Consider the following 951783-nt stretch of genomic DNA (forward strand, 5'->3'; position numbering starts at 1 on the left):
ACGGACAATGTTGGGAAAACTCAGCAGATCCAGCAGCATCGGTAGGGAGAGAAAACAGAGTAAACGTTTTGAGTCTATCAGAATGAAAAGAGAGGGAGTTGTAATGTATTGGGTATTGTACTGTAACTGGGAGAGATTGCAACAAAGATATATCAAACTTAAGAACAAGACAGATGGCCTGGTGTGGATGGGGGGAGGGCTTTGCATTGAGACAAAAACGTATGGGATATTTTTTTTAAAGGGGGATACGATGGAGGAGAAAGGTCCCAGTCTAAAGTTGTTGAACTCAATGTGAGTCCTGAGGACTAACCAGCAAGCTGGCTATGAAGCAGAAAACAGTAGGAGTTAAGGGCAGCTATTTAGTCTAGCAAAAGGTGGGAAGTCGTGTTCCACAGGAATTGATGCTGGGACCACTAATATTCACTATTTAGATTAATGATTTGAACTTGGGAATCAAACACAATTTCTAACTTTTTGAACAGGGTGTCGCTCTTGTGACAAAATACAAGACAGCACCTTCCAAATCCACAACCTCTGCCACCTCAAAGGACAAAGGCAGAAGCTGCATCCAAATTCCCCTACAATCCACACACCTCCCTGACTTGGAACTATATCACTATTCCTTCACTGTCACTGGGTCAAAATCCTGGAAATCCCCTCCCTGTGGGTCGCCACATAGACATCCGGTTCAAGAAGGCAGCTCAACATCACCTTCTCAAAGGCAATTAAAGATGATTAATAAATGCAGGCCCAGCCAGCAAGATCCACGTCCCATGAAATAATAACTTTACAAAATGAGTATTTAATTTTCAAATTAATTTGAGTATAATAAGTCTGAGGTGGTGGATTTTAATGAGGAGAGTAAGGATGCCATACACTGAGTGTCCAAATGGTGTGGAAGATCAAATGGATCGAATGGTACAGATGCACAATCAATAAAAGTAGCAGCATAGACTAATAGGACCTTTTCTTTTTTTTAAAAAAAGAGCAAACCAAGTTCTAGGGCCTATTTTGAGAGGGATAGAACTGAACAGTAGGGAGGTCGTGCAAAATGTTTCTAGAACCTTGGTTAGACCACATTTGGAGTAATGTGCTCAGTTCTGCTTTCCATTGTCAGAAGGAAAAAGACATTTGGAAAAGGTGTAGAAAACACATCCAAGACCATGGAGGGATTTGGACACATGAATGGGAATTTTAAATTAATGGGATCACTGGACCAGGAGCCAAAGTGGGTACATCGAGTTACTAAGGATCCCAACTGTGACGAAACATACTCCCAGAGGTTTGCCCCGACACTCCAGTCATTAGTCAGCCAACTCCTCCATCATTGTGCCCACAATTGGAAAGCAAAATCTCATTCCCCAATTGAATGATGCTTGACTATTACCCAACAGTTTTTTAAAACCCCTTTTGCAATATTTTTATATCTGATAAAGAGGAATGTTCAAAGAAAATTACAAAACAGAACTTTTTTAATATCCCGATGATTTTTCTCCAGGGTTACACATAGCACTATTCTAGGAATTGTTCTTCAATTCCTGGAGACCCAAGGCCAATCCTGGACATTTGGGAACCAATTGATTTACATCCATTCCACAACACAGAAACAGGCCATTTGGTCCAACAGGTATAGGGTGATGCTAATGTTCCATGTGATCCTCCTCAGACCCCACTTCATGTAGCCCCCATTCTTTATTCCCTGACTGGAGGAAATATCTACCTCATTAAATCTTCTTTAACATTCTAAACATTGTGTCCAGATTGTTCCTGAAACTTCTATACTCAAATTGGGATAAATTACTGAGTTACCTACTGGTGGAAAATCAAAATGATCTGAAAAAGTTATTAAAATCACATGGAGAAATATGTGGGAATAAGCTGGAAGTAGTAAAGTAATTGTGCATGACGTAGTTGTAGACAATGCTGTTCCAACTGAGCAATATCCATATAGATTTAATCCACTCAAGTCAACATATGGTATGCTTGCCTTTATAGGATGGGGTATAGAGTATAAAAGCTGGAGTCTGACGATGCAGCTGTATAGAACGCTGGTTAGGCCACATTTGGAGTACTGCGTCCAGTTCTGGTCGCCGCACTACCAGAAGGACGTGGAGGCATTGGAGAGAGTGCAGAGAAGGTTTACCAGGATGTTGCCTGGTATGGAGGGTCTTAGCTATGAGGAGAGATTGGGTAGACTGGGGTTGTTCTCCTTGGAAAGACGGAGAATGAGGGGAGATCTAACAGAGGTGTACAAGATTATGAAGGGTATAGATAGGGTGAACAGTGGGAAGCTTTTTCCCAGGTCGGAGGTGACGATCACGAGGGGTCACGGGCTCAAGCTGAGAGGGGCGAAGTATAACTCAGACATCAGAGGGACGTTTTTTACACAGAGGGTGGTGGGGGCCTGGAATGCGCTGCCAAGTAAGGTGGTGGAGGCAGGCACGCTGACATCGTTTAAGACTTACCTGGATAGTCACATAAGCAGCCTGAGAATGGAGGGATACAAACGATTGGTCTAGTTGGACCAAGGAGCGGCACAGGCTTGGAGGGCCGAAGGGCCTGTTTCCTGTGCTGTACTGTTCTTTGTTCTTTGTAACACAGCTTCAGAAGGAGAAGCTGACGTTTGCTCAGTTTGAGATGCAGCAAACACTATGAAGGGCTGGTAGATAATTACAAATCTCAGTTAATGAAGTCATGAATGAAGTCAAATGAGTGTACCATGAAACTGATGAACACAGAGAAAACAACAATTACTGGAAGATGCAGGAAAGTGAGCAGGTGTGGAAACATTTGCGAGAAAAGTTAACCAATTTAAAGGCTGTTCTTGAGTTGTTGAAACGAACTGAGAATAATCTGCAGGACTGTCATCAGTAACTCGTCATCTGTGAGAAGAAAAATGTAGATCAGTCAGCAGTCATATCTGATCTCAAAATGGAGATGGGGGAGCAGAAGTATTGTACTACTGCAGACAGAAGAAAAGGACAGCGATGTGAAGTAAGACTGTTTGATGAAACTGTACCAAATAAACTGCTGGGATAATGAATCTATACAGCTTGTACAGACATGGATACCCAGAGGAACAGTTGATGTGCAAATAAATTACAATGGTTTTTGCAACAGCATGACTACCACAATGATCGTTACAATGATAATTGAACAAATCCTGACACCAAAGAAGCCAATCTGCTTTATATCTTTGCCGAAGAATATGCAGAAAATGATGATGAAGATTCAGAAGAAATAAAGGAATTAATAAACTACATTGGAACAGAAAGATGTACTTTTACTTTCCCAATCCAAGAGTGTCCAATTTACTTCATCAATGAAGTTTCCTGGGGGAGAGAAGAATATATAAGAAGGTCACCTGACAGTTTTAGAATTGAGGATTGTGTTGTTATTGAAAATCCACTAGTACAGGCCAAGGATGCAGGAAAGGAAGAAAATCATAACCTGAAACTAAAAATTGGAGACACTGGAAAGAATGTACCATTTTGCAACAGAAGATGGAGTTGGACTACCTGGCAGAGGAACTAAGGGCAGTTAACAAGAAAGGGGACAGGAATAAAATGACCCTTCTGGATGGCCTGAACACACATATGTGAAGTTGAGAAAGCGTGCAGAGAGGCAGGTTCTCTGTGACAAAGTCTGTAAGCAGCTCAACCTTCTGCAAAAGATTACTTCCTTTTGACATTTCAGGACTCTGAAATCAAAATAACTGGTTGGACTCAGTGAAAGAAATTAAAAAGCAAATCCAAAGTGGTTTGTGCCAGTTTGCAATCAACATAAAGTTTTACCCTCTGGATCCTGCCCAGCTCTCTGAGGACATCATCAGAACTAATTTATAATAATAACAGAGTTGATCTCAGACTTGGAATCGAAGCAGGATCAGGAACAGAATGAGGCCCCTGAAAAGAAAGAGGAAGAAGCTGAACAAAAGTAATGTATCAAGAAAAGCAGGAAGGCAGAACCCGATTGCCGATGCTTTATTATGACTTTGATGAAAGAAGGAGGAATGACCAATGTTGAAAGAGAAAGACTGAACTGGACTATGCTATTGCTATATTTGCTGGCTTAGATGTAATAAAATGTATATATTATAGTGTACCAATAATATGAAAACTAGAGGTTTTGAAAAATGAATCCATCTTTTCATATTGTTCGTTCTTTCTTTTAAAGGGAAGTGTGATGATACTGTGCCTTTAATAAATATACGTACATAATGTTTCTTGTAAGGGGTATGTTTAGAATTCAGATCTGTTTTGCAGGGTATTGATTTGTCTAGGAAAACCTTTAAATTGGTAACTGGGAGCACAGGATAAGTACTCATTTTAGACCTGGAGTTTTAAGCAGATCTAATGCATTTGTGTTTACTTGGGTGTCCTCTAGGGGTTTCAGTGTAGAGTTTTGCTTGGGTTGATTGACAGGGATAGAGTCATGTCCTTAATGGGAGGAGCTAAGCTTGCAGGGAAGAAATACATTTTCAGTTTCATTTTTGAAGTACAAGCAGTTGCTATTTGGACTGCCAAAAGAAACAGGTGTCTCCCTGTCTCTCTCTCTGTCTCTCCAGCAGTGTTCTGAAAGTGCTAGGACTGTTGACTTAAGACAAGCATGTAAGCCTGTGTTTGCTAACTAATTTACAGAGTGGGCTTAAGCCTATAAGAGGAATATTGCTTGAACTGGAACTCAGGGAGAGGTTAGCAGTTGAGAATTATGTCTTGTCTTGTTTCAATATTGTTCAATTGTTAAAAGTTAAGCTAATTCATTTGTTATGGTTAAATTGTATAGTTGTTAAATAACGTTTATTTTGATAACTTTCCACTGTGTCAGTAGAATCATGCTTGGAGTGATACATCATATCTTCACATTGATGCCAAAGTAGCAAATTGTTGGGGTATAGTCTGACTTCATAATATACCTTGGGGCTTCTGATCCATACTGTAACAGTACAACTGCAGAATAATTTCCTCCTCATTGTATTCCAGTCCCCTCATGATAAATGTCAACATTACATTAGTCTTTTTGATTGCTTTACCTGTCTGCTAGCTTTAATTACTTATGCATTTGGACTCTCAAACCTCTTTGCTGTTTTTTTTCATCCAGCATTTAGCAAAATACTTTAATTGATCTTTCATGGGCGCAAAATAGATGACCGTATACTTGTAAATATTCTAAATATTCAAAGAACACTATTGGTTACGACTTTTATATAGGACACTGACTTGCATTTGGATACTAAATCTTCATCTGTTATAGGTGGGAAGAGTGGCCTATAAATACAAGGTCTACTGGAAAATCACATCAGGTAGGCCTTAGGCATAAATTAGCACCACCTTTTCAATAAAATTATGTCCCAATATGCCCATTCATTGAAGAAACAGCTGGATGAAAATTTACCTCATTAACTGCTAATTTACCTCCCTGCGGTTTATGGGACCCTGCTGTGTGTTAATTGGCTACTTTGTGAATTTACATCATCACGAGTGAGGTTTTATCAGATAGTTTTGTTTTAAACAGTCTTTTAATTCAAGGTGAAATGGAGTATGCTGTGACCCTCTAGTTCCGTCCGGCAATAAGCCAATGTGATCTAGTTGCCATGGGGATCGATGGCCCAGGTCAAGTGCAGAATGTAACTCCTGACCATAATGACAGAAGTGGCTGGCCTTGCTTTGTACAGACTTGCATGCTTTCTGACAGTCAGGCTCAGATAGGGACTCTGGAGACAGAGCAAGAGATGCTGCTGGATTTAGATGCAGGGAAGCTGTTACTGTGAGAGCAGAGTGCTGGTGAGAACGGATTCTCCATATGAAGAAGTGAAACTTGTAGAGACTTAAAGGCAGAGAAGTTGTCAGATGGTGCCGTCAGCTGTTGAATGGCCATTTGGGTATGCACAGGAGGATTGGGTGAGGAGACCTAAGGACTCTTAAAGACTTTCCCCGGTGGAAGAGGATGAAGAGAGCCTGGTGAAATGCTAGGAAGGATTCAGAATTTTAAAACAAGACTAGAGTTCTACTGAAGATGTGGCATAATGTATAAACATGGAATGGAGTTATAGGTCGTGTTAAGAAGGAATGCTTGTTCTGTAGTTTAGAGTATTAGCTGCATACAAAGTACTGGTTTGTTGATATTGATTTTATTTTGTCTGTTACAGTGAAAGTCTTAAAATTTGACATCTTGTATGATTTCTGTAAGTCGGTCACTGGGAATTGGAATGTTTTTTGAAGTTATTGGTCTCCAGGGGGATTGTAACAACTTTCTAACAGTGACTACACTTCAAAAGTACTTCATTGGCTGTAAAGCATATTGAGAATGCTCTTTCCCACATTATTTCATTGAAAGGAAATGGATGCTGATCCAGGGGGAAAATGTAAAAGTCAGGTTGAAGAGTTGGCTTTTCAAGATATTTTTAAAGGTGAGGAGGGAAAAGAATGTGGCCAAAATATTTGAAGGCTTTGCCACAACTGAAGCAAGAACTGGCACCAGATGAACAGAGTACATCTAAGTGTGTACAGTGCTGTTAAAGGTTGCTGGGATTGGGAGGGGGAAGTCAACTGAGAAAATTATGTATGAAGGAAATATTTTGAACTGAATTTGCCAGGGATGGAGTGGGGAATGATGGATAAATGGGCCTCACTGCAGCACAGGATTCTTGCTGCATGATTATTTATTAGTGTCACAAGGAGGCTTACATTAACACTGCAATGAAGTTACTGTGAAAATCCCCTAGTCGCCACACTCCGGTGCCTGTTTGGGTACATTGAGGTAGAATTTAGCATGGCCAATGCACCTAACCAGCACGTCTTTCGGACTGTGGGAGGAAACCCATGCAGACACGGGGAGAATGTGCAGACTCTGCACAGACAAGGCCAGAATTGAACCTGAGTCCCTGGTGCTAGTGCTAATCACTGTGCCACTGTGCCGCCCAACAGAGATTTGGAGAAGGAAGCCAAAGCTGAAAGCATTAAGAACTGGAATCTAAAGTTAACAAAGTTTAGAGGTTTCAGTGACAGAAGCGCTGAGGTGGGGTGGGAGGTAAGGTTTGGAAGAAAAATCTAATTTTTTATTCCATCCAAAAAAAACCAAATTCAAATTGAATTAAATTCATGATCCCCACAAGCGAGAGAAACAAGATCCAAGCTGACAAGATGACACATTGCACCCTATCTTGGGCTTTATCTGATGCTTCTTCTTAGCCAAGCGGTTTAACCTCATCGGCTACTCTGATCATCGACTTTACCCTAGCCTGGGAGATCAACCTGCTTGATCATTGACTCTCCCCTGCCAGGTATGGACCTTTGTGCTTCTCCAGTTTCTGGGCCCCTGAATTAGCCCCCCCCCCCCCCCCCCCCGCCCCCCCACCACCACCACCACCATCCTGCACCTTTAAACCTTCAGGTAAATTAGTGCTAAACAATGTTAACAGAAAAATTAAATTTTACATTGAGTGATAAATGTTTTCTCATTTCAAATTGAAACTAACCACACTTTGTCCAACATGGAGCATGTAATCGAAAATCAAAGTACTGCGAATGCTAGAAAAATGCAGCAAATAGTTAGCAAGCCTGGCAGCATCTTGAAGAGAGCAAAAATGTTTCAGGGCGACGGTCTGCACCAGTTCTGATGAAAGGTCAGTGACCTTTATCTCTCCACAGAAGCTGCCAGACGTGTTGAGCATTTACAATACTTCCCATTTCTACTGGCGCCAAAATAACCCTTTCTCCAGATCCCCATAAAGCAATCAGACTTCCTGTGAGCCTCTTATTCCCCTTCAGCAAGAAACCCAGCAGCGGCTGTCTGAGATCTGGTTTGGCACATTACATATGAATTACAAAAAACAAGGTTACAGTATGAAGAAAAACGTACACATCTTACAGAACCAAAACATAAGTCAAAATAATAAATTGATGGTTTAAAAATGACTGAGTAATAAAGATGATCAGTAAAATGTGCCAAGCAGCAGCGCTAAATAATACAACTCTTTTTTGCCTTCACTTACAAAGCAGCGCTAGTATGTTCATATGTAGAGAGAAACAGACTAGGCCCCAAGACTTGGTCACCAGGGAAGGGGGAGGAAAACAGGGCTGAGCAAAGGAATTGGCTTTAACTAACACTGACTTGGGTTCGCCTTTGATGGTGCAGACTCCAAGCTGGGCTCAGCAGAATTCATCTGGAAGTGGGGGTCAGAATCAGATTGGCTTTCAGCCTGGGTGTTTTCCCCCTGTTCCTGCCTGCTGTGGATACTTGCGGCAGGAGGCGGAAGGTGTGTCTCCACATTGAGTAGCGGCCATGTGTGGTGTCTGTGAGTGTGTGGTGTCTGTGAGTGTGCGGTGTCTGTGAGTGTGTGTCTCCGGTTCATTCCCAGTCTCAGGGTTCTCTCTCACTCACTTTCTCATGCTCACTACCAAAGAAGGACTGAGGTCAGGAGGGAACACTTGGAAGAACATGTTCAGGACCAGAGGCTCTTGTGGAGGAAGTACAGCCTGAGCTTGTACCGGAGGAGCACATTGCTTAGGAACCCTGTGGTAAAATAACCACCCCTCCATCTCCAGCACAGGGTGCCTTACTGATCCTGGGCATTTGCTGGCTGCATGGCCAGCAGCTGTTGTCACTCCCACTGGCACTGCCTACAATAGACAATTCCAGTCTCCCAATGGTCGGCAGCTCATGGGGGAGGGAGATTTCCATTCCCTAGGATCCTTAATCTTGGGGAAAGCCTGACGATGGCCATTTTGAGTACCTTTTAAGCACTTATTACAGAAGACCTTGCCCAACAGAGGCAACGTGGACTCTTGTGGGTTCCCCAGCTGGCAGGTAGGAGCCCCATCATCTGGATTAAATTCCGCCCTACTTTTGTGAACCTGATCTGATCCAGCCTGAGGAAGGAGTGGACATGGGTGGAATTCTCCCATCTGGAGACTAAGTCCGGTGGTGCGGGTAGGAGCTTGGTGTGTTTCCCACTGCAGAGGCTAGTAGGTAAACATGCCATACATTCCGGATCCGACCTCATTAGTTATGCAATTGGGTGTTATGTGCCGTATTCTGTGATGGGGCAGGCCTGATGTTGAAAAGGCGTCCAAAGTCACTGACCTATAGAGGGAAGAAGGTGGACCTCCTGAAAATGAAGGTGGATCTCCAGGAATATTCTGAGACTGGAAGATGGGCCCCTCCAGGACACTGAATCTGGAAGGTCCACCTGTAGATGTTCTCCCCATCCAGTGCTGTGGTGTTCCGGGTTTTGGGGTTGTTGGTGATCTCCATTCCAACTTCTGGAGGCAACATTCAGGTGGGGATGTCGGGACTCACCTCATCATTCAGGTGAGTCCTGACACCTGCACGCGACGTTGTTCCAGATATGGAGAATCAGGAGTGGATGATTGGGCCTTCATCTGCATCTAGTTAGCCGGATACAATTCAGTTTATGTTGACCTCCAGTGGGTTTCCTGATTGGCCATGGTGGACACCAGCAGGTTTCCTGATTGGCTATGGTGGACACCAGCAGGTTTCCTGATTGGCTATGGTGGACACCAGCAGGTTTCCTGATCAGCCATGTGGAGACTAGCAGAAGGTCCTGCGAGAAATTCACGTTGGCGTAAAACTGATTTTTGGGCCTCCTGCTGAATTCTTCCCCCCCCCCTGCCCCCCGCCCCACCCCCCATCCCTGCCCGCAACCCACCATTGAACCTGCCAGTGGGGCCATGGGAGAATTCCCCCAGTGGGTTTAGTCTTGTGATATTAGTGTCTTTAAAATCCAAGTAGTTCTCCCAAAGCTTTTCATACACAAGAGGTCTTGTGATGCAGTGGGTAGCATCCCTGCCTCTGTGTCAGAAGCTCCGGATTCGAATCCCACCCCAAGACTTGATGGCCAAGGAAGGTGCATTCATAATGTGGCTAAACAGGTAGAGTGTCAACTTGCAATTCCTTCTCACGCTCTGATGGCTGGTGGTAAGAATGAAAGAGACTCCTGGTTAGCCACACTTGTTGTGGAGTTGCGCCCCTCACTCTATTAGCCTCTGGTAACAAACTAGTGACCTGTTCCAGAAACAATTAATTATGGACACAAATCTGCTGTGTGCATCACTGGGTGCAGGAAGAGAACTGGAGTTGGAAATTTTCATACAGAAGACGGTATAGAAACCAAATGTTAAAGGAGTTTGAAGAGGTAACAAAATGCTCATTTGAAAAGGAAGAGACAGGTAGCAAAAAAAAAATGGACTTGGAGAGAGGGTTAAGCCGGAGGCAGATGGAAACCGCTGGAGGCACAATGGGAGGAGGATTCACAAGGAGGGGCAGTGAGTTGTGACATGGGGATGTTTGAGGTTTAAGAGTTTGCACGGACGAGCCCATACAGGAATTTAGGGAAGAGGACAAAGATTGTAAACTCAGTCTACACATGTACAGCAGATATATGGTTAAATTTTCTACTACAGTATCTCCATTCATTCAAAGAACCACACCAAATTATACCAACCCGGAAAAGCAGAACACAAAATTAAGTACAGACGACATCTGAAGATTTAAAAATAAAACAGTTAATGCGACAATGTGAATATTAGAATCAGATGTGGAAATCAGTAAAATTCTCTGTGATATCTGAGTGGCGCTGTTTATGCTGTTAAATCCAGCTGTGTTGGAGAATTCTTTGGTGCTTCAACCTGGAAAATATTTTCTGTTTTGGAATTCTATTATATAAGTAATTACAGGGGGAAAAACATAATTAAGTGTACCAGACAGTACTAACCATATTACATATTGCCTTAAATGTAGCCATTTAGGCCTCTCTTTATAATATTTCTGCCTGTACCTCGCATCAGATGTGGGTAAGGATATGAAGCAGGTTCGTCCTGGATTTCACTGTATTAAATAATCAGATTTTGTTCCACGGAGAAATATATTTCATAATTCCCAATGTCTTCTCCTTCCCCAAAGAGGATGTCGGCAACATGCAGCTGGGAGGATGGGTCATTGCACAGGCGACTTGCAGACTTTCAGTTCTCCTTTATGATTGCTGGTGGGAAGAGTGCTCACAGCAAAATTAGCAGTGTCAGTTATTCCCAGCCCTCAAATTGCACAGCTTCTCTTTTTCAGTAGCCCAGCTGAGATCTAATTAAACTATTTAATGCCCTGAAAGAAACTTCTGAAAATCAAGAAGGAAAATGAAATGGCAGTCAGTATGAAACTCAACCCCACAAGTTCCTGGTTGGCAGGGATGCCTTTGCTCGGCACCACTGCGAATTTAATCCCTTTAGTGCCGTGGTCAGCATGGTGACACAGTCATTAGCACTGCTGCCTCACAGCGTCAGGGGCCTGAGTCCGATTCACAGCTTGGGTCACTGTCTGTGCAGAGTCTGCGCGTTCTCCCCGTGTCTGTGAGGGTTTCCTCCGGGTGCACCAGTTTCCTCCCACAGTCCGAAAGCCGTGCTGGTTAAGTGCACTGGCCATGCTAAATTCTCCCTCAGCGTACCTGAACAGCCGTTGGAATGTAGCGACTAGGGGACTTTCACAGTAACTTCATTGCAGTGTTAATGTAACCCTACTTGTGACACTAATAAATAAACTTTAAAGCAGAAGTGCAAAAGGCATCTATAAAAAGGGAACCAAAAGTGCTGCAGCCTCCTGCCTTTGTGAACATAGATAGATAACACATCATCACAAAGACATTTGCTGGTTTTGAAAATGACATTTCCTCTGTCTTTATCTTTGTGTTTCCCTGAATAACATCATTCTCCAGCTGTGAAATTGGGCCAGCAAACTGGTACCAGGTCACTACCAATGCCGCTCCACATCCGTTTGGCAGAATTGTGTGCATTTCCTTCATTTTGGCCTCCACAGAAAGATGACTGATTTCTGTTTGGCTCCTTCACATAACAAAACTTTTGTGGTCTGAAGCTTGGAAATTGCACTAAGAAATGTTGAACTGTTCTCTGGCAAAACACATACAAAAATATTCATAATGCTGCACTGTAGTGCACTGTTATATTTATTACAGCCAAATGCACATTATCACAATGTACCAGGCTTAATTCTGAAATTCTTGTGAAAATCTATCTGCAATTTTGAAATATTTCTAAATAATCAGGCTTGTGTTGGCTCTGCACGCCACCTTGTGGTGAAAAGTAATGCTTCAACATTCGTGACCTGGCATCCTTTTCTCACAGCCCCACATGTAAAAAACACTATGTTTTTCCCAAATGCTTTTGTCTTTTTTATAAAGATTCAGCATTAGATTAAAACAAACCCTTTTTCAGCAAAACATTTACGCTTGGTGAATTCTGAAAGACCTTTGGTTTTGGCTGTGAGTGAAATATTTGAAATGTTTTGCTCTCTATAGCTGAGCGAAGTCTGGTTAACATTATCCAGTCTAGAGTTGCCAACCCTGCAGCATTGCCCCGGAGTCTCCAAGAATTGAAGATTACACCACACGACACCACAGCAGGCAGTCCAGGAGGAGATTATTGGTGCGGTAAACATTTTTTTCTGTTTTATCTTCTTCGAATTTTGTTCACTAGTTATTAAAAATCCGGGAGCTGAGAGAAATGGATGTTTGCCCAATTGTAAAGAATCATCCTGTTGGGTAACAGAGTCTATCCACCTTTGAACAGGGTGAGTAGGTAGTGCCTTGTGAGTGTGGACATGTTTGATGACCACTGCTGGAATAGTGGTGATGAACCAGCTGGAGATGGGAGGCCATGCGATGAAACTTTAGGAATAAACCCAAGCAGAGCTTAGCTGTTCCAGTGTTGAAGTTCAGCTGAAGTAGACCTGCTCCATCCACATCTTTAGCTTTTGAAGTTGAACCAGCTGTAAGAAATGGAAATCCTCTGGTCAGTGTAGAGATTTGATACTTGCATTTAGATTGTCAAGGTATCCTTACCTTGAAGAGGAATATTTTGGAAAAGAGTGAGAGTTACCTGATAGTATAGTGCCATCATCGTTGAGGAAGCAGCAATTGGGGTGGGTAACTGGGAAGCTGTCCTACAATAATTATGTTGATAAATTAAGGTGCATTGTCAAGGCTGACACCTCAGGATGTCACTAATGGTTAAAAGTGTTAAAGGAGGCAAGGTCAATCAGAAAATAATGGGCAGGTAAGTCTGTTTGAGTTTTAAAGCTTAAATTGAAGGGGATGTAGACTCACTTGCCTTTAATCATGATGTAAATCACAGGATCCAGGATACCATTCACCCCATTGTTCTCTTTGAAAGTTTGTTTTTAGTCTCACTCTTGCGTCCATTCACCATAATCCTGCACATTTGGCCAGGTGAGGAGGCAACTGATACCCCCCTATTCAGCCCCCTCCATTGATCACAACAAAGGTTTTCTTTTCAAGAGGATATGCATTTTCCAAATCAGAAAGTATTTGACAATTTATGCAGTGAACAATAAGAGCCAAACAAGATTTTTTTGAGTTAAAGAGGAAATTTAAAATCCACTAAATCTGAAAAAGGTATCGCGCACGCACACACACATGTTAGACTCCAATAAAAATGTTAAAAGAATATATAGTTAAGTGTCCTTTGATTTTCCTTAAGGAGTAGATTCTAAACGATGCAGCCAATTTAGGTTAGCTGGGTTCTTAGATGCGGTAGTCCAACGCCGGCATCTCCACATCATTCTTAGATGCGGCCAGATGTGACGGATTGTGATAGATCTTTGAATAATAAGAAATGTCCCACTCTTCACATTCCCTTGAGCTTCTTGTTTGCTTTTCCACTTGCACCTTAGAAGGTACCGTTGCATTTTTAAGCAGTTTCTTTGGGTTGGCATAAACAAGATGGGCTGAATTTCCCCCTTCTGTGCTGTATCACTTCTATGGTTCCGTCTCATTTCAAATTGCAAAATTTCCAGTCAATTGAAAAGCAATGTTTTAAAACTAAAGGGGCAAAGCCTTGTGACAAAATATATGCACTTCCCTTTTGAAAGTTTCAATTGAATCTTCCACCACTTTGATTGTTGAGAACAAAGAACAAAGAACAGTACAGCACAGGAAAACAGGCCCTTCGGCCCTCTACGCCTGTGCCGCTCCTTGGTCCAACGAGACCAATCGTTTGTATCCCTCCATTCCCAGGCTGCTCATGTGACTATCCAGGTAAGTCTTAAACGAGGTCAGCGTGCCTGCCTCCACCACCCTACTTGGCAGCGCATTCCAGGCCCCCACCACCCTCTGTGTAAAAAACATCCCTCTAATATCTGAGTTATACTTCGCCCCTCTCACCTTGAGCCCGTGACCCCTCGTGATCGTCACTTCTGATCTGGGAAAAAGCTTCTCACCATTCACCCTATCTATCCCCTTCATAATCTTGTACACCTCTATTAGATCTCCCCTCATTATCCATCTTTCCAGGGAGAACAACCCCAGTTTACCCAATCTCTCCTAATAACAAAGACCCTCCATACCAGGCAACATCCTGGTAAACCTTCTCTGTACTCTAACGCCTCCACGTCCTTCTGGTAGTGCGGCGACCAGAACTGGACACAGTACTCCAAATGTGGCCTAACCAGCATTCTATACAGCTGCATCATCAGACTCCAGCTTTTATACTCTATACCCCATCCTAAAAAAGGCAAGCATACCATATGCCTTCTTCACCACCTTCTCCATCTGTGTTGCCACCTTCAAGGATTTGTGGACTTGCACACCTCGGTCCCTCTGTGTTTCTATACTCTTGATGGCTCTGCCATTTATTGTATAACTCCTCCCTACATTATTTCTTCCAAAATGCATCACTTCGCATTTATCTGGATTAAATTCCATCTGCCACCTCTCCGCCCAATTTTCCAGCCTATCTATATCCTACTGTATTGCCCGACAATGCTCATCGCTATCCGCAAGTCCAGCCATCTTCGTGTCATCCGCAAACTTGCTGATTACACCAGTTACACCTTCTTCCAAATCATTTATATATATCACAAATAGCAGAGGTCCCAGTACAGAGCCCTGCGGAACACCACTGGTCACAGACCTCCAGCCGGAAAAAGACCCTTCGACCGCTACCCTCCATCTCCTATGGCCAAGACAGTTCTCCACCCATCTAGCCACTTCTCCTTGTATCCCATGAGCCTTAACCTTCTTAACCAACCTACCATGTGGGACTTTGTCAAATGCCTTACTGAAATCCATATAGACCACATCCACGGCCCTTCCTTCGTCAAACGTTTTTGTCACTTCCTCAAAAAACTCCACCAAATTTGTAAGGCACGATCTCCCTCTTACATAACCATGCTGTCTGTCACTAATGAGATTGTTCCATTCTAAATGCACGTACATCCTATCTCCAAGAATCCTCTCCAACAACTTCCCTACCACGGACGTCAAGCTCACCGGCCTATAATTACCCGGGTTATCCCTGCTACCCTTCTTAAACAACGGGACCACATTCGCTATCCTCCAATCCTCGGGGACCTCACTTGTGTCCAAAGAAGCAACAAAGATTTCCGAGAACCCATGATGTACCCTGAAACTCCATCATGGCATAGGAAGCACATGCAACAGGTCTCTGCTGTTCCAGCATGTTCCCAGGAATTAAACAATAATTTAATGTAAAACAGCTGCACAATTATCAGTCTTCAAATACTCCCATTCCTACGTGAAAATGGAATTCATGGTCCAAGCAACAATAATCACTTGATTAACAGAGACTTCACTCAAAAACCTCTACCCTCTGGAAATCTCTCACACGCTCAATGACATGCTCTTCACATAACATTAGCCACCAAAAAGAATCCTTACATTTTTCTGGCCATCATTGTTCTTCACTTGTAATAATGTCTTTTGATGAACAAAAGGGACAAATAATACAGTAAGAGTTTGTTGGAGCTGTTAAGGCAACACGTGATTCCCAGCAAGGTCAAGTTTGCAGTCTTCTGATTTACAGTAAGTATCACCTGCACCATTGAGGGAACAACTCAAGCAATCGCCTCTTCAAAGTTCCCAGGCATTTTTGGGACCTCTAGCGGCTTTAAGGCAGGCAGTAATGTGTGCCTCCCATCCATTCCTTCCAGAGAGACTACAGAAACGTATCCATTTCATAAGAAGACATAAATTACTTAAAATCTTTGATGAGTGAGCCCCATCCCCATGCGCTTCTAAATAGACCTACCTCCGTTGTTCAATGGAGCTGTACATGGCCTCATTATGTGCATTGGTTTGACAAAGCTTTGCCCAGTTGGGGATGAGGAAACTCTTGGTCTGGGAATCCATTAGCCTTTCGGTGAACCTCCTCCCCCGATCTTCTTTAGGGCCAATAGAGACACTGCCCCAATAAACTAACAGAGAAGGATAGTAACCGACCTAACCTGCAGCTTAAAAGTAGTTTTAAAGGCAACTAAACATAGGAGGTCATATGATAGTTATTTGTTAAGAAACATACATTGTACAAGATGCAGGCATCTCTAAACCCTGGATAAATACCGCCAGCATTGTCTCCACATGATCCATTGGCAGGATAGGTGCACCAGTGTCAGTGTTCTAGCTCAGACCAGCATCCCTGTGGTAACCTGTATTACCTGTATATGTGACATGCCTGGACACATCCCTGCCGGCCCTACCCGAGACTCCTCCCCCCCGGTCCAGGTATAAAGGCGACTGCTCCCCACCCCCCTGCCTCAGTCTTGACCAGTTCATCGGCATGGGTGTGCTCCAAGTCTTTTGCTAATAAAAGCACATTTGTTCTTGCATACAAACTAGTCTTTGCTCGATTGATGGTGCATCAATCCCCAGCCTCGAAACATTGACCACCCTCGATTCATTCTGCTGGGTGGGCCACATCGTCCACATACCTAACATGAGACTCCCTAAACACCCTACTTGGAGCTTCAACACAACAAGCGAACCCCAGGAAGGCAGAGGAAACATTTCAAAGACACACTCAGAGCCTCCTTGAAAAAGTGCAACATCCCCATCGACATCTGGGAATCTCTGGCCCAAGACCGCCCTCAGTGGAGGAAAAACATCCAGGAAGGAGCTGAACCCCACCTCAAGTTTCATTTCCGAGAACAAGCTGAAGCCAAGCATCAACAGCAAAAGGAGCGCATGGCAACCTGGGACCCCCACCCACCTGCTCCTCCAACCATCATCTGCCCTACCCGTAACAAAGACTGTAGGCCACGCATTGGACTCCTCAGTCACCCGAGAACTTATTTGCAGTGTGGAAGCAAGCCATCCTCGACTCCAAGAAGTTGCCTAAGAAGTAGCAAACTCCATTAAAATCCAAGGCAGACATGTGATTCTCAAAAGTGTTGAGGAGTATAGTTTCAGGTTGAGTAGAGTGGACAATACAATCAGTAGCATGAAATAGTAAAGCAAATTGCGTTCTGGTGATCACAGTGTGGACCAGAACTTTCACGGTGATGGATAAGGTAACAGTTAACAACAACTTTACAAAGCGAGGGCAACAGGAAGGTGTTTAGAGGGTAAAAGGGATTACAGAACAAAAGATTCTGTGATCTTCCTGCCATGAAAATATCATCTGTGGAATGTAATTAGTCACAGCCAACTGGACAATAAATTCATACTCCAGGATTTTCTCTTTTTTTGGTCTTTTAGTCATTGATATCAGAAGGAAAATAAACTGGGATGAGTTCAGTGGACACAGTTGTGCATGGTCTGTTGGAATAAGAGGTTTAATGGGCCAAATGCTTTTCCATTATATTGCACTCCAATGTCTTAACAATAGTTACCTCTTCTAAGTTACCTTACCTATAATTGTTTTTATTTTAATATTTCCATCTTTGCTTCAGTAATAAGACAATTATGACATGATTAAAATTAAAATACAAGGACAGAATCATTCTTAATTTTTACAGTAAAACAATTGTGCAAGTTCTTTATCAGTTTGTACATTCACTCGCATTTCTACAGTTCATTTCATTAATTCAGTTGTGCCTGCTCCACTCAAAGACAGGTCCTTGGCCCATTGACTGGTGAAGCTTTATCCTAAGCTATTTTCTTCAGTATGGTTGGCTATTGCCTTCCACGCTCAGAGGCAGGGCAAGGAGGCAAGTTCCAGTGTACCTCAGCCAGGGCGTCAATCAAACCCTTGCTGTTAACATTACTCTGAACCACAAGCAAGGCATCTAGTTAACGGAGCTAAATGGTCCTCTATTTAAGTGCTGAGTATTTAGTTTGATCATTGATTACAAGTAGTGGCAACAAATTCTCAAAAAGCCATACTGCATAATATATAGAAGTGGGTGAGATGGGTTATAACCTAATTTCTCCCTTGACTAATCAATATTAGTTCTGAGCATTATCAACCTTTGAGTAGGATGAAAGGAGTAAATATCTAAACAATTTCCTGTGCTCTGCCAAATACCATACGATTGGTCAATAAAAAGATGAGTGTCGTGTCTACATGTTCAGTATCTTTCTTATCAAAAATTCTGGGATTTCTCAATAAATTATGTATCAATATAGGGTTTTGAATTCATCCAGACTCAGCTGAATTCCTGAGAGAAGATCATTGTTTCACAACACGGATACGAGTCAATAAACATCGAACTTCTGGTTGGAAGCAACCAAACAAAAATATAGGGCTGGATTAACAAGGTATCACGAGTTCTCCATCATAACCCTCGCCCCAGAGCCATTTAACAATTGGTCTTTTAATAGACCGAATACTGGAAATCCCTTCGGGCTGAGGGTTAGGAATTTAAGTGTGTCCAGGAAGGATTTTTGGAACAATATGTGGATAGTCCGACTAGAGAGGGGGCTATACTGGACCTAGTACTAGGGAATGAGGCCAGCCAGGTCTTTAAAGTTGATTGGGGGAACATGTGGTGAATAGTGACCACAATTCTGTAAGTTTTCAGATACTGATGGAAAAGGACGAGTGTCGTCCTAGGATTAAGGTGCTAAATTGGGGGAAGGCTAACTACAACCAGATTAGGCAGGATTTGGAGGCTTTTTTTTGGGAGAGGCTGTTTGAAGGTAAATCCACATTTGGCATGTGGGAATCTTTTAAGGAGCAGTTGATCGGAGTGCAGGACAGGCATGTGCTTGTGAAAAGGAAGGACAGGAAAGGCAGGATTCAGGAACCGTGGATGACCAGGGAAATTGTGAGTCTAGTCAAAAAGAAAAAGGATGCATACACGAGGCTAGGCAATTAAAAACAGATGAAGCATCTGAAGAATACAGGGAAAGTAGAAAAGAGTTCAAACAGGGAGTTAGGAGGGCAAGAAAGGGGTCACAAAATGTCCTTGGCACTCAGAATTAAGGAGACTCCCAAGGCATTTTATACATATATCAGGAACAAGAGGGTAGCTAGAGAAAGAGTTGGTCCACTTAAGGACAAAGGAGGGAAATGTGTAGAACCAAAGGAAGTGGGTGAGATCCTTAATGAGTACTTTGCATCGGTATTCACAAAGGAGGGACACGTTGATTGATGGTGTCTTGGAGAGGTGTGTAAACCCTTTAGAACAAGTCATCATTACGAGGGAAGGAGTGTTAGCTGAATTAAAAAGCATTGAGGTAGACAAATCCCCAGGGCCAGATGGCATCTATCCCAGATTACTGAGGGAGACTGAAATTACTTATTACTGAAATTGCTGGGCCTCTAACGGAAATCTTCGGTTCTTCATTGGCCACTGGTGAGGTACCAGAGGATTGGAGGATAGCCAATGTTGTCCCATTATTTAAGAAGGGTAGCAGGGATAACCCAGGTGATTATAGGCCAGTGAGCTTGATGTCAGTGATAGTGAAACTGTTGGAGAAGATTCTTAGGTATAGGATCTATACACATTTGGAACTGAATGGTCTTGTTAGAGACAGAGGGCATATTTTTGTACGTGGGAGGTCATGTCTCACTAATTTGAGTTTTTGAGGAGGTGATTGATGAGGGAAGGGCTGTGGAAGTTGTCTACATGGACTTTAGTAAAGCATTTGACAAGATCCCTCATTGCAGGCTGCTGCAAAAAATTAAATTTCACGGATCAGGGATTTATTAGCTAGATGGATTCAAAACTGGCTTGGCCATAGAAGACAGAGGGTAGTGGTAGAAGGGTGTTTTTCTGAATGGAGGTCTGTAACTAGTGGTGTTCCGCAGAGATCAGTGCTGGGACCTCTGTTGTTTGTAATATACATATAAATGACTTGGAAGAAAACGTAGCTGGTCTGATTGGCAAGTTTGTGGATGATACTAAGATTGACGGAATTGTGGATAGTGAAGAAGATTGTCAGAGAATACAGCAGGATATAGATAGGCTGGAAAATTGGGCGGAAATATGGCAGATGGAATTTAATCCGGACAAATGCGAGATGATGCATTTTGGTAGATCCAATTCAGGTGGGATCTAGAAAATAAATGGCAGAACCATCAGGAGCATAGACATACAGAGAGATCTGGGAGTCCAGGTACACAGATCCTTAAAAGTGGCAGCACAGGTGGAAAAGGCGGTGAAGAAAGCATATGGCATGCTTGCCTTCATCAGCTGGGGCATCGAGTATAAAAGTTGGCAAATTATGTTACAGTTGTATACTGGTTAGACCACATTTGGAATACTGTGTCCAATTCTGGTCACCACACTACCAGAAGGACGTGGAGGCTTTGGAGAGAGTACAGAAAAGGTTTACCAGGATGTTGCCTGGTATGGAGGGTATTAGCTAGGAGGAGAGATTGAATAAACTGGGATTGTTCTCCCTGGAAGATGGAGGCTGAGGGGCTACATGACAGAAGTTTACAAAATTATGAGACGCATAGATAGAGTGAACAGTTGGAAGCTTTTTCAGGGCAGAAATGACAATTACAAGGGGGCATAAGTTCAAGACAAGGGGGAAAAGGTTCAATGGAAATGTGTGGGGGAAGTTTTTTTTTACACAGAAGGTGGTGGGAGCCTAGAATGCACTGCCAAGTGAGGTGATTGAGACAGTCATGTTAGCCACATTGAAGACTTATCTTGATAGGCATATGAACAAATGGGGAATAGAGAGATATGAGCAGTTGGTTTAGATAGATAAATGTGATTGGCACAGGCTGAGAGGGCCGAAGGGCCTGTTGCTGTGCTGTACTGTTCTTTGAATACAGCACATCCACTCATTCAAACAGGAAGTCCCCCTCAGAGCACTGCTGGCCAGAGGCTGCCAGCTCTCCAGTAACAACCAACCAGAGGTTGCCAGCTTTCCAGTACAAGTGGCGGCAACGGAGAGCAGTGGCCTCTACGGCACCCTGGGGCCTTCACCAGGGATCATTGCTGCATTCCTGGAGACAAGCAAGTGTGATGGGATAGCTGAGAGGTGCTGGCAAGTGAGTGAAGGGGGTGGTAGGGGACAGAGCCAAAAGATTAGGAGGGCAGGGTTTATTTGTTGGAGGCAGCCCTCAGTCTCCACCACTCTCTCACTGACTACTGTTAAGCCAAAAGACAAAGACCATGCCAATTGGTGGCGGCCTCTCCTGCATCGGGTAAAGTAAGTGGGAATTAATTGTCATTTAAAGGCCCCAATTTGCCCATTGGTGAATGGGCTGACCAACACCCCTCCCCACCACTGGCATAATTACTCTGACCGGTAGGGGGGGGGGGTGGGGGGTGCAGTTTAATGTAGGTGGGCCACATTCTCGGTTAAACTTGCCCCTCACCCTCATTCTGCTGGTGGGGAGCATTAAATCCAGTCCATGAACTATTTAATTTACTTCTTAAATGATTTGCATATGCATTTCGCAACATCCAATGAACAGAGCCAGAAGAGAATATAAACCACATTTACATACTGTAGAAACTGTAACAAGCGCTTTTGTTATCCTGGGCTTTTCCTGAACGTCCAAGTTTGTTCATAAATGGAACAAGTCGATTCTTCTGGAAAACTTTCCTTCATGCATCTATATACATTCCATTTATTAGGTAATCCATTCTGGTATAGTGCCTTCTATTGTATGACTCTGATATTCGTTTACTTATCACGATCATAACTATTATGAGAAATAATAAACCAAATAATAAAGCAGCAATTAGGCCACTCTGAACCTCCACTTTTGAATCTTCCATTTTTCCTGCTGATTTGATGTCACTTCCCAATAGTTTGTTTCTTCCTTTACTCGATACTACAGTTATAATCCCAATGAACGGTGTTTTAGCAACTGGAATCTTTGATGTAGGGGATTGTTGCGTCATCTTTGGTGTCACCTTAGCTGTTGAGGTATTAGTGGTAGTTAACTGGATGTTTGGAAGGGTGGTGGTGGTCAGTGGAATGGTTGTCCTTTTCTGAGTGTTGGTGTCTGCAAGAGTAGTGGTTGTTATTGTCTGAGTGCTGGTGACTGGAAGAGTGGTTGTTGTTGTCCGAGTGGTGGTTGTTGTTGTCCGAGTGGTGGTGGCTAGAAGAGTGGTTGGGAGAGTAGTGGTCATTGTTGTTGGAGTGGTGGTTGTTGTCGGAGTGGTGGTGACTGGGAGAGTGGTTGGGAGCGTAGTGGTCATTGTTGTTGGAGTGGTGGTTGTTGTCCGAGTGGTGGTGACTGGGAGAGTGGTTGGGAGAGTAGTGGTCATTGTTGTTGGAGTGGTGGTTGTTGTCCGAGTGGTGGTGACTGGGAGAGTGGTTGGGAGAGTAGTGGTCATTGTTGTTGGAGTGGTGGTGGTTGTTGTCCGAGTGGTGGTGACTGGAAGAGTGGTGGTTGTTGTCGGAGTGGTGGTGACTGGGAGAGTGGTTGGGAGGGTGCTGGTTGCTGTTGGTTGTAAAGTGGTCGCTGAGAGAGTAGTATGGTAATTGGTGCTTGTTAGCTGGATAGTAGTCAATAGCAGATTGGTTAGGAAGGCAGAGGTTGGTGTTGTGTGGATGGTTGGGTGAATGATCTTTGGCTTGTCAGTAGTCAATGAGAGCGCGGTTAGGAGGGGGTTGGCTGCCAGTGTAATGGAGGGTGTCCTTGTCATTGTTAATGGTTTAGTGGTCACGGGGAGAGTGTAAAATTTTGTATGGGTGGAAGAAGTTCTTGATTGAACTGTGGTTGTTTGAAGAGTGCTGACTGTTGTTGGCCGACGGGTAGTTATTTTGGTAGGAGCAAGATTAGATGTGAGATTTCTGAGCTGATCCAGAGGAATTCCTTTATCTGACAATTCTTCTTCCATGGACTCATCTTCCATGCTTTCTGAATCTGTATGCAAAAAGAATAGAAACATTTGTGCATTTCTGAAACAGAAGATATTGAAATATGGTAACTGGAAATTGGTGATTTTCAGATAGAAAACCCACACATTGTATTTTGCTGAGACAGGTTTGAGGTTCTGATACAATGGGTTCATCTGATGCTCTGGAGGTTTGGGTTTAAATCCATGCAAGGTTGGGGGGATAAAAAGCCTTAAGTTTTCTGTCTTGTTCAAGAGTGACACGGAAAATACAACTTCAAGACTTCTCTGTAACCATTAAGAAAAGCTGACGTAATATTTTGTCCCATTATTTGGCTACTCAACTACTGATATGGCGCAATTTCTCATCCCCATCTTAGGTGAGCACCTGCGGAAAGCTGGATATTGCCTGAAATAGCCTAGTTATTTAATCTCAGAAATACCCGAGAGATTGGCTACTACAGATTTGGTAAGGGGTTAAGTCGTGGTGTAGGTCTAAGACCTCATTACATCTCCATTAGAAATAGAAAACTCCCAGTCTGTGCCCAGGTTACGACACCACACATTGCAAGGGCTCAGACAATGTGCCTATTACCTGATCCAAAGTCAGAAGGACACTGCCCAATACAATATTGATTTTTGTGGTCAAAAGGTATCAAGTTTAATTCATCGTCCATGCCACATTTGCTCATGATTTGCTGGACTTTGCAGTGCAGTCATTTCTTGAACAGGATCCAGATTTGGTCTGAATAACCCAACAACACTTACAGATTAGACTTAACTGTGTAAGGAATCGGAGGCTGGACAGTGAACACAGAACTGGATGTCTGCCAGAGTCAGCATCTTCAAGGAGAGGAGGGAATCCCGGGTCCGTGGCTGAGGAGAGGATGTGCAGTGGGGACTGATGCCAATGGCTTCAGCTGGGTCCCGTCCCCAAGCCTACATTTGGAATCTGGCAGCATGACCTTGGATGACTTTGCCAAGTAGAGGATGTAGATGAGAAACAGGAGAGGAAAAAGAACAGTTCCAGCAGGGAAAGGAAGGCATTGTAGGGGATTCCCTGACTATGATTGGCTAGGTAAAAGTAGAACTAAGTGAAGGCAGTTTGAGTTAGTTGGGCAATGGAGGAGAGGAAGACAGCATAGTCAACAATTTCAAAGGACACAGGTTGAGAACCCTAAAATAGTTACAGCACAGAAGGGTGTCACTTGGCTTGTCGAATACATGCCAGCTCTCTGCAAGTGCAACCCTGCTCGTCCCATTTCCTTGCCCATTCCCCTTTAGCCCAGCAAACTTCTATTTCCTTCAGATAATTACCCAATTCTCTTTTGAAAGCTATAATTGAATCTGCCTCCACCATACTCTCAGACAGCAGTTTCTAACTACACACTGAATTACAACATTTTTCATCGTGCTACCTTTGGGTATTTTGCCAATCGCCTTAAATCTGTGCCCTCTTGTTCTTGACCCTTCTGCCGAGAGGAACAGTTTCTCTCCATTGGCATTATCCAGAAGCCTCGTGATTCTGAACATCTAAATCAAATCTCCTCTCAACCTTCTCTAAGGAGAGCAACCCCAGTTCCTCATCCCTGGAACCATTCTTGTGAATATTTTCTGCATCCTCTTTATGTGTTCCCATTCTTCCTGAGGTGTGGTGCCCTGAATTGGACACAGAACTCCAGCTGAGGCTGCACCAGTGATTCATAAAAGTTTCACCAGAACTTCCTTATCTTTGTACTCAATGCTACCTTTTATGAAATCCAGGATTCCATTTGCTTTCTTAGCCTGCCTGGCCACCTTCATATACTCCAGATCCCTCTGCTCATTCACCCTCTTTAGAATTGCATCCTCTATTTTATATCATCTCTCCTCATTCCTCCTACCAAAAATGAATCACTTCACACTTCTCTGCATTAAATTCCATCTGCCATTGATCCAACCACATGACTAGCCTGTCTAGACTCTCTAAAATTGTTAACTGAAAATTGTATCTTGAAAGCTCAAGTCTAGGTCATTGATATACATCAAGAAAAAGCAGGGTCCTAACACCAACCCCTTCACTATAGGGCTTCCTCCAGTCCGAAAAACAACTGTTCACCACTACTCTCTGTTTCCTGTCACTCAGCCAATTTCATATCCATGCTGCTATTGTCTCTTTCATTCCACGAGCTGTAACTTTGCGGACAAGCTTGCTACGTGGAACTTTATCAAGTGCTCTTTTGAAGTCCATATTTACCACATCATCTGCATTCTCCTCATTTTGTCCTGAGTTATCATTTAAAACTTCCCGACCATCGAAGTTGAACTGACAGGCCTGTTGTCGCTGGGCTTACGGTGTAATATATAGAATTCTCCAATCCTCTGGCACAATCCAAGTTTCTATGGAGAATGAAAAATTATAGCCAGTCTCCCCACCCTTATTTCCCTCTGTATCCCTGGATGTATCTCATCTGGTCCTGGTGACTAATCAATTTTAAGTACAGCCAGCTTATCCAATAACTCCTCTTCATCGATTTTTAGCCCATTGGGTTTCTCAATTATCTCTTCTTTCATTATAACTTTGACAGCATTTTCTTCAATGGTAAAGACAGATTCAAAGTATTCTTTTGGTACCTCAATCATGTCACCTACCTCCATGTCTAAATCAACTTTAGGTTCCTAATCAGCTTCACTTTTTGGATTTAGCTGCCAGTCTCTTCTCATACCTCACTTTTTTATTAAACTCTCCCTCTGCACTTTCTATATTAAGCCTAGTTCTCAATTGTGTTATCCACCTGGCATCCGTCACATGCACCCTTCTTCAACCATTCAGGAGCTCTGGTTTGTTTGCCCTACCTTTTCCCCCTTGTGGGAATATACCTTTACTGTACCAAAACTATCTCCTCCTTAAAGCCAGCCCATTGTCAGGCAAAGCTGTAATTAAACAATTTTTGATTCACTTTATCTGGGTCAGATACACTCCCCTAAATTAATTATTTTTACATTGGCTTGTAATCAGACATATATTATTCAGATACAATAAACACATTTATGTGAAATTTAGCTTAAATGGCAAAGTTACCTCTTTGTACAACGTGGCTTATATATCCTGTTGAATCTATCAATGGGCAAGCATCCTCAGTTGGACAATAAAAAAGGTAGCAATTTGGAAATGAATTCTTCTGTCTTGGATTAAATGTCATAAAATTGCACCGATTTTCTCCTTCCAAACAAAACAGAATGAGTAATGTTTAGTTCACCAGGCATCCACATTAAGAAAATCTACAGTACTGTTTTATTAAGGTTAGCAGAACAAATAAAACCTGTGGTAGAATATTAAACCAAGCGTTTGTAAAGAACTTGCATTTTCTGAGGTTACATTTTTTAACAAAAAGAAATATTTACTTTTTTTCTTATTGTTTCTTCACACCCACTTTTTTCCCTTTGGGTGGAAGTAATAGAAGGATTCCTGAGCTGTATATCAGCTCATTGAACCGTGTTATTAACACTCTTTCCATGGCTAACAAGTCCTAGCATTGGACTCAAACCCAAAGCTTCTGGTCCAGATCACTCTGCCACAAAACCTCCCGATATCTACCATCTGAAGCAGCACGAGATGAAAATTACACTGGAGGCACAGGAATTATTATGGCAGATTTTGACTTGTACAAGCAACTAGCCAAGTGCGTCAGCAAAAAAGTCTGGATAGCTTTCGAGTCCAAGGCATCATTTGAATCTGACCAGTGAACTATGCGAGTCTCAATGCAGTTTTCCACTGTTGAGCGTAGAATGACGAACAGCTGGAACACTGACATTAGCTTCAGGTATGTCCTATGGTGGAGTGGGGCTAGCATGTCTGAGCTGGCAGCAACCTATTATTTGTGGGGTCAGGAGGAACAATACTGCCACTCCCAGTCCTTCAAAAAGAATCACAGACCTATTTGTGGGATCTTCTTTGTTGGATTGCCAATTAATATTGAGCAGAGCAGACAGGACATGGTAACACAGTGGTTAGTACTGCTGCCTCACAGCACCAGGGACCCGGGTTTGACTCCCAGCTTGGGTCACTGTCTATGCGAAGTTTGCACGTTCTCCCCCCATGTCTGCGTGGGTTTCCTCCGGGTGCTCCGGTTTCCTCCCACAGTCCAAAAGACGTGCTGGTTAGGTGCATTGGCCATGCTAAATTCTCCCTCAGTGTAACCCGAACAGGCACCAGGGTGTGGTGACTAGGAGATTTTCACAGTAACTACATTGCAGTGTTAATGTAAGCCTACTTGTGACACTAATAAATGAACTTAAAAACTTAGAACATGTGTTCAAGCCAGAACTCTTCCAAGATTTCAACTGGAGTTCAATGAGTGCATTTTAAAACTTCTAATTTACTTTAAAGATAATATTTCTTGATATATTTAAGGGTGGCATCGAACTGATGTTCAATTACACACCTGAAAATGGGTTTAATCATTTAAAAAAAGCATTTTAGCCACAGTGTCAATCCATCATCTGAGAGTAATCTGATTTTAAATGACTAAAAATATAGAATCACTGGAATACAGTCAGTTTCTTAGCACATTAATTTGATCTTTAGAGCCTTCTTAAAGGCCCACAAACGAGCACAATTAGTGGAAACCCCAGTGGAGATGAATTCCTCCTGCTGCTGTGACCTGGCTTCCAGCACAATGTGTTTTTTAACTAACGCAAAAGATATGGAGACTCCTGCAGCACTGACTGCAATTGGTGCTTAAAATTCCACAATCCTTTGCAGCAATTTCAACCAAATTACACCCTCCCCCAAATAAAAGTACAACCAAGCAGAAATTCCAGGATGGTATATTTACATTTTCACAAAGCACACAGCTAAAATGTATCAGCTTACAAAGAAACTCGGTGGCACCCACGCCCAGGAAACTGGCTGTTCAGCCATGTCCCGAAGGATAGTTTGAATGTCTGAATGATTGAAGTTGTGTGTTCTTCTCCTCTTGGCCTGGTGCCACGCGCTGCTGCCCTCTGGATCCAGATGATGTTTGAGTGCGTATGATTTTTGTACTGGTATAATAGAAATATTGTTCAGCCATTGCAGCCACTTGAGAGTGAAGTGAAAGAGCCAAGCGAGGTTCTTGTTCAGCCTGCTCGTTCTCCAGTCTGATGCTTAAAAGGACAGGCTGAACTATCATCTAAGAGCTATTCATAGAGTCATTACGGCACACAAGTAGACCATTTGATCCATCGAGTTCATTCTGGCTCTCTACAGAGCAATTCATTCTCCTGCTTTATCTTTTTGGTCTGTAGGGAAGTTACTTGCTAGTTTGGTGCTTTACATCTGTACCTATGCTAATTGATGTGCAAATGATCAGTCAGGAAATTTTTGTGCATCTCCCTCTAAAAACCACCAGTGGATAAAACACTAATCTTAAAAAGGTGAAACAACACTGCAATCAACAAGGCAATTCCAGGCTAATGTCTATCCAGAACTGTTGAGCTAGAGGGCCCTGATCTTTGCAGACAAAAAGAACATGTACACACATTGTGCCTGTTTCAACTAAACAAAATAAGTGACACCATTCATTGACTCATTCCTCAAGGCAATGCCTTAACCAATCAGGCTCAAACTGTCTGGTTTAAATTTCAAACAATGCTTGGCAGTTAACAGTCAGCTGGTACATTCTCCAAGGCAACGGCTCAATGAATCAGAGTCTACTGCCAACCAATCAGCACTTTCTTCTCATACTGATATAAGGGGAAAACAACAATTTATACTGTATTATTGTGAAGTGTCCTGACAGTGCAAAACAAAAAGCTTCAACATGTTTCTTTTTCCAGCTATATTAATTCAGGTCTCAGATCCCTTCAAACTCAAAGAATAACGATATAAGAAAGAACCTTGCCTTGTCACACCTCCAGGACATATTCCAAAGTCCTTCACAGCTCATTTATTTATTTTTAATGTGTACTAAGTAGGCAAACATAACGCAGCAAGGTTATTCAAACAAAAAATTATGACACTTAAATTATTTTGTACCATACCTTTTTGGTGAGGGAATAATGTTGAGCAAGAAAGTGTACTTCTGAAGAGGTTGCCTCCGTTTAATGTCCCATCAACTTGTACATTACTCCCTCACTACTCCAGAAAGGCAGAGGCATTGAAACTGAACCAATAATTGCCCCAGTTTCAATCACTGGTCTGTTCTAAGTTAATACAGATCTGACCTTTTTAGACTAACTCATTACATCAGTAGAATCATAGAATCCCTACAGTGCAGAAGGAGGCCATTCGGCCCACCAAGTCCGCATCGACTATAATCCCACCCAGGCCCTGTCCCCATAACCCCATGCATTTACCCTAGCCAGTACTGTTGAATATTAAATATCAGAACTGGGTATAATCCAAAATTGATAGGAGTTTCTTTTTAATCTTCTGTATATCTATAATTAAGACTGAATGTGCTATTCCAATTCAAGTTGTAGTGGATCCAAGGACAAAAGACAAAGCAGAAATATTAAGAGGTTATTTCGAAGTCTGTATTTATGAAGAAGGAAAACTTCCAAAGTCAAATAACGAAGAAACGAGCTAGGAAATATGTATTAAATGGAAGAGTGATATGGTGTGTTGCTCAGGAAAAAGATCGAGAGGTTATGTGGTGGATAAATCTGAATCCATCAGCACAGTTTTTGTTCTCCAGTGATTTCTTGGAGAAATCTGCAAAGCTACTGAATTTTCAACTAAGGTTTCTGCCACCAACAGCTTGCCAGTACTGTGCCATTATCATAGAGTCACAGGTTTACAGCATGGAAACAGGCCCTTCGGCCCAACTTGTCTCTGCCACCCTTTTTTTACTACTAAGCTAGTCCCAATTGCCCACATTTGACCCATATCCCTCTATACCCATCTTACTCATGTAACTGTCTAAATGCTTTTTAAAAGACAAAATTGTACCCGCCTCTACTAATGCCTCTGGCAGCTTGTTCCAGACACTCACCACCCTCTGTGTGAAAAAATTGCCCCTCTGGACCTTTTTGTACCTCTCCCCTCTCACCTTAAACCTATGCCCTCTAGTTTTAGACTCCCCTACCTTTGGGAAAATATGTTGACTATCTACTTCATCTATGCTCCTCGTTATTTTATAGATCGCTATAAGATCACCCCCAAGTCTCCTAAGCTCCAGGAAAAAAAGTCCCCGTCTATCCAGCCTCTCCTTATAACTCAAGCATCCTAGTAAATCTTTTCTGCACTCTTTCTGGTTTAATAATATTCTTTCTATAATAGGGTGATCAGAACTGCACACAATATTCTAAGCGTGGCCTTACCGATGTCTTGTACAACTTCAACAGGACGTCTCAACTCCTGTATTCAATGTTCTGACCAATGAAACTAAGCATGTCGAATGCCTTCTTCACCACTCTGTCCATCTGTGACTCCACTTTCAAGGAGCTATGAACATGTACCCCTAGATCTCTTTGTAACTCTCCCCAACACCCTACTATTAACTGAGTAAATTCTGCCCTGGTTCAATCTACCAAAATGTATCAAAAGTAAAGTATATTTATTAGATACAAGTAGGCTTACATTCAAATTGCAATGAAGTTACTGTGAAAATCCCCTAGCACCTCGAATTTGTCTAAATTAAATTCCATCTGCCATTCCTATATGAAAAAGAACAGTAATGCCAAACAAACCAGATACAAAACTCTAAAACAAGGGTTTGTGAGCCGCTTTCAAGGAGTCCACCAAAAATTAAACAAAATGCGATAGCAGACCAATCAGAATTGGGACAAAGACCAATCAGAATTGGGACAAGCAGTAGCTAAGATGTCTTGTCGGGGTCTTTCTGTGTTTGCACAACTTTAGGTAGAAGTATGCAGAGAGAGAGAGAGAGAGAGAGAGTAAAAGCATGGTCCATGAGCAAAGCAGCAGCAACAACAGATTTCGCATGTAGCACAGAAAGGAAGATCCCACAATGGGAGGGAGGAAGGAAGGAATTCAGCAAATCTTGTCCTCAATTATAAAATGTCTGCTCTATGTTGCTGGTAAAACAGCAGCTGGTAAGAGCCAAGCCTGTGGCGGATGGTTACAGCCACTGCACAAAAGCCCAAATGTTTGGAGAAGTATTTATGCACCTTTGGGTCAATGCTTGTGCAACTTGAACAGAAAAACACAATCAACACAGTTAAGGTTTGTTATAATTCCTGTGCAGCCGAATTATATTAACCTAAATCATTAAAGCAGATTATTAGCAAGATATATCATAATTTTGTAATTCCATGAGTTAATTTACAAGAATGGGAAAGTTGCAATTGAGTTACTGTCTAGAATACCACTGGGAATTGTAAGTACCCAGTACCATATTTATACGATTTGTGTATTTTCTTTTCAGTATTATGCTTGCTTAAAGTGCAAAGAACTTGCAAATTGAGGGGATAATTTTTTTGAGATGTCTCTGGTCAGTAGGAGAGTGTGAAAGAGAGAAGTTGAGCCCCAGAAGAGGGAAGATTGTAGGAATGGAATCAAATCTTAAGTAAAATGAAAGCAACAGATGTCTTTTTAATTGTATTGATAATTTTTCTACAGAAAAAGTACTTGTGATGTGTTGTGGGTAGTCTGCGGAAGTTTTGAAACATGGGAGCGGCAGAAGCAAAAACGATTGAGAAACCCTAGCCTAAAGAAAGCACCCACAAAAAAGCAGATGCCTCTCCATTTAGAATCATAGAATCCTACAGTGCAGAAGGAGGCCAATCGGCCCATCGAGTCTGCACCAACCACAATCCCACCCCAGGCCCTACCTCCATAACCTCATGCATTTACCCTAGCTAGTCCCCCTGCGCTAATGGGGGGCAATTTACCACAGCTAATCCACCTAACCTGCACATCTTTGGACTGTGGGAGGAAATTGGAACACCCGGAGGAAACCCACACAGACACGGGGAGAATGTGCAATCTCCACACGGTCAGTGCTAACCGCTGTGCCACACACTGCCTATGGAAGGGAGACTGTGACCCAGTAGCAGTATTCACCTCCACCAAATCAGCTCAGTTCAGAATGGAAACCAAAGCCTGGACAAGAGATCACTGCTCCAGTATATGCTCCAAATCTCCAAGTGGGAAATATTTACAGTCCAAGAGAAATTAGCTAGTAGGATCAGCGACCAGAACCTCAGCTGATTTTTCAGTAAAACACCTCAAAAGTACAATCCTATGTGCCACACTACAGCAGAAATCACTTAGAAACATAGCCACCTTCAGGGATATTTGGTGCCCTTTTGCTAAATACACTTGCATCTTCTCCACTTAATCCTTGAAAGAAATATAACTGGACTACCTCTCTTCTGGTCAAGTCTATACTCTGTCCGCTGAAGTAGCAACTCTACCTTTGTTCCTCTCTGCAAGCAGTTCCAAATTAAAGACATAGCATCCACAGGAACCAATGTGATATGGTGCGAGAAGCTGCCAACAGGTTGGGCAAATTGTTTCAGCAGAAGTAAATCGTGGTATTTTGGCAGCTGGATAATGAATCATCTGGAATGCCTCATTGCCATGTCTCCAGTGTGCTCTGTAAGCATCAATCAATGCAAGTTGAACCATTTCAATTCAATTTGCCTCAACAAAAATACAGCTGTCCCATAGTAATGCCTGAATCCTCTATGCTCTGGCTCCGATACTTATGGAGAAGCAGGGAGGATGTGGGAGACTGTTGTTACATCGATACATGGGACCTTGCTGCACAAGCAGGACATTTGGCCCTTTTCCTCATCTCTGTCTTAAAAGAGAGACCTCTTATTCTGAGACCGTGTCCCCCCCCCTAGTTCTAGTCTCTCCCATAAGGGGAAACATCCTCTCAGCATCCATCCTATCAGGTCACCTTGGGATCTTATAATCTTCAATAAGATCACATTAAATTCATCTAAACTCTAATGGGTTATGGGCATAATTTCTTCATGAGAAAAGCCCTTCATCCCAGAAATGAGCCAAGTGAATCTTCTCTGAACTGCTCCTAATACAACAATATCCTTTCTCCAATTAGGAGTCCAAAAACTGTACATGGATGTGATCTCACTAAGACCCTGTACAGCTGCAGTAAAACTTTCCAACTTGAATATTTGATTCTCCTTGCGATGAACAACAACATTCCATTTGTCTTCCTAATATCACTTGCTATACGTGCACACTAACGTTTTGTAATGAATGTACAAGAATTCCCAGACAATTCCTCTCTATTTAAATAGTATTTTTCTATTCTTCCTAGTAAACAGTACAATGAAACTCATGTCTTGTCCATCTCCGATTTCTTTCACTACACCAATAGTGATCATTGTTTTCAGCTACTCACTTCCTACGCTCCGGAATTTTTTCCCTAAACCTCTCCATCTCTCTCTTTTTCCTCCCTAAAGCACATCATCCTGAGCAAGCTTTCCAAAACCCTGTCCTAATGGTGTTTTTGGTGAGATTTAATTTTTTTGTAGAATTAAACTCTCACAAAGCGCCTCGGGATAGTTTGCTACATTAAAAGCGCTATATAAATGCAAGTCAATCATCAGCTCTTGGTCCAAGTTACTCTGGTTTCTGGTGGTGTAAATTAGATTGCTGATTCCTAGAGTGTAAAGGTAAGTTTGATTTTAACTCATACTGTTGCATGGCTGCAGCATAGCAAGGACTTCCCATACTTTAGCAGCCACCTCTCTCACGGTATGGTAGCGGCACGGTAGCACAGTGGTTAGCACTGCTGCTTCACAGCTCCAGGGTCCCGGGTTCGATTCCCGGCTCGGGTCACTGTCTGTGTGGAGTTTGCACATTCTCCTCGTGTCTGCGTGGGTTTCCTCCGGGTGCTCCGGTTTCCTCCCACAGTCCAAAGATGTGCGGGTTAGGTTGATTGGCCAGGTTAAAAATTGCTCCTTAGAGTCCTGTGATGCGTAGGTTAGTGGGATTAGCGGGTAAATATGTGGGGGTAGGGCCTGGGTGGGATTCTGCACCTGGGTCGGTGCAGACTCGATGGGCCGAATGGCCTCCTTCTGCACTGTTGGGTTTCTATGATTTCTATGAAAAGACCAGAATTGACAAGGAGGTCCAACACCTGATCAGCTGCACAAGCTTAGCTTTCCATTAACTATGGTAAACAAAAGCCCGAGTGTGCAGAGAGTTGATATCACCGCACTTCTGTACTGAAATGAGGCCTGGACTGTGTATCTGCAAAACAAACTGCTCAAGAATTTCCATCAGCAATACCTCTCAGCGCAGGAGGACCATCGAGCAAATGCTAATGCCCTTCATGAAACCAGCTCCACAAGCATTCAGGCAAATCTCCTGCAAAATCAACTTCAGTACACTAAGTTCAGAAGGAGTCACATTGGACTTAAAACGTTAACCGTTCCTCGCTTCACAGATGCTACCAGACCGGAGTTTTTCCAGCATTTTGATTGTATTTCAGATCACCAGCATCTGCAGCATTTTGCTTTTATTCGATACGTTGGACAATGTGTCCAAAAGTCGAAAAGCATCGCCCCCAGCAAGTCTTGTTTTATCAACTCCCCAAGGGAAGATAAAATAAAAATTTTCAAAGTCACTCTGAAGCTCTCCTTGAGATGCGATAGCACTGACATTAATAACTGGGAGGAGCTTGCTACCACAAGTTCAGAATGCCAATAACTTGTCCATCAAGCTGCTTCAAATTTTGAGTCACAATGTCTAAAATGATGAGGCAGAGCGGTGACAGAAGGGGAAAAAAGGCAAATCCTGCCCCTTGGATGCCAACACCTCATGGGACATCCTGCCCCATGTGCCAAAGATCTGCAGGTCAAGAATTAGCCTATTCAGAACATGAACACCCATGGCAGCAAATTCCAAACCAGGACAGACGCCAGTCTCGAATTGAGGTCAGCTGCCGTCTATTACAGTTTTCAACTTTTCTTAGCAAACCAGAAGTTGTTTGGGTCGATTTTTTCACCTTACTGCTCTTCAAACACAAGGGCCTGAATTTTTCGGATGGTGGCAGGGAACACGTTCTCACCGACTCCAACTGCCCTGCTGCCTATTTACACTCCAATGAGCGTTGATTAGCATTAGGCATGACTTACACCCCACAATCTGAAGGAAGCCCCACCATGAAGAGCTGTCAGCCAATTGGATTGGCCGGCAACTCTCCAGTTCCTGCAGCAACAGTGCTGCAGTGGCTGAAAGAGGAACTGCAGGGAGTTGCCCAAGGCCAAGTCCTGGGAACCAGAAACCCAGATAAACTGTAAGGGGCCCCAGGACGGGGAGGGTATGGATGGCCTGGTTGGGGGGAGGGGGAGCAATAGAGGTCACCAAGCCACAAGGGAGGAATACAGAGAGAGTAGGAAAGAACTCAAACGGGGAGTTAGAAGGGCAAAAAGAGGTCACGAGATGTTCTTGGCAGGCAGGATTAAGGAGAATCCCAAGGCATTTTATTCATACGTTAGGAACAAAAGAGTTGTCAGGGAGAAAATCGGACCTCTCAGGGACAAAGGAGGGGAATTATGCTTAGAACCCAAGGGAATAGGGGAGATCCTAAATGAATACTTTGCATCGGTATTCATGAAGGAGAGGGGCATGTTAACCGGGAGTGTCTCGGAGGGAGGTGTTGACCCGTTAGAGAAAATCTCCATTACAAGAGAGGAAGTGTTAGGTTTTTTAGGGAACATTAAAACTGACAAAGCCCCAGGGCCTGATGGCATCTATCCTCGACTGCTCAGGGAGACGAGAGATGAAATTGCTGGGCCTCTGACGGAAATCTTTGTCGCTTCTTTGGACACGAGTGAGGTCCCTGAGGATTGGAGGATAGCGAATGTGGTCCCGTTGTTTAAGAAGGGTAGCAGGCATAACCCAGGAAATTATAGGCCGGTGAGCTTGACGTCCGTGGTAGGGAAGTTGTTGGAGAGGATTCTTAGAGACAGGATGTATGTGCATTTAGAACGGAGCAATCTCATTAGTGACAGACAGCATGGTTTTGTAAGAGGGAGGTCGTGCCTTACAAATTTGGTGGAGTTCTTTGAGGAAGTGACAAAAATGGTCGATGAAGGAAGGGCCGTGGATGTCGTCTATATGGATTTCAGTAAGGCATTTGACAAAGTCCCACATGGCAGGTTGGTTAAGAAGGTTAAGGCTCATGGGATACAGGGGGAGGTGGCTAGATGGGTGGAGAACTGTCTTGGCCATAGGAGACAGAGGGTAGTGGTCGAAGGGTCTTTTTCCGGCTGGAGGTCTGTGACCAGTGGTGTTCCGCAGGGCTCTGTACTGGGACCTCTGCTATTTGTGATATATATAAATGATTTGGAAGAAGGTGTAACTGGTGTAATCAGCAAGTTTGCGGATGACACGAAGATGGCTGGACTTGCGGATAGCAAAGAGCATTGTCGGGCAATACAGCAGGATATAGATAGATTGGAAAATTGGGCGGAGAGGTGGCAGATGGAGTTTAATCCGGATAAATGCGAAGTGATGCATTTTGGAAGAAATAATGTAGGGAGGAGTTATACAATAAATGGCAGAGTCATCAGGAGTATAGAAACACAGAGGGACCTAGGTGTGCAAGTCCACAAATCCTTGAAGGTGGCAACACAGGTGGAGAAGGTGGTGAAGAAAGCATATGGTATGCTTGCCTTTATAGGACAGGGTATAGAGTATAAAAGCTGGAGTCTGATGATGCAGCTGTATAGAACGCTGGTTAGGCCACATTTGGAGTACTGCGTCCAGTTCTGGTCGCCGCACTACCAGAAGGACGTGGAGGCGTTAGAGAGAGTGCAGAGAAGGTTTACCAGGATGTTGCCTGGTATGGAGGGTCTTGGCTATGAGGAGAGATTGGGTAAACTGGGGTTGTTCGCCCTGGAAAGACGGAGAACGAGGGAAGATCTAATAGAGGTGTACAAGATTATGAAGGGGATAGATAGGGTGAACGGTGGGAATCTTTTTCCCAGATCAGAAGTGACGTTCACGAGGGGTCACGGGCTCAAGGTGAGAGGGGCGAAGTATAACTCAGATATCAGAGGGACGTTTTTTACACAGAGGGTGGTGGGGGCCTGGAATGCGCTGCCAAGTAGGGTGGTGGAGGCAGGCACGCTGACATCGTTTAAGACTTACCTGGATAGTCACATGAGCAGCCTGGGAATGGAGGGATACAAACGATTGGTCTTGTTGGACCAAGGAGCGGCACAGGCTTGGAGGGCCGAAGGGCCTGTTTCCTGTGCTGTACTGTTCTTTGGGAGTCAATCCCCAATCAGAAGGGGTCTTATAATGGAAGTCCACCCCCCACCCCACCTACCTGAGATCTAACTTTATTTCGAGTTCCCCCCAACAAAGCCTCAATCTGCCCACCAACCTTAAAATTGTGGCAAGGCAGTAAATGGTCAGTGTCCATTAATTGGTCACTTAATGGTCTCAATTGGGGCGAGGGCAGGCTTCCGTCCAAGGCCATGTATACCCCAGCGTAAAATATAGACGTTTGCTTCACCTGTAGAAATTGATATATTATACAATCATAGCAATTACTGTTTGAAGTCATTGCTTACCTGTTACAGGTAGGTCAGTACAGCACCTGTCATGGCACTCTTCCACGGTGTCTGTGTGGAACGGAGCCGGGCTCTTCAGCCCTTTTGCTAGGGCAACTTTTATGTCAATTATGACATTCCAGGTACTTGAGAAAGTGCACTTGGACTCTTGCAATAAGCCCCTGTGGTTTGTAAGTATTGTCAAGAGCAACAATAAAAACGATTCACTGTGACGCCAAACCATACTGACTTACAAATTCTTGGGCACTTGTTTGACAATGGCTGGGCACACATTAGCTGCAGAGTAACAAAGTCTTAGATAGTTCTGAGAATATGGTGACGTCAATGTACAGTCAGTGGGAACCAAGTCCTGTCAATTTGCAAAGAAAAGAGATTAAACATGGATTAATTGATAGCATTTTTAAACTCACACATACTTCAAGAGATCCAAAAGCTGCAATATAATCTAGAAAATTTTAAATCAAACTCTTCAATACAAGTTGCTGACTGAAATTTTCACGGTAACTTCATTTGCAGTGTTGATATAAGCTTACTTGTGACAAAAAAATACTGAAACATTTTTAAATGAAAGCTAAATAGCTGATGCCTAAAAAGAAATGAAGCAAGTGACCATGTTGCCCCCTTTATTGGGCCACCCCTTGCAGAGCCCAACGTAAAGTTTAAATCCTAATGTTGAGGGATGCCCCTCGCCAAGTAGGATCTGGGTGACTGTCCCTCAGTAATTCCTTGTGGTGCTTTGGCTGAGTTGCAGCATGGAGAAATATACAACTGAGCTGCTCTGGAAATGAAGGCTGCATAATGGCCACACACGACTGCATCTTGATCAGACTTCTCCTACAGGTCATAATATTTCCTCCTGTCCCAGTGCTTTCAATTTGCCACATATTTCTTGCAGACATAACAATGGTAAAACAAGACACAAAAGCTAGCAAAGAATTAACAGAACTGCTAAGGGGAGGTGATGGCTATTGGTATTATTGCTAGCCTATTAATCCACAAATTCAGCTAATGTTCTGGGGAATCAGGTTCGAATCCAACCACGGTAGATGGTAGAATGTGAATTAATAAAAATATCTGGAATTAAGAATCTACTGATGAGCATGAAACCATTGTCGAAAAAACCCATCTAGTTCACTAATGTCCTTTAGGGAAAGAAATCTGCCACCTTAGCTGGTCTGACCTACATGTGATCCCCAGAGCCATAGCAATAGGGTTGACTCTCAACTGCCCTCTGAAATGGCCTAGCAAGCCACTCCGTTCAAGGGCAATTAGAGATGGGCAATAAATGCTGCCCAGTCAGCAATGCCATGTCCCACGGATAAAAAAAACATGCATTTTTAAAAGAATCTGTTAGCAAACCACTTGGAAGATGACACGTCAGAACATTTACAGAGAATCTGAAAGAAGTGGGGTGGAAGGAAGTTTAGTCAAAGTAGCTGTGGCACTCAATGGGCATTGAATGAATGTGGTCAGTAGCTTATCCCCATCCATCTTCAGCTGCTTCATCAACAACCTTTCCTCCAACAGAAGGTTAAAAGTGAGGATGTTCACTGATGCACATACAAGTGTTTGATGCCATTCAAAATCCTCAGATAATGAAGGTGTCAGCGTCCGCATGCTGCAAAGCTTGAACAACATTCACGCCTGGGCTGATAAATGATACATTGATTACACACCAGTGTCAGGCAATGGCTTAAAATAAGAGAGAAATCAACCACCTCCCTTTGATGTACAAGATATTTGCAATTTCTGAATGCCCATCACCAAATCACCAGGGTGACCGTACAAGAGGTCACGTACCAACCGACTCAAAAATAGCTTCTTCCCTACTGCCATCAGACCTTTGAATGGACCTACCTCGCACTAAGTTGATCTTTCGCTACACCCTAACTATGACTGTAACAATACATTCTGCATCCTCTTCTTTCCTTCGCTATGGTATGGTATGCTTTGTCTGTATAGCGCACAAGAAACAATACTTTTCACTGTGTACTATAACACAGTGTGACAATAATAAATCAAATCAAAAAGGAAACTCAACTGGACCAGCCATATAAATACACTGGCTACAAGAGCAGGTTAGAAGCTGGGAATTCTGTGGCAAATAATTTGCCTCTCGACTCCCCAGAACCTGTCCACCCGCTACAAGGAGTGTGATGGAATTCAAAGCACCTTTTTTTCATTAATTGATGGGATGTGGATGCTGTTGGCTGGGCCGGCATTTATTGCCCATTCCCAATTTCTCCTTGAACAGAATGACTTGCTAGGCCATTTCAGAGGGCAGTTAAGAATCAAACACATTGCTGTGGATCTGGAATCACCAGGTAAAGATGACAGACTTCCTTCCCGAAAGGCATTAGTGAACCAGATGGATTTTCTTTTACAACAATTGACAATGGTTTCATAGTCATCACTGGACTTTTAATTTCAGATTCTATTGGATTCAAATTTCACCCTCTGCTGTGGAGGGATTCGAACTGAAGTTCTCAGAACATTAGCTGGATTACTAGCCCAGTGACAATTCTGCTATGTCGCTGCCTCTCCATCCTTGCTTGGATAGGTGTAGCTCCAACAATATTCAAGAAGCCTGACACCTTTCAAGACCACTTGATCAGCACCCCATCCACCACTTTAAACATCCATTCCCTCCACCACCAACATGCATTGGCAGCAGTGTGTGCCATCTACAAGATGCACTGTAGCACTCATCAAGGCAGCATCTTCCAAACCCAAAACCTTTGCCATCTAGATGAAGGGAATCAGATGCGCATGAACACCAGCACCTACAAGTTCCTTTCCACATCCATACTTTGCTGACTTGGAAGCATTACATCATCCCTGCACTGTTACTGGGTCCAGGGACTCCCTCCCCAGTAGCTGCGAGTGTATCTACGCCACTTGTACCGCAGCATTATAACTTACCACCTGTTCAAGGCAATTAAGGATGGGCAATGAATGTTGGCTCTACAGCAACACTCAAACCCCAAGAACAAAAAAGCTAAATTTGCAGTATTTTTCTTTTGTGTTGCTGAAGGCTTGGAATGTTGACCTTTTTCACAAAGGGACTGTCGTAAAAGTGGGGGGAAATTATGGTGTTGTTTAAAGCCTTGGTCAGACTCCATTCCATTCACTACTAAAGGAAATATATACATACTCCATTCAGTACTGTGCACACATGGAATAATACGACTTCTATGAAGAGAGATTGGGAAATTGGGCCTGTATTCTCCAGAATGAGAGGTGATCTCAATGAAACCTACAATATACTTAATGGACACACTGAGTAGATGCAGGAAAGATGTTTCCCTTGTTCCCTGTTGGGGGAGTCTAGACCAGGGGATTTTCAAAATTGCCGGGGGGAGGCCACTTCAGACTTAAAGGAGATGAATATTTTTAGTCAGAGACTCACGAATCTTTGGAATTCTCTACTCAAAATGGCTATGGAAGCCCTGTCATTGACTATATTTAAAGCAAAGATTGACAGATGTCTAAATACCAAATGACAAAGGAAAATGGGGATAGAGTGGGAAAAAGGCAATGAAGTGGTTAATCAGCCATGATTATATTGAATGGCAGCGCAGGCTTGGTGGGCTAAATGGCCTACTCTTGTTCCTATGTTTCTACATCTTAGAAGGACATGGTTACCTTGGGATAATTCTGGGCATGGCTGCATTGATCAGTCGTGATCTAATCAAATAACCGGACAGGCTGGTAGGCCATTCAGCCCTTCTGCTGTGCCTATGAGGGGACAATGTAATCCCAAGGTCTGTACCAATGGCCTGAGATATCAATTCAGATCCCAATCATCTAGGGGATTTAAATTCAACTCATTAATAAATCTGGAATATGAGCTTCTGATGATCAAGAAACTACCAGATTGTCATAAAAATCCATCCGGCTCAACAATCTAGCCCAGGCTTGTTTGTGAGTCCAGTATAGATCCAGAGCAATGTTGCCCTCTTTTTAGGTCAAACCAAATAAACAAACTCAGATTAAGTCGGGACAAAGTAAAAGGGGCAGCTCCCCAAAAGGAGGGGGAACAGCCCGAACAGAAATCAAAGTACAAAGGAAACTTAAAAACATCAAATTAAAATGTGAGTATTAGGGTCAATAACGCACCCCAACCCCTGCGGTGCCCAGCGGGCGCGGAAGGCATCAACCACGCCCGTGGACACTGCATGCTCCCTCTCCAGGGACACCCGGCCGCGAACGTAGCCGCGGTAGAGGGGCAGACAGTCAGGATGGACGGCCCCCTCGATGGCCCGCTGCCTGGACCAGTAAATGGCACGTTTCGCCAGGCTCTGCCCTGTAAAAACCGGCAAGCCAGTTGAAGAATTATTTGGTAACTGCTACACAATACGAGGAAAGTTTGGGATAAGAATTCCTCGGGTTGCTGTGTAGCCAGTTCTGGAAGGATGTGACAATGATTTCGCTCAAGAGAAACATGTCCAGAGTTCAGTGCAGAATTCCACATGGCCCCTCTGGAATTCTTATATCACTGGGGTAACAAACAAACCAAACTGTTAACTCTGTGCTATAGCAACATCCAGTTTGGAGTGTCGGCCAATGTTGTGCTGTGGAGCTCCGCCCCAACAATAGTATCCACATAACCTGCCCGAGTCAGAATCAGAGAGAAGGCTTAATATGGTCAGAATTAATACGGGGCAAAAATACAAGAGCTCTTCAGAAAATTAAACAGTGCTCCTATTCTGTATTGTGGCTGTGGATGCAGCGTGAGCTGGTTAAAATAATCCAAACTGAGAGTGACACTGCTTTCAGCCACTCACTCCCTCCCTGCTTTTCCGCCTTTCTCTCTGGGGCCCGTCTCAGAATTCACTCACATCCTTTCCACCCACAAACAAAACAACTGCGTCAATTACTCATCCCACAGCAGCAGGTTCTAAGGTTAAAAAACAAACCTTGGAAAAGTAAACATACCTCTCAATCCTGGGAGTCCCCGAGCTACCAGCGAAAAAAGTATCCAACTCGGGAGAGTTACCCACGTCAACGCCCCTGGAAACCCACAAGTGTCAGGTTATTAACATGATTTACTCGCGTTTCCAGTTAACTATTCAAACATCTTGCGCTACGCAGTGCCTTTATTGAGAAAGCAAACACTTCTGAAGTACAACACACATACCCCAAAAGAGTTCGCACACGGTACCAGCCAGCCCCGTGTGTGTCTGTGACTATGGGTGGGACTTGAGTTACTGTTCAGGCATATGGGCGTGTAACAGTGAGGTCCGTGACTCACATTCAAACTGATTCTGAGCAAACTATTATGTGGTCGTTTTCCGCTCCGAGTTGGTGTCACTGCAAATCAGTCCAATAGATTAATCTCACTGCAATAGGCTGAAACATTTGCAAAATCAATAAAGAATTATTCACTCTGTGAATGCATGTCATAGATTTTCACAGTAACTTCATTGCAGTGTTAATGTAAGCCTACTTGTGACACTAATAAATAAACTTGGGAGGCCACAAATGCTCCATTAAATAGATAAAACCTGCCATTATAACATATCTTGACTACACCCTTTCCAATTCTCCATGCCCACAAGGGCAGGATTGCTAGAATATTTAAACAATTACTTCAGGGGATGTGGGTGTCCCTGGCTGAGCCAGCATTTAATGCCCATCCCTAATTGCCGTTGAATGGAGTGGCTTGCATTGTCATTTCAGAGGGCATTTAAGAGTCCGCCACATTGCTGTGGGTCTGGATTCACATGTAGGATGACGGATTCCTTCCGTAAATGACATTAATGAACCATATGGGGTTTTACAACACTCGTTTCATGGTCACCATTAGACTTTGAATTCCAGATTTTTTATTGAATTCAAATTTTGCTGTGGTGGGATTGGAATCCAGGTCCCCAGAGAATTACCCTGGGTCTCTGGATCACCAGTGACAGTAGCATGGGTCCCTGATTATCAGTGACAATCCACTGGATCTCTGGATTACCAATGACAATCCTCTGGGTCTCTGGATCACCAGTGATAATTCCCTGGGTCTCTGGATCATCAGTGACAATCCCCTGGGTCTCTGGATTACCAGTGACAATTCACTGGGTCTCTGGATTAAGATTGAGACTGCTCATGATCCATGGACTGCACATTCAATACCACTGTTATGGAGAAAACCAGTTTCTATTTTAGCAATGTACCCATGCTAGGATGGTGGATAATGTGTTAACATAAAAGGCTTTCAACACTGTAGAATTTTTATGCTGAGGGAATGAAATGTGTGCCATGTTTGCCATTCTAAAGAGGGTACAAGGCAAAGGGACATGGGGTAATATGTGTACAAATCATTGAAGGTAACAGGGCAGTAAATTAATAAAAGGACCTTGAGCTTTATAAATAGGGGAATAGAGTACAAAAAAAGGAAGTTATAAGAAACCTACATAAAATACTGTTTGGTATCAACTGGAGTATTGTGTCCAGTTTTGGGCACCACACGTTAGGAAGGATGTGAAGGCATTATAGGGGTTACAGGAAAGATTCATGAGAGTGATTCCAGGCTGGGAAACTTCAGTTACATTGATAGACTGGAGAATCTGGGGCTGTTCTCCTTGTAATACAAAAGGTTGAGAGGAGATTTGATAGAGATATTCAAGATCACGGGGGCTGGACAGAGTAGATAGGGAGAAATTGTTCTGAATGATGGAAGGATCAAGAACCAAAAGGTGCTGATTTAAGGTGATTGGTTGGCAAAAGAAGCAATGGTAACAGGAGGAAAATTATTTTTTGTACATACAGAGCATGGTCAGTATCTTGAATGCACTGCCTGAAAGTGCAGTGGAGGCAGATTCAAATGGATGCCTTCAAAAGAGCATTAGATCATCATCTGAAGTGGAAACATTTGCAGAGCTATGGGGAAAGACGGGAGGTGGCACTAAGTGAATTAACATGGACAGAATGAACTAAATGGACTAAATGGCCTTCGCCTACTCTGTAATCATTGTACAAGTCTACAATTCTGTTATTTAAAATATGGAACTTTTTTTAAGAATGAACTTCGACAAAACTGTATGTTGAAACAAAGAAGAACGATCCTTATCAGCCAAACACTGTTTTCCTTATCACCTACCTTTGCTGAGAGCAGAGCAAGAGTTTTGATTTGATTTATTATTGTCACATGTATTAGTATACAGTAAAAAGTATTGTTTCTTGCGTTCTATACAGACAAAACATACCACTCGTAGAGAAGGAGAGTAGTTGATGCAGAACGTTTGGGGTGTGTTGTTGAAGGTCAGGTCTTTCCCTTTAGATTTATTCAAATTGGATTCTAAAAGTCACACCCATTAAGAGCCATTGTTATTATAAGTGGGTGTTACTGATGATAAGCTCTTCTTCACTGGTATTAAAGTCAGCCACAAATATGCAATTCTATAATCTAAAATAAATACAAATTGTGTGTTGAGGCACTGTTGAAAAAACACATTCCAATATTGTAAATTCCAATCAATTAGACTTTAATCTCTTCCATCAGTTTATGTTCAACAAGTTCCAATCAAGTTTCCACTCTTCCTACATCACATCAGTTGATCAGGAGCACTACAGAATTGCAGTTCGTAGTTGCTGGTTGATTTTTGTTTGTAGCAACATAAAATTCTAATTTTCTATACTGCTTACTCATAAATCAACCAACAATATTTTGCGCATGTACATCTTTTTTTTTACATACCACACTTCATTTATGGGAGCATTCTGTTCATGTGAAGCAAGTATTTAGTTCCACCCTACAGAAATATTCCTGCATTCTATTTTTACCTAGTTCTGTACTTTCAGTTAATGCTATTGAATAAAGATTTATACTCTCATTTTCAATTGTTTTGCCTTTTGCAATAACTCAAAGCCCAACTGGAAAGGAACATCATTTATTACAGAACAAAGTAAACACACACACACTGGGCCTGCTTTATAAAAGGGTCAGGTAATGAGTTCCAGCCGGGCAGGCCACTGCCTGTTACCAGGGAAACTCATACTGAATGAGCCCCACAGGGCGATCAATCAGTGATTCCCCCATGGGCTTCATGGGGGTTATCACATCTTTATTTCTAGATGAATAAGGGCAAAGAAAATTAGACACATGCAAGATTTCAGTGGAGCACAGGTGTGCAAATATAACTTTAAGATATCACTGAAATGTGTTTTTATACTCTGTGAATAGAGGACATATCAAGCATTGTTCTCAGAACCATTGAATCATGTAACATAGAACAAGTCCATCCAGTCCACCTATCCCTTGGTGCATCTCTAACAAACCTGAAACCCATTTGTTGACAATAGCCTATCTACATCCTTCTTGAAATCTATTAAGGCTTCTTGTTTCACTACCCATGCCAGTAATCTGTCCCATACATTTACCATCCTTTTACAGACAACATTCCTTCTGCATATTTTAATGTTCTATTGTTGTCCTTGATTTGTCATTTTGAGTCCTTTGCCTCAGTTCTGTGTATGACAGAGAAACATAAGTGGGTTCAATTCTTCTAAACTTTCATAATTTTAGGCACTTTCTATCAAATTGCCTCTCAGTTTTCACTTTTCAAAAGAGGAAAGACCAGGCTAGTCAATCCCTACTCACATCATTCCCTTATGTTCCAGGATCAACATTGAGCCATACCCCCTCTAATAACTCAATGGTCTTTTTGAAATCGCAAGGTCAAGACTGCATTCCAAGTGTAGTCCTGACAGAGCAAAATAGCACTTAAAAAATGACATTGTGGGATTTATATACTATACCTCTTACTCTGCATTCCAACATTCTGTGTATCGTTTTAAACAGACTGGAAATATTGTTCTGCTAGATTTCGGGACCTGCTCATTAGAATCCCAAAATGTATCTCCTGCTGCAATACTTAGCACATAATCAACATTAAATTTTCTACCAAATTTTATAACCTTACATTTCTCTGTATTAAATTATTTTTCTCCGCCCACTAATTCAGCTTGTGAAGATCATATGGAATTAATCTACCAGGCCTGTCAGTCAAATAAACCAACCAAGCATGACCTATGACTCATAAAATCACATTGAGTACTATTTCAAGCTAGACAATGACAATAATCACTCCCTCAATGTCAACAAAACGAAGGAGATAGTCATCGATCTCAGGAAGCATATTGGAGGGCATGCCCCAGTTTACATCAATGGGGACGAAGTAGAAATGGCGAAAGCTTCAAGGTTTTAGGTGTCCAGATCATCAACAACCTGTCCTGGCCCCTCCATACGGACACTATAGTTAAGAAAGCCCACCAACACCTCTACTTTCTCAGGAGACGAAGGAAATTTGGCATGTCTGCTACAACTCTCACCAACTTCTACAGATAGAAACCCTAGAAACCCTACAGTGCAGAAGGAGGCCATTCGGCCCATCGAGTCTGCACCGACCACAATCCCACCCAGGCCCTACCCCCACATATTTACCCGCTAATCTCGCTAACCTACGAATCTCAGGGGCAATTTTTAACCTGGCCAATCAACCTAACCCGCACATCTTTGGACTGCACCATAGAAAGCATTCATTCTGGTTGGTATGGCTCCAGCCCTGTACAAGACCACAAGAAACTACAAACAGTCATGAATGAAGCCCAGTCCATCATTCAGACCAGCCTTCCATCCATTGACATGGTCTACACTTACCGCTGCCTCAGAAAAGCAGTCAGCATAATCAAGGACCCCACGCACCCCAGACATTCTCTCTTCCACCTTCTTCCGTTGGGAAAAAGATACAAAAGTCTGAGATCACTTACCAACTGACTCAAAAACAGCTTCTTCCCTGCTGCCATCAGACTTTTGAATGGATCTACCTTGCATTAAGTTGATCTCACCCTAGCTATGACTGTAACACTAGATTCTGCACTCTCTCCTTTCCTTCTCTATGTACGGTATGCTTTGTCTGTATTGCGTGCAAGAAACAATACTTTTCACTGTACACTAATACATGTGACAATAATAAATCAAATCAAATCCAATCAAATCATACAATATCTCTAGTCTTATCCCTCAATATTTTCAAAGCCTTTCCCAACAGCCGAAATAAGTTCTTTGTGTAATGTCCTAACTATGTTAGGGATTTTGGGTTTTACACAAAGAGACTAGCATGTGGTTTGCACATGTAGATTTGAACTAAAACAACAGATTTATTGATGGAGCTGTTGCCTGTACAGAGTACAAACATAAACTAAACAGCAGCCTGTTAATCACCCCAATGACGTCTCCATCAAATCGGGTGACCTGCTCTTAAAGCAATCATGCAACTATATAAATGTGTAATATCCCTCCCCCTTTACGTCTGTGGTCATGACAACAAATGATTATGATGTTATACATAAGATCAATAATACTCTAGACACAGTACTATGCATCATTAATCAATATACCCAGTCAACAAGCAAGTCAATCAGGAGGACATCTATTCCTCTTCAGTTGTATATGACATTCTGGAATTTGGCTGTCCTAGACCCGAGAAGTATGATTTAGAATTTCAGTAGACATTTATTCTCTTGGAACTAATTCTGCATCATTCTCACGTGGTATGGTAGCAGACACAATCATTATGCAACTCGGATTCAATTAAGTCTTCCGCAGTGGTATTCACAATACTGACAACTAAAGAAGTTGGCACTTCTAAAGATGATTCGGAGAAATAATTTACATATGACAACAATTGGTCAGCATGGTGTCCCCAAACTAGTTCATCTTCAATTTGAACCATGTAAGAAGTTGGACCTGTTTTTGCTAAAACTATGGCTGGTATCCATTTCTCACTCGTGGCATAACTTTGTGCTAACATTTGATTTCCTTGGTGAAATGAGTGTTGTTTTGCCCTCACTTCTTGTCTAGCAACTTTAGATTGTTGCTGACACTCTATCAAACTTTAAGAGTAGTAATGCAGGCAAACTTTGCATAGTCACATGAGTAATGTTTCTATAAGATGCCAAAAAGCGATTCACATGACGTGATAACAAACTTTGCTCTTTTGAAGCTTATAAAGAATGTTTCAAGAATTGTGTGAATCTTTCAGCTAATCCACTGGTTGGTGGATGATAAGGTGTCGATTTTATTTGCTGAAGACCATTTACTTTGAGATCTCCTTGAACTCTTGTTGTGAAGTAAACTGTGAACCACTATCACTAACAATCTGTTCCAGTTTACTAAATCTTGCAAAACTTTTTTTTCAATGTTTTGTTCAGATACAGTAGATCTCATGAAAATAATTTCTGGCCACTTTGAGTATGTGACAATTATGACTAAGGGCATATAATCCCCAAACGGATCAGCAAAGTCTGCATGCAATCATTGCCATGGCACTTTAGGCCACTAGGAAACAATGGTGGTGTAGTTCTTATTCATACACAGGATTGACACTGTCCTACCTTTTCTTCAATCTGAGCATCCAGATCTGCCCACCAAAATAACTACATGCCAATTCCTCCATCTGGACTGTACCAAGATGTCCTTCGTGTCCTTTTCAAGAACTCTTCCACGCAGACTAGGAGGAATGATCACTTCCCCATAATAAATACCAATCATGGATGGTCAACTGAAGCTTTCTTGACACATATGGTTTCAAATCAGGATGCAGACAGAGCATTCCAGCCATCATTCCTTTCAACATCGGGAGCATTTCTGGTATGTCTCTGAAATCATAGAAATCATAGAATCCTACAGTGCAGAAAGAGGCCATTTGGCCCATCTAGTCTGCACCAACCTCAATCCCACCCAGGCCCTATCCCCACATCCCTACATATTTACCCACTAATCTCTCTAACCTATGCATCCCGGGACACTAAGGGGCAATTTAGAATGGCCAATCAATGTAGCACGCACATCTTTGGACTGTGGGAGGAAACCTGAGCACCCGGAGGAAACCCACGCAGACAGAGGGAGAATGTGCAAACTCCGCACAGACAGCGACCCGAGCTGGGATTCAAACCCAGGTCCCTGGAGCTGTGAAGCAGCAGTGCTAACCACTGTGCTACCATGCCGCCCTGAACTTGAGAAGCTGTCACAGACAAATAGTCTACTAGCATCAAGTCTGCACTGACAACAATCCCACCTAGGCCCTATGCCCATAACCCCACAAATTTACCCCGCTAACCCCTCTAACCTACGCATCCCAGGACACGAAGGGACAATTTAGCATGGCCATAAGAGTATGTAGATAAGATCAGTGACCATCTTTGCAATTGGCTAGGAGCTAACAACAGGATATCTTTATTTGGCCCAAATCAATAGTTAAGGGTCAATAGTGTGAAATGACAACCATATAAATAATAATGAAACCTTTGTACACAAAAAATTACACTTAGTGCTTCTTCTTCTAGCCGAGCACAGTTAGATCCAGCACTAGTCAGATAACACAAAACAAAGGCTATTGGTCGTTCTTCTCCTGAAGGCATAATATGTGAAAGAACTGCACCTACTCTAAAAGGTGAAACGTCACAAGCAAGCAGTAATGGTAGCTTTGGATTAAAATGAACCAATACTTCAGACTTCTGCAAAGCATTTTGACATCCTTGTATGGTTTCTCAATCTCTGTTGTCCAGCTTTGAAAGGGTTAATAATCACACAAGTTTAAAAATCACATAAGCCGCTATGAGAAAATAAAAGGTCTTTACGAAACTCCTCACAGAACATAAGAACATAAGAAATAGGAGCAGGAGTAGGCCATCTAGCCCCTCGAGCCTGCCCCGCCATTCAATAAGATCATGGCTGATCTGAAGTGGATCAGTTCCACTTACCTGCCTGATCCCTATAACCCCTAATTCCCTTACCGATCAGGAATCCATCTATCCGTGATTTAAACATATTCAACGAGGTAGCCTCCACCACTTCAGTGGGCAGGGAATTCCAGAGATTCACCACCCTCTGAGAGAAGACGTTCCTCCTCAACTCTGTCCTAAACTGGCCCCCCTTTATTTTGAGGCTGTGCCCTCTAGTTCTAGCTTCCTTTCTAAGTGGAAAGAATCTCTCCACCTCTACCCTATCCAGCCCCTTCATTATCTTATAGGTCTCTATAAGATCACCCCTCAGCCTTCTAAATTCCGGCCTGTAGTTACCCGCCTTTTGTCTATTTCCTTTTTTAAACAGCGGCGTAACATTAGCCGTTTCCCAATCTGCCGGCACTACCCCAGAATCCAACGAATTTTGATAAATAACCACTAACGCATCCGCTATTACCTCTGACATTTCTTTCAGTACCCTGGGATGCATTCCATCCGGGCCCGGGGACTTGTCCACCTTCAGTCCCGTTAGTCTACCAAGCACTGCCTCCCTGGTAACATTAATTGTATTGAGTACCTCTCCTCCTACCAACTCTCTATCGTTAATATTCGGTAAACTATTTGTGTCTTCCACCGTGAAGACCGACACAAAAAACTTATTTAAAGTTTCAGCCATTTCCTCATTTCCCACTATTAAATCCCCCCTCTCGTCCTCCAAGGGTCCAACATTCACTCTTGCCGCTCTATTCCTTTTTATATATTTGTAAAAGCTTTTACTATCATTTTTTATATTTAAAGCTAGCCTAGCTTCATAACCTATCTTTCCTTTCTTTATCGCTTTCTTAGTCGTTCTTTGTTGTTTCTTAAAGTTTTCCCAATCTTCCGATTCTCCACTATTTTTGGCCACTCTGTACGCATCGGTCTTTAATTTAATACTCTCCTTAATTTCCTTCGTTATCCACGGCTGGTTATCCCTTTTCTTACAGCCCTTCTTTATCACCGGAATATATTGTTGCTGAGTACTTAAAAGGATCTCCTTAAAAATCCTCCACTGTTCCTCAGCTGTCCTACCTACCAGTCTGCTCTCCCAGTCCACCTTAGCCAATTCAGCCCTCATCCTGTCGCTTGATAAGCATCAAGGCCTTTAACAAAGAACAAGAACAAAGAACAATACAGCACAGGAACAGGCCCTTCGGCCCTCCAAGCCCGCGCCGCTCCCCGGTCCAGGATTGAATCCTGAATCCAGGATTCCCGCCCAATTTTCCAGCCTATCTACATACCAATATCCTATCCACCGAGCTGTCCCTCACAGCTACGATGCTTTGTTCATCACAACCTATTAACTCACCCCCACCCCCCCATTCCAGACCATGTGATCTCCAGGGAGAGGCGAAAACCCAGAGTGAAAACCCCAGGGCCAATATGGGGAAAAAAAATCTGGGAAATTCCTCTCCGACCCCCTGAGGCAATCGAAACGAGTCCAGGAGATCACAATGGCCCCGATCGGAAAATGCTTCCCAACCCTAGTCATTTCCACTTCCACGAACACCATATGAATTCCCTGCCCCCGAGACAGGTTCCCAACTATCCGCAGTCTCGCTCTGTACTGGCACCAGCAAGATGATCATAGAATGAAGCCTTAAAACGAGAAACAAGGCCCGCGCCGCTCCCTGGTCCAAACTAGACCACTCTTTTGTATCCCTCCATTCCCACTCCGTTCATATAGCTGTCTAGATAAGTCTTAAACGTTCCCAGTGTGTCCGCCTCCACCACCTTGCCCGGCAACACATTCCAGGCCCCCACGACCCTCTGTGTGAAATATGTCCTTTTGATATCTGTGTTAAACCTCCCCCCCTTCACCTTGAACCTATGACCCCTCGTGAACGTCACCACCGACCCGGGGAAAAGCTTCCCACCGTTCACCCTATCTATGCCTTTCATAATTTTATACACCTCTATTAAGTCTCCCCTCATCCTCCGTCTTTCCAAGGAGAACAACCCCAGTTTCCCCAATCTCTCCTCATAACCAAGCCCCTCCATACCAGGCAACATCCTGGTAAACCTCCTCTGTACTCTCTCCAAAGCCTCCACGTCCTTCTGGTAGTGTGGCGACCAGAACTGGACGCAGTATTCCAAATGCGGCCGAACCAACGTTCTATACATCTGCAACATCAGACCCCAACTCTTATACTCTATGCCCCGTCCTATAAAGGCAAGCATGCCATATGCCTTCTTCACCACCTTCTCCACCTGTGACGTCACCTTCAAAGATCTGTGGACTTGCACACCCAGGTCCCTCTGCGACTCTACACCCTTTATGGTTCTTCCATTTATCGTGTAGCTCCTCCCTACATTATTCCCACCAAAATGCATCACTTCGCATTTATCAGGATTGAACTCCATCTGCCATTTCCTTGCCCAAATTTCCAGCCTATCTGTATCCTTCTGTAGCCTCTGACAATGTTCCTCACTATCTGCAAGTCCTGCCAGTTTTGTGTCGTCCGCAAACTTACTGATCACCCCAGTTACTCCTTCTTCCAGATCATTTATATAAATCACAAACAGCAGAGGTCCCAATACAGAGCCCTGCGGAACACCACTAGTCACAGGCCTCCAGCCGGAAAAAGACCCTTCCACTACCACCCTCTGTCTTCTATGACCAAGCCAGTTCTCCACCCATCTAGCCACCTCCCCCTTTATCCCATGGGATCCAACCTTTTTCACTAGCGTACCATGAGGGACTTTGTCAAACGCTTTACTAAAGTCCATATAGACAACATCCACGGCCCTTCCTTCGTCAACCATTTTGGTCACTTCTTCAAAAAACACCACCAGGTTAGTGAGGTATGACCTCCCTCTCACAAAACCATGCTGACTATCATTAATGAGTTTATTCCTTTCTAAATGCGCATACATCCTATCTCTAAGAATCTTCTCCAACAACTTCCCCACCACGGACGTCAAGCTCACCGGCCTATAATTACCCGGGTTATCCTTCCTACCCTTCTTAAATAACGGGACCACATTGGCTATCCTCCAATCCTCTGGGACCTCACCTGCGTCCAGTGACGAGACAAAGATTTGCGTCAGAGGCCCAACGATTTCACCTCTCGTCTCCCTGAGCAGCCTTGGATAGATTCCATCAGGCCCTGGGGATTTGTCAGTCTTTATATTCTCTAACAAACCTAACACTTCCTCCTTTGTAATGGAGATTTTCTCCAACGGTTCAACACTCCCCTCAGAGACACTCCCAGTCAACACATCCCTCTCCTTTGTGAATACCGACGCAAAGTATTCATTTAGGATCTCTCCTACTTCTTTGGGCTCCAAGCATAAGTCCCCACTTTTGTCCCTGAGAGGTCCGATTTTTTCCCTAACAACCCTTTTGTTCCTAACATATGAATAAAATGCCTTGGGATTCTCCTTAATCCTGTCTGCCAAGAACATTTCGTGACCCCTTTTTGCTCTTCTAATTCCCCGTTTGAGTACTTTCCTACTTTCATTGTACTCCTCCAGAGCTCCCTCCGTTTTTAGCTGCTTGGACCTAACATACGCCTCTCTTTTCCTTTTGACCAGTCCCTCAATTTCCCTGGTTATCCACAGTTCTCTAATCCTACCCTTCCTATCCTTCTTTTTTACAGGCACATGCTTGTCCTGTAGCCCTAACAACCGTTCCTTAAAAGACTGCCACATACCAGATGTGGATTTACCCTCAAACAGCCTCTCCCAATCAAGAGCTGCCAATTTCTGCCTGATCCCAATAAAGTTAGCCTTCCCCCAATCCAACACCTTACCCTTGGGACACCACTCATCCTTTTCCATCACTATCCTAAAGCTAACAGAATTGTGGTCACTATTTGCCACATGTTCCCCAACCAAAACTTTGAAGACCTGACCGGGCTCATTCCCCAGTACCAGGTCCAGTATAGCCCCCTCTCTAGTTGGGCTGTCCACATATTGTTCCAACGAACCCTCCTGTACACATTTTACAAATTCCTCCCCATCCAGAGTCCCTGCCCTCAGCGATTTCCAGTCTATACCAGGGAAATTGAAGTCTCCCACTACAACAACCCTATATTTCCTGCACCTATCCAGTATCTCCTGACATATCCATTCTTCCACTTCCCTTGGGCTGTTGGGGGGCCTGTAGTACACCCCCAACATAGTGACTGCGCCTTTCCTGTTTCTAAGCTCCACCCAGAGTGACTCGCTACACGACTCCTCCGAATTGTCCTCCCTCTGCACCGCTGTAATATGCTCTCCAACCAATACCGCTACTCCCCCACCTCTTTTAGCCCCTCCTCTGTCTCGCCTAAAACACTTGTACCCTGGAACATTCAGCTGCCAGTCCTGTCCCTCTTTCAACCAAGTCTCTGTCACCGCAACCACATCCAAATTCCTCGTGCGCATTAAGGCCCCAAGTTCGTCTGTTTTACCTGCTACGCTCCTTGCATTGAAGTATAAGCACTCCAGACGCCCAGGCTCAGTGAGGTCGTCCTCCCCCAGAGTGCTCTTCTTCTTTGCCAGCCTTGTCCCAGCCCCAAGCTCGTCCCCAGCCACCACACTTATAGACCTTTAGTCTGAGATAATTCATTATATCAGATATCTGGAACTGGAAGAAGGGAGTGACATCCACAGACATCGACACAAACTGGGACATCACTGATAACTTGGAACAATGATGGATTAAGTCAGCTAATATGATTAAGTCTTCACACTACTTGGATATTATAATTGAGCAAGCATGAGGTGATTGTGATTGGTTTTAATATCTGTACCTTATGAATGATGTAACCTTAATCAATAACTGAGAGTGGATAGTGATAACCCCTTTACCTTGATGGGTATATGCTAATTACTTGTAATTGAATTTGAAACTAACTGCTTGTGTATTCCTGAATTCTGGCTCTGGCTAGTTACCAGCAGTGAGCTGTGACTTTCCAGGGACCTAGCTATATAGCTTGTAATAAAACAGCTGTTTAAGAGAACTCCATGACTTGGTCTGGTTGCTTAAAGGGTAAAGTTGTGATCAAGTTAAAGGCTAACATCAAAGCCCACAACAAGTCCTGTGACTGTTTCACACAGTAAATTATGCAATGGCTTCAATAATGTAACTAAGTTAGGAACACAGAGAAAAAAAAAACAGAATGGAGCAGCTTTTAAAGCCTGACACTCTAAATTTGGATCTGCAAGCGCCGGGGGCAGCCAACAGCTTTAATCACTGGCTGAAGTGCTTCAAAGCCTTCCTCGGAGCCTCCACGGTCGTCCGGTCCGATGCAGACAAGCTACACGTGCTCAACGCCCGGGTAAGTGACACAGTTTTCGCCACCATCTGTGAATAAAATTGATGCACTATCAATTACGACACGAAGACTTCTGAGAGTGAGGGAAAACTAATAGGCTTTTATTCACAGAGAACAGGAGCACACCCTTGTAGCTGACCTGGTCTGGACTGAGGCAAGGAGGAGGGACCATCACCTTTATACCCCACTCTGGGTGGAAAGGGAGGGGTCTCAGGTGGAAAGGGAGGAGTCTCGGGCCAGGTGCAGCATGGGTGTGTCCAGGCACATACATGTAGTAACAGTGGTTCACCAGACAAATTTATAATAATTTCTTAATCCTACAAAGGACCTCAATTGCATCACATTAATTGGATGTGGTACTTCTAAACTAGCTTCCATCATTTAGGTGCTTTAAGTAAGCTTTTACTATCAGTGACATGACTCAAATACTGGATCAACGTCTGGAAAAAGTCACACTTTTCTTTCTTGATACGCAGACTATGTGCTTGAAGAAGTTCCAATGTTGCTTCTAAATGATTTAAGTGCTCCTGTTTACTGGACCCTGTAATTAGAATATCATTCAAGTGACATTGTACACCAGAGAACCCACTTAAAATCTGATCCGTTGATCTTTGGAATAGGGCTGGTGCAGATACTATTCCAAAGACAATCTTTAATAACAAAACATACCTTCATGAACAATGGTGGTAAGCAATGATTGAGATTCAATGACTACATTCATCAGTAAATATACTTGTGAAAGATCAATCCTATTGAATTTCTGCCCACCTGATAACCCGGCGAATAGATCTTCAATTAAAGGAAGCGGATATTGATCAACACGCAACACCAGATTTATGGTTGTTTTAAAATCACCACAAACACAAACTGAACCATCTGGTTTCATTACAGGGGCAATGGGGGTAGCCCAGTCACTCATTATAACTGGCTCTAACATACCAATGTTAACAAGTCATACTAATTTTTCTTCGACCTTGGGATGAATTGCATATATAGCATCACTCTTTCTTTGAGGCTTTTTGGTTGACTATTTGGCTTTATCACGAGTTTCACTTGAACTTCCTTCATTGAGCCAAGTATCTCTCGAATACACTCTTGTATTTATCCAGAAGATGCCATTGTTTTGGCATTGACCAATCTATTGACAGCACTCTAGTTAAGCTTTATCCTCTCCAACCATGATCTCCCAAATAGAGCTGGAAACTTAAGACGGACCACATGGAGAGACAACTCCACTGTTTGTCCATTCAACTCTATGTTGATCATGATATCTGTTGTTTGTTAGACTTGCATCTAATGGTATCTGCTGTTTGTTAGACTTGCCCAAGCATGGTTAGGCTTTTACATTTTTTGTGGAGCAAGTTGCTGAAGGTGTGAGCTGGAAACATATCAACATGAGAAACTAGGCATCTGGAAACGAAATGAACAGCCCTTAGTCAATCAGATTGAAAAGATTGCATAATTAACAATGCAAAGACCGTGACGGAAGTGTAAATTGGAATGGGTGAATTTTTCCACCAGGTTCAACAGGAATTCTTGAGCCACTCCTGTTCCAGAGTAACCATGGTCAACATATCCCCAACCTTCTCCCACCTGCCCCTGTTCATTTACCTTACCATTTCCTTGAATTAATGGTGGTGGCCTTTTGACCATTCCTGCATGTTGACATCATGTACCTGATGCTGGAATTGACTGTAAGTCAAGACTAACATTTAAATCAAGCCTGGGAATTAAAATTAAAATTATGTTTGTGAGCTGGGTGAATCTGAGACTTACCCCACTAGCCTCTCGGAGTAAAAATTGGGCTCTTAAACTTACCTCAGTTTGTAAGTGTTTGGATGGTTTGCACCACTCCCTCAAAGAAATGTAGTACACTATTAATTGGTGACTTAGGGACTTCATCCTGCCCCCATTAGTATTTTACCCGCAGTGAAGGGAGGCCATGCAGTAAGTCCAGCAGCTTTAGCTGCACAGGCTGGTGTTGGGACAGTTGGGGACCCTCCATTGCTGATCCCCTGGTCCCAAAAATGAAGCATGTAGGAAAGAATGCCAGGAGTAACACCAGACATACCCAAAAATAAAGAGTCAACTTGGTAAAGCTCCAACACAAACAATTTGCATGTCAAAAAGTGGAAAGTGCATGCAAAAAACAAAGCTAAGTGATCCAACTACTAACATATCAGATCCAAGCTCTACAGGCCTGCCACATGGAGTCGTGATATATTCCCATCTTTAATGATGGAGGAGCCCAGAACATTAGTAGAAATTCAAGGTTGAAGCACTTGCAACAATCTTCACCCAGAAGCGCTGAGTAGATGATCCATTTTGGCCTTCTCCTGAGGTCCCCAGCATCACAGATGTCAGCCTTCAGCCAATCAATTCAATCCATGTGAAAGCAAGAAATGACTGAAGGAAATGGATACGACATTGGCAAAGGGCCTTGATAACATTCCAGCAATAGTACTGAAGACTTGTGCTGCAGAACTACCTGCACCCTTAACCAAGCTGTTCCAGTACAGCTCCAACACTGGCATCTACCCGGCAATATGGAAAATTGCCCAGGTATGTCGTGTCCACGAAAAAAGCAGGACAAATCCGATCGGACAATTACCACTATCCACCTCCCTCGCTCAGCAGAAATCTACTCAGTAATACTCAGTTTGAGTTCCACCAGGGCCACATAACTCCTCACCTCATTACAGCCCCGGTCCAAACATAGACAAAAGTGCTGAATTCAAGAGTGACTGCCTTTGACATCAAGGCAGCATTTAACTAATTGTGGCATGAAGGAACCCTGGCAAATCTGGAGTCAATGGGAATTGGGGGAAATCGCTCCACTGGTTAGAGTCAGAGTTAACACAAAGGAAGATGGTTGTGGTCATTGGAAGTCAATCATTTCAGCTTAGTCCCAGAATATCACTGCAAGGGTTCCTCAGGAGAGTGTCAAGGCCCAAGCATCTTCAACTACTTCATCAAAGACCTTCCTTCTGAAGTGGGGAAGTTCGCTGATGATTGCGCAATGTTCAGCACCATTCACAACTCCTCAGATTCTGAAGCAGTTGTGTCCAGATGCAGCAAGATCTGGATGACATTCAGACTTGGGCTGATAAATGACAAGTAACAACTGTAACACGTAAGTGCCAGACAATGACCATCTTCAATAAGAGAGAATCTAACCATCGCTTCTTGACATTCAATGACATTACCATCACTGAAACCCTCACTATAAATATCCCTTGATCAGAAACTTAAATGGATCAGCCACATAAATACTACGGCAACAAGAGCAGGTCAGAACTTGGGAATTCTGCTGCAAGTAACTCACCTGCTGACTCCCCAAGCACTGTCCACCATCCACAAGGCACAAGACAGAATGAAATACTCTCCACTTGCCTCAAGATGTTCCACACCAACCAATTAAAAGCAGCCCATTTAATTGACAACTCATCCATATTCACTCCCTCCAGCACTGATGCATTGTGGCAGCAGTGTTTACCATACACAGGATGCACTGCAGCAACCCATCAAGTCTTCTTTGATAGCGCCTTCCAAATCTACAACATCTATCACCTAGAACAACAAGGGCAGCAGATGCATGGGAACACTACCACCTGCGAGTTCCCCTCCAAGCCACATTGCACTCTGACTTGGAATTATCTCGCCATTCCTTCACTGTTTCTGGGTCAAAATCCTGGAATTTCAGAACAGCGCTGTGGGTGTACCTACACCGCATGAACTGCAACAATTCAAGAAGGCAATTCAAGGGAGATTAAGCCAATTAAGGTCACTACCTTCAAGGACAATTAAGGATGGGCAATAAATGTTGGCCTAACCAGCAATGCCCACATCCTGTGAAAGAATTAAAAAAGAGACAACCCTTTCAAGGTCATTCTGCTCTTTATCCCTCCCTTGACCTTTTAAACCCAATCCTCCAGTAGCTCACCCCTTTGCTGAGATCCCTTGCCATGGACCGACCTGGACTCCTTGGTGTTTGTGTTTTTCTTATCCTTTTGCTTATTTAGTAGATAAACATCCAAGGCCAACAATGCATAGAGGACTGGCGAACACAGAAATACGTCAGTTCATTTATGAAGGATCTGAGAAGTTATAGCAGTATTACACAGTTGGAATTTGTATACGCATGTCTGAGGGGCTACTTCCTCGAAGTCTGAGTCACATGATACATTGCATCATTTCCCCTCTAGTAATATATACAAAAAAATTAACAACACCCACTTAAAGGTGCACCACAACATCCCCCTTTTTCCCCAAGACATAACTCCCCCTTACGTGTAGCCATAACTATTTACAATACATGAAATGCTTATTTACTCATTACAGAGTTCTGAGTTAGGGAACTCCAGGACTCTATGGGGAGGCAATGGTGTAGTGGCATTGTCACTGGACAGTAAGCTAGAGATAAATATTTAAATTAACTGCTTTAAATATAAATAGCAGGCCTGAAGCCCGATTCAAATACTCCTGCTATTCACCCGCCTCCCCAGCAGGAACTGCAGTGAATGGGCTTTTGTACAGGTCCTTACAAGCGAGGACCTCACATGTTGGACCCTGAGGGTTAAAGAAGCACCACCAACCCCCTCACCAATGAGAAGCATCCTCCCACCCCCCCCCAACACGACGCAGACATGAGATTTTTCTGACCCAACCCTCCAAAAATGTCCCCTTTCCCCTCAGAACCCCCACTCAGCCCCCTCCTTCTCAGACCTCCCACTCAGCTTCCCTTTAGGCCACACACATTGGCTGTGCCAGCAGTGCACTGCCCCCTGGCACCTGTGTTTATTTTTATGGCCCTTCACGAATGCACCTCAAGTACCCCATTGCTTGTGACCACAATGTTGACAGGGTCTAAGCCTGATTGACAGCTTGTGGTCTCACTTCCTCTTTTGCAAACCTTAATCATTTGTAAGAAATCACAGGCTGTCAATCATGCTTTTGACCTTTCTCCTCCATCTTGAACCCCTCTTTCTTTTTAATATTCAATACATGTATTGCCTCAATGCGAAATACCCTCTCCTCCTCTCGCACCAGGCCATCTGTTGTTTGTTCTTAACGTTGCTACATTTTGTTGCAGTTTCTACGGCGTTAACACAGTCTCCCTCCTCTCAGTTCTGATGAAGTCTATGACTTGAAATATTAAGGGTAGGGGATGGCCTAGTGGTATTATCACTAGACTATTATTCCAGAAATCTCAGCTAATGTTCTGGGGACCCAGGTTCGAATCCCGCCACGGCAGATGGTGAAATTTGAATTCAATTCAGAAAATCTGGAATTAAGAATCTACTGATGACCATGCAACAATTGTTGGAAAAACCCACCTGGTTCACTAATGTCCTATTGGGAAGGAAATGTCATCCTTACCTGGTCTGGCCTATATGTGACTCCAGAGCCACAGCAATGTGGTTGACTCTCATCTGCCTTCCAAGGGCAACTAGGGATGGGCAATAAAGACTGGCCAGCCAGCCACGCCCATATCCCATGAATTAATTTTAAAAACTGTTTCTCTCCTGATAGATGCTGCCAGACCTGCTGAGTTTTTCCAGCTTCCTTTGTTCTTGGTTCAAATTCCAGCGTCCGCAGTATTTTGCTTATTTTAGGCTTGCAAAAATGTTGCCTGGACAGAATTTTAGTTATTAGAAAAGATTCGATACGTTGGGATTGTTTCATTTGGAATAGAAGAAGCTGAGGGGAGACTTAATTGAAGTGTATAAAATATTAGGGGTTTGGATAGAGTATATGATGATGCATATGGAATATATGGTGATGTGAGGTGATGCATTTTGGTAGATTGAACCAGGGCAGGACTTATTCAGTTAATGGTAGGGCGTTGGGGAGAGTTACAGAACAAAGAGATCTAGGGGTACATGTTCATAGCTCCTTGAAAGTGGAGTCACAGGTGGACAGAGTGGTGAAGAAGGTATTCGGCATGCTTGATTTCATTGGTCAGAACATTGAATACAGGAGTTGGGATGTCTTGTTAAATTTGTACAAGACATTGGTAAGGCCACACTTGGAATACTGTGTACGGTTCTGGTCACCCTATTATAGAAAGGATATTATTAAACTAGAAAGAGTGCAGAAAAGATTTACTAGGATGCTACCGGGACTTGATGGTTGGAGTTATAAGGAGAGGCTGGATAGACTGGGACTTTTTTCTTTGGAGCGTAGAAGGCTGAGGGGTGATCTTATAGAGGTCTATAAATAATGAGGGGCATAGATCAGTCAATATCTTTTCCCAAAGATAGGGGAGTCTAAAACTAGAGGGCATAGGTTTAAGGTGAGGGGGGAGAGATACAAAAGGGTCCAGAAGGGCAATTTTTTCACACAGAGGGTGGTGAGTGGCTGGAACAAGATGCCAGAGGTAGTAGTAGAGGCGGGTACAATTTTGTCTTTTAAAAAACATTTAGACAGTTACATGGGTAAGATGGGTATAGAGGGATATGGGCCATATGCGGACAATTGGGACTAGCTTCAGGGTTTATAAAAAAGGGCAGCATGGACAAGTTGGGCCGAAGGGCCTGTTTCCATGTTGTAAGCCTCTACGACTCTATATTGGGAAGCCCTCATCCCATTGGCTCAGGAGTCCATAATGAGGGGACATAGATTTAGGCTAAAATGGAGGAGGTTTAGAGGGGATTCTAGAGGGTCAACCAGAGGATTTTGGAGATCTGGAACTCACAGCCTGAAAGGAAGGTACAGACAGAAAGCCTCATAATGTTTAACCAGTATTTAGAAATGTGCTTGAAATGATGTAACCTACAAGGACACTGCTCAAGAGATAGAAAGTGAGATTAGGCTGGATGGCTACTTGCTGACCAACATGGACATGATGGGCCGAATAGCCTACCTGCATGCTGTAAATTTTTTTGATACCATAAAGGAACTTGAAGCTGGAACATTTAGCCATGCAGGGCGATATTGAGATTGGTATGGTTTGAAAGGAATGTGAAAAGAAGGATGATCTTTAGGCCTGAAGCACAGGCCACACAAAATAGCAATCGGAGTCCTATTTATGTCCTGAAAATTGAAAAGAAATAGTTCAGTGTTTGTGGGGAATAGTGAGTGTGAGGGATTCGCCAAGTCATGGATCAAGGTCACTTCTTTTAAAGGGAAGCAACCCTGAAATGTTGTGGCTCCAAGCATTCTTTCAGGTCCTTTCAAGTCAAAGGTTAGGATTTTCATGTAATCAAAGGCTTATTGTCTGAAACATGCAGTGCTTTGGACAGCCCCATGGTAGTATGATGTGCGGCTTGGAGGGTAACTTGTAGGTGGTGCTGTTTACATACATCTACTACCCTTGTCTTTCTAGGTGGTAGAGATTGCAGGTTTGGAAGGTGTTGGCAAAGGAGGCTTTGAGTCACTACGGTATATCTTCTACTGTGCAACAGTGGTGGAAGGAGTGAATATTTAAGGTTATGGATAAGATGCTAATCAAATGGGCTGCTTTGTCCTGGAAGGGGTCAAGCTTCTTTATTGTTGGTGCTGTACTTTAGTTTATTTATTAGGTCACAAGTAGGCTCAACAACAACAACCATCAGGGTGGTTAGGCAAATTATTCCATTTTGCGCCAGTTATTGCCTGAACATGAGAAGCGTTGAAAATCAATCCTCTTCTGTTTTAAACATCTTCTATTTGGAAGATCTTATTTGCTTCAGTTGACTTGTATTTATTCTGATCTATTTTGCCAGTTGGAGAGGGAGAGGTTTGGTATCCATTGCCACAAGGTTCTGGTGGTGTTTGATCCTGGGAGTTGCAGGTGTAGTGAAGTGGCTGGGAGAGGAGAGGGTGATGTTATCACCAGTTCCTGAAAGATTATGAAATTGTATCTCTGAGCACGGATCCATAATATGGTCAATTTCAGATGGTTGGGTGCCTATACAACCAGAGCAAATCAAAACCTTGCTCCTTCTGCCACATAGTCCATCTATAGTGATAATGTGTACCATAATGAAATGTTGAAATTACACAGCACCATATCAACTTATCTCTTGGCACTCTGGGTCATTGTGGTAGCTCCTTGCTTTAGTCCTGGTCAGAAGGTCAAGCCTTATTCCAGAATTTGAGCACTCAACGCGATCGGCCTACAGCTGTTCCTAATCAGAACATTTGCATGTTAATCTAGGCTGGAACAGCAGGGAGCGCTGCAATGACATTAATGCTCTTTTTTTAGCGACACATTAAACGGCGGTTCCAGTGATCTATTGTACCAATTCAGAGTTTTCACACAAAGCATTGCCCCCGGTAAATCAAGACAAACAAAAATTAAAACCGAGGAATTCTCTCGTTCCTGCTCACTGGACACAAAATTAATAAGGCCATTTTTAAAAATGTTCATTTCGAGAGAGTGACAGAATCGGAAGCTAAGTTAAAGTTCCAGAGAATCTTGGTTAGACCACAATTGGAGAGTGCTGTGAACAGTTCTGATCTTGACATTATGAATGGTCATAAAGGCATTGGAGAAGGTGCCGGAGGGGGGAACCCCCAAAATGTGCAGCATTAAATATAAGAAAGTCATTAACAAATCAAATTATTAAATTGGAAATTAAGGAGACACTTGCGTATCTAGAGTATGGTTACAAAGAGAAGTTGAAGGGGAGCCCTGAATTAAGAGACTGCTTAGTGCACTAGAAAGCTTTAGATTGGCTAAGAGGGAGTTGAAGAGCGAGCTTAGAAGGGCTAAAAGGGGACATGAGAAGACTTTGGCGGATAGGGTTAAAGAGAATCCTAAGGCATTCTATAGGTATGTCAAGAACAGAAGGTTGGTTAGGGCAAGTTTAGGGCCAGTTATAGATGGCAGAGGGAAGTTATGTGTGGAACCGGAGGAGATTGGTGAAGCATTGAACCAATATTTCTCTTCGGTGTTCACGCAAGGGGACATGAATATAGCTGAGGAGGACACTGGGTTGCAAGGGAGTAGAATAGACAGTATTACAGTTGATAAGGAGGATGTGCAGGATATTCTGGAGGGTCTGAAAATAGATAAATCCCCTGGTCCGGATGGGATTTATCCAAGGATTCTCTGGGAGGCAAGAGAAGTGATTGCAGAGCCTCTGGCTCTGATCTTCAGGTCGTCGTTGGCCTCTGGTATAGTACCAGAAGATTGGAGGTTAGCGAATGTTGTCCCATTGTTTAAGAAGGGGAACAGAGACTTCCCCGGGAATTATAGACCGGTGAGTCTCACTTCTGTTGTCGGCAAGATGTTGGAAAAAATTATAAGGGATAGGATTTATAGTTATTTGGAGAGTAATGAATTGATAGGTGATAGTCAGCATGGTTTTGTGGCAGGTAGGTCGTGCCTTACTAACCTTATTGAGTTTTTTGAGAAAGTGACCAAGGAGGTGGATGGGGGCAAGGCAGTGGACGTGGTATATATGGATTTTAGTAAGGCGTTTGATAAGGTTCACCATGGTAGGCTTCTGCAGAAAATGCAGATGTATGGGATTGGGGGTGATCTAGGAAATTGGATCAGGAATTGGCTAGCGGATAGGAAACAGAGGGTGGTGGTTGATAGTAAATATTCATCATGGAGTGCGGTTACAAGTGGTGTACCTCAGGGATCTGTTTTGGGGCCACTGCTGTTTGTAATATTTATTAATGATCTGGATGAGGGTATAGTTGGGTGGATTAGCAAATTTGCTGATGACACCAAAGTCGGTGGTGTGGTAGACAGTGAGGAAGGGTGTCGTAGTTTGCAGGAAGACAGTGAGGAAGGGTGTCGTAGTTTGCAGGAAGACTTAGACAGGTTGCAAAGTTGGGCCGAGAGGTGGCGGATGGAGTTTAATGCGGAGAAGTGTGAGGTAATTCACTTTGGTAGGAATAACAGATGTGTTGAGTATAGGGCTAACGGGAGGACTTTGAATAGTGTGGAGGAGCAGAGGGATCTAGGTGTATGTGTGCATAGATCCCTGAAAGTTGGGAATCAAGTAGATAAGGTTGTTAAGAAGGCATATGGTGTCTTGGCGTTTATTGGTAGGGGGATTGAATTTAGGAGTCGTAGCGTTATGTTGCAACTGTACACAACTCTGGTGCGGCCGCACTTGGAGTACTGTGTGCAGTTCTGGTCCCCACATTACAGGAAGGATGTGGAGGCTTTGGAGAGGGTGCAGAGGAGGTTTACCAGGATGTTGCCTGGTATGGAGGGGAGATCCTATGAGGAGAGGCTGAGGGATTTGGGATTGTTTTCGCTGGAAAGGCGGCGGCTAAGAGGGGATCTTATTGAAACATATAAGATGATTAGAGGTTTAGATAGGGTGGATAGTGATAGCCTTTTTCCTCTGATGGAGAAATCCAGCACGAGGGGGCATGGCTTTAAATTGAGGGGGGGTAGTTATAGAACCGATGTCAGGGGTAGGTTCTTTACCCAGAGGGTGGTGAGGGATTGGAATGCCCTGCCAGCATCAGTAGTAAATGCGCCTAGTTTGGGGGCGTTTAAGAGATCCGTAGATAGGTTCATGGACGAAAAGAAATTGGTTTAGGTTGGAGGGTCACAGTTTTTTTTTTTAACTGGTCGGTGCAACATCGTGGGCCGAAGGGCCTGTTCTGCGCTGTAATGTTCTATGTTCTATGCTTAAGGGAAAGTTAAATAAACATTTAAGAGAGAAAGGGATAAAAGGCTAGTGTTAGAGTTAAATGAAGATAAGTGGAACACGACAGCATTGTTGAGTCAGATTGAATGGACCTGTACCTGTGCTGCTCCTTCCCAGGTAATTCTACATAAATGTTGAGCTTGCTTTCTTCTTTCAGAAAGGGCAAAGATGCCATCTAGTGGCCACTATATATGTAGTGCAGCTTTTGTCTTGGTGAGGACCCAAAATCGAGAATTCAGCTTGATGGAACACACCGTCAGTTAGATCAGGTGCTAAACATTCTTGTTTTTAAACTTTATCACCAATGGTTAGTTTACAAAATTTTCATCCATGAACATATAAATGCTTAAATTTCTATTTATAATTATCTGACTTTAATTGCATTTATATAGCCTGTTAATTCAAATGTGATCTAAACATCCCTACCTTTCAGTACTGTGAAGGACAAGAAGCAAAGACATTAGGGAAACTGGCAGCTCTCGTCAATGGGCACAGCCTGCATCTGACAACTGGCCAGAGCTGGAAAGGGGGACGATGAAGGAAACACTTAACTGTCATCTGGCAGCATATCTAATTAATTTCATAGAAATTTCATAGAAACCCTACAGTAAAAAAGAGGCCATTCGGCCCATCGAGTCTGCACCAACCACAATCCCACCCAGGCCCTACCCCCACATCCCTACATATTTTACCCGCTAATCCACGCATCCCAGGACACGAAGGGGCAATTTTTTTTTAAGCATGGCCAATCAACCTAACCCGCACATCTTTGGACTGTGGGAGGAAACCGGAGCACCCGGAGGAAACCCACACAGACACGAGGAGAATGTGCAAACTCCACACAGACAGTGACCCAAGCCAGGAATCGAACCCAGGTCCCTGGAGCTGTGAAGCAGCAGTGCTAACCACTGTGCTACCGTGCCGCCCAGGCGTCCAGGCAGGCTTTTGGTGAGACCACAGGCAATATTTTCCAGCTGTGCTCACCCTGAAACTGGAAAATCCCGCCTGAGGTCAACACACCTTTCCATCGTCCGCCCCTCACCCGTTACGATTCCCATGGTGGGCGGAATAGGAAAATTCACCCCCATATCTGGATTACTGCATCCACTTATGGCCTCCACATTTAAGAAAGGACATACTTACACCGGAGGCAGTTAAGTGAAGGTTCATTAGATCAGTCCCTGGGATGATGGGGTTGTCCTATGATGAAAAACTGACTAAATTGGGTCTAGAATGCTATGGAATAAAAACAAATACTGGAAAATAACTGAGTCTGGCAGCATCTGTGGAGAGAGAAACAGAGTTGACGTTTTGAGTCCATATGACTTCAGATTTTGTCCCTGAATTATACTGTAAATGGCAGAACCCTGAGAAACATTAACATAGAGGGATCTGGGCATGCAGGTGCACAGTTCCCTAAAAGTGGCAACACTGGTCACCAAAGAGACCAAGGCAGCATATGGCACACTTGCCTTCATTGGCCGGGGCATTGAGTAAAAGCGTTGGAAAATCACGTTGCAGTTGTATAAAACCTTGGTTAGGCCAAGAACAAAGAAGAAAATTACAGCATCGGAACAGGCCCTTCGGCCCTCCAAGCCTGCACCAAACATGTTGCTCGGCTGAATTAAAACCTCCTCCCCTTCCGGGGACCATATCCTTCCATTCCCATCCTATACATGTATTTGTCAAGATGCTCCTTAAAACTCACTATCGTATCTGCTTCCCGTACCTCCCCCGGCATCGAGTTCCAGGCACCTACCACCCTGGGTAAAAGACTTGCCTCGTACATTTCCTTTAAACCTTGCCCCTCGCACCCTAAACCTATGTCCCCAGTAACTGTCTCTTCCATCCTGGGAAAAAGCTTCTGACTATCCACCCTGTCCATGCCTCTCATAACCTTGTAGACTTCTATCAGGTGGTCTCTCAACCTCCACCGTTCTAGTGAGAATAAACTAAATTTCTCCAAGCTCTCCTCATAGCTAATGCCCCCTATACCAGGCAACATCCTGGTAATTTTTTCTGTACCCTCTCCAAAGCCTCCACATCCTTCTGGTAGTGTGGTGACCAGAATTGAAGACTATATTCCAAGTGCAGCCTAAGGTTCTATAAAGCTGAAACATGACTTGCCAATTTTCAAACTCAATGCCCCAGCCAATTGAAGGCAAGCATGCCTTCTTGACTACCTTCTCCACCTGTGTTGTCAATTTGTGATCTGTGTACCTGTACACCCAGATCCCACTGCCTATCAATACTCTTAAGCGCTCTGCCATTTACTGTACATTTCTTCTCTGTATTAGACCTTCCAAAATGCATTACCTCACATTTGTCCAGATTAAACTCCATCTGCCATCTCTCCACCCAAGTCTCCAACCGATGTATATCCTACTGTATCCTCTGATGATCCTCTCATCGCTATCTGCAAATCCACAACCTTTGTGTTGTCCACAAACTTACTAATCAAACCAGTTACATTTTCCTCCAAATCATTTATATATATTACATTTTCCTCCAAATAATTTATATATATTACAAACAGCAAAGGTCCCAGCACTGATCCCTGAGGAATGCCACTTGTTACAGCCCTGCATTCAGAAACACAGCCTTCCACTGCTACCCTCTGTCTTCTATGACTGGGCCAGTTCAGTATCCACCTTGCTGGCTCACCTCTGATCCCGTGTGACTTCACCTTCTGCACTAGTCTGCCATGAGGGACTTTGTCAAAGGCTTTAGTGAAGTCCACGTAGACAACATCCACTGTCCTATCCTCAATCATCTTCATCACTTCCTCAAAAAACTCAATCAAGTTAGTGAGACACGACCTCCCCTTCACAAAACCATGTTGCCTCTCGCTAATACGTCCACTTATTTCCAAGTGGGAGTAAATCCTGTCATCTCGAAGAATCCTCTCCAATAATTTCCCTACCACTGATGTAAGGCTCACCGGCCTGTAATTACCTGGATTATTCTTGCTACCCTTCTTAAACAAAGGAACAACATTGGCTATTCTCCAATCCTCTGGGACCTCCCCTGTAGCCGGTGAGGATACAAAGAATTCTCTCAAGGCCCCAGCAATTTCCTCCCTTGCCTCTGTATTCTAGTGTACATCCCATCAGGCCCTGGGGACTTGTCTACCTTAATGTTTCTCAGGAACCCCAATACTTCCTCCTTTTTGATCTCAACACGACTCAAACTATCTACACACCCTTTCCCAGACTCATCATCCACCAAGTCCTTCTCTTTGGTGAATACTGACGTAAAGTACTCATTTAATACCTCGCCCATTTCCTCTGGCTCCATGCACAGATTACTTGAGTGGGCCAACCCTCTTGCTCTACGTATAAAAAGCTTTGGCATTTTCCTGAATCCTGCTGACCAATGACTTTGTGACCCCTTTTAGCCCTCCTTACTCGAGTTTCTTTCTACTTTTTGTATTCCACATTTGAAGCAGGTGTCCCCCCAGCCTCCTAGCCTTGACAAATGCTTCCTTTCTCTCTGATTAGGCTCACAATATCTCATTATCCAAGGTTCCCAAAACTTGCCATACTTATCCTTACAGGAATGTGCCGGTCCGGAATCCCTATCAACTGACATTTGAAAGCCTCCCACATGCCAGATATTGATTTGCCCTCAAACATCTGCCCCCAATCTACATTCTCCAGTTCCTGCCTAATATTGTTGTAATTAGCCTTTCCCCAATTTAGCACCTTAACTTGAGGACTACACTTATCTTTATCCATCAGTACCTACATTTGGAGTATTGCATGCAGTTCTGGTCACCACACTACTGGAAGGACATGGAAGCTTCAGAGAGAGAACAAAGGATGTTCACCAGGATGTTGCCTGGTCTCGAAGGTATTGGCTATGACGAGTGATCAAATGAACCAGGATTGTTTTCACTGGAAAGATGGAGGCTGAGGGGAGACCTGATAGAGGTCTACAAAATTATGAGGGGCACCAACAGGATGGATAGTCAGAGACTTTCTCCCAGGTTGGAAGTATCACTTACAAGGTGAGAGGGGGAAAGTTTAAGGGAGATGTGCGGGGGAAGTTTTTCCACGCAGAGTGGTGGGTGCCTGGAATGAGCTGCCAGAGAGTAGATACTGTCTACACTTCCCGCTGCCGCGGAAAAGCGGCCAGCATAATCAAAGACCCCACACACCCCAGACATGCTCTCTTCCACCCGGAAAAAGATACAAAAGTCTGAGGATACATACCAACCGACTCAAGAACAGCCTTTCCTGTTGTCAGACTTTTGACTAGACCTACCTCACATTAAGTTGATCTTTCTCTACACCCTATGACTGTAGCACTACATTCTGTGCACTCTCCTTTCCTTCGCTATGAATAGTATGCTTTGTCTGTATAGCTTGCAAGAAAATACTTTTCACTGTATCCCAATACATGAGACAATAAAAAAAAAAACAATCAAATGTGTGACATTTAATGTTGGCTCTTGCAAAATACATCATCCAGAGGTGACATTTAGGTTCCTCAGAATAACTATCCAAAAATTGGGATTTCTTCAAAGACAATAGCTGGATGGTTTAAGCTAACAATATTCAAATCAGAGCCCACTTCTCGCCCCAACTTGTCTTTCCTGCAGTCTGGTCACTGCCTCTCTCCCAATCACCACATCTCCGCTCACTGCCTTCCTCCCTGCCCCTTCCACTCAACGTCTGTCTCTGCCTGTCCCAAGCCCTTGTTCACAGCAAAGGGTTGAAGGGAGTGAGAGAGAGAGAGGGGGAAAGCAGTGAATAGAGAGTTATTAAACACATTAATAACCACATACTCAGCATATTGTGTACAGATAATGTGTTTATCTTTTACATACCAAGATAGATTTACTAAAACAATTGATTTACATGCTATCAGAAAGAACAGCATATGGAATTTTCCAAAAGAGGACATTAGTAGGTGACCAAATGCATAGTTCAAGAGATAGATTTTAATGAGTGCCTTGGAAAAAAAAGGTGGTTTGAGAGAATTCCAGAGTTTAGTTTCTAGAAAGCAGAATTCATGGTCATGGAATGAAGTAAGCAATGCAAAAGAGAGGCTAGAGATACTCATCAGATTAAGTAAAATTACATCCAATCCAAATGGATTTTTTACTGCTTCTAAAAAATTTACCACTGGTGTGTGGTCCTTAATTACACAAACTCAAGATTCATAATCTTGTTAGATATTTCATTAATTCATCTTTTAAATTGGCAATAATTGGCACTATTTTGGATTTCTTTTGTTTCGTGTCTGCATTTACATTCCACAACCTCCCCAGACAATTAAATTAGGCAAGATATCCCATTCTGTTACAACTAATACCTCCACCATTCACGCCCCTCACTGATCCCACTCCAACACTGTCCCCAGTCTCCATGGTGGGGATAATTAGACATATACAGACAACAAGTGTTCCAAATATTGGCCGTATTATTGCTAGACAATTAATCCAGAAATTCGGTTAATGTTCTGGGGACCAGGGTTCGAATCCCACCACAGTAGATGGTGGAATTGGAATTCATTTTTTTTAAAACTGGAATTAAAGAATCTACTGATGACCGTGAAACCATTGTCGGAAAAACCCATCTGGTTCACTAATGTTCTTTAGGGAAGGAAATCTGCCGTCCTTACCTGGTCTGGCCTACATGTGACTCCAGAGCCACAATGTGGTTGGCTCTCAACTGCCCTCTGAACAAGGGATGGACAATAAATGCTGGCCAGCCAGCGGCACCCATTTCCCACAAAACAAACAAAAAGATTCCACATGGGAATGAAGACAGGTACAAGTAACGAAATGATCACAAGAGCTTTATTTAACAAAATTAAAGGAGATGAAATACAACATTTTGCAAGCTTTGGTGTTCAAAAATTTTGGCAAATAAATTAAGATAATTGGAGTGTGAAGGGCCATCTTCCAATGGGTTGTCCTTCATTCCCAAAGGTGTGGGGAATTTGAACTCAGCTGAGATGGTGGTCAGGCATATGGTAGCGAGGGGTCCAGATGACTTTAACAGTTGGATTTCAATTACTACCCCATTTCCACAACAGAAAAGACTGGGAGAACTCACTCGTCATCAGGGACCCACAGAAGGAGAAATAAACTTACACCAGGGAGCTTTTTTCTCCATGATCAGTCACACAATGAACCTGCTTCAGCCTGGTCAGCAAGCTGTAATGGTTTCTTCGCTCAGGCCCATGTGCTTTGGGTACCCTGATATTAAGACGACTTTACACAAGTACATGGACAGAATTTAATTTTAATGGCACAGGTCCGGGTGGCAGACCTGGAAGTGGGTAATGCCACCAGTCGTACACAATTGGCAAAGGGCCCAGCCAACCAAATGGTAGAAATGGGCAGGAAGCTAGAAATTCTGGCTTCAGGTGGTAGCACCATTTTAAAAATGGCTCCCAGACCTCTCTGCAGAACGAATGAAATTCCTGGATCACTACAAGACCTGTTGAGGGGGCCAACTTTATGGACAGCTTTCCTAATTTCTGTTGCGGCATTAGTGTCAGTGGCACCCAGTCCTTCCTTCATCTGCTCCACTCCTCCTCGATTCAGAGGTCCAGGAGGATTGGAGTCCCACGTCTGTTTTCACCCCCTTTACTGGCTGATGCTCTTGCATGAGACGTCCTTTGGTGGGTCCCATGTTTTCTTGATCCACTTAGCAGCATTTACCCCAATGAGAAACAACTAAATCTGGAGGCTGTCCTTCAGTTTTGTGATTGCAATGGCCACCTCTTCCCTTTCAGCCAGGTTTCCACTCCAATTGTAAGGTAATTATACAATGGGTGACCTTCCGTTTGGAACACAAGGTCTTGCCTGTATTTTCCCACATTTGAATGCTTGGGGATTTGATCGTGGTCCCCAAGTGTCACATTTAATTCACAGAGTACCATTAAGTTCCAGGCACATGAGACAAATATCTCCATCCAGCACAACTAGCTTCTCACCACATCCAAAATGTATCATTGCCTCTCTGTCACCAACATAATGCAGCCCAAAGTTCCTGGCACAGGACTTCTGAAACTGCACCTCACACCATTTAATGCACTTCCCCCCTTCCCAAAAATAAATTATATGCAGCATTTTCATAGACCATTTTCTTTAGAATTGTTGGTGGAATAAGTCAGTTTGTGAAATTCCGGTTAGTTTTCCCCACTGTCACAGCCCCATAGATGATTTGGTTCAGAGGTCCATGATCACTATCACAACGTGAGCTAACTTGAGAAACAAGTCTGGTGCAGTGCAAGGTATCATCATTTTGGAAAGTATTTATACAATCTAGCATCTTGCAATCAGTCGATGTGTTCCTCCTCCAATAACTTTGCCTGGGAGGGGTGGGTGGGGGGAGAAGAAAGAAAAATAGAATGGTTAATTAGGATCCAATACAAAAACAGCTCTGAAATATTAATATAGGGGAATAAAGGAGAGAAAAGGAATTGAATTGATGGGTCGGTTGTGGCATGATGCACATTATGTAGACCATACCTATGCCTGGGGAAGATAGTCTATAGATGCCAAAGAGGAAAAACCCAAGGCAATGACATTTTTCAACAGAAAAGTGAACGTGCATATTTTGCTCATTACACTACCTTCCATATTTGCACATCCAGAACCATTAAAATAACAGCAGAGAATTTTTATCTAATTTTCATTAAAAGTGAGATTTTGCCATGCAAATGATACAGGGAGGGATTATTGAAAAGAACCATTCATAAAAAGAGTGTCCATTAACTCTGCAGATTTATGTAGTTCTAAGCGGTTGTTCCTGCTCTTTGCATGGTCAACTTCTACAACAACTGTCCTGGCATAGAGGGTTAGCAATATTATATCTATATTCTTTGCATAGGAGCTCTGATGCAGGTACAGCAGACAGTAAAGGCAGCAAATGGTACACTGACCTTCATGGAGAAAGGATTCGAGTATAGGAATGGGGATGTTTTACTGCAATTGTATAGTGTGTTGGTGAGACTACACCTGGAGTAGTGTGCGCAGTTTTGGTGCTAGATTCAAATGCCAGAAATTTCTATCCATCTCCTTTGAAAGGATCTGAGGGGGGAGGTAATTATCTAATAACAGGATGGCTTCTGCAGAAAGAATTTAAACAGTATACTTGAAGCCTGTAAATATGTTGCTGCTTTCCACACTCAGAATCATAGAAACCCTACAGTGCAGAAGGAGGCCATTCGGCCCATCGAGTCTGCACCGACCACAATCCCACCCAGGCCCTACCCCCACATATTTACCCACTAATCCCACTAACCTACGAATCTCAGGGGCAATTTTTAACCTGGCCAATCAACCTAACCCGCACATCTTTAGACTGTGGGAGGAAACCGGAGCACCCGGAGGAAACCCACGCAGACATGAGGAGAATGTGCAAACTCCACACAGACAGTGACCTGAGCCGGGAATCGAACCCAGGACCCTAGAGCTGTGAAGCAGCAGTGCTAACCACTGTGCTACCGTGCCACCCCACTCCTGCTCTAGGAATCCCTAATTTACGTCAGATACCAGTTGCTATCCTGTACTTTAGTCGAGTGAGTAATCTGTGTATCAATATCAATTCAGGGCTCAGTCTGATATTCTCTTCCTCACTGAGTATTCACACGTGCGCTAATCGTACGACTGGTTTATGGAAAATAGGGCACTGTATGGTAGACTGACAAGTTGCACTACAAATTGACATTAAATATGGGACTGTGTTTTTAACCCAAGTTTTTTGCACTCTCCATTAATCACTGCTCGATATTAGCAACAGAAAGTGAATTTGTAGCCTTACAAAATGCCAAGGAAAACTATTGACAGTATACTATTTTTAATGTAGCACAGTGATAAGAAAGTGACTGTAAGCCATCTTTGTAGATTCTAAGGGGTGGGGAATGGAAATAACTCTGGTATTTGGAAATTACCTTTAATAAAAAGAAACATTACAAACTAATTCACAAGGGACCAACTTGAAATAGATCTAGAATAATGACTATTAGCTGAAATAGAGTATGGAGGAAGTGACTGAAAAGCCAGGTCTGGGTGGAAAGGCATTGAGCACCCCAGAGTGGGGGGGGGGGGGGGGGGGGGGGGGGGGAGGAGGGAGTCAGACACTGCAGTAGGTCAAATTACTCAGTAATTAGTTTTGATGCAGGGCTTATTGCAGACTGTAGAAATGGGGTGAAAGAAGGTCATGGAGATATCTGTACAGTAGAATGAGAAAATCTCAGGTTTCCAAAATGACAAAGGTGATCAAAGACAATGTGATCTATTTAATGGTGATTCATTGACAAAAACAAAAGGGGTTTATACCAGCTAGTCACTAGACTATAGACATGACTTGGTGCTTATGCATCAAGGAAAAACAGGATGAGATTTGTTGCATGACTTACCCAGCCTCCTTTCTGCGTAACCCAGGTGGTGCAATTTTCCTGCAGGTACTTTGCTCCAAAACCCATAATTTGAGCCATTGGGTGATGACTAACTGCCGCAAACCTAGTGGTTGCATGTACGACAAAAGCAATCCTCAACTTTCTCGCTGTTTCACTCTCCTCGTCAGAATTCATTTTTGTAGGCAAGGCTACTTCCAGAACAGAATCCATAACTTGTTTAAAAATTGTAAGTGATGGTTTTTCACCAAGTAGCCTGGTAATGTTGGAGTCCTTTTTAATCTAGTTCAACAGAAGAAAGAAAGGAAGTCATTTATGCAAGCAGGGGGCAAGAGAAAATAAATCTGTCTAATCGTGGACATTCACAACATCACAAGAAGAATTTAAATCAAATTACTTCTTCTTCTATAGTGTCTCCTTGAGTGGTCAAGATTGCAATAATCTGGTCCAAGGCTCTCTGTTCATCTTCTGTAAAAGAAATCCATTTATTCCTCAGTGGAAAAACAACAATGGGGGAAATTTTCTGCTCTCGTTTCCCAAAACAGTTTACGCCAGTGGGATTTCCCGTTCTGAATGTCCCCGTCTCCTCCCCTCCAATGGTGCAATGGGAATCCCCCATTAGATTCCCATTCACATCAGCATGCCATGAATCAGGACAAGTCCCTCACACTGCATCTGGCAAGCAGAACCCACTGGAGGCACACAGGAGAGTACAGCCCTCAGCAGGGGAAGAGGGTTCTGCCCAGGCATGCCCCTGGCATATCCATGGAGAAGGGTTCTATTTTTTATTTTAAAGAATGGAGTCACTGGTGGGGGCAGGTTCTGCTCCTTAATTGCGTTTTTTCCCCCCAATTCTTTCAATGTGGAGGAGAAAGGTGTCCTTGGGCCCAGCACTCCCATGCCACTTTTCCTGCCCACTGTGCCACTCTGCAAAAAGAAAATTCCATCCAAAACTTTTGAAAGATCTTTAATCTTGCCAACTACTTACCAGTAGCATCAACTTCCAAACTGCAAGAATGAGTCATCTCAAAGGTAGCCTTTAAAGGTAGCCCAATAATTTTCTGCAACATTTCAGCAACCTCATTAACAGAAGGCTCTGGCTCTGGAATAAGAGTTACAAATTAAAGTTGCAAGTCAGATGCCTTCAAATTGGTTTTATTAATTAAGAATTCTAAACTGTTGATTTTACAGTATTGCATCAAGTCTTTCAGGAATGGCCCAACACTTCATAGAGAATTATATTGAAATGCAGTTCCTGTTCTATTACTGGTAAATTGCAGCCATTTGGTGCATATATGGAATTGGCTTGAACTTTTTTTTTGGATTCAAAAGATAGACACTGAAATTTATCTTTCTTTGGGTGGACATGCTGCTTCTGTCTGCAAAGGACAGGGCCCCGTGTGCAGCTTCTAGCATTTTGTGTAGTTGTGAAATCAGCTAAATACAGATAGATACTAAAAATGTCTCCTTCTGTAATTCACGCTCTGCTAATCCACAAGGCCAACCAAATCAGCCCGATTTCATCCAACTTAGTTTCATTCTCCATGGCAACACCTTGACCAGCCTGGTTTGAATTTGAACAAAAGCTTGGCAGCTTACTGTTCCCTGCTGCATTCCCCATGGCAACATCTCTAGCAAATCAGCACTCATTTCTCATGCAGTATAAATTGTTCTCCCTTTACTACTGGTACTCTTGCAAATTGTCCTGATGGGCACAAGACAAAAAGCTTCAACAGCATGTTGCTTTTTTCAGCAATGTCTTGATTTCTTTGTTGAGGACATCCCAAAAATTGAAAATGATATTACATTGTGTAATTATTTTTTTATTGACAGTTAATGAACTGTCTTTTCAGGCTAATAGTTTTACATCATAAAACCCAGCCAGCTTTGAAGCACATAGGCACAAGCAGTCCTGTATATACACACACACAAAAGGAAAGAACACGGAACTGTTGTTTCAAGTCCTAAAACATCTCGGCAAGAGAAAGTAATGAGTGAATTGTCACTAAAGATGGTGGTAGATTGCAATTCCTGTGTATCAAAGAACAACAAAGAACAAAGAACAGTACAGCACAGGAAACAGGCCCTTCGGCCCTCCAAGCCTGTGCCGCTCCTTGGTCTAACTAGACCAATCGTTTGTATCCCTCCATTCCCAGGCTGCTCATGTGACTATCCAGGTAAGTCTTAAACGATGTCAGCGTGCCTGCCTCCACCACCCTACTTGGCAGCGCATTCCAGGCCCCCACCACCCACTGTGTAAAAAACGTCCCTCTGATGTCTGAGTTATACTTCGCCCCTCTCAGCTTGAGCCCGTGACCTGGTATCTGACCTGGAAGTTCCTTAAAACACTAGCAAAAAAAAAAAGTGTTATCATCAAATCCTGTGACAAGTTTATTGCTTCCCTTCCTCACCTCATGTGGCTGCTCATAACCTAACCTTCAAGGATGTAGTTAAGTGGTGACTATTCAGTAGGAGCAGTTAGGGTGGTTATGAAGCTACTTCATTGTGGGAAATGTCCAGGTCCAACCTGGGGGTTCTTGACAACCCCCCATAGAGATTGCTATCCTGATGGGATATGACCTTTCTGAAGAGAGCCTTGACCAATTTTCCCCTCACTAACTCAGGAATGTTTAGGCAAATATACTGCTCCTAGCTGAGGTTAACTCAGTATGGACAAAATTTCTCTAACTCTTTTGCTGCATAGTTGGACCGGTCATAAGGGAGTCTATATGGGAAAGAAAGTATCTTTCCTACTCTGAACACAGTGTCCACATCAAATGCTCCCAATTGATGTGCAGCATGGTTGAATACAGAGCATTGCTCCCTCAGTTTTGTCCCGTTAATATGCTTTCAATCTGTTTGAGGCTCAAAGAGTGATGTGCCCAATTTTCTCATGGTGGCACAGTGGTTAGCACTGCTGCCTCACTGAACTCAGGTCCTTGGGTTCCTGTCTGTGTGGAGTTTGCACATTCTCCTCGTGTCTGCGTGGGTTTCTTCTGGGTGCCCCGGTTTCCTCCCACAGTCCAAAAGGTGTGTGGGTTAGGTTGATTGACCATGCTAAATTAACCCAGGGGGATTAGCAGGGTAATTATGAAGGGTTACGGGAACAGGGCCTGGGTGGGATTGTGATTGGTGCAGACTCAATGGGCTGAATGGCCTCCTTTGCAGTGGAGGGATTCTATGATTCCAGCCAAGATATGAGTAGCTTTGAGCTGACGTAATTAAAACTAGTTGGGGACTGCCTTAATTTACCATACAAAGTTGCTGCACGTCATCCCAATAACTAAGCCATATGGATCAAAAATGTTATATTTGTGAAATGTGTGGAGTTAGCCAACATCAGCGGGCAGAAGGAAGGGTGTGCTATCCTTGACTAAGGGGTGGGGAAAATAACAATGGTCCCACTCCTATTCATCCAGCAACCCTAGATGATGCTCTGTTAACACTGATGTTCTATATGCTCAACTTGGGTTCAAAGGATTATGCTTGCCTGCCTCTCTCCTCCTTTAAAGAAATTACTTACTATCATGCATCAAAATGCTTACCACATTCTGCTTCTGGGCCAGCAACTTTATATGAAGATTTGAAAGACCCATCCTCTTCATCCATTCCTTCAAAAGGAGTATTGGATTTTTCTGATTCTCCTCGTAGACATGGAATTCTTTTCCATATAGATTTCTTCTTGCCTTTGGATTTCCGAGCACGACTTCTCTCTTTTCCAGCAGATTCAGTTTTGTCCGTTTGCCTTAGTTCAACTTTTGCTTGTTCATTTGAACCAACATTGTGTGCTGCACCCTCACTGCTCCCTTCAGCTGAAGCCTTGTCTGGTTTCCCTTTTCCAGCTTTAGGTGCTATATCTATTGGCAAAGTCTTTTTTGCATAGGCCATCAATATTCTAAACTCAAAGCTGTTGTCATCTGTGGAACTGGAGTCCATCATGGAATTCCTCTCTTCCGTATCAGATGGACCCATATTTTACCTAAAAAAGATATTCAGGATGATTAAATACATTTATTATCCCTGATAGGAAAGAAAATCAGTGGTTATCATGTACAGAGATAGAAACACATTGGGAGTAACAATTATTTAACCTGTGGCAACACACCATCAGTTAACCCCTATAGCTTCCTCAAGTCCAAATGGCCCGAATGATTCCGACTTCTCACTATAAACGTAACAGTTTAAATTAATAGAACTACAAATGCATCACAGCTGGCTTCAAATGGTCTTAATCACCCGTAAATACACAAAGTGTGTCTACAGGTCGAGTATCCTTTATCCATAAATCCAAAAACCAAACATATCCAAAAACCACCCTTTAGCATGGGAAGTCTAGTTTGTTCCTCTGCATTACTCACAATAAGCGGCCGCGGTGGAAGAATCACTCCAGATCAGTCTTTGGTTCAAGCTGCTTTATTGTAAGATTTTCTCAGTGCTACTAACTTACAAGAAGCACTGCCCCTAAAGTGTTCCAACCGTCTCTTATTTATAGTACAATCAATGTCACATGTTTAACTAGCAATTCCCTAAGGTAATCACCACACGTGTGATTAGTAGCACATTGCACTGTTTACCTTGGGGGTTTTTTGTGGTGAGTGTATCAAAAAGGAAAACTTATAACATCTTGTATTTATTACTCAGCAACACATCTTATTCTGTTTACTCACCTATGCTGTTGTAATGAGAGTTTATATGCAGTATCCAAAAATTTAAATGATCTGAAATCCAAAATACAATTGGTTTTGGATAAAGGATATTTGACCTATATATGTAGGGCTTACAATTGGGTACTAGGCCTGTAACTGCCTTCTGACAATGCTTCGTACATCTCAAATGCCTGGCAGTGTCAGGTTTTCCAGTTCTTCTCCTTTTGTTCCACTTTCATTTCCTTGTTCTTCCTCCACCCATTTGGGATTCCCATTTCACCAAGCTCCCAAGTTTGGGGCTACCGGGAGGCCACTAGGATCAGGCATAGAGCTCATAAGGAACTCTGATCATTTGACCAGTTTACACCTTCCATACAATCAAACACTCAAAACAATTTACCTTGCTTTCAGACAAAAGGACAGTTAGCTTTCACCCCAGCATTAAAAACATGAGACAAGATTTCATCATTTATAGAAAATAAATGACTTCGTAAAACAGATTTGGCATCTGGGCTCATCAAGCCCCCTTGTGAATCAGCCTATTAAATTGCTGTGTACAGAATATTGATGTAAAGTAGTAATTGAAAAAAAGATAGGTGAACAACGATTAGATTACCTGAAAACCTTCACAGCGGAGTGAAAACCTTACCCCTTCAGAATTAAAAAAAGGTAACAATTGACTGCTAATGAAGTTTCAACACAGAGTATATTGAACTTTTAAAAAATGTACGAGTTTTACGATAAAATCATAAACAAGGGTTTTAAAACAAAGTTCTAATGGAGAACAGGACGACTTTGTTATTGTAAGGAGCTAACCAAAGAGAAACAGAAAGCATCATTGCGAAAATTCCCGGAGAACTTACAGCAAGTGCGACCACCGCAACTTCTGACCAGGGCCGTGTTAATTTGAGGGCACGATGTGGAAATTGATCTTGGAAACTAAATTTAACACCCGGAACTGAACTGGAGAGAGCCTGACCTATGAGGAAAGGACTGGGCTGTTATATTTTGATAACTCAGCAATTTCCCTCGCAGTGAGAAACATATATGCTTATCAGTTTCTGACAACACCTCATCGCTTTGAGTCACTCCAAACTCAGGCTGTTAACCAACTGGAAATATCCAGAGAAATGTCCCTTCCTTTGCATAAGTCACCTGATTTACAATCAGAGGGGTGAACATCAATTCAGGAAATCCCTTCCGTTAAAAAAGTACCTGTATACAGTAGAGTACGTGACTGTAACTTGTTTCCGTGTACTTGTCCGTAAAGGGCAAATGTAAAGGCTATGCCCAGAATTTGTTGACAAGGTAAACGTCCCCAAAAACAGTCAGGTCTGTGCAGGTGGCCACAGTGAATGACTATTGCTAGCCAGGACCTCAGGAGTTAAGGGCTCGAGTAACAAACGCGCAATTAGCCACAGAAATCGACACAGGGGACAATCAGCAGAGCTCGTGACTTCTGGTCACGTTCAAGAGTTGTGTAACCATTGGATCCCAAACGCATGCAATGACTCAGCTGAATACTGAGAAACATCCTGTGTGAACTGGAGGAGAGCACAGTTTGTTTGCAAGGGAAACCCTCAGGTTTTGTAACAGATGAGCAATTCTCCTCATCCAGAAGGGCACTCCCCCAGATGCACGCCCGACGTCTCTGCGCCACTGCACGCTGCCCTCGAAGCTGCTGCAGGGGAGAAGAGATGGTCGCACACCTCCTTGTGAAATGTATGAGGGTCTGGAGAGAGATGTAGTGGTATTTGTCCAGTTTCATCCTGAGTAGCTATGTAACGCAGGACTCTTGTGCTCTACGGGCCATTTCCAGGAACTTGCACCAAGACAAATATTAACTGCTGTTGGAAGGTCATCAACTCGGTGAAAGATACTCTTTGGTCTGCCCGAAACTTGTTGATCTTCCAGCGCAAAGAGTTGTCCTTACCCGAATGTTGGAGACTGGCACATTCCAAGGACCAGGACAACGTGCTGAGGAACACACTCAAGCTTGGGGCAGCTGCCACCAAGGTGCCATGGGGAAAGGCCACTGTGTAAAGCCTTTCAGCCACTGAGGGGCTAGTAACTGGGTAAAACCCCTTGGACTGGGTATAACTCTCATTGTGTGTAACTTCATTGAAGCACCACAGAGTGCAACATGACCAATGTATATCGTACCTGCTTAGCAATAACCTGCTCATTGAAACTCAGTGTGGATTGCACCAGGGTCACTCAGCTTCTGACCTCGTTATAGCTTTGGTTCGAGCATGGACACAAGAGATGAACAACAGAGGTGAGGTGAGGTGACAGTCTCTGCCCTTGACATCAAGGCCACAACTGACTGAGTGTGGCATCATGGAGTTCTAGCAAAATTGGAGTTAATGCAAATAGGGGGAAAACTCTCCAATGGTTGGAGTCATACCTAGCACAAAGAAAGATAGTGGTGGGAAAGACAAAATACTGCGGATGCAGGAATCTGAAACAAAAGCAGAAATGCTGGAAAATCTCAGCAGGTCTGACAGCCTCTGTGGAGAGAGAATAAAGCCAATGTTTCGAGTCTGGATAACCTTCATCAGATCTGAGATGCAAGACCTGGATAATATCAAATAATATCAAATGCAGCTGCAGCACTATCTGGATAATAGCCAGGCTTGGGTGGATAAGTGACAAGTAACATTCACAAAGTGCCAGGTAATCACCAACTTCAACAAGAGAGGATCTAACAATTGGCCTTTGACATTCAATAACATTATTATCGCTGAATCCCCCACTATCAACATCCGGGGGGATGCCATTAACCAGAAAAAACTGGAATAGCCATGTAAATACTGTGCCTGCAAGAGCAAGTCAAAGACTAGGAATCCTGTGGTGAGAAACTCACCAACTGACTCCCCAAAGACGGTCCACCATCTACAAGGTACAATCCAGGAGCGTGCTGGAATACCCTCCACTTACCTGAATGAGTAGGGCTCCAACAACACTGAAAAAGCTTGACACCATCCAGGACAAAGCAGGCCACTTGATTGGCACCCCACCCACAAACATCCACTCCCATCACCACCAATGTACAGTGGCAGAATAATGTACCATCTACAAGATGCACTGTAGCAACTCACCAAGGCTCCTTAGACAGCACCTTCCAAACTCATAACCATTACCATTTACATAGGAACATAGAAACATAGAAAAACTACAGCACAACACAGGCCCTTTGGCCTCACAAGTTGTGCCGAACATATCCCTACCTTTTAGGCCTACCTATAACCCTCCATCCTATTAAGTCCCATGTACTCATCCAGGAGTCTCTTAAAAGACCCTATTGAGTTTGCCTCCACCACCACTGACGGCAGCCGATTCCACTCGCCCACCTGTATGTGAAAAACTTCCCCCATTTCAGTGAGGGGGGGACACTGTAAATGTGCTTAATTTCAGTGAGGGGGGAGACACTGTAAATGTGGTTAATTTCAGTGAGGGGGGCACTGTAAATGTGGTTAATTTCAGTGAGGGGTGTGTCCTCTCGTAGCAGCCATTTCCACCCTGGGAAAAAGCCTTTGAGAGTCCACCTGATCTATGCCTCTCAACATCTTATATACCTCTATTAGGTCTCCTCTCATCCTACGTCTCTCCAAGGTGAAAAGACCGAGCTCCCTCAGCCTATCCTCATAAGGCATGCCACTCAATCCAGGCAACATCCTTGTAAATCTCATCTGCACCCTTTCAATCTTTTCCACATCCTTCCTGTAATGAGGCGACCAGAACTGAGCACAGTACTCCAAGTGGGGTCTGACGAGGATCTTATAAAGCTGCATCATTATCCCCGGACTCCTAAACTCAATCCCTCGATTGATAAAGGCCAGCACACCATACGCCTTCTTAACCACCTCCTCCACCTGCGGGGCCGATTTTAGAGTCCTATGGACCCGGACCCCAAGGTCCTTCTGATCCTCTACAGTACTAAGAGTCTTTCCCTTTATATTGTACTCCTTCATCCCATTTGACCTGCCAAAATGGACCACTATGCATTTATCTGGATTGAAGTCCATCTGCCACTTCTCCGCCCAGTCTTGCATCCTATTTATGTCCCTCTGTAACTTCTGACATCCCTCCAGACTATCCACAACCCCACCAACCTTCGTGTCATCGGCAAACTTACCAACCCATCCCTCCACTTCCTCATCCAGGTCATTTATGAAAATGACAAACAGCAAGGGTCCCAGAACAGATCCCTGGGGCACACCACCGGTGACCGACCTCCATTTAGAAAAAGACCCATCTATACCCACTCTCTGCCTCCTTTGGACAAGCCAATTCTGGATCCACAGGGCAGCAGCCCCTTGGATCCCATGCCCTCTCACTTTTTCTGGAAGCCTTGCATGGGGGACCTTATCGAACGCCTTGCTAAAATCCATATAAACCACATCTACCGCTTTCCCTTCGTCAATGTGTTTAGTCACATTTTCGAAGAACTCCACCAGGCTCGTAAGGCATGATCTGCCTTTGACAAAGCCATGCTGAGTATTCTTGAGCATACTAAACCTCTCAAATGCTCATAAATCTTGTCCCTCAGGATCTTCTCCATCAGCTTACCAACCACTGAGGTTAGACTCACCGGCCGGTAATTTCCTGGGCTATCCCTATTCCCCTTCTTGAAAATAGGAACCACATCCGCAATCCTCCAATCCTCCGGCACCTCTCCCGTCTTCATCGACGATGCAAAGATCATCGCCAGAGGCTCTGCAATCTCTTCCCTCGCCTCCCATAGTAACCTGGGGTACATCCCATCCGGACCCGGCGACTTATCTATCTTGATGCCATTCAAAGATTCCAGCACAACCTCTTTGTTAAAGTCCACATACTCAATCTTTTCAGTCCACCGCAAGCCCGCAGTACATCCACCCATGTCCTTCTCCTCTGTGAAAACCGAGGCAAAATACTCATTAAGCACCGCTGCCATTTCTACTGGTTCCGTACAGACTTTCCCGCCTTCACCTTTTATAGGCCCTATTCCTTCACGTCTCATCCTTTTACTCTTCACATATTTATAGAACGCCTTAGGGTTTTCCTTAATCCTACCTGCCAAGGCCTTCTCGTGACCCCTTCTGGCTCTCCTAATTTCCTTCTTTAGTCCCTTCCTACAAGCCGTACATGGACAAGGGCAACAGACACATGGAAACCGCAGCTCCTGGAAGTTCCCATTCACCATCCTGACTTGGGAATATATCGCATCTTCACTGTCACTGGGTCAAAATCCTGGGACTGTCAGTATACCTCTACCACATGGCGGCTCAAGAAGACAGCTCACCACCACCTTCTCAAGGGCAATTAGGGATAGGCAATAAATGCTGGCATCATGTGGTGTGGGGGCAGTGTCCCTGCCTCTGAGCCAGAAGTTCTGGATTCGAGTCTCACTCCAGGACTTGATGGCCAAGGAAGGTGCATTCATAACGCGGTCAAATATGTTGAGTGCATCAACTTACAAATCCTTCCAGCACGCCAATGGCTGACAGAAAGAGTGGGAGGGACTCCTGGTCAGCCACGCTTGATGTGGAATGGCGCCCCTTAAGTTCTGATGACAGACTAGAGACCTCTTCTGAGAATGGAATAAATACTGGCCTAGCCAGCGATGTCCACATCCCTTTACTTCACTTTACCGATTTTTGATTGTAGGGGGAAAATGGAGTTTAGGCCACAGTCAGATCAGCCACGATCTTATTGAATGTAATGTAGGCTTTAGACTTGGGAGGAAACTGGAGCACCCGGAGGAAACTCCACAGGCACAGAGAAAATGTGCAAACTCCTCACAGACAGTCACCTGAGGCCAGAATCAAACCTGGGTCCCTGGAGCTGTGAGGCAGCAGCGCTAACCACTGCGTCATTGTGCGGCCCTGCCCACATCCCATTAATGAATTTTTTTAAAAACCTTATGGAGAATTTTTAATGACATTTTGTGAATCATTTTGACGTCTTAGATGAACTGTAAGAGCATGAAAACGTAAGAAGTAAGAGCAGAAGTAAACCATTCAGCCTTTGGAGCCTGCATTACATTCAATAAGATCATGGCTGATCTGACTGTAGCCTCAACTCCACATTCCTGTCTACCCCCGATAACTCTTCACTCCCTTGTCAATCAAAGAAATCTGTCTGACTCGGGAGAATGAAAAAGAAAATCCAAAGCAGCGTCTTAATCATAATGCCATTGCAAGTTCTGACTCATTGCAACCTGGGAACACTTCCAAGTAACCATGTAAAGCAGAAAGATTGCACAACAGGGAAAATTGAAATGCAAAGCAAGGAAAGTCCAAACGGTAATATGTAACTATGACATTGAAACTACTGCTGGATTCTGGACTTTTGTTCTGAGCTATGCTAGCAGTATTGTCTGGGGCCTGAAAATGGTGGTTTCAATTAAACAGCCCTATTAAAACAATGAACAAAAATCATTTAAATGTATTGTCTAGTCTAGAAGTTTTAAAAATGAAACCAAAGCCAAGAATAGACTAAAATTATTCTTGTGTGACGATACACACATGTTGGCAAGTAAACACAAATGTTCTAGAATTTTACCAGGGGTAAAATGCACCACTTGTTGTAATAATGAGAAACACAGGCCAACATGCTACTTGAGGAAGATCTGTTTGTTTGTTTAGAACTGCGATCACATTAATGGATGGGTGGAAAATATTGAAGAAAGGCAAAAGCTGGTAACTTGCTGGAAATCACACGGCAGAGTTAACAACTTAAGTTTGAAACCTGCTGGTTTTGAATTCAGTCTTTTTGGGGAATAAGCTGAGAAAGGAAGGTTGGTCTAACTGTCTCTCTGCCTTGCCTGAAGTTCTGTGTGCTTCTCAACTTGAAGCCACAGAATCCTGATCTCAGTGTAGCTTACTTGGACCTGCAAAGACCAGAAGAATTGAACCAGCCTTAGATTCTCCTCTACGTCGAAGTCCTGTTCAGTCCTGAGAACTTCTAGACATTCACCGGCAGCCCATCTTCACATGAGGGAACTCCAGATTGACAGTGTTGAGACCCTGTGAACTTTATCCTTCATTTTATAATGCCTATTCTCTAAAGCCCATTTCTGCAGCGACACCCTATTTGTTAGCCCTTTGTTTCTGTGTGTTTCTGTCTGTCTGTCTGTGTGTGCGTGTCTGTGTGTGTGGTGCGCTTAGGTGCTGGGAGAATTGTTCAGCAGCGGTAGATAATTATATTTCCAGAGTACAATTCTGTGTTAACCAGTTCTTGCAACTTGTTAAAAAAGTTTTGTTTTATAATAATCATTTTGAGTTGATCGAAAGAAGCAGGTGTAAAATCTCTTTTATTCTGAGGATCAGTAGAGAAGATAACCAAATGGCCATTTTGGTGAGTTAATTGAACTTTTTAAATAATGCTACGACCTGCAGAGTGCTGGGACGAGATAAAATGTTCATTCCTTACATCCCGGTTGTAACATTAAGAGCAGAATTTTTTGATATTTTTTCAAAGTGTCAGTCCCAGTGAGAAAACCAGTGAAAATTCGCTGGAGCCATCAGTGGGAAAAGTCAAAGTACATTCAGCCTCTTTAACACAATCTTTTTTTCTATGCGTTTCATGCCGTGCCCTTGGTGGCCTGCCTCTGATTCACTCACCGTGCCATGACTTAATGGGCCTGATTTTACCGTTATTTTGCGCCCGTTTTCGGGTGCGAAAACTTGGTAAAGTTGAGCATGAGGCGAGTAGCGCGATTCGTGCCCGCCTCTGCACTGGTTCCCCCTTTACCAAGGGCCGAAAATGGCCGATCGGGACCACGCCTGAAATAGATGCGATGGCAATTTAAATGCATTTGCATGCATTTAAATTGGCTTAATGGGCTGCATGCCCAACCTTACTGGCACTTCCCCCTTTAACACCGCATTTACCCATCCACAATCGGCGGGAAACAGACATGCTCTACAAAAGTCTGATTCGGGCGCTCCAGTTAGTGAGGAGGTAAGTGCAGAGCTTCTGACGGCTCTCTACTTGAGATTGGTGGGGGCGGGGAGGGGGGGGGGGTCCACTGCCACTCTGCCTGAGATCAGTGAGAGAGAGAAGGGGGGGAGGTCCGCAGCCACTCTGCCTCTGATCAGGGGGGGGGAAGAGGCCCGCGATCGGTCTGGGTGGTGAAGGGGTTGGGGGGATAAGGCGGTCAGTAATGTTGTGGGGGCCAGGGGGAGGCATTATCCAGCCTGGGAGTGAGAGAAGCAGCATCGTATCATTTTTTTTCTGCACATGCGCAGTTGGAGGCGCCAATCGGAGCTGCAGGGTTTTGGGCGCGTTAAGCCCCGCCCGCAGGCTTCTACAGCGTGTTTCAGAATTACTGATATCTTTGCAAGCAGAGTGCGTATGGGGGTGCCTGAGAACGAGTCTAAAAGTCGGATCTGAAACACTCCCAGTTTCAAGCCCGGCACTTCAAATCAAAATGGTAAAATAGGGCCCAATGACTCCAATCAGTGGGGCTCACTGTTTAAATGCCTTCCCAGCACTTGTTCCAAGTTCCATTGGGGGGATGGCTGCCAGAAAGATGCACCATGCTTTACTTCAGTAAGCTTCTGGATGGGGTCCAGAAGAAGCAGGCCACCCTCTATCCTCGATCGGGCAGACATCCTGCCAGCAGACCCCGCCTTGGAGGCTATGGCCATGATTGTGAGCACCAGCTCTCTCTCCATGAGAGGATGGGGCTGCAGTGTCTGAAGAAGATGAATGACCTTCTGCGTGCAGCCAAGGTAAGTCTACCTTCTCTCATGTCACGCAGCACCCACTAACACACCCCTCACACCTCCATGAAGATCTCACTCCCACCAACCTCATGGGGCCCCAATACTTACCATGCTCACCCCAATCCCTCCCCAATATCTCCCCGTACCTCCTCTGCTCCTCACATCCTCGCAGCCACCCACCCCCCCACACATACCACACAACACCATTTGACCTGGCAGGACTCTCGCCTACACTCGCTCCATCTGGCTCATTGAAGGACAAACTTGAGCATAATAGGTGCGAGCGGGCACAGCCGGTTGGAGAGACGCTGGAGAGATGCCGGAGCTCGAGACCCTAACCCCCTTCAAGGAACGAGCCCTTGAACCTGCTGGCAAAAAGCAGGACCATACCTGTGCAGGGGGGTGGGGTGCGGGGAAGGGTGTCATAGACACAAGTGAGAACCCTCAACACATCCAGCCTTGGCGCGAGACTTACACAAGTGACCTTTCTCATATCAGTGTTCCCTTGTCCCGCACTAATGCCATCTCCCTTGCATTACAGGTCAATCAGTGGACCAACCCAGATCATCCTCACGGCCCCTGGATACCAGAGACCCAAGAAACTCCAAGGGAGACATCTCAGAGACCAGCAATGAAGAGGCATCACAGCTTCACCTTCCATCAGTGCAGATACTCGCACCTCGATGGGAATAAATAGTAAGTAGGCTTCTGGGTCACTCACTGGTGAGCACCTCACAGATGATGATCCATAGCAGGTGGAGGCAGGGACGTCCCAGGGATCTGGCACTTGGATGGATGTCAGAGCTGAGGACTTTCCTGAGCTCTTGCCGATGATGTAGCCCTGGGTATGGTCATCCCATAGCTGCTGGAGTTACAAGGGCAGAGTCATGAGCATCAGGAAAGGATGACAGCAACCCTCCTTGGACCTCAAGACTGACTAGAAGAGTCATATCACCTTCTGTCCGAGGAGATGGTGCCGTCACTCTGACACAATGAAGCGAACACTGTGAGGGTGGCGTCTGCAATGAGACCTTGGTACAGGACATGCATTCCACGGTGGGAGATGTCCACTCCATGATTTTGGTCATGCACTCCATGTCTGACGGCGTGAACTCCATTGTGCAGGGCTTCAACTGTATGGTGCAGGTACTTGTGGGAATCCACGAGTGTCAGCACCAGAGTATGATGGAGCTTCTGGATCTCATTCCAGCTGCCCCTCTATCTCATGGAGGAGCCCAGGCACTCTGGCACCCAAAAGGGAAGAGGATCAGCAGCAGTGTCGCCCAGTGCCTTCCGCCCAGGAATCCCTGGGTTTGTCCAGCCCATCTGACATGCCCTTCCCTGTTAGTGACCCACGCCACTACCCTGCCTAAATAGCCTTCTGACCTCCAAAATTGCCACCAGTGAGAGTATTCATGATGGGGAGAGGCATAGACGGCCTGCTTATCTGTAGGCTGATTTGTGACCACTTAAAGCAGTTAGCAACACAAATGCTTTTTGGTTGGATAGAATGAATAGTTTGAAGTCTCCCAGTTTTGATTGGATTTTCATAGCATTTTTAGGCTTGCAGTGAAGTAAATCTGTACAGTCAGGGCTGTTGTCCAAAACTCTGTGTTTTAACCTCTGTAGCGAATAAAGACACAAAGTCGACTTTAAATACTTAAACACAATTTCCTTTATTCTGTAGCTACTTAACAACGGTAAGTACTTGCAATGTATAAACCAAATACTCACTATCTGCTACTTTACTTAACTTAGGTTGATTTCCACTTGCAATTAAAACTTGGCCAGGATTTTATTGTCACATGGAATAAGTTCTTTGTTCTCTTTTATTTCCAGATGTTGCCTCTCCTTGTGAGCTTGGTTCCCAGGTTCTTCACACTGCCTTTCTGAACAAGCTCTTTGTGTTAGCAGAATTAAAACTCCAAAAGTTCCTTGGTAACCAGCCAATGAATTGATCAGAACTCCAACTGCACCATTCGATTAGGCCAATCAAATCCACCAGAATATCATCGGTCAATCCAAACCTCATCTCTCAGGGCCTCCTAAGTGCATATTGTTTACCTTCCAATGTTCAGCGAAGGAACACTGGCTCCAAGAGTCTGTTCAGAACTCATCCCTGCCAAGGACAAGCTGTTGAATTTGACACCTTCTGTCCTTTGACAAATTCCAGGCCACTGGCCACAAGCAAAATCCCAGCATAATGAAAAAACAACTTTAACCATCAAATCAGGTTTGTTGGATTGAAAATCATTCAGCATATTAAAAGTTAAAACTCCATTCAGCCACAGGGCACGTTGGTCACATATACTAACTGTTGCAGCTACCTCCAAATATTGGAGTACTATGATTATATGAACATCTCAGCTATGAGATATCACATGGAGAGTGGAGCTCTGAATTTTGGGGAAATGGTAATATCTTGGAATTTTTTTTTGTAAACAAATGAATATCCAAGGGCTTGGACTATTCCGATTCCAAAATCGAAAGATCACACCGATATCAGATAATGTAGGTTTGGATGAAGAAGACCCTTATGACTATTTGATTTCAATTTTTGAGAATATGAACCCACTGGAACATGACCTTCATGCAAGGAAAATTAACTCATTACCCCCACCAAGGGGGACTCTGTTAGCTCACTTCCTGTTTGATCCTTGACTCAAAGTGTCTTCAACAACACCTTCTGATCTCGGCAGCAGAGATATTAGACCAAGGGAATGAAGAAGTTTCAAACTGCCTGAATTACTATAAAGTACAGTAACTTACTTTGTAAGAAAGCATGAATTGATATAGCGCCTATCATGTTCTTTTCAAGTGCACTCGCTGTTGTTTTGTGCTGCATTTGGTAACCAGTTTACTGACAGCAAGTTCCCACATATGACAATGAGAAAAGTGATATTAGTTGAGGTATAAATGTCGGCCAGGACACTGTCTGTTCTTCTACAAGTAGTGCCATAGAAATTGTAATGTTGACCTGGACAAGCAGATTGGACCTTGGTCTACCATCTCACCCACAATATGATGCTTCTAACAAAGCAGCGCACCGTTAGTACTACATAGATGTGCAGGTTAGATGGACTGGCCATACTAAATTGTCCCTTACTGTCCCAAGATGTGTAGGTTAGGGAGATTAGTGGGGTAAATACATGGGGATAGGGGCTGGGTAAGATGCTCTTTCGGAGAGTTGGTGCAGATTTGATGGGCCGAATGGCCTCCTTCTGCACTGTAGGGATTCTATTTTATGATTCTGCTTAAATTCTGGATGGGAGTTACACACCTCTGATTCAAAGTTGTGAGTGCCATCGATTCAAGCGACCTGATATAAGTTCCAGGTAAATGTAGAGAAAGTTTACTTAGAATTCCCCCACCTGTTAAAAAGATGCCAATTGAAAATGTAGGGGAAAATCAGAGAAGAAAGGTAAAAGTCCAGTCAAAAATCCCCAGCGTCAAAGAAGCAGGAATATGGTAAATTTCATTGCAAATTTTGTTAATTCATGCAAATTCCCCTCGAGACTGCTGGATTTTTCTTCCTTCTTTATTCAGAAATGAGCACCTGCACAAAATATTTTCACTCAGTCCATTACCCACAGAGAAAGAATGAAGAGGTTCTGTGGGCAGGATCGAAAACATTTGGTATATTCTGCAAGTCGTGTCAGAAATAGTTTGAAAAGAAGACAAGATCACACCCTATTGATTTAAGTCTATTCTGGGATCATTTCCTTAGAGACGCGAAAGCTAAGGGAGATTTTAAAAAGCTGTTCAAAATGATAAGAGACTACAATGGTGGACACGAGGAGAAATATTTTCCACTGTGCGGAGGGTCTGTAACCAAATAACACACGTTTAAGATAATTGGCAAAAAAGAAGTGAGACGAGGAAATATTTTTTATATCAAGAAATAAAGACAGAAATTTCTGGAAAAATTACTGAGCTGTTTTTCCCAGCAACTTCCTGCTTTAATTTCAGATCTCCAGCCATTGCAGTATTTTATTTTTATTTTTACACAGCGCGTTGTTGTGATTAGGAATGGTTTTCCTAAAGGCATGGTGGAAGCAGGTTAAACAGTAACTTTTCAGCAGGAGCTTGGCGATATATATATTTAGGCGTGCCAATGAGTACCTGACCTTCTTTACATGTGATTCCGCCAATCAAGGGAAAAGAGCCGCAGCAGCTCCACCACCCTGACCTCCCTCCCTTCTCCGCCACCTTGTCCCCCACTACCCCGAGCCCCACAACATCTTCACTCCAACCACCCCCACCCCCCCCCCCCGAGCATCTTCTCCCACCCCCACCCCAGGCCCCAAGAGAATCTTCCCTCCCTCCACATGCCCCCCCCCCCCCCCGCCCCCGCCAACCCCCCAAACCTCGGGCCCTGCAGTATCTTCATCCCACCAGATAGTCAAAATGGTCAAAGATCATTTTAACCCCCGACCTTCAATCATCATGTTAAGGTTTAAGTTTCATTCTGCTGTGAGGGCACTAGGGGAGGCGGTCTCCAGTTTTGTGAGACAGCTGCAGCACTGATGCTTTCCTCGATCACTCAGCGTGACAGTGCGTCAATGTGTTCTTTACTTTCTTCACTTTCTCGACACAAGAGGGAGGTTATGGTTTTTTGTTTTGCACCATTGTGTTATTACCCAGCCCAGCTAAGCAATGAGTAACAGGCTCAACAGCCTTGGGGCTGACTCATGAAGCAACTCTGACACATAGATAAGATTTGGAAGTTCCAGTCTCTTGAGCAAATAAATTAAAACTAATCTCCCTATCTTGTCTCTCGTGTTTCTGATTTATTATATTAATTTTACAGGGAGGCGGTCACATGTTGGTATTGTCACTGGACTAATAATCCAGAGATCCAGTTTAATGCTTGGGAGACCTGAGGTCCCACCATGGCAGATGGTAGAATTCAATAAAAACCTGGAATTAAAAGTCTAACGATGGCCACGAAACCATTGTTGATTGTTGAAAAAGCCTATCTGATTCACTAATGTCCTTTACCTGGTCTGGCTCCCATGTGACTCCAGATCCACATCAATGTCCTCTGACATGGCCTGGCAAGCACTCAGTTCAAAGGCAATTAGGAATGGGCAATAAATGCTGGCCCAATCTGTGACACCCACATCCCATGAATGAATAGAAAAAATACCTGTAGTTACCATTTTATTTACACAGAGATATAATAATGGGGGTTAAGTTAATAATGATGGTGTTAGTTGTATATTTTTCTCTCTACTTGGGTCTTTATTTTGTCTGAGGCCTTTCTCCCTTAAAGGTGGCAGTGAGTAGGCCAAGGGATTTTTGGCCACTTTATTTTATAGGCTCTCACCTGCCACTTCGAGGCATTAAGAGCTTTTGCAGAAAAAATAAATAATATAAAATACTAAACGTGTAGAAACTACTCAGGCGATGGATGGCGTCAACGTAATTTGATGTTGGAAGAAAATCAAAAACCTGCAATGTCCATGCCTGATTGACATGTCATGTGGTCAATAGCCTGTGTGCTGCGTGTGATTGATGTGGGGGCACAGTTGCTGCACTGGCTGCCAGGCTGATTGACTAAAGTTAGCGGGGAACCAGCACGCTATGTGGCAGCTGCATAAGGTAGTTTTGGTGACGATGTTATAGCGAAACAACTTTTAAAAAGGATGATTGGAGGTGCCAGAGAGGCTCTCTGATAGCACTACATCCTTGCTCTTAGCAATGGGGCTTGGAGGTCTGGCTGCAAGAGAACTTCCTGGCTATCACTCACAGCCTACAGGAGGACTTATAGGGAATCGTCAAATGTCCTTTCCTCCTATGAGCCCTGAATAATTCAATACAATAGTCATCAACATTTAAAAACAGGTTCTTACCTGATCATGCTGCAATAGTTCCATGGATTTAACAATGTTAAAAGAACTTCTGCCTCCAAATGAATACGTCTGCTGCAGCTGCCAGAGTCTGTGCCCGGGGCGCCCTTAAATGGGTTGACAAGACTGACCTCTGGTTCAAGGTCTGCCCCCTTTCTCCCCAGAAGTCCTGTCTTTCCTGCCTGGTTGGGCACAGTGTCCATTGTTCTCCTCAGCAGGTGGCCAGATTCCTGTTAGGCAGCCATTAATTGGCTGCAAGACACTTTATCTGGAGTCTTTAAAAGGTGGCAGGGAAGTTGGTGATCCATATTTTCCAGTTCGGACCCCCACCCTCCGCCAGGCCATGTAAAATTCAGCCCCTTGTGTCCCCCTCACTACTTGCTTTCCTACCTTTCTTTGTACTGTCAGCGAATTTGACTACAATACATTTGGTTCCTTTACTCAAATCCTTAATATAGATTGTAAACAGTCGAGGCCCCAGTACTGATCCATATAGCACTCCACTAGTTAGTTTGCCAAAATGAAAATGACTCATTTATCCCAACCCTCTCTGCTAGTTAATATATTAGCTCCAATCCCATGAGTTTTTATCTTGTGCAGTAACATTTTATGTGAGACCTTTTGCCTTTTGGAAAGCCAAATACTAACACCTACTAGTTCACCTGGCTCATTACAGTTTGAAAGAGCTCAAATAGTTTTGCTAAACACGATTTCCCTTTCATAAAACTATGTTGTTTTTACCTTATTGTATTGTGATTTTTAAAATGTCTTGTTACATCCTTAACAATGGATTCCAAAATTTTCTTAATGACAGATGTTAGGCCTAATGTTTCCTGCTTCCTGTCTCCTTCCTTTCTCAAATAGGGAATTTGATTTGTGGTTTTCAAATTCACTGGGAGCTTTTCAGAATCTAGGCAATTTTGGAAGTTTACAACCAGAGATCCATTATCTCTTCAACCACCTTTTTTAAGAGCTTAGGATACAAACCATCAGGCCTAAGGGATTTGTCAGTCTCTCCCTCCTTTTGCCCCTTGATTTTCTACTATTATTAGGATGCCTTTAGTGTCTTCTATGATAGATACAATGGATGGGATTTTCCAGCCCCCACTCCCCTCGCTGGCAACCCTCACCCCCCCTCCCCACCCTGGGGCATATTTTCTGGTGGCGGTGATCAAATCGCCAAATTCCATTGACTTGTCATTCAACATCAAGGAAAAGATGCATATCAATTGGCCTGCATTGGGAATATGGATGAGACACTGAATAACTTTGACATGTGGCACGGTGGCACAGTGGTTAGCATTGCTGCCTCATAGCGCCAGGGACCCAGGTTCGATTCCCAGCTTGGGTCACTGTCTGGGTGTGGAGTTTGCACGTTCTCCCCGTGTCTGTGTGGGTTTTCTCCAGGTGCTCCAGTTTCCGCCCACAGTCTGAAAGATGTGCTGGTTAGGTGCATTGACCCGAACAGGTGTCATAATGTGGCAACTAGGGGAATTTCACAGTAAGTTAATTGCAGTGTTAATGTAAACCTTACTTGTGACTAATAAATAAACTTTACACTGCAATGCCAGCGAACAAAACCAAAGTTGGTGAAAACAAATGTCCCTGTAACGACACTGACTATGAGGAGATGTGGTTGCCAGTGGTTCCCTCTGGTGTGGTGCAAAATTAAAGCCTATGCTGATATTCAGGTAAAAAAATTCTCTCCAAAGAGAAAGACATGATCATGAGAGAAGCTGGATGGATGAAGGCAGTTGCAAGAGATGCATTTGGAAATTGAAACCAGGATGTCCACACAAAGAAAAGTGTTTGGCTCATCTGAGACATGTTCAAATCTCATCTCATCAACAACGTGGCCAATGAAATGAGATCGATTAACACTGCTGTGGCCATAATTCTGGTGGTCTTTCGAGTGTTGTTCAGCCCTTGAATGCGTGTATAAATAAATCTCTCAAATATAGTATCGGAAAGATATAGAACAATTGGATATTGGAAAGTATAAAACATTTACTAAGGGCAGAAATATTTGCTTACCCTCACCAGTAACATGGTGACAATGGGCAGTAGATGTGTAGAATGAACTTGATCCCAATGTTATCAAAAAGTCATTTCTAAAACATGGAATATTGAATATACTCCACAGTACTGAGGACAATTGATTGTGGAATGATGATGCTGAAGTTACTACTGATGATGGTGAAGACAGGAGATCCATATAGTGATGTTATACAACCAGGCAATTAGAATAGAATAGAATAGAATAGAATCCCTGCACTGCAGAAAGGGGCCACCCAGGCCCTATCCCCGTAGTCCCACATATTTACTTCTCTGATCCCTCTGACATTAGGGTCCATTTAGCATAGCCACTGCTTGCTGAAGTCCAGGTCTGAGGCGTTCAAGTCAGGTGACACTGACCTATACAAGAAAGCCAGATATGATCTAAGGAGATCCATCAAAGATGCCAAAAGACAGTACCGGACCAAGCTAGAGTCCCAGGTTAGCCACACCGACCCCCGCCGACTATGGCAAGGTCTGCAATACATAACAGGCTACAAGATGAAGGCATGTAAAATCACCAGCTCCAACGCACCCCTCCCTGATGAGCTCAATGCATTCTACTCCTGTTTTGAGCAAGAGGTCAACGAGAGCATGCCCTTTACTCTGGAAGCCCTGGATGAACCTATATCTGGGGTCACCATTGCAGACGTCAGAGCAGCTTTCTTGAAAGTCAACCCACAGAAAGCAACTGGCCCGGATGGGGTTCCCGGACGTGCACTCAGATCCTGCACGGATCAGCTGGCGGAGGTATTCACAGACATCTTCAACCTCTCTTTACAACAATCTGAGGTCCCTAGCTGCTTCAAGAAGACGAGCATCATCCTGGTACCTAAGAAAGACCAAGCAGTGTACCTTAATGACTATCGGCTGGTGGCTCTGACACGATCATTATGAAGTGCTTTGAAAGGTTAGTCATGGCATGAATCAATTCCAGCCTCCCGGACTACCTGGATCCACTACAGTTTGCCTACTGCCGCAACAGGTCCACGGCAGACGCCATTTCCCTAGCCCTGCACTCAACCCTGGAACATCTAGATAACAAGGACATCTATGTCAGACTTCTATTTATTTACTACAGCTCAGCCTTCAACACTATTATTCCCATGAAACTCATCTCCAAACTCCGTGGCCTGGGCCTGGGCACCTCCCTCTGAGACTGGATCCTGAACTTCCTAACTCACAGACAACAATCAGTAAGGATAGGCAACAACACCTCCTCCACGATAATCCTCAACACCAGTGCCCCACAAGGCTGTGCTCTCAGCCCCCTACTATATTCCTTGTACATCTATGACTGTGCGGCCAAATTCCCCTCCAATTCGATTTTCAAGTTTGCTGACAACACCACCATAGTGGGTCGGATCTCAAAAAATGATGAGACAGATTACAGGAATGAGATAGAGAATCTGGTGAACTGGTGTGGCAACAATAATCTCTCCCTCAATGTCAACAAAACGAAGGAGATTGTCATCGACTTCAGGAAGTGTAAAAGGGAACACGCCCCTGTCTACATCAATGGGGATGAAGTAGAAAGGGTCAAGAGCTTCAAGTTTTTAGGTGTCCAGATCACCAACAATCTGTCCTGGTCAAGAAAGCCCACCAATGCCTCTACTTTCTCAGAAGACTAAGGAAATTTGGCATATCAGCTACGACTCCCACCAACTTTTACAGATGCACCATAGAAAGCATTCTTTCTGGTTGTATCACAGCTTGGTATGTCTCCTGCTCTGCCCAAGGCCGCAAGAAACTACAAAAGGTCGTGAATGTAGCCCAATCCATCACACAAACCAGCCTCCTATCCATTGACTCTGTCTACACTTCTCGCTGCCTTGGCAAAGCAGCCAGCATAATTAAGGACCCCACACACCCCGGACACTCTCTCTTCCATCTTCTTCCTTCGGGAAAAAGATACAAAAGTCTGAGGTCACGTACCAACCGACTCAAGAACAGCTTCTTCCCTGCTGCTGTCAGACTTTTGAATGGACTTACCTTGCATTAAGATGATCTTTCTCTACACCCTAGCTATGACTGTAACACTACATTCTACATTTTCCTTCTCTATGAACGGTATGGTTTGTCTGTATAGCGCGCAAGAAACAATACTTTTCACTGTATACTAATACATGTGACAATAATAAATCAAATCAAATCAAAATCAAAATCAACCTAACCTGCAGATCTTTGGACCATATTGTTCGATGATTCAGATGGTGATTGGTGTTGTTTCAAAGAAATTCAGCAAGAAGTGTTGCAGTTAATTCATGACGTATTTATATGGCATGAGATGAAATGCGTATAGTTTAGAAAATGAATATACGTTGGAAAATTAATATGAGTTCCTTTGTATTGTTTGTTTTTACTACACTCAGTTGAAAGTCTTTTTTTGCATTTCACTTGGGCCCAGATCAAACACATGTCAACATGGCAAAAATATTACCAAAGTAAAATCGAGTGCATAACTTTTGGCATAAAAATTTGATCTCAAAATTTTGGCTTTTACATGAGCATATACAGCAATTTGTCTTTATTTATTTTCTCCCTTTTACTTTTAATCATCCTTTGCTGATTTCTACAATGTTCTCAATCTTCAGGCCTACCAATAAACTTTGCAACGTATGCTCTTTCTTTCAATTTTCTTTCAAGCATCCTAACTTACTTAGTCTGCCATGTTGGTTCATCCTTCTTGTTGAGTATTACTTTCTCAATAAATATTTCTTTATTGCAAATTATGAAATATCTCTTTTAGTGCTTGCCGTTCCTTATCAATCATCTTAACTTTTATCTTTTGATCTATCTTCCACGGTTCACTTGTGCCAACTCTGTTGCCATTTCTTCGCGGTTGCCTTTATTTACATTTAAGACACTATTTTCAGACCCAAGTTTTTCCACCCTCAAACTGAATACAAAATTCAAGCATGTTGTGAATGCTCTTCCCTAGAGGATCCATTATAATGAGAACATCAATTAATCCTGTCTCATTACGGATTGATGTGGAGATGCCGGCGTTGGACAGGGGTAAACACAGTAAGAAGTCTCACAACACCAGGTTAAAGTCCAACAGGTTTATTTGGTAGCACAAGCCACAAGCTTTCAGAGTGCTGCTCCTTCATCAGATGAGTGGGAGTTCTGTTCACAAACAGGGCACATAAAGACACAAACTCAATTTACAAAATAATGGTTGGAATGCGAGTCTTTACAGGTAATCAAATCTTAAAGGTACAGACAATGTGAGTGGAGAGAGGGTTAAGTACAGGTTAAAGAGATGTGTATTGTCTCCAGCCAGGACAGTTAGTGAGATTTTGCAAGCCCAGGCAAGTCGTGGTTACAGATAGTGTGACATGAACCCAAGATCCTGGTTGAGGCCTCATGTGTGCGGAACTTGGCTATCAGTTTCTGCTCAGCAATTCTGCATTGTCGTGTGTCGTGAAGGCCGCCTTGGAGAACATTTACCCGAAGATCAGAGGCTGAATGCCCATGACTGCTGAAGTGTTCCCCAACAGGAAGAGAACACTCCTGCCTGGTGATTGTTGAGTGGTGTTCATTCATCCGTTGTTGTAGCGTCTGCATGGTCTCCCCAGTGTACCATGCCACGGGACATCCTTTCCTGCAGCGTATCAGGTAGACAACATTGGCCGAGTTGCAAGAGTATGTACCGTGTACCTGGTGGATGATGTTCTCATGTGAGATGATGTCATTACGGATTACCTGATCTAAAATAACTTGTTCTCCATTTGGTTCCACTCGGTATTGTTTTGAGAAACTGTTCCAAATACACTCTTATGAACTTTTGGTGATGTTATAGAAGGAGAAATAGACTGATTTAGTGATGATGTGGACATGTGATGTGGATATGTCACCCCAGGGTCAAATATGATACCGTATTTGTGAAGACTCTGGTCTAGCCTTGGACAATTGCTCGGGTGACGAATGGAGTCATCCACACGCGAGCTGACCGAGCTACAGGGACAGAAGACAATGGTTTCAGTTTTCCCCAAAATTTAAATTGGAGAAAATTTCTGCTCCTCCAGACAGACGTTAGAAAGCAGAATGAGAGTTTAGAGAGAGACTGTGGAGGGATTGAGGGAAGTGACAGTCTGATAGAGCTGGGTGTTGTCAGCATTCATGTGAAAACTAATGCTGTAGCTTTCAGATGATGTAATTGAGAGGCAGCATGTAGATGAGACAGAGGGGACCAAGACTAGATCCTTGGGGAACATCAGAGGTAATGGTGCATGAGCAAGAAGAGAAGTGTTGCAAACAGGTAATTACAACATTACAGATTTTAAGAACAACTGTTTTAAGGCCCCCATTTTTGTCTTCAAATTTTCAGTGAGTTTAATAGCCTTTTTCAAAATGTAAGTACAGCCAGATGGCATGGTAGCTTTCTTTGTTTGTTCAAACCTCATCAGACTCATATCTCTAGAGCTGCCTATGAAGAGTTATTAAAGAAGCAAAGACCCCTCCCAGGGATGTGCTTTGAATCGTAAAAATGTGAAAACCTGTTTTTACTTTTGAGGGAACAGGAGACAGGAAGGGACTTCAAAGGACCACAACTTAATTAACGTATTTACTTGGTGAAATGATGACTCCTTGAAAATGAACACAGCAGCCATTTTTGTGTTTTTTTGAACTGTGGAAAGGAGTCTGTAAGAAGCCAGTATGTTGAGGCAATGTGCGGAATCTCTGCAAGAATTCAGAGAGACGTCATCAGAGGGGTTTACTCTCATACAAAAATAGAAAATAACTGGAAAATCTCAGCAGGTCTGACAGCATCTGTGGAGAGAGAAAATAGAGGTAACGTTTCAAGTCTGTATGACTCCTCCTCTTCAGAGCTAAAACGGGGGAGAAATGAGATGGAGCAGTTGGAGCAGAGTAGAAGGTCAGTGATTGGTGGGAGCTAGGAGTGATTGCAGCAAAGATGTGTCGGTCATGAGACAGAGGAAGTGTTAATGACAGGAGAAGGCGCCAGTAGTTGCATCAAGATAATTCGACCGCCCTGCCCACCACAGAATCGGAGCGGATGAAGGGTGGACAACGAAAATGTCCGTTGACCTCGGGCAGGATTTTCTGGTCTCACTCAGGCGAGGCCATAAAAGCCCACCAGTGATATCAGAATGTGTTAATGGGAGAATAATGGTCAGCGTTGAGTGAAAGCAAACTTTAAGAACAATGACAGATGGCCTGGTGGGGGATGGGAGTTTTTGCATTGGGGCAAAAAATGTTTTGGATATTGAAAAAAGTCAAGATAGAGGAGAAAGGTCACAGTCTGAAGTTGTTGAACTCAATGTTGGGTCTTGAGGGCTGTAAAGTGCCTAACTGGAAGATGAGGTGGTGTTCCTTCAATTTGTGCCGGGCATGGGAGGCTGCGAACCAGAGGCTTCCTGCCCCACTAACAGGGGGCCGCAGCAAGGAAGGAGAAACCACGCCTGCACCCCCAACAGTCTCGCTGGAAGGCTTTCCCCTCAGTTCCATGAGGTCTTCTGCCTTTCCCCTTCCAAAATATTTAATTAGTTTCATCCTTCTGAGGGATCTCCCTGTCTAGAAACATTCTCAGACCTGCCTCAGGAATGCCGCAATGCCCACTTCTTTCAAGGCGGGGTGGAGGGGGGGAGAGCATGTGGGAAAATCCTGCCCCATCAGTGTATTGTCAAGATTCATCTAAACACCCATATCACCTGAGGAGAAAACAGGTGTAAAACGATTTTGCTGTAAATTATTTTGTTGTAATAACCCAAGATTAATAAAATGTTACTGCTTAAAAAGAATGTAACTGGATAAAACTATTTCATACAATCCAAGAAGTGATTTACAGTGCCAAGATAAATGATTAGTCACAGACTAATATTTTAATATGAAGTTTCTGGTTCTTTTGTTGTTTTAGTTCCTTGTTCTATAACTAATTTATTTCTAAATTGGCCTTTAATCTTTTTCAAAGTTGGTTTTGTGTGATTGTATTCTGATGCGACATGTAGCTTTATGAATTCAAGGTGTGAACATTAATATGATGTTCTTATGTTAGTGTTTTTGTCAGTAGACAAATGCCTCAGTGCCGTTATCTTTAGAAAATGAGGAAATCAGTAGTATGCTATTTTTAATAATATATGTCTCCATTTTCCTGAGTATTTTGTAAGCTCTCTGGTGCTTCTCTCAAATCGACTCAATTCATCTTTAAACCTAGCTACAAAAAATGCCACTGTTAAAAAATAATTAATTCAATCTGTAGCAATCTAGGATATCCTGCGCTATCTTGTGTGTTTTATAAATACACGTTCTTTTTTCTCACTTTGAGTATTTTGGTTGTGGGGCCAAAGACCAATCCCAGTACTATCATCCTCTAGTCAAACAATTTTCAGCAGTGAATCTTTCATTGTGATCAAGATCAGAAAATTTAGGTGCTATTTTTGCTTGCTGTAGCAATATGGTGCTTGGCTATGTGGTGGATTAGCACACTGTTGTTCCTTCAGGTCCTATCCTAGAATTCAACCCATATTAATTTTATTTATTTATTTATTAGTGTCACATATAGGTTTACATTAACGCTGCAATTAAGTTATTGTGAAAATCCTGTAGCCGCCACACTCTGGCCCCTGTTCGGGTACACTGAGGGAGAATTTGGCATGGTCAATGCACCTAATCAGCATGTCTTTCGGACTGTGGGAGGAAACCAGAGCACCCGGAGGAAACCCACGCAGACATGGAGAGAACGTGCAGACTCCGCACAGAGAGTGACCCAAGCTGGGAATCAAACCCGGGTCCCTAGCGCTGTGAGGCAGCAGTGCTGACAACTGTGCTGATCTTTGGGATAAGCGTTCTCCAAGGCAACCTTCACGACACACGACAACGCAGAATCATTGAGCAGAGACTGATAGCCAAGTTCCGCACACATGAGGACAGCCTCAACTGGGATCTTGGGTTCATGTCACACTGTCTGTAACCCCCATGACTTGCCTGGGCTTGCAAAATCTCACTAACTGTCCTGGCTGGAGACAATACACACCTCTTTAACTTGTGCTTGGCCCTCTCTCCACTCACATTGGCTGTACCTTTAAGATTTGATTACTGTAAAAACTCGCATTCCAACCATTATCTTGTAAATTGAGTTTGTGTCTATATATGCCCTGTTTGTGAACACAAGTCCTCACTCACCTGATGAAGAAGCAGCGCTCCGAAAGCTTGTGCTGCCAAATAAGCCTGTTGGACTTTAACCTGGTGTTGTGAGACTTCTTACTGTGCTTGCCCCATGGAACCAAACTATCCACTCTGCTGGCTGCAGGAATCACTCCATCCAGCTCTTACTGAACATAAATCCACAGCACAACCCACCTCATTGTCCAGTATAAATTCACGCAAAACTGACAGTCTCACTCAGAGAGTACACAAATACGACTGATTTAAGGAAGTTTCACAGTGCCTCACAATTAAACAGATATGACTGCAAAATCACTGGAGTAACGCAAGTCTCAATCAGGGTCCTGCCTTCTCATTGTGCCTTGCTCCTTGATCCCGTTAGAAAAGCATCCACAAAATAAGTTGATTATGGAATCATTGTGGCAAACCTCCACTTCCGAAATTATTACAGGTACTGCAGCTTGGGTGTTACTTCCTGAAACTGAATGTGTACTGACTCATATTGTGCAAAGTTAGATTTCTGGGTATCAGAAATCTGGTTCTCTGAAAACAAAAAATAACTAAACTAGAGAAAGCTGCAAGTTCTCCGCAGGCCAGGCACGAAACTGTGGGAAAGCAGAAGTCAGTCAATGTTTTCAGTCCATCTGAAGTCCGCTTTTTTAATCTATCCTATATTTAAAATGTCCTTCACGGTGCAAGTTTTCCTGGAGAACTCCCCCTCGAACTAAAGCTAGGAAAATCTTCTAGACTCATTTAAGTTCCTCACAAATCCTATATAAGCACAAAGGGAAAATGAGAAATATTACGATTATGAGATTTATAATCTGGTTAAATTTTGGGACAGTGTCTTTAAGGTAAAATAAAGTCGGGGGGAGGGGTCATGGTACCTGTTCTGAAGCTTACCTGACAGCAAACCTAGGTGGTTGTTAGTTAGAGATTAAAGGAGGGAGGATTATTTTACTGGGATGAAGGTAAAACTGGAGACAATTGCAACACCCTGTGTGCTAATAGGGGACAGTCTGGGAGTCTCCAAACTCCCATAAAACTGCCAGGTTGTAAACAGTTGTGCTTCAATCTGTTATATACTTACAATATAAAGAGAACTGGGGTCTTCAGGATAGAAACATAGAAAAACTACAGCACAAAACAGGCCCTTCGGCCCCACAAGTTGTGCCAAACGTATTCCTACCTTTTAGGCCTATCTATAACCCTCCATCCTATTATGTCCCATGTACTCATCCAGGAGTCTCTTCCAAGACCCTATTCAGTTTGCCTCCACCACCACTGACGGCAGCCGATTCCACTCGCCCACCACCCTCTGTGTGAAAAACTTCCCCCTAACATCTCCCCTGTACCTACCCCCCAGCACCTTAAACCCGTGTCCTCTCGTCGCAGCCATTTCCACCCTGGGAAAAAGCCTCTGAGAGTCCACCCAATCTATGCCTCTCAACATCTTATATACCTCTATTAGGTCTCCACTCATCCTACGTCTCTCCAAGTAAAAAAGACCGAGCTCCCTCAGCCTATCCTCATAAGGCATGCCACTCAATCCAGGCAACATCCTTGTAAATCTCCTCTGCACCCTTTCAATCTTTTCCACATCCTTCCTGTAATGAGGCAACCAGAACTGAGCACAGTACTCCAAGTGGGGTCTGACGAGGGTCTTATAAAACTGCATCATTATCCCCGGACTCCTAAACTCAATCCCTCGATTGATAAAGGCCAGCACACCATACACCTTCTTAACCACCTCCTCCACCTGCGGGGCCGATTTTAGAATCCTATGGACCCAGACCCCAAGGTCCTTCTGATCCTCTACAGTACTAAGAGTCTTTCCCTTTATATTGTTCTCCTTCATCCCATTCGATCTGCCAAAATGGACCACTACACATTTATCTGGGTTGAAGTCCATCTGCCACTTCTCCACCCACTCTTGCATCCTATCTATGTCCCTCTGTAACTTCTGACATCCTTCCAGACTATCCACAACACCACCAACCTTTGTGTCATCGGCAAACTTACCAACCCATCCCTCCACTTCCTCATCCCGGTCATTTATGAAAATGACAAACAGCAAGGGTCCCAGAGCAGATCCTTGGGGCACACCACTGGTGACCGACCTCCATTTAGAAAAAGACCCATCTATACCCACTCTCTGCCTCCTTTGGGCAAGCCAATTCTGGATCCACAGGGCAGCAGCCCCTTGGATCCCATGCCCTCTCACTTTTTCTAGAAGCCTTGCATGGGGGACCTTATCGAACGCCTTGCTGTTCATATCCATATAAACCACATCTACCGCTTTCCCTTCGTCAATATGTTTAGTCACATTTTCGAAGAACTCCACCAGGCTCGTAAGGCACGATCTGCCTTTGACAAAGCCATGCTGAATATTCTTGAGCATACTAAACCTCTCAAATGCTCATAAATCTTGTCCCTCAGGATCTTCTCCATCAGCTTACCAACCACTGAGGTTAGACTCACCGGCCGGTAATTTCCTGGGCTATCCCTATTCCCATTCTTGAAAATAGGAACCACATCCGCAATCCTCCAATCCTCCGGCACCTCCCCCATCTCCATCGACGATGCAAAGATCATCGCCAGAGGCTCTGCAATCTCTTCCCTCGCCTCCCACAGTAACCTGGGGTACATCCCATCCGGACCCGGCGACTTATCTGTCTTGATGCCATTCAAAGATTCCATCACAACCTCTTTGTTAAAGTCCACATACTCAATCTTTTCAGTCCACCGCAAGCCTGCAGTACATCCACCCAGGTCCTTCTCCTCTGTGAAAATCGAGACAAAATACTCATTAAGCACCTCTGCCATTTCTACTAAGAGCTAAGAGCTCTTAGCTAAGAGCTGAGAGATAATGAGCATTTTTTTACCTGGATATAGGACCCATGTGATTCACATTGCAATAGAGATGGGCACTGGGAGAGGAACTCACAGACAAGTTTAATCTACCAGGATCTGGAAGAGAGCACAAGCAGCTGGAGGCCAGGAGGTTCTGTGGTTCACATTGCAGGAATACAGGTGGGAGGCCACACAGGAATTGGAATTGGAAAGACCAAATTTGTGAGGAATTTAAATGAGGCTGGAAGATTTTCCTCGCTTTAGCTCAAGGGGGAATTTTCCAGGAAAACTTGCACCATGAGGATAGTTCTGGAGTTAACATCTTCCAGGCTATAAAAGGAAAAGATCATAAGTAAACACTTGGGATTTAAGAATTATTTGGGACAGAATTGAACGTGTACTAAAAGGACCAAGTAATGATTGATCATGGTTTATGACTGTGTTAAAAGTTCTGTTCTATTTAAAGTATAAGTTGTCTGCAAAAATACAGCGAGATTCTCCGGCCTCCGCCCCCCCCCCCCCCCCCCCCCCCCCCACCGCCCCAGCCATGTGTTTCCCGCCGACAGGAGGTGACGCATTGTTTGCCAGCGGTGGGATTCTCTGGTCCCGCTGCTGTCAATGGGAATTCCCATTGACATCACCCGATGCCGGCGGGAAACCCATGGATGGGGTGTGCTGTTGGCAGGGCCGGAGAATCCCACCAGCATGAACGGCTGAAAAATTCCGGCCATAGTGTTTAGTTGATAGTGCTTTTAGTCTGTTTGTTATAGTAATATCTTGTAATGGGAAATCTTGTTGTGTCATACGTTCTGCTATTCGCTAGAAATTTGAGGATCATAGCAGAAGGGAGAAATGTGTCACTAAAGATTCTACAAAGAACAAAGGAACAGGCCCTTTGGCCCTCCAAGCCTGCACCGACCATGCTGCCTGACTTAACTAAAACCCCCTCCCCTTCCGGGAACCATACCCCTCCATTCCCATCCTATTCATGTATTTGTCAAGACACCCCTTAAAACTCACTATCGTATCCGCTTCCACTACCTTCCCTGGCAGCGAGTTCCAGGCACCCACCACCCTCTGTGTAAAAAACCTGCCTTGTACATCTCCTTTAAACCTTGCTCTTCGCACCTTAAACCTATGCCCCCCAGTAATTGACTCTTCCACCCTGGAGAAAAGGCTTCTGGCTATCTATTCTGTCCATGCTTCTCATAATTTGTAGACTTCTATCAGGTCACCCCTCAACCTCCGTTGTTCCAGTGAGAACAAACCAAGTTTCTCCAACCTCTCCATATAGCTAATGCCCTCCATACCAGGCAACATCCGAGTAAATCTTTTCTGTACCCTCTCCAAAGCCTCCACATCCTTCTGGTAGTGTGGCGACCAGAATTGAACACTATATTCCAAGTGTAGCCTACCTAAGGTTCTATAAAGCTGCAACATGACTTGCCAATTTTTAAACTCAATGCCCCGGCCGATGAAGGCAAGCATGTTGTATGCCTTCTTGACTACTTTCTCCACCTGTGTTGCCATTTTCAGTGACCTGTGTACCTGTACACCCAGATCCCTCTGCCTATCAGTAATCTTAAGGGTTCTGCCATTTATTGGATATTATATCTACTTGTGCAAAATCATTTACAGAAAAAGTGACAAAAAGAAGAGAATTAATGAAGAAATTGGAGAGCAGCCAATAAAATTTGGAAAGAAATTATAAGGTTGATGTTTTGGTGTTACGGTCAATCAAGAGGTTAATTTCCAAAGATAATAGGATTTCAACAATATATGTACATGATCATACTGTAAAGCCAACAGTAAAGTGTAAAGAAAGCAATGATGAAATCACCCAATATAATTCTTGAAAGTTGTGAATTATTTTCTTGTTTCACTTGTTACAAGTGAGCTCTAAAGATAACTTTAGATTGTTGTTTGTTTCAACATTATTGCTGAATTTGCTTCTATGCATTAATTACAGATTAATTTTATTTCTTTGTGATTGAGATGTGTTGTACCTGTTAATTCTCAGATACTTTCAACCAGTTTACTTACTCCAAGGTTTTACCCCGGTGTCCTTATTTGCAAGATGGACAAAGGACAAACACAAGTAAAGGTTCAACAAGTTTATTAATAATAACACTATTAACCCTTAAATTACCCACATAAAACAAGAGGATACCCCAGCAGATTCAAGGATACTACCCGTAAAGATGGTTTGGTTGAACTGCAGGCTCGATTCTCTGAGTCCCTCTGGTCTGTCTTCATGAAGGTGAGTCTCGATGGCAGCTTCTTCCTTCCTTCCTTCTCTGGTCAGTCTTCCGAATGGTCACTGCCGTCTCCCCTGTCGAGTCTTCGCTCCTGTGTGTCTTGAAGTCTTATCCCCCAGCCTGCTTTCCAGAAACTTCTCTGGCTTCCGGCCAATGAGGTCCCAGGAGGGGGTTCCAATACCCTGTGGGTTTCTTGATGTCTGCCTGACAGGACACCAGGGTTCGCCTCCCAGGTGTCCATCTCCATGTTGTTGAACTTGTTATCAGAGAAGGTATCTACAGGAACTCTTGGTGACAGAAAGTCTGGCTCGATCTGCGCTTCTAACATTGGGCCGGTGCATTTTAATGAGGTGCGATGATCTCCTGCTAAGTCTCAAGTAGAGTGTAACGACCTTTGATGGGTGGTTGATGGGTCAGGCCCAGACACATTTGTGTATTTGTATAATTGGCCTGCCTGAGGTTTGACTGTGTTTGATTTCAATGTGCCCAATTCTTTAATTTAGGATATCCAATTTTATCAGCCTTAAAACTAGGCCCTGTTTATATCACCACAGATGTAAGGATCCCTGTTGAGGCATTCTGTAATGTTGCTTACAATATTTTGTGGGTCAAATAGGCAGGGATTTCACAAACCTCCCACATGTTATATTGGGTGTGATTTGATGTGGGGGGGGAGGAGGGGGGTAAAGGAGGGGAGGGGAGGAGAGGGAGGGGAGGGTTTAGACATATTAATTGCACATTTTACATGTAGCCTAAGTCTTCGTTCATGATCTCTGCACCTGCATTGAAGACTCAAAAGAACTTCAGTGATTTTAAGAAGCAAAGCTAAAGTGTGATGTACCAGCAGTGGTGGAACATGACTCCAGATGTTCAATCTGCACTGGATCCTGCAATATCTATCAGAGAGATAGTTCATATCAACCTACAGGAGGCTTGCATATATCATCTTAAGGGACACACTTTCCTGAAGCATCAGATAGCCAAATTGCATACTTCTCACTGTAAATGTAGAACGCATTTCACCCTATATCTTAAAAGGCTTCTAAGGATCAACATTGTATTAGGGAGACTCTTAAAATTGGGATAATCAACACTGCTTAACAATCAACACAGCAACATCCAAATGGACTTTAGCTGAAACTTCAAACCTACTTTGTTATGTATGAATGTACTTTTTAATGGAATTAACAGTACATCATGTCAAAGTTATTTTAAAAATTAAATCTTCCTTTCACTTTCTGTGCATTACATATATTTTAAACATCTGTGAAACACATTTACAAAAAAATTAACCCACCTAAAGAATGTCTGCTGCCTCTACTCACTGTATTTTTATCTGATTTGATTTATTGTTGTCACATGTATTAGTATACAGTGAAAAGTATGGTTTCTTGTGCACTATACAGCCAAACCGTACCATTCATAGAGAGCAGATGCCATCTCCCTGATCCTGCACTCAACCCTGGAACACCTAGATAACAAAGACGCCTATGTCAGACTCTTATTTATTGACTACAGCTCAGCATTCAACACCATTATTCCTATGAAATTCATCTCCAAACTCTGTGGCCTGGGCCCCGCCTCCTCCCTCTGCAACTGGATCCTGAACTTCTCAACCCACAGACCACAATCAGTAAGGATAGGCAACAACACCTCCTCCAAGATCAGCCTCAACACCGGTGTCCCACAAGGCTGTGTTCTCAGCCCCCTACTATACTCCTTATACACCTATGACTGTGGCCAAATTCCCCTCCAACTCAATTTTCAAGTTTGCTGACGACACCACCGTAGTGGGTCAAATGTCAAACAATGACGAAACAGAGTACAGGAATGAGATAGAGAATCTGGTGAACTGGTGCGGCGACAAAACTCTCCCTCAATGTCAACAAAATGAAGGAGATTGTCATCGACTTCAGGAAGTGTAGAGGAGAACATGACCCTGTCTACATCAACGGGGACAAAGTAGAAAGAGTTGAGAGCTTCAAGTTTTTAGGTGTCCAAATCACCAACAACCTGTCCTGGTCCCCCCCATGCTGACACTATAGTTAAGAAAGCCCACCAACGCCTCTACTTTCTCAGAAGACTATGGAAATTTGGCATGTCAGCTACAACTCTCGCCAACCTTTACAGATGCACCATAGAAAACATTCTTTCTGGTCGTATCACAGCTTGGTATGGCTCCTGCTCTGCCCAAGACTGCAAGGAACTACAAAAGGTCGTAAATGTAGCCCAATCCATCACGCAAACCAGCCTCCCATCCATTGACTCTGTCTACACTTCCCGCTGTCTCGGCAAAGCAGCCAACATAATTAAGGACCCCACGCACCACGGACATTCTCTCTTCCACCTTCGTTCGTTGGGAAAAAGATACAAAAGTCTGAGGTCACGTACCAACCGACTCAAGAACAGCTTCTTCTCTACTGCAATCAGATTTTGAATAGACCTACTTTGCATTAAGTTGATCTTTCTCTACACCCTAGCCATGACAGTAACACCACATTCTGCACTCTCATGTTTCCTTCTCTATGAACGGTATACTTTGTCTGTATAGTGCGCAAGAAACAATACTTTTCACTGCATGCTAATACATGTGACAACAATAAATCAAATCAAAATCAAATCAAATCAAAGGAAAGGAGAGAGTGCAGAATGTAATGTTACAGTCATAGCTAGGGTGTAGAGAAAGATCAACTTAGTGCGAGGTAGGTCCATTCAAAAGTCTGATGGCAGCAGGGAAGAAGCTGTTCTTGAGTCGGTTGGTACGTGACCTCAGACGTTTGTATCTTTGTCCCCAACGGAAGAAGGTGGAAGAGAGTAAGACCGGGGTGCGTGGGGTCCTTAATTATGCTGGCTTCTTTTTCGAGGCAGCGGGGAGTGTAGCTGCAGACAATCTGTGCAAATAAATAAGTTTAAATATTCACCTATTATCAGGACAAGAAAGTGGAATTAGCACTGTTCCATCACTTCTCTTTCAGGCAATTCAATGCAGTGCTTCTATCCTTGCAGCCTTACCGGAGGTTTGAACTTGGTGTGCTTTCAGCACACATATTCTTCACATTGGGACTTCCATATTGCCCCAACGTGCATGTGCGGCACACAATCTCCGTAAATTGGGAATTCAGGATGGAAGTTATGGGCCTATGAATCACAACCAGAGTTCAGGGTCTTTTCATCTCAGACCATTTATAACTTTTGAGATATAAATCAACAGGAAATCAACAGGTTTTGGATGTCTACTGAGATGAGCAATCAGTCTTTTGTCTTTGCAACCACAGGAGATTAAAGTTCATTCATTTGTATCTTTCCTATCTCCCTTTCAGATCTCTGTTTGAAATAATCCATGGTAAGAAGTCTCACAACACCAGGTTAAAGTCCAACAGATTTATTTGGTAGCACAAGCCACAAGCTTTCAGAGCGCAGCTCCTTCATATCGATGATGTGGAACACGGGACACGGTGGACAGAGTACCCTTCGTCGTCCAGTACTTCCCCAGAGCAGAGAAGCTACGGCATCTCCTCCGGAGCCTTCAACATGTCATTGATGAAGACGAACATCTCGCCAAGGCCATCCCCACACCCCCACTTCTTGCCTTCAAACAACCGCACAACCTCAAACAGACCATTGTCCGCAGCAAACTACCCAGCCTTCAGGAGAACAGTGACCACGACACCACACAACCCTGCCACAGCAACCTCTGCAAGACGTGCCGGATCATCGACACGGATGCCATCATCTCACGTGAGAACACCATCTACCAGGTACACGGTACCTACTCTTGCAACTCGGCCAACGTTGTCTACCTGATACACTGCAGGAAAGGATGTCCCGAGGCATGGTACATTGGGGAAACCATGCAGACGCTACGACAACAGATGAGTGAACACCGCTCGACAATCACCAGGCAAGACTGTTCTCTTCCTGTGGGGGAGCACTTCAGCGGTCACGGGCATTCAGCCTCTGATCTTCGGGTAAGCGTTCTCCAAGGCGGCCTTCACAACACACGACAGCGCAGAGTCGCTGAGCAGAAACTGATAGCCACGTTCCGCACACATGAGGACGGCCTAAACCGGGATCTTGGGTTTATGTCACACTATCAGTAACCCCCACAGCTTGCCTCCTGGACTTGCAGAATCTCACTGGCTGTTCTGTCTGGAGACAATACACATCTCTTGGTCGGCTTATGATGAAAGTGAGGAGGTGTGGGATAGAGGGAAAGTTGGCCGATTGGATAGGTAACTGGCTGTTTGATCAAAAACAGAGGGTGGTGGTGGATGGAAAATTTTCGGATTGGAGGCAGGTTGCTAGCGGAGTGCCACAGGGATCAGTTCTTGGTCCTCTGCTCTTTGTGATTTTTATTAATGACTTAGAGGAGGGGGCTGAAGGGTGGATCAGTAAATTTGCTGATGACACCAAGATTGGTGGAGCAGTGGATGAGGTGGAGGGCTGTTGTAGGCTGCAAAAAGACATAGATAGGATGCAAAGCTGGGCTGAAAAATGGCAAATGGAGTTTAACCCTGATAAATGTGAGGTGATTCATTTTGGTAGGACTAATTTAAATGTGGATTACAGGGTCAAAGGTAGGGTTCTGAAGACTGTGGAGGAACAGAGAGATCTTGGGGTCCATATCCACAGATCTCTAAAGGTTGCCACTCAAGTGGATAGAGCTGTGAAGAAGGCCTATAGTGTGTTAGCTTTTATTAACAGGGGGTTGGAGTTTAAGAGCCGTGGGGTTATGCTGCAACTGTACAGGACCTTGGTGAGACCACATTTGGAATATTGTGTGCAGTTCTGGTCACCTCACTATAAGAAGGATGTGGAAGCGCTGGAAAGAGTGCAGAGGAGATTTACCAGGATGCTGCCTGGTTTGGAGGGTAGGTCTTATGAGGAAAGGTTGAGGGAGCTAGGGCTGTTCTCTCTGGAGCGGAGGAGGCTGAGGGGAGACTTAATAGAGGTTTATAAAATGATGAAGGGGATAGATAGAGTGAACGTTCAAAGATTATTTCCTCGGGTGGATGGAGCTATTACAAGGGGGCATCACTATAGAGTTTGTGGTGGGAGATATAGGAAGGATATCAGAGGTAGGTTCTTTACGCAGAGAGTGGTTGGGGTGTGGAATGGACTGCCTGCAGTGATAGTGGAGTCAGACACTTTAGGAGCATTTAAGAGGTTATTGGATAGGCACATGGAGCACACCAGGATGATAGGGAGTGGGATAGCTTGATCTTGGTTTCAGATAAAGCTTGGCACAACATCGTGGGCCGAAGGGCCTGTCCTGTGCTGTGCTGTTCTATCTATCTATCTTTAACCTGTGCTTAATGCTCCCTCCACTCACATTGTCTGTATCTTTAAGACCTGGTTGGTTGTAGAGATTCGCATTCTAATCAGTATTCTGTAACTTGATTTTGTGTCTCTGTATGCCCTGTTTGAGAGCAGATATCCACTCCATCTGACGAAGGAGCAGTGCTCCGAAAGCTAATGGCATTTGCTACCAAATAAACCTGTTGGACTTTAACCTGGTGTTGTTAAAGCTCGTACTACCTTCATATCGACACAGACATCAAGTTTCTACTGCCATCGAGACCGCAAACTGCCGGCTCCAAGTGGAGAGGATCTCCAAGAAGATCGCGCATATCGACACAGACATCAAGTTTCTACTGATGAAGGAGCAGTGCTCTGAAAGCTTGTGGCTTGTGCTACCAAATAAACCTGTTGGACTTTAACCTGGTGTTGTGAGACTTCTTACTGTGCTTACCCCAGTCCAATGCCGGCATCTCCACAGTTCCTTGGGACAAGTTGGTCAACTATAATCCACATAGGAATTTTCCAGAAAGTAGTCACTGCACATCATTTGCTGTGTGTCTTTGCTTGTACTTATTTTAAAAACACATGTCTCCCTTAAAAAGCTCAATATGCTCAGAAGTAATTTGGGGTTGTAATCCACTGTTATGACACTAAATTTTTAAAAAATATTTCATTGGCTGTAAAGTGTTTTGAATTGTCTGGTGTTTGTGAAGTACGTGATATACAGTAATTCCACACTTAATCTCTTAGTTACATTCCTTAAAATCGCTACATCAAGTGAAACAACTTTAAATGAATTATTGGTCATAGAGTCATTGAGGTTTACAGCATGGAAACGGGCCTTTTGGCTCAACTTGTCCATGCCGCTGCTTTTTTTAACCCCTAAGCTCGTCCCAATTGCCTGTGTTTGGCCCATATCCCTTTTTACCCATCTTACCCATGTAACTGTCTAAATGCTTTTTTAAAAGACAAAATTGTACCCATCTCTACTACTACCTCTGGCAGCTTGTTCCAGACACTTACTAACCTCTGTGTGAAAAATTGCCCCTCTGGACCCTTTTATATCTCTCCCTTCTCACCTTAAACCTATGCCCTCTAGTTTTGAACTGCCCTACCTTTTTGGGAAAAGATATTGACTATCTAGCTGATCTATGCCCCTCATTATTTTTTTCCCATGGTTCCCATAGGAGTCAACATATAAACCAGAGTTAGGTTCTTTTGGATATCTTTCGCCTGGAAAAACTAATTACATGTTGAAATACTGTGAGTACATATATAGTACTGTACATCTTAAATGTTTATATTAATGCAATCTTTCACAGGATGTAGGCCTACATTTATTGCCCATCCCTAACTGCCCTTGAAGAGATGGCAGTGAGTTGCCTTCTTGAACCGATGCAGTCCACGTGTTGTAGGTACAGCCACAGTGTTGTTAGGGAGTTGCAAGATTTTGACCCAGTGACAGAAATACACACTTCACATTTTATATTTTATGTTAAAAACATAATGCAATAGAAGCACACTATGAAAGTCCCAAAAACGTTAACAAATCATTTTTAAGATTTATTGCAAGCAGTTGTCATAAGTACCCTTGAGATCAGTCAAAGCAAAACCTTTTACACTTCCCTTCTTGAGAATGATCTTTTGGTACCATATGCAAATTTAATTGCATAAAAAAATACACAGCAACTGCAGACGTTCTCAATATGTGGGAGCATGAAAATTTATTTATTTGCTTTACTCAAAGAATCAGAAACAAGTTACCCTCAGTCAATAACAGAGATAGTCCAACAACACATTTCTCTGAACCCTCTGTTGTATTTCCTGACACTCCCTACCTCCACGCCTCCCCCCACCACCACTGAGTCTGAGTTGCAGAGTTTGATAAGTTGGTGGAAATCTAGTCAGGTGTTCTTATTTCAAAACAATAAATGTTAACATGTTCAGCAGGTCAGGAAACATCTCTGTCTGACTTATAAAGTTTCCCAGCATTTGCTGTTCCTAATTCAGATTTTCAGTATTTTGCTGTTTTTCAGGTTCATTTTTAAATGATCTCCACCAAAAAGTCACCACAAAAAAAGTTTTTAAACTTTATTTTATTAGTCACAAGTAGGCTTACATTAACACTGCAATGAAGTTACTGTGAAAATCCCCTGGTTGCCACACTCTGGCGCCTGTTCGGATACACTGAGGGAGAATTTAGCATGGCCAATGCACCTAACCAACACGTCTTTCGGACTGTGGGAGGAAACTGGAGCACCCGGAGGAAACCCACACAGCACAGGGAGAACGTGCCAACTCCGCACAGACAGTGACCCAAGCCAGCAATCGAACCCGGGACCCTGGCATTGTGAGGCAGCAGTGCTAACCACTGTGCCACCCAATTAGAGATAAACATCTGATCTCATTCAACCACCCTACTCTATAATTTACCACTACCAGTAACATCAGGAGTCTGCAAATGCACAGAATGAAGAGTCAGGAAGTTGATGTCACTGAATCTATGCTCTTCTAGAGAATATGCTGATGTCCCCTGAGAAATAATAGACAATAAATGAATTGCCAGAAACCTCCACTGTTCACTTTTAACTGCTGAAAAAACACCTTGAGAAAGTTATACCTTGTTGAACGAAGTGTAAATGGATTTTTAACAGTGTCCTAACTTTATAATTACTGCTTAGTGCCTGCACCGGCCCAAAAAAGTTAATTTTATATTTTTGAATATCCAATTACTCCAATATGATAAAAAATCCACATATCTGCAGAAAGATACTTTAAAAAATACTATGTTTTAACTTTGATCTTAATCCAATCATATGTATTTGTTATGTAATCTGAAATTTTAAGGTCAAAAATGTGAAGTATAATCAGTGTTTTTAACTACTTGGTTTGCTGCCTTGTGAAAATACCTCAGTGTGATTGGCTGCATATTCAGATGGTTGACATCAGTGTTGCTGGCTGCCTGGAGATGTTTTTAACTTGACCCCAAGCTTAAGTTGTCACAAGAAAGGGGAAACCCATGCTGCAGAAATCACTCGATTTCTTTGGCCATTTCTTAAGGCTAAATTGCTCAGCCTAGTAATGTGAGTAATTGTACGCAAAGTCTACCAACTGCAGAAGGATTCTAGTGAGCTAAATGGCCTGGACTGCTCATCTGCTGTGGCCACACAAACAATATGATCCTCCCTTGTATTCTTATACTGGAATTGAGGCGGGCACATTGGCACAGTGGTTAGCACTGATGCCTCACAGTGCCAGGAACCTGAGTTGAATTCCGGCCTCAGGTGACTATCTGTGTGGGTTTCCTCCGGGCACTCTGGTTTCCTCCAACACACCCAAGATGTGCAGGTTAGGCAGTTTGGCAGTGCTAAATTGCCCCTTAGCGTCAGGGGGACTAGCAGGCTAAATAGTGGGGTTGCGGGGATAGGGCCTGGGTGGGATTGTTGTCAGTGCAGGCTCAATGGGTTGAATGGCCTTCTTCTGCACTGTAGGGATTCTAGGATTCTAGGCACATGAGTAGATTGAGTGACTTGTTACCCTGGACACTAGATAACTAAGAATTAAAATAAAGAGACTTGCATTTATATAGCACCTTTCATGACCACAGGCTGTGTGGTTTTTTTGCTTATATGGCAGATTACTTCTGTTCCTATGTACAAATAAAATAGTTTTCTTCAGTGCCAACACTTTTTCTTTGGATAGATGTTTACTGTCTTTCAAAAATAGGGTAGGAAACATCAAAAACAGAGCTCGATGATATTTGAGTTTAATGTGACTCAAAGAACAAAGAACAAAGAACAATACAGCACAGGAACAGGCCCTTCGGCCCTCCAAGCCCACGCCGCTCCCTGGTCCAAACTAGACCATTCTTTTGTATCCCTCCATTCCCACTCTGTTCATATGGCTGTCTAGATAAGTCTTAAACGTTCCCAGTGTGTCCGCCTCCACCACCCTGCCTGGCAGTTTCTCAGTTGAGTTTAAGTTTAAAAGCATTGAAGAAAACCATTTGGAGAATTTTATTTTAACGAAACGAGTGGTTAAGAGTCTGGAATGCGCTACCTGAGAATGTGGTGGAGGAAGATTCAACTGTGGCTTTCAATGGGAAACTGGATAAAAACAATGAAGAGATTATGGTGAGGGGGGTAGAAGGAGCTGAATTGCTCTTGCAGAATCCACAGCCCAAAGGCCTCATTCTGCTGCTGGAACAGTTCTATAATTAGCCACATCACTTCAGCTTTAAGGAAGTGAATCACTATTTTCCTCGTCTAGCTCAGGTCGATCTTTGCATCTTTTCACTATGTTTAAAGACAGGGTTTGTTTCCCGATCGCGTACTTAAGAAACTTGTACCAGTTATTCCTGAAGGCCCCACCTTCTTAACCTTGCCCCTCGACTGAGGTGTGGCTATCCTCCACCACCAGTCAGCTCTCCCCCTCAAAGGGGAGGGCAGTCTATGATCATCTGGGACTATGGCAACTTAACCTTTATCCTGCCAGTTGAGTAGGCAAAAGCAGAAAGTGCTGGTAAAACTCATAGCCGGTCTGGCAGCCAATGCGTGGAGAGGGAAACTAGAGATAACTTTAAATAAACACAGAATTTTTAAAAAATTCATTTACGGGATGTGGACTTCACTGGCTGGGCCAGGGTTTATTGCCCAACCCTAACTGCCCTCCATTCCAGAGGGCATTTGAGAGTCAACCACATTGCTATGGATCTGGAGTCACATGGAAGCCAGACCAGGTAAGGACATCAGATTTCCTTCCCTAAAGTGAACCGGGTGGGTTTTTAATGACAATCAACAATGGCTTTGTGGTCATCATTAGGCTTTTAAATCCACATTTTTTATTGAATTCAAATTTCACCATCTGCCATGGTGGGATTTGAACCCGGGTCTTGCTCTGGGTCTCTAGAATGCAATAGCTGGACAAACTCAGTCTACATCAACAAGTATGAAGTGGAAAGGGTCGAGATCTTCAAGTTTCTAGGTGTCCAGATCATCAACAACCTGTTCTGGTTCCTCCACACTGATACTATAGTTGAGAAAGCCTACCAACACCTCTACCTTCTCAGGAGGCTAAGGAAATTCAGTATGTCCGCTATGACTCTCACCAATTTTTACAGATGCACCAGAGAAAGCATCCTTTCTGGATGTATCACAGCTTGGTATGGCTCCTGCCCTGACCAAGACTATAAGAAACTACAAAGGGTTGAGAATGCATCCCAGTCCATCATGCAAACCAGCCTCCCATCCATTGACTCTGTCGACACTTCCTGCTGCCTTGGAAAACCAGCCAGCCTAATTAAGGACCCCACACACCTCGGACATACTCTCTTCCACCTTCTTCTATTGGGAAAAAGGTACAAAAGTCTGAGATCACGTATCAACCAACTCAAGAATGGTTTCTACCCTTCTGCCATCAGACTTTTGAATATTAAGCTGACCTTTCTCTACACCCTAGCAATGACTGCACCCTCTCCTTTCCTTCTCCCCTTTGTACTCTATGAATGGTATGCTTTGTCTGTATAGCGCGCAAGAAACAACATTTTTCACTGTATCCCAATACATGTGACAATAATAAATCAAATCAAATCAAAAGTTCTGGCAGCAACAGCAGAGGGAGAAATGTTAACTGTCCCACACTTGCTGCGACTGAATGTGATTTTTTTCATAGAATCCCTACAGTGGAGGAGGCCATTCGGCCCATCGAGTCATCATTGACCACAATCCCACCCAACCCTATTCCCATAACCCCACATATTTACCCTGCTAATCCCCTGACACTAGGATTAATTTAACATGGCCAATGCATCTAACCCGCACATCTTTGGAGTGTGGGAGGAAACCGGAGCACCCGGAGGAAACCCCACGAAGACACGGGGAGAATGTGCAAACTCCACACAGACAGTGGCCCGAGGCCGGGGTTGAACCCGGGGTCCTTGGCGGTGTGAGGCAGCAGTGCTGACCACTGTGCCATCATGCCACCCCAAGCACTTTCTGTTTGAGATGCGCTTTATTTTGAGAGGATAAAAAGCTTTCTTCCTCCTCTGGGGGGAAAGCCCCGGGAGGAGGAGACACATTGCGCTGAGTTGGTTGTTTATTCCAGGCAGGGATAGTTTAGTATCAGGGAGGGAGCGGGATACATTGGAACAATAAAGTGTCAGTCTGGAACGCGGGGACAACTTTCAAATCGACACATTTTGGCGCCAAAACTTCGGCGGAAGGAAGAAATTCCCCTCCCTCAACATCGTGAGAGGTCAAATTAAACCAAGAGGCGTGTTTGTGTGAGGTGTTTTTAAAAAAATATATGCAACGGGGAGTTTGTGTGTTGGGATTTTCCAGTAGTTTGAGATTGGTTAGAGTGAGTAACTCTCACACACTTCCTTAAACCACCGCGAGTCCAGAAAGAAAACCGTCCTAAAATTTACCAATTTTGCTTTAATGCTGGGGATGTTCTTCATTTTTATTTTTTTGTGGCAATAACATAAATCCGCTTCCGCTCTCTACATTTCCTTCATTTTAAAGTTTATGTGAGTTTACCCAACTCGGTCTGTGACAAGAATCAGCTGTAATGTTGTAGAGCTTCCTCCCTCCAGGAAAGCTGCCTCCAGTCACTTGGGTTTGTCGTGTCTTTAAATCTTGTATATTTAAATCGATGTCGCTTATGTTTAAACTGCAGCACAGAAGGAGGGGACGTGAGGAATATGTCCTGGAACACCGAGGCTTCGTTTGGCGAACAGACCCAACATATTTTGCTGAAGTTTCTTCAGGAAAAGAAAGTTGAAAATCGAACCTACCAGCAAGAAATTCAGAAACTTGAGAATGAGCTTAGAAAGGGATCCAATTTCGATGATGATATTCAGACAGATGGGCATTGCCCCTCAGGATCTATGCGTGCAGCCGGTCGTTCAGATGTGGAAGAAGGTACTATGTATTATAAACCCACTCATTCCCGCAACTACTTTGATTACACTTCCTCCGACCCTACCCGTAAGGACTTCCTCCGACCCTACCCGTAAGGACTTCCTCCGACCCTACCCGTAAGGATTCCACCACCATTCACATCTTCCCCATCTCTGTTAACTTTCTGAAGGGACTGTTCTCTCTATGACACCCTGGTCCTCTCTTCAGTTGCTCTATGCTTTCCTGTCCTCCCTTCCCACTGTCTAAGGCACTAAACGCTGCTTCCAGGAGAAACAGTGGTTCACTTTTACTTTCAGTGTTTGCTACTCTATTCACTGGTCAATGTGGTCTCCTCCACACAGCAGAGACTATGAAGCATGAGTAACCACAGAAATGTTGAATCCACAAGTATGGCTGTGAACGTTTGGTCAGATGCCATTTTAATTCTCCATTCCACTTTTACCTACACCTACTTTGTAATGAAGCTAGAATCGTGGAAACCCGACAGTGCAGAAAGAGGTCATTCGGCCCATCAAGTCTGCACTGGCTCTCCAAAAGAACATCCCACCCAGGCTCTACCCTCTGTGCTATCCCCCTAACCCTGCGCATTTACCATGGCCAATCCACCTAACCTGCATATCTTTGGATCCAGCTCAAAGAAAAACATGAGGTTTTTTTCAACCTTCTGAGCTCAACATTGCTTCCATTTTGTCAGGTACTGGTAAGGATTCTGCTGTTGCCATTTAAAGCTCCTCCAGATGCATTTTTTGTCCCATTACCTGTCCCATCACAACTCTGTTCACACCAGATTTCTTTTACAATTTAAACACTCTGCCCTATTGCATACATTCCCTTTGTGTTCTTTCCTCTCATCCCTTTTCCTGCATCTGTACTTGTTTGAAACCTGTTATAACTCTTAACTACTTCTAGTTCTGACAAACATTCATTGACCCGAAACATTAACTCTGTTTCCCTTTCCAGAGAAGTTTTCTGTTTTTATTTCCGATTTCCAGTATATTGTTTTGTAGCATATATTTTGCATTTAAATTTTTGATTTGATTTATTGTCACATGTTTGGTATACAATGAAAAGTAGTGTTTCTTGCATGCTTTACAGAGAAGGAAAGGAGAGGGTGCAGAATTGTAGTGTTACAATCATAGCTAAGGTGTAGAGAAAGATCAACTTAATATAAGGTAAGTCCATTCAGAAGTCTGATGGTAGTAGGGAAGAAGCTGTTCTTGAGTCAGTTGGTACATGACCTCCGACTTTTGTATCCTTTTCCCAACAGAAGAAGGTGGAAGAGAATATGTTCAGGGTACAAGGGGTCCTTGATTATGCTGGCTGCTTTTCCGAGGCAGCAGGAAGTGTAGACAGTAGTCAATGGATGGGAGGTTGGTTTGCGTGGTGGACTGGGCTTCGTTCACAGTCCTTTGTAGTTACTTGCGGTCTTGGTCAGAGCAGAAGCCATACTAAGCTGTGATACATCCAGAAAGGATGCTTACTATGGTGCATCTGTAAAAGTTGCTGAGTGTCATAGCGGACATGCTGAATTTCCTTAGCCTTCTGAGAAAGTAGGGGCGTTGGTGGGCTTCTTTGACTATAGTGTCAGCATGGAGGGATCAGGACAGGTTGTTGGTGATCTGGATATCTAGAAACTTGAAGCTCGCGACCATTTCCACTTCGTCCCTGCTGATATAGACAGGGGCATGTCCTCCGCTACACATATTGAAGTCGATAACTATCTCCATCGTTTTGTTGACATTGAGGGAGAGATTATTGTCATCTCACCAATTCATCAGATTATCTATCTCTTTCCTGTACTCTGTCTTGTCATTGTTTGAGATCCGACCCACTACGGTGGTGTCATCAGCAAACTTGAAAATCGAGTTGGAGCGGAATTTGGCCACACAGGTAAGGAGTATAGCAAGGGGCTGAGAGACACAGCCTTCCTGGGGCACCGGTGTTGAGGATAATTGTGGAGGAGATGTTGTTGCCTATCCTTACTGGCAGTTTCATGGGTACTGGCTATCCCTGGCACATCCATTAGTGCTTCCATGCATTTCCGATTACAGAATATAATTTTCTCATGTTCCAACAATGCTTTTAAAACATGAGTAGATGAAGGAAGTAGGAAGAGTTATCCATAATTAAGAGAGTAAAGCACTGATGGTTTTCCATTTTCATAGGCTACATTCTGTACTGAAATCAATTAGAAACTAACTATGGCTGGCAAGACTGAGAATCTCGAGTTGCCACATTAAAGTCCTTCAGCACGTCTGCCCTTTTCATACCACTGCCTTTCAGAATTAACTTTACCACCCACTCCATTTTTGGGTGAGTTTGTGCAAGAAACTTATAGAAAGTTAGCATGCAATTAGGAAGTTAAATGGCATGTTGGCCTTTATTGCATTGGAGTACAAGATTAAGGAAGTCTTGCTGCAGTTATATAAGGCTTTGGTGAGAAAGAACAAAGAACAGTACAGCACAGGAAACAGGCCCTTCGGCCCTCCAAGCCTGTGCCGCTCCTTGGTCCAACTAGACCAATCGTTTGTATCCCTCCATTCCCAGGCTGCTCATGTGACTATCCAGGTAAGTCTTAAACGATGTCAGCGTGCCTGCCTCCACCACCCTACTTGGCAGCGCATTCCAGGCCCCCACCACCCTCTGTGTAAAAAACATCCCTCTAATATCTGAGTTATACTTCGCCCCTCTGACCTTGAGCCCGTGACCCCTCGTGAACGTCACTTCTGATCTGGGAAAAAGCTTCCCACTGTTCACCCTATCTATCCCCTTCATAATCTTGTACACCTCTATTAGATCTCCCCTCATTCTCCGTCTTTCCAGGGAGAATGAGACCTGAACTAAAGCAGGAACTAGCAAGGCATGTGGTTTTTCTTTTGAAGAAACAGTCTCTTAATACCACAGGTTAACTCAGAGCCTTGAAGCAACACTAATGTCGTGCCAATTTTCAGAAAGAATAACTAAGCAGTCAGAATGAGAATGAGACCTGACCTGGAGTAGTGGGTGTAGTTGTAATGTCCGTATTTAAAGAAGGATATACTAGCATTGGAGGCGGTACAGTGAAGATTCACTAGATTGGTTCCTGGGATGAGAGTCCTATGATGAGAGGCTGATATCTCTGGAGGTCAGAAGAGTGAGAGGTGATCTCAATGAACTATACGAGATCCTGAAGGGGCTTGACAGGGTGGATATTGAGAGGTTGTTTTTGCTGGCTGGGGAATCTAGAATGTGATGGCACAGTCTGAGGATAGGGGGTTGATGATTTAGGAATGAGACGAGGTGAAATTTCTTCACTCAAATCGTTGTGAATCTTTGGTATTCTCTACCTCAGAGTTGTAAATGCTACATTGTTGAACTAATTTAAGCCCCAAATAGACAGATTCTGTTCTCTTAGTGAATTGACGGATTTGGAATTGGGCAGGAAAGTGGAGTTGAAGCCAGGATCAGCCATGATTGTGTTGAATGGCAGAGCAGGCTCAATGGCTCTAATGCACTTTTTCTGCTCTTTTTTCTTGTGTTGTGTTCTTGTATTTATCCTCACTCCCTACAAGATTGTTTTCTCTCCTTCTCCACTGACCCATGTTGGGATTCATTAACTAGCCTTGCGCTACCTTTGACAATTTGGATAAATAGTTATTTTTCATAGACGGACAATTTGACGTGACTTCTCAGGAAAAAAATACGTCATCGATTTGTTTTCGTGGTAGTTTGTCTTGTGTCAGAATGATCCCTGGAGATTTGACATTGGGGTGGATCGCAGCTGAGCCTGAGGCTGTTCTTGTCCAGCATCCAAATATGAACACTTTTTAATGGATAAGGGTAACAAGCAGGAACTAGCAAGGCATGTGGTTTTTCTTTTGAAGAAACAGTCTCTTAATACCACAGGTTAACTCAGAGCCTTGAAGCAACACTAATGTCGTGCCAATTTTCAGAAAGAATAACTAAGCAGTCAGTAAAATAATGGCATTAAGAGCATTCTGAAGAATCAACAACCGAGTAAATTGCAGTTGACAGCTTTAGAAGGGCTTGCTTGAACAACTATCTCAGCTTCTTTGAGAAAGTCACAACTAAACGGACTGTGGTAAATTCTTTGATATACAGAACAATGAAGTGCAAGGGCCTAGGGATTCAGGACAAACTTGGCACGGGCTAAGAAATTGATGAAGGATAGAAAATGACAGAGTTAATGTTAGGTGGGGTGATGGAGGAGGAACTGAGTGAAGTGTGCCAGGGTATGTTGACAGGGCCAGTAATATTTCCAATTGGCATCAATAATTTGGATTCAGAAACTCAGTGCTATTTGGTCAGTTTGCAGACATCACCCAAGGAAGGGTAGTGGAATCAAAGCAGACTAATGTATTGCATCAAGAAAGGAAAATGAGTGACTCTTTGAAATAGAGAAAGATGAAATGGAAAGAGATCTAGTAAACCATACATTCTATGTCTAGCCAGTAAAGATGTGGAGATGCCGGCGTTGGACTGGGGTAAACACAGTAAGAAGTTTAACAACACCAGGTTAAAGTCCAACAGGTTTATTTGGTAGCAAAAGCCACACAAGCTTTCGAGGCTCTGAGCCCCTTCTTCAGGTGAGTGGGAATTCTGTTCACAAACAGAACTTATAAGACACAGACTCAATTTACATGAATAATGGTTGGAATGCGAATACTTACAACTAATCCAGTCTTTAAGAAACAAAACAATGGGAGTGGAGAGAGCATCAAGACAGGCTAAAAAGATGTGTATTGTCTCCAGACAAGACAGCCAGTGAAACTCTGCAGGTCCACGCAACTGTGGGAGTTACAAATAGTGTGACATAAATTCTGATTCTAGGATCGCATGATAAAGACTCAGGAGGAAAAAAGCAGAAATATTTATGTGAAATAGTGTGACATAAACCCAATATCCCGGTTGAGGCCGTCCTTGTGTGTGCGGAACTTGGCTATCAGTTTCTGCTCCGCGACTCTGCGCTGTCGTGTGTCGCGAAGGCCACCTTGGCCAGTAAAGAACAGGAATGAAAAAAGCCAATAGAATGTTGACCTACATAGTCAAAACCATAGAATACGATACAAATCAAAGGTGTGATGGAGTTGTACAGTGCTCTGCTCAGATCATACCTTGAGTGCTACATCCAATAAACCAGGGAGATATTAAAGCAGTGCCGAAACAAGACACAAGGCCAACGCTTGGATAACAGTTAAGGAAAGGCTGAAGAAATCTAGGTTTTTCATTCTTGTAAGGAGGTTTTTGGGAGAAGGGCTCCTGGAGAGCTGTATGAAATAGTTAAGGGAATGCAACATGTTCATGCAGAATTCTGCTCCTGAATTGAACTGATATAGAAACAAGGGGATGCAGATTCAAACAAGTGAAAGATATCAGGAAGTAATTCGGACAAAGTATCTCTCGGCAGAATAGTGGTGACAAAAACCCTGGAATCATTTAAACAGTTAAAAACAATGGGGTTGTTCTGGATGGATGAATTAAGATACATCGAATGGGCTTTCTTCATCTGGAATTGTCTTGTAATTGCAAGTGTGACATTTTTAATACTGGTTTCATTGAAAAGATGTGCTTTTAAAAACTTGTAAATATATAAAATGTGACAACTAATTTGTCAAAACAAAAATTCAGATGGCAATACAGGAGCTGAGCTGAAACAAACTGCCTGTCACTTTATTTTCTGCAAATCCAGTTGAAGAAGAATTGTACCGAAATATAGCTGCACATTTAGCTGATATAGGAGATAGACTGGATCAAAGTATTAATCCTGACTTGGTCGAAGAATTTATCCGTGAGACTGAAAGGAGTCAACCCCAAACGGTAAGATGTCAAGTCTATTTACTAAGCTTTTAGAAGAATGTAGATTCCATCCTTTTTTTTAAAGATACACGTCTTTCAAGAACAGTTTTGGCTTTACACTTCTCGGGCCACTTCAACTTGCTTAACTGATCTTTTGTATCTAGCTTCGATACTCCTGTTCCCTATAAATCCATCACTGTCATTGCCCAAGTACAGGCTGACTGTCACACTTTCATGTTCGATTGGTGTAAACTTGAGAATTCCTAGCACACACCAGGTTCAGCCATTCATTGCCTGATATGTAATTTTGTTATGAGTTTTACTGACCCAAGATAATTCTGGAGAACAAGGACAATCCAGGTCCCTTTTATTTTCACGAATCAGCCCTTTCTCATTTTCCCCTCTTAGACACAGTGCAAGGAACCCATTGATTCCTGCATAAACCATCCATGAAGCTTCCTCTACTGCGCACTCCCCATTACCTTTGCTTCCGGTCTCTCATCTACTGCAGTTTGCATTCAATCTTTCTCCTGTGGTGCCTTCTTCACGCTCATCTCGTTCATGAGCGGAATAAAAATGAGGATGGAAATTTTAAATGTGTTGGGTAGTGCATAGCCAATTTAAGTCACCGAGGATGGGAGTGATGGGCGAATTGGACAGGATAAAGCTATAGAGATTTTGTGTCCACAATCCTCTGCAGCCCTATATTCACTGACTCCTCCTGCCTCCATAAATCCTTGGTTGCTCTAACTCTGGCTTTTGCCCATGCTCCTGTTCATAACGCTTGCAGCAACCTTCAGATGATTTGATCCTACTCTCTTGAATTTCCCTGTCTAAACTTTACTTTAAAAAAAAAGTCTCTTTAGCAAGCTTTTAGTCACTTTTCCTAAACACTCCTTTCCTGCCTCAGTGCCTTTGGATGCAAGTGGAAGTTGCTGCATGCACAGGTCCCAAAAGCAACTGTCTTGTTGACTCTGTGCTTGCCCATATTCCAAATATGGATTTTAGTTTCTATTCAATTTTAAATTTATTTTCAGAGGAATCAATATAGATTATAGGAACAAATAGATGAGTCAGGAGGATAGTGTAAAAATACGAAAAGGAAATGTAGATTTTGAATGAAAAAGTGTGCGTAGGGCAAGGACAAAATAGTTTTTCTCCCAAAGGTTGGTATTCAAAGGAACAAAAATTCGATTCATAAACAAAAATAAAGTGTCAACACTTTGCTGTAATCCATTTAATAATTAATACCATAAGTCATCTGGTAGCATCTTTACATAAAATAGGACTGTAATTTGCAAAAGTAGTGGGAAATGTTACTAATGCATTTCTCTAACTCCCTTGTAAGTAGTAGAAATGCTAATTAAAAACATAACTGCAAAGGAAACAATATGCATTTCACTTTAAAAGCTCGTTGAGTGACGACCTATCTTAAATGCATGGAGGCACCAGTTTAGTTTTGACTAAACAGAATTTCAGTGTGAAACCACCTGCTGTGTGCCTTTCCTCTTGTGCAAACACAACTGCACAATCTCACATATGAAAATCTTGTGGTATGACTTAGAATGCACAGATGCAACAGCAATTTCAGGCGCGGGAAGATGCATGATTAAATGTGGAAATCCATAAGTTGCCGTCCGAGATGTGCTACTCTGCCATTGGCTCGTCAAAAGTGGCATCCTGCCATTGAGCAGTGTCAAGTTGCCTTATTTGCATGTTTGTAACAAATTATAAACTTGCCCGAGAAAGTTAAGAGTTTGGTTAAAATGATGCAAGGAGTTAATTTTGGTGTCATTTAATGTCTGCATATTTAATTTAACTTGGATGGTCTGTCGTTCAGCAATGTGTTCATTGTTAATTACTGCCAATGAATCTCTAAACTGAAAATTAGCTATTAAAAATCTTGTTGAATGTTTTCTTAAAAATGTGCAATTTAAAATTGGTATTTTTACTTTTCGTTTGTATCTTTTTTCTCATTTCTCTTTCAGTATCTGAATTCATACTAAATTCATCAATTCTAATTTATACTTTATTTTCATTTCCTAATCTATTTATTTTACAATCTTTGCTTGCTCTGTTCACTCGGGCTCCAGATGCCCGATTTGCCTCACTGCACTGTTATCAGTTCACATTTCCAGCAACTTGTGGCTCAAAATATTGGCAAAATGAAACAGCCAAGGGAGAGACTAAATTATGGCAGACTTTATTAGTTTTATATTATTAGATACTGCAAATGATGACACTATTTCATACTCGTGTTTTTAAAACATAGAACAGCATTTGACAATCAACAGCTTTAGAAAACTACATTAAACTATTATCTTTTTGATTCCAAAGTTTGAGATATGGAGGCGGTAGCATAGTGGTATTGTTGCTGGACTAGTAATCCAGAAACCCAGAGTAATGCTCTGGGGACCCAGGTTTGAATCACACCATAGCAGATGGTGAAAATTGAATTCAATAAAACTCTGGAATCAAAAGTCTAAAGATGACCACAAAACCATTGTCGATTGTTACAAAAACCCATCTGGTTCACTAATGTCCTTCAGGGAAGGAAATCTGCTATCCTTACCTGGTCTGCCCTATGTATGATTCCAGACCGCAGTAAGAGTTTTAACAACACCAGGTTAAAGTCCAACAGGTTTATTTGGTAGCAAATACCATTAGCTTTCGGAGCGCTGCTCCTTCACTCCGAAAGCCAATAGTATTTGCTACCAAATAAACCTGTTGGACTTTAACCTGGTGTTGTTAAAACTCTTACTGTGTTCACCCCAGTCCAACGCCAGCATCTCCACATCATGATTCCAGACCGACAGCAACGTGGTTGACTCTTAAAATGCTCTCAGGGACAGGCAATAAATGCTGGCCCAGCCAATTGATACTCACATTCCATAAAGAAATTTAAAATACCCTTTTTTCCCCCCTCCTTTGCTTTCTGCAAAATCAAAAAAAATTGCAGAATCGTAAGCACAAATTGGAAAATACACAAGAACTGCTCATTAAACTGGCATTTTCAATTCTGGTATAGTGAGGTACTGACTTAAAATAGGAAACCACCTGGGGGAAAAAAAAGAGCTGAAATAACTCTGGAAATTGTGTTTGCTGCTGTGTTTTTGGTGAGATTTATGCTTCCGACCAATCTGTATTGCTTGCAGATGATGGTCACAAATGTATTTTAACTCCATTTTAGTATTATGTATTTGTTTTATGCAGGTTTTTGAGTTGCGTTTTTATAAGTTGTTCCTATAAAATTAGTATCTTATTAACTGCATGCAAATCTATTCAATTGTCAGCCAAATTTGACTTGGTTTTGGTTTTATTTTAATGACACAGGATGGAACCATTATGTCTTCCATGATTTCCCGTTTGACCAATCAAAGAATTGATGTTACTCAAGATATGCCTCAGGAGAAAGTCATCCTGCTGCTGGCACTGGTGCTATTTAAAAAAACTGTAGTAGAGAAACCTCTGTTGCTTCCACGCATCTTCAGAACCACTGTACAGTACATAAGCAATAGGCTGCAAGATTACATTCGGAATATAGGAGGATGGGTAGGTTTCTTAATTTTTTTTTGGAGGTATTTAAGCTACTGCATGGCTTGGTATGGCAGTAAGATGGATGTTGCAAAAGGATTTTTTAAAAATTCAGTTCAATTTATTTGAATTTGTTCAAAAAAATACTGGAAACCTTTTCAAGTTCTGGTGCAGGAATGAAGGACCATATAGGTCAAACAAAACGCCACGTGATCCTGGCAGTTATACTAGATTACCTAATTTGAAATTGGTTGCCAGAGGATTTTTAAATGGACTGTTACGGGTAAGAGAGAGAATGACTAGCACAAAAGCAAAATATTGTGGATGCTGGAAATCCAGAATAAAAGAAAAACGTGTAGGAAATATTCAGTATTCAATATTATCTTTCCACATATCATGTTTTAAGTTGATAGCGTTTCATCAGAACAGGGGAAGGGCTAGTGTTTGCCGCTTATTGTATCTGCCTTACACAAAGTTAGGCTAATAAAGTCCTGGCTGGGATATCTGTTGGAGCAAATGGGACGTACCTGGGGTGGAATCAGCTTTGGCCACCGATGAAGCAATGTAGATGACTGAGGAATGAAGCAGCCAAAGCTGCTGAATCTTAGCATAGTCAAGCAAAGTTGCACAATCCTGATACAGAGGAATTGAGAAGTTAAATTTAACAAAACCCAGCAATTGAAAAGAGAACAGTAAAATCAGATTAAGCAATTTTGGGGATCGGCAAGTGTCCTGTTTTTAAATTGGAGGGCATGGCGACATAAAGGTAAGTCTTTACGCCAGGTCGGCACTGCTATTTTGTGTTGATACTTGGGTTCTCAGGAGTCTGTCAAATTCCATCAGTTTCCTGTATCCCTGTTTTCCACAATATGAATCCCCCAGCTAAGGTTTGTGGAGGGAGAAGAGGGTGTCACGCAGGGCAGAGTGAGGTGTTCTGCGCTCCTACAGCTGGAAGTGAATGTTCCTTGATTAGATCATTTGTGCATAATAAGGCTCCTTTGACTACTGCTGATTTGTTCCTTGGAGGTACCCCACATACTGTCTTAAATGCTACTGCATGAAAGGCATGCCAGGGTCAGCAACTTCCAGTATCATGTGATTGCCTGCATCAGGCAAGATGTCAGCTCCCACATCTGCTAACATTGTTGCCAGGACTTGCAAGGAATGCGGAAATTGTTTTCATAGCGTCAAGGAGATATCTGCTGCAAGGGTGCCTACAACTGCTATATAACAGAGGACTGGCACTACCAGTAATGGTAGACTAAAGCCTCAGATTTGCCTGTTTTCTTCCAGGCATGCTGCCCTGTTAACCTGTAGGGATGGTGGTGTGCAGTACCTTAACAGCTCCGCTTCAGTTGTCAAGCAATGGCTGCGTGCCATTTTCCTGCAGATTCAGTCTTCCACATTGGGTTTACCTATTTTTTTTTAAAACACCATTACTTAATTGGTAAAGAACTGACTTTGAGAGCATCTTATGTCCTCAGGATGCCCCAAAGTAATTTAGCCAATTAAATACTTGGGGGCGTATTGTCATGGAGGTAGGGAATTTCAGCAGCCAGTTCATACAGAGCAAGGTCTGTGTATAGGTTTGTCTTTTAGTCTCCTTACATAGGAGCAATATAATTGCATTGGAAGCAGTTCATTGAAGATTAACTAGACCGATTCCTGGGATGAAGGAATGTGCTATGAGAAAGGTTGAGCATGTTGGACCTGTTTAGTTGTTAGAGAGATATTCCTGTTTCATGCCCCTCAAACCCTTGCTTTCAAAGCACAATTACAGATTCGTACTCAAATGCATACATTTTACAATTGATTTAGCTATTTACAAAAAAAACCAACAATTCTCCATTAATGCTACTGTTGAAGTGTTTAGATTATAGCTAAACTTTAACAATGTGCTGAAACTAAACAATTGTTTTTGCAGCTGTTCATACTGTTGCAGCATTATAATTACCTTAAGCTTCATCTTTATTTCTTTCTTCCACAGCAAAACATACATTAAAACTGCAAGCAAGATACCTTTGATTCTGCTTTACCTGATTCGACTTTTAAGTATTGTAAAACAGTTATACTGCAATAGTCATTTTATGGAGTCTTTTACATTGTCTCGCTTTACAATATGAAATTACTGACGTCTGAGGTAGTCTCAGTAGCCAGATTAACTTGACTGATATAAAAACAACTAAATTGAAGTGTCGCCGAAAAGGATGTTGTAATGTACAAGTGACTGCTCTTGCTGAACCATAATTTGTTTGTTTTTGAATGCATTCCTGTTTTTATTTTAAACCTTCAATTCCACATTAAAATGTACATTTCTTTCTGTGACTGCAATTTCCAAATTCATGCCAGTATGAATGGATTACAAATGTCAACAGGGTATTACAATGAGCGACTATATTGCCATGTAAAAACTAAGAGTGAACAAGGAAATTAAGAGTTTGCGTATCTTTTGAATTTTGTAGTTTGAGGAAAGTGTTAAGATGAACATTGGAATTACTTGCAACTTTTATAAATATTAGTTTTGGTCTGGTGTTTAGCGTTTATTTTTAAGAAGATAAAAGTGACCATTTTATCTCAAAAAAATTCTCAGCTATGCCTTTTTTAAAAAGGTCCATTTGCACAGTATTTTGCACAACCTAAATGCTTCACAGCCAATTAAGAACTTTTTTCTGAAATATAAGCATAGTAATAACCGACTGGGTTTATCTGAATAACTGAGCACCAGTGTCAACAGAAAGCTGACGCATTGGATGCAAGTGGCCAATTCAACGATTGTTCAGCAAGTGCTGCCCAATCCTGTGTGTTAATAGCTACACTATCTAGCAGTGACATATATTCAGAGGCAGGGACCTGTTCTCTGCAAACAAAAGAAATATGTTCAAGCCTTGTGCTTTCTTATGAATCACCCAGAAGCATATGGAGCCAGTAGTTCCCTGCTGCTTTCTCTGTGGCAATGGCTAACAGAGAAGTTGACTTTCTAATCAATCAGAACCCTTTTCTTCTGTTATATAAATTGAGATAGTTTGAAATTTGGCATTTTTGCATTTTCTGATGAGTGCAAGATGTCTTTAGCAAAAAGTATTAAAATAAAAAAGTTCAAGTAATTTGAATGAAGAGATACCTGTTGAAGCCCAGACATGTGCATACCCTTTCTCCCCACCCCAAAACAGGAAATGCAATAACTTTTTGAAAAGCTAAATGTTCAAAGTAAACAATATCCAATGACATTTTATTCTGCAATTATTCAGCAGTAGGGACTCAGTATACCGTACCCAACAGATTGGACAAAAAAAGTGCTTAAGAGTGAGTGTGAATATTAAGTTTGCTGATTACTTGGCTTCTGAGCTAACAGGTTAGTCATTGTGCTAGGTCTGCATTACAGATTAGCCCACCATGCAGTCAAGTATTCAATAAGCATTATTGAATGCAGTGAACAATGGAGTATCTAATATCTACTGCAGAGATGGCTTTGAAATTATGATTTCATTTAGATTTTCTATTCCTCATGAGATATATGCATCACTGGCTGGACCAGCATTTATTGCCCAATGAATCAATAGATAAGCTACTAAGGGCGGCACGGTAGCACAGTGGTTAGCACTGCTGCTTCACAGCTCCAGAGACCTGGGTTCGATTCCCGGCTCGGGTCACTGTCTGTGTGGAGTTTGCACATTCTCCTCGTGTCTGCGTGGGTTTCCTCCGGGTGCTCCGGTTTCCTCCCACAGTCCAAAGATGTGCGGGTTAGGTTGATTGGCCATGCTAAAATTGCCCTTAGTGTCTTGGAATGCGTAGGTTAAAGGGATTAGTGGGTAAAATATATGGGAGTAGGCCCTGGGTGGGATTGTGGTCGGTGCAGACTCGATGGGCCGAATGGCCTCTTTCTGTGCTGTAGGGTTTCTATGATTTCTATGATTTCTACTCACAACAGAATTCCCAGTTTCTGACTTGTTCTTGAAGGTACAGTATTTATTGGCTGGTCCAGTTCAGTTTCTGGGCAATGGTAACCTCCAGGATAGTGATGCTGGGGAATTCCGCTACGGCTTTGTGGAGCTTCCTCCTCTGGTTGGTTGTTTAATTGTCCACCATGATTTATAAACAGTAAAATTTATTATTTGAGACTGGAGATGCTAGGAAATTAAAGGGTTGGTCCGAATTCATAGAAACTAGAAGCAGGAGTAGGCCATTCAGCTCTTTGAACCTGCTCCACCATTCATTTTGATCATAGCTTATCATCAAATTAACATCCCGATTCCCCCTCTATCCCTTTAGCCCCAAGAGCTATATCTAATTTCTTGAAATCATAACGTTTTGGCCTCGACTACATTCTGTAGTAGTGAATTCCACACATTCACCACCCTCTGGGTGAAGAAATTTCTCCTCATCTCAGTTCTAAAAGATTTACCCCTTATCCTCAAACCATGACCCCTAGTTCTGGACTCCCCCACCATTGGGAATATTCTTTCTAAATCTACCCTATTTAACCCTGTTAGAATTTTATAAGTTTCCATGAGATCCCCTCTCATTCTTCTAAACTCCAGTGAATATATTCCTAACCAAGCTAGTCTCTCCTCATATGACAGACTTGCCATGCCAGGAATCAGCCTGGTAAACCTTTGCTGTACTACCTCTATAGCAAGGGCATCCTTCCTCAGATAAGGACACCAAAACTGCACACAATACTCTAGATGTGGCCTCACCAACACTCTATACAATTGCAGCAAAACATCCCTATTCCTATACTCAAATCTTCTTGCTATGAAGGCCAACATACCATTTGCCTTCTTTACTGCTTGCTGTACCTATGTGCTTACTTTCAGTGACTGATGCATGAGGACTCCATGGTCTCATTGAGTATCCACCTCATTCAATTTACACCCATTGAAGTAATAATGTCTTCCTATTATTGCTACCAAAGTAGATAACCTCACATTTATCCACATTATACAACTTCCGCCATGCAGATGCCCACACTCAGCTTGTTCAAATCATGCTGAAGCATCTCTGCATCCTCCTCACAGCTTACCCTCCCACCTAACTTTGTCTCAATCAATTCCCTCTTCCAAATCATTAATATATAATGTGAACAGTTGGGGTCTTAGTACAGATCCCTGCAGAACGCTACTAGTCACTGACTGCCAATTCAGTAGTACAACTGCCTAACATTCATATTACACTGAAATGTTTCAAAACACTAGCATGCCCCTCACTGCTCTCAGTCACATTGTTTTGTGACCAAGAATATGGAGGGAGAGTTCCATTGCAGCCAGAAAATAATTGCTAATCTAAAGCAGAAGGTAGTCCCTACAATTAATAGAATTTTAAAAAACCCATAGCTACATTTATGTTGTGGTTACCATACAAGTTACCGGGATAGTTCTTTCAAATGTGAATTCTGTGATTGTAAGTTAGAACTCAACTCTAAGATGAGTTGCAGGAATAATTTTACGCCCACAAAATAGTTCATGTTTTATTGTGACTCATTTATGAAATTCAGTACAAATTGCAAAGCTGGTGCTTAGGAAACCACTTTGTTGTTTTTGAAATCAATTTCTTTTTATGTTGTCTCATGGGGGATTGTGCATCATCTTAACATCTCTTAGTACAATTAAGGTTACATACAGACTTCTAATCAAGTACAACCAAAAGACCTACTATGTGAAGAAAGTGAACACCACATCCACTGTCTTGGCATCGGCAGTAGTAACAATAGTGAAATCAAGAACTATTTTAAATCTCATTTGTTAACCTAATGAACAAATTAGTTTGATCAAAGTTCTCACTTATTAGTTAATGAAAAATGTTCCATTATCTGGGAAAATAAATCAAACCAAATGCTAGTGGAGAACAGGAAAAAGTAAAATATACACAAGCTGAATTAAACCTTACATAAAAATGCTAATGGTGCAGCTGAATGAAATAAAACTATAGTCACAATGCTAACATATTAAATTGGAAAATAGTGTTATAGCTGTTTAAGAATCAAAATGAAGTATGAATTTTCAGATTATAAAAAGGACTCCTGTCAACAAAGGAACTGACTACTTAGTTCCCCAGAAAGGAACTTTAAACACCCCCTTTTCCACATAAACCTTTCATTTTTACCAAAGGGTAAAACCTTGGCAATAATTTAACACTTAGGTGTTATTTAGAAATTCATCAGCATTTTCATTCTCAAAGATTCGATTGTATATAGAAAGAACATGTCCTGTACCCCACAATTTCCTTTACACTGTAGATTAAGTTTATTTCCTCAGTATATTAGTACTGCCCAGCATTCATGTAATGTGTAGATTATCTATCCCTATTAACCATGGTTTTTCCTCCTGATCACATGTGCTGCAATGCAACTGAATAAATAGGCTTAGTCACAATAATCAATTGTCGGACAGAAAGCCTTCCCAATTACTCTGCTCAATAAGAACTGTTCACTTATTAAAATCTTCTTCTCCAGGCTAGAGCCACCCCCACTGCTACAGCCAGCATTGCAAAAGCGGCAGCTCCACCATAAAACAAAACAGATGCGCTTGGTTTTGCAGGAACAATTTCTTCAATATCCTCTGGCTTAGCCAGTGGTGTTTTACCCATTTTAACATCCTCTTCCAGTTTGGTTTTTGGGGCATCTTCCCAGACCCCTTTTTTAATCTCTTCCAATTGCTTTCTTATTTCTTGCAGTGAAGTTGATTGTTGCAGTTCGCTGGATTCAACGGCCTTTTCTCCTGCTGGTGTTACAGTTTTTTCCTCTATTTCAGAGGTTGCTGTTGGGCTTGGTACTGAGAAAAGATCAGTTTTCTCCACTTCAACAGAAGGCAGCCCCTCCACCAGCGCAGTCTGTTGGGCAGCTGGAGGTACTGATTCAGTTGCTGCTAGAGACACCGGAGTCTTTAGCTCCACTTCCTGGCTCTCAACTGCTTCAGTAATCTCTTCTTTTTCTACATGAACAATATCAGAATTAGAAGAATTGTTTTCACTTCTCTCTTCACCACCACCATTACTATCCAAGCTCTTCATGTCCTCTGGGTCTATTGATAATTGCTGCCAAGATTCTGTTCCAAGAGAAACTGGCAAGCCTTCAGTATGCCAGCTTTGGCTAGTAGACAGTGAAGTTGGCAAGCCAGCTGCCTGCCAGGAACTGGTGGCAGTTAGTGGTTCAGGAGGACTTACTTGACCAGAGTTGTCACTAGTTAAGATGTAAATATCATTGCTGTCATCTACTGTTTCTCCTCTTTCTTCTTCTTCAGAATCCAGACTGAAAATAGTCCCCTAGGAATAACAAACATAGATTGAAATCTAATGTACTAAACATATTTTGTACAAATGACATGCTTCTATCAAACATTAGGTTGGAGTTTTTCCACAAAGTAATGCAATAATGCCCTGGTTTACAAAAGATATAGGTTTATACATGAAACTCAATGTTGATGAATGGAAAGGAAGGAAAATTGGAGTGTGCAATTGGCGGGACTCAAAGCTAACAGAAACCTGGAAGAACAAGAGAACAATAATGAAATTGGTACATTAATATGATCAGCAGGGATGCAGGAAGAGTCTTGATCAAGCTATACAGGACAGTTTTAAAATCAAATAGATGCATAAATGCAAATAAAAATGTCATCGTTATAGGAGGAAAATATTTTGGTACACAGTCATGGCAGTTTTTAATTTTGCAAATTCAAATTGGTTTCTAAATTTGTTCTCTCCCAAAATCTAACTCAAATTTAGGCGTACCGAGTCCAATTCTCTGATGTTCAAAATGAAATCTTTCGGATTGCATATCATTTAAAAAAAGTATAGAAAAGGGTTGCAGAAACACATTCATTTATACCAGCCAGATGAAAATTTAGTTCACAACTTATGCCAAATCAGATTCCAACATGTTGGAAGTTTTACTTCACTGTGTATAACTTGTCATTTAGCGCCATCTATATTTGTGAATTTGCTCCTGCACCACAAAGGTTTGGAAAAACATCTACACCAGAACCGTTGGAAACAGAAGGCTCACACTTTGCAACATGAACTAGTTTTATTATATCGCAAACTATGCTGCTCACCTGGTTCAATATTCCATTCCTCATCAAAAATAATACTGGAAAGGCAGCTCCGATTGAGAATCTGTGTTATTCAATTGTACCTCCTATTGAGGATCTAGCGCAAATAAATCAGGATTAATTCATTTAACAGCTATAATTTTTTCCAGAGGTTAATGCCTTCTTTAGGTCATCAATCTTGGAGTGCTTGCTAATTTGCCCTCCCTAATCAGGACCAAAGACCAACTGTAACAATTCTGCTGCCAGCCAATTCCTTTTAGCAAAGAACCACGGGTCTTCCTTTAAATCTCGAGTTGTGAAGCAAATCTACAGCTTTAAAGAAAACTAAACAAAACTGGTATTGAAAAACATTACACCAACATTAGAGTGAGGTTTCAATTCAACACTTGATAAAAGTACTAAAAAAAAATACATTGTCAGTTTTTACTACTGTTTTAAATACTTCACTTCAACTTCCTCCATTATGATAAAAGATTTGGTACAATATACAGCCCCTCATGGATGGCATTTTAATTAAGCTGATGAAGGGAAAAATATTTTTCCAGTTTCTCAGTGTAGATTTAAAAACATTAGGTCATGCATAAATCATAATTTATAATAAATAGGACATTAACAAAATAAAGTGACAATTAGGTTCCACCAAGACAAAAGGTCACAGACCTGAAATATTAACTCCGTTTCTCCACAAAAATTGCCAAGTGGGTATTTTCAGCAGTTTTTTTAAAGCAATTTTTTAATTCAGATATCTAACCTCCATACTATTTAGCTTTGGTGTTTGTGATGGTCAGGTTCTTCCCCCACCGGGAATCGATTAAAAATGATTAGGGACTCAGGATAATACTCCGGGGACTGGGGCTCAATGCCACCATGGCAGGTAGTGGAATTTGAAATCATTAAAAAAAAAATCTGGAATTAAAGTCTAATGATGACTGTGAAGCCTTTGTTGATTTGTCATAAAAACTGATCCAGTTCACTAATGCCCTTTAGGGAAGAAAATCAAAATACCCTTACTTGGCCTGGCCTACAGATGACCCCAGATTCACAGCAATACAGTAGACTCTTAAAATTGCCCCTGAAATGGCCTAGCAAGTCACTCAATTCTATCAAACTGCTACAAAGTCTCAAAAAGAAACCAGATGGATAACCTGGCATCGAACTAGGCACCGGAAACAACAAACACAACCCGTCGGTTCTGCAAAGTTCTCCTTACCAACATCTTGGGGAGGGGGCGCACTGTCTCAAAGAGTAATCAAATCAACAGCCTGATGTAGTCATACTCATGGAATCATACCATACAAACAATGTCCCCAACACCATCATCCGAGAGTATGTCCTATCCCACCGGCAGGACTGACCTAGCAGAGATGGCGGCAGAGCAATATACAGTCAAAAGGGAGTTGCTCAAAATCCTCAATATCGACTTCAGATTCCATGAAGTCTCATTGCACCAAGTCAAACATGGGCAAGGAAACCTGGTAATTACCACTGAATGATTGAGATATAGAGACCATTGCATTCTTCAAGAGAAAATGGAATAAATATTTAAAGTAGAGGAAGATAAAGGGAAAGCAACTAAGCAGTAGGATTAGTTCTGGAACGTACTACAAAAGGCCGCAGAAAAAGATGGGTCAAATAACCTCTTTCATTCTCTAAACTTGTCTGGTTGTTTCTACAAGTAAATCTACACAGACTGACTTGCCTTAATTTTAAAATATTCTAAATGCATAGCTTTTCAAATTTTGGTTGGCACACAATTCTTTCTGCTTCATCTCATTCCACGTGCCAAAATGCTCGAGTGTCTGTTCAGCATGGCTATCAGGAAGACCAAGTTGCTTGGAGATAGATGTGTAGTAGCTCTGCCAATATATGGTCAGAAAAACGTGTGCAACAGCTGCAAGGATGGAAGCTAGAAATTATCCTGTGGGATAATTCTCACGACTTTATACTTATAGGATTACCGTACTATGTAAAGAAAGGAAAACTCAAGAGGCAATTTATTAAGGATTACTTGCAATAAAGCCTGCGTTTTAAAATAGTCTAACTTTACAAATGCTGTTATGTATAAAATGAAACCTTGTTGGCTTTCTCCTGCCTTCCCTACCCAGAGATAAGAAAATCAGAGTTAAATCTCTGTAATGTACCCCTGTAAATAGTTAGGTTAAAAAAGCCACAATGATTCATTGTCATCACTATTGAATAACATGGAAATCTGAAATATTATAAATTACAATTTGAATTTGCAAAGACTAATTAAATTTATCACCGAAGTTGGATAAAAGCTTGTATAATAGCGCAGCAGTGCAGAAACTTTAAACCTCAGGCAAAACATTTCCATTGTAATCTGTGACAGGACAGCTTCATGGGTGACTGATCTGCAATTCCTATAACAGGATCATTCTTTGCATTGAATCCTTTGTATGTAATCCAGTAACATTTGGACAGAGGATAATTACAGCAAGTGCACTGTCTGGAGCAATTTTTGAAAGTAGAAAATCCAATACTAAAACACTACCTCAAAGCACCTTCTTAGATACAATAAAATTACATGCTACAATTCTATTCAAAATCAATTCCCCACTTCTATGTATTAAAATGATTGAGCAAATTGAAAAACGTGTTTCTAAAAAAAAAATCAAGATATCTCTTAAGCAATGTTGAAAAGTGATGCAATCCCAACAAAAACAAAATGGCAACAAAGCAGCACAACAAGTTCCTTAAAGCCTGGCCCCAACAATGAACCTGGCAGTAATACCTCCAGTGCTGAGCTGCGGCCTGTCAGAGCCCAACCGAGTCACCTTGGCACTGCAGAATGAACTGGTCTCCAACAATAGTCACCTCAAGAAATCTGCACTTTCACTGCTTACTGGCAAAGATCAGGAGCACCTCAGATGAAGTAATGGATTGGCGAGTAAAGAACACTTTTACAAAGTGCTTTAAAAACAAATTTTCCTTGTATATGTTGATCTATATTTTTAAATTTTATTTATGGGCATTGTGGCATTGCTGCAAAGCCAGCATTTGTTGTCCATTCCTAGTTGCCCTTCAGAAGGTGGTGGTGAGCTGCCTTCTTCAACGACTGCAGTTCCAGAGGTGTAGGTACACCCACAGTGCTGTTAGGAATTTTGACCCAATGACAATAAAAGAACAGCAATATATTTCCAAATCAGATTGTGGTTTTCCCAGGTTTCTGTTGCTCTTGTCCTTCTAGTGGTCATGGGTTTGGAAGGTTCTGCCCAAGGAACCTTGGTGAGTTCCTGCAGTGCATCTTGTAGATGGTACACAAGGCTGCCACTGCTCAGTGGTGGAGGAGGGAGTACCAATCAAGTGGGCTGCTTTGTCCTGGATGGTGTCAAGCTTCTTGAGTGTTGTTGGAGCTGCATCCATCCAGGCAAGGAGAGAGCATTTCATTAAACTTCTGACTTATGCCTTAGAGATAGAGATGATGTGGAGATGCCGGCGTTGGACTGGGGTAAACACAGTAAGAAGTTTAACAACACCAGGTTAAAGTCCAACAGGTTTATTTGGTAAATAAACCTGTTGGACTTTAACCTGGTGTTGTTAAACTTCTTACTGTTGTAGATAGAGGACAGGCTTTGGGGATTTGGCATAAACGTGATAGGATGGGATATTTCTTTCCAGGGATCATTCCACTGACAAAATAAGGATCTTTTATAGTGAATCAAACTTCATTTAATAACTGTTTAAATATAACTGTAACAATGAATCAGATTAACCATTAACAATATTTTAAAATTAAAGGAAACAACTTTCCTTTCTAGTTTGTGACTTTTCCTGTTCCAAATAAGCCCCATTCATGCATAAAGCAAAACCACTCAAATAAACAGTTAGCAAACCCAGGCATACCTGCTTTCATTTATTAACAGTCTAGGAACTCTCAGAGATAGAGTTCCAGCAACTTGCAAAATACTTCTAACTTCAGCCTGGCTTCAGCTGCAACGAACTGCTTGCTGCAAAATCTTTTTTTTCCCCCTCTGCTACAGACCCAGCTCTGCAGATTAACCACATCACATGACCATCTCATTCACTGTAATCGGAAATCCCAGAGGAACTAAGTTATCAAAAGTCTATTTGCCTTACTTAAAATAAAAATTGCATGGTTAAAATGAATAATTGTTTTGCCCTGTCCCTAAAAACCGAACTGTATTCCAACCAGACATGCTGCATTTAGACGTGGATACGTGAACTTATATACTGGATATTACTATGCTGCTTCATTGTTGTTTTGTTTTTACTGGGGTTGCATTAAGTATTTAATGTATTAGAAAAGAGTTTTTTTTAAGTGTATATCCATAACCTTTAATATTCATTTATTTTCTAAAGCAATGGCATAGTTCTCATTGTGAGGATTCTCCTGATTTCATATTTTGTCAAAGCGATCAGCATCACAAGACTCATTTCTAATATTTCAATCAGATATTACCTCAGTCTGTGATGAATGAGGTAATAAGTACCATTCATACACTAAGAGGAAGAATGTTGGCTGATGCCCTCAATGCCACAGGGCAAGTTCACAACTAATATTAGGTGGGGAGTGGGGGAAAATAGAGATTACAGTACAAAATGTCAAACTCGACGAACAATCAACCTTTCCCCTTATAACATACTGCAATGCTCAGAAAGGGATGACTGGATAGAAGGGATTGTACACACTACAGCAAGAACAATGATCAGTACATGCTGTTTTTCTGTATTTTTAGAATCCGTTAACTAAACCCAGGCTGTCAGTCTTAAGGTTATTTATTATCTTACAAGTTACAAAATGTGAACAACATGAACAAAGTGCCATAAAGAACCTGTATCTTTCAGGAATGCCAGAAAGCTTTCCACTATGAGCAAACGTGAAAATGGCACATGTTGGGGCAGCATAGTGGCAAGCAGGGACCCAAGTTCAATTCCAGGCTTGGGCCACTGTCTGTGCAGAGTTTGCATGTTCTCCCAACCTCTGAGAGTTTCCTCCAGGTGCTCCGGTTTCCTCTCTCAGTCCAAAAGACGTGCTGGTTAGATGTATTGGCCATGCTAAATTCTCCCTAAGTGTACCAGAACAAGTGCCGGAGTGTGGCGACTAGGGGATTTTCACAATAATTCATTGCAACGTTAATGTAAGTCTCTGATGGGTGCAAAACCAAGGCTGTAACTGATTTAGTCAGCTTCCCTAGGATATTAAAATTCAAATTATCCTCAAGTGCCTGATCAAATGTGAATCAAAAATTCATTAGAAAAAAATGAGGCATTTTGTGCAAGATTAATTCTTATTGCATTTTAAAAAAATCATTTCCCCCAATTGCATTGCATGGCACTGCTCTTGGGTCACTGCTGATGTTTAAGTAGACAGCAGGCACCAGGAGCTGTATATCTGGTTTGCTATAAGCATTACAGTATTTGGAGGATTGTACATTGGTTCCCGAATTGTTTGTTGGAAATGCAAAGAGTGCGGTCTTTTTTCGTTGAAAGAGTAGAAGTTAACTAGTGCAATATCATCTCCAAGTATTTAAGGAATAAAAACAAAATAAAATGTCGGAAATAATCAGATTCTTTCTCTCTCTGGTTCAGATCAAAAGCAAGCACAGTTGGACTAAAAGCTATGCCTATCCGGATATTTCATTGTTAAACTTCAGCAACAAAGCATTGTGCCAACCCTTTTATATCAAGTATTTAAAAAAGTATTCCACATAGGTTCCCTACAGTTGAATTCATTGCTGAGAGTTGATAGTTGATTGAAACTTATATTTTTAGATAATTGAGAATGCTTCAACATGACATGCAAGGGAAATAGAGGTACAAACCATTGCCACTGTTAGAGTACCAGAGCAGAAACCCCAAGGTACATTATTAAGTCAGATTAGACCCCAATAATTTTCTACTTTGGCATTAGTGTGAAGATAAGATGTTTCACTCCAGGCATGATCCTAGTGACAAGCCAGGTGTTTTTATCAAAACAAAAGTTTTAACAACAGTTTAACTATAACAAATGAATTAGCTTAATCTTCAACAATTGAACAATACTTAAAACATGACAAGATATGATTCTTAATTGCCAACCTATCACTATGAGTTCCAAACAAGCAAAATTTCCTTTATAAATGTTAACCTCTCTTTATACTTAGTTAGCAAAACAAAGACATACGTGCTTGTAACTTGGGTTAACAGTCCTGGAGCTTATAGAACACTTCCAAGCAGAGGAAGAGAGGGAACAAAGAGACAGAGATTGCTTTCTTCTGGCAGTCCAGGGAGAAACTGTTTGCATTTTAAAATGAAAAAGAAACTGGTCATTTTAGCAAGCTTAGCTCCTCCCTTCAATTGTATGATTCTGTCCCTGTCAACCAACCAAAATTCACACTACTCTGCATACCTTAAAGTACCAGGAGAATCTAACTAAACAAAGGGTCCATTAGCTCTACAAAAGTAACACATTCATGGCTAAAATCAATTATCCTGCATTCTCAACACTTGGGCTGCATGGTTTCCAGACAAATCAACTCCTGTAACAAAACACTGTCTCTTAAAGCAACCTCATCTTAAACATAAAATATAGCAAAATAGCACAGTATCATCACACCACCAACCCACCTGAAGCTGATTGATATAAATTTGACATCATTCAGAAATATAATAAATTCAGCTAGAAGGTTGTTTCTGTACAGATCTCAGTTCAAAACTAATCTTCAAATTAACAACACATTCCTTTGGATATTGCTGCAATAGCTCAGTTAAATCATTAAACACAACAGTGACCTAAAATACCTAAAGTTTATTTTACTAGAATTTCAAAACAGATTCAAAAGAAAAGCTGCAAAAAAAATACAAACTCAAGTTTAGATATACGATAAACAAACCAGGATAACTTTTCATCTTCACTGCCTGGTAGTAATCTGGAGAAGTGGATCACCTGAGCTTTACAAAAGTTCAAGTTACACACCCTAACAAACTCTTCACGTTGAGGAAGATTATGTAAATTCAGTTTTAAAAAGTTTCAGGAGAGTCAGCTTTTCCTTAGCTACGATTTGTGGCCCATGAAAAAAAAGAGTGCAGTCAGTTGCTTTACAGAAGTGCAAGCATGGGCTAATTTCTACAACTGTCAGATAACAAGACTGGGTGCTGCCAGATCTGGCAGGGATATGTCTAGAAACTGTAATAACATAACAAAGCTAACTATTTTTTTTTAATCAAAAAGACTCGGGGAGTGGCTGATGATTAGGTATGCTGCTGAATATTACAACAAGTGTGAAGCTATATTTGCAGATTTGGTTGCAATAGCTTCAGGGGAAAATACTGCTTTGCAAAATTTAAATCTTGTACTGCATTTGTTAAGCAAACTGAAGATAATACTTGGCCAGAGGCTAGCAGGGAAAATTATAGTATTAACAAAGATATGTTAAGTACAGAATACAATTTATAGACAGACATCGGTAACATTCCTCAAGGTCACTTTACAGTAACATGCCAGAGGTCACTTTAGTCATTAGCTAAAGGTCAAACTAGCTAACTTATATGCTTTCAAAAAAACGACAGCACAGTTTGCATTTCCAACAAACAACAGGGAACAGATAGAAAATTCTAATACTGTATGTATAGCAACATTATAGTTCTCATCTGCTGAAACAATTGACATTATTGTGACCTTCACACACACACCCTCAGCTTCTAGCATGTAACATAGTCTTCAATTGACTATTTTAGGAAAAAAAAACAGAAAACAAATGCTGGAAATACTCACTAGGTCAGGGAACAGAGTTAACGTTTCAGGTTAATGACCTTTCATCAGAACATTCTGTTGCTCTGATGAAAGCTCATTGACCCGAAACATCAACTTTGTTTCTTTCCACAGATGCTGCTCAACTTGCTGAGTATTTCCAGCATTTTTGTTTTTATTTCAGATTTCTAGCATCCACAGTATGCTTTTGAACTTTTTTCGGAAGAAGCTTGGCGGTAATTATAATATGATTCACTAAAGCAGACAAAGGAAGACTGCTGAAACGTTAACAGTTTCTCCCTTTATAGATGCTACCAGACCCAAGTATTTTTTGATTCATTAATGGGATGTGGGCATTGCTGGTCAGGCCAACATTTATTACCCATCCCATAGTGCCTTTGAGAAGGTGGTGGTGAGCCGTCTTCTTGAACTGCTGGAGTCCCTGGGGTGAAGGTACACCCACAGTGCTGATAGGGAGGAAATTCTAGGATTTTGACCCAGTGACAGTTAAGGATGGCGAGTGACTTGGAGGGTGTAACTTATGATGTGGAGATGCCGGCGTTGGACTGGGGTAAACACAGTAAGAAGTTTAACAACACCAGGTTAAAGTCCAACAGGTTTATTTGGTAGCAAAAGGGGCTCAGAGCCTCGAAAGCTTGTGTGGCTTTTGCTACCAAATAAACCTGTTGGACTTTAACCTGGTGTTGTTAAACTTCTTACTGGGTGTAACTTAAACATGCCTCTTTAAGGGGCGAGTTATTGTGAATCGAGAACGTGGGCTTTCTGGCAGTTGAGTCTGGGAGTCATTGAGTTCAGAAGCATTCTTATCAATTGTATATAGCTCTTTTCCCCTAAATAAACCCGTTTGGTCATCAGTTCCTTGCAGTACTTCAGAGTGGAACCTCCAACATTGTGCTCTCTTTATTAAGAGAGTGTCATTTGGTATCCAAGCGACTTTAATTTTTAAACTGTGGAACTATAGTTGAAGTGACTAAATGCATATTCAAAACACATTTGCTGATTTGAAGAAAGTCCCAATTTATTTTATGTCCTGTCAGCACTGGTCTTGTTTGTATGGCCATTTTATTTATCGCTAGAAAAAGGAACACAATATTGAAATCCATAGACCAGGAAAACATTTCTTGCTCTGAGCTGAACAGTTTAGTAAATTGTAAGTTCAAGCAATGCAATGATAAAACTTAAAGTTACAGCAAAAAACCTATTCAAATCAGGATTAGCTACCACTAATATTAATTGGACTGCAAACTTAAACATCTAAATATATATTAGCCATCTTAAAATCTCTCTTCCTGAACCTTATTCCCCCAAACCCAAAAGATCTGATCTTACACCTATGACAGAAGCTGCAAAGAGTAACAATGCAATTACCCGAGTAACTGTTGACATTTATACAGGTGAAAACAAGGAGGAGTAATCATTCTTGCAGATAGATGATAATTATATGCCTATGTAAGCAGATTCATTCAAGATAAACTTAATTGAGTTCACCTACAAATCTCATTGCTAAATTTTCAGTAGGTCATTACAAATTCAGGTGCAAGAAAATAGCTTCTTGGGCTCAGTCATGCCAGTCACTATGTAAGGAGACTATTTTGTTTTATGCAAATCAATTCACTTTTCAATATTAACTTACAAAATAGCGCAACCCAGGGTTATAGCAATACTCCATTGTGACTGGAAACCGATATCCATCACTTGAGCTGTTCATTTATCGCTTTGAAAGCAGATCAAGTTAACATAGTGAGCAACGCTCATATTAATAATGCAGTTTACCAATTTTTAATCCTATTTTGTGGTAAATCAGTAAATACCAATTTTTATAGTGACTGAACACATAGAATGGGTTATTATTAGATTAGTCCAATCAATCCATTTCCCTGAAAAAGATACTAAATTTCAGACACTCCATTCTTCCTCGCATTAGTGGGCCACCTTACTTCACTTAAACAATAAAGGTCCTGTAACTGTTCCTGGAGCACTGGCTTTGAACTGCTCTAAAGCATTTGCAGTGATCAGTTTAGAAGTTCAAATGCTCTGCAACTCATTTCAAAAAGCCACACTTCCAAACACAAGAAATTAGACAAGCTGTTATCCTTATTGTTTAGCCATAGGGTGAACAAACTTCTGACAGCATATCGACAGACCTTTTTCTAGATTTTGTTTTAAAACTTGTAGCAGTTTTACTTAAACACAACCATTAAAGCTAAACCCTCATTTTCAAATCTTTTTTTTGTGGAAAAACAGATCAAAAATCCTGAAATGTGTCGATCCAAAAATAATCCAAAATGTGTTCCAAGCATAGGAACATGACATGGGGTGTTCAACCCTTCATATCTGTATCACCCACCATTCAATTAAATGATGGCTAATGGCTAACTGTTTTGGCTCCATATCCTTCATACTCTTAGCTGAAAAAAAGATTATTAATCTCAGATTTAAGATGAATTGAGCTAGAATCTACAGCGTTTTGCAGAAGAGAGTTCTACAACTATGTGAATGCGAGTTTCCCAACCTCTCTCCTGAATGTTTCAGCTCTGATTTTAAGGTTAGCCCCTTTCCCATTAAGAAACATTTTCTCCCATCTACTCCATTAATCATTGACAGGATGATTTAATTAAATTTTTTGATATTCCAGGGAAGACTGGTATACATATTCCCTCTACAAAATCTAACCCTTGGAGCTCAAGTAACGTTCTGCTGAATTGGCACTACACGGCATTTTCTAACTTTCAAGGCGGGGTTCTGATTTAGAGGCATTCAGTCATAATCCCGCAGATGGTAGCTTCGCACCATTGGCTCCTCAGCCAAGCACATACACCAAATGTCTGAACCTGCGGTTCCTCTCGTACTGAGCAGAACTATAAACAGTGCTCCAGATGTGGTCTACCAGGGCTTCATATAACTAGCAAAACTTCCTTTTGATTCTGTAAAGGTCAACTTTCCACTAGCCCTTATGATTTTTTTTGAATCTGACTACATTCAAGTTGTGTACATAGACCCCTGTATCTCCCATTCCCTCTTCCGTTCCAAGATTATCACCGTAATACTCAATTAATCCTTTCTCGGTCCAAAACACTTACCTGCTACAGTTTTGCCCACTCACTTAATTCAATGTTTCTTTGTAAACCAACACTCCATCTGCACCACCTACTATCATCAATCTTTGTGTCAGTGTCAAACTTGAATCTATGGCTCTTTATTGTTATTCAAATAATTTACATAGTAACTAATTGAGCCCCAGAACAGATTCTTGGAGAGCACCAATAATCATTTTTTTCCATTTCCAGTACACATTCATTATCCTTACTTTGGCCTTTAGTTCCATGAATGTTAATTTTAGCTAACAGTCTTTTACATGGAATCAAATATATCCTGGAATCCATATAAACTACAAACCATAGACATTCCCCAATCTACTGCTTTGGTTACTTCCTCAAACAATTCAATTAGCTTCATTAGACATGGCCTACCCTTCACAAATCAACATTGACTCTCTCCAATCAGCTCAAATTTCTCCCAACTGTTCAGTCACTATCTCCTTCTTGCAACAGACGTTGGTCTAGAAGTTTTCCTGATGTTTTTTCATCCCATATTGTAGTAATGAGTTGCATTTACAACATTCTAATCTAAAAAAGACAGATCATTTTGGAAGATTAATGAAAGCATCTGCAATTTTCTACTTCTTTAAAACACTGATGTGAAATCCATCAGGTTCTGGAAATTGTCAATCTTCAATGTTGTTTTAAAAAAACATACATTTTCCTGCTTATTTTAGCTTACTGAATTCCAATCCCTCACTCATTATTAATCTCCTTGAATGTCAAGTATATTTTCCTCTTCTGTGAAGATTAACAACAATTATTCAACAAGTTCACTATTTCCTTATTTTCATTTGCAATATTACTTTGATTTGTTTCTTAAGTGCACACTCTTGATTACACTTTCTTCTAATGGTAGAAGTGTGTGTAAATCTTGATATGCCTTTCGGGATTTAAGTGCCACAATAACAATATTCTTTCACTTTTAACTTGGAGGTAAATGACTGAATAAAAGAAAGGTTTTCCTCAAATAATTTAGAGAGAATTTGGATCTCAGTTCAGAGTAAACCACAATTTTGCATTCAAGTGGTTCAGCCACAAAAGGAGATATTTTTAGTTGAATTAGTTGAATAACCTACCCATCCTCCTTGCTGGATGATATAATCAGCATCAGTCTCCTCAATGTACTTCACTCCAAGTTCCACTAGTTCCTTTAGTGGCTGCTGGCTGTGACTGGTTAGTAGCTGCTGTAACAACACTAGGGAGATCAGAACCTACAAAATAAGGATAAAAATACTACGGTTCAAAGCAGGGGTAAGCCACCAAGCACAGATCACTTTGAGAATGAGAAAAAGAAATATTTATTCTAACATACACATGTGAAACACATGCAAAATAAATCGAGATATATAGACAAAGATGGTCAAATACTTTGTGGATGATGCTGGTTCCTGTACATTTATATTGTGCCTTAACACAGCCTCAGGACATCCCAAAGTCAGTTACATCCAAATTGATTAGTTTTTCCAAGTGTAGTCACTGATGTGCAGGCAAATTGCATTGCTGGGATCAGGTAACTCATCACAATTGAATTGTGGAGAAGTGGGGGACAGATGTGGATTTCTACTTGATTAACTTTGAGGAGCAGGAAGAACTGAATTTTTGCCTTTGGACGCTAAACAAAATTGATGTGGAATTGGCAATAAACCAAAACTTTAAGAACAGCAGACAATAAATGGCCTTTTCTTGTTCTTCAACTCGAAGAAGATTTGCCTTCAACTTTAATAGCCACTATCCTGTTACACGAGAACCGGAAATGGGTTTTCTGTTCTTCAATGATTGTTTATGCGCTTTGGAAGACTAAAGCTCAGCTGCAATGAGTCACAAGGTATTTAGAGAATGAAAAGATCAAAGTCACACCAAAATTGATTTTCTTTCCCCCCCCTCCGCCCCCCCCGATACAAAATGTAATATGCAAGCCTCCAGCATTAATTTCCTGCATCAAACTTTTAGTATGGCTTCAATTAAATTAAACTAGTCCACATTATAGCATGACAAAGAAATGAGGTCAGCTCTGACTTCCAACTAGTCAATGGCGCGATTTCACTATTTGCATCAGATTCACTAAAACGTTCCTCAGATCAGTTCAGTGAATCCTAAGATAGCAATACGTATACTTAAATAATATCTACAGTTCTGGAAGTCAAGCATTTTGGTATTTTATCCATTGCCTTTTACTCCTCTGGTAATCAACTTTTTTTTTACTGCGTCAAAGAACCCTCATCAGTTTACAAACAGTTTAGCCATTGCTAAACTAGGACTGTTACTGGAGAGAGATTAATGGTTGACTTTTTTTCCAGATCATTTATAATAGGGTTTGTACTATTTGAGTGTTCAATTTGCATGTAGCAACTCATTATCGTTGGGAGTATGACAGTACTGTAGCTTACTAAAGGAGCCACCAATAAGGCAAATTCTGAATCACTGCAGAATTGAAAAGCACATTTCCAGCACTTTAGAAAACATACAAATAGCTTGAAGTGTCTATTCCTACATGCACAATCTACATATGTCTTGCAGTCACATGAAACATTGGGAGCTGTTGACTGGAAGGACAAGTTCATCCCACCCCACCACCTGCTTCATTAAAGTGTTTCCATTTGCACATGACAGATTGTGGAACAATAACTCTGCTTCGTACATCTTTATACTAGGACTTAGTCTCTGGTGTGGACTGAAATTCAGGTCCACGGTTACCTTGTTTAGAACTTTCTTGGAATAACTAAGCTATTCTTACCTTATTCCATCCACTGGTGTGGCTGGCAACTTGATTTGCTTGCTCTTTGTATACCCCATACTCAAGTGGCCTGCAAAATGATAAAAATAGAAGATTAAAGATATACTAAGTTTGATTACCACAAAAAAGTCAATCTATTTAAGAATTCAAAAAAACCCGTAATGCAAAAGGGAAGTGGGGAGAGAGTTGAAATAAAAATATTCCTCTTGCGCAAAAGCAATATAATCAATACTGCTGACTAATGCCTCTCCAGCTCCGTCTGCATCTTTAAAAAACTACCTCTTTGACCAAGCTATCAGTTAGCCTGCTTAACTGGCAAACCATCAATTTTTGTTCAATGTCTTGGGGGATGTTTTTCTACTTTCAAAAGGTGCTATATAAAAGCAACAGTAAGTCCAATCCAGTTTGCCTTCTCATCAATTTGTCTCTTCCCCACCACCGAGGATGTGGACTTATTTAAATTAAGGATTAGTTTTACAAACGCTCGTCACTAGCTGATAACTCATCTAACACAAATGAACTAGGAGCAGGAATAGGCAACTCAGCCTGAGCCTGCTCTGCCATTTAATACGATCATGGCTGATCTCATCGGGGCCTCAAGTCCACTTTCCTGCCCATTCTCCAAGACCCTTCAACCCATTACTAATTAAAAATCTGTCCATCTCCTCAAATTTACTCAATATGCTGACATCCACCACACTTGAATTCCACAGAAAGTGATGACAGACAATTTAAATGCAGAGGAAATCATGGAAGAACACAATCTTATCCCCATGTCCAAACAACTGACATAGCAGAGGTCAGAAGTACTGCTGTGTACTCTGTTTCAAGGAGACATGGCTCACTCCTGCTTCACCGGACAGTGCCCTACAACCAGAGGGCTTCTCAATCCATCGAATGGACCGTACAGCGGCTTCGGGCAAGGCTAGGGGAGGTGGGGTCTGCTTCCTAATCAACACCTTGTAGTGCCTATACGTAGTAACACTGGTATCTTTCTGCTCCCCAGACCTAGAATACCTGATGCTAAAATGCCACCCTTACTACCTTCCGTGGGAGTTCACCTCCGTTATCCCGATGGCAGTTTACATCGCACCCCATGCGGACCTGAAGATCGCGCTGAACGAAATATACACCACTACGAATAGCCTTGAGACGAAACATCCCGAGCCTTGTTCATCGTGGCCGGGGACTTCAATCAGGCCAAGCTCAAGAGCGAACTACCAAGTTACCACCAACATGTCTCCTGCTCCACCAGAGGCCCAAACATCCTAGATCACTGCTACACAAATATCAAACATTCCTACCGCTCTATCACCCGCCCACACTTTGGCAAATTCGACCACAAGGCTGTGCTCCTGCTCCCAGCTTACAAGCAAAAACTGAAGTGGGAGAATCCATCAAAGAGAGTCATGCAATGTTGGTCTGAGGAATCGGATGATCTTCTACGGGGCTGCTTGAAGTCAGTGGACTGGTCAGTACTTAAAGACTCTGCGACCAGCCTGAACAAGTATGCCACTACAGTAACTGACTTCATTAGTAAGTGTGTAGAAGACTGTATGCCAAAGAAGCAATTCCGTGTGTTCCCCAACCGGAAACCAGGGATGAACAGGGATATCCGCTGCTTGCTGAAGTCCAGGTCTGAGGCATTCGAGTCAGGCGACACTGACCTATACAAGAAAGCCAGATACGATCTAAGGAGATCCATCAAAGATACCAAAAGACAATACCGGACCAAGCTAGAGTCCCAGGTTAGCCACACTGACCCCCGCCGACTATGGCAAGGTCTGCAATACATAACAGGCTACAAGATGAAGGCATGTAAAATCGCCAGCTCCAACGCACCTCTCCCTGATGAGCTCACTGCATTCTACTCCTGTTTTGAGCAAGAGGTCAGCGAGAGCATGCCCTCCACCCTGGATGAACCTGTATCTGGGGTCACCATTGCAGACGTCAGAGCAGCTTTCTTGAAGGTCAACCCTTGGAAAGCAACTGGCCCGGATGGGGTACCCGGACGTGCACTCAGATCCTGCGTGGATCAGCTGGCGGAGGTATTCACAGACATCTTCAACCTCTCTTTACAACAATCTGAGGTCCCTATCTGCTTCAAGAAGATGACCATCATCCCAGTACCTAAGAAAAACCAAGCAGCATGCCTTAATGACTATCGGTCAGTGGCTCTGACATCCATCGTTATGAAGTGCTTTGAAAGATTAGTCATGGCACAAATCATTTCCAGCCTCCCGGACTACCTGGATCCACTACAGTTTGCCTACCGCCGCAACAGGTCCACAGCAGATGCCATTTCCCTAGCCCTGCACTCAACCCTGGAACACCTAGATAATAAGGACACCTATGACAGACTGCTATTTATTGATTACAGCTCAGCCTTCAACATTATTATTCCCACGAAACTCATCTTCAAACTCCGTGGCCTGGTCACCTCCCTCTGCGACTGGATCCTGAACTCCCTAACTCACAGACTACAATCAGTAAGGATAGGCAACAACACCTCCTCCACGATCATCCTCAACACCGGTGCCCCACAAGGCTGTGTTCTCAGCCCCCTACTATACTCCTTATACACGTATGACTGTGCGGCCAAATTCCCCTCCAATTCGATTTTCAAGTTTGCTGACGATACCACCGTAGTGGGTCAGATTTCAAACAATGACTAGACAGAGTACAGGAATGAGATAGAGAATCTGGTGAACAGGTGCGGCAACAATAATCTCTCCCTCAATGTCAACAAAACGAAGGAGATTGTCATCGACTTCAGGAAGCGTAAAGGAGTCTACATCAACGGGGACGAAGTACAAAAGGTTGAGAGCTTCAAGATTTTAGGTGTCCAAATCACCAACAACCTGTCCTGGCCCCCTCCCATGCTGACACTATAGTTAAGAAAGCCCACCAATGCCTCTACTTTCTCAAAAGACTAAGGAAATTTAGCATGTCAGCTACGACTCTCGCCAACTTTTACAGATGCACCATAGAAAGCATTCTTTCTGGTTATATCACAGCTTAGTATGGTTCCTGCTCTGCCCAAGACCACAAGGAACTACAAAAGGTCGTGAATGTAGCCTAATCCATCACGCAAACCAGCCTCCCATCCATTGACTCTGTCTACACTTCCCGCTGCCTTGGCAAAGCAGCCAGCATAATCTAGGACCCCACACACCCCAGACATTTTCCCTTCCACCTTCGTCCTTCGGGAAAAAGATACAAAAGTCCAACCCACTCAAGAATCCACTCAAGTGAGAGGGCATGGGATCCAAGGGGCTGTTGCCTTGTGGATCCAGAACTGGCTTGCCTGCAGAAGGCAGAGAGTGGTTGTAGATGGGTCTTTTTCTGAATGGAGGTCGGTCACCAGTGGAGTGCCCCAGGGATCTGTTCTGGAACCCTTGCTGTTTGTCATTTTCATAAATGACCTGGATGAGGAAGTGGAGGGGTGGGTTGGTAAGTTTGCAGACGACACGAAGGTTGGTGGTGTTGTGGATAGGTTGGAGGGATGTCAGAAGCTGCATGTGATATAGATAGGATGCAAGACTGGGTGGAGAAGTGGCAGATGGACTTCAACCTGGATAAATGTGTAGTGGTCCATTTTGGCAGGTCAAATGGGATGAAGGAGTATAATATCAAGGGTAAGACTCTTAGCAGTGTAGAGGATCAGAAGGACCTTGGGGTCCGGGTCCATAGGACTCTGAAATCGGCCTCGCAGGTAGAGGAGGTGGTTAAGGCGGCGTATGGTGTGCTGGCCTTCATCAATCGAGGGATTGAGTTGAGGAGTTGGGAGATAATGATGCAGCTTTATAAGACCCTCGTCAGACCCCACTTGGAGCACTGTGCTCAGTTCTGGTCGCCTCATTACAGGAGGGATGTGGAAATGATTGAAAGGGTGCCGAGAAGATTTACAAGGATGTTGCCTGGATTGGTTGGCATGCCTTATGAGGATAGGTTGAGGGAGCTCGGTCTTTTCTCCTTGGAGAGAAGAAGGATGAGAGGTGACCTGATAGAGGTGTACAAGATGTTGAGAGGTATAGATCGGGTGGATTCTCGGAGGCTTTTTCCCAGGGCTGAAATGGCTGCTAAGAGAGGACACAGATTTAAGGTGCTGGGGAGTAGCTGCAGAGGAGATGTCAGGGGTAAGTTTTTCACTCAGAGGGTGGCGGGTGAGTGGAATCGGCTGCCGTCAGTGGTGGTGGAGGCAAACTCGATAGGGTCTTTTAAGAGACTTCTGGATGAATACATGGAACTTAATAGGATTGAGGGTTATAGGTAAGCCTATATATAAGCCTAGGTAGGCAGGGACATGACCGGCGCAACTTGTGGGCCGAAGAGCCTGTTTGTGCTGTATTATTTCTATGTTCTATGTTCTAACAGCTTCTTCCCTGCTGCTGTCAGACTTTTGAATGGACTCTTGCATTAAATTGATCTTTCTCTACACCCTAGCTATGACTGTAACACTACATTCTGCACACTCCAATTTCCTTCTCTATGAACGGTATGTTTTGTCTGTATAGCGCGCAAGAAACAATACTTTTCACTGTATGTTAATACATGTGACAATAATAAATCAAATCAAAAAATATTAATATAGAACACCTAGGACAAATTAAAAGTCCCACTGAATGTCTTGGCAGAGCACCACTAAATCAGCAGATAGAATTGAACACTGGGGTGTTGATGATCTATCTTGATCAGCTACAGGCAGTCCCCAGGATACGAACACCCGACTTATGAATGCCCGTACTTATGTACCGACCTCCGTAAAGCCTATTATTTTTTTTAAAACCGAGTTACATACAATGGTTCGTACTAACGAATGGGCGGACTACATTGCACGACGCTCAAAACACTGCGTGTTTTCAGCGGTTCGTTGGCCCGAGGGAGGACAATGCCACGCCGTCGTCGCCATTTTAAGTCGGATTGCGTAAACACTGTTGTGTGCGTTGTGTTTTGACTTAAATTTTGTGTGTGTTTACCCTCGTAACTGTTCCGACTTACATACAAATTCGACTTACAGACAGCCTAAAAACAGAACTCGTTCGTAACCCGGGGACAGCCTGTATTACAATAGGGCACTTTCAGAATAGGTAAAGAATTGGCAAATGAAGTTGAAGGCAGATAAACACGGGGCAACATGTTTAATAGAAGAATAGGGAGGCGATTTATCACTTGGAAAGAAGTCTAGGTGGACTACAGAAGAAAAAGGGATTTGAGTTCAGATACATCACAAAGTTGCACCACAGGTTAGCTCGGCCATAAAAAAGCACACTAAGCACTAGGCCCAAATGGGAAGGTATGCTTGACCCAAGTCCCATTTTGGATCCAACTTTGGTTAGATTATGTGGAAAAGTACTGCATGCAGTTCTGGTCACCACATTATAAAAATGATAGAGGCACTGAAGGAGGTGCTGAGAAAATTTACAATGATATTTCGAAATGTGTGGACATGTTGAGAGAGAGAAAGAAATTGAAGTGAACAGTGTAGTTGCATTTAAGGAGAGTTAAACAAGCACTTGAGGGAGAAGCGATTACATGGTTACAACAGTAGATTGGAAAGATGGGGGGAATCTCGAATGGAGCATAAAGATCAGAATTAACCGAGTGGCCCTCTTCTGTGCTATATGTCCCAAGTACTCCTATGCTGTATATGTACATGTGGAATCAGACATATCACTGAAAGGTAGCATGTAGCAGAGAAATAGGAGTTTGAAGAATCAATCCTTGGGGCCAAAGGAACAGTTTGGAAGCAGGAAGGGAAACCACCATAGGTGCACTCAGGATGGTTAAGAACCAAAGGATAGTCCACCAGTTGGAATTTGATGGAGAGCCAATGGAGAAGAGGCTAATTGTGTTTCCAATGGCTAAAATAATCAACAAGAGGTCACAGATTTATGGTGGCTGGCAAAAGAGCCAACAGGACAAATGCCTTGTCCAAGAAGGTGGTGAAAACGGTTTAATTACTGCTTTGTAATCGGTATTGGATAAATACTTGAAGGAGAACAATGACAGGAACATGAGGAAAAAGAGCGTGTGTGGAACTAATTATACTTCAAAATGAGCCAACTGCTGAATCACTTCCTTGTTTGCTATATTATTTTATGATTTTAGGTTGATAAGGATGAGTGGCACATTTCACCAGAGTATCATTTGATAAGGGCAATGTCCGTCGTGTGAAGTTGGCAAAAAAACTGGATTGGAGGGATTCAAATTTGGGATTATGATAAAGATGGGCACAGATTTAGGAGGCACCAACATGTTTAAACACTTGGAAAGTCAAGGGAGATTGGAAAATACAAGACACAGCAGCAAGAGTAGATCATATGGTCTGTTTAGCCATGATCATGTTGAATGTGAGCGCAGGTTCATTTTGGGCTTTAACTCCACTTTTCTGCCTCTTTCCCATATTGCTTGATTTTCTGAGGAATTAAAAAGTCTATTTCAGTCTTAAAGCCTATTCCACGGCAGAACATCTACAATGCTCTTTGGCAGAGGTAATTCTTCTCATCGCAATCCTAGGTGATCAACTCCTTCCCCATAACTTAGATTCCTGGATCAACACAAACAACTTCTCAATGTCTCAGCAGAAACCATTTCTCACTGTCTCACCTATAAAAACCTCTTCAGAATGTTTCCACCACGGATGAACAGGAATATCCACTGCCTGCTGAAGTCAAGTGACCTTGACCTATACAAGAAAGCCAGATATGATCTACAGAGATCCATCAAAGATACCAAAAGACAGTACCGGACCAGGCTAGCCACACGGACACCCACTGACTATGGCAAGGTCTACAAGATATAACAGGCTACAAGGCGGTGGCAGGTAAAACCACCAGCACCAATGCACCCCTCCTCGATCCCTGATGAGCTCAACGCATTCTATGCCCGTTTTGAGCAAGAGAAGACAACCATCATCCCGGTACCAAAGAAAAGCCAGGCAACATGCCTTAATGGCTATCGTCCGGTGGCTCTGACAGCAATCATTATGAAGTGCTTTGAAAGGTTAGTCATGACACAAATAAATTCCTGCCTTCCAAACTGCCTGGATCCATTATAGTTCGCCTATCGCTGTAACAAGTCCACAGCAGTCGCCATCTCCCTGGCCCTACACTCAACCCTGGAACAGCTAGATAACAAAGACACCTATGTCAGGCTCATATTCATAGACTACAGCTCTGCATTTAACACCATTATTCCTACGAGACTCATCTCCAAACATGGTGGGCTGGCTCCTCCCTCTGCAACTGGATCCTAGACTTCCTAACCCACAGGCCGCAGTCATTAAAGATAGGCAACAACACCACCTCCATGATCATCCTCAACACCAGTGCTCCACAAAGCTGTGTCCTCAGCCCCTTACTATACTCCTTGTACATCTCTGACTGTGGGGCCAAATTTCCCTGCAACTCGATTTTCAAGTTTGCTGATGACACCACCGTTGTGAGTTGGATCTCAAACAGTGACGAGACAGAATACAGGAGAGAGAGAACCTGGTGAACTGGTGCGATGACAATAACCTCTCCCTCAATGTCAACGAAACAAAAGGAGATAGTCATCAACTTCAGGAAGAATAGTGGAGGTCATGCCCGTCTACATCAATGGGGACGAAGTAGAAATGATCAAGTTTTTAGGTGTCCAGATCACCAGCACCCTGTCCTGGTCCCTCCATGCGGACACGATAGTTAAGAAAGCCCACCAACACCTCTACTTTCTCAGGAGGCTAAGGAAAGTTTGCATGTCAGCTACGACTCTCACTAACTTCTACGGATGCACCATAGAAAGCATTCTTTCTGGTTGTATCACAGCTTGCTTTGGCTCCTGCCCTGTCCAAGACTGCAATAAACTACAAAGGGTCATGAACAAAGCCCAATCCATCACTCAAACCAGCCTCCCATCCATCGACTCTGTCTACACTTCCCACTGCCACAAGAAAAGCAGCCAGCATAATCAAGGACCCCAATCATACTCTCTTCCATCAGGAAAAAGATACAAAAGTCTGAGGACAAGTACCATCCGACTCAAAAACAGCTGCTCCCCTTTTGAATGGGCCTACCTTGCATTGAGTTGATCTTTCTTTATACACTAGCTATAAAAGTAACATCACATTCTGCACTCTCTCCTTTCCTATGCATGGTATTCTTTGTCGGTATAGTGTACAAGAAACAATGCTTTTCACTATATACTAATACATGCGACAATAATAAATCAAATATGGGGTGACAGTTTGCAAGGACAGGTCAAAGGTTTCTCTAATAAAAGATGAAGCATCTACTGCCCTCATACCATTTTAACAATTAAATATTCTAATGCCCAGAGCTAAATACAAATTATAAAAAGAGATAATGTGGAAGTGAATTTCTGTTGAGCTTCTCCCACTGAACAGCCTTAACTTCAGCAAAGGTAGAAAGATGCTGAGGAAATTCATTCCTATTTCTTAACCACAATGTTTCAAATCTGTAGGATAATGGAGAATTTGCTTTACTATCTAAATTCTTAAAAACTTTATCACTTGTCCCTTTCCACTAACAGCTGTTACAAACTCCAAACAGTATATAGCAAGCCAAGAACATCACCTTCTCAGAGCTGCATCAATTATTTTGCTCTTTTAGTTATATTGGCTGCTGCCTTAAAATGTATTTACTAATACTAGAAACTCACGGACATTTCCCAGTCCCACGTAATCTTGCATCAAATCAACAGTTTGCTCATATTATCAGGATAATTTACATCTTTTTCACAAACAATACAAATGGTTTACACAACCAGAATAAGTCACAGGCGGACAGAGTGGTGAAGAAGGCATTCTGCATACTTGGTTTCATCATTCAGAACATTGAATACAGGAGTTGGAATGTCTTGTTGAAGTTGTACAAGCCATTGGTAAGGCCACACTTGGAATACTGTGTGCAATTCTGGTCACCCTATTATAGAAAGGATATTATTAAACTAGAAAGAGTGCAGAAAAGATTTGCTAGGATGCTACCGGGACTTGATCGATTGAGTTATAAGGAGAGGCTGGATAGACTGAGACTTTTTTCTCTGGAGCGTTGGAGGCTGAGGGGTGATCTTATAGAGGTCTATAAAATAATGAGGGCACAGATCAGCTAGATAGTCAATATCTTTTCCCAAAGGTAGGGGAGTCTAAAACTAGAGGGCATAGGTTTAAGTTGAGAGGACAGAGATACAAAAGTGTCCAGACGGGCAATTTTTTCACAGAGGGTGGTGAGTGTCTGGAACAAGCTGCCAGAGGTAGTAGTAGAGGCGGGTACAATTTTGTCTTTTAAAAAGCATTTAGATAGTTACATGGGTATAGAGGGACATGGGCCAAATGCGGGCAATTGGGATTAGCTTAGCGGTTTTAAAATAAAGGGCGGCATGGACAAGTTGGGCCAAAGGGCCTGTTTCCATGCTGTAAACCTCTATGACTCGAAGTAAAACTTGTATAGTATCGTGGAAAAATCTCAGGATGTACATGTCTAGGGTTTATTGCAATGTAGTTGCCCTATATAAGCAGACTCAAATTAAGATTTTTTACAGCAGCCATTCCTACATTATTGTATCAAATAAATGGCCAGGACTCTTTTTTTTACATTTTGGTGTTCCACTAGATGAGCCAATCCAATTTTGATGTAATTGAGTTAATCTCTTAAAAGTAACTATTTTCCTTTAATTTAGAAAAAGCAAATGGAAAGTGTGCAATGTGATATATGTACACATTACGCAATTGTTTCACATCAGGTTCTAAACACATGAGAAGTTAAACAGATATCAATGCTACTGTTGTTTATGAAAGCTACTTTGCTACTTGCAAATGTTACTTTGAAAGCTCCCTAGCTGTTAAATAAAAAAATTCTATTCTTTTCCATGCAATTATTAAAATGTTTCTTATAGATTATGAACTTGTATTACACAGTAAAAATGGTTCACATCTACCTATTCTGCTCTCTCTCCTCCCCATTCAAAGCTCCTTCAACTCATATGCAACTAAATTAAAAAGTTAGTGCAAATCTGTGCTGTCCATGCCCTATAAAATGTGATGTGTCATTAATCTTCAAGCAATATCCTGAAAATTACTTTGCATACCTGCTTGATATTACATGTTCATAACACTCCTGCCTATACAATGGGATATCTCCATAGTGGAAACCAGTTGTTTCTCTAGGTGGGAAAAAAGTTCAAACAGGGGCTGATCAAGCTCTGTCCATAACAGACCAAAGAAACTAGAACCTAATGGAGTGGGTGCATAAAAGGGTAGAAGCCCAACTTATAAATCAAAATGGCATACTTCACAAATAGAAAATTAAAGTTTAGAATGTTGCCAAAAGGAGGGACATGTCAACACAACTAGTATTCACCTGTCTTTGGTGTTGAAGGTTACTTATTGACCATAATGAAGAATCAAAAAAGGTGTAGTTCTTTTTGTTATGGTGGAAGGGATGGAAGTGGGAGAGGGTATATCTCGTAAGGGATGCTACTCTGTGCTTTCCATTTAGTCAGAATTTTACCAACGCTGCAAACAACAGAAACACATAACTCACTTGCTCAGAATATTTTGCAGTGCTGCCTGCAGTTGCACAGAAAACTCCCGGAATACTTTTTCTCCAAGTTGGGCCAGGCAATCTTCTATTGAACTTTCTGGATTTGCTGGACTAAATACTGGAGAAGTGTGACATTCAAACCCTGTACTGACAAAGGCTAGAAGGAAAGAGATGAGAGAGAAATAAAACAAAAATTTAGAACAAATGAACTTAAACAGAACTCCTGCTCAATGGAAAGCTGTCATTAATATGGGATTAAATTTATTACAGTACTATGTTGCTATCCCTACATTTCTATGCTGCTTTATATACATTTTGTACTTTTAAACTCTGCAAATTTGACCCCAAAACTTCATGGTTAAACAAGCAAAATGTAACATTTTCATCAACTAGACTTCGCATTTTGCAGCACAAAAAAAAATCATACAAATTGGCTTGTGGCCAAAGCTTAAATAGATTGAATTCAAAACAGAAATATCATTAAAAAAGTATTTCCTTTCTACTGATCTCATAGAACCTTTCTGCTCTCATCTATCCAATACAAAAGGCATATCAACTCCACTCTCAAAATGCTAAAACCTCTCCAAAGATAGAATACGGTATGCATTCCAGAGTGAAGAAAGCAATTTTGTCATTGCTGAAGCAGAGAAGAAACAATAAAAATACAGAAATTCAAAATGCAGAATACTTCAGGTTATATTGAAAATCTGACATTATCCAGGCTGGAATGTTAAACTTTTCAATAATACAGCAACAGGTCGGAATCGGCACACCAAGTATGCAGCTAAGCCCAAATATGAGAATTTGAAGTGAGTTGCATTTTCATATAATTAATTTTCAATAAAATGCTTTTCCTATTACCAGCTCATGACAAAAGTTGCAGAACTTTCACCTGGAGGCAGAAGCAGGCATGCCGGTAAATTTTCATTTCCAGTTGAAGCACTGGTCTGCTAGCATGCTCCTGCCTATTTTCAGGGAGGTGGTTTATGGAGTTGGTGACTATACACCCACCAACGGTAGTAGCCAATTAAAGCACCAATTGAGGGAACTCTTCACATACAGTCTGGATTTGAGGCAGGGGATGGGCTCCCTGATGTAGCGGGAGCCTATAAATGAAATGGTGGCGGTCTCCCGGCGGCAGTCTGGAGGGGCCAGCTTAGATCTGCTGGGCTGCAAGGCTCACAACTGTGGCAGGCCATCCCATGGAGGTTGCCCCATAGCTGCATTATTCCCCCCCCCCCCCCATATCTTTGTTTTGAAGTGGCCTTGCAGTTCACCACCTACAGCAGCAGCACCCACTTTTCCCCAATGGGGCTGCCAGCTGCCAAAAGCCTCAAATGCCCCCACTAGCCCTCCTGACTGTGGAGCCTGCTCAGTCCTGAATTGACTAGGGGTCCCAGACAGCCGCCTCTTAATTGGCCCTGTTCTTGAAAACTTCCTTCAGAGTTCTGCCACAACCAGCTCCAGGTTCCTGACCCAGTCAGAAATGGGATCCTTAAAATAAAATTTAGCCCATTTATTTCAGGGAAAAAAAAACTGGTGTTATTTTTAAAAGACAGTTAATTCATAGATATTAAAATGCCATTTCACAATAAAAACATTTAAAATTCAAATTAGCTACTAAACACAGATGTTTCATAGAAGAAATTTACACTATTAACCGAAATGCCCTTTGCGCAGCAACAAATAATTCAAAACTGCTCAGATCAGATGTTAAACAATTCCAAAAAATGGGAATAGCTATGGACCAAAATAGCAACTGGTTTTATAAAACAAGTGTGCATGTATGAACACACTTTCTTACAAAAATTAATTGTGTATCTAGGCCAGCTAATACCCTGTTGTTAAATAAAACCTACACTTGGGCTTCACATTATATCCACTGGCAACCATCTAGAAATATTGTTCTATCACTGGTAGAATACAGGAATATTGCATGATACCCAAATACATTCGATCATCATAATATGCTCTGGTATCCTTGCAATGCTAGTGAATCACAAATTGCTCGCCTCATATTAATTTAATATAGTTATTACAAACTACAATAAGATGCATGTCAAAATCTAGTGTACTGAAGTGGTGAAGCTCACCAATAACAAACCAGCATATATTGCATTTAGCAGTTAAACCAACCTTTATTTATCTCATCGTGCAGGAGTTTGAGTTCTTCTTGTATTTCCATTTTAATTTTCTCGGCTACATTGCTCGGCAAAGGAGGCTGTTTTGTTGATTGCGTCCCTATAAAAGCAGTCAGCAGCATATCACCAATTTTATGATGTGAGGTTACATAACATAAATGCAAGGACAAGAAAAAGCAATTAAAGCTCACCTCTCCACTTGCCTAACAAATTAAACACGCCATTTGGTCAAACTTCATGGAAAACTGAATACTCTGCCAACTTTCACGTCATTGTTTCAGCATTCCACTTTCACATTTAAATTATGTTAAACCTTATAAAAACATGAATTCTTTTCCGTCTATCAATGCTTTTGCATTTCCAAAGCTGTGCACTTTATACTGATAGCCTACGACATGTTGTCAGAGTTCATAACAAACCATGCAGAAAACGAGTAGACAGGTTTTCTGTAGTCATGCATAACCTATCAGAAGGCTTACTTTCTAAAAACTAATGATTTATTAAGGCAACATAACATTGAGCCCAAGTTGTTTGTAAAATATAAACTCAGTTAACTTTGTTTCCAGTGCAAAAAGTGCAATCAATAAAGTTCTGTGTTCCTTTAATATTCAGTCCAAGCACAAACTGAACAAAGTTTGCCAAGTATATTTGAGGATATTGTACTAAACTACTATTTTATGGCACAGTTCTTGCAACTATTTCAATAAGGCAACATTTTACTTTTAAAAATAACATGGGCAGCACAGTGGTTAGCACTGCTGCCTCATAGTGCAAGGGACCCCGGTTTGGGTCACTATGCGGAGTCTGCATGTTCTCGGTGTCTGCATGGGTCTCCTCCTCCCACTGTCCAAAAGACATGCTGGTTAGGTGCACTGGCTATGCTAAATTCTCCCTCAGTTTACCCGAACAGGTGCCAGAGTGTGGCGACTAGGGGATTTTCACAGTAACTTCATTGCAGTGAAAATGTAAGCCTATTTGTGACACTAATAAATAAACTTTAAACTGTACAAATCAGTCCACACATAATTTTAAGCAATCTCCTTTTATGTTTTATAAATATTTTGTTGAAATTACCTTCTCCCGTTTGTTCCAGAGTCTTTTCTTGTGAAACCAGTCCCAAGTAGTTCAACACAACGTATCTGGTCTCATAATGAAAACCTTCAGGTATGGCTGTGGCCATTTTCGCAGTATCTGGATGCCTGCTAAAGTTGCAGCTGTGATGATACATATGCCGGGAGGGGCGGGGAAAGGAGAAAAAAAAGTTTTTGTTGCAGCAACAACAAACAAAAAATAGACAAGCAGAATCTGCTGTCTAGAAATTGATCACATTCTTCCAAATTACCAAGTAAAACTGACATTTTTTTAAAAACGTGGACATTTTTTCCTGGAAGGTTTTCCAAAGTTGGCACATTATTCGAAAGTTTTATCCATACCCAAAAAACAAGCAAATGGTGAAAGCATTTAACATTAAATTCCGAATTGTCACGATGGCCAAAGGTTTGCAAACGCGTTCAACATATTCCTTTAAGGCAGGCAAACCGCAGAACAGTACAAAGTCAATATGTCCTTTGTCCGACGACCCCAACAGATGCCCATGTGCACTTCTAATGCCTGGCATCAGAAGCATGGAAAGAGGTCAGTCACTAACAACGTGATTCTTGATGCCTGTTCCAAGCCCTACGCGCGACTGTACTATAATAACAACCTTTACACCAATTATGAACTCTGGAGCGATTATCCAATATTATTGCACACAAAAAAAACCGCATAGCATCATAATTGCAACATTAAAGCTAACGTCTAATACCCCCATTCTTAAGTTTGGCCCAATGTATTAAAATAAGTCCAAAAAAAAAAGAACAATTTTGCAAACAGCAGGACACCCATTCAATCTCTTCATTTCAGAAATATTTTGCGTTAAAACCCTTAAACTGAATATTTAGCCGATCCCACAAATGCTCGCTCTCCACTTCAATCCCTTTGAAGCATTACTTGTATGTTTCCTTATTGTGTCCCCCCCCCCCCGGGGCTGCAAAAATGCAAACGGGACAGACTTTACCGTGCTTTGGGACGAGCCGCTGCAGTTGCTTCTGGAGTACAAGTCCCTTATTTAGACGCGCACCATCTTTAGGGGGCAGAGAGATGACCCGGCTCCTCCCTCTCTCCCGCAACACAAGGGGGCAAAGTGTCAAAAGGGCGCAGCTTGAATTTATTTTTTTTAATTTTTGGGACATGCCAGGACTCGTGTGTGGTCTCCGCCATAATACATTCTGAAAAATTCAGATCGGGTGGGGGGGGGGAAAATAAATATAGCCCGCTTCTCCCCGTAACAGAAAATCACAGGCTTGACGTCGCGGCTGGAGCCAACCGAAGCCGCGGGGTCAAAGGTCAAAGATAAAAAAAAATCGCAGACCTTTTTCAATTTGAATGTCGATTCGCACAAAAGTGATTCAAGGACCCTTCCTGATGTGGAAATAAAAAACGTGGCTTTTTAAAAAAAAATCTCGGTTGGCGAGTTATCCCTTTTTGGAGTGCTGAATTCCCATCATGCAGTGGGTCACGGCGCGCGCGCGCGCACGGCTTTGTTTTCGGTTCGGTTTGTGTTCGAATTGGGTCAAGCGGTTGAAGTGACAAGGCACGGCGCATGCGCAGGGAATGGGGTTGGCGTGGAGTGTTGTGAAGAGGGGAAGGGGGAGGGGCCAGCGAGGGCCTGGGCGCGTCGGCCGGCCCCGCCCCCCTCCTTCTCCCCTCCCCCTCCATCTGGATCAGGTGACCGCCTATAGCCCGCTAGGGTTTGCTGCGTCTGACGGTCACTGTCTCCCAGTCAGCTTGAGTGCTTCGCCTTTGTACCGACTGCTTGTCCATCCGCCCACTCTCCCAAGTAGCGGCACTGCCATTAGGGGAAGCTCACTGGCGTAGAATAAATCAACACGAGCACCTTCACTTGCTTTTTTATCCCCCTCAACTCCTCATCTGTAGGATTTTCTCTGCTTCCTCCCACACACTAAAACCACCACCACCGACGACAATGGCGCTGAGCGACGCCGATGTGCAGAAACAGGTAAGGAAGGAAAGGTCTCGGAGATGTCCTGATAACAAGAGTGTCGGCTGCAGCGAGGGGGGGAATCGTGTGGCCAGGATCTTGCTCCATTTCAAATTTCAGTCTCTGGTCACGATCGCACTGCGTTTGCTGAGGGAAAAAAATACGATTGAAGCCAAGTGTGTGTCTTAATAGGAAAACAGTGAATGAAAATTGAGTTATAATCTCAAATCTTTTCCCTGTTTTGGTGGTCAGTTTTAACCTACAGGATGGTGAAGTTAAGGGGAGGAGTTGGAGAGCATTTTGACATTCATGGGGTTTGTATGTATAAATATTTTTTGCACCGTGTCATGGAAAATGGACTTCCACTTTCTGCCTTCACAGTGTTACTCAATTTGAGGAATTTTGCAAGCAGATATGTTAAATAAGAACACTTCATGTCAATTGATATGCAGCCAATGCATTTTTAGATCAATCGAAGATGCTCTTGTAATCTTGACATGTAAATGTAATGTTGCATATAATCTGTATGGAATAAATTTCAGATTTGAGTAAACACCATCCAGATGTGAATTTTAATCCTATACTTGTGGGGTGGTGGAGGGAATGTAGATCTAGTAACAATGACAACACACTTGATCTGGCTGGCAAAATTGCAGTGGATGAAAGTTTACAAAACTAAATATTGACAATCTTATTCTTTTAAAAAATAGATCTAAAAAGACAGTTTAACATTTTATGGAGAGCCAGTAACAATAAGTATGGTAAACATGTTAAACTATCTGTTCTTTTGAGTGCTGCTTAAATGCACAACATTTCCCATTTTTTTACCCTGTTCCCTTCTCCATAAACATGGGCCTTCTATCTTTATGAATGCGGTTTAAAGATTTTGTCTAAAATATATTTTACTGCCACATTTTAAACTATATTAGTTCATACATTTTAAGTGGCTGACTTGAGTATGATATTGTTGAGCAAAAACTTAAATCTGTTTATATTTAACAGTTAAAATGGCTGGTGTTTTCTAAATCAAGCTAATGTTTAACCTGGTTGAAATACCATTGTTCATTTTCATTCAATTTGGTTAATTTTCAAGCTTACAAAATAGGAAAATGTACATTGTTTTGGACCAGGCATACATTTCTATGAACACTTTATTTTTAATATATATATTCACACTTCTTAACTGGAACTAGTCTTCCTTGCTCTGTTTTGACTTTGGCCAGATACTAGTTGTCAGTAAGCAAAACTGTACTTTGCTGTTGGAATCTGGTTTGAGCTAGAGCACCTGGTTGGAAGGAGTTGTGTTCTTGCCTGTTCTAGTGTGGGAGATAGAGATACTTGTGCTAGGTTCCAGATTTTGCATATTTCTAAGAGGAGTTTCTGTTTACCTGAAGGGAGGATGAGAATGGATGTCATAGGAAGTTAATCGCTACATAAAATTCTGAACGTAGTGATGCATAATTATGGCTGACCTTGAGCTTTTTTTGTCCAATTAGAAAAGCTTTCGCGTCCATCCCATAATTCAACAATTGGACTAACTTCAGTTGTCAAGTTTTTATGTTGACAACATGGCGAAACCATTTTTAGGTTAGACTAAAGTACGGTGTTGGTTCAAAATATTAGAATACTGAAGGAGGCCATACAACCATTTGTCCCTGTGCCAGTTCTTTGGCAGAGGAATCCGTTATTCCCCCTTCCTGCTTTATTTTCACAATTGCCCTGGATTATTTTCCCCTTCCAAGTATTTGTATAAAATTTTGAATTTTAGTGTTGAATTTACTTCCATCATTCTTCCAGTGCATTCCAATCATAAGTTGTATTTATAAACAAAAAAGATGCCATTCACCTTAAACATGTCTCCTCTGATTACAATCCTTTTGCCACTAGGAATAGTTTCTTCTTAACTGTTTTGACATGCAATACAAAACAGATCAGCTGGCTCATTTATTTATAAATGTATTCTGTTGCATAAGGTCTGTGTTTTTAAAAAAAAAATGAAATTTGGTTATTTCAAAGCTGGTAACAGCAATGAACTACAACTTTTCATTTAACACTTTTGATGTCTGGCAGTTGGTATTGTGCATTTGAATATGGACATGCATATTTTACAAAGCAGCAAAAATCTGAATACACTTGCAAATAACATTAGAAAGAATCCACATTAACATCAGCATAGTGACAGCAGCAGTGCAGCCTCAAAAGGATAATATTGGGGTTATTAAAGCTATCAAGGGATTTGGAACAAAGGTGGGCAAATGGTGATTAGGTACAGAAATTGACCTTAATGTAATTAATGGAGGAACATTCTCTGGGATAAATGTCCTATTCCTATGTGCAACCTAATTTCTGTCATTGAGAGACTTTATATTTAAATTTACTGTTGAATCTATGTTTAGATTCATCACAATTTTGTTTCCTTGTTAATTTCTTTCCCTGATCAGAGATACAAGTTTCTTGCTGTAATTTGGTTCCATGAGTGCTATTTGTCTTCCACTTGGTCACCCAGTGGTATTTTTTACATGCCTATATGTGTGAGCAGTGATCAAATTCCTATCTGGTCATGGGAGACATCGCTACCAAGCTTTTCCCTTTCCTTGTCTAGTGTGTCACGGTGTAAGTCCAGCAGGCTTGGCTTTATCTTCCCTTGTGGTCCAGCTCCTCTCAGGATAAACGTATTGCCCACTGTGGTATATATTCTATGTTACACTTGCAAATAATCAATAAGCATAATGATCGCAATGATGAAGCTTATACAATTAATTGTGGTTGTGATGGATTTTTTTTGCTGGTTGCAGTAGTCATGTGTTTAAATTTGGCATAATGTCACTATTTCTAAGAAGCATTTTCTTAGGTGGTGTGCTGTTTAATTTGGCAGCTTGACACCTTGGTTGGTGATTGAGAGATGCATTTCAACCCTACATTACTGGTTGCTGTACACTTGTGGGAAAATACCACTTGGAAATTACTGACCTGCTGACAGTCAGATGTAGCTGAAAGAAATGCAGTTTGTCATTCCTTTTTGTTCTGTCGAATCCCTAAAGGACCTAGCTAAATTTTGACTGAATTAGTTGAACTGAAGCCAGTCATGATTCAGAGCAAGCCAAACATTCGTATTGAAAAGTAGTACCCTTTGTTGAACATTTTAGTTTATGCTCAGATTCAGCTTGGGGGATGTGCTGTTATCTTTGACATTTTTAGAAAATTAATACATTTATAATTTTTGTAAATATATTCTCTTTTGGCAACCTGTTCAGTGCAGCACATGCAGTTATCAGATTCACCTAATATTCAAAGGTCCTTAACATAGATGAATGAGCAGTACTTTTAGTACATTTATCTTTTGGTTTATAATTGAGCTATGGCCTGATCACCACTACCTTCCTATCAAAATTGATCATCCAGCAGTGCACAGTATATTTCAGTAAACTGGAACTTGGTGAGATAAGTTCTCGGTTTAAAGGTAAAGACACCGCTGCTTGTTATGGGGAGTGAGATCTGTTTGTAAGAATTGGCAATTGCCGCTGAACCAAGGAAAATGTGCAGAGTGAAAACTCATGACGACGGTATGATTGTGGAGATGAGCTTGGTACAACTGTGTTTTCTGTTTTTGTTCCATAGATCAAACATATGATGGCCTTCATTGAGCAGGAGGCCAATGAAAAAGCAGAAGAAATAGATGCAAAGGTGAAGTTTTATTTTATTTTGTCATTCGTGTTATATTTCTAGGATATGGCAATCTGAATTCTTCCAACCTAATATTTTATGTACAACATCAGCCTCACAGATTTATAATTCTGCATTATGTATAACTTACTAAAGCAGTATTGATGGTAAATTAGGTCGAGAAAAATTCCATGTCAGGATGAAAGAAATTGTTTGCAGTACTGTCACATTAGATATGCATTTGCTCTTTCGTGAATTTGACAATAGACTAATGTATACTTTTTGTTATAAATGTAATTGTTAACAAGGTGCTATAGCACAAGCTACAAGTCTTTCCCCTCACTTCAAAATGAGTACCCTACCAAAAAGTATTGATCCAATACGTTTTTATATTTTATCCAAAAAATAATTTTTGCTTTGAAAAAACAACATGTGTTAGTGTATGCTATTAATTCTGAGAAAAGTCAGATTCAAGTCAGTCACTGCCTTCACTGGTTAAAGATCCTACATAACAAATTCAGTAAGATTAGTACATTTATTTTTTTAATTAATTCTGAGCATTCTCTAAATTCACCGCAATAAATGTGGCAGATGCTGTCTTGCCTAATAGCTCCACATTGGTTATCAGCTGTTCCTCATTCTGTGTTCAGAGCTTGAATGCTGCACTAAAGAATGAGAACTGATACCAAGAAAGCTTCATACATCAGAATTTAGAAGATTATCCAAATAGCAACTAGGGAATGTACAGCCAGATCTACACAATTGTGCAATATCATTGTTCTGTTGCTTCTTGGTAATGCATCACTAAACAACTGATGATTGCAGAAGAATACATTAATGCAGTGACAATGTATCTGATTTAGTAATCCAGCAAGCATGAGTTCGAATTCTACCATGACGGTTTGTACAATTGGTAATCTTTTGTTTAGAAAAAGATAATTGCCATTGTTGACTCAACCCTCTAAGAAGGTCCAACAAACCAATTCAGTTCTAAAGAAGGCCCCCACCCCATCAGCATTTCAGGGTAACCTACAGAGGAGCAGCAAATGCTGGCATTGCCAGTGGTGCTAACATCTGGGAAAAGGTGAGCTATATATGGAACAGGAACGTAAAAATATTAAAATACACTTTTTAAAAAACGTATTGCCTGAATTTTGTAGCATAATTTGTTAGAACTTGCATTGTGCCAGTTCTAAATGTGACTGGACACAAGTCTGTGCTCAACACAAAAGAAAACACCCATGTCACTGTAGGTGGTTTGTTTCCTGGGAGAAGAGCTGCATTGTATGTTTCTGTATTTAGTTTAAGGTAATTCCTAAATGGAATTGGAAGAAACAAAACTAAGTAGGCTTCTGATATGTTGTCAGACTGGCTTATCTTTGTAGGTCTAGACACAAATGTTAATATGCTGTAGGATTGTGGGGGTGATCACAATCGGACCCTATGGTGTCTCTTTGTTTTCGTGTCTACAGATGAGCAGTTCCAACAAGGCTGTTGAAATGCAGTCAGAAGATGGGAGTCTCATTTGATCTGGATGCCAATCTCAGCAGAAACAGCATTGACATTTGGCACAAATCTGTAGACAATTTTTGTTGTTATAGTTCTGTACCATATCATTTACCAACTAAGCTGTTGGAAGTGTTGAGATGCAGCTTTAGAATTCTTCCCCTGAATCTGTTGTCAGTCTCATGTTAGTTTGGTTGCTTTTCTAGAGATTAAGTTGGAAATCATTCACACTAATGGATAATGGGTGCCATTGTCAGAATTGTGAAGAGGTCACTGCAGTTGGTTCTAGGCCATCAGATACCAAAGAAAATGTTACTGTATGCATAGACTAACACTTTTAATGTAGACTCTGATGTAGAATATTTTATATAATGTGCACAGAGTTCACTCTTGATGCCTGTGCAAGTTTAGATTTGTAAAGCATTGATAGCATATCAATCCTACTTGTTCATTTGATACTGGGAGTCATGTTGAAAATCAATCCCTTGGTTTGCAGGCAGAAGAGGAGTTTAACATCGAAAAGGGTCGTCTTGTACAGACCCAGAGGCTAAAGATCATGGAGTATTATGAAAAGAAGGAAAAGCAAATTGAACAACAGAAGAAAATGTAAGTACTATGTAAAATAAAATTAGGCAAAACGTCAATACTTGTTGTTTTCAAATTTTCCTGTTGAAATATTTCTTGATTTACGATATTGAGCTTTACTTGTTTAGATGAGATATAGAAACAGTCATGTAATTTTATTTGGAGAGCATGAAAATTAAAATATGTAACCGCTTTCATCTAATTTCATGGGGGTGGGTGCGGAGGGAGAGAAACTTTGTTGACAATACTGAATATTCCAAGTTATGCAATTTGTCCTGATTCTGACAGTGCTGGGTGTGGACTGAAATCTTTTTGCTGCTTGAATTGACTTGCTGCCTATGTTTTTTTTTGTAATCTTTTACTTTTAGTCAAATGTCCAATTTGCTGAACCAGGCTAGGTTGAAGGTCCTCAAAGCCAGGGATGATCTGATTTCGGTAAGATTGCTAATATATTAAATTAACTAAAATACAATTTCATGGAGACATAAGTTTAGGAAAAACATGTTTGTAGTATTTTCCCTGTCTGTAAAGTGTAAAGATCAAGGGCACCAAGCTATTGATTAGTTAATTAATCTCAGCAATGCCTTTTTTCAGTTGGCTGTTAATCACATAGCATCAGTATGACACTGGTCCTATTGAAAACATGTCATTATCAACTGATGCTTATTTCCACAAACCATGAAGAACATTATTACAATACTGTGGAGCTAATGATGTTTAACCCTTAAAGAATAGACGTCGTAGTGGTGGAATTAATGAATTTTAATCAGATATTGAGACTGGTAGGTTTCTCTGTTTAAGTATAACATTTATTATGGTAAAAATACAATCCAGCAATACATTAGGACAGTTCCATGAAAAAATCCAGATCAAGAATATTATAGCATGTTTGAATTTCAAAACACCTCCATAGAATGGTAGTTCATAGGTCCCGCTGCAATTACCTTGTGTGCCAAATTAGTTTTGGTGTATCATTCCAAGAGTATCTTCTGCACTGAGAAGAAAAGACCATTATCTAGCCATGTTTGTGAGCTACCTGGATCCAGATTACAAACTAAGTGGAAGATTTGTGGATGCTAGCCTCTCCTTAACCAGGCATGATGCATACACGGGGACAAAATCAGTGATACTAATATATCTTTACTTTGGCATTGTTGGCACCAATCCATCCAGACTGGACAACCTCCACTTTAGTTCTTTGTTTGTGCTGTTTTGGAGCAGCAGATTTGTTATTGCATTTGCTCTTTGGGTCCCAGGTCTATGCAGGGGAAAATTAATTAGTCAGGGTTCTCGCTGCTAATCACTACTCAGTGTTTTAATTGGCCCTCTGCTTGAGCTCACTTATCTTTCACTGACCAACTATTCTACAAAAACTCACTGGCTCGCATGTAAATAGTGGTCTTTTTTGATAAGATACTAAAATGAGGAGTACTTCTTCACTCTAGGTAGCATTAATTGAGGTTCTCTACCCAAGAGTTGTGGATGCTCAGTCATTGAATAGATTCAAGTCCGAGACTGATGGAGTTTTGGGTGTTAAGTGGATGGCATGATGGAGTTGAGATGGATCTTACTGAATTGTGGAGAAGGCTCAAAAGACTGTATGACTTATTGCTGCTTCTAAGTCCTTATGACCAGAATAATGCAATATTCAATAGGACTGGATTCATACCCCTGCTTTTACATTAAGAAACTTCCTTTTTTAACAAAAGGAAAATTAATTCAAAATACTCTCCTCATCCCAGGCCACCTGTGGCGAATGAAAGAAAAGTTTTCAATTCTAAAGAAATTGAAACAAGTTTCTAAATTGTAACAAAGCAGTTTTCAATAAAACTGCATGCATTTTTTTATTTTTGAGAAAACAAAAATGCAATGCCACATCCATTAATTTGAAATTTTAAAGTTTTTGAGGGTGATGTTGTAGGTTGACCATGTTCTCCGAGATGTCTATGGTCCTATGTTGTGAAATGTCACTGAATTTTTGGGGCCATTTGTGGGTTGTCAGCTGTTGCTAGTTTTCCATGTTGACAGGTAGGACCATCTTATTGGGAGCTTTAATTTGGTTTCCAGGACTTGTTGAATGAGGCCAGACAGAGGCTGAGCAGAGTGATGAAAGAACCTCCAAGATACCAAACACTGCTGGATGGACTTATACTGCAGGTAAGGATAGGATAATATTGTAAATGTGCTGAATTATAATTTTGTTTTAGTTCCACTGCACTGCATAAGTAGTCTCTCTCCCATGTAGATATCATTAGTAATGATGCTAGATTCTTGGTTGAAATCTGTTTTCTGGTTGCTCTTATTAGGGGCAGGCACTGATAAAGAGAGGTTCACTTTGTGCTTGGTGTAACAGATTCTAAGGAGCCATTCTTTTCCCAGGCTATATGTTATTAGAAAGATGGATTTGCACCAAGAATGGAACCTTTTTATAAATTCTGGTAAATTATCTCCAAAATAGATTTTACAGTACTATAAAACCATAGTTTCTTGTAAATTATCTATTCCCTAATTCGAGGGTTAAAACTGTGATGTAGGTGTTTTATAGGTCTTGTTGAATTCCTATTTTCAGTTGCAGTGTGAAATGTGTGGCCCTAAAATTGATCTGTTTTTCACATTTAGGGCTTTTATCAACTGCTGGAACCTATGGTGTTTATTCGATGCCGCAAACAAGATATGGCAGCAGTTAAGGTAATATAATGGGTGCTTAGTTCCAGACTACCCGTCTTCATATTAACATATTTACTTTATCTGTGATTGAAATTAGAATGTCTCCACACAAGTTATTTTCTAATATCTCCATGGCCACAGCATGAAGTGGGGGTTAGTGTGTCAGTACATATGTGGGCATGTTCTGGCTGGAGTGAAACTAAGAAAAAAGTATCTTGCTGTCCATTTTCATTCGAGTGGCTTGAAATGGTAGTGTCGGAGAGCACAGTACCTGAATCTGTCATTTTATGAAGATAAGGGTGGGTTAGTGTGGTATCTTAAAATGTGTCCTGTCACAATAGCCATAGAGTCAGAGCCCTAGAGTCCCTGCAGTGCAGAAAGGCCATTCGGCCCATCGAGCCTGCACCGCCAACAATCCTACTGAGGCCCTATCCTTGTAACCCCATGCATTTACCCTGCTAATCCCCCTGACACTAGTGTCAATTTAGCATGGCCAATCAACCTAACCTGTACATTTTTGGCCGGTGGGAGGAAACCGGAGCACCCGGAGGAAACCCACACAGACACGGGGAGAACGTGCAAACTCCACACAGACAGTGACCCGAGGCTGGAATTGAACCCAGGTGCTGTGAGGCAACAGTGCTAATCACTGGGGTGGCACGGTAGCACAGTGGTTAGCACTGCTGCTGCACAGCTCCAGGGACCTGGGTTTGATTCCAGGCTTGGGTCACTGTCTGTATGGAGTTTGCATATTCTCCTTGTGTCTGCGTGGGTTTCCTCTGGGTGCTCCGGTTTCCTCCCACAGTCCAAAGATGTGCGGGTTAGGTTGATTGGCCGTGCTAAAATTGCCCCTTAGTGTCCTGAGATGCGTAGGTTAGAGGGATTAGTGGGTAAATATATAGGGATATGGGGGTAGGGCCTGGGTGGGATTGTGGTCGGTGCAGACTCGGTGGACCAAATGGCCTCTTTCTGCACTGTCGGGTTTCTATGATTCTACTGTACCACCGTGCTACCCTATAAAGAACTCGCATTTTTACTGCACTTAACAAGTGCTTCAGAGGGAGAGGTGTGACTTTCCTCAGAATGGTTTCTTAGAATCATAGAATCCTACAGTGCAAAAGGAGGCCATTCGCCCCATCGAGTCTGCACCAACCACAATGCCGCCCAGGTCATAACCCCATGCATTTACCCAAGCTAGTCCCCTTGACACTAAGGGGAAATTTAACATGTCCAATCCACCTAACCTGCACATCTTTGGACTGTGGGAGGAAACCGGAGCACCCGGAGGAAACCCACGCAGAAACAGGGAGAATGTGCAAACTCCACACAGACAGTTACCCAAGCTGGGAATCGAACCTGGGTCCCTGGCACTGTGAGGCAGCAGTGCTAACCACCGTGCCGCCCCATATATTCGAGTAGTTCTTGTGATTTTTTTTTTTGTTTTCAACAAGAAATGTGTATGGTGTGTTAGATCAAATTTCAAATAATTTTCAACAGGTAGAATAAAATATTGTTTGAATGTGTTAGCAACACGCTGTTCTGTTTTTTGATGTGGAGCTTTAACCCTGCTACAAGTAACTCAGCACATCCGGCAGCTTCTGTGGAGGGGGGGAGAGTCAACATTTAGAGTCGAAATGGCCTTTCATAAACTGAATCCAGTTCTGACCTACTGGGTATTTCCATAATTTTCTGTTTTTACTGAAAGTTTTTCCTTTCCCTTTATACTTTCCTAAAGGTGACATTTCCTGTTGTAGTATATAGCTCCATAGGCCTATTTCCCACTACTTCCAGCACACACGTGTGCCTCCAACATTCAGGATGTTTGACAGCACAATTTATCATGGCCAAGATGGATTTTTTTTAGATCTGCTCCCACTCCACAATTGTAACTCTGAGTCAAGCAAACAATTATTTTGTTATCTTTGGAGTGATCTAATTTTAAAATCATCAGTGGAGATGCGCACCCCTCCTCATTTACAAGCTTAGTATACTTTTTTCTCTTGAAACATTAGCTTCTGATTCACTTGACAATGTGATGGGTGATCAAGAAGATCTGGCATCTAGTTGAATGCTTCTCATCTGGCCTCTGAAATTCACAAGGAACTTCTAATCTGCAAGTTGCCAATTTCTCATGCCTAATTTCTCCCTCCTCCATCTCCCATTTTCTAAACTCTAGCCAGGAATTGTATTTACTTACCAATTAGATTGTTTTTGGGAGATTTTCATGTATATTTAGTCTCCAATGGTGCTACTCAAACAGAATTGTTTTATCACCAGTGGAACCTTATAGGATATAATTCAAAAACATATGCTGAAATGCAGGTATGTTTACCTTAAAGCTGTGACTTTTGGTCACCTTCCAATGAGTCACTCATTGTTTAATTGCTGTTCAAGCAGACGTCAGAACATTTGGATTTTTCAGTTGGAGGGTCAATTAAAAGCCCTTGGATATTGTGGCTGGGATGTTTTCTGTCCTTCAAGAATGACCGCCTTTAATTTTCTTTTCGGGGGGTAAAAACATTAATGTATGACATAAAATAGTGTGTCAAACATGGCCGTGGTACCAACCTTTATCTCTAATATGTCAAATTTTTCTGTGTGCATTTTTTAATGGCTACTTCCAATGGCTTGGATTTGCTGTGATAATGTGACTGGAACTGACAGCAACTTTAGGAGCCTGCAGATGTGCAAAGTAACATGGAAATCCCATAGTTACGATCAGTGAGTCTAAAGACCTCTATAGGGACATTGTAGAGGTTTCAGCAGACTGTAATCTTGGGTGTGATTTGATGAAATCGTCCAGTCTAACACTTGGGGCACGATCTTACAAAAGAAAATTCTAAGTACCGAAAGAGCGAGAAGATAGAGTTTTTGTGGCGAGCTGCGAGTGGGTGGAGCCAAAGCTCGCCGTTGAAGCTGGCTGCAGAGCGCGTGTGAGGCGCTGTGATCTTCCAGTGGACTGGGAGATCTCCTGCCGATCACTGCCTGTGACACACTGTCTCTCTGCCCGGCCCTACCCCTGACCACCTGGGGGCTTCAATGACCTCCGACTCCCCTGGTGAGGCCTTCACGTCTGGTCTTCGTTGGTGGAGACCAGCCATGGTTCTCGCCGGTGTGAAGCTCGACCGGTGAGAAGGTAAGTAGAAGTGAGCCTGAATGATGACATCCGAGCTACGCTAACGCCGTGTAAATCATGTCATTAATATTTAAATCAGCTTCGCATGAAGTCAGTTTCGCTGGTAAGATTGGGGGAAGCGAGAAACCGGGCGCGAACCGATTTTTCGCCTCTCTCCCAACCTTGCTACCTTGCCTCGCCAAACGATGGGTGGGACGAAGTCGTACAATTGCACTCTTAGTCTGAGTAAAAGCACTTAAAATTTAGACCTTGTTGAATGAGGTGTAACTGATGTTTTAGCAGCATACTAGCTTTGTAACTTCCCATAAAACAATTTTTAAATGCTTGGATCAAGATAGAAGCCAAAATTAGTAAAGACAGTCATTTATTTTACTTAATCTGAAACTTTACACTAAAAATAGTGGTTTTGGTGGTTTTAACTTCTTAGATTACTTTCCTTATCTGCCTGCTGGTTTCACTGGTGCTGCATGCGAAGACATCCAATTGACTTGATGCCAGATTTTAAACTGCTGCTGGAATAAGGGAAAACCACACCAGAAATTGCTAGATATTTATGGGTTGTTTTCTTCAAGGTCAACAGTAAGGTGCCTTGCTTTTCTGCTTGTGGCAAAATCCAGGCCTTTATAAATTCCAATATTCTGCATTTTATAATGAACCAGTCTATGTATACTTGTTGTGGTGTAATTCCCTTACAGTGAAGGAGCTGTATGTAGTGCTACCTTTGTCACTTTGGAACAACAGCATTTTCTCTGAATATGAACAGTGACACATCTGTACACATATTTGTACTTTTTTAACTTCCAAACAGACCTCCATCAACAAGAATGTTCCCATTTACAAGAACAGCGTAAACAAGGATATTGATGTTCACATTGACCAGGAAAACTTTCTACCTGAAGACATGTAAGAATCTATAGAAACTTTCTCTGTTTTCGAGAGCCAGGTTCATTTCCACCCATTCTTAGTACTATTTTTAGCAGCAAAAAGGCTAGCAAGAATTTTTATGAATTAGTCTAACCTTGATCTAATTCAGTGATATCAATTTATAATCTTATGATCCAAAAGCACATGAATATTCCATACTTTGTTAATTTTACATACAGGTAGATATTTTTAATATGGTTTAACATACGAATTACAAGCAGGAGTAGGCCATTTGGCCCTCAAACATTTCCGCCATTTGATATCATGTTTGACCTGATTGTCCTTAAGTCCACTTTCCTGTTTATCCTGTCTATCCCTTATAACATTTCACTCCTTTAGTTTTTAAGTTTATTTCCTAGTGCCACAAGCAGGCTTACATTAACACTGCAATTAAGTTACTATGAAAATTCCCTAGTTGCCACACTCCGGCGCCTGTTTATGTACACTGAGGGAGAATTTAGCATGGCCAGTGCATCTAACCAGCACGTCTTTCAGACTGTGGGAGGAAACCGCAGACACAGGGAGAAGGTGCAGACTCTGCACAGACAGTGACCCCAACCAAGAATCGAGCCCGGGTCCCTGGCACCGCGAGGCAGCAGTGCTAACCACTTCTGCCGTGCCATCTGTTATTTATCGGCCTTAAAAATATTCAATGACCCAACCTCCATTGCTCTGAGGAAGAGAGTTCCACAGACTAACGGCCCTCTTAATGAAAGTGTTTCTTCTCATCTCCACCATATATAGGAGAGACCCTATTTTTAAACTGTGAGCCCTAGTTCTAGTCTCTACCTCAAGGGGAATCATTCTCTCAGTTTCCACCCTGTCAAACCCCTCAGGATCTTGTATGTATCAATAAGTTCACCTCTCATTCTTCTAAGCGCTAATGGTTACAGGCCCAACCTCATGACCCCTTCTCGCTCTCCTAGTTAGGGAACTGGAATTGCAGCTCGAGGACCTTCGCCGGGTTAGGGATAGTGAGGAGGTCATTGACAGGAACTATCGGCAGGTGGTCACACCGGGACCACGGGAGGAGGGTAACTGGGTAACAGTGAGGAAGGAGAAAGCTCGGTTGATGGTGAGCACCCCGGTGGATGTGCCCCTTAATAATAAGTACTCCTGTCTGAGTACTACTGGGGAGGACAGCCCACCTGGGGGAAGCAGCGGTGGCAGTGTCTCTGGAGCTGAGCCTGGCCCAGTAGTGCAAAAGGGTAAGGAAAGGAGGGTAGTGCTAATTGGGGACTCTACGGTGAGGGGGTCAGATAGGCGTTTTTGCGGACACAGACGGGACTCTCGGATGGTGGTTTGCCTCCCTGGTGCAGGGGTCCGGGATGTCTCTGGTCGAGTCCCAGAAATCCTGAAGGGGGAGGGAGAGGAGCCGAAGGTCGTGATGCATATAGGTACTGCTGACATAGGTAGGAAGAGGGAAGGGGTCATGAAAAGAGAATATAGGGAGTTAGGTAGACAGCTGAGAAAGAGGAATGCAAAGGTAGTAATCTCGGGATTGCTGCCTGTGCCGCGGGAGAGTGAGGACAGGAATCGGTGGAGAATGAATGCGTGGCTGAGGGACTGGAGCAAGGGACAAGGATTTGGGTACTTGGATCATTGGGACCTCTTTAGGGGCAGGTGTGACCTGTTTAAAAAAGACGGGTGGCACTTGAATCCCAGGGGGACTAATATCCTGGCGGGAAGGTTGGCTAAGGCTACTGGAGAGACTTTAAACTAGAAAGGTTGGGGGGAGGGAATCGAAATGAGGGGACTGAGAGCGAGGAGGTTAGCTCGCAAATAGATAAGGAATGTAGACAGGGTAAGAGGGAGGTTAGACGAGTGATGGAGAAGGGAAGTGCTCAGGCTGAAGGTCTGAGATGTGTCTATTTTAATGCCAGGAGTGTAGTGAATAAAGTGGATGAGCTTAGAGCGTGGATTGCTGCTTCGAATTGTGATGTGGTGGCCATTACGGAGACTTGGATGTCTCAGGGACAGGACTGGGTGCTTCAGGTGCCGGGTTTTAGATGTTTCAGGAAGGACAGGGAGGGAGGCAAGAGAGGGGGGGGAGTGGCACTGTTGATCAGGGATAGTGTCACGGCTGTAGAGAAGGTGGACGCCGTGGAGGGATTGACTACGGAGTCTCTGTGGGTGGAGGTTAGGAACAGGAAGGGGTCGGTAACTTTGCTGGGTGTTTTCTATAGGCCGCCCAATAGTAACAGAGATGTTGAGGAGCAGATGGGGAAACAGATCCTGGCGAGATGTAGGAATAACAGAGTTGTCGTGATGGGAGATTTTAATTTCCCAAACATAGATTGGAATATCCCTAGGGCTAGGGGTTTGGATGGAGAGGAGTTTGTTAGGTGTGTCCAGGAGAGTTTCCTGACACAGTATGTGGATAAGCCTACTAGAGGAGAGGCTGTACTTGATCTGGTGCTGGCTAATGAACCTGGACAGGTGGAGGATCTCTCGGTGGGTGAGCATCTTGGGGATAGCGATCATAATTCTATCTCCTTCACGATAGCATTGGAAAGAGATAGGATCAGGCAGGCTAGGAAAGTGTTTCTCTGGAGTAAAGGGAAATACAGTGTCATCAGGGAGGAAATTAGACGGGTAAATTGGAAGGAGGCATTCTTGGGGAAAAGTACCGAAGGAAAGTGGAGGATTTTCAAGGAATGTTTGTCTGGAGCTCTGCATGACAACGTTCCGATGAGACGGGGGTGTTGGTAGGGTACGGGAACCGTGGTGCACGAAGGTTGTGATGAACCTGGTGAATAAGAAAAGAGAGGCGTACAGAAGGTTCAGAGAGCTAGGAGGTGTTAAGGATTTAGAGGAGTATACGGGATGTAGGAAGGAGCTTAAGAAGGAAATTAGGAGAGCGAGAAGGGGTCATGAGAAGACCTTGGCGGGTAAGATTAAGGAGAATCCCAAGGCTTTCTACAAATATGTCAAGAGTAAAAGGATGAGATGTGAAGGCATAGGACCCTTAAAAGGTGAAGGGGGAAAAGTTTGTGCGGAACCGTTAGAAATGGCGGAGGTGCTTAATGAATACTTTACCTCGGTATTCACGGTGGAAAGGGATCTGGGTGGTTGTACTGCTGGTTTGCGGTGGACAGAAAGGATCGAGCATGTGGACATAAAGAAAGAGGATGTGTTGGAACTATTGAATGGCATCAAGGTTGGTAAGTCGCCGGGACCGGATGGGATGTACCCCAGGTTACTGTGGGAGGCGAGGGAGGAGATTGCGGAGCCTTTGGCGATGATCTTTGCATCGTCGATGGAGACGGGAGAGGTTCCGGAGGATTGCAGATGTGGTCCCTATATTCAAGAAAGGGAACAGGGACAGCCCGGGAAATTACCGACCGGTGAGTCTAACCTCAGTGGTTGGTAAGTTGATGGAGAGGATCCTGAGAGACAGGATTTATGATCATCTAGAGAGGTTTAGTATGATCAAAAGTAGTCAGCACGGCTTTGTCAAGGGCAGGTCGTGCCTTACGAGCCTGGTTGAGTTCTTTGAAAATGTGACCAAACACATTGACGAAGGAAGAGCGGTGGATGTGGTCTATATGGACTTCAGCAAGGCGTTCGATAAGGTCCCCCATGCAAGACTTCTTGAGAAAGTGAGAGGGCATGGGATCCAAGGGGCTGTTGCCTTGTGGATCCAGAACTGGCTTGCCTGCAGAAGGCAGAGAGTGGCTGTGGAGGGGTCTTTCTCTGCATGGAGGTCAGTGACCAGTGGAGTGCCCCAGGGATCTGTTCTGGGACCCTTGCTGTTTGTCATTTTCATAAATGACCTGGATGAGGAAGTGGAGGGATGGGTTGGTAAGTTTGCTGACGACACCAAGGTAGGTGGTGTTGTGGATAGTTTGGAGGGATGTCAGAAGTTGCAGCGAGACATAGATAGAATGCAAGACTGGGCGGAGAAGTGGCAGATGGACTTCAACCCGGATAAGTGTGTAGTGATCCATTTTGGCAGATCCAATGGGATGAAGCAGCAGTATAATATGAAGGGTACCATTCTTAGCAGTGTAGAGGATCAGAAGGACCTTGGGATCCGGGTCCATAGGACTCTTAAATCGGCCTCGCAGGTGGAGGATGCGGTCAAGAAGGCATACGGCGTACTAGCCTTCATTAATCGAGGGATTGAGTTTAGGAGTCGGGAGATAATGCTGCAGCTTTATAGGACCCTGGTTAGACCCCGCTTGGAGTACTGCACGCAGTTCTGGTCACCTCATTACAGGAAAGATGTTGAAGCCATTGAAAGGGTGCAGAGGAGATTTACAAGGATGTTGCCTGGATTGGGGGGCATGCCTTATGAGGATAGGTTGAGGGAGCTTGGTCTCTTCTCCCTGGAGAGACGAAGGATGAGAGGTGACCTGATAGAGGTTTACAAGATGTTGAGAGGTCTGGATAGGGTAGACTCTCAGAGGCTATTTCCAAGGGCTGAAATGGTTGCTACGAGAGGACACAGGTTTAAGGTGCTGGGGGGTAGGTACAGAGGAGATGTCAGGGGTAAGTTTTTCACTCAGAGGGTGGTGGGTGAGTGGAATCGGCTGACGTCGGTGGTGGTGGAGGCAAACTCGTTGGGGTCTTTTAAGAGACTTCTGGATGAGTACATGGGATTTAATGGGATTGAGGGCTATAGATAGGCCTAGAGGTAGGGATATGATCAGCGCAACTTGTGGGCCGAAGGGCCTGTTTGTGCTGTGGCTTTCTATGTTCATCTTTCCTTGAGATAAACCCATCCCAGGAATCAGTCAAGTGAATTTTCCAGTGGCCCAGTATTTTCCATTATAACTTGTTGGATTCCTAACCCTAGATTGGCATGGTACAAGTTGTATTCTTACTCGAACAGGAGTTGGGCTTCGGGATGTAGTACTCCATTACAGCTAGTGGAAGCTCAAACTGGTCAGTCTGTTTCTACCTGCTGAGAGAGTTTGTGACCTATTAATAGCTGTGAGCGTAACCTCAATTAGAACATGATCATGTGCAAAATATTAGCCATGTCTTTTAACAGGAAGGTTTATGATTTTTTGTAATCTATTTATTATGCTTAATTATAGACTAGCAATTTCTTAACAGATGTTAAGCTAACTGACCTGTCACATGCTGTAACTTCTGCTTTTGCCCACTAATTGGCTGATATAGGCTGCAAAGGCTTTTTGTTTTAGAAAAGTTGGCCACTAGGAAACAAGGAATCATACATTTTAAACTTTTTCTCTTTAAACAGTGCTGGAGGTGTTGAGATGTATAATTCTACTGGAAAAATAAAGGTATCTAATACCTTGGAGAGTCGATTGGACCTTATTGCACAGCAGGTAAGGAAATTGTTCATGAATCTGTATGAAAATGAAGAGATTGTTAGGCTGGTAATACAAAGACCAATATTTATTTGAAATGACATGCATACCCTGCTCATTCCTTTTTTATAGCATTTGCTTTTGAATGCTTCTTTGGTTCAGTGGACAATGTACTGAGTATATATTGAGCAACACAAACTAGAATCATAGAATCCCTACAGTGCAGAAGGAGGCCATTCAGCCAATTGAGTCTGCACCAACTCTCCAAAAAGAATATCTTACTCGGGGCCCACTCCATCCCTGTAACCCTGTGCATTTACCATGGTTAATCCACCTAACCTACACATCTTTGGACTGTGGGAGGAAACTGGAGCAGCCGGAGGAAACCTAAACAGACACTGGGAGAATGTCTCAGTCACCCAAGACTGGAATTGAACCTGGGTCCCTGGTGCTGTGTGGCAGCAGTGCTAACAACTGTGCCATCCAACTAATTTGTTCCCAGTCAACAAATTTCTACTAAGTTGCAGTGGAAAACTACAGAGCCTTAAGATACTCTGTTCTGAAAAGTAACTCGAATTCCTATTTCTGATTGCTATCCACTTGTGCTCACTCACTCTTGCATTTATGTACAAGCTTCTGAAGGCTTAATGAGATACTACTTAGGCACATGGGTTGGAACATTTGCTACCTGTCAGATGATGATGATTAATATGAGGGTGTGGGCAACGTAAGCCTGATGAATTCCTGGTTTGTGTGTGTTACCCTGGAGCCACCTAAAGGTATTTCAGATGGGGATCAGCACACTAAAATGTCTGTGCTGATTTGTAAAGTAGCTCGTTACCACGGAAATACTAACACTAACGTTTCATCTGTCTTTCAGATGATGCCAGAAATCCGAGTGGCTTTGTTTGGTGCCAATCAAAACCGGAAGTTCTTGGACTAAATGCTGTGCTTTAGATCTAATACTGTTTCCAGGCACACAGAATATAGTGAAAAGATGTAAAAGTTACAGACCTATATTTAAAGAAATATATCCATTCTACTTGCTTTTCTGTGGTGTTATATCTAAAGTGTGTTTGAAACTGCTTATTTGGTAGTTTCTGTACCTGTTGGCTAAGGGAAATTGCTAAAAGACATTGGGAAATCACTGGGTTTATTGACTAACCCCAGATTATTGCATTCACAACATCAGTTGTATTTCTTTGTATATATTAATCTGTTCTCTTCTCAAATGTGAACAAATCTTCAGTCACTCTTTTTGGCATCAATCATTGGAGCAGACAGGCGATTTCCCAAAGTATAGAACAGTTATGAAATCTGTAGAAAATATGTTGCATCCAGTGTTGCTGATTCGTCAATCTTGTACTATTTAATGAAATGGGAATAGTCATTGTGTTTCAGGTACTGTATATGTATATATAGTTCTGAAATAAACATCATTTTGCTGGATCCTGAACCTGTTGCTTGTTGGTATTATTTTGATTGGACAATTAATCATTTCAAGATTGCAGTTTTATTTTATCTTCAATTATTTAAACATTTTTATTTAATCTAGTGCTCCGTTTATCATTTCTCATCTATGGTTTATGGTAATCCAGGGTCCCAAAAAATAGCCACATGCTATCTGTAAGATGCTTTTGAAGTTGAGACCTTCTCCTTTCCCTTCCCTAAATATTTTATTTGTGCTGTATAACCGCTGCTCATTTGTTTTACCGTGCTTGCTAAACAATAGGATCGTTGGTATTTTACATATATGTGAAGGATTTTAATTTTGAAATTTAACTGGCCATTTGCAACATATTTGCATTTCTTTGAAGTAAGACCTAAATTCTTGCCAAGATTTGCGAGGATTTTGAAGGCTGGGCTGATGAAATGACATTCTGCTCTGTTTGAGATTACATTGAATGGCAATAGTTCTGCAATGACCAAGCTTTAGATAGTCACATAGTACAGTAGCACAGTGATGGAGGTGGAGAGGAACCTGCAACCATTTTCTGTACTGGCTCCTTTATTGCCTGGGGTGGCACAGTGGTTAGCACTGCTGCCTCACAGCGCCAGGGACCTGGGTTCGATTCCCGGCTTGGGTCACTGTGTGGAGTTTGCACATTCTCCCTGCGTGGGTTTCCTCCGGGTGCTCTGGTTTCCTCCCACAGTCCAAAGATTTGCTGGTTAGGTGGATTGGCCATGTTAAATTCTCCTTCAGTGTACCCGAACAGGTGCAGGAGTGTGGCGACTAGGGGATTTTCACAGTAACTTCATTGCAGTGTGAATGTAAGCCTACTTGTGACTAATAAATACTTTATTTTAACTTTGATAACTAGCCTGAAAGCTGGTCAGTCGCTGATTAATGAGGTGGGGGTACAGTAAAGAATAAATCTGCACTTGTTTGGACTGCTGTGAAAAACAGCAAAGTAATTATTTGTTGCTGTAAGTGACTACAATGATGAAGGCTACTGTCCATCGTGCAAATAGACAAGAAACCTTGGTGTTCCTGATTTCTTTTCACCTGGAAGAACCCAATGAACCCCAATCCTAAGATATAGAAACAGTGCTTGTACTTCACTTGTAATAACCCAAACTTGAATTGCAAGTCCTGTGCGAATGTTTAAGTTGCAGTTTGTTCAGAGTAGGGGGTACATTGGAAAAACTTGTTGTAGTTTTAAAAAATTACATTTGTTTAATTATCCTGCAAGTTAAGTTGCAAGGGTAGTAAATGTTTTTATTGCAATGTTCTTCTGCTTGACAAGTGGCAATCAAAGGCAGAGAGTGGGGATAAGGGGGTCTTTTCAGGATGGCAATTGGCGACTAGTGGTGTTCCACAGGGGTCAGTGTTGGGACCACAACTTTTCACTATATACCTTAATGATCTGGAAGATGTGTATTTTGATATTTCCAGCATACAAAGCATGAAATGGGATTCATTCTCATTTCATTACAAAGGAAAATAAAATATAAATCAACACATTCACAGTCATTATCCCAGTACTGATCAACATGATCTTTTCAGTTCTAACCAGATTTTTTTACCTTGGGGACATAGCTTGGTCAATAATATTTAATTTCCCAGCAATGTGGGTGATCTTTAGTTGGTACGGTTGGAGAAACAAACTCAACGGAACAATCTTGCGTTCTGTGTTTAAAAACATTTCCACAAAAAATAATTTGCTTAGAGATTAGCTTTGTACCAAGATTTCAAAGTTGCTTTATCTTAGTCATCTCTGATCAGTAACTCTGTGTCCGTCCCTTGCTGTGATGTTGGATTAAGTATCATCAAAGGGGTTAGATTGTTTTATCTGGCTGTTAGCTCCCAGATTGCTAACAGCCAAGCTGCTCTGGAGCAGACTATGTTTTGCTCTGGAACTAACCTTTCACAAAGGCTGTTTTAATTTGCAAATTTGTCTGGCTGTTGGGCTGAGCTATGCCTGCACCTACCTCATAACCCATGAATTTGCTGGCCCAAACCCAGGCATTTTTACAGGTGTAATTAGAACAAAGAAACATTCAGCACACTAACAGGCCCTTTGGCCTTCAAAGTATGTGCTGATCATGATACCCTAACTGAACTAAAAAAAACCTTATGCCCTAACTCTGTCCTTATCCCTCTATTCCCTCCCTATTCATGTCCCCATCCAGATGCCTCTTAAATGTTGCTAATGTGCCTGCTTCCACCACCACCTCTGGCAGCACATTCCAGGCACCCATCATTGCGTGAAAAACTACCCCTGCACATCTCTTAAAACTTTCCTCCTTGAACCTGTGCCCCCTTGTAATTGATACTTCCACTCTAGGAAAAAGACTATCTACCCTGTCTATGCCTCACAATTTTATAGACCTCTATCAGGTCTCGCCTCAGCCTCCATCTTTCCAGTGAAAACAATTATGTTTATTCAACCTCTCCTCATAATATCGTCAAGACCAGGCAACGTCCTGGTGAACCTTCTTTGCTCTCTCCCCAAAGCTTGCACATCTTTCTGGTAGTGTGGTGACCAGAACTGCACGCAGTAATCCAAATGCGGTCTACCCAAGGTTTTATATAGCTGCAACATGATTTCCCAAATCTTGTACTCTGTGTCCTGGCTGATGAAGGCAAGCATGCCATATGGCTTCTTAATCACCTTGGCCACTTGTGTTGCCACTTTTAGGGAACTGTGGACCTGCACGTCCAGATCCTTCTGTATGTTAATGTTCCTAAGGGTTCTGCCACTTGCAGTATGATTCATACCTAAATTTGATCCTTCAAAATGATTCACCTCACATTTGTCCGGATTAAACTCCATCTGCCATTTCTGTGCCCAATCTATCCGTATCCTGTTATATCCTCTGACAATCCCCGGCACTATCAGCAACTCCGCCAATCTTTGTGTCATCCGCAAGCTTACTAATCAGACCACCCACACTTTCCTCCAAACACCTTACTAAAGTCCATATAAACTACATCCACACCCTAATTGTTCAGGAGGTGAATGGATTGGCTTTGACTTTCACCTCGTAGGGGGATTCTGGTTTAAATACTTCACCTTTAGTAAGTTGTTCATCAGCGTAGTGCTTATAGCTCAGTTTGTTTCATCTGGTTATCCCTACATGGGTTTCCCTGCTATTCTACTTGTGATCTTTCACACGTTGTGTTTACTCTGGAGTAGACTCTCCTCTCCCCCTCTTTTGGTTTTGAAAGGGGGTCTTCCCCTAATTTGTTCCATGCACTTGGGGACACTACTGCCCTCAGGTGGATGTTTAGCTCTTGCTGCACTGCAGCCCATCAATTAGGAGAGGCACCCCTCTTACCATCTGCACCTCTACTTGGGACCCTCCCTGTTTTCCCTCTAAGGTTGGAAAAATGGTGTGGGCTAGTCAGACCTCTTGCTCATCCCACAGGGGTGCAGGCTTTTTTTATAACATTCTGCCTAGTTTGGGACATCTTTGCATCCCTGTTCTATCCTCTAACTTTGGGGATATCTCTATTCATTGGAATTAGACTAATTTCAGCTGCTGAGCCCTGTGGTTCTTCAGCTATTTGGGGCATCACCTTCACATTTCCCTTTTTGAGAATTTTTCTGTTTTCCCATTTAAATTTGCCATGAAGCTATCGATCAACAGAACATTGATTTGTTAGCACCCTCTGTTCTGGGAATTTACATTGCTCTAACCAATTACCTCCTCCAAGTGGATGGTCATCTCCTGCCGTACTCCCTTGTGGCTCTTCAACCTGGTAAGGCATCTCCCTCACTATCTGCTTTTCTGTTTGGGAACTCCCCTCGTCCCTGTGTCACGATGCTGTCTGCCACTCAGATCATTGGTCTATTCCTCTTCTCCTTAACCTCAAATGATTTTTCCTGACTGCTCAGGACTATTTTTTTTACAGGAAGTCTTGGATACCACTTCCTCACTTTCTCTTCTCTCTCTTTCCCTTTCCCTTTTCTCTAGGTCTGAAATCCTCCCTCTTCTCTCCATGCCTTTCCTCTCTGTTGTCTCTTCCTTTTATCTCAATTTCTAACTCCTATTCATTTCTGTTCTACCTACATTCTCAGCAGTTCTTTTTATATCCTTCCCTTACATTCGTACATAATGTTCTGGCCGCGTGCAGTAATATTACACATCTCATCTCATTCAAGGACATTTCTCCTCCAGTGCCGAACTAGCTCTTTCAACTCTGCGAGGGACAGAATTTTTAAATCCTCAAAAGTAACTTCCCCTTCCACTAGAAAAGCACTTGCATTAAACATGGATGTTTGGATGGCGGCACACTGGTTAGCATTGCTGCTTCACAGTGCCAGGGACCTGGGTTCAATTCTGGCCTCGGGTCACCGTCTGTGTGGAGTTTGCACATTCTCCCTGTATCTGCGTGGGTTTCCTCCCGGTGCTCCGGTTTCCTCCCAGAGATGTGTAGGTTAGGTGGATTGGCCATGCTAAATTGATTCTAGTGTCGGGGGATTAGCAGGTAAATATGAGGGGTTACAGGAATAGGGCCTGGGTGGGATTGCACTCGGTGCAAACTCAATATGCCGAATGGCACTTTGTTTCTACACTTTAGTAGTACAGACTCAAGAAAGCCTTTTGAAGTTTTAAAAATTATTTTCAAAAGAACAATTTTCTTTCCCCACCAATACTCTTCCATTTTGTCTGTGGGAATGATCTCCACACAAACCCCCAGTTTGTTGTGACCGGGCCCTGCACGACTTCCCCTAATTTATTAACTTCCTGAATGGGACCCCAATTTTGTTATGCTTCTGGGTGAGGAAGAATGAGCTGGCTTCCCTTCTTTATTCAACCCCCTCAGTTGGTTACAACAGAGTTCACTTAGAAGGTATATCTTTCCCTGTGGATACCCATTCCCAATCAAATGTACTTATCTTTTAGAAGCAGCCAACGTAACCAGGCTTTCCTGAATCTTCTCGGCCTTTTGGCTAAGATCAAGTGTAGTATGGATTGGATGCTGCACTTGGTTGAGGTCATTGGGTTACATTGAAGCTTCATATGTTTCATATGAAGCAATTTTTAAAAGCTGCATCTTGGCCTTTTGGCTAAGATGCAAATGAGCTCAAGTCTTGGAGGAGGTGTTGCTTTGCTCCTCCAATCAACTTGGCTCATGTAGATCAGGCCCAGGACAGGGTGATTTGGTCGCTCGCCCTGTCTTGTCAGCCTGGATCTGAAATGCCTCAACTTGTTGAGACTTTGAATTGGATTTGATTTGATTGAATTGGAAAAGTATAACAAAAAAAAAAGAATGTGTAAGTTTATTAATTACTAAAAACTGAGCAATATAATAAAAACACAACACACACACATTGATCAGAACTGAGCTGTTAAGAGTCCAAATAAAAGTTAAAAATAATACATGAATCAATCCTTGGCCTGTCTGTGAGGTGTAGATGGCAATATGTTGCGGCTGTTAAGTTGGGTGATTCTAGAAGAGCTGACTTTGGCAGTTTAGCAGTTAGTTTGGAGACATTGGATTCTGCAGAGTGGCTGAAAAGCTGTCCTATTTCCGAGGCTGTTCAGGGTGGCACAGTGGTTAGTTAGCATTGCTGCCTCACAGTGCTAGGGACACTGGTTTGATTCTGGCCTTGGGTGACTGTGTGGAGTTTGCACGTTCTCCCTGTATCTACATGGGTTTCCTCCGGGTGCTCCGGTTTCCTCCCACAGTGCAAAGATGTGCGGGATAGGTTGATTGGCCATTCTAAATTGCCCCTTTAGTATCAGAGGGATTAGCAGGGTAAATACGTGGAGGTTATGGCGATAGGGCCTGGGTGGGATTGTTGACGGAGCAGTCTCAACAGGCCAAATGACCTCCTTCTGCACTGTAGGGATTCTATGATTTCCATTATATTGTGGCTTGCCCACGGCAATAAATCAAGAGAGATCTTTTTCCTGCTTGTCTTTGCAAGGGTGACTAGCTGTTGTTTCCTCTTGTTACTGTGTCACTCACAGCAACACACAAAGATCAGGACTGCAGCTAGCTTTTTAACTCATTTCCCTGTGTATTCCTGAAATGGAAGTCTTGGGTTAAAATTCCATGTTCTTTCTTTGTCAGACCATTTGCAAATTTTGAGATATAAATCAACAGGTTTTGGAAGTCTGTTGAAATGTGCAATCAGTCTTTTGTCTCCACAACCACAGGCAGTTAAAGTTTAGTCTTTTGCATCTTTCCTATCTCCCTTTCATATCTCTGTCTGAAGGTGCAACATTCCATGTTCCCTTGAGACAAGTCAGCCAAGTATAATTCACATAGGAATTTTCCAGAAAGTGGTCACTGCACAACCTCAGCCACCTTTTGCTGAGTGTATTTGCTTGTATTTCTGTTAAAAGCACATGTCTTCTTTAAAAAGTTCAAAATGCCCATCAGTAATTTGGGTTTGTAATCCACTGTTGTGACAGTATTTTAGTCAGCGTTACACCGATACAAATTTCAGATATTAATACAATTACATTGTCCTTTCTTGTAAAATAATTCTAAGTTGTGTTAATAAGTGCATTCTGATTTTGTGCTGGTATCCTCTGATAGCAGTAACTATACACCGGCCAGTTTATCAGCTATTTATCAGTGGGCGGCACGGTAGCACAGTGGTTAGCACTGCTGCTTCACAGCTCCAGGGACCTGGGTTCGATTCCCGGCTTGGGTCACTGTCTGTGTGGAGTTTGCACATTCTCCTCGTGTCTGCGTGGGTTTCCTTCGGGTGCTCCGGTTTCCTCCCACAGTCCAAAGATGTGCGGGTTAGGTTGATTGGCCATGCTAAAAAAATTGCCCCATAGTGTCCTGGGGTGCGTAGATTAGAGGGATTAGTGGGTAAAATGTGTAGGAATATGGGGGTAGGGCCTGGGTGGGATTGTGGTCGGTGCAGACTCGATGGGCCGAATGGCCTCTTTCTGTACTGTAGGGTTTCTATGATTTCTATGATGATTGTATCCACTCTTTAACACATAAAACACTTGTAACTAATCTTATTTAAATGTATTTGGTGATAGTTGTCTATAGTTGCAATACCACCAAACTCCAGCAAGTGGCACTTCTGAACCATTAGAAATCACTTCAAAACTAACATGCTGGAATTTCAAAATAGGGTTATGATAGATCTGGATAATGTTGTCCTTTTGCCCCAAAGTAGTTTAAAAGTGAACAAGTATGAAATCATTACTTTTTGTGGAGTTTTTAAAGCAGATTGAGAGATAATCACTTCACTTCATTCAGGAAGAATTGGGGTGGCACAGTGGTTAGCACTGCTGCCTTACAGCGCCAGGGACCTGGGTTCGATTCCTGGCTTGGGTCACTGTCTGTATGGAGTTTGGACGTTCTCCCCATGTCTGCGTGGGTTTCCTCCGGTTTCCTCCCACAGTCCAAAGATGTGCGGGTTAGGTGGGTTAGCCATATTAAATTGTCCCTTAGTGTCAAGGGGACTAGCAGGGTAAATACGTGGGGTTATGGGTATAGGGCCTGAGTGGGAGTGTGGTCGGTGCAGACTCGTTGGGCCGAAAGGCCTCCTTCTGCACCGTAGGATTCTATCATTCTAAGGAATTTCCATGTTCCAGCAGTACCTCTCTAGAATCCTTAACACAAAAAAACCCAAGGTGGGGGCATTATAAAGCAAAACTTGACACCGAGACACATAAGAGAATATTGGAACAAATGACCAAAAGCTTGGTCAAAGAGGTATGTTTTAAAAAGCCTCTTAATGGAGGAAAGAGAGGTAGAGAGGTTTCGGGAGGGAATTCCAGAGCTGGTAACTGGAGATGTGGCTCTTAATGGTGGATGCTCAAGAGGGCAGAAACAGAAACCATCTGACAGGATCTGCCATCTCCTTTTCCCACAGGGCCTCCAGGACGTTACTTGCCAACCACTGCCTGATGGACATGTGGTCAAAGGTGTTTCAATTCATAAATTTCTCCACAAGGGACATTTGATATGGCACTGTCCACTGCCAGATGAAATCTCAAAAGGGCTACGGACTGGGAATGATTTGGGAAGAGGTGAGGCTTTGGAAGGATTTGAAAACAGCAATAAGAAATTTTAAAATAAAGTTGTTGCTTAACTGGGAACCAATGTATGTTTGGGAGCCCCAGAGTGATGGATGAAGAGGACTTGGTGCAGGTGACGACATGGGCAGTAGGCAGTGCTAAAGATTATGAAGGGTAAAAGCAGGGCCCTTGACTGAGAGAAGTCAATTCCCCAGGTCATGAAGATGTGACAGAGATTTGGTGATACAGGAGGTGAGGTGTGGGCTTGAATGGGCAATGTTTATCTTTAAGTTTATTTATTATTGTCACAAGGAGACTTACATTAACACTGCAATGAAGTTACTGTGAAAATCCCCCAGTCGCCACAATCCGGCGCCTGTTCAGGCACACTGAGGGATAATTTAGCGTGGCCAATGCACCTAACCAGCACGTCTTTCAGTTTGTGGGAGGAAACCGGAGCACCCGGAGGAAACCCCCGCAGACACGGGGAGAACATGCAGACTCTGCATAGACAGTGGCCCAAGCCAGGAATCAAAGCCAGATCTCTGGCGCTGTGAGGCAGCAGTGCTTACCACTGCACCACCGTGCCGCTTTGAAGGTGGGAGAATGCAGTTTTGGAACAAACCTTAACTCGGGACTAAATAGAAGCTTTGCACCACTGAATCTGCCCTGAGTGAAGATGTGGGGAAGTTAATACACGTGGCGCATGGTGAGAAGAGCTGAGAAGGAAACACTGGACAGGATTTTACCCACAATGGGTGGATGAGTTGAGTGCAGACATTGGCTTAATAAGTCTCAAAGTGTTTCTGGGTCAGAAAGAATGACAGCACCTCGCCCTTTCCTTGGTTTAACCTGGGTATGTTAGCAAGCAAGTGGAAGAGTCCCATGGAACTGTTGGGTAAGTCATTTCTACATGGAAATAGGAAATCAATTGTGAACCTAACCAGGCATACTGGATTTAACTGGCAGTGCAGTTTTCCAGGGCTCTATGGAACTTATGGGGAGCTGTGCATTTAGCTCTGAAAAAGGTCAAAGGGCTCAAAATATTAACTCTGTTTCTCTCTCCACAGGTGCTGCCAGACCTGCTGAGATTTTGCAGCATTTTCTGCTTTTATTTCCCATTTCCAGCATCCACAGTACTTACGTTTTAATTAATCACAGCAGGCAGCTGTTATTTATCGATAGACAGGCTTGAAAACTGTCCGACTTACGTGAAAGACTTGTGCTCACAGTACTTGTTTAAGAGATGCAGATTTCATTGCTTCACAGATGACTTCCAACTTTCAGCAAGCCATTGCACCTATTTTGGACATTATTCACCTTAATCTGATCTTCTCTGCTGCCACCTTTCACTGTAACATGAGCGCAGAATATGCAGTTTTACCCTTCGGGCCTCAGATGAGGAACAAGAGCGGCAGCGACACATACACTGGGCAGCATGGTGGCGCAGTGGTTAGCACTGCTGCCTCACAGCTCCAGGGACCTGGGTTCAATTCCCGGCTTGGGTCACAAAGAACAAAGAAAATTACAGCACAGGAACAGGCCCTTCGGCCCTCCAAGCCTGCACCGACCATGCTGCCTGACTGAACTAAAACCCCCTACCCTTCCGAGGACCATATTCTTCTATTCAAATCCTATTCATGTATTTGTCAAGATGCCCCTTAAAAGTCACTGTTGTATCTGCTTCCACTACCTCCCCCGGCAGCGAGTTCCAGGCACCCACCACCCTCTGTGTAAAAAACTTTAAAAACTGTCCACACTGTCTGTGTGGAGTTTGCACATTCTCCACGTGTCTGCATGGGTTTCCTCCGGGTGCTCTGGTTTCCTCCCACAGTCCAAAGATGTGCGGGTTAGGTTGATTGGCCATGCTAAATTGACCCTAATTGACCCTAGTGTCCCAGGATGTGTAGGTTAGAGGGATTAGCAGGGTAAATGTGTGGGGTTACGGTTTGGGGTGGGATTGTTGTCGGTGCAGGTTCGATGGGCCGAATGGCCTCCTTCTGCACTGTATGATTTCTATGGTACACCACCATCAGCTGCCATCTTCCCAGCCACATGTCCCTCTGCAGGATTGAGAGGATGGATACAAAGATCCTGTTCGATTGGGGTGATAGACCCAGCACAGGATCGAAAGGCAAGGAATCAACTTCCTCAACATGACTGAGCACCAGTGCCTCATGAGGCTCAGACGTTCACAGCAGATCATTACTAACAACTGCAGCCTCCTGGGGTAAAACTTGACTCACTGTGGATCTGGTAACCAGGCATTGCCTGTGGCCATCAGGGTAGCTATCATTGGAGGGCAGCTCCTGGTTCTCTGTCTCTCACTGGAGTTCTGGGTTTTCTACTGTAAGGGGAGAAAGTGGAGCATTGTGAGTGTGAGAAATAGATTGTGTGAGAGAAGGGGATTCCAACATGGGTGCAGAGTTACTGTGAGATATGGGTGTGAGATGGCATAGTATGACCTTATTGGTGAGACAGGGTGTTTAAAGTTTATTTATTAGTGTCACAAGTAGGCTTACATTAACACCACAATGAAGTTACTGTGGAAATCCCCTAGTTGCCACACTCGATGTCTGTTCGGATACACTGAGGGAGAATTTAGCATAGCCAATGCATCTAACCAGCACGTCTTTTGGACAGTGGGAGGAAACCGGAGCACCCAGACGAAACCCACGCAGACGAGAGGAGAACGTGCAGACTTCGCACAGATAGTGACCCAAGCCGGGAATCGAACCCAGGGCCCTGGCACTGTAAGGCAGCAGTGCCACTGCGTCATGCGTGGCAAAGGAGAGGGAATGGTTGAGACAGGTGGAGAAGAAAGGAAAGGAATTTTACCATGTACAGCAGATATGGAGCAATGAAAAGCATGACTCCAATGGGGACATTGAAACATTTCTTATACTGGACTATATCCTGAGAGTGATGTTCCTGGAATTGACAATCTCAGCAATCGATATCCATACTGGCTGGACATGTTTTTAGGGAATTTTCTTACCATAGTCTGGGAAGTGAACATGCATCTCCGTATCTGCTCTGGTTTCCACTCACAGTCCAAAGATGTGCAGGTTAGGTGGATTGGCTAAGCTAAAATGGCCCTTAGTGTTCAAAGATGTGTAGGTTAGGTGGATTGGCCAAGGTAAATGTGCAGGATTACAGGAATAGGGTGGAAGGATGGGCCTGGGTAAGGTGTTCTTTCAGAGAATTGGTGCAGTTTCGATGGGCCAAATGGCCTCCTTCTGCACTGTAGGGATTCTATGGTGCTATGGTAACTCAGGAAAATTAATATCCTAGGGAAGTGGTACTAAGAAATTGTTTGGTCTGTGGGCTGACAAATCCCCTGGTCCAGATCGACTTCACCCTAAGGTGAAGTGGTGAATGAGATAGTTGATGCATTCGATTCAATTTGCCAAAACTCCCTAGATTCAGGTGAGGTTCCTTCAGGTTGGAAGATAGCAAATGTAACGCCTTTATTCAAAAAAGGAGGGAGACAGAAGGTTGGAAATTACAGGTCAGTTAGCCTAACATCTGTCATAGGGAAAATGTTAAAAGCCATTATTCAAGATGTTACAGCAGGGCACTTAAAAAAATATCAAGGCAACCAGGCTGATGCAACATGATTTTTTGAAAGGGAAATGATGTTTAGCCAATTTATTGGATTTTTTTGAAGGAGTCACATGTGCTGTGGATAAAGGGAACCAGTGGATATACTGTACTTAGATTTCCAGAAGGCATTTGATAAGGTTATTGCATAAAATGAAAGCTCATGGTGTAAGAAGTAACATATTGACATGGATTGGAGATTAGCTAGCTAACAGGAAACAGGGTTGGGTGACGAGTGGTGTGCCACACTGATAAGTGTTGGGGCCTCAACCTTTTACAATATCTATAAGTGACTTGGGATGAAGGGACTGAAGGTATAGTTACTAAATTTGCTGATGACACAAAGATCGGTAAAAAAAAGTAAATTGTGAAGGCGACGTAAGGAGGCTACAGATGGATATAGAATCTCTGGCAAAACTCTGGAGAATGGAGTATAATGTGGGTGGATATGAAATTGTCCATTTTGGCAGGAAGAATAAAGAATAAGCATATTATCAAAAGGTGGAGAGATTGCAAAGCTCTGAGGTGCAGAGGGACCTGGGTTTCAGAGTGCATGAATCACAGAAGGCTAGTATGCACATATAGCAAGTAATTAGGTAAGCTGATAGAATGCTATCATTCATATTTTGTACAGTATTGGTCTGCTTATTTAAGGAAAGTGTAAATGCTTTAGAAGCAGTTCAGAGAAGGTTTACTAGACTAATACTAGGAATGTGTGGGTTGTGTCATGAGGAAAGGTTGCAGAGGTTAGGTTTGTATCCACTAGAGTTTAGAGGAGTAAGAGGTGACTTGTTTGAAACCTTTAGAATCCTGAAATTTTTTTCTCTCAGAGGGACGAGAGTCTCTGAAACTCTCTTCCTCACATAAGAACATAAGAACATAAGAAATAGGAGCAGGAGTAGGCCATCTGGCCCTTCGAGCCTGCCCCGCCATTCAACAAGATCATGGCTGATCTGAAGCGAATCAGTTCCACTTATCCGCCTGCTCCCCATATCCCCTAATTCCCTTATCGATCAGAAAACTATCTACCCGTGATTTAAACATATTCAACGAGGAAGCCTCCACCACTTCAATGGGCAGAGAATTCCAGAGATTCACTACCCTCTGAGAGAAGAAGTTCCCCCTCAACTCTGTTCTGAACCGGCCCCCCCTTATTTTGAGGCTGTGCCCTCTAGTTCGGGTTTCCCTTCTAAGTGGAAAGAAGCTCTCCACCTCTACCCTATCCAGCCCCTTCATTATCTTATACGTCTCTATAAGATCACCCCTCATCCTTCTAAACTCCAACGAGTACAGACCCAATCTGTTTAATCTCTCCTCATAAGCTACACCCCTCATCTCCGGTATCAACCTGGTGAACCTTCACTGCACTCCCTCCAAGGCCAATATATCCTTTCGCAAATAAGGGGACCAAAACTGCACACAGTACTCCAGTTGCGGCCTCACCAGTGCCTTGTACAGTTGCAGCAAGACCTCCCTGCTTTTATATTCTATCCCCCTCGCGATAAAGGCCAACATTCCATTCGCCTTCTTGATCACCTGCTGCACCTGCAGACTGAGTTTTTGCGATTCGTGCACAAGGACCCCCAGGTCCCTCTGCACAGTCGCACGATGTAATTTTTCTCCATTTAAATAATATTCCAATTTACTATTATTTCTTCCAAAGTGGATAACCTCACATTTGCTAACGTTATATTCCATCTGCCAGATCCTCGCCCACTCACTCAGCCTAACCAAATCTCTCTGCAGACTTTCCGCGTCCTCCACGCAATTCGCTTTCCCACTCACCTTCGTGTCATCAGCAAACTTGAATACCCTACATTCAGTCCCCTCCTCCAGATCATCTATGTAAATGGTAAACAATTGAGGCCCCAGCACCGATCCCTGCGGCACGCCACTGGTCACCAACTGCCAACCAGAAAAGCACCCATTTATCCCAACTCTCTGCTTCCTGTTAGATAGCCAATCCCCAATCCACGCCAACACCTTACCCCTAACTCCGTGTACCCCAATCTTCTGCAGCAACCTTTTGTGAGGCACCGTATCGAACGCCTTCTGGAAATCTAAAAACACCACATCCACCGGTTCCCCTCTGTCAACCGCACTAGTGACATCTTCATAAAAGTCCAGTAGAGTCGTCAAACACGACTTTCCCTTCATGAATCCATGCTGCGTCTGCTTGATCGAACCATTCTTATTCAGGTGCTCTGTTATTTCCTCTTTAATAATGGACTCTAGCATCTTCCCAACTACGGACGTTAAGCTAACCGGCCTGTAGTTACCCGCCTTTTGTCTACTTCCTTTTTTAAACAGCGGCGTAACAGTAGCTGTTTTCCAGTCAGCCGGCACTACCCCAGAGTCCAGCGAATTTTGATAAATTACTACTAACGCATCTGCTATTACCTCAGCCATTTCTTTCAGTACCCTGGGATGCATTCCATCCGGGCCCGGGGACTTGTCTACCTTCAGTCCTATTAGTCTACCAAGCACCACCTCCTTAGTAACAGTAATTGTATTAAGGACCTCCCCTCCCACCAACTCTCGATCTCTAATATTCGGCAAACTATTTGTGTCTTCCACCGTGAAGACCGACACAAAGAACTTATTTAAAGTCTCAGCCATTTCCTCATTTTCCACTATTCACTAGGCAGTTGAAGCAGGCTTTGAATACTTTTAAGGCAGAGCTCGATAGATTCTTGATTAGAGGGTGAAAGATTATCAGGGGTAATGTGGGGTTGAGGTTACAATCAGATCAGCCATGATCATATTGAATGGCGGAGCAGGCTCGAGTGGCCTACTCCCACTCCTAGTTCATATGTTCATAAGGCACTCTCAACAGCTACTGTACATCAAAAAAAATGCCTCAAAGGATGAGAAGACTATGGCTGGATGGGCCTTCTAAAAAGTCACCATTACACGATCCATCCCCCAGAACCAGCAATAAAAGATGGATGGTTGCCCTGGCTGAGTTAGGACATGATGAAACACCCAGGACTAATGAGCAACAGCAACTACTGGTGATAGAGAGCACTAGTCATAATTAGTTGGAGGGCTAACTTGCTTGTGATTTTATTACAGAGCGTAGGAATGCAGAAGTGGGGAACCAGTAATAGGAAGAAAACAGCTTGCTTCATGCTCGCAATTACACCAGCTACTGGAGGCCCTCCGTAGTTAAAAGGTGTTCACTTTTAGTTTGTGTGGCGTGCTTGCCTCATATCATCAGCACTCTGCAACCTATCTCAGAGTGTCACCTCCAGGGAGCTGTAGCTCGTCCCTCACAATAGGACTCAATGTTTACACTCTTACACTGCTTTCTCAGTTTGTTCTTCTTGCAGAATGTATTTTCTGGTCTGCATTGAATTTTATTTTAAAATTTTCCCATTGCTCTTCCAGATCATTAATTACTAATACTGTCCATTTAATTTTCCCATTCATTCTCCTCCTCAAAATTAATTCTCTGCCAAACTATGGCCACAGCCTTTGTCTTTCTTAAACCATAATTATTTTATGCTTACAATTGCCTTTAATGATAAAGTGGTTGTGAAGCACTTTCGGATACCCCAAGGTTTATGAAAGGATATAAATACAATGTGTTATTGTCACACTGGCATATCTGAAAGAATTGTTTCAGCAATAACTATCAATTTGAATTAAATCAATTTGAATAGATTAGAGTAAAAAATCTTTCCTCACCTAATTATGAAATAAAAGTAATGTGGGCTGGGCAGAGGAAGAAGTAAAAAACCAACCGAACAGGAGATTTGCATCAGACTTCCTCTGGCTGCTATGTTTAATCAACAAATACATTATACAAGTGAAATAATAACAGCTAAGGTTGTTTTACCCTCGGTTTAAAAGTCTTGTTGTAATAAGCTTCTCAAGAGGCTGGAGTAATTCAAACTTATGTATTCTGTTGCATTTTAATTGGTTGTGATGTGTAAATAATTAGCTTTTTGTTTACTATTGTTGAGGTAATAAGGCAAATATCATGATTACAGAATGTGGGTTCACACTCCTTGAAAAGATGCTCTGGTGATGTCATTATGATTCCCAGCATGGGCGATATGCAACATTTGCCACAGGGCCTTCATTATATTTTCTTCATATTAAAATTAATTAGAAAAGGTTTTAAAAAATGGGTTTGAGGTGACAGCTGGTCCTCAACAAATCACTACTCACACACAGACCAGACTGTGATCATTGGCTAGCTTTCAATGTGCAGTTGTTCACAGACGAATATCAGTAATAGAAGCAGAAAGAGGCCATTTGGCCCTTCAAGCCTGCTCCCACCATTCAACAAGATGGTGGCCAATCTTCTACCTCAGCTCCCACCTTCCCATGCTAGCCCCATATCCCTTAACATTTAAAACCTCTGTCTAGAGTATACTCCACGGCTGCTCCCTCGGATAGAGAATTCCAAAGGTTCACAACTCTTTTGAGTGAAGAAATTTCTCATAGTCCAGAATAGCCAATCATTAATTCTGCGATTGTTACCCCATGTTCTAGATTGCCCAGTCAGGAGAAACATTTTCTCAGCATGGACCCTGTCAAGTCATTGAGAATTTTGTGTGTTTCAAATAGATCGTCTTTCATTCTTCTAAACACCATGGAATAGAGGCCTAGTCTACTTGGTCCCTCCTCATGCCACCATTCTCCTCGTTCCAGGAACCAGTCAAGGGAAGCAGCCGACAGGGATGTTTTCATTCAATATCTACAAGCGAGCACTTACCAGCAGGCACAGTGATCAGAAGCAAGAACCCGAATCTACTGTGTCCTACCCCAAGGACATTGCCTCTAACTGTAACACCCATAGTGGCATCCTTGCTGAGTATAGTTACCTCACTGCAACTCATGAGAAAAGCACAAGAACCCAGAGCAGCTCAATGCCAACTCTAGCAGTACTCAAACTCAGAAACTAAGGCTAAGGAAATACAGCATGTCCACTATGACTCTTACCAATTTTTACAGGTGCACCATAGAAAGCATCTTTCAGGATGTAACACAGCTTGATATGGCTCCTGCTCTGACCAAGACGGCAAGAAACTACAAAGGGTTGTGAATGTAGCCCAGCCCATCACACAAACCTCTCATCCATTGACTCCGTCTACATTTTCCGCTATCCCCAGAAAAGCAGCCAGTGTAATCAAGGACCCCGTGCACTTTGGACATTCTCTCTTCCACCTTTTTCAATCGGGAAAAAGATACAAAAGTCTGAGGTCACATGCCAACCGACTCAAGAACAGCTGCCATCAGACTTTTGAATGGACCTACCTTATATTAAGTTGATCTTTCTCTACACCTTAGCTATGACTGTAACACTACATTCAGCACCCTCTCTTTTCCTTCTCATATACTCTATGAACAGTATGCTTTGCCTGTATAGAATCATGATGTGGCGATGCCGGCGTTGGACTGGGGTAAACACAGTAAGAAGTTTAACAACACCAGGTTAAAGTCCAACAGGTTTATTTGGTAGCAAATGCCACTAGCTTTCGGAGTGCTGCCCCTTCGTCAGGTGGAGTGGAGAAATGCTCACAAACAGGGCATACAGAGACACAAACTCAATTTACAGAATAATGATTGGAATGCACTCTTTACAGATAATCAAGTCTTAAAGGCACAAACAATGTGAATGGAGGGAGCATTAAGCACAGGTTAAAGAGATGTGTATTGTCTCCAGACAGGACAGCCAGTGAGACTCTGCAAGTCCAGACAAGCTGTGGGGGTTACAGATAGTGTGACATGAACCCAAGATCCCGGTTGAGGCCGTCCTCATGTGTGCGGAGCTTGGCTATCGGTTTTTGCTCAGCGACTCTGCGCTGTCGTGTGTCCTAAAGGCCGCCTTGGAGAACGCTTACGCGAAGATCAGAGGCTGAATGCCTGTGACCGCTGAAGTGCTCCTGTGGTGAACCATGGATGGTTACCACTATGGATACTTGTATATATGTTACTCTCATTGCTGTTGGGGTTAGGGTTGTTGGGTGTTCCACCTGTTATTACTGTTTATGTGGTACACTCCGTTCGGCTCCGCCCAGGACTCCGCCTTCTTACAGGAGTATAAAGGTCACTGCTACTTCCTAGTAGTCTTTAGTCTGGGATAATATTGTTAAGTAGTGTGCTCCTATTTGTAGTGAATAAAAGCCTTTATTCCCGGGTACGTTCTAGCCTCCCGTGTGAATCAATCGCGCATCAATTTTATTCTCTACAATTGCTGAAAAGTTTGTTCGAAGAAAATGGAGCAGATGCTAAAGCCCGATCGGCTAACCTTGGATCCGCGTGCCGCTGGGGCATCGAACACTTTCGACCATTGGTTAAAGTGCTTCAAGGATTACGTTGAGGCCTCAGCAGCAGTCCAGTCCGACGCTGACAGATTGCGGGTCCTCCACGCCAGGGTGAGCGACATTGAGTATGCAACAATTCGCGATTCCCAAAATTATAAAGACGCTATTGACTTGCTCAAGGGGCTGTATAACAAACAGCCGAACGAAATCCATGCTCGTCACCTATTAGCCACTTGACGACGGCAGCCCGGCAAAACTACGGGACAGTACCTGCGCGAACTTCAACAGCTAGCCAGAGCCTGCAACTGAGCCGGCTACTCAATGCACCAACGACCTCATTCGGGACGCGTTCGTGACTGGAATCGGCTCGTCCTATATCTGCCTGCGGCTGCTAGAGCAGGGTAACCTGGACCTGGCTAAGATGGTAGAATTGGTCGACGCACTGGAGACAGCCTCCAGAAATCTCGAAGCCTACCCCACCGACCACGTGGGAACAGCGTGGCAAGCACAGCCGCCGCCTCAGCTGTACTCGGCGGCTCCTCGGAACTGCGCGATGATGCTCCCAACTTCGGACCCGACGGCTGCGGCAGCTCCTGGAGGCCCACGGTGCTACTTCTGCGGTTTGGCGAAGCATCCTCGCCAAAGATGTCCGGCCAGGGTGGTGTTTTGCTCCGCCTGTGGAAAGAAAGGGCACTATGCTAAGGTGTGCCGAGCGAAGACCACTTCCAGGCCCAGCAGTGCTGCGTGCGACTCTCCAGGATCCATCTCCTTGTCTCCGGCCTCGTCGATGTCTTCAGCCACGTGCGATCCACGGGCGCCGCCATTTCCTATGACGACGACACCAGCCATGTGTGACCTGCGGGTGCCTCGACCACGTGCGATTCATGGGCGCAGCCATTTTGTTGACATCGGCCGCAGGAGACCAGCAGGTGTCCTCGTCGTCGGCTATCTCAACTGCCTGCAGTTACGCTCGGGATTGAACAGTGGCGTCAATCATCCTGGACCAGGCCAAGCCTCACAGACTCGACAAGTCCATGATGGACATAGAGGTAAACGGGCGCCTGGAGCATTGCCTGTTTGACAGCGGGAGCACGGAGAGCTTCATCCATCTGGATACAGTAAAACGTTGCGCTCTCCGTGTGCAGGCTGTCAGGCAGACAATCTCCATGGCGTCGAGGTCCCGATCTGTCCACGTTCTCAGGAGCTGTGTGGTAACTCTAACGGTGCGGGGCACAGTCTACGAGAACTTCAGGCTCCTCGTGTTACCGCACCTTTGCGCTCCGGTACTCCTGGGGCTCGACTTTATGGTCCACCTGAGGAGTGTGACCCTGCAGTACGATGGGCCACTCCCTCTACTTTCAGTGGGAGAACAGCAGCCTCCAAATTGTCCAGCGCGCTCCACATGCAGCCTCTCAACACTCAAAATTACCCCGCCTTCCCTATTCGAAAATCTCGTGCCAGGCTGCAAGCCCATCGCGACTAAAAGCAGGCGTTACAGCGCTGAGGATCGGATCTTTATTAGATCTGAGGTTCAGCGGCTGCTCAGGGAAGGGGTCATTCAACCTAGCACTAGTCCATGGAGGGCACAAGTCATGGTGGTCAAGACTGGAGACAAGCCCCGGATGGTCATAGACTATAGTCAGACCATTAATAGGTACACGCAGCTGGACGCGTACCCTCTCCCACGCATATCTGACATGGTCAACCAGATTGCGCAGTACCGGGTGTTCTCCACCATCGACTTGAAGTCAGCCTACCACCAGCTCTCCATTTGCCCAGAGGACCGCAAATACACGGCCTTTGAGGCGGATGGCCGTCTCTACCACTTTTTAAGAGTCCCTTTCGGTGTCACTAATGGGATCTCGGTCTTCCAGCGTGAGATGGACCGAATGGTGGACCAAAACGGGCTACGGGCTACCTTCCCGTACCTGGACAATGTCACTATCTGCGGCCATGACCAGCAGGACCACGACGCCAACCTCCAGAAGTTTTTACGCACTGCGGCTCTCCTGAACCTGACCTATAACAAGGAGAAGTGCGTATTCAGCAAGCACCGCCTAGCAATCCTCGGATACGTGGTGGAAAACGGGGTCATCGGCCCCGATCCAGACCGTATGCATCCCCTCCTTGAACTTCCCCGACCCACTAGCATCAAAGCACTGAGAAGATGCTTAGGCTTCTTCTCGTACTATGCACAGTGGGTCCCCAATTATGCGGACAAAGCCCGTCTGCTCATAAAATCTACCTCTTTTCCCCTGACAGCAGAGGCTCGCCTAGCCTTTGAAAGGATAAAAGCCGGCATCGCGAAAGCCACGATGCACGCTGTCGATGAGTCCATCCCCTTTCAGGTGGAGAGTGATGCATCTGATTTCGCCCTGGCCACCACACTTAACCAGGCGGGCAGGCCCGTCGCCTTTTTCCCTCGCACCCTCCAAGGCCCTGAAATTCGGCACTCCTCTGTGGAGAAAGAGGCTCAGGCCATTGTGGAGGCCATACGGCATTGGCGCCATTATTTGGCTGGCAAACGGTTTACCCTACTCACGGACCAAAGGTCCGTGGCCTTTATGTTCAACAACACGTTAAAAGGAAAAATTAAGAATGATAAAATCTTGAGGTGGAGAATCGAACTCTCCACCTACAACTATGATATCATGTACCGTCCGGGGAAGCTCAATGAGCCCTCAGATGCCCTGTCGCGTGGAACATGTGCCAGTGTGCAGGAGGACCAGTTATAGGCCCTCCACAATGATCTCTGCCATCCGGGGATCACTCGGCTCTTCCATTTTGTAAAGGCTCGGAATCTGCCCTATTCCATAGAGGATGTCAGGTCGATAACTCGAAGCTGCCAGGTCTGTGCGGAGTACAAGCCGCACTTCTACCGGCCTGACAGGGCACACCTCATTAAGGCCACTCGCCCTTTTGAACGACTGAGTGTCGACTTCAAGGGGCCCCTCCCTTCGACGGATCGGAACGTGTATTTCCTCAACGTTGTTGACGAAAACTCCCGATTCCCCTTTGCCATCCCCTGTTCTGACATGTCCTCTGCCACGGTCATCAAGGCCCTGCGGAGTCTTTTCACCCTGTTCGGCTACCCCAGTTATATCCACAGTGATAGGGGTTCGTCGTTTATGAGCGACGACTTGAGGCAATACCTGCTCTCTAAGGGAATTGCCTCAAGTAGGACTACAAGTTACAACCCCAGGGGTAACGGACAGGTCGAAAGAGAAAACGCTACAGTCTGGAAGGCTGTTTTACTAGCGCTACGGTCTAGGGGTCTTCCAGTCACCCGTTGGCAAGAGGTGTTTCCTGATGCGCTCCATTCGATCCGGTCCCTCCTGTGTATGGCAACCAACGCTACCCCACATGAGCGGATGTTTGTCTTCCCTAGGAAGTCTTCCTCTGGGACCTCACTGCCGTCTTAGTTGACGTACTCAGGACCTGTTCTCCTGCGGCGGCATGTCAGGGCCCGCAAGTCCGACCCTTTGGTTGAACAGGTCCATCTCCTCCACGCCAACCCTCAATATGCCTATGTGGCATATCCTGACGGGCGAGAGGACACGGTCTCTATCAGAAATCTGGCGCCTGCAGGGGACCTGGAAACCCCCGTCACTCCCGCACCCCTGGTTAGGATTCCTTTGCCCATTCTCTCCCCTCCTGACATGGCGCGGGCAGCATCGGGACCTCAACTTGATCCTCTTACTCCCATGTGCAGCTTGCCTGAGTCCAGGGGATTGTCGCCATCTCGAGGTCGGCGGTCGGGAGAGGAACTGGAGGAGTCTGTGGACACCACCTCGGAGAGAGGGTCGTCACCACGGTCACCAGAACCGGCACTGGAGCCGGTACTGCGCAGGTCGCAGAGATGGTGCGGACCTCCGGTTCGGCTGAACTTGTGAACATGTGGACAGTTCTTATTGTTTTTTTTACCCCACCTGTCTTTGTTTTTTAAAGGAGGGGTGAATGTGGTGAACCATAGATGGTTACCACTATGGATACTTGTATATATGTTACCCTCGTTGCTGTTGGGGTTAGGGTTGTTGGGTGTTCCACCTGTTATTACTGTTTATGTGGTACACTCCGTTCGGCTCCGCCCAGGACTCCGCCTTCTTACAGGAGTATAAAGGTCACTGCTACTTCCTAGTAGTCTTTAGTCTGGGATAATATTGTTGAGTAGTGTGCTCCTATTTGTAGTGAATAAAAGCCTTTATTCCCGGGTACGTTCTAGCCTCCCGTGTGAATCAATCGCGCATCAGCTCCCCAACAGGAAGAGAACAGTCTTGCCTGGTGATTGTCGAGCGGTGTTCATTCATCCATTGTTGTAGCGTCTGCATGGTTTCCCCAATGTACCATGCCTCGGGACATCCTTTCCTGCAGCGTATCGTGCAGGAAGGGATGTCCTGAGGCATGGTACATTGGGGAAACCATGCAGACGCTACAACAATGGATGAATGAACACCGCTCGACAATCACCAGGCAAGACTGTTCTCTTCCTGTCGGGGAACACTTCAGCGGTCACGGGCATTCGGCCTCTGATCTTCGCATAAGCGTTCTCCAAGGCGGCCTTCACGACACACGACAGCGCAGCGTCGCTGAGCAGAAACCGATAGCCAAGTTCCGCACACATGAGGACGGCCTCAACCGGGATCTTGGGTTCATGTCACACTATCTGTAACCCCCACAGCTTGTCTGGACTTGCAGAATCTCACTGGCTGTCCTGTCTGGAGACAATACACATCTCTTTAACCTGTGCTTAATGCTCCCTCCATTCACATTGTTTGTGCCTTTAAGACTTGATTATCTGTAAAGACTGCATTCCAATCATTATTCTGTAAATTGAGTTTGTGTCTCTGTATGCCCTGTTTTTGAGCAGATCTCCACTCCACCTGATGAAGGGGCAGCGCTCCGAAAGCTAGTGGCATTTGCTACCAAATAAACCTATTGGACTTTAACCTGGTGTTGTTAAAACTGTTACTGTGTATAGAATCATCACAGCATCCTACAGTGCAGAAGGAGGCCATTCAGCCCATCAAGTCTGCACCGACCGCAGCCCCACCCAGGCCCTATCCCCTAGCTTTTACCCTAGCTAGTCCCCCTGACACTAAGGGGCAATTTAGCATGGCCAATCCACCTAACCCGCACATCTTTGGACTGTGGGAGGAAACCGGAGCACCCGGAGGAAACCCACGCAGACACGAGGAGAATGTGAAAACTCCACACAGTGACCCAAGCCGGGAATCGAACCCGGGTCTCTGGCGCTGTGAGGCAGCAGCGCTAACCGCTGTGCCACCCCAGCGCACAAGAAACAATACTTTTCACTGTATACTAATACATGCTACAATAATAAATCAAATCAAAACAGCTTCAAAGTGGTAAATATTAATTGATACTTAAGACTCATAAAAAGAGTCTTTGGGAATGTTTTTTACCCATTGCTGTTTCAAGCAGGGTTGTATTATTCTCTATGAACGGCACTGCTAATCTATGCAGTGTTCTGTTTTATTCAATGGATGGCACCGTTGTAGTATTCTCTAACACAGCACTGCTATTCTGTATCATACAGATTTATTCTACATATAATGCTTTTTTGATCTGGTTTGAAGCAGTATATGAACACAGACTTCTTTCCATAATTATAGTTAGCAAGTTAAATGCCCCGTCACCGCACATTTTTTCAGACAATTATCTCCTGCCTCCCTCATGTTAATGTTAACATTTGTTGAGATGCAGTTCCATAGGTGCTGGTTGAATTGTGATACCTGGCATTGGGAGTTTGGTTATTAAGTGTTGACAAGTTATTTCACTGATTGGAGTGGAGCCCCATCCTGCTCCCACTTGACATCCAAATATATGTACTTTCCAGCAGGGAATGCTCACTTAACCAACAGAGCCACCAGGACTGCTCTTATCACAATGGTGCAGAATCTTCTGTTATTGACACCATTCTAGGCAATATATAGTGTGAAACTTGCACCATTTTCCATCTGTACAGCATCATCTCTGTTCTTAAACAGATGAAACATTTGCTGATATTGAATATCTGTAAACAGTGGTTTTGTTTTTATAAATTAAAAAGAATTCTGGTATGATGTATGAATATATTGCAAAAATAGAAGCTTTGATAATCCCTTGAAATTATTAGCGTGCCAGCATTTGATGCTTTCCTATATGATGCCTTTGTCTCTGATAGATACTTTAATCACTTTATTTTAAATGCATTGGTGTCTACGTTAAAGTAACAGATGTAGGATACTGACGCTTGAGGCATTCATATGCTAATCATCACCATGGATAATTTCAGGGTATTAAAGTCCTAATTAGCAAAATTATGAGGTAAAACAAATATTTTCCTTTCTCCTCATCCAACCTCTCTAAGCAGTAAGATACGCTGGAGAACAGCTCCATATGCACCCAGAGCCTCCAGTATCTCAATCAAGTGACCACTTTGCATAGACAAACTTAAGACAATGAAGCTTGGAAGTTGGATTGTGCCCAAGTCCCTGATGTGCACTTCGGATGGGTGAAGCTTGATGTTCAGAGTACTAAATACGCTAGTTAAACCACAGCACTCAATCTGGAATAAGTCCTGATTTGTAGAGTGGCTGGGTATGGTACGGAATAGTTATCCATTGAGCCTATGGAAGATCCAACCAACTTTAATCAAGGAACTTTTATCCAGAAATTTAGCTGGCAAATTGCCGATGATCGGATCACTATCCATAATGTTACATTTTGTGACAGGGCTCCTTGTATCGGGGTTCAAGCCATAAGGAGACAGGTGGTAAAAGCCTATGTGCATTTTGGTAATTTTGAGTGAAATTTGGTTCAAGAGCAATCTGCTTCCAATTATTTGAGACTCAAATTACATCGTAACTTTTGTTACTTACTTGATCCGAACCGTGCAATAGATTACAGCCTTGTACTTCAACCATTTCCCACAAAATGCCATAAAATCCAATTTCTTTTATGAAACTATCTTTTTCATTACATAACTGTAGCTGGTTTCAATGTTTCAAAACTTATTATGGTCTGGTTACCACAGAATAATTGTGCCCCACAATTCATAAGATTGTTAGATTTTGATACATCGCAGTGAGATGAAGAACTTAAAATATATACTCTCAGATTTACAGTTTGCACTTGTGGCACACTCTGTATGAATAATAGCTGCCAACTCTGCTTATCTAACAGGTACAGCCTTATAAAATGAATCTATTGTGTGAAGCATTTTGACATAAGAAATTTCTCCACAAATGCAAGTGTTATGTGTTAACCTCAAATAGAATCTGTGGTGGAAACAGAAAATTCATATCTCAATGGTTTGATTCTGCACTAAACATAGAAAGTTACAGTCATCCATAGAACAAATCTAATATAGATGATCTTATCAAAATAAATTATTTTATAAAATTTTCCTTAAAACATAACCTGGGGATGACTTGAGTTATTGGGTTAATGCACCCGAACCACACTGTGACCAGTGTCCTAGTGAATTGTATAACTAGGGCTGCAGAGGGAACTTTAAATATTTGTGAGTGAGGAGTTAAAAGAAAGGACAATGCAATAGTACAGGGTAGCGATACAGGTAACAGTTGTGGTGGATTTCAGGAAGGGAGCCATGCTCCCTGACTGGATAGGGACTGGATTGCCTCAATATATGCCCTGTTTGTGAACACAACTCCCACTCACCTGATGAAGGGGCATTACTCCGAAAGCTTGTGGCTTATGCTACCAAATAAACCTGTTGGACTTTAACCTGGAGTTGTGAGACTTCTTACTGTGGATAGGGACTTCACAGACATGGCTAGATAGCATAATAGGAATACATATCTTGGTGCTGAAACCTGAGACCCCTTGCAGAGCGAGGCTTAACTTGGACGTGTTAAAACTAAGACCAGTTAGGCTGATTTAAAATACAAACAGGTATGCAATGAGAGAAGCAAAATAAACATCTCCGCATTTGGACACAAAACTGTCCCAAAACTCAGGAGTGCTGGGAAAGGTTATAGTTACAGGGCTGAAAAATGACTGGAAATTGACAATAGATGTACATTAATGTTTCTTTGTTTCTCTAGGCAATCCTCAATTCAGCAAGTATCCTCTCTAAATTATAGGCCGCATTAGATTTCCCCACGACTGCACAAAGATAACAGTGCATTAGCAAATAAGGTCAGGCTAAAGGGAAATGGTAAAATAACAGAATTAGAAGCTTTTATCTGACTGCATGCAGTATTCATAACAAGAGGGATGAATTAGTAACACAAATAGAAAAAAATGAGTGTATGGTAGACGTTATAGAGACACGTGGAATCTATTCTCTGGCTCTATTCTCTCCCCACAGATGCTGTCAGACCTGCTGAGATTTTCCAGCATTTTCTGTCTTTGTTTCAGATTCCAACATCCACAGTATTTTGCTTTTATGTTGCAGAGATTTGGCTGCAAAGCGACCATGGTTGGGAGCTGAATATTCAGGGATATCTGCCATAATGGAAGGACAGGAAAAGGTGGCAGAGTATCTCTATTAATAGAGAATGAGATCAGTCCAGAACTGAGAAATGATCTTGGTTCGGAGGATCGAAGTATAGAATCAGTTTGCGTGAAAAGTCATAGCAAAGGAAAGTCACTGGGGGGAGTCATTTATAGGCCCCTGACAGTAACTACATTGGTAGGGCAGAGTATAAATTAAGAAATAATGGAGGCCTCTAAGAAAGGAATGCAATAACCATAGTAGAAAAACAGTGGCAGACAATTCCTAAGACTCAACAAAGATATATTCGATTGAGGAAGAAAGATTCTATGATAAGCATGCACCATCCTTGGCTAACTAAGGAAGTTAAGGATGATATCAAATTGAAAGAAAAGATGTACAATTCGGCAAAGATTCATGGTGGCTGTGAGGATTGGGAATTTTTTTTAGAAAAGGGAGAAATCCGAGTACAAACAATTGCTTGGTAGTGCTGAACATGAATATTACTGAAAAGAGAGACGTTGCTGATGCTATGAATATTTATAATTCAGAAATAGATAGATTCCTGATAAGCAAGGGGATGAAAGATTATCAGAGATAGGTGGGAATGTGGAGTTGAGGTGACAATCAGCTCAGCCATGATCTTATTGAATGCTGGAGCAGGCCCTAGTGATGTGCTCCTGTCCTCAATTTGTAGATGTGCTTTTTGTTTTAAATTCATCAGGACAAGCAGAAGAATGCCAAATTTCAAACAGTTGTGACTATTTATACTGCCGAATCCCCTTTAGTCCCAGTGCTAACATTTTGTCAGTTTCCATGAGAAATGAGTTTTCCATGGAAAGTGACCTCACCTCCTATCCTGTGCATATTTTTATTACAGTTAGAAGTCTCACAACACCAGGTTAAAGTCCAACAGGTTTATTTGGTAGCAAATACCATAAGCTTTCGGAGCGCTGCTTCTTCGTCAGATGGAGTGGAAATGTGCCTATTTTTATTACACAGATGATGTTTGCAACCTTTAAATCTACAGCCGCATGTAAGGATTTCCTTAATACAGACTGCCTCACACTCAAATTCAATTTTGAGTGGAGCAGTCTAACTCACTTTTTTTCCCTCAACGACAAATTCGCTAATGGACTCTTCAGTACTGTCTATCCCTTCACCGCTCAACGCACATATTGTGATTTGAATAACTCGTGCACTATAACTTTGGCCTTATCAACAATCTTGTAAATAGGGCTGACTTGCAAAACAATCAGAATCCTTTTCTCCTGCAGTATAAATTGTTCAGTAAGAAGTCTCACAACACCAGGTTAAAGTCCAACAGGTTTATTTGGTATCACGAGCTTTCGGAGCGCTGCTCCTTCATCAGGTGGAGTGACCACCCATGAGAAATAAGAGAAAACTAGCACAAAATGCAAGTATAAACATCTACCAGTCTAAAAAGGAAAATATTAGCTCAATCGAATATTAGGCCCTTAAAGGGCGAGATGGGGAATTGATAATGGGAAACAAGAAAATAGCAAAGGCTTTGAACATTTTGTATCCGTCTTCACAGCAGAAAATACTAGAAGCTTCCCAAGATATGTAGAAAATTAGAAGGGAAGAAGGAAATGAAAACAATCACTAGAGAAAAAGAACTAGGAAGACAAAAAGTAGGAATAATTAATAGATGGTGTGTGTTTGGATTTCAGATGCAATGGGGAATATTTCACAGGTAAGCATTTGCACAATTCCAGATGTTCAAACGTCCTCTGGACAATTGCTCTGCGTTGGGAACCATTCAATATCCATTACAGACTTCAGATGGTTGCGACACAGCTGCACCAAGTTACTCATCTTCCAATTTCTTGGTAAATGATTGTAAAAACCCAGACTGATCCCCCCCCTCCCACATGTGGGACTCTCCCCACACTCCAACCTCCCAGGGGACACCCCAGACCACATGCAAAACCACCCCCCCACCCCCCGGTAACCCCCAACCCCTGGTCTCCCCCCCACCCCCAACCTACAGGGTACTCCTTAAACAGCCCCTCTCCACTCAACTTGAACTCCCCTCCTTTCCAACGAGGTCCACCTCCCATCATTCTCCCGAGGTTTGATCTCCCCCTCTCCATCTTGCCCACAACCCCCCACCCTTGAGGTCCGACAACCCACCATCACCCCCTCCCCCAACCAATCCTTTCCACTTACTTCCTCTGGGGTCTGTCGCTCTCAGTGGGATTGTTGAACCTACCTGCTTTATGGCAGCTAGTGCTGTAAAAAAAAAGCGGGCGTGTCCTCCTCCAATATTCCTCGTGCATTTCAACGTTGGGCTTCGGAGAGAGCCATTTATTTACTCCCCCCTTTACTGGGGTACAGATGTACAAGTGGAAATTTCACTTCAATATCTTACCCCATCGCTCCTCCTCCACATGTGAAACTAGAAAGTGACTTTAGGTGGCAATTCATTTGGTGTGAATGGGGGGTGTGGGGGGAGGGGGGGGGGCGTGCGGGGTGGAATAGGGAATCATATCTGAACCAGATGTTGTTCCCATCAAATGTCAACACACGGAGACTTTCCACAACAGCAACTTTGGATACGAAACAAAATGGTAGAGAGTTTTCCTTAAACATAATTTCCCATTCTTCCTTCTGGGGAAGTAACTCACATCAGCATTGCCTGGCTGAGATCAGGTGTTCACCATGGGGAAAAACACACATAATAACTGGCTCCTAATGTGCAGTGGAAATCTGAGTCATCACAAAATGTTCCACTCGGCTGGTATTACCTTCGGGTTCACAGATCATTCATTATCTGCAACATGGAATAGGTCCAGTGATAGAGAGCTACGGACCTCTATCGTAGCGAAACAATGATAACTCGAGCAACCGTCATTGGAAATAGATTCGATAGGTGCTAAGCTTTTGCCATTTTAAAACACTCAGTTTTTCCTTGCTTTTTAAAAAAAGTTTATTTATTAGTCACAGGTAGGCTTACATTAACACTGCAATGAAGTTACTGTGAAAATCCCCTAGTTGCCACACTCCACCGCCTGTTCGGGTACACTGAGGGAGAATTTAGTATGGCCAATTCTCACCTATCCTGCACATCTTTGGACTGTGGGAGGAAACCGGAGCACCGGAAGAAACTCATGCAGACACAAGGAGAACATGCAAACTCCACACTGACAGTGACCCAAGCCAGGAATCGAACCTGGGTCCCTGGTGTTGTGAGGCAGCAGTGCTAACCACTGTGCCACCCTTTACATACTGTATCCCACACACTGAAATATATATGGTAGTGACTGCTTTATTGCCTCTGCCAACGTCATTCTTTCAATCTGCTGTCAATTGATCTGCAAGTCTTGAATTTTCCCATTCCATGGAGCAGTGCATTTTAACTCTAATCAGTATCTCTGTTCCAATAGTACAGCGGATGAACTGTGTTTGTAGAACAATGGGTATGACTTTGTACCCCGCCACTGGATAGCACAGCATAATTCTATTGCAATATTAGAGAATTAATGTTTCTGATTTTGTCTATTTGGCAACATTGTATCTGTCATGTTTTTACTATAATTCAGTGCTATTTATGTTTAGACATATCTCCTTTCAACATATGCACACTCATAGGCTGAAACACAATGGAGAGCGAGAGCGAGGGCCAGAGCGAGGGAGAGAGAGAGAGAGAGAGAGAAAGCGAGAGAGAGAAAGCGAGAGAGAGAAAGCGAGAGAGAGAAAGCGAGGGAGAGAAAGCGAGGGAGAGAAAGCGAGAGAGAGAAAGCGAGAGAGAGAAAGCGAGAGAGAGAAAGCGAGAGAGAGAAAGCGAGCGATGGAGAGCGAGCAAGCGAGGGAGAGCGAGCGAGCGAGGGAGAGCGAGCGAGCGGGAGCGAGCGAGAGGGAGCGAGCGAGAGGGAGCGAGCGAGAGGCAGCGAGCGAGAGGCAGCGAGCGAGAGGCAGCGAGCGAGAGGCAGCGAGCGAGAGGCAGCGAGCGAGAGGCAGCGAGCGAGAGAGCGAGAGGGAGAGAGCGAGAGGGAGAGAGCGAGAGGGAGAGAGCGAGAGGGAGAGAGGGAGAGAGCGAGAGAGCGAGAGGGAGAGAGCGAGAGGGAGAGAGCGAGAGGGAGAGAGCGACAGAGAGAGAGCGACAGAGAGAGAGCGACAGAGAGAGAGCGACAGAGAGAGAGCGACAGAGAGAGAGCGACAGAGAGAGAGAGCGACAGAGAGAGGGCGAGAGGACGAGAGAGTGAGGGGAAGAAAGGCATCAACCTGTCAGGTGGTGGGGGTGGGGAAAGGAAGGAAGCTGGCCTGTGGTGGGGTATAGAGGCATCAAACCTTCAAAGGGTGGGGGAGCGGGGTGGGGAAAGCGAGATAGAGGGCAGATAGAGATGTCAATCTGTAATGGGAGGCATACAGGCATGGGGCCTGGGTGAACAGAGGTGTCAACATGAAGTGGGATAGAGGGCTCAATCGGAAGAGGATAATATATGCTGATGTTTCTACATTTAAAAATAATGGGATCCTCTTGCCAGACCGAATAGCCTTTCACATCCTTAGTGTTCTATTATTTTACAAAATGGAGTATAAATTAAGTGTTCCGTACCTTAGTTTTAAGAATGCCAGAACTGTACTTATATTCACAATACTGAAAGATTTCCATTTTACAGTCATGATTGAATTGTTGATTCAAACGAAGTTTTGCAGAACAGATAGATTCTACTAGACTGAGATTTTCAAACATTTATTCTAAGTATGTACAATATAGAAAATAGTAAATTCATATGGAAAATAATCTATGTCAGTTAAGCAACAATAAAAATGTTTTCTTACACAAGGGCCCTAGTAGAGAACAACTGAGGTATGTGTCACAACTGTAACCAAAGTGACTTGACATTGCATTTCATTAAAAAATTTCAACATATACAAAATATAAAGTACAAATAAATAGGTTTTATGTTTCCCAGCATCTAGTGCCTCGGAATAGAGTAAAATACTGGCTGTAGCTAGTGCAGACTTGGTGGAAGACTGCAGGACTGACAGTCTGAGGTATGTTATTGTCTTTTATATAATTAAAAAATGGCTAAAAAACCGCATGGTCTGATCAGAGATCATCAAATTGTTGGAGTGTTTGAAGTGGCTGTAATGTTAGCTGCCTCCAGACAAGACAAATACCCTTTTATATAATGGGAACATCAAATGCTACAGCAAGACTTTAATTAAAGGAATAAGTGGTGTTATTGCTGCATAGGTTTTCCAGAGTTCCTGGGAGCAATTCAAGTAGCTTCAAAGAAAGTCAGAAATGGAGAAACAGGGCCCAATGCACTTTCATTGCTCTCAATGTTTCTGCCGCTCTCCCAAAGGTGCTGACACTAGTGCCAGCATGGCTCAGTGATAGCACACTAACGTTTAAGTCAGAAGGTTGTAGGTTCAAGGCCCACTGCAGGACTTGGGCAGGTAACCTCGGCTGATGATCCTGTGCAGTATCGAGGGGGTGCTGCTCTGTTGGAGGTGCTCTCTTTTGAATGAGATGTTAAACTGAGACCCTGTCTACCTGGATTGAGTGGATGCAAATGATCCCATGCTACTGTTTAAAGAGGAGCACTTTTCCCCAGTGTCTCGGCCAACATTCATCGGTAATCACAAAAACGGGTCATTTATCCCATTGATGTGAATGGGACCTTGCTGTGTTCAAATTCACAAAACAACAGCAACTAAATTTTATATGGGAAAAAGGCTATGAAACACTTTGAGACATTGCAAGGATGTGAAAGCCATTAATTAAATTCCATATTTCATAGAATCATAGAATCGCTACAGTGCAGAAGCAGGCCATTCAGCCCATCGAGTCTGCATGGACTCTCTGACAGAGCGGTACTGATTCATAGGTGCTGCTGGCAATCCTCTGGTAACTCAAAAATGGAAAATTTTAATTGTGTAAACATCACATGTCAGCAAACGTTTAAATGACAGCGGCATCGCGACCTGGCCCAAGCCCGCCCCGCATCAATTCCACACAAGACATGTGCTTTCCAACAAGGAGCTGACCAATCATGATCCGGACTGGGAACCCTTGCTGCTTTCCCCCCCCCTTTCTAACCCAGGGATTTTCAAGCTAGCCAAAGCTGTCCCCTCTCTCTCTCTGCTCCAATGAATTTCATCCAGCTGACTCATTGCGAGTCACACTTCAGGCTTGGGAACTCTTGACAGCAGATTTTCTTTCAGAGGGAAAACTTCTGGGTTTGTTTTAAAAAACGTGAACCACACCGCATCTTGTCAAATGGGCAGCTTCTCGTCACCTCAGAGGACCAAATGCCAACACCCTTTGACTGGTGTGGTTTAGTCATCACCAGCTGCACTGATTTATAAGAAGTTTAACAACACCAGGTTAAAGTCCAACAGGTTTATTTGGTAGCTTTTGCTACCAAATAAACCTGTTGGACTTTAACCTGGTGTTGTTAAACTTCTTACTGTGTTTACCCCAGTCCAACGCCGGCATCTCCACATCCTGATTTATAAGGACACAAGAGGGCGGTAGAGGGGACAGCGACAAAATGTACCTTAACACGCCGCATCTTAATTTCTTTGTGATAAATTAGTTTGCCCATGTGAGAGATGGAAGGAAAATGGAAATGGCTGATTGAGGTGGGATGGGGGGATTACCCACAAAAAAATCAACTGACTTATTCCAGTATCCAACTGGTTATTTTTTTGAAAACCTTTTACACACATAACCATCATGTTGTGTTTTTGAGGTTGCAATACCAAAGAGTTACTGATTGCATCCAACAGCAATAAAAGACCTTTAGTCTACCCTACCTTTTACCTCAGTTGATTTATACAGTACAGGAACTAATGTTTTGCTGGTGAACCTGTATCAAATATTTAAATAAAATAAAGTTTATTTTAGTGTTGTCTCGGGGTTTCTTACTGGGATTTAGTATTCATGTCTAGTCACCGCAAGCAAACCTGAGACTGGCGATTAAATAGTACAATATCAGCAGCAGAGAACACATCAAATGTTACAAAAAAAAAAGACAATATTAAACAAAGAAACGTAGAACAAACATTCTGTGCATCAGTGCAGAATGATTTTCATGTCAACAATTTAGTGTAACAACTGTAACATTATAGAATAAACCAGGAGAAAAAACATACAAAATAGAAACTAAAACTCGCAACTAAACTACTGCATCACAAAAAACGGTGGCTGTTATGGATTGGTAACAAGAATGGATTTCCACAGAAACCTTCCAAAAATGATTCTCAGTTTGTTAAAAGGATGCTTGGGTATCTTACTGCAGTGCTATATCCAGAAGATATTGCTTACTTAGTTGCTACCTGTTCATAGATACATTCAACTTACTAGAGAAAAAGGCATCATTTATTCTTGTAAACCAGTTTTAACCAAATCCCTACACAGATAAAAATGCTACAATTTAAAGTACATTTTTTACACCTGAGTTTTCTCGTAATACCTATTTTTTTTTTAAATGAAAAATTGCATCTACCCATTGAACTAGAACACTGAAATGCTGTCACAACAATGTCCTCTGAGATCTTGGCTCCACTTGCAATCATCCATCTTGCTTATTTCTGTAAGGGAAGAAAGGGCATCAGTGATCATTCAACCAGTACAGAGAAACATTGAAAATAGAAGCAGGAGCAGGCCATTCGGCCCTTTGAGCCCGCTCCATCATTCATTTTGATCATCAAAATCAATACCGTGATCCCTCCATGTCCCTTGGTCCTCTTTAGCCCCAAGAGCTATATCTAATTCCTGCTTGAAATCGCACAATGTTTTAGCCTCAACTTTCTGTGGCAGTGAATACAAATGAAGACTCGCTACTGTGCTCTTCCAGGTGGCAGTTATAGTTCAAAAATATTCACATTACTAAAAGTGATTAAGGCCTGTTTAGTGGGCAAATAGTTTCACTTACATTGCATGTTACCAGAAATAATAAAATAACTATTAAAGAAGAAAGGAACATTCAATTAACTTGCCCCAGTCATTATAGAAACTCACTAGGTAGGGCAAACTCAAGTAGGGCAAATGAATAATTTTCAATACATTTATTTATTTCTAATTTTAAAATACAATCTGCAATTTGGAAGCCTATTGGCAATAACTCCCTTCCCATAAAACTGTTTTTGTTGCATAATTTCACCCTTCCTTAAGTCATAATCTCATCAAATCTTTATTGGCAAGACTGGGTCTTTATCCATTTTTGTGGTACGGATGTCATTAGCTTTAACTGTACAGTACAGAATATTACAATAAAGTATAAGCTTGTGTTTAAATTGATGATCAAATGATTACTATATTGGCCCAGTGTAGACACGCCATTTCTTGAAAACATAGCCTGTTCCCAATAATACTGTCATCAATAAGAATAAACTAGACTTCGGTTAATAAAGATCTATTGTCAGGGTGGCACAGACAGGGGAATGTGGGGGCGGGGGGGGAAATAGAGAGAGGGAAAGTATGGAAGTATGGCACATTACCTTTTTGGATATTAATTGGCCAATTATTTTTGGGCCAGCACATGTGCTGAAATGTGTCACTACATTTAAGAACTGCTAAACCAAGGGTGGCACAATAGCGCAGTGGTTAGCATTGCTGCTTCACAGCACCAGGGACCCAGGTTCGATTCCCGGCTTGGGTCACTGTCTATGCAGAGTCTGCATGTTCTCCCTGGGTTTCCTCCGGGTGCTCCGGTTTCCTCCCACATTCTGATTAGGTGCATTGACCCGAACAGGCGCCGGACTGTGGCGACTTGGGGAATTTCACTGTGACTTCATTGCAGTGTGAATGTAAGCCTTATTCGTGACTAATAAATACATTTTACTTTACTTCTTGACAATTTGTTATTTGTTTCCCCAGTTCGTTTTACTCTGGATGGGAAGCCTATCCCAAACAGTCCGATTACAACACTGACCCCAAACGTTAAAAGTGCTGTACGTCATCAGCTGTACGTCCTGCGATCATGAAAGATGCTAATGAATGCTAGTCTCTCTTTCTTAGTTAGCGCAACTTGAAAATAAGAACAGCAATACATAACTGTCTGCACTTCCAAAAAGATTATTAATTGCATATAAAGTGCTTCGAGATGCCCTGAGGATGTGGTAAAGCCCATTTGGCCCCTTGAGCCTGCTTTGCCATTCTGTACGAGCACGGTTGATTTGATTGTGGTTTAACTCCACTTTCCTGCCTACCCCTGCCCGCCGCACCCCCCCCCCCCCCACCCCTCCCAACCCCCAACCCTCAACTCCCTTGTTGATGGAAAATCTGTCTAACTTAGCCTCCACTGCTCTCTAAGGAAGAGAATTTCAAAGACTCAACACAACCCCCTAAGAAGAAATTCCTCATCATCTCTATTTTGAATGGGAAAAGCCCTCATTTGTAAACTGTGTCCCCTGGTCTCCAATGAAGGGAAAATCAACATACTTTCAGAGCCCCCTCCCCATCAAGCTGGTTCAATAAGATCATTCTTCTAAACTCCAATGAATATAGGGCCAGCCTGCTACCAGTATAAAACCGAGGATGTTTTGCAAGCTGCACTGCGCGTATTGCAGTTCACCCACCTGAAAATGACCCATATATCCTGACTCTTTGATTTGATTTATTATTGTCACATGTATTAGCATACAGTGAAAAGTATTGTTTCTTGCGCGCTATACAGACAAAACATACTGTTCATAGAGAAGGAAACGAGACAGTGCAGAATGTAGTCTTACAGTCATAGCTAGGGTGTAGAGAAAGATCAACTTAATGCAAGGTAAGTCCATTCAAAAGTCTGACAGCAGCAGGGAAGAAGCTGTTCTTGAGTCGGTTGGTACGTGACCTCAGACGTTTGTTTGTATCTTTTTCCTGAAGGAAGGTGGTGGAAGAGAGAATGTCCGGGGTACATGGGGTCCTTAATTATGCTGGCTGCTTTGCCGAGGCATCGGGAAGGGTAGACAGAGTCAATGGATGGGAGGCTGGTTTGCGTGATGGATTGGGCTACATTTGCAACCTTTCGGAGTTCCTTGCGGTCTTGGGCAGAGCAGGAGCCATACCAAGCTGTGATACAACCAGAAAGAATGCTTTCTATGGTGCATCTGTAAAGGTTGGTGAGAGTCGTACCGGAAATGCCAAATTTCCTTCGTCTTCTGAGAAAGTAGAGGCGTTGGTGGGCTTTCTTAACTATAGTGTAGGCATGGGGGGGGACCAGGACAGGTTGTTGGTGATCTGGACACCTAAAAACATGAAGTTCTTGACACTTTGTACTTCGTCCCCATTGATGTAAATAGGGGCATGTTGTCCTTTACGTTTCCTGAAGTCGATGACAATCTCCTTCGTTTGTTGACCTTGAGGGAGAGATTATTGTTACCACACCAGTTCACCAGATTCTCTATCTCATTCCAGTACTCTGTCTCTTGAGATCTGTCATTGTTTGAGATCCGACCCACTATGGTGGTGTCGTCAGCAAATTTGAAAATCGAATTGGAGGGGAATTTGGCCGCTCAGTAATAGGTGTAGAAGGAGTATAGTAGGGGGCTGAGAACACAGCCTTGTGGGGCACCGGTGTTAAGGATGATCGTGGAGGAGATGTTGTTGCCTATCCTGACTGATTGTGGTCTGTGAGTTAGGAAGTTCAGGATCCAGTACAGGGGGAGGTGCCCAGGCCAAGGCCACGGAGTTTGAAGATGAGTTTTGTGGGAATAATAGTGTTGAAGGCTGAGTTGTAGTCAATAAATAGGAGTCTGACGTAGGTGTCCTTGTTATCTAGGTGTTCCAGGGTTGAATGCAGGGCCAGGGAAATGGCGTCTGCTGTGGACCTGTTGCGGCAGTAGGCAAACTGTAGTGGATCCAGGTAGTCCGGGAGGCTGGAAATGATTCGTGCCATAACTAACTTTTCGAAGCACTTCATAATGATGGATGTCAGAGTTACTGGCCGATAGTCATTAAGGCATGCTGCTTGGTTTTTCTTAGGTACCGGGATGATGGTCGTCTTCTTGAAGCAGATAGGGATCTCAGATTGTTGTAAAGAGAGGTTAAAGATGTCTGTGAATACCTCCGCCAGCTGATCCACGCAGGATCTGAGTGCACGTCCGGGTACTCCATCCGGGCCAGTTGCTTTCCATGGGTTGACCTTCAAGAAAGCTGCTCTGACATCTGCAATGGTGACCCCAGATACAGGTTCATCCAGGGCTTCCAGGGTGGAGGGCATGCTCTCGTTGACCTCTTGCTCAAAACGGGCATAGAATGCATTGAGCTCATCAGAGAGAGGTGCGTTGGAGCTGGCGATTTTGCATGACTTCATCTGGTAGCCTGTTACGTCTTGCAGACCTTGCCATAGTCGGCGGAGGTCGGCGTGGCTAGCCTGGAACTCTAGCTTGGCCCGGTATTGTCTTTTGGCATCTTTGATGGATCTCCTTAGATCGTATCTGGCTTTCTTGTATAGATCAGTGTCGCCTGACTTGAACACCTCAAACCTGGACTTCAGCAAGCAGCGGATATCCCTGTTCATCCCTGGTTTCCGGTTGGGGAACACGCGGATTTGCTTCTTTGGCACACAGTCTTCTACACACTTACTAATGAAGTCAGTTACCGTAGTGGCGTACTCGTTCAGGCTGGTCGCAGAGTCTTTAAGTACTGACCAGTCCACTGACTCCAAGCAGCCCCATAGAAGATCATCCGATTCCTCAGACCAACATTGCATGACTCTCTTTGATGGATTCTCCTGCTTCAGTTTTTGCTTGTAAGCTGGGAGCAGGAGCACAGCCTTGTGGTCGAATTTGCCAAAGTGTGGGCGAGCGATAGAGCGGTAGGCATGTTTGATATTTGTATAGCAGTGGTCCAGGATGTTTGGGCCTCTGGTGGAGCAGGAGACATGTTGGTGGTAACTTGGTAGTACGCTCTTGAGCTTGGCCTGATTGAAGTCCCCGGCCATGATGAACAAGGCTTGGGATGTTTCGTCTCAAGGCTATTCGTAGTGGTGTATATTTTGTTCAGCGCGATCTTCACATCCGCATGGGGTGGGATGTAAACTGCCATCGGGATAACGGAGGTGAACTCCCACGGAAGGTAGTAAGGGTGGCATTTTAGCATCAGGTATTCCAGGTCTGGGGAGCAGAAAGTTGCCAGTGTTGCTACGTCTATGCACCATGAGGTGTTGATTAGGAAGCAGACCCCACCTCCCCTAGCCTTGCCTGAGGCCGCTGTACGGTCCATTCGATGGATTGAGAAGCCCTCTGGTTGTAGGACACTGTCTGGTGCTTCCTGTTAATTAGTCAATCTTCTATCCATGCTAATATATGACCCCCAACAATCCAAGCTCTTATCTTGTGCAGAAACCTCTTATGTGGCACGTTATTGAATGCCTTTTAGAAATCAAATTACACTATATCTATTGATTCACCTTTACCCACCTTGTTTGTTACATCCTCAAAGAATTCCTTTTCACAAAACCATGTTGACTCTGCACTATGATTTTCCAAATGTCCTACTGCTACTTTGGTAATAATGGTTCCATAATTTCCCCAGTGACAGATATTAGACTAACCTACACTTTCCTGCTTTCTCTCTCCCTCCTTTCTTGAATAAAGGTGTTACATGTGCAGTTTTCCAATCCACTGGGTCCTTTCCAGAATCTAGGAGATCTTGGAAGATTACAATGCATCAACTATCTTTGCAGCCACTTAAAAAAAGACTCGAAGGTGCAGACCAGGAGGCCTGTCAGCCTTTAGTCCCATTAATTGTCCTAATGCATTGTCCTCTATTGACTGCGATTGTTTTAATTTCCTTCCTCCCTTTTACCTCTCAATTTTCTACTAATCTTGGGAAGTAGTATCTGTGAAGACAGATAATGATTCAAAGTCAATGCCATTTCCTTGCTTTCAATGATCAATTCTCTAGTCTCACCCTTTTAATGAGCCAATGTTTGATTTTGTTACTATTTTCCTTATTTCTGAAGAGACATGTTGTTGAAGATTTTTCATTGCATTCATTAGGACAAATGCTAGAACATTAAATTTCAAACCATCACAACAACTTTCTACAGGAGTGAAGGATGCTGGTCATTTGCCTCATCAACTCTGATTGACTGACGCAGTGTCAAGGAGAAAGCATAGATTTATATATCTTACGAGTATTATCCCATACGCTAATTTCTTCCGGTTATTCTTTCATTCTTTTCTGATTTCTTAAAATGTTCCCAATGCTGTCAGCTATTACTAATCTTTTCAGCACTGTAACCCTGTTCTTTCAATTTGATACCATTGTTAACTTCCTTAGTTAGCCACAGATGGTACATCCTTCTTGCAGAGACCACCTCAATTGAGTATCTGTTGAGCATTTTGAAATATTTTCTTAAGTGTCTAAGACACTAGTATTAGATCCACATTTCTCACCCTCAAACTGAATGTGAAATTCTGTCATGTCACGATGGCCCCTATCTTTACTATGGGGAGATGATTAATTAATCCTGTCCAATTGCACATTTCCAAGTCAAAAATAGCCTGCTCCTTGATTGATTCCAGAATGTACTGTTCTTAGAAACGCTTTCAAATACACTCTGTGAGTTCATCACCATGCTACATTGACTGATTTGATTTGTCTAACCAACATGAAGATTAGAATCTCTTATGATTATAATTGCTTTCTTACAAGCCCTGCTATTCCTTGATTTATACTCTGTCCTACAATGACTCTGTCCTTGCTTGCTGGTGCATTGCTATTTCTGTATGCGCTGTCCCTTCCTTGTCACACTCTGGTTCTCATTATCTATATTGCTACCCTGTACTACTATCATGTTCTTTGTCTTAAATTTCTAATTACAACCCCCCACACCCACCCCAGCTATTTAGTTTAAAGCCCTCCCTACAGCCCTAATTATACAATTTGCCAGGATAACGGCCCCAACGCGGTTCAAGTGAAGGCCCCCCCCCCGGTACAGCTCCCTTGTTCCCCAGAACTGGTGCCAGTACCCATCAGTTGAAACCCATTTTTCCCACACGAATCTCTGAGCCACACATTTAACCCTCTGATTTTATTTTCATTCTACCTGAGCAACAAGCAAATTAGTAGTAATCCAGAGGCTATGCGCTTTGTATTTCTGCTTTTAAATTTAGCCCCTAGTTGCTCATATTCCGTCATCAGTATCTCTTTCTTATCCCTACCTATTTCATTAGTACCTAAGTGGAACCTTTCTCTCCCACGCCAAGTTCCTCTCCAGCCCCAAGGAGATGTCCTTAATCCTGGCTGGCAAACCCAGCCTTTGGGACTCATACTCCTTAGCTGCAGAGAACAGCATCCCCTCCTCCTCTAACTATAGTGTCCCCTACCTGAACTACACAGCTTTTTAACGCCCCTCCTTGCACCACGTTGCTAGGATCAGTTTGGTCATCCTCTGTGAAGTCCCTATTCTTGTCCACACAAGCAGCAAGAATACTGAATTGTTGGGCAATTTGCCAGAGCTGAGGCTCCTTCATTGCTACCTTCTGGATCCTCATATCTCCCTGTCTTGAAGTCCCACCCTCTTCTCTTTGACCATGGTCAAATCTGAAGAGTCTAATCTAAGAGGTGTGACTGCCTCCCGGAACAAAGTGTCCAGGTAACTCGCCCTCCCTGATGCATCGCAGTTGTCCGCAGCTCGGACTCCGGTTCATCGACTCTGGAGCTCTATATAAATGCAAGTCTTTTCCTTTCAAAGGTTTAGAAATTATTGTTGGAACAGAGCCAAATTGGATCAGGATGATTTTATTCCCAAAACAAATTCATATTTAGAGACAGTTTAATGATTAAACAATTCCTTTATTTTCACCTTTAACTAACATTTGAAGTTAGAAACACAGGAATTAGCTTGATATCTGAATCCCTATCCCAAACCTTAAAATCAAATGCATTCATAAAGACTTGCTCTCTATCTATCCTCATTTAAGATGTTCACTAAATTCACTCATTTACAATATCGTGTCCAATTCTGATTGCCACACTACCAGAAGGATGTGGATGCTTTGGAGAGGGTACAGAAGAGGTTTATCAGGATGTTGCCTAGTCTGGAGAGTATTAGCTATGAGGAGAGGTTGGATAAACTCGGTTTGTTCTCACTGGAACGATGAAGGTTAAGGGGTTTACAAGATTATGAGCGGCATGGACAGAGTGGATAGTCAGGCGCTCTTTCCAAGGGTAGAAAAGTCAAGTATTAGGGGACATAGGTTTAAGGTGCGTGAGGAAAAGTTTAGAGATGAGCAAGGCAAGTTTTTATACAGAGGGTGATGAATGTCTGGAACGCGCTGCCCGGGGAGGTGGTGGGAGCAGTTATGATAGCGTCATTTAAGGGGCAACTAGACAAATACATGAATAGGATGGGAATGGAAGGATATGGACTCCATAATAGCATATGGTTTTAGTTTAGGCAGGCATCATGATCGGCGCAGGCTTGGGGGGCCTAGGGGCCTGTTCCTGTGCTGTACTTCTCTTTGTTCTAAAGCCACTTATTTGACCAAATGTTTGGTCCTTCCCCTAATAATTCCTTCTCTGGTGCAATAGACTTCTTTTTTGATTCTACCTTGGGATGTTTCTCTGTGTCAAGACGCCACATGAATACATACTTTTGAAATGAAATAAATATGGATAAATAAAAATACATTTCCAAACATTGTGGAAGACCGATTACTCACCTGATCAGCAAATGAAGTTGGCATCTTCTGCTCAACCTCCTTACCCATTTCTGTTGCTGACACTGATTTCTGATATGGGTGCTCCTGCACAGGTATTCTGTTAAAACCAAGCAACATAGAACTCTTAATGTTTCCACAACACCGACACAAAGGCATATTTCCTGAATTCAAGGACAGGAGGCAGATGCATTCAACAGCTGATGAGTGAATATTACTTTTTTAAAAATGCCCATCAACTTTCTCCTAATCAGGCAATGTGAGAGGCCATTGAAATCACAATTATCAAGGTCAGAGGGCTGTATATCCATTCTGCAATCAGTAAGTTCACAATAAGTCATTATTAACCATGTTAACACTGCACAAGGGAAGAGAGCATCTGAAGAATGGTTCACTGCTCAGCAAAATATCACACCTGAGGAATTCATAGAATTCCGACAGTGCAGGAGGAGGTCATTTGGCCCATCGAGTCTGCACCGATCACAGTCCCACCAGGTCCTATCCCCGCAACCCCATTTACCCTGCTAGTCCCTCTGACACTGAGGGGCCAATCAACCTAATCCGCACATCTTTGGACTGTAATTATATTAAAATTGGATTTCCTCTTAAGAATCAGCATCAATAAATTACTGATCATTTAACAGTTTCTACTCTTTGTTTCTAAACCTAAGGTTAACATATTGGTATGAATTTCTAAAATGTTGTGGATTAGGAAGCCTATATTCTAAATACATGGTTCAATACAACTACCACACAAGATGCTGAAACTTAACATCAATAGTGAAAACAGGGCTCTTGCCCAGCCTGGGAAACTTTGTCAACAAGGCTTCCAAATTCCACCCTCTCCTCACTTTCAAATCACCGTCTCTTCCCTTTCTCGATTTTTGCTGTGTTATTGTGAACCAATATCTACTATAAGCTCACCACGCCCCACAGCCACCTTGATTTTATTTCTTCACATCTCTGCGAGGACTGTATTCCATTCTCTCAAGTTTGTCCCTGCAGCTGACGTTCTGGTGATACCAAATTCCACAACTGTGCTTCTGGCCAACTTCCTTTCTTCTCAGCTGAGGATTCTCCTTCGCCGTGGACAACGAGGCTCTCGACTGTGCCCATCCCAGTTCCCACATTTCTGCCCTCACTCCTTCACCTATCCATAAGACCATAAGACATAGGAGCAGATATAGGCCACTCGGCCCATCGAGTCTGCTCCGCCATTCAATCATGGCTGATATTTTTCTCATCCCCATTCTCCTGCCTTGTCCCCATAACCCCTTATTAATCAAGAACCTATCTATCTCTGTCTTAAAGACACTCAATGACCTGGCCTCCACAGTCTTTTGCAGCAAAGAGCTCCACAGATTCACCACTCTCTGGCTGAAGAAATTCCTCCTCATCTCTGTTTTAAAGGATCGTCCCTTTAGCCTGAGGTTGTGCCCTCTGGTTCTAGTTTTTCCTACTAGTGGAAACATCCTCTCCACGTCCACTTTATCCAGGCCTCACAGTATCCTGTAAGTTTCAATAAGATCCCCTCTCGTCCTTCTAAACTCCAACGAGTACAGATCCAGAGTCCTCAACCATTCCTCAAACGACAAGCTCTTCATTCCTCTGGACCCTTTCCAAGGCCAGCACATCCATCCTTAGATATGGAGCCCAAAACTGCTCACAATACTCCAAATGGGGTCTGACCAGAGCCTTATACAGATTCATCCCCAAGATTCATGATATGGTCATCTTCAGCTACCACCCCACAGCCTTCGCACTCACCAGACCACCCAACGTCATTTCTATAACCTCCAGTGAGACTCTAACAGACAGATTTTCCCCTCTGTTTTAGCATTCCGAAGGAACGTTCCCTCCGTGACAACCTAGTCACACAAATACTCCCACATCCCATGCGAGGACAAGAAATGCGACAACTATCCTTTAACTTTAACCACCCTTCCTCCCATTTCTCATCAGAGGAACCAAACACAATGTTTTGTTGGATCCCATCTTGTCAGGAACACAAAGTCGAGCAATGTTTGGCAATCATTTCTTTTGAATGTTGAGTTTTGAATTTTTGTTCAAGAGAAGTTGCTTGCTATAATTTTAAATTTACATAGGATTATGTAGGATGATATAGAATACATGGCATAGGTCCAAACTGTCTATGCTGGTGTTTATGCTCCACTCAAGCCTCCTCCCACCTCTTCTCAGTTAATCTGTCCAACGGTGTGTGGGTTAGGTTTATTGGTGACAGTAAATTTTTGATTTGATTTATTATTGTCACATGTATTAACATACAGTGAAAAGTATTGTTTCTTGCACTCGATACAGACAAAACATACCGTTCACAGAGAAGGAAACGAGAGAGTGCAGAATGTAGTGTTACAGTCATAGCTAGGGTGTAGAGAAAGATCAATTTAATGCAAGGTAAGTCCATTCAAAAGTCTGACAGCAGCAGTGTCAGGGGGATTAGCAGGTTAAATACGTGACCTTATAGGGATAGGGCCTGGTTGGGATTGTTGTCAGTGCAGACTCGATGAACCGAATGGTCCCCTTCATTTCTGTAGGGATTCTATGATAACCATTTATTCCCGATTACTAGTTCCCCCTTAAGTGCATCTATACCATTTGCTTTAACCATTCCTTGCAGTAGCAAGTTCCAAATTCTTACAGCTACTTGTGCCAAGAATTTCTTCTGAATTCCTTATTGGATTGCTTGGTGACTGTCTTATATTGGTGGCCTCCAGTTAAGCTATTCACCACTTTAGCAAAACCTTTTGTAATTTTAAAGACCTCTGTTCGGTCATCCCTTGGCCCTCATAGATGGCCCAGTCCATCAATCCTTTCCTGATATACACTCACACATTTCTGGTATCATTATTGTAAATCTTCTCTGCACCGTCTCCTGTGCCACTATATCATTTTTATAATACAGCGACCAGAACTGCAGGCAATATTCTAAGTGTGGCCTAACCAAGGTTCAATATTAGTTTAGCATGACTTTCCTTTTCAATCCTATCCCTCTGGAAATAGACTTTGTGCTTGGTTTGCTTTTGATTTATGGCCGTGCTTAGCTGTGCTGCAACTTTCAATGATTGATATATTTGTACTCCAAGATCATGTGGGATCTGCCACTCCATCTAGACTTGTACCTTCCACGTTTCCACTTCCCCATTTTTCCTATCGGAACGGGCGGCACGGTAGCACAGTGGTTAGCACTGCTGCTTCACAGCTCCAGGGACCTGGGTTCGATTCCCGGCTTGGGTCACTGTCTGTGTGGAGTTTGCACATTCTCCTCGTGTCTGCGTGGGTTTCCTCCGGGTGCTCCGGTTTCCTCCCACAGTCCAAAGATGTGCGGGTTAGGTTGATTGGCCAGGTTAAAAATTGCCCCTTAGAGTCCTGAGATGTGTAGGTTAGAGGGATTAGCGGGTAAATATGTGGGGGTAGGGCCTGGGTGGGATTGTGGTCGGTGCAGACTCGATGGGCCGAATGGCCTCCTTCTGTACTGTAGGGATTCTATGATTCTATGAACGTACCAATTCACATTTATTGGTGCTGAACTTCATCTGCCAATTATTTGCCCATTCTGCATTTACAACAAGCTTAGACATTTTTGAAGAAGCCAATCAAAACTTGAAAGCACGGCTTGACTGAATGGAGCTTGGGTTGTTACACTTATTTTAGTTCTTTAAAAAATAAATGATTTGCACATTTGAAAAAAAGAACATACAAAGTTAGTTGTCTTACCCTCTTATATTGTAAGGTTCTTCTGGTGGTCTAATTCCCTGTTGCTGCATCATCATATTATGATACTGACCCATTCTTTCATCAGATCGACTGTACAAAGGCATCCTGGCTTGTGGCTGGCCATTTATCTGATGAGTCGGGATACGATGACGTGAAGTCCCCAACATGGAGTGAGGAGGTCGCCGCGTTGCATAAGGGTTTGTGTTAAAAAGAGTTGGAGACTGAGCTGTATAGACAGATGAATGTGGAAGAATGCCATGGGGACCTTGGATCCCTGGATGCATTCCAGGCCCCCTGTATATCAGTCCGCTCGCAGGCAGTGCACTTTGTCTTTTAGCAGCAGCGTTGTGACTGTCTAAATCCAGAATTTCCTTTGGACTTTCGGGCCTTTCCTGTTCTTTGTTTAATTTTTCCTCCTTTATGGTGTGTGACACATTGCTGGCCCCCTGGCTTGTGTCTTTGTTTTCTTTAGAGTTTCCATTCATCCCTTCTTGCATTGCGTTTGCTGATGTGTGACCGACTGATGACCCCTCTGAGCCCTGCAAAGGGACACCAGGCCCTGGTGTTTTCCCATTTCCATTCTGTACCGATAAATGGCTAGATGGCTGGAGATGATGGCCTGTTGGTGAGAGGGCCTGGGGCCACTCCTCCGTTGGGTAACCCTGCCCTTGAGGGTAAGTGTAATAATGAGGATGCTGATATTGGTGGTAGGGTGATTGAATTTGTTGCTGGGAAGCGTGGTATGGATAACATTGGACTTGGTGCTGATACGCGGGGAAGATCCCTGGTGGCAACTGCTGGGGAAAATTGGGATTAGGAAAAGGCTGCCGATTCGCGAATGCCTGAGGTCCGCCCATGCTTCTTCCAAACGGTCTGCAGCCACGGGCCATACCATACTGGCCTGCGACCGAGTACTCTGGGTTATGCCCATACTGTGTGTGCGTCATCACTCCCATCATCCCAGGATTATTCCCATTATTCTTTCCCTGTTTGCCTTGTGTCAAAGCATTGGCAGTTTTTGCAGAATTCTCATTTGTGTTCAGTAGACTTGTGGAAGCCAATTGGTCTGGAGGTCCAGCGTAGTGTACGGAGTTGGGGACATTTTGGTTGACCTGGCTATCATTCTGACCTTTGACCTCGGCCTCGGTTTGATTTTTAATTTTCTTCTCTCTGCTGACTCTGCCACCCACTTTTTTGTTATTCTTCGCCCTGCTCTTTCCAGCCCTTTTTTTGGAGTCTGGAATCTGTTTGCTTGGCCCTTTTGGCGCCTTTACAACTGGACTGGTAACATCTTTCAATTTAATGTTGTGTGCGTCCTCTTCTTCAATATTGATGGATCTCAGGCCATTACTTTGAATCTCGCTTGTTCCCGGTTCAGTAAAGTTGGCCGAATTCAGTTTGATGTTGCCTTCGGGGAGTTGTGCTGTTGTCTGTTCGGTAACTGGAGGCGAGATTCCTGAATCTTTGTACTGTGGTTTCTGCTCCCCTTCGGCTGATGTGGTTTTGATTGGCTCCGTTTCTGTTTAAGGATAAACAAATCATACTCAGCAATAGCTATTATCAAAATTAAGATTTTTAAGCACAATTGATAAAAGAGCAAAATACTGCGTAACTTGAAATAAAGAAGCGCTAGAAAAACTCAACAGGTCTGGCATCACCTGTGCAGAGAAACAAAGTTAACTTCCGACTCCAATATGAGTCCTCTTTGGAACTGAAGGCGGGTAGGGATGTGGTGGGTTTTATGCTGTTGTAAAAGGGGAGAGGGGCAGATGGAGCAAAAGAGGTCAAGGATAGGTTAGAGACCGGTGCAGATAAAACGACAAAGATGTCATGGAACACAGGCAAACGGAACGGTAATGACGTTATTAAAGGCACAGAGCTTGGTCACAGTCGATGTTAACGGCAGAATAAAGGTCAGTGCAGTCTCAAAGCAACCAATACAAGAACACAAAATACAGTCTGGCACCAGTGGAGATAAAATTCAAAATGGAGGACAGAGTTCAAGCTCTGAAGCTGTTGAATTGAATGCTGAGTTTGAGGGTTGTGCGGTGCCTAACAATGATCATAGAAACCCTACAGTGCAGAAGGAGGCCATTCGGCCCATCGAGTCTGCACCGACCACAATCTCACCCAGGCCCTATCCCCACATATTTTACCCGCTAATCCCTCTAACCTACGCATCCCAGGACTCTAAGGGGCAATTTTTAAACCTGGCCAATCAACCTAACCCGCACATCTTTGGACTGTGGGAGGAAACCGGAGCACCCGGAGGAAACCCACGCAGACACGAGGAGAATGTGCAAACTCTACACAGACAACTGTGATGAGGTGCTATTCCTCCAGCTTGCATTGAGCTTCACTGGAACATTGCAGCAGACAGAGAGAGGACAGAACCAAGGGCATGAGAGCAAGGTGGTGAATTGAAATAGCAAGTGAGCGGAAGGTCGGGGTCATGAGGACTGAGCGAAGGTATTCTGCAAAGTGACAACCCACTCTGTGTTTAGTCTCTCCACTATAGAGGAGACCGCATTGTGAGCAGCAAATACGACTAAATTGAAAAAAATACTTGTAAATCGTTGCTTCATCTGGTAGGAGCGTTTGGGGCCTTGAACAAGGAGGAGGTAAAGGGCCAAGTGTTATACCATCAGCAACTGCATGGCAAAGTGTCATGGAAAGGGGGTGAGGTGTTGGGGTGATAGAGAAGTGGACCAGGGTGTCACGGAAGGAATCAATTAATTTATTTTTTGCATTTACCAATTTCCCCTCCCTCCCCATTAAAGTTTTTTTTTAAACAAACAAAATCTACAGTTGACCATTTAGACTTCAGCTTTGAACATGCAAGCAAATTTACCTCGAGTTTCATCAACATTTTCGGGCATCAGAGTGTCCTGTGATGTTCCCAGCGAACTGGCACAGTCTTCTAAAACTGGCTTGCGAGGTTGTATGCTGGGTATACGCTGCTGGGCTCCACCATGTTGCTGTTGGAGTGCTGCCGGTGCATGAGGGTCAGAAAGATAGGCTGAAGAGTGTCCAGGAGGACAGACTGGGGCAGAAAGCTGCTGCATTGCGATCATCTCTGGGCTGGACAGCATGGAATCGATGTGGAGGCCTTGGTGCGGAGGTCTGAGGAAGGGAGGCGGCATCCTCTGCATGTTGGGTGCTTGGGGTGAATTTGGAAGTCTGGGATAGCCGGGTGGCCCATTCTGAGGTAGACATCCTGGCTGATCTGGCCAGTGATTGAGTGGCACAGACGGTCTCATGAGGTTGTGCTCCACCATTTGGGGAAACGGGCGACGCTGGGACTGCGGCGACTGGCCTGGGCCAACCAGTGGATTCTTTTCAACTGGTCTTAAAGGCCTTTCAATCGAACCATCATGATTGCCGTTCCATACATGACGGGGTCCCTGGCGTGGACCATTTGGATGACCGTATGGGTTGTACACATGCCTCCCCTGAAAATCAGAGCTCGGGCGGTGCACTGGCCCCTCCAGGCGGTGTGCTGTATACCCTGGTTGAAATGGTTGGCTCGGGTACATGCTTCCTTCCTGAGGTGGGGCACTCACTGTTCCGGGTGGCACCGATGGGGGTCTGGGGCCCAGAGAAGGCCCATGCACTGGTCCGGCATAAGTTGTTTTATTTCCGGGTCCCACCATGCGGGGCCCCTGGTGCTCATTCACAGCCACCTGATGCTGCAATTAGACAAAAACATATCGAATGTAGTTCAATTTCTCTTTCTCAAACATTTTAAGAAGTTCACACAATGTTTGTCAACTCAGTTGGAGAAACAGACTCGATCGCTGTTCTAGGCAGAGGAGGAACCTGTTCCCAAGTTGCACAATTAGCTGAGAGTTATACTGCTCTGTGTTGACTGATACGTTAAGACAGCAACATTTTGCGAATTGCAACAAGGCGGCTTGATTTTAATCCCTCTTCACTGACAGTAATCACTCTGAACTGAATATTGGCTCCACTCCGAGATTGTACAGAGAATTTGAGGATTCCAAATAAAAACTTCTTTGTGATGAAAATAGCTTTACAGGCACCTTCCATCATCATAGAATCCCTACAGTGCAGAAGGGGGCCATTCGGCCCATCGCATCTGCACCGACCACAATCAGACCCAGGTCCTTTCTCCATAACCCCATGCCCCATTCACCCTAGCTAGTCCCCCTGACACTAAGGGGCAACTTACCGTGGCCAATCCACCTAACCCGCACACCTTTGGACTGTGGGAGGCACCCAGAGGAAACCCACGCAGACACGGGGAGAATGTGCAAACTCCGCACAGACAGTGACCCGAGCCAGGAATCGAACCCGGGTCCCTGGCGCTGTGAGGCAGCAGTACTATGCACTGTGCCACCGTGCCACCCGTGTTATGGAGGCACTTTTGATTTGGGGCATTTGGGATTGCAGGGATAGGGCCTGGGTGGGATTGTCAGTGTGGGCCCAATGGGCCGAATGGCCTCCTTCTGCACTGTAGGGATTCAATGATTCTATAAGTGTCTTTATTTTATAAACTTAATTTTAAATCTGTTGATCTGTGAATAATGGGCTGGCTGAAGACTAAGATTTGGAAAAATATTCTTGGTGATTGGCATAAAGGCCTGATAATGATATTTAAATCTATTCAATTAAGGAACCCGACTTTCAAAGTCATAGAATCATAGAATCCCTACAGTACAGAAGGAGGCCATTCGGCCCATCGAGTCTGTACCGACCACAATCCCACCCAGGCCCTACCCCCACATATTTACCCGTTAATCCCTCTAACCTACACATCTCTGGACTCTAAGGGGCAATTTCTAACCTGGCCAATCAACCTAACCCGCACATCTTTGGACTGTGGGAGGAAACCGGAGCACCCGGAGGAAACCCACGCAGACACGAGGAGAATGTGCAAACTCCACACAGACAGTGACCCAAGCCGGGGATTGAACCCAGGTCCCTGGAGCTGTAAAGCAGCAGTGCTAACCACTGTGCTACCGTGCCGCCCGAAAGTTGTTGCAAATTCTTTCTGTTAACTGATTTTGCTGTAAAGGAGTCATTTATAAGACACCAGCTTGAAGAACATATTATTCAGCAACAGAAAGCATTAAATCATATTAAACAGTCTGACACGGAGACGGCATCTGTAGCAAGTGCTCCCCCTAGTGTTGCAGCAAAAATAAATACAGCCAATGTTCAGGATGGGATTCTCCCATCTGGAGACAAAGTCCTGTTGCGGGGGCAGGAATGTGGAATGTTTCCCACTGTGGAGGGTGGCGGGAATACACGCCAAATCCTCTGGCCCCAACCTCATTAATTATGCAACTGGGTGCTTTTCACCATATTCCTGGGCGGGGGCAGGCCTGGTGGTATCTGGTCCACTGGCCTATCTGGGAGCCATATTGAAAAGGTGCCCAACATCACTGACCCCCTGTTGAAGAAAGAAGGTGGAACTCCTGAGAATGAAGGTGGATATCCGGGAACATTCTGAGGCTGGGAGATGGATCCACTCCAGGGCACCAAATCTGAAATCATAGAATCTCTACAGTGCAGAAGGAGGCCATTCGGCCCATTGAGTCTGCACTGATTCTCCAACAGAGCATCACACCCAGGCCCTAACCCTGTAGCCCCATGTTTTTACCCTGTTAATCCCCTTAACCTAACATTCTGGAACACTGAGGGATAATTTAGCATGACCAATCCACCTAACTTGGAAGGTCCACCTGTAGGTGTTCTGGGGCCCAGGGTTGCCGGCGGCCTCCATTCTGAAGTCTGGAGACCAGCACCAGGCATTGTTCAGCTGAGTCCTGACATCTGCGTACCACGTTGCTTTTCACCTGTGTGTTTTCCTGCCGGCATCACGGAGAATAGATGCGGGTGGTTGGGCCTTCATTTGCATCTCATTAGCAGGATGCAAATGCGTTTCACATTGGCCTCTAGCAGATCTCCCGATCAGCCATGATAGACATCAGTGGAAGATCCCGAGGAAATTCATGCCTGTGTGAAATCCATTTATGGGTCTCCCGCCATTTTCTCCCTTGACTGGGCCCACCAGCGGGGGCTTGGGAGAATCCCACCATAAGTGTGCAGTTTAGCAGTCAGTAGCACTAAGTGGGTTCCATTCTTGCACTTCACAAGGTTACCTAAATCACTTAGTTGCATGAGAAGTAAAGTCACCATAGTCCCAGATGACCATAGGCTGTGACTGGTGGTGATTTAACCTGAGGATCACCACACCTCGGGCAAGGGGCAGGGTTAAGAAGGCCAATCTCATAGAAGAATAACCTCAGCTGGTACAGGAATTGAACTCGTGCTCTGCATCACTAACCAGCTGACCAGCCACCTGAGCTAAACCGACCCTAGACTCTAATTCAGCTGGCATTCAAATATGTGTTGTAATAACTTTGAAGCAAATAATAACACTTTATTTTCTCTATATCATACTCCATGACAGAAATATAGCCAAAGCATGCCTTTATCATAATTTTGAGTCAACAATAATGTCCCCGGCAAGCTGTCTGCATGCACGGTAATCCAGAAAGTACAGCGCAGGCGGCTCACAAGTTATCCCCTTTAAGATACTGTGCAGTTACCGGTTAAATGAACAGGCACCATATATACGTTTGGTAAGAACTGAAACCAATATCTTAAGTGTTATTTTGGCTTTGGAAATTGTTCCTCAGCTGAACATGCTTTTCATGTCCTGGATGTTTAAATTTAAAGTTTATTTATGAGTGTCACAAGTAGGCTGACATTAACACTGCAATGAAGTTACTGTGAAAGTCCCCTAGTCGCCACAATCCGGCGCCTGTTCGCGTACACTGAGGGAGAATTTAGCACGGCCAATGCACCTAACCAGCATGTCTTTCAGACTGTGGGAGGAAACCGGAGCACCCAGAGGAAACGCACGCAGATACTAGGAGAACGTGCAGACTCTGCACAGACAGTGACCCGGGTCCCTGGCGCTGTGAGGCAGCAGTGCTAATCGCTGTGCCAGGATGTTTCACTTGTAAGAAATAAACTCCTGAAAAACATTGCAACTACAAGTTTCCATTTATCCACTGGGCAACTAGTTCAGTGGCTTGTATGGAGTGACCACTGGATTTCACAGCAAGTAGACCGGTTAGGTCACTTTTCCATAATTCCCACCTTTGGTGCTGGTGGCTAACTTGGGCCCACAAGCTCTTCCTTATTAATGTGCCATTATTTGTTACACCTGCTTACTCAGAGAAGGGCTCAAAAGCTAGCAAACATAGATTTAAATCACACAGCTTCCTGTAAGGAATGTGTTTCATCTTCCACACAGCAAATACTTGTGCATCTTTCTAATTGAGGTACACACATAGGGTCACTTAATACGGAGCCAAGCTCTGTGAAAATTACCTGCATGATAAACTGGTGATGTAGCTGCTGCCGTACTTGATCTGCCAGTCGTGGCTCCCTTGGGGAACAATAGCGATACTGGGACTCCGCAGTAGGCCGAGGTCCAAACATACATGGTCTCTAGATGAAGAAAACATTTTAGTTCGTGGGCTACCATCCTGAATGGGATGGGGGAGACATTTTCATGACCTGGGAACATCCCAAAGTCAATAAAGTATTCTGAAGTGTTAGTCATTGTTGTAGTGAAGGGAAATGCAGCAGTCAGTCTTGACATAGCAAAGTCACACAAACAGTGAGGAGATAAATAACAATATAATCTCTTTTACTGGTGTTGATTGAGAGATAAATGTGTCAGGACAGCAGGATCCTGCTCTTGCCCAAATACTGCCTTGCAATAATAACTTGTGTTTATAAAGTGGCTTTAACATTGTCAAGCCACCAAAGGGTTCTTCAGAGGACCGATACAGAGCCACACAGAGACACATTAGGACGGGTGACCAAAACCTCGGTCAAAGAGGTCGGTTTTAAGGAGCAACTCAAAGGGAAGGAGGAGAGGTAGAGATATGGAGAAGGTCAGGAAGGAAATTCCAGAGCTTTGGGTCTAGCTGACTGCAAGGCATGGCTGTGAATGGTAGAGTGAAGAAAATTGGAGATGCACGAGAGGCCAGAATTGGAGGATCGCAGATACAAGAGGGTTGTGGGTGGGGGGGGGGGGAAGAGGTTAAAGGGATGGGGTGTGGCACAGCCATGGTAGCATTTGAAAAAAATGGTGGCAATTTTGAAATTGAGGCTATACCAAACTAGGAGTCAATGCAGGGCACAAAGCTCAGGAGTTTTGGGTGAGCAGGAGGACTTGGTTCGAGTTGGGAAGTGGTCAGCAGAGCTTTGGATCAGCACAAGTTTACAGAGGGTGGTAGATGTAAGGCTGCCCAAGAGAGCGTTGGAATAGTTGGTTCTGGGGGTAACAAATGCATGAGAATGAAGACTGCTGCAGAAGGTGTTCTGGGGAAGAGGTGGAAGCATCCACCCAAGAGGGTAGACATAGCCTTGGTTTAATGTCTCATTAGAAATGTGACATTTCTGTCATTTTAGCAACCCCTCAGTAATGCACAGAAAGTTCAGCATACATTATGTCTCCTGATGTGGAGATTGAGCCGATGGTAAGAATACTATTACTCAAAGTGGGCAACTTTTTATCCTATTTTAATTGAGACACATCCTTTCCACCCTTATTCTAATAGGTACTAGACTTATTCTAGTTTGCAGGTGCAGCAGGTAATTAAGAGGGCAAATGGAATTTTGTCCTTCATTGCTAGAGGGATGGAGTTTAAAAACAGGGAGGTTATGTTGCAGCTGTATAAGGTGCTGGTGAGGCCACACCTGGAGTACTGTGTACCGTTTTGGTCTCCTTACCTGAGAAAGGATATACTGGCACTGGAGGGGGTGCAGAGGAGGTTCACTAGGTTGATTCTGGAGTTGAGAGGGTTGGCTTATGAGGAGAGACTGAATAGACTGGGGCTATACTCATTGGAATTCAGAAGAATGAGGGGAGATCTTATAGAAACATAAGATTATAAAGGGAATAGATAAGATAGAAGCAAGGAGGTTGTTTCCACAGGCAGGTGAAACTAGAACTAGGGGGCACGGCCTCAAAATAAGGCAAAGCAGATTTAGGAATGAGTTGAGGAGGAACTTCTTCACCCACAGGTTTGTGAATCTGTGGAATTCCCTGCCTAGTGAAGCAGTTGAGGCTACCTCATTGAATGTTTTTAAGGCAAGGATAGATAAATTTTTGAACAGTAAAGGAATTAAGGGTTATAGTGAGCAGGCGGGTAAGTGGAGCTGAGTCCACAAAAAGGTCAGCCATGATCTTATTGAATGGCGGAGCAGGCTCGAGGGGCCAGATGGCCTACTCCTGCTCCCAGTTCTTATCTTTTTATGTTCTAACATAGTAACAATATTGACCTGGTCAATTTAAATGAAGTCGAATTGGAATTGCTGGCCTAAATAACACTTGGGCACAAGGTCGACAGGACTTGCAGAGTTGGTCTGTCGGGCTAGTTCCTGCTTCACACAGGGTCTAATGGTTTTGAAGACTGTATTGTGGGAAGAAATTCATGACTCACCTGCAGTTACTTGTTTATTCTAAAGTGCAATCACTTGGAAATTACTTTGGCGATATGATTGGACAAATGCCTCGGGTGAAATTCCCCCCCTGCTATTTTAGAAGAAGTGTTAGCCCATGCAAGATAAATGGATTAACACTCCCAGTGAAGGCAGGAGAATGTCGCACCAGCTTGCTGAATATTCACCTGCTAATGTCACCATCAGTAAGGCTTATTTTTCAGAATTTAAAATAATTAGGATCATTGCTTATTTGCTGTTTCTTCTGTCTAACTTTATCTTAATGATAGATGCCAAGATGAGAAACTAGACTCTGCTTGATTCTATAGCAAAATGACTAAATACCTGTATTGTTAGAAGAAACAATGCTCATTTGATTGGGAAAAGCAGAAAGTGTTGCTTGGTTAATGAACAAAGAAAATTACAGCACAGGAACAGGCCCTTCGGCCCTCCAAGCCTGCACCGACCATTCTGCCCGACTTAACTAAAAGCCCCTACCCTTCCAGGGACCATATCCCTCTATTCCCATCCTATTCATGTACTTGTCAAAATGCCCCTTAAAAGTCACTACCGTATCCGCTTCCACTACCTCCCCCGGCAACGAGTTCCAGGCACTCTCTGTGTAAAAAATCTGCCTTGTACGTCTCCTTTAAACCTTGCCTCTCGCACCTTAAACCTATGCCCCCTAGTAATTGACTCTTCTATCCTGGGAAAAAGCTTCTGACTATCCACTCTGTCCATGCCTCTCATAATCTTGTAGACTTCTATCAGGTCTCCCCTCAACCTCCGTCGCTCCAGTGAGAACAAACCAAGTTTCTCCAACCTCTCCTCATAGCTAGTGCCTTCCATACCAGGCAACATCCTGGTAAATCTTTTCTGTACCCTCTCCAAAGCCTCCACATCCTTCTGGTAGTGTGGCGAACAGAATTGAACACTATATTCCAAGTGCGGCCTAACTAAGGTTCTATAAAGCTGCAACATGACTTGCCAATTTTTAAACTCAATACTCCAGCCAATGAAGGCAAGCATGCCGTATGCCTTCTTGACTACCTTCTCCACCTGCATTGCCACCTGTGTACCTGTACACCCAGATCCCTTTGCCTATCTATACTCTTAAGGGTTCTGCCATTTACTGTATATTTCCTATCTGTATTAGACCTTCCAAAATGCATTACCTCACATTTGTCCGGATTAAACTCCATCTGCCATCTCTCCGCCCAAATCTCCAACCGATCTATATCCTGCTGTATCCTCTGGTGGTCTTCATCACTATCCGCAAATCCACCAACCTTTGTGTCGTCCGCAAACTTACTAATCAATCCAGTTACATTTTCCTCCAAATCATTTATATATATTACAAACAGCAACGGTTCCAGCACTGATCCGAGGAACATCACTTGTCACAGCCCTCTATTCAGAAACGCACCCTTCCACTGCTACCCTCTGTCTACTTTGACCGAGCCAGTTTTGTATCCACCTTGCCAGCTCACCTCTGATCCCATGCGACTTCACCTTCTGCACCAGTCTGCCATGAGGGGCCTTGTCAAAGGCCTTACTGAAGTCCATGTAGACAACATCCACTGCCCTACCATTATCAATCATCTCCGTCACTTCCTCGAAAAACTCGATCAAGTTCGTGAGACACGACCTCCCCTTCACAAAACCATGTTGCCTCTCACTAATACGTCCACTTATTTCCAAGTGAAAATAAAGCCTGTCTCGAAGAATCCTCTTAATAATTTCCCTACCAATGATATAAGGCTCAGCGGCCTGTAATTACCTGGATTATTCTTGCTACCCTTCTTAAACAAAGGAACAACATTGGCTATTCGCCAATCCTCTGGGATCTCCCCTGTAGCCAGTGAGGACACAAAGATTTCACTCAAGGCCCCAGCAATTTCCTCCCTTGCCTCTCTCAGTATTCTGGGGTATATCCCATCAGGCCCTGGGGACTTGTCTGCCTTAATGTTTCTCAAGAACCCCAATACCTCCTCCTTTTTGATCTCAACATGATTCAAACTATCTACCCATCCTTTCCCAGACTCATCATCCACCAAGTCCTTCTCTTTGGTGAATACTGATGCAAAGTACTCATAGAATCATAGAATCATACCATTTAATACCTCGCCCATTTCCTCTGGCTCCACGCATAGATTCCCTCCCTTGTCCTTGAGTGGGCCAATCCTCTCCCTGGCTACCCTTTTGCTCTTTACATATGCATAAAAAGCCTTGGGATTTTCCTTAATCCTGCTGGCCAATGCTTTTTCATGACCCCTTTTAGCCCTTCTTACTCCTTGCTTAAGTTTCTTTCTACTTTCCTTGTATTCCACACTTGCTTTGTGTGTTCCCAGCCTCCTAGCTTTGACAAATGCTTCCTTTTTCTCTTTGTCTAGGCTCCCAATATCTCTCGTTACCCAAGGTTCCCAAAACTTGCCATACTTATCCTTCATCCTTACAGGAATGTGCCGGTCCTGAATCCCTATCAACTTACACTTGAAAGCCTCCCACATGCCAGATGTTGATTTGCCCTCAAACATCTGCCCCCAATCTACATTCTTCAGTTCCTGCCTAATATTGTTGTAATTAGCCTTCCCCCAATTTAGCACCTTAACTTGAGGTTAACTTAATGCTTTTAATTAGTCTAATTTTGGTAATAATAACTGGGTTCAGAGACCCTGGGTCTCGATAAAAAATAAGTAAGGAACAGCAATTATGCCCAGGATGGTTCGAGTCCCCTTTCACACCAGAATTTTGAAAATTTGAAATCTTCCTCAGCACTTGTCTAAAGAAATCATAATGGCTGCTGTAATTGACCTCAGCATTTCTGGACTGATGGGGGTGGGTTTAAAAAAAACAGCCAGGGGTTTCAAGCATGTCAGGTGACAAAGAATAGGACTTGAGCTTTGGCTGTGTGGTTCCATGGCAGAATTGCTCACCAAACCTAGCTGCCTATGTGCAAAGATGAACAATACAAGTGATGTAGGCAGTTGGCTCCAATGGAATTGAACACGAGACATGAGTCAAGGGCTTTAGATAAAGATGGCAGGAAACTAAAGGGGGAAAAAAAGGCTACTAGCTTAATTGCTTACTTACCAATCCCGACGGCTGGAACATAATTCCAGCCCGAAAACACACAAGATTCCACATGTATTCACACAAACAAACTGTAACATTCAAAGAAAAAGAATGGCATCTTACTTGCTGGCCTTGATGATGATACATCTGATGTGGTGATTCAGTACATGACATTCCCTTGTATGGTGGTGTAAGCGGGTAAGTCTGTCCATTTACCAGTCCCAGTGTCCTTAAAGGGGGCACATGCTGCAACTGGTCACTATTCACGTCAGATCCCGCACTGTGCACGTCACCATTTATCTGTTTCTGCTGTCGTCTTAGCGATTCATCGCTACTTTTGTTCAAAGTTTCCGCGGCTTCTTTTCCAAAGCGGTTTGATTTGCTTCGTCTCCGGTCTTTCTTTTCCCTATCATCCCACCTCAGATTAAATTCTTCATCACTGTCAGCATCTTCGGCAGGGAAGTGTTTCAGCATCGATTTGTTAAAACACCGGTCGAGGGCTTCAGCCATCTTTGTGTATTCTATCACAGTGAAAATTCAGTGATGAATAGCGAGGATACACACCCAAAAACACACTCATCAACAAGGTTCACAATGAATTGATGCAAAGCAAAAATATACCATGGATCAGAAATAACTGGGACAACTTAGTGGTAAGTGTATGAGCTCAATATAAAATATATCGTATGTATTTGGCCAATTATCAACATCGAGACATGTTACATTGTTTGTAATTTCAAACATGGGTTTTAATAAGAATATAAGAACTAGAAATAGGAGTAGACCTATTGGCCCCTCAAGCCTGCTCTGCCATTCAATAAGATCATAGCTGATCTTTTCGTGGACTCAGCTCCACTTACCCGCCCGCTCACCATAACCCTTAATTCCTTATAGAGTCTTAGAGGTTTACAGTGTGAAAACGGGCCCTTCGGCCCAACTTGTCCATGTCGCCCAGTTTTTAACCACTAAGCTAGTCCCAATTGCCCACATTTGGCCCATATCCCTCTATACCCATCTTACCCATGTAACTGTCTAAATGCTCTTTAAAAGACAAAATTGTACCCGCCTCTACTACTGCCTCTGGCAGCTTGTTCCAGACACTCACCACCCTCTGTGTGAAAAAATTGCCCCTCTGGACCCTTTTGTATCGCTCCCCTCTCACCTTAAACCTATGCCCTCTATTTTAGACTCGCATACCTTTGGGAAAAGATGTTGACTACCTACCTTATCTATACCCCTCATTATTTTATAGATCTCTATAAGATAACACCTAAGCCTTCTATGCTCCAGGGAAAAAATACCCAGTCTATCCAGCCTCTCCTTTACTGTTCAAAAATCTATCTATCTTTGCCTTAAAAACATTCAACGAGGTAGCCTCAACTGCTTCAATGCGCAGGGAATTCCACAGATTCACAACCCTTTGGGTGAAGAAGTTCCTCCTCAACTCAGTCCTAAATCTGCTCCCCCTAATTTTGAGGCTATGCCCCCTAGTTCTAGTTTCACCCGCCAATGGAAACAACCTCTCTGCTTCTATCTTATCTATTCTCTTCATAATTTTATATGTTTCTATGATCTCCCCCTTACTCTACCACATCTTCAAATTGTTACGATGGATCATGCATCCTAATTAAGTTTGACACCTTTTATAAAGAATACGACTGAATATAAAACAAAAGGTCACACAACACATCACTCACTGTATTTGCTTTATCACTAGTTTAACTAGCATGTCTTTTCCTTTTCAGTTTTATCACGTACATTTCATAAGGCAAGATTTCTCCTGGATTTGCAATGGTAAGCCTATTAACTTTATTGGCAAGTAAAACGGAGATCCAATGAACAAGAACAATTTATACTTCCTTCCTTAGCACAACAAATCTACCCTATAAGATTTAGACAATGTCGGTTATGAGTCAGTTCACTGTTTGTTTCTTTGACTCCTCCCAATCCTTTGCTTCAATATTTTGCCATTTTTTTAACCAAAGGAAAAGTGACCTATCAGAAGGAAAGGAATTTCTGAACACGTCCAAGAGGAATGAAAGAAAAACAAAATTATGAGTCTTTTAATGTTCTTTAATTCTACAAGTGACATAAATATTACTTTCTAGTCAATAACTTGGGTTGTTGCATGGGCATTCAAGACTTGGTGCAACCTTCAGGTGAAGCAGGTTAGATTACAGGGTCAGCTAGTCAGGACATTATCGTAGAATCATAGAATCCCACAGTGTAGAAAGGGGCCATTTGGCCCATCGAGCCTGTACCGACAACAATCCCACCCAGGCCCTATCCCCAAAACCCCATATATTTACCCTGCTAATCTCCCTGAAACCCAGGGCCAATTTAGAATGGCCAATCCACCTAACCTGCACATCTTTGGACTGTGGGAGGAAACTGGAGCACCCGGAGAAAGCCCACGCAGTCACAGGGATAACATGCAAACTCCACACAGTCAGTCACCCGAGGCCGGAATTGAACCGGGGTCCCTAACACTGTGAGGCACTGGTGCTAACCACTGTTGGTATCCCCTTCTAAAGTAAACATGGGTTTTATAATATTATTGAGAATTAAACACCAAAACTTAACAGCAGGTTGGGAAGCAGAGAACTCAAGTTCTTTGGAGCATATAGAGGTTACTTTACAATACAGGCTAAGTTGCTGGAGGTGAAAAATTAAGATGGTACAGCGCCACTCTTCATAGAAAGAAATCATAGAAACCCTACAGTGCAGAAAGAGGCCATTTGGCCCATCGAGTCTGCACCGACCACAATCCCACCCAGCCCTACCCCCATACCCCTACATATTAACCCGCTAATCCCTCGAACCTACACATCTCAGTACACTAAGGGGCAATTTTAGCATGGCCAATCAACCTAACCCACAGATCTTTGGACTGTGGGAGGAAACCGGAGCACCCGGAGGAAGCCCACGCAGGCGTGAGGAGAATGTGCAAACTCCACACAGACATTGATCCAAGCCGGGAATTGAACCCAGGTCCCTGGAGCTGTGAAGCAACAGTGCTAACCACTGTGCTACCGTGCCGCCCAAGGAGGCTGTAATTATATTGATAATTGCTATGTGGTTAGTTTACATAGGCAGCTTTCTGTATAGATGCACACAATGCAATCTATATTGAGAAACAGTTCATAGGAACAGGAATAGGCCATTCAGCCCATCGAGCCTGATCTGCCATTCAATGAGACCATGGCTGATCTGTGGCCTAACTCCATATACCTGCCCTTGGCCCATATCCCTTAATAACTTTGCTTAACAAAAATGTATCTATCTCAGATACAAAGAAGGTAAGATTTGTCGGCAGGATGTGCTTTGTTAAAATTAAAGACACTGGTTTCTATCGCTAACACCGACAGTGGTGATAAACCAAGAATGAACCACCAACAACTTAGTGATGAGAACCCAGTAGATCCAATTGAGTACTTCAACGTGGACAGATAGTTGGTTAGCTGCTTAGACTCAAAAGACAATTATGGCCAAATGATAAAGAATTTCAACATCTTGAAAATGAACTGGACATATTAGAAAAAGCAAACTGGAGGGACATGTTCAAGTGATAAAGGACTGCTTCTTACACATGGACAGCACAGGATTTAGGCGATGCTTGTATTTATTATTTAACAACACTAAGAAATTAACAATGGAAAGACTTTGAGGGATGTTAAAGTGAGTAGTAGAACAAGTTAAAAATGACAACAATGCTTATAGGGATGTTTAAAGGAAATATACCCCAGTGAAAAAAGGAGAAATAAAAACAGGAAGATATGTATCACAATAAGGAGGTCAAAAACAACTTAAATAGTAAACTGAATCCTTTGAAAATGTATGAAAAATTGAAATGTACTGCAAAATGCCTGGAGCTATATAAATCAGAGAACAACTGATAGGGCGGCAGGGTGGTTAGCACTGCTGCGTCACAGCAACAGGGACCTCAGTGTACCCAAACAGGTGCCGGAGTGTGGCGACTAGGGGATTTTCACAGTAACTTCATTGCAGTGTTAATGTAAGCCTCCTTGTGACAATAAATAAACATTGAACAAAAACATAAAGGTTTTAGAGAACAAAAGGAAAGTCAATAGTGGATAGCAAGAAGAGAACCCAGAGAGAGGTTCCCTAACCAAGGCACCTAACCAGCAAGTCTTTTGGACTGAAGGAGGAAAACGGAGCACCTGGAGGAAACCTACACTGACACGGGGAGACTGTGCAGACTCTGCACAGACAGTGATCGATGGAAGTATTTGAAATTTGTAGATCTGCGTGACCTTTCAGGAATATGATGGTAATTTGTTGCATAGGGGGAAAGTGACCAACAGATACATTAAACATTTCTTAGTGTCAGTCCTAATAAAAACAAGATAAATTCCATTCAAATTGGTTTACAAAACGCTCTAAACTCTAGAATCTTTAAGTGACTGAGGAAGCAGATAAGGCTCTGTTGATACTTAGGGAATCCATAAATACCAGTGGCTGGGGACTAATAAGTTACTGTCTAATGTCATTCTAATTCAAAATAGGCACAGGATCGAGGAATTAGATATCTGTTAGCCTAAACTGGGTACTGCAAAATATTTGCTGTCATTATTCATTAATAACTTGAAGGTTATAGAAAAGAATCATGGTTTCAGTGACAATTCATCATGACCCACAAGTCAACAATATAAACTTTTGAGAAATGACTAATTTCATGATTGAGCATTATTGCATGGAGATAATTTATCTGAAGGTTCAAAGGCATCTGGTAAAACTTAATATGCAGACCTTTAAAAGAAAATTGTACTGCACAGAATCAAAAGAAAATTAACTCTTTGGATTAGTTGGCATAAGAATGCAGCCGTTTTTTATAAATGTTTTGGCTTCCCTGCTGTTAATGCTAATTGTAAATAATATGCAACTTCTGTGATTAGAAAATCTCTTGGCAATAGAGAACTTGAATATTGCTGTAAAGAGCAACATGCTACTGAAATTCTTTGTCGTGCACTCATCAGAACAACCAGTGAATGCCAAATGTCAAATAATCACAACAATTTGTGCCACACGAGAAAAAGATGCTGGTTGAAATTGACAAATCAATCCTGATCGGTAAAGGCTTTGTCGTAGAGAAAGCAACAGGGAGTTCCCCAAACTTCTGATTAATTTGAAAGAGGCAAAAGATTTGAACATCTTCATTTTGTTTAGAGAATGGGTCCTTGCATAGAAGGCATAAACGAGCCATGTTACGGCTGATCATCAGTCTTGTGGTACAAATTGTTGCGATCATTTGAAATTTGGCATTCTTCCATTTGTCCTGACAAGTGCAAGATAAAAAGCTTTGGCAACATGACTCTTTTTAGTAATATTCAAGTATTATAAAATCTGCTTACACAAAGCTATATGGCTGTTTATAGCTACAAGCAAGAATACTCAGTATATTTAACAGCTTGGCTAAGAAACACAGATGCATGTTAACACAGATGAATATAAGTCAATGCATATTAGAACATGAAACATATGCACATGTTGATTGGCTTTAGACTAAATGAACAAAAATGGAAAAGGATTTGGAGTACAATTGCTAATTTGCTGAATAAATTCAGTCAACAAGATCAGTCAATTACTGAGGTATATATCAAGGGTATTTGAAACCAAGCTGCAACAGTTGTAATGTAAGGTCATATTTGAGTACTGCATCCTGTTTTGGGTACCCTACCATCAAAGAATATTGATGCATTGAGCAGGGTTCAGACAAAAGCAATAAGGATTCTAAATTTTGGCAGAGAAACTCACAAAATTGGACTTGCCTTCTTTGGAGAAGAGAAGGTTGGGGAGAAAACATGATCTAGTTCTTTAGAGCGCTGAAAAGCCCGGATATTTCAGACATAAGCTAGCAATTTAAATATTCACTGCACAGCTAGAGGACTTGAACACAACATGAAATCTCAGACAAGACATGGCCTCCAAGGAAATTTTTTCATTTAGTATCACCAACACAATAGTTCACCTGTAGAACAGATCTGTAGCAAAGTCAATTAACACTTTCCAATTAAGTCCTCAAAAAGGAGCGAGACCAACATTTATTTAAGAATGGGGTTTAAGATAAAATACTTAACAAATATTCTCAGTCAAGGTTTCCCATTTGGGTTCTACAGAACCCTGGGGTTCCATTCGATACATCCAGGGCTTCTGTGGTAGGCTAGGCTGATAAAATTTGGAAACTGCCATGGAACTGCTTATCCAATCAGAGATTGGTTTCTCCCTGCATAGACTAACTAGTGGACCAATCAGCAGCCAATGAGCAACCAAGACAGTGAGAAGCCAGGCTCTGATTGGGCAAGCTGACAACAGTGGGAAAGTAAGTCCTCGAAGAACCAGGCCAGGGCGAGAGCAAGGGAGAGTGTGGATGGTGGAGCAAGGTAGGCAATGGCTATGGGGTGAGGGAGATAGAGTGCACAAGCGTATGTGTGTGTGTGCAAAAGAGAGGTAAAGGTGAGAGTGGAAGTGAGTGAGCAGAAGAGAGACAGACGAGTGTGTGAGAGAGAGAGGTGGAGTGTGAGAGAGGTGTGTGTGTGCACGTGAGAGAGGCAAGAGAGTGAGAGTGAGTGGGAGAGATAGAGAGAGTACGCATGTGTGTGTGTGTCTGAGAAAGAAGAGTGTGTGTGTGAGAGAGAAAGGTGAGAGCACGTGTGTATGAGAGGGAGAGAGAGAATTGAGTATGTATGAGTATAAGATAACAGGGCAAGACTTAAGTACTCCCCCTTGAATAAAATAACTAACTATAATAAATGTATATGAAAATACTTCATAAATTTGTTTTTTTATGGTTGTACCTATTGTGCAAAAACAATCTTTTTTGTGGTTTAATTATTCAACATTTTAAGAATGTTTCTCAGTTTTCTTGGGAGGTCAAATGGGTTCCATTGGGAAGCCTTGCACTAAATCACCTTCAGAACTCTTTCCCCTGCCCGCCTCAAATACGCTGCTCTTAGTTTCTTCATTTAGCTGTATTTGTATTAGAAGCAGCATAGTCCAGTTTGTAAACTGACTCGCATCCCAGTTTGCTGAAGAACTGAGGAGGTGATTATAAAAGCAAGAACCATATTTTTTTCCAAAAATCCTAGACAGAATTGTGTCAAAGGAATAAAAAAGGGAAAAACATAAACCAGAAATTGCAAGCCAGTTAGTCTTGCCTCAGGTTCGAGCCAAATAGGATAGTACTCAGAGAGGTGGCATATACTATTCAAAGAAATGGGGAGAACACAGTGAAAGGAACTACCTCCTAAATGATCAGATTCTCAACGCGAGTAGAGGAATTAAGAGAGATCTAGGAGTATGGATACAAAGACCTTTAAAGATGGCAGTGTAGGTTGATAAGGCTACCCGGGAGACTGTAAATGTAGACTTTATAGCACAGAAGGCCATTTATAATCTTTTATACCATATACCATTCTAGTGAAACTTAATTGTATATTTCTCATTTAATTTCCATAAAGGAATACTCAAACATTGCACACAACACTCTCTAACTGTGGCTTAGGTGTTAAGACTTGACTTTATAGTACCATTTACTTCCGAATCAAAAGGTCACAAGCTCAAGTTCCCCTTCACGGATTTCATCACATGATCTCAGTTGACACTTCAGTACATAACTGGGAGGTTTCATCTTTAGACAAGAGGTTAAATCGAAGTCCTGTTCACTGGATGCAAGAGGTCCTATACAGTTGTCTACAGTAGTGACTGCACTTCAAGAATAAGTAATTGGCCATGAGGCACTTTGGGATGTAAGGAGGGTGTGAAAGGCACCGTGTAAATGTTGGACTTTTCCTTTATCTTCCCTTTAACCAGATCTATAATGTCAAATAAAAAAAGCCCAATAACATTAACATGCCATCTTCTCTCTTGTTCTTGGTTCCAAGATAGTGCCTCATTTCATAATCTCGGTTTGATTTCTTCCCCCACCATCTTTATCCCTTTTTTTTGGCTAAATTCATCTTAACTTGTATATTCTTCCTCATCAATTTTGACTTTTTTGATGATAGCTTTTCTTTTTCGTGACCTGCGTCTTTCTTAGTTTAAATGCCTGCATTTCCCTTTTCATTTCTTCTGCCAGTTTAGCTTCTTTCCTGTTCAAGAGGGGCCATCTTCACAGAACAGCTCCCACTTTCTCCAGAACTGATACCCATGCCACATAAAACAGAAAACCTCTTCTTGACACCAGACCAGCGGCTGTATGTTCAGCTTCCTTGTCTCCTTATCCTTCCTTGTTCTGGCATGTGACTAGGGGATTAATACAAAGATTACCACCTTTGAAGTGGTGCTATAAATCCAGTTTCTAATCTTCTACAGACATTCTCCAGGAATTCGGGCCTTTCTTTCAATATACGTGATAAGAAATCTCACAACACCAGGTTAAAGTCCAACAGGTTTATTTGGAATCACGAGCTTTCGGAGCGCTGCTCTTTCACTCAACTGATGAAGAACCAGCGCTCCAAAAGTTCGTGATTCTGAATAAACCTGTTGGACTTTAACCTGGTGCTGTGAAACGTCTTACTCTGCCCACCCCTGTCCAACACCGGCATTTCCACATCATGATTTCCATATACATAACATTGAGCCTCCACTCTGAAAAGCAGGCCACAGTGATAGATAAGACCTGTTTGGTGCAGAAGCCTGGCATTATTGCAAAAGGAGACAAGGCCTTTAGTGTGGCATCATCTGCCAGATTTCCTCCAGCTCATGAACTCTAAATGAACTAGATGCCAATTCATTGGGGTAGGTAAGTGGGCACCACAGTAGTATTCCTGATCAGGTCACATCCTGGGTCATGTCAGAAATTGAGCCGATGTAAAAGGGGACCACTTTCTCAGTTAAACTCAACAAAACCTGTCCTATTAGTCCGTTTATGATCAAACGGTCAAATGGGGCAAGGACAAAGAGTAGAGCCATTTGATCATTCTTCACCATGTCATTATATAGCAAGTAGCTGTTAATCTATAGGGTATATCGATTGAGATCCAAGGGATAAAGGGGAAATGTGATAACTCATTTCCTGTGCCACACTGTATGTACTGTCTCCTCTTGGGACATTATGCAGAGTTCTTGGGTGAATTCAGTTCTTAATATTCACTTGCTCTATTAAAAATATTTCTCAAACAATATTGATAAAGAGGGAAAAGCATACTCACCATTTCCTTCACCGTTATATTCCAGACAATCTTCAAACATAACCTTCATGTCAGCAACAAATTCTTCTTTCACACTATATTGTTTTTCATTAAGTTTTCTTTCAATGGTGGATAGATCCATAGGTGTCTGAAAATGTTAAAAACACACTTTAAAGGAGGTCATTGAGAAAAGCCATTTAAAAATACTTTATGCTAAAAACCTGAGAGTTCAAGAGGTTTCTCAAAGACAGAAGGCAAATAAATGACCTGGTGCTTTGCTTGGTTAATCTCACAGGTGGTTTGAGTTACATCTTTCTCTATTGATGTTGTAGGTATCAGTAATCCGCTGCAGCTTCACCATCAGAATTTAGTTAAGTGAAATGAGCTTGAGCAATTGTAATCTATTCCTTAGTGGGAATGGACAGAGCACAAAACTGTTCCCATGTTTCTGTAGTCGAGTGGTTATCACGTTCGCCCCACATGCGAAAAGTCCCCAGTTCGAAACCGGGCAGAAAAGTTCCTTAAACCTTCGCTTCTCGGCCTTTTGGCTAAGATCAAGTGTAGTATCGACATGCTGCACTTGGTTGAAGTCATTAGGTTACATTTTAGCTTCATCTGAAGCAATTTTTAAAAGCAGCATCTTGGCCTTTTGGCTGAGATGCAAATGAGATCAAGCCTTGGAGGAGGTGCAATGCCTACTCCAATCAGCTTGGATCATGTAGATCAAGCCCAAGACAGGAGGCGAGAGCCCTGTCTTGTCAGCTTGGATCGGGAATGTCTCAACTTGTTGAGACTCTGAATTGGACTTGATTTGATTGAATTGGATTAAATAAAAATTTTTAAAAACTGTTCCCAATTCAACATTAACTGGTGATCTTAATCATCACTGGTGTAGAAAAGAAATGTCTCAGTGCTGCTAGATAGACCTCTGGAGGTATACTGCAGTGTAATTGGGACTTGAATTTGCATCTAACTGTTCCATACAGGTCTGGGATGTGTGCTCAATGCGAGCATGGGGTGGTTGAAATGGAAGTGTTTAGTTCATTAGCACCAATGTTGATGAGCACAAAATATTGCCATTTTAGATAAAAGTCAGGTTCCACTTTGCTATCACTGATCAGATTTGCTTCACAAGAATTAACTCTGTTTATTAGTGGAGGTGTCAAGTCCATGCGGGACTTGCTCCAAAATGGCCAGTACTCAATGCACAAAACTAGTTCATATTACTAATGCACAATATTAATTTAAGTCTTTTAAGAGACTTCTGGATGAGTACATGGGATTTAATGGGATTGAGGGCTATAGATAGGCCTAGAGGTGGGGATGTGATCGGCGCAACTTGTGGGCCGAAGGGCCTGTTTGTGCTGTGGCTTTCTATGTTCTATGTTCTATATTGCCAGAGTAACTCTAGATCTAATCACTTTACATCTAGAAGTCACACAACATCAGGTTAAAGTCCAACCGGTTTATTTGGAATCATGAGCTTTCGGAGCACTGCTCCTTCCTCAGATGAGTGAGACTCAGACTCCTCTGAGAAGGAGCAGTGCTCTGAAAGCTCGTGATTCCAAATAAACCTGTTGGACTTTAACCTGATATTGTGAGACTTCTTACCGTGCCCACCCCAGTCCAACGCCGGCATCTCCACATCATCACTTTAGATCTGCACTTGGAAATGGGCAATCCAAAGAAGATCCGAATTTCTATGCCACAATTCAATGCACATCCTAAATAGATGGAACCAGTTCAAATTCTCATCTCCCATTACTTACCACCAAGCAAACAAGGATAACAAGGAATATAACAGTTGATATTAATTCAAACCATGTGGATATAAAGTGCCAGTGAGGGTAAGAGTAGGATGCTCGGGCGGATGAACACGTGGCTGAGGAACTGGTGTAAGGGGCAGGGTTTCAGATTTCTAGATCATTGGGACCTCTTCTGGGGCAGGTGGGACCTGTACAAGAGAGACGGGTTACACCTGAACTACAAGGGGACCAATATACTTGCAGGGAGGTTTGCTAGTGTTATTGGGGAGGGTTTAAACTAGATTTGCAGGGGGATGGGAACCAGAGTGCCAGAGCAGATAGTGGAGCGGGGGTGAAAATAAATGATGTTAATAGTTCATGCAAAATCACAAATAGAAGGGTTGTGTGTGGTGGTAATCATCTTCTGAGGTGTGTCTATTTCAATGCCAGGAGTATTGTGGGGAAGGCAGACGAGCTGAGGGCGTGGATTGACACATGGAATTATGACATTATAGCCATTAGTGGAACTTGGCTACAGGAGGGGCAGGACTGGCAGCTCAATGTTCCAGGGTTCCAATGTTTCAGGCGGGATAGAGGTAGAGGGATGAAGGGTGGGGGTGGGGGGGTGGCATTGCCATATGGGTGGAGCTGAGAAACAGGAAAGGTATGAGCACATTAATGGGGGTGTATTATAGACCACCCAATAGTCAGCGAGAATTGGAGGAACAAATCTGCAGAGAGATAGCAGACAACTGCAGGCAACATAAAGTTGTGATAGTAGGGGATTTTAATTTTCCACATATAGATTGGGACTCCCATACTGTTAAAGGTCTAGACGGGTTAGAGTTTGTAAAATGTGTTCAGGAAAATTTTCTAAATCAATTGTGTGTTTAGTTTTAAGATGTCTGAGGTGTCAAAAACCAACCCTGTTGTATTTTCTTTCAGCTCACATTGCTGTGGTGAAATCCCGGGACATGCACTGGTCCCTCTTAGCTCAGCGGGATCAGAGAGACGTCAGCCTGAGCTCGCTGCGGATGCTGATTGTAGCAGACGGTGCCAATCCATGTGAGTATGCAGTGGACCCGGTCATCACCGACAATATCATCACGGGTTACACCTGAACTACAAGGGGACCAATATACTTGCAGGGAGGTTTGCTAGTGTTATTGGGGAGGGTTTAAACTAGATTTGCAGGGGGATGGGAACCAGAGTGCCAGAGCAGATAGTGGAGCGGGGGTGAAAATAAATGATGTTAATAGTTCATGCAAAATCACAAATAGAAGGGTTGTGTGTGGTGGTAATCATCTTCTGAGGTGTGTCTATTTCAATGCCAGGAGTATTGTGAGGAAGGCAGATGAGCTGAGGTACCAACTAGAGAGGATGCAATATTAGATCTCCTATTAGGAAATGAGTTGGGACAAATGACGGAAGTGTGTGTAGGGGAACACTTTGGTTCCAGTGATCATAAAGCCATTAGTTTCAACTTGATCATGGATAAAGATAGATCTGGTCCTCGGGTTGAGGTTCTAAACTGGAAAAAGGCCAAATTTGAAGAAATGAGAAAGGATCTAAAAAGCATGGATTGGGACAGGCTGTCCTCTGGCAAGGATGTGATTGGTAAGTGGGAGACCTTCAAAGGAGAAATTTTGAGAGTGCAGAGTTTGTATGTTCCTGTCAGGATTAAAGGCAAAGTGAATAAGAATAAGGAACCTTGGTTCTCGAGGGATATTGGAACTCTGATAAAGAAGAAGAGAGAGATGTATGTCATGTATCGGCAACAGGGAGCAAATAAGATGCTTGAGGAGTATAAAAAGTGCAAGAAACTACTTAAGAAAGAAATCAGGAGGGCTAAAAGAAGACATGAGGTTGCTTTGGCAGACAAGGTGAAGGATAATCCTAAGAGCTTCTACAGGTATATTAAGAGCAAAAGGATAGGAAAGGATAAAATTGGTCCTCTTGAAGATCAGAGTGGTCGGCTATGTTTGGAACCAAAAAAAATGGGGGAGATATTAAATGGGTTTTTTGCATCCATATTTACTCAGGAAACTGGCATGGAGTCTATGGAAATAAGGCAAATAAGTAGGGAGGTCATGGAACCTATACAGATTAAAGGGGAGGAGGTGCTTGCTGTCTTGAGGCAAATCAGAGTAGATAAATCCCCAGGACTGGACAGGGTATTCCCTCTGATCTTGAAGGAGACTAGTGTTGAAATTGCAGGGGCCCTGGCAGATATATTTAAAATGTCGATATCCACGGGTGAGGTGCCGGATGATTGGAGGATAGCTCATGTTGTTCCGTTGTTTAAAAAAGGCTCAAAAAGTAATGTGGGAAATTATAGGCCGGTAAGTTTGACGTCAGTAGTCGGTAAATTATTGGAAGGAGTACTAAGAGATAGGATCTACAAATATTTGGATAGACAGGGACTTATTAGGGAGAGTCAACATGGCTTTGTGCGTGATAGGTCATGTTTAACCAATCTATTAGAGTTTTTCGAGGAGGTTACCAGGAAAGTGGATGAAGGGAAGGCAGTGGATGTTGTCTACATGGACATCAGTAAGGCCTTTGACAAGGTCCCGCATGGAAGGTTAGTTAGGAAGGTTCAGTCGCTAGGTATACATGGAGAGGTAGTAAATTGGATTAGACATTGGCTCAATAGGAGAAGCCAGAGAGTGGTAGTGGAGGATTGCTTTCTGAGTGGAGGCCTGTGACTAGTGGTGTGCCACAGGGATCAGTGCTGGATCCATTGTTGTTTGTCATCTATATCAATGATTTGGATGATAATGTGGTAAATTGGATCAGCAAATTTGCTGATGATACAAAGATTGGAGGTGTAGTGGACAGTGAGGAAGGTTTTCAAAGCTTGCAGAGGGATTTGGGCCAGCTAGAAGAATGGGTTGAAAAATGGCAGATGGAGTTTAATGCAGACAAGTGTGAGGTATTGCACTTTGGAAGGACAAACCAAGGTAGAACATACAAGGTAAATGGTAGGACACTGAAGAGTGCAGTAGAACAGAGGGATCTGGGAATACAGATACATAATTCCCTAAAAGTGGCGTCACAGGTAGATAGGGTCGTAAAGTGTGCTTTTGGTACATTGGCCTTTATAAATCAAAGTATTGAGTATAAGAGTTGGAATGTTATGGTGAGGTTGTATAAGACATTGGTGAGGCCGAAGTTAGAGTATTGTGTGCAGTTTTGGTCACCTAATTACAGGAAGGATATTGATAAGGTTGAAAGAGTGCAGAGAAGGTTTATAAGGATGTTGCCGGGACTTGAGAAACTGAGTTACAGAGAAAGGTTGAATAGGTTAGGACTTTATTCCCTGGAGCGTAGAAGAATGAGGGGAGATTTGATAGAGGTGCATAAAATTATGATGGGTATAGATAGAGTGAATGCAAGCAGGCTTTTTCCACTGTGGCTAGGGGAGAAAAAAACTAGAGGACATGGGTTAAGGGTGTAGGGGGAAAAGTTTAAAGGGAATATTAGGGGGGGCTTCTTCACACAGAGAGTGGTGGGAGTGTGAAATGAGCTGCCAGATGAAGTGGTGATTGCGGGCTCACTTTTAACATTTAAGAAAAACTTGGGACAGGTACATGGATGAGAGGGGTGTGGAGGGATATGGTCCAAGTGCAGATCAGTGGGACTAGGCAGAAAAATGGTTCGGCACAGCCAAGAAGGGCCAAAAGGCCTGTTTCTGTGCTGTAATGTTCTATGCTTCTTCTATAAATGATCCCACCCTTCTTCTGAATCCTCAATTGGAAGTTTATTGCGCCTAATGAACTCCATGAAAACCTACCATCCCGTTTATGCAATCCGTGTAATTCTCTGTAAACCCACAAGTTTAAACAGTTGTACTTTTGCTGCTGTCAGTAATGTCTGGCTGAATTTTTTCTGTTTTTTTTAGAAAAGAGATCCATTTAAACTACATTTAACACAAAGTAATAAATGTCTAAATGGAATGTGACAAGTACAATTCTCTTACTTCAATTATCTCGTAGTAATTTGGGGCGTAAGATTCATCGACAGGTTCAAGAAAGGGCCAAGAATCCTTGTGGGCTTTCACAGCATCCAGGACTGATGGGAGGAAGAAAATAATGAATCCTAACATATGATGCAAATAACACTGATATTCATGAAAGGACATGAGTTGTTTAAAACAAACTTTTAAAATAAGTTATTCACTTACCTTTATACATAGCAATGTAATCTTCATCCAGTTCAAATCTACAACAGAAGATGAAAATAAAACAGATTTTCCATCTCACTGATTAATTTTTTCTAATAATGTTAAACTACTTTTGACCCAAAGATAACTTCCAAATTTGAAATACAGAATGGATCTCACAAGTGAGGAAGATTTTTGATTGATATGCATTAAAGATATCACAGCTTGGAATAAAAGCACACAACATTTCTTGACACAGAATCTATATTTCCAGTTTTGTGCAGGAGATATTGCTCCTTATTAACACTGCTGAAATAAGCAGTCTAGATATGCAGTGGTATAAACAACAGTAGTCTAGTGATGACAACCACAATCTTCGTCTGAAGTTTGTGAACTGGTGGTGGGCAGCGTTGTAACCTGTGATTCTGATGAATCTTCTTGTTAGTTAACAGACATACCAGATGACACAATGCATTTTGCAGATCTCCAATCACCAATTTCGTGATGGACAATGTGAGTGGGGAGAAATAGGAAGTAGAACACAGTTTGCACAATGAAAATATAGCGGGGATAGTTTGACCTTTAAAAGCGTAATGTTATTATGTTGTGGAGCTCGAACACAGCTTTGCTCAAACAGGGAAACTTACCAATTGAGTGCTTCTGGCTTGGAAGCTTACCTGCTGGGAGCACTTTGGGAAATTAGACATGTTCTGCCTATGATTTCCCATTAATTGAATTTTAACAGTGGGTTAGAATGTGCAACATGCTACCACAAGGTAGACTTTAGGTAAACAGCATAGCCAGTTAAGTACATGAGGTTGAAAGGAATAGAAGGATATCTTGATAGGGTTGGATGAAGTAAGTCGGGACGAGGCTCGTGTAAAATATAAACACCAGCATGGACCAGTTAGCTTAAATTCCATGTAATCAATAGAAGTGCACACACACACAGTTTCTCCTTGTACACCTGACGAGTGAGGCTTCACATCAGAAGCAAACAAATGTCAAATTTATTCGCAGCCCTTTTCTTCTCAAGTACCATTTCAAATTCCAATATTCTGGTGGACTTTATTGGCGTTTCAAAGTAGTGACCTAAATGCGCCTGTTTTGAGTGTTAATATTAAAACAAACATTATCTTGGGAGTGTCATTCGTCTTGGTCTACAACCGGAAAAGTAAAGGTAACTGAGGCTGAATCCTCACTGATGGGAAAGCATGGCTGCCATATGGCTTCCACGCTCATGAGCATAATGATTCCTTTAATTCAGTTTGAAACACTGTACAATTCTTCCTCTTATTTAATTATCAAACTCATAAATATCATCCAGATGGGGTTTCCCAGCTTGATTCCATTAACCATCAAGCAACTTGCTTCCACATTTATTGTGATTTATGTAAATTGTATTTTATCTTCTCTGTAGTTTTCAGGAAGAATCAGAAACTGAACAGAGGATAAACTGAACTTTCACTATACACCTGCCCAAGTAAATACGTACAAGTCTTTTGTCTTCTTATCTTTCTTTATAGGGAACAGTGGCTCCAAGTTCAGAAGTTCAGGAGGCAATTCTTTTCCCTGGGAAAGTAACCAGGCTCGCTCTTCTCTCATCTTCCTTCTTTTAGCACGACCTGAATAAAAACCAGAAGGTAAATATTTAGAAAAGCGTTCGAAAAGCTTAGGAATGCTCAAATTTTGCCTTAAAAGGTAGAAGTATGGACGGTGCGGTGGCGCAGTGGTTAGCACTGCTGCTTCACAGCGCCAGGGCCAGGGTTCAATTCTGGCCTCGGGTCACTGTCTGTGTGGTGTCTGCAAATTCTCCCCTTGTCTGCGTGGGTTCCCTCCGGGTGCTCCGGTTTCCTCCCACAGTCCAAAGATGTGCGGGTTAGGTTGATTGGCCACGCTAAATTGCCCCTAGTGTCAGGGGATCAGCAGAATACAGATATCCTTGTGTCACAAATAGGCTTACATTAACACTGTAATGAAGTTACCGTGAAAATCCTCTGGGGTAAATATGTGGGGTTACGGGAAAAGGGCCTGTGTTCGGTGCAGACTCGATGGGCCGAATGGCCTCCTTCTGCACTGTAGGGATTCTATGATTCTATGAAGTATCTTTGGCTTAAAGATTAATCAAATAACCCATTTACTAAGAAAATGTAATGAGGACATTGGAAGATGAATCTTAAAATCCTTCAAGAACAGAAAATAACTGTTGAAATTGCCAACTGGAGTTGCTGCACATTTCTCTTAACTCAGAGAAACAATACAGTTGAATCTTGCTCATTAAAAATACATCGCTCCTTTTCCTGACAGCATTTTATTCCAGGTCACTGAACATCAAAGAAAAAAATACATAACACATTTTTGTACTTAGTTGAAACAGCCTTGTTCCATACCAACAGCCCACGTATTCATCTTGCCAGACTCCAGTACCAAAGTGAACCTTTCGATTAGTGCTAGCATCCTGTCTGTGTATAGGGAGGTTTAGGATTCCAGACAGTGCCAGTGAGTAGAGCCAGAAACGAATGATCAGTTTACTTTCAGTGGCATATTCACATCAGGTGGGTGCGGATACCCACCTCACCATATGGTTATGACCACACAATTCCCTCCTGCCATGTCGAATTTACTGTCTTATCGACTGTTATAAAGGTTCTTACAGCCGGGGATTTGCTTTACAGCTGGTCAGTTTGTTAATCAGCCTACGAATCCTCCAGCTAATGCACAGTTATCGAAGGGAAGAGAGTGTGAAGATACAAAAGCATGGTGGCACAGTGGTTAGCACTGCTGTCTCATGACGCCAGGGATCCAGGTTTGATTCTGGTCTTGGGTGACTGTGTAGATTTGCACGTTCCCCCAGTGTCTGCGTGGGTTTCCTCCGGGTGCTCCGGTTTCCTCCCACACTCCAAAGATGTGCGGGTTAGGTTGATTGGCCATGTTAAATTGCCCTTTAGTGTCAGGGGGACTAGCAGGGTAAATAAGTGGGGTTACAGGGATAGGACCTGGTGGGATTGTGGTCAGTGCAGACTCAGTGGGCCAAATGGCCTCCTCTACACTGTAGGATTCTATGAAAAGCAACCATTTTCCAAGCTCAAGGCCAGTCACTTAGGGTCAACTTCTCCAAAACCTCTTTCAATCAAGCTGGGTAAATAGTTGATGTGTAACCAATTGACATCCCTGACTTTTAGGCAGCATTGTGTGTAATTACGGGTGGGAACCAGTTACACAGCTTGTCAGCTGCATTCCTGCTCCATAGGACAATTCACTGCTGCTGCTCTGGTACGACATATTCCAGACTTGTACCTTCTACAGCTTTGACTCTTTCCTCAAACTCCCTCCTTCTCTCCTCTTCCATGAGTTGCTCTTGTTCCTTCTTCTGCACGGCCAATAGTAGTTGGCGTTCTGCTTCCTCCTCTCTTCGTTTCTGTTCTTCTACCTTTGCAATGGCAGACATTTTTTCCTGGAAGGTGCATTAACATCACATTGGCTTTTATATCATAGCAACAGGGCACCATCATGCAAAATTTCACTATTATACTTACTCCCCCCATAACATTTTTTAGCTAAAATGTAGTGGAATAGAGTTGTGTTGTGGATAATTGGGAAATTGAGTCCTAATTGGACTCAGAATTTAGTTTGCTTAGTTCTATTCAACTTTCAGCTAAAAATCATTTGCCTGTTGAACAAACTAAAATATCAGAGCAATCAGGTGGAGTAATAGAACACTTTGCTTATTTTTCTTTGCATTGAAAAGCATTCTTTGATGTATTCAAGAGTGGTAGCCTAGTGGAGTTTTAACAATACAGCTGAGAATGAGTTTATTACCAAATATAAGCAATTTTATTAAGGGTGCCCAGTCTCCCACCTGTACATTATGCAATGTAAAATCGCTGAAAATAACTTTGAAATAAAGCATTCTGAATCACCGAAGAGCTTTACTGGCTGGCATGCACTAGTCAGTTTCTTGGTAAATTACAGAGATGGTGGGCATAATGAGGCTTTGGAGGCAGAAGTTTACCAAAACCCCTTTATTTACAAACTCTAACAGCAGTACACAGAGTGTTAGCAGTCTACTTCTGGGGAGTTAGAGGAACTGACACTCCCTGTTAAGTACAAGGCAAAGACTCCCTGATTGGCCCATCAATTGGATCCTTAATCAAGGAGTTCATACTCCAATAGGCCAACCTCAATGGCCTGATTGAAGTCATTACAGATAGGAAAATCTTTTCAAATGCTTGTTGAATGCCACTGTGTCTCGGAACACAAAGACAATTTGAAGAACCTCCTTGAGTCAGCCCAATTGGTGGAATCTTGTACTTTTGACCAGGAGGCACGGTTTGCTTTGCGAGCGCGGCCTGACCCAGGCATATCAAATCTTCAATCAGTGTCAAACACAAACGCCAGTGTCACATGGGCACAACTCATCTACCTTTTAAAATGTTCTGCCCCTTTGGGCAAGTCCATTCACCTCTCTTCCCCACCCCCAGCCCATTGTGCTGCCATTGCTCACACAAATGGGTAGACCCTATCCTACGCATTTAAAAAGGTTACAGCAGTTAGCTGAATTCTTAAGAGTTCTTTTGTCTTAGCCAGCGTACTGTCTTTTGCACGCAATCAGTGGAAAGCTATATTTCTAAGGGAAGCTATCTGGTTGAGATGGTTTCCTGGACTCACCGGTTAATTGCAGCAGAAATTCCCTCAGGCCTTTGAATTGCTAAGAATATGCAGACACCTATCAGACACTTAGAGGCTGTTGTCAAAGTCTGTTGTTTGTCATATGCAACTCGGGTATTGAAAGCTAAATCTACCAGAGTGGAGAGAAACCTGTAAATTGATTCACATTATTGCCTGCCTTGTGAGGAGGAATCCTCCCATCCCCTCGAGCAGTTGGTCCTCACCTCCCAAGATAAAAAAGGAATATATTTTATTCCGGATCCCAGGATGCTCAGCTCCCCATTTATAGGGGAGCTCTGTGAAGTTGACCAAAAATTTGGCTATGACTTCTAAGGGGAATGCAAAGATTTTACACTTATTAACACTGCCAGCACAGTAAAGTATCCTGGAAGCCAAATATGGTATTGCCTAAATTGTCCAATTGGTTAGAGTGAAGCATTCCACTTGGACAGAGGAATACTGTTGAGAATCCATACACAAGTCTTTGGCGTTCAACATGGTGGTCAATTTTCCAAGGTTAGTTCTGGAACGTTCTAACCCAAATGATACATGTATGTAGTGGTACAAGGAGATATGGGTCTCTTTATAGAAACTGCGCTTTTGATATGAACCCAAATGAATCTTTGGAGGGACCCAAATTATAACCCACACATCACAACGCAGCAATGTCCAATTTAGACCAAACGTTTTTAGGTGTATTTAACATTGATAAAATGACACATTTTCTTTAATAGCTTTCCTATCTGCAAAAACTGATACTGGTCGATGACTCCAGTTTGTGACAGTCACACAATGCAACCTTTCTCCGGTTCCTCTTTAAAAAGCCTCAATAATAAGTGGTTCACAAGTGATTGTGAAGAATAAAGTTCTTTCCCAAGCACCCCCCACCGTTGTTGATTCTTTGCTTGGACACAGTTCCACAGGTGTTAGTTACCCTTCAAAGCTTTTATTGATGTGTGACACTTGACGATTTTGGGGTTACTCCCCACCCCCCTTCCCACCCCAATGTCCAATCCCTCAATCACACACTGACTTCCTTTGATTGAGGAACTCCTCCCACCACCCTGGGGTGACAAGCTGCCCGGACAGGTTCACCTGGCAAGCACAACACATGGCGACAGACCTGCTGGCAGCTGGGTTCATCCCAGTGACTGCTGGATGAGGCTGTTAAATGGCAGGGTGGGGAAAGTTGACCATGGGACTTCCTGCCCAGAATGTAACTTTGGTGGAAGTGGGAAAGGCGGTGAGGTTCAGGTATGTCACTACTCTGTCTGAGTAAACCTCTTTCCTGCCTCCAAGCCCATCATCAGCAATAGCAATGGCAGAAGGGGAGGGGGGCGGTTGGAACTCTGATCAACTTTTCCTTCCTAACTTAGTGATCTAGTAACCCCCCCTATCCTCACCCAAGCTCAGACCAGGTTACTCTATATAACCTTGAAACAAAACCTGGGATCATCTTGGACTGTGACTCAGTTACTCATTCAACTGACCCAAAATGACGTTTAAATTAAAATTTCTGGTAAATTCACACAAAGGCCAGGAATACTGGATAAAATGGTCCAACTTGAGTGGTACAACCATTTAATTTAAAAGGGGCGGTCTTTTTGTTCACTTTTCTGAGTTCCCAATCTCAGCCTGATTGTTGTCGCGAGAAGCAGATCAAAACCTGATACTTGCCTACAGAGAGGGGAAAACTCAGGAGGAAATCTATTACTGAGCTGCTCTCATCCATCCCTGAAAGGATTGCTTAACTGCAGTATTTCTGGACATTTGTTACCGATTCTTTGTTAACAATGAGGAGGGGAAAAAAATCTTCACTCTTAAAGCGTGCTAATGCGGTTGTAAATCCTTTTAGATATGGCTGCTTTACCTTTTCAAGTTGCTCGATATTTAACCATATTCTACCATTCGATGTATTAGTTGGTGAATAACTCTGGGTAAATAAGTTATTTTGCTGGGTTCTGAGCATATCTAGAACAAACTGGGTCTTAAAAAGGGGTGCTGGAATCCAGAAACCCTCCAAGACCATCACAGTTGTAGATCGCGACTGAGGGGGGGACTCAGTTCAGTGAAAAACAACTCATCGGTAGCTGAGACCAGCTGCTGAAGAGGAATGTCAAACCCAGAGAGGTTTACGAGGGTTAACAAAATGACCCAAGTTTATCTCCAAAACTGATATTTTGAAACTTGACCTGCTTTACCTCTTCTTCCTGCTGCAACCGTTTTAGGGTCAGGCGGTCAGATATTCTCCTGGGAGCCATTTCAGACAGCTTCTTCTGCAGCTGTTTCTCCTGGAAGTGAAAGCAGGAGAGGTCAGAGGTCGAACACACAGCTATTACAGACAGCCTGTTAATGACCGTGCTCTAACCCCCTTCAGATGCAGCCCTGATAGATTGATCACAAGTCTGATTCTGATACTTGTCAGTCACTGTAAGCTAATCATTACAACTTTTGATTTCCGTCTGCCCCGCTGGGTCACCGCTTTGCACCATTTTGTTTTTATATGAAGCCACTTTCCTGATGTTACTAACCACCTCCCCCACCCCACTCTTTCCATAAGGAACTGCTAGCCGGTCACACTCATTCACACACAAATAAATCAACATCGTGCAAGAGCCCATCGTGGTTTTGATAGACACAGGTGCTGCAGGACGGCGACTTAATCTATATCTGCCTTAATGAGTGGCAAGGTGGCAATAAATTAGAGGTTTTACTGTACTAAGGTTCGAGTGTGGGGCGAAGCAGAGAACTAAAGTCATGGCTGCTAAGGTTTACAATTCTGTGACGTGGAAAAATAATTTCAAATAATCACTGGAATTCTATTTCCTGATGCATCAGCAGGTTTATCCAGTGAGCAGCTGAGTTCTAGTAGGCCAAACATATCCCCCACTCAATCTTCAACCTTTACTAAGTGAGTGATTCGAACTCCAATGCAATAACAATTGATCTCAGCACTCCCGGGTTAGTGAATTGAAACCAGACCTGTTCCTCATCATTATCTTGTGATCTCTGACAGAAATCCCTGTTTGGATGTCAGCACAGAGCAGAATTAAGCTTGGCAATTATGTTCCCTTAACCCCCACGGTAAACAGATTCAGTCAAGCCATTTACATGCAAAAAACAGAAGAGACTTGAGGTAGCGTATGAATAAATTACTTTGCTGGGGTTCTGAAAGACTAGGTAACATATCCAAAACAAACTGGGTCTTTACAGGGGTGCTGGAATCCAGAATGTCTCCAAGACCATAATAGTTGTCGATCTCGGCTGGGGAGGAGGGTAAGGGGCTCAATTCGGTGAAAAAAACTCCCAAGAAAACAGTCGCTAACATTAGCAGAAAATACAGAGGGAGGGAAAAAAAATCACAAATGAGGAGAGAGAAAAAAACTCCACAGCTGGGATGGCCCCTTCCACCACACACGAGTTGGGTGACCTTATCTCCACTGGCCATGGAAACCCTGACTAGATTTTCCGTTGACCAGCCAGTTAATTATCAGTAGTTGGAGCTTCCTCTCCTTTAGGGTGGCATGGTGGTGCAGTGGTTAGCACTGCTGCCTCACAGCGGCAGGGACCAGAGTTCGATTCTGGCTTGGGTCATTGTCTATGCGTTCTTTCTGTGTCTGCATGGATTTCCTCCGGATGCTCTGGTTTCCTCCCACGGTCGAAAAGACATGCTGGTTAGGTGCATTGGCCATGCTAAATTCTCCCTCAGTGTATCCAAACAGGCACCAGAGTTTGGTGACTGGGGGATTTTCACAATAACTTCACTGCAGTGTTAACGAAGCCTATTTAAGAACATAAGAAATAGGAGCAGGAGTAGGCCATCTAGCCCCTCGAGCCTGCCCCGCCATTCAATAAGATCATGGCTGATCTGAAGTGGATCAGTTCCACTTACCCGCCTGATCCCTATAACCCCTAATTCCCTTACCGATCAGGAATCCATCTATCCGTGATTTAAACATATTCAACGAGGTGGGCAGAGGTGGGCAGAGAATTCCAGAGATTCACCACCCTCGGAGAGAAGAAGTTCCTCCTCAACTCTGTCCTAAACTGACCCCCCTTTATTTTGAGGCTGTGCCCTCTAGTTCTAGTTTCCTTTCTAAGTGGAAAGAATCTCTCCACCTCTACCCTATCCAGCCCCTTCATTATCTTATAGGTCTCTATAAGATCCCCCCTCAGCCTTCTAAATTCCAACGAATACAAACCCAATCTGCTCAGTGTGACACTAATAAATAAAGTTTAAACTTTAAGGAAGGATGTTCCACTCCTAGGTTTCCAGCCAGAGAGCTGGGAGTAGTGGCCGCTCCTGAGACAATAGTAGGGCTGGAGCAGCGATTCTGGAAGAGGCTTTGGAAGGGAGATGTCTATCAGTTGGACAGGCCCCTGTGTGGTGTTGGTCGTGAGGGACCTATCTTTCAGTGAGGGCAGTTCTCGCCGTGAGGGACAGGTCCTTCAAGGTCTACAGACTGCCTGATCAAGAGGCTATTGCATTCCATGGAATAAATATAGTAAAACAATATAATGGGTTATTAACTTTTTTTGAGAAATTACTCTGATATAAAAGTCTCTGGACTGACAAATGTGATGTACTGATGCAAGCCTCGTTTTTCAGATCATTTCATCTGATCAAGTCTTAGAGCACACTAACTGCTGATATTAAGCCGCTGGGAACCAAAGGCATTCATTCTATTAAATTTCAGTCACATCTCTCTGTGGGCTAAAGCAAGTCAAACGCTAACCTAGTTGCAAGCCAATGCGCATAAATGGCATCCCGAGTACACATAATACTTACCAAAACCTTTCAAATAATAAAGCCAGAAACAACTTGACTGAAGTGCATGTTGTTTCAGGTTTTAGACATTTACAATAGAGGAAACACATTCTCACTCAGGATGTGGAAATTCTGATTATAATCATGTAGCCATAGGCAAATCAAATCAAAAACCTAATTTAACAGTAGGCAAGATCCATAAATACCGGGTGTGACTATTGTATTGTACGTCTGTTAGGCAATACTCCACCGGAGCAAGCTTGTTGCAAATTAATTTAGACACATCTGAGGATTGTAGCCAGAATATACAGTATAATTATTTATGTAGCATTTACTGTATTGTAGAACGTGATTAATTTGGGAAAACTGTTTCGAGACTCTCCAATGCAAAGTTACGTACAGTTTAAAAAATAAATTTCTGAATACAGTTTATAATGTCCACACCACGGCGAAATTGTTTATCTTAATTGATCTGCATTTTCATAGAATCATAGAATCTCTACTGTACAGAAGGAGGCCATTCGACCCATTGAGTCTGCACCAACCACGATCCCACCCAGCCCTTATTCCCGCAGCCCCACACATTTACTCTGCTGGTCCCCCTGACACTAAGGGGCAATTTAGCATGGCCAATCAACCTAACCTGCGCACCTTTGGGCTGTGGGAGGAAACCGGAGCACCCGGAGGAAACCCACGCAGACACGAGGAGAACATGCAGACTCCACACAGACAGTGACCCAAGCCAGGAATCGAACCCGGGTCCCTGGCGTTGTGAGGCAGCAGTGCTAACCACTGTTCCACCGCGCCGCCCGTTTTCTCACAGAGCTTAATTAAACAACAGAGTTTCTGATGCAGAAACAGCTCAAAAGATTTGAACAGACCATGAATTCCCAGACAAGATCCGGGCGAGCTGAAACAAAAACCCCTTTGGTCTCTTAGAAGTATTTTCACAGCCCAGCAACCATGTCTTATGGCTCAGGAGCTGCTTTGTGGCGGTCCTTTATAAAAATTCATTCCTGGGTTGTGGGTGCCTCTGGTACACCCGGTATTTATTACCCATGCCTCTCTATGTGGAGCGAATGGCAGTGCGCTTTCTTTTCCAACCGCAGCACCATCCCACAATGCTGTTAGGTCTGGACTTCAATGAATTTGAATAAAATCAGGATGGTGTGTAAATTAGGACGGAAATCTGGAGGTGATGTTTCCACGCACTTGTTTCCTTGTTCCACCAGGTGGTGGAGGTAATCGATTTGAAGGATGCTGACAAAGAAGCCTTGCTGATGTGCATCCTGTGGATAGTAAACAGTGCAGCTACAGTACACCAGTGGTAGAGGGAGTGCAAGTTCACTCTATTGGATGAGATGTCTATCAGGCTAACTGATATGTCCTGGACATTGTGGAGCTTCTCAGCTGTTATTTCAGCTGTGTAGTATTCCATTCCATTCTTGACTTGCGTCTTTGTAGGCGGTGGCTAGGCCGTCCACACCACGGTGAGATTCTTTATCTTCATTAAGCTGCATTTCTTCTCACCGAGCTTACCTCTCCTCTCAAGTGAGCCACTCAACCCTAGAAAGTCTCTGATCTGCCTCAGAGCCACATCATTTATGTAGCTGGATTAGCTGGGTTTCTGGTCGATAACACTAGGGATTTTGATGGTCGGGTATTCTGCAATAATCGTGGCTTGAAAGTCAACAGGCATTGGTTGAGCTCCCTCAGTGGAAATGGTCATTGCCTGGCACTTGTGTAGGCGTCAATATTACATGCCCCTCATTGCCCAAGCCTCAGTGAAGTCCACCTTCTGTTTTAATACCGATATGGACTGCATTGTTAACGGAGGAATTGCAAATGGATCTTTTAAGCTAGTGAAGGAGGGAAGCTCAATGATGGAACAGTGTAAGTTATCTGGGCTTTGGACACTGTTGTGAATAACCCTTGTAGTCTTAGGACTCTAATAATTGACCTCCAACAATCAAAACTGCTCTCCTTTGACGTAATAAATCTACCCGCTGTGTCCCAATGACTTCCAGGAACTTGCCAAATCCTCTTGATTCTATGTCCATCGATAATATATCCATCAGTAATCTATTCCAAAGGGCTACACAAGATGGAGAACAAAACTACAATCTGGTATCCAATCTGACTCCTGTACTTTCCAGGTACTTCCTCTGGACTCACTTCATTATCCATTCTGAATATATTTCGTAAAGGTCTACACCTTCCAGAATATTAAAAAAACACATATTTTTCTCCACAATGAGTAACCTCCAACTATCTTTGTAAATAGGAATTCTAAGGTTGCTGTAACATAGCAACTCCTGTTAGCACAATGGTTAGCACTGCTGCCTCACAGCTCCAGGGACCTGGTTCGATTCTTAGCTTGGGTCACTGCCTGTGTGGAGTTTGTACGTTCTCCCCATGTCTGCATGGGTTTCCTCCCACAGTCCAAAGATGTGCGGGTTAGGTTGATTGGCCGTGCTAAATATTTGGGGTTGTGGGGATAGGGCCTGGGGTGGGATTGTTGTCAGTGCAGACTCGATGGGCTGAATGGCCTCCTTTTGCACTGCAGAGTTCCTATGATTTCTATGATTCTATGATTTCACTGAATTATGCAATAACTTCTCAAAGGCGATGGAAATCAAAACCATATCAGTACTAACTTTACAGTTACAATGTTAGTGCAATCTAATTTTAGCTATTGTTCTTGCTGGTTTTCTCTGTACTCACTCTACAGTTTGTGAGTCAATTAGCTAAGATCTATTTTGTTAAAGGTATTTTATAAATGATTACAGTATAAGTTTTATAAAAATTAAAAATCAAATTGTAGAATCACAAGATTTACTTATGTATGAAATAACTATCAAATTCAACAGTTACGTCTGGAAGGAAAACTCACAAAACCAGGATGATTTTAACAATCTAAGCCCCCAAACCTTGATCTTTTCATATTGCCCAGTGCCCAACCGTGGAATCCAAGGGATTTGTTTACACAGCAGCTTCCTGGATTGCAACCCTCTCGTTTGGTTTCTCAAAGTCACCATTATACTGGTTGGCAAAATGATTTTAAAGAAGAAATTTGGGTGTAAATTGGTGCGTTTTGCTTCTGCTTTTCAGGTCTGAAACTAGAAAGATGCCAAATGTATCAGTGGGACATCCTGCATCCAATAATGAGGCCCAATAATCAGACCTGGGTTGTCTGGGCCACAGCGACCGAGAAACGGGCAATAACCAATTTTCACCCCACCTTTTTCAACAGGAGACAATAATTTGAATTTGCATTTCTTCCAAAAGGGCAGAATTTGGAAATCTGGAATTAATATAATTGAATACACTGTCGACTTTGACAAGGAATTTATTGGTTTATCGCCTGATTGAAGTTTGAAACTGGCTTAGAAAAGTCAAGATTCATGTTGATTTACTCAGCTTTGATGAAGTAACAAGTCGAGAGAGTTTGCTTCCATGCTGAAATATTCTTGCAACACTCAGAATCTGATCTAATATGAGACAAGGACCAAAACAATATCCTTTATAGGTAAGTAAAGCACCTCTAGAACCCAATATAGAGCAAGTAAAGCTTTTGTTAGAGAAACTGTACTCCACACTAAATATGCTTCTTAACCATATTGGATAAGAACAGAATTAGATTTAATGAAATGTTCCATTAACTTCACACCATTTCTTCTTAGTCCACCTTTCCCATTCTGCCCCGAAAACATTCTCAACATGATGAGATCAAGCAAACTGATTTTAGCCTCTTCCACAACTCTTGTCAGCACCACCACTGCATATCTACCTGGGGCAATCCTGAAAGCTGAAGGCTTAGATAGCAAACTATATATAGAGTGAGGGGAGACGTATAGCTAAATGGCTCAGATCACAGGAGTGAACAAAACTCATTGCACAAGAGCAATGGAGTTGAACCGAGACCTGAACTGCCAGCAGTGGGGTTAATGTGACGCTTACCCATTCTGCTACTGGGCAGCTCATGCTTATGTAAAAGGCAGTAATTGCTTTCTTCTGGAAGTTTGCTTTATATTACATTTGTTTAAATACCTTACGTGCAATCTTGAGGGCTGACCTATTGTCACAAAGCAGCATATAACTAATCAGCCAAAGACTAAGAGGTCACTCTTAATAGTCGATTTAAGCACCAGTGTTTCACCACAGGAAGTAGGCTGCGAGGGCACTGTGGAACAAAATGTTAGTAACATTCTGGGGATGAGTGTTTTTAAAGTTATAATACTTTCCACAGTTACATTTCTGCATCTCTATTCTCAAAGCTTGGTTACCAACTGTCAAACAAGAGTTTTTGTACAACTTAATAAACGATACATAAAATATCATGTGCTCTGAATAGATTATTCTAATTTCCCAATGGTAAATCACTTTTAAGGTGCAGTTTTCCAGTTAAATAAAGCTGTAAAGTTTTAAGTAAGTTCTTGACAGTACCTTATGCAACTTGTATTATCCTGGGCGAAATTCTGGGGAGCTGCTATGAAGCATGAGATTGTGTCAACTCACCTTGTGAGCAATCATGTTGCAAATTTCAGGGAGGAAGTCTTCAGTGAGAGTTGCATGCAGCTGCCTTTCTTTAAGAGAAGTGTTTGTCTGGAGGCCATCTGTTAATTTCCTCCATTCCTCCTCTGTCTGACACACCAGCTCCCAGGTGCCACAACTTCCAGGGGTTTTCAAGGGATCTGGAAGGGAAAAGCTCAAATAATAAAATACAGCCCAACACATGTGGCATGTTTAAAATAGTCATCCCAACAAGTATGATCCTTCCTGAATTCGAGGAGGAGACACAGTAAACGTATTACTGATCAATAAAAATAATTCCTGGGGTGGTACAGTAGTTAGCACTGCTGCCTCACAGCGCCAGGGAGCCGGGTTCAATTCTGGCCTTGGATGACTGTCTGTGTGGAGTTTGCATGCTGTCCCCGCGTCTGCGTAGGTTTCCTCTCACACTCCAAAGATACGTGGGCGAGGTTGACTGGCCATGCTAAACTGCCACTTAGTGTCAGGGGACCAGTAGGGTAAATGTGTGGTTACGGGTATAGGGCCTGGGTGGGATTATCGTCGGTGGAGGCTCAATGGGCTGAATGGTCTCCTTCTGCACTGTTTGGATTCTAAGATTCCAAAATGGACACGTTCAAAATTAATATATTTTACTTCATTTTTCAGCCATATCTAAGTGAAAACTACCCTTGCCATGCTCTGAAGACCTTACCACTAGAGAATATCCTGTTTCATTGAAAAGTAGCCCCACTATGTTATCTAACATCCAAATCAAACTGTTCTAATGAGTCATAGCCTTAGAATCGTTGAAAGTTTACAGGAGAGGCCACTTGGCCCATTGTGTGGGCAGCAGCCAAAAATCATGTGATTTCAAGTGATGGGTATTGTAGTAACTCGGCCAAACACCAGCTCCCATCGCCAACCCTTTATTGTGCATCAAAGGAAAAGGCCTGCCCTCATAACTTACAGTCAGGTAGTCTTCACATCGGGACCTACAACTCCAGTCCAGATAGAGTTATAGCCTTTCTGGCCTGCTTCCCATTGGGCGAGTCATAATAAGCCTGTACTCCAGGAAGCCCCCTCGGCCTTCATGGCTGTCAGAACGGCTATTATAGCTTTCCCCCTCCCCAGCTGCTTTTTTTGAAAGAACATAGGACAACAGTAAATGAAAAACTTACTTTTGAGTTGCCCACTGAAAGAGCACCGTTTCGAATCTCCAACACCTGAATTAAGAGCCATTGTGAACAACTAAGTAATGGCTGAGAACAGGATTTAATATCGCTTTCCCTGCAATTCCCAGGCCCGATATAAAGCCAGCTTGGATCTTTACGACAGTTGTACAAAATAAGGGTCATAGGAAAGATGATCCACGGATCATTTTTAAAAAAATCTCATGTTATTTGAATTGTATCTAGGGCATAGGGAAGGGGTCGATTTTCCTCTGCTCACAAGTTCTAGTTCCGAGGATACGCGAATAGCACGAGACAGAGTGACCTCCTAACAAATTCTTCCATCATTTTCTCAAGATTCTATGGTGTATAATCATGGCCTGGAAACCATGTGTTCAAACTCGATGGTAGATGCTGTGGGGCTGCCCCTCCATATCGAAGAATGTGTCAGTAAATTCCTCCATGCACAAAGAAATCTTTAACAACTTTGACACAGTGATGCTACACAGTGTCCAACATGCAGTAAATGACTGAAACTGGAGATTATTCCCCAGGATCTCTTCCTGGTTGAACAAATAACTATGAGAGTTACATGGAAGTGCTGTGAAAGCTTGAATTCACACACCAAACACACTGATGGTACAGCAAGCTAAGTGCAGGCTTTATCCTAGAATCATAGAATCCCTACAGTGCGGAAAGACGTCATTTGGCCCATCGAGCCTATACCGACCCAGGCCTTATTCCCGTAACCCCATGTATTTACCCTGCTAATCCCCTTGACACTTACGGACAATTTAGCATGGCCAATCCATCTAACCCACACATCTTTGTACTGTGGAAGGAAACCGGAGCATCCGGAGGAAATCAACGCAGACACAGGGATAACTTGCAAACTCCACACAGACAGTGACCCAGGCTGGAATGGAACCCGGGTCCCTGGTGCAGTGAGGCAGCAGTGCCAACCATTGCACCACCGTGCCACCCCTTTTTGTCTGTAAATTCTTGGTACTAGTGCAGCCGAGACTGTCAGAACCCACACCACTTCCACCTTTGACTATTAGAATCATAGAAACTCTACAGTGCAGAAGGAGGCCATTTGGCCTATCGAGTCTGCACTGACAACAATCCCCCAGGTTCTATCCCCACAACATTTACCCCATTAATCCCTCTAACCTACACATCCCGGCACACTAAGGGGCAATTTAGCATAACCAATCAACCTAACCTGCACATCTTTGGTGTGAGAGGGGAAACCGGAGCACCCGAAGGAAACCCACACAGACACGGGGAGAATGTGCAAACTCCACACAGACAGTGATCAGAGGCTGGAATTGAACCTGGGTCCCTGGAGCTGTGAGGCAGCAGTGCAAAACACTGTGCCACCGTGCCATGCCTCTCTCGCATGTCTAATCCCTGACGGTGACGCCACGGCCTCTGTGAAGGACATCCAGCACGAGATAACTTGGGTAAGAAAAAGATCAGACCCAGCTTTAAACACTCGTCCAGCCTTCGCTTAACATCTCTGTGCTCAAAGCCATTGTGACATCCAATTATAAATGCCAAACTAAACTTCCCAGGCCATCAATATGAATGATTTTCTTTCCTAATATTTGTTCACAGGGTATTGGTAACATACCAGCATCAGTTTAATATGTAGTGTGAAAGATGCTTGATGATAATAAAAATATCCATACAAGGCAAGAGAGCACAAGCTCAAAAATATATAGTTTGCTTACCCTGACTTTTGTATCCTTGTTGCGAGTCTTCTATAGGAGGCACTTCTTGGGTCACAATTTTGGATTCGCTGTAAAATACCATTCAGCAAACTGAAAACTTACTCGCGGAAACCCCATGTATCTTAATGACAAGCAGAAGGAAATCTTTACCCCCATATGATGAGCCCCTGCTAATGGGTCAGGGAAATCTGTTATCTAATGCCTGGAATATCAGTTCCCCATTCCTGCACAGCATTCATTTATATGATGGGAAGGGTTGAGAAACATTTTTAACTATCTGAAGTTCTGCATAATAGGTCATCTGGGGCAGCATCAAGGGCACAGTCAGAGTTGATATAAGCATTTTGTTTTAAACTTAAGCTACATTTTTGTGTAGGTACAGATAGATGTCAATCTCTTTATTTGGCAGAGATGGCGAACTGGAGTACTGCCTTTGGTTACAGGTCAAAATCAGTGTGAATCAGTCATAGAGTCATAGAGGTTTACAGCATGGAATCAGGCCCTTCGGCCCAACCTGTCCATGCTGCCTTTTTTTTAAACCCCGAAGCTAGTCCCAATTGCCCGCATTTGGCCCATATCCCTCTATACCCATCTTACCCATGTAACTGTCTAAATGCTTTTTAAAAGACAAAATTGTATCCGCCTTGACTACTACCTCTGGCAGCTTGTTCCAAACACTCACCACCCTCTGTGAAAAAATTGCCCTTCTGGACACTTTTGTATCTCTCCCCTCTCACCTTAAACCTATGCCCTCTAGTTTTAGACTGCCCTACCTTTGGGAAAAGATATTGACTATCTAGCTGATCTATGCCCCTCATTATTTTATAGACCTCTATAAGGTCACCCCTCAGCCTTCTACGCTCCAGAGAAAAAAGTCCCAGTCTATCCAGCCTCTCCTTATAACTCAAACCATCAAGTCCCGGTAGCATCACTTGCCCCAAGCTCTGATCTTTTGGCACAGAGTAGAGCAGTGGTCCTGAGATGAGGAACACAGTAAGAGCAGTGCTATTTGGAAAGGGGTCTGGCAAGCAGGGGTAGGACAAAATAAACAAAAAGAATGGTGGGTGTGCACTCTGAGTTACAAAGCAGTGAGTGAGAAAGATAGGAGATGGAAATAAATAGATACTGAGAAAGAAAAAAAAGAGCAAGAGAAAGAGAGAAATAAAGAAATGAGAGATAGAAAAAGCAGAAAATGAGAGAAACTGAAAGCAATGTTTAAAGATAGAAAGCATTCTTTCTGGTTGCATCTCAGCTTGGTATGGCTCCTGTTCTGACCAAGACCGCAGGAAACTACAAAAGGTCGTGAATGTAGCCCAGTCCATCACTCAAACTAGCCTCCCATCCATTGATTCTGCCTACACTTCCCGCTGCTTCAGAAAAGCAGCCAGCATAATCAAGGACCCCACGCACCCTGGACATACTCTCTTTCACCTTCTTCCATTGGGAAAAAGATACAAAAGTCTGAGATCACCTACCAACCGACTCAAGAAAAGCTTCTTCCCTGCTGCCATCAGACTTTTAAATGGACCTACCTTATATTAAGTTGATCTTTCTCCACACCCTAGCTATGACTGTAACACTACATTCTGCACCCTCGCCTTTTCTTCTCCCCTATGTACTCTATGAACGGTATGCTTTGTCTGTATAGTGCACAAGAAACAATACTTTTCACTGTATACCAATACATGTGACAATAATAAATCAAGTCAAATCATTGGAAATTACGCCATGAATTTTTTTTGTATGAAAAGGAGGAATGTGCAATGTTGTGTACGTCACTTCCAGTGCTTGCAATAATCATAGCACTTTCAAAACACACTTGGGGCAGGGGTGACTTGACAAATGCTAAGTTGCAACAATGTGCCTTTACCATAAAGGTGACCCGAAAAGTATCTTTCAATAATGTCTTTCAGTTTTCCACATTTTTAGGTCTGATGTTCACTTTTGCGATTTTCTTGTAATGCTATTAATAGCTCTGAATTAATGAATTAATAGCTCTGCTTTGACAACTTCCTAACGATCGAATTGAAATGAGCAGATTTCTATTTCCGTGCTGGAGGTGGATTAGAATCAGTCAGCTACACTTGAAGCAGTAGCCACTGCGCCATTTACAGTAAATGTGAAACAACTCACCTCATGGCTGCTAAATAAATATCTTCCAGTTTTTTCCGTTTTGATGGTCGGCCTCTCTTTTTAGGTTTCAACTCTATCAGTTTGTAAGTGGAACTACAGGTACTTAGTTTTCCATTTTCCCTGCAAAATTGAAAAAGTTACAATTAACACTGGCGTTGACATTTTCTTGCCCACACATAACAGAGTGCAGAGACTTCAGTGCAACCATAATGTAAGGAATTTGATCTCATGACATCAGTGTATAAAATCCTATGTGCATAATTCCTCCTAGTATTATCTCGATTATTTCAAAAAAGTTATTTCGATTTCTTGTCACATTTGGATCATCTTTGCTGCACATTATTTAATTAAAAATCAATGCATTCTCAGCAGATACAATGACTGCACAGGTTGGTTCCACCACACGCTCGGAAACCACATTCTGTTTCACCAAAGCCCAGTTTCAGGAAGAATGCAAGTTTTAACCCAATCAAAACACACACACACAAACAAACACACGGCTCAACTTATCTAAACAAAATACGGAATAATTCTTACATTTCTTCTGCTTGATTTTTCTCCAGTGTGAAAGATGGTCCCTCCTTATATAAACGAGTACCGTAGAAATACCAATAGGTTGCTCCAAAGGCATCTTCTCCTAACGGTTCTACTCGCAAATTATCAGCATCCAGGCCCTGACAGATAGGTGAAGACACAAGTTAAATCATAGAATCACAGAATATCTATGCAGAAGGAGGCCATTTGGCCCATCGAGTCTGCCCCGACCACAATCCCATCCAGGCCCTGTTCCCATAACCCCACGTATTTATCCTGCTAATCCCCCAGACACCAAGGGGCAATTTAGCATAGCCAATCAACCTAACCTGCACACATTTGGGCGGCACGGTAGCACAGTGGTTAGCACTGCTGCTTCACAGCTCCAGGGACCTGGGTTCGATTCCCGGCTTGGGTCACTGTCTGTGTGGAGTTTGCACATTCTCCTCGTGTCTGCGTGGGTTTCCTCCGGGTGCTCCGGTTTCCTCCCACAGTCCAAAGATGTGCGGGTTAGGTTGATTGGCCGTGCTAAAATTGCCCCTTAGTGTCTTGAGATGCATAGGTTAGAGGGATTAGTGGGTAAATATGTAGGGATATGGGGGTAGGGCCTGGGTGGGATTGTGGTCGGTGTAGACTCGATGGGCCGAATGGCCTCTTTCTACACTGTAGGGTTTCTATTCTTTCTATTCTATTCTATTCTATCTCTGGACTGTGGGAGGAAACTGGAGCACCCACGCAAACAAATTAAAATATGTCGTACACTTTAAAATCCTAAGCAAATTTCATGCATCAATATTGTCCAAGATTGTCCAAGTGACTTGCTAAACCAACTTATGCATCAATATTGTCCAGGATTGTCCAAGTGACTTGCTAAACCAACTTATGCATCAATACTGTCCAGGATTGTCCAAGTGACTTGCTAAACCAACCTATGCATCAATATTGTCCAGGATTGTCCAAGTGACTTGCTGAACCAACCTGATTTTAAAGGTAACAGATGATTAAATATTTTGGAATATGTTAGTAACTACCAGGCATCATGATAAATCATAATCACCACCACACCATGCACAAGCACAAAGAGAACAAATAAATTGTCCAAAAGAAATAATGGAGCATAGAGAATTGGAGGCTTCCAAAGCACAGACTCTCAGTTAATATCGTGGAACAGGTAGAAAGATTTACTAAATTGACAGGAATGAAAGATGTTAACCTTTTTTAACAGAGCTCTTCCTGTTTTAGCAGAAGTGCATATAGGATCTGATAGACATGATCAAAATTATGAGGGGGTTTCATTGGTTAAGTAGGGAAAAGCTTTTGGTGCTGAATGCTAAGCCTATAACCAGCAGGCTTGCATTTATGGAGGCACAGATTTTAACAAGAGGGGTTTGAACTTTCCTAAAACCACAGAGGGAGCAGAATCCATAATAACTGCAAAAAGGAATGTGAATGGATGTTAGAAAAGAGAGAAAGGATTCAAGGATTTTCGAGAAAGCTGCCATAGGCTTGATGATCAACTGGTCTCTCCTTGTGTGCTGTCAAAATTCAATGACAGGAGAGCACATGAAAAATCCATAGGTGGGATTGGGTTGAAGAATCCCAGACTCAGCTTTAATAAGCAGCCTGAAAGATTGATGAAGTTGTGGCAGATCCAGAGGGCTATAATGTGTGGAGGATATTTGAACAGGATGTTTCCACTTTTTGCTACTGTTGAGCTTTAAGAAGTCATGACTTGTCCAGAACAATTGCAAATAGTGTGCCAATGCTTCCAATCTGTGCTCATAAAGGAATAACGGTTTCTTGAGTGAAGAATTTGAGGGGCGGTGGGGGGGGGGGAACTCTGCAGGAGCGGATGACTTCAGAGAATGGGAAAATGAGATAAGAGGAGAAAACTGGCTCTGTAAGTAGTTAGTTTCAGTACATAGTGTGAAACAAGAACCACCCCTTCATTTAAAATGGTACCTTTAAAAGATCAAACACGTCATCTGCATCCAATCTGTAGTCACATAGCCTGTGCAACAACTCAACACGTAGACGAATGGGTAATTCTTTGAACTTGGTGTTTTTCAGTGGGTTCGGCCTCCCTTCCTCAAGTTCCCATCGATGTTTAATAATATCTTCCAGGTACATGTCACAACTGTCTGGTCTGGGGAATAAGCACATCATTAATAGGGAAAGAGAGTTTTCAAAATACAAAGTGTAAATTTTCCACCTTTACTTTGCTGGTATGAAGTAGCACTCCTCAGGATTACATAATATAGTGCCTGGACATAAGATATACGGTGCGGAAACTGGCCATTTGGCCCAATCATTCCATGCTGGCAACCTCCTCCCATCTTTTCTCATCTAAATCTACCATCATAATCATCTATTCCTGTCTCCTTCAAATGCTTGCCCAGCTTCCCATTAATGCTCTCAGTCACACTCTTTGGGAATGAGTTCCACATTCTCATCACTATTTGGGTAAAGAAGTTTCTTCTGCATTCCCTATTGGAGTTCTTGTGACTGTACATACTGGGAAGTGATATTCAAGTAAATGGACAGAAAATGTGAGCAATCCACATGTACAACATCTTGGCAGGGAAGGCTTCATATTAAATGCTTCAAAGACAAAATATGGGCGGGAATTTACAGCCTCACTCATCCTGAAACCGTAAAACCCTGCCCGAGGTCAACAGACCTTCCTATGCTCCGCCCCTCACCTGCTCCGATTCACGTGGCGGGCGGGCCAGTAAAATCCCGGCCAATATCTCCAAAGTATATTATTTATGAGGCATTTCCCATACCGTTAAGTGATTTCATTTTTAAAAAATGACTGTATTTATGGCAAAAAGCTTTTTAGCAGATAAGAGCACTTAACATGTGGCCTGGGCAGTGCAGTAACATACTTTTTGATTTATTTAATATGTTGCACCATGGGGACAACATAGCTTAAAAGTGAGAAAGATACTGGGAAGTGTAACCAGGATGTGGAGATGCACCGCAGTGTTGGACTGGGGTAAACACAGTAAGAAGTCTCACAACACAAGGTTAAAGTCCAACAGGTTTATTTGGTAGCAAAAGCCACTAGCTTTCGGAGCGCTGCTCCTTCGTCAGGTAAGTGGGAGTTCTGTTCACAGAGCACATAAAGACACAAACTCAATAAGACACATCTCTTTAACCTGTGCTTAACCCTCTCTCCACTCACATTGTCTATACCTTTAAGACTTGATTACTTGTAAAGACTCACATTCCAACCATTATTTTGTAAATTGAGTTTGTGTCTTTATATGCCCTGTTTGTGAACAGAACTCCCACTTACCTGACGAAGGAGCAGCGCTCCGAAAGCTAGTGGCTTTTGCTACCAAATAAACCTGTTGGACTTTAACCTGGTGTTGTGAGACTTCTTAAAGTGTAACCAGACCAGTCCTCTCTGAGGGAGGAGTAGACTAGTATCACTGAAATGTATATCCTGCTGTTCTGAGGGTTGGATAAGGAAGGCCTCTCATGTTAGGTGTGGGTATTATCCAAGGAAAAAAAGAAAAGGCAGGAGATAACTCTTATCGACTTCATTTCATACATGCAGATTTCATAGCATTTCAGTGTAGACATATTAATTAGATTACTGGATACTAATCCCACTATAATGAAACCACCTATCCAAGGCCATGTTTACCAAATGTTAAACCAATCTATCCAACTGTGATAAAACATCAACTGGAATTTTTATTTCATAATGGAAGCAGCACGTGCAAGGTTAAAACAGGTCACACAGGGTTAAAATCAGTCATGGAGAGCTCCATCTTGCAAGTTGGAGGCAATTCACATTAAGTTAGCATTCAAAGGTGTCACTTCAGATGCATTGTTGCTTAGAAGCCCTTTGCGAGAACCTGCTGCTTAGGTGTTGTCCTATTCAATTTACTCAGCGTGAGATTTCAGTCACAGACGGTCAGGCTACAAGTCTCCACATTACAATGGAATGCAAATAGTATTTTCCTTATCAACTGGAGGTGAAGAAAGAACAAATTTTTATTTGCACAGTTCTTCGACGCTTCCCCCAACTGCTTCACATTCAAACAATTCTCTGCCACAAAAAATCCACTGAAGCAGATTTCAAATTATTCTTAAAACAGGCACTAGATATTTCAAGAGAAATTCTGGGACAGATTCTAATGTTTAAATAACAGTGAGGCTTATGGTGATCACCATTGTTTATGCGCAAGTGGTGGTACAAAGATTTCTGGCAAGTAGCAGATAAGAATATGAGAACATAGGAATAGGAGCAGAAGTCGGCCACCTGTTCCCTCGAGCCTGCTCCACAATTCTTTAAGATCATAGAAACATAGAAACCCCACAGTGCAGAAGGAGGCCATTCGGCCCATCGAGTCTGCACCGACCACAATCCCACCCAGGCCCTACCCCCACATATTTACCCGCTAATCCCTCTAACCTACGCATCTCAAGACGACTCTAAGGGGCAATTTTTAACCTGGCCAATCAACCTAACCCGCACATCTTTGGATTGTGGGTGGAAACCGGAGCACCCGGAGGAAAACCAAGCAGACACGAGGAGAATGTGCAAACTCCACACAGACAGTGACCCGAGCCGGGAATCGAACCCGGGACCCTGGAGCTGTGAAGCAGCAGTGCTAACCACTGCGCTACCGTGCCGCCCATGGTTGTTCTGCTAGTGTTTCAAATTCCACATTGAGCAGCGCAATGAAACTGCGGCCACACAGCGTCAGAGACCCATGTTCAATTCCGGCCTCGGGTGACTGTCTGTGTAGGGTTTGCACATTCTCCCCGTATTTGCGTGGGTTTCATCTGGGTGCTCCCGTTTCCTCCCACAGACCAAAGATGCACAGGTTAGGTGGATTGGCCATACTAAATTTTCTTTATATTCATTTGTGGGACATGGGTTTCGCTGGCTGGCCAGCATTTATTGTAAGGAGTCTAACAACACCAGGGAGGAACTTCTTCTCCCAGAGGGTGGTGAATCTCTGGAATTCTCTGCCCACTGAGGTGGTGGAGGCTACCTCGCTGAATATGTTTAAAGCGTGGATGGATGGATTCCTGATCGGTAAGGGAATTAAGGGTTATGGGGATCAGGCGGGTAAGTGGTACTGATCCACGTCAGATCAGCCATGATCTTATTGAATGGCGGGGCAGGCTCGAGGGGCTAGATGGCCTACTCCTGCTCCTATTTCTTATGTTCTTATGTTCTTAAAGTCCAACAGGTTTATTTGGTAGCAAACGCCCTGTTGGACTTTAACCTGGTGTTGTTAGACTCCTTACTGTGTTTACCCCAGTCCAACGCCGGCATCTCCACATCAGCATTTATTGTCCATCCCTAGTTGCCCTTGAGAACGTCGTGGTGAGTGAGCAGCCTTCTTGAATTGCTATGTATTGAAGTCCCTGTGTTGTGGGTTTACCCACAATGACGTTACGTTCGGAATTCCAGGATTTTGACCCAGCGACAGCGAAGGAACCCTCCGAGATATCTGTGCTCCTCCAATTCCAGCCTCTTTAATGTTCGCAATTATAATTGCTCTATCAAAGGCAGCGATGCCCTTAGTTGCCTACACCCCAAGCTCTGGAATACCCTCTCTAGACCTCTCCATCTCTGTACCTTTCTTTAAGACACTCCTTAAAATCTTGCACTTCGACCAAACATTTGGTTGTCTGATCTAATATCCCCTTGTGGTTCATTTTTATACTTTATTTTATTATGGTTCTGTGAAGCGCTTTGGGATGTTTGATTGAGTTAAATGTGCTACATGTGTACAAGTTGTTGTTAGGTTTCTAGCCCTACACGACCCTTGGTTCCCCTTTATTTCTATGCTCGTTGTCCCTTGCTATTTGTTGCTCCACTCCAGTGGATTAGATTTCTTGACTTTCTGACAATCCTTTCTCTCGACGGTCTTTATCCCATCCTTCACAATCAAGATTATCCCCTCTTTTTCCATTTGCCCTATGTATCCTGAAACATGTAGTCGCCAACGTTGGTCACTTTGCAACCTTATCTCCAACTCTTCTGTTGAAAAGCTAATTAGTAAGTTAAACAAACTGAGGGATAAAGTAAAAGGGGCAGCCCCTTAAAGGGAAACTGCCTTGGACAAAAACAAATCTCAAAAGAAACTTAGAATGTCCAACCAAAATATGATTAAAGATGTCAATAATGCACCCCAGTCCCTGCAGTGCCCAATGGGCATGGAAGGCCTCGGTGGTGCCCGCGGACACCGCACGCTCCCTCTCCAGACACACCCAGCCATTAATTTAGCCACGGATGAGGGACAGAGTTAGGTCGGACCACCCCTTGATCACTCGCTGCCTAGAGCTGTTGAAAGCCAACTGCACCTGGTATTCCCAGATGGTCTCCCATCCAAGTAGTAACCAGGTCTGAGCCTGCTTAGATTCCGAGGTCAGGCCTTTTCAGACTTGGATCAAACCTATCACTTTCTATTTGTGCATTCAGGGTGCAGGAATTAATGACAATATTTCAAAGTTGCTGTCTTGGGTTGCGTCACAAAATGGCATTCCCATGGTACCACTGGCATGAATTGAATGCTCTGAAGTTGCTGGACTCGTGCAGCAGATAGGAATTAAACCCAGCACAGTCTTGCCATTTCAAATGCGATCGTATTAATTATTGCCAGGCAGCCTCTCTGGCGCTGAAAGGTAACTGTTACCAGTGTGGAATGGTATGGTGTTATGGTATTTGCTACCAAATAAACCTGTTGGACTTTAACCTGGTGTTGTGAGACTTCTTACTGTGCTTACCCCAGTCCAACGCCGGCATCCCCACATCATGACCAGTGTAGAATCACATTGCTTCAGGTATTAGTTGTTGGGAGATTTTAAAATGGTCAACTTTTAATTTGGCTTATTTTAAAAAAGACTTTTCCTTTCTTTTTTGAGTGTGGAGACTCTGGGATTTTCACAGTAACTTCACTGCAGTGTTAATGTAAGCCTAATTGTGACACTAATAAATAAAACTTTGAAATTCTTATTTGGATACTGATTTCATGCATTCTAACTTGTACTTCCTCCTCGGCCCTTTAGTTAGTTATTTCTGAATCCTTCAGTCTGATTGGTTAAAGAGACAGGTTTTTCTGTTGCCCTATTGACGCTGGTCCCAGATGCCTCATATTCCCCACTGGATCGTTATCAGCTTGCAACTGAACGGGGAAAGATGCTTTGAGTTGAAGGATGCGTGGGCAGGCCTAATTAATAGCAGGCATCATTAGATATCCCGCTCCAGCAAAATCCGGTCCATTAAAAGAAGCAAACAATGGAGAGATTCATTAAGATGAAGGGCTCACATTCTCTTGTCAACATTTGATGATTTTAAGAACAGCCTTTTGATATGCAATCACCATAAAGTAGCAGCCAGCCTGCCCATAGCAAGGCCCCACAAACAGAAATGAGGTGAAAACACTCATTTTATGGTTTTTGTTCAGTGAGATGTGTATTGACAAGGACATTGCAGGAACATTCTGTCTGTTAAAGAGGTTCACAGACAGACAATCTTGGTTTCGCATTACAAACTGAGGAATGGCAGTTTCAATACTGCACCAACAGTACTATCACACACTACTAACACAGCCACTCGAGTGCCGGCCTAGATACTGAGGTCACATCGTGGAGAAGCTCTAACTGTCTTGCTTTGGACTCAAACTTGACTCCAATCGACCAACCCTAGCATCTTGCCGGCACCAAAAAAAAATACATGAACAAACTTGCTGCAACATTTCCACATATAAATAAATATTTGCGTGCATTATGAACATTCCAATCTTTATTGTTGTCTTTTAGAGTGAAGGCTAAAACTGTACAACTTTCTTCACTTGCTCATTTGCAACTTTTGACCTTACCAAAGATCTGCAACAAAACTTATTTTCTGACTGTCCACTTTTATTTTGTCATCTTGGCCTTTGGTTCGAGCACAGAAATCTTGACATACCCTGGTGCAGTACAGAGCGAGTGCTACTCTGTTAGGAGGTCCCATCCACTGGATGAGATGTCCACTGTCTCAGGTAGAAGGCAGTCTTTTGAAGATAAGCAGGGGAGTTCTTACTGGTGACCTGGCCAATATTCAGGAAGAGAACAGTCTTGTTGTTCCTGTTGGGGAGCACTACAGCGGTCACGGGCATTCGGCCTCTGATATTCGGGTAAACATTCTCCAAGGCGGCCTTCACAACACACGACAGCGCAGAGTCGCTGAGCAGAAACTGATAGCCAGGTTCCGCACACATGAGGACGGCCTCAACCGGGATCTTGAGTTTATGTCACACTATCTGTAACTCCCACAACTTGCCTGGACTTGCAAAGTCTCACTGGCTGTCCTGTCTGGAGACAATACACATTTCTTTAACCTGTGCTAATGCTCTCTCCACTCACATTGTCTGTACCTTTAAGACTTGATTAGCTGTAAAGACTCACATTCCAATCATTATTCATTATTCTGTAAATTGAGTTTGTGTCTTTATATGCCCTGTTTGCTGTTTATGAGCAGATCTCCCACTCACCTGACGAAGGAGCAGCGCTCCGAAAGCTAGTGGCGTTTGCTACCAAATAAACCTGTTGGACTTTAACCTGGTGTTGTGAGACTTCTTACTCTCTCCAATTACCAGAGCTTCCTTTGAGCCCTCTTCACTTACAGTTTGCTCCCCACAGTGTTGTTAGACTCCTTACTGTGTTTACCCCAGTCCAACGCCGGCATCTCCACATCAATATTTATTCCCCAACCAACATCACAAAAGTAGCTGATCTAAACGTTGATGACACGGTGGCACAGTGGTTAGCATTGCTGCCTCACAGGGCCAGGGACCCGGGTTCAATTCCTGGCTTGGGTCACTGTCTGTGTGGAGTCTGCTCGTTCTCCCCGTTTCTGCACGTGTTTCCTCTGGGTGCTCTGGTTTTCTCCCACAGTCCGAAAGACGTGCTGGAAAGGTGCATTGGCTAAATTCTCCCTCAGTGTACCCAAATAGACACTGGAGTGTGGCGACTAGGGGATTTTCACAGCAGCTTAGAATCAAAGAATTCCTACAGCGCAGAAGGCGGCCATTCGGCCCATCAAGCCTGTACCAACAACAATCCCATCCAGGTCCTATCCCCATAACCCCACATATGTAACCTGCTAATTTCCCTGACACTAAGGGGTAATTTAGCATGGCCAATCCACCTAACCAGCACTTCTTTCGGACTGTGGGAGGAAACCGGAGCACCTGTAGGAAACCCACACAGACACGGGAAGAATGTCCAAACTCCACACAGACAGTCACCCGAGGCCGGAATCGAACCTGGGTCCCTGGCATTGTGAAGCAGCAGTGCTAACCACTGTGCCACATTTCACTGCAGTGTTTATGTAAGCCTACTTGTGACACTAATAAATAAGCTTAAACATTGCAATATTGTTGTTTTTAGGAGCGGCTGCCATATTTCTCACTTCACAACAATGACAACATTTCAGAAGTGCATCACTACCTGCAAGGTGCTCTGTGGTCCCTGAGGTAATGAAAGGCAAATATTTGCTTTCTTAAAATTCTTTTGCTGGATACTGCAACCATTATTGTTCTTAGTTCTAATTGGCTCCTTGAATACTATTCCTTTGTTTTTAAACAGTGTTTTCTGTGACATCTCTGTTATTACTGGGCTTTCATGGGATTCTATTCTTGATCCCACTCTCTTCCTGTCTGTACACTGCAGCTGTTCAATCACTGACTCAGCACCACCTTCACAAGGACAATTCAGGATGAGAAATCAATGTGGGTCCTGCCAGTGACACCCAAATCCCAAGATCAAATTTTAAAACCCTTTCATCATGGCTTCATCACCCCCTGTCACAACCCACACCCCCATCCCGCAGATTACTTGTAAGTGACATTTTAGAGACAGAATATCTTGGCTTAGTAGTTTTGCTGTTGTCTTGTGTTTGGTTAATGTAAATCTTCGATCAATTCAGTATTGTAAACAGTGCTTAGTCACCCTCCTTCATTCCTTTTCTCATCTTATCACAGTTCCCACCCACAGACCTGTCATTTGCTTAATGTCCTGAGCTCCTCTGTCATTTACAAAATTACTAAAGCCAGCTGCGATCACAGAATTATTACAGTGCAGGAGATGGCCATTTGGCCCATCATGTTTGCACTGGCTGTCCAAACAAGCAAGAAGTCTAACAACACTAGGTTAAAGTCCAACAGGTTTATTTGGTAGCAAAAGCCACTAGCTTTCGGAACAGGCTGTTCCTTCGTCAGGTGGGTGGGAGTTCTGATCACAGTAAGAAGTTTAACAACACCAGGTTAAAGTCCAACAGGTTTATTTGGTAGCAAAAGCCACACAAGCTTTCGAGGCTCTGAGCCCCTTCTTCAGAAGGGGCTCAGAGCCTCGAAAGCTTGTGTGGCTTTTGCTACCAAATAAACCTGTTGGACTTTAACCTGGTGTTGTTAAACTTCTTACTGTGTTTACCCCAGTCCAACGCCGGCATCTCCACGTTCTGATCACAAACAGGGCTTTGCGCCGGCGTCATGGCTTAGTGTCATTCCACTGCCTTTTCCACACACCCCTGCATATTTGTTTCTGTTCAAATAGTTATCTAATGCTCTCTTGAATGCCTTGATTGAACCTGCCTCCACCACACTTCCCGACAGTGCATTCCAGACCCAACATAATAAATGTGTGAAAGTTTCTTCTCACGTCACATTTGTTTATTTTGCAAATCACTTTAAATCTGTGCCCTCTTCATAGAATCATACGATCACAGAATCCCTACAGTGCAGGAGGAGGCCATTTGGCCCATCTAGCCTGCACCAACAACAATCCCACCCAGGCCCTATCCTAGGAACCCCTACTAATCCCCTGACACTAAGGGGCAATTTAACGTGGCTAATCCACCTAACCCTCCCACAATCCAAAAAATGTGCTGGTTAGGTGGATTGGCCATGCTGAATTCTCCCTCAGTGTACCCGAACAGGCACCATAGGGTGGTGAATACAGGATTTTCACAATAACTTCATTGCAGTGTTAATGTAAGCCTACTTGTGACTAATAAATAAATTTTACTTTGTGGGAGGAAACCGAGCACCCGGAGGAAACCCACGTAGACGCAGGGAGAACACTGTGCAAACTCCACACAGAGACCGAGGTTGGAATTGAACCTGGGTCCCTAGCACCGTGAGACAGCAGTGCTAACCACTGTGCCACCATGCTGCCCTTGGTCTAGATCGTGTTGCGGGCGGGAACAGTTTCTCCCTGGTTACTCTGTCCAGCCCCCTCTTGATTTTGAGCATCTCTATCAAATCTCCTCTTAGCCTTCTTCTCTCCAAGGAGAACAGTCCCAACCTCTCCAATCTATCCTCATAATTGAAGTTTCTCATCCCTGGAACCATTCTTGCCCATTACAAAATAAACCTTTTCTCCCCAGTTTCGTGCTCTTTACAACAGGCTGTACTCAGTTAAATCTCTGTAATAACTCCACGGAGGCGAAAGTCCCGTCATCAAGTTACTTCATTTACACCATGCTATCTATACACAGCCAGCTCTCCAGTTGCTCCCTGCTAACTGCAGGCTGGGAGTCTGACACAGCTGCTTTAAATAGGGAGCATGAGGCTCCCTGATTTAACCATCAATTAGGACACATCAGGTACTTCTTTTTGTGGAATATTTTGGTTGTTGCGATTTAAATGTGGAGAAAAGGATGCGTCTCGCTGTATTGGTCAGGCTGCACTGCTGCACCTATTCACGGGTGCTATCCCACTACTGAACAGCATGAGAGCTTTGACCTGCTCCGTTTCCGGCCTGGGCCGGTTCACCCCTCCTTAGCGCACCTGGTGCTCCCAGAGACCTCTTGGAACGCCATGTGGATACTGATCTTAGAGTGGACACCTGATCGGCACGGAGGACAACAGCCCAGAACTCCTGAATAGGACTCATCAGGTAGTTCATACTCTAGCAAGCCAACCTCATTAGCCTGGCTGAAGTCATCACAATCTCATTCATTTTGTCAAATGGCATTTAATTTGTATCTTGACATTTTCATCTCTCCTGAGAATGCAGCACCTTCTGAATTACTCTGCAAGCCCTCGCTGAGGACCAGATCTTCACTACTGAGGCGGATAGCTCGAGTCGAGACATTTACCAACGTGCCGAAACACCTTGGCAAAAACCGACATATGCACATTCCACTCCTGGGGCACAAGGAGTTGTGGTGTTATAGTCATGCCCAGCAGCCTGGAAACAGAGCACAGGCAGCCCTGGGGACTGGGGAAGAGTGCCACGATGGGCTGATTTAAAAACCCATCTAGTTTCTCTGGGATCGTCTCAATCTTATGCAAGCTGTTGGCAGTAGCCTCACATCTCGGGCAGAATTCTCCGGCTGTGCTGGTCTAAAGCTGGAAATTCTCACCCGACTGTCAAAAGTTAAAGTTAAGTTAAAGTTTATTTACTAGTCACGAGTAAGGCTTACATTAACACTGCAATTAAGTTACTGTGAAATTCCTCTAGTCGCCACACTCTGGCGCCTCCTCGGGTCAATGCACCGAACCAGCATGCCTTTCAGAATGTGGGAGTAACCCACGCAGACATGGGGAGAATGTGCAAATCTCGCACAGACAGTGACCCAAGCCGGGAATCGAAACCGTGTCCCTGGCGCTGTGAAGCAGCAGTGCTAACCTCTGTGCTATGGTTTCATATTGTCTGCAACCCGCCCGCTAAAATTCCAGTGTCGGGTGGGATGGGAGAATTCCGGCCATCGTGTCCTCCTTCTTCCTCACACACGGCCTCTCATACTCCGGCACCTGATCGTGTATACTGAGGGAGAATATAGCACAGCCAATGCACCCAACCAGCACGTCTTTTGGAGTGTGGGAGGAAACCGGAGCACCCGGAGAAAACCCACGCAGACACGGGGAGAATGTGCAAACTCCACACAGACAGTGACCCAAGCCGGGAATCGAACCCGGGTCCCTGGCGCTGTGAGGCAGCAGTGCTAACCACTGTGCCATCTCCACATGCCCCTGGTTGTTGGCTAACTGCTGGATTCCCTGCGCTTTCTCCGCCCACCATGTGTTCTTTAGATGGCAGGTTTTTTGCCAGACCTCAGCCTTCAGCTGTCAGTATAATTGTTTTTCACTGTCATGTAAGGTTGCAGTTTCAGGTTCAGTAGTTCATCAGCTCCTGGACCTCCAGGTCACTCTCATTGAACCAGTCTTGGTGTTTCCGGCTCGAGTGACCAAGGGTCTTTTAGCAGATGCTGATTATGGAGGTTTTTATGGGCAGACCAGGCGCTGTGACCACTTGGCGTCTCTGGGTCATCAGTTTGGCAGTGAGTTGCTGGCTGAATAATGCTCTTTTATCAGGATCTTTGAGTGCCTCAGTGTTGTTTTTCCTGCAACGTTCTTTCTATTGCCATCACAGCTTTGGGGCAATATCAATGTTCATCACAGAGTGGATTAGACGGTGGTCGTCCAGCAGTCATTGGCTCCTGTCCTGGCACGGGTGGTCTGTACGTTTGTGAGTCCCTCGCTCAGATGACGGGGTGTCAGTGCTTGGAGAGAGGGTGGAGCCACGAGGCCTCGTACTTGTCTCTTTGATGGAACATGGTATTGGCTATGACAAGGCTGTGTTCGAGGCATTTTGTCAGGAGCAAGGTACCTTTGGTATTGGACTTCCCTACCCCCTTCTCTGCCGATTACACCCCCCCAGGGACCAGTCGTCCTTTCCAGCTCTGGCAGTGAAGTCATGAAGGATGGTCAGCTTGTTGACTCGAGCTAAGGATTTCTCAAGGCTGGAGTAAAATTCCTCCCTGGGTTCGGTCTGTAGCTTTTTCCCGGAATCAAAAAACAGAAAATGCTGGAAAATCTCAGCAGGTCCGACAGCATCTTTGAAGAAAGAACAGAGATAACATTTCGAGTCTGGATGACCCTTTGTCAGAGCTGATCACTGTACCTTGGACCTAGTTCCCTGACTTTCCCCTGCCCACCGGGGAGTCGCTCAGGGTGACAATGTCAATGTCCCAGGCAATGATAGCAGTACGTGATTCCGGTTTGTTCCCGTTAGGGTTGTCCATGAGGGTCAGGACGTTCCAGGTGCCAAATTCCACTTCAAGTGGTGGGAGATGCCTGTGATCGAGTCCTTTTAATGTAGGTGGCCATTGCACACCAGCTGCCACACGGGCTTGATGGAGCAAGGCCTTGGTCAAGTGGTAAGTGATCCAAGACAGCTTGGGATGAGGCATTGCTGTATGGACCTAGAACATACAAGCACACGTACTCCTACAGTTCTTCTTCCCACAGGACCTACTTATATTGACATGGACAGGTTCAACAGTGGCAGGTAGATTGGTGTGAAAAAGTTCTGGTCGGTTTTTTTCCTCTTGTAGGTTCTCTCAGCACCTTCCGAAGGCCCAATCTGACAGATGTCCTTCAGGGCTTGGCCAGTAGTGGTGCTACTGAACCAACAATGTCTTCCAGTCGCCCTCAATGCTTTTGTCAAGTGGCGTTCAACATGGAGGAAAACTGATTCATCAGCTGTGGGAGAGCAATAGGTAGGTGGTAATCAACAGGAGGTTTCCTTGCCCATGTTTGACCTGATGCCATGAGGTTTCACGGGGTCCTGAGTCAATATTGAGGACACCCAGGACAACCTCTTCAACTGTACACCACTGCGCCGCCACCTCGGTTTGACCTGTCCTGCCGATGGGATAGGACATATCCAAGGACTGTCCCATTTGGGACATTAGCTATAAGGTATGATTCTGTAAGCATGACTATGTCGGGTTTGACTAGAATCATAGAATCCCTAGAGTGCAGGAGGAGGCCATTTGGCCTATCGAGTCCGCACTGACAACAATCCCACCCAGCCCCTATCCTTGTCACCCCACATTGTCCCCCTGACACTAAGGGACAATCCCACCCAGACCTGTTCCCTGTAACCCCAAGTATTTACCCCACTAATCCCCCTAACCTACACACCTTGGGACACTAAGGGGCAATTTAGCATGGCCAATCCACCTAGCCTGCTTGCACATCTTTGGAATGTGGGAGGAAACCGGAGCACCCAGAGGAAACCCATGCAGACATGGGGAGAACGTGCAAACTTCACACTAGTCCGTGGGATAGCTCTCCAATTTTGGCACAAGCCCCAGGATGTTAGTAAGGGGGACTCTGCATCATCAACAGTACTGGATATGGTTCCTAAGTTGATACCACGTGGTCCATCTGGTTTTATTCCTTTTTGCTTTTTCTGAAGGGTTTGGTGTAGCCGAGTGGCTCAGCCCTTTCAGAGGGCAGTTAATAGTCAACCACATAGCTATGGGTCTGGAGTCACTCATAGATCAAACCAGATAAGGATTGCAAATTTCATTCCTACATGAACATTAACGAACCTGATGGGTTTTTAAACAATCAGTGATAGCATCATGGCAACACTACTGATTTTAGCTATCAATTTCAGATTTATTAATGAATTGAATTTAAATTTCACTGTGGTGGGATTTGAACCCCTGTCCCCAGAGCATTAGCCTGGGCCTCTGGATTACTAGTCCAGTGACATTATGATGATGACTTCATCTTGCCACACAAAGCAATTTCCATTATAGAGCAATACAGAAGAGACTCCAACCTGACCATAATTAGATGCCATTTAGATGCCATTATTTTAGCTTCACCAAAATAAGTTCAATGAGGAGTCAGTGGCGAGGTGGTATTGTCACTGGACGAGTAATCCAAAGACCCACGGTAATGCTCCGGGGACCTGGGTTCGAATCCCACCATGGCAGACGGTGAAATTCGAATTCAATAAAAAATTGGAATCAAAAATCTAATGATGACCATGAAACCATTGTCAGTTGTAAAAACCCATCTGGTTCACTAATGCCCTATAGGGAAGAAATCTGCCGTCCTTACCTGGTCTGGCCTACATGTGACTCCAGACCCACATCAATGTGGTTGACTCTCAAATGCACTCTGAAATGGAGGGCAGGTTGAATTGGGCAATACATGCTGGCCCAGCCAGTGACACCCACATCCCGTAAAATGAACTAAAAAAAAACGGTGAAAGAGAGTTGATACTTTTGGACACTGTAAAATTAAAACAGAGCTTATTTAACGTTCCAAGAGTCCAGACATGCAAGTTTATAATTAGCCAGTTGGATGTGCAGTCAACTACAGACATGTTACCGCCCACTGGCTAGCAAGCTGGATGCACAACCTGGCAGTATGGCCAGAGTGTTGCAAGATGGGGATCAATCATTAACAATTTGAATAAATCTTTTAAATTTAAAATAAGGCCTAAAGTAGCTTTATGCTTGTAAAAGAAAAATCTCCTCCCTTCCCCAAAGTTTACAGCAGCACAATTAAAAAATATACCAACAGAAACAGCAACAAAAGGTCTGCCCAGTCATACAGAAGATTACAAAGATGTGTTCCAAGGTGAGCTTGCTATCAGCACAAGACCACTAGGTGGTTCCTATCTGTGAAACAAGGATGTCTGCAAGTCAGATTTCAAGTTGACCAGGATTGGAGTTGATGTGTTGGGAAGTCCTCACTGCTGACCAAGTGTGGAGACAAGCAGTCAGGGTGTGGATAAAGCAGAGGAGCAAAGAAATGAGCAGATGGTGGAAGAGAGCCCGTCAGAAGGAAAACCCATCAGTCGACCAACACTATTCAGCTGTGGAAGGGACTGGCACTCACGACTCAGCATCTACCACTACACATGTCCAACACAGAAGTGACATACACCCCTAGGTGCCGAGTCTCTCGAGATGGAGGGAAGCTTCCTCCTCACTGCTTTTACTTTAAAAATGATCAAGCCAAACTACAGAATTACAAAACCTGGCAAACTGGGGTAGCTAATGGTATTCAAAAAAATACTTTGTACAAAGTAGATCCCATGACCAGCAATCAATATGAAAACCAAAATCACTGATTTACAATACTGAACCTGAATTTCACTTCGCTATAAATAATTTCCAGAGTTCTGGTAACGTTTTATGGAACAAATTTTATGACGGTTATTTGTCCTCAACTGGGACCAAATTGAAGCTTTCAAGAAAGCTATCAAAAATTGCCCATCTTTTGGGAGTTTCACATTTGACTAGTTTTCCTGGCATGTTGCATGAGAAACATTAACCATGGCACCCTTAGACTGCAACCATTCTCTCAAAAGGGAAACAAGAAATGTTTTTTGTACATACGTGATGTCTCGGCGTTGATAGCAGCCTTGAAGCAAACAAGCAATCAGGTCATCCAGAAAATCAACGTCATTTATCAGGAGAGCCTCTTCTAGTTCCTGGTAAAGTGGGGAGGGTGGGGGGAGAAAAACGTAGCATAAGTTCAAACATGGTAAATTGTATAAATTGATGATAGTTATAGAGAGATTGGGTGTCTTGAAACTTTTGTCACATTCGCATATGGACAGATTTCTTTTAACACGTGATCCTGTTCCCATGCCCACATGCCTGTCCTTGGCCTGCTGCAATGGCTAGTGGCTTTTACTACCAAATAAACCTGTTGGACTTTAACCTGGTGTTGTGAGACTTCTTACTGCTGCAATGTTCCAGTGAAGCTCAACGCAAACTGGAGGAACAGCATCTCATCTTCCGGCTAGGAACAATTACAGCCTTCCGGCCTCAATATCAAATTCAACAACTTCAGATGATTTGCTCTATTCCACCTCGGCCCTCTTTGTTTTCATTCTATTTTATTTAATTTTTTTCTGTTCTCTACCTTTAATTTCTTTATGGTCTTTCTTCATTTTCCCCCTCCCCCCCCCCCCCACTCTTTCCTTCCCCCATTTCATCCCCCTTCCCTTACCTTTTCTCCCCCCCGCCCCCCGCTTACCCCTTTCTACATTCTAACTCTGTCCCATTCTCTCCCCCCCCACCCCCCCCCCCCCCGCCCTCCCTTCCCCCAACATCTTCATGTGTCACAGTTTACAGCTTCTCTGCTGTTTGGCCATTCACACCCTCTATTCTCTCTGTGGACAGCTATTAGCAGTCTTTTCCCTGGTTTCTGTGGCTATGACTCATCTTTCCCTCCCCCTGCAGTATAAATATCTCCCACTTTCTATGCCTTTTAGCTTTGACAAAGAGTCATCTGGATTCGGAACGTCAACTCTTTTCTCTCCTTACAGATGCTGCCAGACCTGCTGAGATTTTCCAGCATTTTCTCTTTTGGACAGAATTCAGAACTGATATCACTCCATGGGTTAATACAATTTTCAAAATTCTGTTTGTGTGAAACTCCCATTAGCAGAAAATACAACACCGAACAAGAGCAACATAGGAATTAGGAGTGAGATTAGGCAATTTAGCCCTTCGAGCCTGCTCTGCCATTCTATATGATCATGGCTGATCTCTAGCTCACCCTAACTCCACTTCCCTGCCTCTTCTCCATAGCCCTTTATCCCAATTGAATACTTACTGCAGTGTAGTTACTGCTATAATGTGGAGGAGGGAAGTGGTTGAACAGGTTTGGTTGTGGAAACCGTAATGGGATTCCAAGAATACCAGACAAGTCATAACTGGTAACTCAAAATAACCAAATTGCTTGTGGTGCCTATTTCAAAATTACTAAATAGATTTGGCCGTACAAGAATGTTGGTTTGTGGTTTTTGTGGAAAAGTGGATGGAACTTTTCTGATTTGATTTATTATTGTCACATGTATTAGTATACAGTGAAAAGTATTGTTTCTTGCGCGCTATACAGACAAAACATACCGTTCATAGGGAAGGAAAGCAGAGAGCGCAGAAAATAGTGTTACAGTCATAGCTAGGATGTAGAGAAAGATCAACTAAATGCGAGGTAGGTCTATTCAAAAGTCTGATGGCAGAAGGGAAGAAGCTGTTTTTGAGTCGGTTGGTACATGACCTCAGACTTTTGTATCTTTTTCCCCGATGGAAGAAAGTGGAAGAGAGTATGTCCGGAGTCCTTGATTATGCTGGCTGCTTTTCCGAGGCAGTGGGAAGTGTAGATGGAGTCAATGGATGGGAGGCTGGTTTGAGTGATGGACTGGGCTTCGTTCACGACCCCCTTGTGGTTTATTGCGATCTTGGACAGAGCAGCAGCTGTACAGTGATGATCAAAATATAGAAACACCAAAAATTCCGGAGTCTCGTGCATTACCCCTGTAATTTGACACATGCAGTCACCATCAACAAATGTACTTGGCGATACTATTTGGACACCATTTTGATTTTTCTCCAATTTTCTCCCTAGTCGCTCTTTTCTTTCCTTTAAAATGGTAAATTATTCTGGTGTATGATTCCTTCAAAAGTAACAGCTCTCAAGTGTAATAGCAAAGTGACCTTAGTGTGTGAAATATGAAAGCTTTTGTCACAGTACCGGGTCCTAGGAACAATGGTGGCTGAACTCACAGGTGTGAACAAGCACGCCCATTAAGAGTTACTAATTAGAGATAAGGGTTAGGAATCTGGCCAATATTTCCTTCTTTTTAAGCAAATCTAATTATGCTTCCTCATTATCACCTCAGCAGATCAAGCCAAGGGTTTCCTGTCCACATGAGAAGCAACATTTACCTATCGAGGGGAATGCAGGGAGTGGAGGTACCTACTAACAAAATCAAGGGCAAAATCTTTGTTTGCAGCTTGCCTTTCGTGAACCCAGAATGTATGGAAGTACTTGACAGCCAATTGAATATTTACTGCAGTGACATTACTTCTATAATGTGGAGAGGTGCGACAGACAACTGCTCACAGCAAGGTCCCATAAACAATGAGATAAATAAGCAGATTTTGATAATGCTGGTTAAGGAATAAATATTAACTGAAACAGAAGAACTCTGGCCGGGATGGTAGGTAGGCCTCAGCTTATTGGCAAAAGATAGCACTTCTCATGTCAAACTTAGTAGATAAGAGTGCTCTGAAATGGAGCTGGAACACACACTTGCTGTCCAAGAGGGTGTTATGGCTTAGTCACAGCCGATATTTTTGGAAAAAATGTCAAATTATTTTTTTTACAATTACTATATCTCACAAAGCATTCGGTCAAAATCATGAATGAGGTTTGGATTGAAATTGACACATTTCAACAGGTGATATTACAGAGCAGATGGTTCATGAATTCATGTCTTAAGTGACCCAAAGGGTAACAAGATTTTAATAAATAACACTGCGCAGATAGAATATCTGGACTTCTCTTTTATTTGCTGTCATCCTTTCAGCCTTCTATGGATCCAGCAGTGTTTAAAATATCCTGACATGACAGATTATTTGGCACATCATAGGTCATAGAGTTCATAGAATCCCTACAGTGCAGAAGAGGCCATTCAGCCCATCGAGTCTGCAATGACTCTCTGACAAAGTATGTTATCCAGGCCCTCTCCCCTGCCCTAGCCCAGGTAACCCCCACACCTTTACCATTGCTAATCCCATCTAGAACATAGGACATAGAACAGTACAGCACAGAACAGGCCCTTCGGCCCACGATGTTGTGCCGAGCTTTATCTGAAACCAAGATCAAGCTATCCCACTCCCTATCATTCTGGTGTGCTCCATGTGCCTATCTAATCTACACATCCTGGGCCAGTAAGGGGCAATTTAGCATGGCCAATCCACCCAACCTGCACATCTTTGGAGCGTGGGAGGAAACCCACGCAGACATGGAGAGAATGTGAAAATTCCACACAATCACCCGAGGCCGGAATTGAACCGGGTCTCTTGCGCTGTGAGGCAACATTGCTAACCACTGTGCCGCCATTATGTTGAATCTGATACAAGGCCACCACATAAAAGAGAATTAAAATCTTTGTTAAAATGGAGACATTGAAAACATTCGTCAAATCCATCAAAGCCTAACCAGAAAATAGCACTATCTACCTTCAATCTACATTCAACATGGTAGACTGTTTAAGCGTCACTTAAAATGACAACATCCAAAAATCTAATTAAGAAACAAGTAAAATACATCTCAATGATAGTGTATTAAAGAGTGTTTAGGAACTGACTTGTTAATAATGCAGTTGGTTCCATCCCTTTCAGTTAAGCTGAAGTGAGAGGATGTTATCAGGGGGTGACATGGTGGCAGAGTGGTTAGCACTGCTGCCTCACAGCACCAGGGACCCGGGTTCAATTCCCGGCTTGTGTCGCTGTCTGTGTAGACTTTGCACATTCTCCCCATGTCTGTGTGGGTTTCCTCCGGGGCTCCGGTTTCTTCCCACAGTCCAAAGATGTGCGGGTTAGGAGGACTGGCCATGCTAAATTGACCCGTAGTGTCAGGGGGACTAGTTAGGGTAAATGCATGGGGTTATGGGGATAGGGCCAGGGTGGGATTGTGGTTGGTGCAGATTCGATGGGCTGAATAGCCTTCTTCTGCACTGTAGGATTCTATGATTCTATGATCATTATGTACAATACCTGGGAAGTGGAGGTCAGTTTAAGTAACGGTGGTCTAAAAGCCCAATGTGCCTTGGTTTGCCTTCTGCCAGAGGGAGTTTAAAAGCAGAGGGGGCTTTCAAAAGTGTGGTTCAGGAACAATGTGTGGCTCAGATTGTCCCCTTGCGTCTGGGGTCGAGGTAAGAGTTTGAGAAAGGAGTTGGAAAGAATTTCAGGACTCCATTCATTTCTCGAACAAAGCTGAGATCAGAAACTCAATGGTGTGGAGAATTCCAGGTATGAACCACATCCCGGCATTCTGGAGCACTGCCAGTTATTCATTCAAACGTAACATCCAGATTTATCACTTCTTCCAAAATATCTACATCTGATGTCATGCAGATGGACCAGCTCAAAAAAAATGACTCAAGTGTGAAACAATAGCCAAGTTCAAAAAAACTCCCTCAAATTTATGTCTGGAAGGATTAATTTTTCCAATGCCCGCATCTCCACATCAGGATTAATTTTGGCCAGGACATTGATTAAAATAGTTGCATGTCCTTCTCAAACCTCTTATCCAAAAGAGGGCGGCACGATGGCACAGTGGCTGGCACTGCTGCTTCACAGTGCCAGGGACATGGGTTAAATTCCGTCCTCAGTTCACTGTTTGTGTGGAGTTTGCACTTTCTCCCCGTGTCTGTGTGGGTTTCCTCTGGGAGCTCCCACACTCCAAAGATTTATTTATTAGTCACAATTAGGGTTACATTAACACTGCAATGAAGTTACTGTGAAAATCCCCTATGTCCGGGTTAGGTTTATTGGCCATGCTAAAATTGTCCCTTGGTGTCAGATGGACTAGCAGGGTAAATACACAGGATTACAGGGATAGGGCCTGGGTGGGATTGTTGCCGATGCAGGCTCGATGGGCCGAATGGCCTCCTTCTGCACTGTAGGAATTCTAACTTCATAGAGGTTCACCTCCAAGTCACTCACCATCCTGACCTGGAACTGTATCATTATCCCTTCACTATCACTGGATTAAAAATCCCATCCTAACATCATCGTGTATACGCCTACACCACATGGACTGCACTGGCTCCAGGCAGCAGCTCACCACCATCTTCATGAGGGCAATTAGGTAAGAGCAACAAGTAATGTTCACATCAGAATGTAAAAAGTGTCAAACTCTCTCAGTACTACACAGAGTGCCAACCAACATTATGTGCTCATGTTCATAGAATCAGGATTGAACTCACAATCTCCAGAGACAAGAGTGATTAATGTGTCAAATTGATACAAAAATCAAGCAGTTAACAAGAGGCAGATGATAGTTAAATAAAAGGAGCAAATTGAGAAAAAGGCAATGCATTTTATTAAATCACAGAAATATTCATCTTTTGACTCTCTGACCAGTGCTCATCGGTTACATGGGAAGATAAGAAATCGGGGCAGGAATAGTCCACGAGGAACATCGAGCCTGCCCTGTCATTCGATATTATCATGGCTGATCTTGCATTTCAACTCTATGTTCCCCCATTTGCTTCCCATGTCCCTTAATTCCCCAAAATCTGTCTATCCCAACTTAAATATGCTCAACTATGGAACACCCCAGCCCTTTGGGGTATAGAATTGCAGAGATTTACAACCTTTTAAGTGAAACGATTCCCCCTGATCTCAGTCCTTATCCCAAGACTGTGCCCGTGTTGTAGATTCATTGACAAGTAGAAACAATCTCTCCATGCCCGCCCCATCAAACCCCTTCAGAATCTTCCACGGTTACAATGAGATCACACCTTATTGTTGTAAACTCAAGCCCAATTTATTCAGCCTCTCAATACAGGACAACCCCCTTAACCTAGACACAATCTAATGAACCTTCATTAGTATTGCCACTAATTAAAATATATCCTTTCTCAAATGCGGAGACCAAAACTGCACAGATGTGGTCTCAACAAACCCTGTACAACTGTAGCAAAATGTATTTGTTCTTCTACATTTGCCAACTTCCAATCTGATCTTGCCGTTCTCAAATCTAAAAACTGTAGTTAGCACATCCACTAATCCTGGGGATTTGCCAGATTTTTGTCTCTTAAATTTCTCTGTCCTCGGAGAGATGTTCTCTGCTGATGTTACTTTCCTTCATGTCTACACATTTTTAAGCCCCTAGTTTTCTGACGTGAAAGTTGTGTTTTCTATTGTGAAGACAGACAAAAAATTTGTTCATTGCCTCTGCCATTTCCTCATCCTGTTTACTTTAACCTGGCGTTGTGAGACTTCTTACCGTGCTTATCCCAGTCCAACGCCGGCATCTCCACATCATTTCCTCATCCCCCAGGATAATTTCTCCTGTCTCAGCTTCCAAGGGCTCAACAATTACTTTAGCTACTCTCTTCCTTTTTATATCTCTGGTTAGTTGACTCTAATTTTATTTTCCCCTTTTTCGATCCTTATGATTTGCTACTGTTGTTTTTCAGCATTGTAAGCCTCTTCTTCTAAGCTAATACTATCCTTAAATTCCAGATTAAGCCACAGAAGGTCTTGCTGAGTTTTTAGTTTTCAAAATAATGTATTTTTGTTGAACATTTTGAATTGTTTCATTGAATCATAGAATCTCTACAGTCCACGGGCAGCACGGTAGCACAGTGGTTAGCACTGCTGCTTCACAGCTCCAGGGACCTGGGTTCGAATCCTGGCTCGGGTTACTGTCTGTGTGTACTGTGTGTACTGACAAAATCAGGGGCTGAGGGCCCTCCATCACTACCTACTGGTGCTCATACCTGCATGACTTACATTTATATCCGCCAGTCCCTCAGGTTCTGCCCAGACTATGGGGTGTGACCACCTTCTGAAAGTGTCCAGACAACTTTCTCCCCCACTGATGCATTGCAGTGCTTGTAGCCCGGTCTCCAGCTCAATGACTCTGAACTGAAGCTCCTCATGCTGCAGACATTTATTGCAGACATGTTTGCCACAGAGGATGCTAATGAACAGGAGTACCTACATTCTGCAGTTGCAACAGAACACCTGAGCTGCTAATTTTATTATGTGTTAATTGATTTCTTTTTCTTAATTAGAATTAATAAACGCTATCATTCACAATTCATTACGTCAATACTGCAAGCAAACTAGTGTTACCAATAAAACTTTGATTTGATTTAGTATTGTCACATGTATTAGTATATAGTGAAAAGTATTGTTTCTTGCACGCTAAACAGACAAAGCATACCGTTCATAGAGACTGAAAGGAGAATGTTCAGAATGTAGTATGACAGTCATAGCTAGGGTATAGAGAAAAATCAACTTAGTGCGAGGTAGGTCCATTTAAGAGTCTGACGGCAGCAGGGAAGAAACTGTTCTTGAGTCGATTGGTACGTGTCCTCAGATTTTTGTATCTTTTTCCCGATGGAAGAAGGTGGAAGAGAGTCCAGGGTGCATGAGATCCTTGATTATGCTGGCGGCTTTTCCGAGGTAGCGGGAAGTGTAGACACAGTCAATGGATGAGAGAAGCTGGTTTGTGCGATGAACTGGGCTTCATTCACGACCCTTTGTAGTCTCTTGTGGTCTTGGGCAGAGCAGGAGCCATACCAAGCTGTGATACAACCAGAAAGAATGCTTTCTATGGTGCATCTGTAAAATTTGGTGAAATTTGACAATGACTAATAGATGTACTGATTTTGAAAGGTAAACAAGCAAAATATTCACCAGATAATCTCCATGCTATTGAATGAACATTTGCCTATGTGACCACACTATTTAAAATGAACTCCAACCTCTCACGAGGCGCTGCTTAAACTGAACTGTCGCCTCTCTCTCTCTGTGCTGTTTCAACTCTCGCCTCTCTCTCGGCGCTGTTTCAAATCTCGTCTCTCTCTGCTGTTTAAGTTGAACTGTCACGTCCCTCTCTGCACTGTTCAAACTGACCTGTCGCCTCTCTCCGTGCTGTTAAAATTAACTGTCGCCTCTCTCCGCGCTGTCAAAAATGAACTGTTGCCTTTCTCTCCCTGCTGTTTAAACTGAACTCTCGCCTCTCACTTCGCCCTGTTTAAACTAACGAAGGGCAGATGACAGAAGTGTTAGTGAGGGATCACTTTGGGACCAGGGACCATAATTCCATTAGTTTTAAGATAGCTATTGAGAACAAAAGGTTTGGCCCAAAAATTAAAATTCTAAATTGGGGAAGACCAATTTTGATGGTATTAGACAGGAACCTTCAACGGTTGATTGGGGGAGTCTGTGGGAAGGCAAAGAGATAGCTGGTAAGTGGGAAGCTTTCAAAATTGTGTTAACCAGGGTTCAGGGTAAGCACATTCCTTTTAGAGTGAAGGGCAAAGCTGGTAGAATTTGGGAACCTGGATGACTCGGGATATTGAGGCCCTGATCAAGAAGAAGGAGGCAAATGACATACATAGACAGCTGGGATCAAGTGGATCCCTTGAAGAGTATAGCGGGTGTAGGAGCAGAGATAAGAGAGAAATCAGGAGGGCAAAAAGGGGACACGAGATTGCTTTGGCACATAAGGCAAAAGAGAATCCAAAGAGCTTCTATAAATATATAAAAGTTAAAAGAGTAACTAGGGAGAGAATAGGGCCTCTTAAAGTTCAACAAGGTCATCTGCGGATCCACAAGAGATGGGTGAGATCCTAAATGAATATTTCTCATCAGTATTTCCTGCTGAGAAAGGCATGGAAGTTAGGGAACGTGGGGAAATAAATAGGGATGTCTTGAGGAATGTACATATTATAGAGGAGGAGGTGCTGGAAGTGTTAAAGCGCATCAAGGTAGATAAATCCCCGGGACTTGATGAAGTGTATCCCAGGGCGTCGTGGGAGGCTGAGGAAATTGCGGGTCCCCGAGCAGAGATATTTGAATCATCGACAGCCACAAGTGAGGTGTCTGAAGATGGAAGGGCGGCAAATGTTGTGCCTTTGTTTAAGAAGGGCTGCAGGGAAAAGTCTGGGAACTACAGGCTGGTGAGCCTAACATCTGTAGTGGGTAAGTTATTAGAAGGTACTCTGAGAGACAGGATCAACAGGCATTTAGAGAGGCAAGGACTGATTAGGGACAGTCAGCATGGTTTTGAGAGTGGAAAAATCATGTCTCATGAATTTGATTCAGTTTTTCTGAAGGGGCAACCAAGATGATAGATGAGGGCAGTGCAGTTGATGTTGTCAACATGGACTTTAACAAGGCCTTTGACAAAGTATATCGCATGGAAGGTGATTGCATCAGGTTAAATCTCATGGGATCCAAGGTGAGATAGCCAAATGAAAACAAAATTGGCTTGATGACAGAAGACAGGGGTGGTTGTAGAGGGTTGTTTTTCAAACTGGAGGCCTGTGACCAGCGGTGTGCCTCAAGGATTGATGCTGGGTCCACTGTTATTTATCATTTATATTAATGATTTGGATGAGAATTTAGGAGGCATTGTTAGTCAGTTTGCAGGTGACACCAAGATTGGTGGCATAGTGGACAGTGAAGAAGGTTATCTAGGATTGCAATGGGATCTTGATCAATTGGGCCAGTGGGCTGACGAATGGTAGATGGAGCTTAATTCAGATAAATGTGAGGTGATGCATTTTGGTCGATTGAACCAGGGCAGGACTTACTCAGTTAATGGTAGGGTGTTGGGGAGAGTTATAGAACATTCAGATCTAGGGGTACAGGTTCATAACTCCTTGAAAGTGGAGTCACAGGTGGACAGTGTAGTGAAGAAGGCATTCGGTATGCTTGGTTTCATTGGTCAGAACATTGAATACAAGTGTTGGGACGTCTTATTAAGGTTGTACAAGATATTGTAAGGCCACACTTGAAATACTGTGTACAGTTTTGGTCACCCTATTATAGAAAGGATATTGTCAAACGAGAAAGAATGCAGAAAAGATTTACTAAAATGCCACCGGGACTTGATGGCTTGAGTTATAAGGGGAGGCTGGATAGACTGGGACATATTTCCCTGGAGCGTAGGAGACTTAGGGGTGATCTCATAGAGATCTGTAAAATAATGAGGGGCATAGATCAGTTAGATAGTCAACATCTTTTCCTAGGGGAGTCTAAAACTAGAAGGCATAAGTTTAAGGTGAGAGGGGAGAGATACAAAAGGGTCCAGAGGGGCAAGTTTTTCACACAGAGGGTGGTGAGTGTCTGGAATAAGCTGCCAGAGTCAGGTACAATTTTGTCATGTAAAAACCATTTAGCAGTCTCACAACACCAGGTTAAAGTCCAAAAGGTTTATTTGGTAGCACAAGCGTTCAGAGCGTTGCCCCTTCATCAGGTGACTGATGAAGGGGCAACGCTCCAAAAGCTGGTGCTACCAAATAAACCTGTTGGACTTTAACCAGGTGTTGTGAGACTACTAACTGTGCCTATCCCAGTCCAACTCCAGCGACTCCACATCAAAAACCATTTAGACAGTGACATGGGTAAGATTGGCAGAGAGGGATATGGGCTAAACGTGGGCAATTGGGAATAGCTTGGTGGTTAAAAAATGGGCACCATGGAGAAGTTGGGCTGAAGGGCCATTTTCCATGCTGTAAAACACTATGATTCTATGACACTCTGTCTGCCGTTTAAACTGAACTCTTGTCTCTCTCTCTCAGCTTTCAAAACTGAACTGTCGCCTCTCTCTCCGCGCTGTTTAAACCGAACTGTCGCGACTCTCTCCGCGCTGTTTCAACTGAACTGTTGCCTCTCTCTCTCCACGCTGTTTAAAATGAACTGTCGCCTCTCTCTCCGCGGTGTTTAAACTGAACTGTCGACTCTCTCGCCGCGCTGTTTAAACTGAACTGTCACCTCTCCCTCCGCGCTGTATAAACTGAACTGTCGCCTCTCTCTCCGCGCTGTTTAAACTGAACTGTCGCCTCTCTCTCCGCGCTGTTTAAACTGAACCGTCGCCTCTCTCACCGCGCTGTTTAAAATGAACTGTCGCCTCTCTCTCCGTGCTGTTTAAACTGAACTGTCGCCTCTCTCTCTGCGCTGTCGAAAATGAACTGTCGTCTCTCTCTCCGCGCTGTTTAAACTGAATTGTCGCCTTACTCTCCGCGCTGTTTAAACTGAACTGTCATCTCTCTCTCCGCGCTGTTTAAACTGAACTGTCGCCTCTCTCTCCGCGCTGTTTATACTGAACTGTTGCCTCTCTCTCCGCGCTGTTTAAACTGAATTGTCGCCTCTCTCGCTGCGCTGTTCATACTGAACTGTCGCCTCACTCTTTGTGCTGTTTATAATGAACTGTCGCCTCTCTCCGCACTGTTCAAACTCAACTGTCGTCTCTCTCTCCGTGCGGTTGAAACTGAACTGTCACCTCTCTCTCCGCGCTGTTTAAACAGAACTGCCGTCTTAATCTCCGCGCTGTTTAAAATGAACTGTCGCCTCTCTCTCCGTGCTGTTCAAACTGAATTATCACCTCTCTTGCCGCGCTGTTTAAACTGAACTGTCGCCTCTCTCTCCATGCTGTTTAAACTGAACTGTCACCTCTCTCTCCGCGCTGTTTAAACTGAACTGTCGCCTCTCTCTCCGTGCAGTTTATACTGAACTGTCGTCTCTCTTTCCGCGCTGTTTAAACTGAATTGTCGCCTCCCTCTCCGTGTTGTTTAAACTCAACTGTCGCCTATCTCTCCGCGCTGTTTAAACTCAACTGTCGCCTGCCTCTCCGTGCTGTCGAAAATGAACTGTCGTCTCTCTCTGCGCTGTTTATACTGAATTGTCGCCTCTCTCTCTCTGTGCTGTTTAAACTGAACTGTCGCCTCTCTCTCCGTGCTGTTTAAAATGAACTGTCGCCTCTCTCTCCGTGCGGTTGAAACTGAACTGTCACCTCTCTGTCCGCGCTGTTTAAACAGAACTGTCGTCTTAATCTCCGCGCTGTTTAAACTGAACTGTCGCCTCTCTCTCCGCGCTGTTTAAACTGAACTGTCGTCTCTATCTCCGTGCTGTTTAAACTGAACTGTCGTCTCTATCTCCGCGCTGTTTAAACTGAACTGTCGCCTCTATCTCCGCGCTGTTCAAACTAAACTATCACCTCTCTCGCCGCGCTGTTTAAACGGAACTGTCGCCTCTCTCTCCGTGCTGTTTAAACTGAACTGTCGCCTCTCTCTCCGCGCTGTCGAAAATGAAGTGTTCTCTCTCTCTCCGCGCTGTTTAAACTGAATTGTCGCCTTACTCTCCGCGCTGTTTATACTGAACTGTTGCCTCTCTCTCCGCGCTGTTTAAACTGAATTGTCGCCTCTCTCGCTGCGCTGTTCATACTGAACTGTCGCCTCACTCTTTGTGCTGTTTATAATGAACTGTCGCCTCTCTCCGCACTGTTCAAACTCAACTGTCGTCTCTCTCTCCGTGCGGTTGAAACTGAACTGTCACCTCTCTCTCCACGCTGTTTAAACAGAACTGCCGTCTTAATCTCCGCGCTGTTTAAAATGAACTGTCGCCTCTCTCTCCGTGCTGTTCAAACTGAATTATCACCTCTCTTGCCGCGCTGTTTAAACTGAACTGTCGCCCCTCTCTCCATGCTGTTTAAACTGAACTGTCACCTCTCTCTCCGCGCTGTTTAAACTGAACTGTCGCCTCTCTCTCCGTGCTGTTTAAACTGAACTGTCGCCTCTCTCTCCGCGCTGTCGAAAATGAACTGTCGTCTCTCTCTCCGCGCTGTTTAAACTGAATTGTCGCCTTACTCTCCGCGCTGTTTAAACTGAACTGTCATCTCTCTCTCCGCGCTGTTTAAACTGAACTGTCGCCTCTCTCTCCGCGCTGTTTATACTGAACTGTTGCCTCTCTCTCCGCGCTGTTTAAACTGAATTGTCGCCTCTCTCGCTGCGCTGTTCATACTGAACTGTCGCCTCACTCTTTGTGCTGTTTATAATGAACTGTCGCCTCACTCCGCACTGTTCAAACTCAACTGTCGTCTCTCTCTCCGTGCGGTTGAAACTGAACTGTCACCTCTCTCTCCGCGCTGTTTAAACAGAACTGCCGTCTTAATCTCCGCGCTGTTTAAAATTAACTGTCGCCTCTCTCTCCGTGCTGTTCAAACTGAATTATCACCTCTCTTGCCGCGCTGTTTAAACTGAACTGTCGCCTCTCTCTCCATGCTGTTTAAACTGAACTGTCACCTCTCTCTCCGCGCTGTTTAAACTGAACTGTCGTCTCTCTTTCCGCGCTGTTTAAACTGAATTGTCGCCTCTCTCTCCGTGTTGTTTAAACTCAACTGTCGCCTCTCTCTCCGCGCTGTTTAAACTCAACTGCCGCCTGCCTCTCCGTGCTGTCGAAAATGAACTGTCGTCTCTCTCTGCGCTGTTTATACTGAATTGTCGCCTCTCTCTCTCTGTGCTGTTTAAACTGAACTGTCGCCTCTCTCTCCGTGCTGTTTAAAATGAACTGTCGCCTCTCTCTCCGTGCGGTTGAAACTGAACTGTCACCTCTCTGTCCGCGCTGTTTAAACAGAACTGTCGTCTTATTCTCCGCGCTGTTTAAACTGAACTGTCGCCTCTCTCTCCGCGCTGTTTAAACTGAACTGTCGTCTCTATCTCCGTGCTGTTTAAACTGAACTGTCGCCTCTCTCTCCGCGCTGTTCAAACTGAACTATCACCTCTCTCGCCGCGCTGTTTAAACGGAACTGTCGCCTCTCTCTCCGCGCTGTTTAAACTGAACTGTCGCCTCTCTCTCCGCGCTGTTTAAAATGAACTGTTGCATCTCTCTCCGTGCGGTTGAAACTGAACTGTCACCTCTCTGTCTGCGCTGTTTAAACAGAACTGTCGTCTTATTCTCCGCGCTGTTTAAACTGAACTGTCGCCTCTCTCTCCGCGCTGTTTAAACTGAACTGTCGTCTCTATCTCCGTGCTGTTTAAACTGAACTGTCGTCTCTATCTCCGCGCTGTTTAAACTGAACTGTCGCCTCTCTCTCCGCGCTGTTCAAACTGAACTATCACCTCTCTCGCCGCGCTGTTTAAACGGAACTGTCGCCTCTCTCTCCGCGCTGTTTAAACTGAACTGTCGTCTTTCTCTCCACACTGTTTAAACTGAACTGTCGCCTCTCTCTCCGCGCTGTTTAAAATGAACTGTTGCATCTCTCTCCGCGCTGTTTATAATGAACTGTCGCCTCTCTCTCCGCGCTGTTTAAACTCAACTGTCGCCTCTCTGCGCTGTTTAAACTGAACTGTCACCTCTCTCTCTGCGCTGTTTAAACCGAACTGTCGCCTTAATCTCCGCGCTGTTTATAATGAACTGTCGCCTCTCTCTCCGCACTGTTTGAACTCAACTGTCGCCTCTCTCTCCGCGCTGTTTAAACAGAATTGTCGTCTTAATCTCCGCGCTGTTTAAACTGAACTGTTGCCTCTCTCTCTGCGCTGTTTAAACCGAACTGTCGTCTTAATCTCCGTGCTGTTTGAACTGAACTGTCGCCTTTCTCTCCGCGCTGTTTATACTGAACTGTTGCCTCTCTCTCCGCGCTGTTTAAAATGAACTGTCGCATCTATCTCCGCCCTGTCTATAATGAACTGTCGCCTCTCTCTCCGCGCTGTTTAAACTCAACTGTCACCTCTCTCTCCGTGTTGTTTAAAGTGAACTGTCACCTCTCTCGCCGCGTTGTTTAAACTGAACTGTAGCCTCTCTTTCCGCGCTGTTTAGACTGAACTGTCGCCTCTCTGCACTGTTGAAACTGAACTGTCGCCTCTCTCTCCATGCTGTTTAAAATCGGCACTCAGCGGTGGAAAAGGAGGCTCAGGCCATTGTGGAGGCAGTCAGACACTGGCGCCATTACCTGAATTGTCGCCTTACTCTCCGCGCTGTTTAAACTGAACTGTCATCTCTCTCTCCGCGCTGTTTAAACTGAACTGTCGCCTCTCTCTCCGCGCTGTTTATACTGAACTGTTGCCTCTCTCTCCGCGCTGTTTAAACTGAATTGTCGCCTCTCTCGCTGCGCTGTTCATACTGAACTGTCGCCTCACTCTTTGTGCTGTTTATAATGAACTGTCGCCTCTCTCCGCACTGTTCAAACTCAACTGTCGTCTCTCTCTCTGTGCGGTTGAAACTGAACTGTCACCTCTCTCTCCGCGCTGTTTAAACAGAACTGCCGTCTTAATCTCCGCGCTGTTTAAAATGAACTGTCGCCTCTCTCTCCGTGCTGTTCAAACTGAATTATCACCTCTCTTGCCGCGCTGTTTAAACTGAACTGTCGCCTCTCTCTCCATGCTGTTTAAACTGAACTGTCACCTCTCTCTCCGCGCTGTTTAAACTGAACTGTCGCCTCTCTCTCCGTGCAGTTTATACTGAACTGTCGTCTCTCTTTCCGCGCTGTTAAAACTGAATTGTCGCCTCTCTCTCCGTGTTGTTTAAACTCAACTGTCGCCTCTCTCTCCGCGCTGTTTAAACTCAACTGTCGCCTGCCTCTCCGTGCTGTCGAAAATGAACTGTCGTCTCTCTCTGCGCTGTTTATACTGAATTGTCGCCTCTCTCTCTCTGTGCTGTTTAAACTGAACTGTCGCCTCTCTCTCCGTGCTGTTTAAAATGAACTGTCGCCTCTCTCTCCGTGCGGTTGAAACTGAACTGTCACCTCTCTGTCCGCGCTGTTTAAACAGAACTGTCGTCTTAATCTCCGCGCTGTTTAAACTGAACTGTCGCCTCTCTCTCCGCGCTGTTCAAACTGAACTGTCGTCTCTATCTCCGTGCTGTTTAAACTGAACTGTCGTCTCTATCTCCGCGCTGTTTAAACTGAACTGTCGCCTCTCTCTCCGCGCTGTTTAAACTGAACTGTCGTCTTTCTCTCCGCGCTGTTTAAAATGAACTGTTGCATCTCTCTCCGCGCTGTTTATAATGAACTGTCGCCTCTCTCTCCGCACTGTTTAAACTCAACTGTCGCCTCTCTGCGCTGTTTAAACTGAACTGTCACCTCTCTCTCTGCGCTGTTTAAACCGAACTGTCGTCTTAACCTCCGCGCTGTTTAAACTGAACTGTCGCCTATCTCTCTGCGCTGTTTAAACAGAACTGTCGTCTTAATCTCCGCGCTGTTTATAATGAACTGCCGCCTCTCTCTCCGCACTGTTTGAACTCAACTGTCGCCTCTCTCTCCGCGCTGTTTAAACAGAATTGTCGTCTTAATCTCCGCGCTGCTTAAACTGAACTGTTGCCTCTCTCTCTGCGCTGTTTAAACCGAACTGTCGTCTTAATCTCCGTGCTGTTTGAACTGAATTGTCGCCTTTCTCTCCGCGCTGTTTATACTGAACTGTTGCCTCTCTCTCCGCGCTGTTTAAAATGAACTGTCGCATCTATCTCCGCGCTGTTTAAACTCAACTGTCACCTCTCTCTCCGTGTTGTTTAAAGTGAACTGTCACCTCTCTCGCCGCGTTGTTTAAACTGAACTGTAGCCTCTCTTTCCGCGCTGTTTAGACTGAACTGTCGCCTCTCTGCACTGTTGAAACTGAACTGTCGCCTCTCTCTCCATGCTGTTTAAAATCGGCACTCAGCGGTGGAAAAGGAGGCTCAGGCCATTGTGGAGGCAGTCAGACACTGGCGCCATTACCTGGCAGGTAAGCGGTTCACCCTGATCACGGATCAACGATCCGTGGCGTTTATGTTCAGTAACATGCAGAGGGGCAAGATCAAGAACGATAAGATCTTGCGGTGGAGAATTGAGCTCTCCACCTATAATTACGATATTATGTATCGTCCAGGGAAGCTCAATGAGCCCTCGGATGCCCTCTCGCGTGGAACATGCGCCATCATGCAGGAGGACCGCTTGAAGGCTCTCCACAATGATCTGTGTCATCCTGGAGTCACCAGACTCTACCACTTCATCAAAGCCCGCAACCTGCCTTACTCGGTGGAGGATGTCAGGTCAGTGACTAGAAGCTGTCGGATTTGCGCAGAATGCAAACCACACTTTTATCGACCAGACCGGGCACAATTGGTCAAGGCCACTCGCCCTTTTGAGAGGCTGAGTGTGGATTTTAAGGGCCCCCTTCCCTCAACGGACCGGAATGTCTATTTTCTCAACATAATAGACGAGTATTCCCGGTTTCCGTTTGTTTTCCCCTGTGCGGACACGTCAACTGCCACCGTCATTAAGGTTTTCAGTGAACTTTTTACCCTGTTCGGGTACCCCTGCTATATTCATAGCGACAGGGGCTCGTCGTTCATGAGCAACGACTTGAGGCAATTCCTGCTCTCATTTGGGATTGCCTCTAGTAGAACCACGAGCTACAACCCGAGGGGTAACAGACAGGTGGAAAGGGAGAATGCTACAGTCTGGAAGGCTGTCCTACTGGCACTGAAATCCAGGGGCCTTCCAGTCTCCCGTTGGCAGGAGGTCCTTCCAAATGCGCTCCATTCTATCCGCTCCCTCCTGTGTACGGCAACCAATGCTACTCCCCACGAGAGGATGTTCTCATTCCCTCGGAAGTCGTCCTCGGGGACCTCATTGCCAGCCTGGTTGACGTACCCAGGACCCGTCCTTCTGCGGCGCCATGTGAGGGCTCGCAAGTCCGACCCCTTGGTCGAACCAGTCCAACTCCTCCACGCCAACCCTCAGTATGCCTATGTGGCATATCCTGACGGGCGAGAGGACACTGTCTCCATTAGAGACCTGGCGCCCGCAGGGGACGTAGCAACTCCTGTCGCTCCTATTCCCCCAGTCACGAATCCACTACTACTCATTACTTCCCCAGACGTGGCGCGGTCAGCACCGGGACCAGTGCATAACACTTTTACTCCCATGTACAGCTTGCCAGAGACTCGGAGATCGGCGCCACCATCATCATCACCACCACCACTACCACCAAACGTTCCAGGATCCCCTGCACCATCGCCTCACCAGGGCCGGCCGGCCCGGGAGTCCTTGAGGGGACAGCCAGACGTTGCTTTGGAAAGAGCGCCACCACAAGCACCTGCTCCGGTTTCGCAACCGGTGTTGAGGAGATCGGCACCTGCTCCGGTTTCGCAACCGGTGTTGAGGAGATCGCAGCGTCGGTGCGGTCCTCCAGACCGTCTGGACTTGTGAATCCTGTGATTTTTCTGTTATTGTCTGTTTATATGACCTGTTTTTCGTCCACCCCGCCACCTTTTGTTCTTAAAGGAGGGGTGAATGTGGTGAACCATCGTTGGTTCACCACTGGGGTTTGTTACTATGTTACTGTTGGGCTAGGGTGTTGTTACTGTGGGGATTGTACTATGTTGTTGGGTTAGGGTGTTTACCTGTTATAAGAGTTATCATGGCACATTCCAGTGGGGTCCCGCCTCCGGTGGCGAGGTATAAGACCCCCTGCTCCGGCAGGACCCCTTCAGTCTGAACTGGTGTATTCGTGTTAGTAGTTCCATTGTTACTTTATTAAAGCCTTCAATACCGAAGCCTTGGTTCCATGTGCTTATTGACGCGCATCACTGAACTGACGCCTCTCTCTCCATGCTGTTTAAACTGAACTGTCGCCTCTCTCTCCGTGTTGTTTAAACTCAACTGTAGCCTCTCTCTCCGCGCTGTTTAAACTGAACTGTCACCTCTCTCTCCGCGTTGTTTAAACTGAACTGTCACCTCTCTCTCCGTGTTGTTTAAAGTGAACTGTCACCTCTCTCGCCGCGTTGTTTAAACTGAACTGTAGCCTCTCTTTCCGCGCTGTTTAGACTGAACTGTCGCCTCTCTTCACTGTTGAAACTGAACTGTCGCCTCTCACTCCATGCTGTTTAAACTGAACTGACGCCTCTCTCCATGCTGTTTAAACTGAACTGTAGCCTCTCTCTCCGTGCTGTTTAAACTGAACTGTCGCCTCTCTCTCCATGCTGTTTAATCTGAACTGTCGCCTCTCTCTCCACGCTGTTTAAACTGAACGGTCGCCTCTCTCTCAGTGCTGTTTATACTGAACTGTCGCCTCTCTCTCCGCGCTGTTGAAACGGAACTGTCACCTCTCTCTCCGTGTTGTTTAAACTCAACTGTCGCCTCTCTCTCCGCGCTGTTTAAACTCAACTGTCGCCTGCCTCTCCGTGCTGTCGAAAATGAACTGTCGTCTCTCTCTCTGCGCTGTTTATACGGAATTGTCGCCTCTCTCTCTCCGCGCTGTTTAAACTCAACTGTCGCCTGCCTCACCGTGCTGTCGAATATGAACTGTCGTCTCTCTCTCTGCGCTGTTTATATTGAATTGTCGCCTCTCTCTCTCCGTGCGGTTGAAACTGAACTGTCAGCTCTCTGTCCGCGCTGTTTAAACTGAACTGTCGTCTTATTCTCCGCGCTGTTTAAACTGAACTGTCGCCTCTCTCTCCGCGCTGTTTAAACTGAACTGTCGCCTCTCTCTCCGTGCGGTTGAAACTGAACTGTCACCTCTCTGTCCGCGCTGTTTAAACAGAACTGTTGTCTTATTCTCCGCGCTGTTAAAACTGAACTGTCGCCTCTCTCTCCGCTCTGTTTAAAATGAACTGTTGCCTCTCTCTCCGCGCTGTTCAAACTGAACTATCACCTCCCTCGCCGCACTGTTTAAACGGAACTGTCGCCTCTCTCTCCGCGCTGTTTAAACTGAACTGTCGTCTTTCTCTCCACACTGTTTAAACTGAACTGTCGCCTCTCTCTCCGCGCTGTTTAAAATGAACTGTTGCATCTCTCTCCGCGCTGTTTATAATGAACTGTCGCCTCTCTCTCCACGCTGTTTAAACTCAACTGTCGCCTCTCTGCGCTGTTTAAACTGAACTGTCACCTCTCTCTCTGCGCTGTTTAAACCGAACTGTCGTCTTAATCTCCGCGCTGTTTAAACTGAACTGTCGCCTATCTCTCTGCGCTGTTTAAACAGAACTGTCGTCTTAATCTCCGCGCTGTTTATAATGAACTGTTGCCTCTCTCTCTGCGCTGTTTAAACCGAACTGTCGTCTTAATCTCCGTGCTGTTTGAACTGAACTGTCGCCTTTCTCTCCGCGCTGTTTATACTGAACTGTTGCCTCTCTCTCCGCGCTGTTTAAAATGAACTGTCGCCTCTCTCTCCGCGCTGTTTAAACTCAACTGTCACCACCCTCTCCGTGTTGTTTAAACTCAACTGTAGCCTCTCTCTCCGCGCTGTTTAAACTGAACTGTCACCTCTCTCGCCGCGTTGTTTAAACTGAACTGTCGCCTCTCTTTCCGCGCTGTTTAAAGTGAACTGTCGCCTCTCTCTCCGTGTTGTTTAAACTGAGCTGTCACCTCTCTCTCCGTGTTGTTTAAACTCAACTGTAGCCTCTCTCTCCGCCCTGTTTAAACTGAACTGTCACCTCTCTCGCCGCATTGTTTAAACTGAATTATAGCCTCTCTCTCCGCGCTGTTTAAACTGAACTGTCACCTCTCTCTCCGCGCTGTTTAAACTGAACTGTCGCCTCTCTCTCCGTGTTGTTTAAACTCAACTGTCGCCTCTCTCTCCGCGCTGTTTAAACTCAACTGTCGCCTGCCTCTCCGTGCTGTCGAAAATGAACTGTCGTCTCTCTCTGCGCTGTTTATACTGAATTGTCGCCTCTCTCTCTCCGCGCTGTTGAAACTGAACTGTCGCCTCTCTCTCCGCGCTGTTTAAACTGAACTGTCGCCTCTCTCTCCATGTTGTTTAAAATGACCTGTCGCCTCTCTCTCCGTGCGGTTGAAACTGAACTGTCCCCTCTCTGTCCGCGCTGTTTAAACAGAACTGTCGTCTTAATCTCCGCGCTGTTTAAACAGAACTGTCGTCTTATTCTCCGCACTGTTTAAACTGAACTGTCGCCTCTCTCTCCGCGTTGTTTAAACTGAACTGTCACCTCTCTCTCCGTGTTGTTTAAAGTGAACTGTCACCTCTCTCGCCGCGTTGTTTAAACTGAACTGTAGCCTCTCTCTCCGTGTTGTTTAAACTCAACTGTAGCCTCTCTCTCCGCGCTGTTTAAACTGAACTGTCACCTCTCTCGCCGCATTGTTTAAACTGAATTATAGCCTCTCTCTCCGCGCTGTTTAAACTGAACTGTCACCTCTCTCTCCGCGTTGTTTAAACTGAACTGTCACCTCTCTCTCCGTGTTGTTTAAAGTGAACTGTCGCCTCTCTCGCCGCGCTGTTTAAACTGAACTGTCGCCTCTCTCTCCGTGTTGTTTAAAATGACCTGTCGCCTCTCTCTCCGTGCGGTTGAAACTGAACTGTCACCTCTCTGTCCGCGCTGTTTAAACTGAACTGTAGCCTCTCTCTCCGTGTTGTTTAAACTCAACTGTAGCCTCTCTCTCCGCGCTGTTTATACTGAACTGTCACCTCTCTCGCCGCATTGTTTAAACTGAATTATAGCCTCTCTCTCCGCGCTGTTTAAACTGAACTGTCACCTCTCTCTCCGCGTTGTTTAAACTGAACTGTCACCTCTCTCTCCGTGTTGTTTAAAGTGAACTGTCGCCTCTCTCGCCGCGTTGTTTAAACTGAACTGTAGCCTCTCTTTCCGCGCTGTTGAGACTGAACTGTCGCCTCTCTGCACTGTTGAAACTGAACTGTCGCCTCTCACTCCATGCTGTTTAAACTGAACTGACGCCTCTCTCTCCATGCTGTTTAAACTGAACTGTAGCCTCTCTCTCCATGCTGTTTAAACTGAACTGTCGCCTCTATCTCCGCGCTGTTTAAAATGAACTGTCGCCTCTCTCTCCATGCTGTTTGAACTGAACTGTCGCCTCTCTCTCTGGGCTGTTTATACTGAACTGTCGCCTCTCACTCCATGCTGTTTAAACTGAACTGACGCCTCTCTCTCCATGCTGTTTAAACTGAACTGTAGCCTCTCTCTCCATGCTGTTTAAACTGAACTGTCGCCTCTATCTCCGCGCTGTTTAAAATGAACTGTCGCCTCTCTCTCCGTGCTGTTTGAACTGAACTGTCGCCTCTCTCTCTGGGCTGTTTATACTGAACTGTCGTCTCTCTCTCCGTGCTGTTTAAACTGAACAGTCGCCTCTCTCTCCGCACTGTTTAAAATGAACTGACGCCTCTCTGCGCTGTTTATACTGAACTGTCGCCTCTCTCTCGTGCTGTTTAAAATGTACTGTCACCTCTCTCTCCGTGCTGCTTCGACTGAACTGTTGCCACTCTCTCTGCGCTGTTTATACTCAACTGTCATCTCTCTCTCCGTGCTGTTTGAACTGAACTATCACCTCTCACTCCGCGCTGTTTAAAATGAATTGTTGCCTCTCTCTCCTCACTGTTTAAAATGAACCGTTGCCTCTCCGCGCTGTCCAAACTGAACTGTCGCCTCTCTCTCCGCGCTGTTTAAAATGAACTGTTGCATCTCTCTCCGCGCTGTTTATAATGAACTGTCGCCTCTCTGCGCTGTTTAAACTGAACTGTCACCTCTCTCTCCGCGCTATTTAAACCGAACTGTCGTCTTAATCTCCACGCTGTTTAAACTGAACTGTCGCCTATCTCTCTGCGCTGTTTAAACAGAACTGTCGTCTTAATCTCCGCGCTGTTTATAATGAACTGTCGCCTCTCTCTCCGCGCTGTTTGAACTCAATTGTCGCCTCTCTCTCCGCGCTGTTGAAACAGAACTGTCGTCTTAATCTCCGCGCTGTTTAAACTGAACTGTCGCCTCTCTCTCCGTGCTGTTTGAACTGAACTGTCGCCTTTCTCTCCGCGCTGTTTATACTGAACTGTCGCCTCTCTCTCCGCGCTGTTTAAAATGAACTGTCGCACCTATCTCCGCCCTGTCTATAATGAACTGTTGCTTCTCTCTCCGCGCTGTTTAAACTCAACTGTTGCCTCTCTCTCTGCGCTGTTTAAATTTGAACTGTCGCCTCTCTCTCCGCGGTGCTTAAACTGAACTGTCGTTTCTCTCTCCGTGTTGTTTAAACTCAACTGTAGCCTCTCTCGCCGCGTTGTTTAAACTGAACTGTCACCTCTCTCTCCATGTTGTTTAAACTCACTGTAGCCTCTCTCTCCGCGCTGTTTAAACTGAACTGTCACCTCTCTCTCCGCGTTGTTTAAACTGAACTGTCACCTCTCTCTCCGTGTTGTTTAAAGTGAACTGTCACCTCTCTCGCCGCGTTGTTTAAACTGAACTGTAGCCTCTCTTTCCGCGCTGTTTAGACTGAACTGTCGCCTCTCTGCACTGTTGAAACTGAACTGTCGCCTCTCACCCCGTGCTGTTTAAACTGAACTGACGCCTCTCTCTCCATGCTGTTTAAACTGAACTGTAGCCTCTCTCTCCGTGCTGTTTAAACTGAACTGTCGCCTCTCTCTCCATGCTGTTTAAACTGAACTGTCGCCTCTCTCTCCACGCTGTTTAAACTGAACGGTCGCCTCTCTCTCCGTGCTGTTTAAACTGAACTGTAGCCTCTCTCTCCGTGCTGTTTAAACTGAACTGTCACCTCTCTCTCCACGCTGTTTAAACTGAACTGTCGCCTCTCTCTCCGCGCTGTTGAAATGGAACTGTCACCTCTCTCTCCGTGCTGCTTTGACTGAACTGTTGCCTCTCTCTCCGCGCTGTTTAAACTGAACTGTCGCCTCTCTCTCCGCGCTGTTGAAACGGAACTGTCGCCTCTCTCTCCGCGCTGTTGAAACGGAACTGTCACCTCTCTCTCCGTGCTGCTTCGACTGAACTGTTGCCTCTCTCTTCGTGCTGTTTATACTGAACTGTCGCCTCTCTCTCCGCGCTGTTGAAACAGAACTGTCGCCTCTCTCTCCGCGTTGTTTAAACGGAACTGTCGCCTCTCTCTCCGTGCTGTTTGAACTGAACTGTCGCCTCTCTGTCTGGGCTGTTTATACTGAACTGTCGCCTCTCTCTCCGCGCTGTTTGAACTGAACTGTCGCCTCTCTCTCTGGGCTGTTTATACTGAACTGTCGTCTCTCTCTCCGTGCTGTTTAAACTGAACAGTCGCCTCTCTCTCCGCACTGTTTAAAATGAACTGACGCCTCTCTGCGCTGTTGATACTGAACTGTCGCCTCTCTCTCGTGCTGTTTAAAATGTACTGTCACCTCTCTCTCCGTGCTGCTTCGACTGAACTGTTGCCACTCTCTCTGCGCTGTTTATACTCAACTGTCGTCTTTCTCTCCGTGCTGTTTGAACTGAACTATCACCTCTCACTCCGCGCTGTTTAAAATGAATTGTTGCCTCTCTCTCCTCACTGTTTAAAATGAACCGTTGCCTCTCCGCGCTGTCCAAAATGAACTGTCGCCTCTCTCTCCGCGCTGTTTATACTGAACTTTCACCTCGCTCTCCGCGCTATTTTAAATGAACTGTCGCCTCTCTCTCCGTGCTGTTTATACTGAACTGTTGCCTCTCTCTCCGTGCTGCTTTGACTGAACTGTTGCCTCTCAATCTGTGCTGTTTAAACTGAAGTGTTGCCTCTCTCTCCGTGCTGTTTAAACTGAACTGTCGCCGCTCTCTCCGTGCTGTTTAAACTGAACTGTTGCCTCTCTCTCCGTGCTGTTTAAACTGAACTGTTGCCGCTCTCTCCACGATGCTAATGATGAACTGTCGCCTCTCTCTCCGCGCTGTTTAAACCGAAATGTCGCCTCTCTCCGTGCTGTTTCAAATGAACTGTCGCCTCTCCCTCCGCGTTGTTTAAACTGAACTGTCGCCTGTCTCTCCGCGCTGTTTAAACTGAACTGTTGTCTCTCTCTCCGTGCTGTTTCAACTGAACTGTCGCCTCTCTCTCCGCGCTGTTTATACTGAACTGTCGCCTCTCTCTCAGCGCTGTTTATACTGAACTGTAGCCTCTCTCTCCGTGCTGTTTATACTGAACTGTTGCCACTCTCTCTGTGCTGTTTAAACTGAACTGTCGCCTCTCCCTCCGCGCTGTTTAAAATGAACTGTCGCCTCTCCCTCCGCGCTGTTTAAAATGAACTGTCGCCTCTCTCTCCGTGGTAAAACGAACTGTCGTCTCTCTCTCCGTGCTGTTGAAAATGAACCGTCGCCTCTCTCTCCGCTCTGTTTATACAGAACTGTCACCTCTCTCTCCGTGCTGTTTAAAATGTACTGTCGCCTCTCTCTCAGCGCTGTTTAAACCGAAATGTCGCCTCTCTCCGTGCTGTTTAAATTGAACAGTCATCTCTCTCTCCGTGCTGTTGAAAATGAACCGACGCCTCTCTCTCTGCGCTGTTTATACAGAACTGTCACCTCCCTCTCCGTGCTGTTGAAAATGAACCGTCGCCTCTCTCTCTGCGCTGTTTATACAGAACTGTCACCTCTCTCTCAGCGCTGTTTAAACCGAAATGTCGCCTCTCTCCGCGCTGTTAAAACTGAACTGTCGCCTCTCTCTCCGCGCTGTTTAAACTGAACTGTCGACTCTCTCTCCGTGCTGTTTATGCTGAACTGTTGCCTCTCTCTCCATGCTGTTTAAACTGAACTGTCGCCGCTCTCTCCACGCTGCTAATACAGAACTGTCGCCTCCCTCTCCGCGCCGTTTCAATTGAACTGTCGCCTCTCTCTCCGCGCTGTTTAAAATGAACTGTCGCCTCTCTCTCCGCGCTGTTTAAACTGAACTGTCGCCTCTCTCTCCGCGCTGTTCAAAATGAACTGTCGCCTCTCTCTCCGCGCTGTTCAAACCGAACTGTCGCCTTTCTCTCCGTGCTGTTTATACTGAACTGTGGCCTCTCTCTCCGTGCTGTTTAAACTGAACTGTTGCCTCTCTCTCCGTGCTAGTTAAACTGAACTGTCGCCGCTCTCTCCGTGCTGTTTAAACTGAACTGTCACCGCTCTCTCCACGATGCTAATGCTGAACTGTTGCCTCTGTCTCCGTGCTGTTTAAACCGAAATGTCGCCTCTCTCCGTGCTGTTTAAAATGAACTGTCACCTCTCCCTCCGCGTTGTTTAAACTGAACTGTCGCCTGTCTCTCCGCGCTGTTTAAACTGAACTGTCGTCTCTCTCTCCGTGCTGTTTCAACTGAACTGTCGCCTCTCTCTCCGCGCTGTTTTAAACTGAACTGTCGTCTCTCCGTGCTGTTTCAACTGAACTGTCGCCTCTCTCTCCGCGCTGTTTACACTGAACTGTCGCCTCTCTCTCCGCGCTCTTTAAACTGAACTGTCGCCTCTCTCTCCGTGCTGCTTATACTGAACGGTCGCCTCTCTCTCCGCGCTGTTTAAACTGAACTGTCGCCTCGCTCTCCGTGCTGTTTAAACTGAACTGTCGCCTCTCCCTCCGTGCTGTTTAAAATGAACTGTCGTCTCTCTCTCCGTGCTTTTGAAAATGAACCGTCGCCTCTCTCTCCGCGCTGTTTATACAGAACTGTCACCCCTCTCTCCGCGCTGTTTAAAATGTACTGTCCCCTCTCTCTCAGCGCTGTTTAAACCGAAATTTCGCCTCTCTCCGTGCTGTTTGAATTGAACAGTCGTCTCTCTCTCCGTGCTGTTGAAAATGAACCGTCGCCAGTCTCTCTGCGCTGTTTATACAGAACAGACACCTCTCTCTCCGCGCTGTTTAAAACGAACTGTCGCCTCTCTCATAGCGCTGTTTAAACCAAAATGTCGCCTATCTCTGCGCTGTTTAAACTGAACTGTCGCCTGTCTCTCCGCGCTGTTTATACTGAACTGTCGTCTCTCTCTCCGCTCTGTTTAAACTGAACTGTCGACTCTCTCTCCGTGCTGTTTATACTGAACTGTCGCCTCTCTCTCCGCGCTGTTTATGCTGAACTGTTGCCTCTCTCTCTGTGCTGTTTAAACTGAACTGTCGCCGCTCTCTCCACGCTGCAAATACAGAACTGTCGCTACCCTCTCCGCGCTGTTTCAACTGAACTGTCGCCTCTCTCTCCGCGCTGTTTATACTGAACTGTCGTCTCTCTCTCCGCGCTGTTTATACTGTACTGTCGCCGCTCTCTCCGTGCTGTTTAAACTGAACTGTTGCCTCTCTCTCTGTGCTGTTTAATCTGAACTGTCGCCTCTCTCTCCGTGCTGTTTATACTGAACTGTCGCCTCTCTCTCCGCGCTGTTTATACTGAACTGCAGCCTCTCTCTCCGTGCTGTTTAAACTGAACTGTCGCCTCTCTCTCCGTGCTGTTTAAACTGAACTGTCGCCTCTCTCTCCGCACTGTTTATACCAAACTGTCGCCTCTCTCTCCGCACTGTTTATACTGAACTGTCACCTCTCTCTCCGAGCTGTTCAAACGTAACTGTCACCTCTCTCTCCGCGCTGTTTAAAATGAACTGTCGCCTCTCTCTCCGTGCTGTTTAAAATGAACTGTCTCTCTCTCCGTGCTGTTGAAAATGAACTGTCACCTCTCTCTCCGTGCTGTTAAAACTGAACTGTCGCCTGTCTCTCCGCGATGTTTAAAATGAACTGTCGTCTCTCTCTCCGTGCTGTTGAAAATGAACTGTCACCTCTCTCTCCGCGCTGTTTAAAATGAACTGTCGCCTCTCTCTCCGCACTGTTAAAACTGAACTGTCGCCTGTCTCTCCGCGCTGCTTATACTGAACTGTCGCCTCTCTCTCCGCGCTGTTTAAAATGAACTGTCGCCTCTCTCTCCGCGCTGTTAAAACTGAACTGTCGCCTGTCTCTCCGCGCTGCTTATACTGAACTGTCGCCTCCCTCTCCGCGCTGTTTCAACTGAACTGTCGCCTTTCTCTCCCCGCTGTTTAAACTGAACTGTCGCCTCTCTCTGCGCTGTTTAAACTGAACTGTCGCCTCTCTCTCCGTGCTGTTTAAACGGAACTGTCGCCTCTCTCTCCGCGCTGTTCAAAATGAACTGTCGCCTCTCTCTCCGCGCTGTTCAAACTGAACTGTCGCCTCTCTCTCCGTGCTGTTTATACTGAAATGTCGCCTCTCTCTCCGCGCTGTTTATACTGAACTGCGGCCTCCCTCTCCGTGCTGTTTAAACTGAACTGTCGCCTCTATCTCCGTGCTGTTTAAACTGAACTGTCGCCCCTCTCTCCGCACTGTTTATACTGAACTGTCGCCGCTCTCTCCGAGCTGTTCAAACGGAACTGTCACCTCTCTCTCCGCGCTGTTTAAATGAACTGTCGCCTCTCTCTCAGCGCTGTTTAAACCGAAATGTCGCCTATCTCTCCGTGCTGTTTAAACTGAACTGTCGCCGCTCTCTCCACGCTGCTAATACAGAACTGTCGCCTCCCTCTCCGCGCTGTTTCAACTCAACTGTCGCCTCTCTCTCCGCGCTGTTGAAAATGAACCGTCGCCTCTCTCTCCGCTCTGTTTATACAGAACTGTCACCTCTCTCTCCGTGCTGTTTAAAATGTACTGTCGCCTCTCTCTCAGCGCTGTTTAAACCGAAATGTCGCCTCTCTCCGTGCTGTTTAAATTGAACAGTCATCTCTCTCTCCGTGCTGTTGAAAATGAACCGACGCCTCTCTCTCTGCGCTGTTTATACAGAACTGTCACCTCCCTCTCCGTGCTGTTGAAAATGAACCGTCGCCTCTCTCTCTGCGCTGTTTATACAGAACTGTCACCTCTCTCTCAGCGCTGTTTAAACCGAAATGTCGCCTCTCTCCGCGCTGTTAAAACTGAACTGTCGCCTCTCTCTCCGCGCTGTTTAAACTGAACTGTCGACTCTCTCTCCGTGCTGTTTATGCTGAACTGTTGCCTCTCTCTCCATGCTGTTTAAACTGAACTGTCGCCGCTCTCTCCACGCTGCTAATACAGAACTGTCGCCTCCCTCTCCGCGCCGTTTCAATTGAACTGTCGCCTCTCTCTCCGCGCTGTTTAAAATGAACTGTCGCCTCTCCCTCCGCGCTGTTTAAAACGAACTGTCGCCTCTCCCTCCGTGCTGTTTAAAATGAACTGTCGTCTCTCTCTCCGTGCTGTTGAAAATGAACCGTCGCCTCTCTCTCTGCGCTGTTTATACAGAACTGTTACCTCTCTCTCCGCGCTGTTTAAAATGAACTGTCGCCTCTCTCTCAGCGCTGTTTAAACCGAAATGTCGCCTCTCTCCGCGCTGTTAAAACTGAACTGTCGCCTGTCTCTCCGCGCTGCTTATACTGAACTGTCGCCATTCTCTCCGCGCTGTTTAAACTGAACTGTCGACTCTCTCTCCGTGCTGTTTAAACTGAACTGTCACTACTCTCTCCACGCTGCTAATACAGAACTGTCACCTCCCTCTCCGCGCTGTTTCAACTGAACTGTCGCCTCTCTCTCCGCGCTGTTTAAACTGAACTGTCGCCTCTCTCTCCGCGCTGTTCAAAATGAACTGTCGCCTCTCTCTCCGCGCTGTTCAAACCGAACTGTCGCCTTTCTCTCCGTGCTGTTTATACTGAACTGTGGCCTCTCTCTCCGTGCTGTTTAAACTGAACTGTTGCCTCTCTCTCCGTGCTAGTTAAACTGAACTGTCGCCGCTCTCTCCGTGCTGTTTAAACTGAACTGTCACCGCTCTCTCCACGATGCTAATGCTGAACTGTTGCCTCTGTCTCCGTGCTGTTTAAACCGAAATGTCGCCTCTCTCCGTGCTGTTTAAAATGAACTGTCACCTCTCCCTCCGCGTTGTTTAAACTGAACTGTCGCCTGTCTCTCCGCGCTGTTTAAACTGAACTGTCGTCTCTCTCTCCGTGCTGTTTCAACTGAACTGTCGCCTCTCTCTCCGCGCTGTTTAAACTGAACTGTCGTCTCTCCGTGCTGTTTCAACTGAACTGTCGCCTCTCTCTCCGCGCTGTTTACACTGAACTGTCGCCTCTCTCTCCGCGCTCTTTAAACTGAACTGTCGCCTCTCTCTCCGTGCTGCTTATACTGAACGGTCGCCTCTCTCTCCGCGCTGTTTAAACTGAACTGTCGCCTCGCTCTCCGTGCTGTTTAAACTGAACTGTCGCCTCTCCCTCCGTGCTGTTTAAAATGAACTGTCGTCTCTCTCTCCGTGCTTTTGAAAATGAACCGTCGCCTCTCTCTCCGCGCTGTTTATACAGAACTGTCACCCCTCTCTCCGCGCTGTTTAAAATGTACTGTCCCCTCTCTCTCAGCGCTGTTTAAACCGAAATTTCGCCTCTCTCCGTGCTGTTTGAATTGAACAGTCGTCTCTCTCTCCGTGCTGTTGAAAATGAACCGTCGCCAGTCTCTCTGCGCTGTTTATACAGAACAGACACCTCTCTCTCCGCGCTGTTTAAAATGAACTGTCGCCTCTCTCATAGCGCTGTTTAAACCAAAATGTCGCCTATCTCTGCGCTGTTTAAACTGAACTGTCGCCTGTCTCTCCGCGCTGTTTATACTGAACTGTCGTCTCTCTCTCCGCTCTGTTTAAACTGAACTGTCGACTCTCTCTCCGTGCTGTTTATACTGAACTGTCGCCTCTCTCTCCGCGCTGTTTATGCTGAACTGTTGCCTCTCTCTCTGTGCTGTTTAAACTGAACTGTCGCCGCTCTCTCCACGCTGCAAATACAGAACTGTCGCTACCCTCTCCGCGCTGTTTCAACTGAACTGTCGCCTCTCTCTCCGCGCTGTTTATACTGAACTGTCGTCTCTCTCTCCGCGCTGTTTATACTGAACTGTCGCCGCTCTCTCCGTGCTGTTTAAACTGAACTGTTGCCTCTCTCTCTGTGCTGTTTAATCTGAACTGTCGCCTCTCTCTCCGTGCTGTTTATACTGAACTGTCGCCTCTCTCACCGCGCTGTTTATACTGAACTGCAGCCTCTCTCTCCGTGCTGTTTAAACTGAACTGTCGCCTCTCTCTCCGTGCTGTTTAAACTGAACTGTCGCCTCTCTCTCCGCACTGTTTATACCAAACTGTCGCCTCTCTCTCCGCACTGTTTATACTGAACTGTCACCTCTCTCTCCGAGCTGTTCAAACGTAACTGTCACCTCTCTCTCCGCGCTGTTTAAAATGAACTGTCGCCTCTCTCTCCGTGCTGTTTAAAATGAACTGTCTCTCTCTCCGTGCTGTTGAAAATGAACTGTCACCTCTCTCTCCGTGCTGTTAAAACTGAACTGTCGCCTGTCTCTCCGCGATGTTTAAAATGAACTGTCGTCTCTCTCTCCGTGCTGTTGAAAATGAACTGTCACCTCTCTCTCCGCGCTGTTTAAAATGAACTGTCGCCTCTCTCTCCGCACTGTTAAAACTGAACTGTCGCCTGTCTCTCCGCGCTGCTTATGCTGAACTGTCGCCTCTCTCTCCGCGCTGTTTAAAATGAACTGTCGCCTCTCTCTCCGCGCTGTTAAAACTGAACTGTCGCCTGTCTCTCCGCGCTGCTTATACTGAACTGTCGCCTCCCTCTCCGCGCTGTTTCAACTGAACTGTCGCCTTTCTCTCCCCGCTGTTTAAACTGAACTGTCGCCTCTCTCTGCGCTGTTTAAACTGAACTGTCGCCTCTCTCTCCGTGCTGTTTAAACGGAACTGTCGCCTCTCTCTCCGCGCTGTTCAAAATGAACTGTCGCCTCTCTCTCCGCGCTGTTCAAACTGAACTGTCGCCTCTCTCTCCGTGCTGTTTATACTGAAATGTCGCCTCTCTCTCCGCGCTGTTTATACTGAACTGCGGCCTCCCTCTCCGTGCTGTTTAAACTGAACTGTCGCCTCTATCTCCGTGCTGTTTAAACTGAACTGTCGCCCCTCTCTCCGCACTGTTTATACTGAACTGTCGCCGCTCTCTCCGAGCTGTTCAAACGGAACTGTCACCTCTCTCTCCGCGCTGTTTAAATGAACTGTCGCCTCTCTCTCAGCGCTGTTTAAACCGAAATGTCGCCTATCTCTGCGCTGTTTAAACTGAATGTCGACTCTCTCTCCGTGCTGTTTATACTGAACTGTCGCCTCTCTCTCCGCGCTGGTTATGCTGAACTGTTGCCTCTCTCTCCGTGCTGTTTAAACTGAACTGTCGCCGCTCTCTCCACGCTGCAAATACAGAACTGTCGCCACCCTCTCCGCGCTGTTTCAACTGAACTGTCGCCTCTCTCTCTGCGCTGTTTATACTGAACTGTCGTCTCTCTCTCCGTGCTGTTTAAACTGAACTGTCGCCTCTCCCTCCGCGCTGCTTATACTGAACTGTCGCCTCTCTCTCTGCGCTGTTTATACTGAACTGTCGCCTCTCTCTCCGCGCTGTTTAAACTGAACTGTTGCCTCTCTCTCCGCGCTGTTTATACTGAACTGTCACCTCTCTCTCCGCGCTGTTTAAACTGAACTGTCGCCACTCTCGCCGCGCTCTTTAAACTGAACTGTCGCCTCTCTCTCCGTGCTGTTTAAAATGAACTGTCGCCTCTCTCTCCATGCTGTTTAAAATGAACTGTCGTCTCTCACTCCGTGCTGTTGAAAATGAATCGTCGCCTCTCTGTCCGCTCTGTTTATACAGAACTGTCACCTCTCTCTCCGCGCTGTTTAAAATGTACTGTTGCCTCTCTCTCAGCGCTCTTTAAACCGAAATGTCGCCTCTCTCCGTGCTGTTTAAATTGAACAGTCGTCTCTCTCTCCGTGCTGTTGAAAATGAACCGTCGCCTCTCTGCGCTGTTTATACAGAACTGTCACCTCTCTCTCCGAGCTGTTTAAAATGAACTGTCGCCTCTCTCTCAGCGCTGTTTAAACCGAAATGTCGCCTCTCTCCGCGCTGTTAAAACTGAACTGTCGCCTGTCTCTCCGCGCTGCTTATACTGAACTGTCGCCTCCCTCTCCGCGCTGTTTCAAGTGAACTGTCGCCTCTCTCTCCGTGCTGTTTAAACTGAACTGTTGCCTCTCTCTCCGTGCTGTTTAAACTGAACTGTCGCCGCTCTCTCCACGATGCTAATGCTGAACTGTCGCCTCTCTCTTCGCGCTGTTTAAACCGAAATGTTGCCTCTCTCCGTGCTGTTTAAAATGAACTGTAGCCTCTCCCTCCGCGTTGTTTAAACTGAACTGTCGCCTCTCTCTCCGCGCTGTTTAAACTGAACTGTCGTGTCTCTCTCCGCGCTGTTTAACATGAACTGTCACCTCTCTCTCCGCGTTGTTTAAACTGAACTGTCGCCTCTCTCTCCGCGCTGTTTAAACTGAACTGTCGTGTCTCTCTCCGTGCTGTTTCAACTGAACTGTCACCTCTCTCTCCGCGCTGTTTCAACTGAACTGTCGCCTCTCTCTCCGCGCTGTTTATACTGAACTGTCGCCTCTCTCTCCGCGCTGTTTAAACTGAACAATCGCCTCTCTCTCCGCGCTGTTTAAACCGAAATGTCGCCTCTCTCCGTGCTGTTTAAAATGAACTGTCACCTCTCCCTCCGCGTTGTTTAAACTGAACTGTCGCCTCTCTCTCCGCGCTGTTTAAACGGAACTGTCGTGTCTCTCTCCATGCTGTTTCAACTGAACTGTCGCCTCTCTCTCCGCGCTGTTCCAACTGAACTGTCGCCTCTCTCTCCGCGCTGTTTATACTGAACTGTCGCCTGCTCTCCGCGCTGTTTAAACTGAACTGTCGCCTCTCTCTCCGCGCTGTTTATACTGAACTGTCGCCTCTCTCTCCGCGCTGTTTAAACTGAACTGTCGCCTCTCTCTCCGCGCTGTTTAAACTGAACTGTCGCCTCTCTCTCCGTGCTGTTTAAAATGAACTGTCGTCTCTCTCTCCGCGGTGTTCATACAGAACTGTCACCTCTCTCTCCGCGCTGTTTAAAATGTACTGTCCCCTCTCTCCCAGCGCTGTTTAAACCGAAATGTCTCCTCTCTCCGCGCTGTTTAAATTGAACAGTCGTCTCTCTCTCCGTGCTGTTGAAAATGAACCGTCGCCTCTCTGCGCTGTTTATACAGAACTGACACCTCTCTCTCCGCGCTGTTTAAATGAACTGTCGCCTCTCTCTCAGCGCTGTTTAAACCGAAATGTCGCCTATCTCTGCGCTGTTTAAACTGAACTGTCGCCTGTCTCTCCGCGCTGTTTATACTGAACTGTCGTCTCTCTCTCCGCGCTGTTTAAACTGAATGTCGACTCTCTCTCCGTGCTGTTTATACTGAACTGTCGCCTCTCTCTCCGCGCTGGTTATGCTGAACTGTTGCCTCTCTCTCCGTGCTGTTTAAACTGAACTGTCGCTGCTCTCTCCACGCTGTTAAAACTGAACTGTCGCCTCTCTCTCCGTGCTGTTTAAACTGAACTGTCGCCGCTCTCTCCACGCTGCTAATACAGAACTGTCGCCTCCCTCTCCGCGCCGTTTCAATTGAACTGTCGCCTCTCTCTCCGCGCTGTTTAAACTGAACTGTCACCTCTCTCTCCGCGCTGTTTAAACTGAACTGTCGCCTCTCTCTCCGTGCTGTTTAAACTGAACTGTCGCCTCTCCCTCCGCGCTGTTTAAAATGAACTGTCGCCTCTCCCTCCGCGCTGTTTAAAATGAACTGTCGCCTCTCTCTCCGTGCTGTTTAAAATGAACTGTCGTCTCTCTCTCCGTGCTGTTGAAAATGAACCGTCGCCTCTCTCTCTGCGCTGTTTATACAGAACTGTTACCTCTCTCTCCGCGCTGTTTAAAATGAACTGTCGCCTCTCTCTCAGCGCTGTTTAAACCGAAATGTCGCCTCTCTCCGCGCTGTTTAAACTGAACTGTCGCCACTCTCTCCGCGCTGCTTATGCTGAGCTGTCGCCACTCTCTCCGCGCTGTTTAAACTGAACTGTCGACTCTCTCTCCGTGCTGTTTATGCTGAACTGTTGCCTCTCTCTCCGTGCTGTTTAAACTGAACTGTCACTGCTCTCTCCACGCTGCTAATACAGAACTGTTGCCTCCTTCTCCGCGCTGTTTCAACTGAACTGTCGCCTCTCTCTCCGCGCTGTTTAAACTGAACTGTCGCCTCTCTCCGCGCTGTTTAAACCGAACTGTCGCCTTTCTCTCCGTGCTGTTTAAACTGAACTGTCACCGCTCTCTCCGTGCTGTTTAAACTGAACTGTTGCCTCTCTCTCCGTGCTGTTTAAACTGAACTGTCACCGCTCTCTCCACGATGCTAATGCTGAACTGTTGCCTCTGTCTCCGCGCTGTTTAAACCGAAATGTCGCCTCTCTCCGTGCTGTTTAAAATGAACTGTCACCTCTCCCTCCGCGTTGTTTAAACTGAACTGTCGCCTGTCTCTCCGCGCTGTTTAAACTGAACTGTCGTCTCTCTCTCCGTGCTGTTTCAACTGAACTGTCGCCTCTCTCTCCGCGCTGTTTAAACTGAACTGTCGTCTCTCTCTCCGTGCTGTTTCAACTGAACTGTCGCCTCTCTCTCCGCGCTGTTTAAACTGAACTGTCGCCTCGCTCTCCGTGCTGTTTAAACTGAACTGTCGCCTCTCTCTCCGTGCTGTTTATACTGAACTGTCGCCTCTCTCTCCGCGCTGTTTAAACTGAACTGTCGCCTCGCTCTCCGTGCTGTTTAAACTGAACTGTCGCCTCGCCCTCCGCGCTGTTTAAAATGAACTGTCGCCTCTCTCTCCGTGCTGTTTAAAATGAACTGTCGTCTCTCTCTCCGTGCTGTTGAAAATGAACCGTCGCCTCTCTCTCTGCGCTGTTTATACAGAACTGTTACCTCTCTCTCCGCGCTGTTTAAAATGAACTGTCGCCTCTCTCTCAGCGCTGTTTAAACCGAAATGTCGCCTCTCTCCCCGCTGTTAAAACTGAACTGTCGCCTGTCTCTCTGCGCTGCTTATACTGAACTGTCGCCACTCTCTCCGCGCTGTTTAAACTGAACTGTCGCCTCTCTCTCCGTGCTGTTTAAACTGAACTGTCGCCTCTCTCTCCGCGCTGTTTAAACTGAACTGTCGTGTCTCTCTCCGCGCTGTTTAACATGAACTGTCACCTCTCTCTCCGCGCTGTTTCAACTGAACTGTCGCCTCTCTCTCCGCGCTGTTTATACTGAACTGTCGCCTCTCTCTCCGCGCTGTTTAAACTGAACAGTCGCCTCTCTCTCCGCGCTGTTTAAACCGAAATGTCGCCTCTCTCCGTGCTGTTTAAAATGAACTGTCACCTCTCCCTCCGCGTTGTTTAAACTGAACTGTCGCCTCTCTCTCCGCGCTGTTTAAAGGGAACTGTCGTGTCTCTCTCCATGCTGTTTCAACTGAACTGTCGCCTCTCTCTCCGCGCTGTTTCAACTGAACTGTCGCCTCTCTCTCCGCGCTGTTTATACTGAACTGTCGCCTGCTCTCCGCGCTGTTTAAACTGAACTGTCGCCTCTCTCTCCGCGCTGTTTATACTGAACTGTCGCCTCTCTCTCCGCGCTGTTTAAACTGAACTGTCGCCTCTCTCTCCGCGCTGTTTAAACTGAACTGTCGCCTCTCTCTCCGTGCTGTTTAAAATGAACTGTCGTCTCTCTCTCCGCGGTGTTCATACAGAACTGTCACCTCTCTCTCCGCGCTGTTTAAAATGTACTGTCCCCTCTCTCTCAGCGCTGTTTAAACCGAAATGTCTCCTCTCTCCGCGCTGTTTAAATTGAACAGTCGTCTCTCTCTCCGTGCTGTTGAAAATGAACCGTCGCCTCTCTGCGCTGTTTATACAGAACTGACACCTCTCTCTCCGCGCTGTTTAAATGAACTGTCGCCTCTCTCTCAGCGCTGTTTAAACCGAAATGTCGCCTATCTCTGCGCTGTTTAAACTGAACTGTCGCCTGTCTCTCCGCGCTGTTTATACTGAACTGTCGTCTCTCTCTCCGCGCTGTTTAAACTGAATGTCGACTCTCTCTCCGTGCTGTTTATACTGAACTGTCGCCTCTCTCTCCGCGCTGGTTATGCTGAACTGTTGCCTCTCTCTCCGTGCTGTTTAAACTGAACTGTCGCTGCTCTCTCCACGCTGTTAAAACTGAACTGTCGCCTCTCTCTCCGTGCTGTTTAAACTGAACTGTCGCCGCTCTCTCCACGCTGCTAATACAGAACTGTCGCCTCCCTCTCCGCGCCGTTTCAATTGAACTGTCGCCTCTCTCTCCGCGCTGTTTAAACTGAACTGTCACCTCTCTCTCCGCGCTGTTTAAACTGAACTGTCGCCTCTCTCTCCGTGCTGTTTAAACTGAACTGTCGCCTCTCCCTCCGCGCTGTTTAAAATGAACTGTCGCCTCTCCCTCCGCGCTGTTTAAAATGAACTGTCGCCTCTCTCTCCATGCTGTTTAAAATGAACTGTCGTCTCTCTCTCCGTGCTGTTGAAAATGAACCGTCGCCTCTCTCTCTGCGCTGTTTATACAGAACTGTTACCTCTCTCTCCGCGCTGTTTAAAATGAACTGTCGCCTCTCTCTCAGCGCTGTTTAAACCGAAATGTCGCCTCTCTCCGCGCTGTTTAAACTGAACTGTCGCCACTCTCTCCGCGCTGCTTATACTGAGCTGTCGCCACTCTCTCCGCGCTGTTTAAACTGAACTGTCGACTCTCTCCGTGCTGTTTATGCTGAACTGTTGCCTCTCTCTCCGTGCTGTTTAAACTGAACTGTCACTGCTCTCTCCACGCTGCTAATACAGAACTGTTGCCTCCTTCTCCGCGCTGTTTCAACTGAACTGTCGCCTCTCTCTCCGCGCTGTTTAAACTGAACTGTCGCCTCTCTCCGCGCTGTTTAAACCGAACTGTCGCCTTTCTCTCCGTGCTGTTTAAACTGAACTGTCACCGCTCTCTCCGTGCTGTTTAAACTGAACTGTTGCCTCTCTCTCCGTGCTGTTTAAACTGAACTGTCACCGCTCTCTCCACGATGCTAATGCTGAACTGTTGCCTCTGTCTCCGCGCTGTTGAAACCGAAATGTCGCCTCTCTCCGTGCTGTTTAAAATGAACTGTCACCTCTCCCTCCGCGTTGTTTAAACTGAACTGGCGCCTGTCTCTCCGCGCTGTTTCAACTGAACTGTCGTCTCTCTCTCCGTGCTGTTTCAACTGAACTGTCGCCTCTCTCTCCGCGCTGTTTAAACTGAACTGTCGTCTCTCTCTCCGTGCTGTTTCAACTGAACTGTCGCCTCTCTCTCCGCGCTGTTTATACTGAACTGTCGCCTCTCTCTCCGCGCTGTTTAAACTGAACTGTCGCCTCTCTCACCGTGCTGTTTATACTGAACTGTCGCCTCTCTCTCCGCGCTGTTTAAACTGAACTGTCGCCTCGCTCTCCGTGCTGTTTAAACTGAACTGTCGCCTCTCCGTGCTGTTTATACTGAACTGTCGCCTCTCTCTCCGCGCTGTTTAAACTGAACTGTCGCCTCGCTCTCCGTGCTGTTTAAACTGAACTGTCGCCTCGCCCTCCGCGCTGTTTAAAATGAACTGTCGCCTCTCTCTCCGTGCTGTTTAAAATGAACTGTCGTCTCTCTCTCCGTGCTGTTGAAAATGAACCGTCGCCTCTCTCTCTGCGCTGTTTATACAGAACTGTTACCTCTCTCTCCGCGCTGTTTAAAATGAACTGTCGCCTCTCTCTCAGCGCTGTTTAAACCGAAATGTCGCCTCTCTCCCCGCTGTTAAAACTGAACTGTCGCATGTCTCTCCGCGCTGCTTATACTGAACTGTCGCCACTCTCTCCGCGCTGTTTAAACTGAACTGTCGCCTCTCTCTCCGTGCTGTTTAAACTGAACTGTCGCCTCACTCTCCGTGCTGTTTAAAATGAACTGTCGTCTCTCTCTCCGCGATGTTCATACAGAACTGTCACCTCTCTCTCCGCGCTGTTTAAAATGTACTGTCCCCTCTCTCTCAGCGCTGTTTAAACCGAAATGTCGCCTCTCTCCGCGCTGTTTAAATTGAACAGTCGTCTCTCTCTCCGTGCTGTTGAAAATGAACCGTCGCCTCTCTGCGCTTTTTATACAGAAATGACACCTCTCTCTCCGCGCTGTTTAAATGAACTGTCGCCTCTCTCAGCGCTGTTTAAACCTAAATGTCGCCTATCTCTGCGCTGTTTAAACTGAATGTCGACTCTCTCTCCGTGCTGTTTATACTGAACTGTCGCCTCTCTCTCCGCGCTGGTTATGCTGAACTGTTGCCTCTCTCTCTGTGCTGTTTAAACTGAACTGTCGCCGCTCTCTCCACGCTGCAAATACAGAACTGTCGCCACCCTCTCCGCGCTGTTTCAACTGAACTGTCGCCTCTCTCTCTGCGCTGTTTATACTGAACTGTCGTCTCTCTCTCCGTGCTGTTTAAACTGAACTGTCGCCTCTCCCTCCGCGCTGCTTATACTGAACTGTCGCCTCTCTCTCTGCGCTGTTTATACTGAACTGTCGCCTCTCTCTCCGCGCTGTTTAAACTGAACTGTTGCCTCTCTCTCCGCGCTGTTTATACTGAACTGTCGCCTCTCTCTCCGCGCTGTTTAAACTGAACTGTCGCCACTCTCGCCGCGCTGTTTAAACTGAACTGTTGCCTCTCTCTCCGTGCTGTTTAAAATGAACTGTCGCCTCTGCCTCCGCGCTGTTTAAAATGAACTGTCGCCTCTCTCTCCATGCTGTTTAAAATGAACTGTCGTCTCTCACTCCGTGCTGTTGAAAATGAATCGTCGCCTCTCTCTCCGCTCTGTTTATACAGAACTGTCACCTCTCTCTCCGCGCTGTTTAAAATGTACTGTTGCCTCTCTCTCAGCGCTTTTTAAACCGAAATGTCGCCTCTCTCCGTGCTGTTTAAATTGAACAGTCGTCTCTCTCTCCGTGCTGTTGAAAATGAACCGTCGCCTCTCTGCGCTGTTTATACAGAACTGTCACCTCTCTCTCCGAGCTGTTTAAAATGAACTGTCGCCTCTCTCTCAGCGCTGTTTAAACCGAAATGTCGCCTCTCTCCGCGCTGTTAAAACTGAACTGTCGCCTGTCTCTCCGCGCTGCTTATACTGAACTGTCGCCTCCCTCTCCGCGCTGTTTCAAGTGAACTGTCGCCTCTCTCTCCGTGCTGTTTAAACTGAACTGTTGCCTCTCTCTCCGTGCTGTTTATACTGAACTGTTGCCACTCTCTCTGTGCTGTTTAAACTGAACTGTCGCCTCTCCCTCCGCGATGCTAATGCTGAACTGTCGCCTCTCTCTTCGCGCTGTTTAAACCGAAATGTCGCCTCTCTCCGTGCTGTTTAAAATGAACTGTAGCCTCTCCCTCCGCGTTGTTTAAACTGAACTGTCGCCTCTCTCTCCGCGCTGTTTAAACTGAACTGTCGTGTCTCTCTCCGCGCTGTTTAACATGAACTGTCGTGTCTCTCTCCGTGCTGTTTCAACTGAACTGTCACCTCTCTCTCCGCGCTGTTTCAACTGAACTGTCGCCTCTCTCTCCGCGCTGTTTATACTGAACTGTCGCCTCTCTCTCCGCGCTGTTTAAACTGAACAGTCGCCTCTCTCTCCGCGCTGTTTAAACCGAAATGTCGCCTCTCTCCGTGCTGTTTAAAATGAACTGTCACCTCTCCCTCCGCGTTGTTTAAACTGAACTGTCGCCTCTCTCTCCGCGCTGTTTAAACGGAACTGTCGTGTCTCTCTCCATGCTGTTTCAACTGAACTGTCGCCTCTCTCTCCGCGCTGTTTCAACTGAACTGTCGCCTCTCTCTCCGCGCTGTTTATACTGAACTGTCGCCTGCTCTCCGCGCTGTTTAAACTGAACTGTCGCCTCTCTCTCCGCGCTGTTTATACTGAACTGTCGCCTCTCTCTCCGCGCTGTTTAAACTGAACTGTCGCCTCTCTCTCCGCGCTGTTTAAACTGAACTGTCGCCTCTCTCTCCGTGCTGTTTAAAATGAACTGTCGTCTCTCTCTCCGCGGTGTTCATACAGAACTGTCACCTCTCTCTCCGCGCTGTTTAAAATGTACTGTCCCCTCTCTCTCAGCGCTGTTTAAACCGAAATGTCTCCTCTCTCCGCGCTGTTTAAATTGAACAGTCGTCTCTCTCTCCGTGCTGTTGAAAATGAACCGTCGCCTCTCTGCGCTGTTTATACAGAACTGACACCTCTCTCTCCGCGCTGTTTAAATGAACTGTCGCCTCTCTCTCAGCGCTGTTTAAACCGAAATGTCGCCTATCTCTGCGCTGTTTAAACTGAACTGTCGCCTGTCTCTCCGCGCTGTTTATACTGAACTGGCGTCTCTCTCTCCGCGCTGTTTAAACTGAATGTCGACTCTCTCTCCGTGCTGTTTATACTGAACTGTCGCCTCTCTCTCCGCGCTGGTTATGCTGAACTGTTGCCTCTCTCTCCGTGCTGTTTAAACTGAACTGTCGCAGCTCTCTCCACGCTGTTAAAACTGAACTGTCGCCTCTCTCTCCGTGCTGTTTAAACTGAACTGTCGCCGCTCTCTCCACGCTGCTAATACAGAACTGTCGCCTCCCTCTCCGCACCGTTTCAATTGAACTGTCGCCTCTCTCTCCGCGCTGTTTAAACTGAACTGTCACCTCTCTCTCCGCGCTGTTTAAACTGAACTGTCGCCTCTCTCTCCGCGCTGTTTAAACTGAACTGTCGCCTCTCCCTCCGCGCTGTTTAAAATGAACTGTCGCCTCTCCCTCCGCGCTGTTTAAAATGAACTGTCGCCTCTCTCTCCGTGCTGTTTAAAATGAACTGTCGTCTCTCTCTCCGTGCTGTTGAAAATGAACCGTCGCCTCTCTCTCTGCGCTGTTTATACAGAACTGTTACCTCTCTCTCCGCGCTGTTTAAAATGAGCTGTCGCCTCTCTCTCAGCGCTGTTTAAACCGAAATGTCGCCTCTCTCCGCGCTGTTAAAACTGAACTGTCGCCACTCTCTCCGCGCTGCTTATACTGAGCTGTCGCCACTCTCTCCGCGCTGTTTAAACTGAACTGTCGACTCTCCCTCCGTGCTGTTTATGCTGAACTGTTGCCTCTCTCTCCGTGCTGTTTAAACTGAACTGTCACTGCTCTCTCCACGCTGCTAATACAGAACTGTTGCCTCCTTCTCCGCGCTGTTTCAACTGAACTGTCGCCTCTCTCTCCGCGCTGTTTAAACTGAACTGTCGCCTCTCTCCGCGCTGTTTAAACCGAACTGTCGCCTTTCTCTCCGTGCTGTTTAAACTGAACTGTCACCGCTCTCTCCGTGCTGTTTAAACTGAACTGTTGCCTCTCTCTCCGTGCTGTTTAAACTGAACTGTCACCGCTCTCTCCACGATGCTAATGCTGAACTGTTGCCTCTGTCTCCGCGCTGTTTAAACCGAAATGTCGCCTCTCTCCGTGCTGTTTAAAATGAACTGTCACCTCTCCCTCCGCGTTGTTTAAACTGAACTGTCGCCTGTCTCTCCGCGCTGTTTAAACTGAACTGTCGTCTCTCTCTCCGTGCTGTTTCAACTGAACTGTCGCCTCTCTCTCCGCGCTGTTTAAACTGAACTGTCGTCTCTCTCTCCGTGCTGTTTAAACTGAACTGTCGCCTCTCTCTCCGCGCTGTTTATACTGAACTGTCGCCTCTCTCTCCGCGCTGTTTAAACTGAACTGTCGCCTCTCTCTCCGTGCTGTTTATACTGAACTGTCGCCTCTCTCTCCGCGCTGTTTAAACTGAACTGTCGCCTCGCTCTCCGTGCTGTTTAAACTGAACTGTCGCCTCTCTCTCCGTGCTGTTTATACTGAACTGTCGCCTCTCTCTCCGCGCTGTTTAAACCGAACTGTCGCCTCGCTCTCCGTGCTGTTTAAACTGAACTGTCGCCTCGCCCTCCGCGCTGTTTAAAATGAACTGTCGCCTCTCTCTCCGTGCTGTTTAAAATGAACTGTCGTCTCTCTCTCCGTGCTGTTGAAAATGAACCGTCGCCTCTCTCTCCGCGCTGTTTATACAGAACTGTCACCCCTCTCTCCGCGCTGTTTAAAATGTACTGTCCCCTCTCTCTCAGCGCTGTTTAAACCGAAATTTCGCCTCTCTCCGTGCTGTTTAAATTGAACAGTCGTCTCTCTCTCCGTGCTGTTGAAAATGAACCGTCGCCTCTCTCTCTGCGCTGTTTATACAGAACTGACACCTCTCTCTCCGCGCTGTTTAAAATGAACTGTCGCCTCTCTCTTAGCGCTGTTTAAACCAAAATGTCGCCTATGTCTGCGCTGTTTAAACTGAACTGTCGCCTGTCTCTCCGCGCTGTTTATACTGAACTGTCGTCTCTCTCTCCGCGCTGTTTAAACAGAACTGTCGACTCTCTCTCCGTGCTGTTTATACTGAACTGTCGCCTCTCTCTCCGCGCTGTTTATGCTGAACTGTTGCCTCTCTTTCCGTGCTGTTTAAACTGAACTGTCGCCGCTCTTTCCACGCTGCAAATACAGAACTGTCGCCACCCTCTCCGCACTGTTTCAACTGAACTGTCGCCTCTCTCTCCGCGCTGTTTATACTTAACTGTCGTCTCTCTCTCCGCGCTGTTTAAACCGAACTGTCGCCTTTCTCTCCGTGCTGTTTAAACTGAACTGTCACCGCTCTCTCCGTGCTGTTTAAACTGAACTGTTGCCTCTCTCTCCGTGCTGTTTAAACTGAACTGTCACCGCTCTCTCCACGATGCTAATGCTGAACTGTTGCCTCTGTCTCCGCGCTGTTTAAACCGAAATGTCGCCTCTCTCCGTGCTGTTTAAAATGAACTGTCACCTCTCCCTCCGCGTTGTTTAAACTGAACTGTCGCCTGTCTCTCCGCGCTGTTTAAACTGAACTGTCGTCTCTCTCTCCGTGCTGTTTCAACTGAACTGTCGCCTCTCTCTCCGCGCTGTTTAAACTGAACTGTCGTCTCTCTCTCCGTGCTGTTTCAACTGAACTGTCGCCTCTCTCTCCGCGCTGTTTATACTGAACTGTCGCCTCTCTCTCCGCGCTGTTTAAACTGAACTGTCGCCTCTCTCTCCGTGCTGTTTATACTGAACTGTCGCCTCTCTCTCCGCGCTGTTTAAACTGAACTGTCGCCTCGCTCTCCGTGCTGTTTAAACTGAACTGTCGCCTCTCTCTCCGTGCTGTTTATACTGAACTGTCGCCTCTCTCTCCGCGCTGTTTAAACTGAACTGTCGCCTCGCCCTCCGCGCTGTTTAAAATGAACTGTCGCCTCTCTCTCCGTGCTGTTTAAAATGAACTGTCGTCTCTCTCTCCGTGCTGTTGAAAATGAACCGTCGCCTCTCTCTCCGCGCTGTTTATACAGAACTGTCACCCCTCTCTCCGCGCTGTTTAAAATGTACTGTCCCCTCTCTCTCAGTGCTGTTTAAACCGAAATTTCGCCTCTCTCCGTGCTGTTTAAATTGAACAGTCGTCTCTCTCTCCGTGCTGTTGAAAATGAACCGTCGCCTCTCTCTCTGCGCTGTTTATACAGAACTGACACCTCTCTCTCCGCGCTGTTTAAAATGAACTGTCGCCTCTCTCATAGCGCTGTTTAAACCAAAATGTCGCCTATCTCTGCGCTGTTTAAACTGAACTGTCGCCTGTCTCTCCGCGCTGTTTATACTGAACTGTCGTCTCTCTCTCCGCGCTGTTTAAACTGAACTGTCGACTCTCTCTCCGTGCTGTTTATACTGAACTGTCGCCTCTCTCTCCGCGCTGTTTATGCTGAACTGTTGCCTCTCTCTCCGTGCTGTTTAAACTGAACTGTCGCCGCTCTTTCCACGCTGCAAATACAGAACTGTCGCCACCCTCTCCGCACTGTTTCAACTGAACTGTCGCCTCTCTCTCCGCGCTGTTTATACTTAACTGTCGTCTCTCTCTCCGCGCAGTTTATACTGAACTGTCGCCGTTCTCTCCATGCTGTTTAAACTGAACTGTTGCCTCTCTCTCTGTGCTGTTGAAATTGAACTGTCGCCTCTCTCTCCGTGCTGTTTATACTGAACTGTCGCCTCTCTCTCTGCGCTGTTTATACTGAACTGCGGCCTCTCTCTCCGTGCTGTTTAAACTGAACTGTCGCCTCTCTCTCCGTGCTGTTTAAACTGAACTGTCGCCTCTCTCTCCGCGCAGTTTAAAATGAACTGTCGCCTCTCTCTCCATGCTGTTTAAACTGAACTGTCACCTCTCTCTCCGAGCTGTTCAAACGGAACTGTCACCTCTCTCTCCGCGCTGTTTAAAATGAACTGTCGCCTCTCTCTCCGTGCTGTTTATACTGAACCGTTGGCTCTCTCTCCGTGCTGTTGAAAATGAACCGTCGCCTCTCTCCGCTTTTTATACAGAACTGACACCTCTCTCTCCGCGCTGTTTAAATGAACTGTCGCCTCTCTCTCAGCGCTGTTTAAACCGAAATGTCGCCTATCTCTGCGCTGTTTAAACTGAACTGTCGCCTGTCTCTCCGCGCTGTTTATACTGAACTGTCGTCTCTCTCTCCGCGCTGTTTAAACTGAATGTCGACTCTCTCTCCGTGCTGTTCATACTGAACTGTCGCCTCTCTCTCCGCGCTGGTTATGCTGAACTGTTGCCTCTCTCTCCGTGCTGTTTAAACTGAACTGTCGCCGCTCTCTCCACGCTGCAAATACAGAACTGTCACCACCCTCTCCGCGCTGTTTCAATTGAACTGTCGCCTCTCCCTCTGCGCTGTTTATACTGAACTGTCGTCTCTCTCTCCGTGCTGTTTATACTGAACTATTGCCTCTCTCTCTGTGCTGTTTGAACTGAACTGTTGCCTCTCTCTCCGTGCTGTTTAAACTGAACCGTCGCCGCTCTCTCCGTGCTGTTTAAACTGAACTGTCGCCTCTCTCTGCGCTGTTTAAACTGAACTGTCGCCTCTCTCTCCGTGCTGTTTAAAATGAACTGTCGTCTCTCTCTCCGTGCTGTTTATACTGAACTGTCGTCTCTCTCTCCGTGCTGTTTAAACTGAACTGTCGCCTCTCCCTCCGCGCTGCTTATACTGAACTGTCGCCTCTCTCTCTGCGCTGTTTATACTGAACTGTCGCCTCTCTCTCCGCGCTGTTTAAACTGAACTGTTGCCTCTCTCTCCGCGCTGTTTATACTGAACTGTCGCCTCTCTCTCCGCGCTGTTTAAACTGAACTGTCGCCACTCTCGCCGCGCTGTTTAAACTGAACTGTCGCCTCTCTCTCCGTGCTGTTTAAAATGAACTGTCGCCTCTGCCTCCGCGCTGTTTAAAATGAACTGTCGTCTCTCACTCCGTGCTGTTGAAAATGAATCGTCGCCTCTCTCTCCGCTCTGTTTATACAGAACTGTCGTCTCTCTCTCCGCGCTGTTTAAAATGTACTGTTGCCTCTCTCTCAGCGCTGTTTAAACCGAAATGTCGCCTCTCTCCGTGCTGTTTAAATTGAACAGTCGTCTCTCTCTCCGAGCTGTTGAAAATGAACCGTCGCCTCTCTGCGCTGTTTATACAGAACTGTCACCTCTCTCTCCGAGCTGTTTAAAATGAACTGTCGCCTCTCTCTCAGCGCTGTTTAAACCGAAATGTCGCCTCTCTCCGCGCTGTTAAAACTGAACTGTCGCCTGTCTCTCCGTGCTGTTTAAACCGAAATGTCGCCTCTTTCCGTGCTGTTTAAAATGAACTGTAGCCTCTCTCTCCGCGCTGTTTAAACTGAACTGTCGTGTCTCTCTCCGCGCTGTTTAACATGAACTGTCACCTCTCTCTCCGCGTTGTTTAAACTGAACTGTCGCCTCTCTCTCCGCGCTGTTTAAACTGAACTGTCGTGTCTCTCTCCGTGCTGTTTCAACTGAACTGTCACCTCTCTCTCCGCGCTGTTTCAACTGAACTGTCGCCTCTCTCTCCGCGCTGTTTATACTGAACTGTCGCCTCTCTCTCCGCGCTGTTTAAACTGAACAGTCGCCTCTCTCTCCGCGCTGTTCAAACGGAACTGTCGTGTCTCTCTCCATGCTGTTTCAACTGAACTGTCGCCTCTCTCTCCGCGCTGTTTCAACTGAACTGTCGCCTCTCTCTCCGCGCTGTTTATACTGAACTGTCGCCTCTCTCTCCGCGCTGTTTAAACTGAACAGTCGCCTCTCTCTCCGCGCTGTTTAAACCGAAATGTCGCCTCTCTCCGTGCTGTTTAAAATGAACTGTCACCTCTCCCTCCGCGTTGTTTAAACTGAACTGTCGCCTCTCTCTCCGCGCTGTTTAAAGGGAACTGTCGTGTCTCTCTCCATGCTGTTTCAACTGAACTGTCGCCTCTCTCTCCGCGCTGTTTCAACTGAACTGTCGCCTCTCTCTCCGCGCTGTTTATACTGAACTGTCGCCTGCTCTCCGCGCTGTTTAAACTGAACTGTCGCCTCTCTCTCCGCGCTGTTTATACTGAACTGTCGCCTCTCTCTCCGCGCTGTTTAAACTGAACTGTCGCCTCTCTCTCCGCGCTGTTTAAACTGAACTGTCGCCTCTCTCTCCGTGCTGTTTAAAATGAACTGTCGTCTCTCTCTCCGCGGTGTTCATACAGAACTGTCACCTCTCTCTCCGCGCTGTTTAAAATGTACTGTCCCCTCTCTCTCAGCGCTGTTTAAACCGAAATGTCTCCTCTCTCCGCGCTGTTTAAATTGAACAGTCGTCTCTCTCTCCGTGCTGTTGAAAATGAACCGTCGCCTCTCTGCGCTGTTTATACAGAACTGACACCTCTCTCTCCGCGCTGTTTAAATGAACTGTCGCCTCTCTCTCAGCGCTGTTTAAACCGAAATGTCGCCTATCTCTGCGCTGTTTAAACTGAACTGTCGCCTGTCTCTCCGCGCTGTTTATACTGAACTGTCGTCTCTCTCTCCGCGCTGTTTAAACTGAATGTCGACTCTCTCTCCGTGCTGTTTATACTGAACTGTCGCCTCTCTCTCCGCGCTGGTTATGCTGAACTGTTGCCTCTCTCTCCGTGCTGTTTAAACTGAACTGTCGCTGCTCTCTCCACGCTGTTAAAACTGAACTGTCGCCTCTCTCTCCGTGCTGTTTAAACTGAACTGTCGCCGCTCTCTCCACGCTGCTAATACAGAACTGTCGCCTCCCTCTCCGCGCCGTTTCAATTGAACTGTCGCCTCTCTCTCCGCGCTGTTTAAACTGAACTGTCACCTCTCTCTCCGCGCTGTTTAAACTGAACTGTCGCCTCTCTCTCCGTGCTGTTTAAACTGAACTGTCGCCTCTCCCTCCGCGCTGTTTAAAATGAACTGTCGCCTCTCCCTCCGCGCTGTTTAAAATGAACTGTCGCCTCTCTCTCCGTGCTGTTTAAAATGAACTGTCGTCTCTCTCTCCGTGCTGTTGAAAATGAACCGTCGCCTCTCTCTCTGCGCTGTTTATACAGAACTGTTACCTCTCTCTCCGCGCTGTTTAAAATGAACTGTCGCCTCTCTCTCAGCGCTGTTTAAACCGAAATGTCGCCTCTCTCCGCGCTGTTTAAACTGAACTGTCGCCACTCTCTCCGCGCTGCTTATACTGAGCTGTCGCCACTCTCTCCGCGCTGTTTAAACTGAACTGTCGACTCTCTCCGTGCTGTTTATGCTGAACTGTTGCCTCTCTCTCCGTGCTGTTTAAACTGAACTGTCACTGCTCTCTCCACGCTGCTAATACAGAACTGTTGCCTCCTTCTCCGCGCTGTTTCAACTGAACTGTCGCCTCTCTCTCCGCGCTGTTTAAACTGAACTGTCGCCTCTCTCCGCGCTGTTTAAACCGAACTGTCGCCTTTCTCTCCGTGCTGTTTAAACTGAACTGTCACCGCTCTCTCCGTGCTGTTTAAACTGAACTGTTGCCTCTCTCTCCGTGCTGTTTAAACTGAACTGTCACCGCTCTCTCCACGATGCTAATGCTGAACTGTTGCCTCTGTCTCCGCGCTGTTGAAACCGAAATGTCGCCTCTCTCCGTGCTGTTTAAAATGAACTGTCACCTCTCCCTCCGCGTTGTTTAAACTGAACTGTCGCCTGTCTCTCCGCGCTGTTTCAACTGAACTGTCGCCTCTCTCTCCGCGCTGTTTAAACTGAACTGTCGCCTCTCTCCGCGCTGTTTAAACCGAACTGTCGCCTTTCTCTCCGTGCTGTTTAAACTGAACTGTCACCGCTCTCTCCGTGCTGTTTAAACTGAACTGTTGCCTCTCTCTCCGTGCTGTTTAAACTGAACTGTCACCGCTCTCTCCACGATGCTAATGCTGAACTGTTGCCTCTGTCTCCGCGCTGTTTAAACCGAAATGTCGCCTCTCTCCGTGCTGTTTAAAATGAACTGTCACCTCTCCCTCCGCGTTGTTTAAACTGAACTGTCGCCTGTCTCTCCGCGCTGTTTAAACTGAACTGTCGTCTCTCTCTCCGTGCTGTTTCAACTGAACTGTCGCCTCTCTCTCCGCGCTGTTTAAACTGAACTGTCGTCTCTCTCTCCGTGCTGTTTCAACTGAACTGTCGCCTCTCTCTCCGCGCTGTTTATACTGAACTGTCGCCTCTCTCTCCGCGCTGTTTAAACTGAACTGTCGCCTCTCTCTCCGTGCTGTTTATACTGAACTGTCGCCTCTCTCTCCGCGCTGTTTAAACTGAACTGTCGCCTCGCTCTCCGTGCTGTTTAAACTGAACTGTCGCCTCTCTCTCCGTGCTGTTTATACTGAACTGTCGCCTCTCTCTCCGCGCTGTTTAAACTGAACTGTCGCCTCGCTCTCCGTGCTGTTTAAACTGAACTGTCGCCTCGCCCTCCGCGCTGTTTAAAATGAACTGTCGCCTCTCTCTCCGTGCTGTTTAAAATGAACTGTCGTCTCTCTCTCCGTGCTGTTGAAAATGAACCGTCGCCTCTCTCTCTGCGCTGTTTATACAGAAGTTACCTCTCTCTCCGCGCTGTTTAAAATGAACTGTCGCCTCTCTCTCAGCGCTGTTTAAACCGAAATGTCGCCTCTCTCCCCGCTGTTAAAACTGAACTGTCGCCTGTCTCTCCGCGCTGCTTATACTGAACTGTCGCCACTCTCTCCGCGCTGTTTAAACTGAACTGTCGCCTCTCTCTCCGTGCTGTTTAAACTGAACTGTCGCCTCTCTCTCCGCGCTGTTTAAACTGAACTGTCGTGTCTCTCTCCGCGCTGTTTAACATGAACTGTCACCTCTCTCTCCGCGTTGTTTAAACTGAACTGTCGCCTCTCTCTCCGCGCTGTTTAAACTGAACTGTCGTGTCTCTCTCCGTGCTGTTTCAACTGAACTGTCACCTCTCTCTCCGCGCTGTTTCAACTGAACTGTCGCCTCTCTCTCCGCGCTGTTTATACTGAACTGTCGCCTCTCTCTCCGCGCTGTTTAAACTGAACAGTCGCCTCTCTCTCCGCGCTGTTTAAACCGAAATGTCGCCTCTCTCCGTGCTGTTTAAAATGAACTGTCACCTCTCCCTCCGCGTTGTTTAAACTGAACTGTCGCCTCTCTCTCCGCGCTGTTTAAAGGGAACTGTCGTGTCTCTCTCCATGCTGTTTCAACTGAACTGTCGCCTCTCTCTCCGCGCTGTTTCAACTGAACTGTCGCCTCTCTCTCCGCGCTGTTTATACTGAACTGTCGCCTCTCTCTCCGCGCTGTTTAAACTGAACTGTCGCCTCTCTCTCCGCGCTGTTTAAACTGAACTGTCGCCTCTCTCTCCGTGCTGTTTAAAATGAACTGTCGTCTCTCTCTCCGCGGTGTTCATACAGAACTGTCACCTCTCTCTCCGCGCTGTTTAAAATGTACTGTCCCCTCTCTCTCAGCGCTGTTTAAACCGAAATGTCTCCTCTCTCCGCGCTGTTTAAATTGAACAGTCGTCTCTCTCTCCGTGCTGTTGAAAATGAACCGTCGCCTCTCTGCGCTGTTTATACAGAACTGACACCTCTCTCTCCGCGCTGTTTAAATGAACTGTCGCCTCTCTCTCAGCGCTGTTTAAACCGAAATGTCGCCTATCTCTGCGCTGTTTAAACTGAACTGTCGCCTGTCTCTCCGCGCTGTTTATACTGAACTGTCGTCTCTCTCTCCGCGCTGTTTAAACTGAATGTCGACTCTCTCTCCGTGCTGTTTATACTGAACTGTCGCCTCTCTCTCCGCGCTGGTTATGCTGAACTGTTGCCTCTCTCTCCGTGCTGTTTAAACTGAACTGTCGCTGCTCTCTCCACGCTGTTAAAACTGAACTGTCGCCTCTCTCTCCGTGCTGTTTAAACTGAACTGTCGCCGCTCTCTCCACGCTGCTAATACAGAACTGTCGCCTCCCTCTCCGCGCCGTTTCAATTGAACTGTCGCCTCTCTCTCCGCGCTGTTTAAACTGAACTGTCACCTCTCTCTCCGCGCTGTTTAAACTGAACTGTCGCCTCTCTCTCCGTGCTGTTTAAACTGAACTGTCGCCTCTCCCTCCGCGCTGTTTAAAATGAACTGTCGCCTCTCCCTCCGCGCTGTTTAAAATGAACTGTCGCCTCTCTCTCCATGCTGTTTAAAATGAACTGTCGTCTCTCTCTCCGTGCTGTTGAAAATGAACCGTCGCCTCTCTCTCTGCGCTGTTTATACAGAACTGTTACCTCTCTCTCCGCGCTGTTTAAAATGAACTGTCGCCTCTCTCTCAGCGCTGTTTAAACCGAAATGTCGCCTCTCTCCGCGCTGTTTAAACTGAACTGTCGCCACTCTCTCCGCGCTGCTTATACTGAGCTGTCGCCACTCTCTCCGCGCTGTTTAAACTGAACTGTCGACTCTCTCCGTGCTGTTTATGCTGAACTGTTGCCTCTCTCTCCGTGCTGTTTAAACTGAACTGTCACTGCTCTCTCCACGCTGCTAATACAGAACTGTTGCCTCCTTCTCCGCGCTGTTTCAACTGAACTGTCGCCTCTCTCTCCGCGCTGTTTAAACTGAACTGTCGCCTCTCTCCGCGCTGTTTAAACCGAACTGTCGCCTTTCTCTCCGTGCTGTTTAAACTGAACTGTCACCGCTCTCTCCGTGCTGTTTAAACTGAACTGTTGCCTCTCTCTCCGTGCTGTTTAAACTGAACTGTCACCGCTCTCTCCACGATGCTAATGCTGAACTGTTGCCTCTGTCTCCGCGCTGTTGAAACCGAAATGTCGCCTCTCTCCGTGCTGTTTAAAATGAACTGTCACCTCTCCCTCCGCGTTGTTTAAACTGAACTGTCGCCTGTCTCTCCGCGCTGTTTCAACTGAACTGTCGTCTCTCTCTCCGTGCTGTTTCAACTGAACTGTCGCCTCTCTCTCCGCGCTGTTTAAACTGAACTGTCGTCTCTCTCTCCGTGCTGTTTCAACTGAACTGTCGCCTCTCTCTCCGCGCTGTTTATACTGAACTGTCGCCTCTCTCTCCGCGCTGTTTAAACTGAACTGTCGCCTCTCTCTCCGTGCTGTTTATACTGAACTGTCGCCTCTCTCTCCGCGCTGTTTAAACTGAACTGTCGCCTCGCTCTCCGTGCTGTTTAAACTGAACTGTCGCCTCTCCGTGCTGTTTATACTGAACTGTCGCCTCTCTCTCCGCGCTGTTTAAACTGAACTGTCGCCTCGCTCTCCGTGCTGTTTAAACTGAACTGTCGCCTCGCCCTCCGCGCTGTTTAAAATGAACTGTCGCCTCTCTCTCCGTGCTGTTTAAAATGAACTGTCGTCTCTCTCTCCGTGCTGTTGAAAATGAACCGTCGCCTCTCTCTCTGCGCTGTTTATACAGAACTGTTACCTCTCTCTCCGCGCTGTTTAAAATGAACTGTCGCCTCTCTCTCAGCGCTGTTTAAACCGAAATGTCGCCTCTCTCCCCGCTGTTAAAACTGAACTGTCGCATGTCTCTCCGCGCTGCTTATACTGAACTGTCGCCACTCTCTCCGCGCTGTTTAAACTGAACTGTCGCCTCTCTCTCCGTGCTGTTTAAACTGAACTGTCGCCTCACTCTCCGTGCTGTTTAAAATGAACTGTCGTCTCTCTCTCCGCGATGTTCATACAGAACTGTCACCTCTCTCTCCGCGCTGTTTAAAATGTACTGTCCCCTCTCTCTCAGCGCTGTTTAAACCGAAATGTCGCCTCTCTCCGCGCTGTTTAAATTGAACAGTCGTCTCTCTCTCCGTGCTGTTGAAAATGAACCGTCGCCTCTCTGCGCTTTTTATACAGAAATGACACCTCTCTCTCCGCGCTGTTTAAATGAACTGTCGCCTCTCTCAGCGCTGTTTAAACCTAAATGTCGCCTATCTCTGCGCTGTTTAAACTGAATGTCGACTCTCTCTCCGTGCTGTTTATACTGAACTGTCGCCTCTCTCTCCGCGCTGGTTATGCTGAACTGTTGCCTCTCTCTCTGTGCTGTTTAAACTGAACTGTCGCCGCTCTCTCCACGCTGCAAATACAGAACTGTCGCCACCCTCTCCGCGCTGTTTCAACTGAACTGTCGCCTCTCTCTCTGCGCTGTTTATACTGAACTGTCGTCTCTCTCTCCGTGCTGTTTAAACTGAACTGTCGCCTCTCCCTCCGCGCTGCTTATACTGAACTGTCGCCTCTCTCTCTGCGCTGTTTATACTGAACTGTCGCCTCTCTCTCCGCGCTGTTTAAACTGAACTGTTGCCTCTCTCTCCGCGCTGTTTATACTGAACTGTCGCCTCTCTCTCCGCGCTGTTTAAACTGAACTGTCGCCACTCTCGCCGCGCTGTTTAAACTGAACTGTTGCCTCTCTCTCCGTGCTGTTTAAAATGAACTGTCGCCTCTGCCTCCGCGCTGTTTAAAATGAACTGTCGCCTCTCTCTCCATGCTGTTTAAAATGAACTGTCGTCTCTCACTCCGTGCTGTTGAAAATGAATCGTCGCCTCTCTCTCCGCTCTGTTTATACAGAACTGTCACCTCTCTCTCCGCGCTGTTTAAAATGTACTGTTGCCTCTCTCTCAGCGCTTTTTAAACCGAAATGTCGCCTCTCTCCGTGCTGTTAAAACTGAACTGTCGCCTGTCTCTCCGCGCTGCTTATACTGAACTGTCGCCTCCCTCTCCGCGCTGTTTCAAGTGAACTGTCGCCTCTCTCTCCGTGCTGTTTAAACTGAACTGTTGCCTCTCTCTCCGTGCTGTTTATACTGAACTGTTGCCACTCTCTCTGTGCTGTTTAAACTGAACTGTCGCCTCTCCCTCCGCGATGCTAATGCTGAACTGTCGCCTCTCTCTTCGCGCTGTTTAAACCGAAATGTCGCCTCTCTCCGTGCTGTTTAAAATGAACTGTAGCCTCTCCCTCCGCATTGTTTAAACTGAACTGTCGCCTCTCTCTCCGCGCTGTTTAAACTGAACTGTCGTGTCTCTCTCCGCGCTGTTTAACATGAACTGTCGTGTCTCTCTCCGTGCTGTTTCAACTGAACTGTCACCTCTCTCTCCGCGCTGTTTCAACTGAACTGTCGCCTCTCTCTCCGCGCTGTTTATACTGAACTGTCGCCTCTCTCTCCGCGCTGTTTAAACTGAACAGTCGCCTCTCTCTCCGCGCTGTTTAAACCGAAATGTCGCCTCTCTCCGTGCTGTTTAAAATGAACTGTCACCTCTCCCTCCGCGTTGTTTAAACTGAACTGTCGCCTCTCTCTCCGCGCTGTTTAAACGGAACTGTCGTGTCTCTCTCCATGCTGTTTCAACTGAACTGTCGCCTCTCTCTCCGCGCTGTTTCAACTGAACTGTCGCCTCTCTCTCCGCGCTGTTTATACTGAACTGTCGCCTGCTCTCCGCGCTGTTTAAACTGAACTGTCGCCTCTCTCTCCGCGCTGTTTATACTGAACTGTCGCCTCTCTCTCCGCGCTGTTTAAACTGAACTGTCGCCTCTCTCTCCGCGCTGTTTAAACTGAACTGTCGCCTCTCTCTCCGTGCTGTTTAAAATGAACTGTCGTCTCTCTCTCCGCGGTGTTCATACAGAACTGTCACCTCTCTCTCCGCGCTGTTTAAAATGTACTGTCCCCTCTCTCTCAGCGCTGTTTAAACCGAAATGTCTCCTCTCTCCGCGCTGTTTAAATTGAACAGTCGTCTCTCTCTCCGTGCTGTTGAAAATGAACCGTCGCCTCTCTGCGCTGTTTATACAGAACTGACACCTCTCTCTCCGCGCTGTTTAAATGAACTGTCGCCTCTCTCTCAGCGCTGTTTAAACCGAAATGTCGCCTATCTCTGCGCTGTTTAAACTGAACTGTCGCCTGTCTCTCCGCGCTGTTTATACTGAACTGGCGTCTCTCTCTCCGCGCTGTTTAAACTGAATGTCGACTCTCTCTCCGTGCTGTTTATACTGAACTGTCGCCTCTCTCTCCGCGCTGGTTATGCTGAACTGTTGCCTCTCTCTCCGTGCTGTTTAAACTGAACTGTCGCTGCTCTCTCCACGCTGTTAAAACTGAACTGTCGCCTCTCTCTCCGTGCTGTTTAAACTGAACTGTCGCCGCTCTCTCCACGCTGCTAATACAGAACTGTCGCCTCCCTCTCCGCACCGTTTCAATTGAACTGTCGCCTCTCTCTCCGCGCTGTTTAAACTGAACTGTCACCTCTCTCTCCGCGCTGTTTAAACTGAACTGTCGCCTCTCTCTCCGCGCTGTTTAAACTGAACTGTCGCCTCTCCCTCCGCGCTGTTTAAAATGAACTGTCGCCTCTCCCTCCGCGCTGTTTAAAATGAACTGTCGCCTCTCTCTCCGTGCTGTTTAAAATGAACTGTCGTCTCTCTCTCCGTGCTGTTGAAAATGAACCGTCGCCTCTCTCTCTGCGCTGTTTATACAGAACTGTTACCTCTCTCTCCGCGCTGTTTAAAATGAACTGTCGCCTCTCTCTCAGCGCTGTTTAAACCGAAATGTCGCCTCTCTCCGCGCTGTTAAAACTGAACTGTCGCCACTCTCTCCGCGCTGCTTATACTGAGCTGTCGCCACTCTCTCCGCGCTGTTTAAACTGAACTGTCGACTCTCCCTCCGTGCTGTTTATGCTGAACTGTTGCCTCTCTCTCCGTGCTGTTTAAACTGAACTGTCACTGCTCTCTCCACGCTGCTAATACAGAACTGTTGCCTCCTTCTCCGCGCTGTTTCAACTGAACTGTCGCCTCTCTCTCCGCGCTGTTTAAACTGAACTGTCGCCTCTCTCCGCGCTGTTTAAACCGAACTGTCGCCTTTCTCTCCGTGCTGTTTAAACTGAACTGTCACCGCTCTCTCCGTGCTGTTTAAACTGAACTGTTGCCTCTCTCTCCGTGCTGTTTAAACTGAACTGTCACCGCTCTCTCCACGATGCTAATGCTGAACTGTTGCCTCTGTCTCCGCGCTGTTTAAACCGAAATGTCGCCTCTCTCCGTGCTGTTTAAAATGAACTGTCACCTCTCCCTCCGCGTTGTTTAAACTGAACTGTCGCCTGTCTCTCCGCGCTGTTTAAACTGAACTGTCGTCTCTCTCTCCGTGCTGTTTCAACTGAACTGTCGCCTCTCTCTCCGCGCTGTTTAAACTGAACTGTCGTCTCTCTCTCCGTGCTGTTTAAACTGAACTGTCGCCTCTCTCTCCGCGCTGTTTATACTGAACTGTCGCCTCTCTCTCCGCGCTGTTTAAACTGAACTGTCGCCTCTCTCTCCGTGCTGTTTATACTGAACTGTCGCCTCTCTCTCCGCGCTGTTTAAACTGAACTGTCGCCTCGCTCTCCGTGCTGTTTAAACTGAACTGTCGCCTCTCTCTCCGTGCTGTTTATACTGAACTGTCGCCTCTCTCTCCGCGCTGTTTAAACCGAACTGTCGCCTCGCTCTCCGTGCTGTTTAAACTGAACTGTCGCCTCGCCCTCCGCGCTGTTTAAAATGAACTGTCGCCTCTCTCTCCGTGCTGTTTAAAATGAACTGTCGTCTCTCTCTCCGTGCTGTTGAAAATGAACCGTCGCCTCTCTCTCCGCGCTGTTTATACAGAACTGTCACCCCTCTCTCCGCGCTGTTTAAAATGTACTGTCCCCTCTCTCTCAGCGCTGTTTAAACCGAAATTTCGCCTCTCTCCGTGCTGTTTAAATTGAACAGTCGTCTCTCTCTCCGTGCTGTTGAAAATGAACCGTCGCCTCTCTCTCTGCGCTGTTTATACAGAACTGACACCTCTCTCTCCGCGCTGTTTAAAATGAACTGTCGCCTCTCTCTTAGTGCTGTTTAAACCAAAATGTCGCCTATGTCTGCGCTGTTTAAACTGAACTGTCGCCTGTCTCTCCGCGCTGTTTATACTGAACTGTCGTCTCTCTCTCCGCGCTGTTTAAACAGAACTGTCGACTCTCTCTCCGTGCTGTTTATACTGAACTGTCGCCTCTCTCTCCGCGCTGTTTATGCTGAACTGTTGCCTCTCTTTCCGTGCTGTTTAAACTGAACTGTCGCCGCTCTTTCCACGCTGCAAATACAGAACTGTCGCCACCCTCTCCGCACTGTTTCAACTGAACTGTCGCCTCTCTCTCCGCGCTGTTTATACTTAACTGTCGTCTCTCTCTCCGCGCTGTTTAAACCGAACTGTCGCCTTTCTCTCCGTGCTGTTTAAACTGAACTGTCACCGCTCTCTCCGTGCTGTTTAAACTGAACTGTTGCCTCTCTCTCCGTGCTGTTTAAACTGAACTGTCACCGCTCTCTCCACGATGCTAATGCTGAACTGTTGCCTCTGTCTCCGCGCTGTTTAAACCGAAATGTCGCCTCTCTCCGTGCTGTTTAAAATGAACTGTCACCTCTCCCTCCGCGTTGTTTAAACTGAACTGTCGCCTGTCTCTCCGCGCTGTTTAAACTGAACTGTCGTCTCTCTCTCCGTGCTGTTTCAACTGAACTGTCGCCTCTCTCTCCGCGCTGTTTAAACTGAACTGTCGTCTCTCTCTCCGTGCTGTTTCAACTGAACTGTCGCCTCTCTCTCCGCGCTGTTTATACTGAACTGTCGCCTCTCTCTCCGCGCTGTTTAAACTGAACTGTCGCCTCTCTCTCCGTGCTGTTTATACTGAACTGTCGCCTCTCTCTCCGCGCTGTTTAAACTGAACTGTCGCCTCGCTCTCCGTGCTGTTTAAACTGAACTGTCGCCTCTCTCTCCGTGCTGTTTATACTGAACTGTCGCCTCTCTCTCCGCGCTGTTTAAACTGAACTGTCGCCTCGCCCTCCGCGCTGTTTAAAATGAACTGTCGCCTCTCTCTCCGTGCTGTTTAAAATGAACTGTCGTCTCTCTCTCCGTGCTGTTGAAAATGAACCGTCGCCTCTCTCTCCGCGCTGTTTATACAGAACTGTCACCCCTCTCTCCGCGCTGTTTAAAATGTACTGTCCCCTCTCTCTCAGCGCTGTTTAAACCGAAATTTCGCCTCTCTCCGTGCTGTTTAAATTGAACAGTCGTCTCTCTCTCCGTGCTGTTGAAAATGAACCGTCGCCTCTCTCTCTGCGCTGTTTATACAGAACTGACACCTCTCTCTCCGCGCTGTTTAAAATGAACTGTCGCCTCTCTCATAGCGCTGTTTAAACCAAAATGTCGCCTATCTCTGCGCTGTTTAAACTGAACTGTCGCCTGTCTCTCCGCGCTGTTTATACTGAACTGTCGTCTCTCTCTCCGCGCTGTTTAAACTGAACTGTCGACTCTCTCTCCGTGCTGTTTATACTGAACTGTCGCCTCTCTCTCCGCGCTGTTTATGCTGAACTGTTGCCTCTCTCTCCGTGCTGTTTAAACTGAACTGTCGCCGCTCTTTCCACGCTGCAAATACAGAACTGTCGCCACCCTCTCCGCACTGTTTCAACTGAACTGTCGCCTCTCTCTCCGCGCTGTTTATACTTAACTGTCGTCTCTCTCTCCGCGCAGTTTATACTGAACTGTCGCCGTTCTCTCCATGCTGTTTAAACTGAACTGTTGCCTCTCTCTCTGTGCTGTTGAAATTGAACTGTCGCCTCTCTCTCCGTGCTGTTTATACTGAACTGTCGCCTCTCTCTCTGCGCTGTTTATACTGAACTGCGGCCTCTCTCTCCGTGCTGTTTAAACTGAACTGTCGCCTCTCTCTCCGTGCTGTTTAAACTGAACTGTCGCCTCTCTCTCCGCGCTGTTTAAAATGAACTGTCGCCTCTCTCTCCATGCTGTTTAAACTGAACTGTCACCTCTCTCTCCGAGCTGTTCAAACGGAACTGTCACCTCTCTCTCCGCGCTGTTTAAAATGAACTGTCGCCTCTCTCTCCGTGCTGTTTATACTGAACCGTTGGCTCTCTCTCCGTGCTGTTGAAAATGAACCGTCGCCTCTCTCCGCTTTTTATACAGAACTGACACCTCTCTCTCCGCGCTGTTTAAATGAACTGTCGCCTCTCTCTCAGCGCTGTTTAAACCGAAATGTCGCCTATCTCTGCGCTGTTTAAACTGAACTGTCGCCTGTCTCTCCGCGCTGTTTATACTGAACTGTCGTCTCTCTCTCCGCGCTGTTTAAACTGAATGTCGACTCTCTCTCCGTGCTGTTCATACTGAACTGTCGCCTCTCTCTCCGCGCTGGTTATGCTGAACTGTTGCCTCTCTCTCCGTGCTGTTTAAACTGAACTGTCGCCGCTCTCTCCACGCTGCAAATACAGAACTGTCACCACCCTCTCCGCGCTGTTTCAATTGAACTGTCGCCTCTCCCTCTGCGCTGTTTATACTGAACTGTCGTCTCTCTCTCCGTGCTGTTTATACTGAACTATTGCCTCTCTCTCTGTGCTGTTTGAACTGAACTGTTGCCTCTCTCTCCGTGCTGTTTAAACTGAACCGTCGCCGCTCTCTCCGTGCTGTTTAAACTGAACTGTCGCCTCTCTCTGCGCTGTTTAAACTGAACTGTCGCCTCTCTCTCCGTGCTGTTTAAAATGAACTGTCGTCTCTCTCTCCGTGCTGTTTATACTGAACTGTCGTCTCTCTCTCCGTGCTGTTTAAACTGAACTGTCGCCTCTCCCTCCGCGCTGCTTATACTGAACTGTCGCCTCTCTCTCTGCGCTGTTTATACTGAACTGTCGCCTCTCTCTCCGCGCTGTTTAAACTGAACTGTTGCCTCTCTCTCCGCGCTGTTTATACTGAACTGTCGCCTCTCTCTCCGCGCTGTTTAAACTGAACTGTCGCCACTCTCGCCGCGCTGTTTAAACTGAACTGTCGCCTCTCTCTCCGTGCTGTTTAAAATGAACAGTCGCCTCTGCCTCCGCGCTGTTTAAAATGAACTGTCGTCTCTCACTCCGTGCTGTTGAAAATGAATCGTCGCCTCTCTCTCCGCTCTGTTTATACAGAACTGTCGTCTCTCTCTCCGCGCTGTTTAAAATGTACTGTTGCCTCTCTCTCAGCGCTGTTTAAACCGAAATGTCGCCTCTCTCCGTGCTGTTTAAATTGAACAGTCGTCTCTCTCTCCGAGCTGTTGAAAATGAACCGTCGCCTCTCTGCGCTGTTTATACAGAACTGTCACCTCTCTCTCCGAGCTGTTTAAAATGAACTGTCGCCTCTCTCTCAGCGCTGTTTAAACCGAAATGTCGCCTCTCTCCGCGCTGTTAAAACTGAACTGTCGCCTGTCTCTCCGCGCTGTTTAAACCGAAATGTCGCCTCTTTCCGTGCTGTTTAAAATGAACTGTAGCCTCTCTCTCCGCGCTGTTTAAACTGAACTGTCGTGTCTCTCTCCGCGCTGTTTAACATGAACTGTCACCTCTCTCTCCGCGTTGTTTAAACTGAACTGTCGCCTCTCTCTCCGCGCTGTTTAAACTGAACTGTCGTGTCTCTCTCCGTGCTGTTTCAACTGAACTGTCACCTCTCTCTCCGCGCTGTTTCAACTGAACTGTCGCCTCTCTCTCCGCGCTGTTTATACTGAACTGTCGCCTCTCTCTCCGCGCTGTTTAAACTGAACAGTCGCCTCTCTCTCCGCGCTGTTCAAACGGAACTGTCGTGTCTCTCTCCATGCTGTTTCAACTGAACTGTCGCCTCTCTCTCCGCGCTGTTTCAACTGAACTGTCGCCACTCTCTCCGCGCTGTTTATACTGAACTGTCGCCTGCTCTCCGCGCTGTTTAAACTGAACTGTCGCCTCTCTCTCCGCGCTGTTTATACTGAACTGTCGCCTCTCTCTCCGCGCTGTTTAAACTGAACTGTCGCCTCTCTCTCCGCGCTGTTTAAACTGAACTGTCGCCTCTCTCTCCGTGCTGTTTAAAATGAACTGTCGTCTCTCTCTCCGCGGTGTTCATACAGAACTGTCACCTCTCTCTCCGCGCTGTTTAAAATGTACTGTCCCCTCTCTCTCAGCGCTGTTTAAACCGAAATGTCTCCTCTCTCCGCGCTGTTTAAATTGAACAGTCGTCTCTCTCTCCGTGCTGTTGAAAATGAACCGTCGCCTCTCTGCGCTGTTTATACAGAACTGACACCTCTCTCTCCGCGCTGTTTAAATGAACTGTCGCCTCTCTCTCAGCGCTGTTTAAACCGAAATGTCGCCTATCTCTGCGCTGTTTAAACTGAACTGTCGCCTGTCTCTCCGCGCTGTTTATACTGAACTGTCGTCTCTCTCTCCGCGCTGTTTAAACTGAACTGTCGCCTCTCTCTCCGCGCTGGTTCTGCTGAACTGTCGCCTCTCTCTCCGCGCTGGTTATGCTGAACTGTTGCCTCTCTCTCCGTGCTGTTTAAACTGAACTGTCGCTGCTCTCTCCACGCTGTTAAAACTGAACTGTCGCCTCTCTCTCCGTGCTGTTTAAACTGAACTGTCGCCGCTCTCTCCACGCTGCTAATACAGAACTGTCGCCTCCCTCTCCGCGCCGTTTCAATTGAACTGTCGCCTCTCTCTCCGCGCTGTTTAAACTGAACTGTCACCTCTCTCTCCGCGCTGTTTAAACTGAACTGTCGCCTCTCTCTCCGTGCTGTTTAAACTGAACTGTCGCCTCTCCCTCCGCGCTGTTTAAAATGAACTGTCGCCTCTCCCTCCGCGCTGTTTAAAATGAACTGTCGCCTCTCTCTCCGTGCTGTTTAAAATGAACTGTCGTCTCTCTCTCCGTGCTGTTGAAAATGAACCGTCGCCTCTCTCTCTGCGCTGTTTATACAGAACTGTTACCTCTCTCTCCGCGCTGTTTAAAATGAACTGTCGCCTCTCTCTCAGCGCTGTTTAAACCGAAATGTCGCCTCTCTCCGCGCTGTTAAAACTGAACTGTCGCCACTCTCTCCGCGCTGCTTATACTGAGCTGTCGCCACTCTCTCCGCGCTGTTTAAACTGAACTGTCGACTCTCCCTCCGTGCTGTTTATGCTGAACTGTTGCCTCTCTCTCCGTGCTGTTTAAACTGAACTGTCACTGCTCTCTCCACGCTGCTAATACAGAACTGTTGCCTCCTTCTCCGCGCTGTTTCAACTGAACTGTCGCCTCTCTCTCCGTGCTGTTTATACTGAACTGTCGCCTCTCTCTCCGCGCTGTTTAAACTGAACTGTCGCCTCGCCCTCCGCGCTGTTTAAAATGAACTGTCGCCTCTCTCTCCGTGCTGTTTAAAATGAACTGTCGTCTCTCTCTCCGTGCTGTTGAAAATGAACCGTCGCCTCTCTCTCCGCGCTGTTTATACAGAACTGTCACCCCTCTCTCCGCGCTGTTTAAACTGAACTGTCGCCTCTCTCTCCGTGCTGTTTATACTGAACTGTCGCCTCTCTCTCCGCGCTGTTTAAACTGAACTGTCGCCTCGCCCTCCGCGCTGTTTAAAATGAACTGTCGCCTCTCTCTCCGTGCTGTTTAAAATGAACTGTCGTCTCTCTCTCCGTGCTGTTGAAAATGAACCGTCGCCTCTCTCTCCGCGCTGTTTATACAGAACTGTCACCCCTCTCTCCGCGCTGTTTAAAATGTACTGTCCCCTCTCTCTCAGCGCTGTTTAAACCGAAATTTCGCCTCTCTCCGTGCTGTTTAAATTGAACAGTTGTCTCTCTCTCCGTGCTGTTGAAAATGAACCGTCGCCTCTCTCTCTGCGCTGTTTATACAGAACTGACACCTCTCTCTCCGCGCTGTTTAAAATGAACTGTCGCCTCTCTCATAGCGCTGTTTAAACCAAAATGTCGCCTATCTCTGCGCTGTTTAAACTGAACTGTCGCCTGTCTCTCCGCGCTGTTTATACTGAACTGTCGTCTCTCTCTCCGCGCTGTTTAAACTGAACTGTCGACTCTCTCTCCGTGCTGTTTATACTGAACTGTCGCCTCTCTCTCCGCGCTGTTTATGCTGAACTGTTGCCTCTCTCTCCGTGCTGTTTAAACTGAACTGTCGCCGCTCTTTCCACGCTGCAAATACAGAACTGTCGCCACCCTCTCCGCACTGTTTCAACTGAACTGTCGCCTCTCTCTCCGCGCTGTTTATACTTAACTGTCGTCTCTCTCTCCGCGCAGTTTATACTGAACTGTCGCCGTTCTCTCCATGCTGTTTAAACTGAACTGTTGCCTCTCTCTCTGTGCTGTTGAAATTGAACTGTCGCCTCTCTCTCCGTGCTGTTTATACTGAACTGTCGCCTCTCTCTCTGCGCTGTTTATACTGAACTGCGGCCTCTCTCTCCGTGCTGTTTAAACTGAACTGTCGCCTCTCTCTCCGTGCTGTTTAAACTGAACTGCGGCCTCTCTCTCCGTGCTGTTTAAACTGAACTGTCGCCTCTCTCTCCGTGCTGTTTAAACTGAACTGTCGCCTCTCTCTCCGCGCTGTTTAAAATGAACTGTCGCCTCTCTCTCCATGCTGTTTAAAATGAACTGTCGCCTCTCTCTCCGTGCTGTTTATACTGAACCGTTGGCTCTCTCTCCGTGCTGTTGAAAATGAACCGTCGCCTCTCTCCGCTTTTTATACAGAACTGACACCTCTCTCTCCGCGCTGTTTAAATGAACTGTCGCCTCTCTCTCAGCGCTGTTTAAACCGAAATGTCGCCTATCTCTGCGCTGTTTAAACTGAACTGTCGCCTGTCTCTCCGCGCTGTTTATACTGAACTGTCGTCTCTCTCTCCGCGCTGTTTAAACTGAATGTCGACTCTCTCTCCGTGCTGTTCATACTGAACTGTCGCCTCTCTCTCCGCGCTGGTTATGCTGAACTGTTGCCTCTCTCTCCGTGCTGTTTAAACTGAACTGTCGCCGCTCTCTCCACGCTGCAAATACAGAACTGTCACCACCCTCTCCGCGCTGTTTCAATTGAACTGTCGCCTCTCCCTCTGCGCTGTTTATACTGAACTGTCGTCTCTCTCTCCGTGCTGTTTATACTGAACTATTGCCTCTCTCTCTGTGCTGTTTGAACTGAACTGTTGCCTCTCTCTCCGTGCTGTTTAAACTGAACCGTCGCCGCTCTCTCCGTGCTGTTTAAACTGAACTGTCGCCTCTCTCTGCGCTGTTTAAACTGAACTGTCGCCTCTCTCTCCGTGCTGTTTAAAATGAACTGTCGTCTCTCTCTCCGTGCTGTTTATACTGAACTGTCGTCTCTCTCTCCGTGCTGTTTAAACTGAACTGTCGCCTCTCCCTCCGCGCTGCTTATACTGAACTGTCGCCTCTCTCTCTGCGCTGTTTATACTGAACTGTCGCCTCTCTCTCCGCGCTGTTTAAACTGAACTGTTGCCTCTCTCTCCGCGCTGTTTATACTGAACTGTCGCCTCTCTCTCCGCGCTGTTTAAACTGAACTGTCGCCACTCTCGCCGCGCTGTTTAAACTGAACTGTCGCCTCTCTCTCCGTGCTGTTTAAAATGAACAGTCGCCTCTGCCTCCGCGCTGTTTAAAATGAACTGTCGTCTCTCACTCCGTGCTGTTGAAAATGAATCGTCGCCTCTCTCTCCGCTCTGTTTATACAGAACTGTCGTCTCTCTCTCCGCGCTGTTTAAAATGTACTGTTGCCTCTCTCTCAGCGCTGTTTAAACCGAAATGTCGCCTCTCTCCGTGCTGTTTAAATTGAACAGTCGTCTCTCTCTCCGAGCTGTTGAAAATGAACCGTCGCCTCTCTGCGCTGTTTATACAGAACTGTCACCTCTCTCTCCGAGCTGTTTAAAATGAACTGTCGCCTCTCTCTCAGCGCTGTTTAAACCGAAATGTCGCCTCTCTCCGCGCTGTTAAAACTGAACTGTCGCCTGTCTCTCCGCGCTGTTTAAACCGAAATGTCGCCTCTTTCCGTGCTGTTTAAAATGAACTGTAGCCTCTCTCTCCGCGCTGTTTAAACTGAACTGTCGTGTCTCTCTCCGCGCTGTTTAACATGAACTGTCACCTCTCTCTCCGCGTTGTTTAAACTGAACTGTCGCCTCTCTCTCCGCGCTGTTTAAACTGAACTGTCGTGTCTCTCTCCGTGCTGTTTCAACTGAACTGTCACCTCTCTCTCCGCGCTGTTTCAACTGAACTGTCGCCTCTCTCTCCGCGCTGTTTATACTGAACTGTCGCCTCTCTCTCCGCGCTGTTTAAACTGAACAGTCGCCTCTCTCTCCGCGCTGTTCAAACGGAACTGTCGTGTCTCTCTCCATGCTGTTTCAACTGAACTGTCGCCTCTCTCTCCGCGCTGTTTCAACTGAACTGTCGCCACTCTCTCCGCGCTGTTTATACTGAACTGTCGCCTGCTCTCCGCGCTGTTTAAACTGAACTGTCGCCTCTCTCTCCGCGCTGTTTATACTGAACTGTCGCCTCTCTCTCCGCGCTGTTTAAACTGAACTGTCGCCTCTCTCTCCGCGCTGTTTAAACTGAACTGTCGCCTCTCTCTCCGTGCTGTTTAAAATGAACTGTCGTCTCTCTCTCCGCGGTGTTCATACAGAACTGTCACCTCTCTCTCCGCGCTGTTTAAAATGTACTGTCCCCTCTCTCTCAGCGCTGTTTAAACCGAAATGTCTCCTCTCTCCGCGCTGTTTAAATTGAACAGTCGTCTCTCTCTCCGTGCTGTTGAAAATGAACCGTCGCCTCTCTGCGCTGTTTATACAGAACTGACACCTCTCTCTCCGCGCTGTTTAAATGAACTGTCGCCTCTCTCTCAGCGCTGTTTAAACCGAAATGTCGCCTATCTCTGCGCTGTTTAAACTGAACTGTCGCCTGTCTCTCCGCGCTGTTTATACTGAACTGTCGTCTCTCTCTCCGCGCTGTTTAAACTGAACTGTCGCCTCTCTCTCCGCGCTGGTTCTGCTGAACTGTCGCCTCTCTCTCCGCGCTGGTTATGCTGAACTGTTGCCTCTCTCTCCGTGCTGTTTAAACTGAACTGTCGCTGCTCTCTCCACGCTGTTAAAACTGAACTGTCGCCTCTCTCTCCGTGCTGTTTAAACTGAACTGTCGCCGCTCTCTCCACGCTGCTAATACAGAACTGTCGCCTCCCTCTCCGCGCCGTTTCAATTGAACTGTCGCCTCTCTCTCCGCGCTGTTTAAACTGAACTGTCACCTCTCTCTCCGCGCTGTTTAAACTGAACTGTCGCCTCTCTCTCCGTGCTGTTTAAACTGAACTGTCGCCTCTCCCTCCGCGCTGTTTAAAATGAACTGTCGCCTCTCCCTCCGCGCTGTTTAAAATGAACTGTCGCCTCTCTCTCCGTGCTGTTTAAAATGAACTGTCGTCTCTCTCTCCGTGCTGTTGAAAATGAACCGTCGCCTCTCTCTCTGCGCTGTTTATACAGAACTGTTACCTCTCTCTCCGCGCTGTTTAAAATGAACTGTCGCCTCTCTCTCAGCGCTGTTTAAACCGAAATGTCGCCTCTCTCCGCGCTGTTAAAACTGAACTGTCGCCACTCTCTCCGCGCTGCTTATACTGAGCTGTCGCCACTCTCTCCGCGCTGTTTAAACTGAACTGTCGACTCTCTCTCCGTGCTGTTTATGCTGAACTGTTGCCTCTCTCTCCGTGCTGTTTAAACTGAACTGTCACTGCTCTCTCCACGCTGCTAATACAGAACTGTTGCCTCCTTCTCCGCGCTGTTTCAACTGAACTGTCGCCTCTCTCTCCGCGCTGTTTAAACTGAACTGTCGCCTCTCTCCGCGCTGTTTAACCGAACTGTCGCCTTTCTCTCCGTGCTGTTTAAACTGAACTGTCACCGCTCTCTCCGTGCTGTTTAAACTGAACTGTTGCCTCTCTCTCCGTGCTGTTTAAACTGAACTGTCACCGCTCTCTCCACGATGCTAATGCTGAACTGTTGCCTCTGTCTCCGCGCTGTTTAAACCGAAATGTCGCCTCTCTCCGTGCTGTTTAAAATGAACTGTCACCTCTCCCTCCGCGTTGTTTAAACTGAACTGTCGCCTGTCTCTCCGCGCTGTTTAAACTGAACTGTCGTCTCTCTCTCCGTGCTGTTTCAACTGAACTGTCGCCTCTCTCTCCGCGCTGTTTAAACTGAACTGTCGTCTCTCTCTCCGTGCTGTTTCAACTGAACTGTCGCCTCTCTCTCCGCGCTGTTTATACTGAACTGTCGCCTCTCTCTCCGCGCTGTTTAAACTGAACTGTCGCCTCTCTCTCCGTGCTGTTTATACTGAACTGTCGCCTCTCTCTCCGCGCTGTTTAAACTGAACTGTCGCCTCGCTCTCCGTGCTGTTTAAACTGAACTGTCGCCTCTCTCTCCGTGCTGTTTATACTGAACTGTCGCCTCTCTCTCCGCGCTGTTTAAACTGAACTGTCGCCTCGCTCTCCGTGCTGTTTAAACTGAACTGTCGCCTCGCCCTCCGCGCTGTTTAAAATGAACTGTCGCCTCTCTCTCCGTGCTGTTTAAAATGAACTGTCGTCTCTCTCTCCGTGCTGTTGAAAATGAACCGTCGCCTCTCTCTCCGCGCTGTTTAAACAGAACTGTCGCCTCTCTCCGCGCTGTTTAAACCGAACTGTCGCCTTTCTCTCCGTGCTGTTTAAACTGAACTGTCACCGCTCTCTCCGTGCTGTTTAAACTGAACTGTTGCCTCTCTCTCCGTGCTGTTTAAACTGAACTGTCACCGCTCTCTCCACGATGCTAATGCTGAACTGTTGCCTCTGTCTCCGCGCTGTTTAAACCGAAATGTCGCCTCTCTCCGTGCTGTTTAAAATGAACTGTCACCTCTCCCTCCGCGTTGTTTAAACTGAACTGTCGCCTGTCTCTCCGCGCTGTTTAAACTGAACTGTCGTCTCTCTCTCCGTGCTGTTTCAACTGAACTGTCGCCTCTCTCTCCGCGCTGTTTAAACTGAACTGTCGTCTCTCTCTCCGTGCTGTTTCAACTGAACTGTCGCCTCTCTCTCCGCGCTGTTTATACTGAACTGTCGCCTCTCTCTCCGCGCTGTTTAAACTGAACTGTCGCCTCTCTCTCCGTGCTGTTTATACTGAACTGTCGCCTCTCTCTCCGCGCTGTTTAAACTGAACTGTCGCCTCGCTCTCCGTGCTGTTTAAACTGAACTGTCGCCTCTCTCTCCGTGCTGTTTATACTGAACTGTCGCCTCTCTCTCCGCGCTGTTTAAACTGAACTGTCGCCTCGCTCTCCGTGCTGTTTAAACTGAACTGTCGCCTCGCCCTCCGCGCTGTTTAAAATGAACTGTCGCCTCTCTCTCCGTGCTGTTTAAAATGAACTGTCGTCTCTCTCTCCGTGCTGTTGAAAATGAACCGTCGCCTCTCTCTCCGCGCTGTTTATACAGAACTGTCACCCCTCTCTCCGCACTGTTTAAAATGTACTGTCCCCTCTCTCTCAGCGCTGTTTAAACCGAAATTTCGCCTCTCTCCGTGCTGTTTAAATTGAACAGTCGTCTCTCTCTCCGTGCTGTTGAAAATGAACCGTCGCCTCTCTCTCTGCGCTGTTTATACAGAACTGACACCTCTCTCTCCGCGCTGTTTAAAATGAACTGTCGCCTCTCTCTTAGCGCTGTTTAAACCAAAATGTCGCCTATCTCTGCGCTGTTTAAACTGAACTGTCGCCTGTCTCTCCGCGCTGTTTATACTGAACTGTCGTCTCTCTCTCCGCGCTGTTTAAACTGAACTGTCGACTCTCTCTCCGTGCTGTTTATACTGAACTGTCGCCTCTCTCTCCGCGCTGTTTATGCTGAACTGTTGCCTCTCTCTCCGTGCTGTTTAAACTGAACTGTCGCCGCTCTTTCCACGCTGCAAATACAGAACTGTCGCCACCCTCTCCGCACTGTTTCAACTGAACTGTCGCCTCTCTCTCCGCGCTGTTTATACTTAACTGTCGTCTCTCTCTCCGCGCTGTTTAAACCGAACTGTCGCCTTTCTCTCCGTGCTGTTTAAACTGAACTGTCACCGCTCGCTCCGTGCTGTTTAAACTGAACTGTTGCCTCGCTCTCCGTGCTGTTTAAACTGAACTGTCACCGCTCTCTCCACGATGCTAATGCTGAACTGTTGCCTCTGTCTCCGCGCTGTTTAAACCGAAATGTCGCCTCTCTCCGTGCTGTTTAAAATGAACTGTCACCTCTCCCTCCGCGTTGTTTAAACTGAACTGTCGCCTGTCTCTCCGCGCTGTTTAAACTGAACTGTCGTCTCTCTCTCCGTGCTGTTTCAACTGAACTGTCGCCTCTCTCTCCGCACTGTTTAAACTGAACTGTCGTCTCTCTCTCCGTGCTGTTTCAACTGAACTGTCGCCTCTCTCTCCGTGCTGTTTATACTGAACTGTCGCCTCTCTCTCCGCGCTGTTTAAACTGAACTGTCGCCTCGCTCTCCGTGCTGTTTAAACTGAACTGTCGCCTCGCCCTCCGCGCTGTTTAAAATGAACTGTCGCCTCTCTCTCCGTGCTGTTTAAAATGAACTGTCGTCTCTCTCTCCGTGCTGTTGAAAATGAACCGTCGCCTCTCTCTCCGCGCTGTTTATACAGAACTGTCACCCCTCTCTCCGCGCTGTTTAAAATGTACTGTCCCCTCTCTCTCAGCGCTGTTTAAACCGAAATTTCGCCTCTCTCCGTGCTGTTTAAATTGAACAGTCGTCTCTCTCTCCGTGCTGTTGAAAATGAACCGTCGCCTCTCTCTCTGCGCTGTTTATACAGAACTGACACCTCTCTCTCCGCGCTGTTTAAAATGAACTGTCGCCTCTCTCTTAGCGCTGTTTAAACCAAAATGTCGCCTATCTCTGCGCTGTTTAAACTGAACTGTCGCCTGTCTCTCCGCGCTGTTTATACTGAACTGTCGTCTCTCTCTCCGCGCTGTTTAAACTGAACTGTCGACTCTCTCTCCGTGCTGTTTATACTGAACTGTCGCCTCTCTCTCCGCGCTGTTTATGCTGAACTGTTGCCTCTCTCTCCGTGCTGTTTAAACTGAACTGTCGCCGCTCTTTCCACGCTGCAAATACAGAACTGTCGCCACCCTCTCCGCACTGTTTCAACTGAACTGTCGCCTCTCTCTCCGCGCTGTTTATACTTAACTGTCGTCTCTCTCTCCGCGCTGTTTAAACCGAACTGTCGCCTTTTCTCTCCGTGCTGTTTAAACTGAACTGTCACCGCTCTCTCCGTGCTGTTTAAACTGAACTGTTGCCTCGCTCTCCGTGCTGTTTAAACTGAACTGTCACCGCTCTCTCCACGATGCTAATGCTGAACTGTTGCCTCTGTCTCCGCGCTGTTTAAACCGAAATGTCGCCTCTCTCCGTGCTGTTTAAAATGAACTGTCACCTCTCCCTCCGCGTTGTTTAAACTGAAATGTCGCCTGTCTCTCCGCGCTGTTTAAACTGAACTGTCGTCTCTCTCTCCGTGCTGTTTCAACTGAACTGTCGCCTCTCTCTCCGCACTGTTTAAACTGAACTGTCGTCTCTCTCTCCGTGCTGTTTCAACTGAACTGTCGCCTCTCTCTCCGCGCTGTTTATACTGAACTGTCGCCTCTCTCTCCGCGCTGTTTAAACTGAACTGTCGCCTCTCTCTCCGTGCTGTTTATACTGAACTGTCGCCTCTCTCTCCGCGCTGTTTAAACTGAAGTGTCGCCTCGCTCTCCGTGCTGTTTAAACTGAACTGTCGCCTCTCTCTCCGTGCTGTTTATACGGAACTGTCGCCTCTCTCTCCGCGCTGTTTAAACTGAACTGTCGCCTCGCTCTCCGTGCTGTTTAAACTGAACTGTCGCCTCGCCCTCCGCGCTGTTTAAAATGAACTGTCGCCTCTCTCTCCGTGCTGTTTAAAATGAACTGTCGTCTCTCTCTCCGTGCTGTTGAAAATGAACCGTCGCCTCTCTCTCCGCGCTGTTTATACAGAACTGTCACCCCTCTCTCCGCGCTGTTTAAAATGTACTGTCCCCTCTCTCTCAGCGCTGTTTAAACCGAAATTTTGCCTCTCTCCATGCTGTTTAAATTGAACAGTCGTCTCTCTCTCCGTGCTGTTGAAAATGAACCGTCGCCTCTCTCTCTGCGCTGTTTATACAGAACTGACACCTCTCTCTCCGCGCTGTTTAAAATGAACTGTCGCCTCTCTCATAGCGCTGTTTAAACCAAAATGTCGCCTATCTCTGCGCTGTTTAAACTGAACTGTCGCCTGTCTCTCCGCGCTGTTTATACTGAACTGTCGTCTCTCTCTCCGCGCTGTTTAAACTGAACTGTCGACTCTCTCTCCGTGCTGTTTATACTGAACTGTCGCCTCTCTCTCCGCGCTGTTTATGCTGAACTGTTGCCTCTCTCTCCGTGCTGTTTAAACTGAACTGTCGCCGCTCTTTCCACGCTGCAAATACAGAACTGTCGCCACCCTCTCCGCACTGTTTCAACTGAACTGTCGCCTCTCTCTCCGCGCTGTTTATACTGAACTGTCGTCTCTCTCTCCGCGCTGTTTATACTGAACTGTCGCCGTTCTCTCCATGCTGTTTAAACTGAACTGTTGCCTCTCTCTCTGTGCTGTTTAAATTGAACTGTCGCCTCTCTCTCCGTGCTGTTTATACTGAACTGTCGCCTCTCTCTCTGCGCTGTTTATACTGAACTGCGGCCTCTCTCTCCTTGCTGTTTAAACTGAACTGTCGCCTCTCTCTCCGTGCTGTTTAAACTGAACTGTCGCCTCTCTCTCCGCGCTGTTTAAAATGAACTGTCGCCTCTCTCTCCGTGCTGTTTAAACTGAACTGTCACCTCTCTCTCCGAGCTGTTCAAACGGAACTGTCACCTCTCTCTCCGCGCTGTTTAAAATGAACTGTCGCCTCTCTCTCCGTGCTGTTTATACTGAACCGTTGCCTCTCTCTCCGTGCTGTTCAAACGGAACTGTCACCTCTCTCTCCGTGCTGTTTAAATTGAACTGTCGCCCCTCTCTCCGAGCAGTTCAAACGGAACTGTCACCTCTCTCTCCACGCTGTTTAAAATGAACTGTCGCCTCTCTCTCCGTGCTGTTTAAATTGAACTGTCGCCTCTCCATCCGCGCTGTTTAAAATGAACTGTCGTCTCTCTCTCCGTGCTGTTTAAAATGAACTGTCATCTCTCTCTCCGTGCTGTTGAAAATGAACTGTCACCTCTCTCTCCGCGCTGTTAAAACTGAACTGTCGCCTGTCTCTCCGCGATGTTTAAAATGAACTGTCGTCTCTCTCTCCGTGCTGTTGAAAATGAACTGTCACCTCTCTCTCCGCGCTGTTTAAAATGAACTGTCGCCTCTCTCTCCGCACTGTTAAAACTGAACTGTCGCCTGTCTCTCCGCGCTGCTTATACTGAACTGTCGCCTCTCTCTCCGCGCTGTTTAAAATGAACTGTCGCCTCTCTCTCCGCGCTGTTAAAACTGAACTGTCGCCTGTCTCTCCGCGCTGGTATACTGAACTGTCGACTCTCTCTCCGTGCTGTTTAAACTGAACTGTCGCCGCTCTCTCCACGCTGCTAATACAGAACTGTCGCCTCCCTCTCCGCGCTGTTTCAACTGAACTGTCGCCTCTCCGCGCTGTTTAAACTGAACTGACGCCTCTCTCTGCGCTGTTTAAACTGAACTGTCGCCTCTCTCTCCGTGCTGTTTAAAATGAACTGTCGTCTCTCTCTCCGTGCTGTTTATACTGAACTGTCGCCTCTCTCTCCGTGCTGTTTCAACTGAACTGTCGCCTCTCTCCGTGCCGTTTAAAATGAACTGTAGCCTCTCCCTCCACGTTGTTTAAACTGAACTGTCGCCTCTCTCTCCGCGCTGTTTAAACTGAACGGTCGTGTCTCTCTCCATGCTGTTTCAACTGAACTGTCGCCTCTCTCTCCGCGCTGTTTAAACTGAACTGTCGTCTCTCTCTCCGTGCTGTTTCAACTGAACTGTCGCCTCTCTCTCCGCGCTGTTTATACGGAACTGTCGCCTGCTCTCCGCGCTGTTTAAACTGAACTGTCGCCTCTCTCTCCGCGCTGTTTATACTGAACTGTCGCCTCTCTCTCCGCGCTGTTTAAACTGAACTGTCGCCTCTCTGTCCGCGCTGTTTAAACTGAACTGTCGCCTCTCTCTCCGTGCTGTTTAAAATGAACTGTCGTCTCTCTCTCCGCGGTGTTCATACAGAACTGTCACCTCTCTCTCCGCGCTGTTTAAAATGTACTGTCCCCTCTCTCTCAGCGCGGTTTAAACCGAAATGTCGCCTCTCTCCGCGCTGTTTAAATTGAACAGTCGTCTCTCCCTCCGTGCTGTTGAAAATGAACCGTCGCCTCTCTCCGCTTTTTATACAGAACTGACACCTCTCTCTCCGCGCTGTTTAAATGAACTGTCGCCTCTCTCTCAGCGCTGTTTAAACCGAAATGTCGCCTATCTCTGCGCTGTTTAAACTGAACTGTCGCCTGTCAGTCCGCGCTGTTTATACTGAACTGTCGTCTCTCTCTCCGCGCTGTTTAAACTGAATGTCGACTCTCTCTCCGTGCTGTTCATACTGAACTGTCGCCTCTCTCTCCGCGCTGGTTATGCTGAACTGTTGCCTCTCTCTCCGTGCTGTTTAAACTGAACTGTCGCCGCTCTCTCCACGCTGCAAATACAGAACTGTCACCACCCTCTCCGCGCTCTTTCAACTGAACTGTCGCCTCTCCCTCTGCGCTGTTTATACTGAACTGTCGTCTCTCTCTCCGTGCTGTTTATACTGAACTATTGCCTCTCTCTCTGTGCTGTTTGAACTGAACTGTCGCCTCTCTCTCCGTGCTGTTTAAACTGAACCGTCGCCGCTCTCTCCGTGCTGTTTAAACTGAACTGTCGCCTCTCTCTGCGCTGTTTAAACTGAACTGTCATCTCTCTCTCCGTGCTGTTTAAAATGAACTGTCGTCTCTCTCTCCGTGCTGTTTATACTGAACTGTCGCCACTCTCTCCGCGCTGTTTAAACTGAACTGTCGCCTCTCTCTCCGTGCTGTTTAAAATGAACTGTCGCCTCTGCCTCCGCGCCGTTTAAAATGAACTGTCGCCTCTCTCTCCATGCTGTTTAAAATGAACTGTCGTCTCTCTCTCCGTGCTGTTGAAAATGAATCGTCGCCTCTCTCTCCGCTCTGTTTATACAGAACTGTCACCTCTCTCTCCGCGCTGTTTAAAATGTACTGTCGCCTCTCTCTCAGCGCTGTTTAAACCGAAATGTCGCCTCTCTCAGTGCTGTTTCAATTGAACAGTCGTCTCTCTCTCCGTGCTGTTGAAAATGAACCGTCGCCTCTCTGCGCTGTTTATACAGAACTGTCACCTCTCTCTCCGCGCTGTTTAAAATGAACTGTCGCCTCTCTCTCAGCGCTGTTTAAACCGAAATGTCGCCTCTCTCCGCGCTGTTAAAACTGAACTGTCGCCTGTCTCTCCGCGCTGCTTATACTGAACTGTCGCCTCCCTCTCCGCGCTGTTTCAAGTGAACTGTCGCCTCTCTCTCCGCGCTGTTTAAACTGAACTGTCGCCTCTCTCCGCGCTGATTAAACTGAACTGTCGCCCCTCTCTCCGCGCTGTTTAAAATGAACTGTCGCCTCTCTCTCCGCGCTGTTCAAACCGAACTGTCGCCTCACTCTCCGTGCTGTTTATACTGAACTGTTGCCTCTCTCTCTGTGCTGTTTGAACTGAACTGTTGCCTCTCTCTCCGTGCTGTTTAAACTGAACCGTCGCCGCTCTCTCCGCGCTGTTTAACATGAACTGTCACCTCTCTCTCCGCGCTGTTTATACTGAACTGCGGCCTCCCTCTCCGTGCTGTTTAAACTGAACTGTCGCCTCTCTCTCCGTGCTGTTTAAACTGAACTGTCGCCTCTCTCTCCGCACTGTTTATACTGAACTGTCGCCGCTCTCTCCGAGCTGTTCAAACGGAACTGTCACCTCTCTCTCCGCGCTGTTTAAAATGAACTGTCGCTTCTCTCTCCGTGCTGTTCATGCTGCACTGTTGCCTCTCTCCGTGCTGTTTAAACTGAACTGTCGCCGCTCTCTCCACGCTGCTAATACAGAACTGTCGCCTCCCTCTCCGCGCTGTTTCAACTCAACTGTCACCTCTCCCACCGCGTTGTTTAAACTGAACTGTCGCCTCTCTCTCCGCGCTGTTTAAACTGAACTGTCGTGTCTCTCTCCGTGCTGTTTCAACTGAACTGTCGCCTCTCTCTCCGCGCTGTTTATACTGAACTGTCGCCTCTCTCTCCGCGCTGTTTAAACTGAACAGTCGCCTCTCTCTCCGCGCTGTTTAAACCGAAATGTCGCCTCTCTCCGTGCTGTTTAAAATGAACTGTCACCTCTCCCTCCGCGTTGTTTAAACTGAACTGTCGCCTCTCTCTCCGCGCTGTTTAAACTGAACTGTCGCCTCTCTCTCCGCGCTGTTTCAACTGAACTGTCGCCTCTCTCTCCGCGCTGTTTAAACTGAACTGTCGCTTCTCTCTCCGTGCTGTTTATGCTGCACTGTTGCCTCTCTCCGTGCTGTTTAAACTGAACTGTCGCCGCTCTCTCCACGCTGCTAATACAGAACTGTCGCCTCCCTCTCCGCGCTGTTTCAACTCAACTGTCGCCTCTCTCTCCGCGCTGTTTAAACTGAACTGTGGCCTCTCTCTCTGTGCTGTTTAAACTGAACTGTTGCCTCTCTCTCCGTGCTGTTTAAACTGAACTGTCGCCGCTCTCTCCGTGCTGTTTAAACTGAACTGTTGCCTCTCTCTCCGTGCTGTTTAAACTGAACTGTCGCCGCTCTTTCCACGATGCTAATGCTGAATGTCGCCTCTCTCTTCGCGCTGTTTAAACCGAAATGTCGCCTCTCTCCGTGCTGTTTAAAATGAACTGTAGCCTCTCCCTCCGCGTTGTTTAAACTGAACTGTCGCCTCTCTCTCCGCGCTGTTTAAACTGAACTGTCGTGTCTCTATCCGCGCTGTTTAAAATGAACTGTCGCCTCTCTATCCGCGCTGTTTAAACTGAACTGTCGTGTCTCTCTCCGTGCTGTTTCAACTGAACTGTCGCCTCTCTCTCCGCGCTGTTTATACTGAACTGTCGCCTCTCTCTCCGCGCTGTTTAAACTGAACAGTCGCCTCTCTCTCCGCGCTGTTTAAACCGAAATGTCGCCTCTCTCCGTGCTGTTTAAAATGAACTGTCACCTCTCCCTCCGCGTTGCTTATACTGAACTGTCGCCTCTCTCTCCGCGCTGTTTAAACTGAACTGTCGTGTCTCTCTCCGTGCTGTTTCAACTGAACTGTCGCCTCTCTCTCCGCGCTGTTTAAACTGAACTGTCGTCTCTCTCTCCGTGCTGTTTCAACTGAACTGTCGCCTCTCTCTCCGCGCTGTTTATACTGAACTGTCGGCTGCTCTCCGCGCTGTTTAAACTGAACTGTCGCCTCTCTCTCCGCGCTGTTTATACTGAACTGTCGCCTCTCTCTCCGCGCTGTTTAAACTGAACTGTCGCGTCTCTGTCCGCGCTGTTTAAACTGAACTGTTGCCTCTCTCTCCGTGCTGTTTAAACTGAACTGTCGCCGCTCTCTCCACGATGCTAATGCTGAATGTCGTCTCTCTCTTCGCGCTGTTTAAACCGAAATGTCGCCTCTCTCCGTGCTGTTTAAAATGAACTGTAGCCTCTCCCTCCGCGTTGTTTAAACTGAACTGTCGCCTCTCTCTCCGCGCTGTTTAAACTGAACTGTCGTGTCTCTCTCCGTGCTGTTTCAACTGAACTGTCGCCTCTCTCTCCGCGCTGTTTATACTGAACTGTCGCCTCTCTCTCCGCGCTGTTTAAACTGAACAGTCGCCTCTCTCTCCGCGCTGTTTAAACCGAAATGTCGCCTCTCTCCGTGCTGTTTAAAATGAACTGTCACCTCTCCCTCCGCGTTGTTTAAACTGAACTGTCGCCTCTCTCTCCGCGCTGTTTAAACTGAACTGTCGCCTCTCTCTCCGCGCTGTTTCAACTGAACTGTCGCCTCTCTCTCCGCGCTGTTTAAACTGAACTGTCGCTTCTCTCTCCGTGCTGTTTATGCTGCACTGTTGCCTCTCTCCGTGCTGTTTAAACTGAACTGTCGCCGCTCTCTCCACGCTGCTAATACAGAACTGTCGCCTCCCTCTCCGCGCTGTTTCAACTCAACTGTCGCCTCTCTCTCCGCGCTGTTTAAACTGAACTGTGGCCTCTCTCTCTGTGCTGTTTAAACTGAACTGTTGCCTCTCTCTCCGTGCTGTTTAAACTGAACTGTCGCCGCTCTCTCCGTGCTGTTTAAACTGAACTGTTGCCTCTCTCTCCGTGCTGTTTAAACTGAACTGTCGCCGCTCTTTCCACGATGCTAATGCTGAATGTCGCCTCTCTCTTCGCGCTGTTTAAACCGAAATGTCGCCTCTCTCCGTGCTGTTTAAAATGAACTGTAGCCTCTCCCTCCGCGTTGTTTAAACTGAACTGTCGCCTCTCTCTCCGCGCTGTTTAAACTGAACTGTCGTGTCTCTATCCGCGCTGTTTAAACTGGACTGTCGCCTCTCTCTCCGCACAGTTTATACTGAACTGTCGCCTCTCTCTCCGCACTCTTTAAAATTAACTGTCGCCTCTCTCTCCGCGCTGTTTATACTCTCTCCGCGCTGTTCAAACTGAACTGTCGCCTCTCTCTCCGTGCTGTTTATACTGAACTGTCGCCTCTCTCTCCGCGCTGTTTAAACTGAACTGTCGCCTCTCTCTCCGTGCTGTTTATACTAAACTGTCGCCTCTCTCTCCGTGCTGTTTATAGTGAACTGTCGCCTCTCACTCCGTGCTGTTTAAACTGAACGGTCGCCTCCCTCTCCGTGCTGTTTAAACTGAACTGTCACTGCTCTCTCCGCGCTGTTTATACAGAACTGTTACATCTCTCTCCGTGCTGTTTGAACTGAACTGTCGCCTCTCTCTCCGCGCTGTTGAAAATGAACTGTCGCCTCTCCGTGCTGTTTAAACTGAACTGTCGCCTCTCTCTCCGCGCTGTTTAAACTGAACGGTCGCCACTCTCTCCGTGCTGTTTAAACTGAACTGTCGCCTCTCCCTCCGCGCTGTTTAAAATGAACTGTCGCCTCTCCCTCCGCGTTGTTTAAAATGAACTGTCGCCTCTCTCTCCGTGCTGTTTAAAATGAACTGTCGTCTCTCTATCCGTGCTGTTGAAAATGAACCGTCGCCTCTCTCTCCGCTCTGTTTATACAGAACTGTCACCTCTCTCTCCACGCTGTTTAAAATGTACTGTCGCCTCTCTCTCAGCGCTGTTTAAACCGAAATGTCGCCTCTCTCCGTGCTGTTTAAATTGAAGTCGTCTCTCTCTCCGTGCTGTTGAAAATGAACCGTCGCCTCTCTCTCTGCGCTGTTTATACAGAACTGTCACCTCTCTCTCCGCGCTGTTTAAAATGAACTGTCGCCTCTCTCTCAGCGCTGTTTAAACCGAAATGTCGCCTGTCTCCGCGCTGTTAAAACTGAACTGTCGCCTGTCTCTCCGCGCTGCTTATACTGAACGGTCGCCACTCTCTCCGCGCTGTTTAAACTGGACTGTCGACTCTCTCTCCGTGCTGTTTATACTGCACTGTTGCCTCTCTCTCCGTGCTGTTTAAACTGAAATGTCGCCGCTCTCTCCATGCTGCTAATACAGAACTGTCGCCACTCTCTCCGCGCTGTTTAAACTGAACTGTCGCCTCCCTCTCCGCGCTGCTTCAACTGAACTGTCGCCTCTCTCTCCGCGCTGTTTAAACTGAACTGTTGCCTCTCTCCGCGCTGTTTAAACTGAACTGTCGCCTCTCCCTCCGCGCTGTTCAAACCGAATTGTCACCTCTCTCTCCGTGCTGTTTAAACTGAACTGTCGCCTCTCCCTCCGCGTTGTTTAAACTGAACAGTCGTCTCTCTCTCCGTGCTGTTTCAACTGAACTGTCGCCTCTCTCTCCGCGCTGTTTATACTGAACTGTCGCCTCTCTCTCCGCGCTGTTTATACTGAACTGTCGCCTCTCTCTCCGCGCTGTTTATACTGAACTGTCGCCTCTCTCTCCGCGCTGTTTAAACTGAACTGTCGCCTCTCTTTCCGTGCCGTTTATACTGAACTGTCGCCTCTCTCCCCGCGCTGTTTAAACTGAACTGTCGCCTCTCTCTCCGCGCTGTTTCTACTGAACTGTCGCCTCTCTCTCCGTGCTGTTTATACTGAACTGTCGCCTCTCTCTCCGTGCTGTTTAAACTGAACTGTCGCCTCTCTCTCCGCACAGTTTATACTGAACTGTCGCCTCTCTCTCCGCACTGTTTAAAATGAACTGTCGCCTCTCTCTCCGCGCTGTTTATACTGAACTGTTGCCTCACTCTCCGCGCTGTTCAAACTGAACTGTCCCCTCTCTGTCCGTGCTGTTTATACTGAACTGTCGCCTCTCTCTCTGCGCTGTTTAAACTGAACTGTCGCCTCTCTCTCCGTGCTGTTTATACTGAAATGTCGCCTCTCTCTCCGCGCTGTTTATACTGAACTTTTGCCTCTCTCTCCGTGCTGTTTATATTGGACTGTCGCCTCTCTCTCCGCGCTGTTTATACTGAACTGTTGCCTCACTCTCCGCGCTGTTCAAACTGAACTGTCCCCTCTCTGTCCGTGCGGTTTATACTGAACTGTCGCCTCTCTCTCTGCGCTGTTTAAACTGAACTGTCGCCTCTCTCTCCGTGCTGTTTATACTGAAATGTCGCCTCTCTCTCCGCGCTGTTTATACTGAACTTTTGCCTCTCTCTCCGTGCTGTTTATATTGGACTGTCGCCTCTCTCTCCGCACTGTTCAAAGCGAAATGTCGCCTCTCTCCGTGCTGTTTAAAATGAACTGTCGCCTTTCCGGCCGCGCTGTTCATACTGAACCGTCGCCTCTCTCTCCGCGCTGTTCAAACTGAACTGTCACCTCTCTGATGCGCATCAATTGGACACGAGGCACGAAGCTTTGGTAAAAGAAGGCTTTTATTAACTAACAATGGAACTAACAGAACTTTAACACACTATCCCAGACTGAAGAGGTCCCGCCCGAGCAGGGGGTCTTATACCTCTCCCAGGAGGCGGAGCCCGACTGGGACGTGCCACAAAAGTAACAACCACAGGTGTATTAATCCCACCCTAGCCCAACAACAACATTAGAACAATCCCACAGTGGGAACCAACGATGGTTCACCACATTCACCCCTCCTTTGAGAACAAAGGCCGGCGGGGTATGAAAACAGACTAAAATGTCAACAGATTATAAGTTCAGACGGTCTGGAGGACCGCACCGTCGTTGTGACCTCCTCAATACCGGCGGTGACACCGGAGTAGGTGCTTGCGGTGGCGTTCTCCCCAAGACAGCGCCCAGCTGTTCTCCCACGGACTCAAAGGCCGGTTGACCCTGATGAAGCGGTAGTGCAGGGGATCCCGGTACATTCTGCGGTGGCGCCGATCTCCGGGGCTCAGGCAAGCTGTGCATTGGAGTAAAACTGTTAAGCCTTGGTCCCGGTGCTGTCCGCGCCACGTCCGGGGGAGAAATAAGGGATAAGGGATTCGTCACTGGGGGTATGGGAGCGACAGGAGTTGCTACGTCCCCTGCGGGCGCCAGGTCTCGGATCGAGACTGTGTCCTCTCGCCCATCAGGATATGCCACATAGGCATACTGAGGGTTGGCGTGGAGGAGGTGGACCTGTTCGACCAAGGGGTCGGACTTGCGGGCCCTTACATGCCGCCGCAGGAGGACGAGTCCTGGGCACGTCAACCAGGCTGGTAAAGATATCCCCGAGGACGACTTCCGAGGGAATGAGAACATCCTCTCGTGGGGAGTAGCATTGGTTGCCGTACACAGGTGGCAGCGAATGGAGTGAAGTGCATCAGGGAGGACCTCCTGCCAACGGGAGACTGGAAGGCCTTTGGACTTCAGCGCCAATAGGACAGCCTTCCAGACTGTAGCATTCTCTCTTTCCACCTGTCCATTACCCCTAGGGTTGTAACTCGTGGTCCTACTAGAGGCAATCCCGTATGAGAGCAGGAATTGCCTCAAGTCATTGCTCATGAACGACGAGCCCCTGTCACTATGCATCTAGCTGGGGTACCCGAACAGGGTAAAAAGATCACGGAATGCCTTGATCACCATGGCAGCCGACGTGTCCGCGCAGGGGACAACAAACGGGAACCGGGTGTACTCATCTATTATGTTCAGAAAGTACACGTTCCGATCTGTTGAGGGAACGGGGCCCTTAAAATCCACACTCAGCCTCTCGAAGGGGCGAGTGGCCTTGACCAAATGTGCCCGGTCAGGTCGGTAAAAGTGCGGTTTGCATTCCGCGCAAATCCGACAGCTCCTTGTCACTGACCTGACGTCCTCCACCGAGTAAGGCAGGTTGCGGGCCTTGATAAAGTGGTAGAGCCGAGTGACCCCAGGATGGCACAGGTCATCATGGAGGGCGTTCAAGCGATCCTCCTGCGTAATAGCGCATGTTCCGCGCGAGAGGGCATCCGAGGGCTCATTGAGTTTCCCTGGACGATACATGATATCGTAGTTATAGGTGGAGAGTTCAATTCTCCACCGCAAGATCTTATCATTCTTGATCTTGCCCCTCTGCGTGTTGTTGAACATGAACGCCACGGACCGCTGGTCCGTGATCAGGGTGAACCGCTTCCCCGCCAGGTAATGGCGCCAGTGTCTGACGGCCTCCACAATGGCCTGGGCCTCCTTTTCCACCGCTGAATGCCGAATTTCGGGGCCTTGGAGGGTGCGGGAAAAAAACGCGACGGGCCTGCCCGCCTGGTTTAGTGTGGCGGCCAGGGCGAAATCAGATGCATCGCTTTCCACCTGAAAAGGGATGGATTCGTCTACCGCGTGCATCGTGGCTTTCGCAATGTCGTGTTTCAATGCCTTGAAGGCCAATTGGGCCTCTGGCGTGAGTGGAAAAGTCGTGGACTTAATAAGCGGACGGGCTTTGTCCGCGTAGTTGGGGACCCACTGCGCATAATAGGAGAAGAAGCCTAGGCATCTCCTCAGTGCTTTTGCGCTAGCGGGCAAGGGAAGTTCAGCAAGGGGGCCCATACGGTCGGGATCAGGGCCAATGACCCCGTTTTCCACCACGTATCCCAGGATGGCTAACCGGCGCGTACGGAATACACACTTCTCCCTGTTGTAGGTCAAATTCAGGCGAGATGCAGTGCGTAAAAAGTTCTGGAGATTTGTGTCATGGTCCTGCTGATCACGGCCGCAGATGGTGACATTATCCAGGTACGGGAAGGTAGCCCGCAGCCTGTTCTGGTCCACCATTCGGTCCATAGCACGCTGGAAGACCGAGAACCCATTGGTGACACCAAATGGAACCCTAAGAAACTGATACAGACGACCATCCGCCTCAAAGGCCGTGTAGTGTCGGTCCTCTGGGTGAATGGGGAGTTGGTGGTAGGCGGACCTAAGGTCTATGGTGGAGAACACCCGGTACTGCGCAATCTGATTGACCATATCAGATATGCGCGGGAGGGGATACGCATCCAGCTGCGTATATCGATTAATGGTCTGACTGTAATCAATGACCATCCGGGGTTTGTTCCCGCTCTTGACCACCACAACCTATGCTCTCCACGGACTAACACTGGGCTGTATGATCCCTTCTTTGAGGAGTCGCTGAACTTCAGATCTGATGAAGATCCGATCTTCAGTGCTGTAACGCCTACTTTTAGTAGCGATGGGCTTGCAGCCTGGTACCAGATTCTGAAATAAAGAGGGTGTGGTGATCTTTAATGTAGAAAGATTGCATGCGGGGCGCTTTGGACAATTTGGAGACTGCAGCTGTTCCCCCACTGTCAGCGAAGGGAGTGGCCCACCGTACTGTAGGATCACACTCTTCATGTGGACCATAAAGTTTAGTCCGAGGAGAATTGGTGCGCAAAGATGCGGCAACACAAGGAGCCTGAATCGCTCGTAAATTGTGCCTTGCACTTTCAAAGTTACCACACAACGTCCTAGCACAGGGACAGACCGGGACCTTGATGCCATAGAGGCTGTCTGTTTGGCAGGTTGAATCTGGAGTCCACACCTCTTTACAGTGTCAGGGTGAATAAAGCTCTCAGTGCTCCTGCTGTCAAACAGACAATAAATTGCACGACCATTTACCTGTATATCCATCATCGAACAATCAAGCCTGGGGTGCTTAGCCTGGTCCAGGGTGATCGACGCCATCGTTGGTTTGTGAACGTCACTGCAGGCAGCTGAGGTCGATGCTGAGGACCCCTGCTGATCGCTCATGGTCATCGTCGACCAAAATGGCCACCCCCATGAATCGCACATGGGTGAGGGCGCCAAACTTAGCGACTCCTAAGTGGTCATCCTCCTCCGACTCCGTCGACCGCAATGGCGTCGTCCTGGACCCGCACTTGGACGAACCCCGTGAGTACTTCGACGACGATGGTGACGATCCCCGTTCCGAAGGGTCACAGGCTGCACTGCCGTTCTTGGGCTTCGATCTGCAGACCTTCGCATAATGCCCCTTTTTACCGCATAAGTTACAGACTACCGCTTTAGCGGGACACTTTTGTCGTGGATGCATGGCTCCTCCGCAGAAGTAGCACCGCGGGCCGCATGGGGCTGCAGCCGTCGTCTGGTCCACATGGGAGCACGCCATAACACTGCACTTTGAGCCCGTGGGGCGAGGAGGGATTTGCGACTGCTCCTACCACGTTGTCTCCACGTGGTCCTCCGGATACAGGACCAAGCTCTTCGAAGCCGCCTCAAGCATTTCAGCTAATTCCATAGCTTGGGTCAGGTTGAGATTACCCTTTTCTCGCAGCTTGAGACGGATGTATGAAGACCCGACCCCGGCCACAAACGCATCTCGGGCGAGGTCATACATGTACTGCTCAGCCGACACGGCTTTGCAGTCACAGCCCCTGGCAAGCTGCAAGAGCTCATTGGCGTAATCCTCCATGGTTTCGCCCGACTGCCGACGTCGTGTAGCGAGGAGGTAACGAGCGTGGATCTTGTTAGGAAGTTTCGTATCGCACTTTTTTAAAAGCTCGAGGGCCCTCGGGTAAGTGGTGGCCGCACGGATCGCGAGGTAGACTGTGTCGCTTACCCTCGCATGGAGGACCTGGAGTCTGTCATTATCAGTGGTGACCGCTGCGGAGGCTGTCAGGTAATCTCCAAAACACTTCAGCCAGTGGTCGAAGGTGTTAGAAGCGCCCACCGCTTGTGGATCTAGCGTCAGACGTTCTGGCTTTAGGATTTGATCCATACTCTCCTTTCTTTTTTTTTCTTCCGTCGAGAGTTTAATGTCAGTTAATAAAATTGATGTGCATCAATTGGACACGAAGCACGAAGCTTCGGTAAAAGAAGGCTTTTATTAACTAACAATGGAACTAACAGAACTTTAACACACTATCCCAGACTGAAGGGGTCCCGCCCGAGCAGGGGGTCTTATACCTCTCCCAGGAGGCGGAGCCCGACTGGGATGTGCCACAACAGTAACAACCACAGGTGTATCAATCCCACCCTAGCCCAACAACAACATTAGAACAATCCCACAGGGGGAACCAACAATGGTTCACCACACTCTCACTCCGCGCTGTTTAAAATGAACTGTCGCCTCTCTCTCCGCGCTGTTTCAAATGAACTGCAGCCTCTCGCTCCGTGCTGTTTATACTGAACTGTTGCCTCTCACTCCGTGCTGTTGAAAAAGAACCCGTCGCCTCTCTCTCCGCGCTGTTTATACAGAACTGTCACCTCTCTCTCCGCGCTGTTTAAAATGTACTGTCGCCTCTCTCTCAGCGCTGTTTAAACCGAAATGTCGCCTCTCTCCGTGCTGTTTAAAATGAACTGTCGCCTCTCCCTCCGCGCTGTTCATACTGAAATGTCGCCTCTCTCTCCACGCTGTTCAAACTGAACAGTCACCTCTCTCTCCCCGCTGTTTATACCGAACTGTCACCTCTCTCTCCGCGCTGTTTAAACTGAACTGTCGCTTCTCTCGCCGCGCTGTTTAAACTGAACTGTCGCCTCTCTCTCCATGCTGTTTAAACTGAACTGTCGCCTCTCTCTCCGTGCTGTTTAAAATGAACTGTCGTCTCTCTCTCCGTGCTGTTGAAAATGAACCGTCGTCTCTCCGCGCTGTTTAAACTGAAATGTCGCCTCTCTCTCCGCGCTGTTTATACAGAACTGTCGCTTCTCTCTCCGCGCTGTTTATAATGAACTGTCGCCTCTCTCTCCACGCTGTTTAAACTGAACTGTTGCCTCTCTCTCTGCGCTGTTACAATGAACTGTCGCCTCTCTCTCCGCGATGCTTATACTGAACTGTCGTCTCTCTCGCCGCGTTGTTTAAATGGAACTGTCGCCTCTCTCTCCGTGCTGTTTAAACTGAACTGTCGCGTCTCTCTCCACGCTGTTTAAAATGAACTGTCGCCTCTCTCTCTGCGCTGTTTATTCTGAACTGTCCCCTCTTTCTCCGCGCTATTTAAACTGAACTGTCACCTCTCTCTCTGCGCTGTTTATACTGAACTGTCCCCTCTCTCTCCGTGCTGTTTAAACTGAACTGTCGCCTCTCTCTCCGTGCTGTTTAAAATGAACGGTCGCCTCTCTCTCCGCGCTGTTTAAACTGAATGACGCCTCTCTCTCCACGCTGTCAAAAATGAACAGTCGCCTCTTTCTCTGTGCTGTTTAAACTGAATGTTGCCTCTCGCTCCGCGCTTTTATAGTGAACTATCATCTCTCTCCCTGTGCGGTTGAAAATGAACTGCCGCTTCTCTCTCTCTCTCCACGCTGTTGTTACTGTACTGTCGCCTCTGTCTCCGCGCTGTCAAAAACGAACTGTTGCCTCTTTTTCTGCGCTGTTATAACTGAACTGCCCCAGCAATGTGCTGCTTAAAAGGAACTGTAACCTGTAACTGTTCAACTGAGCTGTCGCCTCTCTCTCCGTCCTCTTAGAACTGAACTGTTGGCTCTCTCTTCGTGCTGTTTAAAATGAACTGTCACCTCTCTCTCTGCGTTGTTTAAAATGAACTGTCACCTCTCTCTCCGTGCTGTTTATACTGAACTGTCACCTCTCTCTCCGCGCTGTTTCTACTGAACTGTCACCTCTCTCTCCGTGCTGTTAAAAATGAACTGTCACCTCCCACTCCGCTCTGTTTATACTGAACTGTCACCTCTCTCTCTGCGCTGTTTATTCTGAAATCACAGAAACCCTACAGTGCAGAAGGAGGCCATTCGGCCCATCGAGTCTGCACCGACCACAATCCCACCGAGGCCCTACCCCCACATATTTACCCGCTAATCCCTCTAACCTACGCATCTTAGGACTCAAAGGGGCAATTTTTTTAAAAACCTGGCCAATCAACCTAACTTGCACATCTTTCGACTCTCTTTGAACTGTCGCCCCTCTCTCCACGCTGTCAAAAATGAACTGTCGCCTCTCTCTCCGCGCTGTTTAAACTGAACTGTCGCCTCTCTCTCCGCGCTGTTTATACTGAACTGTCGCCTCTCTCTCCGCGCTGTTTATACTGAACTGTCGCCTCTCTCTCCGCGCTGTTTATACTGAACTGTCGCCTCTCTCTCCGCGCTGTTTAAACTGAGCTGTCGCCTGTCTTTCTCTGCGTTGTTTAAACTGAACTGTTGCCTCTCTCTCCGCGCTGTTTATACTGAACTGTCCCCTTTCTCTCCGCGCGGTTTAAAATGAACTGTCGCCTCTCTCTCCGCGCGGTTTAAAATGAACTGTCGCCTCTCTCTCCGTGATGTTTAAACTGAACTGTCGCCTCTCGCTCCGTGCTGTTTAAACTGGACTGTAGCCTCTCTCTCCGCACTGTTTAAACTGAACTGTTGCCTCTTTCTCCGTGCTGTTTAAACTGGACTGTCGCCTCTCTCTCCGCACTGTTTATAATGAACTGTCGCCTCTCTCTCCGCGCTGTTTAAACTGAACTGTCGCCTCTCTCTCCGCGCTGTTTAAACTGAACTGTCGCCTCTATCTCCGCACTATTTAAACTGAATGTAGCTTCTCTCTCGGTGCTGTTTATACTGAACTGTCGCCTCTCTCTCCACGCTGTCAAAAATGAACTGTCGCCTCCCTCTCGTGCTCCTTCAACTGCACTGTCACCTCTCTCTCCGCGCTGCTTCAGCTGAGCTGTTGCCTCTCTCCCTGCGCTGTTTTAAATGAACTGTCGCCTCTCTCTCCGCGCTGTTTAAACTGAACTGTCGCCTCTCTCTCCACGCTGTTTAAATGGAACTATCGCCTCTCTCCCCATGCTGTCGAAAATGAACTGTCGTCTCTCTCCCTGCGCGGTTTAAAATGAACCGTCGCTTCTCTCTCTCTCTCTAGGCTGTTTATACTGAACTGTCGCCTCTGTCTCCACGCTGTCAAAAATGAACTGCTGCCTCTTTCTCTGCGCTGTTTAAACTGAGCTGTCGCCTCTCTCTCTGCATTGTTTATACTGAACTGTCGCCTCTCTCTCCGTGCTGCTTAAAATGAACTGTCGCCTCTCCGCGCTGTTTCTACTGAACTGTCACCTCTCTCTCGGCGCTGTTTAAACTGAACTGTCGCCTCTCTCTCCGCGCTGTTTAAACTGAACTGTCGCCTCTCTCTCCATGCTGTTTAGACTGAATTGCCGCCTCTCTCTCCGCGCTGTTTAAACTGAATGACGCCTCTCTCTCCACGCTGTCAAAAATGAACAGTCGCCTCTTTCTCTGTGCTGTTTAAACTGAATGTTGCCTCTCGCTCCGCGCTTTTATAGTGAACTATCATCTCTCTCCCTGTGCGGTTGAAAATGAACTGCCGCTTCTCTCTCTCTCTCCACGCTGTTGTTACTGTACTGTCGCCTCTGTCTCCGCGCTGTCAAAAACGAACTGTTGCCTCTTTTTCTGCGCTGTTATAACTGAACTGCCCCAGCAATGTGCTGCTTAAAAGGAACTGTAACCTGTAACTGTTCAACTGAGCTGTCGCCTCTCTCTCCGTCCTCTTAGAACTGAACTGTTGGCTCTCTCTTCGTGCTGTTTAAAATGAACTGTCACCTCTCTCTCTGCGTTGTTTAAAATGAACTGTCACCTCTCTCTCCGTGCTGTTTATACTGAACTGTCACCTCTCTCTCCGCGCTGTTTCTACTGAACTGTCACCTCTCTCTCCGTGCTGTTAAAAATGAACTGTCACCTCCCACTCCGCTCTGTTTATACTGAACTGTCACCTCTCTCTCTGCGCTGTTTATTCTTAAATCACAGAAACCCTACAGTGCAGAAGGAGGCCATTCCGTCCATCGAGTCTGCACCGACCACAATCCCACCGAGGCCCTACCCCCACATATTTACCCGCTAATCCCTCTAACCTACGCATCTTAGGACTCAAAGGGGCAATTTTTTTTTAAACCTGGCCAATCAACCTAACTTGCACATCTTTGGACTCTCTTTGAACTGTCGCCCCTCTCTCCACGCTGTCAAAAATGAACTGTCGCCTCTCTCTCCGCGCTGTTTAAACTGAACTGTCGCCTCTCTCTCCGCGCTGTTTATACTGAACTGTCGCCTCTCTCTCCGCGCTGTTTATACTGAACTGTCGCCTCTCTCTCCGCGCTGTTTATACTGAACTGTCGCCTCTCTCTCCGCGCTGTTTAAACTGAGCTGTCGCCTGTCTTTCTCTGCGTTGTTTAAACTGAACTGTTGCCTCTCTCTCCGCGCTGTTTATACTGAACTGTCCGCTTTCTCTCCGCGCGGTTTAAAATGAACTGTCGCCTCTCTCTCCGCGCGGTTTAAAATGAACTGTCGCCTCTCTCTCCGTGATGTTTAAACTGAACTGTCGCCTCTCGCTCCGTGCTGTTTAAACTGGACTGTAGCCTCTCTCTCCGCACTGTTTAAACTGAACTGTTGCCTCTTTCTCCGTGCTGTTTAAACTGGACTGTCGCCTCTCTCTCCGCACTGTTTATAATGAACTGTCGCCTCTCTCTCCGCGCTGTTTAAACTGAACTGTCGCCTCTCTCTCCGCACTGTTTAAACTGAACTGTCGCCTCTATCTCCGCACTATTTAAACTGAATGTAGCTTCTCTCTCGGTGCTGTTTATACTGAACTGTCGCCTCTCTCTCCACGCTGTCAAAAATGAACTGTCGCCTCCCTCTCGTGCTCCTTCAACTGCACTGTCACCTCTCTCTCCGCGCTGCTTCAGCTGAGCTGTTGCCTCTCTCCCTGCGCTGTTTTAAATGAACTGTCGCCTCTCTCTCCGCGCTGTTTAAACTGAACTGTCGCCTCTCTCTCCACGCTGTTTAAATGGAACTATCGCCTCTCTCCCCATGCTGTCGAAAATGAACTGTCGTCTCTCTCCCTGCGCGGTTTAAAATGAACCGTCGCTTCTCTCTCTCTCTCTAGGCTGTTTATACTGAACTGTCGCCTCTGTCTCCACGCTGTCAAAAATGAACTGCTGCCTCTTTCTCTGCGCTGTTTAAACTGAGCTGTCGCCTCTCTCTCTGCATTGTTTATACTGAACTGTCGCCTCTCTCTCCGTGCTGCTTAAAATGAACTGTCGCCTCTCCGCGCTGTTTCTACTGAACTGTCACCTCTCTCTCGGCGCTGTTTAAACTGAACTGTCGCCTCTCTCTCCGCGCTGTTTAAACTGAACTGTCGCCTCTCTCTCCATGCTGTTTAGACTGAATTGCCGCCTCTCTCTCCGCGCTGTTTAAACTGGACTGTCGCCTCTCTCTCCGTGCTGTTTATACTGAACTGTCGCCTCTCTCTCCATGCTGTCAAAAATGAACTGTCGCCTCTCTCTCTGCGCTGTTTCGACTGAATTGTCGCCTCTCTCTCTGCGCTGTTTAGACTGAATTGTCGCCTCTCTCTCCGCGCTGTTTGTACTGAACTGTCGCCTCTCTCTCCACGCTGTTTAAACTGAACTGTCGCCTCTCTCTCCACGCTGTCAAAAATGAACTGTCGCCTCTTTCTCTGCGTTGTTTATACTGAACTGTCGCCTCTCTCTCCGTGCTGTTTATACTGAACTGACGCCCCTCTCTCCGTGCTGTTTATACTGAACTGTCGCCTCTCTCTCCGTGCTGTTTATACTGAACTGTCGCCTCTCTCTCCGCGCTGTTTTAAATGAAGAGTCGCCTCTCTCTCCGCGCTGTTTAAATGGAACCGTCACCTCTCTCTCCACGCTGTCAAAAATGAACTGTCGCCTCTTTCTTTGCGCTGTTTATACTGAACTGTCGCCTCTCTCTCCACGCTGTTTAAATGGAACTGTCGCCTCTCTCCCCATGCTGTCGAAAATGAACTGTCGTCTCTCTCCCTGCGCGGTTTAAAATGAACCGTCGCTTCACTCTCTACGCTGTTTATACTGAACTGTCGCCTCTCTCTCTACGCTGTTTATACTGAACTGTCGCCTTTGGCTCTGCGCTGTCAAAAATGAACTGTTGCCTCTCTCTCTGTGCTGTTATAACTGAACTGTCGCCTCTCTCTCCGCACTGTTTAAACTCAGTGTGGTGAACCATCGTTGGTTCCCACTGTGGGATTGTTCTAATGTTGTTGTTGGGCTAGGGTGTTCCCACTGTGGGATTGTTCCAATGTTGTTGTTGGGCTAGGGTGGGATTAATACACCTGTGGTTGTTACTGTTGTGGCACATCCCAGTCGGGCTCCGCCTCCTGGGAGAGGTAGAAGACCCCCTGCTCGGGCGGGACCTCGTCAGTCTGGGATGGTGTACTTACGTTTTATTAGTTCCATTGTTAGACAATAAAAGCCTTCTGTTACCGAAGCTTCGTGCCTCGAGTTCAATTGATGCGCATCAATTTTATTGTGTAACACTAAGCTCTCGACGGAAAGGAGAGTATGGAGCAAATCCTAAAGCCAGAACGCCTGACGCTGGATCCACGTGCGGTGGGCGCTTCTAACACCTTCGACCACTGGCTGAAGTGTTTTGAAGACTACCTGGCAGCCTCCGCAGTGGTCACCATAGATGATGACAGACTCCGGGTCCTCCATGCGAGGGTAAGCGACACAGTCTACCTCGCGATCCGTGCGGCCACCACTTACCCGAGGGCCCTCGAGCTTTTAAAAAAGCGCTACACGAAACCTCCCAACGAGATCCACGCTCGTTACCTCCTCGCTACACGACGTCGGCAGTCGGGCGAAACCATGGAGGATTACGCCAATGAGCTCTTGCAGCTTGCCAGGGGCTGCAACTGCAAAGCTGTGTCGGCTGAGCAGTACATGTATGACCTCGCCCGCGATGCGTTTGTGGCAGGGGTAGGATCTTCGTACATCCGTCTCAAGCTGCTAGAAAAGGGGAATCTCAACCTGACCCAAGCTATGGAATTGGCTGAAATGCTTGAGGCGGCTTCGAAGAGCTTGGTCCTGTATCCGGAGGATCACGTGGAGACAACGTGGCAGCAGCAGTCGCAAATCCCTCCTCGCCCCATGGGCTCGAAGTGCAGTGTTATGGCGTGCTCCCACGTAGACCCGACGACGGCTGCAGCCCCATGCGGCCCGCGGTGCTACTTCTGCGGAGGAGCCAAGCATCCACGACAAAAGTGTCCCGCTAAAGCAGTGGTCTGTAACCAATGCGGTAAAAAGGGGCACTATGCGAAGGTGTGCAGATCGAAGCCCAAGAACGGCAGTGCAGCCTGTGACCCTTCGGAACGGGGATCGCCACCATCGACGTGGAAGTACCCACGGGGTTCGTCCACGTGCGAGTCCAGGACGACGCCATTGTGGTCGACGGAGTCGGAGGAGGATGACCACCAGGAGTCGCTACGCTTGGCGCCCTCAACCATGTGCGATTCATGGGGGCGGCCATTTTGGTCGATGACGACCAGGAGCGACCAGCAGGGGTCCTCAGCGTCGACCTCAGCTGCCTGCAGTGACGTTCAAGGACCAACGGTGGCGTTGATCACCCTGAACCAGGCTAAGCACCACAGGCTTGACTGTTCAATGATGGATATAGAGGTAAATGGTCGTGGAATTTATTGTCTGTTTGACAGCGGGAGCACTGAGAGCTTTATTCACCCTGACACTGTAAAGAGGTGCGGACTCCAGATTCAACCTGCCAAACAGACAACCTCTATGGCATCAAGGTCCCGGTCTGTCCCTGTGCTAGGACGTTGTGTGGTAACTTTGAAAGTGCAAGGCACAATTTACGAGCGATTCAGGCTCCTTGTGTTGCCGCATCTTTGCGCACCAATTCTCCTCGGACTAAACTTTATGGTCCACATGAAGAGTGTGATCCTACAGTACGGTGGGCCACTCCCTTCGCTGACAGTAGGGGAACAGCTGCAGTCTCCAAATTGTCCAAAGCGCCCCGCATGCAATCTTTCTACATTAAAGATCACCACACCCTCTTTATTTCAGAATCTGGTACCAGGCTGCAAGCCCATCGCTACTAAAAGTAGGCGTTACAGCGCTGAAGATCGGATCTTCATCAGATCTGAAGTTCAGCGACTCCTCAAAGAAGGGATCATACAGCCCAGTGTTAGTCCGTGGAGAGCACAGGTTGTGGTGGTCAAGAGCAGGAACAAACCCTGGATGGTCATTGATTACAGTCAGACCATTAATCGATATACGCAGCTGGATGCGCATCCCCTCCCGCGCATATCTGATATGGTCAATCAGATTGCGCAGTACCGGGTGTTCTCCACCATAGACCTTAAGTCCGCCTACCACCAACTCCCCATTCGCCCAGAGGACCGACACTACACGGCCTTTGAGGCGGATGGTCGTCTGTATCAGTTTCTTAGGGTTCCATTTGGTGTCACCAATGGGTTCTCGGTCTTCCAGCGTGCTATGGACCGAATGGTGGACCAGAACAGGCTGCGGGCTACCTTCCCGTACCTGGATAATGTCACCATCTGCGGCCGTGATCAGCAGGACCATGACACAAATCTCCAGAACTTTTTACGCACTGCATCTCGCCTGAATTTGACCTACAACAGGGAGAAGTGTGTATTCCGTACGCGCCGGTTAGCCATCCTGGGATACGTGGTGGAAAACGGGGTCATTGGCCCTGATCCCGACCGTATGCGCCCCCTTGCTGAACTTCCCTTGCCCGCTAGCGCAAAAGCACTGAGGAGATGCCTAGGCTTCTTCTCCTATTATGCGCAGTGGGTCCCCAACTACGCGGACAAAGCCCGTCCGCTTATTAAGTCCACGACTTTTCCACTCACGCCAGAGGCCCAATTGGCCTTCAAGGCATTGAAACACGACATTGCGAAAGCCACGATGCACGCGGTAGACGAATCCATCCCTTTTCAGGTGGAAAGCGATGCATCTGATTTCGCCCTGGCCGCCACACTAAACCAGGCGGGCAGGCCCGTCGCGTTTTTTTCCCGCACCCTCCAAGGCCCCGAAATTCGGCATTCAGCGGTGGAAAAGGAGGCCCAGGCCATTGTGGAGGCCGTCAGACACTGGCGCCATTACCTGGCGGGGAAGCGGTTCAACATGATGACGGACCAGCGGTCCGTGGCGTTCATGTTCAACAACACGCAGAGGGGCAAGATCAAGAATGATAAGATCTTGCGGTGGAGAATTGAACTCTCCACCTATAACTACAATATCATGTATCGTCCAGGGAAACTCAATGAGCCCTCGGATGCCCCCTCGCGCGGAACATGCGCTACTATGCAGGAGGATTGCTTGAACGCCCTCCATAATGACCTGTGCCATCCTGGGGTCACTCGGCTCTACCACTTTATCAAAGCCCGCAACCTGCCTTACTCGGTGGAGGACGTCAGGTCGGTGACAAGGAGCTGTCGGATTTGCGCGGAATGCAAACCGCACTTTTACCGACCTGACCGGGCACATTTGGTCAAGGCCACTCGCCCCTTCGAGAGGCTGAGTGTGGATTTTAAGGGCCCCCTTCCCTCAACAGATCGGAACGTGTACTTTCTGAACATAATAGACGAGTACTCCCGGTTCCCGTTTGTTGTCTCCTGCGCGGACACGTCGACTGCCACGGTGATCAAGGCATTCCGTGATCTTTTTACCCTGTTCAGGTACCCCAGCTATATCCATAGCGATAGGGGCTCGTCGTTCATGAGTAATGACTTGAGGCAATTCCTGCTCTCATACGGGATTGCCTCTAGTAGGACCACGAGTTACAACCCTCGGGGTAATGGACAGGTGGAAAGAGAGAATGCTACAGTCTGGAAGGCTGTCCTATTGGCACTGAAGTCCAAAGGCCTTCCAGTCTCCCATTGGCAGGAGGTCCTCCCAAATGAGCTTCACTCCATTCGTTCCCTCCTGTGTACGGCAACCAATGCTACTCCCCACGAGAGGATGTTCTCATTCCCTCGGAAGTCGTCCTCGGGGATATCTTTACCAGCCTGGTTGACGTACCCAGGACCCGTCCTTCTGCGGCGACATGTAAGGGTCCGCAAGTCCGACCCCTTGGTCGAACAGGTCAACCTCCTCCACGCCAACCCTCAGTATGCCTATGTGGCATATCCTGACGGGCGAGAGGACACAGTCTCGATCCGAGACCTGGCGCCCGCAGGGGACGTAGCAACTCCTGTCGCTCCCATACCCCCAGTGACGAATCCCTTATCCCTTATTTCTCCCCCGGACGTGGCGCGGACAGCACCGGGACCAGTGCTTAACAGTTATACTCCAATGCACAGCTTGCCTGAGCCCCGGAGATCGGCGCCATCGCAGAATGTACCGGGATCCCCTGCACTACCGCTTCATCAGGGTCAACCGGCCTGTGAGTCCGTGGGAGAACAGCCGGACGCTGTTTTGGAGAGAACGCCACCGCAAGCACCTACTCCGGTGTCACCGCCGGTATTGAGGAGGTCACAACGACGGTGCGGTCCTCCAGACCGTCTGAACTTATAATCTGTTGACATTTTAGTCTGTTTTCGCACCCCGCCGGCCTTTGTTCTCAAAGGAGGGGTGAATGTGGTGAACCATCGTTGGTTCCCACTGTGGGGTTGTTCTAATGTTGTTGTTGGGCTAGGGTGGGATTAATACACCTGTGGTTGTTACTGTTGTGGCACATCCCAGTCGGGCTCCGCCTCCTGGGAGAGGTAGAAGACCCCCTGCTCGGGCGGGACCTCGTCAGTCTGGGATGGTGTACTTACGTTCTATTAGTTCCATTGTTAGACAATAAAAGCCTTCTGTTACCGAAGCTTCGTGCCTCGAGTTCAATTGACGCGCATCACTCAGCTGTCGCCTCTCTCAGCGCTGTTTAAACTGAACTGTCGCCTCTCTCTCCGCGCTGTTTAAACTCAGCTGTCGCCTCTCTCTTCGCGCTGTTTAAACTGAACTGTCGCCTCTCTCTCCGCGCTGTTTATACTGAACTGTCGCCTCTCTGTCCGTGCTGTTTAGACTGAACTGTCCCCTTTCTCTCCGCGCGGTTTAAAGTGAACTGTCGCCTCTCGCTCCGTGCTGTTTAAACTGGACTGTCGCCTCTCTCTCCACGCTGTTTAAACTGAACTGTCGCCTCTCGCTCCGTGCTGTTTAAACTGGACTGTCGCCTCACTCTCTCCGCGCTGTTTAAAATTAACTGTCGTCTCTCTCTCCGCGTTGTTTAAACTGAACTGTCGCCTCTCGCTCCGTGCTGTTTAAACTGAACTGTCGCCTCTCTCACCGCGCTGTTTGAAATGAACTGTCGCCTCTCGCTCCGTGCTGTTTAAACTGGACTGTCGCCTCTCTCTCCACGCTGTTTGAAATGAACTGTCGCCTCTCGCTCCGTGCTGTTTGAAATGAACTGTCGCCTCTCTCTCCGTGCTGTTTATAATGAACTGTCGCCTCTCTCTCCTCGCTGTTTATACTGAACTGTCGCCTCTCTCTCCGCGCTGTTTAAACTGAACTGTCGCCTCTCTCTCCGCACTGTTTAAACTGAACTGACGCCTCTCTCTCTGCACTGTTTATACTGAGCTGTCGTCTCTCTCGCAGCGCTGTTTAAACTGAACTGACGCCTCTCTCTCCGCACTGTTTAAACTGAATGTTGCCTCTCTCTCGGTGCTGTTTATACTGAACTGTCGCCTCTCTCTCCGTGCTTTTTCAACTGAACCCTCGCCTCCCTCTCGTGCTCCTCAAACTGCACTGTCACCTCTCTCTCCATGCTGCTTCAACTGAGCTGTTGCCTCTCTCCCTGCGCTGTTTTAAATGAACTGTCGCCTCTCTCTCCACGCTGTTTAAATGGAACTGTCACCTCTCTCCACGCTGTCAAAAATGAACTGTCGCCTCTTTCTTTGCGCTGTTTAAGCTGAACTGTCGCCTCTCTCTCCACGCTGTTTAAATGGAACTGTCGCCTCTCCGCCCATGCTGTCGAAAATGATCTGTGGTCTCTCTCCCTGCGCGGTTTAAAATGAACTGTCACCTCTCTCTCTGCGTTGTTTAAAATGAACTGTCACCTCTCTCTCTCTAAGCTGTTTATACTGAACTGTCGCCTCTCTCTCCGTGCTGTTTAAAATGAACTGTCGCCTCGCTCTCTGCGCTGTTTAAAATGAACTGTCGCCTCTCTCTCCGCGCTGTTTATACTGAACTGTCGCCTCTCTCTCCGTGCTGTTTAAAATGAACTGTCGCCACTCTCTCCGTGCTGTTTAAAATGATCTGTCACCTTTCTCTCCGCGCTGTTGAAACTGAACTGTCGCGTCTCTCTCCGCACTGTTAAAACTGAACTGTCGCCTCTTTCTCCGCGCTGTTTAAACGGAACTGTCGCCTCTTTCTCCGCGCTGTTTAAACGGAACTGTCGCCTCTTTCTCTGCGCTGTTTAAAATGAACTGTCGCCGCTCTCTCCGCGTTGTTTAAAATGAACTGTCACCTCTCTCTCCGTGCTGTTTATACTGAACTGTCACCTCTCTCCGTGCTGTTTCTACTGAACTGTCGCCTCTCTCTCTGCGCTGTTTAAAATGAACTGTCACCTCTCTCCGTGCTGTTTATACTGAACTGTCAGCTCTCTCTCCGCGCTGTTTATACTGAACTGTCACCTCTCTCTCTGCGCTGTTTATTCTGAAATCATAGAAACCCTACAGTGCAGAAGGAGGCCATTCGGCCCATCGAGTCTGCACCGACCACAATCCCACCGAGGCCCTACCCCCACATATTTACCCGCTAATCCCTCTAACCTACGCATCCTAGGGCTCTATGGGGCAATTTTTTTTTTTAACCTCGCCAATCAACCTAACTTGCACATCTTTGGACTCTCTTTGAACTGTCGCCTCTCTCTCCGCGCTGTTTAAAATGAACTGTCACCTCCCACTCCGCTCTGTTTATACTGAACTGTCACCTCTCTCTCTGCGCTGTTAATTCTGAAATCATAGAAACCCTACAGTGCAGAAGGAGGCCATTCGGCCCATCGAGTCTGCACCGACCACAATCCCACCGAGGCCCTACCCCCACATATTTACCCGCTAATCCCTCTAACCTACGCATCTTAGGAGTCAATGGGGCAATTTTTTTTTTTTAACCTGGCCAATCAACCTAACTTGCACATCCTTGGACTCTCTTTGAACTGTCGCCTCTCTCTCTGCGCTGTCAAAAATGAACTGTTGGCTCTTTCTCTGTGCTATTATAACTGAAATGCCGCATCATTGTGCTGCTTAAAATGAACTGTAACCTCTCAAGATGCTGTTCAACTGAGCTGTCGCCTCTCTCTTTCTGTGCACTTGCAATCGAATTGTCACACCCTCGTTCCGCGCTGTCGAAAATGAACTGTCGTCTCTTTCTCCGTGCTGTTGGAACTCAACAGTCGCCTCTCTCTCCGCGCTGTTTAAACTGAACTGTCGCCTCTCTCTCCACGCTGTTTATACTGAAATGTCGCCTCTCTCTCCGGGCTGTTTAAACTGAACTGTCGCCTCTCTCTCCCTGCGCTGTTTTAAATGAAGAGTCGCCTCTCTCTCCGCGCTGTTTAAATGGAACCGTCACCTCTCTCTCCACGCTGTCAAAAATGATCTGTCGCCTCTTTCTCTGCGCTGTTTAAACTCAGCTGTCGCCTCTCTCTCCGCGCTGTTTAAACTGAACTGTCGCCTCTCTCTCCGCGCTGTTTAAACTGAACTGTCGCCTGTCTCTCTCTGCGTTGTTTAAACTAAACTATCGCCTCTCCTCGCTGTTTAAACTGAACTGTCACCTCTCTCTCCGCGCTGTTTATACTGAACTGTCCCCTTTCTCTCCGCGCGGTATAAAATGAACTGTCGCCTCACTCTCCGCGCTGTTTAAAATTAACTGTCGCCTCTCTCTCCGTGCTGTTTAAACTGAACCCTCACCTCCCTCTCATGCTCCTTAAACTGCACTGTCACCTCTCTCTCCATGCTGCTTCAACTGAGCTGTTGCCTCTCTCCTTGCGCTGTTTTAAATGAACTGTCGCCTCTATCTCCACGCTGTTTAAATGGAACTGTCACCTCTGTCTCCGCGCTGTCAAAAATGAACTGTTGCCTCTCTCTCCGCGCTGTTATAACTGAACTGTCGCCTCTCTCTCCGCGCTGTTTAAACGGAGCTGTCGCCTCTCTCTCTGCATTGTTTATACTGAACTGTCGCCTCTCTCTCCGTGCTGTTTAAAATGAACTGTCGCCTCTCTCTCCGCGCTGTTTAAAATGAACTGTCGCCTCTCTCTCCGCGCTGTTTATACTGAACTGTCGCCTCTCTCTCCGCGCTGTTTATACTGAACTGTCGCCTCTCTCTCCGCGCTGTTTAAACTGAACTGTCGCCTCTCTCTCCGTGCTGTTTATACTGAACTGTCGCCTCTCTCTCCGTGCTGTTTATACTGAACTGTCGCCTCTCTCTCCGTGCTGTTTATACTGAACTGTCGCCTCTCTCTCCGTGCTGTTTAAACTGAACTGTCACCTCTCTCTCTGCGCTGTTTAAACTGAGCTGTCGCCTCTCTTCCAGCGCGATTTAAAATGAACTGTCCCTTCTCTCTCTCCACGCTGTTTAAACTGAACTGTCGCCTCTCTCTCCGCGCTGTTTAAACTGAACTGTCACCTCTCTCTCCCTGCGCGGTTTAAAATGAACTGTCGCTTCTCTCTCTCACTCCGCACTGTTTATACTGAACTGTCGCCTCTCTCTCCGCGCTGTTTAAACTGAAATGTCGCCTCTCTCTCCACGCTGTCAAAAATGAACTGTCGCCTCTCTCTCCGCGCTGTTTAAACTGAATTGTCACCTCTCACTCCGCCCTGTTTAAACTGAACTGTCACCTCTCTCTCCGCGCTGTTTAAACAGAACTGTCACCTCTCTCTCTGTGCTGTTTAAACTGAACCCTCGCCTCCCTCTCCTGCTCCTTAAACAGCACTGTCACCTCTCTCTCCGCGCTGTTTAACCTGAACTGTCACCTCTCTCTCCGCGCTGTTTAAACTGAACTGTCACCTCTCTCTCCGCGCTGTTTAACCTGAACTGTCACCTCCCTCTCGCGCTCCTTAAACTGAACTGTCACCTCTCTCTCTGCGCTGTTTATACTGAACTGTCCCCTCTCTCTCCGTGCTGTTTAACCTGAACTGTCACCTCTCTCTCCGCACTGTTTAAACTGAACTGTCACCTCTCTCTCCGCGCTGTTTAACCTGAACTGTCACCTCCCTCTCGCGCTCCTTAAACTGAACTGTCACCTCTCTCTCTGCGCTGTTTATACTGAACTGTCCCCTCTCTCTCCGTGCTGTTTAAACTGAACTGTCACCTCTCTCTCCCTGCGCGGTTTAAAATGAACTGTCGCTTCTCTCTCTCACTCCGCACTGTTTATACTGAACTGTCGTCTCTCTCTCCGCGCTGTTTAAACTGAACTGTTGCCTCTCTCTCGGTGCTGTTTATACTGAACTGTCGTCTCTCTCTCCGCGCTGTTTAAACGGAACTGTCGCCTCTCTCTCCGCACTGTTTAAACTGAATGTTGCCTCTCTCTCGGTGCTGTTTATACTGAACTGTCGCCTCTCTCTCCACGCTGTCAAAAATGAACTGTCGCCTCTCTCTCCGCGCTGTTTAAACTGAACTGTCACCTCTCTCCCTGCGCGATTTAAAATGAACTGTTGCTTCTCTCACTCTCTCCACACTGTTTAAAATGAACTGCCGCCTCTCTCTCCACGCTGTTTATACTGAACTGTCGCCTCTCTCTCTCCGCGCTGTTTATACTGAACTGTCACCTCTCTCTCCGCGCTATTTATACTGAACTGTCGCCTCTCTCTCTCCGTGCTGTTTAAACTGAACTGTCGTCTCTCTCCGCGCTGTTTATACTGAACTGTCACCTCTCTCTCCGCGCTGTTTATACTGAACTGTCGCCTCTCTCTCTCCGTGCTGTTTAAAATGAACTGTCGCTTCTCTCTCTCGCTCCGCACTGTTTAAACTGAACTGACGCCTCTCTCTCCGCACTGTTTAAACTGAATGTTGCCTCTCTCTCGGTGCTGTTTATACTGAACTGTCGCCTCTCTCTCCACGCTGTCAAAAATGAACTGTCGCCTCTCCCTCTGTGCTTTTTCAACTGAACCCTCGCCTCCCTCTCGTGCTTCTTAAACTGCACTGTCACCTCTCTCTCCGCGCTGCTTCAACTGAGCTGTTGCCTCTCTCCCTGGAGTGTTTTAAATGAACTGTCGCCTCTCTCTCCACGCTGTTTAAATGGAACTGTCACCTCTGTCTCCGCGTTGTCAAAAATGAACTGTTGCCTCTCTCTCCGCGCCGTTATAACTGAACTGTCGCCTCTCTCTCCGCGCTGTTTAAACTGAGATGTCGCCTCTCTCTCCGCGCTGTTTATACTGAACTGTCACCTCTCTCTCTGCGCTGTTAATTCTGAAATCATAGAAACCCTACAGTGCAGAAGGAGGCCATTCGGCCTATCGAGTCTGCACCGACCACAATCCCACCGAGGCCCTACCCCCACATATTTACCCGCTAATCCCTCTAACCTACGCATCTTAGGACTCTATGGGGCAATTTTTTTTTTTAACCTCGCCAATCAACCTAACTTGCACATCTTTGGACTCTCTTTGAACTGTCGCCTCTCTCTCCGCGCTGTTTAAAATGAACTGTCACCTCCCACTCCGCTCTGTTTATACTGAACTGTCACCTCTCTCTCTGCGCTGTTAATTCTGAAATCATAGAAACCCTACAGTGCAGAAGGAGGCCATTCGGCCCATCGAGTCTGCACCGACCACAATCCCACCGAGGCCCTACCCCCACATATTTACCCGCTAATCCCTCTAACCTACGCATCTTAGGACTCAATGGGGCAATTTTTTTTTTTTAACCTGGCCAATCAACCTAACTTGCACATCTTTGGACTCTCTTTGAACTGTCGCCTCTCTCTCTGCGCTGTCAAAAATGAACTGTTGGCTCTTTCTCTGCGCTGTTATAACTGAAATGCCGCATCATTGTGCTGCTTAAAATGAACTGTAACCTCTCAAGATGCTGTTCAACTGAGCTGTCGCCTCTCTCTCTCTGTGCACTTGCAACCGAATTGTCACACCCTCGTTCCGCGCTGTCGAAAATGAACTGTCGTCTCTTTCTCCGTGCTGTTGGAACTCAACTGTCGCCTCTCTCTCCGCGCTGTTTAAACTGAACTGTCGCCTCTCTCTCCACGCTGTTTAACCTGAACTGTCGCCTCTCTCTCCGTGCTGTTTATACTGAACTGTCGCCTCTCTCTCCGTGCTGTTTATACTGAACTGTCGCCTCTCTCTCCATGCTGTTTAAACTGAACTGTCGCCTCTCTCTCCCTGCGCTGTTTTAAATGAAGAGTCGCCTCTCTCTCCGCGCTGTTTAAATGGAATCGTCACCTCTCTCTCCACGCTGTCAAAAATGAACTGTCGCCTCTTTCTCTGCGCTGTTTAAACTCAGCTGTCGCCTCTCTCTCCGCGCTGTTTAAACTGAACTGTCGCCTCTCTCTCCGCGCTGTTTATACTGAACTGTCGCCTCTCTCTCCGCGCTGTTTAAACTGAACTGTCGCCTGTCTCTCTCTGCGTTGTTTAAACTGAACTGTCGTCTCTCCTCGCTGTTTAAACTGAACTGTCCCCTTTCTCTCCGCGCGGTATAAAATGAACTGTCGCCTCACTCTCCGCGCTGTTTAAAATTAACTGTCGCCTCTCTCTCCGTGCTGTTTAAACTGAACCCTCGCCTCCCTCTCATGCTCCTTAAACTGCACTGTCACCTCTCTCTCCATGCTGCTTCAACTGAGCTGTTGCCTCTCTCCCTGCGCTGTTTTAAATGAACTGTCGCCTCTCTCTCCACGCTGTTTAAATGGAACTGTCACCTCTGTCTCCGCGCTGTCAAAAATGAACTGTGGCCTCTCTCTCCGCGCTGTTATAACTGAACTGTCGCCTCTCTCTCCGCGCTGTTTAAACGGAGCTGTCGCCTCTCTCTCTGCATTGTTTATACTGAACTGTCGTCTCTCTCTCCGTGTTGTTTAAAATGAACTGTCGCCTCTCTCTCCGTGCTGTTTATACTGAACTGTCGCCTCTCTCTCCGCGCTGTTTAAACTGAACTGTCGCCTCTCTCTCTGCATTGTTTATACTGAACTGCCGCCTGTCTCTCCATGCTGTTTAAAATGAACTGTCGATTCTCTCTCCGCGCTGTTTCTACTGAACTGTCGCCTCTCTCTCCGCGCTGTTTATACTGAACTGTCGCCTCTCTCTCTGCATTCTTTATACTGAACTGTCGCCTCTCTCTCCGTGCTGTTTAAAATGAACTGTCGCCTCTCTCTCCGCGCTGTTTCTACTGAACTGTCACCTCTCTCTCCGCGCTGTTTAAACTGAGTGTCGCCTCTCTCTCCGCGCTGTTTAAACTGAACTGTCGCCTCTCGCTCCGTGCTGTTTAAACTGAACTGTCGCCTCTCTCTCCAAGCCGTTTAAACTGAACTGTCGCCTCTCTCACCGCGCTGTTTGAAATGAACTGTCGCCTCTCTCTCCGTGCTGTTTAAGCTGAACTGTCGCCTCTCTCTCCGCACTGTTTATACTGAACTGTTGCCTCTCTCTCCGCGCTGTTTAAACTGAACTGACGCCTCTCTCTCCGCACTGTTTATACTGAACTGTTGCCTCTCTCTCCGCACTGTTTATACTGAACTGTTGCCTCTCTCTCCGCGCTGTTTAAACTGAACTGTCGCCTCTCTCTCCGCACTGTTTATACTGAACTGTTGCCTCTCTCTCCACGCTGTTTAAACTGAACTGACGCCTCTCTCTCCGCACTGTTTAAACTGAATGTTGCCTCTCTCTCGGTGCTGTTTATACTGAACTGTCGCCTCTCTCTCCACGCTGTCAAAAATGAACTGTCGCCTCTCCCTCTGTGCTTTTTCAACTGAACCCTCGCCTCCCTCTCGTGCTCCTTAAACTGCACTGTCACCTTTCTCTCCGCGCTGCTTCAACTGAGCTGTTGCCTCTCTCCCTGAGCTGTTTTAAATGAACTGTCGCCGCTCTCTCCACGCTGTTTAAATGGAACTGTCACCTCTCTCTCCACGCTGTCAAAAATGAACTGTCGCCTCTTTCTCTGCGCTGTTTAAACTGAACTGTCGCCTCTCTCTCCACGCTGTTTAAATGGAACTGTCGCCTCTCCCCCCATGCTGTCGAAAATGAACTGTCGTCTCTCTCCCTGCGCTGTTTAAAATGAACCGTCGCTTCTCTCTCTCTAAGCTGTTTATACTGAACTGTCGCCTCTGTCTCCACGCTGTCAAAAATGAACTGTTGCCTCTTTCTCTGCGCTGTTTCAACTGAGCTGTCACCTCTCTCTCCACGCTGTTTAAACTGAACTGTCGCCTCTCTCTCTGCATTGTTTATACTGAACTGTCGCCTCTCTCTCCGTGCTGTTTAAAATGTACTGTCACCTCTCTCTCCGTGCTGTTTAAAATGAACTGTCGCCTCTCTCTCCGCGCTGTTTCTACTGAACTGTCGCCTCTCTCTCCGTGCTGTTTATACTGAACTGTCACCTCTCTCTCCGTGCTGTTTAAACTGAACAGTCTCCTCTCTCTCCGCGCTTCTTTAGCTGAACTGTCGCCTCTCTCTCTGTGCTGTTTAAACTGAACTGTCGCCTCTCTTCCTGCGCGATTTAAAATGAACTGTCCCTTCTCTCTCTCTCCACGCTGTTTAAAATGAACTGTCGCCTCTCTCTCCGCGCTGTTTAAACTGGACGGTCGCCTCTCTCTCCGCGCTGTTTAAACTGAAATGTCGCCTCTCTCTCCACGCTGTCAAAAATGAACTGTCGCCTCTCTCTCCGCGCTGTTTAAACTGAATTGTCACCTCTCTCTCCGCGCTGTTTAACCTGAACTGTCACCTCTCTCTCCGCCCTGTTTAAACTGAACTGTCACCTCTCTCTCCGCGCTGTTTAAACTGAACTGTCACCTCTCTCTCTGTGCTGTTTAAACTGAACCCTCGCCTCCCTCTCGTGCTCCTTAAACAGCACTGTCACCTCTCTTTCCGCGCTGTTTAAACTGAACTGTCACCTCTCTCTCCGCGCTGTTTAACCTGAACTGTCACCTCCCTCTCGCGCTCCTTAAACTGAACTGTCACCTCTCTCTCTGCGCTGTTTATACTGAACTGTCCCCTCTCTCTCCGTGCTGTTTAAACTGAACTGTCGCCTCTCTCTCCGTGCTGTTTATACTGAACTGTCGCCTCTCTCTCCGCGCTGTTTAAACTGAACTGTCGCCTCTCTCTCTGCATTGTTTATACTGAACTGCCGCCTGTCTCTCCATGCTGTTTAAAATGAACTGTCGATTCTCTCTCCGCGCTGTTTCTACTGAACTGTCGCCTCTCTCTCCGCGCTGTTTATACTGAACTGTCGCCTCTCTCTCTGCATTCTTTATACTGAACTGTCGCCTCTCTCTCCGTGCTGTTTAAAATGAACTGTCGCCTCTCTCTCCGCGCTGTTTCTACTGAACTGTCACCTCTCTCTCCGCGCTGTTTAAACTGAGTGTCGCCTCTCTCTCCGCGCTGTTTAAACTGAACTGTCGCCTCTCGCTCCGTGCTGTTTAAACTGAACTGTCGCCTCTCTCTCCAAGCCGTTTAAACTGAACTGTCGCCTCTCTCACCGCGCTGTTTGAAATGAACTGTCGCCTCTCTCTCCGTGCTGTTTAAGCTGAACTGTCGCCTCTCTCTCCGCACTGTTTATACTGAACTGTTGCCTCTCTCTCCGCGCTGTTTAAACTGAACTGACGCCTCTCTCTCCGCACTGTTTATACTGAACTGTTGCCTCTCTCTCCGCACTGTTTATACTGAACTGTTGCCTCTCTCTCCGCGCTGTTTAAACTGAACTGTCGCCTCTCTCTCCGCACTGTTTATACTGAACTGTTGCCTCTCTCTCCACGCTGTTTAAACTGAACTGACGCCTCTCTCTCCGCACTGTTTAAACTGAATGTTGCCTCTCTCTCGGTGCTGTTTATACTGAACTGTCGCCTCTCTCTCCACGCTGTCAAAAATGAACTGTCGCCTCTCCCTCTGTGCTTTTTCAACTGAACCCTCGCCTCCCTCTCGTGCTCCTTAAACTGCACTGTCACCTTTCTCTCCGCGCTGTTTATACTGAACTGTCGCCTCTCTCTCTGCATTCTTTATACTGAACTGTCGCCTCTCTCTCCGTGCTGTTTAAAATGAACTGTCGCCTCTCTCTCCGCGCTGTTTCTACTGAACTGTCACCTCTCTCTCCGCGCTGTTTAAACTGAGTGTCGCCTCTCTCTCCGCGCTGTTTAAACTGAACTGTCGCCTCTCGCTCCGTGCTGTTTAAACTGAACTGTCGCCTCTCTCTCCAAGCCGTTTAAACTGAACTGTCGCCTCTCTCACCGCGCTGTTTGAAATGAACTGTCGCCTCTCTCTCCGTGCTGTTTAAGCTGAACTGTCGCCTCTCTCTCCGCACTGTTTATACTGAACTGTTGCCTCTCTCTCCGCGCTGTTTAAACTGAACTGACGCCTCTCTCTCCGCACTGTTTATACTGAACTGTTGCCTCTCTCTCCGCACTGTTTATACTGAACTGTTGCCTCTCTCTCCGCGCTGTTTAAACTGAACTGTCGCCTCTCTCTCCGCACTGTTTATACTGAACTGTTGCCTCTCTCTCCACGCTGTTTAAACTGAACTGACGCCTCTCTCTCCGCACTGTTTAAACTGAATGTTGCCTCTCTCTCGGTGCTGTTTATACTGAACTGTCGCCTCTCTCTCCACGCTGTCAAAAATGAACTGTCGCCTCTCCCTCTGTGCTTTTTCAACTGAACCCTCGCCTCCCTCTCGTGCTCCTTAAACTGCACTGTCACCTTTCTCTCCGCGCTGCTTCAACTGAGCTGTTGCCTCTCTCCCTGAGCTGTTTTAAATGAACTGTCGCCGCTCTCTCCACGCTGTTTAAATGGAACTGTCACCTCTCTCTCCACGCTGTCAAAAATGAACTGTCGCCTCTTTCTCTGCGCTGTTTAAACTGAACTGTCGCCTCTCTCTCCACGCTGTTTAAATGGAACTGTCGCCTCTCCCCCCATGCTGTCGAAAATGAACTGTCGTCTCTCTCCCTGCGCTGTTTAAAATGAACCGTCGCTTCTCTCTCTCTAAGCTGTTTATACTGAACTGTCGCCTCTGTCTCCACGCTGTCAAAAATGAACTGTTGCCTCTTTCTCTGCGCTGTTTCAACTGAGCTGTCACCTCTCTCTCCACGCTGTTTAAACTGAACTGTCGCCTCTCTCTCTGCATTGTTTATACTGAACTGTCGCCTCTCTCTCCGTGCTGTTTAAAATGTACTGTCACCTCTCTCTCCGTGCTGTTTAAAATGAACTGTCGCCTCTCTCTCCGCGCTGTTTCTACTGAACTGTCGCCTCTCTCTCCGTGCTGTTTATACTGAACTGTCACCTCTCTCTCCGTGCTGTTTAAACTGAACAGTCTCCTCTCTCTCCGCGCTTCTTTAGCTGAACTGTCGCCTCTCTCTCTGTGCTGTTTAAACTGAACTGTCGCCTCTCTTCCTGCGCGATTTAAAATGAACTGTCCCTTCTCTCTCTCTCCACGCTGTTTAAAATGAACTGTCGCCTCTCTCTCCGCGCTGTTTAAACTGGACGGTCGCCTCTCTCTCCGCGCTGTTTAAACTGAAATGTCGCCTCTCTCTCCGCGCTGTTTAACCTGAACTGTCACCTCTCTCTCCGCCCTGTTTAAACTGAACTGTCACCTCTCTCTCCGCGCTGTTTAAACTGAACTGTCACCTCTCTCTCTGTGCTGTTTAAACTGAACCCTCGCCTCCCTCTCGTGCTCCTTAAACAGCACTGTCACCTCTCTCTCTGCGCTGTTTAAACTGAACTGTCACCTCTCTCTCCGCGCTGTTTAACCTGAACTGTCACCTCCCTCTCGCGCTCCTTAAACTGAACTGTCACCTCTCTCTCTGCGCTGTTTATACTGAACTGTCCCCTCTCTCTCCGTGCTGTTTAAACTGAACTGTCACCTCTCTCTCCCTGCGCGGTTTAAAATGAACTGTCGCTTCTCTCTCTCACTCCGCACTGTTTATACTGAACTGTCGTCTCTCTCTCCGCGCTGTTTAAACTGAACTGTTGCCTCTCTCTCGGTGCTGTTTATACTGAACTGTCGTCTCTCTCTCCGCGCTGTTTAAACGGAACTGTCGCCTCTCTCTCCGCACTGTTTAAACTGAATGTTGCCTCTCTCTCGGTGCTGTTTATACTGAACTGTCACCTCTCTCTCCACGCTGTCAAAAATGAACTGTCGCCTCTCTCTCCGCGCTGTTTAGACTGAATTGTCGCCTCTCTCTCCGCGCTGTTTAAACTGAACTGTCACCTCTCTCCCTGCGCGATTTAAAATGAACTGTTGCTTCTCTCACTCTCTCCACACTGTTTAAAATGAACTGTCGCATCTCACTCTTGGCGCTGTTTAAACTGAACTGTCGCCTCTCTCTCCGTGCTCTTTAAACTGAACTGTCGCCTCTCTCTCCACGCTGTTTATAATGAACTGTCGCCTCTCTCTCCACGCTGTTTATACTGAACTGTCGCCTCTCTCTCTCCGCGCTGTTTATACTGAACTGTCACCTCTCTCTCCGCGCTGTTTATACTGAACTGTCGCCTCTCTCTCTCCGTGCTGTTTAAATTGAACTGTCGCTTCTCTCTCTCTCTCCGCACTGTTTAAACTGAACTGACGCCTCTCTCTCCGCACTGTTTAAACTGAATGTTGCCTCTCTCTCGGTGCTGTTTATACTGAACTGTCGCCTCTCTCTCCACGCTGTCAAAAATGAACTGTCGCCTCTCCCTCCGTGCTTTTTCAACTGAACCCTCGCCTCCCTCTCGTGCTTCTTAAACTGCACTGTCACCTCTCTCTCTGCGCTGCTTCAACTGAGCTGTTGCCTCTCTCCCTGGGCTGTTTTAAATGAACTGTCGCCTCTCTCTCCACGCTGTTTAAATGGAACTGTCACCTCTGTCTCCGCGCTGTCAAAAATGAACTGTCACCTCTCTCTCCGCGCCGTTATAACTGAACTGTCGCCTCTCTCCCCGTGCTGTTTAAAATGAACTGTCGCCTCTCTCTCCGCGCTGTTTCTACTGAACTGTCACCTCTCTCTCCGCGCTGTTTAAACTGAGCTGTCGCCTCGCTCTCCGCGCTGTTTATACTGAACTGTCACCTCTCTCTCCGCGCTGTTTATACTGAACTGTCACCTCTCTCTCTGCGCTGTTAATTCTGAAATCATAGAAACCCTACAGTGCAGAAGGAGGCCATTCGGCCCATCGAGTCTGCACCGACCACAATCCCACCGAGGCCCTACCCCCACATATTTACCCGCTAATCCCTCTAACCTACGCATCTTAGGACTCAATGGGGCAATTTTTTTTTTTTTAACCTGGCCAATCAACCTAACTTGCACATCTTTGGACTCTCTTTGAACTGTCGCCTCTCTCTCCGCGCTGTCAAAAATGAACTGTTGGCTCTTTCTCTGCGCTGTTATAACTGAAATGCCGCATCATTGTGCTGCTTAAAATGAACTGTAACCTCTCAAGATGCTGTTCAACTGAGCTGTCGCCTCTCTCTCTCTGTGCACTTGCAACCGAATTGTCACACCCTCGTTCCGCGCTGTCGAAAATGAACTGTCGTCTCTTTCTCCGTGCTGTTGGAACTCAACTGTCGCCTCTCTCTCCGCGCTGTTTAAACTGAACTGTCGCCTCTCTCTCCACGCTGTTTAACCTGAACTGTCGCCTCTCTCTCCGTGCTGTTTATACTGAACTGTCGCCTCTCTCTCCGTGCTGTTTATACTGAACTGTCGCCTCTCTGATGCGCATCAATTGAACACGAGGCACGAAGCTTCGGTAACAGAAGGCTTTTATTGTTTGCTGTTTAAATGGAACTGTCACCTCTGTCTCCGCGCTGTCAAAAATGAACTGTTGCCTCTCTCTCCGCGCCGTTATAACTGAACTGTCGCCTCTCTCTCCGTGCTGTTTAAAATGAACTGTCGCCTCTCTCTCCGCGCTGTTTCTACTGAACTGTCACCTCTCTCTCCGCGCTGTTTAAACTGAGCTGTCGCCTCTCTGATGCGCATCAATTGAACACGAGGCACGAAGCTTCGGTAACAGAAGGCTTTTATTGTCTAACAATGGAACTAATAGAACGTAAACACACTATCCCAGACTGACGAAGTCCCGCCCGAGCAGGGGGTCTTATCCCTCTCCCAGGAGGTGGAGCCCGACTGGGATGTGCCACAACAGTAACAACCACAGGTGTATTAATCCCACCCTAGCCCAACAACAACATTAGAACAACCCCACAGTGGGAACCAACGATGGTTCACCACATTCACCCCTCCTTTGAGAACAAAGGCCGGCGGGGTCCGAAAACAGACTAAAATGTCAGCAGATTATAAGTTCAGACGGTCTGGAGGACCGCACCGTCGTTGTGACCTCCTCAATACCGGCGGTGACACCGGAGTAGGTGCTTGCAGTGGCGTTCTCTCCAAAACAGCGTCCGGCTGTCCTCTCGCGGACTCACAGGCCGGTTGACCCTGATGAAGCGGTAGTGCAGGGGATCCCGGTACATTCTGCGATGGCGCCGATCTCCGGGGCTCAGGCAAGCTGTGCATTGGAGTATAACTGTTAAGCACTGGTCCCGGTGCTGTCCGCGCCACGTCCGGGGGAGAAATAGGGGATAAGGGATTCGTCACTGGGGGTATGGGAGCGACAGGAGTTGCTACGTCCCCTGCGGGCGCCAGGTCTCGGATCAAGACTGTGTCCTCTCGCCCGTCAGGATATGCCACATAGGCATACTGAGGGTTGGCGTGGAGGAGGTGGACCTGTTCGACCAAGGGGTCGGACTTGCGGGCCCTTACATGTCGCCGCAGAAGGACGGGTCCTGGGTACGTCAACCAGGCTGGTAAAGATATCCCCGAGGACGACTTCCGAGGGAATGAGAACATCCTCTCGTGGGGAGTAGCATTGGTTGCCGTACACAGGAGGGAGCGAATAGGTTGAAGCGCATTAGGGAGGACCTCCTGCCAATGGGAGACTGGAAGGCCTTTGGACTTCAGCGCCAATAGGACAGCCTTCCAGACTGTAGCATTCTCTCTTTCCACCTGTCCATTACCCCTAGGGTTGTAACTCGTGGTCCTACTCGAGGCAATCCCGTATGAGAGCAGGAATTGCCTCAAGTCATTACTCATGAACGACGAGCCCCTGTCGCTATGCATATAGCTGGGGTACCCGAACAGGGTAAAAAGATCACGGAATGCCTTGATCACCGTGGCAGTCGACGTGTCCGCGCAGGGGACAACAAACGGGAACCGGGAGTACTCATCTATTATATTCAGAAAGTACACGTTCCGATCTGTTGAGGGAAGGGGGCCCTTAAAATCCACACTCAGCCTCTTGAAGGGGCGGGTGGCCTTGACCAAATGTGCCCGGTCAGGTCAGTAAAAGTGCGGTTTGCATTCCGCGCAAATCCGACAGCTCCTTGTCACCGACCTGACGTCCTCCACCGAGTAAGGCAGGTTGCGGGCTTTGATAAAGTGGTAGAGCCGAGTGACCCCAGGATGGCACAGGTCATTATGGAGGGCGTCCAAGCAATCCTCCTGCATAGTAGCGCATGTTCCGCACGCGAGGGCATCCGAGGGCTCATTGAGTTTCCCTGGACGATACATGATATCGTAGTTATAGGTGGAGAGTTCAATTCTCCACCGCAAGATCTTATCATTCTTGATCTTGCCCCTCTGCGTGTTGTTGAACATGAACGCCACGGACCGCTGGTCCGTGATCAGGGTGAACCGCTTCCCCGCCAGGTAATGGCGCCAGTGTCTGACGGCCTCCACAATGGCCTGGGCCTCCTTTTCCATCGCTGAATGCCGAATTTCGGGGCCTTGGAGGGTGCGGGAAAAAAACACGACGGGCCTGCCCGCCTGGTTTAGTGTGGCGGCCAGGGCGAAATCAGATGCATCGCTTTCCACCTGAAAAGGGATGGATTCATCTACCGCGTGCATCGTGGCTTTCGCAATGTCGTGTTTCAATGCCTTGAAGGCCAATTGGGCCTCTGGCGTGAGTGGAAAAGTCGTGGACTTAATAAGCCGACGGGCTTTGTCCGCGTAGTTGGGGACCCACTGCGCATAATAGGAGAAGAAGCCTAGGCATCTTCTCAGTGCTTTTGCGCTAGCGGGCAAAGGGAAGTTCAGCAAGGGGGCGCATATGGTCGGGATCAGGGCCAATGACCCCGTTTTCCACCACGTATCCCAGGATGGCTAACCGGCGCGTACGGAATACACACTTCTCCCTGTTGTAGGTCAAATTCAGGCGAGATGCAGTGCGTAAAAAGTTCTGGAGATTTGTGTCATGGTCCTGCTGATCACGGCCGCAGATGGTGACATTATGCAGGTACGGGAAGGTAGCCCGCAGCCTGTTCTGGTCCACCATTCGGTCCATAGCACGCTGGAAGACCGAGACCCCATTGGTGACACCAAATGGAACCCTAAGAAACTGATACAGACGACCATCCGCCTCAAAGGCCGTGTCGTGTCGGTCCTCTGGGCGAATGGGGAGTTGGTGGTAGGCGGACTTAAGTCTATGGTGGAGAACACCCGGTACTGCGCAATCTGATTGACCATATCAGATATGCGCGGGAGGGGATGCGCATCCAGCTGCGTATATCGATTAATGGTCTGACTGTAATCAATGACCATCCGGGGTTTGTTCCCGCTCTTGACCACCACAACCTGTGCTCTCCACGGACTAACACTGGGCTGTATGATCCCTTCTTTGAGGAGTCGCTGAACCTCAGATCTGATGAAGATCCGATCTTCAGTGCTGTAACGCCTACTTTTAGTAGCGATGGGCTTGCAGCCTGGTACCAGATTCTTGAATAAAGAGGGTGTGGTGATCTTTAATGTAGAAAGATTGCTTTGGACAATTTGGAGACTGCAGCTGTTCCCCTACTGTCAGCGAAGGGAGTGGCCCACCGTACTGTAGGATCACACTCTTCATGTGGACCATAAAGTTTAGTCCGAGGAAAATTGGTGCCCAAAGATGCGGCAACACAAGGAGCCTGAATCGCTCGTAGATTGTGCCTTGCACTTTCAAAGTTACCACACAACGTCCTAGCACAGGGACAGACCGGGACCTTGATGCCATAGAGATTGTCTGTTTGGCAGGTTGAATCTGGAGTCCACACCTCTTTACAGTGTCAGGGTGAATAAAGCTCTCAGTGCTCCCGCTGTCAAACAGACAATAAATTGCACGACCATTTACCTGTATATCCATCATCGAACAGTCAAGCCTGTGATTCTTAGCCTGGTTCAGGGTGATCGACACCACTGTTGGTCCGTGAACGTCACTGCAGGCAGCTGAAGTCGATGCTGAGGACCACTGCTGGTCGCTTGTGGTCATCGTCGACCATAATGGCCGCCCCCATGAATCGCACATGGTTGAGGGCGCCAAACGTAGCGACTCCTGGTGGTCATCCTCCTCCGACTCCGTCGACCACAATGGCGTCGTCCTGGACTCGCACGTGGACGAACCCCGTGAGTACTTCGACGACGATGGTGATGATCCCCGTTCTGAAGGGTCACAGGCCGCACTGCCGTTCTTGGGCTTTGATCTGCACACCTTCGCATAATGCCCCTTTTTACTGCATAGGTTACAGACTACCGCTTAAGCGGGACACTTTTGTCGTGGATGCTTGGCTCCTCCGCAGAAGTAACACCGCGGGTTGCATGGGGCTGCAGCCGTCGTCGGGTCGACATGGGAGCACGCCATAACACTGCACTTCGAGCCCGTGGGGCGAGGAGGGATTTGCGACTGCTACTGCCACGTTGTCTCCACGTGGTCCTCCGGATACAGGACCAAGCTCTTCGAAGCCGCCTCAAGCATTTCAGCCAATTCCATAGCTTGGGTCAGGTTGAGATTCCCCTTTTCTAGCAGCTTGAGACGGATGTATGAAGACCCTACCCCTGCCACAAACGCATCTCGGGCGAGGTCATACATGTACTGCTCAGCCGACACGGCTTTGCAGTCACAGCCCCTGGCAAGCTGCAAGAGCTCATTGGCGTAATCCTCCATGGTTTCGCCCAACTGCCGACGTCGTGTAGCGAGGAGGTAACGAGCGTGGATCTCGTTGGGAGGTTTCGTGTTGCGCTTTTTAAAAAGCTGCCGCATCAATGTGCTGCTTAAAATGAACTGTAACCTGTAACTGTTCAACTGAGCTGTCGCCTCTCTCTCTGTGCTGTTTAAACTGAACTGTCGCCTCTTTCTCCGCGCTGTTTAAACTGAACTGTCGCCTCTCTCTCCGTGCTGTTTAAAATGAACTGTCGCCTCTTTCTCTGCGCTGTTTAAAATGAACTGTCACCTCTCTCTCTGCGTTGTTTAAAATGGACTGTCACCTCTCTCTCTGCGGTGTTCCTACTGAACTGTCACCTCTCTCTCCGTGCTGTTTAAAATGAACTGTCACCGCTCTCCGCGCTGTTTATACTGAACTGTCACCTCTCTCTCTGCGCTGTTTATTCTGAAATCATAGAAACCCTACAGTGCAGAAGGAGGCCATTCGGCCCATCGAGTCTGCACCGACCACAATCCCACCGAGGCCCTACCCCCACATATTTACCCGCTAATCCCTCTAACCTACGCATCTTAGGACATAGGATTTTTTTTTTTAACCTGGCCATTCAACCGAACCCGCACATCTTTGGACTCTCTTTGAACTGTCGCCTCTCTCTCTCTACGCTGTTTATTCTGAACTGTCGCCTATGTCTCCGCGCTGTCAAAAATGAACTGTTGCCTCTTTCTCTGCGCTGTTATAACTGAACTGCCGCATCAATGTGCTGCATAAAATGAACTGTAACCTCTCAACATGCTGTTCAACTGAGCTGTCGCCTCTCTCTCTGTGCACTTGCAACCGAATTGTCATCTCCCTCGTTCCGCGCTGTCGAAAATGAACTGTCGCCTCTCTCTCCGCGCTGTTTAAACTGAACTGTCGACTCTCTCTCCGCGCTGTTTAAACTGAACTGTCGCCTCTCTCTCCGCGCTGTTTAAACTGAACTGTCGTCGCTCTCTCCGCGCTCTATGAAATGAACTGTTGCCTCTACGCGGTGTTTATAATGAACTGTCGCCTCTCTCTCTGCGCTGTTAAAACTGAACTGTCGCCTCTCTCTCTGCGCTGTTTCAAATGAACTGTCGCCTCTCTCTCCGTGCTGTTTAAACTGAACAGTCCCCTCTCTCTCCCTGCGCTGTTTTAAATGAAGAGTCGCCTCTCTCTCCGCGCTGTTTAAATGGAACCGTTACCTCTCCCTCCACGCTGTCAAAAATGAACTGTCGCCACTTTCTCTGCGCTGTTTATACTGAACTGTCGCCTCTCTCTCCACGCGGTTTAAATGGAACTGTCGCCTGTATACCCATGCTGTCGAAAATGAACTGTCGTCTCTCTCCCTGCGCGGTTTAAAGCGAACCGTCGCTTCTCTCTCTCTCTGCGCTGTTATAACTGAACTGTCGCCTCTCTCTCCGCGCTGTTTAAACTCAGCTGTCGCCTCTCTCTCCGCGCTGTTTAAAATGAACTGTCGCATCTCTCTCCGCGCTGTTTCAACTGAACTGTCGCCTCTTTCTCCGCGCTGTTTAAAATGAACTGTCGTCTCTCTCTCCGTGCTGTTCAAACTGAACTGTCGCCTCTCTCTCCGCACTGTTTAAACTGAACTGTCGCCTTCTCTCCGCGCTGTCAAAAATGAACTGTTGCCTCTTTCTCTGCGCTGTTTAAACTGAACTACCGCATCAATGTGCTGCTTAAAATGAACTGAAACCCCTCAACATGCTGTTCAACTGAGCTGTCGCCTCTCTCTCTGTGCACTTGCAACAGAATTGTCTTCTCCCTCGTTCCGCGCTGTCGAAAATGAACTGTCGCCTCCCTCTCCGCGCTGTTTCAACTGAACTGTCGCCTCTCTGTCTGTGCTGTTTAAACTGAACTGTCGCCTCTCTCTCCGCGCTGTTTAAACTGAACTGTCGCCTCTCTCTCCGCGCTGTTTATACTGAACTGTCGCCTCTCTCTCCGCGCTGTTTATACTGAACTGTCACGTTTCTCTCTGCGCTGTTCAAACGGAACTGTCGCCTCTCTGTCTGTGCTGTTTAAACTGAACTGTCGCCTCTCTCTCCGCGCTGTTTAAACTGAACTGTCGCCTCTCTCTCCGTGCTGTTTAAACTGAACTGTCGCCTCTCTCTCCGCGCTGTTTATACTGAACTGTCGCCTCTCTCTCCGCGCTGTTTATACTGAACTGTCGCCTCTCTCTCCGCGCTGTTTAAAATGAGCTGTCGCCTCTCTCTACGCGCTGTTTAAAATGAGCTGTCGCCTCTCTCTCCGCGCTGTTTATACTGAACTGTCGCCTCTCTCTCCGCGCTGTTTATACTGAACTGTCGCCTCTCTCTCCGCGCTGTTTAAAATGAGCTGTCGCCTCTCTCTCCGCGCTGTTTAAAATGAGCTGTCGCCTCTCTCTCAGTGCTGTTTAAACTGAACTGTCGCCTCTCTCTCAGTGCTGTTTAAACTGAACTGACGCCTCTCTCTCTGCGCTGTTTATACTGAACTGTCGCCTCTCTCTCCGCGCTGTTTAAAATGAGCTGTCGCCTCTCTCTCAGTGCTGTTTAAACTGAACTGACGCCTCTCTCTCAGTGCTGTTTATAACGAACTGTCGCCTCGCTCTCCATGCTTTTCAAACTGAACTGTCGCCTCTCTCTCCGCGCTGTTTATACTGAACTGTCGCCTCTCTCCGCGCTGTTTAAACTGAACTGTTGGCTCTCTCTCCGTGCTGATTAAAATGAACTGTCGCCTCTCTTTCCGCGCTGTTTATACTGAACTGACACCTCTCTCTCCGTGCTGTTTATACAGAACTGTCGCCTCTCTCTCCGCGCTGTTTAAACTGAACTGTCGCCTCACACCGCGCTGTTTATACTGAACTGTCGCCTCTCTCCGCGCTGCTTAAACTGAACTGTCGCCTCTCTCTCCATGCTGTTTATAATGAACTGTCGGCTCACTCTCCGCGCTGTTTAAACGGATCTATCGCCTCTCTCTCTGCGCTGTTTAAACTGAACTGTCGCCTCTCTCTCCGCGCTGTTTCAACTGAACTGTCGCCTCTCTCTCCGCGCTGTTTTAAATGAACTGTCGCCTCTCTCTCCGCGCTGTTTAAACCGAACTGTCGCCTCTCTCTCCGTGTTTATAATGAACTGTCGCCACTCTCTCCGCGCTGTTTATACTGAACTGTCGCCTCTCTCTCCGCGATGTTCATAACGAACTGTCGCCTCTCTCTCCGCGCTGTTTAAACTGAACTGTCACCTCACTCTCTGCGCTGTTTAAAATGAGCTGTCGCCTCTCTCTCCGCGCTGTTTAACATGAACTGTCGCCTCTCTCTCCGTGCTGTTTAAACTGAACCGTCGCCTCTCTCTCCGCGCTGTTTAAAATGAACTGTCGCCTCTCTCTCCGCGCTGTTTATACTGAACTGTCGACTCCCTCTCCGTGCTGTTTAAACTGAACTGTCTCCTCTCTCTCCGCGCTGTTTAAAATGAACTGTTGCCCCTTTCTCCGCGCTGTTTAAAATCAACTGTCACCTCTCTCTTCGCGCTGCTTAAACTGAACTGTCGACTCCCTCTCCGCGCTGTTTAAACTGAACTGTCGCCACTCTCTCCGCGCTGTTTAAACTGAACGGTCGCCTCTCTCCGTGCTGTTTATACTGAACTGTCGCCTCTCTCCGTGCTGTTCAAACTCAACTGTCGCCTCTCTCTCCGCGCTGTTTAAAATGAACTGTCGCCTCTCTCCGCGCTGTTCATACTGAACTGTCGACTCCCCCTCCGCGCTGTTTAAAATGAACTGTCACCTCTCTCTCTGCGCTGTTTAAACTGAACTGTCGCCTCTCTCCGCGCTGTTTAAACTGAACTGTCGCCTCTCTCTCCGCGCAGTTTATACTGAACTGCCGCCTCTCTCTCCGCGCTGTTTAAAATGAGCTGTCGCCTCTCTCTCAGTGCTGTTTAAACTGAACTGACGCCTCTCTCTCTGCGCTGTTTATAACAAAATGTCGCCTCTCTCTCCATGCTTTTCAAACTGAACTGTCGCCTCTCTCTCGCGCTGTTTAAACTGAACTGTCGCCTCTCTCTCCGCGCTGTTTATACTGAACTGCCGCCTCTCTCTCCGCGCTGTTTAAAATGAGCTGTCGCCTCTCTCTCAGTGCTGTTTAAACTGAACTGACGCCTCTCTCTCTGCGCTGTTTATAACGAAATGTCGCCTCTCTCTCCATGCTTTTCAAACTGAACTGTCGCCTCTCTCTCGCGCTGTTTAAACTGAACTGTCGCCTCTCTCTACGCGCTGTTTATACTGAACTGTCGCCTCTCTCCGCACTGTTTAAACTGAACTGTTGGCTCTCTCTCCATGCTGATTAAAATGAACTGTCGCCTCTCTTTCCGCGCTGTTTATACTGAACTGATACCTTTCTCTCCGTGCTGTTTATACAGAACTGTCGCCTCTCTCTCCGCGCTGTTTAAACTGAACTGTCGCCTCTCACCGCGCTGTTTATACTGAACTGTCGCCTCTCTCCGCGCTGCTTAAACTGAACTGTCGCCTCTCTCTCCGTGCTGTTTATAATGAACTGTCGGCTCACTCTCCGCGCTGTTTCAACGGATCTATCGCCTCTCTCTCGGCGCTGTTTAAACTGAACTGTCGCCTCTCTCTCCGCGCTGTTTTAAATGAACTGTCGCCTCTCTCTCCGCGCTGTTTAAACCGAACTGTCGCCTCTCTCTCCGTGCTGTTTATAATGAACTGTCGCCTCTCTCTCCGCGCTGTTTATACTGAACTGTCGCCTCTCTCTCCGCGATGTTCATAACGAACTGTCACCTCACTCTCTGCGCTGTTTAAAATGAGCTGTCGCCTCTCTCTCCGCGCTGTGTAAAATGAACTGTCGCCTCTCTCTCCGTGCTGCTCAAACTGAACCGTCGCCTCTCTCTCCGCGCTGTTTAAAATGAACTGTCGCCTCTCTCTCCGCGCTGTTTGTACTGAACTGTCGACTCCCTCTCCGTGCTGTTTAAACTGAACTGTCTCCTCTCTCTCCGCGCTGTTTAAAATGAACTGTTGCCCCTTTCTCCGCGCTGTTTAAAATCAACTGTCACCTCTCTCTTCGCGCTGCTTAAACTGAACAGTCGACTCCCTCTCCGCGCTGTTTAAACTGAACTGTCGCCACTCTCTCCGCGCTGTTTAAACTGAACTGTCGCCTCTCTCCGTGCTGTTTATACTGAACTGTCGCCTTTCTCCGTGCTGTTCAAACTCAACTGTCGCCTCTCTCTCCGCGCTGTTTCAAATGAACTGTCGCCTCTCTCCGCGCTGTTTATACTGAACTGTCGACTCTCTCTCCGCGCTGTTTAAAATGAACTGTCACCTCTCTCTCTGCGCTGTTTAAACTGAACTGTCGCCTCTCTCCGCGCTGTTTAAACTGAACTGTCGCCTCTCTCTCCGCGCTGTTTATACTGAACTGCCGCCTCTCTCTCCGCACTGTTTAAACTGAACTGTCGCCTCTCTCTCAGTGCTGTTTAAACTGAACTGACGCCTCACTCTCTGCGCTGTTTATAACGAAATGTCGCCTCTCTCTCCATGCTTTTCAAACTGAACTGTCGCCTCTCTCTCGCGCTGTTTAAACTGAACTGTCGCCTCTCTCTCCGCGCTGTTTATACTGAACTGTCGCCTCTCTCCGTGCTGTTTAAACTGAACTGTTGGCTCTCTCTCCGTGCTGATTAAAATGAACTGTCGCCTCTCTTTCCGCGCTGTTTATACTGAACTGACACCTCTCACCGCGCTGTTCATACTGAACTGTCGCCTCTCTCCGCGCTGCTTAAACTGAACTGTCGCCTCTCTCTCCGTGCTGTTTATAATGAACTGTCGGCTCACTCTCCGCACTGTTTAAACGGATCTATCGCCTCTCTCTCTGCGCTGTTTAAACTGAACTGTCGCCTCTCTCTCGGCGCTGTTTAAACTGAACTGTCGCCTCTCTCTCCGCGCTGTTTTAAATGAACTGTCGCCTCTCTCTCCGCGCTGTTTAAACCGAACTGTCGCCTCTCTCTCCGTGCTGTTTATAATGAACTGTCGCCTCTCTCTCCGCGCTGTTTATACTGAACTGTCGCCTCTCTCTCCGCGATGTTCATAACGAACTGTCGCCTCTCTCTCCGCGCTGTTTAAACTGAACTGTCACCTCACTCTCTGCGCTGTTTAAAATGAGCTGTCGCCTCTCTCTCCGCGCTGTTTAAAATGAACTGTCGCCTCTCTCTCCGTGCTGTTCAAACTGAACTGTCGCCTCTCTCTCCGCGCTGTTTAAAATGAACTGTCGCCTCTCTCTCCGCGCTGTTTATACTGAACTGTCGACTCCCTCTCCGTACTGTTTAAACTGAACTGTCTCCTCTCTCTCCGCGCTGTTTAAAATGAACTGTTGCCCCTTTCTCCGCGCTGTTTAAAATCAACTGTCACCTCTCTCTTCGCGCTGCTTAAACTGAACTGTCGCCTCTCTCCGCGCTGTTTAAAATGAACTGTCGCCTCTCTCTCCGCGCTGTTTATACTGAACTGCCGCCTCTCTCTCCGCGCTGTTTAAACTGAACTGTTGGCTCTCTCTCCGTGCTGATTAAAATGAACTGTCGCCTCTCTTTCCGCGCTGTTTATACTGAACTGACACCTCTCTCTCCGTGCTGTTTATACAGAACTGTCGCCTCTCTCTCCGCGCTGTTTAAACTGAACTGTCGCCTCTCACAGCGCTGTTTATACTGAACTGTCGCCTCTCTCCGCGCTGCTTAAACTGAACTGTCGCCTCTCTCTCCGTGCTGTTTATAATGAACTGTCGGCTCACTCTCCGCGCTGTTTAAACGGATCTATCGCCTCTCTCTCTGCGCTGTTTAAACTGAACTGTCGCCTCTCTCTCGGCGCTGTTTAAACTGAACTGTCGCCTCTCTCCGCGCTGTTTTAAATGAACTGTCGCCTCTCTCTCCGCGCTGTTTAAACCGAACTGTCGCCTCTCTCTCCGTGCTGTTTATAATGAACTGTCGCCTCTCTCTCCGTGCTGTTCAAACTGAACTGTCGCCCCTCTCTCCGCGCTGTTTAAAATGAACTGCTGCCCTTTTCTCCGCACTGTTTAAAATGAACTGTCACCTCTCTCTCCGTGCTGTTTATACTGAACTGTCGCCTCTCTCCGTGCTGTTTAAATTGAACTGTCGCCTCTCGCTCCGCGCTGTTTAAACTGAACTGTCGCCTCTCTCTCCACGCTGTTTAAACTGAACTGTCGCCTCTCTCTCCGCGCTGTTTAAAATGAACTGTCACCTCTCTCTCCGCGTTGTTTCAACTGAACTGTCGACTCCCTCTCCGCGCTGTTTATACTGAACTGTCGCCTCTCTCTCCGCGCTGTTTAAAATGAGCTGTCGCCTCTCTCTCAGTGCTGTTTATAACGAACTGTCGCCTCTCTCTCCATGCTTTTCAAACTGAACTGTCGACTCCCTCTCCGCGCTGTTTATACTGAACTGTCACCTCTCTCTCCGCGCTGTTTATAACGAACTGTCGCCTCTCTCTCCGTGCTGTTTAACCTGAACTGTTGGCTCTCTCTCCGCGCTGTTTAAACTGAACTGTCGCCTCTCTCCGTGCTGTTTATACTGAACTGTCGCCTCTCTCCGTGCTGTTTAAATTGAACTGTCGCCTCTCGCTCCGCGCTGTTTAAACTGAACTGTCGCCTCTCTCTCCGCGCTGTTTAAACTGAACTGTCGCCTCTCTCTCCGCGCTGTTTATAATGAACTGTCGCCTCTCTCTCCGCGCTGTTTATACTGAACTGTCGCCTCTCTCTCCGCGATGTTCATAACGAACTGTCGCCTCTCTCTCCGCGCTGTTTAAACTGAACTGTCACCTCACTCTCCGCGCTGTTTAAAATGAGCTGTCGCCTCTCTCTCCGCGCTGTTTAAAATGAACTGTCGCCTCTCTCTCCGTGCTGTTCAAACTGAACCATCGCCTCTCTCTCCGCGCTGTTTAAACTGAACTGTCGCCACTCTCTCCGCGCTGTTTAAACTGAACTGTCGCCTCTCTCCGTGCTGTTTATACTGAACTGTCGCCTCTCTCCGTGCTGTTCAAACTGAACTGTCGCCTCTCTCTCCGCGCTGTTTAAAATGAACTGTCGCCTCTCTCCACGCTGTTTATACTGAACTGTCGACTCCCTCTCCGCGCTGTTTAAAATGAACTGTCACCTCTCTCTCTGCGCTGTTTAAACTGAACTGTCGCCTCTCTCTCTGCGCTGTTTCAACTGAACTGTCGCCTCTGTCTCCGTGCTGTTTATAATGAACTGTCGCCTCTCTCTCCGCGCTGTTTATACTGAACTGTCGCCTCTCTCTCCGCGCTGTTTATTACGATCTGTCGCCTCTCTCTCCGTGCTCTTGAAACTGAACTGTCGCCTCACTCTCCGCGCTGTTAATACTGAACCGTCGCCTCTCTCTCCGTGCTGTTTAAACTGCATGGTCGACTCTCTCTCTGCGCTATTGGAAATGAACTGTCGCCTGTCTCTCCGTGCTGTTTAAAATGAACTGTTGCCCCTTTCTCCGCGCTGTTTAAAATGAACTGTTGCCCCTTTCTCCGCGCTGTTTAAACTGAACTGTCGCCTCTCTCTCCGCGCTGTTTTAAATGAATGTTGTGAACCATCGTTGGTTCCCACTGGATAGTACTGGGCCAGGGCTGGCCAGCACTATAGGAATGTATATAAGTTACTGTGGGATTGTACTAATGTTGTTGTTGGGCTAGGGTGGGATTGATACACCTGTGGTTGCTACTGTTGTGGCACATCCCAGTCGGGCTCCGCCTCTTGGGAGAGGTATAAGACCCCCTGCTCGGGCGGGACCCCTTCAGTCTGGGATAGTGTGTTAAAGTTCTGATAGTTCCATTGTTAGTTAATAAAAGCCTTCTTTTACCGAAGCTTTGAGCCTCGTGTCCAATTGATGCGCATCAATTTTATTAACTAAAATTAAACTCTCGACGGAAGAAAAAAAAGAAAGGAGAGTATGGAGCAAATCCTCAAGCCAGAACGTCTGACGCTAGATCCACGTGCGGTGGGCGCTTCTAACACCTTCGACCACTGGCTGAAGTGTTTTGAAAATTACCTAGCAGCCTCTGCAGCGGTCACCACAGACGATGACAGACTCCGGGTCCTCCATGCGAGGGTCAGTGACACAGTCTACCTCGCGATCCGTGCGGCCACCACTTCGCCGAGGGCCCTCGAGCTTCTAAAAAAGCGCTATACGTAACCTCCTAACGAGGTCCACGCTCGTTACCTCCTCGCTACACGACGTCGGCAGTCGGGCGAAACCATGGAGGACTACGCCAATGAGCTCTTACAGCTAGCCAGGGGCTGTGACTGCAAAGCTGTGTCGGCTGAGCAGAGCATGTACGACCTCGCCCGAGATGCGTTTGTGGCCGGAGTCGGGTCTTCATACATCCGTCTCAAGCTGCTAGAAAAGGGTAATCTCAACCTGACCCAAGCCATGGAATTAGCTGAAATGCTTGAGGCGGCTTCGAAGAGCTTGGTCCTGTATCCGGAGGACCACGTGGAGACAACGTGGCAGGAGCAGTCGCAAATCCCTCCTCGCCCTTCGGGCTTGAAGTGCAGTGTTATGGCGTGCTCCCATGTGGACCAGACGACGGCTGCAGCCCCATGCGGCCCGCGGTGTTACTTCTGCGGAGGAGCCAAACATACCCGACAAAAGTGTCCCGCTAAAGCGGTAGTCTGTACCGCATGCGGTAAAAAGGGGCATTATGCGAAGGTGTGCAGATCGAAGCCCAGGAACGGCAGTGCGGCCTGTGATCCTTCGGAACGGGGATCATCACCATCGTCGTCGAAGTACTCACGGGGTTCGTCCACGTGCGAGTCCAGGACGACGCCATTGTGGTCGACGGAGTCGGAGGAGGATGACCACCAGGGGTCGCTAAGTTGGGCGCCCTCACCCATGTGCGATTCATGGGGGCGGCCATTTTGGTCGACGATGACCCTGAGCGACCAGCAGGGGTCCTCAGCATCGACCGCAGCTGCCTGCAGTGACGTTCACGGACCAACGGTGGCGTCGATCACCCTGGACCAGGCTAAGCCTCACAGGCTTGATTGTTCGATGATGGATATACAGGTAAACAATCATGCGATTTATTGTCTGTTTGACAGCGGGAGCACTGAGAGTTTTATCCACCCTGACACTGTGAAGAGGTGTGGACTCCAGATTCAACCTGCCAAACAGACAATCTCTATGGCATCAAGGTCCCGGTCTGTCCCTGTGCTAGGACGTTGTGTGGTAACTTTGAAAGTACAGGGCACAATTTACGCGCGTTTCAGGCTCCTTGTGTTGCCGTATCTTTGCGCACCAATTCTCCTCGGACTAAACTTTATGGTCCACATGAAGAGTGTGATCCTACAGTACGGTGGGCCACTCCCTTCGCTGACAGTGGGAGAACAGCTGCAGTCTCCAAATTGTCCAAAGCGCCCCGCCTGCAAGCTTTCTACGTTAAAGATCACCACACCCTCTTTATTTCAGAATCTGGTACCAGGCTGCAAGCCCATCGCTACTAAAAGTAGGCGTTACAGCACTGAAGATCGGATCTTCATCAGATCTGAGGTTCAGCGACTCCTCAAAGAAGGGATCATACAGCCCAGTGTTAGTCTGTGGAGAGCACAGGTTGTGGTGGTCAAGAGCGGGAACAAACCCCGGATGGTCATTGATTACAGTCAGACCATTAACCGATATACGCAGCTGGTTGCGTATCCTCTCCCGCGCATATCTGATATGGTCAATCAGATTGCGCAGTACCGGGTGTTCTCCACCATAGACCTTAAGTCCGCCTACCACCAACTCCCCATCCGCCCAGAGGACCGACAATACACGGCCTTTGAGGCGGATGGTCGTCTGTATCATTTCCTTAGGGTTCCATTTGGTGTCACCAATGGGGTCTCGGTCTCCCAGCGTGCTATGGACCGAATGGTGGACCAGAACAGGCTGCGGGCTACCTTCCCGTACCCGGATAATGTCACCATCTGCGGCCATGATCAGCAGGACCATGACACAAATCTCCAGAACTTCTTACGCAATGCATCTCGCCTGAATCTGACCTATAACAGGGAGAAGTGTGTATTCCGGACGCGCCGGTTAGCCGTCCTGGGATACGTGGTGGACTGTCGCCTCCCTCCCTGCGCTGTTTAAACTGAACTGTCGCCTCTCTCTCCGTGCTGTATATAATGAACAGTCGCCTCTCTCTCCGTGCTGTTTATAACGAACTGTCGCCTCTCTCTCACGCTGTTTAAACTGAACTGTCGCCTCCCTCTCCGCGCTGTTTATACTGAACTGTCCCCTCTCTCTCCGTGCTTTTAAACGGAACTGTTGGCTCTCTCTCCGTGCTGTTTAAAATGAACTGTCGCCTCTCTCTCCGGGCTGTTTGTACTGAACTGTCACCTCTCTCTCCGTGCTGTTTATACAGAACTGTCGCCGCTCTCTCCGCGCTGTTGAAACTGAACTGTCGCCTCTCTCTCCGTGCTGCTTAAACTGAACTGTCGCCTCTCTCTCCATGCTGTTTATAATGAACTGTCGCCTCTCTCTCCGCGCTGTTTATACTGAACTGTCGCCTCACTCGCTGCGCTACTTAAAATGAGCTGTCGCCTCTCTCTCCGCGCTGTTTAAAATGAACTGTCGCCTCTCTCTCTGTGCTGTTCAAACTGAACTGTCGCCCCTCTCTCCGTGCTGTTTAAAATGAACTGTCGCCTCTCTCTCTGGGCTGTTTGTACTGAACTGTCACCTCTCTCTCCGTGCTGTTTATACAGAACTGTCAGCGCTCTCTCCGCGCTGTTGAAACTGAACTGTCGCCTCTCTCTCCGTGCTGCTTAAACTGAACTGTCGCCTCTCTCTCCGTGCTGTTTATAATGAACTGTCGCCTCTCTCTCTGTGCTGTTCAAACTGAAATGTCGCCCCTCTCTCCGTGCTGTTTAAAATGAACTGTCGCCTCTCTCTCTGGGCTGTTTGTACTGAACTGTCACCTCTCTCTCCGTGCTGTTTATACAGAACTGTCGCCGCTCTCTCCGCGCTGTTGAAACTGAACTGTCGCCTCTCTCTCCGTGCTGCTTAAACTGAACTGTCGCCTCTCTCTCCGTGCTGTTTATAATGAACTGTCGCCTCTCTCTCCGTGCTGTTCAAACTGAACTGTCGCCCCTCTCTCCGCGCTGTTTAAAATGAACTGCTGCCCTTTTCTCCGCACTGTTTAAAATGAACTGTCACCTCTCTCTCCGCGTTTTTTAAACTGAACTGTCGACTCCCTCTCCGCGCTGTTTATACTGAACTGTCACCTCTCTCTCCGCGCTGTTTATAGCAACTGTCGCCTCTCTCTCCGTGCTGTTCAACCTGAACTGTTGGCTCTCTCTCCGCGCTGTTTAAACTGAACTGTCGCCTCTCTCCGTGCTGTTTATACTGAACTGTCGCCTCTCTCCGTGCTGTTTAAATTGAACTGTCGCCTCTCTCTCCGCGCTGTTTAAACTGAACAGTCGCCTCTCTCTCCGCGCTGTTTAAAATGAGCTGTCGCCTCTTTCTCAGTGCTGATTAAACTGAACTGTCGCCTCTCTCTCCGCGCTCTTTAAACTGAACAGTCGCCTCTCTCTCCGTAGTATTTAAAATGAACTGTCGCCTCTCTCTCCGCGCTGTTTGTACTGAACTGTCGCCTCTCTCTCCGCACTGTTCAAACTGAACTGTCGCCTCTCTCTCCGCGCTGTTTAAACTGAACTGTCGCCTCTCTCTCCGCGCTGTTTATACTGAACTGTCGCCTCTCTCTCCGCGCTGTTTATACTGAACTGTCCCCCCTCTCTCTGCGCTGTTTAAAATGAGCTGTCGCCTCTCTCTCTGTGCTGTTCAAATTGAACTGTCGCCTCTCTCTCCGCGCTGTTTAAAATGAACTGTCACCTCTCTCTACGCGTTGTTTAAACTGAACAGTCGACTCCCTCTCCGCGCTGTTTATACTGAACTGTCACCTCCCTCTCCGCGCTGTTTAAACTGAACTGTCACCTCCCTCTCCGCGCTGTTTAAACTGAACTGTCGCCTCTCACTCCGCGCTGTTTAAACTGAACTGTCGCCTCTCTCTCCGTGCTGTTTATAATGAACTGTCGCCTCTCTCTCCGTGCTGTTTATAATGAACAGTCACCTCTCTCTCCGCATTGTTTAAACTGAACTGTCGACTCCCTCTCCGCGCTGTTTATACTGAACTGTCGCCTCTCTCTCCGCGCTGTTTAAAATGAGCTGTCGCCTCTCTCTCAGTGCTGTTTATAACGAACTGTCGCCTCTCTCTCCATGCTTTTCAAACTGAACTGTCGCCTCTCTCTCGTGCTGTTTAAACTGAACTGTCGCCTCTCTCGCCGCGCTGTTTATACTGAACTGTCGCCTCTCTCTCCGTGCTGTTTAACCTGATCTGTTGGCTCTCTCTCCGCGCTGTTTAAACTGAACTGTCGCCTCTCTCCGTGCTGTTTAAAATGAACTGTCGCCTCTCTCTCCGCGCTGTTTATACTGAACTGTCGACTCCCTCTCCGCGCTGTTTAAAATGAACTGTCACCTCTCTCTCTGCGCTGTTTAAACTGAACTGTCAACTCCCTGTTCGTGCTGTTTATACTGAACTGTCGCTTCTTTCTCCGCGCTGTTTATACTGAACTGTCGACTCCCTCTCCGCGCTGTTTATAATGAACTGTCGCCTCTCTCTCCGCGCTGTTTAAACTGAACTGTCGCCTCTCTCTGTGCGCTGTTTTAAATGAACTCTCTCCTCTCTCTCCGCGCTGTTTAAACTGAACTGTCGCCTCACTCTCCGTGATGTTTCAACTGAACTGTCGCCTCTCTCTCCGTGCTGCTTAAACCGAACTGACGCCTCTCTCTCCGCGCCGTTTACACTGAACTGTCGCCTCTCTCTCCCCGCTGTATATAACGAACTGTCGGCTCTCTCTCCGCGCTCTTTAAACTGAACTGTCGCCTCTCTCTCCGTGCTGTTCAAACTGAACTGTCGCCTCTTTCTCCGCGCTGTTTAAAATAAACTGTTGCCCCTATCTCCGCGCTGTTTATACTGAACTGTCGCCTCTCTTTCCACGCTGTTTAATCTGAACTGTCGCCTCTCTCTCCGCGCTGTTTAAAATGAACTGTCGCCTCCCTCTCCGCGCTGTTTCAACTGAACTGTCGCCTCTCTCTCCGCGCTGTTTCAACTGAACTGTCGCCTCTCTCTCCGCGCTGTTTCAACTGAACTGTCGCCTCTTTCTCCGCGCTGTTTAAACTGAACTGTCGCCTCTTTCTCCGCGCTGTTTAAACTGAACTGTCGCCTCTTTCTCCGCGCTGTTTAAACTGAACTGTCGCCTCTCTCTCCGCGCTGTTTCAACTGAACTGTCGCCTCTTTCTCCGCGCTGTTTAAACTGAACTGTCGCCTCTTTCTCCGCGCTGTTTAAACTGAACTGTCGCCTCACTCTCTGCGCTGTTTATACTGAACTGTCGCCTCTCTCTTCGCGCTGTTTATACTGAACTGTCGCCTCCCTCTCCGCGCTGTTTAAACTGAACTGTCGCCTCTCACTCCGCGCTGTTTAAACTGAACTGTCGCCTCCCTCTCCGTGCTGTTTATAATGAACTGTCGCCTCTCCCTCCGCGCTGTTTATACTGAACTGTCGCCTCTCTCTCCGCGCTGTTTAAAATGAGCTGTCGCCTCTCTCTCCGCGATGTTTAAAATGAACTGTCGCCTCTCTCTCCGCGCTGTTTCAACTGAACTGTCGCCTCTTTCTCGGCGCTGTTTAAACTGAACTGTCGCCTCTTTCTCCGCGCTGTTTAAACTGAACTGTCGCCTCTTTCTCCGCGCTGTTTAAACTGAACTGTCGCCTCTCTCTCCGCGCTGTTTAAACTGAACTGTCGCCTCTCTCTCCGCGCTGTTTCAACTGAACTGTCGCCTCTCTCTCCGCGCTGTTTAAAATGAACTGTCGCCTCACTCTCTCCGCGCTGTTGAAACTGAACTGTCGTCTCTCTCTCCGCGCTGTTAGAACTGATCAGTCGCCTCTCTCTCCGCGCTGTTTCTACTGAACTGTCGCCTCTCTCTCCACGCTGTTTAAACTGAACTGTCGCCTCTCTCTCCGCGCTGTTTAAAATGAACTGTCGCCTCTCTCTCCGTGCTGTTTATAATGAACTGCCGCCTCTCTCTCCACGCCGTATAAACTGAACTGTCGCCTCTCTGTCTCTGCACTGTTTAACTGGACTGTGGCCTGTCCCTACGCGCTGTTTATACTGAACTGTCGCCTCTCTCTCCGTGCTGTTGAAACTGAACTGTCGCCTCTCTCTCTCCGCGCTGTTCAAACTGAACTGTCGCCTCTCTCTCTCCGCGCTGTTTATACTGAACTGTCACCTCTCTCTCCTCGCTGTTGAAACTGAACTGTCGCCTCTCTCTCTCCACGCTGTTCAAACTGAACTGTCGCCTCTCTCTCTCCGCGCTGTTTAAACTGAACTGTCGCCTCTCTCTCTCCGCGCTGTTTCTACTGAACTGTCGCCTCTCTCTCCATGCTGTTTATACTGAACTGTCACCTCTCACTCCGCGCTGTTGTTAATGAACTGATGCCTCTCTCTCCGCGCTGTTTCTACTGAACTGTCGCCTCTCTCTCCGCGCTGTTTAAACTGAACGATCACCTCTCCACGCTGTCAAAAGTGAACTGTCGCCTCTCTCTCACCGCACTGTTTAAACTGAACTGCCGCCTCTCTCTCCGCGCTGTTTAAACTGAACTGCCGCCTCTCTCTCCGCGCTGTTTAAACTGAACTGTCGCCTCACTCTCCGTGATGTTTCAACTGAACTGTCGCCTCTCTCTCCGTGCTGCTTAAACCGAACTGACGCCTCTCTCTCCGCGCTGTTTACACTGAACTGTCGCCTCTCTCTCCCCGCTGTATATAACGAACTGTCGGCTCTCTCTCCGCGCTCTTTAAACTGAACTGTCGCCTCTCTCTCCGTGCTGTTCAAACTGAACTGTCGCCTCTTTCTCCGCGCTGTTTAAAATAAACTGTTGCCCCTATCTCCGCGCTGTTTATACTGAACTGTCGCCTCTCTTTCCACGCTGTTTAATCTGAACTGTCGCCTCTCTCTCCGCGCTGTTTAAAATGAACTGTCGCCTCCCTCTCCGCGCTGTTTCAACTGAACTGTCGCCTCTCTCTCCGCGCTGTTTCAACTGAACTGTCGCCTCTCTCTCCGCGCTGTTTCAACTGAACTGTCGCCTCTTTCTCCGCGCTGTTTAAACTGAACTGTCGCCTCTTTCTCCGCGCTGTTTAAACTGAACTGTCGCCTCTTTCTCCGCGCTGTTTAAACTGAACTGTCGCCTCTCTCTCCGCGCTGTTTCAACTGAACTGTCGCCTCTTTCTCCGCGCTGTTTAAACTGAACTGTCGCCTCTTTCTCCGCGCTGTTTAAACTGAACTGTCGCCTCTCTCTCTGCGCTGTTTATACTGAACTGTCGCCTCTCTCTTCGCGCTGTTTATACTGAACTGTCGCCTCCCTCTCCGCGCTGTTTAAACTGAACTGTCGCCTCTCACTCCGCGCTGTTTAAACTGAACTGTCGCCTCCCTCTCCGTGCTGTTTATAATGAACTGTCGCCTCTCCCTCCGCGCTGTTTATACTGAACTGTCGCCTCTCTCTCCGCGCTGTTTAAAATGAGCTGTCGCCTCTCTCTCCGCGATGTTTAAAATGAACTGTCGCCTCTCTCTCCGCGCTGTTTCAACTGAACTGTCGCCTCTTTCTCCGCGCTGTTTAAACTGAACTGTCGCCTCTTTCTCCGCGCTGTTTAAACTGAACTGTCGCCTCTTTCTCCGCGCTGTTTAAACTGAACTGTCGCCTCTCTCTCCGCGCTGTTTAAACTGAACTGTCGCCTCTCTCTCCGCGCTGTTTCAACTGAACTGTCGCCTCTCTCTCCGCGCTGTTTAAAATGAACTGTCGCCTCACTCTCTCCGCGCTGTTGAAACTGAACTGTCGTCTCTCTCTCCGCGCTGTTAGAACTGATCAGTCGCCTCTCTCTCCGCGCTGTTTCTACTGAACTGTCGCCTCTCTCTCCATGCTGTTTCTAATGAACTGTCACCTCTCTCTCCACGCTGTTTAAACTGAACTGTCGCCTCTCTCTCCGCGCTGTTTAAAATGAACTGTCGCCTCTCTCTCCGTGCTGTTTATAATGAACTGCCGCCTCTCTCTCCACGCCGTATAAACTGAACTGTCGCCTCTCTGTCTCTGCACTGTTTAACTGGACTGTGGCCTGTCCCTACGCGCTGTTTATACTGAACTGTCGCCTCTCTCTCCGTGCTGTTGAAACTGAACTGTCGCCTCTCTCTCTCCGCGCTGTTCAAACTGAACTGTCGCCTCTCTCTCTCCGCGCTGTTTATACTGAACTGTCACCTCTCTCTCCTCGCTGTTGAAACTGAACTGTCGCCTCTCTCTCTCCACGCTGTTCAAACTGAACTGTCGCCTCTCTCTCTCCGCGCTGTTTAAACTGAACTGTCGCCTCTCTCTCTCCGCGCTGTTTCTACTGAACTGTCGCCTCTCTCTCCATGCTGTTTATACTGAACTGTCACCTCTCACTCCGCGCTGTTGTTAATGAACTGATGCCTCTCTCTCCGCGCTGTTTCTACTGAACTGTCGCCTCTCTCTCCGCGCTGTTTAAACTGAACGATCACCTCTCCACGCTGTCAAAAGTGAACTGTCGCCTCTCTCTCACCGCACTGTTCAAACTGAACTGCCGCCTCTCTCTCCGCGCTGTTTAAACTGAACTGCCGCCTCTCTCTCCGCGCTGTTTAAACTGAACTGTCGCCTCACTCTCCGCGCTGTTGAAAATGAACTGTCACCTCTCTCTCCACGCTGTCAAAAATGAATTGTTGTCTCCCCCTCTGCGCTGGTTCAACTGAACTGTCGCCTCCCTCTCGCGCTCCTTAGACTGAATTGTCCCTATCTCTCCGCACTGTTTAAACTGCATTTCGTGTCTCTCTCCGTGCTGTTTAAACTGAACTATCACCTCTCCACGCTGTCAAAAATGAACTGTCGCCTCTCCCTCCCTCTCTCCGCTCTGTTTAAACTGAACTGTTGCCTCTCTCTCTCCGCGCTGTTTAAATGGAACTGTCGCCTCTCTCTCCGCGCTGTTTAAATTGAACTGTCGCCTCTCTCTCCGTGCTGTTTATAATGAACTGCCGCCTCTCTCTCTGTGCTGTTTATAATGAACTGCCGCCTCTCTCTCCACGCCGTATTAGCTGAACTGTCACCTCTCTCTCACCGCGCTGTTCAAACTGAACTGTCGCCTCTCTCTCTCCGCGCTGTTTGAACCGAAATGTCGCCTCTCTCTCCACGCTGCTTAAACTGGACTGGCGCCTCTCTCTCCACCGTTTACACTGAACTGTCGCTTCTCTCTCTCCGCGCTGTTTAAACTGAACTGTCGCCTCTCTCTCCGTGCTGTTTAAACTGAACTGTCGCCTCACTCTCTCCGCACTGTTTAAACTGAACTGTCACCGTTCTCTCTCCGCGCTGTTTAAATGGAACTGTCGCCTCTCTCTCCGCGCTGTTTAAACTGAACTTTCGTCTCTCTCTCCGTGCTGTTAGAACTGAACAGTCGCCTCTCTCTCCGCGCTGTTTAAACTGAACTGTCGCCTGTCTCTCCGCACTGTTTAAACTGAACTGTCGCCTCTCTCTCCGTGCTGTTTATAATGAACTGCCGCCTCTCTCTCCATGCTGTCAAAAATGAACTGCCGCCTCTCTCTCCATGCTGTCAAAAATGAACTGTCGCCTCTCTCTCCACGCTGTCAAAAATGAACTCTTGTCTCCCTCTCCGCGCTGGTTCAACTGAACTGTCAACTCCCTCTCGCGCTCCTGAGACTGAATTGTCCCTATCTCTTCACGCTGTTTAAACTGCATTTCGTGTCTCTCGCCGTGCTGTTTAAACTGAACTATCACCTCTCCACACTGTCAAAAATGAACTGTCGCCTCTCTCTCCGCGCTGTTTAAACTGGACTGTCGCCACTCTCTCCACGCTGTCAGAAATGAAGGGTCGCCTCTCTCTTCGCGCTGTTTAAAATAAACTGTCGCCTCTCTCTCCGTGCTGTTCTCCTGAACTGTCGCCTCTCTCTCCACACTGTTTAAACTGGACTGTCGCCTTTCTCTCCGCGCTGTTCAAACTGAACTGTCGCCTCTCTCTCTCCGCGCTGTTCAAACTGAACTGTCGCCTCTCTCTCTCCGCGCTGTTTAAACTGAACTGTCGCCTCTCTCTCTGCGCTGTTAGAACTGAACAGTCGCCTCTCTCTCCATGCTGTTTCTAATGAACTGTCACCTCTCTCTCCACGCTGTTAGAACTGAACAGTCGCCTCTCTCTCCATGCTGTTTCTAATGAAGTGTCACCTCTCTCTCCGTGCTGTTTAAACTGAACTGTCGCCTCTCTCTCCATGCTGTCAAAAATGAACTGTCGCCTCTCTCTCCGCGCTGTTTAAAATGAACTGTCGCCTCTCTCTCCGCGCTGTTTAAAATGAACTGTCGCCTCTCTCTCGGTGCTGTTGAAAATGAACTGTCGCCTCTCTCTCCGTGCTGTTGAAAATGAACTGTCGCCTCTCTCTCCGTGCTGTTTAAACTGAACTGTCGCCTCTCTCTCCGTGCTGTTTAAAATGAACTGTCGCCTCTCTCTCCGTGCTGTTTAAAATGAACTGTCGCCTCTCTCTCCGCGCAGTTTAAAATGAACTGTCGCCGCTCTCTCCGTTCTGTTGAAAATGAACTGTTGCCTCTCCCTCCGTCTCTCCATGTTGTTTAAACTGAACTGGCGCCTCACTCTCCGCGCTGTTTAAACGGAACTGTCGCCTCTCTCTCCGCGCTGTTTAAACTGAACTGTCGCCTCTCTCTGCGCGATGTTTATACTGAACTGTCGCCTCTCTCTCCGCGCGGTTTAAAATGAACTGGCGCTTCTCTCACTCTCTCCGCGCTGTTTAAACTGAACTGTCGCCTCTCTCTCTCGGCGCTGTTTAAATGGAACTGTCGCCTCTCTCTCCACGCCGAATAAACTGAACTGTCACCTCTCTGTCTCCGCACTGTTTAACTGGACTGTGGCCTGTCCCTACACGCTGTTTATACTGAACTGTCGCCTCTCTCTCCGTGATGCACCTCAATGAGCACCCGGAAACAAGGCTTTAGTACTGAAGGCTTTAATACATTAACAATGAAACTACTAACACAAATTCACCCGTTCAGACTGAAGGGGTCCTGCCGGAGCAGGGGGTCTTATACCCTGCCACCGGAGGCGGGACCCCACTGGAGTGTGCCATGATAACACTTAGGACAGGTAAACACCCTAACCCAACAACATAGTACAACCCCCATAACAACAACACCCTAGCCCAACAGTAACACAATAACAACCCCAGTGGTGAACCAACGATGGTTCACCACATTCACCCCTCCTTTAGGAACCAAAGGTGGCGGGGTGGATGAAAACAGACAATGACAAAAAAAAATAACAGGATTCACAAGTCCAGACGGTCTGGAGGACCACACCGACGCTGCGATCTTCTCAAAACCGGTTGCGAAACCGGAGCAGGTGCTTGCGGTGGCTCTCTCAAAGCAACATCTGGCTGTCCCCTCAAAGACTCCTGGACCGGCCGGCCCTGATGAGGCGATGGTGTAGGGGATCCTGGAACGTTTGGTGGTGGTGGTGGTGGTGATGATGGTGGCGCCGATCTCCGAGTCTCAGGCAAGCTGTACATGGGAGTAAAAGTGTTATGCACTGGTCCCGGTGCTGACCGCGCCACGTCTGGGGAAGTAATGAGGAGTAGTGGATCTGTGACTGGGGGAATAGGAGCGACAGGAGTTGCTACGTCCCCTGCGGGCGCCAGGTCTCTAATGGAGACAGTGTCCTCTCGCCCGTCAGGATATGCCACATAGGCATACTGAGGGTTGGCGTGGAGGAGTTGGACCGGTTCGACCAAGGGGTCGGACTTGCGAGCCCTCACATGGCGCCGCAGAAGGACGGGTCCTGGGTACGTCAACCAGGCTGGCAATGAGGTCCCCGAGGACGACTTCCGAGGGAATGAGAACATCCTCTCGTGGGGAGTAGCATTGGTTGCCGTACACAGGAGGGAGCGGATAGAATGGAGCGCAGTTGGAAGGACCTCCTGCCACCGGGAGACTGGAAGGCCCTTGGATTTCAGTGCCAGTAGGACAGCCTTCCAGACTGTAGCATTCTCCCTTTCCACCTGTCCGTTACCCCTAGGGTTGTAGCTCGTGGTTCTACTAGAGGCAATCCCGAATGAGAGCAGGAATTGCCTCAAGTCGTTGCTCATGAACGACGAGCCCCTGTCGCTATGAATATAGCAGGGGTACCCGAACAGGGTAAAAAGCTCACTGAATGCCTTGATGACGGTGGCAGTCGACGTGTCCGCACAGGGGAAAACAAACGGAAACCGGGAAAATTCGTCTATTATGTTAAGAAAATAGACATTCCGATCCGTTGAGGGAAGGGGGCCCTTAAAATCTGCACTCAGCCTCTCAAAAGGGCGAGTGGCCTTGACCAAATGTGCCCGGTCTGGTCGATAAAAGTGTGGTTTGCATTCTGCGCAAATCCGACAACTTCTAGTAACTGACCTGACCTCCTCCACCGAGTAGGGTAGGTTGCGGGCTTTTATGAAGTGGTAGAGTCTGGTGACTCCAGGATGACACAGATCATTGTGGAGAGCCTTCAAGCGGTCCTCCTGCATGATGGCGCATGTTCCGCGCGAGAGGGCATCCGAGGGCTCATTGAGCTTCCCTGGACGATACATAATATCGTAATTATAGGTGGAGAGCTCAATTCTCCACCGCAAGATCTTATCGTTCTTGATCTTGCCCCTCTGCGTGTTATTGAACATAAACGCCACGGATCGTTGATCCGTGATCAGGGTGAACCGCTTACCTGCCAGGTAATGGCGCCAGTGTCTGACTGCCTCCACAATGGCCTGAGCCTCCTTTTCCACCGCTGAGTGCCGAATCTCTGGGCCTTGAAGGGTGCGGGAAAAAAACGCGACGGGCCTGCCTGCCTGGTTTAGTGTGGCGGCTAGGGCGAAGTCCGATGCATCACTCTCCACCTGGAAAGGGATGGATTCATCCACCGCGTGCATCGTGGCTTTCGAGATGTCGCTTTTCAAAACCTTGAAGGCCAATTGGGCCTCCGGCGTAAGTGGGAAGGTCGTGGACTTAATGAGCGGACGAGCTTTGTCCGCGTAGTTGGGGACCCACTGTGCATAATACGAAAAGAACCCGAGGCATCTCCTCAGTGCTTTCGTGCTAGCGGGCAAGGGAAGTTCAGTGAGTGGGCGCATACGGTCTGGATCAGGGCCAATGACCCCGTTTTCCACCACGTATCCGAGGATGGCTAACCTACGCGTACGGAATACGCACTTCTCCCTGTTATAGGTCAGATTCAGGCGAGATGCAGTGCGTAGAAAGTGTTGGAGATTCGTGTCGTGGTCCTGCTGGTCATGGCCGCAGATGGTGACGTTATCCAGGTACGGGAAGGTAGCCCGCAACCCGTTCTGGTCCACCATTCGATCCATAGCACGCTGGAAGACCGAGACCCCATTGGTGACACCAAATGGAACCCTGAGGAATTGGTATAGACGACCATCCGCCTCAAAAGCCGTATATTGTCGGTCCTCTGGGCGGATGGGGAGTTGATGGTAGGCGGACTTAAGGTCTATGGTAGAAAACACTCGGTACTGCGCAATCTGATTGACCATATCAGAAATGCGCGGGAGAGGATACGCATCCAGCTGCGTGTATCTATTAATGGTCTGACTATAGTCGATGACCATCCGAGGTTTGTTCCCGCTTTTGACTACCACGACCTGCGCTCTCCACAGACTAGCACTGGCCTGTATGATCCCTTCCTTGAGGAGCCGCTGAACCTCAGATCTAATAAAGATCCGGTCCTCAGCGCTGTAACGCCTACTTTTAGTAGCGATGGGCTTGCAGCCAGGTACCAGATTTTTAAAAAGGGATGGTGTCGTGATCTTCAGGGTGGATAGATTGCACGCGGGGCGCTTTGGGCAATTTGGAGGCTGCGGCTGGTTCCCTACTGCCAGTGAAGGGAGTGGCCCACCGTACTGTAGGATCACACTCCTCATGTGGGCCATAAAGTTTAGTCCAAGGAGAATTGGCGCGCAAAGGTGAGGTAGCACAAGGAGCCTGTATTGCTCGTAAACTGTGCCCTGTACCTCAAGAGTTACCATACATCGTCCTTGGATCGGTACAGACCGGGACTGTGATGCCATGGAAATTGTCTGTTTGGCAGGGAGAACCCGGAGTCCACACCTTTTAGCAGTTTCAGGGTGTATGAAACTTTCGGTGCTCCCACTGTCAAACAGACAATTCACAGTTCTGCCACTAACCTTTACCTCCATCATGGAATGTTCCAGTCTGTAATGCCTGGTCTGATCCAGAGAGATCGACGCCACCGTTGGCCCCTGGGCGTCACTGCATGCTGCCGATGTGGATGCTGAGGACCCCTGCTGGTCGCTGCTGCATGCTGCCGATGTGGATGCTGAGGACCCCTGCTGGTCGCTCCTAGTCGTCGTGGACCATGATGGCCGCCCCCATGAATCGCATGTGGCCGAGGGCTCCAAGCGCAGCGACTCCTGGTGGTCTTCCTCCTCCTCTGTCTGCCACGATGGCGCCGTCCTGAGATCGCACGTGGTCGGACCTCGTGGGTACTGCAGCGCCGAAAGAGATGGTCTCCGTTCTGGAGGGTTACAAGCTGCATTGCCGTTTTTAGGTTTGGACCTGCAGACTTTGCCGTAGTGGCCTTTTTTACCGCACTGGCTGCAGATTGCCGTTCTTGCCGGACACTGTTGCCGTGGATGCTTGGCCCCCCCGCAAAAATAGCATCGCTGGCCACCTGGAGCTGCCGCCGTCGTCGAATCGATCTGGGAGCGCGGGTTCGCGGGGCGAGGAGGGAGCAGAGCTTGCTCCAACCACGTTGACTGCACGTGGTCCTCGGGGTACAGCGCCAAGCTCTTCGACGCCGCCTCCAACCTCACGGCCATCCCCATTGCCTGGGTCAAGTTGAGTTTCCCCTTTTCTAATAATTTAAGTCTGATGTACGAGGACCCTACCCCTGCTACGAACGCGTCTCGGGCGAGGTCTTGCATGTACTGCTCGGCGGAGACATCCTTACAGTCACAACCCCTGGCAAGCTGCAGGAGTTCATTGGCGCAGTCTTCTATGGTCTCGCCCGACTGCCGACGTCGTGTAGCGAGGAGATAACGAGCGTGAATCTCGTTGGGTGGCGTAATGTACTTATTCTTTAGGAGCTCGACGGCACCCTGGTAAGTGGAAGCTGCACGAATGGCTAGGTAAATCGTGTCGCTTACCCTTGCGTGGAGGACCTGGAGTCTATCACTGTCCGTAGTGATAGCTACCGAGGCTGCCAGGTAGTCCTCGAAGCACTTCCACCAATGTTCGAACGTGTTAGCTGCACCGACCGCACGTGGGTCCAGTGTCAGACGATCCGGTTTTAGGATCTGTTCCATATTCTCAGTTAATGTATTAAATTGGTGCACCTCAATGAGCACCCGGAAACAAGGCTTTAGAACTGAAGGCTTTAATACATTAACAATGAAACTACTAACACAAATTCACCCGTTCAGACTGAAGGGGTCCTGCCGGAGCAGGGGTTCTTATACCCTGCCACCGGAGGCGGGACCCCACTGGAGTGTGCCATGATAACACTTAGGACAGGTAAACACCCTAACCCAACAACATAGTACAACCCCCATAACAACAACACCCTAGCCCAACAGTAACACAATAACAACCCCAGTGGTGAACCAACGATGGTTCACCACACTCCGCGCTGTTGAAACTGAACTGTCGCCTCTCTCTCTCCGCGCTGTTCAAACTGAACTGTCGCCTCTCTCTCTCCGCGCTGTTCAAACTGAACTGTCGCCTCTCTCTCTCCGCGCTGTTTAAACTGAACTGTCGCCTCTCTCTCCGCGCTGTTTAAACTGAACTGTCGCCTGTCTCTGCGCGATGTTTATACTGAACTGTCGCCTCTCTCTCCGCGCGGTTTAAAATGAACTGGCGCTTCTCTCACTCTCTCCGCGCTGTTTAAACTGAACTGTCGCCTCTCTCTCTCCGCGCTGTTTAAATGGAACTGTCGCCTCTCTCTCCACGCCGTATAAACTGAACTGTCACCTCTCTGTCTCCGCACTGTTTAACTGGACTGTGGCCTGTCCCTACGCGCTGTTTATACTGAACTGTCGCCTCTCTCTCCGCGCTGTTGAAACTGAACTGTCGCCTCTCTCTCTCCGCGCTGTTCAAACTGAACTGTCGCCTCTCTCCACGCTGTTCAAACTGAACTGTCGCCTCTCTCTCTCCGCGCTGTTCAAACTGAACTGTCGCCTCTCTCTCTCCGCGCTGTTCAAATTGAACTGTCGCCTCTCTCTCTCCGCGCTGTTCAAACTGAACTGTCGCCTCTCTCTCTCCGCGCTGTTTCTACTGAACTGTCGCCTCTCTCTCTCCGCGCTGTTTCTACTGAACTGTCGCCTCTCTCTCCATGCTGTTTATACTGAACTGTCACCTCTCACTCCGCGCTGTTGTTAATGAACTGATGCCTCTCTCTCCGCGCTGTTTCTACTGAACTGTCGCCTCTCTCTCCGTGCTGTTTATACTGAACTCTCACCTCTCTCCCCACGATGTCAAAAATGAACTGTCGCCTCTCTCTCCGCCCTGTTTAAACTGAACGATCACCTCTCCACGCTGTCAAAAGTGAACTGTCGCCTCTCTCTCCGCGCTGTTTAAACTGAACTGCCGCCTCTCTCTCCGTGCTGTTTAAACTGAACGATCACCTCTCCACGCTGTCAAAAATGAACTGTCGCCCCTCCCTCCCTCTCTCCGCGCTGTTTAAACGGAACTGTTGCCTCTCTCTCTCCGCGCTGTTTAAATGGAACTGTCGCCTCTCTCTCTGCGCTGTTTAAACTGAACAGTCGTATCTCTCTCCGTGCTGTTAGAACTGAACAGTCGCCTCTCTCTCCGCGCTGTTTAAACTGAACTGTCGCCTCTCTCGCCGCACTGTTTAAACTGAACTGTCGCCTCTCTCTCCGTGCTGTTTATAATGAACTGCCGCCTCTCTCTCCGTGCTGTTTATAATGAACTGCCGCCTCTCTCTCCACGCCGTGTAAACTGAACTGTCACCTCTCTCTCACCGCGCTGTTCAAACGGAACTGTCGCCTCTCTCTCTCCGCGCTGTTTGAACTGAACTGTCGCCTCCCTCTCCACGCTGCTTAAACTGGACTGTCGCCTCTCTCTCCGCGCTGTTGAAAATGAACTGTTGCCTCTCTCTCCGTGCTGTTTAATATGAACTGTCGCCTCTCTCTCCGTGCTGTTTAAACTGAACTGTCGCCTCTCTCTCTCCGCGCTGTTTAAACTGAACTGTCGCCTCTCTCACCGCACTGTTTAAACTGAACTGCCGCCTCTCTCTCCGCGCTGTTTAAACTGAACTGCCGCCTCTCTCTCCGTGCTGTTTAAACTGGACTGTCGCCTCTCTCTCTGCGCTGTTGAAAATGAACTGTTGCCTCTCACTCCGTGCTGTTTAAACTGAACTGTCGCCTCTCTATCCGCGCTGTTTCTACTGAACTGTCGCCTCTCTCTCCGCGCTGTTTAAACTGAACTGTCGTCTCTCTCTCCGTGCTGTTTATACTGAACTGTCGTCTCTCTCTCCATGCTGTTTCTAATGAACTGTCACCTCTCTCTCCGCGCTGTTTAAACTGAACTGTCGTCTCTCTCTCCGCGCTGTTAGAACTGAACAGTCGCCTGTCTCTCCGTGCTGTTTAAAATGAACTGTCGCCTCTCTCTCCGTGCTGTTTAAACTGAACTGTCGCCTCTCTCTCCGCGCAGTTTAAAATGAACTGTCGCCGCTCTCTCCGTTCTGTTGAAAATGAACTGTCGCCTCTCCCTCCCTCTCTCCATGTTGTTTAAACTGAACTGGCGCCTCACTCTCCACGCTGTTTAAACGGAACTGTCGCCCCGCTCTCCGCGCTGTTTAAACTGAACTGTCGCCTCTCTCTCCGTGTTGTTTAAACTGAACTGTCGCCTCTCTCTCCGCGCTGTTTAAACTGAACTGTCGCCTCACGCTCTCCGTGCTGTTTAAATGGAACTGTCGCCTCTCTCTCCGCGCTGTTTAAACTGAACTGTCGTCTCTCTCTCCGCGCTGTTTAAACTGGACTGCTGCCTCTCTCTACGCGCTGGTTATACTGAACTGTCGCCTCTCTCTCCGCGCTGTTTAAAATAAACTGTCGCCTCACTCTCCGTGCTGTAGAAAATGAACGGTCACCTCTCTCTCTCCGCGCTGTTTAAAATAAACTGTTGCGTCTATCTCCGTGCTGTTTAAAATGAACTGTCGCCTCTCCGTGCTGTTTAAACTGAACTGTTGCCTCTCTCTCCGCGCTGTTCTCCTGAACTGTCGCCTCTCTCCACACTGTTTAAACTGGACTGTCGCCTCTCTCTCTCCACACTGTTTAAACTGGACTGTCGCCTCTCTCTCTCCACACTGTTTAAACTGGACTGTCGCCTCTCTCTCTCCACACTGTTTAAACTGGACTGTCGCCTCTCTCTTCGCGCTGTTCAAACTGAACTGTCGCCTCTCTCTCTCCGCGCTGATTAAACTGAACTGTCGCCTCACTCTCAGTGCTGTTTATACTGAACTGTCGCCTCTCTCCTTCCGCGCTGTTTAAACTGAAGTGTCGCCTCTCTCCCCACGCTCTCAAAAATGAACTGTAACCTCGCTCTCCACGCTGTCAAAAATGAACTGTCGTCTCTCTCTCCGCGCTGTTTAAACTGGACTGTCGCCTCTCTCTGTCCGCGCTGTTTATAATGAACTGTCGCCTCACTCTCTCCGCGCTGTTGAAACTGAACTGTCGTCTCTCTCTCCGCGCTGTTAGAACTGAACAGTCGCCTCTCTATCCGCGCTGTTTCTACTGAACTGTTGCCTCTCTCTCCATGCTGTTTCTAATGAACTGTCGCCTCTCTCTCCGCGCTGTTTAAATTGGACTGTCGCCTCTCTCTCTGCGCTGTTTAAACTGAACTGTCGCCTCTCTGTCCGCGCTGTTTAAAATGAACTGTCGCCTCTCTCTCCGCGCTGTTTAAAATGAACTGTCGCCTCTCTCTCGGTGCTGTTGAAAATGAACTGTCGCCTCTCTCTCCGTGCAGTTAAAACTGGACTGTCGCCTCTCTCTCCGCGCGGTTTGAACTGAACTGTCGCCTCTCTCTCCGCACTGTTTAAACTGAACTGTCGCCTCTCTCTCCGTGCTGTTTATAATGAACTGCCGCCTCTCTCTCCACGCCGTATAAACTGAACTGTCACCTCTCCGTCTCCGTGCTGTTTAAACTGAACTGTCGTCTCTCTCTCCGCGCTGTTTATACTGAACTGTCGCCTCTCTCTCCGCGCGGTTTAAACTGAACTGTCGCCTCTCTCTGCGTGCTGTTTATACTGAACTGTCGCCTCTCTCTCCGCACTGTTTAAACTGGAATGGCGCCTCTCTCTCCGCCCTGTTTATACTGAACTGTCGCCTCTCTCTCCGCGCCGTTTCAACTGAACTGTCGCCTCTCTCTCCGCGCTGTTTAAACTGAACTGTCGCCTCTCTCTGCGTGCTGTTTACACTGAATTGTCGCCTCTCTCTCTGCGCTGTTAGAACTGAACAGTCGCCTCTCTCTCCATGCTGTTTCTAATGAACTGTCACCTCTCTCTCCACGCTGTTTGAACTGAACTGTCGCCTCTCGTTCCATGCTGTCAAAAATGAACTGTCGCCTCTCCGTCCGCGCTGTTTAAAATGAACTGTCGCCTCTCTCTCCGCGCGGTTTAAACTGAACTGTCGCCTCTCTCTCCGCGCTGTTTAAACTGAACTGTCGCCTCTCTCTCCGCGCTGTTTAAAATGAACTGTCGCCTCTCTCTCCGCGCTGTTTAAAATGAACTGTCGCCTCTCTCTCCGCGCTGTTTAAAATGAACTGTCGCCTCTCTCTCGGTGCTGTTGAAAATGAACTGACGCCTCTCTCTCCGTGCTGGTGAAAATGAACTGTCGCCTCTCTCTCCGTGCTGTTTAAAATGAACTGTCGCCTCTCTCTCCGCGCAGTTAAAATTGAACTGTCGCCGCTCTCTCCGTGCTGTTGAAAATGAACTGTCGCCTCTCCCTCCCTCTCTCCATGTTGTTTAAACTGAACTGGCGCCTCACTCTCCGCGCTGTTTAAACGGAACTGTCGCCTCTCTCTCCGCGCTGTTTAAACTGAACTGTCGCCTCTCTCTCCGCGCTGTTTAAACTGAACTGTCGCCTCTCACTCTCCGCGCTGTTTAAATGGAACTGTCGCCTCTCTCTCCGCGCTGATTAAACTGGACTGCCGCCTCTCTCTACGTGCTGTTTATACTGAACTGTCGCCTCTCTCTCCGCGCTGTTTAAAATAAACTGTCGCCTCTCTCTCCGTGCTGTAGAAAATGAACTGTCGCCTCCCTCTCTCCGCGCTGTTTCTACTGAACTGTCGCCTCTCTCTCGATGCTGTTTATACTGAACTGTCACCTCTCACTCCGCGCTGTTGTTAATGAACTGATGCCTCTCTCTCCGCGCTGTTTCTACTGAACTGTCGCCTCTCTCTCCGTGCTGTTTATACTGAACTCTCACCTCTCTCCCCACGATGTCAAAAATGAACTGTCGCCTCTCTCTCCGCCCTGTTTAAACTGAACGATCACCTCTCCACGCTGTCAAAAGTGAACTGTCGCCTCTCTCTCCGCGCTGTTTAAACTGAACTGCCGCCTCTCTCTCCGTGCTGTTTAAACTGGACTGTCGCCTCTCTCTCCGCGCTGTTGAAAATGAACTGTTGCCTCTCTCTCCGTGCTGTTTAATATGAACTGTCACCTCTCTCTCCACGCTGTCAAAATTGAATTGTTGTCTCCCCCTCCGCGCTGGTTCAACTGAACTGTCGCCTCCCTCTCGCGCTCCTTAGACTGAATTGTCCCTATCTCTCCGCGCTGTTTAAACTGCATTTCGTGTCTCTCTCCGTGCTGTTTAAACTGAACTATCACCTCTCCACGCTGTCAAAAATGAACTGTCGCCTCTCCCTCCCTCTCTCCGCGCTGTTTAAACTGAACTGTTGCCTCTCTCTCTCCGCGCTGTTTAAATGGAACTGTCGCCTCTCTCTCTGCGCTGTTTAAACTGAACTGTCGTCTCTCTCTCCGTGCTGTTAGAACTGAACAGTCGCCTCTCTCTCCGCGCTGTTTAAACTGAACTGTCGCCTCTCTCTCCGTGCTGTTTATAATGAACTGCCGCCTCTCTCTCCGTGCTGTTTATAATGAACTGCCACCTCTCTCTCCACGCCGTATAAACTGAACTGTCACCTCTCTCTCACCGCGCTGTTCAAACTGAACTGTCGCCTCTCTCTCTCCGCGTTGTTTGAACTGAACTGTCGCCTCCCTCTCCACGCTGCTTAAACTGGACTGGCGCCTCCCTCTCCACCCTGTTTACACTGAACTGTCGCTTCTCTCTCTCCGCGCTGTTTAAACTGAACTGTCGCCTCTCTCTCCGTGCTGTTTAAACTGAACTGTCGCCTCACTCTCTCCACGCTGTTTAAACTGAACTGTCGCCTCTCTCTCTCCGCGCTGTTTAAACTGAACTGTCGCCTCTCTCACCGCACTGTTTAAACTGAACTGCCGCCTCTCTCTCCGCGCTGTTTAAACTGAACTGCCGCCTCTCTCTCCGTGCTGTTTAAACTGGACTGTCGCCTCTCTCTCCGCGCTGTTGAAAATGAACTGTTGCCTCTCTCTCCGTGCTGTTTAATATGAACTGTCACCTCTCTCTCCACGCTGTTTAAACTGAACTGTCGTCTCTCTCTCCGCGCTGTTAGAACTGAACAGTCGCCTCTCTATCCGCGCTGTTTCTACTGAACTGTCGCCTCTCTCTCCATGCTGTTTCTAATGAACTGTCACCTCTCTCTCCGCGCTGTTTAAACTGAACTGTCGTCTCTCTCTCCGCGCTGTTAGAACTGAACAGTCGCCTGTCTCTCCGTGCTGTTTAAAATGAACTGTCGCCTCTCTCTCCGTGCTGTTTAAACTGAACTGTCGCCTCTCTCTCCGCGCAGTTTAAAATGAACTGTCGCCGCTCTCTCCGTTCTGTTGAAAATGAACTGTCGCCTCTCCCTCCCTCTCTCCATGTTGTTTAAACTGAACTGGCGCCTCACTCTCCACGCTGTTTAAACGGAACTGTCGCCCCGCTCTCCGCGCTGTTTAAACTGAACTGTCGCCTCTCTCTCCGTGTTGTTTAAACTGAACTGTCGCCTCTCTCTCCGCGCTGTTTAAACTGAACTGTCGCCTCACGCTCTCCGCGCTGTTTAAATGGAACTGTCGCCTCTCTCTCCGCGCTGTTTAAACTGAACTGTCGTCTCTCTCTCCGCGCTGTTTAAACTGGACTGCTGCCTCTCTCTACGCCCTGGTTATACTGAACTGTCGCCTCTCTCTCCGCGCTGTTTAAAATAAACTGTCGCCTCTCTCTCCGTGCTGTAGAAAATGAACGGTCACCTCTCTCTCTCCGCGCTCTTTAAAATAAACTGTTGCGTCTATCTCCGTGCTGTTTAAAATGAACTGTCGCCTCTCTCTCCGTGCTGTTTAAACTGAACTGTTGCCTCTCTCTCCGCGCTGTTCTCCTGAACTGTCGCCTCTCTCCACACTGTTTAAACTGGACTGTCGCCTCTCTCTCTCCACACTGTTTAAACTGGACTGTCGCCTCTCTCTCTCCACACTGTTTAAACTGGACTGTCGCCTCTCTCTCTCCACACTGTTTAAACTGGACTGTCGCCTCTCTCTTCGCGCTGTTCAAACTGAACTGTCGCCTCTCTCTCTCCGCCCTGATAAAACTGAACTGTCGCCTCACTCTCAGTGCTGTTTATACTGAACTGTCGCCTCTCTCCTTCCGCGCTGTTTAAACTGAAGTGTCGCCTCTCTCCCCACGCTCTCAAAAATGAACTGTAACCTCGCTCTCCACGCTGTCAAAAATGAACTGTCGTCTCTCTCTCCGTGCTGTTTAAACTGGACTGTCGCCTCTCTCTGTCCGCGCTGTTTATAATGAACTGTCGCCTCACTCTCTCCGCGCTGTTGAAACTGAACTGTCGTCTCTCTCTCCGCGCTGTTAGAACTGAACAGTCGCCTCTCTATCCGCGCTGTTTCTACTGAACTGTTGCCTCTCTCTCCATGCTGTTTCTAATGAACTGTCGCCTCTCTCTCCGCGCTGTTTAAATTGGACTGTCGCCTCTCTCTCTGCGCTGTTTAAACTGAACTGTCGCCTCTCTGTCCGCGCTGTTTAAAATGAACTGTCGCCTCTCTCTCCGCGCTGTTTAAAATGAACTGTCGCCTCTCTCTCGGTGCTGTTGAAAATGAACTGTCGCCTCTCTCTCCGTGCTGTTTATAATGAACTGCCGCCTCTCTCTCCACGCCGTATAAACTGAACTGTCACCTCTCTGTCTCCGTGCTGATTAAACTGAACTGTCGTCTCTCTCTCCGCGCTGTTTATACTGAACTGTCGCCTCTCTCTCCGCACTGTTTAAACTGGACTGGCGCCTCTCTCTCCGCCCTGTTTAAACTGAACTGTCGCCTCTCTCTCCGCGCTGTTTAAACTGAACTGTCGCCTCTCTCTCCGCCCTGTTTAAACTGAACTGTCGCCTCTCTCTGCGTGCTGTTTATACTGAACTGTCGCCTCTCTCTCCGCACTGTTTAAACTGGACTGGCGCCTCTCTCTCCGCCCTGTTTATACTGAACTGTCGCCTCTCTCTCCGCGCCGTTTAAACTGAACTGTCGCCTCTCTCTCCGCGCTGTTTAAACTGAACTGTCGCCTCTCTCTGCGTGCTGTTTACACTGAATTGTCGCCTCTCTCTCTGCGCTGTTAGAACTGAACAGTCGCCTCTCTCTCCATGCTGTTTCTAATGAACTGTCACCTCTCTCTCCACGCTGTTTGAACTGAACTGTCGCCTCTCTTTCCATGCTGTCAAAAATGAACTGTCGCCTCTCCGTCCGCGCTGTTTAAAATGAACTGTCGCCTCTCTCTCCGCGCGGTTTAAACTGAACTGTCGCCTCTCTCTCCGCGCTGTTTAAACTGAACTGTCGCCTCTCCCTCCGCGCTGTTTAAAATGAACTGTCGCCTCTCTCTCCGCGCTGTTTAAAATGAACTGTCGCCTCTCTCTCCGCGCTGTTTAAAATGAACTGTCGCCTCTCTCTCCACGCTGTTTAAAATGAACTGTCGCCTCTCTCTCGGTGCTGTTGAAAATGAACTGACGCCTCTCTCTCCGTGCTGTTTAAAATGAACTGTCGCCTCTCTCTCCGTGCTGTTTAAAATGAACTGTCGCCTCTCTCTCCGTGCTGTTTAAACTGAACTGTCGCCTCTCTCTCCGCGCAGTTAAAATTGAACTGTCGCCGCTCTCTCCGTGCTGTTGAAAATGAACTGTCGCCTCTCCCTCCCTCTCTCCATGTTGTTTAAACTGAACTGGCGCCTCACTCTCCGCGCTGTTTAAACGGAACTGTCGCCTCTCTCTCCGCGCTGTTTAAACTGAACTGTCGCCTCTCTCTCCGCGCTGTTTAAACTGAACTGTCGCCTCTCACTCCGCGCTGTTTTAATGGAACTGTCGCCTCTCTCTCCGCGCTGATTAAACTGGACTGCCGCCTCTCTCTACGTGCTGTTTATACTGAACTGTCGCCTCTCTCTCCGCGCTGTTTAAAATAAACTGTCGCCTCTCTCTCCGTGCTGTAGAAAATGAACTGTCACCTCTCTCTCTCCGCGCTGTTTAAAATAAACTGTTGCCTCTATCTCCGTGCTGTTTAAAATGAACTGTCGCCTCTCTCTCCATGCTGTTTATACTGAACTGTCACCTCTCACTCCGCGCTGTTGTTAAAGAACTCATGCCTCTCTCTCCGCGCTGTTTCTACTGAACTGTCGCCTCTCTCTCCGTGCTGTTTAGATTGAACTGTCACCTCTCTCCCCGCGATGTCAAAAATGAACTGTCGCCTCTCTCTCCGCGCTGTTTAAACTGAACGATCACCTCTCCACGCTGTCAAAAGTGAACTGTCGCCTCTCTCTCCGCGCTGTTTAAACTGAACTGCCGCCTCTCTCTCCGTGCTGTTTAAACTGGACTGTCGCCTCTCTCTCCGCGCTGTTGAAAATGAACTGTTGCCTCTCTCTCCGTGCTGTTTAATATGAACTGTCACCTCTCTCTCCACGCTGTCAAAAATGAATTGTTGTCTCCCCCTCCGCGCTGGTTCAACTGAACTGTCGCCTCCCTCTCGCGCTCCTTAGACTGAATTGTCCCTATCTCTCCGCGCTGTTTAAACTGCATTTCGTGTCTCTCTCCGTGCTGTTTAAACTGAACTATCACGTCTCCACGCTGTCAAAAATGAACTGTCGCCTCTCCCTCCCTCTCTCCGCGCTGTTTAAACTGAACTGTTGCCTCTCTCTCTCCGCGCTGTTTAAATGGAACTGTCGCCTCTCTCTCTGCGCTGTTTAAACTGAACTGTCGTCTCTCTCTCCGCGCTGTTTATACTGAGCTACAACCCTAGGGGTAACGGACAGGTGGAAAGGGAGAATGCTACAGTCTGGAAGGCTGTCCTACTGGCACTGAAATCCAGGGGCCTTCCAGTCTCCCGTTGGCAGGAGGTCCTTCCAAATGCGCTCCATGCTATCCGCTCCCTCCTGTGTACGGCAACCAATGCTACTCCCCACGAGAGGATGTTCTCATTCCCTCGGAAGTCGTCCTCGGGGATCTCATTGCCAGCCTGGTTGACGTACCCAGGACCCGTCCTTCTGCGGCGACATGTGAGGGCTCGCAGGTCCGACCCCTTGGTCGAACCGGTCCAACTCCTCCACGCCAACCCTCAGTATGCCTATGTGGCATATCCTGACGGGCGAGAGGACACTGTCTCCATTAGAGACCTGGCGCCCGCAGGGGACGTAGCAACTCCTGTCGCTCCTATTCCCCCAGTCACGAATCCACTACTCCTCATTGCTTCCCCAGACGTGGCGCGGTCAGCACCGGGACCAGTGCATAACACTTTTACTCCCATGTACAGCTTGCCTGAGACTCGGAGATCGGCGCCACCACCGAAGGTTCCAGGATCCCCTGCACCATCGCCTCACCAGGGCCAACCGGCCCAGGAGTCCTTGAGAGGACAGCCGGACGTTGTTTTGGAGAGAACGCCACCGCAAGCACCTGCTCCGGTTTCGCAACCGGTGGAGGAGATCACAGCGTCGGTGCGGTCTTCCAGACCGTCTGGACTTGTGAATTCTGTTGATGTGACCTGTTTTTCTTGCACCCCGCCACCTTTTGTTTTTAAAGGAGGGGTGAATGTGGTGAACCATCGTTGGTTCACCACTGGGGGTTGTTATTATGTTACTGTTGGGCTAGGGTGTTGTTACTGTGGGGGTTGTACTATGTTGTTGGGTTAGGGTGTTTACCTGTTATAAGTGTTATCATGGCACATCCCAGTGGGGCCCCGCCTCCGGTGGCGAGGTATAAGACTCTCTGCTCCGGCAGGACCCCTTCAGTCTGAACTGGTGGATTTGTGTTAGTAGATCCATTGTTACACAATAAAAGCCTTCAATATCGAAGCCTTGGTTCCACGTGCTTAATTGTCGCGCACCAAACTGTCGTCTCTCTCTCCGCGCTGTTAGAACTGAACAGTCGCCTCTCTATCCGCGCTGTTTCTACTGAACTGTCGCCTCTCTCTCCATGCTGTTTCTAATGAACTGTCACATCTCTCTCCGCGCTGTTTAAACTGAACTGTCGTCTCTCTGTCCGCGCTGTTAGAACTGAACAGTCGCCTCTCTCTCCGTGCTGTTTAAAATGAACTGTCGCCTCTCTCTCCGCGCTGTTTAAACGGAACTGTCGCCCCGCTCTCCGCGCTGTTTAAACTGAACTGTCGCCTCTCTCTCCGCGCTGTTTAAACTGAACTGTCGCCTCTCTCTCCGCGCTGTTTAAATGGAACTGTCGCCTCTCTCTCCGCGCTGTTTAAACTGAACTGTCGTCTCTCTCTCCGCGCTGTTTAAACTGGACTGCCGCCTCTCTCTACGCGCTGTTTATACTGAACTGTCGCCTCTCTCTCCGCGCTGTTTAAAATAAACTGTCGCCTCTCTCTCCGTGCTGTAGAAAATGAACTGTCACCTCTCTCTCTCCGCGCTGTTTAAAATAAACTGTTGCCTCTATCTCCGTACTGTTTAAACTGAACTGTCGTCTCTCTCTCCGCGCTGTTTAAACTGGACTGCCGCCTCTCTCTACGCGCTGTTTATACTGAACTGTCGCCTCTCTCTCCGCGCTGTTTAAAATAAACTGTCGCCTCTATCTCCGTGCTGTTTAAAATGAACTGTCGCCTCTCTCTCCGTGCTGTTTAAACTGAACTGTTGCCTCTCTCTCCGCGCTGTTTAAAATGAACTGTCGCCTCTCTCTCCGCGCTGTTTAAAATGAACTGTCGCCTCTCTCTCCGCGCTGTTCTCCTGAACTGTCGCCTCTCTCCACACTGTTTAAACTGGACTGTCGCCTCTCTCTTCGCGCTGTTCAAACTGAACTGTCGCCTCTCTCTCTCCGTGCTGTTTAAACTGAACTGTTGCCTCTCTCTCCGTGCTGTTTAAACTGAACTGTTGCCTCTCTCTCCGCGCTGTTTAAAATGAACTGTCGCCTCTCTCTCCACGCTGTTTAAAACGAACTGTCGCATCTCTCTCCGTGCTGTTCTCCTGAACTGTCGCCTCTCTCCACACTGTTTAAACTGGACTGTCGCCTCTCTCTTCACGCTGTTCAAACTGAACTGTCACCTCTCTCTCTCCGCGCTGATTAAACTGAACTGTCGCCTCACTCTCAGTGCTGTTTATACTGAACTGTCGCCTCTCTCTCCGCGCTGTTTAAACTGAACTATCGCCTCTCTCTCCGCGCTGTTTAAAATGAACTGTCGCCTCTCTCTCGGTGCTGTTGAAAATGAACTGTCGCCTCTCTCTCCGTGCTGGTGAAAATGAACTGTCGCCTCTCCGTGCTGTTTAAAATGAACTGTCGCCTCTCTCTCTGTGCTGTTTAAACTGAACTGTCGCCTCTCTCACCGCGCAGTTAAAATTCAACTGTCGCCGCTCTCTCCGTGCTGTTGAAAATGAACTGTCGCCTCTCCCTCCCTCTCTCCATGTTGTTTAAACTGAACTGGCGCCTCACTCTCCGCGCTGTTTAAACGGAACTGTCGCCTCTCTCTCCGCGCTGTTTAAACTGAACTGTCGCCTCTCTTTCTCCGCGCTGTTTAAATGGAACTGTCGCCTCTCTCTCCGCGCTGTTTAAACTGAACTGTCGTCTCCCTCTCCGCGCTGATTAAACTGGACTGCCGCCTCTCTCTACGCGCTGTTTATACTGAACTGTCGCCTCTCTCTCCGCGCTGTTTAAAATAAACTCTCGCCTCTCTCTCCGTGCTGTAGAAAATGAACTGTCGCCTCTCTCTCTCCGCGCTGTTTAAAATAAACTATTGCCTCTATCTCCGTGCTGTTTAAAATGAACTGTCGCCTCTCTCTCTCCGCGCTGTTTAAAATAAACTGTTGCCTCTATGTCCGTGCTGTTTAAAATGAACTGTCGCCTCTCTCTCCGTGCTGTTTAAACTGAACTGTTGCCTCTCTCTCCGCGCTGTTTAAAATGAACTGTCGCCTCTCTCTCCACACTGTTTAAACTGGACTGTCGCCTCTCTCTACGCGCTGTTCATACTGAACTGTCACCTCTCTCTCCGCGCTGTTTAAACTGAACTGTCGCCTCTCTCTTCGCGCTGTTCAAACTGAACTGTCGCCTCTCTCTCTCCGCGCTGATTAAACTGAACTGTCGCCTCACTCTCAGTGCTGTTTATACTGAACTGTCGCCTCTCTCTCTCCGCGCTGTTTAAACTGAAGTGTCGCCTCTCTCCCCACGCTGTCAAAAATGAACTGTAACCTCGCTCTCCACGCTGTCAAAAATGAACTGTCGCCTCTCTCTCCGCGCTGTTTACACTGGACTGTCGCCTCTCTCTGTCCGCGCTGTTTATAATGAACTGTCGCCTCACTCTCAGTGCTGTTTATACTGAACTGTCGCCTCTCTCTCTCCGCGCTGTTTAAACTGAAGTGTCGCCTCTCTCCCCACGCTGTCAAAAATGAACTGTAACCTCGCTCTCCACGCTGTCAAAAATGAACTGTCGCCTCTCTCTCCGCGCTGTTTAAACTGGACTGTCGCCTCTCTCTGTCCGCGCTGTTTATAATGAACTGTCGCCTCACTCTCTCCGCGCTGTTGAAACTGAACTGTCGTCTCTCTCTCCGCGCTGTTAGAACTGAACAGTCGCCTCTCTATCCGCGCTGTTTCTACTGAACTGTCGCCTCTCTCCCCATGCTGTTTCTAATGAACTGTCACCTCTCTCTCCGCGCTGTTTAAACTGAACTGTCGCCTCTCCCCACGCTGTCAAAAAAGAACTGTCGCCTCTCTCTCTGCACTGTTTAAACTGAACTGTCGCCTCTCTCTCCGCACTGTTTAAACTGAACTGTCGCCTCTCTCTCCGCCCTGTTTATACTGAACTGTCGCCTCTCTCTCCGCGCTGTTTAAACTGAACTGTCGCCTCTCTCTGCGTGCTGTTTACACTGAATTGTCGCCTCTCTCTCCGCGCTGTTAGAACTGAACAGTCGCCTCTCTCTCCATGCTGTTTCTAATGAACTGTCACCTCTCTCTCCACGCTGTTTGAACTGAACTGTCGCCTCTCTCCCCACGCTGTCACAAATGAACTGTCGCCTCTCTTTCCATGCTGTCAAAAATGAACTGTCGCCTCTCTCCGTCCGCGCTGTTTAAAATGAACTGTCGCCTCTCTCCGTCCGCGCTGTTTAAAATGAACTGTCGCCTCTCTCTCCGTGCTGTTTAAAATGAACTGTCGCCTCTCCGTCCGCGCTGTTTAAAATGAACTGTCGCCTCTCTCTCCGTGCTGTTTAAAATGAACTGTCGCCTCTCTCTCCGTGCTGTTTAAAATGAACTGTCGCCTCTCTCTCCGTGCTGTTTAAAATGAACTGTCGCCTCTCTCTCCGTGCTGTTTATACTGAACTGTCGCCTCTCTCTCCGCGCTGTTTAAACTGAACTATCGCCTCTCTCTCCGCGCTGTTTAAAATGAACTGTCGCCTCTCTCTCGGTGCTGTTGAAAATGAACTGTCGCCTCTCTCTCCGTGCTGGTGAAAATGAACTGTCGCCTCTCCGTGCTGTTTAAAATGAACTGTCGCCTCTCTCTCTGTGCTGTTTAAACTGAACTGTCGCCTCTCTCACCGCGCAGTTAAAATTCAACTGTCGCCGCTCTCTCCGTGCTGTTGAAAATGAACTGTCGCCTCTCCCTCCCTCTCTCCATGTTGTTTAAACTGAACTGGCGCCTCACTCTCCGCGCTGTTTAAACGGAACTGTCGCCTCTCTCTCCGCGCTGTTTAAACTGAACTGTCGCCTCTCTTTCTCCGCGCTGTTTAAATGGAACTGTCGCCTCTCTCTCCGCGCTGTTTAAACTGAACTGTCGTCTCCCTCTCCGCGCTGTTTATACTGAACTGTCGCCTCTCTCTCCGTGCTGTTTAGATTGAACTGTCACCTCTCTCCCCGCGATGTCAAAAATGAACTGTCGCCTCTCTCTCCGCGCTGTTTAAACTGAACGATCACCTCTCCACGCTGTCAAAAGTGAACTGTCGCCTCTCTCTCCGCGCTGTTTAAACTGAACTGCCGCCTCTCTCTCCGTGCTGTTTAAACTGGACTGTCGCCTCTCTCTCCGCGCTGTTGAAAATGAACTGTTGCCTCTCTCTCCGTGCTGTTTAATATGAACTGTCACCTCTCTCTCCACGCTGTCAAAAATGAATTGTTGTCTCCCCCTCCGCGCTGGTTCAACTGAACTGTCGCCTCCCTCTCGCGCTCCTTAGACTGAATTGTCCCTATCTCTCCGCGCTGTTTAAACTGCATTTCGTGTCTCTCTCCGTGCTGTTTAAACTGAACTATCACGTCTCCACGCTGTCAAAAATGAACTGTCGCCTCTCCCTCCCTCTCTCCGCGCTGTTTAAACTGAACTGTTGCCTCTCTCTCTCCGCGCTGTTTAAATGGAACTGTCGCCTCTCTCTCTGCGCTGTTTAAACTGAACTGTCGTCTCTCTCTCCGCGCTGTTTATACTGAGCTACAACCCTAGGGGTAACGGACAGGTGGAAAGGGAGAATGCTACAGTCTGGAAGGCTGTCCTACTGGCACTGAAATCCAGGGGCCTTCCAGTCTCCCGTTGGCAGGAGGTCCTTCCAAATGCGCTCCATGCTATCCGCTCCCTCCTGTGTACGGCAACCAATGCTACTCCCCACGAGAGGATGTTCTCATTCCCTCGGAAGTCGTCCTCGGGGATCTCATTGCCAGCCTGGTTGACGTACCCAGGACCCGTCCTTCTGCGGCGACATGTGAGGGCTCGCAGGTCCGACCCCTTGGTCGAACCGGTCCAACTCCTCCACGCCAACCCTCAGTATGCCTATGTGGCATATCCTGACGGGCGAGAGGACACTGTCTCCATTAGAGACCTGGCGCCCGCAGGGGACGTAGCAACTCCTGTCGCTCCTATTCCCCCAGTCACGAATCCACTACTCCTCATTGCTTCCCCAGACGTGGCGCGGTCAGCACCGGGACCAGTGCATAACACTTTTACTCCCATGTACAGCTTGCCTGAGACTCGGAGATCGGCGCCACCACCGAAGGTTCCAGGATCCCCTGCACCATCGCCTCACCAGGGCCAACCGGCCCAGGAGTCCTTGAGAGGACAGCCGGACGTTGTTTTGGAGAGAACGCCACCGCAAGCACCTGCTCCGGTTTCGCAACCGGTGGAGGAGATCACAGCGTCGGTGCGGTCTTCCAGACCGTCTGGACTTGTGAATTCTGTTGATGTGACCTGTTTTTCTTGCACCCCGCCACCTTTTGTTTTTAAAGGAGGGGTGAATGTGGTGAACCATCGTTGGTTCACCACTGGGGGTTGTTATTATGTTACTGTTGGGCTAGGGTGTTGTTACTGTGGGGGTTGTACTATGTTGTTGGGTTAGGGTGTTTACCTGTTATAAGTGTTATCATGGCACATCCCAGTGGGGCCCCGCCTCCGGTGGCGAGGTATAAGACTCTCTGCTCCGGCAGGACCCCTTCAGTCTGAACTGGTGGATTTGTGTTAGTAGATCCATTGTTACACAATAAAAGCCTTCAATATCGAAGCCTTGGTTCCACGTGCTTAATTGTCGCGCACCAAACTGTCGTCTCTCTCTCCGCGCTGTTAGAACTGAACAGTCGCCTCTCTATCCGCGCTGTTTCTACTGAACTGTCGCCTCTCTCTCCATGCTGTTTCTAATGAACTGTCACATCTCTCTCCGCGCTGTTTAAACTGAACTGTCGTCTCTCTCTCCGCGCTGTTAGAACTGAACAGTCGCCTCTCTCTCCGTGCTGTTTAAAATGAACTGTCGCCTCTCTCTCCGCGCTGTTTAAACGGAACTGTCGCCCCGCTCTCCGCGCTGTTTAAACTGAACTGTCGCCTCTCTCTCCGCGCTGTTTAAACTGAACTGTCGCCTCTCTCTCCGCGCTGTTTAAATGGAACTGTCGCCTCTCTCTCCGCGCTGTTTAAACTGAACTGTCGTCTCTCTCTCCGCGCTGTTTAAACTGGACTGCCGCCTCTCTCTACGCGCTGTTTATACTGAACTGTCGCCTCTCTCTCCGCGCTGTTTAAAATAAACTGTCGCCTCTCTCTCCGTGCTGTAGAAAATGAACTGTCACCTCTCTCTCTCCGCGCTGTTTAAAATAAACTGTTGCCTCTATCTCCGTACTGTTTAAACTGAACTGTCGTCTCTCTCTCCGCGCTGTTTAAACTGGACTGCCGCCTCTCTCTACGCGCTGTTTATACTGAACTGTCGCCTCTCTCTCCGCGCTGTTTAAAATAAACTGTCGCCTCTATCTCCGTGCTGTTTAAAATGAACTGTCGCCTCTCTCTCCGTGCTGTTTAAACTGAACTGTTGCCTCTCTCTCCGCGCTGTTTAAAATGAACTGTCGCCTCTCTCTCCGCGCTGTTTAAAATGAACTGTCGCCTCTCTCTCCGCGCTGTTCTCCTGAACTGTCGCCTCTCTCCACACTGTTTAAACTGGACTGTCGCCTCTCTCTTCGCGCTGTTCAAACTGAACTGTCGCCTCTCTCTCTCCGTGCTGTTTAAACTGAACTGTTGCCTCTCTCTCCGTGCTGTTTAAACTGAACTGTTGCCTCTCTCTCCGCGCTGTTTAAAATGAACTGTCGCCTCTCTCTCCACGCTGTTTAAAACGAACTGTCGCATCTCTCTCCGTGCTGTTCTCCTGAACTGTCGCCTCTCTCCACACTGTTTAAACTGGACTGTCGCCTCTCTCTTCACGCTGTTCAAACTGAACTGTCACCTCTCTCTCTCCGCGCTGATTAAACTGAACTGTCGCCTCACTCTCAGTGCTGTTTATACTGAACTGTCGCCTCTCTCTCCGCGCTGTTTAAACTGAACTATCGCCTCTCTCTCCGCGCTGTTTAAAATGAACTGTCGCCTCTCTCTCGGTGCTGTTGAAAATGAACTGTCGCCTCTCTCTCCGTGCTGGTGAAAATGAACTGTCGCCTCTCCGTGCTGTTTAAAATGAACTGTCGCCTCTCTCTCTGTGCTGTTTAAACTGAACTGTCGCCTCTCTCACCGCGCAGTTAAAATTCAACTGTCGCCGCTCTCTCCGTGCTGTTGAAAATGAACTGTCGCCTCTCCCTCCCTCTCTCCATGTTGTTTAAACTGAACTGGCGCCTCACTCTCCGCGCTGTTTAAACGGAACTGTCGCCTCTCTCTCCGCGCTGTTTAAACTGAACTGTCGCCTCTCTTTCTCCGCGCTGTTTAAATGGAACTGTCGCCTCTCTCTCCGCGCTGTTTAAACTGAACTGTCGTCTCCCTCTCCGCGCTGATTAAACTGGACTGCCGCCTCTCTCTACGCGCTGTTTATACTGAACTGTCGCCTCTCTCTCCGCGCTGTTTAAAATAAACTCTCGCCTCTCTCTCCGTGCTGTAGAAAATGAACTGTCGCCTCTCTCTCTCCGCGCTGTTTAAAATAAACTATTGCCTCTATCTCCGTGCTGTTTAAAATGAACTGTCGCCTCTCTCTCTCCGCGCTGTTTAAAATAAACTGTTGCCTCTATGTCCGTGCTGTTTAAAATGAACTGTCGCCTCTCTCTCCGTGCTGTTTAAACTGAACTGTTGCCTCTCTCTCCGCGCTGTTTAAAATGAACTGTCGCCTCTCTCTCCACACTGTTTAAACTGGACTGTCGCCTCTCTCTACGCGCTGTTCATACTGAACTGTCACCTCTCTCTCCGCGCTGTTTAAACTGAACTGTCGCCTCTCTCTTCGCGCTGTTCAAACTGAACTGTCGCCTCTCTCTCTCCGCGCTGATTAAACTGAACTGTCGCCTCACTCTCAGTGCTGTTTATACTGAACTGTCGCCTCTCTCTCTCCGCGCTGTTTAAACTGAAGTGTCGCCTCTCTCCCCACGCTGTCAAAAATGAACTGTAACCTCGCTCTCCACGCTGTCAAAAATGAACTGTCGCCTCTCTCTCCGCGCTGTTTACACTGGACTGTCGCCTCTCTCTGTCCGCGCTGTTTATAATGAACTGTCGCCTCACTCTCAGTGCTGTTTATACTGAACTGTCGCCTCTCTCTCTCCGCGCTGTTTAAACTGAAGTGTCGCCTCTCTCCCCACGCTGTCAAAAATGAACTGTAACCTCGCTCTCCACGCTGTCAAAAATGAACTGTCGCCTCTCTCTCCGCGCTGTTTAAACTGGACTGTCGCCTCTCTCTGTCCGCGCTGTTTATAATGAACTGTCGCCTCACTCTCTCCGCGCTGTTGAAACTGAACTGTCGTCTCTCTCTCCGCGCTGTTAGAACTGAACAGTCGCCTCTCTATCCGCGCTGTTTCTACTGAACTGTCGCCTCTCTCCCCATGCTGTTTCTAATGAACTGTCACCTCTCTCTCCGCGCTGTTTAAACTGAACTGTCGCCTCTCCCCACGCTGTCAAAAAAGAACTGTCGCCTCTCTCTCTGCACTGTTTAAACTGAACTGTCGCCTCTCTCTCCGCACTGTTTAAACTGAACTGTCGCCTCTCTCTCCGCCCTGTTTATACTGAACTGTCGCCTCTCTCTCCGCGCTGTTTAAACTGAACTGTCGCCTCTCTCTGCGTGCTGTTTACACTGAATTGTCGCCTCTCTCTCCGCGCTGTTAGAACTGAACAGTCGCCTCTCTCTCCATGCTGTTTCTAATGAACTGTCACCTCTCTCTCCACGCTGTTTGAACTGAACTGTCGCCTCTCTCCCCACGCTGTCACAAATGAACTGTCGCCTCTCTTTCCATGCTGTCAAAAATGAACTGTCGCCTCTCTCCGTCCGCGCTGTTTAAAATGAACTGTCGCCTCTCTCCGTCCGCGCTGTTTAAAATGAACTGTCGCCTCTCTCTCCGTGCTGTTTAAAATGAACTGTCGCCTCTCCGTCCGCGCTGTTTAAAATGAACTGTCGCCTCTCTCTCCGTGCTGTTTAAAATGAACTGTCGCCTCTCTCTCCGTGCTGTTTAAAATGAACTGTCGCCTCTCTCTCCGTGCTGTTTAAAATGAACTGTCGCCTCTCTCTCCGTGCTGTTTATACTGAACTGTCGCCTCTCTCTCCGCGCTGTTTAAACTGAACTATCGCCTCTCTCTCCGCGCTGTTTAAAATGAACTGTCGCCTCTCTCTCGGTGCTGTTGAAAATGAACTGTCGCCTCTCTCTCCGTGCTGGTGAAAATGAACTGTCGCCTCTCCGTGCTGTTTAAAATGAACTGTCGCCTCTCTCTCTGTGCTGTTTAAACTGAACTGTCGCCTCTCTCACCGCGCAGTTAAAATTCAACTGTCGCCGCTCTCTCCGTGCTGTTGAAAATGAACTGTCGCCTCTCCCTCCCTCTCTCCATGTTGTTTAAACTGAACTGGCGCCTCACTCTCCGCGCTGTTTAAACGGAACTGTCGCCTCTCTCTCCGCGCTGTTTAAACTGAACTGTCGCCTCTCTTTCTCCGCGCTGTTTAAATGGAACTGTCGCCTCTCTCTCCGCGCTGTTTAAACTGAACTGTCGTCTCCCTCTCCGCGCTGTTTATACTGAACTGTCGCCTCTCTCTCCGCGCTGTTTAAAATAAACTCTCGCCTCTCTCTCCGTGCTGTAGAAAATGAACTGTCGCCTCTCTCTCTCCGCGCTGTTTAAAATAAACTATTGCCTCTATCTCCGTGCTGTTTAAAATGAACTGTCGCCTCTCTCTCTCCGCGCTGTTTAAAATAAACTGTTGCCTCTATGTCCGTGCTGTTTAAAATGAACTGTCGCCTCTCTCTCCGTGCTGTTTAAACTGAACTGTTGCCTCTCTCTCCGCGCTGTTTAAAATGAACTGTCGCCTCTCTCTCCACACTGTTTAAACTGGACTGTCGCCTCTCTCTACGCGCTGTTCATACTGAACTGTCACCTCTCTCTCCGCGCTGTTTAAACTGAACTGTCGCCTCTCTCTTCGCGCTGTTCAAACTGAACTGTCGCCTCTCTCTCTCCGCGCTGATTAAACTGAACTGTCGCCTCACTCTCAGTGCTGTTTATACTGAACTGTCGCCTCTCTCTCTCCGCGCTGTTTAAACTGAAGTGTCGCCTCTCTCCCCACGCTGTCAAAAATGAACTGTAACCTCGCTCTCCACGCTGTCAAAAATGAACTGTCGCCTCTCTCTCCGCGCTGTTTACACTGGACTGTCGCCTCTCTCTGTCCGCGCTGTTTATAATGAACTGTCGCCTCACTCTCTCCGCGCTGTTGAAACTGAACTGTCGTCTCTCTCTCCGCGCTGTTAGAACTGAACAGTCGCCTCTCTATCCGCGCTGTTTCTACTGAACTGTCGCCTCTCTCTCCATGCTGTTTCTAATGAACTGTCACCTCTCTCTCCGCGTTGTATAAACTGAACTGTCACCTCTCTCCCCATGCTGTCAAAAAAGAACTGTCGCCTCTCTCTCCGCGCTGTTTAAACTGGACTGTCGCCTCTCTCTCCGCGCTGTTTAAACTGAACTGTCGCCTCTCTCTCCGTGCTGTTTATACTGAACTGTCGCCTCTCTCTCTTCGCGCTGTTCAAACGGAACTGTCGCCTTTCTCTCTCCGCGCTGTTTAAACTGAACAGTCGCCTCTCTGTCCGCGCTGTTTAAAATGAACTGTCGCCTCTCTCTCCGTGCTGTTGTAAATGAACTGTCGCCTCTCTCTCCGTGCAGTTAAAACTGAACTGTCGCCTCTCTCTCCGCGCTGTTTGAACTGAACTGTCGCCTCTCTCTCCGCACTGTTTAAACTGAACTGTCGCCTCTCTCTCCGCCCTGTTTATAATGAACTGCCGCCTCTCTCTCCGCGCTGTTTAAACTGAACTGTCGCCTCTCTCTGCGTGCTGTTTACACTGAATTGTCGCCTCTCTCTCCGCCCTGTTTATACTGAACTGTCGCCTCTCTCTCTCCGCGCTGTTTAAACTGGACTGTCGCCTCTCTCTGTCCGCGCTGTTTATAATGAACTGTCGCCTGACTCTCTCCGCGCTGTTGAAACTGAACTGTCGTCTCTCACTCCGCGCTGTTAGAACTGAACAGTCGCCTCTCCATCCGCGCTGTTTCTACTGAACTGTCGCCTCTCTCTCTTCGCGCTGTTTAAACTGAACTGTCGCCTCACTCTCTCTGCACTGTTGAAACTGAACTGTCGCCTCTCTCTCCGTGCTGTTTAAAATAAACTGTCGGCTCTCTCTCCGTGCTGTTTAAAATAAACTGTCGCCTCTCTCTCCGCACTGTTTAAACTGAACTGTCGCCTCTCTCTCTCCGCGCTGTTTAAACTGAACTGTCGCCTCACTCTCTCCGCACTGTTGAAACTGAACTGTCGCCTCTCTCTCTGTGCTGTTTCTACTGAACTGTCGCCTCTCTCTCAGTGCTGTTTATACTGAACTGTCACCTCTCTCTCCACGCTGTCAAATATGAACTGTAACCTCGCTCTCCACGCTGTCATAAATGAACTGTCGTCTCTCTCTCCGCGCTGTTCAAACTGAACTGTCGCCTCTCTCTCTCCGCGCTGATTAAACTGAACTGTCGCCTCACTCTCAGTGCTGTTTATACTGAACTGTCGCCTCTCTCTCTCCGCGCTGTTTAAACTGAAGTGTCGCCTCTCTCCCCACGCTGTCAAAAATTAACTGTTACCTCGCTCTCCACGCTGTCAAAAATGAACTGTCGCTTCTCTCTCCGCGCTGTTTACACTGGACTGTCGCCTCTCTCTGTCCGCGCTGTTTATAATGAACTGTCGCCTCACTCTCTCCGCGCTGTTGAAACTGAACTGTCGTCTCTCTCTCCGCGCTGTTAGAACTGAACAGTCGCCTCTCTATCCGCGCTGTTTCTACTGAACTGTCGCCTCTCTCTCCATGCTGTTTCTAATGAACTGTCACCTCTCTCTCCGCGCTGTTTAAACTGAACTGTCACCTCTCTCCCCATGCTGTCAAAAAAGAACTGTCGCCTCTCTCTCCGCGCTGTTTAAACTGGACTGTCGCCTCACTCTCAGTGCTGTTTATACTGAACTGTCGCCTCTCTCTCTCCGCGCTGTTTAAACTGAAGTGTCGCCTCTCTCCCCACGCTGTCAAAAATGAACTGTTACCTCGCTCTCCACGCTGTCAAAAATGAACTGTCGCTTCTCTCTCCGCGCTGTTTAAACTGGACTGTCGCCTCTCTCTGTCCGCGCTGTTTATAATGAACTGTCGCCTGACTCTCTCCGCGCTGTTGAAACTGAACTGTCGTCTCTCACTCCGCGCTGTTAGAACTGAACAGTCGCCTCTCGATCCGCGCTGTTTCTACTGAACTGTCGCCTCAATCTCTCCGCGCTGTTTAAACTGAACTGTCGCCTCACTCTCTCCGCACTGTTGAAACTGAACTGTCGCCTCTCTCTCCGTGCTGTTTCTAATGAACTGTCGCCTCTCTCTCCGCGCTGTTTAAACTGAACTGTCGTCTCTCTCTCCGCGCTGTTAGAACTGAACAGTCGCCTCTCTCTCCGTGCTGTTTAAAATGAACTGTCGTCTCTCTCTCCGTGCTGTTTAAACTGAACTGTCGCCTCTCTCTCCGCGCAGTTTAAAATGAACTGTCGCCGCTCTCTCCGTTCTGTTGAAAATGAACTGTCGCCTCTCCCTCCCTCTCTCCATGTTGTTTAAACTGAACTGGCGCCTCACTCTCCGCGCTGTTTAAACGGAACTGTCGCCCCGCTCTCCGCGCTGTTTAAACTGAACTGTCGCCTCTCTCTCCGTGTTGTTTAAACTGAACTGTCGCCTCTCTCTCCGCGCTGTTTAAACTGAACTGTCGCCTCTCTCTCTCCGCGCTGTTTAAATGGAACTGTCGCCTCTCTCTCCGCGCTGTTTAAACTGAACTGTCGTCTCTCTCTCCGCGCTGTTTAAACTGGACTGCCGCCTCTCTCTACGCGCCGTTTATACTGAACTTTCGCCTCTCTCTCCGTGCTGTTTAAAATTAACTGTCGCCTCTCTCTCCGTGCTGTTTAAAATGAACTGTCGCCTCTCCGTCCGCGCTGTTTAAAATGAACTGTCGCCTCTCTCTCCGTGCTGTTGAAAATGAACTGTCGCCTCTCTCTCCGTGCTGTTTAAAATGAACTGTCGCCTCTCTCTCCGTGCTGCTTATACTGAACTGTCGCCTCTCTCTCCGCGCTGTTTAAACTGAACTGTCGCCTCTCTCTCCGCGCTGTTTAAAATGAACTGTCGCCTCTCTCTCGGTGCTGTTGAAAATGAACTGTCGCCTCTCTCTCCGTGCTGTTTAAACTGAACTGTCGCCTCTCTCTCCGCGCAGTTAAAATTGAACTGTCGCCGCTCTCTCCGAGCTGTTGAAAATGAACTGTCGCCTCTCCCTCCCTCTCTCCATGTTGTTTAAACTGAACTGGCGCCCCACTCTCCGCGCTGTTTAAACTGAAGTGTCGCCTCTCTCTCCGCGCTGTTGTAAATGAACTGTCGCCTCTCTCTCTCCGCGCTGTTTAAATGGAACTGTCGCCTCTCTCTCCGCGCTGTTTAAACTGAACTGTCGTCTCTCTCTCCGTGCTGATTAAACTGGACTGCCGCCTCTCTCTACGCGCTGTTTATACTGAACTGTCGCCTCTCTCTCCGCGCTGTTTAAAATAAACTGTCGCCTCTCTCTCCGTGCTGTAGAAAATGAACTGTCACCTCTCTCTCTCCGCGCTGTTTAAAATAAACTGTTGCCTCTATCTCCGTGCTGTTTAAAATGAACTGTCGCCTCTCTCTCCGTGCTGTTTAAACTGAACTGTTGCCTCTCTCTCCGCGCTGTTTAAAATGAACTGTCGCCTCTCTCTCCGTGCTGTTCTCCTGAACTGTCGCCTCTCTCTCCACACTGTTTAAACTGAACTGTCGCCTCTCTCGACGCGCTGTTCATACTGAACTCTTGATGCGCGTCAATGAGCACATGGAATCAAGGCTTTAGTATTGAAGGCTTTAATACAGTAACAATGAAACTACTAACACGAATACACCAGTTCAGACTGAAGGGGTCCTGCCGGAGCAGGGGGTCTTATACCCTGCCACCGGAGGCGGGATCCCACTGGAATGTGCCATGGTAACACTTATAACAGGTAAACACCCTAACCCAACAACATAGTACAACCCCCACAGTAATAACACCCTAGCCCAACAGTAACATGGTAACAAACCCCAGTGGTGAACCAACGATGGTTCACCACATTCACCCCTCCTTTAAGACAAAAGGTGGCGGGGTGGACGAAAACAGACAATAACAAAAAAAAAATCACAGGATTCACAAGTCCAGACGGTCTGGAGGACCGCACCGACGCTGCGATCTCCTCAACACCGGTTGCGAAACCGTAGCAGGTGCTTGTAGTGGTTCTCTCCAAGTAACGTGTGGCTGTCCCTTCAAGGACTCCCGGGCCGGCCGGCCCTGGAGAGGCGATGGTGCAGGGGATCCTGGAACGTTTGGTGGTAGTGGTGGTGGTGGTGATGATGGTGGCGCCGATCTCCGAGTCTCAGGCAAGCTGTACATGGGAGTAAAAGTGTTATGCACTGGTCCCGGTGCTGACCGCGCCACGTCTGGGGAAGTAATGAGGAGTAGTGGATTTGTGACTGGGGGAATAGGAGCGACAGGGGTTGCTACGTCCCCTGCGGGCGCCAGGTCTCTAATGGAGACAGTGTCCTCTCGCCCGTCAGGATATGCCACATAGGCATACTGAGGGTTGGCGTGGAGGAGTTGGACCGGTTCGACCAAGGGGTCGGACTTGCGAGCCCTCACATGGCGCCGCAGAAGGACGGGTCCTGGGTACGTCAACCAGGCTGGCAATGAGGTCCCCGAGGACGACTTCCGAGGGAATGAGAACATCCTCTCGTGGGGAGTAGCATTGGTTGCCGTACACAGGAGGGAGCGGATAGCATGGAGCGCATTTGGAAGGACCTCCTGCCAACGGGAGACTGGAAGGCCCCTGGATTTCAGTGCCAGTAGGACAGCCTTCCAGACTGTAGCATTCTCCCTTTCCACCTGTCCGTTACCCCTAGGGTTGTAGCTCGTGGTTCTACTAGAGGCAATCCCGAATGAGAGCAGGAATTGCCTCAAGTCGTTGCTCATGAACGACGAGCCCCTGTCGCTATGACTATAGCAGGGGTACCCGAACAGGGTAAAAGGTTCACTGAAAACCTTGATGACGGTGGCAGTTGACGTGTCCGCACAGGGGAAAACAAACGGAAACCGGGAATATTCGTCTATTATATTGAGAAAATAGACATTCCGGTCCGTTGAGGGAAGGGGGCCCTTAAAATCCACACTCAGCCTCTCAAAAGGGCGAGAGGCCTTGACCAATTGTGCCCGGTCTGGTCGATAAAAGTGTGGTTTGCATTCTGCGCAAATCCGACAGCTTCTAGTTACTGACCTGACATCCTCCACCGAGTAGGGCAGGTTGCGGGCTTTGATGAAGTGGTAGAGTCTGGTGACTCCAGGATGACACAGATCATTGTGGAGAGCCTTCAAGCGGTCCTCCTGCATGATGGCGCATGTTCCGCGCGAGAGGGCATCCGAGGGCTCATTGAGCTTCCCTGGACGATACATAATATCGTAATTATAGGTGGAGAGCTCAATTCTCCACCGCAAGATCTTATCGTTCTTGATCTTGCCCCTCTGCGTGTTATTGAACATAAACGCCACGGATCGTTGATCCGTGATCAGGGTGAACCGCTTACCTGCCAGGTAATGGCGCCAGTGTCTGACTGCCTCCACAATGGCCTGAGCCTCCTTTTCCACCGCTGAGTGCCGAATCTCTGGGCCTTGAAGGGTGCGGGAAAAAAACGCGATGGGCCTGCCTGCCTGGTTTAGTGTGGCGGCTAGGGCGAAGTCAGATGCATCACTCTCCACCTGGAAAGGGATGGATTCATCCACCGCGTGCATCGTGGCTTTCGAGATGTCGCTTTTCAAAACCTTGAAGGCCAATTGGGCCTCCGGCGTAAGTGGGAAGGTCGTGGACTTAATGAGTGGACGAGCTTTGTCCGCGTAGTTGGGGACCCACTGTGCATAATACGAAAAGAACCCGAGGCATCTCCTCAGTGCTTTCGTGCTAGCGGGCAAGGGAAGTTCAGTGAGTGGGCGCATACGGTCTGGATCAGGGCCGATGACCCCGTTTTCCACCACGTATCCGAGGATGGCTAACTTACGCGTACGGAATACGCACTTCTCCCTGTTATAGGTCAGATTCAGGCGAGATGCAGTGCGCAGAAAGTGTTGGAGATTCGTGTCGTGGTCCTGCTGGTCATGGCCGCAGATGGTGACGTTATCCAGGTACGGGAAGGTAGCCCGCAACCCGTTCTGGTCCACCATTCGGTCCATAGCACGCTGGAAGACCGAGACCCCATTGGTGACACCAAATGGAACCCTGAGGAATTGGTATAGACGACCATCCGCCTCAAAGGCCGTATATTGTCGGTCCTCTGGGCGGATTGGGAGTTGATGGTAGGCGGACTTAAGGTCTATGGTAGAAAACACTCGGTACTGCGCAATCTGATTGACCATATCAGAAATGCGCGGGAGAGGATACGCATCCAGCTGCGTGTATCTATTAATGGTCTGACTATAGTCGATGACCATCCGAGGTTTGTTCCCGCTTTTGACTACCACGACCTGCGCTCTCCACGGACTAGCACTGGCCTGTATGATCCCTTCCTTGAGGAGCCGCTGAACCTCAGATCTAATAAAGATCCGGTCCTCAGCGCTGTAACGCCTACTTTTAGAAGCGATGGGCTTGCAGCCAGGTACCAGATTTTTAAAAAGGGATGGTGTCGTGATCTTCAGGATGGATAGATTGCACGCGGGGCGCTTTGGGCAATTTGGAGGCTGCGGCTGGTTCCCTACTGCCAGTGAAGGGAGTGGCCCACCGTACTGTAGGATCACACTCTTCATGTGGACCATAAAGTTTAGTCCGAGGATAATTGGCGCGCAAAGGTGAGGTAGCACAAGGAGCCTGAATTGCTCGTAAACTGTGCCCTGTACCTCAAGAGTTACCATACATCGTCCTTGGATCGGTACAGACCGGGACTGTGATGCCATGGAAATTGTCTGTTTGGCAGGGAGAACCCGGAGTCCACACCTTTTAGCAGTTTCTGCCACTAACCTTTACCTTCATCATGGAATGTTCCAGTCTGTAATGCCTGGTCTGATCCAGAGAGATCGACGCCACCGTTGGCCCCTGGGCGTCACTGCATGCTGCCGATGTGGATGCTGAGGACCCCTGCTGGTCGCTGCTGCATGCTGCCGATGTGGATGCTGAGGACCCCTGCTGGTCGCTCCTAGTCGTCGTGGACCATGATGGCCGCCCCCATGGATCGCACGTGGGCGAGGGCGCCAAGCGCAGCGACTCCTGGTGGTCTTCCTCCTCCTCTGTCTGCCACGATGGCGCTGTCCTGAGATCGCACGTGGTCGGACCTCGTGGGTACTGCGACGCCGAAAGAGATGGTCTCCGTTCTGGAGGGTTACAAGCTGCACTACCGTTTTTAGGTTTGGACCTGCAGTCTTTGCCGTAGTGGCCTTTTTTACCGCACTGGCTGCAGATTGCCGTTCTTGCCGGACACTGTTGCCGTGGATGCTTGGCCCCTCCACAAAAATAGCATCGCTGGCCTCCTGGAGCTGCCGCCGTCGTCGAATCGGTCTGGGAGCGCGGGTTCGCGGGGCGAGGAGGGAGCAGAGCTTGCTCCAACCACGTTGACTGCACGTGGTCCTCGGGGTACAGCGCCAAGCTCTTCGACGCCGCCTCCAACCTCACGGCCATCCCCATTGCCTGGGTCAAGTTGAGTTTCCCCTTTTCTAGCAATTTAAGCCTGATGTACGAGGACCCTACCCCTGCTACGAACGCGTCTCGGGCGAGGTCGTACATATACTGCTCGGCGGAGACGTCCTTACAGTCGCAACCCCTGGCAAGCTGCAGGAGCTCATTGGCATAATCCTCTATGGTTTCGCCCGACTGCCGACATCGTGTAGCGAGGAGGTAACGAGCATGTATCTCGTTGGGTGGCATAATGTACCTATTCTTTAGGAGCTCGACGGCACCCTGGTAAGTGGGAGCTGCACGAATGGCTAGGTAAATCGTGTCGCTTACCCTCGCGTGGAGGACCTGGAGTCTATCACTGTCCGTAGTGATAGCTACCGAGGCTGCCAGGTAGTCCTCAAAGCACTTCCACCAATGGTCGAATGTGTTAGCTGCACCGACCGCACGTGGGTCCAGTGTCAGACGATCCGGTTTTAGGATCTGTTCCATACTCTGTTTTTTCTTCTTCTTGTTGCACAGTTGTGAGTTTTCTGTTTACTTTATTAAATTGATGCGCGTCAATAAGCACATGGAATCAAGGCTTCGGTATTGAAGGCTTTAATAAAGTAACAAGGGAACTACTAACACGAATACACCAGTTCAGACTGAAGGGGTCCTGCAGGAGCAGGGGGTCTGATACCCTGCCACCGGAGGCGGGACCCCACTGGAATGTGCCACGATAACTCTCATAACAGGTAAACACCCTAATCCAACAACATAGTACAACCCCCACAGTAATAACACCCTAGCCCAACAGTAACATGGTAACAAACCCCAGTGGTGAACCAACGATGGTTCACCACAGAACTGTCGCCTGACTCTCTCCGCGCTGTTGAAACTGAACAGTCGCCTCTCTATCCGCGCTGTTTCTACTGAACTGTCGCCTCTCTCTCTCCGCACTGTTGAAACTGAACTGTCGCCTCTCTCTCCGTGCTGTTTAAAATAAACTGTCGGCTCTCTCTCCGTGCTGTTTAAAATAAACTGTCGCCTCTCTCTCCGCGCTGTTTAAACTGAACTGTCGCCTCTCTCTCTCCGCGCTGTTTAAACTGAACTGTCACCTCACTCTCTCCGCACTGTTGAAACTGAACTGTCGCCTCTCTCCGTGCTGTTTCTACTGAACTGTCGCCTCTCTCTCAGTGCTGTTTATACTGAACTGTCACCTCTCTCTCCACGCTGTCAAAAATGAACTGTAACCTCGCTCTCCACGCTGTCAAAAATGAACTGTCGTCTCTCTCTCCGCGCTGTTCAAACTGAACTGTCGCCTCTCTCTCTCCGCGCTGATGAAACTGAACTGTCGCCTCACTCTCAGTGCTGTTTATACTGAACTGTCGCCTCTCTCTCTCCGCGCTGTTTAAACTGAAGTGTCGCCTCTCTCCCCACGCTGTCAAAAATGAACTGTTACCTCGCTCTCCACGCTGTCAAAAATGAACTGTCGCTTCTCTCTCCGCGCTGTTTAAACTGGACTGTCGCCTCTGTCCGCGCTGTTTATAATGAACTGTCGCCTGACTCTCTCCGCGCTGTTGAAACTCAACTGTCGTCTCTCACTCCGCGCTGTTAGAACTGAACAGTCGCCTCTCTATCCGCGCTGTTTCTACTGAACTGTCGCCTCTCTCTCTCCGCGCTGTTTAAACTGAACTGTCGCCTCACTCTCTCCGCACTGTTGAAACTGAACTGTCGCCTCTCTCTCCGTGCTGTTTCTAATGAACTGTCGCCTCTCTCTCCGCGCTGTTTAAACTGAACTGTCGTCTCTCTCTCCGCGCTGTTAGAACTGAACAGTCGCCTCTCTCTCCGTGCTGTTTAAAATGAACTGTCGCCTCTCTCTCCGTGCTGTTTAAACTGAACTGTCGCCTCTCTCTCCGCGCAGTTTAAAATGAACTGTCGCCGCTCTCTCCGTTCTGTTGAAAATGAACTGTCGCCTCTCCCTCCCTCTCTCCATGTTGTTTAAGCTGAACTGGCGCCTCACTCTCTGCGCTGTTTAAACGGAACTGTCGCCCCGCTCTCCGCGCTGTTTAAACTGAACTGTTGCCTCTCTCTCCGTGTTGTTTAAACTGAACTGTCGCCTCTCTCTCCGCGCTGTTTAAACTGAACTGTCGCCTCTCTCTCTCCGCGCTGTTTAAATGGAACTGTCGCCTCTCTCTCCGCGCTGTTTAAACTGAACTGTAGTCTCTCTCTCCGCGCTGTTTAAACTGGACTGCCGCCTCTACGCGCTGTTTATACTGAACTGTCGCCTCTCTCTCCGCGCTGTTTAAAATAAACTGTCGCCTCTCTCTCCGTGCTGTAGAAAATGAACTGTCACCTATCTCTCCGCGCTGTTTAAAATAAACTGTTGCCTCTATCTCCGTGCTGTTTAAAATGAACTGTCGCCTCTCTCTCCGTGCTGTTTAAACTGAACTGTTGCCTCTCTCCACACTGTTTAAACTGGACTGTCGCCTCTCTCTTCGCGCTGTTCAAACTGAACTGTCGCCTCTCTCTCTCCGCGCTGATTAAACTGAACTGTCGCCTCACTCTCAGTGCTGTTTATACTGAGGTGTCGCCTCTCTCCCCACGCTGTCAAAAATGAACTGTAACCTCGCTCTCCACGCTGTCAAAAATGAACTGTCGCCTCTCTCTCCGCGCTGTTTAAACTGAACTGTCGCCTCTCTCTCCGCGCTGTTTATAATGAACTGTCGCCTCACTCTCTCCGCGCTGTTGAAACTGAACTGTCGTCTCTCTCTCCGCGCTGTTAGAACTGAACAGTCGCCTCTCTCTCCGCCCTGTTTCTAATGAACTGTCGCCTCTCTCTCCATGCTGTTTCTAATGAACTGTCACCTCTCCGCGCTGTTTAAACTGAACTGTCGCCTCACTCTCTCCGCACTGTTGAAACTGAACTGTCGCCTCTCTCCGTGCTGTTTCTACTGAACTGTCGCCTCTCTCTCAGTGCTGTTTATACTGAACTGTCACCTCTCTCTCCACGCTGTCAAAAATGAACTGTAACCTCGCTCTCCACGCTGTCAAAAATGAACTGTCGTCTCTCTCTCCGCGCTGTTCAAACTGAACTGTCGCCTCTCTCTCTCCGCGCTGATGAAACTGAACTGTCGCCTCACTCTCAGTGCTGTTTATACTGAACTGTCGCCTCTCTCTCTCCGCGCTGTTTAAACTGAAGTGTCGCCTCTCTCCCCACGCTGTCAAAAATGAACTGTAACCTCGCTCTCCACGCTGTCAAAAATGAACTGTCGCTTCTCTCTCCGCGCTGTTTAAACTGGACTGTCGCCTCTCTGTCTGCGCTGTTTATAATGAACTGTCGCCTGACTCTCTCCGCGCTGTTGAAACTCAACTGTCGTCTCTCTCTCCGCGCTGTTAGAACTGAACAGTCGCCTCTCTATCCGCGCTGTTTCTACTGAACTGTCGCCTCTCTCTCCATGCTGTTTCTAATGAACTGTCACCTCTCTCTCCGCGCTGTTTAAACTGAACTGTCGCCTCTCCCCACGCTGTCAAAAAAGAACTGTCGCCTCTCTCTCCGCGCTGTTTAAATTGGACTGTCGCCTCTCTCTCTGCGCTGTTTAAACTGAACTGTCGCCTCTCTCTCGGTGCTGTTGAAAATGAACTGTCGCCTCTCTCTCCGTGCTGGTGAAAATGAACTGTCGCCTCTCTCTCCGTGCTGTTTAAAATGAACTGTCGCCGCTCTCTCCGTGCTGTTGAAAATGAACTGTCGCCTCTCCCTCCCTCTCTCCATGTTGTTTAAACTGAACTGGCGCCTCACTCTCCGCGCTGTTTAAACGGAACTGTCGCCTCTCTCTCCGCGCTGTTTAAACTGAACTGTCGCCTCTCTCTCCGCGCTGTTTAAACTGAACTGTCGCCTCTCTCTCTCCGCGCTGTTTAAATGGAACTGTCGCCTCTCTCTCCGCGCTGTTTAAACTGAACTGTCGTCTCTCTCTCCGCGCTGATTAAACTGGACTGCCGCCTCTCTCTACGCGCTGTTTATACTGAACTGTCGCCTCTCTCTCCGCGCTGTTTAAAATAAACTGTCGCCTCTCTCTCCGTGCTGTAGAAAATGAACTGTCACCTCTCTCACTCCGCGCTGTTTAAAATAAACTGTTGCCTCTATCTCCGTGCTGTTTAAAATGAACTGTCGCCTCTGTGGTGAACCATCGTTGGTTCACCACTGGGGTTTGTTACCATGTTACTGTTGGGCTAGGGTGTTATTACTGTGGGGGTTGTACTATGTTGTTGGGTTACGGTGTTTACCTGTTATAAGTGTTATCATGGCACATTCCAGTGGGGTCCCGCCTCCGGTGGCAGGGTATAAGACCCCCTGCTCCGGCAGGACCCCTTCAGTCTGAACTGGTGTATTCGTGTTAGTAGTTCCCTTGTTACTGTATTAAAGCCTTCAATACTAAAGCCTTGATTCCATGTGCTCATTGACGCGCATCAATTTAATACAGTAAACAGAGAGTATGGAACAGATTCTAAAACCGGATCGTCTGACACTGGACCCACGTGCGGTCGGTGCAGCTAACACATTCGACCATTGGTGGAAGTGCTTTGAGGACTACCTGGCAGCCTCGGTAGCTATCACTACGGACAGTGATAGACTCCAGGTCCTCCACGCGAGGGTAAGCAACACGATTTACCTAGCCATTCGTGCAGCTCCCACTTACCAGGGTGCCGTCGAGCTCCTAAAGAATAGGTACATTACGCCACCCAACGAGATACATGCTCGTTACCTCCTCGCTACACGACGTCGGCAGTCGGGCGAAACCATAGAGGATTATGCCAATGAGCTCCTGCAGCTTGCCAGGGGTTGCGACTGTAAGGACGTCTCCGCCGAGCAGTATATGTACGACCTCGCCCGAGACGCGTTCGTAGCAGGGGTAGGGTCCTCGTACATCAGGCTTAAATTACTAGAAAAGGGGAAACTCAACTTGACCCAGGCAATGGGGATGGCCGTGAGGTTGGAGGCGGCGTCGAAGAGCTTGGCGCTGTACCCCGAGGACCACGTGCAGTCAACGTGGTTGGAGCAAGCTCTGCTCCCTCCTCGCCCCGCGAACCCGCGCTCCCAGTTCGATTCGACGACGGCGGCAGCTCCAGGTGGCCAGCGATGCTATTTTTGCGGTGGGGCCAAGCATCCACGGCAACAGTGTCCGGCAAGAACGGCAATCTGCAGCCAGTGCGGTAAAAAAGGCCACTACGGCAAAGTCTGCAGGTCCAAACCTAAAAACGGCAGTGCAGCTTGTAACCCTCCAGAACGGAGACCATCTCTTTCGGCGTCGCAGTACCCACGAGGTCCGACCACGTGCGATCTCAGGACGGCGCCATCGTGGCAAACAGAGGAGGAGGAAGACCACCAGGAGTCGCTGCGCTTGGCGCCCTCGCCCACGTGCGATTCATGGGGGCGGCCATCATGGTCCACGACGACTAGGAGCGACCAGCAGGGGTCCTCAGCATCCACATCGGCAGCATGCAGTGACGCCCAGGGGCCAACGGTGGCGTCGATCTCTCTGGATCAGACCAGGCATTACAGACTGGAACATTCTATGATGGAGGTAAAGGTTAGTGGCAGAACTGTGAATTGTCTGTTTGACAGTGGGAGCACCGAAAGTTTCATACACCCTGAAACTGCTAAAAGGTGTGGACTCCGGGTTCTCCCTGCCAAACAGACAATTTCCATGGCATCACAGTCCCGGTCTGTACCGATCCATGGACGATGTATGGTAACTCTTGATGTACAGGGCACAGTTTACGAGCAATACAGGCTCCTTGTGCTACCTCACCTTTGCGCGCCAATTCTCCTCGGACTAAACTTTATGGTCCACATGAAGAGTGTGATCCTACAGTACGGTGGGCCACTCCCTTCACTGGCAGTAGGGAACCAGCCGCAGCCTCCAAATTGCCCAAAGCGCCCCGCGTGCAATCTATCCACCCTGAAGATCACGACACCATCCCTTTTTAAAAATCTGGTACCTGGCTGCAAGCCCATCGCTACTAAAAGTAGGCGTTACAGCGCTGAGGACCGGATCTTTATTAGATCTGAGGTTCAGCGGCTCCTCAAGGAAGGGATCATACAGGCCAGTGCTAGTCCGTGGAGAGCACAGGTCGTGGTAGTCAAAAGCGGGAACAAACCTCGGACGGTCATCGACTATAGTCAGACCATTAATAGATACACGCAGCTGGATGCGTATCCTCTCCCGCGCATTTCTGATATGGTCAATCAGATTGCGCAGTACCGAGTGTTTTCTACCATAGACCTTAAGTCCGCCTACCATCAACTCCCCATCCGCCCAGAGGACCGACAATATACGGCCTTTGAGGCGGATGGTCGTCTATACCAATTCCTCAGGGTTCCATTTGGTGTCACCAATGGGGTCTCGGTCTTCCAGCGTGCTATGGACCGAATGGTGGACCAGAACGGGTTGCGGGCTACCTTCCCGTACCTGGATAACGTCACCATCTGCGGCCATGACCAGCAGGACCACGACACGAATCTCCAACACTTTCTGCGCACTGCATCACGCCTGAATCTGACCTATAACAGGGAGAAGTGCGTATTCCGTACGCGCAAGTTAGCCATCCTCGGATACGTGGTGGAAAACGGGGTCATTGGCCCTGATCCAGACCGTATGCGCCCACTCACTGAACTTCCCTTGCCCGCTAGCACGAAAGCACTGAGGAGATGCCTCGGGTTCTTTTCGTATTATGCACAGTGGGTCCCCAACTACGCGGACAAAGCTCGTCCGCTCATTAAGTCCACGACCTTCCCACTTACGCCGGAGGCCCAATTGGCCTTCAAGGTTTTGAAAAGCGACATCTCGAAAGCCACGATGCACGCGGTGGATGAATCCATCCCTTTCCAGGTGGAGAGTGATGCATCTGACTTCACCCTAGCCGCCACACTAAACCAGGCAGGCAGGCCCGTCGCGTTTTTTTCCCGTACCCTTCAAGGCCCAGAGATTCGGCACTCAGCGGTGGAAAAGGAGGCTCAGGCCATTGTGGAGGCAGTCAGACACTGGCGCCATTACCTGGCAGGTAAGCGGTTCACCCTGATCACGGATCAACGATCCGTGGCGTTTATGTTCAGTAACACGCAGAGGGGCAAGATCAAGAACGATAAGATCTTGCGGTGGAGAATTGAGCTCTCCACCTATAATTACGATATTATGTATCGTCCAGGGAAGCTCAATGAGCCCTCGGATGCCCTCTCGCGCGGAACATGCGCCATCATGCAGGAGGACCGCTTGAAGGCTCTCCACAATGATCTGTGTCATCCTGGAGTCACCAGACTCTACCACTTCATCAAAGCCCGCAACCTGCCCTACTCGGTGGAGGATGTCAGGTCAGTAACTAGAAGCTGTCGGATTTGCGCAGAATGCAAACCACACTTTTATCGACCAGACCGGGCACATTTGGTCAAGGCCACTCGCCCTTTTGAGAGGCTGAGTGTGGATTTTAAGGGCCCCCTTCCCTCAACGGACCGGAATGTCTATTTTCTCAATATAATAGACGAATATTCCCGGTTTCCGTTTGTTTTCCCCTGTGCGGACACGTCAACTGCCACCGTCATCAAGGTTTTCAGTGAACTTTTTACCCTGTTCGGGTACCCCTGCTATATTCATAGCGACAGGGGCTCGTCGTTCATGAGCAACGACTTGAGGCAATTCCTGCTCTCATTCGGGATTGCCTCTAGTAGAACCACGAGCTACAACCCTAGGGGTAACGGACAGGTGGAAAGGGAGAATGCTACAGTCTGGAAGGCTGTCCTACTGGCACTGAAATCCAGGGGTCTTCCAGTCTCCCGTTGGCAGGAGGTCCTTCCAAATGCGCTCCATGCTATCCGCTCCCTCCTGTGTACGGCAACCAATGCTACTCCCCACGAGAGGATGTTCTCATTCCCTCGGAAGTCGTCCTCGGGGACCTCATTGCCAGCCTGGTTGACGTACCCAGGACCCGTCCTTCTGCGGCGCCATGTGAGGGCTCGCAAGTCCGACCCCTTGGTCGAACCGGTCCAACTCCTCCACGCCAACCCTCAGTATGCCTATGTGGCATATCCTGACGGGCGAGAGGACACTGTCTCCATTAGAGACCTGGCGCCCGCAGGGGACGTAGCAACCCCTGTCGCTCCTATTCCCCCAGTCACAAATCCACTACTCCTCATTACTTCCCCAGACGTGGCGCGGTCAGCACCGGGACCAGTGCATAACACTTTTACTCCCATGTACAGCTTGCCTGAGACTCGGAGATCGGCGCCACCATCATCATCACCACCACCACTACCACCAAACGTTCCAGGATCCCCTGCACCATCGCCTCACCAGGGCCGGCCGGCCCGGGAGTCCTTGAGGGGACAGCCAGACGTTACTTTGAGAGAGCCACCACAAGCACCTGCTCCGTTTTCGCAACCGGTGTTGAAGAGATCGGCACCTGCTCCGGTTTCGCAACCGGTGTTGAGGAGATCGCAGCGTCGGTGCGGTCCTCCAGACCGTCTGGACTTGTGAATCCTCTGATTTTTTTTTTTGTTATTGTCTGTTTTCGTCCACCCCGCCACCTTTTGTTCCTAAAGGAGGGGTGAATGTGGTGAACCATCGTTGGTTCACCACTGGGGTTTGTTACCATGTTACTGTTGGGCTAGGGTGTTATTACTGTGGGGGTTGTACTATGTTGTTGGGTTAGGGTGTTTACCTGTTAGAAGTGTTGTCATGGCACATTCCAGTGGGGTCCCGCCTCCGGTGGCAGGGTATAAGACCCCCTGCTCCGGCAGGACCCCTTCAGTCTGAACTGGTGTATTCGTGTTAGTAGTTTCATTGTTACTGTATTAAAGCCTTCAATACTAAAGCCTTGATTCCATGTGCTCATTGACGCGCATCAGTCTCTCTCTCCGTGCTGTTTAAACTGAACTGTTGCCTCTCTCTCCGCGCTGTTTAAAATGAACTGTCGCCTCTCTCTCCGTGCTGTTCTCCTGAACTGTCGCCTCTCTCTCCACACTGTTTAAACTGGACTGTCGCCTCTCTCTACGCGCTGTTCATACTGAACTGTCACCTCTCCCTCTGCGCTGTTTAAACTGAACTGTCGCCTCTCTCTACGCGCTGTTCATACTGAACTGTCACCTCTCCCTCCGCGTTGTTGAAACTGAACTGTCGCCTCTCTCTCTCCGCGCTGATTAAACTGAACTGACGCCTCACTCTCAGTGCTGTTTATACTGAACTGTCGCCTCTCTCTCTCCGCGCTGTTTAAACTGAAGTGTCGCCTCTCACCCCACGCTGTCAAAAATGAACTGTAACCTCGCTCTCCACGCTGTCAAAAATGAACTGTCGCCTCTCTCTCCGCGCTGTTTAAACTGGACTGTCGCCTCTCTCTGTCCGCGCTGTTTATAATGAACTGTCGCCTCACTCTCTCCGCGCTGTTGAAACTGAACTGTCGTCTCTCTCTCCGCGCTGTTAGAACTGAACAGTCGCCTCTCTATCCGCGCTGTTTAAACTGAACTGTCGCCTCTCTCCCAATGCTGTTTCTAATGAACTGTCACCTCTCTCTCCGCGCTGTTTAAACTGATCTGTCGCCTCTCTCCCCATGCTGTCAAAAAAGAACTGTCGCCTCTCTCTCCGCGCTGTTTAAACTGGACTGTCGCCTCTCTCTCCGCGCCGTTTAAAATGAACTGTCGCCTCTCTCTCCGCGCTGTTTAAACTGGACTGTCGCCTCTCTCTCCGCGCTGTTTAAAATGAACTGTCGCCTCTCTCTCCGTGCTGTTGTAAATGAACTGTCGCCTCTCTCTCCGTGCTGTTTAAAATGAACTGTCGCCTCTCTCTCCGTGAAGTTAAAACTGAACTGTCGCCTCTCTCTCCGCGCTGTTTGAACTGAACTGTCGCCTCTCTCTCCGCACTGTTTAAACTGAACTGTCGCCTCTCTCTCCGCCCAGTTTATAATGAACTGCCGCCTCTCTCTCCGCGCTGTTTAAACTGAACTGTCGCCTCTCTCTGCGTGCTGTTTACACTGAATTGTCGCCTCTCTCTCCGCCCTGTTTATACTGAACTGTCGTCTCTCTCCCCACGCTGTCAAAAATGAACTGTCGCCTCTCTCTCCACGCTGTCAAAAATTAACTGTCGCCTCTCTCTCCACGCTGTCAAAAATGAACTGTTGTCTCCCTCTCCGCGCAGGTTCAACTGAACTGTCACCTCCCTCTCGCGCTCCCGAGACTGAATTGTCACCTATCTTTCCACGCTGTTTAAACTGCATTTCGTGTCTCTCGCCGTGCTGTTTAAACTGAACTATCACCTCTCCACACTGTCAAAAATGAACTGTCGCCTCTCTCTCCGCGCTGTTTAAAATAAACTGTCGGCTCTCTCTCTCCGCGCTGTTTAAACTGAACTGTCGCCTCACTCTCTCCGCACTGTTGAAACTGAACTGTCGCCTCTCTCTCCACACTGTTTAAACTGAACTGTCGCCTCTCTCTCCGCCCTGTTTATAATGAACTGCCGCCTCTCTCTCCGTGCTGTTCAAACTGAACTGTCGCTTCTCTCTCTCCGCGCTGTTGAAACTGAACTGTCGCCTCTCTCTCCGCGCTGTTTAAACTGAACTGTCGTCTCTCTCCCCACGCTGTCAAAAATGAACTGTCGCCTCTCTCTCCACGCTGTCAAAAATGAACTGTTGTCTCCCTCTCCGCGCAGGTTCAACTGAACTGTCACCTCCCTCTCGCGCTCCTGAGACTGAATTGTCACCTATCTTTCCACGCTGTTTAAACTGCATTTCGTGTCTCTCGCCGTGCTGTTTGAACTGAACTATCACCTCTCCACGCTGTCAAAAATGAACTGTCGCCTCTCTCTCCGCGCTGTTTAAAATAAACTGTCGGCTCTCTCTCCGTGTTGTTTAAAATAAACTGTCGCCTCTCTCTCCGCGCTGTTTAAACTGAACTGTCGCCTCTCTCTCTCCGCGCTGTTTAAACTGAACTGTCGCCTCACTCTCTCCGCACTGTTGAAACTGAACTGTCGCCTCTCTCTCTCCGTGCTGTTTCTACTGAACTGTCGCCTCTCTCTCTCTGCGCTGTTTAAACTGAACTGTCGCCTCACTCTCTCCGCACTGTTGAAACTGAACTGTCGCCTCTCTCTCCGTGCTGTTTCTACTGAACTGTCGCCTCTCTCTCAGTGCTGCTATACTGAACAGTCACCTCTCTCCCAACGCTGTCAAAAATGAACTGTAACCTCGCTCTCCACGCTGTCAAAAATGAACTGTCGTCTCTCTCTCCATGCTGTTTCTAATGAACTGTCACCTCTCTCTCCACGCTGTCAAAAATGAACTGTCGCCTCTCTCTCCGCGCTGTTTAAACTGGACTGTCGCCTCTCTCTCCGCGCTGTTTAAAAAGAACTGTCACCTCTCTCTCCACGCCGTTTCAACTGAACTGTCACCTATCTCTCTCCGCGCTGTTTATACTGAACTGTCGCCTCTCTCTGTCCGCACTGTTCAAACTGGACTGTCGCCTCTCTCGACGCGCTGTTTATATGGAACTGTCACCTCTCTCTCCGCGCTGTTTAACCTGGACTGGCACCTCTCTCTCCGCCATGTTTATACTGAACTGTCGCCTCTCTCTCTCCGCGCTGTTGAAACTGAACTGTCGCCTCTCTCTCCGTGCTGTTTAAACTGAACTGTCGCCTCTATCTCTCCGCGCTGTTGAAACTGAACTGTCGCCTCTCTCTCTCCGCGCTGTTGAAACTGAACTGTCGCCTCTCTCTCCGCGCTTTTAGAACTGATCAGTCACCTCTCTCTCCATGCTGTTTAAACTGAACTGTCGCCTCTCTCTCCACGCTGTCAAAAATGAACTGTCGCCTCTCTCTCCACGCTGTCAAAAATGAACTGTCGCCTCTCTCTCCACGCTGTTTAAACTGAACTGTCGCCTCTCTCTCCGCGCTGGTTCAACTGAACTGTCACCTCCCTCTCGCGCTCCTTAGACTGAATTGTCACCTATCTCTCCGCGCTGTTTAAACTGCATTTCTTGTCTCTCGCCGTGCTGTTTAAACTGAACTATCACCTCTCCACGCTGTCAAAAATGAACTGTCGCCTCTCTCTCCGCGCTGTTTAAAATGAACTGTCACCTCTCGCTCTCCGCGCTGTTTAAAATAAACTGTCGCCTCTATCTCTGTGCTGTTTAAAATGAACTGTCGCCTCTCTCTCCGTGCTGTTCAAACTGAACTGTCGCCTCTCTCTCCCCGCTGTTTAAACTGGACTGTCGCCTCTCTCTCCACGCTGTTTAAACTGGACTGGCGCCTCTCTCTCCGCCCTGTTTATACTGAACTGTAGCCTCTCTCTCCGTGCTGTTTATACTGAACTGTCGCCTCTCTCTCCGCACTGTTTAAACTGGACTGTCGCCTCTCTCTACGCGCTGTTTATACTGAAATGTCACCTCTCTCTCCGCGCTGTTCAAACTGAACTGTCGCCTCACTCTCTCCGCGCTGTTGAAACTGAACTGTCGCCTCTCTCTCCGCGCTGTTTCTACTGAACTGTCGCCTCTCTCTCAGTGCTGTTTATACTGAACTGTCACCTCTCTCTCCACGCTGTTAAAACTGAAGTGTCGCCTCTCTCCCCACGCTGTCAAAATGAACTGTAACCTCGCTCTCCACGCTGTCAAAAATGAACTGTCACCTCTCTCTCCGCGCTGTTTAAACTGGACTGTCGCCTCTCTCTGTCCGCGCTGTTTAAAATGAACTGTCGCCTCACTCTCTCCACGCTGTTGAAACTGACCTGTCGCCTCTCTCTCCGCACTGTTTAAACTGAACTGTCGCCTCTCTCTCCGTGCTGTTGTAAATGAACTGTCGCCTCTCTTTCCATGCTGTTGTAAATGAACTGTCGTCTCTCTCTCCGCGCTGTTTAAACTGGACTGTCGCCTCTCTGTCCGCGCTGTTTAAAATGAACTGTCGCCTCTCTCTCTGTGCTGTTTAAACTGAACTGTCGCCTCTCTCTCGGTGCTGTTGAAAATGAACTGTCGCCTCTCTCTCCGTTCAGTTAAAACTGAACTGTCGCCTCTCTCCGTGCTGTTGAAAATGAACTGTCGCCTCTCTCTCCGTGCTGTTTAAACTGAACGGTCACCTCTCTCTCTCCGCGCGATTTAAAATGAACTGGCGCTTCTCTCTCTCTCTCCGTGCTGTTTAAACTGAACTGTCGCCTCTCACTCTACGCGCTCTTTAAACGGAACTGTCACCTCTCTCGCCGTGCTGTTTAAACTGAACTGTCGTCTCTCTCTCCGTGCTGTTAGAACTGAACAGTCGCCTCTCTCTCCATGCTGTTTAAACTGAACTGTCGCCTCTCTCTCCATGCTGTTTAAACTGAACTGTCGTCTCTCTCTCCGCGCTGTTAGAACTGAACAGTCGCCTGTCTCTCCACGCTGTTTATACTGAACTGTCGCCTCTCTCTCCGTGCTGTTTAAACTGAACTGTCGCCTCTCTCCCCACGCTGTCAAAAATGAACTGTCGCCTCTCTCTCCGCGCTGTTTAAACTGAACTGTCGCCTCTCTCTCCGTGCTGTTTAAACTGAACTGTCGCCTCTCTCTCTCCGCGCTCTTTAAACGGAACTGTCCCCTCTCTCTCCGCGCTTTTTAAACTGAACTGTCGTCTCTCCCTCCGCGCTGTTAGAACTGAACAGTCACCTCTCTCTCCGCGCTGTTTAAACTGAACTGTCGCCTCTCTCTCCGCGCTGTTCAAACTGAACTGTCGCCTCTCTCTCTCCGCACTGTTGAAACTGAACTGTCGCCTCTCTCTCCGCGCTGTTTCTACTGAACTGTCGCCTCTCTCTGTGCTGTTTATACTGAACTGTCACCTCTCTCTCCACGCTGTTTAAACTGGACTGTCGCCTCTCTCTGTCCGCGCTGTTTAAAATGAACTGTCGCCTCACTCTGTCCACGCTGTTGAAACTGACCTGTCGCCTCTGTCTCCGCACTGTTTAAACTGAACTGTCGCCTCTCTCTCCGTGCTGTTGTAAATGAACTGTCGCCTCTCTCTCCATGCTGTTGTAAATGAACTGTCGTCTCAATTTCCGCGCTGTTTAAACTGAACTGTCGCCACTCTGTCCGCGCTGTTTAAAATGAACTGTCGCCTCTCTCTCCGTGCTGTTTAAAATGAACTGTCGCCTCTCTTTCCGTGCTGTTTAAACTGAACGGTCACCTCTCTCTCTCCGTGCTGTTTAAACTGAACTGTCGCCTCTCACTCTACGCGCTCTTTAAACGGAACTGTCACCTCTCTCTCCGTGCTGTTTAAACTGAACTGCCGTCTCTCTCTCCGCGCTGTTAGAACTGAACAGTCGCCTCTCCCTCCGCGCTGTTTAAACTGAACTGTCGTCTCTCTCTCCGCGCTGTTTAAACTGAACTGTCGCCTCTCTCTCCATGCTGTTTATACTGAACTGTCGCCTCTCTCTCCATGCTGTTTAAACTGAACTGTCGTCTCTCTCTCCGCGCTGTTAGAACTGAACAGTCGCCTGTCTCTCCACGCTGTTTATACTGAACTGTCGCCTCCCTCTCCGTGCTGTTTAAACTGAACTGTCGCCTCTCTCCCCACGCTGTCAAAAATGAACTGTCGCCTCTCTCTCCGCGCTGTTTAAACTGAACTGTCGCCTCTCTCTCCGTGCTGTTTAAACTGAACTGCTGCCTCTCTCCCCACGCTGTCAAAAATGAACTGTCGCCTCTCTCTCTGCACGGTTTAAACTGAACTGTCATCTCTCTCTCCGCGCTGTTTAAAATGAACTGTCGCCTCTCTCTCCGTGCTGTTTATACTGAACTGTCGCCTCTCTCTCGTCGCGCTGTTCAAACGGAACTGTCGCCTTTCTCTCTCCGCGCTGTTTAAACTGAACTATCGCCTCTCTCTCCGCGCTCTTGAAACTGAACTGTCGCCTATCTCTCCGCGCTGTTTCAAAGGAACAGTCCCCACTCTCTGTGCGCTGTTTAAACTGAACTGTCACCTCTCTCTCCACGCTGCTTAAACTGAACTGTCGCCTCTCTCCCCACGCTGTCAAAAATGAACTGTCGCCTCTCTCTCCGCGCTGTTTAAACTGAAATGCCGCCTCTCTCTCCGCACTGTTTCTACTGAACTGTCGCCTCTCTCTCCGCGCTGTTTAAACTGAACTGTCGCCTCGCTCTCTCCGCGCTGTTAGAACTGAACAGTCACCTCTCTCTCCACGCTGTCAAAAATGAACTGTCGCCTCTCTCCCCACGCTGTCAAAAATGAACTGTCGCCTCTCTCTCTGTGCTGTTGAAAATGAACTGTCGCCTCTCTCTCCGTGCTGTTTAAACTGAACTGTCGCCTCTCTCTCCGTGCTGTTTAAACTGAACTGTCGCCTCTCTCTCCGCGCAGTTCAAAATGAACTGTCGCTGCTCTCTCCGTGCTGTTGAAAATGAACTGTTGCCTCTCTCGCCGCGCTGTTTAAACTGAACTGTCGCCTCTCTCTCCCCGCGGTTTAAAATGAACTGGCGCTTCTCTCACTCTCTCCACGCTGTTTAAACTGAACTGTCGCCTCTCTCTCTCCGTGCTGTTTAAACGGAACTGTCGCCTCTCTCTTCGCGCTGCAAAAACTGAACTGTCGTCTCTCTCTCCGCGCTGTTAGAACTGAACAGTCACCTCTCTCTCCGCGCTGTTTAAACTGAACTGTCGCCTCTCTCTCCGCGCGGTTTAAAATGAACTGGCGCTTCTCTCACTCTCTCCGCGCTGTTTAAACTGAACTGTCGCCTCTCTCTCTCCGCGCTGTTTAAACGGAACTGTTGCCTCTCTCTCCGCGCTGTCGAAAATGAACTGTCGCCTCTCTCTCCGCGCTGTTTAAACTGAACTGTCGCCTCTCTCTCTCCGCGCTGTATATACTGAACTGTCGCCTCTCTCTCCGTGCTGTTCAAACTGAACTGTCGCCTCTCTCTCCGCGCTGTTTATACTGAACTGTCACCTCTCTCTCCGTGCTGTTTAAACGGAACTGCCGCCTCTCTCACCGCACTGTTTAAACTGAACTGTCTCTCTCCGCGCTGTTCATACTGAACTGTCGCCTCTCTCTCTCCGCGCTGTTCAAACTGAACTGTCGCCTCTCTCTCTCCGTGCTGTTCAAACTGAACTGTCGCCTCTCTCTCTCCGCGCTGTATATACTGAACTGTCGCCTCTCTCTCCGTGCTGTTCAAACTGAACTGTCGCCTCTCTCTCCGCGCTGTTTAAACTGAACTGTCGTCTCTCTCTCCACGCTGTTAGAACTGAACAGTCAACTCTCTCTCTCAACGCTGTCAAAAATGAACTGTCGCCTCTTTCTCCGTGCTGTTTAAACTGAACTGTCGCCTCTCTCTCCGCGCAGTTTAAAATGAACTGTCGCCGCTCTCTCCGTGCTGTTGAAAATGAACTGTCTCCTCTCCCACCCTCTCTCCGTGTTGTTTCAACTGAACTGGCGCCTCTCTCTCCGTGCAGATTAAAATGAACTGTCGCCTCTCTCTCCGTGCTGTTTAAACTGAACTGTCGCCTCTCTCTCCGCGCTGTTTATACAGAACTGTCACCTCTCTCTCCGCGATGTTTAAAACGAACTGTCGCCTCTCTCTCCATGCTGTTTAAACTGAACTGTCGCATCTCTCCACCGCGCTGTTTGTACTGAACTGTCGCCTCTCTCTCCGCGCGGTTTAAAATGAACTGGCGCTTCTCTCACTCTCTCCGCGCTGTTTAAACTGAACTGTCGCCTCTCTCTCTCCGCGCTGTTTAAACGGAACTGTCGCCTCTCTCTCCGCGCTTTTTAAACTGAACTGTCGTCTCTCCCTCCGCGCTGTTAGAACTGAACAGTCACCTCTCTCTCCGCGCTGTTTAAACTGAACTGTCGCCTCTCTCTCCGCGCGGTTTAAACTGAACTGTCGCCTCCCTCTCCGCGCTGTTTATACTGAACTGTCGTCTCTCTCTCTGCGCTGTTTATACTGAACTGTCGCCTCTCTCTCCGCGCGGTTTAAAATGAACTGGCGCTTCTCTCACTCTCTCCACGCTGTTTAAACTGAACTGTTGCCTCTCTCTCTCCGTGCTGTTTAAACGGAACTGTCGCCTCTCTCTTCGCGCTGCAAAAACTGAACTGTCGTCTCTCTCTCCGCGCTGTTAGAACTGAACAGTCACCTCTCTCTCCGCGCTGTTTAAACTGAACTGTCGCCTCTCTCTCCGCGCGGTTTAAAATGAACTGGCGCTTCTCTCACTCTCTCCGCGCTGTTTAAACTGAACTGTCGCCTCTCTCTCTCCGCGCTGTTTAAACGGAACTGTTGCCTCTCTCTCCGCGCTGTCGAAAATGAACTGTCGCCTCTCTCTCCGCGCTGTTTAAACTGAACTGTCGCCTCTCTCTCCGCGCTGTTTATACTGAACTGTCGCCTCTCTCTCCGCGCGGTTTAAAATGAACTGGCGCTTCTCTCACTCTCTCCGCGCTGTTTAAACTGAACTGTCGCCTCTCTCTGTCCGCGCTGTTTAAAATGAACTGTCGCCTCACTCTCTCCACGCTGTTGAAACTGACCTGTCGCCTCTCTCTCCGCACTGTTTAAACTGAACTGTCGCCTCTCTCTCCGTGCTGTTGTAAATGAACTGTCGCCTCTCTTTCCATGCTGTTGTAAATGAACTGTCGTCTCTCTCTCCGCGCTGTTTAAACTGGACTGTCGCCTCTCTGTCCGCGCAGTTTAAAATGAACTGTCGCCTCTCTCTCTGTGCTGTTTAAACTGAACTGTCGCCTCTCTCTCGGTGCTGTTGAAAATGTACTGTCGTCTCTCTCTCCGTTCAGTTAAAACTGAACTGTCGCCTCTCTCTCCGTGCTGTTGAAAATGAACTGTCGCCTCTCTCTCCGTGCTGTTTAAACTGAACGGTCACCTCTCTCTCTCCGCGCGATTTAAAAAGAACTGGCGCTTCTCTCTCTCTCTCCGTGCTGTTTAAACTGAACTGTCGCCTCTCACTCTACGCGCTCTTTAAACGGAACTGTCACGTCTCTCTCCGTGCTGTTTAAACTGAACTGTCGTCTCTCTCTCCGCGCTGTTAGAACTGAACAGTCGCATCTCTCTCCATGCTGGTTAAACTGAACTGTCGCCTCTCTCTCCATGCTGTTTAAACTGAACTGTCGTCTCTCTCTCCGCGCTGTTAGAACTGAACAGTCGCCTGTCTCTCCACGCTGTTTATACTGAACTGTCGCCTCTCTCTCCGTGCTGTTTAAACTGAACTGTCGCCTCTCTCCCCACGCTGTCAAAAATGAACTGTCGCCTCTCTCTCCGCGCTGTTTAAACTGAACTGTCGCCTCTCTCTCCGTGCTGTTTAAACTGAACTGTCGCCTCTCTCTCTCCGCGCTCTTTAAACGGAACTGTCGCCTCTCTCTCCGCGCTTTTTAAACTGAACTGTCGTCTCTCCCTCTGCGCTGTTAGAACTGAACAGTCACCTCTCTCTCCGCGCTGTTTAAACTGAACTGTCGCCTCTCTCTCCGCGCTGTTCAAACTGAACTGTCGCCACTCTCTCTCCGCGCTGTTTAAACTGAACTGTCGCCTCACTCTCTCCGCGCTGTTGAAACTGAACTGTCGCCTCTCTCTCCGCGCTGTTTCTACTGAACTGTCGCCTCTCTCTCAGTGCTGTTTATACTGAACTGTCACCTCTCTCTCCGTGCTGTTTAAACTGAACGGTCACCTCTCTCTCTCCGTGCTGTTTAAACTGAACTGTCGCCTCTCACTCTACGCGCTCTTTAAACGGAACTGTCACCTCTCTCTCCGTGCTGTTTATACTGAACTGTCGCCTCTCTCCCCACGCTGTCAAAAATGAACTGTCGCCTCTCTCTCCGCGCTGTTTAAACTGAAATGTCGCCTCTCTCTCCGTGCTGTTTAAACTGAACTGTCGCCTCTCACCCCACGCTGTCAAAAATGAACTGTCGCCTCTCTCTCCGCACTGTTTAAACTGCACTGTCGCCTTCTCTCCGCGCTGTTTATACTGAACTGTCGCCTCTCTCTCTTCGCGCTGTTCAAACAGAACTGTCGCCTTTCTCTCTCCGCGCTGTTTAAACTGAACTGTCGCCTGTCTCTCCGCGCTCTTGAAACTGAACTGTCGCCTATCTCTCCGCGCTGTTTCAAATGAACAGTCCCCACTCTCTATGCGCTGTTTCAACTGAACTGTCACCTCTCTCTCCACGCTGTTTAAACTGAACTGTCGCCTCTCTCCCCACGCTGTCAAAAATGAACTGTCGCCTCTCTCTCCGCGCTGTTTAAACTGAAATGTCGCCTCTCTCTCCGCACTGTTTATACTGAACTGTCGCCTCTCTCTCCGCACTGTTTAAACTGAACTGTCGCCTCTCTCTCCGCGCTGTTTAAACTGAACTGTCGCCGCTCTCCCCACGCTGTCAAAAATGAACTGTCGCCTCTCTCCCCACGCTGTCAAAAATGAACTGTCGCCTCTCTCTCTGCGCTGTTTAAACTGAACTGTCGCCTCTCTCTCTGTGCTGTTGAAAATGAACTGTCGCCTCTCTCTCCGTGCTGTTTAAACTGAACTGTCGCCTCTCTCTCCGCGCAGTTTAAAATGAACTGTCGCCGCTCTCTCCGTGCTGTTGAAAATGAACTGTCGTCTCTCTCGCCGCGCTGTTTAAACTGCACTGTCGCCTCTCTCTCCGCGCTGTTTATACTGAACTGTCACCTCTCTCTCCGTGCTGTTTAAACGGAACTGCCGCCTCTCTCACCGCACTGTTTAAACTGAACTGTCTCTCTCCGCGCTGTTCATACTGAACTGTCGCCTCTCTCTCTCCGTGCTGTTCAAACTGAACTGTCGCCTCTCTCTCCGTGTTGTTCAAACTGAACTGTCGCCTCACTCTCTCCGCGCTGTTGAAACTGAACTGTCGCCTCTCTCTCCGCGCTGTTTAAACTGAACTGTCGCCTCTCTCTCCACGCTGTTAGAACTGAACAGTCAACTCTCTCTCCACGCTGTTTAAACTGAACTGTCGCCTCTCTCCCCACGCTGTCAAAAATGAACTGTCGCCTCTCTCTCCACGCTGTCAAAAATGAACTGTCGCCTCTCTCTCCGCGCTGGTTCAACTGAACTGTCACCTCCCTCTCGCGCTCCTTAGACTGAATTGTCACCTATCTCTCCGCGCTGTTTAAACTGCATTTCGTGTCTCTCGCCGTGCTGTTTAAACTGAACTATCACCTCTCCACGCTGTCAAAAATGAACTGTCGCCTCTCTCTCCGCGCTGTTTAAAATATACTGTCGCCTCTCTCTCCGTGCTATTGAAAATGAAATGTCACCTCTCTCTCCGCGCTGTTCAAACTGAACTGTCGCCTCTCTCTCTCCGCGCTTTTTAAACTGAACTGTCGCCTCACTCTCTCCGCGCTGTTGAAACTGAACTGTCGCCTCTCTCTCCGCGCTGTTTCTACTGAACTGTCGCCTCTCTCTCAGTGCTGTTTATACTGAACTGTCACCTCTCTCTCCACGCTGTCAAAAATGAACTGTAACCTCGCTCTCCACGCTGTCAAAAATGAACTGTCACCTCTCTCTCCGCGCTGTTGAAACTGGACTGTCGCCTCTCTCTGTCCGCGCTGTTTAAAATGAACTGTCGCCTCACTCTCTCCACGCTGTTGAAACTGACCTGTCGCCTCTCTCTCCGCACTGTTTAAACTGAACTGTCGCCTCTCTCTCCGTGCTGTTGTAAATGAACTGTCGCCTCTCTTTCCATGCTGTTGTAAATGAACTGTCGTCTCTCTCTCCGCGCTGTTTAAACTGGACTGTCGCCTCTCTGTCCGCGCTGTTTAAAATGAACTGTCGCCTCTCTCTCTGTGCTGTTTAAACTGAACTGTCGCCTCTCTCTCGGTGCTGTTGAAAATGAACTGTCGCCTCTCTCTCCGTTCAGTTAAAACTGAACTGTCGCCTCTCTCTCCGTGCTGTTGAAAATGAACTGTCGCCTCTCTCTCCGTGCTGTTTAAACTGAACGGTCACCTCTCTCTCTCCGCGCGATTTAAAATGAACTGGCGCTTCTCTCTCTCTCTCCGTGCTGTTTAAACTGAACTGTCGCCTCTCACTCTACGCGCTCTTTAAACGGAACTGTCACCTCTCTCTCCGTGCTGTTTAAACTGAACTGTCGTCTCTCTCTCCGTGCTGTTAGAACTGAACAGTCGCCTCTCTCTCCATGCTGTTTAAACTGAACTGTCGCCTCTCTCTCCATGCTGTTTAAACTGAACTGTCGTCTCTCTCTCCGCGCTGTTAGAACTGAACAGTCGCCTGTCTCTCCACGCTGTTTATCCTGAACAGTGGCCTCTCTCTCCGTGCTGTTTAAACTGAACTGTCGCCTCTCTCCCCACGCTGTCAAAAATGAACTGTCGCCTCTCTCTCCGCGCTGTTTAAACTGAACTGTCGCCTCTCTCTCCGTGCTGTTTAAACTGAACTGTCGCCTCTCTCTCTCCGCGCTCTTTAAACGGAACTGTCGCCTCTCTCTCCGCGCTTTTTAAACTGAACTGTCGTCTCTCTCTCCGCGCTGTTAGAACTGAACAGTCGCCTCTCTCTCCGCGCTGTTCAAACTGAACTGTCGCCTCTCTCTCTCCGCGCTGTTGAAACTGAACTGTCGCCTCTCTCTCCACGCTGTTTCTACTGAACTGTCGCCTCTCTCTCAGTGCTGTTTATACTGAACTGTCACCTCTCTCTCCACGCTGTTTAAACTGGACTGTCACCTCTCTCTGTCCGCGCTGTTTAAAATGAACTGTCGCCTCACTCTGTCCACGCTGTTGAAACTGACCTGTCGCCTCTCTCTCCGCACTGTTTAAACTGAACTGTCGCCTCTCTCTTCGCGCTGCAAAAACTGAACTGTCGTCTCTCTCTCCGCGCTGTTAGAACTGAACAGTCACCTCTCTCTCTCCGTGCTGTTTAAACTGAACTGTCGCCTCTCTCTCCGTGCTGTTTAAAATGAACTGTCGCCTCGCTCTCCGTGCTGTTTAAACTGAACGGTCACCTCTCTCTCTCCGTGCTGTTTAAACTGAACTGTCGCCTCTCACTCTACGCGCTCTTTAAACGGAACTGTCACCTCTCTCTCCGTGCTGTTTAAACTGAACTGTCGTCTCTCTCTCCGCGCTGTTAGAACTGAACAGTCGCCTCTCCCTCCGCGCTGTTTAAACTGAACTGTCGTCTCTCTCTCCGCGCTGTTTAAACTGAACTGTCGCCTCTCTCTCCATGCTGTTTATACTGAACTGTCGCCTCTCTCTCCATGCTGTTTAAACTGAACTGTCGTCTCTCTCTCCGCGCTGTTAGAACTGAACAGTCGCCTGTCTCTCCACGCTGTTTATACTGAACTGTCGCCTCTCTCTCCGTGCTGTTTAAACTGAACTGTCGCCTCTCTCCCAACGCTGTCAAAAATGAACTGTCGCCTCTCTCTCCGCGCTGTTTAAACTGAACTGTCGCCTGTCTCTCCGTGCTGTTTAAACTGAACTGTCGCCTCTCTCTCTCCGTGCTGTTCAAACTGAACTGTCGCCTCTCTCGCCGTGCTGTTTAAACTGAACTGTCGCCTCTCTCTCCGCACTGTTTAAACTGAACTGTCGTCTCTCTCTTCGTGCTGTTTAAACGGAACTGTCGCCTCTCTCTCCGCACTGTTTAAACTGCACTGTCGCCTCTCTCTCCGCGCTGTTTATACTGAACTGTCACCTCTCTCTCCGTGCTGTTTAAACGGAGCTGCCGCCTCTCTCACCGCACTGTTTAAACTGAACTGTCTCTCTCTGCGCTGTTCATACTGAACTGTCGCCTCTCTCTCGGTGCTGGTTAAACTGAACTGTCGCCTCTCTCTCCGTGCTGTTCAAACTGAACTGTCGCCTCTCTCTCTCCGCGCTGTTTAAACTGAACTGTCGCCTCTCTCTCTCCGCGCTGTGTAAACTGAACTGTCGCCTCTCTCTCGGTGCTGTTCAAACTGAACTGTCGCCTCACTCTCTCCGCGCTGTTCAAACTGAACTGTCGCCTCTCTCTCTCCGCGCTGTGTAAACTGAACTGTCGCCTCTCTCTCGGTGCTGTTCAAACTGAACTGTCGCCTCACTCTCTCCGCGCTGTTGAAACTGAACTGTCGCCTCTCTCTCCGCGCTGTTGAAACTGAACTATCGCCTCTCTCTCCGTGCTGTTCTAACTGAACTGTCACCTCTCTCTCTCCGTGCGATTTAAAATGAACTGACGCTTCTCTCTCTCTCCGTGCTGTTTAAGCTGAACTGTCGCTTCTCCCTCCGCGCTGTTTAAACTGAACTGTCGTCTCTCTCTCCGCGCTGTTTAAACTGAACTGTCGCTTCTCTCTCCATGCTGTTTATACTGAACTGTCGCCTCTCTCTCCATGCTGTTTAAACTGAACTGTCGTCTTTCTCCGCGCTTTTAGAACTGAACAGTCGCCTGTCTCTCCACGCTGTTTATACTGAACTGTCGCCTCTCTCCCCATGCTGTCAAAAATGAACTGTCGCCTCTCTCTCCGCGCTGTTTAAACTGAACTGTCGCCTCTCTCTCTTCGCGCTGTTCAAACAGAACTGTCGCCTTTCTCTCTCCGCGCTGTTTAAACTGAACTGTCGCCTGTCTCTCCGCGCTCTTGAAACTGAACTGTCGCCTATCTCTCCGCGCTGTTTCAAATGAACAGTCCCCACTCTCTATGCGCTGTTTCAACTGAACTGTCACCTCTCTCTCCACGCTGTTTATACTGAACTGTCGCCTCTCTCCCCACGCTGTCAAAAATGAACTGTCGCCTCTCTCTCCGCGCTGTTTAAACTGAAATGTCGCCTCTCTCTCCGTGCTGTTTAAACTGAACTGTCGCCTCTCACCCCACGCTGTCAAAAATGAACTGTCGCCTCTCTCTCCGCACTGTTTAAACTGCACTGTCGCCTTCTCTCCGCGCTGTTTATACTGAACTGTCGCCTCTCTCTCTTCGCGCTGTTCAAACAGAACTGTCGCCTTTCTCTCTCCGCGCTGTTTAAACTGAACTGTCGCCTGTCTCTCCGCGCTCTTGAAACTGAACTGTCGCCTATCTCTCCGCGCTGTTTCAAATGAACAGTCCCCACTCTCTATGCGCTGTTTAAACTGAACTGTCACCTCTCTCTCCACGCTGTTTAAACTGAACTGTCGCCTCTCTCCCCACGCTGTCAAAAATGAACTGTCGCCTCTCTCTCTGCGCTGTTTAAACTGAAATGTCGCCTCTCTCTCCGCACTGTTTATACTGAACTGTCGCCTCTCTCTCCGCACTGTTTAAACTGAACTGTCGCCTCTCTCTCCGCGCTGTTTAAACTGAACTGTCGCCGCTCTCCCCACGCTGTCAAAAATGAACTGTCGCCTCTCTCTCTGCGCTGTTTAAACTGAACTGTCGCCTCTCTCTCTGTGCTGTTGAAAATGAACTGTCGCCTCTCTTTCCGTGCTGTTTAAACTGAACTGTCGCCTCTCTCTCCGCGCAGTTTAAAATGAACTGTCGCCGCTCTCTCCGTGCTGTTGAAAATGAACTGTCGCCTCTCTCGCCGCGCTGTTTAAACTGCACTGTCGCCTCTCTCTCCGCGCTGTTTATACTGAACTGTCACCTCTCTCTCCGTGCTGTTTAAACGGAACTGCCGCCTCTCTCACCGCACTGTTTAAACTGAACTGTCTCTCTCCGCGCTGTTCATACTGAACTGTCGCCTCTCTCTCTCCGTGCTGTTCAAACTGAACTGTCGCCTCTCTCTCCGTGCTGTTCAAACTGAACTGTCGCCTCACTCTCTCCGCGCTGTTGAAACTGAACTGTCGCCTCTCTCTCCGCGCTGTTTAAACTGAACTGTCGCCTCTCTCTCCACGCTGTTAGAACTGAACAGTCAACTCTCTCTCCACGCTGTTTAAACTGAACTGTCGCCTCTCTCCCCACGCTGTCAAAAATGAACTGTCGCCTCTCTCTCCACGCTGTCAAAAATGAACTGTCGCCTCTCTCTCCGCGCTGGTTCAACTGAACTGTCACCTCCCTCTCGCGCTCCTTAGACTGAATTGTCACCTATCTCTCCGCGCTGTTTAAACTGCATTTCGTGTCTCTCGCCGTGCTGTTTAAACTGAACTATCACCTCTCCACGCTGTCAAAAATGAACTGTCGCCTCTCTCTCCGCGCTGTTTAAAATAAACTGTCGCCTCTCTCTCCGTGCTATTGAAAATGAACTGTCACCTCTCTCTCTCCGCGCTGTTTAAAATAAACTGTCGCCTCTATCTCTGTGCTGTTTAAAATGAACTGTCGCCTCTCTCTCCGTGCTGTTTAAACTGAACTGTCGCCTCTCTCTCCGCCCTGTTTATACTGAACTGTCGCCTCTCTCTCCGTGCTGTTTATACTGAACTGTCGCCTCTCTCTCCGCACTGTTTAAACTGGACTGTCGCCTCTCTCTAGGCGCTGTTTATACTGAAATGTCACCTCTCTCTCCGCGCTGTTCAAACTGAACTGTCGCCTCTCTCTCTCCGCGCTTTTTAAACTGAACTGTCGCCTCACTCTCTCCGCGCTGTTGAAACTGAACTGTCGCCTCTCTCTCCGCGCTGTTTCTACTGAACTGTCGCCTCTCTCTCAGTGCTGTTTATACTGAACTGTCGCCTCACTCTCTCCGCGCTGTTGAAACTGAACTGTCGCCTCTCTCTCCGTGCTGTTTAAACGGAGCTGCCGCCTCTCTCACCGCACTGTTTAAACTGAACTGTCTCTCTCTGCGCTGTTCATACTGAACTGTCGCCTCTCTCTCGGTGCTGGTTAAACTGAACTGTCGCCTCTCTCTCCGTGCTGTTCAAACTGAACTGTCGCCTCTCTCTCTCCGCGCTGTGTAAACTGAACTGTCGCCTCTCTCTCGGTGCTGTTCAAACTGAACTGTCGCCTCACTCTCTCCGCGCTGTTGAAACTGAACTGTCGCCTCTCTCTCCGCGCTGTTGAAACTGAACTGTCGCCTCTCTCTCCGTGCTGTTCAAACTGAACTGTCACCTCTCTCTCTCCGTGCGATTTAAAATGAACTGACGCTTCTCTCTCTCTCCGTGCTGTTTAAGCTGAACTGTCGCTTCTCCCTCCGCGCTGTTTAAACTGAACTGTCGTCTCTCTCTCCGCGCTGTTTAAACTGAACTGTCGCTTCTCTCTCCATGCTGTTTATACTGAACTGTCGCCTCTCTCTCCATGCTGTTTAAACTGAACTGTCGTCTTTCTCCGCGCTTTTAGAACTGAACAGTCGCCTGTCTCTCCACGCTGTTTATACTGAACTGTCGCCTCTCTCCCCATGCTGTCAAAAATGAACTGTCGCCTCTCTCTCCGCGCTGTTTAAACTGAAATGTCGCCTCTCTCTCCGTGCTGTTTAAACTGAACTGTCGCCTCTCACCCCACGCTGTCAAAAATGAACTGTCGCCTCTCTCTCCGCACTGTTTAAACTGCACTGTCGCCTTCTCTCCGCGCTGTTTATACTGAACTGTCGCCTCTCTCTCTTCGCGCTGTTCAAACAGAACTGTCGCCTTTCTCTCTCCGCGCTGTTTAAACTGAACTGTCGCCTGTCTCTCCGCGCTCTTGAAACTGAACTGTCGCCTATCTCTCCGCGCTGTTTCAAATGAACAGTCCCCACTCTCTATGCGCTGTTTAAACTGAACTGTCACCTCTCTCTCCACGCTGTTTAAACTGAACTGTCGCCTCTCTCCCCATGCTGTCAAAAATGAACTGTCGCCTCTCTCTCCGCGCTGTTTAAACTGAAATGTCGCCTCTCTCTCCGCACTGTTTATACTGAACTGTCGCCTCTCTCTCCGCACTGTTTAAACTGAACTGTCGCCTCTCTCTCCGCGCTGTTTAAACTGAACTGTCGCCGCTCTCCCCACGCTGTGAAAAATGAACTGTCGCCTCTCTCTCTGCGCTGTTTAAACTGAACTGTCGCCTCTCTCTCTGTGCTGTTGAAAATGAACTGTCGCCTCTCTCTCCGTGCTGTTTAAACTGAACTGTCGCCTCTCTCTCCGCGCAGTTTAAAATGAACTGTCGCCGCTCTCTCCGTGCTGTTGAAAATGAACTGTCGCCTCTCTCGCCGCGCTGTTTAAACTGCACTGTCGCCTCTCTCTCCGCGCTGTTTATACTGAACTGTCACCTCTCTCTCCGTGCTGTTTAAACGGAACTGCCGCCTCTCTCACCGCACTGTTTAAACTGAACTGTCTCTCTCCGCGCTGTTCATACTGAACTGTCGCCTCTCTCTCTCCGTGCTGTTCAAACTGAACTGTCGCCTCTCTCTCCGTGCTGTTCAAACTGAACTGTCGCCTCACTCTCTCCGCGCTGTTGAAACTGAACTGTCGCCTCTCTCTCCGCGCTGTTTAAACTGAACTGTCGCCTCTCTCTCCACGCTGTTAGAACTGAACAGTCAACTCTCTCTCCACGCTGTTTAAACTGAACTGTCGCCTCTCTCCCCACGCTGTCAAAAATGAACTGTCGCCTCTCTCTCCACGCTGTCAAAAATGAACTGTCGCCTCTCTCTCCGTGCTGTTTAAACTGAACTGTCGCCTCTCTCTCTCCGTGCTGTTCAAACTGAACTGTCGCCTCTCTCGCCGTGCTGTTTAAACTGAACTGTCGCCTCTCTCTCCGCACTGTTTAAACTGAACTGTCGTCTCTCTCTTCGTGCTGTTTAAACGGAACTGTCGCCTCTCTCTCCGCACTGTTTAAACTGCACTGTCGCCTCTCTCTCCGCGCTGTTTATACTGAACTGTCATCTCTCTCTCCGTGCTGTTTAAACGGAGCTGCCGCCTCTCTCACCGCACTGTTTAAACTGAACTGTCTCTCTCTGCGCTGTTCATACTGAACTGTCGCCTCTCTCTCGGTGCTGGTTAAACTGAACTGTCGCCTCTCTCTCTCCGCGCTGTTCAAACTGAACTGTCGCCTCTCTCTCTCCGCGCTGTTTAAACTGAACTGTCGCCTCTCTCTCCGTGCTGTTCAAACTGAACTGTCGCCTCTCTCTCTCCGCGCTGTATAAACTGAACTGTCGCCTCTCTCTCTGTGCTGTTCAAACTGAACTGTCGCCTCACTCTCTCCGCGCTGTTGAAACTGAACTGTCGCCTCTCTCTCCGCGCTGTTGAAACTGAACTGTCGCCTCTCTCTCTGCGCTGTTTAAACTGAACTGTCGCCTCTCTCTCTGTGCTGTTGAAAATGAACTGTCGCCTCTCTCTCCGTGCTGTTTAAACTGAACTGTCGCCTCTCTCTCCGCGCAGTTTAAAATGAACTGTCGCCGCTCTCTCCGTGCTGTTGAAAATGAACTGTCGCCTCTCTCGCCGCGCTGTTTAAACTGCACTGTCGCCTCTCTCTCCGCGCTGTTTATACTGAACTGTCACCTCTCTCTCCGTGCTGTTTAAACGGAACTGCCGCCTCTCTCACCGCACTGTTTAAACTGAACTGTCTCTCTCCGCGCTGTTCATACTGAACTGTCGCCTCTCTCTCTGCGTGCTGTTCAAACTGAACTGTCGCCTCTCTCTCCGCGCTGTTTAAACTGAACTGTCGCCTCTCTCTCCGTGCTGTTTAAACTGAACTGTCGCCTCTCTCTCTCCGCGCTCTTTAAACGGAACTGTCGCCTCTCTCTCCGCGCTTTTTAAACTGAACTGTCGTCTCTCTCTCCGCGCTGTTAGAACTGAACAGTCGCCTCTCTCTCCGCGCTGTTCAAACTGAACTGTCGCCTCTCTCTCTCCGCGCTGTTGAAACTGAACTGTCGCCTCTCTCTCCACGCTGTTTCTACTGAACTGTCGCCTCTCTCTCAGTGCTGTTTGTACTGAACTGTCACCTCTCTCTCCACGCTGTTTAAACTGGACTGTCACCTCTCTCTGTCCGCGCTGTTTAAAATGAACTGTCGCCTCACTCTGTCCACGCTGTTGAAACTGACCTGTCGCCTCTCTCTCCGCACTGTTTAAACTGAACTGTCGCCTCTCTCTTCGCGCTGCAAAAACTGAACTGTCGTCTCTCTCTCCGCGCTGTTAGAACTGAACAGTCACCTCTCTCTCTCCGTGCTGTTTAAACTGAACTGTCGCCTCTCTCTCCGTGCTGTTTAAAATGAACTGTCGCCTCTCACTCTACGCGCTCTTTAAACGGAACTGTCACCTCTCTCTCCGTGCTGTTTAAACTGAACTGTCGTCTCTCTCTCCGCGCTGTTAGAACTGAACAGTCGCCTCTCCCTCCGCGCTGTTTAAACTGAACTGTCGTCTCTCTCTCCGCGCTGTTTAAACTGAACTGTCGCCTCTCTCTCCATGCTGTTTATACTGAACTGTCGCCTCTCTCGCCATGCTGTTTAAACTGAACTGTCGTCTCTCTCTCCGCGCTGTTAGAACTGAACAGTCGCCTGTCTCTCCACGCTGTTTATACTGAACTGTCGCCTCTCTCTCCGTGCTGTTTAAACTGAACTGTCGCCTCTCTCCCAACGCTGTCAAAAATGAACTGTCGCCTCTCTCTCCGCGCTGTTTAAACTGAGCTGTCGCCTGTCTCTCCGTGCTGTTTAAACTGAACTGTCGCCTCTCTCTCTCCGTGCTGTTCAAACTGAACTGTCGCCTCTCTCGCCGTGCTGTTTAAACTGAACTGTTGCCTCTCTCTCCGCACTGTTTAAACTGAACTGTCGTCTCTCTCTTCGTGCTGTTTAAACGGAACTGTCGCCTCTCTCTCCGCACTGTTTAAACTGCACTGTCGCCTCTCTCTCCGCGCTGTTTATACTGAACTGTCATCTCTCTCTCCGTGCTGTTTAAACGGAGCTGCCGCCTCTCTCACCGCACTGTTTAAACTGAACTGTCTCTCTCTGCGCTGTTCATACTGAACTGTCGCCTCTCTCTCGGTGCTGGTTAAACTGAACTGTCGCCTCTCTCTCCGTGCTGTTCAAACTGAACTGTCGCCTCTCTCTCTCCGCGCTGTTTAAACTGAACTGTCGCCTCTCTCTCTTCGCGCTGTTCAAACAGAACTGTCGCCTTTCTCTCTCCGCGCTGTTTAAACTGAACTGTCGCCTGTCTCTCCGCGCTCTTGAAACTGAACTGTCGCCTATCTCTCCGCGCTGTTTCAAATGAACAGTCCCCACTCTCTATGCGCTGTTTAAACTGAACTGTCACCTCTCTCTCCACGCTGTTTAAACTGAACTGTCGCCTCTCTCCCCATGCTGTCAAAAATGAACTGTCGCCTCTCTCTCCGCGCTGTTTAAACTGAAATGTCGCCTCTCTCTCCGCACTGTTTATACTGAACTGTCGCCTCTCTCTCCGCACTGTTTAAACTGAACTGTCGCCTCTCTCTCCGCGCTGTTTAAACTGAACTGTCGCCTCTCTCTCGGTGCTGGTTAAACTGAACTGTCGCCTCTCTCTCCGTGCTGTTCAAACTGAACTGTCGCCTCTCTCTCTCCGCGCTGTTTAAACTGAACTGTCGCCTCTCTCTCTTCGCGCTGTTCAAACAGAACTGTCGCCTTTCTCTCTCCGCGCTGTTTAAACTGAACTGTCGCCTGTCTCTCCGCGCTCTTGAAACTGAACTGTCGCCTATCTCTCCGCGCTGTTTCAAATGAACAGTCCCCACTCTCTATGCGCTGTTTAAACTGAACTGTCACCTCTCTCTCCACGCTGTTTAAACTGAACTGTCGCCTCTCTCCCCATGCTGTCAAAAATGAACTGTCGCCTCTCTCTCCGCGCTGTTTAAACTGAAATGTCGCCTCTCTCTCCGCACTGTTTATACTGAACTGTCGCCTCTCTCTCCGCACTGTTTAAACTGAACTGTCGCCTCTCTCTCCGCGCTGTTTAAACTGAACTGTCGCCGCTCTCCCCACGCTGTGAAAAATGAACTGTCGCCTCTCTCTCTGCGCTGTTTAAACTGAACTGTCGCCTCTCTCTCTGTGCTGTTGAAAATGAACTGTCGCCTCTCTCTCCGTGCTGTTTAAACTGAACTGTCGCCTCTCTCTCCGCGCAGTTTAAAATGAACTGTCGCCGCTCTCTCCGTGCTGTTGAAAATGAACTGTCGCCTCTCTCGCCGCGCTGTTTAAACTGCACTGTCGCCTCTCTCTCCGCGCTGTTTATACTGAACTGTCACCTCTCTCTCCGTGCTGTTTAAACGGAACTGCCGCCTCTCTCACCGCACTGTTTAAACTGAACTGTCTCTCTCCGCGCTGTTCATACTGAACTGTCGCCTCTCTCTCTCCGTGCTGTTCAAACTGAACTGTCGCCTCTCTCTCCGTGCTGTTCAAACTGAACTGTCGCCTCACTCTCTCCGCGCTGTTGAAACTGAACTGTCGCCTCTCTCTCCGCGCTGTTTAAACTGAACTGTCGCCTCTCTCTCCACGCTGTTAGAACTGAACAGTCAACTCTCTCTCCACGCTGTTTAAACTGAACTGTCGCCTCTCTCCCCACGCTGTCAAAAATGAACTGTCGCCTCTCTCTCCACGCTGTCAAAAATGAACTGTCGCCTCTCTCTCCGTGCTGTTTAAACTGAACTGTCGCCTCTCTCTCTCCGTGCTGTTCAAACTGAACTGTCGCCTCTCTCGCCGTGCTGTTTAAACTGAACTGTCGCCTCTCTCTCCGCACTGTTTAAACTGAACTGTCGTCTCTCTCTTCGTGCTGTTTAAACGGAACTGTCGCCTCTCTCTCCGCACTGTTTAAACTGCACTGTCGCCTCTCTCTCCGCGCTGTTTATACTGAACTGTCATCTCTCTCTCCGTGCTGTTTAAACGGAGCTGCCGCCTCTCTCACCGCACTGTTTAAACTGAACTGTCTCTCTCTGCGCTGTTCATACTGAACTGTCGCCTCTCTCTCGGTGCTGGTTAAACTGAACTGTCGCCTCTCTCTCTCCGCGCTGTTCAAACTGAACTGTCGCCTCTCTCTCTCCGCGCTGTTTAAACTGAACTGTCGCCTCTCTCTCCGTGCTGTTCAAACTGAACTGTCGCCTCTCTCTCTCCGCGCTGTATAAACTGAACTGTCGCCTCTCTCTCTGTGCTGTTCAAACTGAACTGTCGCCTCACTCTCTCCGCGCTGTTGAAACTGAACTGTCGCCTCTCTCTCCGCGCTGTTGAAACTGAACTGTCGCCTCTCTCTCTGCGCTGTTTAAACTGAACTGTCGCCTCTCTCTCTGTGCTGTTGAAAATGAACTGTCGCCTCTCTCTCCGTGCTGTTTAAACTGAACTGTCGCCTCTCTCTCCGCGCAGTTTAAAATGAACTGTCGCCGCTCTCTCCGTGCTGTTGAAAATGAACTGTCGCCTCTCTCGCCGCGCTGTTTAAACTGCACTGTCGCCTCTCTCTCCGCGCTGTTTATACTGAACTGTCACCTCTCTCTCCGTGCTGTTTAAACGGAACTGCCGCCTCTCTCACCGCACTGTTTAAACTGAACTGTCTCTCTCCGCGCTGTTCATACTGAACTGTCGCCTCTCTCTCTGCGTGCTGTTCAAACTGAACTGTCGCCTCTCTCTCCGTGCTGTTCAAACTGAACTGTCGCCTCACTCTCTCCGCGCTGTTGAAACTGAACTGTCGCCTCTCTCTCCGCGCTGTTTAAACTGAACTGTCGCCTCTCTCTCCACGCTGTTAGAACTGAACAGTCAACTCTCTCTCCACGCTGTTTAAACTGAACTGTCGCCTCTCTCCCCACGCTGTCAAAAATGAACTGTCGCCTCTCTCTCCACGCTGTCAAAAATGAACTGTCGCCTCTCTCTCCGCGCTGGTTCAACTGAACTGTCACCTCCCTCTCGCGCTCCTTAGACTGAATTGTCACCTATCTCTCCGCGCTGTTTAAACTGCATTTCGTGTCTCTCGCCGTGCTGTTTAAACTGAACTATCACCTCTCCACGCTGTCAAAAATGAACTGTCGCCTCTCTCTCCGCGCTGTTTAAAATAAACTGTCGCCTCTCTCTCCGTGCTATTGAAAATGAACTGTCACCTCTCTCTCTCCGCGCTGTTTAAAATAAACTGTCGCCTCTATCTCTGTGCTGTTTAAAATGAACTGTCGCCTCTCTCTCCGTGCTGTTTAAACTGAACTGTCGCCTCTCTCTCCCCACTGTTTAAACTGGACTGTCGCCTCTCTCTCCACGCTGTTTAAACTGGACTGGCGCCTCTCTCTCCGCCCTGTTTATACTGAACTGTCGCCTCTCTCTCCGTGCTGTTTATACTGAACTGTCGCCTCTCTCTCCGCACTGTTTAAACTGGACTGTCGCCTCTCTCTCCGCGCTGTTTATACTGAAATGTCACCTCTCTCTCCGCGCTGTTCAAACTGAACTGTCGCCTCTCTCTCTCCGCGCTTTTTAAACTGAACTGTCGCCTCACTCTCTCCGCGCTGTTGAAACTGAACTGTCGCCTCTCTCTCCGCGCTGTTTCTACTGAACTGTCGCCTCTCTCTCAGTGCTGTTTATACTGAACTGTCACCTCTCTCTCCACGCTGTTTAAACTGAAGTGTCGCCTCTCTCCCCACGCTGTCAAAAATGAACTGTAACCTCGCTCTCCACGCTGTCAAAAATGAACTGTCACCTCTCTCTCCGCGCTGTTTAAACTGGACTGTCGCCTCTCTCTGTCCGCGCTGTTTAAAATGAACTGTCGCCTCACTCTCTCCACGCTGTTGAAACTGACCTGTCGCCTCTCTCTCCGCACTGTTTAAACTGAACTGTCGCCTCTCTCTCCGTGCTGTTGTAAATGAACTGTCGCCTCTCTTTCCATGCTGTTGGAAATGAACTGTCGTCTCTCTCTCCGCGCTGTTTAAACTGGACTGTCGCCTCTCTGTCCGCGCTGTTTAAAATGAACTGTCGCCTCTCTCTCTGTGCTGTTTAAACTGAACTGTCGCCTCTCTCTCGGTGCTGTTGAAAATGAACTGTCGCCTCTCTCTCCGTTCAGTTAAAACTGAACTGTCGCCTCTCTCTCCGTGCTGTTGAAAATGAACTGTCGCCTCTCTCTCCGTGCTGTTTAAACTGAACGGTCACCTCTCTCTCTCCGCACGATTTAAAATGAACTGGCGCTTCTCTCTCTCTCTCCGTGCTATTTAAAATGAACTGTCGCCTCTCACTCGACGCGCTCTTTAAACGGAACTGTCACCTCTCTCTCCGTGCTGTTTAAACTGAACTGTCGTCTCTCTCTCCGTGCTGTTAGAACTGAACAGTCGCCTCTCTCTCCATGCTGTTTAAACTGAACTGTCGCCTCTCTCTCCATGCTGTTTAAACTGAACTGTCGTCTCTCTCTCCGCGCTGTTAGAACTGAACAGTCGCCTGTCTCTCCACGCTGTTTATCCTGAACTGTCGCCTCTCTCTCCGTGCTGTTTAAACTGAACTGTCGCCTCTCTCTCTCCGCGCTCTTTAAACGGAACTGTCGCCTCTCTCTCCGCGCTTTTTAAACTGAACTGTCGTCTCTCTCTCCGCGCTGTTAGAACTGAACAGTCGCCTCTCTCTCCGCGCTGTTCAAACTGAACTGTCGCCTCTCTCTCTCCGCGCTGTTGAAACTGAACTGTCGCCTCTCTCTCCACGCGGTTTCTACTGAACTGTCGCCTCTCTCTCAGTGCTGTTTGTACTGAACTGTCACCTCTCTCTCCACGCTGTTTAAACTGGACTGTCACCTCTCTCTGTCCGCGCTGTTTAAAATGAACTGTCGCCTCACTCTGTCCACGCTGTTGAAACTGACCTGTCGCCTCTCTCTCCGCACTGTTTAAACTGAACTGTCGCATCTCTCTTCGCGCTGCAAAAACTGAACTGTCGTCTCTCTCTCCGCGCTGTTAGAACTGAACAGTCACCTCTCTCTCTCCGTGCTGTTTAAAATGAACTGTCGCCTCGCTCTCCGTGCTGTTTAAACTGAACGGTCACCTCTCTCTCTCCGTGCTGTTCAAACTGAACTGTCGCCTCTCACTCTACGCGCTCTTTAAACGGAACTGTCACCTCTCTCTCCGTGCTGTTTAAACTGAACTGTCGTCTCTCTCTCCGCGCTGTTAGAACTGAACAGTCGCCTCTCCCTCCGCGCTGTTTAAACTGAACTGTCGTCTCTCTCTCCGCGCTGTTTAAACTGAACTGTCGCCTCTCTCTCCATGCTGTTTATACTGAACTGTCGCCTCTCTCTCCATGCTGTTTAAACTGAACTGTCGTCTCTCTCTCCGCGCTGTTAGAACTGAACAGTCGCCTGTCTCTCCACGCTGTTTATACTGAACTGTCGCCTCTCTCTCCGTGCTGTTTAAACTGAACTGTCGCCTCTCTCCCAACGCTGTCAAAAATGAACTGTCGCCTCTCTCTCCGCGCTGTTTAAACTGAACTGTCGCCTGTCTCTCCGTGCTGTTTAAACTGAACTGTCGCCTCTCTCTCTCCGTGCTGTTCAAACTGAACTGTCGCCTCTCTCGCCGTGCTGTTTAAACTGAACTGTCGCCTCTCTCTCCGCACTGTTTAAACTGAACTGTCGTCTCTCTCTTCGTGCTGTTTAAACGGAACTGTCGCCTCTCTCTCCGCACTGTTTAAACTGCACTGTCGCCTCTCTCTCCGCGCTGTTTATACTGAACTGTCATCTCTCTCTCCGTGCTGTTTAAACGGAGCTTCCGCCTCTCTCACCGCACTGTTTAAACTGAACTGTCTCTCTCTGCGCTGTTCATACTGAACTGTCGCCTCTCTCTCGGTGCTGTTGAAAATGAACTGTCGCCTCTCTCTCCGTTCAGTTAAAACTGAACTGTCGCCTCTCTCTCCGTGCTGTTGAAAATGAACTGTCGCCTCTCTCTCCGTGCTGTTTAAACTGAACGGTCACCTCTCTCTCTCCGCGCGATTTAAAATGAACTGGCGCTTCTCTCTCTCTCTCCGTGCTGTTTAAAATGAACTGTCGCCTCTCACTCTACGCGCTCTTTAAACGGAACTGTCACCTCTCTCTCCGTGCTGTTTAAACTGAACTGTCGTCTCTCTCTCCGTGCTGTTAGAACTGAACAGTCGCCTCTCTCTCCATGCTGTTTAAACTGAACTGTCGCCTCTCTCTCCATGCTGTTTAAACTGAACTGTCGTCTCTCTCTCCGCGCTGTTAGAACTGAACAGTCGCCTGTCTCTCCACGCTGTTTATCCTGAACTGTCGCCTCTCTCTCCGTGCTGTTTAAACTGAACTGTCGCCTCTCTCCCCACGCTGTCAAAAATGAACTGTCGCCTCTCTCTCCGCGCTGTTTAAACTGAACTGTCGCCTCTCTCTCCGTGCTGTTTAAACTGAACTGTCGCCTCTCTCTCTCCGCGCTCTTTAAACGGAACTGTCGCCTCTCTCTCCGCGCTTTTTAAACTGAACTGTCGTCTCTCTCTCCGCGCTGTTAGAACTGAACAGTCGCCTCTCTCTCCGCGCTGTTCAAACTGAACTGTCGCCTCTCTCTCTCCGCGCTGTTGAAACTGAACTGTCGCCTCTCTCTCCACGCTGTTTCTACTGAACTGTCGCCTCTCTCTCAGTGCTGTTTGTACTGAACTGTCACCTCTCTCTCCACGCTGTTTAAACTGGACTGTCACCTCTCTCTGTCCGCGCTGTTTAAAATGAACTGTCGCCTCACTCTGTCCACGCTGTTGAAACTGACCTGTCGCCTCTCTCTCCGCACTGTTTAAACTGAACTGTCGCCTCTCTCTTCGCGCTGCAAAAACTGAACTGTCGTCTCTCTCTCCGCGCTGTTAGAACTGAACAGTCACCTCTCTCTCTCCGTGCTGTTTAAACTGAACTGTCGCCTCTCTCTCCGTGCTGTTTAAAATGAACTGTCGCCTCTCACTCTACGCGCTCTTTAAACGGAACTGTCACCTCTCTCTCCGTGCTGTTTAAACTGAACTGTCGTCTCTCTCTCCGCGCTGTTAGAACTGAACAGTCGCCTCTCCCTCCGCGCTGTTTAAACTGAACTGTCGTCTCTCTCTCCGCGCTGTTTAAACTGAACTGTCGCCTCTCTCTCCATGCTGTTTATACTGAACTGTCGCCTCTCTCGCCATGCTGTTTAAACTGAACTGTCGTCTCTCTCTCCGCGCTGTTAGAACTGAACAGTCGCCTGTCTCTCCACGCTGTTTATACTGAACTGTCGCCTCTCTCTCCGTGCTGTTTAAACTGAACTGTCGCCTCTCTCCCAACGCTGTCAAAAATGAACTGTCGCCTCTCTCTCCGCGCTGTTTAAACTGAGCTGTCGCCTGTCTCTCCGTGCTGTTTAAACTGAACTGTCGCCTCTCTCTCTCCGTGCTGTTCAAACTGAACTGTCGCCTCTCTCGCCGTGCTGTTTAAACTGAACTGTTGCCTCTCTCTCCGCACTGTTTAAACTGAACTGTCGTCTCTCTCTTCGTGCTGTTTAAACGGAACTGTCGCCTCTCTCTCCGCACTGTTTAAACTGCACTGTCGCCTCTCTCTCCGCGCTGTTTATACTGAACTGTCATCTCTCTCTCCGTGCTGTTTAAACGGAGCTGCCGCCTCTCTCACCGCACTGTTTAAACTGAACTGTCTCTCTCTGCGCTGTTCATACTGAACTGTCGCCTCTCTCTCGGTGCTGGTTAAACTGAACTGTCGCCTCTCTCTCCGTGCTGTTCAAACTGAACTGTCGCCTCTCTCTCTCCGCGCTGTTTAAACTGAACTGTCGCCTCTCTCTCCGTGCTGTTCAAACTGAACTGTCGCCTCTCTCTCTCCGCGCTGTATAAACTGAACTGTCGCCTCTCTCTCTGTGCTGTTCAAACTGAACTGTCGCCTCACTCTCTCCGCGCTGTTGAAACTGAACTGTCGCCTCTCTCTCCGCGCTGTTGAAACTGAACTGTCGCCTCTCTCTCCGTGCTGTTCAAACTGAACTGTCACCTCTCTCTCTCCGCGCGATTTAAAATGAACTGACGCTGCTCTCTCTCTCTCCGTGCTGTTTAAACTGAACTGTCGTTTCTCCCTCCGCGCTGTTTAAACTGAACTGTCGTCTCTCTCTCCGCGCTGTTTAAACTGAACTGTCGCTTCTCTCTCCATGCTGTTTATACTGAACTGTCGCCTCTCTCTCCATGCTGTTTAAACTGAACTGTCGTCTCTCTCCGCGCTTTTAGAACTGAACAGTCGCCTGTCTCTCCACGCTGTTTATACTGAACTGTCGCCTCTCTCCCCACGCTGTCAAAAATGAACTGTCGCCTCTCTCTCCGCGCTGTTTAAACTGAAATGTCGCCTCTCTCTCCGTGCTGTTTAAACTGAACTGTCGCCTCTCACCCCACGCTGTCAAAAATGAACTGTCGCCTCTCTCTCCGCACTGTTTAAACTGCACTGTCGCCTTCTCTCCGCGCTGTTTATACTGAACTGTCGCCTCTCTCTCTTCGCGCTGTTCAAACAGAACTGTCGCCTTTCTCTCTCCGCGCTGTTTAAACTGAACTGTCGCCTGTCTCTCCGCGCTCTTGAAACTGAACTGTCGCCTATCTCTCCGCGCTGTTTCAAATGAACAGTCCCCACTCTCTATGCGCTGTTTCAACTGAACTGTCACCTCTCTCTCCACGCTGTTTATACTGAACTGTCGCCTCTCTCCCCACGCTGTCAAAAATGAACTGTCGCCTCTCTCTCCGCGCTGTTTAAACTGAAATGTCGCCTCTCTCTCCGTGCTGTTTAAACTGAACTGTCGCCTCTCACCCCACGCTGTCAAAAATGAACTGTCGCCTCTCTCTCCGCACTGTTTAAACTGCACTGTCGCCTTCTCTCCGCGCTGTTTATACTGAACTGTCGCCTCTCTCTCTTCGCGCTGTTCAAACAGAACTGTCGCCTTTCTCTCTCCGCGCTGTTTAAACTGAACTGTCGCCTGTCTCTCCGCGCTCTTGAAACTGAACTGTCGCCTATCTCTCCGCGCTGTTTCAAATGAACAGTCCCCACTCTCTATGCGCTGTTTAAACTGAACTGTCGCCGCTCCCCCCACGCTGTCAAAAATGAACTGTCGCCTCTCTCTCTGCGCTGTTTAAACTGAACTGTCGCCTCTCTCTCTGTGCTGTTGAAAATGAACTGTCACCTCTCTTTCCGTGCTGTTTAAACTGAACTGTCGCCTCTCTCTCCGCGCAGTTTAAAATGAACTGTCGCCGCTCTCTCCGTGCTGTTGAAAATGAACTGTCGCCTCTCTCGCCGCGCTGTTTAAACTGCACTGTCGCCTCTCTCTCCGCGCTGTTTATACTGAACTGTCACCTCTCTCTCCGTGCTGTTTAAACGGAACTGCCGCCTCTCTCACCGCACTGTTTAAACTGAACTGTCTCTCTCCGCGCTGTTCATACTGAACTGTCGCCTCTCTCTCTCCGTGCTGTTCAAACTGAACTGTCGCCTCTCTCTCCGTGCTGTTCAAACTGAACTGTCGCCTCACTCTCTCCGCGCTGTTGAAACTGAACTGTCGCCTCTCTCTCCGCGCTGTTTAAACTGAACTGTCGCCTCTCTCTCCACGCTGTTAGAACTGAACAGTCAACTCTCTCTCCACGCTGTTTAAACTGAACTGTCGCCTCTCTCCCCACGCTGTCAAAAATGAACTGTCGCCTCTCTCTCCACGCTGTCAAAAATGAACTGTCGCCTCTCCGCGCTGGTTCAACTGAACTGTCACCTCCCTCTCGCGCTCCTTAGACTGAATTGTCACCTATCTCTCCGCGCTGTTTAAACTGCATTTCGTGTCTCTCGCCGTGCTGTTTAAACTGAACTATCACCTCTCCACGCTGTCAAAAATGAACTGTCGCCTCTCTCTCCGCGCTGTTTAAAATAAACTGTCGCCTCTCTCTCCGTGCTATTGAAAATGAACTGTCACCTCTCTCTCTCCGCGCTGTTTAAACTGAACTGTCGCCTCTCTCTCCGTGCTGTTTATACTGAACTGTCGCCTCTCTCTCCGCACTGTTTAAACTGGACTGTCGCCTCTCTCTAGGCGCTGTTTATACTGAAATGTCACCTCTCTCTCCGCGCTGTTCAAACTGAACTGTCGCCTCTCTCTCTCCGCGCTTTTTAAACTGAACTGTCGCCTCACTCTCTCCGCGCTGTTGAAACTGAACTGTCGCCTCTCTCTCCGCGCTGTTTCTACTGAACTGTCGCCTCTCTCTCAGTGCTGTTTATACTGAACTGTCACCTCTCTCTCCACGCTGTTTAAACTGAAGTGTCGCCTCTCTCCCCACGCTGTCAAAAATGAACTGTAACCTCGCTCTCCACGCTGTCAAAAATGAACTGTCACCTCTCTCTCCGCGCTGTTTAAACTGGACTGTCGCCTCTCTCTGTCCGCGCTGTTTAAAATGAACTGTCGCCTCACTCTCTCCACGCTGTTGAAACTGACCTGTCGCCTCTCTCTCCGCACTGTTTAAACTGAACTGTCGCCTCTCTCTCCGTGCTGTTGTAAATGAACTGTCGCCTCTCTTTCCATGCTGTTGTAAATGAACTGTCGTCTCTCTCTCCGCGCTGTTTAAACTGGACTGTCGCCTCTCTGTCCGCGCTGTTTAAAATGAACTGTCGCCTCTCTCTCTGTGCTGTTTAAACTGAACTGTCGCCTCTCTCTCGGTGCTGTTGAAAATGAACTGTCGCCTCTCTCTCCGTTCAGTTAAAACTGAACTGTCGCCTCTCTCCGTGCTGTTGAAAATGAACTGTCGCCTCTCTCTCCGTGCTGTTTAAACTGAACGGTCACCTCTCTCTCTCCGCGCGATTTAAAATGAACTGGCGCTTCTCTCTCTCTCTCCGTGCTGTTTAAAATGAACTGTCGCCTCTCACTCTACGCGCTCTTTAAACGGAACTGTCACCTCTCTCTCCGTGCTGTTTAAACTGAACTGTCGTCTCTCTCTCCGTGCTGTTAGAACTGAACAGTCGCCTCTCTCTCCATGCTGTTTAAACTGAACTGTCGCCTCTCTCTCCATGCTGTTTAAACTGAACTGTCGTCTCTCTCTCCGCGCTGTTAGAACTGAACAGTCGCCTGTCTCTCCACGCTGTTTATCCTGAACTGTCGCCTCTCTCTCCGTGCTGTTTAAACTGAACTGTCGCCTCTCTCCCCACGCTGTCAAAAATGAACTGTCGCCTCTCTCTCCGCGCTGTTTAAACTGAACTGTCGCCTCTCTCTCTCCGCGCTCTTTAAACGGAACTGTCGCCTCTCTCTCCGCGCTTTTTAAACTGAACGGTCGTCTCTCTCTCCGCGCTGTTAGAACTGAACAGTCGCCTCTCTCTCCGCGCTGTTCAAACTGAACTGTCGCCTCTCTCTCTCCGCGCTGTTGAAACTGAACTGTCGCCTCTCTCTCCACGCTGTTTCTACTGAACTGTCGCCTCTCTCTCAGTGCTGTTTATACTGAACTGTCACCTCTCTCTCCACGCTGTTTAAACTGGACTGTCACCTCTCTCTGTCCGCGCTGTTTAAAATGAACTGTCGCCTCACTCTGTCCACGCTGTTGAAACTGACCTGTCGCCTCTCTCTCCGCACTGTTTAAACTGAACTGTCGCCTCTCTCTTCGCGCTGCAAAAACTGAACTGTCGTCTCTCTCTCCGCGCTGTTAGAACTGAACAGTCACCTCTCTCTCTCCGTGCTGTTTAAACTGAACTGTCGCCTCTCTCTCCGTGCTGTTTAAAATGAACTGTCGCCTCTCTCTCCGTGCTGTTTAAACTGAACGGTCACCTCTCTCTCTCCGTGCTGTTCAAACTGAACTGTCGCCTCTCACTCTACGCGCTCTTTAAACGGAACTGTCACCTCTCTCTCCGTGCTGTTTAAACTGAACTGTCGTCTCTCTCTCCGCGCTGTTAGAACTGAACAGTCGCCTCTCCCTCCGCGCTGTTTAAACTGAACTGTCGTCTCTCTCTCCGCGCTGTTTAAACTGAACTGTCGCCTCTCTCTCCATGCTGTTTATACTGAACTGTCGCCTCTCTCTCCATGCTGTTTAAACTGAACTGTCGTCTCTCTCTCTCCGCGCTGTTAGAACTGAACAGTCGCCTGTCTCTCCACGCTGTTTATACTGAACTGTCGCCTCTCTCTCCGTGCTGTTTATACTGAACTGTCGCCTCTCTCTCTTCGCGCTGTTCAAACGGAACTGTCGCCTTTCTCTCTCCGCGCTCTTGAAACTGAACTGTCGCCTATCTCTCCGCGCTGTTTCAAAGGAACAGTCCCCACTCTCTGTGCGCTGTTTAAACTGAACTGTCGCCTCTCTCCCCACGCTGTCAAAAATGAACTGTCGCCTCTCTCTCCGCGCTGTTTAAACTGAAATGCCGCCTCTATCTCCGCACTGTTTCTACTGAACTGTCGTCTCTCTCTCTGCGCTGTTTATACTGAACTGTCGCCTCTCTCTCCGCGCGGTTTAAAATGAACTGGCGCTTCTCTCACTCTCTCCGCGCTGTTTAAACTGAACTGTCGCCTCTCTCTCTCCGCGCTGTTTAAACGGAACTGTCGCCTCTCTCTTCGCGCTGCAAAAACTGAACTGTCGTCTCTCTCTCCGCGCTGTTAGAACTGAACAGTCACCTCTCTCTCCGCGCTGTTTAAACTGAACAGTCGCCTCTCTCTCCGCGATGTCGAAAATGAACTGTCGCCTCTCTCTCCGCGCTGTTTAAACTGAACTGTCGCCTCTCTCTCCGCGCTGTTTAAACTGAACAGTCGCCTCTCTCTCCGCGATGTCGAAAATGAACTGTCGCCTCTCTCTCCGCGCTGTTTAAACTGAACTGTCGCCTCTCTCTCCGCGCTGTTTATACTGAACTGTCGCCTCTCTCTCCGCGCGGTTTAAAATGAACTGGCGCTTCTCTCACTCTCTCCGCGCTGGTTAAACTTAACTGTCGCCTCTCTCTGTCCGCGCTGATTAAAATGAACTGTCGCCTCACTCTCTCCACGCTGTTGAAACTGACCTGTCGCCTCTCTCTCCGCACTGTTTAAACTGAACTGTCGCCTCCCTCTCCGTGCTGTTGTAAATGAACTGTCGCCTCTCTTTCCATGCTGTTGTAAATGAACTGTCGTCTCTCTCTCCGCGCTGTTTAAACTGGACTGTCGGCTCTCTGTCCGCGCTGTTTAAAATGAACTGTCGCCTCTCTCTCTGTGCTGTTTAAACTGAACTGTCGCCTCCCTCTCGGTGCTGTTGAAAATGAACTGTCGCCTCTCTCTCCGTGCTGTTGAAAATGAACTGTCGCCTCTCTCTCCGTGCTGTTTAAACTGAACGGTCACCTCTCACTCTCCGCGCGATTTAAAAAGAACTGGCGCTTCTCTCTCTCTCTCCGTGCTGTTTAAACTGAACTGTCGCCTCTCACTCTGCGCGCTCTTTAAACGGAACTGTCACCTCTCTCTCCGTGCTGTTTAAACTGAACTGTCGTCTCTCTCTCCGCGCTGTTAGAACTGAACAGTCGCATCTCTCTCCATGCTGTTTAAACTGAACTGTCGCCTCTCTCTCCATGCTGTTTAAACTGAACTGTCGTCTCTCTCTCCGCGCTGTTAGAACTGAACAGTCGCCTGTCTCTCCACGCTGTTAATACTGAACTGTCGCCTCTCTCTCCGTGCTGTTTAAACTGAACTGTCGCCTCTCTCCCCACGCTGTCAAAAATGAACTGTCGCCTCTCTCTCCGCGCTGTTTAAACTGAACTGTCGCCTCTCTCTCCGTGCTGTTTAAACTGAACTGTCGCCTCTCTCTCTCCGCGCTGTTTAAACTGAACTGTCGCCTCTCTCTCCGCGCTGTTGAAACTGAACTGTCGCCTCTCTCTCCGCGCTGTTTCTACTGAACTGTCACCTCTCTCTCCGTGCTGTTTAAACTGAACGGTCACCTCTCTCTCTCCGTGCTGTTTAAACTGAACTGTCGCCTCTCACTCTACGCGCTCTTTAAACGGAACTGTCACCTCTCTCTCCGTGCTGTTTAAACTGAACTGTCGTCTCTCTCTCCGCGCTGTTAGAACTGAACAGTCACCTCTCCCTCCGCGCTGTTTAAACTGAACTGTCGTCTCTCTCTCCGCGCTGTTTAAACTGAACTGTCGCCTCTCTCTCCATGCTGTTTATACTGAACTGTCGCCTGTCTCTCCACGCTGTTTATACTGAACTGTCGCCTCTCTCTCCGTGCTGTTTAAACTGAACTGTCGCCTCTCTCCCAACGCTGTCAAAAATGAACTGTCGCCTCTCTCTCCGCGCTGTTTAAACTGAACTGTCGCCTGTCTCTCCGTGCTGTTTAAACTGAACTGTCGCCTCTCTCTCTCCGTGCTGTTCAAACTGAACTGTCGCCTCTCTCGCCGTGCTGTTTAAACTGAACAGTCGCCTCTCCCTCCGCGCTGTTTAAACTGAACTGTCGTCTCTCTCTCCGCGCTGTTTATACTGGACTGTCGCCTCTCTCTCCATGCTGTTTAAACTGAACTGTCGTCTCTCTCGCCGTGCTGTTTAAACGGAACTGTCGCCTCTCTCTCCGCACTGTTTAAACTGCACTGTCGCCTCTCTCTCCGCGCTGTTTATACTGAACTGTCACCTCTCTCGCCGTGCTGTTTAAACGGAGCTGCCGCCTCTCTCACCGCACTGTTTAAACTGAACTGTCTCTCTCTGCGCTGTTCATACTGAACTGTCGCCTCTCTCTCGGTGCTGGTTAAACTGAACTGTCGCCTCTCTCTCCGTGCTGTTCAAACTGAACTGTCGCCTCTCTCTCTCCGCGCTGTTTAAACTGAACTGTCGCCTCTCTCTCCGTGCTGTTCAAACTGAACTGTCGCCTCTCTCTCTCCGCGCTGTATAAACTGAACTGTCGCCTCTCTCTCTGTGCTGTTCAAACTGAACTGCCGCCTCACTCTCTCCGCGCTGTTGAAACTGAACTGTCGCCTCTCTCTCCGCGCTGTTGAAACTGAACTGTCGCCTCTCTCTCCGTGCTGTTTAAACTGAACTGTCGCTTCTCCCTCCGCGCTGTTTAAACTGAACTGTCGTCTCTCTCTCCGCGCTGTTTAAACTGAACTGTCGCTTCTCTCTCCATGCTGTTTATACTGAACTGTCGCCTCTCTCTCCATGCTGTTTGAACTGAACTGTCGTCTCTCTCCGCGCTTTTAGAACTGAACAGTCGCCTGTCTCTCCACGCTGTTTATACTGAACTGTCGCCTCTCTCCCCACGCTGTCAAAAATGAACTGTCGCCTCTCTCTCCGCGCTGTTTAAACTGAAATGTCGCCTCTCTCTCCGTGCTGTTTAAACTGAACTGTCGCCTCTCACCCCACGCTGTCAAAAATGAACTGTCGCCTCTCTGTCTGCACTGTTTAAACTGAACTGTCGTCTCTCTCTTCGTGCTGTTTAAACGGAACTGCCGCCTTCTCTCCGCGCTGTTTATACTGAACTGTCGCCTCTCTCTCTTCGCGCTGTTCAAACAGAACTGTCGCCTTTCTCTCTCCGCGCTGTTTAAACTGAACTGTCGCCTGTCTCTCCGCGCTCTTGAAACTGAACTGTCGCCTATCTCTCCGCGCTGTTTCAAATGAACAGTCCCCACTCTCTATGCGCTGTTTAAACTGAACTGTCACCTCTCTCTCCACGCTGTCAAAAATGAACTGTCGCCTCTCTCTCCGCGCTGTTTAAACTGAAATGTCGCCTCTCTCTCCGCACTGTTTATACTGAACTGTCGCCTCTCTCTCCGCACTGTTTAAACTGAACTGTCGCCTCTCTCTCCGCGCTGTTTAAACTGAACTGTCGCCGCTCTCCCCACGCTGTCAAAAATGAACTGTCGCCTCTCTCCCCACGCTGTCAAAAATGAACTGTCGCCTCTCTCTCTGCGCTGTTTAAACTGAACTGTCGCCTCTCTCTCTGTGCTGTTGAAAATGAACTGTCGCCTCTCTCTCCGTGCTGTTTAAACTGAACTGTCGCCTCTCTCTCCGCGCAGTTTAAAATGAACTGTCGCCGCTCTCTCCGTGCTGTTGAAAATGCACTGTCGCCTCTCTCGCCGCGCTGTTTAAACTGCACTGTCGCCTCTCTCTCCGCGCTGTTTATACTGAACTGTCACCTCTCTCTCCGTGCTGTTTAAACGGAACTGCCGCCTCTCTCACCGCACTGTTTAAACTGAACTGTCTCTTCGCGCTGTTCATACTGAACTGTCGCCTCTCTCTCTCCGTGCTGTTCAAACTGAACTGTCGCCTCTCTCTCCGTGCTGTTCAAACTGAACTGTCGCCTCACTCTCTCCGCGCTGTTGAAACTGAACTGTCGCCTCTCTCTCCACGCTGTTTAAACTGAACTGTCGCCTCTCTCTCCAGGCTGTCAAAAATGAACCGTCGCCTCTCTCCCCACGCTGTCAAAAATGAACTGACGCCTCTCTCTCCACGCTGTCAAAAATGAACTGTCGCCTCTTTCTCCGTGCTGTTTAAACTGAACTGTCGCCTCTCTCTCCGCGCAGTTTAAAATGAACTGTCGCCGCTCTCTCCGTGCTGTTGAAAATGAACTGTCTCCTCTCCCACCCTCTCTCCGTGTTGTTTCAACTGAACTGGCGCCTCTCTCTCCGCGCAGATTAAAATGAACTGTCGCCTCTCTCTCCGTGCTGTTTAAACTGAACTGTCGCCTCTCTCTCCGCGCTGTTTATACAGAACTGTCACCTCTCTCTCTCCGCGATGTTTAAAACGAACTGTCGCCTCTCTCTCCGCGCTGTTTAAAATGAACTGTCGCCTCTCTCTCCGCACCGTTTAAACTGAACTGTCGCCTCTCTCTCCGCGTTGTTTAAACTGAACTGTCGCCTCACTCTCTCCGCGCTGTTGAAACTGAACTGTCGCGTCTCTCTCCGCGCTGTTAGAACTGAACAGTCACCTCTCTCTCCGTGCTGTTTATACTGAACTGTCGCCTCTCTCTCCGCACTGTTTAAACTGGACTGTCGCCTCTCACCACGCGCTGTTTAAATTGAACTGTCGCCTCTCTCTCTTCGCGCTGTTTAAACTGAACTGTCGCCTCTCTCTCCGTGCTCTTGTAACTGAACTGTCGCCTCTCTCTCCGCGCTGTTTAAACTGAACTGTCGCCTCACTCTCTCCGCGCTGTTGAATCTGAACTGTCGCCTCTCTCTCCGCGCTGTTAGAACTGAACAGTCACCTCTCTCCCCACGCTGTCAAAAATGAACTGTCGCCTCTCTCCCCACGCTGTCAAAAATGAACTGTCGCCTCTCTCCCCACGCTGTCAAAAATGAACTGTCGCCTCTCTCTCCGCGCTGTTTAAACTGAAATGTCGCCTCTCTCTCTGCGCTGTTGAAAATGAACTGTCGTCTCTCTCTCCGTGCTGTTTAAACGGAACTGTCGCCTCTCTCTCCGCACTGTTTAAACTGCACTGTCGCCTCTCTCTCCGCGCTGTTTATACTGAACTGTCACCTCTCTCTCCGTGCTGTTTAAACGGAACTGCCGCCTCTCTCACCGCACTGTTTAAACTGAACTGTCTCTCTCTGCGCTGTTCATACTGAACTGTCGCCTCTCTCTCGGTGCTGGTTAAACTGAACTGTCGCCTCTCTCTCTCCGCGCTGTTTAAACTGAACTGTCGCCTCTCTCTCCGTGCTGTTCAAACTGAACTGTCGCCTCTCTCTCTCCGCGCTGTTTAAACTGAACTGTCGCCTCTCTCTCTGTGCTGTTCAAACTGAACTGTCGCCTCACTCTCTCCGCGCTGTTGAAACTGAACTGTCGCCTCTCTCTCAGCGCTGTTGAAACTGAACTGTCGCCTCTCTCTCCGTGCTGTTCAAACTGAACTGTCACCTCTCTCTCTCCGCGCGATTTAAAATGAACTGACGCTTCTCTCTCTCTCTCCGTGCTGTTTAAACTGAACTGTCGCTTCTCCCTCCGCGCTGTTTAAACTGAACTGTCGTCTCTCTCTCCCCGCTGTTTAAACTGAACTGTCGCTTCTCTCTCCATGCTGTTTATACTGAACTGTCGCCTCTCTCTCCATGCTGTTTAAACTGAACTGTCGTCTCTCTCCGCGCTTTTAGAACTGAACAGTCGCCTGTCTCTCCACGCTGTTTATACTGAACTGTCGCCTCTCTCCCCACGCTGTCAAAAATGAACTGTCGCCTCTCTCTCCGCGCTGTTTAAACTGAAATGTCGCCTCTCTCTCCGTGCTGTTTAAACTGAACTGTCGCCTCTCACCCCACGCTGTCAAAAATGAACTGTCGCCTCTCTCTGCACTGTTTAAACTGAACTGTCGTCTCTCTCTTCGTGCTGTTTAAATGGAACTGCCGCCTCTCTCTCCGCACTGTTTAAACTGCACTGTCGCCTTCTCTCCGCGCTGTTTATACTGAACTGTCGCCTCTCTCTCTTCGCGCTGTTCAAACAGAACTGTCGCCTTTCTCTCTCCGCGCTGTTTAAACTGAACTGTCACCTATCTCTCCGCGCTGTTTCAAATGAACAGTCCCCACTCTCTATGCGCTGTTTAAACTGAACTGTCACCTCTCTCTCCACGCTGTCAAAAATGAACTGTCGCCTCTCTCTCCGCGCTGTTTAAACTGAAATGTCGCCTCTCTCTCCGCGCTGTTTAAACTGAACTGTCGCCGCTCTCCCCACGCTGTCAAAAATGAACTGTCGCCTCTCTCCCCACGCTGTCAAAAATAAACTGTCGCCTCTCTCTCTGCGCTGTTTAAACTGAACTGTCGCCTCTCTCTCTGTGCTGTTGAAAATGAACTGTCGCCTCTCTCTCCGTGCTGTTTAAACTGAACTGTCGCCTCTCTCTCCGCGCAGTTTAAAATGAACTGTCGCCGCTCTCTCCGTGCTGTTGAAAATGAACTGTCGCCTCTCTCGCCGCGCTGTTTAAACTGCACTGTCGCCTCTCTCTCCGCGCTGTTTATACTGAACTGTCACCTCTCTCTCCGTGCTGTTTAAACGGAACTGCCGCCTCTCTCACCGCACTGTTTAAACTGAACTGTCTCTCTCCGCGCTGTTCATACTGAACTGTCGCCTCTCTCTCTCCGTGCTGTTCAAACTGAACTGTCGCCTCTCTCTCCGTGCTGTTCAAACTGAACTGTCGCCTCACTCTCTCCGCGCTGTTGAAACTGAACTGTCGCCTCTCTCTCCGCGCTGTTTAAACTGAACTGTCGTCTCTCTCTCCACGCTGTTAGAAGTGAACAGTCAACTCTCTCTCCACGCTGTTTAAACTGAACTGTCGCCTCTCTCCCCACGCTGTCAAAAATGAACCGTCGCCTCTCTCCCCACGCTGTCAAAAATGAACTGATGCCTCTCTCTCCACGCTGTCAAAAATGAACTGTCGCCTCTCACCCCACGCTGTCAAAAATGAACTGTCGCCTCTTTCTCAGTGCTGTTTAAACTGAACTGTCGCCTCTCTCTCCGCGCAGTTTAAAATGAACTGTCGCCGCTCTCTCCGTGCTGTTGAAAATGAACTGTCTCCTCTCCCACCCTCTCTCCGTGATGTTTCAACTGAACTGGCGCCACTCTCTCCGCGCAGATTAAAATGAACTGTCGCCTCTCTCTCCGCGCTGTTTATACAGAACTGTCACCTCTCTCTCCGCGATGTTTAAAACGAACTGTCGCCTCTCTCTCCATGCTGTTTAAACTGAACTGTCGCATCTCTCCACCGCGCTGTTTGTACTGAACTGTCGCCTCTCTCTCCGCGCTGTTTAAACTGAACTGTCGCCTCTCTCTCCGCGCTGTTTAAACTGGACTGTCGCCTCTCTCTCCGCGCTGCAAAAACTGAACTGTCGCCTCTCTCTCCGCGCTGTTTCAAATGAACTGTCGCCTTCCCCTCCGCGCTCTTTAATCTGAACTGTCGCCTCTCTCTGCGCGCTGTTTAAAATGAACAGTCCCCACTCTCTACGCGCTGATTAAACTGAACTGTCACCTCACTCTCCACGCTGTTTAAAGTGAACTATCGCCTCTCTCCCCACGCTGTCAAAAATGAACTGTCGCCTCTCTCTCCGCGCTGTTTAAACTGAAATGTCGCCTCTCTCTCCGCGCTGTTTATACTGAACTGTCGCCTCTCTCTCCGCACTGTTTAAACTGCACTGTCGCCTCTCTCTCCGCGCTGTTTATACTGAACTGTCACCTCTCTCTCCGCGCTGTTTAAACGGAACTGCCGCCTCTCTCACCGCACTGTTTAAACTGAACTGTCTCTCTCCGCGCTGTTCATACTGAACTGTCGCCTCTCTCTCTCCGTGCTGTTCAAACTGAACTGTCGCCTCTCTCTCCGTGCTGTTCAAACTGAACTGTCGCCTCACTCTCTCCGCGCTGTTGAAACTGAACTGTCGCCTCTCTCTCCGCGCTGTTTAAACTGAACTGTCGTCTCTCTCTCCACGCTGTTCGAACTGAACAGTCAACTCTCTCTCCACGCTGTATAAACTGAACTGTCGCCTCTCTCCCCACGCTGTCAAAAATGAACCGTCGCCTCTCTCCCCACGCTGTCAAAAATGAACTGACGCCTCTCTCTCCACGCTGTCAAAAATGAACTGTCGCCTCTCACCCCACGCTGTCAAAAATGAACTGTCGCCTCTTTCTCCGTGCTGTTTAAACTGAACTGTCGCCTCTCTCTCCGCGCAGTTTAAAATGAACTGTCGCTGCTCTCTCCGTGCTGTTGAAAATGAACTGTCTCCTCTCCCACCCTCTCTCCGTGTTGTTTCAACTGAACTGGCGCCTCTCTCTCCGCGCAGGTTAAAATGAACTGTCGCCTCTCTCTCCGTGCTGTTTAAACTGAACTGTCGCCTCTCTCTCCGCGCTGTTTATACAGAACTGTCACCTCTCTCTCCGCGATGTTTAAAACGAACTGTCGCCTCTCTCTCTGCGCTGTTTAAAATGAACTGTCGCCTCTCTCTCCGCACCGTTTAAACTGAACTGTCGCCTCTCTCTCCGCGCTGTTTAAACTGAACTGTCGCCTCACTCTCTCCGCGCTGTTGAAACTGAACTGTCGCCTCTCTCTCCGCGCTGTTAGAACTGAACAGTCACCTCTCTCTCCGTGCTGTTTATACTGAACTGTCGCCTCTCTCTCCGCACTGTTTAAACTGGACTGTCGCCTCTCACCACGCGCTGTTTAAATTGAACTGTCGCCTCTCTCTCTTCGCGCTGTTTAAACTGAACTGTCGCCTCTCTCTCCGTGCTCTTGTAACTGAACTGTCGCCTCTCTCTCCGCGCTGTTTAAACTGAACTGTCGCCTCACTCTCTCCGCGCTGTTGAATCTGAACTGTCGCCTCTCTCTCCGCGCTGTTAGAACTGAACAGTCACCTCTCTCTCCACGCTGTTTAAACTGAACTGTCGCCGCTCTCCCCACGCTGTCAAAAATGAACTGTCGCCTCTCTCCCCACGCTGTCAAAAATGAACTGTCGCCTCTCTCTCCGCGCTGTTCAAACTGAACTGTCGCCTCTCTCTCTCCGTGCTGTTCAAACTGAACTGTCGCCTCTCTCGCCGTGCTGTTTAAACTGAACTGACATCTCTCTCTTCGTGCTGTTTAAACGGAACTGTCGCCTCTCTCTCCGCACTGTTTAAACTGCACTGTCGCCTCTCTCTCCGCGCTGTTTATACTGAACTGTCACCTCTCTCTCCGTGCTGTTTAAACGGAACTGTCGCCTCTCTCTCTCCGCGCTGTTTAAACTGAACTGTCGCCTCTCTCTCCGTGCTGTTCAAACTGAACTGTCGCCTCTCTCTCTCCGCGCTGTATAAACTGAACTGTCGCCTCTCTCTCTGTGCTGTTCAAACTGAACTGTCGCCTCACTCTCTCCGCGCTGTTGAAACTGAACTGTCGCCTCTCTCTCCGCGCTGTTGAAACTGAACTGTCGCCTCTCTCTCCGTGCTGTTCAAACTGAACTGTCACCTCTCTCTCTCCGCGCGATTTAAAATGAACTGACGCTTCTCTCTCTCTCTCCGTGCTGTTTAAACTGAACTGTCGCTTCTCCCTCCGCGCTGTTTAAACTGAACTGTCGTCTCTCTCTCTGCGCTGTTTAAACTGAACTGTCGCTTCTCTCTCCATGCTGTTTATACTGAACTGTCGCCTCTCTCTCCATGCTGTTTAAACTGAACTGTCGTCTCTCTCCGCGCTTTTAGAACTGAACAGTCGCCTGTCTCTCCACGCTGTTTATACTGAACTGTCGCCTCTCACCCCACGCTGTCAAAAATGAACTGTCGCCTCTCTCTCTGCACTGTTTAAACTGAACTGTCGTCTCTCTCTTCGTGCTGTTTAAACGGAACAGCCGCCTCTCTCTCCGCACTGTTTAAACTGCACTGTCGCCTTCTCTCCGCGCTGTTTATACTGAACTGTCGCCTCTCTCTCTTCGCGCTGTTCAAACAGAACTGTCGCCTTTCTCTCTCCGCGCTGTTTAAACTGAACTGTCGCCTGTCTCTCCGCGCTCTTGAAACTGAACTGTCGCCTATCTCTCCGCGCTGTTTCAAATGAACAGTCCCCACTCTCTATGCGCTGTTTAAACTGAACTGTCACCTCTCTCTCCACGCTGTTTAAACTGAACTGTCGCCTCTCTCCCCACGCTGTCAAAAATGAACTGTCGCCTCTCTCCCCACGCTGTCAAAAATGAACTGTCACCTCTCTCTCTGCGCTGTTTAAACTGAACTGTCGCCTCTCTCTCCGCGCTGTCACAAATGAACTGTTGCCTCTCTCTCCGCACTGTTTATACTGAACTGTCGCCTCTCTCTCCGCGCTGTTTAAACTGAACTGTCGCCGCTCTCCCCACGCTGTCAAAAATGAACTGTCGCCTCTCTCCCCACGCTGTCAAAAATGAACTGTCGCCTCTCTCTCCGCGCTGTTTAAACTGAACTGTCGCCTCTCTCTCTGCGCTGTTGAAAATGAACTGTCGTCTCTCTCTCCGTGCTGTTTAAATGGAACTGTCGCCTCTCTCTCCGCACTGTTTAAACTGCACTGTCGCCTCTCTCTCCGCGCTGTTTATACTGAACTGTCACCTCTCTCTCCGTGCTGTTTAAACGGAACTGCCGCCTCTCTCACCGCACTGTTTAAACTGAACTGTCTCTCTCTGCGCTGTTCAGACTGAACTGTCGCCTCTCTCTCGGTGCTGGTGAAACTGAACTGTCGCCTCTCTCTCTCCGCGCTGTTTAAACTGAACTGTCGCCTCTCTCTCCGTGCTGTTCAAACTGAACTGTCGCCTCTCTCTCTCCGCGCTGTTTAAACTGAACTGTCGCCTCTCTCTCTGTGCTGTTCAAACTGAACTGTCGCCTCACTCTCTCCGCGCTGTTGAAACTGAACTGTCGCCTCTCTCTCAGCGCTGTTGAAACTGAACTGTCGCCTCTCTCTCCGTGCTGTTCAAACTGAACTGTCACCTCTCTCTCTCCGCGTGATTTAAAATGAACTGACGCTTCTCTCTCTCTCTCCGTGCTGTTTAAACTGAACTGTCGCTTCTCCCTCCGCGCTGTTTAAACTGAACTGTCGTCTCTCTCTCCCCGCTGTTTAAACTGAACTGTCGCTTCTCTCTCCATGCTGTTTATACTGAACTGTCGCCTCTCTCTCCATGCTGTTTAAACTGAACTGTCGTCTCTCTCCGCGCTTTTAGAACTGAACAGTCGCCTGTCTCTCCACGCTGTTTATACTGAACTGTCGCCTCTCTCCCCACGCTGTCAAAAATGAACTGTCGCCTCTCTCTCCGCGCTGTTTAAACTGAAATGTCGCCTCTCTCTCCGTGCTGTTTAAACTGAACTGTCGCCTCTCACCCCACGCTGTCAAAAATGAACTGTCGCCTCTCTCTGCACTGTTTAAACTGAACTGTCGTCTCTCTCTTCGTGCTGTTTAAATGGAACTGCCGCCTCTCTCTCCGCACTGTTTAAACTGCACTGTCGCCTTCTCTCCGCGCTGTTTATACTGAACTGTCGCCTCTCTCTCTTCGCGCTGTTCAAACAGAACTGTCGCCTTTCTCTCTCCGCGCTGTTTAAACTGAACTGTCACCTATCTCTCCGCGCTGTTTCAAATGAACAGTCCCCACTCTCTATGCGCTGTTTAAACTGAACTGTCACCTCTCTCTCCACGCTGTCAAAAATGAACTGTCGCCTCTCTCTCCGCGCTGTTTAAACTGAAATGTCGCCTCTCTCTCCGCGCTGTTTAAACTGAACTGTCGCCGCTCTCCCCACGCTGTCAAAAATGAACTGTCGCCTCTCTCCCCACGCTGTCAAAAATAAACTGTCGCCTCTCTCTCTGCGCTGTTTAAACTGAACTGTCGCCTCTCTCTCTGTGCTGTTGAAAATGAACTGTCGCCTCTCTCTCCGTGCTGTTTAAACTGAACTGTCGCCTCTCTCTCCGCGCAGTTTAAAATGAACTGTCGCCGCTCTCTCCGTGCTGTTGAAAATGAACTGTCGCCTCTCTCGCCGCGCTGTTGAAACTGAACTGTCGCCTCTCTCTCCGTGCTGTTTAAACTGAACTGTCGCTTCTCCCTCCGCGCTGTTTAAACTGAACTGTCGTCTCTCTCTCCGCGCTGTTTAAACTGAACTGTCGCTTCTCTCTCCATGCTGTTTATACTGAACTGTCGCCTCTCTCTCCATGCTGTTTGAACTGAACTGTCGTCTCTCTCCGCGCTTTTAGAACTGAACAGTCGCCTGTCTCTCCACGCTGTTTATACTGAACTGTCGCCTCTCTCCCCACGCTGTCAAAAATGAACTGTCGCCTCTCTCTCCGCGCTGTTTAAACTGAAATGTCGCCTCTCTCTCCGTGCTGTTTAAACTGAACTGTCGCCTCTCACCCCACGCTGTCAAAAATGAACTGTCGCCTCTCTGTCTGCACTGTTTAAACTGAACTGTCGTCTCTCTCTTCGTGCTGTTTAAACGGAACTGCCGCCTTCTCTCCGCGCTGTTTATACTGAACTGTCGCCTCTCTCTCTTCGCGCTGTTCAAACAGAACTGTCGCCTTTCTCTCTCCGCGCTGTTTAAACTGAACTGTCGCCTGTCTCTCCGCGCTCTTGAAACTGAACTGTCGCCTATCTCTCCGCGCTGTTTCAAATGAACAGTCCCCACTCTCTATGCGCTGTTTAAACTGAACTGTCACCTCTCTCTCCACGCTGTCAAAAATGAACTGTCGCCTCTCTCTCCGCGCTGTTTAAACTGAAATGTCGCCTCTCTCTCCGCACTGTTTATACTGAACTGTCGCCTCTCTCTCCGCACTGTTTAAACTGAACTGTCGCCTCTCTCTCCGCGCTGTTTAAACTGAACTGTCGCCGCTCTCCCCACGCTGTCAAAAATGAACTGTCGCCTCTCTCCCCACGCTGTCAAAAATGAACTGTCGCCTCTCTCTCTGCGCTGTTTAAACTGAACTGTCGCCTCTCTCTCTGTGCTGTTGAAAATGAACTGTCGCCTCTCTCTCCGTGCTGTTTAAACTGAACTGTCGCCTCTCTCTCCGCGCAGTTTAAAATGAACTGTCGCCGCTCTCTCCGTGCTGTTGAAAATGCACTGTCGCCTCTCTCGCCGCGCTGTTTAAACTGCACTGTCGCCTCTCTCTCCGCGCTGTTTATACTGAACTGTCACCTCTCTCTCCGTGCTGTTTAAACGGAACTGCCGCCTCTCTCACCGCACTGTTTAAACTGAACTGTCTCTTCGCGCTGTTCATACTGAACTGTCGCCTCTCTCTCTCCGTGCTGTTCAAACTGAACTGTCGCCTCTCTCTCCGTGCTGTTCAAACTGAACTGTCGCCTCACTCTCTCCGCGCTGTTGAAACTGAACTGTCGCCTCTCTCTCCACGCTGTTTAAACTGAACTGTCGCCTCTCTCTCCAGGCTGTCAAAAATGAACCGTCGCCTCTCTCCCCACGCTGTCAAAAATGAACTGACGCCTCTCTCTCCACGCTGTCAAAAATGAACTGTCGCCTCTTTCTCCGTGCTGTTTAAACTGAACTGTCGCCTCTCTCTCCGCGCAGTTTAAAATGAACTGTCGCCGCTCTCTCCGTGCTGTTGAAAATGAACTGTCTCCTCTCCCACCCTCTCTCCGTGTTGTTTCAACTGAACTGGCGCCTCTCTCTCCGCGCAGATTAAAATGAACTGTCGCCTCTCTCTCCGTGCTGTTTAAACTGAACTGTCGCCTCTCTCTCCGCGCTGTTTATACAGAACTGTCACCTCTCTCTCTCCGCGATGTTTAAAACGAACTGTCGCCTCTCTCTCCGCGCTGTTTAAAATGAACTGTCGCCTCTCTCTCCGCACCGTTTAAACTGAACTGTCGCCTCTCTCTCCGCGTTGTTTAAACTGAACTGTCGCCTCACTCTCTCCGCGCTGTTGAAACTGAACTGTCGCGTCTCTCTCCGCGCTGTTAGAACTGAACAGTCACCTCTCTCTCCGTGCTGTTTATACTGAACTGTCGCCTCTCTCTCCGCACTGTTTAAACTGGACTGTCGCCTCTCACCACGCGCTGTTTAAATTGAACTGTCGCCTCTCTCTCTTCGCGCTGTTTAAACTGAACTGTCGCCTCTCTCTCCGTGCTCTTGTAACTGAACTGTCGCCTCTCTCTCCGCGCTGTTTAAACTGAACTGTCGCCTCACTCTCTCCGCGCTGTTGAATCTGAACTGTCGCCTCTCTCTCCGCGCTGTTAGAACTGAACAGTCACCTCTCTCCCCACGCTGTCAAAAATGAACTGTCGCCTCTCTCCCCACGCTGTCAAAAATGAACTGTCGCCTCTCTCCCCACGCTGTCAAAAATGAACTGTCGCCTCTCTCTCCGCGCTGTTTAAACTGAAATGTCGCCTCTCTCTCTGCGCTGTTGAAAATGAACTGTCGTCTCTCTCTCCGTGCTGTTTAAACGGAACTGTCGCCTCTCTCTCCGCACTGTTTAAACTGCACTGTCGCCTCTCTCTCCGCGCTGTTTATACTGAACTGTCACCTCTCTCTCCGTGCTGTTTAAACGGAACTGCCGCCTCTCTCACCGCACTGTTTAAACTGAACTGTCTCTCTCTGCGCTGTTCATACTGAACTGTCGCCTCTCTCTCGGTGCTGGTTAAACTGAACTGTCGCCTCTCTCTCTCCGCGCTGTTTAAACTGAACTGTCGCCTCTCTCTCCGTGCTGTTCAAACTGAACTGTCGCCTCTCTCTCTCCGCGCTGTTTAAACTGAACTGTCGCCTCTCTCTCTGTGCTGTTCAAACTGAACTGTCGCCTCACTCTCTCCGCGCTGTTGAAACTGAACTGTCGCCTCTCTCTCAGCGCTGTTGAAACTGAACTGTCGCCTCTCTCTCCGTGCTGTTCAAACTGAACTGTCACCTCTCTCTCTCCGCGCGATTTAAAATGAACTGACGCTTCTCTCTCTCTCTCCGTGCTGTTTAAACTGAACTGTCGCTTCTCCCTCCGCGCTGTTTAAACTGAACTGTCGTCTCTCTCTCCCCGCTGTTTAAACTGAACTGTCGCTTCTCTCTCCATGCTGTTTATACTGAACTGTCGCCTCTCTCTCCATGCTGTTTAAACTGAACTGTCGTCTCTCTCCGCGCTTTTAGAACTGAACAGTCGCCTGTCTCTCCACGCTGTTTATACTGAACTGTCGCCTCTCTCCCCACGCTGTCAAAAATGAACTGTCGCCTCTCTCTCCGCGCTGTTTAAACTGAAATGTCGCCTCTCTCTCCGTGCTGTTTAAACTGAACTGTCGCCTCTCACCCCACGCTGTCAAAAATGAACTGTCGCCTCTCTCTGCACTGTTTAAACTGAACTGTCGTCTCTCTCTTCGTGCTGTTTAAATGGAACTGCCGCCTCTCTCTCCGCACTGTTTAAACTGCACTGTCGCCTTCTCTCCGCGCTGTTTATACTGAACTGTCGCCTCTCTCTCTTCGCGCTGTTCAAACAGAACTGTCGCCTTTCTCTCTCCGCGCTGTTTAAACTGAACTGTCACCTATCTCTCCGCGCTGTTTCAAATGAACAGTCCCCACTCTCTATGCGCTGTTTAAACTGAACTGTCACCTCTCTCTCCACGCTGTCAAAAATGAACTGTCGCCTCTCTCTCCGCGCTGTTTAAACTGAAATGTCGCCTCTCTCTCCGCGCTGTTTAAACTGAACTGTCGCCGCTCTCCCCACGCTGTCAAAAATGAACTGTCGCCTCTCTCCCCACGCTGTCAAAAATAAACTGTCGCCTCTCTCTCTGCGCTGTTTAAACTGAACTGTCGCCTCTCTCTCTGTGCTGTTGAAAATGAACTGTCGCCTCTCTCTCCGTGCTGTTTAAACTGAACTGTCGCCTCTCTCTCCGCGCAGTTTAAAATGAACTGTCGCCGCTCTCTCCGTGCTGTTGAAAATGAACTGTCGCCTCTCTCGCCGCGCTGTTTAAACTGCACTGTCGCCTCTCTCTCCGCGCTGTTTATACTGAACTGTCACCTCTCTCTCCGTGCTGTTTAAACGGAACTGCCGCCTCTCTCACCGCACTGTTTAAACTGAACTGTCTCTCTCCGCGCTGTTCATACTGAACTGTCGCCTCTCTCTCTCCGTGCTGTTCAAACTGAACTGTCGCCTCTCTCTCCGTGCTGTTCAAACTGAACTGTCGCCTCACTCTCTCCGCGCTGTTGAAACTGAACTGTCGCCTCTCTCTCCGCGCTGTTTAAACTGAACTGTCGTCTCTCTCTCCACGCTGTTAGAAGTGAACAGTCAACTCTCTCTCCACGCTGTTTAAACTGAACTGTCGCCTCTCTCCCCACGCTGTCAAAAATGAACCGTCGCCTCTCTCCCCACGCTGTCAAAAATGAACTGATGCCTCTCTCTCCACGCTGTCAAAAATGAACTGTCGCCTCTCACCCCACGCTGTCAAAAATGAACTGTCGCCTCTTTCTCAGTGCTGTTTAAACTGAACTGTCGCCTCTCTCTCCGCGCAGTTTAAAATGAACTGTCGCCGCTCTCTCCGTGCTGTTGAAAATGAACTGTCTCCTCTCCCACCCTCTCTCCGTGATGTTTCAACTGAACTGGCGCCACTCTCTCCGCGCAGATTAAAATGAACTGTCGCCTCTCTCTCCGCGCTGTTTATACAGAACTGTCACCTCTCTCTCCGCGATGTTTAAAACGAACTGTCGCCTCTCTCTCCATGCTGTTTAAACTGAACTGTCGCATCTCTCCACCGCGCTGTTTGTACTGAACTGTCGCCTCTCTCTCCGCGCTGTTTAAACTGAACTGTCGCCTCTCTCTCCGCGCTGTTTAAACTGGACTGTCGCCTCTCTCTCCGCGCTGCAAAAACTGAACTGTCGCCTCTCTCTCCGCGCTGTTTCAAATGAACTGTCGCCTTCCCCTCCGCGCTCTTTAATCTGAACTGTCGCCTCTCTCTGCGCGCTGTTTAAAATGAACAGTCCCCACTCTCTACGCGCTGATTAAACTGAACTGTCACCTCACTCTCCACGCTGTTTAAAGTGAACTATCGCCTCTCTCCCCACGCTGTCAAAAATGAACTGTCGCCTCTCTCTCCGCGCTGTTTAAACTGAAATGTCGCCTCTCTCTCCGCGCTGTTTATACTGAACTGTCGCCTCTCTCTCCGCACTGTTTAAACTGCACTGTCGCCTCTCTCTCCGCGCTGTTTATACTGAACTGTCACCTCTCTCTCCGCGCTGTTTAAACGGAACTGCCGCCTCTCTCACCGCACTGTTTAAACTGAACTGTCTCTCTCCGCGCTGTTCATACTGAACTGTCGCCTCTCTCTCTCCGTGCTGTTCAAACTGAACTGTCGCCTCTCTCTCCGTGCTGTTCAAACTGAACTGTCGCCTCACTCTCTCCGCGCTGTTGAAACTGAACTGTCGCCTCTCTCTCCGCGCTGTTTAAACTGAACTGTCGTCTCTCTCTCCACGCTGTTCGAACTGAACAGTCAACTCTCTCTCCACGCTGTATAAACTGAACTGTCGCCTCTCTCCCCACGCTGTCAAAAATGAACCGTCGCCTCTCTCCCCACGCTGTCAAAAATGAACTGACGCCTCTCTCTCCACGCTGTCAAAAATGAACTGTCGCCTCTCACCCCACGCTGTCAAAAATGAACTGTCGCCTCTTTCTCCGTGCTGTTTAAACTGAACTGTCGCCTCTCTCTCCGCGCAGTTTAAAATGAACTGTCGCTGCTCTCTCCGTGCTGTTGAAAATGAACTGTCTCCTCTCCCACCCTCTCTCCGTGTTGTTTCAACTGAACTGGCGCCTCTCTCTCCGCGCAGGTTAAAATGAACTGTCGCCTCTCTCTCCGTGCTGTTTAAACTGAACTGTCGCCTCTCTCTCCGCGCTGTTTATACAGAACTGTCACCTCTCTCTCCGCGATGTTTAAAACGAACTGTCGCCTCTCTCTCTGCGCTGTTTAAAATGAACTGTCGCCTCTCTCTCCGCACCGTTTAAACTGAACTGTCGCCTCTCTCTCCGCGCTGTTTAAACTGAACTGTCGCCTCACTCTCTCCGCGCTGTTGAAACTGAACTGTCGCCTCTCTCTCCGCGCTGTTAGAACTGAACAGTCACCTCTCTCTCCGTGCTGTTTATACTGAACTGTCGCCTCTCTCTCCGCACTGTTTAAACTGGACTGTCGCCTCTCACCACGCGCTGTTTAAATTGAACTGTCGCCTCTCTCTCTTCGCGCTGTTTAAACTGAACTGTCGCCTCTCTCTCCGTGCTCTTGTAACTGAACTGTCGCCTCTCTCTCCGCGCTGTTTAAACTGAACTGTCGCCTCACTCTCTCCGCGCTGTTGAATCTGAACTGTCGCCTCTCTCTCCGCGCTGTTAGAACTGAACAGTCACCTCTCTCTCCACGCTGTTTAAACTGAACTGTCGCCGCTCTCCCCACGCTGTCAAAAATGAACTGTCGCCTCTCTCCCCACGCTGTCAAAAATGAACTGTCGCCTCTCTCTCCGCGCTGTTCAAACTGAACTGTCGCCTCTCTCTCTCCGTGCTGTTCAAACTGAACTGTCGCCTCTCTCGCCGTGCTGTTTAAACTGAACTGACATCTCTCTCTTCGTGCTGTTTAAACGGAACTGTCGCCTCTCTCTCCGCACTGTTTAAACTGCACTGTCGCCTCTCTCTCCGCGCTGTTTATACTGAACTGTCACCTCTCTCTCCGTGCTGTTTAAACGGAACTGTCGCCTCTCTCTCTCCGCGCTGTTTAAACTGAACTGTCGCCTCTCTCTCCGTGCTGTTCAAACTGAACTGTCGCCTCTCTCTCTCCGCGCTGTATAAACTGAACTGTCGCCTCTCTCTCTGTGCTGTTCAAACTGAACTGTCGCCTCACTCTCTCCGCGCTGTTGAAACTGAACTGTCGCCTCTCTCTCCGCGCTGTTGAAACTGAACTGTCGCCTCTCTCTCCGTGCTGTTCAAACTGAACTGTCACCTCTCTCTCTCCGCGCGATTTAAAATGAACTGACGCTTCTCTCTCTCTCTCCGTGCTGTTTAAACTGAACTGTCGCTTCTCCCTCCGCGCTGTTTAAACTGAACTGTCGTCTCTCTCTCTGCGCTGTTTAAACTGAACTGTCGCTTCTCTCTCCATGCTGTTTATACTGAACTGTCGCCTCTCTCTCCATGCTGTTTAAACTGAACTGTCGTCTCTCTCCGCGCTTTTAGAACTGAACAGTCGCCTGTCTCTCCACGCTGTTTATACTGAACTGTCGCCTCTCACCCCACGCTGTCAAAAATGAACTGTCGCCTCTCTCTCTGCACTGTTTAAACTGAACTGTCGTCTCTCTCTTCGTGCTGTTTAAACGGAACAGCCGCCTCTCTCTCCGCACTGTTTAAACTGCACTGTCGCCTTCTCTCCGCGCTGTTTATACTGAACTGTCGCCTCTCTCTCTTCGCGCTGTTCAAACAGAACTGTCGCCTTTCTCTCTCCGCGCTGTTTAAACTGAACTGTCGCCTGTCTCTCCGCGCTCTTGAAACTGAACTGTCGCCTATCTCTCCGCGCTGTTTCAAATGAACAGTCCCCACTCTCTATGCGCTGTTTAAACTGAACTGTCACCTCTCTCTCCACGCTGTTTAAACTGAACTGTCGCCTCTCTCCCCACGCTGTCAAAAATGAACTGTCGCCTCTCTCCCCACGCTGTCAAAAATGAACTGTCACCTCTCTCTCTGCGCTGTTTAAACTGAACTGTCGCCTCTCTCTCCGCGCTGTCACAAATGAACTGTTGCCTCTCTCTCCGCACTGTTTATACTGAACTGTCGCCTCTCTCTCCGCGCTGTTTAAACTGAACTGTCGCCGCTCTCCCCACGCTGTCAAAAATGAACTGTCGCCTCTCTCCCCACGCTGTCAAAAATGAACTGTCGCCTCTCTCTCCGCGCTGTTTAAACTGAACTGTCGCCTCTCTCTCTGCGCTGTTGAAAATGAACTGTCGTCTCTCTCTCCGTGCTGTTTAAATGGAACTGTCGCCTCTCTCTCCGCACTGTTTAAACTGCACTGTCGCCTCTCTCTCCGCGCTGTTTATACTGAACTGTCACCTCTCTCTCCGTGCTGTTTAAACGGAACTGCCGCCTCTCTCACCGCACTGTTTAAACTGAACTGTCTCTCTCTGCGCTGTTCAGACTGAACTGTCGCCTCTCTCTCGGTGCTGGTGAAACTGAACTGTCGCCTCTCTCTCTCCGCGCTGTTTAAACTGAACTGTCGCCTCTCTCTCCGTGCTGTTCAAACTGAACTGTCGCCTCTCTCTCTCCGCGCTGTTTAAACTGAACTGTCGCCTCTCTCTCTGTGCTGTTCAAACTGAACTGTCGCCTCACTCTCTCCGCGCTGTTGAAACTGAACTGTCGCCTCTCTCTCAGCGCTGTTGAAACTGAACTGTCGCCTCTCTCTCCGTGCTGTTCAAACTGAACTGTCACCTCTCTCTCTCCGCGTGATTTAAAATGAACTGACGCTTCTCTCTCTCTCTCCGTGCTGTTTAAACTGAACTGTCGCTTCTCCCTCCGCGCTGTTTAAACTGAACTGTCGTCTCTCTCTCCCCGCTGTTTAAACTGAACTGTCGCTTCTCTCTCCATGCTGTTTATACTGAACTGTCGCCTCTCTCTCCATGCTGTTTAAACTGAACTGTCGTCTCTCTCCGCGCTTTTAGAACTGAACAGTCGCCTGTCTCTCCACGCTGTTTATACTGAACTGTCGCCTCTCTCCCCACGCTGTCAAAAATGAACTGTCGCCTCTCTCTCCGCGCTGTTTAAACTGAAATGTCGCCTCTCTCTCCGTGCTGTTTAAACTGAACTGTCGCCTCTCACCCCACGCTGTCAAAAATGAACTGTCGCCTCTCTCTGCACTGTTTAAACTGAACTGTCGTCTCTCTCTTCGTGCTGTTTAAATGGAACTGCCGCCTCTCTCTCCGCACTGTTTAAACTGCACTGTCGCCTTCTCTCCGCGCTGTTTATACTGAACTGTCGCCTCTCTCTCTTCGCGCTGTTCAAACAGAACTGTCGCCTTTCTCTCTCCGCGCTGTTTAAACTGAACTGTCACCTATCTCTCCGCGCTGTTTCAAATGAACAGTCCCCACTCTCTATGCGCTGTTTAAACTGAACTGTCACCTCTCTCTCCACGCTGTCAAAAATGAACTGTCGCCTCTCTCTCCGCGCTGTTTAAACTGAAATGTCGCCTCTCTCTCCGCGCTGTTTAAACTGAACTGTCGCCGCTCTCCCCACGCTGTCAAAAATGAACTGTCGCCTCTCTCCCCACGCTGTCAAAAATAAACTGTCGCCTCTCTCTCTGCGCTGTTTAAACTGAACTGTCGCCTCTCTCTCTGTGCTGTTGAAAATGAACTGTCGCCTCTCTCTCCGTGCTGTTTAAACTGAACTGTCGCCTCTCTCTCCGCGCAGTTTAAAATGAACTGTCGCCGCTCTCTCCGTGCTGTTGAAAATGAACTGTCGCCTCTCTCGCCGCGCTGTTTAAACTGCACTGTCGCCTCTCTCTCCGCGCTGTTTATACTGAACTGTCACCTCTCTCTCCGTGCTGTTTAAACGGAACTGCCGCCTCTCTCACCGCACTGTTTAAACTGAACTGTCTCTCTCCGCGCTGTTCATACTGAACTGTCGCCTCTCTCTCTCCGTGCTGTTCAAACTGAACTGTCGACTCTCTCTCCGTGCTGTTCAAACTGAACTGTCGCCTCACTCTCTCCGCGCTGTTGAAACTGAACTGTCGCCTCTCTCTCCGCGCTGTTTAAACTGAACTGTCGTCTCTCTCTCCACGCTGTTAGAAGTGAACAGTCAACTCTCTCTCCACGCTGTTTAAACTGAACTGTCGCCTCTCTCCCCACGCTGTCAAAAATGAACCGTCGCCTCTCTCCCCACGCTGTCAAAAATGAACTGATGCCTCTCTCTCCACGCTGTCAAAAATGAACTGTCGCCTCTCACCCCACGCTGTCAAAAATGAACTGTCGCCTCTTTCTCAGTGCTGTTTAAACTGAACTGTCGCCTCTCTCTCCGCGCAGTTTAAAATGAACTGTCGCCGCTCTCTCCGTGCTGTTGAAAATGAACTGTCTCCTCTCCCACCCTCTCTCCGTGATGTTTCAACTGAACTGGCGCCACTCTCTCCGCGCAGATTAAAATGAACTGTCGCCTCTCTCTCCGTGCTGTTTAAACTGAACTGTCGCCTCTCTCTCCGCGCTGTTTATACAGAACTGTCACCTCTCTCTCCGCGATGTTTAAAACGAACTGTCGCCTCTCTCTCCATGCTGTTTAAACTGAACTGTCGCATCTCTCCACCGCGCTGTTTGTACTGAACTGTCGCCTCTCTCTCCGCGCTGTTTAAACTGAACTGTCGCCACTCTCTCCGCGCTGTTTAAACTGGACTGTCGCCTCTCTCTCCGCACTGTTTAAACTGAACTGTCGCCTCTCTCTCCGCGCTGCAAAAACTGAACTGTCGCCTCTCTCTCCGCGCTGTTTCAAATGAACTGTCGCCTTCCCCTCCGCGCTCTTTAATCTGAACTGTCGCCTCTCTCTCCGCGCTGTTTAAAATGAACAGTCCCCACTCTCCACGCGCTGATTAAACTGAACTGTCACCTCACTCTCCACGCTGTTTAAAGTGAACTATCGCCTCTCTCCCCACGCTGTCAAAAATGAACTGTCGCCTCTCTCTCCGCGCTGTTTAAACTGAAATGTCGCCTCTCTCTCCGCGCTGTTTATACTGAACTGTCGCCTCTCTCTCCGCACTGTTTAAACTGCACTGTCGCCTCTCTCTCCGCGCTGTTTATACTGAACTGTCACCTCTCTCTCCGTGCTGTTTAAACGGAACTGCCGCCTCTCTCACCGCACTGTTTAAACTGAACTGTCTCTCTCCGCGCTGTTCATACTGAACTGTCGCCTCTCTCTCTCCGTGCTGTTCAAACTGAACTGTCGCCTCTCTCTCCGTGCTGTTCAAACTGAACTGTCGCCTCACTCTCTCCGCGCTGTTGAAACTGAACTGTCGCCTCTCACTCCGCGCTGTTTAAACTGAACTGTCGTCTCTCTCTCCACGCTGTTCGAACTGAACAGTCAACTCTCTCTCCACGCTGTATAAACTGAACTGTCGCCTCTCTCCCCACGCTGTCAAAAATGAACCGTCGCCTCTCTCCCCACGCTGTCAAAAATGAACTGACGCCTCTCTCTCCACGCTGTCAAAAATGAACTGTCGCCTCTCACCCCACGCTGTCAAAAATGAACTGTCGCCTCTTTCTCCGTGCTGTTTAAACTGAACTGTCGCCTCTCTCTCCGCGCAGTTTAAAATGAACTGTCGCCGCTCTCTCCGTGCTGTTGAAAATGAACTGTCTCCTCTCCCACCCTCTCTCCGTGTTGTTTCAACTGAACTGGCGCCTCTCTCTCCGCGCAGGTTAAAATGAACTGTCGCCTCTCTCTCCGTGCTGTTTAAACTGAACTGTCGCCTCTCTCTCCGCGCTGTTTATACAGAACTGTCACCTCTCTCTCCGCGATGTTTAAAACGAACTGTCGCCTCTCTCTCTGCGCTGTTTAAAACGAACTGTCGCCTCTCTCTCCGCACCGTTTAAACTGAACTGTCGCCTCACTCTCTCCGCGCTGTTGAAACTGAACTGTCGCCTCTCTCTCCGCGCTGTTAGAACTGAACAGTCACCTCTCTCTCCGTGCTGTTTATACTGAACTGTCGCCTCTCTCTCCGCACTGTTTAAACTGGACTGTCGCCTCTCACCACGCGCTGTTTAAATTGAACTGTCGCCTCTCTCTCTTCGCGCTGTTTAAACTGAACTGTCGCCTCTCTCTCCGTGCTCTTGTAACTGAACTGTCGCCTCTCTCTCCGCGCTGTTTAAACTGAACTGTCGCCTCACTCTCTCCGCGCTGTTGAATCTGAACTGTCGCCTCTCTCTCCGCGCTGTTAGAACTGAACAGTCACCTCTCTCTCCACGCTGTTTAAACTGAACTGTCGCCGCTCTCCCCACGCTGTCAAAAATGAACTGTCGCCTCTCTCCCCACGCTGTCAAAAATGAACTGTCGCCTCTCTCTCCGCGCGGTTCAAACTGAACTGTCGCCTCTCTCTCTCCGTGCTGTTCAAACTGAACTGTCGCCTCTCTCGCCGTGCTGTTTAAACTGAACTGACGTCTCTCTCTTCGTGCTGTTTAAACGGAACTGTCGCCTCTCTCTCCGCACTGTTTAAACTGCACTGTCGCCTCTCTCTCCGCGCTGTTTATACTGAACTGTCACCTCTCTCTCCGTGCTGTTTAAACGGAACTGCCGCCTCTCTCACCGCACTGTTTAAACTGAACTGTCTCTCTCTGCGCTGTTCATACTGAACTGTCGCTTCTCTCTCGGTGCTGGTTAAACTGAACTGTCGCCTCTCTCTCTCCGCGCTGTTTAAACTGAACTGTCGCCTCTCTCTCCGTGCTGTTCAAACTGAACTGTCGCCTCTCACCCCACGCTGTCAAAAATGAACTGTCGCCTCTCTCTCCGCACTGTTTAAACTGCACTGTCGCCTTCTCTCCGCGCTGTTTATACTGAACTGTCGCCTCTCTCTCTTCGCGCTGTTCAAACAGAACTGTCGCCTTTCTCTCTCCGCGCTGTTTAAACTGAACTGTCGCCTGTCTCTCCGCGCTCTTGAAACTGAACTGTCGCCTATCTCTCCGCGCTGTTTCAAATGAACAGTCCCCACTCTCTATGCGCTGTTTAAACTGAACTGTCACCTCTCTCTCCACGCTGTTTCAACTGAACTGTCGCCTCTCTCCCCACGCTGTCAAAAATGAACTGTCGCCTCTCTCCCCACGCTGTCAAAAATGAACTGTCACCTCTCTCTCTGCGCTGTTTAAACTGAACTGTCGCCTCTCTCTCCGCGCTGTCACAAATGAACTGTCGCCTCTCTCTCCGCACTGTTTATACTGAACTGTCGCCTCTCTCTCCGTGCTGTTTAAACTGAACTGTCGCCGCTCTCCCCACGCTGTCAAAAATGAACTGTCGCCTCTCTCCCCACGCTGTCAAAAATGAACTGTCGCCTCTCTCTCTGCGCTGTTTAAACTGAACTGTCGCCTCTCTCTCCGTGCTGTTTAAACTGAACTGTCGCCTCTCACCCCACGCTGTCAAAAATGAACTGTCGCCTCTCTCTCTGCACTGTTTAAACTGAACTGTCGTCTCTCTCTTCGTGCTGTTTAAACGGAACTGTCGCCTTCTCTCCGCGCTGTTTATACTGAACTGTCGCCTCTCTCTCTTCGCGCTGTTCAAACAGAACTGTCGCCTTTCTCTCTCCGCGCTGTTTAAACTGAACTGTCGCCTGTCTCTCCGCGCTCTTGAAACTGAACTGTCGCCTCTCTCTCCGCGCTGTTTCAAATGAACAGTCCCCACTCTCTATGCGCTGTTTAAACTGAACTGTCGCCTCTCTCTCCGCACTGTTTATACTGAACTGTCGCCTCTCTCTCCGCACTGTTTAAACTGCACTGTCGCCTCTCTCTCCGCGCTGTTTATACTGAACTGTCACCTCTCTCTCCGTGCTGTTTAAACGGAACTGCCGCCTCTCTCACCGCACTGTTTAAACTGAACTGTCTCTCTCCGCGCTGTTCATACTGAACTGTCGCCTCTCTCTCTCCGTGCTGTTCAAACTGAACTGTCGCCTCTCTCTCCGTGCTGTTCAAACTGAACTGTCGCCTCTCTCTCCGTGCTGTTCAAACTGAACTGTCGCCTCACTCTCTCCGCGCTGTTGAAACTGAACTGTCGTCTCTCTCTCCACGCTGTTAGAACTGAACAGTCAACTCTCTCTCCACGCTGTTTAAACTGAACTGTCGCCTCTCTCCCCACGCTGTCAAAAATGAACCGTCGCCTCTCTCCCCACGCTGTCAAAAATGAACAGACGCCTCTCACTCCACGCTGTCAAAAATGAACTGTCGCCTCTCACCCCACGCTGTCAAAAATGAACTGTCGCCTCTTTCTCCGTGCTGTTTAAACTGAACTGTCGCCTCTCTCTCCGCGCAGTTTAAAATGAACTGTCGCCGCTCTCTCCGTGCTGTTGAAAATGAACTGTCTCCTCTCCCACCCTCTCTCCGTGTTGTTTCAACTGAACTGGCGCCTCTCTCTCCGCGCAGGTTAAAATGAACTGTCGCCTCTCTCTCCGTGCTGTTTAAACTGAACTGTCGCCTCTCTCTCCGCGCTGTTTATACAGAACTGCCACCTCTCTCTCCGCGATGTTTAAAACGAACTGTCGCCTCTCTCTCTGCGCTGTTTAAAATGAACTGTCGCCTCTCTCTCCGCACCGTTTAAACTGAACTGTCGCCTCTCTCTCCGCGCTGTTTAAACTGAACTGTCGCCTCACTCTCTCCGCGCTGTTGAAACTGAACTGTCGCCTCTCTCTCCGCGCTGTTAGAACTGAACAGTCACCTCTCTCTCCGTGCTGTTTATACTGAACTGTCGCCTCTCTCTCCGCACTGTTTAAACTGGACTGTCGCCTCTCACCACGCGCTGTTTAAACTGAACTGTCGCCTCTCTCTCTTCGCGCTGTTTAAACTGAACTGTCGCCTCTCTCTCCGTGCTCTTGTAACTGAACTGTCGCCTCTCTCTCCGCGCTGTTTAAACTGAACTGTCGCCTCACTCTCTCCGCGCTGTTGAATCTGAACTGTCGCCTCTCTCTCCGCGCTGTTAGAACTGAAAAGTCACCTCTCTCTCCACGCTGTTTAAACTGAACTGTCGCCGCTCTCCCCACGCTGTCAAAAATGAACTGTCGCCTCTCTCCCCACGCTGTCAAAAATGAACTGTCGCCTCTCTCTCCGCGCTGTTTAAACTGAACTGTCGCCTCTCTCTCTCCGCGCTGTATAAACTGAACTGTCGCCTCTCTCTCTGTGCTGGTCAAACTGAACTGTCGCCTCACTCTCTCCGCGCTGTTGAAACTGAACTGTCGCCTCTCTCTCCGCACTGTTTAAACTGAACTGTCGCCTCTCTCTCCGCGCTGTTTAAACTGAACTGTCGCCGCTCTCCCCACGCTGTCAGAAATGAACTGTCGCCTCTCTCCCCACGCTGTCAAAAATGAACTGTCGCCTCTCTCTCCGCGCTGTTTAAACTGAACTGTCACCTCTCTCTCTGTGCTGTTGAAAATGAACTGTCGCCTCTCTCTCCGTGCTGTTTAAACTGAACTGTCGCCTCTCCGCGCAGTTTAAAATGAACTGTCGCTGCTCTCTCCGTGCTGTTGAAAATGAACTGTCGCCTCTCTCGCCGCGCTGTTTAAACTGCACTGTCGCCTCTCTCTCCGCGCTGTTTATACTGAACTGTCACCTCTCTCTCCGTGCTGTTTAAACGGAACTGCCGCCTCTCTCACCGCACTGTTTAAACTGAACTGTCTCTCTCCGCGCTGTTCATACTGAACTGTCGCCTCTCTCTCTCCGTGCTGTTCAAACTGAACTGTCGCCTCTCTCTCCGTGCTGTTCAAACTGAACTGTCGCCTCACTCTCTCCGCGCTGTTGAAACTGAACTGTCGCCTCTCTCTCCGCGCTGTTTAAACTGAACTGTCGTCTCTCTCTCCACGCTGTTCGAACTGAACAGTCAACTCTCTCTCCACGCTGTTTAAACTGAACTGTCGCCTCTCTCCCCACGCTGTCAAAAATGAACTGTCGCCTCTCTCCCCACGCTGTCAAAAATGAACTGTCGCCTCTCTCTCCGCGCTGTTTAAACTGAACTGTCGCCTCTCTCTCGGTGCTGGTTAAACTGAACTGTCGCCTCTCTCTCTCCGCGCTGTTTAAACTGAACTGTCGCCTCTCTCTCCGCGCTGTTTAAACTGAACTGTCGCCTCTCTCTCGGTGCTGGTTAAACTGAACTGTCGCCTCTCTCTCTCCGCGCTGTTCAAACTGAACTGTCGCCTCTCTCTCTCCGTGCTGTTTAAACTGAACTGTCGCCTCTCTCTCCGCGCTGTTTATACAGAACTGTCACCTCTCTCTCCGCGATGTTTAAAACGAACTGTCGCCTCTCTCTCTGCGCTGTTTAAAATGAACTGTCGCCTCTCTCTCCGCACCGTTTAAACTGAACTGTCGCCTCTCTCTCCGCGCTGTTTATACTGAACTGTCGCCTCTCTCCCCACGCTGTCAAAAATGAACTGTCGCCTCTCTCTCCGCGCTGTTTAAACTGAAATGTCGCCTCTCTCTCCGTGCTGTTTAAACTGAACTGTCGCCTCTCACCCCACGCTGTCAAAAATGAACTGTCGCCTCTCTCTCTGCACTGTTTAAACTGAACTGTCGTCTCTCTCTTCGTGCTGTTTAAACGGAACAGCCGCCTCTCTCTCCGCACTGTTTAAACTGCACTGTCGCCTTCTCTCCGCGCTGTTTATACTGAACTGTCGCCTCTCTCTCTTCGCGCTGTTCAAACAGAACTGTCGCCTTTCTCTCTCCGCGCTGTTTAAACTGAACTGTCGCCTGTCTCTCCGCGCTCTTGAAACTGAACTGTCGCCTATCTCTCCGCGCTGTTTCAAATGAACAGTCCCCACTCTCTATGCGCTGTTTAAACTGAACTGTCACCTCTCTCTCCACGCTGTTTAAACTGAACTGTCGCCTCTCTCCCCACGCTGTCAAAAATGAACTGTCGCCTCTCTCTCCGCACTGTTTATACTGAACTGTCGCCTCTCTCTCCGCACTGTTTAAACTGAGCTGTCGCCTCTCTCTCCGCGCTGTTTAAACTGAACTGTCGCCGCTCTCCCCACGCTGTCAAAAATGAACTGTCGCCTCTCTCCCCACGCTGTCAAAAATGAACTGTCGCCTCTCTCTCTGCGCTGTTTAAACTGAACTGTCGCCTCTCTCTCCGTGCTGTTTAAACTGAACTGTCGCCTCTCACCCCACGCTGTCAAAAATGAACTGTCGCCTCTCTCTCTGCACTGTTTAAACTGAACTGTCGTCTCTCTCTTCGTGCTGTTTAAACTGAACTGTCGCCTCTCTCTCTTCGCGCTGTTCAAACAGAACTGTCGCCTTTCTCTCTCCGCGCTGTTTAAACTGAACTGTCGCCTGTCTCTCCGCGCTCTTGAAACTGAACTGTCGCCTATCTCTCCGCGCTGTTTCAAATGAACAGTCCCCACTCTCTATGCGCTGTTTAAACTGAACTGTCACCTCTCTCTCCACGCTGTTTAAACTGAACTGTCGCCTCTCTCTCCGCACTGTTTATACTGAACTGTCGCCTCTCTCTCCGCACTGTTTAAACTGCACTGTCGCCTCTCTCTCCGCGCTGTTTATACTGAACTGTCACCTCTCTCTCCGTGCTGTTTAAACGGAACTGCCGCCTCTCTCACCGCACTGTTTAAACTGAACTGTCTCTCTCCGCGCTGTTCATACTGAACTGTCGCCTCTCTCTCTCCGTGCTGTTCAAACTGAACTGTCGCCTCTCTCTCCGTGCTGTTCAAACTGAACTGTCGCCTCTCTCTCCGTGCTGTTCAAACTGAACTGTCGCCTCACTCTCTCCGCGCTGTTGAAACTGAACTGTCGCCTCTCTCTCCGCGCTGTTTAAACTGAACTGTCGTCTCTCTCTCCACGCTGTTAGAACTGAACAGTCAACTCTCTCTCCACGCTGTTTAAACTGAACTGTCGCCTCTCTCACCACGCTGTCAAAAATGAACAGACGCCTCTCACTCCACGCTGTCAAAAATGAACTGTCGCCTCTCACCCCACGCTGTCAAAAATGAACTGTCGCCTCTTTCTCCGTGCTGTTTAAACTGAACTGTCGCCTCACTCACCACGCTGTCAAAAATGAACCGTCGCCTCTCTCCCCACTTTGTCAAAAATGAACAGACGCCTCTCACTCCACGCTGTCAAAAATGAACTGTCGCCTCTCACCCCACGCTGTCAAAAATGAACTGTCGCCTCTTTCTCCGTGCTGTTTAAACTGAACTGTCGCCTCTCTCTCCGCGCAGTTTAAAATGAACTGTCGCCGCTCTCTCCGTGCTGTTGAAAATGAACTGTCTCCTCTCCCACCCTCTCTCCGTGTTGTTTCAACTGAACTGGCGCCTCTCTCTCCGCGCAGGTTAAAATGAACTGTCGCCTCTCTCTCCGTGCTGTTTAAACTGAACTGTCGCCTCTCTCTCCGCGCTGTTTATACAGAACTGCCACCTCTCTCTCCGCGATGTTTAAAACGAACTGTCGCCTCTCTCTCTGCGCTGTTTAAAATGAACTGTCGCCTCTCTCTCCGCACCGTTTAAACTGAACTGTCGCCTCTCTCTCCGCGCTGTTTAAACTGAACTGTCGCCTCACTCTCTCCGCGCTGTTGAAACTGAACTGTCGCCTCTCTCTCCGCGCTGTTAGAACTGAACAGTCACCTCTCACTCCGTGCTGTTTATACTGAACTGTCGCCTCTCTCTCCGCACTGTTTAAACTGGACTGTCGCCTCTCACCACGCGCTGTTTAAACTGAACTGTCGCCTCTCTCTCTTCGCGCTGTTTAAACTGAACTGTCGCCTCTCTCTCCGTGCTCTTGTAACTGAACTGTCGCCTCTCTCTCCGCGCTGTTTAAACTGAACTGTCGCCTCACTCTCTCCGCGCTGTTGAATCTGAACTGTCGCCTCTCTCTCCGCGCTGTTAGAACTGAACAGTCACCTCTCTCTCCACGCTGTTTAAACTGAACTGTCGCCGCTCTCCCCACGCTGTCAAAAATGAACTGTCGCCTCTCTCTCCGCGCTGTTTAAACTGAACTGTCGCCTCTCTCTCTCCGCGATGTATAAACTGAGCTGTCGCCTCTCTCTCTGTGCTGTTCAAACTGAACTGTCGCCTCACTCTCTCCGCGCTGTTGAAACTGAACTGTCGCCTCTCTCTCCGCACTGTTTAAACTGAACTGTCGCCTCTCTCTCCGCGCTGTTTAAACTGAACTGTCGCCGCTCTCCCCACGCTGTCAGAAATGAACTGTCGCCTCTCTCTCCGCGCTGTTTAAACTGAACTGTCGCCTCTCTCTCTCCGCGCTGTATAAACTGAACTGTCGCCTCTCTCTCTGTGCTGTTCAAACTGAACTGTCGCCTCACTCTCTCCGCGCTGTTGAAACTGAACTGTCGCCTCTCTCTCCGCACTGTTTAAACTGAACTGTCGCCTCTCTCTCCGCGCTGTTTAAACTGAACTGTCGCCGCTCTCCCCACACTGTCAGAAATGAACTGTCGCCTCTCTCCCCACGCTGTCAAAAATGAACTGTCGCCTCTCTCTCTGCGCTGTTTAAACTGAACTGTCGCCTCTCTCTCTGTGCTGTTGAAAATGAACTGTCGCCTCTCTCTCCGTGCTGTTTAAACTGAACTGTCGCCTCTCTCTCCGCGCAGTTTAAAACGAACTGTCGCTGCTCTCTCCGTGCTGTTGAAAATGAACTGTCGCCTCTCTCGCCGCGCTGTTTAAACTGCACTGTCGCCTCTCTCTCCGCGCTGTTTATACTGAACTGTCACCTCTCTCTCCGTGCTGTTTAAACGGAACTGCCGCCTCTCTCACCGCACTGTTTAAACTGAACTGTCTCTCTCCGCGCTGTTCATACTGAACTGTCGCCTCTCTCTCTCCGTGCTGTTCAAACTGAACTGTCGCCTCTCTCTCCGTGCTGTTCAAACTGAACTGTCGCCTCTCTCTCCGTGCTGTTCAAACTGAACTGTCGCCTCACTCTCTCCGCGCTGTTGAAACTGAACTGTCGCCTCTCTCTCCGCGCTGTTTAAACTGAACTGTCGTCTCTCTCTCCACGCTGTTAGAACTGAACAGTCAACTCTCTCTCCACGCTGTTTAAACTGAACTGTCTCCTCTCTCCCCACGCTGTCAAAAATGAACTGTCGCCTCTCTCCCCACGCTGTCAAAAATGAACTGTCGCCTCTCTCTCCGCGCTGTTTAAACTGAACTGTCGCCTCTCTCTCCGTGCTGGTTAAACTGAACTGTCGCCTCTCTCTCTCCGCGCTGTATAAACTGAACTGTCGCCTCTCTCTCTGTGCAGTTCAAACTGAACTGTCGCCTCACTCTCTCCGCGCTGTTGAAACTGAACTGTCGCCTCTCTCTCCGTGCTGTTCAAACTGAACTGTCACCTCTCTCTCTCCGCGCGATTTAAAATGAACTGACGCTTCTCTCTCTCTCTCCGTGCTGTTTAAACTGAACTTTCGCTTCTCCCTCCGCGCTGTTTAAACTGAACTGTCGTCTCTCTCTCCGCGCTGTTTAAACTGAACTGTCGCTTCTCTCTCCATGCTGTTTATACTGAACTGTCGCCTCTCTCTCCATGCTGTTTAAACTGAACTGTCGTCTCTCTCCGCGCTTTTAGAACTGAACAGTCGCCTGTCTCTCCACGCTGTTTATACTGAACTGTCGCCTCTCTCCCCACGCTGTCAAAAATGAACTGTCGCCTCTCTCTCCGCGCTGTTTAAACTGAAATGTGGCCTCTCTCTCCGTGCTGTTTAAACTGAACTGTCGCCTCTCACCCCACGCTGTCAAAAATGAACTGTCGCCTCTCTCTCTGCACTGTTTAAACTGAACTGTCGCCTCTCTCTCCGCACTGTTTAAACTGCACTGTCGCCTTCTCTCCGCGCTGTTTATACTGAACTGTCGCCTCTCTCTCTTCGCGCTGTTCAAACAGAACTGTCGCCTTTCTCTCTCCGCGCTGTTTAAACTGAACTGTCGCCTGTCTCTCCGCGCTCTTGAAACTGAACTGTCGCCTATCTCTCCGCGCTGTTTCAAATGAACAGTCCCCACTCTCTATGCGCTGTTTAAACTGAACTGTCACCTCTCTCCACGCTGTTTAAACTGAATTGTCGCCTCTCTCCCCACGCTGTCAAAAATGAACTGTCGCCTCTCTCTCCGCACTGTTTAAACTGAAATGTCGCCTCTCTCTCCGCACTGTTAATACTGAACTGTCGCCTCTCTCTCCGCACTGTTTAAACTGAACTGTCGCCTCTCTCTCCGCGCTGTTTAAACTGAACTGTCGCCGCTCTCCCCACGCTGTCAAAAATGAACTGTCGCCTCTCTCCCCACGCTGTCAAAAATGAACTGTCGCCTCTCTCTCTGCGCTGTTTAAACTGAACTGTCGCCTCTCTCTCTGTGCTGTTGAAAATGAACTGTCGCCTCTCTCTCCGTGCTGTTTAAACTGAACTGTCGCCTCTCTCTCCGCGCAGTTTAAAATGAACTGTCGCCGCTCTCTCCGTGCTGTTGAAAATGAACTGTCGCCTCTCTCGCCGCGCTGTTTAAACTGCACTGTCGCCTCTCTCTCCGCGCTGTTTATACTGAACTGTCACCTCTCTCTCCGTGCTGTTTAAACGGAACTGCCGCCTCTCTCACCGCACTGTTTAAACTGAACTGTCTCTCTCCGCGCTGTTCATACTGAACTGTCGCCTCTCTCTCTCCGTGCTGTTCAAACTGAACTGTCGCCTCTCTCTCCGTGCTGTTCAAACTGAACTGTCGCCGCTCTCCCCACACTGTCAGAAATGAACTGTCGCCTCTCTCCCCACGCTGTCAAAAATGAACTGTCGCCTCTCTCTCTGCGCTGTTTAAACTGAACTGTCGCCTCTCTCTCTGTGCTGTTGAAAATGAACTGTCGCCTCTCTCTCCGTGCTGTTTAAACTGAACTGTCGCCTCTCTCTCCGCGCAGTTTAAAACGAACTGTCGCTGCTCTCTCCGTGCTGTTGAAAATGAACTGTCGCCTCTCTCGCCGCGCTGTTTAAACTGCACTGTCGCCTCTCTCTCCGCGCTGTTTATACTGAACTGTCACCTCTCTCTCCGTGCTGTTTAAACGGAACTGCCGCCTCTCTCACCGCACTGTTTAAACTGAACTGTCTCTCTCCGCGCTGTTCATACTGAACTGTCGCCTCTCTCTCTCCGTGCTGTTCAAACTGAACTGTCGCCTCTCTCTCCGTGCTGTTCAAACTGAACTGTCGCCTCTCTCTCCGTGCTGTTCAAACTGAACTGTCGCCTCACTCTCTCCGCGCTGTTGAAACTGAACTGTCGCCTCTCTCTCCGCGCTGTTTAAACTGAACTGTCGTCTCTCTCTCCACGCTGTTAGAACTGAACAGTCAACTCTCTCTCCACGCTGTTTAAACTGAACTGTCTCCTCTCTCCCCACGCTGTCAAAAATGAACTGTCGCCTCTCTCCCCACGCTGTCAAAAATGAACTGTCGCCTCTCTCTCCGCGCTGTTTAAACTGAACTGTCGCCTCTCTCTCCGTGCTGGTTAAACTGAACTGTCGCCTCTCTCTCTCCGCGCTGTATAAACTGAACTGTCGCCTCTCTCTCTGTGCAGTTCAAACTGAACTGTCGCCTCACTCTCTCCGCGCTGTTGAAACTGAACTGTCGCCTCTCTCTCAGCGCTGTTGAAACTGAACTGTCGCCTCTCTCTCCGTGCTGTTCAAACTGAACTGTCACCTCTCTCTCTCCGCGCGATTTAAAATGAACTGACGCTTCTCTCTCTCTCTCCGTGCTGTTTAAACTGAACTTTCGCTTCTCCCTCCGCGCTGTTTAAACTGAACTGTCGTCTCTCTCTCCGCGCTGTTTAAACTGAACTGTCGCTTCTCTCTCCATGCTGTTTATACTGAACTGTCGCCTCTCTCTCCATGCTGTTTAAACTGAACTGTCGTCTCTCTCCGCGCTTTTAGAACTGAACAGTCGCCTGTCTCTCCACGCTGTTTATACTGAACTGTCGCCTCTCTCCCCACGCTGTCAAAAATGAACTGTCGCCTCTCTCTCCGCGCTGTTTAAACTGAAATGTGGCCTCTCTCTCCGTGCTGTTTAAACTGAACTGTCGCCTCTCACCCCACGCTGTCAAAAATGAACTGTCGCCTCTCTCTCTGCACTGTTTAAACTGAACTGTCGCCTCTCTCTCCGCACTGTTTAAACTGCACTGTCGCCTTCTCTCCGCGCTGTTTATACTGAACTGTCGCCTCTCTCTCTTCGCGCTGTTCAAACAGAACTGTCGCCTTTCTCTCTCCGCGCTGTTTAAACTGAACTGTCGCCTGTCTCTCCGCGCTCTTGAAACTGAACTGTCGCCTATCTCTCCGCGCTGTTTCAAATGAACAGTCCCCACTCTCTATGCGCTGTTTAAACTGAACTGTCACCTCTCTCCACGCTGTTTAAACTGAATTGTCGCCTCTCTCCCCACGCTGTCAAAAATGAACTGTCGCCTCTCTCTCCGCACTGTTTAAACTGAAATGTCGCCTCTCTCTCCGCACTGTTAATACTGAACTGTCGCCTCTCTCTCCGCACTGTTTAAACTGAACTGTCGCCTCTCTCTCCGCGCTGTTTAAACTGAACTGTCGCCGCTCTCCCCACGCTGTCAAAAATGAACTGTCGCCTCTCTCCCCACGCTGTCAAAAATGAACTGTCGCCTCTCTCTCTGCGCTGTTTAAACTGAACTGTCGCCTCTCTCTCTGTGCTGTTGAAAATGAACTGTCGCCTCTCTCTCCGTGCTGTTTAAACTGAACTGTCGCCTCTCTCTCCGCGCAGTTTAAAATGAACTGTCGCCGCTCTCTCCGTGCTGTTGAAAATGAACTGTCGCCTCTCTCGCCGCGCTGTTTAAACTGCACTGTCGCCTCTCTCTCCGCGCTGTTTATACTGAACTGTCACCTCTCTCTCCGTGCTGTTTAAACGGAACTGCCGCCTCTCTCACCGCACTGTTTAAACTGAACTGTCTCTCTCCGCGCTGTTCATACTGAACTGTCGCCTCTCTCTCTCCGTGCTGTTCAAACTGAACTGTCGCCTCTCTCTCCGTGCTGTTCAAACTGAACTGTCGCCTCACTCTCTCCGCGCTGTTGAAACTGAACTGTCGCCTCTCTCTCCGCGCTGTTTAAACTGAACTGTCGTCTCTCTCTCCACGCTGTTAGAACTGAACAGTCAACTCTCTCTCCACGCTGTTTAAACTGAACTGTCGCCTCTCTCCCCACGCTGTCAAAAATGAACTGTCGCCTCTCTCCCCACGCTGTCAAAAATGAACTGTCGCCTCTCTCTCCGCGCTGTTTAAACTGAACTGTCGCCTCTCTCTCTGTGCTGTTGAAAATGAACTGTCGTCTCTCTCTCCGTGCTGTTTAAACTGAACTGTCGCCTCTCTCTCCGTGCTGTTCAAACTGAACTGTCGCCTCTCTCTCTCCGTGCTGTTCAAACTGAACTGTCGCCTCTCTCGCCGTGCTGTTTAAACTGAACTGTCGTCTCTCTCTTCGTGCTGTTTAAACGGAACTGTCGCCTCTCTGTCCGCACTGTTTAAACTGCACTGTCGCCTCTCTCTCCGCGCTGTTTATACTGAACTGTCACCTCTCTCTCCGTGCTGTTTAAACGGAGCTGCCGCCTCTCTCACCGCACTGTTTATACTGAACTGTCTCTCTCTGCGCTGTTCATACTGAACTGTCGCCTCTCTCTCGGTGCTGGTTAAACTGAACTGTCGCCTCTCTCTCCGTGCTGTTCAAACTGAACTGTCGCCTCTCTCTCTCCGCGCTGTTTAAACTGAACTGTCGCCTCTCTCTCCGTGCTGTTCAAACTGAACTGTCGCCTCTCTCTCTCCACGCTGTATAAACTGAACTGTCGCCTCTCTCTCTCCGCGCTGTTTAAACTGAACTGTCGCTTCTCTCTCCATGCTGTTTATACTGAACTGTCGCCTCTCTCTCCATGCTGTTTAAACTGAACTGTCGTCTCTCTCCGCGCTTTTAGAACTGAACAGTCGCCTGTCTCTCCATGCTGTTTATACTGAACTGTCGCCTCTCTCCCCACGCTGTCAAAAATGAACTGTCGCCTCTCTCTCCGCGCTGTTTAAACTGAAATGTGGCCTCTCTCTCCGTGCTGTTTAAACTGAACTGTCGCCTCTCACCCCACGCTGTCAAAAATGAACTGTCGCCTCTCTCTCTGCACTGTTTAAACTGAACTGTCATCTCTCTCTTCGTGCTGTTTAAAGGGAACTGCCGCCTCTCTCTCCGCGCTGTTTAAACTGAACTGTCGCCTCTCTCTCTGTGCTGTTGAAAATTAACTGTCGTCTCTCTCGCCGTGCTGTTTAAACTGAACTGTCGCCTCTCTCTCCGCACTGTTTAAACTGAACTGTCGTCTCTCTCTTCGTGCTGTTCAAACTGAACTGTCACCTCTCTCTCTCCGCGCGATTTAAAATGAACTGACGCTTCTCTCTCTCTCTCCGTGCTGTTTAAACTGAACTGTCGCTTCTCCCTCCGCGCTGTTTAAAATGAACTGTCGCCTCTCTCTCCGCGCTGTTTAAACTGAAATGTGGCCTCTCTCTCCGTGCTGTTTAAACTGAACTGTCGCCTCTCACCCCACGCTGTCAAAAATGAACTGTCGCCTCTCTCTCTGCACTGTTTAAACTGAACTGTCATCTCTCTCTTCGTGCTGTTTAAAGGGAACTGTCGCCTCTCTCTCCGTGCTGCTCAAACTGAACTGTCGCCTCTCTCTCTCCGTGCTGTTCAAACTGAACTGTCGCCTCTCTCGCCGTGCTGTTTAAACTGAACTGTCGCCTCTCTCTCCGCACTGTTTAAACTGAACTGTCGTCTCTCTCTTCGTGCTGTTTAAACGGAACTGTCGCCTCTCTCTCCGCACTGTTTAAACTGCACTGTCGCCTCTCTCTCCGCGCTGTTTATACTGAACTGTCACCTCTCTCTCCGTGCTGTTTAAACGGAACTGCCGCCTCTCTCACCGCACTGTTTAAACTGAACTGTCTCTCTCTGCGCTGTTCATACTGAACTGTCGCCTCTCTCTCGGTGCTGGTTAAACTGAACTGTCGCCTCTCTCTCTCCGCGCTGTTTAAACTGAACTGTCGCCTCACTCTCTCCGCGCTGTTGAAACTGAACTGTCGCCTCTCTCTCCGCGCTGTTGAAACTGAACTGTCGCCTCTCTCTCCGTGCTGTTCAAACTGAACTGTCACCTCTCTCTCTCCGCGCGATTTAAAATGAACTGACGCTTCTCTCTCTCTCTCCGTGCTGTTTAAACTGAACTGTCGCTTCTCCCTCCGCGCTGTTTAAACTGAACTGTCGTCTCTCTCTCCGCGCTGTTTAAACTGAACTGTCGCTTCTCTCTCCATGCTGTTTATACTGAACTGTCGCCTCTCTCTCCATGCTGTTTAAACTGAACTGTCGTCTCTCTCCGCGCTTTTAGAACTGAACAGTCGCCTGTCTCTCCACGCTGTTTATACTGAACTGTCGCCTCTCTCCCCACGCTGTCAAAAATGAACTGTCGCCTCTCTCTCCGCGCTGTTTAAACTGAAATGTCGCCTCTCTCTCCGTGCTGTTTAAACTGAACTGTCGCCTCTCACCCCACGCTGTCAAAAATGAACTGTCGCCTCTCTCTCTGCACTGTTTAAACTGAACTGTCGTCTCTCTCTTCGTGCTGTTAAAACAGAACTGCCGCCTCTCTCTCCGCGCTGTTTAAACTGCACTGTCGCCTCTCTCTCTTCGCGCTGTTCAAACAGAACTGTCGCCTTTCTCTCTCCGCGCTGTTTAAACTGAACTGTCGCCTGTCTCTCCGCGCTCTTGAAACTGAACTGTCGCCTATCTCTCCGCGCTGTTTCAAATGAACAGTCCCCACTCTCTATGCGCTGTTTAAACTGAACTGTCAACTCTCTCTCCACGCTGTCAAAAATGAACTGTCGCCTCTCTCTCCGCGCTGTTTAAACTGAACTGTCGCCGCTCTCCCCACGCTGTCAAAAATGAACTGTCGCCTCTCTCCCCACGCTGTCAAAAATGAACTGTCGCCTCTCTCTCTGCGCTGTTTAAACTGAACTGTCGCCTCTCTCTCTGTGCTGTTGAAAATGAACTGTCGCCTCTCTCTCCGTGCTGTTTAAACTGAACTGTCGCCTCTCTCTCCGCGCAGTTTAAAATGAACTGTCGCCGCTCTCTCCGTGCTGTTGAAAATGAACTGTCGCCTCTCTCGCCGCGCTGTTTAAACTGCACTGTCGCCTCTCTCTCCGCGCTGTTTATACTGAACTGTCACCTCTCTCTCCGTGCTGTTTAAACGGAACTGCCGCCTCTCTCTCCGTGCTGTTCAAACTGAACTGTCGCCTCACTCTCTCCGCGCTGTTGAAACTGAACTGTCGCCTCTCTCTCCGCGCTGTTTAAACTGAACTGTCGTCTCTCTCTCCACGCTGTTAGAACTGAACAGTCAACTCTCTCTCCACGCTGTTTAAACTGAACTGTCGCCTCTCTCCCCACGCTGTCAAAAATGAACTGTCGCCTCTCTCCCAACGCTGTCAAAAATGAACTGTCGCCTCTCTCTCCGCGCTGTTTAAACTGAACTGTCGCCTCTCTCTCTGTGCTGTTGAAAATGAACTGTCGTCTCTCTCTCCGTGCTGTTTAAACTGAACTGTCGCCTCTCTCTCCGTGCTGTTCAAACTGAACTGTCGCCTCTCTCTCCGCGCTGTTTAAACTGAACTGTCGTCTCTCTCTCCACGCTGTTAGAACTGAACAGTCAACTCTCTCTCCACGCTGTTTAAACTGAACTGTCGCCTCTCTCCCCACGCTGTCAAAAATGAACTGTCGCCTCTCTCCCAACGCTGTCAAAAATGAACTGTCGCCTCTCTCTCCGCGCTGTTTAAACTGAACTGTCGCCTCTCTCTCTGTGCTGTTGAAAATGAACTGTCGTCTCTCTCTCCGTGCTGTTTAAACTGAACTGTCGCCTCTCTCTCCGTGCTGTTGAAACTGAACTGTCGCCTCTCTCTCCGCGCTGTTTAAACTGAACTGTCGTCTCTCTCTCCACGCTGTTAGAACTGAACAGTCAACTCTCTCTCCATGCTGTTTAAACTGAACTGTCGCCTCTCTCCCCACGCTGTCAAAAATGAACTGTCGCCTCTCTCCCAACGCTGTCAAAAATGAACTGTCGCCTCTCTCTCCACGCTGTTTAAACTGAACTGTCGCCTCTCTCTCTGTGCTGTTGAAAATGAACTGTCGTCTCTCTCTCCGTGCTGTTTAAACTGAACTGTCGCCTCTCTCTCCGCACCGTTTAAACTGAACTGTCGCCTCTCTCTCCGCGCTGTTTATACTGAACTGTCGCCTCTCTCCCCACGCTGTCAAAAATGAACTGTCGCCTCTCTCTCCGCGCTGTTTAAACTGAAATGTCGCCTCTCTCTCCGTGCTGTTTAAACTGAACTGTCGCCTCTCACCCCACGCTGTCAAAAATGAACTGTCGCCTCTCTCTCTGCACTGTTTAAACTGAACTGTCGTCTCTCTCTTCGTGCTGTTTAAACGGAACAGCCGCCTCTCTCTCCGCACTGTTTAAACTGCACTGTCGCCTTCTCTCCGCGCTGTTTATACTGAACTGTCGCCTCTCTCTCTTCGCGCTGTTCAAACAGAACTGTCGCCTTTCTCTCTCCGCGCTGTTTAAACTGAACTGTCGCCTGTCTCTCCGCGCTCTTGAAACTGAACTGTCGCCTATCTCTCCGCGCTGTTTCAAATGAACAGTCCCCACTCTCTATGCGCTGTTTAAACTGAACTGTCACCTCTCTCTCCACGCTGTTTAAACTGAACTGTCGCCTCTCTCCCCACGCTGTCAAAAATGAACTGTCGCCTCTCTCTCCGCACTGTTTATACTGAACTGTCGCCTCTCTCTCCGCACTGTTTAAACTGAACTGTCGCCTCTCTCTCCGCGCTGTTTAAACTGAACTGTCGCCGCTCTCCCCACGCTGTCAAAAATGAACTGTCGCCTCTCTCCCCACGCTGTCAAAAATGAACTGTCGCCTCTCTCTCTGCGCTGTTTAAACTGAACTGTCGCCTCTCTCTCCGTGCTGTTTAAACTGAACTGTCGCCTCTCTCACCGCACTGTTTAAACTGAACTGTCTCTCTCCGCGCTGTTCATACTGAACTGTCGCCTCTCTCTCTCCGTGCTGTTCAAACTGAACTGTCGCCTCTCTCTCCGTGCTGTTCAAACTGAACTGTCGCCTCTCTCTCCGTGCTGTTCAAACTGAACTGTCGCCTCACTCTCTCCGCGCTGTTGAAACTGAACTGTCGCCTCTCTCTCCGCGCTGTTTAAACTGAACTGTCGTCTCTCTCTCCACGCTGTTAGAACTGAACAGTCAACTCTCTCTCCACGCTGTTTAAACTGAACTGTCGCCTCTCTCACCACGCTGTCAAAAATGAACCGTCGCCTCTCTCCCCACTTTGTCAAAAATGAACAGACGCCTCTCACTCCACGCTGTCAAAAATGAACTGTCGCCTCTCACCCCACGCTGTCAAAAATGAACTGTCGCCTCTTTCTCCGTGCTGTTTAAACTGAACTGTCGCCTCACTCACCACGCTGTCAAAAATGAACCGTCGCCTCTCTCCCCACTTTGTCAAAAATGAACAGACGCCTCTCACTCCACGCTGTCAAAAATGAACTGTCGCCTCTCACCCCACGCTGTCAAAAATGAACTGTCGCCTCTTTCTCCGTGCTGTTTAAACTGAACTGTCGCCTCTCTCTCCGCGCAGTTTAAAATGAACTGTCGCCGCTCTCTCCGTGCTGTTGAAAATGAACTGTCTCCTCTCCCACCCTCTCTCCGTGTTGTTTCAACTGAACTGGCGCCTCTCTCTCCGCGCAGGTTAAAATGAACTGTCGCCTCTCTCTCCGTGCTGTTTAAACTGAACTGTCGCCTCTCTCTCCGCGCTGTTTATACAGAACTGCCACCTCTCTCTCCGCGATGTTTAAAACGAACTGTCGCCTCTCTCTCTGCGCTGTTTAAAATGAACTGTCGCCTCTCTCTCCGCACCGTTTAAACTGAACTGTCGCCTCTCTCTCCGCGCTGTTTAAACTGAACTGTCGCCTCACTCTCTCCGCGCTGTTGAAACTGAACTGTCGCCTCTCTCTCCGCGCTGTTAGAACTGAACAGTCACCTCTCACTCCGTGCTGTTTATACTGAACTGTCGCCTCTCTCTCCGCACTGTTTAAACTGGACTGTCGCCTCTCACCACGCGCTGTTTAAACTGAACTGTCGCCTCTCTCTCTTCGCGCTGTTTAAACTGAACTGTCGCCTCTCTCTCCGTGCTCTTGTAACTGAACTGTCGCCTCTCTCTCCGCGCTGTTTAAACTGAACTGTCGCCTCACTCTCTCCGCGCTGTTGAATCTGAACTGTCGCCTCTCTCTCCGCGCTGTTAGAACTGAACAGTCACCTCTCTCTCCGCGCTGTTTAAACTGAACTGTCGCCTCTCTCTCTCCGCGATGTATAAACTGAGCTGTCGCCTCTCTCTCTGTGCTGTTCAAACTGAACTGTCGCCTCACTCTCTCCGCGCTGTTGAAACTGAACTGTCGCCTCTCTCTCCGCACTGTTTAAACTGAACTGTCGCCTCTCTCTCCGCGCTGTTTAAACTGAACTGTCGCCGCTCTCCCCACGCTGTCAGAAATGAACTGTCGCCTCTCTCTCCGCGCTGTTTAAACTGAACTGTCGCCTCTCTCTCTCCGCGCTGTATAAACTGAACTGTCGCCTCTCTCTCTGTGCTGTTCAAACTGAACTGTCGCCTCACTCTCTCCGCGCTGTTGAAACTGAACTGTCGCCTCTCTCTCCGCACTGTTTAAACTGAACTGTCGCCTCTCTCTCCGCGCTGTTTAAACTGAACTGTCGCCTCACTCTCTCCGCGCTGTTGAAACTGAACTGTCGCCTCTCTCTCCGCGCTGTTAGAACTGAACAGTCACCTCTCACTCCGTGCTGTTTATACTGAACTGTCGCCTCTCTCTCCGCACTGTTTAAACTGGACTGTCGCCTCTCACCACGCGCTGTTTAAACTGAACTGTCGCCTCTCTCTCTTCGCGCTGTTTAAACTGAACTGTCGCCTCTCTCTCCGTGCTCTTGTAACTGAACTGTCGCCTCTCTCTCCGCGCTGTTTAAACTGAACTGTCGCCTCACTCTCTCCGCGCTGTTGAATCTGAACTGTCGCCTCTCTCTCCGCGCTGTTAGAACTGAACAGTCACCTCTCTCTCCGCGCTGTTTAAACTGAACTGTCGCCTCTCTCTCTCCGCGATGTATAAACTGAGCTGTCGCCTCTCTCTCTGTGCTGTTCAAACTGAACTGTCGCCTCACTCTCTCCGCGCTGTTGAAACTGAACTGTCGCCTCTCTCTCCGCACTGTTTAAACTGAACTGTCGCCTCTCTCTCCGCGCTGTTTAAACTGAACTGTCGCCGCTCTCCCCACGCTGTCAGAAATGAACTGTCGCCTCTCTCTCCGCGCTGTTTAAACTGAACTGTCGCCTCTCTCTCTCCGCGCTGTATAAACTGAACTGTCGCCTCTCTCTCTGTGCTGTTCAAACTGAACTGTCGCCTCACTCTCTCCGCGCTGTTGAAACTGAACTGTCGCCTCTCTCTCCGCACTGTTTAAACTGAACTGTCGCCTCTCTCTCCGCGCTGTTTAAACTGAACTGTCGCCGCTCTCCCCACACTGTCAGAAATGAACTGTCGCCTCTCTCCCAACGCTGTCAAAAATGAACTGTCGCCTCTCTCTCTGCGCTGTTTAAACTGAACTGTCGCCTCTCTCTCTGTGCTGTTGAAAATGAACTGTCGCCTCTCTCTCCGTGCTGTTTAAACTGAACTGTCGCCTCTCTCTCCGCGCAGTTTAAAATGAACTGTCGCTGCTCTCTCCGTGCTGTTGAAAATGAACTGTCGCCTCTCTCGCCGCGCTGTTGAAACTGCACTGTCGCCTCTCTCTCCGCGCTGTTGAAACTGAACTGTCACCTCTCTCTCCGTGCTGTTTAAACGGAACTGCCGCCTCTCTCACCGCACTGTTTAAACTGAACTGTCTCTCTCCGCGCTGTTCATACTGAACTGTCGCCTCTCTCTCTCCGTGCTGTTCAAACTGAACTGTCGCCTCTCTCTCCGTGCTGTTCAAACTGAACTGTCGCCTCACTCTCTCCGCGCTGTTGAAACTGAACTGTCGCCTCTCTCTCCGCGCTGTTTAAACTGAACTGTCGTCTCTCTCTCCACGCTGTTAGAACTGAACAGTCAACTCTCTCTCCACGCTGTTTAAACTGAACTGTCGCCTCTCTCCCCACGCTGTCAAAAATGAACTGTCGCCTCTCTCCCCACGCTGTCAAAAATGAACTGTCGCCTCTCTCTCCGCGCTGTTTAAACTGAACTGTCGCCTCTCTCTCTGTGCAGTTCAAACTGAACTGTCGCCTCACTCTCTCCGCGCTGTTGAAACTGAACTGTCGCCTCTCTCTCAGCGCTGTTGAAACTGAACTGTCGCCTCTCTCTCCGTGCTGTTCAAACTGAACTGTCACCTCTCTCTCTCCGCGCGATTTAAAATGAACTGACGCTTCTCTCTCTCTCTCCGTGCTGTTTAAACTGAACTGTCGCTTCTCCCTCCGCGCTGTTTAAACTGAACTGTCGTCTCTCTCTCCGCACTGTTTAAACTGAACTGTCGCTTCTCTCTCCATGCTGTTTATACTGAACTGTCGCCTCTCTCTCCATGCTGTTTAAACTGAACTGTCGTCTCTCTCCGCGCTTTTAGAACTGAACAGTCGCCTGTCTCTCCACGCTGTTTATACTGAACTGTCGCCTCTCTCCCCACGCTGTCAAAAATGAACTGTCGCCTCTCTCTCTGCGCTGTTTAAACTGAAATGTGGCCTCTCTCTCCGTGCTGTTTAAACTGAACTGTCGCCTCTCACCCCACGCTGTCAAAAATGAACTGTCGCCTCTCTCTCTGCACTGTTTAAACTGAACTGTCGCCTCTCTCTCCGCACTGTTTAAACTGCACTGTCGCCTTCTCTCCGCGCTGTTTATACTGAACTGTCGCCTCTCTCTCTTCGCGCTGTTCAAACAGAACTGTCGCCTTTCTCTCTCCGCGCTGTTTAAACTGAACTGTCGCCTGTCTCTCCGCGCTCTTGAAACTGAACTGTCGCCTATCTCTCCGCGCTGTTTCAAATGAACAGTCCCCACTCTCTATGCGCTGTTTAAACTGAACTGTCACCTCTCTCCACGCTGTTTAAACTGAACTGTCGCCTCTCTCCCCACGCTGTCAAAAATGAACTGTCGCCTCTCTCTCCGCACTGTTTAAACTGAAATGTCGCCTCTCTCTCCGCACTGTTAATACTGAACTGTCGCCTCTCTCTCCGCACTGTTTAAACTGAACTGTCGCCTCTCTCTCCGCGCTGTTTAAACTGAACTGTCGCCGCTCTCCCCACGCTGTTAGAACTGAACAGTCAACTCTCTCTCCACGCTGTTTAAACTGAACTGTCGCCTCTCTCCCCACGCTGTCAAAAATGAACTGTCGCCTCTCTCCCCACGCTGTCAAAAATGAACTGTCGCCTCTCTCTCCGCGCTGTTTAAACTGAACTGTCGCCTCTCTCTCTGTGCTGTTGAAAATGAACTGTCGTCTCTCTCTCCGTGCTGTTTAAACTGAACTGTCGCCTCTCTCTCCGTGCTGTTCAAACTGAACTGTCGCCTCTCTCTCTCCGTGCTGTTCAAACTGAACTGTCGCCTCTCTCGCCGTGCTGTTTAAACTGAACTGTCGTCTCTCTCTTCGTGCTGTTTAAACGGAACTGTCGCCTCTCTGTCCGCACTGTTTAAACTGCACTGTCGCCTCTCTCTCCGCGCTGTTTATACTGAACTGTCACCTCTCTCTCCGTGCTGTTTAAACGGAGCTGCCGCCTCTCTCACCGCACTGTTTAAACTGAACTGTCTCTCTCTGCGCTGTTCATACTGAACTGTCGCCTCTCTCTCGGTGCTGGTTAAACTGAACTGTCGCCTCTCTCTCCGTGCTGTTCAAACTGAACTGTCGCCTCTCTCTCTCCGCGCTGTTTAAACTGAACTGTCGCCTCTCTCTCCGTGCTGTTCAAACTGAACTGTCGCCTCTCTCTCTCCACGCTGTATAAACTGAACTGTCGCCTCTCTCTCTCCGCGCTGTTTAAACTGAACTGTCGCTTCTCTCTCCATGCTGTTTATACTGAACTGTCGCCTCTCTCTCCATGCTGTTTAAACTGAACTGTCGTCTCTCTCCGCGCTTTTAGAACTGAACAGTCGCCTGTCTCTCCACGCTGTTTATACTGAACTGTCGCCTCTCTCCCCACGCTGTCAAAAATGAACTGTCGCCTCTCTCTCCGCGCTGTTTAAACTGAAATGTCGCCTCTCTCTCCGTGCTGTTTAAACTGAACTGTCGCCTCTCACCCCACGCTGTCAAAAATGAACTGTCGCCTCTCTCTCTGCACTGTTTAAACTGAACTGTCATCTCTCTCTTCGTGCTGTTTAAAGGGAACTGCCGCCTCTCTCTCCGCGCTGTTTAAACTGAACTGTCGCCTCTCTCTCTGTGCTGTTGAAAATGAACTGTCGTCTCTCTCTCCGTGCTGTTTAAACTGAACTGTCGCCTCTCTCTCCGTGCTGCTCAAACTGAACTGTCGCCTCTCTCTCTCCGTGCTGTTCAAACTGAACTGTCGCCTCTCTCGCCGTGCTGTTTAAACTGAACTGTCGCCTCTCTCTCCGCACTGTTTAAACTGAACTGTCGTCTCTCTCTTCGTGCTGTTTAAACGGAACTGTCGCCTCTCTCTCCGCACTGTTTAAACTGCACTGTCGCCTCTCTCTCCGCGCTGTTTATACTGAACTGTCACCTCTCTCTCCGTGCTGTTTAAACGGAACTGCCGCCTCTCTCACCGCACTGTTTAAACTGAACTGTCTCTCTCTGCGCTGTTCATACTGAACTGTCGCCTCTCTCTCGGTGCTGGTTAAACTGAACTGTCGCCTCTCTCTCTCCGCGCTGTTTAAACTGAACTGTCGCCTCTCTCTCCGTGCTGTTCAAACTGAACTGTCGCCTCACTCTCTCCGCGCTGTTGAAACTGAACTGTCGCCTCTCTCTCCGCGCTGTTGAAACTGAACTGTCGCCTCTCTCTCCGTGCTGTTCAAACTGAACTGTCACCTCTCTCTCTCCGCGCGATTTAAAATGAACTGACGCTTCTCTCTCTCTCTCCGTGCTGTTTAAACTGAACTGTCGCTTCTCCCTCCGCGCTGTTTAAACTGAACTGTCGTCTCTCTCTCCGCGCTGTTTAAACTGAACTGTCGCTTCTCTCTCCATGCTGTTTATACTGAACTGTCGCCTCTCTCTCCATGCTGTTTAAACTGAACTGTCGTCTCTCTCCGCGCTTTTAGAACTGAACAGTCGCCTGTCTCTCCACGCTGTTTATACTGAACTGTCGCCTCTCTCCCCACGCTGTCAAAAATGAACTGTCGCCTCTCTCTCCGCGCTGTTTAAACTGAAATGTCGCCTCTCTCTCCGTGCTGTTTAAACTGAACTGTCGCCTCTCACCCCACGCTGTCAAAAATGAACTGTCGCCTCTCTCTCTGCACTGTTTAAACTGAACTGTCGTCTCTCTCTTCGTGCTGTTAAAACGGAACTGCCGCCTCTCTCTCCGCGCTGTTTAAACTGCACTGTCGCCTCTCTCTCTTCGCGCTGTTCAAACAGAACTGTCGCCTTTCTCTCTCCGCGCTGTTTAAACTGAACTGTCGCCTGTCTCTCCGCGCTCTTGAAACTGAACTGTCGCCTATCTCTCCGCGCTGTTTCAAATGAACAGTCCCCACTCTCTATGCGCTGTTTAAACTGAACTGTCAACTCTCTCTCCACGCTGTCAAAAATGAACTGTCGCCTCTCTCTCCGCGCTGTTTAAACTGAACTGTCGCCGCTCTCCCCACGCTGTCAAAAATGAACTGTCGCCTCTCTCCCCACGCTGTCAAAAATGAACTGTCGCCTCTCTCTCTGCGCTGTTTAAACTGAACTGTCGCCTCTCTCTCTGTGCTGTTGAAAATGAACTGTCGCCTCTCTCTCCGTGCTGTTTAAACTGAACTGTCGCCTCTCTCTCCGCGCAGTTTAAAATGAACTGTCGCCGCTCTCTCCGTGCTGTTGAAAATGAACTGTCGCCTCTCTCGCCGCGCTGTTTAAACTGCACTGTCGCCTCTCTCTCCGCGCTGTTTATACTGAACTGTCACCTCTCTCTCCGTGCTGTTTAAACGGAACTGCCGCCTCTCTCTCCGTGCTGTTCAAACTGAACTGTCGCCTCACTCTCCGCGCTGTTTAAACTGAACTGTCGCCTCTCTCTCTGTGCTGTTGAAAATGAACTGTCGTCTCTCTCTCCGTGCTGTTTAAACTGAACTGTCGCCTCTCTCTCCGTGCTGTTCAAACTGAACTGTCGCCTCTCTCTCCGCGCTGTTTAAACTGAACTGTCGTCTCTCTCTCCACGCTGTTAGAACTGAACAGTCAACTCTCTCTCCACGCTGTTTAAACTGAACTGTCGCCTCTCTCCCCACGCTGTCAAAAATGAACTGTCGCCTCTCTCCCAACGCTGTCAAAAATGAACTGTCGCCTCTCTCTCCGCGCTGTTTAAACTGAACTGTCGCCTCTCTCTCTGTGCTGTTGAAAATGAACTGTCGTCTCTCTCTCCGTGCTGTTTAAACTGAACTGTCGCCTCTCTCTCCGTGCTGTTGAAACTGAACTGTCGCCACTCTCTCCGCGCTGTTTAAACTGAACTGTCGTCTCTCTCTCCACGCTGTTAGAACTGAACAGTCAACTCTCTCTCCACGCTGTTTAAACTGAACTGTCGCCTCTCTCCCCACGCTGTCAAAAATGAACTGTCGCCTCTCTCCCAACGCTGTCAAAAATGAACTGTCGCCTCTCTCTCCGCGCTGTTTAAACTGAACTGTCGCCTCTCTCTCTGTGCTGTTGAAAATGAACTGTCGTCTCTCTCTCCGTGCTGTTTAAACTGAACTGTCGCCTCTCTCTCCGTGCTGTTCAAACTGAACTGTCGCCTCTCTCGCCGTGCTGTTTGAACTGAACTGTCGCCTCTCTCTCCGCACTGTTTAAACTGAACTGTCGTCTCTCTCTTCGTGCTGTTTAAACGGAACTGTCGCCTCTCTCTCCGCACTGTTTAAACTGCACTGTCGCCTCCCTCTCCACGCTGTTTATACTGAACTGTCACCTCTCTCTCCGTGCTGTTTAAACGGAACTGCCGCCTCTCTCACCGCACTGTTTAAACTGAACTGACTCTCTCTGCGCTGTTCATACTGAACTGTCGCCTCTCTCTCGGTGCTGGTTAAACTGAACTGTCGCCTCTCTCTCTCCGCGCTGTTTAAACTGAACTGTCGCCTCTCTCTCCGTGCTGTTCAAACTGAACTGTCGCCTCACTCTCTCCGCGCTGTTGAAACTGAACTGTCGCCTCTCTCTCCGTGCTGTTTAAACTGAACTGTCCCTTCTCCCTCCGCGCTGTTTAAACTGAACTGTCGTCTCTCTCTCCGCGCTGTTTAAACTGAACTGTCGCTTCTCTCTCCATGCTGTTTATACTGAACTGTCGCCTCTCTCTCCATGCTGTTTAAACTGAACTGTCGTCTCTCTCCGCGCTTTTAGAACTGAACAGTCGCCTCTCCCTCCGCGCTGTTTAAACTGAACTGTCGTCTCTCTCTCCGCGCTGTTTAAACTGAACTGTCGCCTCTCTCTCCATGCTGTTTATACTGAACTGTCGCCTCTCTCTCCATGCTGTATAAACTGAACTGTCGTCTCTCTCCGCGCTTTTAGAACTGAACAGTCGCCTGTCTCTCCACGCTGTTTATACTGAACAGTCGGCTCTCTCTCCGTGCTGTTTAAACTGAACTGTCGCCTCTCTCCCCACGCTGTCAAAAATGAACTGTCGCCTCTATCTCCGCGCTGTTTAAACTGAAATGTCGCCTCTCTCTCCGTGCTGTTTAAACTGAACCGTCGCCTCTCACCCCACGCTGTCAAAAATGAACTGTCGCCTCTCTCCGTGCTGTTTATACAGAACTGCCGCCTCTCTCTTCGCGCTGTTCAAACAGAACTGTCGCCTGTCTCTCCGCGCTGTTTCAAATGAACAGTCCCCACTCTCTATGCGCTGTTTAAACTGAACTTTCACCTCTCTCTCCACGCTGTTTAAACTGAACTGTCGCCTCTCTCCCCACGCTGTCAAAAATGAACTGTCGCCTCTCTCTCCGCGCTGTTTAAACTGAAATGTCGCCTCTCTCTCCGCACTGTTTATACTGAACTGTCGCCTCTCTCTCCGCACTGTTAGAACTGAACTGTCGCCTCTCTCTCCGCGCTGTTTAAACTGAACTGTCGCCTCACTCTCTCCGCGCTGTTGAAACTGAACTGTCGCCTCTCTCTCCGCGCTGTTTAAACTGAACTGTCGCCTCTCTCTCCGCGCAGTTTAAAATGAACTGTCGCCGCTCTCTCTGTGCTGTTGAAAATGAACTGTTGCTTCTCTCGCCGCGCTGTTTAAACTGCACTGTCGCCTCTCTCTCCGCGCTGTTTATACTGAACTGTCGCCTCTCTCTCTCCGTGCTGTTCAAACTGAACTGTCGCCTCTCTCTCCGGGCTGTTCAAACTGAACTGTCGCCTCACTCTCTCCGCGCTGTTGAAACTGAACTGTCGCCTCTCTCTCCGCGCTGTTTAAACTGAACTGTCGTCTCTCTCTCCACGCTGTTAGAACTGAGCAGTCAACTCTCTCTCCACCCTGTTTAAACTGAACTGTCGCCTCTCTCCCCACGCTGTCAAAAATGAACCATCGCCTCTCTCCCCACGCTGTCAAAAATGAACTGACGCCTCTCTCTCCACGCTGTCAAAAATGAACTGTCGCCTCTCACCCCACGCTGTCAAAAATGAACTGTCACCTCTTTCTCCATGCTGTTTAAACTGAACTGTCGCCTCTCTCTCCGCGCAGTTTAAAATGAAATGTCGCCGCTCTCTCCGTGCTGTTGAAAATGAACTGTCTCCTCTCCCACCCTCTCTCCGTGTTGTTTCAACTGAACTGGCGCCTCTCTCTCCGCGCAGATTAAAATGAACTGTCGCCTCTCTCTCCGTGCTGTTTAAACTGAACTGTCGCCTCTCTCTCCGCGCTGTTTATACAGAACTGTCACCTCTCTCTCCGCGATGTTTAAAACGAACTGTCGCCTCTCTCTCCATGCTGTTTAAACTGAACTGTCGCATCTCTCCACCGCGCTGTTTGTACTGAACTGTCGCCTCTCTCTCCACGCGGTTTAAAATGAACTGGCGCTTCTCTCACTCTCTCCGCGCTGTTTAAACTGAACTGTCGCCTCTCTCTCTCCGCGCTGTTTAAAAGGAACTGTCGCCTCTCTCTCCGCGCTTTTTAAACTGAACTGTCGTCTCTCCCTCCGCGCTGTTAGAACTGAACAGTCACCTCTCTCTCCGCGCTGTTTAAACTGAACTGTCGCCTCTCTCTCCGCGCTGTTTATACTGAACTGTCGCCTCCCTCTCCGCGCGGTTTAAACTGAACTGTCGCCTCCCTCTCCGCGCTGTTTATACTGAACTGTCGTCTCTCTCTCTGTGCTGTTTATACTGAACTGTCGCCTCTCTCTCCGCGCGGTTTAAAATGAACTGGCGCTTCTCTCACTCTCTCCGCGCTGTCAAAAATGAACTGTCGCCTCTCTCTCCGCGCTGTTTCAACTGAACTGTCGCCTCTCTCTCCGCGCTGTTTATACTGAACTGTCGCCTCTCTCTCCGCGCGGTTTAAAATGAACTGGCGCTTCTCTCACTCTCTCCGCGCTGTTTAAACTGAACTGTCGCCTCTCTCTCCGCGCTGTTTAAACTCGACTGTCGCCTCTCTCTCCGCACTGTTTAAACTGAACTGTCGCCTCTCTCTCCGCGCTGGAAAAACTGAACTGTCGCCTCTCTCTCCGCGCTGTTTCAAATGAACTGTCGCCTCCCCCTCCGCGCTCTTTAATCTGAACTGTCGCCTCTCTCTCCGCGCTGTTTAAAATGAACTGTCACCTCACTCTCCGCGCTGTTTAAACTGAAATGTCGCCTCTCCCTCGGCGCTGTTTATACTGAACTGTCGCCTCTCTCCCCACGCTGTCAAAAATGAACTGTCGCCTCTCTCTCCGCGCTGTTTAAACTGAAATGTCGCCTCTCCCTCGGCGCTGTTTATACTGAACTGTCGCCTCTCTCTCCGCACTGTTTAAACTGCACTGTCGCCTCTCTCTCCGCGCTGCTCACACTGAACTGTCGCCTCTCGCTCCGTGCTGCTTAAACTGAACTGTCGCCTCTCTCTCCGCACTGTTTAAACTGAACTGTCGTCTCTCTCTCTGTGCTGTTTCAACTGGACTGTCGCCTCTCTCTCTGCGCTGTTTATACTCAACTGTCGCCTCTCTCTCAGCGCTGTTTAAACTGAACTGTCGCCTCTCTCTCCGTGCTGTTTATACTGAACTGTCGCCTCTCTCTCCGCACTGTTTAAACTGGACTGTCGCCTCTCACCACGTGCTGTTTAAACTGAACTGTCGCCTCTCTCTCCGTGCTGTTTATACTGAACTGTCGCCTCTCTCTCCGCACTGTTTAAACTGGACTGTCGCCTCAAACCACGCGCTGTTTAAATTGAACTGTCGCCTCTCTCTCTTCGCGCTGTTTAAACTGAACTGTCGCCTCTCTCTCCGTGCTCTTGAAACTGAACTGTAGCCTCGCTCTCCGCGCTGTTTCAAATGAACTGTCGCCTCCCCCTCCGCGCTCTTTAATCTGAACTGTCGCCTCTCTCTCCGCGCTGTTTAAAATGAACAGTCCCCACTCTCTACGCGCTGTTTAAACTGAACTGTCACCTCCCTCTCCACGCTGTTTAAACTGAACTATCGCCTCTTTCCACACGCTGTCAAAAATGAACTGTCGCCTCTCTCTCCGCGCTGTTTAAACTGAAATGTCGCCTCTCTCTCCGCGCTGTTTATATTGAACTGTCGCCTCTCTCTCCGCACTGTTTAAACTGCACTGTCGCCTCTCTCTCCGCGCTGCTCACACTGAACTGTTGCCTCTCTCTCCATGCTGTTTAAACTGAACTGTCGTCTCTCTCTCCGCGCTGTTAGAACTGAACAGTCACCTCTCTCTCCACGCTGTTTAAACTGAACTGTCGCCTCTCTCCCCACGCTGTCAAAAATGAACTGTCGCCTCTCACCCCACGCTGTCAAAAATAAACCGTTGCCTCTCTCTCCGTGCAGTTAAAACTGAACTGTCGCCTCTCTCTCCGCGCAGTTAAAAATGGACTGTCGCCTCTCTCTCCCTCTCTCCGTGTTGTTTCAACTGAACTGTCGCCTCTCTCTCCGTGCTGTTGATACTGAACTGTCGCCTCTCTCTCCGCACTGTTTAAACTGAACTGTCGCCTCTCTCTCCGCGCTGTTTAAACTGAACTGTCGCCTCACTTTCTCCGCGCTGTTGAAACTGAACTGTCGCCTCTCTCTCCGCGCTGTTTATACTGAACTGTCGCCTCTCTCTCCACGCTGTTAGAACTGAACAGTCAACTCTCTCTCCACCCTGTTTAAACTGAACTGTCGCCTCTCTCCCCACGCTGTCAAAAATGAACTGACGCCTCTCTCTCCACGCTGTCAAAAATGAACTGTCGCCTCTCACCCCACGCTGTCAAAAATGAACTGTCGCCTCTTTCTCCGTGCTGTTTAAACTGAACTGTCGCCTCTCTCCCCACGCTGTCAAAAATGAACTGACGCCTCTCTCTCCACGCTGTCAAAAATGAACTGTCGCCTCTCACCCCACGCTGTCAAAAATGAACTGTCGCCTCTTTCTCCGTGCTGTTTAAACTGAACTGTCGCCTCTCTCTCCGCGCAGTTCAAAATGAACTGTCGCCGCTCTCTCCGTGCTGTTGAAAATGAACTGTCTCCTCTCCCACCCTCTCTCCGTGTTGTTTCAACTGAACTGGCGCCTCTCTCTCCGCGCAGATTAAAATGAACTGTCGCCTCTCTCTCCGCGCTGTTTATACAGAACTGTCACCTCTCTCTCCGCGATGTTTAAAACGAACTGTCGCCTCTCTCTCCATGCTGTTTAAACTGAACTGTCGCATCTCTCCACCGCGCTGTTTGTACTGAACTGTCACCTCTCTCTCCGCGCGGTTTAAAATGAACTGGCGCTTCTCTCACTCTCTCCGCGCTGTTTAAACGGAACTGTCGCCTCTCTCTCCGCGCTTTTTGAACTGAACTGTCGTCTCTCCCTCCGCGCTGTTAGAACTGAACAGTCGCCTCTCTCTCCGCGCTGTTTAAACTGAACTGTCGCCTCTCTCTCCGCGGTGTTTAAACTGAACAGTCAACCTCTCTCTCCGCGCTGTTTAAACTGAACTGTCGCCTCTCTCTCCGCGCTGTTTATACTGAACTGTCGCCTCTCTCTCCGCGCGGTTTAAAATGAACTGGCGCTTCTCTCACTCTCTCCGCGCTGTTTAAACTGAACTGTCGCCTCTCTCTTCGCGCTGTTTGAACTGAACTGTCGCCTCTCTCTCCGCGCTGTTAGAACTGAACAGTCACCTCTCTCTCTGCGCTGTTTAAACTGAACAGTCGCCTCTCTCTCCGCGCTGTTTCAACTGAACTATCGCCTCTCTCTCCGTGCTGTTTAAACTGGACTGTCGCCTCTCTCTCCCTGCTGTTTGAACTGAACTGTCGCCTCTCTCTCTGTGCTGTTCACACTGAACTGTCGCCTTTCTCTCCGCGCTGTTTAAACTGAACTGTCGCCTCTCTCTCCGCGCGGTTTAAAATGAACTGGCGCTTCTCTCACTCTCTCCGCGCTGTTTAAACTGAACTGTCGCCTCTCTCTCTCCGCGCTGTTTAAACGGAACTGTCGCCTCTCTCTTCGCGCTGTTTGAACTGAACTGTCGCCTCTCTCTCCGCGCTGTTAGAACTGAACAGTCACCGCTCTCTCTGCGCTGTTTAAACTGAACAGTCGCCTCTCTCTCCGCGCTGTTTCAACTGAACTGTCGCCTCTCTCTCCGTGCTGTTTAAACTGGACTGTCGCCTCTCTCTCCACGCTGTATAAACTGGACTGGCGCCTCTCTGTCCGCGCTGTTTAAAATGAACTGTCGCCTCTCTCTCTGTGCTGTTCAAACTGAACTGTCGCCTCTCTCTCCGCGCTGTTTAAAATGAACTGTCGCCTCTCTCTCGGTGCTGTTGAAAATGAACTGTCGCCTCTCTCTCCGTGTAGTTAAAACTGAACTGTCACCTCTCTCTCCGTGCTGTTGAAAATGAACTGTCGCCTCTCTCTCCGTGCTGCTTAAACTGGACTGGCACCTCTCTCTCCGCCATGTTTATACTGAACTGTCGCCTCTCTCTCTCCGCGCTGTTTAAACTGAACTGTCGCCTCACTCTCTCCGCGCTGTTGAAACTGAACTGTCGCCTCCCGCTCTGCGCGCTGTTTAAACTGAACTGTCGCCTCCCGCTCTGCGCGCTGTTTAAACTGAACTGTCGCCTCTCTCTCTCCGCGCTGTTGAAACTGAACTGTCGCCTCTCTCTCCGCGCTTTTAGAACTGATCAGTCGCCTCTCTCTCCATGCTGTTTAAACTGAACTGTCGCCTCTCTCTCCACGCTGTCAAAAATGAACAGTCGCCTCTCTCTCCACGCTGTCAAAAATGAACTGTCGCCTCTCTCTCCACGCTGTCAAAAATGAACTGTCGCCTCTCTCTCCACACTGTCAAAAATGAACTGTCGCCTCTCTCTCCACGCTGTCAAAAATGAACTGTCGCCTCTCTCTCCACGCTGTCAAAAATGAACTGTCGCCTCTCTCTCCGCGCTGGTTCAACTGAACTGTCACCTCCCTCTCGCGCTCCTTCGACTGGATTCTCACCTCTCTCTCCACGCTGTCAAAAATGAACTGTCGCCTCTCTCTCTGCGCTGGTTCAACTGAACTGTCACCTCCCTCTCGCGCTCCTTAGACTGAATTGTCACCTATCTCTCCGCGCTGTTTAAACTGCATTTCGTGTCTCTCGCCGTGCTGTTTAAACTGAACTATCACCTCTCTACGCTGTCAAAAATGAACTGTCGCCTCTCTCTCCGCGCTGTGTAAAACAAACTGTCGCCTCTCTCTCCGTGCTATTGAAAATGAACTGTCACCTCTCTCTCTCCGCTCTGTTTAAAATAAACTGTCGCCTCTATCTCTGTGCTGTTTAAAATGAACTGTCGCCTCTCTTTCCGTGCTGTTTAAACTGAACTGTCGCCTCTCTCTCCCCGCTGTTCAAACTGAACTGTCGCATCTCTCCACCGCGCTGTTTGTACTGAACTGTCGCCTCTCTCTCCGCGCGGTTTAAAATGAACTGGCGCTTCTCTCACTCTCTCCGCGCTGTTTAAACTGAACTGTCGCCTCTCTCTCTCCGCGCTGTTTAAAAGGAACTGTCGCCTCTCTCTCCGCGCTTTTTAAACTGAACTGTCGTCTCTCCCTCCGCGCTGTTAGAACTGAACAGTCACCTCTCTCTCCGCGCTGTTTAAACTGAACTGTCGCCTCTCTCTCCGCGCTGTTTCTACTGAACTGTCGCCTCTCTCTCAGTGCTGTTTATACTGAACTGTCACCTCTCTCTCCACGCTGTTTAAACTGAAGTGTCGCCTCTCTCCCCACGCTGTCAAAAATGAACTGTAACCTCGCTCTCCACGCTGTCAAAAATGAACTGTCACCTCTCTCTCCGCGCTGTTTAAACTGGACTGTCGCCTCTCTCTGTCCGCGCTGTTTAAAATGAACTGTCGCCTCTCTCTCCGCGCTGTTGAAACTGAACTGTCGCCTCTCTCTCCGCACTGTTTAAACTGAACTGTCGCCTCTCTCTCCGTGCTGTTGTAAATGAACTGTCGCCTCTCTTTCCATGCTGTCAAAAATGAACTGTCGTCTCTCTCTCCGCGCTGTTTAAACTGGACTGTCGCCTCTCTCTCTCCGTGCTGTTGTAAATGAACTGTCGCCTCTCTCTCTGTGCTGTTGAAAATGAACTGTCGCCTCTCTCTCCGTGCAGTTAAAACTGAACTGTCGCCTCTCTCTCCGTGCTGTTGAAAATGAACTGTCGCCTCTCTCTCCGTGCTGTTTAAAATGAACTGTCGCCTCTCTCTCCGTGCTGTTTAAACTGAACTGTCACCTCTCTCTCTCCGCGCGATTTAAAATGAACTGGCGCTTCTCTCTCTCTCTCCGTGCTGTTTAAACTGAACTGTCGCCTCTCTCTCCGCGCTGTTAGAACTGAACAGTCGCCTCTCTCTCCGCGCTGTTTAAACTGAACTGTCGTCTCTCTCTCCGCGCTGTTTAAACTGAACTGTCGCCTCTCTCTCCATGCTGTTTATACTGAACTGTCGTCTCTCTCCGCGCTTTTAGAACTGAACAGTCGCCTGTCTCTCCACGCTGTTTATACTGAACTGTCGCCTCTCTCTCCGCGCTGTTTAAACTGAACTGTCGCCTCTCTCCCCACGCTGTCAAAAATGAACTGTCGCCTCTCTCTCCGCGCTGTTTAAACTGAAATGTCGCCTCTCTCTCCGTGCTGTTGAAACTGAACCGTCGCCTCTCACCCCACGCTGTCAAAAATGAACTGTCGCCTCTCTCTCTGCACTGTTTAAACTGAACTGTCGTCTCTCTCTTCGTGCTGTTTAAACGGAACTGCCGCCTCTCTCTCCGCGCTGTTTAAACTGCACTGTCGCCTTCTCTCCGCGTTGTTTATACTGAACTGTCGCCTCTCTCTCTTCGCGCTGTTCAAACAGAACTGTCGCCTTTCTCTCTCCGCGCTGTTTAAACTGAACTGTCGCCTCTCTCTCCGCGCTCTTGAAACTGAACTGTCGCCTATCTCTCCGCGCTGTTTCAAATGAACAGTCCCCACTCTCTATGCGCTGTTTAAACTGAACTGTCACCTCTCTCTCCACGCTGTTTAAACTGAACTGTCGCCTCTCTCCCCACGCTGTCAAAAATGAACTGTCGCCTCTCTCTCCGCGCTGTTTAAACTGAAATGTCGCCTCTCTCTCCGCACTGTTTATACTGAACTGTCGCCTCTCTCTCCGCACTGTTTAAACTGAACTGTCGCCTCTCTCTCCGCGCTGTTTAAACTGAACTGTCGCCTCACTCTCTGTGCTGTTGAAAATGAACTGTCGCCTCTCTCTCCGTGCTGTTTAAACTGAACTGTCGCCTCTCTCTCCGCGCTGTTTATACAGAACTGTCACCTCTCTCTCCGCGATGTTTAAAACGAACTGTCGCCTCTCTCTCCAGGCTGTTTAAACTGAACTGTCGCATCTCTCCACCGCGCTGTTTGTACTGAACTGTCGCCTCTCTCTCCATGCTGTTTAAACTGAACTGTCGCATCTCTCCACCGCGCTGTTTGGACTGAACTGTCGCCTCTCTCTCCATGCTGTTTAAACTGAACTGTCGCCTCTCTCTCCATGCTGTTTAAACTGAACTGTCGCATCTCTCCACCGCGCTGTTTGTACTGAACTGTCGCCTCTCTCTCCGCGCGGTTTAAAAAGAACTGGCGCTTCTCTCACTCTCTCCGCGCTGCTTAAACTGAACTGTCGCCTCTCTCTCTCCGCGCTGTTTAAAAGGAACTGTCGCCTCTCTCTCCGCGCTTTTTAAACTGAACTGTCGTCTCTCCCTCCGCGCTGTAAGAACTGAACAGTCACCTCTCTCTCCGCGCTGTTTAAACTGAACTGTCGCCTCTCTCTCCGCACTGTTTATACTGAACTGTCGCCTCCCTCTCCGCGCTGTTTATACTGAACTGTCGTCTCTCTCTGCGCTGTTTATACTGAACTGTCGCCTCTCTCTCCGCGCGGTTTAAAATGAACTGGCGCTTCTCTCACTCTCTCCGCGCTGTCAAAAATGAACTGTCGCCTCTCTCTCCGCGCTGTTTAAACTGAACTGTCGCCTCTCCGCGCTGTTTATACTGAACTGTCGCCTCTCTCTCCGCGCGGTTTAAACTGAACTGTCGCCTCTCTCCCCACGCTGTCAAAAATGAACTGTCGCCTCTCTCTCCGCGCTGTTTAAACTGAACTGTCGCCTCTCTCTCCGCGCTGTTTAAACTGGACTGTCGCCTCTCTCTCCGCGCTGTTTAAACTGAACTGTCGCATCTCTCTCCGCGCTGCAAAAACTGAACTGTCGCCTCTCTCTCCGCGCTGTTTCAAATGAACTGTCGCCTCCTCCTCCGCGCTCTTTAATCTGAACTGTCGCCTCTCTCTCCGCGCTGTTTAAAATGAACAGTCCTCACTCTCTACGCGCTGTTTAAACTGAACTATCGCCTCTCTCCCCACGCTGTCAAAAATGAACTGTCGCCTCTCTCTCCGCGCTGTTTAAACTGAAATGTCGCCTTTCTCTCCGCGCTGTTTATACTGAACTGTCGCCTCTCTCTCCGCACTGTTTAAACTGCACTGTCGCCTCTCTCTCCGCGCTGCTCACACTGAACTGTCGCCTCTCGCTCCGGGCTGTTTAAACTGAACTGTCGCCTCTCTCTCCGCACTGTTTAAACTGAACTGTCGTCTCTCTCTCTGTGCTGTTGAAACTGGACTGTCGCCTCTCTCTCCGCGCTGTTTATACTCAACTGTCGCCTCTCTCTCAGCGCTGTTTGAACTGAACTGTCGCCTCTCTCTCCGTGCTGTTTATACTGAACTGTCGCCTCTCTCTCCGCACTGTTTAAACTGGACTGTCGCCTCTCACCACGCGCTGTTTAAACTGAACTGTCGCCTCTCTCTCCGTGCTGTTTATACTGAACTGTCGCCTCTCTCTCCGCACTGTTTAAACTGGACTGTCGCCTCTCACCATGCGCTGTTTAAATTGAACTGTCGCCTCTCTCTCTTCGCGCTGTTTAAACTGAAATGTCGCCTCTCTCTCCGTGCTCTTGAAACTGAACTGTCGCCTCGCTCTACGCGCTGTTTCAAATGAACTGTCGCCTCCCCCTCCGCGCTCCTTAATCTGAACTGTCGCCTCTCTCTCCGCGCTGTTTAAAATGAACAGTCCCCACTCTCTACGCGCTGTTTAAACTGAACTGTCACCTCCCTCTCCACGCTGTTTAAACTGCACTGTCGCCTCTCTCTCCGCGCTGCTCAGACTGAACTGTCGCCTCTCGCTCCGTGCTGTTTAAACTGAACTGTCGCCTCTCTCTCCGTGCTGTTCAAACTGAAGTGTCGCCTCTCTCTCACTCCGCGCTGTTTAAACTGAACTGTCGCCTAACTCTCTCCGCGCTGTTGAAACTGAACTGTCACCTCTCTCCCTCTCCGCGCTGTTGAAACTGAACTGTTGCCTCTCTCTCCATGCTGTTTAAACTGAACTGTCGTCTCTCTCTCCGCGCTGTTAGAACTGAACAGTCACCTCTCTCTCCACGCTGTTTAAACTGAACTGTCGCCTCTCTCCCCACGCTGTCAAAAATGAACTGTCGCCTCTCACCCCACGCTGTCAAAAATAAACTGCCGCCTCTCTCTCCGTGCAGTTAAAACTGAACTGTCGCCTCTCTCTCCGCGCAGTTAAAAATGGACTGTCGCCTCTCTCTCCCTCTCTCCGTGTTGTTTCAACTGAACTGGCGCCTCGCTCTCCGCGCAGTTTAAAATGAACTGTCGCCTCACTCTCTCCGCCCTGTTGAAACTGAACTGTCGCCTCTCTCTCCGCGCTGTTAGAACTGAACTGTCGCCTCACTCTCTCCGCGCTGTTGAAACTGAACTGTCGCCTCTCTCTCCGCGCTGTTAGAACTGAACAGTCACCTCTCTCGCCACGCTGTTTAAACTGAACTGTCGCCGCACTCCCCACGCTGTCAAAAATGAACTGTCGCCTCTCTCCCCACGCTGTCAAAAATGAACTGTCGCCTCTCTCTCCGCGCTGTTTAAACTGAACTGTCGCCTCTCTCTCCGCGCAGTTTAAAATGAACTGTCGCCGCTCTCTCCGTGCTGTTGAAAATGAACTGTCGCCTCTCTCGCCGCGCTGTTTAAACTGAACTGTCGCCTCTCTCTCTGTGCTGTTGAAAATGAACTGTCGCCTCTCTCTCCGTGCTGTTTAAACTGAACTGTCGCCTCTCTCTCCGCGCAGTTTAAAATGAACTGTCGCCGCTCTCTCCGTGCTGTTGAAAATGAACTGTCGCCTCTCTCGCCGCGCTGTTTAAACTGCACTGTCGCCTCTCTCTCCGCGCTGTTTATACTGAACTGTCACCTCTCTCTCTGTGCTGTTTAAACGGAACTGCCGCCTCTCTCACCGCACTGTTTAAACTGAACTGTCTCTCTCCGCGCTGTTCATACTGAACTGTCGCCTCTCTCTCTCCGTGCTGTTCAAACTGAACTGTCGCCTCTCTCTCCGTGCTGTTCAAACTGAACTGTCGCCTCACTCTCTCCGCGCTGTTGAAACTGAACTGTCGCCTCTCTCTCCGCGCTGTTTAAACTGAACTGTCGTCTCTCTCTCCACGCTGTTTAAACTGAACTGTCGTCTCTCTCTCCACGCTGTTAGAACTGAACAGTCAACTCTCTCTCCACCCTGTTTAAACTGAACTGTCGCCTCTCTCCCCACGCTGTCAAAAATGAACCATCGCCTCTCTCCCCACGCTGTCAAAAATGAACTGTCGCCTCTTTCTCCGTGCTGTTTAAACTGAACTGTCGCCTCTCTCTCCGCGCAGTTTAAAATGAACTGTCGCCGCTCTCTCCGTGCTGTTGAAAATGAACTGTCTCCTCTCCCACCCTCTCGCCGTGTTGTTTCAACTGAACTGGCGCCTCTCTCTCCGCGCAGATTAAAATGAACTGTCGCCTCTCTCTCCGTGCTGTTTAAACTGAACTGTCGCCTCTCTCTCCGCGCTGTTTATACAGAACTGTCACCTCTCTCTCCGCGATGTTTAAAACGAACTGTCGCCTCTCTCTCCAGGCTGTTTAAACTGAACTGTCGCATCTCTCCACCGCGCTGTTTGTACTGAACTGTCGCCTCTCTCTCCATGCTGTTTAAACTGAACTGTCGCCTCTCTCTCCATGCTGTTTAAACTGAACTGTCGCATCTCTCCACCGCGCTGTTTGTACTGAACTGTCGCCTCTCTCTCCACGCGGTTTAAAATGAACTGGCGCTTCTCTCACTCTCTCCGCGCTGTTTAAACTGAACTGTCGCCTCTCTCTCTCCGCGCTGTTAGAACTGAACAGTCACCTCTCTCTCCGCGCTGTTTATACTGAACTGTCGCCTCTCTCTCTCCGCGGGGTTTAAACTGAACTGTCGCCTCCCTCTCCGCGCTGTTTATACTGAACTGTCGTCTCTCTCTCTGCGCTGTTTATACTGAACTGTCGCCTCTCTCTCCACGCGGTTTAAAATGAACTGGCGCTTCTCTCACTCTCTCCGCGCTGTCAAAAATGAACTGTCGCCTCTCTCTCCGCGCTGTTTAAACTGAACTGTCGCCTCTCTCTCCGCGCTGTTTATACTGAACTGTCGCCTCTCTCTCCGCGCGGTTTAAAATGAACTGGCGCTTCTCTCACTCTCCCCACGCTGTCAAAAATGAACTGTCGCCTCTCTCTCCGCGCTGTTTAAACTGAACTGTCGCCTCTCTCTCCGCGCTGTTTAAACTGGACTGTCGCCTCTCTCTCCGCGCTGTTTAAACTGAACTGTCGCCTCTCTCTCCGCGCTGTTTCAAATGAACTGTCGCCTCCCCCTCCGCGCTCTTTAATCTGAACTGTCGCCTCTCTCTCCGCGCTGTTTAAAATGAACAGTCCCCACTCTCTACGCGCTGTTTAAACTGAACTATCGCGTCTCTCCCCACGCTGTCAAAAATGAACTGTCGCCTCTCTCTCCGTGCTGTTTAAACTGAAATGTCGCCTCTCTCTCCGCGCTGTTTCTACTGAACTGTTGCCTCTCTCTCCGCACTGTTTAAACTGCACTGTCGCCTCTCTCTCCGCGCTGCTCACACTGAACTGTCGCCTCTCGCTCCGTGCTGTTTAAACTGAACTGTCGCCTCTCTCTCCGCACTGTTTAAACTGAACTGTCGTCTCTCTCTCTGTGCTGTTGAAACTGGACTGTCGCCTCTCTCTCCGTGCTGTTTATACTGAACTGTCGCCTCCCTCTCCGCACTGTTTAAACTGGACTGTCGCCTCTCACCACGCGCTGTTTAAACTGAACTGTCGCCTCTCTCTCTTCGCGCTCTTTAATCTGAACTGTCGCCTCTCTCTCCGCGCTGTTTAAAATGAACAGTCCCCACTCTCTACGCGCTGTTTAAACTGAACTGTCACCTCCCTCTCCACGCTGTTTAAACTGAACTATGGCCTCTCTCCACACGCTGTCAAAAATGAACTGTCGCCTCTCTCTCCGCGCTGTTTAAACTGAAATGTCGCCTCTCTCTCCGCGCTGTTTATATTGAACTGTCGCCTCTCACTCCGCACTGTTTAAACTGCACTGTCGCCTCTCTCTCCGCGCTGCTCAGACTGAACTGTCGCCTCTCGCTCCGTGCTGTTCAAACTGAAGTGTCGCCTCTCTCTCACTCCGCGCTGTTTAAACTGAACTGTCGCCTAACTCTCTCCGCGCTGTTGAAACTGAACTGTCACCTCTCTCCCTCTCCGCGCTGTTTAAACTGAACTGTCGTCTCTCTCTCCGCGCTGTTAGAACTGAACAGTCACCTCTCTCTCCACGCTGTTTAAACTGAACTGTCGCCTCTCTCCCCACGCTGTCAAAAATGAACTGTCGCCTCTCACCCCACGCTGTCAAAAATAAACTGTCGCCTCTCTCTCCGCGCAGTTTAAAATGAACTGTCGCCTCTCTCTCCGTGCTGTTTAAACTGAACTGTCGCCTCTCTCTCCGCACTGTTTAAACTGAACTGTCACCTCTCTCTCCGCGCTGTTGAAACTGAACTGTCGCCTCTCTCTCCGCGCTGTTTCAAATGATCTGTTGCCTCCCCCTCCGCGCTGTTTAAACTGAACTGTCACCTCTCTCTCCACGCTGTTTGAACTGAACTGTCGCCTCTCTCTCCGCGCTGTTTATACTGAACTGTCACCTCTCTCTCCGCGCTGTTTAAACTGCACTGTCGCCTCTCTCTCCGTGCTGTTTATACTGAACTGTCGCCTCTCTCTCCGTGCTGTTTAAACGGAAATGCCGCCTCTCTCTCCGCACTGTTTAAACTGAACTGTCGTCTCTCTCTCGGCGCTGCTCATACTGAACTGTCGCCTCTCTCTCCGTGCTGTTTAAACTGAACTGTCGCCTCTCTCTCCGCACTGTTTAAACTGAACTGTCGTCTCTCTCTCTGTGCTGTTTATACTCAACTGTCACCTCTCTCTCCGCACTGTTTAAACTGCACTGTCGCCTCCCTCTCCGTTCTGTTTAAACTGAACTGTCGCCTCTCTCTACCGCGCTGTTTAAACTGGACTGTCGCCTCTCTCTCCACGCTGTCAAAAATAAACTGTCGCCTCTCTCTCCGCACTGTTTAAACTGAAGAGTCGCCTCTTTCTCCGCGCTGTTTAAACTGAACTGTCGCCTCTCTCTCCACACTGTTTAAACTGAACTGTCGCCTCTCTCTCCGCGCTGTTTAAACTGAACTGTCACCTCGCATCGTGCGATTGATACTGAACCATCACCTCTCGCTCCGCGCTGCTTCTACTGAACTGTCGCCTCTCTCTCCGCACTGTTTAAACTGAAGAGTCGCCTCTCTCTCTGCACTGTTTAAAATGAACTGTCGCCTCTCTCTCCGCGCTGTTTAAACTGAACTGTCGACTCTCTCCCGGCGTTGTTTATATTGAACTGTCGCCTCTCTCTCCGCGCTGTTTATACTGAACTGTCGCCTCACTCTCCGCGCGATTTAAAATGCACTGGCGCTTCTCTCACTCTCTCCACGCTGTTTAAACGGAACTGTCGCCTCTCTCTCTCCGCGCTGTTTAAACTGAACTGTTGTCTCTCTCTCTGCGCTGTTTATACTGAACTGTCGCCTCTCTCTCCGCGCTGTTTAAACTGAACTGTCGCCTCTCTCTCCATACTGTTCATACTGAACTGTCGCCTCTCTCTCCGCGCTGGTTAAACTAAACTTTCGTCTCTCTCGCCGCGCTGTTTATACTGAACTGTCGCCTCTTTCTCCGCACTGGCTAAACTGAACTGTCACCTCTCTCTCCGCGCTGTTTAAACTGAACTGTCACCTCTCTCTCCGTGCTGTTTATACTGAACTGTCGCCTCTTTCTCCGTGCTGTTTATACTGAACTGTCGCCTCTTTCTCCGCACTGTTTAAACTGAACTGTCGTCTCTCTCTCGGCGCTGCTCAAACTGAACTGTCACCATTCTCTCCGTGCTGTTTAAACTGGACTGTCGCCTCTCTCTCCACGCTGTCAAAAATAAACTGTCGCCTCTCTCTCCGCACTGTTTAAACTGAAGAGTCGCCTCTTTCTCCGCGCTGTTTAAACTGAACTGTCGCCTCTCTCTCCACACTGTTTAAACTGAACTGTCGCCTCTCTCTCCGCGCTGTTCAAACAGGACTGTCGTCTCTCGCTCTGTGCTGTTTAAACAGGACTGTCGCCTCTCTCTCCGCACTGTTTAAACATGACTGTCGCCTCTCTCTCCGCGCTGTTTAAACTGAACTGTCGTCTCTCTCTCCGCGCTGTTTAAACGGAACTGTCGCCTCTCTCTCCGCGCTGTTAGAACTGAACTGTCGACTCTCTCTCCGCGTTGTTTAAACGGAACTGTCGCCTCTCTCTCCGCGCTGTTAGAACTGAACTGTCGCCTCTCTCTCCGCGCTGTTTAAACTGAACTGTCACCTCTCTCTGCGTTGTTTAAAATGAACTGTCACCGCTCTCTCCGTGCTGTTTATACTGAACTGTCGCCCCTCTCGCCGCGCTGTTTTAACAGGACTGTCGCCTCTCTCTCCGTGCTGTTTAAACAGGACTGTCGCCTCTCGCTCCGCGCTGTTGAAAATGAACTGTCGCCTATGTTTATTCTGAACTGTCGCCTATGTCTCCGCGCTGTCAAAAATGAACTGTTGTCTCTTTCTCTGCGCTGTTAGAACTGAACTGCCGCATCAATGTGCTGCTTAAAATGAACTGTAACCTCTCAACATGCTGTTCAACTGCGCTGACGCCTCTCTCTCTGTGCACTTGCAACCGAATTGTCGTCTCCCTCGTTCCGCGCTGTCGAAAATGAACTGTCGCCTCTCTCTCCGCGCTGTTAGAACTGAACAGTCGCCTCTCTCTCCGCGCTGTTTAAAATGAACTGTCGTCTCTCTCCCTGCGCGGTTTAAAATGAACTGTCGTTTCTCTCACTCTCTCCTTTCTGTTCAAACTGAACTGTCGCCTCTCACTCTCCGCGCTGTTTAAACTGAACTGTCGCCTCTCTCTCCGCGCTGTTTAAACTGAACTGTCGTCTCTCTCTCCGTGCTGTTTAAAATGAACAGTCCCCACTCTCTACGCGCTGTTTAAACTGAACTGTTACCTCTCTCTCCGCGCTGTTTAAACTGAACTGTCGCCTCTCTCTCCGTGCTGTTTATACTGAACTGTCGCCTCTTTCTAAGCACTGGCTAAACTGCACCGTCGCCTCTCTCTCCGCGCTGTTTATACTGAACTGTCGCCTCTCTCTCCGTGCTGTTTAAACGGAACTGCCGCCTCTCCGCGCTGTTGAAAATGAACTGTCCCCTCTCTCTCCGCGCTGTTGAAAATGAACTGTCGCCTCTCTCTCCGTGCTGTTTAAAATGAACTGTCGCCTCTCTCTCCGTGCTGCTTAAACTGAACTGTCGCCTCTCTCCGTGCTGGTTATACTGAACTGTCGCCTCTCTCTCCGTGCTGTTTAAAACGAACTGTCGCCTCTCTCTCTGTGCTGTTTAAACTGAACTGTCGCCTCTCTCTCTGTGCTGTTTAAATTGAACTGTCGCCTCTCTCTCTGCGCAATTTAAACTGAACTGTCGCCTCTCTCTCCGCGCTGTTTAAACTGGACTGTCGCCTCTCTCTCCGCGCTGTTTAAACTGAACTGTCGCCTCTCTCTCCGCGCTGTTTCAAATGAACTGTCGCCTCCCCCTCCGCGCTCTTTAATCTGAACTGTCGCCTCTCTCTCCGCGCTGTTTAAAATGAACAATCCCCACTCTCTACGCGCTGTTTAAACTGAACTATCGCGTCTCTCCCCACGCTGTCAAAAATGAACTGTCGCCTCTCTCTCCGTGCTGTTTAAACTGAAATGTCGCCTCTCTCTCCGCGCTGTTTCTACTGAACTGTTGCCTCTCTCTCCGCACTGTTTAAACTGCACTGTCGCCTCTCTCTCCGCGCTGCTCACACTGAACTGTCGCCTCTCGCTCCGTGCTGTTTAAACTGAACTGTCGCCTCTCTCTCCGCACTGTTTAAACTGAACTGTCGTCTCTCTCTCTGTGCTGTTGAAACTGGACTGTCGCCTCTCTCTCCGTGCTGTTTATACTGAACTGTCGCCTCCCTCTCCGCACTGTTTAAACTGGACTGTCGCCTCTCACCACGCGCTGTTTAAACTGAACTGTCGCCTCTCTCTCTTCGCGCTCTTTAATCTGAACTGTCGCCTCTCTCTCCGCGCTGTTTAAAATGAACAGTCCCCACTCTCTACGCGCTGTTTAAACTGAACTGTCACCTCCCTCTCCACGCTGTTTAAACTGAACTATCGCCTCTCTCCACACGCTGTCAAAAATGAACTGTCGCCTCTCTCTCCGCGCTGTTTAAACTGAAATGTCGCCTCTCTCTCCGCGCTGTTTATATTGAACTGTCGCCTCTCACTCCGCACTGTTTAAACTGCACTGTCGCCTCTCTCTCCGCGCTGCTCAGACTGAACTGTCGCCTCTCGCTCCGTGCTGTTCAAACTGAAGTGTCGCCTCTCTCTCACTCCGCGCTGTTTAAACTGAACTGTCGCCTAACTCTCTCCGCGCTGTTGAAACTGAACTGTCACCTCTCTCCCTCTCCGCGCTGTTTAAACTGAACTGTCGTCTCTCTCTCCGCGCTGTTAGAACTGAACAGTCACCTCTCTCTCCACGCTGTTTAAACTGAACTGTCGCCTCTCTCCCCACGCTGTCAAAAATGAACTGTCGCCTCTCACCCCACGCTGTCAAAAATAAACTGTCGCCTCTCTCTCCGCGCAGTTTAAAATGAACTGTCGCCTCTCTCTCCGTGCTGTTTAAACTGAACTGTCGCCTCTCTCTCCGCACTGTTTAAACTGAACTGTCACCTCTCTCTCCGCGCTCTTGAAACTGAACTGTCGCCTCTCTCTCCGCGCTGTTTCAAATGATCTGTTGCCTCCCCCTCCGCGCTGTTTAAACTGAACTGTCACCTCTCTCTCCACGCTGTTTGAACTGAACTGTCGCCTCTCTCTCCGCGCTGTTTATACTGAACTGTCACCTCTCTCTCCGCGCTGTTTAAACTGCACTGTCGCCTCTCTCTCCGTGCTGTTTATACTGAACTGTCGCCTCTCTCTCCGTGCTGTTTAAACGGAAATGCCGCCTCTCTCTCCGCACTGTTTAAACTGAACTGTCGTCTCTCTCTCGGCGCTGCTCATACTGAACTGTCGCCTCTCTCTCCGTGCTGTTTAAACTGAACTGTCGCCTCTCTCTCCGCACTGTTTAAACTGAACTGTCGTCTCTCTCTCTGTGCTGTTTATACTCAACTGTCACCTCTCTCTCCGCACTGTTTAAACTGCACTGTCGCCTCCCTCTCCGTTCTGTTTAAACTGAACTGTCGCCTCTCTCTACCGCGCTGTTTAAACTGGACTGTCGCCTCTCTCTCCACGCTGTCAAAAATAAACTGTCGCCTCTCTCTCCGCACTGTTTAAACTGAAGAGTCGCCTCTTTCTCCGCGCTGTTTAAACTGAACTGTCGCCTCTCTCTCCACACTGTTTAAACTGAACTGTCGCCTCTCTCTCCGCGCTGTTTAAACTGAACTGTCACCTCGCATCGTGCGATTGATACTGAACCATCACCTCTCGCTCCGCGCTGCTTCTACTGAACTGTCGCCTCTCTCTCCGCACTGTTTAAACTGAAGAGTCGCCTCTCTCTCTGCACTGTTTAAAATGAACTGTCGCCTCTCTCTCCGCGCTGTTTAAACTGAACTGTCGACTCTCTCCCGGCGTTGTTTATATTGAACTGTCGCCTCTCTCTCCGCGCTGTTTATACTGAACTGTCGCCTCACTCTCCGCGCGATTTAAAATGCACTGGCGCTTCTCTCACTCTCTCCACGCTGTTTAAACGGAACTGTCGCCTCTCTCTCTCCGCGCTGTTTAAACTGAACTGTTGTCTCTCTCTCTGCGCTGTTTATACTGAACTGTCGCCTCTCTCTCCGCGCTGTTTAAACTGAACTGTCGCCTCTCTCTCCATACTGTTCATACTGAACTGTCGCCTCTCTCTCCGCGCTGGTTAAACTAAACTTTCGTCTCTCTCGCCGCGCTGTTTATACTGAACTGTCGCCTCTTTCTCCGCACTGGCTAAACTGAACTGTCACCTCTCTCTCCGCGCTGTTTAAACTGAACTGTCACCTCTCTCTCCGTGCTGTTTATACTGAACTGTCGCCTCTTTCTCCGTGCTGTTTATACTGAACTGTCGCCTCTTTCTCCGCACTGTTTAAACTGAACTGTCGTCTCTCTCTCGGCGCTGCTCAAACTGAACTGTCACCATTCTCTCCGTGCTGTTTAAACTGGACTGTCGCCTCTCTCTCCACGCTGTCAAAAATAAACTGTCGCCTCTCTCTCCGCACTGTTTAAACTGAAGAGTCGCCTCTTTCTCCGCGCTGTTTAAACTGAACTGTCGCCTCTCTCTCCACACTGTTTAAACTGAACTGTCGCCTCTCTCTCCGCGCTGTTCAAACAGGACTGTCGTCTCTCGCTCTGTGCTGTTTAAACAGGACTGTCGCCTCTCTCTCCGCACTGTTTAAACATGACTGTCGCCTCTCTCTCCGCGCTGTTTAAACTGAACTGTCGTCTCTCTCTCCGCGCTGTTTAAACGGAACTGTCGCCTCTCTCTCCGCACTGATTAAACTGGACTGTCGCCTCTCTCTCCGCGCTGTTAGAACTGAACTGTCGACTCTCTCTCCGCGTTGTTTAAACGGAACTGTCGCCTCTCTCTCCGCGCTGTTAGAACTGAACTGTCGCCTCTCTCTCCGCGCTGTTTAAACTGAACTGTCACCTCTCTCTGCGTTGTTTAAAATGAACTGTCACCGCTCTCTCCGTGCTGTTTATACTGAACTGTCGCCCCTCTCGCCGCGCTGTTTTAACAGGACTGTCGCCTCTCTCTCCGTGCTGTTTAAACAGGACTGTCGCCTCTCGCTCCGCGCTGTTGAAAATGAACTGTCGCCTATGTTTATTCTGAACTGTCGCCTATGTCTCCGCGCTGTCAAAAATGAACTGTTGTCTCTTTCTCTGCGCTGTTAGAACTGAACTGCCGCATCAATGTGCTGCTTAAAATGAACTGTAACCTCTCAACATGCTGTTCAACTGCGCTGACGCCTCTCTCTCTGTGCACTTGCAACCGAATTGTCGTCTCCCTCGTTCCGCGCTGTCGAAAATGAACTGTCGCCTCTCTCTCCGCGCTGTTAGAACTGAACAGTCGCCTCTCTCTCCGCGCTGTTTAAAATGAACTGTCGTCTCTCTCCCTGCGCGGTTTAAAATGAACTGTCGTTTCTCTCACTCTCTCCTTTCTGTTCAAACTGAACTGTCGCCTCTCACTCTCCGCGCTGTTTAAACTGAACTGTCGCCTCTCTCTCCGCGCTGTTTAAACTGAACTGTCGTCTCTCTCTCCGTGCTGTTTAAAATGAACAGTCCCCACTCTCTACGCGCTGTTTAAACTGAACTGTTACCTCTCTCTCCGCGCTGTTTAAACTGAACTGTCGCCTCTCTCTCCGTGCTGTTTATACTGAACTGTCGCCTCTTTCTAACCACTGGCTAAACTGCACCGTCGCCTCTCTCTCCGCGCTGTTTATACTGAACTGTCGCCTCTCTCTCCGTGCTGTTTAAACGGAACTGCCGCCTCTCCGCGCTGTTGAAAATGAACTGTCCCCTCTCTCTCCGCGCTGTTGAAAATGAACTGTCGCCTCTCTCTCCGTGCTGTTTAAAATGAACTGTCGCCTCTCTCTCCGTGCTGCTTAAACTGAACTGTCGCCTCTCTCCGTGCTGGTTATACTGAACTGTCGCCTCTCTCTCCGTGCTGTTTAAAACGAACTGTCGCCTCTCTCTCTGTGCTGTTTAAACTGAACTGTCGCCTCTCTCTCTGTGCTGTTTAAATTGAACTGTCGCCTCTCTCTCTGCGCAATTTAAACTGAACTGTTGCCTCACTCTCCGCGCTGTTTATACTGAACTGTCGCCTCTCTCTCCGCGCTGTTGAAAATGAACTGTCGCCTCTCTCGCCGTGCTGTTTATACTGAACTGTCGCCTCTCTCTCCGCGGTGTTGAAAATGAACTGTCGCCTCTCTCTCCGTGCTGTTGAAACTGAACTGTCGCCTCTCTCTCCGTGCCGTTTAAAATGAACTGTCACCTCTCTCTCTGCGCTGTTTATACTGAACTGTCGCCTCTCTCTCCACGCTGTTTATACTGAACTGTCGCCTCTCTCTCCGCGCTGTTTATACTGAACTGTCGCCTCTCTCTCCGCGCTGTTTAAACTGGACTGTCGCCTCTCACTCCGCGCTGTTTAAACTGAACTGTCGCCTCTCTCTCCCGCTGTTTATAATGAACTGTCGCCTCTCTCTCCGTGCTGTTTATACTGAACTGTCGCCTCTCTCTCCGCGCTGTTTAAACTGGACTGTCGCCTCTCACTCCGCGCTGTTTAAACTGAACTGTCGCCTCTCTCTCCCGCTGTTTATAATGAACTGTCGCCTCTCTCTCCGTGCTGTTTAGACTGAACTGCCGCCTCTGCCTCCGCGCTGTTTAAACTGAACTGTCGCCTCTCTCTCTGTGCTGTTAGAACTGAACTGTCGACTCTCTCTCTGCGCTGTTTATACTGAACTGTCAACTCTCTCTCCGCGCTGTTTAATCTGAACTGCGCCTCTCTCTCCGCGCTGTTTATACTGAACTGTCGCCTCTCTCTCTGCGCTGGTTATACCGAACTGTCGCCTCTCTCTCCGCGCTGTTTAAACTGAACTGTCGCCTCTCTCTCCGTGCTGTTTAAACTGAACTGTTGCCTCTCTCTCTGCGCTATTTAAACCGAACTGTCGCCTCACTCTCCGCACTGTTGATACTGAACTGTCACCTCTCTCTCCGCGCTTTTTAAGCTGAACTGTCACCTCTCTCTCCGCGCTGTTTATACTGAACTGTCGCCTCGCTCTGCGTGCTGTTGAAAATGAACTGTCGCATCTCTCTCCGTGCTGTTTAAAATGAACAGTCCCCACTCTCTACGCGCTGTTTAAACTGAACTGTCACCTCTCTCTCCGCGCTGTTTATACTGAACTGTCACCTCTCTCTCCGCGCTTTTTAAGCTGAACTGTCACCTCTCTCTCCGCACTGATTAAACTGGACTGTCGCCTCTCTCTCCGTGCTGTTTAAATGGAATTGTCGCCTCTCTCTCCGTGCTGTTTAAAATGAACTCTTGCCTCTCTCTCTGTGGTGTTAGAACTGAACTGTCGACTCTCTCTCCGCGCTGTTTAAACGGAACTGTCGCCTCTCTCTCCGCGCTGTTTAAACGGAACTGTTGCCTCTCTCTCCGCACTGATTAAACTGGACTGTCGCCTCTCTCTCCGTGCTGTTTAAATGGAATTGTCGCCTCTCTCTCCCTGCTGTTTAAAATGAACTCTTGCCTCTCTCTCTGTGGTGTTAGAACTGAACTGTCGACTCTCCCTCCGCGCTGTTTAAACGGAACTGTCGCCTCTCTCTCCGCGCTGTTTAAACAGGACTGTCGTCTCTCGCTCTGTGCTGTTTAAACAGGACTGTCGCCTCTCTCTCCGCACTGTTTAAACTTGACTGTCGCCTCTCTCTCCGCGCTGTTTAAACGGAACTGTCGCCTCTCTCTCCGCACTGATTAAACTGGACTGTCGCCTCTCTCTCCGTGCTGTTTAAATGGAATTGTCGCCTCTCTCTCCGTGCTGTTTAAAATGAACTCTTGCCTCTCTCTCTGTGGTGTTAGAACTGAACTGTCGACTCTCTCTCCGCGCTGTTTAAACGGAACTGTCGCCTCTCTCTCCGCGCTGTTCAAACAGGACTGTCGTCTCTCGCTCTGTGCTGTTTAAACAGGACTGTCGCCTCTCTCTCCGCACTGTTTAAACATGACTGTCGCCTCTCTCTCCGCGCTGTTTAAACTGAACTGTCGTCTCTCTCTCCGCGCTGTTTAAACGGAACTGTCGCCTCTCTCTCCGCACTGATTAAACTGGACTGTCGCCTCTCTCTCCGCGCTGTTAGAACTGAACTGTCGACTCTCTCTCCGCGTTGTTTAAACGGAACTGTCGCCTCTCTCTCCGCGCTGTTAGAACTGAACTGTCGCCTCTCTCTCCGCGCTGTTTAAACTGAACTGTCACCTCTCTCTGCGTTGTTTAAAATGAACTGTCACCGCTCTCTCCGTGCTGTTTATACTGAACTGTCGCCCCTCTCGCCGCGCTGTTTTAACAGGACTGTCGCCTCTCTCTCCGTGCTGTTTAAACAGGACTGTCGCCTCTCGCTCCGCGCTGTTGAAAATGAACTGTCGCCTATGTTTATTCTGAACTGTCGCCTATGTCTCCGCGCTGTCAAAAATGAACTGTTGTCTCTTTCTCTGCGCTGTTAGAACTGAACTGCCGCATCAATGTGCTGCTTAAAATGAACTGTAACCTCTCAACATGCTGTTCAACTGCGCTGACGCCTCTCTCTCTGTGCACTTGCAACCGAATTGTCGTCTCCCTCGTTCCGCGCTGTCGAAAATGAACTGTCGCCTCTCTCTCCGCGCTGTTAGAACTGAACAGTCGCCTCTCTCTCCGCGCTGTTTAAAATGAACTGTCGTCTCTCTCCCTGCGCGGTTTAAAATGAACTGTCGTTTCTCTCACTCTCTCCTTTCTGTTCAAACTGAACTGTCGCCTCTCACTCTCCGCGCTGTTTAAACTGAACTGTCGCCTCTCTCTCCGCGCTGTTTAAACTGAACTGTCGTCTCTCTCTCCGTGCTGTTTAAAATGAACAGTCCCCACTCTCTACGCGCTGTTTAAACTGAACTGTCACCTCTCTCTCCGCGCTGTTTAAACTGAACTGTCGCCTCTCTCTCCGTGCTGTTTATACTGAACTGTCGCCTCTTTCTAAGCACTGGCTAAACTGCACCGTCGCCTCTCTCTCCGCGCTGTTTATACTGAACTGTCGCCTCTCTCTCCGTGCTGTTTAAACGGAACTGCCGCCTCTCCGCGCTGTTGAAAATGAACTGTCCCCTCTCTCTCCGCGCTGTTGAAAATGAACTGTCGCCTCTCTCTCCGTGCTGGTTATACTGAACTGTCGCCTCTCTCTCCGTGCTGTTTAAAACGAACTGTCGCCTCTCTCTCTGTGCTGTTTAAACTGAACTGGTGCCTCTCTCTCTGCGCAATTTAAACTGAACTGTTGCCTCACTCTCCGCGCTGTTTATACTGAACTGTCGCCTCTCTCTCCGCGCTGTTGAAAATGAACTGTCGCCTCTCTCGCCGTGCTGTTTATACTGAACTGTCGCCTCGCTCTGCGTGCTGTTGAAAATGAACTGTCGCCTCTCTCTCCGCGGTGTTGAAAATGAACTGTCGCCTCTCTCTCCGTGCTGTTGAAACTGAACTGTCGCCTCTCTCTCCGTGCCGTTTAAAATGAACTGTCGCCTCTCTCTCTGCGCTGTTTATACTGAACTGTCGCCGCTCTCTCCGCGCTATTTATACTGAACTGTCGCCTCTCTCTCCGCGCTGTTTATACTGAACTGTCGCCTCTCTCTCCGCGCTGTTTAAACTGGACTGTCGCCTCTCACTCCGCGCTGTTTAAACTGAACTGTCGCCTCTCTCTCCACGCTGTTTATAATGAACTGTCGCCTCTCTCTCCGTGCTGTTTAGACTGAACTGTCGCCTCTGCCTCCGCGCTGTTTAAACTGAACTGTCGCCTCTCTCTCTGTGCTGTTAGAACTGAACTGTCGACTCTCTCTCTGCGCTGTTTATACTGAACTGTCAACTCTCTCTCCGCGCTGTTTAATCTGAACTGTCAACTCTCTCTCCGCGCTGTTTAATCTGAACTGCGCCTCTCTCTCCGCGCTGTTTATACTGAACTGTCGCCTCTCTCTCTGCGCTGGTTATACTGAACTGTCGCCTCTCTCTCCGCGCTGTTTAAACTGAACTGTCGCCTCTCTCTCCGTGCTGTTTAAACTGAACTGTTGCCTCTCTCTCTGCGCTATTTAAACCGAACTGTCGCCTCACTCTCCGCGCTTTTTAAGCTGAACTGTCACCTCTCTCTCCGCGCTGTTTATACTGAACTGTGGCCTCGCTCTGCGTGCTGTTGAAAATGAACTGTCGCATCTCTCTCCGTGCCGTTTAAAATGAACTGTCGCCTCTCTCTCCGCGGTGTTTATACTGAACTGTCGCCTCTCTCTCCACGCTGTTTATACTGAACTGTCGACTCTCCGCGCTGTTTATACTGAACTGTCGCCTCTCTCTCCGCATTGTTTATACTGAACTTTCGTCTCTCTCCGTGCTGTTTAAATTGAACTGTCGCGTCTCTCTCCACGCTGTCAAAAATGAACTGTCGCCTCTCTCTCCGTGCTGTTTAAACTGAACTGTCGCCTCTCTCTCCGTGCTGTTTATACTGAACTGTCGCCTCTCTCTCCGTGCTGTTTATACTGAACTGTCGCCTCTCTCTCCACGCTGTTTATACTGAACTGTCGACTCTCTCTCCGTGCTGTTTAAACTGTACTGTCGCCTCTCTCTCCGTGCTGTTTATACTGAACTGTCGCCTCTTTCTCCGCACTGGCTAAACTGCACTGTCGCCTCTCTCTGCGCGCTGTTTATACTGAACTGTCGCCTCTCTCTCCGCGCGGTTTAAACTGAACTGTCGCCTCTCTCTCCGTGCTGTTTATACTGAACTGTCGCCTCTCTCTCCGTGCTGTTGAAACTGAACTGTCACCTCTCTCTCCGCGCAGTTTAAACTGAACTGTCGACTCACTCTCTGTGCTGTTTATACTGAACTGTCGCCTCTCCGCGCTGTTTTTACTGAACTGCCGCATTAATGTGCTGCTTAAAATGAACTGTAACCTCTCAACATGCTGTTCAACTGAGCTGACGCCTCTCTCTCTGTGCACTTGCAACCGAATTGTCTTCTCCCTCGTTCCGCGCTGTCGAAAATGAACTGTCGCCTCTCTCTCCGCGCTGTTAGAACTGAACTGTCGTCTCTCTCTCCGCGCTGTTTATACTGAACTGTCGCCTCACTCTCCGCGCTGTTTAAACGGAACTGCCGCCTCTCCCTCCATACTGTTGAAACTGAACTGTCGCCTCTCTCCGTGCTGTTTAAAATGAACTGTTGCCTCTCTCTGTGCAGATTAAACTGAACAGTCGCCTGTCTCTCTGCGCTATTTATACTGAACTGTCGCCGCTCTCTCCGCACTGTTTAAACTGAACTGTCCTCTCTCTCCATGCTGTTTAAACTGAACTGTCGCATCTCTCTCCGTGCTGTTTAAACTGAACTGTCGCCTCTCTCTCGCCGCTGTTTATACAGAACTGTCGCCTCTCTCTCCGCGCTGTTTAAACTGGACTGTCGCCTCCCTCTCCGCGCTGTTTAAACTGAACTGTCGCCTCTCTCTCCGTGCTGTTTATAATGAACTGTCGCCTCTCTCTCTGTGCTGTTTAAACTGAACTGTCGCCTGTCTCTCTGCGCTATTTATACTGAACTGTCGCCTCTCTCTCCGCACTGTTTAAACTGAACTGTCGCCTCTCTCTCCGTGCTGTTTATACTGAACTGTCGCCTCTCTCTCCGTGCTGTTTATACTGAACTGTCGCCTCTCTCTCCACGCTGTTTATACTGAACTGTCGACTCACTCTCTGTGCTGTTTATACTGAACTGTCGCCTCTCCGCGCTGTTTTTACTGAACTGCCGCATTAATGTGCTGCTTAAAATGAACTGTAACCTCTCAACATGCTGTTCAACTGAGCTGACGCCTCTCTCTCTGTGCACTTGCAACCGAATTGTCTTCTCCCTCGTTCCGCGCTGTCGAAAATGAACTGTCGCCTCTCTCTCCGCGCTGTTAGAACTGAACTGTCGTCTCTCTCTCCGCGCTGTTTATACTGAACTGTCGCCTCACTCTCCGCGCTGTTTAAACGGAACTGCCGCCTCTCCCTCCATACTGTTGAAACTGAACTGTCGCCTCTCTCCGTGCTGTTTAAAATGAACTGTTGCCTCTCTCTGTGCAGATTAAACTGAACAGTCGCCTGTCTCTCTGCGCTATTTATACTGAACAGTCGCCGCTCTCTCCGCACTGTTTAAACTGAACTGTCCTCTCTCTCCATGCTGTTTAAACTGAACTGTCGCATCTCTCTCCGTGCTGTTTAAACTGAACTGTCGCCTCTCTCTCGCCGCTGTTTATACAGAACTGTCGCCTCTCTCTCCGCGCTGTTTAAACTGGACTGTCGCCTCCCTCTCCGCGCTGTTTAAACTGAACTGTCGCCTCTCTCTCCGTGCTGTTTATAATGAACTGTCGCCTCTCTCTCTGTGCTGTTTAAACTGAACTGTCGCCTGTCTCTCTGCGCTATTTATACTGAACTGTCGCCTCTCTCTCCGCACTGTTTAAACTGAACTGTCGCCTCTCTCTCCGTGCTGTTTATACTGAACTGTCGCCTCTCTCTCCGTGCTGTTTATACTGAACTGTCGCCTCTCTCTCCACGCTGTTTATACTGAACTGTCGACTCTCTCTCCGTGCTGTCTATACTGAACTGTCGCCTCTCTCTCCGTGCTGTTTATACTGAACTGTCGCCTCTCTCTCCGTGCTGTTTATACTGAACTGTCGCCTCTCTCTCCGTGCTGTTTAAACTGAACTGTCGCCTCTCTCTCCGTGCTGTTTATACTGAACTGTAGCCTCTCTCTCCGCGCTGTTTATACTGAACTGTCGCCTCTCTCTCCGCATTGTTTATACTGAACTTTCGTCTCTCTCTCCGCGCTGTTTATACTGAACTGTCGCCTCTCTCTCCGCGCTGTTTATACTGAACTGTCGCCTCTCTCTCCGTGCTGTTTAAACTGAACTGTCACCTCTCTCTCCGCGCTGTCAAAAATGAACTGTCACCTCTCTCTCCGCGCTGTCAAAAACGAACTGTCGCCTCTCTCTCCGCGCTATCAAAAATGAACTGTCGCCTCTCTCTCCGCGCTGTTTAAACTGAACTGTCGTCTCTCTCTTCGTGCTGTTTAAATGGAAGTGTCGCCTCTCTCGCCGCGCTGTTTAAAACGAACTGTCGCCTCTCTCTCCGCGCTGTTTATACTGAACTGTCGCCTCTCTCTCCACGCTGTTTAAACGGAACTGTCGCCTCTCTCTCCGCGCTGTTTAAACGGAACTGCCGCCTCTCTCTCCGCGCTGTTTAAACGGAACTGCCGCCTCTCTCTCCGCGCTGTTTAAACTGAACTGTCGCCTCTCTCCGTGCTGTTTATACTGAACTGTCGCCTCTCTCTCCGCGCTGTCAAAAATGAACTGTCGCCTCACTCTCCGCGCTGTCAAAAATGAACTGTCGCCTCTCTCTCCGCGCTGTTTAAACTGAACTGTCGCCTCTCTCTCCGTGCTGTTGACACTGAACTGTCGCCTCCCTCTCCGTGCTGTTTAAACTGAACTGTCACCTCTCTCTCCGCGCTGTCAAAAACGAACTGTCGCCTCTCTCTCCGCGCTATCAAAAATGAACTGTCGCCTCTCTCTCCGCGCTGTTTAAACTGAACTGTCGTCTCTCTCTTCGTGCTGTTTAAATGGAAGTGTCGCCTCTCTCGCCGCGCTGTTTAAAACGAACTGTCGCCTCTCTCTCCGCGCTGTTTATACTGAACTGTCGCCTCTCTCTCCACGCTGTTTAAACGGAACTGTCGCCTCTCTCTCCGCGCTGTTTAAACGGAACTGCCGCCTCTCTCTCCGCGCTGTTTAAACGGAACTGCCGCCTCTCTCTCCGCGCTGTTTAAACTGAACTGTCGCCTCTCTCCGTGCTGTTTATACTGAACTGTCGCCTCTCTCTCCGTGCTGTTTAAAATGAACTGTCGCCTCTCTCTCTGTGCTCTTTAAACTGAACTGTCGCCTTTCTCTCTGTGCTGTTTAAATTGAACTGTTGCCTCTCTCTCTGCGCAATTTAAACTGAACTGTTGCCTCACTCTCCGCGCTGTTTATACTGAACTGTCGCCTCTCTCTCCGCGCTGTTGAAAATGAACTGTCGCCTCTCTCTCCGCGCTGTTTATACAGAACTGTAACCTCTCTCTCCGCAATGTTTAAAATGAACTGTCGCCTCTCTCTCCATGCTGTTTAAACTGAACTGTCACTTCTCTCTCCGCACTGTTTAAACTGTACTGTCGCCTCTCTCTCCGTGCTGTTTATACTGAACTGTCGCCTCTTTCTCCGCACTGGCTAAACTGCACTGTCGCCTCTCTCTGCGCGCTGTTTATACTGAACTGTCGCCTCTCTCTCCGTGCTGTTTAAACGGAACTGCCGCCTCTCTCTCCGTGCTGTTTGAACTGAACTGTCGCCTCTCTCTCCGCGCTGTTTAAACTGGACTGTCGCCTCTCTCTCCGCGATGTTTATACTGAACTGTCGCCTCTCTGCGCTGTTATAACTGAACTGCCGCATCAATGTGCTGCTTAAAATGAATTGTCACCTCTCAACATGCTGATCAACTGAGCTGTCGCCTCTCTCTGTGCAGTTGCAACCGAATTGTCGTCTCCCTCGTTCCGCGCAGTCGAAAATGAACTGTCGCCTCTCTCTCCGCGCTGTTTGAAATGAACTGTCGCCTCTCTCTCCGCGGTGTTTAAACTGAACTGCCATCTCTCTCTCCATGCTGTTTGTACTGAACTGTCGCCTCTCACCCCACGCTGTCAAAAATGAACTGTCGCCTCTCTCTCCGCGCTGTTTAAACTGAACTCTCGTCTCTCTCTTCGTGCTGTTTAAATGGAATTGTCGCCTCTCTCTCCGCGCTGTTAGAACTGAACTGTCGACTCTCTCTCCGCGCTGTTTAAACGGAACTGTCACCTCTCTCTCCGCGCTGTTTAAACGGAACTGTCGCCTCTCTCTCCGCGCTGTTTAAACAGGACTGTCGTCTCTCTCTCCGCGCTGTTTAAACAGGACTGTCGTCTCTCGCTCTGTGCTGTTTAAACAGGACTGTCGCCTCTCTCTGCGCACTGTTTAAACTTGACTGTCACCTCTCTCTCCGCGCTGTTTAAACTGAACTGTCGCCTCTCTCTCCGCACTGATTAAACTGAAGTGCCGTCTCTCTCTCCGTGCTGTTTAAACTGAACTGTCGTCTCCCTCTCCGCGCTGTTTAAACTGAACTGTCGTCTCTCTCTCCGCGCTGTTTAAAATGAACTGTCGACTCTCTCTCCGCGCTGTTTAAACGGAACTGTCGCCTCTCTCTCCGCGCTGTTAGAACTGAACTGTCGCCTCTCTCTCCGCGCTGTTAGAACTGAACTGTCACCTCTCTCTCCGTGCTGTTTAAACTGAACTGTCACCTCTCTCTCTGCGTTGTTTAAAATGAACTGTCACCTCTCTCTCCGTGCTGTTTATACTGAACTGTCGCCCCTCTCGCCGCGCTGTTTAAACAGGACTGTCGCCTCTCTCTCCGTGCTGTTTAAACAGGACTGTCGCCTCTCTCTCCGTGCTGTTTAAACAGGACTGTCGCCTCTCTCTCCGTGCTGTTTAAACAGGACTGTCGCCTCTCTCTCCGCGCTGTTTAAACTGGACTGTCGCCTCTCTCTCCGCGCTGTTTAAACAGGACTGTCGCCTCACTCTCCGCGCTGTTTAAACAGGACTGTCGCCTCTCTCTCCGTGCTGTTTAAACAGGACTGTCGCCTCTCGCTCCGCGCTGTTGAAAATGAACTGTCGCCTATGTTTATTCTGAACTGTCGCCTATGTCTCCGCGCTGTCAAAAATGAACTGTTGTCTCTTTCTCTGCGCTGTTAGAACTGAACTGCCGCATCAATGTGCTGCTTAAAATGAACTGTAACCTCTCAACATGCTGTTCAACTGCGCTGACGCCTCTCTCTCTGTGCACTTGCAACCGAATTGTCGTCTCCCTCGTTCCGCGCTGTCGAAAATGAACTGTCGCCTCTCTCTCCGCGCTGTTAGAACTGAACAGTCGCCTCTCTCTCCGCGCTGTTTAAAATGAACTGTCGTCTCTCTCCCTGCGCGGTTTAAAATGAACTGTCGTTTCTCTCACTCTCTCCTTTCTGTTCAAACTGAACTGTCGCCTCTCACTCTCCGCGCTGTTTAAACTGAACTGTCGCCTCTCTCTCCGTGCTGTTTAAAATGAACAGTCCCCACTCTCTACGCGCTGTTTAAACTGAACTGTTACCTCTGTCTCCGCGCTGTTTAAACTGAACTGTCGCCTCTCTCTCCGTGCTGTTTATACTGAACTGTCGCCTCTTTCTAACCACTGGCTAAACTGCACCGTCGCCTCTCTCTCCGCGCTGTTTATACTGAACTGTCGCCTCTCTCTCCGTGCTGTTTAAACGGAACTGCCGCCTCTCCGCGCTGTTGAAAATGAACTGTCCCCTCTCTCTCCGCGCTGTTGAAAATGAACTGTCGCCTCTCTCTCCGTGCTGTTTAAAATGAACTGTCGCCTCTCTCTCCGTGCTGCTTAAACTGAACTGTCGCCTCTCTCCGTGCTGGTTATACTGAACTGTCGCCTCTCTCTCCGTGCTGTTTAAAACGAACTGTCGCCTCTCTCTCTGTGCTGTTTAAACTGAACTGTCGCCTCTCTCTCTGTGCTGTTTAAATTGAACTGTCGCCTCTCTCTCTGCGCAATTTAAACTGAACTGTTGCCTCACTCTCCGCGCTGTTTATACTGAACTGTCGCCTCTCTCTCTGCGCTGTTGAAAATGAACTGTCGCCTCTCTCGCCGTGCTGTTTATACTGAACTGTCGCCTCTCTCTCCGCGGTGTTGAAAATGAACTGTCGCCTCTCTCTCCGTGCTGTTGAAACTGAACTGTCGCCTCTCTCTCCGTGCCGTTTAAAATGAACTGTCACCTCTCTCTCTGCGCTGTTTATACTGAACTGTCGCCTCTCTCTCCACGCTGTTTATACTGAACTGTCGCCTCTCTCTCCGCGCTGTTTATACTGAACTGTCGCCTCTCTCTCCGCGCTGTTTAAACTGGACTGTCGCCTCTCACTCCGCGCTGTTTAAACTGAACTGTCGCCTCTCTCTCCACGCTGTTTATAATGAACTGTCGCCTCTCTCTCCGTGCTGTTTAGACTGAACTGCCGCCTCTGCCTCCGCGCTGTTTAAACTGAACTGTCGCCTCTCTCTCTGTGCTGTTAGAACTGAACTGTCGACTCTCTCTCTGCGCTGTTTATACTGAACTGTCAACTCTCTCTCCGCGCTGTTTAATCTGAACTGCGCCTCTCTCTCCGCGCTGTTTATACTGAACTGTCGCCTCTCTCTCTGCGCTGGTTATACTGAACTGTCGCCTCTCTCTCCGCGCTGTTTAAACTGAACTGTCGCCTCTCTCTCCGTGCTGTTTAAACTGAACTGTTGCCTCTCTCTCTGCGCTATTTAAACCGAACTGTCGCCTCACCCTCCGCACTGTTGATACTGAACTGTCACCTCTCTCTCCGCGCTTTTTAAGCTGAACTGTCACCTCTCTCTCCGCGCTGTTTAAAATGAACTGTCGTCTCTCTCCCTGCGCGGTTTAAAATGAACTGTCGTTTCTCTCACTCTCTCCTTTCTGTTCAAACTGAACTGTCGCCTCTCACTCTCCGCGCTGTTTAAACTGAACTGTCGCCTCTCTCTCCGTGCTGTTTAAAATGAACAGTCCCCACTCTCTACGCGCTGTTTAAACTGAACTGTTACCTCTGTCTCCGCGCTGTTTAAACTGAACTGTCGCCTCTCTCTCCGTGCTGTTTATACTGAACTGTCGCCTCTTTCTAACCACTGGCTAAACTGCACCGTCGCCTCTCTCTCCGCGCTGTTTATACTGAACTGTCGCCTCTCTCTCCGTGCTGTTTAAACGGAACTGCCGCCTCTCCGCGCTGTTGAAAATGAACTGTCCCCTCTCTCTCCGCGCTGTTGAAAATGAACTGTCGCCTCTCTCTCCGTGCTGTTTAAAATGAACTGTCGCCTCTCTCTCCGTGCTGCTTAAACTGAACTGTCGCCTCTCTCCGTGCTGGTTATACTGAACTGTCGCCTCTCTCTCCGTGCTGTTTAAAACGAACTGTCGCCTCTCTCTCTGTGCTGTTTAAACTGAACTGTCGCCTCTCTCTCTGTGCTGTTTAAATTGAACTGTCGCCTCTCTCTCTGCGCAATTTAAACTGAACTGTTGCCTCACTCTCCGCGCTGTTTATACTGAACTGTCGCCTCTCTCTCTGCGCTGTTGAAAATGAACTGTCGCCTCTCTCGCCGTGCTGTTTATACTGAACTGTCGCCTCTCTCTCCGCGGTGTTGAAAATGAACTGTCGCCTCTCTCTCCGTGCTGTTGAAACTGAACTGTCGCCTCTCTCTCCGTGCCGTTTAAAATGAACTGTCACCTCTCTCTCTGCGCTGTTTATACTGAACTGTCGCCTCTCTCTCCACGCTGTTTATACTGAACTGTCGCCTCTCTCTCCGCGCTGTTTATACTGAACTGTCGCCTCTCTCTCCGCGCTGTTTAAACTGGACTGTCGCCTCTCACTCCGCGCTGTTTAAACTGAACTGTCGCCTCTCTCTCCACGCTGTTTATAATGAACTGTCGCCTCTCTCTCCGTGCTGTTTAGACTGAACTGCCGCCTCTGCCTCCGCGCTGTTTAAACTGAACTGTCGCCTCTCTCTCTGTGCTGTTAGAACTGAACTGTCGACTCTCTCTCTGCGCTGTTTATACTGAACTGTCAACTCTCTCTCCGCGCTGTTTAATCTGAACTGCGCCTCTCTCTCCGCGCTGTTTATACTGAACTGTCGCCTCTCTCTCTGCGCTGGTTATACTGAACTGTCGCCTCTCTCTCCGCGCTGTTTAAACTGAACTGTCGCCTCTCTCTCCGTGCTGTTTAAACTGAACTGTTGCCTCTCTCTCTGCGCTATTTAAACCGAACTGTCGCCTCACCCTCCGCACTGTTGATACTGAACTGTCACCTCTCTCTCCGCGCTTTTTAAGCTGAACTGTCACCTCTCTCTCCGCGCTGTTTATACTGAACTGTCGCCTCGCTCTGCGTGCTGTTGAAAATGAACTGTCGCATCTCTCTCCGTGCCATTTAAAATGAACTGTCGCCTGTCTCTCCGCGGTGTTTATACTGAACTGTCGCCTCTCTCTCCACGCTGTTTATACTGAACTGTCGACTCTCTCTCCGCGCTGTTTATACTGAACTGTCGCCTCTCTCTCCGCATTGTTTCCATTGAACTTTCGTCTCTCTCCGTGCTGTTTAAACTGAACTGTCGCGTCTCTCTCCACGCTGTCAAAAATGAACTGTCGCCTCTCTCTCCGCGCTGTTTAAACTGAACTGTCGTCTCTCTCTCCGTGCTGTTTATACTGAACTGTCGCCTCTCTCTCCGTGCTGTTTATACTGAACTGTCGCCTCTCTCTCCACGCTGTTTATACTGAACTGTCGCCTCTCTCTCCGTGCTGTTTATACTGAACTGTCGCCTCTCTCTCCGTGCTGTTTATACTGAACTGTAGCCTCTCTCTCCGCGCTGTTTATACTGAACTGTCGCCTCTCTCTCCGCATTGTTTATACTGAACTTTCGTCTCTCTCTCCGCGCTGTTTATACTGAACTGTCGCCTCTCTCTCCGCATTGTTTATACTGAACTTTCGTCTCTCTCTCCGCGCTGTTTATACTGAACTGTCGCCTCTCTCTCTGTGCTGTTTAAACTGAACTGTCACCTCTCTCTCCGCGCTGTCAAAAATGAACTGTCGCCTCTCTCTCCGCGCTGTTTATACTGAACTGTCGCCTCTCTCTCCGTGCTGTTTAAACTGAACTGTCACCTCTCTCTCCGCGCAGTTTAAACTGAACTGTCGCCTCTCTGCGCTGTTTTAACTGAACTGCCGCATTAATATGCTGCTTAAAATGAACTGTGACCTCTCAACATGCTGTTCAACTGAGCTGACGCCTCTCTCTCTGTGCACTTGCAACCGAATTGTCTTCTCCCTCGTTCCGCACTGTCGAAAATGAACTGTCGCCTCTCTCTCCGCGCTGTTAGAACTGAACAGTCGTCTCTCTCTCCGCGCTGTTTATGCTGAACTGTCGCCTCTCTCTCCGTGCTGTTTAAACTGAACTGTCGCCTCTCTGTCCACGCTGTCAAAAACGAACTGTCGCCTCTCTCTCCGCGCTATCAAAAATGAACTGTCGCCTCTCTCTCCGCGCTGTTTAAACTGAACTGTCGTCTCTCTCTTCGTGCTGTTTAAATGGAAGTGTCGCCTCTCTCTCCGCGCTGTTCATACGGAACTGTCGCCTCTCTCTCCGTGCTGTTTAAAACGAACTGTCGCCTCTCTCTCCGCGCTGTTTATACTGAACTGTCGCCTCTCTCTCCACGCTGTTTAAAACGGAACTGTCGCCTCTCTCTCCGCGCTGTTTAAACTGAACTGTCGCCTCTCTCTCCGCGCTGTTTAAACGGAACTGCCGCCTCTCTCTCCGTGCTGTTTATACTGAACTGTCGCCTCTCTCGCCGCGCTGTTTATACTGAACTGTCGCCTCGCTCTGCATGCTGTTGAAAATGAACTGTCGCCTCTCTCTCCGTGCCGTTGAAAATGAACTGTCGCCTCTCTCTCCGCGGTGTTGAAAATGAACTGTCGCCTCTCTCTCCGTGCTGTTTAAAATGAACTTTCGCCTCTCTCTCCGCGCTGTTTATATTGAACTGTCACTCTCTCTCCGCGCTGTTGAAAATGAACTGTCGCCTCTCTCTCCGCGCTGTTGAAAATGAACTGTCCCCTCTCTCTCCGCGCTGCTTAAACTGAACTGTCGCCTCTCTCTCCGCGCTGTCTAAAATGAACTGTCGCTTCGCTCTCTGCGCTGTTAGAACTGAACTGCCGCATCAATGTGCTGCTTAAAATGAACTGTAACCTCTCAACATGCTGTTCAACTGAGCTGTCGCCTCTCTCCCTGTGCACTTGCAACCGAATTGTCCTCTCCCTCTTTCCGCGCTGTCGAAAATGAACTGTCGCCTCTCTCTCCGCGCTGTTTATACTGAACTGTCGCCTCTCTCTCCGCGCTGTTTATACTGAACTGTCGCCTCACTCTCCGCGCTGTTTAAACGGAACTGCCGCCTCTCCCTCCATACTGTTGAAACTGAACTGTCGCCTCTCTCCGTGCTGTTTAAAATGAACTGTTGCCTCTCTCTGTGCAGATTAAACTGAACTGTCGCCTGTCTCTCTGCGCTATTTATACTGAACTGTCGCCGCTCTCTCCGCACTGTTTAAACTCAACTGTCCTCTCTCTCCATGCTGTTTAAACTGAACTGTCGCATCTCTCTCCGTGCTGTTTAAACTGAACTGTCGCCTCTCTCTCGGCGCTGTTTATACGGAACTGTCGCCTCTCTCTCCGCGCTGTTTAAACTGGACTGTCGCCTCCCTCTCCGCGCTGTTTAAACTGAACTGTCGCCTCTCTCTCCGTGCTGTTTATAATGAACTGTCGACTCTCTCTCCGTGCTGTTTATACTGAACTGTCGCCTCTCTCTCCACGCTGTTTATACTGAACTGTCGACTCTCTCTCCGTGCTGTTTATACTGAACTGTCGCCTCTCTCTCCGCGCTGTTTATACTGAACTGTCGCCTCTCTCTCCGTGCTGTTTATACTGAACTGTCGCCTCTCTCTCCGTGCTGTTTATACTGAACTGTAGCCTCTCTCTCCGCGCTGTTTATACTGAACTGTCGCCTCTCTCTCCGCATTGTTTATACTGAACTTTCGTCTCTCTCTCCGCGCTGTTTATACTGAACTGTCGCCTCTCTGTCCACGCTGTCAAAAACGAACTGTCGCCTCTCTCTCCGCGCTATCAAAAATGAACTGTCGCCTCTCTCTCCGCGCTGTTTAAACTGAACTGTCGTCTCTCTCTTCGTGCTGTTTATACTGAACTGTAGCCTCTCTCTCCGCGCTGTTTATACTGAACTGTCGCCTCTCTCTCCGTGCCGTTTATACTGAACTTTCGTCTCTCTCTCCGCGCTGTTTATACTGAACTGTCGCCTCTCTCTCCGCGCTGTTTATACTGAACTGTCGCCTCTCTCTCCGCGCTGTTTATACTGAACTGTCGCCTCTCTCTCCGTGCTGTTTAAACTGAACTGTCGCCTCTCTCTCCGCGCTGTCAAAAATGAACTGTCGCCTCACTCTCCGCGCTGTCAAAAATGAACTGTCGCCTCTCTCTCCGCGCTGTTTAAACTGAACTGTCGCCTCTCTCTCCGTGCTGTTAACACTGAACTGTCGCCTCCCTCTCCGTGCTGTTTAAACTGAACTGTCACCTCTCTCTCCGCGCTGTCAAAAACGAACTGTCGCCTCTCTCTCCGCGCTATCAAAAATGAACTGTCGCCTCTCTCTCCGCGCTGTTCATACGGAACTGTCGCCTCTCTCTCCGTGCTGTTTAAAACGAACTGTCGCCTCTCTCTCCGCGCTGTTTATACTGAACTGTCGCCTCTCTCTCCACGCTGTTTAAACGGAACTGTCGCCTCTCTCTCCGCGCTGTTTAAACGGAACTGTCGCCTCTCTCTCCGTGCTGTTTCAACTGAACTGTCGCCTCTCTCCGTGCTGTTTATACTGAACTGTCGCCTCTCTCTCCGTGCTGTTTAAAATGAACTGTCGCCTCTCTCTCTGTGCTCTTTAAACTGAACTGTCGCCTTTCTCTCTGTGCTGTTTAAATTGAACTGTTGCCTCTCTCTCTGCGTAATTTAAACTGAACTGTTGCCTCACTCTCCGCGCTGTTTATACTGAACTGTCGCCTCTCTCTCCGCGCTGTTTAAAATGAACAGTCCCCACTCTCTACGCGCTGTTTAAACTGAACTGTCACCTCTCTCTCCACGCTGTTTAAACTGTACTGTCGCCTCTCTCTCCGTGCTGTTTGTACTGAACTGTCGCCTCTTTCTCCGCACTGGCTAAACTGCACTGTCGCCTCTCTCTGCGCGCTGTTTATACTGAACTGTCGCCTCTCTCTCCGTGCTGTTTAAACGGAACTGCCGCCTCTCTCTCCGTGCTGTTTGAACTGAACTGTCGCCTCTCTCTCCGCGCTGTTTAAACTGGACTGTCGCCTCTCTCTCCGCGGTGTTTATACTGAACTGTCGCCTCTCTCTCTGTGCTGGTTATACTGAACTGTCGCCTCTCTGCGCTGTTATAACTGAACTGCCGCATCAATGTGCTGCTTAAAATGAATTGTCACCTCTCAACATGCTGTTCAACTGAGCTGTCGCCTCTCTCTCTGTGCAGTTGCAACCGAATTGTCGTCTCACTCGTTCCAAGCTGTCGAAAATGAACTGTCGCCTCTCTCTCCGCGCTGTTAGAACTGAACAGTCGCCTCTCTCTCCGCGCTGTTTGAAATGAACTGTCGCCTCTCTCTCCGCGCTGTTAGAACTGAACAGTCGCCTCTCTCTCCGCGCTGTTAGAACTGAACAGTCGCCTCTCTCTCCGCGCTGTTTAAACTGAACTGCCGTCTCTCTCTCCATGCTGTTTGTACTGAACTGTCGCCTCTCTCTCCGCACTGTCAAAAATGAACTGTCGCCTCTCTCTCCGCGCTGTTTAAACTGAACTGTCGACTCTCTCTCCGCGCTGTTTAAACGGAACTCTCGCCTCTCTCTCCGCGCTGTTTAAACAGGACTGTCGTCTCTCGCTCTGTGCTCTTTAAACAGGACTGTCGCCTCTCTCTCCGCACTGTTTAAACTTGACTGTCGCCTCTCTCTCCGCGCTGTTTAAACTGAACTGTCGCCTCTCTCTCCGCACTGATTAAACTGAACTGCCGTCTCTCTCTCTCCGCGCTGTTTAAACGGAACTGTCGCCTCTCTCTCCGCGCTGTTTATACTGAACTGTCGCCCCTCTCTCCGCATTGTTTCTACTGAACTTTCGTCTCTCTCCGTGCTGTTTAAACTGAACTGTCGCGTCTCTCTCCACGCTGTCAAAAATGAACTGTCGCCTCTCTCTCCGCGCTGTTTAAACTGAACTGTCGTCTCTCTCTCCGTGCTGTTTATACTGAACTGTCGCCTCTCTCTCCGTGCTGTTTATACTGAACTGTCGCCTCTCTCTCCACGCTGTTTATACTGAACTGTCGACTCTCTCTCCGTGCTGTTTATACTGAACTGTCGCCTCTCTCTCCGTGCTGTTTATACTGAACTGTAGCCTCTCTCTCCGCGCTGTTTATACTGAACTGTCGCCTCTCTCTCCGCATTGTTTATACTGAACTTTCGTCTCTCTCTCCGCGCTGTTTATACTGAACTGTCGCCTCTCTCTCCGCATTGTTTATACTGAACTTTCGTCTCTCTCTCCGCGCTGTTTATACTGAACTGTCGCCTCTCTCTCCGTGCTGTTTAAACTGAACTGTCACCTCTCTCTCCGCGCTGTCAAAAATGAACTGTCGCCTCACTCTCCGCGCTGTCAAAAATGAACTGTCGCCTCTCTCTCCGCGCTGTTTAAACTGAACTGTCGCCTCTCTCTCCGTGCTGTTTATACTGAACTGTCGCCTCTCTCTCCGTGCTGTTTAAACTGAACTGTCGACTCACTCTCTGTGCTGTTTATACTGAACTGTCGCCTCTCCGCGCTGTTTTTACTGAACTGCCGCATTAATGTGCTGCTTAAAATGAACTGTCACCTCTCAACATGCTGTTCAACTGAGCTGACGCCTCTCTCTCTGTGCACTTGCAACCGAATTGTCTTCTCCCTCGTTCCGCGCTGTCGAAAATGAACTGTCGCCTCTCTCTCCGCGCTGTTAGAACTGAACAGTCGTCTCTCTCTCCGCGCTGTTTATGCTGAACTGTCGCCTCTCTGTCCACGCTGTCAAAAACGAACTGTCGCCTCTCTCTCCGCGCTATCAAAAATGAACTGTCGCCTCTCTCTCCGCGCTGTTTAAACTGAACTGTCGTCTCTCTCTTCGTGCTGTTTAAATGGAAGTGTCGCCTCTCTCTCCGCGCTGTTTAAAACGAACTGTCGCCTCTCTCTCCGCGCTGTTTATACTGAACTGTCGCCTCTCTCTCCACGCTGTCAATAACGAACTGTCGCCTCTCTCTCCGCGCTATCAAAAATGAACTGTCGCCTCTCTCTCCGCGCTGTTTAAACTGAACTGTCGTCTCTCTCTTCGTGCTGTTTAAATGGAAGTGTCGCCTCTCTCTCCGCGCTGTTTAAAACGAACTGTCGCCTCTCTCTCCGCGCTGTTTATACTGAACTGTCGCCTCTCTCTCCACGCTGTTTAAAACGAACTGTCGCCTCTCTCTCCGCGCTGTTTATACTGAGCTGTCGCCTCTCTCTCCGCGCTGTTTAAACGGAACTGCCGCCTCTCTCTCCGTGCTGTTTAAACTGAACTGTCGCCTCTCTCCGTGCTGTTTATACTGAACTGTCGCCTCTCTCTCCGTGCTGTTTAAAATGAACTGTCGCCTCTCTCTCTGTGCTCTTTAAACTGAACTGTCGCCTTTCTCTCTGTGCTGTTTAAATTGAACTGTTGCCTCTCTCTCTGCGCAATTTAAACTGAACTGTTGCCTCACTCTCCGCGCTGTTTATACTGAACTGTCGCTTCTCTCTCCGCGCTGTTGAAAATGAACTGTCGCCTCTCTCGCCGCGCTGTTTATACTGAACTGTCGCCTCGCTCTGCATGCTGTTGAAAATGAACTGTCGCCTCTCTCTCCGTGCCGTTGAAAATGAACTGTCGCCTCTCTCTCCGCGGTGTTGAAAATGAACTGTCGCCTCCCTCTCCGTGCTGTTTAAAAGGAACTTTCGCCTCTCTCTCCGCGCTGTTTATATTGAACTGTCACTCTCTCTCCGCGCTGTTGAAAATGAACTGTCGCCTCTCTCTCCGCGGTGTTGAAAATGAACTGTCGCCTCCCTCTCCGTGCTGTTTAAAATGAACTTTCGCCTCTCTCTCCGCGCTGTTTATATTGAACTGTCACTCTCTCTCCGCGCTGTTGAAAATGAACTGTCGCCTCTCTCTCCGCGCTGTTGAAAATGAACTGTCCCCTCTTTCTCCGCGCTGCTTAAACTAAACTGTCGCCTCTCTCTCTGTGATGTTTAAACTGAACTGTCGCCTCTCTCTCCGCGCTGTCTAAAATGAACTGTCGCTTCTCTCTCTGCGCTGTTAGAACTGAACTGCCGCATCAATGTGCTGCTTAAAATGAACTGTAACCTCTCAACATGCTGTTCAACTGAGCTGTCGCCTCTCTCCCTGTGCACTTGCAACCGAATTGTCGTCTCCCTCATTCCGCGCTGTCGAAAATGAACTGTCGCCTCTCTCTCCGCGCTGTTTATACTGAACTGTCGTCTCTCTCTCCGCGCTGTTTATACTGAACTGTCGCCTCACTCTCCGCGCTGTTTAAACGGAACTGCCGCCTCTCCCTCCATACTGTTTATACTGAACTGTCGCCTCCCTCTCCGCGCTGTTTAAACTGAACTGTCGCCTCTCTCTCCGTGCTGTTTATAATGAACTGTCGCCTCTCTCTCCGCACTGTTTAAACTGAACTGTTCTCTCTCTCTCTGTGCTGTTTATAATGAACTGTCGCCTCTCTCTCCGTGCTGTTTATACTGAACTGTCGCCTCTGCCTCCGCGCTGTTTAAACTGAACTGTCGCCTCTCTCTCCCCGCTGTCGAAAATGAATTGTCGCCACTCTCTCTGTGCTGTTAGAACTGAACTGTCGACTCTCTCTCCGCGCTGTTTATACTGAACTGTCGACTCTCTCTCCGCGCTGTTTAAACTGAACTGCGCCTCTCTCTCCGCGCTGTTTATACTGAACTGTCGCCTCTCTCTCTGCGCTGTTTAAAATCAACCGTCGCCACTCTCTCTGTGCTGTTAGAACTGAACTGTCGACTCTCTCTCCGCGCTGTTTAGACAGAATTGTCGCCTCCATCTCAACGCTGTTTAGACTGAATTGTCGCCTCTCTCTCCGCGCTATTTAAACTGAACTGTTGCCTCTCTCTCCGCGCTGTTTGAACGGAACTGTCGCCTTTCTCTCTCCATGCTGTTTAAACTGGACTGTCGCCTCTCTCTCCGCACTGTTTAAACTGGACTGTCGCCTCTCTCTCCGCACTGTTTAAACTGGACTGTCGCCCCTCTCTCCGCACTGTTTGAACTGAACTGTCGCCGCTCTCTCCGAGCTCTTGATACTGAACTGTCGCCTCTCTCTCCGCGCTGTTTCAAATGAACTGTAGCCTCTCTCTCCGCGCTGTTTAAACAGGACTGTCGTCTCTCGCTCTGTGCTGTATAAACAGGACTGTCGCCTCTCTCTCCGCACTGTTTAAACTTGACTGTCGCCTCTCTCTCCGCGCTGTTTAAACTGAACTGTCGTCTCTCTCTCCGCGCTGTTTAAACTAAACTGTCGCTTCTCTCTCCGCGCTGTTTAAACGGAACTGTCGCCTCTCTCTCGGCCTTGTTAGAACTGAACTGTCGCCTCTCCGCGCTGTTAGAATTGAACTGTCGACTCTCTCTCCGCGCTGTTTAAACACGACTGTCGCCTCTCTCTCCGTGCTGTTTCAACAGGACTGTCGCCTCTCCGCGCTGTTTAAACTGGACTGCCGCCTCTCTCTGCACACTGTTTAAACTGGACTGTCGCCTCTCTCTCCGCGCTGTTAATAATGAACTGTCGCCTCTCTCTCTGTGCTGTTTATACTGAACTGAACTGTCACCTGTCTCTCTCCGCGCTGTTTAAGCTGAACTGTCGCCTCTCTCTCCGTGCTCTTTAAACTGAACTGTCACCTCTCTCTCTGCGTTGTTTAAACAGGACTGTCGCCTCTCTCTCCGTGCTGTTTAAACAGGACTGTCGCCTCTCTCTCCGTGCTGTTTCAACAGGACTGTCGCCTCACTCTCCGTGCTGTTTATACTGAACTGTCGCCCCTCTCTCCGCGCTGTTTAAACAGGACTGTCGCCTCTCTCTCCGTGCTGTTTAAACAGGACTTTCGCCTCTCTCTCCGTGCTGTTTCAACAGGACTGTCGCCACTCTCTCCGTGCTGTTTCAACAGGACTGTCGCCACTCTCTCCGTGCTGTCTAAAATGAACTGTCGCTTCTCTCTCTGCGCTGTTAGAACTGAACTGCCGCATCAATGTGCTGCTTAAAATGAACTGTAACCTCTCAACATGCTGTTCAACTGAGCTGTCGCCTCTCTCTCTGTGCACTTGCAACCGAATTGTCATCTCCCTCGTTCCGCGCTGTCGAAAATGAACTGTCGCCTCTCTCTCCGCCCTGTTTCAACTGAACTGTCGCCTCTCTCTCCGCGCTGTTTAAAATGAGCTGTCGTCTCTCTCCCTGCGCAGTTTAAAATGAACTGTCGTTTCTCTCACTCTCTCCTTTCTGTTCAAACTGAACTGTCGCCTCTCTCTCTCCGCGCTGTTTAAAATGAACTGTCGTCTCTCTCTCCGTGCTGTTTAAACTGAACTGTCGCCTCTCTCTCCGTGCTGTTTATACTGAACAGTTGCCTCTCTCTCCGCGCTGTTTAAACTGAACTGTCACCGCTCTCTCCGGGCTGTTTAAACTGAAACCTCACCTCCCTCTCGCGCTCCTTAAACTGAACTGTCGCCTCTCTCTCCGCGCTGTTTAGACTGAATTGTCGCCTCTCTCTCAGTGCTGTTTGAACGGAACTGTCGCCTCTCTCTCCGCGCTGTTTAAACTGAACTGTCGCCTCTCTCTCCATGCTGTTTAGACTGAATTGTCACCTCTCTCTCCGTGCTGTTTAAACGGAACTGTCGCCTCTCTCTCCGCGCTGTTTAAAATGAACTGTCACCTCTCTCTCTGCATTGTTTCAAATGAACTGTCGCCTCTCTCTCTGTGCTGTTTCTACTGAACTGCCGCCTCTCTCTCTGCGCTGTTGAAAATGAACTGTCACCTCTCTCTTTGCATTGTTTCAAATGAACTGTCGCCTCTCTCTCCATGCTGTTTATTCTGAACTGTCGCCTATGTCTCCGCGCTGTCAAAAATGAACTGTTGTCTCTTTCTCTGCGCTGTTAGAACTGAACTGCCGCATCAATGTGTTGCTTAAAATGAACTGTAACCTCTCAACATGCTGTTCAACTGAGCTGTCGCCTCTCCCTCTGTGCACTTGCAACCGAATTGTCTTCTCCCTCGTTCCGCGCTGTCGAAAATGAACTGTCGCCTCTCTCTCCGCGCTGTTTAAACTGAACTGTCGCCTCTCTCTCCGCGCTGTTTAAACTGAACTGTCGCCTCTCTCTCCGCGCTGTTTAAAATGAACTGTCGTCTCTCTCTCCGTGCTGTTTATACTGAACTGTCGCCTCTCTCTCCGTGCTGTTCATACCGAACAGTTGCCTCGCTCTCCGCGCTGTTTAAACTGAACTGTCGTCTCTCTCTCTCCGCGCTGTGTAAACTGAACTGTCGCCTCTCTCTCCGTGCTGTTTAAACGGAACTGTCGCCTCTCTCTCCGCGCTGTTTCAAATGAACTGTCACCTCTCTCTCTGCTCTGTTGAAAATGAACTGTCACCTCTCTCTCTGCATTGGTTCAAGTGAACTGTCGCCTCTCTCTCCGTGCTGTTTCTACTGAACTGCCGCCTCTCTCTCTGCGCTGTTGAAAATGAACTGTCACCTCTCACTCCGCGCTGTTTAAAATGAACTGTCACCTCTCACTCCGCGCTGTTTAAAATGAATTGTCGTCTCTCTCTCCGCGCTGTTTAAAATGAACTGTCACCTCGCTCTCTCTGCATTGTTTAAAATGAACTGTCGCCTCTCTCTCCGCGCTTTTTAAGCTGAACTGGCGCCTCTCTCTCCGCACTGTATATACTGGACAGTCGCCTCTCTCTCCGCGCTGTTTAAACTGAACTGTCGTCTCTCTCTCCGCGCTGTTTAAACTGGACTGTCGCCTCTCTCTCCGCGCTGTTTAAACTGGACTGTCGCCTCTCTCTCCGCACTGCTTAAACTGGACTGTCGCCTCTCTCTCCGCGCTGTTTAAACTGGACTGTCGCCTCTCTCTCCGCGCTGTTTGAACAGGACTGTCGCCTCTCTCTCCATGCTGTTTAGACTGAATTGTCGCCTCTCTCTCCGCGCTGTTTCAACTGAACTGTTGCCTCTCTCTCCGTGCTGTTTAAACTGAACAGTCGCCTCTCTCTCCGCACTGTTTAAACTGAAATGACGCCTCTCTCTCCGCGCTGTTTAATCTGAACTGTCGCCCCTCTCTCCGCGCTGTTGAAACTGAACTGTCGCCTCTCTCTCCGCGCTGTTTATACAGAACTGTCGCCTCTCTCTCCGCGCTGTTTAAACTGAACTATCGCCTCTCTCTCCGCGCTGTTTATACTGAACTGTCGTCTGTCTCTCCGCACTATTTAAACTGAACTCTCGCCTCTCTCTCTGCGCTGTTTAAACTGAACTGTCGCCTCTCACTCTGCGCTGTTTAAACTGAATTGTCGCCTCTCTCTCCGCGCTGTTGAAAATGAACTGTCGTCTCTCTGTCCACACTGCCTAAAATGAACTGTCGCTTCTCTCTCTCTCTACGCTGTTTATTCTGAACTGTCGCCTCTCTCTCCGCGCTGTTAGAACTGAACTATTGCCTCTCTCTCCGTGATGTTAGAATTGAACTGTCGCCTCTCTCTCCGCGCTGTTTCAAATGAACTGTCGCCTCTTCCTCCGCGCTCTTTAATCTGAATGGTCACCTCTCTCTCCGCGCTGTTTTGACTGAACTTTCGCCTCTCTCTCCGCGCTGCGCATACTGAACTGTCAACTCTGTCTCTCCACGCTGTTTAAAGTGGACTGTCGTCTCTCTCTCTGTGCTGTTTAAACAGGACTGTCGCTTCTCTCTCCGTGCTGTTTAAACTGGACTGTCGCCTCTCTCTCCGCACTGTTTAAACTGGACTGTCGCCTCTCTCTCGGCGCTGTTTAAACTGAACTGACGCCTCTCTCTCCGCGCTATTTGAACTGAACTGTCGCCTCTCTCTCCGCACTGTTTAAACTGAACTGTCGCCTCTCTCTCCGCGCTGTTTAAACTGAACTGTCGCCTCTCTCTCCGCGCTGTTAAAACTGAACTGTCGTCTCTCTCTCCGTGCTGTTTAAACTGGCCTGTCGCCTCTCTCTCCGTGCTGTTTACACTGAACTGTTGCCTCTCTCTCCGCACTGTTTAAACTGAACAGTCGTCTCTCTCTCCGCGCTGTTTAAAATGAACTGTCGTCTCTCTCTCCGTGCTGTTTATACGGAACTGTCGCCTCTCTCTCCGCGCTGTTTAAACTGGACTGTCGCATCTCTCTCTGCGCTGTTTATACTGAACTGTCGCATCTCTCTCCGCGCTGTTTAAAATGAACTGTCGCTTCTCTCTCTCTCTCTCTGCGCTGTTTAAAATGAACTGTCGCCTCTGTCTCCGCGCTGTCAAAAATGAACTGTTGCCTCTTTCTCTGCGCTGGTAGAACTGAACTGCCGCCTCAATGTGCTGCTTAAAATGAACTGTTATCTCTCAACATGCTGTTCAACTGAGCTGTTGCCTCTCTCTCTGTGCACTTGCAACCGAATTGCCTTCTCCCTCGTTCCGCGCTGTCGAAAATGAACTATCGTCTCTCTCTCCGTGTTGTTTATTCTGCGTCGTCGCCTCTCTCTCCGTGCTGTTTCAACGGAACTGTCGCCTCTCTCTCCGTGCTGTTTATACTGAATCGTCGCCTCTCTCTCCGTGCTGTTTATACTGAACTGTCACCTCTCTCTCTCCGTGCTGTTTCGACTGAATTGTCGCCTCTCTCTCCGCGCTGTTTAAACTGAACTATCGCCTCTCTCTCCATGCTGTTTAGACTGAATTGTCACCTCTCTCTCCGTGCTGTATAAACTGAACTGTCACCTCTCTCTCTGCGCTGTTTAAAATGAACTGTTGCCTCTCTCTCCGTGCTGTTTAAACTGAACGGTCGCCTCTCTCCACATGCTGTCGAAAATGAACTGTCGTCTCTCTCCCTGCGCGGTTTAAAATGAACCTTCGCTTCTCTCCTCGCTCTACGCTGTTTATACTGAACTGTTGCCTCTTTCTCTGCGCTGTTAGAACTGAACTGTCGCCTCTCCGCGCGATTTAAAATGAATTATCGCCTCTCTCTCCATGCTGTTTATACTGAACTGTCGCCTCTCTCTCCGCACGGTTTAAAATGAACTATCGCTTCTCTCATTCTCTCCACGCTGTTTATTCTGAACTGTCGCCTCTGTCTCCGCACTGTCAAAAATGATCTGTTGCCTCTTTCTCTGCGCTGTTAGAACTGAACTGCCGCATCAATGTGCTGCTTAAAATGAACTGTAACCTCTCAACATGCTGTTCAACTGAGCTGTCGCCTCTCTCTCTGTGCACTTGCAACTGAATTGTCTTCTCCCTCGTTCCGCGCTGTCGAAAATGAACTGTCGCCTCTCTCTCTCTCCGTGCTGTTTAAAATGAACTGTCGCCTCTCTCTCTGCGCTGTATAAACTGTATGTTGCCTCTCTCTCGGTGCTGTTTAAACTGAACTGTCGCCTCTCTCTCTGCGCTGTATAAACTGTATGTTGCCTCTCTCTCCGCGCTGTTTCAACTGAACTGTCGTCTCTCTCTCCGCGCTGTTTATACTGAACTGTCGCCTCTCTCTCCGCGCTGTTTAAACTGAACTGTCGCCTCCCTCTCGCGCTCCTTAAACTGGACTGTCGCCTCTCTCTCCGCGCTGTTTAAACTGAACTGTCGCCTCCCTCTCGCGCTCCTTAAACTGGACTGTCGCCTCTCTCTCTCCGCGCTTTTGAAGCTGAGCTGTTGCCTCTCTCTCCGCGCTGTCAAAAATGAATTGTCGCCTCTCTCTCCACGCTGTCAAAAATGAACTGTCGCCTCTCTCTGTGCTGTTTAAACTGAATTTCGTCTTGCTCTCTGCGCTGTTTAAACTGAACTGTCGCCTCTCTCCCCTCGCTGTTGAAAATGAACTGTCGTCTCTCTCCGTGCGGTTTAAAATGAACTGTCGCTTGTCTCTCTCTCTTCACGCTGTTGATACTGAACTGTCGCCTCTCTCTCCACGCTGTCAAAAATGAACTGTCGCCTCTCTGTCCGCGCTGTTTAAAATGAACTGTCGCCTCTCTCTCCGTGCTGTTTAAAATGAACTGTTGCCCCTCTCTCCACGCTGTTTAAAATGAACTGTTGCCCCTCTCTCCACGCTGTTTAAAATGAACTGTTGCCCCTCTCTCCACGCTGTTTATACTGAACTGTCGCCTCTCTCTCTGCGCTGTTTATACTGAACTGTCGCCTCTCTCCCCGCGCTGTCGAAAATGAACTGTCGTCTCTCTCCCTGCACGGTTTAAAATGAACTGTCGCTTCTCTCTCTCTCTCCACGCTATTGATACTGAACTGTCGCCTCTCTCTCCACGCTGTTTAAAATGAACTGTCGCCTCTCTCTCCGTGCTGTTTAAAATGAACTGTCGCCTCTCTCTCCGCGCTGTTTAAAATGAACTGTCGCCTCTCTCTCCGCGCTGTTTAAAATGAACTGTCGCTTCTCTCTCCGCGCTGTTTAAAATGAACTGTCACCTCTCTCTCCGCGCTGTTTAAAATGAACTGTCGCCTCTCTCTCCGCGCTGTTTAAACTGAATAGTCACCTCTCTCTCCGCGCTGTTTAAAATAAACTGTTGTCTCTCTCTTGTGTTGTAAGAACACTCGTCTCTCTATCTGCATTGTTTAAAGTGAATTGTCACCTTGTTTTCAAATGAGCTGTTTAAAATTAAGTTTAATCTTTCCCAGTGCAATTAGAACATCACAGAATTTCTTTGTTACAGGTACAGTGTCTCAAATCCAGGTTTCTAAAAACTGGCGCTGTCCAAAAACCAAACTGAGCAAACCTTGTGCAGGAGTCGGCCATTCAGCCCTTCAAGCCTGCTTTGCCACCAATACCATCATGCCTGAATCCGCTATCTCCCTGTCATGTTCCTGCTTTCCCTGCATATCCCTTGATGCCATTAAAATCTGAAACGTTCTCTCTTTCTCGAACACATTCAGTGACTTGGCCGCCACAGCTTTCTGTGGCAGAGAATTCAACAGCTTCACTACCCTTTGAATGAAGAAATCTTTCCTCATCAGAGTCCTAAATGGCCCACCGTGTATCCTGAGACTGTGTCACCTGGGTCCAGGCTCCCCAACCAGGGAAAACATCCCCGCTGCATCTAGTCTGCCCAGCCCTGTTAGAATTTAGTAGGTTTCAGTCAGACCTCCTCTCATCATTCTAAACTCCAGTGAATGCAGACCCAATCAAAGCAACCTCTCCTCATTGGACAGTCACCCGCCAAGCCTGTGATCAGCCTAATGAACCTCCACTGCACGCCCTCTGCGGCAAGTATATGCTTTTTTAGGTAGGGAGACCAATATTCCAGGAGTGCTGTCGCCAAAGCCCTGTATAACTGCAGTAAATCATCCCTACTTCTGAAATCAAATTATCTTGCAATGAAGGTCATCACACCACTTGCCTTCCTCATTGCTTGTCGGAACGGCCTCTCCATATTCATTGACTGGTGGTCAAGGACACCAAGATCCCTTTGTCCACCCACATTTCCCAATATAATTACTATTTCTCTTCCTTTCTGTTTTTCACACTAAAGTGTGCAACTTCACATTTAGCCGTGCTATATCGCATCTGCCATGCATTTGCCCACTCACTCACAAGCTGCCAATGCATGAATTTTAATTATTTTTGGATGAGTTTAAACAAGTTACCGGCTTCTTTGGCTAGTTGCTGCATTGGCACGATGATGCGCCAGCTAGTTATCTGTGTGCCTGCCTCTTCCCATGCTCAGAGTGGACCTGGGGACCCTGGCCCAAAACACCAGATATAGAAACGTAGAAACTAGAAGCAGGAGTCGGCCCTTCGAGCTTGTTCCACCATTCATTTCAATCATGGCTGATCATCGAATTCAATATCCTGATCCCCACTTCCTCCCATATTCCTTGATATCACTCCAGTGAATATAATCCTAACCGACTCAGTCTCTCCTCATATGACAGGCCTGCCATCCCAGGGATCAGCCTGGTAAACCTTTCCTGTACTCCCTCTATAGCAGTGACATCCTTCCTCAGATAAGGACACCAAAACTGCACACAATATTCTAGATGTGTCCTCACCAACACCCTATACAATTGCAGCAAAACATCCCTATCCCTAAACTCAAATCCTCTCGCTATGAAGGCCAACATACCATTTGTCGTTTTTACTGCCTGCTGTACCTGCGTACTTACTTTCAGCGACTGATGCATGAGGACTCCAAGGTCTTGGTGAGTATCCACCCCTCTCAATTTACACCCATTCAAGTAATAATCTGTCTTCCTATTACTGCTACCAAAGTGGGTAACCTCACATTTATCCACATTATACTGTATCTGCCATGCAGATGTCCACACACTCAGCCTGTCCAAATCACGCTGAAGCATCTCTGCATCCTCCTCACAGCTCACCCTCCCACCCAACTTTATTATCTGCAAATTTGGAGATGATACATTCAGGTCCCCCTTCCAAATCATTAATATATAATGTGAACAGTTGGGGTCCTAGCACAGATCCCTGCGGAACCCCACTAGTCACTGATTGCCAAATCAGAAAAAGACCCATTTTAGATTTTAGAAATTTTAGATTTTAGAAACCCTACAGTGCAGAAGGAGGCCATTCGGCCCATCGAGTCTGCACCGACCACAATCCCACCCAGGCCCTACCCCCACATATTTACCCACTAATCCCTCTAACCTACGCATCCCAGGACTCTAAGGGGCAATTTTTAACCTGGCCAATCAACCTAACCCGCACATCTTTGGACTGTGGGAGGAAACCGGAGCACCCGGAGTAAACCCACGCAGACACGAGGAGAATGTGCAAACTCCACACAGACAGTGACCCGAGCCGGGAATCGAACCCGGGACCCTGGAGCTGTGAAGCAGCAGTGCTAACCACTGTGCTACCGTGCCAGCTCTTTGCTTCTTATCTGCTAATGAGCTTTCTATCCATCTCAAGACATTATCTGCAATCCCATGTGCTTTAACGTTACATAATAGTCTGTTACGCGAGACCTTGTCGAAAGCCACTGAATGTCTAAATAAACCACATCCACTAGTTTTCCTCAGTCAACTCTACTAGTTACATCCTCAAGAAATTCCAATAGATTCGTCAAACATGATTTCCTTTTTGTAAATCCATGCTGACTTCGTCTCATTATACCACTGCCTTCCAAATGCCGAGTTATGAAATCCTTGATAATAGACTTTAGTCTAGCAACTTCCCCAGTACCAACGTTAGGCTCGCTGGTCTATAGTTCCCTGTTTCTTCTCTACCTCCCTTTTTGAATAGCGGACTTACATTAGCTACCCTCCAATCTGTAGGAACCAGTCCAGAGTCCAAAGAATTTTGGAAAATAACCACCAATGGATCAACTATTTCCAGGGCCATTTCCTTAAGTATTCTGGGATGAGGGTTATCAGGACCTGGAGATTTATCCACCTTCAATCCCATCAACTTCCCCAAAATCATTTCTCTACCAATGCTGATTTCCTTTAGCTCCTCACTAAAACATGCTTCTCTCAGCACTTCTGGTACATTATTCATGCCTTCCTTTGTGAAGACTGAAGCAAAGTACGAATTTAATTCCTCAGCCATTTCTTTATTCCCCTTTATGAGTTCTCCAATGATCCAAACTGCCCGACCCAAAAACTGGCAGGGTCCCACAGATGCAGTTTTGAGACATTCTATCTGTATTTGCAACTTCAGTTCAAATTTTTAATGGTGAGATATTACAGTCACAAGTTAGCAGTTATTGGGTTCCTGTAGAATTTCGAATTCACTGAATACCACTGATCCAACAGTGTTGGAGATCCATCTTTCCACGCAATGTCACAGTATTTGACAACTTGGTAAGCAGGTACACAGATGGGAGCATGGGTCTAAAAGCCTAGAAAATCCTGCTCACTCTCTATGTTGGGTGTAAAAATCATCCATTTTGAGGGAGAATTATACAAAGATGAATTTTATACTGGAAAATTAAATTGACCACTCCTCAGTAATTAAGCTTGCCTTGATGGACAGACCTTCAACATGAATTCTGTTCCAGCTCTCCTCACTCTTATTTTAGTTTATGAGTTTGATATGACGACACTTGTGAATGTTACAGAAATTAAGGGCAAGTGCTAGACAAATTTAGCCCTGATAGTGCAAACGTTAAAGAAAAATATTTCCTATGGGGAGATTGGAGTTGCAATTCAGTTTATTACTGGCTAATAACAATTCGGCATACAGACATGAGTCCCCATGTGTGAGAGAGCAAATTATTTTCAACTGAGTTTCTGCAAGTTATTTCCAACTGATATTTATCTTCCCTTTATTAAATGTTGTACAAAAGGTTTCTTGGAAGAATTAAACAGCAGCAGTGTGACATTCCCATTGCTGCGAATGGTCCAAAATTCACATCTATCTTCTGGAAGCTAAAGGCAACCAACAGGAACGGCTCAGATGCTGAGCCGTTGAATGACCACCTGGAACTGAAATTAAGACAGGCTCTCATCAATCCCTAGGCAACTGCAATGGACACCTGACTATTTTCCTCATCACACTGCAAGTTTTTTTTTATTCGTTCGTGGGACATGGGCGCCGATGGCTGCCCAGCATTTATTGCCCATCCCTCGTTGCCTTTTGTGGTGAACCATAGATGGTTACCACTATGGGTAATGAACCATAGATGGTAAGCACTATGGGTACTTGTACATATGTTACTGTTGGGGTTAGGGTTGGGGTGTTCTACCTGTTGGTATTGTTCTGTGGTACATTCCGGTTGGCTCCGCCTACCTGTAGGAGTATAAAGGTCACTGCACTACCGGGTGATCCTTTAGTCTGGGATTGTATTGTTATATAGTTTGCTCCATTCTTGTTACTAATAAAAGCCTTTATTTCCCGGGTACGATCCAGCCTCCCGAGTGATTTAATCGCGCATCACCTTTGGAGGGCAGTTGAGAGTCAACCACATTGCTGTGGCTCTGGAGTCACATATAGGCCAGTAAGGAAAGTAGATTTCCTTCCCTAAAGGACATTAGTGAACCAGATGGGTTTTTCCGACAATCGACAATGGTTTCGTGGTTATCAGTAGATTCTTAATTCCCCAGATATTTTTATTGAATTCAAATTCCACCATCTGCCGTGGCGGGATTTGAACCCAGGTTCCCAGAACATTAGCTGGGTTTCTGAATTAATTGTCCAGCATTAATGCCACTAGGCCATCGCCTCCCCTAGTTCATAATTAAACAACTAACTCTCGGTTTTTAATGTATTAAATGTTCCTCTAAAAATCTATTGCTCGTCAGAATTCCAGGGCCGGAGGAGCTGCCATTTTCTCCAATAAACATCAAGACTGAAGCCACTGCCTTAGGATCCAGCATAAAACTTTGTTCCCTCGCTACAGATTCTAGCCTCCTCCTTCAACACTGGTTCACACTTCAGCCACCTTGGTTGTCTTTGACCCCAAGCTGAGCTCCTGACCATAGATAGATATCCTCTCCATACAAAGGTCACTATCTCCACTTCTGTTACCCCGTGTTACTGTCCCTACTTCAGTGCCTCTGTTGCTGGACCCTCCCCCTTACCCTCTTGCTCTCTTGGCTAGTCTCCCCCATCCATGAACTTGTTTCCAAAACTCTGCTACCAGTATCCTAATCCACACAGAATCCACCTCACGCTTCTCCCATGTTTGCCCCTGCTCCCCTGACGACTCCAATTTAAATTTTTCATCCTTGCATCCAAATCCCACCTGATCGCTGTAAAGCCCTCTAACTCTACAACTATCCAAGAACTCTGCATTCCTTCAATGTTTTGCCTGTGTGCCCACCCCTCCGCCCTCACAACCCCCTCACTGCACACTGCCCCCATCAGCACCATTAACCAAGCTAACATAAACTTAAACTGCAATCAATGAATCAGTGGTTTTCTCTCCTGGTCACTGGGACCCTGAAGCTCCGCCCACTCTGTCACCAAAATGGTTGCATTCAGCCCTCCACTGAAAAAAAATGGCGGCCATTACCCTGGGCCTGTTCTCCAGGAGAAAAAATCCCCAGAGCTGCAAATGGGAAGCTGAAGGCGTTTTATTTAAGGTTTGCGGCCTATACCAGGTGATACTGAACCCTCCCGGCCCAGCTGTGGTTGCCAATCTTCTATAGTTAACACCGCCTTTCATAACTTCAGACCATTAGATTATTTCCATTTTCTCTTCAGCAGGGTCTTGGTAGTACGGGGATGGGTGTGCCATCGTTTCAGAGTAAGGAGGGAGGGAGGGAAGGAAGGCCAGCTTTGTGCTGGCAGCGAGGACCGGTGGTTGGTATGCCTTTGGGGTTTTTTCCTTTTCCCAGGTTTGTGCGCATTTTTAGCCACCTCAATTTAGTGAGTTGTTCAAGTTTCCACTCTGCACCCAAGCTCTCCAATTCCTCAGCTAGTCACATGTCCTGTATGCTTCATAAATATCTTTAACTTATTTGATTTCTCCTCCCATCATCTTTTGTTGATAAAGCTTGTGGTTTAACTATCACTCTCCACCACATAGAAAGCATTCTTTCTGGTTGTATCGCAGCTTGGTATGCTCTGTCCACGACCTTTCATAAGAAACTATGAAAGGTCGTGAATGTAGCCCAGTCCATCATGCAAACCAGCCTCCCATCCATTGACTCTGTCTACACTTTCCGCTGCTTGGCAAAGCAACCAACATAATTTAGGACCCCACGCACTCCGGACAAACTCTCTTCTACCTTCTTCCGTCGGGAAAAAGATACAGAAGTCTGAGGTCACGTACCAACCGACTCATGAACAGCTTCTTCCCTGCTGTTATCAGACATTTGAATGGACCTACCTTGCATTAAGTTGACCTTTCTCTACACCCTAGCTATGACTGTAACACTACATTCTGCACTCTCTCCTTTCCTTCTCTATGAACTGTATAGCGCGCAAGAAACAATACTTTTCACTGTATACTAATACATGTGACAACAATAAATCAAATCACTTTACTTGCTGTTAATTTATTCTCATGTGCTCTCACCCCTCACCCCCCACCCCCCTCTTCCCCTTGTTTGTTACTTTCAAAAGGCCATCCATCTGTCATTTCTTCCAGTTCTGACCCAACAGGTTAATGTGTCTGTTCTCTGCCCCGGTGCTAACAGTCCAAATGAATGCCTGCAACATCAATGCCTCCAATTGAACCCTTCACACATCACAATTAAATAAAGAAGCATCCCTCCCCAGTTACATGAAACAGCCACATCACACTGCACCTCTTGTGAATGATGATCATTTGGTCTATTTACTCCTCGGTTTCAATGTTGTGCAGCTCACTCTGCCAATGGTCATGTGGGTGAATGAGTCCTGAAGCACTTTCTACAAGAATGCAGTCAACTTTAAATAGGGAGCTCACTCAAATATTACACAAGCTTTGCCCTGGGAGGTCTGCTTCTTGATATATACACTACTGTGTAGCGGGAGGTATCACAACGAAGAAGCCTTGAATCACAATGGTGATTTATTGAAGCATAGTTAATACCAGATACAAACAAGCTCAGTACAGTTACAGGTCTATTCTCACCGACTCCCGGGCTCACACTGAAGGCTCCCTCCTACCAAGACCCACACCCTAATGCCTGATAGGTGACGGTTTGCGCACTTCTTCTTGATGTGCCCCAGGAAGGTCATGTGACCGACGAACAACCACCCCTTAAAGGGGCCACACTACCACACCAACATTCTAAACAGCTGCAGGCAAGCCCTCCCATGTTGGACTTCAATAGTGTTATTACAAACTAGCAACACAATGCACATATATGTTGCTTGAGAAACTTTCCGCTGCAAGACATTCCAAAACATGATTTAAGGAGTGAATTCAAGTGCAGTGGTCCACTATTCCCTAAAAGATGTGTTCAACCTGACCTGTGCCTTTAAGAAAGCAGAGTTTAGCACATGCAAAGTTTACATTAGAGGCTAATTGCTGGCAAGAATATTCACTGTTACGGAACCAAGGCAGATCAATAAAACTTAAGCCAACTAAATGGCAGAATAGGCTCGAGGTGCTGAATGGTCTATTCCTGGTTCTATGTTCCTACATTCTGAACTAATTCAAGGATAATAATTGTTACTGAAGGAATACTAGGCAGCAAAACATCAGCTATTAGAAACAAAAAAGGAGGGCATTGGGAGATCCAGAATGGGCAGACAAAAAGATAAAACTCTCTTAAATACAAGATAATCACCAATCAAGTCAATAAGAAACCCAAGAAGAAATTTTTTTTTTTAACCCAGAAGTAGAAATTGTCAATAGCTTCAAGGTTTTGGGTGTCCAGATCACCAATGCCTCTACTTTCTCAGAAGAATAAGGAAATTTGGCATGTCAGCTACGACTCTCACCAATTTTTACAGATACACCATAGAAAGCATTCTTTCTGGTTGTATCACAGCTTGGTATGGCTTCTGCTCTGCCCAAGACCGCAAGGAACTACAAAAGGTTGTGAATGTAGCCCAATCCATCACACAAACCAGCCTCCCATCCATTGACTCTCTCTACACTTCCCACCGCCTCGGCAAAACAGCCAGCATAATTAAGGACCCCACGCACCCCAGACATTCTCCCTTCCACCTTCTTCCGTAGGGAAAACGATACAAAACTCTGAGGCCCCATACCAACCGACTCAAGAACAGCTTCTTCCCTGCTGCCAGACTTTTGAATGGACCTACCTCACATTAAGTTGATCTTTCTCTACACCCTAGCAATGACTGTAACACTACATTCTGCACTCTCTGGGAGAAAGGAATAAAAGGCTATGCTGGTAGATTAAGTAAGGTGGGAGAGGTTCATTACACGGACATGAACCAGTTCAGTGCTGTAAATTCTATGTAACTTCATGAATAGCACCTATAAGCTTGCATGCAAGACCAGAACCATGCACAATAAATACAGGTGATTAACATGGAGATTGCTTTAAGACCAGCAAAGGAAACATTTGAGTTTTCTTTCACGTGCTTGCATGGGATGTGGGTATCGCTGGCTAGACCAGCATTTATTCCGAATTGCCCCTGAGAAGCAGGTGAACTCCCTTCCCGAACTGCTGCAGTCCATGTGGTGTACACCCACTGTGCTGTTAGGGAGGAGGTTCCAGGATTTTGACCCAGCGACAGTGAATGGTGATATATTTCCAAGTCAGGATGATGAGTGGCTTGGAGGGGAACTTGCAGGTGGTGGTCTTCCCATGTCCCTGCTGCCCTTGTCCTTCCGAATGGTCGTGAGTTTGGGAGGTGCAGTCAAAGGAGGATTGGTGAGTTGCTGCAGTGCATCTCGTCAATGGTACGCACTGCTGCTACTGTGCGTCAGTGGTGGAGGGAGTGAATCTTTAAATATCGCAGGCAGTAAGTAAAGGTTGGGTTACCTGTGTTTTGCCAGTCATTAAACTACATTTTTGTGATGTGTATTTTAAATTACATGGTGCTCTCTTAACTAAAGAAGGATCATGAACACCACATCTACTTGACAGAGCAGCAACTGTTGGGTAAAACAAAGGCAAGCACTTATTTTGTCATTTCTGAGCATCAAAGAATCTTTCAAACACCCACTAAACCTGAAAAACAAGAAGGTCGATCCAACCAGTGATGGCATCATTTCCAAATCAAACTGGAAATCTGGATTCTGCTGGCATACACTTGTTTTGAACACAATATTGATATTTAGGCATGAAATGAAAATGCCGCAATTTTAGGCCTAAACGACTGCAGGGTTTCACCGCCCAATACAAATGGTAAATGTCTAAGACATTTCTTATTTCTTTCTGACTCAGTCTGTGGGAGCTAGGTGGGTGCACACTGGCTGGATGACACATTCAGTGGCTGTGAAAAGAGCTATATAAAAACTTTCTTCTAAACTCCCTTGTTCTGGGATATCCTTCCTTTGTGTCCCCACCATACTGCCCTTTTCTGCTCCCCAGTTAGCATGCCTAACTCTTGCTCCACCTCACCCCCCCCCTCCCCCCCAGTTACCATGCCTAACCCTTACCCCCATTCCACTCCAGTTAGCATGCCTAACCCTCATCCCCTTGCCCCCGCAGTTAGCATGTCTAACCTTTGCCCTCCCCTCAGTGAGCATGCCTAACCTTTGCCCCCCACACTGAGCATGCCTAGCCTTTGCTTCCCACACTGAGCATGTCTAACCTTTGCCCCCCACAGTGAGCATGCCTAATCTTTGCCCCCCCCACCAGTGCGCATGCCTAACCTTGCCCCCCCCCCCAGTGCGCATGCCTAACCTTTGCCCCCCACAGTGAGCATGCCTAACCTTTGCCCCCCCAAGTGAACATGCCTACCCTTTGCCCCCCCAGTGAGCATGCCTGTCCTTTGCCCCCCCCCCCCCAAGTGAACATGCCTACCCTTTGCCCCCTCCAGTGAGCATGCCTAACCTTTGTTCCATAGGTTTTACTATGTTTCTGTGGAACAGTTTAGAACATTGTAATGTATTCCGTTTTGAACACAAGTTGTGCAGCACATCTCTCAGTCCTGCACTGAAACATCAGCTGAAATCGTGACCCCGAATCCTTAGTGCCTTTAAAGTGGCAAAAACACCAGGTTGCTCCAGCATTTTAGAACAAATCTTGGCACCAACCCACCGAAGGATATGTTAGAACAGATTATCAGAAGCTTGGTGCCTTAAAAAAGGAAAGGGAGGCAGAGAAGTTTAGAAAAGAGAAATTCAGAACAGAGAATAGAATCATAGAATCCCTACAGTGCAGAACGAACCCATTCAACCCATCGAGCCTGCACCGACCACAATCTCACCCAGGCTCTACCCCCGGCCGAAGGCAGTGAATACATGGCAGCCAATGTCAGGCCGATTAAAATCAAACAAATACAGATATCGTGGTGTCACAAGTAGGCTTACATTAACACTGTAATGAAGTTACTGTGAAAATTCCCTAGTTGCCACACCCCGGCGCCTGTTCGGGTACACCGAGGGAGAATTTAGCATGGCCGATGCACCTAACCAGCACATCTTTCAGACTGTGGGAGGAAACCGGAGCACCTGGAGGAAACCCACACAGACACGGGGAGAACGCGCAGACTCCATACCGACAGTTACCCCAAGCCGGGAATCGAACCTGGGTCCCTGGCGCTGTGAGGCAGCAATGCTAGAGAATCGCCATTCTTTCACTGTCGCTGGGACAAAATCCTGGAACCTCCTCCCCAACAGCACAGTGGGTGTACCTACACCATGGGGGCTGCCCGGTTCAAGAATGCAACTCACCATCAACGTCTCAAGGGCAATTCGGAATAGACAATAAATGCTGACGTAGCCAGCGATGCCCACATCCCCATGAAAGCACATGAAAGAAACCTCAATTTCTTTGCTGCAAAAGTTGGCAGCACATACTGCAAAATGGGGTTAAAGTTGTGAATGAAAACAAGAGTTACGAATTTGATGCACTGCAGAGTGGGGGGAGCCCAGGATGTTGAGAGGACGGAGTTGAGAGGGTTTAGTGAGGCAGGCAGAGTTTAGGATGAGTTACAGTTCCTTTGGGGTATAACTTAGGCTATCAATGAACGAGAGTGGGAGTGGTGAAGACGATGATGAGAGTTTAGCAGCAGTGAAATGCCGCAGTAACACCTACATGGGGGATGAGAGTGGCTTGCAACCACCTTCTACAGGGAACCTGGGGATATTAAATAAATGCTGGCTTTGTCAGTGACGAAAGAACAAAATGATGGTTGCATTCGGTTACATAAGAACAGTAAGCTCAATTTTGAATATAAAATTATTTGAGGCACTTTTAAAGTAATTTATTCAATTTCTTTTATCACAGACATCTTGCATTCATGCAGCAAACTTAAGTTAGGAAATATCCCAAAGCACTTTGTGAAGACTCCTCAAATCCAATCCATTTTCAGTTACAATTCCAACTTCAAGGGCTCGATTGGGGCAGAGGTCGACCCATGACATGAGAGCTGAGAGGTGACTAAATCTGGGACAAAAAGACAGATTTTGAGAAGCGGAGAGATGCACGTGTTTAGGAAAGAAGTTCCATTCTGAGCACCTGTGCATAACACTACATTCTGCACTCCCTCCTTTCCTTCTCTGTGAACGGTATGCTCGGTCTCTAAAGCACATAAGAAACAGTACTTTTCACTGTGCTAATACATGTGACAATAATAAATCAAATCATTACCATTGAGAAAACATTTTTCTATCGGAGGCTTTTTAAAAATAGAGGCGACAATTGAATTAGAACCATCAAGGGAAAGCAAATAAACCATAACATCAAGGTTATAATGAACATCATAGGAATGCAAGATTTCATTTTCTGTGGATGTCGTCTTCCTGATTCAGACGAAGCAGAGTTTCTGTTTACCGAGCAGTGTCACTTTCAGTATGACAGAACTGCACAATATTTAGAGATTGCACATTATTTATTATGCTGTTTCATTACCAGCCTCCAAACTTTATTAAATAAAAACAGGAAATGCTGGTCAAACTCAGCGGGTCTGGCAGCATCTGTGGTGAGAGAAACAGTTAACATTTTGGATTCATGCGACTCTACTTCGAGTTGGTTCCCTCTCCCTAGATGCTGCCAGACCTGTTGACTTTTTCCAGCATTTGATTTCAGATTCCCAACAGAATCCCTACAGTGCAGAAGGAGGCCATTCAGCCCATCGAGCCTGCACTGACAGCAATCCCACCCAGGCCCGATCCCCGTAACCCCATGTATTTACCCTGCTAATCACCCTAACATTAACAGTCAATTTAGCATGGCCAATCCACCTAACCTGCACGTCTTTGGAGTGTGGGAGAAAACCAGGGCACCCGGAGGAAACCCACATAGACACAGGGAGAACGTGCAACCTCCACACTGACAGTCACCCAAGGCTGGAATTGAACCTGGGTCTCTGGTGCTCTGAAGCTGCAGTGCTAACCACTGTGCCACCCTGCCATCTGCAGTATTTTGCCACTTTACTGCCAGGCTCTATGAACTCATACATACATTGTTCTTTTACAGTGAGTAATCCAAACATTAATGCAGGTACAATCCATTCTAAAACAGCAGCCAACTTCCACCTTCACTATATTTGTACGTACCGAGCGCATAAGCAGAGACTTTACAGTGTTGTGATCGTCATCTTAAATGTAACTTGAATTTTACAGTACCCTGTTCAATTACTGTGCTATGGTTTATATCTGGATTCGGAGTTCAATCTTTGCCAACAGTATTGATGGGAGGCAGAGCGTGACAAAGGAAGGTTACATGCTGTCATCAGCTGTCTTTCAATTCCAGAATGACACCTACTCAGGAGTGAGAGTCTCTGCTGTGAGTCTTCACGTGACCCAACAGGCCAATTCTTGACTTTTAGGCATATGAGGCAAGCTGCCCCATGAGGTAGTGGGATCTAGAGTGCAGGATTGCTTCTTTTTCTTTCCTTCTCCGCCGCCGCTCTGCCTCATCATTAAGACAATAACTCGAAGTGTGAAGCAGCTTGGTGGACAAGTGGTCACCATTCTGAATGACTGGTAGCTCGCTCCTCCAGCCATTAATGTCAGTGCTGCCACGCTTCAGGGAGAGAGTGTCTCTGAAACATTTTCTTTGTCCTCCCCTGGAACATTGGCCATTTGAGAGTTAAGAAAACAGGACCTGGCGGGAAGATGTTTTTCAGTCATCTGACACACTGTCCAATCAATTATAATTGATTTTGCAGGAGTTTTGCCTGAATGCTTGAAGAAGAAAACCAGCATTTGTTTGACTGCCCTCCCATTGAATCTGGAGAATGCAGCGGAGGTGTTGCTGATGGTACTTCGCTAGGGCTCTTGTGCGTCACAGATAGTCCAAGTCTCATTGCAGTACAGGAGTGCGGTGACAACAATGGCTGTACGCTAGGGCTTTTGTTGACTTGTGGAGGTCTTTGTCGTCATTCACTGCCACAGTTTATGGAAAGTTAAGCTGGGGCTGCGGGCCTGGTGTTGGATCCCATCAATAGCAGCCTTCTGAACGAGGTGGTTGCCAAGGCATGGGAAGTGCTTAACAAAAGTGTGCTTCCCAATACCAATTCAAGAAGTTAGTGGACAATAAATTTCTTATATGGCTGCATGCACTTTGGGGAATAAGTCTGGATAACATCTCCATGAGGCATGAATAAATTGCTGAAGGAATTGTCTGCTGTAATGAAAACATACTAAGGCTCAGTATGTTATCTTCCACTGCAGTGGGTCAACCTCAGTTTAGGGTTAGCAGATCTAGCCTCACTGAATAAATGCTAGATATACAAGTGAGAGACTTTGCCAATAGAAATATAGAAGAATAGCTATTCAGCCCTCTTTACATCCTGTATAGTGTTACGACTGTAACACTATATTCTGCACCCTTTCCTTTCCTTCTCCCGTGTACTCTATGAATGGTATGTTTTGTCTGTATGGCGCACAAGAAACAATACTTTTCACTGTATCCCAATACATGTAACAATAATAAATCCAATCAAAAGAATGTACCCATTACATTAGATTATGGCTGATCTGTATCTCAACTCCTGTATAGCTGCCTTTATTCTATTCTCTTGATATCTTTGCCTAACAAAGTCTTGAACATTTCAACTTACCCAGCATCCACAGCCCATTGCCTTCTGTCTAAAAATTTGCTTTTCCTTTTCATTCCTAAGTAGCCTGGATCTCATTTCTAAGATTATTCCCCTTTCTTTTGGATTCCCTCAAGAGGAAGCGTCTTCTCTGTATCTACTCTACCAAATCTCTCAATCATTCTAAATATCTTGCTGAGGTCACCCCTCAAATCATTTAAGCTCAAAAGGGTTCACACCAGGTTTATACAACCGACCTTTATAACTTAATCCCTTCAGTGCTAGGATAATTCCGCTGAATTGGAGCATATGCCATCCAAGTATAACTTGTGTATGGTTTGATGCCCAGAAGCAAATGCAATACTCCAGATATGGTTTCTAGCCAAGCTCTGTACAACTGAACTGCCCTCCCAAAGAGTCCTTCTTCATGACCCCCGACATGCCCCACCCTTCATGTTCCCCCGTCACAGCACCCCCCCCCCGACACACTGGCACTGCCAGTGTGCCAGGTGGGCACTGCCCAGCCATGTCCCCGACCACCTTCAGGCTTCAATGGCTCTGAGGCCCCCCCCCCCCCCGTGTGGCCATCATGCCTGGTCTCCGCTAGTGGAGACTAGTAGTGATTCTAACTGGGCTCACACCGTCCTGAGGGTCGCAGGATTCCAGGAGCTGGGAGAATCCAGCATCGAATGGGCTAAGCATATGTTAATCGGCCTCCCGCGATCCGGTTAGCGCCCATAGAATGGGGGACCGGGACGCTTACAAACTGTTTGGCACCAGGCACGATCCCATTTTTAGGCCCGCACACTATTTTCCAGGTTCGGTGCCATCTGTGCCAGGTGCAACAAGGGCAGAAAATTGCCCCCTGGGCTTTAAATAAGATAAAAATCTAATGAGTGAATGAAAGAAATGTAAAAATACCCAAGACACTGCTTTACAATTTTCATAGACTATCTTAGTTGCAGTAAATCAGAGGCCCTGCGTTACGCAAAATACTCCCAATTCACCTTTATTTCCAATAATACATGATTAACGCATTAACTTGTGTGCAACTGCCCGAGGCAAAGATCAAATTCACAATGCATCACCAAGGTGCTGTCTAATTCATACATAGCATACAGTCCTGTCATTTTGAACAGAATTATTTACATTTATATACCTGCAGATAGGCTGTTCCCTCTCATTAGTGTCCGGACTGGCCATTTTAAGGGGAGACATTTCTTGCAAACAGATCAAGCTTTTACGCAACAAGATTTGCTGTTTTGTGTGAGAAGAGTTGAATCTATAGTTAAATATTTGGGTTCAAACTAGTCCAGCAACAATTGACACCAATCATTTCCACTCCCCACACGCACCTCCATCACTAAAATAAAATCCTACTCTTAACATTTTTTCAATAGAAAGCTTGACGTATTCCATTAGCTATGCGGAGCATATCCAAGCTTGTGAAAAACAGCAGCAGCTATTTGACTTATTGTTCCAATTGGGCACTCCAGCCGTAATCCAATCAGGGTAACATATTTGAGATCCAAAACTACCATGTATTTAAAGGCTTTTATTTGCAGTTTAAGCACTGCTGAAAAATGTATTTTCGTAGAAAGAAACATAGAAAACTACAGCACAAAACAGGCCCTTCGGCCCCACAAGTTGTGCCGAACATATCCCTACTTTTTAGGCCTACCTATAACCCTCCATCCTATTAAGTCCCATGTACTCATCCAAGAGTCTCTTAAAAGACCCTAGTGAGTTTGCCTCCATCACCACTGACGGCAGCCGATTCCACGCGCCATTTTCCATTTTACTTACGTTGTCCCCCTTCCTAGTATGATACATTTTGCAATTTTCTTTTCCATTTTATTCCAAGTCAGAAATTCAAAATGACTCCAAGGCTACCTACAAGTTGCAACAGTTTTACACTTCCTTCTTGTGCTTAGTCAACATCATTCAGAAACTGTAAAAAACTGACATAGCACCTTCAGTTAGAGTCATAGAGGTTTACAGCATGGAAACAGGCCCTTCGGCCCAACTTGTCCATGCCGCCCTTTTTTGTTTAAAACCCGTAAGCTAATCACAATTGCCTGCATTTGGCCTATATCCCTCTATACCCATCATACCCATGTAACTATCTAATTGCTTTTTAAAAGCTAAAATTGTACCCGCCTCTACTATTACCTCTGGCAGCTTGTTCCAGACACTCATCACCCTCTGTGTGAAAAAATTGCCCCTCTGGACAGTTTTGTATCTCTCCCCTCTCACCTTAAACCTATGCCCTCTAGTTTTAGACTCCCCTACCTTTGGGAAAAGATATTGACTATCTACCTTGTCTATGCCCCTCATTATTTTATAGACCTCTATAAGATCATCCCTCAGCCTTCTACCCTCCAGAGAAAAAAGTCCCAGTCTATCCAGCCTCTCCTTATAACTCAATCCATCAAGTCCTGGTAGCATCCTAGTAAATCTTTTCTGCACTCTTTCTAGTTTAATAATATCCTTTCTATAATAGGGTGACCAGAATTGCACACAGTATTCCAAATGTGGCCTTACCAATGTCTTGTACAACTTCAACAAGACGTCCCAATTCCTGTATTCAATGTTCTGACCGATGAAACCAAGCATGCCGAATGCCTTCTTCACCACTCTGTTCACCTGTGACTCCACTTTCAAGGAGCTATGAACATGTACCCCTAGATCTCTTTGTTCTGTAACTCTCCCCAACGCCCTACCATTAACTGAGTAAGTCCTGCCCTGGTTCAATCTACCAAAATGCATTACCTCGCATTTGTCTAAATTAAACTCCATCTGCCATTCGTCAGCCCACTGGCCCAATTGATCAAGATCCCGTTGCAATTGGAGATAACTTTCTTCATTGTCCACTATGCCACCAATCTTGGTGTCATCTGCAAACTTACTAACCATGCCCCCTACATTCTCATCCAAATCATTAATATAAATGACAAATAACAGTGGGCCCAGCACTGATCCCAGACTGCTCAGGGAGACGAGAGATGAAATTGCTGGGCCTCTGACGGAAATCTTTGTCGCTTCTTTGGACACAGGTGAGGTCCCTGAGGATTGGAGGATAGCGAATGTGGTCCCGTTGTTTAAGAAGGGTAGCAGGGATAACCCGGGAAATTATAGGCCGGTGAGCTTCACGTCCGTGGTAGGGAAGTTGTTGGAGAGGATTCTTAGAGACAGGATGTATGTGCGTTTAGAACGGAACAATCTCATTAGTGACAGACAGCATGGTTTTGTAAGAGGGAGGTCGTGCCTTACAAATTTGGTGGTTTTTTGAGGAAGTGACAAAAACGGTTGATGAAGGAAGGGCCATGGATGTCGTCTATGTGGATTTCAGTAAGGCATTTGACAAAGTCCCACATGGCAGGTTGGTTAAGAAGGTTAAGGCTCATGGGATACAAGGAGAAGTGGCTAGATGGGTGGACTACTGGCTTGGCCATAGGAGACAGAGGGTAGCGGTTGAAGCGTCTTTTTCCGGCTGGAGGTCTGTGACCAGTGGTGTTCCGCAGGGCTCTGTATTGGGACCTCTGCTATTTGTGATATATATATATATATATAAATGATTTGGAAGAAGGTGTAACTGGTGTTATCAGCAAGTTCGCAGATGACACAAAGATGGCTGGACTTGCGGATAGCGATGAGCATTGTCGGGCAATACAGCAGGATATAGATAGGCTGGAAAATTGGGCGGAGAGGTGGCAGATGAAATTTAATCCGGATAAATGCGAAGTGATGCATTTTGGAAGAAATAATGTAGGGAGGAGTTATACAATAAATGGCAGGGCCATCAAGAGTATAGAAACACAGAGGGACCTAGGTGTGCAAGTCCACAAATCCTTGAAGGTGGCAACACAGGTGGAGAAGGTGGTGAAGAAGGCATATGGTATGCTTGCCTTTATAGGACGGGGTATAGAGTATAAAAGCTGGAGTCTGATGATGCAGCTGTATAGAACGCTGGTTAGGCCACATTTGGAGTACTGCGTCCAGTTCTGGTCGCTGCATTACCAGAAGGGCGTGGAGGCATTAGAGAGAGTGCAGAGAAGGTTTACCAGGATGTTGCCTGGTATGGAGGGTCTTGGCTATGAGGAGAGATTGGGTAAACTGGGGTTGTTCTCCCTGGAAAGACGGAGAATGAGGGGAGATCTAATAGAGGTGTCCAAGATTATGAAGGGGATAGATAGGGTGAATGGTGGGAAGCTTTTTCCCAGATCAGAAGTGACGATCACGAGGGGTCACGGGCTCAAGGTGAAAGGGGCGAAGTATAACTCAGATATTAGAGGGATGTTTTTTACACAGAGGGTGGTGGGGGCCTGGAATGCGCTGCCAAGTAGGGTGGTGGAGGCAGGCACGCTGACATTGTTTAAGACTTACCTGGATAGTCACATGAGCAGCCTGGGAATGGAGGGATACAAACGATTGGTCTAGTTGGACCAAGGAGCGGCACAGGCTTGGAGGGCCGAAGGGTCTGTTTCCTGTGCTGTACTGTTCTTTGTTCTTTGATCCCTGAGGCACACCACTGGTCACAGGCCTCCAGTTTGAAAAACAACTTTCTACAACCACCCTCTGGCTTCTGTCAAGAAGCCAATTTTGTATCCATTTAGATACCTCACCCTGGATCCCGTGAGATTTAACTTTATGCAACAACCTACCATGCGGTACCTTGTCAAAGGCCTCGCTAAAGTCCATGTAGACCACATCAACTGCACTGCCCTCATCTACCTTCTTGGTTACCCCTTCAAAATACTCAATTAAATTTGTGAGACATGATTTTCCACTCACAAAGCCATGCTGACTGTCCCTAATCAGTCCTTGCATCTCTAAATGCCTGTAGATCCTGTCTCTCAAAATACCTTCCAACAATTTACCCACCACAGATGTGAGGCTAACTGGCCTGTAGTTCCCAGGCTTTTCCCTGCAGCCCTTTTTAAACAAAGGCACAACATTTGCCACTCTCCAATCTTCAGGCACCTCACCCGTGACTATCGATGATTCAAATATCTCGGCAAGGGGACCCACAATTTCCTCCCTAGCCTCCCACAATATCCTGGAATATACTTCATCAGGTCCCAGGGATTTATCTACCTTGATGCGCTTTAAGACTTCCAGCACCTCCTTCTCTGTAATATGTACACTCCTCAAGACAACATTATTTATTTCCCCAAGTTCCCTAACATCCATGCTTTTCTCAACAGTAAATACTGATGAGAAATATTCATTTAGGATCTCACCCATATCTTGTGGATCCGCACATAGATGACCTTGTTGATCCTTAAGAGGCCCTACTCTCTCCCTTGTTACACTGTTGCCCTTTATGTATTTGTAGAAGCTCTTTGGATTCTCCTTTGCCTTATCTGCCAAAACAATTTCGTGTCCCCTTTTTGCCCTCCTGATTTCTCTCTCAGCTCTACTCCTACACCCCCTATACTCTTCAAGAGATTCACTTGATCCCAGCTGCCTATGCATGTCATGTGCCTCTTTCTTTGTCTTGACCAGGGCCTCAATATCCCGAGTCATCCAGGGTTCCCGACTTCTGCCAGCCTTGCCCTTCACTTTAAGAGGAATGTGTTTACCCTGAACCCTGGTTAACACACTTTTGAAAGCGTGTCACTTACCAGACGTCCCTTTGCCTTGCCACAGACTCCCCCAATTAACTTTTGAAAGTTCCTGCCTGATACCATCAAAATTGGCCTTGCCCCAATTTAGAATTTTAACTTTTGGGACAGACCTATCATTCTCCATAGCTATCTTAAAACTAATAGAATTATGGTCACTGGTCCCAAAGTGATCCCTCCCTAATACTTCTGTCACCTGCCCTTCCTTATTTCCCAAGAGGAGGTCAAGTTTTGCCCCCTCTCTAGTCGGGCCATCCACATACTGAATGAGAAATTCCTCCTGAATACACTCAACAAATTTCTCTCCTTCCAACCCTCTAATACTATGGCAGTTAGCACATTAATATACTAAATATCTGCCCTTCAAATACAAAGGAATCAAACTTTGGTACAAAAAATGTTTACTTACTAACAATGGAGAGTGATCAATTTATTTGCATTCCTTTTGACGGATAAGGAGATAATCTATTCTGAACTGTTACTATCGTGCATGTGAGGATGTGTTGTGACCTAGGTTTGCAAGCTTTCAGATTTCTGACAATCCAGGAAGCATCTTGTGTCTCTACTCAACAATGGCCAAACCGAGATAGAACCCCGACAGTGCAGAAGGAGACCATTCAGCCCATCGAGTCTGCACTGATTCTCCGACAGAGCAGTTTACCCAGGCCCTATCCCTGTAACCCCACATACTTACCTCACTAATTCTCCTAACCTGTACATCTTTGGATACTAAGGGACAATTTAGCATGGCCAATCCACCTAACCTGCACATCATTGGACTGTGGGAGGAAACCGGAACACCTGGAGGAAACCCACGCAGACACGGGGAGAATGTGCAAACTCCACACAGTCAGTGACCCGAGGTTGGAATTGAACGCGGGTCCCTGGCGCTGTGAGGCAGCAGTGCTAACCACTGTGCCACCATGCCGAAATGAGGATGTATCCGATGGCACAGGGCATCAAGTAAACCCAACAAAACTGACTGAACGCATGAATAAAAGGAAGTATTGATTCTTTAATAGAATGAATGGCAAAATACTGACAAAGATGGGCGAGGAATCTGGGAGTCACAATAGACAGGTCTCTCAAGATGCCAGGAAAATTCTGTTGTCAAAAAAATTAAGATTTTAGATTTCTACGGCTATATAACATATTAAGAAGTCTCACAACACCAGGTTAAAGGTTAAAGGTTAAAGGGGACTTTAACCTGGTGTTGTGAGACTTCTTACTGTGTTCACCTCAGTCCAACGCCGGCATTTCCACATCATATATAACATATATCAGAGGAGGTAATCCCATGGGCATTTGGAGCAATGATCATGCCAGATTGAGAGATTCTTTCCATTCTTCAACCCAGGCTACAGGAAGGGTGCAGCAAAGCAGTAAAATGTGAACAGCAGAAGTGTGTGCAACAGAGGAAAATTCCCAAATGACTAAAGCCCAGAGGTGGAGAGGATGGTTCGGGCAATTTGAATTGGCATTCGATAGCACAAAAGGAACGAGCTGAGATGTAGATTCCGGTTGGTTGCAAGGTAACACAAGCCTTGCCAGTTTAATTAATTTATCAGATGCCTGAACCCATTATTGAGCGAGGAAATGCTCTGGCTGCGTGTTCAGTCAATGATAAATTGCAGATTGGATGTGTGTTTAAGACAATCAAAAAAGTGACGTAAAGAGAACTACAATTAGAAACAAAAAAAAAATCATACTAGCAATACAAATAAACTATTAGAGACTATTTTTTCCTGTTCAGCCAGAAGAGGGACACCAGTAAAGTGCGAAGATAACTCGTTTGAGGTTTGTCTTTCCACCTGCCTAAACAAACTGTATTCCCATCAGTTGATAATGAAGTAACATTGATAGAAAGCACATTAGCCAATATTGTAAACCCTTCGCTCTTTTGGATGTGGCATTAGCTGCCTGCTCAGGAGGACACAAAAGATCACATGGCCCTATTTCGGAAAACAGCAGAGGAGTTATCCCTATTTATCCCTCCACAGAAACAGCTGATCTAGTCATTATCACAGTGCTGCTTGTGGGAGCTTGCTATGCACAATGACTCCTCCATTTCCTAGATTACAACAATGGCTACATTTCAACAGTACTGCATTGGCTGCAATGTGCTTTGGGGATGTCTGGTGGCATGGCAGGCGCTATATAAATGAAGATCTTTCTACTTTCTCTTTTCAGATGTCGTCCCACTCTCCTTTGAAAGTACAGTTATTGCAATGGCTTCTCTTGCAGTTCCTGCACAGTCACCTCTGGTGTGTCTCAATGATCTATCCTTGGGCCCCTGTTTTTCATCTACTTGCTGTCCCTCAGCAACATCAGCTGAAGATACAACACCACCTCGCCCGACTCCTCCACCATTGCTAAATACTTACACTGGATGAGCAGAAATTTCCTCCAATTAAACACTGGAAAGGCTGAAGCTGTTGTTTACGGGCCCCGCTCCAAATTCTAATCTCCGGCTGCAAACTCCATTTCCCTCCCTGGTAACAGTGAGTGAGATTAAGCCCGATCTGTTCACAACCTCGGGGTCAGATCTGATCCAAAGTTGAGCTTTCGACTTCATGCTCATGCTATCAGTAAGATTGCCAATTTCCACTTCAGTAAAATCACTCGACTTCACCTGTCTCAGTTGATCAATGTCTGTTATCTCTTGCCTAAAGTATTCCAATGGCTGGTTTCCCATATTCCAAACTTTATAAACCTGAGATCATCCCAAACCTGTCCCTTTACTCATGGGAAGGCGATAGCCTGATGGTATTATCACTAGATAATTAATCCAGAAACTCAGTTAATATTCTGGGGACCACGGCAGATGGTGGAATTTGAATTCAATACGAAAAAAAAAAAATCTGGAATTAAGAATCTACTGATGACCATGAAACCACCGTCAATTATCAAAAAAACCCATCTGGTTCACTAATGTCCTTTAGGGAAGGAAATCTACCGTCCTTACCCGGTCTGGCCTACATGTAACTCCAGAGCCACAGCAATGTGGTTGACTCTCAACTGCCCTCCAAGGGCAACTAGGGATGGGCAATAAATGCTGGCCAACCAGCCCATGTTCCATGAATGAATAAAAAAACTTGAAGCATGTCACCCATGCTCACTGATCTACAATGCTTTCTAGTCAAGCAACATCTTGACTTTAAAATTCTCCTCCTTATTTTCAAATCTCTACATGGTCTCACCTCTCCTCATCTGTTACATCCTCCAGCCCCACAACCTTCTGGTATATCAATACTCCTCTAATTCTGGTCTCCTGTACATACTCAAATTTAATTGCTTGAGCATTGCTGGCATGCCCTCAGTTGCCTAGGCTTCCAGCACTGGTATTCCCTCTATATACCCCTCTACCTTTTTCTTTCCTCCTTTAAGAGCTCTTTAAAACCTTTATTTTTGGCCAAGCTTTTGTGGACATCTGATATCTATGTACGTGCCATGGTGTCTTGTGTTTTACAATATTCCTGTGAACCGCTTTGCAATGTTGCATTACATTAAACATGCCATACTACAAAGAAAAATTGCAATAGCAGGAAATGGCCCCAGGAAAATAACATGGAGAAATAATCCATATGGTCAAGGATCTCTAATCTGGAACATATTTATAGTTGGTAGCATTCCTGTGTCCGAGTCACAATATTGTACATTCAAGTCTCACTATAGGTTCAAACACACAATCTAGGCAGTATTTTTGGGTGAGATGTTAAAATGTGGATGTAAACGATCCAATGGCAACATTCAAAGAAGTTAATGGGATTCTTCTGATATTTTGGCCAACATTCCTCCCTCAAACAACAGCACCAAAAAATAGATTAATTCGTCATTCAATCACTTGCTGCTTGCAGGACCTTGTAGCCTTCAAAAGTAATCCATTGAGCATGTGCGCAATATGTGGCAGTATATAAATAAATGTTTTTTTAAAATCATAGAATTCCAACAGAACAAAAGAGGCCATTCAGCCCAGCGGGTCTGCACCGACTCTCTGACAGAATATCTTACCCAGCAGACCCCCCCCCCCCCCCCAACCGCCATCCTATCCCTGTAACTTCACATATTTACCCCAATAATCCCCCTAATCTACACCGCTTTAGACACTAAGGGGCAATTTAGCAAGGCCAATCCAGCTAACCGGCACATCTTTGGAAGGTGGGAGGAAACCGGAGCACCTGGAGGAAACGCACGCAGACATAGAGAGAATATGCAAACTCCACACAGCCAATCAACTCGAACCCAGTTCCCTGGAGCTGGGAGGCAGCAGTGCTAACCGCTGCGCCTCCCTGGGTGGACCCAATTTATTCCATTATTTGAAATTCCAAATTGCTAGCCAATCATCCCAACCCATGCACAATGGTGGAAGTCACCTTGCTATCAATGCGATTTTTAAAAATCTGAACCTATAACCTTTGGAATACAAGAAGAATTTTTAAAAAGATCAGTATTGTAGTGATACAAAATTGTTCAGGAGATAAATGCACCATGTCACGTTTGCAGCACTGAACCATACAAGACAAGGAGGTATAAGCTCACAAGCACTGATGTCAACAAGAGGTGTGGTGTTGCACCATAACTGACTTAACTATCTCCAGGAAAAGGGAACATGGGACTGAAATTAAAGTAATTCCAGGTTTCGGCTCCCAATTGTTACTCATTAAGCCAGCTGTGCTTCATCAGAAAATATGCTTTTTTTAAAAAAACACCACATCATGAAGTTTGCAAATTATATACTTAAGTTTATGTTTATTTATTTATTGTCACAAATAGGCTTACATTAACACCACAATGAAATTACTGTGAAAATCCCCTAGTCACCACACTCTGACGCCTGTTCGGCTACACCGAGGGAGAATTTAGCATGGCCAATGCGCCTAACCAGCACGTCTTTCGGACTGTGGGAGGAAACCGAAACCCATGCAGACACAGGGAGAATGCGCAGACTCCACACAGACAGTGACCCGAGCCGGGAATCGAACCTGGGTCCCTGGCGCTCTGAGGGAGCAGTGCCGACCACTGTGCTGCCCTGTATACTGTGCCAACATTTCATTTATAGCCTCATATTAGAATTTATTTTTATTCATCAGATGTGGGCATCGCTGCCTGGGCTAGAAATTATTGGCCATTCCTAATTACACTTGAACTGAGTGGTTTGCTCGGCCATTTTGGGGTGGGCGGGGGGTGTATTTAGGATTGAGCAACATGGCTGTGGATCTGGAGTCACACGTGGGCTAGACCAGGTAAGGACAGCAGATTTGCTTCCCTAAAGGGCACCAGTGAGCCAGATGGGTTTTTAACGACAATCAACAATGGTCATCATTAGACTTTTAATTCCAGGTTTTTTTTCATTGAATTCAAATTTCACCACCTGCTGTGGTGGGATTTGAACCCAGGTGCCCCACAGCTTTACCATGGGTGTCTGGATTACTAAATCCAGTGACAATGCCACTGCGCCACCACCTCCCCTAAACTATAGATTACACTCTACTCATTCAAAAGTGTTAATTACCTTGTGTGATCTCCGTGGCTGGGAACCCAAATGGCAGAGGCAAGCTTTCCTTTTGATAAAAATCGAATGCTATCATCGATTTCAATTGCGTGGGCTATCTTTTCAAAGTTGGCTGTGCTTGTGCGCCTTCCCAGGCATCAAGAAAGATACTTTTTCATGACACAGGTGGAAACATAGGAACGCAGGAATAGGCCATTCAGCCCTCAAGCCTGCCTTTCCCACCCAACCCCACCATGCTGAGCAGTGGAGAAGGGAAACCAGTCTGCGTACCAGTCATGGAGGAAACACGGTAAATCTTTACATGTCCAATTAGTCACTGGAAATATGAGGTACATTTACTATTAAGGATAATTAATTATTGAAACACATTCTCAATAATGCTTTTTTTCCTGGAAATTGAATAATAAATTGCTTTCCCTACGATCTAGTGATTTTAGTCAATAGAGGGAATCTTGTGTCTTTATTAAAAGGGTATAAACCATGAAATTCAATTCACACAGCTATAATAGTTGGAAACTCCTTCATGTTATAGAATAATTAGAAATAAATACAGAATGCTATTCAGTCTCAGTACATCATGTCGCTCCTAGCAACACCTGTAGCTGCCAATCCAAAGGCAATTTTCCTCATAACCTTTAATGAATGCATGTTTATTTAACTTCCTATTAAAAGCCAATATATCCCACATACTAATAACTCTCTCTGCAAAATTGTTCTAATTTTCCCTTCAAGCTTCTGGCAATAACCCCTTGCCTCTTGTTACCAATTTACCAGAGTGGAAATAATCTTTCACCAGTTATACTCTTTCAAGTGCTTCATAATTTTGAACATTTCATTTAAATGTCCCTTTAACCTTCTCTGCTCCAGTGAATACAGCCCAATTTTTTTGCCAAGTCTCTCAATGTAACCCTATCATTTTATTAATGGGTGAATCATGCTCATCGATGTTTAATTTACACTAACGGGATTATACTTATAGAATTCCTATTCAGCAAGATGGAATTTCATTTCCTTCTTCCAGCACTTGCAAAAACTTACGGCCCTTAGTGACTTCTCTTGATGCCGATGGAATAATTCCGTGTTGCTGTGGAGAGCCATTTCTGAATTGGTTCCAGTTATTGTACTGCTAAAGGACACACCAAGCCCCCAGTCCTGACTCAAGCTGAGACCCCGACAGGCGCCATCTCTTCCCAGCATCTCACTCTGTGAGAACCCAGGCCAGAGGAAAAGCGCATGCAAATAAACTCAACAGTGATCTATCTTCTTTGAACTTTTGATGCATTCTCTTTCAACTGCATGCAACCCCAGAGTCAACCTCTGCTCGTCAGTCAACATGTTTGAACAGTGTTCCCATCCCAAGATTAAAAGCATCTGCTTTTTTGGAAGTAAATTAGATCCTCGCAATGCAGCAGACGAAAGTTCTCTCCAGGCAAAGCTTTAACAATGACAATCTTGCAGAAGTATAATCAATTTGCACAATCCGCATTTTCTAATATCTAAAGTTGTACGCATTGACTATTATTATTTAATTAATGGGGTATTTTTCACTTCACTGTACTTCATTTACTTTTCATTAACTGCAGATACAGCAATGATTTTAAAAGACAGCCATCTGCGGTTTACTGGAAAATCAAATCTGATTAAAAGGTAGTCTTCCTTGGAACAATCTCAAAAATTTCACGTTGCTTTTACAAGCATCTGCATTTTAATTACTAGATTTCAAATGAGAAAGACACTAAATGAGGCAAAAGACAATGCCAATTAAATGAACGAAGGGGACTCCATGGAGATCTGACTTCATTACTGCCCAGATGTTTAATTTACTGCTAGTCAAATTGGACTTCATCTTCTCTTTGCTTTGCCTCAAGGTTAACACCATTTTCAATTTCAACATACAATTCTAAACATGGAAAGAAATTATAGCAGACGGACATTCTAATCTGCAAAGTATTTAAAATTCAATGTAATACAAATTGCCGAAACAGCCGTTAAAATATATATTTCTTGCCAGTTTTTACGTGGAATTGCACATGGAAATTCAAAACTTGTTGGGTGAAGCAGGGTTAATTGTCAGGGTTAATTGGACCAGGATGGCAAACATAATTCAATCCACATTTTAACACCACAAACATTTGCCACACTGATGACACCTGTCCACCATCCCAAAACTAGGTTTCCACTAGATGCCCACTCGTGTTCCTATAGTACGTTCAGGCATGGAATTAGGGAAAGAGGTTGCAAATGTATAGCTCGTGACCCCCGCTCCCCACCCCACCCATTCCTCTCCCCTCCCCATCCCCCATTCCTCTACCCCGCTACCCCACCCCCATCAAGAGTCAACTGAATTTCCAATTGACAGTCCCGGTGGAAAAATGTACACATGCACCCATCCGGGTACTCTCTCGGAAAATGGTCAGGATAGACTGGAAATCCAGCTGATCCCAGTAACCTCCTTGCTGCTACAAGGTAGGTGTAGGGGCTGGCTGATGTAATAATGTGTCCCATCTGCCGCTGTGCTATTTTCACACTACCCAAGTAACAAGGTCAAAATACAAACACTGTTCAGTGCCCCTAAACTGGAAGTGGTCGAGTAGTGGAAGGACTGCTTGCATTTGTGGCCAAAATAAAATCACTTGTTTTACATTTGACAGATAACTAGTGAAATAATGATACAATGTCGGTCATGGCTCAGTTGGGCAGCATGGTGACACAATGGCTAGCACTGCTGTCTGTCTCACAGCTTCACAGTTCCGGGTTCAATTCCAGCCTTGGATGACTGACTGTGTGGAGTTTGAAATGCTCCCTGTGTCTGCATGGGTTTCCTCCCCTACAGTCCAAAGATGCGCAGGTTAGGTAGATTGGCCATTCTAAATTGCCCATTAGTGCCCCAAGGTGTGTAGGTTAGAAGGATTAACCATGGTAAATGCATGGGGTAAATGCTGATAGCCAAGTTCCGCACACATGAGGACGGCCTAAACCGGGATGTTGGATTTATGTCACATTATCAGTAACCCCCACAGCTTGCCTCCTGGACTTGCAGCATCTCACTAGCTGTTCTGTCTGGAGACAATACACATCTCTTTAACCTATGTTTAATGCTCCCTCCATCCACATTGTCTGTACCTTTAAGACCTGGCTGGCTTTAGGGATTCGCATTCTAATCAGTATTCTGTAACTTGATGTTGTGTCGCTGTGCACTCTGTTTGAGAGCACATTTCCACTCCATCTGACGAAGGAGCAGCTCTCCGAAAGCTTATGGTATTTGCTACCAAATAAACCTGTTGGACTTTAACCTGGTGTTGTGAGACTTCTTACTGTGTTCACCCCAGTCCAACGCCGGCATCTCCACATAATGCATGGGGTTACAGGGATAGCATGGGGGAGAGAGCCTGGGTAAGATGCTTTGTCAGAGAGTCAGCACAGACTCAATGGATGGAATGGCCTTCTGCTACACTGTAGGGATTCTACGATTCCATTGCCTCCGAGTCAAAAGGTTGTGGGTTCAAGTCCCACTACTGGACATGAGCAAAAAACTCTGGGTTGACACTGCAATGCAATGCAGAGGGAGTGTTGCGCTGTCGGAGGTGCCATCTTTTGGAGGAGACATTAAACCAAGGCCCCAGTTACCCTCTCAAGTGGACATAAAAGATCTCATGGCAACATTTCAAAATAGAGCAGGGGATTATGCCCATCTCCTGGTCAATAATCATCCCTCAATCAACATCTCCAAAAGATGATCTGGCCATTATCACATCACTGTACGCAAATTGGCTGCTGTGCGTCTGTCTTTCATCACAACACAGTGATTACAATTCAAAAGTACTGAATCTGTTGCAGAGTACCTTGAGATGTCCAGTGGTCATATAAGGCACTATATAGACGCAGATCTTTCTTTTTTTCACAAATAATTACTCGACAGCTTAAAATGCTTCCCAGCACACCAATCCTTTAAAAGGGTTTCACAATAGTTAGAAGACACAAACTACACTATGGCACTGAAACTAATTATATTGATTTCACATTGTTACCCGCTTCCAGATAGACGAGCTGGTTCACTTCAAACCAGAACCGATGAAATGTTACACTCACGCAATTATCCCTCAATTTTTGCTTGGCTGCAGCTTAAAAGTCAAACTGCAGTGATGCAAGTATACCTATGCTGAGAGATAATAAGTAATTAAATCCAGCAAATTACCATCTCACTCAAAATGATGAAGACTTTCAAGTTAATTAGGAGACTGCCCCATTCAGAAATGGACTAGTGGCAGCTCAATATGCAGAAGCCATAAAATTAAAACTAATTTTTCACTCAAAACTACACATTGACATAAAACCTCTTCAAGCTACCAACCCACATAGTCAAACCCCAGGCCAGATAATCAAACCCCAGGCCAGATAATCAAACCCCAGGCCAAAACGAGGGTCTTTTAGCCTTTGATTAATCAAAATTCAAAATTATACTTTGTAATGTGGATATTAAGAACCACATCAGTTTGTGAACAGATGAACACTTTTCGGATAAGGCTCCCTCCTACTCTATGGATTTGTCCCACTCTAGTTTCCCGGACACTAATTTGTATCCAGGGCGGTGCGGTGGCACAGTGGTTAGCACTGCTGCCTCACAGCACCAGGGAACCAGGTTCGATTCCCAGCTTGGGTGACTGTCTGTGCAGAGTCTGCATGGCTTTCCTCCGGGTGCTCCAGTTTCATCCCACAGTCCGAAAAAGACATGCTGGTAGGTGCATTGGCCATGCTAAATTCTCCCTCAGTGCACCCAAACAGGTACCGGAGTGTGGCATCTAGGGGATTTTCATAGTAATGTCATTGCAGTGTTAATGCAAGCCTACTTGTTGACACTAATAAATAAACTTGTTTTAAAAAAACTTGTATGACATGCAGATTATGGATACTGTAACTCACCTTAAACGAGAAAATGTGTAGGAAATTAGCTTGAACATGGTGACTTGCACTGGATAACCAAAACCTTCCTGAAAAGGTGGGACAACATCTTCTTCTGTACCCTGAACCTAGTCAATGAAATGACTCCAAATCTCCTCACCCTTCCCTCAGCCAGTGTCCAGCCACTACTCATTTCCTCAAGCCATCTTGTAATAAAATATATCCCGTTACTCATCAACCGAATGACACAACATAATACACTACAAACATTATGTGAACAAAACATACTAATCAATCATTAATTAGACCTCCAAGAGCCAAATATAATTAGAAACTGGAATTTAAGGCACCAAATTTATCGTGCTGACCCATATGTGGTTTTAAATATTATTTGGGGCGAACTGATAAAATGCAAACAATGAATCCTAAGTTTTGCAGCTGTATTGAACTATATTAAGTATTGAAGTTGTTTTACCAGAGGGTGGTGCTGCCAATTACTCCACATTGCATTCATGTTTCATTGCTATGGCTATTGTATCCATTAAGAGGAAAAATGTATTGTTTGCTAAATCTATCAGCAGCATTGTTTAATAAATTACTACAGAAATCGATGCATCTATTGATTAATGGAAGAGTTTAAATGAGAACTCAACTTTACTCAACTGTCAATGTTGGAACCTATTACCAGATTGTTAAATAGCTGATAATATTCAAGTCACAAAGTTTGACCAACATTCTAAAATTTAATCGCACGTTCGACAAAGTCTATTCACCCAAAAGCCTCCTCCCAACTCCCAGTAAGATGCACCAAATGCAATTTTTAAGGTTTCCTTTAAGAAGAGATTGAAAAATAGTGTCACTGATATACAGACCATTAATATCAATGATGATTATAAATATTGCTTTTGTTAATTCATTTCAGAAGTATATCAGAATTTTACACATTATGGCATATGACCTCAATTCAGTAGAAATGATCTTTAGTCGATTATAAAATGCCAGTCCTGTAGGTAACACAATTCACTCTCTGAAGCAATTTTCTTCTTTAATGCCTTACGTGCTCCATCCATTTCACTATCCTAATGGGAATACTTTTAGCTTCTTACAGCACTTTTTTTATCCCCTGATCAAAGCAACACAGAACTAATCATGAATTCTGGCATACTTGACAGTATTGCCTCCAAAACGCAATGTAGTTTTGACAGCAAAGAGAAAACAAAACAGTCCAAATCTTCCGGTGTCTGATAAAAGCAAAATACCGCGGATGCTGGAATCTGAAACAAAAGCAAAATGCTGGAAAATCTCAGCAGGTCTGGCAGCATCTGTGGGGAGAGAATAAAGCTAACGTTTAGAGTCTAGATGGCCCTTCATCAGAGCTCAAACCTTCAGCACAGAGTAGTTTCCCCTCCTGGAGGATCAGGAGGCACAATTTCGAAATAAGGGGGGTCGCCCATTTAAGAGGGAAGAGTTGGAATTTCTTTTTTCAGAAGATCGACAGTGTTTGGAATTCTCATCCGCAGTGAGCAGTGGAGGCTGAGTCATTGAATACATTCAAGGTTGAATTAGACAGATTTTTGATTGACAAGAGTGATAGAGGACAAGCTAGAATGTGGAGTTAAAGCCACAATCAAGATTAAACAAAGGTCTTACTGAATGTCAGAGTAGGAGTTGGGGCAGTAGAATCTATTCCTGCTCCTATTTTATACGATCTTACGTTTAATATCTACGTGAATTACATCCATAAAATAAATCACTTTTTATCTTAGATTGCGCTTATCTAGAAAGAAAACAATTCTCACAATGGACAGCAATTACAATCTGCGATGTGTTGATCAGATGGATCTCATTTTTCTTTGCATTTTATTGTGGTATTCCACTCCACTCATCATTTACTCGGCTGCTAACATTGCACAAGCGATTTTGGCATTTCTAAAAAAAGTTTTTGTTCCTCTGTAATGTCAACTGAGCTAAGCGAGTTGTCACTGGCTTGGCTAGCTACTTTCTTGGTTAATATGCTGCTGAAAGGCGTGCAGTTTAGGCGCATTGGCCATGCTAAATTCTCCCTCAGTGTACCCGAACAGGCGCTGGAGTGTGGCGGCTAGGAGATTTTCACAGTAACTTCATGGCAGTGTTAATGTAAGCCTACTTTTGACACTAATAAATAAGCTTTAAACTTAAAAGGCAAGCTTTTAAGTCTTTCATTTTCACACCATATTAAAGTTTCTAGCCTGTGTAAACAGTGACTGTGTGGAACGTGCTGCAAACTTTATTCAAAATCTCTGCCAGCTTCATGAACAAGTGGGATGGGATTTCCCACGAGCCGCAATTGGGAAGTTACGCCCAAAATTACACCCCTTTGAGGACCCATTTTACTGATGCCTATTTACACCTAAACTTCCTGTGGATTTCATGAATGTACACCAGAGTGTAAAAACGTGAATGCATGGAAATCAACACAAACCATCCAGGCTCGAAGGAAAACGATTAGGCTAGCAAATGTGGATGCAGCATAAATGGTGCGTATAACTCACTTGTCACGAAATTGCCTTTATCTTTTATGGTAGAATCATAGGATCTCTACAGTGCAGAAGGAGGCCATTTGGCCCATTGAGGCTGCACCGACAATGATCCCACCCAGGCCCTACCCCTGTAACCCCATATATTGACCCTGCTAATCCCCCGACATTAACGGGGCAATTTAGCATGGCCAATCCACCTGACCTGCACATTTTTGGACTGTGGGAGGAAACCAGTGCGGCCGGAGGAAACCCACGCAGACACAGGGAGAATGTGCAAACTCCACACAGACAGTGACCCAAGCCGGGAATCGAACCCAGGTCCCTGGCGCTGTGAGGCAGCAGTGCTCACCGCTGTGCAACCTTCTTCCATTTTTGCTTTACACTCCAGTCACACAGGACAGCGATTCTTATGTTGTCCAATGGCAGAAAGTGATGAGCAAAACCAGAAAAGGAGAATCACTCACGGATAGTCCCTGACACTTTCTAGACCAGTTGGTGGGGCGTGACTATAGCCTGGGAGTGGGGTGAACGCACACTTTCTCAGCTAAAGTGGTGTCAGACAAGGCAGGAAAAAAAAAACACAATTAATGAACTTTATGGGAAACAAAATGAAAATTCAGAAGGGAGAGCAAAATACTGCCGTGGAGAAATCAAATTCATTGGAGCTGCTTTCTAATGGTGCTGCTTGTGTTTGGGTGTAAGGGGGGAGGGGATCTATTTCTATGAAACAATTCTATTGCACAACGTTTAGAAGTTATTGCCTGTGGTTATTATTTCTTGTAGACACAGTCTCAGTCTATCCTGAGATAGCTGTAGAACTAAATGCCACAACACACTGAAAGATGCTTTCATAGTACACTGAAAAAATACCAGTCTTGAAGTTTGTTTATTACTTGTGTCACAAGCCGGCTGACATTAACACTGCAATGAAGTTACTGTGAAAATCCCCTATTCGCCACACTCCGGCGCCTGTTTGGCTACACTAAGGTTGAATTTAGCATGGCCAATGCATCGAACCAGCACATCGTTTGGTCCGTGGGAGGAAACAGGAGCACCCGGAGGAAACCCACGCAAACATGGGGAGAATGTAAAAGTTGTTCCTTATTTTCCACCCGAGGGCGTTTGGCTGCAGCCAAGGACCTGTGTGTCTGCAATCGAGTGGCATGGAACAGACTCTGACCCAAGCCGGGAATCGAGCCCGGGCCCCTGGTGCTGTGATGCAGCACTGCTAACCACTGTGCCAACCTCACCTGAACATCTGAAAACTGCTTTTCTTCAACAATTAGTTAGGCATATCCCAAACTTTAACTCCATTTCTGAGCGCCCAGCTGATTTGCTCTCAACTTCCATTCCGTATTTAAAGATCTATTTGGATTGATTGAAGGCGCAGGTCACTCGATTACAATGGGGGTGGCTGCAAAGCCTCCCCTGACAACTGATTATTTTACATGAGGGTCACCCTGACTGACACGTCCAGAATGAATAATGTATGGACAGCTAAATAATTTCTGTGATTATATTTGCTGCAGAGCTTCCTGGTTGTAACTTCCTTCCAACTAAACTTTCTGTCAAGACAGGAGGGGAGAAAAAAAAAACAAGGGTTTTGCCCCAATTCAACATTCATTTGTAAAGCTTTAAGGAAAGGTTAACAACTGAAACTGAAGGTACAGGAATGGCCAGCACCCGGTGTAATGTTCTATGCCACTCGATTGTAGACACAAGCAAAAACACCTCAGGGGGAAAAAAAAAGGAACAACTTTTACGACTTCCTGTGTTGATTACAATTCTATTTGGTTTTTAACTGCTGTGCCATCAAAGGCTGAAAACTTATCAATGGTTTCAATGTCCACTTCAATGTCAGACACTGGTGTCAAAAGCTACAGCATTCACGCGGAGAACAGGTTCATTCACATTTCCATTAAGCAAGGGCTGGGGTGCCTTTGCTAACTCAAGGACTGTTAACTTGACCAGACACCTTTTGGCAATCTAATTGAACCGGAGGGACATCAGGGAAGCAGTTCATCACATTGTTACAGGAATTGCATCCTGAGCTTTCATCTTTTGTTTGAAATGTTAAAGCTAAGGCACACACAAAAACTAAAATGTTCGACTCATTTCCTGCCAATAATACTGAAACAAATGCAAGCCAGGATTCCTGCTAATGGTCCATTTATACTGTTAATCGGCCGTTGCCTTTGCTATTGAAAACAGCAGCAGCTGCTGCTGGAAAATGTGGCCCAAGTCTCGAGACAGTATCCCAAGTGTGAGTGTGCTCGCCTATACTTGCATCCAACTTGTGAAGGGAACTTCCACGTGAACCAACCGCAAAGCACAGTCACATCTGTGCTACATGTGCAGACTACGTTTGATGATGTAGCAGGTGTGCATGGATAAAGACCAAATGAAATTTAAAATTATTTTGCATTCTCAGGATACCTGATCTCAGGGTCATGCTGCTGCTGTATTGGCACATTTACTGGGGCCAGGTGGACAAGGTAAAATAAACTCAGGTTGGTACCTTAAACTAATCCGATGAGTACACCTTATGCTTGGTGCTGGCTGCCATCAAGAGTCGATGGTGCAAAAAAAATTTAGTTTAATTTTAGTTTTTTTATTTATTAGTCACAAGTAGGCTTACATTGACACTGCAATGAAGTTACTGTGAAAATCCCCTAGTCGTCACACCCCAGCGCCTGTTCGGGTCCACTGAGGGAGAATTTAGCCATGGCCAATGCACCTATCCAGCACGTCTTTCAGACTGTGGGAGGAAACCAAAGCACCCGGAGGAAACCCAGACAGATACAGGGAGAACGTGCAGACTCCGCACAGACAATGGCCCGAGTGGGGAATTGAACCCGGGTCCCTGGCGCTGTGGGGCAGCAGTGCTAACCACTGTGCCACCGTGCCGCCCTAAAGTTTACAAGTGACGCATTTACAGCTTTCAACTTTAGGGCAGACTTGCCACTGGGGTGTGGTCCCAGGTGTCAAAGCCCTGCTTTCAACCGACCCTCCATCACAACTAGAGATGCTGCTGCCACCACCAACAATCGTGGCTCGTGGTAGCTCTTCTGGAATCACACAAAACTATAAGAAATTTGGGCAGCACAGTGGCACAATGGTTAGCACTGTGTTAGCTCCCAAGTTGCGGTGGTCTGAAACTCCTTTGCTCTTCTCTGTACAAGCACTGAAGCAACTAATCATTTCTTATCCACGTAGTTTCTGGACAGCTGCAGCACTCAAAAGGAGCTGCTACTTTCTGGAGAGAAAAAAAACAAAAACAATTTTCAAATCATTTGGGAATTTGAATACGTGGTGCAAAAACCAACTGCATCTGCGACATGTGGAACAGCAGGTTTGGTGCCAGCCACTCCTCCTGGCAGCAGTGTTGACTTTTTAACATCCACACCTGCTTTACCTATATTATTACTAACTGAGGGGTGCAGCTTGCACAGAACTGTTGCCACATTTGCCTGTGTAACAACAGTCAGGAGACAACCCACTGTGTGAAGCACATTAAGACATTTCAATATAAAGGCAAGGATTTATTTCTACAATTTGCCTGCCCTAAAACAACAGGGTAGTTTTAACAAGTCAAATCACCTGAAATAGTGGAATGATGAAGATTCTAAACTACGGAGTTGAAATTAACATACTTGAAACATTAATTCAAATATTTATTACTTCAGCCCCTTCAACTATGTTTTCCAAAAGAAAAGGTTCTGTGCATTCATCTTGCGCTTGTGCTTATAAATGTAAATAAAAGGAAGCACTTTTTAAAAAAATTGACATAGGAAAGTGTTTAAACCACTGAAATCACTGGAAAGTCACAGCATCAAAAAATATTATGTAATGAAGTGAGTTGATACAAGAAGGGCTTTTACGTGAGCCAAAAGAAGCACATCATTTTGATGTGTCTGTATATGTTTCCTGAAGCATAATAACAAACTTTTAAGTGCTCAGAAATTAAAACTAAGATTGCATAATTAAAGACAACTTAGAACATATTTGGCCCTGATTTGAAAACCACATCCTTGCTTGAAAGATTTAATCTATGGCATGTTTTCTATCTGCTTCAAAGAGTCTTTTAAAGCCCCAGTCTGCTTTTATATTTGCTGCACCTTGAAGTATATATTTTTTTTAAATGCAGAAAACATTTTACAACTTTAAACGGTGAACACAGACTTTGCTACAAGACAAATATGAAAGATTATCGCCAAAGTGACTCGGGTTCTGCCCACGGTAAAGCATAGCATCGACACGAACTTCAATAGAAGTTCCCTTCAGGGTATTTTCACTTGAAAGTGCCTGAGTTCAATGTCTCCACCCCTTCTCCCTCCAGCCCCACACACACACACATACATACACTCCACAAGAGCCTAAGAACATGTATTGTTCAAAGCAAAATGAATACCACAATTGATTCAACAGTTCACTTATTTTACTGGAAAATTTGGGTTCACAGCATGGAATATAGGCTAAATAATCTCAACAGTTCAGTGACTATTTGGCAGTGTGCCTGTATTACATGTAACCTATATTAAGTTAGCATTCTGCTTTTATCTGGAAATTCAGATAGGAAATTTAATTTGACTATAGTTAAATTATTTCAGTGCACGTGACACTTCATCAACCTGAAAAGAGTTACATTACTAGTGTAATGGTATAATACTTCCATTAAAAGTTTGACAGTAAAATCAATGTATCCTCCACAAAAACAGCCCTTCACACAAACCCTGTGATGCCAAGATATACAGTAAGGAGTCTTACAACACCAGGTTAAAGTCCAACAGGTTTATTTGGTAGCAAACGCCACTAGCTTTCGGAGCGCTGCTCCTTCGTCAGGTGAGTGGGAGATCTGCTCCTAAACAGCAAACAGGGCATATAAAGACACAAACTCAATTTACAGAATAATGAATAATGATTGGAATGCGAGTCTTTACAGCTAATCAAGTCTCAAAGGTACAGACAATGTGAGTGGAGAGAGCATTAGCACAGGTTAAAGAGATGTGTTTTGTCTCCAGACAGGACAGCCAGTGAGACTTTGCAAGTCCAGGCAAGTTGTGGGAGTTACAGATAGTGTGACATGAACTCAAGATCCCGGTTGAGGCCGTCCTCATGTGTGCGGAACCTGGCTATCAGTCTCTGCTCAGCGACCCTGCGCTGTCGTGTTTTGTGAAGGCAGCCTTGGAGAATGCTTACCCGAATATCAGAGGCCGAATGCCCATGACCGCTGAAGTGCTTCCCAACAGGAAGAAAACAGTCTTGCTTGGTGATTGTCGAGTGGTGTTCATTCATCCGTTGTCGTAGCGTCTGCATGGTTTCCCCAATGTGCCATGCCTCAGGACATCCTTTCCTGCAGCGTATCAGGTAGACAACGTTGGCCAAGTTGCAAGAGTACGTACCGTGTACCTGGTAGATGGTGTTCTCACGTGAGTATACACAGGATCTGCTCGGATGAGGAGGATCGCAACAGACACCTCCAGACGCTGAAAGATGCCCTCATAAGAACAGGATATGGCGCTTGACTCATCAATCGACAGTTCCGACATGCCACAGCGAAAAACCGCACCAACCTCCTCAGAAGACAAACACGGGACACGGTGGACAGAGTACCCTTCGTCGTCCAGTACTTCCCCGGAGTGGAGAAGCTACGACATCTCCTCCGGAGCCTTCAACATGTCATTGATGAAGACGAACATCTCGCCAAGGCCATCCCCACACCCCCACTTCTTGCCTTCAAACAACCGCACAACCTCAAACAGACCATTGTCCGCAGGAAACTACCCAGCCTTCAGGAGAACAGTGACCACGACACCACATAACCCTGCCACAGCAACTGCTGCAAGGCGTGCCGGATCATCGACACGGATGCCATCATCTCACGTGAGCACACCATCCAACAGGTACACGGTACATACACTTGCAACTTGGCCAACATTGTCTACCTAATACGCTGCAGGAAAGGATGTCCCGAGGCATGGTACATTGGGGAAACCATGCAGACGCTATGACAACGGATGAATGAACACCGCTCAACAATCACCAGGCAAGACTGTTCTCTTCCTGTTGGGGAGCACTTCAGCGGTCATGGGCATTTGGCCTCTGATATTCGAGTAAGCGTTCTCCAAGGCGGCCTTCGCGACACACGACAGCGCAGAGTCGTTGAGCAGAGACTGATAGCCAGGTTCCACACACACGAGGACGGCCTCAACCGGGATCTTGGGTTCATGTCACACAACTTGCCTGGACTTGCAAAGTCTCACTGGCTGTCCTGTCTGGAGACAATACACATCTCTTTAACCTGTGCTAATGCTCTCTCCACTCACATTGTCTGTACCTTTAAGACTTGATTAGCTGTAAAGACTCGCATTCCAATCATTATTCATTATTCTGTAAATTGAGTTTGTGTCTTTATATGCCCTGTTTGCTGTTTATGAGCAGCTCTCCCACTCACCTGACGAAGGAGCAGCGCTCCGAAAGCTAGTGGCGTTTGCTACCAAATAAACCTGTTGGACTTTAACCTGGTGGTTGTTAGACTCCTTACTGTGTTTACCCCAGTCCAACGCCGGCATCTCCACATCATGAATACCAAGATATAAGCATTACAGAAGTAGAGATTGATTACGAGGGTTACTTAATTGATGAAGATAACATTGTAATTCACGGGAAGGTTTGAGTTTACAGTGTCTTCTGTAGACTTCCTTTACTCAGCTTTATTCAACTGTGTACAGCATTGCCCTTCAACTACTCAAACTTCAGTTTATAAAATGGTAATACTGTAATACTACCTCAACCAGAGGAAAAATAATAATCCAAGCAAACCCACAGAATGATCTCATTTGTGTTACAACAATTAGCGAGTTAGCAAATTGCTTTGTTCCAAGCTCAATTTTCATGCCACCTTTCAAGGGTTAAAGAAAAGAGTGGGTGTGAAGATGTGCTAAGACAGAGAGAAGCTGCACACTCCAGCTAATAAAATAAAGCTGTGAATGTTAAGTACGAGAGCTCCTGAACTGCTTATTGCTGTTGCGCCGTGACGCTTGCAGTTTTATCCTTGAACATACACGTGGTTTTCACAGGTTCCCAAGAAGCTCAGTAAGTCCCACTGCAGAAAGACACTGGGCTCTAGACCAAGCACGCCCAGGTCAATCTGGTTCTCACACTGGATGCAAGACACGTTACTTTTTGACAAATATGATTGTACTAATTATGACACAGGTATGAATTAACCGTCCAAGCCTGAACTAGGAGGAAAAGCCGGTACCATCGAGTAACTGAACTGTCAAGATGTTCAATATATATCTGCATTCCTGACCGTACGGTCTGGAAAAACCTGATCTTTTTGAAATAATCAATACTCGTCACTGCCTACAAATAAAACAAAAACCACGTAGTTTCATCCATAAGGAAATTAGGCTGCAAGGCAAGAAGAAGAGTTACAAACACCAAATGTTAACTCACTTTGGTTTGGGAGTGGGGGTGCAATTAGCAGGAAGATGCTGCTTTGATATCTTTTGGACAGTGGCTTGTGTTTATGCCCTTCAACAAGAGGATACTGGAAAAACCTTAGGACTCTGTAAATGAAGTCAGTGGATGACAAGGAGGTAGCAGACACGTACTCAATGCACTTCAGCTGACAATGCAAAGCTCAACTGTTTCTCGTGGCCCTTCAAGCTGCTGAGCACATTCACATCCTAGCTTTGGATTGGGAGTGACATGATGTATTGATGACTGACACTCTGAAACATCACGCCGCCCTTTGTCAGTGGAAGTGAGTTTTTGTTTAGATATGCAACGACAAGGAGGTATTATTGATCCAAAGGAAATCAATTCATTTGAAGTTTTTGTGACACCAAAGTTGGTGATACATGGAGGTCAAAAAGGAGAAAGTGAAAGGAGAATTCATAACAACCTTTCCACCAGAATTTTTTAAAAAACAAGTTACCTCCTGGAAAATGAAACCAATAACATGCAGCTACTTTATTGAAAAACACATTGATATGTCAGGTCATCTTTAGAGAAGGCCCACAAATATTTTTAAAAACTCAACCTCGAATAGGATAGTTTGTTGTTTTTTAGTTACTGGCCATATGCCAGCAAAGTGGAACTTTAGTTACTATAAACTGTCAAGAGACGCCAGTTAATTTGTATGCTACTCAATAAAAAGAACATAAGGGGCAGCATGTCACACAGTCAGCGTTAGCACTGCACAACACCTCAACGGCTAACCACTGTTCGCGGTCATGACTAATCGACTACAAATCTGGCAAGGCAAGGGAACACCTAAGCCAAGCGAACAGAGTCAATTAGCATCTACAGACTGCAAAGTTCAAACTTCAATTACAACCTGCGCTGTGCAGAAACTCATGTAATATTTTCCAAAAAGGATGCTCGTGCTCAGTATTTCACTGCTTACCAGTTTATATTCATAAATGCAATGCATCAGATGATCAAAGATCTTACAAAGTAGCTAACAACCTCCATTGTTTGCTATCAAGCATTACCCTTATTATGCTTTATACTCTTGGGTATAATCTAGCCACATCGCATCTGGATATTCTAATCTGCTTACACCAACGTCTTTTGTAAAATGTAGTCGAATCTCAGAGGAAAACAATGGAAAATAAACCAGACTAATTCTAAGCATAGAAAACCTATTACTTTTTGTTCATTTGTGCGACATGGGCGTCGCTGGCTGGCCAGTATTTATTGATGTGGAGATGCCGGCGTTGGACTGGGGTAAACACAGTAAGAAGTTTAACAACACCAGGTTAAAGTCCAACAGGTTTATTTGGTAGCAAAAGCCACACAAGCTTTCGAGGCTCTGAGCCCCTTCTTCAGGTGAGTGGGAATCTCAGAGGAAAACTCACCTGAAGAAGGGGCTCAGAGCCTCGAAAGCTTGTGTGGCTTTTGCTACCAAATAAACCTGTTGGACTTTAACCTGGTGTTGTTAAACTTCTTACAGTATTTATTGCCCATCCCTAGTTGCCCGAGAACAGTTGAGAGTCCATGTCGGGTAAGGACAGCAGATTTCTCTCCCTCAAGGACATTAGTGAACCAGATGGGTTTTCCCGCCATTTGACAATGGTTTCATGTTCATCGGTAGATTCTTAATTCCATATATTTTTACTGAATTCAAATTCCACCATCTGCAGGGCCGGGATTTGAACCCGGGTCCCCGGAACATTAGCTGAGTTGCTGGATAATACCACTAGGCCATCACCTCTCCATAATAGCACTCCTTTTGAACAGGATTCAACAGCTTGACAGGAAATAGACAATGCCTCAAGTGGTTGTTTCACCAAATTCAATTCTGATCAATATTGATCAGACAAAATTAGATCCATCTGACACTTGTCAAGCACAGGTCGAGTATCATTTAGCCAAAATCCTTTGGGGGCAATTGCATTTCGATATTCAAATATTTTTGATTTTTGGGTCTATGGTATATATAGTCGGTCCAGGCCTACTTGCATTATGATAGCCAAAGTCTAGAGTAGCTATGGCCTACAAATATTAGGCCTGTTTCTCCACTTGCCAACTCTCTCACACCTGCTTGCTAACTCTTATTACACCTGTAATATAATATTACATTGCTTTATTCACATACAAATTAACTGCAGTCTTTCCAAAGAGCGTTCTGTTTCGGATGTGTTCGGTTTTAAAGGATTACCCACTGTCCTCTCGTTCCAAGCCAGAATATGATCAGATGACATTAAATAAAGCTGCAAAAGATGAACCATATTGCTGAATCAAGATTCAAAAGGGCACTTGCAGAAACTGAATTGTAAGCAATTTTCTGAAGTCGCCTGTCTCAGGAGATACTTTCTTTTCGCTTCAGTATGATGCCAACAAAGATAAATTTGCACCTTTTATCCCCACTATTGTTTTGCAGATAAGGCTGGTTTAGCTTCCAGTAGCATTCCTCCCGTCTAGGTTTTAATAAACAAATTCCTCTTTCCTGCTTTAATGCAGTGTGGGGGTACTGACTTGCCAACCTGCATTATTGCTCGTCAGAGTGCACATTTCTTACCTAAAATGCTCTAAACCATGCTTGAATAGCCCTCCGAAATGGTCTAATTAAGGCACTTAGATCAAGGGCAATTAGGGATGGACAACAAATGCTCGCCGTGCCAGCTACATTGCAGAAAAGAATAAAGAACTGCATTTTATGACATAGTATTCTGTATTTTGCCTTTAGATAGTTTAATTTAATATAGTGATGCAAGAGACATATGGAGAGGAGAAAATACTAAACAACTCAACCAAAACTCTGTTACATCCTGCCCTGCACACATGTCCTTGCCAATCTAGTCACCCAGTGCCTCAAATTTGAAAATTCTCACCCATGTGTTTAAGTTCCTCTGAGGCCTTGCTCTGCAAGCACTACAACACCCTCTCCTCTCCAGCCTTTAATGGCCCACCAATAATAGCTAACGGCATTTGCTACCAAATAAACCTGTTGGACTTTAACCTGGTGTTGTTAAAATCTTATTGGGTCCACCAATAATAGCCATGTCTTTGACTGCTAAGCCTCTTCCTCTGGATTTACGGGGAGATGGTGGTGTAGCGATAAGATCACTGGACTAGTAATCCAGAGGCCCAGCTTTGGAAAAACAGGTTCAAATCTCACCACAGCAGCTGGTGGAAGTTAAATTCAATTCATAAATCTGGAATATAAAACTAGGCTCAGTAATGGTGACAATGACAACTATCACCCATTATTGTAAAAACTCATCTGGGTTCGCTAATGTCCTTTTGGGAAGGAAATCTGCCTCTTTACCTCATCTGGCCTACATGGAGTTCCAGGCCCACAGCCTGGTTAACTGCTACTCAATTCAAGACAATTAAGAGATGGACAACAAATGCGTGCCGTGTCAGCAATGCCCATAGCCATGAAAGAATAAAGAAAAAGACATTTCCCCTCTCCTGCCCACCACGTTGATGTGCCAATTATTTGATCTAGTTTTATGATATCCTCCTTTGGTTCAGCAGACACTCTTTTATATTACACCTCCAAATACAGAAAAATGCCCGAAATACCTTTTTAAAGTGCTGGCTAAATGCAAGCTTGATTAAATTGTACTATCGTGCAATTTTACCATATGTTTCTATTTCCTTTCCTACAGCCTACTCTTCGCAAAACACTGAGTGACTACGCGGCTCAGAGGTCTCTCGATCCCCTTCCCTCCTTGTGATAATGCACCATTTTCAGCTACACAGAAAGACTGGTTGAGACCAGGGAACCCACCATGCAATATACATTTGGATCTAAACCTCTGTGGCAGACCGCATCATTACAGCAATGTAATGTACTAATGGGCTGCCATTAATTAGGCAGAAAAGATTTACTGAAGTGAAGTAACATTTTCAATTGATGTACGTTAATGTATTTAATTTGAAAAAAAAACTTAACAAATATCTTCTTTAATTCTGGATATTGACAACTCTTAAATACCATCCAAACTCTGATCATCACAAGCTTACTAGAATGGCTGGCTTCCACCTCTTCATGTGATTGAACATACTTCAACATTTTTTGAAACATCAAACATTTGCACCATGATGTAAAATGATGTAAAAAGTCAAAATCATTTTGAAAATTAAGACTATTATGATCTCAAATGAATGGTCACAATTTTTAAATCTCCGCTGTTATACTGTCTTTGCATACTTGACAAAAATATATTCTGAGATGTACCTTACCAACAGAAGAATGTTAAAACATACAAAACAGACCACCATCCCTCCAATCTCATCTTCCCTTGGACTCCTCTTTCAACTGTCCAAAGAGAACATTGCTGCTGCCCTAGTCCAGTCCTCAGTCACCCCCTTTCTTACAGCACCTTCCCATACAAGCACAGGAGCTGTCTATCACCACCTCCCTTCTCACCATCCAAGGTGATAAACACTCCCAAAGTGAAAAAGTGATTACTTGCATTTTGTTCAATTTAGTATACAATATCTAGACTTAGTACTGTGTGATGAAGGGGGGTGGGTTTAGCTCAATTGACTAGACAACTGGTTCATGATGCCAACAGCGCAGGTTCAACTCCTATACCCGCCTGAGGTCATTCATGAAGGCCCGCCTTCTCAACCTTGCCCCTCGCCTGAGGTATGGTGACCCTCAAATTAAATCGTCACCAATCAGCTCTTTCCCTCAAAGGGGAGAGCAGCCTATGGTCATCTGGGACAATGGCAACTTCACCTTACCATATACATTACCACTATCTTCAGCTTTTACATCATTAAATTTTTTCTTAGTTCATTTCCCCTGTTCTCCAGTTTATCACAGAACTTCCCTCTGGTTCTTCCTGCACTGCCTCGGAAAAGCAACCAGCATAATCAAGGACCCCTCGCACCCCGGACATATCCTCTTCCACCTTCTTCCGTCGGGAAAAGATGCAAAATTCTGAGAGCACATACCAACTGATTCAAGAACAGCTTCTTCCCTGCTGCCATTAGACTTTTGAAAGGACTCACCTTATATTAAGTTGATCTTACTCTACACCCTAGCTATATAGACTGTAATACTATATTCTGCACCTTCACCTTTCCTTCTCCCCTACGTACTCTATGAGTGGTATGCTTTGTCTGCTGGAAACAATCCTTTCACTGTATACCAATACATGTGATAATAATAAATGAAATCAAATCCTTCCCCTCTCCCCTTCTACTGACTTTTCTATCTTCTTTCTGCTCTGATGAAAGATCATCAACCTGAAACGTTAACTCCATTTCCCTCCACAGATTCTGCCTGATCTGCTAAGTGTTTCCAACATTTCTTTTTTTGTTCCAGTTTGCCAGCATCCTCAGTATTTTGCTTTTATACAAAACAGATGTTGGGATATTTACACCACGCGGTTATCTTCAGAATTATTCTACTCACGATCTCTTTTCAGCATGGCAAGCACATCACACAATAATTTAGAAAGTATAAAATGTATAACTGGCAATTGATCCGATTACAGTTCGTTAGCTTAAAATACAACAATTATTTACAGAACAAATTATGCTCCTTTTAATTTCCACAAAAACATTTGCAACAGTTGAGGTTAAAATAGAGCAGTAATTTCATGTCAAATACTTTGAGAGTAGCAGCACGTAAAGATAATTGGGCTAATGAAGAAAAGGTGTGATCTTTGTTTTGTCATATTGTATAGGATTTTTAATTTTGCTTTAAAGAGAACACATTTGCTAAGTTATAAAACGGGAACTTCCAAGGAATGTGGAAATGCGCCTGCACCAGATCCAGAACGTAAAATAGTTCTCAGATCTTCAATTTGGAAAGATCAAACTAGGAACAACACTGTTTTTAAAACCGCGCATCATCAGCCAACTGCAAACTTTCCAAGCACATGTTCCAACTCAAAGTTACCACTAAGAGCTCAGAAAATATTTCTACAATCTAAACTACAAGTAGCAACAATAATATTTTAAAGGTTTACATTTATCTCTTTCAGCACTTCAGTTTGGAATGAATTTTAGGCAAACACACATAAACCTCCTCATTCATCACTTGCTTTAAATAATCAAGCATTAACAAATTTCAATAGTTATGCCCCTAGTACAAAGTACAGACAGTGTTTCTCCCTTCTTCCACGAAGGCACTGAGTCATTCTAGGCTACAGCTCCACGCATCAACTGATATTTTGTCTAAATGGCCATTTTCACAGTAACTTCATTGCAGTGTTGATGTAAGCTGACTTGCAACACTAATAAATAAAATTTAAAAAGTTCAGGCACCAGCACCTCACCAGAGCCAGGTCTTATTTTCACTTCACATTCACATGGAAATATTGAGATCAATTACAGTGCAACCAAAGTCAGGTAACTCGGCACAAACTAGGACTTGAACCAGGCATCTTTCCGGCCTGTTTGGTTCTGTTTTATATTAGGCAGTGTATTTACTAACTCTGTTTTTGAATCCAGAGTCATGATTCCTCAAATAATCTACTTTGTACCAAACACGCAGTCCCTAAATCTCATATTGGCGCTCAGCTGAATGGGAGAAGCTGGCATGTTTAACACAAAGATACAGCCATCTGTTAAATTCACCAGAACTGCATCACAATCAACATATACTATAGGACTGTATCACCCTGCCTCACAATGGTATCATTCCACAGCCAATGAAATTGATAAACACCATTTAAACCATCCTGATTATCTGAACTATGTGCTGCAAGTGGGCACCAATAGTTCATGGAATAGGAATCCCTTGCGTAGTTGATGCCACTCACTCCTTCTTTGCAAACCACCAGTTTATGCATTGCGAAAACTCTGGACAAATTGATGTGATTTCCACAATTGAGAGAGAAAAAAAGAGACAAGATTTACCCTCGGTTTTAAAGTAACACAACCTAATTGATCATTGTAAGTAGATAGGGTAAACACAGACACACAAATAAAATGGGCATCAAACCCAAGAAGATTGTTCAAAGTGCACGCTAACTGTAACCAAAGTCACTAATGTATTCAACTTTAAAAGAAAGAATTGCTACCAAGGACAGCAACACGGTTGCAAACCGAGCTGGGAAATCACGATGAACACACAGAGAACCCCCAACTCACACCCCACAGCAATTTGACTGGGCCCACAATGTGAAAAGTGTCAGGACCCAGTCTGTGCTGGAGGTATGGATGGCTTCACTATTTTGAGCAAAGGGCGGGAGATGGGAAAACAAGCATCAATGAATAGGGGGGGGGGGGGGGACGAGAAAAGGAGAAGGGCAGAGGGAGGTTAAAAGGTAAGATGTCCTTTAAAGATAAAGTGGTCACTCTGTCTTAGGAGTCGATTCTCACACACATTTTCTCCACAAGTGGCGAAGACACACGGCATGTAGGATGTTGTCAATTGTAAATATGTAATGCTGGAGATGAAGGTAACAAACAACTTGTTGCATTTCAGTCAAGGGAAAACAAACTTATTCCCCAAAATAAAACTCCACAAACAAAAGGTGGCAGCAGCTGAAGGCTGGCGGACACATCCTGAGAACCTCTTGAGCACAATGTTGGATTTTACTGCAAGTTGCATTCTGCCAAAGTGAGAGCTTCGCTTTGAGAAGCCTCTCGGCAAATCTTTATTCGACGGTAAAGAGAGAGAAAAAAAAATCACATCTCACACACCAACAACTCAGGGAGACTTCGATCCCCGGCTTGCAACTCCACAGAAACAAAACCATCCTCAATCGGATCTCAAACAAACAACAACTTCTGCCCGCAATCACAAACAAATAATTTTTAAAAATACACATTCGTTGTGAATTAAGCCGTTTCCATCTCGCCTCCCTCTTACACAAACAGCTTTAAACAATAGCTTCCCCGAAGGACAACAACAAGCAAAAAAAAATACTAAGCAATGAAGCGGGGGGGGGGGGGGGAAGAGGATGCGGAATCGGAGAAGAGCGAGGGGGTGAATAAATGATTTTGTTTAATTTTGCCCCAAAAGCAAGGAGGATTCTCGGACGATGCTTTGCCATTTGAAACCCACCCGGTTAGGCACAAGGTTAACGAACGCGCCTCTTTCTTTTACAGCCTGGGCGCCAGCTATCGAATTTAACATTGCCCATCACAAGTTTAAACCGTGACATTTGTGTATTAAACAATAACCAACAGTGGCGAATGGGACGGAAATAGTCCGAAACGCCTCACCGACCGAGACCAGCCCTTTGGCCAAACGCAGAGTCAGCCCAAGTTGATTAGGTTTTGTTGAAATGCAGATTTTTTTTTTTAAAAAGCAAAAAGTTGAGGGGTGAGATATATATATATATCCCTTTTCTGGGCTTCCCCGTCCCCTTTCCCAAGACAAAAGAAAATCTAGTTTAAAGGGGAGGAGGGGGGGGGGGAGGCAAAGTGCTAACTTTGTCAGCAGCATGTGGCTCTCTCCTTTTCTCCTAACAATGCCAATGGCTGTGATGGATGTGGGACACAGAGCAGCTCATGAAGAGCAGCAGCAGCACCTTGTATGGGGGGGGGGGGGGGGAAGAGACACGCTCCTTCTCCACTAAACAAACACGCATCCTCCTCCCCCTCCAAATCCAGGAGGTGGAAACTTTTATTCAACTTTTTAAAAATAAATACAAAAGGACACACACACAAACAGTCACGTTTTAAGAGTGCAAACCCATTACTGAGTGCCATCGAGCGCTTCTCGAAAGCCACAATAGAAGAGCCCCAGCAGCTGGGAGGCGAGATTGACATTCTGCATCCCCATGATCACAAACTTTGAATTCTTATGTATTGACAAGAGGGGGGCTCAGAAAGGCAACTCCATCATTCACAGGGGAGGGGGGCAAAATAAAAAGTCTCAGAACTCATTAAAGGGAAAAAAAATTAAAAATTACCTCGATTTCGAAGTCTGGGAGCCCAAATGCTGTCCTGAATAAAGAGCAAAAGTGTGCGATGGCGGGGACTTCCCACCAAGAGCGGATCTCTTCTACCGAAACGGTCGAAGATGGACATTCCTCGGACATTTTAAATGGCATCAGGGAAAAAAGACCCCTCCTCTCACATGAGATAGTTTTCCTCGAACTTGGGGTTTCCTTGTGTTTATTTCCTTGGCAGTCTCCTAGCGGCGGCCGGTGTGAGGGATGTGCAGAGTGTGTGCCATTGCCGGGACTGCTCCTCTGTGTGTGTGTCTCTGTGTGTCTCTCAGTGCAGGCGTGCGTGTGTAATCCTGTAACAATCTCGCAGCCCCATTCTCAGCGAGGAACAGATGGCCCGGGCCAACAACAGGGGAGCGCTCCAATTCCTCAGCACGCCGGAGGGAGAGCAGGACAGAGTAGTGGCGGCGCCGCCGGCCACATGCCCCTCGCCCGGAGCGCCCAGGCCGCCGCGGACACTCGCCGGACGCTGCCCACCACGGCCACCCGGTGGAGCAGAGGCCAAAGGCAGTCCCGGCCTCCCCCCCCCAGCGCCTGTGTGCGAGCTGCGGCCACCTTCCAACACCCCTCCCCTATACACACATATACACACAGGATAGTGAGAGGGCTCGCCGCCTGCCACAGGATGTGACGCCGCGGTCTCCTGGGCAGCAGCCAATGGGCTGAGTGGAGTGAGGGTTGGGGGGGGGGGGGGGGGGGGCAGCGGCTGCACATTGTGCCCACCCCGCGGGGGTGGGGGTTACTGACCAGCTCCTTAATGCAGGGGGGAGGCGGGTGACTGGTTAACTGAGCTGAATCACTCTGTTAGTGAGTCTGTGTCTCCCGGGCTGACTCAATCCCTGGTGCCCAAAGCCTGACCATTACTTTCAGCTTGTAATGTATGCCCGAGTGTTCCATTGGGTCCCATTCCCAGTGTCTCCGCGTTCCAAACTGATTGTTTTGGATCGCACAGGGTTCCATTCCCAGTGTCTCCGCGTTCCAAACTGATTGTTTTGGATCGCACAGGGTTCCATTCCCAGTGTCTCCGCGTTCCAAACTGATTGTTTTGGATCGCACAGGGTTCCATTCCCAGTGTCTCCGCGTTCCAAACTGATTGTTTTGGATCGCACAGGGTTCCATTCCCAGTGTCTCCGCGTTCCAAACTGATTGTTTTGGATCGCACAGGGTTCCATTCCCAGTGTCTCCGCGTTCCAAACTGATTGTTTTGGATCGCACAGGATTCCATTCTGTGTCTCCGCGTTCCAAACTGATTGTTCGCCTGAAACCCGCTGCCTCCCGGCTTCTGCCCCGGGCTGCCAACGCCACCTTCCCCAGGGAATCCCCCCCACCTTCCCCAGGGAATCCCCCCCTCCCTTACCCGCATCCAGGCACAGCCTGGCCGTTCAAAAACCCCAAACCTTCCATCGCCTTGTCTGCCCACTTTCATGTTGAACGCTCCAGACTTTTAATCCTTCTCCCTCACCCCCCTTTTTAAAAAAAAATGTTACAACTCCCCAATGATCAGCAGAGGAGCGAACTTATAAAGTCGCCCCTTATGCCAAGGACATGGGATATTTTTCAGTGCGTGCATTTTTTGAGATAAATAAGATCGAGTTCCCTCAGCTGTCCCCGTTAAAGGGAAGTGTGAGTTGTTTGCAGAAGCGAAACTGTGAGTGTAACCGTTGAGTTGAAGGTAGCTTGTACTGTACGTGGGTGTAATGTTTTCCGCAATCTTCACTAACTTTTGAATATTGTAAACGGCTGCGGAACTCTCCAAAATGAACGCACCGAATTTCAGAAAGGGGACGGCTGTGTTTTCCGTTATCCTTTGCTTGTTTGCCGTTTGCCAAACGTTTCCAACCCTGGCTGACCGAGATGCTTTGATGAAACTGGAGCAGTTCGAATTTACAGGCGGTAATCTCCTCTCGACTGAAAAAGAACTTCGGGTTAATTATATAGTCGAGAAACTAAAAAGAAAGGAAATAACTGAAGGAATGAAAACTGGTAGCTTCCCACCAGCTATGCACTTTTTCCGAGCAAGAGAACTAATTGAGCAGAGCCCAATTTTCAATATTATACAGAAGATGCCCAAAGGTAAGCATGGTATATGTGGCTTACTAATCGATAATTGGGGTGTAATACTTTATTGAGTGTGTGCTATAATAATCATTAAAGTTTCAGACGAAGTTAAGATAACCACTTTATACTGAAACGCTGACTGCATGTGCTTGAAAACTGGATTTAGTGTTGGGTGGGGATTTCATGATCCCGGAAACTTACTGTATCCACCCAGTGTTGGGGAGGTGCATATCAAAGTCTTTTAACTGGGTTAGTGCTGTGGATGTGAGATAAATTAGCAACCTTGAATGGGGGAGTGTAACATGGCGTTTTATATTTTACTGGCCAATCTCCCACGGTGCGAAGTCAGAGGGTGTGCTGTTTGATAATTGCTGCATGGAAAATAGTAGGTAGGTGTGTTTCCCTTTTAAGAAGAAAAGGTATTGCTCTGCATTCTCGACAGGCGGGTTCAGTGAGAGTTCAGGTTGCAGATGACTGATTTGGTTCGTCAAGTCAATTAAGGATTTGTCGGTGCTTTGAAACGGACCTCTTATCTGAGGAAACGAGCTTAACATTATTTTGCATCTGCGTACGTAGTCTAGAGATTTGTATTAAAAAATCTTGGCTGCAATTTATACCCACTTTGCAGCTGTTCGTTTAGTTTGTTTGAACTTCTCTTGTGACCTGCAACTCTTTAAATAGAAGTGAGAGTTGGGGAGACCAGGGCTGAGCTGAGGGAAGTCAGCTCTATTGACTGTGTGCCGTAACACTGAATCATCTTTAAAAGTTTCAATCCAAGTTTCGATAACCACTTTATACTGAAACGCTGACTGCATATGCACGAAAGCTGGCTTCAGTGCAGTGTTTGGGGATTTCATGATTCCGGAAGCTTGCTCTATCTACCCAGCGAGCAAAGACTCAATTAGTGCAAAGAATGAATGTGCACTCGATTTAAAAAAAAACACTTTGAATTGGATGTTTCACCTAAGTGTTATAGAACGTGCAAAGAAAACAAAACTTTTAACATCTTTTAGTCATCCTCATTCCATTGGCACTGCACGTGGGAATTCAAGATTTGGTGCTTGGGCGCATTCGGTTATTTTCAAGTCCCTTTTATACACTTATTTAATATTTTATGCTGATGGAAAGGTATGGTGGCAGCATAGGAACAAAATCCCTAATATCTCGAGGCAAACTGCCTCCGTAATCAGGTGCTATCACCAACTTAGTCTCTTGCTGCCAGGTCTGGTCTACCTTGGCTGTTGTGAGACATATTTCTTTGCACACAATACAGATGTTGCAATAACAAGTTGAAATGTAGTTCTTAAATACTTGCTAAGATAGCCCCTCGCACACGCACTGAGCAGTTATTAGCCAGCGAGTCGGATGTCTTCAGTGAATTAATGGCACTTTTTTGTGAGATTTAGCTCATCAGCTATGGAATGTTAATATAAGCAAAGACTTGATGTAAAATTGGAAATAGCGTGATCTTGCTAACTCCAGAATTGTCGCACGATTGGATACACATACAATCGGTTTGGAAATATCGAACAAGCCCAAAAAACCTGAAAGATTGTTTAGGATTATTTAGTCAGCAAGGACTGCTTGAATGTTCAATCAAGCAGCAGGGTTTCGTTTTCGAGTCACCAGCATAGACATACAAAGGTGTATGTTTAAGTTTTTAGTTTATTTATTTAGTGTCACAAGGAGGCTTACATTAACAGTGTAATGAAGTTACTGTGAAAATCTCCGAGTCGCCACACTCTGGCGCCTGTTCGGGTACACCGAGGGAGAATTTAGCGTGGCTAATGCACCTAACCAGCACGTCTTTCGAACTGTGGAAGGAAACCCACGCAGACACAGGGAGAATGTCTGTCTGCATGGAGTCTGCATAGTGATCCAAGCCGGGAATCGAACCCTGGCACTGTGAGGCAGCAGTGTTAACCACTATGCCACTGGGAAATATATTGCCACTCCTTGGGTCAAAATCCTGGAACCGCCTCTTTAACAGCACTGTGGGTGTACCTACACCATGGGGACTGTGCGGTTCAAGAAGGCTGCATTTATGTGTATGTGGCTTGATGGATCATAAGGTGATTAAACTGAAACAAACAATATCAGAGGTGACCAATGTCCTCCTTGTTAATTTGAGTTAGTTTACTTGGTTTGCCAAAAAGATTAGCCAGTTAATTGCAAGCCATGGAGCGTTGCATTGAAAATGGTGCATTACCACAAGGAGGGAAGGGAGTCGAGATTTAGTCACAAATGCAATGGAACTCGACTGGCTCGCTTTATATGGTACTATTTTAGCAGCATCAATAATCTATTCCTGTCATCAGGCTGCAGCCTTCGATCCTAAATCCAGATCTTTGAACCACAGCACCAAAATAAAAATGAAAATCCTTTGGACAATTAACTTGGCAGTTATGAATATTATCAATATAGTGAGAGATCTCAATACCAGGTTATAGTCCAACAGGTTGGACTTTAACCTGGTGTTGTGAGACTTCTGACTGTGCCCACCCCAGTCCAACCCAGCCATGAATATATCAATGGCTGTTGCAATCCAGGTTTTTTTTTTAGTTTACTGCACCCCCTCCCCTCCTCACTGGTGCAGAAAGTAAAATGTGCAAAGAGTAAGAAACCAGACTGTATTTAACTTTTTTTCATTTTCTTGTATTGGTGTTTCTGGGGATTTACTGTTGAATGTAAATATTGTGTTAGCACAAACACTGGTTGTTAGTTTGTTTCCTGCCTTGCATTGGTTGCCCTCCCTCTTTGTAGCCAAGATGTAAGGATGCTTAGAACAAAAGTTTGTGATGATTTACTGAGAGGTTTCTCTAGGTCCAGCTGACTCTGGAAAATTCACCTCTGCATTTGGCAGAACCCAGCTCTTTGGGCAATTTGAGCATCCCTAGCCTAACATGTCCTAACAACCAGAATTGAAATTCTTCAATGGTTTTTGGCCCATCATTACCCTACTATTAGCTGTATTCAGCTCTGCCATTTGGCCTCCCACTCTGTCCTTGCGCCGCTTTCCTGCTTACATCCTCTATCTGATCAAACAAAAGAGTTTGCTTGCATCTCTGTACGTGCAGCCTTGGGTTAGTTTCCCAGGTTTTCATTCCTGCTCTGTGTTGGTAACAAAATACCTCTTGCGTTTTGGCTTTGCATTTCAAATGAGAGACTTAATTATCTAGAGGGCTAAGCCTTTGTTGTTCCGTTTATATTTCTTGCGTCACTGCATTCAGCAGTGTGTTTTGGCAGGTCTGCCCATTTGGATGGGCATGTAACCAGTGTTGCTCCTTCCACCACTTTAAGATGTATCAACCTTCGAGGACACAGACTTGAACAGAACTTTCCAAGCATTAAGTTTAACTTTTCCATTGCAGAGTAAGAAGTGCAGCTGCAATTAGGAATAAAGTAAACACATGAGCATGAATGACCAGGTAGTCAATTAAAATTCACAACTTTTGGAAGTGAATGTATGAGATTTTACAGTAATGTTAGCCAAGTACAGTAACAGTAGTAGTATTTCACGTGATGTGGGCATTGCTGGCTAGGCCTGCACTTGTTGCCCTTGATTTGGTGATGATAAGCTGCCTTTTTGAATAGTTGCAGTGCATGTGGTGTAGGTACACCCACAGGGCTGTTTGGGAGGGTATTTCCAGGATTTTGATCCAGTGAAATGAAGGACCGTAGGAGTAGGAATAGGCCATTTGGCCCTTTGAGCCTCCTGCATCATTCAGTAAGCTCATGGCTGATCTGGTTGTGGACTCAGCTCCAGTTTCCTGTCTGCCCCCCTGCTCCCCATAAACCTTGACACTCTTGCCTAACAAAAGTCTGACTAACTCTGCCTTGAAAAAATTCAATTACCCAGCCTCCAATGCCTTCACAGAATTCCACACAACAGTAACCCTTTGGAAGAAAGAGTTTCTCCTCATCTCTATCTGAAAAGGGAGGCCAGTATGTTCCCCAGTTTTACTCTTTCCCCCCAGAAGAGGAAACATCCTCCAGGTCTAGACTGTATCAAGTCCCCTCTGGATCTTGTATGTTTCAATAAAATCACCTCTCATTCTTCTAAACTCCATAGGTACAGGCGAACCCCTTCATCCCAGGAATGAATCTAGTGACCATTCTCCAACTGCTTCTAAATCAATTATATCTACTTGACTAAAACTGCACAATACTCCAGATGTGGTTTCACCAGGACCCTGTGCAGCTGTAATAAAACCTCCCTACTTTTATATTCCATTCTTCTTGTAATAAGCATCAATATTGCATTTGATTTCCAGATCACTTGCTGTACCTGTTACATTGTGATTGAAGTACCAGGACACCCAGATCCCTCTACCATCAAGTTCTGCAATGTTTCTCCATTTACATCATATACTGCTTTACTGTTCTTCCTGCCAAAGCAAAGAAGTTCATATTTACCCTCGTTATACTTCCATCTGCCACATTGTTGCCCACTAACTTAACCTGCCAATATCCTTTTGCAGACTATCTACCTGCTCTTCACCGCATAATTTTAGGTTGGCACAGTGGTTAGCACTGCTGTCTCACAGCGCCAGACTCTCAGGTTCACTTCCAGCTTCGGGTGACTCTCTGCGTGGAGTTTGCATGTTCTCCCCATGTCTGTGTGGGGTTCCTCCCACAGTCCAAAGGTATGTGGGTTAAGTTGATTAGCCATGCTACATTCCCCCTTAGTATCAGGGGGATTAGCAGGGTATATGTGGGATAGGGCCTGGATGGGATTGTTATCAGTGCAAGGTCGATGGGCCGAATGGCCTCCTTCTGTACTGTGGGGATTCTATGATATCTATCTTGGTGTAATCAGCAAATTTAGCTGCCATACATTTGATCCCTTCATCCAGTCATTGGTATGGATTGTAAATAGTTGAGGATCCAGCATTGATTCCTGTGGCACTTCCGATAGTTACAGCTTATCAATCAAAAAAGACCCATTCTGCTTCCTGTTAGCCAATTAATCTGTTATCCCTTACACCATGTGCTTTTATCAGGTGTAATAACTTCTAACCTGGTACCTTATCAAATGCCTTTAGGAAATCTAAGTGCACTACATCTATTGGTTCCCCTTCATCCACCTTGAATATTACTTCGTTAAAAGATTTGTGCCCTTTTCCCTGATGATAGTTAAACACAATTTCTTTCACAAAACCATGTTGACTCTGCCTGATCAAATCATGATTATCTAAGTGTCTTGCTATCATTTTATTAATAGATTCTGGCACTTTCTTTGTGACAGATATTAAGATAACTGGCCTATAATTTCCTGCCTTCTCCACACCCAACTCCCTGGTCTTGAATAAATATGTTACATTAGCTATTTTCCAATCCACTGGAGACGTTCCAGAATTTAAGGAATTTTGGAAAATTCTAACCAATGCATCTGCTATCTGTTCCGTAACTTTCTAAGACTCTAGGTTGCAGGCCATCCAGTCCTGGGGACTTGTCAACCTTTAAATCTACTAGTTTTCCTTGCACTCTTTTCCCTGACGATAGTGATTTGTATTAAGTTCATCACTCCCTATCACTTCTTAGTTTTCAAGAACACTTGGGAAATGTTCTAAGTCCTCTACTGGGAAGACAGACACAAAATACCTGTTCAACACCTCTGCCATTTCCTTGTTTTCCATGATCAATTCTCCAGACTCTCACTGTGGAGTACCAATACTAGCTTTAGTTACTGTTTTCCTATTTAAATACTGCTAGAAATGAGGAACAAACTTGTAGAATGGTGAAAGAAGTTCCATGTCAGGATGGTGTGTGGGTTAGAAGGTGGTGGTGGTGTTCCCATGCATCTGCTGCCTTTGTCCTTTATTGGTGGTAGAGGTTGTAGGTTTGGAAGGTGCTGTCAAAGGAGCCTTTGAGTTACTGCAGTGTGTCTTATGTATGATACATAATGCTACCACTGTACATCAGTGGTGGAGGGTGTTTCAAAGGGAATGCAGTGTAAAAATAGGGAAGGCACTGGTTAGACCACACCTGGAATACTGTGAACAGTTTTGGTGCCTTTATCTAAGGAAAGCTAAACTGGCGTTGGAGGCAGTCCAGGGAAGGTTCACTAGGTTGATCCCGGGTATGAAGAGATTTTCTGATCAGGAGAGGTTGAATACGTTGGGTCTGTCGTCATTGGAGTTTAAAAGAAATGAGGGGTGACCACATTGAGATGTATAGAATTCTCAGGTGGCTTGACAGGGTAAAAGCTGAGGTTGCTCCCCTTTGGGAGAGTCCAGGACCAGAGGGCATAATCTGAGTAAGAGATTTCCCATTTAAGACAGATGAGGAAGAATTTCTTCTGAGGGTAGAGTTTCTGTGGAATTCTTTACCGCAGAGGGCTGTAGTGATTGGGTCATTAAGTATGTCCAAGGCTGAGATAGACAGATTTTTAATCAGTAAGGCAATCAAGGTTGTGGGAAAATGGAGTTGAGGATTATCATATCAAATCAGTTAAGATCTCATTGAATTGTGGAGCAGACTTGATAGGCAGAATGACCTACTTCTGCTCTTAAGGGGCAGCTTCTCAATGATAATTTGATATATTGCCAGCAAAAACTGGCAGTGCATCATAAGCCAAATCTCTGGCACATTTCTCCAGTGTTTGTTCATTTCTGTCCTCACTGTTGCCTAACCCCATTTGTATGTTGTTACTGATACCGACCTTCCTGGACAGGGAAAAATCCACAAAAACAAAGCATGCCAGTACTGAAATGACTTGACATATAAATTCACTGGCCAATGTGCAACTCAGGCAAATGGAAGAGCAATGCCCCAGGTGGATTCTTGATCTGAGCTGAGTTAACTAACCTCAGCCAGGGCAGATGTTGACCTTTAGTATCCACTGGTTAGAGTGTGCTATCTATTAACTTCTGGCACATATGAATGTTGGGTGAAGACGGTGACTGAGTGCATTTCTGATAGCCTCTGGGACTCACTGACCAGCTTCACCTGTCATTTGCTCCAGGGTATTATAGAGTTGCTGCTACTGATAAAGTTTTCCCCTAGTATTTATCAGATATCAGCTTTAGAAGGGATGAGATGGAAGTGGGTGATCTTGTGTATTGAGCAAGATAAATATTCTGCTCATCTGAACTTGATCGCTGAATCTCAGCAGGAATCATAACTCCAAATCTAAATGTCTAGCAGAGTCCTTAGTTTTATATCTTTTAGGAACATACAAAAATAAGAGTATAATGTTGAACTTGTACAATTTCATGTGGCTACAATTAGAGCTTTTGAGTTTTAGGCACATCATTATAGGAAGAATGTAAAAGCATTGAACTATTAGTTTAAGTTCTTCACGATGATGAGTCATGGTGCAATACATCATGGTCAATTGTCTCCAGTGCGATGGCACAAATTTAAGTTGATTACAAAATTAAATGGGTGGTTCAAAAAAAGAATCTTGGCGGCTGGTCACTTTGTGTCTCAAACAATTGTTGAAACAGAGTCTATGTTTTCTTTGAAAAGAAAATTAGATACGTGCTTGAAAAAGAAGAATATTTAAAGAATTGTGGCAGTGGTGACTAGGAGGGTATAGTTAGACCAGATGGTTAATATGGGGAGAAACAATTGCACCAAATGGCCTATTTCTGCGCTGTTACGTTCTATAGATCTACAAAGTATCAAAACCTATACACAACTAAAATCTTTCAGATCGGGGTTTGAAATTATTTTGGAGAATGCAATCGGTTCTTTTTAGATGCTAATGTTTTATTCCCCCAGTGTTTCTTAGCCTCCTCTTCCAAAAGTGCAAATGATTTTTTTATTCCTTTCTCAGAATTACAAAGCCAATGTGCAGAGTGGATTGAGCAAGCCCCTAATCCATCTCCTTGCTTGCTCCAGTTCAAATCAAATTGAATCCAACGCATGGTCTATACAAAAGAGGCCTCCTAGATCCAAGCCGATGAGAACAGGCATTACACCTGATCTCGGACAAATGTATTGTTAGCCTGAAGTGTTTCTGACTTTCTCTGTTCTGGTAATTTACCCAAGTGACCACTTACGATGTGTTGTTGTCTACAATGGTTGTTGGTCGAAAATTTGTCACTGGTAGGATAATATTGAAGACCAGTCCTGTGTTCAGTTAATGGCCAAACATGTATGCAATTTAAAAGAGCATGTGTTGGACAATGATCCAGATTGGAATGAGAGGCCTGTCTTAATATTTCTTTCCTGAGCCAAGTGACATTGAAGGTTGTTGTAATGGTTCATCACACAACTTTAGCACAGACTAAAGATCAAACCAGGGTTTGTATGGTTCAATCCCATACTGAAAGCGGTATTTAAACATCCAAGACAATACTGAGCATCTAACAATTCCAATAGTGAGTCACTGAAATCAAGAAACTCGTAGTTTTCATCTTGCTGTGCATGAACCCGATGGACAAAGTTAAACATGGCAAGAGTATTTTAAATAGTTTTCTAAACTCGAGCTTAGAGTGGCCACTTTCCCAAGCTATAGGACTTTGTGATTGAAACACATAAGTGAATACAGTTCCAATCAACTTGCAAACTTCCAACTCCTTGATATTTCAAGGATATCTTGCATTTGAAAAAAATATATGGAAATGAAGTTATTATTCAAATGCAGGTATGTCACTCCTTAGTTTACTGGTATATTTTGAATGAGAAAAGTTTGTAACAATCCAGAGTTTTTGGTAACATTAAGCATCCCCTGAAAACTCAAAGTTGCATTTCCCACCATTGGCACTTGGCTGGGTTTTCATCCAACATATTTTCTTGAAGTTGGAAGCTTGCCTTGAGTATTTTTTATTTTTCAATGAGCATACTTGATTAAGGGTCTCCAAAAGCAGTGAGGAAGACCTGAAGGCAGTTATCACTTTTTGGATTCTCCATCAAAAAAAAACGGAGCACAACATCACTTTTGACCAAGAAAATTATGTCATTCAGTTTGTGATTTCTTTCAAGTATCTCTCATGCTACTTTCAGGTTACCCAAGTGAGGCTGGCTCCCTCGGGGTGCTGTTGAATCAAACCTCAACCCAGCTAGATTGGAAATCTCTCAACCTCTCCAATCTGAATTGTGAAGCAACAACCTGCGTCTAGCCACCATGTTTAAAGTTTATTTATTAGTCACAAGTAGGCTTACACTAACACTGCAATGAAGTTACTGTGAAAATCCCCTAGTTGCCACACTCCGGCACCAGTTCGGGTACACTTGAGGGAGTGTGTTGAGGCCAACACACCTAACCAGCACGTGTTTTAGACTGTGGGAGGAAACCGGAGCACCCAGAGGAAGTCCATGCAGACACGGGGAGAACGTGCAGATTCTGCACAGACAGTGACCCAAGCCAGGAATCGAATGTGAGGCAACCGGTCTAACCACTGTGCCACCATGCTGCCCTTGCTTAATACCAAAACCTGTCATTTATTTCTATTTTGATTGTTGGCATTAGACTGTGAACTGTTTATTAAAATGTTGCTGGGTTTATGTTTCTTCAGGTGCTGGCTTACATCTTCATGATTATGCCTTATTGAGTGTGGATTGGCTTGTGAAGAATGCCACTTACCTGCCTAATTGTTACGTTTGCTTCACACCTACGGGAAGCATCAAGTTTCACTATTTCTCTAGGAAGCACCAGAAAAGGCTGGCAAGCTGCTCAGAATGGATTTTGCTCGAGCAATATAGGAAGCAAATTCGAAATGTCACGGAATTTGATAACAGGTACACATTATTCCGTTTCAAATTGAATTATTTAATTTGAGTTGTCTCTATTTTTACCCAGTTCTCCCGAGCTGTCCAGAAGGAGCTGAATCGAGTTGGAAAATGCCTCTTAACTAACACCAGAATAGTTAACAGTTTAATTATGTGCATATTTATTCCTGTGAAGTACTATTCTACAGTATTAAAGGTAATCGATAAATGAACAAAGATTTGCGTACAACATTGCAGTGTTCACAATGTTTCAACTGATTATTTTTGAAATAGTCATTGTTGTTATATCAACAACCACGTCATGCTAACAGCAGTTGAAATGAAGGACTGGTAAACTTATATTTTTGGTGTAGTTAGTTGGTGATGGCTTGGGATATTGGCCTGGGTCCCAAGATAACTCTCTGCTCCTTGAGTCATATCATGGGATCTTTTACCCTTCCCTGAACAGGCAGATTGGCCCTTGGTTTTAATGCCATAACTGAAAGATGGCACCTCCACTTTCTTGCATTAGACGATCAGCCCTGATTATGCAAGTTGAATGCAAGCTGGTGTTGAAGGTTTAAATATTTGAATTGGTTGAAGTTTTCCTGTAATTAGTAGATCCATCGTCATTTTTAAAACAGAGTGTCAGGCTTCATCTTATCAATTAGCTTCATGCAATCTGGTTCAATAGGGCAATCAATACTAAATTAGGCAAAAGATTATCTTGTATATTTTGGGGACCTGAAACATTGTCTACAATCTTAGTAGAAATGAAGTTGCCTTTAGTTGTATCTCAAATAACTTGTGGCCAATAATTGCGTTATATATCCATCAGCTAATACAAAATACACTGGTCAGACTCTTATCACCATTCATGTTGGTGGGATTTTCCCATCCCGCTGCAGTGAACGGAGATTTGGCTGGCCACCAAATTCTCTGACCTTGCTGTAACAGGAGCGTGACGTGAATGGCAGGTAAGGTCGCACCCACTGTTAGATTAAAGTGTTACATTAATGTACAGAATTTATTTTTGTACCATTGGTAAAGAGCAGTTCATTTTCATTGCTGAAGACAGAATAGAAAGCTCTCTGATATGGAATCTTTTCATGGACTGCAGTTCCTTGCAGCTCAGTGGGTAAATGTATAATGTGGTGTACCAACCGGATTTTAAGACCAGTCAGGTTCAGGATAAGTTCCTGGTGTCTGCTTCGATAGCTGGTGTCAACTGGAGCAGCTGTGGAGGGAGATTGAGAAAATTCAACATGACCATTTCAAATCATCAGAGAGTGGCAGGAAAGTCTATCCTAGAGATTCCTGAGCCGTTCCAGCCAGTGGAGAGAGTATGGTGGAGAAAATAGCAAAGAAAACCTCTAATGAAACCTCCCAAGTTTCTATAGATATAACTCATGGGGCTAAATGGATCGGGGTGGGGGGATTAGGGAAAGCGGGGATCAGGATATTGAATTTGATAATCAGCCATGGTCAAATTGAATGGCAGAGCAGGCTCAAAGGGCAGAATAACCTACTCCTATTTTTTATGTTTAAGCTGTACTGCAATGCAATGTTTTTCTACCGGGGATCACGGCCCATGGGTGGGTCGTGGGATGTTGAAAATGGGTCTCCAAAAATTGCCTGACTCCCCCCCCCCCCCCCCCCCGTTTTCTCTCTGGGTAAATTCTTGCTGCAGTACAGTATATGACCACATGAAGCAAGAATAAATAGGTCAGTGTGCCCTGTATGTGCACTTGGCGGCAAACGCCCTGTATATCTATGCACATGTAATTTTCTTTTCCTTTCGAGTAAGCCTATTGTAGACCTGCATCTTTTTGTTACATGACAGCGAGGGCCAGAGACATCAATAGCAGATAAACCTACTGGGCAGGATCCTGCATCTGAATCTGCTGGGGAGAGAGCTAGCTGCTCTGCCGAGTTCGTGACAGGGAAGAGCAGTACTAATGTTAGCTATGAACAGAGTGCCAAGGTCTCCAGTGAGCAGCTTGCAAAGAGAAACCTAAAATCAGGAATTGGGGGGGGAAAAGGCAGAATAAAGATGATTTTTAAAAAATATATGGTTTTGTTCATTGTGTCAGCGCAAATAAGGATGCAAAGCCACGTGCGTTATTTGCGGGATTGCAAAGACATCTGAAGACCAAGCATGGCGATCTTGGGAACAAACCTTTGGATTTTTTTTCAAAGGATTCACTGAAATCACCAGCTCAAGTTCTTAGCAGAAATTTAACATTGAGTGACAAAACACAATTAGCTTCTTGCATGGAGAAAATGCCCCACACTGATGCAGAGGAATTAATTTTCCCTGCAGCATTGGACATAGTTCGCATGGTCTTCGATGAGAAGTCAGCTGAAAAACTGAAATGCATCTCACTTGGTGACATATGTTGCCTGTGAAAGATTATATACAGACACATCGGCCAGTTTATTATTCAAAAACACATTTACCCAGTACTCTTGAGAGAAATAAAGGACTGCAGTTGAAACTTAGTTTTATTAAAACACTTGCAAATTGAAGAAACAATTCTTAAACAAATTAAGTTAACTTTTCCCCAAACTAGACTGACTGCCCGAAAAACACAAGTACTACCGGCTCTGGTGAACTTGACCGGGCTGTTGAGTTCAATTCACTGAGCTTGTGTCGATTGATGAACTCAGGGTCTTCTTGGTACGAAGATGGATCTCGCACATCCTCTTCCATCATCGCAGCAGGCCGTTCCGAGTCTTCGCTGGGTGTTGTCTCCAGATGTCTGTTTTTATTCCCCTCTTCGAACCCTTCTGGAATCTTCTCTGGCTTTCAGCCAATGGGATCACAGGGTGAGGGTCACAGCATCCAATGAGGTTAGGCCAGGTCATCCAAGGTGTCTATTTCTTGGGTGTCCTGGATGCACACATCCCCATTCAAGATGTGGCTAATCAGAGGTGCCAGGGAGTCTGGCTGAAACTGGGGAATACAAAAACATAGTGCCTTTTTCTATTGTTCTGGCTGAGTACCTCTTGATGGGTTTTGGGTCATACCGACTCTCCCATTGTTAAGTTCAAGCACTTCTGTTCAATATGCAAGACAGTTCTGGGCTGGTCCCTGTTGGCTTTTGACCTGTGGTAACCTTGGCCTGTATGCATTCCATCAGCTGTTTGTCTGTGTTTAATTTAGTGTGGGATCTAGTTGCTTAGGCCATTGGCCACTTGGCTACAACAGTGTCTCGTTGAATTTGTGATGTTGCTGAGAATTTAGAAGTATGGCTTATTCCTCGGTTAAAGTTAGATGGGGATTTCTCAGTACAACTAGATGAAACTACTGACATTAGATTGTGCAATTTTGTTAGTTTATGACAATGGATTTGTTGTGTTGCTTGACATTACCGACCAGCATGACTGGCGCACAGATCCTTGAAGTGTTGAATTGCTATGTGGTTGTAAAATGCGGACTCGACTGGGTTAATTGCAAAGGAAGCAGAAGCGATAGTTTTTAAGTTTATTTATTAGTGTCACAAGTAGGTTTACTTTAACACTGCAATGACGTTACTGTGAAAATCCCCTAGTTGCCACACTCCGGCGCTTGTTCAGGTATACTGAGGAAAAATTTAGCATGGCCAATGCGCCTAACCCGCACGTCTTTTGGATTTGGGAGGAAACCGGAGCACCCGGAGGAAACCCACGCAGACACGGGGAGAACGTGCAAGCTCCACACACACAATGACCCAAGCTGGGAATCAAATCAGGGTCCCTACCACTGTGAGGCAGCTAAACCACTGCGCCACCGTGATAGAGCAGCGAGCATGACTGGTCCTCCATTTCATTCCAATCAGGCTCACCTGTCACATTAATTAGTAATGAACATGGTGTGGGACGGCCATTTGGTAAAAGTGGGTCACCGGAAAAAAAAGTTTGATTAATGTATGTATTTGAATTAAAGCACGACAATGATTGTAAATCCAGTTTGATGGGTTTTTTCATCAGGGCAGCAGCTGTAAATATTATTTATGCTTTGGGGTGGGACTGTATTTTAAATAATGCAATATGGTTGATTTTTTTGATTTATTATTGTCACATGTATTGGGAAACAGTGCGCGCTTTACAGACAAAACATACTGTTCATAGAGCACATGAAGGAGAAGGAAAGGAGAGGTTGCAGAATGTAGTGTTACAGCCACAGCTAGGGTGTAGAGAAAGATCAACTTAATATAAGGTAGGTCCATTCAAAAGTCTGATGGCAGCAGGGAAGGAGCTGTTCTGGAGCTGGCTGGTACGTGACCTCAGACTTTGTTGAGCCCATCTATAGCCATAATTATCCAAGAGGGCATAAATCAAACAAATTCCACTGCAGAAGAAAAGTTGTCGACACACTATCTAAATCAAGGATGACATCCGCCAGGCATGGTGAGTCTTCAGATGACTGAGGAGCCCTTTTTGCCTAATGGAGGCCAGCTTGTGACATTGCTTAGCATGGGGACTCTGGTGTGCAGCTGTGTTCCACACTGTCTTGGTGGTTGGTGGCTGGATTCAGCGATTGGGGCCACTTCTTCCCAGTTACAGGTGTCCTCTGCCTTGCAGCCGTTGGGGCCACTGCCCTCATCTGCCCGCTGTGTCATTGAGGACTTCTTGGATAGTTTTTTTTTGTCTGGAACACCCCCTCCCCTCCCCGCCACCCCCCCACCCCCACCCCCTCGACCTTATCGCCATGGGAGGCCCTACCAGGAGTGTGAACTCTGAGTGCTGCCTGGTTCATTGGAACACGCAAGCTTCTCCACCACAGCAAGGTGACAATCCTCGGAAAGATGAAGAAAGGTGCACCATTGCTTTGAACATAATATCAAGGGTTGGTGCAAATCAATGGAATTAAGTCAGAGGTATTGGAAATTTTCACCTGAGGATTCAACCAGTCAGAGCAGTGAGTAACTGTCTAACAGGTCAAAAAACCCAGGATGCTCCTTATTCTTGGAATGTGGGCATCACTGGCAAGGCAGCATTTATTTCCTGTTCTTAATTGCCCACAAAGTGGTAGTGAGCTGTCTTCTTGAACCGCTGCAGTCTTTATGGTATAATTCCCTTCACAGCGTTGGTCAAGAGGGAGTTCCAGGATTTTGGCCCAGTGATCATTAGCGAACGTCCTCACTCGCAACCTTGTGTTGGAGAGAAGATCTTTTGATGACGCAGCTGAAGATGGTTGAGCCAAAGACACTACCCTGAGGAGCTCCAACAGCTGAAATGACTCAACAACTTCAACCCCCTTCCTTTGTGTGAGGCAGGACTACAATCAGTGGAAAGTTTTCCTCCTGATTCCCATCGACTTAGATTTTCTTGGGTTCCTTGACACCACCCTTTATCAAATGTTGTCTGGTGTCAAGGGCAGTCGCCCTCCCCACACCTCTGGAACTCGGCTCTTTATTTTTGTCCATGTTTGAACCAAGGTTATAAAGAAGTCTGGAGCCAAGAAAGCCTTGTGCAACCTAAATTGAGCATCAGTGAGCAGGTTATTGCTGAGTATCTGCAACTTGGTAATACTGTTGATGACCGCTTCCATCAGTTTGATCGAGATTAAAATGATGGAGTGGAAATTGGAGCCCAATCTAGCACAAGCGACAGTAGTTCTGCTTGTTGGAGGCCAATCATCGCAGGTGCCAGAACACCACTGTTGGAGTTCTTCAGGATTGTGTCCTACACCCAACCATCTTCAGCTGCTTCATCCCGTACCTCTGCTCTGTCATAAGGTTAGAGGTGCAGATATCCACTAATGATTGCATAATGTTCATTTGCGACTTCTGAGCGTGTGATACTCGCATCATTCCAGTAAAGATAGAAACCATACAAACTAGAAGCAGGAGTAGGCCATCCGAGCCTGCTCCGCCATTCATTATGATCATGGCTGATCATCAAATTCAATGCCCTGCTCCACCTTTCATCCCCATATTGTGGCTTCTTTGTGGTTTCTGGACAAACAGAAACAAACTGGGAAGTTATTTCAAAATGTTAGATGGGTTTTCCCTGTGCAAGTTGACTACCCTCTCGCCTATCATGAAGATGGGATGTCAATTAAGGTCTTTCAGTGAATTACAATCATCCCACCCCCAGTCACCTCAACTCTAATCCATTATATAGACATTAGGACACATCGCAAATGCCATCACTTGACCAAAGCTGGAGTGGAGTGGGGGGCTCTCAAAACCTTAGTAATCCACAAGAGAACCCAGTAAGGCAACCTAGGGCCAGCAGCACAGAGGGATCACGCCCAGAAGAACCTTGTTTCGAAAGAACAGCTCTGGCAGTGAAAGAGAATATTTTGCCTTCAGATTATATTTTTTCTCTTCAGAAACTCAGCCACAATTTCAGATGAAAAATCCATAAGCTTCCACCTACATTGTCTTCAAAGAATAGAGAGAGAGCGAGAATCCATCTGGCTTGCAACGCTTTTCATCTTAAATAGTGGTTAATAATATGTGGCCTGTTTCTTGTCCCTCTGTACGTAATCTAGGTGCATGTCTCATCTCTTTTTTAAAAAAAATTTGCGTCACAAATAGGCTTGCATTAACACTGCAATGAAGTTACTATGAAAATCCCCTAGTCGAAACACTCCGGTGCCTGTTCGGGTACACTGAGGGAGAGCATGGTCAATGCACCTAACGAGCGCGTCTTTTGGACTGTGGGAGGAAACCAGAGCACTCGGAGGAAACCCATGTAGACACTGGGAGAATGTGCAGACTCCACACGGACAGTGACCCAATTCGGCAATTGAACCCGGGTCCATGGTGCTGTGAGGCAGTAGTGCTAACCACTGTGCCACCGTGCCTCCAGAACTCCTGTAGGAGTGAGTGTTTCATTGCACTTACATATTTGTTTACACAGCACGCAAAATGTGTTTCTTTTGAAAACCTGTTGGTGTGCATTCATTAAAGTCATAAAAGTTCAAAACGCTCCCACTCAAAATTATTCTTGTAGTCAGCTTAGAGATGAGAAAAAAGGGGAAGAGTTATCCCACCATTTTTCCTTCTCTGTAGCAAGATACTGAAGCATTCCATATCCACACACAGCAGGACCTGGATAATATTCAGGCTTGGTCTGATAAGTGGCAAGTAACATTTGTGCTACACAAGTGCCAGGCCATCTCCAACAAGAAGGAATCTAACCATTTTCCCTTCATATTCAATGACACTGCCATTGCTGAATCCTCCATTATCAACATCCTGGGGCTACCATTGACCTGAAACTCAACTGGACCAGCCTAATAAATACTGTGACCACAAGAACAGATCAAAGAATGGGAATTCTGTGATGATTTACTCGCTGCCTGACTCCCTGAAGCCTGTCTACAAGACACACGGCAGGAGTGTGTTGGAATAATGTCCACCTATCTGGATGAGTGCAGCTCCAACAACATCCAAGGAGCTGGATAGCATCCAGGGTAAAGCAACACCCTTGACTTGACATCCCTTCCACCATCTAAAGTAAAGAATCCGTCACTACTGGTGCACCCTGGCAGTATGTGCCATCTATATGATGCACTGTCGAAACAGAAAGAAGTCTCACAACACCAGGTTAACGTCCAACAGGTTTATTTGGTAGCACAAGCCACTAGCTTTTGGAGCACTGCCCCTTCATCAGGGAAGTGGGAGTTCTGTTCACAAACAGGGCATATAAAGACACAAACTCAATTTACAAAATAATGGTTGGAATGCGAGTCTTTACAGGTAATCAAGTCTTAAAGATACAGACAATGTGAGTGGAGAGAGGGTTAAGCACAGGTTAGAAAGATGTGTATTGTCTTTAGCCAGGACAATTAGTGAGATTTTGCAAGCCCAGGCAAGTCGTGGGGGTTACAGATAGTGTGACATGAACACAAGATCCCGGTTGAGGCAGTCCTTGTGTGCGGAACTTGGCTATCAGTCTCTGCTCAGCGACTCTGCACTGTCGAGTGCATGAAGGCCGCCTTGGAGAACACTTACCTGAAGGCATTCGGCCTCTGATCTTTGGGTAAGCGTTGTCCAAAGATCCCTGAAGGCAGCAGGACTGGTGGTTAAGGCAGAAGGGATACTTGCCTTTATTAGCCAAGGCATAGAATTTTGCTACCAAATAAACCTGTTGGACTTTAACCTGGTGTTGTGAGACTTCTTACATAGAATATAAGAGCAGGGAAGTTTTGATGGAGCTGTGTAAAACACTCATTAAGCCACAGCTAACGTTCTGCATATAGTTCTGGGTGCCACACTGTAGGAAGGATGTGATTGCCCTGGAAAGGGTGCAGAGGCGATTCACCAAGATGTTGCCAGGGCTGGAGTGTTTCAGATTTGTCGAGAAGCTGGTTAAGCTGTTCTTTTTTCTTAGAGCAGAGAAAGCTGAGGGAGGACCTAATTGAGGTGTACAAAATTATGAGGAACATAAATAAAATGTTTTCCTTTAGTCGAGGGGTCAATAACCAGGGACATAGATTTAAGGGAAAGGGCAGGGGATTTAGAGGGGTTTAACCTTGACTAACATTGAATTATGTGAAGTAGTTAGAAAGGCTACGTAAGGATAATGCACTCAACATAATGGCCCAGATCTTTCTGGAATCCTCCAAAACTCTGATGTAAAACCAGAGCCTTTGGATGGTTCCGACTTACTTAGCAGAATAGTTACACAAAGAAAATGAGAAGGATTCAAATCATTTTAAAATCCTGTGTAGTAATTATTAACTCCCTTAACTCCCCGACCCACCTTAGCCCCTCACCCATGTACCTACTTAACACATTTGCCTCTCTCTGTAGCTTGTCAAAGTAGCTAAAACATTTAAACTTACTGAATAGCAAGTCCACAGTCGTATGAAAAATTGCTGCTTGGGAGAGGTGTCAAGAAGTAAAAAGGGGCCAGAAACTGCATAGCAACAGGAATTAGCATCTTCTGGAGAGAAGGAAGAACAGTAGCGCCGTCAATCTCTACGGAAGATTCAACCCAACATATTTGGATTTTCAAAAGATTCATGGCTCAGGTCAGAACAAATGTCAGGAAACAAGTAGCAGAATGTTAACAGGCTGGCTACTGCTTGGAAAGCAGAGAGTAGTTGCCCTGACTGTAAAACAGTGGGAAATGCTGTTCCATAGGGATCAGTGCGAGAACCATTGTTCATGCTGAAACTATTTGGACTCGGGAATCAAAAGTACAATCTTAAAATTTGCGGACAGCATCAAATTGGGAACGGTGTAATTAATGCGAAGGATGGCTGCAGCAAAATTACAAGAAGACATTGAATTTGTAAAATGGGAGTGGGATATGTAAAATGTGGTAGGTTTTGATGGGAATCTTCTTCTCGGAGGCTATATTCTCCTTGGAAAATGAGTATCCAATTGGGATCAAGGATTAAAGGGGTCCAGATGTACAACTCACCCAAAACTAGTGATGCAGGTTAATTAAGCCATAAAAAAGGAAACTAACAACAGAGAGAAAATGCTGGAAAATCTCAGCAGGTCTGACAGCATCTATGGAGAGAGAATAGAGCCAATGTTTTGAGTCTAGATTACCCTTTGTCAGAGCAAAGAGAATCAGTAGAGATTTATTCTATTGGGGTTGTGGGGGTGGAATTGGACAAAGGAAATGTACATGAGGATACAGAAGGCTGAGAAGGTGCTAAGAGTGTCCATTAAGCGATGGACAAAGAGTTACCTGGACTCGAAACAACATCAGATCTTTTCTCTCCTTACAGATGCTGCCAGACCTGCTGGAGATTTTCCAGCATTTTCTCTTTTGGTTTCAGATCCCAGCATCTCCAGTAATTTGTTTATAATTAACAACTGAGGTTCTTTCCTAGAGAGATAGAATGGAAAAGCAGACAAGTTATGTTAAAATTCTATGGAACCATGGTTATTTGGAGTGTTATGAAAAGGATATCGAGGCACCGGATAACGTGCAAAAGAGTAATATCAAAACGGAGAGGTTGTACCTATCAGGAATGATGGAACAAGCTGGGGCTCTTTTTTTTTAGGTATCTATGTGCTTGGCAGGTCAAAAATTATCTTCATGAACTACAGTAGTGCAGTAATTTATTTAGATCATGTTTTGGCCTGATTTTAGAGCAAATTACCATTTGCAATTCCTAAAACCCAGAATAAGAAGGTTAAACTTAGCAAGTTTATCATCAGTTCAATTCTTGGTCTGTGCTGAGCTACCTGATCATAGCTGGACTGGGGTAAGAATACTACAAATGGCCTTAATAATCTGGGATTTTCACTCCAGCAATCCCTCCTGTCAAAAGTGTTGCTAAAGTGTGATTCAGGTACCTTTCCTCCCTTCTGAGTCAGAAAGTTGTGGATTCAAGTGCCACTCCAGAGACATGAGCACATAACCTAGAGTGACACTTAGTGCAGTACCAATGGAGTGCTGCACTGTTGGATGTGCTACCTTTCAAATGAGGACATCAAATCAAGTCCCATCAGCTTTATTGGTAGGATGTAAAGGGTTTCATGACATTTATTCAAAGCAGAGCAGGGGCTTCTCATCTTTAAAGGTAGATTATTTGGTGGTTGTTTTTTGTGGGACTGTGCTCTGCCCAGATTAGATGTCATGTTTTCTACATTACTCCAGTGACTACATTTCAAGGATACTTGGTTGTAAAGTGCATTGCAATGTCCTGAAGTCACGAAAGAATAAATGCAAGCCAACCTCTTCCTTTGTCTTCCACTATTGAATAGCCGGTCCACAGTCACATGAAACATTGCTACTTGGATGAAGTGTCGAAAGGTAAAAAGGGCCTGAAACTACATAGCAACAGGAATTCATGTCTTATGGAGAAAGGAAAGAACAGAAAATTGGTGAAAAATGTATTGATAAAATATTGTAATAAATATATACTTAGTGGGGTGACAGTGGAGGCTGATAAAATAAGATAGCAAAACCCATATATATAGACCATTTGAAAGTGTGTGTTGCAGTTCTTGGCTCTGGAATGTACTTTCAAATTGCGTTAAAAACTAAGAGAGCCCTTTGCCTATTGAGTGTTGTAAAAATTGTAATATATTGTGAACTCCAACTTCTGAAAAGTCATTTTTAACATGCATTTTGTGTAGAGTATACACAATCCAAATAGTTGCATTTTATTAAAGTAAAATTCACATTTGGTGAATGTCTTTTTTTTTTCTCCCCCTACAGTCTATTTAGAAATCTTACACTGATGACAGAAAACCCAGAAGAAGCCTACCCATCACAAAACATAATTTGGAAAAGATTTGTTGAAATATTTGCTGCCGCTAGCAGTCTCATTTCCTATGCCCCAGTATTTAAAACCTACTTCTATGAGGCTTTGAAAGAATTTCATCATGATAATGTACAATACATAGAGATCCGAGCATTGCTACTACCGGTATGTACAAAATGGTTCATTTATGAGGAAATGCTTTTTGTCACATTGTTTTAGATTGAATCAGAAACTTCGGAACGCACTTTTCTTCCCTCTGTATTTTCTAATGGTGGAGGTGACTAAGTGCTGCATCCCCATGTAATCAATCATTCCCTTTCAGAGACTGCTGCTGTTCTCAATGACACATCTGGGAAGTAATGGCTGGTGACCCTCATGACAGGTGGGGTACAACTATACCTAACTAAGCCAGCATGTTACCATGGCAATGGGCTCTTCACATACATACAATGTAGTTTATTTTCTTGTCCTAGCTTTCTGTCATTGTTAGAAAAAAAAAAGCAAGGTCAAAGAAAGGAACCAGTGAACAGGTGGGAGGAGCGAAAGCCAAGAGTCACTCGGCTAAGCCAGCTCCTCCTCTTGAACTTGTTCTTCTCAATGTACATATTGTATACCTCCATCCGTTTCTGTTATTTCACACCCCAGGCCTCTCGCCCCCTTCCTTCCCTGGCTCTGAAAACCAGCCCTCCTGCCAATTTGGCAACTATTCTTGTAGAATCTCGCCATTGTGATGTGGGACACCCGCTGCCTATCTCCATCTTGTCATCTCACATCTTGAGCTGTAGCTGATAACTACACCGACTCAGTGCTCAGGCACTGAAAATTTTACCCATCTGCATCTCGGATATGGCTTCCAGGTGTGTGAAAATCAACTCAACAACCACATGCTGGGTCAGCAAACTCGGGAAGATTCCACAGAGTTTAAAATATGTTAGAACAAAGCCAGCAGATGTTGGGACATCACTAAAATATGATTCTACACAACTGGCAGTCGGGGGATGCATGTACAGGTAAATTAGCAAATGCTTGGGGTCCTCCACACACATCGGAGGAAATGGTGCATAGCCTGTTATATTCTTCAATGGACTTGTACTGTGAGCCTTTATAATCTATGCCTTATCACATTAATCTTGGCTGAGGTAAACGGCAGGCAGAAGGTCATTCTCTTACAGATCTCATGATCCAGGGAGTAGCTCCAGAAAACCCTTGGATTACTATTTGAGTTCCCACATTTCCATGGCTTATATCTCTCAAGATCTCAATTATAATTTTCTTCAGTTTTGACATTTGAATTTGAAGTGAGTTGTAAGAGTCATTAAACAGAAAATCCATAACTTTCTAGGGAGCTTAAGGGTTCACTTAGAATAATGAGCTGGAATAGGTCATTTGGCCCTTCAACCCTCTTCTTCCAATCAACCAAATCATAGCTGTTCTCCCTCAACTCCACCACCCTGCACTATCCCCATATCTCTAATGGGTAGATGAGCTTTACAGGCCGCAAACATCCCATCCTTAATTTCTGACCCATTAACGAGATAGGTAATCTTGGTCGGGTGACAATAGAAGGATTACAGTTGGCTTTAAGAGAGGAATTCAGCTAGGACAGTTCTCTGACGGCAGTGATGAGAGAAAACTGGATTTTGTAATTAAAATGTTCTCATGCCCTTGATAAAACAGACCAAATTTCACCGATTAGCCAAGCAAGGAATCAACATCTTCTTGAGAGAGAACAGGAAAGAAAATTGAGCAGAAAAGAAATGGAATGAAAGATCTGTCATAAATTCAATCCAACATTTACAATATCTAAATTTGTGGATAATTTGATAATACAAATATTATACAAATCTTTACACAATTGATAAAAACGGATGCTACATTTAACACAAAACATGTATTCTGAAAATGCTGGTAATTTTTACATGCCTCCTGCCACTTGAAGGAAGATAGCGTTAGCACAGATCAATCATTACAAGCCATAATGTAAGGATGTCCTAGGCAGTCATCTTCAGTGCTTTTAACCTTTTTCTGCCACAAAATAAAACATTAACTATGTAGATGGGCAAGAAAAGAAAGAGAACCTTTGGGGCTTTTTAATGTTTTTTGTGTATGTAAATACCTTTACCTGGGCTTTGATGCTTCCTTCTCAAATACCACTTGATCACATTTGAAATTTGCTCAAACTTTCAGAAGTGGATAAAATAAAAAATGCTTCAAAGTTTGTTATTCATTGAAGAGATCTGAATTCAAGGTTAATGCAGGGATCTTCTTGTACTTATGGAAGCAAGGGCATCTTACTGAGAACCCAAATTTCAGTCCCGTTTCTTCTTGAACATGTCATCCCAGCTCATTGCTAACTTCCCTTTGACCTTCCTCACAATGAGATTACTGTGGCCAAAATCAATAATGACATCCTCCATGTCTGTGAGCATGGTGCATTACCCTGCTTGAACACTGCATCATTTGATAGTCAACCCAGCCATTCTCCTCTGTCAATGTTCCATGGGCAGGTTTTATGGGATTGTCCTTGCACTGGTCCACTCCTACATGTCCCAATACTGCCATTCTATCTCCAGCAATGGTTTCTCATCTCAGTTCTACAAAGTTACCTCTGGAATTCCCCCTCTCTCTGCCTCATCCAAACTGTTTCCATCTGAGTATAATTTGCACGAGTGCATCCAGTTCCAAATGTATATTTATGACCTGCTGCTGCACTCCCATCAGCTGCCATGGTCATCTCTGTGCAGTTAAACTCCTTGACTCTGATTAAGGAGTGGATTAATTAAATTTTCTTCTAATTGAACGTAAACACAACAACTGCCTTGTTTTTAGGTCTCACTATTAATTCCATTCCCTTGACATTGGCTATATTCACAGCCACCCATTCCACTCATGGAATTTTTCTGTCCAACCCAGGGCTGGGCTTCACATCATATCAATCCATCACCAGGACCACTTGCATTCATCTCTGCAACAATGCACCATTATTGTCCTACCTATCTCACTGCCAAAACCTGTGTCCTCACTGCTGTCATTTGTGAGAATTGAGTCCTTGCTGAGTTCCTAGCTAGCACCTATCACAAAAACAAACTGGTCCAAACCTTCATCTCTGTTTCCTGTCCCACGTTAAGCCCTGTTCAGTGATGACTCTCTGCCTCCACTGATTTGCTGTTCCTCAATGTTTTGATCTGGATCCATCCACACACAATCTAGACTATTGCAATCTCCTCGAACTTGTGGCTCTCCCACACCTTTTCAGTTTGACACCTGGTCTTCTATGCATGAACCTTCCCTTCATCCCGTCATCTCTGCTACGTATTCGGCTGTCTCAGCGCCTCTCTCCAGGATTCCCTGCTTACCCTTCTGCCTCTGTTTTCTCACCATCTTAAAAACCTTTCTTAAAAATCCCATCTTTTCAATTAAGCTTTTAGCCCCCTCTCGTAGATGTCTTACCACAGCCCACTGTCCATTCCTTGAATTCATTTTCTATGATTTTATCGTAAATCAAAAATTTCAAAGGTACCAGTGATCTATCTACATTTCATGAATGATACAAGTGTCAGATTCCTTGCCTGATGCTTTAATGTTATAATTACTTGAGATACTGACATGCATAGGCTTCATTTAATTAATTAAAATAGTTAGATTCTGTGCAGAAATTTATTACCTCAGGCAAATCTTCACTGACCTCACCTTGTTCATGGACTTGCAAACAAGCCATTTGAATGAAAATATAATTTCAGTGTCTGTAGGGGGGGGGGGGGAAACTTTTTTTCTTTCATATTTAATTATAACCTCCTGCGCCTTTTCCCACACTAGTTGGCTTTGCTCGGTAGTCCACCAACTTTTGGGCTTTATGTTCTGCTAATAATGTTTACTCAGTCCATGGTTGAAAGGTCTGAAGGCTTTTTCTCATTGATCCTTTCCTTCCTTATTCGTGGCTGTTGATGCTATTTAAATTGTACAGTATAAAGTGCTGAGGGTGAGAATTCTTTGCGGGGGTGGGGGGGGGGGAGGTGTTCCAACTGTGTCTTGTGTTTTTAGACGAGGAAGAGGAGTTCCTCAGAGGCCAACAACCTCTGAGATTTTGTTTTTGTCCACGTGCATCACTAACCCGGGGCTGTGTTTATAGACCCCATTACATGAACCCGGGCATGCTCACCTTGTCGTAATTGTCTGCACTTCAGAAGACAAGCTGCCAGAATTTGAACCATCTGCCACTGATAGGCCTGGGGAGAATGCCTGGAACAGAGAGCTCATCCTGTGGAAGTGGAGGTTGTTACAGCATAAAGCTATCATGCTGCCTAATCCTCCCAAGTCACTTGAAGGAGATTTGCTGCATCAAGCTGTCTGCGGTGTACATACACTTGAAGCAAGTGTCAAAGGATATGTTTGCAATGGCCTACTGCTGCTGCTTGTTTCTATACTACCACAGCAAGTAGCTGAGGCCAAAACATTGTCTGATTTCAAGAAGAAATTAGATTTAGCACTTGGGACTCGAGGGATATAGGGGTAAGGGGGCATCAGGATGTTGAATTTGATGATCAGTCATGATCATAATGAATGGCCTACTACTCCTTCTAGTTTCTATGTCTCTAATAGCCACTAAGGCAAAATTGGATAACCCCATTTATATCATAGCTGGGCATAGCCCAGCACTAAATCATAATCTTTTTCCAGGAAGCACCCAGGATGTGGCAAACTATGGTGCCGACATTGCTGGAAAAATAAATGTGAGGAGATGGTTGTGAGAAGATCTTAACTATCCTCCAACAAAAACAAAAAATGCTGCAAAGTCACACCAAGTCTGACAGCATCTGTGGGGAGAGAATAGAGCCAACATTATGAGTCTAGATAACCCTTCATTGGAGCTATCTTCCACTATCTTGGCTGCCCCACCCAGGGAGAAATCAACTATGGGTCGGATCCCAAACAATGATGAGACAGAGTACAGGAATGAGATAGAGAATCTGGTGAACTGGTGCGGCAACAATAATATCTCCCTCAATGTCAACAAAAAGGATATTGTCATCGACTTCAGGAAACGTAAAGGAGAACATGCCCCTGCCTACATCAATGGGGATGAAGTAGAAAGGGTCGAGAGCTTCAAGTTTTTAAGTGTCCAGATCACCAACAACCTGTCCTGGTCCCCCCCATGCTGACACTATTCTGAAGAAAGCCCACCAACGCCTCTACTTTCTCAGAACATAAGAACATAAGAAATAGGAGCAGGAGTAGGCCATCTAGCCCCTCGAGCCTGCCCCGCCATTCAATAAGATCATGGCTGATCTGACGTGGATCAGTACCACTTACCCGCCTGATCCCCATAACCCTTAATTCCCTTACCGGTCAGGAATCCATCCATCCGCGCTTTAAACATATTCAGCGAGGTAGCCTCCACCACCTCAGTGGGCAGAGAATTCCAGAGATTCACCACCCTCTGGGAGAAGAAGTTCCTCCTCAACTCTGTCTTAAACCGACCCCCCTTTATTTTGAGGCTGTGTCCTCTAGTTTTAACTTCCTTACTAAGTGGAAAGAATCTCTCTGCCTCCACCCTATCCAGCCCCCGCATTATCTTATAAGTCTCCATAAGATCCCCCCTCATCCTTCTAAACTCCAACGAGTACAAACCCAATCTCCTCAGCCTCTCCTCATAATCCAAACCCCTCATCTCCAGTATCAACCTGGTGAACCTTCTCTGCACTCCCTCCAATGCCAATATATCCTTCCTCATATAAGGGGACCAATACTGCACACAGTATTCCAGCTGCGGCCTCACCAATGCCCTGTACAGGTGCATCAAGACATCCCTGCTTTTATATTCTATCCCCCTCGCAATATAGGCCAACATCCCATTTGCCTTCTTGATCACCTGTTGTACCTGCAGACTGGGCTTTTGCGTCTCATGCACAAGGACCCCCAGGTCCCTTTGCACGGTAGCATGTTTTAATTTGTTTCCATTGAGATAGTAATCCCATTTGTTATTATTTCCTCCAAAGTGTATAACCTCGCATTTATCAACGTTATACTCCATTTGCCATATCCTCGCCCACTCACTCAGCCTGTCCAAATCTCTCTGCAGATCTTCTCCGTCCTCCACACGATTCACTTTTCCACTTATCTTTGTGTCGTCTGCAAACTTCGTTACCCTACACTCCGTCCCCTCCTCCAGATCATCTATATAAATGGTAAATAGTTGCGGCCCGAGTACCGATCCCTGCGGCACGCCACTAGTTACCTTCCTCCAACCGGAAAAACACCCATTTATTCCGACTCTTTGCTTCCTGTCGGATAGCCAGTCCCCAATCCACTTTAACACACTACCCCCAACTCCGTGTGCCCTAATCTTCTTCAGCAGCCTTTTATGGGGCACCTTATCAAACGCCTTTTGGAAATCCAAAAACACCGCATCCACCGGTTCTCCTCCATCAACCGCCCTAGTCACATCTTCATAAAAATCCAACATGTTCGTCAAGCACGACTTTCCCCTCATGAATCCATGCTGCGTCTGATTGATCGAACCATTTCTATCCAGATGCCCTGCTATCTCCTCTTTAATAATGGATTCCAGCATTTTCCCTACTACAGACGTTAAGCTGACCGGCCTATAGTTACCCGCCTTTTGTCTCCTTCCTTTTTTAAACAGCGGCATAACATTAGCTGTTTTCCAATCAACCGGCACTACCCCAGAATGCAACGAGTTTTGATAAATAATCACTAACGCATCCACTATTACCTCTGACATTTCTTTCAATACCCTGGGATGCATTCCATCCGGACCCGGGGACTTGTCCACCTTCAGTCCCAGAAGACTAAGGAAATTTGGCATGTCAGCTACGACTCTCACCAACGTTTACAGGTGCACCGTAGAAAGCATTCTTTCTGGTTGTATCACAGCTTGGTATGGCTCCTGCTCTGCCCAAGGCCACAAGAAACTACAAAAGGTCGTGAATATAGCCCAATCCATCACGCAAACCAGCCTCACATCCATTGACTCTGTCTACACTTCCCGCTGCCTCGGCAAAGCAGCCAGCATAATTAAGGACACCACCCACCCCGGACATTCTGTCTTCCACCTTCTTCCGTCGGGAAAAAGATACTAAAGTCTGAGGTCACGGACCGACCGACCGACTCAAGAACAGCTACTTCCCTGCTGCTATCAGACTTTTGAATGGACTTACCTTGCATTAAGCTGATCTTTCTCTACACCCTAGCTATGACTGTAACACTACATTCTGCACTCTCTTGTTTCCTTCTCTATGAACGGTATGCTTTGTCTGTATAGCGCACAAGAAACAATACTTTTCACTATGTTAATACATGTGACAATAATAAATCAAATCATTGAACCAAAGAAGAATCTTTTTTTGGCAGCTTGAAGATCCATTTGTCATTCCATATTCACTGGCAAGTCCAGCTTTGATGCAATGACAGAATTTCATAAATGCATTATACATTTAGATTTACCACCCACAATTTCTTGCATTCCCGAGTGGCCTTTAGTTCTTTTGTGAGAATCATCTCGCACTATATATTACTTATGATGTGACCAAGGACTTGTAACAATAATACCACTTAAGTCCTTCTGAAGGTGAACTGAGTAAGCCATTTGGCTTGAAACAAATCATTATGCTGTTTTATTTCCCAGTCAGTGAACTAACAGAGAAGCAGTTCTAACTTAATTCAATTAGTTCAGTGAGTACAAATTGGATGTTTTTTTTTTAAACTAACATTTTTGATTTCTGGCACTTGATGAGCTTTTGTTCTCTTTAAATGACTCTTTTCCTCTCCTTCACAGCGGCCTGGCTTTCTGAGTATTTCCAGCATGTTCTGTTACAGATAGCGAGCAGTATTTTTGCTTTTCTGTTTGTCTCACTTTACGGAGATCAAAGGATTTTGCAACACAATGGGGTGTGAGATGTTCTTCAGTCACTTAGACAAGCAAATGAATAGCTTTATTGTTTAGGCTCTGGAGAAAACAACTGGCATTTAATGCATTAACCTTTTCAGTGGGGAAAATTATTAGAAAAACCTGAAATGTCAGTGAGCAAGATTGAACATAATACAATAAATGTATTTCCCAGAGGTCGCAGAAATCCTGAATTTAGATCATATTTAATGGACTTATGAACTCATGGTAGCTCGAGTGTGGAACTTTCTTTATTCTTTACCTGGTGCTCCCCCAATACCACAGTAGAAAACAGTACCACTGCAGGGAAGCATCTCCACAGCATAATTTGTGCCAGATGCAAGTGATCTGGTTGTTAGTAATCGCTTCTCCAATCAACTTGTGCTTCAGGTTTTACTGGAGGCTAGATTTTTCACTCCCAAATGGGGATACCATTTCACATCAAGAAGCACGTCGAAGGAGGATGACTACTTGTGAGGCATGGTGGCACAGTGGTTAGCACTGCTGCCTCACTGCAAGAAGTCTCACAACACCAGGTTAAAGTCCAACAGGTTTATTTGGTGACAAAAGCCACTAGCTTTCGGAGCGCCAGGGACCTGGGTTCAATTCCGGTGATGTGGAGATGCTGGTGTAGGACTGGGGGAATCCAATTCAATTCCGGTCTCGGGTCACTGTCTGTGTGGAGTTTGCACATTCTTCCCATGTCTGCGTGGGTTTCCTCCGGGTGCTCCGGTTTCCTCCCACACTCCAGAGATGTGCAGGTTAGGTTCATTGGCTGTGGTAAATTGCCCCCAAGTGTCGGGGAGATCAACTGGAGAAACATGTGTAGTGACGGGGATAGAGTCTGGGTCGGATTGTTGTCAGTGCAGGCTCGATGGGCCGAATGGCCTCTTTCTGCACTGTAGGGATTCTATTCTATCTGTACTAGGATGTCAATTCTTCAGTATCAAAGAGAGCCGATATATCCACTTGCCTCTCTGCAATGACACGGTGAACATTTGTCTGCGACTGTCCTTTTATTGTTGGGCTGCAACCACGTGCAGATTTCTGCCTTGCCAGATTTCATGTTTTCTTTGCTAGGATGTGCCAGACAAAGCTCTCCAGCCATATACCAGTTCTTTATTCCAATAGGAAAGAGGAACTTCTGTTCAAATTTTGACATGGGCTGACTGTGTAGGTGCGATCACAGCCAGTTTAGCGAAACAATCTGGGGTATTTACGTATATCAAAATAATCTTTAAAAACACACTAACACTTTTTCATTCTTTTATGAGGTAAAGGTTTACTCTTTCTCTCCATTATTTTGTGAGGATCTTGCTGGGGATTACACTGTGGCACAAGTCAATCCATCTTTCATCTTGTGTGAGCCAGAAGGTGAATGTTATCAGACTGTTATTTATAGGAGGAATGTTGGGGGTAAGTGCCAAGAGCAGATGGAAGGTATCACACTGAGTGAGTTTTCCTCTCCCCAAAACAGGTGCCCCGGTTAACTCAGCCGATACAAATAATTGAACCTGTGACCTTCTGGGTTATATGGCTTAGTTCCACACTGGATTTAGTAATTGCCTATTAAGGGAGCAAATAAGAGGCAAGATTAGGGTATTTACTGTTGTTTTTGTAAATATCTCTCAATGTCAAGCCATCAGGGTTTAGAATGATCAAAAAGATTACACTATTGATCAGAATGACTTCCTAAACCACTTGGAAAATCACTTCACAATTATCATCTTGGCTAAGTCATTAATCTGAAAAGAAAGTCACTAATGAAACAATTTTTCCCAATGTCATGAAACATTTCAATGACTGTTGAAATAAAAGATCAGGGTAATTAGATTAATATGGTCTTGCTTTGGTCATTGTCTTAAATAAATGTCCCTTCAATGTCATGAAATTGTCCCCCAGGCAGGGAGTTCAAGTTGTTTGCAGCACACATGGGGAGTTTGGTCATAATACTGGCATGATTTTCTATCCACTAAGTAGATACAAAATCATGGGCAAATGCACTTGAATTCCTGATCTTTGATTTTGATTTGATTTATTATTGTCACATGTATTAGTATACAGTGAAAAGTATTGTTTCTTGCACACTATACAGACAAAGCGTACTGGCATAGAGAAGAAAAGGGGAGAGTGCAGAATGTAGTGTTACAGTCATAACTAGGGTGTAGAAAAATATCAACTCAATGCGAGGTCCATTCAAGGATCTGCACTTCGGCAGAAAAGTATTCCTTCCAGGAACCTGATTTCAGAAAATTAATCTTTAGCTTCCATAAGTAAGGCACCACTGATTCTAAAAAGCAAGTCAATAGTGATGAGATGACCTATGTGGCAACAATATTGAAAGTGGTATATTTGTAATTATAGGCATGAAAGTAGGTTGGAAAATTGCAATTTCTTGTGCTATAAAAGGGTTAAAAGAGGTCTATTAGAGGCTTCAAATGATAGCTTTTGACAGAACCAAGAGAAGCTTTGAGCATTGATGGGTATCATGAGCGCCATGCCAATGAACAGAGACCTTGTAGAGCAGTGGGTAGCGCCCCTGCCTCTGAGCCAAAGACTCCGGGTTCAAGTCCCACTCCATGGCTTGATAGCCAAGGAAGGTGTATTCATAACGCGGTCAAATAGGTTGAGTATGTCAACCTGCAAATCCTTCCAACACACCAATGGATGGTGGTAAGAGTGGGAGAGACTCCACCCTCATGTCAATCATGTCTAATATGGAGTGGCACCCCTCAAGCTATAAACTCCATGGCGACGCACTAATGACTTATTGAATACAGGAGTTGGGACGTCTTGTTGAAGTTGTACAAGACATTGGTAAGGCCACACTTGGAATACTGTGTGCAATTCTGGTCACCCTATTATAGAAAAGATATTATTAAACTAGAAAGAGTGCAGAAAAGATTTACTAGGATGCTACCGGGACTTGATGGACTGAGTTATAAGGAGAGGCTGAATAGACTGGGACTTTTTTCTCTGGAGCGTAGGAGGCTGAGGGGTGACTTTATAGAGGTCTATAAAATAATGAGGGGCATAGACAAGGTAGATAGTCAATATCTTTTCCCAAAGGTAGGGGAGTCTAAAACTAGAGGGCACAGGTTTAAGGTGAGGGGGGGGGGGAGATACAGACGTGTCCAGAGGGGCAATTTCTTCACACACAGGGTGGTGGGTGTCTGGAACAAACTGCCAGAGGTAGTAATAGAGGCGGATACAATTTTATCTTTTAAAAAGCATTTAGATAGTTACATGGGTACGAATGCGAGCAATTGGGATTAGTTTAGGGGTTTTAACAAAAAAAGGGCAGCATGGACAAGTTGGGCCGAAGGGCCTGTTTCCATGCTGTAAACCTCTATGACTCTATTCTGGGAACTAATTACTGGCTATCAAAACAGACGAAAGTCTGCCTTAGGTGCAGGAAGAAAATTGGAAGTGGAATGCAAATGATAGGCTATATTTGACCAGTTGTGAGAGCATGCCAGTAGTTTTATGAGCCATAGAGAAAACATGGCAAAGTTATGTGAGTAAAAGGAAGGAATAGCCTCTGGTAATTAACAAAAAATGAGAGATGCCTTCATGTAGGGTCAGACTGTATTATGGATATGATAGGACAATGTGAGCTGAATGCTTGGCGCATGCACACACAGTCTTTTGCTTTAACTGTTAGTACTCCCTACGTTTATGTTCTTTCTCAGTCCGGAGAACATTTTTGTCATTTACCCTTGAGCAATGCAGAGAGAGAACATTTATGAGTGTCCAGCTCCTGCCATGTTTAGAATCATAGAAGCCTACAGTGCGGAAGGAGGCCATTCAGCCCATCGAGTCTGCACTGACCGCAATCCCAACCAGGCCCTATCCCCATAACCCCATGGATTTGTCTTGTTAGTCCCCCTGTCCCTAGGGGGCAATTTAGCATGGCCAATCCACCTAACCCGCACATCTTTGGACTGTGGGAGGAAACAGGAGCACCCGGAGGAAACCCACGCAGACACGAGGAGAAAGTGCAAACTCCACACAGACGGTGACCCGAGCTGGGATTCGAACCAGGGTACCTGGCGCTGTGAGGCAACAGCACTAAACACTGTGCCACCGTGCAGCACCTTGGTTCTATTTGAAGCATTTTTTGTCTTTCTCCAAATTTGACACTGCTTTCACTGAAACTTCAGAAACTCTTCCAGGAAGTAGTTCATTCAGGGAATTCCTCCAGATTATTTTTTATTCTTTCACTTGGTCTTACTTGACTTTTGTAAATAGTAAACGTGTGATTAAATGTGTTTTCAGCAAAATATCATCCTCCAGCAAGATCCCTTCTGGAGTAAGAAGATAGCGAACCCCAAAATAAAATGACGATAACAGATCAATGATGTTAGGCAAGTTAAGGAGAGTTTGTGGGTGTGGTAGGTAACTACGGCCTGATGGTGAGGGGAGGTTAGGCGATTGATATCAGAGTAGAGAAGCTGGCAGTTTCCTGTATGGCTCAGAGCAGCTAATGTTGCTTGAAAAATATAATTAAATGATTTTTATCAGCAACGTTTACTGCAGCTGTACAGGGCCTTGATAAGGCCACATCTGGGATACTGTGTACAGTTTTGGTCTGATTTGAAACAAAATATAATTGCATTAGAAGCAGTTCAGAGGAGGTTTACTGGACTCATTCCTGAGATGAGGGGCTTATCTTATGAAGAAAGGTTTTACAGGTTGTATCTATACCCATTGAAGTTTAAAAGGATGAGAGCTGATCTTATTGAAACATACAAGATCTCGAGGGGATTTGATCAGGTACATACCAGGAGGACTAGAACCAGGAGACACAGTTTAAGAATAAGAGTTCTGCTTTTTAAGATGAAGATGATTTTTCTCCCTTCAAAGGATAATTCATAGAATAGAAACATAAAATTCCTACAGTGCAGGAGGAGGTCATTTGGTCCATCAAGGTTGCACCAACAAAATCCCATCCTATTCCCATAATCCCACGTATTTACCCCGTTAATCCCCTGACACTAAGGGGCAATTTATCATGGCCAATCAACCTCACCCACACATCTTTGGATTGTGGGAGAAAACCGGAGCACCCGGAGGAAACCCATGCAGACACGGGGAGAATGTGCAAACTCCACACAGACAGTGACCCAAGGCTAGAATCGAACCTGGGTCCCTGGTGCAGCGAGGCAGCAGTGTTACCCATTAGCTAGCCTGTGGAATTCTCTTCTCTAGAAAGCAATGGAGGCTGGATTATTGGGATTTTATTCAAGGCAGAGTTAGATAGATTTTTGATAGACAAAGGAATCAAAGGTTATAGGGGAGCAGATGGCAAAGTGGAATTGAGACCCAACCGGATCTTATTGAATGGCGCAGGAGGCTTGAAGGGCTGAATGGCCAACTCCTGCTCCTAGTCCCTGTGGAATCTGAGCTTCACTGACAAAGGTAGTATTTGTTGACCATTCCTAATTGCCTTTGGGAAGATGATGATGAGCTGCCTCTTGAACCACTGCATGCCGTCAGGCCAACAACTGTGCCTAGTCAGCCTCCCACAAAAACAAGGTGTCTGTATAAGAACTGTAGCTAACTTCCAAGAGCTGCTGCACTGTCAAGTTTCAGTATGTCATTTGGATCCTGGATTGGGCAATTAGCCTTTATTGCATGCTTTAAAAGGAAATATTCAGCATTTGAAAAAGGAAGAATATTGAGGAAGACCAGTTCAGGGGACAATTCCAGCTGAGATATAGCGCTCACAAAGGCACCATCAGCTAAACAGCCTCTACTGCAAATTCACTTTACAAGTCATCGGATGGTTGATTTAACGAATAATTATCTGGCGCTCTGCATCTGTTTCAGGTCTATGAACTTGATGGAACTTTGCATGACAAGGATTGGTGCATTCTGGCTTACCAGGACGTTGCCAAACAATTCAAAACAGATCATCCTGATTTTGTGGGAACCAAAGTCATATTTTCCGTACATAGGTAGGATATGATCATTTACTACCTTTGCCTGATGTTTTAGCCTAATGTATCAAAATACCGCTATCTAACTTGACTAGAAATTTGGCTTCACACCATTGGGCCGCCCTTTGAGAAGGAGAAAATGGAAGAAAGCAGAAAATTGTTCCAGCTGGGGTCAGTGGAAGAGAGTGTGTAATCTCCCCACCTTTCTGACTGGGATCAGCACAAACCAGTCTGGTGGGTAAATGAACATGATGTGGAGATGCCGGCGTTAGACTGGGGTAAACACAGTAAGAAGTCTCACAACACCAGGTTAAAGCCTAACGGGTTTATTTGGTAGCAAAAGCCACTAGCTTTCGGAGCGCTGCTCCTTTGTCAGGTAAGTGGGAGTTCTGTTCACAAACGGGGCATATAAAGACACAAACTCTTAACATTTGTAGAAATTTGATGTCTGTGTCGATATGCGCGATCTTCTTGGAGATCCTCTCCACTTGGAGCCGGAGTTTGCGGTGTCGATAGTAGTCATGCTGTGGAGATGCCGGCATTGGATTGGGGTAAACACAGTAAGAAGTCTCACAACACCAGGTTAAAGTCCAACAGGTTTATTTGGTAGCAAACGCCACTAGCTTTTGGAGCGCTGCTCCTTCGTCAGGTAAGTGGGAGTTTGTATCTTTATATTCCCTGTCTGTGAACAGAACTCCCACTTACCTGGCAAAGGAGCAGATCTCCGAAAGCTAGTGGCTTTTGCTACCAAATAAACCTGTTGGACTTTAACCTGGTGTTGTGAGACTTCTTACCAGGTAAATGAACACATGGGCCTGGATTTTCGCTCCTAAGTCAGGAACGCAGAGCCGAGACAATTTCCAACTCTGCTAAGCTATCTTGGAGAGAGTATCCCAGAAGTTTGGATTTCACTTTGGATTGGTGGTGGGGTGGTTTAAAGAGTTTAGGAGGGTGCCGGGTGCAGAGGCAGGCTGAGCTGCAGGCTGGCATCGGTGGTCCAGCACTTCCTTTGAAGTTGTGGGGAAAAAACCCAAAAAAAACAGTCCTCCATCACTCACTCCTCACTCACCCCACATGCTCCCGATGCCCCATTTATGCAAACCCACATCACCATGGCCCCTCATTCTCTCCATGTCCACTTATGCTGATCTACCCACCACCCCCCCCAAACCCCTTCATACCCTTTATGGCGATGTCTGCCCCTACATGGCCCCTTACACCCTCCATACTAACTCATGGACCTGTCTCATTCCTGTGTACTTTTATAGACCTTATGTCATATTAGTGCCAACCCATGCACCCCCATCCACCACCCTTTGCCCTTATATCCTCCATGCAAATTCACACAGTATCCACCATAGGCAGACCTCAGGACCTTTGCTGAAACTAAATAAAGCTCTTAATTGTTTATTGCTGAATTCATTATTTCAAAACAAAACCCTCTGATTAATAAAGCCCCATTCACTACATTTAACTTCCTTTAATCCCTTATAAAAATCATATTGATAGTCCCACTTCAAAGACTTTATAAGCACTTGGAGCTATCAATCGCACCGTGAACCCACTGTGATAATGATTTGATTGACTTCATGCATCCTATTATATAAAGCCCACAGGTTTATGTCAACATAGAGTGAAATAGCAAGCACATTTTTAAACATTACAGACAGTTTTTCTTCAAATATTTAAAGGGCAATAGATTTAAATCCCTTAAATTATTTTTGGCCATATAAATCAGTGAGGGAGCCAACAGGTTGTCAAATGGAGGCACCCAAGGTTTTTAATATGTAATAAATTTGTTGGTAAAGTACTGCTTTGGTTTGTTATGATTTGTACTTAACCATCCAGCCTTTTACAATATGGGGAGGATGTTACGAAGAAACTTGTGACTTTTAGTGAATACAGTATCACACACCTGCTGTTTGGACGTTAGGGTCCTCTAGAGACAGGTACTTAGGCCTGTGATGGATGCTGTTTCGTATAATCAGCATATAAAGATTCTGAATTACATAATGTTTAAATTGGATAGAGATAGAATGACTGAGAATCTATATTGTCATTGTTTGATATTGTTTATTTCATGCAGACATACTCTCTAGGTTTTCTTAGGTGATTCACCAGTCACTCGGTTGGAGTGTAAAGGAGCGATTTTGTTCTGAGGCCCTTGTGTTTGCCCCTGCCATCCAACCTTCCACTCTCAATGCCATGTTGAAGTGCTTTCCAAATCTGTGCAGAAGATTTTAACTTGTCATTATCGAACTTCACCTTGTATCATATAAGTTTACAGAATAGAAGTAGTCCATCAGCGTGTCAACCCTTTGATAGAGCAATTCAAAATTAATCCCAATGCTATCTCCTCTTGCAGTAGCTCTGAATCATCTTCTGGTTCAAATATACAATTCAATTTTCCCTTAAAACGTGCAGTGGTTCTGCCTTGGACAGTCCCTGTGACAAAAAGACCTCCCTGTAAAAAAGATTCTCTTAACCTCACACTTTGAGTTGTAATACTGCATTGATAATCCTTCATCGCTGACACCACAACCAGTGGACTAGTCTTCCTATATTTATTCCATCAAAATCCTCTAGAAATTCCATGGTCCATGAGTTAGTATGGAGGGTGTAAGGGGCCATGTAGGGGCAGAGGGACATACATCGCCATGAAGGGGTTTGGGGGGGTGGTGGGTAGATCAGCATAAGTGGACATGGAGAGTATGAGGGGCTATGGTGATGTGGGTTGGCATAAATGGGGCATCGGGAGCATGTGGGGTGAGTGAGGAGTGAATGATGGAGGACTTTTTTGGGGGGGTTTTTCCCCGCAACTTCAAAGGAAGTGCTGGACCACCGATGCCAGCCTGCAGCTCAGCCTGCCTCTGCACCCGGCACCCTCTGAACTCTTTAAACCACCCCACCACCAATCCAAAGTGCAATCCAAACTTCTGGGGTACTCCCTCCAAGATAGCTTAGCAGAGTTGGAAATTGTCTCGGCTCAGCGCTCCTGACTCAGGAGCAAAAATCCAGGCCTGTGTTATCATTTACCTGGTAAGAAGTCTTACAACACCAGGTTAAAGTCCAACAGGTTTATCTTGCCTCTTTGCTATCACTACACTGATGGAAATACAGTTCCCACTGCTGATAGTGGGCAGATTAGTGTCCACCACTTTGTGGGGCTTGTTACTTTGTATGTGCCCCCAGTTGCGACTCTTTGACTAGTGCACCAATGATGATGTGGTATAACCCTCTGCCTGATTGGTATGTTTACTGAGCCCAGGAGAACCTATAGCAGGCAGAAAGACCCAGTTAATCAGTGGATTTTCAGGCTGCCAATGTTTTATTTTAATCCAATAGTTACATTAATCTTTCAGAAAACCTGCAGTTTGAGGGTCAGCAATTTCTTGCAGGGAGCCATGTTTGTCATGGGTGACCTCCTGCAGTAGGGGAAGTGAACAAAGAAAGCTGTTGGAGGACAGGACAGAACAGAAAAGTAATGAAACGGAAATCCTGATGGACAAAAGCAGATAAATAGAGTCTCAGAGAGGAGTGAGTGATATTATTTCGGGTTATACCAAAGGGTGAACCCTGGTTCTGCTTATGGTCATGACTGCACTCTGCTGATTTCTGTTAATGCCTTTTATGACACTATGGGTTATTTTGCCCTGTTTGCATATGCCACTGACATTTCTTGTGCGTTTCTTCCCAGGAGTCTGAACAACTCTGAAATGAAAACTATGATAACTGAGGCCCTGAGACTTTACAAGAAATTCCCGGAGACGGTGGTAGGGTTTGATATGGTGTGTTCCCTTGTTATTTCAACAGTTCTGATCCGGAAGCCTTTTATCCTTGAGTGATGAGACTTTCCTGCATTTATTTCTTAGAAATTGGGGTTGTTTATTTCTCAGATTTTCCTTGTATTTTAAGTATGAATATGCAGAGGTATAGGAAATTGTGATGTCATGGTTAATCAGTATTTAAATGGCAGGCAGAAGTTTGGGACTGGTTAACTATTAAAGTTTGCATCTTATCATTATGCAACACACAATAGATTAGCAGTGTTTTTTTTTAAAAACATGCCAATCAAATAGTTTTTAAAAATACATCTTGCACTTCCATAGTACACCTTAATGATTAAGAGAGTTAGAATGGGGAGCATGTACAGGGGAGGAAGGATTTTGAGAGAACTTCGGCTGGATAGTGAGATGTCCGGGCCGGAAAAATGACCACTATTGATGGATCTTAGGGTGGATCTGAGAAGCAGCCCTCTGGGAGAGGAGTGGGGGATGTTGTGGGGTTTAAGTGACTGGAGGTGCAACTCCACGGAAGGATTCAAGCACATGAAATCAGTTTGAAAAAGTTAAAAAAATATTTATTTGAACTATTTTACCGTTCATGCTAGTGTTTGTACCTATGACCTTGTGAGGTCTTGCTCACTTTTCGAACTGATGATCAGAGTTGACAGGTGGAAGTAGCTGACATGTTGGAGAGCCAGAAACTGTAACTGAGACACATGAAAAAAATCCTAAGACTCGTTTTGGAAGTATCTATTCATTTTTGCATCTTTCTGTAAATTCCACACAATTTCCCCAGCCTCTCCAATCCTTTGACTTTAGTAACTCCCTCACTTCATCGTAGCATGGATGATTGTGAGTTTAGAAGAATGAGAGGTGATTTTGTTGGAATATATAAAGATTCTAAGGGGACTTGACAGGGTGGATGTGGAAAGGACATTTTCCTTATTGACCCTCCTTACTAACATCTGGGGACTTATGCCAAAATTGAGAGCGCTGTCTCACAGACTAATCAAGCAACAGCCTGGCATAGTCATACTCACAGATCATACCTTATAGACAATGTCCCAGACACCACCATCATCATTCCTGGATATGAACTGCCTCACTGGCAAGATAGAGCCACCAGAGGTGGTGGCACAGTGATATACAGCTGGAAGGGAATAGTCCTGGAAACCCTCATCATTGGCTTTGGATTTCATGAAGTCTCATGGCATCAGGTCAAACATAGACGAGAAAACCTCCTTCAGCTTAGCACCTATGGAAAACTCTACCCCAACTCTTGCCTCAGCTGATATTGGACACCAATTGGGAGAATCACTGAGGGTGGCAATGGCACAAAATATACTCTCTGTGAGAGGCTTCAAAGAATGGCTCGGAAGCACCACTATTGACGAGCTAGCCAAGTCCTGAAGGACATAGCTGCCAGACTGGGTCTGCGGCAGATCATTGGGAACCAAATAAGAGGGGAAAACCTAGTTGATCTCATCCTCACCAATCTACCTCTCTCCGATGTATCTATCAATGACCTTTATTGGTAGGAATGACCACTGCACAATCCTTGCGGAGACCAAGTCCCGTCTTCACATTGAGGATGCCCTCCATCATGGGATAGATTTCTAACAGAGCTAGCAACTCAAAACTAGGCATCTATGAGGCACTGTGAGCCACTAGCAGCAGCAGCAGAATTGTATTCAACCACAATCTATAACCTCGTGGCTTGGCATATCTCCCACTCTACCATCACCATCAAGCCAGGGAATCAGCCGTAGTTCATCGAAGAGTGTGGGAGAGCCTATGAGGAGCAACACCAGGCAAACCTAAAAATGAAGTGCCAACCTGGTGAAGCTACAGGACCTCTTGCATGCCAAACAGTGGAAATGCATGCAATAGACAGAGTGAAGCGATCCCACAACCAGCAAATCCGATCTAAGCTCTGCTGTCCTGTTGCATCCAGCTGTGAATGATGGTGGATAATTAAACCAGTAACAGGAGGACGTTCCTCAAATATCCCCATTCTCAATGATGGAGGAGCCCAGCACATCATTGCAAAAGACAAGGCTGAAGTATTTGCAGACATCTTCAGTCAGAAATGCCAGGTGGGTGATCCACCTCCTTCAGAGGTCAACAGCATTGCGGATGCCAATCTTCAGCCAATTCGATTCACTCCACGTAATCGAATCATAGAGGTTTCAGCACAGCAAGAGGCCCTTCTGTGCCGGCCATCAAGCACCTATCCAAATCCCATTTTCCAGTATTGTATGCTATGGCATTTCAAATGTTCACGAAAGTACTTCTTAAATGTGAAGGCTCCCACCTCTACCATCCTTTTAGGCAGCGAGTTCCAGATTCCCACCACACTCTGGGTGAGAACGTTTTCCTCAAATTCCCCCTAAATCTCCAACCCTTTATCTCAAATCTATGTCCCCTGGTTATTGACCACTTTATCAAGAAAAGTTTCTTCCTGTCTACCCTATCTATGTCCCTCATAATTTTGTACACCTCAATCAGGTCTCCCCTCAGCTTTCTCTCCTCTAAAATAACCCCAGCCTAACCAGCCTCCCTTCATAGCATATCAAGAAATGACTGAAGGCATTGGATGCTGCAAATGGGCCCTGACAACATTCAGGCAATAATACTGAAGACTTGTGCTCCATACTGTTGCTAGCCAAGTTATTCCAGTACAGCTACAAAACAAATCTACATGGCAATAAGGAACATTTCTGAGGTATGTCTTGTCCGAATCCAACCCATTCAATTACATCCTCCATCAGTCTATTTTCGATAATGGGCAACGTGATGGAAGGTACCTTTGACAATGTTATCAAGTGGCGCTTGCTTAGCAATAACCTGCTTCGGTTTCCCCAGGGCCACTCGGTTCTTGACCTTATTATAGCCTTCATTCAAACATGGGAAAAAGAGCTGAACTCCATAGGTCAGGTGAGAGTGACTGTCCCTGATGTCAAGGCAGCATTTGACTGAGTTGGCAACAAGGAGCCCTCTCAAAACTGGAGACAACAGGAATCAGTGGGGAAACTCTTCATCGCTTGGAGTTTTACAAAGCTTAAAGGAAGATAGTTGTGGTGGTTAGACATCAATTATCACAGCTCCAGGACATCACTATAGAAATTGCTTAGGGGAGTGTCCCAGGCCCAACCATCTTCGTTCAATGACCTTCCTTTCATCATAAGGTCAGAAGTGGGGATGTTCACTGATGACTGCACAATATTCAGCACCATTCACGATTCCACCGATACTGAAGCAGTCCGTACCCAAAAGCATCAAGACCTGGACATCCAGGCCTGGGCTGACGAGTGACAAATTACATTTGTGTCACACAAGCGCCAAATAATAACCATCTCCATCAAGAGGGAATCTAGCCATTGCCCCTTGTCATTCAATGGCATTACCATTGCTGAATCCACCACTATTAACGTCCTATGGGTTGCCATTGACCAGAAACTGAACTGGAATAGTCATTTCAATACTGTGGCTACAATAGTAAGCCAGAGGCTGGGAATTGCGTGGAGAGTAATTCACTTCCTGACTGCCCAAAGCCTTTCCACCATCGACAAAGTACAAGTCAGGAGTGTGGTGGAATGTTATCCAGTTGCGTGGATGAGTGCAGCTCCAACAACAATCAAGAAACTTTACAACTTCTAGGACAAAGCAGCCTGATTGGCACCTGATCCAACAGTCACCCCCTCCTTCACTAACACACTTGACTGCAGTGTGTCCCATCTACAAGATGCACTGCAGGAACTCACCAACGCTGCTTCATCTACACCTTCCAAACGCACGACCTCTATCACCTAGAAGGACAAGAGCATGAGAACATTACCACCTGCAAGTTGCCCTCTAAGCCACACACCATCCTGATTTGGAAGTATATCCCCACTCCTTCACTGTTGCTGGGTCAAAATCCTGGAACTCCCTTCCTAACAGCACCAAGGGTATAGGCCACGTGGGCTGCAGTTGTTCAAGAAGGTGGCTCACCACCACTTCTCAGAGGCAATAATGGATAGGAAATAAATGCTGGCCTTTTTAGCAATGCCCACATCCTGTGAACAAATAAAAAAAAGATAGGTGACTTCATGTTTCATTTTCCAGCCAGGTAACTTTTAATGTTCCAATTGATGAGTGGAGAAAGACAGGATGATTTTCATTCATTTTAATCGATTGTCATTTAATAACTTGTACCCTAATCAATTAGGATAACTATTGTGAAGCTTATTTTCTTTCTATTTATTAATCAATCATTGTAAAGATGGACCCTAGTTGGTTACAGGTACTTATCATCTATACCAGTTATTCAAGACTTGCGAATTAATACAAGTTGCAAATCAAACTTAATGATGTGTAATAAATGTTTTGCATTTTCCTGCATCATATCTCCACATCATGTTCTTCTACCCATGGATTTTAATGAACCGTTAATTTCATGAATTTTTAATGACAAATGTCATAAAAATGACAAATGAACTTATTCATTTCTAATTTTTGCTACTTTACCAATTTAATTCTACCAGTTTAATTCTTCTATTTGTCAGCACACTAATTAGAACATTAAAAAGTTGGAGCAGGAGTAGACCATACAGCCCATCGATTCTTCTCTGCCATTCAATACAATCATAGCTGATCTTCAGCCCAACTCCATTCCACCCCCCCCCCCCCCCCAACCCCTGGATCCCTTGATTCCCTGAAATACCAAAACTTTGTTTATCTCGACCTTAAATATATTCTCCGTTCCACAACCCTCTGTGATAGAGAATTGCAAAGATTCACAACCCTTTGAGTGAAGAAATTTCTCTTCATCTCTGTCCTAAATTATTGACCCTTTTACCCCTGCTCCTTACAGAGGACAGCAGATGAGAGGAGAGTTGGCTCCATGCAGCAGAAGTGCTGCCATTAGTTTCATTATGTTGAGGGGTTTGGAGCTCAGAGAAGCCCCGGGGCCATTGGTGGTTCTGTGCTGCTGAGAGTTGGGGGTCAGGGAGGCCCAGAAACAGTTGCTGTGGTGGAGGGGGTTGTGGGGGGATTGGGGGTGGGGACGTGGGGAGAGAGAGAGAGTCTTAGGAGGTCAGCCCATTTGAAAAAGATGACCAAGAGGGCTGCACTGGGGAATGAAGTGAAGTTGAGAGATTTGGGATGGTCTGCTTTTTGAGTTAAAATTAAACTCGGAGTAGAGCTGCTAATGGCTGGGGATCAGATTAGCTCTTTCAAGGAGTGGAGCTAAAATCCTTTGTGAGAAAGACAGAGCTTTAAAGAATTTTTGTGACTCATGTTGCTTGCAGACATCTGAATGGGTTGCTCAGAATATTCTGGAGACCTGTCTTGGGTGTGTCTGCCATTCACTGTACAGTTTGTGGTGAGTTTGACCGCAGTTTGCCTGTTAGTTCATGTTTACTTGATGTTTTTCTGGATGTTAGAGTCTAAGATAGTATTGACTGCTTTGTTAACTCGTGTAGTAAAATCTCTTCTGTTTGTTTAAAACCATAGAATCTTCTGGCCTTATTCTCGTAATCAATTACTAGGATTTCAAATTTTATCCACATTAAAATTCTACTGGCCCCTAACCAGATCATCATGAAACTTGGTTGACTTGTCTGAGATTGTACAAAAACCAAGTCCAGTCTGGGTTTGTAACAATTTTGAATGTTTCATGTGATCGCCTCTCACTCTTCTAAACTCCAGACGATATCGACCAAAATGGATGAATTAGTTGCACAGATAGAAGGGGGTATGATGTAGTTGGCATTATGGAGACGTGACTCCAGGGTGACCAAGGACGGGAACTAAACTTTGAGGGCTATTCAGTGTTTGGGAAAGACCGACGGAGAGAAAAAGGTGGTGGAGTTGCATTGTTGGTTAAAGAAGATATTGATATGATATTGAGGAAAGATGTATTAGCATAGATGATGTGGAATCTGTATGGGTCGAGTTAAGAAACAACAAGGTGCAAAAAACATTGGTGAGGGCGGTATACAGACCACCAAACTGTAGAGGTAATGTTGGGAAAAGCATGAAACAGGGAATCGGAGATGCTAAAGGAATATGTGATTATGGGCAACTTTAATCTGCATATAGATTGGAAGAATCAAATTAGTCGCAGTACAATAGAGGAGGAATTTCTGGAGGGCATACAGGATAGTTTTCTGGAGCAATGCAATGAGGAACCAACAAGGGAGCAGGCCATTTTGGACTGGGTGTTGCGCAATGAGAAAGGATTCATTCACAATCTAGTTGAGAGAACCCTTGGGGACGAGTGACCAGAATATGGTAGAATTCTTTGTCAAGATGAATAATGATGTAGTTGATTCTGAGACCAGGGTCTTGTACCTCAATAAAGATAACTATGATGGTATGAGGCATGAATTGGCCATGATGAACTGGGAAACTGAAAGCAAAGACAGTGGACTGGCAATGGCAGGCATTTAAAGGACAAATAGGTGAACTCCAGAAGTTAATTTCTGTTTGGCGCGAGAGTGGTAAGGGAATTGTGGCCAAACCATGGCTTACAAGGGAGATTAGAGATAGTATCAGATTCAAGGAAGAAGCATACAAATTGGCAAGAAAAAGCAATAGGCCTGAGGATTGGGAGCAGTTTAAAATTCAGCAGAGGACGACCAAGGGATTGATTAAGAAAGGAAAAATAGAGTATGAAAGTGAGCTAGCGGGGAACATAAAAACTGATTGTAAAAGTTTCTATAGATATGTAAAGAGAAAAAGATTGACAAAAACGAATGTAGGCCCCTTAATGGGAGAATTCATAATGGGGAATAAAGAAATGGCTGAGGAATTAAATTTGTACTTTATTCCTGTCTTCCTTTGTGAAGACTGAAGCAATGTACCAGAAGTGCTGAGAGAAAAATGTTTTGGTGAGGAGCTGAAGGAAATCAGCATTGGTAGAGAAATGGTTTTGAGGAAATTGATGGGATTGAAGGTGGATAAATCTCCAGGTCCTGATAATCTTCATCTCAGTACTTAAGGAAATGGCCCTGGGAATAGTAGAACCCATTGGTGGTTATTTTCCAAAATTCTTTGGACTCTGGAATAGGTCCGACAGATTGGAGGCTAGTTAATGTAAGCCCGCTATTCAAAAAGGGAGGTAGAGAGAAAATGGGGAACTATAGACCAGTGAGCCTAACATCAGTAGTAGGGAAGTTGCTAGAGTCTATTATCAAGGATTTCATAACTCGGCATTTGGAAAGCAGTGGTATAATCAGACAAAGTCGGCATGGATTTACAAAAGGGAAATCTTGCTTGACGAATCTATTGGAATTTTTTTGAGGGTGTAACAAGGAGAGTTGACCGAGGAGAACAATGGATGTGGTTTATTTAGACTTTCAGAAGGCTTTCGGAAAGGTCTCACATAATAGACTACTATGTAAAATTAAAGCACATGGGATTGCATGTAATGTCTTGAGATGGATAGAAAGCTCGTTAGCAGATATGAAGCAAAGAATTGGTATAAATGGGTCTTTTTCTGATTGGCAATCAGTGACTAGTGAGGTTCCACAGGGATCTGTGCCTGGACCCCAACTTTCACATTATATATTAATGATTTGGAAGAGGGAACTGAACGTATTATCTCCAAATTTGTAGATGATACAAAGTTGGGTGGGAGGGTGAGCTATGAGGAGGATGCAGAGATACTTCAGCATGATTTTGATAAACTGTGTGGGCATCTGCATGGCAGATGCAGTATAATGTAGATAAATGTGAGGTTATCCACTTTGGTAGTAATAATAGGAAGACAGATTATTGAATGGGTGTAAATTGAAAGAGTCAGACACTCAACAAGACCTTGGAGTCCTCATGTATCAGTCGCTGAAAAGTAGGCATGCAGGTACTGCAGGCAGTAAAGAAGGCAAATGGTATGTTGGCCTTCCTAGTGAGAGGATTTGAATATAGGGATAGGGATGTTTTATTGCAATTGTATAGGGCATTGGTGAGGCCACATCTGGAATATTGTGTGCAGTTTTGGTGTCCTTATCTGAGGAAGGATGTCCTTGCTATAGAGGCAGTACAGCGAAGGTTTACCAGGCTGATTCTGGGATGGCAGGTCTGTCATATGAGGAGAGACTGAGTCGGTTAGGATTATATTCACTGGAGTTTAGAAGAGTGAGAGGGGATCTCATAGAAACTCATAAAATTCGAACAGGTTTAGACAGGGTAGATTCAGAAAGAATGTTCCCATAGTGGGGGAGTCCAGAACTAGGGGTCATAATTTGAGGATAAGGGGTAAACATTTTAGAACTGAGATGAGGAGAAATTTCTTCACCCGCAGGGTGGTGAATGTGTGGAATTCGCTACCACAATGTAGTTGAGGCCAAAACATTGTGCGATTTCAAGAAGAAATTAGATATAGCTCTTGGGGCTAAAGGGATATGTGAGGGGGGGAAGAAGGGGGGATCAGGATATTGAATTCGATGATCAAAATGAATGGCAAAGCAGACTCGAAGGGTTGAATGGCCTACTCCTGTTTCTATGACCCAATGCACTCAGCCTTTCATTGTAGCACACCCTTCTCATCCCAGTGATCAATCCAATGAAACTTCACTGCAAATGTATCGTTTCTTTTAATATGACTGCCTTCAGTGCAAATGTATCATTTCTTTAATATGGAGACTGAAACTGTCCACTGTATTTGTGGAGTGGGCTCATCAAAGCCCTGTCCAACTGTATCAAGACTTCCTTATTTTAGTACTCCAGTACCATTGCAATAAAGGCCAATGTGCATTTGCCTTCCTAACTGCTTGCCGTACCTATGTCCTAATTTCCTGTGTTCCTTGTATAACTACACCCAAGTCTCTCTACGTCGGGATTTCCAAGCTGTGCACACCTTCCTTTTTAAACATTTTATGTTGAATTCCACGGCACTGGAACAACAGGTGAAACATTTTACTTGTGTTTGAAGGTTATAGTTTGGCTGCCCTGATGGATGGTGGACTGAAAGCTACACAAGAATGGTTGCAGGGTTGAGAAACTTCAATTATGAGGATAGATTGGAGGGGTTGCAACTGTTTCTCTTGGAGAGAAGAAGGCAGTGAGGAAATGTGATAGAGGTACTCAGGCTCTTGAGGGGACTAGACAGAGTACATAGGGAGAAACTGTTACTGCTTGTAAAAGGATCAAACATGAGAGGGCACAGATTTAAAGTGGTTTGCAAAAGAAGCTAATGTGATGTGATAAAGTTTTTTGTATCATGAATGGTTCGGGTCTGGAATGCACTAGTTGGAAATGTGGTGGGGGCTGGCTCAGTCGAAGCATTCAAGATGGTTATTTGAATAGAAACAGTGTGCAAGGGTACAGGGGAATGGCACTAAGACATGATGCTCATCTGGAGAGCTGGTGCAGACACGAATGGCCTCCTTCTGCACTGTAAAACCTCTGATTCTGTGATATTGTTGCCCAAGCAAGTGGGTCATGTATCAATCAGGAAAGAAAGCTGGCCTCCAAATTAAATAAAAATCACATGCATTTATATGGTGCCTCCCATATGCCAACCAAAATGCCTTGCAGCAAATGAAATGTAGCAGTTTTGTAATGTAGAGAAATGCCCCATAAACAACAATAAGATAATGACCAGCTAAGGTTTTTTTTAGGAATGAGAGTGAAGGATAAATTTTAGTTAAGACAACAGGGAGAACTCACCTGCCCTTCTACAAAATAATGCCATAGGATCTTTCACACCACCCAAGAGGGCAAACAGAGCCACAGATTCAAGTCTGATCTGAAAGTCAGCACTCCCTCATTACTGCACTGGGTTGTGATTCCCAGAATGTATGCTCAAGTCTCTGCTGCCTCTGCCTCTTTGGAGCAGTGCTTACCTTTGCCGTGACAGTCGTTTTGCCTCCAGAGTCACTGGAGAAAATGACCTTTATAGATGGAAGTCACAGCTCCACAAACAATAATACCTCATTTACATTAGAATGTTGTCAGCAAAGGTGGGGCTAGAAGTGTACCATGTGTGCTGATGACACTATTTGTTTGTCCGCATGATTTTCATGGATACACGAAGATTATAATCTATTTCTAGTACAAACTGCCTCAAAAAGGGCAGCACAATGGTTAGCACTGTTGCCTCCCAGTTCCAGGGACCTGGGTTCGATTCCCGGCTTGGGTCACTGTCTGTGTGGAGTTTGCACATTCTCCCCGTGTCTGTGTGGGTTTCCTCTGGGTGCTCCAGTTTCCTCCCACAGTCCAAAGATGTGCGGGTCAGGTTGATTGGCCCTGCTAAATTGCCCCTTGGTGTCCCGGGATGCGTAGGTTAGAGGGAATAGCGGGGTAAATATGTGGGGTTACGGGGATAGGGCCTGGGTGGGATTGTTGTCAGTGCAGACTAGATGGGCCGAATGGCTTCCTTCTGCACTGTAGGGATTCTATGATTGAAAACATTTACCTCCACCAAATCCAATCCATAGCATTATAATCCAATTTGATATGCCCAAATTGTTATAAAAGGAGTGAAATTTAGACGTTTTAATGTTTACTTTAAAAAAAACTTTTTAGTTTTATTTGTCTGATGAAACTGGGGATGGTGGGGGAGGGATTGTGATGATGGTGGGAAGCACAGGCTAAAAGACACTGTTAAAGGCTCGAAGGCAGGCCCTTGGCGATTATTTGCTGAACCATGGCAGTGTGCTGTGATCCTTACTACAGGTAAGGTGAGGAGGCAGACTCTCAGTCTAACTCACTGGAAAGGATATCAAACAGTGCTGTTGGTGTTAATCTGGACTACACCCCACCCATCACAAAGATGTTAATTCTTAAATTGTGGTCATTGTTAACCAGATTTGAAATGGTCCATATTAAATCAAGTATCTTAAAGCCCCAGTATGGTTGTACTGTTGAAATTGCTCTGTCCCTAGAAAGTGGTGGAGAACTCCGTAGTCTCCTTCATTTTTCATTTAACTGGTTTTGACTCGAGTTGTATTGGCATTGACATTAGAAAATGTATGTGGCACAGTGATATTATCACTGGACTAGTAATCCAGAGGTCCAGGTAATGCTCTGGGGACCAGTTTCAAATCCTACCATGGCAGATAGTGGAAGTTGAATTCAATAAAAAATCTGGAACTCAAAGTCTAATGGTGACCATGAAACCATTGCCAATTATTGGAAAAACCCATCTGTTCCTTTGGGGAAGGAAATCTGTCGACTTTACCTGGCCTGACCTACATTGACTCCAGGCTCACAGCAATGCGGTTGACTCTTAACTGTCTTCGTGAATTCATTCCGTGAAGGAATAAATAAAATAAAATCAGTGGTGGAAGATAAATGCAACACAGAATGTAGATTGGGAACTTACTTTAGCTGAGAACAGCTCCCAAATTTGAGAAGACTGGAAATGAAAGCTGGATTATTTCGGCAATGACTGAATCATTTATTCTTTGAGGACGCTTGGTTCTCTTTGCTTGCAATTCAAAGCAGTGACACTTCAATGATTTTACTCCCTCTAATTGAAATATTACCAACATTTAAATTTTTTAAGACACTTTTTTGGCCACTTGTGTTATATTACAGGGTGGCACGGTAGCGCACTAGTTAGCACTGCTGCTTCACAGCGCCAGGGACCTGGATTCGATTCCCGGCTTGGGTCACTGTCTGTGTGGAGTTTGTACATTCTCCCTGTGTCTGCGTGGGTTTCCTCCGGGTGTTCCGGTTTCCTCCCACATTCTGAAAGATGTGCTGGTTAGGTGCTTTGACCCAAACAGGTGGCGACTAGGGGAATTTCACAGTAACTTCATTGCAGTATTAATGTAAACCTTACTTGTGACTAATAAATTAACTTTAACTTAATTAATGGACATGTGTATCCTTGCTGTTTCTTGAAGCAAATGTGGAAAAAAATGCATTAACTTCTTCCAGGTTGGTCAGGAAGATGCTGGGCACCCACTATGGTATTTCAAGAATGAACTATTAATTCCAGCAAAAATGGGAATTAAGCTGCCTTACTTCTTTCATGCAGGGGAAACTGGTAAGATGCACAAGAAGAATGTTTCTTTTTTTTAAAAAGTAAATGTATATGAAACTGTAAATGTATTTTAAATGTATATTAAAGTCTGGAATTAAGAATCTACTGATGACCATGAAACCATTGTCGATTTTCAGAAAAACCCATCTGGTTCACTAATGTCCTTCAGGGAAGGAAATCTGTCAACCTTACCTGGTCTGTCCTACGTGTGACTCCAGAGCCACAGCAATGTGGTTGACTCACGACTGCCCTCGGGCAACTAGGGATGGGCAATAAATGCTGGCCAGCCACAAAAAAGAAAATAATTGCCTCCCAATGGCACAGGTGTCAAACAAATAATAAGCTATTGTTGTTATCACTTTTTAGCTAAAATTGAATTTTAGTTTGTACTCAGTTTGCTCACTTGCAGGTTACTATATGCCATAGATCTTTTAGAGGGCTACAAAATTATCAGAGGCATAGATAAGGTGGGTAGTAAGAGGCATTTTCCCAGGGTGGAAAGGTCAACTATAAGAGGGCACAGGTTTAAGGTGAGAAGGGCTAAGTTTAGGGGCAACATCCAGGGAAAACTTTTACATTGAGGGTGTGGGTGCCTGGAACACTTGCCACTGGAGGTGGTGGAAGCAGGCACATTAGCAACATTCAAGGCATATCTTGATAGACACATGAACAGGAGCGAACAGAGGGATAGAAATCACTTATCAGCACAGGCTTGGTGGGCCGAAAAGCATGTTCCTGTGCTGTATTATTTGTTCTCACTGCCTTGGAGTTGGGTCAGTCATTGTATGACCTCTGGGCATTAGGAATGCCTGCATTTCATCCAGTAATGTGCACCCTCTAGAAATGGGCAGATTTGAATGACAAGAGGCCTCGGCATTCAAACCTGTGACCTTTCAGAGAAGAATGATCTGCAGTTTGCCGCATCACTGACCTCTGTGCATCAAAGTGAAGAAGCATATGTCTTTTGGTACAAAATCTTTAATTCTTGCTGGTTTCCCTTGCAGACTGGGAAGGTATGAGTATAGATGAAAATATCCTGGATGCCCTACTGCTGAACACAAGTCGAATAGGCCATGGCTACAGCATTAACAAACATCCTGTGGCAAAGAAGCTTTCCAAAACGCTTGATGTTCCATTGGAAGTGTGTCCAATCTCAAATCAGGTGCTGGTATAACAGTTGCACAGAAGAAATAAAGCCTGGAACAACATCTTTCTGTTTGAAAGAAAGTTTCTGGTACCTTAAGATTTAAAAGCAAAACTCCCAGTCTCTGCTTACATAGTTAACTGGCGAAATGCAAAAACAAAGTCTATATAAATGATTTGGAGGAAAATGCAACTGGTTTGATTAGTAAGTTTGCGGTTGACACAAAAGTTGGTGGATTTGCGGATAGTGATGACCATCAGAGGATACAGCAGGATATGGATTGGTTGGAGACTTGGGCGGAGAGATGGCAGATGGAGTTTAATCCGGACAAATGTGAGGTAATGCATTTTGGAAGGTCTAATACAGGCAGGAAATATACAGTAAATGGCAGAACCCTTAAGAGTATTGATAGACAAAGGGATCTGGATGTATAGGTACACAGGTCACTGAAAGTGGCAATGCAGGTGGAGAAGGTAGTCAAGAAGGCATACGGCATGCTTGCCTTCATCGGCCGGGGCATTGAGTTTAAAAATTGGCAAGTCATGTTGCAGCTTTATAGAACCTTAGTTAGGCCGTACTTGGAATATAGTGTTCAATTCTGGTCGCCACACTACCAGAAGGATGTTGAGGCTTTGGAGAGGGTACAGAAAAGATTTACCAGGATGTTGCCTGATATGGAGGGCATTAGCTATGAGGAGAGGTTGGAGAAACTTGGTTTGTTCTCACTGGAATGATGGAGGTTGAGGGGCGACCTGATAGAAGTCTACAAGATTGAGGGGCATGGACAGAGTGGATAGTCAGAAGCTTTTTCTCAGGGTGGAAGAGTCAATTACTAGGGGGCATAGGTTTAAGGTGCGAGGGGCAAGGTTTAAAGGAAATGTACAAGACAAGTTTTTTTTATACAGAAGGTGGTGGATGCTTGGAACTCGCTGCCGGAGGAGATAGTGGAAGCAGATACGATAGTGATTTTTAAGGGGTGTCTGGACAAATACATGAATAGGATGGGAATGGAGGGATATGGTCCCCGGAAGAGTAGGGGGTTTTAGTTCAGTCAGGCAACATGGTCGGTGCGGGTTTGGAGGGCCGAAGGGCCTGTTTCAGTGCTGTAATTTTTTTTGTTCTTTGTTCTTTGTTCAAAGTCATAAAAATGCAACACTATAATTTTTGTTGAATTGAAATAAGTATATAAATGCAGCTATTTTAACCAACAAGTTTTATTTTGTGATTAGGAGTTTCCAAAATGACATAATGGGGTCATGTATTGCTTCATATAGTAATGGGTCACACACCTCAAAAATATGTCAGTTTCATTTCCCAGTCAGTGCTGAACTAGATAATCTTGGCTAAGGACAGTTTAAATTATGAAAGGCAAAAATATGTAAAGAAATATGAGGAAGATCTCTGCTGTTTACTGCAATAATGAAATTGTCAGCACACATGTAAAGAATATGTTTACATTCAAACATTAGAAATCTTGCTGATTTGTGAATACATAGCTAGCTTTTACTATGCCTGCAGGAGGAAGCTGTTTTGGCAGTAAAATCAGATCATTCAGTGTTTGACTTTAAATTCTCATTTATTAAGTTCCATGCTCCTTTTTGAAATTTTTATTGCATTAACCAAGCAGACTTTGAACTTTGCTCAAGTCCTATAATCCATTTATTTCTGAGGGCAGCACGGTAGCATAGTGGTTAGCACTACTGCCTCACAGTGCCAGGGACCCAGGTTCGATGGCTTGTGTCACTGTCTATGCGGCATTTGCACGTTCTCCCCGTGTCTGCGTGGGTTTCCTCTAGATGCTCCAGTTTCCTCCCACAGTCCGAAAGATGTGCTGGTTGGGTGCATTGGCCATGCTAAATTCTCCCTCGATGTACCCGAACAGGTGCCGGAGTGTGGCAACTAGGGGATTTTCACAGTAACTTCATTACAGTGTTAATGTCAGCCTATTTGAGACACGAATAAATAAACATAAGCATACAGGGTATAAATCTGAATATAATACCATTTAATGCAGGTGCCGTTACTTCCTCACTAGAAAAAAAATTGCTTCTAGTTAACAACTCAAAAGTACACATGCCACCTTCTGATTGGCTTTAATCAGGACTTAATTTACTGTATTGCTAATTTTGTTTGCTGATTTCTTTATTGTAGGTGCTTATGCTGGTGAGTAATCTACAGAATCACCCAGCTGCAGCCTGGATGGCAGAAGGCCATCCCATGGTCATTAGCGCTGATGATCCAGCAGTTTTTGGGGCTCGTGGTTTATCGTATGACTTTTATGAGGCCTTCATGGGAATAGGAGGTTTGAAAGCTGAGCTGACGACTCTGAAGCAGTTGGCTTTGAACTCAATCAAGTAATTGTACATTTTTATAAAAGCAAACCGCTGCGGACGGTGGAAATCTGAAATGAAAACAAAAAATGCTGGATAAACTCAGCAGGTCAGGCAGCATCTGTGGAGAAAGAAATAGTTAACGTTTTGAGTCCATATGACTCCAGAGCTGAAGAGGGGTTGAAATGTGACTGTTATATAGTTGGAGAGGGGGGGGTGAGGAAGGTGGAGCAGAATTGAAGGTCAGGGATAGGTCAGAGCTAAGGGAGATTGACAGCAATGTCATGGATATAAGACAAAAGGAGTGCTAATAGCATTAAAAACTAAAGAAGATGCTGATAGTGGCATAAAGGTACGATGATAGCAGAATGTCTTCATAGGAGAACAAAGGTCAGTGCTCAATGAAAGCAAAACTGAAGAACAAGTGACAGATGGCCCTCTGGGGATGGGGACGGTGTTTGTGTTGGGGCAGACAAAAAAACTGGGTCAAGATCGAGGAGAAAATTCACAGTCAAAAGTTGTTGAGTCCAGAAGGTTGTAAGGTGCCTAACTGGAAGATGAGATGCTGCTCCTCCCATTATTGGTGGGCTTCACTAGAGCATAGCAGAACAAGAATGAACATGTGAGTATAGAAGCAAGATGGTGAGTTGAAATGGCAAGCGACTGAAGGTTGGGGTCATGCTTGCAGGTTGAGCGAAGGTGTTCCGCAAAGTGGTCACCCAGTCTGCATTTAGTCTCTCCGATGTGGATGAGACTACATTGGGAGCAGCGAATACAGTAGACCAAATTGAAGGAGGTGCAAGTGAAATGCTGCTTTACCTAAAAGGAGTGTTTGGGGCCTTGGACAGTGAGGAAGGAGGAGGTAAAGGAACAGGTGTTGCACCTTCTGAGATTGCATAGGAAGGTACCTAGGAAAGGGAATGAAGGTAGGGATGGAAAAGTGGATCAGGGTGTCACAAAGGGAGGGGTCCTGTGAAATGCTGATGGGGGGAGGATAAGGGGAAGATGGGTTTGGTGGTTGCATCGTGCTGGAGTTGGTGGAAATGGTGGGGAATGATCCTTTGAATGCAGAGGCTGATGGGGTGAAAATGAGCACTATGGGAATTCTACCCTGTGGGAGGGAGGGAGGGGAAGGGGTGAGAACAGAGGGGAGGGAAATGGGTCGGACATAGTTGAATGCCCTGTTAACCACGGTTGGGGGAAGGGAACCTCAGTTGAGGAAAAAGGCAGACATGTCAGAAGCGCTGTGTTTGAAGGTAGCATCATCGGAACAGATATGATGGAGGCGGAGAAACTGGGAAAATGAGATGGAGTCCTTACAGGAAGCAGGGTGTGAGGATCTGTAGTTGAGGTATCTGTCGGATGGGAGATCTGTAGGTTTCCTCCGGGTGCTCCGGTTTCCTTCCACAGTATGAAAGACGTGCTGGTTAGGTGCATTGACCCGAACAGGCACCGGAATGTAGCGACTAGGGGAATTTCACAGTAACTTAATTACAGTGTTAGTGTAAGCCTTACTTGTGACAAATAAATAATAAAAGGAGTCGATGGGTTGGCAATGAATATTGGTGGTCAGTCTATTGTGACACAAATAGTGACAGATGAGGTCAAGCAAGGGAAGGAAAGTGTTGGACCATGTGAAGATGAGAGAGGGGTGGTAATGAGGAGCCTGGTGGGGAAGAGTTAAAGGGAAGGTATAACCTGATGGGATAGATTTTTCCCCTCATTTTCCCGACGCCAGCCCATCCCGTAAAGGCTGCCGAGCTACCCACATGGCATGGGCATTCCCCTGCCCTGGGTAAAATAATAGCAGGAGCAGGATGAAGCACTTAAGTGTCCATTAATTGTCCCCTTAAGGACCTCAATAGATGCAAGAGTAGGCAGGAAAGTGACGGGCAGGCCATACACTGCATTTTATATGCCACCCCTCCTTCAAACACACCACCAGGGGAGCATAAAACCCAGCCCATCGAGGTTTTTGGGACAATAGAGAGACAGGTCGTTCAGAAAGAGAAGTGCAGCTGGTGTGGTCAACAGAGATAAGTGTTCTGCCTTGCTGTTAACTACCAGGCAGAATGCAGGAAGGAGGAAATCCTGTGACACTGTATGGACTCTGGAAGATTTGCCCTGGCAAGGCCAGTAGGAGAAATGACCAGAGTTGGTTTGACTATTGGCGGTCGGTTTGGGAAGTCCCTGAAAACTGAGGGCAATGCCTTTCACTCAATGTTACAACTTGATGAAATAAAGAGACATGAACAGATTGGAAGCTGGAAATGACCATGAACTGTTTCCTTCAAAGATTGTCATCTTGTTGGGTGTGTGCTGGAAAGTACATATATATGCAGAGTTGGGTTATTAAGTGCAATAAGTGTTACCTTTTCTGTTGTTTCAAGTGGCAGTTGTTCTACTAAAAATGTTTAGTTGATGTTGCTTTTAATGTGTTTGTTACAGTACCAGTCGTAAAACTTAAAATCTTGTTGTACAATTCCTTGAAGTTGATCACTGAGAATTCTTTTAATATATAAATATTTAAATATATAAAAATATATTTTTAAAAGTTATCGATGCAAGGAACATAACGTAGGCCATAACAAAAGCAACTTGCTCATTCTCAGATTTGCATGAGTACTTCTTTTGACTAACGTTTATTTTGATGTGATGAATGGATATTTACTGCCATTTTCCTTTGGCTGTTCTAGGTACAGTGCTATGTCTGCCCAAGTGAAAGCTGAAACCACCAAACTCTGGCTAAAGAAGTGGGATCAGTTTTTGGATGATGTTCTTAACATGTTCAGAAATGATGAGCTTTGAGAGGAGTTTTTCTAATTTTGATGGTTTTTACTCATTCTACACTGAAAAATGTGTTTATCCAGCAATCTTGATTTGGCTATAAAAGAAAGAAAAGAGGGCGGAATTTTCCCATCCCGCCCGCCACGGGGATTGTAGCGAGCAAGGGGCACGGACCATGCAAAGTTCTGTTGACCTCAGATGAGATTTTTCAGTCTTGGGGCAAGCCACAGCCGGAAACCACCCCCATGCGCACCCCCCCTCCCCCGACCAACCCCCCTCACCTTTTGTTGAGGTGAGGAGAAAGAAATTTCTCCTCGCCTCAATCTTAAAAGGTTTACTCCTTATCTTCAAACTATGACCCCTAGTTCTGACTGTTTTGAGTGTAGACTTAAATCCAATTTCCTGTCTGACCCTCAACCCTTGAAGATCAGATATCTGGCAACATCAGGCCAAGTCGAAAGAAATGGAACATCTGTGTACTGCTAGCACTGGAGCTGAAATTCCTTTTATTATATCTATTCCAGCAGCAATACTGCTTTGTCCCTCAATACTGTCCTCCACTCACTACTTTCCCACTATCTCTGAAACGATCCTGAGACTGAATTTCTTTGCTGCTCTCCTAACTGGCTTCCCAACTAAGAAAAAATGCCATGCTCATGTGTTTCCATCACCCCTATCTTTGCCAATTTCCACTGGCTTCTCATTTGATTGCAGGATTTTGTAACCCACATGGCCTCGCACATACATCGATGTCTTTCCAGCCTTTTGGCCTGCAACACAACCTCTTACACCAGCCTGCTTCTCCCCTGCTCCTTCCTTCATTATTAGCAACCATTCTTTCAGGCGCTTGTGCTTTGGAACCCCCTTTCAAAACTCCTGTGCTGTGTTGGCAGCTTCACTGGTTTTGGTATTGTGAAAAGACAATTCATCAACGGTACTTTTACCTTTCTATTATTTCCTTTTATCTTCTCGTGCTTTGTATCCAATTTATTCTTCCACTCTGCAAAGCATTTTTCTGTACACAAAAAGTAGTTGTTTTTAGTGCATCTTCACAACCATACAGTTTTTTTGCAGAATAATGGTGGAAGGATTTCCGAACTGATTATCAGCCCATTGAACGGGTTTGAGTGCAGGACTCGGGCGGCATGGTGAAATAGAGGTGACACGTTGGCACAGTGGTTAGCACTGCTGCCTCAAGCGCCAGGGACCTGGTTTCAATTTTGGCCTCGGGTCACTGTCTGTGCGGAGTTTGCACATTCTCCCGGTGGCTGCGTGGGTTTCCTCCGGGTGCTCCGATTTCCTCCCACAGTCCAAAGGTGTGCGGGTTAAGTGGATTGGCTATGCTAAATTGACCCTAGTGTCGGGATTAGCGGGGTAAATATGTGGGGTTACGGGAATAGGGCCTGGGTGGGATTGTGGTTGGTGCAAACTCGATGGGCTGAATGGCCTCCTTCTGCACTGTAGAGATTCTATGACTATGTTGATTGCACCTTCCAAGGTCAATAAGTCCTGCACTCAAACCCGGAGCTTCTAGTCTAGCGGTAGGGATGCTCCCGCTGTGCCACAAGGCCTCCTATACACAAAGCAGTTTAGAAGTGCCAGGCGTTCAATTTCATAATTGTAAGCTGGAACTGAAACTGCTGGCACTCCCAGCAACAAACATAGCAATTTTTGACAATAAATGTTATGGTTGAAAATATAAAGCTAACAAGTGCTCTCATTTTTGATTATAAAGTAATCATATCAAGTTGTTTTGGAGATGAGTAGTAGTAATAGGGGAGGGAGAAGACCTGAGGTGGAGAGCAAAGGTTCAAGCAGCGGGTCAAGCTATCTGTTAACATTGGCAGTGTCAATACGAAACATCATTGACCCTGCGATGGGTTTTGTCGAGGTGCAGCTGTTTCAGATGCAGAGAATTTGTCATGTTTATAAAGGAAAATGGAGACCAGAATGGAATCCATTCCGACGCTGTACCTCGAATCACAATTAATCTTTCCAGGAAATGAAATAATGTTAGCTTCATTTTTTTAAAAGGGAAACGTTGTTTGGATTTCATTTTTTTTTCATGTCTGCAACAAGGAATGTACACTAAGAATGATTCTAGTGAAATGTAACATGGCCCATGTACACTTGTACACACACACTTGGGCCTCATTCAATAATGTTCACTAAAAGCTTTTCGTAGATTGAATACATACTTGTACTTTCTGGCAGTGGTATTATAATGATGAGCAAATAATTATATGCAAGTTTATCGTTAACTTTAACAGCTGTTACTGTGCTTTTGTAAATGCATTTGATTTCAAATATGGGTCAAATCCTAACTATGACATGTTAAATGTAATATAGTTGTCAAATAAAAGTTGCCTATAACCTTTCATTTACTACATAAATATTTGTAGAAGGGCATGTACATGACGGAGCATAGGTTGAGGCTGCTCATCATTTGTATTCTAGCAGAATCCCTGCCATCTGCATGGGTATCTATTCATCCCAGCAGGATAAGGAGTTATTCATTCAGCTGAGTGCGAGGAACCTGATTAAATGACGACTGAGAAAAGGAGCTGTGTAATATATGTAATGAAACATTGCTCAAACGGGCAGATTTTTTTTTTGCGCATTCATCGAGATGGTAATGGGACTGTAGACAAGGTGAAATGTTATTGCTTGCTAATTAACATGAGCACGTGGTGAAACGATTATGCAGGTCTGGCACATGAACAGTGTCCAACTGCAGCAAGGATCAGCATATGTTAGTTTAAAACCGCAAAAAAAAAAGTTTAATTGTGCTTTGATAAACTGATTTGTGTCGACAGTGCTGGTTGCTTTGCTGCTGCACTTGCATGGGGATAGCACTGTTACCCCCCCGCCCCACCCCAAGCTGCCTCCTTAGTTTACCTTTTACTAATGTAAAGATTTGAGCTGTGCAGCTGGCTCCTAATAACTTTTTTTTTCCATTTCTACTTGACTGATAAAACATTGTTTTGATCTTGAATTGTGAGGTTTTGCTTCACTCGGAATATATTATGCTGCTTTGAAAGCCAGAAGACGGCTGAATAAATTCGACTGTGGCTATGGCTATATCCAAGCCTCCAATATGGCGGACAGGAAGTGTACCCTCATTACAAGCTGAAAGCGCACTGCCCGCCATATTGTTAAAAGCCAAGAAGTTGGAACGCAGTAACTGTGCCTAAAACATGCCTTTGCACAAGTTAAGAAGAGACTTGATGCCTATTCGAGGTCCCTGCTGTAAGATTCAGTTGCCCTAAGATAGCCAACGCAATCCAGGAGAAATAGCCTACACGCAGCCTGCTGGATAGTCCTTAAGTTTTTAAATATACTCAGCTTTACGCGAATCTGGGAGGAGCAGGGGGCGGAGTCGCTGATGCCAGATCCTAGTTGCCACCATTTCTCACTTATCTGAGGGCCTTTGCTAACTTCACTGGACAACTCTCCATAGCTCATTCCACTACCTGGAAATGAGGCTGGAGGCCCAATAGAGAAAATTGTTGCCGCATCATGGGGGTCACACTTACTTAGTAGTTGCAGAGGAGCTGTGACATGTGAGAATGGTGTCAGACACATGTGTGACATGCCATGACAGCAGATCTTCTGGTATGAGTAGTTAGTTACAAGTAGCAGTGGCATGTCACACGTAAATGATGCGGTTCATTCTTTCTGAAGAAAGGAGTTAAGAAGTTCTGAGAATGTTTGTTTGCACAGCAAGTCAGTATTCATACAACATAAAGGTACCAAAAGCTAGATTTTCCAAATCTATTGTTGTGATCTAGTGGTCCCGTACTGGCCACTAAATCTCGCAAGCAGCCAGAAACAGATTGGCATAAACCCAATTTCCATTCATTTTAGTAAATTTAAATGTGATTACTGGCCTTGGCACCATAGCATCCGCCCATGACACAACCTCCCACCCCCACCCTGGCGGCACGATGTCACGCTGGTGCGAATCACGACTGGTTTTCAAAAGTGAAGAAACCAGTCGTCTTGACCAAGCCGGGGGCACTGAGGTGCCTGTAGGCCCTGGGGGTTGAGAGAAAAGGCTGGGCCTTACCCCTGGCACTGCTAGGGGCAGATGAAAGGGCAGTGCTAAGGAGCGCACAGGAAGTGGGTAGTGCAAGGGGGCCCTGGTAGGGGAGTTGTCCTCCACCATTTCAGGGGTGAGGGGTTTTCCACGTGTGGTTTGGGGGGAGTGGGGGAGGGGAGAGCCTAGATTTTTTTTTGGCGGGGGGGGGGGAGGGTAGGGTGTCCCGATGTTTGGGGGAGTGGTTTTGAATTTAATTTTGAGATTATGGTGCCCTTTCAAAAGGGCATCCGATCTCAGAGTCCCGGCGTTGCCAGAGAGTCTTGGCCCTGCCCCTCCAGCTGGCTGTGTGATCCTTGCCAACATTTGCACAGAGTGCTGTTGAATCAGGCTAAAAAAGACATCTGTGAAGCCGGCAATTTCACATCACTTTTCTTGCCTGATTCAACACTGAAGTTTTGGGAAAATTACACCCTATTAAGTGCAAGTCAGGCAATCCTGAGTGAGTTGATTTCCATTTCCAGTTAATATTGCATGTAATTTCCCATAGCTGGGAACATTGACATTGGGTGATGCTTGACAAATTATATATTCATTTATGCATTAGTGTCACAAGTAGGCTTAACACTGCAATGAAGTGACTGTGAAAATCCCCTAGTCACCACAGTCTGGCACCTGTTCAGGTACACTGAAGGAGAATTTAGCACAGCCAATGCACCCTAACCAGCACGTCTTTGGGACTGTGGGAGGAAACTGCAGAATCCGGAGGAAACCCACACAGACATGGAGATAATGTGCAGACTCCTCAAAGGCTATGACCCAAGCCGGGAATTGAACCTGGGTCCTTGGCACTGTGAGGCAGCAGTACTAACCACTGTATAAAGGAGCTACATGTGATTGTTATTTTGGGAGTGAGCTATCCTGCAATTCTTTTCTGACATTCAGATGAGTAAGATTTCCACTTGTAATCCCATCTAAGTGAAATTGGCACCCAGAAATTTGTGGTACTATTATGATGGAAAGAATACAACATGTTAATATATATTTTAATCATCTTTTAAATTTTTTTCTACTAGTACTGGGCTCTTCTGAGCCTTTGTGAAAATTGTTCTGCTTTCGTTCTCAGGACCATTATTGGCACCAATCAATTCTCAGTGAGAATCCCTCTGTAGAACCATTTAATCCTTAGTACAGAAAGAGGCCATTCGGCCCATTGAGTCTGCACCTGAAAGAGGATCTTACCAAGGCCCACCACCCCATAACCCTGCACATTTACCATGGCTAATCCATCTAACCGACACATCTATGGACTGTGGGAAGAAACCGGACATGGGGAGAACATGCAAACTCCACACAAACAGTCACCCAAGGCTGGAATTGAACCTGGGTCCCTGGTGCTGTGAGGCAGCAGTCCTGACCACTGTGCCACCATGCCACCTGCCACTGAGCCACTTTCCCTATTCCCTGTCCTCCAAAGAATACTCCTGAAAAGTAAAACCTTTGCATCTTCAGGTTACTTTGCTGTCAATATGGCAGGCCTCCTCCCTGGGTTCTGGTTGAGAAAGCATCAGTCATCAGGTTGCAACTTCGATGTTTCACTTGGGTTCCCTGCCTGCTTGTGGTGGGAGCCTTGGGTGACTTCACAGTTGAGAAAGAGAAAATACTGCCAGCTGGGAATGGATCAACCTCACTCGATTTTTAACCATATCCACCTGGTGGAGGAGGATTAAAACCAAGCCCTTAATTGTCTCCATCCATTGAGATATCACAAACACAACTTTCACTCCCAACACTATGAGTAGGGATTAGTCTTTGGCAGTTAGTTCAGAATGAGTGGTGGTGAAATAACACACTATTTTGCCCACTATCCAATTTTCCAATTTATGCAGTGTAAATGATTATCAGATGCACTGTAAGAATGGACCATTATAATCCATTTTGCAGCACCACCAAAGTCATAGAACCATAGGAAAGTTACAGTGCAGAAAGAGGCCATTCAGCCCATCGTGTTTGCTCCAACCGAAAAAGAGAGAAAAAAGCTAGCCGCTCATTTTAATCCAATTTTCCAGCAGCTGGTCCATAGCCTTGCAGGTCACAGCACTTGAGATGCAGATCCAGGTTATTTTTAATTGAGTGTCTCAGCCTCAACCACCAACTCAAGCGTTGAATTCTAGATGCCCACCACCCTCTGGCTGAAAACGTTTTTCCTTATGTCCCCTGTAATCCTTCCACCAATCACCTTACATACATGCCTCCTGATAACTGACCCCTCAGCTAGGGGAAACAAATCTTCCCTGTCTGGGCCCCTCATCATTTTGTACACATCAATTAGGTCACTCCCTCAGCCTCCTCTCAGAAAAACAACCCTAGTCTATCCAATCTCTCCTCAGTGTTGCAATTTTCAAACCGTGCCAACATTCTTGTAAATCTCCTCTACACACTCTCCACAACAATTATGTCCTCCCTGCAAAGTGGTGACCAGAACTGTACACAAAATTCCAGCTGCATTTTATACGGTTACGTCATTACATCCCAGCTTTTGTATTCAATACCTCATCCAAGAAAGCATTCCATATGCTTTCTTGATCACCTTGTCCACCTGTCCTCCACCTTCAAGTACTTGTGGACATGCACTCCAAGGTCTCACACTTCCTTGACCTCTCTCAATATCTTCCCATTTATTGTGGAATTCCTTGCTTTCTCTGCCCTCTCCAAATGCATTAGTTCACATTTTTTTCTGGATTGAATTCCATTTGCTACTTCTCTGTCCACTCAACCAAACCATTGATATGATTCTGGAGTTGATAGCTATCCTCTTGCTATCCAACCAAAAACCCAACCAATTTTTGTGTCATCTGCAAATTTCCCAATTATGACCCCTGCATTTAATATTAATATATGCAACAAAAAGCAAGGACAGAATTCCCACTCACCTGAAGAAGGAGCTTATGGCTCCGAAAGCTTGTGTGGCTTTTGCTACCAAATAAACCTGTTGGACTTTAACCTGGTGTTGTTAAACTTCTTACCCCCTGCATTATCCAGATCTTCATTCAGCGCTGTGCTAAAGAGCCAATTTCAAAACGTTGGCTGCAAACAATCACTACAATTTGTCTGTTTCTTATCATTGGGAGCTGAACTGCACCCATATCAGAGAATCTAGGCCTCTTTAACCTGAACTGAAATCCAATTTCTTAAGTTGAAAACATTGGCTGAAATACACCAAATATTTATGGTTATCGCTAACTATAAAGTACATCTCCAGTCTCCATTTTTTTTCAAAATGGGTTAGAAATCTTCATATGTTATTGAGTACTTGAGTTCAAATAAACTGTTTCTTTGCAGCAATCTTAATTTTGTCACATCTCTAATTGCATCAAAAAACCATGCACAGCTATTAAATATTTTGCATCAAGGCACAATTTACAAAAGCAAAGTTTGTTTACTAAGACAGCAACCATAACTTGAATGGGAAATACCCTGCCTGGCACACATTACCGGGCAATGCACATCGGAAATCTCATAGGTTCACTGTCGGCTTTCTGCTGAGGCGGCTGATTAGAGAACACTAAAATTGGCTTTTCTCAGCTTCACTGGGGGAAACTAATCATTCAGGGTTCCTACACTTGATGGTTATCTGGTGATCCCTCTGCATTGTGGATCCCGTGTGAACACAGGATCAAGCGGGGTCGTGGACCCCCTCCCTCCCCGAATGAAAAGCTACATCAATATTCGGATTAAACTGGTTTAAAAACTGGACAATGTTTCGCTGCTTTTGATGTAAATGATATATGTTTGTGCCCTGCACTGCTGTGGTGGTGTCAGCAGCCAATCTCCGTTCTGTGCTCCATGTTATTATTTCCTATTGCCCGTGTTTAGCTGGGAAACATGACAGCCAATTCTTTCACATTATTGTACATAATAAAATAATGATTAAATCTATTGGTTCAACGATTACTGTTTATAAACACAGCAAGGATATAAACTGTGGCTCGACGGCAGCATGCTGATGGCTGAGAGGAATTATCATCACACATTCGCCTCAGAGCCGTGCCTCTTTATATGCAAGCAGTCCCAGCACAGAATTAACAGTGGACTCCAGGGAGAGAGGTACCACCCTTTCCCCAGTAAGTGGGGTGCCTTTAGGGGTATCGAGCCCTGCTCTGCCATCTGGGCCTACAGTTTGCAGATGCATGCTGTCGAAGCTAAGGACAAGAGACATGACCCAGAAAGGGGGAGCTGAGCGAGAGATCAGCTTTTAAAGAAAAATAAGGTCACTCACCACTACAAAGCAGGCATTAATTATACATGCTGTAAACCTCAAATCAACTTAATGGAACCAAAGACCTTAAAAAAGGAGAGTAATTATTGGTTGTAAAGCATCTGTTTGTAGCCCTGAGGTCCATAAAGTGTGGAAGCCACATATACTAAAATTGAGCCATATTATTTCATTTTATAAACCAGATTTGCTGTCTCTTACTGTTTCAATGATACTCAATCTAAATTATCAGGAAATGCCATTTTGCCTACCTACCCAGGACATTTTTACTATTACAAGCCTCACTTGACAGGCACCCAGGATTAAGCGTATTTATTCCTTCGTATTATGTCTGCAGAATTCTGCATTTTGTCTCAGTAAAGTGCCAGGGTTTGAGGTGAAAATATATCCTCATGTGAAACAAATTCTCATCAACAATTTTAACCGTGTGACCATTAAACAGAAATCTTGTCTTTCTTTCTAAAAATTTTTACTTCATTATTGAATTGTGTGCTTGTTTAACTACCCTGGACCTGCACTATTAGTTTTTCATTAAGATCAGCATCTTGAGTTGCTCATTGGGACTACCCCTGCCTGCTTGTAATTACATGGCATTAACAGTCCCTGCTTTCCAGATGAGTCTGCATTCTATTTTACTCTTTTATGCAATTGGATAAATGCAGTGGAAGAACTGTGAGCAATGATAAAAACAGACATCTCACATCGAGATTTGCATTGCAAATGGGTAGCTACTCTTGTTTTGTTGTTCTCTGAAGCTACCATTTGCATATTCCGAGGATTCGATGTCCTCTTGTTAAAAGTGAAAAAGGGGCCCAGGGCATCTTCCATTAACACAAATCTGTCACCCGTTAAAAAGGGTCACGTGATTCAGACAGCAGTGACATAGCTGCCCTACTGGAATCGTGCTGAGGTGGAGGTTAATAAAGAGCACACACAGTCCTAGTACAAACAGAGTAATGTCAACAACAAAAAATTAATGAATGGCACTGTCACAGCACCTCACAGCCTTTAAAAACACTTTGTTAAAGAGGCTGGACCTTTTTGTTTTAGCTTGGTTAAACGGCAATTCAAAATGATCAAAGATCAGATAACAGCAACATACTGTTCCAACAAGATTCAGCTTCGTTCTTTTTTCATTAGACAATTTCATGGGCTTGTCAATATCACTGTGATCAGCGAAAGGAAAGCTGCAATTCTTTCACAAATGTCTGGGACACTGGCACTGTCCTTTATAAAACCATCAATGCATCACTGATGAAGATATCCTATTCAATGTCTTCATCACTGATGTATTAGAAGGCATGGTTAGGGATCACAGAATCGGCACAGCACAGAAGGGAGCTATTCAGCCCATCACGTCTGCGCTGGCTCTCCCAATAAGCAATTTGTTTGGCGTCATTCCCCCACCTTCTCCCCGTAACTCGGCACAGTCTCCCTTTTCACATAATAATCCAATTCCCTCTTGAATGCATCAATTGAACCTGCCTCCACCATACTCTCAGTCAGCACATTCCAGGTCTTAGCCACCCACTGTGTGAAAACATTTCTCCTCATGTCTCTGTTGCTTCTTTTGTCAGTTACCTTAAAACTGTGTCATCTTGTTCTCCTTCCTTCCACCAGTGGGAAAAGTCTGTAATCAAGTCTATTCTAAAAATCTATTTCAAAAAACCTTCTGAAAGTCCATGGATATGACATCATCAACCCTCTATCTTACCCTTCAAAAAACTCCAAATTAGTTAAACACAATTTGTCCCTAACAAAATCAGTGTTGGCTTTCGTAATTTACTCATATTTGTCCAAGTGAGTTAATTTTGTTCTGTATTATTCTTCTCAGAAGCTTCCCCACCACGGAGGTTATGACTGGCCTGTGATTGTTGGGCTTGTCTTCACCTCCCTTTTTAAACAAGGGTGTAACATGTCACCAAGGGTGTAACAGCGAATGGCTCTCAATTATATTGTTTAGCTGAAATTGTTTAGCAATGTGTGTATGTTTTTTCTGTCTGCAAGGAACAAGTCCTTGTGTATAAATATACATAGCTTCCAATACATGCCACATTGCGAGCCTGAATAATTATCTTAAATTTGTTGTCAATGCAATACTTAGTGTACTGAGGATTCCTTGCAGACAGAAAAAACATTGAAGATGGAGATCCATCAAAGATGCCAAAAGACAATACCGGACCAAGCTAGAGTCCCAGGCTAGCCACACCAACCCCTGCCGACTATGGCAAGATCTGCAAGACATAACAAGCTATAAGATGAAGGCATGTAAAATCGCCAGCTCCAACGCACTCCTCCCTGATGAGCTCATTGCATTCTACGCCCGTTTTGAGCAAGAGGTCAGCGAGAGCATGCCCTCCACCCTGGAAGCCCTGGATGAACCTGTATCTGGGGCCACCTTTGCAGATGTCAGAGCAGCTTTCTCGAAGGTCAACCCACGGAAAGCAACTGGCCCGGATCGGGTACCTGGACGAGCACTCAGAGCCTGTGCGGATCAGCTGACTGGGGTATTCACAGATATCTTTAACCTCTCTTTACAACAATCTGAGGTCCCTATCTGCTTCAAGAAAACGACTATCATCCCGGTACCTAAGAAACGCCAAGCAGCGTGTCTTAATGACTATCGTCCGGTTGCTCTGACATCCATCATTATGAAGTTCTTCGAAAGGCTAGTCATGGCACAAATCAATTCCAGCCTGCCGGACTGCCTGGATCCACTACAGTTTGCCTACCGCCGCAACAGGTCCACAGCAGATGCCATCTCCCTGGCACTCAACCCTGGAACACCTAGATAACAAAGACACCTGTGCCAGACTCCTATTTATCGACTACAGCTCAGCCTTCAACACCATTATTCCAACGAAACCCATCTCCAAACTCCATGGCCTGGGCCTTGGCTCCTCCCTCTGTGACTGGATCCTGAACTTCCTAATTCACAGACCACAATCAGTAAGGATAGGCAACAGCATCTCCTCCACGATCATCCTCAACACTGATGCCCCACAAGACTGTGTTCTCAGCCCCCTACTATACTCCTTATACACCTATGACTTTGTGGCCAAATTCCCCTCCAACTCGATTTTCAGGTTTGCTGACAACACCACCGTAGTGGGTCGGATCTCAAACAATGATGAGACAGAGTACAGGAATGAGATAGAGAATCCAGTGAACTGGTGCGGCAACAATAATCTCTCCCTCAATGTCAACAAAACGAAGGAGATTGTCATTGACTTCAGGAAGCGCAGAGGAGAACATGCCCCTGTCTACATCAACAGGGACTAATTGGAAAGGGTCGAGAGCTTCAAGTTTTTAGATGTCCAGATCACCTGTCCTGATCCCCCCATACTGACACTATAGTTAAGAAAGCCCACCAATGCTTCTACTTTCTCAGAAGACTAAGGAAATTTGGCATGTCCACGACGACTCTCACCAACTTTTACAGAAGCACCATAGAAAGCATTCTTTCTGGCTTTATCACAGCTTGGTATGGCTCCTGCTCTGCCCAAGACCACAAGAAACTCCAAAAGGTCGTGAATGTAGCCCAATTCATCACGCAAACCAGCCTCCCATCTATTGACTTTGTCTACACTTCCCGCTGCCTCGGCAAAGCAGCCAGCATAATTAAAGGCCCCACACATCCCGGACATTCTCTCTTCCACCTTCTTCCGTTGGGAAAAAGATACAAAAGTCTGAGGTCACATACCAACCGACTCAAGAATAGCTTCTTCCCTGCTGCCATCAGACTTTTGAATGGACCTACCTTGCATTAAGTTGATCTTTCTCTACACCCTAGCTATGACTGTGACATTATATTCTGTACTCTCACGTTTCCTTCTCTATGAACGGTATGCTCTGTCTGTATAGCATGCAAGTAACAATACTTTTCAGTGTATGCTAATATATGTGGCAATAATAAATCAAATCAAATCAAAGATTACTTACCAAATGTTTTCTAATTGTGGAATCACATCTAATGTTGAACACTGTGTTTTGAGTTTTGCATGCATGGGCTGGTTGGGTAGGATCTGTTTATTGCCCATTGCAACAGTGGCTGGGTCATGCCGTTTGAAATGATTTGAGACATACGACCTAAGTACCTAAAATCATACTGGTACTGAAATTTATACCTTATTCACACATCACTTATTGAACATTTGAAATGGAATAGTCAGGTGAACTCCCCTTCCTCAACATACTGGTTGAGAAATCTGCCGGGGGGTTCTCTACCATAGTCTACCGCAAGCTTACCTACACTGGTCAATATAAATGTTGGAATTCTTACAGTTCCACACACGATAAGATTGGTCTTATTGTCAACCTTATAAATAGAGCCCAAGCCATTTGCTCACCATTCAATCTTGATGCTGAACTATGATGCATCAAAGGCATCCTACAGGAAGATGGTTCCCCCGATCAGATCATTTCATGCTGTATATCATGCAAACTCATGTACAGGCGTAAGGCCAACATTTTTGGCCCTGAAAAATGCCCAGTCTACCTCAGATTCCTCTTAAAGGTATCTTAAAAATTTGAGCAGCAGCTGTTCTGTGTTGTTACTATGTAGTAGCAACACGAGTGGTATTCGCCTCCACAGGATGCTGCCATCAGGTTGAAAAGATATTCTGCCTGTCACACAAATTTGTAATGTGTTCAATACACTCAATGCATTCATCCTCAAGGCTACCTTTTACCAATTTGTTTTGTCTAATCTATGTGAAGATTGAAATTGCCCATGGTTATTGCAGTACTTTTCTTACAAGCCCCTATTATTTCTTGATTCATAATCTGTCTATCACAATAGAGTCATAGAGGTTTACAGCATGGAAACAGGCCCTTCGGCCCAACTTGCCCATGCCGCCCTTTTTTGTTTAAAACCCCAAAGCTAATCACAATTGCCCGCATTTGGCCTATAGCCCTCCATACCCATCATACCCATGTAACTATCTAAATGCTTTTTAAAAGATAAAATTGTACCCGCCTCTACTACTACCTCTGGCAACTTGTTCCAGACACTCACCATCCTCTGTGTGAAAATATTGCCCCTCTGGACACTTTTGTATCTCTCCCCTCTCACCTTAAACCTATGCCCTCTAGTTTATATCTCCCCTACCTTTGGGAAAAGATATTGACTATCTACCTTGTCTATGCCCCTCATTATTTTATAAACTTCTATAAGGTCACCCCTCAGCCTCCTATGCTCCAGAGAAAAAAGTCCCACTCCAATCAGCCTCTCCTTATAACTCAATCCATCAAGTCCCTGTAGCATCCGAGTAATTTTTTTCTGCACTCTTTCTAGTTTAATAATATCCTTTCTATAATAGGGTGACCAGAATTGCACATAGTATTCCAAGTGTGGCCTTACCAATGTCTTGTACATGACGTCCCAACTCCTGTATTCAATGTTCTGACCGATGAAACCAAGCATGCCAAATGCCTTCTTCACCACTCTGTCCACCTGTGACTCCACTTTCAAGGAGCTATGAACATGTACCCCTAGATCTCTTTGTTCTGTAATTCTCCCCAAAGCCCTACCATTAACTGAGTAAGTCCTGCCCTGGTTCAATCTACCAAAATGTATCACCTCGCATTTGTCTAAATTAAACTCCATCTGCCATTCATCAACCCACTGGCCCAATTGATCAAGATCCCGTTGCAATTGGAGATACTTTTCTTCACTGTCCACTATGCCACCAATCTTGGTGTCATCTACAAACTTACTAACCATGCCTCCTATATTCTCATCCAAATCATTAATATAGATGACAAATAACAGTGGGTCCAGCACTGATCCCTGAGGCACACCGCTGGTCACAGGCCTCCAGTTTGAAAAACAACTTTCTACAACCACCCTCTGGCTTCTGTCAAGAAGCCAATTTTGTATCCATTTAGATACCACACCCTGGATCCCGTGAGATTTAACTTTATGCAACAACCTACCATGCGGTACCTTGTCAAAGGCCTTGCTAAAGTCCATGTAGACAACATCAACTGCAGTGCCCTCATCTACCTTCTTGGTTACTCCTTCAAAAAATGAATCAAATTTGTGAGACATGATGTTCCACTCACAAAGCCATGCTGACTGTCCCTAATCAGTCCTTGCATCTCTAAATACCTGTAGATCCTGTCTCTCAAAATACCTTCCAACAATTTACCCACACAGATGTGAGGCTAACTGGCCTGTAGTTCCCAGGCTTTTCCCTGCAGCCCTTTTTAAACAAAGGCACAACATTTGCCACTCTCCAATCTTCAGGCACCTCACCCGTGACTATCGATGATTCAAATATCTCGGTGAGGGGACCCGCAATTTCCTCCCACAATGTCCTGGAATATACTTCATCAGGTCCCGGGGATTTATCTACCTTGGTGCGCTTTAAGACTTCCAGCACCTCCTTCTCAGTTATATGTAGACTCCTCAAGACATCACTATTTATTTCCCCAAGTTCCCCAACATCCATGCTTTTCTCAACAGTAAATACTGATGAGAAATATTCATTTAGGATCTGACCCATCTCTTGTGGATCCGCACATAGATGACCTTGTTGATCCTTAAGAGGCCCCACTCTCTCCCTTGTTATTCTTTTGTCTTTTATGTATTTGTAGAAGCTCTTTGGATTCTCCTTTGCCTTATCTGCCAAAACAATTTCGTGTCCCCTTTTTGCCCTCCTGATTTCTCTCTCAGCTCTACTCCTACACCCCCTATACTCTTCAAGAGATTCACTTGATCCCAGCTGCCTATGCATGTCATGTGCCTCTTTCTTCTTCTTGACTAGGGCCTCAATATCCAAAGTTATCCCGGGTTCCTGACTTCTGCCAGCCTTGTCCTTCACTTTAAGAGGAATGTGTTTACCCTGAACCCTGGTTAACACACTTTTGAAAGCGTGTCACTTACCAGACATCCCTTTACCTACCCACAGACTCCCCCAATTAACTTTTGAAAGTTCCTGCCTGATACCATCAAAATTGGCCTTGCCCCAATTTAGAATTTTAACTTTTGGGACAGACCTATAGAACATAGAACATAGAACATTACAGCGCAGAACAGGCCCTTCGGCCCACGATGTTGCACCGACCAGTTAAAAAAAAAACTGTGACCCTCCAACCTAAACCAATTTCTTTTCGTCCATGAACCTATCTACGGATCTCTTAAACGCCCCCAAACTAGGCGCATTTACTACTGATGCTGGCAGGGCATTCCAATCCCTCACCACCCTCTGGGTAAAGAACCTACCCCTGACATCGGTTCTATAACTACCCCCCCTCAATTTAAAGCCATGCCCCCTCGTGCTGGATTTCTCCATCAGAGGAAAAAGGCTATCACTATCCACCCTATCTAAACCTCTAATCATCTTATATGTTTCAATAAGATCCCCTCTTAGCCGCCGCCTTTCCAGCGAAAACAATCCCAAATCCCTCAGCCTCTCCTCATAGGATCTCCCCTCCATACCAGGCAACATCCTGGTAAACCTCCTCTGCACCCTCTCCAAAGCCTCCACATCCTTCCTGTAATGTGGGGACCAGAACTGCACACAGTACTCCAAGTGCGGCCGCACCAGAGTTGTGTACAGTTGCAACATAACGCTACGACTCCTAAATTCAATCCCCCTACCAATAAACGCCAAGACACCATATGCCTTCTTAACAACCTTATCTACTTGATTCCCAACTTTCAGGGATCTATGCACACATACACCTAGATCCCTCTGCTCCTCCACACTATTCAAAGTCCTCCCGTTAGCCCTATACTCAACACATCTGTTATTCCTACCAAAGTGAATTACCTCACACTTCTCCGCATTAAACTCCATCCGCCACCTCTCGGCCCAACTTTGCAACCTGTCTAAGTCTTCCTGCAAACTACGACACCCTTCCTCACTGTCTACCACACCACCGACTTTGGTGTCATCAGCAAATTTGCTAATCCACCCAACTATACCCTCATCCAGATCATTAATAAATATTACAAACAGCAGTGGCCCCAAAACAGATCCCTGAGGTACACCACTTGTAACCGCACTCCATGATGAATATTTACTATCAACCACCACCCTCTGTTTCCTATCCGCTAGCCAATTCCTGATCCAATTTCCTAGATCACCCCCAATCCCATACATCTGCATTTTCTGCAGAAGCCTACCACGGTGAACCTTATCAAACGCCTTACTAAAATCCATATATACCACGTCCACTGCCTTGCCCCCATCCACCTCCTTGGTCACTTTCTCAAAAAACTCAATAAGGTTAGTAAGGCACGACCTACCTGCCACAAAACCATGCTGACTATCACCTATCAATTCATTACTCTCCAAATAACTATAAATCCTATCCCTTATAATTTTTTCCAACATCTTGCCGACAACAGAAGTGAGACTCACCGGTCTATAATTCCCGGGGAAGTCTCTGTTCCCCTTCTTAAACAATGGGACAACATTCGCTAACCTCCAATCTTCTGGTACTATACCAGAGGCCAACGACGACCTGAAGATCAGAGCCAGAGGCTCTGCAATCACTTCTCTTGCCTCCCAGAGAATCCTTGGATAAATCCCATCCGGACCAGGGGATTTATCTATTTTCAGACCCTCCAGAATATCCTGCACATCCTCCTTATCAACTGTAATACTGTCTATTCTACTCCCTTGCAACCCAGTGTCCTCCTCAGCTATATTCATGTCCCCTTGCGTGAACACCGAAGAGAAATATTGGTTCAATGCCTCACCAATCTCCTCCGGTTCCACACATAACTTCCCTCTGCCATCTATAACTGGCCCTAAACTTGCCCTAACCAACCTTCTGTTCTTGACATACCTATAGAACGCCTTAGGATTCTCTTTAACCCTATCCGCCAAAGTCTTCTCATGTCCCCTTTTAGCCCTTCTAAGCTCGCTCTTCAACTCCCTCTTAGCCAATCTAAAGCTTTCTAGTGCACTACCCGAGTGCTCACGTCTCATCCGAACATAAGCCTCCTTTTTCTTTTTAACCAACAAAGAAACTTTTTTGGTGCACCACGGTTCCCTAGCCCTACCAATTCCTCCTTGCCTGACAGGGACATACCTATCACAGACTCGCAGTAGCTGCTCCTTGAAAAAACTCCACATGTCGGACGTTCCCAGTCCCTGTAATCTCCTAGTCCAACCTATGTTTCCTAATTCTCTCCTAATAGCCTCATAATTACCCTTCCCCCAGCTAAAACCACTGGCCCGAGGTTCATGCCTATCCCTTTCCATCACTAAGGTGAACGTAACCGAATTGTGGTCACTATCACCAAAATGCACACCAACTTCCAAGTCTAGCACCTGGTCTGGCTCATTTCCCAGCACCAGATCCAATATAGCCTCACCTCTAGTTGGCCTGTCTACATACTGAGTCAAAAAACCTTCCTGCACGCTTTGAACAAAAACTGACCCCTCTAACGAGCTAGAGCTATAACAATTCCAGTCAATATTAGTCAAGTTAAAATCCCCCATAACAATTGCCCTATTACTTTCACTCCTAAGCAGGATTGACTCCGCAATCCTTTCCTCAACCTCTCTAGAACTTTTAGGAGGTCTATAAAAGACTCCCAACAGGGTGACCTCTCCTCTCCTATTTCTAATCTCCGCCCATACTACCTCAACAGATAAGTCCTCATCAAACCTCCTCTCTGACACTGTGATACAATCTCTGACCAATAATGCTACCCCTCCCCCTCTTCTACCTCCTTCCCTACTTCGACTAAAACATTTGAACCCCGGGACCTGCAGCATCCATTCCTGCCCCTGCTCTATCCATGTCTCTGAAATAGCCACAACATCGAAGTCCCAGGTACTGATCCACGCTGCAGGTTCACCCACTTTATTGCGAATACTCCTGGCATTGAAGTATACACATTTCAAACCCTGCTCCACCCCACCTCTGCAATGCCGTGCATTGCAGTCCCCATCCATGCATCCCTCACTTTCAGCCCCACTACTCAGGATCCCTCCCCCCCCCCGAATCAGTTTAAACCTCCCTGCATGGCCTTAGCAAATTTACCCCCCAGGATATTGGTCCCCTTCTGATTAAGGTGTAGACCATCCTTCTCATAGAGGTCACACCTTCCCCAGTACGAGCCCCAATTGCTTAAGTACCTGAACCCCTCCCTCCTGCACCATCCCCTCAGCCATGAATTCAAACCTTCCCTCTCCCTATTCCTCTCTAAACTATCCCGTGGTACAGGCAAGAGTCCAGAGATAACCACTCTGTCAGTCTTGGCCTTTAGTTTCCACCCCAACTCCATAAATCCCTGCCTAATATCCCCTTCCCCTATCCTCCCTATGTCGTGTGTCCCCACATGTACAATAACTTGTGGTTTATCTCCCTCCCCCCTAAGAGTCCTGAATACCCTGTCAGACACATCCCGGACCCCAGCCCCTGGTAGGCAACACACCAACCCTGAGTCCCTACCTTTAGTTCCGACCCTCCTATCTGTCCCCTTAATTGTGGAGTCCCCAATCACAAGGCCCAGTCTTTTACAGCCCCTAACCACCTGAGCTTTCTCACTCGGCTCACCCCCAGAGATCTGCTCTCTATGCTCAGTTGATTCCTCCTCAACTGTAGCCTCCAGCACCGAAAACCTATTATGGAGGGGAACCGCCCCAGGGGATTGTCTTCCCGATTGCTTCTTACCCCTCCTCCTGGCATTGACCCAAGCCTCATTTCTAGGAGTTACTATTTCTCTATAACTCCTATCAACTTCCACCTCCGCCTCCCGAATTATGCGGAGTTCCTCTACCTCCCCCTCCAGCTCCTTTACACGCTCCTCCAGAAGCTGCAATCTAATGCACTTCTTACAACTAAAATCTCCTGAAACACTACTGGATTTCCTCACCACATACATCCCACAGGAGATGCAGCATACTGCCTGAACTGCCATCCCTGAAGCCATTACCAGCAAGAAAAAAAGAAAACAAAAAACTTCCCCACACTTATAATTAGGTTAGAGGAGGATGGAAGGGTGGGATCCTCTACCAGTGTAGAGGATCGGGTATCTCCTCTGCACCAATTTATAGGGCTAGGGGCCCGAGAGAAAAAAAAAAACTACTACTGAGGGGGAACCACCCAGGTAACTGACTTTTAAAGTTAAAATAAAAACCCTTCCCAGACTCCTTTGCTGCCCACTTCTAGTTTTCACTTAAACTTGAAAAACTGCTGTTAAAGTAAAGGCCAAAAAAATACACACACTAGCTGACTAATTAAATAAATAAACAATTCAATTAATCCAATTAATCTCTTACCAGCACTGCTGCTTTTCAATCACCCCTCTCATCATTCTCCACAATCTAGGGGAATTTCACAATAACTTCATTGCAGTGTTAATGTAAGCCTTACTTGTGACTAATAAATAAACTTTACTTTACTTACTGTCCTACAGTGCAGCAAATTCTTGGAAGACTATAAACGATTCCCATCGGTGACTTGTATCTTATATCTTCATGCGAACTGGTTCTACATTTTGATCTTCTGAGCCATGATCATTTCTCACTACTGTATGGATCTCATTATTTATTAAGAATGTTACCCCAAATCCTTTTCCTTTCTTCCTGTCCTTCTGAAATGTGAAACACCCTTGAAAGTTCAGTTCCCAACCTTGTTCACTTTGCAACCATGTCTTTGCAATAGCTATAATATCCCAATAATTTCTTCCTATTTCACATCCAGGAAATAAACTGTCAGTATTTTGACCATTTGATCAGAGCTGAGAAGCTCCAAAGATCTTTTCTACAGGACAAATTGTAGGGCGGCAGAAAGAGGAGTCAACCAAGACATAGTTGGATGACAGATGTCACAGAGTGGTGGTTGCAGAATGAATATGAGAGGATGGTACAAGACAGATGAGGTTGATGTACATTGGCAGCAGAGCTCCTGGCAGGAGTCACTACAAACAGGACAGGAGGCTATCAATTCATCCACCTTGTTATGAGTCCTGCGTGCATCTACATAAAGAGCCTTTAATTCCATCTTTTCACCATTTTTCCCACTCTGACCTTAAATGCTAGTACACTGTCATGTTTGCACAGTGTGTACATTATCCCATAATGAACAATTATCTGCGATCATTGTACAAAATCTCACTTCTACTATTTGACAAACAGAATCGCATATTCACCGACTCCAAATGAGCCAATGCTTTGGTACCCAGTGTATTCTTAACAACACTTTTCATTTTCTTAGTTCCCCAAGCTAAAGGATAGCATTTCCCATTTTCACTCATCAGAAATATTGGCGCAAGTCTTCTGATCTCTGGATTGTCGGAGACCAGACGTCTAATCAAAGATGCATTCCACACCACGTGGAAGTACCAATGCACTGTCCTCCGTGGAGTTGTCTGGGAAGTTTGAACTTTTGATGGGAAATTTTCCTGTTCCACAGGACCCTCTGCGAATGTCTCTGATTCTGAGTTAGAGTCAAAGACACTGTACAGTTCTGCGGTACTTACTTGGATAGTTAGCCAGAAAACATTAGACAGTTATATCCTTGTCTAACTCCTGGATAACTACAGAACTGACCCCCAATCACTCATGCTAACACCACCTATTACCCCCGTCTGATGCCCTGACTACCTTCCTGACCTGATCCAACATGACTACCCACTCTTGATCAAACCTGACTACACTTCCAAACCACCCATTGACCCAACCTGACTAGCCCCTGACCTGTCTATGACTTTCAACCCAATTTGACTACCACCAGACCCACCTACACTTTTCCTATCTACCCACTTATCTGCCTACCCATCTCACCCACCCGCCACCTCCATACCTTCCCCCCTAAACAGCTGGCACTCTACCCCGGCACTCTACCCACCTAATCACTCAACCACTTGTCATTCTGCTCACCTAATCACTCAGCCACCTGCCCCCCTACCCGCATGCCACCTCACTCACCTGCACTACCTACTTATTTACTTCACTCACCACCCTACCTACACATGAACTCACTCATCCACTCACTCATCCACCCATTCACAGCTAGTGCCATATGTGTGTCAATCTATGACACATGAAAGTTCATTTGACAAGGGTAGAAAGGATATGACACAAATGATTGCTTAAAAATAATTTGAAAGAGATCTATGAGTTTTGTTGGATGCCACTGTTAAGGTGTCCAATCAATAAAGAGCAGCAATCGATAAAGTCAACAGAGTATTAAACTACACAGCCAGACAGGTCAGAGTATTTTATGATCAAACTGTACAGATATTGTCAGATGACACCTCAAGCATTGCATTTGGTTCTGGTCATTGAGAAACAAGGAAACTATTCAAGCACTGGAGCGAGCACAAAAAATCATGGTGGGGTGGTTGGATCAAGACACACAAAGTACAACTTTTAATGAGATGTGGATAGAAACATGAAATATTCAGTCCTCATTTTGAAGTCATACATTCTGTCCAGTTTTTGGATTTTATATTAATTGTGAAACCTGTATAAATAGACAATCCCAAAAATGGACACTTGCAAAAAAACAGATACTTATTGATGGTACCAAATAACTTATATTATATCAGCTACAAGGAACACTGGTGTCCCTGCTCTAAAACTAACCTTGTTGACAGCTCACACCAGAAGTTGAGCTTGCACATTTCTCCCATGTATTCTGACATCTGAGATTGTTGCTAGGAACAGGATCCATTGTATAGGCACTGTACTTGGCACCTGGCTTTTGTTGGGAGTTGGTTCACTTAGTTGGCTGGACAGCTGATTTGTGATAGTGTGTTGCCAACAACATGGGTTCAATTCCCCGTACTGGCTGAGGTTATTCATGAAATAAGGAACTATAAAAGGTCGTGAATGAAGCCCAGTCCATCACGCAAACCAGCCTCCCATCCATTGACTCTGTCTACACTTCCCGCTGTCTCAGCAAAGCAGCCAGCATAATTAAGGATTCCAAGCACCCCAGATATTTTCTCTTCCACCTTTTTCCTTCGGGCAAAAGGTAAAAAAGTCTGAGGTCTCGTACCAGCCGACTCAAGAACAGCTTCTTCCCTGCTGCTGTCAGACCTTTGAATGGACTTACCTAGCATTAAGTTGATCGTTCTCTACACCCTAGCTATGACTGTAACACTACAATCTGCACTCTCTCGTTTCCTTCTCTATGAACGGTATGTTTTGTCTGTACAGCGCGCAAGAAACAATACTTTTCACTGTATGTTAATACATGTGACAATAATAAATCAAATCAAATCAAAAAATCCCGCCTTCTCAACCTTGTCCCTTATCTGAGGTGTAGTGATCCTCAGGTTCAATCACTACCAGTCAGGCTATGGTCATCCGGGACCATACATCTGCTTTCCAAGCATTAGCATTTATGTCTTTGTCCCAGAAATTTTCTTTTTCTCCATAATCACAAACATTACTTTTTCAGTTTGTGCCCCTGCCGATCACTCTGTCCTCTTTACTTTTCTCATTCGCTGCCTAATTTCTCTCTTTGAAATTCTTTTTGTGTCCTTGTAATTTCTGACATTTTTTCCACTATTTCCCTCTCTGCTGATCCAAGTCCCATTCTGTTCTTCCAATCTCTACTTCCCAATTTCTCATTCATAGAAACATAGTAAATAGGAGCAGGAATAGGCCATTTGGTCCTTTGAGCCTACTTCGCCATTCAATATGATCATGGTTGATCCTCTATTTCAACACCATACTCCTGCACTCTCCCCTTTAGAGTCTAGAAATCTATCTATTTCCTTCTCAAATATATTCAGTGACTAGGCTTCCACCGCCTCCCATAGCAGAGAATTCCAGGCGTTCACCACCCTCTGAGTGAAGAAGCTTCTCCTCATCTCAGTTCTAAATGGCCTACCCTGTATCCTGAGACTGTGACCCATATTCTAGACTACTATTACCCCCACCCCTTCCGCCCCCTCATCCCCCCTCCCCCCTCCCCCCTCCCCCCCCCCCCCCCCCCCCCCCCCGCACCCCCCCCCCTCCCACCATCCCCACCCCGAGCCAGAGGAAACAACATCCCTGCATTCAGTCTGTCCAGTCCTGTCGGAATTTTACATGTTTCAATGAGATCCCCTCCGATTCTCCTAAATTCTGGTGTACAGAGGTCCAGTTGACCAATCTCTCCTTGTATGATAATCCTGCCATCTCAGGAATCAATCTGGTGAACTTTTGCTGCACTCCCTCTATGGCAAGTATATCCTTTCTTAGATACGGAGACCAAAACTGCACACAGTTCCTCCCAGTATGTCCCCATGTCCCCCAGTTTTGCGTCTCTGTCCCCCATTTTAAAAAATTAGTTCACAGGATATGGACGTCGCTGACAAGGACAGCATTTATTGCCCATTTCTAATTGCCTACGATAAGATGGTGGTGAGCGTAGAATCATATAATCCTACAGAGCAGATGGAGGCTATTCGGCCCATCGAGTCTGTACCGACCACAATCCCACCCAGGCCCTATCCCCATAACCCCATGTATTTACCCTAGCTAGTCCTCCTGACACTAAGGGACAATTTAGCATGGCCAATACACCTAGCCCGCACATCTTTGGACTGTGGGAGGGAACCGGAGCACCCGGAGGAAACCCACGCAGACATGGGGAAAATATGCAAACTCCACACAGACAGTGACCCAAGCCAGGAATCAAACCTGGTCCCTGGCGCTGTGAGGCAGCAGTGCTAACCACTGCACCACTATGCCGCTCCACTGAGCCACTGTGCCACCGTGCAATCTTCTTGAATTGCTGTAGTCTGTGCGGATTATAATTTTGATACAACTGAGTAGATTGCCCGTGCCTTTCAGAGGGCAGTTAAGAGTCAACCACATTGCTGTGAGTCTGGAGTCACATGTAGACTGGGCTGGATAAGAATAGCAGAACTCATTACCTAAAAAGCAACAGTGAACCGGTTGAGGTGCCAAGTAGGAACTCAGGCTAGTTTTAAATTCCAGAATTACTAACTAAATTTAAATTCCACAACTGCCTTGCTGTGATTTGAATTTATCTCCCTGGATTACTGGTCCAGACCTCAGGACTACAAGGAACACAACTATAAGCCTTTCTCATAAACCTCTACTTCTGCCCTTTCTAATATCTGTATCTGTTTTCTCTCCAAACGTCTCCTTTTCTGGTCTTTGAATCTTTATCTCTCTAACTCCCAACTTGTTTTCTTTTCCTAGTTAGCATAAATGCAGCAACATTTCATGTATCAGGGTCATGTATCAGTACATTGCTGTCCTGTTCATCAAGCGGCTGAAATAGCTGCTCTGGGGAGTTGGAGCAAACATAGTTAGTGATGATGAACCACTTTACAACCAAATGTCTAGGTATAGAGTGAGCAAGAGTTCCAAATTATTTTCATTGAGTCACAGGGGCAGATATTGGCTGGGGTTCTCCCAAAACAAAACCAAGTGCCCAATGGACCGGAAAACGGGAGTATTTCTCACCTGTCTTTTGGGTTTGCTTACCAGAATGAATCTACGACACCCCATGCAAAGCCTCAGCAATGACTCCCTCTGGTGAGCAGGGGGCTTGGCCTTTTCCTGCCCGAGAGGCCGGCAGCAGAGTGCTGAGTGGGCCACTGTGCATTCGCCAATCTGTCAGAGCGGAGATTGATGCATGCACAGTGCTCTCCCCCGCCCCCCCCCCCCCAACCCATTGCTGGCCTCCCAATCGCTGTCCTCCGATCGCTAGCCTGCCCTGCAACCCCCCTAATCACTGGCCTCCCCGACCCCCCCACCCTCCCTCTGATCGCTAGTCTACCGGATCTCCCTGGGCCAGTCGCAATTTCCCCCCCACCTGGCCAGCCCTGATCCCCCCCATCCTGATGGCCAGCCCTGATGTCCCCCACCCTGATGACCATGCCCATACCCCGCCCACCCCCCCCCCCCCCCCACCATGGTCAGCCCCGATTGCCCCCCTCCCTCCCTCTCCCACCGATGCCACTTACAGAGTGGCAGCAGGCACCCCCCATCGATCGCCCCAATGGGCCCTGCCCCCAAAATGCCCCACCCTCTCTGACACCACCAGTGAGCATTGCCAGTTTGCCTCATGAGCAGTACCTGGGTGCCAGACTGGCACTGCCCAAGGGGCACCCCCTCCTTGCCTCCGACTTCCCGGGGTGGCTTCATTGGCCTCTGTCCCCACCAGCAGGGTCAGGGCACCTGTTCCGCATTAGGGAACCACTCCTAGCGGGGAGGGGGAGACGTTAGCGGGTCTGAAGAACACCATCCCAGGCCCACTAATCAGCTTCACACCGATTTCCAGCACGGAACTGATTGCGCTAAAAAAGAGCTCTAAAAAAGTACTTGGGAGACTCCCGACGGCATTATGCCCGTCGCAAACCTCGCTAAAGGAGGCCCCCCACTGTTTCCTGAATTGCTGCACTGCTAAAGCCAATATTTTCTGCCCCAAGTTCTGATGAAAGGTCATAACCTAAAAAGTAAACACTGTTTCTCTCTCCAGAGATGCTGCCAGGCCTGCAGAGCTTTTCCAGCACTTTCTGTTTTCATTTTACACATTGACTTTGTACGATACTGCCAAATGGATGATTATGAATTGGCAGCCCATTTGATATCTTTCCCAATTTTTATTTCCACTCATTTCACGAGCTATAGCCCCTTTAGCTCTTTTGCACCAGCTTAACATATACCCTGCTGAGTTCCCCAAGTAAGAAGTCTCACAACACCAGGTTAAAGTCCAACCGGTTTATTTGGTAGCAAAAGCCAGTAGCTTTCGGAGCGCTGCCCCATCATCAGGTAAGTGGGAGTTCTGTTCACACATTGAGCATATAAAGACACAAACTCAACACTCAACAATCACTGAAACAACTATATGATGACATCAACAAGTTCCATCCCACCATCAGACTCACCATGGACTACTCTCCGGAATCGGTTGCATTCTTGGACACACACATCTCCATTAAGGACGGTCACCTCAGCACCTCACTGTACCGCAAGCCCATGGATAACCTCTCGATGCTCCACTTCTCCAGCTTCCACCCTAAACACGTTAAAGAAGCCATCCCCTACGGACAAGCCCTCCGTATACACAGGATCTGCTCAGATGAGGAGGATCGCAACAGACACCTCCAGACGCTGAAAGATGCCCTCATAAGAACAGGATATGGCACTCGACTCATCGATCGACAGTTCCGACGCTCCACGGCGAAAAACCGCACCGACCTCCTCAGAAGACAAACACGGGACACGGCGGACAGAATACCCTTCGTCGTCCAGTACTTCCCCGGAGCGGAGAAGCTACGACATCTTCTCCGGAGCCTTCAACATGTCATTGATGAAGACGAACATCTTGCCAAGGCCATCCACACCCCCCCACTTCTTGCCTTCAAACAACCGCACAACCTCAAACAGACCATTGTCCACAGCAAACTACCCAGCCTTCAGGAGAACAGTGACCACGACACCACACAACCCTGCCACAGCAACCTCTGCAAGACGTGCCGGATCATCGACACGGATGCCATCATCTCACGTGAGAACACCATCCACCAGGTACACGGTACATACACTTGCAACCCGGCCAACGTTGTCTACCTGATATGCTGCTGGAAAGGATGTCCCGAGGCATGGTACATTGGAGAGACCATGCAGATGCTACGACAACGGATGAATGAACACCGCTCGACAATCACAGGCAATAGTGTTCTCTTCCTGTTGGGGAACACTTCAGCGGTCACGGGCATTCGGCCTCTGATCTTCGGGTAAGCGTTCTCCAAGGCGGCCTTCACGACACATGACAGCGCAGAGTCGCTGAGCAGAGACTGATAGCCAAGTTCTGCACACATGAGGATGGCCTCAACCGGGATCTTGGGTTCATGTCACACTATCTGTAACCCCCACGACTTGCCTGGGCTTGCAAAATCTCACTAAATGTCCTGTCTGGAGACAATACACATCTCTCTAACCTGTGCTTGACCCTCTCTCCACTCACATTGTCTGTACCTTTAAGACTTGATTACCTGTAAAGACTCGCATTCCAACCATTATTTTGTAAATTGAGTTTGTGTCTTTATATGCCCTGTTTGTGAACAGAACTCCCACTTACCTGACGAAGGAGCAGCGCTCCAAAAGCTAGTGGCTTTTGCTACCAAATAAACTTGTTGGACTTTAACCTGGTGTTGTGAGACTTCTTACTGTGTTTACCCCAGTCCAACGTCGGCATCTCCACATCATGAGTTCCCCAAGAACAGGGACTAACAACTGAAGTGAAATTCTCCTTGACACAGCATGTTGAGTGTGTGGAATAGGCAGGGTCCTGTGTCAAAACACCCAAAATGATGAAAGTAAAATGATTGGGGGAGGGACATTAGTATCTTTTTGGTTGGTTGAATTGAAATTTCTGTCTGCAGTAACAGCAACAACTTACATTTATATAGCATCTTTAATAGAGTAATACGTAGACCTCATCCACAATTATCTTGCAGAGGAAACAAAAGGGTCAGTCGATGATAATAAAACAAATAGAGAATGAACACTCAGTAACTGTTACCTTGCCAATTTACAAATTGAAACTAAATATGGCTTTTAGATTCAAGTTTCTGAAGAAAATGCTCCGCAGACACCAGCGTGTTTTCTTAAACATAAACTTTCCATATAAAATAGTAGCTATTGTGTCACACCCGATGTAATTTGTTCCGTAACAGGAAAGCTGAGACGCGGGGTTGCATTTTACATGCTCCTGCCTGGCGTATTTTCTGGTGGAAGGGCACGTATGTAAATTAGGGCAGGTGCCCACTCCACCGCCTTCCTACCCTCTCCCCACTGAGCGCACCCCCATAATACATGGGTAAAGGGTAGGTGGGTCGCAAAATCAGTCACCTGTCCATCATTTAAAAATAAATAATCAAGGGTAAATTTGGTTTGTTAACGAGCCAATTGATCCTGATAATATGCTGAGCAAACCATCATATGATTGGCGTGGGTAGCTGGGTGGGAATGGGCAGGCCACTTTCTGAAAAAAACTTTCTCACAGGACGGGTCCTATTTTTGAGACTGCCATTTGTGAATTGGGGTGCTGCCGCCTCCCCCCCCCCCCCTCCCCAAAGAGAGTAGCCTGCCTTTATTCACACCCACCTGCTCTCCTAAACAGGTCACACACCCCCAACCCCTATCCCCTGCCACCCTCGTCCTCAAACTGTCCAAACTCTCCCTTCCCAAGACCTGGGATTTTTCTTTATTCCAGGTCTTCTTCTTGGGCGTGTCTGCAGTCCTGCCCTGGGGAGCTGCTGGCTAATTCAGTCCCACTGGGGGAGCACCCACTGGTGAGCTCTTGAATTGGCAGACAGTGCCCGAGGGCACAACTACTCCCCATTGAGGGTGGATGTTCCACACTGCCCCAATCTAGCCCGCCTACAGAGCGCCATGGTTACGGGGTGGGATGGTGTGGAGAGTGGTCTCCACGCTGACTTTGCTTCTGGGATGGGAGGGGGTAGGGGCACCAATCTGTCTGCCCCACCTCCCAAGCAATATGCTGCCCATGGTTAACATTGAAAGAACTTGTCACAGTGCCTCCTACAGGTACAATAGGAATTGCACATATTGGCAAAAGGTTTTTCCATCGGATTGCAGCATTTGCAATGGGCTTCTCCGTACGATCAACTTGACGTAGGACTTATCACTGCTACACATGCACTTATGCTTTCTTCACCATTAACACTGCTTTAGAAATTTATATGCCAAAGTGACAGATCAGTAGCAATAATGATGTAATTACTCATGGCTCAGAGTTCAGTTTATGAGTAAATTGCTGCCATTATTTAGTATCTTTTAAATAACACTGGGACCAAAAGATGATGAATAAAAACAACTGACTGCCTGAATTTTCCATTAGTAATTCTGGGTCTCATTCGCCAAGTGTTTGTTGATTTGCTAGAATTGGTTGAATTTTTATTTAAAAAACATCCATTTCCATGCTAACCTGAGAAGGTCACAGATCAAAGCTAGCATTTCATGTTTTTTGGAAGTTTTTAGTTTATTTATTAGTCACAAATAGGCTTACATTAACACTGCAGTGAAGTTACTGTGAAAATCCTCAAGTAACCACACTCCAGCACCTGTTCAGATACACTGAGGGAGAATTTTAGCAGGGCCAATTCACCTAACCTGCATATCTTTAGACTGAGGGAGGAAACTCATGCAGACACAGGAAGAATGTGCAAACTCCACACACACTGACCCAAGCTGGGAATTGAACCCAGGTCCCTGGTACTATTAGGCAGCAGTGCTAACCACTGTGCCACCTGTCTACAAGCGTAGCCAGAAACCTGGCCCTGTCATACATCCAGTGGTAGAACGGAATCCTCAAATTTCAGGCTTTATCTTTATATATCTTTATCATAAGACAATAAATTTAAATAATACCATTGAACAATTTTCTCCTTCAATCTTATCTTTCACGTGGTTTTTAATGAGCCCAGCATGTCCTCAAGTTTATAACCAGCTTTGCTCCTGAAAACATACAGGACACAGACACATGAGTGGTAGATCCCCTCCAGTATCCCAGTGCAGTGGTTCTAAGCACTGAGTGTCACAGGTTGCTCTGACCTTTTTTAACACAGTTACCTTCCAGCAAAGGCCACTGAATATCAATCATGAACAAAGAGCCCATAGCTCAGGACCACTGCTGGTTCAGCACAGGCCAGAGATCAAGCATACATGGACTGTATGACTCAGTTGCTGCATGCCTGTCTTTGCCGATTGAGGCTTCATTCAAACACATTTTAAATATTATAGCAAACAGCTCAGAAGCAGCACCAACAACTTGCATTCGTATATCATCTAAAAATCCCAAAGAGACGTCACAATATCAGACAAAATTTGACACATAAAGAGATAGCATGACAGCTGTCCAAAGGTTTGAACAAAAAGATGGATTGAACAAACAGCTTAAAGTGGGGCAGGAGAGAGAGGTGAAAAATCTGTCACGTTTAAGGAAGTAATTTCAGAGGTTTGGGCTTATGCAGCAGAAGAACATGTCTGGCAATTAGAATTGAGGACGTACAAGAAGCCAGAATTGGGAGGGTGCCGAGATCTGGTGGTGTTGTAGAACTAGTGGAGCTCACAGAGATAGCTGGGTGGGGAAGAGGAGGGGGTGCAATGGGGGAGGGGGAGGGATGGGGTTTGAAGCTATGGAGGAAGCTGAAGACAAGAAGAGGAATCTTACCGGAAAATGGCAGAGTGTTGTTCCCGGTGGGAAAACCACTGTTTTTCTCTCCAGATCTTACTACACAACTGCCTTAAAAAACCAAGAGGGTACGTTTCACACAGTCATGCACGAAAGGAGGGCCAAACATGCCAGCAAAACCCAGCTGTGCAAAGATCGGGGGATCATTTTTAAAGGGCGCCCTGATCAGAACATGTATAAATCTCACCCCTAGCCCCCTATGGAAGCCCCAAGGGCTTCCCTCCGCCCCCCACCCCCTGCTCCCCCCCCCCCCCCCTAGATTGGAGTCGGCATTTCTCCCCCACCCCCCCCGATCATCAGCCCCTTCCCCCGATCATTGTCCGCTGCCCCCCACCCCATGATTATTGGCCCCTTCTCCTCACGCCCCCCCAACCACCAACCCTCCCCGCCCAATCGGCCCCTCCCTCCAACATCCCAACAGTCAGAGCAGGCGACTCTCCCCCCAGCTGTGGCCATTGCCAGAATTTCCTGCTCCTCCGTCTGCTCCTGGCCATCACTTAAACCAGCCTCCCATCCATTGACACTATCTACACTTCCTGCTGCCTTGGAAAAGCAGCCAGCATAATCAAGAACCCCACACACCCCGGACATTCTCTCTTCCACCTTTTTCTGTCGGATAAAAGATACAAAAGTCTGAGGTCACGCACCAAACGACTCAAAAACAGCTTCTTCCCTGCTGCCATTAGACTTTTGAATGGACCTACCTCGTATTAAGTTGATCTTTCTCTACACCCGAGCTATGACTGTAACACTACATTCTGTACTCTCTTCTTTCCCTCTCTATGTACAGTATGCTTTGTCTGTATAGTGTGCAAGAAACAATACTTTTCACTGTATGATAATACATGTGACAATGATAAATCAAATCAAATCAAATCGAATCACTGGGGCCTACCCCTTGGAACAGGTTGGCACTGCCGGGTTAGCGTAGCTATTGAAATTTGTGTAAAACAGGTTCACGCCTGTTTAGGCCCAATATGGGCCTGAACCTGATGATGTCGCTGGCGAGGGATGGGGAAAATTTGAGATCACAATCTTGCCAGCGAGATCTACGACTTACGGATCTTTAGTTCCTGCCAGCATTCACACGGATGGCGAGTGTGAGCTCAAGCTTGCCCCCAGAGAGAAGAACTTTAAAATTGAGGAGTTGCCGGAGCGGATAGTTTCAACAAATAGTTTGGAATCAACACTGATTTTTTCCGCTGTCATTGCACTTGACAAAAGAACTACAATAATCTTTTTCATTTAAATCATATATTCTCTCTTGTGTTGTGCAGTTATTGAAATGGAAATGTTACTTTGCAGCATTGTCCTCTATAAACACAACCATGATGGTAAAGATGCAAATCTGTTAAGGTGACATATTAATTAAGATAGCAATTTTGTTTTGTCCTGATAATGTGATCTGATCAGGTTTGGACTGTATGCTGAAAGGGCAATGAATCATTTCTGGCACTTCTAGCTTTGTATTTAATGAATAGGAATTCCCAAAAGCCTGGGAGAACAAATTCAGAAGCGGTATCAAGATACATTAGATATGTCCATTTTATAACACAACAATACTCTTACTGCAACAAACGGTACTGCAACTAATATGTAAATAGGATGCAAATTCATGCAGACAAACTGTGACCATGGGCTTTTTAATGTTTAATATCAAGTTTCCAATAGATGTAGCAATCACGCTTTTCCACCAATAATTCTAAATGTTTCTGAGTTTGGTAAGAATTTCAGGAAATGAGACTGACAGCTCCATTATTGGTTGAGTGGATATAATGCACCATGTGGCAAGGTACTGAACACACAGGCCAGAAAGATCTGAGCCCTGACCCATAGTTAAGTGTGAGATAACAGGGGCGATTCTCCCAAAAGTGCTGAATTGACGAGAAAACTGGTGTAAATCACAACGGTTTTTTCTGTTCAACTTCAGACACGAATCTCTCACACTCAGAGATGTGGGAGATTCAGTGCAATGCAGAGGTCACAATCGTGAATATCATTAAAAGCTCGGGAAGCCGGGGCCTATTCACGTCGGAGTCTGACAGTTCTGGAACTCTGCGCATGCGCTGTGGCCCCGATCTGCCAGACTCCCTGTTTGCTGGCCAGCTCAATCGCTGCCCATCCCAGGACCCTGGCAGAGCTGCCCCCCCCCCTCCCCCCAGTCCTCCCCCCCTCCCCCCATGGCCCGATCATGGTCCCCACAAGCATTCCCGGCCCATACCCGAAACCCGGCCCGGAGCATCCCGAGGTCCAGCCCTCCCCCCCCCCCCCCAACAGTGGCGATCCCTCGATCCCACCCCCAGAAGACACCCCCATGATGACTCCCCTGCAGGGGAGGCAGACCCACCCCGGCAGACCTGCCCACCCCCCCTCCAGCCCACCCTGATCACTGGCGTCCCTCCAGCCCAGACCGATCCCCATGCAGAGTGGCAGCGGGACCTCCCACCCCCACTGATCGCCCTTAGGCCCCGCCCACAATAGGTTCAGCTCTTTGACCCTACCCACAATAGGCCCCACCCCTCCCCAGGCCACGCCCATTGCCACATGGCCCTGCCCTTTCCCCTGGGCCCCGGCCCTTGGCCCCACCCATGGCACTGCCCGTTGCCCGATGGGCAGTACCAAGGTGCCCCCTGGGCATTGGTGACATTGCCCCTTTGGCAGTGCTGGGGGGCATACGCTGGCACTGCCAGGGTGCCCATGCCCAGGGGGCACCAACCCCCCACTGTCTGACCCCCTGGAGGGCTCCGATTGCCCCCCTTCACTCCAGTGGGGTCTGCCGCTAGTTCCCCGCAAGTGAGGAGCTACTCTAAACCTTGCTGGAGTGAAATACTCCTGACGGGGTGGGAGACGCTATCGGGCCCGGAGAATTCAGCCCCGGACCCGATAATGACATTTAAAACACATCTTAAAAAGGTTTAAATGACTTACCTCTCTTCCCACCGGTTTCCAGTGTGGTCCCGACTGCACCTGCTCTCCGGCTGTGGGAGACACGCATGCGTCGGGAACGCATGTGCGAATCCCGCGAAATGGCCGACACACGATTCTCCCATCCTGATGCACCAGAAAACGTGTGCGTTGGGTTGGGAGAATTGGGCCCAACATTACTAGAGGGGGCAGCTTTCGAAGCATAAAAGTTAGGTTTAAAATTCCTGTGTTGGGGAGGACCAAGTCAAGCAGAGTTACTGTTCCACATTGTCAATCAGTGATTTAGAAAGAAAGAAAATTTGCATTTATCTAGTGCCTTTCTCATCCTCAGAGTGTCCCAAAAATCCTCACAGCCCGCTACGACTCTCATCAACTTTAACAGATGCACCATAGAAAGCATCCTTTCTGATTGTATCACAGCTTGATCTGGCTCCAGTTCTGTCCAAGATGACAAAAAAACTGCAAAGGGTCATGAATGAAGTCCAGTTGATCACGCAAGCCAGCCTCCCATCCATTGACTCTGTCTACACTTCCCACTGCCTCGGAAAAGCAGCCAGCATAATCAAGGGAATCCACCGCCCTTACCTGGTCTGGCTTACATGTGATTGTAGAGCCACAGCTATTTGGTTGACTCTCAATGGCTCTCGGGCAACTAGGGATGGGCAATAAATGCTGGCCAGCCAGCGACGCCCATGTCCCATGAATGAATTTTTAAAATGCCATTAGTATCTCGCAATCTATTGATCTCTGTCCTGAATGTTCTCAATTACTGAGCTTCCACCGCCCTCTGAGGTAGAGAATTCCAAAGATTAAACACCCGCTGAGTGAAGAAATTCCACCTCATCCCAACCCATTATTCAAACCAGCCTCCCATCCATTGACTCCGTCTACATTTCCTGCTGCCAGCAACTAGCATCATCAAGAACCCCACACACCCCGGACATTCTCTCTTCCATCTTCTTCCATCGGGAAAAAGATACAAAAGTCTGAGATCACGTACCAACCGACTCAAGAACAGCTTCTTCCCTGCTGCTGTCAGACATTTGAATGGACCTACCTCGTATTAAGTTGATCTTTCTCTACACCCTAGCTATGACTGTAACACTGTATTCTGAACTCTCCCCTTTCCTTCTCTATGAACGGTATGCTTTGTCTGTATAGTGCGCAAGAAACAATACTTTTTACTGCATACAAAGACATGTGACAATAATAAATCAAATCAAATCAAAAGCCAATGTAAGTACTCTTGAGGTGTAGTCACTGTTTTAATGTGGACTTTTGCTGCAAAGCGTGCATGTCAGGTAATTAGACAATTAAGCCTGGTTGCAGTTTCGTCCTGTTGACGACCTGTGTCTCAACTCGTGCATGAAAAATAACCACTTGAGTGAGTTACTGGCAAGTTGTGGGTGGAGCCACAGTTCATCACTTTCAGGAGAGGAGGAAAGGAAATTGTGTGCTGATGGGGGAGGGGGAGAGAGCGGTAACAATCGAAAAGCATCCTGGAGTTGATAATGTAAATGAGAAGATCCTCTAGGATGCAGGCAGAGAGAGAGGGAGAGAGACAAAGGAATGAAGGAACATTGTTTAAGAACCCCAGCGGTGTGGTTGAAAAGCATATGCAATGGAGGAAGTGGATGCAAATGGATTTTGTAGATTTACAATAATGCCATCTCAGTTTAAAATGTTAATCTCTTCATAATCTTTTATTTCATTTGTTCGATTCGAATTGAAATGAAATATTTTGGTATTTAATGCCCGAATTACATATGTGGGAAGGGAGGTTGAAGGTGCCGGGAGTTAGTTCGCCAAAAGCTGAAAGAAAAGAGGGGTTTAAGTGAGTGCAGTCAGTGTAATATCAGTCTGGGCAAACTCGGAGAATTCATTATTCAGTAGAACAGTAGTAAGCCTTTAGAAATGCATGAGTTAATCAAGGATATTCAGCACAAATTGATTAAAGGTAAGTCAGATTTGAAACATTTTATAGATTTTTTTGAAGTAGGGAGGAATTGAATAGATAAAGGCAATGGAATTACATTTTGAATATGGATTTTCAGAAACGCCGCAAAGTTTGGCTGTATAGTACTAGTAGGTTTGGCACTATGGATGACAGTGGAGGCTGTTGAGAGGATTTGTGTGGACATTACGTGCATCAGGTAAAAGTATGAAGTGGGCAGATTGTGACATCAGTTAACGTTTAATGTTGATTTAATATCTGATCTACTATTTTAGACCTTCTGCACTTCAGTTAATGCAGTGTCTTAAACATGCATAACAGCACAGTGGTTAACACTGCTCACAACACCAGGGACCCGGGTTCAATTCTGGCCTCGATGGACTGTCTGGGAGGTCGGGGGCAGAGGCAGGGGTGCCCCTTGGGCAGTGCCAGCCTGGCACCCTGGCAGTGCGCATCACGCCCTTTTCAGCGCAGGGCTGATCTCACTGTATATCTGGTGCCGGTAAGACCGCGAGAGGCAAGAAATTGGCTACAAACCTGATTTTTCGGCTGTCTCACTACCTTACTGGCTGACCTCGCCCATTGGCCAGTGAGGCGCAATGGCAAGATTGCCCCCTCTGTGTCCTGGACTGGGGTTCTAGTTCCACTGTTGCTAGTGTGTACTGTGAGGAAAGCACCTGAAGAACATCAGCTGGGTCATAGAATCATAGAACCCATACAGTGCAGAAGGAGGCCATCCGGCCCATTGAGTCTGCACCAACCGCAATCCCACCCAGGCCCTATTCCCGTAACCCCACATATTTACCCTGCTATTTCCCCTGACACTAGGGTCAATTTAGCATGGCCAATCCACCAAATGTGCACATCTTTGGACTGTGGGACGAAACCGGAGCACCCGGATTAAACCCACACCGATGCAGAGAGAATGTACAAACTCCACACGGACAGTGACCCGAGGCCGGAATTGAACCTGGGTTTCTGGCACTGTGAGGCAACGGTGATAACCACTGTGCCACCGTGTCGCCCGCCTGCTGCTTGCAGGTAAAAGTCCCTCTCTCTCACTGATTGCTGGAAGCAAGTCAAGTTAGCAAAGCCACACTTTTGAACTGGGAAACATTACCCAGGAGGGAAGAGATTCTTTTAAAATTAACCTTGTTGCGACCAACCGAGAGGATGAGTGAAGAAAAGGAGCCAGTTTATACTTCCTTAGCCGGGGGCTTAGCAATTTGGGAGCATCACGTCCGGAATCATTACAATCTGCGCTGAGGTAGTTCCCACAGAAGGGACAGAGGGTAACAAATTGGAGGGCCTCACCCAGGGAACAATCGTAACGGTACAATACTCAAATAATCACCCTTGTGCCTGTCTTGTGGGTGCCTTTGCTTGTCTTACAGCTCCTACACAATGCTGCAATCCCAGTGGCTGCAGCGTGGTTGGTGAATGATTGCTGACATTCACTGGGGGAGACTGCAGATGGCTTTGCGGGATTACCTCGTGCAGGTCTGGCCCTAGAAAAACCCGGCTTTGAAACCACACCACCTTCCCATGAATGGCAGCAGCGTGACAGCGACAGCAGGGTCACAGGTGCAGTGAGACCCGTGGAAGGACAATTGCTGCCATCTTGAAAGAGGGCTGCAGGTTTATGTTGCATGGAGCCACTGTCAATTCCCCGGAGCCTCACATCAGCGATCCTAGCAATCTGCTGCAGCACAGTGTTGGGCTGCTGTGAGATTTCATGACCTCAGCCTGACCTCCCACTGCAGCCTGACTCTCTTCCACCTTCACCCCATTTCCATTTATTTTAATTAAAGCAAACTACTGCGGATGCTGGAATCTGAAACCAAAAGCGAAAATGCTGGAAAATCTCAGCAGGTCTGGCAGCATCTGTAAAGAGAGAAAAGAACTGACGTTTCGAATCCAGTTGACCCTTTGTCAAAGCTCGAGACGTCAGCTCCATTTATTTTATTCCATTTCATATCATCTCATTCATCCATTTTATCATCCTTCTTTTTCACTTGTATTTTTCCACTTCTCCATTCCAGCTCTCCTTTCCACACTCTTCCCGCCCCACCCTCCTTCACTGTGCAATGCTACATTCCCCAGGCAGTCCTTTAACAATCTGTTCTGTCATTCTCGCATCCTGATCACGTAATGGAGACTCGTAGCACCTTCTCAGCCTTCTGGATCCTCATTTACATTGGATGCTGGAGATGCGGCCAGACTTGCTGAGATTTTCCAGCATTTTCCCTTTTTGTTTCAGATTCCAGTATCCGCAGCGTATTGCTTTTACACATCAGTGTTATCCTTTCCTCAGGCCTGGCTGCAGTCCACTCATGCCTGGTGACTCACCATGTGCAGATCCTGCCTCACGCCTACTCTCAAAAGCAGGTTTGTCCCAACGCTTGATCCTGGGCCGCGATGCGGCCTGCGAGGCCTTTCCACGAGGGCTCCAGACTGATTGTTGAAAAAACCAGGTCAGTGAGTTTGCAGATTTCTGCGGGGAATGCTCCTACAATCACAATCTGTTTCTCTCCCGCATTTGCTCTTTTTAGGCAGTCGAGGGTGACTCGCTTCCACGTTAATAATGAGATCTCAGGTGATTGAGGCGTCCATGTCTCTGTCATGGGCGGGGCCGATGGTGGTTGGAGGAGCAGATGGGCGGGTTGTCCAGGTTACCGTGCTCTCCTTTCACTGCCGACGGTTGACTTCAGTTTGCTCTTGGCGATGAAACTCGAGGTGTTCAGCTCCTTCCTGGATTCTTGTCCTCCACATAGGCCGGTCTTGGGCCAGGGATTCCCAGATATCGGTGCAGATGTTGCACCTTTTCAAGGAGGCTCTGAGGGTGTCCCCCTAGGGCTCGCCTGCCGTGTCGGAGGTCTGAGTAGAGTGCTTGTTCAGGCATGAATCTATGTCTGGTGTGTGGATGAAGTGAGCCACCCAGGGGCGTGCGTGTGTGTGAGACGGGTGTGTGTGTGTGCTGCCCCCAGACTAATCAAATGCTGCCAGCTCTCCATTGCAAGCAGCGCCACTAGGAGGATGGAAGAAGGTGAAAGAGAGTATGTCCGGAGTGTGTGGCGTACTTAATTATGCTGGCTGCTTTTCGGAGGCAGCGGGAAGTGTAGACAGAGTCAATGGATGGGAGGCTGGTTTGTATGATGGACTGGGCTTCGTTCAAGACCCTGTGTGGTTTCTTCCGGTCTTGGTCAGAGCAGGAGCCATACCAAGCTGTATTACATCCAGGAAGGACGCTTTCTATGGTGCATCTGTAAAAATAGTGAGGGTCACAGCTGACATGCCAAATTTCCTTAGTCTTCTGAGAAAGTAGAGGCGTTGAATCATAGAATCGTACAGTGCAGAAGGAGGTCATTTGGCCCATCGAGTCTGCACCGACTACAATCCCACCCAGGCCCCATGCCCATAACCCCAGCTATCCCCCTGATATTAAGGGGCAATTTAGCATAGCCAATCCGCCTAACCCGTACAGCTTTGGACTGTGGGAGGAAACCAGAGCACCCGGAGGAAACTCACCCAGACACGGGGAGAATGTGCAGACTCCGCACAGACAGTGACCCAAGCTGGGAATCGAACCTGGGTCCCTGGCACTGCGAGGCAGCAGTGCTAACCACTGTACCACTGTGCCGCGTTGGTGCTGGATCCCAGAATGCAGGTGAGGGAGGACGGGGTGGGGGTTGTGGAGAGAGGTGATGGAGGGAAGGGTGAGAGGATGGCTTTCAGTGGCCTCTTCTCTGCTGATGCTGGGTCCCTTAACTGTGCACAAAGTGCCGGTCAACAAGGCCCCACCCCTCCTGCAAGGCTGCAAAGCTGACAGAGTTTGCTGGATGACCTTCGGAGGAACAGGAAAGCCATGCGAGTTTGGGCAAATTCCTGAGCCACCACTGAATTCCGGTGAGTTCCGGGATGATTGTCTTTAAGTGGCCCCTTGTGAAGGGTAGGTCGTGCCTCACAAACCTTATTGAGTTCTTTGAGAAGGTGACCAAAGAGGTGGATGAGGGTAAAGCAGTTGATGTGGTGTATATGGATTTCAGTAAAGCGTTTGATAAGGTTCCCCACGGTAAACTATTGCAGAAGATACGGAGGCATGGGATTGAGGGTGATTTAGCGGTTTGGATCAGGAATTGGCTAGCTGTAAGAAGACAGAGGGTGGTGGTTGATGGGAAATGTTTATCCTGGAGTTCAGTTACTAGTGGTGTACCGCAAGGATCTGTTTTGGGGCCACTGCTGTTTGTCATTTTTATAAATGACCTGGATGAGGGCGTAGAAGGATGGGTTAGTAAATTTGCGGAAGACACTAAAGTTGGTGGAGTTGTGGACAGTGCGGAAGGTTGTTGTAGGTTACAGAGGGACATAGATAAGCTGCAGTGCTGGGCTGAGAGGTGGCAAATGGAGTTTAATGCGGAAAAGTGTGAGGTGATTCACTTTGGAAGGAGTAACAGGAATACAGAGTACTGGGCTAATGGTAAGATACTTGGTAGTGTGAATGAACAGAGAGATCTCGGTGTCCATGTGCATAGATCCCTGAAAGTTGGCACCTAGGTTGATAGGGTTGTTAAGAAGGTGTACGGAGTGTTAGCTTTTATTGGTAGAGGGGTTGAGTTTCGGAGCCAGGAAGTCATGTTGCAGCTGTACAAAACTCTGGTGCGGCCACACTTGGAGTATTGCGTACAGTTCTGGTCACCGAATTATAGGAAGGATGTGGAAGCATTGGAAAGGGTGCAGAGGAGATTTATCAGGATGTTGCCTGGTATGGTGGAAAGGTCTTATGAGGAAAGGCTGAGGGACTTGAGGTTGTTTTCGTTAGAGAGAAGAAGATTAAGAGGTGACTTAATAGAGGCATACAAGATGATCAGAGGATTAGATAGGGTGGATAGTGAGAGCCTTTTTCCTCGGATGGTGATAGCTAGCACGAGGGGACATAGCTTTAAATTGAGGGGTGATCGATATAGGACAGATGTTAGAGGTAGGTTCTTCACTCAGAGAGTAGTAAGGGCGTGGAATGCCCTGCCTGCAGCAGTGGTGGACTCGCCAACATTAAGGGCATTTAAATGGTCATTGGATAAACATATGGATGATATTGGAATAGTGTAGGTTAGATGGGCTTTAGATTGGTTTCACTGGTCGGCGCAACATCGAGGGCCGAAGGGCCTGTACTGCGCTGTAATGTTCTATGTTCTATGGCCCATTAATGAAATATTGTCTTCTCTCTGCCGGAAGGCGGGATTTCTGCATTGGGCCCTTACCACCTCCACCTTGATTGGGGACAGTTTTCCCAATATTGGGAATTCAATGCAGATACACCCACCTGATTCTCCCAACCACCTGCCTGCTCTGATGCTCTCCACTAAATTCAGCCCATAATATTTCTTACAGCTGACTACAACGCTGTTATTGATATACGCAAACTTAGCCTGTTTAATTTATGAACAAAAGCATCATTCCCTGTGAATTCATAGTAGACCTGTTTAGGAAACTGGATACGGAGGGATGTTTTATTGATTTTCATGGGAGTTATAGTCACTGTGTGGGGCAGCATGGTGGCACAGTGGTTAGCACTGCTGCCTCACAGCGCCAGGAACCGGGGTTCAATTCCCGGCTCAGGTCACTGTCTGTGTAGAGTTTGCACATTCTCCCCTTTTCTGTGTCGGTTTCCTCTGGGAGCTCTGGTTTCCTTCCATAGTCTGAAAGATGTGTTGGTTAGGTGCATTGACCTGAACAGGCGTCAGAGTGTGGCAATTTGGGGAATTTCACAGTAACTTCATTATTACATTAACAGTGTTAATGGAAGCCTTACTTGTGACTAATAAATAAACTTTAACATTTTAAAAGTTTCTTTAAAAAAGAAATCCTAATTTATTTTGATTCCCTCTCTCACTGAGTTTTGAGTGTCATAACCAGTTCAGATCTTTCTCTCTCTTTCTCAACACTACCCTTGACCAAGGAATTACTAACAACCTGCTGTGACACAATTGATTTTGTCTGGTCCCTCTTCCCCCACTCATCACCACCTGAAATGGCATGAAGACTGAGGATCAAGCAATTGAGCAGCACCCACTTTCTATCACACAATGATATCCCAGAGAAATGCCCTGATTTTTGTTAACATAGAAACTAGAAGCAGGAGGAGGCCATTCGGCCCTTCGAGCCTGCTCCGCCATTCATCTTGATAATGGCAGATCACCGAATTCAATATCCTGATCCTGCCTTCTCCCCATATCCCTTGATCCCTTTAGCCCCAAGAGCTATATCTAATTTCATCTTGAAATCACACAATGTTTTGGCCTCAACTACATTCTGTGGTAGCGAATTCCATACGTTCACCATCATCTGGGTGAAGAAACTTCTCCTCACCTCAGTTCTAAAAGGTTTACTCCTTATCCTCAAACTATGACCCCTACTTCTGGATTCCCCCACCATTGGGAACATTCTTTCTGAATCTACCCTGTGTAACCCTGTTAGAATTTTATAAGTTTCTATGATATCCCCTCTCACTCTTCTAAATTCCAGTGAATATAATCCTAACTGACTTGGTCTTTGATTTGATTTGATTTATTATTGTCACGTGTATGAGCATACAGTGAAAAATATTGTTTCTTGTGTGCTATACAGACAGAACATACCGTTCATAGAGAAGGAAACGAGAGGGTGCAGAATGTAGTGTTACAGTCATAGCTAAGGTGTAGAGAAAGATCAACTTAATGCAAGGTAGGTCCATTCAAATGTCTGATGGCAGCAGGGAAGAAGCTGTTCTTGAGTTGGTTGATATGTGACCCCAGATTTTCGTATCTTTTTCCTAATGGAAGAAGGCGGAAGAGAGAATGTCCGGGGTGCATGTGTCCTTAATTATGGTGGCTGCTTTGCCGAGGCAGCGGGAAGTGTAGACAGAGTCAATGGATGGGAGGCTGGTTTGCGTGACTGTTCTTGTGTCGGTTGGTATGTGATTTCAGACTTTTGTATCTTTTTCCCGGTGAAAGAAGGTGAAAAAGAGTATGTCCAAGGTGCTTGATTATGCTGGCAACGGATGGGAGGCTGGTTTGTGTGATGGATTGGGCTACATCACAATGACCTTTTGTATTTCTTGGGCAGAGCAGGAGCCATATCAAACTGTGATACAACCAGAAAGAATACTTTCTATGGTGCATCTGTAGAAGTTGGTGAGAGTCTAGCTGACATGCCAAATTTTCTTAGTCTTCTGAGAAAGTAGAGGTGTTGGTGGGCTTTCAAAGAACAAAGAACAAAGAACAATACAGCACAGGAACAGGCCCTTCGGCCCTCCAAGCCCGCGCCGCTCCCTGGTCCAAACTAGACCATTCTTTTGTATCCCTCCATTCCCACTCCGTTCATGTGGCTATCTAGATAAGTCTTAAATGTTCCCAGTGTGTCCGCCTCCACCACCTTGCCCGGCAGCGCATTCCAGGCCCCCACCACTCTCTGTGTAAAATACGTCCTTCTGATATCCGTGTTAAACCTCCCCCCCTCACCTTGAACCTATGACCCCTCATGAACGTCACCACCGACCTGGGAAAAAGCTTCCCACCGTTCACCCTAAGTATGCCTTTCATAATTTTACACACCTCTATTAGGTCACCCCTCATCCTCTGTCTTTCCAGTGAGAACAACCCCAGTTTACCCAATCTCTCCTCATAACTAAGCCCCTCCATACCAGGCAATATCCTGGTAAACCTCCTCTGCACTCTCTCTAAAGCCTCCACGTCCTTCTGGTAGTGTGGCAACCAGAACTGGGTGCAGTATTCCAAATGTGGCCGAACCAATGTTCTATACAACTGCAACATCAGACCCCAACTTTTATACTCTATGCCCCGTCCTATAAAGGCAAGCATACCATATGCCTTCTTCACCACCTTCTCCACCTGTGTTGCCACCTTCAAGGATCTGTGGACTTGCACACCCAGGTCCCTCTGCGTATCTACACCCTTTATGGTTCTGCCATTTATCGTACAGCTCCCCCCTACGTTAGTTCTACCAAAATGCATCTCTTCGCATTCATCTGGATTGAACTCCATCTGTCATTTCTTTGCCCAAATTTCCAGCCTATCTATATCCTTCTGTAGCCTCTGACAATGTTCCTCACTATCTGCAAGTCCAGCCATTTTCGTGTCGTTGGCAAACTTACTGATCACCCCAGTTACACTTTCTTCCAGATCGTTTATATAAATCACAAACTAACTATAGTTAGTTTGTGATTTATATCACAAACTAACTATAGTTATATTCTTAACTGTAGTGTCGGCATGGGGGGAACCAGGACAGGTTGTTGGTGATCTGGACACCTAAAAACATGAAGCTCTTGACCCTTTCCACTTCGTCCCTGTTGATGTAGACAGGGGCATGTTCTCCTTTACGCTTCCTGAAGTCGATGACAATCTCCTTCGTTTTGTTGACATTGAGGGAGAGATTATTGTCACCGCACTAGTTCACCAGATTCTCTATCCCATTCCTGTACTCTGTCTCATCAGTGTTTGAGATCTGACCCACTATGGTGATGTCATCAGCAAACTTGAAAATCGAGTTGGAGGGGAATTTGGCTGCACAGTCATAGGTGTATAAGGAGTATAGTAGGGGGCTGAGAACACAGCCTTGTGAGGCACTGGTGTTGAGGATGATCTTGGAGGAGGTGTTGTTGCCTATCCTTACTGATTGTCTCTCCTCATATGACAGACCTGCCATGTCAGGAATCAGCCTGGTAAACCTTCACTGTACTCCCTCTCTAGCAAGGACATCCTTCCTCCTCCGATAAGGACACTAAAACTGCGCGTGTACATTAGTGAAATAATTTAAACTCATTTTGTACTTTTTTAAATGCCTGGTGTGTGACTAGCAGTTTGTAAAGTGCCTCAACGTTTAAAAAAATCTCAACCACATACAAGTATAAAGGTTTTGAGCTGTCAGTATCTGTGACAACGCTTGTTTCTGACACCCGTTTTTCAGTATTTGTTTCTTTGGTGCCATTTTATTGTTGTGTAGTCAAGATTCACATCATGATATTTTCATGTAAATATATAAAGAGATCTCGTTAGGTACTATACATAAGGCGGCACCGTGGTTAGCGCTGCTGCCTCACGCGCCAGGGACTGGGTTCGATTCCCGACTTGGGTCACTGTCTGTGCAGAGTCTGCACGTTCTCCCCATGTCTGCATGGGGTTCCTCTGGGTTCTCCAGTTTCCTCCCACAGTCCAATGATGTACTGGTTAGATGGATTGGCCATGCTAAATTGCCCCTTAGTGTCAGGGGGACTAGCTAAGATAAATGCATGGGGTTATGGGGATAGGGTTGGGTGGGATTGTGGTTGGTGCAGACTTGATGGGCCGAATGGCCTCTTTCTGCACTGTAGGATTCTATGATTCTATATATAACGCATTGTGCAGTACAGTACTTTGCTAACATATGTTCCCTCTATAACCCAAAGCCACTGACGCTAACCAGATGTGGCACTCCTAATGGTGTCCGGTTGAAATCAGCAAACATCACTGCCCTGGGATTAAAGCTGGCATCTTCCTGGTCTGTGGTGAAAGCTGTTTGATATAAAATCTATGCGAAGTTACATACTGTGGCAACACTATGCTACCCTGTGGTCAATGAGTGCAAAGCAGCAGAGAATGAGAACTCTGCTGCGGTCTGGCTTGTACATTGTGAATGTAGCAGCAAACAGCATTTGTCAAGTGGACAGAATGAGATAATATGCAAAGTGTGAGAGCCTTTAGCCTTTTCGAAATGACTCTGCTTCCAACTGCCTGAGCTGCACACAATAAGACGCTGATAATGACTTTTATATTGCACTGTCAATTACATTTAAAGAAGCACATTACAACCTTCCATGGAGTGAGTTGCGATGCCAGACAATTGTAAAATTAAAGTCTTGTAAGTTGGATCCATTAGTGAGTTCAGAATACTTTAAAAGCAAACAATCTATTACGATCAAAAGCAGGGCTGTGGGGTGAACACATGTGCATTCCTGGAAAGTGCCCAAAGCGATTATTTCAATAGATCTCTTGGATCATGCCACCCAGCCTCTTTTGTTAGTTCTTCGTATTGTAATTTTAACCTTCTTTCCTTTTAATTAGCACAAAGAAATTGCTTTTGGATCTCTTATTAAACTCCATGAGTTTATCCAGTTACTAGCTGAGCACTGTAAGTCTCAGATTTAATTCTCATCAATGCTGAGTTAACCATTCATTTGCAATTGGCTTCGCTGCCTCTGTTGGAAAGGCAAAACTCAGCATTATTTCCTCCCCACTCCCACCCTCTTGCTTGCTATTCAGTGATCTGGATGAACCCGCTGGTGAATATCACAACAATGGGATCAATTTCAGATGTGATCCACCCATGGTGGAATAACCTACTAAAGACCAGTGATAAGATTTTATAAGTTCATAAGATATAGAAGCAGAATTAGGCCATTCAGCCCATCGAGCCTACTCCGATTGATACGTGGTCATTTGAGTTTTATGAGCCCTTGTTTATTTTTTCCCCCCTACATTATTAGAGAATTAATGGGATTTCATCTCTCAGAGTGAAGCTTTGTAGATGAAAATCACCAGAGGGCTTCCTGGGGGTGTTCTGGGATCTCTTGCCAACACATGAAAAGCAAAATTGGTTTATTCCCCTTCCCAGGTTTGAATGCCTCCTTGACCTCACTCTCTCCATTGTATCCTCCTCCAGTGCGATAATTCCCCTGAACTCGATTCATCTGATTCTGGCCTTTTGTCAATCCTCCTCCCTTTGTCCCACTATTGGTCATCATGCCTTAAGTAACTTGGGCTAACTGTGTGGAACCTTCACCCTAAAGACTTTTGCCTCTCCACCCTACACCCCAACGCCACTCCAGCTTAAGGCCACCACTAAAACCCACTTTGACCTCGCCTGATTAATCTTGCTTTATTTTGACAAACATTCTTTTGGATTTCATCTCAGTAAAGCATTTTGGGTTGTTTTCCTAAGTTAAAAGTGCGATGTAATTAAATGCAAGTCACTGTTGGTGCAGACAGAAGTGAACATACAGCATCTTGGCAGATGATTTGTACAATTTGCAGAGGTTCTAACTTTCAATGTGGCTCTTGACTGAAGGCATAGATACGGGGGAGGCCTGACTAATAGTAATGCTGGATACTTCCTTAGAAGCATCCGTTCTAAGCAATCTAAGTCTTTCTTTACCACATGTGAGAAGCCAAACTAGAGTCATTACCAGATAGCAAACCTTTAATGGCCACAACAGCTTAGATACCGCCAACCATAAATGCCAGCATATTCAGGATCACCCGGCAGCAATGCTTGAAAAAGCCAGATGGGTGGCATGGTGGCACAGTGGTGAGCACTGCTGCCTCACTGCACCGGGGACCCTGGTTCAATTCTGGCCTTGGATGACTGAGTTTGCACATTCTCCCTGTGTCTGTGTTGGTTTCCTGCAGGTGCTCTGGTTTCCTCCCCCAGTTAAGTATTTTGACCATGCTAAATTGCCTCTTAGTGCCCCAAGATGTGTAGGTTAGGGGGATTAGTGGGGTAAATTTGTGGGGTTACAGGAAAGGGCTGGGTGGGATGCTCTGTCGGAGAGTCGGTGCAGACGTGATGAGCCGAATCATCTCCTTCTGCACTGTAGGGATTCGATCATGATTCAATTCTCCTGCAAGTATAGTGATGTAACGGTGACACACTGGAAAATCTGTACGTTTCCAGCATTTTTCAATTCTGGCTGCATTAATATCAGTTCTTAACCATTTAAACCTGACTTACACCCCCGAGTCAACGATCGACCAGCTTCTATGGATTTCTACAAGACAAACATCTTTATTATCAATCTGTTCCTTTTTAATACAACGTCACTTTGGGCTCCCCCTCAGGAACATTAACAAAAAGAAATAAACATACAAAATATTTAATTGAATAAACTGTTGCTTCAAGCCAGTGAATGTTGTCAAAACTCAAATCCCATGATTTATTTGTGTGAATATTCACAGGACAATTACAGCATCGCTGAACTACCGATTATATTTGTTGGGTAAACAATACACATGAAATATGTGGTGGAATGTCACTTCATTGATATATTCAGAATACATTGCAACAAACTACATATCTCATCTGCCATATTTCTCTTGCCCTGTAACCAGACCAGTAAACATTCTGGCTATTAGTCATCATCTGATAGATCTCAGGAAGCACTTGGAGCATTGCAATTAACCCCAGAGCACGAGGAAGGGAGAAGTTAACTACTGCTGATCATTGACCCCTTCTGAACTGTGTGCTTGTGTGGATGTTGGAATGACGGTGTAGTTGAGTGTTTCTATGATGCCTTTCATGGTTGAACACCCTGACAACAGTGTCTGTTTGAGCTTACATATGAGGAAGACAAGGTTCCAAGCAACAGACAGCTATTTGTTTATTTATTAGTGTCACAAGTAGGCATACATTGATACTCCAATGAATTTACTGTGAAAATCCCCGAGTCGCCACACTCTGGCACCTGTTTGGGTACACTGAGAAAGAATTTAGCATGGCCAATGCACCTAACCAGCATGTATTTCGAACTGTGGGAGGAAACCGGAGCACACTGGGGAAACCCATGCAGACACGGGGAGAACGTGCAGACTCCGCACAAACTGGGAATCGAACCCAGGTCGCTGGCGGTGTGAGGCAGTAGTGCTAACCACTGTGCCACCGTGCTGCCCATTTAAATTTAGTGCTGAAGGTTTAGGGTACAATCTGGCTAAGAGACAGGGGGTCTCAACCGGGGAAGGTAGCAATGGGGCCACCCCCTCCCCACATTATAGTTTCTCGCACCATCACAGTCAGCACTGAAAATTGCTGGAAATTTTGTTCCTGTTCCCCAGCCAGTGCTGCATGCTGCCGTATTAAGGTGAGCAATAGACCGGGCATTCAAATGTGGCATGGAGTTTAAATCACCCAGACACCAACAAATGCCAAAGGGGTTTGGTGCTCACTTGTACCCCTGGCACCCCACAAGACCACCACCCAATCCCCCCACCCCCCCCCACCCCCCCCCCCCCCCACCGCCCAGCACCATATTGCCCCTGTCCATCTGATTCTGGTTCGAGACCGGTCTCAAGTATCTTCCTTTTTCCTTTGCCTATGGAGAAGGCCTGACGGAGCTTGTGTTGGCGGTGGTGAGATGCTGTGAATCCCAGCATGCTTTGCTGGGATCCAAGGCTATTGGATCTTTTAAGAGCTAAAGGTGTGTGGCAGTCAAGCATCATTCAGAAATCAGAGTTTATTTATTTGTCACAAGTAGGCTTATATGAACACTGCAATGAAGTTACTGTGAAAATCCCTTAGTCGCCACACTCCGGCGCCTGTTCGGGTACACTGAGGGAGAATTTAGCATGGCCAATGCACCTAATTAGCACGTCTTTTGGACTGTGGGAGGAAACTGGAGCACACGGAGGAAACCCACATAGACACAGGGAGAATGTGCAGACTCCACACAGACACTGACCCAAGCCGGGAATTGAACCTTGGTCCCTGGTGCTGTGAGACAGCAGTGTTAACCACGGTGCCACCGTGCTGACCTATTGTTTTTTATGAAGGAGATCATTTAGATATGGGCACGTATCGACCATAGTATTACTTCCTAACTCTTGATGATTCTGGAATGGGCCAACCATACAGAGTTTACATTACCAGTTCCCGTTGTTTTGGTTCAGCTCATCTCAGCGATATTCACAGCTGGTCTTAACTTTAACCTTTATTCTAGATGTATCTCCTTCCCCTAATTCCTCCAAGAATAGCATTTTATGAGTAAGAGTTCTGTCCAGAAAGAAGGGACACAATTACATTGACTGCTTTTGAAAGTTGTTTTAATTGACATTCCAGGTGGTTTTGTGAGTGTGGCTTCAGTTCAATATAACCGTGTCAAACTGGAACAGAGGCTGTTTCCATTTGTTTTGAATGTAAAGTTCACCTTCTCTCTTCAGACAGGCCCTTAGACCCACTGTCTAGACTTTAGAAAATGTGTGTTAAAAGGTTACATTTTATCTCAGATAAGTTAACAAAAAGTGTAGAAGGTTGTGTGCGTCTTGTGGGATGTAGGAATCCCACAAGATTCGAACGTCCAGAGCAAACATACTGACAGGAAATTTCTGCAGCTGCATTCACTCCAGATCAAAGTAACAGTGCTGGGGAAGCAGCAGGAGACACTGAGCTATAATTAGGAGATGCAAGGCTTCCTTTCACACATGTTCCAAGAACTGGTCACCTCGTATTTTGGGTATAGTGGATATGAAGATAGGAAGTCCAAGGGCTGGGGTGATGGCTTGAAGCGGAGGAGGAAATATCTATAGGGGTCTTAAAATATGTCGTGTGGTGATTTGCCTCCTATATGTCAAGTTAATGAACATCACAGAGTGCGTGCAAACATTAGCATTTACAGGGCTATCAGCTGGATGTAGTGGTTCATGTTGGAACCAACAATCTGAGGAAGAATACAATACAGGCCTGCACAGGAACAGCTCAGGAAAGGAAAACCCAAAGAGGCTTTTTAAATAGATAAAGAGCAAGAGAATAATTGAGGAAAGAGTAGGGCCAATTAGGGATCAGATAGGTAATCTGTGTGTGGACACAGAAGACATGGGTACATTCCTCAATTAATATTTAAGTTTAAGTTTTATTTGAGTTTTATTTTATTAGTGTCCCAAGTAGGCTTACATTAACACTGGAATGAAGTTACTGTGAAAATCTCCGAGTCGCCACACCCCGGTGTCTGTTCGGGTACACTAAGGGAGAATTGAGCATGGCCAATGCATCTAACCAGCAAGTCTTTCGGACTGTGGGAGGAAACCGGAGCACCTCGGGGAAGCCCACGCAGACACGGGGAAAATGTGCAGACTCTGCACTTTGCATCAGTCATCACGATGGAAAAGGACAACGCAGGTGTAGATTCAGGGTGGAGGGCTATGAAATATTAGAGGAAATAACATAGACAGAGAGGAGATACTCACAGTTTTAGCAGCCTTAAAAGTGGATAAATCCACAAGCCCGGGTGAGATGTATCCCACACTGTTGAGGGAGGTAAGGGAGGATGAATCAGGGACACTGGCAGAATTTTCAATCCTCTCTGACCACAAGTGAGGTGCCAGAGTACTGGAGGACTGCTAACATTGTCCCATTATTAAAAAATGGAGCTGGGATAGACCAAGAAATTATAGGCCAGTCAATCTAACCTCCGTGGTGGAGAAGTTACTGGAAAGAATTCTGAGGGACAGAATATATCTGCACTTGATCGACATAGATTAATCAAATATAGTCGGCATGGGTTTGTTAAGGGAAGGATGTATTTGATAATTTGAATCAAATTTTTGAAGAGGTAATCAGGAGTGTTGATAGCAAGACTTTTGATAAAATCCCTCATGACCAACTGGTCAAGAAAGTAAGGGATCCAAGGCAAAGTGGCACATTGGATTCAAAATTGACTCAGAGGCGGGAAGCAGAGGATGATGGTAGAGGGATGCTTTTGTGACTGGAAGTCTGTTTCTAGTGGGGTTCCATAGGGCTTGTTGCTGAGGAACTTGCCATTTGTGGTGTACATTAAAGATTTGGACTTAAATGTAGGGGGTATGGTCAAGAAGTTCACAGATGACATGGAAATTGGTAGGGTGGTAAAAGTGAGGAGGATAGCCATAAATGTCAGGAGGACATCAATGGACTGGTCAGGGGGCAGAGCAGTGGCAAATGGGATTCAACCCAGAAAAGTGTGAGGTAATGCACTGGGGAGGGCTAACAATGATGTGGAGATGCCGGCATTGGACTGGGGTAAACACAGTAAGAAGTTTAACAACACCAGGTTAAAGTCCAACAGGTTTATTTGATAGCAAAAGCCACACAAGCTTTCGGAGCCTTAAGCCCCTTCTTCAGGTGAGTAGGAATTCTGTCCCTGACATATGCCCTGTTTGTGAACAGAATTCCCACTCACCTGAAGAAGGAGCTTAAGGCTCTGAAAGCTTGTGTGGCTTTTGCTACCAAATAAACCTGTTGGACTTTAACCTGGTGTTGTTAAACTTCTTACGAGGGCTGACAAGGCAGGGAGGTCATGCTGAAACTGTATAAGACACTGGTTAGGCCTCAACTGGAGTATTGTGTGTAGTTCTAGTCACCACATGATAGGAAAGATGTGATTGCACTGGAGAGGGCCCAGAGGAGATTTGCCAGGATGCTGCCAGGGCTGGAAGTTCTGAGCTATGACGAAACATTGAATAGGCTGGTTCTCTTTTCCTTATAGAGTGAAGGTTGAGAGGGAACCTGATAGAGATGTATAAGATTATGAGGGGCACAGATGGGGTGGATAGGAAGGCACTTTATCCATTAGTAGAGGGGTCAGTAACCAGGGGGCATAGATTTAAGGTAAGAGGTCAAACGTTAAGAGGTGAGATGAGGAGAAAGTTTTTCACCTGAGGGTGGTGGGAATCTGGAACTCACTGCCTGAAAGAGTGGATGAGTCAGAAACACCTGTAACATTTAAGAAGATATTCACTTGCGCTGCTATAACCTACAGGCCTATGGACCATGTGCTGGAAAATGGGATTAGCGTATTCATATTTTGTTAACTGGTATGGACATGATGGGTCGAATGGCCTCCTGTCCTGTGAATGTTTATGAATCGATGAAAAAAAAATCCCAATGAAGAATGTAAATGCATGGCTTGAAACATGGGGTGGACCATGCAAAGGTTGGTTGATCTTGGGCAGGAATTTCCAGTCTTGGGGTGAGCGCGCCGGAAAATCCTGCCCATGGTGTTTGAGGGGAGGTTTCAGTTTCATTGGGCTTTGGGAGCAGTGATATTGGGCATTGAAATCAAGGTAGGAGACTAAAGCATATGGCGTCCTTTGGATATTACTGGCAAACTTTTGGCCATAGATGCAGCTGGTTCAAGACTGTAAAATATTCAGGAGGGGTAGAGAAAGAAAAAGTGTCCACGGCAGCAACTTTAGTGCCGTGTATTTAATGTTTATTCACTGAGTATGTTATTCCAACAAAGATGGTCTGACCTGGTCATGTGTATTACAAAATATTACAGCAAACAAACAGGCCATCTGGTCCAACAGGTCAGTGCTAGTTTTTGTGCTCCACATGAGCTCCTCCCACAACATATCTTTTAGTTCCTTTCTCCTTCATGTGTTATTTTAGCTTCCCTTTAATTGCATGTATATTAATTACTTTAACTACTCCTTGTGGTCGCGAGAACCTAATTCTACTCAATTCTCTATTGGATATACTAATGACTATTTTATACCATGGCTACTACTTCCAGTATGATCCACAAACGGAACACACTCTTTAATTCAGCCCTCTCAAACCCTTTCATAATCTTAAAGATTGCTCCCAGGACATGGGTGGCACGGTGGCACAATGGTTAGCACTGCTGCCTCACAGCGCCAGGGGCCCAGATTCAATTCCGGCCTCAGTGGCGTTTGTACATTCTCCCCATGTCTGCATGGTTTTCCTCCGGGTGCTCTGATTTCCTCCCACAGTCCAAAGATGTGCAGGTTAGGTTGATTGGCCATGCTAAATTGACCCTAGTGTCAGGGGATTAGCGGGGTAAATATGTGGGATTACAGGGATAGGGCCTGGGTGGGATTGTGTTTGATGCAGATTTGATGGGCCAAATGGCTTCCTTCTGCACCAACTGTCTTCAGTTTACTAAAGAAAAGACCCACAGCCTAATTAAGCTTTCCTGGTAGGTAAACTACTCAGTTCTGGTATAATTCTATGTCATTTTTATAATATGGAGACTAAAATTATTCACAGTGCTCCAAGTGTAGTCTAACCAAGGTCTTACGCAAGTTCAAGCAAGTCAACAAACCAAAGTAGGTAACAAATTTGGGAGTATATCCGGATAGCTTGACCACAGTATAATTAGGTTCGGTGTAAAAATAGAAAAGGAAAAAGGAAGCTGTGGGAAGATAAAAAGTGAGGTTTTTTGAGAGATTTTGGAAGGAAACTTAGGAATGCATTTGCGAAATGGCAATGGGAAATAATTAACTGGAGCTGGAAAGGTAAGATTCCGGTAAGGAAAATAGAGAAGAGAACATAGTTGACAAAGGGTGATTAGTTCACATCTGATACTTAAGAATGAAACAATCATTCTTTACAGGAAAGATGAAAGACGGAACACACTTAAACATAATAAAAAGTTACAGAAAGGGAACTAGAAAGAAATAGGAAAGAAAATCAGCGAAAGAATCATAAGACCAATAAAGTTTAAAATGAAGAGAGAATGGATCTTGGACAAAGCAGTAGCCACTCTGATTTTAAATTGTGCCAGAATAATGGAGCGTTGCATAATTGGGTGCTTAATTCCAAATAGTAGGACAGAGATGAGTCAGGAAATTATAGGCCAATTAGTTATATATCAGTTGGTGAAATGGGAGTTAATCAGGAGCAGCCACTACACTACTCTAAAGATCTTTTTATGCTCAACCCATCTCATGGATTTCTTTGAAGGAATAATAAGGAAGAAATACAGTGGGTGTGATTATATGTCATTTAGAAAAAGCATTTGATATGGCACCACATAAGAGAAAATAGCAAGCCGCATTAAAGGGGATGTGGTAACGCAAAGACAGAAATAGTTGCAGGGCAGAAAACGTAGGGGGAAGGTTCCAGATAAATCAGGGTTCTGTGCGGACTAATCACATATTATAAATAGGAATAAACTGAAGGATGGAGAGAACAATATCAACATTTGCTGATGACATCAATGCCTTTTTATTTAAAAGGGTGGAAATTCTCCTCCACCAAGATGCAACCACTAATCATTTTTAAAGGGGGTTGGATAGTTACATGAAAAAGATGAATCTTAAAGTGTATGTGACATGAGCAGAAGAATGGTACTTAAAGAGGTGGCTCACCTATCTCGATACTTGACCCAGCAAACACTTACCTGGCTCCTCTGAGGTTGTCACACCAGTCACGCCCTGGCACTTTTCTAAGCTGTTGTCCAGAGAAGACTGAACAGCAGATGTGCCGGTCATGGTGTTTCTGGCCACAGTCCCTGTACGTATTGCACAGGGTGGTATTTCTGTAGCCTGTCTGGAGTGTGGTATGTGTGGTTTCTGATTTTTGGATCAGCATTTATAGAATCATAGAAACCCTACAGTGCAGAAGAGGCCATTCAGCCCATTGAGTCTGCACCAACTCTCTGACAGGTTATCTCACCAGGCTCTCTCCCCCACCCGATCCCGTAACATACATAATCCATCTCCTAAACATCTTGGGACACTAAGGGATAATTCACCTAACCTGCACATCTTTTGACTACCTTTCCTGCAAGTACTGGTGCTTACAATAGAATAGAATCCCTACAAGCAGAAGAAGGCCATTTGGCCCATCGAGTCTGCACTGACCACAATCCCACCCAGGCCCCATTCCCACAATCCCAGCTGATCCCCCTGACACTAGATTTAATTAAGCATGGCCAATTCACCAAACGTGCACATCTTTGGACTGTGGGAGGAAACTGGAGCACCCGGATCAAACCCATGCCGACACAGAGAGAATGTGCAAATTCCAGACAGACAGTGACCCGAGGCCGGAATTGAACCTGGGTCCCTGGCACTGTGAGGCAGCAGTGCTAACTACTGTGCCACCCCAAAGGGTCTAACTCCTGCCATCAGTGCTGTTCCTCCTCTCTTTTATAATCCACATGGTCCATGGAAAAGTGTAATGTGGCATTTCATTTTGTACATTAAACGCAGCAATTAATTGGTATTCCTACAATAGGCTGCAAGTGACAACAGCTTTTATTGCAAAACTTGATCTGTGGGCTCATCTTTCACTCAAACTGACTATCTTCAGTTACAACATACTGCACTCCCATTGTGTCCAACAAAGCTTAATAACATAATTCATCAGTAAAAATAACATCCTGTTGTTTGAATGTATAAATAATTTGCTGCATCTGTTATGAAGTATCTGTCACCATGCTTTCATGTTTAAAGTGGCACCGTCTTCATAAAAAGTGGTTACAAGCTAGAAATTTTCCGAATGCATAGCAGATAAAATTCATATATTAAACACATCACGTTATCTGCATGGGATCAGTCTGGTGAAAGCGATAAAGGGCTCATCTTTGTTCCGCAACAAAGCTCGCTAAATATTCTTTCTTGAAATTTTGGTTCTTCATAATTTTGTATGATTTTGTGTTTCGAGTTAAGTGTGAATTAAGAGAAAAGAGGGCTGAGGGAGAGGGAGTGGAGTGGAGAAAGAGAGAGAGATGAGGAGACAGGGACGGAAAGAAGATGGAAAGGAGGAGGAGAAATTAGAAAAGGTGACAGCAAGGGAGAGAGAGAGAGGGGGGAGAGGGACAGAGAGTAGAGGGAAACAGAGAGGGAGAGGAGAAGGAGAGGTGATGGAGAGGGAGGCACAAACAGAGGGAGAAAGATAGGAGAGAGCAAAGCTTGTGTTATTCATCGCAGTTCCAAATAAACACCTCTATATTTTGAAGCTGTCTATGATAAGTTGATAAAAACTGGAAAAAAAAATGCCATTATCATAGAAATCATAGAAACCCTACAGTACAGAAAGAGGCCATTCGGCCCATCGAGTCTGCACCGACCACAATCCCACCCAGGCCCTCCTCCCATATCCCTACATATTTACCTACTAATCCCTCTAACCTATGCATCTCAGGACACTAAAGGCAATTTTTAGCATGGCCAATCAACCTAACCCGAAAATTCTGAGGATTGGCAGGACAATAATCTTGTCGGAATATAGGGTGATAAAAGATCTTATGGTTTTGTTCACCATTAGGCACTGCCTTAAATCTTTCCATAGTGGTGGAGAGTGTAATATGTGCCTGTCCCAGCTAGAGGGCAGCCAACCAAATGATTTTTCTAAAATTAGTTAGATTGAAAGTCAAGAAAGAGTTGCACCATTTTTCAAGAAAGGAGGGAGAGAGAAAACAATTCTTTACAGGTCAGTTAACCAACATCAGCTGTTGGGAAAATGCTGGAATCTATTCTTAAGGAAGACTGAGCAATGCAATTAGAAAAGTATAATTAGAACAATTCAACGTGAGCCTCAATTTTCCACTCCCCCATTGGTGGGTTTTTTGACGATGAGGCGCATGGAATTGTGGGAATAAAAGCAAATTACTGCAGATGCTGGAATCTGAAACCAAAAGAGAAAACGTTGGAAAATCTCAGCAGGCCTGGCAGCATCTGTAAGGAGAGAAAAGAGCTGACGTTTCGCGTCAAGCTTTGACAAAGGGTCGTCTGGACTCGAGACATCAGCTCATTTCTCTCCTTACAGATGCTGCCAGGCCTGCTGAGATTTTCCAGCATTTTCTCTTTTGGTGATGGAATTGTAGGGATAGGATTCCCTCTAGATTCTCGCCTGCCTTGATCACACTGCAATTTTGCACTGGGGCGGGCAAGACCTTGGATGGGAAGCCCCAATTGAGACTATTAATTGGCCAATTCATTGCTACTTAAGGACTGTTTCCCACCCAGCCTCAATTTCTAGGCTGCTAGAAACATTGAATCTCCATGGGGGAAGACTGGAAAGATTCATAGTTAGAGTCTCGGAAGAGAAAGGGAGGGTGCCTCCATCAGAAGCCCCTTTCTAAGTGGTGTGCCCTCCGCTTGAAGCCTGGTGACCTTTGGACCTCCCTCCCCCACATCCTGCCCTCTCCCCCAAGACCACGATAGCCTCACTCAGATTTTCCCTACCCTCTCCGCACTGAGGCCCTTACACTTCCCTGCTGCTCAGGCACTTAGGCTCAGGCAGATTAGTGTAGTTCCTCTTCTGTGCACTGCAGTACTGTCAGCAGGGCCTGGAGAGCTGCCAGCCAATCAGACACACAATAAGGGCGGCACGGTAGCACAGTGGTTAGCACTGCTGCTTCACAGCTCCAGGGTCCTGGGTTCAATTCCTGGCTCGGGTCACTGTCTGTGTGGAGTTTGCACATTCTCCTCGTGTCTGGGTGGGTTTCCTCCGGGTGCTCCGGTTTCCTCCCACAGTCCAAAGATGTGCAGGTTAGGTTGATTGGCCAGGTTAAAAATTGCCCCTTAGAGTCCTGAGATGTGTAGGTTAGAGGGATTAGTGGGTAAAATATATGGGGGTAGGGCCTGGGTGGGATTGTGGTCGGTGCAGACTCGATGGGCCGAATGGCCTCCTTCTGCACTGTAGGGTTTCTATAAAAAGACAGGACTTTCTCCTGAGTGAGGGGCGGAAGTCCCTCCTGCAGTTAGTGCTCATTGGAGTGTAAATTGGCTGTGGGGCACATCCCCTCTGACTCTTCAAATGGCAGGAGGAGAACCCCAGCCATCCAAAACAATTCAGGCCATGGTTTTACTGAAGGGAAATCCTGTTTGACAAATTTATTAGAGTTTTTTTGATGATGTAACTAGTAGAGTAGATAAAGGAAACCAGTAGATGGAGTATACTTAGATTTCCAAAAGGCATTCAATAAGGTGCTGCACAAAAGGTGAATAGGCAAGACAAGGGCTCATGGAGTTGGGGTAGTATTTTAGCATGGATAAAGGATTGATTCATGGATAGAAAGCAGAGAGGGGGCATGAAAGGTGCTTTTTCAATTTGGCAGGCAGTGAATAGTGGAATAACACAGGGGTCTGTACTGGGACCTCCTCCATTTACAATCTAATTAATGACTTAAAGAGATAGAGTGTAATGTATCAAAGTTTAAATCTACAAAATTATGAGGGGCATGGACAGAGTGGATAGTCAGAAGCTTTTTTCCAGGGTGGAAGAGTCAATTACTAGGGGGCATAGGTTTAAGGTGTGAGGGGTAAGGTTTAAAGGAGATATATGAGGCATATATTTTATGATGTGGAGATGCCGGCGTTGGACTGGGGTAAGCACTCAGATAACCACTCCATCTGACGAAGGAGCAGCACGCTCCGAAAGTTTATGGTATTTGCTACCAAATAAACCTGTTGGACTTTAACCTGGTGTTGTGAGACTTCTTACTGTGCATATATTTTACACAGAGGGTGGTGGGTGCCTGGAACTTGCTGCCGGGGGAGGTAGTGGAAGCAGATACATAGTGACTTTTAAGGGGCGTCTTGACAAATACATGAATAGGATGGGAATAGAGGGATATGGTCCTCGGAAGGATAGGGGTTTTTATTTCAGACGGGCATCATGGTCGGTGCAGGCTTGGAGGGCCGAAGGGCCTGTTCCTGTGTTGCAATTTTCTTTGTTCTTTGTTTGCTAATGATACCAAACTAGGTGAAAGAAAAGCTGTGAGGATGACACAGAAAGGCTGTGAAGAGATCTAAACAGGTTAAGCGAGTTGGCAACAAGATGGCAGATGCAGTATAATGTAGGGGATTGTGAAGTCATTCACTTTGTAAAAGCAGAATACTATTTAAAAGGTGTGAAACTTGTAAGTGTTGATGTTCAGAGAGACTTTGGGATGTGCTCACACAAAGAATGCAGAAAGTTAGCATGCAAGTGCAGTAAGCAATTAGGAATGCCAGTGTCAGCATGTTGGCCTTTATTGCAAGAGGATTGGAATACAAGAATAAAGAAATCTTACACAGGGTTTTGGTGAGACATCATCTGGAGTACTGCATGCTTTTTTGTACTCCTCATTAAGAAAGGATAAGCCTATCATCTAATCAGAGAATCCCTACACTGCAAAAGGAGGCCATTCAGCCCATTGAGCCTGCACCGACTACAATTCCACCCAGGCCCTATTCCCATAACCCCACATATTTACCCTGCTGGTTGCCCTGACACTAAGGGTCAATTTAGCATGGCCAATCTACCTAACCTGCACATCTTTGGACTGTCGGAGGAAACCCACACAGACATGGGGAGAATGTGCAAACTCCACACAGACAGCGACCCAAGGCCAGAATTGAACCCGGGTCCCTGGTGCTGTGAGCAGCAGTGCTAACCACTGTGCCACCGTGCCGTATATTGGAGGAAGTCCTGCAAAGGTTCACTAGATTGGGCCCTGGGATGAGGGGATGTTCTTTGATGAGAGGCTGATCAAATTGAGTCTATACTCTCTGGAGTTCAGAACAATCAGAGGCGATCTCATTGGAACCTCCAAAATTCTGAAGGGGCTTGATAGGGTATACACTAAGAGATTGTTTCTGCTGCCTGGGGAGTCTAAAATACGGGGACAGTCTCAGGAAAAGGGGCAGTTTATTTAGGATTGAGGGTGAGTGTGGTGGCTGTGGTGAGTGAAAGAGCTACTGGGTACAGCAGGCTACAACCATGACATCCAGTCTGGAGCATTGTTCAGGGACAACCTCACTTGTCTTTGTAAGGTCTCTTTAAGACTCAGATGATGATCTTGATATCTGATCTTGTTGATGGATCTGCTTCACTTTAAGACTTGTCTTCTGCTGATGATGTTGCTTGAATGAGGGCCACTATCCATGGGAGAGAAAGCAGCCTTTATCATCTACAAGTTATTCACTGACAATTACACGCTGTCTCTTTAAGTAATTTTCTTCCTCGGGGAGGTCAGAGAAGCTTCAATTTCAAAGGATGAGCTCTTCTCTGCTGTAATTCTGACCACTGCTCTGGCCATCAAATGCTACACACCTTGACTCAGAGGGATTCGCTCGTCCCGAAACCGTAAAATTCCGCCCGAGGTCAATGGACCTTTCCATGGTCCGCACCTTGCCCGCTCCGATTCCTGTTGCGGGTGAGACGGTAAAATTCTAGCCTTTTGGCATCCTGGATGAAATAACCAGGCTCCACAGCAGTGGTGGCCCTGACCCAGCACCAAGCCACTCTGGAAAGAGGAGCCCCAGTTACTAGAGCCTTTTATACCCCAGAAACAGCCTACAACAACCTTTCATTTACACTGGCTCTCACACTGAATCTAGTAAAAGCCTCATAATAGGAGAAAACAAGGCAAGGCTGGTGTGAGGAAAGAATAGGATTGCTTACGTTTGGTTAGAATAGTTGTAATAAGAGAGAAAATACATTGTATTTTGTGTTCAGTTATTCATGGAAATAAATGATAATCATTGGGAAAGTGTGTGAGCTTATTTCATGCTTAGCTGGAGGTTATAAAAACTGACATGGTTGAATAGAGCTAAAGAGGTCTGACGCACTGTGAGGTCTTAGGATGGGCACTGGATTGAAGGATTTGTAATTCATTGGAAGGCAAGGGATGAGGAATGATGACAATAATTGCAAAGGGAGATTTAAATAGAATATTTTTTGACATCTTGTGCTCCGATGTCCCTTGCTGCTGTAACTGCGGACTCATATGAACGATAATCTTCCCAGTGCTTCTGTCTCCAAATCAACTCCCTAGACACCTCCCTATTCAGATCCTTCTGGATTGCAAAGTTGTGCAAACTGTCACTATGTGGGATACAGACTTGGGAGCATGTGGCTTAAGTCTCTAGATTTATTGAAACAGAGAAGTTGCCCATTTTAGATATAATAGTTCTCTGAAGCACAGCTCTTGAAGAAACGTATGCCTCATTGTGCTGCTCCTTAGCAGCGGCCAGCAGAGATGTACTCAGTTACTGACAAACTATCTGACTACTCCAGATATGGTTATTTGCTTTTGGGACGAGTGATTTCGACAAGGCCACATTATTTACCCCTCTTTAGTTGCCCCGAGAAGGTGATGGTGGTGAATCCATCCAATCTTTTGCACTAAACTGCATGATCTGGCATGAATTGGGGAAATTTGGGCTTTTCAATCTTGCAAGGAAGCAACAGATAAGAATCAAAAAGAGGAAGATAATAAATGATTCAGAAAAAGTGCTTTGAACCAAACTTCCACTGAAGCCACAATCATCTGAAATCTACTCCTCTGGGCTGGCCACGTGCTTAGGATGCCAAAGTCCCGACTACCAAAGCAAATCCTCTTCACCCAGCTCAAGGAAGGCTCCCGCACAAGAGGAGGTCAAAGAAAATGCTTCAAAAACACACTGAAACCTCACGGAATGCCACATAGACATCAATGCCTGAGGGACCCTTCCTCAGAAGAAACCTACTTGAAGGAACCTCCTGATTGAAGGGACACAATTCTTCAAGGACACCCGACGGCAAGAGCAGGCCCGGAAAAGGAGCCTGAGAAAGTGATACCAGCAATCTAGAGTCTAATTACCAAGCCCACCTCCCGAAAACACCTGCCAAGTGTGCAGTCAGAGATTTGGCCCTGAGATCAGACTTATCAGCCACGCAAGGACCCACAGAACCCATGTCCAATAGCACAGAGTTTCTTAGGTGGACAATCATACTCATTAGTGAGTGATCACTGAAGAAGAATAAGATCAAAATGTGGAATGGACTTCAGGGAGGGTAGTGGGCAGAAATCATTGGATCATTTAAACATCATTGGTCTGCCTCTTTTTCCACTTCCATAACTTCAGTGGATATCTCTTTTACATGTGTAAATTAGGTTTCTGCTAAGCTTCCATCACTTACAGTGTGGGACAGTGCAGGGCATCCTGAAAAGGGAGGGTGATGAGAAAGAGGTTGTGGTAAATGTTGGTACCAACGTTATAGATAAACTGAAGAATAAGGTCTTGCATCAAGAATTTGGGGAGAGAAGCCATAGATTAAAAAGCAGGACCTCTAAGGTTGTAATCTCTGGATTACTCCCAGTGTCACGTTCTAGAGAGTATAGAAACAGAAAAATAGGATGGATGAATGTGTGGCTCAAGAGTTGGCGCAGGAGGGAGGATTTTGGATTCCTGGATCACTGGGACTGTTTTTGGGGAAGGTAGGACGTGTACAAGTGAGATGGTCTGCACCTGAACCACAATGGGGCCAACATCCTTGCAGGTAGGTTTGCTAGTGTTGTTGGGAGGAGTTTAAACTACTTTGGCAGAGGGAGGGGGCACAGAGTATTAGTAAATAGAGGCACATCATGCTATAGTAAAGGCAGCAGGTCAGAGTGAGTTCAGTTATGTTGAGTGTCAAGAGAGTAAGGCAAGGCTGGATGGTCTTACTTTAATGCCAGGAGTGTAATAGGTAAGATTTAAGGGTGTTAAGGGTGTGGATTGACACATGGAATTGTGATATTTTTGCCATCACAGAGACATGGCTGAAGGAAGGGCAGGACTGGCAACTCAACATTCAGGGGTATAGGATCTTTAGGAGAGAGAGAGGAGGGTGTAAAAAGGGAGATGGTACATTCTTAATTAAGGAGTCAATTAATGCAATAAGGAGAGAAGATATCTTGGAAGGGTCTTCAAACAAGACTTTGTAGGTAGAACTTAGGAATATAAAAGGGGAAGCCACATTACTGGGAGTGTATAATAGGCCCCCAAAGAGTCAGCTGGAAACAGAGGAGCAGATATGTAGGCAATTCACTGAGGTGTGTAAGAATAATAATCGGGTGATTATACTAGGGGATTTCAATTTCCCTAACATAAATTGGGATAGTCCTAATGTAAAAGAGCTTAGAGGGGACAGATTTCTTGAAATGTGTTCAGGGGAGTTTATTGTATCGATATATAGAGGATCCAACAAGGGATGGAGCATTGCTGGATCTGGTTCTGGGGAACAAAGCCGGGCAAGCGTTCGATGAGGCAGTGGGGGAGCATTTTATTAAAATAAGGTAGGACCTCTGGCCAAAGTTGACCAGGACAGGTCCTTATGGGGAATTCTACAGCAGAGCAATGGGGAGAATTCAAAAAGGAAATGGGGAGAGTACAGGTCCAAAATGTTCCTTATAGGGCAAAATGTAGGAGCAGTAAATTCAGGGAACCCTGGATGTCTTGGATAATTCAGGACTGAACAAGGAAGAAGAGAAAGGCCTTTAGGAAGTCCAAAGGGAGCAATTCAGCTGTGGCCTTAGAGGAAAACAGGGAGTGCAAGAGGGAACTTGAGAAAGCAATTAGAAGAGCAAAAAGAGGACATGAGAAAGGACTTGCGAACAAGGTTAGGGAGAATCCTAAGATATTCATAAATACATTAAGAGGAAGAGGTTAACCAGGGAAAGAGTAGAGCCTATTAGAGACCAAGGAGACAATCTATGTGCGAAGCCACAGGGCATTGGAAGGGTGTTAAATGAAAACGTCTCATCAGTCTTCACCTTAGAGAAGGAGCACATAAGTACAGAATTCAGGAAAAAGGACTGTGAGGACTTTCAGCAGTTTGACACAGAAAGTGAGGAGGTATTGGAAGCTTTGACGGGCTTAAAAATGGACAAATCCCCAGGTCCAGATGAATTGCATCCGAGGTTGCTGTGGGAGGCAAGGCAGGAAATTGCAAGGGCTCTGACGGAAATTTTTAATTCCTCTCTGGCAAGTGCAGGGGCAAGTGCTGGAGGTCTGGAGGGTGGATAGTGTGGTTCCACTTTTCAAGAAGGGTTGCAGAGATGAACCAGGGAATTACAGACTGTTGAATCTCATGTCAGTGGTAGGGATACAGTTGGAAAAATTTCTGAAGGAGAGAATTAATATCCACTTGGAAAGGCATGGTTTAATTAGGGGTAGTCAGCATGGCTGTGTCAGAGGGAGGTCATGCCTAATAAATGTGATAGAATGTTTCTAAAAAGTGATCAAGTGAGTGGATAAGGGAAGCTCCGTTGATGTAGTTTATATGGTGTTTAGCAAAGCCTTTGACAAGGTCCCACATGGGAGACAGATTGAGAAGCTTGAAGCACATGGAATTCAGGGAAACTTGGTGAGATGGATCCTAAACTGGCTTAGTGATAGGACACAAATGATGGTGGTAGAAGGTTGTTTAAGTGACTGGAGGCCAGTGTCCAATGGCATATCACAAGGATCAGTGCAGAATCCCTTGTTGTTTGTTATAAACATAAATGATATAGATGAGAATGTGGGAGGTATGCTAAGTAAATTTGCAGATGACACCAAGGTTGGCAGAGTGGTTAATAGTGAAGAAGAAGGTCGTAGGTTACAGGAAGGTATAGATGGGTTGGTCAGATGGGCAGAGTAGTGGCAGATGGTATTTAACTCTGATAAGTGCGAGGTGGTGCACTTTGCAAGAAGTAACAGGACAAGGGAGTATTTAATGAATGGCAATCATCACATGCAAGGATATGGGGCAAGTGCTGGAAAATGGGATGAGCGCGACTTTAGTGATAGACTCAATGGGCCAAAGGACCTTTTCTCTGCTGTACGACTCTCTGACTCTATAACCCCAAGGAAATTCCCTATGGATTCTATGGATTACTTAGCAGAGGCCTGAATGGCCTGTATTTATCTTGTGGTTTTGTGAGTAAATTGAATTCTAACTCAAAAATGGTTTCTATAAAGTGCATCTACTCATGATGGAAGATGAAACTGAAGCTTATTCATTACATTAGCGGATCACAGCTTTATCCATCCACGATACCCTGCGATGGGTGGAAACATCCCATTGATACAAGATATTTTATTATAGTTTATACTGGCCCAGCTGCTCACAACCCATGTCTCTGATTATCAAATAACACAGTCAATAAGCATCATGACTGAGTTGCTCCATGTGTGGTCCCAATTAATAAGTTAGGCTATTCAGCTATTTTAATGTGGGCTACTTGCATATTCATAACATCATAAACAGTACACTCTATCCATTGTACTGTCAGATTTAATGGTTCCATAATGATCCAGTGATACTTGTTGGCACATTGGTAACATGGGGGATTGAAGAACAAGACTGGGTGGACTCAGTTTCTCCAGTGACAGGCCTTACCTCCTGTGGGAAGCCACTGTTTTATTTTACTTTATTCCATGTTTATTTTACATTTTTATAATAATTTCTACGGTGTATTTGCATTAACATTTTCTCACAGGATAAATACTGCTGAAGTTTCAGGTTACACTTGTGCTGCGACATATCAATGTTACATGTGTTGCTCTGCTTGTCATGTACTCACAGTGTGTGATTTAGCTAACCTTGGCAGAAGACCACTAACTCGTGCACAATGCATGATCAGAGGTCCGGACTGACCAGTGTTGACCACCTTACGTGATGTGTTTAATTAACCAATGAATGTAAATGGGCGTTCTCTGGAGTAATGAATAATAATACTGTGAAAGAATAAGAGAAAGGAGAGAGATTGGTGAAATCTTGAGAGAGAGAGAGACGGTGAGCAATGCTGAAAAGCTGGTGAACATCTTGAATGAACTCCTAATAAGCTTTCCCAAGATCTACGGGGTGTCAGTGAATTCTTGAATCTAACAATTCATTCTGTACTTTCATACAATGCAAAAGATCACCTCTCTCTTTTTCCTGAAAATGAATAGGTGGAAAATCTAGCAGATTTTATAAGGGGTGCATGATTTTCAATTCTGAACCTTAACCCCAGCGTTAAACAAGAAAATCTAAGTTTAATTTTATTTATTAGTGTCACAAGTAGGCTTACATTAACACTGCAATGTAGTTGCTATGAAAATCCCCTAGACTCTGGCGTCTGTTTAGGTACACTGAGGGAGAATTTAGCATGGCCAATGCACTTAACCAGCACATCTTTCGGACTGCGGGAGGAAACCAGAGAACCCGGAGGAAACCCACGCAGACATGGGGAGAACATGCAGACTCCACACAGTGACCCAAGCCAGGAATCGAACCCGGGTCCCTGGCGCTGACGCAACAGTGCTTTTTCCCAAAGGAAGAAGGTGGAAGAGAGAATGTCTGGGGTGCGTGGGGTCCTTAATTATTCTGCCTGCTTTGCAGAGGCAGTGGGAAGTGTAGACAGAGTCAATGGATGGGAGACTGGTTTGCGTGATGGATTGGGCTACATTCACGACCTTTTGTATTTCCTTGTGGTCTTGGACAGAGCAGGAGCCATACCAAGCTGTGATACAACCAGAAAGAATGCTTTTTATGGTGCATCTGTAAAAGTTGGTGAGAGTTGTAGCTGACATGCCAAATTTCCTTAGCCTCCTGAGAAAGTAGAAGCGTTGGTGGGCTTTCTTAACTATAGTGTCAGCATGGAGGACCAGGACAGGTTGTTGGTGATCTGGACACCTAAAAACTTGAAGCTCTCGACCCTTTCTACTTCATCCCTGTTGATGTAGACAGGGGCATGCTCTCCTTTACGCTTCCTGAAGTCAATGACAATCTCCTTCATTTTGTTGACATTGAGAGAGATGTTATTATTGCTGCACCAGTTCACCAGATTCTCTATCTCATTCCTGTACTCTGTCTCGTCATTGTTTGAGATCCGACCCATTATGGTGGTGTTGTCAGCAAACTTTAAAATCAAATTGGAGGGGAATTTGGCCGCACAGTCATAGGTGTATAAGGAGTATAGTAGGGGGCTGAGAACACAGCCTTGTGAGGCACCGATGTTAAGGATGATCGTGGGGGAGGTGTTGTTGCCTATCCTTATTAATTGTGGTCTGTGAGTTAGGAAGTTCAGGATCCAGTCGCTGAGGGAGGAGAAGAGCCCCAGGCCATGGAGTTTGGAGATGAGTTTCGTGGGAATAATAGTGTTGAAGGCTGAGCTGTAGTCAATAAATAGGAGTCTGACATAGATGTCTTTGTTATCTAGGTGTTCCAGGGTTGAGTGCAGGGCCAGGGAGATGGCATCTGCTATGGGCCTGTTGCGGCGTTAGGCAAACTGTAGTGGATCCAGACAGTCCGGGAGGCTGGAATTGATTTGTGCCATGACTAACCTTTCGAAGCACTTCATAATGATGGATGTCAGAGTCACTGGCCGATAGTCATTAAAGCACGGTGCTTGGTTTTTCTTAGGTACCGGGATGACGGTTGTCTTCTTGAAGCAGATAGGGACCTCAGATTGGTGTAAAGAGAGGTTGAAGATGTCTGCGAATATCCCTGCCAGCTGATCTGCGCAGGATCTGAGTGCTCGTCTGGTGCTTTGGTGACGAACTGTTGACATGTTTGTGCTGAAATGAATAGGTGGAAAATCTAGCAGATTTTATAAGGGGTGCATGATTTTCAATTCTGAACCTTAACCCCAGCGTTAAACAAGAAAATCTAAGTTTAATTTTATTTATTAGTGTCACAAGTAGGCTTACAATAACACTGCAATGTAGTTACTATGAAAATCCCCTAGACGCTGGCGTCTGTTTGGGTACACTGAAGGAGAATTTAGCATGGCCAATGCGCTTAACCAGCACGTCTTTCGGACTGCGGGAGGAAACCAGAGAACCGGAGGAAACCAACGCCGACACGGGGAGAACATGCAGACTCCACACAGTGACCCAAGCCGGGAATCGAACCCGGGTCCCTGGCGTTGAGGCAGCAGTGCTAACCACTTTGCCACCGTGCCGCCCATAGGGAGAGGGTTGTTGAATGACAGTAGCTGTGGTATGTTTGCTACCAGAGAGTCTGAAATTAGCAGCTTTCAGCACTTTTTATCTCACTATAATAAAACCTGTAATGAAGTTTAGTTGAACAATCTGCTTTAGCTTGGTATGGTATTTTAATGAGCTTTTAAAGAAAAGAAATCCTTTTTTTTCCTTGTGGAGAATAAAAATATCCAGGCAAGGATTAGCTTTCCCACTAAATTGCACTTAATTCAATGATGGAACAACTAAATTACTGAACAAAATGTCTATTGAACATGGATTGTTGCACTATCGGATCAGTAACAACAATGGTTGGAGATGGGTTCTTCGAGCCAGTGAAGGCTAAGTACCAACTACCAGCATGTTCATTCTTGCAGCTCTCTGGCTTAATTAAAGGCACAGCGATAAGGCCAGCAGCGATAATTGCACAGGAGTAACACTGCAGATGAAACAATTGGAGGTGATAAAAGCCTTTTTGGATAAACCTTACTTTGCTGAATCACATCTTAACAGTGGTTTAATTTAGTGAAAGCTCCAAAAGCAATCCACACATTCATTTTATGTGATGTGTGCATCATGGCTGGGCCAGCATTTATTGTCCAATTGACCTCCATTTTAGGAGGCATTTGAGAGTTAACCACATTGCTGTGGGTCTGGAGTCACATGTAGGCCAGATCGGGTAAGGATGGCAGATTTCCTACCCTAAAGGGCATTAGTGAACCAGATGGGTTTTTCAGCCAATCAACAATGGTTTCATGGTCATCATTAGACATTTAACTCCAGACTTAATTGTTATTGAATTCAAATTTCACCATCTGCCGTGGTGGGATTTGAACCCAGGACTCCACAGATATACGCTGGATCTCTGGATTCTAGTCTAGCGACAATACCACTATGCCACCATCTCCCTCCTGCTTGACATACACTCTTTCCATGGCATTTTAGCTCATTCTAATTCTTACAATCTATGCTATCAGAATTTATCTTCCTTGGAAGGAAGGAGAAACCTCGGAAAACGTGAAGTTGAATGATTTGAGATTCGATGTTGTGTGATTTAAATCTTTCCACTAGGTGGCAGTGAGACTTCCTAAAATCTTTCTGGGAGCTAACATTTTTTTTAGAATTATACTGCAGGTGTAAGGGAGTCTTTACAATTCTGATGGCCGACATCCAAAACATCCTTCTCACTTCAGGCATTGGTTGCCCTGGTGTATTTCCAGAATTTTTTGTCTTTTAAATTTTTTTTTTATACCCATGATTGGATCAATTCTTCTCGTTTCCAGTGAATAGGGTGTTGGCCCCGCAAGTTATGATATTGTCAAGCAGATCAATGTGACTCAACATTACATTGTCGTTTAGTTGGCTCTTACCATTTAACAGCTGCTGCCATTGGATAACACTCCCCCTGTGAATTGTCACTCTCCCAGTGGCTCATTCTCCATGTTCTGGGAGCAACTTTATAAGTTGTAAATTAGCTGACCTTGCACAATGGAAGGAATTCCAAGGATAAAGTCAGCACCAGATTTGCAACTATCACAACACAATTATATCAGGGCTGCATCATCACTTCCTTTGCCATAATGGTTTAGTGCCGGTTTCTGTTAAGGTAGTGGAATGGGTGACATGGTGACATAATGGTTAGTGCTACTGCCCCATAGCGCCAGGGAACCAGGTTCAATTCCCAGCTTGGGTGATTGTTTGTCACCCATCTGCATGTTCTTCCCGTGTCTGCGTGGGTTTCCTCCGGGTGCTCCTGTTTCCTCCCACAGTCCAAAAGATGTGCTGGTTAGGTGCATTGGCCATGATAAATTCTCCCTCAGTGTACTCAAACAGCTGCCGGAGTGTGGCGCATAGGGGGTTTTCACATTAACTAATAATTAAACTTCATAAACTCATGTTGGCAATGTCTCTTGGCTCGATAGTTATGACATAGCTATCACTAGAGGGCACCAACACATCATATTCCGACCCAGCACTGTGGTGGACTGGAGGATGCTTTCCACAATTTGATCAATGACGCCTCTGTGACACTAATGGAATACTTATATTGCCTAAAGCTTCTGGTACTATGGCATATTTCCCACTTATGCTGTCAGGTACTTTCTAAGTGGCTGGAGCAGGAGAAAAGCTATCGCACATGATTAATGAGCTGCAAAAGAGGGTAAAGGGACCATGGAGAGATAAAGCACTGTGTGCTTTGGTTGAGGCTAGTGGAGTCACTCAACCTGACATATCTCTGCTTCCAGAGGCATTGGTGAAAAGCACCTCTTGTCGGCAGATCTTTAATATAAACAAAGTTGGGGGTCACTTAACAAAAAAAAGTACATGGAACTATCCAGCAAACCTTTTGTTGGTTTTGTTGGTTTTTCCCCGCGTTGCAAACTGCCTGACTTATGTCCTTCCCTGTGAGTTTCTCTACATTCCTCCAGGCCTCTCTCTGATGGATGATACTGGGACTGCTTTTGGTAAGCTTTAGATTAACTAAAGGATTATTTTTGGATCCTCTCCTGCACAGTGGCACAATGGTTAGCACTGCTGCCTCACAATGCCAGGGACCGGGCTTCGATTCCCGGCTTGGGTCACTGTCTGTGTGGAGTCTGCACCTTCTCCCTGTGTCTGTGTGGGTTTCCTCCGGGTGCTTCTGGCTTACTACGTATCTGGAATTCCTCACTCTTTCTCTCATTTGAGATATCAGTTTTACAATTCATCAAAGGTATTTTCCATTTTCACATGAAATCCTGGAAGAAATTTTATAGAGAATAGTTGCTTTGTAAGATTATTAATTGCAAGTAACTTTTTCTAGGAATGATGGTAATAATGTTATTGTGCTTGGCTACTGTGTAAAAGCATGCCTGCCTTTCTTAATGTGAATTGAATTGGAATAATAATATTTTAAAATTCTATGGCAAGGAATTTGCAATTGTAATGATGGTGAAACTGTCAGCACTTGCTATCATTCCTGTATAAAACTGTAGTGACTTCAATCAGGCCATTAAGGTTGGCCTATTGGAGTATGAGCTCCCTGATTAAGGATCAAACAAAAGAAATCCCTGATTAAAGATCACTAAAAAGTGTCCCTGATTAAGGATCCAATTGATAGGCCAGTCAGGGAGTCTTTGCCTTGTACTTAGCCCGGAGTGTCAGTTCCTCTGACATCCCCGGAGATAGACTGCTAACTGATAGCACTCTGTGTACTGCTGTTAGAGTTTGTAAATAAAGGGATTTTGGTGAAGGGATTTCTGCCTCCGAAGACTTATTACAAAAACTGACAGTGATTTCTGCATCCATACATGCACATGGAAATATGGAGGTTGCTATCAGTGATATGATGCTCCTGCAAGGAGAGGACTGTTGCAACCTTTGCAGATATAATCAGTGCAGAATCAATGGTTTGATATGAACTGCAACCTTTTATATATTATTCTCATTGTAAAGAACATTGAAAATGTTAAATCTTGTGAATGAAGTACTTGACTTTTTAATGCCATACCAAGTTGCAATCACAACTGAGCAACTTCGCTGATCCTGAAAAACAATGTTTACATAGAGCCTCACTTCTTCTCTCAGAATAACATTTAAAAATCTGCAATTTTAAAAATAATAAAATATAATCTTATTTTTATAAGGTTTTGTTTTTGATATTTCAGCTTCCAACTTAACATTATGTAGGGAGAGTAGATAAAGGATTCATGAGGTTCCTGGCATGAGGAACTCCAGCTGAGTAGATAGGGGGGGAAGGTGGGACTGTTTACCTTGGTGAAGAGAAGGTTGAGAGGAGATTTGATAGAGACAGTCAAAATTATGAGGGGTCTGGACAAAGTAGATAGGGAAAAAAAGTTCCCACTGGTATAAAGAATGAGAACTAGAGGTCATTGACTTAAGGTAATTGGCAAAAGCAATAATGAGGAGAATTAAGATCTCGAATGTGCTCCTTGCAAGTATGTTGGAGCCAGGTTCAATTGAGGCGCTTAAGAAGGAATTGGATTGTTTATTTTAAAACCAAGGATGTTCAGGGCTATGGGGAGAAGGTGAGGGCACTAGGTGAATTGTTCATTCAGGAAGCTGGGGCAGACATGATGGTCAATGGTCTCCTACTGTGCTGTAACAATTCTGTAATTCTTTGATTTCCTATGTTCCAATTTTTATTTCTCTTTCTGGAAAATGTTTAAAAAGTGAATTGCAACCTGTGCTTCTTACTTCCTGCTTTGCTGTCTGTTAGAATTCTGCAATCTGATTGGCTGATTAATTTGCTTGATGACTTCACTCTTGTTGGACACTGCAGAGGGTGCCAGTTCAAAGCCACATCAGAATCGTGGAAAATTGGTACTCCAGTGCCTGCCAATTCTTTGTGTGCTGACGTTTGAGGGCCAGGATGAATGCCGTCCCTTAATCACTAACTGCAGAACATGGGCAACTAAGGTAGTTGATCTTGAATAGGTCAATGGAAATTGGAATTCCCTTTGGTTCCATATGAACGTTGTTATGAATCCCTAATCAGAAGGAATGCTGAACTGGGGTTACTCCAGAATGCAGTTAGATCTGGGAAATCTACAACTTTTCCAATGGTGGCCCAAAAAGAAGTTAACAAGTTGTCCAAGTGCACCTCGCAGTTTCCAGGAACCAGCTTAATGGAACATCCGCATTATAGTTCTCCTCGACTATTGCTCTACTACATAAAATACAAAAAAGAAAATTGCGCAATGTTAATACTTCAATCTGATGACCAGCAAAATCTTAATTATCTTTCAATCTATCATGGCAACCTTCCCGCAGCCTCGGAAAAGCAGCCAGCATGATTAAGGACGCTGCGCACCCTGGGCATACGCTCCTCCATCTTCTTCCATCGGGAAAAATATACAAAAATCTGAGGACACGTACCAGTCGACTCAAGAACAGCTTCTTCCTGGCTCCAACCAGACTTTTGAATGGACCTACCTCGCACTAAGTTGATCTTTCGCTACACCCTAGCTATGACTGTAACCCTACATTCTGCACTCTCTTGTTTCCTTCTCTATGAAAGGTGTGCTTTGTCTGTATAGCGCGCAAGAAACAATACTTTTCACTGTATACTAATACATGTGACAATAATAAATCAAATCAATGGGGTTGACGATTATCGGGTTCCCTAAATCAACATGATTACGGCATTCAAACAGGAGACAGAGAGAGCACCTTTTCTCCAAAGGTTCTTTGACATGAAAATGGTACTTGTTTCTTTCTTCTGATTGACTGGAATGTAAGTGGGAAAATGGTCAGATGAAGATGTCAGGACCTGTATGGTGAAATGAGACACAATATGCAACATTACAGCTGGTTTAGATAGACATCCTATTGGCAGTGACATCAATCTTCCAAATTCAATAGATTTTCGAGTTAATCTCAGCGTTATGATGGTTTAATTCAGAATACCTCCACAACTGACAGTGCAAACGTGCTTAACAAAATTACTGAATGTTTAATTCATGGATTTACCTACTACGTGTTTCAATGGAATAATAATATCATAAATTAAACATGAAAGTATTTCCTTTCAATTTTCATTTGTAAGTAAGAAATAAATAAGATGGCATTGTTACTATTATAAATGTAAATTTACATTCAATCATTTGGAGATCTGGGTATAAATATCGAATTTTGACATTGATAACAACACTGGTTAAAATATTAAATGTAAATTTGCTCAGAAAATGTTCTGCCCTCTGCCTTGGGTCTTTGCAACTGACAGTGATTTATATTTTGTTTTAGAGTGAGATATGATTGCTCTGAGTGAGAAGAAAATATCTTTCTACAACTCGTAGCAATATCAGAGTAAAACAGTATTAAGAAATGTTGAGGGATTATTAAAAGCAAAGAACACACCAGGCTCCTGTTTCCAAGGTAAAAGCCAGCCCCAGGTGTCCACCCTCTTATTGAGGGACCTAGAACCAGGGGACACAGCCTCAGAATAAAGACCAAGCCATTTGATTTGATTTGATTTATTATTGTCACATGTATCGGTCAGTGACCAGGTGGTGTGCCTCAGGGATCAGTGTTGGGACCACAATTGTTAATGATTTACATAGATGATTTGGAATTGGGGACCAAGTGTTGTGTGTCAAAATTTGCAGATAACATTAAGAGCAAAGCAGAGCAAAGTGTGCAGAGGGCGCTGAAAGTTTGCAAAGGGATATAGATAGTCTAAGTGAGTGGGCGAGGGTCTGGCAGATGGAGTACAGTGTTGATAATTGTGAGGTAATCCATTTTGGAAGGAATAACAGCAAAATGGACTATTATTTCAATGGTAAAAAATTGCAGCATGCTGCTGTGCAGAGGGACCTGGCTGTCCTTGTGCATGATTCACAGGTGCAGCAGGTAATTAAGAAGGCAAATGGAATTTTGTCCTTCATTGCTAGAGGAATGGAGTTTAGAAAAAGCGAGGTTATGTTGCAGCTGTATAAGGTGCTGATGAGGCCACACCGAGAGTACGGCGTACAGTTTTGGTCTCCTTACTTGAGAAAGGATATACAGGCACTGGAGGGGGTGCAGAGGAGATTCACTAGGTTGATTCTGGAGTTGAGAGGGTTGGCTTATGAGGAGCGACTGAGTACACTGGGGCTATACTCATTGGAATTCAGAAGAATGAGGGGAGATCTTATAGAAACATTATGAAGGGAATAGATAAGATAGAAGCAGGGAAGTCGTTTCCACGTGTGGGTGAACTAGAACTAGGGGGCACGGCCTCAAAATAAGGGGAAGCAGATTTAGGACTGTGTTGAGGAGGAACTTCTTCACACAAAGGGTTGTGAATCTGTGGAATTCTCTGCCCAGTGAAGCAGTTGAGGCTACCTCATTGAATGTTTTTAAGGCAAGGATAGATAAATTTTTGAACAGTAAAGGAATTAAGGGCTATGGTGAGTGGGCGGGTAAGTGGAGCTGAGTCCATGATAAGATCAACCATGATCTTATTGAATGGCGGAGCAAGCTCGAGATGGCCTACTCCTGCTCCTAGTTCTTATGTTCTTATGCATTAGTATACAATGAAAGGTATTGTTTCTTGCACACTCTACAGATAAAGCATACCGTACATCGGGAAGGAAAGGAGAGAGTGCAGAATGTAATGTTACAGTCATTGCTATGGTATAGTGAATGATCAACTTAATCTGAGGTAGGTCCATTGAAAAGTCTGATGGCAGCAGGCAAGAAGATGTTCTTGTGTCGGTTGTGACGTGACCTCAGACTTTTGTATCTTTTTCCTGATGGAAGAAAGCGGAAGAGAGAATGTCCAGGGTGCACGGAGTCCTTAATTATGCTGGCTGCTTTTCCGAGGCAGTAGGAAGTGTAGACAGAGTCTATAGTTGGGAGGCTGGTTTGCGTGATGGACTGGGTTGAGGTGGAATTTCTTCAGTTGGGGGTGTTTAATCTTTGGAATTCTCTACCTCAGAGGGCAGTGGAAGCTCAGTCATTGAGAACGTTCAGGTCAGAGATCAATAGATTGCTAGATGCTCATTTTAAAAAATTCATTCATGGGACATGGGTTTCACTGGCTGGCCAGCATTTATTGCCCATCGGTAGTTGCCCTTGGAGGGCAGTTAAGAAACAACCACATTGCTGTGGCTCTGGAGTCATATGTAGGCCAGACTAGGTAAGGAAGGCAGATTTCCTTCCCTAACGGACATTAGTGAACGAGATATTTTTTTCCGACAATTGACAATAGTTTCATGGTCATCAGTAGATTCTTAATTCCAGATATTTTTTATTGAATTCAAATTCCACCATCTGCTGTTGCAGGTTCCAAACCCGGGTCCCCAGAACATGAGTTTCTGGATTCATAGTCTAGCGATCATACCACTAGGCCATCGCCTCCCTATCAGGGGATAATGTAGGAAAATGATGTTCAGCTAGACAATCGGCCACGATCAAGCTGAATGCTGTAGCAGGCTCAAGGGGCTGAATGGCCTATTCCTGCTCCCAATTTCATTGTAGAATGGGGAACAAAATGAAAACAGGAAATGCCGGAAATACTCAGTCAGTCAGGCAGCATCTCTGGAGTGAAACAGAATTAATGGGCTGGATTTTGTGGTCCCAATTCTGGATTGCTCAGAGCCAGGCAGGAGAAAAAGCTGCTAGCCGGAGCGTGGATCAGGAGATCCCAATCCATTTCCAGCTCCAGCTATTTTCAGGGGGCGGGTGATTAAGGGGGTAGGTTGGGAACTCTGCATGCTGCTGATAAAGTTGCCAGCGCCATTCTAGAAGTAGGCATTTCAGAATTTCTACAATCTTCATGAAAGCATTTTGTTACTTTTGACAACTAGCAAGCTGTGAAGTAAAAGTACAGCATTGTAAAAGTGGATAGGTCTTTAGACACATTGGAGTAGATCATTCACTTGATAAATTGACATTCTGCATTGCACAATGTGGACATTATAGTCCAATGTGAGATCAAAAAACTAATTGTTGAAACCTTTGCCAAGATTTTTGTTCACTCTTTAAAGAACAGCTCAGCTAGCTATTTGTTTGAAAGCTTTGACAACCATCTGAGTTTTACTTGTCTCCAAGGGCATGTATGGCGTCTGTACTGCAAGGTTTGTTTATGCAGTTGTGCTGAGAAATATCAATTCAATAGTTTGGCTGCCTTCCAAACTGCTAATGGATTTTGCACTGCAGATTTTGTTTACACAGCTGTCCTTGGGAAAGTGAGCTTGTTTATTTTGACAGATCTATGAGTTTCTAAAAGGATAATAGTTTTCAAGAGCATATTCAAGTAATGTTTGATTATTTTCACAGATTTATGAGCTTTCCAAAGACTCCCAAATGCAGTCAATGAGTTCTGTCCATGAAATGGATGCTGCGTGATTGGGTAGGGGATTAAGGGGGTGTGAGTGAATGAGGAGGGGAAGGCATGACAAGGTTGAGATGGTGAGGAGATAAGGGATGAGGGGAAGAGGGACTGGAGGGGGCGATGTGGATGAAGGTAGTTGAAGGAGTGTGGAGCAGGTGAAGATTACAGCTGCAACAAAATTCAGATTGCTTAACGACTTGTAGGACAGGCTATTTCACTTTATCAGCACACTTGACACCTGGAATTCATATTCAAACCCTCTAAGATCAACACAAGGACCGGGATTTTACAACCTTACTCGGAGAAGGCGTGTAAAATCTCGCCCATGGCCAATGGAGAATTCCGCTCTGCGAACCTCGAGCATATTCAAGTGGCATTTGATTTTTTTGACAGATTTATGAGGTTTTCAAAGACTCCCAAATGCAGTCGATGTGTTCTGTCCATGAAGTGGAGGTGGTAAAATTCTGGCCAAGAACTGTAGTGGTTCAAGGAGAAGGCCAACAAATTAGAACTTTCTGAGAGTATCACAGGGTTAAATATGGGGCCTCACCAGTATGTTCAATATCCTGAAAGCAAAAGAAAAATCATTTCACATTGACCATTCACCTTATGGAGAAGCAACTTTTGCTTCATCGTTATATGCTCCAAATTTCTATTCCCTTAGAGCTGAAAGCTTTCCCATTAAAGGTAAGATACTGAGGCACATACGACAGTAGAACTAAGAATGCTGCCTAGTATGAGGAAATATAAATATGAGGAAAGACTTAAAAATCTGGGATAACAATAAAAAATGTTGGAAACATTCAGCAGGTCAGGCAGCATGTGTGGAGAGAGAAACAGAGTATTAATGGCCCTAATATGTAGTGGGGTTGGGTTTCAACTTCAGAATTGGGGAGGAATCGTGGTTGGAATTCCTGAAGTCCAAGTTTCACCAAATGCCGTAGAGTTTTAGTGCCATGGTATGTCTGTTGTTTTTGAACAGGTTCCCTGTCTAGAAGCTTGCCTGATTGATTGACTTGGGCATAGGACTACTGCAGAAAAGCCCTGAGTCCTCTGGAGCAAATAAGGTGAGTGGTTGTTATGGATAGAGACAGCAGAGTTCAGGGTTTGGGTGCAGTGTGGTTTAATGGTCAGGGAGTGATCCTGGTTGGGATGGGGGAGATGCCTAAGGTCGAAAGGAATCAAGAACAAGTTGGAGGGATGTTGGAGATTTGGAGTTGAGGTGGGGATTGGTAAGCGAATCAATCAGTGGGGTTGGGGTGAGATTGGGGAGGGGGTCAAACATTGGGGGGGGGAGTGGAATTTTCCCCCAAAAATTCAAAGTGTCACAAAAGTCTGAAAACCGGATTGTTTCGCTCTGGTTTTTTCGGGAGCTGCCCCATGCAATTTTCCCACACACTGTCAATTATTTTGGCAGTCAGGAGTTTCATGCCGGTGGGGGAGGCAGGGTGGAGCCTAAGCTCACCGGGGAAGCTGGCTGCAGACTACTAGGCATGCGGCCTGATCTCCCATATACTGTGTACAAGTGTGCACAGTACATAGGAGATCTATCAACTCCCTCCCCTGTGAACAGCCATCACCCCCAGCCACCCCCAATCCCGTCCCCCCCCCAACACAGATGCCCCTGATTACTACCTCCTCCCCATGGACACCCCCCCGATTGATGTAACCCCGCCGGCCACACCACCACCCTCACCCCCCTGATGCAGAACTCCCCTCTTCCCTCCCCTCCTACCAATCTTCCCCCCACCCTACCACATTTGGCTCTGCTCTTGTCTGGCTCCATCCCTCTCATGAGGCTCCACACCCTCAGGCCCTATCCCCCAGGCCATTTTTACTGCCTGGTGGGCAGTTCCAGGGTGCCCAGTGGACAGTGCCAGGGTGCCAGGCTGGCACTGCCAGGAACCCAAGCTGGAAGTGCCAGGCTGATACTGCTCACGGGGCATTGCCTCCCACTGCCCCGACCATCAGTTCAGCCCTCCGGTCCCACCAGTGAGACCATCACATCAGGTGAGGGCCTCCAATGATGAGGTCAGAAAGCTAAGTGAGTCCAGATTATTGTGTCCCAGGCTCAGTAATCAGATTTAAATCAGATCATAAGGGGACAAGGCCGAGTATGTCAGTAAAAATGGCCTGGGAGGATCGTGAACGGCCTGTGTTGGGCGCGATCCGTGTTTTTACCCTTCTGTTAAAATATCCTGCCCCCTATGCTACTCGATCAGCACAATGGGGTGGAAAGATCGTGCCAGGGGCTTCTGTGATCACAAGAGTTGTCTATAATCATGGTGATGGGGCATCAGTGATGGAGAAATTCGGGGGAGATTGCTGAGGTGGGGGTTGTTTGCAGGTTTGTCTGTTGGGCCTGGAAGAAACACCCCTGCTTCCCCTGGGCCACAAGCAGTGCTGTAAACGTTCTTACCTCATGGACCTCTTTTCGCCTTCAATTATTTGACCGGTTTCCTGATGTCTGGGAACATGGTGGTTAACAATAGGAATGAAAACAATTTCACGTAGTGTTCTAGCCCTCATCCCGCCTCTCTGAAAACTGGAAATTAGCGGATTCAAGGTGGGTTCAGTTCCTTTGAAAACTGGAACGTTTTAACTTCCCACCCAAAGCAAACTGTGTTTTTCTCACCACAGATGCTGCCTGATCTGCTGGAACTTTGTGATTCAGATTTGGGAGCCCTCCCAACTGAGTCACAGCTGTCACTTAAAGAGATTGGCTGTTCTCTCTCTCGCTTTTCTATCAGCAAGAAAAAGCAACCTGCAGTTCCCAGAGACACCAAACTGGCACGATTTTTATTCAATTACAGGACTACCCCTCACATAACGACAGGAATCATCCCAGTGGAATTGTGAATGGGACAAAGGATTTGGTCAAGATTAAGCTTACTTTTCCCAAACCTGGCGAGCAGGGTGGAGACCCAACTAGAGACCCAGAGGAGGAGCCACGGCTCAGTAAGGACAGACGAACAATCAAGACCGGTGAACCAGTCCACGTGAGGAACTCTGGAGACAGCCTCAGTTGGGTCCCCAGGATTGTAATGGAGAAAAAATGGCCTGTGTCTTATAAGGGCCAAGTGCAGGGCAAAACTGTCAAGCAACACCTGGACCATCTCAGAAGTGGGGAACTCGTGCCAGTACAGGCCTCATTTCCAGCCATAGGGATGACCACTGTCGAGTTTCAATTGGAAGTTGACCCCACACTTGCCCCTCCGGGTGATGAGGAGCTGAATTCTGAAATGGAAGCAGAAGCGACCAGCGCTCCTACTGAAGTCAGACCTCAGGAAGAGCCAGAGTTGGTGGCTCCTCGGCACTCCCTTTACGAAGCAAAGGTCTCCGATCCGCTTCACACCCCTGAACCGGTCCTACTTCCCATCAGTCCCAGGCCGATTGTCAAGTGATGGAGAAGGCCCCCCCCCGCCCAATGGTGGGGGGGTGGGGGAAGAAATAGACTTGAGGAAGGAGGGGCGTTATGATGGCCACGGGGGATCATCAATAAATCTAATAAATCTCCCTGAGAGGCCTCATTGAGTATGAGCTCCCCTATTAAGCGAGTGAAGGTTCACCCAATCAGGAAAGAGCAGAGAGGGGTTTAAAACCAGCTGGATTCAGTCAGGCCGGCAGTCGATAGACTCAGAACCGATCTGCTTTCTGTAACTGTTGAACTGAACTCAGCCACCACTGTAAATAAAGGCTGATTGGTGACAGAAGACTAGCTGCGGTGAGATTATTACAATGAGCTTCCTTGTTTAAAATTGACCCTAAATTTTTCCAGCACAGTAAGTATGCTGAAAACCCATGTTCCAATGAAAACATATTGTGAGATGTCACCCCTTGTTACACTCCTCTGGTGATTCAGGCAGTGCTGTGCCTTTCTATTTGATATATATGAAGTCCTGAACATGAATATCTGCTGCTAATAATCTCTTAGACTTTTAGTAGAGATTTCTATATTGATATTCGGATATACGCAGAGACTAGATAGTAATAACACAATGATAAATAGTCAATGTCAATTTGTATAATAACTTACTTAAGTTAACAAGGGCAATTAATGGCTTTGTGAGGTCTTGATTTTTGAAAGCTTTTTCAAATGAACAAAATCCAGAGAGACCATCAGGGACACTTAAATCAATTTTACTCTGTATTGTCGAGAGGCACAATGCAGAAGCATTTAGCTCAGCTTTGTCGAGTTCTAATTCCATATAACTGTGCATTGTTTATTTGACACATGAACATGTTTACTTAACCCCCAGTTGGTTAAAGTGCGTCACCAGTACAGTGAAGCATGCTCTCAACATTAAATTCTAACCAATACAGTTGTTGAGGACTTAGCTCTATCCACAAACATCATCTCGCTGTGATTTTCTATTATTTTAAGGAACGACCGCATGAAGACAAATTATTTGCTCTGTGGTCCAGCCACTATTGGCAGCTTTCCATCACGAAAGACCAAAAAATTCGACTGGTTTGCCAGCTTACAATCCATAAATTTATTTACTTGCTTGTGTTGTATAAACAAAAGTCCCTGCCAGCGGCACTGTGCTTGCTGCACAATCTACAGGGGTTTTTTTAATGCTACTCCTCTCCCTCATTCCTTTCCTGAAGGCATTGGCTCCTGCCAGAGTTCCTCAGACACAGCTCACTGTCTGGCAATTCTTTCAGGTGGCCATCCTTCACGTGTGGTCCTAGATACGTGGCAGCATGGTGGCACAGTGGTTAGCATTGCTGCCTCACAGCGCCAGGGACCCGGATTCGATTCCCGGCTTGGGTCACTGTCTGTGTGGAGTTTGCACATTCTCCCCATGTCTGTGTGGGTTTCCTCCGGGCGCTCTGGTTTCCTGCCACAGTACAAAGATGTGTGGGTTAGGTACATTGGCTATGCTAAATTGCCCCTTAGTGTCCCAGGATGCGTAGGTTAGAGGGATTAGTGGGGTAAATATGTGGGGTTACGGGGATATGGCCTGAGTGGGATAATGGTCGGTGCAGACGCGATGGGCCGAATGGCCTCTTTCTGCACTGTAGAGTTTCTATGATTCTATTCTGTTCTATGATTCTATACTGAGGGCTGCATTGTTCCATGGAGCTGGAATGGAGGCTGATGGGAAAAGCAGGGCCAGTGCGTCGCACAGTCGTAACCTCCACCTCCATTCCCGCTATCAGCGGCTTTCATGAGGGCAGGCTTGAACATGGGCCTAGGAACTGACCCGCGCCTATTAAGAGGCTGATTGAAGCATTCCGTAAAAGCCCACTTTCCAGCACGTTGGGGCTTTGCTGGAAGCCGCAGGGCTTCAGGAGTATTCAGTGTGCAAACACGATGAGGGCCGGTGGGCAGCAGGTTGAATGTGAGTCAGCAAACAGAAAAACTTGCATGGAGGTTAGTGGCTTGCCGTCTAATATGTGAAAAAGCTCAGTCCCTGGAGTGAGACGTTGCGGGAGCACATCAAAGGACAAGGGAGGAGGCAGAAGGCACCTCAGGGGGCTGTCATTGCCCTAACATCGCCTGGGCATTGAGTCATTGAACAAGAGCTGTGCGAACCTCAAATTGGCCAACAGGAAGGGTGCAGCTGGCAATGTGTTCAGCAGCCTGCACGTGAGGAAGAAACCACTGGCATTAGGAAACTAGAGGAAGAGGGATGAGAGCCACCAAGGAGAAAGAGATACTACAGCACAGAATATACCGGAACAGGCAAAACTATGTGGACATGACAGAAAACCAGTGCCTTAACTTTCTGCACAATTGGTTCCTTCTAAGGCTCAGGTGCAGACCTTTGCAGCATCTCACAGTTGGCTGTGCACTGCTGTATTTCGTAGGTGGCGCACAATCTCTTTGCCAAGGTTCGAGGCAGCTGGGGCCTCACAGATTTGGAGGGCACTGGGTTTCGCTGCCATCGCTCTATTCCCCTCAGTGCAGAGCATTATTGACTGCACACCTGTGGTCTTCAAGGCCCCCACTGACTGCCCAGAAAGGTTCATTACCACTCCCTGAATATGCAGCTGGACTGCGGCCACAAGAAGAGCTTTCTTCATGCGTACACACTCTTTCCTGGTAATTGCCATGGCATTTCCATTCTCCACCAGTCAAACTATCTACAGTCATTCTATCCATGGATGGTGTTTAGGGCTAAGGGCTATTCTTTGAAGAGATGGTTTCTCATCAAGCCGCATGTGCAGCTGTGTTACAAGAGAGCCATCTGCTCACCAGAAGCCTCACTGAACAGCTGGCTGGAATGGTTGGGTGGCACCCAGCAATACACACATGTCTGGAATGATCTGTTGTTTCTTCACATTGTGGCCCAGCAAAGAGAATGACAGAGACAGTGGAGGTCTTTTTCTTTGTTCATTCATTGGTTGTGGGCGTCATTGGCTGGGCCAGTAATTTATTGCCCATCCCTAATTGTGCTTGAAGTGAGTGGTTTGCTGGGCCATTTCAGAGTCACCCACATTCCTGTGGATCTGGAGACACATGTAGGCCAGACCAAGTAAGGAGAGCAGACATTAGTGAATCAGATGGGTTTTTACAACAATCAACAATGGTTTCCTGGTTAGACATTTTTAAAAATTCATCAGTGAAAAAACAGTGAGATTATGTTGCAGCTGTATAAGGTGCTGGTGAGGCCACACCTGGAGTACTGTGTACAGGTTTGGTCTCCTTACTTGAGAAAGGATATACTGGCACTGGAAGGGGTGCAGAGGAGATTCACTAGGCTGATTCTGGAGTTGAGAGGGTTGGCTTATGAGGAGAGACTGAGTAGACTGGGGCTATACTCATTGGAATTCAGAAGAATGAGGGGAGATCTTATAGAAACATACAGGGTTATGAAGGGAATAGATAAGATAGAAGCAGGGAAGTTGTTTCTACTGCGGGTGAAACTAGAACTAGGGGGCATGGCCTCAAAATAAGGGGGAGCAGATTTAGGACTGAGTTGAGGAGGAACTTCTTCACACACAGAATCTGTGGAATTCCCTGCCCAGTGAAGCAGTTGAGGCTACCTCATTGAATGTTTTTAAGGCAAGGATAAATAAGTGTTTGAACAGTAAAGGAATTAAGGGTTATGGTGAGCGGGCGGGTAAGTAGAACAGAGTCCATGAAAAGATCAGCCATGATCTTATTGAATGGCGGAGCAGGTTTGAGGGGCCAGATGGCCTACTCCTGCTCCTAGTTCTTATGTTCTTATTAACCCTCTCCCCGCTAGCAAACTAACACATGGATGGGCCTCTTCAGTGATCACGTGCACCAGGAATGCCAGTCTCACCATCACCAACTTCTGCCAGCTGCAAGCACCCTTGCAATGTCCCAGGCTGCCTCCTCTGATGTATCATAAGGAACCTCCCTCCACTGGTCTTATCTGTTTCTTGGGTGTTATACACCTGTTTCTCCTGCAAGGATAGATCAGAGATGGAGAAAAGGCACTACCCTCCTGCATGGAGAAGGGCACATCCCCATTAGAAGTAGCAGGTTGCAGTAAGCATAAGCTGCATAAGCAGCACTATGACTCAGAACTTCCCTGAGGACTGAGTAAGTGTCCTGAACACAAACCTCTCCAAAGTTGAGGAGCAGCATGCACCCTCTGTCTCCTTGGCTTCTGGGTGTTATAGGGTCAATATTCAAGACCCTCTCCGTTCGCTGGAGTCTCACCTTTCCTACCCAAATACGCTCATTAAAGCACTAATTCAGATGTGCCGAAACACTCTGGGGCACTGACTACATCGGTGATTTCCACCCAAGCCCTCTTGGTTGTGGCTAGAAGCCTTTTTTTTAACCCCCTTCAGGAAGAGGATATGTCTTTCTGCTCCTTTCCAGCATCTACGGGTGCCTGGAGGTCAGAGTCTGAAAACTTGGTCCTGCCCTCCTGGCTTCTGCTCTGCTTCAACACCCTGGCATTGAAGTGGAAAAGTTTCACAAGTCAAATGTGTTTTTGTTTCATTCAGAGCAGCAACCCAGAAATATTACAGGGATGTGAGCAGCTAGTCTGAGTCAGGGTAAGTAACAGACATGTGGTGGGTACACCTCGTGCTGCCTCGGTAAAGCAACCAACATAATTAAGGACCATACGCACCCCGGACATTCTCTCTTCCACCTTCTACCATTGGGAAGAAGATACAAAATTCTAAGGACACTTACCAACCGACTCAAGAACAGCTTCTTCCCTGCTGCCATCAGACTTTTGAATGGATCTACTTTGCATTAAGTTGATCTTTCTCTACACCCTAGCAATGAATATAACATTCTGCACCCTCCCCTATCATAGAATCCCTACTTGCAGAAGGAGGCCATTCGGCCCATCGAGTCTGCATCGACAAGAATCCCACCCAGGCCCTAACCCCATAATCCCACAAATTTGCCCCACTAATCCCGCTAACCTACGCATCCCGGAACACTAACAGGTAATTTAGCATGGCCAATCAACCTAACCCACACATCTTTGGACAGTGGGAGGAAACTGGAGCACCCGGAGGAAACCCACGCAGACACGGGAAGAATGTGCGAACTCCACACAGACAGTGACCCAAGCCGGGAATCGAACCCGGGTCCTTGGAGCTGTGAGGCAGCAGTGCTAACTACTGTGCCACCATGCTGCCGTTTCCTTCTCTATGAATGGTATACTTTGTCTGTATAGCATGCAAGAAACAATACTTCTCACTGTATACTAATACATGTGACAATAATAAATCAAATCAAATTAAAGATATAAGAGTAGTTGTCTCACTGTAAACATGTGCAGCCCATCTTGGAATGGTTTCCTGCTGTGTGGTAAATGTGCAATTAGCTGTGCACAAGGGATTGATCATTTGGAGGCTTCACATCATGGGCTTGTTGTGGAAAATCCATTTAATTCTGTCATTGGTCAGAATCGGCGCAGAAATCGGCAAAATCCAAATTTGGGCGGTGACAGTGTTGAACTTGCTGATGGCAATGGGGGCCATATAGTGCAGTACTTGGTGAGAAACATCTGCAGGCATGGGTTCCACGCTGTATCGCTGGTGGACAGTTTCTCATTCACCCCACCATCACCTCAGCGCTGCAACGATCTGGGTATCATGTTTAAAGGCCGCTCCTGCACCTCGGAGTTTGCTGGGAAGTCATGGCTGCCAGATCCAGGAGGCATTCAGCACCCAAATTAACAGATGTATCCCTCCAGCGCCTGCTGGACACAGTGGAGGCTGCCGTGATGTACTGTACCCATGCGCTGGGAGAAGATCTGCAACCAAGGCGACCACTCCAGCATGGAAGGCAGTGGGGTCAGTGATCAGTGCCAACACCCTGCAGAAAAGGGCAGCTATCCAGTGCCACAAGAGGATGAATGATCTCTGTTATGCCAGGATAAGACACTCTTCTCAACACACACAACTCACACACTCACAGATCCATCAGACATCTACAGGGATCTCACTCAATGCCAGCTCAAAGGACACCATCACTAACTCTCCCACACACACTTTCATCTCCATGTCCTCATCATCCCCCTGGGTCCCACTTTCCATCCACAATGCCAGGCCACATTAACATCTGCCCCGGAACGTGTCCTGCTTACACTCTCTCCATCTGTCTTCATGTAGGACATGATGATCCACAACAAGAGAGAGAGATCCCAGATGGTTGGAGGGATTCCAGAATTTCACGGTCTTTGAGGAGAGAGCCACTCAGCTGGCAGAGGAGGATGTGGACCGTTCCTGTGCTGATGGTGAGGCTGGCAGTGCTCAACCAAGTGAAGATCTAGCACTGCAACACCCATGATGTGGGTGATGTCTCCTGTTTCTCAGGCCCCTGCCATGCACTAATGACCTCTCCTTTCTTTCACAGGCACATCTGAGAAGCAGCCAAGGGGGGTCCAGGAGCCAGGCGCTCGACTCCAGCCCCAACATCGGCACAGAAGAGGGATTCATGGACCCTGAAACAGAAGAACCATCACAGCACTCACACACACTTCACCAACTTAGAGACACACACCTCGGTTGGACCTAGTTTTAGGATAACCTCAGAGTCACAATCTGGTAAGCATATCGCATTGTCTGGTCCAGAGCAGGTGGAGGCAGGGACATTCAGGGTACCAATGGAGGATTGCTGGAGGCCAGGAATCTGCTGAGTCCGAGTCAGATGATGACCCATTAGACTCGATCATGCCTCAGTTGATGGAGCTTCAAAGGCAAGGTCGAGAAAATCAGGAAGGGATATCTTTAATTTTCCTCTGATTGTATGCCTCCATGGAGGAGTCTGTCCACCTTTAGACTGAGGTGATTGCGCCCACAGGCCAATGGGCCAAGGTCAACACTGGTAGGATGACGGCTGCCATTGAGATCTTGATTGAAGGCTTATGATCTTCACTGCTGCAGGAGCTGTACTCTTGCTGGCATCCATCAGTGTTATTGCCAGAGGTGAGGTGGGCTTTATCAAGCTCCCTCCAGCTGCCCCTCCCTCTCAAGGCGTAAGCCAAAGGTCCTCGGGCACCCACAGGGAGAAGGATCAGATGGTGCACATGCCAGGGCCATCCTCCGAGGTGACTCTGGGAGTTTTCTGCTCTTCATGCGATTGCTTCAGCTCCAGCTCCACAGGCTGAGGAGGGTGGCACTGCCACACGCAGGACCCTGAAAGCCCCCCAGGTCTCAGACCTCTATGGAATGCCAACCAAGATCATCACAAACAACAAGGCATGGTAGACAGCATGCTGCCTCCACCTCTGCTGTGGATGTTGGGGATGCACCAAGATACAGCGGCAGAGTGAGGAAAGTTAAGAAGGTGAGGTTGCACAGTATGGGCATGGGTGCTAATCATTTGTATGTAACATTCATTTCTGTAAATGAACTCCCACTATTTTCACCCCTTTCTATGGCTGCTGTCAGTCTGAAGTAAAATCCTGATTCCTGCACAAGACAAGGGCAGGGTTCCCAGTCCAGCACTTCCTCCCTGTGCTGTGTACAACATTCCTGGCACATTGATGGCGTGTCTTCAGAGTGATTGAACACATCAGTCATGTCTGTATCTCGATGGGAATTATGTCTGCCAGAATATCCTGGGCTGGTGTCGAAGAGCTCAGTCATTCTCTGAGTGCTCTCTTTGAGTTGTGGCTGCCGTCACCATCCCCCCCTCCCATCTCATCAACTTCTGTCTTCAGTGACACTGTGGTTCTCAAGGGCTCAGATCACGAAAGATGCCATAGGATCAGGAAAATTTATACTTTTCCCACAGCAATGACATGGTATGACCCTGATCATTGACAGCAAGTGAGCTGCCATCAGCCAGACAGGAGTCAGACGTTCACAGAAACCTTTTGAGGATCTCTGGACGATCCCCATGCAAGTCATCATCATCCTCCTGCAATGTAGGGATTACGGGCATCTGCTGCATCACCATGTCAGGAGCCTTATCACAAGGGCTATGTGCACTGCCATCACTCAGATGGGAGAGCAATGCTCACAGATGCCGTGTGAAGATAATGGGATGTCTTCACTGGATATCTTCACCATCAATCTATCAGCAATGAACATGTCCTGAGCTGGTCTGTCTTATCTGGACATTGCCATGGCCTCATGGCCGACATCCTCACCCTCAGGATCCTCTCAATCTCATTCCCTTCGATATCCTCTTCATCAGAGAAGATGTGCCAATCCTTCATCACCTTCTCAGGGAGTTGCTTCCCTTGTTGCAGTGTTAGGTTGGCGAGGGCACAGCAGGTGACCATGTGTGATACTCTCTGTGGATTGTATTGCAGGGCTCCACCAGACCAGTCCAGGCACCAGAACCTCATCTTCAACATCCCTATGATCTGCTCCACTAAAGTGCTTGTTGCTACAGGAGCCTCATTGTATCTTGCCTCAGCTGCACTCTATGTCCTCCACACAGGTGTCTTTAGCCACATCCTCAGGGGATAGCCCTCGTCCCCAAGGAGGCAACCAAAGCAGCCTCTGTGGGCTCTGAAAGATTCCAGGGCTCTGGCTGAGAATGTAAGAATCATGTACACTCCCTGGGGATCGAGTGATTTAGACCTTCTTACGATATTTCCCACTTACACTGCCAATTCTGCCTGACGTGAACAGGAGTGGAAAATCCTGGCCATAGATCCAGAGATACCCTCCCTCAAAATGGCTGCAATTCCACTACATTACTCTCACTGTATTATTTGTACAATGCAGTCAGTACCCAAAGGAGGAAGAGCAAAGGTCCCCCCCTCTATCTTTTGTGTACTATACTTGGAAGCAATCTCTGAGCAAGCAAGGTGAAGTCTCAAACTGATGCGCATTGCATTGGCTTTTCTTTGAATTCTTGGCCTGTTACGAGAATGGACTTTCCAGGGTGGGGTTTTCCATTCCTGCCCACCGCAGGAATCGTCATAGGCAGGACGGAGAATTCGACGGACCAGCAAAGGTTGACTTCAGGCAGGAAATTCTGGTCCTGCAGTGAGTGGAGAGGCGACAGAATTTTTAAAAAAAACTACCTTCCAGACACTTGCCAGGACTTTGAGCAGAGTTCTAACATGACGATGGTTGCCAAGGTGAGCCTTTTATCCTGCCTACTGTGGTGTCAGCCCACCTTAGTACGCAATGCCTGTTTGGGTGACAGACCTGTCCCTGAGTTCATTAATGTCTTGACCAAGAAATGCTGTATTCAGTGCTGCTTTTCCAATGGAGTTTCATGATTTGGAATCGAACCTGCCTACTGTTTCCTGTCACTAATAGGAAAATCCTGTCAGGATGGACTATTCAGCTGGAGGGGTCACTACATCTGGCTCAGGTCCTGTCTTTATTCAACACGCGCATATGCACATATTAGAGGACTATCAGGAATAAGCCTCCCAGCTTATTACCCACTCTTATCTGAGGGATGGAGTTCCCAACTGCAACTCCAGAATTAATGCCCTGATTAACATCAGCTAACAGTAAAGCTAGTGATTGAACTTTTAACCTTCAGTCTGTATGGCTCAATTACATATTGCTTTTACCGGTTAAAACATCAGGGGAGCTAATTAGAGATTTTTTTCAAATGGTTGTTGAATCCACACGGGTTTCACACTCACATCACTTTCTGATACAGTTATTTTATTACTTTTCTTTTAGTTTTACTTTGATTAGCCGTGTACGCTGCCTAAGGCTCAGAGGTGACAAGGCAACATGCCTGTTCCTGCCTCTTTGCTTGCGTTGTGCTGTCATAGGGCAGCAGTTAGGCTGAGAGAAGATGGGTCAACTGGGCCCCTGAATCTTCATCATCCTCTTGTGGCCAGAGCATCAGCAGTAATGATTTCTCTTCTGTGACCATGCTGTTACCTCCATAGTGGCCAAGGAACTCTCAGAGGCTGGCATTGTGCTGTCAGACCACCTGCCCTTGGTCAGCAATAATTTACAACAGTTGAACTCTGGAAAGACCAAACCATGTCTTCAGCCCTGGTGCCTACCCCATACCATTTTTGCTAATTCCATCCTACTCCCTGACCACTACTTCAACTGAAACAAACTGTTCTCCATCCCAGCACCATATCTGAACCTGAGCTGAGCTTCCAACTTCATATCCTCTGCATTACAAAGACCAGCTTTACCCACTCCCATAACTCTGATTGTCATACATTCTACACCTCAGCCCATCCATTGCCAACACCCTCACTCATATCGTCAGGCTCAATTCCTAAGCCACCCGTCATGTAAATTTTTTCTTATTCATTCGAGCAACATGGGCATCGCTGACTGGCCAGCATTTATTGTCCATCCCTAGTTGCCCTTGGAGGGCAGTTGAGAGTCAACCACGTTGCTGTGGCTCTGGAATCACGTGTAGGCCAGACCAGGTAAAGACAGCAGATTTCCTTCCCTAAAGGACATTAGTGAAACAGATGAGTTTTTCCCAAGAATCGACAATAGTTTCATGGTCATTAGTAGATTGTTAATTTCAGATATTTTTTATTGAATTTAAATTCCACAAACTGCCATGGTGGGATTCGAACCCGGGTCCCCAAAACATTAGCTGAGTTTCTGGATTGTCTGGCAAGATGCTCATACAAAACATTGCTGCCTCTATCCTATTGTGCCCTATCTGGCTGTCCATTACCCATGTCCTCATTGATCATTGGCCCTGGGTCTCCCATTCCCTCAAATTTAAATTTGTTGAATTCACTGCATAGCTTCATCTGTCTCTACCTTGATAACATCCTCCCACACTACAATTCTCCATCTGCCCATTCCTCTGACTCTGGACTCTTTTGCACCCTCAGTTGGGAATTTAATAAAAGCTCACAATCATTTGGTCTTCTGCTTGCTTGCTTCAAAATGTTTTTTTTTTGTCACACTGTGTTAAATGGAGACATGGAGATTTCTTACAATATCAAAGGACATATTTTTAAATTTCAGTGTTATGCTCCATATAAACCCCTGATCCAATTCAAAACCTTATTTGAACTGATCTGTGGGGTTGAGCAAATTGTGCCAGATCAGAGGGGGTGACACACAGGGAGGTTTCCATTGTTCCCTTTGGTCTGTTGTACAAACCAGCGAGTTCCTGCAGATTGTTCTTACACAATGTCAAAGACGAGGAATGGCTTTCCATTCAGATATTGTAGAAAACGCCTGAGTTTTTATTGATTTGAGCATTATGATGTTCACAATAATCTTTTTTTTACTGATTGAGGAGAAGAATCCTTTCAGAAGATATTTAACTGGTGAAGGATGATAATAGTTACCTACTATTCAGGCCTGCTGGTAACAGTATGCTGAAGTTCTCTCTCAGGTATGGACATAATGCTGTAAAACAGCAATGGAAAGTTCCACAGTATTTATGCTCATTGACACCTCGTCTTAATCATGTAACTACTGCCACTTTTTGTGTTTTATAACAAGATAAAAATTACTACTTCCACAATACCACGTTTTGATTTGATTTGATTTATTATTGCCACGTGTATTGGTATACAGTGAAAAGTATTGTTTCTTGGGCGCTATACAGACAAAACATACCATTCATAGAGTACATAGAGGAGGAGGAAAGGAGAGGGTGCAGAATGTAGTGTTACAGTCATAGCTAGGGTGTAGAGAAAGATCAACTTAATGTAAGGCAGGTCCATTCAAAAGTCTGGGAAGAAGCTGTTCTTGAGTCATAGAGTAACAGGAATATCATTGTGCAATGTTATCTTAGCATAAAAGAAAATATGACCATATCACAAACTCTGGTGATGAGAGAGTAGTGGTGAACGGTTGTTTTTCAGACTTTTTTTTATACATTCAAGAGATGTGGGCCTCACTGGCTAGGTTAATACTTATTGCCCATCCCTAATTGCCCGAGAGAAGGTGGTGCTGAGTTGCCTTCTTGAACCACTGCAGTCCATGTGGTGTAGGTACACTCACAATGCTGTTCGGGAGGGATTGGCAGGATTTTAACCCAGTGACAGTGAAGGAATGGCAGGCATTTCCAAGTCAGAATGATGAATGGATTGGAGGGGACTTCCAGGCGGTGGTAGTGGAAGGTGCACAGTGGGTTTCCACAGGGGTTGGTACAAGGACCACGACTTTTCATGATATACAGTATATTAAAGAATAATTAAAGTTAAGTTTATTTATTAGTCACAAGTAGGCTTACATTCACACTAATGAAGTTACTGTGAAAATCCCCTGGTCACCACACTCCGGCACCCGTTCAGGTACACTGAGGGAGAATTTAGCATGGCCAATACACCTAACCAGCACATCTTTGGACTGTGGGAGGAAACCGGAGCACCCGGAGGAAACCCACGCAGACACAGGGAGAACGTGCAAACTCCACATAGACAGTGACCCTAGCTGGGAATTGAACCCAGGTCACTGGCACTGTGAGGCAGCAGTGCTAACCACTGTGCTACCGTGCCGCTCCATGACTTGGATTTGGATTATGAGAGCACAATTTCAAAATTTGCAAAACCTAGAAGCATCGTGAACTGTAAGGAGAATAGGGAGATATATAAAGAGGAATTAGGCGGGTGAACACATAGTACTACTCTGAATTAAATTTCATCTGCTAAGAGTGCAGAACGAGGAAAGGCAATATAAATTAAAGGATTCAATTCTAAAAGGAGTAGAGGAACAGAGAAACTTGAGTGTATATGTGCACAAATTGTTAAAGGTGGCAGGAAGATAGAGAAAGCAGTTATAAACTGGATTGTACATGTTTTGGGGATTTGTAAATAGTGGCAGAGAACATAAAAGTAAGGAGGTTATGTTGAATCTTTATAAAACACTGGTTCTCCCTCATATTGAATGACGTGTGCAATTCTGGGTACCACACTGCAAGAAGAATATGAAGGCTTTTGAAAGAGTGCAGGAAAGAGCTGTGAGCATGTTTCCAGGGATATGGGACTACAGCTAGCTAGATAGATTGAAGCTCAGGTTGTTTTCCTTGGAGAAGAGAAGGTTGAGAGGGAATTTGATAAAAGCTAAAATCATGAGGGTCTAGGTAGAGTAGATGGAGAGGAACAATTCCTATAGGTAGAAGAGTCAAGAAACAGGTGACATAGATTGGGAGTGGTTGGTAAAAGAAACAAAGGAAACATGAGAATATTTTTCTTATGCAGCAAGCAGTCATGATCTGGAATGCACTGCTTGAGAGTGTGGTGGAAGCAGATTCAATCATAGGAACATTGGAACAGGAGTAGGCCATTCAGTCCCTGGAGCCTGTTCTGCCATTCAGTGAGATCGTGGCTGATCTGTGGCCTAGATCCATATAACTGCCTTTGGCCCATATTCCTTAATACCTTTGCTTAACAAAAAAATATCGACCTCAGATTTAAAAATTAGCAACCATTCTAGCATCATGAAGGCAATTGGATAAATACTTGAAAGGGAAAGACAAATTGGAGGAGTATGGAAAAAGGACCAGGGAGTGGGTCTACTAAAATTGCTTTAGCAAAGAACTGGCATGGGCTTAATGGGCCAAATAGCCTCGTTCTGTGCTGTGACCACTTTAGGGTGCTGTAACTTGATTCTATAACAACCTGGTGATTTCTGGAAATTGATATCCTCTTTATTGACTCTTATCTCAATATATTTCATGGTTTTGAAGATCAGTGTATTCCATGAGGACAGCCAACCGTACTCCAGACAGAATCGTCGTAAACACCAAATAGTTGGCTAAACTGTTGGTCTCCAAAGATTATGACTGGAGTCAAGTGTTTCTGGTACTTATAGCAAGCTCATATTTATATCAAGGTTTTCGAAATCAGGAGCAGCTGCATCTCAGCTTTCTACAGCAAAACAAAACTTCTGCAAAGAATATCATTAGCAAGACTTTTACAGCACTTTTTCTGTTTCCCAGATCATGGTGTTGTCTTGTGTACAGATGTGGTAAGTTAGCTGTAACTTTTTCTTGCAGGGTGCATCTTTATATATGAGTTAATGGCAGTTGAAATATAAGTAGTTTTGTGTTATCTAAGATAAAAACAAAAATATTGCGGATGCTGGGATCTGAAACAAAAACGGAAAATGCTGGAAAATCTCAGCTGATCTGACAGCATCCGCGGAGAGAGAGAATAGAGACAATGTTGAGGTCTGACAAAGGGTCATCCAGACTCGTAACATTGGCTCTATTCTCTCTCCACAGATGCTGTCAGACCTGCTGAGATTTTCCAGCATTTTCTGTTTTTGTTTGTGTTATCTAAATTCTTTTTACTCTGGCTCATTCAGATTGAGGCTGGGTGCTATCCATTATTAAACAATTCCCAGTAGCAAGATAATATAACGCAAAATATTTTGGCTGTCACTTGCACATTATTAAGTTTTTTTCTGTTCCATAAATATCACATCCAATGGGACATCATTTAATTAATGTTTGCATGATAATATTCCATCAATAATAGTGGATGGCCCAACATCCTAATTTCAGAGCCTCTCCACAGAGTTTCCTTGTTATGAACTCAGCTACATAGCGATCTCACTAGTCATAACTGCATGTTTTTTCCACAAAGATCGCTAGTTAAGGAGTGCCCTCCATATGGAGACGCCCAGATCTATATTCCTCCTTCACAGTTATTATCTCAGTGTATAAATTGTTTGGGATTGAAATGCAATCATGGATTAAAGGTCCTGCCTGGCTCGCTATAGTCGTGTGATCTCAGCCTTGAGGCAACGACTTGGGGCAGCCATGTTACATGCAGTTCTAAGAGGCATGGGGTGGGATTCTCCCAAAAAAACTCTAAGTGTTGAATACACATAAAAACTGGAGTAAATCCCACTGGTTTCTTCAGCAGGACTTTCAAAATGAATCTCCCACACACTGTGCACTGCGGAGTGCACTAGCATGAATCTTATTAAAAATCAGGAGACGGGGGCTATTCCCGCTGGAGATGCCGGCAGCATAGTGTAGAGTGGGTCACTGCGCATGTGCCGATTTGTTAGCACCAAGATTGGCGCATACGCAGTAGCCCCGCACTGCCGGCCTCCTGATCGCTGGCCAACTCAGTTGCTGGCCAGCACCAACAACCCCCCATCGCTGCCCCACCAATCTCTCCACGGCCCGATCGCTGGCCCCCAAACGTGTCTGGGCCCTCGAACCCTCCCCCCCGATCTTGATCGCACTCCCCCACCACCGCAGCCCTGATCTCCCCTCCCCCAGCAGTCCCAATCTCCTGACCCCCCCCCCCCCCCCCCCAAATCGGCAACCCCGGCCCCCCCTGCCCTCCCACCCCACCTCCCCCACAGTCCCTTCTCCCCCTCCCCCACAGCCCTAACTCCCCCCCAGCAGGCCATCCCTCCCTCTGTTCCCCACTGCCCTGACTCCCCCCCCCCGCAGGTCTTCCCACCCTCTGTCCCCCCCTTCCCCCAGCCCTGACTCCCCCCCAGCAGGCCTTCCCTCCCTCTGTTCCCCCCTCCCCCGCAGCCCTGACTCCCCCCCCCCCCCAGCAGGTGTTCCCTCCGTCACCGCTGAGTGCAGAGTGGTAGCAGGACCCCGCACCCCCACCGATCTCCCCCCAGACGCCCTGATGCTATAGGCCCCCACCCCCATTAGACCACACCCCTTGGCACTACCCGATGTCCAGTGGGCAATGCCAAGGTACTCCCTTGCTCCTTGTGCAGTGCTGGGGGCCAGGCTGGCACTGCCAAGCTGGCAATGCCCTGGGGGCATCCCCCTCTTACCCCTGACCTCCTGGGGGGCCTCCATGGCTCATTCCAGCAGAGGTGGCCTGCTAACTCCCTGTAAGTGGGGAGCTATTGGAAACCCCGCTGGAGTGAACCACTCCTGGTGGGGGCAGATACCCTAGCGGGCCCGGAGACTTCAGTCCTGGGCCCGCTGATTGAATGAAAATCTTCATTTCAATAATGTATTCAGCTCCACGTTGACATCTTGCACGGAGCAGACGGCATCGGAAATCCGGCAGCCGGAGGCTTTCGGAGGCTGTGGCACCCAGCGGGAAGCCCGCTACACAGCTTCCGTTTGAGTCTCCCGGCCTGTTGAGCTGATAAAGCAATGCAGTGGTCTGGGAGAATCGCCCCCATTGTACTGGAAGCAATGCACTCTATGAACTTGTGACATGGCAGGGAGAATTTCCCTGTCCCACCCATCATGGGAATTGTAGCAGGCAGGGAGCGGACCATGCAAAGGTCCGTTGACCTCAGGCAGGATTTTCCGGTTTTGGAAAGTCCAGCCCATGGTGTCAGAAGCGGAGCTGAAATTGAATCTTGAAGAGCTGGACATTCTGCTGAAGAGCTTTCCTTCTCTTCAAGGAAGCACCTGACCTCTGTCTTAACATCTCCCAAGCCAGTAAAGAACTTGATCTCAACACACGTGCTCTGGTTTCCTCCCACTGTCCAAAGATGTGCTGGTTAGGTGGATTGGCTGAGCTAAATGCCCCTTAGTGTGCATGTTTGGGGGGATTAGCGGGGTAAATACATGGGATTGCAGGGTTAGGGTCTGGGTGTGAGGTTCTGTTGGAGAGTCGGTGCAGACTTGATGGGCCAAATGGCCGCCTTCTGCACTGTAGGGATTCTACCATTCTGTGTGAGATGGCCACTAGCGAGATGTCAGCTGAAGAGTCTGATGAATCACTATACACTATACAACAGGTTGGCTTTGTTAAGTCTATAGGTGATAAATGATTTGTGACTGCTGGAATGATGACCACAGAAGGGGAGCATCAAGTGAATGTGAAGTGTAAGATAGACACTGATGTGGCTTGCAATGTCATGATCTTTGCAGACCTGTGCAAAGTGACTCAACATTGTGATCCAAAAATGAAGCCCTCAAAAGTAAGGTTGAGATATGATGGCACAATCCTCATGGCAAGAGGGCTAATTAATGAGAGCCATTACAGTGGCAAGGCCAAAGAGCTAGAGTTCCAGATCATAAACAGTAAGCAAAAGCCAATCATGTTAGCAGGAGCAAGTCTAAAGCTTGGACTGGCAAACCTGAATATGCCAACAGAGAATGACAACATGTTGCAGCACGCTAACCCATTTACCACAGAATAGAGCCTGGAGGAGTACAAAGAAATGTTTACAGGGTTTGGATGTCTACCTGCTGAATATCATAAAAGTAGATGAGAGTGTTAGACCAAATCAGCATCTGCCGAGAAGAGTTCCAGCTGCCCTCCAGTCTAACCTTAAAAACCTAAATAACTGGAAAAAGTGAGTAATCAGGAAAGTGACAGCTCCCACAGGATATTGCTGAAAAATGATACTTTTTCAAAGCATTTAGTCTTACGCTCGTTGGGACAGTCCTAAGAATAGCAATGTCAAGGGCAACAATAACTGCATATTGTTTGAGAAGAGATTGCTGATTGGTTGGCAAGTGGTCTCTGATTGGCAGAAGCATTGCCATGGAGAATGCACCAGTTAATGGTGCCTGACAGTTAACTGCCAAACATTGTTTGAAAATGTAAAGCTGGCAGCTGCCTGGCAGCTTAGCAGTTACTTGCAATTGCTCTGCTGAATGCAAGATGATAGCCTTGGCCAAAATGTCTGTTTTCACCAATATTCATGTTCTGTACTGCGAAATGATTATTTGAACTCCCTAGCAGCATGGTAGCAGTGAAACAATCCGGAAGCTGAGAGTGCATAGACTCAAAGGATCTAAAAACAACATTCAAGAGCTCTCACTACCCTGCGCCAACCATCGAAGGAATTTTGCCACAACTCTTAGATGCAAGGATGGTTATTGGCAAGTGCAGCTGGTTGGAAACAGCAGTTTTCCAACTACATTCATGATGCCATTCAGGATATACAGATGGTTGTGTGTGCCGTTTGAGCATTTCCACAGCTGCAGATTGGTGTCAATGCAGACAGCAAGAGATACTCAATGACCTTCTCAGAGTAGAAGACGTAGTGGATGATCCCCTAGTCTATGGATTTGGAGACACAATGGAGGAAGCCACTGCTGACCATGATCAGAATCTACTGTGACTGCAAGAGGGAGCTCGCCAAATGAACCTGAAGCTGAACAAGAAAAGAATTGCGATTGAAGATGCCTGAACCCAAGTACATAGGACACGTAGGGGCGGCACGGTGGCACAGTGGTTAGCACTGCTGCCTCACAGCACCAAGGACCCGGGTTCAATTCTGGCCTTGGGTGACTGCGGAGGTTGCACATTCTCCTCGTGGGTTTTTTTCTGGGTGCTCTGGTTTCCTCCCACACTCCAAAGATGTGCAGGTCAGGTGGTTTGGCCATGCTAAATTGCCCCTTAGTGTCAGGGAGATTAGCAGGGTAATTACGTGGGGGTATGGGGATGGGATTGTTGTTGGTGCAGGTTCGATGGGCCAAAATGGCCTCTTTCTGCGCAGTAGGGATTCTATGATTCCATGTACTGACAGCAAAAGCTCTTCATCCGATTTTGACAAAGTGAGACAGCAGAAAGTCAAGTCTTGGAGCAGCCCCAATGCAGTGAGGATAACCAGTATCACTTGCATCTGGGGCATTAACGCAAACTGAATGACGCTATGCTCAGATTGAGAAAGAATGTCTGGCGATTGTTTTGCCCATGGCATTTTCATCAAGACATGCTTGGGATAGACAAAATGTCAGTGGATTCTGACCATAAGCCACTTCGAAGGATTTTCCTCAAACTGCTCTTCTCTGTTCCAGAGCGTCTGCAAAAGAAACGTTAATTCGTTTACAAAGATATAATCTAGACGTGGCATACAAGCAAGGGAAATGGATATACAGAACACAGAACACAGAACAGTACAGCACAGAACAGGCCCTTCGGCCCACAATGTTGTGCCGAGCTTTATCTGAAACCAAGATCAAGCTATCCCACTCCCTATCATCCTGGTGTGCTCCCTGTGCCTATCCAATAACCGCTTAAATGTTTCTAAAGTGTCTGACTCCACTATCACTGCAGGCAGTCCATTCCACACCCCAACCACTCTCTGCGTAAAGAACCTACCTCTGATATCCGTCCTGTATCTCCCACCACGAACCCTATAGTTATGCCCCCTTGTAATAGCTCCATCCACCCGAGGAAATAGTCTTTGAACGTTCACTCTATCTATCCCCTTCATCATTTTATACACCTCTATTAAGTCTCCCCTCAGCCTCCTCCGCTCCAGAGAGAACAGCCCGAGCTCCCTCAACCTTTCCTCATATGACCTACCCTCCAAACCAGGCAGCATCCTGGTAAATCTCCTCTGCACTCTTTCCAGCGCTTCCACATCCTTCTTATAGTGAGGTGACCAGAACTGCACACAATATTCCAAATGTGGTCTCACCAAGGTCCTGTACAGTTGCAGCATAACCCCATGGCTCTTAAACTCCAACCCCCTGTTAATAAAAGCTAACACACTATAGGCCTTCTTCACAGCTCTATCCACTTGACTGGCAACCTTTAGAGATCTGTGGATATGGACCCCAAGATCTCTCTGTTCCTCCACAGTCTTCAGAAGCCTACCTTTGACCCTGTAATCCACATTTAAATTTGTCCTACCAAAATGAATCACCTCACATTTATCAGGGTTAAACTCCATTTGCCATTTTTCAGCCCAGCTTTGCATCCTATCTATGTCTCTTTGCAGCCTACAACAGCCCTCCACCTCATCCACTACTCCACCAATCTTGGTGTCATCAGCAAATTTACTGATCCACCCTTCAGCCCCCTCCTCTAAGTCATTAATAAAAATCACAAAGAGCAGAGGACCAAGCACTGATCCCTGCGGCACACCGCTAGCAACCTGCCTCCAATCCGAAAATTTTCCATCGACCACCACCCTCTGTCTTCGGTCAGACAGCCAGTTACCTATCCAATCGGCCAACTTTCCCTCTATCCCACACCTCCTCACTTTCATCATAAGCCGACCATGGGGGACCTTATCAAACGCCTTACTAAAATCCATGTATATGACATCAACTGCCCTACCTTCATCAACACACTTAGTTACCTCCTCAAAAAATTCTATCAAATTTGTGAGGCACGACTTGCCCTTCACGAATCCGTGCTGACTATCTCGGATTAATCCGCATCTTTCTAAATGGTCGTAAATCCCATCCCTAAGGACCCTTTCCATCAATTTACCAACCACCGAAGTAAGACTAACCGGTCTATAATTACCAGGGTCATTTCTATTCCCTTTCTTAAACAGAGGAACAACATTCGCCATTCTCCAGTCCTCTGGCACCATCCCCGTGGACAGCGAGGACCCAAAGATCAACGCCAAAGGCTCTGCAATCTCATCCCTTGCCTCCCACAGAATCCTAGGATACATTTCATCAGGCCCAGGGGACTTATCGACCTTCAGTTTATTCAAAACTGCCAAGACATCCTCCCTCCGAACATCTATTTCCTCCAGCCTATTAGCCTGTAACACCTTCTCTTCCTCAAAAACATGGCCCCTCTCCTTGGTGAACACTGAAGAAAAGTATTCATTCATCACCTCGCCTATCTCTACTGACTCCATACACAAGTTCCCACTACTGTCCTTGACCGGCCCTAACCTCACCCTGGTCATTCTTTTATTCCTCACATAAGAGTAAAAAGCCTTGGGGTTTTCCTTGATCCGACCCGCCAAGGACTTCTCATGTCCCCTCCTAGCTCTCCTAAGCCCCTTTTTCAGCTCATTCCTTGCTAACTTGTAACCCTCAATCGAGCCATCTGAACCTTGTTTCCTCATCCCTACATAAGCTTCCCTCTTCCTTTTCACAAGACATTCCACCTCTTTTGTGAACCATGGTTCCCTCACTCGGCCATTTCCTCCCTGCCTGACAGGAACATACCTATCAAGGACATCCAGTATTTGTTCCTTGAAAAAGTTCCACTTTTCATTAGTTCCTTTCTCTGACAGTTTCTGTTCCCAACTTATGCCCCCTAATTCTTGCCTAATCGCATCATAATTACCCCTCCCCCAATTGTAAACCTTGCCCTGCCGTACGGCCCTATCTCTCTCCATTGCAATAACAAAAGACACCGAATTGTGGTCACTATCTCCAAATTGCTCTCCCACAACCAAATCTAACACTTGGCCCGGTTCATTTCCCAGTACCAAATCCAATGTGGCCTCACCTCTAGTCGGCCCATCCGACATCACTGACATGCTGTCAAGAGCAATACTCCCCATGAAGAAAGTTGAGGATGTTGAAACAGAATGTGAAATCTTCCAGATTCAACATGGAGCAGCAGCTCAACAAATCGCCAATCCAGCAGGAATATTGAATCTGACAGACAAGCACCTTGCTAAAATCAAGCAAACTATTCAACTGGATGGAACTCTGCACGTACTGCAAAAAGTACCAATGAAATGAATGTCTGAGAGCATCAAGAACTCTTGTTTAAAGGAAAGAGTCATTATCCCTGAGGAGATGAAAGAGGTAATGCTGAAACACATCCATACCAACCATTTAGGAATCGAACCGAGTCTGAGGAAAGCAAGAGAAGTAAGTGCTCTACTGGCCAAACATGAGGATGAAATTAAGGACCATATCAGCCAGTGCAGTAATGTGTACCAAGCTAAGCAAGCTAGAGAATCGCTGATGAGGGATGACATTCCAGGCAGAACATGGATGAAGCTGGCAGTCGACCTCTTCACTCTAGTAGTCACCATAGACTACTATTTTGACTACTGGGAGTTTGACCAGCTGACGTCAATGACTACTGGGTGATATTGTAGAAAGCACACCTCAGTCAGTATGACATTCCAGACATTGTGATGAGTGACAATGGTCCTCAGTTCATTAGTGAAGAATTCAGCCACTACATAAAGAATTGTGAAATTCAACACTGTACAACATTTCCACGCGATCCCCAGTTGAATGGAATGGCTGAACCACAATGAATATTGTCAAAGGAATCATCAAGAAATCCAGCAAATCTAACACAGATATATACAAGGCAATCCTCCAGCGGAGGAACACACCGACTGAAGGCATAGAAAGTAGTCCTGTCCAAGTATTATTATGCTGCAGCCAAACTACGCCTCCAGTAGCAAAACAGCTCCTGAATCCAGAAGCTCATAGAAATCATAGAATCATAGAAACCCTACAGTGCAGAAGGAGGCCATTCGGCCCATCGAGTCTGCACCGACCACAATCCCACCCAGGCCCTACCCCCCACATATTTACCCGCTAATCCCTCTAATCTACGCATCTCAGGGTCAATTTTAACCTGGCCAATCAACCTAACCCGCACATCTTTGGACTGTGGGAGGAAACCGGAGCACCCGGAGGAAACCCACGCAGACACGAGGAGAATGTGCAAACTCCACACAGACAGTGACCCGAGCCGGGAATCGAACCCGGGACCCTGGAGCTGTGAAGCAGCAGTGCTAACCACTGTGCTACCGTGCTGCCCAACAGCTGCAACAGATGTGAATGAAAAAGTCAAAGTGAAATGGCAGAAAGCCAAATTTTATTTTGACAAAACTGCCAAACCATTACCGGAGTTGAGCATTGGAGAGCCGGCCAAGATAAAAACTTTCAATGCTCTCGACAGGAGTCGGCCCAAGTGGCAACTTGGGACAGTGTAGAGCAGTTTTCACCTCGATTGCTTTTGGTGGACATGAATGACCAAATACACTGGCACAACCACAGGCTTGTACGAACAACCCAGAGAAGCTGTTCCTTCACTGCAGGTGGCCAACCAGGAAGCTGGGATCTGACCAGCTGCATAGACTACAGAACGACCATCACTCCCAGAGGTCTACCAGGTTCCAACAATGGAAATAGGGAAACAACAACAGTTACCAAGGCAACATGTGCCATGGAAATGACACTCTGGAGAAGGAACATCACCCAGGTGAACAGCCATTGACAACACCCATGCGTGCCATTAAGAGACCTGCATGATTTAATGATGATGTATACAATGCATGCGCAGAGACTAATGAGAATAGTGAAGAGTTTGTTAATGCGTGAGAACAGTGGGTGTATAGTGGGTGGCGCACAGTTACACATAATGCATGTAAATTTGTCCTTTGTTTGTTATCAAAAGGGAGATGTTTGGGGTTGAAATGCACTCATGTGGTAAAGGTGTCTTGCTATGGTCATGTGACTTCTTCTATGCGTCATAGGCTGAGGGTGGCTATGCTATATGCAGTTCTAATAAATACATTGTACTAGAAGCAATGTAAGTTTTAGTTTATTTATTAGTGTCACAAGTAGACATACACTAACACTGCAATGAAGTTACTGTGAAATTCCCCAGTGTTGCCACACTCTGGTACCTGAGGGAGAATTTAGCACGGCCAATGCACCTAACCAGCACATCTTTCAGGAAACTGGAGCACACGAAGGAAACCCTTTCAGACACGGGGAGACATGCAGACTCCACACAGACTGTGACCCAAGCCGGGAATTGAACCAGGTTCCCTGGCGTTGTGAGGCAGCAGTGCTAACCACTGTGCCACCGCGTACTCTTTGAGATCATAACATAAATCTTCAAGACTTTCATTAGTGGCACAGTGACCTCTTTGTACTCTTTTGTTTATTCTCAGGTACCTTTTTCCTCTGCCCACCTTGGCTCTAAATACTGATCAATCAGTTGAGGCAACTTCCTTATTGCATTCTATCCATGCGGAGGAATTGGATTTCAAAGAGTAGCACAGAAACAGCTGACGCTGTTTCAAAAGAACTGGAAAAAAAACAGCTCGCAAAATGGAAACTGCAAAGGAAACTGCCTTGAAAGCACAAATTTGACCTTGTAGATTGAGCCCAATCTAATCCTGTTTTCCAAAGCTGAATAGATTGTGTCAGTCACAGTTGCAGTATTCCACAGTGGCACAGTGCCTGTGTGAGTACATGATAAGCAGCAAGGAAGAAATGGTAAAAGCTTTTTCGCTCTCCTATTGCTCAGTCTGCATCAGAGCCACACAGGTCAGGAAAGCTCTGGGTTCGATTTCTCTGCCTCTCCTGATTACCCTTGTTAGTGTGTGATATTGAGGGATTAGGAGCCTGTTTAGCACAAGTGAAAGATACACTATTTGGCTATATTTCTAGTTACTGGTTACCATATGTTTAAAAATATCAAGGTATGAGAATGATGAACAGGCTCTGTTTTAAGTTGAGATGTCTCTACGATATATCTCACAAACTAAGTCAACCTGCCCGAGTAGACATAGTAATAGGTGATAGTGAGTCAAAAGACAATTGAAGTTAGTGGAAATAAAAATGAGATTTAAAATGGGTGCCAATTTATTATCATGCATTTTACATGATTTTATTTTCCAGCAAAACAATAATATCCCTTTACTTTTTCATTTCTCTTTTCTATTCAATTTATTGCATGTGTAATAACTCCATGGAGGCGAAAGGTCCCGTCACCAAGTTATTTTATTTACACCAAACATCTGTACACAGCCAGCTCTCCAGTTGCTCCCTGCTGAAGGCTGGGAGACTGACACACCTGCTTTAAATAGGGAACATGAGACTCCCTGATTTAACCATCAATTAGGACACATCAGGTATTTCTTTCGACACCAATCAAGTAAACGAACTCAAATTAACTTAGGGACAAAGTAAAAGGGGCGGCTCCCCAAAAGGAAGGGGGGAACAGCCCAAACCAAAAACCAAAGTACAAAGGAAACTTAAAACATCAAATTAAAATGTGATTATCGGGGTTTATAATACACCTCAGCCCCTGCGGTGCCCAGCGGGCATGGAAGGCATCAACTGCGTCCGTGGACACTGCATGCTCCCTCTCCAGGGACACCTGGCTGCGAATATAGCCGCGGTGCAGGGGCAGTCAGGATGGACGACCCCGTCGATCGCTGCCTGGACCTGTTGATGGCTCGCCTTGCCAGGACCAGGAGCAGGTTCATGAGGAGGTCATCCTCCTGACCCGCCCCTCTCCGCACCAGGAAAGAAACTCAACAGCTCAATTAATGTTTCGTGAGAGACGAGAACAATTCTGAAATCTGAATCACTTTGAAATAACATCATCTGGAAATGTTTCTGCCCGGTCTCGAACCGGGAAGCTTCCGTGTGTCAGCTGAACGTGATAGCACTACACGACAGAAACATAGCCACAGGACTCATCAGGTAGTTCATACTCTAGCAAGCCAACTTCATTAGCCTGGCTGAAGTCATCACAGCATGCCTCACCACAATTTTTAATTATTCTTGTACAGGATTATGAGCACTGCAGTGCTACATGTGCCCAAAGGATAACAGGACAGCTCTGCATTCAGCCAATATATGCAGAACTTCAGTACTCGGTCCTCCCAGCTCTACTGGAGGAGGTTGAAGGCAAGTTGCACAGATTCATGAATGTGTGTTCCACCAAACTTGCCAGGACTGTCACTGATGTCTCCTGGAGGGAGATGGTACTTCCACTGTGTGCTGACTCTCCTTCCCAGGACAGCACAATAATTTTGGAAAGGGTTCAACAAGGGTTCATAGCTGGCAAACTGTGTCTGTTCCCTCTTCTTCCTCATCCACCTTGGATTTAACCACATTCTCCACCCTCTTAAAAAATACATACAAAAAAGTGCAATTCTGAACTGCGGCTATGCACTGGATTGCACAACATAAACCTCCTGTCTCCACTTTGTACTCATACTCCCACATCTTCCCTCCTGTAATACCTGTTACATACTCCTTAATCACTAGCCTTGCTGTCAATTATTCATCTTTTTGCAGGAGAAACTGGTGCCTGTTGCCCTCTAAAGGCCACCAGAAGGGTTCCGCTTTCTTGAAACCCTTCATCCCCTTCATGAACCAAGGCATGCTATTCATGGGGAGTTGCTCAGTAATTGCTGTGACAGATACTGGGGGTCATAGTATTTTGCCAGATCCAGGTTAGTAACTACTACACTCTGGCCGCTTAATAAAGCATCATACATACTCAATTTTCTATACTCCCCTCTGTCTCCTTGATCTTCAGGGGCTAATATCATTCATTCTTGCCCATCACAGAAACAGGGGGACACACCTGAAGGAATACAATGCTGGGGGTTAGGGAATGTAGAACCTAGAGATTTTATTCTCTTCTGAATGACTTTAATCTCCAGAAAACTATAAGTACATGTCCTCCTTTCATACAATAATGGCTGAGTACAGTCACCTAACTCTGGTCTAATGCTGTGCTCCCCATGATGTGTTCCTTTCTACTTGCTATTCCAGCGTCCCTATATATGTCATCTGAGGGTTAGATCATTGGAGTGGATAGTTCCTCACACAGTACAGAATGGCCGTGACACTGATGTTGCCATCGAGTTATCACAGCTGGTCGCATCTCTACAGAGCACACTTGGGTAACCTGCTCTTATTTTCCATGTTACACCTTCGTAGATGTTGCCGGTTTGAGAGAGTATTTCCAGTATTTTCTGCTTTGTATCCAACTTTCTTCAATTTGCTTCCACTATTTCCTATTCAACTGCAGCTGAGCATCGATACAAATGGCTTCTCTTTCCATTCCCACATCGAGCGTCCTCCGGGATTCATCTTGGGTCTCCTCTTATTTTTTATCTACATGCGGCACCTTGCTAACATCATCTGCAAATTGGGTCAGCAGCTACAGGCAAGCTGAAAGTATCCAGCTTGTTCTCTCCATTCACATCGCTTAGTCCCTCTACTGTGTCTGTATTGTCAGATTATTATCTCATAGGTAGCTCTTCATGAGTTGTAGTTTTCTATAACTGAAGCCATAGGGTGGGATTTTCCAGACCCTCGTGGCATATTTTCCAGCAGCAGGAGTGGCCGGCCATTGGCCAGTGGTGGGATCTACCGATCTTCCTGCCGATGTCTGTGGGGTTTTGCATGCCCTGTATCTTTTGCCACTGGGGATCATACCGTGGGTGGTCATCATCGGCGGGTCTGGAAGATCCCTTTGGCAGGAAGGAGCAGAAATATTTTGTCCCTATTACAATATCTGTACCCTCAGCATGAGCTCCAACAGCAACTCCTTCCTTGGCTATTATCTCAGGCTGAACCAGACTGCTTGCAACCACAGTAATGTATTTGACTCAGAGCTGAACAATGGCCTCTATATTGTCCCCATCATAAAAACACCTATTTTCAGATCAGTAACATTGCCACCTCTACTCTTAGCTCAGCCCGTCTATCATTGAAAACTTCATCCATGTCTTTACCTTCTCTAGACTGTTCTGTCCCAGTGCTCTTCTGGCCAGTCACTTATCCTTCACACTCTAGAGATTTCAACTCAATCCAAAAATCTGTTGCCCATCCAGCTTAACCATTATCCTTGTTCTTACTGACATACATTTATTTATTATTTATTAGTGTCACAAGTAGGCTTATATTAACACCTCAATGAAGTTACTGTGAAAATCCCCTAGTTGCCACACTCCGGCGCCTGTTTGGGTACACTGAGGAAGAATTTAGCATGGCCAATGCGCCTAACCAGCATGTCTTTGGGACTCTGGGAGGAAACCGGAGCACCCGGAGGAAACCCCACAGACACAGGGAGAAATGTAGACTCCACACAGTGACCCAAGCCAAGAATTGAACCTGGGTCCCTGGCGCTGTGAGGCAGCTGTGGTAACCACTGTGCCACCATCCCACCCACATTGGCTCCTGGTCCTCAACTCCTCAAACTGAAAATTCTCATCCTCTATTTAAATCCCTCCTTGGCTTCTGTAACCCTTTCTAGAACGGGAGCTACCACTGGAGGGGATGCCTCAAGCAATCAGACCCCGTACTTCAGAATTTCTACTGTAAGCACTTCTTCATCTTTTACATCCCCTTTATGGTCCTCCAAGCATAAAACCCCTTTGACTCATCTTTCCTTCTTTGGGTTGGTGTCCGCCTTTTCTGTAAGAAGCCCTGAAGCTCTTTGCAACGTTCTTTGACATTAAAAGAAAATTGTGCCAATTCGATCCTTCCTCACACTACATGAAGCCTTGTATTTTTCGCCGAAGCTGTTTCGAAACCGTGGCAGTTCCAAAAATGATCTGGATCATATGGAAAATGAGGGATGGGTGAACTGGGAATCCTCAACTGCTGAGCACACCTTCTTCAGCACCTTGTGTACAGAAACAGTCAGTAACATTCACTTGGTTTTGTTAATTCCTCCATAATAAGAAGATGCTGCTGAGTGGTATCCCAAATGAGCACTTAATGTGAGAATGACAGTAGCACTCTCCAGTAATTACAGCTAGATTCAACTAAATACTCTGCTCCCTGTCGATTGCAAGCCGACAGTATGTTGTGAGCAGCTACATCTGCAATGCAGGCATGTCTGCTCGCCACTCGCTGTCGTCACATGAAAGGGATTTAATCACGGAGAAAAATGTGGGAACATCAAGCTGATAACATACATAACTCAATAAAGCTCCCATCTGTCCAGCTGTTGACTCTTGTCAGCGGAAGTGACTGTGAATCTTCATTGCATCTGTTCAATAGTTCTATCTCCTCCCTTTGGAAGCAACACACAATTGCATTAGGCTTTCTTTCTATTACCTTCATAAAGGTTTTGACTGATATTATTTAATGGAGAAGGGGGTGAAAATAATAACACTTCCAAAGTGTTTGATTGTACATCAACTACAGTTACAATGCAGCCCACCATGGTACCAGTTCCTCTATGTGTGCATCTGGGACTGGTCAACAAGTTCACTCTGTCCTGGTATGATATGGATTTCAAGTTGGCACCTGAACATGCACCGCATACAAAGGGATGCTTCACTTTCACTGTCTCATCAACCCAGAACCCTCACTGCCAAATCTGTCAGGGCTCAGCCTGAACTATTTCTGTTTCATTATATTTGGATTCGGTGCTGGTCTTGAAGGGATTTTATAAATCACAGAAATGGGTAGGTAATCAGAACAGATCTTGTATTTGCCAGAAGTGTTTCTCTGAATGCATAAAACAGCTCCAAGACATTAGCCTTCAGTTAACCCACTCCAGTTGCTCAGTAATTTGGTTCTAATGGGATGCAAAGAAGTTTTGCCACTTCAGGGTAGCAGCTCTCAAACGCTTCTGCCCATGGACCACTTAGATGGGGTAAAAAGCCCCCTGTGGACCACCTACTCATCACAAAAATCTCGTCAGAATAAATGGGAGCAGTGGCACTGATTTTGATGAGACACCAGTGAGGTGATGGCTGGTTGCAAGCTGGACAGCTTCAGTTGGGATCCAGATACAGACCATTTCTCTTCCTTATTTTTAGCTCGACTAGTGTTGAAAGAAAATGTTGTAACAGGAATATAAATATTGCTTATAAAACCTCATTGCTATTTCTCATGCTTATGATGACCCATGCTATACCCCAGGCGAGCTGATCTGGTTCTGCGATACCTCATGAGTAATGGGAATGAAGGTTCTGGTTGTTTTCCCTCATTTGGCCTTTGCACGTCAGTGATTGCAGTTTGGATTGGTCTATGGACAACCAGTGGTCCATGAATCACACCTTAAAGAATCACTGCTCTTGGTCGGGGGGGGGGGGGGGGGGGGGGTGGAGTGGGGGCTGCTGCTGATGAGTTTTCCTTCTCATCAAGGAAACACCTTAGTGTCCCAAAATGTGTAGATTAGATGGATTAGCATGGAATATGTGTGGGGTTATGGGGATACACCGGTGGTTGGTGGGGGGGAGAAAGGGTCTGGGTAAAATACTCCATCAGAGAGTCGGTATATACTTGATGGGCTGAATGGCCCCTTCTGCACTGTAGAGATTCAATGACAAGATGCAAACCTGCGTCTTGCCCGTCCATGGTACATGTGTCATCTCCACTTCATAGCATTAGATTGGACCATAACATCCTAGAATTTCCTTGAAATGGCTTACACTGGTGCTGCACTTTGAAAAAGTCCTTTGTGCTCAACTGGTACCTCCTAGAACAGGATACATACAAGTTTCCAGTGTTGGTTCAATAGGAGGGCTATTGACACCGACATTGGTGTAAAACTGGCATAAAAATCTGAACTACCAGTGAACCTCATACAGCTTTAAAAATACAGTTTAGTTTGCACCCTTCTTAGGGACCAGATCAGAAACTCCAAAATTTATTATGAAATTAACCTAGACCCCAGCTTTTCTTTAGCTTTTAGCATTAAGGTGATCATATGCTGTTTCGCTCCAGGTGTGATTCAATTGGCCCACTGGGAAGCCTTTATCAAAACAAACTTTATTTAAGAGCACTGTTAGAATATAACAAAAGGAATTAGCATAACTTTTACCAATTTAAATAATTAAACATGACAAGTCGTAATTCTTAATAGCTAGCAATTTCTTTAGTTCCAATTGTAAGAAGTTTCCCATAGACATAGATCCCTTTTTAAAATCCGTATAAGAACAGATATGCTCACATGGATGCTAGTTTTCCAGCCTTTTAATACCTCTGGACAGAGATCCAGACAAACACCTGTCTTCTGACTCTCAGACAACCGCCTCCAGTGAATCATCCACCCCCAAATAGCAGAATCTCGGAGAAAGAGACTTATTTCTTGGCAGATCCCAGTCCCCAACTCCAGAGAGAGAAAGAGAGGCACTGCTCTCTACAACTCCAAACAGCATCTAAGCTTGACTTATCTGTGTAAGCCTAGCTCCATCCAGTCATGTGATTTTCTGTCAATCAACCTAATCAAGCCCCACTCTGCAAAACCCCATGAAAACACTAAAATAACAGAATAACATTAGTTCAGATTAAAACAAACATTCTAGCAATTAGGAGCACTTATGCTGCTACAGTAATAACAAAGAGCTGCCAGATACAGATCCAGTGGCACCGGTGTTAATAAAACAAACTGCTAAAACAGAAACATGACTAAAATACATTTCTTAAAGGCACAGTATTGTCTCATTGTTCAGCATCAGAGGAGGGCCAAGTAAGTCAGACAGTAACTGTTTTTGGCACCCTTTACTTCATTCTTAAATAGCTGTACAGTTAAACAAGATTCCTATTATACTAGTACAGGATCATGCACATTCAAACATGATCAATGTCCAGACAGCTACAAGGCACAGCACCAAGTTGGGAAGACAAACACAGAACTTCACCCATTTTGACCTCCGAGCCCTCCTTGGGAGTGGAGAGGAGGCATTAAAGATAGGATGGGCAAACTCTGGATGTAGGTGCCATCAAGTCAGCCAAATGATCACTCCTGTTACCAGGACAAAGCTGCCATTGTCACTGATTGGGTTGTGCTATTGTTGCTGTTGGGTTAGGGTGGGGTTGTTACACCTTTGTACTGTAGTGTTGTGGCACATCCCAGTCGGGCTCCGCCTCCTGGGAGAGGTATAAGAGTCCCTGCTCTGGCCGGGACCCCTTCAGTCTGAGATAGTGTATATAAGTTCTGGTAGCTTCGTTAACAGTAAATAAAAGCCTTTCATTTACTGAGCTTCAAGCCTCGTGTCTGAATAGCGCATCAATCATGTACCGTCCAGGGAAGCTCAATGAGCCCTCAGACGCCCTGTCGCGTGGAACATGTGCAAGTGTGCAGGAGGATCGATTACAGGCCCTCCACAATGATCTCTGCCATCCAGGGATCACTCGGCTCTTCCATTTCGTAAAGGCCCGGAATCTACCCTACTCAGTGGATGATGTCAGGTCCATAACCCGAAGCTGCCAGGTATGTGCTGAATGCAAACCGCACTTCTACCGACCTGACAGGGCACACCTCATTAAGGCCACTCGCCCTTTTGAAAGACTGAGTGTGGACTTCAAGGGCCCCCTCCCTTCGACAGATCGGAACGTGTACTTCCTCAACGTGATTGACGAGTACTCACGATTCCCTTTTGCCATTCCCTGTTCAGATATGACCGCTGTCACGGTTATCAAAGCATTACGGGATCTTTTCACCCTGTTCGGTTACGCCCCAGCTATATCCACAGTGATAGGGGCTCGTCATTTATGAGTGACGACTTGAAGCAATACCTGCTCTCAAAAGGGATTGCCTCAAGTAGAACTACGAGTTACAACCCTAGGGGTAACGGACAGGTTGAACGAGAAAATGTTACAGTCTGGAAGGCTGTCTTACTGGTGTTGAGGTCTAAAGGTCTTCCAGTCTCCCGTTGGCAAGAGGTACACCCTGATGCGCTCCATTCCATCCGCTCACTCCTGTGTACGGCAACCAACGCTACTCCACATGAGAGGATGTTTTCCTTCCCTAGGAAGTCTTCCTCTGGGACCTCATTACCGTCTTGGTTGATGTACTCAGGACCTGTCCTCCTGCGGCGGCATGTCAGGACCCGCAAGTCCGACCCTTTGGTTGAACAGGTCCATCTCCTCCACGCCAACCCTCAATATGCCTATGTGGCATATCCTGACAGGCGAGAGGACACGGTCTCTATTAGAGATCTGGTGCCTGCAGGGGACTTGGAAACCCCAGTCGCTCCCACACCCCTAGTTAGGGACCCCTTGACCTTTATCTCCCCTCCTGACACGGCGCGGGCAGTATTGGGACCACCACTTAATCCTCTTACTCCCGTGTACAGCTTGCCTGAGTCCAGGAGATTGTCGCCACCTCGAGGTGTGCTCGAGTCCAGCAGATTGTCGCCACCTCGTGGTCCACCTGTCCGTGAGGAACTGGAGGAGTCACTGGACACCGCCTTGGAGAGAAGGTCACCACGGTCACCAGAACCGGCGTTACCGCCAGTGTTGAGGAAATCGCAGAGACGGTGCGGTCCTCCAATACGACTGAACTTGTGAATATATGAACAGTTGTTCTGTTTTTTTTTGCCCCGCCGGCCTTTGTTTTAAAGGACGGGTGAATGTGGTGAACCATAGTTGGTTACCACTATGAGTGCTGAGCCATGGATGGTCAGCACTATGGGTATTTGTAGATATGTTACTGTTGTCACTGTTGGGGTTAGGGTTGGGCTGTTCTACCTGTTGATATTGTTCTGTGGTACACTCCAGTTGGCTCCGCCTACCTGGGGAAGTATAAAGGTCACTGCACTGCCTGGTGACCCTTTAGTCTGGGATTGTATTGTATATAGTGTGCTCCATTCTTGTTAGTAATAAAAGCCTTTATTTTCCCGGGTACAATCTAGCCTCCCGAGTGATTTAATCGCGCATCAATGAGGATGACAGGTGATGAACACATGATGTGAACCAACATTCATCATCAGCTTACACAACACTGTTTGAACTTAGTACATGTATCCACTCTGAATATTTGAATCACTTCACCACACTGCAGAAATAATGTGGAATTGCTATTTGCCAGAAAAATGGGGATAAACCACTCCAGGCATCGCTCATCAATACTCCCAGACGCATTAGTCAAAAAACTGGAAGATTGGAGATGTCCATGACTGGCATGTGAGTAACGAGGTCCCCAATCTGAACAATGGATGGAAAGTTCAAGTCCAACACTGACTGGTCGCACCTGGAATCCAGCAGAAATGGTCAGCATTGTCTAGAACCAAAATCATATCAAGTACAGACACCAAAGACATGATGGTGCAATGCAAAAGATGCTAAATCAGAATACTACCACAACTAGAATCACCGAGTAACCCGATTAGAACATGGTTTAATACAAACAAAGCAACTCCAAGCCAAATTTCAGCAGCTTCCAGCAAAGATCAGCATAACTAAAACTGGACAGATGAGCAAATCACCAATACAATACAGAGATTTGTAAAGTCATTGCTCTTTGTTAAAGCACATTCAGACACCATTTTATTTTGTTTTGCTGTCATATAAATAGGTTGATTCGTTAAAAGTAAACTTTTAGTTGGAAAAAAAGGGATGTTGTGTTATGATGATATGTACTTTTAAAGGAACGTATTTTAAATTATCAACAACTTGGTAGGATGTGATGTATTCGTTCTGTGACTTGAGTATGCAATCAGTGGAGACCAGATGTATTATACTTAGCCTCCCAGTAAAACGATATGCAGATGAGTTTATCTTCAAATGAATATCCCACAATATTGGTTCACTGATCCTTGTATACGATTGCCAAGTTTACATCATTGACAGGAAGAATGTAACATCTTTCCTCATAAAACAGTTGTCAATGCTATTCCAGCACAGTACATGTTTATTCATTTTAATGGGATATAGGCTTCGTTGGCTGAGTCAGCATTTATTGTCCATCCCTAACTACCCTCCATTTCAGAGGGCATTTGAGAGTCAACCACATTGCTGTGGGTCTGGATTCACGTGTAGACCAGACCAGGTAAGGATGGCAGATTTCATTCCCTAAAGGGCATTAGTGAACCAGATGGGTTTTTACAACAATCAACAATGGTTTCACGGTCATCATTAGACTTTTAATTCCAGATTCGAATTTCACCATCTGCTGTGGTGGGATTCGAACCCGGGTCCCCAGGGCATTACCCTGGATTGCTAGTCCAGTGATAATTTCACTGTGCCACCTCCTCCCCTCATTCCTCTCACTGTTCCTGGCAGAGGAATGAGTGAGAAGGTTTGCCTCATTTTCTTTAGCTGTTGAGTGAATGTTTTCCGCAATCAAACATGAAGAGCCAGTCCGCCATTGGATTGGTCCATGATTACGCTGATGAGTGCCTTTCATTGCATTGGCCCATGATCATGCTTGGCAAAGTACTGCAGTGGTTTGCCATTGGCTTCTGCAGTATGCCTGACCAGGAAATCTTCCTGCTCCTGTGGTCTACCATTAGGTGTATTGGAAAGATTTGCCTGCTGATAATCAACATGTTTGGCCATGTTATGAACACACCTTCCATGGCCATCAGATTCTGAAGGGGAACTCAAACCCAGAGCTTCTGGCCTAGAGGTAAGGATGCTACCACGGCACCACAAGACCTCCTTAGAGGGTGAGTAGGTACGCTTAAAACATGTTGACAAAACAAGCCAGAGATGAATAGCAATAAAGCTGCCCTCTCTGAGCAGGTATTTTGTAGTGAGTTATTCCCGGCAGTGCAGCCACATTTATAAACAACATCCAAAATAATGCATGGAATAGCAACTAGGAATGCAAGCAATGGAAATCTTTAGAGCACCTCATCTTGAATTCCAGCTGGGAAACATAAAGTAAGGTCACTTGTCATTGAAGTAATTATTTGGTTTGCGTTCAGCTGAGTAATGCAGCTGAGTGTGGAAATTGCCTGAAGCCTGTCTGTGTGATAAGCTGAACACAAGCTAATTCACTTGCCCAAAGAAAGCAAATTGAACCAGAGAGAAATTGAGTTGTTGGTTCCATCTTATTTGTAAAATTGTGAATAGCCTTGTTTTCATATGCATATCAGAAAGTAATTTGTCCACTTCAGCTCAAGTCCAAATATTATTTTTGCCAGCAATTGGTCCATAGTCCTGATTTATGGTTTGATCCCTATTGCTGTGTAATTAGTTCTCGGCTGGGTAGCTCATTCAGCATTCCAATCGTCTCTTTATTGTCTGCCGTGCTGTCTTATCATTCCTCTTGCTGCTGCCTGCCAGGTGGGTGTTCAGCAAAAGGGTGGGAAATTACCCTCAGATTTAAAGGGAGTGGTGCACTTAAACATAAATGGCTATAAGTGGGGCTAAGTATTGTTCGCATCTTTATAAAGCTTGAAAACTGGCTTTGTACATTCATCAAGTTGCTGAATAGGGACATTATGAGGGAAAAGTCAAACTAAGAAAGGGTAAATTCAATGTAGACATGTGAAACAGTGTGAGGACAAGCACTGGAGTGTAGTAGACTATCAATGGCTGGTTAAATAGTCACACGAGGACGGCCTCAACCGGGATATTGGGTTCATGTCACACTATTTGTAACCCCCACAGTTGCCTGGACCTGCAGAGTTTCACTGGCTGTCTTGTCTGGAGACAATACACATCTTTTTAGCCTGTCTTGATGCTCTCTCCACTCACGTTGTTTTGTTTCTTAAAGACTTGATTAGTTGTAAGTATTCGCATTCCAACCATTATTCATGTAAATTGAGTCTGTGTCTTTATATACCCTGTTTGTGAACAGAATTCCCACTCACCTGAAGAAGGGGCTTGGAGCTCCGAAAGCTTGTGTGGCTTTTGCTACCAAATAAACCTGTTGGACTTTAACCTGGTGTTGTTAAACTTCTTACTGTAAATAGTCACACCACATGGCATTGATATGAGAACGATTGGTCTGTTTGGCACTCCAGGACATTCTTCCCAGAGCACAGTGGTGTAATATGACTTGTGGTGACAGTGCTATATATGACATCGGTGGTACCCGGGAAAGAAGTAGAAGATGATAGTATACCTTAAGCTAAGATTATGGAGCAGCATCATTTACTACATGGAAGCCTCAAGACAATGGGGGTTAGAATTTTTTATTGGGCTCCCCAGCCTTCCATCATACTGGGAGTTTGTGGTTTGCCTGATAAAGAACAGACCTTTTGCATTAATCCTATAAGGCAAAGACTGTCAGGTCAATGGTCAGGCTATCGTCTTGAGCACATTATCTAGGTTGGTACTTCAATGCACAGATGCACCACAGAAAGCATTCTTTCTGGTTGTATCACAGCTTGGTATGGCTCCTGCTCTGCCCAAGACCGCAAGAACCTACAAAAGGCCGTGAATGTATCCCAATCCATCATGCAAACCAGCCTCCCATCCATTGACTCTGTCTACATTTCCCGCTGCTTCAAAAAAGCAGCCGGCATAACTAAGACCCCATGTACCCCAGACATACTCTCTTCCACCTTCTTCTGTCGGGAAAGATACAAAAGTCTGAGATCATGTACCAACCGACTCAAGAACAGCTCCTTCCTTGCTGCCATCAAACTTTTGAATGGATCTACCTCGTGATGAGCGATTAATCCACTCGGGAGGCTAGATCGTACCCGGGAATAAAGGCTTTTATTCACAACAAGAATAGAGCATACTGCTTAACAATACTATCCCAGACTAAGGGCCACTAGGAAGTAGCAGTGACCTTTATACTCCTATAAGAAGGCGGAGCCAAACGGAGTGTACCACAGAACAATGCTAACAGGTGGAACACCCCAACCCTAACCCCAACAGTAACAAGAGTAATATATGTACAAGTACCCATAGTGGTAACCATCTATGGTTCACCACACCTCGCACTAAGTTGATCTTTCTCTACACCCTAGCTATGACTGTAACACTACATTCTGCACTCTCTCCTTTCCTTCTCTATGAACGGTATGCTTTCTCTGTACAGCTTGCAAGAAACAATACTTTTCACTGCATACATGTGACAATAATAAATCAAATCAAATCAAATCAAATCGAAACAAGGAGTGCTCTATTATCCGAAGATAAGACATAAAACTGAGGCTTGCTTAGAGTAAGCAAGTAAGCAATTGTCTATTCAGATCCATGTAAAAGATTCTTCAGCTTTGCTCAAAGGAAACCCAGTGGTTATTAAGACATTCTGGCCAAACCTCAACAATGAAAACAGACTATTCATTCATTTGCTATTTGAGAGACATTGCAACAGTGACTTTAAAAAACCACTGGAAATAAAGTGCTCTGTGATGTCTTGAGGATCTATTCATTAAGTTAAATGAACACCGTCGACTTCCTCAGTGACTCATGAAAGGTGTCTGCTGCCAAGCCATGGAAACCAGAAAGTTAGCAATTTGAATCCAGATTTGTACATACTTGAGCTGTGTGTCATTTGAAGAACCACAATGAGCCTCAGCATCAATATTCTGGGGGTAAGGGGAAAAACAAGAGCAATTTATAGGAAAAAAAGTCCCAGCCGCCCCACAGGAGCGTCATGAAACATTTCACCAAGTCACAAAGGCAGATGACCAACAGCTTGGCCAGAGTTAGATTTTAAGGAGTGTCTTAATGGAGGAAAAAAGGATAGAGATGTGAAGAGATTTAGGAAAGGATTCTGATTGAACTGATATGTGCTTGGGCCCATGTCCTTGCCAATTTTCCTCTCTCTCTCCTGCTTCCTTGAAGATGCTGTTGGGGTTTGGCAGCATGGGCCATGGCTTCCAGTACTTAACTGAAGATTAACATAAATAGCAAGAGATATTAAGCACATTAGTAAACCATTCTTTTCAGCATTATATGAGGAGCTATGCAGGGAATTATAACTCAAAAGGATAAAAAAATAGTGGTGTGTGCAAAAATGAAGATTACAGAATGGTTATTTTCTGGAAGTAATTATTAGGGAATATCATGATCCGATTATTGTAGTACAATTAACATCACAATGTATTTAATTTGTAAGAAGGACATGCTTGATAGGTGAAAGTGACTGAAGACTAAAAAAAGCCCTGGTTTTCTTATGGTGGTGAAGGAGGAGAATGAGGAACTTTCTGGAACACTCACAATGGTCTTCAATCATCTGGCTACTGGAAACATTCCACTTCATTGGAAGCAAACAAAAAATAATATTGTTATTTAAAAAGAGGGACAAATCTGATCTAGCCAAGTGCAAACCCATGAAATTGAAATCAATAACAGATGGAAAATATTGTCAGGAGCGGACTGGGAGAGTTCCTGTATAACAATAATTTAATCATGAACGGTTGGAATGTGAGAATGGATAAGAATTTGGATAAAGCAGTAAGATGCAAAAGTATCATTACAAGGTGCAATGTCAGATAGGGAGGTACAAGTGTTGTGGTGCTTAGGCCTCTGATGCTTCTTATCTGTGCAAATGACTTAGGTACAGAAACAAAATTATAAATTTGTCAAACTTGGCAGCTGAATCAATATTTTCCTGTTTCAGATTATCACCCCAATGTCAAAATTACTCCCAGTAGGCCCGATTCTCCCATTTTGGGATGAAGAGCTCACGCTGGTGGGAAGACAGGAGTTTTGCTTGCTGGCCTTGGCAGCGTCTGGCAGGTTGGATTCACCCACCTTAAAGATGCTAATGAAATCATTTTGAGCAATGCCGGCCAGACCCGTTGTTCCGAGACATTTGCTGTTTGAGAAACATCGCAATAGGTACTGGAAATAAAGTGCTCTGTGATGTCTTGAGGATCTATTCATTAAGTTAAATGAACACTGTCGACTTCATCAGTGACTCATGAAAGATGTCTGCTGCCAAGCCATGGAAATCAGAAAGTTAGCAATTTGAATCCAGATTTGTACATACTTGAGCTGTGTGCCATTTGAAGAACTTGAGTTGGCCCCAGCATCAATATTTGGGGGGTAAGGGGAAAAACAAGAGCTATTTATAGTAAAAGAAAAGTCCCAGATGCCCCACAGAAATGCCATGAAGCATTTCACCAAGTCACAAAGGCAGATGACCAACAGCTTGGTCAGGCCGCCATTTTGAAAGGGCTCCCCGACCCCTGTGCTCGAAGACTAGTCCCTGTCTCCCAAAAAAACAAAACGATGCCCCTGCGCTGACCAGGGGAACTCCACCAACCCTTCACCAAAGAGGGCCACCCTGCCCCTCACCCACAAAACTTCTGATGCAGAATGGAGTGCAGCAATGCTTTAAAAGCCCTCCACGTGACGAGGGGGTATGGAGGTTAAAGTGACCTGGCCACTTCAGAACTTTCACAGCTGACAGACACGAGTGCAGCTGTTGATCATAGAGCTGCCTGAAATCACCATGCCAGGGGAGATCTTCAGGTCTGCCAGGGCTAGAGGGGGCAATCCAGCCACGACACCCCATCTCAGCAGAGAAACAGGAGGTCAACCCCAGCCTGATCCCACTCAACCCCCCAGGAGACTTGAGGGACCCTTTCCCTGCAGCCTGGCAGCAGCAGAGGGGCGAATGGCCACTGAACCTACCTTCTTGAGCCCCTCAGAGCCCAAGGCACCAGGACATTCGTGCCAGGAAGCCAGGGGGCAGTGCACTACTGGCACTGCTAAAATGCATGGACTGAACGGAGGCTGAGTGGTGGGTCTGAGGGGGAAGGGGCCTAAGTGGGTGGTCTGAGGGGGAAGGGGGACTGAGGGGGTTGGGTCGCATCACCCTGATGCCTGCATAGATGTGTGTTGGGCAGGGGGGGAGAGGGTGACCTGTGATTTGAGTGGTGGGGGGAGGATACCCCTCTTTTCTGAGGGGTCGGTTGTGCTTCCCTGGATCCTCAGGCTCAGGGCACCATGTCTGTGCTTGTGGGTAGTAACTGTAAAGCCAACCTGGTGCAGTTCCCGCTGGCGGGCAGGGTGGATGGTGGGAGGCTGGTGTATTGGCAATCAAATCCACTAATGACATTCAAATTAGCGGGTTTTCATAATTACCCCATTCACTGGGGCATCAGAATTCCCACCGGCCATCTGAGGAGGTCGCAGAATCTGGCCCAGTGTCTGTCAAGAACCTTCCATTCTGCAAATGCCAGACAGTCAAATTTAATTTACGTCACTGGCCCCAATATCAAAATGTAAGCTCCAAGGGCAGAATTCTCTGCTCAGCCCAATGGGTTCTGAGGTGGGGTGGCGGGGGGGGTGGGAGGGTGGTGGGGGGGGCAGTGCAGGACAAGAAACCCTTTTGACTGCAGGCACCCTCCTCTTGGGGCCTGGCGACCTCTGAAAGTCCCTCCCCCCATCAACATATCCCTGGAGACCGTAATCAATCGCCCAGACCTTTCCTACATCCCTACCATCTTGACCTCTGCTACTTATCATTCCTCTGGGTCCTGGCACTTGGTCCAGGCAGCTGGCTGCAGTACCTCTCCTGGCCAGTACAGCGCTGTCCCCGGAATCACTGGAAAGCTGCCGGCCAATCTGATTTGTTGATTGCTCTCCAAGGTGGGATTTCCTCCCAGTGATGGGCACAAGTTCTGCCTTCCGCAAATCAATGCTCGTTAGAGTGTGAAATGGCATCGGGTCTGCTGGAGTCAGTGGGGGCCAAACTCACCCCCTCCCAAAATTCTGGCCTAACATTGTTTTTGTGATAGCTTATGCAGCTGTACGATTAGTGACAGATGAATCTCATCATACTGGGATATTTTATCTGTTTTCTATAATGTGTGTTAATTTAAGTTTATTTGTGAATGCACAAAAAGGCTTATATTAACACTGCAATGAAGTTACTGTGAAAATCCCCTAGTCGCCACACTCTGGTGCCTGTTCGGGTACACTGAGGGAAAATTTAGCATGGTCAATGCACCTAACCAGCATGTCTTTCAGACTTGTGGGAGGAAACCAGAGCACCCAGAGGAAACCCACTCAGACACAGGGAGAACGTGCAGACTACGCACAGACAGTGACCCAAGCTGGGATTCGAACCCGGGTCCCTGTGCTGTGAGGCAGCAGTGCTAACCACTGTGCCACCGTGCTGTCTGTTTCTATTCCTCATGTTGCATGTTTCACACTGAAATGAGGGATCACAGTAAAATCTGTAGATCATACTGTGGCTGGCTGTTTGGTGTTGGGCAGCTTAAAACAACAGCGACGGGGAGGATCTCAATTTGCTGCAGTGGTTTCACTGGTTCACACGCAATCCGGAACATCGACAGTCAAGCTAGTCCATAACATATCTTCCCTACATCTGACTTATTAAATTGTTTTTAAAAACATTCATCACTTCTGACTTGCCCTCCAGTTAAATTGTATAAGAGCCGCTCTTCCTGGGCACTGGAGGAAGAATTCTGTCAGACCTGATTGTATAATATCTTGCAAATGTCGCCATCATTAACAGCTCAGCATCGAGACAACCAGAAGGAGCTGGGGATTTCTTCAAGGAGCTCCATTTACATATGCATGAAGAGCATTTTGCCTTTAATTTCTCTGTAAAATGAAACTAACCATGAACTGAAATCATAATACAGAAAGAGGTTTGCCTGTGGGCATTACTCATTCCAACCATGCAGGTTTCACACTGAGCGAGGAGACTCTGGTGCCACTTAATGTTTTATTCTCCTCCTTTGTATAAATTCAGTTATTTGTTAAACAGAAAGTAAGTGTAAGAGATTTTAACTCACTGAAAACCTATTCACTTACAGAGTTAAAATTTGGCCCTCTGATTTTCCACAGTGGGTCAGCACTGCTGCCTCACAGTGCCAGGGGCCCGGGTTCGATTCCTGACTCTGTGTGGAGTCTGCACGTTCTCCCCCTTGTCTGCGTGGGTTTCCTCTGTGTGCTCCGGTTTCCTCCCACAGTCCGAAAGATGTGCTGGTTAAGTGGATTGGCCATGCTAAATTCTCCCTCAGTGTATCCGAACAGGCACCAGAGTGTGGCAACTCGGGGATTTTCACAGTAACTTCATTGCAGTGTTAATGTAAGCCTACTTGCGGCACAAATAAATAAAAACTTTTTTAAAAAACTTGAAAAATAAGTAAATGTTGATGGGCCAGCACATTTACCTAGCGAGTAGCTGGGCCATATGGTGACTCAGTGGTTAGCACTGCTGCCTCACAGTGCCAGGGACCCGGGTTCAATTCCAGCCTTGGGTGACAGTCTGTGTCGATTTGCATGTTCTCCCTGTATCTGCGCAGGTTTCCTCCAGGTCCCCTGTTTTCCTCCCACAGTGTGGAGATGCCGGCGTTGGACTGGGGTAAACACAGTAAGAAGTTTAACAACACCAGGTTAAAGTCCAACAGGTTTATTTGGTAGCAAAAGCCACACAAGCTTTCGAGGCTCTGAGCCCCTTCTTCAGGTGAGTGGGAATTCTGTTCACAAACAGAACTTATAAGACACAGACTCAATTTACATGAATAATGGTTGGAATGCGAATACTTACAACTAATCCAGTCTTTAAGAAACAAAACAATGGGAGTGGAGAGGGAGGGGCTGTTAACCTGGTGTTGTTAAACTTCTTACTGTGTTCCTCCCACAGTCCAAAGGTGTGCAGGTTAGGTGGATTGGCCATGCTAAACTGCCCCTTAGTGTCCCAAGATGAGTAAATTAGAGGGATTAGCAGGATAAAATAATGTGGGGTTACGAGAATAGGGCCTGGATAAGAGTCGGTGCAAACTCAATGGGCTGAATGGCCTCCTTCTGTACCGTAGGGATTCTTTGATTCCACGATACGGATCAGGAAAATTTGCTCTCCATCCATACCTGGTTATCCGATTTCAAATGGGGCAGTGGCTGGGGTAATATAACTCTCCTTGGCCTCCCCTGATGGCTAGGGAAGAGAATATGGGCCAGGTTTCTCGCTGGAATTCTAGTGACAACTGCCGGAAGTGCTTTCATGCGGATGTTGGCTGAGGCTTGCAAAATCTCCTCCCAACCTAACAAGCTACTGATACACTGCAAAGGCTCACATATAAAACATAATCCCTTGAATGAGATACCAGAGATACCCGGGTGGGGGAAGGATGGGAGGGCTGACTGGTGCCTATGTCGCTATACCCCAGGACATAGTCAATACCTTCAGGAAGTGAGGGAAGAACATTTATAAACAGATGAAATGTGGTTCCTCTTAGCCTGTAATAAGTAAAAGCATTGCTCGTTGAAGTGCTGCAAGAGTTTCGCAGACCAACAGATCCCAGGTTCAGCTCCCTGTCTGTTCTGATGTAGATGAGTAGAATTGGGCAGTACCTTCAGTGTCCTGGACCAGGGAGGAAAGAATCAGCCGTTCCTCATCACTGGTCTGTGTTTCCTTTGGAATGATGTTGGGTGATGGCAACATTAGACTAATGTGTAATGCCTTTCACAGTTGAATAGACTAATGAATGCCTAGGCTCATGAATGAGAAATAAGTTTAAATGACTTTTGTACAACTGGAAGGTTTGCCAGGAATTAAGGAGCGTAATTAGAGGTATACGCAAATAAGAAGGATATTGATACGGACGTCTCCAAAACATAGCTGGAAGCAAAACATGGCCAAGAGCTTGAGTAGAAAGAGTTGATAATGTTATGCAAAGATAGACTTACAAAGTAGAGTGCGAAGCTGGATTATGGCACAGGTAGGTGGCATAATGAATTGTGTACAGAGGAATATAAAACCACCAAGAATTGACTAAACTATGACAGGTGGATTTTAAAGCAGGTAAATGTGAGTTCATCGCTTTTTGACCACAAAAGGATAGACCTGAGTATTTTTAAATTGTGAAAATTGAGGAATGGTGGAAGTCCAAAGAGATTATGGGTCTATATACACAAATCACTTAAATGTAGTCAGGTACAAAAGATAATTAAAAAGGTTAGTGGAATGTTATCCTTTACAATTAGAACATAAAGGGAAGGAAGTTTTCTATTTCTTATCTGCATGCTGCCTCTTGCCAACATCATCCGAAAACATGGCATCAATTTACTTAAAGTAAAGTTTCTTTATTAGTCACAAGCAGACTTACATTAACACTGCAATGAAGTTACTGTGAAAATCCGCAGTCGCCACGCCTGTTCGGGTACACTGAGGGAGAATTTAGCATGACCAATTCGCCTAACCTGCACATCTTTGGACTGTGGGAGGAAACCGGAGCACTTGGAGGAAACCCACACAGACACGGGGAGAACGTGCAAATGCCACACAATGACCCAAGCCGGGAATCAAACCTGGGACCCTGTCGCTATGAGGCAGCAGTGCTAACACTGTGCCACCATGATTCCAACTCGACTGCGCCATCATTTCTCTTCACGTCATCAAATTGCCTGGCGGCATCTATTTCTGGATGAGCAAAATTTCCTCCAATTGAATATTCAGAGGAGTGAAGCCATTGTTTGGACCCCAAAACAAACTCTTCACCCTCGCTACAGATTCCATCCCTGGAAACCACCAAAGGCCAAACAAAACTGTTCACAACCTTGGTGTTATATTTGACTCTGCACTGAACTTTCAGCTATGTATTCATGCCAACAACATGAAAACGGTCTATTTTCACCTTAGTTTGGTTTTAATCTAGAATGAATATATAGGGATAAAAAATATTATTTTTAGAAACATGAATACACACACACACACATGCACACTTTTAAAAACAAGACCTTAACGACACTCTTAAACTGTAAATCTAGTGAAGTGAAACACCAGACCGGTTCTGTCCCTGCCTCAGCTCTTTGACTGCTGAAACCTTCATTTGTGCTTTCATTACCTCAAAACTTGACTATTTGAACGCACTTCTGGCCAGCCTTCTACCCTCCATAAGCTTGAAGTCATCCAAAGGTCTGCTGCCCATATGCTAACTCACACCAAATGGCATTTATCTCTGACTCCTCTGCTTGTTGACTTACATTGGCTCCTGATTAAACAACACCTCCATTTTAAAGCTCCGAGCCTTATTTTCAAATCTCTCCCTGGCCTGTCCTCTCTGCATCTCTATAATCTCCTCCAGTTCTTCAACCCTCCAAGACACCTGTGCTCCTCTAATTCTGCTGCCTTAGTATCCTCAATTTTAATCGTCCCACCATTGTTGACTGTATCACCACATTTGGACCCCAAAATCTGGGATTTCCTCCCTAAATCTCTCCACCTCTCTACCTCCCTTCCCTCCTTTAAAACTCTCCGCAGTTGCAAAGCGGTTAGCATGCTGTCTCACAGTGCCAGGGACCAGGGTTCAATTCCAGCCTTGGGTGCCTGTCTATGTGGGGTTTGCACATTCTCCCTGTGTCTGTGTGGGTTTCCTCTGGGTGCTCTGGTTTCCTCCCTCAGGATGTGGAGATGCCGGCGTTGGACTGGGGTAAACACAGTAAGAAGTTTAACAACACCAGGTTAAAGTCCAACAGGTTTATTTGGTAGCAAAAGCCACAGAAGCTTTCGGAGCTGCAAGCCCCTTCTTCAGGTGAGTGGGAATTCTGCTCACAAACAGAGCATATAAAGACACAGACTCAATTTACATGAATAATGGTTGGAATGCGAATACTTACAACTAATCAAGTCTTTAAGAAACAAAACAATGTGAGTGGAGAGAGCATCAAGACAGGCTAAAAAGATGTGTATTGTCTCCAGACAAGACAGCCAGTGAAACTCTGTGGGGGTTACAGATAGTGTGACATGAACCCAATATCCCGGTTGAGGTCGTCCTCGTGTGTGCGGAACTTGGCTATCAGTTTCTGCTCAGCGACTCTGCGCCGTCGTGTGTCGCGTGTTTCTTAAAGACTTGATTAGTTGTAAGTATTCGCATTCCAACCATTATTCATGTAAATTGAGTCTGTGTCTTTATATGCTCTGTTTGTGAACAGAATTCCCACTCACCTGAAGAAGGGGCTTGCAGCTCCGAAAGCTTGTGTGGCTTTTGCTACCAAATAAACCTGTTGGACTTTAACCTGGTGTTGTTAAACTTCTTACTGTGTTCCTCCCTCAGCCCAAGGATATGCAAGTTAGGTGGATTGGCCATGCTAAATTGCCCCTTAGTGTCCGAAGATATACATAGGTTAGGAGAGATTAGCAGGATAAAATATGTGGGGTTACAGGGATAGGGTCTGGGTAAGAGTCAGTGCAGATTTGATGGGCTGAATGGCCTCCTTCCACACTGTAGCGATTCTATATCTATTTGATCTATGTTTTGGTCATCTGCCTTCATATCGTCTTATGTATCTCATGTTACTTTGCCTCTGTGGAGGACCTTTTTATTACATTAAAGGTGCTATATAAACACAAGTAGTTATTTTGATTCCAAGATCCTAAAATTAAACTTTGGAAGTATTGAGAGAAAATGAGGAATCATTACAATAAATATTCAGTGAGGCAAGAACTGATGCAGTGTTTTAGTTCACTTATTTCCAGTTTTACTGAGTGTCACTGGGGTGTTGCTCCATGTTTTACTGTTTATGATAGGCAGGTCATGCCATTTAAACCTAGAAAAGACATTAGTGTGTGTTTGCCGCTGATTAACCTACTGTTTTCCGCAGTATTTGCTCTTTCAATGTATTCATACAACTGGGTTTCATGTATTATTTTCCTCTAGCCATTAATCGATTTATTTTGAAAGGTCCAATGGCTTAAAATAGCAAACAGTGGAATGTTATATTGGACAACATATTTAACAAACAGCCATTCCTAACCCGTACCCACCGAGGGGTATAAGATGGACAATGTCAGACATGCCTGGGCATCTCCATCCCATCAATATTCCCTGCCTCGCTTTGCTCTTTAGAATCGTTCCTTATTATTGCAACGCAAATTGGCAAATTGCCATTAGGTTTTACACGTTTAAATGATCACAATTTCTGTTTAGAAATTGCAGTAAAATGCAATATTATTGAAGTGGGATAATTTTAAATGGAAAATAATTCAACTCATTGTGCTGCCTGTGAATCACTTTCATTTCTCATGAGTTGCGAGGTCAGTTCACAGGAGAATATATTTTCATAAGTCCTACCCCCTCAACCCTAGGTATTATCTTCTTTGTTCTCTGCTTCTATTGTGTTTAAAATATTTTTAGTAGGGGGGTCACATTATGGGAATAAAAGTATTCTCCTCCTTGGAACGTGCGTTTAATACACCTCCAGAAATATAGTGGATGGAATACTAATTTCTCCACAATCGATGCCAATGCAATTAACTTCGGAATCAGCTGTTTATGTGGAGCCCTTTCCACTGCCTTTTCCAATTCATTTTTAGAGCAGGAAGTTGCTGCAGGCCCCGACCTTTCACCTCTAAAAATTATGTTCAGATAGCATCCCAAACAAATGGCATGGAATTTCTTTCCCTGCTGGAGTGACCCAATGGATTACATACTATTTATACTATCCTTTTGGGATCTAAATAAAAACTAATCCAAAATAAAAGAGGTAAGTTTCAGCATCTTTGATTGATGTACCTCTTAACTATCCTGATTTTAAATTGAGGTATCTTTTCATAGAATCATAGAATCCCTACAGTGCAGGAGGAGTCCATTCGGCCCATCAAGCCTGCACTGACAACAATCCCACCCAGGCCTATGCATTTACCCTGTTAATCCCCCTGATATTTAAGGGTCAAATTAGCATGGCCAATCCACCTAACCTGCACATCTTTGGACTGTGGGAGGAAACCGGAGCACCCGGAGGAAACCCACGCAGATGGGGGAGACGGGGAGAACGTGCAAACTCCAACAGACAGTGACCTGAGGTGGAATTGAACCCAGGTCCCTGGCGCTGTGAGTCAGCAGTGCTAGCCACTGTGCCACTGTGCCGCCCACGTCATGTCATTGCTCAATTTAAATCCTGTCCTCCTGTCCCTACTGCTTTGAAATTATTTAGCTGCGTGGGTGGGGCAGCCAAAATGGAAAGAAAGTATAACACGTGCTTAATTCCTCTTTTCAATTCAAACATGATCATATTTCTGATAATTCAGTGATTTAAAACTCAGAACACATATGAATACAATTAGGGATATTAGTTCATCTGTATAAGAAACACGAAAGGAAGAATAAAACAAATGGAAGTGAAATTCCCTTAATTTGAACTTTTATTTATGAAAATTAAAATGATGTACGAGACTTGCTCAAAATTCTTACTTGGACATTGTGACACAAAGTGACTGTATGGACCTCAGTGAAATGAGTTTGTACCTTTCAATCTATTTCCTGTGGCTGCCATCCACTGAATTAAATTGTGTCTAATTTGGTGCTCTTAATCAGAGAGCCATCTAAATAAGCCCTTGTGGGATATGGAAAACATTTCTCTGGGTCAATAGGGAACCATGCGTGAGATTAAGGGTAAGACGCATGGCAGGAAAAATGAAAAGGAAGTTTCACACTGCTGATTGTAATTAACCTCGAAATGTTCAATGGATTCATGCAGACGAATATTTAAAAAGTGGTTTTTGTCAGTATTCCCCCCCCCTTTACTTTTGCACTACTCTGTGGAGTAGGACATCTTAACATAACGCTGTGTCCACCTATGCTGACCCAGCCAGAGTTCATGGAGTAGGAAGAGGTTTCTACAATTTTAATGCCTACAGTGGGTTGGAAACTTTTCCGAGGCATCTCCAAAATCCTCTCGAGAATATATTGGAGTTGCTTCCACAACCTCCACACCCTTTACATTAATAAACTTGCAAACGGTGCGGACAAGGTGCTCCCCTGGGTTTTGCCTGAAGATATTTGGATCTTTGTCATTCCATTACAGTAGCAATGGGCCCCTGCAAGGTGGGCTGCAGAGTCTGTGGACTAGCTATTCATTTTTCCCTTTACACCTCTGTGCAACACAGTGTGGTATTTAATCATGCTAAAAGTCCTGTACAAATAGAAATTGTTATTCAACTGCGATGGCATCACAACCAGATCCAAACTTATGTTCACACACATGCACATTATCCAACATCGGTCTCTGTAATAATAGCAGTTGCAGAATGCCAATACTTACAAACACTGGCTGAAGTTTCTGGGGCAAATCTTACCAAAAAAATTCCAAGTGTTGAACGAGTGTGAAAATGGGAGAGAATCGCATCCATTGTTTTGGGTGAGCTCCCAGACACTATCTTATGGCACTGAGAGAAAAAATGAGAGTGATTCTCCTGGGCGCAAGGCTGATTTCGCTGGCAGAATGGGCCAATAACATCGCGAGAGGTGAGAAACTGGGCGCGAACCCGGTTTTTCACCCCTCGCCCGATCTTGCCAGCTCGTCATGCCGATCGACCGGCACGATGATCTGCCAAGATCACCCCCTCTGAACTGTGCATTGTTGGAAAGTGATGGCAATGTTGTACCCTAAGTGCAACATGCCTGTGTCAAGTTTCCCATTGATTCCCAGGTAAGAGTAGCAAGCATTATGTTTTGAAATCTAAATCCAGTTCAATTGTCTTTTGTCCATGAGATGCCTGAAGTAGAAATGTAAAGGAGTTGAATCAAAGATTCAAGTAATTTGGCCACAATTAATTTTGACTCAGAGTTAGCAAAATATTCACAGTGGGCAAAGATAAAAGAGTACTATTGTGAATGATTAATGATCGGAACATTCATTAAGACTCAATTATTCTTCATCTAATTATCCCCAGCCACCTTGACATTTCGACATAGCTCAAAGCACAATCCTATTGTTCCATCTTCAAGTAGGTTACTCTCTGAAAGGTTCAAATATCAGTCTGAGAGTACATTTGTTCACCACTGAGTGAGGATATGAACCTGAGGCAGTTTTCCAGGTATTTGAATGAACTGGATAGTGCCGAGCTCAGAACTCAAGAAAAATGTTACTGCTGCTTGTGACTTTAAATAGTCGGGGAAAAAAAAGCAATTTTGTTCAGTTAACAATCTCTCAGCATATAGAACCTTTCTCTGAACAAAATCAGGAGAAGTAGGAACACCATTTAAACACTTTCCCAGATAAAAATTAATACATCCATCACGTAGATAACTTGATTATTTTTTCTGGCTGGCTGCACAAGTGCCGAATCAGAGAAAGATTAGATACGAGAAATAGAGAGTCCATACAGTCTGTCAAAGAAGACAGAGGGTAGCAGTGGAAGGGTGCGTTTCTGAATGGAGGGCTGTGACAAGTGGCGTTCCTTGGGGATCATTGCTGGGACCTTTGCTATTTGTAATATATATAAATGATTTGGAGGAAAATGTAACTGGTTTGATTAGTAAATTTGCGGATGACACAAAGGTTGGTGGATTTGCGGATAGCGATGAGGACCATCAGAGGATACAGCAGGATGTAGATCGGTTGGAGACTTGGGCGGAGAGATGGCAGATGGAGTTTAGTCCGGACAAATGTGAGGTAACGCATTTTGGAAGGTCTAATACAGATAGGAAATATACAGTAAATGGCAGAACCCTTAAGAGTATTGATAGGCAAAGGGATCTGGGTGTACAGGTACACAGGTCACTGAAAGTGGCAATTCAGGTGGAGAAGGTAGTCAAGAAGGCATATGGCATGCTTGCCTTCATTGGCCGGGGCATTGAGTTTAAAAATTGGCAAGTCATGTTGCAGCTTTATAGAACCTTAGTTAGGCCGCACTTGGAATATAGTGTTCAATTCTAGTCGCCACACCACCAGAAAGATGTCGAGGCTTTGGAGAGGGTGCAGAAAAGATTTACCAGGATGTTGCCTGGTATGGAGGGCATTAGCTATGAGGAGAGGTTGGAGAAACTTGGTTTGTTCTCACTGGAACGACGGAGGTTGAGGGGCGACCTGATAGAAGTCTACAAGATTATGAGAGGCATGGACAAAGTAGATAGTCAGAAGCTTTTTCCCAGGGTGGAAGAGTCAATTACTAGGGGGCACAGGTTTAAGGTGCGAGGGGAGGGGCAAGGTTTAAAGGAGATATACGAGGCAGATTTTTTATACAGAGAGTAGTGGGTGCCTGGTTCTCATTGCCAGGGGAGGTAGTGGAAGTGGATAGTGACTTTTAAGGGGCGTCTTGACAAATACATGAATAGGATGGGAATAGAGGGATATGGTCCTCAGAAGGGTAGGGGGTTTTAGTTAAGTCGGGCAGCGTGGTTGGTGCAGGCTTGGAGGGCCGAAGGGTCTGTTCCTGTGCTGTAATTTACTTTGTTCTTTGTTCATCGTAATGAGGTGGGAAAACAAAAAAAAAAATCCTTGTGGGAAGGAGGAAAATCAGAGAGTGAATCAACCCGGGGTCGTTCTCACCCATCCTTTCAGCAACAGCTTACATTTCCAAAAACATGCCAAGATAGAGGGGGAGAAATTTGTGAAGGTGTGATAAATTTTGGTTTGGTCATACATATTCCCTGATGTGCAATTTGCAAAGTTTATTTATTAGTGTGACAAGTAGGCTTACATTAACACTGCAATGAAGTTACTGTGAAAATCCCCTAGTTGCCACACTCCAGCATCTGTTCGGGTACACTGAGGGAGAATTTAGCATGGCCAATGCATATCTTGCGGACTGTGGGAGGAAATTGGAGAACCCAGAGGAAGCCCACGCAGACACGGGGAGAACGTGCAGATTCCGCACAGACAGTGACCCAAGCTGGGAATCAAACCTGGGTCCCTGGCGCTGTGAGGCAGCAGTGCTAACCCACTGTACTAACCACTGTGCCACTGTACTGGCTTAGTTCCCTAGGGATACGAATGTCTTCTGACCTGACAATGGTGTGTTGCCCACTTCCGAATAGTGTAACCTGGATTGTAATAATAGGAGTGCTTTGTGATTTGAACTGAATATTGTATCTTTCCCATGTGCTGTCAATATACTTCTCCAATATCTGTAAACACTGACTGAGAAACACGTAGTGATATGAGGCCAAATATGAATCATTGCGTTGATTTATTTTACAGACGACAAGTGAATTTACAAATCAAATTCTACCTCCTTCAATCACTCTCACTTCTCTACATGAAAAATCAGATGAAATAATAAATCATTTGCCCAGTCCTGGGCTGACTTGCTTATTTTTGGCCTTAACTTTGTTTGTAAACTACTGATAACACACGGATCTCATTTTTAGCAATCAGCTTTTAGTATCACCTGCCAAACACAACCTCTCGCCTTCTTGTCTCTACTACAAACCATCTCCTTAAACTGACCATATCTCCTCCACCCATAGGAACGAAAGTAATAGGGCAGAAGTGTCTATTTTCTGTACCTCTATAGCTCTTGCGGCTGAAGAGGTCATATTGAATTTGATGATCAACCTTGAACAAAATGAATGGTGGAGCAGGCACAAAGGGCCAAATAGTCTACTCCTGCTTCTAGCTTCTATGTTTCTAAGTGGACGTTTATTGATTTCAGCCTTGCATATACTCATTCGCTGAATATCCACAGCCCTCTGGGGTTGAAAATCTTAAAGGATTATTGAAGAAATTTCTCTATCATCTGAATCAAAAATGGCTGCCCGCACATCCTGAGACTCTGGCTTCTAGTTTTAGCCTGAGATTGATAAGCTAAGGCAACAGTCCACACCCAGACCACGGGACTGCCCGATAGTCCCGCAACTGTGCCAAGGGTTCCAGTGAAAGTAATTCAAGGTAAGTTGGCTAATGATCTGTAGCCGGAGGTGGGTATTTATCGAGAAGTGTGGCTGCTACATTAGAGGAATCTAATGCACGAAGAGGTGTACGGGGAGCAGCACAAGGCAAATGTACACAAGTTAATTCACTAGATTACTGCAGTTTGGACTTACATTGTGTTTTTCCAAGTATATCCACCAAGACTTCAAAACCTCAATTCATTTTTCACTTGGGTTTTAAAATTCTATTCGCAAAGTCAACTTTTCAAATCTGATATTGGTGCTAAAGTTATTGGTAAAAGAAGCAGATGTTGGCAGGTTTGTAAACCCATTAGAAGCTACTTGACACGTTGAAAGAAATTTGCTGGAAATCTACTGAGACGAGGGAGGTTGAATGATGAATGTTTTCTCTCTTTCTTAGATGATGTTGGAGGAACAACTGCATCTAACTGTGGAGAACCACACCAACCTCAGAGGGCAGCTTACAATTCTGAAGAACCACCAGCACAGCAATCAAGTGCACCTTCCAACAGTGTAGATAAACGCGTCTTGGTCAAACTTCTGGTGACTTTAGAACGGGGGCAGGGGGGGGGGGTCACAGGGTGAGCACATGTGCCCAGGAGCAGGTGAAGGAAGCAGAGATCATTGGGCAGCCCCATCAGAGGATGAGAGAAATCTCCAACCTCATTTACCCAACTGGAGATACAGAGTCTCAGGGGCCATATACAAAGTGGGTGCTAGTGGAGGTGTAACAGGAGAGGTACCATGTGGCAAAGATTCCTGAGGCAGTGTGATCCCTTGAGATGAAAATGGAGGAGTCCATTCATGATATGATCACCACAGTGACTCAAGAATTTGAACGTATGAGCCCTCCATTAAAAGGCTGAGTCATATGCGACATTCCAGTGAGAGATGCAGAAGTAACATGTTGTCATTAACACGGCATTATGTAGTGAGTGTAATGATTTCAATCAGGCCATTAAGGTTGGCCTATTGGAGTATGAACTCCCTGATTAAGGATCCAATTGATGGGCCAATCAGAAAGTCTTTGCTTTGTTCTTAGCCCGGACTGTCAGTTCCTCTAACACCCCCGGAGTACACTGCTAACACTCTGTGTACTGCTGTTAGAGTTTGCAAATAAAGGGATTTTGGTGAAGGGACTTCTGCCTCTGAAGACTTATTACAGTGAGTCTGTGTGACTCATCTTCAGAGCTGATGCGAGATAGAAATATGATGGGTTTTATTTTGTTGGAAAGGTGGGCGGGGGAACTGGGGTACATGGAGCAAAACAGAAGGTCAGGGATAGGTTGGAGATCAACAGAGATTAAATGATAGTATTAGAGCAATTGTTAATAGCAGCGTAAAGGTCTGAATTCCAAATTGCAGGATGTGTTCGCAGCAGAACAAGGGTCAGCGCTTTCTGAAAGCAAAACATGAGAACAAGATACTAGATGAGGGAAAGCTCAATATAAAATAAAATGGAGGACAGAGTTCATGGTCTGAAGCTGTTGAACTCAATGTTAAGTTCAGAAGGCTATAAAGTGCTTAATCAGAAGATGAGGTGCTGTCCCTCCAGTTTGCATCTGCAGTATTTTCCTTTATTTTTAAACTATGCCCTCTAATTCTCGATTACCCTGTAAGGGGAAACATCCTTTCAGTATCTACCCTGTCCAGCCCCAATAGAATTTGATATATTTCAGTAAGATGATCACTCATTCTTCTAAATTCCAATAAGCACAAAGTTAAAGTATATTTATTAGTCAGAAGTAGGTTTACATTAACACTGCAATGAAGTTACTGTGAAAATCCCCGGGCCAAACCTGTTCAATGTTTCCTCATAAAATAACCTCTTCATCCCAGGGGTCTGCCTAATGGACCCTCTTTGAAATACTTCCAATGCAAGTTTGCAACCTTGGGGCCACTTCACAGGGAATTTTCACAGTAGCTTCATTGCAGTGTTAGAACATAGAACATTACAGCGCAGTACAGGCCCTTCGGCCCTCGATGTTGCGCCGACCAGTGGAACCAATCTAAAGCCCCTCTAATCTACACTATTCCAATATCATCCATATGTTTATCCAATAACCATTTGAATGCTCTTAATGTTGACGAGTCCACTACTGCTGCAGGCAGGGCGTTCCACGCCCTTACTACTCTCTGAGTTGGTGTAAGCCTACTTGTGATGCAAATAAGTAAACCTTAAAAACTTTAAAATACTGAAGCTCAGGATGAGCTTTTAATCACATATCCATGCCATCACCAAGACAGCCTATTTCCACCTCCATAACATTGCTGACTCCATCCCTGTCCCAATTCAGCTGCTGCTGAAACCTTCTTCCATGCATTTTTTTAAAATAGAAACCCTACAGTACAGAAAGAGGCCATTCGGCCCATCGAGTCTGCACCGACCACAATCCCACCCAGGCCCTACCCCCATATCCCTACATATTTTACCCGCTAATCCCTCTAATCTACTCATCCCAGGACACTAAGGGGCAATTTTAGCATGGCCAATCAACCTAACCCGCCTGGACTTACATTACTTCTGGACCTGACTATTCCACAGCCCACCTGGCTTGCCTCCCATTTTACATCCTCTGTGAACGTCAGGTCATCCAAAACTCTGTTGTCCGTAATCAAACACCACATCAAGTCCCATTCACACACTGCCCTGTGCTCGCTGATGTACATTGGTTCCTGTTTAAACAATGCCGCTGTGTTAAAATTCTCATTCTTGTTTTCAATTCCCTCCATGATTTTGCTTCTCCCTCGCTCTGAAATAGTTCTCCAAGATATCAGCAATCCTCTTATTCCGGCCCCTTGAGTGTCCATGGCTTTAATCACTCTCGCTATCAGTTGCTAGATCTTCAGCTGCTTAGGCCTGAAGCTATGAATTCGCTCCCTAAATCTCTCCACCTCGCTTTCCTCCTTTTAAATGTTCCGTAAAGCCTACAGGGGAGATCTTACCTTCTCGTACCACTGGTTGAGCTGGTAAGATCGTGCAAAAGGCAAAAAATTGGGTTCACGTGGGAGAATTTCAAAAAATTCTCCCTACTGGCAGGAAACAGACTGTGCATCATTTTTAGCACAAAGTGGCGTAAGATGGCATTTTCAAATTTGTCTAAAAAATGGATCTGAAACTCTCCTGTTTTCACGCTCGTTCAGCACTTAGAATCTTTTTTGGTAAGATTACCCCCTACATCTTTAAGCAAGTTTTTGCTCTTCTGCCTTCTCGCATTATGTGGTTCAGTGACACATTTGGCAGTATAACCCTCCTGAGGGCATTTTATGATGTTAAAGTACCATATAGTTTTTAAGTTTAAGTTTATTATAAGTTTATTTATTAGTGTCACAACTAGGCTTACATTAACACTGCCACGAAGTTATTGTGAAAATCCCCTAGTTGCCACGCTCCGACGCCTGTTTGGGTACACTGAGGGAGAATTTAGCATGGCCATTGCACCTAATCAGCACATCTTTTGGACTGTAGGAGGAAACCAGAGCACCGGGAGGGAACCTATGCAGGCACAGGGAGAGCAGGCAGACTCCGCACAGACAGTGACCCAAACTGGGAATCAAACCCGGGTCCTTGGCACCGTGAGGCAGCAGTGCTAACCACTGTGTCACTGTGCCGTATGCATTCATATATATGTGAATATGTTGATTTGCAGTCTCCTAAGAGTTAATAGGGAGGAAAGGAGGAGATTGCTGTTTTTAGAGAGGGGGCAGAGCATTGCATATGTTTCCACAGAAAGGACAAGTAATAATGTTTTTACTAATGCAGACTTTTGTCTTTAAGATAATTGTTTGAAAAAAAAATAAAAGTTAACAGTATACATTGCAGTGTTAGATTAATTGCAACAATAATCTTCTGTCCAGAAGAGTTACTGGTTATTTTGTGCCCCTGGCATTATGAGGATGAGACTGAGAAAGTCCTTTGGAATTTGGTTCTATTCAATCCATTTACTCAATGATCCTCTGAACTGCACCATTCTCCATCATAAAGATGCTGTAGCTGTCACTTCTGGCATAAACCCATTACCAGATGTGTAATGTCAGTTGAAGCTCACTCAGTATGAGAGAACGTTTCCTATGTCTGCTGTAAATTAATGTTCCTCTTCTCACTGCATAATTATGATTTATTTTTCTTTCACCTGGGCAGATTCTTTCCTTCAGATTAATTTAAATCTCTGTCCATCTGATGATTAAGTGAGGATTTTTCAACTCAGCTGCGAATATGATACAGGCAGCGTTGTGTCACTGGAAACTTTTCATCTTGCGATGTGATAGCATTTTATAACACTCCACTTGGTCTTGTCATTGTACTGTTAAAAATCTTTCTTATTTTTTCTCCCCCTCCCAATTTTCTCTCCAAAATGCTTATATTTAAGGTCACAGTTTGACATGAGCCAGTGACAATTCTTCATGTGTAAGACAGATGCTATTCTCACCTGAGGTCTGGAAGCAGAGACCATTGAGAGTGATCAGGAGTGTGAATCTAATTAACAATTTCCTCTCCCTGGTCCAACATTTACTGAGCCTAATTATTGTCCCTCGCCGTGCTCTCCAGCTGAGTTCAACAAGCTATCGAAGGTTTTTTTATTCATTCATTTTGATTTGATTTGATTTATTATTGGTAAATGTATTAGTAATACAGTGAAAAGTATTGTTTCTTGCACGCTATACAGACAAAGCATACTGTTCATAGAGAAGGAAAGAAGAGAGTGCAGAATGTAGTGTTACAGTCATCGCTCGGGTGTAGAGAAAGATCAACTTAATATGAGGTAAGTCCATTCAAAAGTCCGATGGCAGCAGGGAAGAAGCTGTTCTTGAGTTGGTTGGTACGTGTCCTTAGACTTTTGTATCTTTTTCCAGACCTAAGAAGGTGGAAGACAGTGTGTCCAGGATGCGTGGGGTCCTTGATTATGCTGGCTGCTTTTCCGAGGCAGCGGGAAGTGTAGACAGAGTCAATGGATGGGAGGCTGGTTTGCCTAATGGATTGGGCTACATTCACGACCCTCTGTAGTTTTGTATGGGCTTGGGCAGAGCAGGAGCCACACCAAACTGTGATACAACCAGAAAGGATGCGTTCTATGGTGCATCTGTAAAAGTTGGTGAGAGTCATAGCGGACATGCCAAATTTCCTTAGCCTTCTGAGAAAGTAGAGGCATTGGTGGCTTTCTTAACTATCGCATTGGCGTGAAGGGACCAGAACAGGTTGTTGATGATCTGGACACTTAGAAACTTGAGCACTCAACCATTTCGGGGCGGCACGGTAGCACAGTGGTTAGCACTGCTGCTTCACAGCTCCAGGGTCCCGGGTTCGATTCCCGGCTCGGGTCACTGTCTGTGTGGAGTTTGCACACTCTCCTCGTGTCTGCGTGGGTTTCCTCCAGGTGCTCCGGTTTCCTCCCACAGTCCAAAGATGTGCGGGTTAGGTTGATTGGCCAGGTTAAAAAAATTGCCCCTTAGAGTCCTGGGATGCGTAGGTTAGAGGGATTAGTGGGTAAAATATGTGGGGGTGGGGCCTGGGTGGGATTGTGGTCGGTGCAGACTCAATGGGCTGAATGGCCTCCTTCTGCACTGTAGGGTTTCTATGATTCTATTTCCACTTCACTCCTGTTGATGTAGACAGGGGCATGTCCTCCACTATGCTTCCTGAAGTCAACAACTATCTCTTTTGTTTTACTATCATTGAGGAAGAGATTATTGCGCACTAATTCACCAGATTTTCCATCTTTTTCCTATACTCCATCTCATCATTGTTTGGGGTCTGACCCACTACGGTGGTGTCATCAGCAAACTTGAAAATTGAGTTGGGGGGGAATTTTGCCACACAGTCATAGGTGTATAAGGAGTATAGTAAGGGGCTGAGGACGCAGCCTTGTGGGGCACCGGTGTTGAAGGTGATTGTGGAGGAGGTGTTGTTGCTTATCCTTACTGATTGCTGTCTGTGGGTTAGGAAGTCTAGGATCCAGTTGCAGAGGGAGGAACTGAGCCCCAGGCTATGTAGTTTGGAGATGAGTTTTGCAAGGAATAATGGTGTTGAAGGCTGAGCTGCAGTCGATAATTAGGAGTCTGACATAGGTGTCTTTGTAGTCTAGGTGTTCAAAAGTTGTGTGTAGGGCCAGGGATATGGCTTCTACTGTGGACCTATTGCGGCAATAGGTGAACTGTAGTGGATCTAGGTAATCTGGAAGGCCGGAATTGATTCATGGCATGACTAACCTTTCAAAGCACTTCATAATGGTGGATGTCAGAGCCATCGGACAGTAGTTATTAAGGCACGCTGCCTGGTTTTTCTTTGGTCGCCTTCTGAAAGCAGATAATGACCTCAGATTGGTGTAAACAGAGGTTAAAGATGTCTGCGAATATTCCCACCAGCTGGTTCATGCAGGATCTGAGTGCACGTCCGGGTACCCCATCTGGGCCAGTCGCTTTCCGTGGGTTGACTTTCAAGAAAGCTGCTCTGACATCTGCGATGGTGACCCCAGATACAGGTTCATCCAGGGCTTCCAGGGTGGAGGGCATGCCCTCGTTGACCTCTTGCTCGTGGGACATGGGCATCGCTAGCTGGCCAGCATTTATTGTCCATCCCTAGTTGTCTGAGGACTGTGGCTCTGTAGTCCAGACCAGGTAGGGACAGCAGATTTCCTTCCCTAAAGGACATTAGTGAATCAGGTAGGTTTTTCTGACAATCAACATTGGTTTCATGGTCATCAGTAGATTCTTAATTTCAGATGTTTTTTATTGAATTCAAATTCCACCATCTTCTGTGGCAGGATTCGAACCTGGGTCCCCAGAATATTAGTTGAGTTTCTGGATTAATAGTCTAGCGATAATACCATTAGACCATCACCTCTCCCTAAAGGTATTGGGATTGGAAGTAAAACTTTCCAAAGGAACCATCCCAAGACTCATTCCAGCTCTCCTAGCCAGCCTTTCCTATCAATCAATGTTGCTTGCTTGATCTCTCACAACCACCAGCTTGGATACATCTATCGCGGGAGATTGAGAGAATGAGGTAGAAAGGAGTATTATGGGTGAGGGACAGAACTTGAGAGACCAGGAGCTTTTGATGATGCCAGAGGTGGAAATGCCTGTTGTCTTGGGGGACATTTAATATCCTGCCTATAGTAACCTATGCATATGGATGTCATAGTCCGGAATCTTTCGCCCTTGGTCGTGGCTGGGATTTTCCAGTGCCACTGAAAAATGGGCGTGAATGGAGTTTTGGCTGGAATGGCAAATTTTCCGTTCTCGCTCACAACGGGTCCCACCGCGGACGAGTCCGGAGAATCCCGCCTATAGGGTTTGTATGCAAAAATAAAGATACTTTGTCAACATCAAAAGTTGTTATCTTCATTGGAGACATAGAAAATATGGAGGCAGATGACCACCTGGAGTGGAGGGACACATCGCTCCACATGTACAACCTTGCATTATGCAAAGAGAATTTTCCATGTTTTTGTTAGAAGTGAGGGGTACATAAAATAGGAGGGTAGCTAGCCCACCACCTTCCTGTCCACCCTGAGCTGTCTCCTTAATGTGGTGGGTGGCTAAAGCTTTAGCCAGCCTACCCACAATGAGGCCTATTGAGATTTTTAACTTGCTGATGAATGAGCAGTTCAGATCTCATTCCACCCACGTTGCAATAATGTGGGTGGCTGAGGAAGACAGAATGAAGCAGGCCAGACCAGTACTTCATCAGCTGAGTGAAAAAGTGGGAAGGAAGCATGGGTACCTCCTTTAGGAGGAATGCTCTGTGCCCAGTGGTGGCGCCCATCATCCCAAGATGTTAACCTCCCCCCCTTTGTGACTCCCCCTTGACCTCCAAAATCCAACACCCCACCTCTGTTCTCCCCACCTTCCTAGAGTCCTGAATGAGCCCTCAAGCAAATGTCCTGGACTTGCCTGTAAGTCTGGTCAGCGTGATCTCCTTTTTGGGACTGCTTGCACTCCCAGCCACGGCCACTATGAGTTCTGGCGCTGTAGGACTATTCAGCTGCTGGCCAATCTGAGGGCAGGAAATCCTGTCGTTAAGGGGCAGAAACCTTACAATTACTTTGTTAAGGCCACTTTATCACTGTGTGGAACCTTCTTCAAAGTTGGTAAGGCCACAACTGACTTTTCTGCCAGGGCCAGGGAACAGCAATATGTAAGAGTCAGCATCTGATTTTGTGATCCAGCAGTCTACCATTCATCTTGTGGCAACTCTAGAGTTAGCTGCTCCACAGCCCTCCCCTACCCTCACTCTAAATTAGCGAAGGACAGTGAGTGCTTCTCCCATGGATCGCTGCTCTTGAGGCCTTGGGTTTCAGCGTTCAAGAGGCTGTTTCTTCTGGTTTGATAAAGCTTAGGCATTAGCTTGAGGTAGAGCTTTGCAAATCATATTGGCGCCATTAGTTGTGTGTTTACGGTGAATAGTCGTGCAGAAGGAGTATCCAGCAACAGGCTGACTTTGCAATTGCAGAAATGGTGGAGGAAGCAATCATGTGTTCAGGACCCAGGACCCAGCCTAGCTGTGGGAATTGTGCATTGAAATGTCAGGCACTGGCTGTTCTACAATGTGGAATATAATCTCAAGGAGTGTGCCATGAATGGATAATTTCTTCCAGGATATCAGATGATACAAAGGCATTGCAAAGCTTCTCAGAAAATGTGCAGCAAATAGTAGTGATGACTGCAGGGTTCGACGCCACCCTCGACAACACTCCTAGAGAAGTGTTCTTTGCAATGCGAGCATTGTGGAGCCACTGGTGCCTCCAGAGTCATCGACAAAGGCCCCCTGACAAATAACTCCATGGGTTAGTTGAGGGAATAGTCTAGGACAACACAATCTTGAGACTGGATATCTATGAGGAGTCACAGATCTCCTCTGCTACTGCCAAGTAAACTTGGTTTCCAAGATTACTTTGTTGTTCCTTCATCTGTTTCTCTCCCAAAAGATAAATCATGAAGAACAAAATGCCCAAGGAGAAAACCATTTTGCACTTTTCCTCTTCGGTTCAGGAAAATTCACCAGACAAGAAAAGGTCTCCAAATGAAGCTAAGTGCTTCAAAACTAAATTGGAAAATAAAAGCTCCCCATAAGACCACTTTAAATTAATGGCTCTGCACATGGCACCATAAGGAAACACAAAGATTTACCTTTAAGATTCGAGCATTAGCATTTCCTCAGATGCTTTTTCACATTGACAGATCCTTGGGGGAGAAATATTGGATTTAGAGCTTAATTGTGTGGAACGTTTATGAGATGTCTTCAGATCTATGTTGTAGCTTCAAAAGCAGACTGACGGAATCCTTGAAGCAAGGGTATAAACAGCCGTTTATGACATTTCTTCAGGGGTTCTGCCGTTGCTCCACAACCATTCCAGCAGTAGATTGAGAAAACTCACAAAAAATCACAGTATTGTGCAGCCATGACCACCCCCCCACCTCCCCCACCCTGGTTTACATGCTTCATTTGCATGGCTGCACACGAGGGGCAGGATTTTACGATCTCGCTCATCCCAAAACCGCAAAACCGCAGCACGGTAGCACAGTGGTTAGCACTGCTGCTTCACAGCTCCAGGATCCCAGGTTCGATTCCCGGCTCGGGTCACTGTCTGTGTGGAGTTTGCACATTCTCCTCATGTCTGCGTGGGTTTCCTCCGGGTGCTCCGGTTTCCTCCCACAGTCCAAAGATGTGCGGGTTAGGTTGATTGGCCAGGTTAAAAAGAAAATTGCCCCTTAGAGTCCTGAGATGCTTAGGTTAGAGTGATTAGCAGGTAAATATGTGGGGGTAGGGCCTGGGTGGGATTGTGGTCGGTGCAGACTCGATGGGCTGAATGGCCTCCTTCTGCACTGTAGGGTTTCTATGATTTCTATGAAAACTCGGCCAGAGGTCAACGGACCTTTCTACGGTCTGCCCCTCGCCCGCCCTGATTGCCGTGGCGGGCAGGGTGGTAAAGTTCTGGCTGAGGTATATTTTGCATGCTTATTTAATTGTGGCAGTACTTCAACGGGGCATAAAACATTGATATCCACCATCCGCCCCAAATTCAGTCCCGTACACCCCTGGTTGCATTGGCTGTGGTTCACTCATCCATTGATCAAATGGTTTTTAGAAAATGATGTGGTTAGTAACTCTGTTACCTGCTCCCCAGCCTTTCCCAGCAGGACAGGTGAGTTGTCTACTTTCAGTCCCATTAGCCTTTCTTGTACAGTTTTTTCAATTGTTAGCTCAAGTATTGACTCTTCTATATCCTCTTAGAAGCACTTCTACAAGCGTACTAAAGGCTGAGGCAAGATTCTTATTAAGCAATGCTGATGTTTCTTCAAGTTGAAGCACAAGATAGCCTATTTCTCTTCATTTATTTGGCCATTATTTTACTATCGAAGTGCTTACTTTTAATTCGTTTCTATTGATTTTTATACTTTTCTTTTTTTTCTGCTGTATTATATTCCTGATATTCATCACATGTTTTTTTTTAATGTCTTATTTTCGTCTTAACCTCTCTTTATCCAATTATTTAACCTATATCACTCTCATATTTAAGTACCACCCACTACTGGCTCACATTTTGATCTGCCATTTGTTCCAACTAATTAATATGAATTATATTCCTTTTAAATCCATGTAAATTAGTTAATTTCTGATGCAACATCTTTAAATCTGACTTAGCTTTTCCCTTATCTATTATCAATGTGAACCTAATTAGTTTATGGTCATTATTTCCCCAAGCGATCTCCTTCCTTCACTTATTGCTTTGATCTAGCACTGCATCTTTTTTCTTTAGAAAAGTAACATGCTGGTTAAGGAACCACTTCAGGATGTGTTTTGAGGTGACTCACCATCTGTTGTCTTAGTCTTGTCAATCTTTTCATAATTAAAGTCCTCCATTAATATAACTCTGCCACTGTGGCAATACCTGCTAAATCACTAATAAAATTAATTTGAAACATCCTTTCCATTATTTGATGATCCATAATGTACAGCCAATATGGTAAGAGGTGCCTTATTATTTCTTAACTCAACTTAGAAAGACTCCATTTGGGTAGCACCAACAATTAACGTCTTTTTTAAGGCTGCCATCATCGCCTTAACGAACAAGGCCACTCCTGTCACTTTTTCTTCTCCATTGGTCCTAAAAGATTATAGCAGAAGTTCCTTGGCAGTACAGGCCTTGAATATTGCTGAAAAGGGAAACATGTTGCCAAAGTTTTACATCTTGCACTCATCAGGAAAAATGCAAGAATGCCGACTTTCAAACAATCACAACAATTTATACTCCAGGAGGAAAGGGTTCTGATTCGTTGGCAAATTGACTCTGATTGGCTGAGGTATTGCCATAGAGAAAGCAATGAGTAACTATTTAATTCCAAGGAAACCTTCGAGGAAACCTCTGAGGAAAGCACCAGCCAATTGACGGAGGCACCATCCAGCAGCACAGATACAGTGACCCGGGTGGGGCATGTTAGTGGTGAGGCTTCTGGGAAACTTTCTTGCACAGCCGTAGATGCACATCAGGTGGAGGCAGGAACGTCCGAGGGCTCGGGCAGGTGGAGGTCTGCTAGAGCCAAGGAAACGGCTGGTCCCCAGCCAGTTGCCAAGCCGCTGTGCACCAATGATACCCACCGCCGGAGTCATGTGGATCCCAGTGCCAAGCACCGGTGCCAGGTCTCTTGACTGCCCTGCTACTCCAAGCCATTAAAGTTACAAGGTCACTGGCCCCCCACCGCTGATGGGGGACTCTAGTCTGCGCTCCTCTGCCCCAGTGCCCGCCGGTCTCCTAAACAGTCCCAGCCGTGGGGACCCTGATGGCCCATAGCGACAGACAGCCTGGGATGGCAATCTCTTCACCCACTGGACCTTAGGACCAGCCCCACCAATATCACTTCCACATCCCCGGGGTATCGGGCCTCACGGTGATGCTCCTGACCCTCTCTCAGATGTGGGCACGGGCACCAGTGTGCAGTCAGAAAATAGATAGATAGAATCAGACTTCGGATACACCAGGGCAGCATCACAGCGAGTCGCATAGCAAGTCATCATCACCCTCCTCCCTACTGCCTGGACGAAAAACACGCTAACACGACCCACCCATCACCCTGGTGTAATGTCAATTGGACCCATGGTCAGGAGTGTGGACAAGGGGTAGGGGGTGGAGGGTGGGGGGGAATGATTGAAGGCTCCCACGGGGCATGGGGGAGACAGTGGGGTGTTGGAGCTGCTGGACCCCATGCCTCCTTGTGACACGAGGGCTGGACTCTTGCTGCCGCTCATTCTCCATCCTCCGGCTCCTTCTTGGCCTCCTCCTCCACATCCTCCTGGGCCTCTTCCTCCTCCTCAGAGGCACCTGCCCGGTCCTCTTCGTCCTCCAGGATGTCTTCCACTTCTAAGCCAGGTTGTGGAGTCACAGCAGATGACCATGAGGCAGAAGACCCTCAGGGGGCATTACTGGAGGACCATGCCAGAGATGTCCAGGCAGCAGAATCGCATCTTCAAGAGCCCGAAGCACCGTTCGCCGATGGACTGGACGGCAGTGTGGGCCTCATTGTAGTGGGTCTCCACCTTGGTCTCGGGCTTCTGCACTGGCATCATCAGCTATGACCTCAGCGGGTAGCTCTTGTCCCCCACGAGCCATCCCGGCAGCCTGGGGTGGTCTTCGAAGACCCTGGGGATGTCTGAGCTGTGCAAGATGTAGCTATTGGCTCACCAAGAGTGCACTGTTAAAGGCAGACACGGATAGGGTAGTATGCACTGTACAGGATAACGATGAATGGATATTACACACCAAAGCCGCGACTCCTCTTTCTGTGATTTGTCTCCCACAGGGAGTTTCGTACCCCACCTGTACTCATAGGGACGTGGAGTGCAGGAATGGCCCTTCGACCCATCGAGTCTGCACCGGCGATTACTACCACTGACGGCAAGCTAATCCTCTTTTCCAGCACCAGTGTTGTATTCCTGACTGCCGCTGTATTCCAAGTGCTCAGTCGAACACCTTTTAAGGGTATCCAACCTTCACTATCGTCCCAGGCAGTGCATTCCAGATCCTCGCCAACCTGTGGAGTGCAAGCTGTTTTCCAAATCCCCTCTGAGACTCCTGTCTCTCACCCTGAAACTATGCCTCCTTGTGCTTCAACCCCCCCAACAAAGGAGAACAGCCGCTTCCCATTCACCCTGTCCACACACCGCACAAACTCTTGCACCTCAATCCTGTCCCCCCTCAGCCTTCTCTGCTCTCGAGAAAACAAGCCAAGCCTATCCAGTGTCTCCTTATAGCTCAAGTGCTTCATCCCAGGCAACATCCTGGTGACTCCTCTAGTGTAACCACATCTTTCCTGTAGTAAAGCAACCAGCTTTGCGCACAGTACTCCAGCTGTGGCCTAACCAATGCTCTGTGTAACTCCAACATTACGTCTCCACCCTTATACTCTATGCCATGACTGATGAGATAGTGTCCCATACGCCATTGCAACCATCCTATCCACCTGCCCTGCTGCCTGCAGGGATCCGTGAATAAATACCCCCAAGATCCATCCATTCCACTGAGCTGCCCGGTGTCCTTCCATTCATTAAATACTCCCTTGTCTTGTTATCCCCTCCAAAATGCAACACCTCACACTTATCAGGATTAAATACCATTTGTCACTGCTCTGCCCGTCTGACCAACCCATCTATATCTTCTTGCAACCTACAACCGCCGTCCTCACCATGAACCACCCTGCCAATCTTGGCGTCATCTGCGAACTGCTTGCCCATTCTCCCCACGTGATCACCAATATCATTTATGTGGGTAACAAACAATAAGGGACCCAGCACTGAACCTTGTGGCAGGCCACTGGGCACCGGCCTCCTGCTTTTAGGTCCATGTGTAATTTTCTTGGATCAGCGCGACTACCACACAGTCGAATGCCATGATTACACTTCAACAGTAAAAGTCCCCAGTTTGCATGGATTTATATACAGGATAATGTTCAGCTGTGTGGTTATTGAGCAAGTTAAGATTCAGTTCGATAATTTAATATTTTGCTTCATAAAGCTGGAATCCACAGTCTGAATGCAGCACAGCTTCTGAGAGTGGACCCATCCGAGACACTGCGCCAGTTATCTCTTTGATTCTGCCTGTGTCTGACTCTGAGGTTGATTAGTAAATATTTAAACTGAATGAATTTAAACAACTGTTACCACTAATTTATGTTACAGCATAAGAAATACCGAGCAGGATACTTTCAGTATCAACTTCTCCCTCATTTATCTAATTTAACAGGAAAATGATTTTCAACAGCCAGTTTCCTAAGTTTCTCTTTAATCTGTCCTTTTTCTTTACTGTTCTGTATCTCCTTTCACTGCTCAATTGCTTTGTTGATGTCGATGGTTATGAGTAGGGCAGATCCAATGGTTTTCTCTATAAGTCGGTACTTAACAGTATGAGCAATGCTGAATCAGAGCTGGTAGACCGGTAGAGTTTAGCAGCAATGCTGTGTTCACTGCAAAAGCAGATCCAAAATGGCAAATCTTGACATGGGGTGAAAATCATAGAATCCCTACAATACAGAAGGAGACCATTTGGCCCATCGAGTCTGCACCGACCACAATCCAACACAGGCCCTATTCCCGTAACCCCACACATTTACCCTGCTAATCCCCCTGACACTAAGGGGCAATTTAGCATGGTCAATCAACCTAACCCACGCATCTTTGGAGTGTGGGAGGAAACCGGAGCACCTGGAGGAAACCCAAGCAAGCAAAGGGAGAACGCGCAAACTCCACACAGACAGTGACCTAAGGCCAGATTTGAACCTGGGTCCCTGGTGCTGCAAGGCAGCAGAGCTAACCACTGTGCCACTGTGCTGCCCCAGTCTCCACTACCGTCCCAGGCAATGCATTCCAGATCCTCGCCAACCTGTGGAGTGCAAACTGTTTTCCAAATCCCCTCTGAGACTCCTGCCTCTCACCCTGAAACTGTGCCTCCTTGCACTTTGACCCCCCCCCCCCCCCCCCCCCCCGCCAACCAAGAAGAACAGCTGCTTCCCATTCACCCTGTCCACTCTGGTTAAGATGTACATTTCTTAAATAAGGTTTTACTCTGAAGGTACTCCAGAAGCTTTCCCTCTGTTTGACATTTTCTGTTTTATAGAGTAGTGATGTCTTTGTTTTATTAAAAGAAAGACAAAGCCATCTCCTTTTCAGGGGAGTTACAAATACTTGGTAAGCAGATAGGCTATCCCTGTCACAGCTGACACCAACAATGCACAATAAAACGTTATTGTGCCAACATTTCAATACATTTATTATGCAAAGATCTTTGTGTATATAAGCAGATTGAATTTTGCATTAAGATCCTCCTACAGTGCAGCTGAGTCACATTCTGAGTTTGTTGTGTTGCTTCTGCTGAAGCCAGTGAGTGCTTGAGACTGTGTTAAAACTATTCAGTGAACTTAGCAACAAGGGCCTGTATCTCATCCTGCCTTAGGCCAGAAACCCCAGACTAATGAACAGATTAGAACTGTATGATGCGTCTCAGAGAAGCCACGGCACAAGTGGATAGCTTCTGTTTCCGAAATGTGTGCTTCCAAGTGATTTCTGGGTGGTGGGAAGAGGTAGACGCTACTGAGTGTCACTCTGCATGTAGAGACGAAGGAGACAATAGCCTCTCAGAAGTATTACATGGGCCTTCAGCCACAGCTGCTGCAGAAACTTATGATGGCCGCCTGGCCTATTATACACACTTGTAGACTTTTGAGAAAACTGGTGTGAGTCATGGCTGTAGGGCTGTTGAGAGACCTCTTCAACTTCCATTCCACTTCTGTCATCAGTTATCGGGGAAGTGATGGTACAATGCAGTGTAAAGCTAGTCAAAAAAACTCCTGTGGACAGCTGACAGAACATTGACCCTCAGTCTCACAACCCTGACCCTCTCACAACATTGACCCTCTCACAACATTAACCCTCTCTGATACAACATTGATCCTCTCTGTCACGTCAATGCACACCACTCTGACAGGTGATCTACTGGTCTGGAAGGACCACTCCTGATGTGGAGATGCCGGCGTTGGACTGGGGTAAACACAGTAAGAAGTTTAACAACACCAGGTTAAAGTCCAACAGGTTTATTTGGTAGCAAAAGCCACACAAGCTTTCGGAGCTCTAAGCCCCTTCTTCAGGTGAGTGGGAATTCTGTTCACAAACAGAGCATATAAAGACACAAACTCAATTTACATGAATAATGGTTGGAATGCGAATACTTACAACTAATCAAGTCTTTAAGAAACAAAACAATGTGAGTGGAGAGAGCATCAAGACAGGCTAAAAAGATGTGTATTGTCTCCAGACAAGACAGCCAGTGAAACTCTGCAGGTCTATGCAACTGTGGGGGTTACAAATAGTGTGACATGAACCCAATATCCCGGTTGAGGCCGTCCTGAGGCAGGACCTCCTGCAGAAACATCTCTAAAGCAGCTTGATTAAATGGAGCTGTTTTATTCCTTATTTCATTCCAATTTCTGCTAAAAGTGAACAACATTTGCCATATGACAGGGCCATCATGCATATTGAAATTAGATACCTTGCATCATCTGGTATGCACATTAATGTACACATTACTGCATGTAAGATGCCTGGAGGTGCAGTTTCCCAATGCTATGGCATCAGTTTCACATTAACAAGATCCAAACAAGAAGACAAGCAAAGCACAAAGTAGTGATTAGATGACACGAACCTTGCATCTTAACTGTCTGGAAAACTTAAGGGAAGACTAACACAGATAAGAAGTACCAGCGTGCTTTGGTACTAGAAAGAATAAGACCCAACAAGAGTTTGTGCAATGATTTTTAAAATGAACATACTAAAGATATAAAGAAGAATAGAATCCCTACAGTGCAGAAGAGGCCATTCAGCCCATCATGTCTGCATGGCTCTCTGACAGAGTATCTTTTCCGGGTCCTCTCCCCTGCCCTACCCCTGTAACGATATACTTACTATAGCTAATCCCTCTAATCTACACGTCTTTGGACACTAAGGAGCAATTTAGCATGGAAAATCCACCTAATCTGCACATCTTTGGAGTGTGGGAGGAAGCCGGAGCACCCGGAGGAAACCCACACAGACATGGGGAGAACGTGCAAACACCACACAGACAGTCATCCATGGCTAGAATTGAACCTGGGTCACTAGAGCTGTGAGGGAGCAATGCTAACTACCGTGCCACTGTGCTGAGGTGCAGAGCGATGTTAAGGAATTTTACTTCAACCAGAAATTCACAGTCCACACATCAAACATTTAGAAAAATATATTTACTCAGATCCACATTCAGAATTATTAGTAGACTCAGAAGATAAATGAATAGGTCCAAACATAACAAAAGCTGCATGGATTTTATATTCACTCATATTCCCTTCAGCAATTGAAAAAGCCCCACTGCTCTTAACTGTACATTTGTGCATGGCATTAAGTGATGGAATGATGGGTGTATGTGCGGCATATGGGTGTCACGGTGGCACAGTGGTCAGCACTGCTGCCTCACAGCGCCAGGGACCCGGGTTTGATTCCCGGCTTGGGTCACGGTTTGTGCGGAGTTTGCATGTTCTCCCTGTGTCTGTGTGGGTTTCACTCCAGGTGCTTCAGTTTCCTCCCACAGTCCAAAGATGTGTGAGTTAGGTGGATTGGCCATGCTCAATTATCCATTAGTGTCAGGGCGATTAGCAGGGTAAATATATGGGGGCTACAGTGATAGGACCTGGGTGGGATCGCTGTAGGCTCGATGGGCCGAATGGCCTCCTTCTGCACTGTGAATTCTGAGTGTGAATTCCAAAGGTAATGCCAGGCTGTGTCTCAAAACACTGCCGTTTCATCCCTTATATATTCGTGATGTGTATTAGTATTCAAAGCTGTTTTTTGAGCTGTCTGTGAGTTTTTTTTTGAAGCTATTCAGTTTTTGCTCGCTTTCCAGATTGGATTTATTAAACAGTCGGCTGCTGCAGCAGATGTTTGCCTCTGCTGCTGATAGGGATTTCCGACTGGAGACACGAATCTAAGCAATTTCTTCTGAGGAGCAATTTGCTGCATCCAGTGGCACTGTCTCCACATTGCTTACACTACAGGAGTGTCCACAATACCGTTGAAAAATACGTTTGATGTCAGAGCTCCACTGGGCAGTCACAAGCCTGCCTGCGGCTGTAATGTATAATATAATGATAGCGGTGAGTGGGTTGTCTACACATGTAGCACAGGTTCCACATTTTGGGGTGAAACTATCAGACCAAGCTGGCCCAGTGAAAGATAGGCAGCTTTGAATAAGGCATATCACACATCTAGCAAGATGTCTTCGATTTTTTTCAGCACAGAATCCGTGCTGTTGGGATCAATGGTTAAAATATGGATTACTGGGGGTGGTGGTTGTGTGTGTGGGGGGGGGGGGGAGAGGGGTAAATGATCCTATCCCTCTACCGCTAAGTGATGCCAGCAGCCTTGACTGCACAATAGCTGCAGCAGAGTTGTCTGGCTGCTGTGTTTTAGAATTGCATTGTGTTTGGGTCGGAAAGCTGCACTCTTGTAGGCAGCTTCGGTGTCTTTGAGAGATTTGGGGCTATTAGACTCCGCCAAGGTAGCTGGAAAAAAAAACCCATTGTGCATTTTAATTCAAAGAAGAGCGGTTGCCGTGGCAACCGCTACACATCTGTTTGATTACAGATATAAATATACGCCAAGGGTGAGTTGTTTATGCAAAGTAAAGCTCGGAACAGCACTAAACTTGTAATTGCCAAAGGCCACGAATGTGTAAGGTTCCCCATTTTCTCGTTCCGCAGAATACAATCCTCAAAATGCCGATTACAATCTTGTAAGTCGAAGAGAATTTGATTGAATAAAGTCACAATGAATTCTTGTCACTGTGAATGAGCCGTGGCAATCTTAAGATGTACGAAATCAGGCAAAAAAAAGGATTAAAAATTTGAATGTAATAAGTAAATGCGGCATAAAGCTGCAGAGACAACCACAAACAACTTGCTTTTACACTATGTTGCCTTTAGCCTCGAAAGCCATCCGACAACGATGTATCCCAGAGCTTAATCATCAAGAATAGATATTCGGAATAAATGAGTACATGATTTATGGAAAGCAGAAATGTTGCAGTCCCAGTGATTTAAAAACAATTTTGATGGGAATCAGTAGACAGTAAAACAAACAATCTAAAGCAGGTAACACAGCTCGTACCAAAGAGATATCCCAGTCGAAGAATTCTAATCTGGGAAATGCTCCGTCACACTCATGTTATCTACTTGCTTCTTAACTGAAGGCTGAGAAGCAACGTGGGCTCTGTCTCACGGTAACCAATAACAAACAAATAAAATATGTTCATAAAAATCTGGCAAAAGACATGAATTGCTCCAAATCCATGGTTTAAACTCATCGAATCCCTACAGTGCAGAAGGAAGCCATTCGGCCCATCAAGCCTACACTCACAATTCCACCCAGGCCCTCCTCCTGTAACCCCACGAATTTACCCTGCTAGCTGCCTCTGACTAAGGGACAATTTAGCATGGCCAATCAACCTAACCCCACACATTTTTGGAGTGTGGGAGGAAACCCACGCAGACACGGGGAGAATGTGCAAATTCCACACAGACAGTGACCCGAGGCCAGAATTGAACCGGGGTCTCTGGCGCTGTGAGGCAACAGTGCTAACCACTGTGCCACCATGCCGCCCTGCTGTTCAAGTAATATTAAAAAAAGAACAACTCAGTGTGTAACAATCATCCTTTAATCTGGGCAGCCTTTGTCAGATGTGAAAAAAAGCCCCTCAATGACAATTGATCATATGAAAATGATTAGAACTGGTAATCTGTTCAATTCTTATGCATAAATTACACAGAGGATGCAAACATCACAGATTATTATAAATGGATATACATTTTATTGCAACAATACAGTGATCACTCAGGGAAATGGGCTTAGTGCAATCTTGTTCCTCATCTTCATCAATGAGCTACTGGATGTTGTCAAAGGCAATAATGTTCTCCTTCATATTTACACCATCATCTTCTACAACTTGACTTTTTTCCGCATCTGAAAGGCAGGTGGACCAAATCATTGCAAGCAGATATTGACAGGATAATATCAGTGGGTGAAGAATTGTTATCTGCTGGGTATTGAACACTCTTCAGTAGCAGACTCCTCAGCTTGGGATCAACAAGCAAAAAGAAAATCCTTAAGCTTTTGGATCTACTAGTCCCCATTGTCAATTACAGCACCATTAAAATTCAGCATCTATACATTGATTGAACACCTTAGTCCTGTTAATCGGGGGTGAGGGGGAGGGTAGGCATGTCCACAACAACGATAATGGGATTCAGGGTTATTAAGGATGGAGGGTGTGGAGGGGTGGCTGCAGAATAACTGGAGCGCGTTCTACCTGAACATTGTGAGGGTCCAGGAAAATTGGAGGGACCTGAGCACTGAGGGGGGAGAGTCTCAGAGTAAAAATGTAGCATCACCATCTTGAGACCCCAAAGTTATGATGCAGTTCAACATTGAAAGTGGAACATTATCTGCACAGGAGTGGGCTGAGGTAATGTGAGAGGGGCTCACAGCTGGACAGAGGGTAACAACATGGAAATGGAGTCTGAGCTGATAGGACTCAGGCAGTACCTATTGAGAAGGTGCAATTGGAGCTCCTTACATTTGGAGTGCTTTAACTTGAGACTGCAGCAATCAGTCATTGGGTTCACAAAGCAGTTGATCAATTTGAGTGTTAACTGAGAGAAATGGGAGAATGCAAGATGCAGCCAACCATGAAGCTGCTGGAATAGCTCTCTGCAAGATGATCAATGAAAGTCTCTAAGGGGCTTTCTCCAACTGGCAAGGCAAACAGGCCAAAGGGCACCCATTCATTCCAGGCATAATAGGTATACCAGATCAGACATGGTAAGAGTGAACATATTCTAGATGTGCTCAAGCTTCTTCCATCCTCTGGGGTAAAAGTATCAAGTAGCTGGGGTGGCACTTTGGTCACCTAGATCTGTGAAGTAGTGCCTCAGCTGGAATGTGGGATCAAGGAATGATGAATGGGACAGACCGTAGAATGTATAGAATCACTATGGTGCAGGAGGAGGCCATTCGGCCCATTGTGTCTGCACCGACTCTCTGAAAGTGCATAATGCCATGACGAGAGTGTGAGTTTGGAGTTAGCTGAAGGGTGATTTACCCTGATGGTGCGGATCAGATCATTCATCATTTTTCTGCACAGGAATGCATTTCTCTGGTGGTTGCCTCATGATTCAGCCATCGGCAAGCCAATGCACAATTAAACAGGCTTCAAGCAGAAGATTGGGATGAGAACTAACCTGGTAATCAGCGGGGAATATGACGCTAACCCCTACTACCACATCGCTCTGTCTCCAGAATGGAAAATTCCACCCTATCTATTTCAATGAGGTGGAATTTTAGGTTTTGGTTACACAGAAAAAGAGAAAATACAAGGGCCCAGAAATTCAGTGTTGACTTTTAGGTGCAAGATAGATGCCTAAATGTCTAATGTGCCATGTGGGATGTATATGCTCATTATTGACCAGAAGTGCACAACATGCCATATTGTTGAAACAAAGAAACTAGAAGCAGGAGTAGAGCATTCGGCCCTTTGAGCCTGCTCCGCCATTCATTATGATCATGACTGATCATCGAATTCAATATCCTGATCCCCCCCTTCTCCCCATATCCCTTGATCCCTTTAGCCACAAGAGCTATATCTAATTTCTTCTTGAAATCAGACAATGTTTTGGCCTCAACTACATTCTGTGGTATTGAATTCCACACATTCACCACCCTCTGGGTGAAGAAATTTCTCCTCACCTCAGTTTTAAAAGGTTTAGCCCTTATCCCCAAACTATGACCCCTAATTCTGGACTCCCACATTCTTTCTGGGAACATTCTTTCTGAATCTACCTTGTCAAACCCTGTTAAAATTTTATAAGTTTCTATGAGATCCCCTCTCACTCTTCTAAACTCCAGTGAATATAATCCTAACCGACTCTCCTCATATGACAGACCTGCCATCCCAGGAATCAGCCTGGTAAACCTTCGCTGCACTCCCTCTATAACAAGGACATCCTTTCTCAGATAAGGAAATCAGAACTACACATAATACTCCAAGTGTGGCCTCACCAATATCTTATACAATTGCAACAAAACATCACTATTCCTATATTCAAATCCTCTCGCTATGAAGGCTAAAATACCATTTGCCTTCTTTACCGCCTGCTGTACCTGTGTGCTTACTTTCAGTGACTGACACACGAGAACACCAAGGTCTCATTGAGTATCCACCTCTCTCAATTTACACACATTCAAGAAATTATCTGTCTTCCTAATACTGTTACCAAAGTGGATAACCTCATATTTATTCACATTATACTGCATCTGCCATGCAGATGCCCACATACTCAGCCTGTCAAAATCATGCTGAGGCATCTCTGCATCCTCCTCACAGCTCACCCTCCCACCCAACTTTGTATTATCTGCAAATTTAGAGATAATACTTTCAGTTCCCTCTTCCAAATCATTAATATATAATGTGAACAGTTGAGGTCCTCACACAGATCCCTGCGGAACCCTACTAGCCACTGACTACCAATCAGAAAAGACCCATTTATGCCAACTCTTTGCTTCCTATCTGCTAACCAGCTTTCTATCCATCTCAAGACATTATCTGCAATCCCATGTAGCTTTACTTTACATAGTAGTCTGTTATGTGAGACCTTGTCGAAAGTCTTCTGAAAGTCTAAATAAACCACATCTACTGGTTCTCCTCAGTCAACCCTACTAGTTACATCCTCAAAGAATTCCAATAGATTTGTCAAGCCCAATTTCCCTTTTGTAAATCCATGCTGACTTTGTCTGATTATACTGCTGCCTTCCAATGATGAGTTATGAAATCCTTGATAATGGACTCACGCAACTTCCCCAATACTGACATTAGGCTCACTGGTCTGTTCCCGGTTTTCTTTCTACCTCCCTTTTTGAATAGTGGGCTTACATTAGCTACCCTCCAATCTGTAGGAACCAGTCCAGAGTCCAAAGAATTTTGGAAAATAACCACCAATAGATCTACTATTTCCAGGGCCACTTCTTTAAGTACTCTGAGGTGAAGATTATCAGGACCGAGAGATTTCTCCACCTTCAATCTCATCAATTTCCCAAAACTATTTCTCTACTAATGCTGATTTCCTTCAGCTACTCACTAAAACATTTTTCTCTCAGAACTTCTGGTACATTATTCATGTCTTCCTCTGTGAAGACTGAAGCAAAGTATGAATTTAATTCCTCTGCCACTTTTTAATTCCCCCGTTATGAATTCTCCTGTTTCTGGCTGTAAGGGGCCTACATTTGTTTCTGTCAATCTTTTTCTCTTTACGTACCTGTAGAAACTTTCACAACCAGTTTTTATGTTCCCTGTTAGCTTACTTTCATACTCTATTTTTCTTTTCTTAATCGATCTCTTGGTCCTCCTTTGCTGAACTTTAAACTGCTCCCAATCCTCAGACCTATTGCTTTTTCTTGCCAATTTGTATGTTTCTTCCTTGAATCTGATACTATCTCTAATTTCCCTTGTAAGCCATGGTTTGGTCATAATTCCCTTACCATTCTTGCGCCAAACAGGAATAAACAACTTCTGAAGTTCACCTATTCATTCTTTAAATGCCTGCCATTGCCAGTCCACTGTCTTTCCTTTCAGTAATGTTTCCCAGTCCATCATGGCCAATTCATGCCTGATACCATCATAGTTATCTTTATTGAGATTCAAGACCCTGGTGTCAGAATCAACTACCTCACTATCCACCTTGACAAAGAATTCTACCATATTCTGGTCACTCGTCTCCAAGGGTTCCCTCACAATTAGATTGCCAACTAATCCTTTCTCATTGCACAGCACCCAGTCCAAGATGGTCTGTTCCCTTGTTGGTTCCTTAACGTATTGCTCCAGAAAACCATCCCGTGCACTTCAGAAATTCCTCCTCTATTGTACTGTGACTAATTTGACTCTCCCAATCTATAGACAGATTAAAGTTGCCCATAATCACAGATGTTCCTTTAACAAATGCATTTCTGATTTCATGTCTAATGCTTTTCCCAACATTACCACTGCAGTTTGGTGGTCTGTATACACCCCCACAAATATTTTTTGTCCCTTGTTGTTTCTTAATGCGACTCATACAGATTCTACATTATGCTAATATCTTTCCTCAATATCGTATCAATGTCATCTTTGATCAACAATGCAACTCCACCACCTTTTCCTTTCTGTCTGTCCTTCCTAAACACTGAATAGCCCTCAATGTTTAGTTCCCATGCTTGGTCACCTTGGAGCCACGTTTCTGTAATGTCAGCTATATCATACCCCTTTACATCTACCTGTGCAACTAATTCATCCATTTTGTTTCGAATACTCCGAGCATTCAGGTACAAAACGTTAAGGTGAGCACTTTTAACATTTCTTTTCCCTTTCCTACTATTTTTTACTCGGTCCTTATCTGACTCTGGCTCTTGATTTCTCTGCCTATCACTTTCTTTATTCTCCTTACTGTCTTTTCCTCATGTTCTTAATTCCCCCTGTTCTGAATTCTTTCCCATCCCCCTGCCATATTAGTTTAAACCCTCCACAACCACTCTAGCAAGTACCCCCTCAAGGACATCTGTCCCAGTCCTGCCCTGGTGTAACCCGCACAGTTTGTATAGGTCTTACCTCCCCCAGAACTGATCCCAATGCCCTAGGAATCTGAAACCCTCCCCCTCACACCACTTTTTCAGCCACATATTCATCCTATGTATCCTGCTGTTTCGGCTCTGACTAGCACATGGCACAGGTAGTAATCCTGAGAACAGACCCTTTGAGGTCCTACTTTTCAGCTTGCTCCATAGCTCCCTATATTCTGCTTTTAGGACCTCATCTCTTTTTTTACCTATGTCATTTGCACCAACATGTACTACCACCACTGGCTGCTCACCCTTCACCTTCAGACTGTTCTGAAGCCAGTCCGAGACATCCTTGACCCAGTCAAGTCAGAAGATGTGGTGTCCTGGGCTCATGCTTACTGGGTGTTAAGTGCCTTCTATATGCAAATAACACCTGTATGAGTACCCTATACAAAATTGGGTAGTCTTGGACATAGGCCATCTCAAGCCTGCTTTTTAAGGTCTTATGACGCAATGGATCACAGCCTGATCTCTGAGTCAGAAGCTCTGGGTTTAAGTCCCATCCCATGACATGATGACCAAGGAAGATCCGTTCATAATGCAGCCAAACAGGTTGAGTGTCAGCCAGCTAAATCCTTCCAACACACCATTGGCAGGCAGTAAGAGTGGGAGACTCCTGGTCAGCCATGTTTGATGTGGAGTGATGCCCCTCTAGTGACAGGCTGGTGACCTGTTCCAGGAAAAACTATGGAAACAGATAACAGTCTGCCTTGTTCATCACTAAGTGTGGGAAGAAAATCAAGCCTGCAGTGTTCAGGAGAATGATTTACCTCCTGCCTACCCATTCCCTTTTACAAGATATCATTGCAGCTAACCTTCAACAAAGGTGTGTATTTAAAAAAAAGAAGTACTTCCCTGATTGTGGAGCTAGAAGCTGCAGGCATCCGCTTCCCAAATCCACTGTCGTGCTGCTCCCACTCAGCATCTCCTTTCAGTTCACTTCCTCTCCCTTTCCAATCACGCCTTCCCTTCTGATCGCTTTGTGACTTCTCCCAGAACCTTTCTGAGGATCACTGGTGGGAGTGCAGTGGCTCGTGATTGAAATCCTCTTTGCTGGTGAGGCCTTGAGGCCTAGCACTGAGTGTGCCCTCCACTCCCTCCCCTCCCCCACCCTCCACCCCTCGCCTCCACATTCTGTAGCAATCTTTCCATTTGTGAAACAATTTCTAGACCATGACTTACTTGCTATGGCAACATTACTGAGGTTGTTTTGGTTGAAAAGTGAAAACAGACTCTAAACTGGGATGGGCAATAAATGCTGGCCCAGCCAGCAATGCCCATGTCCCACGAATGAGTAAAAAAAGAACAGTAGGACCTTGGTGTGCATGTCCACAGATCAGTGAAGGTTGCTGGACAGGTAGATAGAGCGGTCAAGAGGGTGTAAAGGATAATCACCTTTATTAACCAGGATATAAGAGATGGGAGGTAATGCTGGAACTGTATAAAACATGAATCAGTCCACAGCTGGAGCAACCGTCTGCACTTCTAATCACAAAGTATGGCACCAGAGAGGGTGCAGAAAATTTACAAAGATGTTGCCTGGACTTGAGAATTTTAGTTATCTGGAAGGATGGTTTTTGAGGATTGTTTTCTTTGGAACAACAGGTACTGAGGAGAGACCTAATTCTATCAAATTATAAAGGGTCCAGATAGGGTGGATTGGAAGGTCCTATCCCCTTGGTTGAGGGGTCCATAACAAGGGGCACAGATCAATGGTAAGAGATGGGAAATTTAGAGGGAATTTGAGGGGAAGGTTTTCTACCTGAGAGTGATGGGGATCTGGAACTTACTACCTGGAAGGGAGGTGGGGACCGAAACCCCCACAACATTTGAAAGATTTGGATATGTACCTGAATTGCTGTAATCTACAACGGACCAAGAACTGATAAGTGGGATTGGGTTGGGATGGCTATTTGTTGACACGATGGGCCGCATGACCTCTTTCTGTGCTGTAAATTGCTGAGATTCTCATGACCAAACATTCTCCTCTTTCTAGTGACTGCCATAAAATGTCCAAAAGAAATAGTGCAGCACTTCCTCTTCTTAGATGAAGTCCTCAAGAAAATTTCCAGGATAAATGCTGCATGTGCATTGAGGAAATCTCACAAAGTGCTCCAGATGTGTTTCAATTGCACTCTTCACAGTTCCAGCAACAATGAACATGAAATGGTGAGCATCTCTGTAAATAGTGCTGAAAATCAATAGCAATGCCACGTTGACTCTGAAATAAATTGAAGCACCAGCCATGAAAATGCTGTGAAGTCTCTGCAATGAGTGTTACCAGGCATTTTAAGTGACAATCAGCTATTTTAAATGAGAATTCAGGGAGCTTCAACACCTTCACCAAGATGGCGCCTTGGATGAAATTGGCCTTTCAGCTTAATACCTCACCCTGGTCACCACAGCAACTCTAAAGTATCTGGCAAAAAATACACCCCTGAGAAACTTCCAAGGGTCATCAACATCAAACAGCACGAGATATAATTTCAAAAAGTTAATAAATATCCAAAAGTGTGAAGAACTGCAGGAGACTGGAAAACAATTAATCTGAAAAGAAGCGAGGGAGCTAAACTACATTATAATTGGAAACAATGGGACGACACAGCACTAAGGGGGTATCTTCCTGGATCTCAGAAGCTGATTAGAATGTAAGAAATAAGAGCAGCAGTAGGCCATTCAGCCCTCTCAGCCTGTTCTGCCATTCACTATGATTGCACTGATCTTTCACCTCAACTTCACCTTCTTGCAATATCCCCATACCCCTTGATTCACTAAGACTGTAACACTATATTCTGCACCCTCTTCTTTCCTTCTTCCCTATGTACTCTATGAATGGGGTGCTTTGTATAGCGTGCAAGAAATAATACTTTTCACTGAACACCGATATATGTGTAACGACTTTAATCAGGCAATTGAGGTTGGCCTGTTAGAAGATGACCTCCCTGATTAAGGGCCAAATTGATGAGCCAATCAGGGAGCCTCTTGCTTTGTATTTAACCAGGAGTGCCAGTTCCTCTGGGACTCCTAGTGTAGACCGCTAACTGAAAGCACTCTCTATCCAGTTGTCAGACTTGTAAATAAAGGGATTTTGGTGAAGAGACTTCTGTCTCCGAGGACTTATTACAATATGTGACAATAATAAATCAGATCAAATCAAAATTTATCAATATCTGCCTTGAATACAGTCAATTACTGAGTATCCACAGCTACTTGTGGTAGAAACCCCCCACTGTTCTAGTTAAGGGCAAGATAAGCTGCACCTAATATTGAAGTCAGATCTTGCGCATGGTAATATCAAAGACAATTACTGGCTGAAATAAATAAATATCAGCATAACCAGCTAATTAAATCTTTTCTATTATGCATGAGAATAATATCAAATAATCTTTTTAATAATCCTAGCAGTAGTTATAAATATGCAAGAATTTCCTGGGTGGCATGTGATTTTTTAATGTTGTGCCAATTAAGTGGCTCTACTTTAATTCTTTCTCCTTTGTAATATTGCCAATGTATCGAATAGTTCAGAATAAACCAGCGCAGTATAAAAATAGACAGGTAGAGGATACACTCCTCTTTGTCAGTTTAACACATTGGCTATTATGTGTACATCTTTCTTCTGCAATATATAACTTGTTTGGATTTTTGGAACTGAATTCACAATAAGAACCTTCCAATATGTGACTGGTCTGCCTATTTTATGCCTCATTTTATTTTTATTTGCATTGACTTTAATGGAAATAAAAATTGAGAGAGATGTAAAATGGGCTGTTGATCCATCATTATACCATAGAACCATAGAACATTACAGCACAGAAACAGGCCTTTTGGCCCTTCTTGGCTGTGCCGAACCATTTTTCTGCCGCGTCCCACTGACCTGCACCTGGACCACATCCCTCCACACCCCTCTCATCCATGTACCTGTCCAAGTTTTTCTTAAATGTTAAAAGTGAGCCCGCATACACCACTTCATCTGGCAGCTCATTCCACACTCCCACCACTCTCAGTGTGAAGAAGCCCCCCTAATATTCCCTTTAAACTTTTCACCCTTCACCCTTAACCCATGTCCACTAGTTTTTTTCTCCCCTAGCCTCAGTGGAAAAAGCCTGCTTGCATTCACTCTATCTATACCCATCATAATTTTATACACCTCTATCAAATCTCCCCTCTTTCTTCTACGCTCCAGGGAATAAAGTCCTAACCTATTCAATCTCTCTCTGTAACTCAGTTTCTCAAGTCCCGGCAACATCCTTGTAAACCTATTCTGCACTCTTTCAACCTTATTAATATCCTTCTTGTAATTAGGTGACCAAAACTGCACACAATACTCTAAATTCGGCCTCACCAATGTCTTATACAACCTCACCATAACATTCCAACTCTTATACTCAATACTTTGATTTATAAATGCCAATTTACCAAAAGCACACTTTACAACCCTATCTACCTGTGACGCCACTTTTTGGGAATTATGTATCTGTATTCCCAGATCCCTCTGTTCTACTGCACTCTTCAGTGTCCTACCATTTACCTTGTATGTTCTACCTTGGTTTGTCCTTTCAAAGTGCAACACCTCACACTTGTCTTCATTAAACTCCATCTGCCATTTTTCAGCCCATTTTTCTAGCTGGTCCAAATCCCTCTGCAAGCTTTGAAAACCTTCCTCACTGTCCACTACACCTCCAATCTTTGTATCATCAGCAAATTTGCTGATCCAATTTACCACATTATCATCCAGATCATTGATATAGATGACAAACAACAATGGACCCAGCACTGATCCCTGTGGCACACCACTAGTCGCAGGCCTCCACTCAGAGAAGCAATCCTCCACTACCACTCTCTGGCTTCTTCCATTGAGCCAATGTCTAATCCAATTGACTACCTCTCCATATATACCTAGCGACTGAACCTTCCTAACTAACCTCCCATGCGGAACCTTGTCAAAGGCCTTACTGAAGTCCATGTAGACAACATCCACTGCCTTCCCTTCATCCACTTTCCTGGTAACCTCCTTGAAAAACTCTAATAGATTGGTTAAACATGACCTACCACGCACAAAGCCATGTTGACTCGCCCTAATAAGTCCCTGTCTATCCAAATATTTGTAGATCCTATCTCTTCGTACTCCTTCCAATAATTTACCTACTACTGACGTCAAACTTACTGACCTATAATTTCCCGCATTACTTTTTGAGCCTTTTTTAAACAACGGAACAACATGAGCTATCCTCCAATCATCCGGCACCTCACCCGTGGATACTGACATTTTAAATATATCTGCCAGGGCCCCTGCAATTTCAACACTAGTCTCCTTCAAGGTCCGAGGGAATACCCTGTCCGGTCCTGGGGATTTATCTACTCTGATTTGCCTCAAGATAGCAAGCACCTCCTCCCCTTTAATCTGTATAGGTTCCGTGACCTCCCTACTTGTTTGCCTTATTTTCATAGACTCCATGCCAGTTTCCTTAGTAAATACGGATGCAAAAAACCCATTTAATATCTCCCCCATTTCTTATATATTGCCGCATAAAGTCAAAAAATACTCATTCATTTGATATTAAATATATGGGTGCTATTACTAAAATAAAGTACAAAAACTATAGCAAATCCACTCAATGGTCTGACAGCATTGCACTCCACCTGATAGATAATTCCTTAACTGTCAGCTTATAACCAGAGCCCTCTAAGTTGTCATCTTCAACCTCCGATCGATGAAGCCAGGTCAAGGTTGCTACTTAGTTGGATGACTGAGCCTGGATGGTCCTTTTAGTTCCCAGTGAATCTTCCAGAGTATCAGGTCACTAAATACACCACTGGGGTCAAAAGTCAAATAAATAGAGAAGTGACACTTTTGTAATCGTTAAAAAAATACTTCTGCAAGTAAAACAGTTTATGAAAATCCATGATCAACATTACATTATCTGAACACATATGAAGCAAAGTAGTATCCAGTATAAAGGAGAACAATAATGAATTCCAGATTGATTAACTACAAGGAAAGCTGGCATATTACAATTACCCCACTGTAAATTGAGTATACACCAACATGCTTAGAGCTCAACAATTGTTCTATACACAATCACAAAACTGGATTCTATTGGGTGGATCAATACCTTTTGCATGTTTTTATTCAAAGGGTGGTCAACCTTTCAAAGCTCAAGAGCTAATAAAATAAATTCTTTACTGATAGTGAGCCACAAGTTATGGATGCTATCCCGCATCTCTATTTTTGGAAAGTGGCCAGAATAATTTTGAGCTAGCCCATGGAGTTGTCAGGTCTGAGCTACCAGTGCAGATGCGGCATCTCCCAATTTGAATAGGGTGATACCCATTCAACACTTACCCGAGAACCTGACCTAAAACACAACGTGGTTGTGGAACTGGAACATTTGGTGCAGCAACAATACCTCAGCTACTGCAACTCAAAAGGGAGGTTGTGGTGGTGGCAGAAAAGTTGACTAATTGTTCACAATGGTCCAGTGAAAACATGTAGGAAGCATCGATGCTGAAGGATTGGTGGTCATGGGTGTGATTTTACCACCAAACTGCTCCCGGTCAATAGCACGGCAAGCCGGAAACTAGCGCGCTGTGCTGAAAATGCGATTCGCGGCCGACGCCAAACGGTTTGCTATGTTCCCAGCCCCTTTCCAATGGTGCGAACCGCTTCGCACCCAGAAAGGGCGCTCGGCTTATTAGCATGAGATTGACTGGATTTCAATTTCATTAGCGAGATTGGTACAAATGCTTTCCCCTTCTGGATTGCTTCCCACCTCTCCGGCGAGATGTCACGCCAGCGGGAATCCGTACAGGTCTTCATGAACGGAGACCAGGTGTGATGCCACGCCGGGGAATCGGAGACCATTGAAGCCCCCGGGTGGTTGGGGGCATGGCTGGGAAGTGCCCATCGGGCAGTAACCACCTGGCCGTACCCACCAGGCACATCGGCAGTGCCAGTTGGGCACTAAGTATGCCGGGGCTGTACCAAGGTTGGGTGAGGCCTGAGTGGAGGCTATGTCAGTAGGGCTATGCAGGGGGGTTGTGCAGGGGGGGGGGATCTTGCAGGGATGGATCATGAAGAGGGACATGTCGAGGGTCATGATGGGGGACCCATCATGAGGGCCCTGATGTCCTGATGCCCTGATGCTAGTGACCTGTGTCAAGGAGGGGGTAGGGAACATACCGCCAATGAGGGGAGGAGTCTGATGTCCGTGGGGGGAGGAATGTGGTCTTCCAGTACACTGTGAGATCGGGGTGCACTTGCGCAATGGCGCCCAAGCTCTCTGCAGTTGACGTACCAGCACATTTCACCCCTGTCCCCCTCAGTACCAGCGTACAACTCGCCACTCTCAAAAGGTGGCTGAGTGTGGGACGATTGTGGTCTGTACCACACCTGACAGAACGGCGCGGATCGCTCCGGTTTTCTTGCTGTTGTTTTGAGAAAATTCCACCCCATGTGTCAGCTGATGCAGCTTTTCCAAAGCCTTAATTAATATCCTTCTTAAAGTGAGCAACCAACATTGGACACAATATTCTGGCTGAGGCCTAAGCAGTGTTTTCTAAAAAAAACTATAGCATTCTTGCTTTGGTACTCCAACTATTTTCATAAAACCAAGGATCCCATATGCTTTTAAAAATAAAACATGCTTGCCCTGTCACTTTCAAAAATTCACGCAGCAGCTATTTCTATTTATCTACACCTTTTAAAATGGTACCATTTCCTTTATATTGCTTCTCCTCGTTTTGCTTTCCAAAATGCATCACTTCACACTTCTCTGCATCAAATTTCATGGGTGGGATTTTCCGGCCGCGCTCACCCCAAAACCAGAAAAATCATGCCTGAGGTCAAATGACCTTTGCGTGGCCTGCTCTCCGCCCACTGCGATTCCCGTGGCGGGTGGAACGGGAAAACTCCCCCCCCCCAATGTGTCATGTCCTGTCCATTCTGCCAGCCTATATCCTCCTAGGGTCTTCTACAAACCTCCTCACTGTCTGCTCACCAGTGCATCATGTGCAGACTTTCAAATGAAACCTCTTGTAACCAAGTCATTAATATATATCAAAAAGAGTGTTTTTATTTCTATTATAGAACTATGGAAATTTACTTTGTGTTAAAAAGTCAGGTTATTAACTACTAGAAAGTGGCACACACGTACTGATTAATGTGTTCAATCACCTGTATTTAAGCACATTTAATCTTCAGTAATGGCTAATAGCAATTATTACTGCAATGAGTCATTTAATACCTGGCATTATAATGAACTCTGTGAATGTCAATTATCACTGAAGATGCTCAAAGTCCATTTCACATCATTACAAATGAATCAAGAGGGAACAGCCAGCTTATTGCTATCTAGAAATAAAAATCCTTTTTAAAGAAAATGCCCTTTCCGTGCTCTGTTTAAAACCACTCTGTTGAGCTTTTAATAAGAGCCACTGTCCTTTTCCTTTTAATGTTTTGCTGCCTCGTGGTGTTTTGATTAAGACACCTCTGCCGCTCACATCTTCCCCATTCTGCCTTTCATTCAGACACTGCAATATTATCTGAAGGGGACTGATGAAGGGGACTGACAAAAAGAGCAGAAAAAGGGAAAAGAGAAAATAAAGAGGAATAGCTAAATTACCAAAAAAAACCACATAGAGACATTGAAAGAAGAGATAGAAAAACAGTAGTGAAGGAGGACGAGAGAAAAGTTATTAATGAGGAGAGATGTGAAAGTAAAAGAAGAGACAGGACCAGAAATAACAGAGGAGAGAAAGACTATTTCTATTGAAGAATTTGCAGCTTTAGTTTGAGGATGTGTAATACCCTGAGAGCTCAAAAGGAAATTGAGAAGTGTTGAATTATATTCTTTTATTCCAAATGTATTGTCAAAGGATTTTAATTAGATTGAGCTGTAATTGTAAAAGCTTATTATTGCAAATGAATACCCATACTCCAATCTCCCTTTCCTCTCCAAAGCGCTTGAATGTGATGACACTTCCCAAATCCATGTCCATCTTCCTGGGAATTTCGTATTTGAACCCTTCCAATCAGGTTTCTGCTGCTACCACAACACTGAACTGGCCATTGTCAGAGTCACGAATGATATCCTATGTGACTGCGGCAAAGTTAAACTAACTTTCCTTCTCCTTCTTGTCGTGCCTGCAGTCTTTGACACAGTTAGCCACACAACATCCTCTAATGTCTCTTCAGGTGTCTCTGGACACTAGGATCCATTCCATTTAGCCATGACCAGAGTATCACCTGCAGTCGATTCCCTTTCTACCCAATTTAAAGGCCAGTCAGCGCTCATTGACCAGAAGTCCCGGATATTAAGCTCTGGGATTCAGGTGACCTTAATTGGGTCAGAGTGGGATTTTGGCTCCAATCAGGGAGGAAGTCCTGCCTGATCTGATTGATGGGCAACCGTCCCGGCAGTGCCAGAATAAAGTAGCAGCCATTTCTGGGACTACACACAGTCCCAAAGTCTCCTAGACTTGAGATAAGACTGGGAATTTTGGTTGGACCTGGCTGGCAGACCCCAGCGAGGGGGGGGGCTGGAAGGTCGAGTTAGGGAGGACAATGGAGAGTGAGGAAACTACTATGTGGGAAGGGTAACACCTGATGGATACAAGGGACCACCTTCTGCTGCCTGATAGCAGCCTGCACAGTCAAAGCTGCCAACCTGTTCATCTTGCCCTTATTTCCCCCCTGCAGATCAATACATTGCAGTGGAAAATGGCAGTTAATTGGCATCAAGGGCGGGCGGGCTGCCTGATGCCTTACCCACATCTTGTAATTTGGGATACAGTTCGATGGTGGGTGGGCAGGCAGTAGGCTGGCCACCTGTTTTATTTTACCCCTCCCCGCCTCCATATGCAGCGCATGGTGTTCACAACACTCACCATTGTCTCATTAGTATCTTTTAGAGCAACAGTATCATTTTTTTGTTTCAGATGTGACTGTGAGAAGACTTTTCCCCGTTGGTCAATTAACATGATGGGTGGAATTTTACAGTCTCTCCTGCCAGTGTGGGGAGGTGATGGCCTAGTGGTATTATCACTGGACTATTAATCCAGAAACTCAGCTAATGTTCTGGGGACCCGGGTTCAAATCCCTCCACGGCAGATGGTGGAATTTGAATTCAATGAAAAAAATCTGGAATTAAGAATCTACTGATGACCGTGAAACCATTGAGGATTGTTGGAAAAACCCATCTGGTTCACTAAAGTCCCCTTAGGGAAGGAAATCTACCATCCTTACCTGGTCGGTCTTACAGGTGACTCCAGAGCTACAGCAATGTGGTTGACTCTCAAATGCTCTCGGGCAACTAGGGATGGGCAATAAATGCTGGCCAGCCAGTGACACCCATGTCCAATGAATGAATTAAAAAAGCTGGATCTTACAGGTTCCAGGAAATCAATAGAACTTTAAATGACCCGCCCCTAACAAGATGGAACTGGAAAATTACTCCTAATATTTGTCCTGACTCACTCAATGTAACAAAATGGCTTTCACTTTGAATCTTATTGGTTAACTTTAGCTTGCTATGTATCAACTTACATTCCTCAAAGTTAGTTTCCATTTGCGATTCTTATGCTCAGTTGCTAAGTCTTGGTCGATATCCTTGAATTTGTTCTTGTTTCTTACTATCTTGCTCTAACACCCAATCTTGTCTTATCTGCAAAATCAGAAATTATTTAATATATTAATGAAGAACATTACAAAATGCTATTGGGGGTGTAAAATGAAACACTGAACATCTGATGGTTAGAGATTGATAATTAGAATCATAGCCATTTTTTATTTCCAATTAATTATTGACTTTACACAACCAATGCACCAACTTTCCCACAAATCACACGTTATCGGACCCATCTTCTGAAAATCATGGTATAGAACATCCAAATTATTTTCATCATCCAGCGGTTCTGTTCCATCCTCAAGAAATTTCAGTTTGTGAGTTGGCTTCATATATCTCTACTGGTTTGGAATTACTGACATTTTGCTTCTTGATCATTGTCCTCAGTTCCATTCTCCTTATGGTCCCTGTCTGGCTCAGAATCAGACTGTTATAACGATGAATTTTATGTCTGATTCTAAGGTACACTTTAGATTCCTAACTTTGTCAACTCAAAAACAAAATAACTTCCACATCAGTGACACCAGGCTTTCTGCTGCTGAAACTCTTAGCTGTGCTTTTATCACCCCCACAGACGACAATTTCAAATGTCAACCACCTCCTTTCTGGCTTCCCATGTTCCATAAACTTTAACTTGTCCAAACCTTTGCTGCAATTTTCCTGTTCCATACAGATAGGCTTGGTCATCGCATTGGGCCTCACTGGCACTCTAGTATCTCAAATTTTAAATCCTTGTGCTTGTGGTTAAATCCCTTCAATGCCCTTTGATATTCAGCAGTGAGAGTATTTACTTGTGCAAAGAAAAAACAACTTGCATTGATATATTGGCCAGAATTTTCTGCCCCAACACCACTGCAAGTGAGGACAGAGAAGTTGGCGCTCAGCCAAATCTCCATTCACTGCAGCGGGACCAGAGGATCTGAGGGGCCAGAACGGCCGGAAAATTCTGGCCATTGTCTTTAATTTAGAAAATGTCCCAAGAGACCTTGGATATTGAGAAAAATATCGATAACATTAAGAAAGGACGAGGTGAAAAACCATAGGGTGAGTGTGAGTAGATTTGACCTTGTTGTTGAAAAGATAGCCTCTGAGAAGGTTTTCTACATTGGAGGGGCAAGTGGAGAGGCACAAGGTTCCAGAAAATAGAACTGAGGTAGTTGAAAGTCCTGGCACTAATGGCGGGATGATGCAAAGAAGAAAGCACAAAAGATCTGAGTTGGAGAGCTAAAGGCTCTGGGAGGGCTGTGGATGAGATGCAAGTAAGGATAGGGAAATATAAGATGATGGTAGATGTTCCATCCATTTCATATGGAAACATATTTTCTGAATTTCCAGTATTCCAATGGTGCTCAAGAGGCTATGAGAGGACAGGGAGAGGCTGGGGCTGGGAGGGGGGGAGGTCAGGGGAGACAGTGGAGGGGGATTGGGGGGCAGGTAGATGAGGGAGACAGGGTACGATGGGGGGATTAGGAGGGAGACGGGGACAAGTGGGGCAGCGGAACAGGGGGATGGAGGTGATGGGGGTGCGAGGGTAGTTGTGGTGGGGATGGGAGAGGCTAGGGCCAGGGATGGGGGATGCATGTGGCCGGGAGGGGTAGCAGGCTTGGAAAGACAGACAGAGAGGTGTATGTGAGAGAAGTAAGTGTGTTTGTGTATGTGAGAGAGAGACGCAGGAATGTGTGTGTGTGTGAGTGAGTATTTGTGTGTGTATATATGTGAGAGAGAGATGCAGGAGTGTGTGTGTGTATGTGAGAGAGAGATGCAGGAGTGTGTGTGTGTGTGTATATGTGAGAGAGAGATGCAGGAGTGTGTGTGTATATGTGAGAGAGAGATGCAGGAGTGTGTGTGTATATGTGAGAGAGAGATGCAGGAGTGTGTGTGTATATGTGAGAGAGAGATGCAGGAGTGTGTGTGTGTATATGTAAGAGAGAGATGCAGGAGTGTGTGTGTATGTGAGAGAGAGATGCAGGAGTGTGTGTATATGTGAGAGAGAGATGCAGGAGTGTGTGTATATGTGAGAGAGAGATGCAGGAGTGTGTGTGTATATGTGAGAGAGAGATGCAGGAGTGTGTGTGTATATGTGAGAGAGAGATGCAGGAGTGTGTGTGTATGAGAGAGAGACGCAGGTGTGTGTGTGTATATGTGAGAGAGAGATGCAGGAGTGTGTGTGTGTATATATGAGAGATGCAGGAGTGTGTGTGTATGTGAGAGAGAGATGCAGGAGTGTGTGTATATGTGAGAGAGAGATGCAGGAGTGTGTGTATATGTGAGAGAGAGATGCAGGAGTGTGTGTGTATATGTGAGAGAGAGATGCAGGAGTGTGTGTGTATATGTGAGAGAGAGATGCAGGAGTGTGTGTGTATGAGAGAGAGACGCAGGTGTGTGTGTGTGTGTATATGTGAGAGAGAGATGCAGGAGTGTGTGTGTATATGTGAGAGAGAGATGCAGGAGTGTGTGTGTGTATATGTGAGAGAGAGATGCAGGAGTGTGTGTGTGTATATATGTGAGAGAGAGATGCAGGAGTGTGTGTGTATATGTGAGAGAGAGATGCAGGAGTGTGTGTGTGTGTGTATATATGTGAGAGAGAGATGCAGGAGTGTGTGTGTATATGTGAGAGAGAGATGCAGGAGTGTGTGTGTATGAGAGAGAGACGCAGGTGTGTGTGTGTGTGTATATGTGAGAGAGAGATGCAGGAGTGTGTGTGTATATGTGAGAGAGAGATGCAGGAGTGTGTGTGTATATGTGAGAGAGAGATGCAGGAGTGTGTGTGTGTGTGTATATATGTGAGAGAGAGATGCAGGAGTGTGTGTGTATATGTGAGAGAGAGATGCAGGAGTGTGTGTGTATATGTGAGAGAGAGATGCAGGAGTGTGTGTGTATATGTGAGAGAGAGATGCAGGAGTGTGTGTGTATATGTGAGAGAGAGATGCAGGAGTGTGTGTGTGTGTGTTTCTAATGAGAATCCAACTCTCCAGCAGTACTCCCGATATAAAGAAATTTGTGAGCAAAAGATCAACATCACTCTTCCCATTAAAAATGACAAAAAGGTAAGACTTAAGTATTTGTTGAATAAGAGAACTTTTAAAACATAAGTGTATACATATAAGAAATAGAGAAGACTTTTACTTTGGTAAATTTGTTTTTGTATATTTGTACCTATTGCGCAATAACAATCCTTTTTTGTAGCTTAACTCTTCACCATGATAAGAATGTTTCTTAGGGGTTCTGTCAGTACTTTTGGGAGGTCGAAAGAGTTCCATGGCTGGAAAAGTTTGGGAAACCTGACCTAGATCACTGCTCCCTGAGACAAAGGCAAGCCAGTTTCATAATAAGAGTACAGGTATCGTGAGGGTTGTAGGGATGTGGGAGATCACAGCTGCAGGGAGGGATGAAAATTTTGAAATCTAGACATTGCTTAAACAGGAGCCAAGACAGGTCAGCGAGCACAAGGGTAATGGGTGAATAAAACTTGGTGCAAGTTAAAACATGGGCAGTAAAGTTTTGGTTGGCTTCAAGTTTCTGGATGGTATGATGTTGAAGGCAACTCAGGAGTGGACTGGAATAGTTGAGGTTACAAAGACTTGAAGATTTCCAGTCGCAGATGAGTTGAGGCAGCAAGGAAGTTAAGTGATATTATGAGATGGAAATAGGTTGTTTGAGTGATAGTACCATAGATATAGATATATGTCATCTGACCAGTTCTTGTTCTCAAAGGAACTGAACTTGGTTTTTCAAACGCACCTGTAAAGTCTGCTAGACACTCAATTTAACTTATCTCTGAATCAGTCTGCATATCCAGATTAAGCCCCTTAATAACAAATTAAGTCAATTACTGCAGTAGTGCATCACTAAGTGGAATGTGTTATGTTTCTTTTGTCAGAGCTAATGATGAAGTGAGACAAGAGATGCTTGAATTGATAGTAATTTATTCATAAAAAGTTAATATAACTGATAGCATTTAAAGTTTACACATTGAAAATTACAGGCAAATTGCCGTATCTCAGCTGTAGCAGGATTTTCTTGTTCAGAGCATAGTTAAGAGCAAAGTCCACTTTGGTAAGTTTAAATATGCTGTTTGTATTCAGCATTGTCACAAATCTCAAAAGTCTTACCTTGATTGATAATTGTAGGTTGGGAACTCCATTTTCCAGAGGGCCTTGCGTCTTCTGCGCATGCCAGGAAATGGCTGCACACGCACAGTTGGCATCTGTTGACGTCTTCAGGCTGGGAACTGACCCTGTTCTCCTGTGCAGAAGAGGTGAAAAAGCATAAAACCACAGATCACATGACTTGAACTGGAGCGCTGAAGTCATCCCAGGGGCAGAACACAGGCGGAGGGAGGGAAGGGGCTGATTGAAGCTGGCCATCGTGTTTGTGGGGGGGGGGGGTGGATGGGGAAACCAGCAGCACTGACCCCCCTCACTGCAGCCCCAATCATCCCCACAGGCCAATACCCCCACCCACCCCAATGGCCAGCCCCGATCACAGGCCAAGTGCAGAATGGCAGCGGGGCCCCACCCCCCCCAGAGGCCCTGCCCCCTAAAGGCGCTGCCCCTGACTCCGTCCCCTTGGCACTGCCCATTGCCTGGTGGGCAGTGCCAAGGTGCCTCCTGGGCATTGATACTTTGCCCCTTGGGCAGTGCCAGGGGGCCAGTTTGGCACTGCCAAGCTGACAATGCCCAAGGGGGCACCCCCTTATCCCCAATACTCTTGGGGGTTTCTATGGCCCCCTTTCACTCCAGTGAGGTCGGGTCACCAGCTAGTTGGGAGCCGGAGTGAACACTCCTGGCGGGGGGAGGAAGAGGTTGTGGGCCAGGAGACTTAAGTCCCAGGCCTGCTAATTAAATTCAAATGCTCATTATAATAATTTATTCAGCTCTACGCCGATTTCAGGCATGGAGTTGACGACGCCGGAAATCCAGTGGCTGGAGACGCATGGAGGCCGAGGTGCGTAGCAGGAAGCCCGCTACACGGCCTCCACTTGAGTCTCCCGGCCTGCTGCGCTGCTAAAGCAGCACCCCTCAGGCTGGGGGAATTGCCCCCAACGTTTCCATGAGACTTGTTGGCTTACAATGTGTCAGGTAGATTCTTGAGAAATCCATGGAATCTGCTTTGGTTGTATCTATCATTTATTTTGGAGTGTGGTGTGTCTCATCACAGTTCGCCTGTTAACTCACACGTACCTCATACTTGTCATGAATACAAGAGTACATGATATTTATTGTAAATTGTTTATATGTCTGAATATGTATGTCTGTAAAAATATCGGCGATGATTTATTCCAGTTTTTATGCAAATTCGACACATAGAATTCTTTTGGGAGAATCATCCCCATCCTTTTCATTTGTGTTGATACTGAGATGTTTCAACATTTTTGTCTGGTGAAATATAATTCATTTTTCCCTGTTTAATAAATGAAATCAATATGCGGATTATCCCTGATGCAAGCTGGAACAAACAGCTGACCAGTATGAGATGGAATATGGGACATTAAGTTTTGAAGAAACTGGAGTTTATGAAGAGGCAGGGTAACAAGCAAGCTGGCAAGAAGGATCTCGAAGTGTAAAGATGGCAAAAGTTCAGATAAGAATTTCAGCACCAGTTGAGGTGAGGTAGCGGCAAAGGAAGATGATATCGTGCGGATGGGGGTAAACAGTTTTGATGGTGTGTATCACTTTGGGTTTTAAGCTCAGCTCTGGGCCAAACAGAATGCTAAGAATTCTCACTGCCTGGATCAATCCAAGTAGGCATCCAGTAGGCTGGATTAAATCAATGGCGTTGGACTAGAATCTTATGATGGCATTGTGGTCGTGGAGGGGGAACAACAATGGCAGCCTTGATCTTTTTAATGTTCAGTTGAAAGAAAATTTAATCCATGAACAATGCAATGTAAACCATATAGTCAAACTGGATAGGTGTTCGGAGCGGCACAGTGGCACAGTGGTTAGCACTGCTGCCTCACAGCATCAGGGACCCGGATTCAATTCCAGGCTTGGGTCTGTGTGAAGTTTGCACATTCTCCCCGTGGCTGTGTGGGTTTCCTCTGGGCGCTCTGGCTTCCTCCCACTGTCCAAAGATGTGCGGGTTAGGTGGATTGGCCATGCTAAATTTCCCCTTAGTGTCAGGGGGACTAGCTAGGGTAAATGCATGGGGTTATGGGGATAGGGCCTGGGTGGGATTGTGTTTGGTGGAGATTCAATGGACCAAATGGCTTTCTTCTGCACTGTAGGATTCTATGAGGTGTTGTGGGTAGAGAGGTAGACCCAGCTGTCAATAATATATATATATGGCAGCTGACTGAAGCATGTTGAAGAAGTGGACATTTTAAAAAAATCATTTACTGGATATGGCTGTCGAGTTTTTATTGTAAGAAGTTTAACAACACCAGGTTAAAGTCCAACAGGTTTATTTGGTAGCAAAAGCCACACAAGCTTTCGGAGCTCCCACGGAGCTCCCATTGCATTTATTGCCCATACCTGAATGCCCTTGAAAAAGTAGGGGTGAGCTGCCTTCTTGAACTGCCTGCAGGTACACCCACAGTACTGTCGGGGAGGGAGTTCCAGGATTGTGACCCAGTGACAGTGAAGAAACGATGATATACTTTCAACTCAGGATGGTGCCAGTGCCTATGTTGGTCCATTCGGTTTCATTCCTTTTTGAAGACTTTGGTACAACTGAGTGGCTTGCTAGGCCATTTCAGAGGGCATTTAAGCATCAACCACAACGCTGTGGGTCTGGAGGCTCATGTAGGCCAGACCAAGTAAGGACGGCAGATTTCTTTCCCTAAAGGACATTAATGAACCAGATGGGTTTTTACAACATTCAGCAATGGTTTCATGGTCACCATTAGTCTTTTAATTCCAGATTTCTAAAAATTGAATTAAAATCCCACCACCTGCTGTGGTGGTGATTGAATTCGGGTCCCGAGAGCATTACGCTGGGATTACTAGTTGAGTGAAAATACCACTATGCCACAGGCTCCCAAAATAGAAATTGTAAATGAACATACAGGTGATGGTAATGAGGTAAGAGAGCCATTGCTAAAGCTGTACTGATTACAACCTGGGAAACAGGAGTGGAAATACGCAATGGAATTCTGATGGAATTTGATGGAAATGATGGTGGAGATTGGCTTGATCAACCATGCTGAATGATGCAGAGATTCGAGGAGCACCCCAGTCACAGAGGATATAATTTTGGGCAGGGTAGGAAGTGGGCTGTAGGGATCCAACCGACTGGGGAGCTTTGGAGAAATGGTTAAAGAGTTGGGAGGCAATAGCGTGCTTGAGGACCTTAGAAATGAAAGGGAGCTTAGAAAAGAAGGAATATTTCCTCTTTCTGTTGGCTTTGAGTATCCAAAATGAAGTAAATTGCTAATGGATATATAGCTACAGCGCAAAATTACATTCAAATGGGCACTAAATTGACATTCACTCAAAAGAGAATGGATAAATATCTCGATAAGACAGAAAACAGAAATATCACATCCATGTGGTAGATTCTAGTCCATTGTGGTTCAGATCGAGACACATTATTAGAGAACAACATTGGTCTAGGCTTTCCAAAAGATATTTTAATGCCAGCTTTAACCCATTTCAAATAAATAGATTAACAGTGGCAAAAAAACCCACCAATCAGAAAATCTAGATGCATGAATCTGAAATTAACCCATATTAACCTGACCCAGGAGTACTCACTGATATCTCTGCTGGATAATACATTTTCCGCAATCACTTAAAAGCCACTTAACTTTCCACCAACCACTGTTAATTGCAAATCTACTTTCCTTTGTCTTCCTGGACCAAGCAGCAATTATGCCATTAGACACATTTACAGCTGTTACATAAATTGCTCATTTTAACATCTTTTCTTAAATTGTTTTTCCAAAAGCTGCCGTTCTTGAAAGCTTGTCACTGAAAACTTTGAATTTCTTATTCTCTGAGCATTTACAATTTATCAGAGACACTGGGTCAAATTTGCATGCCTCTCTCCATGTCAGAATGAAAGCTGGGACATTTAAAAATGGTGGGCGAGGCCCAATTTTGGGATCTGGTCATGTAGGATTTTTACGGTCCCTGGGATAAGGATGCAGATAGTGAGCTTGCATGCGGCTAACCTGTGCTTGTTTTTTACATTGCAAGGATAGACATTTTAGTCACTCCAAACCCCTTCCATTGAGTAGGGCCTGTTTTGTCAGGAGTTGTGACCTATGGATGAAGCCTAGTCTGGAATCAGAAGGTTCAAAAGGTCTTGCCAACTTCAAATGTTATTAGATTCTGGATGATAAGTTAAATATGTTTTAAATGTAATGATTGATCATAGGGCTCTGTTGTTAAAAGCTAAGTGAACATAATATTAACCAGCACTATGTAAGTATTCAGATGCATGAGAGTACTTTCCCCAGTGGAAAATGCTCTTCTGCATTCAACAGTATTGGGAATCAGATATCATGTGTCATTTGGATTATGTGCTTTGATTTTTACATTGATTTGAAGTCCAGGGATGTGTTGAACCTTTGAACTAGCTGAACAAATGTCTGACTTCTGATTGAAAGATCATCTGTGATATGTCCACAGTGGATACTGGATGAGTGACATTGAGGAAGCATGCTAGATATGAGGGGGCAATGAGAACGCAAGGTAAATATTAAGAAGTGTGGAAAAAACATGGATGTGCTCGGGAGATATTTGATTTATTATTGTCACATGCATCGGGGTACAGTGAAAGATATTGTTTCTTACACACTATATTGTTCATACAGTACATGGGGAGAAGGAAAGGAGAGGGTGCAGAATATACAGTCATAGCTAGTGAGTAGAGAAAGAAAGATTAATATATGGTAGCTTCATTCAAAAGTCTGATGGCAAAAGGGAAGAAACTGTTCTTGAGTCGGTTAGTACGTGATCTCAGACTTTTGTATCATTTTCCTGTTGAAAGAGAATGGATGAGAGAATGTCCTGGGTTTGTGGGGTCCCGAATTATGTTGGCTGCTTTGCCGAGGCAACGGGAAGTGTAGACGGAGTCAATGGGTGGGAGGCTGGTTTGAGTGATGGTCTAGGCTACGTTCACAACCCTTTGTAGTTTCTTGCGGTCTTGGGCAGAGCAGGAGCCATACCAAGCTGTGATACAACCAGAAAGGATGCTTTCTACCGTGCATCTGTAAAAATTGGTGAGCGTCGTAGCGGACATGCCGAATTTCCTTAGCTTCTTGAGAAAGTAAATACACTGGTGGGCATAGATAAGGAGGCATGGGAGCTGTGAGGACGTATGGTAGGTGCATGGAGGATGAGCAGTGGCTGAGGGAAATGGGAAGGGAGACAGAGTGGAGTGAGAGGCAAGGGCTCAAGTGCCTGATACTGAGGGCTTGGAGTTCCAAATAAATGAAAGCCAGATGAAGTTGTGCTGTTACACAATTATCCACAATCCATGAAAATGTTTATTACTTAATATTGTATCGTTCAGTTTCAGGTATTGAAGACAAGCAAAGCAAATGTTTTATAGATGTCAGGACACTAAAAGCAACAAATAAAGTAGAAGGATGTTACTTTATGAATTAGTTATTAATGCATTTAAAACTAATAAGAGAACATCTGGGAAAGAACATCCTTTCCATCATGAAGAATCTTCATGATGGAAAGGATGTTCTTTCCCAGATGTTCTTGGCTGCTTTCATCCACCCTACTTTCCCCTTCACCATTTTAGTTCAGGGACACTCTTCCTCCCCTTCATCCTCCTTGCTGAGAGACATTTCTCTGCTTCCTCCCTAGACCTTGGCGACACTGAACAGTTGGCCACTGTTACACTTTTCTTTTAATCAATTTTCCACAGAAATGATTGGGAATATATCAAGGAGTCACTTTTTAAATCAAAGTAACAAATAAAAAAAACCCCAATAAATATTCAATAACTGGGCTTCGATGACATTTCACAATTTTGTAGTGAGACTCTTGTTCTCTGGGTCTTGAGAGAGGTTATTCATGCTCAGTCCTCTTGGCATGTGAATGCAGAGACAAAAAAAGATATAGTTTGTCCAATGTTAAAATAATACGCTGTGAGGATAAGTTTTTACCGGACTCAGAAGATAAGAATGACACGGTGGCACAGCGGTTAGCACTGCTGCCTCACAGCTCCAGAGACCTGGGTTCGATTCCCGGCTTGGGTCACTTACTATGTGGAGTTTGTATGTTCTCCCCGTGTCTGTGTGGGTTTCCTCCGGGTGCTCCGGTTTCCTCCCACAGTCCAAAGATGTGCGGGTTAGGCGCATTGGCCACGCTAAATTGTCCCTTAGTGTCCCAGGATGCGTAGGGTAGAAGGATTAGCAGGGTAAAAATGTGGGGTGATGGGGATAGGGCCTAGGTGCGATGTTGTCGGTGCAGACTCGATGGGCCGAATGGTCTCCTTCTGCACTGTAGGGTTTCTATGGTTTCTATAAAGATAGAAAACTAGTGAGAAAATTGTTTAAGCTGACCAAGATGAGTCTGTGATCTACTGTATTATGCAAACTACTGACTGGAGGAAGTAAGTTTGATCATAATTGTTGCACTCTGTGTCCATTTGCTGTGAACTAAAGGAGTTTAACAATTTGTATCTTGCCTTGTCTCATCAGGTAGTTTCTTAGTATGCACTCAAACGGTAAGTGAAGCATGAAATACAAATCAGTCTGGGTCACATGACAAGATGGTGCCACTGTTACATTATTTGGTCACACTGCTGTGCACTTAATTATTGGACTGCCAATCCACTCAGACTTACAAGGGTATGCAATCCTCTTTTTGAAGGAACTAGAATCTGAGAAGGTATCTACAGCAGACTGGATTTGTAATCTCACGCTCCTGTAGCTCACAAAGGTTCCATTCTTCCCCTTTCCTCCAATTCATCAAATCACTGTCTCCTGCTGTCACCCTATCTCAGGGAGATATGCTTGTTCCCTTCAGTTCAATATTTTGCCACATTTCCTGGGGAATCCAACTGTAGTGCATGCTACATGTACAAATGCAAATCAGCCTCTCATCCATTGACTCTGTCCACACTTCCCGCTGCCTCGGAAAAGCAACCAGCATAAGCAAGGACCCCACACACCCCGGGCATACTCTCTTCCACCTTCTTCCACCGGGAAAAAGATACAAAAGTCTGAGAGCATGTAACAACCGACTCAAGAACAGCTTCTTCCCAGACTTTTGAATGGACTTAACTTATATCAAGTTGATCTTCCTCTATACCCTAGCTATGACTGTAACACCACATTCTGCACTCTCTCCTTTCCTTTTCCCCTATGTACTCTATGAATGGTATGCTTTGTCCGTATGGTGCGCAAGAAACAATACTTTTCACTGTATCCCTGTAGATGTGACAATAATAAATCAAATCAAATCAAAATTCCTGACCATGCAAAATGTATTTCAGAATCAGAAATTTGTGTCCATGGCAAACCTAGCATTTGATCCCTGAACAAGGCAGAAAGGAGTTCCAAAGGGCAGTGAATGAGGAATTAAGGAGTGGAAGATTGGGATTTTGGTAAACTGAAAGGGCTGGTTTATAAGCCACATTGATGGTTTTGTGGTCTAGATTTATACACTGCTTCACAACCCATATGACATCTGTCACACCCTGCAGGTCATCCTTTTGAAATCATTCTGCAGTTTGCGCCTCTTTCCAGCATTTCAAAAATGGGATAGTAAATCAAACCTGTTTTCTCTCTTCCCTCTCTTTTTTAGTTTTGTCTTGCCCAGGACTTGCTTTTCTTTCGAATTTCGAGTTCCAATAAGAAGTGTTTACATCTGAAAGATTTGCCTGGCCTTTTTTAAGGGAGGACGCTGATTTCCATTTCTATCACATTCCATCTCATTTCAGATTTTCAACATTTTAAATATGTTCTTTCATCTGCAATTATATCCAGTTTCCCCTCTTGCACCCCCTTCTGCGCTAGGGTGCTGCTCTAAGCTCTGTTGTTCACTAAGCCAGCCTTTCCAAAGCCGACAAAGCTTTGACAAAGGGTCGTCTGGATTCGAAACGTCAGCTCTTTTCTCTCCTTACAGATGCTGCCAGACCTGCTGAGATTTTCCAGCATTGTCTCCTTTTGGTTTCCAAAGCTGACTACTCCTTCAAGCTTGCTTTTGCAAACTTGATTACTGTGGCAACAGAGTACTGGAGCCCAATGGCTCTTAAAACACGCCAGTACCCAGAACCTGATCTTTGCTGCTCACCTCTTCTGTCCTAATGTAAACTTCTTCTCATTTGTCTTTACATAATAGATTAATCATTTAATCTACTTTGCAATCCCTCTTGGGGGGGGGAATGTCTAGTACAAAAAAGAACACTAAAATTTCACTGATTTCAAATACTCCATTTAATAAAATCATAACGCCTTAAGTGACTAATAGAGCTTCAGGGAACAATTCTGAATCCCTTATGTCTTTTATAGACTATACATACACTAGGAGACTAGGGGAGATTAATAGCATTAAAGAGAGATCTGGACTGATTAAAGATGTTGGGCTGAATAAAGGGAGAAGACCTTTACACAAGATTATGCTATGTAAAAGGTGATAGTGAGTTTGGGGATGGAAAAGCAGGTTCTTCCACTTGTAGGGAAAACAACATCAAGGGTGTTTCCCTACACAAAAATTTCCCCCTTAAAATGGCAGACCCCAAAAATATTGGCCCATTCAAACTGGCATTTTAGCACGACTCAACACACTAATTGAATTATAATTACTCGGGTGGGTAATAGCAGAATTTATCACTCAGTGCTTAGTCACCAAAACAATTCAGGCAGATGCAAGACACGACAAACTGACATTCAGAAGGTTGCACATAACGAGGGTTCAAGACATGGATAAGCAGGCAGAGGAATCGAGTCCATTCTTATGCATTCTATGCCCATAGTTGACCAGACCAAGATGCAACCCCACCAAGAGTTCCTCACTATACTTAACACGTGGTTGAAAATTCATTTGGAGGACAGTGCAAACAAATCTTTAAAAACAGTCTCAGAAATCTCTGATTTTTTTTGGTGCAGGGGTAAGAGATGGAGTTAGGCAGAATCAACTTTTTTGTGCTTTAAATAGTGTGTCACTGGCTGGTTGCAGGTATGACAGTGGGCCCAATGAAGCATAATAGTTTGTGATGTTAGTACATGGCGCAGCACTTAAAGACATTCTGCCCCTTTTAAAGAGGAGCGCCACTGGATAACCGAAGGCTGCAAATTACACACATCTCTATAGCTATAGTTAAACAAAAGGGACATGGAACATCAGGCTGCGGCAAGGGTAACAAGGTGTGTAGGTGCCATGTATTAGTGATGGAAGTGTACTCAAGAATAGAGAGGCCTCATTTCCACATGGGAGCCAGGAGGCCTTCAAGGTAGACCTCTGAAGGGAGTTGGAGAAGATGGCAAGGGAGGCTATTGCGGGACCTGGCAGCAATGCCAAAAGTTTAATGACTCCAAACATGTGGTCAAGGTCAGAGAATCATCTTCACATCACAGACTCATGTTCCTTGGTGCACCTCAACTGCATCACTCATCCAGTGTCACTCAGGGCCTGTGATTAACATTCACATATACCCCCCACTCTCACACACCTTTCAGTGGTTTAGCCTTGCCTCTTGTCCATTCACGTATCTCCAGCTATGGCAGATACATGACCCCTACACAATGCAATACAATCACATATTCTGCACTCTCTCTTGCAGGACAAAGTGGCCCAAAGCAGGAGGGAGAACCAAAGAACCAGCAGAGACTGTCACACTCCCATCCATTCAGCTCGAGATCACTCAGGGTCATGGTGCCAGCCACAACAGCATATGGTGTTGCCAAGACCATGAAGGATGATGGTAAATTGCTACCTTATGCCCCTTCTCACCACCATCCTGCGCTCTGACATGAAGTGAAAGCTGCAGATGGTGGGATCAGACACTTGCTGCTTTCTTCCTAAAACCCTCCCCTCTCACCAAATCCCCCCTTCTGTTTTCATATTCTCAGATACCTAAGAACTACCGCTTCATCAGCTGCAGCACACCCAGAAGACAGAGAGAAGGAGATGGAGAGACAGTGGGAGAGGGAGACAGAGAGAGAGGGAGACAGAGAGAGAGGGAGACGGAGAGAGAGGGAGGCAGAGAGGGAGACGGAGAGACAGTGGGAGAGGGAGAGAGAGGGAGACAGAGAGAGAGGGAGACAGAGAGAGAGGGAGACGGAGAGACAGTGGGAGAGGGAGAGAGAGGGAGACAGAGAGAGAGGGAGGCAGAGAGGGAGACGGAGAGACAGTGGGAGAGGGAGAGAGAGGGAGACAGAGAGAGAGGGAGACAGAGAGAGAGGGAGACAGAGTGAGAGGGCGACAGAGAGAGAGGGCGACAGAGAGAGAGGGCGACAGAGTGAGAGGCAGACAGAGCGATAGGGAGACAGAGGGAGAGGGAGACAGAGAGGGAGACAGAGGGAGACAGAGGGAGACAGAGGGAGAGGAGAGCGAGGGAGAGGGAGACAGAGAGAGAGGGAGGTAGAGAGAGGGACAGAAAGAAAGAGAGGAAAGCAGAGAGATGGAGAGAAAGAGAGAGAGATGGAAACGGAGAGAGAGGGAGACAGAGGGAGAGGAAAGAGAGGGAAAGGGAGACAGAGAGAGAGGGAGATAGAGAGAGGGACAGATTCAAAGAAAGGGAGATAGAGAAAGTGATAAAGGGACACACACATACACATACATGCACGCACACAAACACTCATGTACACACATACGCACACCACGAGTGGGCTGCAGTCCGGGGGCAAGGATAACTCATGTGTCAGCTCATTGAAAGGCAAGGCTGCAGATGAGTTTTGCTGGCGAGGACTCAGATGAGGACTGTGATGGAGGGGGAACAGTAAAAGGCAGATGAGCACATACACAGATGCTTGGTGATAAACCAGCCAGAGATTTTCCTGTCACAGATTAGGAGCATGGTGAAAGTGATGGCCAACTTCATGAGAGCACCAGTATATCCAACCGTGATGCAGCATCGGGTGGCCTCTGTCTCCACTTCCATTGCAGCACAGCTGGAAGCCACCCGATGTCTCCGTGCTGCAGTGGAAACTCAGTGAGATCAGAAGATCCATACTTGTTGCCATGCAAGCTCAGATTGATGCCATCACAGTTGTGGAGCTCAGGTTCTGGCAGCGTGCCAGAACCAGGCTTGCTAGGTTTGTGGGGGTGGCAGTGACTCTGTGTTTATGTAACTCTATGTTAACAGTCGGAATTGGTTAATCCATGTTGTTCACTGGAAATGGAGTCTGATCATCCATTCTCTGACAGCTCACTGGATTACAAAGGATCCGGAATAACTTCTCCTTGCTTCTTCCTTCACCCAAGATGGCCTCTTGCAGTGCTCCCCTGAGCAGTCAAGGCAGCGGTAGCATTATTTTAGCAGGCCAAGTGACGTTCTGGGTATCTCTGTGGTTCGTGTGTAGGCCCACTTTGCTCATGGTGTAGGGAACATCAGTCAGTACAGAGAGGGTACCCTTGCCACCCAGCGGCCAGACCCTAGTTCCTGTGGTGGTAACGGTTGACTGGTGCAGGATGGTGCATCATGGCTGCTACCAGGATAGTGGGCATTCACTGACATGGCAGCATTGGTATGGTCCTGCACTAACTGAATGTTAGCAGAGTGGAAAGCTCTGGTGGTTCCTGTACCTCCCCTCATTGACATGAGGTTAGCAGAATCATGTGTATGCAGCTGATAGCATCACCAGGAGTCCAGCTACCCTGGCAAAGTCCGTTTACCCTGCTCGATTCTCCTGAGCAAGAACATGATGAACAGCCTGCACCAGGAGTAAATGGGCCTCTGTAACCTCCAGGACATTGCAATGGACAGAATACTGGACTGTCTCCCACCCAGAAGGACCCAGAGACATCAAAATTGATGCCAATGGTGACTTTCATTGGCATCGACAGGGCCATCCTCCCCTGGTGAGATGATCAAGGCCGTGTTAAAGGTGGTAACAGCCTCCTTGGTGAACCCAGTTGCCCCAGGCATGGCTTCTGGGTCAGGTGCTTGCAATAAGCTCCTGGTGGGTGGGCTGTCGAGAATCTTCCTCCTCAGAGAGCTCGCCCTCTCTGCATTCTCTACTCTCACATTCCTGACCACCAGGACCTGCCAACGCAGCCCTCATACTTGGACAAAGTACTCCTCTCCCAACTCCAAAAACATAACTGAAGCCCATGGTTTATAAATAGAAAAATCTAAAATACTGCAGGTGCTGGAAATCTGAATTCAGAACAGAAAATACTCAGCAGCTCAGACAGCATCAATGGAGAAAGAGACTTTCAGGATGATCACCTTAAAGTTTAAAGTTTATTCATTAGTCACAAGTAAGGCTTACGTTAACACTGCAATGAAGTTACTGTGAAAATCCCCTAGTCGCCACACTCCAGCACCTGTTCGGGTCAATGTACCTAACTAGCACGTCTTTCAGATTGTGGGAGGAAACCGGAGCACCCGGAGGAAACTTTACTGAGAACTTCTGATGAGAGATGGTTGAACTGAAATGTTGGCTGGAATTTTACAGGCATGTCCGCCCCGGAGTTGGGATGGGCGAGGCTCGGAGAACGGCATTCTCCACTGGCCTCAGGTGGGATCTTACGCTTGGGCGGGTGAGGCAGTAAAAGTCCAGCAGTTAAGTCTGATTCTCTCTCCGATGAGTTTGCGTTTCAGATCAATGACCTTTCCCTCCACAGATGCTGCTGAACTTGCTGAGTTTTTCCTGCATTTTCCACTTTTTTTTCGCTTCAGTATAGAGGAGTGTCAGGCCAGGCTGCAGGAAATGGCTGCTGGTGCAAGGACCTCTCTTCCCATTGCCAGAGTGGCTTTGGCCATTTTCCGTGGCTTATCACGCGCTGATCAAAGGAATTGACAGCAAAAGGGTTGGACAGAAAGGAAATTGTCTGTGAATCCAGGCTCCAAGGCCCACTGCTATTTTCATGAGGTTTGCCGGGAGGAATGGCTAATGTTGGTCCCGGCAAGTGGAGGCCAAGAGAGGGGAACATCCAACCAGGCTGAAAATGCAGCAGCAACTGTCACATGCCAAGTTTTTCCTTTGGTGGGTGGGACAGTGAGTGGTTAGGATCTGGAAGGCACTGCCTGAAAGGGTGCTGGAGGAAGCTTCAATTGTGGCTTTCAAAAAGGAATTGCATTAGTAGCTGAAAAGGAAAAAAAAAAAGCCAGGCTATGGGGAAAGATCAGGGCAGTGGGATGTGCTAACCTGCTGAGAGCCAGTATGGGCTCGACAGGCTGAATGGTCTTCTTCTGTGCTGTAGCCATGCTATGATTCAGCAGGTATGAGTTACACATGTAAGTGGAGAACACACAGAAGGAGCTCCTTGAACATCATGCTTTTTATTTGGAAAGAAGAACCACATTGGAATATATCAAACACCAGATTTGCTGTACGCCTCAGTAAAGGTAGACTTCTCGGACAGAAATGCCCCATAGATCTGTATCAAAATACAGCCAGCCAGCCCCTAGACCAAGGCAGAGACTATCATTAGTTCACATCAATGCAGAGCTGTCTGGATAAAGAGGTCCCTGCAGGCTCTGGGCATGGAACTCCATTAGCTGATTGCAAGAACATTCTAGAAACCGATCCACCAGGACTTTGCACAGAAATTCAAGCTGGGAGTGAGAATTGCTTGTCAATTTTGTACATTCCCCTTGACAAGGCCGATGGAACTAACTAGAATTTATTTTGAAACTTCCAACATATCAGCAGGATTTTCGAAGTGAGAGCTTCTCTGAAATAGTGCTCAATTATCTGTGGCGATTGAGTGTATGAGCTGAATAAGTATAGCCCACGCTGGCACAAATATTGTCTCCAGTTCAGCCCGAGGGGGTTAGTACCCCTGCCACCCTACCAGCAATCATCGATCAAGGGGCTCTCAGCAGCCCATTCTCAGACTATAGCAGCTCGATTGGCACTTGCTCTGGATGACTTCACTCGCTGCTGTTGTAGTGTCCATACGTGCAGAGATAAAGAGATTAAATCAGAGAGTGAGGAGGGGAAAAAGGAAAGAAGAACAGAAAGATAAAAACACAGAGAAGAAGAGGCAGTAGGGAAAGCAATGAAGGGGAAGAGAGACAGATATGAATGAGGACAGAGTAAAGAGAGAAAAAAATAAACAGAAAATAAGGAGATGAGACACTGGCCAGAATTTTACCGGCATGCCCGCCCTGATCCTGGGGCCGGGTGAGGCTCGGAGAACGGCATTCTCCGTTTGCCTCGGGCGGAATCGTACGAACGACGTGCTGGTAAAATTCCACCCACTGTGATGAAAGGGAAGGAAATGAATAAAATGAAGATGCAGAGAGAGACTAAAGTGACAGAATAGTCAGCGACTGAAGTGAAGAAGGAATGAGAGCAATTTAGGCTGCATATGTAATTCAGCATGAACATTGGGGCAAAGTGCATCCAAAATCAGTGTGGTTCAGTCATGAGTTACCACATGAATAGGAATGGTAGCAGAGTTGGATTACTAGCCCAGCAAGATTTCCCAGGCCCAGACAAATGTTCTGGAGACATGAGGTCAAATCCCACCAGCTGGGAGAACTTAAATTGAATGAATTAACAAATTTGGAATAAAATGCTAGTGTCATTAATAATGACCATGAAACTAGCAGACTGTCGTTAAAAACCCATCTGGTTTACTAATGTCCTTCAGCGGGTGAAATCTGCCTTACTTACCCTACATAGTAGACATATGACCCCAGACCCACAGCACGCAGGAAGCCACTGTTTTATTTTACTTTTTTTATATAACATTTTTATTACATTTTCTATGATATATTTTTATCAACATTTTCACACAGGATGAACCCTGCTGAAAGCTTATCATGTTACAATGTAACATGTGCTGCTCTGCTCATCGCGTACTCACAGTGTGTGATTTAGCTAACCTTGGCAGAAGACCACTAACTTTGCACAATGCATGATCAGAGGTCCGGACTAATCAGTGTTGACCACCTTATGAGATGTGTTTAATTAACCAATGAACGTAAATGGGCTAATAATACTGTGTAAGAACAAGTCAAAGGAGAGGGACCTGTGACATCTTGAGAGAGGGAAAGAGAGAGGGGGAGGGGGAGGGAGGGGGAGGGGGGGCGAGTGATACTGAAAAGCTGGTGTGCATCTTGAATGAACTCCAGATAAACTTGTCCAAGATCTATGAGGTCAGTGAATTCTTGAATCTAACAATGGTTAACTCTTAACTGCCTTCTGAAATGGTCTAACAAGCCACGCAACTACATCAAATTGCGCGAGAAAATTCAAAGAAGAATAAAATTGGATAGACCACTTGGCATCAACCCCGAGGCACTGGAAGGAACAATGGTACACCCTGCCCAGTTGACCCAAGGAATACTCCTCACTATAACATCAGGGGACTTGTGCCAAAACGGAGAGACCTGTTCCAGAAATTAGTCAAACAAGTGAAGCAGTTGAGACTACCTTATTGAATGTTTTTAAGGCAAGGATAGATACATTTTTGAACAGTAAAGGAATTATGTATTATGGTGAGCGGGCGGGTAAGTGGAGCTGAGTCCACAAAAAGATCAGCCATGATCTTATTGAATGGCGGGGCAGGCTCGAGGGGCCAGATGGCCTACTCCTGCTCCTAGTTCTTATGTTCTAACAGCCTGAAACTGTCTGCAGGATATAATTCTCTAAGACTATATAGGGCAGAATTCTCCCATCCCACCCATGGGGAGTGGGAGGGGGGGAATCGGTGACAGGAGCAAAAATGTCAGAAACGCGCCAGCAAAAAATCACGTTGCAATTGCCCCAGTAGTGAGTTAATGGCGGGTCAGTTTGCCCGCTGGCAGGTGGCATGAATGCCATTTGCATCTAATGAACAGTTGTTTAAACAGCTGCCCGCCATCATCCTGCCAGGCCTTTCAAACTTGAGTCATGCCAATGGGAAATCACGTCGGTCTAAAACCAGATTGAGAAAAAGTGCCGTGCACAAGGCGATCCTTAGTTTACAAGAGACTTTGAAGTGAGTGCAACAAAGCCTTTCTGCCATAGTGCTGTGCTGCTCCTGATGCACTGTTCACCACTCTGCCAGGTAGACTGGAGGGCCCATCATTATGTAAACTTTGTTCTGGATGAGGGCAGCCTGGTTGAGATTCACGGGCTTCGCAGCTTTCTCTGGGTGCATCCATGTGGCTATACAGGCTCCCTGGCAGCAGCCCTTGAGATCATCAACCGCAAAGGCTTACGTTCCATCAATATGTTGCCATGACTCCGACATCCTTAGTCACGCCCAGGTGCCTGGGATCTTCGTGGAGCCAGTAGGTCTGCAGGGATGGCTGCTGGGGCATAAGGGCTACCTACTTAAACACCGGCTCTTGACTCCAGTGTGTCACCCTCAGACTCCAGCTGAGAGAAGGTACAGTGCTGCTCATGCCACCGCATGCTCCCTCATTGAGCAGACCATAGGACTGCTGAAGATGTGATTCAGATGTCTGGGCCACTCAGGTAGCTCTCCACAATATGCACCAGAGAAGGTTTGCTGCACCAGAGAAGGTTTGCTGTGCTCTTCACAATCTGACTATGCACAGAGGTAAAGCTCTGACAGAGAGTGAACTGGAGGAGGTGGAGGAACTATCCTGGGGAGATGAAGATGAGGGGGTGCAGGAAACCCAGGGGGGATGCTGAGGGACAACATGAGTGTGGTGATGCCATGGAGGAAGGGAGATGTGGGAGACATGCCCATGATACCCTCATAGCTGAAGGGTTCCAAGAATAGTGAAACTAAGTTCAATCATCAGGAGACGTCCCCTCTAGCCCTCCAAACAACATCGAGAGGATGGGTCCTCCATGCACACTGGGGTATTAAGTGCCGACCACTCCAAAGGGTGAGAACGTAGCTGTGGTCATCGGTGTCTTGGCAATGCACTCACTCTGGCAACTGAAAGTCCAGCGGGGAAGAACAGCAACGTGTTGTGGCTGGATGCTTCCTACATCATGTGAGGATATAAACACTGCCGCAAAGGAAAAGCGGACCAGCATATGTCTTGGTTTGGGACTCTATCAGTTAGAAAATGCGGATGCACAGAGAGTCACATATTGATGAGCCTTTGTCAGCCATTGCTATCGCTCGAGGACCAGCGGTTGAGAACTCATCCATCATAAATAAAGACTTACACACATCTCCCTGACAACACACAAGAGCGTGGTAACAAGTGGGACTGAGGTTGACATCACATGAATGCTAATCATAAAAGGCGATAGTCTGAATGTGGGGAAAGCTGATCCTTGGATTAAGAGGATTGCAAAGATCCAAACAAAAACGTCTTCATCTGACCATTACATCCACATATCCATGGAATGGTTTTCACAAAGTGCAATTTATTCAGAGTGATAGAGTCCCCGTGACCCTGAGGTGACATCAAAGCTTTGAAACTTTCCTCATGCTACCACCGCCCTGGATCAGACCCGACACCCGCACCAGGGGCAGAGACAGCCTGCTGAGCGCTGGAAGGGTTTCCTAAGGGACTCCTGCTCAGGGCAGAAGCACCCTCGGTGGGTTGTGTTATTGGAGATGGCATGGGCACAGGCAGAGGGGATTCTGGTGGATGCACAGCCTTGGGGTGTTCCGAATAGCTGACGTGCATCCACCCTGTGGGTGCCAGAGGGCCCCAGTCTAACTTTTGCAGGAGATGGGGCATCTGGAGAGAGGAAAGGAAAAGGAAAGAACAGAAAGATAAAAAGACAGAGGAGACGAGACAGTAGAGGAAGCAATGAAGGAAAAGAGAGACACATATGTGGCCATTGAGTGCAGGGCCAAGCACAACTTTGGCAGGACCTGTCTCCATGGTGGTTGCCAAGCATCCTGTGGTGGCCTCGAGGCACTTGCATGTTGAAGATATGACACCAGACAGAATGTGGAGAGAAACTAATTCGGAGTACGTGGCACTCAGCATTGTCATGGAAGCAATCCCGGTCCTCACCGGGGAACTTTGTTGTAGCCTCCTCCAACTCCCAGAGGGTGATGATCTCTGTCATCCCTCCCCTGGTCTGGGCTCACTCTCGCTTGTTGTGCACATGTTTGGCCTAAATGGAGATAAGGGCGAGAGATGTGATGAGAGGGGCTGGAGCAGAGGTTGGGTGAAATGCAAGTTCCCCTGTGTGTGTGGTGAGCCCTATCCAGAACGGACAAAGAACAGAGTGTGATCAACAAGACAGATGGGATACTGGTCTTGCTGAGAGAGTGAATGTTGACAGGAATGTTGATAGGAAACAAAAAAATGGCAGAGGAACTGAATAGTTACTTTGCATCAGTCTTCATGGTGGAAGACACCAATGGGATGCCAGAGCTCTAGGAGAATCAGGGGGCACAAGTGAGTGTAGTGGCCATCACTGAGGAGGCGGTTCTGGGGAAACTGACAGGTCTGAAGGTGGATAAATCACCTGGACCGGACGGACTACATCCCTAAAAGGGATAGCTGAGGAAATTGTGGAGGCATTGGTGGTGATTTTTCAGGAATCTCTGGAGGCAGGGAAGGTCGTAGTAAGTAGTCTCACAACACCAGGTTAAAGTCCAACAGGTTTATTTGGTAGCTTTGGGAGCACTGGTAGCTTTCGGAGCACTGCTCCTTCATCAGATGGAGTGGAAATGTGCTCTCAAACAGTGCAAACAGACACAAAATCAAGTTGCAGAATACTGATTAGAATGCGAATCCTACAGCGAGCCAGGTCTTAAAGGTACAGACAATGTGGGTGGAGGGAACATTAAACACAGGTTAAAGAGATGTGTATTGTCTCCAGACAGAACAGCTAGTGAGATTCTGCAAGCTCAGGAGGCAAGCTGTGGGGGTTACTGATAGTGTGACATAAATCCAACATCCCGGTTTAGGCCGTCCTCATGTGTGCGGAACTTGGCTATCAGTTTCTGCTCAGCGACTCTGCGCTGTCGTGTGTCGTGAAGGCCGCCTTGGAGAACGCTTACCTGAAGATCAGAGGCTGAATGCCCGTGACTGCTGAAGTGCTCCCCCACAGGAAGAGAACAGTCTTGCCTGGTGATTGTCGAGCGGTGTTCATTCATCCGTTGTCGTAGCGTCTGCATGGTTTCCCCAATGTACCATGCCTCGGGACATCCTTTCCTGCAGCGTATCAGGTAGACAATGTTGGCCGAGTTGCAAGAGTAGGTACCGTGTACCTGGTAGATGGTGTTCTCACGTGAGATGATGGCATCCGCGTCGATGATCCGGCACGTCTTGCAGTGGTTGCTGTGGCAGGGTTGTGTGGTGTCGTGGTCACTGTTCTCCTGAAGGCTGGGTAGTTTGCTGCGGACAATGGTCTGTTTGAGGTTGCGTGGTTGTTTGAAGGCAAGAAGTGGGGGTGTGGGGATGGCCTTGGCGAGATGTTCGTCTTCATCAATGACATGTTGAAGGCTCCGGAGGAGATGCCGTAGCTTCTCCGCTCCGGGGAAGTACTGGACGACGAAGGGTACTCTGTCCACTGTGTCCCGTGTTTGTCTTCTGAGGAGGTCGGTGTGGTTTTTCGCTGTGGCGCGTCGGAACTGTTGATTGATGAGTCGAGCGCCATATCCTGTTCTTATGAGGGCATCTTTCAGCGTCTGGAGGTGTCTGTTGCGATCCTCCTCATCCGAGCAGATCCTGTGTATTCGGAGGGCTTGTCCGTAGGGGATGGCTTCTTTAACGAGTTTAGGGTGGAAGCTGGAGAAGTGGAGCATCATGAGGTTATCCGTGGGCTTGCGGTACAGTGAGGTGCTGAGGTGACCGTCCTTAATGGAGATGCGTGTGTCCAAGAATGCAACCAATTCCGGAGAGTAATCCATGGTGAGCAGGGAAGGTCCCAGAGGACTGGAAAGTAGCTAATGTAACACAGCTGTTCAAGAAGAGAGGGAGGCAGCAGATGGGAAATTCTAGGCCGGTTAGCCTGACTTTGGTCATTGGCAAGATTTTAGAGTTCATTATTAAAGATGAGATCACAGAGTACTTGAAAGTGCATGATAAAATAGGACTGAGTCAGCACGGCTTCGTTAAGGGGAGGTCATGTCTGACACATCTGTTAGAGTTCTTTGAGGAAATAACAAGGAAGTTAGATAAAGGAGGACCGGTGGATGTGATTTACTTAGATTTCCAAAAGGCCTTTGACAAGCTACCGCATAGGAGAATGTTAAATAAGTTAAGAGCCCATGGTGTTAAGGGTAAGATCCTGGCATGGATAGAGGATTGGCTGACTGGCAGAAGGCAGAGAGTGGGGATAAAGGGGTCTTTCTCAGGATGGCAGTTGAAGACTAGTGGTGTGCTTCAGGGGTTGGTGCTAGGACCACAACTTTTCACAATATACATTAAGGATTTGGAAGAAGGTACTGAAGGCACTGTTGCTAAGTTTGCAGATGATACAAAGATATGTAGAGGAACAGGTAATATTGAGGAAGCAGGGGGGCTGCAGAAGGTCTTGGACAGGTTAGGAGAGTGAGCAAAGAAGTGGCTGAAGGAATACAATGTGGAAAAGTGTGAGGTTATGCACTTTGGAAGGAGGAATGGAGGCATAGACTATTTTCTAAATGGGGAAATGCTTGGGAAATCAGGAACACAAAGGGACTTGGGAGTCCTTGTTCAATATTCTCTTAAGGTTAACGTGTAGGTTCAGTCGGCAGTTAGGAAGGAAAATGCAATATTAGCATTCATGTCAAGAGGGCTAGAATACAAGAGCAAGGATGTACTTCTGAGGCTGTATAAGGCTCTGGTCAGACCCCATATGGAGTATTGTGAGCAGTTTTGGGCCCCATATCTAAGGAAAGATGTGTTGGCCTTGGAAAGGGTCCAGAGAAGGTTCACAAGAATGATCCCTAGAATGGAGAGCTTGTCGTATGAGGAACGGTTGAGAATCCTGGGTCTGTACACGCTGGAGTTTAGAAGGATGAGGGGGGATCTTATTGAAACTCATAGGATACTGTGAGGCCTGGATAGAGTGGACATGGAGAGGATGTTTCCACGAGTGGGAAAAACTAGAACCAGAGGGCACAACCTCAGGCTAGAGGGATGATCCTTTAAAACAGAGATGAGGAGGAATTTCTTCAGCCAGAGAGTGGTGAATCTGTGGAACTCTTTGCCACAGAAGGCTGTGGAGGCCAGGTCATTGAGTGTCTTTGAGACAGAGATAGATAGGTTCTTGATTAATAAGGGGATCAGGGGTTATGGGGAAATATAGGAGAATGGGGATGAGAAAAATATCAGCCATGATTGAATGGCGGAGCAGACTCGATGGGCCGAGTGGCCAATTCTGCTCCTATGTCTTATGGTCTTATGGTCATATACGTGTCCCCCACTAATGGATGTGTGAGATCCGTGAAGAGAGTAGCCATTTGAGTACATGATGCCATGCTGAGAATTTGATCGTGGAGGGAGCTGAGAGAGGGACTTACCCTGTAGGAGCGAATGAGATCATTCATCCACTCCCTGCACTGAACAGCACTTTGCGGGTGGATGGCAGCCACACTGACCTCCTGGGCAATGGCCCCCTAGGCTGGAGAGATGAGGTTCGTGTGTTTCTTTGAGTCATCCCTTGGGTCGAGCACATGCCCAGACTCCCTGAATGATGACCTTAAGGGCCCTGGTGGTGAAAGCTGGTACTGCCTTTTTCCTGAGGCGACTCGCTTTTTGTTTCTAGGTTGCTGACATCTGCACAGGCAGGTGGAAAACAAGTGGGCTGGAAAGAGTGATATAATGTGCTGGACAGGTATTTAAATATGGTGCCAGGACCTTTGAACCTGCCAGGTGAGTCAGAGAGGAACGCACCTGTGCATAATTAATAATAATAATTAGATTCCAAGCACAGAATAAAGTTTATTTATTAGTCACAAGTAAGGCTTACATTAACACTGCAATGAAGTTACCGTGAAATTCCCCTAGTCCCCACAGTCTGGCACCTGTTTGGGTCAATGCATCTAACCAACACATCTTTCAGAATATGGGAGGAAACCGGAGCACCCGGAGGAAACCCACGCAGACACGGGGAGAACATGCAGACTCCACACAGACAGTGACCCGAGCCGGGAATCGAACCCGGGTCCCCGGCGCTGTGAAGGAGCAGTGCTAACCACTGTGCCACTATGCCGCCAGAGTCTGGTGTGGGATCCCGCCATTCTGGCCAGTGGGAAAGGTGCTACAGGAGCTGCCCGCCACCACACGTAGGCTGGAATTTTACCGCCCCGCCCACCACGGGAATCAGAGTGGGCGAGGGGCGGACAATGGAAAGATCCATTGACCTCGGGCGGGATTTTACAGTTTTGGGATGAGCGAGGCCGTAGAATCCTGTCCTGTGTCTCAGAAATGAAGAATTCTGCCCTTTGTTCCAGACTCCTCAATCAGCAATCCAGGGAATGTCCTGTTTCTGCAACATCATGATAAATAACTTGGAGGAAGTGGTGTTGGCAGTCCTCAACATCCGGACCACATGAAGCCTCATGACCTCAGGTCAAATATGGACAAGGAAGCCTCCTGGTGATTACCACTTACCACCCTCCCTCAGTTGATGAATTAGTACTCCTTCATGTTGAACACCACTTGGAAGAAGCACTCAGGGTAGCAAGGGCACAGAATAACCTCTTGGGTGGGGGATTTCAATGCTCATCATCAAGAGTGATTCAGTAGCATCACTACCAACTAAGTTAGCTGAGATCTGAAGGAAATGTGTGAAAATCTGGACCAGCAGAAAAAGAAGAGGAAAAAACTTACTTGACATTGTCCTCACTGTTCTACATCTCGCAGATCTATCTGTCAATGACAGTATTGATAGGAGTGACCACTGTACAATGCTAGTGGAGACCAAATCCTGCCTAAAACATCAAGGATATGCTCTATCGTATTGCGTGACACTACCACTGTGCTAGATGGGATAGACTTTGACCAGATAGTGCAACTCAAAACTGTGCCTCCATGAGGCATTGTGGGCCATCAACAGCAGCAGAATTGTATTCAACCATCTGCAACTTCATGGCCCAGCATATCCCCTATTCTCCCATTATCATAAAGCCAGAGGATTAACCTTGGTTCAAAGGAGGAGTGTAGGAAAGCATGCCAGGAGCAGCACCATGCAAACCAACAAAGCCGAGTGGAACCACAACATGGGACTACTTGCAAGGGGAGGCAGTGGCACAGTGGCATTGTTGCTGGACTGGTAATCTGGAAACCCAGGGTAATGCTCTTTTGACCTGGATTTAAATCCCACCATGGCAGATGGTGAATTCAACAAAAATCTGGAATTAAAAGTCTAATGATGACCATGAAGCCATTGTGGATTGTAAAAACCCATTGATTCACTAATGCCCTTTAGGGAAGGAAATATGTCATCCTTACCTAGTCTGGCCTATATGTGACTCCAGACCCACAGCAATGTGGTTGACTCTTAACTGCCTTCAGGGATGTGCAACAAATGCTGGCCCAGCCAGCGATGACCACATCCCATGGACGAGTGAAAAAAAACTTCTGGCAGATAGTGGAAGCAGTGTTACCATATAGCAGTCGAATACCCTCTATCTGAAACTCTTGGGGCTGACTGCATTTCAATATTCAGATGTGTTTGGATCTAGCGTATACAGTAGGTCCAGGCTTACTTATATCACAATAGCCTAAGTCTAGAGTAGGTATAGTTTATAAATACTAGGCCGTTTTTTCCTTTGTCAACTCTCACACACCCTACTTCTTCACGGTTAACACTTATTACACCTGTTGCATAATGTTATATTGCTTTGTTAGCAGAAAAAAATTCGGCTTTTGGATGCGTTTGGTTCTCAGATGTATGGATAAGAGATATTTGATCTGTAGAAGATGCATTGCAGCAACTTATCACAACCTTTTCCCCAGCATCATCCAAACTTGCAACCCCTACCACTTAAAATAAAAATGGCAGCAGGTACTTGGGAACATGACTACCCGCAAGTTTCCTGTAACTCTCACACTATCTTATCTTGGAACTACATTGCTATTCCTTCATTGTTGATGGGCGAAAAGTCTAGAGCTCTCAATCCAACAGTACTGTGGATGTGCCTTCACCATATGGACTACAGTGTTGGAAGGCAGCTCGCCACCAGTTTCCCAAGGGGAATTGGGGATTGTTACGACCGCAACCAATGTTAAAGCTGTACAAGCTAGATCTCTGTTTGAAATCCATCTCACCTGATCGTAATCTTTCCTTTGTGTTATAGAACATAAAAGCCTGGACTCCAGTGATAACTTTGAAAATTGAAGAATTAAATTGTTTCTTTAAAGATTAAATACACATGATAAAAGATACACAGCTGGAAATAAATCTTACAAAATAACTTCCACAGTGCTTTATCAAAGATGCATAATAAAACTATCTTTTTGGCAATGGCCCTGATAGATTCTTAACCATAAAATCCAGGAGCTATTATCCAAGCCAAAATATTGCTATCACTTTACACAGTGGTACAACTCATGCTGATGTGGTCTTTCGAAAGAGAGATTCAGAATAAACTGTCTCTAAGGACAATTATTCTCCAAGCCAAAAAAACAGAGTTGCTTTTCTTCAATTAAAAGATTTTCACCACTTTCCAACGCACACATTTAATCTTGGCTCTCTCTTGGCTCTCCATTCTCTTCAAATATCCATTTGAAAACTCTGGTTCCCAAATATTAAAATCTTTCATGTTCCAATTTAACCATTATTTTGGGTCATTACAATTTTAAAACACCTGTCTCTGTTTACTCATGAACTTCCTATAAAATGCAAATGCACGGTGGCACAATGGTTAGCACTGCTGCCTCACAGAGCCCAGGGACCCGGGTTCGATCCCTGACTTGGATCACTATCTGTGTGGAGTCTGCATGTTCTCCTTGTGTCTGCGTTGGTTTCCTCTGGGTGCTGCAGTTTCCTCCCACACTCTGAAAGACTGATGGTTGAGTGCATTGGCCATGCTAAATTCTCTCTCAGTGTAGCCGAACAGGCGCTGGTATGTGGTGACTAGGGGATTTTCACAGTAACTTCATTGCAGTGTAAATGTAAGCCTACTTGTGACACTAATAAATAAACTTAAACTTTAAAATGTTCTTTGTCACCTTTGAAACTCCTTTGGAATGCAACAGCTACATATCAATTTCAACAATTATCACTAAATGCAAATTTCAGATCACCAAATGCAACTTTCAGATCGATTCTGTTCACTTGTAAAATTAAGACCTCAATACAAACTGCAAGTTAACACCTTTAATCATTCATTTCTTAGATACTACAGATTATCTGACTCCAACAAACTCTCCTTTGATTAACAATGGACACACACAGACACAGTTTTACCCTTACCTACACAGCCTATCTACATAAATATAAAAAGATACACATCTCATCACAGGATAGGAATAAATGTTGGTCTCCCCAAAGATGTTTACCTCCCAACACTGAATAAAATATCACTGAATCAGGTTCATTGCTCCAAATAGGTGTACACCCCAACTTGGGCAATGCATTGCCAAAATGATTATACAAACAGTAGCAAAATTACATTCTGGGTGGGATTTTATGGCCTTGCTTGTCCTGTAACTGGAAAATCCCGCTCGAGGTCAACAGACCTTCCATGGTCCGCCTCTCGCCCGCTCCAATTCCCATGGCAAGCAGGCCGGTAAAATCCCAGCCTATAAGCTTTTCTCCTTGGAGTTAGAAAATAGCCTCCAATTGCATCTGTTGCACTAACCAGGCCCAAGTCATTAACCTTATAGGAGTGATTCACTGCTGACCATCTATTGTGGCCTATCTAATTCTCTCTGAGGGCTTCAGATGGACAACTCAATCAAAATAAGGCAGACCAAAGGCTTTCTAGAGTAGACAGAGTCAAAAGAAACAGAACCATAATCTCTTAAAATCAAATAGAACTGCCAATCAAAATTATATTCAAACAATGGAAATTAATCATTGTATCTTAGAGATTGTTGTACAAATCCAAAATACAAATTGTTGAGTCATCTTATTTTAAGTCATTATGACAAAAACAAACATTTATTGCAGTATCCTGCTATTTGGTTTCTTTATTCCTGTTGTGATGGATGCATGGTTGGAAACCAGGTTCACCGAACAAAAAAACGGTGGGGCTCATCTTCTTCCCCCATTGAATGTTATATTGTTACAGATATTCGAGGGAGATATTTTTGTGTATCAAAACAAGGGGGGGGGGATGTGGGTGGGCAGTTTCCTTTCAATTAATCATAGATTTCCATCCAACAAGTAGAGGAAACCAATGATGACATGAGAAGTACAGCAGAGGATTCTGTTTAGGAATGAGAAAGGTGGCTGTAAGAATGGCCAAAAACTGAGATGATCAAATATTCCATGGGAACAACAGCTGGTGAGATGAAAATGACACCCCATCCACAGCTCAATGTGAAAATTTGAAGATTAATGCATATTCTGAATGCTTACCTTTCAGGATCAGAGAGCATTTATATTGAAGTTCCATTCAGGAGGTCGGATAGGCCATGTTAGGGGAGGTCATACACAGTCTATGGAGGGAGCAGAATTGAATGGATAGTTAATTTTCTCTCATTCCATGCTTTATTACATTCTTAAAGTTCTCTTTTCCAGTCTAACTGACACACCTATTCATTCCACCCTGGTCTGCCTTTCTGTGTATCGCTGTATATCTTTTGTTATATAGTTTTGTTTTGTTTTCTGATTCTTTTTGTATGCTGTCTCCATTTTGAATTCTCTTTTGCTGTCACTCTTTGTCTCTTTACTGTAACTGTGTCTGTCTTTGATTTCACTTTGATATCCCAGTTTCACTTTATACTCTGTGCTACTTATCTTTATTTTTCCTTCCAATTGCAGATTTTCTCTTTCTGTTATGTTCAGTCTCTGTCTCTCTACATGTTGCTCCTTTTTGTCCTCTATTTCTCACAGTTTTCACTCATCGCTTTACATTGTTGTTCATATATATTTCCCTCTCCTCTGGTTTGCCCATCTTTTATCTCATATTGTTCCATCTGACACTCAGCAGCAGTATGGGTTAAATGTTGGCTAAAGTTCCTTCAACACAAGCTCATTAAATGTTATTATGACAATTCCATCACTCATATTATTCAGGACATAAAGAGAATGCATCACATGCTGCATTGTGAAGTACATTCAAATCATCATAAACTGGGGATTGCATTAGAGACAAAAGAAACCAACAGAGATAAAAGAAAGTAATTAGCATAACAGAAGGCAAGAATAGACAGCCATGACTATTCACTGTTATAAAAGGATTTACTCCAGTTAAAGAATTCACCATTTAATGAGACTGGCGAGAGAACTGGAGAAACAAAAAGACCAATATTTTGGGATCTTCAGATAACTGAAACAATAAAACTCACAAGTAGCACATGGGCCTAAAACACTTCTTTGAAAATTAAATTCTAGTTCCTCAGGGAAGAAAAATAGAAAAGAAACAGTTGGCAATAAATATACTGAAAGCAGCTGAGCTGATATGTAATATACTGTAGAAAATTGTTATTAATATGCTGCAGTCAATATATCCCAATGTCACACATTAAGTAATAAGGAGAAAAATGGAAATGTCTGGGACAAAATTAATCTAGAACATTAAATTGATTTACAGGTGAGATACTGATCTAAACGATAAGTACAAAATGAGTAAATCATCCAACGCCAGGTTGGGTGACTAATTCCTTATTAATTATATTTCATTTATTGCTGAGGGCCAATTTCACTCTCTTCTTCTTTCCAAAGCTCCATTAATTTGTCAATTTCTTTTAGATATCCAAAGAAGTAGTCACCAAGTTTTTATTAAAAGCGTACTTCAGTGAAGTGTCATGTTCATTAGTACAAAGTCAGCATTGGGAAATGAAATTCTTCCAATCTGAAACCAAATACCAGGACTGAGCTTGACCATATCGGATTCAATTTGGTTTAGATGCAAGATAAAACTCTCTCTCTCTCCACTATTCTCTGAAGTGCACATGAGACATGAACAGCATAGATTAAGATGCAGGATAAATCTACCTACAAGCTGAGAATACTTGCTGGGAAAATGACAAAGAAGCTTTAGTCACCACTGAACTCATGCTGCACTTGACCTGGGAGTGTAGATGAGACAGTGTTGTGAAATATAGCTTTACCTTCAAAAGCTGCTCGAAAACTCATCTGTTCAATAAATCTCAACCGCATTCCGAGGTCAAGTGCAGCATAGGTTCAATGTTGAATAAAGCTTCCTTGACAACTATCCATCAAGCACTCTCAGCTTAGATTTGGCAAATCAAGCTATGTGATGCCCGATGCTGATCTCTCCAAAAGCCAGAAATGCCACGGTAGCAGACTGTGTATTTCAAGCTTGACTAATTGTTTATTACATGAAAGACAAAGAAAAACAAACTTAAATTGAACAGCGTCATACTTAATGTTCCTCTTTGCTTCTTTAAGCTGCTTTTCAGGCCAACAATTATAGTTTCAAGATTGTTGGTCTCCTTTTTCAGAATCCTTATAAATTTGTAAGGGCCCCTAGACACCACCCAGAAGTGCAGCTTGATTCAGTGACTTGTTTGTCTATGACTACGAATTGCAGGGTGAGTTACGCCTACATCTGATTGAAGTGTTTATATGTTTTACACATAGCACAGCAAATAGTTCACGGGCTGGAATTTTAAATGTTGTTCAGAAGATCAAAGAAATCCATATAAACCACATCTACCGCTTTCCCTTCGTCGATGTGTTTAGTCACATTTTCGAAGAACTCCACCAGGCTCGTAAGGCACGATCTGCCTTTGATCAAAGGTGCTTAATGAGTATTTTGCCTCGGTTTTCACAGATGCTTAATGAGTATTTTGCCTCGGTTTTCACAGATGCTTAATGAGTATTTTGCCTCGGTTTTCACAGAGGAGAAGGACATGGGTGGATGTACTGTGGGCTTGCGGTGGACTGAAAAGATTGAGTATGTGGACTTTAACAAAGAGGTTGGCTGGAATCTTTGAATGGCATCAAGATAGATAAGTCGCTGGGTCCGGATGGGATGTACCCCAGGTTACTGTGGGAGGCGAGGGAAGAGATTGTAGAGCCTCTGGCGATGATCTTTGCGTCGTCGATGGAGACGGGAGAGGTGCCGGAGGATTGGAGGATTGCGGATGTGGTTCCTATTTTCAAGAAGGGGAATAGGGATAGCCCAGGAAATTACCGACCGCTGAGTCTAACCTCAGTGGTTGGTAAGCTGATGGAGAAGATCCTGAGGGACAAGATTTATGAGCATTTGGAGAGGTTTAGTATGCTAAAGAATACTCAGCATGGCTTTGTCAAAGGCAGATCATGCCTTACGTGCCTGGTGGAGTTCTTTGAAAATGTGACTAAACACATTGACGAAGGGAAAGCGGTAGATGTGGTTTATATGGATTTTAGCAAGGTGTTCGATAAGGCCCCCATGCAAGGCTTCTAGAAAAAGTGAGAGGGCATGGGATCCAAGGGGCTGCTGCCCTGTGGATCCAGAACTGGCTTGCCCAAAGGAGGCAGAGAGTAGGTATAGATGGGTCTTTTTCTAAATGGAGGTCGGTCACCAGTGGTGTGCCCCAGGGATCTGTTCTGGGACCCTTGCTGTTTGTCATTTTCATAAATGACCTGGATGAGGAAGTGGAGGGATGGGTTGGTAAGTTTGCCGACGACACGAAGGTTGGTGGGGTTGTGGATAGTCTGGAGGGATGTCAGAGGTTACAGAGGGACATAGATAGGATGCAAGACTGGGCAGAGAAGTGGCAGATGGACTTCAACCCAGATAAATGCGTAGTGGTCCATTTTGGCAGGTCAAATGGGATGAAGGAGTACAATATAAATGGAAAGACTCTTAGTACTGTGGAGGATCAGAAGGACCTTGGGGTCCGGGTCCATAGGACTCTAAAATCGGCCCCGCAGGTGGAGGAGGTGGTTAAGAAGGCGTATGGTGTGCTGGCCTTTATCAATCAAGGGATTGAGTTTCGGAGTCCGGGGTTAATGATGCAGCTATATAAGACCCTCGTCAGACCCCACTTGGAGTACTGTGCTCAGTTCTGGTCGCCTCATTACAGGAAGGATGTGGAAAAGATTGAAAGGGTGCAGAGGCGATTTACAAGGATGTTGCCTGGATTGAGTGGCATGCCTTATGAGGATAGGCTGAGGGAGCTCGGTCTTTTCTCCTTGGAGAGACGTAGGATGAGAGGAGACCTAATAGAGGTATATAAGATGTCGAGAGGCATAGATTGGATGGACTCTCAGAGGCTTTTTTCCAGGGTGGAAATGACTGCTACGAGAGGACACAGGTTTAAGGTGCTGGGGGGTAGGTACAGGGGAAATGTTTGGGGGAAGTTTTTCACACAGAGGGTGGTGGGTGAGTGGAATCGGCTGCCGTCAGTGGTGGTGGAGGCAAACTCAATAGGGTCTTTTAAGAGGCTCCTGGATAAGTACATGGGTCTTAATAGGATGGAGGGTTATAGGTAGGCCTCAATGGTAGGGATATGTTCGGCACAACTTGTGGGGCCGAAGGGCCTGTTTTGTGCTGTAGTTTTCTATGTTTCTATGAAATAAATATCTACTAATGAGTTATATCAGTTAATGTTTGCTCTACTAGTTAAAATTATTACACTGGCTAGGCAGAGTAGAAGCAGCAATGGAAACATTTATTGAGTAAATTTAACACAAAGTATGAGTTTGCAACAGCAAATTCACCATGCACGACTTGATCATTTAACTGTTATAGTTCAGCCAGCACGGTGGCACAGCGTCAGGGACCCGGGTTCGATACCCGGCTTGGGTCACTGACTGTGTGGAATTTGCACGTTCTCCCCGTGTCTGTGTGGGTTTCTTCCGGGTGCTCCGGTTTCCTCCCACAGCCCAAAAGATGTGCTGGTTAGGTGCATTGGCCATGCTAAGTTCTCCCTCAGTGTACCCAAACAGGCGCCGGAGTGTGGCGACTAGGGGACTTTCACAGTAACCTCATTGCAGTGTTAATGTAAGCCTACTTATGACACTAATACATTTTAAATGGTTTCTTCTCCTAGACATCTAACCCGTATCTGTGTAGCTGAACATGGAGGAGGCACCAAGAGCAAAAGAAGCAGTCTTACCATGATTCTAATCTGCTGGCATCATCCATTATGGAGAAGCTGTTTCCTTTTCTGCTGTGTTGGTACTTTATCAGGACATCGATCCTGCTTTGTATCCCATCCGGAAACTTACTGGTCCAAATGGGCAGAGTGACTCTGCTGTAACCGTGAGCCCAATGGCAGATTTGTTTAATAGCTCGGAGTCCTGGTTACTTTGCAGGATCCCATTGCTGGTCCATTTGGGCAGTGACAGGGTATAGACTCGAACCTAATTAAGGCGCCTAATATAAGCTAATAAACAACCCACTGTTAAATACAAAAGTAGGATCCAATTAAGGGCTTCAGCTTAGAGTTAGAAACCAAAGTTAAAGTGAACATTTTTTACACACAGAGGGTGATGAGTGTCTGGAACGAGCTGTTAGGGGTAGTAGTAGAGGCGAGTACAATTTTGTCTTTTAAAAAGCATTTAGACAGTTGCGTGGATAAGATGGGTATAGAGGGATATGGGCCAAACGTGGGCAATTGGGACTAGCTTAGGGGTTAAAAAAAGGGGTGGCATGGACAAGTTGGGCCGAAGGGCCTGTTTCCAAACTGTAAACCTCTATGACTATGAACATGCAGGAAGAGTGTGTGTGGAGACAACGAAAAAAAAACAAAGAACCTGAGGGCATTTGTGGCGACATTATCATTAAAATAGCCAGTGAAAGACATAAGCAGGTCGTGTCAGGAAAGTTCAAGGTTTGGAGGACAGGGATTGACTTAAAGAGGAAGTCAAGTTTTTTTTAAAGCAGTTTTAGCAACAGAAATATGGATTTCCACTGAATGTAAAACGTTGTATTGAATGCTCACAGATGAAGATAGAGCCAATTGTCATTTAACACTTTTTTGAAATATAATTTTCTCTTTAGTTTTCTGAACTGGAATGAGTCAAATGTTAATTGCTCTCGGATTCATGAGGGAATATTGCTGGTTGAATTTGGTGGTTGAATTTGGTACTGGTTTCAGTGGTTTCATATCACTGGAGTCACTCCAATGTTCAGTCAGAAAATTATTTCATACATCAAGCACCCCTAATTTAAAAGGGTCAGGCTGATCTGAAATGTTTTTCGTCTTTTTTTAAACAAAAGAGAACTGAAGAGGATTACACAGGCAACTCCTGCAAGAAACGCTCGAATGTTGAACACGAATAAAGGTTTAATTAAACCCGTTTGAGTAAATTGGAGCAGCGGGCCAGAGAGTGACAGCAGAGGGTGAGGGTGCCCCAGAAGCGGGAGAGGGAGCCACAGCAGCTGCCCATGGAGGAGAAGCCGCGGGCGAGGGTGGCCCAGCTGCGGCTCAGGAAACCCCCCAGCCAGGCCAGCGAGCTCCAGCACAGTGCCAGGATGCGCCAGCCGTGCAGGCAGGACTGGCAGCCGCTCACCAGCCAGCGCCAGCAGCGCGTCAGGGGCTCCAGGCACAGGCTGGCCAGGTTCCAGCTCAGCTTGCTGGAGCTCCGGCAGCTCGCCACGGACTTACAGATCCCCGAGCACGGATTCCGGACTCTCCAGGTCAGCGACTCCCAGTCACGCTGGAGCGACTGGCAGCAGCCCCGCAGGCAGTTGTAGCAGCTGGTCAGGGGGTTTCCTTCTCCAGTCAGGGTCTTCCAGTCCCGCAGGAAGGAATCTATGCATCGTTTGAGGCAACAGTAACAGAGCACGTTTGGGGGATCTCGGTCCTCCAGGTAGCTCCAAAAATGCTGCAAGGAATGGCACTCGCTCACCGCCACTACCCTATCATAAGTTAAATTCCAACTAACGAGCAGGAAGTACCAGGCCCGCATTAGGGAATTCCAGCCCCATTTGAAAGGTTCCAGCAAAGAGCTCCAGCCGCTTTTGAGATAATCCCAGAACCATTCCAGGTGGTTCTGGACTGGGGCTTGCCTCGGAGTGTTGCAAGCTGTTTCTGACTGAGGGCAGGGACTCTTCAACTCTTCTTCCGAGGCAATGAATGTTATTTGTGACTCCTTCATGCTGCTAAACTGGAGTTATTCCAACCCTCACCTAGGGACGAAGGGCACTTGCCAGTTAATAATGTGTTTCTACTTCTCAGGCTTGTCTTCATAAAGTCACTCTGGAGTGCTCCTCAGAACTGATTGGCAATTCCCTCTCAGTTTGAAACTAACTTGTGGGTGAATTTCATGATTTGATCGCTCAATTTCAAGGGCCGTTGTTCCAGAACTGAAACAGTACAATAATACCGTTACGTTTTCTTAGTTAAGGTCACAATCCATAGGTATGAATTTTCGACAGCAACCTGGTCATTATATCTCAAGTGAACAATGGAAATTGGAAGGAATTCTGCTACCGCTGTAACATTGTAGAACATTCCATTACTATGACTACATTTGTTGCATCGGCGATTCACTTAGAATACCATAACACATCATGGTTCTGATACCAATAATGCAAAATGCAGAGTGTCAATGCAATCTGCTGGGCTAAAGCTTACAGAATGACTTCGAGAGTGACTAAAATTCTAAGAAGTGTTTTCCCTGCAGATTAAAGATTTGTAGATAAACGATGCAACAGTTTTTTTAAAAGAAAAAGTCTGTAGAAGGGTCATTTAGACCGGTTAAGGTTCCAGATCAGAAACCCCAAGGTATGTTATGAAGCCCGACTAGACCCCAAACATTTTTTCTATTTTGCCAATAGTGTGAGGATGAGATGTTTCATTCCAGCTGTGATTTTATTGACACACTAGGGAGCTATTATCAAAACAAACTTTATTTAACAACACAGTTTAACTATAATGATTGGATTAGCTTAACATTTAGCAATTAAACAATACTTAAACATGACAAGATACAGTTGACAACTAATCTATCTATTAGTTCCAATTCAAGCAATATTCCTCTTATAGACTTAAACTCCTCTTCAAAATCAGCTAGGAACACACCCAGGCTTATGTGCTTGCATTTGATAACAGTCCTAGAACATTTTGAACACCTTTGGAGAGACAGAGAGACACCCATCTTTTGACAACCCTAAACAGCAACCTCTAGCAAGAAAGACAAAGAGACACCTCTTGCTTCTATCAGAACCCAGCAGTAACTGACTTTTATTACAAAATCTGTCTCTCCTGTTAATGTAGCATCACCTATTCTCTGTCAATCAACCTAATCAAAAGCCTACTCTGAAACCCCAAAGGAAAACCCAAGTAAACACAAATGCATTAATTCAGATTGAACAAACACCTCATTAGCTAAGATCAATTATTGTCCTGGATTCTCAGCACAGATCTGCACATTTTCTCAGGCAACTTGGCACCTTGTAAAGCAGAGCTGACTTTAAAATATACCCCGTACAAGAAAAATGGCCCGGAATTCTCCCATCCCACCCGCCACTGGAATTTTAGCGGGCGGGTTGTGGAGAATATGAAATGCCATTGATGGTCAGGTGGGAATTTCTGGCTTTTAGACCAGTGCGGCTGGAGAATTCTGCCCATGATATACATATATTTGTTAAAGGCACAGTATCATCACACACCCCAAACATTATCTTTGTTTTTCTCTCTCCACAGATGTTGCCAGACTTGCTGAGTTTATCCAGAATTTTTTATTTCAGATTTCCAACATCTGCAGCATTTTACTTTTATTGGAGGCATATCTAATTGGAGATGAAACTGGAAGTTATGGAATACATAGACAGTAAGTTAAGGCAGGTCAAAGCTGTGGCTGGAGAAATGGTGCAGGAGCTTTTAGTTTCCTGACTCCATTGGGACTAATTCTGGGACTGTAAGGGTCTGCAAAAGATGGATGAGTTGCACAGGACATAGGAACATAGGAATTAGGAGCAGAAGTAGGCAAATTCAGCCATTCGAGCCTGCTCCGCCATTCAATCAGATCATGGCTGATCTCTCCCTGGTCTCAAATCCACCTCCTCACCTGTTCCCCATATCCCTCTTTCCCTTTTTTTTATTTGAAATATGTCTATCTCCCTCTTGAAAACATTCAACGGTTCAGACACCACTGAACTGTGGGACAGCGAGTTCCACAAATTCACCACCCTCTGCGAGAAGTAGTTCCTTCTCATCTCAGTTTTAAACCTACTGCCTCTCAACCTATACCTGTGACTTCTTGTACAAGATTGACGCATAAGAGGAAACATTTGGTCTACATTTACTTTATCAATCTTTAAAATTTTTTTATATACCTTGATCAGATCCCCTCTCATCCTTCTAAACTCCAGCGAGTTCAAGCCCAAACTGTTTAATCTCTCATACATCAACCCCTTCACCCTGGAATCAATTTAGTGATCCTCCACTGAACTGCCTCCAATGCCCCCACATCCTTCCTCAAATAAGGAGGCCAAAACTGGATACAATACTCCAGATGTGGCCTCACCAACACCCTATATAATTGCAACAACACTTTTCTACTTTTATACTCCAGTCCTTTTGCCCTCCAAACCTCCACCGACCATGCTGCCCGACTGAACCAAAACCCCCTACCCTTCAGGGGACCATATCCCTCGATTCCCATCCTATTCATGTATTTGTTCAAACGCCCCTTAAAACTCACTATCATATCTGTTTCCACTACCTCCCTGGCAGCGAGTTCCAGGCACCCGCCACCCTCTGTGTAAAAAACTTGCTTCGTACATCTTCTTTAAATCTTGCCCCTCGCACCTTAAATCTATGGCCCCAAGTGGTTGACTCTTCCACCCTGGGAGAAAGCTTCTGACTATCCATTCTGTCCACGCCCCTCATAATCTTGTAGACGTCTATCAGGTCTCCCCTCAACCTCCGAATATCCTCTGAATATTCTCTTCACTGCCTGCTTTCCCACCTATTTTAGTATCATCCACAAATGTTGCTGTGTTACACTTTGTCCCTGCTTGCAGATCATTTATATAGATTGTAAACAGTCCAAGACCTGCGTCCTTTTAGAAGGTTTAGTTATATATATATATACATGGGGTGGAGGGGGGGGGGGGAGGTTGCGGTGGGTGGGGGAGACACACCATTTATTGGCAGGAAGAGGGGTGCCAGGATGAAGCATGAAAGAGGAAATGCCAGATGCACAAAGAACCCGGGAAGGGAAACAATATTAGAAGAAATACGTCAGAAATAAGAGAGTTTAGGCAGTAGTGAAATAGCAGTAAGAAAAGGTGGAGAATACAACAATATAGACGTTCAGAAATATTCACTTTTCTCGGGAATCACATTTCTCGCTATATGAAGAATCCTATAACCGCTGCCCCTGTCAATCCCAATGATTCTATCATAACCAGAATCTTGTCTTCACGGAACTGCAGAGCTCAAGATATTTCTTCACTGTTAATTCTGTTATCAACCACATGATTGAATTAAAATTCTGACTACCATCGCAAATAATTAACTTTACCCATCATTTTAGTTTTGTGCCAATGTGTGATGATCCTGTGCTGCTTCTAAGTGCTATCTGAGGATTTATTTTATTATTCGTTCATGCCATGCGGGCATCATTGGCTAGGCCAGCATTTATTGCCTATCCCTGAGGATATTTAAGAGTCAACCACAGTGCTGTGGATCTGGAGTCACTTGAAGGCCAGACCAGGTAAAGATGGCAGATTTCCTTCTCTAAAGGAAAATAGTAAGCCAGATGGGTTTTTACAACAATCAGCAATGGTTTCATGTCATCATTAGACTTTTAATCCTAAATTTCTTTTTATTGAATTCAAATTTGACCATCAGCCATGGCAGGATTTGAAAGTGGTCTCCGGAGCCTTACCCTGGGTCTCTGGATTATTAATCCAGTGACAATACCACGACACTACTGCCTCCCCTGAATGTGGGATGTATGAGGTGGAAGGTTGCTGATTTTCTATATGAGCTTCTTGGAATGGTTACATCCTAAACTTGTGTACAGAGCATCTGTGAAAATGGTGAGTAGCTGCTCTAGCCTTGTTGACATTTGTTGTGTCTGTAAGCTTCTGGTGGTATTGTGCAGCCAATATACTTCATTCCATTTGGCATGAGTCATTTTTAAACAGATGCTTCCTCTGATCCCCAAAATGATCCAGTTTCTCTGCCTCATCTCCTACAGGACGACCCCCAGAATCAGTTCCAGAGAATTAACCACATGATACCACTGAGGAAGCCCTTCTGTCGAAGTGCACTCAAGAAGTGGTTTCTGTTGCTGCAAATCCTTCTGGGAATTTGCCTGATCCTTTCAGCTGCTGTTGGACTTTAAATACTTCAGTAACACTAGTTTTAACACTTTCCTCAACCACCATTGGGAACACTGAATCCTTGGTAGCCAGCTGAGTATTACTCAAATTTGCCAACTCCTGAATAACTGCTCTGATCAGAGTAAACACAAGGATTGGGCAGAATTCCCATTACCCTGCACTGCCATGCTTCCTCTGGCATCACAACCATGCCAAACATTCCAGCTCCATTCCAAGTAAGAACTTTGAAGATTGCACAGTTGGATTGAACAATGAAGGAAACACTCAGGAATCTGCAATATTCTCGTGCGTACTGCTAATAAAGGACTTAGTGATTTAAAAGGCAGCAGAAACAACAACACCAGATGAATTCCTGATGCTGCTATTCAATTTATATATACAGACTAGTTTCCAAGCAACATTTTGGAGATGAATACATCACTTGCAATAAAATGCCAGATAGCCTCTGCCCTTGTTGAAAAATAATTAGAAATATCAAAGAAATGCGGATGAAATCTAACTTCCCACTACAGGCACTCTGGAGTATCATTGTGTTCTGCCTTTTATTTTTCAAAAAAATCCAAAAAGATATATCAAAATCCTTTGAGTGTGAGGTGAGAAGGAAATTGCAAGGATCTCCAAAACCCATCAAAGGCAAAAATTGTTCATTTTTAATTAATTTAAGTGATAGATTTGATATTTTATGAAATTAACTTAAGATCTGAGATATCATATCTAATGAAAGCATTTTTCTTGTCAGATGAAAGTTTAAGTTTTTGATTTTATATGACTGAACTCATAACAGCTTGAGAGACAGAAAGGAAGATTTTGAGGTCAGATCCAGCACTTCACCACAAGACACATTAAATATTATGTTAAGATTTGGATGAAACTGCATTAATCCTTGAACCATTGCGCTTTCTATTGCAGGTGCTTTGTTGATTGCTATTTTGTCTATGGTGAATTTCAATGCAAGTATTCATTGTTCCAACACATGTGTGTGCCAGAAAGGATTGTTCCCATCTAGGTAGGTGCATCAGGTCGTGTGCATGATTGCCACAGCATTGTGCATATGTTTCTTATGCTCCAACATACTCAACTTGCATACATTTCCAATGTTATGTGTACCTTCCTCTTCCTTAACTTGGCCTTTAGGTGCGGGTAATGTTACTATCCTCTCTAATTCTCTCAAAATGATGAAAGGAAATTCTCATTGAGTGCCAAAATGAAAGCAAATCACTAAATTGCAGAGGTACAGGGATTCCGTATCTATGTTAATGGTTGCTATAGCGGTATTGCATTTGTGTGTTATTTTGAATGTAAGACGCAGAAAGCTGGGAAGAAGATAAACCAATTTTGTCTAAAAAACTGATTGCTTGCACGATACATTATTACTCCTCAGTGATGGAATCTCTCTACTAATCCTCCCAATCCACACAAACCCCTTTCTTGTCACAATTATCAGTGCCTTTTTCAATCTATCTGCCCAGGATTAAGACACCTTCCCATAGTCTGTCCCATACATCCATTCTGTGCTGAGGATGTTCTTCCATTTTCTATAGTTATGGCCATCTTTTGAAATGTACTTCTCAGCCTGTGATGTTCAAATTGAATAGTCTGTCTGAAGTAATCGGGGTAATATAAATAGATGGCAGAGACTCTTTCTCTTAACAACAATAGTGGCATAGGAAGTTTAATATTTAGGGACCAGTTTATAATGCAGGCATGACTGCTATTTTCTCTCTTCTCTGGAAGGAATGTTAAAACCCATAAATATTATAAACATAAAATGTATTGTTGCTTCTGTTCACATTCATTTATTGTTTTCTTAATCAGTAAGGAAAGTTATAATCTAAGCAATAATCTAATGAAGATTTACCTTGAGTAGTTTATAAGCCTCCTAATGATAGCTATATTACAGGACACAGTATACATCAAGAAATAATACCGTCTTGAAAGAAAGGAACTGCAATAATCATCGGTGACTTTAATCTCCATATAGATCGGACAATCAAATTGGCAAAAGTAGTCTTGAGGATGAGCTACATTGACTATATTCAGGACAGTTTCTTTGAACAATATGTTCTGAACCATTCATGGAGCAGTCTATATTAGACCTGGTAATGTGTAATAAGATGGATATAATTAATGACCCCATAGTAAATGATCATCTGTCTACAGGCAAGAGTGATCATTATATGTTAGAATTCACATTCAGTTTGAAGATGAAACACTTGGGTCTGAAATCAATGTGTTCAATTTAAAGGCAATTACAAAGCTATGAAGGCAGAGTAAGCTGCAGCGGAATGGGAAAATAGGTTAAAAGTTAAGATGATGGATATGTAGTGACAGACACTTAAGAAGATACTTCATAACTCTCAATAAGGATATATTCCATGAAGAAAGACTCTATAAAAAGGATGCACCATCTGTGTAAACTATGAAAGATAAGTAAGGTATCAAATGGAAAGAGCAAGACCATAATAAAATTAAGAGTTATGATTTCATGTGCATCGAGAGTTCAGAATCAAAAGTCCAATGTTATATCCCTTCAGAGGTTAGCAGACTGTAATTGCTGCATGTTGATCCATCTTTCCAGAGGCGAGGACTTCCATGATGGGAGAAGGTATACAGAGGTAAATGAGATGACTTAGTCTTGAAGGAAGAGACACAGAAGCTCCAATATTCCAACTGTACACAAGGTAAATGAGGGACAGAGCTCTTTCTCCTGCTACCTGGTAGGTGGTAAAATGGTACACTGCCTGGGTTCAGTTCCACATGGCAATATTACAGATTCTAACAGCTTGGGGGAGGTCATGTGACATACCTCCCACTTCTTCTCCTGGGTGTTGGACAAAGGATGTGTTTTTCCAGGATCGGCATCTTGAAGTTTTTAATAGGGGAGTCAAGGTTCCTGTTGTTCTTTGCCGGCACACCGTCCCCATTGGCTGGAGCTCTGCTGTAGAAATGTAAAGGGTAGTGGTGCATTTCTTTGGAATTATTTGTGGCCACAAAGGGTATCAGCACCTCTTTAGAGATAATGAGGTCCCTACGAGTTTCTGAAGGTTAGAAATTCCTCTGGTTTGAGTCATGGCTAGTCAGGGTAAAGCCTTTTCAAATAAAAATAATAATTTGATAGAGTAGCCAGGTTGGCATAGATATATATTTTCCTTCCTGTCGTTTGACCAAGACAACAGTGCTGGATTTCTTTTGGCTGTTGGAGTAACTCAACAATAGTAAAGCTTTCTTTACAAATAGTTTTGAAATTGAGAAAGTACTTAACATCAAAAACATTTCAACGATTAGCTTATTATAGAATCATACAATCCCTACAGGGATTTCTCAATCCCTATAGTGCAGAAGGAGGCCATTCGGCCCATCGAGTCTGCACCGATAACAATTCCACCCAGTCCCTATCCCCGTAATCCCACAAATTTATCCCTCTAATTCCTCTAATTTATGCATCCTGGGACATTAAGGAGCAATTTAGCCTGGCCAATGCACCTCACCCACACATCTTTGGACTGTGGGAAGAAACCGAAGTGCCCAGGGGAAACCCACGCAGACACAGGGAGAACTTGCAAACTCCACGCAGACAGTGACCCAAGCCGAGAACCCAGGTCCCTGGAGCTGTGAGGCAGCAATGCTAACCACTTTGTCACCGTGCCGCCCTATTATTACATACTGTACTGATAACTGTTTTGTCATTGTGGTGAACCATTGTTGGTTCCCACCAGGTAGTGCTGAGCCATGGTCTGGCCAGTACTATGAGTCTGTAGATATGTTACTGTTGGGGTTAGGGTTGGGCTGTTCTACCTGTTAATATAGTCCTATGGTACACCCCAGTTGGCTCCGCCTTCTGGGAGAGGTATAAAGGTCACTGCTCTGCCTGGTGACCCTTTAGTCTGGGATTGTATATTGTATATAGTAGCTCTGTTATTGTTGGCAATAAAAGCCTTTATTTCCCGAGTACATCCTGCCTCCCGTGTGATTTATCGCGCATCAATTTTATTGCCAACAAGTAAATTCTTTCTTTTTGAAAAAAAACCAAAAGAAAACATGGAGCAAATGCTTAAACCCAAACGGCTTACGTTGGACCCACGTGCGGCGGGAGCATCGAACACTTTCGACCACTGGTTGAAGTGTTTCCAAGATTACCTCGACGCCTCCACAGCGGTCACCGACGACGCCGACAGACTCCAGGTCCTCCACGCGAGGGTAAGCGACGCTGTATACTTAGCGATCCGTGGGGCCACCGACTACAAAGGGGCCCTCGAGCTTCTCAAAAAGCGATACAACAAACCGCCGAATGAGATCCATGCTCGACACCTTCTAGCCACTCGACGGCGGCAGCCCGGTGAAACGACGGAACAGTACGCGTGCGAACTTCAGCAGCTAGCCAGAGCCTGCAACTGCAAGTCAGTGTCGGCAGCCCAGTACATGAGCGACCTAGTTCGCGATGCGTTCGTGGCGGGAATCGGCTCATCGTACATCCGCCTTCGCCTACTAGAGCAAGGTAACCTTGACCTCACTAAAACCATAGAGTTAGCTGACGCTCTAGAAACGGCCTCCAAAAGTCTGGCGATGTACCCCGACGACCGTGTGGAGACATTGTGGCAGGGGCAGCCGCAGACTCCACTTTATTCAGCGGGACCGAAAAACTGCGCGATTGCGTTTCCAGCCTCGGACCTGACGACGGCAGCAGCTCCAGGTGGCCCGCGGTGTTACTTCTGTGGGGGGATGAAACACCCTCGGCAGCGATGTCCAGCTAAAGCGGTGTTGTGCTCCGCCTGCGGCAAGAAGGGACATTATTCCAAAGTATGCCGGTCCAAACCTCCATCCAGAAACAGCAGTGCGGCGTGTGACTCCCCGGAGCCGGCCTCCTTGTCTTCTGCGTCTTCAAGGTCTTCTACCACGTGCGATTCCAGGACGTCGCCATTCCGAACGACGGAGTCGCAAGACACGTGCGACCTGCAGGGGCCGCAGGTTTTGGCGCCATCGTCCACGTGCGACCTATGGGGGCAGCCATTTTGGTTGGCACCGACTGCGAATGACCAGCAGGGGTCGTCATCAACCATCTCAGCTGCCTGCAGTTGCACCCACGAACCAACGGTGCGTCGATCATCCTGGACCAGGCCAAGCCTCACAGACTCGACAAGTCCATGATGGACATACAGGTAAACAGACACCAGATTTATTGTTTGTTTGACAGCGGGAGCACGGAGAGCTTCATTCACCCTGACACCGTGAAGCGGTGTGGTCTCCAGATTCGGACTGTCAAGCAGACAATTTCGATGGCGTCAAGGTCCCGGTCTGTCACCGTGCTAGGGAGCTGCGTGGTCAATCTGACGGTGCAGGGCACAGTTTACGAGAACTTCAGGCTCCTTGTGTTACTGCACCTTTGCGCGCCAATACTCCTAGACTAGATTTTATGGTCCACCTGAAGAGTGTAACCCTGCAGTATGATGGGCCACTCCCTCCGCTTTCAGTGGGAGACCCGCAGCCTCTAAATTGCCCAACGCGCTCCACATGTAGCCTCTCAACGCTCAGGATTACCACACCCTCCCTATTCCAGAATCTCGTGCCAGGCTGCAAGCCCATCGCAACAAAGAGCAGGCGTTACAGCGCTGAGGATCGGATCTTCATTCGATCTGAAGTTCAGCGGCTCCTCAAGGAAGGGATCATCCAACCTAGCACTAGTCCTTGGAGAGCGCAAGTCGTGGTGGTTAAGAATGGGAACAAACCCCGGATGGTCATAGACTATAGTCAGACCATTAACAGATACACGCAGCTGGATGCGTATCCCCTCCCGCGCATATCTGACATGGTCAACCAGATTGCGCAGTACCGGGTGTTCTCCACCATCGACTTAAAATCAGCTTATCACCAGCTCCCCATTCGCCCAGAGGACCGACAATATATGGCCTTTGAGGCGGATGGTCGCCTGTACCATTTTTTAAGAGTTCCTTTTGGTGTCATGAATGGGGTCTCGGTCTTCCAGCGTGCTATGGACCGAATGGCGGACCAGAACGGGCTGCGGGCTACCTTCCCGTACCTGGATAACGTCACCATCTGCGGCCATGACCAGCAGGACCACGATGCCAGCCTTCTTAGATTCTTACGCACCGCATCTCGCCTGAATCTGACCTACAACAGGGAGAAGTGTGTATTTCGCACGTGCCGCCTAGCTATCCTCGGATACGTGGTGGAAAACGGGGTCCTTGGCCCGGATCCAGACCGTATGCGTCCCCTCCTCGAACTCCCCCTGCCCACTCGCACCAAAGCACTGAGAAGATGTTTAGGCTTCTTCTCATACTATGCACAGTGGGTTCCCAATTACGCGGACAAAGCCCGTCCGCTCATCAAGTCTACCTCCTTTCCCCTAACAACAGAGGCTCACTTAGCCTTTGCAAGAATAAAAGCCGACATCGCGAAAGCCACGATGCACGCTATCGATGAGTCCATCCCCTTCCAGGTGGAGAGTGATGCATCTGATTTCGCCCTGGCCGCCACACTTAACCAGGCGGGCAGGCCCGTCGCCTTTTTCTCTCGCACCCTCCAAGGCCCTGAAATTCGACATTCGGCGGTGGAAAAGGAGGCCCAGGCCATTGTGGAGGCCGTTCGGCATTGGCGCCATTATTTGGCGGGAAAACGGTTCACTCTGCTCACGGACCAGCGGTCCGTGGCGTTCATGTTCAACAACATGTTACGGGGTAAGATCAAGAATGATAAAATCTTGAGGTGGAGAATCGAACTCTCCAACTACAATTATGATATCATGTACCGTCCAGAGAAGCTCAACGAGCCCTCGGACGCCCTGTCACGTGGAACATGCGCTAGTGTGCAGGAGAATCGATTACAGGCTCTCCACAATGACCTCTGCCATCCGGGGGTCACTCGGCTCTTCCACTTCATAAAGGCCCGGAATCTACCCTACTCGGTGGAGGATGTCAGGTCCATAACCAGAAGCTGCCGGGTATGCGCGGAATGCAAACAGCACTTCTACCGACCTGACAGGGCACACCTCATTAAGGCCACTCGTCCCTTCGAAAGACTGAGTGTGGACTTTAAGGGCCCCCTTCCCTCGACAGATCGGAACGTGTACTTCCTCAATGTGGTTGATGAGTACTCACGATTCCCTTTTGTCATCCCCTGTTCTGATATGACCGCTGCCACGGTTATCAAGGCATTTCGTGATCTTTTCACCCTGTTCGGTTACCCCTGTTATATCCACAGCGATAGGGGCTTGTCGTTCATGAGCGACGACTTGAGGCAATACCTGCTCTCATATGGGATTGCCTCTAGTAGAACCACGAGCTACAACCTAAGGGGTAACGGACAGGTTGAACGAGAGAATGCTACAGTCTGGAAGGCTGTCTTACTGGCGTTGAGATCTAAAGGTCTTCCAGTCTCCCGTTGGCAAGAGGTACACCCTGATGCGCTCCACTCCATACGCTCACTCCTGTGTATGGCAACCAACGCTACTCCTCATGAGAGAATGTTTTCATTCCCTAGGAAGTCTTCCTCTGGGACCTCATTACCGTCTTGGTTGACGTACTCAGGACCTGTCCTCCTGTGGCGGCATGTTAGGACCCGCAAGTCTGACCCTTTGGTTGAACAGGTCCATCTCCTCCACGCCAACCCTCAGTATGTCTACGTGGCATATCCTGACGGGCGAGAGGACACGGTCTCGATTCGAGATCTGGCGCCAGCAGGGGGCTTGGAAACCCCTGTCACTCCCACACCCCCTGTTAGGGACCCCCCAACCATTATTTCCCCTCCTGACACGGTGCGGGCAGTATCGGGACCACCACTTAACCCTCTTACTCCTGTGTACAGCTTGCCTGAGTCCAGGAGATGGTCGCCACTTCAAGGCGTGCCCGAGTTCAGCAGATTGTCACCACCTCAGGGTCTACCGGCCCATGAGGCACTGGAGGAGTCGCTGGACACCGCCTTGGAGAGAACGTCACCGCGATTGCCTGAACCGGTGTCATCGCCGGTGTTGAGGAGGTCACAGCGATGGTGCGGTCCCCCAGACCGTTTGAACTTATAGACAGATGAACAATTGTTCTGTGTTTTGTACCCCGCTGGCCTTTGTTTTCAAAGGAGGGGTGAATGTGGTGAACCATTGTTGGTTCCCACCAGGTAGTGCTGAGCCATGGTCTGGCCAGTACTATGAGTCTGTAGATATGTTACTGTTGGGGTTAGGGTTGGGCTGTTCTACCTGTTAATATAGTCCTATGGTACACCCCAGTTGGCTCCGCCTCCTGGGAGAGGCATAAAGGTCACTGCTCTGCCTGGTGACCCTTTAGTCTGGGATTGTATATAGTAGCTCTGTTATTGTTGGCAATAAAAGCCTTTATTTCCCGAGTACATCCTGCCTCCCGTGTGATTTATCGCGCATCAGTCATATTCCACAGTTATGCATGTGGTATTTACAAAATCATAAGGGCTTAGCTAAATAACAGAACCAATTAATGCGACAAGTAGGATTTAGCAGGATTCAAACACCAATAAATTAGCATAACTCAGAACTTCCCTTTCCCCTTACACTCCTTTAAACCATTGATAGAATATGAGAAATCAGTGATGGATGTAACAGGGAAAAACAATCGTTTGTGTGAATAATTGTAATATCAAACTCCAGTGAACTGTCGCACTATAGACTTAAGAGCAAAGTTATAGCTCATGGGATGAAAAGGACAGTCGGAATATGGACACAGAATTGGCTGTGTCACGAAACATAGAGTAGTGATTAATGGATGTCTTTTGGGCTGCAGGGAGGGTTTTAATGGAATTCTCCAGAGGTCGCTGTTAGGACCCTTGCTCTTCCTGTTTTATATTATGTGACCTAGAACTGGGGCACAGAACATAATTTCAAAATCTGCAGACAATACAAAACTTGGAAGCACTGTGAACTGCGAGGAGGATAGCATAGAACTTAAATAGGACATGGACAGGTTAAGCGGACAAGTGGCAGATGAAATTCAATATAAAGAAGTGTGTAATGATTAATTTTGGTAGGAAGAATGTAGACAGACAATATAAAATAAAGGGTACAATTCCAAAGGAGTTACAGGAGCAGAGGGACCTGGGTGGTGTAAATGCGCATATGCCACTGAAGGTGGCAGAACTGAGAGCAAATTAAACCATACAGCATCCCAGTCTTTACTAATGGGACTTGGACCATAACAACAAGGAATTCATGTTAAACTTGAACAAAACACTCGGCCTGAGTGTGTAACGGAGGCAGGTTCAATCAAGGCATTTAAGAGGGAATTGAAAATGAAGAGTGTGCAAGGGAGAAGGCTGGGGATTGGCACTAGGTGAATTGCACATTTGGAGATGTGGTCTCCTATGCTATAACAATTCTGTGACTCAGTGATCCTGGAACAGCCTGAGGTTCTTGGCTCTGATTTTTATGAGGAACACAGGTGGGCTGCAGAATATAGACCAACATTTCCCCTTGACTATTGTTTACATACACTTCAAACTGTTGAAAAGCCAGCACAAGGTTTAAAGCCTCTTACTCAATGGTGCAGTAATCTATTTGATGCTTACTAAGCTTCCTCGGAATGTTTTAGTTTATCTCTAAACTACTGATCGGAATGGAAGATGCTAAACTGGAAAACTGCAGAAAGAAGACAAAGAGTTCTAGCAAAACAATGAGAAAACAAATGAGGAACAGTCAGATAAACAGAAGCAATGAAGTGAAATACAAAATGACGTTATAAAAGAGCAAAGTAGAAAAGAGAATTTAAGCTCAGTAAGTCAACATTTTATCGACAATCTTCTAAACTTTCATGTTTATAGCACCTTACCCAACCACAAGACATCAAAAAGTATTTCACAGTTAAATAAGTACTTTTGAAACAGCGCAGTAGTGACTGCTGTAATGTAGGGAAATGTGACAGCTGATTTGCACATTGCAAAGTCCTACAAACCAGTTTGCAGTAGATAACCACAAAATCTGTTTTAGATGTTGGTTGACAGATAACATTGGCCTGGTTAGAAGGGGAACTCCCCAGCTCTTGAATGGACCCACAGAACATTTTCCTTTTCACCTGAGAGTGTCAGCTAATATTATGTGCTCAAGTACCTAGGCTGGCGCTTCATCCCTTGACCTTCTGCTTTTGAGGTGAAAGTGCCACCACTGAATCAAGGCTGATATTTTTAGCAGAAGCAAGCAATCCATAAGCTAATAATGACAACATTCTAGATGACACTGCACGAAAGCCTTTTACATTTAGCATAATTTATCTACTCTCTGCGCATTACATCACTTGATAGACTAGGTCATAGTCATTTTGTGTGACACTAGCTGTTGGTCATGGTTACCGAGTCATAATGAATCTGTGATGATAGCTGTAGTTTTGTTACTATGAGTCACAAATCATTCTGTGTGATGTTGGCTGTAGGTTATTGTTGTACGCTGGAATCAGTGACTTTAGCGATAGATCAGCTACAGTGAGTCACCATAATTCTGTGGGGCGTTAGTTGTAGTTTAGTTCTTCTAAATCAGCAGTCATTCTGTGTGACATGAGCTAGAGGTAATGTTGCTGTATTGCTTCCCAATCTCAGGGAAATGTATTAGCTGCAGGTTATGGTGCCAATGGAATGAGGAAATAGTGTCAAGGTCCTGTTGGAGAGGGTTTATTCCAGACTAACATAATGCAGGAGGCTAAAGTCTGGGTTTGAGATTAGAGTGGGAGAGTAGAAATAATAATGTTTTTGGGATAGAAATAGAAGGCTGGGATTGTATGAAGCAGTCACAGGGCTGGAGCCGAGATTGGTGGGCAACCCCGCTTTGTCTGGTGATGTACCCTGACTTGTTATGTTGCCGATGGAGCCATTTAATTGGCTGCCGCTAGGGCTGCCATCCTATTAAGAATGCTGGACAATCCCAAGAGTTGCCGACCCAATCAGAGGGCCAGCCAGCAGCTCAGCAGTGCCATTGCTAAAATGGCCATTTCTGGGGCTGGACCAGCAAGGATGGCTGGGCACTCTCAAAGAAAAATGGCATCTAGGGCCTGGCTGGGATTGCTGAGGGTAGGTGCCACTGTTACCATGGCGGCAGCCATTGCCACAGGTAGACCCAAAAAAGCCCAGGTCGTGAGGCTATGCTGGGAGTGGGGTTTCTGTGTGTGTGCGTTTGTGTTGGTGGGGTGGGTGGGGGTGAGGTTTCCATTTTTAATTTTTATATTGGGGCACCATTTTACCTAAATGAGCCTGCCCGGCTAGCTTGATGTCATGGGACCCGTTCCTTGGATTTGTTTTTGACAAAATGTATAAAAATGCAGCGGGATAAGCAGCTACTGGTATACTTTCTGCCTTTCTCACCCAAGATGATACTTTGTGAAGGAATGGCAAAATTACGCCCGTTGCATCAGTCAGGCAATTGAAAGAAGCATTGGAGGCATTAACTATATTAAAGAAAGAGAAGCCCAGAACATTCTGAGGATGCCATTTCGGGGCTTGATGCATGTTCTTTATTCCCAGAGGCAACGAAGCAGTCAGAAGCAAGTGAAAACTCACCTTACTCACACAATGAACATTTGATTTGATTTGATTTGATTTATTATTGTCACATGTATTAATATACAGTGAAAAGTATTGTTTCTTGCACGCTATACAAACAAAACATATCGTTCATAGAGAAGGAAACAAGAGAGTGCAGAATGTAATGTTACAGTCATAGCTTGGGTGCAGAGCAGTGGTTCCCAAACTTTTTTCACTGGGCCGCACTTTCGGAATAAAAATTTGCTCGCGCCACACCGAATTTTTTATTGATAAGAAATACGTTCAAAAACAAAAAAAAAACTCCTAGCAGTGCTTGATTCATAACATAGAACACAGCTACTTTATAACATGATCAAGGGACATCCAGAAAGTATAAAACAATGCTTGTTTAAACCATGTTTAAATGTTTCTTTGATTGTCCTTGAATCTTCCCGCCACACTTGCCATCCTCTCTCGCCGCACCAGTGTGGCGCGCCGCACCCTTTGGGAACCACTGGTGTAGAGAAAGATCAACTTAATGCAAGGTAGGTCCATTCAAAAGTCTGACAGCAGCAGGGAAGAAGCTATTCTTGAGTCAGTTGGTACGTGACCTCAGACTTTTGTATATTTTTCCCGAAGGAAGAAGGTGGAAGGGAGAATGTCTGGGGTGCGTGGGGTCCTTAATTATGTTGGCTGCTTTGCCGAGGCAGCGGGAAGTGTAGACAGAGTCAATGGATGGGAGGCTGGTTTGCGTGATGGATTACAGCGTTTCTTGCCAGACATTAGAAATCTCCAACTCTTCATTATACTATACCAATAAGTTGTTGGAGCTTGTGTTCCGAAACAACTGAAAAGAGTGGAAAAGTTTCTTGTTCAGGCCTTGGATGAGACTAAGGATGAAATGGAATTGGGGCAAAGAACAGCTTTGAGATGGGGTGAGTTGGTGCTTCTGGAGAGAGAGGTCAAGTGTGGCACTGAGTGTGGATCCCAGGATGTGGTGAGAACGGCAATCTGAGGGATATTATGAATCACAGGGATGGCTGCATTCCTGGGCGGATGAAGGATGAAACTTCAGTTGGAATCCATGTGGGGTAAGTTGGAGCTGAAGACAGTCCCTGAGGAAGGATATGAGGTTGTGGAAGGGAGTTCCGGTAAGTATCTTATCAAACACCAGGAGGGAAATGGAGCAATGAACGTGAGCACAGTGAAAGAACCAAATGGAAATTCCATTGAGAAGAACAGAATGTCCTCAAAGTCGGCATTCCTGGAGGAGAAGTGGCAGTGAATTAAACAGGAAAATAAAATCAAAATACTGCAGATGCTGGCAATCTGAAATAAAAAATGCTTGGAAAACTCAATAGATCTGGCAGCTTCTGTGGAGAGAGAAGCAGAGTTGACATTTCAAGTCCAGTATAGATCTTCTTTGGAATTGAATAAGAATCACCTTAGACCTGAAATGTTTGGCCTGATCTTCTGCAGAGTTGATCTTCCGCAGGGTGATATTTGGAGTTGGATTGCCACTCAGTTCCTACTTTCCTATCTTGAAATCCTTCTGATCCTATCATGCCCGACCTTCCGACACAGGCAAGGTGAGACTTGTGTAGTAAGGCAGTGCACTCTGGGTCCCTCTGTCGAGTGACACAGGGTTGGACACAAGGAAGACAGGCATCCTTTCATACTGCACTGGTTGTCGTAAATCAAGGGAGCTTACAGGTCCAGCCACTTTCAAGCCATTGTGGAATAGTAATGCGAGTGGGTAGAATTGGGGTTGGGGATGGGAGGCTGCGGGTGCAGCTTTGGGCAGTTGGTGGTGAGGGGAGTGGTGCAGACAGGGAGGTTGCCGGCCAGTTGGAGGGGTGACCGGGTAGTTATTTGGGGACCGAGCAGTCAGCAGGGGGTTGGGAGACGTTGAGAGTTGGTGGAGGGATTGGGAAATTGGTGGAGGGATTGGGAAGTCGGTGGAGGGATTGTGAAGTTGGTGGAGGGATTGGGAAGTCGGTGGAGGATTGCGAAGTCGGTGTCAGGATTGGGAAGTTGGTGGCAGGCTTGGGAAGTCAGTGGAGGGATTGGGAAGTTGGCGGAGGGATTGGGAAATTGGTTGAGGGATTGGGAAGTCAGTGGAGGGATTGGGAAGTCGGTGGAGGGATTGGGAAGTCAGTGGAGGGATTGGGAAGTTGGTGGAGGGATTGGGAAGTTGGTGGAGGGTTGGGTGTTGGGAGGGATGGCATGAGGGAGGGTTGGGGTGGAGTCCAGTGGGAGCTCAGAGGTTGGGAGTGTGTTCTGTGTGTGTGTTGGTGGCAGGGGGGGGGGGGGGGGGGAGGGGATGGGGCGGGGGGGGGGCAGGGAGAGGGTGCTGAGGATGGGAGTCAAAGTCCCATAGGAGAGTGGATGTGAGTCTGTACAATAGTTATTCAAAAGCTGGAAGTGGTTTTAATTCTTCTGACCAAGTATTGATGTAACACAATCGGAACCATCGGAAGCTTGCAATTTAAATGGCATTTTTGGATGGTTCCCTCTGCAGGGCAATTGCCCATCAGAAGTTTGCACTCCCCAATCAGTTGCCACGGAATCCTAACCTGGAAACCCAAGGTGAGGGAGGGGGGGGGGGAGGGGCGGGGCGGGGGGGCGGTGGTGGTGGTTTACAGAGGGTGGAAGGTTGGGTGGAGTTGGGGATATATTTTTTCAAAAGTTTATTTATTAGTGTCACATGTAGGCTTACATTAACACTGCAAAGAAGTTACTATGAAACCCCCTAGGCGCCACACTCCGGCACCTGTTCGGGAACACTGAGGTAGAATTTAGCATGGCCAGTGCAGCTAACCAGCACATCTTTCGGACTGTGGGAGGAAACTGGAGCACCCGGAGGAAACCCATGCAGGCACAGGGAGAACGTGTAGATGCCGCACAGGCAGTGACCCAAGCCGGGAATCGAACCCAGGTCCCTGGTGCTGTGAGGAAGCAGTGTTAACCACTGTGCCACCGTGCTGCCCATGCTGCCCTGGAGCTTGGAAGTTACCACCCATTCACTCTGTTGTCCCTTCACAGATGCTGTCAGACCTGCTGAGCATTTTCAGCATTTACTGTTTTTCATACCTTTGTCCAAGTTATTCTGTCACTGGATATTCGGCCCCTTTTGTCAAACAGAATTATGGAGCAGACTATTTTGCTTCAGGAGGGTAAAGTGTGAGCTCACCAAATTTAGATGCAATATTGTATTGGGAGAGATAAAAAGAGAAATCCCAAATGGTGGAAAGGATTAATCTCTGCCCCCTCATCACAGCACATGCCAATCTTGAAGTGCCAGGTAATGACCAGGATCTAATCACCTCTCCTTGGTATTCGGCAGAAGATCCTCACTGAACCCCACACCATCAACATCTTTGCGGGAGGGCGGGGGGGGGGAGTGGGGTTACTGTTTATCAGAAATTTAACTGGACCAGCTAGTATACTATGCAGAAAAGAGCAAATCAAAGGCTGGGCCTTTTGTGGCGAATAACTCATCTCTTTACTCCTCAAAGCTTTTCCACTATTTCTAAGGCATAAAGAAGCCCGTTGTGTGATGGAACATTTCCCACTTGTCTGGATGAACGCAGATCCAACAACACGCAAGAAGCTCAACACCATCCAGGATCAAGCAACTTGCTTGATTGGCACCCCATCCATCACCTTAAATATTCACTCCCTCCACCACCGGTGCACTGTGACTGCAGTCTGTACAATATACAACATGCACTGCAGCAACTCACCAAGGCTCGTCCCCAACTCCTTCCAAACCTCTGATCGCTACCTCAAGCAGCAGGCACATGAGAATATCAGCTTTCCCTCCAAGTCACACAGCATTTGGGTCCAAATCATTGTTCCTTCACTGTTACTGGGTCAAATCGTGGAACCCCTTTCCTCACAGTATACCTGCACTACGTGGACTGCAGCAGTTCAAGAAAATGGGTCACTACCACCTTCCCAAGAGAAATTAGGAAAGGGAAATAATTGCGAGGTTCGATAGGGATGCCCACGAAAGAATAAAAAGAGAAAAGTAGCACGCAACAGGGTAGGCAACATCTGATGGGGTGGGATTCTTAATCAATATCTAAATGATTTGGTATTTTGAAGACACTGAGGGTGGAATTTCACTGGCACATCCGCCCGAGGTTCGTATGATCCCGCCCAAGTCCAACAGAGAAAGCCGCTCTCCGAGGGGGGTGGGCACGCAGGTAAAATTCCGGCCTGAGCATCTTGACCTCTGAGATCTGTTATTATTTCAGTCTTAAAGGTGGACACTGACACTGGCAACCTATCATCAGGTTGGGAGATAATTATGTTATTAGTGGGAGCATGCGCGCTTACAGAATCAGAGGTCATTTTGGAGGAACACTGCCTTTACACAGCAGCTGTGATCATGGATGCCATCAGCTTTCCTGCTGTGGGCACACTTAGGACTCCAAGAACACTTGACCTAATTGCATTCCTTGCAGGTAAAATGGTTTTCCATTGTGCTTTAATGCATCATTGCTCAGAGTAATGGGAGGTGAAAATTCAGACCAAGCATAGAATACCGCCCTTATCTGAACAACTATGGAAAGATAAAAACTGAAGCACAGGAGTAAATAATGTGAGGCTTTCCTCACACAGAAACTGTCACATCTATGATTAATGGTAGCAATAAAAGTTTTAATTTGCCTGCATGGCTCCAGGCTTTATTCCCTGCAGAGCTATTGCATGCCCACTCAACACCACCCTTGTGGAATGATTTAAGATGCGCTTTTACATGGCTGTTGCCCTATTTCATGGTTCAGTAACATTTTAATTCTGTTTAAGAACAGATATTGTTTAAAGCAATGAAGAGATTTTTACTAACAACTTAGTACCTGGTGCAGTACAGCGTTGAGGTGGTGTTGGATGTTGCTGCTGTGGCAATATACATTTTTTCTGAGACTTGCCAATGTTGTGGGGGCTGTGTCCTAGTCAGGCATTATATTTCCCTGATTACTACCCATTTATCCGTCGCATGTCCTACAAAGGAGGTCATGTCAGACCTGAACAAGGAAGAATGGGGTGCTTATAGGTTACACAAGATAACATAATGGCCTTTTTATTGTTTATCTGAAAGAAATTGTGGCATCCAAGATCTAATGTTGATTAAGCAGTCTAACAATACAAATGCAATGGAGGATTTGAGAGGGTGATGGAAGCATAGATTTGGATCATCAATGTACGTTTGGAAGTTGACGCCATATCTGCAGATGATATTGCCAAGCAGAAACATGTGGATAAGGGTGATGAAAGGCTAAGGCTAGATACATGGAGGACTCGCAAGGGGTGGTTTCTTTATAGAGAAGCCAACGCTGGAAATTCTGAACCTACGATTGCGTCGGTAAGAGTGGAAACGAGAGATGATAGTCACAAAGAATGCTGCAATTGAACAGACCAAAGGATGCCAAGATATGAAGGATGGGTATTGACTGATAGGCACTGTCTGAGCGAAAGTATTCTTGATTTTAGCTAGGGAAAGTTTGGTGCTATGGCAGGCCAGGATCCTGATTTTGAGAGATTCAAGAAGGGATTTCAGTGCTTACTTTGAATGTTTTAGATGTGGGCTACACATGTGAACCACAAACCTTCTTCTGGAAGTGTTGCTCGCTCACATTCTTGCCTGCATTCAGGTCTAAGTAATTGTCCTATTTAATGCAGCTTTCATGATGTATTAACATGCCATCACACTGATTGTGGACTGCCCATTGGGTATCACTGCATATAATGACAATTTTAACCTCCCAATTGTTTCATTCTGTTGCATAACAAAGTAGGAAGAACACACACAGTATGATCATGGTAACCCCAATAGGGTTATTCTCACCCTATATTTTCACTTACTTGCTGCCCAGAAACTATACACAGAAACATTTTCACATATTACTCTTTGTACTGGAAGCTATAAGTGAAGGCTTCTTATAAGGATACCATTGCAATGTCAATTCCTTTTCTCTTTTTCTGTAATGGTGTCAGAGTAAACAGAGGCAGCACCTGGGCTTGACAGCACTCAACCACATGCACAATCACACTCTATTCCTCTGAAGGGCCAGCTAAGATGTAACTAACTGACTGCTGACGTTGGTCCATTCTGTAAAGACCAGTGCATTGGGTGAAACATTGAGAGGGTAGCTTTAGACTTTTGGAATTGTGTAAATTAAGTGGTACCAAACCAGTACCACTCTCAGTTCTTATCTCCATTGGTGCCAATGAAAGGCAAGTCTGACATTATTATGTACTGGTGCCATCCCATTTATTGCAGGTTTAGGTATTAAAGATGAAAGAACTCATATTCTAAGAATTCTGTTACATTCAGCAGCTTTGTTTTTATTTCTGTTCTGCTATTTTTCCCTCTGTCCTTTTCAATGTTCTCTTCCTTCTTTTGGTTGTTTTCTTCCTTTTTCAAATATTTTTTTCACTTTATGTTTCCTTGATTTTTTTTGTGTTTTTCTTTTGATCTGCGGTAATGTTGAATTTGTGCGATAGCGTGACACCAGAGGCAGTGAATTGCAGCCTCTTTCATATCTCACAATGTTAATTTCCATTGACTGCAGTCAATGTCAGGCCGTCAATTCGTTATCACCCATTTCAGTCGATCAAAACCTGCCACAGTGCAAGTGAACCAAAGTAGCTGATATTGACAGAGCTGAGGTAGAGCAGAAACTGCTACCCAGAGGATCATTTCTCATCATGTCTTCACTGATGGGCCAGAAGATTTGGACCTTCAACAGAAGGATGCTCAGTGAGTAATGCCCACTAGTGCTGTCATTGAAGACTATTCCATTGTGTTGGATTGTGTAGAGGAGTCCACTAAGGATATCTGTAATGGAGGTCCCATGCCAGAGGGTCTGACCAGTTGTGGTATCGCTCGCAAGCATTCGGATTGCTGCCACAAAGACCTGAATTCCGGAGCAGGATGGCTGATTGCATCCACTTTCAGCACACCTGAGGAAAGGTGAGAGGGATCTTATTGGTACGAGCACCGTAGAACCGTAGAATCCCTACAGTGCAGAAAGATGCAATCCAGCCCATCACATCTGCACTGACTCTCCGAAAGGACAGCTCATGCATGCTCAGGCCCTATCCTCGAAGATAGCTAATCTACCTAACCCACACATCTTTGGACTGTGGGAGGAAATCCACACAGACACGGGGAGAACATACAAACACCACACAGACAGTCACTGCAGGACGGAACTGAACCCAGGTCTGATGCTGTGAGGCAGCAATGCTAACCACTGTGCTACTGAACTATTCATTCTGCTGATAATGTGTAGCCAAATATCTGCACCGTAGCTGGGAAAGGCATTGATTATGGTGCTTTCTTGCAAGAGAACCACACACCTAATTGTTCCCACTGGTGCTTGCATGTGTGATAGAAAGCAGACAGGGCCATGCTGTAGCATGGGGAGGCAGTGGTGTGGTGGTATTTGTCACTGGACTAGTAATCCAGAGAGTCAGGGTAATTCTCTGGGAACCTGGGTTTGAATCCCACCAAGGCAGATGGTGAAATTTGAATTCAATAAAACACTTGAATTCAAAGTGTAATGATGACCATGAAGCCATTGTCGATTGTCATAAAAACCCATCTGGTTCACTAATGCCCTGTAGGGAAGGAAATCTGCCATGTTTACCTGGTCTGGCCTACATATGCCTCCAGACCCACAACAATGTGATTGACTCTTAAGTGCCCTCAGGAATGGGCAATAAATGTTGGCCCAGCCAGCGACTCCCATGAATACATTTTTGAAATGCTGCAAGTGACAATTATGTCCGTATCAAGTACCTTAACTTCAATAGGAGTTACATGCATAGCTACTAGAAACCTCTGCCATTTCTCCCATTGAGGTAGAATCAGAATGAAGCATAAGATTTGTTTTAAGAGCATTCCTGTCACCAGCACTGTATATTTGACATTCACACGTGTTGTTAGGTTATACAAGATGATGTGGGCACAGACAGTTCTTGCATGTTCGTGAGCATGCTTCATTAGGTGAAAGACTTGTGGGTTGTGTAAAAGATTTAAGGAAATGCTGATGATATATTTGTGAAGGACATGGGAATGGGATATCTGATGCACTTGTTCAAAAGGTAATTGCTGTGCCAGGTGATGAGAATTGGATGTATGCACCTTGTTACATTTTATGCTGAGCTGACATCCTGGGAACCATTGGTTAGGCCTCAATCCTAGCCACCACACCCTAGGAAGAAAGTCAAACCCCTGGAGAGGGTAAAGAGGAGGTTTATCAGAATGATAATTTATGTCACACTATTTGTAACTCCCACAGTTGCGTGGACCTGCAGAGTTTCACTGGCTGTCTTGTCTGGAGACAATACACATCTTTTTAGCCTGTCTTGATGCTCTCTCCACTCCCATTGTTTTGTTTCTTAAAGACTGGATTAGTTGTAAGTATTCGCATTCCAACCATTATTCATGTAAATTGAGTCTGTGTCTTATAAGTTCTGTTTGTGAACAGAATTCCCACTCACCTGAAGAAGGGGCTCAGAGCCTCGAAAGCTTGTGTGGCTTTTGCTACCAAATAAACCTGTTGGACTTTAACCTGGTGTTGTTAAACTTCTTACTGTGTTTACCCCAGTCCAACGCCGGCATCTCCACATTATCAGAATGATACCAGGGCTGGAGAACTTCTACTATGTGGAGAGATTAGAGAGGTTGTTTTTCTTAGTATGGAGCAGGTTATGTGATGATCTAACAAGGGTATTCAAAGTTAAGCAGTTTGGATAGAGAAAGTAGGGTGAAACTGTTTCATTTAGCAAGTGTGAGTAACCAGATGTCAGAAAGTTATAATAATTGGCAAAAAAAAGTAGAGTGGGAATATTAAATATTAAAATGAGGCTCCGAAAGGATGGGGAAATCCAATTCCTTTGGATCTTTCAGAAGGCAATTAGATACGTACTTGGAGGGGACTGATTTGCAGGATTATGTGGAAAGATTTGAGATGTGGGACTAAATTGGACAGTTCGTCAAAAAGGCAGCATAGGGAAAATGGGCCAGCTGGCCTCCGGCCTGTAAGATTTTAAGTTTTGACAAAAAAAAGTTAAAATAATTTTAAAATGAGGGAGAGAAAAATGAGCGTGGAAAATTGGCAAAAGGTAATATCTGGGTGGCAAAAAGCACAGAGTTCAAAATTGAAAAGTGTGAAATTATATTTTGGCGTTTATCTGATGGATGGAATTCCAGTAATAAAGCCACTTTTCACATTTGGATATCGTTCATGGGCGGCACAGTGGCACAATGGTTAGCACTGCTGCCTCACAGCGCCAGGGATCCGGCTTCAATTCCGACCTTTGGTGTGTGTGGAGTTTGTATGTTTTCCCCGTGTATGCATGAGTTTCCTTCGGGTGCTCCGGTTTTCTCCCACAGTCCAAAGGTGTGGGTTAGGTTGATTGGCCATGCTAAATTGCCCCTTCGTGTCAGGTGGGTTAGCAGGGTAAATACATGGGGTTACGGGGATAGGGTATGGGTGGGATTGTTGTCAGTGCAGGCTTGATGGGCTGAATGGCCTCCTTCTGCACTGTAGGGATTCTATGATTCATACTTTATATTTAATGTTCACTTCAGTGCCTGTGGTGATCTGAAAACTTTTAAATCTGGTTGATCTAGTGAGGTTCTTATTTTCCTTTCCTTATGAACTGCTTAAGAGTTAAAGGGACAATACAAACTGCAGTGGAAAAAAAATAACTGGTCCTCTTACATTCCTATAGCCACACAAAGTAATGAAGTCTCTGTGATCGCTTGCAGAGTGGTGCAGCTTGTGCGTGGGTGAAGTCGCTTGAGGATAAAAATCAAGGACATCAGATAAACAATAATAATAAAGCAGGAGTAAATGAAGGCATCAAAACTGCTGATTTTGCTTCATTTGGTTTGTGATAATGATAAAAATCATGACTAAACAGGAGAAAATGGAAACATTTTGACAATGTGCTGAGGAGCTGATTACAGCCTGTGATGGATTATTCTGACAGTGTGTAATTATTGCACACATCCTAACTACAGCATTACATCAATGAAAGATGAATGGTGCGTCTCATGATACATAAGGTCAATGCTGTCTGCTTAAATAACACTTGGCAAGGAAAAGCTGTCTTTGCTCTATGCACTCTTGGTATCAATCTGGTTAGATTGTCTGTGTTTATTGCAGGATTCTTCCTTCTACTTTCCATAGTCAGAGGACTCAGACGTAGAGCTGATTGCGGTGTACTTTCTATATACCTGGTTGTCTGGGTTTTCCTTTTTAACTCTTGTTATGGTTAATAGTGAGGAAGAAGGTCTTAATTTGCAACAGGATATAGATGGGTTGGTCAGATAGGTGGATCAGCGGCAGATAGAATTTAACCCTGTAAAGTGTGAGGTAAGGCACTTTGGAAGTAGTAACAAGACAAAAGAGTTTTCAATGCATGGCAGGACACTAGGAAGGTTAGAGGAACAGAGGGATCATGGGTAGCTTGTCCACAGATCCCTGAAGGTGGCAGGATAGGTTAATAGGATAGTTAAGAAGGCATATGGAGCACCTGCCTTTACCGGTTGTGGCATAGATTATACCAGCTGGGAAGTTATGTTGGAGCTGTACAAAAAATTGGTTAGGCCACAGCTGGAGTACTGTGTAATGTTCTGGTTGCCTCACTATAGGAAGGATGTGATTGCACTGGAGAGGGTGCAAAGTAGGTTCACCAGGATGCTACCTGGGATGGAGCATTTGAGCTATGAAGAGAGGCTGGATAAGCTCAGCTTCTTTGCCTTAGAGCAGAGAAGGCTGAGGGGGAACCTGACTGAGGTGTATAAGGTAATGAGTGGTATGGACAGGGTGGATAGGAAGCAGCTGCTCCCCGTAGTTGAAGAGTCAATAACGATGGGGTATAATTTTAAGGTGAGGGGCAGGGGGTTTAGAGGAGATCTGGGGAAAAGATCTTTCACCCAGCGGGTGGTGGGAGTCTGGAATGCACTGAATGGGAGGCTAGTAGAGGTGGGAAACAGTACAGAGATGAGCACTTGAAATGTCATAACATTCAAGGTTATGGGCCAAGTGCTGGAAAGTGGGACTAGTGTAGATTTAGTGTAGTTTTGTCAGTGTATACTTGATGGGCTGAAGGGCCTCTTCTGTACAATATGACTCAGTGACTGTATAATATATTTATTGCATTTCAATGAATATTGAGCCTCATTATTTGGGAGTGAGGGACAGGGTTACAGAGGTCAGGGGAGGAGGGTTACAGGGGATGGATGCGGGGTGAGTGATCGGGGGCGAGGATGCCTCTAAAGGAGGTAATGCCCACTTCTTGCCAGACAGTAGCCCGTGCAGTGAAAGCCACTGGGCGACCCCATTGTCTCTGCCTCTCCCTGCTACACATAAAATAGCAGCAGAGGTGGAGTGAGGCCCTTCATCAATGGGCCACTTATGAGGCCCCTATAGGCCTAGGTGGGCAATGCACTTGCCAGCTAATCGTCAATTGCCTTTTGGTCCCCACTTCTGGACTCTCTGACTCAAGACTGCTTTTGTTAAAACAAATTGTTAAATAATGAATCATCCAATTTGCTCATTCTCAGATCTCCTCCACTGAATTGCTCAAATCGGTACATTTCTGCGGATTTCTTGACCTTTTTGTCGTGGATATACTGCGTACATTAATGATATTTTAAGTATATTGAGCATCAGGCGTGGCTCAATTGATAGCATGCTCACCTCTTATTTACAAGGTTTCCGATTCAAGTCTCACTTCAGGGTTTGTGTATAAGAGTCAAGGCTGACACTCCAGTGAAGTACTGAGGGAGTGCCGTACTGTCTTTTGGATGAGATGTTAAACTGAGGTTCCATCTGCCTGTGTGGGTGAATGTAAAAGATTCCATGCCACTCTTTCAAAGAGAGCAGGGAGTTATGTCTGATGTCCTGGCCAATATTTATCCTTCATTCAAGAGTACAAAGGAACAGTTAATCTAGTCTTTATCACACTGCTGTTTGTGGAAGTTTGCTGAACACAAATTAGTTGCTGCGTTTCTTACGTTACAACATTGACTACACTTCAAAAAGTACTTCATTGGCACCAGCTTTGAGATGTCAGCTGCCTGTGAAATGCAAGGCTACCATTCTTTCATATCTTGGTGGGAGTTCTAATTATAATTCTAATATAATTCTTATGGTCCTAATTTCTAATTATTTTGATGGACTTGATGCGTTTTGATGAGTTTGTAAGTGTACTTTAGTGGTGGACCTTCCTGTAGCAAATATTAATGCTGCATCAGTAAGTATTCATTATAGCAAACAGAATTACTCAACTTGTCAGCACTAACAGCTTACTCAGTGAAGACAAATCACCATGAGCAGAAGACTGCTGTCGATCTAGAGATCTCAGTCTTAATTACATTCTGATGAACTACTTTGAATGGACGTGGTAAATGAAACAAGCTGCCATGAATATATGAAAACTGGCATTCTTCTATGAATGAATTTGTGACAATCAATAAAAAATACTCAAAAACTCTGTCTAATATAATTATGAGACAATATAATTGTTAATAGATTTATTCTCTCATCAGCAAAAACAGCTTAAATAAATAATTACAAATTTAAGCTTTGGTGTTTCACTCGAAGCCAGCTCCATTTGATGGGATGTGTCGTTTATATGCCTGACACCAGGCTCCCAAAGCAAATGCTCCACTCGGAATTTGATGGTGGCAGAAGGTTCCTAGGAGGGCAGTGGAAAGATTTTAGCAATGTCCTCAAAGCATCCCTGAAGAGGTCAGACATATCCTCCAATTCATGGGAGACCCTGGCTTCTGACTGACCAACATTAGGGCTGCAATTTTTGCTGATTTCAGGGCGAATGAGGCTGGAAAATCCCACCCTAGGTTTTTAATCAGTGGGGGAATTAAGGGTTATGGAGATAAGGCAGGGAAGTGGATTTAGTGAATGTTAGATCAGCCATGATCTTATTAAATGGCGGAGCAGGCTCAAAGGGTTGAATGGCCTACTCCTGTTCCTATTTCTCAGTATTATGGTCTTAAAATGGAGAATGCTCATTCAGGAAGGCACGGAGCACATCCTGAAACTTCGCCGGGAACTTGGAGAAGCAAAGTCAAGACATCAGAGGTTTATCCTCCAAACAATATATTCAATCCTTCAAGCACCACCTGCCTCACATGTGACAGAGTCTACAGATTTCACATTAGACTTATCAAACGTCTCAGAACCCAGTGAACCGGAGAGGGAGCAAGTCATCCTCGATCCCGAGGGACTGCCTAAGAAGGAGAAGGTTTAGAAGTAGGTGGAAGAATAATCAGAAGGGGTGCCAATGGGTATTTCGACAAAGCATCTGAAAGCAAGCAGAAGCAATTAACAACTTAGATTCAGCTTTAAAAAGAAAAATCAAGTGAACATGTCATTGCTAGAGGGATGGAGTTTAAAAACAGGGAGGTTATGTTGCAGCTGTATAAGGTGCTGGTGAGGTCACACCCGGTGTACTGTGTACAGTTTTGGTCTCCTTACTTGAGAAAGAATATACTGGCACTGGAGGGGGTGCAGAGGAGATTCACTGGGTTGATTTCGGAGTTGAGAAGGTTGGCTTATGAGGTGAGACTGAGTAGACCAGGACCATACTCACTGGAATTTAGAAGAATGAGGGGGGATCTTATAGAAACATATAAAATTATGAAGGGAATAGATAAGATAGAAGCAGGGAAGTTGTTTCCACTGGCAGGTGAAACCAGAGCTAGGGGGCATAGCTTCAAAATAAGGGGGAGCAGATTTAGGACTGAGTTGAGGAGGAACTTCTTCACCCAAAGGGTTGTGAGTCTGTGGAATTCCCTGCCCAGTGAAGCAGTTGGGGTTACCTCGTTGAATGTTTTTAAGGCAGAGATAGATAGATTTTTGAACAGCAAAGGAATTAAGGATTTTGGTGAGCAGGCGGGTAAGTGGAACTGAGTCCATGAAAAGATCAGCTATGATCTTGTTGAATGGCGGGGCAGGCTCGAGGGGCCAAATGGCCTACTCCTGCTCCTAGTTCTTATGTAACATTTGAAACATCTGTGAAAGTAAACAATCTATATCATGGACTGCGCAAGCTATTATAGGCATCTGGCAAACAAACGTTATTCCCTTTGGTATGTATGACTCAACCAAAAATTATAATTTCAAATGTGGAAACAAAGAATTAAAACAGGTAACAAGTGCAAATTAATATTAACAATACTGAAATCAAATAAATCTAGAACCCATACAATCCCCAGTGACAGACAAATAATTAATTCATTTGTGCAATTTTTCTCAGATGGCTGTGGTACATTTACTGAAGTTACAGTGGCAGAGTGATAAAACCACTGCAAAGATTCTCTCCCACTCTCTTCAATGCCTGTACTGCATTATGTGGAGATGCCGGCGTTGGACTGGGGTAAACACAGTAAGAAGTCTCACAACACCAGGTTAAAGTCCAACAGGTTTATTTGGTAGCAAAAGCCACTAGCTTTCGGAGCACTGCCCCTTCATCAGGTGAGTGGGAGTTCTGTTCACAAACAGGACATATAAAGACACAAACTCAATTTGCAAAATAATGATTGGAATGCGAGTCTTTACAGGTAATCAAGTCTTAAAGGTACAGACAATGTGAGTGGAGAGAGCGTTAAGCACAGTTTTAGGAGATGTGTATTGTCTCCAGACAGGACAGTGAGTGAGATTTTGCAAGTCCAGGCAAGTTGTGGGGGTTACAGATAGTGTGACATGAACCCAAGATCCCAGTTGAGGCCGTCCTCATGTGTGCGGAACTTGGCTATCAGTCTCTGCTCAGCGACTCTGCGCTGTCGTGTGTCATGAAGGCCGCCTTAGAGAACGCTTACCCAAAGATCAGCGGCCGAATGCCCGTGGCCGCTGAAGTGTTCCCTAACAGGAAGAGAACACTCTTACCTGGTGATTGTTGAGCGGTGTTCATTCATCCGTTGTCGTGGCGTCTGCATGGTCTCCCCAATGTATCATGCCTTGGGACATCCTTTCCTGCAGCGTACCAGGTAGACAACATTGGCCGAGTTGCAAGAGTGTGTACCGTGTACCTGGTGGATGGTGTTCTCACGTGAGATGATGGCACCCGTGTCGATGATCCGGCACGTCTTACAGAGGTTGCTGTGGCAGGGTTGTGTGGTGTCGTGGTCACTGTTCTCCTGAAGGCTGGGTAGTTTGCTGCGGACAATGGCCTGTTTGAGGTTGTGCAGTTGTTTGAAGGCAAGAAGTGGGGGTGTGGGGATGGCCTTGGCGAGATGATCATCTTCATCAATGACATGTTGAAGGCTCTGGAGAAGATGTCGTAGCTTCTCTGCTCTGGGGAAGTACTGGACGACGAAGGGTACTCTGTCCACCGTGTCCCGTGTTTGTCTTCTGAGGAGGTCGGTGCGGATTTTCGCTGTGGCGCGTCGGAACTGTTGATCGATGAGTCGAGCGCCATATCCTGTTCTTATGAGGGCATCTTTCAGCGTCTGGAGGTGACTGTTGCGATTCTCCTCATCTGAGCAGATCCTGTGTATACGGAGGGCTTGTCCATGGGGGATGGCTTCTTTAACACATTTAGGGTGGAAGCTGGAGAAGTGGAGCATTGTGAGGTTATCTGTGGGTTTGCGGTACAGTGAAGTGCTGAGGTGACCGTCCTTAATGGAGATGCATGTGTCCAAGAATGCAACCAATTCCGGAGAGTAGTCCATGGTGAGTCTGATGGTGGGATGGAACTTGTTGATATCATCATATAGTTGTTTCAGTGATTGTTCACCATGAGTCCAAAGGAAGAAAATGTCATCGATGTATCTAGTGTATAGCATTGGTTGAAGGTCCTGTGCAGTGAAGAGGTCTTGTTCGAACCTGTGCATGAAGACATTGGCATATTGAGGTGCAAATTTGGTCCCCATGGCTGTTCCGTGTGTCTGGATGAAGAACTGGTTGTTGAAGGTGAAAACATTGTGGTCCAGGATGAAGCGGATGAGTTGTAAAATTGCTTCTGGAAACTGGCAGTTAGAACATAGAACATAGAACATTACAGCGCAGAACAGGCCCTTCGGCCCACGATGTTGCACCGACCAGTTAAAAAAAAAAACTGTGACCCTCCAACCTAAACCAATTTCTTTTCGTCCATGAACCTATCTACGGATCTCTTAAACGCCCCCAAACTAGGCGCATTTACTACTGATGCTGGCAGGGCATTCCAATCCCTCACCACCCTCTGGGTAAAGAACCTACCCCTGACATCGGTTCTATAACTACCCCCCCTCAATTTAAAGCCATGCCCCCTCGTGCTGGATTTCTCCATCAGAGGAAAAAGGCTATCACTATCCACCCTATCTAAACCTCTAATCATCTTATATGTTTCATTAAGATCCCCTCTTAGCCGCCGCCTTTCCAGCGAAAACAATCCCAAATCCCTCAGCCTCTCCTCATAGGATCTCCCCTCCATACCAGGCAACATCCTGGTAAACCTCCTCTGCACCCTCTCCAAAGCCTCCACATCCTTCCTGTAATGTGGGGACCAGAACTGCACACAGTACTCCAAGTGCGGCCGCACCAGAGTTGTGTACAGTTGCAACATAACGCTACGACTCCTAAATTCAATCCCCCTACCAATAAACGCCAAGACACCATATGCCTTCTTAACAACCTTATCTACTTGATTCCCAACTTTCAGGGATCTATGCACACATACACCTAGATCCCTCTGCTCCTCCACACTATTCAAAGTCCTCCCGTTAGCCCTATACTCAACACATCTGTTATTCCTACCAAAGTGAATTACCTCACACTTCTCCGCATTAAACTCCATCCGCCACCTCTCGGCCCAACTTTGCAACCTGTCTAAGTCTTCCTGCAAACTACGACACCCTTCCTCACTGTCTACCACACCACCGACTTTGGTGTCATCAGCAAATTTGCTAATCCACCCAGTTGTCGGCATTGAGTACTGAGGCAGTTGCAGCAATGCCATCGTCATGGGAGATGCTGGTGTAGAGTGCCGAGACATCCATTGTGACGAGAAGTGCTCCTGGTTCAACTGCTCCATGTGTGCTGAGTTTTTGTAGGAAGTCCGTAGTGTTGTGACAAAAGCTGGGGGTTCTTTGTACAATGGGTTTCAGGATGCCCTCGATGTAGCCGGAGAGGTTCTTGCACAGGGTCCCATTGCCCGATACGATGGGACTGCATTACCCAGTCATGTGACACAGATAAACGAACCCACAAATGACACAACACTCACAGGTACTCTGGTCACAGAGTCTTCCCTCCCCAGTTCCCAATGACATCTTTCTTGCCCACTGCCCTTGAGAGCAGGTTAAAGTTTCAAATGGTGAGTTCTTGTTAGCCTATAAGTAACCCAAGTGATTTTAAATGCTTGCATCCTGGTTTCTGACCACAGACATCAACATCGCTCCTTGAATATTGAAAAGACCAAACCAAGCCTCTCTTTCCTAATATATCGCTGAGAAAAGGAGACTTTTTTTGTTGAAGCTTTTCAGTCTTACACTCATCAGGACAATTTTCAGGAAAATACCAATGTCAGGGGAAACCAACAGATTTGTACTGTATGAGAAGCGAGTGCTGATTAGTTTTCATGTGGACTTTGATTGGTGGAGGCATTGCCATGGAAAACACACCAGTTGATGGTGACCGACAGTTAACTGCCAAGCATTGTTTGAAATATAAACCAGGCAGCCTGAGTCTGAATGATCAAGGCATTGCCCTGAGGAATGAACCAGCAAATGGCTGTCACTCATTTTGTTTAGCTGAAATAGGTGCAATATTTCTGTCTGCAAAAAAATAGGGCGCCGTGTATTAATATATGTAGCCTCCCAATACATGCAGTTGCGTCACGCTGCGTGCCTGACTGACAACCTTAAATTGGTTGTCAGTGTATTTCTTACCACACTGAGGAGGATTAGCAAATGTTGTCCATTCACAGAATCACATCAAATATATTATACTCCCCAAAGGTTACCTCAACAAAAACACTGACATACTCATCCTCATCTAGATCCAATTAAACACCTTACCATTTCTCAGATATAAAGGGGCCTATTTTACTTTAGGCACACATTGGATGATGCTCAAGTTATTTTAAAGCTCGGATCCCATTTCTATGCAACTGCTGAGCTGTGTCCAAAGATCTGGGAGGGTAGTTAGAGCCAATTCTGTTTTTTTAAGGTGGGAGAGGGGTACTTGTGTACAAGCCAGTTTACTAAGTAGCCTCCAGAGGTCCCCTTAAGGATTGCTGGTTCGGTCAGTCAAAGCTGATGAAAATTTGGTAGGGTATGCACAATACAACATTTTTAGCTCAAAATTAAGAATGAGTCCTATGTACATCTTCATTGTCATCCACTCCTTTTGTTATCCTTGTTTGTCATCTATTCCTCTCCCCTCTTGCTGCAGCATTGATTTTAGATGAGTACCACCGTCAATGGAACGGCTTTTAGCTGTTGGATACCATAGACATCAAATCCTATTCTCATGAGAATTCTCGTAAAGTATACAGTGGCTGAAGTCCCTTCCATTATTAGCCAGATTCGGGTAAGGACAGTTCTAAGGAGTGAAAAATGTGGACTGACCAACAAATGCAGATGGTTGGCAAGTTTGCACTTTCTGTAAATGCCTTCCCAGCCAGACTTCACCCCAGTTAAGGTGCTAAGTTACTATCAGTTGCCATGTATACCACAGGAAACATCAGTCAGAAGAGTCAGTCAACAACACAACAGAGCATAAGTCAAGTTGTTGATGTTATTTGCAAGAACAAACTACTTCATCTAAACCTATATGTACAACCAACTCTATATGTTTCTTGATGAAAGGAGTCCAGGAGTTGGCACCCATGCCGTCCCAGCTGATCCATGCCCTCATTTAGTAAGGTGCCATTCCCCAAAGATGTAGTTCATTTGTGACCCTCATGATAGAACAATCCATGTCAATTTGGCTACGTGGGGCGGCATGGTGGCACAGTGGTTAGCACTGCTGCCTCACAGTGCCAGGGACCTGGGTTCGATTCCCTGCTTGGGTCACTGTCTGTGTGGAGTTTGCACCTTCTCCCCGAGTCTATGTGGGTTTCCTCCGGGTGCTCCGGTTTCCTCCCACATTCTGAAAGACGTGCTGCATTGACCCAAACAGGCACTGGAGTGTGGCGACTAGGGGAATTTCACAGTAACTTCATTGCAGTGTTAATGTAAGCCTTACTTGTGACTAATCAATAAACTTTACTTTACTTTTACTTTGTAAGCCAAATTCGCACCCTTTGACTTTGCGATTCAACTTTGGGACCTGCTTAACTAATTTTTCATACTCTGCAAGTTTTACTCAACTATCCACGGACTTGAGTGGGGGTTCAGAGGAAAGATTGCAGAACCTTTCTTCAGAGGATGAAATAAATGATGTAGGGTTCATGACCAGGTATATGGCACCTGGTGCAAAAAGTGAGTTTGATGACCCGAATGGCCTTTCTTCACTCTGTAATTTTGTTTTAAACACAGAAAGATAATTTGTCACATCCATTAATCTTCACAAGAATATTTAACAGTTCTCTTTGCTAATATTCCAGTAATATGATAATACTGACAAGATTAATGTTGCAAAGTTTTCGCATTCAGCATAAGTTATTGATTTCGCACTGTATGTGTTGGCAATAATAATATAGCATGTAGTTCAATCCATCATATTACAAATGCAATGTTATTTGCCTGAGTCCAAATCCTTTAGAAGACAGTTCAGTGTGAAAAACTAATCAGCACCACTGCTTAAACCCAAGCTTGTACGTGGAAACAGGGTTTCACTTTATAGAAAACTGTAAATAGTGCCACAGCTGAATAGCTGGAGGTTGTGTGGAGGCAGGGGAGGTGGGCGTGAAACTGGCTACAGTAAGCAGTGTGTGAGGGTGAGGTGGTGCATATGAAAGTTAGCTTTGAAATTCTGAATGCCAGGGGGTGCTGCTGGCTGAGTGATCAAAGTGTGGTGCATTAAGTAGAGTAAGAGTTTCTTGATGTGGTGAGCATGAGATGTACTGTGAGGATGCATTCACTTGTCTTAACTACCTGTGTGAGATCATTGTATTTTTTCTGCATTGCTGCCATGTCATTGTTGCATCAGCTGGTTAAGCTGTGTGATCCATTCATAGCCTGCTGACATGTGTAGGAGATGTACCTGCACCATCCACCTTCTGCATTTACATCACAAGGCCATTCCCAGCACAAGACCTCTGTACACCAACTGCAAATGTGACCCAAATTTGCATCCTTGGATTT

General features: G+C 46.1%; 7 protein-coding genes, 1 non-coding gene and 1 pseudogene across 18 annotated transcripts; 5 read left to right on the forward strand and 4 right to left on the reverse strand.

Moving 5' to 3' along the window:
• Positions 1-17598: 17598 nt before the first annotated feature.
• Positions 17599-59597, reverse strand: LOC144498597 (uncharacterized). 4 transcript variants are annotated; one of them, XM_078219943.1, is made up of 5 exons: positions 42668-42803; positions 42466-42540; positions 37528-37876; positions 26099-26239; positions 17599-23066 (listed from the first exon to the last, which is right to left on the reverse strand). In XM_078219943.1, the coding sequence occupies exons 3-5, from the start codon at positions 37748-37750 to the stop codon at positions 21796-21798; spliced, it is 1635 nt and encodes a 544-aa protein (XP_078076069.1). In that variant the 5' UTR covers positions 37751-37876; positions 42466-42540; positions 42668-42803; the 3' UTR covers positions 17599-21795. The 4 variants fall into 4 exon arrangements, with proteins under 4 accessions (XP_078076069.1, XP_078076072.1, XP_078076070.1 ...); XM_078219946.1 differs by lacking the exons at positions 37528-37876; positions 42466-42540; positions 42668-42803 and adding an exon at positions 59541-59597; XM_078219944.1 differs by lacking the exons at positions 37528-37876; positions 42466-42540; positions 42668-42803 and adding an exon at positions 59509-59561.
• Positions 59598-71958: 12361 nt separating this feature from the next.
• On the reverse strand, positions 71959-81664 carry LOC144498599 (uncharacterized). Of its 3 annotated transcripts, none has more exons than XM_078219951.1 (7): positions 81409-81553; positions 81057-81172; positions 79093-79526; positions 76536-76643; positions 75945-76015; positions 75551-75829; positions 71959-73498 (listed from the first exon to the last, which is right to left on the reverse strand). In XM_078219951.1, exons 3-7 carry the CDS (start codon positions 79517-79519, stop codon positions 73466-73468), a joined length of 918 nt encoding a protein of 305 aa, XP_078076077.1. In that variant the 5' UTR covers positions 79520-79526; positions 81057-81172; positions 81409-81553; the 3' UTR covers positions 71959-73465. The 3 variants fall into 3 exon arrangements, with proteins under 3 accessions (XP_078076077.1, XP_078076073.1, XP_078076074.1); XM_078219947.1 differs by having other exon boundaries at positions 76536-76649; XM_078219948.1 differs by lacking the exon at positions 81057-81172 and having other exon boundaries at positions 76536-76649; positions 81409-81664.
• A 38778-nt stretch (positions 81665-120442) lies between these two features.
• Positions 120443-132935, forward strand: bida (BH3 interacting domain death agonist). 5 transcript variants are annotated; one of them, XM_078219953.1, is made up of 5 exons: positions 120443-120717; positions 121036-121280; positions 126970-127097; positions 130410-130628; positions 132598-132935. In XM_078219953.1, exons 2-5 carry the CDS (start codon positions 121061-121063, stop codon positions 132610-132612), a joined length of 582 nt encoding a protein of 193 aa, XP_078076079.1. In that variant the 5' UTR covers positions 120443-120717; positions 121036-121060; the 3' UTR covers positions 132613-132935. The 5 variants fall into 5 exon arrangements, with proteins under 5 accessions (XP_078076079.1, XP_078076081.1, XP_078076082.1 ...); XM_078219955.1 differs by having other exon boundaries at positions 120456-120645; XM_078219956.1 differs by having other exon boundaries at positions 120476-120632.
• Positions 132936-136063: 3128 nt separating this feature from the next.
• On the reverse strand, positions 136064-167273 carry bcl2l13 (BCL2 like 13). The gene is made up of 7 exons (XM_078219952.1): positions 166964-167273; positions 165979-166118; positions 164900-165004; positions 162764-162920; positions 152223-152292; positions 150565-150699; positions 136064-137870 (listed from the first exon to the last, which is right to left on the reverse strand). The coding sequence occupies exons 2-7, from the start codon at positions 166082-166084 to the stop codon at positions 137043-137045; spliced, it is 1401 nt and encodes a 466-aa protein (XP_078076078.1). The 5' UTR covers positions 166085-166118; positions 166964-167273; the 3' UTR covers positions 136064-137042.
• A 288-nt stretch (positions 167274-167561) lies between these two features.
• LOC144498602 (V-type proton ATPase subunit E 1-like) lies at positions 167562-187166 on the forward strand. Its single transcript, XM_078219958.1, has 9 exons — positions 167562-167965; positions 171566-171631; positions 173613-173722; positions 174070-174136; positions 175769-175858; positions 176321-176389; positions 180313-180407; positions 185641-185728; positions 186591-187166. Exons 1-9 carry the CDS (start codon positions 167933-167935, stop codon positions 186651-186653), a joined length of 681 nt encoding a protein of 226 aa, XP_078076084.1. The 5' UTR covers positions 167562-167932; the 3' UTR covers positions 186654-187166.
• A 4925-nt stretch (positions 187167-192091) lies between these two features.
• On the forward strand, positions 192092-192294 carry LOC144499330 (U2 spliceosomal RNA; annotated as a pseudogene).
• A 27681-nt stretch (positions 192295-219975) lies between these two features.
• On the reverse strand, positions 219976-652931 carry cecr2 (CECR2 histone acetyl-lysine reader). The gene is made up of 19 exons (XM_078219960.1): positions 652326-652931; positions 297190-297284; positions 281982-282165; positions 280023-280159; positions 279486-279605; positions 277353-277420; positions 274454-274629; positions 267369-267458; positions 263797-263953; positions 261995-262124; positions 260521-260558; positions 260317-260408; positions 254611-254737; positions 245564-245961; positions 240242-240361; positions 235725-236562; positions 232874-234392; positions 229142-229238; positions 219976-221071 (listed from the first exon to the last, which is right to left on the reverse strand). Exons 1-19 carry the CDS (start codon positions 652464-652466, stop codon positions 221066-221068), a joined length of 4533 nt encoding a protein of 1510 aa, XP_078076086.1. The 5' UTR covers positions 652467-652931; the 3' UTR covers positions 219976-221065.
• On the forward strand, positions 255118-255316 carry LOC144499386 (U2 spliceosomal RNA). Its single transcript, XR_013498847.1, has one exon. It is a non-coding gene; the product is annotated as a U2 spliceosomal RNA (small nuclear RNA).
• Positions 652932-653118: 187 nt separating the features above from the next.
• On the forward strand, positions 653119-714089 carry ada2a (adenosine deaminase 2a). Of its 2 annotated transcripts, XM_078219961.1 has the most exons (9): positions 653119-654437; positions 663890-664112; positions 675210-675420; positions 688994-689121; positions 692801-692891; positions 704760-704868; positions 705870-706027; positions 708161-708363; positions 711036-714089. In XM_078219961.1, the coding sequence occupies exons 1-9, from the start codon at positions 654122-654124 to the stop codon at positions 711145-711147; spliced, it is 1551 nt and encodes a 516-aa protein (XP_078076087.1). In that variant the 5' UTR covers positions 653119-654121; the 3' UTR covers positions 711148-714089. The 2 variants fall into 2 exon arrangements, with proteins under 2 accessions (XP_078076087.1, XP_078076088.1); XM_078219962.1 differs by lacking the exon at positions 708161-708363.
• The last annotated feature ends 237694 nt before the right edge of the window (positions 714090-951783 follow it).

Source organism: Mustelus asterias, chromosome 9 (genome assembly GCF_964213995.1).
Source record: "Mustelus asterias chromosome 9, sMusAst1.hap1.1, whole genome shotgun sequence".
NCBI classification, from domain to species: domain Eukaryota; kingdom Metazoa; phylum Chordata; class Chondrichthyes; order Carcharhiniformes; family Triakidae; genus Mustelus; species Mustelus asterias.

What these genes read in the sequence shown, in the direction of transcription:
- bcl2l13 (XM_078219952.1), bottom strand. Translation starts at nt 166,084, where the DNA reads ATGGCCACAGCCATACCTGAAGGTTTTCATTATGAGACCAGATACGTT. An exon ending in ACACCAGTGGATGGAATAAG is followed by an intron (nt 150,700 to 152,222) that starts GTAAGAATAGCT and finishes CTTATTTTGTAG; the next exon opens with GTTCTGATCTCCCTAGTGTT. An exon ending in TCATCCAGCAAGGAGGATGG is followed by an intron (nt 137,871 to 150,564) that starts GTAGGTTATTCA and finishes TGTTATTCCTAG; the next exon opens with GGGACTATTTTCAGTCTGGA.
- LOC144498597 (XM_078219943.1), bottom strand. Translation starts at nt 37,750, where the DNA reads ATGGTTTGGCGTCACAGTGAATCGTTTTTATTGTTGCTCTTGACAATA. An exon ending in TACTGACCTACCTGTAACAG is followed by an intron (nt 26,240 to 37,527) that starts GTAAGCAATGAC and finishes TTTGTTTGGAAG; the next exon opens with GAGAAAATCGGTGCAATTTT. An exon ending in AAGCCACGTTGTACAAAGAG is followed by an intron (nt 23,067 to 26,098) that starts GTAACTTTGCCA and finishes TTTTGCATACAG; the next exon opens with ATTCAGAAAGCATGGAAGAT.
- cecr2 (XM_078219960.1), bottom strand. Translation starts at nt 652,466, where the DNA reads ATGCCATTTAAAATGTCCGAGGAATGTCCATCTTCGACCGTTTCGGTA. An exon ending in TCCCAGACTTCGAAATCGAG is followed by an intron (nt 297,285 to 652,325) that starts GTAATTTTTAAT and finishes CCACTTTACCAG; the next exon opens with GAACTAGAAGAGGCTCTCCT. An exon ending in ACAAGGATACAAAAGTCAGG is followed by an intron (nt 274,630 to 277,352) that starts GTAAGCAAACTA and finishes TTTCCCTTCCAG; the next exon opens with ATCCCTTGAAAACCCCTGGA.
- bida (XM_078219953.1), top strand. Translation starts at nt 121,061, where the DNA reads ATGTCCTGGAACACCGAGGCTTCGTTTGGCGAACAGACCCAACATATT. An exon ending in TCGTTCAGATGTGGAAGAAG is followed by an intron (nt 121,281 to 126,969) that starts GTACTATGTATT and finishes CTGCAAATCCAG; the next exon opens with TTGAAGAAGAATTGTACCGA. An exon ending in AAAGGAGTCAACCCCAAACG is followed by an intron (nt 127,098 to 130,409) that starts GTAAGATGTCAA and finishes TTAATGACACAG; the next exon opens with GATGGAACCATTATGTCTTC.
- ada2a (XM_078219961.1), top strand. Translation starts at nt 654,122, where the DNA reads ATGAACGCACCGAATTTCAGAAAGGGGACGGCTGTGTTTTCCGTTATC. An exon ending in TCCGAGCATTGCTACTACCG is followed by an intron (nt 675,421 to 688,993) that starts GTATGTACAAAA and finishes CATCTGTTTCAG; the next exon opens with GTCTATGAACTTGATGGAAC. An exon ending in GTCATATTTTCCGTACATAG is followed by an intron (nt 689,122 to 692,800) that starts GTAGGATATGAT and finishes GTTTCTTCCCAG; the next exon opens with GAGTCTGAACAACTCTGAAA.
- LOC144498602 (XM_078219958.1), top strand. Translation starts at nt 167,933, where the DNA reads ATGGCGCTGAGCGACGCCGATGTGCAGAAACAG. An exon ending in AAGATATGGCAGCAGTTAAG is followed by an intron (nt 176,390 to 180,312) that starts GTAATATAATGG and finishes ACTTCCAAACAG; the next exon opens with ACCTCCATCAACAAGAATGT. An exon ending in TGGACCTTATTGCACAGCAG is followed by an intron (nt 185,729 to 186,590) that starts GTAAGGAAATTG and finishes TCTGTCTTTCAG; the next exon opens with ATGATGCCAGAAATCCGAGT.
- LOC144498599 (XM_078219948.1), bottom strand. Translation starts at nt 79,519, where the DNA reads ATGGGTCCATCTGATACGGAAGAGAGGAATTCCATGATGGACTCCAGT. An exon ending in TGGCCCAGAAGCAGAATGTG is followed by an intron (nt 76,650 to 79,092) that starts GTAAGCATTTTG and finishes CTCTTATTCCAG; the next exon opens with AGCCAGAGCCTTCTGTTAAT. An exon ending in TTTGGAAGTTGATGCTACTG is followed by an intron (nt 76,016 to 76,535) that starts GTAAGTAGTTGG and finishes TTTCTTTTACAG; the next exon opens with AAGATGAACAGAGAGCCTTG.